Source organism: Canis lupus, chromosome 8 (assembly GCF_048164855.1).
Source record: "Canis lupus baileyi chromosome 8, mCanLup2.hap1, whole genome shotgun sequence".
NCBI classification, from domain to species: domain Eukaryota; kingdom Metazoa; phylum Chordata; class Mammalia; order Carnivora; family Canidae; genus Canis; species Canis lupus.
The window spans coordinates 6,662,520-7,815,952 of record NC_132845.1 but is presented as its reverse complement, the minus strand read 5'-3'; the positions used below and the strand labels follow the sequence as shown (position 1 = coordinate 7,815,952).

The following is a 1,153,433-nucleotide window of genomic DNA, read 5'->3' as shown; positions in this document are numbered from 1 at the left end:
TTGATTTATCTGTGCTAATTTTTTTAAATTTTTATTTATTTATGATAGTCCCAGGGAGAGAGAGAGAGAGAGAGAGGCAGAGACATAGGCAGAGGGAGAAGCAGGCTCCATGCACCGGGAGCCCGACGTGGGATTCGATCCCGGGTCTCCAGGATCGCGCCCTGGGCCAAAGTCAGGCGCCAATCCGCTGCGCCACCCAGGGATCCCCTATCTGTGCTAATTTCTTGACACTAACCATGTCTTAGTTCTGCATCTAATGGAACTACTAAATGGCATCTTTAATTCTTGGACATGGTTTCCTGTCTCCTTTGCCAATTCCTCTTCTATAGAACCATTATATTGGATCTTTCCAGTTTCATCCCGAATTCTTCTGATATCATGTATTTCTCATGTTGTCTATTTCCATGGCTTTGGATAATATTTGCCTGCTAACAACTTCCAAATGTGCCTCTTCATTTTTAATTTTTCATTTGGATTTCAAATCCATACAGCTAGGAGCCAACTCAGATATCTAAGACTCAACATGTACAACTGGATTCTTGACCTTCTCTAAACCTAAAAAGGAGGAGGAGAAAAAAGAGGAAAATAACTTCTATTAAAAACCGGGAAGACTTTTCTGATGGTCCTAGAATCGCACATTCCCAAAAGGACCTTGGAATCATCTAGTCCATGTCCTCATTTGGAGGTGAAAGCCCACATTTTCTGGTACAAAATCCAATGTTCCTTCCACCAAATAACCCCAGCTATGGGCCTGAGAAAAATCTCTACTATCTATAATTCATTATCAGAAGTGGAACAATTAATGCAATTTCTAAAGCTAAGTGATTATAAAACTGAAAATAAATCTCCCAGATTTACTCCATTTGGGCAACCTCACAAATACTATTTAATTACCATGTAATAATGTTTTCTAAATTAAGAGTTGACCCCACAAGGGGAACGACTCCATAGAAAAGATTCTTTCCTCTCAAATTCCAATAACACACATGTACAAAATGTCTCAAGAAAGAATATCCTTCAACGAAACTTGCTGGTGAACTTTTGTCCAAGGGGAAAGGCTCATTTATAAGAAGAAAAATACCACTATTTTTGGTGTGTATCTTTTCTACTGTATTTTACCGTATGAACAACCAAATAAACTGCAAGTTTGGTTCTTAAGAGAAGATCTGTTGCTTCAAATTAAAGACAAAAAAACAGATACTTGGGACACCTGGGTGGCTCAGGGGTTGAGCATCTGCCTTTGGCTCAGGGCGTAATCCCGGGGTCGTGGGATCAAGTCCCATATCGGGCTCCCTGCATGGAGCCTGCTTCTCCCTCTGCCTGTGTCTCTGCTTCTCTCTCTCTCTCTCTCTCTCTGTCTCTCATGAATAAATAAATAAAATCTTAAAAAACAACAACAACAACAACCAGACATTTGCTTTAAAGAGCTATATACCAACAAAATAAAGTGATAGATGGGCACACTATTCGTAGCATATATGACAAAGAGATAATATCTTAATTATATAATGAGCTTCCGAAGTCAGGAACCAATTCCTGGTTCTTTCTGAAACCATGCCCCTTAGGGTCAATGAGGTGAAGACTAGGAGAAAATCTAAAGCCTTTTTTCAGAGAATTGTTTCTCCTTAATTGTCTATAACTTCTTTTCAGATTCCACTAACACACGTGCTAGCTGTCTCTGCGGAATTCTGGACTCCGCGTCAACTGATATGGTGCTGGCCTATCAACAGGCAAGGCCTTGCGTTCCTTAGCCTGAATGGTCTTAGAGCACAGAAAACCCTAGACTGGCCCACCAAGAACTAGCCAGCCTAAGCCAGTTTAAACTAGCTTGAGCTCAGTCAATGCCTACACAGATGAGCCAAGGTGTTCAGCAGTGACCTCTGCATCATTATAACGTTAAAGTCTCCATCGCAGGAAGAGCACAAGTGTCATTAACATAACATAGGAAGCCTGCACAGGCATGTTTTCTAAGTATGCTGCGCAACCTCATGCCCACCTTTATTTGGGATGACAAAGCTCCCCTTTCTAAATAAACATTTATCCTAAGCCCCAAATAAAAAGAACCTGCTCACTCCTGCTCAGGAGTCATGGCTGCAGAATTTATTCCCTGTGATTGCCTTATTTGCTGCAATTAAAGATTACTTTGTGCCTCAACTCCACTTGGTGTCATCTCTAGCGGAACTCCCCCAAGGGGAGGAGTCACATTAGTTGGCTTACGCGTCCTGTGCTAACAAATGACCGCTCAGAGTCTCTACTTCTGGTGAGAAGTTGGTACAATACTTCAATGAATCGTCCTCAATTACACCTGAGATGTTCTAAAAGGTCTAGCACAGAAACCATACCTCGTAAGGACAAGCTCATGAGAGTAGAACTTAATTTTGTTCACAGCTGTATTCCTAGGCTCTAGAAAGCTTGTGGGAGTTGTCCTTAATTTTGCTCATGGCTATATTCTGAACTTTTCAGGTATTTAATAATAATAATAATTCTTGAATTAAATTGCATCAAAATGATTTGAATTAGCACCTTGCCATAGGTCTGTCTATACAAATCCCAAATGTTTTGCTATAAAATGCTAAGGCCAAAGGTCTTTAGTTTTGTGCTAACTTTACAATTCAATTTTTTGACATCTGGGTAATTTCCCCTTTCCAAAAAAAAAAAAAAGAAAAGAAAGAAAGAAAAAGAAAGAAATAAATCATAATAACCAATTAATAGAACACCAATGTTATTCCCAAATTATTACCATTTCTTCTAGTTATTTCTCATTTCACAGCATAATTAACTTGCCAGCCCACACCTTTACATATACATATTTATTCAATTCAACCCAAGTATATAATGCCACATTCACTGAATATAGTGCCACCAGTGATGATTTGTGCCTAGATAATAACTCCTGACTAGAGCTCACTGTTTTATTGGTCTTTGGTGGGATTTTTAAAAAACGAATTCTGCACAAGAGAGGACATTAAAAAAAAGAAAAACCCATAATCTGATTTTTCCCCCCATCTGGTCATTGTATGAGTTTCCTTTTATTAATCTAAACAATAAAGTCACTTTGACATACTATTGCTATTTGTTATTTATTTCCCACATATTTCCAAAAAAGGATTTAAAGTAGTCCATTTTAACATGCAAGTGGCGTCTTCCGTATTTGGCTCCCTGGAAGCAGCCATAAAATTGAATATATACAGCTTGCTCAGGATAACATACTACGGAACTGATTTTTCCCTATGACCAATAAATAAAAGCGTTTATTATATACCTACCTACATATATACATATTATGCTGAAGTAATTTCTATTAAATCAGCAATTAAGCAAAGTAAAATCTGACTTACGAAACAATCAATAGCAGAATGAAATGAAAGTAATTATAGTCTAATTTGTGAATACCATATATAGCCTTAAAAATATTAAGTACAAATTCTATGATACGATTGATTAGCTCCAAATTTCCAAATTTTGACTGAAGACTCCACAGAGGCTTTCTAAAAGGGGGCTGTCTTTCATTCCTTTTTTTTTTCCCCCTTCAGCATTGCTTCAGAAGAACTGACTAGCAAAGGCTTTCCTTTTAGCCTGTTAATAACTACCAAAATATTCACAGTATTCCCTGGGCTTTCTCCACTTCTCACATCGTCAGGTTTTAACATGCAGGCCTTATTCTCAACCCAATTACCTGGATATGAAGCAGGAACTTCGCAGCTGTCACAAAACACCTATACCATTTTAGAAAGGCATTGCTATCAATAACCAAAAACGGGGATTTTATCGCAGACAATATGTGAAATTGCACCTCACTGACAAAACCATTGCAGAACCCGGGTGATAATATTATTATAGTAATTACCATATGTCTTACATCAAATGCAACTCCAGTTTTATTATCATTCAGGCTTTCGAGAAGGAGATAGGAGGGAGCTGTCAGAGTTAGACATAGTTTGTCCTCTATTCAACTGCCAGCTCCCCTCGGAAACACAGGCTTTCTATTCCACCCAAGAAAATATGATTATAACTCCATTTGCATGGAGAACAAGAGAGGCCCTGGGTTAATTACAGGTAAGGGTCTATTTACGTTCACTGGGGCTAGCCACAGCCAGATTCCATTTCTCAGGTGGGGAAAAAGCTGCCAGAGTTTGAACTAAATCCATATTTTTTATTCTCCTCTTGCAGTTCTGTGTGGCCAAAGGGAGCCTGTCAGTCAAAGACCTTTCAAACGTGACCTCAGAAACCTCCATTTGCCAGAGTCTGAATGTAGTTAAAGTAAGTTCAGAACCCGAAGCCTAAACAAAAGAAAAGAAAGATGGAGAGGTCTGAGCCCCCCCCCCCCATGTGAAGTTGGGGAGTGAGGGTGGCACCATGTGTGGTATTGCTGTTACGTAATCAACCGTTTAAAAATGTAAGACAAAGGAGTAGTGACAACTGACAGCAACACCAATATGCTAATGGGACCATTAATTTTCAAAAGACTGGCTATCTAAAAAAATAATTTTTTTTCCCCTGCAAGGCTTTTCTGGCTTTTAGGGCATTTTTTTTTTTTTTCCTGAAGGAAGCATGGACAGCTGATGTTAGAGATGGACCTCTGGGTTCCTTTCTCCTGATTTAGATTAAGCTCTCCAAAAATATATACACAGCAGGCCTTACGCCACTTAGTTCTTGCCACGGTTTAGCTGTCTGCTTACAATCTGATATATTCTAGAGGTCTAAAGCCAGTCTCTTCCCAGTCATTATCATACCCATAACATATGAAACATCTCTGTTATTTTGCTTATACTCACCACTTCTCACTCTCTGATAGCTCTTTTGAAAACATATTTGTTCAACTGTTTATTTTCAGCTGCATCACATGCATATGAGAATGCTAGATCCCCGAAAGCAGGGGGTCCTTACTTGGAACCTAGAACAGCACCAGACACATAGCAGTACTCACTCATTATGTTAAATCAAAGAACAAACTGCCATAATAATTTCAGATGATCTGAATATTCACTCTGGCAGTAGCTAGTGCCAGAGCTCCATCTATTCATAGATGATGTAGATATGGAGGATGCTTTCTTGATAGGCCATTTCTCCAGGAGCCAAAATTTAGGATTCCATTTAAGAAATGAAATGGAAAACAATTCCCGTTTTATGGCTTTAGATTCTTCTGAAGAAAAAACAAGTTACCTCTGAAGGGTTGTAATGCATTCACGCACTGTTTCCAGAAGAACCAGCCAGGGAGAAAAATGAAGGATGAGTCTGACCTCATTTCACTGAAATCAGATGAAGAAAGAGGTAGGGGCTGAAAATAGTACCAACGGGAAGAAGAAAAAGCAATAGCCCTTCTAGTGAGGAAGGTGTGCACGTCACCCCACTGTAAGGAGTATGCCCTACAAATAGAATTCTTTACTTGCAAACTGAAGACCTATATTTTTCTTTTGTTATGGTCAAAATTAAAAACAAAACAAAAGCCTAGTTTGTCAGTCAAGAGGTGTGAGGATAGTTTATAGGAATGCAAGAGGGATGGTCTTGGTAGCAGTCTTGGAAACTGGGCTATGAGGTTATTTCCCAAGTTTAGGTTTCTCATGTCAATGGACAAACCCAAATCCATTCACCTTCAACTCCAAGGGAGATTTCATAGCGGGACAGCTTTCAGCTTCCGTGAGAGTCTTAACGCCTCTCAGAAACTCTGCTCTACTCTGCAAGACTCTCATTTGTGTATGACCAGCTTCTAACCTAATTCCCATCAGCGGCTCTACCCATTTACCCACTTTCCTAAAGCCCCTACCCAGCCCTGCCCCACTTGCTCAAGGCAGGTGGGAAAATGCAGTCCTATAAATTCCCTGACTTCGCACACCCATACCTATGAATGTATTTACTTCCCCATGGAGCCTCATTTCTTTCCTTCTAGTCCTTTCCTTCTAGAAAGGCATTCTCCCCCCATCCGAGGCTAATTCTTCATGCTGTCCACACCAATTACCTCTCACCAAATCCCAGACAGTAACCCCCTTCCTCTCCCACACTGACGACCTCTCTTCTAGTAACTCTTCAGGGCAACAAACGTCAAAGTCTCTTCTGTGTTAAGAAAACTCTTGCTTTGATTCAACGTTCCCCTTTAGCTACTACCTAAGTATTTACCTCTAATTCCTCATTCCTAAGCTATTTAGTGACTCATTGAAATCCAACTTCCATCCCATTTCACTAAGGTTAACAATCACTTCCCAATTCCTAAATCCAATTAATTCAGGTTTCATTTTCTTTTCTTTTCTTTCTTTCTTCCTTTCTTTTTTACTCTCTATATCTTGAAACTCTTGGCATCCCTGACAATCATTCTCTCTTAAACCTTTGCTTACCTTCCTGACTTGGTTTCCCTTTCGCTGATTCTTCTGTATGCCCCTTAAATGTTGTCGCTTTCCTGAGCTTTGCTGTTAGTCTTATCTTCTATGGATGATCAAGTGATTTAATCCATTTTAACAGCTCTAATTACCATCTGGAAGATGCTAATGATTTGAACAAAATATCTGATCTAGGCCACCGGAGTGGGGGTGCTCAGGTCCAAAGTACCTAGGACCAAGTACTGTGGCGGGCTCTGCAGGGAGTCTGCTTCTCCCCCTTCATCTACCCTTTCCCCCTTCTTGTGCCCTTTCTCTTCCTCTCTCTCTTAAAATAAATAAAAAAAAAATATATCTTTGGAGCCCTAGATGTATGTGTCAGACACATTCTGAACTACAGAATCATGTCAAACCAAATTATGGGAAACTGAATTATCATTTACCAATCAAGTCTATTACATGTAAATTTTAAAATGCTATAAAATACTATAAATATAACGGATTTATTATTAAATACACACCTATGTCCCTCAGCCAGGCTTCATAAGGTGGCAGAGGTTACTAAATCATAGAAAAGGAACAATGAATTCCAGTAATTTCAGGGCAGATGTATTACTTAAAATATGCTTAATGGTTACAATTTGGGGAAGTCAAAGCATCACTGTGTTAGTTAACTATTGCCGAATAACAATATTACCACAAATCTGTAGCTTAAAATAACACATATTTATTGCTCAGGTTTTAGAGGTCAGGAGTCTGGGCATGACTTTGCTGGACCCTCTGCTTAGGGTCACAGGGCTACAGTCAAGGTGTTGGCAGGGGTTATGATTTCTTCCGAGGTCTGACCGGGAGAGGGTACAGTTTCAAATTCATTCTGGCTGTTGGCAGAATTTAGTTCTTTGCAGTTTTTTGCTGGCTGTTAGCCGAGGCTGGTCTCAGCTTCTAGAAGCTTTCAGCAGTCCCTCTTTCTTTTTCTTTCTTTTTCTTTCTTTCTTTCTTTCTTTCTTTCTTTCTTTCTTTCTTTCTTCTTTCTTTCTTTCTAACTTTATTTATTTACTCATGGGAGACAGAGAGAGAGGCAGAGACATGGGCAGAGGGAGAAGCAGGCTCCCTGCAAGGAGCCCGATGTAGGACTCGATCCCAGGACCCGGGATCATGCCCTGGGCCAAAGGCAGGTGCTCAACCGCTGAGCCACCCAGGTGTCCCCAGCAGTCTCTTTCCATGTGGCATCCCTCAACAGGAACACTTGACTTCCTCAAAGCCATTAAGGGAAAGAGAAACTCCAGTAAGATGGGAGCTACTAACTCATGTCATGTTATCACATACATATAATCATAAACATCCCATCACTTTTGTCTTGTTACATTGCTTGGAAGCAAGTCACAGGTCCTACTCACCTCAGAAGGCAGAGTCTATATATATTTTTCCTCTATTTATAGGTGTCATAAATACCTTAATTTTTAAATTTTTGTCTGACTTCCCAGTGTCTGCTCTGCATTTGGTTCGCAAGTACGCAGAGATTGAAGAGCGGCTGCTAACAATGCTCTTTAGTGGTCTTTTTGCCAAGAATCCATTCTCTAATTTAGAGCTTGGATTCTCATATTTTGACTTCCTTCTAAGAACCCACACAAAGCAACAGGGGCCTGCAATTCTGCGAAAAGAAAACCTTGTAGATTTGCCATTCACTTCAGCATCTTTTTCCCAAATAGCTTGCTGGAGAGAACGGTAATTAATTCCTTTTGAATTTTACTTGTTTCCCTCCATCTGTTCTGGGGGGAAGAGGAGGGTGGAGAGAAGGGAATTAAGCTAATAAACGATCAAAATGTTCCCCGTGTCAGTCTACAATCACTACTCCTGCCCTAGGAAAATGACAGATTATTTACAACACTACTATTTTTAATTTAATTTATCTTTATTTAAATTTCAGTTGTTAACATATAGTGCAATATTGGTCTCAGGAGCAGAATTCAGTGATTCATCACTGACATACAACACTCAGTGCCCAATCACAAGTGCCCTCCTCAACACCCATCACCCATCAAGCCCATCCCCTGCCCATATCCCGGCCAGCAACCCTCAGCTTGTTCTCCATTGTTAAGAGTCTTTTATGGCCTGTTTTCCTCTCTCCTTTTTTCTTTCCCTCCTTCCCTTACATACATCTGTCTTCTGTCTTAAATTCCACGAATGGTATCATATGGTACTTGCCTTTCTCTGACTGACTTACTTCACTTGGCATAATACATACACTTGAGTGTTATCGATGGCATTGTGGATGGCAAGATTTCATTCTTTCTGATGGCTGAGTAATATTCCATTGTTTAGATATACCACATTTTCTTTATGTATTCATCAGTTGTGGACATTTGGGGTTCTCTCCCTAGTTTAGCTATTGTTGATAATGCTGCTATAAACATTGGGGTGTTCAGAATCTGTATTTTTGTATCCTTGGGCAAATACCTAGTAGTGCAATTGCTGAATTATACAGTAGTTCTATTTTTAACTTTTTGAGAACCTCTCCAGAGTGGCTGCACCATTTGCATGCTCACCAACAATGCAAGGGGGTTCCCTTTTTTCTGCATCCTCGCCAACACTTGTTGTTTCTTGTTCAACACTGCTATTTAAAAATAATATTACCTCTTTGGTAATTCTACGCACTGGGGTAGATGTGGCAGTGACCAGTAGATTTATTTACTTATTTAATAAATACATAAAGAATGTATACTATGTGCCAGATACCATTTGTATGCACCTAATTTATTTTCATAGCAATGGTATGAGTTGGGTATTACTGATATCTCGATTTTACAAGATGTTAAGACAGAAGAACTAAAGACAGATCTACTACTACGTTGCCAAAGCCAGTAGGGGGACATGATCAAAACTGATAGTGGAGCATTCTCCAACCTATGCTGTACTACTTTCTACTCACAATATCCAATAGCAATATAATGCAAGCCACAGATGCAAACTGCATCTGTAATTTTAAATTATCTAGTAGTCACATAAAATTTTTTCAAAAATGAGGTGAAATTAATTTTAGTATATGTGCTGCCAAAGCAAGCACAAGGTAAAATTAATTTTAATAACATTTTACTAAGCCAAAAAGATAGAAAATATTATTTTAACACATAATCAATATGAAATTATTAATGAGATATTTTCATTCTTTTCCATACTCAATCTTCAAAACCTGCTGTGTATTTTATAGTTTTATTACTACATTTGAATTCAGACTAGCACACTGTATGTGTTCATAGCCACCTGTGGCAAGTGGCTACTACAACAGATTGATTACACAACTCTTTGTCTTTCTCTGCTATATTGCGCTGCGGATAGCAAAGCCCCAGATGCAGTTTTTTAATTTACTTTTTTACTATGAGAGGATACTTGATTTGTTTATCCAACCTGAAATTGAAAAACATGTGAATTGGACAAAGACGACTATTGAGTTATTTCATTAGATTTTTAACTCCCTGAAGGCAGGGTTCTTTTTCTCTAATTTTCACCCCTATATTCTTTGTGCCAAGTACAATGTTCACAATATAAGGAAGCACTTAGTAAATATTTTTGAAAGGAAGAACGAAAGGTTTAAAGGAAGCCGGACTCTGTTTTTCATCATCAGTTGCACGTATTAATTATCCAATACATTAAGATGGCAAGATTGGGTTCACTCAATTGAACCTGAAGGCTTGGGAGTGATTAACTGACCCTGGACAGAGGTGAGGGTTAGGGATGGCAAGAGGCCACATCCCCAAGAGCAAAGATGACATATACTGAGGCTAGGCAAGAGGCATCTTTTCACTTATATCTATCCAATTATGCACCTGACCCTTACTAACTGGGGTAGACTCACCCATTTGATTTAGGTTAAACACCATGGAAACTACAAGCAAAACCCATTGTTCAAAACAACTCTAAAACTTGGGTAAGGCAATGGAACCGATGTGCTGCACTTATTGCTGTGAAATTGGGGAAAACGCCCCACTTGAATTACAGTATATTAAGGACTTGATGTGACACAGTTGATATGGCACAAATAATCAGAAACATTTTCTTTTATTAATGTCACCCTCCTAAAGCATAATTTTGGTGCTGCACACAATACTGAATATGGCTATAATACATCACATCATGTTAAAGATCAATGAAGGATGAAAATACAAGTACAATATTCAAAACAATTCAGATTAGGATAAAGCTGTCGACCTTTATGTTCTATTCCCTGGTCTTGGTGAAGAGAGAGAGAAACAACAAGAGTCGGTAGTAAAATGTGAGACTATATTTCACCCTGGTTGGTACTAGAAGTCCCATAATATAAATTGCTAAATGACAGCAAAGTAATATAAGGTCTGTGTGGGGGCTCCCTCCCAATAGTGTGCTCCCAGATTGTCCCCATCAAGCTTCGTTTTCTTCCAATAAATCACATGTTGAAAAGATCACCACTTTCTACTTTGAACCCCAAATTAGGCCCTACAACATATGGTTAATCTTCTGGAAAGCAGCATTAATACTGGCATACACAATTATACCGGAATCAGAAATAAATGACTTTAACAGATTTACGAACAACCTTTATGGATAAACTCATCAATCAAATTTAAATGCTTGAATAATGCAATAATGCCACTTATTAGACAAACCTAAAGAGACTGGATATATTTGATCGTTGCCAAGAGTAACAAAATGTGATCAAAAGGGTACTCTACAGTTAAGGAATAAAAGACTTCATATCCCATTAAAACAAATGGGTCAAATGCAAAACAAGCAAACAAACCAGCCTTGAAAGTTTGTCTGAAACCATAAGTTACTAAAACACACAGGTTTAGTGTGTTACTGTCCTGTTTATTTATGTATCTTCCCCCAGGGCTATTTTTTCTTTTTTAAAAAAAGATTTATGTATTTATTTGAGAAAGAGCATGCATGCACAGAGGTGTAAGGGCAAAGGGAGAGAATCCTCAAGCCGACTTCCCACTGTGCATGGAGCCCCACATGGGGTTTGATCTCAGGACCCATAACATCATGACCTCAACTGAAACTAAGAGTCAGATGCTTGGGACACCTGAGTGGCTCAGTCACTTAAGTTGCTGACTTTAGCTCAGGTTATCATCCCAGGGTCCTGGGATCCAAACCTGCATTGGGCTCCCCGCTCAGTGGGAAGTCTGCTTCTCCCTCTCCTGTTGTGCCTCCCTAGCTCATGCTGGCTCTCTCTCTCTCCCAAATAAATAAATAAAATCTTAAAAAAAAAAAAAAAAGTCAGATGCTTAACTAACTGAGACATCCAGGCGCCCCAGGCCTATTTTTTCTTAATATGCATCTCATCTTTTTTTTTTTTTTTTTAAGATATTACAATTGGGCCTTTGTTAAGTCTCTGTCTCTTTAGCAAGAGTGATAAAAAAGTCTCACATCACTTTCAATTTCTCTTGTTACTAAAATTTTTTTTTTTTTTTGTTACTAAAATTTTGAGGAGCCCAGCTACTTTACTTTTTCTGTCTGCTTATCATTTTGTTATCCTCTAATCCAGCATTGTTTATGGTGGTAAGAAACACACAGTATCAACATAACCGGCAGGAGGGAAAAAAAAAATCACTGGGAAATTACATTACAGTATGATAAATAATGGTACAATCCTAAAACATATTTTATAGACTCATTAAAATTTTTTACTTGAATTTTTAATGAGGGAAAGTAAAAGCAATACAATGTTAAAAAGATAAAAGCTGGATATAAAAATTATGCATTAGGTGTTATACGAAGGTATTAAAATTCATACATAATTTAAAAACATCCAAAACAAGTCAAAAGACAAATGACAAATTGGGAAAATATTTGCAATACATAATAGACATGAAGTATGTATTTATAAGATAAGATAAATCTTTAAGAAGCAATTTTAGACAAGACAAAAATCCCAATTTAGAGATGGGCAGTTCAAAGAATAAAGAGGTCAATAAATATATAAAAATATGTTTGACTGCACCACTGATGAAAAACTACTAGTAAAAATGACCTATCATTTCTACCTAACGAATGCAGAAAGTATTTCATTTCTCCTAGTAAATTGGGAAAATATTAGTAATACGGGTATGAGGGATCTACCTTTCTTATACATTACTAGTGAAAGCCTAAGTGCTCCATCTTCTTTTGGCAGTCTTGAAATAGATATCAAAATTCACCCAGTAATTCCTCTTCTAGAAATTTACCTAGAGCTATTAAATATAGGATACATGTACAAAGAGCTTCAGTGAAGCATTAAATCAGAGAACAGAAAGCTAGAAACAGTCTACCTACTTATAAATAAGGGACTGGCTGCACAATTTCTAAAACATCCATCCATCCGTTTAATATGATTATCTGCTTCCATTTAAAAGGAATGTTTTCTTTTTAATTTCCCATATGGAAAGATCTCCACAAAGTTCAGTTGAGTAAAAAAATCCAGATGCAGGGTATGATATAGAGAACGACCCTTATATAAATGATGGGGATAATTGTGTGTAGGTATGAACAGAGAGATGACTGGGTGATGGATTTGCATTTGTTTTCTATATGCTTGAATTTTCTAAATCAGCCTGCTGCTTTAATTTCAGAAAAATATTTATATGCAGTGATTATCACTTAGTAGCAAGATTAGGTAATTTTTCCCTTTTTTTAGAGCTTTTGGTATTTTGTTTTTTCACTATCACCTTGCTTTATTTCCATAACAAGAAAAAACCAAAATAAAATAAATTAAAATAAAATAAAATAAAATAAGATAAAATAAAATAAATAAAAAGAAAGGAAGAAAGAAAACCATAATGGAATTACTGGTGCCTATTACCTCGATCCTGCCAGGTAGATTTATTTGCTCCGTTTCCCACCATTGTGGCAGGGGCAAGGGAGGCATGGAGCTATCTCTTCCCCTGACCCATCAGGTTTCAGGAACCAGGAAGCTCACGAAAGCTGCCCATGGGTTGAAAGCCCTGGTTTCAGTGTTGCTGGCTTATGGATGAAAATGTGTCTGCCTAAGTCCCAGCCTTCTCTTCTAGACGGTTTTGCCTCTTGTTATCTTTAAAAATCCTATCTCTAAAGTTGACAAACGTAAAACACTCCCAGTTTTTTGAAATGGCAACCTGTATCTTCCACAGGTTTAAGGTATTGAAGAAATGTTTACATTTGTTAATGGAACTTTTGGGGAAAAATTAGAATCTAGGTTTTTACTTATAGATTTGTTTTCAAAACACCTAAGTAATGATGGAAGGTATCAATCAGGACACACAGACCTCTTTATTGTTTTTTTTCTTTAGATGTCGAATATTTGGCTTGGGTGGACTCCCCATAATGATGAGAGTTTACAACTCCTGAATGCATTTTCATGAGAGACTATGCTTTGAAATTTTAAAGCAGAGGACAGGCTGCTCTTATTCTGAATTAATTTGAGTAGAGTATTGACTAAAGACAGAAAAATGGACTCTGCTGTGGTCTCTTTACCCTGTGATCTTCCAGTATAAGTCACTCTGATGGCAAAGATAAATATGTCTTTGGCGTTGAATTGGCAAATTCAAATAGATTGCTGGAATCTTTAAGGAAACCAGGCCAGCTATAATTATTCTTTTTAGTTTCAAAAAAGAAAAAAAAATCTCATTATTGCTCATGGGTCCCTACTGGTCAGGAATGTTTGGACCCAAAGACTACCTATTTCTTAACCTTTCAAGGTCTCTTGGAGCCTTTTGGTTCCATTAGTCGGAACTGCCCTTGGTCTGAAACCCTGGATATTTAAGCTAATAGAACTGTTGGTGTTCCAGTCCAGTGCAAGAAGAGTGGCGAGGAAATGTGACAGCATATGAGTTTCTCACTTAAGAAGCAGGTTTAAACTAGTCCATCAGGAAGGTGACTTTGTGAATAGAAGGAGACATTAAAATCCTGGTTATAAACATTTTAGGGAAAGGATGGTGTATTAAATATTTTGGTATCCTGCCTGACGTCCAATAAACTGGTAGAAATAAAGTTTAAGTTCAATAATATGTGTGGATTCATCCAACCGCTCAACAAATATTGGTGTCCCTCCACAAAAGGAACTGGTTGGGATATTAAGATGCATGAGATGGGCCTGTCATCAAGAAACGTGATCTGAATGCACCTTCTCAAATAGAAGCATTGTCTCTAGATACTGAGGTAGTGGAGCCCCTCTTCCATGTCTGCCTTTCATTCCTCACAGCTGGAACTGGAGTAGATGGGCTTAGTGAAATGCAAAAGCAATGCCACTCAACAGACCTTGGTTTGTGGGCTTGAAGATAGGAGTAGTATTTCTTTTATCTGAAAAAAAAAAAAAGTCTTTAACTCACTCACACTGCACGATTGCACACACACGCACAGAGTTTAAGATAACCCAGCAGAAATCTGTCTTTCCCACTCTTTGGTATCACAGCAGTGCTGATTTCCCCCACTGCCTGTCTCTAAGGCACATTTTAGTACCATCATGCTGTGTTTATTTGACCAGGTTTTCATCAGGATGTCATTTGGTGCATTTTCAAAAGCCCAGGAGTACAGCATGCAGTACCTTTTCATTGGAATGGAACATGAATATGTCAAGTGTTGGCTGATGCATTATAGTTTCTGTGAATATCTGTATGGTGTTTACTAACTGTGATGCGGGCTGGTCATATGTTGGGATCACACTTTTCCAAATATACGTCATCACGTCAATTGCTCTGCTCTAAATCTATGAAATCTAACCTCAGCAAGACTAGTGATGGGACTGAGTGATTCTTTGGTTGGCAAACAAGCATCTTTTATACCCAAATCGACCACCCTTCCCCTCCTCCCTAACTTCCTGGAAGCCACTAATCCGTTCTCTAATTTGGTAGTTTTAAAAATATGTAAGTGGTACTAACCAGTAAGTTACCTTTTCAGATTGACTTTCTTCACTCAGCATAATTCCCTAGAGATACATACAAGTTGTTGCATCAACAATTTGTCCCCTTTATTACTGAATAGAATTCCCTGACATGGGTATAACACAGTTTGTTTAACAATTCGCTCATTGAAGGACATCTGGTTTATTCCCAATACTTGGCTATTATGAATAAAGCTATGAGCATTTCTGTACAGGTTTTTGTGTGAATATAGGTTGTCATTTCTCTAGGACAAACTACCAAGAGTGTTACTGATGGAATCACCAGTTTTATGAGCAACTGCTAAACTGTTGGCTATGGTGAACACAGCACAATGGCTGTATTATACCCCTACTGGCAACGTGTGATTGTTTCTCTGCATCCTTGACAGCATTTGCTTCTGTCCCTAAATTTTACGAAGCCATTCTGATAGGTGTACAGTGATACCTCATTGTGTTTTTTTTAAGATTTTAATTAATTAATTAATTAATTAATTAATTAATTTATTTATTCATGAGAGATACAGAGACAGAGAGAGAGAGAGAGAGAGAGAGAGAGGCAGAGACACAGGCAGAGGGAGAAGCAGGCTCCATGCAGGGAGCCCGACATGGGACTCGATCCCGGGACTCCAGGATCACGCCCTCGGCCAAAGGCAGGCGCTAAACCACTGCGCCACCCAGGGATCCCCCCTCATTGTGACTTTAATTGCATTTAACTACTGACTGATAATGCTGAACATATTTTCATGTGCTTATTATTTGCCACGCGCACATCTTTGCTTCAGTGAAATGTCTGTTTGTATCTCTGTCCATTGCCTGAGTGGATAGTTTGTTTTCTTACTGCAGAATTTTGAGAGTTCTTTGTATATTCCAGATACTGATCCTTTGTTGGAAACGTGGTTTGCAAATATTTTCTACCAAATTGTATCTTATTTTTTCTCTTAACAGGGTCTTTGCAGTGCAAAATCTTTCAATTTTGATGAGATACAATTTATCAATTTTTCCTTTTATGGATGTGCTTTCAGTGTCAAGTCTAAGAACTCTGTCCAGTCCTAGATCCTGAAGATTTTCTCTTAATGTCTTTTCTAGAAGCTTTATATTTTTTACATTTTTCCTTAAAGTGCATGATGCATTTTGGGTTACCGATTTATAAGGTGTGAAGTTAAGTCAAGGTTCCCTTCCTTTGCCTATGAATGCCTGATTGCTCCAGCACCATTTGTTCAAAATGCTATTTTTCCTCCATTAAATAGCTTTTTGCACCTTTGTGGAAAATCAGACATATTTGTGTGGGTCTATTTCTGGGTTCTCTATCCTATTCCAATGATCTATGTACCTATTCCTCCAGCAATATCACACTATCTTGATTACTATAGCTATCTAGTTGGCAGCAATACCAGGTAGGGTGATAACTCTCATTTTCTTCTTTTTTAAAGATCATTTCAGCTATTCTAGGGCCTGTGCCTTTCCACAGAAATTTTAGAATGGTCTTGTCTGGTTACAGAAAAACCTTACTTGGATTTTGACAGGAATTGCATTAAATCTACAGATTAGTTTTGGGGAAAATTGACATCTTTGCTATGTTGAGTCTTCTAATCCATGAATACAGTATGTCTCTCCTTTTATTTAGGTCTCCTTTGATTTCTTTTGTTGATAGTTTGTGTTTTTCAGCATACAGATTCTGTAGTGTTTTTATTTTTATTTTTTTAAATTTTTTATTTATTTATGATAGTCACAGAGAGAGAGAGAGAGAGAGAGAGGCAGAGACACAGGCAGAGGGAGAAGCAGGCTCCATGCACCGGGAGCCCGACGCGGGATTCGATCCTGGGTCTCCAGGATCGCGCCCTGGGCCAAAGGCAGGCGCCAAACCGCTGCGCCACCCAGGGATCCCTGTAGTGTTTTTATTAAGTCTATATTAAGTATTTCATTTATTTTGGAGTGAGTTTTTAATTTTTACTTCCACATGTTCATTGTGAATATACAGAAATGCAACTGATTTGTGCATGTAGATCTTTTTATCCTGTGACCATAGTCAAATAGTGAAATCGCTTATTGGTTCTAGGAACTTTTTTTTTTTTTATAGATTCTTTGGAATTTCCTATGCAGATAATCATATCATTTGCAAACAGAGACAATTTTAAAACTATTTTTCTTCCTTTTCAACATATATGCTTTTAAAATTTCTTTTTCTTTCCTTATTTCAGTGGCTGGAACTTCCGGTACTATGATTAAGAAGAATGGTGACAAATATCTTTTCCTCATTCTCCATCTTACAGGGAAAGCATTAAGTCTTTCACTGTTACATAAGATATTAGCTGTAGTTTTTTTGTAGATATTCTTTATCAACTTGAGTAAGCTCCCCTCCATTCTAGTTTTGCTGAGAGTCTTGATTGTGAATGGTTGTAGGATTTTGTCAAATGCTTTTCTGTGTCAATTGATATGATCATATGTTTTTCTCCTTTAGCCTACTGATATGGCAAATTACATTGATTGATTTTCAAATGGCGAATTAGTTTTACACATCCCAGTTTCCTTTACTGGCATTTTTAAATGACAAAATCAATTTCATTAATGGTTATGGACTTGGTAGTCTGTGGTTTTCAAAAGATTGTTCTGTTTCTTCTAAGTTGTCAAATTTATAACTGTTAAGTTGCTCATGTGTTATTTTAACAAATAACAGTGTTATTTGTATCCCAGTGTTATTTTAACAAATGCAGAATTTGTAGTGATATCCCTGCTTTATCTTGATATTGGTGATTTGTGTTTTCTCTCTTTGTACTTTTGTCAGTCTTGCTAAAGGTTTATCAATTTTATTGATTTTTTTTTTCAAGAACCAGCTTTTTGTTTCACTAATTTTCTCTTGTCTTCTTGTTTTCAATTTCTTCCTCTTTTTTATACTGAAAATCAACAAGACAGGAAAAGAAGAGCTTTTTTGCTCTCATTTTCTTTCAAGTTCTTGGTATCCTCCTCTATCTTTTCTTCATTCTTTCTGTGTCCAAGAAAGGCTCCTTCTTCCTCTTTTCAAAAGCTAAGTCCTTTCTCCTGAGTTTTGCTTCAGTTTTCTCCTCTAGGGTCATGCCAAATTTGGTAACTTTGCTTTTTCATAGGCGAGCTTCTCCTTAGCTTATAAGTTTGTTCCCACCTCCATTCTGTCCTAAATAAAGTCCTGTAGGCATAATTACCACTAAACTATTGCTTCCATTCACCATCAAATTTCTCAAGTAGGTACCTACATTCACTGACACCAACATTTTATATTCTATTCATTTTGGCTATCCCCTATTATTGTGACTTCACCCTAATCACATCTCAATTTATTTGATTCTGTTTGTTGCTCCTACTTCTACTGACAGTAATCTCTCAATAAATGATGGCTTCCCCTGCTCTGCCCAGTTCTGACCCTCTATTCTTTTCTTTGTCTTAGGTCTTCTGTTTTCTTGTGGCCTCTGCATTACCTGTGTGTCTGTGGGTTTTGGTGTCACTCTATTATTTGTGCTCTTGCATCCAAACCCTTCAAGAGAATATCTGACTAGTTGGTCAGATACTCTCCAGTATAAACTGGAGATGTTGGTCACTCTTCAGTATAAACTGCTGGATTGGCCACAACCATTTTGTAAGATTACCCTGTAGGTTGACTTTGGGTTGGCTGCTGTTATCTGATCCAACTGGCTGGGGTTAGCACAGCAGGGTAGTGTGCATAAAAAGCATGGTAACTATATATAAAAAGTTTGCCAGAAGGAAGCAGGGGACAGGGTCTCTGAGCACTCAGAGTAAACTACAATTTAAAATTCCAGATATGGGGATGCCTGGGTGGCTCAGTCAGTTAAGCAGCTGCCTTCGGCTCAGGTCATGATCCTGGGGTCCCGAGATTGGGCCCACATTGGGCTCCCTGCTCAGTGGGGAGTCTGCTTGAGATTCTCTCCCTCTCCCTCTGCCCTTCCTCCTACACTTGTGCTCTCTATCAAATAAATAAATAAATAAATAAAACCTTTTAAAGAAATAAAATTGTAGATTATGTATAGTTACAGTGTTAGTTTGGGATTTGGGTCATTTTTAATAAAGGAGATCAGTAGATTATTTAGTGACAAACATTATGGCCAAACTGGCAGTTTTTTTTAAAGACCTAAAAATCAGTATTTTAGTTTAAATTTCTTTATAGTTTCTATAGCACATGATTTTGACATTCATCAGTTATCAGTCATATGGTTGTTTTCCTTTCAGATCTGTAAAAATAACGGGATCCTCATTAAAAATGGAGTTGAAAAGCCCTAAAGTGGGGATCCCTGGGTGGCGCAGCGGTTTGGCGCCTGCCTTTGGCCCAGGGCATGATCCTGGAGACCCGGGATCGAATCCCACGTCGGGCTCCCGGTGCATGGAGCCTGCTTCTCCCTCTGCCTATGTCTCTGCCTCTCTCTCTCTCTCTGTGTGACTATCATAAATAAATAAATAAATAAATAAATAAAAAATAAAAGCCCTAAAGGAAGAGCTCTCATACACTATTGCACAGACCCCAAACAGCAGGAAGTTTACTTCATATACCCCAGCAGGAGGAAGGAAGAATTTCTTCTTGCCCAGCAACAGCTCCGCCAATGAGAAACTGCCACACTCAGCCAGTAAGAAATCATCACCATCCAGAATGCTTCAAAACAGCCCCTCCCAACTTCCTTCTTTCCTCCATAAAAGCAAGACTCCCCCTCTGTTTCCTGGACCTGCATGTGGTTTGCCATAGTTTGATTACCCCAAATTGCATTTCTCTGCTATTCTTGAATAAACTCATTTTTTGGGTAAAATAGCTGGCTTTTTTTTTTTTTTTTTAAGGTTGATGCATGTTAAAATATAATGAGATTGATTCACGGAAAATCACGGAATTTTTAATAGCTGAGATTTTTAAATTTCTAAGTTTTGTTATTTCTCTGTAGAAGGCAAGATTTAAAAATTCACCAGTACTTCAAAAGACCAGAATATATAGAGAGAGCTGACTAGAGAAGGTATCCTAAGATACTTGACTCTCCTTTCCTGGACGTGACATGAAAACACTTTCCTCCCCCACCCCTTTTTTCTAATTTACATGTGAAATATAGTCATCACCAGAAAGATGAATATAACATGTCAAAACATCATCCAGGACATTATTTCTCATCACCTTATTTTTCCACAAATATTTCTATCTTCAAGCTTCAGCACAGCTTTCCACCTTATTTAACGCCATATTTATGGTGTTTTCTCTGATTTTTATTAGCAGTCTTCAGTGAAACTGGTTATGGCTCTTTTCTATTATTTCTTACACACTGCTAAAAAATTCATTCTTTAATACGTAGTTCTCATTTTCACTCAAGCTTCAACTCTCTGATTATAAAGTTATTTTAGGGTAAAGGTAGTCTGAATTTGCCAAGATTATAATGAAAAAAGGTCAGAAGTTTATAATTTTTTTTTTTTTTTGTAAAGAAACTAAGAACTCTTGACTTCATTTTTGGGAATTTAGCTTAGGTTCAGCCTACATTTACTCAGCACTTATAGTGTTAGGCACTGGAGATGTTAAAATGAATTAATACAAGTTCTAAAATCAAAGACCTTACAGTCCAGCAGAGGAGACGGCTGGATATAAGGTTCATTTACGCCCAGTGAGACCACTGGTAAATTTCTTGTGGACAACAGGGGAAAGGCACCTTGTCTTTTTGAGACAGAGAGAGGGAGACAGAGAAAAGTTTTCAGTTAAGAAGATGAGCTGAGCCATGTTTTACAAAATGAATAGAAATTCCTAAAGGGAAGAAGGTTAAGGGATTTGTGAGGTGTGGGGGCAATGCAGGAGTGGGAATAGTATGAACAACTGGGGGTGGGGAAAATGATAAGCTCATTAGTACCCCAGAATAACAAAGCTGCCTAGAATAGAGGAACAGAGAGCCAAGCAGGGCAGATGGGATGGCCTGTCCAAGCTGTGCTTAGGAGCTTTTTGCTCAATCCACAGGGCACCCAGGAAGCTCAGGAGCCATTTAAATTGGGAGTGTTGAGGTCACATTTGTTCTTTAGATGGATCGCTCAGTTGCATGAGCAATGAATTTAAAGGCATAAAACCAGAGGCAAGCAAACAGGTTCAGAAAATTCTGTACTTGTGATTAAACGGAAAGATAATGAAGATCTGAGAACCAAGGTATTAGCAGAAGGAGCAGAGTAGTTCCCTGAAGAAATTGAAAGATAGCATTTTAATACTATTTTCAGGATCTTAAAGTACTAACTCTAGGAAATCTAGCCTATAAAAACAAAGACATAGAGAAGAAAACAAGTGGGAAGAATGGAATCCTTATGATTCTTCAGTTAGAGAAGGAGGCCACTTTACATCAATAAACCTCATTTTAAATCTCTGCGTGTGTGCATAATAGAGAACAGTCCACTTAACAGTCGTTTGTGTTGCCGTCCAGCTAAAGAGAGTGTTCATTAGGGTCCAAAGTATCCAAATTTCACAAACCCTCAAGCAGTGAGAAGGACAGGAGTGTCTAGTGCTCAGCATGGGACCTCATTCTTCTGACTTTCTAACACTGATGTGACGGTAAAAATGACCTCCATATTTAGAAAAATTTTAGAGTGCTCTTCTTTTCCTCATCTTCAAACTGTATTAGAAGCCAGAAAAGAGATTTCAGCATGTGATCAACTTGCTCTTGGGTATCTTTGAAAGAAGATAATTTCTTAAAAAATAAATTTTAGTATGTTACTTAAATAATAAATCACCTACTAAAAATAAGAAAGAAAAAGTTTAAATTATTTATAACTGCATTACACTGAGGCAATAGGAGTATGTATGTGTGTTTATCAGTTGGCATTTTAATTTTTCCAAGTGATTTAAACACATTTTACATAATTGTTAGTGATCCTAACTTAATAATAGATCAGGAGTAAATAAAGGACATTTTGACCCTGCTGTCAATATTTAGTCTAAATTTTCCTAGCATGATTTTTTGCAATGTTCGATGTTAGGAACAAGTCAGTTTTTTGTCTATTACAAATTTTACTCTATGTTTTTAAGGTTCTTTTTGCATTATTTTGTGTTGGCTATTTATACCAGTAACTTATAAGCTGAAGGAAAAAACCTCTTTGCTTTCATGTATATGCAGAGAGAAATAGTGAGGCACATACACAAGATCTTGGCTTTAGGCAGCGTCAAATAATGAAGTCAATATTTCCTTTTCCAAATCAAAATTTGTGTAGTTGGATAAAGCAGCACTCAGATCCTTGTCCACCTGACTTTCCACTCACCCTGAGGGATTCTTGGGAACACTCCACAATTAATCTAGGAGGAATTAATTATGGAGAAGTATAGAGATTCTACTCAGGATTGGTACATTTTTTTTAAAGTGTGTTCATTATATAATTATTTATCAACATATTTTGATAATTTCTATACTAAATTTTTAGCAGCATGGAACACAATAAAGCTTAACTTATAGGGAAACCATGGTAACATTTCATTTAACCAAACATAAGGAAAAATTTCTTTCCTTGTTTGGATCATAAAGCTGCAGTCAAGGTAACATTAAGGAACACCCTAACTGCAAGAATACCTAAAAGGACAGCAAAAGTCTCAAATTTTGCATTGACAAACATATCCTATTTGTTTCAAAGCCAATGACACACCAGCTGCATTTTAAGTGGCACGTTAAAAGAGAAATATGGAAAAGTTTATTCAAGCTTTGTGTTTTCTCCTTCCTGAGCACTGAAGATGGCTTCAAAATCCCATCCTTTAATTACTTCATTTACTTTCCAGTGGATACCCAAATCTTGATGTTTAAGGAAACTTTACTTTTTCCATGCACTGAAAAATAAACTTCATTTTTAAAGATTTTATTTATTTATTCATGAGAGGCAGAGAGAGAGGCAGAGACATAGGCAGACTGAGAGGGAGGATCCCTGCGGGAGCCTGATGCGGGACTTGATCCCAGGATCCTGGGATCACAGCCTGAGCCAAAGGCAGATGCTCAACCACTGAGCCACCCAGGCGTCCCTGCAAAATAAACTTTAGACCAAGATCACAAGGGGAAGAGAAAATTTCTGGATCATGAAGTTTTCAGCTCCAGACCCTAAGACCAATGTATGAAATCTGAATAGGGCATAAAGAGTTTCTTATTTTGAAAAGAATAAAAGAGAAAACAGAAGATTGACAGTCTCTCTGGCAACACAACTATTCTTAAGATGCTAAACAAAGGATGGGTTGCTAGAGATAGTGCAAAGCAACTGTGTGAGGTGGCTGAGTCATTTCTCTCCTTGACACGTCATCTGTCCCAGCCTGGCATCCGCAACTTCTGTCTCAGAAACAGCTTTGCAGAGCACAGATATAGGAAATTTTGTGTTTTGTCAAAATTTGGAGTCTCTTTGTTCAAAGGCAAAAGCTCCTTTCCTTCTAAAGACTAGGAATGCAGTCATTCAGTGGGAGATATACTCTACATGGATGCTTCGGGGAATTTTTTTTTTTTAATGCTGATAACTAGAGCAATCTTGCTTTCTTTTATAGAAAGCATGTTTTCTCTTCACCTTCCAAATTCTCAAATACACAAAATGATTTTTATGACCACCAAGGTATTTTTTAAACATGTTACAATCCTAACAAAGATCTATACCCGTCTCAAGCCCGCCCTGAGTGAGCAGATGTGCTTACTTGCATGTCTCTCATCTTCTAAAAACAAGTGCGGTTTTTAAATTAAAGATGAATGTAGCTCAGTAGATGCTCTCTTGGTGCAAAGAGAACCCTAGAGCTAATGGGGTTAGCTTTATTAAAGTCTGGTTTAATCATCTAGGATTCTAGTGGGTGCTGAATTAGAATTATGCTTTTTTTTTTTATTTTGGTCTTACTACTTTCTAAATATATTATTTACCTACTGCATGATCAGAGAAACAAATTTTGTAGTCACAGGGATTCTGAAAGGCATATAAATCACTATCTATATCCTTATCTATATCAACACAAACATTTGTATTTTCATATAGAGATGTCAATATTGGTAATAAACGTCCAGTTCAAGGAATTAATAAATATGTCTTCAAGCTTGGATCGACACAAATTTAAAGGCTTTAAAGTTAACATTGAAACTTTTTAAAAAGTGTTTCACCAGCGATCAAACTGGTTATTTAAAACTAAGATGTCCAAGTCTCTCAGTTGTAAATACCAAAAACAAACCTCTGATCCACATCTCAATAAAAATGTTTGGTTAACTTCTTTGGGCAATCAATTCAGACAGCTAAAATGATCTCCCCTGAAATTACTATATTTACTTATCTTTTTTCTCCCCCAAAGATTAAAAAAAATTATACATCTTTAACCACTGCAATTGTGACATTGCATATCACCACCCACATGTTCTAATTCCATGATTGCATGTATTTACACAAATTATATAATAAGATGCAATTACAATAATTACAGAGGAATAGGCAACAATTGAAAAAAATTACAAATTCCCACTAAAATAACACTACATGATATGAAAATCATCAGACAAACTAATACAAGGAAAGAAACAGTGTGAAGATGAATAAAACAATACAGTGCCAAACAATCCAGCAAAACACCCCAGTCTGAGCAAACGGAAGCATGTTACGCTGGGAAATTTGAGGCTTTTGGTTTAAGACCGAAGCTCTTTTTCCTTTAAATTTGCTTCCCAGTCCTATAACGTGAACGTTTACCATCTTGACTTTCCTAAACACGTTATGACTAGAGAACCTTTTTTCCTGATTTCTTATCATTTAAAAGAAAAGAGGAAGAATCATTACTAAAACAATAAAACATGAACACACTATAGACAACTCTGTGGAATTTTGTTAGGATACAGGAGGTCCTGCCATGATTTTCTTGTCCTTTTTTCTAGAAGTTGTCTCTAAGTGTGCATCTCATTTTCAAGGCATTTACAGTCTGAGAACATTGTCCAATTTCATTCTCCTTTTTGAAAAGAATATTCATAAGACAAATAATGCAACTGATACATTTGATCTCTCTATAAATTGTCCTATAGTGTATCTTATTTGCATTGCAACACCCCATTTTGCTTCCTATTTCAGACAAATATCCCTAATATAAAAATTGGGAAGTTTGCCTCTTTGGTTTCTCTTGCAAAGATTTTAAAAGATCTGAGACTATGTCTTGCCAGCCTATGACAAAGAAATTTCATATTCTGACATAACCAGAATTCTTCACAAAGAAGCTTAGATTTATTTTTTTATTGTTTTTAATTTATTTATTTGAGAGACAGTGAGGGCATCTGAGCAGCAGGGAGGGGCAGACGGAGAGGGAGGACCAGACTCTTCATTGAGCCCGGGCGGGGGGCCTGGGGCCAGATGCAAGACTTGATTCCAGAACCTCGAGATCATGACCTGAGCCAAAGGCAGACACTTTTACTGCCTAAGCCACCCACAAGCCCCCCAAAGGAGCTTAGATTTATCTTTCAATCTAGCTTATTCATAATTTCTATATGTTCCACACATTCGTATTATGGTTTACGTAATATTTCCTAACAACTCCACAAGATGACCTTTTTATATAAGTCAAGTCCTCATTTTACAGATGAACAAACTGAGGCTTTGAGAGCTTAAGTATGGAGATTGGTGTTAAACGTAGAAAATAGTTCAGCCAAGACCTGAATTCTGGGCTTATCTTTAGCCTTTATATAAACACATGCTGACTGCTGACACTGCACCAGATATGAGGTTGTAAGGGTACAAAGATGAATATGACATGGTCACTGCCCTTGAGGCACTTAATGTCTTACAGGTTACACACACACAAACACGAGCAATTTCAATATAAAATAGAAAGGGCAGAGAGATTGGTCTGAAGAGTTTTTAGTATGAAACAGGTTTCTTAAGGCAATATCAGATGCCTCTTGCACTCTGCCATATGGCAACAGGGCTTAATAAACACGACAGTATGATATGATTTAAAGGAGGGATAAATTAGATTCTTTAACAAATGAAACTGATATATAATTTTAGAAATTAAAACTTCTATTTCTGAGAGCATCAGAGACTTGTTTAAAATTGTAAGTGCATTGACTCACTGATTAAATGATTAATGGAGTGATTTATTTATTCATTCATTAAGAAATGGTCATTAAATGCTTGCTGTGGGCCAGGTACTGCAACAGGCTTTGAGGATGCAAGGAAGAACAAGACAAGAATTCGGCTGTGGTGGAGCTTACAGATGTTCAAAGCAACCAGACAGAGTGTCAGGTGCCACATGAAGGGAAAGGGAAGGTGACGTGGAAGTACATAGGAAAAGCTCTAACCCAGATCTCCTGGAGGAAGTGAAGTCTAAGCCGAGATTACAGAGGAGATAAGCAAAAAGGAGGGGTAAAAAAAACTAGTGGTCTGGAGGCAATCTGGTCTAGTAATGTAAAAGCCTTGAGAAGAAAAAGAGCATGGCAAAAATAGAATCTGAGAGAAATTTAGCCTGCTTGGAGTCATGGGTAGGAAATGAAAATGATGAGAAGTAATAGGTAGTATCATCAGAAAGGAAATCTATTGCATTAAAATTGGATTTTAGGCTAATGGTACATATATGGGAAATGAACCCTTCCATAGGCTCTGCAGGTGGTCTTGCATGCTGGGAATATCTCCTGTTACCTTAATAGAAATATAATGCACTAAAGAAATGTTTTTAGTATTAATGAGGTAAGTGAAAATAATGACAAAATATAAAGGAGGGAGATTGGGACCATTTTAGGATTAAAACTAAGGTGAGCTAAGGATATCCACTTAGTTAGAATCCAGAAAGTGAAGCAGAGTCAAAGGCTAAGTTCAAACATCTGTTCTGATGGTCCCAATTACGAGATCCCTCTTCCCATGCTTAATAAGGAGCAAAACCTCATGTAAATGAAGCACACAGTAACCAAGAATAGGGTAATGTGGGGTAGACCCCTTGGGGATGTTGGAAGACTTTCAATTCAGGACAAAGAGAGGGATCATGTGAGGAAGAACTTACGTGGTAAATGGAAGGGGCCACCCAGAGCCTGGCAACAATAAGAAATTGTATAGATGGATTTTCTCTTACCAGTGCAGCTGGAGCTGGCAAAAATCAACTAAATGTATTGTTACCATTACCCCACCGAAAGGACCTTTGTCTTAGACTTGGCAGCTTTTGTGGGTTGGTTTGGGCCATTTGCAAATGTGATACATGGCTGACTCAATTATTCTGTCTTTTGCTGCAACCAAAGGTCACTGGGCATCTTCAGAGACAACAGAAACAGGGGATCACAGAGACTAGAGTAGGAAGATAGTAAGGAAGAAAATCATAATAGAATCTCAGCCATGACAGGGATTTTAGCTTAAGAGCAAACATAAATCCAACCGATAGGTAGATAAATGATGTGAGAGTTGAGTTTTAGAAAGATTCTTCCGGGAGTAATGGATTGAAGAGGGCAAAAGAATGGATGGCTACAGGGGAGGCTGGTTAGGAAAATGTTGAAGGAATCAGTGGAGGAACGATGGTGGCCTCCTCTAAATGGGCGAGAGTAAGGATGCAGAAAATGGGTGGCTTCAGGAGGTGTATGGGAGATGAAAGGTTGGTGTGTGTAGCACAGAAGATGACAGAGTGCAAGTAGGATACCTGGCTGTGTCATTCTGAAAACTGGTTTTAACAATGATTTGTAAAAATAAATAAATAAATAAAATAAAATTAAAAGAAATGGGAAACCCTAGTCAAGGCCCAATTTTGGGGGACAGGAGAAGGCTGAGATGATTAGTTGCATTTTGAACACGTTGAATTAGGGTACCTGTGGGGCAATTCAAGGGGATGTGTCTAGTAAAGCAGTTGGATATGCAGATCTGCAGCTTAGGAGAGAGACCTGGGGTGAAGACACAGGTGTTTTGCATTAATTATGCACATTTCTAAGCAAAAAGAGACAAGTTCAAGTTCCAAACAGACACACCTTCCTACTTAAAAGCACTTTCTGTTTACACTCGATCTTATCAATCAAAAGTGTCTTCATAAAATTCTTGTCATGCCTGTACTCAACAATCAAAAAATTATGGGAGACATACTATATTTAATGATAGTATTCCTCTAAAATTCAACACTTTAAGTGGCATTAATTCTCTTTTCCCATCTTGTAAAGACTTTCAAGAATAATTATCTGATGAGGAAGTTCAAAAGTTCAGATATTATTTTAACTGCCTTTCTCAATTTAAATTCTTCACCTTTTGCAACTGTCAGGAACGACTCTGCTACTTTATTTCCTTCATGGAGGAAATGATTCCTGAGAAGTGCTGCCAACAAAAACCAGTGTGAGAAACCTTAATGAGAGTGGCTTTATTCTAGAAGCTCTTGGAAAGCCCACTTTGGTGGGGGTGTGTGTCACTTTTCTTGTCATATTCTCCATCTCAAAAGGGCTTTTAACTCAGCTATATCACTGTGCCATAGAAAGGAATTTTGGCAGGCATTTTTTTTTTCACATTGGCTTGGAATTTTTTTGTTGCTAGATAATAGGTTAAATATCATTTGCTGCTGTTCAGATAAGAAAAAGAGAAAGAAAGGACTCATTGTGGCTTTTCCTCCCACAAAATGATGAATACATTTAAGACCAGAGCATTCTGCTTTCTTTCAAGCAGTTAAGTCATGCTAATTTTTTGTATGCTTATAAAAAAGGTAGTTCTGCAACAACACCACAGAAGGTACCCTTCTCGATCTTACCACCAGCTAAAAATCACTCTGTTGTAAGGAAGATTGCAGCAAATGAAAGAGATGAATGTATCTCTCACTTCCACCAAAGCTCTCCAATACATCAAACTAACTGACACATGCCCTAGCACATTTACTGGGAAGATTCTCTTGATAATCCATACGTGAGCCTCCATCTGAAAAAAAAAAGACTGATTTAAGAAAGTTAGGTTTTATTCTAGGAAAATAACTTTTTGATACAGAATAGTAGTTTTGTCTTTAAAACTGGAAAAATTACTTTTATTAGTCATCAAAGCGCAGAATTTTTAGTTTTTCACTTAAAGAGAGATTCCCCTCTCCAGGTCAGAGCTTGAAGAAACATGCCCGGACAGTTACTAATGACATTTCTTCATGAAAGACTGAGCATATATTCCTGATTTTGGACATAAACACACTGTAGTGAAATACACTGTCCTCCACTCCCTGTGCGCTCCCTTCTACACCTGCTGTCTCTGTATAAATCTGGTAGGGAGGAGGTCCGAGCGGCCTTACCAGTGTGGCAGAGGATGGGCACCACCATCATTAACCTGACATTTAGAAGAACTGCTGGGCAGTTTGGTTCCAAGATAATAAAAATGAAATGGCTAAGCTGACAAGGGTCTGTTCTTTCCATGCTCAGGAAATACCTCATAACTCTGATTCCTTCAACTGCATCCTTGGGCAAAATCTCTATCCCTGTATGAGAGAGAAACATGATTTACTACTGCCTAACTCTACGGAAAATAAACAAAGCTCTTGATTTCCACCCCCCCCCACCCCCCCACACACACTTTTAGCAAAGTATAACTTGCATAAAGAAAGAGGCATAAAGAAAGATGTTACGGCTCAATGAATTTTCACAAAGTAAACATACTCATGTCAACAGCACTCAAATCAAGAAATAGGACACTGTCAGCACCTCGGCAGCCCTTCCTCTGCTTTCATTCACAGCTTCCCACAAAGATAAACACTGGTCTGTCTTCTTACATCATAGACCCATTTAGTCTATTTTTGAACTTTATTTAAAGGGATCATATAGCTGTAAACTTTGTCAATGGCTCTTTTCATTCAACATCAGGCTTGTGAGACTTCATCCATATTCTGTGCTGTTGTGGTTTACTCGTTCGTGCTGCCATATGGTAGCCCACTTTGAACATACCACAATTTATCTGTTTGGATACTGATGGATATTTGGGGCTATTTAGTTTTGCTACAAACATCCTTGGACATGTGTTTTAAGGAATCTACTGATGCTCGTCACATAACTCAATAACTAAATTTAAATCCCTCCCCTTTGCTCTTCCAACTGAGTCTATAACATCCCCCCCGCCTCCCCTCCTTCTGAAAAGACCAGATTTCTTTAGGACCTCAAGGACATGTATGGCAGACTTTTGCTCTTTTTACCATCTGGCATTTATTCGTCCTTCTTCCAGGAAAATTACAACTCATGGATGCAGGTGGAACTTCTCCCCCAAAACAGGCAAGGAGCATGTGGCCTGGGCCTAAGCCAACAGAGAGTCACATTCCTATTTTGCTTTATCTTTATAACAGATTTTTTGAGATATAATTCATATACCATACAGTTCACTCGTCTCAAGTGCACATTCAGTGCACTTTTTTAGAGATACGCAAAACCGTCACCACAGTCAATTTTAAAACATTTTTATCACCTCAAAAAGAAACCCCGTGACCTTTAGCTGGAACTCTCCTATCTACTAATCCCTCCCCACAAACCCCCAGTCTGAAGATATCATGAATCTACTTTGTGTCTATGGATTTTTCTATTCTGGACATTTAATGTCTAAAATTTTCAGAAGAACATGGAATGTCCAGAATTCTATAATACATGGCTCTTTATGGCTGGATTCTTTAACTTAGCATAATGGTTTCATGGTTTCGCAGTTCAGCCACGCTGTGGCAGGATAAGTACTTCATTCTTTCTATGGGTGAATAATATTCACTTGTATGGATATGCCACATGTTGTTTATCCACTCATCAGTTGATTGACATTTAGATAGTTTCCACCTTTTGGCTACTATGAATAATACTGCTATAAACATTTGTGCATAAGTGTCTTTGTAGCTCGACATTATCATTTATATTGGTATATATACCTAAGAATGGAATTGTGGGGACATATGGTAACTCTGTGTGTAACCATTTGAGCAGCCGCCAGACTGTTTTCCAAAATATTACATTCCTACCAGCAGTGTGCGAGGGTTCTAATTTCTTTACGTTCTTGCCAACACTTATTATCTGTCTTTTTGAATATAAGCTTCCCAGTGGGTGTGAAATGGTATCTCATTGTGGTTTTGATTTACATTTTGCTGACTAATGATGTGGGGAATCTTTTCACGTGCTTGTTCTCCATTTGCATATCTTCTTTGGCAACATGTGTATCCTTTGCTTTTTTAAAAAAATTGGGATATTTTTCCTTTTTTATTGAGATGTAAGTGTTCTTTATGTATTCTGGATAGAAGTCTTTTATCAGAAATATGAGTTGCAAATATTTTCTCCTATATCATGGGGTGCCTTTTCACTTTCTTGATAGTATCCTCAGAAGCATACAAAATTTTAATTTGGATGAAGAACAACTGTTTTCTTTTGTTGCTCATGCTTTTGGTGTCATTCCTAAAAATTCATTGTCAAATCCAAGGTCATGCAGATTTAAGTTTTCATCTAAAAGTTCTATAGACTTGTATTCACAGGTATTTTACATTTAGGTCCTTGATCCATTTTTGAGTTAATTTTTTTATGTGGTGTGAGGTTAGGGACCAATTTCATTCTTTCAACAAATAAATATCCAGTCATCCCAGCATTTTTTTGTTGAAAAGATGACATAATTCTATTTCACTAACATATAGGTCTATCCATATGCCAGTAACTCACTGTCTTGATTATCGTTACTTTATGGTAAGTTTTGAAATAGGAAAGTTTTAAAATTTGAAAGCCTCTAACTTTTTCTTCTTTTTCAAAATCGTTTTGGCTTTTTGGGTCCTTTGCAATGACATACATTTTAGAATCATCTTGTCAATTTGTACAGAGAAGCCAGCGGGATTCCAATAGATACGGAGTTGAATCAGAAGATCAATTTGGGGAGTACTGTCCTCCTAATAATATAAAATATTTTGATTCATACACTTAGGGTGTTTTTCCATTTATTTAGATTTTTTATTTTTTTCAGCAATGTTTTACCATTCTCAGAATATAAGTTTTGCATTTCGGGATCCCTGGGTGGCGCAGTGGTTTGGCACCTGCCTTTGGCCCGGGGCGCGATACTGGAGACCTGGGATCGAATCCCACGTCGGTCTCCTGGTGCATGGAGCCTGCTTCTCCCTCTGCCTGTCTCTGCCTCTCTCTCTCTCTCTCTCTGTGTGTGTGACTATCATAAAAAAAAAAAAAAGTTTTGCATTTCTTTTGTCAAACATATTCCTAAGTATTTTTCTAAAGATTTCATTTATTTATTTATTCATTTAGAGAGACAGAAAGTGCAACGGGAGGTAAGGTAGAGGGAGAGAGAGAATCTCAAGCCGACTCTGGACTAAGCACAGAGTTTGGCAAAGGCTTGACCTCACAACCCTGAGATCATGACCTGAGCCAAAATCAAGCATCAGATGCTCAACACACAGAGCCACCCAGGCTCCCCTATTCCTATGTATTTTTGATGCTATTGTAAATTGTTTCTTTCATTTCATCTTTATATTGTTCATTGCAGATGCATAGAAATAGAATTGATTTTGTATACTGATCTTGTATCTTGCAACCTTGCTGAACTCATTTATTAGTTCTAACAGATTTTAATGTATTCCTTAAAATTCTCCTTATATAAGATCACGAGCTGTTTTTTTTGTTGTTGTTGTTATCGTTGTTTGTAAAGAAACATAATCACAATCACAAGAGAGAACCAGTTAATTTCAGTGTATCATCTTCTAACAATTTTTTGGAGATGAGAGAATAAAAGAACACCCTCTGATCCTGAGAGAAATTCTGTAAAGAAATTCAAGGGAAAAGTGATGTACTACTCTATTTTCTCAATTTATTGTAAAATAGGGCTAGAAAAAAATTCAAGTGCAACATCTTGCAATTATAGATTATTCTAATTTATTTAATTTTTAAAAACTTGGTTATTTACTTGAGAGAGAATGAGAAAAAGAGAAAGAACAAGCAAGGGGAAATGGAGAAGCAGACTCCCCAGAGAACAGGGAGCCTGATATGGGGCTTGATCCCAGGACTCTGAGATTATGACCTGAGCTGAAGGCAGACACTTAATCAACTGAGCCACCCAGGTGCCCTGGTTATTCTATTTTAAATGGCCATCTAATAAGCATATTGAAGAGAAATTAATAATCAACTGTATAACAAGGTAAGAAAGTAAAGTTCAAATTAATAAAGACACTCTAGAAAAAAAGAAAATAAGATTTTATTTTCTGCACGAGGCAAAAGATCAGGAAAACGTTATCCAGTTCAGAAAACCAATGGAATGGAATTTCTCTGCAAGTAGCAAATCCATAGCCGGAACAAAACATTTCTCATTCAGTAGGTCTTATATTCCCAAAGTACCCTGTTCTGGTGTTTCTTGTTATTTCTCAGCAGTTTCTGAATGTACCATAATTTATCCTCATGTTTCCCAGATACAGTGTTTGATGACTTGTAATAAAAGGACTAAAATGATACTATAGTAGACCAGAAGAATATATATCACCACAGGCTGGTCTGAATTCTTTCACACAAAAACCTAGGTTTTAACCATACTCACAATGGAGAGTACCGCCTCACTGTAAAGAGAGGCAAATCCAACCCTGGGCTGAGGTAATCTCAGTGCCGCAGCCTCATAGCAGGTGCCGAGAAAGCATGGGTATGTATTAGCAGCCAGACCAACCAGGCAGGCCCTTTTCAACTCTTGAAAAGAGGACCCTCTTTTCAAACCCTTTGCAAGGTCCCAAAAGGATAACCAGTATGCTGATGTACAGTAGGGCCTTTAAGTCTACCAAAAGGACATTAAGGACTAAGGAAGGAAGATATATCAAATGAATACACAATTTTTTAGGTTCTTGAAATACTGTGTAGCCCTGTTGTTGACAGATATGGATAAATATACCAATTATTTATTTTCATCAGAAGAAAATGTTGGAGTTAATGAACCACAAATACTTATTGCAAGTATTCCATTTCCTCAACCTCTATGTTATAAAGCAAAACGTCTCATTCAAGGGTACTGAGGAACTTTAGAAAATATTTATCTGAAAACCACATTGACATCTAATGAAGCTAATAATGTGCTGACTGTAAACATCATCATGTTCTTCCCTAAAACGCTGGTGTTCTGAACAAATATTAATCCATAAATCTGTTCACAATTCATTATCTGAATTATTATTCAGATAATTCTCAACATGCTAGTATTATTAAGCTACGGAAGATTTTCATTAGTGATGGATGTAACTAAATGTGATTTTTAAAATCACTGAGGAAATAAACATTTAAGAAAAGTTATTCCCACTTGCAAAGCATAAAAATAAAATATTTGAAATGATTATTTTTATCAGTTTGTTCAATTCTAAAATTAGGCTGGCCATTTTTCTTACTTTCATTTTGTTCAATACCATGTTCAACTGCTTTAAGCAGGTATCAAGGGAATTTGTTAAAATCCTAGGAAAAAAACTAAAAATATTTAGCTCTGCCTTATAGCAGATTTGATAAACATTTTCTTTTGTAAAAGTATGTTTTAATTCTGGGCAAACACCAAACATTTCTTTGAGTATGGAATATTTCTACTATATTGTAATCTATACAACTACAACTTTTAATAACAAGTTGGAATATAAGCCTTTGGGTATTACTTATTGTGGAAGAAACACTAAACTATAATCATGTAACTTCACATCTCAAACAAACTTCAGTATTTATCCCATCCCAACCCACTTTTATCACAGATATACCACTTGTGAAGTACTTAGTAGCATTCTATCTTTTATTAATTATTAGTTTATTTATTTACTTTGGATGACAAGGTTTTTTTTTAATTGAGGTAAAATGGGTATAATAGATACATAATAATATATATAATTGAAATATAGCGGATATATAATTGATATTTAATATTGTGCAAATTTAAGATATACTACCTGTTGATTTGATATATATCTTGCTATTACATATACATAATATACTGCAATATATTTATGGACATATATTTATGTATCTATATCTATATATTACACATATATACGTATGTATATATATTATTACATATATATGCAGGATTATATGTATGTTATCATATAATATATAAATAAAATTTTAAGTATATAGTATTATATAAATACATATATACACTGCAGTAGAATTACCACCCAACACTTCCATCATGTCACATAGTTATCATTTCTTTCTTGTGGTGAGAACATCTAAGATGTACTCTCTTAGTAACTTTGTAGTATAAAACACAGCACTGCTGACTATAATCTAGGTGTTGTGCATTAGATCTTCAGAACTTACTCCAACTGCAGGTTCAATCTCTTTGACCAACTTCTCCCCAGTTTCCTCACCCCGCCCCCAGTCCCTGATAACCACCATTCTACTCTGTTTCTAGAAATTTGGCTTTTTTAGATTCTTCCATACAGAACTTTCTTTGTTCGACTTGTCTCACTTAGCATCATAGCCTGAAGGTCCATCCATGTTTTCACAAATGACAAGATTTCCTTCTCTCTCATGGCTAACTCAGATTCCATTTTGTGCGTATGCTATATACACACACCCACATACATACACACACATACATATACATACATATACGCACACCACACACACATATACATACCACGTCTTCTTTATCCATTCATCCACTGGCAGATAGGCTGTTTCCATATCTTTGTTATTGTGAATGCTGCTGCAATGAACATAGAAGCACAGATATTTTTTGATATCCTGTTGTCATTTCCTTTGTATATAGGAGTTTATATATCCCTATATAAGTGGGATTGCTGGATCTTATGGTAATTCAATTTTTTTATTTTAGAACAGTGCCCAAGTGCTCCCTTTCCTCCACATCCTTACCCACACTTGTTATTTCTTGTCTTTTTAATAATAGCCCTTATAACAGATGTCAAGTGATAGCTCACTGTGGTTTTGATTAGAATTTCCCCGATGATGAGTGATGCCGAACATTTTCTCATGTACTTGTTGTGGATTTGCAGGTCTTCTTTAGAAAAATGTCCGTGCAGTTGCTCTGCCCATTGTTTAATTGGGTTGTTTGTTGTTGTTGTTGTTACTGAGTTGCATGAGTTGTTTCTATATATTGAATAGTAATCCCTCATCAGATAAATGGTTTGAAAATATGTTCTCCTATTCTGTAGGCTGCCTTGACATTTTGTGGATTGTTTTTCTTGCTTTGAAGAAGCTTTTAGTTTGATATAGTCCCACTTGTCAATTTTTGCTTTTGTTGCGTGTGCTCCAAGAACTTGCTGCCAAGATGAATGTCAAGAGGCTTTTTCTCTATGTTTTATTTTAAGTCTTTAATCTATTTTGAGTGAATTTTCCTGAGTGGTGTAAGACAGCGGTCCAATTTCGTTTTTCTGCATGTGGTCATGCAGTTTTCCTGACACTGCTTATTGAATATACTGTCCTTTCCCCACTGGATATTCTTGGCACCCTTGTCAAATATTTGCTGACTGTATGTGTGTGGGGGGTGGTATTTCTGGGCTCTCTATTCCATTCCATTGGAATAGAGAGTATTTATTTTTATTTTTATGCCAGTACCATGCTGTTTTGATTACAAGAGCTTTGGAGTATAGTTTGAAATTAGGAAGCATGATGCCTCCAGTTTTCTTCTTCTTTCTCAGGATTGCTTGGCATTCAGAATCTTTTGTAGTTCCAAATTCATGGTTAATCTCTTCTATTTCTATGACAAATGCCATTGGGATTTTGATAGGGACTGTATTGAATCCATAGATGTCTTTGGGTAGTATGGACATTTTAACAATATTAATTCTAACCTATGCATGCAGAATATGTTCCTATTTCTTTAGGTCTTCTTCAGTTTCTCTCATGAAAGTTTTGTTAGTTTTCTTTGTACAGATCCTCCACTTCCTTGGTTAAATTTATACCTACGTATTTTATTTCCGATTCTGTCGAGAATGGGATGGTCTTCTTGGTTCCTTTTTTCAGATGTTTCCTTGTTAGAGTGTAGAAACATGGCTGATTTCTGTATGTTGACTTTATATCGCAAACTTTTCTTAATTTCTTGATTAAGTTCTCACATTGTAAGGAGTTTGAATGAACTGTGGGGACATCACCACCTTCACTCATGAAGTGGCATGCTGCGAGAGAACACCGTGAGAGGGAAGAATTTTTTTCATTTTAAGTGTGGCCTCCATCACCAAGTGACAAGTGACAATGGGAGTGCCTATAAAGTCCACAGGGAAGGTCGTTGGGCACAGCTGGATACAACGTTTCCTTGCTTAAATTTCTCCCCTGCCTTTTGTGTGCTCCAAACCTCTTCATCACATGGTATCGTTAACTATACTTGGTTGATTTTTGTCATAACTCTGCACAGAAAACTCCTTAGCATCCTGAATACTGCTGACCCACGGGCCATGGCCAGGCGGGGGGTATACTCTCTGTGCCCCGGGATGGGCTCTTCGGGTTGGCAGAAGGTCAGTTACCAAGAGACCTCATTCATGGAGCTCCAAAGTAAGTAGAGTCAAAGCTAACTTTAAAACAGTTTAATGATGATTTAATTTGTTTCAGTTTCCAGGTAGGTCAAGTGGGAAACTTTGGGGATTTAATGGTACAAAAAACGATGGTTTCTGATACAGACACTTTTCATGACAACATTGTCTTGAACCTCTTTCAAAGGTAAAGAAAAACTTAGGATGCCTGAGTGGCTCAGGGGTTGAGTGTCTGCCTTTGGCTCAGGTCATCTTCTCGGGATCCTGGGATCGAGTCCCAAGTCGAGCTCCCAGCAGGGAGCCTGCTTCTCCCTCTGCCTGTGTCTCTGCCTCTCCTGTGTCTCTCGTGAATAGTTAAATAAAATCTTTAAAAACATTTTTTTAAAAAAAGAGAAAAATTTAAAAGCCATGACTGATTTGAAAATGTTTACATTTTTGTGCCATGGCCATACTTCAAGGTTAAAGAAAATAGGAATATAACTAGTATCTTCCATTAATGGCTAACATTTCCTAAGCACTTCTTATGTTCCAGGTATTGTACTACAGGAGTAACACTTATTATCTTATTAAATCCTTCCAATAATCTGTGTGGTAGATACTGTTACTCCTTATATATTCTAGATGGAATTGAGGCTCAAAAATAATTAAGTGATCGCCCCAATCACAATCAATGAATGGCAGATCTAGGATTGAAAGCTGGCCTCTGCCTCCAAAGATGGTAGCCTTAAGCATTATTGTATAATTTTCCTTTTCTGATGCTTCTGCCTTCCTTAACTCACCTCTTCTCTCATTTTACCACTTGGCCTCAATGTGTCATCACATGATTTCATCTTTCTCTGGTATGAGGGCCGGAATCCAAGTTTGTCTGTCTACCCAACCCCCCTCTTTTCCTTCTTCTTTCCTTCTTTATCAACCAACTTCTACTGAACACTCTATGCCAAGCTATTTTCTGAGGGCTAGGTCTTCAAAGCTCATACAATCCTTAATGGCGGGACCTACATTTTGTCATCGTGCTATTCCTTCCGCTTGGTACCACTACAGATATAAATTAAGTAGGGCATATGTGGATAATGTTTAGACAAACCCCGCTCTCTAGTAACCTCATGTGCTTGAGGCTATAGCAATGAATCTGGATATACTAGCAAATGATAATTGTGGTGAGAGTGAAAAAAAGTTACGGTAGACGACAGACACGTGTTGATTCATTTTCAGGAAAGTCTATTTAGCAAGTAGAGACATCCACTACTCCACTGCATATTTAATCCTCCTCCCTCCCTCTGTACAATTTAAAATGAGAGGTGCAAAAACTTAAAATGAGAGGTTTTATCATGTGCACTTCGTGTTGATTCATTTGTTGCTTAAAGGACTCCAGGTATGGAAATGCTGACTTTTTTTCTTTTTTCATAAATTTCCTCTGTATCAGCTACAAGTGACCCCTCTACTTTAAAAACATGCAACTGTGGGGTGCTGCTTAAGGATCTTCTGTCCTCCCACCTCAGACATTTGTTGTTTTATTTAAGAATGAGATTAATTGGGGATCCCTGGGTGGCACAGCGGTTTGGCACCTGCCTTTGGCCCAGGGCGTGATCCTGGAGACCCAGGATCGAATCCCACATCGGGCTCCCGGTGCATGGAGCCTGCTTCTCCCTCTGCCTGTGTCTCTGCCTCTCTCTTTCTCTCTCTGTGACTATCATAAATTAAAAAAAAAAAAGAATGAGATTAATTTAAATGGAATATTTAATAGACATTCAGACGCTTCTAGAACTGAAGGGAAAATGTGAGATACTGCTCTTGCTCTATTCATAAAGATCTGTATCAGAAACTACATTTGTCTTCACTGTTTATAAGTAATGATGACTGCCTTCCAGGATAAATAGAAAATCATTATGAATAAAGAAAACAGAATCCTAAACATGGCTCTCTCTATTTAGGATCTACCTTATGGTTTCACTTGCTTAATGCAAAATGCAATCTTTTGAAACAACAGCAACAAACAAGAAGCCCTAAATAACAATAGCAGCAATAAGTGAGACACAGTCTTTTTCTCCGTCTGTAGTAACACTCTCAAGGGAGTACTTTCATTTGAGACTGTCATGTACAAGTTGTGAAATCAAGCTTCTTGCAAGTGTGAGCTTTCAGAGACCTGAGAAATTTTACAACCTTTTAACTACTTATTCAATAGCGTACAAAGCAGACCTATTCTTGGTCCATATTAACCAAACAAATTCTCAGTTGCAGGGGCATTTTCACAGGACCTTTTGAAATAATAGACTGTGATTCTTTTCTATGACCATTGATAATCATTGTCCATGTTAGTCTTAAGCACGTTAAGAGCTAGTGACTGTATACATACAATTATTGATGCAATAAAATTGAGAGTCCACAAATAAACCCTTATATCTGTGGTCAAATTATGTTTGACAAAGGTGTTAAGGCAATTGGATGGGGGAAAGAATAATCTTTTCAACAAATGGTGCTGGGATAACCGGATAACATGCAAGAGATGAAGTCGGACCCCTACGTCATGTCACACATACAACGAATTCAAATTGGATTATGAACATAAATATAAGAGCTAACACTATAAAACTCTTAGAATAAAGCACAGTAGCAAATCTTCAGGTCTTGGATTAGGTCATGGTTTCTTAAATATGGCACCAAAACCACAAATGGTGAGAGAAAACAACAGATAAGCTAGTGTCATCAAAATTAAAAATTATGTCTCATTAGGTTAATGTAAATAAAAACCACAAGACACTACTTCCCACTCACTAGCAGAGAATAAAAAAAAGACAGGTAATGACAAGCACGGGCAAGGATATGGATACATTTGAACACTCATACATTGCTGGTGAGATTGTAAAACCGTGCAGCCTCTTTGAAAAGCTGTTTGGCAGTTCCTCAAAAGGTCAAACCCTGGATTCCCACAGCAATTCCCCTATTTGGGTATATTTCCAGGAAAAATGGAAACATGTTCACACAAAAAATTGTACTTGAATATTCATTATTCATTACTTTAAATAGCCAAAAAGTGGAAAAACCCAATGTCAAACTGATGAATATATAAATAAAATGTGGTATGCTCATATAAGGGAATATTATTCAACAATAAAGAAGGAAGAGGTTCTAATACATGAATGAAGTTCTAAAACCTGGGTTAAGTGAAAGAAGTCAATCACAAAGGGCCAAATATTGAATGATTTAATTTATATGAAATGTCCAGAACAGGTTACCCATAGAGAGTAGTCAGGGGTTGCAATGGACTAGGGGCCAAGAATGGGGAGTGACTGCTAATGAGCATGGAGTTTCTCTCAGGAGTGATGAAATGTTCTCAAATTAGATTGCAGTGATGAATGCACAACTCCAAATATACTAACAACCAATGAATTCTGTACTTTAAAATGTGAATTATATATGAATAAAACTATTACTAAACATCTAATCAGACCAAAGAACATTTATTGAGCATTTGCATAATTGACTGCTTTTTAAAAATATATCCAGAGCTCCAAGTTAGAGTTCTAACGCATCCCTCAAAGCACCTAGCTGACAGTCCAGAAGTAAAAAATTTTCACACAAGAACTTTTTGACAGTCAAACTGAAAGTTTTTAAGAATGTCAGCTAGGTAAGACATCAGAAATTCCATCCACCCATTTATTCCTACTGAAAAAAAGTGATTTATATGTATTTTCCAGTCAAATAAGATAAAGAAAAATTAACACAATGATTTGTTTGAGGCAAAAAAAGACAGGAGAGTCTTTCCTTATCTGATTTAAATCCAATTATGGATTATATTTTCTTGTGGGTTTTTTGATTTGGGGGTAAGGTTGGCCTTAGAGTTCTTCTTCAATTGTTGCATTTAAGATTTTTACTCCATTCATGGAACTAGATCCTTTAAAAAAAAAAACAAAAAAAAAAACAACCATGCTTTAAATGAAATCTCTTGCATGTTTGATGACCCTTTAACTCAATAACTGATACTGTTCTGTTCCAACATTTGCTAAATATGGCTATTTTTTTTTAAATACTTTTTTTTTTTTTTTTTTTTTTTATGATAGTCACAGAGAGAGAGAGAGAGAGAGAGAGAGAGGCAGAGTGAGAAGCAGGCTCCATGCAGGGAGCCTGATGCGGGACTCGATCCCGGGTCTCCAGGATCGCGCCCTGGGCCAAAGGCAGGCGCTAACCCGCTGCGCCACCCAGGGATCCCAATATGGCTATTTTTTAAAATATCGTTGGGGCAGGTGCCTGGGTGGCTTAGTTGGTTAAGCATCTGCCTACGGCTCAGGTCCTGGGATGGAGCTTCACATAGGGCTTCCTGCTCAGTGGGGAATCTGTTCCTCCCACTACCTCTCTCCCCTGCCCATGCACTCTCTCACTCTCAAATAAATAAATAAATACAATGTTTAAAAATTTTTGCTTGAGACATGGTGCTAAAGGAATTACTAAATAAAAATTTTTGCCTTCCACAAGTAGAAGTCTACATAATGGAGAGTTTTATTTTTTAAAATCTGCATGATGAATTATTCTATTTTTAAGATTTAATATTGGATGACATGAAAATTGAGATTTTGATTTGGAAAGACTTGATATTATTTGCTGCCAATCTCTCCATATTATCCTTCACTATCCCACCTGTGAATGAATATCTTTTAATTATGCTTAAGTAGATACATATAGTATAATTTCATCTATGTAAAAATAATGTACATAGAAAACAGACCTTAAGAAAGAATATAAATCTTTTTACAATGGTAATGTTTAAAAATTTCTGGAAATTTTGGTTTTATTCTTCTGATTTTCTATATTTCTAGATTAACTATAATCATCTTATAACAATTAAAGAATAACATTTCTAAATTTGCCGTTGATACAAGCACTCAGATAAAATTTCTTGAAAGGTTGGGTTAAAACATTTTAAAATCTTTTTCATTAAGTGAATTAACAATAAGGGAAATATACAGAGGTTGAAAATGAAGCCAAATGAAGCCAAATAATTTTTACAATGAAGTAAAAATCAGAGTACAAATCTAGACTGTTGACTGGGCACTGAAGGCAGCTGCTGCTCTAAGGGTAAGTGCTGATCCTTGTACCTAGAGCCCTGGGTTTCAACAGTCCTGTAGAGGAGCAAGAGGTACAACCTTGAACCTGTACAAGGAAGGGAGATCCTAGAAGGCAAAAACAGCTCAAGGACAGAGTGAACTTAAAAAAGAAAATCTTGTAGCACAGGGAAAGTATTGGTCTATTCCATCCTTGACCCTATGTGAAGGTGGTAAAAAAAAAATCTTCCTCACCTAACCATAAAATTCATGTAGATTTGTAGTTCATATTCACTCTATTGGCAAGTATGAAGAAGGTCAGGCTTATTTTAAAGTCGTAGTTCTGAGCACCAGGGTGGCTCAGCCGGGTGAATGTGTGCCTTTGGCTTGGGTCATGATCCCAGGGTCCTGGGATTGAGCCCCACGTTGGGCTTCCTGCTCCGTGGAGAGTCTGCTTCTCCCTCTCCCTCTGCCTCTCCTCCAGTTTGTGCTCTCTCCCCCTCAAATAAATAAATAAACAAAATCTTAAAAAATATATAAAGTGATGGTCCTTAGGTTGGTAGGGCCCCAGGAGTTTGGCAGAGACAAATGCCACGCTTTCTATGGAGGAACACATTTTCAACATAGGTTACTAAGGATTTCTGCAAACAGTCTAGATGAACATGGAGTCGTGCATACATACCCACACAAGCACAGATAAAATACATAAATAAAGTTCCTTTGAATAAAACCATAACAAAAAGTGTTTGGATCCCCAAAGATTTAAGATACTGGAGTTATCAGACACATAAATAAAATCAATGTAAGAAAGAATGCACTATGAAGAAAGACCAGGATGATTTCAGAGAAAAAAATCTAGAAATGATTTGGGAAAAAAATTCTTAGTGGATGCATTAAGTAACAGGTTAGACACAGAAGAATACAGAATTAGCAAACTGAAAAATCAGAAAAAAATCCAGAATGCACTACAGTGAGACAAGTAAATAAAATATAATGAAAAGACAGAATAAAGAGGAGACAATGCATTTAAAGAGATAATAGTTTAGATTGCCTAAAATGTCATGACAATTAGCCTGATGACAAAGAGCTCAATATCAACTCTGAGAGGGAAAGAAACCACGGGAATTAGGCCTTCAAAATATTGTAAGCAAAAATAATTGATGATTTAGAATTGTATTCTCTTTAAAGAATGTGGAAAAAAATAAAGATATTTTCAGATTAAATAAAACTGAATTTACCACCAACAGATCTTCATCAGCCAAACTTCCATAAAAATTATTGCAAAAAGGATAATGGAAATTTAAGCTGCAAGATGAAATGATGCAAAGAAATTAGTATTATGCAGATAAATCTATATAAACATTGATCACCTAAAACAAAAACAATAAAAATGCTGGGGGTGCCTGGGTGGCACAGTCAGTTGAGCATCTGACTCTTAGTTTTGGTTCAGGTTGTGATCTTAGGGTTGTGAAATGAAGCCTATGCATGTAGGGCAGAGTCGGCTTGAGATTCTCTCCCCTCTTCCTGCCCCTCCTACTTGTGCTCTCTCTGTCTCTCAAATAAATGAATAAATCTTAAAAAATAATAATACTAATACCCAATTTGTTAGGCTTAAAAAAGAGAACTAAACTACTTCAAAAAAATAGTATAGATTAATAGAATAATAGATTAATATTCTAGTTGACCAGGGTTCAAGTATTCTAAGGTCTTTGAATTAACTGGAAAGAGGATAAAGATATTAACTTAAGACTTTGGTAGTATGCATGTTAAAATTTCAAGAATGACAGTAAGAAAATAAATATCAAGACTATAATTTCCAAATCAGTATAGGTTAAAAATAGAATAAGAGGATAAGGTGGGGACAGGGACAACCTCCCATCTACCTCCCAAATCCACCAATCCAGAGGAAGAGGAAAAAGTAGAGGGAGAATAAAGCATAGAGAAAGAGACAAATACAAAGCCATTTGAGACTAAAAGAAAAATATATGAGTAATATATACCAAAAATCACAGTAAATGTAAATAAGCTAAGTTGTTAAAAGACAGTGATTGTAAGTTTATTTAAAATTTTTAAAAATTTGGGCAGCCTCGGTGGCTCAGCGGTTTAGCTCCACCTTCAGCCCAGGGCGTGATCCTGGAGACCCGAGATCGAGTCCCACGTTGGGCTCCCTGCATGGAGCCTGCTTCTCCCTCTGCCTGTGTCTCTGCCTCTCTCTCTCTCTCTCTCTCTCTCTGTGTCTCTCATGAATAAATAAATAAAATATTAAAGATAAATAAATAAAATTTTAAAAAATTTTTTCTAAATATTTTCTTTAATCATTGGAGACAGAGACAGGGGTGCATGAGCATGGTGGGAGAGGCAGAGGAAGAGGGAGAAGCAGACTCCTTATTGAGCAGGGAGCCTGATGTGGGGCTTGATCCCAGGACTCTGTGATCATGACCTGAGCTGAAGGCAGATGCTTAACTGACTGAGCCATCCAGGAGCCCCTGATTGTTAAGATTAAAAAATAAATTCCAGTTATATGCTACTCATATAGGACATACATAGCATTATTCTTAATATCAAATGAATGGGGCCCTTGATCTAGGCCCTGTGCTTTAGAGTTTTGCTACTCAAAATGTGGTTCCTGGATCAACAGCAGCAGCATCACAGGGTGCCTGTTACAAATGCAGATTCTTAGCTCCCACGTCAGATCTAAAGCTTCAGAATCTGGATTCTAAGACCCACAGCCGATTCATATGCACATTAATGTTTGAGATGCACTGCTTAAAGGACACAGCATATCACAAACAATGCACAAATTACATTAAAACCCACTCACCTCACCTCTGTCATTCTCTCATAGCATTATCCATAATCATAAACATCCACTCTGTAGTCTAACACCATTCAGACCCCCCAAAAAAGTGCTTCTCCACATTTTTTTTACCCTATCTATGAAACAAAAGTCCACTGTTTTCAAATGCCATTAAGATTTGTGGGCTGTACTGCTGCTAAGGTGGAACTGATCACTGCTGCAGTTTGTATATGGGGGAAGGAGAGTAAAATAAGAATTTGAAATTCTGATAAAATAGAATATATGAAAAGAAACTTTGTAGGGGGATGAAGTTGAAAAAGAAATAGAAAATCTTCAAGGAGGTAGTCTGCTTACATTTTTAAAAATTAGAAATAATGTGAGTGGGTGGACTTCTACTAAGCATTACCCACATAAAATTCTCAAGCGTGATATTACACATATTTTATTTAATGAAAATTTCATTTTGATTAAACAATAACATGACCAAAAGAATGATTCTGATCAAACCCATAATTGCAATAGGTCAAATGAACCTCTGAACTTGAAAATCTTTCCTAAATGAAGACACAATCATTGTCAATTAGGATGTCTGTGGGTCTCCATTTTTACTCTTGCCTCAGGCTCTGCAGATACTGGGGGCAGGTCTGGACATACATAAAATGTAAGTACACGGAAAGATTGAAAATTTTAGGGTGGGAAAAAGATATAAGAGGCAAATGCTAACCAAAGGAAATCGTAATGTCTACTTTAATATCAGTAAATGGAAACAAAACAGACAAAAAATCACATGCACTTTTTAAAAAACCACATAGCAGGCTCACATTTAGGTTAAAAAAAAAAAAGAGAATGCAACGCAAAACATCGGCAGAAGTAAACCAAAATTATATCATTATTTACACCAAAGTGTTAGGAATATGGAAACATTTCCCCTTTACTTCTGTTTTTCAAAACATTTACGTTATTTTTAGGTAAAGAAATATAATCAATGCAATTAATGGCTTTTCCTCCATTTTCGTTTGTTTATACAGAGGTGTTAACAGCTAGAAGGTGGTCTGCACAAGCGTGGAGGGATGGGAACTAGAGACTCAGGCATTTTCCATAGGGATGGAAAAAGAAAAATGAGGGAGATAACTTCAAAAAATGAATGAGAATGCCAATGTTCATTGCAGCATTATAATTCCCAATGGCCGACAGGTGAAAATAATCCAGGCGTTCATCAGAAGATAAGTGGATAAACATATTGCAGTATATTCATACAAAATCCTGGAGACCCGGGATCCAATCCCACATCAGGCTCCCGGTGCATGGAGCCTGCTTCTCCCTCTGCCTGTGTCTCTGCCTCTCTCTCTCTCTCTCTCTGTGACTATCATAAATAAAAATTAAAAAAAAAACAATAGAATATTATTTAGTCATAAAAAGGAACAAAGTTCTTTTGTTGTTGTTGTTTCAAGTTTTTATTTAAATTCTAGTTAGTTAACATATAGTGTAATATTGGTTTCAAAAGTAGAATTTAGTGATTCATCACTTACATGTAACACCCAGTGCTCATCACAAATGCTCTCCTTAACCCCTGTCACCTATATACATCCCCCCACCCCCTTCCCCTCCAGCAATCCTCAGTTTGTTCTCTATAGTTAATAGTCTCTTATGGTTTACCTCCCTTTCCTTTTTCCCTTGCTTCCCCTATATTCATCTGTTTTGTTTCTTAAATTCCACGTACGAGGGGAATCATGTGGTATTTGTCTTTCTCTGGCTTATTTCACTTAGCATAATACATTCTAACCACACCATTGCAAATGGCAAGATTTCATTCTTTCTTATGGCTCAGTAATATTCCTGTGTGTGTGTGTGTGTGTGTGTGTGTGTGTGTGTGTGTGTGACATTATCCATTCATCAGTCAATGGACATTTGGGCTCTTTCCATATGTGGCTATTGTTCTTTTTTAAAAGGTTTTAATTTTTAAGTAACCTCTACACCCAACAGTCTCTACATTCACACAACTACAGGATCAAGAGTTGCATACTTTACCAACTGGGGTGGCTATTGTTAATAACGCTGCTATAAACATGGACATGCATGTGTCCCTTCAAAACAGTATTTCTTGTATCCTTTGGGTAAATACCTAGTAGTGCAATTGCTGGGTGGTAGGGTAGCTCTATTTTTAATTTTCTGAGGAACCTCCATACTGTTCTCCAGAGTGACTGCACCAGCTTGCATTCCCACCAGCAGTGTAAGAGGGCTCCCGTTTCTCCACATCCTCGCCAACATCTGTTATTTCCTGTATTGTTAATTTTAGCCATTCTGACTAGTGTGAGGTGGTATTTCATTGTGGTTTTGATTTGTATTAAAAGGAATAAAGTTTTCATGCATGCTATGGCATAGGTGAACTTCGAAAGCATTCTAAATGAAATAAGTCAGACATAAAGTGACAAATACTGAGTTACTCCACTTACACGCAATATCTAGAATTTGCCTAAATTCTTAAAGACAGAAAATAGAATAGACGTTACTCTTAAAGACAGAAAATAGAATAGACGTTACCAGGGGCTGGAGGGAAGGGAATGAGGAGTTCTTACTAAACAGTTACTGAGTCTCTGTTTGGGGTAATGAAAATTTTTGGAAAATAGGTAGTGTTGAGGGCTGACTACACCATGTATGTAGTGTAGTATAGTAGGTAGTGTAGTATGGCCACTGAGCTGTACACTTATAAATGGTTAAAATGTCAAATTTTGTTATGTATTTGTCACCAAAATAAAAATGTTTTTAAAAATGGATGGGAAGGATTCAGCGATGCCTCAATCTAGAAGATAAAGAAGACAACTCAGGCAAAACAAAACAAAACAAACAAACAAACAAAACCCAAAAAAGCCCCCAAGCACTGGTTTGATAAAGAGCTTGTTGCAAAGATCTCCTGTTCTCAGACTTGAGAAGCCACCAACCAAGATACATAAAATGTATCTCCCGCCAGTTAGCCGTCAGAATAGAGGCAGGCCCTGATGTCTCCAACGACAGAATTATTCTACCTGTAGAATAATAACTCTGGAAGAATAACAGGAGAGCTGAGATTATGCCAGAATCAAGAAATAACAGCTAGCACATAGTTGACAAATGTGAGAACTACAGAGTATTTCAGAGACATCTTTGAGTTAAAAAAAAAAAAAAAGGAAAGAAAAAAACCAACAAAAAACCAACCAAACAAAACCAGTCAAGAAGAAGAGTCACGGAATTCAGTAAATTGGTTAAAATAAGATATGGGAACTAAGATGTTTTATAAAACCTGAAGATTCAAAATACAGAAAAATTGCTAATTAAGAAGGCGATAATTACAATTATTTGTGCTATAAAATTTCTTTGTAGGAAAGATGATTATGCCCAAGTAAATCTGTACCGTATATGGACAAGGAATTAGATTTGTATTAATTTTTTTTTTTTAGATTTGTATTATATATGGACAGAGAACCAAATCACAGAGTGAAGCACAGAAAATAAAGGCAAACTTGAGGCGCCTATCTGGACAGGAACCACCTGGTGACCATGAAGATAGCCATCATCTCCATCCCTGCCCTAGAAGCCTATACGAGATTGCCACAGGCTATCCCCCTGAAACAGCTATTGATAGGCTGGAGGGAATTTAGAGAAAAGTGACCAGAAGGATTACGGGACTACTGGGAACAATTCATAAAATTTAAAAATCTGGCACACAAACTGTCACTGAGCAAACAGGTGGGAGATGAAAGGTAGGGAAGGAGGCATCACCATAATTTAAAAGTGCTTTCGGGTTGTAAACAACAGGGAAAGAACAGAGATGTTAAGCTAGTAGAGGGCCGTATACACCTTCAGGATTAATGAGTGGAGGATTTAGCACAATTATCAAGACATATTCCTGACTATTCCAACTTGAACTGGAATATACTTTGGTTTTAAGTTATTAAACACGATAAGGATCTAATAGCATAGTTCATGCCTCCCTTTACACCACTGATGACATCATATCTATAAAATAATACACATACAGACCCCCACATACCCAACATAAAGGAATAAAAAATGGGAAGGAATAACATTAAAACATCACACATGCGCACATCTGATATATATGAAAAATATCTCTAAGGAAATACATCCAATTATTAACAGTAGTTATGTCTTGGTGGTAGAAAATAATTGTTATTTTCTTTTTACTTTCTGCCATTTTGAGAAGACAATGAATATAAATGCATTTGCAACTGGGTAGGAGGTTAAGTTTGTTTTTCAGAACTAGCACTCTGACTCTTCTTCCTTCTTATTTCTTTTTCAACCTGCGACAGTAGGGTTGATGCAGAAGAAGCTTTCCCCAGATCAAAAGCTTTCCAATGCTCTCAAAAATGGTCTCTGGGCAAAATCTGCAGAAATGCTACTGAGTTTTGGTGTTCACAGGTTGGCAATACCCTGAAGGATACATCAATTAAGGTCTGGTCTCTCTCCGTCCTTCAAATCTCCTAGTGGCTGAGACACCACCAGGATGCCCCATGGGCTCAGTAAAAAGGGCCCTTCACCTGGCATACTCATCAGTATTGAGATTCGTAACTCCGTCGAGGACATGAGCTTACTCATCTTAGAGTGATCCTATGGTGCTCATTCCGGAAAAAAGCCTGGTTGCCACTCCCCAGTTCTCGTGCATCCTGGTCATAGGAACTTATTTTTGACAAAGTGATTCATTTGCCCTCTGATGTTCTGTTCTGTTATCAAAGCACATCAAATCACATCCAAATCTAATAATGTCAAGTACCTGGGATCTCATTGTAGAGTCTGTATGGCCAGAAAGAGGGCCCCCTCTGTCAAGAGTGAAGAAGCAATGTGGTGCTATTTCCTGCTATCTGCTCCTTATTCTTGGTCCTGGTCCTGTTATTTCACCTTAACTACTACTGCAGTCAGGATACCCTGTTCTCCAGGACAGCTCTCTCTTAACTTTATTTTTTAATTTTTTTTAATAATAAATTTATTTTTTTATTGGTATTCATCTTAACTTTAAACTTCTGAATTTTTGAGTTAAAAACTCATCACATTTCAAACCGAGCCCAAACCGCACAGAGCTGTTAATAATAATGCACACAATTCTTCAAGGGATTAGTGACGGCTCGAGCATCAGAGAAAAGCTTTATTCAGTCTGGCTGGGGCATCGGTAGTGAACACACACAGAATTCCTACAATCCCCTTCTCTGTTTTCCATGTTCTGGAATACAGGCAGGATGTCATCACTTCCTACACTTTGTTCAAAACTTGAAACAAGTGATGTAAAAATGAAATGAACCAGCTTTATAATGGAAACACTATGGGTAATGGGTAATGAGAGACAACTTGGAAATCCCTGACAGCAGCCTGGCAGGTGCGACATTCCCAAGTCACCCCACATATGGGCCCCATAAAAACAGAGATATACATTTTTTGCTCCCAGTCAAATGTTTTTTTAATGAATTGGGAATCAAGACTCCCTCTTGACAAATTTTATACCAATTTATGGCCAATTTCCTTCTGATGCAAGTGAAATAGAAACTTGACTTTTCCTAGAAGTTGTTAACAAGTGATTAAAAGAAAGACAACTGCTCTCTCTGTAAGTCTGTGGGTAAGGCAGGAGGAAATCACTTTCTACCCCATACTTCCAGCAGATCTATACCTGGTAAGATTTATCGTGCAACAACTCGACAAGGTTATTCTAGAAACAAGTCTCTCTTGAGTAGAACTGTTACATAATAGTCTCTCGCAGCTCATTTATTCCACACCCCACTGCCCATGCTGCGATGGAAGCTTTAATTCCTGTTGCGGCCAGGGTGCATTATGGAGTCTCCATAAATGGCTTGCGTTGACCTTAACGATAACACCACTGTTTTGCTCAAGTCAGTGTGTGGTATTAAGATACACAGTGAGGTTCAAAAGCAGATAAAGTTGGAGTGCCATCTGGGATCATCCTCCAACTCTCTTCCCTAACTCCTGAGGGGCGATCTTGAACCACTCACCTGCCCTTTGAGACCTGCCAATGACACGGTGGGGTGGGCAGCCACACAAACCGAAGGAGGGGCAGGCACCTGGGGTCTCTTTATCCTCTGACCACCAGCATCATTCTCTCAGATCACAGCACCAGTCTGATCACTGGTCCCTCTTCCCTTCACCCAGAACTGCTCTGACCTGTGCTGAATAAAACACTGAAGCTTTGGTAATCCATTGGAAGACACATCTGATTGGAGTCACTCCTAGAACTTACCCTTTAAAGACATCCTCAAAATGTTTAGAATAAAACCTAACCTCCATAGCATGTAAATATTGATATCCAAATCCGCACTGTGATTTCATGTCTGTTCATCTGCCTTCCAATAGATGTAAGTTTCATGGTGTCAGAGGTCACACCTATACGTTGTTGCCTCCTGGGTCTTGAACACAATGTCAAGTATATGGTAGGTCCACAACATTATTTGATAAAGTAATTACTGAACTTAGTTTAATTCTTCCTCTTCCACACACTAGCTCAGGCCTAAAAGCTACATGACTTGCCAGAGAGCTTACAACAAGTAAAAAGCTTGGATATGTCTTCCTGCCTCCCGAAATACCACACTGTCCTCAAACACGGGCATTCCTACGTCTCAACACCTGGTCTACCACCCTGAAGGGTCAGCAGATGCTGCTCTGTATTTAAAGGGGATCCAGAAATTAAAGATGTGGATGTCACATATGTGAAGCCCCTTCTGGCCCTACTTATTATCCTTTCTATCCATTCCTGTCATTAGTCTGTGAGCCACACTTGTTCAAATCTCTTCCTACTATAAATAGTTACAATAGGACACTGCTCATCTGACATTCTACTGAGATTTATTGAGTTTTGACATATATGGGATACAGTTGTAGGTACTGGAGATACCATGATGGATTAAGTTATGTTCCTTGGCTTCAAAATGCTACACTCTAGTCAGGGAGAGAAGCATGTGGACAAATAACCACAATATTGTGGGATTAGAGGCATATACAAGATCCAGACACTATTTTAACACTCAGCAACATATAGTAATTGTAGTGTTTCCTCCAGTGTGATTTTCCTGTGGTCAGAACTAGGTCCTTCCTCTCATTCCCTCCCCTGAGCCTAACACATCACAGGTGCTCAGTCAGTATGTGATTATTACTGATGCAAGGCTGGCGTAAGAGAATGCGTGCTCTACTCTGCACGGAGATTATGTGTGGGAAAACTCTCGAAAGGAGATGCTTGAGCTGGATCTTAATGAATGATTAGTTCTTTACTTGGCAGATAAAAGGAGAAAAGGCATTCCATGATGGAGGAGAAACAGGGAAGCAGGAGACAGCAAGATGTATTCCCATGGTGTGTGGAGTTGGGTAGAGGCGATGTGAGGTTGGAGAACTAAGTTAGACCGACCCTATTGGGCCCTGTGAGTCTTCCCATGGAGTCTGAACTCGATCCTCTAGGCAATGGGAGGCCATTGGAGGCATGCAAGGAACATGAGCAGATCTCTAAATTCAAAATGCAATAATGCAGTTCAGTCAGTGGAGAGGTCCCATATGTGCAATTAATTTCCAGAATATGCTTTCTAATTTAAAAAAATTGTTTAACTCTGCCTTTCAGTCTGCTAGAGTGTTCTCAGACTCTGTGAGGTTCCCAGGAAGACTACAGACACCTTCTTGCCACTAAAAGAAAATATAATAAAAAGTTCTGTTTTCAAACTGAGCTACAACGACTCTCAAGGTTACTTTTCCCTACTAGGGGTAAAATGGTTTCTTATTTGCCTGAAGTAATTCTATCTCAGGATACGTATTACAACTCAGAACTTAGGAGGAGTCAGTGGTTACTTGCAGAATGGCAGTGCTTCAAACCCTTGTTTCACTGAGTCTCCTGGTGATGTTTTCTCTCCCACTCTGGAGGGGGTAATTCAGCGAAAAGAGTGGTCTGTTCATGATGCTTTTCCTCAAATAATAACATGGCGCTCCTGTTGGCCTGGTTTACTCTCTAAAGGCAAAACCCACTCTGATTTGCAAATTGTTCCAATCACATGGGTACCATACCATGCATTTTATGAAGCCTTTAAAGTCCCCACTGCCAAGCCAGTGGTTGGTAGAAGCTCTTTTGAACCATCCAGAACTATATTCATTTCAGAATAATAAGATATTTAAATATTTATTTCTTTCCAATAACCGGGTAGGCCTAGGCTCTTCATTTTAATAAATGCTGTTCAAATAATGTCGAGTCACTGCCTAGAATATATTGGCACTGAATTTTCCTTATGGTAATGACATTCGTGTCAGAGACCCGCGTTACAGACCCAGATTTGCCACTCATGGGAGGCAAATCACACGAGCACTTCCGAATTCCTTTTGGTAACTGTCAAGTTTTCCTTCCAGCTCAAAATTCTGAGCATGTTTTAAGAGATCCGATTAGTACAAGAACACAGAAATGCTATAGTTGCAGAACTACAAATGGTGGCAGGAGAAACTGATATTTATGACGTAGTGCCAAATGGTCGGAAAATTTTCAGATGGGTTCGGTTTACAAGAAATTAAAATCTTTGTATAGACATACTCATTTATGCCACAAATACTCACTGAAGACCCATTCTATATCAGACATTGTATTAAAGGCTGAGAATACAATGACAAGAAAGAAAAAAAGAAAAAAGCCCCAGCCTCCAAGAGCTGATTGTAGAGCAGGGAAAGCAGACACTCTTAGACAAAAAAAAACAACAATAAGCGGGAATAAGTATTATCATGGGATCCTGGCTATGAAGACAAAACATACAGCTCAGATCTAACCTGGGCTACAAGGCAGGGAAGGCTTCCCTGTGGATATGCTGTCTAAACTGAAAGAATATGCATGCCTATGACTTTTATTTGGGAGACCTTATTGAATAGAGCATGCAATAAAAATATTTATTTGTCCCAAGCCTAGACTAAGAGTTTAGGACTAAAAGAGCTCGTGAAGAAGAATCTGAGTGCATTTCATAAATATCCTCCACCCTCAAGTTTTTATCAGTCTTTTGATCATAAACTCACTCCTAAGGGATTTCTCTCTTGAATCAGGTTCACAAGGTATGGATAATAATATTATTTAAGAAATAGTAATTCCTTGTCTTTCGATGCTTACGATCCTTCACAGCTGCTCTGAGAGTATATAGTAGATGTGCAGGAGGTTTCAATGATTTGTTGATTAGTGATGGGTTTTGGGTTTTCACAGTGTTTTCTCCTCTCCGATCTTCCCTTATCTCGGCGTTCACAGGATGGGCATTAGATTGCACTGCCACCTGACCCTAAAGGTCATGGGAAGTCCCCTCTGTAGTACATGTCATGTTTCCAGGACAGATCTGATGGCAAACGTTCTGTCTGGTGGCCCACACAAATTTATCATACCACGAGTTATGAGAGTTGGTTTGGAAAACATGGTTAACATGTGACAGAAACAGTTGAACAGGGCAACAGGGTTAGCTCCCTGCAAGAGTCCGGAAGACCCTCATAAAGAGACTGCATATTTTGAATTTAAAATCTACCCACTTTGAAGTTGCTTTGCCATTCAAGTTGTTTACTAAGTATTCGTTGCATGTCACATATTATATATATATATAGACAAATGCACACATATATACTAAAAAAGGGCTAAAAACGCAATTTTAGTTTGAAAGTTTTATAGCTTCTAAACTAATAATAGTATTTAACTTATTTTATAGAGAGAAAGATCACAGAAATTGCCTCCCTTTTAGTGTCAGTGCCTTGATTTATTGTTTCCTGGCTTCATATTATTATTCAGCACTTGCTTTATTATTTAACCTCTCTTGCTTCTTTGTCTTTTCTCTCCAATTAGATCAAAGATTCTTTGATGGTAGGCACCATGTTCTTCCTCCAGAATACCTAATTTTGCAACTATTAGGCCTTCAATGAATATTTACTTAGGGCTATGAGTAGTTCAAAAACCCAGAAACAAATTAGCTACAGAACTACACATATGATGATTAAAAACACTTCAAATGATGATTCTCAAACTTTAATGTGCACACGAGTTGTAAGGGAAACCGGTTAAAATGGAAACTCCTAAATCTCATTCCCAAGGAGTCCTCTTTTAAACCATTTCTTCATCTTCCTTCCATTATTATTACTAGTAGTGCAGTAGTAGTAAACCAAATTAGGAAAGATGAGACATACCAGGGCCTTGGGACTGCACGGGTGGGTCTTATAGGCAAAGGACTTCACATAAGGTGAGGCAGCTTTATCCCTCTCCACAACCCCCTCTCCCCATATACTCTGCTTTCTTCTTTCCTTCAATAAATCTGTGCTATGTGCTAAGTGTCAGGTATTATTCTAAGGCCTGGAGTTAAACTGGTCAATGTACAAATACTTTGCTATCACAGCACTTAGAATCTACCTGGCGGGGGGGGGGGGGGGGAGAAAACAATAGAAAAGTAAACTTTAAGATCCTTTCAGATATTGTTAACTAGTATAAGGAAATGAAACAGGCTAATATGATAGAGAATGACGATGAAGGAGAGAGTTATTTAGGGAGTGTGGTCCAGAAGCAGATGACAGGTGATGTGAGGACTGAATGACCAGAAGGAACTAACCATGTACAAAATCTTCAGCGAGATCCTTCCAGGGAGACGGAACAGCAAGTGCAAAGGCCCTGAGGCACAATGAGTTTCCAAGGATCAGCAAGGAGGCCAGAATGCCCAGAAGTGGAGAGGAAGCCAGCTCAGACTCATTTTCCAGATGTGGTCTGGATTTTGGGCATGAGGGTATCTTGGCATTTACTCCTCGGGAAGCTGGAGAAATACTCCCAGCTCTCAGAATTAAGAGAGGTTATTAGTATAATAAATGCTATACGAACATCTCTCCTGTTAGAAGCAACCACATTATTGCAACTCCTCACCCATGAAAAATAGTTCATTTTATAATTCCTTTTGGTTGACGATGTGTGATAACAGGGTCTCATCACCATTGGCAGATTACATTTCGTAGCACTTGAGCGCTGAAAATTAGCTCACTTTGAATTTGAGATCCAAATTATCTATCGTTGATTGGATGCCTCAAATATTGTAAAACAGGGTTTAATAAATGGTGTGAAGTTATATCTGAGAGCTTATATGCTTTTTAAAAGGAAGAATACTTATGCTACACTTCCAAAGTAAGTTTTATGGCGTGTGCCCCTTTCTCTGGTTTTGAATGGTTTTTCAACTCTTGCATTGACTTGTCCTATCAGTCCAGCTGGACACCTGCGAATTAATAGCATCACATGCTGTTACCTCCAAGCAGTTCCATTTGGTCTGAATAACTGAGCGCGTAAGGAAGGAAAGAACCAAGGACAAGCGTGTAAAATCCATTCCTGGGAGCTACTACTGAAGCAAGGAGATAGCGGCTCAGCTTCAGATCCCATTGATCACTGCTCTTTCATAAGCCATCTTAGAAAAGGGCAGCCCAGGTGACAAGTGGGCCTTCTGTGATAAGGGCTCCTGTCCACTGCAAATGGGAATCAGCTCGTAGTTGCATTTCACAGGGTCCACCAGATGGCAAATGACTTTATCTACCCAGACCAGATCCAGGCTGGAAACAGACTACACTCCATGCCCCCTTCTGCTCTGCTGGGAGAATTGGAGCTTTTCTCCGAAGGGTGCTAGATTTAGTGTGTGTGCCCGTGTGTGTGTGTGTGTGTGTGTGTGTGTGTATGTGCGTGTGGGTATGCACACACACATGTTTTAGTTTAGCTATCCATGATGCTGTAGTTCCAAATACAGAAGGTTTCCAGAGCCATGAAAATTGGCTTCTGTGCTTGTGTCTCCTGATCTGGTTAGAAATCAGTGGCTTCCAAAACTGGGGACCAGAACAGAAAGGGCAGGATATAGACACAGCAGCTGCAGCGGCAGACATGAGCACGATTGAAACGAGTTGGTGAAACGTTTGTGGGAAAAGGGCTGGGGAAAGGGCTGGAAATGAAGAGAAAGAATCCATCTAACAGAAAAGGAAATGTCTTCATTATCACAAGAAACTCCAAGTAGCCTTCACTTAGTCACACTGGAATTATAATTTCAGCTCACATCGTTTGTGAACGAGGAAGTAGAGAATATGACCACGGAAAGTGATATTTTAAGCTTCAACACACATTGCTCATCACTGGCTTGACTTGCAGCATGTCTTTCAACAAAAGCACATAGTGATTTAATCTCAACAGTAATTTAGTCTGCAGCCGTATGAGACAAGACTATCATTGCAGACAGGCTGTAATTTGAGAAATTCAGGTGCTGGGGATTAGGACCACCTGTTGAATTTAATCTTAGAGTTATAATGTTAATACCATCATGTAACTGAACATAAACACTACATATTTATCAGACTTTGGGACCTCCAGCCACGGAGATGCGCACATTTTCCTGAATGGTATCGGAACTCTCTCCAGATTCTGTAAATCAACAGCAAATAAAAAGTCTGTTGGAATTCTGCTCCAATACGCAGTAGCATATGGCTTGGTGGTCATCACATTCAGCACATCCTATAATTTTTCTGAGGCCTGATATGAGAGTGAAAAATAAAGCAGTATCATCTAGCAACATAATCAGAACAGAAAGTCTTTGATTTCTTACCCTCCCCTGTTAATCCAGAAAAAAAAAATCCTAGCAATATTCTAACAAATTGCCACCTCTGCCTAAACAACACTTTAAGAAGATTCCAAGTAAACCTAAGTAAACAGCAACTTTTGAAGAGTACATAAACCCCACAGGCACCTCCCTCTAAGCCATCAGAAATGAAAACTTCACCCAATTTCCAGCCGGTTAAATAGTAGCAGGGAAGTGATGGCAGCTTGAGTGGAAGTTCACATGTAACTCAGTGGGACAATCGGGATAATGTCTAGAGAGAAGGCATAGATTCTGAGATTTGCATTTGTTCTTTTGCTTGGGATGGGCAAACTGTTGAATCATTTGAGTATGGAATCTGATGACACTTCGGTTTTCTAAGAAAGAATTCCGCTGGTATTAATTAGATGCAAAAACCTACCTGGTCACATTTATAAATCCCTGCGAAGAATTCCAAGGGCTTTCACACATATTTATCATCCATATTAACACTTCACAGTTTATAAAACCCTTTACTATAGATTATCTTGATTCTCATACAGATTTTGACATTCCTTTCAAAAAAGGCTGTTTTTCATTTTAATGAAATAACGCTCTGATACATTGACAATGGAATCCAATATATTTGTGTGAATAAACACTGTTCTGAAATCAAACATGAGGGCATCGTATTGTGCCTTATGCTGTCAATATTCTTAGCTGCTGCCTGTCCAGCAGGAGAACACAGGAAGGAAAATATTAGAATACCTTCCCAAAGGCAGATCCAAACTTTCAGCAAATTTCCCTTTTGACGCTCCATTAATCAAGCCTCACAAGTGCTATTTGGCCATTTCCACTAAACATCAGCCATGAAAATCCACCAAGTCCAATATATTCATCATATACCAGTTACACATAAACATCACAGTTGGAAGCAGATGGTCTAAACTTTTCTGGAACTCCAGCCCATATAGGTTGCTCGCACAGAGAGATACAAAGAAGGTCATCGATCGACATCTTAAGGAGAAAAGTGAAGCTTTTACTGTAAAGCTGATGATCCTCTCTACTTTTGATTTTAACCAGCCCCCTCCCCACTCCCTGAATCACTTCCTAATGAAATCCCTTCCTCTTTTCTGCTTTCTCCAAGTTGTCCCCAGGGCAAAGTCTACCTTTTCAGAGACAGAATTTCCTTAAACCTTCCAGGGCAGTGATCCTTCTCATTTCTGCCCTGTTTTATGCCTTGTATTTCTTGTACATTATACCTATTGGTCTATCTCTCCTTCCACCCACCCACATTTCATGGTATGGTTTTCTTCCACAAGCATTCAAGGACACTGAACAGCTGAGGCCTCCCTTAAATTCCTTTTTTTTTTTTTTTTTTTTACCTTCCCCAGATCCTTTCTGCCATATGCATGACACACACGCGTGGAAATCTTTTGATCGCCACTTCAAAAAAAAGTTGGGACTTTTCCATGCAAGGGAAGGCCCATCTTTTCCCGCAGAAGGACCACCTGCTTAAATGTTACTTTGGTCCACAAGCATAACATCCGGTCATATAAAAGGCAAGACAGCTAGGTAGTTTCAAGAAATCCCCTAACCTTCATAGAGCAGATACAGAGTGGAAGTGGGTTTTAATAAAAGCATATTAGCAGCTTCAAATAATGGGAAATATATATATATATATATATGGGGAATATATTTAAACTGTATTACAATCATCATTATTATTATTAACATTTCCAGAATCAGGAGACTTGATTAGAATTCTCCCGGAGCTTAGCACCCTGAAACCTGAGATTTGCTATTGGGGGGGGGGGGGGAGGGAGGAGGGAAGAGGCTTTATTTTTTTTTTTAAATTCATCTAATTAATTATTAGCCAAGCCATGCAACGGCTTCTCGGAAGGCAGAGAAAGACAGGCCCTGAGCGGTGAGTTTCGAGGCAGTGCAAGCCCTGGGGGGCGCCTGCAGGGCCCCGCTCCCCGAGGCTGGGGGCGCCCGGGGCCATCCGAGGCCGGGAGGGGAGCGGAAGCTTCCAGCAGCTCCAGCCCTCGGCGGGGCCCGGCTGCGCCCTCCCCGCGCCCTCCCCGCGCCCTCCCCGCCCGCGCGCGCCTCGGCGGCCCAGCCCCGCGCTGCAAGGAGCCTGCACCCGCCTCCCCGCCGCCCTGCGCCCCCCGCCGCTGCAATTGTGGGGACCGGCGGGCTCCACTTGCACGTTCCAGTTAGCAAATGGGGGCGCTGGGTGCACGCATCTCACCCCCGATGCCCCGAAAAACTTTATACCTCCGCCTCCCAACGGGGATTCCCAGCCAGCAGGCCCCACGCCCGCCCCCCGGAGGGTGCGCACCCGCGCGGTCCAGCCTCCGCAGGGGGCACCTACTCACGGCGCCGCCCAGCCCCGGGAAAGGGGCAGGCTCAGGTGCGCGGGATCCCCGGGCGGGGTGGCGTGCGCGCCGGCGAGCGAGCTGTCACCTTGCGGTCCCTCACGCCGAGGTATCCGTCCAGCGGCCGCGGCGCGGCGGGGGCCGGGGCCCGGGGGGGGGGGCTGCTGTCCGCCGCCGGGGGCGCGCTGCCGGCTGCCTCCTGCTGCTGCTGCTGCTGCTGCTGCTGCTGCCGCCGCTGCGGGGGCCGCTCCCTCTGGCCGCCGAGGCTGCTGTACACGAGCAACAAGCTGGTGCACATGGTGGTGAGCGCCAAGCACACAGCCAGACCGTGGCGCTGCGGGCGGGCGAGAGCACGGGAGAGCCGCTCAGGGCCCGCCGGCGGGGACACGCGCGACCCGGCCGCGGCCCGGAGGGAGGGTCCCGCGCCCACGCCAGGGGCCGCCCCCGAGCGCCCACCCCGCGGCGGAGCGCAGGCTCTAGAGGGCGCCCCCGGGCTCGGCTGCCGGAACCCCCGGCCCCCGCGCCCTGCCCTTGCGGCGCTCCGTGCAAGTTTGCGACCCAGGAAAGCCCAGAAAGTCTGCCAAGGTGTCCCCCCGCCCCCAGCCCCTGCGTCCCCGCCCCTCTTAGTTGTTGCCACGCTGTTGCTCGCTTTGGGGGTGCCCGCCGCGCTCCCCGCTGCATCCCCAGCCCCCGCAGGCTCCCGCAGGCTCCCCAGACCTCCCCGACATCCAGGAGCACCGGCAGCCCGAGTTCCGAGCCAGGCGGCGCCCGAGGACCCCGCGGGGGGGGGGGGGGACGCGGAGCAGGTGGAAAGTTGTCCCTTTGCAACCAGGCGCGCCGGCTGCGCGGGGCGAGGCACCCCCGGGGCTCTCCGGTGCGCCCCCCCCCCCGTCCCGGGGTCCCCGCCTCTGCCCCGAGGAGTTGCCACAAATGCCTCACCATCAGGGTCTTCATGGTGGGCACCTCCTGCGTGGGGGGTCCTCAGGCGCGCGCGTCCAGAGCCACTTTTTCTTGGAGGGCGTCCATGGCGCGCGGGGGCGCGGGCGGGGGCGCGGCGGCGGGACCCGAGCAGGCGGCGCTCGCGGAGACCAGAGACCGAATTAAAACTGAACCGGACCCTCGTAGTGTCTCCGCGATCTACACAACTGCCGCCTGCCGCCGCCTGCTGGGTCCTAGAGACCTCTGCAGCTCCCCCCACCCCGCCCCCCTCCTCGCCCCCAAATAAGCATCTTCTCAGCCCGGTGGAATTTCTGGGAGAGTGAACCGCGCCTCCGTACCCACCGATCGGGCCGAGGGCTTATTGATCCTCCGTGAAGTCATCAAGTGGAAAGGAAGGAGAGCCCTGGGGAGGTTTGCAAACTCCATCCTCTTTTTGTAATTCTGATAAAAACAGCGAGTCCACCGCCCCCGGGTCGTCGGTGACCCTCCCCAGGCGTCGGTTTTGCATTTGTATTCGCAGCCCGGGGAGATGTGTCGGGAGATGATGTTTCCAAAACGTTATGGTTTCGGATGTCCAGAGTGTAGGCTTTCTGAAATCCTCCTCTATTTTTTTTTTTTTTTTTTTTACTTTTTTAGATCCGCTTACTCGCGTGCAACCCTGATAATCCACATTTCCGTCCACACGATTTCATTCACTGACTCGTTTGGAACACCACGATTTAGGTTTCTGTCGGGACTCTGAGGTTCCTGGCATTCCCCTAAATGATTTTCAAGTGTTAGAAACATTCAGCACGTCATAGCCACACGATCCACCGGACCTGTAGATTCTTTGGAATTGTAAGACAAGATTTCTGGCTGCTGGAGAGAAAACTGCTTACTGCTTATTCGTGAAGACTCCTGGGGACTTTGGTGGTCTTCTCCCATTGGTCTGTACTGCATTGACAGCACATAATTTCACTTTTTTTTTACATAATTTCATATTTGGAACATTGATTACAATTTCTTAAAAATCATTGTTTCGTGTTGGGAAGTCCACATCACTAGATTGTTGTAAGGACATCCCCCCCCCCCACTGAGTTGAATCACAAATGGCCTTTGTTAAATGTCTAATTTAGTTAGAAACATATTTCTTGTGAAACTGCTCTGCGAGGATAGTTGTCTTCGAGTATTCCTTAACACCTCACCTGTAGCAGAGGAATGTTAAAGATTACATTAACATGGAAATGACGAGCGGGCCAACTGAACCATAGGCACAATAAGAGCTTTCTCAAGGCCAAAAAAGGCATTACAATCATTTTTTAATCTTCAGTAATCCATTGCTCCACTGATGATACAACAGGAAACTATTTTTAACTTATGAGGCATCCTTCCATACTTAGTATTTAAAAAGTTAAAATTACTGGTACAACAGTGACTGTCAGTGCAATGTGTTTGGGGGAAGGCAAGACACACATAGGATTTAGCCTTTTAAGGAAAAACCAAAAAAAAAAATTCAAAACAGGGTCCTACATTGCCAGCCTTGAAGCTATTTATTCAATTTGTGCTTTAGGCATGAATAGTACCAGTTGTTAGGGCAGGAAAAGCAGCAGCCAGAAGAGAATCTTATCGGGTCTTGGCAATTCTTTATAGTATGGTTGCACTTGACACTCAAATTAGGGAAACAAAGGACCAACTTGATGAATCATCGCAAACAGATTATCTGTGTTTCTCCAGGGCTCCTTCTGAGATGCTACTAGACGGAGCTCCTGCATTTTTCAGGACCATTCCCCTTCCATCTAGCAAGTTGCCCAGTGGCCGATAAAACACTTCTAATATATTTTGCTATGCCAAACAGAGCCATCGTATTTATGATTTAAGCTCATGGCAGCACGTTGGACATCTGTTACACGGTATGTCTGACCACATTCATTAGGCTTAGGCTTAGGCTTTTTTTTTTTTTTTTTTTCCCTCATGGGATGGCAGTTAGTTAGTTGCTAAATCTACTTATGGGATGGCCGGAGTAAATTTAAAAATGTAATTCTGGACTTGATTTAAATAATTTCAAGGTCTCTAGCTTTCAAGTACTTGATTAGATGGATGTGATGGTTTTAGGCCGTCTGACCTGAGAGCCAAAAGGACAAGGTGGGGGCGGGGGAAGGACAGATGAAACAAATAATAGAAGTTAAAATCCTTGGGCTGTTCAGTTCAGTGATCATTTCATTATCACCTGCTATCTGGTGGTTCTATATTAGGGAATGCAGAGATGAATAAGACACGGATCCTCTCCCCTTGGATACATACACACAACCTAGGGTGTGTATGTTTGTGTGTGTGTGCACAGAAAGTATGCCAGACACGTCTGTAAGTAGGCAATAAAAGACAGTACTGAGCTTCAACATATATTTATCAAGTGCCTACCCATGTTAAGCACCTACTATGTTCCAGATGTTGGGGATACCTGGATAAATAAATTATGCGCTGCTCTGAGGGAACTCAGTCTCTTCCCAGATAAATGCTATGAACCTTTATGTTATAAAGAACTAACCAGGACACAATTAAAGTACTTGATTCGTTTTCAGCTTCTGAGTGCTTGCTTATTTAAGATCTAAGGGGTTTGATATTCTAAAGGTACCCGCCTGTGTTTGTGTAACTTCATGCACACTTTTAAGCTAATACTTTGAATATCCGGAAAGGGAAGAAAATAGGCAGCCCTTGCAGACACTTGCTTGACCTGGAGACAAGAAAACAAGCCAATAAAGCTATTTTAGTTCATCTAACGTGTCCAGTTCAATACAAAGTGAATCGGGGAATCACAATTTGTTTCTCAAAATCCAGGTAGTTGAGATAGATTTCTCACCACTTAAAATTTTGCCACATTTCTGCCTCCGGTGCCATCACATCCAATCAAATAGATTCCTACTTTTGAAAAAAAAAAAAGAAAGGAAAGGAAGAGAAAAGAAATTGAGCGTTCCACAATGTAGGTTACGTAATAAACTGAAGGCAAGAACTTATGAAACAAGGCATGTCATGGGGCGAGGAGGAGGAGGCGAAATCTGAAGCTCAGAGGGAACACCAACCTGTGCACTTGGCCACAAAGGCACCACGAAGCTACTGAAGGAGGCAGAAGGACAAACTGTTGGGAACCTCTGAGCCCTGCCCTTGGTTCCTAAGTGACCTCTCCATACAGAAACAAGTGAACAAGTGTTTTGAACATTTCAAAGATGGATGAAAAGCAGAAAACAACATCGTGTAAACTGCATTTGAGATACAACTGCTTCACACCTTATGGTCTTAAAGAAAGAAAAGTTTTGCTAAATGCTACAAAAGCAGAAAGCCTAAGAATGGTAGAAAGTCCTAGAACAAATGTAATACTTGTCCATTTGTTTCCCCCCCGCCCCAGTTTACTTCTTTTCACTTCACAGGCTGTGCCTAGTGGGCTAGTGGGTTGAGGATTAGTCCTTGGAGTCAAGTGTCCAGGATCCAGATTCTGACTTTACCACTACCAGCTCTGGGACCTTGGTTGGGTCAGTAACTTGGTTTCTTCATCTGTAAAACGGCTATCATAAGAGTACGTACCTCAAAGATGTGTTAAACGAGATACTACAAGAGTCAAGAGGAGTACTAACAGACTGTTCCCTATCGTTACTAATATTTTATGATTATGATTAATAAACTGGGTTCGAAGGCGAAAGACCGGGCTTTGACCTATGTGACCAAGAGCTGCATGACCTTGAATGAGGGACTTTAAAAACGGTAAGCAGACTGTGAGACGCATAGAACAGTGCCTACCCCACACATGGGTAGAAGGCTTGTTAAGGTGCTGTGCATGTGACTGCTTTGTAAACTGTGAAACTCTGCATAAGTTAATAGGTATCCATTCATCCATCAAACATCAACTGAGGATCCACTATGTGTCAGGTACCCTTCTAGGCCCTGGGATTGTGACCAAAACATGCGAGGGATCTGCCCCATAAGGCTTTTAGTCAAGCTAGGGTAATAAACCAATAAGACAGAACGTCAGGCACTAGGGAAAAAAGCGGTTAGAGCCTGGGTGGGAGTGTATGTGCTGTTTTAGTTAGGATGCTCGTGTTTGATCAGAGATTGGAATAAAGTCAGGAAGGATCCATGAGGCTATCTGGAGGGTAGAAGGAACAGCATGTACAAAGGCCATGAGGTAAGAGCTTGATGGGTATACTGAAGAGACCACAAGGAGGTTGGTGTGGCTGGAGAAGGGAAGCAAGAAGAGAGAGGGGTAGGGGAGGAGGGCAGAGAGATAGTCCAGGGGCAGATCGTCTCTGGCCTCAGAGGCCATGAAATGGACAGAGTGAAGGAAACCCGCTGGAGGGTTTAAAGCAGAGGAACACCATGGATCCTTGATGCTTTGGAAAGGTCACCTGGCTACTGTCCTGAGAATAGTTCTGGGGGAGCAAGAGTGGAAGTAGTGTGATCCCTTAGGAAGCTATTGTAGTAGTCTAGGTAGAAGGACATCGTCGTCGTGCTTTTAGGAATAACTGGTTTCAGGATTTGCTTACTAGTGGCTGTGAAATACGAGTAAAGGAAAGGAAGCAGGCCAGGGAAGGCAGCTGGGAGAATGGAGCTGCTCTTTCCAAGATGGGGAGCACTGTGGGAAAAGCAGTTTGGGGTGGCCAAGAACGGAGAATTTAGATTTAGATGTACTCCTATACATGGGAGTTCAGGCATGATGCTGGGCTCAGGGGCATGAGCTCAGCGTCACAGTTCATCAAAGGATGAGGTCACCTAGGAATGAACCAGGACACAAAAGAATAAAGGTCACGGGCCTGAGCCCTGGGAGCTCCAAATTTCAGATGCCAACAACAGGAGGCATCATTACAATAATAATACTGAAAAACAATAAAGGACTATTTGACCTCAGTTTGGTGTAGGTGGCTGATTATTTTCATTTTGAATGGATTTTCCATTTCAAGACAGTCAGTCATTTATGTACTCAAAGCACTTTTGGAATTCTGTGATCAAGCATATTTATTTATGTGTTTACTGTTCATCCCTTCTTCTACATCATAAATTTTCTAGAATTGGAACTATGTCATATTCCTGTTTATATACTATAAGCCTGGTACATAACTGAGTGTAATAATATTAATCACCAACATTTATTTAACCCTCACCATGTGCAAGCACTAAGTCTAAGAGTTTCACATATACTTTCTCCTTTAGTCCCCACAACAACCCCGTGAGGTAGGTACTCTCCTCATTTCACAGATGAGTGAACTGAGGTGCTGAGAGTCATTTGTCCAGTTGCCCAGATCCTGAGTGGTAGCCCTGAGCTAAGTAAATATTTTTTTATTTTTTTATTTTTATTTTTTTTAAAGATTTTATTTATTCATGAGAGACAGAGAGAGAGGCAGAGACACAGGCAGAGGGAGAAGCAGGCTCCATGCAGGGAGCCCGATGTGGGACTCAATCCCAGGACCCTGGAATCAGGCCCTGAGTCGAAGGCAGACGCTCAACCACTGAGCCACCCAGGCATCCCAGTAAATATTTTTTAAAAAACAAATACCGTTTTTTTTTTTTTTTTTTTACAAATACCGTTTGTTAAAGAACGAATGAAGAGAAGCTTCTTAAGAGTTCCATAGCCAAGTTCTTCTACTGAACTCTAAACAGGTATGATTTATAAGAGTATAGTTTACACCTAACCTGTAAGTAATACAGCCAAAGGCAGTCCCTGGTTTTGGGTTTTGTGATCTGGTTTTTTTTTTTTTTTTTTGCTACTTTTATTTTCTCAAGATATATTTCACATGCAATAAAATACACAAAATCTGAGTATACAGTTGAGTTTTGATCACACGTTGCACCCATTAACCACCGCCACTGTGAAGATCTAGATCATCTCCATCATTTCAGAGACTACCTTCATGCTTCTTTTCAAGTCGTGCTAATCCCGCCCCAGAAGCAAACAGGCAAACATTGTTCTGATTTTTATCACTATGGATTAACTTGGTCGATTCTAAAACTTAATATAAAGGAAAACACACAGTGCGTGCCTTTTAGTCTGATCTCTGTCACTTAGCAAAATAGTTTAAGGTTTATCCATGTTTTGCATGCCTTCGTAGCCTAGTCCGTTTTATTACTATTTTATGGTCCGAAAACAGCACAATTGTTTTTATCCATTCTCCTATTAAGGAACATTTGGTTTGTTTCCGATTGGGGGCTCTTAGAAATGAAGATACTAAGACCATTCTTGTCTTTTTGTACATACATAGTTTCATTTTTCTCACGTGAATACCTGGGAGAACAATGGTTGGGTCCTGCGACAGTTGTAGGGTTCACATTAGGAGAAACTGCCGAACCATTTTCCATAGTGGTTGTACCACTTTGTACTCTCCCTAACGGTGAATGAGAGCGCAGTTTGTTCCACATCCTTGTCAGCTCCTGCTGTGATCCGTCCTTTCAATGTCTCTTTGCTTTTAGAGAGTTTTCAAGATAAAGAAATCCTTGCGTAGCACCCAGGATCCTTCCTTTACCATGTGTCCACTGTTCCCTTTTCATCTCATCTCTTGCCCTTCTGCACAGGAGCACTTCAACCTAGCTGAAAAAAAAATTCCTTGAATTTACGGTATTTATGGTCAGTGAGCGGAGCCTTTGAACAAGCTGCTCTATGTCGCGTTCCCTTTCCACGGCTCGCCCTGTCCACCCGCATCCCCCACTCTCCGAGCCTGCAGTGGGGCTGCCAGGTTCCTCCTCGTTAGCTCAGTTAGAAGCACCAGCTTGGAACCACATGGGCCAGATTTGGTGCAGCCTCTGACTCTTCACTTACCTGTGACCAAAAGCAAGCCACAGATCACTCTTTCCGGTCTCCTCATTTGTAGGAAGCAAATAATAAAACATTTCTAGCAGAGAGAGAGTGGTTGTGTAGAGAAAATCTACTGACATATGCAGAGTGTTCACCACCATTCTGATGATACAGTTGGATCAAACAGGAAGTATGTTTTTCATAGCGGACTGCCTGGCTGGTATAAAGGGAGGGACATCCATTCTCAAGTTTATTGAACTTACAATAAAAATAATAAAGATGTATTGCGTACCCACCACCAGGCATAATGTTAGTTCTACGCATTGAAAAAAAAAATTCTACGCGTTGGCTTATTTAACCTGTAATGATGTCACCTCCCTTTTACCAGCAAGGAAGCTGAGCTATAGAGATGTGAGATCACTTGCCGGGGTGACATGGCTAGAAAACGGTTGATCAAGAGTTGGCCAGGTCTGTCTGAGTGCATTTGGTTTGTTTTCCCCTCATAATGTCCACATTCCACACTCCACCGTTTTCTCTCTGATCTGACTCTGGGCCACTCTTCCACTGGATGCTGCAGGTGCAAAGAGGGGAAAGGCGCAGCCCTCACTGCAGCAGGCAAACCTGTGAGCAGCTAACTATAACCCAGTGTGTGAAGTGTAAAAATTGAGTTATAAATGAAGAATTAGAGGGACGCCTGGCTGGCTCAGCGGTTGAGCATCTGCCTTTGGCTGCAGGGCTTGATACTGGATTCTCCAGATCGAGTCCAGCATCAGGCTCCCTGCATGGAGCCTGCTTCTCCTCCCTCTGCCTGTGTCTCTGCCTCTCTTTCTGTGTCTCTCATGAATAAATAAATAAAATCTTAAAAAAAAAATAAATGAAAAATTAGAGAGGACACAGACAAGGCACAGGTGACTATATGAGAGTTGTTCAGCTATGATTTCTGGCAAAGGGAAATGCTCAGTTGGTTTTAAAGAATCACTAGAAACAGGCTAGGAGAAGGTCAGTGTCCCCAGGCAGAGAGGACAGCGTAAACAAAAGCATGGCAACACGGTGCCCCATGCTGTGCACTAGGTTCAGATGAGGAGTTTGTGGGTGAGGCAGGGAGTCTTCAGAACCAGGGTGGTTCTGTACTGTCGTAGAGGTCGTGCAGTGCAAAAGGACACACATTTAAGTGGGCAGCACACAGCATAGACACTGCAGATTTGTGTATTATTTTGTCAATTTGCTTGAAAATGACCATCGAGCACCTTGCTCTACAGGCACCAGAGTAGTGCAGCAATTTTCCATTAGCTAGAAGTAGGGTGTTGTAAGTCACAGAAGCCTTTTAAAATTTGCACAATAGTGCTGTTTGGGCTGAGAGGGGTCTGGTCAGAATTACTTTCTAGTGGCTGTCTCTGGAGATGGTGAGAAGGATGGATTTGTCGGGGGAAAGACTTGAGCCAGAGAGAGCAGCCGGGATCAAGTTGTGGAAATCCGGGTGAGGGAGAAAAATCTTCAGCTGGAGCAGCGTGGGTCGGATGGATGCGAGAAATTCTTAGGCAGGTATTATGTTATAATGGCTAAAGTGGATCAAATCCTAACTATGCAGAAGAGGATTTATAAATACAAAGCCATGTTTTTTTTCCATGCAAAATAGTGTGTATGATTCTGGCCATATTTCAAAACGACAAAGCATAATAATAAAAGACGGCTTACATCTTGTCTTAGTTTGGGTTCTCGTCGGAAGCGTTCCCTGGGATAAGGATCCACGTGCAAGTGTTGCTGCTTTGGCAGGTGAAGGAGACCCCATCGGGGGAGCAGGGAAGTGGCACAGGAGGGGAAGGCAGCCAATAAGTGGCACATCATCCAACAAGTTACCCCTGTAAGCCAAGTGGGGCTCAGTCCCACGGGGGACGTTCTGCTGCTGCAGAGCTCGGGCAGGGGTTATTCCAGCTGGAGGCCCAGGGACCAGCGCTGTGCCGTCGGGTGAGGGCTGCGCTGGGTGCGGAGCTGGGGGCGCAGATTCCCTGGCACATGCCGCCTGCTGTGCAGGTGGCAAAGCAGGCAGGCTCTGGAGGCAGGGACAGCCCCTCAGGCAGAGGCCTGCAGGTGCTGGAGCTTCAGGTCCCCAGGGCACCGAGGCGGCAAAGGCAGGAGGTATGGGCAGGGCTGCCACACATGGAAGTTCTCCTTTAGAGGTTGTGATGATTTTGTTTTGTTTTGTTTTGTTTTGTTTTAAAGGATTTTATTTATTTGACAGAGAGAGAGAGAGAGAGAGAGAAAGAGTGAGCACCCGAGCAGGGGCAGAGGAAGAAGGAGAAGCAGATTCCCCCCTAAGGGGCCCCAGCGTGGGGCCCTCCTGGGATCATAACTTGAGCCAAAGGCAGATGCTTAACCGATTGAGGCCCCCAGGCGCCCCGACTCTTTAGAATTTTGAAAAGATTCAAATTCCTTATGTCATTTAAACCTCCCAATAACCTCGTGAACGAGAGAAACGTGTGGTTTCCAGCTAAAGCTGGGAATCTCTTATTCATGGTCACTGCCTCCCCTCCTCCACAGCTGCTCTTTCAAGCAGAAACACCTTTTGTCAGGGTCCCTCCTTTTTTTCTTCACTTCTGATTTGTTCAGATGTCTGTCTCCTGATGGAGATTGTGAGCAGTTGGATTTAGAGATTGTGTACGGTTCACTTTCATTTCCCCAGACTGAGAAACAGTAGGTACTTAGTAAATGTGACTGGGTGGATGGATGAATGATTATCATCATCGCCGCTTGAATTTTTTTAAAATCGGGACCGAGAGAGCTAAAGCAACTTGCTCAAGGACAGAGCCACGTGGTAGAGGCAGGACTTGAACTCAGCTCTTCCACTTTCCTCTGGAAAAATCTTGCTGCCACCACACAGCTCAGTGAGGGTGGACATGGTCAAACTTTGTTGGGGATTCAGAAACTCCACCGATCTATGAAGTGTGGAGTAGTTGAGGGTAGGCCAACGGCTATGAAGGAAGACCAGGAAACTTCAGTAGAGGGAGCTTTTTACATTACAAGATGATCTTTGTTTTATTAGTTATAATATCTCAAAGTAAAATGGGGAAAAGATAAATAGGGGCCAACACTGTGACCCCATAAAAGGAAACACATTTTTTTTCCTCCAAATGTAAAGGATGAAAGACTTTCCGTGCAGGACCCGAGGTAGGAATCTGAGAGCTGGGATCCCTGGGTGGCGCAGCGGTTTGGCGCCTGCCTTTGGCCCAGGGCATGATCCTGGAGACCCGGGATCGAATCCCACGTCGGGCTCCCGGTGCATGGAGTCTGCTTCTCCCTCTGCCTGTGTCTCTGCCTCTCTCTCTCTCTCTCTCTCTCTCTCTCTCTGTGACTATCATAAATAAATAAAAATTAAAAAAAAAAAAGGAATCTGAGAGCTGAGCTAACCTGGGAATTCAAGGGTGACGCTGTGCCTACATAGGAGGCAGGGTTTTAAAAAAATTCTTTAAATGCAGCACACATCATAAGGGGTAGCAGCTGCAAGAGGGGAAACCAGTTACGGAGTTTTCAAAATGAATTTATAAGTGCATTCTTGAGGGTCCTCGCAATATTGCTGCTAATGTAACAGGCATGATTGATCTAGATGCATCTTTCTGCTTCTCTTCCCACACTAATTTATATCGTTCCGTGTCTTCTTCCCTTGTTTGGACGTGATGCATATACCATTTAAAATAGCTGATTTTATTTAAGCAGCTTTGGAATGTTAAACTTTTAGAAAGTCAGCATCACACACACACACACACAAAAGTCAGCTTGACCCCCACGTCCTCGCTGAGAGCTAAATTGGTGATTTTCCAATTCCTTTTTGTCTGCGGACTTCACCTACACTTCACCTCTGCGTAAAGTTAAGGGTATAAGCTCCGCTATCGCCTAGATTCGTGTTTGAATCCCAGCTCTGCCTTTTATGGGCCATGACTTTGAGCAAGACATGAAATCTCTGTAAGCCCCACTTGTCTCATCCACGCAAGGGACAGTAGTACTGCCCTCCTCAGAGGGGCCACTTCAAGGATTGAATGAAGTCATGACGACAGCACCTGTCACCCACGTAGCATTTTCCGTCTACTTAGTCCTCTAACAACCTTCAGTTCTGTACTATTGTTATGTCACTTTACAAGTAGGGAAACTGAGGGATAGCCAAAAACACCTTGCCTAAGATCCAGTTACCCAGTGGCAGTGTCAACATGCGGACCGTCACGTATGATGAAATTTTTAAAATTGCAACTATGTCTTTTGTTATTGTTGTTAAAATAATATCCTACCTGGAGGCTCACTGTAGGAATTAAAATTGGAGCTGTCCTGGTTGACATAGAGGTGGGGAGCCCAGATCTCTTCTTCCTCCCTGAGGTTGGCCATGGAGGTACCGGTTCTGGAAACAAGTGTAACTAGGAAACCACTGGCTTTCCTAACGCTGGTAGAGAAAAACAAACATTAATAAAAAATGAAAACAAGCTGATGGATACCTACACATGTCCTGTTTGTTTTGCCTTCTATGTCCTATCGGATACTTCAGGAGTAACTACCTGTCCTGTTGTTTCTCAAATAATAAACAGCTGCACCTCCTCAGGTGACAGGTGGGAGCCGCGACAATAGGTTTCTTTGACCTGCTTTTGTGAAATGCAAACAGTGGGTAAGTCAGGGGCACAGCCAGATAGTTTTGCATGGAAATTGGTACTTAAATAACCACCGAAATTGTTTAAAAAAAAAAATGTTCATGCAGCAAATACTGACAGAGCCCAAAGTCTGTATCGGACACGGCTCTGGTATTGAGGGGTTGCTAGTTGGGCTGAAGCCAGCTGTGCATGGTCCTGCCTCCTTCTCCTCAAGTCCTTTCCCTTGGCCCCTGCAAGAGCCCCCTGCCCACGTGTTCCCATGTGCGGTGGTGACCACTTCCTCGTTGCACCGTCTCAGCCCAGATACTGGCTGTTTCCACACATCCCTGTATGTTCTGGAATGCTTTTTATCTTGTCTCTCTGTAGAGACATCCATTGTTCGACTCTCCGTTTTCAGAACCTTCCTTCCAAACAGAGCTGATTCAGCATGTGAACTTATTTCCCTTTACAAGTCAGGTTGAAGGTTGGGATTTCCTTCAACATGCTGTCTCTGAAAGGACAGGGCTACCACAGTGCCTAACTTGCAAGACTAACATGAGGTTTAGTAACTCATACCTGGCACAGGCCCTGGCACAGAGTAGACCATCGGGTACATGTGATTTCCCTTCCTCTTTAGAAACACAGTAGCTGGAATTACACACTGTGAGATCATTTACAATTTATGCATTGTTATACATCAGTGCTTAAATATATGGAGATCGTTTCTTCCTGTTGTAAGTTATCATCAAGTAGAATTTATGAACCCTCAGATTCATGGGGTTGGGACGAATGGTATAAAATTGAGGCAATAAAGCTCCATTCTGCACTTTTGTTCAGAACTTCTTTCACACACATTTTTGTACCTAATAATAATATTTCACAGTTGTAAAACTTTTTTTTTTCCTTCACCTTGGACATTTGCTGCTGTGGTTGGCATTGTTTCATGCTTACATTAACTGGTCATATGTGCCAATGAGTTGAGTTTTAATTTTCCATATATAAAATTTTGGTGCCTGGATTTATATATGTCATAAGTGGAAAGGCTAATTGAAAAGTGATAAGATTTGAATCTAAGTGACTTGATATGCAGTAGCTTCTAGGGCTAATTAATAAACTGCTTCACTTATCAAGCATTTATTGAGAACCTACATTGTGACATGCAGCATGCCAAATGCTGATAATATGAAGATGGAAGTTTCTCAGGAAGCTCATAGGCTGCCAGAAGAGAGATACTTCACTAAAGGATTGCAGTATGGGGTATGGAAAGTGCCATCATAGCAACATGTCCATGGAGGAGTAGTAAAAAGGGAGGAACAATCAACTCACCAAGTTCTAAAATGCGGGTTTTAATATTATTTAGGTATAATGAGGCCAGCCAAATGGGAGATGATTGCCATTGCAAGATACTTTGTTATATTTAGAGATCCCAAAGAAGGGGGCATGCCATATCAAAGAAGTCCACGTGGGAAAGAACCAGGGCTGGTCAGAAGGTGGGAAGGAGTGTGGATGTAGGCAAGAGCCTTTCCTATGGTGGAGCAAGGCAGGATAAACAAGTTTAGGATTGGCTAGTTGAGTAATTTCAATGGACTCTGGGGCAGAAGGGCTCTCTCTTGTTATCTGTACCTGGTCCTGGAGTGATTAGAGCAGGTAGATGAAGGCTGATCAAGAAAGCAGTTGGGGTGTTGGCTCTTTCACATGCAAAAAGCATGTTCCTAGACTACTTGCTTGCTCTCTAGGAATTAGCTAATTCTTATATAAGGGGGCAGTCTTCCAGGGTAAGCAAGTCCTCAAAAATCAAAGCATCAAAACATAAGAAAGAAAAAAACTTGGATAATACAACCATGTGGGGCCAGGGCAGCTAGGAAAACAGGTCTAAACCAAGAGAAGAGCTTTCTGGGCAGAAAGTTCAGCTTATACAAATGCCCAGGGACACGGGAAGCAGGATTTTAGTTCCCTATGTTTGGAGTCTGGAGTGAGGATGCAACATGAACAATGGGGCTAGAGGGATAATGTAGGCAGGAGCCAGTTCATGAAGTTTGCCTGGCTGAAGAATTTTTTAAAAAATATTTTTATTTATTTATTTATTTTTTAATTTTTATTTATTTATGATAGTCACACACACACACACACACACACACACACAGAGAGAGAGAGAGAGAGAGAGAGAGGCAGAGACATAGGCAGAGGGAGAAGCAGGCTCCATGCACCGGGAGCCCGATGTGGGATTCGATCCCGGGTCTCCAGGATCGCGCCCTGGGCCAAAGGCAGGCGCCAAACCGCTGCGCCACCCAGGGATTCCCCTGGCTGAAGAATTTGAAGTTTTTTTGAAAAGTAGTGAGGAATAACTGACGGGTTTTTACATAAGAGGCAGACAGTGATTTCTGTTTGGTAAAAATTTGTGCTACTAAATCTGTGCTACTTAAAAATTAATGAGGTTTCACATCTCATCTTTGTAAAATAAACAGCGTGATATGTTTAGTACCTTCAGTGGTTATGTAAAGAATGTTTACTCTTTCTTTCCTATGGATTATAAATCCTTGGTATTCCCTTTCTGGCACCTTCCAAGCAGGCAGGTAGTATAGCAGAGACTATAGAGTGATGAAGCAGTAATTAAAGGACCAGTGTCCTGGTTAGTTCATTGGTCAAGTCACTTAATTTCTCCAAAGAGAGGCCTAGGGGTTATGATCATCCAGACAGTGAGTGGCTGTGAATCTTGTCTCTGCTACTTACTGTTTAACCTTGAGCAAATTATTTAATGTCTGTCTCAGTTTTCTCAGATGTAAAATGGAAAAAATGAGAATACCCATAAATAGGATTATGCTTCTGTCAGCAAACCGATGCCTTATGTAGGGTTATGATGATCTATGCAACACTGGACCAACAGGTGCACATCACAGAAGAATAAAGGGCAATGGGATGATGCTTATGGAAATCACTGGTACTATCATAGTCCTCAACTCTCCAAAGCAGCAACTCTTCTACAGTGGAGCGATGGAATATTGAAGACTATTGTTCTGGGTTGAAGCCAAAATCCTATGAATTAGTGTGCTACCCTCTACCCTTGCTACAAGTCAGAGGTCAATATGTGGGCTGTTTTCCTCCTCCTCCTCCTCTGTGACCAAGATACAGACATTTTGAAACCAACAGCTAGAGTGGAGTGGTGCCTTACATGATTACATCTAATTCCTCCCAGCCACATTTGTGCTTCCTGCCCTTATGACTCTGGGTTCTATTTTGAACTGGGAGATAGAATTGTGCCAATGAAATGTAAACTGCCAATACTACCTTGCCTTTTCAGATTCTCCATGCTAAGAGGCAGCTACCCCAAAAGGTATTGTATTTCAGTTGGCCTGGTTGACTCAGGGGAGCCAGACAAAGTAGGGTTGCTACACAGAGTAAGGAGAAGGAAGGATGGAAATAGTAGATGCCGTGTGGAATCTTAATGGAAGATTGCCACAACCCCAAATAGGCAGTCTGCCAAGGGCTCAAATCTCTGAAGAATGAAATCCTGTGTCAATGAATTTTGAAAAGAACCGCAACAAACAAGTTGATGGTTCAAAGAAAGGAATACAGACTGTCTATCCTTGAGATGTATTTCCTTCCTTGCTATTTTATGGAGATGAGAGGTAGATGTATGGATGTATGGATGTGTGGATAGACGATAGAGAGATAGGTAGGTAGGTAGATGGATGGATAGATGGATGAACGAATACATATATGCATATATACATATATATGTATGTATATACATAGTAAAATCTCACCTGGACATAAAAATTGGAGCCTAAAACTTTTAAAAAGTTTGTTATTATGATATTGGTGAAAAGCAATACCTAGAGTTGGTTTAGAGTTGGTTTAGAGTTGTAGAAGGAAAGAAAATATTTTCAACTAATAGTTATGCAGGAAATATTACAGCTATTACAAACAGATGTCCTATACCCAGAGCTAGGAAAGTCCCAAATGATTGTAAGGCAGTTACTCTTCTAACTTAAACTTTCTCCTAGCCCCTCTCAAGAAGACAAAGATTTTAGCCCAACCCAATTTTGGAGTAAGAGCTGAGTGGAGGACAGGAGTCAATACAATTGCATTATATTGCTTGGCACAGGCTTCTTTTTTGTGGGGGAAGGTTATGAATATATTTTTGGTCTGATATGGTTTCATTATTTTACCTGATAAAGGTATATAGCTTGAATTAAGTCTCAGAGACTAGAGAGGTTAAGTTTTGTTAGTTTTGTTGCTGCCCACAATCCATTTTCCTCAGTTTTTGGTTCGGTTAGTTTTGAGTATTATTTGTGGGGAACATTACCTATCTTTCATTAATGTCATTAAATGGCACTCTGAGTCAAGGGGCCCTGCCCTTCTTTGCCAATAAGTGAGTTCATGACTGGGTACACACATCCTAGGCCAATAGGAGTTTCTGTCCCAGGATTTGAGAACATGATCAGAGTGATTCAAGAAGGAAACAAAATCTCATTGAAGTGGACTCATCCCCATGGTGAGAGCATCCATGATTGGTTTCTTCCACCAGAATCTCTGGAGCTGTCTTGGTCCTTGCCCCTTCTGTGCCTGATTGTTCTAATATTCCTCCCACCCTGTGCACCATCCTCAATTCTTTCAACAAATTCATTTTGTCTTGTGTTAATCAGACACTTGGAATCTAATAACCCTGAGTTTAGAATAGAGAAGCTTTTAGAGAAGGTAGGAAGGGGAAAGATAGCTACTCCTGACATAAGGAAGTTGTGAGCAAAGTAACAGTGGTCTCCAATAGGATGAATCTGGATAACCTCAAGTAGCTCAGAACAGTTAGTAAAAAATTAATTCTGAAGGGATTTTTATCCTTGCCTGGTGATTCCCAGTATGTGGGCCATGGATCTCTAGGGTATGTATAGTCTAAAACTCAAAGTCAGTAAGAATCCATATATAACCAAACCTCATCTGTTGATTAATAAATGAAAATCTATGGAATTACTATTATGTGATACTCTGTGAAAAAAATTAAAATGTGAGAAGTCTTACCATCGCAATGGCAGGGAACAACTGGTCTAAGCCAACAGTTCTCACCTGTAGAGTGGTTAATACACTTACCTATCATGTGCAATTTGATACTGATATCAGTTGAAATGGCAAGATTTATAGGTACATAGCTTCTTTTATAAATTGGAGTAGAGATTCAAAGCTGTCCTTTCTATATATATCCATCTTGTCTACTTGCATTCTCATTCATTTTCTTGAATGGGAGAGAACACAGTGGAATTTTAACTGCTGCTCAGGAATTGTATACAAATCATCATGTGTTGTCTTAGTCACAGGACATCGTGAGCCATGGTACCAATGTGACGTTGATGATTATAGAGGTGATGCATTGCTGTGGTGTTTGGGAGTTGTAGTTCTATAGTTAGTTCCTTTTTATGTTTCATTTTACCCATGAATATACTTATTACTTATTTCTTAAAAATTCAAAGTTAACACAGAAATTAACAAAATAGAACAAGAAAAATCCTGTATTTCCTTCACTCAGACTTCCCAATCGTTAATATTTTACCACATTTACCCTATATGCTCTCATTTTTCATATATATATTTCTGTAGTATTCTCACAAAGAATGTATGGCTGAATCTGGTCTTCAGGAAACTGTATGGACCCAGACTACATTTAATTGTCCAGTCTCTTTAGTCTCCTTCAATTTGGAATAGTTCTTCATCCATGATAGTTTTAAAGAATGCGGGTCTTTCATTCTATAGGACAGCATTGCTCAATACACAAGCCATATACACATGTATATGTATATATATTTTTTTCTTTTTTTAAAGTAAACTCTATGCCTGATGTGAGGCAAAACTCACGATCACGAGATCAAGAGAGGCATGCTCAGGGCACCTGGGTGGCTCAGTTGCCTAAGTTTCCAACTCTTGGTTTCAGCTCAGGTCATGATCTCAAGATTGTGAGATTGAGCCCTGCATGGGGCTCTGCACTCAGGACAGTCTGCTTGATAGGACAGTCTCTCTCCCTCTCCCTCTGTTCCTTCCCCTGCTTGCACATGCTCTCTAAATAAATAAATAAATAAATAAATAAATAAATAAATAAATGAAATCTTAAGGAAAAAAAAAGAAGAGACACATGCTCTACAAACTGAGTCAGCCAAGTGTCCCTGAACCATGCATATATTTTATACTTTTCTAGTAGCCACATAAGAAAAAGTAAAAATAATCAGATGAAATTTATAGTAATAATATGCTTATTTAATCCATTGTATTCAAAATGTTATCATTTAAAAATGTAATCGGTATAAAATTACATATTTACATTCTTTTTTTTTTCATACAAAGTTTTTGCAATCCAGTGTGTGTACAGCACATCTCAATTAGAACTAGTCTCATTCCAAGGGCTCAATAGCCACATATGGCCAGGTGGCTATCATACCAGACAATGCAGTGTTAGCATGCCCCATGATGTGGGTCCACTTCGTGTTTCCTCATGACCAGCTCAGCATGCTTTCTTTGCAGGAATAAAGCTGTGCTCTTGGCGGCTTATCACATCAGAGAGCATATATTGCTGAGCTTGTCAGTGTTTGATTGTCAACCTTAGCCATTTGGCCATGATGGTGGCTTCTAGGTTTCTCTACTGCAAAGTTACCTTTTTCCTTTGGTAATTGGTAAGGATTTATCTTGTTCCTCATCAAAGCATCACCCACCCGCCTTACTTTTAAGACACCTCTGCCTAAGTCAATTACCAATATATTGATTGTCAGCAGGTGTTTTCTATTTCCATCATTCATCTATCTTTATCATTGGATTTCTATTATAAGGGAGAACTTTTTCTTCTCCATTCATTTATATATATCAGTATGAACTCACAGATTTTTATTTTATTCAATAACAAATTTTTTTAAAAGATTTTATTTATTTATGAGAGACACACACACAGAGAGAGAGAGAGAGAGAGAGAGAGGCAGAGACACAGTCAGAGGGAGAAGCAGGCCCCAAGCAGGGAGCCCAACGTGGGACTCGATCCCGGGTCTCCAGGATCACACCCTGGGCTGCAGGCAGTGCTAAACCACTGAGCCACTCAGGCTGCCCTCAATAACAGATCAGATTTTAATCAGTATTTATTTTGTTGCTTTTAAGTCTGAGATTTAACCAGCAGAAGCCCCTTCTAGCTGGTCTCTTTAACATATCTTTGCCACTCTTTGAGCATTCCTTAAATTCTGGTCAAATAAGGTATTCCAGGTTTGGATCATATTTTCTCTGACTCATCCTTGGAATTAGTTATTTTCTCAAGGAGACCTGATTCATTCTAATATAGAATGGTATTTAGAAACCAAGATTTTGGTGTGTTGTGCTTATTTATACTGGGGCAGGGGACAGAACTAAGATATAAATACATCTTTTATAAATTATATATGTCTATATACAATGTAGGTTGATATTTATTTATATTCCTATTAAAAAACCATGAGTTTGCACTGATACCTCCAATAACAATCCAACACCATGGAGATCTTTCTAGTCTTTCCCTCTTCTATATTTTTAATCCTTTTTCAGACATTGAAAACTTGGCTTCTATTATTTTGAGTATATATGTTTATCCGATCCTGCTGCAGGTTACCATTGTTTAGATCATGCTGTCTCTTTGGTCCTTACCCTCATTGCTTCCTCCTTGGTCTTGTTGCTGCCTTCCTGGTTCCACTGTCACCTCCTCCATATCACTGCCTCCTCAGACCCCGGCCTGCGCTTACTTCTTTGGCCCTAATGTCCTGCTGCCTTTCAGCCCCAAGCCTCTGTAACCCGATTCATGCTGTTTCTCTAAGGGAAAGGGAGAGAAGGAGAGGAGAGGGAGCAGGAAGAAGAAATGCTTATTTTTTAAGAAACCAAAAATAGACGAAGGCTTTTGGGATCATGGCAGATTAGACATTTGAAAAGCTCTCCCACTAATAAACACGTAGGTGGTGGATCAATTAAAATCAAACAACAAAGAAAAGCTTTAAATACATTACTAAATATGTAAGAAAGAGAAATGTTCAAAGGCCAATAACCCCCAAAACATAATAAATAAAATAAAATAAAAAGTCACAGTAATTTGGAACTGAAACCAGAGTGGTAAGCATCTACAGGAAGCTGGGTTGGTGTGGGTGGGGGAGAGGAGAGAAATGCAATTCCCAGTAAAACACAGTTTTGAAGAGTGGTGTCACAAAGGTGAGGAATAGGAGGCCTCAGGCCCATGTAGTGTGGGCAGCGAACAGGGCAATCCCACACACATCTGGGACACTGAAAGAGTCACACCCTCACTGAGAAATGGGGCTAGAAATTGACAATGAAACTGGCTTATCCCTGCCAAGCAGAAAAACAAAAGTATCTCCTGAGAATTTGCTCCCATAGATCTACTCTTGTGTAGTGTCTAGGGTTTAAATTTATACTACTTCTGTGGCCGGGCAAATATCAAGCCAAGACATTAAATTAAACTGGTTCTGGCATCTAAAGCTTTTGCAAATTTGAAGATGGAGAAAGCCATCTTAAACTTAGGCTCCTTAAATTCCCCAAGATTAATATGGGGGGAGGCAAATATGAGCTCATGATTAAAAAAACAACAAAAACAAAAAGCAAACCCTACCAAAGATATGAAAAAACAAGTCACCATGTTTGAAAATCAGCAGAAACAACCGAAGATTTGGACTTAGGAAGCTGCAGTAATTTGGATTATCTGATATAAAAATAGAATATACCTATGTATGAAGAATCAAAGAAATGAAAAAAAAAGCAACAACAAGACACTATCAAAAACAATCAGAAATATTTAGGAAAAAAATATAATCATTGAAATTATAAATAGCTCAAAAGAATCCAGAACTCTTCTATACCACTTGTGGGAGTGTAGATTGGTACAAATTCTTGGGAAAACTGTCTGTGTCAATTAAACACAAATGTCTAGCAAACCTTTGACCTGTCACTTTAAGTACAAACTCAATGGAAGTGTGGGTTTATGTGCACCAAAAACATGTCAGGATGTTCATAGCAGCACTCTGTGTGATAGCTCCTACCTGGAAACTACCTGTGTGGCCATCAAAAACACACTATGATGATAAACAAATTATGATATATTAATACAATTGAAAACCATCCAGTAATGGGAATGAACAAACGATAGCCACATACAATAATATGTGTGAATCTCACAAAGATCATATTGTGTAAGAGAAGTCAGACAAAAGAAGATACTTATGATTCCATTTAAATAAAGTTCAAAAATAGACAAAACTAATTTATGCTGTAGATGTCAAGATAAGAATTATTTTTGGTAGGGGTTAGTGACTGAAAGGAAGCATTATTTGGCTTTGAAGGAGTTGGTAATGTTTTTTGACCTGGGTGCTGGTTACACAAATGTGTTCTGTTTGTAAAACTTTGCATGTTGTATACTTAGGATATGTGATTGATATATCATATTCATACATCCATAGGATACATTCATATCTTATGAATGTAGGTTGTACTTTAAAGATGTATTTATTTATTTTAGAGAGAGACCCAGAGAGATAGTGAGGGAAAGGCAGAGGGAGAGGGTAGGAGAGTCTTAAGCAGACTCCATGCTGAGGGCAGAGTCCCATTCAGGGCTCAATCTTATGACTCTTGAGATCATGACCTGAGCTGAAACCAAAAGTCAGTTCTTAACCAACTGAGCCACACAGACATCCCAAAGTAGAATTATATTTATACTCATTTTTAAAAATTTATACTCTTTTTTTAAAAACATATAGGGTGCTTGGGTGGCACAGTCAGTTAAGTGACCGATTCTTGGTTTTGGCTCAGATCATGATCTCACGTCGTGAGACTGAACCCTGCATTGGGCTCTACAATGGGTGTAGAGCCTACTTAAGATTTATCTCTCTCTCCCTCTGCCCCTCTTCTACCTTCACTCACACTTTCTTTCTCAAAACAACAACAAAAGATTTATTTAAAAAATTCTAACTTAAGAGATACTGAGTAGTACATTGATGTTCATTCATTCAATGGGTATATTTATGCACTGTTCTTGTAGTTACTGGGAATATAGCAGTAGACAAGAAAGATCTTGCCCTTAGAAAGCTTATATTCCCCTAGTAAAGAGGGAAAAACCAAGAAAGGAAAAACAAATAAATACATTATAAAGTCATAGGGAATGATAAGTGCACTGAGGAAGAAATTAAGAAAATGCAATGAAAAGTGGAAAAGGATAGATATCATTGACTGGGAGTCATCAGAAATCTCCATAAAGAAGTGGCAACAGAACAGAAACTGGGAGAAGTGAGAGCAAACCACAGGAATATTTGGAGGCTCCAAAGGCCCTCAAGTAGGAAGAAACTTAGGGTTCTGTGGGAAGGAGTAAAAACTCTCCTTAAAAATAAAGATTGATAAGGAAGAAGAGGAAGAGGAAGAGGGAGAAGAAGAAGAAGGAGAAGAAGAAGGAGAAGGAGAAGGAGAAGGAGAAGGAGAAGGAGAAGGAGAAGGAGAAGGAGAAGGAGAAGGAGGAGAAGGAGAAGGAGAAGGAGAAGGAGAAGGAGAAGAAGAAGAAGAAGAAGAAGAAGAAGAAGAAGAAGAAGAAGAAGAAGAAGAAGAAGAAGGAGAAGAAGAAGAAAAAATTGGCCGTCTTCAGCTTTTTTTTTTTTAATGAAATAAGATATTTAGCTAATTACATAAGGTTTCCTTGACAAGTATTTGTGATGGTATTTGCTTTGCTTCTCTACAAAATGTGGGGAGTAGGGTCGGTCAACAATGGGTGGGTTCCATCCTGGTCCATGAGAAGTCACTGAAGGGAACTAAGGAGAGGAGTGACGTGATGAGATTTGTCTCTTGGAAGGATTATTTGGCCACAGTGTGGAGGGTCCAGAGGAAAGAGAAACATACAGCCATGGAAATGTGTGGTATACAGAAGATGCAGGAAGGAGGGCCTCTGTAGACTTGACGGCACAGAGCAAAAACAGTCAACAGCACAATGGGAGCAAAATGGCACCACCAGTGGAGAGGATTGCAGATTCAAGTGGCCCGTGTGATGCCTATGGAAGAGGTAAGCTGTTAACAGGCGTCTTTCCCTCAGGATCCGAGCTGTTACGGAGGGATTTACTGATGGCATTGGGTTCCCGACTTAGTTTTCATTGACTTGAGTGTGTTTTCACTTAACACACATAAATACTGATGGAAGTCTTCTGGGTTTCTTTTTTTTTTCTTTTTTTAAACTTTTTATTTGAATCATTCTTGAGATCCAAACCAATTTAGTAATTCATTTCCAAATTCTTACGAATATTGCATAAAATGCTGGTTGGCGCCTTTTTAACTAAATACTCTGCATCAAGCAAGCAAATATGTTGCTGAATTATGTAGGTAATCCACTAAGAGAACAGACCAGTGTTAGCTGGACATTGCTCCTCTTATTTTTCTGAAAACAACCCGCACAGAGAAGAAACATTGCCCTCCCTTTTTCCCGTTCTCATAGTGTGTTCCCCCAGTAGGCTCATGCAGAGCCAAAGGAAGGATAAACCCCACCTTCCCCATCACCTCCACCACCCCTGGCTTTTAATCTACGGTAATGCGGTGGGAGAGGAATGTCTGTTAGTCTTCAACATGAGTTATTTGGACTTCATTCTGCTGAATAAGTCCAGTTCACCTGGCACATAGGAGACTTTCATTTCTATGTGGATATCAGCTCTGGGCATTCCCCCCATATTCCCCATAGTCACTCATGGGTACTTTGTAGTCACTCCAGCTATAAAGAGGAAGTGCTCCTTTGACCCACCAATTTAATTAAGGAGCACTTGTTGAGGGCCTACACGTGTATTGCTTGTGTTTTTAGAAGAACTGACTCATCCAGATTACCTTGGATGATTGGATTTATTGCAAGGATGTGCAGGACAGTGGGTTGTCATATAGTCAGTCTGTGAAAGAGATGACTCCCTGGCTCCCAGTGTTTTTTCTCTCCTGGCTGTAGTGGTAGTGCCCCTACTCAATCCCACCAAATTTTAGCAGGATGCGTAGGTGTGGGCAACCCAGGCTCTACCTGCCTGGAACACTATTTTCTGCCCCTTTGCAAGGATGATTCCTTCACTTGAATGCTCTGCTATGGCATCTCCTCTTCTGCAAAACCTGCCCTGAGCCCTTGTGTCCAGCTGAGATGGGCATCTCACATCTGTGCTCCCACAGCACCCATGCCTACTTTCGTCCGCAATAGGATTTATTACACTATGTCACAACTTACAGCACGTTGACACATTTCTTTTAATCAATTGTAACTTTCTTGAAGGTGAAAACTGGGCATCTCTCAGTCTCTCTGGTTTGCAATAAATGTTTAAGGGACTGAACTAAATTGGGAAGAATGTTAGCACCTAAGTCTGATATTGCATTTTCACTTATTAAATTCAGCACAAATTCTATGTCAGATGATAATTTCCCGAAGGCCTTTGAGTTCTTTCATATTTTCCCAACAGTGACACTTCATAATAGTGGGGAAACAAATTCGGCTGGATCCCGTTTTTTGGTAATTATAAAGACCAGACGAACAAGAAGTTACTCAAGGTTAGGTTAGAAGTTATGCAACTGTCAAACAAGTCTGGACAACTGTTCTGGCCTCCAAGGCAGAGCGCTAGAGAGCTCAGTCTTGGAAGCAATGGTACCCAGAGTGACTTTACAGTTGTGTGTTAGGGTAGAAGCTGAGCTGCTATAGCAAAGGGAGCCCAAAACGTACCAGCTCAAATAAGGTAGACGTTGATCTTTCACGTGACAGGCCAGAATTGGATGGACCCGAGTGAGTAGGCCCTTCTGCTCCAAAGACTAACATTCCTGTTTAGCTCGTTTGTCTCTTGAGTTTGTGCTTTCCATGTCATCTTTTACCATTTGGGGTCTGGAAGCAGTTTTTTCAGTCTTGCAAGATCCCACATTTCAAGACTCTCTACTTCATTTCTGCTTGAAATTGCCCAGTTTTTTTTCCCTGAAATATTGTCTTACGATATTGCCAAACACAGCCAGTAATAGACATTAAGTTAAATTGCAATTTTCCCACCTCTCCCTCTAAAGGTGCTTGCTCAGTAAACACATTAGTCTGTTCCCCACGTTCCCTCAGGGGATGATGTCCCAAATACTTGACATGGATCTCCATCTCTCTGACTTCAGATGGCACTTTTCTCAACACCTCAACGCCATCGATTATGGATTTTTTGGTATCTTTTTGCTTTGTTATTTGGTGACAGTGCATTACTTTTGTTCCCAACATATATATCGGTCAGGGTAAGGTAATGTAGTGGATTGTATCATTGCTCCCAATTGTTTGCTACCCCTCCGTGAAGGGATCATAGTTCTCTGCTTCACTATAGTAAGGCTTAGCCATGTGACAATGAAATGAAATTTCATTTGAGCAATGAAATAAGGACAGAAATGGTATGTGCCACTTCTGAACAGGAGGTTTAAAAGCCATCCCATGGTTCCACCAGTTTCCTTGCTCTGCCCTGAGAGCAACGGTGCTCCAGATGGGACTTTGTCTTCACCCTGAATGAAGAAGACACATAAATCAGAGACACAGCCCATCTACAGCTGCACCTAATGTTAGAACACTATGAGATAGTGTTCTAAGCTGCTGATATTTTGAGGTTTTTGTTTTCACAACGTAACTTAGTGAAAGCTAACCGATTATAGCTAAACTATAGTGCAGTGATAAATAAATACCCAAATCTTAGTGGCTTACCAGGAAAGAGTTTAATACTCTCATTTAGACTAGGGTGGGAGTGGCTTCATTTTCTTTAGGGTGCAGCCTCTACATGGGCATTGCTTGGCAAATTGTCACAGACAACCCTGGCTTTGAACTTACCTGTCCAATTTCTCTTGGTTCCACAGAAAACCAAATCCGCTGGGATGGAACCTTATGATGGTCTGAATTTTTATTTTTATTTTCTTGTACTTCAAATCCTCTTAGCTTGTTTATGTAGTTTGACTCTTGCCATTATGAGATTTGTTTTTATCTTGGATGCAAGATGCTTTTATTCATTAAAGAAGGATTTAATTTGGTTGCTCCAAAATGAATTCCATTCTATTTCCCAAATTCAATATTCTTTTGAACTTCTTCCAGAAACTGCGAAGGGCTACTGGCCTCATGATGTAGAGAACTATTTGGGCCTCTACAATCTTGGTGTGAGGGGCAAGGCTTAGACTCAGTATTCCACGTCTTTGCTCTTAGACTCAAACCTCCCATAGAATTTCTAAATGTACCAAAGTGACCTGCTTATTTCTTTCTTATCTAAAGATGGTGATTAAAATTAGCTCAGTGCTGAAGCTCTAAAAGCATTTGAACAGATTTTTAGCTGCTCAGTCGAACTTTGATTAGGATATGTTCATTTAGATGTTCCAACTCTTTTAAAATCTCTTCAGTAAATTTCCAAGCCTCTTGTCTAATACAACTGACCGATTGCCTTTCCAACTCCCAGCCCTAAAGGAGTCTAAAATCATTCTCTGACATTCTCATTGACTAATTGGACTTTGATTGGTGTCAGCTGCTGCCAGCTGTGATAAAACTGTTTTTAGTAGGCCTTGACATTCTAGAGGTGACATTGGGTCACTTCCTCACACTTATAAACATCAAAGTTTTAGAATTGAGAGGAGAGTTGATGCTACAGAGAATCTTTCATTCAACAAACCTAAATTAAGAACTGACTCAGTGCCAGGTACTTTTGGATTGGGGTAAAAACTTACTCCTTCTTCCAAATTCCCACTGAAGAAAGAATATTACCATAATTGGAAAAGATGGTGAGTCCAGACTGAGGGAAGGGCTGCCCAGCTTTGAAACTGCCAGGTGGAGGAAGGTCCCATGTGGGGATAAAGAGGAGGGGATGAAATGGAAGCCTACAACTATCTCTGACTTACCCAGGAGAGGTAGGTGATGTGACTAGTGAGTGTGTGTGTGTGTGTGTGTGTGAGAGAGAGAGAGAGAGAGAGAGAGAGAGAGAAAGAGAGAGAGAGAGAGAGCTTCATCCAACCCGAGAGAGGGCGGGGGAGCTTCATCCAACCCTTACAGAACTGTCAAGAGGTGAGTCTCAGCATCTCCGCTTAGAGATGAGGAAACCAGTGCCCTCAATGGTACTCACTTAGAGTTTGTAATTGGTTCAGATGGTAGGTCATGCAGGCTCTGATAAAGGTCATGTGCCTGGGATGCAAGAGCATCCAGAGAAGAGATGCAAGAGCACCCCCCCCATCCCAACACGTGGAAGAGAGCCACCAGCATGGAGATGAGGCCCCAGATGCCACTCACCTGGGGCTGCAGCCTTCTCCAGGGTCCCCAGGGGCCAGCCAGGCTTCTAATCTTGCAAAGTAGAACTACAGTAAATCTAAATGTTCTCCTTTTCTATTTGGGCCTGAAATATTTGATCAGGGACCCATATCCTCTGTGGCAGACCTCTCAGTGCTGGGCAGAGAATCCTTGCTGGATGTACGAGAAGAAGGAACAGCAGCTCAACGCCAGTGGGTGTGCTAATGAACCAGGGCAAATCCTGCCCTTTGATTTATGGGAGAAAGAATCATTTATGATGAAAAAGCAGGCAGTCCCGAAAAGGGAAGGGTCTGAAAGTAAGAAACGATTTCCTGGAAATGAAAAACATCAACGCTGAACTCATGTAGTGGAGGAAGCAGACAGTGAAACGACGATAGGAGAAAATGGAATTAATGAATGAGTCGTAAGCTCGATAAATTGTCCTAAGACACAAAGGGAAAGGGGTAAAAGAATAAAAACGATGAGAGGAAAAAAAACACATGACATGATCTAGGTGAGCTGATGTCGAATAGTTGAAATACTTTTAGGAGGGAATACAATTGGTGGAGGGAAGTAACAAAGAAATAGTAAAAGAAAAAGTTTTTAAGTGGAGAAAAAACTTGAATCTTAGAATTGAAATAATTAAAATGACTAGATAGATCAGGGCAATGCTTTGTAATTTAATGATTTCTCAATACGATGAAACAGATTCATTATAAAGGATAATAATTGATATCAGAATTCTCTTAAAAATAGACACTGGCAGAAAACAATGGACATTGTCCACATAATCTCGAGGGGGAAAATACTGTGTTTCCAGAATTCTAGTCATAGCCCCATTAGCCTTCATATGGGAAGACAGAGGAAAACAATCTCTAAAGTACAAGACTTCAGAAAGCATATTCTCAGTGTACCTTTCCTGAAAAAAACATTGAATAAGTGCTCCAGTGAACCAAGAAATTAATCACAATAAAACATTTAGAAATCAGGAAGATTTATAAAAGAAAATGTAGTGGAAGATGAAACCAATGAAATAGCATTAAATTTAGATTACTGTTGCTAATATAGTTAAGAAAGTTACTGCAAATGTCAAAAATAAAGAGAAAGAGGAGATATGTAATGTCAAAGTGTATTAAAGAGATTGAGATCTAAAATCCTGGATTATTTTGACAAAGGCTGGGTGGTAAAGAACAGGATGGAACTGCACGTTTTACGAGAGGATGCACTTTACACTGTTAGATGCTTGATGTTGATAGAACTATATATCTTCATATATTGTTTTTAATACGTTTTAAGGATGGACATGGAAATTGTAGGTGAAACCCTCTTTATTTTTAGCGGTTGAAGTCCTCCCCTCTCCCCACGCCCCTACCCACGCCTCTGGATACGACAGAGGTACCAGTGAAGACTACTGTGGTGGAGGCAGAGCCACAAACCCGGAGCTCTCAGCCCTGGGCTGTACTTCCACCCGCACGAGGGCCCTGAAGGCCGCGCAGCAAAACACTGCAGCTGATAGAACAGACCTGGAACCACAGCACTAGTGGAATAAAGTGAATAACACTTATATTTCATTAGATCACAACTTTTGCCAAGGTGCTATGGGTGGGCTACAGGTGAGCCATGAGCTAATGATCTGTGTGTGGCGGGCGGGCCTGGGGCTAAGGCTGGACTTGCAGCAGTCTCATCCAGGGCTGCTTGAAGGGTGGGGTGGCCAGGCAGTGTGCTCCTGAGTCCCCACAGGCTGGCAGTGTGTCACCTGTCATTTGCATTTTGCTCCTATGCTGTGCAGAGCAAGGCCAAGGCGGTACTCACAGCACCTGGATATCCCTTCAAGCAGCTGGTGTTACCAAGAGGATGCGGAGGGGATATTGTGATAGGTCCAGGTGAGGTCGGTCCAGTGTGGAGGCTTCCTGGCCTCCTGTTTTCATGCATATCTGAAGCTACTGTCCAGTTGTGGCAGAGTGCCCTTCTAGTGGCACTTGGCTAGCTTCAGGATGGCCTCTCCAAGAATATGTGCTCATCCTGAAAATTAGAGCTTTGTTTTATGTATATATATATATGATTTGGAAATAGTTAATATGAAAAAAATCCAATGGATTCAAAATCTATTCATATCATCACAATAAATTTGAAAATTATGTTAACACATAAAAACACATAAAGGAAAAAGGAAGAGCTATTATTCCTTTAGATATAATTTAAATGTGTTCATTTTTGTATAATTGTAAAAATACCTTAATTTTTTTTCCACCAGCTTGTGCAAACCAAAGTTCTCATTGATGGCGCCTATAAAGACTTTGAAAATATCATCACGACAAATTCTTTATCAGGAATTTTGTGTGGTTATTTCAAGCATGAAATCTGACGTGAGTAAAAGAGTGGATGCGTGTTCAAGTTTTCATTAAGCACCTTGAGAGTACGTTATTTGGAAGCTTTATCCATATTCAATATTCAACGTGTTCCTAGATTTTACTTTTTTTAATCATAATTTCATAATATAAAGAAAATATATTTTGCACCAAGTCCTATAGATGCCCTCACAGTTCCTTCAGTTTACTGACTATGCCGCAAAAATACTATTTCCATGTGTATGTGCCAGAATGTAAGAGATTGGGAAGCACCATATCAGGGAAATAAACATGCAGAGAAAGTTTAATCAATAACCAAAATAATGAGGGAAGAAAGGAAGCCCATTTAACATTAGTCAACAGGTTTCAAGTGAGGAGGGGGATCTCTAAAACAGTATATATTTCAATTTGCAAAATAAAAATAGCACAACTATTCCTAATGGACATCTGTGGCTGTCTTGCCGGCGTACCGTGGTTCCTCTCTTCTGGTTCCCGACCCTCTTCAACTCAAACAAGCTGATAGGAGAAGGCAGCCGTATTTATGGAATGCAAGCCTGCCCCATCCATGGCTGATTGGATCAGGGTGTGTGTGGGGGTTCTTTAAAGAATCCTTATTCCCTTCCCAGGGAGCTCTGGGATAGTGACCCAGAATGTCCAGGCTCCATCTGGCTGCTCGCTTGAATAGAGAAGATTAAAAATCACAAGATATTGGTCCTTGCCATTTTCTGCCATAGGGTGAGGAAACAAAGATAAAGGATGGAGAGAATGGATTTTCCTAATTCCCTGCAGTGTTTTAGCCGGTTTTTTTAAGACCTTCTTGTGAATTCAGGGAGATATCCTACTGTCCTTATTGTAAATCTCCCCCTCTTGCATTAATTTCTTTAATTAGGTTTCCTTTGCCCACATCCAATGAATACATTTATATTTTAATTCATATGAAAAGATGAAAGACAGGAGTATCTACATTAAAATATTAGCAGAGCTTAACTCTGGATGGTAGACTATAGGTGAATTTTATTTTTTACTTTGTTTTTGGCAAGACTTTTCTGAAAAGCAGGCATCGCTCCTCATGACAAGAAAAAAAATTAAGTAGGGTGTTTATTTAGGGGATAAGAATTTGGGTAATTATGTTTAAGTCTAGATTTTACATTTAAGCTCCTAATTTTGGGCCTTATTATACATGACATAAAATGGAGGATTTGACAAATAATCCTGAAGAGACTGGTCTTTATTATTTCAACTATGACACTTGATCTCAGTCAAAAGGCCAAGAAGCGATTTTTATTATTTTAACTATGAAACTAAAATCAAAATCTGGCAATATATTCTTTAAATACATATAAAAGTAATTATATTTTTCATTTGCTTGCTGAGGGAGGTATACTCTACTGATGTATTAGTTGTACTCCATTTGAGAAATATTTTACCAAGAGAAAGATATCTGTCCTCAGTTTCTTTTAATTAGGCAAAGTGAACCATCAGAAAATTAACAGATTCCTAATCCTGACTCTCCTAGTGGTCTTCCACTTCCCTACAGTGTCTGTAACATCAACAAAGTGAGATTTCAATGAAGTGTAGCCAATGTTATTATCTTAGGTGGAAGGGAAGATAAGAAAGCATAGTTGACTTGGGGAGCTGCCCACCGATGAGTGGATTCATAGGAAAGTGTGTTTTTAATGAAGCACAAGAAGCAAAAAGGGCACATCCAGTCCCTAACCTCAGACTGTTTTCAAAATGCCAGAAAAATCTGAGCCATTGAAACCCTAGATTTAAATTTAGGATTCTATGGAGGCGAGAGTGAGAGCTTCCTTCTCTACTGTCTCTTTCTGAGGGAAAATAAAACCCTGAACACATTAATAATTTGGCAAAGCTGGCCATCTGACTCAAAAAACTTAAATGCTGAAATAATTCAACCTGAAGACTGTGTACTTTTGTGCTTAGCACAGACGGGTTTACCTGCATGAATTTCGGTTCTCATTTAACGTTGTCGTTTTTAAGATGAGAAATGGAAGAGTGACATTTCCTGATGCATTTTCACTGGCAAGCCTTGAGCAGAAATAATCCCTGGCTTGATTTGTCTGATGACAGTACAATGCAGTAAATGGCACCTGTACTTGAGGTGAGAAAGGAAAAGAGTTTGCTATACTAGAGAAAAGACATGTTTGCTTAAAATAAAAAGCTATTGGATAAGACAATGTTCAAATGGGAAGATAACTCTGTTTTCTTCCTCAATACTTAGCCCTAAACATTGCTTACATCGGGTTCTTGAGTCTGTCACAGACCTTGGCCAGTCCCAAATGCGGCCTTTGGATTCAGGCAACCTGGTTTGTTCTGAATCCCTAGTGGTGAGACTAGGGATTCAAAGATCATTTAATCTCACTGATTATTATTTTTCTTCTTTGTAGGGGCTAATAACACTCACCTCCCAGTCATGGAGATTAAGTCTGATGAAAGTGCCTATCCCCTTCTCTGACATAATGCACACTCGTGCAGAATATTTCTGTTCTTTATCTATATTATATCCAGACGCTTAATTTCAGCTCTTCCATTGTCTCTCTTGAATCCACTACACAGCCTCCTTATCTTTTTATGAATATATTTTGTTCATTGCACCTGCATTCACGTTTCTTCTGGAACACTCATATATTTGCTACTGGAAAATTTTCTAGAATATTCTTCTAGAATATTTTCTAGAATATTCTTTCTAGAATATTCTTCTAGTCCCCCTGAAAGTGGAACTCCTTCCTGTATCCAAGGACTGAGATTCCATTAGCTGTTAGGGTCTGGGGACTATCAAGTCACTAGCTTGGAAACATGATTCACTTCTGAGACTTGAAACTAGCACAAAGTAAGGATTAGTTGTTCTTGCCTCCTTTGGTTATTGCAAGAACTAAAGGAGACAATGTCCAAAGCCTTAGCGTGATGCCTAAATATGGCTACATGAGTGATGATGTTGATTGAGTTGAGTAGTCCTAAGAGTGCTGCCAAAACAATAAGTTAAACCAGTCATTATCTTGCAGATTTTTTTTTTCCAATCAAAGATTAGAGTATAGCTTTAGGTTCCCAGTATGATTTAATTACTTTGCCCACATGCTTTCTGGATACTAGGTGAAGAAGGATTCTGAAGCTGCCTCTTAGCTCAGTGGGAAAGAGTGCTGTAACTGATTAGAGATCTCAACTGTGAGAGAAAGGGGGAATGGTGGACAATATTTACTTAGCATTCCTCTAGGTAAGTTTTTTTGTTTTTGTTTTTTTGATACCTGCTTAGGTAGAGCTAAAGATCCCTCGACTCATTTATCTTATCCATTCCCACTTTCTAGGGTAAAAAAAATACTGTATGGTAACAAAACATTGGAGAAGAACAAAATAATGGACACTATACTCAAACTCCTCCATGTTAGTTCCTGAAAAATTATAGGCCCCCTCAGAAAGTCGTTACTAATTTTAGAATTATTAACTCACAAAAATTGAAGTAAAAGTAATGAAGCTAATAAAGTAATAGTCATTCAAAAACAAGCATAGCATTTGTTGAAAACCCTGATAATTCATGACAGCACTAATGATATTCTAGTAACAAGCTTTGTTTGCTTAAAGAGTGCGCGGATGTCACCTATGTATATGTTCATGCAGGAGAAGGTTTCCAATGTTGTCAAGCCTTGAAGAGTGGTCAGACTTAAGAGAATCATAAATTAGAGGTTTCTATAATTTTTGGTTACACGCTAATTTTAGTTTAATGTGACAAATACTACCTATGGCCCCTGGTATCCCCAAAAGGGCAGTGGGCCTAGTAGTTTTATATGTTCGTAAGGTTTATGGCGGTTGAATGAGATGCTAAATGTAACACTGAGCACACTGGCTGGCGCATAGCAGGAGCATAAAAAATATTAGTTATTAGTTCTGTAATTTTAGGAATCTGGTGAGATGCTGCTAACTCCTTAAATTCTTTTCTATCTTCTTTGTGAGCCCCACTACACTACTCGAATGCACTTTCTTTCACTTAAGGTTTTGATCTATGTTTTTTTTAAAGGCATATTGCTTTGGGAAAACTGACTCTTTAGTCCTTTATAGGTTTAGCATATTTATAAGTGTCTATAATGAGCTAGACACCATGCAAGGTCTTGTGTGGGAGAGAGGGCTTGCCAAAATGAACGTCATGGTTCCTGACTTCATGGAACTATCAGTCTTTCTGGGATATGTGTGGCTGCCTGGATTAATCTGATAACTTCTATGAACTGACCCAACCTACTTTCCCAAGTGAACTTCCTATCCCAGTGTGTTATGCTGTGTCCACATTGAACCACCATATTTCTTAAGCAATCCTTATGCTTTCCAAACTTTGCCTCTTGTCACATTCTATTTCTTTTAACTTGAAAAGATTACTGTTCTCACTTTCAGAAGAAATAGGTCAACTGTAGCCTCACCTATGAAATCTCCTTTATTATCACAGTCTGAAAGTGAGACTCCCTTCTTTGAATAGCTATAGCTGTATATATTTTTGGTGGGTGAATCGATGTGTGGATGAGTAAATAAGTTTGTATCATACTATAGTCCTGGGGCATGGGTAAGGTTATGTCTTAGACATGCCGAGTAAATCTGCAGGAAAAGGTAGCAAGAGATTCTGAAGGCCGGCATCGGAAATTTGGCACTCAACACATACCTACAGCAAGGAGTACTGTGTTCTGGGGTATAAGAGCACCGGCTCTGGAGTCAAATCCCAGTTCTATCACTGTATGTTTGACCTCAAGCAAGTTCCTCAGTCTTTTCATCTGTAAAATGGAGATAATAATTGTACCTACATCGCAGGGGCATGAAGATCAAATGAGATGATAACTGTTTAGCTCTTGAAATGGTAAAAACTTGGCATATGGTAGGAATTCAGTTCATTATTATTGTCATTTGCTATCTTATGAGCTTCTCATTCTCCATGTACCTGTAAGGCTAGACTTGGTGGTCTTGAATCCCAATCTTTAGATCCATCTTTCTAGATAGATACATTTTTAGATTTCTTATATAAATATAAAACTGGAGACCATTAGGAGACTGTTTGAAGTCTCAGGAAATGTGGTTTGTGAGACTTAATATGTTTTGGGCAAGCCAGTCCGTCAACTGGAGTAGTTCCTACTCATTCTCTTTCAAGTTCATACCTACTGCACTTGATGGTCATCTCTTCCTATTAGCTGGTAATAGTTGAAACCAATTAAAAGGCAGTTAATTAGTGATAGCTGTGGTGTAGAATGATGTTGGCTTGTGATGGAGGTATTCAGAGACGAGTTGCCCAGCAGTCCTGTCAGTTTGGCAGAATAAGCTGGAAACCCATTTAAAAGCTCTTTGAAAAATAACTGAAAAAATAAAAAAAAAAAGTGACTGAGATGCTTTCCCCTGATTGTCACCAATAAAGCACGAAATGCATCCCCCAGACGCCACTTGATGTGGTGCTGTTTACAGCACATTCCCTGATCAAGGACAAATACATCATTTATGTTATGTGTGTGGATGTGTGTGTTAAGTAACATATGCCATCCACTGTAACAGGAAATTTGGATAATGTAATTTGGAAGGAAGAGAACTGATGAGAAGATTAGGGCCTTATCTGCAACACTACAAAGGATTGGAACACAGCATCTGAGGTCAGTTGGAGTTTCTTTCAAATCACCTAAGCTGTGCTTTTTGGAGGCTTCCCAGCTTGCTGTGGCCTGGCATGTTGGATGGTGGCCGGATGGCTCCCTTACAAGGTGGAACTGAGAGACATTTGAATTAGGGACAAGACCTGATGGGAGGAACTTTCTTGGGGGAGAGGAGCTGGGGAAGGGAATGGCATTTATGGAAGGAGGAGAGCTGCAGTGGGCGACTAGTCTGGGTTTTCCAGGAGAGCCTGGTTTATGCCTGCGTTCAGGCATCTCCTCTACTTAGCACCCTCTTCACTCAGTGTCCCCGTTTATGCAATAAATTGTATACCGACTGGAGTTTAAACTGCAATGCTCAATTTCACTCTAATAAGCCAGGAAAAAGTAGCATGGACCAAAATCTGTCCCTGGTTGCTGAAATTCCAATTTGTCTAATAGGGATTTAGAAGGAAAGGCAAGAGACTGCATGCTGAAAGGCCCAAGCGCATTCACTTGGTTACTTAGGTAATAAAGGTGATACATTTGGGGCTAGCAAGATAATCAAATGCATTAGTGTATTAGTACCTAATGCAAATGTGGTCCTTCGGAGGATTGACAGTCCGTTCACCTGAGATCTCCTACTGCTCACCTTGTGTCAGAAATGTTGCCTCACTTTTCAAAGTAGTTGAAGTGAGAAAACAGACAAATGGCATGGCTGCTTATGAGATGAGGTGGGTTGGAGGGAGGAGATATGGTCAAAGGGCCAATTCTAGTCTGGGGGCTGGAACTCATAGCCTTGGAAACAGTCCCTCCTTGGAAAGCAGAGCTCACCCATGTAATCAGCTCCTTGGGTCCCTGCGTGTCCACCCAGGGGGTGCCAGTTGCCACCCGGGAGAGCAGAATTTAGCTGTGTCTCACTCTGGCAGCTCATACATTAACAATGGAGTGAGCCCAAGAATGTTAGCACGGCTCCTGTGCAAGTAGTGTACTGATTTAATCCCACTTTTTTGAAGCCAAGTGCAGTAACTTTTATTCAAAATTGTACTAGAGGCTCTAGCCATTGAGGTAAGGTAAGAAAAAGAACTAAAAGTTGCCACGAGTGGAAAGAAATAAACAAAACGAATTATTCAGAGATGACATAGAAATTGTCCAAGTAGAAGACCTAATTTACACACACACACCCCCCATGAGAATCCAATAAGATTGCTAGATATACAATCGACTGCATAGCCACAGAATAGCAACCAATAAAGTATTATTAACTTTAAATAAAATACATTTAAAAATAACAAAAAATATGATACTGAGGAAGAAATAGAACAAAAGATGTTGGCCTTTTATGTGAAAAGCACACAATTTTACTGAAAGACATTAATGAAGACCTAAATAAATGGAGACACGACATGTTTCTAGATAAGGTGATAAGGTTTTCCATAATTGATCTGTGAAAATAGCAATTGAATTCTTGATGAAATTTGATAGATAGCATCTAAGTGTATATGGAAGAGGAAAGGGCAAACAAACAGCCAAAAACAGCTTGAAAAAAAGAAAAATGTAGGGAACTTCACCTACCAGCTATAAGGGTTTGTATTCAAGCTTTCTGTTAGTTTGGTGGAGAGCTGGCCACACAAAGAGATCACCTAAACCGAATGAAGAGCCTGGAACAGAAGCCTGACTCTGCAGAGCTCACGTCGCAGACCCAGGAGGAAAATGAGACATGCAATGGGTGGTGTTGGGACAATTAGTTATCCCTGTGGAAACAGGTCAGATTGGGCCTCTGTTATATTCTAAACAAATCTAGTTCAGGTGAATTAAAAGTTTAAAAGTGAAAAAAATTGGGACGCCTGGGTAGCTCAGCGGTTAAGCGTCTGCTTTTGGTTCAGGGCATGATCCTGGGTCTGGGAATCGAGTCCCACACCGGGCTCCCTGCATGGACCCTGCTTCTCCCTCTGCCTATGTCTCTGCCTCTCTCTGTGTCTCTCATGAATAAATAAAAATCTAAAAAAAAAATTAAAATAAAATAAAGGTGAAAAAAATTTTAAAGTTTCTAAAAGAGAATATAGGATAAAATCTTTACCTCAGGTAGGGAAATATGTTTAAACAGTTCACACAAAATATAAGCAATTAAGGAAAAGAAATAAATTTGGTTATATTAACATAACATTTGATGTGTATCAGTAGACAGACAAATAAAAAGAAAACCTAAAAGAAAATGGGCAAAAGACATTCTACAGAACAAGTACCCCTGCTGCTCATAAATATATGAAAACATTTAACCTGATTAGTAACCAGAGAAACCCAAATTTAAATGACATTGTATCTGTGTCCTATACCCATTAGACTGACAAAAGTTGGACCATATTAGACCTGCTGAGAATGTGAGAGTGTAAATCAGTACAACAACTTTGGAACATTATTTGACATTATCTTAAAAACTTGAACAAAACTTATCCTATTACCCAATAATTTCGTTCTCAGGTGTATACATATGTAGAGAAATTCTTGCTCACGTGCATAAAATATAAAAATATCCATACTGTGTTTATGCAAATGTCTATTCAAATGTCCCCAGACAAGAGAATGGATCAATAATTTGTATACCATGTAGAAATGAAGATGATTGAAGGCAGGTTCATGCTTCAACATGATGAGAACCAAAATCATTACGTGGAGTAAAGAAAGTAAATCACAAAGGATTGCACTTAATAAAGTTCAGATGTACAAAAATGAGTAGCATATATTTCTGGGCTACCTGCATATGTAATAAAACTATTTTTAAAAGCTGTAATTGTTGGTGGAGAGGCAAAAAATAAGAAAAAACTAATGGGCGAAGATATCAGGGGCTTTGCCAGAATTAGTAGATTGCTATTTCTTAGGCTGGCTTGGGCATACGGATGCTCACTTAATCATTCTTTATACCTTAGCTATTCACTAGACATACTTTTTGAATGTATGAAATATTTCATGAAAAATAAATTTTTAAAAAGCTTCCAGCTGGCCACAGACTCCCATCAACGGATGCAGGCAGTCCAATTATTTCCTTATTTACAGCTGGATTTTATACTTTTAACTTTGGCTCATCCCTGAACAAATTTACCGAACATGGTCTAGTGATCAGATTAGCAGCCCTCTATAATGTTTTAGCTAATCCCAACCTCAGCATATGCATAATACAATTTTAATGACCCAGAACAACATATTTAGTCATCTAGTAGAGGCAGTTTCCCCATTAGCAATTGCATCGGAAATCCCCCAGTATGTAATTTCTATTAGTGACTTTATTATGAAGTTCCATCGCTGCCTGCTGGGGGCTATACCAGGAACCAGATTTGATGATCCCAACAAATGTTACTTCCTCCATGAAGCCTTTCTCAGTGCCTGAAGGCAGAGTTTGTTGTTCTGTTCATCTCAATAGCATTTCCTTGTTTGCAAAATGGAGAGTACTGACTTGTACCTTATAGGTTGCCATGAGGAATAAACCAGATGATGCATTTCGAGCTCACAGCAAGCACTCTGCAAATATTAGCCATTCGTGTGTTTGTATTTATATTTGTATTCTTGCTCTTGTTATTATTCTTATGCCTTTATTGGAATGCATGGCACAGAATGACATGCGTTAGCTAATTATGAGTAGCTCTATCTCCCTCTGTAGTCTGTAAACACATCGATGGTGTGAAGTAGGTCTTCCCATCTATGTGTTTCTGATACCTAGTATTGTTTTGAGTGTGTAGCAGGCACTCAATACATATTTCTTGAATTTAGTTAAGATAGAATTGTTTTTATGGTTTCAAATTCTTCTTTTAAAATTTAGGGTTTCCAGACCTATTCCGGATTCCAGGCCCTGAAAGGCCCTGAGATTTGTGTCTCAACTCTGTGCCTAGGGGATGCCCAGGGTATTTGGATTTGTCCCTTGTTGGCTGTGATTAAAGTTTTTATGAGATGATGGCAGGGCCCCCATAAGCACTTGCTGAGGGAAATGAAACATGCCCACCCTTGGGTGGGCAGTTCGCTGTTCTCGTGAGAAAAATATTCGTAAAATGTCATTCATAAGCACTTGGCTTGGTCAGAAAATGTAGGACCCACACATGAACAAAACGTTCTTTACCTAAGCCAAATTGTTTTCTTAAAAAGACCTATTTTGGAAAGAAGGAAAAGCACTCTGCATTATTGACCATAAGGCTATAATATTGTTTATATTTATAACATTGTAATTTGCTGCTGAATAGCATCCAATGAACATTTAGAGCTGGGGCCTGATTCACTGATGGATCCACGTGGATCTGAGGAATAAGCCATAACTGATATGATGCATGGCAAGGAGAGGGCCACAGAATATAGACATTGAAGACATTCAGTTAGTCCATTCCTCTAAAGATCTTACACTCTAATCCTGATCTGTGACTAATTCTAGTTGTATAATCATATGCTAAAGATATACAAGAATTTCTCTGTTAGAAAGGCAAAAGAGTGTGATGTGATATATAATATAGATTAGTATGAAATTTTATTGGGAATTTTATTAGTTTAATTAATAAGCATATAAAATGTATTTGGTTAGAGGGTTTATAAAGACAAAATTATGTGGTTACATATGCTTAGAGATAATTTGTGTTATATTAATAGAAATAGAATTTATTAAATCAGTGGATTTGAGGGAATAGATTTTTAGATAGTGAGCTATTTTAAGGCAGTATCAAGATGGATAGTAGGAGGGTAAGAGGATCTATGTTTTTGTGACCATAGCAATGGTGAGAGCCAAGGATAGCAATCAGAGACTCTCTAAGTGGGGCAGAAATCTTGGATAAGAATGGACTCTGTAAACATCACTTTTGGTGGTCTAGGGACTGAATCCCTCCTCATCCTAAGATACTAGGATGAGCAAAACTCCATGCAAAGGAAGTAAGCAGTCATCAAGGCAGGACAGAACATGGTTGACCCTGGGAGTAAGGCTTGGAGTGAAGGAATGGATGGAGTATTGGTAACATGAGAGATCAAATGGGGGAGGGTTTTCTTGGTGAATTAAAAAGATGTACCATGCTTTCCCCCTCAGAGCCTAGGATGCATTACTCTTACTTTTGTCCATGGGAGTGGCCCTTGGGTCACTAAACTGAGGTTTCTAAACCTGTGTTGCCTCCCTGGTACTGTCACATTATGACGGGGAAGAAAAGCCTGGAAGCAGCAGGTAAGGGAGCCCACATAGTAGGAAGAGTATATACATTTAGAGTCAGGAAGCCCTTTCTTTTCTTTGCCACTCACAGGATCTGAGATCTTGTGTAAGTTACTTCATATTTCTGAGCCTGTTTCTTATTTTTTATAAAAGGCAATGGAAACAGGTTCTTCTTAAGCATATTTTTGTTGGGTTTTGCTTTGTATTTTAATTACGAACTAGAGACTACATCTATCAAATGCCTGGTACATTGCAGGTGCTTCAAATTCTCCTTTACTAATAAACATTTATTGAGTGTAACTCCAGTCAGGCCCTGGGCTAGCATGTGGGAAAGAAAGATGAATGAGACACTGTTTTATTTATTTATTTTCTTCAAGGAACTTGCTATCTGCTTGAGAAGACAGGGAATCAGTGTGGTGGTAACTGTTGCACAAGAAAGAGTGGAAGAAACTGCCAGATGCCTTCTAGTATCTAGCTGTTTCTCTTTCTTACAAAAAAAAAAAAAAGATAAAAATAGAGAACCTAAGTTTATGTTTGGAACATTGCCCTTCAACTAAAATACTCTTTCACGACCTCCATTTACTGGGTGGGGTGTGCCCTTGCAATTAAGTTACAGGCAGTGGGAGAGAATAAGTTCTGTGTGTGATGTCTGGGATGTTTCCTGAAGGTAAAGGGATATTCCTTTACTGCCTCCTTTTCTTTTTCTGCTGTCTGGAATGTGGGAGCTGGAGCTTCCAGCTGGGACCTGCGGTGGGAGTCAGGTGAAACAGAGGAGTTTGGCCCCAAAGCAGATTTACCACTGCACCTAGATCTTTGGTAAGAGTGAGGCCAGCTTCCAGCTTTGGGTGTCTTACCTCCCAGTTTCATCTACATGAGAGAAGAGTCAACCTATCTTTTGTTTAAGCCACTGTTCTTTTCAGTTTGCTGCTGTCACTTGCAGCCTAGCTTAATCGACTAAACGCAATAGGATGCCATGAGGAACACTAAGGAGGTTACTGGAGACATTTTTGGGATGGGTAGAGAACTAGGAAAGGTTTCTCAGAGGAGGTGATGGTTAAGCAGGTTGGGGAGGATGAGCAGGGGCTGCCCCCTGATGTGGTGCCCAGATGTTAAAAGTTTGGGTCTGTGTCTATTTATATATATTGTTGGCATTATGTAGACAACTTTATTAAAAAGCTGGTTTGAGAGTTCTTATGTACATTGATCTACCATTTCCCAAATAAGACAAGGATGGAGATTTTTCACTGAGAGGCTGAAACACCTGGACTGGTATTTTTAAATTTACTGTGTATGTGTGGGCGCATGCGTGTGTGACACGTTATAATGGTTTGGTAATGCTAATTATTGCTTTCACCTCATATTTCCTCCTGTTCCTTGGCCCTTCTGCCATGTTTTGACCAACGAAATTGATTCGTGTTCACTGGCTCAGAAGAAGAAAGTGGCTACACGGAACAGAGAAAAGGGAATTGTTTTAAAACTGACTTTCAAACTTCAAAAGTACAGGCTCTGAGAAAATTCTCAGGCTGTCCAGTAAAGACTGGACAAAAACTCTGTCACTGGAGATAGGAGATAGTCAAACAAGAAGCACCAATGAGTCCCTGAGAAATTCTGTGTGTCCTGTTCTCTGAGCCCAGCCCCAGGCCAATGGAGTGAGGTCCCTGGAAGTGAAGATGTCTTTGTAGGATCTGAAAACGGAGGGTCTGTTAGCCCTCTCGTGGGTAGAGTCCTGGGTAGGTGACAAGGAAGAGAAGCGACTGTATTATATCTTGGCAAAATAAACCTTAGACACTCAAAATTCCCCTAAGTTCTAGTATGGCATGAAAGCTGAAAAATGATTCCTGTGTGTCCAGGAGGGGCCATAAGTAGCAGAAAGGGTACCTCTATCTAGATCCATAGAAGTCTAGGGGAATAGAAAGAATAACTCAGAGGTGACCAGAGAGCATATTTCTGTGGGTCTTACCATGGAAAGATGGATGTGAGGACGTGGTGCCCACCCTCTAACACCTTGATACTACACAAGGCCTCAGATGGTATGGGTGATGGGTGACTCCACCATAGAAAAATGGGGCTGAGAGTTGCCTGGGTGGCTCAGTCGGTTAAGCATCCAACTTTTGATTTCAGCTCAGGTTATGATCTCAGGGGTCATGAGATTGAGCCCTGCATCAGGCTCTGAGCTGAGTGTGGAGTCTGCTTAAGATTTTCTCTCTCCCTCTCCCTCTGCCCCTCCCTACCCACTTGTGCTCACACTCTCTTTAAGAAAGAAAGAAAGAGAGAGAGAGAGAAAGAAAGAAGAAAGAAAGAAAGAAAGAAAGAAAGAAAGAAAGAAAGAAAGAAAGAAAGAAAGAAAAAGAAAGAAAGAAAAGAAAGAAAGAAAAATGGAGCTGAATCTCATACTGTTAATCTGGTGAAGAGGAGATCAATCAGTTATAGAAAACCAAAGAAAATGTTTATTCTTGCAGACCTGAGTGTGAGGATAGGGATTAGAACCTGCTGCATGTTCATTCATTCAACAATCATTTGCAGCACACCTATGAAGGCCTGGCACCGTACTAGGCATTTGGTATACTTCAGCGGACAAATGAAATTTCTGCGCTGGTGTAGCTTACGTATAGTTAGGGAGATGGACAATTTATAAATGACACGTAAATATTACTATAGTATTTAGCCAGCTAGTCATAAGGACTAGGTAGAAAGATAAAGCAGAGTCAGGAATAATTTACCTATACTAGAAGGTAAATATTCATAGATTAATGATGAGTCTGAATAGAACTTCCCCTTATTGTCAGTCTTGTCGTGTGTCATATTGATCTTGTGTAACTGATGAGAACACACAATCATTGATCACTCTCAAGGTTGGGGATGCCAGAAATGATGATGAAGGAGGTAAATTGTCCATTATACCTTCTAATTATCACGGCGATGTTGAAGTTGAGTGCCAGGATTTGGTTACACCCCAGGGCTAAAACCGAACTTCAGTGCAAGCCTCATGTATGATCTCTTTTAACCCTACATTCACCCTACTGAGTAAATATCTAGATGAATTCAATTTTCTAGATGAAAGCACTCTCAGAAAGTTTAGTCAGTTGGCTAAGGTTCTACCAGGATTCAGACCCAGAACTAAGAATTCATGGCCCTCACTCTACACTAACCTGGGTCAAACATTCCAGCACGATCCATGGGCTGCACTCTTGGACTCTCTCTAGATTTTTCAGCCAGTTTTGGGGGTTTCAAATAGAAGGAGGAATTTGGGGGTTTTCAAATAGGCCTAAGAAGTCCTCTGCCATCTTCTGCCTACCCTCCCTTGGCAAGAGAAGTCTCAAAATCCTAACGCTGCCATTCGGGATGGAGGATAGAATGGGGTAGGGGGGGCAGGAGTGTTTTGCAGTGAGACTCAGAAGTGTAGATTATTCTGCAGCAAACCTCTGTGGATTACGTTCATCAAATCAATCTGCAGACCATGGCAGAGACATATCTTATGGTACTAAACCAGATTAGAAGGTTTAAAGGGACCTTGGGGGTCATCCATTCCAATCACCACCCTAGTCTATGAATTACCTCAGTAGGGTCTCTGACCTGGAGACACCTCACCTTTTCCTTCTCCTCCCATCTCTTGTTTTATTAGAGAAGTTCCAACCTGACTGAGCAAATGCCTGTGCTCAAAGAGGTCCTTCTGTTCTAGAGGTGAGTAAAGGGTAATGACGAGCTACAAGGGGGTGAGTAGCCCTGAGCTGTTTGAAAGGGACATCTAAGGACAAAACTCAAGGGCCTCTGTCCAAATTCCAGTGAACCCGCTGATAATAGCAGAAGAAGAAAATTAGAGCTGGTTTTATCATAGTGGGAGCCATGGGCATCGATTTCATGGCCTTCCTCAATATAGATATCAACAATTTGGCAAAGTTATTGGCCAATTGACTCACAGAATAAGCATTAATAAAAGAATTCAAGCCGAACAATGTGCTGTTTTATGGCTGGTACATGTAGGCTCACCTGTGTGAATTTACTGTGCTTATTTAATATCCTCTTTAAGATGAAAAATGATGCCAGCTCAGTGTTAATAGCATCTTTTGACACTGAGAAAGTATTCCTGCACATTGAATGGCAGTTGCTTCTGCCTCAGACAGAGATTGAAAACTTTATCTCGAATGTCTTGCACAGGTGATGGCATCCCATGCAAACAAACGTTTGCGCCAGGGTGCACGCTGATAGAACAGTACATTACCGCAGGTACCTTGACTTTGCAAGCTCACTGGTCAAGGATGTCCTCTTTCAGAGAGCCTCTGTCAGTTGTCATCAAGCCACTAACTCATATTTCAACTTACACGTTAGCTCTTAAGATATTCTCTATCAGATGGCATATTTTGCTTTTTCATTATTCTGTATCTTACTACCTCTTTGAGTCTTGAAATCCTATCACGATGAATAATAACAGATTTATAGAGACACTCTGGCTATGAAATTATTCAAAGTTCCCTTCGAGATCCTGAAAGTGATGGGGGAAATGCTAAGGAAATACTTCAGGAAACATGGGAAGTACAAGATACTGATCTTTCCTGGGGCTCTGATTCTCTGCCTATCAATTCAGGGAGAGTCTGCAAGTGTCTTTTAGCCCTAATATCTCAAAAGTCTATAATTTCTTCCCTGCCTTTAGGAACAGATTCTTAGAAAAGTCTTCCTATTCAGGCACATGACATTTTATTTCTCATTATTTTCTATGTAAGATAGTGTAAGCTGGGTACGGTGTTTGGCAGAAACATAGCATTGGATTAGGACTCAGGAAGCAGACTGTAGCTTTGGCCAATGAAAGTTGCATGGTCTGGACTAAATCACCTAAGTTCTATAAATTTTAGTTCGTTCATTTGTAAAATGAAAGCACTGGGTTCAACTCTGTGTTTTGTTTTCAGTCCTAAGAAATTATGTATTATAGACCATTAGGATTTTGTAATACATAACAAATTACAAAAACAAAACATAGCATATAATTTTTATTTTGACTTCTACCTAATAAGATTTTATTTATTTATTTATTTATTTATTTATTTATTTATTTAAAGATTTATTTATTTATTCATGAGAGACCCAGAGAAAGAGAGAGAGAGAGAGAGAGAGGCAGAGACACAGGCAGAGAGAGAAGCAGGCTTCATGCAAGTTGCTCGATGTGGGACTCAATCCTGGGACCCCAGGATCACTTCCTGGGCCAAAGGCAGGCACCAAACTGCCAAGCCACCCAGAGATCCCCAGATAGTATTCCTTTAAATAGAGAAAGGATTAACACAGTGGGTTCTTATTTGGGGGAGTGTGTGGGCGAATACTGGACAAACCTGTGCTTTTCACACTGGTATCCAGGAACCCTTGAGAAGCCATACATGTACTTTAAGAGGTCTCTAAGTTCCTGTGTCACTGGTATAGAGATGCCAAACCAAGAAGTACCTAGAATTGGGAATAGGCAGGCGGTAGGGAGAGGTGGATGGGAGGTTGGAGGTAGGAGATTGTATGGGTCAGGGTTTTGGCAGCTAACAGAAACCCATTTAAGTTAAGTAATTTGAGAAGAGTCTAGTAAAGAGAGTATTTCCAAAAGTGCATAAGGGGCAGGAAAAGCCTAAAGGGAAAAACAGTGCCCAGATACTATTGATACTCCTAGGTTAGCAAGGGTGGAGATAGGAGTAATGCCCAGAACAGAAACAGAGAAGAAGCTGTGATCTTCAGCTGGGGCACACAGCCACCCCACAGGCGGGGGCTGAGAAACTACCTCAACCTCACCCTCGCTTCCTGTAAGTCTCCACTCCACGGAACTCAACCAGGGCCAAGGAGCCCACCGCTGTGGCCAGGTGGGTCTGCCTCCAGGATGGCCAGGCAGGCAGAGAGCCCTATAGAAGCAACACAGGAGGACAGAGAAAAAGAAGCTTCAGACCTTTTAAAAGGACGACTCAAATGTTCAGGACCATCTATGAGGAAGGCAGGCTTTGCATAATGCGATTCTATTTCATAAAGTCCTGCGAATCGACGTGGCTCTGGGTGTCCTCTCGCCTTCCAACACTTGATGCAACACAGAGCACATGGGAGAGCCTCAGCAAAGATGTGTTGATTGACTAGATGGATACCTATTAGTACTTTACATTTGCAGGTAAAACCCAGAGGAATGTGATATCTTCAAAATTCATACTTTCCCTTGCAAATTAAGAAAAAGAAGAGAAATAAACACATTCTAGATTTGGGGTTCCTGAGGAAGTCAAATAAAAACAAAGAGGGATGACAAGATTTTATTTTATGATGAACCACTATTAATGATGCCGTTATGTTTTACAGTGCCATTTCATGGCTCCTATCTTTTTCTGGTCTTTAAAGTCACCTTTGAGGTTTTTGTGGTTTGGGGGTCTTTGGGGGGGACTTTTCTGGTTTTGGTTTTTTACCCCCACTTTACAGACAAGGAGAATGAGGCCCAAGGAGGTTGAACCATTTCCCCCAGGCTACCTACTAGCATGGATACACCATCGATTCCACCACACTGCTCATTACTTTAAAAAGACTTAATGCAAGATTCCCTGAGGGGAGATGTTAGCCTACTAATTTATTCATTTCCTACCTTTTTTTTTTTGTAAGTGGAAAATACGACAATTTTATTTGCAACCTAATGGACTATTTTTTTTTTTGGGGGGGGGATTGAATTTAAATGATATCATCAATCACCAAGCCAGATGATATATGGCTTCAGGAAACAAAATTAAAAGAGTTAAAGCAGTTAAGCATATATTTTATTTCTGTTTTGCATTTTTAACAGAAGCAGAATACAGTATATTCACCAACACCTGTTTGTTATTTGCAAAATACTATATTTAACTCGTTCTTTAATTGAGCAGGATTTCACGTCAAATTCCAATTCTGCAGATGGATTGTTTAGAAATAAAATGTCATATTTCTTGTTCACACATCTAATTTCTTTTTGACCTCAGAGAATTCCTCAAATCTAATGAAACTGCTAGGTAGAGGAGTGAGGAGAATCCGGCTGCTATCAGGCAGTTTTCTTTCTCTTAATGTATTTTTATGATATCTGTTTTGCAATTACCAAATGGTGGTCTCAGGGATACCCATCTGTCATGCCTAATTAGGGACTATTAGGGTTGATTTTATGATCTCATTTATATAAAAATCAATGCATATAAAAATATTTATATACTTCCACTCCCCCCGCCAACATTGCCTGTTCATAATGTTGACATATGAATTGAAATGGGGAACGAAGGGGAAAAACTATAACTTTCTATCTTTAGCATTTTTTTACAGTATGTATTTGTTTTATAACCTAGCAAATGTGATAAAATACTTTGACAATTAAACAGATAAGTGAAAGATGAACCAACAATAGAATTTAGAATTTACCTTAAAACTTAGCAATGATTCAGACCGCAAATACTGGAATATATGAATTACTGTGTACCATCTCTAGTGGACACTCAGAAGGCTGCCACTATATGGGGAATATAAGAAATAGTGAAAGGGATTATAAGGGAAAGGAGGGGAACTGAGTGGGAAAAATTAGAGGGAGACAAACCATGAGAGACTCCTAGCTCTGGGAAACAAACAGAAGGTTGTGGAAGGCAAGGTGGGTGGGGGGATGGATAACTGGGTGACAGGTGCTGAGGGGGGCATTTGATGGGATGAGCACTGGGTGTTATACTATATGTTGGCAGATCAAACTACACTAAAAGCAAATTAAGAATAAATAATAAATTTAATAAAAATAATAAATTTAATAAATAAAATAAATTTAAAGAATAAGAAGGCTGTCACCTCGGTGTCCCGGATGACTAGGTTGTACGTGAGAATACCAAGTCAGGCTTCTGCTGCTGCTGCTGCCTCAACAGGCTTCAGGCACTTTGGAAGTCACTAGCACTTTCCTGTACCCAGATTGGGTCAACACGGTTCTATTAAATTGTTCTCTTCAATCGGTTGTTTTGGTCCTTCTACATAGGAAGTTATTTTGATGAAAATTAGAATTTTCAATATCCTACAAATGGCATGGGCAGAACATTCAGTTCTTTCTCTTTTCAGGCAAGTGGGACATGAGAACAAGTTAGGAAGAGAATTTGGCAAAAAAGCAGGTAGTTAATTCCTTACATTTAGGAAGAATGCTGTTGTGCATGACGTCTAATTTCACCAAGAACATTTTTCAAGCTCCCTTTTGGTTTTCTCTTCGGTGTATGATTTTGTAACCAACATTACTTATATTTTAAGAAAATGTAAATTTCTATTTTGGGGGGTATATGAAAAGAAATTGTTTGTACAGCGCGAACCACATTTTCAACTTTACTGATATGTTGCATTTGAGCATCCATGAAAGTTTTAAGTCCGGAATACTGAATGACAACACGTAACTTCTATTTTGTGTATATGAAAACATCTAATTCTCTAAGAAATGCTAGTTTTTTCCTATGATGATTTACTGAGAATGGAAGTCCAGTAACTCTCTTTAATAATGACATTTTTATGTTACTGATGATTTTACAAATTATTAGTATTCAGTCTAGCTGTCCAAAATGCAGACAAATATGTAGGTCTCTTTGAGTTACGGTGTGTGTGTGTGTGTGTGTGTGTGTGTGTGTGTGTGTTTGTACACACAGTCCGTTTGGGACTGACAAAGTGTAGCGAGATGATTCTCTTACCCTCACCATTTGGGTCTTCCTCGGGCTACTGAGACCTGCATTAGAGCCAAGAAGGCAAGAATTTACAGGAGGGTACAGAACTCAGAAGTGGTTCTGTCATGGGCCTTGGCAAATCAGTTTCTTTGGGGTTCAATCATTTATTCAACAAATATTTACTGAGAACCTGGCATTTGTGTCAGACAGAACTAGGCACTGGGGATTTAGCTGAGAACAAAGTTGGGATTTCAATGTTTTAGGTAATGTCTGCCTCCCAGGGAGTGGACTCTGAGCTGGAGATGTATAAAGTTGTGTTCTTGGCTTCAGCGTGTGGGGGAGGGAGGGCAGGAAGAAGGATTGGACAGGCGAAGAGTGAGCTACACTATAATCTCGGTAGATTATAATCATTTTGTGCTCTCTAGAGATTAGATTAGATCTAATCTTATCTTATCTTAGAGATAAGATAATCTCCTAGATTATTAGAAATAATCCTTCTTTTCTGGATAAGATCTAATCTTATCTTATCTTAGAGATAAAATAATCTCTTAGATTATTAGAAATAATCCTTCTTTTCTGGAACTCCATGTTCCTGAGACTCCTAGCTTTCTTTTTTCGGGCTCTTGGCTCATCAGCCAAATTCTTGCCACTGTCCATGAGTCCATGATACTCTTACCTTGGGTCACTCTTTCTTTCTTTCTTTCTTTCTTTCTTTCTTTCTTTCTTTCTTTCTTTCTTTCTTTCTTTCTTCCTTCCTTCCTTCCTTCCTTCCTTCCTTCTTTCTTTCTTTCTCTTTCTTTCTCTTTCTTTCTTTCTTTCTTTCTTTCTTTCTTTCTTTCTTTCTTTCTTTCTTCCTTCCTTCTTCTTCTTCTTCTTCTTCTTCTTCTTCTTCTTCTTTTTCTTTCTTTCTTTCTTTCTTTCTTTCTTTCTTTCTTTCTTTCTTTTTCTTTCTTTCTTTCTTTCTTTCTTTCTTTCTTTCTTTCTTTTCTTTCTCTTTCTTTCTTTCTTCTTTCTTTCTTTCTTTCTTTCTTTCTTTCTTTCTTTCTTTCTTTCTTTCTTTCTTTCTTTCTTTCTTTCTTTCTTTCTTTCTTTCTTTCTTTTTCTTTTCTTTTTCTTTCCTTTTAAGATTTTATTTATTTATTCATGAGAGACACAGAGACACAGGCAGAGGGAGAAACAGGCTCCCTGCAGGGAACCTGATCCAGGACTTGATCCCTGGACCCTGGGATCATGCTCTAAGCCAAAGGCAGACACTCAACCGCTGAGCCACCCAGGCATCCCAGGTCACTTTTCTTTTGACATAAACTAGGTGACCCTGTATGTTGCCCAAAGCTCTGCCTCTTGGGAGGATTTCCAGTAATCACTGTCTATCAAGGATACCTCTGAGTGAGGTGGTACTGCTGCCACTGTTCTTTGTCAGCTTTCACTCCTATACCAGACTGACCTGTGAACAAAGCGTCGGGCTCTTCTCATCCATTAATGGGTCCTGAGGAATCTCCAGGGAGCCCTACCTGTTGCAGTGCAGGTGAGGGAGAAGTGCTGGTGCAGAGACAGTGGTGGATGACATGTGTCCTACCTCCTCTTGCAGCTTGTTCCTGCACTCCAGAATTATTTGTGTTCACTCCTGGCTGTACCACTTCCATTTAAAATAAACGTCTGCTGGGCCCATCCAATTTTATGATTTCATGAGTCTCACGGAACTCAGGTCACAATGGAGAGTTCTGGCTGTGTGGTCATTTGATGCCCATGGTCTGTCTTTTCCCCAAAGCCCTAGGGCAAGACTACAAATATGTACTGCTGTCTGTTCAAGTGAGTGTAACTATTTCTGATCCTCTTTTCTGATAGGGATGGAAAAGTATTCATTTGCCAGATCAATAGCTGCCTAGCATGTTCTGAGGTTGTGTTAATCTGCTCTAGCAAAGATGACACATCTAACATAGCAGTTGCAATTGGGATTCCTACTTTTTGAGTTTGCAGTAGCATACTGTCATCCTCTAGGATCCATCTGTTTCTTTATAGGGGCCAGACTTATGAACTAAATGCTATTCTGATAAGAATCACCACACCCTACATCCTTTAGGTGTAACAGTGGCACTGATTTCTGTCATCTGCTCTAAATGTAGCATTATTTTTCATTTCTTTTCTTAGCTTAGAGTGTGGAGCAATTTCAGAGCCTTCTACTTGGCCTTCTCCACTATAATAGCACTTGCCCCACGGCCAAGCACTCTCGGTGTCAGCAGTGCTAACTCCTAGGTGTAGGTAGACTACTAGGCAGGGGGCACATTTTTTGCCTGGCCCTTCTATATCTTCATACTAATGTGAGACTATGATACCAACTTTAGGCATCAATGTCAACTCATACTTTGTATCCGAGAGTCCTCTCACTGTTTGGATAATCTCCTTCCTTCAGTGTACAGCTACTCAAGTAAATGGCAATAGGTCACTTTGGGGGAATGATTAGTATGTACTCTTGAGTGGTGATAGAAAGCCCTTATTCCTGGGGTGCACCTTCTTTTTCAGTCAGTAGGTTCTGGGTCTAAAACCTGGCTCAGTCATGCTCTTCCTCTGGGCTCTCTTCCTGCTCTAAATTCTGCTGCTTTCCAGTTCTTTCTTGCTCCTAAGAGACTAATGATTAGAGACTATGAGGCCAGAGCAGCTGACTCCTGGCAGCTGGGCTTGTGTCCATCTCCTTTGAGTATGAGTCCAGGTTTTCTCATCACCTGTCCTGTCTCCCCACAGGGAATGGGAAGGTGAAAGCATTACAAGGAGAGCTGCCAAAGATGGCTGGACATGGAGAAGAATACCTCGTGAAGTCTCTCAGCCCTGTGCTGAAGTTCTAGCCTTAGAAATAAACTCCTCGATACAGAGGGATTTGTGGTGAGCAAAAATCAAAGCAAAGGTGTGCTATGAATGGGAGAGATTGACTCTAGAAGCCACTGTAACAGTTCTTGGAACCTGGGTCTTCTCATTGGCATATACACTACTCCTTGCTGCAGGGCACTGTTCTACTTGGACTACCTGGATCCAGTTGTGAAGTCTTTTTGGAAAGTTGAAGGCTTCTCTTAGTTCTACTGGATTCTTTGGGAGCCCTCTGTGGCCTTTTGCTTTGAGTGCTGTGTTCCCCTTTTACCAGAGGGCAGCACTGCATAAATTCCCGTTTTTCCCCATAGCATGCTCTGTTGGATTGCATTTACTGGCAAACAAAGGACAGATCATATACTGGGCAGAAGTCACCATTCAAGGCTAAGGTGGGCTTCCAGTTGCCTTAACAGAAGTATTCAAGTCTCTTGGGTAGTGAGCTGGAATGCTCACAGAAGAGGGGTTCCTGTTTTCATTTGAAAACTATGATTAAGAGAACCTTTAAAAACTGATTTCAAATAAGATTTTGGTGCCCATTAAAATGGTGGCTGTGGTTCACTACTTTCCTAGATGGATGAGACTCTTACTATTATAACGTAACGTGTTCCTTTGCCCCCCTAGCTGAGGCCATCCTTCCCCAGAGGGATGGCATTGGGATCAAAAGATAGGACTCTGGCTTCTGTGTAGTGTAAATGTAAACACCTGTTTCGAGCAACTTTAATGTTTCTGATTGGTTTGTATCTCATAGCTCAGTAGCTGATAATAAAGCTAAAAATTTTGTGCCCTGCTTTTAAAAAAAAAAAAAAAAAAACCTGGCTAAGGCCTGGAAACTGAGCAAGGAATTGTGACCTTTTATCAGGGTGACTGACTTCCTTCTTGATTCTCATTTTTGCAAGGTGTCACTTCATTTATCTTTCCTTGATATCTTTTGATTGTGTATATTGACCAATACCCTTGTTGGCTGCTCATTTATTGTCTGTACCCCCACCCAGGGGTGGTATTTATAATTAGCCATTTCCACACTTCCTTTGTAGGTCCAGGCACTCTGGCCTGCACTTCTGACTCTGTCACTTACCATAATTACGTCCATTAGGTTTCTGGCATCTGGACTTTAATGCAGTATCCTATCATCCATCTGCTATTGATAAGTCAAATACTATAATGGAATCTTCGAATTTCCCCCTGGCCTGCAGAGGAGAGCCACCATTGAACTTCTTAGTGATATTGGCACCCAGTGCATTTTTTTTTTATTACTCTGGTGATTGGTGTATCATTTGGGTTCTTTCATGGTGTATAGTGCTCTAGTTAGTTTTTTAACCTTGCATAGTATATCTACTTTATTATGATTCCCTTCTCTGAGTCTTTTCCTATCCCCACCCTCACCCTGACTTTTTAAACCATATGTTGTAATTATTCTAACTCACTTTGTAGGGATCATCATTTTTACCATGCTCTAGGTGTTATTCTAGTCATATATTCATATTATCTTCCAAAGTCCTTGCCAAGGTGTTAAATTGTGTATCTTGGGAGAGTGCTCCCAAATTGATAAGCTTTTCCTTATCAAACATTATGTTCAAGCCCCTTGATCAAGTGTCCTCAGAATCCAGCCCTGTGTGTTTTCTCCCAGTTCTTACCATCACATGCTGGGAGCTCATTTGGAGAATACTCGTTTTCCTCTTCATCAGTCCCAGTGTATCTCTATCTGGAATATATTGTGACTTTTACCTGGTTATTTGCCTAGTGAGCGGGAGGAGATTCGGTTCATAGATGCAGGGAATCATGTTTTGTCTTGTCAGGGAAAGGCCCTGCAGCATCCTCAAACAAAAGAACGGTGCTAATTCATTTTACAAAATACAGCATCTATTCTTGAAAAAAAAAAATCCCTCAACAAAGTAAGTATAAAGGGAACATACCTCAACATCATAAAAGCCATGTATGAAAGACCCACAGCTTATATCATCCTCAATAGGAAAAAGCTGAGAGCTTTTCCTCTACAGTCAGAAACAAGATAGGGATGACCACTCTCACCATTACTATTTAACATAGTACCAGAAGTCCTAGCTTCAGCAATCAGACAACAAAAAGAAATAAAAGCCATCCATATCAGCAAGGAAGGAGTCAAACTCTTTGCAGAAAACTGATACTCTATGTGGAAAACCTGAAATACTCTACCAAAAATGATCAGAACTCATACATGAATTCAATAAAGTTGCAGGTTATAAAATCAATGTACAGAAATCTGTTACATTTCTATACACCAATAATGAAGCAGCAGGAAAAGAAATCAAGATATCAATCCCATTTATAATTGTGCCAAAAAAAAAAATAAGATACCTAGGAATAAGCTTAACCAAAGAGGTAAAAAATCTGTACTCTGAAAACTATAGAACACTTATGAAAGAAATTGAAGAAGACACAAAATAATAGAAAAACATTCCATGCTCATGGATCGGAAGAACAAACATTGTTAAAATGTCTATACTACCCAAAGCAACCTACACATTTAATACAATCTTTATCAAAATACCACTAGCATTTTTCACAGAGCTAGAATAAACAATTCTAAAATTTGTATGGAACCACAAAGACCCTGAACAGACAAAGAAACCCTAAAAAAAGAAAAGCAAAGTTGGAGGCATCATGATTCCGGACTTCAAGATATATTACAAAGATATAGTCATCAAGGCAATATTGTACAGACACAAAAACAAACACATAGATCAATGGAACAGAATAGAAAACCCAGAAATGGACCCATAATATATGGCCAACTTGGACAAAGCAGGAAAGAAAATCCAATGGAAAAAAGAGTCTCTTCAATAAATGGGAAAAAAATAAATGGAGCTGGGAAACTGGACAGCACCAAGCCGAGGAATGAGACTGGACCACTTTCTTACACCATACACACACACACACACAAAAATCCAAAATGGATGAAAGACCTAAATGTGAGGCTGAAACCATCAAAATCCTAGAGGAGAACACAGCAGCAACCTATCTGCCTTCGGCTATAGCACCTTCTTACTAGACATGTCACCAGAAGCAAGGGAAACAAAAGCAAAAATGAACTAGTCGGACTCCATCAAGATAATAAGCTTCTGCACGGTGAAGGAAACAATCAACAAAACTGAAAAGCAGCCTATGGAATGGAAGTAGATATTTACAAATGACATATCTAATAAAGGGTTAGTATCCCAAATCTATAAAGAACTCATCAAACCCAAAACCCAAACAATCCCATTAAGAAATGGGCAGAAGACATGAATAGACATTTTCCAAAGAAGACATCCAGAGAGGTAATAGGCATATGGAAAGATGCCCAACACTGCTCATCATCAGGGAAATACAAATCGAAACCATGATGAGATAATACCTCACACCTGTCAGAATGGCTAAAATCAATAACACAGGAAACAACAGATGCTGGCAAGGATGTGGAGAAAGGGGAACCCTCTTGCACTGTTGGTGGGATGCACACTGGTGCAGCCACTCTGGTGAACAGTGTAGAGGCCCCTCAAAAAGTTAAAAATAGAGCCACCCTATGGCTCAACAATTGTAGTATTAGGTATTTACCCCAAAGGATACAGAAATACAGGTCGGAAGGGTACACGCACCCTGATGTTTATAGCAGCATTATCAACAATAGCCAAACATGGAAAGAGCCCAAATGTCCATCGACAGGAATATTACCTAGCTATCAAAAAGAATGAAGTCTTGCCATTTGCCATGGTGTGAATGGAGCTAGGGTGTGTTATGCTAAGTGTGATAAGTCAGAGAAAGACGAATATTGTATGATTTCATCCATATGTGGAATTTAAGAAACAAAACAGATGAACATATGGGAGAGAGGGAAACCAACCATAAAAGACTCTTAGGAATAGAGAACAAACTAGGGGTTGATGGAGGGAGGGGGGTGGGGGATGGGCTAAATGAGAGGTGGGTATTAAGGAGGGCACTTGTCATGAGCACTGGGTTTTATATGTAAGTGATGAATCACTAATTTCCATTCCTGAAACCAGTATTATACTATATGTTAACTAATTAGAATTTAAATAAAAATTTGAAAAAAAGGAGGGGTGCTAATTCTTAGTAGATTGGATTACCTCTATAGATTTGGAGTATTCAGGGGAATCTGGAATTCGATATTTTCAGGTGTGTCAACCCAGATGTCTCTATTCCATGTATCAGGGTCACATTCTTTTTTTCTTTTTTTAAAGATTTTATTTACCTATTCATGAGAGACACGGAGAGACACACACAGAGGGAGAAGCAGGCTCCCTGAGGGAAGCCCGATGCGGGACTGGATCCCAGGACCCCGGGATCACAACTTGAGCCAAAGGCAGATGCTCAATCACTGAGCCACAGAGATGCCCCAGGGTCACATTCTTTATCAGGCTCCTAAGCTTGGCATAGCAGATCTCCCCTGGTTTGGAATTTGACTTTCTTTGGAGCTCTGCCACCCTTTCAGTGAAGTCCCAAGCTTGGGACTTCAGCTTTCTCTGCCCTCCCACTGCAGGAGATAAAAGCATCTTTACATATTTCCAAAAAAGTCTTCTGACGTTCACACTTGGCTTTTAATTGATGGTTAAGGGCTTCTTAACTTTTTGGTTTTTTTTTTTTTCCAGAGGTCTGTTGGGTTTAGCAACAGCCACCCAATCCCATTGTACCTATAAAGGTACTATTTTTTTTTTTTTTTCCATAGGTCTCAAAAGCTTAACCAGCAAATGCATCACCTTCCACTGGTGTACCTTCTCGGTGTATCGCTGGGGAAAGTTTTAACAATTGTGCTGTGTCAAGGTCTCTCATTGCCCTACCTCCCCCCAGTGATTGGGTTCTTGTTGCCAGCAAACAGCAAGTAATCCATCTCCAAAACCCTGCCCCAGGACTTGATCCCTCCAGTCACTCCTGGCACCGACTCTTTCACGTTTGGTTCACGAGAAGCAGAGCCTGAGATGGTGATTAATGTATCAGTGTTTATCAGGCAGCGTTTTTAACTGTAGAAGTGCCCAGTTTGGCAGAGAAAGCGGTTGAACTGGTATACAGTCTCGGTGGAGGCTGAGCTGATCCTAAGGGGGGGTTCCAAAGCTGGGATAGGCCTTCAGAGCTGTCCTGACTTGGGGGGAGGGAGAGGGCTTTGTGTCCCATGTGGGTTACTAATAGGAGCTTGATGCTCCAGGAAAGGTCTATGATCGAGGACAAGGCGGCTCTCCGCAAGCAAGGCTATTCCTGTTGAATTTGACCCTTAAGAGCTTTCTGTTGGAAACACTCCCTGCTCCATTCTTCCTGAAGAGGAATCTGAATGGTGGTGTGCCAGCGTCAAATTAGTCATCCTAAATGACAATCAGCCTTCTCTAGGGCTTGGTCTGTCCAAGCCCAGTGCTGTATACATTATGGATATTATTTCATCAAATCTTCCCTAGAATCCTATGGGATAAGTATCATTACTTCCCCCACTTTAAAAATGAGAAAACTGAGGCCTGTAGAGGTTAAGTGACTTTTCTGAGGTAACAGCTGGTAAGCAAAGAAGCTAGAATTTGAACTTAATCACTCATACCAAGGGACCCATCCTCAACTTCTGAGCTAAAGACACTCATGCATCAAATTGTAGCTCAGCTGAATGAAAATGGTGGTAGGTCCTTCGTTGCTTTCTGCCCTCTTTTCTGGGTGTTCTTTGTGCATACTCTGGAATGCTCTTTGTCTATGCTACACTTCTGTGCGAATTTGAAAAAGTAACTCCCCGTAACTTTGGTGGATGTCACAGTTCCTTGGGCACACAGGTTGCCCAGCAAATAGCACCTTTGGGTGAAGAATAAAACTTTTTCCTCCAGGAACCTCAGATCTCCTCCAGGATGCAAAGCTTGATGAGCCAAACTCAGGCTGGATTTCAGCCTCCCTGCTGGCCCCCTTGGGTCAGTACAACTGTGCACAGCACTTGGTCCTATAAATGGCTTCAAGTGCTGCTGTCAAATACAGGTGACTCTTAAAACCCGATTCCCAGCCCTTAGCAGTACCCTGATTTTATATATATTTTTTATATATTTTTTATATATATAAAATATTTTAATATTTTATTTAATCAGTGGGCCACTGGATATCCCTATTGCCAATTTCTCCCAAAACTTAAAACTGATGCACTTAAAAGCTTAACATTTTTCTTTTTTTTTTTTTTGCTTAACATTTTTCAAAGCAGAATTCCTCATCTTCCTCCTCCATCTCCACAAAAATCTGTTATTTCTTCTGTATTTAACTCTGTCACTGGTGCTGCGTCTCTCAGTTGCCCAGGTTAGAAACATGAACTCAGTTAGCATTTATTATGCACCGAGTACATGCCTGGCCCTGTGCTGATGAACTACACAAAGTCTTTCTCCTCTCTGAGTTTATAACCTAGTGAGAGAGACAGACAAAAACTAGTAAACGAGAAGGCAAAATAATTTCCGATCGAGGTTGCTATTATGAAAAACCTTTGTAGGGCGATGTGATGGAAAGTGGGGAAGGGCTTCATTTTTAATCAAGTATCAGGAATGACTTCTTTGAAGAAATGACATTTTCACTAAAACGTTGAGAAGGAAAAGAAGCAAGGGCAGATGTTTCAAGTTTGATGAGTCATTTGCAGGGCTTCACTCTGTTGCATCCCACACGACCCAGGTCTATGGCTTTTATTTCCTAAACAGTTCATAAAGTAATCGTCTTCCTTCCAGTCTCTCTGCATGCTCTTGCGTTTAGGACCTCATGTTTCTTTCCCCAGTTACTTCATCTGCCTCCTGGCCACTGCATGCCATCGTCGTGGTCTCTCCATTCTAGCCTCCAAAAAAGACACAAATTTGATCATATCATTGCCCTCCTTAAAATCTGACTATGGCTCCTCTTCTTCAGTAGAAAACTTAAGTTTCCTGGCGTGGAATACTAGATGTTCCCACCTTGGATCTTGCCAGGTCTTTGGACTCCTGCCCATGATTCTCTGTGTACATGCTGCCTTTCAGCCATATTGAATTGCTTACAGTTCCTCTACTGTGCCATGTGCTTCCCTGGCTCCTTTCGACTTCTGGTTGCATTCCTGGAAGCCTCACCACCTCCCCCGGAGCCTATCAACACACCTGGTGCTGTATGGATTGTGACGGATTCACTTCCTCACAGTCTTTCCTTGAGAGTTGTCAGCTGTATCCTCATGATGGCGCCTTTCTTTGACGCACTTACTATATCCTCTGTGAAACGGGGGTTGGTGGCTTTATTTCTTTTCGTTTCTCTTGCCCACATCTCAGCTTATTTGCTTTTATTTTTTATTTTTTAAAGATTTTGTTTATTTGAGAGAGACAGAGAGAGAAATAGAGCACAAGCAGGAGGAGGGGCAGGAAAGGGAGAAGCCGACTCCCCACTGAGCGCAGAGATGGAAGCCAGCCTGAGCTGAGCCAGAAGTCAGCCACCCAACCGACTGAGCCACCCCGGCGCCCCTCACATCTCAGTTTAAAATGCTCTTGTTCAGGTTACTGAGTCTTCTCCCAAACATATTCTTCCCAGCTTTTGTGATATATATTTCATCTCTTGCCAGAAATTGCATCCAACAGCTAAATCTTGCTCATCTAACACCTTATGTAGAACTCTGTGACTTGATGTGATCCTCTTAGGTAGAATTTTTTACTGGGGGAAAAAGGACCAGAATGCTATGTAGACACCCCCTGCCCATCCGGTCACATTCTTTTTCCTAGCTAGAAATTTAAACTCTCCAAGAATAAACTCCAAGTTCCTTTTGAGTGCAACATTGGCTTTCAGGATCACATTACATTTAGTATCTATTCATTTATTCAAATACCATATATTGAATACCTCTGTGGTTCTGAATACATCTATGAAGTCACCTACGTTGATCCACTTCCACTCCACCACTTACCAACTCTTGGCCAAGTTACTTAAACTCTGAGCACCAGTGTCTTTATCTGAAGAGTGGAAATAAAAGGTCATTTTTGTGTTACAATGTTAATAATAAAAAATAATATTTATTCACTTACTAGGTACCTACTTTGTGCCCACCTATACTAAATGGGTTACATATCTTGTCCTGCAAATGGATATTATTAGTCCCTGTTTTATAGATGAGGAAGCTGAAGCTCAGAGATTCAGAGACTTTTCTAAGAGCACTCAACTGAAAAGTGATGGTTTAGGTCTGTGTCACTCCAAATCACCAACTCTTAGCTGGTCCTTCAGCAGCAACAAGAGAATTTATCTCATCACTTAATACATGCCTCCCTTCTTAATGGGGGTGCTGTTTCACTTCATAAATACTTTTATATACTTATTACATCTCTAGTGGTATTATTTTCCTTTTACTTTAAGTTTGTTAAATTTGTTGAACTTGTCAATAGGTCATTTTTTGGATAGCTTTATTGTTTTATCTGGTCATAAATAGTACATACTTATTGAAAAAAAAAACGAAAAAAAGGAAGGGATAGAAATGAAGAATACCTCAATTCCTTCCAGGTCATTATTAATATGGGATTTTTATTTCTTTCTCTACATTTGTAATATTTTTTAAACATTAAGATATTTTTTATAGTAATTTTTTAATTGCTCAACTCCTTGATGATTTATTTTATCCTTCCTAGGAGCACATCATTTCTGCAAGATATAGCAACATAGAAGGCATTCTCTAAGTCTTTTCATTTATTTTTTAGTCTTTTCATCTTAATTTAAATATCTGCTTAATTTTACTTGATTGCATTTTAAAAATCTATAATTGGTCACCACCGAGATGGGAAGTCAAGTAGATTTCTTACCTCGAAGGCAAATAGTGTCACTTTCTTAAAATCGTTAGAGTCTTTGGAGTTAGCCTCTCTTCCTAAAAATGCCTGCTTTATTGGTGGCATGATTATATAAAGATCACTGGTTATAGATAAAAAATTTAAGCTTGCTTGTTAGTCTTTTCGATCTTCATGATTTCTTTGACCATCTTCTAAAATATTAGTGTTAACTTAAATGATTGGAGCCAGCTGAATTCTAAAACTCTATTGATTTCAGGAAAAATTCTACTCATAGACCTGAGGTTGCATGCATCCTTAATATATAAGGACTCACATAAATATTTAAGAAAGAGCACTGCCCAATAGAAGAATGAGTATATGAACATATTTTACAAACAAGATATATAAATGACAAATAAGATATTTTAATTGACTTCCATTAGTAATCAAAGAAATATAAATTTAAATGACTATTATTACTTTCTGAATATTGAAGATTTTAAAAACTGCTAATACTTAAAGCTGATGACTCTATGATGAGATGAAATCATGCTGGCAGTGGAAAGCAATTTGGAAATATGAATTGAAAACCTTTCTCTTCATATCCTTTGATGCAAAAATCCATCCTCCAGAATCTCATCTAAGAAAATAATGACATATACAGGCAAAAATTTAGCAGCAAAATGTTTATTATTGTGTTATATAATAAAAGAAAAAAGGAAAAGAGCTTCAATTCAGACTAGTGTTAAGTAAAATATGTATATTTTTATAATGAAATACTCTGTTGGTTATTAAAATAATGTTTATGAAAAAATTTTAATGATATGGTAAGATAGGAATACTATAATATCTTATAAAAATAATACAAAATTATATATGTAGATGTTAATTAACAGCTGTGTGAAAATATTTATATAAAATACTAAAAGTAAGTATGTCTGATCAAAAATTAAAAGGGGTTATTTCTGAGTGGCATGATTATTTGCTGATATTTGATTGATGTCTGTCTACTTCTTACATTATCCTTTCTTTCAAATTCTCAACAGCAAAATATAAATGGCTTTTTTAAAAAAATAAAGCAGTACACCAGAGCATTGTCCATACTGTTCATCACCACTTACAAGTTATCTTGGTCAAGTTGAATATCTTGGAGAAACTTCCCTGATCTTGTTTCCCTCCTGTCCTTATTTGAGATGAGGAACTGGAGTAGCTGGTCATCAATAAGCTATGACACTGATAGTCCTCAGAGCTCCTGCTCCTCCTCCTCTTGAAATGTTCCCCAGATTTCAGTCTGTCTTTGTTATTGCCCTCGGGACTGGGGTCCTCTTGAGACCCTAAGGAAGTATGCACCCCCACCCGTCTGCTAAGTAGACGGGATAGACCATGTTTTTACCTAGAGGCTACAACTCCCAGCTACAAATCAAAGTAATTGGCTGGAGTTGGTCAGAAGTAGTGAAGGGCATATTTCTCAGAGATAAGAAAATGATGAGTTGGTTCTGTCTCTACTCCTCTTCTTACGCCTTCGTTCTTTGTCCCTAACTTTTTATGTCCTTGAGGACTTATGGTTTCTGAGAGTTGCAGAAAGTCTTTGTTTTATCTGGTTCAGATCAGGACACCTTATTTATTATAGAAATATTTAAGAGGCACTAATAATCAAGATGAATTGTGTTTTTGAGTGGCTGCTATCACAAGACACCTAACAAAATACTAAATTCCCAAGACTGCCAACCAAACCAAAATGTAGGGATGCCGGCTGCATGGTGCTGTGCAAACAGGGGTTGTAGATATTTCTCTTCATCGTTTCATATTTTATGTTGGTCATGGGTGGCAGACTGCCCTTTGTTTGTTCTTCCAACCTAGATGATAATGATTGAAAAAAAAGCCCAACGCCCGGTAACAGTTTTTACAAAATGCTCTCACATACACTGCTGCGTTTAAGAGAGGAAGTCGGCCTGGTGGAGTGGAAAGAATTCAGGCTTTGCATTCAGACAGATCTGGACTTAAATCCCGCCTCTGCCACTTACTGCTTAGGAAATTTGGGAATACTGCCTACTTTGCAGTTTTGACGTGATAATGATCAATCACATATGTGACTACCTGCTTCTTTTATTCACTATTCAAAAGGCCCAATGCTTGTTCAGTTTCAGTAAACAAAGAAATAGAAATTAAAACAACATGCAGTAGATGGGGAACCGAATCAGGCATTGTTCCTCTTTACAGAGAACTTAGAGTCTAGTGGATTTAGATACACATTAATCGAATGAGAACAAATAAATTAAAAGTTGCCCCTGTGATAAATGCTAGAAAGGATAGTTTCATGATCCTAGTCAGGTAGAAAGTTGTGCTTAGGCTGAGAGTTGAAGAATGTGTAAGAGTTCCCTAGGGAAGGAGAGGAAAGACAAGCATTCTAGAAGAGAAAATTGGCATGGGCCGTGGCTGGGGAGTGTGGCAAGTGACCAGGACAGAGAACAAAGGACAAGATGACAGATATGCCAAGAAAGATGGGCAAGCACCAGACTGTGCAAGAACTTTTGGATGAGTTCGTGAGTTGTCTTAATCCACAATATTTCATGTTGAAATTTGTAACAAAATTCTAAAAACAAGATTAGAAAGGACCCAAAGGATATGCAGTTATATTAGTCAAAAGACTAATTTAGTAGCTCAGGAGAGAGATCATAGTAGCTTTGACTAGGATAGTGATGGTGGAAAAAGAAAGAAGTGGATGAAATCAGAGACATTTAGGAGGTAGCATAGAACTTGGTTATGGAATGAACGTGTGCATTGAGGGGAATATCTACAAAACCTACTGAATTTCCAGGGTCACCTGGGTGGCTCAGTTGGTTGGGCGACCAACTCTTGATTTTGGCTGGGGTCGTGGGAATGGGCCCCATGGTAGGCTCTGTGCTTGGCACAGAGTATGCTTATCCCTCTCTTTCCCCCGCTTGCTCTCTCTCTTTCAAATGAATAAATAAATAAAATCTTTTTAAAAAAACACTAATTTTTACTAAATTTCTGGATTGCATAACCCAAAGTCCTAAAAACAAGGTTGAATGGCAAATATTGGGAATTTCCTATTTGGACATATTGCGTCTGGGGTACCTTTTGATGTCCAAAAGGGGGGTCAAGTAGGAAGTTGGCACATGGTCAACTTTTAAAAATGGACTATATTAGTAATCATATTCTACAAACATGTTATAGTCAGAGCAATACAAGAAACTGTCTATATCCTGTCCCATAGGTCCTATGTCCTATACTGGACAGAGTCCTTAGTTGTAGACAACTGAATCCACTCTAGCTACTTGTAGCAGGAGAGTATTTATTAAAGAAACCTGGTTAACTAAGAAAAAAAAAAATCTGTAAGAGAGCCAGAGGATTAGCTTTGGATATTACACAGTGGTGAACGACACAGCCTGGGGCAGCACACTCAGGACAAATACCCAAACACACCCCTGGACTCTTCAGTATCTATTAAACTTAAGAATGGGACCCCAGGGGATCCCTGGGTGGCTCAGCGGTTTAGCACCTGCCTTCGGCCCAGGGTGTGATCCTGGAGACCCGGGATCAAGTCCCACTTTGGGCTCCCTGAGTGGAGCCTCTTTCTCCCTCTGCCTGTGTCTCTGCCTCTCTCTCTGTCTCTCTCATGAATAAATAAACAAAATCTTAAAAAAAAAAAAAAAAAAAAGAATGGGACCCAAGAACTTAGGTAGACCAGGAGAACAGATATCTCATCTTTGTCAACTACTCGTCAGAAAAGCTGAAATCGCCATGAGTCTCAGTATGTCACTGCACGTTGCTCACTTCTGAATCCAAAATGTGGGAATCTTTGTAGGACGGATGTAAACTAGGTAATATGCCCGCATCGTCACTGCAAAGGAATCTAGGACTCCAGTTCAGGAAAGCATGTTAGGAGAGGTGGATGGGTTGAGAGTGAGCCAACCTTTTGGGCCCTTTTACATTCAGACTCTTGCCTCTTCCCATCATTAAACTCACAGACAACAGCATGCTTCTGCCCAACACGGCACACCCCTCCCTCACACGGGAAACCATGCCCACCCTCCCTTCCAGAGATGGGAAGGGGTGACGGGGCAGCTTTTTGCCTGTGGAATATCCATTTATTTTCTTCTTTCTTTCTAAGCCTAATTTTGCCTGGACTGGTAATAGAGCTAAAAAAAAAAAAAAAAAAGTGAAGAAGAAGATCAACATTTCTCAGGCACTCCTGCACGTCCTGCACATAGGTTGGCCGTGCGACACTGTCCTGAGTAGTGAGATGTAGGTAGAAGTTGCTGTGTAGAATTCTGGGAAAGATGCTGACATGTTCCCTTTTGCCTTAGTGCTTCCTTTTTCTTCCTGCCTGAAATGTGGATGTGCTGGCAGATGCTTTAGAGGCCGCCTTGCGGCCACCCCCATGAGAGAGAAGCCTCAGCCCTGACATACAGACGCCCCTGCCCCCACTCAGAGCTGCTCTTCCAAGCTTATTCTAACGTGAGGAGCATCAGCTCCCAGATTTTTATGAGCCATTGACTCTGGGATATTCTAACACAAGCAACCAACCCCAAATTTCTAACCAATATGTCTTCTCATTGGGCCCTCATATTCCCTCTTGCCCCATCTATTCCATTTCCTACACCACAGATAAGTGATCTTTTAAAATGATCTTTTCTTCCATGGCTCTTATCTTAGATTATATCTACATACAATCTTAGTTCTTTGCTATGTGTTGCTCTTTTGATCATAACTCCATGAAGGCAAGGCCTTTATCTACATGGTTGTTACTTAATGCTCAGTACAGATCCTTATACACAGTCAATATTTGGTAAATATTGGCTGAGTGTTAAATGAATCAACCTCTCAGACTCTGCTACTACCAGACATGTTTGAGCGGTTCAGTCTTGTGGGTGTTCATAGACACAGAGAGTCAAATAGAATTACGAGATTTTTATCGTGATAAAGGACCTTAGTTATCAATAGCCCAACAGAAAGCTGGAAAAGATTAGAGAGATTGAATGAGTTTTTCAAGGGTCACGGCACCACCTTCCTCAAATTCTTTTTTTTTTTTTTTAAGGTTTTATTTATTTATTCATGAGAGACACACAGAGAGAGGCAGAGACACAGGCAGAGGGAGAAGCAGGCTCCGTGCAGGGAGCCCGACGTGGGACTTGATTCCGGGACCCCAGGATCACACCCTGGGCCGAAGGCAGGTGCTAAACCATTGAGCCACCCAGGGATTCCCCCCCTCCCCATTCGTCAAATTCTAAAAAAAATTCTAGAATTAGATACCTAAGGTGTTAAGGAGGATTTATTCATTTAGTCATTTTAAGAAGCACTTATTTAGTGCTTACTGTGTGCCAGGCACTATGCTGGAGAGAGGTGTGAGAGATGAGAGACATAATCTTGCCCCAGAAGAGTACATGCACAGATGTGAAGACAAGTGTTTCTCCAGAAGCAGGTGTTGTGTCCTCTGGAACCACAAAATTGGGGCGTCTCACCCACCCGAGGAGCACGAGAGAAGGCTTCAAGGAAGAGATGACATGTGTGTAAAATCTCGAAGATAAATAGGCATTCTACAGGCTGTTGGGCGTGGAGATGGGTGTTTCGGCTGGAAGGAACAGTGTAGACGAAGACATGGGAGTTGAAACAGAAAAGCCAGAGCCAAGCGGAGCATTTATGGGAGATGCAGTCAACTCCCAACATTCCCTTAGGACTCAGCTCAGCCATCACCACCCCGGGGAGCTCTCTTGACTTGGTTTATCAGGTCTTTCCCTGTGACAGAAGGTACCACACTGTGTTCTGATTGCACATTTGCCTCTGTTTCCCACACGCGACTCCACAAAGAACTCTGCAATGAATATGTGCTAAATGGATATTTGAGTTTGGGCAAGGACCAGAGCGTGAAAGGCACGAGCAGGTGAGTTATGTGGCTGGAGTTCTACTTTTGATAGTTTACGTGGTCTTAGAAATTGCAGGCAGGTCTGATTCAGAGGGGCTGAAAGTGAAGGCAGGGTGAGCGACGGAAGGATATTGAGATGAGAAGCTATTTTTTCAGATCCACTTTCTGCTTAAGGTAAAATCCCTTCTGGTCACTCACTGCCTTAAGATAATTTTCACTAAAAAATAAAAACAAAAGCTGGAGTGGGACACATGACCCAGCTTGTGTCCTACATCTCACAGAAGGTCAACGCGAAGCCTCAGAAGACTTTCCTTACTGCGATTTTATAGTGGAATTGTGTAAGTAATGCTGCGCTCTCCTGTGGTTTCCCTCTGGAGCCGGCCTGTCCCCCCCTTCTCCTCTTCATCAGCAAACTGCTTGAAAAAAAAGTCATCTGCTTTCTAAACTCAGCCACTTCTCAAAAACTGCAAAATGTGCTTTCGCTAACTTGGCTAAAAATTCTCACATTGTCTGAATTGTTCATTCTGTTGATAGCTTTTGGGCTTCTAAAATATGTTTTTTTTTGCTCTTTTCCTGCCCCTAGCCTCATCCTCACTCAATAAATGATATACTGTAATGAACTGTTCTTTAAATGTTAAAACTCCCTTCCCTTTTCTTCCTGGCCCACACAGGACGATGTCATCGTCATTCACCTACCAACCTTCCAGTGTAACCAGCACATCTCACTTTTAAATCAGTATTTCCTTAGCCTCTGCTTCTTTCAAATGAGCGTGTCATAGATACCTTATACTGAGACTCTCCTCTCAGGGTGCATCATCTCCCTCCTCCCCATCAAGCCTTCTCGTCTCCTTGTATCCTCCATCGCAGGTAATGAAATCATTAGCCAGGGTATAACCCTCACAATCATTCTCGGCTCCTCTTTCCCTGTTGCATACACTCCTCCAAATCCAGGTAATCACCAAGTCTGATTAATCTGGATCTCTAAAATGACTTTTATACTGTGGTTGTAATGATCAGAGTTGTCAAGAAATGACCCTGGAAGCTCACCTTCATTGTTTGGACAACATGCTGGCTGGAACTAGAGATTCTTCTTTCGGAAGGAGAGGCTGCACCCAAGTCCCACTCCCCATGGATCAAGAGGTTTTCTTCTTCTGGCAAGGTCAACTGCATCATTATCTCATGGGCCTGAGCTTTGTAGGTTTTGAAGACCTGGGGTTACTGGTCAGTTCCCAAACTGGTGGCACCTCAAATTCAGACAGTCTTGTACTGGGCAGCCTGCAAAGCAAGCTACTTTCTCAAGCTTGTCTTGTTAAGCCAGAGACCCGTGGCTGAGTAGGGGGCATCTTGCCACTTGGAGCATAGACCCAAAACGCATGTCCAGCTGAGCATAAACCCCAGCATGCCCTTCTGTGGAATAATGTTAAGATCCAGAGACCTTCACCCTTTCTTGACTTCTTGATCCAGCTTGTAAGTTATCCTTTTCCCCAGGGAAGGCTGTTCCTAAACCTTTGACATATGCCTTTATAAGATATATCCTAAACCATTGTAAAGAACAGGAAGGAAGCCACAAGGGACCCAGCTGGCATGTCACAGTTCCTCTCCATCCTAAAGCAGTATCTTTTGTTAAAATCCTCATTACCTCTCCACTGGAATACTGCCGGCTAACTGAACTCCTGCCTCAGGTCTTGCCCCTTTTCATTCTAACCTTCACATACTGTCTCAGGGTAAATTTAAAATGAAAATCTGATCACCTACTCCCCCTTTTAAATCTTTTAGTAGCGACACAGGGCCTCTGATAGTGTTTTTCTTCCAAAGGAAAAAAATTCTTTCAGACTCCCAGTGTTGACTTAAATTATTTATTATATTATTAACAGAACCTATAGATAAATAAGGCTAGGTATAACAACTCCTTTTTCTCATAGATAATGTACAAATCTAAATCCAAAAATAAATATACAATTGAATATAAACAAAACTATAAAGCCAATACAATTCTAATTAACAACATTAATTTAATGTGAAAGATTAATAGTGGAAATACAAAGCAAAATCTTTCTACATTTCTATGTTCTTTCTTTAATCTGTTTCTGTATCTTAAATTTAAGTATACTAAAGAGGACCATATTATTTATTCAAGGATGCTGTCCACGATGGTGTTAAGTAACATCGCAGTATTGTTTACTGTTTTAGGATATTCCGACCACCTATTTATTCTAATTCTGTGCAATAATCATCAAATGCCAATTTTAATGAACAGTCCCTTGATCCCTCTGAGGCTAATTAGTAACTTAAAGATAAGGTGATCATTATCACATATTTAAATTTGTACTAAATGATTACCTAATCTAATTATTATTGGGCTTGTGAATGGGAAAATAATATTTGAAGGTTTTTTTGGTTTCTTATAGCTGTTGAAAATATTCACAACCACAACACAGAACCAGTGCAAGGTTGTCAGTAAATACTGGAAATGACTCATTCAGACCATTTTGAAATGACTTGACCATAAATCAAAGTTTCTATCATTTTTTCCATTTTGTTTTAAATTTAGAAGTCTGTTCAATCTAAACAAAAGTACCTTTGTACAGTGCCCCATGATGTAGTATGGCCTTTATTTGGCATAAACAAAATATTTTATTTAATAAATCCATCTCAGTTCATTTGTTATAAACCAGAAACACCAAAGGGCACGTCACTCCCTTGTGCAATGTTGTTTTTATCATCTCACGTTAGAACCTCAATTTACTGTCTAACTAAAACAAAAGTCATAATCTAGGACATGTTTTATTTCAATTATCAACAAGAAAGAAACCTTTTTCCATAATAACCAATAAAATAATTCAACATAAATACAATGAATTCAGTGTAGGACAATTGTCATTTTGCCATTAGGCTGTGGACGAAACCCCATACTAGCAAATCAACTCACTAACACAGTAGAAGTTGACAGTTGTCACTTTAGATCGGGGTTGCAAACTGGTGGTACAGTGTTTTGTTTGGCCTGCACAGAATTATTATTTTTTTTTACAATCAGACTTGAATACTTTCTTAAATGATGCATGTAATTGGGGCTTCTAGGTTGGTGAGCATTTAAAGGTGCTGGGAGAGTGGCGCCCTAGAGGGTATGGAAGCTGCATGCACTTTCCATACGTTGCTCAGTGCATCTCTTCCATCTGGCTGTTCTTGAATTATGCCATTTTATAATCAACCAGTGATCCGGGCCTAGCAGAATGGTGGCAGAAGAAGAAGAACTGTGCTTCCACCAACGAGGTAGTGACCAGAGAATACACCACCAACATTCGCTAGTGCATCTGTGGAGCAGGTTTCAAGAAGAGTGTCCCTTGGGCCCTCAAAGAGAACCAGAAATTTCCCATAGAGTAAGATGGGAACCCTGGATGTACACATTGACACCAGGCTCACCAAAGCTATCTGGACCAAAGGAATAAGGAATGTTCCATACCACATCGGTGTGCAATTGTTCAGAAAAACATAAGGAGGGTGAAAGTTTACCAAACAGGCTCCGTACATTGGTTGGTTACCAAAGTACCTGTCACCACTTTCCAAAATCTATAGACAGTTAATGTGGATGAGACCTAACCGCTGACTGTCAAATAAAGGTATAAATTGCAAAAACCAGAAACAAAACAAATAAAAAAAAAAAAAAAGAAACAAAACAAAAGTTTGTTAAAAAGAGTGTGACTTGTACTGGCACGCTCAATTGCATTAAATAAAAATAAAAAAAATAAATGGTGCGTGTGATCTCTGATATACCACGGGCTTTCCCACTCCCTTGAGTGCTTTATAGCCAGGGTGATCATTTATTTGCAAAGTGGACTCTACTGAGTATTCAACTCCCACGTTGGATCTAAGGTGACAGTGTGACCATGGGCAAGAACTATGGTGGCAATCACAGGGATCCAGAATATCTCTGTATTCATTTTGGTGTGTCTGCTCTTGTGTGTTTGCTTTTGTTTTGTTTAGATTCTCATCCAAATGGAAATGTAAGGGCTTTTCTGAAAGAAATTTTGCATCTTAAGTGTGTGCCCTCAGTTCTTCCACCCCAAGGGTATGGACTCCTTTGAGAAATAGTAGTCTGTAGGATAAAACCACATTTCTTAAGTGAGTGTTTATTCCATTTTAGTGCCATCTTGGTTGTTCAACAGACCTTCTCTCCTCTCTTATCCTACACTCTTATCTTCCGGTCAGATCAATTGCTTTGTTTGTTTATGTTTTTGTACTTGACATTGTATTTTCAAAAATTGGAGACATCAAAAATGATGCTTTTCTCCAAAGAGGATTTTTATTGGCCTCTGCTGGGGGCTTGAGGCAATACTAATCTTGGAGAACATTCATCAGATTCAAGCTTTGAGGTTCCCTGGACCTAGTTGCCATAAACCTAGCTGCAAGTGCAGCAAGGCTGGCTTATTTCTGGATCGCTCTTGAGACCAGCCCTTTAGGGTCCCACCTTAGTGTGGAAAGGTTGTTGGAGTCCCCAGATGAAGCAGGTCCTAAGGTTTTATTTTGTCCCCTCATTTCTTTCAAGGCAACCAGACCACAACTTGATTTTGCAGCTGTTTATTCCAAACAGGCAAGTGTGCTTGGGGCAAAAGCAGTTTTGAGTTCTGGGCTTCCCTCTCTGGATCCTGACTAACTCCTATACTATGGCCAAGGTATTCCTGGGGGCTTGTTAGCTCTTAGGTGCTTTTAAGAAGATGCTTTTTATATTTCATCCTTCCTTTTTGTTGTCTGAGGTGGGAGGGTTAAATCAAAATCACTTAGAATGCCCTCATTAGAAGAAATTTCACTATGGAACTTCTCTGAGCCATACATTTGGTGATCTCCAGCACCTAGTAGGGTGCAAGGCACAAAGTTGATGCTCAGTAAATGTTTGCTGTTGAAAGAATCTGAACACCAATAAAAAATAAATTTATTAAAAAAAAAGAATCTGTAGCAAGACCTACCATAAAGAACTTTATTAAGGAAAGAATGAGACAAAGACAATCCACATAAAAACACACATTCAAGGTGCCATTGGATAAGTCTAGCTGGGGAGGCATAGTGACCTGTCCGAGGTCCCAAAGCCAAGTGTGAAGAAGCAGAAATGGGAATAAGAATTCCTGATTCTCACTCCAAGGTTCTAGGGGAAACGATGCTTCAGTGAATTAACTGCGCTGTGGTCTTAGAGAGGCAAATCTTCCTGGGAGTGATGGAGCTCACTGCTAATGGCCTCCTGTCAGGACAAAGCTGTCTGAGTGCAACATGACTGCTTCCCAGGATCTCTCTGGTTGGACATAGATTGACTGTCTCAACTCAGTCTGGTGATACCTCATGGAATGCTCAATCTAGTGAAACAACAAACCCATAAATGGAACATGTTTTGCGCCATTTCAAAGGACAAAAAGGACAAAAGCCTGGGAGAAAGGCAGTCTTGGGCCACTATCTCTGCCTTTATTTTTTTATTTTTATTTTTTTTAAATCCCAAGTGAAATCGGTTTCTTTCTTTTTTTTTTTTTTTATTTATGATAGTCACACAGAGAGAGAGAGAGAGGCAGAGACACAGGCAGAGGGAGAAGCAGGCTCCATGCACCGGGAGCCCGACGTGGGATTCGATCCCGGGTCTCCAGGATCGCGCCCTGGGCCAAAGGCAGGCGCCAAACCACTGCGCCACCCAGGGATCCCCTATCTCTGCCTTTAAATGGAACCTGGATCTGTGTTGAATCTGACTGGGGCTACGTAGTGGAATGTGATAACTGGTTTGTTGTTGTAGCTTAAACTTTCATCTATTAATCTTGTGCTTCCCTCATTAAGCGTGGCCTAGTTCAGAACTGTTCAGTTCCACATGCCTCAAAAAGTCTTTACCGTAGTGCATGCCATGTGCACTACCCTAGGGGGTCAAGGGTCAGGAATATTGGTAAGACACACACAAACTTCCTTCAAAGAGACTGCAGCAGGTGTAGACAGACACAGGAACACAATTAATATATCCCAAAGCATTTCACTATTGGTGTCCCCAAAGAGCTACTTCTTTGGGGTTAGAGTGCGGCTATTTCTGCAGATGGGTTTCTTCAACAGTTTTGGTCATAGATTACATGTTAGATCTTCCACCCACTGGAAGTTAACACCAGAGGGAACAGTGAACAGTGTATAGGCTTAAATTGAACTCAGACAGCGCTGACTACAGACTCAACATTTCTAAGAGCACGTGTGTGTCCTTCAGCCGTGAGTCCATTCTATTTCTCAGGACCTGATTTCTCCAACTGCCAGAAGGAAAGAGTGTTCCTAGTTGAAAATTCAGCCCTAAGGAGAAGCTAGAGACTATGCAAATCTTTTGAGAAATCTGTTTCTCACCAAATTATTCATTCACTTTTACAAATTCAAAAGCTGGGATAAGTTTCAGGAGGAAAAAAAAAAGAAGAAATCTGATCAGATAAGCTTCCATGCTTCCTAGCTTTTGGGCACTAATTCACTCTGAACTGATCCAGCTTTCACCATCTAATATCTCCACCCATCTCTAAAGGGTATAAAGAGTGGACGGTTTCTTGATTTACTGGTCAGGCAATGATGGGGAAAGTGTGCGCGTGTGCGTGTGTTGTGAGGGTTATGGGAAAGACAGTGGGAATAAAACCTACCTTGAAAAAAATAATGCATATCTAAAGTGGATCTGGCATTTGACACTGAGCGGGATGAATTTTCTGCACAGTATTTGATATAAATGGGGAAATGGAGGGAGGGGAGCGGTGCTGTGTCAGCATCTGGATTGCAAATGCAATAAAAATGGTATCTGAAACTAAGGAGGGGAAATGGGAAACAGTTTAAAACACTCTGAGTGGAAAAAGGAAAAGCAGGGATAGTTGTCTAAGTGGGGAAAAAGAAAAGTGAATCAGAAAAGGAAGCAAGAGAGGAAGGAATGCAAGGAAGGAGAACGGGGATGGTGGGCAGAGAGACAGAGAGAGACAGAGACAGAGAGATAGAGACAGAAACAAAAAGACTTGCTTTGCTTCAGACAAGGTTCAGTACTTACCCTAATCTTTTTCTTTTTCTTTTTTTTTTAAGATTTTAGCTATTAATTCATGAGATACACACACAGAGAGAGAGAGGTAGAGACACAGGCAGAGGGAGAAGTGGCTCCATGCCAGGAGCCCAATGTGGGACTCAATCCCGGGACCCCAGGATCAGGCCCTGGGCTGAAGGCGGTGCTAAACCACTGAGCCACCCGGGCTGCCCAGTCTTACCCTAACCTTGACAACAACTCTGCAAAACAGACATTATCCCTATTTTACAGATGAGGACACTGAGGCTTTGGGGGTATGGCTAACTTGCCCGAGGTCACACAGCTAGAGCAACGGAGTTGGAATTAAAAATGAAATCCACCTAACTCTGAGGCCTGTGTCCTTCCATGTCCCTGCAGGGGCCCTTGACCATGTTCAGGGGAGAAATCCTCTGCTCACAGTGGGGCAGGGATTAGAATTCTGAACAAAGTGCTTTCTAATCATTTTACTGTCAGAGGGCCTCCACTTTACTTAGTACCAAACTCCAATTTTTCCAGTGTGAAAGGAGGCCTTTGCAAAATAGAAAAAGTGCTTTCATTCCACAGAGAACCCTAGGAATAAGAAAAAAGGAATCCGTAAAGAAAAGCAGTGGGGGAGATGGCTAATACCACTAGTTTCATTCTCATAAGGGAAAAAAAGAGACATTTTAGAATAGATCTATTGTGTGAACTTGAAAATAAGAAGTAAGGTCAGAAGTGCTATGGTGGCGGGTCCGCAGAGGAAGTAGCCACAAGAATAATAGCCTTGATTGCGAGCCAGTGTTAATTAGGCTTGTGGGCTCCAAATGAGCGAAGAAGATTGAGCTCTAACCATCAGTTCCCACATGGATCTTTTTTTTTTTTTTTTTTTGTAGCACAAAAAAATTATTTAATTTTCCTTTCACGTTGTCCTTTTGAATCCTCGCATTAATAAAATGATTTTTAGTGGAAATAGCAGCAGCAAGAAGCGTAAAATACTAACAGCAAGCACTTTTTTGAATACCCACAAGAAGCAGCGAGGAAATCGACACCCGATGGCCAGACATGTTTTACAGCTTTGCTCTTTACCATGGATCAGAGATGATTTTTCTTATGGAGAAGTTTCCAGAAGCATCAGGGCTGAAGATAGCCGGATCTAGCGCAGGGCAAGCGTCTGCTCTGTGCCTGCTTCAATCAATGAGAAGAAACTTGAAAGCAAGCGGCCTTGTGGAGGAGAGGGGGCCACAGCGTTCAGGGAGAGGTCGCTCACCCTTGTTCACTCTCTCTGCAGCCTGTACTTCCAGTCCTGGGTATTCATTAACATTATTTGCTTAATATCTGTCTCCCCAAATAAACGGAGAAGCTCCCAGAAGTTGGGGCTATATCAAGTAATCCCCGTATAAGGTACCCTGTAGTAGTCATAAAAAAAAATTTGCCGGTGGGGCTAGGGTTACTGTGTTCCCATCCCAGCCCCACTGCCTGTGAGCTGTGGAGTTCTGTTTTCTCAGCCACATCACAGGAGTGATTGTGTAGAAAAACAACCCGACTTAATTTGTTGTGATAGTGGCCGGTACCTATATAAATTAGACAGACTTTTGCTGCTATAATTATTCTTCAAAGCTGTATACCCAGGACCCAGCTACTATGGTGCTAATGCAGAATAGTTGTGGGGTGTGTGTGTGTGTGTGTGTGTGTGTGTGTTTAAAGAATGAACAGATAAGCAAGTAAAACAACAATTTTCTTTTTCCTCTGGGAGGGAAATCCTTTTCCCCTTACCTGGTTAGGAAGTCCGGATTTGCCAAACTACCTTCATTTTGTTCCAGATGCTGAAATTAAGTCAAAATCGGGACAAATGCGCAACGTGGAGCACTGATGTATTTTGTTCACGTATCCATACTCCTAATGATTCTAATAACGTACGTAACTTCTGTTTCACGATTGTTCACAGGGCGATTGTGTCTGTGAAGAGGCAACTCACATCCAACCCTTGAATATATTCTAGTTCTCAGTGAACATGCGTTAGCTTTACTTCCAAATGGGATCAGCGCTGTCCCACTGGGAATCCCGTAGAACAAAGAGCTACCCTGTTTAGAACTACCTTTGAAGCCAATTCATTACTCTTCCTGTGAATTTTAATGTTTTTATTCTTTTTCTCTTTCCCTCTTTCCTTAAAGTTATATTCCAAAACATCTGTTGTGGAGAATACATCTGATCAAGGAGTGAATAATTTCTCTCTGATGGTGGTACAGGAGGCTGAGGGGAGACCGCTGTTTACTCGTGGATGTGACACCATCATTTGACGATTCCTATCATGTGGAACATTCTAGTATTTTAGGCTGAGCTCTAACAGCTCCAGGTAGCTCTAATAATCTTTGTTGGCTGCTTTTGTATTCGATGGCCAGTTTTTTAAGAGTTTCTCTTCTGCACTAAGACAACCTGGAGAGACGGCACAAGGTTGTTTAGAGCTGCTGCCTGATGTTCATAATCTCTCTGGATTCCAAATGACGTAAACATTCTTGGTGACCAGTTGGCCCGTGGCATGTATTCTAGGACTATGACTTCTTGGATTTTTGGAAGAGTGTTGTCAAATAGCCTATAACAGGAATCACTTTGAAGAGTAAGGTCTAATAATATTGAAAAATCAGCAACAGTGTGCTATATGAGGGCCCAGGCACAGCCTCAAATTGCTCATGGAAGAGAACAGGGCTCATTTCAATATCTCGATTATTATCAGTTTCGTATTTGGCTACCTTTATTATTTATCTGAAGTGACTTAAGTTAAAGTTTAAATGTGTCCTTTATTGATTTTTCTGAATTAAATCTTTTATTTTGAATTAATTGTGGACTCCTGTGTAGTGGTAAGAAATAATGGAAGGACCCTTTGCGTCCTTTACCCACTTTCTCCTAATGAGCATCTTTGAAAACGGTAGCGTACTATCGTAACCAGGATGTTGATTTTTTTTTTTTTCAGGATGTTGATATTGATAAAGTCAAGACACAGATCCATGACAAGGGTCCCATACACCCAACTCCTCCACCCTCCTTTATCTTTAACCCCTGGCAATCACTAATCCATTTTCCATTTTTGTAATTCTGTCATTTCAGGAACATGGTGTAACTAGACTCATACAGGATATCTATTATGTTAACCTGTAGGAGAAAGAGTGCTTTAGCCAGTGGTGGGAATAAAAGTAAAAATTAAGGTCCTTGCCTGGTGCCACTACTAAGTAGTGCTGTGACCTCAGGAAAGTTATCTAATCTCATCTGCAAAATGAGTTAGGCCTGATGATCTCCAAGGTCCCTTCCAATTCAAAATTGTTATGATTCCATGACTCACGTGCTATCACATCTGAATTGAAACAGTAGGAGGGCAGGGCTGAGGTTTTGGGAATGAGGAGGGTCACAGTCCAGGCTTCTTTCTGAGGATGTTTCCAACAATGTTCTCATCTTTTCTACTGGAGGGTCCCTACTGGCTATTCTCTGCCATGTAAAATCTCTCGATTTTCAGGTATAGGACCCAGTAGAATATTCAGGGATTTTTTTCCCTGTCCTTTCACTAAATGGGGTTATGAAGGCCTCTCTGAAATGCACCGACATAGGAAAAGCATAAAACCTTTATTCAAAACACCATCTTCTCTCATTCACCACGAATGCTAAGAAAAGACACCGGAGTAATCCACATACAGGGACACTTCCTAGTCATGAGGAGTCCAAGCAGACCTCAGGGTGAAGTGGGTGGTAGCCCAGTGGGCAGGCTGGTAGCTGCTGTTACCCCACTTGCCAGGCATGATGGTTCAGGGCGAGCCTCACGGTGTCTGACGTGTGCACTTGCACAGGGCCCCAGGCGTAGAAGTGGTCTGTCTACTGTCACTGCTTTGAAAGTCTTCATAGTTTTATCTTATATTTTATAAGCTTCATGGGATAATGGTGTAGGTGTGTGAGTAGAGGAGGTATGGGCACTATGTGTGTTCACTGCTGTTTGCCACCCCATTTGCACCGAGTCTTCCAGGCCCCACAGAATTCTGGGGGATACACAATATGTGGGCATCAGGGAGACTCAAAGTGACTATGGTACGTCTGTGACTGAGTCAACGGGCTGCTGAGCTCCAAGAGGCCATGCTTTCCATTTGAATCAGAACCTGTTTTGAATGTTGAAAGAAGGCAATGGTTTCTAAGACACATGAATGACCAAGGGACTTTCTCTCTCTCTCTCTCTCTCTTTTTTTATTTTTTACATTTTTAAATTTAAGGTCAATTTGCCAACATATAGTATAATATCCAGTGCTCATCCATCAAGTCCAAGGGACTTTCTCATACCCTTTCTCTCTCTCTTTTTTTTTTTTTTAAGATTTTATTTATTTATTCATGAGAGACACACACAGACAGAGACACAGGCAGAGGGAGAAGCAGGCTCCATGCAGGGAGCCCAACGTGGGACTCGATCCCAGGACCCCAGGATCACACCCTGGGCTGAAGGCAGGCTCTAAACTGCTGAGCCACCCAGGCATCCCTCTCATACCCTTTCTCATGTGTTGCTTCCCTAAACTTAAGCTGAAAATGATGACATAAAGGGAAGGTTCCGGTAATCCCCACTCCTTTCAGTGCTTCCTTACTCATCAGCAAGTTAAAGGTGGAATCTGCAGGTAGCAAGGAGTGAAATAAAAACAATCGTGTTAGTTTTGTGCACTGTTCTCACCGTTCTGGGAAGAACAACATACATACGTGGATAAGCCATAAAATACGAATCGTGTAGTTTTGGTGATTCCGCATACCAGTTAAATGCTCTGAGAGTTGCATTTAAAACAATCATTGCACAGTATAAATGTAAGTAGTAAAGTTAATCATAGTAACGTCAGATTTTATTTTATTTTTTACTTGGAATCACATCAAATAACTAAATAAATACATAAATATATAAACTCCATAATGAACTGAGAGATCATAGAAGAAAAGAAAAACTTTGTATGTTAGTACCTTTAATGACAGGCTCTCCTGCGCTGTCTGAGAAGCCCCACATTTTCCTTTTGCGCTGGGCTCCCGCGTGATGCAGCAGCCTGGGGTGGTCTGACGGTGGTGAGATGCCAAGCACATGCAAATAGGGAAAAGCTTCCTTAGATGCACTCATTGAATTTTGCAGTTTAAAGAAAGAAAAACCAACTTGGCTAACTCAATCAAAATATTTTTATTTTGTTTGGGAAGGATACAAGGTACTCACAGAACTGAAGGAACAGCTGAGAAAACAGGCTCAGAAACAGCAGAAATGAGGAAAGTTCCAGAGATGCAGGTGCAGGAACCAAAGGTCAGTCCCGTGGGTGCAGCGGTTGGAGTGAATGTTCCAGCTGGTTGTCTCTGCCCGTGCAGCTCCGCTCAGCAGCCTCAGTCTGGAGGGGGTCTTAGATTGGTCCCCTGTGGCTTGCCGTGTGGTTAGAAGAGGACAGAGCTCCTTGGTGGACGGTACCCCAAGACTGCACGCGGTGGGGAAGAAGTCATTCCCCAGATAGAAACCGGGGCGCTGTGCAACGGTGAGGGAAAAGGCAAGCTGAGTTGCAAATCCAGCAAATCCTCATTGCATGAGGGAGAGACCCTCTGAGAACCGCACTGAGTATGTGTCCCACCCAAGTGTTTGACTGAGTATTTGTGCACACCGAAGTCCTGATTTTAATAATCAGGTAGGTACGTACCACCAGTCCACACACCTACGTACGGCAAAACTTGGAGAGGTTATTTTTATTTATTCCTTCATTGTTCACGCAGGAACCCATAAGGAGAGTCTCCTACAAGCTATACTATGTCAGACATTATTGTTCAATATTGGTGCTGCGGTCATGTGAAAGTTGGACATGATCCCCACCTTCTGGGGGGTTGTAACTTAGAAAGACTAGGATGGCAGCCACAGATCATCTGAATACATGTCTTCTCTCACACCAACACCTGGGAGTGCACACCCAAGGGACCCACTGTTGGATTCTGGTGGTGGTGTCCACATCCAGGGACCTGAGTAGCTGATGGAAAACTGTAGTGGTGTCCGCAAAACCACAGTCTTTCTCATTTTTCAAACATCACTGGCTTGGGTTCCACCTGTCTGGCGTGGTTAATTCTTTTGAAGGTTCTGTGGATCCTTTTACATATCCTGCATAGTGGATGAGAGAACCGGCTCTTGAAACCCCACTGACCTTGACACCACCGCTCATAAGTCTGTAAGCCTGAGCATGTTACCTAACCTTTGTTCCCTTCTGTAAAATGAAAATAATCCCCCTACTTGCCCGGGTTGGTACTTCATAAATGCTAGTCTATTACTACTCCCACTGCTATTTGAACCTCCTTCATGATGTCACCTTTAATGGCCACACTCACCTAACTCCAAAGAGCTCTAGCCCCTCTCTCTTTCTCTCCATTGTCTAGATTTACGGTGTTCTTTAGAATTTTCTGCAATGATGGAAATGTTCTATGTCTTCATGGTCTAGAGTGTGGCCCTTAGTCACACATGGCTAGTGTGACAGGAATCACATTTTAAATTTTATGTTCTCTTAATTAGTTGAAATTTAAATTCAAATAGCCGCAGGTAGCTAATTATTGCCATATTGGACAGGGCGAGTCTAGAAAAAGGAGCTTTGATTAAATAAAGGACGACAGAGAATCTGAGTTGACATGCAAGGGAATTTCTCTGATGGGGACCCAGCCGAGTTAGAGGAGAAAAGAGCGTTATCTTCTTCCCTTCTTTGCCTTGCTTCTCTTTTTTCTCTCTTTTGCTCTTTTCTCTTCCATCTCATATAGCAATGACATTAGAGGATCCCTGGGTTATCAACTTTTTCATCATTTGAGGAGTCAAAGGTGGGCCTCAAGGTGAAGGTGAGAGGGAGGTTAGCCCCTAGCCTTGACCTTAGCCTGACAGCCTAAAGTATTCTTGCAGGTCTCACACATACTAGCTCAGTTCAGCAGTGTAGACGACCCAAAAGAAAATTGGAGGGCAGCCCGGGTGGCTCAGTGGTTTGATGCCGCCTTTGGCCCAGGGCGTGATCCTGGAGACCCAGGATCGAGTCCCACATCGGGCTCCCTGCGTGGAGCCTGCTTCTCCCTCTGCCTGTGTCTCTGCCTCTGTGTTTCTCATGAATAAATAAACAAAATCTTTAAAAAAAAAATTGGAGCAAAAGCCTAGCTGGTGACAAGGAGTTTGCATTTTTCTAAGCTCTCTATCGGGCCTCTCTATTCCTTAGGAGCTTAGTTGGGCGGCCAGGATTCAGGGACTTCAGTTCTTTGCTATGAAAGTTTAGAAAGGGCTATCAAATTCTAAAAGTATTGATGGCCACGCTCTTAATATTCTCTTTGGGTGTAATCTTTAGAAAGAATATTACCAAGTTTTCCTCCTGCAGAAGACTTTGTAAAATGCTGGCCACCTGATTTTTGGCACATGAGAATAATGCCAAGAAATGTGCACTTTTGTCCTCAGCATTTCCTTGAAGGTGATTGACATGTTCTTTAGACTGTTGGAGTCATCCACAGGCTTGAAAAAAATGAGTATCGTTGCAGCAGAAATGCAAAGAGGAAAAAGAGCCAAATGGCGAGTTTTTGACTTCTGTTACGGTTAGGCAATGGGAGCCCACAGCAGAAAGAAGTTTTGAAAGTGAAAACTTTTGAGTTAGAAAACATTCATCAAGAGAAGATAGGCTTTCAAAATCACAAGGACAGCCTTCAAGCATGTGGGACCTAAAGATTATTCCAGAACATCATACTGGCAAAGGAAACGAAAAGATTCAGGTGATCTTGCCTGCAGGGGTTTGCAATGAGGATCACTGAGACCTGGAGGGAGTAGAAAGGGGAATGGGGTGTGTGCTTAGAGGAGGAGATGGGACAGGGGCCCCACATCAGGAAACCACAGGGAAGGGAAAGGAGGTAGCAACAAAAGCTCACTCTCCCCCAGTGCCTTGGGGCCCTGTGGAAACCAGACCAGCCCTGCAGACTCTCTCAGCATTCCAGGAGGTTCTGCCCAACACGGAGCCAGGAAGCCACATTAAGCCTTCATGTTGTCCCTGATGCTGTTGGGACCCTGTAGGGAAATTGCTTCCTACACACTGTCTCAAGCAGACATTCCCCCATTTTCAACCCCTCTGGAATCTTCCTAGGTCCCCTTAATTAAGTGATGAAAATGTCTGGTGCTGACAGGCATGTGGGTAGCACATGTGTAGGGGAACTTGGGTGGGTTGCATGGTGGAGAAACCCATCCCAGTGATAGGAGAATGCTTCACCGTCTGACTTTGCTTAGAGCTGAAGCTCTGTCTTTTTATACTCTGGATACTTTAGGCCCTCCCATCTCTGTTTTGTCTTCCCAGTTTTGCTACAAGGTAGGTGATACTGTTTTGATTTTTTTTTTTTTTTTTAAGAGAAAAGAACCTTTCTGGTTTTTTCCCTTGGGGGCAGAAACATGGGCTCCATGTATTAGAGATTCACCTTTGGTTGAGAGCACCTTCGACTTAATTTAACCAATATCCCCAAGCATGTACGGAGTGCCAGTTCTAAATCAGGCACCCTGCTCCGTACTAGTGACACAAAGTTGAATGAGACATGGTTACCTGCCTTCATAGTCCGGATAGAGCTTAGTTCTGGGTAACTCCTTAAAGATCATGCTGCTCGTTAGTATTTCCCTGTTGCCACTGTGGGGCCACTGGTAGGCGTGAAAACACCTCGGTAAATGAGTCTGACTTTTTTTTTTTTGTGGCTGTGAATTATTATTTGATCTGTTCAGTAGTGACTAATAGGACTCTTTCAAAGAGGTTCAAGAAGGTTTTTGGTGGGTGGTTTCGCCTATTCTGGTTTCTTTGTCCAGTTCTTACCTTTGTCACTCAAACTTCTCCCACTCCCATGACTACTTCACGCCCCACCTGCCTGGCCTGGGGTCAGACTCCTGTGCGTTCCCAAAGCTGAATTCCTATTGTCTTGGTTGTTCCCATTTAGCTCTTGGAGACAGCTGCTTGAGGGTGGTTGAGTGGGTAGCTGGAGGCTGTCCAGCTCCATTTGGCTTGTGCTAATAATTTAGAAGGTTTTGTTGTATTTGTTTCCCATTCTGGATTTTTAAAATGGAAATTTGCTGAGTGGGATGGCAAGGTAGCAGGTGGGTGAGGCTGGAAGAATGGGACCGGGTACAGCATTCCTGCCACCTGTTAGGCTGAGAAATTCATTCCTTTTTCTTTTGTGCTTTGTCCTCACCATCTGCCAACCTATATTAGTCAGGTCTCTTTGGTTACAAGTAATAGGGACTAACTTGACCTCATTTAAGTGAAATGGATGTTTGTTTTAAGGACATAGGGATCTTTCACAGGACCCAAGAACAGGTGGACCTCTGGAGGGATTTTGAATGAGCACCTGGAAAATCTGGCTCTCTCCTTTTTTTATCCCTTTATATCCCTTATCTTTATTTCTTATGATTCACTGGCTTTCTGTCTCTCTTTCTCCTTCTCTATCCCTGTTTCTGTCTTTGTCTATAGACTCTTTTTCTAGGTTTCTTGTCTAACACGTGGAATGTGGCCACCCCAGAGCATCCAAACTCAGCTGTTACATTTCTATTCAGCTTCAGAAACTGACCAATACTTCTCAGTCCCAGTTTCGCACCCACATACAATTGGTAATATTGGTCAGGTGCTTATCCCTGGTCTAATGAACCAGGAGGAGAGATGTGGGGCAATAGTATAAACTTGCTGGAAAGATCTACTCCTGTGGACCAAGAGACAATCCGCAAATTAGGGAAGGTAATTGAGAATATAGGCAGATTTACTAGGTATACTTATCTCTGGAGATGTACGATATCATGTGCTTTATTCCCCTCCAGATCCATCCAGTTCATTGTTTATATACTTTTGCCACAGGAAAATGTGATCACTGTAATTCTTCAAGGCTACCCACCTGCGTCAACCAGATCCGAATGGTGACAGGCATTGAAATTCCAGTGGTTATGGATCTCCATATATTAACATCTTGGTCTCTAAATTCTCAAATAGTTGGTTTGTCATTAAGGATGTTGAGGCCTGATAATGTCTAAGTAGCTCTGCTCAATAAACTATTGAGTCTCCAATGACAACAATAAAGGAGCTATAGTTCTTTGGATTTCTGGGCCCTCGCTTCTCCTCCAACTCACCAAGAAAGGGCAACAGTGATTTTTGAAAGGTCAAGACAGTTGAGTTAGAGCCCTGACTTTGCTCATCATCCATAGACTAATGTGATCATTAGTGATCTCCACGTAGTGCAGTAATGTCCACCTCATTAATTCATTCAAGGACTTACTAGATGCCTATTATGTGCCAGGCATTGTGCTGGGCTGGTGATATAAAGGCTTTGCTCTAATATATTTTACAGTATAATTGGAAGACCTACATTAAGAAGAGAGATGTTTTAATTATCATAAAAATATATTTTATAATTATTAAAAATATTTTAGACATAAAAGGAGCTCTGAAGAATAATAGAATGAATATTTGTATATTCATGATCAACTTGAGAAATAAAAATATTCTCACGGCTGTTGAAGTTCGCGACCACATCTCCCTCCTTTTCCTTTGAAGTAACCACTTTACTTAATTCAGCATTTATCATTACCATGCATTTCTTTATATATTTGTGTTAGAGATTGAATTGTAACCCCCAAATATGTTTACGTCCTAATTCCTAGTGCATGTGAATGTGACCTTATTTAGAAATAAGATGTTTGCAAATTGTCAAGTTCAGAAAAGATTATTAGAGGGGGGTCTGGGGGGCTCAGTCAATCGAGCGACTGACTCTTGATTCCGCTCAAGTCATGATCTCAAGGTTGTGAATTCAAGCCCTGCCTTACACTCTGCACTCAGCATGAAGTCTGCTTAAGATTGTCTCCCTCTCCCTCTGTCCCTCCTCACTCCTTTCAAAAAAGAAAAAAAGAAAAAGAAAGAAAAGATTATTAGGGTGGGCCCTAATCTAATATAACTGTGTCCTTATAAAAAGGGAAAATTAGGACACAGAGGTAGACACACACAAAGGGAGAAGCCATGGGAAGATGCAGGCAGAGATCAGGATGATGCATTATAAGCCAAGAAACACTGAAGGTTGCCAGCAAACTGCCAGAAGCTAGGCTACCTGCATGGCACAGATTCTCTTATAGCCTTCAGCTTCTAACCCTGCTTACACCTTGATCTCAGATTTATTGCCTCTAGAACTGGAAGATAAATTTTATTGTTTCAGTCATCTAGTTTGTGCTGTGTTACAGCAGCCAGAACAAACTAATACAACCTACCCTAAGCAAGTTAAAATTGGGTGACGGGCACTGAGGGGGGCACTTGATGGGATGAGCACTGGGTGTTATGCTATATGTTGGCCAATTGAACTCCACTAAAGAAATAATAAATTTTAAAAAATTGTGTTGAGGTATTTTTAAACCTTATGTAGACTACACTATGCTGCAGGTAGTCTTGCGTGACTCACATTTTTCTCTTAGAATTATGCTTATAAGATTCATCCACTGGTATGCATAGCTTTAATGTCTTTATTTTTTTTAGTGTCTTTATTTTTATTGTTGCATAGCAATCCATTTTATGAATACTTGTTAGTTAATACAATTTAATTATTCATTTTCCTGATGATGTACATGACAGACAATACTACCATGCACATTCTCATCAATATGTCCCTGAATGCACTGAAGTAGTTTCCCTGGGGTATATACTTAGGAATTGAATTTCTGTGCTGTTACATATTTTGTAAATCTTCACTCCCACTAGCTGTCTTAAGAAGTTTATATTGTTCCTGTTGATATACAACCTCACTAACATACAGTGTCATCTGGCTTATATGTTGTTTCCAATTGGTCAGTGTACCTAGAGAAAAATTATTTAAAATATAATTTTATTTATAAAATTTATTTATTTATTTATAATAAAATATATGAATATTTATATTCATATTTAAAATTATGAAGGAAGGGCATCCCAGGTGGCTCAGCGGTTTAGTCCCTGCCTTCAGCCTAGGGCATGATCCTGGAGCCCCGGGATCGAGTCCCACGTCGGGCTCCCTGCATGGAGCCTGCTTCTCCCTCTGCCTGTGTCTCTGCCTCTCTCTCTCTCTCTGTGTGTGTCTCTCACGTATAAATAAATAAAATCTTAAAAAATAAAATAAAATTATGAAGACTTTTATGAGCAAGCAAATATAGGGTCCCATGGGGATGCATGACAGGTCCAAATTAACTAGGACAGTGTGATAGAGAAGGCTCCTGGAGGAGGTACCACCTCAGTGGAGACTTGAGGTGTAAATGGGCATCAGCTAGATGTAGGGGCAGGGGAGGGGTCAGGGAGGGGAAGGAAGCAGCTTGATCAAGAGTATGAAAATAAGAATAAATACAGCACTGTTGAACAGGAGGATAAAGAGCACAGTCACCGATGTTAATATAGACCTTAGATGGTGGTTCAGGTAGGTCCTCTTCTTGGAGGGGAAGTAATGTTCAAAACATCTTGAGCTCAATAATGACTGCTGTTGACTCCAAGGCCAGGGGCATATGCCTTGAAGTCTGGATGAAGAGGTATTTTTTTCTCAATATGGATTTAGATCACAGTTCAAAAGTTGGGAGCAGTGATCTGAACTTAGATTCTCAGGTGTATTGTTTGTATCTCACAATAATTTTTTTTTACAATTTTTATATTTAATGTCTTTAGTATTTGTGATACCTAATTTTATGTCAACTTGATTGGCTGTGATGTGTGCAGAGTAAACATCATTTCTGGGTGTGTCTGTAAGGATGCTTTTGGATGAGATTAGCATTTGAATCAGTGGACTAAATAAAGTTGATTGCCCTCCCCCTTGTGCGTGGGCATCATCCAGTCTGTTGAGGAACTGGATAGACTAAAAGGCGGAGGAAAGGAGAGCTCACCCTGTTTTGCTTCCTGCTTGCCCATGTGAGTTGAGACATCACATCTCATCCTCTTCAGCCTTTGGCCTGGGATTTAAACCATTGGCAACCCCCATGCTCAGGACTTTGGACTTGGACTAAATTATACCACTGGCTCTCCTGGGCTTCTGGCCTGCAGACAACAGATTGTGGAACTTCTCAGCCTCCAAAAGTGCGTGAGCCAATTCCTCATAATAAATTTACATTCTGTATATACACAAACTTATATATGGAAATATATATATATATATATTCATATCCTACTGGCTCTGTTTCTCTGGAAAACACTAATACACTGTTGAACAATGTTAAAGTCACCAACATTCTTTACTGTCTTATACCCACATATCTCCCCGACTTCTGAAGGTGAAGTTTGAGACCTCAAACTAAGACTGTAGTAATACGTGTAGGGAGTGGGGAGGGACAAAGAGTGCACTCTGGACATAGATTGCCTAACTGGAGATGCTCTAGGTGAAGCCTTAAGTTTTCCCAGAGAAGATAGAGATTTCCGCTGAGAGACTTTAGAAAGAAGGTTTTTGGTAGATGAGCTAGCTAGCATGCTGGCAGGGAGCCCTGGTAAATAGTGGGAGAACTACTCGTGAGGGATACCCTCCCTTTGAGGCTCGGGCAAGTCCAGTTCAGTAGAAGCTCCTCTCCTTTTCTAGGCTTATAACTCCTTCCCAAAAATGCCATCACGCTTCCATGAAGTTTTCAGTTTGTGTGATGCACACTGTGTATTGGCTGTGGGGAGACTGAGAGGCTAGGTAGCAGGAAAGGGGAGCCTGCTTCACTTATTAGGCTTTTGCAGGAAAGGACACTAGGCCCTTTCACTGGGCCACAACCCAATCTTACAATATCAGTGATGATTCAGGAGAGATGTCCGTGGGGAATCCTGGAATGTCAGGAAAGGAACAGGATATTAGAGAAATAAATCGGAAAGGACAATAAGCTCACGTGCTACAGTTGGTCTCACATTGGTTCTTAACTATGGCTGCAAATTAGAATCATCTGGGAGCTTAAAAAAAATCATAATGCTGTGCTGCCAGACCAATAATAAGTCAGCGTCTCTGGGGAGGGGGATCCAGGCATCCACATTAAACAAAACAAAACAAAACAAGACAAAACAAAACACAACTTCCCAAGTGATAGGGTTCAGCCAAGATAGAGAACATTGAGTTAGAAGATACTGCCTTCTGGAAGGCTTTGGAGGGCCATGGCACACCTGTCTAACAGCCTCAATGGCAAAATAAAGCATATTTGAATAGAAATTCATCTCAGGACTTCTACATTGTTGTTAAAGTGATTGATAGGGGAAACAAAACAAAACAAAAAAAATGGGTGGCGTTGGGGTGGGAAAGAGAGAAACACTATTAGAAATGAAATGCTTCGCTTTTTCTTTTTCTTTGCAAGTGAAAACTTTGCAAAATATTACAAACTTTGCCAAACAGGATTAGATTCCCACCATATTTTATCTCGTGTAGCAATTGTAATTCCTAGCACCAGAATGCCCTCCTGCACCACCCTCTGGTTCGTAGATCCCAAAGAGGTTGGGTATTCCATCTCAGAAATTCATTCTTCCTTGAACTTACAACATGTTCCCACTCTGGGGGCATTTAAAAGGAATTGCTTAGAAAAAGCCCTGCGGAGAGCTTGTCATAATGATGCAGTTTTAAAGAACACCCCAGACCACTTGTGGGGAATCACTAACCACCCTCCTGTGTTTCGTTTTCTTTCCCAATCTCCAAGCTTGTCGCAATCCTATGGTTTGGTTTCCAAGGCAGAATTTACGATATGTTGCTGACTGAAGAACAATTGCATTTTATCCAACAGTCTTGTTGGGTTTCAATTTCTCACCAGGAGAACCGAGGACTATTTTCCCATGGTTTCCCCCAATGTGTTCATCTTTATTTGGTTTCATGGCCTCCCTTAAAATGGAATAGAGAGGGGAGGCAGGTAAGCATGTATGCCCTTGGCAAGCAGGTCACAAGACAGGTTTTTTCCTCCTTTTTCTAAATGGGGAAGCAAGAAAACGTCATGTTTATATGCATGTGTGCATGTGAGTGCGTGCGTGCGTGCACGGAGTCCTCTGCAGTGCAAGAATAGGAAAGAAAATGGATCTTCTATGGCTTCAAATAATGGGCAAATGGGAGTTGGGGCTTCTCTCTCAGACCGTGCTTGCTTTCGGTCCATGACGCTAACATTGCACTGGCATCTCAATCTCTGATCTGTTCAGCTAGTCATTTCACCTGGCAAGCAGTTGTTTCATGTGGATAAGGGCCTATGTGTGGAATTTAGAGGCTATAATTGAAAGCCCTGGAAATTTGCTTTCAAAGCCTCATTTTTAACCAGAGGATGCCAATTGCCTTTTATTACTAGATCGCATTGCCTTTATGTGAATTCAGTTGAGTGGGTTTTCGTTAAAAAGCAGACATCATGTTCTTCCCCCATCTGTTTTCAAATGTTTTATTCAATATTTGTTTCTCATCAAAATTCGGGTATCACTTTCTATATCTTCACATACCTGAGGCCAGCTTGCCTTCCAATTAAATGCCCCTGGTTCGCCGTCCTTCTCCTCTTGCTCTTTGTTCGTTCCTTCTGTTTTCCATATCAGGCCTGGAAAAGACTCCACAGGTGCTATCATACTTAGCATATTTTTTTCTTTCAGCTCTGAACGAAGATAGTGGTTCTGCAGGGTCTGATATGAGTCTATGGCTAAATCGATAATGAGCCTGTCGAGACAAATAGGCCAGCAATTGTTCTAGCCAGGCCGAAGGAGGTGAGCAAAGTGCCAATTGCCGACCCAGCGGTGAGCCGGATGCAGAGAGCAGAGGCAGCGCTGGATTAACGAAATCACACCGACTCAGCCTGCACCCAGAACTAAAGCAGCTTTGGGAAACGCATATGGCAAAAAAAGAAGCCAAAGTTAATCGCAAAGTCAGGCGTCCAATGAAGCAGCATCTGCTTGAGAAGTGAAGCCCAGCAGCCCCTGCACAGTGACTTCTCTCCTGCTCCTGTCAAGCAGGGGGAGGTGCAGAGTGGGATTAGTAGGCCACGGAACCGCAGCTGCCCAGCTCCCAGGGTGGCCGTCCAGCTCCCAGGGTGGCGGCCCAGCTCCCAGGGTGGCCGTCCAGCTCCCAGGGTGGCCGTCCAGCTCCCAGGGTGGCGGCCCAGCTCCCAGGGTGGCCGTCCAGCTCCCAGGGTGGCGGCCCAGCTCCCAGGGTGGCCGCCCAGCTCCCAGAGTGGCCGCGTGGCTCCCGCCCACAGGTGCCAGGGGCCCAGAGAGGCCTTGCACCAGCTGCAGGCAGCCAGCTGTGGATCTGATTATCAGCGGCCGGGAGTAGGGTGACTCGGGGCGGGTCCCTCTCCTCTCCCTTCCCACTCACGAAGAGGCCACCTGCGTGGCCTGCTGTTCCCACTCCTGCCTGCGCCGCCGGGCCCCAGCAGTGGTGTGTGGCTCCCGGGCACCGCCTCACTCGCAGAGCTTCGGCCGAATGTCAGCAGCATGCTTTTCCCTCCGCCTTTGCTGATGGTGTCCCTTTTGGCCACTTGATTCTGAGTCTGTCATAATTGTCACAAAGAGCTTCGATGTCCGGGGTGGTAACCCTCCTCCGCTCCCCCCGGAGAGGGCTGCGCCGGTCACAGGCTCCCCGCCACGCCTGGAATTTGCTTTCTCAGGTATTATAGACAATGACCGAGCTCTCAGCGTTGGGCGGTTCTCCTGCTTGAAATTCGATTACATTTTCTGAGACATACTCTGTGGGATGATATTGGGGTGCGACGTAAATAAGTGTCACTTAAGAAAACAGCTTTCCAAGTCACCTAATTTTGAGATGCACTGGGTTTTGCAAAGTCTTCTTGTTGTACAAAGTTTCTTTATTTTAGGGGAGCCTCAGTATTTTTGATGGATGCTTTATGGATGTGGATGTTGTGGAGTTGGGAAAGTTTCCCAATTTCTTTGGCTTTAGAACTCCCTTTTGGGGAGCACCTGGGCGGCTCAGTGATAGAGCGTCTGCCTTTGGCTCAGGTCGTGATCCCAGGGTCCTGGGGTTGAGTCCTGCAGGGAGCCTGCTTCTCCCTCTGCCTATGGCTCCACTTCTCTCTCTGTCTCTCATGAATAAATAAATAAATAAATAAATAAATAAATAAATAAAATCTCTTTCTTTCTTTCTTTCTTTCTTTCCTTCTTTCTTTCTTTCTTTCTTTCTTTTAAAGAACTCTCTTTTGGAAGAATATTTGTTACGGGTTGTATTGCATCATTCCCCCTCCTCTACAAGTTCACACGTTGGAACCCTATCTTGTCAGTGTCAGCTGCTTTAACAAAAATACCATAGATTGGGTGGCTTAAACAAGATTTATTTCTCACTGTTCCAGAGGCTGGAAATCCGAGTCACTGGCATATTCAGTGTTGCTGTGAGCCTCTTCCTGGTGCATAGACAGCCACCTTCTCACTGTGTCCTCATGTGGTAGAAGGGGCAAGGGAGCACCCCCACCCCCCAGGTCTCTTTTATAATGGCACTAATTCCATTCGTGAAGCTTCTTCCCTTCTGACCTAATCAGCTCCCAAAGCCCTCACCTACAAATATCACCACCTTGGAGATTAGGTTTCAACCTACGAAGCTGGGAGGAGAGAAGCATTCAGTGTATAGCAAGCCATGATTCTCAGTAGCTCATAATGTGACCTCGTTTGGAAATAAGGTCATTGCAGATGTTTCAGAAGAGGTCATAATGGGGTGGGCTGGGCCCCTAATCTAATATTACTGGTGTCCTCATAAAAGAAGCAAATTTGGGCAGAGTCAGATACACACTCAGAGTCAACTCCATGGAAAGGTTGGCCAAGGGACCACCAGATGCTAAGACAGAAGTCTGCAACACATCCTACCATGGTGACTTCGGAGGGAAGGAAGCTCTTAGGACACCTCTTTCTCAGACTTCTCTAGCCTTCAGAACTGTGAGACAATAAATATCTGTTGCTTAAGCCACTCGGTTTGTGGTACAGTGTTATGGCAACCCCAGGAAACTAATAGAGTATTCAGGGGAATACTGTTTTGAGGCACTTACTTTGAGAAATGCTGCTTAACAGACTTCCCAGAATAGCAATTATAGCAGTCTATGAACGTATTTGCAGAAGTTTAAGATTTTAAGAAGTGTAAGTCTCAGTCTAAGACTTTCCATATATTTGTGGGTCTAGTTAATTCTGATTAAATTGATGTTATTTCACATTTAAAAGAAAAATCTTGGCTCAACCATGTGAGATATTTTGTAAAGCAAATGGACACACTGCCCTCTTACATCCCCAAATGCTCAAATTATAAAACTAGCTTCATTACTTAAGCCGATGGTAATCTTTCTGCTTTGCCCGAATAACTGCTACAGTCTTTAATTAGATGGGTTGGCAAAAGTGTCCCAGGAGTTACACTAGCTGTCTTTATTGTATTTCTTTATCCCACTGACTTGAATTAAAATGGAATGTGCTACAATCTGCGGCCGCACGTGAGCTGGTGGTGGAGCTATTTGAGACAATTCCTAAGGTTGACTAGCGGAGCCCAAATTGGGGGGGGGGGGGAGTCTCATGGATGAATCCATTTTAGACATTAATTTGGAGACTGAGCTAGGTTTATTAACTTTTGCTTTTGTCAACTAAGGCTATTAAAACAACAACGAAGGACAAAATGAATAAGAATCAACAACCACCACATGCCGGTGACAGCATTTACATTTTCTATCTTGTCAAATAAGAATATTAAAACAACGACCAAAAAATAAAAAAATAAAAAATAAAACAACGACCAACTAAATATACCAAAAACCCACCTCCAAATCAACATCTGTAACAACCACGTACTAGTGGTCCTGTTTACCAAAGTGAAGAACATTTCCCAAACTAAGAAGGTAGAGAGCGTAAGATGTCATGATTACACCAGTGGGTTCTGTGTTTTGAGTGCTGTGTGCCGGGCATGTTCTTAAATGTTGCATATGTGTGAAGTCAATTAATTCCCACAAAAAAACTGTAAGGCTTTTCATTATACAGGAGGAGACACTGAGGTACCAGGGTAGGCAGTGAGGCTGGGAGTTGAACTCGTGAGTCTGGCTCTGCAGTGCATGATGTTGTGATCTTGAACATCCTATGATCCTGCATCTCTAACAAGACGGTCCTTTTCAAAAAAGCAACCTCAGCAAACTGAGTGTGTGCAGATGTTTTTATTCTGTTTTTTTTCTGTGTTGCTTCAGACCTGTGACAACATCATCACAGAGCAGTCTGGACCGGCATTTGAGAAGCCCTACTGCAGCTGACGGCGCTCCGCCAGCAAGGGACCAGAATAGAAATGGATGGTGCTGTTTCCGGAGGGAATTCCTAAGGTAGACGGGGGAAATGGCTCATTTCACTTTAATCAGTCATCTACGTAGTATGGTAGGGCTTGAGCGACCATATAGGAGTGAGTACAAATCAATCACTTCTGCTGACATTTTGAAAATACTTCAGGGTAGCCGAAAGTTAATGTATCAAATGTTATTAAAGGCTTAACACAACCAAGCCAAAATGAACATTCTTTACATTTAACCTCCAAATCTGAGCTGTGATTCAGTGCTAGGCTTGGTGTGGGTGTGTGTGTGTGTGTGTGTGTGTGTGTGTGTGTTTGATAGCATTTGGATTCCATAGCTGAGATACATATGAAAACAGAGCACCTAAGCCGCCCCAAAGGGAATAGCCTCGAGCACATCCATGGTCTTCTGTACTTGGAAGTTGCCACACAGATGCAAGTGCAAACCTCCATGGCATTGCATGATTTAGTGAAAAGAGCACTGCTGTGGGAGCAGATAAGCGTGGGTTCAAATCCTGGCTCTCATTCTTCCCTGCTGAGTGACCTTGGAAAATGAGTCTATTTCATTTGTGAAATGGGAACAACAAAACCTTGTCTTATAGGCTTTAAATAGGATTAGGCTGAGTCATGTCCAAGGGTTAGCATTATTACTGACCAAAAGAGAATTTTAATTTCCAAACAAGGATTTATGCCGTATTCATATTGCCAGATCCTGTTCTAGATAACTTCTATTTAGAGTTACTATGAGGGTAGATATTATCCTTCTTTTCATTTCAAGATAAGAAAAATGAAATCTAGAGAGTAACTTGCCAAGGTTACAGAGCTGATAAAGGTCAAAGGAGGGGTCCAAATCCAGGCATTCTGGTGCCGTACATTATGCGCATTTTTTTTTTTTTTGCACACCACGCTCTTAATCATCGTTCTGTAATGTCCTGTTAACTGGAGTTGAAATACTCACAGTTTTAAGTACTTATCAGTCCACCATAATTGAAAGATCTGCTTTACCAGAACTTTAGAAACAAAGGAGATAGTTGGATCTGGACAGATTGTATATGGATTTAATTAGCTGTGCATATGCATTGCTAAATTCATAGAAATTGTACAGGGTGGATTTTCTTGTTAACACTAGCGGTTGGCACTAGTGTGTAGGCATCAGCTTCCCAGATGGCTTCTATTCCTCTCCCATCCCTTTCCATTTACCCGCCGGGGTCCCTTCTGGCCTGACTCCCTTCCCCACCCCTCAAGGCTCTGTCCTGGCTGTCACTAGATGTAGGAGTTCTCAAGCGCTCTCCTGGGCTCCCTGCCTTAGTTAATGTTTTCTCACAGTTTTTTCCCCGATTCCTGGCCACTTCCTCTCCAGACAGCCCTTCCCCCCTTTGCCAGGCTCTCATGCGTGTCCAGTCCCCTCCCTGCCAGCGCAGGACTTTGCCGCTTTGGTCTCAGGAAGAGGCCAGAGCTCACAACTCCTGAGCTCGCCTCGCTGCCACCACTTCACACGTGCACAGCACGATGCTTTGCTGCACAGGTGCTTCCACTCATTGTTTCGTCCATGAGGCCTTTCTTTGTCCATGATTCTCGCTCTTTCTCTCCTGCATCTTCCTTTTTGTCAAGTTTTCCCCCATCTGAAGACAAATCCTGTCTCAGCCCTGCCACGCCGTCAGGCTCCGGCCCTTTCTCCTCTCCTTTGTTGGCTCACATCCTGAAAGAGAGATGTACTTGCTTTCTCTCCTTTCTCCTGTGCAATCTGATTCTCAACTCCTGCAGTCTGTTTGGCTTCTTTCCACAACGCTTGACTGAATTGCTCTCGCGATGGCCATCAATGGTCTGTTAATTGTTGACTCCACTAGCATCTTCTCAGTCATCACACTTGACCTCTCAGTAAGACCCTGCATGGTCTGGCCCAGGGCCAACTCTCTTGCCTCATTTCCTATTACACCCCCCTTACTTCCCACACCGCAGCTCCACTGGCCTACCCACTGTTCTGCAAACAAGCCAACAGTGCTGTTTCATGGCCTTTGCATGTGCTGGTGCCTTTGCCTCTAGAACATGGTTCTCCCAGATGCTTGCACAGCTCTCTTACTCTTCATTCGAATCTCTGTGTAAATGTCACTTCTTAAAGAAGCCCACCCTGACTCTGTTATCTAAAATGGCACCCATCTCCTCTCCCATCACTTTCAATCCCCTTGCTGGTTTTAGATTTCTTCATAACCCTGTATTACCACCTACCTATTCCTTATCTGTCTCCCTCTGAAGATAATATCATGAGGGCAGGGACTATTCCTTTTTCTTTTTGCAGATGCCTTTGCAGCACCTATTGTAGGTAGGACTGGCACATAGATGTTCTATTGATGTGGAGTCAAATGCACAAACTTGAATGTCACCCACCTCTCAGCTCCTGTGACACCACTTTCTGCTTCTCCCATTGCCTCCAGACCATGCCTTCTCTCATTTGCACTTGACTGTCTTCATCTACCTTGGATATTAGGGTTTTGCTCTGGGTCCTTTTTCTGTATCATGCTCTTAGGTGATCTTTTCTGTTCTGATGACTTGACCCTCACTTATGTGGTGATGTCTCCTAGATCTTTATTTTCTGGATCTTTCTACTAAGAGGCAGATCCATATTTCCAACAGCCTTACTGTTTACCTCCACCCAGAGATACTCAGACTTAATATGCCCCAAGAAAGGGCTTATTATCCTGCCTTCAGGTCTCCTCCAGATTTCTTATTCCCTGTCTCAACTAATGGCTGCTTACCCACTTGCCCAAGCTAAAAACTTCCTTCCTTCTTTCACGACCAAATTCGTTCTGGTGAGTGTTCTTCCAAAGACGTCTATTTCCATTTCTTCTGCCATGCCTGAGTCTAGGTCCTCATCATTTCTTGCCTGGACTATTCCAACAGTGTATTGTAGGATTTCCCTGCCTCCAGCCACTCCTACCTCCAACACAGTATACCTACATCAACCATTGCCAGAATTTTTCTGAAATGAAAATTTGATCACCATTTCCTCCTGTGAGAATCTTAGTGGATACCTATTGCCTTGGGATTAAAACCTGCACTCCCTAGTGTGACCCCCAGGCCCTCATAGTTGGGCCTGAGGTACTTTGAATCAGTTCTGAGTTCAAGAACTCAGACCCAGACTCACCAGTTAGTTGGTGAGCCACGCTGAGGTGAGAAGACGTAGGTCTTCTCAGGGAAATGTAGGGAGAGGATAGAAGAGTTAACCTAGGGAGCATATCAACAACTGGCTAAATGTCCTTTTCTTCAAAGATGTAGAAATTTTCCTGAGTTAGATCAATAATTATCTTTGTGAAGCGCGCTTACTTCATAGGTAACCGTGGCGATATTTATCATTTACTATATACTAGCATTATTCTAAATACTTTATATATTTTAATTAATCATGACACAACATTAGGTAGATACTACGATTCTCCTCATTTTACAAATGAAGACACCTCAGTGTCTTCAACAGAGAGGTTAAGTAACTCTCCAAAGTTTTTAGGGATAGAGGCGGAACAAGGATTCAAATTTAGGTAATATGACCTTAATGTTAGTGAAGAAGTCAGGGGGCACCACAGGACTTATTGCGAAGGAGTTTGAAATGGGAATTTGGGGGACCACTAATCCCTCCTTCCTTCTGTAGGGTGCTCAGTGATTGGGCTGATGAGAACGCAATGAGGCATTAACGGAGACAGGAAAGTACAGGAGGAAATTTTATGGGGAAGAGTTTAGTTTTCTTGAACAATAGTTTGGACGACTGAACAGAGATATGAAGTAGTGGTAAGGAGACTAGAGGGTGGGAAGAGGCAGGGAGGCAGGGAAGAAAGGAGAGAGACAGAAACAGAGATAGAGAGAGATGACTGAGAGTAGGCTGTGGATTCCCACCTTGTGAGGCACCGAGCCTGAAGAATCCCTGTTTGGCACAAAGATATCATTGAGTTAATTAAAACATGGCCTTTCACTTCTCCAATCCTGGCTTCTGCTATCCCTGCAACAAGCCACTATCCACTGCATCTGTCAGAGTGTTTAGTCAGGTGTTTGGAGTGATGTAGAAGAAGGGCTGATTTTAGCCCCCTGCTGAAGGAGAAAGGACTGAGGAGTATTGTTTTTTTGAACCAATTAAACTTTGGATAATGGAGGGAGCAGTGATCAAAGAGGCATCTTAGATATTCCCAGGCTGTAGAGTCGACAGTACCATACTAGTTATTGCTCCAGGTTGGTGTCCGAGTACAAAGCCAGGGCCTGCCACAAGAAGATGCACATGCTCCAACCACATCAGAAGGCCCCTTCCAATCCATCAATCAGGATCTCTCCCATACCTGGGAGAAGTGTCTGTCCGTGTGCTCCTCTCTCTGTCTCAAATGACCTTCGTTTCCCTCCCTTGTCCTCCTGCTCCTATCACTCCCTTCTGTTCCTTCCCTCTTGATGGAGGTCTTAAAGGTATCAAAGGATGTGGGATATATTTCTATGACCATATAAAACACATTCAAGAATGATTTTTTCACCAAACTGTGAGCTTCTTTAAGAGAACCCTGAATTTTATTCTTGGTATTCCCAACAAGAAGCACAGAGCACATGGTAGGTGCTTAATAAATGTTTGACGAATACATAAATGAATGAATACCTGTAAAACATTTAATGGTGCTGCAGCTGTTGCTGCTGTCACTCCTCATGCATCTTGGCGGATTTTTTTCTTTCTTTCTTTTTTTTTTTTGCATTGGCACATGGCACCCACTAAGAAGTAAATAATCCCCTTTCCCTTTGGGGGATTCCAAGAGTGTCATTTGTTACATGGCACTCCCTATGGCATGCAAATAATCCTTTATCCAGTGTCCTTTCTGTTTCTTTATTTAAAAAAAAAAAAAAAAAAAGGTAACTGGCTTTGCATTAGAATGCTCTGATTACAAATCCACACCAAAAAGATTTTAATTCTCAGTAATGATGATGGAAAATTCCACTGAAGGATTTGCTTTCTGCTGGCTACTGTGCTGTATACCTTTAACACATTTTCTCACTTAACCCTGAGAGTAATCTCAATTTGAAAAAAAACATTATTTTCCATTTGAAAATGTAGATACTGTGGCTGGGAGAAGCTGAGTGACTTGCCCAAGACCATCTTACTACTAAGTGGAGAAGTTAGAATTTGAAACCAGATTCATCTGAACCCCAATATCCATACATGGAGGAGCCATGAAGAGATTCATGTTCAGATGGCCCTTCTGACTGTTGCATGGTGGATGGCTCTGAGGGCAATAGGGCCGGCTGGAGAGGCAAGTATGAGTCTGTGACAGTGACTCCTGGGACAGAGGACCACTTCAGCAGAGATTATCATGATTATTGTGATCGATTAGATGTAGGAGGCTAGACACAGGAAGACTCGCTGGTGACATTCGAGTTCTTGGTTGATTGTCTTGGGCATCACTCACTGAGTGCTGGATATTAGGAACTGGTGAAATTCCTGGATTGGTGAAAGAGAATAAGTTCTACTGGGGGTGTTGAGTGTTATGTACTTGGGAGTATTCAAGCTCAGCTTCTGATTGACGTTTGTAGATATGGGTCTGAAATTAGGAGAAAATACCATCTTTTGTATAGTCGTTTGTGCTGGCGATCATTCGATTTGAAGTTCTTTTCAGTTACCAAAAGTTTTCCACTTACTGGTTGGAGGAGATCAAGGGAGTATCTATTAGTGACTCAGAAACTCTTAGGGAAAACTTCTCCATATTATTCTTTAAATGCTTGGGTGAGATTTCCCCTTTATTGCATTTTCACAGTGCTCGAAATCCTTCTGAATCCTTAAATTTATGGTATTAAATATGGCTCATTGTCAGGACACAAATAGCTGATTGTGTCACCCTCTATTTCTACAGTTTGAAACTTATCTTGGTTGTCAGATGGGCCATCCACCTCTATGAGTTATCACCACTGTCTTTTTGGAAATACATGTTATGGTAACAACTATTTTTCTTCCACACTGTTATCTAATTTGAACGAATTGCTATTTTCCCCTTTGATTAGGCATTTGGCCCTTCAATATAGCCTTGTTTATAGTGCTGGTCACAAAGGAAAATACCATGATTAAATAAATCTTAGGGATCCTAGGGCAGACTATCTCACCAAGGAGACTGCAAAATGCTCTAAGATTAAAGGGAATACAGGATGATATCAGATGATAAAAAGCATTATCTCATTGGACGAAAGAAAGAGGATATGGAAGTCAAAATGGGCTGCTTACAGGTCTCTGCTTAAAAGGAGTGTCCAATATAGCTTGTCTGATGTGGTGGGTGCTGCAATGAATTTTGGCTTTCCAGCATCTGAATACTCTTCATAGGTTTGTGCGTGCCCCCCACCCCCTAAGCCCATCAAATTATAAAGAGCTGATTCCTACTAGAGAAAGTGAAAACATAATGATCATTCTCCAAGACCCTTGAATTTTCTGGGTGAGGACATGACCCGGATGCTGGCAATGAGAGAGAACCACTTGAGGATTGCCGCTGAGTGCTGGTGACGCAGAGAAGCGGGGGCTGCATGGACTCCGCTCTGATGAGACAGGCAGCAGCAACATCCAGTCTTCAGGGACTGCAGAGTGTGGTTCTGGGCCATACCCACTGTCTGTGGGGTGGTCGTACATGTCGTGGAATCTGTGTCCAGCTCTTACGGTAGCGGTGCCTTCATCAGACCAGCTCTGTGGTATGTGATTTTGGACATTGCTTTTATCTGCAAAGCCTCCAAGTCTGGCTCTCCTAGAGATTTTGTAAACCACCCAATATCCCCTTATTAAATCTACTTTCTGCTCACATTAGCCAGGGCTGCTGTCTGTTGCCGGCAACTGATCGATGGCTCCTAATTCCATATGATATACGAAATTTTAAGAATTCCCAACACTTGCCCTCCTACAACAGCTTCTCTTGTAGAATGTCTTTAAAATGAATTTCACTTTGCCTTGCATTATAGTTACTTGGGTTGTTTCTTTTTCTTCTTCTTCTTCTTTTTTTTTTTTTTTTTAAGAAATCAGATTTTTGAGAGCAGAGATTGTGTCTCACCCTCTTCGTATTCTTCTGTTAATGCCTTGTACATAGTGAAGATGATTTATAAATTGACTTAAGTAGCTGTAAATAAACTGTACCCTTTATGGCCACAAGGAAATAACATGGGCTAAGCCCACAGGTAAGAATGGAGCCTGGAACTCTGAAACACTGAAGAAAATGGTTCACAGGTGCCCTCTCATAGTCAAGAGGTAGGCGATGAGAAGCCCCCTCTGAGGCTTTGCCTGTTAATAGGCTCAGGCCACTGCTTGGTAATAGCCAGAGTAATGGCAGTAATCCCTTCTCCAAGAATTTCCATCAGAGTCTACTCCCTGAGCAATAATAGTCTGCATCTCAAAGCCTACTGGGTCTTCTGGTGAGTTATTGTAGTGGACCTAATGCTATTCCTCTTTCCAGGAGAGTGGATAGAAGCTTCTATCCCTGTTAGAGGGAAAAAAAGAAAGTAGCCCATGGAATCAGCAGCATGTGCTCTATATCGTTGTCTTTATTTCTCTGGATCTCACGCTTGTACAAAAGAAAACACTGTTGAAGTTTGCATTTATTTCTCCTACACATGCAACTACCAGCCTAATGTTTTCGTAATGATTGTTGCACACATGTATAATATGGAACCTGAGTCATATTTTACTGCATTTGGCATGAGTCTAGTGTGCAAGCTTTTACTAAGTTGTGCTCATCAAACCTAAAATTGATCATAGATCTAGCTCATCTGAGTGTGAACGTGAATTGAACTCCTTCCCCTCTTACCTCATTTCTGTGAAGTTAATTATTGCTGTTATTATGTATTTGTTTGGTAATTTCAGTTTGGTCTTGATCCCTTCCTTCCAGTATGAACTTACAGAGGCATGTGAATTCCTTTCCTACCCCTCCTCTTACCTGTACTGTATATTATGACCTATCAAAGAATATTATATTATATAACACACTTGTCCCAATACCATTCTGTTTTGTTCCTAAGGGAGCAAAATCACTTAATACACATTTCAAAATCTTCTTGTTTGTTTTTATTGAAGTATCACTGACACACGATGTTGCATTCGTTTCAGGCATGCAACAAAGTGATCCCACAACTCGGTATGTTGTGCTGTGCTCACAAGTGTGGCTGCCATCTGTCACCGTACAATGCTGTTACAACACCATTGACTATCTTCTCTGTGTATCTCTCATCTCCGTGACTTATTCCTACCATAAGTGGAAGCCTGTATCTCCCACTCCCCTTCACCACTCTCCCAATCACTTCAAATGATTGCATTTCCATCACCTCACACCCCTCCCTTCTGGCAACCATCAGTTTGTTCTCTGTATTTATGAGTCTTTCTCTACTTTTTGTTTGTTTTAGATTCTTCATATTAGTGAAATCATATGGCATTTGTTTTCTTATTTCACTTAGCATAATACCCCCAGGTACATCCATGTTGTCACAAACGGCAAGATCTCATTCTTTTTATGGCTCAGTAATATCCTATTGTGTGTGTGTGTGTGTGTGTGTGTGTGTGTGTGTGTGCGTCTGCATCTATATATAATCACATTTTCTTTTCCATTTACCTGTTGATGGATACGTGGAAATATCATTTCTTTTGTTATTATGAGGGTTAATTTTTTTAAAGATTTTATTTATTTATTCATGAGAGACACAGAGAGGGGCAGAGACACAGGAAGAGGGAGAAGCAGGCTCCATGCAGGGAGCCTGACGGGGGACTCGATCCTGGGCCCCCAGGACCACACCCTGGGCCTAAGGCGGCGCTAAACCACTGAGCCACCCGGACTGCTCTGTGAGGGTTAATTTTTACATATAGTGACTTAGAGCGTCTTCCTAAGAATGCTTCAGTAAATGTGAGCTACCATTATTTAATTTTCCTTTTATTTATATAATTTAAAACTGGAAAGAAAGGTCTTCTAAAAATATAACCATTGGAATTCAAAAGGAACCAAAACCCCAACATTGAACCATTAAGTGTTTGAGCTTATAAGAGATCTAGAAAAAGTTAAGTCACAAGTTACTTTTTAAAATGTGATAAATTAATCAATTTTTCAAATTATCTCCTATGCCATTAAAACATTATTTCATAGACTAAAGATTTCATCAGCTTGGGTGTTAGTTTTCTGTAGATCATAAATATAGGATTGAAAATGGACTAAAAAAAAAGAAAATGGACTCATAGCATTTTAGACTTGGAAGAGGTCTTTGATATTCGACGTTTTCATTTTCTACCTTAGAAGGAAACAGCATTGTACAATGTTCTACGATACTTGGGGGTTTCAAGCCCTAGGAGACACGGATTTTAAGTAGCAGGAGGACTAACTGGTAAAGTTTGCTCTTCTCTGAGTATAAGATTCTATTAAGTTATAGGACATACACAAGGACAAAAATCTAGTCTACAAGGAAACAGTACATAGACAAAATAGGCTGTTATTCAAAATAATTCTTATAAAGTAAAACATATATATGGGAAGAAATGAGCTCACAAAACTGAATTTGATAGATAACAAACACTTTAAGGGTTTATAATAATTACACATTGGGGATCCCTGGGTGGCGCAGCGGTTTGGCGCCTGCCTTTGGCCCAGGGCGCGATCCTGGAGACCCGGGATCGAATCCCACGTCGGGCTCCCGGTGCATGGAGCCTGCTTCTCCCTCTGCCTGTGTCTCTGCCTCTCTCTCTCTCTCTCTTTGTGTGTGACTATCATAAATAAATAAAAATTATTAAAAAAAGGTGTATATGATACATTTAAAAAAAATAATTACACATTATTATAGGTGCTTTTTAATCTTGCCATTCAGGTCACAGGTCAAATGTCACCTCTACAGAGAGGTCTTCTCTAGTCACTCCTGCTTCTCCCTCTGCCTGTGTCTCTGCCCCTCTCTGTGTCTCTCATGAATAAATGAATAAAATCTTTTAAAAAATTAACCCTCATAATAACAAAAGAAATGATATTTCCATGTATCCATCAACAGGTAAATGGAAGAGAAAATGTGATTATATATAGATGCAGACACACACACTCTAATAAAAGAGCCCTTCCTCCAATCACTCTTTATTTACTCCTCATCCTTCTTTATTTTCTTCACAGTTTATATCAGAAATTATATGACTCATTTTATTTTAAGTTAACTCCACATCCAGCATGGAGCGCAACGTGGGGCTTGAACACACAATCCTGAGATCAAGACTGAAGCTGAGATCAAGAACCAGACACTTAACCAACTGAGCCACCCAGGTGCCCCAACTCACTTATTATTTACTGTCTCAGTCTCTCACACTAGGATGAAAATTCCATAAGGGTAGCTGGTATCTTCTTTAATATTGTATCTCTGTGTACTAGAACCATGCCTGGCATATAGGTCTCTCGAGGAAAACACATTTATTTGATTGAATGACTAAATCAAGTTCTTGATAAGGACGTTTAATTTTGTTCTGAGTGCATAATAAGGGCAGCCAAAGAATTTTGTAGCAGAGTAAGATGACCAGATTTACATGTTAGAAAGACACTCGGGCAGCACTGTGTGCTTACCATTAGCAACCAGGAAATTCAATTTACTTTTGGACGTAAATTGAGAACACAAGCAAATGTCATTTGGAGCAAAGAAAGCCAGGAGACTTGAAGAAATTAGGGATCAGAAGACTAATAGAAAGAAAGAGAGAAAGAAAACATAACAGGGAGAGATCTGTGAAAACAAACGCCTAGGAAAATTAATTCCAGGCAACCAAACAGGTACATCTCAATGAGAGGCAGTGAAGCTTAGATAGATTAAAAGAATTCCCTGGCAGGAGCTTGGGGTTATGAAATCTTCTACCTCTAGAGATTAATTTCAGCCCTTACAATGTTATTTTCAGAGCTGCTCTACCGACTTTTCCCCTCCTAAAGTTTTCATGCGATTTTGTGCTGATACATGGACTCAACGATCCAGGAAGTTGCCTGTACCTTGGGAGCTCCATTTAGCTTCACAGGTCATATATAAGCACCAAGCAGCTGCTGGTAGGATTGGGGTGGGGGTGGGGGTGGCAGTGGGGCCGATGATCCGCGCTGACTTCTCTGTATCTCAGCACAGCAGTGTGGCTGTCAACCACAGCGAAGGGAAACAGGGCCTCTTGGATTGCTGGATTCAATTTGAGAATCTCAGGTGGTGAAAAGAAGAGGTCACGTAATTAACTCTGAGTTAATAGAAGGAGAACAGTGTCATGAATCACACCAAACAGTAGATCATTTTAAAATTGCATATAAAACTGGGCTTTGGAATGCGCCGTATGACTTTTTTGGCCAAGGATTTACATCCTTATTTGCTTTGCTTAAGCTAATAGTTAAATTAGTTTGTATTCTGGCTGCATTGGAAAGATGTTTGGCAGCAAGTGAATGGGATGGAAAGAGAGTAGGAGAAAAGGAAAGGGAGGTATGGGAGGGGAGACGCAGCCTGGAAGCAGGCTGGCTGGCTGAGAAGTTCAGGCTGGGGCAATAACCTGATCGGGGCAAAACCTTTGCGTCCCCAGGGAGGAACGAACCATATAACCAACCGATATAATCAAAAGCACCAGGCCTGATAGAATCAGCATAGTTTTTGAATATTTGTTGAATAAATGGAAATAATTTTTCCCTGATTTTGAAGCAATGATTCCTTATTTTATTGGAGATCTTCAAAAATTGATTTGATGTTGTTTAATTTTTATTAGGCCCTGTCTTGGTAAGAAAGCACAGTGATAGATCCTCTTCCTTTTTTTCTCAAAGACCAATGCCAGGAATAGCACAAAAGAAGTTTTAGGTCATAAAACCAGCGGTTGCAACCGGAGCTCCATACATCAGTTTGAACGCAGGTTGCCAATGCTGTTTTTGAAAAAAAGCAATAGGAGAGTGGTTTTTAGGTATCTGTTTTGAAAAGATTGGAGAATTAGTTACTTTAGTCTGGAGTCTCCAGCTCCTGAATGTCTGGCCCCTTTTGCTATGCGTCCGTACAACATGTACCTGCCTGTTAGCACTCATGGAACCGGAAGCCTGATCTCTGCATGCTCTGCTACTTCCTAGGGTCAGGGCCACCCCACCCGGCCCTCTCAGAGGAGGGTGCTACGGCCAACTCTCCGGATGGCCTGGGGGCAGCGGGACACTCAACGGGCCCAGACTGCTCCTCTCATACCAGTTGGGACCCACTGAGGATGCGATCCAGATCTCAGAGCATCAGTGGCAATCAGAACAACACCACTGGCAGGTCACTACATACCCTGCCTGGATGGTGAGAAACTTGAAGCCTTAATTTCTTCGCTGGCAGGGATTCCACAGTCTCTCTTCCATTGGATCTCAGCAGGACCAAGACATTAAAGCTTGCTTGTGTTTGTATCCAGATGGTGTGAATCTGTAACGCCATGTAAATAGACTAATCTGGAAGAGAATCTGTTTTGCATCCCCATCATCAGACTACATAGGCATCTGTTCTAAGATACTCTGCTTCTAATACCTCACGCACACCTATACACAGGTATACACACTGTGTGTGTCACAGTAGCAGAGCATGATACAAGTAGGGGAAGGGCACGCAGGGAACAATTCTGATCAGAGGCCACCCTGGGGATCTCCATGCTCTTCCCAAAATTGTGATCTAGCAGCCATAGCAATAGAAATTTTAGAGACGTCAATTAAGAACACTTGTTGTCATGGATTATTCTCATTTGTTGCTTTCAAACTGCTGACATAGTACCGAAAGAAAACCAAAGCCCCAGCAGCTCTGTGACATTTGCCAATGTTCTTTTATGGCAAAGAAAGCTGGTGGTATCCCTCATTGCTAATAAGACCCGGGCTGTGTATACATTGGTAATTGCATTTGGCTGCATGTAACCGAAGTCTGACCTCAGCGGTTTAATGGAATAGGGTTTTAATTTCCATAGAATGCTAAAGTCTGGAGGTAGGTACTCTGGTGCTGTAGGGTAACTCCATGATGTCATCAAGGATCCAAGTCTCACCGGCTTTGCTGCTTGGACATCCTACTGTTAACTTTTACCCTTCTGCTTACAAGATAGCCTTTTCTTCTCTGGGCATCACATCCAGTTCCTGGAGGGAATGGGGGTAGTAGCATGGGATGACGGAGGGTAGGGAAAGGGAAAAATAGATGATTCTGTCCCTTTTCATCAGGAAAATAATAATTTTCCCCAAATCTTAACTGAATAGATTTCTACTTCCATATATTTGGTCAGAACAGGACCACCTTAGCAACAAAGGGAATTGGGAAATTTGTGGGGTTTTTCTTTCTGTTCCAAACAAATTCAGGGTCCTATAAATAATAAATATAGGGAGGATTTAATTGGCAAAGATATTGGTTGGATGACTTATGTTTGCCTCAAATTATAATATTTGGGATACACTTTTTTTTTCTCCAAATTCATTACAATTTGTTGATACTTAAAATGATTCATCAGAGAGGTTGCTCCAAGCTTCTAATATATGAAACAGACCGATGACCAGATTCTGACAAACCTTTGTTTGGGGCAGTAATGGTGTGGCAAGTAGACCTAGATTTCAAGAACCTTCTTCATTTTTCTTCCTTATTCAGCTGTCAGCTATGGTGAGTGGTGGGGAAGGCAGTGGGGAGCACAGAATGTATGTTTTTTCTTCTTCACTATTTCTTCCCCCAAGCATCTGGTGCATCATATTTATTAAATGCTTAAGAAAATGAGTTTATTGATGAGGGAATGCATGAAGAAGAGTCAGTAGATCCAGGATTTGGCACCATCGCCAATTGGCTATAGGCCCTTGAGTGCTTGACTTGACCATCCCATGTCTGCTTTCCCCCACCTCTGATATGTAGAGAAGATCAAATAAGATAACCCTCAACAGATATTTCTTAAGCAGGGTAGGTCTCCAGAATCTACAAGGTGCTTTCAGTTCCATGGTCTCTCTTGCTTACTTTTCTTAATGGCCCAGACCCACCCCCCGGCCTGTGATAGAGTGACAGCTGGCACCACTCACCTCTTTTTGATAGATTAAGAAACTAAGGCTAGGATGGCTTGTAATTGGTCTACATCTAAACAGATTAAAAGAGTCAAACCTTGATGTTTAGGCTTGAAAAAAAAAATAATTAGTACTCAGTAAGCCTTCCTTATTTACAACCTCTGGTTTTTTTTTTTCCCAAAAGGATTTAATTTGGTTACACATACATTCAATAGCTTACAGATAGCTTAATACATAAGGGATCAGTTATCCTACTGAGGAAAACACTGAAAGCCCTCACAAAGAGTTTCAAGAATATAAGAGACCTACGGATATAGAACAAAAGGAGTCGAATGAAGCTTAATAAAATTTGGTTACATATTGTTAAATAGTAAGGAGTTTGAAACTCTAAAATGGGCTAATAAAGCTAATTTCTCTAAGGGTTTTAAAAAATAAGATAGATTCTTATCTGTGGGAGGTAGTTTAAGTGCAAAACACTAGGAACAGACCATGTGGTCTGCCTTCTTAAGTGTGCCTTTGAGCCTTCTAATCTCTAAACTCTTAGAATTCATTATCACTTCTGCTTATTTACTTCAAAATAACAACTGACACTTTGCAATTTACAAAATGCTTTCACACATAGCCTCTCATTTAATTCTCACAACAACCTTCTAATATATTATGCACGTTTTCCAGAAGGAAGTAACAAAACTGAAATTTGAACCAATTTCTTCTTGATCTCTATGTGATGCTCTTTTCTGAACATCTCATCTACCTCTCCTCTCCATGTGGGCATGCTGCGGCTGGAGAACTGATGGCTTTGCTGCCTTCTGCTTCAAACCTGGCTTCTTTTATGGTCTTCATTGTGGCTGATGGAACCAGTTGCCTGAGTCAGAGTCTCAAGACTGGGAATAAACTATTATTTACTTTCTTTCTCACCCACTTCTGTTCAATCAGGTCCTGTTGACTTTAGCACCTAAACATTTCTCAGAACTGGCCTTTTCTCCACCCCAGGCAGTGTCCTTTTAGCTCTAAGTCTTCACCACCATTTATCTGAATTATGAAAGCATTTTTCTTCTTAGATTTTCTCCTTTCAGGGGCACCTGGGTGGCTCTGTGGTTGAGCGTCTGCCTTCAGCTCGGGTCATGATCTCGGGTTCCTGGGATGGAGTCCTGCTTTGAACTCCCCATAGGGAGCCTGCTTCTCTTTCTGCCTATGTCTCTGCTTCTCTTTCTGTGTCTCTCATGAGTAAATAAATAAAATCTTAAAAAAAAAAAAAAAAAGAAAGAAATCTCTGGCCTAGAGCCCTTCAAAAGCTCCCTATTTCCTACTGCGGTGCTTCCTAGATTTTACCATTTTCATCATCCTACATATTGTTGCCATAGCCTTAACCACTGAAAATGACACTCAGCGTGGTGTTGAAAAGAACACGTTGCTATCCATAATATTCAATGAAGCGGAATCCATATGACTAACCCATACCGTGTGCTCTTTCCAACCCTCCATAGAGTTATGGGAGAAGTTTTGGCTGTTCAAGCTCTGCAACATTCCTGCTAGAACATTGCGCCTGAGTACACTGGCTCCAGATAGGATGGCTCACCAGAACAATAGCCATTTCAGTCCATCCAAGGCAATAATATCCATTAAATCATGAGTTTGACATGCCAGCTGTGTTTTCTCCCAATATACACTAAAATATACATATAACCAGTAAAATAAAGAAGTTTGTGTAGTACCGAAAATCATCTCCTAATACCAGTGGTAAACCTAATCTATTTTTCAAAGTTTCTTGGTATAAAATAAGTAACTCTTTATGATTTGGCCTTTATTTCACTTTCAAGCCTTTCACATGTAGGATTATTCTAAGGTGGCCATATAATCTATCATCCAAGCCAGGATACTTTTGAGTGCGAAGTGATATTTCCACTTAACTTAGTTAAAGTTAAGTTATACCTGGAATACCAGGTATAAAATTATACCATCTCAGGAAAATCTGGACCTAGGGTCACCCTATTCATCTACTCAGTCCCTAATTTCCACTTTATACGTTGAGTGATACTCAAGTATTTTCAGAGTTTTGTACTCACGATATGATTTCAGTCCTCTGAGTTTTTGTAAATCTTGTTCCTTTAGCCTGGAAAACCTTTCTTACATTTCTTCTGATACTGAACTTCAGTGCATTGGTTTCTCCAGGGAACCTTTCTGGCTCCAGATTGGACCAAATGACTGTTGCCTCATTTCCTGAGAATTGTAAACATATCTTTATCTCATTTGCCCGTTTAGGCCCTCTCCAGGGCAGGTATCAGGTCTTACTGATATTGTTCCCTGTGGCACATACATACAGGGTCAAGGCATACATAGATGATGCATTTGAGTCCCTAGTGACCAACCCAGCGTAGCGATCTGTGCTGTTCTCTGTAGATAACACCAAAGTTAACTTCAGCCTGTCTGATGATGCCGGCACCACTGAAAGTCTGCTTGAGATTATTGCTGGTCTGTCCTCCTCTCTTTTCTTTATTTACCTTCACCTTTGGTATTGAAGAAGAGTGTCTCTGTGCTCAAGAGGTGGCTTAGGGGTTATACTGCACTGGTTTAGCACTCCTGCTCTGCACTTAATAATCTTTGTGACCTTAGGCAAATTACTTAACCTTCCCAAACCGCAGTTTCCTTACCCATAAAACCTGAATGATAATAAAACCCTCCTCATGGGAATGTTATGATGATTCAGGGCCATGATGGATCTAAAGGGATGACTAGTGTCTGGTGTACAATATATGCTCAATAAAAGTTTCAGAAAAGAGCCATGGATGGATGTGGTAAGATTATAAGGAAAGTGGTATCTTTCTTCTGCTGATTCATTAAGGAAGTGTGGATTCTCAAGCCACTTGGTTTGAATAAAAATCCAGACATAATGTAAAGCCCGGGGCTCTGAAGAAGCATGGAACAAGCACAGAGAATTAAGATCTTACTTTAGGCAGCATATATTTCCTGAGATAGAAAAATGAAGGTTTTAAAAACATTAATGTTTTTCTCCTCCAATATAGTGCTGAGCTTATCAGCGGCCACGGTTCTATCTGAACTTTTGATGCCACATCTTCTGTGTACTAGAGAAAGTAGATTTTAAGTCCCTAATGCCATCTTCTCCAGCCCCATGAACAACCCGGTTAATTAATCGATCATGCAATAATCAATTGGTTAACCCAAGCTATTGCATGCCCATTACATGGCAGATACTTGTCCTCGCTCCCATTGTGCGTTAGACATCGCAACATGTACCAAGGATAGAAGCATGGTAAAGTAGGTGTCTGGCCTTGGGGCTTAAGTGAGTCAGATAGAGCCTAAATTTCATAAGCTCCGTCAGTGTAGCAGGCAAGTCCCTGCTGAAGCTGTGCCCAGGTGCTAAGAGAGCATGGAGGGGTGGTACCTAAAGTCCCTGGGAGTGGCGATGGCCTGTCACTAAAGGCTTCTGTTCGTTTCTTTAAGTTTCTCTTCAGTGGGGATAGCTTGACATGCACGATCTAATTATGCAATGATGAGCAAGGGCTTTTTTCACTGGGCCTTTGACCTTACAGTTTAAGTAGCTGGGTAATTCCTGTGTGTGCCTTTGGGGATTCAGGCCTATCTCTCTGCAGCACACCACCCTCCACTCCCCAATCCTCAGTGCTGGGAACAGAGATAATTGGATACAGCAGACAGAGGGGTAGTTTAATTAGGTGATTTCTGCAATTCTAGGGGAAAAAAATGCAGGTAAGAACCAGCAGAGTAGAAGAAATCTGAGCTTTAGAGGCAACAAGAGGGAAAGAGAGATAAGTTCTGATCAAGATTTTAGCCTGGCTGACCTGATGATGGGGACTCGTATTAAGAATTAGGGGATCATATAGAAGAGGAGAAAGCTACAGCGGGAGCCTTACCCTATATTTTTCTTTCTTTTTTTTTTTCCTATATTTTTCTGATATAATTTTTAACAAGAACTAATCTTTCTGACTGCAGATGGCAATTGCCTTTCTGCCCAATGTTTTCACATTTTCTTCAGGTTCCAAACAAAATGAATGCTGTCAAACATGTCCTAGTACTACCTAAACACACTTGGTACAGAGTAAATTTAAACAATGGTTAGGGAGACAGTACAATTTCAGTCTGTGTGCAGTCAAGCTCTGTCAATTGTTAGCTAATGATCTCCAGCAATTCATCAGTCATTTCTTTATGTCTCTATAGACACATGTTTGAAAAAATGACGGAGATTAAAACTGCGGTGGCTGCTAACTAATATTTGGCATGCTATCCTTGACCAGCTTGGTGGGATGTGCATCCTTGAAATGTTCTTTTAACAATCCCAGTGTTGTTGACTTAAAATAAATCTTGTCACATTGGCATACAGGGCAAAGATCATGTCTAATAAAACGGTTCCAATTTGGAATAATTAGTGAAACATCTGAACTGTGGGCTCTTTTAAAACAATTATAAACATCACTCTGCGGTGTCAGAAATTATTCCAGCCAATGTGTTGCTGGACAGCTGTCCTGCCCTAACACAGAAATAAAAAAATATTTATAATGATTAAATCTAAGTATTGGCGCAAGCATTTAGGTGATCACAAAGTTTGTACGAAAATGGGTGCTTCCAAAGCGTGTTTAAAAGCTTAGTTCTATGACATAGCCCAAATCCTCTTTGAAATCTTGTTTTTATACAGTTCATTGCTCTGGAAGCACATCACTTTCATCTCGATTAGTGAAAAATTAAATTGCAGCCATTTTCCATTTAATTTTGTTGATTTCATTTTCAACAAATACTTGAATATCTGCTTTACCTTCAGCACTCTCCTAGGTCTAAAGAGAAACAGCATGAACTATATGTCCCATGTTCCTGACCTCATGGAGTTTTCATTCATTTTGGTGTGTGGAGATGGTGAGACAGAGAATTTGCTGTAACAGCACATTTTTATATCAGTAGATCTTACAAACACACCAATAGGGAGTTGGAATAGAGAGTACCTAGGGGAGGAGGAGTCACTTTAGTGAGAGTACTGGGGAAGATATCTCTGCGCTTATGTTTTTGATCTAAGATCTCAGTGATGACAAGACAGTCAAACTAATATATGGGAGGAAGAGGACTCCAGGCAGAGAGGAGAGCATGTGGAAAGACCTTGAGACATGATTGAGAATGATGTGTTTGAGGAACAGAAGGAGGCCTGTGTGGCTAGAATATATTAAGTGAGAGACAGGGAGGAGATGAGGTCAGCAGGAGATAAAGGCTTCCCTAATGCTTTACTATGGAAAGACAGAAGTGGGTGATGTAATTTACTGCAAGCATTGAGGTCACCATGGCTGCAGGGTGGAGTATGCGATTTGGGAGACAAAAGGGAAGGAGGGAAACAAGTAGGAGAGGATGCATTAGTCTAACTGAAGCTTTCAAAGCTGGAAATGGTGAGGAGTGGCTGGGTTGGAATTTACGTTGATGGATCTACAGTACTTGCTGAAGGTTTGAATGAAGGACATGTTGGAAAGAGAAAAATTAGAGATGGCATTTGGGGGTTTTGGTTTGTAAAACTCCCTGGATAAGGGTGCCATTTACTGGGTTAAGAAACACTAGGAAAAGTTTGGGAGATAAATATCAAGAGATTAAAGACATATTAAGTTTGGAGCTTTTTAGACATCCAAATGGAGATGTCCCGTACGTAGTCATAACTGTTTGTTTGTAGCTCATGGAAGGGCCAGGACTAGAGATGTAGATTGGGAAATCATGAGGAGAAAGAAGGTGGGAGTTAGTAGACTGATTGTTCCTGTAGGGTCAGAGGAGAGTTGGATTAGGAAGTCCCGAATAAGAGAGCTGGAAGGGTAGAAGTATTCAGAAGGTAGGATGAATTGAGAGTCTTAGATGCTATAACTGAGGAGCAAAGACCTTGATGTTGACAGGTGGCAGCAACCAAGAAGGATGGTGGGCATCAAATTTTGATGATTTGCATGCTTAAGAATCTGGCAGAAGGGAAGGTAATGGGTTTGGGAGCAGCAAGGTGGAGCAAGCAGGACACACCATACTCCTACACCTGGGATATAGGTCGCAGGGAGATTGGTGAGGGTGGGAAATCACCTTTGGGAGAGTTGAGAAGAAAGCAGTATCTTCAAGGGAAATTCTACTTCCACTCATAGCATCAGAATCCTCTGGGGGGAGCTTTTTAAAACATAGACTTCTGGGCCCCATCCCCAGAGTGGCTGTTTCTGTAGTTCTGGGGTCGAGCCTGAGAGTCTCCATTTATAACAAGCTCCTGGATGATGCTGATGCTGCTGGTCCACAGACCACACTCTGAGAACCACTGAGTTAGAGGCAGAGAGTAAAGCACAGTTTCAGAGAAGAGGGTGAGGGTGTGGGGAGATCGCTGAGCACAGACCAATCACCAGAGGATGACATGGAAGCTTTGGGAGAACAGACAGGAAGTGATGATGAGTTACAGGGATGCCTGAAGAAACCAGAGACGTGGGCTCTCTGGGATCAGTCTTGTTGTCTATGGGAGGGCGGTGATTAGTGGTTGGGGTCACCAGGCAGCTCCTTCCTTCTATCACTTCGGATCGTGTGTAGACCTGGAGGATGGTCAAGGGCCTCCTCAGGGGCAGCTCAACATCCAGGGCAGCCTGTGAGCCCAGAGGGAGTGGGAGGGCATCTTCCTAGGAATAGAAGAAAATATGACCTCCAGGTCACTGCTCCGTCCCTCGAGAGAGGGGCTGACTCAGCAGGAGGACCAGCCTGATTGAGGACCCCCAGATGGCTGAAGTCATTAGGTCAGCTGGAGCTTAGGGTGATTTGAAAACAAGTTAGCTCAAAAAACATCGAGCGTGTCTTTTACATCACTAATAGTGCTGGGCACTGTCGTGGCCGGGCAGGCTTTGCCCACTGGGATCTCAACATCTTGGGGTGCTGGGGCCAGAGGAGCTTCCCTACACTGGACTCTTTCCATTGCCGGTCGCTGGGAGCGATTGTTCTCAGGCACAACTGGACCCAAGTGCTGAAACCTTGTCGTTTGGGATCTCACTCTGCATTTCCATCTCCATCACTTTGTGTCTCTAAGATTTCAGGTATGTTGCTTTCATTTCCAGAAGGGCTCTCCCTTTATGCCCGCGCCACGTGTGCCAGCAATCGGCAGCCCCACGCTTACATCTCACCACTCCGAGAACCCAGTGAAAAGAAAGCTTCTATTTCCCAATAGTTCCTCAGAAAGTGGGGCAGCTCCCCATCCTGGTTCGCATCGCTGTGGCCAGTGGGACAGGTGCTCTGATTTGACCTTGTGTGATGTGCTCACCTCTGGAAAAGGAGGGGATGGATGCATGGGGTTCCCCATCAGCTACATCTGACCCACATACGCCAAAAGTGGAGGAAATTGCTTTCTGAAAGGAAAGTGAAGATATGTCATGATTTAAAAAGCTAGTGATCACAGCGTTTATTGCATGTGCCCTCTCCATAAGGCCTGGTAGAAGGGTTTTACCTGCTTTATCTCATCTACTTTTCATAAAGCTTGGTGAGAAGAGTACTATTATTATTTCCGCATTACCCAAGTGCTGAGAGGCTACGTTGGGCCTTGGCTTTAATGGGCTCGTGGGTAGCAGGGCACAACCTGGAGTGAATCCTGGGTGAGGAATGAGGACGAAGGGCAGTGTGAGGACAGGGGCCTGGGAGAGACGTGCTGATTGAGGAGCCCGGGGTGAGCCACCTGGAGGCGGATGGGATGGAAGGAGTGGGGCCCCCTGGTGCCAGGTGGGCATGGGCTGGGGACCGTTTTCTGAGTCAGGGGTGCAGCATCAACAATCCCACAGCAGTGCTAGAGAGCAAGGTGCTCCAGGCTGGGAAGAGAGTGTCGAAATGAAGCGCCACCAATCTCAGAAAACCAAATAGGTGACGATGGGCTTAACGAGGCTTCACTGCACTAAGCTGTTGCTGTCACGATCACTTACTCCCTCCGAAAGCCCGTTGAAGCTGAGGGAGCACGGATGTCGAAGGAGAGAGAATCTGAGTCACGTGGCTTACTGGTACCTCATTGAGACGTTTGTGCAAATCATCATACATGACTCATCTGTTTTTCGATTTCACTCCATGAATCTGGATCTTTTGTTTACAAATTCCACCTCCTCCCCCCCCATAGGCAGGATTGTGCGTAATTATGCTGAACTTGAGTAGAAAAAACATGATTATGATTGCAACTTCAGCCAGAAGAATGTTCATTTTGTTATTACACACAACACTTTTAAGTAACGTTATGGGGAAGAGAAACTACAGGGAAGTTCCAGCAATCGCGCTCTGTTTTCTTTGCTGGTGTCCAGATGGAAACACTTTTGGGGAAGAATCACCAGGATCGCAGTGTGTTGGGTGCGATTAGGCCAACATGGTGAACTTCCAGCTTCCCTTGGGAGCAGCCCCTCCTCTCCTCTGTGTAGATGTCTCTCTCCTTTTTTTTTTCTTTTTTCCCTTCAATTGATCATAACAGCTGCAATAAAACCCACTTCACCTTAATAAAAACAAATCAGAGAGGCTCCTTCTATATATTGCAACCTTACTTGCACAAATACTGATTATTGATCTGAAAACATGCTAAGCCTTCGCCTGGTGATGTTTAGCTTCATTTTCCCGCTTCAAGCTTCACCCTTGCCTGCAATGGAATTGCCCGAGCAGAACGATATGATAGCACGCAGGTCAGAAAATCTATCTTGGGTCAACAATTTGTCATAATGAAAATTGCAGAGGCCCAAATATGTTCACTGAACAGTTAGCTAACTTCTGCTTTTCTCCCCGATACAGCATGGGCATCGGGCTTGCTGATTCTCGTCGATAAATTCAATTTTTTTCAGAGGAGCTGATAATTAAGGTATTGAGCGATTGATTTTGCATAACCGCATAACCCAAGCCGATTGGGCTGTCACTGCTGTGAGAGGGAACGTGACAGTGGTTTTGCCACTGAATGCCGGGTACCCCTAAAGAACGGTGAAGGGGGGCAAGACTCAAAAGCATCTGATTCTCTTTTCCAGCTGAGCTGCTTTGCCAGCTCCTCATGGTGACGTGAGAAGGAGATATCTTGGAAGGGACAGCCACACGATTCCAGGGCCACAGCTACCTTTGCTTTCATCCTGGGATTCCCATCCTCTTCAAACCGCAGGCTCCAGGTGAATGACGTCATTTTGCCAAGGGCAAGAGCCTCAGAGCTGTTCCAAGATGGAAACATCAAGCTGTGTGTTCTGTCTCTTATTTTATTGTGAACAATAAACCCTGTAATACTCCATCCTGCTCAGTAGAGGTTTATTGAGTAGCCACATGTCTGGAGCTCTCTGCTAAGGTCTACAGGTGTGTGTGATCTGTAAGCACCTTGTTCCTGTTTGTGTTTGAAAGTGCCGTGGGGATGCTTCCTGGGGTAGGCAGTTCCCCGCCAGCTGGGTCTCTGCACACCTGCGTGGCTGTCCTGGGGTGTTATTGTGTCTTCCACACTCCCACACAAACCGCATCCGGAGGGCTGCGGCTCAACAGTTGAGATTCCAGGTGCCTTGACCTGGAAGTGGGGCGGTGTTACTGGGCTCTGCTGGGTGGCGGGGGGTGGGGGGGGCTGGCCCCCACTTTACACTGCTCAGCAGACTCAGTGAAAGGATTGGGGAGTAAGAGCTGGCCTGGAAATCCCGTGCAAATGCATGATGATTGAAGAACACTTGGAAACCATAAACCTTATCCAAAAGGAAGAAACGGATAAAAGCTGTGGATAATCACCTGGAGATAACCATCATTTATCATTTTTCCTACTGTAATGTTTACTTTGTACCCACACCCACAAACACATACACGTACATTCACACTTATGGTACGAAAACGGTATGTGCTAGAGCGGAGGCTATTTTTTTTTTTCCATTAAGAAGATATTGTGAATGTGGATTCATTTCCTCCACATTATAAAAAATAAAGTCCCTATTATGTGCCCAGCATGGCTCTGGGCAGGGAGGCTCGTGAACAAAAGAAGCGGATTTGGGTTTTGTAGAGGACTCAGTTAGTGGGGGGTGGGAAGAGAGTGGAAAATAAAGAAACAAGAAAATATGACAAAAACATGAACAGGAGCTTGGGGGCTGCTTTTGTTTGGATAGGCAGAGGAAGCTTCCTTCAGAAAATAACGTTCAACGGGGACTTGAGTGACAGAAGGAACTGGCCATGGGGAGATTTCTGGAAGAGCAGAGAAAGGCCAGCTAGTGCGAGGGCTCAAGGACAGACCCGGCCTGGCAGGCTGTAGGGAGGAAAAGAAGGTCCTTGCGGCTGGAGTAGGTGAGGGAGGGAAGACCTGTATGAGATGAGGGGGGAGAGGGAGACAGGGACCAGCTCCTGCCTACACAGGTTTTCCTGTATGTGATCAAAACCACTGGAGGGTTTTAAACGGGGCAGTAACACGAATGGATTTGTGTTTATTTATTTTTAAAGATGTTATTTTAAAGATGTTATTAAGAGAGAGCGAGAGAGAGCACACAGAGTGGGGGGAGTGGCAGAGAGAGAGGGAGAAGCAGACTCCCCTGCTGAGCCCGACGTGGGGCTCAACCCCAGGAACCTGGGATCACGATCTGAGCCAAAGACGGATGCTTACCTGACTGAGCCACCCAGGCGCCCTTGGATTTGTATTAAAACAAAACCAAACTCTAGCTGCTATGTGAGAACGGATCGCAGGGGGCACAGTGTAGCGAGGGGATGCCAGGAAAGGGGTGGGCATTAAAGTGGTCCTGGAGAAAGAGGATGGTGGCTGACCCAGGAAGCTCAAACCAGTATCAGAAAAGGTTTATGCACATCACCTCGGGGTGTTCACTTGTTCCAAAGGTAACTAATGTACGCGCAGAATCTAGCAGGATGTTCTTGGGAGGAAGAAAACCCCTGCCAATCTTTGGATATTAATCAGAGACAAGAAAACTCTTGAGCTTTGAGGGCCGCTGATAGGGTTGGCATTGGAGAGAGAGGAGAGATGAAAAAGATAATGCCAGCAGAAAGCAAGGAAGAGAAAGAAAGGAACGTGCCAAGAGGAGAAATGATAAAAACAGATATCAAGTAGTTGTGAGTAGTAATGCCATTAGAAATTTCTACTCAGGGCAGCCCCAGTGGCTCAGCGGTTTAGCGCCACCTTCAGCCCAGGGCGTGACCCTGGAGACCCGAGATCGAGTCGGGCTCCCTGCATGGAGCCTGCTTCTCCCTCTGCCTGTGTCTCTGCCTCTCTCTCTTTCTCTCTGTGTCTCTCTGTGTCTCTCATGAATAAATAAATAAAATCTTTAAAAAAAAAAGAAATTTCTACTCATTGGCACCTGTGTCCCAAATCATTTACCTCCCCCAGCATTGTATCATTGGTAAAATAAGCTAATTATTAGGAATTTGCAAAGAAGGACGGAATCCAGTGGGTTGTTCACAGCTATACGGGTTCTATTGTCTGGACTATGGTGGAAACTTATTAAAATATGAAAATAAGCAGTACAGAGTCTCAGGGATAGATATGCAGAGCAACACGCCCGATGTCATCTCAAAATCACTTTCCTGATAATTACACGTAGAGGCCTCGGTCTGTGTTCTCTTTTATGTTCTCTTAACTCCCGATTGAAGCCGATTTTAAGTCGAGCACCTGGCTTTCCTGGTTTCTCATAGTTTATTTTCACACCCTTTCTTCTAATGACTCCCTTTATTTGTTCTCATGTTGGCTGCTATTCCCCTAAACAGTGTATGAGAGGAAGACAGAGTGGGAGAGAGGAAAAGAGAGAGAAAAGAATGACATATTTAGAATCGAAGTGACTGCCTCTTCACTCAGACAAATGCCTTCTAAACGGGAACCGTGTGGAAATCTTATTTTGCTTGAAATATCTGGGCAGTAATTGGAGAGGTCCTATATCCTAGGATAATTGCTTAACACAAGGAAGAGCAGAAGTTGCAGAAAAAGCAGGCATTTTGGTGCCAGGGAGATACCGATTTGAATCCTATATCTGACACTCTTCTGTGACCTTGACAATTTAGGTGACCTCTCCTGGGGCCTTGGTTTTGTCATCTGCACAATGGAGGCTGGATTACTTCTCCTGCAGAGCCATGGGGAAGAACAGCTATGATTGCTGTGAAAATGCCTTATACTCAGCAGTCATTTTCTTCTCTTTGTTACTTTCTGTTGGTTGGGCCATTTACCCAGTCTAGTACTCCTTCCCTGGAGCCTATTTCTACATATGCTTAGACCAAAGCCCTTCCTGGGTCTCCATCAGTTGTCACCGGTCCTCCTGTCCACTATTGTCCTGTTGCCACTTCCAGTGGACGAAGCTTTGATATTTCAAGCTGTCAACTCATTGGGCCACGGTTTGGATCTGTCAGCTTGGTTATGGGCCATGTAGTATGTAAATAATGACACCTCTTAAAATATTTTAAATCCTTCATCTTGATGGATGCTTTTGTGTCCCATATTTGTCCTTTAAGGAAGAAGGTAAGTAATAGCTCCTTTAGGTGACAGGGTAATTATACACCAAGAGCTGCATTAGCACCAAGAGTGCTGAGGTGTCTTGGTAAAGGACAGAGTTGTTCAGAATTCCATCCCTCTTCCTGGTGGTTTGAAGAGAAGGTAGGTGCACTTTTAATTACACTTAAATACTGGATCACCAGGGAAGCGAAAAGCTGTTGCTGACTCAGTGAGCTTCAGAACTGCCCAGGAGTGGAGTCAGGAGAATATGCCTTGGCTTCAGCACTAGACTAAGAAAAGCCAGTTTGATTGGCATTCGGAGCTGAATTCATGCACTCTGTGCCCAGAAAGTCACACAACCAGAGGAGAAGACTTGGTTCATGGTCTTGGTTCTGTTTCCTTGTTTCTCCTTGGCATAACCTGACTTCAGTGAAATGATTCTTAGCCTGCTCCACAGTTGCTGAGAAGTAGGTTGGCTGTAAAACACCCCACAGGAAAGATCCATGCAGATTAATTGGATGAAGCAGCATAATGTAAGAATAGCTAACATTTGCTGAGCACTTAGCGTGTGCCCAGTACTTTACGTGCATCAATCCTGCCAGCAACCCTGACATAGGCAGTCTTGGTTTCTCCATCCTACAGATGAGTAAACCAATGACTGAATGATTAAATAGCTTCTCCAAGGTTACACAGAAATAGAACCTAGTCAGCCTATGTCTAGAATTTGTGCCACTAGCCACAGTGCTGTGTTGCCCAGTGTAGACTCACAGAATAGAAGCCCAGTAGATTGAGATTTGGGACATCTAGGCTTGAGTGCTGTCACACTTGCTGTGTGCCTACAGGAAAGCCCCTTATGTTCTTCAATGTTTCATTAAAAGGGTAATAATACTGCATTTCCAGCCTCAGAGGACAAATAACTCTATATGATATAGTATGTTTTGGTAATTTACACATTTTACATATTTGGTATTTTACATATTTCTTTAAAGCACCTGAAAGGTACCAACAATTATCCCCAGTTTCTGGCTAATGTTTTAAGGTAGCGTACCCAAGACCTGTTGGATCCAAATCTGTCTGGATGCAAAGTTTAAAACTCTTCCTAAAGTGGGTAAATATGAAGTGTAAATCTGTCCTGCTTGGCCAGCCTGCAGCCATTCTCTGTCTCCCTGACCCACGGTTGCTGGTTTTTCATCTCGCCTCCTCTTTCATACCCTTTCATGATTGCTTACTACATGTTAGGAATTACACAATGTGCTTTCCCTCCTTTTAATTCTCAAAATAACTCCATAAAGTAGGAGTTGAGAGCTCTTTTCTTGATTGTTCTCTTATGAATATAGAAAGGAATAAAGGAAGGGACAATGAGAACAAGAAACAACATTTTATTGAACACTTACTATGTGCCAGGCAGTGTCCTAGGAATGTTATGTAGGTACTTCTATTCTTCCCTTTTTTATAAATGAGAAAACTAAAGCACAGGGAGATTAATAGGAAGTCTGTCAGGCAGTCTGACTCCCGTTTCAATAGTTTCAGCTATATTTCATTCATCCTAGTGAATGCTTTTCCCTGATGAGCAAACTGAAGCTCAGAGAAGTAGACTTAGGACACACCCCCATTATGTGTCAGGGCTGTGGTCAAACTGAGTTTCCCTGGCTGGTAAAGGCCATAATTTCTGTGTTGTACCACATGGCTTCACTTGTCGCTCAGTCCTTGAAGTCTGCATTGTTTCCAGAACTTCAGTTTGAAAGGCACTCTGTGACATTTGAAGCTACATTTAAATAAATCCTCTGTGACCTTAAGAGCCAGATGACACTCCTCTGCCTTTGGTACCACTGTCAGCTCTGTATATTTGGAGGCAAACACAGCTGCAGGATAAAGTAGCCCCATGGGTATCAGACAGAGATTGAGCACTGTGCTGCAGGATCTCTGTTCTACTGGCATAAATGCCCCCTTAGACATTTATGTTTATGCCTTAAATGAGGCATGATCACCAGTGCATGTGCGAGAGATCCTTAATGCGTTCCCAATACAGAGAGCTTTTCCTGCTGCTTAGGAAGGGTTGCCTCATCTTACGATGTCTCAAACAAAATACTTTTCTAAATTGGTTATTCACTCCAAGACATAGGGGCATAAATGATTTTATTTAATTAACTTAATTAAGTAATTAATTAATTAATTATTTATTTATTTTGTTTTGTTTAGCTCACAATTCTCTTGCTGATTTGGACAGGGCTCAGCTGGGTGGTGTTCTGGTCTGGGTAAGGCTTGCCTATTTCTCATTGGCGGCTTCAAGTATCTGGGACCTCAGTTGGAAGCGCTGGGGTCCTTCTTCAAAAACATCTCTCGTCCTCCAAATGGAAAGCTTGAAACTGTGTACAGGTGGGTGAAAAGGGTCCCTGCACGAGACACAGTCTGCAAGGTCACTGGAGGCCAAGCTGGAAATGTGCACAGTGGCATTTCTGATACATTCTCTTCATGCAAAAAAGCCATAAAGTCAACTACAAGCAGTAGTCACAGAGTGAGGAAGGAAAGTCTACTTCCTGGTAGAAAGAGCTTCAAAACTCTATGGCCATATTTGCAATCTGTCACATTTTCCTTATTTGGCCCCTTCCCTCAGAAATTCCCAAATTCTTTTCTTTCCATCAAGCACCACATCTCTTCTCCATCCCAAGTACTTAGCCTTACATGAGGCATTTTCAGTTATACAGACCATCTCCATTTTCCTCCGGCAAGGGTAAATAATTTAAATCATAATTACACAGGGTCTTTTTCTTTAAATTGAATTGTTTTGTCGGCAATGGGGTTATTGACACTCCTGCTTTCTTCTTGCTGCCATTTGCCTGATAGACTTTTGCCCTCTTTATTTTCAATATTCTATGCTATTTTGTTTGAGGTACAGCTTTCATGAATAGGACATACCAAAAGTTTGGTTTCTTATCCAGTTAAAAAATCTTTTATTAGGAAAATATTCTGCATTTGGATTTATTATAACTCCTGATCTTTACCTACATTGCTTTTCTTTGTTCTGTTTGCTTGTTTCCTCAGGAGCCTTGAAATCACGCTGCTTATATCTATCCTTCTAGACTCTCCTTCCTCTCTATGGCTGTGTTATATTTTCTTGCATGTATTTCATCTCTTTACACCTTCCTACTCTAACCAAGACATGTGGCATGTTTTTGTAACTTCCCTATGTTTTCCTATATGCTTTATTGAAATATCTTAAGATTTTAGTTCTGGATAGTTATTTGTCCCAGCAATCCTGTATTCTTCCTAGAAACTGAGTGTTCAGTTTATCTTAATTTTCACCACACATTTATATGCAAAGTAAGGAAAATTGATAAATGTAGATAAAAAATGTTAGACATAGGTATCCTACTCAAAGTTCAAATGCATATGATTGAGAAATTTGCTATTCTGATATCATTTTTCTTCTCATATTTTTGATCAATTTTACCAAGGCATGGTTCACAAATAACAAAATTCACCAATTTTAGTACAATTCAGTGTTTTGACAAATACAAGTAGTTGTGAAACCACAACCAAAATCAAGGTATAGAACATTTCCATCATCTCTGAAATTTTCCTAGGAATGTCTTGTAGTCAGTTCTCCCCACACAACCTCTACCTTCCCGTGGTAACTTTATCAGAAACCAAATGATCATATATGCATGTGTCTAATTCTGTACTTTTATTCTGTTCCACCGATCATTTTATCGACTTCCATTCTGATACTACACCATCTTGTTTACTATAGTTTTATACTAAGCCTTAGAGTCAAGTAATAAAAATGCTTTCACTTTGTGCCTGGCCCCTGAAGTCATTGTTCCATTAGTTGGGTAATCAATGATGACTGGATAGAGATTTACTTAAACTCTTAGAACCAAAAAATATTCCAGTCTTTGCTGGAGTATATTCTTGCAAAAAGGATTCTTGGGTATGTCTTCTGAAACTTTGTGTGTCTAAAACTATTTTCCCTCATGCGTAGGCTTGGCAAAAAAATCTGAGTTCAAACTAGATAGAACTTAAAGACATTGCTTTAGTGTTTTCCAGAATCTAGTGTTTCATACAAGATTTCTAAGATCAATTCACTGATGGTTTGTCTTTATCTCTTTAGAAGCACTTAGAATTTTCCGAGTCCTTGGAATTCAAATATGCACCAAAACTCAATTGCTTTGGTGGGAAGATACAGAATGATATTTTAAAAACCTAGACTTCTGGGGGAAAAAAACTGTGAAAAATGGGTTTTCCCCCCACAGATCTTTTTTTTTTTCCTCAAGATTTTTATGAGTTCCTACTCACACGTAGGAGTGATGCCTCTCTGATGCTTCAGGCCTGCCTTTGTCCCTAGTATTCCTGTCTGTGTCCTTCTTACTTTGAAATTTCTTATCCAGTCTGCCAATGGCTCTTGTCTTTTAGAGGATATTTTGAGTCCCATGGACCAGGCCTCAGTGACTTGTTTAACTGACAGTCATTTTTGCTTTAAATGGAAACACAGTCTGAGTTTTATTCTCCTTATAAAAAATCAAAGCTCAGAGAGTTATCTGCTATAACTTATAGATTTTTTTCAGTTCAGTATACAAATGTTCTGAAATTAGGTCTATCAACTTTGCAGCTAGATCTAAAAGAAAAATGTTTTAGCTAGAAAACTGAGTTGCAATATGAGGATGACATACTTACTGGTAAATGTTATTGCCTAAGAAAACTAATTTGAGATTTAAATGGGCACAAAAATGATATTAGAGGTGATAATGTGTTAAAGAGAGCATTGCATGCCCATTTTCATTTTGTGAATTGTTCTCAAATTATATAATGTCATTAAAATTGAAACCTGCCTATGGAAGACCACGGCTATTGATTAAAAGTGGTTGAAACATCTTTGCCATTGTGTGTGTATTTTTAATGTAGTATGTTTGCTATTATATAGCATAAGAAATGGCTATTTCCTCCTTAAACATCCAGCAGAAAAGGGGAAAAAGAGGATATAGGAGTGCCTGGGTGGCACGGTTGGTTAAGTACCCACTTCTGGTTTCAGCTCAGGTCATGATCTCAAGCCCCGTGTTGGGCATTGTGCTCAGTGGGGAGACTGCTTAGGACTCTCTCTCCCTCTCCTTACCCCCTCCCACGTGTACACATGCGCTGTTTCTCAAATAAATAAATCTTAAAAAAATAAAAAGAAAGGATATAAACTAAGGTAGATGCTTTTTGTAAGAATGTGGTTTCTGTGGATACCAGCTTCAATATCATTCTACTGTAGCATATTCTGACTGAAGTTTGAGAGATACATGGAAGGTAAGAAGAGGATGAGTTACCTTCTCTTGGAAGTTTAACACATGCACAAGGAAGCGTTCATTTAAATACTTTAATCAATGATATTTGTTGGTGTTCTCAATGGCTGCAGTGCAAACTATTTTCAGTGCCAAGTATGTGTCTTCATGGCAGAAATTAGTTTACTAGAGGCTCTATTTCCTTAGGGGCCCCAGATAAGCTGCAGAGTTCTACTGGATGCTCTTGAAGAGGAGAAAATACAAAAGGAGTTTAAAAGAATAAAATAAAAGAAGAAAGTGTAAGAAAATACACATTTAAGAGTTAACTTTAGAAAATAGGGTAAAATCACCTCCAAATTTTGGTGCTAATTTTGGTGTTTTCTCTATGCTTCCCCAGCAGGTAGGCAGATTGGAGTGTTTTGAGTGGGCCTAGTACTAGCTGGTCGTGTTAGCAGGATATTGTAATGGGGCTCCCGCTGGAGCAAAGAAACCCGGGCTTACTCAATACATCTGTGTCCTAGCGTCTAATGCTCTTATACTTCCAAAGGCCGACAGCAGAAAGTGACAATGGCAGGATGTTCATTTCAAACAGCTTTTCCCCCTGTTGAAAGACTGGCAGAGAAAGAGAGCTTTTTTGAAAAGAAATGCTTTTAAAAAATAAAAGATAAAACAGAAGCAGGACATGCTGAAGGTGGTATAGGGAGAAAGTTAAGGTCCAAGATTTAGACAGAAAAACAAGGTTGTTATTCAATAGAGAAAGTCTGCTTGGGAATAAAGATCTTAAAACTACTGAGATATACTTGGGCAAGGCAAGAATCCTGTGCAACATGGACTCCTTATAACAAATGTCTGGTTATAGCCATGATGAGCTCCCGTCACAAAAGAAACAGCAGGTGGTGGAGATGGAGAGGGCCCAACGGCCTTGGTTGTGTCAAATCCAAGCTGTCGTGGCAATCCAGTCTAGTTGGTGAAGAAACTTTAGGCAAGATAAAATCAAGGATGTTTTAGTTTTTCAAAAAGGGAGAAAAGCAAAGAGTCAAGAATTTCCGTCTTGGGAGAAAGAATTTAGAATAGCAGCAATGATTAATCCCACAAATGCCAGATAGTTACATTCAAATTGGCATTTTGGTACATTGCTGGTAACAATTGCAAACCAGTGCGATTCTCTTGAAAGCAATATGGCAACACAAAGCAAGAACTGGAGAGACACAGTCATGGCCCTTAACCCGGGAATCTCACCCCGGGGGAATGTGTCCTAGGGCCATAATTCCACAGAAGCAAAACATCTTAATGCAAGAAAAGATTCATTGTAGCAGCTTTATAATAACAGCTGCAAAAATGTCTCTGAGAAACAATATATGTCTAGAACAGTTGTGGATGTGTTTCATAAATTATGAAACATTAAGCCTATGGAATATTATTCAGCCATTAAAATTATAGTTATGAAGACCATGCATAACAAGGAGAAATGGTAATATGATGTTAAGAGGAAAAAGTGGATGTAAAACACTATTTACATTATTATTGCATCCGTTTTAAAATATGCATGTGAATGGAAAGAAAATGTGCAAAACAATATGGTTATGTTAGTTTGGTGGACTTATGATTTATTTTCTGTTTCAAAATTGTGTTTAATAAATGATAAGTGTGTTTTAATAAGGTGTAGTGGAGAAAGAACGGGTCAAGGGGTATAAAAATAGTAAATAATGGAGTGCTGGCAAAGAAGATATAGAAAGCAATGCTTTCTAAGATGCCTGTGGAGGTTTTGTTGCTCCAATGGAGCTCTTCCAAGCCTTGACGTTAAGTGTATAGTTTTCTTTCCGTGATTATCAGTTCTGGACACAGAGTGTAAGCAGAACTGACCAAACCACTAACATTGGAAATAGCTTTGCTGACTCCTTATCCCACATCCCCGGTAACTACTGCCGTTGTCCACTTCCACCACAACTTACTTCCATGTGTTTAATACATACAAGGAAATATGCAATGTGCATGTATCTGTGTATCTGTATGTGTTTATTTGCTTTTACCTTTTAAAAATTATGGACTGTTTTATATATACAGGAAAATGTATGAAACCTGTCAGTGTGGCTTACTCGATGGTTATGAAGTGAATCCTTCTATAACAACCATCCAGAAGGAGAACTGCGGGATTGCCAGTACCTTAGAAGCTCCCGGCCGTGGTTCCTTCTCTTACCCACCCATGGTAGCTGTGGTCAGGGAGCACTACCCTGATTTTCTGGGATAATTACTCCCTGGTTTTGCTTGCTTTTTGTCATGGGTCTCAGGTGCATAGAAATGTATTAGTCATAATTCTTGGCTCATGGCACACTGTTATCATTGGCCCGCATAGACTTCTATTTTCATTCCCTTTCATAGTAATATAATGAAGCATATGGATTCATCACCTAACCCAAGAACGAGGACTAACTTACAGCTTCCTAAGTGCTCTCCAACTATCCCATTCTAGTCCCTCCTTCCCAGAGGTACCCAGGATCCTGAATGGTGTATTATACTTTCCTTGCTCTTTTTTTGGAAATAGTTTTAACATCTGCAGATGTATCTTCAGACAATGTATGTTTAATTTTGTCTGGTTTTGAATTTACATGAGTGGAATTGTACCACATGTATTCTTCACTGACTTGATTCTTTCATTAAAATTATGTTTCTAGTCCCTGCATCAGGAATAAGGAGCGACCCTTTGCCAAAGAAGGAAAGTCTTACTGAACAGGTAACGTTCAATCCCCCCTAAAGGGATCTCACGCATCTCTAAAGGATTTGACAGTAGTCGACTTGGCCTTCTAGCCTAAAAAAGCAGCACACCGCAGTCCTGCTGTATGTCGACGAGATAAATACTCAGTGTGGACCTGAGCTGCAGATGACAGGATTGGACATTGAGAAGGACCAGATTATTGAGATGGCCTGTCTGATAACTGACTCTGATCTCAACATTTTGGCTGAAGGTCCTAACCTGATTATAAAACAGCCAGATGAGTTACTGGACAGCATGTCAGATTGGTGTAAGGAGCATCATGGGAAGGTAACATTACCAAATAACAGGAGTGCTGCTTTGGGGATCAGTAACAAGCGTGTTGCTCCCACATCTGAATCCTATACCATTGTTGGATGGGATTTTAAAAAGGGTTAGAGGAAGATTGCTTGGCGAGCCTGGGAGACTGCTTGCTTGTTTACCTGTCATCTTTGGGACCTCTCGAGATCATCTCCTCATGAATGTTCTCTTTTTTCCTCTCCTGCATTCAGTCTGTCGCGAACGCATTGTGGATTGTCAAGCATTGCTCAAATCAGTCTTTTGGATAAGGTTAGACATCAACTTTCAGAGAAGGGGGCGTGCTGCTCACCTGTTAATAGTTGTTTCATCCCAGAGCTTATATCCTTGGACTTTGAGCACCATCTTTTTTGACTGTGTGGAAATGCTATTAACAATCAGGAACATAGCTTATATGACCTGGATTCTTTAAGAAAAAAAAAAAAAATCAGTGCAAAGATGGCAGTTTCAGTTTGAACTTGTGCTTTATAAATGGTCCATCTATGGTTATATTTGCCCATTTTAGAAGTGAAGTTTCATTTCTGGATGCCTTTGAAAACTGACTTGATGTGTTTCTGGTGGGGGCTGGGGATTCTCTCTTGCAGTCTGGTCTAACCAAGGCAGTGAAGGAGAGTACAATGACATTGCAGCAGGCAGAGTATGAATTTCTGTCCTTTGTACGACAGCAGACTCCTCCGGGGCTCTGTCCACTTGCAGGTAAAATCCAATCCTATGTATACCTTGTAGATAGTCTTCCATTGTAGTGGTTCAAGAGACTGCAGTTCCAGAAAGATCAGCTAAGACCATCATGCCTTTCACTTACCCTGATTTGGATTATACATCTTAATTTTGTGTTCACGTTTCTTTGTGTAATTTGTAACATGAGTATTGGGGAAATGCCCTGAAACCCGACATGGGATCTGGGGTACATAGACTCACTCAATAATATTTCCTCTCCTATTTTTATCATGGAAGAATTTCACATGTACAGGAGAGTTGGATTTAGTAACGGTTACCCTTGCGCCATGTTTGTTTTCCCTCTGGTTTTTTTTTTTTTGTTTGTTTGACATTTGAAAGTAAATTGCAAGCGTTTTGATGTCTCATTCCTAAGTACTTCATCAAGCATTTCCTCAGAGTAAGGACATGTTCTTGTGTAGCCACAATATCAATATCATGTTTAAGGTAGTTAAAAATAATTCAGTAATACCGTTTGAGATCTGGTCCACATGCAAAATGTCTAATTGTTTTTGAACCAGGACTCAATCAAGACTCATGCATTCTACTTGGTTATGTCTCTTCAGTCTCTTAATCTAAAATGTCCACCTGTTTTTATTTTTTAATTTTTTTCCTGTGTAACATTGACTTCTTAAAGAAACCAGGCTGGTTCTACTAGGATTTTGAAAGTCCTGCCATTGTCAGGGAAAAGTTAATGATCTGTGGAGGTGTATTTGTATTTGTATATGTAATTGATGTAATAACTTACACTTTCCTTAAATTTCACTTAAAAAAAAAAGTTTAACTTTACCTCCTAGAGCATATATTGTATATATATTTTCCCTCTAGCTAGTGTGGCTGGTGTCTATTTTAAAGTACTTATTTGAAATTTAGTGTTTTTTATATAAATTACTGTATGGAAACATGAATATGGATATGATTTGTTAAAATTGGAATGTGAATAAAGGTTTATTTACTAAAAAAAAAAAAAAAAAAAAAATTATGTTTCTAAAATTCATCTCTGTTGATGTGTCTACTTCAAGTTTGTTTATTCTTACCTTTAAGTAGCATTTGGGTATATGTATATATCACAATTTATGTTTCAATTTAATGTTGAAAGGCATTTATGCTTCCAGTTTTTAAAATTATAAACAGTGCTGCTATGAACAATTTTGGACATGTCTCTGGATGCATCAAATTTACTTTTCAGTAGAGTATTGAAATTAATATTCAACCGCAATTGAAGTCAAACATAAATGCCATACTAATAGAATAAATTCTATTAGAGTAAAATTTGAAATTTTGCACCAAATTATAATTATCATGATTTAAATATTCAAATTGTTAGTGGCCGAGTATTAAACATCGGGAATGGCATGCTGATTTCTCAGTGATGATGATCACATCAGTTCTGTTGGTGACACTGTGGTCATCATTTTGCATTTTTACAGTAGACACCTTGAATTAGGGCCAGGTGAGAAAGAGGTTTCATTTCTCCTACTCTTCATAGTATAGGGCTATTTGATGGGAATGTTGATGCCAGTTATCATGCATTGCTTCTTTCTAATGGTAAAAGGCTAGCAAAAAGATAGCCTCATTTCTACTCAAGAACTTAAAAATTTGAGGGGTGCCTGGGTGGCTCAGTTGATTGAGCCTTTGGCTCAGGTCATGATAGGGTCTTGGGATCGAGTCCCATGTTGAGCTCCCTGCTTGGTGGGGCAGGGAGCCTGTTTTGTCCTCTCCCCCTGCCACTCTTGTTGCTTGTGCTTGCTTGCTCTCTCTCTCTCTTTGTCAAATAAATAAATAGAATTTAATTTGGTCTATGGCGATGATGCAATATTACTGAAGCAACTGAAGCTTTAGTTACTGCTTAAAGAAGACCATGTCTGACTATTTTCTGAAATAAGCTTAAGGCTAATGTCCACACATGTTTTTTATTTCTAATGTTTTTTGCCTTTAATATTCCTACAATCATCAAATTGAGAAAAAAATTTAAGGATTGGATTTAGAAATGAGTCAGTGTAACAATGTGATTAACTTTCAAGATTAAAAAGACAAGTCATATAAAAATTTCCATGTACATTTTAGCTTTCACTGCACGCACAATGATTTCAGATTCTTCTTTTGAGTAGAGTAATGGGAGAATTTTTTCAGCAGGTGTCAGGTAAAATATACTTGCATTTTCAAGGCAAATGAGTTTGATTGCTTCCTCAACAGCTTACAGCAAATAAATTATTTCATTGAGTACTGATAGACTCTGTTTTATTGATATTGTTCACTGTAATGTATGGAACAAAAGTTTCTTTTTTAATTAACATGTAATAGCTGCTTTTCTGTTTTTTTTTTTTTTTAAACATTTTGTGTAAGTATAATACAAATATGTTCCAGAATCTCTTGTATGTAATTTAGGTTGACTTTGATGGGAAAAGAATAATGAAAATGGCCCAATATCATCTATTTGTGACCATTAATTCTGTAACATTAATGTTGAAAATTGAACACATCACTGGAGGGTATGAGCAAAATGTCATAGGTGCATGATTTCTGAACCACTCATAGTCTAGTCATATAGTTTCATCATTAATAACAATTGTGCCACACTTCTCTTCATTGATTTTTCCTGGAGTTCAGCCATATGAGTAGCAAAATTCATGCAGTGGACATATATACATCATTGCATCCAACAACTGTAAGGAACACATTCTGTTTAAACATTATCTGATGCATAAAACAATCTCAGCAAGTACTTAAGAATTAGAGTACAGGCACATCCTCTGACCACAATACAATTAACCTAGGAATCAATCAATGATTTAAAAATTGCATATTTGGAAATTAAAAAAAAAAAACCATACAGTTGTAAAGTAAACAGTGGATCAAAAAAGAAATCACATTGGAAATTAGAAAACACTTGAACTGACAAAAATGAAAATGGCACATATCGAATATTGTGGGATTCAACCAAAACTAGAGGGAAATGTATAGCATAAAAAGGCTGACATTTGAAAAGTAAGAAAATTAAAAAAAGAAAATAGTCAAATTAGAATTAGAAAACAACAATGAAATAAACCCAAAGAACAAAAGAAGAAAAGTAAACATAAGAGTAATAATTAATGAATACAATTAAAAATTTAAATAAGGAGGACTAAAAAGACAAGCTGTTTTTTTTTTTTTTTAAAAGAGCTGGCTCAGTCAGAAGAGCATGCAACTCTTGAGTTCGGAGTTGTAAATTCAAGCCCCACGTTGAGTGTGGAGTTCACTTAAAAATAAAATCTTAAAAAAAAAAAAAAGAATGTAATTAAGAAACCTGTGCATGAGAAAGAAGAAGCAAAAAATTGTGCCAATTCTTCAAAGAATTGGCACAAACTATATAAAGAATGTAAAAGTGTAGAAGTTGCAGACATTAAAAAGATAATAAAATATTAATTTATTTTTACAGTTTCATGGAAAGAAGTTAGAAAATGTAGATTAAATAGGTTATACTCTCTTAAAATAGAAGGTACAATATAAAAAATGAATAGATTGTGTTCTCTAACAGGCTATATTCACCATTGCATCTCAAAATTAAACAGGAAATCTGATAGAGCAATAGATATGAAAGAAATTGTTTTAGGAGTCAAAATTCTTCCTACGTTGCAAACTCAAGGACCAGATGGCCTCACTGGCAAATCTCACCAAGTATTTAAAGAAAAGTTACTTCCAATCTTCAGCAAATGATTCAAGAGGAGTGGGAAGGAAGGAATGCTTTCCAAACTGACCTTATGAGACTAAACCTTGATAATAAGAATTGGAAAAGATTATTCAAGAAAGGAAAAAGTTGGGATCTCTGGGTGGGTCAGCGGTTCAGCACCTGTCTTTGGCCCGGGGTATGGTCCTGAGTCCTGGGATCGAGTTCCGTGTCGGGCTCCCAGCATGGAGCCTGCTTCTCCCGCTGCCTGTGTCTCTGCTTCTCTCTCTCTATATCTATCATGAATAAATAAATCAAATCTTAAAAAAAAAAGAGGAAAAAGTTCACTTATAAACTAAGATGCAAAACCTCTGAACAAAATATTAAATTGAATCCAGTAGTAATATATGGGGCATCATAATACATTATGGCTATTTTGAGTTTAATCCAAAAATTAAAGATGGATTAAATATTAAAAAAGTTAATGAATGTAATTTATCACATCACACAGATTAAATGGAAAAATCTCTATGGGTGCAGAAAAATTCTTTGAACAAACAACATTTATTTGTGATTAAAACTCTAAGCAAACTAGAAAAGTTTCTTAACCCATAAAGGTATTCACAACAATTTTTATTACATTTCATGTTTAAAGTGAAATGTTAAAGTCTTTGCCTTTGAAATCAGTGAAAGACAACAGATTCCTATCATTCCTTCTTTTAGTATTCGTTGGAGATCCCAGCCAACCCAATAAGGCAGGAAAAAGAAAAGGATTATAAAGAGTCAGATGTCATTTTTCAACTAGGATGATGAGCATTGTTAGAATTCATATTATTTTACATTGAGTCTATATTTTTTTCATCAATTTTAAAACTCACTGTTATTTTCTACTAAGAAAGAAAAAAATGATGCCCAATAAAATCTGATACTACCTTAACAATAGCTCTGCATACTGCATGAATTAATTTTTATTTGTACAAAGGTTTTTGTCAGTTTCTCCAGTCTTTCCAGGGTTTAAGGAAGATCTTCCCTCAGTTTTATTGCTTGATATATGGGAGAAAATTATTTTGCACTTGTGGCAACAATATGTCACATATCTTTATCTACTTATGGGAATTTTTCTTTCTTTTCTTTCTGATTATTTGATAGCTCTTGATTATTCTTTTTGCAAGTAAATATGATATTTTGATTATTCCTCCCATAATGAACATATACTACATTATTATCTAGTTTGTGCTCTGTTGCTGTTTCTGTGCCTTTTTGTTTATTCAATAACTTTTCTTTCCAACACTTACTAATAGTATAATTGTTTTAAAGACATTGTAACTGACAGTTACACTCAGTACATGTATTCCTAACTATATACATAACTCAACTGAAATGATAACAACAGCTATGACCAAGTTCACTCATGCACAGGCAATGATGACTACTGCCTAGAAAATAGTGATTATAAATTAGAGTATAAGATTCATGTCAATTTTGGAGATGTTAAATTGTATAAAAAGATGTATAGGGCAGCCCTGGTGGCTCAGCGGTTTAGCGCCGCCTTCAGCCCAGGGCCTGATCCTGGAGACCTGGGATCGAGTCCCATGTCAGGCTCTCTGCATGAAGCCTGCTTCTCCCTCAGTCTGTGTCTCTGCCTCTCTCTCTCTCTCTCCTCTCTGTGTATTCTCATGAATAAATAAATAAATAAATAAATAAATAAATAAATAAATAAATATTTTTTTAAAAAGATGTATAAAAAACACTTTGGAATTGCTTAAATAAGACAGTTTAGCAGGTTTTCAGGATACAAAATTAGTATAGAAGAAAGATTGCATTTCTTTGCCAGCAATAGACAAAACACCTAATTATTTGAGTTGGAGTTGCTGATTTGTTGCACTATTTAAGGCAATATAAGATGGAAGAAAGAGCACTATGGGAAAACTTTTCCCCGCCTCCCTGTTCCTCTTCTATCCTAGGTTCTTCCCTGCTTCCTTCCCACCCCAACACACACACTGGGAGCCAACCATATTCTATTTCTCCAGAGGTTTCCTGTATGGTGTTTATCGTGTTTTGGCACTGTGAATCTTTCTATGAGTTCTGGACCTCTTCAGGATTGGACTTGGATAATGGAATCACATCTGGATAAGTTTTCCATCTAATAGATTCAGTTTAGACTTTTCTAAACCTCTTTGAGTCTCTCATATTTAACATGTGTGTATATTTATTTCTTTTAAGAAACAAGGATATGGGAGGGCTTAAGTCATTCAATATTTCTTTTCTTTTTTTTTTAAGATTTTATTTATTTATTCATGATAGTCGCAGAGAGAGAGAGAGAGAGAGAGAGAGAGGGGCAGAGACACAGGCAGAGGGAGAAGCAGGCTCCATGCAGGGAGCCTGACGTGAGATTCGATCCTGGGTCCCCAGGATCGCGCCCTGAGCCAAAGGCAGGTGCTAAATCGCTGCGCCACCCAGGGATCCCCAATATTTCTATAGAACAGGGAAACCTCACCATATGATTCCTTTCTCTATTTCACCATTTGAACCTTTTACTCAAACCCTGTCATTTAGAATAGTTAATTCAAATAAATGACCATAGAGTTTGTTACTGGAACTCTCAAAGATCTGATAAAAGCTTTTGAATGTACTAAGTAGTTAGAGTGATGAATTTCTAGGTGTTTTCTTCAGTTGTATAAATTTTTGGTGACATCTTAAATAAAAAGAGAATTTGAGCAGGAAAGACACCCCCCCCCTTTTTTTTAACTACCTTATACTCAGTCCTTTCTGCAAATTTCCAAGAATTGATCAACCAGTTTTATCTTGTTCTAAGTAGACTTTAATGATAGTCACTTTCTGATTGGCAAATCTTTTACAACTTTTATTTTTGGTAGTTGACTATTTTCTAAAATATGGCCCCAACAAAAGATCACCTGCTTAATGAGACAGGCAAGGAAGCTGTTTGCAGACATGTGGATGCTTATTTTTTCACTCCCTATCCCATTATTTCTGCAGCCATTGTAATCATTCTCCCTGGGTGATACCTTTGACTTCATCAGGTAATGTGCTTCTTTTTGTTAATCACACAATATGGCTTTCTTATCGACCTTACCTATGCTGTGCTCTTTCTTTTTCCATCTTGACCATTGTGTTGTGAGTAAACGAGCAAAATAAGAGACATTTACTGTATTGCTTTGGAAGAAAGTGATTGTCAAAATAATACCATCCTACTCCATATATCTCTTCCCCAAGTGACACAGCTGACTGCTTTATTGACAACAACAAATGTTCACTTTTGGGAATGTTGCAAAGCCAATATAGCCAGGGAAGAGAAAAAGAAATATTTTTCAGTTTTCGTTGTCAGCAATCAAATTATATCTAAAGTCTTACTGAAAAATTTATATTACTGATATGTGAAAGACACTTGAACACTTTTGATAGAGTTTTTGGGATGGACACAACTGTGTTAAATATATTAAGTCTATTTTTGTCTTTATAGGAAAGTTACTAGGACTAATAAACTATAAACCACTCTCAGGTCAATTTTACAGTTATTTCCTTTAGTCTATTTTGAGAGTAGCCTTATTGTGGAGGAGAACTGACAGTAGAATAATTCTGTCCTGGGTATCTATTTTTCCCTGTAACCCTTGGCAAGTTATTTTCCTGAACTGTCTGCCTAGGAAAGTGGCAGGATTCTTTAGTTACTTAACATTTGCTGCTTCATAAAGATATCTAAATTCTTCTCACTATTTGTGTCAGGACTCTCTCTACTCTTATGTCAAGTAGACTGTAAGAATGTGAGTTCTGAGTTCGGTTTTGAGTTATTAACTTTGTGCAAGTTACTTACCTCTCTGAGTCTCAGTTTCCTCATCTGTAAAGTGGGAATAATAAATGTACTCACTCATAGGGATTAAATGAGAAAAATGTATGTAATCATGTAGTACAGAGACAGAATGAGTGTAAATACTCAACAAATGTTAGCTTACTATTGTGCTAACATCAGCACAAATGAGCAGAGGAAGTGGATGTGTACATCATAGTGGTTACAATGTAGTGGATATATATAACTTGATCAATACCACATCTGGTACCAGGAACCATGTTATTTAAAGGGCTTCTATTGTTCTTACCAACAAATGAAAGTTACTCTAAATCATAGGAGATTCCCAAAAGAATGTAGAGCTGGAATAACTTGGCCAAAATTATAATGTTAACCTATTGAGTGTAAAAATTATTTTCAGCTTCGGAAAGAAATAAATTTAATGTAATGAATGGAAATGAAATAAAATAACCTTGAAAGTGATGATTAACTGATGAATAGATGATTAGAAAACTCTTTAAAAATAAAATGTGACCTAAATCAAAGCTTTGGGCTAATATTTGAGTACTTATGAAATACCAGACGTCTTATAACCTTCAGTCCACAGCTGAAACCCCAAAGCAAGCAAGCAAACAAACAAAGAAACAAAGCCATACAAATCAGGAGTTACAGTTGAAATCTCTCACTATTTCCCTGTCCATCTTCACCAATATGACTTCCCAAAGTAACACAATCCACTGCATCAGACGGAATAGGTAAGCCCAGACCTGAGGATGTGACATATCCAGAAATGTCAAGCAATAAAGGGAAGGCATTTGCTTTATTACCAAGAGCACCACAGCTGGGGGTTAACAATCCCAGAACCTCTGACCAGGGTATTTTTCATTTGATGAAAAAGCCCTACAAATTTAACATGATAAAAGATAAATCAGAGCTCTTGAAAAAACCATTAAGTCTTAAGTGTTAATTTCCTTAGTGAAATCTTCACTCGATCACCTTGTTATATATGAATCATGACATTAAAGTGAAAAAGCACTGCTCACAGACATTGAGGGCTCAGCTTTATGTCTCCCAGCCTAGGTCAGGTCCTCAAACTTCTGGTAAAATCTACCAATTTCTAAGAGCCTATTTAGAAGATCTAAAAAAGGGAAGGGAAGGTTGGGGAGGGGGGCTATCCGAACAAATAAAAAAATGAAGACTTATTTCACAGGGATCTCATTGACTTTTAGAAATACTTTGAACAACATCCATGGCCACTGGGGTGCTGTAATGACATGCCCCATTATAAAATGTAACACTAAGTAAACGTAGGAGTGGAAATTTAACAATTGAACATTTAATGGCTGCAATTATGGCAAAAGAATAATGAACCTATTAGACAGGAGAACTGGCAATTACTCTACAGCTTATTGGAATACAGCTGTGAAAAAGTAATACAGCAGCATACTTAAGAATGGTTATTAAAAGAGGATAATGCATTCTGTTTACACTGACAGAAGCAATTTTTCTTTTGAAATGAAATGGGGCTTTTTGGCGATCAGACATATGAACTCAGATATGATGAATCCTACTATTTAAAGGTAATGCATTTTCAGATATGCCTCTCTAGCTATAAATGATGCCTCTACTAAGATCATATGGGTGAGACTTTTTTGGTGGAAGAAATGGAAGAAGATGTCAAAATGGACTTATAAACACTAAATAAATCACCTGGAGAAAAGTGGACTAAATTTTAAATGATCCAAATAGCTGCAATAAATGAAACAACTACAAGTTCAAAGATGAGGGTTGTCAAGAGAAGGTGTTCAGAACAATTACATGATCTATGAAATCATCATTTTGGTGTCCAGGAGTGATGGATGGGTCCCATTAAATTTTCAAATGTATACACTTCTAAGTACAATTTATATGGCCCTCTCCATTTTCCGACATATCCTCCCAAACGTAGTTACCAGTACCCTGGGAGTCAGCCAAACACCAGGCTGGCTGAAAACAATAATCTAGACAAAGGGTCAGGCACTGAAGTGCAGTTGAAGTGTAGGAAAAACATCCTACCTAAGTGCATTTGACAGAATGGAGAGAGGGCTCGATGCCGTCAAGACCTAGACAACTGCGGGAGACGGGTTTTGAAGAAGATACCTTCTTGTAACAACGTGTCATTTATGGCCATTTTCAAGGTATATTGGAGGACTACAAGACAAAAGCCTCAACTTTACAGAACGCTGGATATTCAGAGGTCTTTGGAGGAAGTCCTTTGAGCTATCCCTCTGCTAGCTGGCAGGGCCATATTTAAGCAATCTAACACAGATGGAGAGAATCTTCCATTTTGTCTTGCAATGAAGAAGACTTGCTAGCTGTTTATGATTATGAGAACAATTGAGTACCTTCCTCTCTGTGGGGAAAGTCTGCTTGAAACTCAAGCTCAGATCCCCTTTCCTATTGCTCTCCTAATTTTATAGGATGGGATTAAAGCAAGGTGACCAGGTGTTGGACCTCAACTTCCCTGGAAAGATGTTGTGCATGTATACCTCACCACCTTCTTCCTCCTCCTCCTCTACTTCTTCTTTTTCTTCTTCTTCTTCTTCTTCTTCTTCTTCTTCTTCTTCTTCTTCTTCTTCTTCTTCTTCATAGAAAAAAAGTCTGCATTTTAGTCTGCATTTTGTGACAATCTGGTCACACCCCCTGAGCTTCAAGCCAGCAGCGCTTGGTATGCCTTAGATAGCACCCTCATATTTTTAATGGCATATTTCATCTAGTCTAGGACTATTCTGATGTCTGACACACATAAAGAGAACAAAGTAAATTATTTTTTGATCCAGAATGAAGTTACTTAGGGCAGGGGATGAATGTGAAGCTATAAAACAGTAAGACATTTTTTACAGTTCCAGGGTCACCAACCTGTTTTAAGATCTAATGGAATCTATAGAAATCACCCCAGAAAAGTGCACACGCATGCTAGTTTTGCATGACATTTCAAAGGTAAAAACCTAATAGGAAGTTTATGGTATATAAGTGGCCAGTACCGACCTCCTCAGATAAAGCTTATGCAACTGCCAGCTCTCAAACATTTGATTTAATGAGGCCAATGATAGTGGTGAAATTAATTTTTAAAATTAATTCAAATACACACATATACTTTAAAAATCATTATATTTAGAAATGGTTATAGCTAAATAATGTAAAAAATAATTTAAGAAAAACGATTATAGCTAAATAGTTTTCTCAGAGCCTTCTTACCAAGAACCAGATTCTAGCTGTTTCAGATTTCACCTTTCCTTCCTTCCCATGTTTACTCTGGTAGAGGAGCGATGGAGAACAAATGTCCAATATATGGACAAGAGAATTTTAGGTGGTCAGCTCCTGAGTAATGAACATGGACTGTTTGCCTTGATATAGGGAAGAGATGGAAGATTAGGAGGTGGTTTTGCCCGTATCTTCCCACCAACTCTGGCCTCATCTCTGAACCAAACTCCTCTCTATCCAAGTTCAAGGAAAGGAATAAGAGCCCCTTCCTTCATAGGGGCCAATAAAAATGGGCCCAGTCCTGAAAAGCACCGGCCCTTTGGAAAGTTTCTACATTGAATTTCAGTGGCTCACCTGCTCTGTTCCATTCAGTAGCTGCCCTCCTCTGCCCATACCCCTTGGCTCCTCACTCAGGTTTCTCCTTGGACTTTGGGCCTGATCTCAAGATCAAAATCACGCTTTCCTGCTTACTTTCTGACTTGGTTGGTTTACTCTTAGATTTTGTCCCCTTGAGACAGTTGTTAGCATTTCCTTGAGTGAGCTCCCTTTTTTGGTATCCAGCTGCCCAACTAATCTCCACTTCCCAAACTCTGAACCCCAGAGAGAAGGTGGGAGAGTGGTTCTGATCTTGTGCTTCTTAAAACCGTTCTGCTATCTCTGGGTATAGGCAAAGGAAGAAAAGGAGAGACTGCATTAAGATGGGGTGTGAGTTAGAGGGGAAGGGGTGGGTACTTGGTTTGGCAGATGTACAAAAAGTCCTCAACTTGAAACTTCTGGTTTCTATAATCCAATCATACAGATAGGTTAGAAAGAGGACATTTAAAAAAAAAAAAGTTATTTATTTTTTGAGAGAGGAGTGGGTTAGGGGGAGAGGGCAAGGGATAGGGATAGAGAGAATCTCAAGCCGACTCTCTGCTGAGTGAGGAGCCCGATGCCAGCTTGACCCCAGGACCCCGAGATCATGACCTGAGCCGAAATCAAGAGTCAGACGCTTAACTGACTGAGCTACCCAGATGCCCCAAGAGGGCCTTTTTTTTTTTTTTTTTTTTTTTTACAATTTTAGGCTTCTGTACCATTTCAGATCATGGTGTGTAGTGTGCAGTGAAATAATTCTTTAACTATATCATAACTATCTTACGAATTGTGCCATTATATTGCTTTATGCATGTATTAAACTGTCCATTTATTCAATGAAAACATTTAATATGTAACCCTGATTTGCTATTTCTTATTTTTATAATAGAACCTCAAGGAAAAAAAATAAATTTAAAACAGAATAAATATCCCAGACCCCTATCTATTTCTGAGATACACCAGACTTCTAGTTCTGAGTAGCCCTGGGGAAAGGAAAGAGAAGATAAGGGAGGGGAAAGAAAAATGGGAAAAAAGAAAAAAAAGAGAAAGTATAGGGCTTCCAGTTTAGGTGCAGAAGAGATTTAGTTTGCCTTTCCTCATAATCCTTTTGTTATCCTCTTCATCTCCCATGAAAATGGAAATTCTCCCTTCCCTTGTGCTCTCTAGCTCTCTAGTGCCTGATTGTGTACTGATGAATATATGCAAATTAAAATATGCAGAGGACACTTTGTGGCTTCCTTGAGAATATCCTAGAGGGTTTATTAGATGTTAAAATACAAAGTGCCAAAATTCCCTGATTCTGTGATTTCACATGGTAAGTCACCATAACGTTGGTCATAATAAATTCACGTGAGTGAATTTAGGTGCATTTAAAAGCTCCTCCTCAAATATCCATAGCATATCAGTTAATAAAATAGCTCTACTGACAGATATCCCCACGGATCGTTTGGGTACTGAATTGGCCTCCATTCACTGATGACTTATCTGGTCAACCGTTTGCATTAGGTGCACAAGAGAAATATGTGTGACTCTTTCAAAGGTCTGAATTTCTAGCCCCAGCTCTACCTTTAACTAACTGTGTGATCTTCAGTAAGCCACTTAACCTTACTAAGCTCTGTTTCTGTCTCTGAAAATAAAGGCATTGAATTATGACAGCAGGAGAGATGTGTTTCGGCATCTAACTGCTTGTGATTCTGTGATTTTAATTATTGTCCACTACGATGCTGTTTATGCTATATGATACAAAAACTCGATCCTACAAATTTTGTTGTCTGAGTACACCCTACCAGTGTTTCTAAAGCAAATTAATATTTCTATCCATGCATACGACCGGAGCCCTTATTTTTCTGAATACATCAACAGCTTATTTTCACTTGGCATGTCAACACAGAGGTAATAGGAACTTGGTCTGAGGGACGATTGAAGATGTAAGTCTTGTGATTATTAAGGAATTTATGCAAATTTCTCAACGGAACACAGTCCCTTCCTAGATTGCCATGATGAGATTTTAAAAATTCTGACGCCAGCTCTAGCCTACCTCTGGAGATTATGATTACATGTTTAGACACATTTTATGATATCCCAGTGGGAGCTGGTTGAAAGCACCAACCAACTGTGCTTTCTTACACTAGAATTTTCAGCCATGCAGTGATGACACAACCTGTTTTCTTTAGGACGTGCATTTAGCTGATTAGGAAATACAGAAATAAAGCTGAAGTCTGGCAAACAAGGAGCTCAGAAAGGTGATTAATAAGAAAGAGGAAATTATGCAGCAGGAACATATCTTTATGAATGTGTACTCCCCGTAGCTAATATCTGAGGCAAATATTTTGGATTTTGAATTGGCTCATAAATGCAGCTATCAACAGAGCAAGAGTAGCATAATTCTTAGAGAATGCATATATTGCTTAAAGAATAAACATAGCTCTTTCTTATCAAGTAGTGAAGCTTCGTTGATTATTGACAGCAAAACTGAAAAAACGGTAAGGGAAAATATTGAGAAGAAACCTTTCCAGCCCATGCCACTCTCGGTAAAGTGCATTTTACAGAAAAGAGAAGCACAAAAACCTGCTTTGAGGGCATGCAACATCATCCTTCCAATATTTTCTTTGCTGGCGTTCAATGTTCAAGGTGAAGAACATAGCTGTTTGCATCCAATGTACCTTTCCCTGGCTGTCTTCACCATTAGCAGACTTTGAGAAAAGATCCTATTTCCTTTAAGAATACAAGACAAAAATTCCTGCACTAGGAATAGCTCTACCCCCTCAAATCTAACAAATTGATGCAAGGCCTTTTTTTTTTTTTTTCTCATTTACTCTCCCCATAGCATATCACTGCATATATCACTGCTGGTATATTAATAATATTTAATGATAATTATGTTAGCAACATTAATAAAGCATTTTAATTCTCTTTCCCAATTAAATCAATTCCCTTGTGTGAAGAAGAAATCATTAGTAATTCCACATTGACTCACAAAATTTTCCAATTATTTTAATGTTGAATTTTCAGACTTCCACAGAGATGTGGTAAATAAACAAGGCCTTTGCATGTGATAATTCAAATTCTTTCATTTCAGCTTCTCTATGTGGTACTGGTGGAGCAAGTGGGTGAGGTGTTTGAAGGGGATAAGGATTCGCACCTTCATTTGCCAATTTCAACTAGAAGCTTCTTCAGTAACATACAAGGGGGGCTGGGATTGTATTTTTTTCTTTTTTTAATTTTTTAAAATTTTTTTAATTTATTTTTATTTTATTTTATTTTTTTTGTATTTTTTTCTTTGAGTTCTTTTCTAACATTTAGTGAATCATTTTCCCCTTTTACTGTTTTCCTTTGTCTTAATATGTAACACAGTCTTTGGTGTTTATAAGGAGACTGCTTATTAAATAAAGCCCTAAATCTAGTTGGGTTAATGCAGTCGATGTTTCCTTCTGACTCATGGCACAGTCCAATGCAGATCATGTGGCAATCTTGTATGGCTTTTATCCAAGCTCTGTCTTGGGGACCACATTTTTTCCAATTTGCAAGTCAGGAATCTCATAATCCTTTGCTTTTAGCCTATTGGCTGGAAGAGAGAGAGAGAGAGAAAGAGAGAAAGTGTGTGTGTGTGTGTGTGTGTGTGTGTGTGTGTGTGTGTGGAGAAGACATACTGTCTTATCTGCCTCAGATTAGAAGTATGCAGATGTCTTTTAATTTTCTGCCAGCAGGAATTAGTCACATGAGTCCACGTAGTTATACGAGGGCAGAAAAATACAGTGAATCACAATGTTATTTTGTGAGGACCAGCACCCTCAGTCATATCTTTAAAAAATATACAATTATCTCTGTTGGGAAGAGGGAAAAAGCAAAATTCAAGCTGTGGCTAAACAAAACAAAGAAATTGTCTTTTCTCCCAAGAGCATAGAGGGCTTCTTGGGTTCATAAAATCTAGACACTCAATAATATCAATAACTCTGACATTACTAGTGCTGGGTATTTCCACTTTGGAAAACACTTTTTACAATACGGTCAGAAACATTTACAGTTGTTGGATCCATGAATGCATGTCAATTCAATTCAAGCCTTTAATGGCCTTGCAGCCCATCACTGGCTGGCCAATGAGGCCACTGGTAAATATAACTTTGGCTACAAACTGCTTTGCCACAATTTATAAAGATCATCAGGCAACAAATGAGCAGAGTTGCCCTTTTTCTTCTTTGGCTCTGCCCAGCCAACTAGTGAATATGGAACCACTCTGGATCTGATCTCTAAGGAGAAGAAAAAGACATTAGTTGTGGCCTTCATTCTTTTTTTTTTTTTTTCTTAAATATTTAACTTTTCTGATATGGAGTAGGGTAAATTCTAATGACTTTATAGATAAATCCCAACACCTTTGAAATATTTTGTCACTGAGATTTATCCCTCACTCACGGCATCCAGGGCAGGTTTTACTGGTCAGGCAGGCTCTTTTGCAAGTTATGTTACATTGACTAAGGCTCCTTCCATCTTGAGGCTCCCCAGCTCTCTGTTTCTGTCTCTCAGGTCACATTGGAAGGTCTTCTCCATTCAAGTTAGCTGGGAGGAGACTGCAGGGCAGACCTTACCTGGAAGCTTTTTATGGTAGTTTTTTTTTTTTTTTCTTTTATAGGCCTGGATGTTTTACACATGATTTCCACCTATATTCCACAGATTAAAACTAGATCCTATGACCTATGACCAAAGGCAACTGGGAAATTTTTTTTTTTAATTTCATATATTTTGAGAGAGAGAGGGAGAGAGAGAAAGAAAGAGAGAGAGAGAGAATGAGCAGGCAGGAAAGGGAGAAGCAGGCTCCCCTCTGAGCAGAGACCCCAATGCAGGGCTCCATCCCAGGACCCTGGGATCATGACCTGAGCTGAAGGCAGACGCTTAACTGACTGAGCCACCCAGATGCCCTGGGGAATATTTTTAAGTTATCATTCTGGGAGGAGAAAAACAGGCAAGCTCTGTCACAACAGTCAACACAGATTAAACAGACACGGTATTCATAAGTTAGATATGAATTCCCGGGAAACATGACAGACTTATGTTAACAGGACTTAAAACTTTTGCTCAGACTACACACAGATATATATTGTATCTATTAGCTAGTCACTCTTTTTCACAAACTGCCATCCACTGGGTAATGGAAAAAGAAAAGAAACTAGATTTTAGCTTAATCTCATGCTACAATACCACAGAAGCCTTCTTATCTCACGTCCTTATTATCAGTATTTGGTTGGTTCCTTGAGAAAGCTTAGTAAGGCAGCAAATCATAAAAATAGATTCATAAATACAGTAAGGCTTTCACTTAAAACATGTAAATGTACATTGTTTTGCCAAACTCATAATACAAATCCAGACTTTCATCTGTGTGGGGATGTATTGATTAAAGTGCACCTTAACGTAAACTACCTCCATATCCGTTTCCTTTAATTTTCAGTTTCGATTTTCTTTTTCTTTTTTAAAAGATTTTATTTATTTATTTGAGAGAGAGCGCACGTGTGTGCACAAGTGGGGAGATGGGCAGAGGGAGAGGGAGAAGCAAACTACTGTTTGGATAATAATCAGTGGTGGGATAACTGTAGTGACTGGGATAAATGTGATAGGCAGAATGAAGGAAAGGATTGAGAAATTGGGTAAATCTAATAGATAATCAGTAAATTTATTTATCTTAAAGATTTTGTTTATTCATGAGAGACACAGAGAGGCAGAGACATAGGCAGAAGGAGAAGCAGGCTCCATGCGGGGAGCCCGGTGCCGGACTGGATCCCAGGACCCCGGGATCATGATCTGAGCAGAAGGCAGACAATCACTGAGCCACCCAGGTGCCCAAATTTTAAACATTTCCTTTGCTTCTAAGATAGTTTTGTTAGATGTGTTTTACTTTGCTATTTTTTAAAATACTTTATATACATGTACTAATACAGAATACCAATCATTTACTTTTTTTCCAATCAGAATTTTTCCTTTGAAAAGCATCCATGTTAATGCATGGTACCATTGTTCACTCATTTTTAAAATTGAGATAGAGTGGACACATAACGTTGTGTACAGTTAAGATGCACAACATTTTGATTTCTTGCATTTCTCATATATCATGTTTCCACATTAAATAGGTTTATTTCTAGGCTCTTGCTGTTCTCTTGGGCTATTTACCCCTAAGACAATACAAAACTGATAATTGCTATAGCTTTATAAAAAAAATTTTTTTTACTACCTTGTAGGGAAACGTTCCCTAATTTCCCTTGATATTGATTTCTCTTATCCATGACCATGGTATGTTTCTCCATTTACTTACATATTTTAAAGCCTTTCAATAAGAGTTTTTAATTTTATCCTCAAAAGTCTTTCATATCTTTTTAAAAAATGTATTAGTGGACAGTTTATATATTTCTTGATATTATAGAAGTATATTGAGTGTTTTGTTTCTAATTATATTTTGCTGCTGTGTAGAATGCTAAACACATTACTTTAATCACTCAGCAGGATCTTTTGAGCATAAAAATTTGACAATTCTGTCTCTTGATTTGTTGAAATTGATCAAATGCTTTTACTATAGATTGAGATGACCATATAATGTTTCCTCTTCAATCTGTTAATATAGTGAATGACATTCATTGGCTTCTCAATGTTAAGCCAATCTTGACTTTATGGAATAAATACAACGCGGTCATGAAAGTGTTCTCTAACTATGGCTGGATTTGGTTGCCTAAATAGCACTTCTCCTTTGTGTTGATAAGAGACACTGGGCTGTAATCATTGTCAGATCTATCCACATTGTGTCAGCCTCAAGGAATACAAAAGGAAATGTATATCTTTCTCTACTCTGGGAATAGTTTGTGTAAGATTAATTTATCTCTTGAATATTTGATAGAACGTCAGTAAAAACCAACAAAAATAAATTCTGGTTTGGTTTCATGAATGGTTATGTGACGTCAGTTTTCTTATTTATTTGTGGATCAACTTTGGGAAGTTAGAGTTGTTTAGGAATTTGCCTATCTCGTCTCAGTTTCCAGGATTTTTTTGGCATGAAGTTGACCTTAATATCTTTTTTTATTTCTTTGTCTCCACTCCATGTGTAGTAAGGCCACCTGTTGCCTTCTTAGAATACTCATTTGTGACCTTTTATCTCTGATTATTCTTCCCATTGTTTTGTTTGTTTTGAAGTAACTTATCTTTCTTAAAGAACCAATATTTGATTTGTTCTGCTCTTTAGAGTAGCTTTTCCCTCCTCCACTTCATTGATTTCTACTTTTATCACTGTTGTTTCTCTCGTCCAGTATGTTAAGGCTTCCTGGTTATTTTTTGTCTAACTAAATAGGTTGAATACTTAATTCACTAATTTCCAGCTGTTTTTACTTTTTAAAAAAAGATTTGTTTATTTATTATTTTAGAGTGGGGGAGGGACAACAGAAAGGGAGAGGGAGAACCTTAAGTAGGCTTCACGCTCAGTGTGGAGCCTGATGCAGGGCTCGACTTCATGAAGTTCATGGATGCTTAATGAACTGAACCACCTACATGCCCCACCAGCTGTTTCAGGCTATAAATTCTCCTCTAAGTAATTCATTAGCTGCATACCAGAAGTTCTGATAGATACACCTTCAACTACTGTTCAGTTACAAATGTTTCCTAATTTCCATTGTGACTTTTTTCCACCAGGAGTTTCTTTTTTTGAAATTGATTTTAAACTTCCAAACACTTAGGGTTTTTAAATTCTTCTGTTATTAATCTCTAACTATATGCATTGTGATCAGAAAATAAACTCTGCTTAGCACTAATCCTTTGAAATTTATTGAGATTCTCTTTATGGCCTCATCATTAATTTTTATGAAATGCCATGCGTACTGGAGGAGAATGTGTGTTCTGGAGTTTTGGGATACAATGTTCCTACTAGTCCTAAATAATTCATGTGCTGTTTAAATTTCATCTATGCTTCCTTAATTCTGGCTGCTTATTCTATCAATTATCAAGAACCTATGTTAAGGACCGCATTTTGATAGTGGATTATCAATATCCAGTTTTGGAGTAATTATGGACTTTCAAATAAGCTCTTGAGTAAGAAGATGTATATATGAGTCTGGAGTTCAGAGAAGTCCAGGGTGGAAATGCATAGCTAGAAATCTTTGCATGGAGATGATCTTTTGGGGCAGAGATTAGATGAAATCACACAAAGAATGAAAATAAGAAAGAAGATTAAAAATCTGAGGATAAAAAAAAAAAAAGAAATCTGAGGATAGAGCCATGGGGTACTCTAGTGTTTATAGGCTGTGAAGATGGGGAGGAACAGACAGATTGACTAAAAAAAAAAAGCTAGTGAGTAAGAAATAAACCCAAAGAGAGTAATATGCTGAAAGCCAAGTGAAGGATTTTTTTTCAAGGAGTGTGGGCTGAATGTTTCCAATGTTGCTAAATGGCCAACTAAGATGAGGACTAAGAATTGAACAGACCCAAAGGATCTTGTAGCATATATCTCAGTTGATGGGAGCAAAGTCTATGCACAGCGGTGCCAAGGAGGAGCTAATACTAGCTGCCAGTGCTCAGGATGCTGGGTCTTGTCTTTGCCATCAAGGAACTAAGGGGAAGGGGAGTCTGATAAGAACACTCAGGCTCTTGCTCTCTGCCAACTATCCACCTTTACTCTGATGGAGCTGCCCAACTGTGGTTTGCACAAATCTGTGAGGTAGCTTTCTTCAGATGCCTGTAAAGAGAGTAAGACAAGAGTCCTTGTGCCCTCAGAGCTCTGGTTCATAATCCAAAGCCCTTCCTCATCCTCACGGTAGAGCTTACAACACAACGCTGTCACTGCCAGCCCTTCTCCTTTCTCTGGTGGACTCCTGCCCACATTTCCTTGGAAGCCAGAAGGAATAGGGTTTTTTCCCTTGCCTCCATTGTATTCTTTTACTCCTTTTCCAGTCTCAGTGGTAAAAAAAAAAAAAAAAAAAAAAAAAAAAAAAATAATAATAATAATAATAATAATAATAAAATAAATAAAATAAAAAAGGTATTCCCTATACTGGTAAAGAAATATGTGGTGAACTAGGAGCTGAAGAAGTTTGTGAAGTATTTAATGTTTGATAATTAATAATCCATCATGTTCGGCCTGTAAGAAAGGTGAATTTCTTATCTCACTCTTTCCTCCTATACTCTCTCTCTCTCTCTCTCTCTTTCTATCTCTGCCTCCCACCCACACACACAAACACACAGACACAAACTAGTTGTCTCTGGTCTGGAGGAAGATGGCTGCAATAGATAGGCCTTCATAGGGAGATTAAAATTAATGGTTAAATGAAGGAGTCGTCTTATTGTAAGCTTTGGGAACATCAGCATAATGAAACCTTAGTTCTAAACATCAAGACTGTCATTAGAAGGGTAGAGGACTTCGAATAACTCGATCAGTACAAGGTGGGATGAGGGATATACTGCTCTGAGACCTGGGTCAGAGAGGCCTCTTCCCTGTCTGCTGCACTTTGGTAGGAACCCAACTCTGGCCCTTCTCTGTCCATGCCCCCTTACGGGGGTAGAGTGCCAGGGGCCAAGCAACAGACCCACTAGGAATCTGCATCCAACCCCGACTCTAGGTCATATTCCTGGTACCAATAATTCATGGCTCAAGTCCATCACTAAGGCATATGCACAATTCTTCCTGGAACCTGTTCTCCCAAGAGTGGACCACACCTCAAGTGAACATTCCTCTAGGCCCTCGATGGGCCAGTGGGTGGTTGTGTGTGTGTGTGGGTGGGAGCTGTAACAGAGCTCGGCAAGTGGACAGAAGTGTCCAGATATATTTGAACATCTTACAGTGTGGGATGGAATCAGAAGTGGAAAGAATGGGCAGTGGATTTCCCCAAACCACCAGATTTCAGCCTGAAACTTGGGAAGATTCCACAAACTTTTAGACTCGAAACTGATCTTCCAGGTTGTTATAAGATGTATTTGTCAGGGGAGAAAGAACAGTTTTCATTTAATATTTTGTTAAATTGATTTATAAACTGTAAATATTTAAGCATATTGGAAGTCTTGCTCTGGATCCTATAGATGCTAGGGATAGAATGTAGGGAGCAGAACATATTAAGGTTGGTGTGGGTATAAAACAATGTCATAAAATAACACATGTACATGTAAAATAGTCATAAAAATGCTTTAGGCATCCCTTTGAGTATGACACAGTGTCTTGCTACAACCCTTCCCAGCACAGCATCCTAGCAATACCCTCATTGACAAATCCCCCATCAGGCTGAGTTCCTCATTCCCCTACAATTCCCCTCCTGGTAAAAAGTCACTTCCCTCTCCAGGATGTGTGCCTCTCCACCTGCCTGTATTTCTCCTGTCCTCTTATTGAGCTGAACTGTGCCATCTTACCAGCTCCCTTGTGCTCTGCGTAAGTAAAACTCTACTTGTCTTTCCAGCCCCAACACAAAGCCCAACCATGGTGATTTCTAATCATCCATTTACAGTTCTGTGGCTCCCAGTAGCTTCTGAGCCCCTGAGGTCATGGAAAATACCTGATTCATCCCTGTTTCTCTAAGGCTCGGCCAGAATCCTACCCATGCAAGGCAGTCACTGAATGTCTTTAGGATAAATGAATAAATTCCTGGAGCCTTAGAGCATACATATCTAGCATGATGGGTTTAGTCCTGGATGATATACTGAATATATCAGCAGGAGGGCTGTTTCCCCGCTCTATAGTTTTTCTTACCAACTGATTTAAAATTCTAAAAAGAATACTGTAGTTATCTTTCTATGAATCTTTCAGAGTAACTAGCATAGTTGTGAGATCACAGTTGGTTCCCGATAGTATCTCGTTAGGTTGATTAGAGAAACAAAGCTGTGAAGAAAATGATTTAGGATGAAAATGGAGACAGGTACTTCTAAAATGATAGTAAAGAATGCCCTCTGTCTGCACATGTGTTTTGGTAAGGGAGAGAGGGGAAGGAGAGAAAAATTGGAGAAGATTAGAAATTATCTCCAGATCCTACAGTGAGAGTTTCATCTCTATTTTTTTTTCTTCCCTATCATCGTCCTTATTTTTCGGATTCACAGTGATCTTTGAGGCGATCCCCCCTATCACCATGCCCTTCCCTCTTCGTGCAGGCTGTCTTATTGCTTGACAGTTGCATATTTTTATCTAGGTGATACAACTTGCAAATATCTTTCTGAGCATCATTCTGTCTTGAAAAAATAATGCTAGCAGTTTTGACTTTGTATCATCCCCTAGAGCAATAATAGAGCTTTAAAACCCCTCCTACTAATTCACATCGGTCTCTGGAATACTTCTTTTTCTGAACATTAGCACAGCAGTGAATTAATTTCATCATGACTTTAATTAAGTTTTTTTAAAAAACCATAATCACAGATAATACAGTTAAGATGGCTAAAAAAGAGTCAGTATCAAGCCAAAAGCTACACTATGATTAGGCAATATATCAGGACAACACCTTTTCTCACAATTCAAGTCAAATAAAAATGAGGAATAGAGAGTGAGGTGGTTGCCGAGACAGGAAATCTTCTGTAGTCATGCCCCTTTTGCATTAGTGAGGAGGGCAGGGCTGGAATGCGAGGCAAGCCAGAAATGGAGTGAAAAGTAGATCTGATAAGTGAGAGCAAGCAATCGGATTTGCATGCATTTTTTTTTCTTTTTCAAATGGCTCATTTTTAATGGTTAAAAAAATAGTCCAAAATCATCATCTTTGTATACATTTCTCTTATCCTTCTTCTCTTGTCTAGTGAAGTAAATAAACATACACAGACATATACATATAATTATGTTATACCAAACTTTTCATTTGCTTCCTTTTCTTTTTTTCTTTTTTCTTTTTTAGCTTTTTAAACTTTTATTTTAATTCTAGTTAGTAAACATACAGTGTTAGTTTCAGGTGTACAAATATAGTAGTTCAACAATTCCATGCATCACCTGGTGCTCACTATGACGAGCACACTCAGAAGTATGGAACGCTTCGTGTATTTGCGTGTCATCCTCACACAGGGGCCATGCTGATCTTCTCTGTATCATTCCAATTTTAGTACATGTGCTGCTGAAGCGAGCACTGCGTGCGTTTTTTAAGAGAACTGGGGGCAAATTCCACTTACTGAAACCTTGGGCAACGAAAGTTCTCTGAACCTTGATTTCTTCATGTTTTATTAAATTATAGCATGAAACCAGGACTAATGAGCAATATTTAATATGGCAGTAGATTTTAATACGTTGCAGCAAAGAGGCTCAATCTTGAAAGAAATGAAATAAGGAAATACAAAGTTCTACTCCTATGACTTAAAAAAATTGCCCTATCATCAAATCCACAAATGCAGTAGTAATCACCCCAACCCCCCCGAATGGGATCAACAGAACTTGTAAAAGAAAAAAAAACACACCAGCCTTTAATTGTCACACACTGAAACTTTACAACGATATATGGATTAAGTCTTGGAGGACAAATTTAAATTCCCAGGAAAAGACTTTTGGCAACAGACAAATTAAACATTCTTACTACTCCAGAGGGCTATATAGGTAGAAATATTAGAGAAGAAGACTTTAGGTCATTGGAAGACGTGTCTAACCACCAGAACAGACAAGAATGAAATAGGCTGTTTCTGAGGCTAAGTGAACCCCTCATGCCTGGATGTATTCAAGCGAAAACTGAACTGAAGGTTGTAGAGCATAATGGGTAATCACGAGTCCTGGAGACTGATTGCCTGGGTTGAAATCCCAGGCCTACTTCTTTTACAAGCTGTGTCTTTTTGTGCCTCAGTGTAAAACCGAATATAAAAGCACATCTGCCCCATAAGGTTGTTGTGTGGATTAAATAATTAACACATGTAACGCACATTAGTGCTATGTAAGCTTTAGACATTATTAATGATAGTATTTCTTGGAGGGATTCTTGCAGAGGAATTCATGCTTTGGATGGGTTCGGTGGGGTAATCAAAAAGGGATCTGCTTCCTCTGAGATCCTATGATCCTATGTTTCTATATTCCCTGACTCTAAGGGATTGAAATTGTCAATCAGTTGAGAGCACTGGCTGAAGCATCTTTGAAAAACAAAACAATAACAATAAAAACCCATGTTTCTCTAAAAAAAAAAAGATCTTGATCATCCTTTTGAAGATAGGAATGAATAACATGTTTGAACAATTCTTCATACAATCATTTTTATAACTCTCAAAAGAAAATAGCTCCCCTCAAGCCAGCACTTGAACATCTAGGAGAAGCAGGGATAGACAGAAAGGAGAGGTAGATAGGAATCAAAATTAAATTTATCTCAGAAGATACCAGAAATGATCTTATAGTGTAATGTATACAGAATGAAAGACGACTGCTTTGGGCCGTGGCGAATACCTTCCCTTGGTGTGAAGAGTGAACTTCACTGGAGGTCAAGATGGCAGCTCTAATGGATGTCCACACCTTGAGGTAATGCAACAATTCCCTAACGCAAACAGCTTCTTCACTGTTCTCACCTACCCCAGTCCTCCCTGTCCCCAGTCCATTTGTGTGCTACTGTCTCAGTGTTCCTTCTAAAAGGCCAATTCACCCCCACCTCCCACCTTACAGGGGCTTCCCATACGTCTAAGATACGTCATGTAAATTCTTTGTGTAATGACTCGTCATCAACCAGTAAAATTCCAACTGTTTTCTAAACATGAGATTTGTTTACATGCAGCCACCTGAGCTCCACCCAGAGTCTCTGCAGCTGCACCCCGAGGTTAAGCAACTCAACCCAACCATCTATCCACATTTGGTCTGGCTGCCATAAGAGAGGGGTATTTTTTCATTGCATTTTAAGTGGAATGATGTTTGGCAGCCCTCACATCTACCTCCCTATCAACAGCAGCAGCAGCAAGCACTTCACAGAGCTCTGATTGAGGCAAATAGCCAACGACAGCCTAGCCCTTCTCTCTGGCACTGTGTCTTCCAGCTGCACCGGAGATATAACTCACGGTAGCAAACCTGAAACTGTGACTCTTGACAGATTAATTCCATAACAAAAATCAATCATGGCACTTGTTGCCGACATACATAATATTTTGAGTTTCCTGTCTAGCACCACCGAGAAGCAGACCTCCTTGACCTTGACCACATTAAATGAATGCACTCATACAGTAATGCAATCAACTGATCACCGCATGCGCCATCACCCCTGGTCTGTATAACAGTGATCAGCATTGAGCTCTTGTTTCCCGTGGTGCCTCCTAACCCAACCAAATTGCCATCCTTACTAGCAAATGTCTCTTCTAGACAAAAATAGTAGTTGCAGCGACATCCTGAGAAGGTCTTATTTTTCGGCTGGTCACCTCAAGCAATATGTCAGCTGATTTGCCTGCTAGCTTTTCCCTGAGCAAATAAATATCAACCAGCCAAAGGGAGGGGAAAAAAAGGGCACACTGGAAATCCCACTTTGACCTCAGATAGAGTATCCTCCTGTTCAGAAACACCCTTGTTCACTCCTAGGCCAAAGAGGCTAAACAGGAAAGGAAATATGAACAGGTGGCTGGGTGAACACATCACTTATATAATGAGCAAACTGCATGGGTTGGAGCCAGGCGGGTGCAGGGTTGATGGAATGGGGAGAAGAAAACTAATTTCTCCTTTTTAACATTAGAGAAGTTGAGGCACTGGATTACACCTGACCATGTGAAATGCATCTGGTGCAGAAGAACCATCTGGAAAAGGGCTATTGACAATTCCATCGGATTGCTCAACTTGGTATGGGTCAGGAGGCTGAAGACTTTGACGGCTGATGTTACCAGAGAGCCCAAACTTCTAAGTTTGGCTCAAACTGGTTCAGCTGAGTGTGAATTTCCCAGAAACCAGGACCACTCTTGTTGATTTGTCCCATTTGGTTATTTGCAGATAAAACAAGTGATATTTGGGCTGCTGGAGAAAGAGACATGATGTGGCCACCATCCCCAGCAACCTTGTCTCATGTCTAACCAGAAACATCCCTGCATGAGTATTTCAAGTGTTCAAAGATGGTCAGGGGACACACCTAGACTTAGATACCTGCATGCCAAATGGGGATATTTCATTTTCACAGCTCTCAATTCACCTTTTTTATAAAGTAACCTAGGGGCAAAAGGGAAGAGCTAATTAAGCATTTCATTATCTGACTGATATAACGAAGCACAAAGTGACAGTGGAAAAAAAAATCAGCATTGAGAAACATCTGTCCAACTCTAATGCTGAGAATGTCACAGCCTAGGACAGCATCTGCAGATGGAGGTTTTTAAAAATTGAAATAGAGGAATCTTCAAATAGCATGTTGTAGAAATACCTCCAGGGAATAAACTCCAGGTAAAGTTTGCTCTTCAAACCTGTACACAGAATTTACTGTTCTTAGAAATGATAGCGTATCTGTACAAAGGAAATCATGTTCAAGTTGGCAGTGATTTAATGAATACAAGAAAATTATACTAGAATTTACTGTGTATTGTCTCTTTCATGCTCAAGGCTTTCCAAAGTGTCTTACTAACAAGCAATTAAAATGCTGAGAGACCAGGGATGGTGGGCAATGGTAAAATGTCTGCTCTTATCCCGGTAGCTTACAAATTGCCTAGAATATCTCCTTGGTTGCTGAGGAATGTTGACTGTGGATGTCACAGCTGTCCCTGCAATTGTTGGAACAGGCAGTGAGATCTGGGATTCTCACTAGTTAGTGGAATTTAAGAGAGAACTCCATTTGTAGCCTCTTCTATTAGTACTGTAGCAAACCAGTATGCATTTATCCTGAAAATATGCTGCCTGACGTCATATGGCTCAAAAGTGCCTAAGCCAAAAAAAACTAAAAATAAAAACAAAAAACAAAAAACCACTAATTTTTTCCAACGTGAGATTAGTATATCACTAGTTTAGAAATACAGAAAATACAGATAAGCAAAAAGAATAAAAACCATTTATAATCTGCCCCCGGGAAGAGTTGACTAGCACAACGCCTGTTATAGAGTCTGTGCTTCCGAAATATTTGTTAAATAAACATTTCCTCTTGGTCCTTTTTAATGCAAATGTATACATTGTTTAAATAAAAATTGAATCATACCGTACCTACTTTTCTGAAACCTGATTGTAAAAATTTTAGCATGAGATTGTAAATAGCTTTCCGAGTCATTAAATATTCTAGTAGTTTCCATGACTCCTCAGTATTACATTTTGGGACATATTTGGAGTAGAAATTAGACAACATTTAATAACAATATTCTCATTCTTGCATCCATTTAATACATATTTTTGAAGCTCTTACTACTTGCCAGCCTCTATTCTAGACATGCGAATGCATCAGGGAGCAAACAAAACCCTTGCCTTCAAGGAACTTAAATTGTGGTTGAGGGAGAGAGACTATCAAATTGAGCATAATCGCTAAATGTTTAAGATGGTAGACACCACGGAGGAGAAAAGAGCCGGCTAAATAGGATAGAGAGTATCAGTAAAATAGAGGAAGAGTAGTAATTTTAAAAGATGGAATTTAAGTCAAGTCTTGAAGAAGGAAAAGGATATGGTCAACAGGACTATTTTGAGGAAAGTCGCTTCTGGTGGAGGAAAGAGCCAATGCAAAGGCCCCACAGTTGGAATATAATTGGCATGCTCGAGGCCCAGCGAGGTGGCTGGAGCAGGTACAGTGGAAGGAGAGTAGAGGAAAGGGTTGGAGAAGCACAGAAGAAAGAACAAGAGTTTTGGCTTCTTCTCTAAGGGAAACTGGGAGCCCCTGGGGTGTTTCGAGCAGAGAAATGACACAATGTGACTTCTATTTTTACAGGCTCTGCCTGAGAGCTGTGTCAAGAATAGAACATACGGGAAAATGTGTGAGAGGCTACTGCAGTGAAGTGAGCATCAGTGGTGGTGGCTCAGACCAGAATAGGACCGTGAAGGTGGTCAGAAGTTTACTTCCAGATGGATTTGGAAGGTACTGCCAATAGGATAACCTGATAGGTGGGGTGTGGTGTGCAAGAGAAAGAGAAGCGTGCAAAGTGACTCCAGGCGTTTGGCCGAGCAGCTCTGCATTAAGATGGGAAGGTTCTAGGTGGAGCAGACTTCAGGAGGCAGAGAAATGAAGGGGGAGAGCTACGCAGGCCGGATCGCACAGGTCATGGTCAAGACTGGATTTCATTTTAAGTGTGATGGGAAGAGGTCACATTATTTAATTCCCTCCCACTCGTCCCCTCAACAGGCAGCTACAGCCCTGCTGGCCTGCTCTTCCTCCAACACGCATTCTCCCAGCTGGGCTCTGCACTTGCTGTTCCTTCTACCTGGAGCTCTCGGGCCCCGTATCTGGACAGGCCTCCCTTCCACACCTCACTCAGGGCTCCACCCAAACATCGCTTTCCCCAGACACGTATGGTCGCCCTGTCACAAGCTGCTACTGTGCTGTTGGCCTTTCCAGAGCGCTAATCACACCCGGCTTCATGCAATTCCTTACTACCTTTGTCCTCCCTCACATATGCAAGTTCCACGCAGACAGAGCTGTTGTCTCATTTTACTCACATATTCACCTCCAGCCGGTGCAATAATGTCTGGCACCTGGCAGATGCTTAGTAAGTATGTTTTACATACATGAATGGCTGAAAAGTACTACTGTTAACACTATGAACACTTTAATGATTTTTGGCGTATTGACTTTAAGGGTCTTGGGTTTGAGTTCTGTTGGCCTCAACAGGTGAGTAGGGAGGAGCTCCAGGATATACCCTTCTTTCCAGCATGTGTGTGCGTGTCCCCTGAAGATAGGCGAAGGACTTGGTTCAGCGTGATCTCACTGTTTAGGATTTTAATGCAGCGGAAAAAGTTTGGTAGAAAATAAAATCAGATCTGTCCTCTGTTGTGGTGGACAGGACCCTGGATGTGCATCAGAAGGCCTGGATTCAGGTCTCCACCCTATGTGCCCCTGCTGTGTGCTTTCTGCAAGTCACTGTATCTCTGTGGCTTTGGTCTCTAATTTTAAATTTGTGAGAAATAATACCTCATGTACTTCCATCACCTCATTGCTTGAGGGCCAAGTGAGATATTTGGGATAGTGCTAAACAAATGCGCATAAATATTTTCTCTGGATGAAAAGAAAGTGTTTGAAGTGAATCTAGGCGGGGTGGTGGTGGGGGGGAAGCAGAGTTCTGCTGCAGCATATGCACCATCTGGCTCTTGAAAATGTGTCCCTCAGGAAGAAAAATGAGACTGTTGTTGAGACTGCAGCAAAGAATCATTCCAAAAGTGATATTTTCCAACTCTAATAAGTCTGTGATCAAACAATCAGTTTCTGGGGTAAAGGCCACTACTTTCCACCAACTGACCTGGAAGCATGTACCATATATTTAATGTCAAGAGTGTGCAAGCCTAAGCAGTTCCTGCTGGTAAAGAATGGAAAATAAAATCTTGTGGCGTAAGAGACAAGACACCCGCATCTAGCTGGGAACTGGAAGAGAAACGTGCCTCCAAAGACCTCCAGATGCGCTGCCTGGCAAATGCCAGCCTCTCCCTGGAGTGACCAGAGGTGGTATTTGAAATGCAGCATCTGTGTACAGCATCGTTGCAAGAGAAGAGGAGCTGCCTGAGGGATGTGCAAGCCGGGAGCGGCGGGGGAGTCGGCATAGCTCAGGACTCTTGTCTGTGCCCTCCTCCTCCTGGCAGCATTTTCGTCCTCCTTTTACCTGCTCCCATTCCCTCTTCACCATCACCTTCCTCAGCTCCCTCATGGTCTATGCCTGACTCCCTGGGGTCACCCTGAACCTGGAGCATTCTATGTGCAGTGGCCTACATAACTAAAATAGCCTTTTAGTGTCCTGGGTCCAAATATTTCTAGAGAAACCTTTTTTGGCTCAGCTCACCTAAACTCTTTGAGTCTGGCCGCATAAATCTTGGGTCTTTGGTCTCTTTAGTTTGGACTGCCCTTGAGAAAGATGCTCATCCCTGGACTACAGCTGTGTCAGGTGGTACAGAACATGGCTCTGCTCACTGGCGGAGACTGTGGGCTTGGATAGATTCCCTGAGAAAGGATTAGGTGGCCCAGACATTTTAAAGTGATACCTTGCTTAGGCAAGGGCCTGTGTGTGGGGGTTGCCCTCACAGTCTCTTCTAGAACCAACGTTTATTCAAAAAGCAAAATGCTGTTACGTGAAGAGACAGGTTCAATAGGTTACCAAATCTGCCACGTGAAATCTTTCTTCTTGTCAATCATTCTAAAATATTTTATGTCAGCCTTGTTAATTTTCAAGCCTGACAAACTGGTTTTTAATGTGCCAAAAACGAGCCTGGACATTAAGTCCCATTAAGTTGTAAGAGTTTTGGGGCTATACACACTTTTGTCATGGTAGACTTAGGCTGCCCAAGCTGTGTAGCACAACCAGGGATCCTACTGTGCTGTACCCTTCCTCTGATGCCCACCCACCCAGCTCTGATTCCATTCTCTAAGACACTCTTTCTGGTCTCTAGCAGGGAGAAATGGACATCACACTATGACCTTCTAGCTCCAGGAACATCCTTTTGGCTGTACCAACAAATATTCAATACAACTGAGGAAATGTTATAGCCCCTTCACCTGCCAGATTAAAAATAGAAGCTTCATTGGACAGATGGAGAGGAGCTCAGGACCCTCTGCTCTGACCATCAATACCCCTGACACCATCCTTCTATAAAAATGAATTTTTGTGTCATCGTCATCGAGCTGGAAGCTGGAAATGCTCTCCTCTTGGCTCTTAGCTACCAATACTGCCTGAGTTTGCAACTGGTCCAGGACAATTATGTGGCCTCTTGAGGAATTTTCTTAGAACAGTAGTGGGGCTTGGAACTCTACATCCCAGAATCTAAAGGGCAGTGAAGCACTAAAGCCCCACCCCTTCCACATACCATTAACAGCCAGAGAATTATCTTTTGGAATTGTCTTGAAGTGGGGGCTTCTAGGGCTTTCTTGGTCATGTCCCTTTAACCAGCCTAGTTGCCATTTATTTAAAAAAAAAAAAAAAAAGAATGAGGAGCCCTGGTTCTGTTCAATTAATGAGGCTGATTGTGTACACTTGCTATAACTCCCATTCATTCCCAGGTTTCTGCTCTGGTTCAGGGAGGCATTCACACAGGTAGACTTCTAGCTGGCAGACTGCCTCTTTATGGTGGAGAGGGCCACCAATGAAAGATGGAGTTTCACACCTCACCCTGGCAGTCTGACTACCCCTACAAGGTGTCTTAGAAAGCCTGAAAGTAGAGCCTTTCAATAATGCTCTTTCTGACCAGGAAGTCCAGATGAGGATGAGAACAATGATGATGATGGTGATGATGATGATGATGATGGTAACACCAATAAGCTCAATAAATACCTGGGAGTGTTAAGTGACTTGGCTAGAGTCACATATATAGTAATGGCCCCAGTCCTGGAGAGGTTCCCATGACCATTTGGGCAGGCATTTGAGAGTTTTCCATGTGCACAGATGATTCACTCTCCATCTATCCAGTCAGTTTCTTTTCTGACTTTTAAAAGGGGAATATTGACTTAGACTCTAGATATTTAGGGACTAAAAGGATCCTACCTCTCTCCATCTTGAGCCACTCTCTTTGTCTATAGTATGCATTGGGGGGTTTGGAAGAGAGATTCAAGGGCAGGAATTGCCCCTGTGGGGTGATCTGTGCCTGTATTTACTCTGCAGATAAGGGACACTGGCCAAAGAAGGCACACATCTTTGCAAGAAAGGTGGCTTTGGGAGTTCTGATATTGGGTGGCCACGTAGAGTTGGGCAGTGTGGCACTGCAAAAGGGGTCTGACTTAAATAAAGCATGGAAGTGTTAAATCGCATACCCAGATCCTATGATTGGAAAGGGCCAAACTCCTGGCACGGTGCCTGAGGAACAATAGGCTGTCAGTAGATAGTTATTGAATGAGTGAAAGACAGAGTCCAAGCCCAACTTTCCATTCCAAAGGCAATGCAGTTTCCATTTGGACAGCCTGCTCCCATATTCAATATCTTTCATTAATCTCTGAGAAAAAAAGGCATTCTTCATTTTACATGTTATCTCTGGAACAGAAACATGATGTTTTGATAGTAAAGAATCACATCAGAGCAATGCATGTAGGAAGACGGTAGGAACTTAGTCATTCTGACCATCTTCCTTGTGGGCCTGGAATTTCCTTTGTGTTTGGCAGTGGAATACCAAATGAGTCTAAAATTAGTTTCCATGAATATTGGAAGAAAAGAATCCCACTTGAGATGATTGTGTTGCCGTGAGTATGAAAGACAGACCAAGGCGTCAGTCTCCCCTGCTGAGAAGAGCAGTGGACCAGATGCGGATACACAAGGACTCCAACCTGAGGGGACCTACGGGTCCTGAGATTCATCAGGTGAGCTAATCCAGGCCTGCTTCGTGTTTTAAAGGCCGGTTAAATATGATCGCTGTGGAATATCGCTGTAACACAAACCCATCATGGTTTAGAAGCCAGCATTTGGTTGAATAACCTACCCAAGGAGATTGTCTTTTTTTTTTTTTTTTTTTTTTTTAGATTGTCTTAATCAAGTAGCGTAAGAGCTTGTCCACTCGTAAGACATATCCACAGTACGGGTGGAGACAGTGCTCGCTGAGCACTCCACTCAGTATTTAACAGGGAAGAAAAGGCTTACTAAGATCTCTCTTGGATTTAAAAATCTGACAAATTTTCTCTCTCTCTCCCTCTCTCCCCAGCCCCTTCTTCCTCTTCCCCCTCTTCTTTTCTTTCTTGAGCTCCCAGGATCCATGAAATTTATCAACTCCACCAAATTTCTTACCCATTATAACTATGCTAGTAAAACACTCTGTAATGCAATTCTTGGTGCAAGAAATGGAGCTGTTGAGCCTAGTTTAAACACTATAAAATACCACACACATGCACACACACACCCCTGCCCGGATTGCTCTAGCAGTGATCTTTCTTCTGAGTGAGATCAGTCGATCTCACTCAACAACAAGGTGAATTTTAATTATTTTTCTTATAAGCGCAAGCAAATGCTTTGCTGCCTACTTGTCTTCTGGCCTTTTGGGAGCTGAGGTAGGGAAAATTAGCCAAAGAAATATGGAGGGGCCAGGGCAGAGGATGCCAGAAATATGGCTGGAAACTGTTTTTGCATCCCTGACCAGAACTGACTTATCAAACCACGTTGGTATGCAAAAGGCCATCTCACCTCCAAGGTGACCTGTTTATCTTTGAGGGTGAGGGAAAGGCTCACTCTTGGTCCACTTCTGTGGACCATGTCTTCCTTTTGTTCTGGGATCACACAACCAACAGTAGGCAGCACCGGAGGGGGTCAGAAGCAAGAGATGCACCTTCCAGAGCAGGCCTGTATCCATGAAAGGCCTCATTACAGAGACCCAAAGGATTTTCAACTTCTTGGGCCCCAGCATCTCCCTTCTTCAAAATAGAGAAATTGGTCATTGAAAATGTTCAATGATCTTCAAGGTCTTTCTAGTTCTGCACAAACTTACTGGACCTAAAGTATGATTTTAATTATATTTAATATGATATTATGATATTAGTGTCCATCACCAATGCTTCACCTCTGATTTTCCCTTGGGTGTATTTGTTGTCTTGAAGGTTCCCCCTCCCCCAAGTTTTAGCAACTTAAAATGGAATAAGGGTTGTCACATATCACTTTTGAATGGTGTCATACAAAGGCACTCTGTTCTCTCAGAGGAAGAAGATGCAAAATAATTCCTTAATTAGTTTAGAGGTTGTGAACAGGGTGAAGTCAGATAGAAGAAGAGAAGTGTCATAAGTTTTTTTAATTTAAGCAGAAAAAAAAATTTCTCAGAAAAGATTTATTTCACAAGATTATAACTTAGCAGTTTAGTAAGTTTTATAAAATGTAGACTCTGAAATGATGATTCAATAGCCACATTCAGGTAGTGTTTGGTAAGTGAACTTAGGGGCTGGGTGAAAACTAGACTCCCCTCGGAACCAGGCAGAAGTAGCCCCAGTAACCCTACAGCTTGTGGGCCGTGCGGTTCCCGCCATATCCCACATTAATGAGTCACGTGGAAAAAAAATGCCATCTTGGTTAAAGGCCATTACACAGTTCAAACTACAAATCTTGCAGCCCAGGGATCACCTTAAGTTCAGGGAATAGAATACTGCTCTAGAAAACCTTACAAATCCGGAGAAAATTACCTTCAGTTGCATGAAAAGCATGATGAATTTCAAGAAATATGATTTTTTTTTTTTTTGAATTTCATGACTAACACCCTATTTAACCTTGAGATACTGATATTGCAGGAGCCAGGGTGGGGTCCAGCATTGGCATATGTAATGATAAAGCTGCTTTGTTGGAGATAGATTTAGGTGAGGGCTATTATGTTATTATTATGATGAGGATATGATTGTTATTCTGATATGAAGATTGAAAAAAATATATATGTAGGTGGATAAGCAAATAAGGCTTTGTGTTTTGATCTGAGAGAGATTGAAAGACATTTTCTAAGGCAAAGAATTTTTTTTAAGTCCCTTTTTGTTTGAATGAATTGTCATCCTCCTACATTTTTGAAGGCCATTTTGGGGTGCTGATTATAAGTTTAAGAAAACTTTTTAGCGGCATGGTTTCTACTTGAGAAGACTGACTTCTGCAATCATCTTTTTTTCCCTTTGGTTTTTGCTTGTGAGACACATGTACAGCATTTCAGCTTAGGTTTTACGAACTTTAAAAATAAAGCCTTGTCTTGGAAATACAAGGAGGCATGCCACCTCCAGCTGGGAGCGAGCGGTTCTCTGGCCTTGCTCAGCATGGCAGTCTCAGTTTAGAACTCACGTTGGAGACAGCGTCAGGAGAGCTCTTGTGTAGTATGGAGACCATCAAATAAGGATTCAAAGCTGGAAATTACTGACTTGAGGCTGCAGCTTAGAGTTTTAGGCTGTTAATATCTCTAGCTGCTTAATCCTCCTCTTCTCCCTCCTATAAATGAGCAACACAAGAACAGGCAATGCATCCACTACCCATGTGGAATTTCTTTTTTAATTTCCCAAGGTCCTTTGAAGACATCTTTTCTGTCCCATGCTAGCTCTTCTCAGGTCCTCAATAGCAGACTAAGGAAATTCGAAAGAAGATTTGAGGTGTTCAGGGTCACTTCCAGGGAGAGAAGATGTGCATGTCCAGCAGGGCAAAGGAGACCCAAAGAGAAAGACTGTAGACCCAGAGAGACATGCGGGGGGGAGGGGAACCAATACCAAAGTTAAACAGAAACTGGCTTGAGGCACAAGGAAGTGGAACATGAGTCATGAAAATGGAAGGAAACCTCTAACAGAATTCTCATATTTAGAGAAGGTCTCCAGATGTACGGGCCATGTGTTTGGTGGAAAATGCATTACGTCATCATTCTCCCCAGAACTGTTATGGGAAACACTTAGGGAGCTAAACACTCTTTTACGTAACTGCCATTTACGGAATCTTTTGTTGTTTTGTTGTTGTTCCCTGATAACATTTAATCTATTGTCTGTTTGAATTAGTCTCTTCTAGATATTTCATATGTGAGATAATACAACACCTGTCCTTTGGTGTCTGGCTTATTTCATGCACCCTAACGTTTTCAAGGCCATCGATATGGTAACGTGTGTCAGAACTTCATTCTTTTTTGTGGCTGAATAATAGTCCGTTGAATGTATATACCACGTTTTGTTCATCCATTCGTCTACAATGAACACCTGGGTTGTTTCCATCTCTCGGGTCTTGAGAACAGCAGCACATTGACCTAGTCTTCTAAAACTTACAGTAGCCATTTGTTGAAGAGTAGTTCTTCCCTGCAAGGTCAATTCTTTAAAGGATGGTTTTAAAACGTCTTTGCTGGGGAGAAGAACTTCCAGATCCACCCTGGATACTTAGTATGGTGGGAATTACATTCTTGCTTTGAGTACCTGCCCAGCAGACTCACTTCTGAACTGATTCTTGTCCCACCAAGGTGACCCTGTGAAGGTTATGGGAGGAACAATCCTACCCTCTGGCCCTGAATGAACCTGGATGGTAAACAATGCTCAGCTTCAAGTCCCAAAGAGAGGTGAGATCCAAGAGGAGAATGAGGGACTGAATTAGCAGCTGAATGAGTTAACAGTGAGAGCTATGTGGTTTTAGAGCTAAGGATAATGAGTCAATCAGGGATTCATATAGGAGACAGACCCACTCTAAACACTTAAACAAGAAGGGATTTAGTATGGGGAGTTGGCTGCTTCCAAAATTGTCAGAAGGACTGGTGGAGTGGGCATGAAGAGGGCATGAGAAGGCTCTCAAAACCATTCTCCGCTGACCCTAAGAGAGTTACCATCTGAAACCAATGCTGGAGGTGAGAATTCAAGAACACACCTTTGTGCCAGTGATCCCAGGGTTCTGGTACCTACATCATTGCCGTTGGTGCTGCTTCTGCCCCACCCACCTCCATGGCGATTGCCTCGCAATCCCTATAAAGTTGGAAGAGGGACTCAGGATAATACCTGCAGAAATGCCTCACATTCTCCAGCCTTGCTTGCCAGCAGAAGCAAAAAGGCTATCTGTCTTAACTTTCACCTAAGTTCAGTTTGCTCTTATCTTGGGAGTCTTTGCCTTCCAACATGGTAGGATGAACTTGGGTAACATCGCGCTTTTCCCCCCCAATTAGTCTCACAGGCACCAAAGATAATTTAGGCTGAATCAAAGGTCATGCACTCCCTGGTGTGATTTTCTTTCTTGTTTTGAGTAGGATCAAAATAGAGATAGATCGTCCAGGGCTCTTCACTGAAATCTGCAGTTTGTCAGGAAAGGAAATTGAAAATTAGCAAGAGATCTCATCCCCTTGTAAATAATTTTTTTTTAATTACAAACTTATAGATGGTGATGAAACAGCATTTCCGTATCAGCGAATTTAAGATGAGTGCCTGGGTCTGTGCAAACAGAGAAGAACTCTGTGACTTCAGAGAGAAGTCCCTTTTGGGGTGAAGGGTGGAGTTACCACTATGGGAGACCAGGGCATCCCAGTCAGGGCTGGGCAAGCTCTGGAATGAGCCTTGGAGTTTTGGAGGGAGAGGTTCTAAGTTGGAGGCTCAGAATAGGGCTCTGACACTGACAGGATGAAATTGGTCACATTTTCAAGTGTCCAATTGGCTTGAATGTACCCAGTCTACCTAATTTTCTTAAAGGATTTTGAAAAGACCAGGTGAAGTAAGAGCCTTAAGGGTGCAATCAAGAGCTATCCACTTGTAAGGTGTTATTATTGTTTTTATCATTCTTCCAAGATTTATAATAGAGGGCCTCATATCGCAGAGCGCTCTATATAGGCAGATTTTTTTTTAAAAATTGCCATCGAGTTAACTGATTAACTCAACATGTATTCATTTGTGTTATGTGTCAAGACATCATGCTGGGGCTGGGCAAGCGGAGGTGGTTCTTGCCCCTTAACTCCTCATTCCAAAAGGCTCATGTATTCCCCCTGGATACATACGCAGATCATTTCAATGCCGAGTGAAAGAGCACTAATTGAGAAGTACACTGGGTCCTGTGGGAGCACAGCGACAGGCACCTCAACTGGCCGAGGGGAGCCAAGAAAGACTTGCTGAAGGAAGACAGAGAGTAAGAGACCGCACAAGCGTGAAGGTGCCCTCTGGCACTGGTGACCAACTCTTATTTTTTTTCTTTCAGTAAGGAGGTCAGTTCAGAGAGAAACAAAATTCCTTTAAGGTTTTATTTATTTATCTGAGAGAGAGAGAGCAAAAGAGCACAATCAGGGGAAGCAGCAGAGGGAGAGGGAGAAGCAGGCTCCGTGCTGAACAGGGAGCCTGATGCGGGGCTTGATCTCGGGACCCTGGGATCATGACCTGAGCTGAAGGCAGACGCTTAACCGACTGAGCCACCCAGGCGCCCCACAAAAATGTTGACAGATCACGTTAAGAATGATTTTAAAGTAGGAAATGTGGTAAGGTTGGGCCTTGAACAACACAAATTGAACTGCATGGGCCCATTTATATGCAGATTCTTAAAAATAAATACAGTACAGTACTGTAAATGTATTTTCTCTTCCTTATGATTTTCTTAATAACAGTTTCTTTTCTGTAGCTTATTATACAAATAGAGTGTGTAATACATATAACACGCAAAATATGTGTTAATTGACTGTTTATGCTCTTGGTGAGGCTTCTCGTCAACAGCAAGCTATTAGGAATTAAATTTGAGGGGAGTGAGAAGGCATACCCGGGTTTTTGGCTACGTAGAGGGTCAGTGCCCCCCCCCATGTTGTTCAAGGGTTCATTGTACTTTGTGTCAAAGCAGGTTTTGGTGTTTGCTCCCATCACTGAAAGATTTTTGGGTTTGGATAAAATTCTAGAAACTACATTTAGCATACTTCACAGTATCTAGTTACAAGTAGCATCTCCGCAGGAATTTTCTAGAAGTTGGGATCTGGTAGTGAGGTGTCCAGACTGAGCGATTAGGAGAGGGTGATGAATTGCCTTCCAAATCCAGTCAGAAAACAAGGATGCAGAGGCAGCCCCAGTAGAGGATTCACTGGGTCCACAGAAGTCAGGAAGAGGAGAGCTGATGTCGAGTGGGGGTGGGTCTCAATGGGATTTATTGTTGGTGAACCCCAGCAAGAAGTGGAAGGGGGCTGCATGCCAAATACCACGTGGACCATGATCTCGTCTTCTCTATCGTCTATTTGTCACAGTCTTGCTGTGACACAAAACTGTGTCACAGTCTTGCTGCAGCACTTGCTGCAGCACTTCTGGAAAGTGTGTGTGTGGGGGGGTGCTTTTCTGAGCTGCTTTCCTTGGGGTCTTTCATTAGGGCCTGACTGGTTGGTGAGTGGGAGAGAAGGAACAAGACAGGTAAGATCTAGTGCTTCCCCTTGGAGAGCTGGCTGCCCTGGGAAGGTGCAGGGTCTGCTCTCTCCTGTGTGTTCTGGTTCACAGGGGCCCAATGGGGAGGAGTCTGCAGAGGTCAGCGCGGCCCACCCTTCTTTGAGTTTTCATCTTTGAACCCCAGTTGTCTCCTTGGGAATCTCATAAGGGAGGAAGGCTCAAGTTCAAATATATTGCAGTCTTTCTGTTACCAGGGAGTCTTCAGGTTATCACGTCATCTCATCGCAGAACCACCGACAGACTAAATCAGACATTGTGACTGGACACGGTTCAGGTGGGGGAACCAAAGGGTGGAGGGAGTTTTGGGCCTTGGGTCTAGGACGACCTTGTACGGACCTGTCCTGTCATGTCCTGGCTGCCTTCGGGGTCTTCGGGGGGACAAGATCGAAACTGGCTGCTAGTGCTTAGTAAAGAAGTTTTCTTCCCTCAAGGAAAGAATCCACCCCAATCCAACCCTTAGGTTAGGGAGTATCTGGGGGGGAAGTTCAGTTTTCCAGCTTCATGTTTCCATAGGAAAAACCTCAACGAATTGGTCTAACTAACCTCTCCCATCCTTAGAGGCGCTCATTGAGAGGCGTTTCCCCACTCCCGGAGCACCTGCTGGAGCATAGTCTGTGCCAACCAGGTGCAAAGGCCACATCCTGAGTGGCCGATTCTGATGCAGCTCCCCGGTGGTAGTCATCGCCCCCCTCCCGCTGTGAAGTCATTGACTTGGGAAGAGCTTTTGCAGTGCATTTGCTTTTTAAATAGATTATTAGTGAAAATTTTTTAAGTGGTATCCAGAGAAATTCCAGGGTTTCCCATACCTTGGTCTCATCAGAGTGTCTCGTGGAAAGACACACAGTCCAGCAACAAAAAAATACTTCTATTTTTCAGGCTCTGTAATAGTCACCTTACAATGATCTCATTCACTTCTCACCGTGAGTATTTTTCACCACGTTTTTATAGATGAGGAAACACACGTGCGTGTGTGCATGCACACACACACACACATACCCCACATACCAATAGAGAATGGCTACATCGTGCCAGGTACTCTGCTAGGTGCTAGGACTAGAATGGTGAGTGAACAGTAGTCCTTGCCTTCTTGGGGTTACAGTCAAGTATGTGAAGGCAAGGGGAGGAAAATAAATATCGTATATATCTGTAACTACCAGGGAACCCGACCAAGGACTGGGGAGCAAGGAAGGTCTCCTTGAGGAAGCCACATTTCAACTCAACCCCAGCATGTTTGATAGCAAAGCCTTTTAAAACCCCAATTAGTTGAGAACTGTTGAAGTCATGAATCTTAGGTCCCAACAAACCTGGATTCAGATCCTAGGGTTTTCTTTGTTTTAGATTTTTGGGTGTTTTTGCTTTTTTTTTTTTTTTTCTCTCTCTCTCTCTGTGTTAAACCAAATAATTTTCAGTTTCAATGTCATAGAGTGGTGATGATGATGGTGGTGATAGGACAATGACAGCGATCTCATAAGGTAAGGATGAAAAGCAATTCTATATATAAGTGTATAGCTCAGTGTCTGGCATCTGGATTTTCTTTTCTGTTCCTCTTGCTCTTGTCCACTTTTTCCTTCATCTTAGTTAAGCAGTCTTAGTTCTGATTCCCAAGAGTCTTGCTGTTGCTCGTAAAGTCCTCCTCCTTTTGGAATGTTCCTTTTGCACAGGACATTCATGCAGATAGCATTGCTAGAGGTACGTTCTCATACCCAAACTCCCTGAAGTAGATATGTAAATTAGGTGCCCCACCTTGCAAACAGAAGATCCATTGCTTATGAGAGAAAAAGCCCTCACCATGAGTCAAGGATTAAAAACAAACAAACAAACGAACAACCAGGATAGCTTATCTCCAACAGCATGCTCTCCAGTTGGCCAGATTTTCTCAGCCCTGATTCTTTGGGGTCTTACTTTGCTCAGGTAAGTTGGAGACCTCTGTTCATTGCTCCCTCTGTTTGCTGTGCAGGTTGTGGCAACCTTGCTGAGCCTGCTCACCCAGGACACAATTACTGCCAATTGCATTGGGATATTTTGTGTGAGAGAATGCCCTATTACAAAGCACACAGAGGGAAGCAAAACACTGATTATTTAATTTGCATTGTTTTTCCATGAATCTAAAGAAACTCCCTTCTGCACGGAACGTGGAGGCAAAATGATTAAGACAAAACAATGAAAATAAAATAAAATAAACCTACTTGCTTTAAAGAAAAGGGTTGGGGGGGCACTCACGGAAGCAGAGGCAGTCATAAAAAACAATGTTATTTAAATAATACTATATCTCTCCTGCCTTATCATTCTGATTACATTCAACTAATCTACAAAATTGAAAGGTAATGAGCAGTATTTCCTTAAAGCACATTAAATAATAGTGTCAAAATGCAAATTTATTCATTAAGTATAGATGAGTGTGTTAAATATTCATGAATTGTTGCTCACAGTATATAATTAATCCCATGGTCTTTGTGTCCAAAGCGTTGAGAAGATAAAGGGTTGAACCACCACTGTTAGGGAATTATATCACTCCCAAAAATACCCCTCAGGGTAAAGGTCCGGTATCTAGCAGATCTCAATCTGGAACTTCATTTTATCAATATAGTACGTGGTATTTTAATAGGGACATGGTCATCTGATGACACAGATTGAGTTTTTCAAATCCTGGTGCCTGATAGTCTAGGTGGAAAATAGATATTTCAGGCCTGAAGAAGATCTTGCTTGGCTTGAATATACCAGATCTGAGATTCTCTTTGTTTACGACCTTGGGCAAATGGAAGCATTTTATGAAAGTCCCCTTCTTAAACAGAAAGTGTCATGTTTTACGTCTTTTTCTTTTTCTTTCTTTCTTTTCTTTCTTTCTTTTCTCTTTCTTTCTTTCTTTCTTTCTTTCTTTCTTTCTTTCTTTCTTTCTTTCTTTCTTTCTTTCTTTCTTTTTCTTCTTTCCTTTCTTCCTTTCTTCCTTTCTTTCTTCCTTTCTTTCTTTTCTTCCTTTCTTACTTTCTTTTCTTTTTCTTTCTGCCTTCCTGCCTTTCTTTCTTTTAAGATTAATTCTTCCATTTGCGATGGAGCAACATCCCAAGTTTTTTTTCCCTTAGTTTTATAATCTTTTGGAAATACAGCCCATTTTCTCTCTATGGCCCATCTCATTCAGAGCCATATGGAATTTAAAAATCATTTCTCTCCTGAAACGATGCTAATGTATCTTTGTAAGTTCTGGAAAATTAAAACCACCCATTCGTAGTGTGTCTGATTTACTTTCTAGGTTACTTGTATTATTGTTTATTTTAATTCATGAGTATTGTCAGTCTTTGGAGAAACTCATAAGTGTAAAATAGTAAATGAAAGAAAATTCAGATTTTTACCAAAAGTCAAAAAAAAAAAAAAAACCTATAAGCTTTATTCTTCTTTTTGTATCTAAGTTTATTAACGAACTTTACAGTGTTTGGAAATTTTAAAGCTAGAAACCAGGTTTTTCCAATTCTGTGACTTATCAGTAATGAGCTAGCTATGCATGTCTTTTATGTAAAGCTATATAAAAATATCTTTATGCCTGTGTTTGGATTGGATTCTTGTTCTCGATTCTTTACTCTCCATATATTCTACTTTTACAACCCTACCTTTGGCATGTGATTTTTGCAATAGATTCCCCAAGAGTAGCCAAAGTATATTTCTCTGCTCCATTGATGTGGGTCTTAGCCATATAACTTGTTTTGTCCAATGAACTGTTAGCAGAAGTGAAAGTGGGCCAGCTCAAAGCCAAGGCTTCAAGAGGCATCATGTGTTTGTACTCCCATTCCCTCATGCTTTTGTCATTCACTACTAGAAAAACATATCCCAGGGAGCTGCTAGTCCAAAAAGTATGAAAGGAAAAATGGATCTCTCTTAGGCTGGAGCCAAGACCAGCTGAATTCCATACAAATCTGAGCATACCTGCAGATCTGTAAGGGTGAACACAATTGTTACAATAGGCTACTGGGTTTTGAAATGTGTATATGTTTATTGTGGGAAGTATACACAATATGAAATTCACCATTTTAATCATTTTTAAGGGTACTGAGTCATTAAGGACATTCACATTGTTGGGCAGCCATCACTACCATCCATCTCCAGAACTTTTTCATATTCTCCATCTGAAACTTTTTACCCATTAGACACTTGTTACCTTTTTTCCTTCCACCAACCCCTAGCAACCATTTTGCTTTTTCTTGTTATGAACTTGATTATTCTAAGAACCTTATATAAGAGGAATCATACAATTTTTGTTCTTTTGTGGCTGGCTTATTTCATTTAGCATGTCATCAGGGTTCATCCATGTTGTAGCTTATGTCAAAATTAAATTCCTTTTTAAGGCAGAATAATATTCCATTACATGTGTATACCACATTTTGTTTATCCTTTCATCTGTCAATGGACACTTGGGTTGCTTATTCCTTTTGGCTATTGTGAATAATGCTGTTACAAACATGGCTGTACAAACTTCTATTTGAGTCCCTTCTTTCTCTTCTTTTGAGTGTATACCCAGAGGTGGAATTGCTAGATCATGCCATCTTCCTATGATCAATATTTTGAGGAATTTCCATACTGTTATACTGTTTCCTGCAGGTTCTGGGCCCTTTTTATATTCCCACCATTTCCCGCATCACTTATCATGGCAGCTCTGTTAGAATTTGTGATTCCTGGGAAAAACAGAAATGTGTGGGAGCTTGGAACATTTAACTTTCCCAAGTCCCCAGATTCCATCTGTGGCAGCGGGCAATGTGGAGTAGTGGAAAGTATTTGAGATTTAAAGACTGAGAATCCTGAGGTCAAATCATGTTTCTGTGTTGGTTTCTTGATGACCTTGTACAAATATTTCAACTCGTCAAAGGCTCTGCTCTGTTATTTATAAAATGGAATTACCCATATTACAGGGTTATTGTAAGAATTACATGAGATAATATATATATGAAAACGCCTAGATGAGCATTGGCGAAAGGAAACCTTTTACACACGAGTTCCCTTCCCCTTCCATTGCCCCAGACTGTCGATGTTTGACAAAGACAATAGCAGCAGCAATGATAACTTTCATCTTTTGGGTGCTTATTTAATACTAAATACTGTGTTAACTACTTTACAATCACTATATCAAGACCCGTGATTTCTAGTAATGCCTGGGGTAGTTTTCCTATGGGTATCCACGGGGCAATGTCCTTGTCTTCTTCAAATTTTTACTTAAAAGTCATCTTCCCAGTGAGACCTATCCTGACCACCCTTTTACTTGTGTTTTCTCTCTGTGTTTCACTTTGGATAGATTCTATGGCTTCAGATTCTATTTGTACAGATTCTATATCTTCAAGTTTACTAATTTTTTTCTTTCTCAGTTATCTACTGTTAATTTCATCCAGTAGCTTTTCAATCTCATACATTGCAATTTTCATGTCTAGAAATTTCATGAGTCTTTTACATATATGTCTTTACTTAACTTTTTTGAATATATTCAGTTATAAGAACTGTTTTAATATCCTTGCCTGCTAATTCTAATATCTGTATTATTTCTATATTGATCTTAATCAATTGATTTTTCTTTATATTTTCTTGCTTCTTTGCATTCCTAGTCATTTTTTGTTGAATGCCAGATGTTGTAAATTTTACTTTGTTGGGTATTGGATATCTCTGTATTTTTATAAATAGTCTTAAACATTTTTTTGGAACACAGTTAAGTTACTTATAAGCAGTTTAATCCTTTCAACTTGTTCTTAACACTTGCTAGCTGGGACCAGAGCAGTATTAAGGGTAAGGCTAATTACTCTTCATAGTCAAGAACTTTCTTAGAACTGCTCTCAGCGTTGTATAAATGATGAGGTTTTCCAGTCTTGCTGATGAAAATGGGCTCTATTTCTGGCCCTATGTGAACCCTGGAAATTGTTCCCTCTAATCCTTTGAGGTATCGACTTCCCTGGTCTCAAATGTGTGTGCTAATAAGCATCTAGAGACTCTAGTGGGACCCTCTGCAAATCAACAAAATTCTGCATCCGTGTATTTTTCTCCTGTCTAGTACTCTGTCTTGCCAACTCTTATCACCTTGGTCTCTCTAGAATCCCAGCTTCTTCTTCTTTACTCAGGGTAACCACCAGAATTTATTTGGGTTCCCACTTCCTGAGAAATGGCTTGGACACTCTTTCAAGTAGTAAGCTGGGACAGTGATAAAGCTGACCTCATTTGTTTTCCATTTCTCAGAAATTACTGTCTTTTGTTGCCTGGTGTGCAGTATCTTGAAAACCTATGTTTTGCATATTTTATTTTCTTGGTAGTTTCAGGCAGAAGGGTGAATTCAACCTTTCCTCATCCTGGTCAGAAGTCTTTAATTATTTTTGAATTTTATTATTAAAACTATATTTTTATGTACATATCACAAGAAATGTCAGAGGGCTTTAATTTACTTTTGTCATTTATTGGTGGGGAAAGCTACTTTTGACATATGTACTGGTCAATACTATTCCATTTTTTATGATAAATTTAGGGACTTGGAAGGAGAAACCACATCAAAATGTGGAGCTAATCATCTTTTCTGTAAATAACACACCACCAACAGCAAAAGATAAAATAAAGAATGCTTTTGTTTTCCCTTGTGAGTGTTTGGAGGTGAAAAGGGCAGAAAAACATCTGGATGTAATTGGAATTACCAGAAGGCAGGACTGCAGACACGCAAGCTGAATTTCAGGACATCTTTTATCATCATCAGTCAAATTATTAATAAGACAAAAGAATACACTGTGTAAAGCATTAGAATAGGATGGTGTCATTGTGAAGGACATCTCTTTGAGGTGTCATGATAGATGGAAATAAATAGCGACTACAGTGATTCTTCACTCTGGAGTTGTGAGACCATAGATGCCCAGAGTGATAAACAAAAGGCATCACTAAGCAAGGCTACATTTGCATGGTCTCTAGTGGGAAAGCTGAGCTTGAGTTGCTTGATATAACATGGTTAGGCTATGAAGTGGGCTGAGGGCTATGGCACCTGAAATTTCCTCAGATAGTTGGGTATGGAGTTAAGGGTGAGGAAGCAGGTGTGAAGGCACCTCTGCCTGCCTAAGTATCACTGGTGATGCAGGACCATTTCTGGTATCTGAGAAGTGATCCTAGATTATTTGCTTATCTTTAACCAGATGCCTCATCCCATGTTTATATATTCAATTCTGTTTTCACGGCACAAATTGAAATGGTTATTGTCAACTCTCACCAAACTGAATCTCTGAGGTGATCAGAAGCCCTAAGGATGGCCTGGAGTCCAAGCTATGGTGCACTGGGCCGTTAAAACAAAACTTTGCACTGAAGTTCTAGCTTGATTCTTTTCTGTCTCAGCAGGTGCTTTCTCAGCTCTCCCTGTAGATCTTATGCCCCCTGAAATAAATTGAAAAGAGTTCAGCCTTCACAGACAGTTAGGCCTGGAATAAAATTCTGCTTAGTTGCTTATTGGCAGTCTGATCTTGAGCAACTTACTTAACTTCTCTGAACCTCACTTTCTTTATCTGTAATGGGGGAAAATAATAGCACTTACCTCACAGAGACGAGTGAGGATTAAAAGATCTCTCATTAAGTTTTAATGAAAAGATCTCTGTAGTTTTTATGCTTGAAATAACAGTCTTTAATTCTTGTTCCCTTTGATATTATCTATGAATAGTCCCTATCTTCCTCCAACCCCATCACCTCTCTTTCCCATGTCTTATTTCTGCCAACTATCTTCTTCCCCAAGATCTTCCTATGTTTATTGTTGTTGTGTCATATACATACATAAAAATATTCCATACTCCCCAAACTGATTATTATTATTGTTTTATGCCATCAGTATTCATTACTTATGTATTTATCCTTAATATTCTTTTTTTTAAAAAAAGATTTTATTTCTAAGTAATCTCTACACCCACATTGGGCTTGAACTCACAACCCCCAGATCAAGAATTGCATGCTGTACTGACTGAGCCAGCTAGGTGTCCCTCTATTGCTCTTTGTTACTTCTTGCATTTCTGTGTTTCCATTTGGGATGGATTTCTATCTTCTGTCTTAAGAAATCCTTTCCTATTTATTTCAGCCCAGGTTTACTGGTGACAATTTCATTTATGTGAAAATGTCTTTGTTTTTACTCCACCCTTATAGGATATCATCTCTGGCTATAAAATTTAAGGCTGGCAGTTTTGAAGATGGTATTGAATTATCCTCTGGTATCATTGAGAAGCCATCTGTCAGTATTATTTTTGCTCTTTTAAAATTAATCTGTCCTTTTTTCCTTCAGTTGTTTTTAAGGTTTTCTCTCTCTGTCTCTCTCTCTTCCCAGTTATGTTATGAAGTGCTCAAGTGTTGCTTTCTTTGTATTTATCCTTCTTGGAGTTTAAAGTACTTTTTGAATCTGTGGCTTGATGATTTTTTTGTTTGTTTTGTTTTAGAACATTTCTTGGCCATATATTTTCAAATCTTTTAACCTTCTCTTTCTTAGGTTTCATTTACATGTGTATTACTTTTTTTCCTGTGCTTTAGCCTGGTTGTTTACTACTGACCTGTCTTCCAGGTTAGTCCTTTATTTGGATATATCTAGTCTACAACTGAACCCATCTATTGAGTTCTTATTTTGTTTTTGAAGTTTTCTGTGGTAGAATTTTATTTGATATTTTGGTTATCCATTATATATTTTTAAAAAGCAGATTAGACAGTTATTTTGTTTTATGTAGGATCACTCCAATATTTTATTTCCCATAAGTTCATTTCCATTGTCTGCTATTTTCCTTGTTGATCCCTTCTACTACCTTGTCTAATACGATTTTATTTTTTTAAATATTTAGATTTTGCACGTGAGAAAATACAGAAATAATTTAACTCTGGGTCATACTGTTTTCCTAGAAGAAGGGTTTTTTTGTTTGTTTTGTTTGTTTTCTTGGCAGGCAGTTAGGCTGGGGACAGATCACTTTAATTCAACTTGAGATGGAGATGATTAGAATTCAGTTTCATGTGGGCTGATTTATTTCTTGTTAGCCTTTTTTCTAATGAGAAGTCCTTTAAGGGTCTCAACTGAAAGTTTTAGGTGTTTGTCATAGCTCCTTCTTGTTAGTAGAACTTGAACTTTTTACTTTCAAGCTCCATAGACTGTTGAAAACTTTGCCTAGCATCTCAGTGTCTCAGAGGCTGCCTACAAATCAGCAAATGCTATGAAGGGAAAAAAGCAGAGATAAAATCTGGCTTATCTCTTTATTTCCCTTCTCCAAGGATCTTGGTTTCTTGAATCCTTGATAGGTCCAAAGGGTTTCCTTTTTTTTTTTTTTTTTTTTTTTTTTGTTCATATTTTATCCAGCCTTCTCAGTTGTTCTTGGCAGTGAATGTTGGTCTTGTACAAGTTAGTATGCCATCACTGGAATCAGAAGCTCTTATCATACTTTCTAAGGTGCAATGTTTGATGTACATATTTTATCTTTACTACTAGGAGATAAATAAATAGAAGATAAATAGATAGATAGATAAATAAATAGATAGATAAATAGAAGATCTCTTCTATTCCCTGAAGAGAGGCCCATTTTTTATTTGTAACACCTTGCCCTACATATAGTAAGTACTGATATTTTCTGACTGACCGAATTAATAGATTTTTTATTGGGAATCTCCCAATTTATAAAATAATATTAAACTCATTTTCTTCAGGAGTTAAAGATTTCCCATAAAGATGCTATTGAGGAGTCATTGTGATAAATGAATATAGACTCCGAAAAGTGAGCCAGGTAAAGTACATCAAAGTTTTAAAATAATGTCAGAAATGTCAGACACAGAAATTCTAAAAACCTTTAACTCCCCAGGATTTATTCATTTTACACAAAATAGGTGTTCAGCTAGTGACACTTTGATCCAATATCCTCATGTTGTCAGAATTCAGAAGCCTTAAGGCTTCAAAGTGCTCTTCTGATTTTGATCCAAAACCATAATCAGGTTTTGATCCATTGCAGACAAGAGATTTAATCTCTAGAGTCCAGGGGCAGCTATGGCACCAGAGGAACCATAAATGCAGAGACCAAAGACCCAGCAAGGAGCAAGCAACTGATAAATGTGTTGCTAAAAATGTCTGTCTACTTCTTTCTTCCCTTTCTTCGATTACTTACCGTAGCCATACTTTTTTTTTTTGTACTTTTTTGAATTATAGTTTTTGTTAGTTATTTATTTAAGAAATATATTTAGTGTTTACCATGAGCTAAATGCCATGTAAATACTAGGGCTGGATAGATGCAGATGGGCATATGAAAGTATTAAATAGAATACTTGACCTCCAAATGGAGAAGCAGGTAGGGGTGTGTGTGTGTGTGTGTGTGTGTGTGTGTGAGATATGACAAAGAGAGTAGATAGTCTAGACAGAATGAAACCAAAGCTAGCTTTCAAATTCCAGATTTAAACCTTATGGTGGAAAATATATTTATTGAACGAACAAATGAATTTCAAGGAAATTGTTGAAAGTTAGGTTCCGATTGCTACCAAACTTGCTTAATTTTTAGATCTGAGGTGTTTGAAACTTAAGTCACAGGAAGACAGTAAGTTAGGTTTGCAGAATTTGGCAAAGGATATTTCAAGATAAAAGCACCTCTGAATTTTTGCCTAGTTTTGTAAATGTTAAAAGGAATTCTAAGATTCCAACAGATAAGAGTATGTGGGAACTCACTGATCCTAAAGCCGGAGTTTTTATCTGAGTCATACACTCCAGGAAAATTTGCACAGGGGAAGTCTTCATGGGGGAATGTGAGACAGTAATCAGGTTCAGGAGAGGGTTCCCTCCCCATGTCAATTCACGGCTGACCAGTCAGTCCTGGAACCTCAGCCAGGAGAGAGTCAGACAGCTTTAGATTGAATGGTCTTAAACCAGTTGAGTGGATTATTTGATGTGGTGAATCCATAAATATAATGACTGATTTATCCAAGATGGGCTCAACCAAATTCTTCCTTTTACCGATCATGGTAAACACTTCTCTTTCAACTCTTCAGTGAAATATTTTATAACTGGCCAAACTGAGGAATAAAATCTTTTGATAAATAACAGGTAACATTTTGTTAATCTTTCTTTGTTTGGCAGTTATTTATTGAATATGTACATGTTACTAGATTCTTGGGGAATCATAAATGAATGATATTGGTTATTATTCAGAACAGTTTGACTGCTACTAATAGAAAATCTTCGAATAATACCCTTAGCAGGACCGGGCTAGTATGTTACTGATTTCCAGGTAATTTTCACCATCTATGTTGTCATAGTCCAAGTTCACATTCATGTTCTCAGATAAAGTAGAGGGGACAAAGGATAGGAAAACTTCATTATTATCATTTTTGTTTACATACAAAAAAATAACTTTTGTGGGGTTTCGAGTTTTAAAACATACATAGATTTGTGTAACTACCACCACAAAAAGGACACAAAACAGCTTTCTCAGCCCCCCAAATTCCTTCATACTACTCCTTTGTAGTCAACACCCACCCATTGACAAACTCAACCCTTGGAAACCAGTGATTTATTCTCTATCCCTATACTTTTGCCTTTTAAAGAATGTCTTATAAATGGAGTCGTGGGGATGCCTGGGTGGCTCAGTGGTTGAGCATTTGCCTTCGGCCCAGGGCATGATCTTGGGGTCCTGGGATCAAGTCCCACATCGGACTCCCTGCATGGAGCCTGCTTCTCCCTCTGCCTGTGTCTCTGCCTCTCTCTCTGTGTCTCTCATGAATAAATAAATAAATAAAATCTTTTTAAAAAATGGAATCATGTAGCAAGTTTTTGTTCTGGCTTCTTTCACATAGCTTAATGCACTTGAGATTCATTAATATTGTGTTCATACTTTTTTTAAATTGCCAAGTAATATTTCACAGTGTGGTTGTACTGCAATTAATCCAATCACTTGTTGAAGGACACTTTGGCCATTTTCAGTTTGGGTGATTATGAATAATAGTGATATACTCATAGACAGATTTTTGTTCTGAGCATCGGAGTAGGATTGCTGGGTCATAGGGTAAGTATATGCTTAACACCATAAGAAAAAAAAAAAACACCATAAGAAATCCTGTTTCCAGTGTGGCTGTTCCATTTTACATTCTTTTCCCCAATGTGTGAGCATTCAGATTGCTACACATCCTCATCAGCATGTAATATTGTGATATTTTATTGTTTTTATTGCTTTGCTTTTTTTGTTTGTTTTGTTTTTTTTAAAGCCATTCTAATAGGTATGTATATGGTGGTATATCATATAGTTTTAATTTGCATTCCCCTAATGACTAATAGTGCTGACCATTGTTTCAAGTAGTTATTTCAATCCGTATATTTTCATTCATGGAATGTCTCTAGGTGGCTATTTTTTTTTTTAAGGTGGCTAATTTTATATGTCTACTTGGTTAGGACACAGTATCCAAACATTTGGTCAAACACATTTGAATATTGCTATGAAGATATTTTTAGGATGAGATTAACATTAAAATCAGTAAGCTTTGAATAAAGCAGATTATTCTCTATAATATGCCTCATCCATTCAAAGGCCTTAGGAAAAAGGACTTACCTCTCTCAGAATCCTGACTGCCCAATTCTTTTGCCCATTTTTATATTGGGTTGTTTTGTTTTTCATTATTGAGATTTGAGAAGTCTTTATGTAGTCTTGTTATAGATTGAATGTTCATGTCCCCAAATTTATATGTTGAAGCTCTAACCCAACGTGATGGTAGTAGGAGATGGAGCCTTTGGGAGGCAACCAGATTTAGATGAGACCATGAGGGTGGGGTTTTTGAGACGATTAATGAGTGCCCTTATAGAGAAGAAACCACTGAGGGCATCTCCTTCTTGCTCTCTTTGTCTCTCCCTTCATCCACTATGTGAGCACACAGCAAGAAGACAGTCATCTGCAATCCAGCAGGAGGCTTCTCACCAGGCACCAAATTGGCCAGCATCTTGCTCCTGGACTTCTCAGCCTTCACAAATGTGAGAAGTAAATGTGTGTTGTTTAAGCCAATCTGTTTGTGGTGTTTTGTTATAGCAACCCAAGCTGACTAGGACAGTTCTGTATAAAAATCCTTTGTTAGATATGTGATAGGCAAATATTTTCCTCATGCTGTAGCTCTTTTTTATTCTCTCAAGAGTGTTTTTCGCCTAGAAACATTTTCAATTTTTATGAAGTCCAATTTTTCAATTTTTTCTTTTGTGAATTGTGCTTTTGGTGTCTTATATATAAGAACTCTTTGCTTGATTCAAGATCATTAAGAATAATTGGATATCACTAAGCAAAACGAAACAAAAAACCTAGATCCATTCCTCAAGCAAAACACAAGTTAATTCAAAGTGAGTCTCTTGTTGGAAAGAGAGAGAACTCTGTAGGGAAAGAGAAATTTCTTTCTTTCTTTCTTTCTTCTTTCTTTTCTTTTCTTCTTTTCTTTTTTCTTTCTTTCGAGAAAGAGTGTATGTGTGGGTGTGTTCGTGAGCAAGTGCGGAGGTGGGGGGCAAAGAGAGAAGGAGAGAGAATCTTAAACAGACTCCATGTCCAGTGTGGAGCTTAACTGGGGCTTGATCTTAGGACTCTAAGATCATGGACTGAGCTGAAATCAAGAGTTGGACACTTAACCACCTGAACCCCGCAGGTACCCTTGGGAGATTTTTCTGTCCATGTATGCATGCATACACGCACTCTTCTCAGAATACCTAGAGGGCTGTAATCCAGGGGATATGAGAGGAAAAACGACAATGCATTCACTGCTGAATGGGATATTCTTCACATTTTTGTTTCTATCTCCAGTCTGGCTGGTACTACTTACTTTTCAGAGTTCTCAGACAGTTCTTTATTTTTTGACTAGGGATTTCAGCCGTAAGCAGTGAGAGATAGGATGCTCACTCCTTAAATGGAATCAGAAAACTATCAGCCATTTTGAAAGAAGGTTGTAGCCTCAAGCTTACACAGCACTCGGGTTCACATCTCACTGATCAGAACTTAATAATATGACCATACTCAGCTGCAAAGATGCATGACTAAATGCACAGCCAAAAACTAGAGGCTTTGTCATGACAGAAGAATGGAAAAATATACTAAGGAACACCTAGCAGTTTCGACACCACTATTCTTACCTTCAAAAATCTCAATGTCTTAATAGGGGAGAAAGGCATGCAAGCCATGAGTTACATTATTATGTTGTAAGTGTTAAGAAAGATTTGTCCCAGAGAGCATGGTTTCCACACTGAAGTCTCTGGAATCTAGGGTGCTCTGGAGATAAGTCATATAGGTCTCAAGTCTATGACATATTTTGCAAAACTTCACAGAAGTCTTATGTTTACCTTTGATTAGTTTCCAAAAGTTAGCAAAGCATTACATTTCTTTTCCTTTGGTTGGAAGTCTATCAACTCAATTAGTAATTCTAGTTTTTTCATCCTGATTAGAAATTTAGAAAATTTCCCAGTTTTTAAAATTATAAAAGAAATCACTTTTTATTTAATAAGTCCAATATAGTAGACAATATATTTCAAAACATGTTGGTCGATTTTATTAGTCTAGATTCTTTTGACAAGTAAAATAGTAAGAATCCAATTGAATTCTTAGTTTTTATGAAACAAAGAAGAAAAGAGGCATTTATTTGCTCACACAATTGAGAAAAACATACAAAATAAGCATTATTCATGATTTTTTGAGGGTTCAAAGTATCACCAGCTACCTTTTTGTCTCTTCACTTCTTTGCAGCTTGGGTATTTTTCCAAGTGAAAGGAAGATCCCTATTGGCCATATAGGTTACTAGTAAACCTTCATAGCAACATCACTGGGAAGAGTCAATTCGTCTCTTCCCGAATTTATGCTTCAATCACAGGAATAAGATCTGATATGACTTTGGTGGGATAGATACCCATTCTACCAATCACCATGGGCAAGATGATACGATCCAAAGTTTGTCCCATCATGGATTAGAGGCTCACCTTGATGATCATAGTTTGTTACTAGATGAAGAAAGAGGAAAAATAAAACAATCTGGGTTGACAAAAGAAAAATAACAGCTACTAAGCATTAATATAGAGTACAATAAGAGACTCAAATATCATACCTGAGATTACTTGCTTGTCTTCTGGTTGGGTGTCTTATTTTTTTAACCAACTCCATAGCTGTATTATCCACTAAGTCTTTCCATTGAGAAAGATCACAATCAAAAAAGTTTCTGAAATTATTACTTAGAATATATTCCAAATTTAACTTTTTTCTTTCTATTGAGAGTTCTGAATTGTCACTTTGTATCTCCAAGTCAGGAATATTTTCTGTCATTAGAGCCAGAGACAAAATATCAACTTCATTTTAGCCACGGGTGGTGTAGATCTGAAAGCTCTTTATTTTATTTTTTCTCCATTCCTTTGCCACATTCCAGCTGTGATACAGATAACCTAGTACCAGGTCTGGGTGTTAATTTGAAATATTATATAGTTTCCAACTTAAAGAAAAGTTCCAAACTGTTTTTACTTAAACTTTCAGCTGTCACTTAGTAAATATTTATTAAACGAATAAATTATAAATGAATATTGCTCATTCAGAATATCAAATAGAAAAGATACTTTTGTCTTTTGGGTTTTTATTTTGAGATATTACAATTTCTCCTCTATACACTTTTATGATGCATGTTTCACCCTAAATAAAAATGTGATTTCCATTCTTTTTTCTTTTTTCTAGCCTGTGGCTCATGCATTTCTGGAAAGAGTATTCCTAACATCACATCAATTTTAAAAACTTGACTGCATTTTTCACTGTTTCTGTCCTCTTTCCATCATCTCAGAGCCTATCTGGTGCCAATATGTCTGGGATTCTCTATTCCCAATGTGTTTGTTCCTGTTAGGGAAGCCAAATAATAAACAAAGCATATTTAGAAACAGACTTTAGTTCCTCAGCTCTTGATATTGACTGAATTAATACTCTTTCATTTATACCTATGAATCCTGCTATGCTTCTTTTTTCCATCAGAATCCACTCTAAATGTGTACTAGTCTTTTCTCCATTCATTTGTACATTTATAAACATGCTAACTTCTTGACAACTTTCCCCTTCTTTTTCTTTTCTTTTTTTTTAAAGATTTTATTTATTTATTCATGAGAGACACAGTGAGAAAGGCAGAGACACAGGCAGAGGGAGAAGCAGACTCCCACAGAGAGCCTGATGCGAACTCCATCCTGGAACCCCAGAATCATACCCTGAGCCAAAGGCAGACGCTGAACCACTGAGCCGCCCAGGTGTCCCTCCCTGTCTTTTTCTTGATTTTTTTTTTTTTATAAAGGCAACTCCATGGGGTTATTTTTAGTTGTATTCATTCTTTCAAGTTATATACTAGATTTATTACAACTTTGGATATGTTGGTCAATTTGATCCATGGTCAATCCTGACATAGGAAAATGTGGAAATTTTAACATCAAAATGAGAAACTGAGACGTCATCAATCTGGCTTTTCCTTTTACTATTTAGAATTCACATATCTTCCCTCATATTCATGCATCACTTCATTGTGGAAGCTTTTTTTACCTCTTGTAGGTAGAGATGGAGAGGTAGGTAGATTGTGGGTACTCCATAATGATCCTGACTATTAGTTCATGGCTTTATGTAATCCCCTCCTCTTTAAGAGCTTGGTTCCCACCAATAGAATACCTCAACATTGAGGTGATGTCACGTTCATGATTAAATTACAAGCGATTATAATTTTATCTTGCTAGCAGACTGTCTGTCGTGACTTTGATAAAGCAAGCTGCCCTGTTGGTGAGCTGCCCCACAGAGAGGCCCACATGGCAAGGAACAAGTTTACAGCCCTCAAGGAACAGAATCTAGCCAACAGCCACAGGAGCTTGGAAGTGGATCCTTCCCCAGTTGAACTTTCAGATGGGGTATCAACCTTTAATAGCAACTTTGTGAGAAACTCTACAGCATAGGTCCCAGATAAGCCTTGCCTGCTTTCCTGACCCACAGAAATGGTGAAATAATAAATGTGTGCTGTTTGATGTAATTAAGTTTGTGGTGATTTGTTGCACAGCAATAGATAATTAATATAGATGGTCTTTAGGCCTTTATGATATTCTGTACATATTTTTTATCATAGAACTTATCACATCCTATTCTCTACTACATAGATAACTCCCAAATTTATATATTTAGACTAAATCTTTTTCTTGAGCTTCATATGTAAAACTTCATTTCAATGTCCTCTGTAATCCTTTTAAAAAGCAAGGCAGATATATGTCTTTGTTTAAAACCTTTCTACGCTTTCCATGCATTGCTCTTATAGTAAGGTTAAAATTCCTGATGACAGTCTATAAGACTTATTAAGTTGCTTATTTATCCCTAACCACCACTTTTGACTTCTCACTCCTGTGGTTTTCCTCCAGCCAACCATAGTAAGTAAACTTCTAGATTTTTGAAGTTATTGTGCTTTCTTTTTTCATGATTTTCTACACATACTGTTCCTTGTCCATGCTTATCTTCTTCATACCTCCTTTGCTCAATTTGCTTCCACTCATTTTTCTGATCTCAGCTTAAATTGCCTTTTACCAGGAAGTCTGTCTTGATAAAACCCTTTCCAACTTCTTTTCTGGTTAGGATTTCTTCTGTCATCACCTCCAAAGCACCTGTATTTTTCCTTTTCCAGCACTATCCCATTGTTTATGAATGCCTATTCACTTCTCTGTGTTTCTCACTACCCGATAAACTTCCATAAAGGTGGGAACTGTGTTGAAAATTTTCACCCAATAAGTCCCTTATGCCTAGTAGTGTTCCATTTTATTTCCTGTTTACTGTGATGTTCAGGATCTTTTCGTGTGCTTATTGTCCATTGGTACATCTTCCCTTGTGAAACATATGTTCAAATTGGTTGCCCATTTTAAATTGAATTGAAATGTTTATCTTTTTATTATTGAGTTGCAAATGTTTTTTATATATTCAGGATACAAATCCTTTGCTGGCTGTGTGTATTGCAAATATTTTCTTCTGTCTGTGACTTATATTTTCATTTTCTTAACTGTCTTTTGAAACATTTTAAATTTGATTATATCTCCATTTGATAGTACTTTTCTTTTATGATTTTTGTCTTTTGTATTCAAGGAAATTTTTGTCTAATTCAAAGTCATGAAGATTCTTTACTTTGTTTTCTTCTAGAATTTTTATTATGTTTAGATCAATCATATCTCTTAGGTTAATCTTTTTGTGTGGTGTGAGGTAAGGGCTGAAATTCAAAATTTTTTTCCATATAGATATCCAGTTATTTTGGCACCATATATTGATAAGTCTATCCTTTTTCCATTGAATAACTTTGGCATCTTTATAAAAATCAATTGACCAAGTAAATGTGGATCTCTTTCTGAATTCAATAACTATAGCTTATGAGATCACTTGGGTAGCCCTGCTAACTGAATATATAAAAGAGAAGAATGTTTTGGAAATAACCTAAAATTTCTGCAAAGATTGAAAAGAGACATGGAAGGTATGAATCTTACAACTAGCTGTCTCTTCTCCCTTTACTCATTCTCCACCCAGAGTAAACTCACCTACCACATAGGACCATACTTTTTCCTGAAGTAGGTCACTTCCACAAAGACATAAGTAGGTTAATCAACTCATGAAAGCCATTTAATCAAGGAAGTGTGACTCCTCTATTAGATATTCTTTGGATGTTGTAGACAACGAGTGAAAGTCAGGACAGGTGCATATTCTGATTTTTACTTTCCCAGACTGTTTCTTAGCCCTACTTAAGTCTCCAGTTAGACGCATATAGCAAGCATTACATTAGAAAATTGCCATTTAAGCTCAGTAGCTAAGTATAGATGAAACGATTATAAGAAAAAGCATAATCAGGGTAATCCACATTCATGGTAACTCCTAAAGCTGAGAGTGAATGCATATCAAGAATAATAATACAAGACTAATTGATCTATATGGATAAAAGGGATAAAACGAATCCATATTTACACCTACATCAGTTCCACATCCTATGTTATTTGAATTCACAGCTATCTTTGAAATGTCTTTGAAAGGTACTGTTTGTTCAATGAATACATTTAAAAATAGTACCAGAGCCTTGACTGAACTCTGGGGTCCACTAGCAGATTTCAGGGCAGACAGGAGAAGAGGTTTTAGCATTTTACTATACCATGGGCATTTTCATTTCACTTTTTAAAAATAACTCCTAAATTTTCCAACAAACATTGCTCTTCCTGAACAAAATGCGGCTGTCAGAAAGCCTCATTTGCGTTAGATGAAAGTGTCCTTATGTCTTGGTGACTGTCTCCTGTATTAATAATTTTTATAAGGCATTGTTAATAGAAACTGAAGATGCAATTCCTGAGATCCACCTTGTGATGTTTCATCCTGATTGTTTGAATCACCCTATAGATATATTTGAACATTTACTAGCACATATAATGTAATGACAATTTTTATATTTAAATCATTTCCTTAGATTTCTTTTACTTCTGTGTCATATGCAACATTTTCATTTCAATCATTTTTGTGGCCATTGACTTGTTCTGGGTTATCTTGTAGTTATTTGGAATTTTGATTTAGTTTTCTAAGTTTTTTTGTAAGCTCCATACAGATAAGTACCATAGCCTACTCATCTCTGTACTTTCCAAAGCACTAAAGAAGTACCATGAATTTGGTTATATTCAATATGTATCTGTTAAAATAATATTTTTGCATAGAAATTAATAAATACCAGGACTAATTCTATAGTCATATACTAATCATATTAGCAGGCTTCCAATCTACTTATATTGCCAGGAACACAATTAAGCTCATGGCCTATCCAATTCTCAGTAATGAGAAGACAGGTTTGACAGTGTGGGATGATTAAAATACTTACTGTTCAATTAGTCTTCTTGGATTAAGTCTAGTAAAGGAAAAGACAGGTAATTTAAAGTTGTATTATAGAGAATATTATTTTACAAAAACCTTAAGAGGGCAATTTGAAAAGGGCATTGATTGCTCAAAACGTAAAATATCCAAGGCACCATTTTTGAAACTACAAAGACCAGATAAAAGGATTATAAATACACTGAAAGTGAGTGATACAGACTAGAAACCTGAAAAATGCAGCTAAACTCAATATGAGGAATTTATTTAATCTAGCAGAAATAGGAAAAGGTGGACAATATAAATGACTCTTAAATCTACAGTGACATCTATTATCATAAATTACCAGCATGAGGAATGCTATGATATCAAAAGTAATTTTCTTGAGTCATTACATTTCAAAGACATAGCACAATAGCAAGTATATAAAAATATGGATGTGTGAAATGTGAGCAAATTTCCCCCACTGGAAGCAAAGGAAGTTATAGCTCTTTGTGAAGCATTTCAAGGATGAAGTAAGTGATATTCAGTAGTAGAGTTGGGGTTGGTGATTATGGTGTGTACATGTGTGCACCACCAGCAATGGAATGTACTCCCAACATTTGGGAACCAACTCTGAACATGAATTTGGTGGAATTTGCTATCATTAGAAATAACTTGTTTTAAAAGATGGTATCCGGGGCACCTGGGTGGTTGAGCATCTGCCTTTGGCTCAGGTCATGATCCCGGGGTCCTAGAATCGAGTCCCACATTGGGTTCCCCTCGGGGAGTCTGCTTCTCCCTTTGTCTGTGTCTCTGCCTCTCTCTTTGTGTCTTTCATGAATAAATAAAAAATCTTTAAAAAAAGAGAGAGAGAGAGAGAGAGAGAGAGATGGTATTTGAATATCCTGCTGCTAAGGCAAGGAGCCCCCAAATTCAATTTTAGGCTTATTTTTTCAGAGCTTCTGTGTCAAATCTTGCTTTGCCATGTGGGGTTGTATCCCATTTCACAAAACATATGCTTTGGAGGGGACCTTGGGGACCAAAGAATCCAACTTTCTATCTAATCTCATGAAATACTGAACAAGTAGGTAGTCTGATCTGTCTGTGAATAATTCACACAAATTTACTCATTCTAAAAACCTATACTCTAATTTTGGATTTTTCTGAACATCCTGAGATAAATTCTGAAATTTCACACACTGGCTGTAGTTCTGTGCAATGGAGCCACAGAATTTGAAACAAATTTGGACCTGCATTAATGCCTTTCAAATGTTTGAATTGAGTTCTTCCTAAAACCTTCTATCAAACCAGCTAAATGTCTCTAATCTCTGGTGCAACATGACTTCCAGTTCTCTCATCCTGATTGCTCTTCACTTGTCCCCTTTCTTTTGAATGAATTCTCATTTGTCTCTATCTTTAAAGTATTGTGACTTCTGCAATAAGAAATGGGGAAAATATTGGAACAACTAATTCATGAAAGAAGAAATACAAGTTTCCAAAAATATGCAAAAATGTTTAATTTTCATAATAATCAACTGGATACTAATTAAATCAAGATGACATTTTTAGTACATGTAAAATAAGCAAAAATGGAAAAAAAAATTTTTTGACAAGGGTGCTGGGAAGCAGGCACCTCTGTACGTTGGTACAATAAAAGAAAAAAATATCAGGGAAGTGTTAAAAAATTCACAAACAAGCCTGTTCATCATATAGTGAAAAATGATGGAGGCATGGTTAAATACATTATGGCACAATATAGCAATTAAACATGTTTTAGGATGATTTAGTAACATCAGGAAAATGGTTGCAATTTCTTATTAAAGAGAAAAAACAGGTTTTAAAAAATACTTCCAGTGCAGCCCAGGTGGCTCAGTGGTTTAGTGCTGCCTTCAGCCCAGGGTGTGATCCTGGAGACCCAGGATCAAGTCCCACGTCAGGCTCCCTGCATGGAGCCTGCTTCTCCCTCTGCCTGTGTCTCTGCCTCTCTCTCTCTCTATCTCATGAATAAATAAATAAAATTAAAAAAAAATACTTCCAGAAGTGGTCTGATCAATTCCACACCTTGCTGTCTCCTCTTAGACTCTTTCAAGTGTCTTAGGTCACAGTAACCTTTTAAATTGCTGTGTATCATATTACAATGTTCTAAAACCTCCAAATATTTTTCATGAGTACTGCTGTTAAGTCATGCTCATGTCTTTTTCTAAGCTAAGTGCCCTGCTTTACATTTGTTCCTGTCAAATTTCATTTGGTTTTATTGAACCCATATGTTTGTGTTGTTGAATGCTTTTTTTCCCCCTTTTTATATTGTTCCATATTGAACAGCCACTCACAGCTCTGCATGATCCACAGATCCATTTGCATGACATTAATGTCCTCATTCAACATTAATGCCCTTTTTATCTATCAAAGATTATGGAGTATAGCCTTTGTTTCTACTAGAGAGGAAACCCTTTATAGTCAGCATCACCAAGAGATGCGTTGGACAAACCATTTTAAGTTGAGGTAAAACTGCCACTAAAGATGGAAAACCATTCTAAATGAATTGCATTGTATCTGTTATGCTTCTGCGGAAATTTAGGCATGTGGAGGAAAATTATTTAGGAAGATTACATAGATTTTAAGTGACTTCAAAATAGTATGTTTGCAAAATTTTGCCCATGATAAATGCAAGAACTCTTAACAGTCATGGTGTAAGATGTTGCCAGTGTGTATAGACACTGCGTATTTGTGTTTTTCAGAAGCTTTAGCCATGGGCTAAGGGGTAGTAAGAGCCTCAGTTTCATCCTGTGAAGAACCTTCAGATATTATCACCTGTTACAATCCTTACACAGAAGTTCAAAGCGATGTCATTTACCAACCAGGTGCTATAGTTTCTTGCCCTTAAAAGGAATTTCACATTGATCCGAAAGAAGGTAAACACTGGCGGCTTCTCTTCTCTAATTATTTTGTTTTTAGAGTCTCAGCTAATTTCTCTCAATGGACAAACTAAGAAAATTTATATGCTAACATACAAAGCATTTTTCCCAAGACAGTAAGTAGTTTCCTATTAGGTGAGAAAGAACTTTTAGGATGTGGAATTCTGTTAGCGTTAAGGGAGAAGGATTTCTAGATAGCTTAAAGAAAATAATGTGCAAAAATAGAAAATATTGAGGAGGAAAGAAAAATGTTGGGAGCTGAAGAGAAAGGCTGAAGGGGCCTCTCCCCAGGGAAATATACCTTGTGCTGGTCAAGGGACATATGGGCATATTAGGACCCTTTTCCTTGAACAAGCTCATATGCCAATGTGCTTGGAGAAAGAGAGGGATGTGAATGAGAGAGATTTGTTATTTTCAGATATGAGAACCACAGGTTTCATTTTTTTACTAAAAAAAAAAAAATCATCACAACATTGCATAGACTTGAAGACCAAAGGGAAGTTGAAAAGGGAAGTTGATCTTTGTGACATCTTACAAAGGAAAGAGACACACACACACAAACTTGGCTGATCAGAGGCAAGGACAGATCTATCTTGTGTTAATCAAAGATCATTAAGACATTAAAAGTCCACGTTACTTCTACTGTTGGTAGAGTTAAGTCACTCGAAAGTGTTGCTAGCATACCAATTTCTGTCTTTATATCTTTGGGTAAGAGAAACCATTTCCTCTCTTTTGGTATTATAAGGCCTACAGCAGTATTTTGTTCCCTAGTTTTTGTTTGGGTGGTTGATACTGACATCCATGTTCAGAGAAGTTTTTTCTTAAGTGTTCTTAAGAAGGATTATCAACATAATTCATCCATGTAGTTGCACAAAACTGAGTAATTTTTTAAGGCTATATGTTATCATGACCAAGGGTTTTATGACTGAGACTGCTACATATTCATCAAACTCTGTTCCTTTCGCTCCCGGGCACACCCGGTGGGCATTGCCCACCTCCAACAGGCCACATGGCGGAGCCTGTCCGATGCTATGTGGACGGAGGGCTGCACACCACTTCTGGACTTATCCATAAAACTGTCCATTGCAGAATCTTCCATGCTCTTTCCCCATTAGCTGGCCAAAGAGAGGTTTCCAAGGGTGCAGGAGAGCAAAGCCACATGGTGGGAGGAGCCTGTGTCTTTGAGTCATCCTTAGAGACAAGCTGGCTGGGGAGGAGAATCTAACGAAATCTTATGTCAAGTCACTGAGTTTTTGGGGTCATTGTTTATACCTAGTAGTCTGCCCCAACTAGGTATGGACTTTGGGTCAGACTGCCTGGGTTCAAAACCCTCATTTTATCACTAGCTATGCCACCTTGGACAAGCTACTTAACCCCTCCGTGCTTCTGTTTCTTTATATGTGACATGGGGGTCGTAACATAACGTACCTCACAGAGTAGTTGAGGGGACTGAATGAGGTATACAGCCCTATAATAAACACGGCATATCAGTTATTGTTACTTGATTCCCAAAGAAGAGTCTCATTTTAAGATCATATCCAAATCGGGGTCCCCTACAGGCTTTGGTAGAGGACTGTAAGTTGACTTGTAAAATGAGAAACCGCCCACCTATGATGTTCAACTTTAAGAGGGCTGAGTTTGCTGGAAAAAAGATTTAAAAAGGAAAAGAGGAGTGGAGGAAGAAAAGGAGGCAAGTAACGAAAGGAAGGAGGATAGGAAAGAATGAGGACTTTTGTATTTTAAGCCGCTTATGTCCTAACCCAACTGGCTAACAGGTCTGAAAGAGCAAGAAAGGAAATATAGCTCAGCATTAGGTAGTTAATGTGGACAAAACACATTCGGGAGGCTGGCCAACACCGTCTCTTGTCACCCAGGCCGCCTTTCTGCCTTGGGTACTGAGTATATTGAGTATATTGGATATCTCCCCCTGCCTCCCACCTTCACTCCTGCCTTGCTTTTTTTCTTTCAATACTCTCTGGCTTTGTTCACATCCCCTCACATATCTTGTAAAAGCAAAACCGAACTGAAATATGCCAGTAGCCCTTTGCCATTTAGTAAGCTTTATTCTAAAGCATGGTGCCTATAAATAAAGCAATATGATGCTAGGAAAAAACCTCACCAAGTGCACAAACTGCGTTTACAGTCTCTACTATAAATAGATGAAGATTACAGGTTTTTAAAGTGAATGAGAGACTACAGCAAAAATTGTGTGAACTCAGAAAAATGAGTGAAGCATAAAATATACTGTATGTAATAGAAATGGGTATTTACTCGGTAGCAATGACAACAAAGTTAAACACAAGGAAATTAGTACTTTGAAGATTTGGTAACAAGGAACCATGAAATGCCCTGGCTTATGTCCATTTGGAGTTTTTCGGAAGACACTGCTCACTTTATAGGCAAATATGTGAATATAGGAAGTTGGCTATTTATTCGTCAAGATGTTCTTCACTTTTAGGAAAGTGAGCTTCTATTTTTCTGAAGTCTCCAAGGCATGAACAAAAGGAAACATGTCTGTGGAGAAAGAAGAGCTTTTCTACTCCATAAACATTCTGCTTATTCTGAAAAGGGGGAAAAAAAGTAGACAACTTAAAAAAAAAAAGAAACCTAAGTGAGGTTTTCTGCAAAGTTACAATGCCCAAGGACAGCTCTGATTTGATGCTTTAGCAATTTACATGGAATTTTACTCTAGTGGTTTCTCTAAGATTCTGCAAAAACAAGCAACAAAACAATACGCTATCTCTGAGTCAAAGAAATCATTTTCAGAGCCTAGTGAATATGGCTTCAAAATTCTCCTCTTCCAACAGTATCATTTGAGTGGACTGTAAAGAAAAAACTCTTTCAGTCTTGCAGGGTGATTAAGCCCCATGGGGTGCTTGAGCCTGTGATTTATCTTCCAGAAGAACATCTGGCCTCGGAGATCACATGTGGTAGAGAAGGTGCGGAAACAAAGGGGAGCGTTTCACTAGCAGGTGCAGATAGGGTATTTCACTAATAGGCAGCTGAATTGGTTTGAGGATTGGGACACCTTGGTTTCTGGAGATAATTTGACAATAGGACATGCGGGTTACACCAAGCAACTTCCATGCTCAACAGCTCTTAGAGGAGTATCAGTGGCTTCATCATCCTCAACAACAATGAAGCAAGAAACTCACTTTTACATTCCTTAAATTAGGCCTAGAATTTCATGATAGCATAATGTGGTATAGTCTTAGCAATAAACATAGATAACAGAGAATATGGAAAACTACTGGGATATGTCCCTTCAATTATGAGACTGTTTCTCCATTTCAGTGTGAAGATTTCTCTGATCATGAGTAGAATCAACATTACTAACGGGAGCCCTTGGATTCCAGGAATAGACTTTCAGTAAAGTCATTTATGCATTTTTCCAACTACCATTCTGTGCTTAAAAAAAAAAAAAAAAAAAAAAGTAGTGGGAACAGTAGTAGAGAAGAAGACCTGAGATAAGAATTTGAGTCTCAGTACTTCCAGTAGTCTGTGTGACAGCCGTGGGCAAGTCACTTCACTTTTATAGATCTATTTCTTCAACTCCAAGATGGAGAAGTTGGGTTGGCTGGTCTCTAAACCCCTTACAGCTCTAAAAGTCTGGAATACTTACAAAGGCTAGCTAGCACTGAAGAGTCATTGGGTCTATGAATGCTATTAAAATTATGAGGTCTTGCTTTTTAAAAAAGCAGTTCAGGGAAAAGCAATTTTTCCCCTCATGGCTCTGGGACTATGAATCATTTGTTGTGCTAAGGCATGCAAACACCTGACACGGGGCAACATAGTTGTTCTTTGCATTTGACATGCTACGTTAAATGTTAGATGGGTATGCTGTTTAAAAAAAAAAAAAAGCAAATCTTCTGATTATAATATTCTTATTATTAAAATTTTAAAAAACTAAGCTTTCCATTAGCATCCAGTTAATATGACCAGGTGAAGAATTTAATGTTATATTTTTCCTAAGAAGTGAGTCTCCTCTGGTGGCTTTATACTTCTGGAAAGGTCAGCAAAGTCCCCAATTCAGACTCTTGCTCCCACAACGGCTGATTCATTTCAAATCCTCAAAAAGCAATCTCCTTATACTTTCCTCTTTTCATAATGGTCACAGTTCTCTAACCATATAATAAAAATCATGCAAATCTGAGTTTTGCTTACGCCAAAGACAGGCTTATTTGAATAAAGGGACCAATGTTCATCCACTCCAGAGTGAATGCAGCTTGATGTAGTGTTTTTCAATGTGACTTTAGCTGAACTGCTATCATCAGAGCCTGCACCACGGATCGCTGTACTTATAGGTCTGATCTGTAACAACTGTGGCATCTAACTGTGCTCTCAGGTGTAGATTTAGCAGCTTCTCTAGCTTTATTCTGGGAGCCAGTCACTGAATATGATTTTATGTACTCTTTACAATTGGGATATTTAATTTGGATTTTTGCCTTATTTTTTCAACAGGATTTAAAAATGTAAACCAACAAATTTCATTGAAGTCTAAAATAGGTTTCCTGTGATTCATACACATCACTGACAAATATAGGATTGCAGGTATGCTTTTATACACACACACACACACACACACACACACACAAATTGACTCTGTGCATATATACAAACATCTTCCCAAATTGGTTTTTCTTTGATACATTTCATAGCAAGGTAAGATATAGTCTAGAAGTTTTCTAATTCACTTTACCATCATAACAATATAAATCATTACTACTTAATCACTAGGCTAACCTAGAAAGGATTCAAATATTAATTTAAAAACCCTTTTAAAATTTAAAAAATTTCCTTCCTTTTTTCTAGAATCCTGCAGAATTAAAAGTAATATTTACCCTATTACTTCTAGCTTGCATGTTTTTATGCTGATTTCAGCAAATTGTGGCCATTTTCAATAGTCCAGTTGCCTAGAGCCTTGGATGGAATTGAAATGTGTTTGGTTTTTTTACAGATGTTAATTAACTTCTGGAATACATACATCAGTGATGAGTGAGCTCAGTTGAATTTTTCAATGTTCAGCTGCTGGATGAAACCTCTCAGTTGACTAGAACCAGTGAAATTGGCCAGAAATTTGTGTGACAAGTTTGAATTCCTCCTTTGTCATTCTCTTCTCTATCCATAAATCTTAGATGAAAAATTTCTCAATATGGGAGAAATTACACTTTGTATTTCCATTAGAATCAGGAAGCTGAAGGTAAAGAAGAGCAGGAAATGGAAGCAGAGAACATTAAGACTGCAGAGAAAAATAAGTTATGTGATTCTATCAAAATGCTGATTGCACTGGGAATCATCCAATTAGGTTTCCAAATTGAGAATAAGGTTTGTTTTTTTTTTTTTGTTTGTTTCCCACTTTTAGAAAAAAAGAGATGAGAGATAACAACAATAAAAAGTGGGGTTGGGTTTAGTTAAGAAAAAAAGGGGGGAAGACACAGGAAAGAAGAGAGGAGGGGAGGCCACCCTTACCCCTCCAGAGGAAGCACTGCTTATTCCATACCTCCTGCTGCAGAGTGATGGTGGGCACTGCAAAGTCTCTTCCATGGAGAGGCAGGAGAGCAAGGACGAACAAACAGATTTAACCCTCCATTTACCAGAAAACTAAATAAATTGTGTCGTTCTCTGAAGCATTCTGATAATCAAGTGTTCCTTTTTATTTAAAAGTGGAACTCCTATATCACAACAGGGGGGAAAACAATCTGTATTATAATTTTAACATTTGCATCTGTTTATTTTTCTTTGAGTGGGCATTTCTATCCATCATTCGCTCAAAAAAGAAAAAAATACCCTGACATACATAGAACTGAAAACCACACGAAGAAACAACAGAAGAATAACAGCGATAACAGTTCCACCGATGGAAGTGGCATTTGGCCATTTTCACGGACTTGAGTGTTGGTGTTATACAAATGGCAGTGGAGAGCAGCAAAGAGGCTTTTTGCCCAGGACGGCCCATCAAATGGGAACTTATCGTGGGACTTAGCACACTGGTTAGAGCTGCAAAGAGCTCCTGAGGTGAAGTGTGTCATCACTTTCATCTTCCACAGCATTCTGTCGGTTAGGCTTGGCTGTGTCTTTTGAATCCTTTGCAAGGATATTTCTGGTCTCTCATCTGCTCTCTCAGCAAATCAATGTTCTAATATTTAATGGGCCAAGAGTGTATGGAGAACTATGTCATCTCAAGGTGGGGACAGGAAACTACTTCTCTGTGTTCATTCCCTACTGTTATCCCTGCTTCCTCATCTTTTCTCTACCTAAAAAGATCATTAAAAAAAAAAAAAAAATCAAAACTACCTATCTTCACAGGTGTCCTAGTCTACGGCCAAGACCATCCTTGTGATACTTTTTGCATAATCCTGATATAATATATTGTATTTGGCACTGAAATCACTTGGTTACTAGTCTACATAAATGCTATTCTATACAAATATTAGCAGAGGGAAAGATCTGGAAATCTGCATCAAAGCAATTAACAAATTACAGATCATCTGCTGAGGAGATGTCAGAATGTGTAGGCAATTGCCCAGTAGGGTGGTCACGGGCATCACATAGGACAGCATATGTATAAGAACTTTAAATGACAAAGCACTTTGGACATTAAGGTCATTATTAGTGTTGTTATTATGGTATAACAACTGATACACTGAGGGGAAAGTAAACCCCTAGAAGGCAAAAGCTCTGGTCAGATTTAATACAAGGAATCATTTCCTCTCCATGTCTAACAGTTGGCACTTGACAAGATAATGTAATGTACGGAGGGATGCATCTGAGCCTATAAAGTAGAAATTTGAATATACAAATATATATTATGAAGTATGGTAGGATACAAATTGATGTAAAAATATGCTTTGTTTTCCTTGTTTCATGATTTTAAAAAGCATATATTTTTGTGTTGTTGGATGTTGAAGTAGAGTTAGCAAACCCTTTTGGTTATGTTTTAAGAATGCTTTCACAGTATATGTTATTACAGTGTTGGTATCTTACATGTTAAATAGCTTTCTGAAATATTTAGGACTCCACCAAAAATAACTAAGCTGTAATAGAGATCACTCTAGTGACATGTTTAGTTATGTTGTTTGGGGTAGTGAGAATGGAGTGGTGAGAGGGAAAATTCATCAAGATTTCTAGTTGGCCCATTTTGTTTGAATTGTTGAAGAATCCTGATTGGTAGGATGTCGGTGATATGTTCATTGTTAGGAAATGGCCTGAGGCGTTAGCTGTAGGAGGTACTGTAGGACCATGGTTTGTCAGGAAGAGATTCCTTCCCTGCCTCTAGGCTAATTAGTAACTATGGTACAGTGCTTGTACCCAAATAGCATTTCTTGGGTCAGTGTCTGACAATCAACCATTCTTCAAAATGATGGAGCTGCTCAAGTTCAAGAGACCATAGAGTCAATAACCTTGCCTCATGAGGCCAAATCCCATGGCTTTTGAGTTACGCACTGTCCAGGAATTCTGAGCAGCTATCTTGAAAGGTAATCTTCCCATTTCTTAGGTCACTGCTGTCATGTTACTGGCCTTCATTTTAATTCCAGTTAAATTATAAAGTGCAGTATGTAATGTTGAACCTTCAGAAAGAATGTAAAGAGCACATCCACCCTCCGTGAAACCCCAAGTTCAAATTACTGGCAGAGTCACCATCCATATCTGAGAATGTACAGAAACTTGATCATCACTGTTGTTGTCTTTATCGTCATCATCATCCGCATCAGCATCATCAGCATCACAGTTGTGGTATTATGGTGGTGTCGAGTGTTGTGGCAAGATCAGAAAAACTAACATCAAGACACTGTCCAGTTTGGGTGTGTGAATATTATCCTGTGTTTCTTGGCCCATTTAGCAAATACTTTCTTTTCAGTGATAAACCTATGCCCCCCATATGGAGCATGTTCATGAAGAAAATATTCATCACACTCATCTCTTCCTTGTTCATAGTAGTGATAGGGGACTTTCCTATATCCTTCTGTCCTAAAAAAGAAAAAGAAAAGGAAAAAAAAAGGAGAGGAGAATTGAGATGAAGAATGAAGCATTCATTTGCAAGAATCCATTACGTGCCTAGTAAATGCATTTACTTGCAAAGCCATGCGTGATTCTTGTCCGTGAACTCAGTTAAAAGCTATTATGTATAAAAGCTTTTAGGAAGATGTACCAGATTCTTAGTGCTTTAATAAATCAAATAAAATTTATATATCACACCAATTGCATTTGAACATCTACCTGTCTTTGAAGGAGGAAATGGTGGATAATGGAGGCAAACTTTGGCTAGTCTGATGCTGTCGCGGAGCTTGAAGAAGCTTTCTGATTTTTCAGGGTTAGGTATTTGGTTCTTCTGTGCTCCCTTATACTTATTGTGAGGGGAGAAATATTTGATCATGGAGATTGTGGCTTAGTTACCATTTTGACCATATGATTAAAATACTCTCTGAGTTAAATTGTGCAAGTTGTTAGTAGGGAAATATATTTCATTACCTTGGTGACGCATGGAGGGTTTGTTTTATTAAATACTTAGAAACGAGCCCTCCAGCGAGGGTATACTGTGGATAAACATATCTATTTTAAATAAGGGTCTGGTGGATTACTCATTTAGTAGTGAAATATAATTTCCAGGAATTCTCGTTAAGCTGTCAGCTTCTCTGAGGCTTCAGGACATTTTGTCCTTCATGATCAAATAGAACCATTGCATAGCTAGCTATCCATCAAGCCATTAGAGCAGCAGAAATGACAAACTTGCTTTGCAAATTAAATAACCACTAAACTTGTTCTGTATTTCCAAGCCACAAATCCTTGATATGCCACTGATTAAGGGAAAAATGTTCCTTCTGACATTTGACATTAGATTGTGGTAAATATTTTTCTTTTTATCACCCCTAAAAGTCACAACTTGATGCACTGACAATAAAATGTCATGTCAGCAAAGAGCACCAGGAAATAATTGTTGCTTTATCTGTTTCTCCGATTTATGGTATTAAAATGAATTGTGATATTTTGACAAGATATCAGAATTGGAGATGCATAAAAATAATTTCCTGTGATCTTACTTGCAGTAGGTGTCATTTATCATCCCGTAGACGTGAATACCATAACAGGCATCCATGGCCAGAATGAAGGTAAACCATCCCGTGCTGAGATAAGAGCCAGACTGGACTCTGTGGGGGAACAATAACAAACAACAATAACAAACAAAACAACACAAAAACAAAAACAAAAAAACCCCACACACATAACAACAATAAAGTGTGGTGAGAAATGAGAAACCTTTCATCAAAAAACATAGCACTTGTTATCAGGAAAAAGCATTAAAGAACTTGACAATCTGTCAAAGATACACACTTATTTTGAATTATCTCCGAATAATTTATAGGTATGCTCTCACTCTTACTACCTTAAGCCTAGAAGCTATGCTGTATGGAAGAGAAGCCATATGGCAAATATCTGAAATCAAATAATCCTGCTCCCTTCGGGTAAAAAATAATTTATTTGATTTTCCGTAAGATACAAATTAGTGCTGTATATCAGAGGATGGGTTTTCTAAAGTTGCTTGGAGCCCTGATGGAAACTGAATGATAATGGTGTTAAACTGCTTACCTGGACATATCACTTTCTTAAAGACTTGTTGGGTTTCTAAGTGTAAATTGGATGCAGTGCAGGTGAATGACTTGGTCTGTGAAAGCATCTGGAAAGTTTTCCTTTACTGATTTCTAGGCATCATGAGACAAGACTTTTCCTTTGTGAGGCCTGTGTTACCAATCTCTTCAACACATTTTTATTGAACACCTACTATGTGCAATCACTGTTGTAGATGCTGGCGATATAGCAATTATCAAAAAATCAAAGATTCTCTATAGATTGGGAGGTGGCTATATTTATCAAGGTTGGCCTCAGAAGGCCTCTGATAAGGGGAGCAATGTTCTAGGTTGGGGGGGGTGGGGAGAAGAAGGTTGTTGTTGGTGGTGGTGGGGAAATAGGAAGAAGCCATGTGGAACATATTGGAAAAGGCAGTGTCATCTGTGAAGTCTTTAGACTCTCATCTCAGCCATATTAAGAATGGGCCTTGGGCCTGGACCACTTCCTTAATAAGAGATAAGGAGCCCTCACAGCCTGTGCCTGGCTATTGCCTTATGTGGGGATATCTCTCCCGGATTCAGGCTCGATGTGTACTCCTTTGTTCTGCTTAAGTATATGTGTTATATGACACCTGGTCAATCCCATACTAAACCTGTCTCCTGCCAAGAGTGGAGAGGGTCTTTCAGTTGCATGCAGTCCAATGGCTCTGAATCAGGTGCCAGGAAGGACCCAATGGCCATGAGGACCGAGGCTCACTATTAGAGCTGATTTTCTTCTGTCTCTTTATGCGAGTAAAGCATTGCTCCACCCAGTGTTTGACTGTGTTATGTTTTTCTTGGCGATTCAAATAAGACACAGTGGGAAGAAGGGCTTGGACTTCTACCTCTGGTGATAGGAGACAGATGCCACTTGTTCAACAGACCATATGAGAGAAAGATGTTCCAGGAAGAGGAAATGTAAAGGGCAAAATCACAAATGTGGAAGTGTGCTTGGTATGTTTAAGGAAAAAGGAAGATGGGAATCATAGTAACTGAGGAGGAGAGTGGCTGATGTAGTTAGGTGTAGTGCTGATTGGGAGGGGTGGCCAAATTTCAATGGTTTAAAGGAACGTGGGATGAAAAGCTGGATCTCTGTACTTGGTCTTAGCAAAGGGGACCCAATCCATCCAAAACAGATGACTGTCTATCTTCTTAATCTTTTCCTATAGGAACATTAGGGTCTCACCGGGTTATTTGGCAACTAACTAACTGTGCAGCACAACTTCTAAAAAAGACTACATTTCCTACCTTCCATCTAGACCTCTTGGCATACTGGAGCAAGGCCAGCTCCTCTAGAAACGGACACTTTAGCTACTGATAACCACTCTCTGGGTACAGCCTTTCAGCCAGTAGTCACTTTCCACTGATGTCCAATATTATTGACCTAGCTCTCCAGTACCAAGCAATTGGTGTGCTATAATTAGAACTCTGAATTCTTTGATTCTTCATTTTTAAAATATAGGCATTGTTTAGTATCAAATTAACTTACAACATGTAAGCATCTCAGGAGCACCACGAGCTCACAGAGCGTTATGATAACTGGACTTTCTCACTTTTATTTTAATTGACTTTGGGGGATTTGTAAGGAGAGATAAACCCAATCCACATAATATCCATCCCCTCTGCTCACCAGCCCCTGAGTCTGAATTGCCACTGTGTAAGTCGTCTTCCTTTGTATTTCCTGGTGTGTCTTCTAAACGGAAAATATTCCAGAAACAGGATCACATAGAGTTACATGCACTTTCCTCTGTGATAAGAATAGTAGCAGCAGCATGGGTTAGGAATGGGTGCCAAATGGTGGGAAGATGTACCAGAGGGAGGTGGAATACGCTCAAGAGCAACTTTGCTTATTATACAATTTAACTCGCCGTCCATCCTGTGTTCTGGGGTCTGAGGGGGAGCAGCGATGATGAGAACTGCCTAACACACCATCTGCTTACAAGTCCTTATTTGAAAATTGGGAGAGATCAGAAGAGGCAAGAGTCTTGATTAAAAGCTCCCAAATTGAATCTAGAAATTTTGTCTGCATACTGAATTTTTTCCTGTTATATTCCTACTTGAACAATATACCCCCTTTACTTTTTTTTTGCCTTCTCATTCTACTTTTTTTCAATATTTCTATCCTCTCTATCCTTCTCATTGCTAGGCTGACCATGTACTAGCAGAGATCACTAAAAATTACAGAACTTATTTGTACATGATGAGAAAAATAGGTTTCATTTATTTATTTTTTAAATAGTTATTACAATCCTATGTCAGAAATTATATTATATATAATTATATATATATAAAATATATAAATAAATATATTTTTAAGTGGGCATGGAGCCCAATGCAGGGTTGAACTCCCAACCCTGAGATCAAGACCTGAGCTGAGAAATCAAGAGTCAGACACCTAACCAACTGAGTCATCCAGGTGCCCTGTGATGAATATTTTCATAAAGAATACATGGTGTTGTGGGATGGCATACCTGTCAAAACAATCACAATACATGCAACAAAACACAAGCCCATGTGTTTCAGTCAGTACAGAGAGCAGTATGGAATTGAGAGTATGGACACCTAGTTTCACGTTCCAGCTTTGCCACTACCAAGCCTTGGACAATGTATTTAACCTCTGTGGGTCATCTTAGTTTCCTTGTCTCTAAAATGAGATATTACTCAGCCATCAGAAAAGACTAAAACCCACCATTTGCTTTGATGTGGATGGAACTAGAGGGTATTATGCTGAGTGAAATAAGTCAATCGGAGAAGGACAATCATCATATGGGGAATAAAAGAGTAGTAAAAGGGATTATAAGGGAAAGGAGGGAAACTGAGTAGGAAAAATTAGAGAGGAAGACAAACCATGAGAGACTCTTAACTCTGGAAAACATATAGGGTTGCAGAAGGGGAGGAGAGTGGGGGGATAGAGTAACTGGGTGATGGGCACCAAGGAGGGCACTTGATGGGATAAGCACTGGGTGTAATACTATATGTTGGCAAATTGAACTTCAATAAAAACAAAAACAAACAAACAAATACATAAATACATGAAGTGTGCTATAGGCAACAGACAAAAACAATGAGATGGTTGAACCAAGTCATATCTAAGGTTTGTTCTATTTTTAAAAACAAATGCTTCTGTGATCATCACCCTCAATAGTCAGTCTGTTTTAAGTTTTACCCATTCTACAGTAATATGCTCCACACATGCTGAATGTGTAACTAACAAACACTTTAATCAGTCAGACTACATTTAATGCCCACTTGTGTGGTGGGTGTGCCACTAAATGTCTGAGGCATATATAAAAAGGGTATAAAGTTTCACCCTACAATGGTGGTGGCTATAGTCGCTTAACTTTTCTATCTTTCACATTACTGCTCCTGGAACATGCTGGAATGGCTGTCCAAGACCAAGGACACAATTAGATCATAGTATTGAGAGTAAAGCTTAATTTGAGTAAGAGGAAAAGTAAACTGAAATTAGGACAAATTGTGTTTCCTTTTGTGTGGTTTTCCAGGAGTCAGTTTGTCCATAGAGTGGCTGTCAAGGACCTAGATAATATTATAGCTCCAGCACGAGGGGATCATCATTTGTGTGACATGTGGACCTCAACTCTGCAAAACAAGGTCTCCTGGCTCATTCTGGTCCAAACCAGCATAGTCACTTTGAGCGTTCAACAACAAACTTTGAGAACAGAAGCAAAGGATAAATAGGGTAAAGTTGAGAAAGTGGTTCCTCTACATATCTCTCTTCTCTTTACTACACGAAAAGAAGGTCAAGAATTTCAGAGTTTGGCATCTGGTCAAAGATCTTTCCATCTCATCAACTAATAAGGAAACTTTGCCATGTCTCTGATAGTTGATTACTTTTAAGCTTAATCTATTACTTTTAAGCAAAACCTTATTTTGTTTCTGGATAGACAGATCATAAGAGTTAGGCTGAAAATCTTCAAGCTGTGTTGCATTTGGTTCAGACTGTGGGGACACATACTGCTTAAGTGCCTTGTCCTAAAAACAGCACTTTAATTAGACAGTTGCATTTTCTCTCTCTGGTGCCTCTGATAAATTTGGGATGTGAAATCATGTGAGGTTTCTTACCCATAGTACATGCTGGGGATAGCAAAGTGGTGTCTTCTCAAAAAACTTGGAGCTAATGTCATGTAAAGAATACTTTTGGTGGAGTAATGGCAACCACTAGATTAATCCAGGAATTCTTCTGAATAATTGCCCTGGTGATCTGGGTCTCTAATGAGACTCACTGGCCTGGATGGCACTGGCTCTGGGAATTCTTTACATCATTCCAAAGTCCTGCTGTGTGGGTGTTCTAGAAATGAGGATGTATAGATTACACCCAACTAGACCTTTTGAGGTCCAATAAAAACAACAAAAAGACTTGAGGTGATGTATGTGAACTTGTTTATGCTTTTTAGCTAGAAGAGACCTAGTGAAGACTATCAGATGCTTTTAAAAATTCTTAAAGGGTCTCCTCTGGGGCCAAATACTGTCTTGTAATTTGTCACTCATGCACGCGGCACTAACTATGTACCAGCTGGCCATCAGCCATAGCACTTCTTATACCTTCTACATTTGGGGATCGATAAAAACAATTATTGTCATCTACAAATAAACAATCAAGATTCCCATAGGGATGATAAGGGAATTTAAGCCCCTAATTCAATACAATAAGAAAGCTTAAATTAATGCAGCAGAATAATGAGCCGTGCAGAGGAAAATAAAGGCAGGAGTGTTAAGAGGAAGCTATCAATCATCTGTTTCCACTGGCCAAGCTTCGCATCCCACTGCTCCTTGGTAATCAAGATACTTACTACTTGGAAACTACTTAAATTTACTTGCTCATCTCTTGGAAAAATGATGCTGTCAACACCTTGATATAGCACATGCTTGAAGGCATATCATTTAAAATATGATCTTTCATCTAGTTTATTACCAATAAAATATAAGCTACCTTGCCCCTTGATGTTTACTTACTGTTTCTGGATGTCTAAAGGTCATCACAAGCCCACAGGGATTCGTTGTCTGTCAAGCTATCCTTATTTCTTACCAATCTCAATCTTTTTGGCTGTCAGCATGCTTCATTCACCTGTACTTTTGCTTCTGAGCATACTTGCTCATCTTCTCATTTCTGGAAACATATTGTGAAGCATTTTCCTCCTATCGCCTGGTCAGCTGGAACTTTCTCATGACCGAGATCTCCCTTTGGGGGAATTTCAGAGGAGGAACTGAAGAAACTAAAATGGATACTCTTCAAAAGAAAACGGGACTACATTGAATCTACAATCTATTCACAGGATGCTTTGCTAATTATTGAACACCTTTAGCTCAATGACTTGGGTTCTGAGCTCAAGAAGCTTATCTTTGATGGATGAAGTAATAGCACTTTCTCCATATCAGAGTTTCTCAATCTCAGCACTATTGATATTTTAGATGAGATCATTCTTTGTGTGTGTCGGGGTGGGGTGGGGTGGTGGTGCTGCTCTGTGCGGTAAGTTCTTTCTCGTATCTCATCAGATTCCCCTCTGTCCCCAAATCACCATGCTCTAAAAAGGCAATAGATTTCTTGATTTCCCAGTGCCTACTCTTTTTTTTTTTTTTTTTTGTTTTTTTTTTTGTTTTTTTTTTTTGTTTTTTTTTTCCCCAGTGCCTACTCTTGACTTGAGTGGCTTGCCTTGAGGATGTCCTTGATCCTAAAAAGCCAGGTTCCCCCTAACTACAGTTCTCATTCTGCCCACTGCACTCACTGTCCCACTGGTTTTCTTCAACTAGCCAAACATCTTACTTCTTGATCTTTCTTTACAAACCTATCCAAAGCCATTCAGATTTGGTCAATACTAAATCATTATCTTACCTTTAATACAACCCCAGGAATCAGCAAATTCACCTGGTCTAGACCCAAAGGGCAAGTCCTGACCTGCCATGGGGAATTTGCAATAGGAAAAGGCAAAATGTGTCAGGTAGGAACAAGGATGAGGAATCTAGTTGCTTCTGTTTCTGGTTGCTTCCTCTTCATGGAATGATTCCCTTAGGGGGCCTTTGGCTCAAACTTTGCAGCCTGAATTTTACTGTTTCTAACCCATTTCCTCTAGGAACTGCTGAAAACAAGGCCTGGGGCACTCCACGCTAACATTTTAAAAAGCATGATTATCATTTATCAAAGCCCAAAGGGGATCAAAACCCTTCCAATGATGGAGGTTTATTGGAGAGCACAATATTGGCAGCTGCTTCCGAATCTGTTATACTCCGGAGTAAAAAGGGAATTTGAAAAAAAAAGAATTAATCACTATCTCACGTCTTGTTTTAACACTCTTGGATCTCAGTTCTCTCATCAATACACTACCCTGGCAGGATAAATAAAAATAGCAAAGTAAGTTTCCATATACCTTCCTAGGGAGAAGAAATACCTGACACAATACAGATTCTTCAATTAAAAACATTCTTTCCCCCATTTTTTCCCCCAAAAGCCCATGGATACTGAAAGAATACATTTAAACAAAGAGACTGGGCAAGAAAAACAGCTGATGATTTTCAGGAGCACCTTGGGATTCAATCTAATATTGTGAACCAGTCTAATGGAAGCAGAACTCAAAGGGTGGAAACAATTTCAGCTGTCCCTTAGTCATATATTTTTGTATATTATTCGATTGTCAGGAGCTATGGAAATACTCTGGAGCTTTCCCATTATATTAACACTGTATATTTGTACTATCTATCAGTGGGACCTGCCCAGCAAATCTGGAGGCAGCAGCAACTTTCTGCAAATCAGGCAGGAGAACTCTCGATCTTGAATCATTTGCCAACGGACATAAACTTCTCAAATGAAGAAAAATATCGTGCTGTAGATGGTGATTCTTAAAAGAATGCACCAAATGAAAGGAATCCAGACCTGAAATACACTGAAAAATGGACCACGAGTGGAGTAAAGCAGTACCCCTCAGAGGTAGACTCCCAATCAGCTAATGCGAAACGCCTGTGCTAATCAGTAGGCCCTTGGACTGTGAATATAACAAATAGTTTTCCTGCCATAGAATCAACAGGACTCTCTGACTCTTGATGAATCTGATGAAACTGTACAAAAAGGAGCATAATAAGAAACGACTGTGTTCTTTTCAAAGTGTACATTTAAAAGTAAAATGGTACCACTCCTAAAGGTATGATGTATGGCTGCTGTAGAAATAGAAGATAGCACTCACAAAAATTACTTTGTTCATTCATCTCAAAAATTAAAAGATTATTTTGCTCTTGCCCTCTGGCTTTAAAGCCCCTTACATTGGAAAAACTGATTTCTGCGATGGCATTCACTTTCTCAAAAGAAAAATGGAACCTCAAGAACGGCAGGGATGGATGGTGGAGATCTTGTGGGCCTACTTCATTAGGGTGGGTCTGGTTCCTCAACCACAGGATATTCCCTCCAAATTCTTTTTTTTTTTTTTTTTTTTTTTTTAAGATTTTACTCATTTATTCATGAGACACACACACACACACAGAGGTAGAGACACTGGTAGAGGGAGAAGCAGGCTCCATGCAGGGAGCCTGACATGGGACTCGATCCCAGGCCTCCAGGATCACGCCCTGGGCTGAAAGTGGCACTAAACTGCTGAGCGACCCGGGCTCTTCCCTCCAAATTCTTATGTTGAAGTGCTCATGCCCGATGTGTTGGCATTTGAAGATGTGGTTTTGGGGAGGTAATTAGCTTTACATGGGTTCATGAGGACGGGGCCCTCATGATAGGGTTAGTGCCCTTCCAAGAAGAAGGAGAAATACCAGAGCTCTCTTTTTTCCCATCACTTGAGAAGACAGTGAGAACTCTTTGAGCCAGGAAGAGGGTTCTCACCAGAAACTGTCCATGCTGGCACCCTGATCTCAGACTTCCAGCCTCCAGAACTGTGGGAAAATAGGTTTCTGTTGTGTTCAGGCAAGGCTGTTTTGTTATGGCAGCCCAAACAGATGATGGGCATCTCTCCCACAAACGAAACTCTCCACTTTATTTTCCAGGACTTCTCCTGAACTCTCTGGTCTAGTCATGCACGTCCTTTTTTTTGCTCCTTAAACACATCGCCAGTTTCTGTCTTTTTACTCACTTTGCTGATGTATACCTCCCTTCTTCCTGAAATGCTCTCCCCTCACATCCTCTTCAGTTTCTAACCTGATCATGCTTATTCTGCTTACCCTTATCCATTCACGCTTTAGGTGTGAGATCAGGTACCATGCCCAGAAAATACCAAGTTGCCCTTGATCTTAACTCAGGATCAAGTGGGGGAGACAAACTCGATGACCACATTCAGAAATAGGGCTCTCAAGAGGGTAACTCTCTGCAAGTGCTATGGGACCACCGAGGGACGAGCAACAGACATAGTGGAGGGAAAGTGGGGAAGGTGATTCTTTCCCAATTGGAAGTAAGAGCTGAGTGGTGGATCAAGGCTGCATAAGAATATCAGGCAGAAAAAGAGGAAGGAGAAGCCTTTCAAACAGAGGGAATGGCCCCTGCAGTTACACTGAGGTATGAGAATAAAGGGAATACTGAAGCGTTTTCATCTCTCCTCTAATCTGGAATGGACCTCAACGCATCATCCATGTTTATTTCCATAATAGATTATTGGTTAGACACAGGATGCATACATAACACTGATTTATTTTCCTTCCTTACATTATGCTTTGAAATATTAGAGATATTTTGATGTTCTATATAGCTAGTTTTTTTCAGATGATGGAAATTTATGGATCTGGAGAAAAGTATCTAGGGAAAAATTGGCAGAATTATGTTTTTTTCTTCCTCATTAAATTCCTCATTAATTCAGAATTGTGAACAAATGTAAACAATATATGACAAAGAATAAAAACAATTAAAATATGTGTGATGATAATGGATACAACAGTAGTGTTTGTCCGTGTTATACACTAAGTTACGAGGCATGAACAAACTTTTCTGAACTTCACTTACCACCAAGGAGCCTCCCTCAATACCCCTGGAGGCTCTTGACCTGTTCCATTTAAAAGGGAAATAGTTTTTAAATAAATGTCGAATTTACTGAATTTTTTTGACCAGTGGAAATGAAAACAAATACCATTGCTGCTTTAAGAGTGTGAACCTTTTAAAAAATACCTTTCAGCCCTAGAAATGCTGAACTAAATGACCTGTGAATGCAACATCTCCTCCACCGAGTAAAGTTTCTGTAAGAAGAGATGCTACTGTGTCCTTTTATACCTAATCTCTATTTCCAAACTCTGTTGTTTGCCTTGGATCTCTGGTTTACCTAAATGGCCCATAATTTCAAAGACATGAGAAATTCTGCGAAGCCTGTGTAGGTTCTAGTTTCAGACTATTTAAGCTACTCTAGAGGCCCTTGTCTCAATGACCATAGATTTTCTTTCAATCTTCCTGTGTTAGGTTGTATTGTTCTTCACCTCCCAGAACATGGCTTGCTTGTGAATACAGTAACTTCCATGCCTCCTTGACTTTAGGCTTGGCCAAGTGATTTGCTTTGACCAATGGAACAGAAGTAGTAGTGATAGTTCCCAGCAGAGAATTTAAAAGGCATCACATGGTTCCCATTTCTCACATGTCGCTTCCCTCCATCACGAGAACAACAAATCCCAGTAAGGGGTGCTTCGTTAACCTGATTCCTGGGATGAGGACACCCATGCAGCAGACATGAACCCAAAACTAGAGCCAAGTTCAGCTAAGCTCAGCAAAGTTATAGCTGATCATGGACATGTGAGCAGGAAATAAATGTACTTGTCAGCCATTGAGTTTCAGGGTTATTTGTTATGCAGCAAAGAGCTGACTACATTTTTTTATTAATAATAATAACTGTTATCATTTATGGAGCATTTATATGTACTAGACATTGTTCTGAGAGCTGTGCATAGGTTATGTCATTTAGTCCTCACAACAACCCTGACCTATGGAGAGCATTAATATCCCCAATATACAAATGTAGGTTCAGGGAGTTATAAACTACTTGCCCAAAGACAGTTAATAGTAGAAAACTCAGGTTCTTAACGAAGTTCTTTCTCAGTCATTGGTCTCAGAATTGTCCAAGATGCCACATGTCTGACCGGGCAGTCATCAAAGAACCTCAAGTCTTCAGATTCTATTGTTAGTCCTCTAAGAAATCTTGAACTTCCCACTTCTTCTTGGGCCGCATTTTTTTTTTTTTTTTTTTAATGACAGAATAAGAAGACTGGCATAGGGAGGTTTAGGGTCTTTCATCACTAAAGGTCTGGAGTTGTAGTTACAGTAACAGAGCCCATGCTGGAGGGTACAGCTGTATATTTTAGCACAGAGATACTAGTGCTTACAGATTTGTATTTATGACTTCAGGACTCAAAACAGCTTTTAGAATTTCCATCATGGTCATGTTCAAACAATAGCTTTATGCCACAGGTGTGGAGACATGCATCAACTTTAAAAAAAAAAAAATGAAGGGATAAGTCCTGAAATGATGATCAAGTTCCTAGATTCACTTCATTCCCCGGGCATGGCTTCCTTCCAGCCTTTAGGTTCAATAACCTTTCCATAAATTCTCCCTTTGGGCATGTGTCTGCTGGAGGAGGTGTCTGTTCTTTGCAACCTGAGACATGAAGTTGGATTGGTTGACCCCCTAAGACCCTCTCTAACAAAATGAGTCTATTAAAAACTCTAGGTATAATTAGGGACTTCACTTCTAACTAATCTTTAACTCTTATTAACAATCACTATTTGATCTGATCTTAGTTTAATACTTAGGCCTTAAAAATTGCCTCTTTCTAACTTCCCCTTCAACTTATCTTGAAATCATGGCCTTCCTAAATTGACGTAGGCTTCAGGATTCTGAATGCTAATCACCTGTCTATACCTGAGGCATAGGTGCCTGTTCTGCTGCTAACCTGATAAAGGTAATTAATGGAAGGTTCTGGCTTTCTCTTTTAGTTCTCTTATCATCCATTCTTTCTACATATACTTTCTTTAAGACTGAAGGGGGGGTGGTAGAGGAGAGATTGTAATCAGGTAGGAGTATATCTAAGTAGATAAAAGTCCTTTTCCCTGCCACTTTTCCTTTTTTAGAAATGAAATGACTCACACTCCCTTAGCTTTTTGACTTAACTGGAACTTGAGTGAAACCAAGATTTTCCTTTAGAAATAATCCTAGCACAGAATCAGATTCAAACTTGCTTCTGACAAAAATGCTTCCGAAAACCGTGTTTCTCTTTCAAAATGAAAATTTATGCTTAAAAAGAACTTTTAAACAACCAAAAGTTTTAACAAGGATTGAAGACAGAGATTTGAGGTCATTTCACCCCATTGAAGGAGATTGGGTATCCAAGCTTCTCACTAAAGCCTCCAGTACCACTGGGATCATCAGTAAACCAGCCTCAGCCAGAGCCTGGGCAATCGGCTACACATAATTGTGAAACTGAAAAAACTCAAAGTAGCTCTCCCATTCTTCTGGCTAAGAAAAACTAATTTTGCTGCCCATCTGAAGCTATTACCACTTTTTTGACTGAGTGACATGGCTCAATGTGTCCTGAAATAAATTATTTCGAGGGGCATATTTATTTTTAATAGGAAAAGCTAAGCACTGCCCCAATTTCCCCCCCGCCCCTGTTAAAATCATTTTTATCTGGCTCACTAAAGAAGGATAATTCAATTAAGAAAGGTCAGGAGCAACAACTGACATGAATCTTCAGGCACTGTGAAGTTACGTCTCTAAGAGAAGGAGGCTTTATTTGTCAGTTTTCCAGGAGGCTGACATTCACTGACTACCTTACACACAAAACCTTTGCAAATGATAGGCCATCATCAATGTATCAAAGCAGGCACAGATCTGGTTCTTCTACTTTAGCACCAGCAAATTCTTTAAAAAGGAGTCTGTCTGCTTTGGTAGGACACCTGTAGTCAAAGGATGTGGTGATGGGATCTTCCTTGAAACAGTCAAAGCTAATGGAGGCTCACCTCTTAAACTAGCTGTTTGCCCACGAAGGTTGAAAGTTATTCCAGTTTAATTTTGTCCAGAAATTTCAGTCCTAGAAAAAAAAATCCCATTTTTCTCTCTATTCTTGAGATGGGATGTGGGTTTTGAAAGGAGAACGTTCTTCCTTTGAAATCTAATCTAGAATTTCCATTTGAGCTAAACTCCCTGCTTATTAGTGAGGTGAAGAATTTCTTTCATGGAGGTGGTATTTTCCCCTTAGCATGGCTACACAGCTTGGCCAGCAACCTGTGGGGGTAGAGACCTATGTGTTTGTGGCTTACAGTTCATTCACACATGGGAAAAAGTTGTTCTGTGTGCATACCCTCTCCATACCAGAAACTCCCCCATACCAGTACCTTCAGAAACTTGTAGAAACAGGCATCCCCTCTTTTGTTCACAGTAATTTATTCTACCCATGTTAGGAAAAAAATCAGGAATATCCAAATATGTAAAGAAGAGAGAAGATAATGGCAGTAGTTCCTTTCTTCTATTCAGAATAGAAAACTTTCATGTATCTCCAGGACTCTTCTAGTTCAGTATTTTCGTTGATCCAGAGCAGACAAAATGCCATCAAGAGAGAACTAGAACACAGAGCTGAAGCAATTTATCATAGAAAGTGCCAGGAAGAAATGCAGAGTATAACTTAGAAGTTAAGAGTATCCTGGGATGCCTGAGAGGCTCAGTGGTTGAGCGTCTGCCTGCAGCTCAGGGCATGATCCTGGAGTCCCAGGATTGGGTTTGCACTGGGCTCCCCGCAGGGAGCCTGCTTCTCCCTCTGCCTGTGTCTCTGCCTCTCTCTGTGTCTCTCATGAATAAATAAATAAAATCTTAAAAAAAAAAAAGAGCTTAAGAGTATCTGATTGAAATGTGAGAATGGTATCTCAACAGACTTCCCTGCATTGCAACACTCATGGAATGTCAGAAACAGAAATGTCCACACCCAAACTATAAAAATGAGAAGGACACAGGAAAACAGTTGAGAAGATCTTTTTACCTGGCATATCTGTTTTCATTGACTGTTGACAGTACTAGACGCCCATGTTTCTGATGCCTGACATTCTGACTAAAGAAGTTGCAAGGGAAAAAAAGAAAAAAAGAAGAAGTTGCAAGGGAGTGACCAGAGGAAGAGCTACGGAACTCTGAAAGTTCAGCCTCAGAATCGCCAGCCTGCTCTTATTATTGGAGCCCATTTATTGGATGATCACATGGAGCCTTACATGATCACAGTGTGTGTGTGTGTGTGTGTGTTGTCCACTCTTCTTCCATTCCCCTTACCCTGCTTAGTCCCGAGGATCCATAATGATGCCAAAGGATGAAGAGGACTACATATTTGCCTTTCGTGGAAGGGAAATATGAGGCATGAAATTCCATGAAAGCATTATTCCCAAATAAGAAAGAGGCTTGAAGGTAGAGCTGCCTTCCTTCCTCATGAACTGGACAAAGAGAACTGGTGAGTGATGATGACCGACTGGGTTCTGTTCTTGCCACCTCCTTCTCCATCACTGCCGCACCAATCCTGTGCTCCTGAAGCTGAATGGTCCAGACCTCTTTACCATTTTCTCATTCCTGAAAAACCCTTTACTGTCACCAGAAATCAAAATCTCCCAAAGGTTGTGAGTCTACAGTCTATTCCTCCTCCCAGGGACATCCTTTCTTCTTATTTTATCCATCAGTGCCATAACACCTGGACCTGATGTCATTCTCCCTAGAGGCCTTGTTTCTAGTCCTCTCTACCCATTTCCAGGCTCCATTTCCCATCATTGCTCTGATAATGGATTCTGATTCTATTGTTCTGGGGGTATGGTCTGAGTCTTCATACTTATTTTTTAAAATAAATTAAAAAAGAAAAAGTCTTCCAAGGTGATTATAGTGTGATGTGTGCAGCCAGGGTTGAAAATCACTGCTATAAATGGTAGTTAGGTTTGAGGATTCTATTAGAGGTTGAGTTCCACTGTATTATAAATTAAATTAGCTTTTGAAGATTGGCTTGAGAATTTAACCACTATTTTAAAATTTGTTTCTTTAGCAAAATGTGTCCCAATTTATAAATAGCTGACTTGCAAACTGACTGGAAACTTGCCAGTGAAGGGATGCTGGTCAGCAAAAAGGTCCCATCTTAGATAAAACTATGCCTGGCACATAGTAGGCCCTCAATATGTCCAATTTAATGGAATAATTTTTGGAATGCAGGATGTTCCTAAGTAGGAAATTGCCAATATTTTATCCTCAAGGAAGTTTAAGCAATTTGCCAATGTGTTCTCATTGATGGTGTAACAGAGAGGCTTCCTGATATGTCTAAGGATATACGACAGGGATGTGACCTAAATCACCACTTAAAATTTGGTAAGCCTCACACACACCCCTTCCAGCCATATACCTCCAGAATCAGGTCCTCCCGTCCCCAGCTTTACTGAGCTATTAATGACATAACATATGTAAGATTAAGGTGTGCATCACGACAATTAGAGACATGTACATATTGTGAAAAATGATTCCCACAATAATGTTGGTTAACCTCTCCATTCCTTACATGATCACAGTGTGTGTGTGTGTGTGTGTGTTGACAACATTTAAGATCTACTCTATGAAAAGTTTTCAAGTATAGGGCACCTGGGCGGCTCAGCAGTTAAGTGTCTGCCTTCAGCTCAGGTCATGATCTTGGGGTCCTGGGATCGAGCCCAAAGTTACGCTCCCTTCTCAGCAGGGAATCTGCTTCTCCCTCTCCCTCTGCTCCCAGCCCCTGCTCCCAGCTGTGCTCTCTCTTTCTCTCTCTGTTTCTCTTTCTCTCTCAAGTAAATAAATAAAATCTTTAAAGAAGAAAGGTTTCAAGTATATAATACAGTATTGTTAATTGTAGTCACCATACTGTGCATTAGATCTCTAGATCTTATTTATCTTATAGCTGGGACAGGATCAGGTTTTAAATTCTTTTCTAGTCAGTTGACCCACGGCTCAGCCAGGATTCTGATTTCATCTGTCAGGATGGAACTGAGCTCTGTACATTTTATAAATAACAAATCATAGCAAAGGGCCGGCTACATGCAGCGGTGCCAAAGAAAAGAGAATAAATGAACCCACAGTAGATATATCAACATCAAGAGGCATATTCACTATTAAATCCCTGAAATCATGAGGCAAAATATCAATTTAACTAAATTAATTTCAGTCTTTTAAATTTTCACTGCAAAACAAACTCAGAAAATTAAGAATGTCATTTATACCTTCCTGATTTGGTGAGGCACATACTTAATGGAATCTCATGGCGATTAATGTCTTAGATCATCATAGAGACACAGGCAAGACTCTTGCCTCCCTGCTTTGGGCTGTCATCATGCACCCCTCCTACCAGTATGGTCTCCAGTTTCACAGTCAACAAAACCCAGAAAGTGACATTTGCATGCCAGCCTCCCCTAGGAAAGCTTCCTTAGTCTTCTATCAGCACAAAGCTCCTTCAATTATGTTCAGCCTCAGAAGTGCCATTTTATTTATCAGGAGGCCATTATCCAGTTTTTAACTGGCTTTGGACCTGCCACTCTTCCGAGGAACCCTGACTCAAAGAGCACTTGCCATTCACCTTGGACTGGGCCTGTAACAATCCCCCATGACCAGCACGCTGTTAACAGGACTAATGTTTTCAGGACGGTGCCCTGACTTCTGAGAAGGCTTTCTAAAACCCAAGCTTGCAACTGCTGATTTGCACATTGTAAGAGAAGAACAACTAAGTGTTCACAACTGTGGGGCTGTGAGTACTGTTTCCTTCCGCTCGTTCATGGTTCAGGAATTCATGATTACATTAATGCAGCCAAGGGTTTATGTCCAGTTCCTGAATCACTTAATTTAATTTTTTTCTTTTTTTTTTTGGATGGCAGCACCATTATTCTCCGGGCTATGTGCGTCACCCTTGACTTTGCCCTCTCCCTCATCCTTTGTTCCCCATTAGTTACTGAGTCATGTCAACTCTTCCTTCATGCCGGCTCTTGCATCTGTTTCCTACTTTGCATCCCACTGCAACTTTAAGAACCCGTGCAACAAAGTGGTTTAGATATAGGCCTCTGATGAGCACATCCACCCACTATGATATATGTATGAAATCTACGTGCACCTTTCACAGAAGACAATGAGATGGTGACTACTGCACTTGCAGCGATGGTGGAGAGGAACCCAGTTGCAGGGAAGCACCAACAACACCCAAGATGTCCCTTCACTATCATGGCATTTTCTTTAAAATCACAAAAATTAGAAGCAGTGAAGGTGGTTAAAAAGAGAGAAAGAGAAAGGAAAAAAAGAAGAAATATATAAATATATATATATATATATATGACAACACTCAAGCATTGTCATGGAGAAAGGTATGTTTTTCTATCTCTCTACCCAATAATTTTCTCTAGTTACAGGTGACTTTATTGTGGAAGCAGCCTCTACATATTTCCTGGTAAGGTGTTGGAACTGAGAAAGTGCAAGCTGGGTTAGACACAAAATCAATATTCTTTGATTCAGTCTCTGCTCTTCACTGTGGCACTTTCCCCCATAATCTCTTTCAAGAAGGCAATGCAACAGGAAAATCAGATTTTTTTCTCTAATCAGGGGTAAGGAGTGATTTTTAGCTTTGTGATTGATCATGAAGGAGCTTCAAAGAACTCAGTGTTGGTTAAAGTATTACAGCCATTCGAATCCTGAGTTCATATCGTTACATTCCACCAAAATCTCTTTTTTCCTTTGTGCACCACTACAGAAGTAGTATTTAATAAGCATGGTAAGCACTGGCCTAGCTTCCCCTGATGGCTATTCAGTGGAAGGATTTTGCCTAGGTGAATGGATGGGTTAGTTTCTTCCAACGATTCACCTTTGGACAATGTGCTTCTTTGAAGAGAAGAATGGTGCATGGAGGGGAGGGAACCACTTTTCTATCGACAGCCATTATTTTCCTGTAACATCCGTGCTTTCTTTTTTGGCACTCATCACATTTCAGAGAATAACTCAGGGATAGGTAATCTTAGTTTCTTTTTGTCTTGAAAGAAATACAAGCTGGATTTGGTTAAAAAACGATAACTTCTGCAATTTGTGTTTAGGCAAAGGTACATTATTTTTATGTTTCTTCTACCCAGCATGTGAAAAGACAAATAGAAATAACTGGCTACTTATTAGCTTATTTAGAAAAAGGAATCATGTTGAGTGTTAAGTTGCCTCAAATATATTGAAATATCTGAGTCCATTATTGCACCTTGAAAGTACTGAAATTTAAAGTTACAGGGTTATGAAATGCCTCAACTAATGAAGAATTAAAAAAACACCCACATATATTTAGCACGTAAGGAGTTGTTATATATAAACCTGGAAAAAGGATTCATTTAATTTATGCTCGTTTTAGGGGCACATCAGTTGCATAAAACCAGGGGAAGACAACACAAGGACATTTATTTAATAAACAATGTGCAATTATTCAACAAACACTAAACACATTAAGTTGCCTGCTATGAGCTTGCCCTGCACAGATAAGGTATTTTGCCTTTTAACGTTGAGTAATCCTTGTATTAGAAAGAAAAACAGGAAAACATTTCTGTGTGTTTTTATGCCCAAGACCTTAGGAGATCTGTGAAGTATTTAGTCTGTAATAAGATGGCATCTCTCTGAATCAAGGGTTCTGTACCTTGGGGAGGAATTTCTCTCAAAAGTGGCCTTAACATCCCATTTCTCCCCTTACAGACCATAACATATCCAACACCATCCCAACACTGCTACATAGTGTTTTAAAAACCGAATCGACACTCTCCAACCCTCCTCATGGGATTATAGACTCATCACTGACCCAGCTCTGTTTCTTCCCTCCAGGCCTTCATTCCAGTCACCTACCCCACTTCTCACTTTGGGTCCAGCATCAGGGACAACATGCTCATGGAGAAGCGTGATTCTCCTGCCTGGAATTCTACATTTCCTTCTTCCCTGACCTGACTTTGATGCCCTCCTGTTGTGTGGCGAACTGGAGTGACAAGAGCAAAAATTATTGCTTCTAAGCAGGGTAGGCTGTCTGAACCGTGAACCTTCTGGTGCAAAGAGCAATCATGTTTACTCAGAGTGAGGAGAAATGAAGACACTTGAAGCCTCATCAGTAAAGAAAATCGAGCTAACAGGGGGATTCAATTATAAGCTCACTGACAACCAGTTAGCACTATGTTTGGGTTCATCTCTCTTTAGGCTATTTCATAGAAAATATTTCAAATTAAGGAAATAAAATCCTATGAGAATTCTCATGCTGCATAAATTGTTTCAGAGCCCAGAAAAATATGGAACATTTCCCAATTTGTATTTCCAACCCAGCATCACAGTGATACTGAAACCTGGAAAGAGCCAAGAGGGGGCAGGGATGGAAAATGACAGTACAATTACAGACTCAAAAATCCTCAATTAAAACCCAACCAGCTGATCTTAGCACTAAATTAAATAGTCATACTCCTATGGCCAAGTAAGTTCTATTCCAGGAGTGCAAGGATAATTGAATATAGGGAAAGCAATGAACATGGCACTCCTCAAGTGTGTTGGACTGAACCCTAAGTCAATGGGCCACTAATAAGTATTATATGAGGGAAGGGGGAGGAGGTAATGTTTGGAAATGGTGGGTTTAACCAAGTTAACTGGATTATTTTCATTGCACTGAGATATCAGTGACATACAGCAGTATATAAATTTGAGGTTGTCTAGCATTAATGACTTGACTAGAGATATCATCAAGTGGTTATCACAGTAAGTTTAGTTACCATTCAACATATCATACAGATACACACACAAAGTGTTTCTTTTTCTTGTGATGAGAACTTTTAGGATCTATCCTATTAGCAACTTGCAAACATACCAGATAGCAGTTTGGTGTGTGTGTGTGTGTGTGTGTATAACTTTTTAACCAAATTTCTTGACTGCCAAATTCAGACTTGTCAGCATCTTTCATATGATAATGAGCTAATGAATCTCTAGGAAAAGAATATGCTATGTAACATTTTCCCAAGTTATTTGACCAGATGACAATGTTTTTTTTCATGGATGGCTCTGTGGAAAAAGTATCCACTGGGAAAACGTTTTTGGTGGATCCTATATTAATTTAATTCATTGCATCAGTCACTCAAGGAAGCACTGTATCATTTCTTCAACAGATGCCAGAAGGAATTTGATAAAATTCAATATTCAATCCAAATAAAAAATTATTTTAATCTGACTAAAGGGATATCTCCTTAACATAATAAAGAACACCTCTTAAACTAAGGGTCAGCATCATAAGGAATAGTGAGCTGCTAGGGAATATATGTTTTTAAAATAAAGAACAAGAAAAGCATGTATGCTGTTATCTTTTTTCTTTAACATTATTCTGAAAGTTTTGGTGGATGGAATAAAACATGAAATGCTAATGATGAGAAGAAACAGAGATCTTACACTTGAATGAAAGATTGTTTACACATTATAGAAGGAAGAGGCACCTGAGTGACTCAGTTGGTTGCATATCTGACTTGTGATTTCAGCTCAGGTCATGATCTCAGGGTTGTGAGATTGAGCCCCAAGACCCCTCTGCACTAATAAGCACAGAGTCTGCTTATGATTCTCTCTCTCCCTCTCTCTCTGCCCCTCCCTTGCTACTTGCACACTCTCTAAATAAGTAAATAAATAAAATAAAATCTTTAAAAAAATTATACCAGGAAGCTAAAACAATTAGAATAAGAGAATTTGATGAAATGACCAAATACAAAATACATATATTTAAAAATGAACAGTTTTCTCTAATAACCAGAATCAATAGGTAGAAAATATAATGTACTAAAATAATCCTAATATTCATAACAGGAAAAATATTTTTAAAATACTAAAGAATAATCTTACTAAAACTTTGTGGGACTTTTAGGCCTGGACTACCAATCTCACTGATTGGAAAATAAGTCCATTCTCCCTAAATTAATAAGTTTGAATGCACTTCTGATAAAAATTCCAGTGGTGCAAAAATAATCACAAAGGTAAAATACACTCACAAAATAGAGGAAGAAACATTGGTAACACAAATGGAATGCAAAGAGTTGATGTTTTAATATAAATATTGCTCTTTAAACATCATTGGGAAAAGGCAAACATGGGAGAAAATGGGCACAGGTGCATGCTTAGTGGTGGTCTTTCCAACAGATGCTTGTTCTTAGTGAGCTCTCCCCTGCCCTCCCTGTGTCGGCGTCAGATGCTCCCACCCTCATCCCTCGCCCTGTCACCCAGCTTCATTCTGCTCCACTTAACACCCCCTGACATAGAGATTTGTTTATTTACTTTCTCCTCCCACTCAAGTGTAAATTCCATGAGTGTCATTTATTTGGTTAATCTCTGTTTTCCTAGGGTCTAGATAATATTTGTCACATAGTAAGGGCCCAATAAATATTTGTTGATTAAAGGAGCAAATACCATTTAGTCTTGTCTATTTACTTAAGTACTTTCTAAATGTGTTGGACATTTGACTCACTTATGTGTGCCTGACTTTTAAATTCATATCAGCATGTTCCTGCCTTTGCTTCATGTACTTAAGGCTACCTCATTGGCTTAGGATGTACTTGCTATATTTTGTAATGAAATTGTACTTCATATGAAGCAGGGCACTAAAGCTTTGGGTAAAAACCACATTTTAATCGGAATCTGTCACAGGCCCATGAAAATTCCCATTTGTGTTGACTGATTGGCTCATTTCAATGTATCAGAAGATTCTTGTAAAGGAAGTAGTTTAAAAGGAATTGTCACCTAACAGCAGGCTGGCTGCCAAGGATAATTAGGCAAGTGGTATGCTTGGTTGGGGCCATCGTGGGACCATATAAGGTACAGGGCTGCTGAGTCAGAATCAGAGCTGTAGGTCATGGTTGTGCAGATTGTCCCCTACACAAGGGCACAAGGCCAGGAGGGAAGCGAGGGGCACATGGGGCTTGAAACCAGTCTTTTATTCTGCTTGCCATGGCTCTGGTTGCATCAGCCCAGAGAAAGGAATGCCTTTCAGTTAATCCCTCACAAGGGAGGGGCATCTTTTTCTATTAGAACAAAGATTAAGAATATGATAGTACTGGGCCTCATCACAACGGAGTCTTTCCTTAGTAATTTAACCACGAGTTCAGAAGGTAGAGAAAAAAAGAAATTATCAGAGATTTTATAGCTAGAACATTTGTTGTCAGCGAAGGGAAAAAGAAAGCTCCTGGGAAAAGCCACGACTAATTAGCAGTAAGGAGAGCAAAATGCTTTATTTTAATAAATTTCAGTAAGCTTAATAAAAAATAAGTTTTTTTTTTTTTTTTTTTTAAATAAAGAGACTAAGGTGAGAACAATCCTGGAAACATGACCTTAAAAAAGACTGAATAGGTCTACACTGAAAATTAAGTTCAGTAGGATTGATAACAAGAAAGGGTTAAGAATATAAGTACCCACTGGCCTTTTATTCATTAATTCATACATTTTGTGAGATGCTTCCAAGTGCCAATAGGTTATGGAAAATGCAGGGGGAACAAAGTTGAGGTGAAGAGATAGTACAATGTGTTTGTGAGGTGTTACGGTGAAGGTCCAAACAGATTTTTGGTAGTGTAGAAAATAAAGTGGCTTTTATCGTGGATATTGAGGAAGGTCTTTATAGGAGGGATATTTCTGGGTAATAAATTCTGAATAGGAGTTTGCTTCCTAGATGAAGAAAGAGCATTCCTGGCAGATGAAAGACAGACAAACTGGCACATTTAGATGATGATGAGGAGTTAATGTCACCACATCATAGAGGGGCTATGATGGAATGGCAGGTAATGAGGCTCAAGAGGTAGATTTTGTGGGATGCCTGGGTGGCTCAGAGTTGGAGTGTCTTCCTTTACTCAGGGCCTGGGATCGAGTCCCACATCGGGCTCCCCACAGGGAGCCTGCTTCTCCCTCTCTCTGTGTCTCTGCCTCTCTCTCTCTCTCTCTCTCTCTCATGAATAAATCAATGAAATCTTAAAAAAAAAAAAAAGAGGTAGATTTTGTAACATTAGATTGTGAAAGAGCCTTCTTTGCTACATGTGTGTGTTTGGATTGTACCTTTTAAGCTACCGAGAGCTAGCAGATGTTTATTAGGAAACAGTATGATTAGGTTTTATGATAATAAGGCTATGTGGGTTATGAGCTGCTTTGGAAAATACTGATGATAGAATGACAAGACAGGAAGCCCAGTCAAGCCACCATGGAGACGGAGACTAAGGTGTCACAAAGGATTAAAGAGAAGAGAGAACAGAGCTAAGGAACATTCTAGAATAGCAAGATGGATGCAAGAAGATGCAGCAGAGAATCAAACTAAAATTATCTCTAATTTGAAAACTAGGTGGGAAGTGGCACCATAATGGAAATGGAGACTCCAGAGGTCATGTTATTTTAGGGTGTAAGATTATAGAGTCTGGTTTGGAGGTGTTAGATTTGAGATGCCTGTGGAACTTCAGTTTGTGGAGTTCCAAGATAAATTTAGAATATGAATTTGGATAAGGAGAGATCTTGAAATAATAAGATTATCAGTCGTAGGGGAGGAATAGAGATCAAGGAGAGAAGAGGAACGAGAATAGGTGTTTATGGAACTCCAACAATTGATGTGTCAACAGAGGGCAAGGGTTCAAAGAAGGAGATGGAGATGACACTGTTAGAGATATAATTTGATGCACGGTTCTTTTAGATATTGCTAGCGATTACATTTATATTCTCTTTCCATCTCTCATAGGGAATATTTAAATTATGCATACTGTCCTTTTCATTAATTTTTTTAATGAAAAAAATTCTAGCAGGCAGATTAGGTGCTTACCTATGAGTTTCTAAGAGTGGGTGTAGCATCCAGCAGTTCCTGAATATATTTGATTACAGAACCCTTAACATCTGATGTTTCATAGAGCATATTCTGGAAAATATTACATCCTTTTAATCTTGTGTTATGTATAGAAGCTAAATTGACAGATTCATTATAATAAAGTACTTCTTACTTATAAAAAATGAAACACTGAATTCATCTGTTCTCATAATTCAAATATTCAGCCATCCTTTTAAAAAGAACTGTGACTTTGCAAGGCCTGACCGATTTTTTACATAGCACAGAGGAAAGTCACCAAGATTTATGCATTTGAACCAAACATGTATGTTTATAGACTAAGTTTTCTTCTACATGCTTGACTTTTTATTTCTCATTTAACTTTTGCCCAGATTTACCTACATTATTATTATGAATTATTTCATACATATAAAAGACTGGATGTAACGTATTCATGGTCGATGGAATAATAAACTATCCAAGGTTAAGAAATATAGTATTGTCAATTCCGATTCTTGAATTCCGATCCTGTCTCCCTAGTGGGAGTAATTATTATTTTAATTTTTGGATTTATCACTCCATTCTTTTCAGTATAGTTTTACTCTACATATATGTGTCCATGAACAAAATGTTACTTGGTTTTCTGACTTTACATAAATGGCGTTATTTTGTATAGGTTCCTCTGTGACTTGTCTTTTTCATTCAGTATTTTGTGAGATTCATCTCTGTGAATGCTTGTGGCTGCAGTTTATTCATTTTTTTAAACTACTGTAGTAAAATCCATTTATGAGTACATAGCAATTTATTTATCCATTGTTTTGTCAATGGATATTTGAGATGTTTCCAGTTTTCTTTTTCTTCTTGCAAACATTACCAGTATGAATATTCACACACCTGCACTGTTTCTCCAGGGAAATATCTATGAGTAGTATTGCTAGGTAGGAAGGTAAGCAAATGTTCAACCACAAGATAATTCCAAATTGTTTTCCAAGAGGCTGGGACCAATTTAGACTCCTATCAATAACAAAGAAGAGCTCCACCTATTCTTTATCCTTAGTTATACTATATATTTTCATGCCTTAAAATTTCTGCCAATCTAGTGGGTGTAAAATGGTATTAAATTTTGGTGTGGATTTGTATTGCCCTGATGAGGGCAACGTTGAGAATATTTTCACATGTTTATCAGCTATCCACGTTTCTTATTTAGTGAAATGTCTGTTCAGGTTATTGCTTAGTTTTTTTCCAATGAGTTGTTTTCCTTTTTCTTAATGATCTTTTTAGGAATCCTTTGTGCTACTCCCATATACATGTGTTATAAGTGTCTTCTCTCCTTGTGGCATATATTTTTACTTTTTTCCTTAAATCTTTTTTTCTTAAGATTTTAATTCTTTATTCATGAGAGACACAGAGGAGAGGCAGAGATAGAAGCAGGTTCCCTGCTGGGAGCCCGACGTTGGACTCAATCCCAGGACCCTAGGATCACAACCTGAGCCAAAGGCAGATGCTCAACCGGGTGTCTTTCCTTAAATCTTTTTGACTTAAAATTGGTCAATTCGTTAAATTGATGAAATTTTAAAAAATAAAAACACTACATTAACTTATTAATCAGTGAAGTTAAGAATAATCAATGTATCAATCTTTTTCTTTAAAGTTTGTGTTTGGGAGGCTGTTTTTAAGAAATTCATCCCCAATTGGATATCAAATTTAAGGTTCGTTAAAAAGCACATTTCCTTTGCTTGCCTTACAACTTAAAATCACAAATCTATCATTATATTAACAACTTAGAAACAAAATGATTTAGGAGGTCTCAAGTGTAATTTCATGCCTTTCCTCCAGTCATTCCCCTTCCTGGACTCTACCTTCACTCGTAATCTGCTCCTTGAGGGTGCACGCATGCGCACAACATACACACACATGCACCTGCCCATCCTTCTTTTTCTCTCCCAAGCTCATCTCCAGCTCTGCCTCCCCACTAAAGTGGTCCCCAATGATAACCTGGGTGAGCTGGCAGCATCAGATTTGCACACTTAAGCTTGTTCCCCATGTGCTTGTTTCACACAATCTTTAACCAAGCAGTCTGTAGTTGGGGCTGTCTTTAATTTTCTCCAATTCTTTTTTCTCTTTCTTCTAAAAATACAATAGCATTGGCTTGTATTTATTCATATTATGTCACTTGAAATAACATCTGCTGCATTTAAATACTCATTAATGTAAATGCTGAATGAATCCATTCCAATGGATACTCAATATCCTATAAAGTCACTTCAACACAGCCTTATGACGACTCCCACACCAAAACATTATTTTTAAAAGTTTGACCCACTATTACTCCCATGTTCTATATTTTTTTTAGCACTCAAGCATACATGTGACTACTTTTTTCTCTTTCTAGAAGCTCTATTAACATCCTCCCTTTCTCACATGATGACATCATCCCTTACTTGGCAAAGCAGAAACTATTTAGAAGTCTCTGGTGGTGCCTGGGTGGCTCAGTAGGTTAAGCATTTGCCTTCGGCTCAGGTCTTGATTTCAGAGTCCTGAGATCAAGCCATAGGGCTCCCTGCTGAGCAGGAAGTCTGCTTCTGACCCTCCCCCTTCTCCCTTGTTCATGCTCTTGCCCTCTCTCTCGCCCACAAATGAATAAATGAAAACTCTTTAAAAAAATAAAAAGTCTGAAATTTCTTCTCCCCTGTCTTCCCTGTTTGGTTCCTCCAAACTTTTTCTGCGTTTATTATGTGTTCTCATTCATTTGGATTGAAGAGGGATATCTCCCATTCCATCTGGGACCCAGGGTTTGGATCCTGCCATGCCAATTGCTAGTTAGACTTCTTACTGCTCCATCTTTCTCTCTTTCCTCCTTTGTGAGTGATCTGCTCTCATATCTCCCTCAGCTGGTCCCTTTCAGCACTGCCTGTGCTAATCTCCTTATTTCCACTGGATTATGTCCTCATTCTAGAGTAAATTGGCTTCACCCATTCAGTCTACAGGTGATGGACTCCAAATGGTTTTTCTTAGGAGATCTAGATTTGAATTCTGACTTGGCCACTGACTGGTTGTTTCAAGCTTTGGAAGAAAGACAAGGAATTTCTCTCAGCCACAGTGAGTTTGTAAATGAGAATAATTATCCCTACCTCATGAGGTTGTTGTGAGGGTTAAGTAAAACACAGTATTTGAAACTGAGCTTCATGTCAGCACATGATAGGAGGTCTCTATGTGTAAATTCTCTTTAACTTTTAATTTCATTGCCTGTTCTTTAATCTCTCCTTTCAGCTTTGAAAAAATAAATTCCTATGGTTTCTTGAGCTAATGGTTGAAGTATTTTACCCTATAATTATCTTTTAACTAAAACCCAATGTCCTGATTCTGTTATTTATTTAAAATAACTATACATTTTCCTCAAATTACCTTACTCATTTCATTTTATTCTTACTGTTTATCCAGTTACATTTCGGTGAACACTAGAAAATAAAAGGCAAAGAGAACTAAAATTAGTGAACTTTAATATGCTGTTTTCCTGAAAGGGAAGGCTTTTTAGGTGGTATCTTGACCTCAAAACATTTTGCCCATTTTGTAGATGACCATTTCCTGGAAATTTTTCAGTGAAATGGGATTTGGAAAACTACATTAGATAAATGGCTTCTGAAGTAGTGTTCTAATCTAATTATTAAAGCCAATCCATATTCATAAGTTGGAAGCTGGCAAAGAAATTTCTTTGATGCATCTATTTTACAATAACCTTGACGTTTTAAAATGCATCAGACAGCCATCTACCAGAGACAGCACAGAGTATTCTCAGTACAGTGAGACAGCCACAGAGGTGAAACAGATTTATATACAGGATGATGTAGTGATTGGTATACACTCAGATTCAGGACATTTTTGGAGGGAAAGGGGCACAGAAAAATGAGCAAAGGTCATGGCTTCTAAGTTCTTATATGCCTGCCTCCAGCAGAATGAATATACTCAAAGTGGATACTCAGAGAAGGCTGGACTGAATAATGGGAGGAGGGTTGAAATATGACTCTCCATTTGAGAGAGGGGAAGGCGATCCCATTTCCAGATTAGAGCGCTTTTAAAGTAATCTTTGCTTTAAAAAAGATTTTTAAATCTTACCTATTTCTCTCTTTCCCCTAGATTAGTTTTTTAGCTGCAGAGAATAAACATAGCACATAGTATATCAAATTGTGTGTTCTGAAAATTGAGTATTAATGATCATAATCTCATTGGTGTTCATCATTCCAAATAATAAAATACAGCAGAAAATGAAGTGCTTTTCCATACTTTCTAAGCAATTCTAAGCAACACTCTAACACACACACACACATACACACACACACACACACACACTGGACTAAATAATAAAGGGAGCAATAAAATAATCAAATAATCCATTTTATCATAATTTCTTGGATATTCCATGTAATCTATACTTCTGATTGGATTATACTTGATTTTTTGTATGTGGCACGGCACTCAGATCCTTTTCACCATCAAATGTTGACTCTACTATAGTTCTTTTACAATAAGCTCCTACTCTAAAGCTGAAAAAAACACACAAAATTTACATAAACATTTCAATTTTATGCATAACAGAATGATAAAAGATGACTTATTTTAATGTGAACAGCTAATGAAAAATAAATGAGAAGTATTAATGATATTTCTTCTACCAAATTTATGGAAATCAACAACCTTAAAAGGATCTATAAGAAAAAAAAAGGAAATGAAAGGAACTTACAACAAAAATCTCATCCAGTGTTTTTTACTATCCACAGAAAACACAGAAATGCAGTGAGAATTAAATATACTCAGATTTCATGTATTTTTGTCAGAAATTTATTTTTTACATAGGTATAGGAAGAGGTATATGGTAGGTATTGGATTTATTGAAGATATACCCTACTCAATCCACACTTAAGCACTTAGAAAAAAGAATCCTTTCCCTTCGGTCTAACAGAGGTGTTCATTTACTTTTTAAGTTGTGAAGCATTTATGGCAGGAAGGCTTCATGCTTGTCTATAAAGCACACATGAATCACAAGTGTAGACAAGATCCAGAGAAGGATTAGTGGAGGTGTAAAAAGGTAGTTTACTTTTCCCATCATTCAATACAGTGGAGTAGACACTGAATACAATGGAATAGATACAAAATTGTTTTGATCTAGAAAGATCAAAATAGGATTAGAATTCATATTTCTTTTTCAAAGCCTTACCATCAGTTTAAAATCTGAATCTGTAAGCAACATTTTGCAAAACATTTCTACTTGTCAGTTTGACTCCAGTCATTCTTTGGTACCCTGGGGCAGCTTATCCTCCTGAAAGCCCTGGATGCTGTGGGGTGAATGCATGGGATCCCTGAGCTCCTGGAGTCTGACTGACATCTTGCTCATGGAGCCATTTTGGTTGATAGTGCGCACTTAAATTGAGCCTGGATGGTAAGATTAGGGCCTGGTGGAGAGGAAGCATGCCGCACAGAGTGAAGAGAATAAGCAAATGCATTCTTTTAGGAATGGCTCAGCAGAAAGAACACAGGACCCTGGGGCTTCAATCCCAGTTCTGATACTCACTAGCATTGTGAATTTGCCTCCATTACTCAAATCTCTTTAAGTCTCTGCTTCTTATAAAATGACAATAGAAGTACAGCAGCCCTCCGTTTACTAACAGTTTATGTTTTTAGCAGCTGTTCAGAGGTCCATTTGCTTAAGCCCAAAGTGTCTACTTTTTGAATTTCTTTCAAAATAATAGTCTAAACTGATCCTTCAAAGTTTAAGTCAAGATACCCACAATGGTCAGAGGGAGCACTTCCAACTCCAGGATCTGCACTCAGCGCTAGCCCCTTCCTCACATGGTACAGAGTTGAATAGTCTGCAAACTTATGGAACCATCCTTAGCACACAGGGGAAGAATTTTACCAAGAGCTATTTCCCATGCTTCTTAAACTATGCTTGACCACTCCTGAGTTAACGTAGAGTGGGGCTGAGTTTCAGGATACAGAATCAGATATATAAAGACATAAATTTCTTTATTTGTATTTTCAGCTTCCATTCAGTTTTATATGGCAAAAATTGTGTGTGTGTGTGTGGTGTGTGTGTGTGTGAATGCACATGTGTGTGTTTGGACTATATGTGCTTATCACTTTCCACTAGAGAGGGAAGGAAACTCACCACTGTTCTCACCAGGACTTGGCACATGGTAAGCAAGAAACTTAAATTTATTGAATAAATGAATGTAAGATGACTCCAAATGAATGATTAGTCAAGTTGGAATACCTAGGTTCTCTGCTTCTTCATTAGAGCTGCTTCTTATCCCCCCAAAAAAAATTCTAAATAGAAGTGTCTTTGGCAGGCCTTCTACACTGATCAAATGAGAAAATGAATCAATAGAAAATTGCCCGGTATCTCTTTGCTTTATGCTTTCAGACTCAAACTGAACTATGGATTTTCTTTGCTTTTATTAATGTTTTCTTTGCTTTTATTAAAATCTTTTAGGCTAGTGAGTTTCTCTGAAAACACAGCCGTAAGGACAAAAAGAAACCTTTTTTAAATCACCTCTTAAACTCAAGAATAATTATAAACTCACAAGTGCAATCAAAATTGAATTCAGGTCTAAAGACACTGAGAACATCCTATACATCTCTTGGTGTGGAGTCCCAGATTATGGCTGGCCAAGTGCAGTCCATTGATAGCAACCGTCGTCCCAAATATTCTGACATGTGAAATATAAGGGGAAAGTCCTGGACTGATATAACTTCAATTTTATTGTGGCTCAATGGAACTAGTCATTCACTTGTTAGCAATCCCTATTTCACTCTATGTTGCTTTGTTTTCTAAAATGAGGTGCTAAACTAAATTATTTAAATTTTTAAAATGTGATAGCTGCTGTATATCTTGCAAGTATCAACCACAATACAAGGACAGATATGTCTATAGTAAATTTCTTAGAATTTGGAATCAGTGTTTGCCCAAGAAGAATCTTTTCAATAATACTTTGTTGTTGTTTTTCCTCCAAATTTATGCCCCACACTTCCTTCTTAGGACACTTACTGAGCAATTGCCATGTGCTAGAAATTTTGTTAAAAGCTCAGGCTATCTCACATAAACAGGACCTGGTCTCTACCTCAGAGACAGACTGCTTAACTGGAGAGACAGGCATTGAAAAAATAATTATAATTTCATATGAACAAATAATTATAATTTCATATGATAAGTAAAATGAAAGAGGATGCATAAGTTTTTAAGGAGGGAGTAATTAATTCTGCTTGAGAGACAAAAAGGCAAAAAGGAAACAAAAGCTAAAGCAGGAGGTCCTTGAAGAGTTTTCTAAGAGTCTGCTAGGCCTCATGTTAATAAAGAAGGTCCACATTTCATGTGTTTATCTGAATTTAAAAAGATAGACAACATTTTCCAATGCAGGGTTTCTCTGCTTCAGTTGTGCATTAGCATCACTGGGGGAGCACTTAACAATGGGGATGAGAGGACTACACAGATCAATTAATTCAGAGCCCATGGAATGAGTCTTAGTTACTGCTATCTTAAATAAATTTGCCCAGGTGACTCAAATTATGTCACTAGGCCGAAGAACTACTTTTCCATAGTAACCAATTATAAGACACTCTCATTGCCCTAAGCCAACAGGACCATTAGTTTGAGAGGGGGATAAGAAATGGAGCAGAACTATATATGTATGTCCTTGAAAAGAAACTATAAGAAAAACACAAATCGATTTTGAAAACAAAGAACAAAACTGGAGATATCAAGGGACGTCTGGGTGGCTCAGTGGTTGAGTATCTGCCTTTGGCTCAGGGCGTGATCCCAGAGTCCTGGGATGGAATCCCACATCGGGCTCCTTGCATACAGCCTGTTCTCCTCCCTCTGCCTATGTCTCTGCCTCTCTCTCTCTCTCTGTATCTCTTGTGAATAAATAAATAAAAATCTTAAAAAAAACCTGGAGATATCACAATCTGAGATTTCAAAATACACTACAAAGCTGTAGTAATTTAAGTAGTATCATACTGGCACAAAAATAGACACACAGATCAATGGAACAAAGTAGAATCCAGAAGTAAACCCACACTTTTATGGATCAATCTATGACGAAGGAGGCAAAATATACAATAGGAAAAAGATAGTCTTCAACAAGTGATGTTGGGAAAACTGAACATCTACACGAAAAGAATGAAGCTGAACCACTTTCTTACACCATATACAAAAATAAACTCAAAATGGATTAAAGAGCTAAATGTAAAACTTGAAACCATAAAATTCCTGAAAGAAACGTCGGCAATAAGTTTTTTGACATTGGCTATAGAAACATTTTTCTAGATATGTTTCCTGAGGCAAGAGAAATAAAAGCAAAATTAAACTATTGGGACTACACTAAAATAAAATGCTTTTGCACAGTGAAGGAAACCATCGACAACAACAACAAAAAAAACAACCTACTGAACAGGAGAAGATTTTGCAGATGATATATCTGATAAGGAGTTAATATCCAAAATATATAAATAATTTACACAACTCAACACACATGAAAAACAAATAATTCAATTAAAAATGAGCAGAAGACATGAAGAGATATTTCTCCAGAGAAGACATGTAGATGGCCAATAGACACATGAAAAGCAATACTCATCATCAGGGAAATGCAAAGCAAAACCACAATGAGATATCACCTCACACCTGTCAGAATGGCTAAAATTAACATAAGAAATAACAAGTGTTGACACAGGGATGTGGAGAAATAGAGATTCTTGTGCATTGTTGGTGGCAATGCAAACTGGTGCAGCCACTATGGAAAACAGTATGGAGATTCCTCAAAAAATTAAAATCAAAAATTTAAAATAATTAAATTAATTAAAATTAATTAAAATTAATTAAAATTAAAATTAAAAATTCCTCAAAAAATTTAATTTAATTTAATTTAATTTTAATTTAAATTAAATTAAATTAAATTAAATCACCATATGATCCAGTAATTCCACTATTAGATATTCACCAAAAGAAAACAAAAACACTAATATGAAAAGATATGTGCATCCCTATGTTTATGGCAACATTATATACAGTAGACAAGATATAAAAGCCACCCAAGCATCCATCGATAGATGAATGGATAAAGAAGATGTGGTGTATGTACACAATGGAATATCATTCAGCCATAAAAAAGAATGAAATCTTACCAATTGCAGCAACATGGATGGATCTAGAAGGTATAATGCTAAGCGAAATAAGTCAATCAGAGAAAGACGAATACCATATGATTTCACTCTATATGGAATTTAAGAAATAAATGAACAGAAAAAAAGAGACAAAATACTAGTCTCTTAAATGTATGGAACAAACTGGTGGTTGCCATAGGAGAGATGGGTGAGGGGATGGGTGAAATAGGGGGGTGAAGTGGAGTGAAGGGGGTTAAGAGTATACTTATCATGATGAGCACTGAGTAATATATAGAATTGTTGTATCATTATATTGTACACTTGAAACTAATACACAAGAGAGAGAAAGGCAAAGGTTTAAAATCTATAGCTCACTTTTGTACAACTAACTGTAATCAATGTGAAGATCAAATCCAAAACGGCCTAGTATATCCAATGATGTTCATTGATAGTCACTGGCTCTTGGGAATTACAAGTCAGTACGTGGACCTAAAGACTTTTACCTGCTCAAGTACAATTATAACAGCTGCACTTGGAATGATTCCTGTTTCAGTCAAATAATCCTGACTAGTTTCTGAACATTTTTTCTTTCTTTCTTTCTTTCTTTCTTCTTTCTTTCTTTCTTTCTTTCTTTCTTTCTTTCTTTCTTTCTTTCTTTCTTTCTTTCTTTCTTTTCTTTTCTTTCTTTCTTCTTTCTTTCTTTTTCTTTCTTTCTTTCTTTCTTTCTTTTCTTTCTTCTTTCTCCTTTCTTTCTTTCTTTCTTTCTTTCTTTCTTTCTTTCTTTCTTTCTTTTCTTCTTTCTTTCTTTCTTTCTTTCTTTCTTTCTTTCTTTCTTTCTTTCTTTTCTTTCTTCTTTCTTTCTTTTCCTTCTTCATTTATTTATTTATTTTTAAAGATTTTATTTACTTATTCATGAGAGACACAGAGAGAGAGAGACACAGGCAGAGGGAGAAGTAGGCTCCTCATGGGGAGCCCGATGTGGGACTCTATCCTGGACCCTGGGACCATGCCCTGAACCAAAGGCAGAGGTCCACTCAACCACTGAGCCACCCAGCTGTCCTGATTTCTGAACATTTTAAGTATGCAATGGATTAAGTATAGAATATATCACCAACTAGAAGTTGTCCCTTTTTATTTTGAAAATTCGGCAATCTGAATAAAATATGTATCTTGGTTAATAATAATTTGATATATAGATCTTGGTTCATTAATGACGAATGGGAAATTTTTAAAAATTTTTTTTATTTATTTATGATAGTCACACAGAGAGAGAGAGAGAGGCAGACACATAGGCAGGGGAGAAGCAGGCTCCATGCACCGGGAGCCCGACTTGGGATTCGATCCCAGGTCTCCAGGATCGCGCCCTGGGTCAAAGGCAGGAGCTAAGCCACTGCGCCACCCAGGGATCCCACGAATGGGAAATATTAACGTAAGACATGAACAATAAGGAAAATTCAGTGTGGGATATGTGGGAAGTCTTTCTGTACTACATTCTTGGCAATACCTATTGTAAATATAAGATTTCAAAATTTTAAATATCTCCTTTTTAGAAGTCTCTCCTTTTTGTTTTTAAAGCTAATATGCCTTTGATGCTGTCTTTCTCCTTCCACATGGGAATCTGACCTTCAGTTAGCTTTCTAGTTCTCTTCGCCTATAACCTAATAAGATAGAATATTCAACTATGTTCCTAGGCTAAACTGCCTATGATAAAAATGACAAATGGTTGATAAATTGCATCTGACCTGGGAGAACTAGGAACACCTACTAGGAAGCCATAGCATTGGGCTTCCTTGAGTGTGGGGACTCCTTCTAATTGGCATGACCGGGGATCCCTGGGTGGCTCAGCGGTTTAGTGCCTGCATTGGCTCAGGGCACGATCCTGGAGTCCCGGGATGGAGTCCCACATCGGGCTCCCTGCATGGAGCCTGCTCTGCCTGTGTCTCTGCTCCTCTGACTGTCTGCCTCTCTCTCTCTCTCTCTCTGTATGTCTCTCATGAATAAATAAATAAATAAAATCTTAAAAAAAATAATTGGCATGACCCGTGGGAGGGTCTTGGAGATTGTGCCTATGGCGTTGTTATAGGAGACATTGACTCTTGTGAGGTAGGAGGTTTTTAAAATGAGAGCTCTCACACTTGCCTGGCATGAGGATATTTTCCTTACACTCAACTGTCACCTGGATGTCAAGAGAATAGCTTCAGGACAGCTGTACGATTCTGTGAAGTGTCCCCGAAGAGGACAATCCAATACTGTCCCACTGGCAGGGTATATTTCTTGTCCTAAAGTTTTCTGAGTATCCATATCACCAAGAGTGGCCTATAAGAAACCCATGAGTCTGTTAGAGGAACACTACCTGAAGAATATTGACTACCCATATTATTACCTCCTAGGAGAAGCTGTAGACAGATGAGAAATGGTATATTTTCTTTCATACATTCACACAATTTGTTCATACATCTATTGAATGGTCACATAATCAATTCAAGGAATGGTACTAGTATGCGTACTTATTTATGCAAACTCCCTGGAATCACATTTATTTATTCATTTATTTATTTTTATTTTAAATCTTTAATTTAAAGATGATCAAAGAAAAGAGGCAAAATGCCCAAGGGAGCACCTGTATCTATCATCTATTAATCTATCATCTATCTATCTATCTATCTAATCTATCATCTATCGTCTACTTAACTTTCTGTCCATTCATCCAACCATTTATCTATTATTATTGAGATTTTACTTTATGAGAGGACAATATCAGCATACAGTTAAGAATAATTTATTATAAAGATTAAGTTGATAACACAGGTTTTCTGAAAAGCTGGAAGAGAGTGAGAGAGTTTTAGAGATGTTTGACAATTTCGAAGGTCTTAAAAGACAAGAAAGATATGGAGGGACAGTATATTTCTTTCTTAGAGGAGAGCAAAACCTTTAAAGATTGGGGTAGATGTGGTATGTTCTTTTTTGTTTATCCACGAATTGTATTGCAAATGGAAATTGCAGGATATCATATTTGTAATATTGACTGATGAGACTGCTAGCTCTCTAATTAAAAACAAAATTAGTTCTGGATGTGTAGAAATAGCTTCATTTTTAATAGCTTCATTTTTATGTTAGTATTTTTTTCATTATCTACATTTGTCAGAAAAATATATATTTATTTGCAGGAGCCACAATTAAAATCATGTGGCCAAGTAACTGGATTTCAGCAGCTACTGAAAGTTATTCCCGCATTTTCAGAGACATATCTAAAGCTAATCCAGGAGCTCCTGGTGGATGAAATGTGGGGAGGAGGCAACACAAGGACCTCTTCCACTCCAGGTTCTTTCTTGTGCTAATTGTGATGGGCCTTATGTGAATCTGGGTAATTTTTAGAGATTTCCATAGGTGTCTTATTCCAGATGGTCTCCTTTGTCATCACTGTGATGCACCATCTACTCCATCAGCATGCTTATTACATTGTAATAAAACTGTCTACAGGCCCATGTTTCCTACTAGACTCTAGTGTGAATAACTTGAGAGCAGAGACTGTGTCCCTTTTACCTTTGATTCCCCAACAAGTATCAAAATTAGTAGGCATTCAGTGATTAATTATTGGAATGAAAACAAACTTTTGGGGAAGTAGAGCAAAGAGTCTCAACCAAGAGTCTGGGACATGATTCTAAAACTCTGGACAGAGTCTGGTACATTCTTTACCAAAAAAATAAAATATAAAAGTAGTTTAGAAAGATGGTTGATAAAGTATTTTTTTATTCTGACAAATTCAGTTTCTTAAAATTGTGCCCTGTTTAGGGTGTCTGGGTGGCTCAGTCAGATAGGTGTTTGACTCTTAATTTTGCCTCAATCATGATCTCAGGTTGTGAGATGGAGCCTGTGTTGGGCTCCTTACTCAGCCTGGAGTTTGCTCGAGATCCTTTCTATTTCTGCCCCTCCTCCCCCTTACCCTGCTCTTTCTATATTTTCAAATATATATATATTATATTTATATTTTATACTTATATAATATTTATATCTGAATATATTTATTATATATTTATATTCAATATATTTATATACTGAATAAATATATTCAATTGAATATATTTCATTACACTATTGCAATATATATTTCATACATATGAAATATATATTGAATATATATTTAGATATTGGATAAATTTATTCAAATATATTATATATTTTTCAAATATATATTATATATTTTTTCTCTCTCAAATATATATATATTATATTATATATTATATATAAAAATAAAATATTTTTTTAAAAAACTGTGCCCTGTTCAAGGCTACCAGAACCTTCTGTGTCTCTCTTCTATCTTAGATGGATATTTATTTCTAAATGTTCACCATACCAAGATTTTGTTATCTAATGTGGGCACTAAGAACTCTAGATAGGTGCTAATAACCTTGTTGCTACTAAGCATACCAAATTAAAAATTAACAATGCAATCACATAAAATTCCAGTGATAGCATCACAATTAGCTCTGCAAAACAACACAGCTCTTTACAGAATTTTCCTTTGCTTCTATACTGCATTTTGTCTGATAAGGTCTTGCAAACAAAGACATCATACTAATTACAATTTGTTGTACAAAGGGCAGGAAAACTGATAAATGATTCATTGATTATTTTCTTTCAGAAATAATTCTTCCATTCTTGTCCTTAAGTTACGTTTGGATAATTAATGGAGGCTTTAAGTGCTTTCCCAAGGAGTTATTTAGAAGAAATCATGTTGACAGTTTTAATTCTTAGCAACTAAGCAAATGTAAGTGGATACCCATTAAAAAAAAAAAAAAAAGAGGAGGAGGACAAAATACACACAAAAGTATTTTGTATTCTTTGTGTGTGGAAATAAATAGTTCTTTTAACAGTATATTTGTTTTATAAAGTGTTCTTTTGCCTTTCTGTAAAATTCTTTAAACCCCAACATTCCATGTTATGTAGGCGCGACTTTCTCTTCTGTATCTCCAGATGGGTGTCCAGCAGGGCAAGATGTCACTTAGCATTTATCCCAGTTTTTCTGTCCTGAGAAGGTCAACATAGGATAGCTAGCATGTGCAAGGACAATGGCTGTGCAATAGCAGGAATTGGGGCAGAGGACGGATGTGTGCCAGTTCATAAAGTCTTCAGTGACTAGGAAGGAGTGCTCAGAAGATCTGAGATGAAGAAGGGTGGAGGGTGAATAGTGCAAGAATCAGGACCCCAGTGTTCTCTTTGTGAGTGAGCGAGTGCGGATTTTTTTGTTGCCGTTTTTGTTTTTTTTTTAAGTAAGTTCTACGCCCAATGTGAGGCTTAAACTCAAGACCTTGAGATCAAGAGTTGCATTCTCTACCGACTGAGCCAGCCAAGTGCCCCCCATGTGAGCATGAGAGTGAGTAAATAAGTAAGTTCATGATCTCCAAATCTATACAAGAGGCCCAGGGCTCTTCACATCTGGACATTTCCCTTTTGTGTCTATGCCAAGGAGCTGGAGCAGTTCACCCAGGTGGCCAAGGCCTACCAGGACCGCTATCACGACCTGGGAGCCCATTATTCTGCTAGGAAGTACCTGGCTAAACAGAAGCAGTGGATACTGGCAGAGAGAAAAGCTGCTAAAGAGGCTGCCGCTGCCTAAGGCAGCTCCTTAAGCATCTTTACAAGATTATCCTCAAAATAAAAAAATAAGAAATAAAAAAAAAAAAATGCCCTCTTCAGTAACATGCCCCAAACCAATCTCTGTTTGTTTTCTCAACCCATTTCCCACTTCTCTATCCCCATCTCAATGGTGTCTGTGACCATGTAGACCAGAAACATCTCCCATCATCCCTGTCACTTTGTCCTCCCTTAAGTTCACATGTGATTGCTGGATTTCACTTCATAATGTTCCCCAAATTCTTTACCCACTTCATCTTCATTCACTTGGGACCTCATCATCTCTGTCCTAGGTCTCTCAGCCTTCAGTCTTTTTTGCCACTTAGGCGTCTCCTAAACTGCTGCCACGGTGATTTTTCTATAATGCAGAGAGAATTTTGTCATTGTCCTTGCTAAAAATACTTCAGTTGCTTTCCACCATCTAGACCAGTGAATAAAATCTAGGATTCTTCATCTTGCCTTAAAAAATCTTCACTGTTTTACCTCTATTTACATTTCTGGCCACATATTTGGAGTTGACTATCTCCTTGCATAGTGTATTTGAACCATTCAGAATAACTTGTAGAACTCCTTACGGTACCATCTGTAAACTAAACTTATTTGTTGTTTAGGTATTAGGTTCCAGGCACTTTGCTAGGTCCTGGGGATGTAGCTGTGTTGTCTTTATACATGCTTTTCTGGAATGCCTATCCTAGGCTTTCTTGAAAATTCTGCTCACGCACTACCTCCTCTGTGACGATGTCACTGACTCATCCATGCAGAGGCAGCCAGGCCATTTGCTTGCCGCCAGAATTTATTGACCAAACACGCACAGCTCTGATATGGTGTATTATAAATATATGCTTTGGTATCTCTTTTCTTCTCTAAATCTTAGGATTGAAGTCTTTGAAGTCAGAGGCTGTGCCTCATTCATCTCTGTATCCTTAGCATTTAGGGTAGTGGCTGGCATGGAATAGATGGCTGGTAAATGTTGTTCAAGTGAATGACAACCTGTGCCCATCATATGTGTCCAGGAGAAAAGTACCTCATGCATATTGGCCTTGGACTCTACAAAATATCTGCATGTCACCAGAGAACCCACATACACACCTACTGTCAAAGTAATTCCCCAAATTTCTGGATCAAATTCAAGCTCGTGTTGTTAAAAAAAACAAAAAAAAACAACATAACCAGAAGGAAGGTTGATAATGGTTGTCTCAGTGTGGTGGGCTTCCAGAGAAAACCTGAGCACAGGTTCCCTCTGCCTGAAATGTCTACTGCCCACCCCCCCACTGCCTAGTTAACCTGTAAGAATCCTTCATATCTCACACTCATTTGCATTTTTTTCAGAAAACATTCCTTGATCCTCCCCTTTCTGCAGATTAAGTGAAATCCTCCTGTCATATATGCTTATAGCATCAAATATCTTCTTTTTATAACTCTTATCTACATGTAATTATATTTATTTGTGTAATTATTTGATTGTTTTCTATTTCCCCTTCCATACCATAAATTCAACAAGGACAGACTCCATGTCTGTTACATAGGAGATGCTCAAAACATATTTATTGAATAATGAACAAACAAATGATCTTCTTTAATCCTCATAATAATTATCCAGGGTAAACACCATTATCATCTGCCTTTTCCTGAGAAAATAGTACAGTGAGTACAATTAAATAACCGGCCCAAGGTCACACAGTCAGGGATGAAACCCCGGGGCAGTGACTGGATTTCTGCATGCAGGCTTTCTGTATCACAGAGAACTAATCTGGAGCTATTTTAAAACTTTAAATAAGTGAGCTCAGCTTTATTATTCACTGTTGAATGACTAAGAAAATTATTAATTTAAAACATGAGTTAAGAAAATGTGAGTGGATCCACAGAGGGTTTGTCTTTTTTTGATCTCTCAGCTCTGATTGGAAATAAGTCAGTTTTAACAGTGTTGCTGAAATCTGTACCATGAAGATCCGTGTGGGTGCCTGGAGTCTGACAATAGGAAAGGTAAGCCTATTTTCTCCCCTAATATATGGTTCTTGCATAATTCCCAGTGTGGGTTTGAAATAATTAAAAAAGTAATCTGATATCTGCAATTTAGTGAAACCTAACTGACAACTGGATAATGAAGAATTTATTGTTGTGTTATTTTATAGGCTTTCTAAAATCCTAATCCTATTTCCTTTACAGAATGGATATTTTCTTTCCTGTTAGAAGACACTGAAAGTAATGGCAGGTGAAACGTGGTCACATGAAGCAGTTGCTCAGGACCTCAGGAAAGTATGGGTCTTGATCACAGAGTTCTCTGGGCCCTAGGTAACGGGGAGTAGAAAGAAGCCCATCCTGAGTACAGAGGTACCACATGGGTACAGTTGAGCCACACTGAACACATCTTCCAAGGCCACTTGCTGATCCAGCCACTGGCCGCCGTTGCACTCAGCTGGAGATGACCAAAATACATTCCTGGTTGGCAGGATACTGAGCTCAGTGAAAGGGAAGGTGAGAATGAATACACAATGGATTATAAGAATAGAACCTAGAACCGGAACCCACCTTCTACCCCTAAGAGAGAAAAGAGGGACTGTCGTCATCCCCTCCTTCCCAAACTTGGCATGGGCAGAAAGCTAGATGCATGAAGAGGTGCTGGCCATCAAGAAGAATTGGTTTCTGACTCATTAAGAATCTAAATGCCCAGTTTATCTGTTTCTTTAGTGGGACTTTGCTATTTTCAAAGCTAATGTAATCTGTCCTTAAAAACAAGCCAGTTTTTCTATTTCCCCTTATTTCACATGGGTTCTCTATAACTCAAGCAGCCATGCAGTTGGGACGAGTGCTCTGAAGGGTCAGCTCCCCCCACTTGACATGTCAAATCATATTAATGCTGGATCTCAGACGTGAAGTATTTTATAAACTACCGCCTGAATTCTTACAAAAATTAGCAAGTTTTATTCTCTAACCACTTAATAAAATCTCTTTCCAGGTTTCTTATTCAGGAGCTAGTGAAATGCAGGTTAGGGCACATTTGTCCTGTGGACCATGCAAATTCCTTTATATCAGGGCAGTGGGCAGGCCTTCTGGGGGGTAGAAATGGACTATATGTTAGAAAGCACAAGGTGAAGGGAAACTGTAGTTCTGAAGCTCTAGACTGAAGTTTAGTTTAGTTCTAAACTAAAATTTGGTTGAGTTTAGAGCTGTTTTTCTCACCTGGAAAAGTGTAGAAATCTTGCAAACTACTGTAGAAGTATTCGATTGTCATGTGAAATAGTTTAGCTCTAATGAAAAATCCCTAGAATAACAAACAGGGAGATATTTGCAAATGGCACGAAATCCTGGAGACCAAAAGCAGTGCTTTGCTGTGATGGAACGTCCTGGTGCATTATTCATGCATTTTTGTTTTTATTCAAAGCTGTGTAGACATCTATCTGCTTAAATACATTAACCTTCCTATTCTGAGTCATTGGGCAGAAGTAGGTCTGTATCACCATGTGCAGTGTTATCCATCAGGGTTCAGACAAGAAATAGAAACCAGTCTACATTCTTCACATAGAGAAAAATTAATACTGGAATGGTGACCCGGATGATGGAAGACCGAACAAGCCAACCAGGGGAAGATGAGGCACCTCGGCGACAGGGAGCAGCAGGAAGCAACTACCCCGGGGAAGCGGTATTTCCAGAAACCAGCCCAATCAGCCTAGAACAAGTACCTCTGTGGTGCTGCAGAACCAGGAGCCACAGAGGGAAGAAATGTCCATTGGGAATGGAGCCAGTGGAGACACAGTTTCTGCGGGAAGTGTCCCCTCAAAGGCAGAGGGAGAAATACCTTGACTTGCCAAGAATTACTTGATTTCTCCTTCCTCCCAGCCTCTCGTCTTCTACCAGGACCGCCAACTGGCCGAAGCTACCGAGAGGCTGATTGTCAAGGGAGCCTGAGAGATGGTGTTTCCTGTGATGGACACTAGAGCAGGGAAAGGAGGACATGGACCAACGGGCAAACAGGCCAATGGCCCCCCAGCATCCCATCCATGGCAGATGCCAAGTACATTCCTTTTATGCTATAAGCTTTGCAGTCCAGTTAACTTTTATTTTCTTTTCCTTGTATGTCTTAGTGACTTTTATTGACCTATGCCTTGTGTCCTGTGTAATGCAGAGATGCTGGGGTTTGCTGTGGTAGGTAAGCAAAAATCAGGGGGGCATGTGCCCAGGGTGGAGACAGGTGGGGAAGGCACTGGATGCATTATTTGGATATGGCTTCATTAAAAAAAAATCTCAATGGAATGTTTTTTTTTTAAGATTTAATTTATTTATTCATCACACACACACACACACACACACACACACACACACACACAGAGAGGTGGAGACACAGGCAGAGGGAGAAGCAGGCTCCATGCAGGGAGCCCAATGTGGGACTCAATCCTGGGACTGTAGAGTCACACCCTGGGCCTAAGGCAGTTGCTAAACTGCTGAGCCACCCAGGCGTCCCCTCAATGGAATGTTTTTTAAAAGTATATTTCTTTTGACAAATCTTACATTAAAAAAAAGTACTCATGACTATTGAGCATTTACTGCATCCGTCATTCATTTTTAGGATGGGAGTAGGGGCAGACAGAGTATACAGAGAAATGGGCTCTAGGTTGAAATCTAACAAGGAGCAGAATGGCTCTGGGTAAAAAAGAGAAAAGAGGCAAAGTGTAATTCTATGCATCCATCACCGCTGCTTCCTACCTCTATCCCCCCGTGGCGTACCCCAGGCCTGCTGGAGCACATGCCCCCGGTAACCCTCCTCATGTTCTTCAAGGCCCCGGGCGGAGCCTCACCAGCAGATGCCAGTGGCTTATGCTGCCACGACCAGCAGTGGGATCTGTCTGCCTCTCTTGCCAATCCCAGCCTCCAGGCTTCGCTGCCCACATGCCGTTTCTCTTGTCCCACTAGAACTCATTAGACCTGAATCTCACTGCCCGAGGGCCACGTTCTCTTTATAACTTCCATTTATCAAGAGCCCATTATGTGTCTGGAGTTGGACTAGACACTTTGCCTGGATTATTTCATTTAATCCTCATGGCATCTCCCAGTTTGCAGATGAAAACACAAATTTACAAATTAAATACTTTTCCCAGGGTCACCCAACCAGTAAGTCATAGAAGTGGGATTTGAACCAGCTTCTGTGCTCAAGCATATACTTTATTTACTGACAGCTCAGGGCCAGGGCAGGGCAGCAGTGCTGCAGGCTGCTCCTTATTTATCAGCATCTAGGCTGTCAGCATCTAGAGAAATTTGCCCCTCACCTTTTAAAAAAGACTTTATTTATTTATTTGAGAGAGGGGGAGAGAGAGAGAGAGAGAGAGAGAGAGAGAGAGAATGTACAGAGGGGGAGGAACAGAGTACAAGGAGTAGTAGCAAGGAGCACAACAAGGGGCTCGATCTCATGACCCTAAGATCCTGGCCTGAGCTAAAATAAAGAGTCCGATGCCCAAGCTCAACTGACCGAGTCACCCAAGTGCTCCCAGAGAACTTTGCCTTTAAACAGTATCTGAAAGCCGCAGTTACGGTTCTGCACACACACAGGAGCTGAGGATAACCAGATGGACAGTAGTAGTACCTTTCCAGACGCCCAGTTGGCAGTGACAGTGTCCACACTGACAATGCGCTGACAAGACCCACGCAATATGCTCTCCCGGCCCCTGGACTTCTATTTAACTTTCCCTTCCACAGACTGAGTTGGTGTCAGGTAATCAAACACACTTCTTTCCTTGTCTATTCTCATTTAGGGGGCTGTATCTACTTCCTACTACTTATTTTGTACCACTTATCAAGACTAAGATAAAAACCATTCTAATAATAATCCACCCAAACTGGCTTTCATATCTGGTGTCTGCTGGAGTATAACAGAAATCTTTTCATTTCAGTTTTAAAGCATTGCTTCATCCAATGAACTGACGCACATTCTAACCTAAAGGTTATGGATCGGCAACTAAATGCAGAAATTCCATTAGTTTTCAGACCTGGGGTTTATGCCATTCATTAAAAAAAAAAAAATCAAAATCCTATAAAGGGATAGGAAAAGTACCATGGATAGATTCATTTTTAAAAGCATCCACTTACCTATTACACAAGGGCCAAAAAGGCAGGAGTTTCTGTATTACCAAGTAGATATTTTTTATTCCCGTTCATTGACTTTGACAAAGACAGTAAATAACACACAGAGAAGAGGTACATTTTGGGGGAATATTACAACACTGATTAATGTAACATTAAGAAATGTAAAGTCCCTTGCCTAAAGAGAGAGAAAAATTAAAACGCCTTTGGTTCTTAATGAAACCGCACCAGGCTTATATAAATCTAAATTCCTTACCTTAACCTGAGCTTAAAATAATGGGCTACCCTGCCAGAGCTTTACAAATCCTAGCGATGAACATTATCATTTATTACCAGAATGAGTAATAATAGGAGCAACAGGGAGATATCGCGCACTGGGAAATGTCCAAAGAGTTTAGCACGACAATACTTCTTTTTCACAATATGAAGATAAAACAGTCATAAAATTGAGAGTTCATCTCATTCACTGGGAAGACAAGGGCAGGTAGGTGTTCTCCTTAAACAGATTGCAACCCTCTCCTATAGGAGTGTAAAGGAGACTGAGCAAACACGACAGGTAATATTCACTCCACGGTGCGAGAAGGTACGTGGATTTTAAAGTCCATCGCGGTAATTAAATTTCAGTGTTGACACAGTACATCTCAACATTCAGAGTTCTAAATATAGTTTATACAGTGCCTGTGAGCAAAATGCAATGCACATGAATATTTATCTCTGTAGCGCTGATTCCTCTGCCACATGCTCAGAAAAGAAGGGTTGAGATTAGGACAGACCAGAACAGAGTCCACAGAATTTGATGATAATCATTTCAAATAGTTGAAATGATCGTGTGGCCTTATCTGAGGCACTGGTTTTCTAAACATTTTTGGCTGCAAAACCCTTTGTACAAATGAAATCTAATTAGAAGCCAAATATTTGAAATAGATTGAAGTGGAGGAGGTCAGTTGAATTATGGAGGGGAAGGGGGTAGGAGGAGGGAGGGTGTTTCAGCCCCTTGGCTGCTCAACGCTACAGCAGACTCTGAGATGGACAACCTAAAACCACTATTTAACCCATAAATAAGTAAAATAAAAATCTATTTTGGATTTGATGGATCTTAAGGTATTGCAGTGATTTTAAGGTACTGACCGATGGTGGAGAGCCGATGGTATTTCAAAGGAAGGGCTTATGGACCTGGTTGATTATGATAGGAAAGAAGCAAGGAGATTAGGAAAAGTAATGTTATTTTCTTTCTGCCACTCTTCAGGCAGATATCACCTTCTTTCATATTATTCCCAAGCCCTCGACCATGGCCCTGGTCCTGGCATGGGCCTGTTACCCATTCTGTGTAAGCTTCTATCCCCAGTCTGTCCAGCTCTGCCCTCAGGGATGGTGGCTGCCTTTGGGCCCGCCCTTTGCTGAAAGTGGATGGTACTGTAAGATGCTGCTCTTCCTCTGATGCCTAGCATGTTTTTTCTACCAGTCGCTCACATTTCCTCAAGTAGGTTATGCATGCTGTGCTGACAAATAACCCAAGTCCTCAGTGGGTTAGAATGTGCATTAGTTGGTTGGATGAAGCAATGCTTTAGGTTAGCCCCCTTTGGTTAAGCATGCTATGGTAACAAATAATCTCAAGTCCTTAGGGACTTAGAATAACTTATTTCTTGCTGGTATTACATTACCATAACGGGTTGGCTACCTGTCTTCTTCACTCCAGGACCCAGGCTAATGGAACTCTCATATTTAGGACATTGCTGGCCTTGTGACAGAAGGAAAGGCCATACGGCAGCATACTCCATAAGGGTTCTGAAAACCTTCTGCTGAAAGTGGCACACATCACTGCTGCTCACATGCCACTGGCCCATGTAAGTCAATTATCCAAGATTGATATCAGAGAAGGGAGGGATATATATCACCTTTCCATAGGGATGTATATCTCCATAGGGAGGGGCCCGCTAGGGACGTGGCGATATTTTCAACAATCTGCTACAACTAGTTAATTTTAAGGTGGACCGCCTACCCCCACCAACACCTCTCAGCCATTGAGGAAGCTCAATGATCTTCCTTTATTTCTTTTGTCACATCATTTCAATGCTGGATATCATATTTTTCTGGAGTTGCTAAGACCCATGGCAATTTCCACAAAGGGGTAGAAGCAGAATTTCTTGTATGTTCCTCTTTTAGAGCTTGTTCTTCCTATTAGGATTGTCCACTAAATAACTTTAGGCCCGAGGCTATTGCTAGCTTTTAAGATATTTGGAAGGCAGAGATACCTAACATGTTCCGAACAAAAGGATTGGCTCTGCCTCAGTGCTGCTGACTCTCACAGGATATTTTTATGGGATTCTATAATTGTGCAATTATAGCTTTAAAAATATTTTTACTTTAAGAGTGACAGACCTGATTTGCATCAAGAAGAATTGGACTTTGCATCATAGATGCTTATTAGTGGATTCATGGATTGACTGACCCATAACGTATTTATTCATTAACTTACTCAGCATCTACTGTGAACCAAACAAGCACCATGCCGTATCAAGTCCTATTCTCTGTGGTTTACAAATACAGCCCAACCTAGGAGGGATAGATGCCATCATAAATGGCATATTCAAAATCTCTGTTATAGGGATGCCTGGGTGGCTAGTGGTTGAGTGTCTGCTTTCGGCTCAGGGTGCGATCCCGGGGTCCTGGGATCGAGTCCTGGATCAAGCTCCCTGCATAGAGCCTGCTCTCCCCTCTGTCTGTGTCTCTGCTTCTCTCTCTGTGTCTCTCATGAATAAGTAAAAAAAATCTTAAAAAAAATCTCTGATACAATCCCAACTGCTACAATGATCTCCACTCTATCATTTACTGAGTATAAGGCCTACCTAGATTCTATAATCTCTCCATACTAAGATGGGGAGAATAAGTAGTTACTTACCTCATAAGTTTGTTATGAAGATTTCTGAGATGGTGAAAAGCACTTAAATGTTCCTGGAGCATAGCAAGTGCCCAGTAAAGTCATATGCCTCATCATGACCATGACCAGATTAAACACTAGAATAGGGATGAGGAAGAGAATCTGGCTTTCCAGAGTTTCCTCTGAAGAAGATCTGGAGGTCTTCATTGAAGAAGCTTAACTATGGGTCAACTGTGTAATGTAGCTGGTTAAAAAGTAATAGATGAAAAATATTGTATTGCAGCAAAATTGATTCTATTTCAGCGTCCCCCTGATCAAAACTCACCTAAAATATAGAAATACACTTTTTGGTATAGGGCATACATTTCTGAAAATGGAATACTAGCTGCTTCTGCATCACACGGGGTCCTAAGAATGTAGTCCCTATAAAGATGAGTTCATGGCATTATATGCTGGCAAACACTCTCACTTTCGTTAAATCACTAGAAGTCATGACATGCTCTAGTTTTAGTTTCTTCTAGGAATTTTTCAGAAAACTGTTGGTCAATCCCACAGAGATGCTTTATAATGCCCTTCAGAATGTCAAAAGGACTTACACCAATCCCTAATTTCCTGCTGATCTTTACCATCTGTTACCTTGACCTTTTCATCAAAGGCTCCTTAAGCTGCTGGAAGCCCTGCATGTTAACACCCTGTATGATAGTCTTCCTGTGTTTCTTTGTCTCAATCTCAGCACTACCACTTGCATACATTTTGTCTGCCATTATGGTTTGAAGCAGTTCACCAGAACACAAAAGTATATGCCAAAAAGAGAGACTCCTGAGTGGTAAATAACACACATTGCTGAACACTTTCAACTCAGTGTGGTGCAGTGGAGTGTTCACTGGCTGAGAATATTTGCCATATGGGGCACAAATGTTTGCTGCCTGAAAGGATATAGAACGGTCTACCACACCAGCTCTTACTGGCTCAAAGTGTGCCGGCACTTCAGGGATCTGTGACTTGTTCTATAAATGCATATATTTTGTCTTTGGGAAACTATTTCTTATACAAATAGTACTGTAATGACCCGGCCAACAAGCGGTAGTATTAAGTGGAACATGTATTCAAATTTAGTGGCACTTTAAGAGGGATAGGGATAAACTGTTGCTCGCTTAGAAGATAAAATCAGGCAATGAGGGATATAGGAAACTTCGTTCCTAGAACAACTAGGAATGTGAGCATCCAACAGGAAATACTATTTATTTGAAAGCTACTTTCAAGCAAAATGGGAAACTGACTTGCCTTGTTTGGTTCCCAGGGGTGGAAGAAGGACTAAAGATGGTAAATTAGAAGAAAGTATATATTTGTTCACCTTGAGAAAAGATTTTCTAATATTTAATAGCATCCAAAAAAGGAACAGCTTGTATTCTGTAATAATGCGGTCCACATCTCTAGAGGTAATAAATTTGGATGACCATTTGTTAGGCACACTCCATGGGATTCATGCCTTGAGTAGTGTGGTGGTTTTTAAATAATGCCCACAAATTGAAGTGTGACAAATTGACATTTCTTCCACAGAGATGAAGGGTCTTTGTCCCCCTTGAATCTGGGTGGGCTCTTAATTGCTTTAATTAATTAAAGATGGTAGAAGTGACACTAAGTGACTTACAAACCTGGTCATACAAATCTAGACAATGTCTGCCTTGTGTTCTTTGAATGCTCATTTTTGAGACGCTTCCATTCAGAACCCGGTTACCATGCCTTGAAAAGTCCAAACCATGTAGAATGATACATGTGGGAAGAAAAATTCCAATTAAATTTAAACTTTCATTTCTATTTTATCATATGAAAAATTAGAAATAAATTAAGTACCACTAAAATGCAATATTCTATTTGACAATGGCACCATCACTCATCCATGTGTCAGACAGTCAACATTAAAAAATCTCTTTAGTATCTTATGACATATTCTGATTTAGGGAGTCTAGTCAAATTGGTTTATATATGTATTATATTATTTAGTTTTGACTTATTAATTAGCCCTCTTAAAATGGACAAGAGGCTTAAAGAGTTAGTTTCCTGCAAAGAAACCACAGATTGACAAAAAAATATAATGCAAACACATGCACACAACAAGAAATGGGCAGTTGATACTTCCTTGCTTCTAGGTCAAGTTTCTAGCTAGCCACAGTGCCAGAATGCAAACTGTGATAGTCTGATGAGAATGAACTAAGCAATTTAGAAACTATTCAGGAGACTATGAAACACAGATTTCCATCCACTATATTATTGAGCCCTTAAGAGTTGTCCTTGTATGCATATTTGTAAATAATAAATACAAATCCGTGGTTAAAAATATGAAATTACCAATTTCAAGTATTTTTCACCCATAAAATGTCAATTTCATGTGGTTCAACCTCAAAAATGATTGACCTTTTAATAAGGGCAATAAAAAACTGTATGTAGACAACTGATTTAAAGGATAAGACATGTGGCAAGCACGGGGGGCTTGGGCAGTGCACAGGAAACTGTTTACCATTGTTCTCCAATTGTCTGCATCTCTTGTGTATGTGAGCACTGACATGTGACACATTACAAAGTTATTGCTTTTTTTGTCTGGGGGATAAATAATTTTATTATCACACATTGGACTCTTTCCAATTAAAGTGGCTCTTAGCACCCAGATATATTGTGAAGCACTGACTTGAATGACAATGATTATTCTTTGCCTGACTCCATTCTGCAATGATCTATCTAGAAAATCAACATTCCTTAGGAAGAAACAAGGCTTTAAAAAGAATGATCTTTATGGGAGCTGGTGGTTATAGAGAATTTTAGTGCCAATAAAAAGAAGATGAGGATTACTTGTTCCTTAGAGGCCGTGAGGTAATTAAAAAACAATATTTAGTGGCTTTTAGAACACCTATTTCCATGAAATCCCAGCACTAAACAATTCAGGGAAATCAGAATAGATAAATCACCCAAACAGATCAGAAGAAATGGATAAAGCAACCATAATTCTATGCCACCTCCACCCCCTTCAGGTTCACTAAATTATGTCAAACTCTTGGCACAAAATCCCATAACACTCCAAGGCATGTGTCTTGCTTTGGTGCTTGTCAAAATTAGTGTCTGAAAGACTACACAGGGAACTCTTTTCCACACAAGGGACAGCTTCCTGTTGAAGCCCTCCTCCCAAATGTCTCAGGAGGAGGGCTCTCATGTTGTTCAAGCGGTATCAATTCTCTTATTAGCCATATTGTGCTGTTTCACATCACAACATCAACAACTGGACTAATGCTGAAAGTAAAAGGATAAAGTGGATTTTTTTGTTCATTTGCTTATTCAGTCATTGATTCATTCAACAAGTATTCCAGGGGCTACCACATGCCAGGCAGTGATGGAGGAGACACAGAAGAACAAAGCATTTTGCAGTCTGGGGCTAAGAGACCACCAAAAATTAGAATTCCAAATACCAGGCAAATTTGGTTCCCTAAGATAACATGAAAATGTGAGAAGAATAAGACATGTTGTTGAAAACTAATGTGTCTGGCACTTTGGTGTACCTCAAGAATTTACATTTAAAAACTAGCTCCCTGAGAAGCTATCTCAGTTAAAGCCCTGTGATAGAACACCTGAATATGTGAGAGACAGAAAGGGTAGGCTGAAAAAAGGGAGCAGTCCATTTCCAAAGTCTCTGAAAAACAATACTGCGAATAGAGTTCAGAGTGGACATGAACGTTTCAAAATAAATTAGTTGGGGCGCGTGGGTGGCTCAGTCATTTGAGTCTTGATTTTGGCTCAATCATAATCTTAGGGTTGGAGCCCCACATTAGGCTCTGTGCTCAGCGAGGGGTCTGCTTGAGATTCTCTCACTCCCTCTGTTCCCCCTCCAACTCGTGCTCTCCACTCTCTTTCTCTCAAACTCTAAAGTAAATAAATCTTGAAAAAAAAGTTAGCCGACTTTAAGAGGCTCCTACTGGCCAAAGATGAGATGATTTTTGAGTGTGCACAAGGATAATGACTATAATGGATTGATATACTTCAATAAATTTTTAATTCCTGTGTTCTTCATAATATTAAGAAAATTATTGAGTACTTACAAAGAATGCCAGGGGACTATGTTATTATTTTGAAAACTAGAAATAAACGAATCAAGAATTTGTCCTTCCTTTTCTACACTAATAGTACCGCTGTTAACCAAAGAGTAAATGATGGGAATTTTTAAATTACAGAAATATTACATCTAATAATAGATGTAAAGAATGCATGAGAACATAAGAATATCACTGTTTTATAATCCCAAGGAATTAATGGATCTGAGTATTGAACACCAACATCTCTTTAAAACAGATAACTAGATTTTATGTGCTTTCTACTAAGTAGACGATATCAGATGTGTAGTTGTCTTTTTAAAAAAAATAAAATATGAATATGATCAAACCTGTAGATCCAACTACTAATTACAGGAAATAAGAGGACCAAAGAACACATTCAACTATAGTATGAGGATGTAATCAGCAAAAGGTAGACTGTGAGAAGCTATGGGACAAATAACCAAATATCTCAACAAATGAACTGCAAGTAAAAGAAGAGGAAACGACTACCTATGTATATTTTTTAAAGATTTATTTTTTTGAGAGAGAGAGGGAGAGCAGGAGGGGAGGGGCAGAGGGAGAAGGAGAGAGACAGTCCTCAAGCAGACTCCCTGCTGAATATAGAGTCTGAATCTGGGCTCTATCCCATGACCCTGAGATCATGACCTGAGCTGAAATCAAGAGTCCACCACCCAACCAGCTGGGCCACTCAGGCACCCCTGAGTACTTATTATTTTTTAAAGTACTGAAGATATTCAATCAATTGCAATATATGGACTTCATTTAAATCTTGCCTTTTTTTTAAAGTAGAAGCATTTATGACACTATTAGACAATTAGAGATGTAAACACTAATGAGGTAGTTGAGGATATGAAGAAGTATGGTTAATTTTTAAATGTGATATTGGCTTTCTGGCCACATATAAAACTTGAGCTTTTTTTTTTTTTTTAAGATTTTATTTATTTATTCATGAGAGACACACACAGAGAGAGAGGCAGAGACATAGGCAGAGGGAGAAGCAGGCTCCATGCAGGAAGCCGGATGTGGGACTTGATCCCAGGACCCCGGGATCACGCTCTGGGCCAAAGGCAGACGCTCAACTGCTGAGCCACCGAGGCGTCCCTAAAACCTGAGCTTTTTATAAAAATTTAGAAGTATGTACTGAAGTATTTAAAAAATAAAATAATATTAACATGATTTTGGATTTGCTTCAAAATATACAGAAGATGGGCTGGGGAGATGTGGTTAATAGTGGAGATGGGGCAGGGTAGACCATGAGTTGACGTTTGTTGGGGCTGGTGACGAATCAGCATGGAGGTTCATTATATGATCTTGTTTATATTTCTGTATTTTTGAATTCTCCACAATAAAAAACAAGAAGAAAAAATTAGTAGATATATAAACTTGTATCCCAAAAGACCAGCAAGAACTAAGCTAATTTAAGCTGTTTCAGATTTCCCAGTCAAGTTACTACACACCTACTGGTTTGGTTTTCCCAGATCCAAAGCCATCTCCACATGGAAGGAGGTGAATATATATGTAAATATGATAGAAAGAAAATAGAAACTCTCTTGGTACATTTGAATAGAATACAGGTATGTCTACGTACACACAAATGTGCGTCTGCATAGATGTATACTCCTTAGATGCATCTTTTTGATTTTCTGCTTGACACTGACATTTTCAGCCTTGTTGGAGAAGGTTAAGATCATGCTGAAAACAAATAAACTGGTATTTCAATTAGTACAAAAGCACATTTCAGATTATGTACCAGAAAAACGACCTTGGTGGCATGGTTAAGTAGTGTATATAATTGTGTGTCCTTGTGAATGAGCATGCAGATGTTGTTCCTTAAAGATTAAGGGAATTCTACACCACCAAATGTCTGCGTCTAGCTCAATTTCAGCCTGGAGAAAATGCACTAGATCTAGGAATTCATACTTCAGAGTGGCTCCAAGTTTCCTGGGGCTAATCTTTAAAACAGAATACATATAGACTTTCTTCTCCAATCCAACAAATCAGGCAATAAAAAGATGGCTCACCTACTTTTCATATCAAAGGTCAAAGCATCCATCTTAATACTACACTGTCAAATGCTGGCACAATGAAATTAGAGCAAAATAACACAAGCAAACAAATACCCCCACCCCCAATCTCCAGAAAAGAAACAGAGTTTAGATTATTCTACAATGGCCTCTTGCGTCTGATTGCTTGCCACAACTAGTTGTTTGCACAACATAGAAACCCTTAAGGGTCCCTGCATTATTAGAGCAAATTAGCATGTTTCAAGAAAGTAGTGGATTATTGCAGATGAAAGTGTTTTACCAACAGGGGTTTTATGGTTGGCAAATGTGATTATATAACCATTAGCATCTGCAAGCCAAACAAACATGTGCCATGTACCTCCCGGAAACACCTCAATGTGGATATTCTAATTTCTACCATTTCAAAAGAACAAAAGGATTTTTATCCGGGCATAGCCAAAGATAATTTTAAAAGACTGAAGAGTAAACTAGGGCAAATTGTTTCTGTGACTTAAACAATTATCAGCTTCCCATCTGGTATCTAAGGATAAATGGCAAAAAGAAGCGTCTGTCATTTTTTGAAACGTGGCAAATGTTGACCATCTACTTAATTAGTCTACTGTGCTCACTCACTAAACATATTGAAATTTTATAGAAGAGAAACTTGGGCAAAGTGGTAAATAGTCTCTTTCTCCATCTAAAGAGACTCAGGTCATAAAAAATGTCTTCCCAGAATTGCCTGCTGAATACAATTCTGTGGAGCTCTACCATTGCGCTGAGGTATGCTTGCAGCTGTCATTCCCACTAATGGCAGCAATGTGTGCGAGGGGATGAGAGGACAGCATCTTGAGGCTTTGAGGGTGTTGGCGCTAAATATTCCCCACTTGATCTCAGCTTTATTTTTGACAGATACTGCTGTGCTTGTAATGAACTTCAAACAACAGCTGGAGGAAGACATACCCAGTTCTCGAGGTCTATGGGAAATGAATGTTCTTATGACATGATTTATAAATGATATTATATCTATGAAATTTTAATGCTTTAATTTTGGCCCACATGGCATGAATTAGTGAGCCAAGATACTAACGGGCCCTATTTTCACAAGAGCGATTTCCAGTGAAAGATTAAGAGGCCATAGGTCTTCCTGGCAGGAGGACCCAGTGGTGGTGGAACCTAGCATGGCCTTTTCTACAAACCAATTCCTTTGGAGCGACCACAAAGCCCTCCATTTCTACAGTCTTATAATCAAAATCAGAGTAATAGGAAGATAACAAGGTTTGCTTGAACAAGACTCGATGAGGACAAATTGGGTCAAACAAAACAGATCAGAAGAGAGAGAAATCCTTTAAAAATATTTACATGGCACAATTTCTCCTCCTTTTTCTCGGGTTGCCATTCCATCTGAATATTTATGCGTCAGGTCAACAAAGGAAAAGAACTTTGCATTAAACCACAGTTTTAATCTTTGAACCACAGAGACAGACATTTGTTTTGTTTTGCTTTTTTCCCCCTTCCTTTCTTCCTTCCTTCCTTTCTTGGTGGTGGTGGGGGTGGGGGTGGGGAGTGTCTGGGGTGGCAGTGGCTGTCCTGAGTCAATCAGCACGGCATATGCACCTCTGTCTGAGACATCGTGGCAGGTAGGGAAGTGCAGTCATGTCAGAGCTGGTTTCCATCTCACATCCTGGGCGGGGGGTGGGGTGGGGTGGGGTGGGGGGTGGGGTGGGAGGAACCGTCGCAGAACAATCTGTCAAAGTGGATGATGACATGGTATAGGTCACAGACTCTACATAGTTCAGGGAGAAGGGAAATCAGGGACATCTACGGTGATCAGAGAAAAGCTCCACAAAGAACAGATGGAGAGTTAGGCCAGAATTTTGACAGCTATGGGGAGAGAGGACATTCTTCCCAGGCATGAGATCCTACTAGATCAGTATTGGAGCTTCTAGCCTCTGGATAATGTGTATAACTGTTTCAGAAGAATACACACCACATATAAAAAATATTATATATATGTTATTTTATACATATACAGAGACAGAGAGAGAGAGAGAGAGAGAGAGAGAGACTGAAGGGAATAGTTACACATGCAAATCTACCCCTTCAGCTATGAGAACCCTCTTGGTTCCTTGGGACTACTGTAGAAATGGTTCATCGGGATCCTTAGAGCCCATCCTTCTGGCTCTTCTTCTAACATGTCATCTGTATATTCCAGAGTTATTATACAACTTTTATGAAACTAAGTCTACGAGACAGGTTCTAATGTGTGACTGATGCCTCTTTTGTGAGCCAGAGAAATCTGCACAGCCCGTGTCTCGGGAGACTAATACTTCAGCTCTTCGTGGGGTGTTATTACCTGTTTGTGTCTGGCTTCCACAGCACTAGACTGCCAAAATTCCTTGGTCTAACTGCAGCAAGGGAAAAGCTATCATCATTATGGATTGGGAGCAAACAATTAACTTTGCAGGAAGCAATTCAAATGAGAGCCAAATTTCTTTTTGGACATTCTGTGATATCAAAACTTTGGTTTATTAGGAGATACAAAAACACTTCATTTTCCGTAGTGTCTATGGCTTGCATTAAGTTTTATCCCTTGGCCTTTCCCTGTGTTGCTTTACGAATAAAAGCACCATCACAAAGAGAAATATTCATTGCCAAATACCTAATAGTCCTGTTCTCCACTGCATCTGACAGTCTCTAGGGGAGACATTCTTTGAGCAGAGTTGCCTAAGGTTTCCCTAGCTGGCCCTGACTATACTGGCCACCTGTTCCCTGTTTAGAAAAACCATCCTCCCCCATCCCAACCTTCTGTTCCTTGTCTCAGACTAACGATGATATATGGGGTGCTGTGCTCCTCCTAATTATGAAAATTGCATTCCGTTGGTTCCAAGATTTTTATTTGATATCTTCTCAGAATCTTGGCTAGCCTCTGTGCCTTGGAGTCCTTAAGTAAAATTAGATATTGGAGCCCCCCATATAGGGAGGTTTTAACCAGGAGCTCTTATTTTAAAAAGGAAAGCTAGCTTCCCAGAGAAAAGATGCCAATTACTTACCCTATAGTCCACCAAACCACCAAGCCTACCTCCATACCTGAAGAAAAGTTCCCAGACCCTGGTGTGTGAGTACCATCACCGGTGAACACATCATTGCTCACGACATCTTTCTAGTAGATTTTCATCAGCACGTTGCTCCTTCACGACTCTTCACCTGTGTTCACGGGGGCACCATCAGCCCCTAACTTCTCAAGTCAGAGCCTGAGAGTTCCTCTTGATGCCTTCTCAACTCTCTCCTTCTGCACCCCTATATTTAGTTACCATCAAACCTCCCTCCTCAATATCTTCTAACCCACTCCACTCCGATCCACCCACCCTATACCACTTTATTTTAGGGTCTCATGATTCCTCACTGGAATTATACAGCAAACAGGTGGCAATCCATTCTTAGGCCCATTTGTCCTCCTTTTGATTTCTATTTAATGGTTTCTACATACTGTAGTCTGGATGATTGCTCTGAAGTGCAAATCTGCTATTATCATCCTCCCCTTTCAAACCCTTCAGTGGCTCTCCACTACCGACAGGTGATATACACACCTTTTGTCAATGGTGCCTGGACTGTCCTACCCCTTCTTCTTTTAAATAACTCTGATTTGTCCTAGGGAACTCATTTCTAAAATAACTGTTTAATTATATGCTCCAGGAGCTTCTTTGGGGGATGGGGGGGATGTTTTATCTGACTGGTCTGTGAATCCTCAGCACAATGAGAATGTCTGACAGAGCCTGGGTTCTCAATATATGTTTAGTGAATGAATCAGTGGTGCAATTAATGAATAGTCTACCCTCCTCCTAGCGGGCCACAAAAGGGAGTTACAGGATAGGAGTAGTGTTCAGGTGCTACTGGAAATCACAAGATGGAGAGAAAACTCAACTGTTTCATTTTTACAACAAAACGGTTAATGTGCTTGCAATGTGTTGGAAGAGAACCTAGGAATGATTATCTTTCCTTCAGAAACTATAGCGAGGGATCCCTGGGTGGCGCAGCGGTTTGGCGCCTGCCTTTGGCCCAGGGCACGATCCTGGAGACCCGGGATCGAATCCCACGTCGGGCTCCCGGTGCATGGAGCCTGCTTCTCCCTCTGCCTGTGTCTCTGCCTCCCTCTCTCTCTCTGTGTGACTATCATAAAAAAAAAAAAAAAAAAAAAAGAAACTATAGCGAATTTCCATTTCCTCTGCATATAAACTTTTGTTATAGCTCAAACCAAGACATTTCAACACTGGCTTCCCCGTGACAGCATAGTCTGCCTGTTAGAGTCTCTTCTCAGCCACAAAAACAGGTATTTGGGCTGCTTCCAAATGCCATTCCAAGTTCAGACTTTCTATTAAAGTGATTCAGCTCTTTAGATGGCCTTGACCAAAGAAGAGTCCAGATAGAGCTTAGAAGACCAACTTCTTTGCCTTAGCATACAGCTTGAGGCAGGCCATGCAAGGATCAGTGAGGGAGGAAGGGGCCACCTTTCCAACTAGCTAAGTCAGATGAAATTAGCCGTGCTGACAAAGGAATGATGGATGTCAAAGCCACATCACCTCGCCCCTAGTCCTTTTATACACCACTGGCGTTTCCTTATCCATTCTATTATCTTCTTCACTGGTTTTATGAAAGGGACTTTAGTACCTTAGACATTTTCAGGGTCTCTCTGGCTGGTTGGCCTTGGAGGCTTGGGAAAGAAATATGCTCATGCCTCAATTCCGTTGGCTGAGACTCTTTCTGGGACTTGCAGGTTACTTTCAATGGAAGAAACTACAGGTCATAAGGAAGAACATTTTAAAAACTGGAGCACTGCCTGGTAGGACAGGCTGCCTCAAGAAGAAGAGAGCTTCCTGTGCCTGGAGATTTTAAAAAGAGACCAATAATTAATGTTTCATATGCTGGGGAGAGGATTCAACCATAGGGAACAGGGGTATAGGGTTGGTAGGAACAGTAGAGCAGACCATGTAATATTCTAGTCTCTTCCATCTCTGAGAGTCCATGAGCCTAACAGATTTGACTCAACTGATGATAAATTCTATCCATGTGCAGACTTAAATAACTGTCAAAAGGCTATAAAATATCATTTAGAAATAAGATTGATAGGACTTTCTCAGTTTTATGTAATCCACTATTTTAGGCACACCGATTAGATAAAAATTCCTGATCATGAATTTAACAAATCATCACTCAAAAAACTATGCCAGATACCAAGTCCTATAAACGCTTATTTAGAAAAGTTTGGTCACAAATTATTTATTGGATTTTAAAGTTTTGCACTGGGTATTTCTACTCTTTCCTTTCCACTATTATGACACTTACATTGGCATTTTTTTGCATTATTCATTGTATTTTTAGTACCTAAAACAGTAATTGGCACATAGTAGGTGTTCAGTTAATATATTGTGAATGGTGAACATTTTCTTACCCACAAGATTGGACAAAAAAGATAAACAGTATTTTTCTAAAGTGAATATTTTCCTTGGATCCTTCTCTACTGCCCCTGTTACCACCCACTCCTACCCAGAATAGCTCTAAATACTCAAAGAACATGATGAGACCACCCATTACTTCCTAGAACTGTAAGACCAGATGATACACACAAAATGTTAACAGTAATTATATCTTGATAGGCAAATTATTAAATGTGCTTTTTTTCTTTATGCTTTTTCATTTTCATGATTTTTCTAGAATGAACTTTTATTACTTTTGCTATTTTTGTACGATACAAAACTAAAAGGAGAGAAAATGAATAAGATGCCCACCTTGGCCCTACCTTCGTACAAATCTGGCTGACATCTCTATAAACATGGAATCAAGAGGTTTTTTTTTCTTTTCTTCCATATAGATGAAGTACAAGTAGTGTGAGACTGAGGCTACAGAGTCACACAAAGATCTGGGTAGAGAACAAGTTGAACACGTAGGCTCCCTGGATCAGGGCAGGGACCAGTCTTAAATTGCTCCCTACTGTGCAATTCACGTGTAGAACACTGTTTCCTTGACTATAAGAACACTGCCTCAGGGTGTTTAAGATACATGTGATTTTGATGCTAACTGCTTGCCAATCAACAATAGGATTTGTAATGTAGAAGGAGGAGGCAGCTGACACAATGACCTGTCAGAGGGTTCATATTGCCTTTGACATGTTAACAGGTAACTAGATACTTGTGAGAGGAGCCAAAAGACACTTTCACTCACAAGGACTGGTAATCAGTTCTAAAAAGCGCCCGTAAGAATCATCAAATGCCTGGCATGCTCCCTGAATGAGAGTTGGCCAAGTGACTTCTCAGGTTTGCTCAGCATCGCCTTCAGTCCAAGGTACAACTAAAACAATGAAGCCTATTTTCCCACCACTCCTCTGGCAACGCATTTCTAATCTAATCACATTGATCACTGAGCAAAGATTATCCATTTCTACAAAACTTAGTTAACTTTCTGAGCTATGGTCTGAGATCAGCAAAGCTTCTCTTAACCGATAAGACAAGCAATTTCATTTTCTTCTCTAGTGAATTTAAGGTACTAAGCCATACCTAGAAGTGTTCAAAATGGTATCTTCTTGTCTCTTTGCCAAGCCATAAGACTAACAATACTTATGACAAGCTGAAAAATTTCTTAGCTGCCTGCTGTTTCTGCAACAAATTTCTTTCATCAACTAATTCACTAATTTGGGCCTTCTTGAGGACTCAGCTAATTTGTAAGAACAGGTGGCTCATTCCATAAGTGTTCAATAAAGATTCACACATGATTACACATACAGCACTGCCTTAAAAACAAATGAAGAAATGTGTGTATTTATGGAGAAGCTAAAGAGACAGACAAGAGATTCTTCAGTGGCTAATGGTGTGCATCTGGTAAAATTATTTCAAAAACTGATAGGGGAAGGGGATGGAGGCCAGTGACATAAGGATATAAAGTCCTATCACATAGACAATTAACTATTCTTGGGAAACCACCAAGAGATAATGGATATGGGAACAAACAAACAAAAACTACTATTTACAGCCTCACTTTTATTTTTCTCTCTATTCTTACGTTTATGTGGATTTGTGTTCATTCATTCATACATACCAAAGTTTCTGAGCACTTAATAGCACTTATTCTGTATCAGACACAGTCTCAATCAAAATCATCTACTCTCTTTTGTCATAAAAAGATGAAAACATGTATCATAAGATTAAGAAAATAGCATAACCTTGCTTAAAAAGATATTACTAGAATAGGTAAGAAAAAACCAGTTCATATAAAAAAAATGTAAAGCCAATCAACCTACAAGAAGAAAAAAGAATTACAGCAACAATTCTGGCTGATGTTTTTGTTGACTTAAGGATGATTTTCCCATGAGAAAGATATAACTAATTCAACAAAAAATGCCTAACATATGAAAAAAATAGAAGCTACAAAGTGATGTTATTCTGTTTTTTGATGATTAAAAGGGCAATAATTTCTGCTGAAATAGTTACTACAAGAGAACACAGGAATTTTCCCCTCTTTTTTCTCAGTAAGAGAATTAAGAAAACCCATGTGGATATTGCATAAATCATCCCCTTATAAACCACCAGAACAAAATAGTACAAAGTACAGTGAGTACACAATGGTTTTGAATTAACACATACATAACAGGGTGACAATGAATTCAGTCACTTTTTACATGCAGTATATAAAGAGAATCAAGTCACTTAGGCAAAGTGGATCCTTCTTTCCCAGTTATAATTCTAACTATCCTTTTCTATTTATCTAGGAAAAAGGAATGTTTGCATTTATAAGACAGTAAACACTTCTAGTCTTCTGAAGGTAAAATACAGGTTAATGGACATGAGGAATTCAACAATGCCATATTAAAAAAAACATAATTTTCTAAAAGAAAGAGGACCTTGGAGATCATAAAATCATGGTTGTGATAATTCTTCAGCTGGTATAAGGTTTACTAGCCTTTATAAATGTGGAAGCTATCTCTTAAAAATAGATGGATACAGAGGTAGCCTATGTTTTGTGGTTCAAAGGATCAAGAGGTGCTCAGTCATTTATTCACTTTCATTAATTTGTTCATTTATTCAATAAACATCTGATAAGAACTGAACATCTAATAAGAGCGAGATATTTTGATAAGCTCAAGGCATATGAAGGCAAATAGATCATTACCATTAATGAATACAGTAAAGTTTGGTAAATGCTAAGAGAGGGACATGTAAACCAGAGAAGGGGGTCTAAGCCAAATTTCCCAGTAGAGGTGATGATAGACCAAAGTTTTGAAAAATAAGTAGAGGATGGCTCTAAGAAGGGAATTGGGATATAGAAAGTTATCCCAGGGTGAAGTAGATGCAGAAAGTTGTAAAAACAAACGAACCAACAACAACAAACACATAAAACAAAATAATCCATGATGTATTATGAAAAAAAAGTAGTTTGGTGTAGCTGTAGAGATGGGAGTAAGCCAAGGAGGTAAGAGATAAATTCAGGATGAGTTTGAGAAAAGTCTCATCTGCTAAACTAGGGTCCAGAAACAGTGGGTGTGCTGTTTCTAGAAAAAAGGAAGAAAAAAAAAAAGGAGGAAAAGGAGTGACGATAGCTTAAGGGACTATGGCGCACCATATGTAGACCAATACACATATTACGAGCATATATTGTGTATATTATTTAGGAGAATGGAGAGAGAAAGAAAGGGGCAAAACTTTTCTGCAAAGGAATAATGGCTGAAAACTCCCCAAATCTGGGGGAGTAAACAGACACTCAGATCCAGAAATCTCAAAGAATCCCAAAAAAGATGAACCCAAAGAAATCCACATTAAGATACATTATAATCAAATTGTCAATAGTCAAAGACAAAGAAATACTTTTGAAAACAGGAAGAGAAAAGTGAGTTATCTCAAGGGAACCCCCATGAGATGATCACTAAGATTTTTTAGTGAAGCCTTGCATGCTGGAAGGTCACAGTGCTCAAATTAGTCTGCTGACCAAGAATACTATTCCTGGCAAAGCTGTCTTTCAAAAAATAAAGGAGAGATTAAAACTTTCCTAGACAAAAGGTTGAGGGAATTCATCACTAGTGGATCTGCCTGACAAGAAATGTAGAGCTCTTCAAGTTGAAACAAAAGGATGTTAAACAGCAACATGATAGTAAAAGAAAGTATGAAATTCGTCAGTAAAGGTAGATATGTAAATAAATACAAAATATCATGTTACTACAATGATGGTAGATAAATTACTTTTCTTTCTGGCTTGTATTTATCTTAACATTTTTAATCTAGTGTCCAGTCATACATCTAATCTTTCATTTCCCACATTTCTTTTTTTAAGTTTTAATGCCATTATAATTAACATACAGTGTTATATTAGTTTCCGTGTATAACATAGCAATTCCACAATTCTATACATTGCTCAGTGCTCATGGTAAGTGTGCTCTTAATCCCCTATTTCACCCATCCTCCCACTTGCCTCCCCTCTGGTAACCATCAGTTTTTCACTATAGTTAAGAGCAATCACTTTTAATTCCATTAAAAAGGATAAAAGACAAAAGTTTTAAAAATAACTAAATAAAATTACATTTATGGGTATACAATTTAAACAGATAAAAATGTGATATCATTAATATATCATGTGGAGAAGGAAAGGTGTAGAGTTTTTGGATGCAAGTGTAGTTATTATCAGCTTAATAGATTGTTATACAATTATAAATTGTTATAGCTATAGATACTTTATGTAAGCCTCATGCTAACCATAAAGAAAATACTTGTAGGGGATACACAAAACAAGTAGTGGGTATAATGATTATATATAATGATTATTTTTATATGTTATATATAATGTGTATAAACATGTATATATATAAAGTGTATAAAATGTTCATTTTATGTGTTATATATAATGATTATTTTTATGTGTTAACTTGAATGGGCTAAGGAATGTCTACTTAGCTGGTTAAATGCTATTTTTGGGTATGTCTTTGATGTGTTTTTAGAAGAGGTTAGCATTTCAATTGGTGGACTGAGTAAGCTAGATGACCCTACTCAAGGTGGGAGGGCACTATCCAATCCATTGAGGGGTTGAATAGAACAAAAAGGCAGAGGAAGTTTGAATTCACTCTTTGCCTGATGGTTTGAGACATCAATCTTCTGTCTTCAGAGCTCCTGGTTCTTAGGCCTTGGAACTATACCACTAACTATCCTTCAGCTTGCAGGTGGCAGATTGTGGGGCTTTTCAACCTCCATAATTGTGTGATCCAACATCTAATGACCTATCAGTTCTATTTTTCTGTAGAACCCTAACTAATACAGTAGGAAACCATAGAGAGATTTTAATCAGAGGAGTGAGATGATTGGATTTGCATTTCAGAGGAGGTCATACCAGAATTACAGATTGCATTTCAGAGGAAATTTTAATAATTTGGTAGAAAGATGACAATTAAAAGACAGTAGGTGGTAACTGGACTTAGTGTGGGGAACATTTTGTAATGTATAAAAAAATATGAAGCATTATGAATGAATGTGCACCTGATACTAATAGGATATTGTATGTCAATTAATTTCAACAAATATACTTTAAAAGGAGAAAAAAAGCATGGGAATGGGGAGAAATACAGATATGACACAGAAAAGATAATATTCAGTGTAAAATTGAATGTGGAAGATGAGAAGCCTTGTCTATCACCAAAGATGTCCATCATTTTTGCCCATCCTAGGGAAAATGAACCAAGGAGAAGTTTTGGAAGAAAAGAAAATGTGTTCAGTTTAAAGTAGTTTGAGTTTTAGTTGCTTACAAAGGTATGGAAGTACAGACATCTAATTGATAACTGATACTTGATTCTGGATCTCAGCAGGCATAGGCTGAGAATAGGAAAGTATAAATGGCACCTGAAGCCATGGACATGGATGACGTTGCCTAAATATTACACAGAGAATGAAAGGGAAAGAGGGGTGTCTGGGTGGCGCAGCTGGTTAAGCATCTGACTCTTGGTTTCAGCTCAGGTCATGATCTTGGGGCCCTGGGATCAAGCCCTGCAACAGGCTCCATGTTCGGTGTTGTTTCTCTCTCTCTTTCTCTCTCTCAAATAAATAAATAAAATCTTAAAAAAAATAATGAAAAGGAAAGAACCAAGAAATAGATCCTGGGGAGAATGATATTTCTGGATTAATAGAAACAAAAATCCATGGGATGCCTGGGTTGCTCAGTGCTTGAGCATCTGCCTTCGGCTCGGGTCATGATCCTGGAGTCCTGGGATCGAGTCCCACATCGGGCTCCCTGCATCGAGCCTGCTTCTCTCTCTGCCTGTGTCTCTGCCTCTCTCTATCTGTGTCTCTCATGAATAAATAAATAAATAAATAATAAACAAATAAATAAATAAAATCTTCAAAAAAAGGAGAAAGAGAGAGCGAGAAATCCAAAGGAAATGAAAGAGGAACAACCAGAGCAATGTCCCCCCAGGCAAGAGAAGAGAGAATTCTGATAAAGGGAAATGAGTCAAATGCCCCAGAAAGATAAATGAAAACAAAGAAAATGTCCGTGTACTTTTGCAACACAGGATGTTATTGGCGAGTTTATCGGTATGGTAGTGTGAAAACCCAGCTGTGTTAGTTAGGGAAGCAGACGAAAATTTAGGGAGAAAGACACTGAAAGTGCACATGACTTTGAAGTAGCTTATATGAAGGATAGAAGAGTTCATCACAGTAAAAACAGGGGAGTGTGGGATTGAAAAAGTGAAAAGTAAGAAAAATGGAATTAAGCATTTTCATAGGTGCCATGGAGAAAAATCAACAGTACAGAGAAATAATTGAATGTATGTAAGGAAGGAAGGAAAGAAGCAAGAAGGCAGGCAAGGAAGGAAAGGAGGAAAGGAGGATGTATGGCGGGAAGGAAAGAATGAATGGAGCGGGGAGGGAGGGAAAGAAGGAAGGAGGTTGAGAGGAAAGAAAAACAAGGACCCTTGGTCTGAGGCAGAGGATCCAAAGCATAGGCGAAGAGTTGCCCATCGCTCTACATACATTTTGAATGATATTTTATGAAGGTTTGTTTTCTAAAGATATTTTAATGCACATATGCCATAAAGTTGGAGTAAGTTTATGAACAGATTCCATAAAGTTCATGTTGATTTTAGAAGGACATTATCAGCTCAACCAACCTGAGTGCACACTACTCAGAAATGGCCCAATCAACCGTCTAAATTAGACCCAGTTCTTAGCGGTTTAGAGCAAGGCCCAGCCCCTTCACCTTCGCTGCCCCCTTACAGAAAACGGATGGAATTCACTCACATCCTGCGTCAGCCAGAAAGCGACTGGTGATTCACACCACCTAGACCTGGATGGGACACTGAGTCACTTGATTCCTGAAGAGAAAAGTAGGTGGAGGAAGTGGATTTCCTGAACTTTATGAACATCAAATCCAAGAACACAGAAGTTTCATGGCTTAAAAAAAAAACAAAAAAATTCTGATGCTAATAGCACTAGTGATAAAATAGGGGCCTAATCAAAATGTCTCAGTATTGAACAATGAGCCCTGCAGCACCCGATTATGTAGTGCTGTTTCTGGTGAGAAAATATGATATTTGGGGATATAACCGAACCTACAGCCATAAATAAGACACGGGGAGAAGTAGGAGGGCTCTCTACACACTGTCCTGTGTGATTTTAATTGTAGTTCTATTAAGAGAGTAATTATTTGGGAGTGAGTTTTCAAGCAATCAGGTTTTCACATCCAGACTGCACTTCTCCTAAAGTTGACTTGCTAATAAAGTTGCATTTGCAAGCCATATTAACATGATTTTATTTTGAACGTGTCATTTTGATTTGCCTAGGAGTCTTGTTTTGATTTGCCTGGGCTAATTTTGCGGCAGAACAAACACAGAATTTTCTTTAGTTGTCTTAGTTCGGGCAGGCCCTGTACTGGGTTAATAAGCGACTTACTGTGTTCCTATTAATTCATTTTTGCCGAGTATTCCATTTTAAGTCTGGAATACTACTTCCTCCTTGCATGTACTGAACTAGGTTTTTTTTTTTTTCTTTATTGAACTTGTTTTGTATCATTAAGACAAAATATGCCCTGGAAGGAAAATGTAATAATTTTTAAATTATTATTTTTTTGTTATATTGTTTTGGTTGCCTTCACTTCAAACAAGTGTACATCCGGGCAGCAGAGACAGTTGTATAGGACTCTTCATTCATTTCCCTAGAGAATGGTTTATCAGCAGCTGAAAAGGGGTTATTTATTCTGCAAAATGCAGAGCAGATCCTTTGACAAGCAGATCTCATCAAGGTGCGTTCAGAATGCCCGGGTGCTTGCACAGACAAGCCATCCCCTGGAGCACTGTCACCCATTTATTCTTCTCAATGTCCCTCTAGGTTTCTGGCTACAAAAAGAACAAAATAAATTAAATTAACAAAATCCATTTTGGAAAATGCATCTTTTGTGATGGGTTCCGGGAAATGCTCAGTGCAGGCATGAATACCACAAGCATTTCCGCTCACACCCGAGATGGCTTTGCTGTGATACACGGGATTTGAGGCGAGGGCTCATTAATGCACCTGCACACTAAGTAACGGATGGTGTGTCAGTATTGCCACTCTGCACTCCTATCGCTCCCCCTGCGTCGTGTAGACGCTCAGTCTGCTATTGTTTGCTTGGGTAAAAACTGCGGGTGTGGGTGGGGAATGGTTGTGTGTGTTGAAGTAGGTGTTCCTCCCTGCGCGGGTTCAATGTGGTGAGCTCCTGTAGAGATTCTAAATTACAAAGCCACCGCACAGAGTTTATAGACGACTCTCACGCTGGGATAGAGATGGTCTGCAAAGAGTGTTCGGAGGAAAGCACATACACCACACAGAAGCAGGCTTGGGCACAAACCTTCCCCACATCTCCATAGACAGGAGTTGGTGTGTTAGAGCAATGTGCTAAGGCAGCTCAATGACCAGGGGAAAGGCCCAGGTGTCCAGGAATGACAAGCAGACTTCAGCTGGGAGGGCAAGGTTCACATCCCGCCTCTCCTGGGTGCTCCTCTGACCTTGGGCAAGCCACTGACCCTCTCTGAGCTTCACGAGCAGGGTGTGCTGACTCCTGCTTGGGGAGGGGGGGTGGCTTACAGGATGGGACTGACCTAACAGATAAGCAGCCTCCCGATGCCCACACCGAGTTCGTTGGGCTTCCTGCCCCACGCTGGGGATAGAAAATGAGAAGATGTGATTCCTGCCTTGAGGTTAGAGCGTTTTCTTCCTTGCTTTGATTTCTGAAGCCTCTTCTCCCGTTGCCATAAGACCTCAAGTCCAGCAGTCACCTTATTTCTATCATACAGATGCAACTACTGAGGCACTGAGGTATCTAACTACTTGCTTAGATCAAATGAGACAGATACTCCATAGAGGGTCTGCATCGTGGTACGTGCTTGGCCATTGCAGGCTTAGGAAAGCAGATCTTCCTTGATCACGTTCCACGACTGATTACCAGTTGGCACACCTATCCCACGTAGACTGAAGTATTACCAGGGCAAATCACTAAAAGCACGGGGAAGAGGACAGTAGGGTCTTGGAACCACGGCGTACGGATTCACAAGAGAGAGGACCAGTTTGATTTGATTCGGGCTGTTCAAAGGACATCTTTGAAATATCAAGGGAATTAAAGATTAAAACTGCAATATTATTAAGTACCTTTGCATTGGGATATTATTGCATCTGGGGGAGTGACTGCCTAGTGGTGCAATTTTATGATGTTTTATTGTGTAAAGGGAAAGAAAAAAATGACATTTTATAACATTGTTTTGTTAGTTTTAGTACATCAGTGGAAACAGTCTTCCCATTTTGCTTCAGTTTTTCTAGTAAAATGTCGTAAGTAAATAACAATTGGTACTCCCCCTGTTTCTTTGATTATTGTTCTCTTGTTAGTACCTTACTTTGCCAGTCATATCAAAAGTAAGGGCATGATTGCTCCCATGAATATGCATAATTATAGAGCCTACACCAGCTTGCATAGTATATTAAACCTGAAATTGAAATTCCAATCAGATGTGTTATGGTACTGTGCAACATCAAAACTAAGAATAAGAGGGTCTCACTGCTTTAAAAAACATATTTAATTTGATGCAGGCATGCCCTGAAAACAGTACAAAAATACCTCTTTTGCTTTCCACATATATAATAGGGAAATATTCATATCCTATCCCTCTCTCTTTTTCCCTCTCCCTCCCCCAACCTTCCTAGCTCCCTCCCACCTACTTTCCTTGTCTTTATTCCTTTTTTCCCTTTCATTCATTCATGAGCTATTTATTGAGAGTGGGTCGGTCGCCAACAGTCTGGGATTGCCTGTGGCAGAGTGGATTCCAGGGATGTGAAACTTTCTGCTAAAACTGAGAAATTTCAGGGATGCCTGGTGGCTCAGTGGCTGAGCATCTGCCTTTGGCTCAGGGTGTGACCCCGGGGTCCTGGGATCGAGTCCCGCATCACGCTCCCCTTGGGGAGTCTGCTTCTCCCTCTACCTGTGTCTCTGCCTTTCTCTCTGTGTCTCTCATGAATAAATAAATAAAATCTTTTTAAAATAAAAAAAAATAAAATAAACCAGAGATTTCTAAGCGATCTGCGATGAGTCGGTCACTGTAAGTGACAGTCTATTTTGTGCCTGACACTCCTCTAGGTGCTGGGATTTCAGCAATAAATAAAGCAGATCCCGTCTCACGTAGTGTACTTTCCAAGAGAGAGCAACCGAAAATGAATTCTGACGATGGGAGTAAGAGGTAGGGAGAAGAATACAACAGCGTAGGAGGCAAATAGTGATGTGTAAGGCAAGGAGACGGCTTCATGCAGGGTGGTCCAGCAGTACCTTTCTGATCAGGTGACATTTCAGCAGGGTGTGAAGGAAATGAGGGGATGAGCCACAGGGCATCCCGGGGAAGAGGGCTCCAGTAATTGGAAAGGCTCTGGAGCGGGAGTGTGCCCAAGGCTTGGAGCAACAGCCAGGAGGCCCGTGTGGCTGGAAGTGGCGAGAGGAGGCAGGGGTAGGACGTGGAGGGTCTGCTGCGACATCCTAAAGAACATGAGCTTTCACTCTGAGTAATGAGAAACCACTGGAGGGTTATGTAGGTTTACATTTTTATGCAGAAAATAAACCACAGGGGGAGTGGGTTGATGCAGCAAGACTATTTAGGAAGATCTTGCCATAGTCCTTCTATTGTTGGGATGTCTTAAGTATGAATTGCTCTTTACCTTCTAGTTGTTAAGCCAGGACCCTTTGGAAGTGACAGTTTACATCCCACCGTGTCTGAGATATGGTTAGATATCTAGCCACAGGTATCTAGCAGGTCGTTATTTTAGAGTAGAATCTGGGGGAGCCTTGCTGATTGGCATTTGACCTTCAAGGATCCAGAGGGCACCTGCCAGTCACTATGACCTCACATCTACTACCTAATGAAGTCGTATTTGTTAACCAAATATACATCTGTACTTTCCTGACTAGTTAAACTAGTTCCTAACTATATCAGAGTACCAAGTTGTCACTTAGAACAATCACTGAAATAAAGCAAAAATGCAGCACTGCTCAAAAATAGGAATATTTTCAAAAGAAAATCTAAAAAAAGACCTCTTAATCGTCTTATGGTAGAGGTAATAATTTCAAATTATGTTAACGTGCTTTTACTTTCTGCAGTCTTTTGTGCACATCCCCATATTGTTCCAGAGGCATCCATTTGCCCCTGGGAGGATTAGGATTATTAGGGTAGGATTGCAAAGGTACAGGGAGGGTTGATACGCGGCTTTGGATATCCAGATCTTTGGCACAGGCAGCAAGACAATAGTCCTTAACAACTGGTTCTGTTGAAAATGAAAAGGATTTTCTAAAATCTGTTAGCTTCAATTAACACATCAAGAACAGGCCTGAAGCACAAATCAGGCATATTTGTGCTTTTTCTGTAACGTAGAGAGAACCCTCTTTCTATTACTTCAGCTGAGCTGTGCAGTTTATTGTTCTGGGAAGGATATGACTTGGAAGGAGCCCATTCAAGAAAGGAGGGAAAAATGGGGCATGGGGTGTGGGGGTTTCCTCTTTCTCTGAAGAATTCTCTGTGGGAAGAAACAGGGAGAGAGGTCAGGGAAGCCAATGGGAGGATAATGTGTCCTGTAGTCTCCTGATGTGGGGTGTGTATGTGTGTGTGTGTGTGTGTGTGTGTGTGTGTGTGTGTGTGGCTGTGCTCTGGGAGGAGACTCTGGTAGCCCCACAGAATGAAATAGCCCGTGGTTAGCTATCTAGAATCCTGCTCAACCCAAGCTTCCTCTTGCATTCTGGAAGACAGCAGGAATATGGCATGTGTGCTGTGTCATTTTGTTCCTGGCATGGCAAATCCCCAGAAAGTTTACCCAATGAGAGGTCAGAAAAAACAAACAAACAAACAAACAAACAAACAAACAAACAAAACCACGGGCTTCATGAATGAGATAAGTGGGGTCCTTTGCATTTGGATACCAGCACCAATGGACATCCCCACCTCTTCTCCCTACACCCATAAAGCATCTTTGGGAACAGAAAGGGGGAGGTGGAAAATTCTAAAAAGCTCAAGCATTTTTCTAGAAATGAGTATTTTGAAAGGAAAGAAAGAGGAAAAAACACCCCAGAACTACCAAATTGAATTTTCCCTACTACCCAGGACAGAGATAAGGAAAAATAAAGATGTGGCATTAAGAAAAACAAAAAACAAACGATTTGCATATTTGAATTTGGAGTGTTGCCTTTGGAGGCTCACCAGTTTTGTATCACTAGTAGATCTGCCACTGGTTTGGCATTTAATCCAGATCTGGCCTTGTTATGAAGGTTGAAGCCATTTGCTGTGGTATTATTATTATTATTATTATTATTATTATTATTGTTATTATTTTTAATTGTTAAAGATTTTACTTTTAAGTAATCTCTATACCCCATGTGGGGCTCATCCTTACAACCCTGAGATCAAGTGTTGCCTGCTCCACTGACTGGGCCTGCCGGGTCCCCCTATATTATCTTTGAATCAAGTACTTTGCAAGGGTGGATCCAGGCAGCATGAGGCCTAAAGCCTCTATATATAATTAGGAGGAGTGAGGTAAGAAAAAAATAAAATGACAAATACAAATTAGGGATGAAAGTAAATGTGTAGAAGGGAAAAATAAACCATGAGTTATTGGAGACCTGAAGAACTCTTCCTTCTGTGATCTCTTTATCTCCAAAAGGGGCCCATGCAAATTAAGGGCCAAGGCGCTCAAGCTGTATTAGCTTCAAGTTAAATGTCTAGTTCATGCCAGTAGGTTGTCCTGCTTTTTGTAAGAACCTACGCTGCAGGAGTAGGTCTGTGGTCTAGTGAGGGGGGGAAGTGGAGAGCCTACTTCCTCACAATGGCTGGCCTTATTGGGGAAATAGGGTCAGGTTCACCATACGCTCACTCCCAAACCTCGTGTCTACTCCTCTCTGGACTTGGGAGATGCAGTGGATCCTCCCTGACAAAATGGGAGAAATTATTGCTACTCTCTGCTCCTGGTGAAGGTATTAGGAACATTTAGTATTAGCCAAAGTGTCTTTAGAGGGGGCGGGAGGGGGAAAGCACATTGCTGAGCATTCCCATGGAAACTGTGCTAAGAACTCTTCTATGGCCTCTATTTTCCTGTGGAGAAAAACTTTTTGCTTCATCTTTTTTCATAATAAAACCAAATGAAACCTATATTGAACAGTTAAACAGCACAGTTTTCTCCACTGGGTAAATTAAATAAGACAATATATGTGAAGCGCTTTGTGACTGCACCATGCTAAATAAATGCAAAACATTTCTATTATTGTTATTATTGCTATTATTTCTACTGCTCTGGAGTATGAAAGTTAAATTGGTCACTAAATAAGCCTAACTTTGTCATCAGGGTGTTGCCGAGACTCTGAAATCCCAAGTACTATCTTCCTTTGGGGAATCCCAGAGAGAACTGTATGGGTGAAAGAGCAACATTTTGAAGACGGTGCTGGAAACAATCAGCACGACTTCTGAGATACCTGGGAGTGTCCAGACAAGAGCAGGGTCGGGCATCTGCCTCTCCAGGTGCGTCCCTTGGTCAGCATACGGAAAGGGATGCAGCTTGTAAAGTGGATGGACCGACACAGATTCAATTTCAGCTCTGGCTCAAGGCCGGACGCATCCCTTCCTCCCTTTGCACGGGGCTCCTGCCCGCCTGGCTTGGTGAGAGGGTGGCCAAAGGAGATTGGAAACCGATTGATTTCCTGTTTTGATACAGCTCTGTTGCCGGTTGTATTTTTCTTTAGTGGTGTTAAATATTTAATGGAATCTTAGAGAAAAATTCTGTCTGTGTAATGTAAACACATTGGCAGGTTGCCAAAGAGGGTCCCACCTTGATTAGGCTGAATGTCAGGAGGCCCAACAGCACCTTCTGGGCGTTCCAAAGAGATGCTCCCCCCCCCCCCCGGCCCCCCGTAGAAGCCCCACGTTCACGCTGGCACTGCTGTGCCTTTTCTGCACGGCCCAGGTGTACTCATAGGGAGAGAGCTCGTCCAAAACCCACACGGGGGTTTGATCCCTTCACCGGCACATCTGGTTAACAGTTTAGTATCTCAACTGTGGATGTCTAATTTGAGGATGAGCCTCTCTGACCTTTACTGTACAGACATGTATATATTCTAGAAGCCACAACAGATTCTGATCATTTACTGAACAAACACAATTTTCAAAAGTCAAAGCAACACGTCAGTTCCTACAAGGCAGACCTAAAACAACGGGTGAATATTACAGACACACAGATTTTGTCACTAAACAATAAAATGAATTAAAATGATTCTCCAGTTAGACCAGCTGCAGGAGAATAACTGATGGACAGAAGCCTCAGCTCTGGGTGTTTATATTCTCTTATTTTTACTTATTTTTTTATTTTTAGAGGCAGGGGGAGGGGGAGAGGGAGAGAGAATCTTAAGTAGGGCTCGATCCCACAACTCTTGATTTCTTGAGCTGAAATCAAGAGTCGGATGCTTAACTGACTGAGCCACGCAGGTGCCCTGGGTATTTTTAAATAAGTTGATGGTTACTGCCCATCAAGGATGATGTTGGGGTGGTTTTGCCTGGTTACCTCCGAATCCTGCTCTTGTTCTCACAGTGTCATCCTCATTTCCACTATGTTGGTTGAAGCCCAGTTTATCACTTCCTTGGATTATATCAACACTTTTTTGGCTTATTTCCTTATCTATAGTGTCAGTCTCTAACATCCTGTCTTCCACATTGATGCTTAATCTTTTTTTTTTCTTTTTAATAGCTTTGTAGTAACTCACAGACCATAGTATTCAGTCATTTAAAGTAAACAGTTTTGTTTTTTTTTGTTTTTTAGCATATCCACTGAGCTGGGTATCATTTTCACAATCTACCTTTTTAGACTTTTTATCAGGTCCAAAGAAAAACCCTGCACCCATTAGCAGGTCATGTCATTCCTGCCCTAGTTCCACGTCTATTCTGGACATTTCGTAGAAGTGGCCTTTTGTGACAGGCTTCTTTCACTGAATATAATGTTTTCATTGTTCATCCACTTGGTGGTGTTTATTTGTACTTTTATTGCTGAATAAGATTCTACTGTATGAGGACGCCTGGGTGGGTCAGTGGTTGAGCATCTGCCTTTGGCTCAGGGTGTGATCCCAGGGTCCCGGGATCGAGTTCCACATTGGGCTCCCTGTATTACAGGGACCCTGCTTCTCCCTTTGCCTATGTCTCTGCCTCTCTCTCTCTCTGTCTTTCATGAATAAATAAATAAAATCTTTTAAAAAAAGATTCTATTGTATGCATGTACCATTAATACATTTATCACTTGGTGAGCATTTGGGTTGTTTCCAATTTTTTGCTATTATGAATAACGCTGCTATGAGCACTTATGTACAAGTTTCTTGTAAACATGTGTTTTCACTTCTCTTAGGGTGAAACTACTGGATCATACGCAACTGTATGTTTAACTTTTCGAGGAACTACCAGAGTGTTTTTTCAGAGCAGCTGGATATGTGAGACTTTCAGTTTCTCCATATTTGTCAACATTTGTTATTGTCTATCTTTTTCATAACAGCTATCCTGGTGGTTATGAAGTAGAGTCTCATTGTGTTTTTGATTTGCATTTCTCTGATGCCTAATGATGTTGGACATCTTTTCATGTGCTTAGTGGCTCTTTGTGTATCTTTTTTTAAGAAATGTTTATTCAAATCCTTTGTCTATTAAAATCATTTATTTATTAATTTTTAAAGATTTTATTTATTTATTTATTCATGAGAGATACAGAGACAGAGGAAGAGACATAGGCCCAGGAGAAGCAGGCTGTCTGCAGGGAGCCCTATGCGGGACATGAAGCCAGGACCCCAGAATCATGACCTGAGCCAAAGGCGGATGCTCAACCGTTGAGCCACCCAGGTGTTCCTTAAAATCATTTTTAATTGGGATTTTTGTCCTTTTGTTACAGTGTTGTAATAATCCTTTATATGTTCTAGATACAAATCCCTTACCAGCTGTATAATTTGCAAATATTTTCTCCCTTTTTCTGTGGGTTGTTGTTTTTTTCACTTTCTTGACAGTTTCTTTTTAAGCACAAAAGTTTTAAATTTTGAAGTCCAGTTTCTCCCTTTTGTTGTTGATGCTTATTCTTCCAGAACTGAATGTAAGAAATCATTGTCTAATCCAAGATCATGAAAATTTACTCCTGTGTTTTCTCTTAGGGGTTTTAAACTTTTATTTCCTACATTCAAGTCTGTGATCCATTTTGTTAACTTTTGTATATCGTGTGAGGTAGGAGTCTAACTTCATTTTTTGGTATGTGGATATGCAGTTGTCCTAATACCGTTTGTTAAAAGGGTGATCTTTCTTACATATAAATCTAAGGGTTTCACTTCACTTCACACTCAAAATTCCTCAGTAGCTCATCATTGCCTATGGTAGTGGTTTTTAGACTTGGGCTTCCTGAACTAGCAAAGTAAAATAAACAATTTTAGGAGACTTACATAGGGTTTCAAACTCTCTATTATTATTCAGGAGAGCAAAAGGTAGAACAAATAATGTTTATACTTTCTACATAATTTAACAAGAATATGTTTTACATAGATGCAAATGTCAGTAATGGATATAATCTAAGAAGCTAAGTATTTTAAGTAAATTTATTAAAAACCAAGCAGATTGCACCCCTCTTTTAAATGCTTTTGTGGACCATGAAATATTTATCAGTCTGCCATTTGGGAAACACCATGGTTCCTCCTACCTAAGAAGCTTCATCTGTGTCATCTTCTTCTTATATACCTTTATGATTCAATCATATCAAACAAACTTGATTTATTTTCTTTCTAATAGAAATGTTATAATAGTGATACAAAGGCCATAGGTATGTAAGAGTTAGTTTCCAGCATATCTGACCTACATTTCTTGGGTAAGAAATCAGAATAGTTAATGCAAGAAGTAAGTTAAATATGGTCATCACTACCAAGTATGGACAAACTTTTACCTTTCTTAGACTACAATTAGACTGTAATTAGAGACAATAGTGTCTATCCCATAAGGTTACTATGAGGGTCAAATGATTTAAGAAAAAAAATGTGAGTCATCCAGTGCAGAAACTAGATGCATAGTAGCAGATCAGTAAATATTATTTGTGTTTCTCAGACATCTATCAGTGGTTTGCAACCCTAACGACACATTAGAATTACCTAGGTGGTTTGAAAAAGCCCATATCCCATTTGCAAGCTAATCATAAAATTGATATGGCCATTCAGGAGATCCAGAGTGGCCAAAAAACTCTTGAAAAAGAAGAAGAAAAAGTTGGGAGGCTCACATTTTTTGTTTTTTAACTATTTCAAGAAATTCCTCACGTATTTGTTTCATCTGCCTGTAACAAGATATACAGTAACTTCATCCCACATGAATTTCCTGTGCCTGTTAACAATAAAATATTTGCTCACACTAATGAGCCGATATTTCTGGTGTCTTTGTGAAACCTCTTTTTATATGATTCAAGGAAGCTTTTACTTTTAAGGGCATTAAGGCTATTTTATAAAAGGCAACAATAAACTAGTCTGTTTTTATTTCACTGAAGAGAGAGAACAGAATTCTGATTCTCTATGGTTTTCATGAGTACAGCTAAGTGAACGCTTCTTTATATCTAGAAAGCACTTACATATGTACCTGCTCAGGAAATATTAGTTACTCTTATCTCATAGTCATTATGGTTATTAGAAATATTTCTAGCCTAGAATTAGTCCTTAGCAGCCCACAGACTTTTACATAGTTGGACTATGTTTTTGCTTCAAGCATTGAAGTACCTCTTCATTGGCCTGTTTGAGTTAATTATGGTTTCTCAGCTTTCATCCAATGAGTACAAATACTTAGAAAACTAGTATTAAAATTATTCAAAGCACTAATTTCCACCCATCCATCCATCAAATTACATGTCTAAAGGAACGGACTTTATTAACCAAGTAAACCTCCTGACTCCAGCCTTCAGAAAAGGAAGAGCCTGCGTCCCAGAGCACATACCCTCCATTAAACAGTAACATGTCCCATGTGGTGTGTTCTCATTAGTGGAGTTCTTCCATCCATTTTCAAGTTGAAGTTTTGTTTTGAAGCTGAGTAAACCTGGCTTAATTGGCTTCCCCCAACCCCCCCGTAGCAGAAGTTTTGGGCAAGATGTATATCTTGAAATCTAATTACATATCTTAACTGTAACCTGAGAAGCTTAAAATTCACAGATGTACTTTATCTGTCAAATATGGAGACAGTTGGCAAATGCAGGCCATAAAGGTGGAGATTTAGTACCCCACTGCATGAATTGTTGCTGCTTTCCTGTGTTTATTACTTCACAGTTAATCAAGGAGATAACTCCCAGGAGTTTGGTATCGTTCTCCCTATGTTCTATAGAATGAAGAGGGAAGGAGAAAAGAATATTTCCTTTGTGACACATTTCCAACTGGAATAAGGTACTTGCTTCACAAGTCCTTGAATTCAAAACCAACATGAAATGTCTTAATCATTTGATGTTTCTGAAATCCTTTCTAAAGCCAACAGACTGGGACATCACATTATTGTTTCTATTTGTATACAGTACTTTTGGTAATATGGTGATTGTATGAATATGTGCATGTCATTGGGACAGATATTCAGAAACAGGACAGCTCAACAACCATCAAAACCACATTTCTACAATGACCTGACATTTTTCCACCAAGAGCAATTACATTGAAATAATTTTTTTAATATGAAAGCTCTAGTTATTGAGTAGAACATAGCTTCTTTGCTGAGTGTTAGAACTACAAAAGGTTTTACATGTATATAAGTCTCAAAAATGATGCAATTACCAAAGATGAATAAAAACAGAAAAAACAAAAGAGGCTCTAAGAGACTCGGAGCAGATGCTGTCCCTGCCACCAGCCATCATCAGTGCTACCCAGGATAGCCTTTAGGAAGACAAGCCATCTTACTTCACAAGCAGTGCCAGTTACCTGGAGCAATTAAAGGCTTGTTTCCTAACCGACTAGACACAGGTGTCACCAGGTTCCTAGACAAATGGCCAGCATGATTCACCTACTCAGTAAATAAGGTAATTATGGCAGTGGACCAAGTTACCCAAGAAATTCTGTTGATAGGAAGTACTTCTATCCCTTCATTTCACGGTCCAAAATAAGGAGAGCTAACACTTCCATCCTCCTTCTCTCTTAGTGTGCATATGTTCCCCTACTATTATACAACTTTTACATGTTTTATTTTTAAAAATATAGAAATTCCCCCAATATAAAAGAAATAAAGAAATCATGAGCCAAACATACAAAGATCCAAAAAGAAACGTATGTGAAGTCAAATTAAAATAGTAATTGCTCAAAGGCCTTAAGGTCTCTGGTCCTTTAGGAAAAGACCCAGGCATTTTCTTGAAACACTCTGGATAACCAATGTGTATTATCTTAGGAACGAAAAGATGCTTCAACAATAGAAAATCTATTAATGCATTACACAATATTAATAATTAACAAATTAAAGAACAATCTATGATAAACTCAATAGATGCCAAAAAAAAAGATTTAGTGAAGTTTAACATTTACTTAAGTTTAAACTCTTAGTAAATTAGAAGTAAAAGGGAACTTTCTAACTTGATAATTATTATTTATCAAAAATCTACGGCAAGGATCGAACTCAACAAAGAAACTTAACAGTGTCACTAATTAGAGTTAGAATAAGACAAGGATGCCTGCTGTCACTTTTCTTCTTTGCTGCCATTAGAAAGTCTCAGTCTACACAATGAAAAGAGAAAAATAAAATGAGGTACACATCAGAAAGATAGGAACAATACTCTATTTCTGTACAAATGGTCAGTTTGTTTATACAAATAATCCACGAGAATCTATAGACCATTAAAATTAGTAATTGTTCAGCAAGGTGGCTACTTACAGGATCAACATAAAAATAATGATAGGATTTCTACACAACAGTAATAAGTTATTCAAGAATAATAACATAAAAAAGTACCTCGTTCACAATAATGACAAACTAAAATATAACTAAGAATAAATATGACACATATGTGGGGACCTCTGTGAAATAAATTACACAATTACTTTCTCATTAACACAAAAGGACTGAAAAGACGAATAGGTATACCAAGTTTATGGATAAGAAAACTCAAATTAATCCATGTAGCAAGGCAATGCCATTTGTATTTTCAACGGGCTTTTTCATGAGACATTATAAACCAATCTTGAAATTCCTTTAAAAGAGCCAAAGGTCAATAATAACTAAACATCTTGAGTAAGAAGAAAAGGGTAGGGGTGGCTTGATTGATCAGATATCTCAATTAGTAATAGTGACACTACAAATAAAAACAGTAGCTGCTAACTTTTATTAAGCATTTATATGCCAGGGAAAAGCCTTTCATTTACTTAGTTTAATAAAATGATTGCTACCATTTTACATATTAAAAAAAAACCAAAACGATAGGGGTCACGGAGATTAAGAATCTCTCTCAAGTTACCATGGCTAGGCAGTAGCAGAGTCAGGATTCAAACCAAGCAGGGTGGCTCCTGAGTCCCTGACCAAACCTTATGAAATAGTGTCTCTAATGCTAGTGGTAAACAAAATGCCTTATTGACATAGGAATAGAAAAAACAGACCACTGAAAACTACTACAGAACTCAGAAAGTGACCATTGTAATGTGGAAACTTGATATCAATAAGTGATCAAAAATATGAAACACATGATATGTTATGAAATTACTAGTTATCCATGTGGAAAACAATAAAATGCAACTAGGACTTTTATATTATATATCTATATCTATGTAAATATACATAATATAAATAATACATTAATATATAATAATATATGTGTAAATATATATACAATATAAAGGGACCAATGATGAAAAGCAAAAGCTTGAAAAATTTTATAAGAAAATATGAAAGGAGGGATCCCTGGGTGGCGCAGCGGTTTGGCGCCTGCCTTTGGCCCAGGGCGCGATCCTGGAGATCCGGGATCGAATCCCACGTCAGGCTCCCGGTGCATGGAGCCTGCTTCTCCCTCTGCCTGTGTCTCTGCCTCTCTCTCTCACTGTGTGCCTATCATGAATAAATAAAAATTAAAAAAAAAAAAAGAAAATATGAAAGGATATTTTCAAGATTTTGGAGATAGCGAAAGTTCCTTATACAAGACATAAAAAGCCCAAACCACCCAGTGATAAGTTTTACTCTATTAAAATTTAACTCTCCTACTCACAAAACAGTAGTATAAACAATATAGGTAGTCAAGCATCAGTCTGGGCAAAGACATTTGCAATGTGTGTTAACAAGAAAGGATTTCTATCCGGGATATATAAGGAATTTTGCAAATCGATAAGAGAAAAACCCAGCAACTCCCCATTTCTTCTATAAAGAGCAATGGACACAAATAGGCAAAATTGTCAGGTTTCCTTTTATTAAAATTAATAAAAGGAAACCTGACCGGCCAACACACCTATTGAAAGATCCTCACTCTTCCTCATTGTTCGGGAAACACAAATTAAAACATTGTGATATCACTTCATATCAGAATCTGATACAAAGCATTAAGTACAAAAACAGTTTCTCTCATCTACTACTTGTGAGAATATCAATTGGTACAACATTTTACAGTACACTTTAGCAAAATGAAAGAAAATCGAAATATACCTCCTCAACCCCATAATTTTACTTCTAGGTCTACACCTCGCACTAAGATACCCTCACGCATGTGACAAGGAAATATGTTGAGGAATATTAATTGTAGGTATCATTATTTGTAATAGGAAAAGACTGTAAATGATAAATCCACATGGTTGTCAAGAGAAAAATAGATAATTAAATTGTGGTGTATTCACACAATGAAACTGCATAGTTACATGTAAAAAAATATATAGTTAAACGCCAATACCAAGACTGATTGAAGAGATTACAGAATAATACGTTAGGATTTATATGGTGCGTGTAGTGTTCATGCATAATATAACATTTATATACAGCTTGAAAATATGCAAAAACACCCTATAGTTTTATATTGCTTAAGGATGTGTATAGATAGTCATAATACAAACACATGCTAGACTGGTAAACCCAAATTCAGGGCAGTGGTTGCCTCCAGGCAGAGAAAGGCAGGGGCAGGAGCATGGAAACAGGGGAAGGGACGCAGGGACTTCAACTGCTGTTGAGATGTTTTGTTTTTAAATTCCACAACGATATTAACAGGAAGGACTCAAAGGCCTCTGGCAAAATCTGTGAATCTGAGAGAGCTGGGGGATAGTATTGGAATGTTCATTATTTCATTTCATGTATGTATATATACATATATTTTATATCTGAAATATCTTTTTAATAAATAAAAAAAGGAGCTATATGTAAATCAGATGTGAATACTCAGAGTCCTGTGTTCCCGGGAGGTTGTGGTTATAGGATGATTTCAGAGGTAGCTTCTCTTCTCTTCCAGAAGCCAACTAGCCCGTCAATTAAGCGTGCCCTTGGTCAGGCACCAAGCTAGGTTCTGGCGATAGGGTGGGCAAGAGTCACCCACAGAATGAAAATCTATCACATTCCAGCGGGATTACAAATGTACCTCCACCAGCCATGACAAGTGCCATGGAGAGAAGTAGGGGACTACGACAGAGAATAAGCAAATCCTTGAGATCCTGAGATCCGGCGGCCTGCAAGTTACCCACGTCTGCCCCTCTCCCCCGCCCTCTTCTAGTACAAAGGTTGGGGAGCGGATACTGGTTTTCCAGACTCCCTGGCATGTGGCACAGTTCTCCTCAGTCAGACTTAGTTGGGAGTCTCTGGGGAGAGCAGCCCGCTCTGAATAAAAAGGCAAACCCTCAGAGAAGAAAGCCTTACACACACACACCACCCCCTGCTTAACTCCTCCCACACTATTCTGTCTGCGGCTTGGATATGATGCTGGGGGTGGAACAGATGTCTTGACATGATGAAGATGGAAGCCATATGCCGTGGGGGGTGGAGGACAGGGTGGGCTCCTGGGTCCCCGATGATGCGGCTGAGCCATGGTTTGAATCGCACTGTTCACTCTGAACTTCTTTTTTAGCAGGTTATTAATAGCTTCTGGCTTGTGCCACTGCTAATGCAATTTCCCCTTATTTGGAAGAGTCATTCCAAACAGACACCTTCTAGAAGAGGCGACGTTGAAATTGAGAGGAGAGGAAGGGGAGGGGGGCGGCCCTGCAGAAGGCAGGTATGGGGCCGGGAAGTGGGTGGGTAAAGAGGCCCCACCGGAGGGAAACACCACGTCTCAGAGGGCTGGCATGCTTGAGGAGCTCGGGGAGCCCATCGAGGCCGTGCGGCTGCTGGGCAACTGGCTGCCGTCTGAGTGCTTGACCATCTCAGGTTAAGAAAGTGGAACCCATGATCTGAAACCAAAGACAGGCTCAGGAGCACCCGGGTACTTGCTGTTGCTGTTTTCAGAGGCTTCTTTCTATAAAACAAAGAATTAACCCCAACCCATCTCCTTGGATTTGTAAGTGTTTGACCTTTTAAAAGTGAACTCCGCCAAGCCCACCCTCAGTCCAGAGCTAGGGCTCTCCCTACCCACCTCCTCCACCCCAGGAGGGGAAAACAGAATCTCCCCAGTCCCCTTGACATAAAGGAAACTGCAATGATAGGATTTAACCAAAGGCTAGCCAACCGTGTCTTAGGCATTCCCTCTGCTCCAGAGGTTTCTATTTTGTTCTGTACCGATCTGAATGGGAAGAGGCCGCATCACTGTTGAGACGAGCCTTTCTGCCTTGAATAACACACAGAAATCTAGTTCCTCAAGTCCTGTCCTCCCCAGGCACCGAGGCAAGGGTTGGCTGACTTTCTAATGTGCTTCCCATTGGTCTCTTTCCTGGATCCTGTGCTCTTTTGGCAAACGAAGGTTATTTTGCAAGACAGTATTTACCGAGCACCTGGGTGGGCAGAGTGCCAGTAGAGGCGAGAAGCCCATGGCTTGGAAGAAAATGTCCATTTTCCTCTGCAAAGTCTCAATTTCCTGGGTGTCCTGCAAGTTTCCACTTGGTGATTTTAGAGCAGACCTGGATATAATATTTATTATTAGTTTCTGGGCCTCCCCCTCTTGCCCCCTTTAGCTTTCTGTAACTAAGCCATGGCCCGGCCCATTCTTCTAATCTTCCACCCACGTCCTTTCCCGAGCTCATTGGCTCCTGGTGCTGTTCTCTGCGCTTCTTCCAAGTTGCCCGAGCTGCCCCGGGAACAGGAGGTGGGAGTGGGGCTGCTCGGCTCCCAGGGGCTGCAGCCCAGCCTCGTTGGGCGTCCTTCTGCACAGGCGACCGCGACCCCGCTGTGCCCTCCATCCTGCTAGGCTGCCCAGGTGGCCTGGACTTAATTTGCAGACCTCGCTGCACCCTGGGCCTCCTGGGGTGTCGCCCCGTGTTTGGATCCCCGTCCCCCAGGTGTGCACTGCCTTGCCTTTCTCAGTCGCTCACAAAGTCATTACTCCCAACCTGCGCACCTCAAGTCTCAAAGGTTGTTTGCATTTAATTTCTGTTGCCTGAGCAGCTCAGGATACTTGCTAAATTGGGATTATTAGGGAATTTCAACAATGTGCCGCTTCTTCCTTTGCTCCATGCAGGTCATGACGGAGGATGCTTAAATAAGGGTCCAGAGTTGCAGCAACAGCCTGTTAGGCCGGGGCATCTTCTTAATCCTCCTTTGGGGGTAACCCCTCTACCAGCAGCTCCCGCAGAACCTTCTTTGTTCCCAGGTTCTTGGCCAACTTACAACCCGCATAGTCAACCTTCCTATTTATTGAGAATTGTGCTAGAAACCGTGGGAGATTCCTAAATCATGAAAGACACAGTCATCGCCCTTCAAAAGGCTTCTGTGACTATTGAGTATATACGATCTTCAGTATCTAACCAGCACCATAAACGTGCCAAGTACTATTAGGTGCTGAGGTCGCACATAGGAGGAGCACAGAGTCCCAGAGAGTTTCCACCATCGCAGCTAATGGCGTGTTGTCACAACACAATGTGAAAACAATGACGGCACGTACACCTGGGAAGCCAATCTTTCAGTCTTAGTCTCTTCACCTGTAAAATGGAACCAACCTTCTAAGCTGTAGTTAGGGCTTCCATAAAATGTAAGTTAGGGCTTACATAAAACACTACTTCTTCATATTACCACCATTCCATAATTCCTTGTCTATAGTTCCCATATAAAATGGGATATGGACAACACTGGTGCAGTGCATGACACAGAGCATTAAGAACGTTACTATTATTGGGGGCCCCTGGGTGGCTCAGCTGGTTAAGCATCTTCCTTGGGCTCAGGTCATGACTCTGGAGTCTGGGGATGGAGCCCCACATCAGGCTCACTCTCCCTTGGCTGCTCACCCACCCTCCCCCCCCCACACTGCTCATGGCCTCACTCGCTCACTCTCTCTCAAATAAATAATTTTTTTAAAAAAAGAGTTACTATTAATAATAGTTCCAAGTATGATAATATAATGATTATTATTGTTAGTATTACAATAACTACATTCAAACTGATTGATCGTGGCTGTCTGGAACATTATGATGAGATAATTCAGAAATCTTTACTAGGTCCACTAGCAAAGAAGACTGACGGATGCCGATACAGTGATGGACAGGAGGAAGAGCTAGCAAGTGATGCCCACATATAATCACACTCCAATTGCCAAAGTAGCTCTTTGACCTGGAAGTGTCACACAGTGCCTAGGCGGTAACTGACTTTGCCTGTCAGGATAGGAGGGAACTGATGTCATATTGTAGGGTCTTATGCCACTCTGTGTACTACTTTAATTTAGAAACCCCAGATGTGGTTCTAAGTTTGAAAAGTCTAAGAGGTCAAGTGAAGCTGGGGGTGGATGAGAACTTCTGCTACCAAAATGAGGCCCTTCCTGCCCAAAGCTGTTGCAGAGACTAGAGAACGGTGGTTTGCAACTGCTGCTCCATGACAAAGTTTTCATTGCTCTGCAGCAAAATAGGAGTGGTTAGGACAAAGGAGAGAAGATTTTGTGATGAAATGTCCTTAGTTGAAAGAACAGATCCTGTGTTCTTCCTATTTTGGGTGTTAAAATGTCATCCCTTTCATAGAAAGATGCCCTGAAGATTTCCCCTTCAGTATCAAGCCTCAAAAGGTTCAAAGTTCCATCATAATGCTTATTTCTGTGAAATCTTATCTACTCCATGACTTTAATACCATCAACATGCTAAAATCTTTTAATGTGTATCTAGTAGCAAAATACTCTAAACTTCTGATTCATATATTTGCCTGCATTGGGTATCTCCCACAGACCTTAAATTTGACAAGCCCCAAAAAGGACCCCTGATTGTCCCTTCATGCCTCAACCTGTCCTCCTCTTAGTCCTTCTGTCTTGGTAATTGGTATATGAAATGGCAAGTTGCTGAAGGCAGGAATACAGAGTCATCCTTGATACCTCTCTCTTCCTTCCCTCATCCTTTCATCTATCAATGAGTCTCAGCAATTCTAGTTCCAAAATATTCTTCAAATCCAACTACTCACCATCACATGGCTGTCACCCTAATCATATCTATAGCACTAACATTCTGTCCCACCCGATCTCTTTCCACTCTCCCTTCTCTCTCATCCATTGTCCAGTGACATCCAGATGACTCTTAGCATAAAGTTAAAATCCTTATCATGGGCTGAATCTGAGCACAATTTTATTTTATTTCATTTACTTTTACTATCATAAAAGTTTATTTAACAAAAAAGTTCAATACGAATATGCACATGACCTGGTTTTTATATTGTCGTAAAACAGGTACTATGAAGAGAGGATAGTCAGAAGTAGTTGATTTTTTTCTGGTGAACACACTCATTATTTATACTCATTCCAAGGCTTCCAGTGTGATGACACTCTTTCTTCATATTACCACCATTCCACAATTCCTTGCCTATGGTTCCCATCTCCATACATTCATCTATCACAGGATTCATAAAGGGATCGAATCCCTGCATTATTCCTTGGATATGTCTGCCACCATGTAATTTCAATGATAATTTCTTATCCATAAATGTTTTTGACTTGGAAGGGTGAGCTTTGCTCAGGGTGTCTACTCAGTAAGCTCAAAGATGGCTCCAAGTCTCCAAGCACAATTTTTAAAAAGAATTCCCTGCCTTTCTCTGTCCATATAAAAATAATGTTTTCTATGCTCTCAGAAAACCATGTTTATTTCCTTCATAGCCCCTATGACTATATAGTTATTAGTATATAACTATATAACTATTAGTATAATTGATTAATAACTATCTCCCTCATCAAGACTATAAAATACTCAAGGGCATGGATTATATCTAGCTTTGTTTTCCATTGCATTCCCAGGGCCTGCTTCAGTAGCAGGAGATAGTAGGTACTCAATAAATATTCACAAATCAACAAATGAGTGAAAACAGAAAAAAAAATTACACATCTTTACTTGGCAAAATAAGAAGGTGCCTATTCTTAGTAAGATTTTTTGTTTGTTTGTTTGTTTCTGAAATCCAAAGTTTGAGAATTACTGCTCTGGGGCCTCATCTGGGGCCTCTGCATATTGTAATGGCCCATGCAAATGGCCTGTGAAAGCTTGTGGGAGGTGCTAGTAAGGTCCAGCTAATTGTTGGACTTGCTCTCTGCTCTTTGGAATACAGAAGTTTCTTCGGTCTAATTGTAGTTTTGGAGCTCTATAACTCTGGGCATGGGCTCCACAACTCTTAAGTAAATGGCAAAGGAAAAAAGAATAAAGGATCATGATACCCATCTCAAGTTGAAGCTTTGTGTTTTAGAAAAATTTATTTGTATATTTTATCTCTTGTGCTGATAGTTTAAAGACAGAAAAAAAATTATTTATGGTGAAACCTGCCCATATACCCATTGGCTATACAGTACCCCAATTCATAATATGTGGACTATAAATTAGAAGAGAGAGATTCTAAGCCAGCCAATCAGATTTACATTCCCAGTGGCAGCTTGTTTTATAGCTCTTGGATTGTTCTGTCAAAGAATTTATTGAGATCCAGATGCTCCAGTTCCCAATCTTCCCTGAGTAAGTGGTTGTCAGGTACTCCTGTCCAAAAACAAGGCAGTTGGTGTTTAACTATAGGCTCCCACACTTGTCAAATGATCTCCAAAGAATATGAAATTGCTTGTCATCCTCGTCAAAATTACATATGAATGGGATATTTGCTGTGTTGTAATTAAAAACTCAATTAAAAGAAATTCTGAAATCATTATCAACTTTTTCAGGCATGAGTTGATCTACCAAAAAAGCAAGCTGTTTATAGCTTAGGCTTTTACCAGCATTCAGAAGAGGGCGGAATTCCAAAATAGGCCCAAGGAAGGGATGAGATCCAGACTAAAGTGGAAGCATTCTAAAGGAGGACATCAGCGGGTGTAGACGCGACATTACCTGTTAGGTGGCAAGTGCTCTTATCTTCTAGCACTAGTATATGTAACTGTAATTCCATAATTAGGCGGTATCATCTCATTAACACTGAGGACCACTGTCCCTAATGAGATTCTTCAAAATGAACAAACAGGAGGTAGCTAATCATTATGGCTCTCATTTATACCAGACCTATCTACTAGATGCATATTATTGGACAAAATTAATCGCATTACAGTGGGAGCCACTGAATGTAAGCACATTTGGTTCTCAGGGAAATGATTACCCTAAGTGGCCAATCATTAATTGACTACAGACAGTAGGGCATCGGTGATGAGAGAGGAGCAAGGATGTGTGTATATCTGAACAGGAAACTCATCATTTTATAGCCATCTAGTTGAGGCTGGATGAGGAAAAAAGTCCCAGCTTCTGCCTGAGGCCAGTTAAGCCAGGCCGTTTCTTAAATCAGGTCATGAATTATTAATAGTAATAATTCAATAGCAGCCTCCATTTATTGAGAACTTACTATGTACTAGCAAGAAGGCTAAGCCCTTTAAATTCATGATCACACTTAATCCTCACAACAACCCTCTGAGATATGTCTCACAGTTTGTAAGCGGTAAGAAGGAAGCAAATCAATTTGAGTCTAAAACCAGTATCCCTAGACATAAAATTATACATTCTTGATCCAGACTCAATAGAGACCAGAGCCTCTGGGGTATTTTATTATCAGCCTGGGCAGAGTCAGTACATCTGGGGTTAAGGCATCTAGGCATGATGCCGAACCCAAGGAACTCCTGTGGGCATTTTTTTTTCTTCTATGCATTTGGAGATTGTTTGGACATAATGAAAAACACTTCTTTTTTTTTAGGAGAAAATGGCTTTATCTTCATTTCTGTGATTGTAACACTAACCAGCAAATACCAGTGAAACGTGATGTTTAAAAAGCAGCATCGATTCCAGTTTTCCTAACTTCCTATTAAGACAGGAGGGGTGCATAGTACTCCTAATCTGTAGCTCAAATCTTCTAATGAATGGAAGTGAGACATATGGGAATATGCCCCATCAGAAGCCACGGCACCCTTTTGTACAGAGCTGCCTGCGGCGTTCCCCTGTCAGGTATGACAAGGGGGACGACTCAGAAAATCTTCAGTGTCTTAATTGTTATTCCAACTACATGATTTCCATTGCATGTGCTTCATTTTTTGGAAAGGCGGAGACTTAAGTATGATGAGAGCAGAGGATGCATATGTCTAAAATGTGGGAAGAAAAGTTGACTAGAGGGATGAGGTCTAAGAAGGCAAGGGCCCTGAGAAGCAGAGTATCCATCTAAGAGCCAAACACTCCTGGGACAGTTGGCCCAGCTAGCTGGATAGCAAATATTTATATCTTGGAATGAAATAGTTTATAATTTACTTGAATGAGGACAATCAATGGGTATCCTAAGGGCAGACCCCGTGTGTTGGGGGAATCACGCCCTATGAAGAAAAGCCCATGCGTGGAGGTGGGAGAGGAGCAGCATGAGAACCCGGGGTACAGAGGAAATGTTTTAATGTCGGGTGAGAGAGCAACCCTGAGAAGGATTATGAGGGGCTTCTAAAGAAGATTTCATCTGCCAAGTCATTGTATGTGGTCCTTAGGGGAATGAGTCAATACTATGACCTTTGTCCTAAAGCCATGAAGCATGACTTACCTCTCCTCTTCCTTCCATCTGTCCTTGTGGTCTCAGAGGCTTAAGAGTTAATGTCCTTGCTTCAGGCCAACCTTTCCTATGGATCTCCCCCTCTGCCCCTCCACCTTTCCCCCTTCCTTTGAGAACATGATACATTAATTTTTTTATTATACAGTCCTACCTTTTCCCACTATCAGATCATTCTCTTTAACCCTCAGTCTTACTTCAACTACTGTCCTCTTAGAATAACCTGCTCCTGATTCTGCATTTCCTCTAACATCCTATCCCTCTACTTCCTCCCATCCAAAATTCTCTGTGAAGACTGTGCTCACTCGCCCCACATTCGCTCCTCAGTTGACTGAAGTTAGGTTTCTGCTGCCATTTTGTAGGAAGAATGCTCTGAGAAAGTCACCTAAAGTCCCAGCTTTCTAAATTTATAGGATTCAAGTCCTTACATCGGATTTCATTGCTTTGGTTTCACTTTGGATCTTACCACTTTCCTGAACCTCTGTGACATCACACTCTACTGGGTCCCTTCACATCCCCGTTTCAACAATCTCCACTTCCTGGTATCTTTCTTGGCTTTTTTATTGGCCCAACTTCTAAAAGCTGGCATTCTTAGGCTCCTACTCTTACCTCTTTTCTCTGAGGATTTTAACTACCACTTTTATGCTTATAACTTACAAATCTGAATTTCCTCCCCAGATATATTGCTCACAATTCAGAGCCATATATTCAATTGCCTCCTGGACACCTTCATTCAAATGTCTTATAGAAATCTTGAGATAACATGGCCAAAAAAATGAACAGATCTCTTATCTCTTCTGATTCTCCTTCAGTATTTTGTGTATAAATTGTACTGCAAATCACCTAATCAGTCCAACTATAAGCTTGAGGGTCATCCTGACCAATGCTCACAAAATTAATCACCAGACACTGCCATTCTTTACTCATTTTTATATTTGCCCTCTCTGTTCTGTGTAGTTCTCCCAGCTTAAGTTCCTGCTCTCACTGTCACCCACACTACAGCAATATCCTCCCCAGGTTCTCTGACCCTCCCATGCACCCCCTGCATGCCCCCTGAGTGCCTATGCTATGCGTTGGCCTCACTGGGTTTCTGTCACCAACAGGATAAAACCTGATCCTTTCACATAATATCTGGTCTCTTGAGACTCATTTTTTTTGCTATTCTCTGCTTGCTATTTTAAGCTCTAGTCATACTGATCCTTTTACTAACTCGGAATATACTGCGCTATTTTTCACCTCAAGGCTATACTCACGCCATCTCCTCTTCCTGGGACTCCCTTCTCCTCCTCTCCCTAACTTTCTGTGACATCCTTATTGTAAAAACTTAGTCAGGGATCTCATTCTAGGGTCCCGAGCACCCTGCATATCTCTATCACTGCAGTCACCCCAACACACTGGCATTCTCTATTTCCCCAATATAATTATACATCTTTGAAAGTAAAGATCAGGGGCACCTGGGTGGCTAAGTGGTTGAGCATCTGCCTTCCACTCAGGGTGTGATCCTGGGGTCCTGGGATTGAGTCCCGCATCAGGTTCCCTGCAGGGCGCCTGTTTCTCCCTCTGCCTGTGTCTCTGCTTCTCTCTCTGCATCTCTCATGAATAAATAAATAAAATCGTAAAAAAAAAAAAAGAAAGTAAAAAATCAGTATTATTATTTTTCTGAATTCTTAGTGCCTAAAGCAGGTTCTGATAGATGGTAGGTATTGTTCTGGTTTTTATTAAATACAATAATAACAGAAACATATATGTGTATAGGACTTCAGATTTTTCAGATTGCCTTCCCACACATCTCCTTTAATCTTTATGGCCATCCTTCCTGGCTATTCAATATGTATATTTTATCTCAGTTTATACCATATGTTAATCATTGGCAGCTTTAGCTGAGACTACCTGAGAAACACAACACAGAAAGACATTGTTGGAGGAACACCTGGGTGGCTCAGCGGTTGAGCATCTGCCTTTGGCTCAGGGTGTGACCCTGGGGTCCTGGGAGGATCGAGTCCCGCATCAGGCTCCCTGCAGGGAGCCTGCTTCTCCCTCTGCCTATGTCTCTGCCTCTTTTTGTGTCTCTCATGAATAAATGAATAAAATCTTAAAAAAAAGATTGTTTGAAAACAGCTCATCTTTATTTTAATACAATTTATAATACAATGGGACTCTCCTGAATTAAGTTTATGAGCCCAGAAATACCCTAAATCACCACCACCACCAAAAACCCCAGAAACAAAACCAAAACACAAAGTGTTTTTTAAAATTCTCCATTCACCATGTAATGTAAGTCATAGTTTACTCCAGTGTTTCTGAGCTTTAAAACCAATGATTCATAGTTATTTCCTATGCTCTTGTTGTTAATGCAACATTTTACATATCTATTTCTCCAACTTTTTAAGTAGAGTTTTAATCTTCCCTTGTTCCAAAAATGTCCAGTTCATCTGGAGTTCCCAGTTCCCAATTTGTATTTTTATCTGATTTTTTTTAACTTTTAGATGACAGACTAATTCACAAAAGAAAAGCATTAAAGTGAAATGCTGTTTGATGAAGACTTCTAGTGCCTAGTCGAATAGTAGAATAAAATAGTTATTAAATGCTATTTTGCTCATGAGGCAGTTGTTATATAAACTATATAGTTGTTATAAAACCTGTAACCTATCACCAATACTATTTAATGTTTTTCTTTTAGACAAATAGCTTTACCTCTTGACCTAGAGAAAAAGGAGACTTATAGCAAAAAACAAGCTCATACATTAAGTGCTGTTCAGAATTTTAATAATGGTTTGTCCAATATTTGAATTCACTCCCCTAAAGATAAGAGAAAGCAAATTAGATTATTTAGTTACTTCTTCCCTGCTGAAGGGAAAAATATCATCTGCAAAGATATTAACACATTCCTATTCTGTTTCCATTTCTAAGTGATTGCTCTACAAAAAAACCGTTGTTTTTTGATAGATACTAAACACAAAACTCTGGATTCTTGTTTTAACATCTTTATTGGCTACTACATGATCTTGAAGGATAACATCCCTTTGCTTCATTTTACAAAAGCCATGAAAATTCGAACTTGCCCATTACCAAAAAAGACAACAGTTTGGGCCTAAAAGAAATCAGACTGTTGTCTGGTGATTATTGACCTAAAAAAGAAAATTATTAACTTCAGCAGGGATACTAGAATTTCTCAGCTTTGTATGCACATAAGCACGAAGACCAGACTTCCAAATGCCAGGCCAGAGACGGTTGCAAAGGCTAGTAGATTTTCTTGAATTTATAAAAATAATAGTAAAGATTTATATACCACTGATTTTGTGAGACACTCTCCTAAGCACTTTACAGGTGGCAAGAATTTTATCCTCCTCATCATTCCGAGAGCTTAAGATCAGAACCTATAGGATATGCTCCCTCCTCTAACCCTCCCATGCTCTAATGCCTTGAGTATGACTATTCTGTATTCCATGCAGGCGATTTCATATTGAAGATTCTCTTGCTTCATGTTGAAAAATTGTTAGTGAAGTCACAGAAGCTTAGAAAGCTAGAGTGAACAAGGATCCATGAAATCATTCAGTTTAACCAGGACCCAGAGAAGCTATCTGACAGGCCAGGTGTTGCACGTCTACTTGGTGGCAGATCAGAAACTAGAACGTGGCATTCTGACCTCTGTATATCCTACTATTCCATATCCCTTTTCTCATGTGAAAGATAAGATATCCATTTGTTTCAAACAAATCTGATCGCCTGCAACATGCTGGGCACCATTTTAGACACTAGAGCTATATATAGGAAGAGAAAATACTCTCATGAACTCATGCTTTCCAACTCCCTAAATAATCAAGAATTTATTGAGCATCAATTATGCACCAAGCTCTAAAAAAGTTCTGCAGAGGTGGAGATGGGTGGCCTGGGGGAGGGAAGAATAAAAGAGATGGTCCTTGACCTCCAAGGAATTGCATGAAAGACAAGGAAAAAAAAAAAACATGAAAATTTATAGGAAAATTAAAAAAAAAAAAAAAACAACAACCCACCAGAATATAATTAAGCTGTAGGGTAAATGAAAACCAAGGAATTTCAGAGAAGGAGAGATCCAGAGAGTAGGAGGGATCGGTGCATGTAAAACGTGGAGAAAGCAGAGGGGTAAAGGTGATGGTTGCTTACCGTAGAGTATGCAGCAGCCAGATTTAGAGACACGCACAAACTTTAAAGATAGTGACTAATGTAGGGAACAAATGGAATGTAGTATGTATCATCTGTGTAAATCAAAATACATGCACAGATAACAATATGAATTATTCGGCAAAGATGTACACGATCAAAAAATGCACGTAAAACATAACAGAATGCCTGCCTAGGCAGAGGGGAGACAAGGGAAGCGGAATGAATAGGATACATTAATTAATTGATTGATTTAAAAATCAGATCAGGCTTTCACAGACCAATGATAAAAATGTGCCATGACCTGATTATGCCAACTCTCTGTTGTCAAGTCCAAGGAGAAGACTCAGCATGGCCTGCAATAGGCGCCGTGGACCTCTGCAGAGACATATCGACCGTCTTCACGCCGAGGGAGGAATGGAAAGGTGATCTGGGTGGGGAACAGGAGGAAAGGGGAGAGATCAAGATGCCAGGAGAGGAAGGTGCATGTGGAGAAAAGGGAGGAACTGTGGGTACATACGTGTGGCTCGGGTGTCCCACAGGAGCCCTCTGAGGTCAGCCACAGGGTACAAATGATGTGCTGAGGGCATCGCCTGAGCTGGTGAGTGATACAGATGAAGAGACTGGGGAAGGCGAGTCTGGCAGCATCCGGCGTCTGTCCTCAGGACACAGGACACCGGTGAGGCACCTAGGAACTGGAGCCGTGTAGGGATGAAGGCCTGAGTGAATGGTTTGCGGGAAAGAAGGGGACATGAAGAACGGACGCCTGCACTGCGAGCAGATGACGAAATGTCCCAGGGATGGACTTGTTTGGTCCTTTGTGCAGGACACTTTTGAGAGTTCACTTCAGCCTTAGCTGTGGTTCCTGGAAACAGTTAAGTGGGTCACTTGCTGAGCTTTCCTTAGTGGTAGATTAATTAGCCAGCTGTAACTCCCGGATCTCTATTTTTAAATAACGACTTGCATAAATCTCCAAAGACAAGAACTCGCCACTGGTATACAGCATATTCCAGCAGCTGCAAGTTATTATGCCCAGTGGAAATTAAATATCTTTTAGGGAAATCATGCAAGATCTCGTGACAAATATGAAATTAACCCCTGCCACCTCTCTGCCCAACTCATTTCTTCGCTCGTCTGCCATCCTAATAAGCAGAGTCTCTGGGGTCTTGAAATGACAGCACAGTTGGCAATATTCTAAAAAGGCATTATTCATCCATGAGCATGAGTGAAACATAGAGCCTTTGTCCCTGATTGAGCTAGAAGCTCTGGAAATCAAACATCAATAAATACACACGATAGGCCCCTCCTAAAAGGCGATTAGCCTATGGCCAGGCCAAGACGCTTATAATTCCAGGGATGTACATAAACAAATAAGCAAACAAGCCATTTGATTTATAGTTTTATTTTTTTTAAGATTTTATTTATTTATTAATGAGAGACACAGAGAGAGAGGCAGAGACACAGGCAGAGGGAGAAGCAGGCTCCCTGCGGGGAGCCCGAAGTGGGACTCGATCCCAGGACCCCAGGATCACAACCTGAGCCAAAGGCAGATGCTCAACCACTGAGTGACCCGGGTGCCCCTTATTTATCATTTTAGGTGTCTGATTTCTTCTGCTTAATATCCTCAAATTCCCTCTTCTCTTTCGCTTTGACTGAATGTATTCTCATTCTGGTTCTTTATTACTTCTTTCTGTCTTTATGAGCTCCAGATTTCAGATAACATGTGATTTTTGATTTTCCCTTTTCATTGCCTATTTTTTACATTAGGTTTGGGTTCTTGCAGTTTGTAGGAGATATGAGATACAATGCCCTCAGTCAGAGTGAAAACAGGAAAACAAGCAAGATTATCAAGAGCTGGCTATGAGGAACTCTGATAAAGCTGCACACAGTTAGGAAGGGTCCTGAGGTCTGGCGCAAGCTTTGGGTGCTCGAACACCATTTGCAAATGTGTATTTAATAAAATGGCAGTCAATACACTGGCCGTGATCACCAAGTGAAGGATTTGACTTGGTTGGCCACTTTCAAGGAAGGGCAGAAACCACACACGGCTTTACACCTGTTCCCTGGGTGGGTGGAAATGAACTCTTAACTTTCCCAATCCCTGATTTCCCACTTGAGCACCAAGAATCTAAGAGCTAGGAGAGAAAAAGAAGTAATGCCTCTAGAGAGACGGTATAATTTTGGGTCAGATGCAAAGCAGAGGAAACCAGGAGTGACCTGAAAGGAGAAAGGGAGGTGATAGTTAGGACAGCACTCCTGCATGGAGAAGCCCAGCACCCAGGCCCATCTCTGTGCAGAGCTGCTGCTCCTTCTTCAGTTCCCATCTCGATCCCCAGGCCTCCCCTTAAGTCTCCACAGGCTCCGGGACATCTCTAACTCTCCCGGGCAGGGCTGCAAACCCTTAGGCTGCCAGGCAGCACCATTCTCCTCTCTCATCTGAGTCCAGAAATGGCTGCAGCCTGGGCCTCGACCTTGACCCCGTGACCTCCCATGTCAAGAAGTTAACACGGTTTCTGCCTCTAGCTAATGGTCTCCAACATCACCAAATGGGAGTCTAGCTTATCTATTACGTGAACTTCAGTCTTTGGCATAAAGGTCATTATTGTGTTATGCACCTGGAATCACATTTTAATGAGGCACATCACATTCTCTTACAGTCAATGAGGGGGAAAAGAAGCACACAAAATGGAAATTACGCCTACAATGACCTTGCTGGATTTCTACATCTGGCTAGCAGAGCCTGTTTCTATACATCAAGAAACTGACGTGGCGGCTTTGTCATACGATCGGGCGGCCCAGTCTCATGTTAGCAAACATGCTTTTATGGAGCATATGGCATAAGCCTATTAGTGGTGTGCACAGTTGATGAATTCCCAGTGCAGTGTACCCATGATGTTGACTGATTCACTGCCACCCTGCCCTAGGCTGCTTCCAAACATGTCAGTAAAATAAAATGTCATCTATATTTGCATTCTGAAGTTATTCCATATTTACACATGCTAATAAAAACAAAAGCTTGCTTTTTAAGGAAGGGGCAAGATCCATAATCAATATTCCGAGAGGCTCCAGTGTTTGACATGTGCTGCATGCATTGCATTCACCGGAGTAGCGACTTGGAAAACACAGGTAGGCTGGCTCTGCGATTTCTCACCTCTTCCTTGCCAGGCCAGCAGTAGCCGAGAGCAGACAGGTACCCCAGAGATCCAAGGGTACCTGTAGATCACTCACTTCCTCAACCTAAACAGCTTGCCCTAGGTTGTTGTTCAGTGACTGCACAAATATTTCATGAACCACTGAATGCATTAGCTCTGCCAATTGCCACGACCGGATGGTGCCCTGAAACTTCTCTGGCCTTTCATTAATAATCAGCTCCCTCTCCAAGTGCCTCAGCCCTGCTGTCTTTACTGGAATATAGTATTTGGGGTCATTCCCTGGGACATGGAGTTCTGGCTCTGGAAAACACTGGTATTGTGATTTTCATGAGCAAATCACTTAACCCCTCTGAGTCTCGAGTCCCTTAAAATGGGTGAATTACTGCCTTTGTCTTTAGGGATTCCTTAAGTTACAAAAGATGGACCAATTCAAACTATTTTTTTTAAGTTTTTTTTTTTTTAATTTTTATTTATTTATGATAGTCACAGAGAGAGAGAGAGGCAGAGACATAGGCAGAGAGAGAAGCAGGCTCCATGCACCGGGAAGCCCGACATGGGATTCGATCCCGGGTCCCCAGGATCGCGCCCTGGGCCAAAGGCAGGCGCTAAACCGCTGCACCACCCAGGGATCCCCAAACTATTTTAAGAGAACACAAAGATTAAGTTGATTAGCTCATATGGCCAGGAGAGCTATTGAGCTTCAAATGCTAGAGTCAAGACTCAAAACCACCAGAACTCCCTTCCTCCTCCATCTCACAGCTCAGCCCTGCTCTGCTTGGGCTTCATTCCCTCCTACAGCAGCCCCACCTTCTTCACTTGACTTTAACCCTAATTTCACATTCTTGTACAATCATGAACTCAGAGGCAAAGCTGATTTATCTCCAAGTTCAAATCAAATCCTTCTTTCATACCCCAGAGGAGGCCTCCCATTGGCCATCCTGGTTCCCACGTTTACCTCAGGACAAGCAACGTGTGACTGATGGGCATGGGGTTGTGCCCATTTTGTACTGAGGGTCAAAGCTAATGGCTAGAGGGGATTACCAGAAGAGGATTCGAACCTTGCTGAGCAAATGAGGCAAAAATTAAAGCTACGGCCCTGCTAAGTTAACCCACCAAGTTGTCGTGAGGATCCTGGCAAACAGCAAGTGCTGCAGAACCACAGGTGACTATCCTAAGTCCGTGGCTTTGCAAGCTGCCAAATGTCACATGAGTCCTAGCAAAATCGCCACCACTTCTATTTATTATTTCTCCATCCAAGAGTGGAACCTGCCTCAGTCAGTATTAAAGACAATTACAACGATCATAGTTGACATTTCAGAAGCAATTGCCACATGTTTGCGACTGCTTTTCTGAGCACCTTATCTGTGTGACGTCTGTAATAGGTACTATTATTGTTCCCAGTTTTTACATAAACAAATCAACGCGCAGAGAGGTAACGCAACTTCCCCAAGTCACTGAGCTAGCAGGGGGGTGAGTGTTTGGATCTAGGGGAGTCTGGGCTGGAGTTCACACGCCCAACCACCAGACCTCAGTAACTCCTGTGCTAGAAGGATGAGGTGGAGGTTGAAAGGCAATTAATATTTTGCATGATACTGTGTGTTTTTTCCCTGATGTGCTGCAAACACTACAAGATTGGTGATTGGATCTGTCTTATTCACAGTTGCAGGAGTATGCCACTCTTAAGGCCAAATGACTGGTATGAGAAAAGGGGAGATAATTAGAATTGGGCCAGACTTTTATTTGAGTGTCTGAATATCATTTAAATAATAGTGCTTTTGAAAATGAATATGCACATCCATTTTTCTAAAATTCAGAAAAGATGCATAATATTCAGGTGCCTAATAACTTGGCTGCTAGTTAATCATGCTTGACACTTATATAGCACTTCACCTTTTAAAATCACTTTAGAATATGTTAGTTCATTAATCCCTACAAGATCCGCGTGAGACAGGGAAGGTCTCTGTGCCTGCCCTAGATCTCCCTGCCCTCTGGTATCTAAATAATTGGTGGACCAGGAAAGGAAGAAAAGAATTGGATAAACCAAGCTAGGAAATGCATGCGGCCCAGGATGATGGAAACCAGTAGGTAGTGAATGTGAAAGGAACATCCTCTGACTCTGGAGACGTTTGCCCTTGACACATCAACTTGCGACATACAAAAATCCATATGAAGATAATTACTCACTTCCAAATGGTTAAAATGTAAGAAAATATCAATCAATCTGCCATCTTCAACTTCACATGCCTATACACCAATCATTTGACCTTGTCTGTGGTCATTTCCTTTGACTAAGACGTGTTTCTAATTGTAAATTCTCATCCTCTTTTTATACTTCTATTCCAAGTTCTGCTGCCCATTCTAATTTCTGCTTTACTCAAAAAGGATCTGCCCAATGTTAACATCTAGTATGACATGGGCCATATTCAGCCTACATTCCTTCATATTCTCTTGTCATTGGCTAACAGTTGGCTCTAGGTTTGGGTGTGACGCTGAGCTAATTCCATCAGTCCTCTGAACATTTCACTCATATCCTGGGATTCCATCTGCTTCTGCTCAAGCATGGATGCTGATCAGCACTGACAGTTCATAAAAGTACAGAGAGAAAGGTACTTGAACAAGGTAATAGGGCTAAAAACACCTCCCTGGGATGCTTTGGATTCATCAAAAAACACTTTTAAAATTAATGAGAAATCATCCCAATTAATACAATGGCATAAAAACCAGACCTTCCCAATTCAGGTCACCGTACAGGACATATTTCTATTATAGAGAATCATCTTATTTCTGGCCTCAGCTCATCCTCCTTTCTCAAGGTACTGAGGATTAAAGGGAAGGCAGTATAGGGTTTTAATTTGAGCTCACATTCTAGGATCAGGAATACCTGGGTTCAAATTGATGGAACTAATTACTAACTATGTGACCTCTGACAAGTTGCTTAATCTATTAGTTTCCACAGGATAATACCAGAACCTGCTTTATCGAATTGTTATAGGATTAAATATAGTAATCACTCACAGACTTAGCACAGTCTCAGGGATATAGTGAATACTCAGAAATAAATATTATTAGCTGTCTCCAAGTTTCTTTGATATCCTCACACTCAATTTTGAGGTATGATATTGAGGCTTCTTTAAAAGGGTAAATCCAAGAATTCTAGGTGTTTATTATGTATGAAAGAGGAATATGTTCTGGTCTATGTTAACACATAATGATCTTTATCCACCCAGGCTAGAAAGAAAAACGTTCCAAATCACCCCGAAGGTCAGACACTGTCCAACAGTTAGCAGACTAATATGCAATGTTGACCCTGGACAAAGTCAGGGGATAGATGATCTGTTTATGACGAACCTGTTTTTATGCATGTACCCTCTTCCCTCTTCTTGAGATGTTACTCTCACCTTATTTTATTTGGGGGCAACTGAGGGCCTACCAAATGCTTTGGAAGTCCCAGCAAATAAAGACAACTTTATCTACTCGTGAATGCTCCTCTGGCAGCCCAAGACTCCCAAGGTTACTGACAGTAGCTTTTGCCCATTTCCTATAACTACATCATTAACCTGGAAGATTTTTCAGCTCCTTTCCCTGTCTTCAAACAGCTACAAAGATAATCCATGATAAAGGGACTTGGCAGTGTCTCTGATTACCCATTAGCATGGGACGTGGCAAGGATGTGGGGGGTTGGGGAGTGTGTTATCAAGTTCATGGGTTAATTTGCATTGGTACGGGGAAATCTGAGCAGACCTTTTTAGAATCAATCCACTGGGGGAATATATAGAAGGAAGCATTCAAACCACGGTGCTCAAGCAGAATGAACACTTATTTCACAGACACAATTACAACTGCCAGGGGAGAAAATTTTTCCAAAACTATTTAATCTCTGAAATGGGCAATAAGCTTGTCAGCCTCTTGGGCATTTCAACCTTGGTGCAATGGTTCATAGCAAATCTTTCCATGACCAAACCCCATCAGATTCATCAAGTGTCTCCATTCTCTCACAATAAAAGTCATTTAGGGCTCTGAGGATGAGGCAAGCTTTGTGTGTGCAATATATGCTCCACTCTGTCACCAATGCAAAACCTGGGGATGTGTTGGAGAAAGGAGCCTTGAAAAATGAGGATATTCATCTTGCAAGTGTTTGAGGTGCTATTTCTAAGCTAATCTCCCCAACAAATCAAGGAGTCCAATTCAATTCAAGTCCAATTCAAGCTTGTCTTCCAGAATGTCTAGTAAATCCTCAAAAACATGAACTATGTACTTGCTTTGTGCTTCACTTTCTACTCATCCTCCTCTCAGCCCCATGAGTTCATTAGAGCTATGGAAAGTATTAAGATTCAGACGAGAATTAGCAGCCAGAGAACTTACTAGAACTAACCATTGCCCCCCCATCATGTCTATTAATGACTGCAACATCATAAACAATAAAGTTTAATTAGGAACTAAAGTGTCTATAGCAATTAAATATGAAGGAAGTATTCAAAAACACAGCAGGAAGGATCATATTTTTAAAGCATTTAAATTGCAAATGATGTTATTGACAGAACTTTTAAAAGAAATTTTGTGTTTGGGGGAAAAATATCTAAACTGAAGTGTTGACTCCATGACATTTACAGGCAAATAAATATTTAGGATGGATCAATTTGTAACTATGAGCAGACGCTTCAGGAAATATAGAGACCTAATGGGAGCTGTCCTTAATTTCCACCTCACTTAGACAATGAAAACAAAAAAACAAAAAACCCAACAACTTAAAGGATTCAGAGTAATGACATGACTCATTAGTGTTAAGGCCACTTCAAATTAAGGGATTTATTTTCAGTTACTGAGAGAAGAAAATTGTTAATGAGCTTCATGCATGAATATCTGGAAACGGCTATAGCTTGCTCTTTAGGTACGAAACTACCTGAAGTTGTATCCGCAGGTATTTAAGTTTCTAAGACCAGAGCCTAAGTAATTTTGCCTTACTGCTTGATAAACAGTGCTGGGAATGGAAGCTGTGTGCCCACTAATCCACCAAGAAAAGTGGGGAATATTGTGACTCACAGGGACAGGGTAAATGCTGGGAAAACAAAAACAAAAACAAAAACAAAAACAAAATGGAAGCCCTACCATTATGGAAAGACATGGAAAGGAAGGGCTAAGTTGAGCCTTCACTGTTCTAAGTTTATGTTGTTCCAAATACAGTGGTGGCAACCTCACAATTCAACATAAAGATGAAGAAAGTTTAGGCCTCTCTTTCTGAATACTCTGAAAAACTGTATAGCTACTGAATCTATAATTGTTTTTGGCATTTACTCTTGAGCTTGGAACGAAACTTGAAAGTCTTCTTCCATATTTAACTCCATCACATATTAGGTCCATTCCAGAGAGGTGTCCATTTGAAGCCTCTGGTAATAAAAGTTTGGTGTTTGAAGGAACTGTGCTGAATAATTTAATTTTGTTCCTTGCAAACAAGTTATATAAATAGTAGCCTCATGGAAAATGAAATACTCAGGTGCAAAGTCAAAGGAGAAGTCCAGAATATGAAGACTAAACGGGATTGGAACTTTGTGGTACTGTCTCCTATACCAGTTATGAAAAAGACATTGGATTAAGGGTCTCTCGACGGAGTTGGAACACTGCCAAAATAACTGGGCATTTGTTCATTGGCTCCTGGGATGACCTATATCTGTAATTCATTTCTAAGTTAGGGAAGAAAGCAGAGGCTGATATTTTTGAAATGCCTTTCTGACGGCCAGGAATCATGGCAATTTTATTTTCTAGTACAATTATGTTTCTTCCTACTCTGTTTGAATTGCAAAGGAACAGAGCATGGCATTCCCAGTTGAAGTTTTTAAGTTGACAGTCTGATAGTCTGATCTATTTTTATTTACTTTTAAATTTAAATTCAAAGCCAGTGTTCATAGGTGCCTTCACAAGAAGCTGCAGGCCTATGGGAAATACTCCCTGGCTCCTCTGTTTATCTAAAGTTTGGCCTCCTCATTATGATCAATTAATATTTCAGAAGGTTCATTTTTTTCTGAGACTGGAATAGATGTCACTTTCCAGAAAGCCATTTTCATTGCTATTCATTTTCTTTTCAGTGTCTTGTTTATGACTAAAAAATGCACTGATGATTTCATAATGAGAGTATATTATGTAGAAATGGAAATATAATCTTTGAAAAGTGAGACTTTTTATGTGCTAGGTAACATTTCTCTTCAATTTTCCTTTTCATGTGATTTTTTTTTCTTTTCTAAAGGGAAATAAGTGTTAGGAGAGAACTGACATATATATCAGGAATTTAGAAAGTATATTTCTTGAACTACTATAAAAATCTAAAGGGACCAGGTGATTAAAGTCCTTCATTTTAAGAGGATTCTCTTTGAGAAATCCCAGAAGCTGGAAAAAAATTGTCTTTATTATTGCTTAAGTTTTGTTTAAGGGCATAGAACATATCAGGTTCTGTAAAGAAACATAATATTTGCCTCTAAATATTATATACAATTTTTTGTTTGTTGTTAAAAGCAATACAGTTCATAATGTGAAAAATGCCAATAAAGCCATTGAGTATGAACATCATGACATCATTTACTCATTTACTTCATAATTTATTTAAGAAGTCAATGATGAGTACCACTACATGTCATTATGGCAAGCATGAACATGAATAACATGTCTTTCTTTACCTTTAAGAAATTTATAATATATTAACAGAGATAGAAATAATCAGAGAATTATATATAGGTCAGAAGGTTCAAAATATTATGGGATTTCTAGTTCAAGATGGCCTACTGAAGATGCATGTAAACCTGTCTTCCCTCTCAAATTACTACTGATATGAACTTATAACAAACTATTATAAAAGCCATGATAAGACAGGAAACCAGACATCCTAACAGAAGAGCAGTTGGGAAGGAATTTTGGAAGACATAAACAAGAATAGATTGACAGGCATTTCTGTTCCATGTAGCTTAAAGTAGTTTTTGGTAGACCAAGTCATCTGCTGAGAAAAATTATTTTTAAAAAGCAAAATAAACACAAAAATCCTCTGTTTAAAGATATACACAGTTGCCAAAATAATGAAATCTGAAGAGGCTAAAAGCATGAAAAGGGGAGACTCTTAGAAAGGTATAATAATGATCTTCAGCTGCGCTTTCCCTGGAAGCTTGTGCTGACTCTTGCATGGGTAGACCAGGAAAATGGGTTTTAACTGGGCAGAGGGCCATTGTTGAGGATAGAGAAACCAATAGATATTTTGGAACTTAGATGAGATGGAGTTATGAAATTGGATACTTGAGCTTCAAGAGAGAACTGATCCTCTCTCCCTCAAAATATGTGCCAAATACTGAAGGTGCACAAAATATGAGGCTTAAGAAGTAAGCTACAAACTCTGAGAAGTAAACTGGAAAATTCTGCAGTCTCCTGGTACTGAGATGACAAAGACCTGCTAGGGTAAATGGACACAGTGAATACAGCAAGCTCTTAATTGAAAGCAATGGAAGACTCTGGACTAGAGACAGGGAAAACCAGATACAGAATGAACTTTATTTTATTTTGATTTAATTTTTAAAAGATTTTATTTGTTTATTTATTCACGAGAGACACACAGAGAGAGGTAGAGACATAAGCAGATGGAGAAGCAGGCTCCCTGTGGGGAGCTTGGTGTGGAACTTGATCCCAGGAACCTGGGATCACGCCATAAGCTGAAGGCAGATGCTCAACCACTGAGCCACCCAGGTGCCCCTGAACTTTAGTTTAATTTAATAAAAAACTTTAATCTAGCCTAAAACTGGCTCCTTCCTAAATGATTTAAGATAGCCTTTCACTCTATCTACCTTGGAGAGGAAAAGATAATCATTTTCTAGTGCAAGATCACAATATCTGGAGTTTCTTCCATATTTATATGTTCAGTGTTCTTGACTTATTAAAATCATGTTAAGGGATGAGTCATGTGTCTGAAAACCAAGAGGAAAAAAATAGGCAACACAAACAGCTTTATAGGTGATAAGACAGTTTAAAGAACTATTAAAAACCTGATTAATATGAATAAGGAAAGAAAAATGAAAGATGAAATGTTGGAGTTTTTATCATGTAATTAGAATCTGAGCCAGTCTTGTTTATATTTTACATACATATAAACATTTCATTATTATATATGAACAATGCTCTCTCTGTATATATATATATATAATGAATTATATATATATATATATAATGAATTATATATATATATATATATATATATATATATGATTCATTATAGGGATTTGTCCTTACACAACTGTGACAGCTGGTTAAAAATTCACTGTATGGTGGATGTCTTTGTATTTTATACTGGAGCTTCATGTCTAAACCGTTAAGCATTTGGGGAAAAAAAGATATAAAGTTCAGGACAGTGAGAATAAATTGGTATCCAAAAGAATGAGTGGGAAAACATTAAGATGGACTAAAACGCATGCCAGTTTTTCACTGCCTCTAATTTATATGGCAATTGTCATGCACAAGAAGTTCTTACCCTTCATCACATGGTTGAAAATACATCTGGCTGAGGATTCAGAGAAGCTGAAATAGGAAAGGAAGCTGAAGACCTAGCTGCTGCCCAACATTAATGAAATGAGCCAACAGATCAGTGACAATGTGTGTGAGATGCAATAGCATCTGATGTTACTTCATGACCTTCGAGGTATAAATCAATATGACTATTGCTTTAATTCTTCCAAAACTCACATGTAATGTTTTTTTGTTGTACTACTTGAACTTAAAACACATACGGAAGAGTACTCTTGAAATGTAGTTTATTATTTTATTTTTATTTTTATTTTTTTAATTTTTATTTACTTATGATAGAGAGAGAGAGAGAGAGAGAGAGGCAGAGACACAGGCAGAGGGAGAAGCAGGCTCCATGCACCGGAAGCCCGACGTGGGATTCGATCCCGGGTCTCCAGGATCGTGCCCTGGGCCAAAGGCAGGTGCCAAACCGCTGCACCACCCAGGGATTCCCCTTGAAATGTAGTTTAGCTCAGCTTAATTGATATAATGCAAAGTCCTAAAAAATCCATACAAAGAATTAGATGGGAATTCCAGAAATAAAAAGTATTCTATCTTAAGGTAAAATTAATGCATATAACACAAAACCTGGACAGGGTTGTGCACAAAATTAGTAAACTTGAAGACAATTGAAAAGATCCCAATGGAACACAGAGAGACAAAAGAATGAGTAGGGGGCAAGAATAGAACAAAAGAGAAATAGTATAACATATATATGTAATGGATACATCAGAAAGAGAGGAAAGAACTAGAAAGAGACAATATAAAAAAAAAAAAAGAAAGAGACAATATTTGAAGAGATGGTGGCAAAAAAATAACCCTCCAAACTGAAGAAAAACATTAATTCACAAGTTCAGAATACTCAGCAAATTATAAGCAGAATTAACATTTAAAAAAATCATTAAGGCACATGATAGAAAAATGCATTTTACAAGAGATAAATATAATAAATCTTAAAAGCAACCAGAGAGGGAAAAAAGGACACAATCTTCAAGGAACATCAATTAGGAAATTGGTGACTTCTCCATAGAAATGATGTAAGCCAGAAGACAATGAAATAATACCTTAAAAATGCTGAAAATGACTGTCAACTTAGCACTCTATACCTGTGAAAATGTACCTCAAAAATAAAGGGGAGATAAAAACATTTTCAGAAAAACAAAAATTAAGACAATTGTCAATAAGATTGCACTAGAAGGAATATCAAAGGAAGCTCCTTATGCAAAAGGAATATGATCATAGAGGAAAATACAGAAATGGAGAAAGAAAAATTAGTAGCAATGCAAAAATAAATATAACTGAATTTAGATGGTACAAAAGCTCTATTGTTATTATTGAAAAGGTAAAAAAATCATCATTTGTATTAGGCTGTAATAAGTCAGAGAGAAATACTTTGATCTTTTAATCATTAAGCATTTGCTTAAAAATTTAAAAATGATAATAGAAAAAATTGAATGGCAAAAATCTAAGAGAAGGCCAAAAACCAAAGGGCATAAAAAAGCAAAACCAAATGAGCCAAATAGTAAACTCATAATAAAATGATGGATATAAGCCAAATGTACAATGAACTACATTAACTATAAATGGACAAAATAGTCCAAGTAAAAGATTAATATTTGCAGACTCTGTGGGGCACCTCGGTGGCTTAGTTGCCTGCCTTTGGCTCAGGTCATGATCCCAGGGTTCTGAGATCAAACCCCAAGTTGGGGTCCCTGCTCAGTGGAGAGCCTGCTTCTCCCTCTGTCTCTGCAGCTCCCTTTGCTTGTACTCTCTTTCTCTGTGTCAAATAAGTAAATATGATCTTTAAAAAAAAGTTATATGTGGCAAGTTATATGTGGCATACAACAGTAATGAGGTGCCATGTACCATGTAAATATTAACCAAGGAAAACTGGTGTATCTATACTAATATTAGACAAAATAACCTTAAGGAAAAAAGATTACTAGAGATAATCAAGGTCATATCATAATAAGTTGCTAGATTCCTATGAAGACATAAATCTGAATGCATCCAATATGAAAAAAATAGATTTCTGCTGTAAGCCATACACATAAAAATCAGTGACTTTTTTCCCAGAGGAAACCCAACTAGCTACAAATGAGAAGTAGTAATGAAGGCTGGAAGTAGTAGACTATGTGTCATTGGTCAGGTAATTTTTTTAAAAAGAGTATTTATTTATTTATTTATTTATTCATGAGAGACACACAGAGAGAGAGGTAGAGACACAGGCAGAGGGAGAAGCAGGCTCCCTGTGGGGACGCTGATGCAGAACTCGATCCCAGGACCCCGGGATCACGACCTGAGCCAAAGGCAGATGCTAAAACACTGAGCCACAGAGGTGCCCCTGGTTAGGTATTTTTATCAGTGTGTGTGTGTGTGTGTGTGTGTGTGTGTGTGAGTGTGTGTCTATTATGCCAATCTTCTGCTCTTGGAGTAGCCAATTTCAATATCTCCTTTTAGGATTAAGCAATAAGTACAGCTTTATAAAGTGGGAATTCTGAGAAGTACCTCTAGTAGCTTACAGTCTTTTGTGCCAAGATGAGGGGCTATGAACTCTCTTTAATGAGAAGCCCATCTAGTTCTGGGTCTCTCTTCTCTTGTCCAGTCCCTGGAACTAAGGTTCCTGTTATGAGAGCCTGTATTTGCTGGTAGGTCAATAGGAATTCTCATTTGTGCTAAGTAAATAAGATGTCACTATCAATACCTTTCAATCAAGATCCTCAGATACAAATATGAGCATGAAATATACAAATATATACAAATATATGCATGAAACACTAAACATTTGAGGGAAACTGCAGCATGGAAAGAGTCATTGACTCAACAAACAAAAGTAATCACTAAGGAAACAAGTAAACAGAAGAAACACCAAAAGAAAGTATATATATGTATATATACACATGTTTTTTTAAAAATCTCATAAATATTTAAAAAATATATTATCTATGATAAAAGCCACTGGCTTCTATGAAAAATAAATGAGCAGAATTCTTGGAAATTAAAAACAGAATTACCATAAATTTAATAAATCGGAATAGTTGAAAATTGAATAATGAACTCAAAGATCAAAATGAGGGTTTCTCTTATAAAACAGCACAAATGACAAAGAGTTGAAGGGTATAGGAAAAGAGAGGACTCGTTAGTTTCTACAGAACAATAAAACGTTCGAGGATCTCAAAGAAATCTTTGAAATTGAACCATAATTAATTGGGATCTGTCTCAGCAGATATCAAATTAAAAAAGAAAAGATAAAAGGACTTAGAAAAAAACAAGGATAAAGACTAATTTTATGACATAAACATTTTAAACTTCTATATCGGAAGAGCTGTGATGGGCAAAATTAAGAGATACCTAGGAGGAGATACCTATAAGATGTATAATATACAATTGTTTACTATTCATTTTTACACAGAGTTCTTACTAAAAAATTATAAAGATGAATAAGCCAATAGACGTCTGAACAAAAGACCATTCACAAGAAAAGAAATACATGGGGCTAAGAAACATATGCAAAATTCAACAGTCTCTTTAATTTTTAATAAAAATTAAACTGAGAAGATGGTATATTTTGCCCATTTGATTGCGAATGTGAAAAAGATTGCTAGTAGTTTTGAAAATGTGGTGAAAAGAGCAACCTCAGATGCTATGCAGGCACAGCCCTTGTGGAAGCAATCTCTCCATGTGTAGCTATCAAAATATAAAATGCATGTACTCCCTGACCTAGCAACCTCATTTCTAGGAATCTCTCCTAAACAAACACTTGCATTTACACAAAAGTCACATATATTCAGTGATAGAAAAAAAGAAAAAAAAAGAAGATTTTGAAAACTGCCAGTTATTGAAACTCAACTCAGTTTAAGCAACAAAATCAAAAAGGAAAGACCATAAATCCATCAAAGCAAACATTAAAAGAAAGAAGAAAGTGCACATATACACATGCACGTATACACAGATTTATATGTGTACGTATGTGTGTGTGTCTATATACGGATAATTCCAAAACCTATTGTTAGATACCACTTAAAAAACAACTCAAGTGACAGACAGCATGATTCTGTCTAAGAAGCAGCAGCAGCAGCAGAAAGAACAGACACCAGGAAAGTCAGGGCGTGTGCACATTATGTACGTGCATAGGTAAAGGGCTGGGCTCTTACCTGAGGTTACCCATGGGAAGCAGTGTGGGTTTGGAGGAGAGGTGAAGGCGATCCTTCACATTTTAAAATTCTATTTTCCATATTATGAAACTCTACCCCCACAAAAATCATAATATTCAACTGTGAGGTTTCCATGTAAAAACAATCATTTATTTTTTTAATTATTTTTTTAAAGATTTTATTTATTTATTCATGAGACACACACACACACAGAGGCAGAGACACAGGCAGAGGGAGAAGCAAGCAGGCTCCATGCAGGGAGCCTGATGCGGGACTCGATCCCAGGTCTCCAGGATCAGGCCCTGTGCTGAAGGCAGCGCTAAACTGCTGAGCTACCCAGGCTGCCCTAAAAACAATCATTTAAAGAAAAAGAAACGATGTTACATTAGCCCAGAGGAAAGAAGACACTAACACCAGGAGATCACTCCATATTTGGAGCCTAAGACATGCCCTTGCCCTTTAGGAGGTTAAGGGAGATAAATAGTTCTCAGATGGCCATGACACACACAGTACGTGGGTCTGTAGAAGTACAAACAAATTGGAGGAGTCAGGAGAGAGCTATTACTTCGAATATATTATCTAATAATTCATTTTGTTCCACCACTTAATGTGGAGAGGAAAATTCAACTCAATTGAAATCATTTATTCATATCCCTAAACTGAACGGCGTATTGATTTTGATATTCATTTTCACTACATTCAAGAGGCCTTCCATGTGGAGCCCTTTCCATTTTTAAGTGTCCTCGAATCACCCACGGTTGTACCGCCACTCTCTGAATGTCAAAAAGGCACAGCCACACAAAGGGGAGACGGCTTCCTGTTCAGTTTAGTGGAATTTAACAAACATTGGCCAAAGGGCATTTATGTGCCAAGTACTGGCCAAGGGCCGAAGAGAGGGAGGTGAGAATCTCATGTCCTTGCTGTAAAGATCCTGAGAATCTATTGGGGAGAGTAGAGGCATAAGCGCCAGAGCTGTGTTCAGGGCGCATGGGAGAGGAGAGCAGGGGTGCTGTACACAGGTGGGGGTGGAGGGGACTGGCAAAGAAGTCCTGAGGAGGAGTAGGCATTTAAGGTGGGACTTGAACGACGGCAGGATTTACGTGGGGGAAGGAGGTGTGGAGGGTAGGTTGATGATGTGAAACAGCACAATGGCCTGTTTGAGCGGATGGAACCCACTCTTCCTGGATTGTCAATGGTAAGAGGGAATAGGGAAGGAGAGGATGGAGGTAAGGGCAGAGAGGTGGACTGAGGTTACACTCTAGAGGGCTTTGAATGGAGAAGTGGAAAATGTGTTTCATTCTGGGCAGGATTTGAAGGGTTTTAAGTTGCTGGGTTAGATTTCTTTTATAAATGGCTCATCTGGGTGGGATAAGAGAAGAGGGCAAAGACACCAGTTAGGAGAAAGACCCTACGTCCTGATCTAGAGTGGTAGCAACAGGTGGTAGGGTGAGTGGCTATGTGTTTGAGATTCTCCATCTGGGAAGCCAACTCAGCAGACTTGAGGATTAAATGAGTTCATACATACGAAGGGTTTAGACCAGTGAATGATATGTAGTCAACACCACACAACTGTTGGGTATTATTATTGTTGGATCCACCAGGTTCTCCGTACTCCTTCACACTTTCTGCTCCCCCTTCTTGGACCATCCTTTCTTCAGCAGTCCTCTCTCTGGTGCCGTGGCTCACTCCGCTGTTCCCATCGTGACATACTCTGAGGTCATATGCGCTCTCCCTGGCGGCAGGCTGCTAGACTGCAGGGTTGGGTCTCATTTGTGTTACCTTCCCTAGCACCCAGCAAACTACCTTGCACAGGGTCCCTCAAGGTGTTTTTGGTGAAGAGTAGGAACCAAAACCCACAATACCTTACACAGATTATTTTTAGCTCAAAATCATACCTCCAAGTTGAAAATAAATAAAGTTCGATATGAACACCCTTTCGAAAGTTCCTGTCCAGAGTTCCTAGTACGCTGTGGGTTAAATCATGTCCTACATATTTAGCTGATTCTTACTCCAACATGGGAAGATCTACGCCATCCAAGCCTGTGATTTCATCAGCAGAGGATGCTCTATCATGCCTGCCTGCCATGTTGTAACTGTGCTCTGGAGAGTCAGGCTTAGCGCTCACAAAAGAAATACACTCTCCACCATCTCCAGACTGATATTCAAAAGGTTGAGAAAATCCCTTCTTCCTTGTAATAGGTAGAATAATATCCTTAAAGATGTCTCCATCCTGAGCTCTGAAACCTGTAAATGTTACCTTACATGGCAAAAGGGACTTTGCAATTGTAATTAAATTAAGCATCCTGAGATGAAGAGATTATCCTGGATTATTCAGTCCCGATGCAATTACAAGGATATTTATAAAAGAAAAAAAGGGAAACAAGAGAGTTAGGAGTTGACTTGTAACACCACAAGTGCGAGAAAATAAATCTGTGTTGTTTTAAGCCACTAAGTCTGTGGTAATTTGTTACATCAGCAATGGGAAACTAATACATTCCCTTAACTCAACTCTCATCGGTACAAACAATTTTCAGTTTATTTGTTCCCTTTGATGTAGTTTCAACATCTCAAGAGCTGCTCGTACATTTTAGTGTCGAGTAAGCATGGATCCTCATTTTTTAGTGATTCTAACCAAGATATTACTATAGTATCATCCCAAACAATCCCAATATTGTAAATTTCCATCTATTCTTAATATAAAAGTCAACTTAACCCAAGCCAGTTCTCCGAATTCCTATAATATTTTTGGAACTATTCTTTGAGTGTATACTGGATGTTCCCCATCTCTTTTCTTCATCTATCATTTTGTGTTTATTCTTTTGCCTTGTTTTTTTCTTTTTTATGAGATTTTATTTATTTATTCATGAGAGAAGCATGAGAGAAGCAGAGACACAGGCAGAGGGAGAAGCAGGCTCCTTGTGGGGAGCCCGGCGCGGGACTTGATCCCAGGACCCCAGGATTGCGACTTGAGCCTAAGGCAGACGCTCAACCACTGAGCCACCCAGGCGTTCTCCCCGCCTTTTTTTTCCCTTTGGCTGCACTCAGTGATGAAAGATACTTTCTTAGGCTACCAGGATTCAAAAAATTTCATGCTGTATCAACAACTGAAGAAGAACTCTGTTGGTCTTCCCAGAATAAATAATAACATTCCCATTCCCTAATGAGCTTTAAAATGACAAGCTGTTCAATTGTTACTCTTAAATTAGAAGGAACTCAGACCTAGAGAATTCTATCCTACTTGGTAAAGTATTTATTCTTAACATATATTGTCTTCACTAAGCTGACGCTCCATGCTCACCATCTAGCGTATCCTGCCAATTTCGGGACATTTTTATAGGGCCGAAAGACTTTCTTACTGGTTCTTCAATGAGATGTCTCAGACACCATCTGAAAATTTTCAACTTTTTATTAATGTAAAAAAAGGATACCGCATTCCAAAATCTATAAAACGTTAGAGCATAAAATGGGGAGAACAAAAGGACACCAGGGGATATCGATCGCTACCTGGTGTTGACTTAGAAATCTGGAGTCCAGCTCAGTCCCTGGTTGGTGGCCCTTCTCCCTCTCCTGGATTCCTTTCTCAGCTGCACATGCTCGCATGGCAGGCTTCTGGATGTCATGTTTCAGCAATGCTAGGGCCCAAGTCACAAACTTCAAACATGATGCAGCCTTCCTAAGTCTCTCTGCAGAGTCGGGGGGGTGGGGGGGCTGTTTTATTCACAGACGTTAGTGTTGAAAACATTCTGCTATCACATCTCCGTGTACTGAGCCAAATCTCCTCAAGTCAAGTTTTTTAGTCAAGATGAAGACACGAAGGGCGTTAATAAGCACACGTGAAGACGCTCATCATTAGCCAGGAGGAAAACCCAAATCAAAACCACAATGAGACACCACTTCACACCCACTGGGATGGCTATACAGAAAATGACAGATAATAGCAAGTAGTGGGAAGGATGTGGAGAAATCGGAACCTTCCCATATTGTTGGCTAGAAAATAAAAAATGATGCAGCTGCTTTGATAAGTGGTCCTAATGCTTCTTCAGAAGTTTATACATCAAGTTCCTATAGGACTCTGGAATTCCACTCTTAGGTATGTACCCAAAGGAAATGAAAACTCAGGTCGACACAAACATTTATGTATGAATGTTCACAGCAGCATTATTCATAAGAGCCAAAAAGTAGAAATGACTCACTCAAATATTTATTGGCTGATGAGTAAAATCCACATATTCAGCCATAAAGAGGAACGAAGCGCTGATACTTGCTATAACATGAGTGAACCTTGAAAACATGATGCTGAGTACAAGAAGCCGGTCACAGAGAACCACAGATCGTATGATTCCGATTATTTGGAATATGCAAAATAAGTAAATCCAAGGGACAGAAAGTGCATTCATGGTTTCCCAGGACTAGGGGCTAGGGGACTGAAGGGTGGCAGCTAAGGGGTGTGGGGCTTCATCTTGGGGTGATGAAGATGTGCTAAAATTATGGTGATGACTGTACACCTCTGAATACACTAAAGCCAGTGAACTGTACACTTTAAGTGAGAAAATTTTATGGCATGTGAATTACATCTTAATAAAGCTGTTTAAAAATAAAAGGAAGGGGCACCTGGGTGGCTCAGTGGTTGAGCATCTGTGTTCGACTCAGGGCATGATTCCTGGGTCCTGCATCAGGCTTTCCTAAAAGAATCTATCTCTGGCCCCCTCTCTCTGTGTCTCTTGTGAATGAATAAATAAAATCTTTAAAAATAAATAAAAATAAATAAAAACAAAGAGAATTGGGATGAATGAGAATGTCCCCCCCACGTCCTTTCCTGAACGGTGTCACAGGTGGCGTAACCCACGTTCCCTCCTCCAGCCACCTCCCCTCCGGCCCCACCTCCTCTTTACTTAGAACTGACAGGATCAAAACCAGCAGCTGTCCCTGAGAGACACGGGCCTGGACTGCCCAGAATTTTAGGCTTTGTTTTGTTTGTCAAATAATGAATAGCAAAGGCATTTGCTTAATCCTGCTCGCGTCTTCCCGAAAAAAACCCTGCCAGGATCCAACAGCGTGTCATTTTTCATTATTTCCAAAGGAACATTCACCTAAAATATTTATTTCTGTTCTCTTCCATGCGTGCTCCAAGGCTCTGCTCCGCTACATCAACATTCATATATATTTACTTCCCCTGACTTGTAGTCATTTCTCCAGGACCTGTCCTCCCCAGAGAGATGACAGCTAATTGCCTTTATGACACAATCCGACTGCTGTCCCCTAATCCAAACCTCCTTAGCCAAACTGTCTGCAGCCTCCTCTCTCTGCTACCTAAGCCACCTGCCGTGGACCTAAAATCCCCACTACCAGTCTCTCTTTGGGCAAAGGCACTGAGGTCCTCCCTGAATGATAAATGTTCCTTGGAAGGAAAAGCGCTGTGACTATAGTCCCCCGTGTGTCTCCCAATGGAGAGTCAAACACGGTAGTTGCTCAATAATGTTTCTAGAGCATAAGTTGAGAAGGTCTGGGGCATTGACACGACCCAGGGAGGGTTTTGCATGTTGGTAACACGGGGCCAACGAAAGCCTCCAGGCAATGAAAATCTGTTTACTGTGCCACTGAAAGAAAGAAAGGGACCATTAATGGAAAGATGAGGTTTTATTTTTTAGTTATTTATTTTTAAAGATTTTTATTTATTTATTCATGACAGACGCACACAGAGAGAGAGAGAGAGAGAGAGAGAGAGAGAGAGGCAGAGACACAGGCAGAGGGAGAAGCAGGCTCCTTGCAGGGAGCCCAACGTGGGACTCGATCCCGGGTCCCCAAGATCACGCCCTGGGCCGAAGGCAGGCGCTAAATCCCTGAGCCACCCAGGGGTCCCCGAAAGATGAGGTTTTAGTGTAAGAAATCATTCACAGTTTCGCCTGGGATGGACCCAGGCTCCTTTTTACTGTGACAAGAGTCTTCATCCTCGATTCTATCTTAATGTGACGTTGCTCTACCCCGTTTGAAGCTCCGTCGGCCTTCAGCGGTAGAAGTAGCTGTCCTCTCCCCTTGGGTTTACAGCAGCTAATAAAGCCTTGCAAGAGCCCCGAGATTCAGCGGGGTGCAGGGTACCACCTAATGCAAGCAGAAGACCATCTGGCTCTCACGGCTCCACTTCCAAGGGCTCAGCAGCTCTCTGGAGTTTATTAGCATATGATGCGTCAAATAAAACCCATGTTTCCTACACAGCACATTATTAAATAATGATTACGTCTCAAGGTGGGAGCTGAACATATTTCATTTTTTCCTCTGCCGTGAAATAAGGAGGTCGCCCTCAGCAGCTATTGACAAGTACAAACGGTCAAATCAACACTGTGCCTGGCACTGAAATGAAGTGGCCCTGCTTCCTCCCCTGCCCATGCGGCGCCACATGTCCATTGTAAGATTATTTCTGATTGTTAAGATCAGCTAAAGGTGGAAGATTCATGACAGTGAAGCCTAAGGCCCTCCATGCTGAGCTCTATGTCCAGGGCACTTAGCACACGGTACTAATAACGTATTCTAAGCGACGCACAGCCAGAGGGATTAGCTCTGCTTCTCCAGGGATGTGGAGGTGATTCTACATCTAAATGTATCGAAGTCCTTGCTGCTTTGGAAATAAGATTCTCACATTAGGCCGACTGAGCCTTTCCAATTTGGGGCCCGGACTTGCTTTTCCTTGGATCTCTTAATAAAGTGAACAACAACCACTCCCCGTGGTGTCAATAACTGAGGATGCACGACAAGCTCTAGTTTGATTACACGTCTAAATGTTATCTGACGTATGACCCTCGGTTTTTCAATCAAGTTTTGGCCTCCCATTTCTTGGCTAAATATGCTAATTAGCACATCACTATCGAAAATAACGCTGCTGCTTAAGGAACCGGAAAATATTCAGGCATGTTTTGGGATGGAGAATTGTTTTCTGCTTGGTAGGCCTGTGCTGTAAGAAGACACACACTTCCTCGCTGGCCAGGTGGAGTTGCCTATGTGGATCGCAGGATGGGGGGGAAGGACAAGAGGCTTCTAGGCCCTCTGTTCTTGCAGGGGCCACCCTGAGGTAAGCTGGAAAAGAGCGGCAGTGGATCTGAGCCTATTAAAAATGCTTCCCACATCAGAACATCTCTCTATCGTCTAAGTCTTTTTAAAATTACTGAGTACCTTGTATCAATACCAATAGATAGTATCGCTTACTACTTTAGAGAAGTTCAAATAGCAAATAATAGAACTCCGGGAACAGTAGAGTCTCACTGTAATATAATCTGTTATGCCACTGGACCACAAATTATGTTAGGTCCCTTTTAATCTAAGACTCCATACAGTGAAAGGCCAAAAATACCCTCTCTCATATGCATCTAAATGTTCTCTGAGCACCCATTATTATTTTTTTCTATGCTCTGCGAATGTTTCATCTGCATTTACATTTTTCTTTTCTCTTGATAAGATTAGAGTCTTTATTTTATGACCTATTGCATTTACATTTCTGCATCCTTTTAAATATAGCTAACTTTCATGTAGTTATGAATGCAGAACTATCCATACGAAATATGGTGATGCTACGTTAATTATGCATTCATTACTCAAGATATTCTATTCAACGCTGTAGTGGGTTGAGTTGTGGCCCCCTAAAATATACCCACCTGGAACCTCAGAACGTGACCTTATATGAAATAAGGGTCTTTGCAGATGTAATTAAGACACCACTGAATGGCTTTACCCTTGGGAAGTCCTGCTTTGTGGCAGTGTTTGTGGGCCAGATTCTCTCTGTCCCACCTCCTTGAATTCTCTCACTGGCTTTATTTATTTTAGTGTATAGAGCTTAAAGCATACTTAGCTTTTACACCCCGATACACGTTATCTGATCTACAATCATAATTTTTTTTTTTTTACAATCATAATTTAAACTATTTCTACACTGAGATACTAATTCGAATGTTTTAGTTGTGTAGCGTATTTTTTCACGTCTCCCTATATATTCAGTCACATGTACTGAACACATTAAGATATTGTTTACTCGCCATATTTTTCATATATTAACTTTTGTTGTCTTGTGTTACAGTGGGAAGAACACAAGTTTGTAAAACAGACCTAGACTTGGAGAGCTTGTGGTCTTAGGCAAGTTATCTAACCACCCTTCTCCTTAGTTTCTTCTGCCCAATGATGTTGTGAGCTACATTGTGCCCTCCTAAAGTTCTTAGAGTGAAATCCTAACCTCTAATCCCTTAGAGTGTGACCTTACTTAGAGACAGAGTCTTTAGAGGGGCAATCAAATTAGAACGAGGTCATTAGGGTGAGCTCCAATACAATACAACTTATAAAAAGGAGAAATTTGGGCGCAGAGACACACATAGAAGGAGGATGATGTGAAGACACAGGGGAAAGACAGCCATCTACCAGCCGAGGAGAGAAGCCTGGAACAACAGATCCTTCCCTCACAGCCCTCAGAAGGACCTAAGCCTGCCAACATCTGCATCTCTGACTTACAGCCTCCAGAACTGTGAGACAATACATTTCTGTTGAGAAAGCAGCCTACTCTGTGGTAATTTGTGTGGCGGTCTTAGCAAACTAATACAAATGGCAATAAAAATACTTAACCTCAGGGGCATCCGAGTGGCTCAGTCAGTTAAGCATCTGGCTTCGGCCCAGGTCATCAGCTCAGGGTCCTGGGATCGAGCCCCGCATGGGGCTCCCTGCTCAGCAGCTTGTCTGCTTGTCCCTCTCCCTCTGCTCCTCCCCCTGTTCATGCTCTCTCCCCATCTATCTCTCAAATAAACAAATAAAATCTTTTTAAAAAATAATACTTAGACTCAAACAGTTATTTTGAGAGGATTAATGACATTGTTGGTCTTTCCCTGAAGACCATTACCTTTTCCTATTTGCTAACAGAGCTTGGGTTTTTCCTTAGGTGTCAGGAAGAGATCCCTTGCTCTCAAGAATGTGGATGCAGTCCCCGGAATAGGTTGAGCACGTGACACAGCTAAGGCCAACGAGGGTCTAAGGGACACTGCTGGGGGTTCTGAGCAAGATACCTTTCCCTAACGAGAAAGCTACAGGTGGAGAAACATGGCCCTGTGTCCCTCTTTGGCTCAAGGTTTGGAGGTGGGTTGTGGGAGGATGTGATGCTTGACCCCACCACAGTTGGCTCAGATTGTGGGAACCTCGAGGAAGCTGAAGCATCATGGAGATGCTGAGCAGATGCAAAGCTCTGATTTCATTGATTGGCTAAACCAATTCCAGTGACTGCCGATACTCGGGCTGCTTGTTATATGAGAAAAAGAAACTTGTATTATTTAGCACTCTTGGCCAGGGATGCTCATGAGGAACTGAGGCAATAAGGCTCCTATTTCATAGCGCACACTCAGTAGACACTGGGTCCCTTTTCTCTTTGTTCTTTGGTTGAAGCTTCTGTGACTTTGTTCCTCTGTCTTCCTTTTGGGGCTCATTCGCTTGGGCTGTCTTGATATCCTGCTTCTCTATCTTTGGTTTCATTAATTTAGCTTGTTCATCAAGCATGTTTTGTTCATTTCCTTTACTCATCTCATGAAATTTGCTTCTTCCAGTCAATTTTCCCCAAACTGACCTCCTTTCCTGCTATTTCAGCAAAAGAAAAAAACTCAAAATGGTTTTTGTGTGACTTGGAGTCTAATCTCCTGGGATAAGGACCTTGCCTTTTGAATCATTTGCCTTGCAGACTCATCGTCTATGTGTTTGGGGATTTACAAATTACACGTGGAGCATAACCCGGGCTTTGGTGAGAGCCTACAGAGGAGAATGGATGGGAAATGGGCTAGAGTCATTGAACAGGCTCTGGCCTTTTCTACCAGGAGGTCAGTGGTTTAATTTGGCCCAAGGTAATAGCAAGCAAAACTCCAAATAAGAAACAGCTTGAAGGAAGAGGCAGAGGGGAGAGAGGAAAAGGAAAGGAGTGCATTTTAAATTAATTTTCATTTAACACATCACTGCCAACACTGGAAAAACAGTAAAAGAGAAGAATATATGTCTTCCTCCTCTTCCTGGGGATCTCCACCCCACCCTAGGAGTAATCACTATGCACTATTACAGAAAAGGTTTATGAATATGTGGTCGTATACGATTATAGATGTTTGCTGGTGTCACCTTTTCCTTTTGTACAACTGAGTTCACTGTAAATATGATTCTACAACCTATTCTTTTACTTCAAAATGTATCTTGGATCTTTTCCCACATCTTTTACATGTATATTCCATCAATGCAACGCAATGCAAAAGGTGCGCTTACTTCCCCCAAATTATCCTTCAGAAAAAAAAAAAAGCATAATATTTTTTGGCTTCTTGCAAAGTCTCTCAAATTATGGGAGGATTTAATTTTGGACAGAAGTTTGTTGTCTGGAAAAGATGCATTAGCCTGAAACAAACTCAGTCAACAGTCCTTCCAGATGCTTATTAGAGGTTATCTGTTGGGATTGATTCAAAGAGGGAAAAGAAATTTATCACAAATTCATCTTCATTCCCGGGGGTAAGAACTCAAAATTTCAAGCTCGAGATTCTAAATAGGCCATTCAGAGATCATTTAATAAGCAACAGAATAAGTGGTTGTGTTGTGAAATCCTACATATACCCCCTACAGGATGAGTGATACAAAAACAATTTTCCTCACATTCTGTGACAGGGACTTGCAGTTTGGGAGAAGATTTCTAGTGGAACATCATCTGTGGACAAACAAATGCCGCTTCTCAAGTAACAGATGGAAATAAGTCAAATGTACATTGAAAAAACATGTGTTAGATGACTCAGAAAAGAGCTCCGGTTTGTTAAAGATGCATCTGAAACATTTAAATAATACCTATTCGAGAAATGCAGAAAGTGGAAGTATTTCCAAAATAATGTTATACGATATGTGATCTTTAGTGGGAATGTGTAACTAGGTTAATAAATCTAAGCAGCCACTTCACAATTTCATTTGTAATTCTACAAGCATGTACATTGAAGTTGGCCAGTCTTTCAAAACTAAAATCTTCACATTGGAGAAGACAGACCGCTTTCTACTCTAGAAGACTTTCTGAAAGTGTAATGGAAGATCTAGTGTTAAGGGCTGCCTAGTATTCCAGAAGAGAGAGGCACCGGGTTTATTTTGCTAGTCTGCTGACAGCCATTTATATTTTATGTTCTGCAATTACAAACAATGTTGCCTCAGATTAATGATTTCTTCAGATATATCTCATGCACTCCTGCAAGTCTGTCTACAGAATAAATTCCGCTAAGTGTAATTTCTGGGTGAATTTATATTATAGTCAAATCGAATTTTCTATTCCTTCCTTATTTTCTCTTTTGTGCACCAAGCGGGAATTCCTATTAGGTCAGCGCATTTGAGTTGCACTATAAGTGATGGTCAAGATAAGCAAAGGAGAGGTCCTATTATCTAATATATTTTTACTCTCGAGTCCATAAGGCCTCTTGCCATCTGCGGAGGCCCAGGACACACAGGACCTCACTAGGGGAGGATCTAAGAATTGAGAAACTGGAAGCTGAAAATCTGGGGGAAGACTAGAAAGATAAAAAGACCAGCTGGGAAGGGAAAGAACCAGGGAAAGAGGTTAGAAAAGTCAGAGCAAAGGAGATCAGGGCAGAGGTTGTCCGATATTCTTCTAAGCTGAATCCTGTAGTCTGATAAAGGGACCTGATGGGCAGATCAAACACATCCTCTGGGCTTTGTGTATACTTTATTTCCGGTAATGGGGTCCTACTTTCACATTCTACCTGACATTATGAGCATTACTAAGAGGTTAAATAAATATTGCCAAAACGCCCTCCAGAAAAGTTTCAAATTACACTCCCACCAAGGGATTTCCCCCAGATCCTGCACCAATGTTTCATATCATCAAACTTTAAATTATTGGGGCACCTGGGTGGCTCAGTGTTGAGTGTCTGCCTTTGGCTTGGGTTGTGATTCTGGGGTCCTGGGATCGAGTCCCCCATTGGGTTCACTGCAGGGAGCCTGCTTCTCCCTCTGCCTGTGTCTCTGCCTCTCTCTGTGTGTCTCTCATGAATTAATAAAATCTTTAAAAAAAACTTTTAAATTATTTCCAGTTAGTCAAAAATGATGTCTAGGTGGTATTTAATTACATATAAGTTTAAGTATCTTTTCATGGCCATTGACCAATTACTTATCTTCCCTGCCTATTTTGTTGTTGTTGTTTATATTTTTCTTATTGATAGTAAGAATTTTCTTTCTTTCTTTCTTTCTTTCTTTCTTTCTTTCTTTCTTTCTTTCTTTCTTTCTTTCTTTTTTTATAGTAAGAATTTTCTATGTATTAAAGAAAATAACCTTTAGTCAAGCAGGGAAAATCACTCTTCCATTTGTTATTTATCTTCTTGTGTTGTTTGATTAGTTAATTAATATTGCTATACAGAAGATTTGTATTTTTATGTAACCAAATTCATCAATTGCTTTTCTTATGTCTTCTGTTGTGCAGTGTTGCTATTGATAAGGACAGTCGGTTAATGTGTCAGAACACAGAAAAGTGGCCAGAGTCTCAATCTAGCCACTTACCAGCCAAGTGACCTTGACATGTCAGTTCAGTAAGTTTCTTCCTCTACAGAGAGGAGACTTTATCTTCTGTCTCCTCAGTTTCTTTCTGCTGTCTTGATAACTGAATGAGGCTAGGTTTATCAAAGTCTCTTGACCCTACCCGGTCTACATGAATGGTAAAATAGTTCATATCTGCAAATGTAGGATAAAATGTGAAGTATTTTTAGAAGCTGGATTTCTCAAAAATAAAACCTTGAATGAGTAAAGAGTAATGAAAGTTTGTCAGATTAACTTCAAGCTTCAATCAAGGCTTTGAGCAAGGCTCGGAAAGAGCTTCACCTCTTTCTCCTGTTGTTTAAGACTCCCCCTAAACACTCCCAGACTCTGTAAACTATCATGTCATCTTAATAACCTCACATTCAGAAAGTTCTTCCATGTATCATGTCAGTCATTAAGACTAGCAGTAGAAAAAAACCAAAACCAGAACCAAAAAGCTAATGATTCACTCTTCTTCTCTATGGGTTCTGAACAACTGAGGACAGAAGGAACCAGTCAACTGGTGATCCCAATAGAGTATCAGCTTTATGATGGTAATAAGTCAATGGGTAATGTGGAAGGACTCTTACCACTTTGTCACATGCCTCTGACTGGTACCAGATGCAAACAGAAATGCAGAGACCAAGAGTCATAGGGCCAAGGTCCTCAGAGCAGGACAGACTGGTGCATTGGGCATGAGAGAAAGCTCAGCCAGAGGATGGCCTGAGGGGTTTTGTGCTGTGGTCCTGCCCTTGACCAATATGATCAAAGACACACAGGCTCTCCATATTCGCCTCTTTCAGATGAAGCTCTTCTCTTTCTCTTGAGAGAGAGAAAAGAAGTGCCATTCTCTTCAATATGGCAAGTGTAAGGCTGCTGAATGGGACTCCCCTGTCCTCTATTGGAAACATATAAAGGAGAGAAATAGATGTGTATTTATCTCCTGATTTACAGCTTTGATGTGGACTCCCTTGGCTTTGAATCTACCAACACCAGCTGGGCACCTTTAGGCAAGTTACATAAACTTTCTGGGCCCTAGTGGCCTCCTCTCTAGAATGGGACATGAATATCTACCTGCCAGGTGTGTGAGAGAATTAAAGAGACTACACGTGTAAGACACTTAGCAGAGGAATTGGAGCAGAACATGAACTCAAGAGATGTTGGTTTTCTTTCTATATTCTCCTAAATCAGGCTTAGTTTTGTTCCTTCACCTCAGTGGAAGTGAATAGTCATATCAACCAACCATCCACGGTCAGGCTTCATGCTTTTGAAATTAAATAATACCATGTCTTTGATTCTGTTCGACATGGGCCCAATTTCCAGCCCTGTACTTCACCATCCATCTCTTCAGAACACTCCTGTGATCCTCTTCATTTCTCTTACTTTGTGGAACGAGAGACTGGCAATGGGCTCTCCTCCCCAAGACCATGAAGATACAATAGGCACAGAGCCGCCCACAGTCACACCCCACTCCCATCCAGGAACCAGAGTCTCTTTCACTGAACTTGTGTGTTGTCAGTGACTCTGCGTTTCCTGCCATTCTAGATACTGTGGTTCCCCCTTCCTCAGAGAATCCTGAATTAGGGTTATTAATACTCATGACTAGGTCCCCTGAAGGAAACAGACCATCTGGCCCCTTGGCAAGTCTCCAAATTATAATTGTTAAAAATGAATCCCCCTAAAAAAATGAAACATAGAAGGACGAACACCAAACTTCTCAGTTTCTTCGCAGCAACCAGCAGAATGGCCTCAGCATTGGACAAAGCTCCCACCCGCGGCCACAGAGCAGTCAACCTTAGAGGGCAGTGACTTCAGGATGCAGGCATATGGAGAGGTCATTTGTTTCTCATTTGCCCAACAGATAAGAATATGGAAATAGTCTCAGTCCATTTGTTTGATGGGCCTCCTAAGCCAGTAATAAACAAATCAATACAATTAGTTTTGGCTCATCATCATTAAGGAACCTTCACTGCTGGGACACAATTTAATTATACCTCTTGCTCCATAGGAAAAGAAACCTGTCAAGATGGGTGGCTTCTCTTGGGGTTGTAGCAGAGCGGCAGCGGGGAGGGAGGCTCAGAGGCAGGGTCCGTGTGACTCCCTGAGAACATTGTGCATGTGTGTGGCATAACAGGGGTCTGTCCAGGATGGTTCTAAGTGCTCCTGCCACAACTTCTTGGGAATTCATTTGAGCAAATCTGCATTCTGCGTGGAGCTCACATACATAACAATGCCAACAAACTGAAACAACGAATAAAGATCGAAATGACAATGTCCAATCCAGAATTGAAATAAAATTGGGAGCCAGAAGGCCTGGTGTGTATCCTCTGTGCCCCTCTGTGAGAGTGGCGGAGGCACAGAACTTCCTTCTGCCTCAGCACTGACCGTGGAGTCTCTGGCACGCTATAGCTAACAAGCAGCTTTTACATTCTGTAAAGGAGACCTTGGAACTCAACATGGTTCACACAAAGCTCTCTTTGGACCATGGTTGATGCCTGGTGGACTTAAAAGTTTTGAATAGTGCCTGCCTACATATCAGATGGGTTGTTTTACAGGGACACAGAGGAATCACCTCACACCGCTTCACTTCCTTCCCTCACCTCCAAGGCGAACTTATCTTTAAACCAAATCTAAAGAGATGACTGTCCAGTCGGAGTCATTGTAGTAAATTTGATTGGGAAGTGATCCCAGAAAAATCAGTGTGGCCAACATCCTAAGTTTCAAATTAGAAAACGAAGGCCCAGAGTAGTTAACCAGTTTTCTGAGGTTACCCAGCTTGGTGAAGACAATCGATACTTGAATCTAAAACTCAAGCACAAGGTTGTCTCTGCTATATCAGCCTAACAAGCCCATATTTCCAAAGCTCTCTGGTAAGGAAGACCCCCTCATAACAGAACATTTGAAAGTTTAATTTGCTGTTTTAACTTGTGTTTTTCCCCCTGGGCTCCCAGAAGATCATCAATGGAGAAAAACGATTTTTTCCAAGGTCATGCAGCTTCTGATTTATAGGAACCGGTAATCAATTAAATATTTATTTTGGCGTTGACTTAGTATCTCTTTCCTTTTCGAGTAAAGTGATGTACATATTGATTTTAAAATCTATATTTAAACATATGGAAGTGTTCAACAAGCGGATATTATGACTTGGAAAAGTTAACTAGGAGAGCCTCCTGACCTTTTTCAGGCTGCGAGGTCAATGAGAAATAACTTTTTTTTAGCTATTAAAATTTAGGGACTATTAGAGTACTTAGCAATACTTTCTCTAACACAAGAACCTTTTCACACCAGTGTTCAGGATTACAAAGGCAGCCACTGTCAACCTTCCAACCATAACAAGAAATGTTTTACTTAAGCGTCTGAATATTCATATGCAACAATATTATGACAAGTAAACTGTTATTTTCAGTAGTCTTTTCCAATAACAGTAAAATTAAGTCTCCAATATTTTATTTTTTACTTATACTAAAAAGTTCCGTTAAATAGGTACCTGACACTCACATAGTATACACTCTGCGATGGTTATTTTTATGTGTCAACTTGAGTGGGACACGAGGTGCCTAGACATTTGGTCAAACATTATTCTGTGTGTGTCTGTGAGGGTTTCTGGAAGTGATGAGCATTTGAAGCAGCAGACTGAGTAAAGCAGATTACCCTCCCTAATTTGGGTGGGCCTCATTCAGTCAGTTGAAGGCCTGAAGAGGAAAAAGAAAGAAAAAGAATCATCTTCCCATAAGGACACTCTTCCTGCCTGATTGTTTTAAGCTGGGAATTTTTTCCCCCTACTTTTGGATTCAATCAGCTCGTTTTGGGGCTTGAGCTTACAAGCCTTTGGACAAAAACTATACCACCAGCCCTCCTGGGTCTCCAGTCTGCCACCTGCAGATCTTGGGACTTGTCAGCCTCCATAATCATGTGAGCTAATTCCTTTACATACATATAAGGATATATATGTGTAGTACACACACACACACACACACACACACACACACCCCTCCTACTGGTTCTGTTTCTCTGGAGAACTCTAATACACACTTGTATTATATATAAATATATGATTTGCATGTTTGTGAATTAACAAATGGACTAGAAAACTTAATTCACAAGGCTTAAGTGATGCATAAGACTAACATTTTCCAAGAAATAAAAGCAACTTGACCTAACGATAGAATTCTCTCAGTAGGTCAGAAATAAGAAAGCTAGATATTTAAGGTGGTACGGATTCTAGAGAGCATAGGGTGTGCTTTCAATATACCGTTTTGCCCTCAAAATGGATGTAAAATATGTTAGGAAAATGGCGTCAGGGGTGTGTTTAGAAATCTTGCTACCAAGATTGAGTCAAGGGTTTTGATAGAACACCAAGACATTTTGACAGACATCCTACTATTTGAACAACTTCAAAGAATTGGAGAGATTTAGAGATATGGAAACAGCAGAAACCTACTAGAGGTCTGGGCAGAGATGACAAAGGAGCTCCAGAATATATCTAGGGGTGTGACACATCTACATGAACCTGCCCACATCTTTGAGGAAACAGCCCTATACACATATAACACATTTTCAGATTGTGAAGATTCCCGATAAGTTCGTTGATATCAATTTGAGAAAGTTCTGATGACCGAATTCAATACCTCCTCTCTTTAGCACACTGAAACGGCTAAGTGGGCCAAATAAATTAATTAATACATGTTAAATGTGTTGTGAAATAAGACTAAGCTATATGATAGAAACATAGAAATTATTTCCAATGTTTGTCTTTCATTCTGAGTTGTTGAAAACATACCTATATCTATTATCTCATTTAAAGCAGAGAGACAGGGACATCTGGGTGGCTCAGTGGCTCAGCATCTACCTTCAGCTCAGGTTGTGATCCCGGGGTCCTGGGATCAAGTCCTGCATCAAGCTTCCCACAGGGAGTTTGTTTCTCACTCTATGTCTCTGCCTCTCTCTGTGTGTCTCTCATGAATAAAAAAAAACAAAAAAAAAAAAAACAAAACCTTAAAATAAATAAAACCTTAAAGAATATATGTGTATATATATATATACAGACTTGATCCTGCAGAGAGACAGGCATCCCTTTAGGACAATAAAAGGAAGGCTCATGTTTTAGAAAACTAGAAGATTCCAAAATAATGGCACATTTGAGAAATAGTAAATCAAAATCAGGAACCAGTGCTTTGAGATCACAGAGCAAAATCAGGAACAAAGGATCGGTTTGAGTAGTGAGACCAGAGGCATAGGGATTATAGTTGTAGTTTGGTGTCATTCCTTTATACTAAGATCACTTTTATGCTTCTGCTATTCCCTACATTTCCTTGCCTTACAAATCCCACAACACAGGTTAGTCTGCAGGGATGTCCCCTTGTCAGTTTCCCTCGGCTTGGTGTGCCTCTAGGCCATGTCTTTCTGACTTTGCCACCCCTACATGGCAGCGTCTACCTCTCCAGCCACTTGAAAAACCTCCAGCATGAGTAGTTTTATACCGCATTCTTTACCTCCAAAGACAGCATTCAATTTTGAAAGGCTGATGAATGATATAAACAATTGGGAAAAAAATTGAACTTGACAGGGAGTAATTGATATATAAAAATAGGTCTGATAGTACTTTAAAAATAAGTCAACGAAAGCAAGACGTTAACTTTCTGTTCTATATCCCTCTCACCTGCCCCCTCCACCCCGGTGAAATAAAGGTGTAGAGCTCAAAACGACTTATACTACCCCAATCCAAGAGCACTAGGAGATGACCCCTTCTTTTTGGAAAATCATCTAGTTGGTAGAACAGGCGATAAAACAGCTTATAAATGACATTGCTGACATTACCCTACAAGAGTTTTATACTAGTCTCAAATTTCTCAACCTTTGTGCTTATTAGTCTTACATATTTATTAAATCCTTTCCCCCTCCCCTAATTGCTTTATACTGTGTAGTGGGTAGTCCTCCTCCAGGGCTTATTTCCATGGCCAAGTAAGGTTTGTACACTATAACATGGAGAGCAGTTCAGTTTCCCAAGACACTTCCCGTGGCACAGGTGGGGTTCATTGTTGGTGATAAGCAACTGCCAATCAGTTTTCTTTCAAGTGTGGCCAAACCACATTTAGCTTTTATTACCAAATAATCAGATATTTAGTCTTTAATAATGATGATGTTTTTTCTTTTTAATTTTTACTGTGCTCATATTATTAGGTCTGCATTTTTTTCTTTATAATGTAAGCCTATTTTTCTCAGTTAGGCCTACTTATTCGAAAGCATCATTAAACCTACCATTTTATTTTATTTTATTTCCCATTAATTATATATTTTATTTATTCAGTATAAGTGTCTCTTGGTAATTCTGTAGGCTTATTGAACACCAATAAGATTATTCTTGCTCATTAACTCAACTGGGCCTCCATTCATTCTTAGAAGGGCACTGAGTTAACTCACTGGAAAGAAATGAGCAAAGACCATTAGTGAGAAAACCTAACTAGTCATAGTACACATTAACTAACTTGTCTGAACCTTAGTTTACTCAGATGTCAAAAAGGAATAGTAATATATGCTATATACGCCATGGGGTAGTTGTGCTCATCAAACCGTGTATTCATTTCAGGATGTTAAACTGGAAGTTTTGACTGAATACTCAGCTCTCATAGATATCAGATACCAATGTGATTTATGAGACAGACCAGCCTGCAGGAATCGAAATTGAGACAATTAAAACCCAAAGCAAGTCAATCACACAGACAATAAGAGGTTTGAGAGAGCAAAGAACTCGAGATGGAATTTCTTTAGCAAGAGCTAAGTTGTAAGGTCTCTTCCCTAAAGGGGTGCTTGTCCCTCCAAAACCAATCAAGTAAAAGAGACTATGACCTGTCACTTGGAAATCTGGTATCTGTCCCTTAAGGCTAGGGAGATGTAATAAACTGACAAACAACTTCCAGTGGCAACAATGGCCCAAAAAGTGTCTCCTTGACTTTCTTGGTACAAAAGCTGAGTGAGTGTATGCCTTAGATTAAACATAGGCCGTATAAACAGGGGAACCAGATGCAGATTCTTAGCGCCATTCTGTTTAATAGCACCTTTGAACTGGAAAAAGTCATAAAATAGAACCCAGTCCTCAGGATTATGGAAGGAGTAAGAAACCAATCAGAAGAAAATGCATCATCACCTACATCAAGACAACTGTGCAGTTAGGAGGTTCTCGGAACTAAGGGTGGGAGGGGGAATCCAAAGAGCCTATGAAAGTGTTCCAGGAGAGAAAAGGTTTTAATATAGGCCAGGCCCAGGGGCCATGAGGTCACCTTATGAAGAACTGGCCCTATAAGAGCTTGCCTCTCCTCCTTATGTATTGCTTCAGCTCCAAATGATCTATAAATAGCAGCTAGCTAGTGCAGAGAGGAGCAAGAAAGGAAAAGAAATCAAATGCATCACATTTCTAGGGAGTGGGCCTACTGGGAGGAGAGAATCGCTATAATTTTGAATGAAGTTGAAAGGTTTGACCATTACATGGGACTGGACATTTAAAGTACCAAATTGGGACAGTGTTTTATTTCTTAAAGTGACTGGAATATTTTTATTACTTAAGAAGTATCAGAAAAGCCATGGGAATACCTAAGTTGAGTTTTCATCTAGGAACAGAGGAAAAACTTAATGTATTTTAGAGAGAAGTGACACAAGTGTAATTTTATCATTTTATCATTATATCTCACAACTTTATGTTCGATGTACTTGAGATACACACACACACACACTAAAAATACACATACTATATGACATTATGTGAAAAACTTAAGTGTCTATGGACACTACAATATAAAATAGATGGGATTTTCCAAGGTCAACCCATCATGTGCAGATTAAAAAATAAAAAGTTCCCGTATCCTATAATTTAATCTCCACTTTGAGAATCCAAGAGGGTCTAGAGTGTGATGCAAGTGAGAGCCGAATGAAGGAGTTTCATCAGAAAGCTCTTGCTGTGCTGAAACTCCACCTTAGCGGCTCTACTGCAAGCACGGTGAAGAGATCACTGGGAGACCTATGAGCTGTCTCCTGGTCAGGAGACAGAGAAGACTGCTGCCTAACCCCTGAGTAACCAGAGTCAGCCCAGAGTCAGAAGGGGTAGAGAGGTGAATGTTTCCCATGGAGCAGATGTGAGTCATAGGAGAGACAGCAGGTGTGGGATTTTCTTACATCACCCTGAAGAAGTTTGTCCAGGAGGCTCACACTGAGGATGTATGCTCTTCAGGTCCCAAGGGCTGAGGGAAGAGCCACAAGAGACCATATAGATTAGAATAGAAACACATGCTTAGTATAAGAGTCCCCAGAGAAAAGAGCCCGGTGGGGAAAGTCTGAAGGGGCCATGAAGGCTTCCTCAACCAGGCAGATCAACTTGAACAACATGTCAGGCTTGGAGAACTAATAGTCAAGTAAGAACCAGTGAAGCCAAGGTATTATCCCCTCTGCCTTCCTCCCATCTCATGCTAAACCCTGAGTTGAAAGGGTCTGAAACAATAGCTATAAGGTGAGGAAAGAGGTGAGCAAAACAGAGTAGAGGAAGAGCCTAGGCCCATGATGCCTGCTCTGATCACAGAGCTCCACTTGGGGGAGGGGAAAAGGCTTAATGTTTACTCAAGTTCAGAGCTGTGATTATTCCATGGAACTAGAAATTATGATTACTGAATTGAGACTGCATTTGTGACTTCAAGGTACTTCAGGACTGTTTTACCCATGAGTGAATTGAGAAATTACAGAGTTTACTAGAATTTTCACCTAGGAGCAGAGAAAAAGAATCCCTCTCCAAAAAAAAAAAATAAATAAAAAATAAAAAAAAAGAAAAGAAAAGAAAAGTAAAGGGATTGTATAATGGTTAGAGATTATATATCCTAATGCCTGAACAACACGTGAGTAAATACTCAGCAAATAATTATTGAATAAATTAGTGACATGCTAGTTTCACACACACACACAACTCTGGAAACGATAAATCTTCCTATAGTAATACTTCTACATAAGTATATTGTTATAATAATTATCCATGGTAGGAGCATCCAATTACATTCAATCTTGATCAGTAAAGTTTGCAGTGGAAAGCATTCATCCATTCATCCATTCCTTCACTACTTTAGATAACAAATGTTGATTGAACTACTATTTTACTCCAGGGACCATGAGTGGTCGCCCCCTCTTTACAGATTTTTCTATTCAAAGGAGAAGATGAATAAGCAAACATACAATTGCTTCCCGAAAGCCTGGATTGTTGACTGGGGTGGAGGAGAAAGCAGAAGAAGTAGATCACAAAACTTCCAGAGAGGGTTTTGCCCTGGACTTGCTGAGTTTTGGACAGCCAGCAGCCAGCGTCAAGGATAGGCCCGGTCTTGGGAAGAAGGAGAAAGGGCAGATGCCATCAGAGGCATTCTGTTCTCTTCATAAATATGTTCAACACTGGTTCTGGAAGTGGAAGCCAGAGCTGTGTTGTGGAATCATGGACAACTGACAGATGCTAGAACAGGCTAGAATGTATGATTAGTAGGGTGGGGCAGGAAGGGGTCAAAGGGCCAGAAGGCCTCATAAATCATCTGCCATTGTCTGGCATTCATTCAATAAACATTTATGAGCACTAGCTCTGAGCCAGCCTCTATAACCAGAGAGCATGGATCTGGGCTCTAAAGAATTGTCCACTGGAAGCCCATCTTCGTCCTTAGTTACCTTCTCTTGTCAGGGCTTTTCGTTCCACTTCTCCATAAGAAGAGGCAGTAATAGTGTAGATGAGCAGTCAAGAGCACAGGCTTGGAGTGTACCCTGTCTGGCTTTTGTCTAGGTGATTCCAGTCAAGTGATTTCATTTCTCTGAACCTCAGGCTCCTCAGAGGTAAAAAAAAAAAAAAAACAAAAAAAAAAAAAACAAAAAAAAAAAACTCTAGTAGGAACCCCCTCCTTGGAAAACGGCTGGGTCGATTAAATGAAACAATGCATGTGAAGGAACTGGCTCAGCTCCTTGCATGTAGGAAGCCCTGCAGAAAGGTTGGTTATTTATCATTCCCTTCTTTTTCTTTTCTGCTTGCCCCTGGGAAATTGGGCACTTCATTCTACTTACCACAGATGCTGTGGTGTTTAAAATATTCTTACTCTGTGAAGCCATTTAATATTGGTACGTGGAATATCTCCTTTTTTCTCCTCTTAATCAGTGTTATTGTTAACAACTCAGAAGCAGCACAGTGATTATGACTCCAGAAGGAGGGAAGTCTCAAGGGCTCATAACCTTTCAGAAAATGAAGGACCTTTGGGCTGAAATTCTGAAAGCTGGCTCTTACTGCAAAGGTGAGTTTGTGTGTGTGTGTGTGTGTGTGTGTGTGTGAAGGAATTTTGATAAAATTCTCTCTGACAAATTTCTGAGTCACTGGAGCATGAAAAAAGGTATTTCTCATCCCTTGAAAGAAATTCTGGGTGCCTTTTTCAGTGCATGAATATCTCAATAAGCAGCTTGATTTTAAAATGTCAAACTTGCCACAGAACTTGGTTCTTGGGTAGGACAAATGCCTTTGATTTGTTTGAAGAAATTTGATTTGGAAATAGCCAAGTGATTAGTTGTCGAGACTAAAGCTTTGAAGTCACAGAGTATGGATTTCTATTATAGGCCCTTGCAGAGTCCCAGACATTTGCATGTAAAATATTTCTAGAACTTTTGCATATGCTTAGATATTAAAATAAGCACGCTTAATGCATTTATAAGATCCCATCTGTCACATACATAATACACTTAAAAATGCTACCCAATGAGGAAATATGGTCTTGTTGTTTAACCTTAATCAAATAGGAGAACAAACACAGAGTACTAATGAACTATGATTGTTGAAGTTCTAAATGCAGAGTTGTATTTAATTCTGTACATTGTGCATTTGGGACAGTGTTAAATGATAGCTCTTATGAGATCTCCATTTGAAAGAGACTCAAGAATGTGGAGCTGAACCAAAGAGAGTCAAGGATCATTCAAGCATAGAAATAGAAGTCTAAAAAAAAGACCTTGAAAGGTTAAAACATCCAATCCCTACCTAAAGTTACAGACTTGTGGGATGTGAGGGCTGGGGGAGGCCCAAGGGAGATCACCTATTCTAAACCATTCATTTTATAAAATCAGGAAATGGGTGTTCAAATTAGAGTCTGTTAAAAACCTTATTTGTGCTTTTCTTTCAGATTTTCAGAACAGAAAATTCTACAACTTCCTATAGTAACATATTTTTGTGCTTCATCATCAGGAAATTGCAACAACCTTAATTTCCTCCAATTAGGCCTATTTTCTTGATGCATGTGGATTTAAAATAACAGTCTGCCGTACATCTCTGTTAGTGACTAATGTTAGAATATGACACGATGGCAAAATGTTAGAAATTGGAAATAATTAATCCAGAGATAAGAAAGCTCACAGGGGACCTAACTAGATTTAAAAAAAAAAAAAAAAAGATTTATAGTATGTGAATAGATTTACAGTCGTTCATTGTATGATGATGCAGAATCAGGAAGGGTATGAGTGAGGATTTGGAGTAAATGGTCTGAATTCTCATTCTGTCCCTTACAAATTGTGGAACTGGGCAAATTACTTATCTTCTCTCTCGATTTCTTTATGGATAATAACAATGAGTACTAGTAGAACAACGCTTTTTTGAAAAAAAAATAAAAGGACTTAGAAGAATGTCTAACATATTTAAACATTTAATATATGGGGGTCCCTGGGTGGCTTAGTCAGACTGACTCTTGATTTTGGCTCAGGTCATGATCTTGGGGTCCTGGAATGAGCCCTACATGGAGGTCTGTGCTCAGGGGTGAGTCTACTTGAGGATTTCTCCCCCTCCTCCTTTGTCCTCCCTCCCTGCTGGCCTGTGTATGCACACTGTCTCTGAAATAAATAAATAAATATTTTAAAAACCCCATTCAACATGTGGTATTTTGATTGTGGTTGATATTGTTGTTATATACCATATTTGCAGGGTAATATAAAGTGTCCTCAACCTCTATCCTCTCTAACAAATACATTATTTTAAGCTAATTGACTGCTATAAAGATAGTTTGAGGAACTAATATTTAGGAAAGGGTGAAGACATTCCTAAAGCTGATTACTGAAAGATCTTTTTCTTCTTTCTTTCTCAGGGATCATTTAGTATGACAGCAGCTGGGGATACTATGAATCCCATGCAGGAGAATGGAATCAGGTGACATTTTGGTGTCTTTCAAATCTATGATTTCCTGACTTTAGCGTAGCCATCATCATCCTCATCCTCATTGTGCTCCATCTTATTTTCTTAGTTTCAGGAGCATTAATTCTTGCTTCCACTTAGAACATAAGAGCAGATAAAAAAAGACACATGTATGAGGTGTGTGTCCAATCTCAAGATCCAATTGCACTAAACAGCTATTATTTGAATCTTTCTTTAGGAATGCAGAAGATAAGTCCTGCTTATTATCACCAGAGACTCCAATTTATCTGAGTAAAATGAAATTTAAATGATTACTGATAGTGGTAACTCTTATGCAAATCTACTTCAGATCAGTAGCTGTACATTAATTTTCACCACAATGAAAAGCAAATCCTCTAAGTTCTCACTCTCATTACTTAATACAAATTGGTGTCACAACATGACCAGTAAAGAAAAAGAAAATCTTTCATATTATTTCCATTTGTTAGTTTCACAAATTTAATTACAGACATGGGAACTGTCAATTTTGTTGCTTTTATATTAACCAGGAACTACAGTAAACTTTACTGCTTTTAAGTCAGTCTGATATATATATATATATATATATATATATATATATATATATATGAATTTTAAAAAGTGGATTGACCAGCAAAGCGATAAATTTGGATAATAAGAGGTTGACACAAAGATACTTAGGGGAGTCTTTACAGGCCAGGAGGAAGCCAATGATGAGTAGCCAGACTGTTGTTGGACTGTGTGAGACTATTTGAGGTTTGGGGAAAAGAGAAGAATGTTGATTTTTGTTTGTCTCCATATTTCAAAGACTGCCCCTACCTTCAAAAAAAATTACTTCCTGGAGTAATGTCTTCTAGTGATATAGAGACATACATGGAGTGAATAGTATTTCATTTTTTCCATATTTCTCCAAAATGCCAATTTGGGCCTATTGATACTGTGCTGAAGGAGTGTATAATGAAGGAAAGGCTAGAGCCACAGGTCCGCCTATGGGAAGAAGAAGGTCAACCAGAGAAAACAATCTAGAGGCACATGACTGGAATAGCTCATGGTACTGGTACTGTATTGATTTTAGAACAGGAATAACAATGTCATTTTGTCTTGTGGGTAATAAAAGCCCATTCTCTGTCTGAATGGGACTTAGGGATAGTGGGCCTGCCTATATGACAAGGAACCTGTCTTCACTGAGGAATGGAGTCTCGCTAGACACAACCTACAGTACATCAATCAGAAAGGAAAAGCCTGGATCCATCAAGCCTAGGACAAGCAATGGTGCTACCTGGAAGTCAAAGAGTTTCCTCAAGAAATAAACCAGAAGAGACTACAGAAAACAGAAAAAGATATGTTTGCAAAAGCTCAGGACAGGTGATCCACATCCAGCAAGGGAACTTCCCTGCCTGACACATTAGACCCTTTGACTGCATGACATGATAAAGATGGCACCTGCAATGTGAATGTACCAGCTCTGGGCCCAAGTAAGCTGAGACTTCAAGATCCTCATGTAGGCTAAAGGGAAATGAGTCCAAGACCAAGCAAACAGAACAGAATGAGATGAGGTCAGGAGACGAAACAGGATGGTAGATTGGTTCAAATACATTTTCCTTGGTCATAGACCAGTTTTCACAATACCGAACGCAAGTGATCAAGGACAGAGCCCATGAAAGGATGGTGTCTTCCCAATAAAGTATGGAGTACAATGATCAAAGGCCTTGTCTCTCATACTCACTGCTTTGCCTCCAATAGTTAGAGGAGCATCTGGCACATGATAGCTACTCAAGACATCTGTATTGGCAGCCCAGGCCAGCTGTGACCTAGGAACTGGGACAAATGGGCTCGGGCCTTCTTGGTCTTGAGCTGCTTCTCTTCTCTGACTAATGTCAGACTAATGTGCTCTGACTAATGTGACTAATGTGCTCTTCTTGAGCTAGCCTTCTCTCCCTTCCTGGATGGGTGAGGTGCCCAAAGCCTAGGCTCCAGTGTAGGCTTAGGGTGAAAGGTACAAAGGAAGCTGTAATTTGCTTTCATTTGCTCCAGACTCTGTGTTATACTAAGATCAACCCACCATAAATGAATTCGCTTGGTCTATCCTGGCTCACAGATGATCACATTACGGCTTGACTTCAGCCAGGGTGTCCATTTGCCTGACTTCATGTTCTCAGGGAGGCAGGGCAGTGGCTGAGGGCAGGACTGGAAGACTCAGATCCTGGGTCATGATTCCATCTGCCTTCTTTAAACAAAAAATATAGAATTCAACAAAAAAACATGCCAGATTAAAATGTAAGAATGTGGTTGGCTCTCAGCATGTGCGGGATAAATATTTGGAGGCACTTTATGTCATAAAATTATTTCTCCTTTTTCTTTATCTCTGTAGTCATGGCAAAATAGAGGCAACAGCAGGAAAACAGAACAAACAAACAAAAAAGACACTCTACAGGTATCTCCAGGGAAGCTCTTGAGACACAAGTCAGAAAAGAAAAGATCAAGACAATCCGAGATCATATGTCTTCCAGGAGAATACTTCTCTCCTAGGTCCATGGAAAGACAGAAGCGAAGGCCGGGCAGACCCTGAAAGAGACCACTAACTGCTGGCAAGGATTTCCCTCCTGATGGATGACACACAAACTGCCTCAGAAACCCTTATGGTGAAAGGATACGGCAGCTACTTGGACATAACACAAGTAGATCTGAGGTGGCCAGTGGTCTGGGGTTGACCAGCTGTTCATTTTCATAAAGCACAACACAACTTTCAGTCTAGTTTTAATGGCAAGTTTGTGCCTGATGCGATAAAGTCTGTGTCCAAACTGCTTCTCTGAGAAAGAGAAAGAAAGGTGTGTGGAGCACAGGGATGTTGTTCAACACTAATGGGCTCAATGATCCCCAGTCCTCAAAGTCCTACCTGACCTCTTTATGTCTTGGTGAAAATGGTCCTGCGCCATAAGGGGAAGCTATCAATGGTCTTACTTGAGCCCAGCACATGTCCCAATCAGAATCAGAGTCACTTACATGTTACTTACTTAATGTATTTTCTCTTTTTCTGTATTTTAATACTTATCGGCAGAAGTACCCTCGTAATAAATAACACAAATTTACACTAGAGTAAAGGTCTGCCAACGATAGCCTGTGGGTCACCTTTAAGCAGCGGCCTATTCTCATGTGAGCTAAGAATGGCTGGGACATTTTAAAAGGGTTGTAAAAGATAATGAAGAAATATGTGACAGAGATCATATGTGACCTGCAAGGCTAAACTATTTACTCTCTAATCCTTCACAGAAAATGTTTGCTGAATCCTACACTCAAACATTGTTTATTTTCTTACATCTAAAATTATGAATAATGAAGTAAGAAGGAACCAGTATGTTAGTTTTGGTTAGCCTGGAGAGTCACAAAGATGCTGTGAAACAACAGAATTTGTCCCCAGGAAGGAAATCTTGACACTTATACATTATAAAATGACCTATTGTTATATAATATTCTATTATTCGCGGTTTACATTGCGAGCATAGACTAAAATGCAGTCAGATGCATTTTATTATATTGTAAATATTCTTGAAAAATCGTCTCAGTGATTGGCCCAATGTAGGAAAGCGCCAATTACCACAAATTCTGGTGACTACAGCCCCCACTCTTTGTGCCTTTACTAGATGAAGTGCTTTGTGCACAATATCTCACTCAAAGACACTTCAGAATTGCTCCACGAGGTACACAGGGCAGGGTTCTTCCCATTCCACAGCTGCACTGACTGAGGCTCAGAGGGGTCAGCAGCCCATCCAAGGCCCCAAAGAGAGTAAGCGATGAGACCAGGATTCGAACTCAGTTCTAGCTGCTTGCAGAGTAGGAGCATGGAACCCTGACACGACACTGGAGGATCACTACCCTAAAGTGTCCCCCTTAGAAAGGAGACCGGGTATATTTTGTGCTTCCCTAATTTAAAAAATAATCAGTGCACCACTTGGGGGGCTGGAAATCAGCCACCACCTACTAAAGGAAAGCCCTCCCCTTGGCCCTCCCAGCTGGCCGCTCCTGCACAGACATCCTGCCCAGACAGCCCACCCCAGACACCAAAGCACCTTCCAGAAGGGTTAAGAACCCATAAAAGTAAAGCCTCTCTCACCCTTTCATTGTGATTGAAAAAGCTGAGGTTAGGCTTTCGCATTTTCATTTGGGGCTATTTAAAGGAAGGACCTTTGAATGGTGGTTATTTCAGTTGAGAGTGTACTTAGCGTTCCTTCTTTTCACTGAAGCAATGCAGCCTTCCAAGCAATGCACCTGAAATGAGGTGCAAACCCCACCGGGCACCGTGGTGCCCTTTTCCCTCACGTGAGCCCTCGCCCTCTCCTTTGTGTCTGCCTGTCACCTGTGCTTGAGGTGGAGACCTCCTTCCAGGAGGAGGGAGTTTTCTAACTTTCTAGTCCCCTTTAGGTGGGAACAAAAGGGTAGGAGACCCAGCTGAAACCTCTAGGCCCTCAGCTTCAGGCCTCTGTCTTCAGCTGCTAAGGGAGCATTTTTACATGGAAGTTGTGCTATCACATCAAAATATAACAACTATAAACTGGACTTTTTTCTTCCTCAAGAATCCAGCTCTCTATCTAGACATATTGCTGTCCATACAACATCATATCCCAGACAGAGCTTCCTAAAATCTTTTCTGGCCCCTTCTCTGCCCCCATCCAGAGGAGGGTCCCATGGAACCTGGCCACCCACTCTTCCCCCACATCTTACCCTCTCTCTTTCTGTACTTGTCAGCTCATCATCTGATGATGCCTGGATTCTGTTCAAGGTCTTTGAATTTGTCTCCCTGCCTTGAGACTCTTCCTCTTTACACCCTACTGCAGCATAATAAAGCTTGCAAAACTCAGAGGCTGAAAGCAAGAGCCACGATTTCTCTGCTCACAATTCTGCAACGTGGGAGGGTTCAGTGGCAATGGCTGGTCTCTGCGTCACGTGCGATGGCTGGAGCAACTTGACGTGGGGCTGCAGGAATCAGGCTGGTGTTCCCAACATGTCTGGTGATTCTGTGGGGTTGCTGAACCAGATGGGGCTCCCTGAGCCTATGTCTGTCATGCCCTTCAAACCCCCAGGGACTCTGCCCCCCTGCGCTCTCTCTCCAGCAGGTCAGGGAACTTAGGCTTTTGTACTTGGTAGCTCAGGATTCCAGGAGAACAAATATGGAAATTGCAGTGTCTCTTAAGGCCTAGGCATGACAGTTACAGGGAGTCACTTTTGCTTCATCCTTGTCCAAGCGATTCACAAGCCACGCTCAGTTCAAGGGGAGGGGATCCACTCCACCTTTCTCTCTTTTTGTAATGTTTTATTTAAATTCAATTTGCCAACATGTAGCATAACACCCAGTGCTCGTCCCACACCCCCTCTTGATGGGAAAAGTCACAAAATAACGTTGTGGAGGGGCGTGTAGGATGGGAGGGCTTTTTGTGTGACCACCACAACAAAGTAAAATCCATATTCTAGCACTTAAGTTTCAATATTATTGGATATCCAGTCTACTCAAAAATAGAATGATCTGGGCAGCCTGGGTGGCTCAGCGGTTTAGCGCTGCCTTCAGCCCAGGGCGTGATCCTGGAGTCCCGGGATCAAGTCCCACGTCGGGCTCCCTGCATGGAGTCTGCTCCTCCCTCTGCCTGTGTCTCTGCCTCTCTCTCTCTCTCTCTCTCTGTGTGTGTCTCTCATGAATAATAAATAAAATCTTAAAAAAAATAGAATGATCAGCTCTATAAAAAGTGAGTTTCGCATCTATTAAGTATCTTCAAGGACAGACAGGGTGGTATAGGCACAAAATCTAATCCAACCCTAAAAAGTTGGGGTTTCCAACTTCTTTTCTACCTTTCCAATACCGTTGCAAATCTGTATCTAGGAAAAGAAAGATAATCCAAAGAATCAAGATGGGTATAAATACAATCAATCATTGATTTGTCGTGCAAAATCTCTCTCTCTCTTTTTTTGGTGAAGAATCATTTTAAATTCTAACTTCACCCTGTGGACCAAAAGAATTTTCAAATTGTTCACCTTAGACTTGTCATTGCTTAGAAACGTCCCATCTAGGGAAGTGAACACCAATCTCTCACTTGGTGAGCACAATTTCTTACCGTACCAGAATTCTCACTTCTTCTGTTAGACCCTACATTCTGGCCAGTGTCATAATGTCTCCAGAAGTTATTTCACTGTAACTCCTGCATTCATCAGCCCTGTGCCATTCCTTACTCCTGCCGCCTCTTTTCTCCCACCGGATGAGCTTGTTCCTATTTCACAAAGATAGCCGGCTATTAGTCTTGACCGCCTTCAACTTTCTTCTTCTCACCCATGGATACACATCCTTAGCTTCGCCCCTTCTTATGACCCCAGCCTAGCCCCTGCCATAGAACATGAGGTACATCCATCCATCTACCGCTTCTCCAAGTTCTATCCTCCCTCATCTTCTCAGTAATACTCTTCCAACAATTAATCTCTCTCTTTTCCGTATCTTCAACCTGTCGCCCTCTGAGAGCCATTTCTTTTCCTCCAGCATAGAAACTAGCCATCTCTCACCTATCTGGAATCAACTTCCTAATCTCTGCCCAACATCTGACGATGATCTCATTTGCTCTCCAGTGTTCATAGCCAAGCTTCTAAAGCAGTCCCAACTGGTCTTTGTATGCTCATCAAAAACCACAGCTAGGATTTACGAAGAACTTGAAAGAAAACTGGCACTGTTCTAAGCATTTTACCCACTTGAACTCATTTACTCCTCACAACAACCTGAGACAGTTCTATTTTTATTTCCATTTTGTAGAAGAGGAGATTGACACAGAGATTTAGTGAACTGCTCACAGTCAATGGCTAATGAATGGCAGAGTTTGGGCTTCAGCTTGGGTGGTCCAATTCCAGAGCCCAAGCACTCACTCCCCAGACATTACTGACTCAACCATTCATGCCATTCAGTTCACTGCATTCTGGTTTCTGCCTTCACCACGTCCCTGAAACTGCTCCCACACAGGTCACCAAGGCCAGGTAGTTGCTAATTTCAATTGACACCTGGTGGCACACATCTAAGGTGGCCGTCAAATTATTCACGAAAAAGAACGAAGAGGGAGACTGACAAGAAAAGAAAGGGCAGAGAATTCCTGTCCATTGTTCAGGTGGGAAGGCATAGTGGGAAACTCTGTCCTTGTCCAGTACGGCTGAAACCAGGAAAATCAATCATGTCTCCCACCCACTTACGCCTTATGTAATTTAGACCAAATTTCTACCTGGAAATATCTGAAGTGTTAGTCAATTCAAATCAAATTCATAATAGGCAAGGGCTCAAATATACCTGCAAGTGATCCTGCAGATCTAGGGTTTATCTTGCTAAACATCAATTTTTGCCAGGACCACTGAACAGCTTACTCACTAGCACTTGTGCAGAACATGGGCCTGCAAAGCCCTTTGCTGTTAGAAGCATTTTATAAAACTCAGTCTTTCCACGGAAGGTCAATAGCATTGATTGGCACGTGCAATTATTGAAAAAAAAAAAAAGTTCCCATTGTTAAACAAATGACCTTAATCCTATTCAAGTTAGAAAACCAGAATAGAAAGCTGTTTGGAAAAACACAGTAACAACAAGGCTTCAGAAATGATGCCAAAAGACTAAAGAATGTAAAATGAAGGGGGAATAGTTCCTGCTTAGATATTTGAATATTTTTCATTTCTATCTCATTTAGGTGGTCGACAAATGTTTATTGAATGCCAAGGACATGCATGTTGCTGTATTATGTGCAGAGAGTGATCTGAGAGTCCTACTCTTCTTGGCTTTAAATGCACGTGTTCAATATACATGCAAACTGGATGAACATTTATTCATTCATGAGGCATACGCTGATTGCCCATGATGGGTAGCTAAGTCACTGTCCTTTAAGCATCCCACTTTCAGGGATCTTATAGATTATTAGGGGAAGAACACCATGAACAATGGTACAAAATTGGAAAAAAAATATTTTTAAACATTTGGAACAGCAAAAAACATAGAGTAAGCATCTGATAACATTTATTAAATAAATAGTAAATGCTATCACATAGGCTCATGTGAAGTGTTGCAGACATTAAAAAAATAAAATCAGTGTGTATTTCACGAAGATGGCATCTGAACTGGAACTGGAAGAGAATGAGACTACCATTGACAGGTATGGAGGAAAACGTTTCAGGGCAAAGCCTCGGAGGCAGGAAAATTAAAAAAAAAATATGTGACCAGTTGCTTTTGCCAGGACTGGGAGGTAAGCAGGAAGTAAGATCAGCCAAAGAGTTAGTGTTTTAATCAACAGGCAGGAAGGAACCAGCAACATTATTGGGGAAGGGTAGGACAGGATTAGAGAACATTGATTGAAAAAGATGTACTGATGAGGTATTAACACAGATGCAGGGAAGGAAGGAGACGAGGTCATGTTTGTCTTTGTATCAGCAACCTGCACAAGGCCTGGCTATCAGTGAGTACAGTGGACATCCGGGCCATGAGCAAAAGCATCCCCACCCCACGATCAGCCCAGTTTCTGTGGAGCTGAACGTAGTTCCAGGAGAGAACAGGCAGCCCAGGTGCTACCCTGGCCTCGGTGATGGAAACGTGACCCAGTTGGGACTAAAGAGATCAGGCCTAGAAATTTTGTCTGAACTCCTAGAGAAGAAAAGCCCTTGATCTTTTCTTCCCTCTATTGGATTTTTGGAAGCAGGAGGGAAAACCCCTCTGAAAATAGAGATAATACGGGAGAAAGTGTATTTCATATTTCATAATAACATCCTTAGCTGGTTAAAACATTTTCAGCTGGAAGTTTCTCCTAACTTGCAAATAGGAAGGATCCTGATGGATACAGTAAGAATTTTATTTAATGAATAAACATATGAATGAATGATTTTTTTTTTCATGAAGAAATAGACCAGTGGGCGAGGATACCAGTCCTTGGTTAACCAGTCTATCATATCACTTCCTGTCCCTCGATGCCAGCAGTCAATTAGTTTCACTTGGAATGCCTTTCACCCACGAGCTATGATTTATTTCTACCCAACAATATCACGATCTATGTTTTTATCAAGTCAGTTGCAAAGACTCACACTACTAGGCACACAGGACCAATGCAGTAAATCCTCTGGATTTATTGCAGAATCTAGGCTTTATAGAGAAAACAAATCATGAAAAATTCCGTTCCTCCCCCCAGCCCCAGAAAAGTAGAGTTTCACTTCAAGTAAAAAATGATTAATACTGGAAGTATCACTCAGCTGGCCCAAATAACCTCCTCTGGGCAAATGGTAGAGAAGCTAGAGGGGTTGTTTTCATATGTGCTCACCTAAGGCAACGGCTCCATTAATACACACACACAAAAATCAAATATCGGTCAGAACATTTCAAACTTTTTTTCATTCTAGCTTCCTACTAGCTAGTCAGAGCCACTCAGTATTCCCACGGTGGCATTACATTGCCAAGGCTTTGGCTGTTGTGAAATAAAATAACTGCTCTCCCCTGCCTTACCTATTGTTAAATTGGTGGGCTTTATACATCATTCATAAGCCTCCTGGTGTTATTTATTGTGAATCTCTCTTGCTCAAGTCACATTTGATCAGCATACTGAGAAACAAGTGTTCCAGCCACTAAACAAAACTTTTATAAGAAGAGAAATGATTTGAAACATGTTCTGGATTCAGCTTACCTTAATACAGTTAACTGGATTAGCTGCCAGGGATATGTCTCTTCGCGAATTATTTGATGAATTTGTGACTCTTTTCCCCAGGGTTCTAAACTGAATTCATTCAATATTTACTGAATGCCTACACTATGCAAGATACCATGCTAGGACCTGGGGCAATCTGATGTTTTGTACTCTTAGATATCATCCCTTGAATCCATAGAAAGTAACAAAAATGTAAATGACGAGGACATGGAAAAGGAAATAGGAGGGAGTGTGTTGTGTCAGGGTGGCAATAAATAGGGAAAAAGAAGTCTTTCAACAATAGTCTTTTTTTATTAGGGGGGGAAAAACATCTTTTGGTTAAGCCCCAGGCAAAATCATTGCAACATATAACCAGAGGAATTTAAACGAAACAGATGCAATAATTATCTCCTGCATAAATAACATGCTTTTATTACCTAGCTAATACTATTGTAATCATGAATAGATTACCCTTTTGTGAGGCTTTCTCATTTCCACCACTAAGGTAGAAAAAGCAAGGGATTCTCCATGCGCAGGAAAGACTATTGGAGTTTCCTGTGTGATGAGAGAATATTTTCTTCTCTGCCTCCCTTTCTCCCTTCCTTTCTTCCTGTCTTCCTTCCTTCTTTTCTCCATTTTATAAATATTTACGCAATTCCACTAAAAAGCTAAAGAGAAATTTCCATAGTGTTTGCTATTACCAAATTATATCGATCAGAAATCCCTTCTCATGACTGACTACACTGGGTCATCATACTCTGGACCTGAAATTCCAATGATCCCTTGACTTCAAATGAGAGGAGTCTAGATCCTCAAGTCTTACAAGCAAAGATTACTTTTTTTTTTTGGTAAAAGTGTAATGAATGCGAACAAAACTATGAGGAAACTCCCCATTTTGGGTGGTGGAAGGTCGTAGCCTGGAGAGTTTACATCATTTCATTAACTGCAAGGCTGGTGTGTGTTTAGTGGTGAGGAGGCTGACAGATTTGGGGGCTAATCTCCCTCAATATAGTCATTAAAAAATGCAACATTGTCCTTCTGCAGGGTGTTCTATTTAGTAAGAGTCAATGCTAAAGGAATTTTTGTTTCTTACCACATGAATCCAAAGGCTAACATCAATGTGCCCTGAATAGCTATTTAAGTCATAGGCATTAAAGCATCCGAGGATAAAAGCTTCAGCTAGTTGATAAGTGAGGGTCTCAAGTACTGTTACTTTCATTTTCTCGAGATTGTATAAACCCAAGAACTTTCACAAATGGGCACTTTGAACTAAACCCATCCTTACTCTCTCTGCCTACTGTTGTCGAACTGGATGGAAGGAGGCCAGTCAGGAAAGGAGCCAAGGGGGAAGGAGGGAAGAAGAAAGAATTGATTGATTCTGGTATATATAACACCCTAATTTTAGCAAAAAAAAAAAAAAAAAAAAAATCAGGAAAAAAAAAGAAAATATGAAAGTGTCAGCAAGAACTTGCATATACATAAATACCAATATTTGGCATTTCAACGCAAGCTACTCACTGGTGGAGTTACATAAAAAGCAAATGACCTTATCTGAACACCGCTGTATACTTTTTGTCACTTGCTGCAATCAAAACGCACTTTATTTCATTTTATCTTAATTCATGTTACATCTTTCTAAAAATTATTTCAGGCATCAGTTCAATTACCTAATAAATTCAACTTAAAAAACAACTTTTACAAATGACTTTTCCCTAAATTAGGGAGGGAAAAAAATGAAAGAATATGGACAAGAATAGAGAATTAATTGTCCACTATCCCACTGTTCAGATAACCAGTATTGACAAGTCTACATCCTTTAAATTTCTTTTTTCTTCCGAGTAAGAGTGTAAAACTTGGAGTAACGCCCAATGCATAGTTTTGTATCTCATTTTTTTATATCCTTTTACTACAGGCATTTACTCAGATTAACATGTATTTTTCTACTTTACTTTCAATGTCCATTCAATCGTCTATCTTATGACTCCAGCATGCTTTACTTAACCAGTTCTCTGTTGTTGGGTATCTAGGTTATTTCCAGCAGGCCTTTGGCTACATATATTTTTAGGTCTGATTCAAGCCTGGGAGGGATGTTTCCATATTTTCTTTTTTGTCCTAAGATTCTTTGGGATAGAGCCTCTCCCCAAAAGCTTATTTACCTTACTCATACAAAGACACCTCACTTCACGGCCACAAGCTACGCTGTTGCAACATGTTAAAGGAAATGACTTCTGTCTAAATGATCTGATGAGATGTTCTTACTCCAGGCACCAACATTAAAAAATTCAAAAAAGAATAAGGATAGGAGGTTTTATTATTACAGAAAAAAGGCTAACTCTTTTGTTTATCTGCTTGGTTTCTCTTTTGCATAAATTTGATTATCTAAATGCCAGTTTTCCAAATCTTAAGGCTTTCAGTCCTCAAAGGATAACATTTAACAACTATAATATTTTTAGCAAAGTTCAAATTTAAAACAAAAAAGCAAATAAAACTTTCCCTTGATATTAATCTTCATAGTCAAGTAATTTTTAGATTCTAATTATTGTTATATGCAAAACACCATTGTAACACTAAAATAAAATTTAAAACCTAAATCTGGACACATTTTACTAAATTCCATTCCTTCATAAGCATGCAATAACTTTATACCCTCATAATGAGAATTTTTTCTCTGAGCCTCAATATCATAAAACTTTTCATGTTACCAATTAGACTTCATGTATATAACCCTGACAGATATTTTTAAAACTGACCAGAAAAGTCTCCATTGTTGAGTACTTGGGTTGTTTCTAATCATTCACTAATATAAAAAATTCTGCAATGAACATTCTAGCTTTTGTTTCTCTTCTTGTAAATGATTTCCTTAGGCTAAATTCCCAGAAGTGTAAATATAGCATCAAAGGATATGGACATTTTTATGTGTGCTGAAAGCCTTTCTGAAGCGTTTACATTGCTACAGTAGGATATGAGTTTTGTAGTTTCACCAGTATTTTACCAGCAGTGACTGCTACACTTTAAAAATGATTTCTATTTTGACAGATGTAAAATGGTAACTGCTTATGGTTTTTAATCTATGTATTTCTGTGGGTTGCTCTCTCAAGAACCCCGGGGTGCTATGTATAGGATGCTCCTTGGCACCATGTGCGAAGTAGTAGTCAGAATAAACAGATACATAAATAAAATGGGTCACTCCAGAGCAATTTCTGTTCATTGAGACCTCTCTCCTCTTCTAAATAAAAGATGATCTAGGAAGTTGATGTAAGTTTGTATCTCCTTATGTCTTAGACTGTGTCATCACCACAGTGATTTAACCCAACTATCTGAAACTGAAGGTTGGTTTTTCAGGAGACTAACAATATTCAACCTAGATTTATTTGATATTAGGGCTATTACAAACCATGACAGGGAGAAATGTTTGTTACGACACAATTTATTTTTATACGCGCATCCTTTATACCAAGAGTCATAAAGCATTTTACAGTGATGCATAAGCTAATGGTCCTTGTAGAATGCTGATTTTTCTATGTTTATTTAACTTGTGATGAAAAAGTGGTTGTTTTATTTTCTGGCAGGTAACAGCTGACTTCCCAACAACTGTGTTCAAGAAAATAATCCCAGAGGTTAGGAAAGACCAGAGACCTGGATCATCACGATTTACCCTTTCTCAGTGCCTCACACAGGACTGAGGAAATGCAATGTGGTGAAAACAGAGGAGAAGGAAAAAACATTAAGAAAAAGCAACAACAACCCTCACCAACAGAGAAAATCTGTCAACCAAGTAATATTTTTTCATAAAAGAAGTGAAAACCACTCTCCTGTCTTTCCCCAGGAAGTGCGCAGCTCCTCAGCTCAGTGTAGGGCTGATATGACATTTAAATGATAAAGTAAGACAATTTGAAGTTCACCATATCAAACACAGCAATGGCTCCCCAAGGAACGAGAAAGAAGAATCAATGGCTGTACTGTTGGATGCTTTAGGCCTGTGGTATTATTTTCATAAATTAAATTTATAACTGGCTGGCTGGCTTTCTTTTGCCTTTTTATTGAAGTCAAAACATCATAACTCCCCATCGAGATGGTACTGACAGTTTTCGGATAGACTTGTTGGCTTTCTCTTTTCTTTTAGCCCAAGTCCCTCATCCGAATGCAGAAAATCTGGGAAGTGCTTGCTTCCAAGGGAATAAAGTGTAGGGGAGGATTCTTCTAAAACCACAGAGAAGTGACTCAGCCAGTCAATGGGAAAGTCTTTATTCTCCAAGGACACAAGTTCAAAATCTGGAACCAGGAGAAAGTCTCATCAGGTCACAGGGTGAGTCAGTCAACATCTAAAATGCAGAAAATTCAATGTTTGATTGTTATTCACTTGAGGGTTCTCCAGGTCCTTTGTTAAGATGTGGTTCATTTATTCTTTCTCCCTCTCCATCAAACTTCATGCTCTCTACTCTTGTACCGTTGGAAGGGAAGGAGATGAATCCCAGTCAGATTTTTTTTTTCAATTTATAGAATGCCTGATTAAAAAATATGTATTTAGGGGCACCTGAGTCAACTGACTGCCTTCTGCTCAGTTCAAGATCCCGGAGTCCTGGGATGGAGCCCTACGTTGGGCCCCACACTCGGTGAGGAATCTGCCTGTCCCTCTCCTTCTGCCTCTCCCTCTGCTTGTGTTCTCTCTCTCTCCCTCTCTCTCTTTCTGTGTTTCTCAAATAAATAAAATAAATCTTAAAAAAAATATAAAAGCTTTGATGAAATCAAACATGATGGCAAGTGTGACCTTTGCAAAGTTAATGGCACAAAGAGGCTTTTGAGAGATGAAACAATGGAAAGAACACTTGAGTCACATGGGCCTGAGTTCAAATCTCTGTTCTGAAGCTAGCTGTGCAACCCTGGACAAGTCACCTATCCTCTTCAACTCCTGGCTTCTCTGTCTATAAAATGGAATAAGGAGCTGCCTCACAGAGTAATTGCAATGATTAAGTAAGATGATAATTTAAAGATTCTAGTATGATGCCTGTAGAGTACAATGCCTGGCAGACAGCAGGCAATGAGTAAGTGGCCACTGATTCTGCTATTGCTGTTGCCAGGGGTTTAAATAATTAGCTCATTCTTTTACCATCTTCCCTGAGAGTAGATAGCAACACTCAACTAGGACTCACAAGGGGGGTGGGGGGTTGTGGCAAATTTGTTAGCAAGATGGTGAGTTCTCTTGCTCTCCTGCAAGACCCTTCCTCCCAGGAAACTCACCGCAAAGCCTAATGAAGCAGGTAATTAACAATGAAGGCTACGACCATTACATGGGTCGTGATCAGCATCACCCACAATGACAAATATTTATTGAGCTTTTCAAAGGTATCAATTGGATAGAGATAAAATATATTTGTAGGAACCAGAGGTTGTGGTTTTAAATACCTTTCCATATTGATTAATAAGATGACTTCCTGGAAACAGATATAAAAAATAAATAAGTCTCTTGAAATTGTTTCAGCTGTGTGTGTCAGAAACTTAGCTAAGGCATTAAGTTGGAAGAATGAAAAGATCTTAAAGAAGATGTTTAGAATTAAAGTAGTGCTCAGTCAAGGTACAGAGTGCTGAAAGGATAACTTAGGAAGTGTGGGCGTGGTGTGGCAAAGCCATGATAGATAGTGCTATAGGCCATGATGGATAGTGCTGGGCAACAGTTGGTGGGGGGGAGGGCTGGAGGAACATGAGGAGGGGGAGGGGGTCACTAGGAAGATAGAAAGAAACAGCTGTATGGAGAGGGCATCTGAAGAAGGTGTAATTTTGGCAAGGGCAATAAACCCAGCCTAGAGTGAACTTGCAAGGAGGTATCTGGGAGAAAAAAATACTCCAACCTCACTCTCCTCCTTCTTACTGGTCTTCTGCTAGTACTCCCACTGGCTAAACACAACCAAAGTCCAGGGAGCTAGAGAGCTGTTGGCTGTCATCTATAGAGGTCAACCTCCAGGACAGAGAGCAAGGCGAAGGGTATAGAGTGGCTTGGGGGGTAGGGGGGTGGGGGCAGCAAATGGAAGATCTTGAGCCTACCCACAGACCCAGGTAAGATGAAAGCAAATCCTAGAGTAGGAAGGCAGTGAGACCAGACAGTTCTTTAGAACAGGGATTGTGTCTTGCTTGCTTTTGTACCTGGTTGTCCAACAAGTGCCTAGCTCAGAATAAGCACTCAACAAATATTTGTTTTAGGAAGAGCAGTATTGCTTGGACATTCACTTCAATATTAGATTTTTAAAGAATATTTTCAATTTGCCACTAAAACGATCAAAAGCTTGTCTCCGCAGAGTCACAGAGAAACATGAAAATAGACAAAGTGACAAAAGTTTGGCACATGAAGTCAAAACTGTCTTATCTCCAATGAGCTGTGCAAGGCAGCTCTGCACATGAATGCATTCCACAGCAAAGTTTGGCTCCTTCACAGCAAGTTCAAGTTTAAATCCTATATTAACACTATTGACTGATATAAAGGGAGCCTCCACAATTTACCTAAAGGAGTGGTGCTTTCATGTAAACACTTGGAGGAGCAAATGTAAAGAAGAGGACAAAATGGAATAAGTCTGCAAATTTAAAGGTAAGCTTCCACTATTAGAAAACTTAAAAAATGTTTACGCTTTTTCCTATTAAAATTATCTATAGTATTTTTGCTTTTGATCAGATGATGTTAAAATAGTTGTCCTGGGATTACATTTCCTAAACCTTGGCCATGTTTTTATGTTTTTATTTAAATTCTAGTTAATTAACATGCAGTGTGAAATATTAGCTCCAGGTGTACAATATAGTGATTCAACACTTCTATACAGCACCCAGTGCTCATCACAAGTGCCCTCCTAATTCCCATCACCTATTTAGCCCCTCCCCCTACCCACCTCCCTTCTAGTAACCATCAGTTTGTTCCCTATAGTTATGAGCCTGTTTCTTGGTTTGCCCCTCTCTTTCTCTTTTTTCTCCCTTTGCTCATTTGTTGCGTTTCCTAAATTCCACATATTAGTGAAATTGTATGGTTACTTGTCCTTCTATGACTGACTTATTTTGCTTAGTATATACTCTCTAGGTCCAACCACGTTGTTGTAAATGGCAAGATTTCATTCTTCTTTATGGCTTTCTTATTCCATGGTGTGTGTGTATATATATATATATACCATAGCTTCTTTATCCATTCATCAATGTACAGATACTTAGGCTCTTTCCATAATTTCGCTATTGTAGATAATGCTGCTAAAGACATAGGGGTGCACGTATCCCTTTGAATTAGTATTTTAGTATTCTTTGGATAAATACTTAGTAGTGTGATTGCTGGTCATAGGGTAGCTCTATTTTTCACTTTTGAGGCACTTCCATGCTGTTCTCCAGAGTGGCCGCATCAGTTTGCATTCCCATCAACAGTGCAAGAAGGTTCCGCTTTCTCCACATCCTTGCCAACATCTGTTGTTTCCCGTGTTTTTGATTTTAGCCTTTCTGACAAGTGTGAGGTGATATCTCACTGTAGTTTTGATGTGCATTTCCCTGCTGATGAGTGATGTTGAGCATCTTTTCATGTGTCTGTTGGCTATCTGGATGTCTTCTTTAGAAAAATGTCTATTCATACCTTCTGCCCATTTTTAATTGGATTATTTGTTTTTTGGAGGTGTTGAGTTTTAGAAGTTCTTTAAATATGTTGGACACTAACTGTTTATCAGATATATCATTCGGAAATATCTTCTCCCATTCTATAGGTTGCTTTTCAGTTTTATTGATGGTTTCCTTTGTTGTACAGAAGCTTTTTATTTTGATGTAGTCCCAATAGTTTATTTTTGATTTTGCTTCTCTTGCCTCAGGACACAAATCTAGAAAGAAGTTGCTATAGCCTATGCCAAAGAAGTTACTGCCTGTGTTCTCTTCTAGGATTTTTGTGGTTTCAGGTCTCACATTTAGGTCTTTAATCCATTTTTGAATTTATTTTTGTGTGTGCTGTAAGAAAGTAGTCCAGTTTCATTCTTTTGCATGTAGCTGTCCAGTTTTCCCAACACCATTTGTTGAAGAGACATTTTTTCCCCATTGCATATTCTTTCGTCCTTTGTTGAAGATGAGTTGACCATGTAGTGTGGATCCATGTATGGGTTTTCTATTCTGTTCCATTGATCTACGCGTCCATTTTTGTGTTTTAGTTTTAACCTTGGCCATATTTTTACAAAAGCTGACTAAAAGGAAAACTTCAGGAGCTGTTTTTTTTTTTTTTTTGGATTTTAAGTAATATCTACACCCAATGTGGGGCTCGGACATACAACCCCGAGATCAAGAGTCATATGCTCTACCAATTGAGCCAGCCAGGTGACCCTTCAGAATTATGTAAGTAGGACAAGGGATGTTTGACCACAAGTCAAACACTAGGGTGTCATTTAGGACAGTGTACTTCAAACAGTAGCAATATACCTCACCTAGTAATCTAGTACACACTCAGATATATATTGCGTCACAATGTAAAATGTTTTTCTTAACGTAGATAGTGGTTAAACATTTTGAAATACACTGCCTTAAATGCCAATATGCATTTGCTCTGCTTAAAACATGCCTTAGTATATGATAGTTAATCAGTACTATTGATATATATGTATTCCCTATTTACCCATTCATCTAAAACAAATACTGTGTCTTTCTATGTGTCATGCATACTGATAAGCTGTATTCTTTTGTAGTCTGTTTTTTTTGCTTTTAAAAAAAGTGCTGACTGCCACCTACTAAATTGATTTCAAGACCCACTAATGGGTAGAGACCTATAGTTTTAAAAGGCCTGATTTGGTTTAGCTCATATATAAGTGCCATTTGTGGAAAATAAGAAAACACAAGTCTGCCTAAAAAATGAAATGATAGGGAGTGAATAAACTGAGGAGAAAAACAAGAGGTAATTTATCCAGAGCCTATGGAGATGGCTGGGCCAATTTTATATTATAAACCGCAAGAGTGAGAGCAGAAAACAATCTATTAATTCAGTTCCATACATTAATTTCCCCCTATTAATTCAATCATTCATTCCACAAACTTTTGAGTTCCTGCTCTGTGTTGTCCAGAGATAAAAGACACAGTGCCTATGCTCATCAGAAGTTCATGATCTGGGAAGATGGAGACAAGTATAGAGATAATTACCATATGGATGGCAACAGTTGCTCTAGATACACAGGGTGCCGAGCAAAAGGAGGCAGTGGGGTCAGCCCACCTGGAAAAGTCAGGTGCACTGCCTAGGGGAGGCCATGCTCAAGACATGCTAGGTACCTTTAAGAACCTGTCCAGCTTGCATTTTCAGGGTTGCAGTCAGGGTAACCCAGCTCTGTATCTTTATTCTGCCTTTATGATCTCAGTGACTTTGAACAACCTTCTGAGCCTCACTCCTTCCACCTGTAAAATGAAAGAGCAATACCACACACCTAGCAGGGTTACAGGAAGGATTAAGTGGGATTATATCCAATAAGGTGCCAAGCACAGAAAACAAGAATCCAACAGTATCATTGTCAACATCAAGAGCTTCATTCTTTTTTCTTCTCAATGTTGGTAGCAAGAGCTTCCTTGCAAAATGGTATCCTGACTTTGAAGCTGGGTCTTCTGAACTTGTCACAAGGTTGGGAGATGCTCATGCTAGGACAGAGACCACAGCCTGAAGTCTTTAGAGAAGAAGGACCTGGAATAAAGGCTCCAGCATGATGCACTTTTGGTCTGGAGTTCTTTTCCTGAGCTTTAATACTGTTGTCTGAAGTGTTTAATTGTGTAATTTTAAATATTTTGATGTTTTTGAGGCTTAAGGGCACAGGATATAATTACTTAGAGATGAAATGTAAGATAAAGAAGGAAGCGCTATCAAACTCCAAAGTCTGCCATGGGCAACCACCAGGGGAGAAACTACTTAAATATAAAACACAGCTTATTAAAGTTGTACTAAGATTCAAATGATAACTGATCACTGATCACCATGTGTTTTGCATAGTTAGAGAATTCCATGGAGGGTATGAACTACGAGCAGATACAGAGGTTCATAAAGAACAATTTTGTAGGTGAGAAGAAAAAAGCAGAACCATATTAAATAAGACAATGACCAATCTTGACTGTCAAGATTCAATTTCCACTTCCAGTTTTCCTAAGTTAGATCTTTTTGTGCTATGATCTTACTTCAATAAATAAGACATTCAGATAAAATGATTGTATTACTTCCACTCATCCTACTCAAAATCCACAGAAGCCTAATCTAACCACTGTAAAATCTGCTACCATTCCTTCTCTTATCCATCAACCCAAAAAGCTTAAACAAAATCAGAAATTCTGAGTCTCCCACCTAGTGATTCTAAAAAAAAAAAAATCACCCACATTATCAGGCTGTTTCCATTGAGAATGATTTTAGTGATGTGAAGAAGAAAAGTAAATGCTCTTTAAAAGACTCTATTTCTATATTAAATCAAATAAATAAAAGATAACAGGATGCTGGTTAGGTTTATAATCTTGTTACTGCGTAGAGCAATTGCTAATGCAAATGAAAAATAATGGAGTCAGGCCCATTCAGCAATTGTCTTTGACAGCAATGCAGACTCCTAGAAACCCTCATTGATCAAACTTCAGATGCAACAGTGAGACTTGGTTCCGCAGTGTCTCATTTATTTGTTGCAATCAAAGATTGGCTTACTTCTTGACAGATAGAGCCAGAGGACCAATGATCAAAGGGAAATTAATGAGAAAGGGACTTCTTAGTGAATTGGGGACAAAAAACTTAGCAAAATGTATCACTGAGAGTTTTTCAAATTGTGTGATTTCTAATACAATGACTGATCAGCAGCTTCCATTTGTCTCAAGTTTTATGCTTAAAACATCATGGCACAAAGACAAACAACCCAATTAAAATAATGGGCAAAAGATGTGACATGTCTCCAAAAAAAGATATATAAATGGCCACAGAGCACATGAAAAGATGCTCAATGTCATTATTCATTATGGACGTGCAAACCCAAACTACAGTGAGATGCCACCTCACATAGATTAGGATGGCTATTAAAAAAAAAAAGAAAAAAAGAAAGAAAGAAAGAAAGAAAGAAAGGAAAAGAAAAGAAAGAAAAGAAAAGAAAAGAAAGAAAAGAAAAGAAAAGAAAAGAAAAGAAAAGAAAAGAAAAGAAAAGAATATGTGTCTGCAAGGATATAGAGAAATTGGAACCCTCAAACACTGCCAGTAGGAATGTACAATACTGCAGTCACTGTAGAAAACAATTTGGCAGTCCTTCAATAAATTAAACATAGAACTATCGTATGACCTAGCAATACCATTCCTAGGTATATACCCCAAAGAATTGAAAACTGGTGTGTGAGCAAAGAGATCTTTTTTTTTGAAAAAGTTCATAGCAGCACTATTCACCACAGCCAAAAGCTGAAAACAATTCAAACGTCCATCAACTGATGAATGGATGAACAAAATAGAGTATCTTATTCAACCATAAAAAGGAATGAAGCACTGAGATATGCTAGAACATGGATGAATCTTGAACACAGCATGCTAAATGAAAAAGAGCCAGACACATAAAGGCCGTATAACCATATGATTCTATTTATAGGAAATATCCAGAATAAGCAATTTCATAGAGCTAGAAAACAGATAGTAAGTGATTGCCAGGGGCTGGGGGAGGAATAGAGAGCAACCATTTTAATGGGAATGGCTCTTCCTCTGGGGTGATGAAATGGTCTGAAACTAGACAGTAGTGATGGATGCACAACATTGTAAATATACTAAATAGCAATGAATTGTACACTTTAAAATGGTTACAATGGTAAATTTTATGCAATGTGTATTTTAACACACACACACACACACACACACACACACACCCTCATGGCAATTCCAGAAGTTTTTAATAGAACTGAGGGAAGTGCTTACAGGTAGCAATATGTCTGAAAGGGCTCTAGAAGCTCTGCATCAAAATTGTGTTTGCTAAACAGGAATATGGTTTTCATTTAGACTGGGTATTTACATAGAATGCCTGAGAGGAGACTGGTGGAGATCAAGGAAGGGGAAAACTTCTGGGAACCACCCCATATACCACCAATATTAAAACATCTTACAGAAGAGGCCAGTTTTTCCATTCTAAAGTAATCATTATGGGATACTACTCCTTGTAGTGGACACAGAAAATAAATCAGACTTTGTGTACTCAACAAAGTTCACATTTTGTTATCTCTATTCATTTAAGCAAACATGGCTTATAATTTCTGCTCCCAGTGTCACCACTTTTCTCCCCTGCAATACAGAAACACTGCTAATTTTCTTCTCCGCTCCCCTGGCATTTTTTATTATTTTGAGTAGCAACAGGGAGCAAGCATGTTTACATAAATGTAATAAGCTACTCCCCTCAGCAGCCCACAATCAATTTCATTCTTTCCCCATATTTCTCTATTAGACAGTGATGCTTTATTGTCTAAGGGCACTATTTTAATTTGCCAGCCCATCTTGAATTCAAGTTTCAAAGCAAGAAAATGGAAGGAACTTCATTCCTCAGAGCTGATGGCTTACAGGTTGTTTCGGTACAACTTAAGCATAGGTATGTGCGCTCCCAGGGATATTTACCAACATGCCAGGAGGTATATAAATCCCAGAAATAATATGGTACATCTTTCTGAACTGTCAGTTTCACTCCATGATAAGGGATCTAAGAACATTACTTTTATATTAAAACAGATACATTATGGAAGAAGATGCAATATCTACATGTATTTTTAAGGTTATACAAGACTTAAAAGCAATTGCTTACTAGCTTCCAGCTTCTGCAGGGGCAAGTTCATTCTCCCCAGCCTTTAAGAATATGTAAAAGCACTTTGTAAACTACAGAAGTGCAGCACTGGGCATGCCAGTGGAAAAGTATGAGGGCCCCCTCTAGTACCACACTGAGAAGTCAGTCTTGTTGCAGAATTATATTGTTCTTTATATTGAGTTTGCAAAGTGTTTTTACATACATAATTGATCCCATCCTTACGATGTCCCCGTGAGGTTTATATTTTATAGAGAAAGGTAAGGTGGCTCTGAACACTTAAGCAATTTTTCATTTATAGGGTTAGAAACAGTCAGACTAAGAATCCAAGATACACTCGAAAAGGCAAAGCAAAATGGCAAGCTAAGAGAGAGAGATACAGTACTGATTCAAAGTCTGTACTTAGAGAATCGTGATGCAGCTGCACTCCTCTCCCAGAAAAGAGGCAAAGAATTCTCCAGTGTAATTGAAACAAAGAGAATGGTAGGAATAATGGAAAGTGGGGATGAAACCTTGTGGCTGAAAACCCTGAATCTGCATACAGAATGGGGTGATCCTCAGCCCCCTGGCAATCACATTGTGTCCCCAGGTGATTGGAGTGTTTTCTGGAGACGTTAAGTATCTCCCTAAAGTAAAATCTACATGTACAAATTAGGAGTCCTCCCAAAAAAGCTGGCTCAGCAAGCTCAAGCTACAGTGAACACAAAACGCTCCATGCAATACACAACTTTCAATCAGACTTAATTCTTTGTATTATTCTTAAATATAAATCAGCAGCAGAGGTTGCCATAAATTGAGGAAAGCTTACAAAATAAAAGCCAAAAATCAGAACAATCAGAAAAAAGGAAATAATAAAAAAACAATATGCATATATAATATGTGCAGGAACTGAAGAAAATGTAATGACATCATGTAAATAAGAAAAAAACATTGCGTCTGTAAAACAAGAACAGGTAGCTAGGAAACAGAAACAATTGAGAATGCAAAAGAACTCTTGAAAATGAAATTTTTAAAAACGATTTTATGTATTTATTCATGAGAGACACAGAGAGGGAGAGGCATAGGGAGAGGGAGAAGCAGGCTCCCTGTGGGGAGCTGGATGTGGGAGTCGATCCCAGAACCCTGGGATCATGCCCTAGGCTGAAGGCAGATGCTCAATCACTGAGCCACCAAGGTGTCCCTGAAAATGAAAATTTTAATAGCTGAATATTTAAAACCTAGTAATTTGCATGTACATTTAAGTGAATCTGCCAGAAAGCAGAAAAAAAGAACAAAGAGGTAAAAGGTAAAAAGAAATCTAGAGAATAAACCTACATCTAGTACAAAATTAATAGAAGTTCCAGAAAAAGAACCAAAAAAATGGATAGTATGAAATTATCAAAGAAATAATTCAAGAAAATTTCCCAGAGCAGAACAAATTGGAGTCTCCATATTCCAATTGCTTCCTGAAGCCTCAGTACAATCCACTTGAAAAAAAAAAAAAAAAGCATAACACACTAATATAACTCCAGAGACGAATATAAATTTTTAACAGTTTCTAATGAGAAAAAAACAGGTCAGGCACAAGGAAGGAAAAAAAATGAAAATCGTATCAGACCTCCCAACTAGAAAATGATGGAACAGTTCTTACAAAATTCTTAGGGAAAGGCCTCCCAGTTAATTTCTATATGCAATCAAACTACCAATCCAGTGTGAAGGTAGAATGAAGACTGTTCCAGACAAAAATGCAAAAAAACCTTATCTTTTTAATCCACTCTTTCTTAGGAAGCTTCTGGAAGATCTGATTTAACAAAATGAGGACACTAACCAAGAAAGAGGAAGAAAAGGATCCAGGAGCGAGCATCCAACAACAAATGTCACATGGGGATCCTGTAATGACAATCACACAAGAGGCCTCTAGGACAATCTGTCCAGACGTGGCACAGTGTTTGCATATTAGGGGGGCAAAATGACGTGCATATGGAAATGTGGATGGATTATTTAGAAAACTGTGTCAGTGAGAATACTAAGGAACTAAAATCATCCAAAAAAAAAAAAAAAAGTTTTTCAAGAAAAGAAATGTAACCATGGCATACTTCTTGGCTTTGCAATGAGTAACAGTCATACAGTTTTAAATATTGAACTTTTGCATTAACTAAAAATTATGATAAAGCTGTATTAGAAGAATGGGTAAAGAGCATATGTGGGGATGTGAGGGAGATGAATTCTCAACTGCCACCCCAGGAATTTCATAGCAAATGTCTAAACTCAAGACATCAGAGAAGTATATGTATGTTATTTAGAGACATGGGTATATACGTGCTGCTGAAGTGGGCACTAGAAACGCGGATATAAATAGCACCATCTAAAGGTACATGAAGGCCTTGCTTCTACAGGTAATAATGAAGTGTGGGGAGGAGTGGATGGGCTGCTATTTTTAAACAGATTTTTAAGTATATGCATGCATTAGTTTCATAAAGAATTAATTTTAAAAAGAACTCCATTCTGTCCAATATTAGAGAATTAAAGAAAGTTTGATATAACCAAATGCTACCCAGCCATCAAATACCATATCACAAAAATGTTCATTATGTATTGTTGGGGGGGTGGGGAATAAGAGCAGGTTACAGCTGTATTTCCTGTATGATCCTATTTTTTAACACACACACACACACACACACAGATACAAAAAGAAATGGTCCTTACCTGCAAACGACTTCTGGTCCAGCGTGGAGTGGAGGCACTCATATAAGCCGACCATCTTATATGATCTGTTCGTCAGTAAGATGCAGGGGTTCTCAAACTTGAGCATGCATCAGAGTCACACGGAGGGCTAGCTTGTTTCAACAAAGATTGCAGGGCCCCATGCCACACCTGGTTAACAGGTCTGGGAGGGAGGCAAGAATTTATATTTCTAAGACGTTCTTGGGACATGTTGATGCTGCTGGTCTGGGACTACACTTCGGATACCACGGAGATTGTTGTAAGCTGAGTTCTCCAACACACTTGGCCCAACACGGGCATCGGGGCAGGCTTTCTGGAGGAGATGCTCCCATCACATCCTAAATGGTTCTCCGTAGTCTCCCAAGTTCTTTTTTTTTTTTTTTTTTTTTTAAGATTTTATTTATTTATGAGAGACACAGAGAGAGGCAGAGACACAGGCAGAGGGAGAAGCAGACTCCATGCAGGGAGCCCAATGAGAGACTCGATCCCGGGACCCCAGGATTGCTGGGTACTAAACCGCTGAGCCACCCAGGGTGGGTGGCTCCCAAGTTCTGACCAAGGTCAAAAACCATTTTCAAATGCTAACAGAGCTTAATGGAAATTCTGGATTTGCCAATGATAAGATTGTATATACTTAGTAAAAACAGTGTATTTCCTTGCTTTTAATAGAATTCTCTAGTCAGGACTGGTAATTTCAGACAACTCAGCACCTCTGCTTGGCATTTTTGTATGCCCCTGAAGGACAACATGGAGAAATAGAAAAATGACTGCTTAAGAATTACAGTTTGATGACCAAAATTTTCTGAGGTAGAGATGACTGGGAGAAGCCCACATAAGTTTGGGGTCCTTGATAATGAAAAGAAGGGAGTCTTGATTTAGTCTCATAAGTAGAGGACATAAGACTTGCCCTGGGTTAGGTTCGAAGTCAGCCACAACTGCTTCCTGCTGGGACCCTGCTCATTGTAGATGCTGTTCCCCTGTTCGTGTCTCCAGAGAAGAGGGAATGGTGGAAAGTGGAGGAGGCAACACAAACATGAGTGACTCCCTACCAGAGCCCAGACACCATCCCATGCACCCGAGAGGCCCTGCAAAGGTAGGTGCATCCCTAAGTATGTAGGAGGGCAAGGACTCATCAGAAAGACTAATCTCTGCTCTCATGTTGGCCAGCTGATTTCTCCTCACTGATATTTTTTTTCACATTTGTTTCCCTCCCTACACAAAGGAAAAAAAAAAAAAAAAAGAGAGAGAGAGACTTGCAACATAAAGTCCAAACAGTATAAAATCCCATCATATAGACAGTCATCTGCCGACCGGGTGACGGGCACTGAGGGGGGCACTTGACAGGATGAGCACTGGGTGATATGCTATATGTTGGCAAATTGAATTCCAACAAAAAGAAAAAGAAAGAAAGAAGAAAGAAAGAAAGAAAGAAAGAAAGAAAGAAAGAAAGAAAGAAAGAAAGAAAAAGAAAGAAAGAAAGAAAGAAGAAAGAAAGAAAGAAAAAGAAAGAAAGAAAGAAAGAAGAGAGAGAGAGAAAGAAGAAAGAAAGAAAAGAAAGAAGAAAGAAAGAAAGAAAGAAAGTAAGTAAGAAAGAAAGAAAAGAAGTCATCTGCTGAGTCATCTGCTGAGCACTAAGTTGAAGGCACTGTGTGGAGCAGTACCTGGGATAGACGGGTGACCCTGTCATCTTCCAGAGCACAAGCACTTGCCCGTGAGCAAGCAGGTCATTAGTGGGAATACCACCACCTACACTCAAAGTGTATAAGCAGAGGCTGAAGGATGACAGGGTTTTGATTCGGGAATCTACCGCCTGGCTTCTCATGGCTGTTCTGTTACTTACTAGCTATGTGACCTTGACCAAGCTTTTTCTTTATTTATAATTAGGAGATAGAAAGACCCCCTGCTCTTTATTTCACAGGGGGGGGATGTAGGAATCCAATGACATCAAAATCAAAAAAATACTCTGGAAAATAAAGATTCTGTGCAAATGCATGGCAACATGACTGCCATTGTTATCTGCGAGGGATTTTCAGGATCAGAAGGACATACAAGGCTGGTCATGAGCTGGTTCCTCAAAGCTTCTCCATTTCTCTACAATGTTTCATGCCCGTCTTTAATTGGACCGTGTCTCAGCACAGTAGGTGTCCCAGAATTGGTATTGAATAAAAATTGTTAAATAAATGGGTAAACAAATGTTGTATAAGCTGTCTGGGAAAACTGGGGAACATGCTTCAAGCATGCAGGAAGTTTTCCTTCCTCAGCCTCAGAAAAATAGAGAAAGAAATCTAAATATCCTTTCATCTAACTCTAAGGCTGTATAATCTGATCTGTTTTTATAGAGTTGAATACCGAAGAGGGTTGCCATGCTGGCAGCCATTAGTTGAGTCACTAGTAGGGAAAAACTCTGAGTGTGGATACAGTGAAGTCTGCAGTTGGCCAAGCCTATCATAAATTAAAAGCTAACCTTCCTTCTCGAGGAGGGCGCCAACTTCTTTGCTTCTGATTCTGTAAAAATAGTCCATTCCATTTACTTGAAGCTATTGGGCTCAACTACTCTAATAAAACCACTTTAATGAAAATTTGTGTTGAGAAATAATTAGAAACACTATTTTCTATACTTGCATAATTGTTAATATGCCCAATTATACCTATTATAGAGTTTCCTAGAGAGGGAGAGTAAACAACATTTATGTGAAATATAGTTCTCTCGACATCTCTCTGGGGTGGAAGTCTGACCTCTTCATAATGCATAAGGCAAGATCAGAAGGCTATTTTCAATCATATCTTCATTTTCATATCATTTTATTTTAAAATTTATAGAATAATTTTTACAGAGCATCAGACTGCGCTTTAAAAACTTGGCAAGGCCCAAAAGAAGCTAAACCATAATCTCCCTCACACGTTGGGATTCCAAACTATTCAAAATAGAAAAAGAAGATTCTTTTTGGGATAGGGATTCTTGGTGGGTGTGGGGCAAGGAAGGAGAAAGGCGTTTAGGAACTATGGAGGGTCACGAGTTACTTCCCTGACCTGGTTAGCAATGCTGAGAACTCCTGCCTCGTGCTCTGCACAGAATCCTGCAGACAAGAGCAGAGCCCTTCCAATTCTAGGCTGAATGAACTGAAAGAGTCATCACTCTTTAAAGCCAAGTTGGAGCACACTGCCTTAACTTGTCCCAAGAACTGTTTGAATTAACAGTGACAGGTCTGCCTTTGGCTTTGGTTTGGCCAAGACTCTTGGCTCTTATAATTAAAAGGTATACCAGTAAGTGTGTTGGAATAAAAGCAAGCTGGCATTCTTAAGACTTCAGAAATAGAGACTTCAAGGAGGAGAAATCTTGAGTAATCATAATTATGACATTAGAGATGTTAGAGATCACAGAAGGAAGTTACAGAAAGCCAGTAATTTAGGGAGAAAAAAAAGAAAAGATCTTAAACATGGTAGGGGGCCCATTTTGTTCTTCCTTATCAGTCCTATGTGGGGGAAAAAAAAAAGTGAGGACTGAATTTCCCCAGGAGTCTGATGAAAGATGAATAGCCAAGTTGTTTCCACTCAATTTTTTGAGTCTTACATTCATTAAAGAACTACATACTTGGACTGGAAGTCACATTCTGTCAACGAAAGTCAAAAGAGGGTCCCTAAAAGGAGCAGTGTTTCAAGATGTCCACTGAGGCAGGATCCCTGCTGGGTGGCATGAGAATAATGCCAAGCTGGGGACCAGTCGGGGGTTCCCATCAAATAAGAGATCTGTTGTTGAGAACAGGTGGAAAAAACAATAATCTGTCCCTGGTTGACTGGGCAAAAAGCAGATACCTTTTCCCTAGTCCACACCATGGCTCACTAAAAGCCTGAGATGAGTTCTATCCCAAAACAGACCACTTCTGAGGAGGTATAGAGTAGAACCAACTAGTAAAACCATCTAGTCAACCCTGAACCATGTCATGTGAATGAAAACAATCAGTGATACGGATATTCCAAGACAAAGCAAAACCAGAAAATCATTTGTTTTTGGTTATAGCATATACAACATTATTTATGAAATATCAGTTTACCTCTGTGTTTACGTTTTGCTTCTGGAAATGTGAAAATTAATGTGTAGTCTCTAAGTACACACATTGTAGAGGAGATAGTAAGCGTAGGAGAAATAAATCAGCTTGGAATGCAGAATTTTTGCAGAGAGATTCCAGGTGGCAAATTTAGAACTAATTAATCATTAGATCATATAGGACAGTGGCCATCAATTAGTTTTATGGAAGGGGAAACTACAACTGATGTAACTTCATCTAACCCAGGACCCACAGTTAGACGTCCCTGTCTCTCACCTCTGACGTAGAGGTGGGACCAAGGGGTCCCACTTGGTTGCACCTCTTCTTCTACATCCCTGGATATTAGTACTTATCCAGAGTAGACTAGAAGAACATAAATGGGGTGACAAGACTCTAATAAGTTGATAAGTGAGAGAACATCAACGGGCTGTTTAGAGAAATTACACTTTGAAGACTGAGACTGCTATTAAGGGAAGCTTACCTTTCTAAGGTATGTCCTTCCTTGGTCAGAAAAAGAACCCCACTTGGCAAAGGGTAATGGCCCAGTCTCAATGCGAATTTTTTAAGCTTTTCACACAGTTTTTCCTGCTAATATTTTTTGGGCGCTCTCAGTATAGGCAAGTGTGTCAGCTCTAGAACCAATTCCTCATTTGAATCTCGCTTTGAGTACATTTCCCCCCCAGTAGTTCCTTCCCCTCTAGCTTAGGCTAAAATCAACACAATATTTCCGAGGCTCACTTTCCTTACCTGTAAAACAAAGATAATAATTGTACCTGCCTCATAGGGTTACTGAGATGATCACATGAGATAATATATATAATACATGGGCCAGGGCCTGGCATACAGTAAGCATTTAAGAAATGATATTTATTATTATTAAAATAATTGCTATTGGTACATACACATTTGTTCAGTCTTTTAAGTTGTGCAAACCCACATTCTCTCATATTTCCTTAAGATCTGGTACTGACGTTGCTTTTTCTTTCTTTTTCTACTCAAAGGCTCCTGAAAAAAAAAGTACATCTTTTATCTTATTTTCTCTGTCTAGTTGCTGCCAGGCAGGGACTCTCATGAAAAAAAAAAAAAAAAAAAAAAAAAAAAAAACAAGCTTAAAGCTTCCATTTACTTTAAATAGGGAGTCATAAAATTAATTAATTATAATATATGAAGCTATCATGTTCCTGGGTGGTTTGAAGGTAAAAATCTAAAACAGAATTTGATGAAGAACAATAAGATTTTATCAAATATAATTCTATTTTCTAGAGAAGGGAAAGGATATACCTGTAGTGGATATTCTGCCCTTGGTAAGGTCTCTGCTCTCAAATCCTGGTCCTTGTAGCCTTCCCATGGATGGCATGTTTCTATCTCAACCCCATCATCTCTAACTTGGGCTGTAGCAATAACCAGTTAGTAACTCTAACTGGGTTCTTTGGCTACACTTTTTTTTTTTTTTACAAAACATCAAGGTCCAAATTTCTTGATCTGATACACAATGCTTGCTCTAATCTGATGCCATTTCCAGGGAGTCTTCTCAACATTTTCCATCAAAAGAAAGTTCTACCAACACTGAATTCCTCCAGCATACATCATACCTTCGATGCCTGTGTGTTTTTACTCAAGCTGTTACCTCCGCCAGAGAAATCTTCTCATCTTTCCTCCTGAAAATCCAGAATATACTTTGCAAAGCATATCTTCTGTATATTCTATTGAGTACATACTTAGTACCAAGGACAGTTGTAAGCACTTACAACATAAAAACTAATTCAATAGCCACTAAATTCTATGAGGGATTATTATTATCGTCTCTGTAGAAGAGAAAAGTGAGGCACATAAAGGTTAAGTAATGTGTCCAAAGTCACATTGCTGGTAAGTAGATGCTACTTCTGATCAATCAGAATTAATTCTGTCTGCTTTTCTATTACAGGATCTTGTTTATATCACTATTTTGGTGCTTGTTAGGAGTCTGGTGTGTTATAAACTCCTTGTCTTATTTACCTTTGGATACTCAGTCCCTATTCTTTACATTTAATTAGCACTTAACTAAAGGTTACTAACTGCATGAATCCTGATAAGGAAAATAGAGCTACATTCTGTACAGATTTTCCTAACACCATGTATGCTATCGTATCTCTATTTGGTTGCAAAAATAGGTTTAGTGTCAACTGAATAGAAATGAGAGTGGGTAGACAAGAGAACATAAAGAGTTGCCGAGATGGTATACTTTTGTAAAAGTACGTGCTTCAACCTACAGCAATAACCAAATGCCTTTCACGCTCCTAAATTCTGAAGAGTTACTGAAGCATAGAAGGAGAAATTGAAAACATAAAGCATAGCTTTTCAAAGCCCCAAACCTTTTTAAACAAACTTCCTTTTTTCATTTATGAACATTAGGTTTTATTTTAAGCTATACATAATAGGGAGAGTTAAGAGTCTCTTGAAACAGCTTAGTTTAGTTTTGACAGTAACTCTTCTGCAAAGACTCTTTATTACACAATTTCTCCAGGACTCACTTTTCCCCTTAGCTGTCACAGGAAAACCAATGATAGATGACATTTCATGCTCTCCCTTGGACATCACTTATCTAGACCAATAGTTTAGGTGAATAGGTACCATGGGAGGATTCCTATGGCAGAGTTACTATGTCACTATGCAAACCTTCAGACATTTCCAAAGACATCTTAGCATCCACTTCAGCCTTCCAGAAAGGTCTATAACAATGAATAACTGGGTCCTTATTTCAAAGAAGAAACAGTGAACTGTGGACATTCAGCTCCTCATACCACTACTTTTCTGATTTCTAAGTTAAAATTTATTGAGCATGGTATTTCAGAGGAAAAAAAAAGAATAAAACTGCCAGTTGCTCTCAAGAAAGCTCACATTCTAGATATTTAGGAAGACATTTACTCAAATAGCTACTCCATTGTATAATCTGGCCAGATGTTTGAGAGTCCCAAGGAAAGAAGGAGCCACCCTGTGAAGATGTGGGCCTAGCAGGGAGGAGGGTTGGTGGAGAAGGTCCCACTTTTGTGCCTCAAGGAAGCACCAGATTTAGCCTGGTAGACAGATATGGAGGAGGTAAGGTGGAAAATGGAATCTTAGACAGAATAAAATGCAATAATGAACATAAAGACAGGAGGGAAAGCTAAAAATATTGTATCGTTGGAGCATGGAGCGCTTAATGATATAAAAGGAGAAGAGAAAGAGGAAGAGAGATAATAAAAAGATTTTGTCCTACTTCATAGAAGGAAGGCAGAGTCTATGCAGATGAATCTCATTCAAAAATATGAATGAGAAAGTCAGAAGTCTATGGTAATCAAAAGCAATTAAATGACTTATTAGGAAATCAAAATATGTTGTTTGATAGCATTGCATTTAATGATATCAGGCCCATTTAAGGAAAATTATAAGGCCTTCCTAACCGGACCACAAGTCATCGGTATTTGAAAAATCAGGATCAAGGTTTGGTTCAAAACATTAGAAGATAATATATTTCAGGCAAAAATAAATTTAGATTAGGCCATTGCCACACCTCAAATACTCAGATCTGTTTTATTCTAATATTAGGTATTAAAAATAAATGTTTATTGAGAACTTCATATTTACCAAGTAAATTCTTAGAACTGATTTTAAGAAATTGAGAAAATACAAAAAAATGAAAAAAGTTCCAAATGAAACCAAGTAATCAATCTTATTCAGGTAAAATTTTATGTAGTTTTTCTGTAATAAGAAATTCAGCAAGTTAAAAAAAAAAAAGCTTAATTGGACACTAAGAGTAAACCAAGGAAATATTGATTAGGGAACAAATTCACCTTGGAAAGCTGAAAAGCACATCTGATTATGAGAACAATCAGACAATAGGAAATCTTACTGAATAGAGTTGCTGGCAGGCAATGATATCAGACCTAACAGAGCTACTCAAAGGGAGAATCCTGTGCTTCAGATAAAGGGCTATGAGTCAGTATCTTGAGAGACCCGAAGAAGCTGGACCCCAAAAAAATCAACTTCCAAGGGTGAGTCCTCTCTTCTCTTAGGTGAGGCTTTGCTTTCTCATTTGCACTTGATTTTATAAAATATATTTCCTTTGAGGATGTGAAGACTTAAGGAAAAAATTAAAGGAATCAAGAAGAAGCTTCTGCTCATTTTGTGGCATAGCACCTTCTCTCGGTGTAGGTGCACGAAGTCACATGAGATTATGGGTAAAAAGGAGCTGTAAGAACCTTGGGGGCAAGAGTAAGATTAGGTTGGCCAGATGCGCGTTGGTACACCGACCTCTCTGGTCAGAATGAGGGTCTACTTCCTTCATGCCATCGGGATTGAGGATTGGAGATAAGAATCCCTACAATATGCAATGGATCACTCCTTAAAAATGATGTTGCCATAATCAATAGTTGTTTCCATTTTCAAAATGGGGACAGTTTTTCAAATTACAAAAGAAATCTTTCTTATGTTATAACCATCTTAGACAACAATAAATTTTGACTGTATGTAACATCTCTATGTCTCAATTCTCTTCTCTCTCTCTCTCTCTCTCTCTCGTGTGTGTGTGTGTGTGTATGTGTGTGTGTGTGTGTAGGGGGAGTAATATTTTTTCTCATGAGGTTATTGTAAGGATTAACTGAGATCATGTAAGGAAAATAATTGGCGTGAGGTTAGGTAAAAAACAAGGATTTGTTAAGTCATTTTTTAAAAAGAAGAAAAAGAAGTTCTCACATTTATATACCCACGGTATTTTTGGTTAGGAGTTTATTTCCAATATTTAATGTATTAAATAACAGCTGACACTGACACACTAGAATCACGTAAAAGACAAATGTTGACCCTGATTTCTTAGGAGCTACACAGCCTTCATTAAATGAAAACACTGTGACTGAGGATACCTCAATAATAAGCCTGGCTAATTCATTCTAAAGCAAAGCAACATCCCTCTAGGCTTAAATTCACAATCCATAGCCTTAATGACCAGCAGTTTCCCAAATGTGATATTCTGATGGACTTCCCGACCCTTCAGGAATTACTGCCATACTCAATCAGTTATCCTTTAATCTAGCTTAGAACTCACAGTCTCATTTGATTATTAGGAGTCTGAGCTTAAGCGAGTTTAGAAAATTGCATATTGACACAGAAAACTTATGCTTTTTGCAATCGAATGCTCTAATGCAGAGGCACTGGGTTACAAATTTCATTCAAAGGAGTTTTTAAAATGAACATAGTGATTTTGGTTTTCACTCCACGTGAGGGGCTTTTGAAGAGGATGAGCATAAGGCAATAGGTCCATTTTTCTATTGATTTTCTCTATGATTTGTAGATATTTCATCATCAACTGAAAATAATTTGCCAATACAAACCATGAATCCATCAAAATTAATATAATCTTGAAATTACACTGCAATACTGGCCTGAATCCTATGGAAACTACTTTTGTAGGAAGGAAAAAAATGTTAATTTTAGGAGAATTATATTAAAGTCCTTTTAGCTTTGACTGAACAACAGAATCCAAGGAGAGTATCATTCAACACAATGCAGTTCACCTTTTTAGATTTATTAAATTATTTACCCAGCACCGAGGACAATCATATCTATGATCTATCATAGTATCATAGATACTAGATTTTTCTATTTGCTTTATGCACATATTTTATAAATCTGTCTTCCATAATATGTATAATTTAGTCACTTGTTTTATCCATTTATAAGATAATAATGATAACAGTTAAAATATCTTTCATCATATATGTACATATATATATACTCAAATTATCTTTAGATTTGTATTCTTGATATTTTCAATCAACTTTTTGGTATATATCTTGAATATCCCTAACCTATATACTTTTTGAATATTGAATATATGAATTATTAACTCAACATTATAGATGAGGAAAATGAGATATTGAAAAACTAAGTGACTAAGAGTACTGAATATGAATCACTAAAATATAAAATGGCAATGAAAAGTTATCTTCCAGTGACAGCTCATAACATGCAATTGTACCCATGTATCAGTTCATTGTAGTGAATTCAATACAAAGACCATTCTACTCATTTGACAATAAAAAATGGTTTAATAGAACTTTAACTTCTCTTTGTTAATAGCTACCTGTATCCTGTAAATAGCTACCTCTTATAAAATTCTTTTTTGTAATCTTGCTTTGCATTTATTTGTGAACTGTCTGCATCCCTCATCAGAAGAAGTACTTTCAGGAGATTTCTGTTATTCATCGTTGCAGAATTTTTAGCACATAGTGGGTGTAGGAGATGTTCAATAAATGGTTTTGCAAAAATAAATGAAATATTGACTTGCCACACTATGTGAGTTGATTCCTTAGGAGAGAAATTTACATTTACTGAATAGCTTAATAGACCAAAGTACTTAGAATATGATACTTCATAGTCATGAAATCCCATGCCTACATTCCTATATATACAATAAGTGACAATTTTACTGTCATATAAAAAAAAGAGCCTGCTCTCTGGCCAAAGTTTATTACCTCCATCTCTGACTCCTACCACCTTGGTTTCTGGTTTGCTCTTTGAGGTGGTTATCTATGAGGGGTGAGTAAATAGCAACAATAGTCATGCAACTTAAATGAGCATACAGTAATCAATATGAATGCTAAAATAAATAAATGAATGAATAAACTGATAAAATTTAAAAATTTTTAAAAACTTCTGGATCACAGTATGATGCTGTTGAATGAACAAGCCTCATCACATCTCACCACTATCTGCTATCATCAGTAGCTTTCAAAAATAATTGCCACATTGGACAAAGGGCCTGGATTTCATAAGGCAGTCAGTGCTATTTCCCTGAATTTCTTACACTTAGGAACAACTGGCAGCAAGAGCCTGGCTGTGGGGATTCAATAGAAGTGACCCATGACGTGTGGTCTTATAGGCGGCTGCTAACCATCAGCTCTTTTCTACAGTCCCCATGGACTACTGTCCATCTCCAGCTCAGCCAGCCATTTTGTCACGCTTGGTGGTGAAGACAGACAAGGAAAAGGAGGTTTGATGGAGAGCTAGAAGCAAGACCCAAAGCCGAGCACTCATTAAGATATTTTTCTTTGCCAAATGGAAATGGTTTTATTGCTTTTTCTCTCTAACTATAAATATTTGCACATATGTAGCATGAAACAATTTCAGAAAATACAGAATGCTATAATGAAGAAAACAGAAATCACACATAACCCCACCACCCACTCTGCTATCTATCCTTTTGGTCTTTAAAACATATTTCACATCCACATTATAAAACATGACAGAAAGGAAAACCTGGAATGAGAGTGGGGATAAAGTCTCTTTCTCTCATATAGTCAGAGAAAAAAAAATTAAGGAAAAATAAAGTCAGAACAAGAACAAAACCTAATAAGAATGGCAAGCGTTACCAGCCATCCAGAAGATACACAGGACAAAGAGAAAGCTTTCAAAAGGAAGAAGAAAAGATAGTCATCAAACCAGCCTGTCTCAAAAAACCATGGCACTGAAAAGCATCAGTAGCAGAAGCAAGAGCTCTGAAGGAGAACAAAGAGGTAAGGAGAGAACAGAGTGAGCAAGTGCCAGGAGGAGAGAGAAAAGAATGAGCAAAGAGGGAGAAGGCGGCAGGAATGGCCACAGAAAGAAAAGCAACATAAGAATGGAAGATGGAAGATGCCCCCTACCCCGTATCTGACCCTGGATGACCACCTCTGTAAGTCTGTGGACTGCTTGATTCCTCTGTTTTATCTTTGGTAAACAATCAAAATATATTAAGGTGGTACAGATGAAAGAAAAGAATTCTAATATTTAAATCCCTAACTCAAAAAAAAAAAGTAAATCATTTGGCGTTATAAAAGATTAAAAAAATTAATGAAGGCAACTTAGCTACAATTTCAGCCAGAATTTTTTTTCAGCGTATAAAACGAGCCATTCCTAAAAGGGATTCGGCTTCTTATCCTATTCCCGTGTCTTACTTCATTGGCAGCTCTTTCTGTGGAGAGGAGAACCCAGCATGCAAGAGCCTGCTGGGAAAAAAAGGGTTTTGATAGAGAATTGTGTGTGTGTGTGTGTGTGTGTGTGTGTGTGTGAGAGAGAGAGAGAGAGTGAATGAGAGAGAGAGCAGAGAGACACAGACACAGAGAGACAGACACAGACATGGACGGAGGAAAAGGAGAGAATCTGTGATGTGTTGGTGCCCTAAGAGATGGGGAGCTACAAAGAAATCAGGAAGATTTGTCTTGAATTTTATTTTTTCACCAAAATAACAATGGTCATTTTATTTGGATCTATCTAGCTTCTGGTTAAAACTATAAAAATCATCAGATTTTAGTGTCAGAGTTCTTCAACCATTTTTGAGTGCAGGAAATAAAGCCTGAACCTGGTGGGAAGTGACCTGACCAAGGTTACCGAGTTTGTTAGTAACAAACTCGAGGCAAGAATTCTCCTTGTTCACTGCTTTTATTTCTGGTGGTTGCTAAGTGTCATCTGCTACGAGATGACCCAGCACCAGCTCTTTGAAAGACCAGGTAAGTTAGGGACTCTTCCCGAATGGGAGGTTCAGATAGCTGCCTTCAGCAGAAGATGGGACTGCCAGGGCTCTGAGGCTAATCCCTGCATGCCTGTCTTCTCTCTCACATTCTCGGCTAAAAGGATACTCCCCCCCCACCCCAGGAGAAGGTCTTGGGATCCAGGGCAGAGAGGATTGTGCTTAATTCTACCAAGAGATTTTACAAGACTCCTATAAGAAGGAGGCTCAGAAAACATTAGTTCTAAGTATGAAATTAGCTCCAGGCAGATTCCAGTGGCCGCAAGAAGGCTTTTGAGTATCGTCTCCATGTGCTTACAAAATTGACATTCTCATCAACAAATATTTGCTGAGGACCGATAGACACCTAGCACTCGGCGCAGAGGAATGTAAGACAACCTTGAGGGGCTTCCGACCTCACCAATCTCGTTGGCCAGCCAGACCCGTACATAAAGGATAAGAGATAGCCAGGGCGGCCTGAATGGAGTGTAAGATACAGCAGGCAAAATAAATGCCTGAGGAATTCAGAGGAAAGAAAGATAAATAGGGCTGTTAGGGACAGTTGCATGAAAGAACTGACTCTCGAGCTGTGCCTACACAGATTTATATGACAAGAATACAAAAGCAAGAACATTTCAGCTGGGGAAACAGGGCCAACAACGATATGAAGCTCAGAGTGTGTCGTGGGATAATGGAGACTCATTTGTTTGGGCTAGAGAGTATCTGTAAAAACTAGCTGGTGGCGGAGTCGGAAGGAGGGTAGGGCAAAGTTCTCAGGACAAAAACGCCAGATGAAAGACACTATAGGCAATGAGGAGCCATCAAAGATTTGTGGGTAGGCGAAGGAAATGCAAACATGCTTCAGTATGATTCCTCTGCCGCAAATACAAAAATGTGGATTAAAGGGCTAAAGACAGGAAACAGAAGAGATGGAGAAGATTTTAATGGTCTAGACATCAGATGATGAGAGTGTTGAAATAAAAATAAAGCATACGATCATGTAATCAATACTATGAAGCAAGTAACTAAGGATTTGGTAATACAATCAGAGTTTAGATTGGAAAAACGAGCCAAGTTTTAAGACAGGTTCAGTGTCACAAAGGAAATACCTAATAGCTAATGGAGTTTAAGGGAACAAAGGTTAGAAGTGATATCAGAGATTGAGATAACACATAACAGTGATGGTTGACAATGTGCAGCTGGATGGGTCCTCTCAGGGAATGAATGTTTCCTTTGTGCTTAACATACAAAGGGAACAGAGAAAGAAAGGAAAGAAAGAAAGAAAAAAGAGAAAGAAGAAAGAAAGAAGAAGAAAGAAAGAAAGAAGAAAGAAAGAAAAAGAAAGAAAAGAAAGAAAGAAAGAAAGAAAGAAAGAAAGAAAGAAAGAAAGAAAGAAAGAAAGAAAGAAAAAGAAAAAGAAAAGCAGGCCAGTGTCATAGCTTCTTGGAAGTACAGTAGCCATGGATGGCTCTGCCAAGTTCTACTTGAACTTCCTTCCATAGTCTATGCTTCCTAATGATCCAAGACTGAGGACAGTGGCCAAGGGTCTGGAAGGAACCCATAATCCATCATTCTGAAAGTAAAACCTGAACAGTTGGAAGGCCTGGCGACTTAGCCAATGCCTACCGTTTCAAAAATCAGGAGAACATGCTGATCTCTTACTGAGGGTCCAAGGCTGTTTGCAATATGACACATATAAAAACTTTTTTTTTTTTAAGAAGGGAAAAACAAAAGTCTAAATGATTGCCTGAATATACAATAAAACGTCAGCGAAGGAAACGTGACACTAGGCTTGGAATCGTTCTCTTGATATTAGAAAATGGCTGGAAAATAAATCATAGTACCTAATGTTTACTAATACCACGTGCCAGGTCCTGGCTACACGTTATATGTTACAAACTTATAAGCTAAATTTATAAAGAAATGTTAATTCCAACAAAAGTGCAGAAGGCAATTATTATTACTTTCACCCCGGCTTTACATGCGAGAAAATGAAGCACACAGAGTTGATGTAAAACACGCAATAGAATATAGGATCATCTAGGGCAAGGTACTAACACATCCAACCCCATCCAGTATCATAAGACAAATCCAGCTGGACATCCCTTGACTTGAGATGTTAGTATAACCCTATTGTTATAGACAAAACATAAATGAATGGAGCACACAGACACACACGAATTTGCGGGAGGAGAAACGCTAACGGGTATTTTCACCACATGAATGACACAACCCAAGAAACCTTTCTATAAAGCTACCCTTGGTCAGAGGTCGCATTTCCAGTTCATCTAACAAGAAGCTCTAAGTTATGGTTTCTAGCAGGATGGATGGTTACATTTCAAAACTCCTAACAGAGATGGGCCTTGTAATGTCTCCACATACACTGTTTCGAGCAAAATATAGTCCATTTACAAGAAGTGCAGAAATGTTGTTAAGCTTAATTAGATGTAATTGTCACACTTTCATTAGCTATTAACATTATGTAAAGATAAACTAATGCATAATGAGTTCTTTCATTGTCACATAATTGTAATTTTAATGATTGCATTATGACCATTATAATACAGTGCATATTTTCAATTTTCCCATTAGTGGGCAATTATTTATAAGGCTTTCTATTACAATCTGTCCATAGAGACCCAGTTATTAATGCCTTCATTTTCCTAGAATGATGACCACAGTGTTCAAATCAATATGATGGCCACAGGGAGAATTGCAAAGCAACATGGAAAGAACAACAAAACTACAACCATGAAGTCAGCTCATTCAACACATGCCTGAGGATATTTCAAAATGAAGAAAAATAATATATTAATATTCTTATGAGAAGTTCTAGTTTATAAGGTTTTCTCAAGTATATTTTCTCCTCCTTTTTTGTGGCCTTAAGTAGCCAATCTTTCTTAAGTCGGTTTCCATGATATGAAATATTCAGTAGCCTAACCTTTGAAAAATGTCTTACACAGTTTTCATGATTCAGAGAATTAAATTAACAGCCCACAAAAGCAATTTCTGGGAAATTTTTTGAATTGCTCTGTCTCAGGGTTGCATGTCAAGAAGGAAAATGCTGATGAACTGCATGATTCATCCTCAAAGATGACGAAGAGTGGGAGACATGTTTTAGAACAAAGGCAAAGGGTGATGCGACTGGACAATGATCACCACGACAGTTATTACGAGTTCTGCAAACTAAAAACGGCAGAAACAATAATAGTAACATCTAACAAAGTTTTCAGTTTTAACCACTACCTTGAGGAGATGGCAGATGCCCTCGTTATTCTTTTGGTGAAGTCTGAGACTATTTGGTGGACGTGGAAAGGCATTCGGGAGTGTGAAAAGAGACTTAGAGATGTGGCATAGAAAACTCCTGGCCTTAGCTGGTTGTGTTCCTTAGTCTTGAGGCCTCATACAGAAGCATCACAAGCCCCCAGTAGCCCTCTGAAATCAACCTCATTATGCATCCCCCCACTTCATTAGGGCTGTCCCAGTATGTCTGAATCCCGGGCACCTTGCGTTCTCCAAGGTTCACAGAAGAAATTAATGAACTAGTCAGGCTGAAACCCAAAACTTCAAAGTAGCTCATAGCTCATTATCTAACTTGGTGGTAAAACAAAACATATTTTAACATGGCCCAGGGGCCCTCCCTGAGAAAAGTTATTGGTCAAGGTGTTCATATAATTTGGTGATAAAATTTGAATATTAATTTTTCCATTCAATGGAGGAGAATCAAGAATCCTGGCACACAATAGGCAGCTTGTCCTCAAAACACTGGTAAGATACAAGACACACCTGAGGAACTGATTAAAATGCAGAGCCCCAGGTTCTATTCCCAGAGATATTAATCTATAGGGGCGAGGAGCTGTTTTTATTTTACATTCCAGAAGACTCTGAAATAGGTGGTCCACAGAACACATTTGAGGAAACACTGCTGCAGCTGGTGCTCAGTTCAATGGTGAGGAAACCACGTGGGCCAGTGAACATGGCACTAGTGTAGGATTCAGAAGGCCTTTGGATTTGAAGCTCCACTACGACAAGAGGTGTGACCTTGGGAAAGTCATTAAATCTAGTTGGTCTTATGTTTCCCATCCATGAGATGCATGTTGGGCTCGTTTTGAAATTTTCTCAATGGCATCTCTGCTCAAGGCGACCACGAAAGTGGCAATAGAGATTATTGAGCCATGTATAAAATTTTGAAATGTCAAATGTCACTGATATATCCAATTAAAAGTCTTATTGACATATTCACTTTTTTTATTTTTTGGCTGGAACTAGATCACCTTTGGTTATCGGAATTCTGGATGGCAGTTATATTTATTTCAAATTTTCGTAGATGGAAGAAAATGAATACTACTTAACAAATTTGTTTCTTTGTGGACCATATTTTTCAAAGCATAAAGCCCACAGGGGTAATATTGAACAAAGGAATGTTGGCATGAAAAAATGTTGGGACAGAGTAGGATAGAGATTTCTAAGTTCCAGTTCAACCCTAAAAGTTCTTGACCAATGACACTTCTTGAATCACAAAACTAACAACTCCAAACAGACTCATGCCATCCATTTCAGCAATTGGGGAGTGAATGTCACTTATGTGCCAGGTGCTACTTGAGGGGGCAGAGATTCAGCCCTGGGTAATATGCAGTCCTCCTAAGCCTATAGTCAGGTGGGGTGGGGGTGGGGTAAGATGGACAAGAGCAAACGCATGATGTGTCAGGCCATGGTACGTGACTGAAAGGACAATAAAGATCAGTGAGCAGGTCGTGGGGGCGGGGGGCAAGCTGACAATATCTTCAAGGAAGGCCTCTCTCTGGTGAGGCAACATTTGAATCAAGACCTAAAGACAATGAGAGAGGAAAAAAAAAACATAGAGGTCTCTGGGAGGACTCTAAGATGTACGGAGTTCTAGAATGCATGCTTTTCAAAATAGGAAGATGATTCATCTTCTATATTATCATAAGCCCTACTTCAGCTAACATATTTATGAGCTCATGCTCTGGGCAGACTCCAGGCTTGTAGAAAGCACACGGTCATTATTTCTTAACAGGGCTTGTGGAGAGCGCAGGTGAAATCTCTAGCCCACTGATTGTCTGACAACGAGGTAAAGCTTGGACTTTGGCACAACAGTAATTTTTGCTGCTTCGAGAACACATCTTGGTTTGCCGCACATCCTTGTGGTCAACATATTTTTAGCTCGCTCTGGGATTTGTTCTGTCTTGGCAGGGCTTCGCAGCTACTTTCATTTCCTACCTACTGACAGCCTGATGAGCATGATTTATAAATATTAAAAATAAGGAGGTGAGACCGGATGCAAAGAACCTGCCAACACATGCCTGAATCTCTGATGAGCTCCCAATAAAACTAGTGAGTAGGTTTCAAATATTGGTGTATTCCTCATGTCTAGGGCAATGTCTGACACTTAGTTAGCACCCGGGGAATACGTGCTCAAAGAATGAATGAAATGTTTGTAAAAGACTTGAGCATGTCTGCGCTGCCTATCTCAAACCAAAATAAAAACTCTGCCGGAACAGAATGGCTTGATGTGAGTGTAGTGGGTGAGGGCGTGTGGGTGTATGTTAGTAAACAGGATGTTTTCAATCCTTTATGAGAAAGCATGGCAGCTGCTCCCGAAGCTCCTAGTAGAGGAAGCTGCCAGTTTTACATCCTTGAAAGCCCCTATTTGCATAGACCCTTTATAGAAGGCAGACGTTAGAAATGGAAATAGTATATGATCACCAAATCTCACTTGTGCTAGAAAGTTCTGCCTGTGGTTTGTGATTTTTGGAGATGTGTGTGTGCTGACAACAAAATTAACTTCTCCAAAGAACTGAGAATTGCCTACTCTCATCATCCCTCTCACTATAATTTACATGACTTGACGAAATTAGACTGTTATTTCCATCGGGGTGATCTGCAAAATCATAAAATGATGTGTATTTTGGGAATGCCTAATTAACTCTCCTTAGTTCCACTGAGGTTTCAGCTACTAATATAAGCATTGAAAATACCACGGAGGTGTTCACATCTAGTTTTAGAAACCATAAAGGGATACTCAAAGGACTTGAAAGAAAAATTTCTTTAGAAATCAAGCAAATCAAATGGTGAGCCTATGGGATAAAGTCACACATACACTGATTTGCCAAAGCATCCCTTGCGGCAAATAGCAAGAAGTACTCTTATGGTTGAAGTCAATATTAATAATCAAAACAGAAGAATTATAGACATACACACACAAAGTCCACCCCATTCACAGTTTTTATCACAAACATTAACTAATATTGATCAAGCTGTTTGTCACAAAAGTTTGCTTTAACATATAATCAGCATCTGAAGTGAGAGCCATGTTTCCTAGACAATTGCCAGCACCTTGTGTCATACTTGTAAATAATGGGCTACTCCTATTGAGCACCATCTGCTTAATATAGAAAAATGTTCATCTTAATTAGGAAATTCTTCTTATTATTTAATATTTGCTGAACACCCTCAATGTGCTTGGCAGCAAAACCACCAGAAACACACTCTCTGCCCACCAAGAATCCACCTGCTAAGGAAAATATGATGAACCAGTTACACAGTCATTTCTGTTTTTAACATATTTTATGTAATTCTTTCCAGGTGACAAAGTTGCCAATGGTTCAGTCTTTGGAAGCATCTTATCTTCTGATCAAGGTGGGACGGTGAACTATCAGATGAGTTGTGAGCAAAGTAAAGACAAAAGAGGACGGAAAGGGCAAGTTAATTATAACTGAAAAAACATAAGTGAAATTTGCTCCATCCATGGAAAAAGATATAATGCCCTCCTAAGTAAACATGACTATATTTGTTAAGGACTACATAACACAATAGAAATACAGAATAGGTAGTGAAAAGGTCACCTTGAAGCAGCAATCTTGTTTTGTTTTGCATTTACTTTCAGAGCTCTTGCCCCTCCACGCTGATACACATGGGCTGTGGAATACTCGTTTCATCACAAGGATATTAGCATCTTAGTTAAGAAAGACTTAGGTCTTAAAAAAGAAGGTAGGTATTCAATGGTCAAATATCTACTGTCAACTAGAATTAAGACAGATTGGCAACCCCTCCCAGAAGTCTTCGACTATATTCCCTTCTCTTTTTCCTACTCTCCACTCAGCAAAGTGCAAGAAAATTTGACATATTCAATATTGCCATGGAATAGGGAAGCATTCTTGGGGATAAGAAACTGTTCATACCAGGAAACTGTCACACATGTGCCTATCATATGTCTTTGCAAGAGTTCTCTAATAATAATTTTAATTATCATTTTAGTGAAAATTATAAATTTTTTCCTTCAAAAATTTAATATCTCAAACATATTAATTTTTTTAGATCTTGAATTCTAACTAGTTCTCCACTTCACATGGTAAGAGGGTCCCCACCCACCTTGCCAGGGCCTCACAAAATACCTGAGGTTTCATTTTATTTATTTTTTAGCACTTTTCTTTAAATCATATGCTTTCCTCACCCTGCTTTCTTCATGAGAAAAGCATACAATAAATGAAAAGAATACAATGATTTTGGTCATAATGTTACTTCTCCCTCAAGTTTTATTGTTTTTCATAAATCAGCAATATCAATTGCCCCACTTATCCATTTAGAACATAGTAAGTCAGAGAATGGAATATTATCCAGTATCTTAATTTTATGGATATATTTCCTAGATAACCACCTCACCCAGATAATTTGGGCAAAAGAGAAATTACATATTAGTGGAGGTAATGCTGTGAGGATGGCAGTTGTCAAACAGTGCTGATATGAACTTTAAATGAATATAATTTGAAAGAAATACTTGACAGAGGGATAATGACTAGCTCATATATTGTCGGGGTAATAAATACCTAATGAGCAAAATTGTAAAGCAAATAGTAGGTTGAGCATACACCCAAATGTTGATTCTTGACTCAAAGTCAGAGAACAGAATGATTTGTCTTTCTGTCTAGAATGATAAAGCATCCTTTCCTCATAAGCTAATGAGCAGCACCATCTGGCATGATTACAGAGGAGCAAGATCTTAAGAAAGTGAAAAATAAAACGACAGAGTTGTAGTTGGATTTTTCCAGGAGATTAAAAAATTCTCACCATTAAAAATATCATAATAAAAATAACTTTAGGTGTTCACATAATTCCACACTAGTAGTATAAAGATTATAGGACCAAATGTTTTCAAAAGAATTGAATATAATTCCTGATATCTTAGGGTCCTTCCCTACCACAGTTATTCTCAAAGTGTTGTCCTAGGAGAACAGCAATGGTATTACCTGGGAATGTGTTAGAAACACAAAATCTATGGCCTTGCCCCTCAAAACAACAACTCAAGAAACTCTCAGGATGGGTCTACCAACCTGTTTTAACCAGCCCTCTGGGTGATTCTGATGTTGGCCCACATTTAGGACCCATCTTTCTGCTAAACCAAGTGAGAGTCGAAGCATTGCTGATTCTGCTGTGTACTAAAGAAATGAGCTAATTTGGTCAATTCTGTTTAAATAACTGGACCATGTGCTAACTAATAAAAAACAAGTCAGACCATTCCTTGAGTGACATAATGATCACTTTGAATAGAGAGTCATCATCCTACCAACCATTTGTAGAACAACAAATTGCCTTCCTCCTACCTTAATTGCATAGTTTCTGAACATATGTATTTTCTTCTTCTTAAGCTCCTTTGGTAGGCCCTTGAGACAAATTTTGCAAGTTTGCCTCAATCTTTTATTTATTTAATTGTTTTCCCATTCTCTTGGTTATTCATCTAGCACATAATTAAATGTGTATTCGCTGCCATACACTATCCTAGGTGTTTTGGGATTTATCAATGACAAAAACAGACAACCATCCCAGGCTTAAGAAATGTATATCTTATGGGAGCGTCAGACAAACAACAAACAAAATAAAAGAAGCTTATTACACAGAATGTTAGTTAGAAGAGAAACAATGCTACGGGGTGGGGGACGGGAATTGGAACAAGGTAAGGACAAGTAGGAATGTTGGTTATGGGAAGTGGAATTTCAATCTTAAGTGACATCATGTTAGATGTATTGAGTAGGAGACGAATGAGCAAAGCCTTGATAGGAGATGATGAAGTGAATCATGCATGATGTGGGGAGGAAGGGAGGTCCAGCAGAAGGCTAAAGCAGAGGCTGAAGGAGGGAGCATGCCTACTATGTTTGAAGTGCAGCTAGGAAGTCTGTGAGCCTGGAGCAGAGTGAGCACGAGGGAAGTTTAATAAATGAAAATCAGTGAGGCAACAAGGGACCAGATCACCCTGAAAGTAATGATAAATCACTGGAAAAACTTGTGGCTTTACTCTAAGGGAAACAGGAAGCTATCCCAAGTTTTTGAGTGGAAAAGTGACAAGATCTAAATTATGTCAAAACACTTTCATTAATTTTCCTCCAAATCCATGTACAAATTCACCAACCATTTATGCAGTGGGTTGGAAGATACTGCTACTGTCTTTTTTTTTTTTTCTTTTATGTGCATCATGACGTTTGTAAAAAGAATTTTCACGAAGGCAATTCGTTTTCTTTGTTATCAAAGAAAAAAAATGTTCTATGGGAGATAATTAGAAGATAAAGCTGGGTAGTGATCAGTTCTCCTTCACTTGGGTCTTTTGTTCTCTGCCTTCTGGGATGGTTGTTGTATTTGCTTCCTAGAGCCCGAGAGCATAACCTTGGGTTTGGGTATTAGCAACTGTTTTTTCACCAGGCAACTGACAGCTAACGGAATTGTGAGTGAAGTCTCACAACCTGCTTTGCCATTGACATGAAACTAAAATGGAAACCTGTATTTGAAGAATGGCTCTGTCAGTGACTTATTAAAAACCCAGTGCCCAGTCACAAAGTCCCTAGAGAAGGTAATAGATTTGCCAACCTTTGGGTAAGGTAAAGCAAGGGGTGGTTTGTCTGAATAGAACTGTGGAAACTTTTCTATCAAAAGACAATCCTAGAACTTGCCTCATTCGTTTTACAGTGACCCCTATATACTGAAGGAAAGTGTTTGGAAATTCACAAGCATTTCAACGAGTGGCAACGAGACTTATAAACTTAAAAAAAAAAAAAAACTATCCAATATTATTTTTTTCACTCATTTGCTCATCTGTTTATTCATTTGCCCATCAGATGTTTACTGAATACCTATTAGAGTCAAACATTGTATCAAGGGCTAGGGAAACAACTTTAAAAGAGCTGATATTCCCTCAAAGAGTTTACAGACTACCTGAAGAGATTGGACATTAATGGTGATAATGCATGGTAAACAGTGGTGACTTCCATTTTTAAAGTCCAAATGCTCTGGATTTTCAGAGGAGGTAATATAAGTTCTAATTAGAGATACTGTAAAAGGCTGAACGGAAGAGGTAACATTTGATTTGCTCATGAAGGATGCACTTGTGTGCACGGTGATGGGAGGAAGTATGATGTAGGCAGAGGCAACAATCTCTGTCAAGCCAGAGTCAAGGCTGTGTTAGCAGTTACCATGTGAGGGGCAAAGAAGGCCCCAGCCTGGACCAGTGGTAGTGCTGATGACAAAAGAAAGAAAATGAGTTATTTGCTTAGGTCATTTCAAGGAAGCCTGAAATATTTGTGGGCCATTTGGCTGAAAGAAGGTGAGTGAAAACAACTCCTCTGGTATTTTGGTGGCAAACCACCTACTATGGTAGGTCGGAGAATAAAATGGAGATGTGCACAGTCCCTGTCCTTAAGAAGTGTGTCATCAGTGAGGGAAATGGACAAATAAACCCAATGAGGTCAGATAAATAATTCTTGCTGAATTCTTAAGATTAAGGTGCAGCTTAAGATGGGCGCCATGCTTAATCGGCCAGGAACAAAGCAGTCACAAAACTGGGATTCAGCTATAAGCAGCTTACCAAGCTATCTGGGAAATAGCTATCCTTCACCTACGTATTTCCCTGGCTCAAGGAACAATGTAATGTTGTCTTGTCCCTTCAATCAAAGTGATCCAAAGTAGCACAATTGGAAGCAAGATCTGCAGGTTAACAGTAGTGGCCTGGCCTGGAAACTTGTTCAAAATGTAAATTATCAGCCTCCATTCTCACCTGAATCAGCAGGTGACTATATGCACTTTAAAGTTCAAAAGTACTATGTTAAAAAAGAAAGAGAGAAAGAAAAGTATTGTATTGATCTAGAAGACCCATTCTTTAGTGAGACAAAGAGCCAAGGAGGGAAGTCCATTTAGAAGGTCAATAATACCACACCCGATAAGAGGTCTCTCATTTTTGTTTTCAGAGAAGCAAAAAATTCAATTTCAGCAGACACTTGTAGAGCCCCTACAACATCTCAGATACGATCATTCCTTTGAAATGGTTGTCTGAGCAATTAAAAATCTAGTAATCCAGATGGATCCAATAGAGCATGAAAAGTCTCAAAACAACCAACTTTGACTTAGAAGTCAAGGCCATGCAACCATTGAGGAGAAAGGAAAGAGACTGCTCCTGGTTCATACGTTTTCTTATGGGCAAGTGTATAAACCATTCTTCATTTTCTTGATTTTATCCTCACCTTGAAGAGAGATGGGGATGGCTGAAATTAAAAATCAAAAGGAGAGCAAAAATCCAAAATACAGAAGGAAGGAAGGAAGTAAACCAGTTTAAGAGATGCATCCCCTGACTGTAAATGAACAAACAGACAGAAGTTAAAAATCTTCAAAGCCTTTGCAAAGTTTAAAAGTGTAGATATATTCTAATGAGGCTTCTAATTTAAGGCCTATTTGTCTTTGAGTTTCACACTCTTTGTGGCCTTCAAAAGCCTTCATGCTGAGGGAACGTTCAGCATAAGTGTCTGTCATTCAGCGTTAAGTGTCTGTCGGGACTTCTTTCTATACAGTATAATCTAGCTATGCATCTAGCTAGGCTGTCAACTCATATCCTAAGGCCCAGGAGGACTTATTTCCCGAGGTAGACTGGTTCCAAGTCTTGATTTCTACAACTACCAGTAGTCAGAACAGCTTTCCTTTTAAAAATGTGGTCACTGAATCTTAGCTGGGTTTCTCTTCTATTAATCCTCAACTAAGCTGTCCTGTCAAATGCATCATGGTCTTTAACCCGGTGGGTGTGCGTGCACACATGTGTATGTTTTTAAGCACGTGGCAGGTTGGTACTGATAGCTTGATAAATTATAGACATCCCTTCCCTTCTCCCATTATTAAAATAGATTCTTCCCTCTTTTTTATTGAGTTTTTAATTTCCAGCCCGTGTGTATTATAGAGGAAGGCCGAATGTAGGTCATTCGATGCCATCATGAATAATGGGAAAAAACGAAGTCCCTTGTTTCCCAGTGCTTGTTAGCATGAAAACTCAGCCCTAGATGCCTCAGTATGCTTTTTGACTCAGGAGTCCTATGGGTCTGCCCATGACGGCTGTGTGAACTTCTTGTTCCTGCCAAATATATCAGCTGGGATGGGAACATTAATTCATTTTAACAGAGGTGTGTCAACGTTGCTCTTGAAAAAGTGCTGAGATGCCATATTTGCAAAGACCATCTTCAAATAGGGAAAAAAAAAAAAAAAGGAAAAGGAAAACACTGTTTTTAATACTCTGTCCTGCCTTTCAACCCAAGAATTTCTCCACTTTAACTATTTTCTGTTGTTCCAGGATTTCCTAGAGTTCTGCCTCTATTCTGAGTTCCAAAGAACTAAACATCTCTGTTTGCAGGGTCCAGATAGAATAATAGTCCTAGTTTGGGTAAGTTAGGCGCATTTCAAAATGTGCCTTGAGGCTGACTCTGGTGCAGAGTTTTGTTCTATTTTGGTTGGGTTTTTGCCCCTGTGCCTTGCTGTCGTCCTTTTGTTGAGGCAGCTTATCTGCCTTGTAACCCAACAGAGGGGCCTCTCAGAGAGTTCCCAAATTCTCAGGCTGAGGAGGCTTGAAACTTCTTCTAACTCTAGAAACCATAAAGGATTTGCAGACCTACGGGACATGAGCCAACTTAATCCTTAAAGTCGATCACATGGCAGCATAAGAAACTTTCAAAATGGCCAAGCTGAAATAGCAAAACCCAGGCTGTACTTAAAAACATGCCAGATGACAAACCTGTCTCCAACAGAAGGCAGTGAGAAATGACGCTTCACTGATTTCTTTTTCCCTCCTTAGCATGGAGGGGGAATGGATGGAGCATGCTGGCAAATATTAAACATGCAGCCATCTTGATATTTATGAATCAGTTTGCCATGTTGACAGTGTCTTCTGAAAGTGACTTTTGTGCACCCAATTTCCTAAATGACCCTTAAAAGGAACTCCCTCCCTTCTCATCCTCTGTACCTGAGGCAGTAACATCTTGAAACATTGATCTATTTGCTGCTAGCTTTCATTAATTTCATCCATCCCTGAAGGCGGAGCCACATTGGTGCCAGCTAATTAAGACCTATTTAGGGCAGCTCAGGGCCCTTTATCAGCCTTAAATTAGCTTTGCGTTTTTAATGGGGTCTATAGCTTTCTCAATTATTACTTAATTAAATAATGTGCTTGCATTTGCCAATGTATTTCTAAAGTGGGAGGCAAGCTGCAACCGCCCACCTGCCTATAGGTAAGAAGAATATCTCACATTGGCTCTCTGTTGCTTCTCTAGGAGAATTCACATTCATCTTGCTTCGGTACCTGGCCAGGCACCTAATCACATTCTTCAGATGTTGAGTGTGGTGCCATGTGCCACTGTCAGCCCTATATCACCTCCAGGGTATTTCAGTCTTAAGATGTATTAATGCAAATGTGTAAATGTCACTGGGCTAATATTATTTATGCATACCAATCATTCAAAGGGCGGGGAGGAAAGATCCATTTTGGTCCAGATTATTTTGAATATAAGACCTTTCATTCCAATGCTTTCTGGTTTGTTGAAGGTTATTTCCCAGAAAAATATCTGGTTAAGTGAAAATATAAAGGTGCTGCTGTCCAAAGACCTAAAATTCCAGAGAAAACTGGGCCCCAGAGGATGAAGGGAGAAAGGACAAACTGTCTTCTCTTCTTGTTCTCTCAGCCGTTCCTACAAGGTCACTCTTTCTAATTGGCAAGCCAAATAATTTTAGTCAGTAACTGATAAGAAAGCAAATTAAATTTCATTTGGTTTGAAAAAGTATTCCAATATGCTTATGAGTTGATCTAAGTTCATTCTAGGAAATTTAACACTACATACATTTCTTTTACTACTTCAAGCTTCCTCAATGAAGAATTCCTTAAGACAATGAAAAGCACTGGAAAAAATGAAAAGGTGCTCGCCTTAAATGGGAGAGGGGTTTATACTTCTTAAAAGGATTTTGACAGTTTGAAGATGTAACCTAGGAGCTCATTTGAGAAAAGTTCATATAGTTATTTTCCTACCATGGTTCATTGGAACTACTAGAGACACAATTTTTTTAATTCTATAAATAATACATCATAATGGTGACATAACTTCTTCATTAAAAACCTGATGATGAAAACGAACACTTGCTAAAAAGTTCTAGTAAGTTCAGGCAAATCAATCAAAGTAGCAAAAGTCAAATTAAATGGATGTCCTTTTTTCCTTACTTACTCATGTCACCAATGGTATATCCACCAGAAATACTCCTATTCCCTTAGGAGAAAAAAAAAAGTATGTATATATGTATGTGTGTGTGTGTGTGTGTGTGTAATTATTTATTAATTTCATGATTTATTAAAATATTTAAAATATTCACTTATTAAATATCTTATTAAAATATTTATTTATTTGAGAGACAGAGAGAGTGCATGAGTAGGGAGGGGGCAGAGAGAATTAGGAGGAGAAAAAGAAGAATCCCAAGCAGACTCCTCCCTGAGCATGGAGCCCCACATGGAGCTTGATCTCACAACCTTGAGATCATGACCTGAGCTGAAATCAAGAGTTGGATGCTTAACCAACTGAGCCACCCAGGTGCCCCAGGAGAAAAATATTTAAAATTTCTGTTAGGATACAACCAACACACCCGTTGTGAGTGTGGACCCACATGAATGCTTGCCATTAAAATGTCTTCTTTGATGTAAAATAATCTTAAAATGCTGACAGTAATAATATTGCTGGTTGTGATGTCATTCTAAGATTGTTGTGTGTACGCTGTGGGATAAAACTCTAGACTTGTGATTGCCAATATGGCAAAAAGGAGAAACACCTGTAAGATACATGAGGTAAAATTAAAACTTGGTAGCCTTGAATCTGAACTGGAAGTTTCAGTTCAAACTCATAATGATTTTACCTTTGAACAAAATATAGAGTATATATGATTTCTATACTAGCTGTGTCCAGTGAAAGGACCAGGAAACAAAGACAAACCTAGTAGAAATGAGCACCTGTAGCACCAAGATTATGCTGTCTTAAATACTAATAGGAGCGAAGATCTTTGGAGAAATGTCTGGATCCCAGGTTTGCATCAGACTATGTACAAGAAGAGCCTAAGTCATCCTATAACAACAGGAATCAAAGATGCTATCCAAAGTTACTAAAGGCAACATCAAAAGAACTCTAAAACTAATTTGAAGAGGGTCCAATAGCACAAATAGGACACTTTGAGCATAAAGGCATAATTCTAATAGGTTGAAATATTTCAAATATGGTTAAATATGTCAATATGTAAATATTAATAATAATAAACTTACTGGTCACTTTTGGAGGATGCTAGGAAACCAGTGCCTTAGACTTGATAAAGAAAAAAGGATTGGTACTATCTTTATCTCTGGTTAAAAAAAAAAAAAGTTAATGACGGTAAGTTTCTCCTTATAAAGTTTCAGCTGATATAAATGAAAAAATGATGAAATATCACTATTTTGCAATCTCTAATGAATTATTGGATCTAGACAATGATCATTAATGATTACTAACATAAAAAGAAAAAACTAGACAGTATTCCTGCTGATAGAAGTATCACCGAATGGTCTTGGTAAGAAGCAATATGACCTGAATCCAATAAAGCCTCAATAAGAAATATCAATGAACGAAAAACATCAGGGGGGTACAATTAGGACAATTAGATTATGGAATAGTCTATTGGCCGAATCACTAGTTTTCTTTTCAATAATATAGAGGAAGGAAAGATACAGGTTAAGAGAAATATGAAGACATATCCATTAATTGTAATGTATACACCTCACATTAATCCTGATTTGAGCAATGTGTGGTTCTTAATGCTAATCCTAATTCGAATTAAAATTTTAAGATATTAAAAGGGTTATTGGAGAAATTTGAAAACAATAAAATGCTATTAAAGAAATATTGCTGAGTTTTATGTAGGACAATGACATTGTGTTTATTTTTAAGAATCTTTATCTTCTAGAGATACATGCTAAAATGTTAATGAATGAAATAATACGTTGTCTGGCATTTGCTTCAAAATAACTCTTGGGAAAAAAATAACTCTTGGGGAGGGAGAAAATGTATAGGGATATGGATGAAACAATATTGGCCATGAGTTAATAATTATTCATCCCAAACAGTGAGTATACAGAGGTTCATTACACCACTACTTTCTCTACTTTATAATTTTGACATTTTCCTTTATAAAAAGTTAAAAAATATTCTTCTTTGAAATTTGGCAATGAATGTTAGATCACTATGGGAAATCCTTTGACAATAAAATCCACACAGCTGAAGTTAGGATACAGACCTAAATCACAGAGCAGATAACAAGTCATTTGAGGTCATTTGGACAACCTTTTGTCATCCAACCAGATTTTACCAAAACCATCCATTCTGTTCATTTCTAAAACACTAGCACAGTTTGTCTTTTTCAGTTTGGTTGCAGCACTCCATGATGCAAGCAGACATGAATAGACTCGGTGAGAAAAACAGAAGGAAGCATTATAAAATCTATTTGGCTTTTTTCCCTTCTACTTTTATTTTGGTAACTTTACCAACTGAATGATACCTGCAAATTAATTTTATCAAGAAAGCTTTTCCTCACCATACAAACAGCTTTCCTCATCATAGCCAGTAGGAAAATGAATCCTCCAAAGCTATTCTCTCCTGATTCTTGCTATACAATCCACACATCTGTGACAGTGTGCTGTCTCATTGAAAGCTCACAGCAAAAGCCAACATGATATAAATACACAGGAGCATACGGCATGCTGAGCTCTTCTCTGATAGCCCCAAATGATTCTAGGGCATAGAGGCATGACTGGGGGATACCCTGAGGGCTGACTATGACTAATGAAATACCAAATATATCTAATTAATTGCATTGCTCTGGGCTAATGAGAGACCAGAAATTTTCAAACCCTTTGAGATGGTCATATTTATATAGAATTGTGCTACATGCCTACTCCTTTATCTCTCCTGCCTATCTCTTTGGACAGCTTATGACACACTGATCCAAATCTAACCATTGGGATTCTTCTTGTGAACTCTAACTGTGGAAAGGGCCAGCATTATGGTGATTCCTGTCTTGCATTTCCTTAGATGCTGTGCTTTTTGAGTAATCAGAATTAGAAAATGGTACATTCAGCCTATATTATCAATAGGAGAGTTAGTCCGGATAAGATTTTAAAATAATTATCAGCACACAAATTACACCCACGGATATCAGAAATGTTCCCCCCACAAGCATATACCCCAATGTAGTTAAAATTTTAGGTTTGATGATATTGAAGAGTGAAAGACATACATTTTGAGGAAATCTGATTGTTAATATTGGAATTACAGCCAATGCTCAATTTATCCATGGTATTATATGAATTGGTACCATTTACACATTACTTAAAACCTTTGCAATTTGGTTTCAATATTTTCCTTCAGCAGTTCTTTATCAGAACTGGAAATATAAAAAAAAAAAAAAGAACTGGAAATATGAACTAATAATCTACTTCTCTTCCATATACTGGTTATCTTTCTAAAAAGAAAGAAAAAATGGTAGGTAGTAGATTCATAGGGGAGAATGAAGAGGATAAGAGGGAGCAGAGAGAGGAAATAGGAGATGTAAGGAGTAGGAGAAAAATGAGGTGAGCGGGCCTCAAGAAAAGGAAGTGGGAAGGGTGGTTTATAGAAGGCTACGGAGCAAAAAAAAAAAAAAAGAATGTAATGAAAAATGCAAATTGGTTTGTTGGATAATTGAGTGAATGGTATTTATACCTCATTTCTCTTCAAGAATACACTGTTAATGATTTTCAGTAATGCATAATTTCAATATGGTATTCTGAACAGACCAACATATCTGTTAGATACAAAGTTATGGTGCTCACGATTTTAGGGCCTATTTGCATGCAAGAAGCTACACAGCCTTATTAGAGAATCAATAGCCTGTTGAGTTTTGTAGTCTCAGGTAAATTTTTACCATAACTTCCAAAGGAGTTGAGGTCCTAAAGTTCCTTAACATTTCTGTTTCAAAACAGAAATGTGTAGACTTCCTTTCGGCTAACATCCAATTTAACCAATAGCAAATTGAGCTAAATAAGAACAAATCTAAAGATATCTTGGGGAAGCATCCAGTATTTTTTGGATCCTGAAGCCAATCAAAAGGGAGAGAACAGAAGGTAGTGTAGGTGGAATAAATGGGGCCTAGTTGCTGGCTCGTCAAGTAATCATAATAGTCAAAAAACATAAAACAATCAATTTGAAAAATAACTCTGTTCATTTGATAGCTGGCAAAAGAACTCAGCAAGGAGCTAGCATAAAAGACAACGAGACTGCCTCTCAGCGGACTCACCTGTCTTTCCCAGTTTCCTTCTTAAAAATGCCATCACAGTAACTCATGCGCTTCTCTGTAGTCACGTAAATTTGGGCATTCGGGTAGATGTCAACAGTCTTTTTCAGCATGTTGTAAACGATGCCATTGCCATCTTTCCTCATGTTGCGGAAAGGGCCCCAAATGACATAAATAGTAGCATTTGCTTCCTTGAAAAAATAGTCAGGGTTTTTTAGCAAAAGAGGAACGCTGGTATGGGACACAACTCGAATCATTGTCATGCGGCCCACATCTTCTTCATAGCCCTTGGTGGGGGCATTGTTCATTCTCCAAATGCAGGATGACTGATCTATCTCATTCCCCACCTTCTGGCCAACCATCTGACCTGAGTTTGACACTATGGCGCAAAGGTCACAGTCCAGTTGCAAAGGCTGAAAAACAGAGAAATAAGATGGGGGAGAGACATGTAAATTAGTGAATTCCAGCTATTTAAACAAGTTCCTCTGAGAAAATGAAATCCAGATATTACATATTGCATGTAGCAGCTGAATGCGGGATTTTTTGAAATATATGGACCAATCCTACAGTAGCTACCACAGGTTTTCAAGCTAGGACATGCTCCCATTTAAAAAGTGAATATAGACTTTAAGAAATAATTGGGGATCCCTGGGTGGCTCAGCGGTTTAAGGCCTGCCTTCAGCCCAAGGCGTGATTCCGGGGTACTGGGATCCAGTCCCACATCGGGCTCCCTGCACAGAGCCTGCTTCTCCCTCTGCCTGTGTCTCTGCCTCTCTCTCTCTCTCATGAATAAATAAATAAAATCTTAAAAAAAAGAAATAATTTTAATTTCTATCCCCTTGTGTTCGTCTAAAATTAAATAGAAAAAAATAGTCATTTATTTTCCACTCTAAATAATGACTTTTCATTCAAAACCATAATTTCAAATGAAATAAGGCAATAGGGGAAGATTTGATATCTTTAATAAGGATGGTGGCTAAAAAAAGAAATGCAAAGGGAATATATCCAGGCATCAATTCCGTATTTTACTTATATGTATGAATAGATATGTAGCAGTTGATGAAACTATGAAAAATTCAGCAAATCACAAGGTTCTGAAAATCTTTTTCAGACAAGAACTATTTAAGACAAGTCTCAGGCTGGCAAAAATTTTATAAAAATCCTTAAAAAATTCCCTGTGTCACCATGTTAACTGGCCTTTGTGTTTATGTCTATTTTAGATGGATATGGAAAGGCTTCTTTTAAGAACTCCGGGAAGGGATGTGCAGAGATAATCTCTAGTGCTGGTCTAACCACCTCCCTGTTGTCTTAAACCGATAAGGTAACAGAGACTCACAGAGGCTAAGCACCAGCTCTCACAACTTGCAGATGATAGATTGAAATCTAGATCTGGTAACTCTAAACCCATTGCTCTTTCCATTATTCCCTGCATTCCTTCCTCCCAGGAGAACCAAATAAATTCCTTTTGCCACTTTCCTCCTACATGATAAAAGCCACCCCAGCTTTTAAAACAGAGATAAAGGAGTGATGAACTCTGTTGATATATATCTTTCTCATCTTCCTTCTATGAAATTTCACATTTTGTATCTGACATTCAATCCTCTATTTTTATTGTGCCTATTGGTCATTGGTTCTTCTCACACTGGGTACTGCTCTCATTTTATTAGTTATGTTGTATTTTATTGTTTAATTGTGTCTTTCTACTATAGAGTAAACTCTGTAAGAATCAATGTCTGTCTTTTTCATTTTAATCCCATTTCCCAGAAGTCCTTGGATTACTATAGGAGCCCAGGATATAGTGGTTTAGTTAGGAGATGAGAGCAATCGAATTAAAATAATTGATTAAGAGCCTGAACACTGAACTTAGTATTAGGGAAGACATAGCCTTTCCCAAATTTGTTGAGAACTGTTGATTTAGATGAAAGAGAAACACAATCTGAAAGAAACCTATCAATATACAAACAGGTTCAATTTAGGTGGGTAAATGGAGAAGTAAGGTACCTCAGAAAAGTCACTTGTATAATTACCACCCAACTGTAGCAAGATGTCTTTCCTATCAATGGGAGGAATCCAAAGTAGTTTGAGCAACAATAATGCGCCATATTCTTGGGGTTGGGGATTATTCAGCTGTGAAAGTTTTAAGCAAAAACCCCTGACCTCATAGATCTTACATTCCACTGAGGGGGGAAAAGGAAATTAATAAATCAGCATAGTATATAATAATGTTAGATGAAGATAGGTGTTAAACAGAGAAAATTAAAGCAAGGAAGGAGGTAAGGAAGCATGTGTGTGCATGTGTGTGTGTGTTGGTGGAGTGATCAGAGAAGGCCTGGGAGGAGCGGGGAATGGTATTTGAGGGAAGACTTGAAGAAACTAAGAGGGCTGGCAATGGGGACTTGGGGCAGGGCGGAGGGTGGGGGGGCGTGGGTGCATATTTCTGCAAAGCAAAACCAAAAGCCACTGCAAACATGCCATGGTAGGAGAGGAACACAGGGAGCGCAGTGTGACCTGGGAGAGCATTGATTGAGGAGAGCCAGTGGGTACTGGAGTCAGAGAGATGACCAGAGAGACATCTCATAGGCTCTTTTACTCAGGGACCTTCGGAAGGCTCTGAATAGGGAAGTGGCTGATCTGTGTTATGTTTTAACAGCATTGGCTGCTGTGGGGAAAACTGACAAAAGGGAAATGGGTAGAAACCCAAACAGACTACTGCCACAATCATGACAAGAGATGATGGTTGGGTAGCAGAAGAGGTAGCAAGATGCTGCCCACACGCTGAACAAATTCAGAAGGTAAAAAGCCTGTTGGGCTGACTAGTAAGATGGACTATGGGACCTGAGATACAGGGAGGAATTATGGAAAACTTCAAATTTTTAGTCTAAGCAACTGGAAGACTGGACCTGGCTTTAAATGAGAAGGCAAAACCTTTAGGAAGAGCAGGATCAGCAGAGGAAAACAAGCTCATTTCCAGATCTGTTAGATTAGAAATGCCTTGAACACGGACCTCCCACAGCTAATGTTATAACAAAACCACTCAAACTGCTTTAAACCACTCCCCCCCAACCCTGATTATTGAAGTAATATGAGCTCATTGCGGAAAACTTGAAAAAAATAGACTAAAAAATTAAAACTCTCCCTATTTCCACCATTTGACAACAATATTTCATGGTATTTTCCTCCTTCTAGATATATTAGACAGGTTGAGAAGTAACTATTTACAAAATTTAGCAACCTTGGTTTTCCAATTAATTTCACATCATTAAAATTTCCTGTGCCATGCAAACAGTCCTTAGAGATGTATTTTTTAAAGTTTTATTTATCTGTTTTATAGAAGAGGGGCTTAATGAGAAGAAAATCTTTAAGCAGACTCCCCCTGAGCCCAGAGTGCAAGGTGGGGCTCAATCCCAGGACCCAGGAGATCGTGACCTGAACCAAAACCAAGAGTCAGACACTTAACCAACTGAGCCACCCAGGCACCTCTCTTAGAGATACTTTTAATGCTGATTCAATATTCCATTATGTGGACATACCATAATGTACCTACTTGCCTTCTGCTGGGCATTTGGCTATTATCTGATTTTTTTCTGTTATAAAAAATTGCTTTAATCAACATCCTTGTTTTTCCAACTGCATTTTGGATGCTAGCAGTTACTAGGTTAATCTAGCTTTACTTCATTTAGTTTTTATTGCGCACCTGTGAAATATGCTAGATGGACAAACGTTCCCGTTCAATGTTAAAAAGAAGGATTTTGAAAAAACTTGACTTGTTAAGTAAACAAAAGTCCACTTATGAGGTGTCTCCCCCCCCGCCCATATAAAAAGAGAGTTATTGAGCTGTTAGAATCATGCAGGGTTTGAACAGGGCCGGACATTAAACAACATAGGCTCAGGTATGGACTGGACGTGCCCCTGAGGTGTCACCATTTATGAAGTGACTTAAAACTCCACTATCAAAAGGACTGTCCATCACCCCTGCTACAATAAGATTTCTGAACAGCAGGTCAGAATAGGTCGGCTCGAGGTGCGTGAGCATATTAGGGCACTTGGATATGGGGTGATGCCATAGTGAAGACTTCCTTGGTGGTCAGATGGGGGTGTAAGAGGATGCCTCTTGGGATGGGATAGTGATCTAAGACCTTCACGCATCTAGGAGCCTACGGTTTTTCAGGGCAATAAGGAAGAACACGATATTCTTCTTGCCGAACGATTTGCAGCAGGGCCAACATACATTACACTTAGCTAAGTCCTCCAAACCCACTTAGAGTCATGCAAATCAATGCCTGATTTAAACTGTGTGTGTCATATGGCACACTCCAACTTATCACCAAGTTGCATATGGTACAGGGAGGTTACATTCCATTTTCTGTTCCAAGAAGTTGCTTCACTGTATAATAAAAGCATTTTTGGGTATGGCCTCCACAAATTAAAAAAAAAAAAAAAAAGAGATAGAGCCTCGGATGTGCTCTAATCTACAAATCTGCATCAGATTTCCTAGTCGTTGAGTGAATTAGCTGGTTGTGCTGTAACAAGCCTTAATTTAATAAGAATCAGCAAACTGGTTTCACTTGACAATTGTAACCTCTGAAAGTGATCAATTAAGACATCACAATCTGTTTCACGACAACATATCAGAATGCCGCAGCTGTGCAGATTATGAGGTCAGCAGCTGACTAACAACTTGAAGGCAAACGTTGGCAACCACAGCCTCTCGTTTATGTAACAAATATGTAAAGGGGCACAGTGCTAGGAACGTAATGGTTTGGGGAATAGGTGGTGATCTTTAAATCGCCCCTTTCTTCTATATATTGTCACCATGGCCAGAGTTGGAAGAGCCTTCCACGTACCTCTCCTGCTTGGCCACCATCCTGCCTCGCTGCCTGATGTCGTCCTAAACGAGGTACCAGGAGACACGGTTGCACACAGTGACTGCTCCACCTGCCACCTGGTCGCAGGGACCATTTTCTAGCACGCTAGGAGAGCCGGGCTGGATGCATAGAACATTCCTAATCATAATCAGAAGCCTCAGGTAACACCAAGAGCTTGCTAAGGCCCAAGGGACTCATTTATATGTTTGAAGACACTTCAAACTACAGTAAGCCATGATAAAAAAGAAAGAAATACCTAGGCACGGATGGACGGTTTGACCCAAGAGTCACTCTTATCTGGTTATCTCAGTTCCTTTTATTAGCTTTATCCCTGCATCTTGTGATCTCAACTTTCTTTGTTAAAATGTACTGCTGTTTCTTGGACTCGTTTATATTATTTGACTTGGGGCCCTTGCTCGAAAATGTATTCCATATGTCTCCACTCGCTCGGTTCTGCCTCGGTAAGCAGTTTCTTCCCAGAATGAGGCCCTGGATTTTCTGAGACCTTTGGAAAGATTTAGTCAGCTCCACTTTATCAAACTCTATCTTAATTTGGAATTCCCCTTTTTAGTTGACTTGTCCTTTACTTTTTGTTTCTTTTCATTAAAAACAAACTTGACCTCTTCATCTTTTTCTCATGTACACTCAAAGCATCATCAAACCAAATGTTTTGGTTGGGCTTGCGAGGTGTCTATCAACTGAGATCGCTACAAATATTCAGCCAACTGTGTTTGGGCAACTGTGTCCCTGTTAAAAGAGAGCCCACAAATATCAAACAAGTCCTTTTTTTTAAAAAAATAACATTTTATTTATTGGGGCACCTGGGTGGCTCAGTGGATTAAACATCTGTCTTCGGCTCAGGTCATGATGCTGGGGTCTGGGATTGAGCCCTGTGTCGGGCTCCCTCCCTGTTGAGCAGAAAGCCTGCTTCTCCCTCTCCCTCTGCTGCTCCCCATGCTTGTGCTCTCTCTGTCAAATAAATAAAATCTTTAAAAAAATAATAAAAAATAAAGATTTTATTTATTTTAGAGAGAGAGAGAGGGGGAGAGAGAATACAAGTGGGGGAGGGGCAGAAGGAGAAGCAGACTCCCCACTGAGCAGGGAGCCTGATGTGGGACTCCATCCCAGGACCCCGGGATCATGACCTGAGATGAAGGCTGGCACTTAACCAGCTGAGCCACCTAGATGCCCCCAAACACATCCTTTTATTTAAAGCCTAAAATGTTGATTTTTTAAAAGATTTTATTTATTTATTCATGAGAGCCAGAGAGAGAGAGAGAGAGGCTGAGACACAGACAGAGGAAGAAGCAGGCTCCACGGAGGGAGCCCCACGTAGGACTCGATCCTGGGTCTCCAGGATCATGCCCTGGGGTGAAGGCGGCACTAAACCACTGAGTCACCCGGATTTCTTTTTTAATGGTAAGATCACTATATCTGATTTGGGTATTTCTCCCTTGCACAAGTATATAAATTCTCTATCTGCATATCTGGCTATGAACACTGGGCTTGGGGAAAGTTAAGAATCTGGCGGCATCTAAGTAATTTTTACTTAGTACTTATTCTGTGAAAGGCACCATGAAGGATAAAATAATTTTAGAATTCTAATCAGTGTGAGCTTTTAATCTCAGTACACAGCTCTGAGGCATAGCAGAGTTTGATGACTAACTAGGGTCAATTCATACACTATTTTAAAGGCCTAAGGGATTGCCTTGAAAAACAAGCCCTTTCTCTGCTAAAATGAATCATGACATTTGCTTCGTTACAAGAAAAAAGGACTTGACTCCTGTCTGGGGCACAGGGAAAGGATGTGAGGGGGAGGAAGGGAAGAAACAGAGTGAGAAAGACATCTAAGCAAAGTGTATTATACTTATTGATAGAAACTTGATTGAACACCTATCATAGGCCATTCATCCTGCCAAGCAGTTTATTACATTATTCCATTCATCCTCATAATAAATTCTTCATAAGTTGGATTGTTTTTATTTCCTATTACAGAGTTGAGGAAATTGAGATGAATATTATACCCAGTGAGAACTAGACATCTTTCAGGTTAAAAGAAGCATATGTTATCTTTCATAAAAATACACTCTCAGCACTAAGAAGGGAGAGATATTAAAGAAATATTTATTATTACTTTGCACTATTTCTAATATACATTTAGGAAAACATCTCAAAATCTCCTTCACTATTAAAATTATTTATATTAAATTGCAAATTAATGCTTTTAAACATCTTGGTGGCCAAGAATTTCACCAAAAGAGGACAAGGTTTCTCAATTGATGAAAGGAATTCCTCAGGAATATTAGGGTTTGTACATGAGCAGAATTAACCTCTCTTCTCTGGCAATGGTATTAGCATGGCATAAGAAATTATGTAGAAAATTTATTCGTATTACTTTTGATTTGGAATCTGGCTGAAACATCAGTTGAATATAAACTAATCATGATCAATTTTATTAGCCTCAAATGGTCCTCCATATCTCTACTTAATTTGTTTTTCAAAACTTTTTCATAACAGCAGCGAGTTGTATCTCTTTCGGAAGCATTAAGTGATTACAGTCCATGCCTGAAGGAAAAAAGGCCATGGCAGGTGGATCTCCGTGGCTAAAGGTAGTATCTCCCCCTGCATGAAAACCTCCTTGAGGTAAATTATCTATAAAAGCAAGTCCTTGGGGGCGCCAGGGTGGCTCAGTGGTTGAGTATCTGCCTTTGGCTCAGGGCGTGATCCCAAAGTCCTGGGATCGAGTTCTACATCATGCTCTCTTTGGGGAGCCTGCTTCTCCCTCTGCCTTTGTCCCTTCTTCTATCTGTCTCTCTCATGAATAAATAAATAAAATCTTAAAAAAAAAACCTCAAACAAGTCCTTGGGATTCAAAGTTAGCTCAAGATCGCCAAGCCATTCTCTAAGTCATGAGTTATTTTTCCTCTCTGTACTTACGAAGATTCCAGAACACTGGCTGATTGGGATACTATATCCCTAACTATAGGTCCTTTTACAGCCATGGCAAATTATATTTGTATTCTATTACAAGCTTAAGTGCTTAGCATGAATATAAATCTTGTTTGCAAAAATGCTGAAGAATGAAAGCCCAGGAAACTCAAGAAGTTTTACTTTACTTTACTTTTACTTTACTAAAAGTACTTTACTTTTACTTTACTCCTGATCCTATGGGGAAGGGTGGGAGAAAGGTTGGCTATTCTTTACCGCTTTTGAAGAATCTGTGGCATTTTAATAATTAGCTTTATTTTCCTGTGTTTAAATATTATTTATATGAGCCCTAGAAACCAATTTTTACCATGATATGCCCAATTGATCCTTTCCTGGCCTAAAAAAGAAAAAGAAAGAAAGAAAAAGAAAGAAAGAAAGAAAGAAAGAAAGAAAGAAAGAAAGAAAGAAAGAAAGAAAGAAAAAGAAAGAACCCAAATGAACACATTACCCACTCTGATTGGCATGAGTTTATCAACAAGTTTATCTTTTGTTATTTTTCAGTCACTTTTCTCCTCAGATTAGTATACATACAAAGAACTCTTCTGTTTCTCTGCTCCAAGCTTACACACACATATACACACACACGTGCACGCACACACACGTGGTTAGCCTCATCCAGCTCATGAGACCGCTCACTCTCCTAGCCACTTTTTTCATCCTGCTCCTCACCAACTGCTCTGGAAAATTCCCCCTCTCTCTTCTTTGGGTAAGAAACTGACATATTGCCATGTCTTTTTTGAATGATATATTGGGACAACTGCCAAGCACTTTACATTTTAATCAGCAAGAAGAATGAAATATTTAACCTTTACTTTTTTTTTCTCTGTGAATAAGCTTATAGACAAGATAATTAGAGCCTATAGAATAGATAATTAAAATCTGCAAATTAAAACTTGCAAAAACAGTGTGGCTTCCCCAGCAAAGAGAAATGGCCATGGACGAAAGGTCACCTGTCAACTAGTTCTAGTTATTAAATCTCTGCATTTATCACTAAGGTGGCTCTATGGAAAACGAAGGTCAAGACATTAAATTATGAAACAGTGTGGATTAGAAAAGGTCACCAAAAACTCAAGTAAAATTTAACCAAACCTGCTAATTCTGCCCCCGGAAGGAAGCAGACACAGCCAGGGATGACACCTAACACCGGAAAGTGCTAATCTCTTTCCCCGAGCTTAGCCCCACACAGAATATGAATTTCTATTTGATGTCTTGAAGTCTAAAACAAAACTTGCTCATCTCAAATAAAAACAGGAGCTTCGATAAATATTTCAGAATGAAAATCATGTTGGAATCGAACTAGCTTAAATTATTAAGAACATTGTTTTACACTACTCTAATGGTTGCTTTCATTTCAACCATAAGAATGCAATTTAAAATATTGGCCATGGGGCACTCCTGGCACCCTAAATGCTTTACAGGACAATTAGCAACTCACCACTCACTAATTTACTACTTTAATATTGAAACAAATGGGATCTTTGCTTTTCATCATCCAATTTGAATGAATCTGAACAAAGCAAGTTGAACAAAGCTCCAGAGATGCACTCTTCAGTTTGCTGTCATTTCCTCCTCTCCTCTTCATGAATGTCTTTAGAGTTTTAGTTTTAGAGGCTTCAACATGTATAATGATGCCATTGGGGAATAGATTTTGCCTTTATTCTCCTTGATGTTCTTTTGAGGTCTTTCAAGTGAAAGGTACAAAAGAGGCATTAACAATCTGGCATTGTTTTTATTGCTTGACAAAGAAAAAAATGTATTTTAATTTTTCCCGTGTTTCAGGAATGATTAAGCAAGCTGTTTTCATCTACACCGAGTCACTTTCAGCAGACCTCTAACTGTGAGCAAAGAATTGTGAAGACTGTTCTAGAGAGAAATCAGCACAGTGCAACCAAGCCAGCCTGTAAATGTACTTCCTTGCCCCTCTCTCTCTACAAACCAGCATCTCTGTTAATGCAGCTTTCAAAAGCAGTGTATATAAATCACACACTATGAGTACCAGCACATAAAAAGACAGATTTGATAACCCACAGTTTGGCTCTGATTCTCTGTGGATTTGGGATATGGCATTTACCTTGATTCCTACCTGGTGGCATTACATCTAAGCATAAAACTTAATATGGGGGTACATAAAAATGTTAATGTCAAGAAATAATTCTAAAACAGGCAACATAAAGCTATGTTTCTCAGTTGCCGTATATGATGTGTTCTTTTTATTTGGAAGTTCCTTGAGGGGAATGGATCTGTATAATCATGTAGGCATGCCAAAGGAAAACAGCTTGCATTCTCTGGACTGGAAGGTGAAAATCGAGTCTTCTCAAACCAAGAGTTTTCTCCTATGGACTGGAATAATTGAAATAATTTATACTTCACTATCACTAGAAGGTCATAAAATTTGACTAATTTTGCAACCAATTTCCCTCTAGATTATTTTCCTTTCAGGAAGACGAGCTCGGGATGTAGTGCTAACATTCTACCCACCATGTCATGTAAAAAATTAAGAAAGAACATCGGTTCATGCTATAGTACTGGTATCTTAATATGTCACTCAATTAAGGACATAGTTCTCAACTAAATTCAACAATGACTAGGAGAGCTTTTAAAAAATTATAAGGCCTATATTCCACCCCTGACCAATCAAATCGGAAAACTAAAGACGGTGTCTATACTTGTTTTTTTTTTTTTTCAAGTTCTGCAGATGATTCCAATGAATACCTAGCTTTGAGAAATATTGTCCTAGAGGAATTAGCAACGATAAATGAGGAGACCATAATGCCTGATTAAAGAGATGAAAAACAAAATGGTAAAGGTGGATCCCAGGGGTACTTCATGGAGAAGATCCTGGAGTAGTAAATCTTGGCAATGACAGCCTTGAATACTACTAGATTGGTGAGCAGTGCTTACAACTGAAATCAACCCAAGAAGTCAGAGGTTATGAAGAGCAAATGGAGACGATATTGGAAGTGTGCTTGCGGTACCAAGCATGAGAGCTTTTATTTCCCACAAAGTCATGTTAATTATATAGCAATAGAGGTTTTCTCTATGTTCTGGCTAAAATTTGCTTTGGATGTAAGGAAGAAAATCATGTTACCTTATAAATTTTCTTAATTGTCACGTAGAATTTCTGCCAGCATCGAAAGCTAGTGACAAATTGAACATTCATTCTCACATCTAGTTTCTTTCTTTCTTTTTTTTTTTTTTAGTTTCTTTTTCTAAGCTGAAGGATGCTTTGAGAGGAAGGGGTTGGTGAAGGTGGAGTGACTGCAAATACAAGAGAAGGGCCCATGAATGGAGTGAAAACCTTGGGAAGATAGAAGTCAGTAATGTAGGAGTATGGTTGAATGGTTATCCTTTGAAAAGACAGAGACACTTCTTCCTCTGAGACAGGAAAAAAAGAATTAAGCACGAGAGGAGAAACCTCACAAGAGAGGACAGCAAGTAAAGTTCATTCAGGGTTCCCTTGCATTTCTAAAAAGTAAGTAAGGGTCAATTATTGAGAGATGGAATACTTAGAGGTAAGATTAACAGACTTCAGGAGAGGGATGGACTTTTGAGGAAGAGAATATTTTGAGCAAGAATCAAAAGGATTGCCAGTAGTGCCACAGCCAGAATTTAGAAATAATAGATTTTTGATGAGTGTGCTGCAAGATTAAACATTCTTTCTAGTGCTGTTCAGGAGCACAGAGGCAGGAATGAAGAAGCTAGCCAGCTTGATCCAGGGTTGGAGATGGTGATAAGTGATGTACTGAAAGTTCATAGTTGAGAAATAATTATGAACACTAGTAACATGGATTCCAGGCTAACAGTGGAAGGAAGGAAATGATGGCAAAAATGAGCAAATGGAAGAGACAAGGCAACATGACTGTCTTAGTGGGGTTAGGTTTATTCACTGGAGACAGGGAGAGATATGCTTATACTGCAAATCCTAAGATTATGCTTATTTTAGGAATAAGGAGAAAAATGTGGCTTATGTAGGCTTTCAACTGGCTCAGGCTTCAGGAAATAAACTATAGTATAAGTCATTCCTTCTAGCTTGGAAATGCAAAATCAAAGTATGAAGGATATTCAAATTCATAATTGTTAAAAAGTACTAGCATGAGAATATCTGCTTCAATAAATTAACTTACAAAATTCGGACCAACTTTCCATGGCAGAAAACTAAAAAGAGCTGGAAAAAAAGATAAGAGCAATCTGTTTGAGATCATCCAAGACTTAATAAGATAGTGAGGAATTGCCAACCTGGAGAAGTCTAGAACTTGGGGAGGTAGACCAACACTAAAGCTGCTTCTTCCCTGGAGGCATTTGTGGCTCCGGAATAAATAGCTGAGTTCTGCTTCTGGCAGAAATTGGAATCCATAGCCCAAAAAGGGTAAATCAACATTTACTTTGGACTCAGACTCCTAAGATGTATGCTAAAAGTAAGTTTGAAATAAACCAGTCTAGCAAAACCTGTTATCTTCTTTCATGCTGATTGGTTGGCTCTGAAAACTTCAATTTCAGAAAATTACATTATGTAGTCCTGAACTTCTAATAACCTTAGATACCTGGAAAAAGCAAAGAAAAATTTTCTCTGGAGGAAGATAATAGCATACCAGGCCTCAAATTATTGCTACAAATAAAATTTCAAACACAATGTCCAACACACAATCTAAAAACCCAGACACGGGATCCCTGGGTGGCGCAGCGGTTTGGCGCCTGCCTTTGGCCCAGGGCGCGATCCTGGAGACCCGGGATCGAATCCCACATCGGGCTCCCTGTGCATGGAGCCTGCTTCTCCCTCTGCCTATGTCTCTGCCTCTCTCTATTTCTCTCTCTGTGACTATCATAAATAAATAAAAATTAAAAAAAAAAACCCAGACATATGAAAAGACAAAGCATCAATAGAGAAAACAAAAAGAGTCCCATAGGAGCTACACATATGGAATTACAGGGTACAGCCTAAAACAATCTATGTTTACTACATTCAAAGAGATAAAACCAAATGAAATGTTGACAGGGAAATGAAAACTCTATGAAATGATAGAGTATATGTAAAAAAAGAACCACTTAGAAGTTCTAGAACTGGTAAATATAATACATGAAATGAACTCAATGAATGTATTTAATAACGAATTAGACAAAGCTAAAGAGAATTAGTGAATTAAAAGATAAAAGCAAGGAGCACTGGGGTGGATCAGTCTTTTAAGCATCTGCCTTGGGTTCAGGTCATGATCTTGGTCCTGGGATTGAGCCCTGAGTAGGGCTTGCTGCTCAGCAGGGAGTCTACTTCCCCTCTCCCTTTGGCCCCCTTCCCTTGCTCATGTTCTCTTTCTCTCTCTCAAATAAATAGAATCTTTTAAAAATAATTTTAAAAAGAAGATAAAAGCAAATGTTCAGAATAAAACATGAGATTAAAAAAAATGGATAATAGACCCAGTGAGCACACTGATAAGGCCTAACATATATTTATTTGAAATACCAGAGAAGAGGAAAGAGAGAACAGAAGACAATGGCTGAGAATGTTCCACAATTTATAAGAATCCACACATTCTAAAGGCTAAGCTGATGACTCAGGGAAAAAAAAAAAATCTACAGCTAAACATTGCAGAGTGAAACTTCTTAAACACCAAAACAATGAAAAAAATTCTAGAATTAAAATGACTATAAGATAACCCCTTCCATATAATTTGGGAGGGGATAAATGGACGTAAGATATTTTCAGGTTCTTCCATTGTCATGGGAAGAGGGTAAATGTGCCAAATAACATTATACTTTCATAAGCTTAGGGCGTCTGGTACTGTTCCTAGGGCAGTAGTTCTCAAATGTTTTGGTCTCAGGTGCCATTTATACTGTTAAAATCATTGAGAATTCCAAGGATAGTTTATTTAGATTAACTGAATATATATCAATATTTACCATATTCAAAACTGAAAATGAGAATACCTAAAAATATCAATTCACTTAAAAATAACAATAATATGCCCATTTCATGTTAACATAACACTTTTTTTCCTGAAAAGTACTATTTTTCACAAAAATAGTGAAAAGAGTAGCATTATTTATATCACATTTTTGCAAATTTTTTTAGTATCTAGCTTAATTGAAGATAGCTGAATTCTCTCTTTTTTTGTTTAATTTTTTTTATTGGAGTTCGATTTGTCAACATATAGTATAACACCCAGTGTTCATCCCGTCCAGTGCCCCTCTCAGTGCCCGTCACCCAGGCATTCCCTCCCGCCGCTTGCCTCCCCTTCCACTATCCTTTGTTCATTTCCCAGAGTTAGGAGTCTCTCATGGTTTATCTACCTCTCTAAATTTCCCAATCAGTTCCTCTCCTTTCCCTTATAATCCCTTTCACTATTTTTTATATTCCACATATAAGTGAAACCATATGATGATTGTCTTTCTCCTATTGATTTACTTCACTCAGCATCATACTCTCCAGTTCCACCCATGTCAAAGCAAATGGTGGGTATTTGTCCTTTCTGATGGCTGGGTAATATTTCCTTGTATGTATGTATGTATGTATGTATGTATGTATATATCATATATACATGTGTGTATATATATGTATATATATATATATGATAGCTAGATTCTCATATCTGTTTCAGCTTTCAATCTATTGCAATGTATATTTTTGGTTGAAGCAGAAGAAAATAATCAAGCTTCACAAAGGTACGTAGTAGGGAAAAGGAGATGACTACAGGTATTTTTCTTTGAATCTATACCAAAATTTGACAAGTCGCAATTTCTTAATTTTTTTTTGCAATATGGAACCTGAAACCATATCAATAAAATTTTCTAGTATTGCATTAGAATCCATTGGTCTATCTTAAACCTTTCATGGGTCTTTGACACTGTGCATGAATAATTTTGTAACATGACATACTGGTCTTTGAAAAATATTAGCACAGTAAGTTATGTAGATATTTGAAGTGTTCAAATTTTCCAATATATATTTCAAACACATTCATTGATATTATCACTGACCTCATCAGAAAAGCCTTTAAGTTTTAAGAAACCATAAAGCTGATGGTGACAAATACAAGATTTCCAAAATGCCAATTTTGACTTGAAAGCTCAATTTTTGTCATTAGTAAAATATGCTGTCTGTTATTTTCTTGAAGTGACAGGTTCATTTCATTCATTTTTAAAGAAATGTCTGCCAAATACCTAAATCTAAATATTCACAATTTGTCTGTGGGCTGTTATTTCAAGTAAAAATGGTATTCAATGAAACTTACAACTCATACAAAATTTTTCAGAATAAAAAAGTTGGGGAGAAAAATATTTCAATATAATTTACAACATTCACAAATGAAAACAAAACAAAAATTCTACAGTCAACACTGGAATCCACATTTACTTGTAAATAAACTGGGAATAAAGAAATGATTTCCACTATCACCATTGTTATGCAATATGATACTGAGGTCCTAACCAGTGCAGCAAGGCAGGGAAAAAAAAAAAAGAAAGGAAAAGAAAGGATAAGGATTGGAAAAGAAGAAACAAAAATATAATTACTCAAAGATGACATGACAAAAGAATGCACATATACTTTGTTACAATTTTTATTCCGTTAGTATTTTGCTAGATACAAACTAATTGTATTTCAAGTGTATTGGCAACAGTGAAAATTGACAAAAGTATATCATTTATAACTGCATCAGCAATAAAAAAAAGCAATAAAAATATCTAGGAATAAATCTGGTAAAAGATGTGAAAGACCTCTGTAGAGAAAATAACACCTTTAATGATAAATGTTAAAAAAAAACCCTCTATAAATGAAGAGCTATAACATGTACATAGAATAGAAAACTTAATGATGTAAAGATGTAAACTGTCTTCAAATTGATCTATAGATTCAAAGTAATCCCAACCAAAATTCCAAAATATCACAGGATTTACTTTGTCAAATTTTATAAGCTGATTGTAACATGCATATGAAATGCAGAGGGCCAGAAAAGCTAGAAAGCCCTTGATGAAGAACAAGATGGCACTGGCACAAGGATGGACAAATGCAAAACAATAAAGACCCCAAATAATAGGATCAAAGTGCCAAGCAGAGTCATGGAGAAAAGAAGAATCAGGCTTTTAAAAAAGGGGAGTTGGAAGAACTGAATTTTTAAAAAAGTAAATCTAGACTCTTAATTATATGCAAGTGAATTGGAAACTTGTAACTGAAAGATAGCAAAGCTCTATTAGAAAAAATGTAGGAGAAAAGTTTTATAACATCATAGTAGGAAAAATTGTTCTTAAGATACAAAAGTACTAACAATAAAGGAAAAGATGGATGAAATAAACTATATTAAATTTAAGAATGGCTATCTTTCAAAAGACAACATTAAGAGAGTAAACAGGCAGGCTACACGTGTGTGTCTGTGTGTGTCTATCTCTCTCTCTTTCTCTTCCCTCCACCCCGTGAGGTGTGTGTGTATGTGTATATATGCGCATATATATACATATATGTATCCTAAAAAGAGTCAATATAGGAATATATAACAAATCCTTATAAAGCAATAATAAAAGATAGCAGACAGCCAAAGCAACACCAAGATGGGCAAAAGATTCAGCCATGACATAATAGAGGAAATTCAAATGGCAAATAAGCATCAGAAAAGGTGCTTATCGTTAGTAATCAGAAAAATGCAAATTAAAACAATGAGATGTTATTGCATCTCTCCCAGGTTGCCTGAAAATTAAAATGTCTGATAAAACCAAGTATTAAAAAGAATGTATAGTGACTGGAAGTCTCAAACAACAACTGGTAGGAGTGTGAGCCTTACATAAACACTTTGGAAAACTATAGCGTTCTCCTGCATACTTGAAAACACACATACACACATGCACATGCACACACACACACACACACACACTAAACCCCAAGAATTCTACTCCCTGCTATATAGCTTTATAAAAATGCACTCCTACCAGGATTCGTGTACAAGAATACTCAGAGCAGCATTGTTTATAACACTCTCAAATTGCAAATAACACAAATATTCATCAACACTCTTGTGCAAAATACTCTCCAGCATTGAAAACAAACGAACAACATATATGAATCTTAAAACATGTCAAGCAAAAGTGAGACACAAAGGAACATAGAGTAGAAGATCCTGCTTATACGATACTCGTAGTGAGCCAAGAGTAGGATATTTTCTTAACATTTCATTCTGAAATCATAGCCAACGTCATAGTTAACGATGCCCAGTAATGTACGTTAAGTGTTCTTCAGAAATGGGGTGCTGAGAAAAAAAATACATTGACAAATGTCACATACATTTCTCCGCCTCTGACAGATTGCCAGTGCATAATGGATACCAAAGGCTGGAGCCCCTGATTCACTCAGTCGGAAGAGCATGAAGCTCTTGATCTTGGGGGTCATGAGTTTGAGCCCCATGTTGGGTGTAGAGATTATTGAAATAAATAAAACTTAAAAAAACACCTAACAGCTATGATATAAAAAAATTACTAAGGCTATGAAAAGTCATTCACTAAAGAAATTTGTCTCCTTTTGTTTAATTTGGAGTTTCAGAAAAATATTTGGAAACCTTACCTGCCTTTTTTGGTTGTTTCTTCTTCTTCTTCTTATTTTTTTTTTAGTAGGAGACTGATTAACATCCTATGGAATAATGATTTGGAACACAGTTTGGGAACTCTGTACTAGATATGGTCTTGTTAGGGCTGGAAACAGGATACGAATGCCTACTAATGCCACAATTATTTTATGTTATTCTGGAAGTTCTACTCACTATAATAACTGAAGCCCAGAAGCAGGGTTGGGGGAAGTATTAATACTGGAACACATGGGGAAAATCATCATTATTTGCAGATGATATGCTAGTCTTCCTTGCAAACACAACGAACCAGAGAAAACGATTAGAATAAGAAAAATTTAAAATGGTAGCCAGCTGCAACATGGATATACAAAATTACTATCCAGAGTACATCAGGGGAAAACAGAATTACAACAGAAAAATATCTAATGTGCAATAGCAACCAAAATGCAAAATATCTAGGGGTAAAAACTGAATACAGAACTTGTGAATACTCTAAGAAAAATGAACACATAGGCTGTCAGTCCAGATACGGAATTATAAATGGTTTTTAAGGGGAAAAAAATATGTCAATCTCTACATCCAGACTAGATGCTTGCTAAGGTTTATTTCAGGTCTGAGATCTTGTGATCTACTATTGGACAAGCTAAATAAACCCTTTGAGTTATAGGAATCCGATATTAGGATTTAAATATAATGTTTATACTTGCTTTGGAGTCTCTTTTTCCTTTATTACAGTGGTAATTATAGCTTGAAATTCCTTTCTTGTTTGAATAATTATTTTTAAACTATTTTAAATCTTCTTCTAGATATCATGGGTTATTGACCCAGTAAATGAAATTACTGAGCCCACGGTATTTTAATGCTTTAATGAAGTGGCTTTCTAAAATGTTCACTCCCTGTGACCATGTAAAGCATAGCAATTAGCTAAAACTGAAAATTACCACCCTTCGAGGACCCAAGATTGTGGAAACTAGACAAACTAAGGACCTCACTCAGGTTTCAGAAGATCAAGAGACAACAATAAATATTCACAGAATGCATGAGTCAAAATGCCTTATCGGAAATTATGGTGGCAACAGTTTTTAGAGAAGATTTCAGACTTTCTGGAAGTCTTCTTCAAGGCCTACGCAACTGGATTTTAGAACTCTCCATGGGATTATTTTGATGAAGGACAATTTGAGCATCGCAAGCACTGAATATTGTAGCAACATTACCTATTTTGAAGCTGGAAACAAATCAGGCCCTGAAGTTAAAACAGATCAATTGCCATAAAACGTGAAAGCACAGGCAATCCGAAAATGTAAACAAATTTTTATTTTTGTTTCATGTACTGAATTGGCTTACTGACAGGCTAGGAAAAGAATGGGTGCCCTTTTCTTTCCTTAGAAGAAGGAAATGGGAACCTGGAGAAGTCCTGGCTGTGCACTGTAGCTGTGACACAGGTCCGCCTCACACCTCTGCTGCCCCTACCTGGGCTCCTGTCTGTTGTCGCATATTGAAACATAGGGCCTAATTAACAAGCTAATGAATTATGTATGAATATGTTATCGAATATACCGGCCTGACCATAACAATAAATGACCCTGTTCCATAGAATTCCATTTGCGACGTGGGGAAGTGAGGAGCCAAATAATTTTTTGAGTTCTAATTTTTATGAAAATGGTCTGCCTCTGTGTGTGTGTGTGTCTGTGTGTGTAACTGCTATAAACAAACAAGTACTAATTCTCTGCAAAGAATAGGTAACACTTCAAAAATAAATGGGGCTTGTTCCAACGAAATGCTCATTTCTTATTAGAGGAGACAAGAAGTTTACTATTCCATGGCTGTACCATTTCTCTATCTTTTCAGTGCCAAAAGCATATATTTGCCCATAAATCATATTTTCCAATACAGATTAAATAATGAAAGCATAATTTAAAATAAAAACTATGAACACCAGGACTTTGACAGCTTCATATATAAATTTTCATATATAAAAATACAAAATACAGTCATTTCAAAACCAGCAACCTCCAACGTTTCATCATATTCCACTTTTATCTCATCTGAAAAACTTAAAGGTGTTAAAGAAAATGATAAGAGTACCAGCTTCTAGAAGCACAGTAGAACACAGGTATGTGCTGGCTTCATCATCAGACTTGTGTTCAAATCTCTCTCTGTCATTTTCTAGCTGGGTGCTTTTGCAAACATTTCTCAACTTGGTGACTCTGTTTTTTAAGCTCTACAATTCATTGATTAGTCATCCATGAGCAACCACTGTATTTGCCCACATGGCAACCTTGAATAGAACTCAACATTACTGTTCATCCCTCTACAGTCATTGGCAGGCAAGACAAATTTAGCTGAAGACAGCTTGGGGATACGAAAGAGGGCTCTCCCCTCTCGGATCTTTATTTCTACTTAGTGATACTCCCGAGACTTCTCTTTCTCTGCACTTCTTCACGAAGCAGAGTATTTCTCCAGGTTCTTCCAAGCTCATACCCTCAAGACTGTCACTCACTCAGCCCCCTAAAGACTCTCTAGTTACCAGAATCAACCCTTCTCGGGGGTTAGTAGAGATGTATCAGTAACAAACCATGCATCTGACAAATAAAGGCACAATTCCCCCCTTTTTCAAGAGGAAATGAGGTCTTTTTATTTTCTGCGTTGTATCATACATCTTAACAAGCAGAGTCCCTTCCGGCCTAGTAAAATCTCTCTGTTTTGGCTTTTGCTCTGTTATCTTTCTTACAAGATGCTAGTAATGAAGTGACATATGTTTCAGAAGCATCAGACACTTGCTGCCTTCATTTTGTTTCCTCCCCAAGTCTGCTCGGTAGAGAGGTGGTACTAAGGAAACATAAGATGCAGCTTCTGGACAAACAGAGTGAAGGCTTCCATGTCGGCTGGATTGTGAATGGAGAGCATGCGCTGTGAAGGAAACCATTCCTCCATCTCATGATGAGAATAATTCCTCAGATCTAAGTTCTCCCTCTGCCCCATGGAGGAAATGTTAAGTAACAATCACGATCCTTTCTTAAGAAGGCTCTGCAAGCTTCAAAAGACAACCAAGGGTAGGAAAATCCCTCTCATGGTTCTATCTGTCTCCTCCGAGTGACACAGAGAACGTTCCAAATCAAACACGGCATTGGGCTTTGTTTCTTAGAAACAAAAGGATAGATTACACTCAAAATTGTAGAAAGAAAATTAATTTCAAAATAGATTTCCTGGCTGGGTGTTAGGAAGCCTGTTCTCAAAAAATAAAGGGCTATTTGTAGTCCTCTTTGGAAAACTAGTAAGGTTTTATGCAGAGTATGAATCACCACAGATGGCAGGAAAGCGTATAATGTATGCAAAGGGGAATGGTTCCAAACTGATATTTTGTTCCCCTGGAAAACTATCTAATACGTCCACGTTAATAATGGGCCATTATCTCGAAATTGGAGCTGGTAAGTCCAAACACCATAGGACTGGTAGTTAAGCTTTGAATGTGTTCTTGCAGTTTTCCAGCTGCGAGTTAAATGCAGGGTAGCCTATGGCTTCCCAAGTTGAGTTTTGACTCTTATTTCTAACCAATTGACCAATTGGTTTTTGACTGCAACAGTAGGTCGGTCAACAAAAATATCCTGGATGAATGAGCTGACATGGCCACCAAACCCTGAGTTCCAACTCTCAAGCTGGAAGTCTAACCCCTAATTTACTCTAGTCCTGGGCTGATTAGACCCATTATTTAATGAAGTCTCTCTTGGTTGTCTGCCTATCAAATTATTTGTATTCATGGAGAGAAAGTGATAAGCCAAAATGCTAATTATCCATTTTTCTAAAATAAAAGGTCCATGCTAAGAATAACAATGAGTTATTAAAATAGCACTTTCATCTGACATAATACATCTTAACAAGCTTTTTAAATCCAGGGATTTTCATTGCTGGACATCTTATCTAATAACAAGGAAGATGTTTACTTTCTATCTATTCAGACTCTGCTAGCATTGGGCAACAGCTTTTGAAATTGAATGTATTGAAAATAATGAGGTAAGATGGGGGAATCCAGTCTTTAAAAACAATTTTGAAAAACTCCACACTTAATAAGTTCATATATATGATTGATTATTTTTCCAAATACCTGAGTCTAAAACAGTGACTCTCAACTGGGAAGAATTTTGTCCCGTAGGGGATATTTGGCAATGTCTGGAGACATCTTTGGTTGGTACTACTGGCATCTAGTGGATAGGTGCCAAGAATGCTGCTAAAGATCCTACAATGAACAGTAAAGCCAACCGTCCCCAAAGAATTAATCAGCCTAAAATGTCAATAGTGCTGAGGTTGAGAAGCTCAGATCTAAAAGAAATGAAAGAATTCTAATAAGTAATTAGGATACAGCTCTAATGAAATTTGGCTACATTCACGCTATGAAATATATATATATATATATATATATATATATATATATATATATACTCGTAATAGCTTTGCAACTTGTTTCTGAAGAATATGAAATCCTACAAAAAGTTCTGTTAGCAAGTAAACTCCTACTGATCTCAACACTACCTAGCCACATAACCCACATTCCTTTTATACACCAACCAGCTGGAATAAGCTCCATCTCCGTCCCACACTCAAAACACACACTCACACCTGAGGCCTATGACACAAAGGGGCTGCCTTAGCTCACCACCACCACTGTCACTAGTGCAACCAATTACACTGATCCCTAGCGGAAAAAAAAAATAGACATTTTGATAATTGGGAGCAAAATGAGTTGGGAAGCACAACATGCACCAGTTTGTTTTCTATATATAAAACTGTAGCATTAAACTTCCAGTGTAACATCCTAAATCATTTTTAACCACAAAACAACTTACAGGTTAACTTCCAGTCTTCCTACAGGAAAAGTCAAGAGAATACAGTTTATTTTCTAGACAGGTTTCTGTTTCCTTGGCACACAGACTTTTGGCACTGGAGAGCTGTGAGAAACACAGTGGTTTTGGGTTGGCAAGCTCAGAGCATTTCAGTTCCCAGCAGCCAGGCTCCTCTGAGGCCTGCCAAATCCACAAAGCAACACTTAAGTGTTTGGAGGCAAAAGCCTTTGGGAGGGAACTATCCTCTGTGCAAAAAAATCAATATATGCTCCATTAGCTAAAAGGTTGATTATCAGTAGCGGAATCCTTAATAAATCTTAGCTAAGTTTTAGAATTTGAAGGATACTAGTATTATAGAAGTTTGGTACTTAATACTGTATCAATAATGTAGATGCCAGAGAGAGGCAACCATGTCTAAAGCCATCTCTTCAGTTAACACCAAAGTCCCTCCCAGTGGCTCAGATTTGATTCAGTAAGTTTCTTTCAAAAGCAAAACAAACAAACAAACAAACAAAAAACTTCAGAGATTAAAGACATTAATAGATGCAGATAGTGCGTAGGAAGAACCAGGGACTTTATTTGCAAAGACTTGCCTATGAAGCTCATGTGTACCCAATGAAGAAGTATTTGTTAGAATACAGGGTGGCTCCCCCAAAACAAAACAAAACTCAGAAATAAAATCACCATGCAACCAACATAAATAATAAATCATTCTATAAATAAGTGAGCACAGAGAAATCTATCAAAACCCATTAAAACAAGAATCATACATAAAACTGAGTTTGTCTGGAGAGGCTGGATTAAAGGTCACTATGACAGAATGATAGGAAGTGATAGCAGATCATTGAAAGGGGGAAAAAGCAAATATCCAGCTGCTTTAAATTGTTGGCTATTATGAAAAATTAAATTGTATACATTCTTAATAAATGGTACCGGTACCAAAAAGCAAGGCTGAGTGTATAAACAGTATTCTGTGAAAGCGGAATACTAAATCATCTCGTAAACAAATGCATTAGGATGTTTGGCACTTGATCTCATTGTGCATTATTTTCTCAAAGTAGGATCATTTTTTTCATTTCCTCCTTGACAGATAAAACTCTGTCCAATACAAAAATCTTCCAGAGGAAAGTAATTAAAATGTTGATGTGTGCCATACTTTCTTAATAGAAAAGTATTTTTTTAAGAGGGTGAATTAAAACTGATCTCAAAGGTTAAGTGTAATGAAGTGTGTCTAAGATACACAGTTGCCAATTAAAAACATATTTGTGGTAATTAGCATTCAAAATAAACATGGAGATTGTAGGCTCTGGAATTCACATCTACTCTCACAAAGCTATAGGTCCATAAAAGCAAGTGAATCAAAACACTAACTACACGAAGTAAAACGCTGCCCCCTGGCATTCCTTGCCAGAAGAACCCTTAAGGAGATTGCTTTGTTACTTCTGTTAACCCCAAATCAACAAGGTTCCCGCTGTATGTAGAATAAACTCCAAACCCTTCCTGGACTCGGGCCCTCTCAATCACAGCCAGCGAGCAAACTTAATTTGTTTCTTGACCATGTCATGTTCTTGCCACAGCCTCAGGACTTGGAACGTGGTCTCTTTTTTCCTGGAATCCTTTATCCTCTACTGGTCCTGCCATTTCACAATCAGTAGGACCTAGCTGAAATGTCAGCTTCTCAAAGAAGTCTTTCCCTGACCACTCGTTCAAGCTGAAGGTAAATCCTCCTCATTAGGCCCCTTTATAGCACACAGCAGTGTACCTTCCGAGGCACTTAGTGTAATTACAATGGTATACTTCTTACTCCATTTACTCATTTATTGTCAGCCTTTCCCATTGGTCCCTATGTTTCTTGGAGAAAGAGAACATTCCGTTTGCCACTGTGTCAACAACCCTAACGAGTTGCCTGGCTCAAAGCGGATGTTAATAAATATTTTTAAATGCGTAAAAGTAGTTTCAGATGTACTGTAGATACTGCACTGGTGAAGACTTAGCTGTGATGTTCACTCATAGAGCAGTTTTGGCACCATTACCCAATATCAATGTCAAGTAGGACGCTACTTTATTCACACAACATCTTATATTTTTTCAGAGCATAAATCTTAAATTTTGTTAAATTCAGTGAATTCAGAGGAATCTCCAAGAAGACAGAGACCTCTGGTACCTTTGGGACATAGAGTTTATCAATCTCCTATTGAACCAAGAAATAGCGTAAAATACACTCACTGTAGTCACTGTCTAAACCACATAAATATACGTCTGTGTGTACAGGTGCACATGTGAGTATATGTGTCAAAATTCAGTGCTAAGCAGATCCCTAGTCAGGGGCCTGCTGGACAGACTGCCCAAGAATAGACATGTCAGGATTTACCCCCTTGAGTTCTTTCTTCTCCTGAACTTTTCAAAAGATTGCTTTCTTAACCTACATTTTACTTTGATATGCAAGAGGTCTGATATGAAATTTCAGATAAAATTATCACACTGAGTTAGAGGGATGGACTGTAAAACAGACTCAAATTTGTACTGAAAAGGTTATGATTGCTGGAGAAGCCAGGATCACGGGACTTTTCTCATTTAAGCAGGTCAGTCGAAATGGGTACAACATGAAAATGGAAGAGATGTTATAAAACAAGGCGAGTGAAGAATAAAATTACTGTAGGATATTCGCCTACATACAAGAGGATAAAATCATTTTTAACACCTATGTTTAACTGAGAACAGTGAAAGGCAGATTTTAAGGGTCACCGGAAAAGGATACAAAGCATAACTTTGAATTGCAATTTTAGTGGTTATTTAACAACATGGTGGTAAGTTATATAAAAGCCAGGAATTTGTTTTGTTCTGCATTTAACTCCAGCATCCATAATTGTGTCTGACATCTAGTAGGTGATCAGCAAGTATCTGCCGAATGAATAATAACAATAATGGCAACTTCTATTAATGCTTTGTGAAATACCGTACAAAATAATTCATAGGTAAATACCCAATAACCACCACATCATTGCCATTTTATAAGCGAGTTAACAAAATCCTAATAACTTCTCTGAGGATCAGAGAGAAAAGCCAGCATTGACATTCAGGACTAGCTGTTTGCAGAGCCTGCTTGCCTGGCCACCACACTCAACAGGTTCTTGGACATGCCGGATTGTACAGAGGACAAATGTGGCACATTTAAAAGGATGTGCAGGGGGAAAAAATCAGAATGTAAGATGAACCAGAGAGCCGAAGAACAGGACCTGTTTCTGTATGATTAGCTCACTGAAGCTGCAAGTACGATGCCAGAGGATATTATGGAGGAGGCTAGAGGAGGGATGGGGGTGAGAAAGGGAGTCTAGAAAAAATAAGTAGGAAAGGAATAAAGAGCTCATTCCTTTCCACAGTAACAACTACACCACTAGCTACAACATTGCCAGTGCTGCCAGAAGAACCCTACAGAAATGAGGCAGACCTTGTTTTTCAAAAGAGTAATAATGAAAAAATAAAGTCCTGTGGTGCTCTTCCTCCATTGGCCCTGCTTATAAATTCATAGCACAGCATGGAGGTTATTAAAATCCCATATGTGAGAACCACACACAGCACAAAGAGATATGAATTGGTGTTCCATGGAGATAATGCTATCTAATGGGCAAAACAAGTAGTAGGGTTTCATTTTTATTCTGAGTACATGTGAAAAGGGCTCAGCATCAAACCACTGTGCATGGATAGCTGACCGTCCAAAGACTCTTTCTACCCTTCCTTCCTATGGATTCATAAGTGGGATATAAAGAAAAAGTAAGGCTGTTATCTGCCCAAGTGTGGGTATTCCCATGATATTTTTTCTTTGCTTGCAACTATTTGAAATAAAGTAGATTAAAAAGCTTTTCCAGCTGCCCTGGCACAGAAGGGAAGCAGAAGAAAACCTTCCTCTGCTCCCCACATAGCATCACACAGGCCCAGGGGGCTGAAGAAGCTCGCAATTTCCAGTGGAGACTCTCCCAGAGATTCACCTCAATGCCCAGTGCAGGCTGGCTTCCACTTTGCTGTTGTTGAGTTGGTTTGATCAATGCTATTTTGTTGGTTGGTTGGTCGGGTTCTTTAGGGGGTCAGAAGAGGCAAGCTGGACGTCCTATTACGGAAGATCAGATCCAACTAATCAGAGTAAATCTATTCCATATGATCTGGCATTGGGAGTGGAAAGCAGTACTGAAGATCAAAAAGCCAATTTTAAGAATATCCTATGCCCTTAATCAACAGGAAACCTTACATCTGAAATTTCCTAAGTAACTTAGTGCTGAAATATCACTAAGACAAAATAGTAGCTGTTTTTCATTCATTTATTCTAAAACCAACCTTCAAAAGCAGGTACATTTGTAGTGTTTATGACCAGGAGACACTACTCTAAGGAGCCAGGAACTTTAAAATCCAGCCAGTAACACAAAGTAATTCTACAGCCTTCCTGGTTAACCCAAACCCCCCAAATTCAAACAGAATCTAAACCTAACCTAACTTAATGTAATTTGAGAAATGCATTATGTAAAAGGTAGGTAATTAAAATGGGAGTGGTTTCTGAGTTACCCACATCAGACGTTTGTTCATTCAGCAAATATGTCACGAGCATCTGACCTGGTCCATGACCCCGGCCCCTGTCCTCAGGAAGCTCACTCTAGTGCTGAAAGGGCAAGAAGATCACCTCCTCAAGTGCCAGAGTCAATCTTAAAGAAAATTAAATGGCTTAGCTGTTGACCTATCAGTTCCTCAAGGAAACTTTAAGTGTCAACATAAAAACTCATGATTGGTGTCTCTGTCGGTGGCTTGAAATGAGGAGCAACAAAACTCTGTGGCCATGGGTGAGAGAACCATCTGGGGGCTGTTGTCAGAGGACCAGTAAAAGGCCACCTCAGAACAAGGAGCATGCAGCAAGGTGAAAGGCTATGCTGGGGAGAGGCTAAGGCGAGCTCTAGGGTGAGAGAGTGAAATGCTGGATTCAGAAGGAGAGAGTGTCCCTACGTGAACTTCAATGCCAAACCTCTTTGGCCTCTTAGAAACCTCTACCGACCAGGGTCGACCGTCTTACTACCACATCTGAAAAGATGAGATGTTGCCCTAGTAATTTAGGATGATAACTCCCTTTCAAGAATCCTCTACTGGGGGGTGATGAATATTCTCTCACTGGTTACCAGAGGTAAAAATGTAGGCAGAGCAGGAAGGAATAAAAACCTCAAGGCTAGCACTGAGGAGGCCTGGGTTCTAGGTGCTTCGCTAACACCAATAGTCATGAGATGGCTAGACAAACAACTTTATCTTTTTATCTTGGTCTCTTATATGCCAATTGCAGATAATAGCACCTACCCCTGTCCAAACTCTCAAGGGTTGCCAAGAGAAAAAAACAAACAAACAAACAAACAAACAAAAAAAACAGGTTGGATTTTAAAAAATAAGGAAGGGACACATTTGAAAAGCTTACACCTAATTTTTACAATTCAGTTCAGCCAGGTTTGAGCCTCTTGGCAGAGAGAAATTTAAAATTATAAATAACATGTAATAACAATAATTGCTATGATTTACTGAGCGCTTAATACATGTATTAGGCACATATCTTATTTTAATCTTTCTATCAGTCCTATGAAGTTCTTATAATTATGGACCACATATTACAAACAAAGAAACTGAGGCCCTGAGAAGTTAAATGTTCTGTGAAAATACACACATCTGGTAAAAGAACATCAAAGAAACTCAAGTCCATCTGACTCTGAAATCTAGGAGTTAAACAACTAAGCTATTCTGGTTCTTAGTCACCTCTCAAGCTAGACTTCATTTCTAATCTGTACAATTCGATTCGATTCAACCCACGAACTTTATTGGTAGTAGTAAGACTTAACGTTATAGGCTTTCAGAGTTTGGGTAGTTTGCACATTTGCCAAAAACCACACACATGTAACCTTGCTCCAAGTTCCCAGCCTGCTTAGCCAGGAATGAAGACGGCAGTGGAAGCAAGGTGACTGCACAGGGAAAGGACTGAGTTCACATGTCTTGGCACTCATCCTCTGGTTCCCCAGCAGAGCACAACGCGGCTCTTGACACTGGGTTGTAGGGTGCCGCCAGTGTTGAGAAAACAATTTTTCTCCCATCTTATTCTTAACACACTAATTTATGCAGCTCTATTTAAGCTTCTGCTTCATGAGCCAAAATTGTCATCACTGTAAGCTCATCCTCAACCATGGAGAGAAAACAGTCAGTTCTCAAAATATCTTTGCCTCCAGCTTTCCAGAAATCCCATCTTCTTGATTGCTCAGTATAGTTCCAGGTATTAGAGGGATTAAAAACAAATATAAGGAGTGGTCCAATCCCCCAAGATCGTTACAATAATAATCACAATCATTTATGGAGTGCTTCCTTTTGTACCAGCCATGGTTTTAAGTAATTATGGACTCGTTGAATTCCCAAAACAACATTATGACATAGGTGTTGCCATCACCTCTCATTACAGTGAAGAAACCAAGACTCAGTGAATTTAAACGACTTATCCAAATGTTAGACTGGAATTTAAATCTAGTAGTCCATCTCCAGGGCTGTGTCTTTAACCATTACATCATGCTGCCCTATGTGCTCCACATGCTGGGGGAGCAAAAAGATCTGAGACAATTAAATAACACAATTAACTGGCATATTTATTTCCATAATAAATAATCGATGAGGATGCAATGGAGTTTAAAAGTAAATTTACTCAGTCAAGGAAAGTTCATGGACAATATAAAACTTGAACCCAAGAAATTTCCCTGTTTGTAATGTTTGCCCTCCTTTCCTCACCCAAAAAAAGGGGTGAGTGAGTGAGGGGTTCCTCACTTCTACATTCTATCTTGAGGTTTTGTTGTTTTTTTTTTTTTATGATCAGTATTGTGTATTTCTTTTCCTGCCAAATGTACTCATTTGTATTAGGTTTCCAGGAACAGAACTACTGGGTCATAGGGTAAAGTATATGTTCTCATCTTTTTGTTATTGATTTATAGCCTAATTCCATTGTGATCAGAAGAAATACTACATGCGATTTCAATCCACCTGAATTTTTTTAAAGACTTACTCTAGTGACTAGTATACAATGAAATTTGTTAAATGTTTCATGTTTATTTGAAAAGAATGTGTAGTCTGCAGCTTTTGGATGCATAGATACATGTCATTTAGCTCCAGTTTTTTAACTATGTTGTTTGAATCTACTCTATCCTTACTCCTATTTTTATCTGCTAATGCTAACAATTATAGAGAGAGATAGAGTAGTGCCCCCCCCCCCCCCCCCCCGCCCCGGGGCTCAGTCAGTTAAGCTCTGCCTTTGGCTCAGGTCATGATCCCAGAGTCCTGAGATCGAGCCCTGCTTTGGGCTCCCTGCTCATGGTGGGGTGTCTGTTTCTCCCTCTCCCTCTGCCCCTCCTCCCTGCTTGCATCCTCTCTCTCTCTCTTTGTGTATGTCAAATGAATAAAATCTTTTAAAAAATAAAATAGAGAGCTATTAAAATATCCAACTATGATCGTGAGAGTGTCTCCTGTTCTTCCTAGTTTTGCCAGTTTTTGCTTTAACTGTTTTGACTTAAGTGCGTATCTTTTATATTATTGGCTATTGCTGTCAAATTACCCATTTTGTTACTATTGACATGACTTTTTCAGTTTTAGCATAACTTCATTCCTTATTATCTTAAAATGTTCGATATCAGTATAGCTACAACAGCTTCCTTTTGATTAGGGTCTGCAGGGCACATCTTTTTCCATTCTTTTATTTTCCAACTTTTCTGTTCTGATATTTAAGAGTGTGTATATTCAGGTAGCACAATAGTATTTTGATATAGTGTATCTTTTAATGGGAATATTTAGACCATTTATATTTAATATATGGCTACATCTGCATTTAAATCTGCCACATTCTTGTTTCTCCTTTCCATTTGTTCTTTGTTCTTATATATTAGTCTTTTTAAAAATTAATCAAGTATTTTTTATTTTTCCATTTTTATTAGTCTGTTATTTCTACATTTTTGCATTATTTATTTTAGTTGTTTCCCTGCAAATTACGTTATTTTTTCCTTGACTTATCAAAGTATATGATTTAATATTTTCACCAATTCCCAAATGTTGCAAGGCTCTTACAACACTTTAACACTTTACCCTGCTTCTTCATTTTGCGTATTATTGCCATGTATTTTAATTTCACTAGACATTATTATTTTTATTTTGCACAAGGTCCATCTATATTTACTTTCACTTTAAAGTTTTTTCTTGCTCTTCATTCCTTCTTTCATTTCTGTCCTTCCATATAAGATCGTGTCCTTTTACCTAAACAGTTCCCTCTACTATTTAGTGTGAGCCTATTATCAACAAATTCTCAGTTCTTGTTTGTCCACAAATACCTATTTCATCTCTACTTTGAAGAAAATTAGGTTATCAGGCTGATTACTATCATTTGCTTTCAGCACCTTAAAGATGCCATCCCAGACTTCTGAATCCACCATTTCTGTTGAAAAGACATTTTCAAGCTCACTATTGCTCCTTTGAAGGTTTTCTTTCCTGACAGTCTTCAAGATATTTTATTCTGTCTTAGGTTCACTAGCTTCATTCTGATGTATTTCAGTACAGTTTTATTTGTATTTATGCTTCTTAGGGTCCATGGAGCTGCATGAAGTTGTTCCTTGAGGTCTTCATCAGTTTTAAAAAATCCTCAGCCAAAACAGTTTCAAATGTTACCTCTGCCACATTCTTCCTCTGCCTGACTTCGGGAACTCCAAGGATACATATGTCACACCAGTATTTCTCCAACTATTTATGATGAATACATTCTCCTTTTATTTATAATCTCTTGCAGACCAATTCTGTCATAAAATACATTAAAGATTTTGTTGTCTAAATCAGTTGCTATAAATATTTATAAATACTCTTTCTTTACTTATCTTGTCAGGGACCAGTAGAAGTGATCTCAGTATCATACTTTGAGAAGCACCATGTTAGATTTTTTCCACTGGTCTCATATGTCTGTTATGCTCATTAATTTATCTCTATCTATCTATCTATCTATCTATCTATCTATCTATCTATCTATCATCTATCTATCATCTACCTATCTTTCTATCATCTTTCATCCTTTTATTCTCTATGCTTCAATCTGTTATGGTTTACTAACACCCTCAGCTTTACTAATCTTCTCTTCTACCAACTGTAAGGAGCTATTAAACACATCTCTTGCATCCTTAGTTTATGTTTTTCAGTTTAGGATTTCTATTAGACCCCTGTTTATAGACTCCTGTTTGGAAGTAATCAATTTGTACATCCATTTTCTTAAACATATTAACTATAGTTATTTAAAAATCTGTCTGATAATCTCAATATTCCAATTACCTATAGTCTATTTCTATTTTCTCTTGAAATTCAGATATCTGGTCCTGTTTCCTGACATGCCAGGTAATTTTCTATTGACTGTTAGTACATATTAAGTGAAATAATTATTTAAGTTCTTCCTACATGGAGGATATTGTTTTCCTTTGGAAGTTAGAGCATAGACTCATCATCTTGATCCAGTACAGAATAGTCTATTTCCAGTTTGCCCTTAGTATTACAGTGTAGCTCTTCTGAGTCTCAGTTGAGAGTCTGTCATTTTTACCAGGTCTCTTCTTGCTTGGGAGGCTCTGAACCACAATTTCTGCCTTTTCAGTTACATGGGATTGCTTAAATTCCTGCTTAGACATTTGGCCTCTTAACTGATGGATTCTTCTTGGCTTCTCTCATGCACAGTGGGGAGCCCACAGGACTCTTCAGGGATTGTTGTACACAGAATGCTGGCTCAGCTATCTCCAGTTCCCTTTTCTCTGGGATCTTGGTCCTTCATACCTTGGCTTTCTTGGTATTCCTGTATATGAATTTTTGTCTTCCAATTCCACTGAAATTCCTGTAAGATTTAGGCCACTACGTTTGTTTGGCCTTTATGCTCCTTTTTTTGTATTGCAAATGTATCAAAGAAAAAAGGCCGCAGAGAAGGTCATGCTCACCTCAATGTATTTCCTTTTCTCAGCTGTCTTGATTTCTTAAATTCTAGTCTCCTTAGGTGCATTCTGATACCTTTAAGCAGCAATTTTTCCAGGTTCTTAGTCGGAGAGTTAGTCTGAAAGCAGCTACTCCATTATGTCTGCAAGCAGTGTGCTCTTGTGAGGATTACATAATGTATAAAAAATAGCTAACATTACTAAATAATAATAAATATTCAACAAATATTTGCTAACATTTTTATTCCTACACATTAGTTAACTTCTAGCTCAGGGGCATTTTTTAGGGTAATGACCCTTGGAGTCCTTACTCCAAACTCCCAATTCTAAATGCTCTTTATTCTAATACTTGCCCCTGACATTACAAGTACATAGATATTGCCCTTAGGTTACGTGGTCTTATACTCCAGACTTTCCCTGTGTCTGGTAATCTTTTATCATCATATTAACAGTCCTCTAAAGAAGCGATTATCTTTTTTTTTTTTTAACAGTCCAAGCTATTTTCAAGCCAAACCTGATGTAGATCCCAAGTAAATATATCCAAAGCTATGTGTTTTACTCACCATTATCTCAATCATCCAGATAGATGGATAGATAGATACTCCTGAGTTATATATAGTCTTGGAGCCTAAAAGCTCTGAGGAATCCAGCTTAAAAACTACTACCATAGGGACAATTTCTGGATACTGCATCTCATAGAACAAAATAAGACTTAAACATTAACACAATAATTTGGAAAACATTGTCTAGTATTTTTACCTCCTTTAGGTCCTACTAGAGAAAAGTTTGGGTCAATCCAAATTTCTGGTGATGTTTACACAACACTCCACTCTTTTGTGCTCACCAGAATCCAAATTATCATTATATTCCCTCCATAACAACCTAAATACACATCATAGCCAAGGTACCAGGCCTGTTTATCACCCAGAATAAACAAACATCAGATGAAGTAGCAGACAATCAAAGACAAGTCTGACTCAGGATGGGCTAAATGCCAATCTTAGATTATTTGTTGCTGGAAGAGAACACAGAAAGACTAGGAAGGAAGAAGGAAAGAGAAAAGATGAGCAAGCAAACATTATATAGAAAGGTAAGCCTTCTGTGTCCCATGTGTTATGGTTTAGGCATGGTGTCACATTAAAAGGAATAGTCGAACAAACACAACAATTTATTTTATTTTATTTTATTATTTTATTTTATTTTGTTTTATTTATATTTTATTTTATTTTATTTTATTTTATTTTATTTTATTTTAGATTTTATTTATTTATTCATGAGATACAGAGAGCGAGAGGCAGAGACACAGGCAGAGGGAGAAGCAGGCTCCATGCAGGGAGCCCAACGTGGGAACCAATCCTGGGATTCCAGGATCAAGCCCTGGGCCAAAGGCAGGCGCTAAACCGCCTAGCCACCCAGGGATCCCAAACACAACAATTGTAAGACAATTCCAATCATACTTTGGTTTATCAAAAATATATGATAGACATCTAATTCATAATCCAATTCTCCTCCCTCTTTTTAATAAACCTTTAAATTGAAGTATACAATTTAAAAAGGTAGAAATAATAAATTTACAGCTTAATGGATTAATTCAAATTGGCCATGAGTATGTAACCATCCCCCAAAGTCCATGAGATAGAATATTACAGAGAACCCCTCACAGCCTTTCCCAATACTACCTTCTTTATATATATATATATATATATATATATATATATATATATACACACACACACACACAAATACCCTAACCTGGTCTGCTTTTGAACTTCATATAAATGAAATCACACAGTATGTAGCTTTTAACATCTGATATATTTTGTTATCATTTTGTGGGACTTGCCACATCGCATTCTTTTTCAGTGCTATATAGTGCTCCATGATATAAAAAGATAATTTGTTTATCCATTCTGTATCGATGGACATTTTTATTAATTCCACATGTGGCTATTACGAATAAAGCTGCTATAAATACCTATGGGCATGACGTTCAGTGCTCACATATACTCATTTTATTTGAGTATATACCTATAAGTAGAATTGCCAGGTTATAGGATATACGTATGTTTAATTTTAATAGACAGTAATAAACAGTTGGCCATGGAGGCTGTACTAATTGCACTCACATCAGCAGCATAACAGAGGTCCAATTCCTGCCTATCCTTGCCAACACTTGGTTTTGTCATCATTTTTGGTTTAGCCATTCTGGCAATAGTTTTATCTCCTTGCAGTTTTAATTTGCATTACACTGAATAGTGATGTCGTTGAGCATTCTTTCACTTATTTATTATCCATTTCATGATCCTTTTTTGTGAAGTAGCTGTTCGTTTCTTGCCCATTTAAGAACACTTCCTGGAAGTCTCTTTCTTCCCTTCTCCTCTTCTCTTGGAAGTCTCTCCCTCACCTCAGCCCATGTGGCTAATTTGACACACTCCTTGCCCCTCATCTCCTCTCATTCATTTTTCTTAACACAGATTGATGTGGCCTACCTGCCATAGTTTTTTCTTATCTCTCTGCTTCTTCTAATACTCAGATTCTCCCCAAAAAAGCAGAGCCGGGGATGCAGCCAGCAGGAATCCTCCCCCTTGCTCCCCAGCTGCTACTCTCTACCATCTTCCTGTTTCTGCATCACCAAAAGCCTGTGATGGAGAAGTTTTTGTAAGTTCTATGAGTTTTTCTAATTCCCTTTCATGACTCTACTGCTCCCTTATGCCATGTTGGCCACCTGGCACACAATGAATTCTGAAGATGAGCTAGGAAAGAAAGGACACACGCAGGAGGCCACTCTAAGGTCTCAGATGTCAAATTTGACCCTTTCCCAGAAGAAGCCTGTTTTTCTGGGAGATGAGCCACATATTACAAAGAGCACAAGCTGCCTACTGGCTCTCCTAATCTTCCTCTAGGGCAGACTCACGTCTCAGTAACCTCAAACCAAAGCCATTATCAGATTCTCTGTCCTTCCCCACCATGGAAAGCTACTTGGCCACAGTTTGACAGGCACAGATGGTACCACCAGCTGCAAGTTTTTTGAGCTCTTGTTGACTCTAAACTGCCCTTAGTCTTAATCTCTTTGCAGTTTGCTCAGTAGAATGGGAGAAGGGGCCAAACTTCTAATTTGGGAATATAACTTGTGGTGGGAGATTTAGCAGGGTCTGGTGAAGGGTGAGATGGGGTTAGGGATATTGGCAAGATGCATGGAAAATGAGCCCTGAAAGAAAATATATGCACAAGGTGAATTTCAATTTTTTTAGACAAAGGATCAGGGAAGAGGGACAAGGAGAGGAAAATATTCTTAGGTCTGATGATAATCTTTCTGCTGCTCTGAAAATAGAGCCAGGTCTTTGCACCATGAAAGTTACGTATTAAGTGAGGAATGAAAGAAATAAAATGAAAGACCATTCCAAGGAAGTGCTCTCTGTATGGTTAGAGGAGTCTAAAGGACCATTCTGATTTTGTGAAGTGCCATCCAACAGACCTGGATGATTTTTTTGTACTACAGAAAGCACTAAAAAAAGCAACTGTAAGTGTCATTTACATATATTCTGGGTCCTATATAAAATATGTAAACATTATGCAGTCTTTGCATTTCTATCCAAAGATCTGTCAACAAGGAAGCATTAAAGCTAGAAAAGACTGATCATGTATCTTATTGCTAGGGACAATGCTACCACTTCTGACGTCTTCCTCTCTCATCCTCCAAAGGTAAGAACCTCTGAATCTGTATTTATTTATTTATTTATTTATTTATTTATTGCTCCTCATTTTTTATATTCAACTACCACCAAATACTAAGACCATGAGTCCAAGGGTAGGGAAATGAGCCAAAAGGCCTGGAATAAGCTCTTTTTACTCTAAACATGGTTATATGTAAAATCAGAAAAAATAGCAAGATGGTGCCATCCATGCAGGCAAAGGAGTGAGCAGTACCAACAAAGGGGCATGGCAAAGGGACATTATCTTCTCACCTTGAGGAATGCCACCATGACATCATACCTTGGCAACCCCTGGGCCCAGGTAGGCACTCAGGAGAAAGTTCAGTTATCTAAGAGCAAGTATTTGTTTGAGTTTTTGCCATGTGCTAGACACAACACTAAGAACTTTATATATAATCTTTCAGCAAATTCTCACAAAAATTCTATGAAGTTAGTTCCATTATTGACTTTCTCTATAGTTGGGACTTAGAGAGTTTAAGCAATGGAATGAGTTCCCCCAGGTGGTATGTGTGAGTGGCAGGTTTATAAAAACCCAAGACCTGGATATTCAACAGTGTGGCTTTCTCTACTCTATACTTCAGAGGTCCTGGACAAGCTTCCAATTTTCAATTTCTGAAGCAATCCCTGGAAACATTTGATTTAGTGCTTTCTTCCTCTTCAAGATTTCTTTGGGCTATTTCTTCTGAAGTGCTTTGATCTTCATTTTTCCTATCTACAGTCTGATGACCATACACAAGGAAGTTCTTGTTTCATTGTTTTGAGTGAGTGTGATTGGGGGAGGACATTTTGATTTCCTAGTTTTACTTGTTTTTTTAAAAAATGAACTTATAGGTAATAAAAGTAACCCAACAGGTAAAAAAAAAATAATAAGAAGAATACAATGCTAGTAGATTTGACTAATTTGTATACTCATATTATAATACCCAGAGCAACCACTAAAAATACTATACAAAGTGATATACTTCAGAGACACTGTTAACAAATAAATATAGAATCCTAAAAAAATGTTCAAGTAACTCTCAGGAAGATAAGAAAAGAGAAACATAGAGATGGGAAATGGAATAAACAAACAGGAATCAATAATATGGCAGACTTAATCTCTAACATACCAATAATTTCCTTGCATATAAATGGTCTAAAAACACCAATTAGAAGTCAGAGATCTCTGCAGAGTGGATAAAAACAACAATCCAACAATATGCTGTCTATAAGAATAGATACGTGCAACAACTTAGATGAATCTCAAGGAAATTATACTGAATTTAAAAAGGCAATATCAAAAGGTTACTTGATTCCATTTATGCAACATTCTTAAAATGACAAAATGATAGATACAGAGAACAGATTAGTGGTTGCCAAGGGTAAGGAAGGAGAGTAAGGGAGGGAGGTGGGTATGGTTATAAAACAGTAGCGTGAGATCTTTATGGTGGAATTGTTCTATATCTAAACGTACACATATGATAAAACTGCATAAAACTAAACACGCACACACACAATTGCATGTAAAACCAGTGAAATCTGAGTAAGTTCAGTGTTTACATCAATTTCAACTAATCTATAGTTTTGCAAGATGTTACCACTGAAGGAAACTGGGTGAAGGGTATACAGAGCCTATCTGTATTATTTCTTACAACTAATATGAATCTACGACTATCTCAAATAAAAATTTTTTAAAAATTAAGAAGGAAATATACATTGAGAAGGAAGTCTCATCTTCTGTCTTGGCATCCCTCCACTCTCTTCTCCAGGAATAACCATCGTGGCTCTTTTCTTACATGTCCTGCCAGAGATAATCTATAGTCTCTCCACATAGAAATGCAGGTGAGTGCATATACACATATGGGTTTATAGTTTTTACACAAATTTGAACACCATACACGCTTTTCCCCAACATTGCTTTGTCAATTTATCTTTTCTTTTTAAATTCTTATTTAAATTCCAATGAGTTAACAGTGTAATACCAGTTTCAGTTTACAATATCATGATTCAACAACTTCCATACATCACCCAGTGCTCATCACAAGAAGTCACTCCTTAATCTCCCTCACTTATCAGCCCCCATACTCCCAACCCCCTGTCAATCTCCCCTCTAGTAATCATCAGTGTTCTCTATAGTTAAGAGTCTGTTTATCAATTTATCTTTGAGTTTTAGCAGTGGTAGAGCTCCTTGTTTTATTTTTTATTTTATTTTTTTAAGATTTTATTTCTTCATGAGAGACAGAGAGGCAGAGACACAGGCAGAGGGAGAAGCAGGCTCCACGCAGGGAGCCTGATGTGGGACTCGATCCCAGGACCCTGGGATCACGACCTAAGCCAAAGGCAGACGCTCAACTACTGAGCCACCCAGGTGCCTCAAGCTCCTTGTTTTAAGAGTTTCACGGTATTTCAACCCATGAATGAATCCTGATCTACTTAATCAATCCTTTCTTCACAGAGAAACATAATCCAACAAATAACAGACATGTAGTTTATTTCCAAATAGTGTCTATTATAGACAATGCTCCGGGGCGGGCCAGTGATCACTGATTTGATTCTTTTCTGACCATATCCAACCGTGATCCCATACATACACCCTCAAAAAACAACTCTTGGTCCTGGATTTCTGGGAGCCAGGCCTAGAGCCTCCAGTCACTTCACAGGGTACTGTGCTCTGAACTTAAGAGATGCTGACCAGAGGCTTATTTATCTCCATGACCATGTCCCTGGCTTTGCATCACTCAGCTTCTCATTGTTATTTTACTCTATTTTTAGGCTTCTAAGTTTACCTTAGCAAGGTTGAACCTTATTCATAGTTTCCCAAAGACATTTTCCTGCACTTTATGAGGATGTTCCCTCTTAGTTCTCTCTCAATTACCTACAACAATCTCTTCTTATTTACCTCCCCGCCATGTCTGCCATGACTCGTCCTCCTTGAATGAATGAAATAACTCTTCTTACAACCCCAGTTTGACAAGCAGCTCAATCAAAACTATAATTACCCTTCCTCCTCGAGTACAATGGAAGTGTGGTGTTCTAATATGCCTCGAGGGTGTATAAACATGTATAAATAGTGTGCTGTTTACAATAACGGGGAGCAGACACTTATATTTTGACATTGTATGCTCCCTCCCCCTTTTTTCTTCATGGACCACCTCCCCTCATCTCTGTGCAATTTGTGAACTCCCAAAGAGGCACGTTAGACAGAATGGCAGGTATAAATTCGTGAATTTTGCTATTAAAAAAACAAAGAGGAAAAGGATACAGTCAACAAAACTAAAAGACAACCTACAGAATGGGAGAAGATATTTGCAAATGACATATCAGATAAAGGGCTAGTTTCCAAGATCTATAAAGAACTTATTAAACTCAACACCAAAGAAACAAACAATCCAATCATGAAATGGGCAAAAGACATGAACAGAAATCTCACAGAGGAAGACATAGACATGGCCAACATGCATATGAGAAAATGCTCTGCATCACTTGCCATCAGGGAAATACAAATCAAAACCACAATGAGATACCACCTCACACTGGTGAGAATGGGGCAAATTAACAAGGCAGGAAACCACAAATGTTGGAGGGGATGCGGAGAAAAGGGAACCCTCTTACACTGTTGGTGGGAATGTGAACTGGTGCAGCCACTCTGGAAAACTGTGTGGAGGTTCCTCAAAGAGTTAAAAATAGACCTGCCCTACGACCCAGCAATTGCACTATTGGGGATTTACCCCAAAGATACAGATGCAGTGAAACGCCGGGACACCTGCACCCCGATGTTTATAGCAGCAATAGCCACGATAGCCAAACTGTGGAAGGAGCCTCGGTGTCCAAGAAAGATGAATGGATAAAGAAGATGTGGTTTATGTATACAATGGAATATTCCTCAGCCATTAGAAATGACAAATACCCACCATTTGCTTCAACGTGGATGGACCTGGAGGGTATTATGCTGAGTGAAGTAAGTCAGTCGGAGAAGGACAAACATTATATGTTCTCATTCATTTGGGGAATATAAATAATAGTGAAAGGGAATATAAGGGAAGGGAGAAGAAATGTGTGGGAAATATCAGAAAGGGAGACAGAACGTAAAGACTGCTAACTCTGGGAAACGAATTAGGGGTGGTAGAAGGGGAGGAGGGCGGGGGGTGGGAGTGAATGGGTGATGGGCACTGGGGGTTATTCTGTATGTTAGTAAATTGAACACCAATAAAAAATTAAAAAAAAAAAAAAAAGAAAAGAGAAGCCGGCCACTTCCCAGTGCCTGTTGCAGAAAGCCACGACAACAACAACAAAAGCACTTTGGGTTATTTTGTCTCCACAACCGGTCATAGCCCAGCTCATACACTGGTGTGTTAGCTTATTTCTGCCAGTGAGTCAACAAGGACAAAAAAAAAGTGCTGAGGGAACTGAATGTGTGTGTGTGTGTGTGTGCGTGTGTCTCAGCACTGATGTAAAATCAAGGTGCTATACATAAATGACATTCCGTGAGACATGTATCATCATTCTTAAATTATTCCAGGTAATTTTAAAACGTATGTCTCTAACGTCTAGTACGTGCTCTCTCTACCTCCGTTGAGTAAACTTGAATGAATGCCTGTTCTTGCCAATGGTTTTTCTTAGATCATCTGTGTCTACGCGTCAGATGTCTGTTTCATTAGTGTTGCGTTGTCTGTGATTATGAAAGTTTAATAAAAGTTAGGTGATGAAGCTTTTCTTTGGCTTTCCCTCTTCAGGCAAATATTCTGTAGCCCTTGCAATATTCCATCATGTGCCAGCTCCGCCCTCACCCTAACCATGATTACTCTGCACGGCAGGACTATTTTAACGTCTGATCTATTCCACCAGGTGAAGCAAACAATTTAGACAGAGCACCCCAGCTGCTTGATATAGGATGTCCTCATGTTTCTGCTCCCTTTTTTAATACACCCAAGCATCACATTTATTTTTTCAACAGCTGCTGCACATTGCACAGATTTCTTAATTAGCTAATGTTTGGAAAGCCCTTTGAAGATAAAAAGCCCTATATAAGTGCTAAGTGTTATTATTACCTTGACAAAAGAGTTCTCTTTTACCTTGGCTCCCTGGAAAATGTGTGAGCTTTCCTTCCCTCTAACCTAGCGGTAGTCAAACCACAGGCTACGTGAATCACAGGAGAAAGAACTCAGACATTCAGCTGAGGCCCCCCAAATGCAGGCGCCGGCACCCTGGAGTGTGTCCTCATGTCTTAATGTAATCTTTGCCAGGCACCAGGAGAAAAGAATGCTGGGCGAGGAAATGCATTTTCAGGTTCTGGAATGCTTTTGCAGGGGGGCGGTGGGGGGAAGGAAACACTTATAGGACCCCCTCTTTCTTGTAAGAGCTCTTTGCACGTCAAACTTACATTTGTTTCTCTTGGCTTGATTTTGGAAAACAAAGCAAACGTTGAGCTATCGCAGATTGCATCTTTGCAAAGAGATACCCATGGCCCAGAGATGAAAAATGATTTTCGTGAAACATAAATGTGCAAATTGCCTTCTTCCTTTCCTCATTACCAGAGGCAGGATACTAAAGAAAATCTACTAACATGATGGGAAAAGGCAAGGAAAGGCTCCATTTTTCAATGCTCACACGTTACCCCCACCCCACACACATCTGCTCATCAAAAACACTATACTTCAAGGGTGTAGAAGATGCAACTTCTGTCCTGCAGAATTTTTCATTTTACTACAATAAAACAACAGGGGCACCTGGGTGGCTCAGTCAGTTAAGCGTCTGACTCTTGATATCAGCATAGGTCATGACCTCAGGGTTGTGAGATTGAACCCTTCATTGGGCTCCATGCTCAGTGGAGAGTCTGCTTGGGGATTCTCCTCTCCCTCTCCTTCCATCTCCATCTCTCAAATAAATAAATAAATAAATAAATAAATAAATAAATAAATCTTTTTAAAAATAAAAAAATAAAACAATGATAATAGCTTCCACTGGCACCTACTTACTAGGTCTTATCCTATGCGCCCTACATATATTATTTATTTCCTACAACAACCCAGAAAGGTATTTGTTATTATTACTTCCATCTTATAGGGGAGCAAGCAGGCCAAGCAGTTCAAATGACATGCCTTAGGCCATCAAGTAGGTGATGGAGTCCTCATTTGAACCCACATTGGGCCAACCACAAAACTGAGCTCGTTCAACAGAACAATAACACTTCAAAGTCATAGTCATTAGAGCCACAAGCATGGCGCAAAACAAGTATGGTGTCACTCCTATTACAATTTTTTATTATTGTCGAAAGGTAGCAGAGACAAGGAGTGTGTCTGGCTGGTACGATCAGGGAAGTCACTGGGAAAATGACTTTGATCGCCTTGTGAAGAGACAGCTTTGCGACATTCGGCACAGTGTGAGAATTGGCAACACTCAGATCACCAACTCATGGATTAACATTTGCTGCTATTCTCATTCCATAATTGATTCAAGGGATAGAAGGCAACAATAATGGAAATGAATGGACAGAACAAATATCCGTGTCATAGAAATTAGCTCTGTCCTTGGGTGCTAATGTAAATAAATTCATATTATTATTTTTTGTAATTTTTTAAAATAAATTACTTAAATTTATTTAAAATGAATCATGCTATTACCTGTCTTTCCCCAATGGCACTGAAGTTTCAACGCTGAGTACCGGGAAAGGTAAGACAGTGGTGACGGTAACTGAGAGAGAAGGGACTTCCAGGAAAAGGAATCAGGGGCAGGGGAATTATAAATTCTACCAAAAGATCCAAAACTGGAAAATTTTCCATTAAAACCCCCAACTGTTAGACAAGGACTATGCAAGCAGCTTTACCACCGTCTGCCCATGCAGAGCTCTTAATCAGCCTGCTTCTCCTATCACTTGAAAGCTGCTGTCTCTGCTTCCTGGTGCCAAAGTACACTTATGAAACGAGGACACACTCGACAGGCTCACATGCCAAGATAAAAACACTTTTTTGTGTCCTCCCTAAATGATACTAGGAGTAGAAAATACTATCTGTTATTATACCGCCCTAGGGCTGAAACACTGGTGAAGGTGGAAATCCATGCTCCAGATCAGCTTCCCAGAAATCTCTGGAAACAGCAGACAATCCATAGCTCCCCACTGAAAAGCAGGAAGGGACGGTGGAGATGCTCAGTGGCGAAGGCTTGTTTGTGGCTAATATAGTAGATAATTTTTTCAAGAACAACATCCTTGCGAAGCCCTGTGATTACTGTCAAGTAACTGTGCTTGTTGACCTACAAAGTGCAGAGCAAAGACCAAATCTGCATTTCATGCAAGATTCCTTCCAGGCTCTAGAAACGAAGTTGGCCAAGTTGCAGATTTGAAACCCAAAACATAGAGCTCAACATATTGTCTCTAAGAAGTTATAATGTAGGGAACATGGAAGGGTTCAGATATCAGAGAAAGAGAATCTGGAACTTAACCACTGCCAGCAAGTGACGTCAAAATTCTCTGTAATTTGGTCCAATCACTCTTCCCAGATAGATGCTCCAAGGAGTACTCCCTGTCTGGTCTCCAAGTTTCCTCTGACCTGAACCACTTGCCTTTCTGCCTCCCATAGATCTTGTATTTCCCACCTCTACTTCTTAATTTACTTCTTAATTCCAGCTATCACTTTTTTTTTTTTTTTTTTTCTGGAATGCCTTTCCACTCCAACTCCCCATTTCCAAATCCTTTCCCTTGTTCAATTTCTCTTTCATATGTCACTTCTTCAGGGAAGCCTTTCTCTCAGGGAGAAGTATAAATAGTACTTCTGATTCATTTCTCATATGGAAACAAGTAATTTTCCCTGTATAATGATGCTGTTTTAAGGGACATGTTTTAGTAATGGCTTTATTAGCCTGGAATCTCCTTGAGAGTGAGATCCATATCTGTTTCATCTTAGATCCTTTTTGGCTGCCAGTCCAGTACTTTGAAGAGCACTAGATGCTAAATAAATATTTGTCTAATAAAAATTCACTCAACAGTCCTCACATTTATTACCGCTTATTGTCAGGTACTATTCTAAGTTCTGGGGATATGCTATGAACAGAGTTGGCTAGCCTTTCTGACTGAGAAGAATTTACATTCTAAAGTATGGGAGAGACAATAAACAAAATAAGTAAGCTCTGTAGAATAGTAGATGATTCCAAGTACAATGAGGAAAAATAAAACAGAGAAGGGAAATAAAATAGGTCAGGGTGATTGAAATTTTAAATTGTATTGATGGATGGATGGATGGACAGATGAGTGGATGGATGGATAGATGCCTGGATGAATGAAGTCATTACACAGTTTAAATACTGACATTATCAATAAGGGGAAAAAACTGGCCCAGAACTGTCTTTTCTCTATATAAATCAGTTTCTGGAGCCAAAAAAGTAATGCTCATCTCATCCACAATAATTTTAGAAAAGTAGAGGACAGAGAATCTGATTTCTCAATTTATAGCTATATTGACTTCAGGTGCCCCTGAACAAGTCACTTTTGGTAACCTTGTAAAAAAAAAATTTAATGCCTATGACTTTATGAAGAAATAGTTTCTTTGGGTCAGAAAAAGCATGTTTTAATCTGGGGATACTCCCATAAAAAGAATGATCTTTTCAAGTGAGAATTGACCATTGAAGATGGAAATAGGAGAAGGAAGATTTTTACCTTGAAAAGTGGATAAGTTGTGTGTTTATGCTAATTTAATCAAGTGTAGGATAAAGACAGTTTTCACAAAGCATTTAGGATTTCATATCTTCAGGCCCACAGTGGCCAGTTCCTGTATCACAAAGGAGTTCATTAGGTTTATTATTCCCAATTTACTAATCTTTATTTGCAACATGGTATGGTGAGAATCATTTCATGTGTCACCATTCTAGAGATGAATGGGTACCTAGTCCAAAAAGGCGACCACATTTCTCACGCTGGGTCTCTGATGCATTGTCACCAGAAAAATAGCAACAGGCATTACAATCTCTACATCATTTCACAAATTGATTTCAATTTTAGGGAAAATACCTTATGGCCAAAACTCTACTTCAGACTCAGTGAAAAACGGCAAATAAGAACATCTTTTCAGCGTTCCAAGCTATCTCTTTGAAAAGAGAAAGCCTCATAGCCATTCAAGGGCATTTTCATTTCCATCATGATTTTCAAGGCTCACAAGATCCTGGATTGGGAATTGTCTGCCTGTTGGAGAGATAATATTGGTTAATGTCTAAAGTGGCTTCTGGACATTTCACTCCAGTCTCAGCCTCCGCTGCAAGCCACCCTCTCTCACTTGTTTCCTTCCCCACTTCACTCCTATTATCTGAAATTCTAAGAGAGAAGTGGATAGAAGGGAGGCTAGACATGCTACAGGGGTGGGGAGGGGAGGTCAGTGATCCCAGCCTCACTGAAATGGTTTAATGCAACCACTCAGAATCAGATTGTCCAAATTCATTTCCCAGCTTCACCATTGCTCTCCCTGTGACTTTGGGCAAGGTGGTTCCTTCCTCTGCACTACTGTTTTTCCCTTGCTAAAATAAAGATACTGCAATAAAGTTGCCAGGAAGGTTCAATAAGTTACTATCTATAAATAGCTTACAGATAGTAAATGCCTGGTGCATGGTGAGCTCCATGTAAGTATTTGTTATTAGTTGTTCTTCCTGCAAGGAGAAGAGGGGGAAAAAGAGAGAGAGAGAGAGAGAGAGAGAGAGAGAGAGATTCTTCTGTGGCCACAGTCCCAGCTTTCTCTGGCTGGGATTCAAAGTGATGTCTAGGCACGTTGACAGATTGGGAGGCAGGCCTCTCGAAGTGCGTGCCTGTAAGGGACAGAGGGGCTTCCTGGGAAATAATTCTTCCCAAATGCTGAGCCCCACAATTTGGACCCAGGAACAAAGCCCTGGTCTTAGTGGAGGGAAGAGTTATTCTGATCACAACGGATCTGACTCCAGACTAGTCTCATAAATCAAAGAGACCTATTTAGTTCTGGGGAGATAATGAGCCGTATTAAAAAGGAAGGAGATATTTTACTAAAAATTCTGTATAACACTGGAGACAGCACGGTGCTGGGTCTGTCTCTGAAAAGAGGGTAAGACACTGATGGGGACAGAGGGACACCGTCCTTCATGTCAGCAGAGCAGTAGGAGGCAGGGGGGCTAGGAACAAACCCTTCAGTGGTTGTGGTCTCAGATGGCACTTAGCTAAGGAAGGATGAAAACCATGGATTATCGCAGCCTTCTGAATGCTCCTGGAACCAGGTAATGGTGAAACTTTGGCTTTGTTACAATACGGTGAGGGCAACATGGCTCATAAACCATAAAGTCATAAATAAATTTTCCCTGCTAAGCTTACCATCCTAAAAAGTCAGGGAAAGGATAAATCTTTTCATTCACTGAGCATTAAACAGATACTTAAGGAGCCCCTCCTCTGTCCCAGGCCCTGCGTGTTAGGTGGTGGGGAACGTGATGGTAAGACCAAGCCAGCAGGTTTCTGCCCTTGCACGACCTGCCCTCCAGAGTGGTGAGAGACACACGTCCCCAGGCAGCTAGAAACCAGTCAATGCTGTGGGGGCATGTGAGGGGCACACAACCTGAATTTGGGGCACTGGTGAGGGCTTCTTCCCTGAGGAGTGACCTCCGTGCTGAGAGCTGAAGAATGACTAAGTCCTAGCCAGGCAGAGACCAGGACGGGGAGCATTCCAAGCCATGGCAACAGTAGGTGCAAGGGTCCCGATGCTTGCCTTAGGGAACTTCTGTAAGCAGGGGTCAGCAAAGTATGGCCTGCTTTTTTGCAAATCGAGTTTTGCTGGAACACAGCCATGACCATTTGTTTGCATTCGCCTGTAGCTGGCATCAGGCTGCAATGGCACTATTTCACTTCTGGTCTGCATAGCTTAAGATAGTTCCTATCTGGGCCTTTATGGAAAAAAAAAATTTGCTGAGCCGTGGACTAGATCGGAGAGGGCACCTGGCAAAGGGGTCAGCATTCTCCCGGGGAACATCCCCCATCCTAGTTTGGGATGGGCCAGTGGTGCAGGTGGGATGGAATGGGTCGACGACAGGCACACTCCCCTGTGCACCTTCCAAGTCAAATTCACAGCAATAGACTCTGTGGCACCATGAAGGGTGCCTTTGTGGCATGTTTTTACATTTGGGCTTCATGGAACCTCTTTACAAGAGATCTTTTTATCCAAGTTACTGGGAAGGCAACTAACCCATTGCATGCTGCGGAGACCAAGAACTTTCTAGATTATAGCCCCGAATTTCCAGCAAGAAGAAGAATCAACACGTTATCTGACCAGTTACATGGCAAGCCCTCTTAAGGTGACATGCGGAAGGCGGAAGGCATTCCCTTGTGTGGACACGCTGTCAGTTCTTGGCATCCGGCTCAGAGAGCTATCTACAATGTATAAGCAAAGGACCTTTACTTTGGCTTTTGTTTTGCTTTTTTGTTGTTTGTCTGTTTGTTTGTTTGTTTGTTTGTTTGTTTGTTTTACTAACAAAAGCTTTACTGAACTTTTGCCCTGTTCAAAATTCAGTACATGCCTCTCTTGGAAACTCCTCCCCACCCCTTCCGTAATCCAACTATCCCTTGTCCTTAGTTTTATTCATTTCTTTGCCCACAAAGCTTCAGATAAATATCCCACAGCCTGTTCCCATAATGCACTGTGCGTACCGCCCAGTGACCCTTTCTTTCCTGCCACCTGCCCCATCCCTGTCACATCCGCGAAGGCAAAGCCCTGTCCGTTTCACCATTTTAGGTCAGTGCCTGAAATATCTGTGGGTCCTCAGCATGGGTTTACTTAATGTAGAAACGAAAAGGAAAATTTGGGAATTTTAACAATGATGGAATCAATACCACAGGATGAAAATTTATACGCATCGTTCACTCTTTCGTTAACAAGCATAATTACAGGAGAAATGAGCCCAGTGTTTCTCGTATCAACCTCTATTTTCTTCACACTGAAGAATCAGCCAGCTGTCACTCAGAGAACCTTCTCTTTTCTCGTGCAGTTTGTGTCTCGTTCAGTTTCTTGGTCCAGATGAGGCAGGCCCCTGACTCTCTGAGTCAGAGGCCTACCCTGTCTGACCGCCTGGAACGGTCACGTCCTTACACCAGAACTGCCACTACCTACTGGAACGGCTTCTCAATCTCTCCTCCATAAGAGATTTAACCAGCTGCATTTCTGTGGAGTTTGTTTATTCTAATCTTCCCTGCAGAGTTCTGGCTTCCAAATCTTATGCCTAGCCATGGTCTTATTTCTCCACTATTGTTTTCTGTTTTCAAGACTTGTATTTTCTGCCAGACCAGGGAGATGGGAGGGGGCTTCCTTCCAGAAGAAAGCCATCAATCAATTTGATTGATTTCAAATTATGACACCCAGGTGATCCTTGCTGGATGGGAGCTTTCTGTTTTGTCATTTCATACCCATGACTATGTAGAAGAAATCAGGCCAAACAGGCAAAGACCGAAACCTTCTCAACCGAATAAGGTTTCCGAAATGGGAAAGATGATGGCACACGGCAGTCATGTCGCAACTCTGTATACTTATATTTATCCTTATTCTTATCACTTAATTATTTTGGTAAGTAGATCATCCATGGGGAAAAAAACCTCATAGGTGATGTTTCAATAAATGCATGAATCAACTAGAACTGCACATTTTTTTTTTGCACTGAGGACCTACTCTCAAATGTCCAAAAATATACTTGGCCGACACTTCATTTTAGAAGCTAAATTAGGGACGCCTGGGTGGCTCAGTGGTTTACCACCTGCCTTCAGCCCAGGGCGTGATCCTGGGGTCCCGGGATCGAGTCCCGTGTCGGGTTCCCTGCATGGAGCCTGCTTCTCCCTCTGCCTGTGTCTCTGCCTCTCTCTCTGTGTCTCTCATGAATAAATAAAATAAAATCTTAAAAAAAAAAAAAAAGCTAAGTTAAACATCAAAGGAAAAAGAATTTTGGAGGGGTCAATCAGATTAGGTTTTTAAAAGATCATGAACTTGAATTCACACATTTCTGGCCTGCTTTGAAAGCCAAAAAAAAAGGTGGACACAATTAAGCTGGGTTAAAAACTAATTTCATGCACAGATTGATTTAAAGGGAAAATGTGGCATGGGGAAAGAAATTCTGAAATGGATTAAGAGTGAGCTTCAAGAAAAAGAATTTAAGACATTAGTTGTGAAAATAAGGAAACCATTCAATGTGAGAAGGGAGGGACTCAGTCTGAGGTAGTAAAGCAATAGCTTTTTCTGATGCTAGCAGTTCTCTAATTTTACAACTAACACATATGTTTTGTCAGGGATTATGGATAATATAAGGACTTGAGGGAGAGAGTAAAGAAGAGAGGAAAAGTAAAAGATGAGATTTATAGATATGTACATCCATGCCGTTGACACAAGAATGATAACCACGAATTAGACTAATGAACCTGATCTTTAGGAAAATTAAAGACAGCATGAATGGCTCTGTTAGTTTATCAATGAGCAGAATGTTGAAGAATGGGAAGACTATGCTTGTCATTATTTTAAAAAGAATTCTACCACCTATTTTTACATACATACTACTCAAAGCTCTTGTGAATTCTTTCTTGAAAAGATCTTAATTATGTGGGTGACACATTGATTTTCACTAGCACAGACCTCTGCGGCTCTTGCTCTTAGGTGCTGGAATTATTTAAGATATCGCCAAAAAGTCTATTCACTATAGTGTTAAAGCAAAAATAATAGCTTCAACTTCAGTAAGTATGGAAAGGAATATAATTTTCAAAGAGTTTTGTAAAAAGATGAGTTTGTCTTAATAATTCTGTCCAAAGTGTCCTTGATCCTTCAGAAAGCCCAAAGTCACTCATTTCCATCATGTATCCACCTAACTGCCCAAACATCCAATATCTGTTTTTAGAGTTTTAAATTGTTCCTCATGCTGAGTTTTGCAATATCATTCTGCCTAAAGAAATGTTTGGTACCATTATTGTCAGAGAATAACAACCTACAATAAGAAGGCTTGAGTAACAAAGAGGTTTGAGAACTTTTTAGCATGTTAAAATACTCTTCCTTCACTTTATAGGGAGAAATTAAAAATAGATCTGATCTAAGAACTTTATATATATATTTTTAAAGATTTAATTTATTTATTCATGAGAGACATGGGGAGAGAGAGAGAGAGAGGCAGAGTCACAGCAGAGGGAGAAGCAGGCTCCCTGCAGGGAACCTGATGTGGGACTCAATCCTGGGACTCCAGGATCACGCCGGGGGCCGAGGGCAGGCACTAAACCGCGGAGCCACCCAGGGATCCCCTATATTTTCAAATACATTTAGTTTAAAAAAATCATAAGAGCCAAGAAGTGGAAGCACCTAAGTGTCCACTGACAGGTGAATGGATAAACAAAATGTGGTCTATACATACAGTGGGGTATTATTCCATCTTAACAAGGAAGAAAATCCTGTCATATGCTACAATGTGGATGAATGTTGAGAACACTATGTTAAGTCAAAAAGTTACAAAAAGCCAATTCTCTAGGATTTCACCTATATGAGGTATCTAATGTAGTCAAATTCATAGATTTGGAAGGCAGAATGGTGACTTCCAGGAGCTGAGGAAAAGGAGCTTGGGGAGTTGTTCAGTAGGTATAGAGTTTCAGTTTTGCAAGATGCAAAAGTCTTGGAGATCTGTTGCACAATAATATGAATGTACTTAATACTACTGAACTGCACACTTAAAAAAATGGTTAAAATAGTAAACTTTATGTTATATATTTTTTCCATAATTTTAAAAAAAAGTAAGTCATGTTTCTGACTCATTTACATTTAATTCATTGCTCATTTGCAGAGAAATCAGAGGGCCATGAAACCCTTGCCATGAGCCCTTTAATTAGCCTCTAGCTCTTTTTTTTAGACACAAAATCTCCTATTTTGACAGGATTAAATGAACAGGAGTACATGAAAGGAAAGGCTTAAATTTTCCTTGAAATTGAGATGCCGACTCCCAGAAGGCCAATGAGGTTCTAAACTTGAAATGTACACTTGACAATCACTATTAATAACCAAGATATACCATCAGACCAATTCCCCAACCTACTTATTATGTATGAACACAAGCAATTACGCCTTTGCACAATATACATACTGTATACCATGGAGCATGCAATGAAATTAATGTGTAATGTAATCCAGCATGGATAATTGATAACAGGAACATTGATTAGCCACCAGAAATATTTCACCTCCACATTTTGTATTTTCGTTATTAAGCAAGGAAACAGACAGGTATATTTATTACTAAACTATTGAAAGAAATAGCTGGAGTAGAGAATATTTGAAATCGGGGCTCAAAGCTGTTCATTCTCAACAGAGCACTAGTTATTAAGTTATATAGCTTAGTGTTAGGCTCCAGGTACCGGCAGGATGAAGAAAGCATAGTGTTTGCTCTAGAGATCTTACCACAAAATGAGGAAGATAGCTAGACCTTTATAAAATTAGAATTTAAGAGCTATAAAAAGGGGGGGTGGTGCAGTAGGAATGCAAAGGAGAGGAAAAATTAGATGAGAGCCATAGACTTATGGTCATTTAGACTCTGCTTAATGATATGAGAAAAAAAATCTACCTCCCATGTACATTCCATTGTGGGGAATTCTCGTTAACTAACGCTTCTTTCTTAGGTAAAATGAAAGCACGTCTTCTCTTTCATCAACATGGCAACTCTTATTTATTTATTTTTTTGGCAACTCTTATTAATAGTAATTCATTCATTCATTTATTTAGACATTCATCAAAGTAGGCGTGGAAAATCCGAGAGGAGCCGATGTCGCATTTGGATATGAGAATCTGGAAGATTCGAAAGGGAAGTTCCAGCTAAAAGATGTGTATTTGGGAATCACCAGCCAATGAATGGGACTTGAAATCCTCTATCATTGCTCAGGCCTATCCTCCTCCTCTCACCTCTCCAAGTCTAACCATTCACCCATCCTAGCTGATTCTACTTTCAGTTTAGCTCACTCATCTTTCCCAAAGTCACTATCCTCTCTTATTTTAATAGCCCTAAATCACCTCCCGGGACCCAGTTTTGTGCATTTCTGAACCATTCTCCACACTGCAGCCAGGCTGGGCCTTACTACGTGAATTTGCTCAGTCTGCTATAACAAAGCACCACACACCGAGGCGCTTAAACACCAGAAATGTCCTGTCTTACAGTGCTGGAGGCTGGGAGTCTCAGATCTTCATGTCGATCTCAGGGTGGTTATCAAGCCCAGCTCCCTCTGCAGATACTAGCAGAGGATCTGCTCCAAGCCTCTCCCCTAACTTCTGATAGCTCCTTGGCCATGACAACACAACTCCAATTTTCACATGACATTCTGTGAGCATGTTTTTCTCTTTACACGGCATATTTTAGAATAAGGACACAAGTCATACTAAAGTAGGGACTCATCCTACATCAGGATTATCTCATCTTAACTAATTACAAAGATCCTATTTCCAAATAAGGTGTCATTCTAAAGTACTGGGGTTAGGATTTCAGCGAAGGAAAGGGGGGATGCAACTCAACCCAAAACACTTACAAAATATGAGATCCTATCATTTCCTTTTCAAATGATCTAATGGCTCTGTACCGCCCCCATGATAAAGCCTAACATGTCTTAACATGGTTTACTAAACTATAACCTGTACCCTAATTTATCTCATGTTTTATCTCTTGGAACTGTCCTTCTCCCTAGAAGCTTACTCTCAAAGAGCTTTAACAGAAATGTGGAGGGACACTGAGACATAAGTAAATACCAAAGCACCAAAATGGAGTTTATTATTAACATTCAGAAGAGGAGGTGATTATTTCCATTAAGTTTTTCTGGAGAAGGACACATCTGAGCTGAGTCCAGTAGAGTGGATAGAATGTAGGCATCAAAGAGATTGTAGAGAAAAACCTTCCAGCTAGAAATAAAATAACAAAATAAAATAAAATAAAGGCAGCAAGAAAAGAAATCAGAAGGCTGGTGTTGGGAGTGTGAAGGAAAAATGTTGGAAGACTAGATGGTGGAGGGCCGTGAATATTACACTAAAGATTTTAGACTTTTTTCCTATTGGCAGTAAGAATTTGCTAAATATTATTCACTATTCCCATTTATATCTCTTTTCTAAAAATTTTAAGATTTTTGTATATTCATGAGACATAAAGAGAGAGAAGCGGAGACACAGGCAGAGGGAGAAGCAGGCCTCCCATAGGGAGCCCGATGTGGGATTCGATTCTGGTATTCCAGGATCATGCCCTGAACTGAAGGCAGATGCTCAGCTGCTAAGCACCCAGAGTTCCCCCCATTTATGTCTCATTCTGGCTCCTGGAAGTGCCATCTTGGGTACCCTGTGCACAATTCCTCCCTTCTTTTTTTTCTTCCCTTCCTTTCTTCCTCCCTTCTTTCCATATTGCCCTATTGCCTGCCTTCCTTCCTTCCTTCCTTCCTTCCTTCCATACAATTATATTTAGATCTCCATAAGATTTCACCAAAAGTAGTGACCTGGGACAGGGATGCTCAGAGAGAGAGAGAGAGAGAGAAGAGCTTGGTGGCTCTTATAATAGCTCTCATTGCATTATGCTCAGGCGTAGATTATCGCTATGATTTGGCAACACTACCAGGAGATTCAATTATAGTTTATAGAATTAGGATGCCTTTTTCGGTATTCCTTTTGTTCATGATACTGCTCAAGTTTTAATTAATTTTCATTATCATCTCCATGACCTGCTCTATATCTACCTATACCTTCCCTGTCCATCTCAGCTCTCCCTATGTCCCTTCGTTGCCTTACTTTTTCTTCATAGCACTTAACAACATCCAACATACTCAGATTATGTTACTTCTGTTATTTATTTATTTATTTATTTATTTATTTATTTATTTATTTAATTTTGGGGTCACTCTCCTCCATTCCCCTACTAGAATGTAAGCTCCATGAGGCCAAAAATCCCCTTACTCTATTGTTCACTTCTGGATCTCTGGAGTACAAACAGGGTTTGGCACAAACCAGGCACTCAGTGTTACTGATTGAACTGCTTTATTTTGGTCTTTATATCTGGATCCCAACAAAAGCACCCTGAACAAACTCGTCTTGCTTCTTAGAAGACAATGGACAGCATCAAGAGTCCAGTAAACAAAGGTGATGAAGGGTAGACTCAAGACATATCCAGGAGATAGAATCTAAAGGATTTGACAATTCTGTAAATGCTTAGGAAAGAGGAGAGAAAGGGATCAAAGATAATTCAGATTTTCAGGCTGAATAAGCAGGAAAAGTAGGGGTTACTGGCAAGGACAGAATCAGGAATACTAGTGAAGGAACAGGTTTGGAGATTAATGTTCTAAAAACTGATTAACAGTATAATTATAATTCCCTATAAAACATCACTTTACTCTGTAATATATTATTTTGAAAAAGCAGAGAAATATGATAAATCCTCGCATTCAAATAACCTTCTTTAAGCCAACAGTATACACATACAAGATAGTACCATATGGGAAGGCGAGACAGAGAGAAGCAGAACAAAGGAATTCTGACTTTGATAGATTAAACCCTTGACTTGATAAATGGTTCATGCAGATCAGTAATGGGAAGTCTTACGTGCCAACACAAAGAGCCAAAAATAATCTTGTAGTTTTAAAGAGTGAATGAATGATATGGCACTCTGAGCTTGGAAAAGCCTCAGCTGTGATCATAAAATATGTATCAAAAGCATTGGCTCTCTGAATGATACGTAAAGTTCCTGTCTGGCTGTGGTGGAAGTTATTTTTTCTGATACAGAGTTGGCCAAATTCAGGATTACAGATTCTACATTTTATAATTCTTCCAGCATAAATTGCTGCAAACCAAGCGAAATCCGGAATCCGCTTTTTCTTGGTTTGTGGAGAAGGTGGCAGTCTATAAAGGGAAATGAGCCAGCAGATTTATCCTCTTTATCACAAAGGGAAATCACAATGCATATCTCAAAGTGGAAGAGAGAAAGATTATATATCAGAAAAAGGACCGAAAGAAAATATACTAAAATGGAAATTTTCTTTGGAATACATATAATTTCTATTTTATTTCTTTGCAATGTATATTATTCTCCAACTAGAGAAAATAAATACAAGACTTCTTTTAAAAAAAAACTATCACTGTTCTAAGCTGCTTGGCAATAAGCTCATGGGTCATTTTTTTTTAAAAAGAAATCCTGGCAGTATTCATCTCTAATGCAAGAATTAATGGGGGGAGATTTTATATCAATCCAATTCATTTTGAGTTAAAAAAAAAAAAAAGAATCCATTTGATTATTTAGGAAACAACCAAAGTGTAGGCAGTTCTAATCACTCTGATGAGATGCTAAGTATATTAAATTAAATTGAATTCATAGATATTCCTTAAATTCTGTTTAACCAATATAGTCTACCTAAGTATCCAAAAATTATTTCAAAACATTCAGTATTTTCTTCCTTTTAAAAGTTCCTTTCCTATCTCAGTAAGAGCTTATCAAAACAGTTTTGTTTTGTTTTTCTTTGTTTTGTTTTAAGGGACCATAATAGAAAAGAAAAACAGCAGAATGCAAGGGGTAGATAACCAATTTGATAGCCAAATACAGATAAATGTAAAATTCTCAGTACTGGTTACATTCCCCAAACCAATATTCATAGACTTTCTTGAGCGATAGTGGCAAAGCATAACTAGTCATTTGAAAGGATAAAACAGGAACTGCTTCCCTATATATTCATTTGCATAGGCACATACCTTATCATATTCCATAACATTTTCTCTTTTTTAAATTATTTATTTATTTTAGAGGAGACAAAGCACGTGTGCTGGGGTGGGGGGGTGGTACAGAGGGGGCGGGAGACAGAATCAGAAGCAGACTCCACACCGAATCCCATGCAGGGCTGATCTCACCGCCATGAGATCATGACCTGAGCTGAAACCAGGGGTCAGGTGCTTAATCAACTGAGCCACTCAGGTCCCCCTCATAACATTTTCAAAACATAAAGGCGGATTTGATTTTAAAACCAACCAACCAACCAATCAACAAAAAGTTCTGAATACAGCATACTCATAGCATTTAATGATTTAAGGGTCATCATTTGGATCTACGAGAATTCAGTCAAAAGTCTATTATGTAAGATACGCACTCAAATACCTAACGTAGGACATGTTATGGCTCTTGCTATTGAGGATGCACTGTGAATGGAGAACAAGGTCCTTTCTTTTCTGGAGCTGACAAGATAGCAGTGGAGCAGCAACAAGAAAGAAAGAGCCATATCCCAAAATAAGATCAACTCTAGGGGCAACCTGGGTGGCTCAGCGTTTAGCGCTGCCTTCAACCCAGGATGTGATCCTGGAGACCCAGGATCGAGTCCCACGTCAGGCTCCTTACAGGGAGCCTGCTTCTCCCTCTGCCTGTGTCTCTGTCTCTCTGTCTCTCTCTCTGTGTCTTCCATGAATATATAAATAAAATCTTTTTTTTTAAAAAAAAAAAAGAGCAACTCTAACACCCCTGTAGAGGACAAGGGATGGCCCACAGGGAAGGTAGGCTAGTCAAAGCCTCAGGGCCAGGCAAGGGAAGCCCAGGGAGGTGGCAAAGGTGACCAGGATGGGACAGGATGCTAATCCTGGCAGCTACTATGAGTCTGTGGCAGTGATAGCAGCAGAAGCAGGATGGCTACTGGAAGAAAGAGAAGGATAGAGTAGTTTCAGCAGTGCCTTTGCAGCCACCAGTGCCATCAAGATGGGAGATGCCTTCTGATGTGGGTGCTGCATAAAGGGAAAATGAACCTGGCAGGGCCACACCCACTTGCTAGGGTTTGTGGAGTAGCAGAGGCTGTGAAGTCCAAAGGGGTCCAAGTCTGTCTGAGTGTCAATGTCACTGTGACTGGCAAGTGGGTACGAGCCCACAACAAGGAAGGCAAAGTGCAGCTCCCATGGGGCCTTTGGGGAGGTGAGAAATTTATTACAACATGATTCTTTGTTGCCACTCTTTGCAATTGCTTGGCTTAAGGGTTTCTCCATGGCAATGGATGAAGGTATGGTGAAGGCCTGAATGCAGAGCCTGAAGTGACAGGCCTCACCTGCCGTCTGGCCTCCAGCATCAACGCAACAGCACTGAAGCCTACACCTGGAAGCCCTCTCTCCTTCTACTCTTTACTACCTCACCTGCCCCTGGGCAGGAAACCCCAGCTCAAAATCAGATGGGGCCACCCCATTGGAACTGTGGCCAAATTTCTGCAATAGTCAATCTGGTTCAAAACAAAAACAAAAACAAAACGGAGTAAAACTGGACATGATAACCTCATAGCTATTGGAGAAAGGCCAGTTTGAATTATGGTGCCAGAAAGGAAAGCCTCTCTGAGGAAGTGACAAGTGAGTTGAGATTTTTCAGAAACCAGTGACCAACTACATGAAGACTGGAAACTGAAGAGTAGCGAGGTAGAAGAAACAGCAAGCAATTCCATGGCAGAAACCTGGGAGGCACATTCTGGGATCAGAGGGAGGCCAGTGTGGCTGGAGGGAGGATGTGGGCAAGGTTCCTTACTGGCCACAATAAGGAGCTTGGCATTTATTCCGACTGCGATTAAAGGCCAATAGAGATTTTCAGGAGGGGAGCCAAGTAGTCTGATCTATATTTTTAAAAAGTCCTTTTGGCAGCTCTGGAGGATGGGTGGGTGTGGTGGAGGCTGGAGGAGGAGAGTGGAGACAGGAGACCAGTCTGGGTGAAAGTCAGTGGTGTCTTGCGTTAGAGAGTAACAGGGAAATTCGAGAGAAGCGGACAGGTTTGGAGATACCACTGCTGAAGGATGGCATGTGGAGGAAGGCAGGTGGTTAATTCTTAGGATGCCTCTTAGGTTTTTGGCTTGAGAAACTGAATGGATGTCATTGTCACTTACAGGGATGAGGAGAAATAAAACCTAAGTGTGAAGAGAAAACTCTATTTTGAACATGTACAGAATTGGGATGACTCTTACACAACCACATGAAGTGTCAAGCAGGCAATGGGTTACTTAAGTTAGAAACTCATGGTAGTCACCCAGGCTGGAGGCATAAATTTATATAAGAGGATTTAAAGCAATGGAATCGGATAAGATCATGGAGGAATAAGATACAGGGAAGAAAAGAGGACCCAGGCTCAAGCTCTTTGCACTCTGGCAATTAGAAGTCAGCTGGAGGTGACAAAGCAATCAAACAAGTCTGAAAACGGCCAGTAAGGAAGAGGGAAGCCAAGAGTTGCACCCATTTCTGATCAATTCACTGTCAGTTTACCGACTCCTATGAGGCTGGTAATATTCAGGCTGTAAGAAAACAGTAGTCAGCAGGGTCAAAGGTGGTTGAGAGGTGAAGTTAGCCAAGGACATGAACGAGACAACTGTGATGACAACGCCGTCACAAATGTCCACAAGGGCGTCTCAGTGTTGAAACAATAACCTATTGTTTAAACAGAACTACAATTTTCAAATTCTAAAATACCTGAATAACTATTAAGCAAAAAAAAAAAAAAAAAGTAACAAAACAATGAATGGCAGTATTCAAACAGTAGTCTAATAGTGTTTCTCCATCTTTATTTCATCATTACACCTTCAAGGAGCTTGTTTCCTAATTGCACTGCCACTCCTGTGAAATTTTAACAACTGTAATAGAGACTGTATATCTATTCTACGTAATGTACCCCTTTAAGTGGCCCCAAACCATTAAAATATCAAAGAACTTTTGCCTCACCCGCGAATCAATTTTCATCCCCCTGTGAATGCAACATCACTCCGGTTGAGGATACTCACATTCTGATTATGGGCTGTGGTTAAAGATGCATTTAGGGGAAATTGTATAATTCACTCATCGTTAGATTTATCATTATAATTTATTACCCAACTGATACATTTTTGAGAGGAAAGAGGGTGCGTTGGTATTATAATGGGACAATAGGCATACACCAAAATGTCCCAGACAAACTAGGATGTGTGACCCTCCAACCCATTATAAAACTCAGAAAAAAACATAAAGATAAAATTGACAATAAATTAACTCTAAAATGGACAAATAAGAGTTAGTTTGTAAAAAATGAGCAAAATGGTCAAATATGGAAAATCTAAGAAAACAGAAAACACAAAGCAAATTAGAAGTCAAAAAGGATATAAACACACAGATACAATGATTTAAAATGTATCATAGAACACTACATATACTTTATACTTAGAAATTTGAAAATCTATGCAAAAAGAGAATTTTCTGGGAGAATATAAATTTTTTAAATGGACCAAGGATTTTAAAACATTGTATTTTTGCTTGTTTCCCTTGCCTTGGGAGACAGATCTAGAAAAAAGTTGCTATGGCCAATTTCAAAGAGGTTACTGTCTGTGCTCTCTTAAAGGATTTTTACAATTTCAGGTCTCATATTTAGGTCTTTAATCCATTTTGAATTTATTTTTGTGTCTGGTGTAAGAAAGTAGTCTAATTTTTTTCTTTTTCATGTTGCTGTCCAGTTTTCCCAACATCATTTGTTGAACAGATTGTCCTTTCCCCATCGGATATTCTTTCCCACTTTGTTGAAGATTCGTTGACTATATAGTTGTGGGTTTATTTCTGGGTTTTCTATTAGTACTTCATCAAAATAAAAAGATTCTACACAGTGAAGGAAACAATCAACAAAACTAAAAGGCAACCTATGGAATGGGAGAAGATATTTGCAAATGACACAATAAATAAAGGGCTAGTATACAAAATACATAAAGAACTTCTAAAACTCAACACACACACCAAAAAACAATCCAATTTAAAGATGGGCAGAAAACATGAACAGACATTTCTCCAAAGAGGGCATCTAGATGGCCAACAGACATATGAGGAGATGCTAATCATCACTCATCATTAGGGAAATGTAAATCAAAATTACAATGAGATATCACCTTATACCTGTCAGAATGGCTAAAATGAAAAACACAACAAAAAACAGGTATTGGCAAGGATGTGGAGAAAAAAGACATTAGTGTACTGTTGGTGGGAATGTGAACTAGTGTAGCCACCATGGAAAACAGTATGGAGGTTCCTCAAAAGAGTAAAAATAGAACTCCTCTGTGATCAGCAATCTTACTGCTGATTATTTATCCGAAGAATACAAAAATACTAACTCAAAGGGATATGTGCATGCTGATGTTTATAGCAGCATTATCTACAATAGCCAAGTTATGGAAATGGACCAAGTATTCATTGATTGATGAATGGATAAAGAAGATGTGGTGTATACACATACATACTACATCTATCTATCTATCTATCTATCTATCTATCTATCTACATATATGTATATGCATATATATATATATATGCATACACACAGGAATATGGCTTGGCCATCAAAAAGAATGAAATCTTGCCATTTGCAATGACATGGATGGAATTAGAGGGTATTATGCTAAGTGAAATAAGTCAGACAGAGAAAGACAAATACCATATATTTTACTCATATGTAGAATTTAAGAAACAAAACAAATGAGCAAAGGGGAAAAAAGAGAGAGAGACAAACCAAGAAACACATTCTTAACTATAGGGAACAATCTGATGGTTACCAGAGGGGAGGCTGGTGGAGGGATGGGTTAAATAGGTGATGAGGCTTAAGGAGGGCACTTGTTGTGAAGAGCACTGAGTGTTGTATTGAAGTGCTGGATCACTATATTGTACGCCTGAAACTAATATCACACTATGTTGACTAACTGGATTAAAATTAAAACTTAAAAAAATAAAGCTATAGAGAATCAGGAAAGAAAATGAAAATGTTAACAATGAAATATGTCTCAAAAGAAACTTACAATATGCATTTCCTTAGAAAACAATTATTTGAAACCTTCCAAAGACACATAAGAATATGCTACATAATCTGTTCTCAAGTTGAACAAAAAGAAAGTTATGTAACTCATCTTATAAAGCTAATATATGCTTAATGACCCAAACTGGACAAAATCAATACACAAAAAAGAAAACTATAGCAATAGTGAATAGCTAACCAATCTCACATATGCATATAGGCATGCACATGCAAAAGAAGTCATAGCAAATTAATCTCTCTTCACAAACTGATTAGTATGCATGATCCAGAACAAAATCCACCTTACTTCTCAACACTACATTACACTCTGGACTCTCAAATTTAACACTTTTCTTAGTCACATAAGCAAGGAATTAGAGAAGAATGTGATGCTGCAAATTCTTAGAACTATAAAAGTAAAAAATTTGTCAGAAAATTGAGATGTGGTGTTTAAAATAGTATGATCATGTATCAGAATAATAATGCTCAGGAAAACCTCAGTAGCTCAGGGTTTGCCTCACAACTGCCAGCCTTATAATACTGTAAGTACTAAACGGCTTCATGACACTAATGTTTCCCATTTTAGGTGAGATAAAACAATACTTTTAATCCACTATCATCATTTTAATCCATGCCACAGAGTTGGTATAATAGAAAGCTTATCTAAGAAGCTGGGAAATGTGTTTATTTTCAACCTGTCTTAGTTTAAAAATCTAAGACATGATTCACACGTTTACCCATCTTACTGATGATTCTTTTGTTAGACTATTAATTGCACTTGAGCAGAAGAAATCTGATTCAAATTAATGCTTCTAAAATGTGTCACTCAATGGACCTTTTCATGTTTTCTTCTTAAAATTACTAACTCTCCCGTAGTTATACCTTAAAGTAACTGAAGCTTAAACAGTCCATTTTGAATTCAGTCCTTGGTAAATCTTGGGAGGGAGATATAAGCATGGTTATATTCATCTGTTTTAAACTTGTTCAAAATTCTAGACTTTGAAATGGACTTTTTTTTTCTTAATTTTTTTTTTTAGAATTTAAACCAACAGAAAAGTTAACAGTTAAGTTACAGTACATATACTGAAACATGTATATCCCCTGCACATAGAACCACCAGCTGTTAACATCTTGCCACATTTACCTTAGCTCTCTCTCCATCGATCTTTCTATATACACCTATTTTTTGCTAAACTATTTGAAAATACATTGTAGACCTCAAGGTCCTCCAAATCTCCTGTGTGCTGTTTTGCAGACCTCTGTGGGAGCATGCTGTGGTCTCTCGGCATGTATGTTGTAAGTATAATGATAGTCTCTCTGTAAGCAAAATGGAATTGCCAAATTGAGGAAATTTAATAGCAAGACAGCATTTTCCAATATACAGTCCATTTTCAAATTATGCTAATTAACACTAGGACATAAATTCTGTATTGCTCTTCAACTTTTATAATCAAACTATAAAAACTTGGAAATTTTAAATGTGATTCTGGAACAGAACACTAGCAACCTCAACAAGGCAAAAGAGGAAAGAAGAGTAGGGCATGCACGCTTACCTTGGTGGATAGACAAGAGAGGCTGCCTAAAGATGATGGAACAAAAAAATAATATATTGTTCAAAATGAAGGGACACCTGAGTGGCTCAGCAGTTGAGCGTCTGCCTTTGGCCCAGGACGTGGTCCCAGAGACCCGGGATCGAGTCCCACTTCGGGCTCCCTGCAGGGAGCCTGCTTCTCCCTCTGCCTGTGTCTCTGCCTCTCTCTCTCTCTCTCTCTCTCTCTCTCTGTGTGTGTGTGTGTGTGTGTCTCTCATGAATAAATAAATTAAAAATCTTTAAAAAATAGTAAAATAAAATAAAATGAAAAAGAAAACAGAAGATGCAAAATACTAACATAACCCTTAGACTTTGGGATGGGAAAGAGAAAAAAAGTAGGGAAAAAGAATGAACTAAATTTTCCCTCTTTATAGATGGGAAAAATAGGTCATGTCTAATGTTGATAAATCAAAGAACAGTAAAATAAGGAAAGGGCAGGATGGTTCTATCTCAAAATGTTAATCTACTTGTGCCCCGTGCATTTCCCTCCAATTAGTTGCCTCCTTTGTACCCCTAAGAGCTTCCACACTTACCCCCAGGCTATACCACAGAGGAAAACAGAGATTCTAAGAGCCAGACTAAAAGGTTTACAGAGTTTTTCTTCTTGCAGAGACTGAATGAGGTTGGACTTGGAGAAAATGTGAGAGAAGGGAAGGGCCAACCCAGTAAAGGGAAAGGAAGGCATCCTGGCGAGACTGAAGGGGAAGTTACTCCCATCGAGGTCCAGACAGAGGTACACACAGATCTGAAAGATAAGCTCCCCAACTGTGGACTCCCCCACCTAAATGCATCCCCCTGGACAACAGGTCATGCCTTCAACAATTGTGGGCACTTGTAAGACCTCCACTTGAATTAGGGTAAGAGGGAACTTTGCCTTGATGAAGGCGAATCTCCGCTGTCCCCGTGAGAGTACATGGAGGATGCATCACCCCGGTGCCTGGATTATTTAATGCTATTTAGGCAACTATTGGAAAAGCTGAATCGGTTTAAAAGTCAAGGCTCTGGAGACTATGACTGGGAAAGAACAGAAGCAGCGTGGGGAATTGCTGCTTTTTATGTGAGCTCTTCTGCACTATTAGATTCTTTACTATGTACATTATTACTTTTGTAAAATATTTAAAGAGAAGATTAAAACTAATGGTTCTTGTTACAAAATACTTACTATGAGCCAGGCACTGTGTTGGGTATGTTAAATACAATCTTTTATTTATTCTTCAAAAACAAATTAAGTATTGTATATGTAAAGTCAGGGGCTCATTACTGATTGAATGGATTATCAAATGAATGCAGAATGTGTGTCTCTCATTGTGCTTGCATATGAGAACAAATACTGCATGAAAAACTTCAATTTCAGAACTCCAATCTTGTCCACCCACCACTTTATCACATATATGACCATTTCTGCCTGGATTGCATAAAATTGGCATCTGGTTTTGCAAAGTTCTTGTTTCCCAGGAAAGAAAAAAGAAAGAGAAAATCTATCATTAAATGATAATTTCAATTTGTCTAGCCTCACTCTGCCTTGGAAGTTCTCAGTCTCCAGTGGTTTGGAAGAGAGGAGGTTCTTCCTGGCATGGAAACCCTTAAATTAGAGCGAATAAGTGGACACTCGACGTAGCACTTCTGAAAGGTTGCCAACCTCTGCTCAGCTGCCTTTTCCACATCAACTCTCATGTGCAAAGGAAATCAGAATGTACAGGTTGCTGGGAAAGATACTTCCACATTCTGAATTGCACAAAAATCACAAGTGGTCTCTCACACTAAATTAGACTTTCAGGGTAAATCAATAGGGTTAGAAAGTATACAAGACAATAAAACTACACAGTAGACAGTCAGTGCTAAATAATAAGTTATCTCTATCTGTAACACAGTGTAGAAAGTCAGGAAATAAATAACGGAGGCCATTTTTCAAACGCACTCAAAATGGGCTATTTTAATTTGTAGGGCTCTCTAAGCATACAATATCCTTCATGGTAAACACTGGTTTCCAGAGCTTCTGGTTGATAAGCTTCTAGGAAGCCCAGGAAAAACGTTGTCTTATGATACAAATACTGCTATAGTTTGCAGAGATTATTACAATTAACATCTGTTGATAGATTTGTGAAGTTTCTTTTCCTTTACATAACTTCCTAAAATGAAAATCAAACAGAAGTCATAAGAACAAATACTTGTTAAACACCAAACCAGACATCACACTAAGCACTTGACATATATCACTGCATTTACTCCTAAAAGTACCTTCTGATATAAGATGTACTCCTATGGCCCCATTTTGTTGGTATGGTTAAGCAACCTGTCCAATATCCCCATTTTAGTCTGAGTTTTCTGGAGAAACAGAGATGGATGGGTGAGTGGATGGATGGTTGGATGGATGGATGGATATGGAGAGACAGATAGTTTCTGTTGGGTTGTTACATATAGATATATAGGGAGAGATAGATTTATTATAAGGAATTGGCTCACACGACTATGGAGATTGAGAAGTCCAAAATCTACATTTAATAAGCTAGAGACCCCAGACAGCTGATGGTATAACTTCCAGTCCAAGACCAAGTCAAAAGGCAGGAGAAGACCAATGTTCTAGCTTGAAGATAGAAAAAAATTCTTCCCTACTCAGGCTTTTATTCTCTTCAGGCCTTTAACAGATTGGATGAGGCCCACCTCCGCTGGAGAGGGCAAATTTGCTTTACTAGATATACTGATTCAAATGTTGATCTCATCCAGAAACACAAGAAATAATATTTAAATAAATTTAAATAAATAAAACCAAACATCTGGATATCCCATGGTCCAGTTTTTTTTTTTTTTTCCCTCCCATGGTCCAGTTAAGTTGACACAAAATTATTCATCACAATCACAGAGCTAATAAGTGGCAGAGCAAGAACTTGATGGTATTATGGTATTCTCGTATCCACTAAGCAAAAGTAAGATAAACCTTATCATAAGTAGACAATTTTAACACGGATGGCTGCATAGGACCTAGATAGTTATTAGGGTACACCAGGATTTCAATCTTAGGTACACCGATTCCTTACTAGGAGACCATATCATACCATAATAACATTCTGCTCTATTCTAGTAGCTATTCTATTGGAATATACGTGACAAAATGAAAACCATAATTATTGTCATACAAATACATAAGAAGCATGTGTCAAAATATATTGAAATCATTAATGAAGGAATCAGCAAGACAACAAAGCTGATTTGAAAGAGAATACAAGGAAGTGACGCGTAAGTAAATAGGTAGACAGGTCGGTAGGTAGATAGGCAGACAGGCAGATAGATAGATGGAGGGGTGGATGGGGAAAATTGCCGAAATAACATTTCTAAGATATATATATCCAAAATGGCCTAATGGTTTAGAAAGCAATAAAACCTGAACATTTAGAGTTACCGTCTCTGCTGTTTAGAACTCATTTGCTTCTCTATTGGACAGTAATGATTTGCATCTTACTAGTTTTATACACGTTAACATCAATTTTAGAGAGTCTGGTTTGTAATCAATGGTAAATAATAAGCCATACAAAATTATGTGGTCCAACAAAGTCAGACAACCTTCACGAAAACATGTTCTGGTATGACAGTGAAAGGATATGCAGTCATCTTTTGCCTTATTTCTAAATTTTAGATGTTCTTTCTTAAAAAATAATGTGCGAACAGAGAACATTTTAAACAAAGCCTCTCCGCATATATATGGTAAGTTAACTCCATAATTATTATGATGATAGTAATATCTTGAATGCTTACTGAACTCTTACCATGAACCAGGTACTGTGCTAAAACATCCCTTGGGACAGGAGTCCTTACAGTGTGGGAAGCCCCTGGGGAACCAGCTAGCATAGTGGTTAGGGTATTGGCCCTATACCCCTGCAGATGTCTATTTGAAGCCTGGCTTTCAATTAGGCCTTCTATCTGTGATGATGGTGGAAAATTCACTTACCTGATGTAAGCTCAATTCTTCTATTTTTCACTACAGAGGATAAAAGGCAGCTATCCACCTTCTAGGGTTACTGCGAGAACATAATAATCATGAATCTATCATGAATCAACAAGAAAGCTGACACAGTTCCTGTACTCATAGTCTAGAGTCAAAAGAGAAACAACTAAAATAATATTATATGCCAGGTGAGGACAAGTAGTATAGGAAAAATTAAAGCAAGGTGAGGAGGATGGGGAGCAGAAGGAAGCGATGGCAATAGAGAGTTGTCAGGGGAAAATCTGCTTAGCCAGTAAAGGAAGAAGAGCCCCACAGGAAGCAAGGAAGACAGTCAGAAAGCCATCTGGAAGAAGACTGTTCTAGGGAAAATAAGATCCAGTGCAAGGACCCTAAGGCAGGTAATGAGTTGGGTGGAGAAGAGCAAGGAGGCGTATGTTGATGGGATGGAAGGAGCAAGGGAGAGAGGGGGAGGAAATACTTTCAGAGATGGGGGTGGGAAGTAGATCCGACTAAGGGGTGAGGTTGAGGAGTGGTCCTACGTGGATTTCTGTTTTACTGTGAGTAGGATGGGGCATGACTGAAGACTTCTGGATGCTAGGATCTGCCTTCATTTGAAAGGATCCAGCAGAGGAGATAATGTAGGTAAACTCGTAGCGTTGTGTTTAATACATGTGATTGTGTTACTACTTCTGTCCTTAGAGAGAGTATTCCAAGGTAAAGATGCTTCCCTGCTAGGATTTTCACAGACCTTGCTGTTAACATCTTTTCTGTGGGTGTGAGAGTCGTCAGCATCTAACAGGCTTGGTTACCTATGGCTTCTTTTCTCCTTGGCTCTACCATTCATTCTCTTATCCCCTTTCTCCTCCTTCACCCCTTACCTCATACTCTGTGCTCCCTCTATGCCTCTCGCATCCACCTGCTTTCCTTGAGGAAAAGGATTCAACAACCTCATTTTCTTGAGGTTGGTTTGTGAGTATGGAAATGGGACAGGTAGAGGCCAACAGTGAGGGTGAGGGTGTCTGCTGGCTTTGCCTGCTCTTACCCATCCACGGCAAGGAAGGCGGGCCTGCTCCTGGCACAGCAACGGTCACGAGGGGCTCAGCACCAACTGGCTATGAGTCACCATCTGTTCCTTGTACCCCAGAGGCAAGGATCCCGAGGGTCAGGCCAGACAGACAGGTTGGACCGGATGGGACATGGTGGAAGGCTAGAGCTGGGTGCCCTGTGTGATGGAGGGAGGCTGGAAGAGAGGCCAGAGGAGTCTAGGAGGACCCCCACCAAGGCAGTGAAGACACACTAGATATCACCTTCTCCTACTTCACATGGTTTGTAGCTCTCCCCCTCGGTGAGCATGCTGAGAGAAAGAGAGATGGGGAACCGTGAGAGAACAGTGTTTGTTCAGCTCTCACATGCCAGCGTGGCACTCATTCTTTATGTACGTTCTCTCATTCAAATCTCATAACAACCCTGTGAAGCATAGCATATTATTCCAGATCTGGCAGTTTTCAAAATTGTTGATCTTTCTTCTATGCCATACTCCTCTCTAGGGGCAAAAAGAAATAGCTCAGCGTAGTGGAAACAGTATTCTTTGAACACCTAGTTATTCTTCTAGGCATTGGAGACACAGTCATCATGAATAAAACAGACAAAATGCGGGTCCTTATAGAGCTCCCACTCTGGTGGGGAAGACAGACAATAAACCAGGTCAGTAAATTAGAAAGTATGTCAGATATTAGTAATAGCTAGGGAGAAAAAATAATGCTGGGGAAGAGTACGAAGGGAAAAGAGAGCAGAAGGCGGGGTGGTTGGGAAGGGGGGCCCAGTAGTCTCCTTAGAAGCATATGTTGAAAGGCTACTGGTAGACCATGTGACTTTGTAAAGCAAAATCCCCTTTTTAGGGCAGCCTGGGTGGCTCAGCAGTTGAGCGCCTGCCTTCAGCCCAGGGCGAAGGATCCTGGAGATCCTTCGAGTCCCACGTCAGGCTCCCTGCATGGAGCCTGCTTCTCCCTCTGCCTGTGTCTCTGCCTCTCTGTCTCTCATGAATAAATAAAATAAAAAAAAAATCCCCTTTTAAAAAAAGAAATTCTATTTTTAGTTTAGGTGTAATTAATGTATGATGTTCTATTCGCTCAAGGAGTACAAGAGAGCAATGCAGCCATCCTATACGTTCCTCAGTGCCCATCCCGTTAAGCGTACTCCTAATCCCCAGCACCTGCTTCACCCACCCACCCACTCACCACCTCCCCTCTGAGAACCATCAAGTTCGTTCTCCACAGTTAAGTCTGCTTTGTTTCTTCAACTCCACATACATGTGAAATCAAAGGGTATGACAAGCCCCTTTTGTAAGCACAGGCCTTCCCGTCTTCCCAGCGTAGCCAGAGTGAGCACTGTTTCCATTCCTGGTCTCTAGAAACCAGGAATGGCTCCTTCTTGGATGACATCTCAGGAAGGCCGTCCCTGACTGCTGGAAGTTGCTTCCGTCATCCTGTACCTGCGGCCCCTGACCTCTACCCGGGTATCATGCCTGGCCTTTCATACCACTCCCAGCAACCTATCAAGCAAACTGCACATTTGTTCCCTTGCATGTTGTCTCCGCTGCCATTTATATTCTGACTTCCGGGAGGCCCAGGACAAGGCCTTGTCCCACACCTGTCCCATGACCGGTGCTTAGCTCAGTGCCCGTCATCTAGTAGGTACCGCAGCCCTTTGGGAAATAAATGAATGAGTACGCCACTTGAAGCAATTCTCAGATTGCCTTAATTCCTCTGTACCAACTTGCCTCGCCATTACTTTTCACCAGCACATTGAGCCTATAATGCAAGGGAATCCTGCTCTTCCGTGGCATTAGCACACTCTTGAGGCCTTCAGAAACTAAAAGGCGAAGAATATCAAGCCCTTCAAAGCGAGAGGGATGTGTTTGGTCCTCACTTCTCTGTAGTCCACAGGGTCTCGCTTTCGATGTGGAGGAGAAGAAAGGAGGAGCGAGGTAGGCATTTGTTCTGACCTGGAGGACAGGGGGAGCTGCCTGCAGACCAGCAGTTGACAGGCCACGGTTCCTCGGAGTTTCTCTCGCTGCTCATCCTGGCTGCACGCCTGGTTTCTGTCCGGTCTGGACTGTTTTCCCAAGCATTCGAGGATACAGATTCGACTCTCTCAGAACTCAGAGCACACACAGACCTGCCCCTCTTTTTATTTTCATGTCTTCCGACTTGGAGTTGCTCATCTTGCTTAGCCTTCCTTTACCTCTCCTCTCAAGGTCCCTCCAGACCGCAGAGCAAACTGATCTTGAGGCCTAAGTTTTATAAATGAGGCTCTTTCACGGGAAGAGTGGTAAGGCTGAAGATGTCCACTCTGCTTTTGCTACTGTGTGTCTCAGAAGAGAAAGCTTCCCTCCGCCGATGATAAAGCACTCACATTAATCCTTCAATTCTGAAGATGCCCCATTTATCTATCAAAAAGTAGGGAAAGACAGCTTAGAGAAACTCATTTAGGGGGAAAAAAATCTAACAGGATAATCAAATAATGACGGAAATGCCTCTCAGCTACAAGTGGATTATTCAGCATAAAGAAGGATGAAATACACAGGCATCGTCTATGACCTTGCCGTGGTCATTATGAGATTAGAGATGCAAAATGCACTGGAAAGTCCCCTAAACCTAAGACGTAAATGGGAAGGCACGCAGGTCTCTAGACTCCGGGGACCTTCTGGGTGCTTCACGCCCTGAGCCTCCTCCAGTCCCCCCCATAGTTGCCGAGGAGAGTCTTACTTCCAAAGCCTTGCGCAGCATGTCAGCATTTTAATGTTCTCAGCCTTTTATAAAAACTAGAACATATCACCACCTGCCTTGGAAAAAGAAGTGTGCAGATTATATTTCAAATATTTCAATTTCATCCTTTGGCAGAGCTTGATTCCTCCTGGGGGATTAGTTGCCAGCAAGGCTGGGCTGTCAGGAGCTATCCTAAGTGCTTCTCGCTGGTCCCTGGCCAGGTAGGGTTCAAGGTCTCTAAATTCCTCAACGAGCTCTTTCCCAGAGTGGCTGTGCGCCTTCATGAGAGACAAGTAGACTGCTTCCAGGCCCCGGGTGGCTCATGGGGAGTATCCTCCCTGTGGAAAGGTATCAGAGGTGAGGCTGGCCACAGTGGCAATGATCTCCCATCCATCGGCCCCGTCCACACCCCCCCCCCCCATAAAGGTTTGCCAATCTCAGGGGCACACATACTCTCGCCAGCATCTCCATGCTGGGAAAATGCTCCTCTTCCTGGGCCTCTGTGCACAATTCCCAGAATTTTGGGCCACAAGCTGTTTCCTCCTTACTTTCGTCCAGAAAGAAAACGAAGGTCACCCTCTGGGTCCCTTGGCAGCCCCACACATACATTCAGACGGGCCATAGCAATGATAATAAGTAATATTCGCAAAGTGCTTTGAAGTTCACCAAGGGGTTTCATATACTTTGCCAGGAATCCTCACAACAGCCCTGTGAGGTAATTATCATCATCACCCACACTGGCTCCTTCCCTTTCCTTTGAATCCCTGAAGCAAGCATGTGTCCAGGGCATGTGTTCTTGCCTTGCCCTCTGCCGAGAACGATCTTCCCTCCGACACCTGCATGGCTGTCTCCCTCACTTCCTTGAGGCTTCTGCTGAACGTCACCTTATCACCAATCCTTCGCTGCACGTCTCCTAAGAAACAGCCATGGCTCCGGCTTCTTTATCTGCTTCAATTTCCCTTTAGGGCACTTATCACCTCACTATGTCTGACGCCTCCACATATTTTTGGTTGTTTATTGGTCTCCTGTCACTAGGTTGGAGCAGTGGTTGGTCTGTGTGGTTCGCTGCTCCACCCCAAGCGCTCAGAATACTGCCTGGCACGTAACACGTCATCGGTTAGTAACTGTGGAAGGGTGAGGCCCAGGTTATTTATTCATTTTTGGAATGAGGCCCGTTCTCCAGTGGATCAAGCCTTATTTCACAGCAGGACATCAAGAGGAAAGTGACTCAACATACTTAGCTTACTGTCGCCGCTATGACAAATTACCACAAGCTCTGAGGCTTAAAACAACACCAACTCATTATCTTTCAGTCACAAAGATCAGGAGGCCAAACGCCGGGGCTTCCCGGGCTAACATGGAGGCATCCGCCGGGCCACGCTCCTTCCGGAGGCTGTAGGAGAGCATCCCCTGCCTTGCCTTTCCAGCTCCTGCGGACGGCCTGCCTTCCTCGCCTCATGCCCATCTTCCAACTTTACTTCATCTTCAAACCTTGCGGCACAGAACCTCGACTCTCTGACTCCGACTCTCTTGTGTGTCTTTCACCTGTAAGGATCCCGGTGATCACCCTGGGCCCACTTAGGTCATCCATGATAATCTCATCTCAAGATCCTTGACCTCATCACATCTGCAAGTCCTCTTTGCCGGGGAAGGTAACACATTCACAGCAATTGGGATGGGGATGTCTTTGGGGGCCATTGCTCTGCCCACCGCATTCAGGGTCACTCTGTCGGTATATAGCAACGCTGGGACGACGGGGTCGGTTGGGCTTTCCAAACAGTGGCTGCCTCATCACAAAGGAGGAAGAGGAAAGCTGAGACAACCTGCTAACAGCATCACTACCGATGACAGAGCTGGTCGTGGCCTGGGGACCATTCGGCCTCTCTTCCTGCATCTCCTCCTGACTCCATCCTAGGTGCCTATCCTGGCAGATAATCCTCGACGACCGCGATGCCCGGAGACTCGCTCGCTTTATCTGTTGACAAACAGGATATGAAGTTGGTCCCAATTCTCTGGGTCAGAATCGGAGACAAAGGAGTAGAATTTCTCAACCTCAGTGCTACTATGGTTGGGGCCAGATACTTCGTTGTTGGGGATGAGAGTGAGTGATGTCCCATCCGCCGCAGGACATTCAGCATCGGTGTCACCCCGGCCTCTCCCCAAACCTCCTCTCTCCTGGTTATGACAACCAAAATGCCTCCAGATATTCATAAATGTCCCATGGGTGGGGGAGGGAGTAAAAGCAAATCGCCTCAGTTGAGAACCACTGCCCTAGAGGGAGCAGCTCAAAATGCCGCAGCCCCAGTGCCAGGGGAGACGGGTGCCTCACACGTCCAGGAGTCTGGAATTATAGGTGTCTTTGTCTTCGTCTACACTTAGGCCCATCACTTATAATGCAGGATTCTGGCTGGAACACATTTGGCTGCACCGAGTATAAAGTGCTTCCCCACACTGCTGGCAAAACATAATTAACCAAATGACAATGGCTTTCACATACACATTGATTCCTGTAATTTCAAGTCTCCATTACTAGATAAATCAACAGCAGAATTATATTTATCAGCAAAAGCCTCCTCTCCTGGCAGACTTTTTGTTAAATATATTAATCCTGGAAGAATAATACTTTCCCTCAGCTTTGCAAAGCAGTCCACCCATAAAAATGTTAATAGCCACAACATCATTTTCAGTATGCTGCTCCTCCATTAGCTCCCCCACACAGCACCGCTTGGGCTTTTCTGAAGATAAGGTGCACTGTGGTAAGAGGCTGGTCTGCGGGGGCCACGTAGCTCAAGGACTTCTGGGAGAAATCTCATGCAACCGGTAATTCCTTGTCTGGACACGTACCGCTTCACGCAGGCCTCTGCAAATGTCACTACGGGCCAGAAAGGACAGCGGGGCTAATATCACTGCGCCCTCAGTACTGGAGGTAACACTCCGTTCGATGTGACCAAGCCATGCTACAAAACTACATAGGAAGTGTCACAGCCCCCCAGGGTCTCACGGGCCCCTCAGGCTCTCCCCGGGCTCAACAGCATTGGGGTCACACCTTCTCAAACAAAGAAGCTGCGTTGCAAGCAAAACCTCTGGAGATCTTAGTAAAATTCAGATTTTGATTCAGTAGGTCTGGCATGGGCCCTGATTCCTCATTTATTTCTTCTTTTTTTTTTTTTAAGATTTATTTATTTATTTATTTATTTATTTATTTATTTATTTATTTGAGAGAGAGAGAGAGAGCATGTGTGTGTGTGTGTGCAGGGGGCAGAGGAGAAGAGGGAGGGGGAGACAGAGAATCTCCAACAGGCTCCCAGCTGCGAGGAGCCCGATAAGGAGCTCAACCCCATGGCCCTGAGATTAATGATCTGATCTGAGCCGAAATCAAGAGTCAGACGCTCAACCCACTGAAGCCACTCAGGCGCTCCTGATGCCACGTTTCTAACCAGCGCCCAAGTGCTGGTGGCCTGCAGGTATCCTGTGCTGGACAACCTGCTCTTAAGCCCCTTGCCCCGCAGACTGCTGAAACGGGCCTCATTCCAGGAGGAGCACAGCCCTGGATGGAAGCCACGGTAACTAGTTCTACTTCACACACAAAGAGAAGTTTGCTGCCTCGGTTACTCTGGATTCCAAACCCAGTGGGAGAGATAATTTCCCGACTTATTTCTGTACCACGATAATTGCACAGTAGCTCTTGCCATTTATTAGCACGCACATCTGGCAGCTCTCTTGCCTGCAGGCCAGCGGGCTCCACACTCCAGAGTCCTGCAGAGCCCGGGCGAGCATCCAGTTGCTGACACAGCAGCCGGAGGGTGCTCGGGGACTGCAGAGTGACTGTGCATGGTGTCCAGGGGCCTCTGCCTAAGCAACAGGAGGGGACCGATCTGGGGGCAAGCGGAGTCTGGAGATCAGAGGCTGGCCTCTGCCCAGGCCGTCACTCCTCCAGCTGCGGGCAGATTTGAATAATTGGGGCTGCGAGGCAAAGGCAGATGCCTCTGCTGGCCTGTCGAGTGAGGCCCGCTCGTTTCCACTCCGGCGACGCATCAGCTCATCGGAGGAAGCCCTGGCTACTTGATATTGCAGCTGCTGTTCACAAACACGCAGCAGCCTGGGCCAGATGAGGAGGGGAGGGATGGGGGGCCCGGGATCCCCTGGGTATGGCCGGGAGGGTGCATTTCTGTTTAGATCCTCACCCTTGTCCGCACCACTGCATCAGCCTTGCCCTTTGACCTTGGCCAAGTCACCTTTCTCTCCCCTGCCTCATATTTTCTCTCATCAGACAAGTGGGCATAAGAAGAGCTCCTCCTCAGAAAGGTCCCGGGCAGCGCAGTGTCCCATATCAGGCATTGAGCCAGGGGTGCGACAACCCAAGACGTCGTCCGGGACCTCACCACTCGCCCCTGTTTTATTTGGGACAAATCAGTGACACTGGTAATGACTTAGTTTCCTCACCTATGTAGAGGTTAAGATCCCAATGATTATCTCATGCATTTCTAATGGAGAGCAAATAAAAACGTGACTGTTGTCCCCTGCCCAACATGCAGAGATTCCATCACGGATGCTGAAGACCACAGGCACACTAGCTGCGTAGAACTGGAGCTCTCTACGCTACCGTCCTGGGGGTTCACTTACCTAGTAAATTCAAGGGTGCTGCATGACGATCATTACGGAAAACAGGAAATATTCCGTGCCTGGCCATGCTAAGAAAATAAGATACTAAGGAACATGTTTAATTTTATTTATTTATTTATTTATTTATTTATTTATTTATTTATTTGGAACGTGTTTTAGATCAAAGTTCCATTATTCCAACAAGTAGTTGAAATGATGCCAAAAAATGCAAGATAACTGAGCACAGCCTCACCTCCCTCACACCAAAGCAATCTACCTGTGTTCTTCCCGGTGAGCTAACGGCGCTCCAAGGAAACCCACGGCCAGGAACGGCCGCCTCCTTGCAGCCTGCTCAGTGCGCTCCAGCACCTTCAGCTCTGCCTCGTGTCAGGCCGACTTCCGAGAGTGTGACCCTGCCCTCCAGACCTGCTTCTTACCCTTCGCCGAAATTGGAGGCCTTATTAACATCTATGCAGCCCATCCAGCTGTGGCACTGCTGGCTGAGCCCAAATTGGAAAAACTGCAAAACAGCAGGCAAAAAAGAGGAAAACAATTTTACATGGCTCTTTTGGGTTAATAAAACCAATAATGTTATCAGAAGCAAGTTCTTATTCCAGCCAGGTTAGAGATAGATAGATGGTCGGTCAACCTAGCCTGGTGGAAAAAGGCTATTACTGTAAGAGATAGTCGTTCATCTAACACACATTCCTGGAGCATCCACCACGTGCTGTGTCACGCGTGGCAATTGGAGAACAGAACTGGGAAAAGGAGGTATTTTAAAACCTCGATTCGTCACTTGCTTGGTCTTTACTGAGACAGGCATTAGGCAGAGTTCTGCTCCCAAGGACCTTCTGAAGCAAGTAGGTGCAAGACAGGTCCCCAAGGAGTGAAAAATGCAGAGAGTGTTTGGGCCAAACCAACAAAGTCGGTAGAGGACTGAATGGCATTGACTCAAGCATTTTGAAAGAGCTAGAGTGATGCCGTGACTATGTGTAACTCCCGGCGTGCATTAGAATCTCACGTGAAGCCTCCTAAACATACCTATGCTATCGTGCCCCACCTAGTCTCCAAAAAGCCTAACATCTCAAAGCTGAGGGTTCCAGTACCAGAAGCAGCAGCGTTCCCTGAGGATACGTTCCAAATGCAAACTCTCGAAACTGACCTTAGAGCAACTGAATCTGAGACCCTGGGCCTGGGGCACAGCACGGTGCTTTACCTAATCCTTCAGGTGAATGCTAAAATTTGAAAATGGCTTCTCTAAATTATACTCTACAAAGCCTAAGATGTGCTGATAGAAGAAATCGGTCTGTCATTGGATTATTGCAAACCCTGTGGTTCCCACAAGAGCAAAATATAAAGGGAGAAGTCTCAGGGGAGAATAATTCACATGATCATGGAGACAGAATCACATTCCTTGGAGGTCAGACTAAAGATATATATAGTTAGATAGCAAGTTTAGAAAATCATAAGTGGTACAGACCAAATAAGCACGGATTTGGTTGGCCAATGCCAGAATAGTATAAAGCGATAAAAACCAAGAGAAACTCCAAAGAAGAGATCTTCAGAATAAGTAAAAGCAAGACTCCCGTGTCCAGTGTATAGTAAACACATGTAATTCTACCAAGTGAAATCATCTTTGAAGGTAAGAGATAATCTCTTATTAAATTTATTCATCAAGAGTCAGTAATGCTTGGGGCACCTGGGTGGCTCAGTGGATGAGTGTCTGCCTCTGGCTCAGGACATGATCCCGGGGTTCCAGGATTGAGTCCCTCATTGGGCTCCCCACAGGGAGCCTGCTTCTCCCTCTGCCTGTGTCTCTGCCCCTCTCTCTGGGTCTCTTGAATAAATAAGTAACATCTTTAATTTAAAAAATAATTCTTAAAGTTACAGGTTCAGATTTTAGATCAGATTACTGGGTTTCTTCCATCTAGTAGCTCTATGATCTTGGACAAATTAATGAACTTCCCTGTGTCCCAGGATTCTTATCTATAAAATGGGGAAACACTACCCACCACATAGTATTGCTGGCAAATAACGAATGTGTTGATATTTGTAAAATGCCAGCAAGCACTCGATAAATGCTAGCTACCCTAATCATCCTTATATCTTCTCTGGATGTCCTATTGCATCTGGCCCATCATTCAAGTATTGGTTGATTTAAATTGCCAGATCTTTTAAAAGTCTTAGGATTTTTACCACATATTTATAGACAAGGAGCAAAACGAAACATAGATAAACAAGGACAGAGAGGATTCACTGGGGATTGAGGCAGAAGATAATTGTTTCATTGACTTAGATTAATAAAAAAAATTGTAATGAAGGTTGAGATAAATTGATGGATATCAACTCCATAATTGGAAATTATGAAAACTTAATGATATTTAAACTGAATTATACAGATGAAAATAGACTCTTAAGATCAGAAAGGATCCTGCCAAGTACCTATTTCCAAAACAACATAAGACTATATATTTGACAGCATCCCTGTGAGTCTTGGGATGAATACTTCCAGTCATGAGACCCCATTATTTGACAAGACAGCAGCACCTTCCAACTTTGAAGTTTTGAAGTCCAGAAAGTTATTACTTGTATTGAGCTCAAATCTGCCTTCATACTTTCCAGTCGCTGATCTTCCTTCCTGTGATTTTTATAAAATACAAATCTTGCTGAGCATTTCCACCCATTGAATATGCTGTGTCTGAGAAGAATCACATCTCTGGATAAAATCAATCTGTTTTTCTGTTCGGGTTGAAATAAATACTACACTGAAATTCACACATTATGAAATATTTTTGGATGTGCTTCTCTCTGAGTGGAGGCCCTAATACCGGTGGGAAGAAAATGAAAGGGACTCAAGATATAAAGAGGATCCTACCTCTAAGTGGCATACGGTTATAGAACAGACGTCAGCTCTGCACACAAGTACTGGTAATAAACGCTTATAGAGGCTCTGATAGAAATATGTTGAGGCTGCACAAGGAAGACAAGCATACCATGAGAGAGGAGGCTATCAGAAAAGGTCTGGAAGCTGCATAGCTCACCAGGTAAACGAGGGGAGGGGCAGGCACTTGAAAATTCAGAAAGCTATGAAATATACTGTGTATTTTGGGAGTCAACGTGATTCAGCATGGCCAAAGCATGAGCACCATGAGGAGGGTGCAGAGAGAGATAAACCCAGGGGTGGGCAGCTGTCAGAGTCTGTAGACCCAGCGGTCTTAAGGACTCAACATGGATTCACAAGGCAGGCTCTAACCTCGAAACCACCTTATCCGGTACCTCAAGAATGCCGTGAGCCCTGAAACACTTAGCAGAGCCTACACATGGCGAAAGCCTGGCTCATCATGGTCTTGTTTCTTTCCAAGAATTGGTATCGACTCTGTTCTATAGAAGGCAACTCAGAGCCCAGTGAAGTTAAGTACCTTATCTCAATCTGAATACTATGGGGACCAACGTGGGAAAATCAACCTTACAATTTGCCGAGTACCAACTTTCCCAAATGTTCTTGTGTCTCCTTCAGGCATTAGGAAGCAAGAAAAAGAGAAATGACTGGATAAAGAAGTACGCCACACCTCACGGCTTCAGTGAAGAGGAATTGATGGGATACAGACTCCAGTTGTTGGCAGATTAGTGATGAGTACCCCCCACACCCCACAGAACATTCTGGTGGGTTCTGTTCCCACAAGACATCTGAACCAAATCCCTTGTTTTCCTTCTGGGGAGCTCCACTGTTATTAAATCGAGGAAGCTCCGTTAAAAACACTGAGTTGGTGGAAGGTACTCTTTCCACACTAAAGTGCCGCCACAGAATTAACTCCAGGTGAGGAAAATTGTGAGTACAAGGAAATTTATAACACTAATGACTTTAACAAATCTGAGCTGATTAACAGGATGCCATGAACTGAAATCCTTGTGTTCCAATCAATCTTCCAGGAAACTTCACGAAAGCACATTTGTGAGAGAAAAATCCATGAGATGTTCTAGGCAGGCTTCTTCCTAAAAAAGAGGGACTAATTGGAAAAGACACAGTACACAGACGAGTAGGGTGATTATTAGCTAGTAATTCTTAAGTTACCACCCTTTTTGGTAAAACAAATGATCTACTTGTGCATTTGTATTTGTTCCCCTATAAAAGGATTCTCTGACACTTCTTCAAACAAGGCCCCCTGAGACACATACTCATCAGTGCAAAGCCTGCCCTAATCAGCTGGGGCTCCTGGGGAACTGAGGTGATGGGACATTTTCATGCTAAAGACAGTTACTAGTGTGGGAGCCTGCAAGCAACTGGTGAAACAACTGGTGAGAGGAGGAATTGATAGGAATCTATCCAGCATTTAAATACGTAAGTTGCAGAACAATAGGAGATGACTGTTATGAACAAGAAGTAATACTAATGAAGGAGGCATGTGAGGGGGGGGGGGAAGGAACAAAGGTTCTATTCGATCATCACTTAGCTGAAAGATTAAAGAAGCCTTTGGATGGTTGCACATCCACTGAGTGACTGCAGGTAGGAACACATCTGAATATAGCCCTCTGGCATTTGTTTGCCCAATTAATTTCCATTAAAGGAGGAGCCTGGGTGGCTCCATGGCTTAGTTCAGGTCATGATCCCAGGGTCCTGGGATGGAGTCCCATATGATGCTCCCTGCAGGGAGCCTGCTTCTCCTTCTGCCTGTGTCTCTGCCTCTCTCTGTGTGTCTCTCATGAATAAATAAATAAAATCCTTTAAAAAATAATAATTTTCCATTAAAGATAGAAGAAGCTTCTCCTCATAAGCCATAGAAAACATCCACTCCTCTCTCACTACTCACTAACCAGAAACCCTTCTCTACAACAGGTATGTGGTTGTTCATCTCCCCCGCACTGGTCGGGTGAAACCACTATAAATCTGATGACAACTTTTGATGACCATCTTAGCAGGGTCTTCTTCTGAAGGAATGGCCAAGAGCCTCACATCTTCATCCTCATGGCTATGCTAGGTATCGTCTACTAGTGCTCAGTATCTATGTTTACCTTCTTCTGTGCTCTTCCCCTACCCTGCAGAGAGAAGCCTGAATAAAGAACAGCTACATTTCCCAGACTTCTGGATCACTACAGTCCTTGATGGCATTTATATTCTGTCTATGGAATGCACTCCTGCAAGAATGGAAATTCAGAGGGGATGGACAATCTTTCTTTGGGGGCTGACATGTGGTCTCAGACAACTGTGAGTTTCCACAGCATTCTCGCTGACAAGACACCACGTTTGTGATGTGGAGACTGTGATGCTCCTAGAAACTTCCTGCAGTTATCTGCTCTTGAGTATCTGTCCCCTGGAGTAGTCATCTGCAAAGAGTGGGATGATAATGACATCTATCGCATAGGGTGGCTTTGAAGACTAAGGATCCGGCGAGGAGGTGTTAGGTCTTATTTCTGCGTCATATAACCACCCAGAAGAATGCCTGGTGAAAAGAGGGGCTCTGTAGGGTTAGCTAGGATGATGACAGTAATTTGAGACCAAAAGGATGTAACTAGTGAAGGAAGAGATTTAACGTCAGAAGGCAGAGGCCAGCCATGTGGCATCCTAACAAAGTACTTAACTTCTCCGTGCTTCATTTGCTTAATGTTTCTAACTCAAACAGAGACTACGTCACGTACACAAGATTATTTACTAAATGGGATAACATGTTCATAAGCTTTGTAAGGCAAGAAGAATGATACATGTGTTTGTCAATACTAGTTACAACAGAAAGTGCTGAGGGGGTTCATAGGAAGGAGCTGTGACCTCTAAGGGGAATCAGGCAAATTGGCCCTGGAGGAAACAGCCTTTGGACAGGGCTTTGAGGGATGGGTAGATTTTCCACACACAGAGATGGCAGTTAGAGGCCTTCCCGTTTGAACTAAGGCACAAAGGTGAGAACTCGAAGGACCAATATAGAATATGCTATTCTTCCCCTAACATCTTTTTCTAGTGGTTATGCCACATAGGCTTTGAGAAACAGTTAAGCAAAGGAATCCTAAGTGAAATCTCCTAATTGACTTTCTGCATACTTAGCATCACTTCCAGAAAAAAAAAAAAAAAAGTTATGGGGGCAGGTTGCCCTGAAAAGAGAAAGTTCATGGGCATGATTATGTAGCCACCAGAATTTAGGATGCATTCTTCTGAGTTAAAAGCAAAAGAGAAAAAAGAAAGCTTCCTACTAGCAGGAAAATGTCAAGGTGGCTCAGGTGGTGAATATTATTCTATTGCCATGATTCCTGTGTTTTTGTCAGCATAAGAATTTGTAACGCGGGCACACCACTCGCTGAAGAGATGAATGACCTCATGTTAGGTGACTCCGTTCCCAACCCCTAAGAGGTGATAACAACAGGCCGAGAGTGGCTTCCTTAATGAAAAGGAGAATTATAATGATCATGCTGGTTTCAAGAAACAAATAAGCACATTGACCACAGACCCATGCACTTAATAAATAAATAAATAAGCAAACAAACAAATAAATAATTCTGGAGATGATGAGGGCATCTGGGATCAGCTCATATTCATGCTCCCACGGATATCAAAAACAAATCTGCCTCTTTGAAGTAGATGTCCAAGAAAGAAACACAAGGGCTATCTGGCATATAGCTCAGCACCTGAAACTGTGCCTCATTTTCATCCTCAGTGGATTTCTGACAAACTATACCAATTTCCACCTAATTTTAAATCAAGAGAAGATATTACCGTAGACCATGAGCTCTTTAATTTGGGAACGTCAACATTTTCGCTCTGAAAGTCTGTCCCGAACACATCCTGTCTGAAAGCTCCTGTTACTGCAACAACACAGGGTTAAAAGGCTCCGTGCAGCCAGGGATGAAACATGGTTATCAACCATACTGCCTTTGAAACGGGGCTTAAATAACTTACAAAACAGCACGGTGTCATTTGAAAAATGTAAGGAAAGAAGCATGAGGTCGGCTCATCAGCAAGATAGCAAAGACGGTGGTGTTGTGGTTTGTGACGCCTACCAGGACAATAGAGTAAAAAGTCAGGAGAGCTTCACTTGTCTACAAGATCATCAACTTACACCAGCTCACAGCAGTCAGTAAAAATCTCCACTCCCATCCTCGGCATCCAAACAACAAAAGCAAGCAAGATCAAGTCGTATATGAGAGAGGCAGGCAGTTGAACCCTGAACAAAGGAAGCAGGGGGCCAGCGTGGAGAATAACATGTCAACACCTTGGAGCACTTCATCATATGACTAACCCTAGCGCTCTGGAGTCCACATTTCAAGACTCAGCCCTGCCACCATGAGCAAGCGTGACTTGGAACAAGTCACATAACCTTGCTTAGTCTCAATTTCCTCATCTACAACACAGGAGAATAATTTAACAGAATTCACATTGTCAGATATTTTTAAATGCATTGATTCCTTAAAAGCCTTACATACTGTTATACTGAATTTTATATGTTAACTTACTGAGCCCTGATGGCTAGGTGCTTGGTGAAACATTATTCTGGATGTGTCTGTGAACTTGTTTTTTTGATGAGATTAACATTTAAGCTGGATTTTTGAGTAAAGCAGATTATCTTCCATAATGTGGGTGGGCCTTATCCAATCAGTTGAAGGTCTACTAGAACAAAGGTTTACCTCCTCCAAATGAAAAGGAATTCTCTCAGCAGACTGTCTTTAGACTCAAACTGCAACTCAAGACTGCTACCCCATCATATTTCGGACTCACCAGGCCTCCACAAACATGTGAGCCAATTCCTTAAAACAAATTTCTCTCTCTCCCTCTCTCTCTCTCTACACACACACACACACACACACACACACACACACTTCCCGTTGGTTCTGTTTCCCTGAAGAATTCATACTAATGCATACACTATGAAAAAAAGAAAAAAGAAATTAATTGGTAAAGGTGTTTTCAAAACAAGAAAGCACCATCTTGATAAGTTTCAAGAGAAAAATCGTAGTCATTTCAATAGATGCCCAAAAAGTCATTTGGCAAAATTCAACACATTAGATAGGATTTTAGAAAATAATTTTAGAAGCAATTGGAGTCTTCCTTAATATAGCAAAGACAATCAAGTCAGGTCAATTTGATACTGAGTGATCAAACAGTAGAAGCACTCTTTTTAAAAATCTCTTTAGGCGCTACTATTTACCATTGGTTGGTAAACTCTAGTTCATGCAATAAAATATTGAAAAGAAGTGAGAAAAAGATGATTTAAAAACACTGAGATTGCACATGGAAACAATCCAAGGGAAACTTCTAAAACTTGACTGGGACTTATAGGAGAGAGTTCAGTACAACAAACAAATGCAAGACAAATATATAATGGGCTTCCCAAAACAAAGGGAAAAAGGATTTATAGAATAATGTAGTGATAAATGGTTAGCAGTGTAAAAAAATATACACAAACTTTTATGTATAGCACAATCATAACTACGTAACTGTGCCTGCATTTCGAGAAAGACTAAATAGAAAACTAAGGCATAAGAAGATATTTAAATGAAACTACTTCTGTCTCAAGGATTTTGGGAGAAACAACAAAGACCAGAAAACAATATATGATAGGTGCACAGTCCTTCTACATACTGAAACGAGGGGGATATTACCTATACAGAACATTTTGAAGTTATTACAGTGCTTCAGGAGCATTTATCTTACCTCTGGCATATATAAGAAATGTGAAAGAGGCATTTTTTGAGGAAGAAAAATCCTCATCCTCAAGTTAACATCTTTTCTGCAGCAGAGATGTGATTACTCTATATAAATGTTAGCTCTTATTATAAGAGGCAGTATGTGTGGTGGCGAAGAACAGAGGCTCTGGAGCCAGGATACAAATCCCAGCAACTCCACTTCCAGACAATGGAAAACCTTTGACAAGTTACTTATCCTCTCAGAGCCTCTGTTTCCTCATTTGCAAAATGGGATGAGAATAATACCGAATTATTAGAATTACGAGGTTTAAATAAATCAGTACGTGTAAAGCACTTTGAATGGTGTCTGGCACAGAGCAAGCACTGTACGTGTTGGTTTATCATCATCATCATTATTATTACTACTGTTATGTGAGCTTTGGGAAAGATATATGTGTCCTCAATCCAATAAACATTATTTATTTTTTTTAAGATTTTTTTTTTTTTTTTTTTAATTCATGAGACACACAGAAAGGGAGAGAGAGAGAGAGAGAGGCAGAGACACAGGCAGAGGGAGACGCAGGCTCCACGCAGGGAGCCTGATATGGGACTTGATCCTGGGTCTCCAGGATCGTGCCCTGGGCTGAAGGCAGGCGCCAAACCGCTGAGCCACCCGGGCTGCCCCCAATAAACATTATTGAGCCTGATTAGAAAGTTATTGGCAAGGGAAGCATAGGTGGCTCAGTCGGTTGTGTCCGACTCTTGTTTCTGCTCAGGTCATGATATTAGGGTTGTGATATGGAGCTTGGCACTCAGTGCAGAGCTGACTTGAGATTCTTTCCCACTCCCCCTCCCTCCCAGTTTGCATACACTCTCTCCCTTTCTAAAACAAATGATAAAATCTTTAAAAAATGAAAAAAAAAAAAGAAAGTTATTGGCAAAATGCAATACCATACAGAACCACCAAGAAATAATTTACTTGTATCTTTCTAGGAATTGTACAAATCATTTGCATTGCCAAAAAAACAGGTTGTATTAACAACAGAGGAAATTGCTTAAGTGCATGAAGACAACTACCAGGAATTTAAAAGCTCTGATTGGCTTCCAATGTGTTCTTGGAGGAATCTTGGAAGAATCTGAATTTTGTAAGATTTCTGAGGACTACAGGAATTACCTCTGGAACAGTCACTTTTTTCCAACAGTACTTATTGTATTCAGCATAGAAAATTAAGACAATGCTGTGTTCACAATTCATTTGAATTATACTAATCCCTTGCTGTGGAGCTGGACTCATATAGATTTCAAATTATTTTGAAGCACCTGTTCTGTTCTTCATCTCAGTTAATGGCGATTCCAAGCTTCCAGATACACAGGTCTAAAATCTAATGCCATTTTAAAAAATAAACTTATTTTAGAAGAGTATTAGAGTCACATAAAAATTGAGAAGACAATACAGAGAGTTCCCAAATACCCCATATCCAGTTTGCCCTCTTATCATGATCTGACACTAGGATACATTTATTATACTCAATGAACCAATATTGATAAGTTATTATTAACTAAGGTCCACACTTTATTGAGATCTCCTTAGTTTTGACCTAATATCCTTATTCTGTTCCAAGAATGCAACCAGGATACCATATTACAGTTAGTAGTCATGTCTCCTTAGGAGCCTCTTGGCTTTGGCAGCTTCTTAAAACTTCCCTTGTTTTTGAGGGAATGGTGCTCAACTTATATTTGTCTGGGGCTTTTCTCATGAGTACACAGGAGTTATGGGTTTGGGAGAAAAACATAGAAGCAAAATGTCATTTCATGGCATCACACCAAGGGTATATACTACCAACATGATTTATCACTATTGATGTTGACCTTGTTCACTTGGCTGAGGTAGTATTTGCCAGGTTTCTTACTATAAAATTACTATTTTTTCCTCTTTCTATATTGTACTTTTTGGAAGGAAGTCACTATAAGCAACCCACACGTAAGGAGTGTGAGAAGACTCACTTTTAAGATACTCCAAGCAAGTATTTATTTAGCTATTTTAAATTCTATTTTTTGTCGATGATGGAAACAGCTCTGAAATGTTTCAGATAGATATTGCTTTAAAAATAAAGTGCTTAATTCTAGTAATTTTTTTTTAAATAATAAACACACTACTCGTTCATTGTAGAAAAACTGGAAAGCATGTTTAAGAGAAGGTTCACCTAAAATACCATCTAGACAAAGACCACTATGCTTAATATCTTGAGCCACTGTCTCCAAACCTTTCTCGGTCTACATTTCAAGAGGTGAAACCATCCTCCACATATACTACTCCATCTCGCTTATCACCACCTAACATTATGAATAATTGCTCTGTACTTTTCAACAAAAAAAGTGTTTCTATCTTTACAGTTCCAGAGCCTACCATGGGGCACAGCATGCCGTGTATTCAGCAAGTGTGAGCCAATGACCTTTCTGACCAAACTGACGAACCCTCATGAAACCATTTAATGAAATCTGCTGGCCAGTGCAATCTCAGTCTCTGCCTTTTCCCTCACAGGACAACTAAAGTCACCGGCACAGAATCACCAATTTGGGTGCTTATTAATTAAATCAGTAAAACAGCATATAGTCTGTACGGACTAAAAGAAATAAAGGCACGTGAAGTGCTTAAGTACACAGGTCTACAATCCCTTCTCCCAAATGCCTTGAACCACGTATATTTTGGAATTAATTCTTCCATTGAGGAGGATGAGAGAACAGACGCACAGGATACGATGAAACACCACAACTAAGTACAGGGAAACACAGGGTAATCAACAGTGATATCTTCTACAGCAAAGCATGCAAATAATCACAATAAACAGACTGCTTCCTTGGGTATTGTCATATTTAATGGTGCATTTGAAGACTCCCTTGTGTCTGAGTTGTGGGAACACCCTCCAGAGGAGTTGTAGTCTCTTTAGCCCCAGTTTATCGCTAGCTGGGCACCAAATTTGGGGTTGATTTCTCATCTTGCAGGTTTCCTAGAAATGCAAGTAGTAAAATTCAAACTGTAAGACCACCAGGGTAGAGGTCTAGCATTTTGAATTTCCAGAGATAAGTTTTTGTTATCCAAAGACCAAAGATAAAAGTAAGCCTCCTTATCTGCCCTCTGTGCCAGTTTTTAGGTTTTTCCCCTAGCCTCTTCTCTCACTAGGGGAGAGCTTGTAAAAGCCCAGCTTTAGGGCCCTGTGAGGAATGGGGAATAGGGAGGGGTAGGTTCTTATTGTCTAATAAAACCCCAGGAAACCACACCGTCAGCATTCATGCTTACTTCTTTCCATTCCTTCTCACTTCCGGGTGTCTAAAGATTTCCCTGCTTCCTGGCAAGGTCAGCTGGGCATTAAATAAGGTGTCCTATTTTATCCAGCAGAACCTGGTGTTACAGCAAGAGGCCTGTTGGGTTCTCTTAGACAGATATTGCCAGAACTCTTAATTTCATTTTCTTTTATATCAATCATCTGTTTATTAGATACTTCAAATTTTTCCTTTAAGCCAGATTGCTTAATGAACCAGATACACCATCTCCCTGTAGGAGACTATTTGATATAGGGGCTATAGAATTACTTTAGAAATGAAAATTCTTTAATAAATATTTTTCTTTTGTAAGTAAGCCTTTGTAAGCCTACTCTGGAAAATCATTAGGCTAGAGAAATCACGACTTGATGCCATCTACTTAGTGAAAAATGATCTTCCAGACATTCAGTACAATTGTTAATGTGATCTCACTCGTATGTGGGATTTAAAAAACAAAACAGAGGATTGAAAGGGAAGAGAGGAAAAAATAAAAGAAGACAGAGTCAGAGGAGGAAGACAAACCATAAGAGACTCTTGATTATAGGAAAAAAACTGAAGGTCGTTGGAGGGGAGTGGGGCAGGGGAACGGGGGATGGAGTAACTGGGTGGACATTAAGGAGTGCACGTGATGTAATGAGCACTGGGTATTATATAAGGCTGATGAACCACAGAACTCTACGTCTGCAACCAATAATAGATTATATGTTAATTCATTGAATTTAAATAAAAAAATATATATATATATATATTTTTTTAATGAAATTACTTGAATGTTCTCTACTCTTAACAGCAGTGGAATAAACCTGTGGTGCTGAATGTCAATGCCCTTTAGGTGGTATTGTTCCAGGACACTTGTAACTGGGTCTTTCTCATTCTCTTTCTTGGTGAATCCCAATTTTAGTTTTTCTGGAAAGTGAGGTTTCTTGCTGATCCCTAGCACATGATCTGGAACTGAACAAGCACGTATTAAGTATTTGGGGATTGACTAATATTCATAGTTAATACTAACTGCCACTTGATAAATGGTTTTGTGCTAGTCATTCTGTTGACTATTAGCTGGAACTTGAGGAAAGGTGAACCCAAGCTCGTATCATTGGGGCCGTAGTACAGTCATCTTTTTCAACTCTCAAATCAAGGGGCTCATGCATGGGTGCTCTGTTTTGTCTTTCTTTGCTTGTCACAAATAAATTTCAATTTCTGAGAGGCCCCTTTCAAGTGTGTTAACATGGCAGCTGGCAAATGGGTATTTATCTACCTAAGGTTCTGTGATGAATAAAATTCCCTGTATCTTCCTAGGGAACCAATTACTACATTGAAAACTATGATAATAATGGATCTTTCATCAATAACAAATGTGATTTGTAAAGTGAAAATCAATCTATTTTGACTGATGATGCCTCATAGCAATAGGGAAGATTTCATCTGAATAATTATAATAAAACTATATGATTTATCAGTTGAGTAAGACTAGAAAGTCAGTAAGTAATCAGTCTCGTCTGGCCATTTTTCAGGCTGATGACCTTGGGACATTGTGACCTTCACTTTACTCCCTCAAAAGAACAAGCTAGGTTCTTAAATATATATCCCTGAGCAAGAAGATACACAGTGTGCATCTCTGTGGACACTTGATCTGACCAATGGATGGACAGACATGTCTCTTCGTGCACAGCCTCCCAGCAGGTATGAAGTATGGATTTGGAGAAATAGCTCCTCTCATTCTGCAGGCAGCCCCTTGTTTAAAGATGAGTTTCAAAATGTTTGGTTGTTGTTCTTACAAAACACCTACAACATATAATGTATGTATCAGCTAAGACCCTGGTTGCAAGTGACCAAAACATAGTTCAAAGTAGCACATGTAAAAAGGAGGGATTTATTAGCTTATGTGCCCAAACCACAGAGGAAGGCAGACTGGCTTCAGGAATGGCTGGTCTCAGCACCAGAGCATTTGTTCAGGCCCTCACTTTAGCTCTGCAACTATTTCTGCTTCTCTCAGGGCCTTGGTCTTGTTCTTTCCAGGGAACACAGCCACTGCCACCCAGAGAATCACATCTCAATGGCTCTAAGACCAAAGAAAAGAGCATAGCATTACCCAGAAAAACAATAAAATCTGGGAAGAGTTCTAAACGGTTTCTCTTGAGCCATGTGTCCATCTTTTGACCAATCACTTGATTGGCCAATCACTGGCCTGAATTTTCTGCTCACCCTTGTCATCAGAAAGGAGGGACTATTTCTGTAATAAGGAGGTGGCAGAGAGGAGACAAGCATTAAGAGACACCACATACACCTAACTGGCTAATCATATATTTTAATGATTTTATTATGTAATATAGTATACATGCATATATAGTATGTGCATATTTAAGAAAATATAAATTATCCTGTGAGCATGGGAGCAATTTCAATTTCATGAAATTGCATCCATGAAAGTATATATATGTATGTATGTATTTCCTACATGTTTATATATATTGGTTCATGAATGTGTATTTATGTATATATTACTGTTTTGCTAAGTATACACATTGTTGTTCCCTTTTCAGGGATCCCATTCACATCCTACATCACCATTACTCAATGAATGCACAGTTTACCTTCTATTCCCAAGAGTAAGTTGCATTCCAGGCAGGTTGGCCTACTTATTCCCCCCGCAGGTGTCTGATTTCCTTCTCTGCAAAGTCAGAGGATCATGAAGGCCTATAGCAGTGCCTGTGGGATCCCCGGGGCACGGGACTCCATGTCTATGTTGGGGGTTCACAGAGAGAAGCATTATTAGATGTGACCCCACATGTAGTTTTTGGGAGAGTAGGACCAGAGTAAGAGCACTCCAAGACTTGGGGTAACCAGCCAAACAAAATGAGGAGGCAAGAGATTAGCAACAAGGCTGACAGAACCAGAAAGAGGTAAGAAATGGATCAAGGGAGTGGGAGGCACTGGCGGTGACCAGCATGGCCAGCAGAAATCCACCTTGACTTTTGATGTCATGCACTTGGCCTCTTGGGAGTGTTAAGAGTGGAAAGAAAATGGGCAGTGTCTATTCAGAACTTTGGCTCCCGCTCTTTTCCCCAACTAACTTTCTCTCCTCTCTCCATCCCATCCAAATCCTTCTCCTACACACATGTCTCACCTCTCCCACAAAAGCTTCCTGGAGTTATTCCAGCCCGCAGCTCTGTCTGGCCCGCCTCATGCAGTCCTGGAGCATAGACAGCCTGGAGATGCAGCCACTGCTTGGGAGTTGCTATCTCACGATCCCACTGAGAAACATATCACCTCCTCTCCACTCAATAAATATATGCCCTCGTACTTAGGGAAAAGATAAATTATCTTAAAAATGATGCATCCAATATGCACATGCCAAATAAGTAATCTTTACGATATGTTAATTTAGTTGTTTCCTTTTCTATAACAATTTAATAGTTGAAATTCCTTTTGCTTTACGATTACACTAATGCGAATATTCAGAATTTAATTAACAATTAAATTGATCAGATTTAAACTTCTGGAACATTCATTTGCATATAATTGTTCTCAATATACTTATGTAAAGCCCAAAGCCTATATTCCCAAATATAGAAAACCTATTCATGTCAGTTTTAGTTACATGTGTACATTTATTTGAATTTGTGGAGTGTGTGCTTTTATTGCCAAGAAAGTCAGCTCTGTTCCTTAATTGTTGCCATAACCACAATTCAGGAAATTCTATTGCAACATCAATATGTTATGCACATCTTTAATTAGGCTAGTACGGCCTGTCTGTCACAGCAACTGATCCTAAGTATTCTTATTTAGTCTACTTGAGGCTTTAAAATGTTCTCATTTTTAAAAGAGGCATATTTCGGCCTCATTAAATTGTTAAGCAAATCAATATGCAGCCCTACAACTTGATTGCTATGTTCCAGAAATCCTGTGTCTCTTCACTTAGCACATCTTTGGGTACCTGCTGAAAGGGCACTCTTCCACAAACACCAGAAATCTTCTGCGGCTCTAGCATGTTATATTCTTTTATCAGATGTGAGGAAGACATCTGTCACCCCCACTGATCCCCAGGAAGATCTGGCTGGGCATCCTATTGATCGCCAGAGCCTGATTCTCTTATCTAAGTAGTTAATGCAAATAAGTTGCAGGTTCCTTGCTCTGAGCAGTGTCTTCACACCAGGTCACCCAACAAAAAAGACAACACAGTGACTAATTCCATGGTCTAGAAAGCAAACAGAATCTAGCCTGCAGTTCATTTCCTTCCCTTTCCTCAAAATCATCCATGATTTCAAACAGGGAGAGACAATGGCTACCTGAACCAAGCCCTACAGTAGTTAGCCTTTTACACCTTCCCCATCTGGCACAATTCCTTAATTTTAAAACAAATCATTAACATTTGCATTAAGGAGAAAGCAGAGTTCATGGGTTACTGCCAAGCATTGGTAGGGTTTTTTGTTTTTTTGTTTTTTTTGAAACACATTGGGTGTCATGTGCTTTTTACCATGTCCAAGGTCAAATGAGAATACAGTAACTCTGCCATAATGCTATAGGTGGGCTCCCCCAGATGCGTCCTAGTAAAATGGAGAGTTGCATTATGAACACAGTAAAGACATTGGCGGGCAAATCTGAGCAGCTAGGGGGTCAGGAATTAAAGCGGGGTGGAGTGCAGGGGGAGTACAAAGCCAACTGAAAAAGTTAAATCTCCCTAGGTCCACACTTCAGTTTGGTACTACCTTATGGTTGATGTCAGATCAAACAGAAGTACTGATGAGGAATTCCAGGTTCTGAGGCCAGCAGGGACTTTCAGGACTTCAGCACTTACCCAGTTCACGGATACTCATTTTACTTCCCTGCCTCTCAAGACTGCTCCTTCCCCAAAGATAAGGACTTTAGCCTATACTGGTTAAGAAAGAGAAGGGCCACAGGGTAAAGAATGGGAGCCAACCACCCATTATTTGATTTTTAGAATGTCCATGCTTTGGTGGGAAGGGTATTTTAATTCTTTCAATTTAAATCCTCTAGAATAAGTCTCCATAGTTTTCAAAACATAGTCCTTTTTATGGGTCTGAACCAGGGGAAAAAAAATACTCTAACAATCTAAAATATAAGCAAGTCCACCTGTTTAATCTTTCTTGTATTCCTTGTACTTTTACTTTGGGCACTTCCCTTGAGAATAGGTCATTCAAGAACAGGGTATTGATAAAATCAAGCCAAGCTTGAACAGAGTATAATTTACCATCTGTGAGGCCTTCAAGACAGACTGCCGTAGATTCATAAGACTGCCTATACTTCCACTTGAGCCGAGCCAAAGGGACCAGAGCTCATCTCATTTTTAACAGGAACCAGAGAATCAGATTTTGCTCCCAAGCAACCCAGCTCTCCCCAAAGTCCACTATATCTTCAACCTAATTCTGCCCCCCTCCCACCCCCACTTTGTTTTAGACAGTAGCGGAGAGAGATCCTCTCTGGTAAACATTTTTGCTCACCAAACCTTTATTCAGTGGCGGCAACGTCTGGTCCAGCTAACGCAACAGGCAATAAAGCCATCATCGGCAATGATCACGTTTGCAGATGTTCTAGGTCTGGAAATCATTGCTGGCATGCCTACATGCTCAAAAAATTCCTGGAAGTCTGTTGGTTTCTAGGAAGCTTGTGCTTTCTTCTGAGAAACTTGAGAAAACCTCAAGGACCAAGATATTAAAATAAACACATCAGCTTGGTGACCACTTGACTCAGCTAAGCCATGGCTATTGACTCTTCTCCTGATTAAATTGGAGAGAATAGGAACATAGGAGTGTGTGGCCATCCTTGAAGCGAGGTTTGAGGGTCACTCTTGAAGCTGTTTGCCTCATAACATCAAGTCTACCACCTATCATTTAAGCTACATTACTTTGGTTCTTGAAGATTTTTTTCTTCCCTTATTTAATGCAAGCCTTATTTAAATGCAACCGTCTCTGGCAAGGATTACATCTGAAGCCAATTATCTGGTGAGGGCCAGCGCACAGAGCATTTGGGAGTAAGAGAGAAGCGCAGACATGGGGGTGAGAATGGGGTGGAACTCTTGAGAAGGAAAGATGAAATCAATGAAAAGGGAGGTAAAGAGCCACCAAATTTTGCTTTTCCTCTCAATTTATCCTAAAACTGTTTGAGGAAAATCCATCCTTCTCTTTGGATATTATTATATTGTTTTTCAACTTCCATGCAAAATTTCCCGCTCATCACCTGCACTCATGTTACAGTATGGAAATTCTCAGTCATGCAGAGACTAGAGGAATAAGTTACCTGTATATCTGTTAGTCTTTGCATTTGGTAAAATTGCCTATTTCAAATATTTCTAGTTTGTTTTAGGTTGCTTAATGCCCCGCTGCCTCTTTTTAATTACTTCCTGCTGTTGAATTAGGTGAAATGCTTTGTAATGATTCCTGGTCAGGAAATACCCTACCTGGGCTCAGGATATATTTTTAAATTTTTTTTATTATGATATAGACGTGCACAGAAGTGAAACATGAACGTGTGCTTAATAAATACTCAGGATGTGAACACCCATGTAACTTCCAACTGGATCAAGAGACAGGATACTGCACATATCCAGAAACCCACCCTGATAACAAACTCTCTCCTCACTTCTACGACGATAATTTTCTTATTCTTTTTTTCTTTGTAGTTTTATCTCCGATATATGTCCCTAAGCAACATCATTTAGTTTTGCTGTTTCCTGTGATCTATAAACAGAATCACACTCTGCATTTTATTATTCTTGCATCTTTGGCTCAAAATTGTTTATGTAAGATTCATCCATAGTGTCATGCATAGCAGTTTCTTCATTTTCATGGCTGTAGGGTATTTCAGGGTATGTAGCACAATTTTAATCCATTCTCCTTCTGACAGACACTTGGGTTGCTTCCAGGTTCTAGCTATTTTGAATAATGCTGCCACATAAGCCTCCTGGTGCGTGTGCTCATGAACGTCTCCAGTATTTCAATGACTGGAAATTCTGGGGCGTGGTGTATTGCAGATCTTCAACTCCACTCGATAAGAGGAAGCTATTTTTTTTCTAAAATGGTTGTTCCAATTTATATTGCCCATACTAGTGTATAAGAATCTCTATTGTTCTAGGGGCACCAGGGTGGCTCAGTCAGTTAAGCATCCAACTCTTGATTTCAGCTCAGGTCATGATCTCAGGGTTGTGAGATCGAGCCCCACGTCAGACTCTGCATTGAGCGTGGAATATGCTGAAGATTCTCTTGCTCCCTCTCCCTCTGCCCCTCTCTCTCTCTCAAAAACAAAATCCTATTGTTCTATATCCTCACCAACACTTGCTATAGTCAGCTTCCTAATTTTTTGCCCATCTGGTATTTATAATAATTTTGACAGATACTGTTGCTGTCCTTACTTTCTACATGTCAGAACTGGCACGCAACCCATGCCTGTGAGCCTCCAAAGCTTAAAAACTCTTTCCAGGAATCATGCTTCCTCCCAAGATGGACCCTCTGTGGGAGCAAAATAATGATCAGTATCATCTGATAAATTCACTATATTAAAAACTATACCGGGATCCCTGGGTGGCGCAGCGGTTTGGCGCCTGCCTTTGGCCCAGGGCACGATCCTGGAGACCCGGGATCGAATCCCACATCAGGCTCCCGGTGCATGGAGCCTGCTTCTCCCTCTGCCTATGTCTCTGCCCCTCTCTCTCTCTCTCTCTCTCTCTCTCTCTGTGACTATCATAAATAAATAAAAATTAAAAAAAAAACAAAAAACTATACCAACAGAATTTCAAAGGTAGCCTGGTTGATGTGACTTTAAAGAACTGCATCTTCAGGTCAGTTTTCCAGTACTGCTCCAAGATCCAATCCATTAATATTTAGAAAAATGACAGGATCTTTAATATTTGGTGGGATTTCACTCACGAGAGTAATTCATGAGACATTTTACTCACGTTTCATTTTCTACCTGTAACAGGCACTTGTGAGATGATCGACACAATCCAGCAGTTACAGAATATTCAGTAACAGCCAAAAATGAAAGTAACAGAAGATGAGAGTGACACAAACGATTCTCTAAGAGATCCATCTTTATACAGGTAATCAATTTATTAGGACACTGAACAAATGCAAGCAATGGGCACTTTTTAAAAAATTAATTTAAAACCATTGAAAGGATAAACATCAAGCAAGTCTCCTAAGAATTTACCAGTTATTAATGGTGCATTTTTTCTTTTTACTATAAAGGTCTAATAAAAAGGCTGTAAATCCTACAGATACAGAAAAGAATTTTCAAAAAAACCAAATTAACCAGAAGCAATGACTAATATTGCTTACAAAAGGGGATGGGCCAAGCCAGCTTTCAGTAATCTTCCCTGGATACTAAGAATAGCTCTCAGAAAAAGAAAAAAAAAAAAAAAAAAGAAAAGCTCTCGGGACAGGAGCAGCTAGTTTTTTGTACCTAAGTCTCCTCTCTAGTATCTCTACAACATGGCCTTTCAATGGGATCTGATCCAAAACTCTTCCCAGTGAGGTGACTTGCACCCTTGTCACCAACAACTCCAACTAGCCTTTGGACTTCACATCTATAAATATGAATCTCGCATTTATCCCACCCTATAGAAACAAATAGTGAAAACAATTGAATTAACCACTTCTTGACACTTCACACATTTTGGGAGGTTCATTATTTTTTACTTCCCTCCACGATACAAATCCTTGCTTGCAAACATGCTATTAGCACATTGTAGCATACTTTCCAGTTGTCCATGTGCCTCCATCCTCTCCTGTACTACCAAATGGCTACGAACATTTAGAGGTTCAGTGATTAAGGGACTTAAATGATTTTAACCCCTTTAAATTTGGAGACTCTTTAAATCCCATTATCTCTGCAGCCATGGAGAATTTTAAAATCAGCTTGGCCTTTCTAGCTCCAGGTCTAAGGATTACAGAGTTTTAAAGAAAATAAATGCTTCTCTGCAGTTCTACAAAGAGCTGTCCCCAACCAGTTGACCTCCAGGAAATAAAGCCAGCCAGTTCTCCAGCTGGTAACTGCTGATCAGAGTTTTGAAATAGAAAGATATGTATGTTATGCCACAAACCACCAGGAAAACAAGTAATTGCCTCCTCAACTCCACATGAAGCTAGTGAATCAGAGGATTTGGTGTAGCGGGGTCAGCAGACTTTAGGCATGTGTCAGTAAATGTCTAAGAATGAGAAAACAGAAAATGCCAGGGACCCAAAGAAGCCTGTAGGGGTAGAGAGAGTAAGTTCAGTGATTGGGAGCCTGTTACCTTGGATACTCACGAATCCTAGGAAACCCTCTGAGGTCTTACCTCTTGTGTCCTCACATTTATGTAGCCATAGTGAGTTCGAAGGGGCCGCCTATATGTGTAGGAGAATGGGATCCATTTTGTGCCAGGCTGTCCAAAGCAGTTTAGCAGCAGTGGGAAATTCACTTCATTTACAAGGCGTACAACCAGCAGGAAGAGGAACGCGGCTATGAAGCTCACTGCAATCATTGACTTTCGCTACAAAAACATTAAAAAAAAAAATAAAGAAGAAGAAGAAGAAGAATGAGTGAATGAATGAACAAATGAATGACTTTCAACCAAAAGTAGTCACAGAGGGAGGTTTCTTTATTTCTCTCGCTTTTTCTTTCAAAGGGATCAAAGGACTGTGCCCTTGAGGATATTTCACTTGGAGACAGAATGTAATCATTTGGTGACCGGGTCGCTTTGGTGAGCCTCTGAGAGCAAGCAGGGCAGCTCTCTTACATCGCCTTTCCTTCTATCCCTACACTTCCTCGCTTCCCTGTATTCCTCAACAACTTCTCTTCCATTTTCAAAATGCAAACCACACATTCCCAACTACAGGAAGCCCTTCCTAACTGCTCAGGCCCCTTCCACCATCATCCCTTCACCCCAACCTATCTGCCCTACTAGAAACAAGTAGTCCTGCCGCTCTCATACCTCGCAGGCACATCTATTGTTGCACATATTTCATCGTATAATTATTTACGTGACTTTTCCTCCATCTAATCGTGATGTCCTGGAGAAGGCGCACGTACTGTCATAATGATCTCTCTGAACCCCAGGTCCTTAACACAGTTGTAGGCGCCCAAGAAACATTTGAGCGAATCAACAAATGAACAAATAAGTGGATGGATTTTTCACGTCCTTGTAGACACTCTATCAACAACTACTTTGTTTCTTTATCCAGCACGCATGACACGCAGGAAACTTCGCCTGTGCTATAGAACATGCAAAAGGTAAGACTCAAAAAGCTAAGAATATGAGCGGGACAAAAAAAAAATCTATGCCAAGCAGCGTAAGAACATTCCTGTAAATGTGTTGCCATGGAACAAGCGCAGGAGCAACTGCAGCTGACTGGGGTGGGGGAAAGCAGAGATGCTGTTGAGATGGGGCTGGATAAAATGCATGAGTTTTAATCGGTAGAGATGTGTGAGTGACGCTTTCTAGGTAGAGGGAGCACCCCAAGGCAGCAAGAAACATGGGGTTACTCATAGCTACACAGCACTTTGTCTTCCTGGGGCACAGAGGAGGAGAAAAAGCTGGAAACGCAAATGGTAACTGTATGGAGGCCGCCTGCAGCACCACGCTGAGGAGTCTAAGGAGTTTGCTAGGTGACGGAAAACCAAAGGGGGTTTTGTTTGTTCGATTGTTTAATTTTTTTAAAGGTGACTGATACCATCAAACGTCAGTGCTTTAGATGTTTTAGAGCAGGAGAAACTAAAGCTAGGCAGCAACTAGTTAGGATGCTACTCCACCTTGCTGGGACAGAAGGAATGAGGGGTGGACACCAGAGCAGTGGTGAGGGGCACGAAGGTAGAAAACGATGTGAGAAACTCAGTTTAGGAGGTAGGCAGAGAGCGTGGCTCCTGATGGGACCGAGGTGCCGATGGAAAATTCAGAGATGCCGGAGAGTTTGAGTCTAGACAGGTAACTGCAAGAATACTGGTCCTATCAGGAGAAACCAGAGCAGTCAGAGCAAGAACTGATATAAAAGATTAAGAGGATAAAACCCTGGGCTTTCTAAGTCCTCGTTTTCATCCAGATGGTGGGTCATCTGAATGGAGCCATCCGGGGGGCAGGTGGAAGGTCAAGTCTAGAGCAAGAAGAAAGAGTGGAGCAGAGGGCAGGTGTCAGAAACAACCCTGCCTTCGAGTCCAGGGTGAAGGTGCAAGGAGATATTCCTCCGTGAAGCTGGTCTTGGCCCTTGATTCTTCTTCAAACTTAAAGGAGGCCAGATAACGTTTCCAGCACGAGTGCGTATGCGTCATTGTTGTGTTTCCAGCTCACCACTGCCTGGTGAAATAGGCTTCTTTTTGCTCTTCACAGAACATCCCAAAGGAGAAAAGGAACCCAAAGCCAGCCCCTGTCCCCTCCTGGGCCATGATCCCAGTCTCTACAAGGACAGTGGAATAAGCCCCCAGAAGCCAGAGACCCCAAAGGAAGTCGTTGCTCTTGCTCAGCCCCCATCATCTGTAAAGGCCCCATCCCTCCGTCAAGCCAGCCTCATTTCTCAATCACCTGAAAGTCCCTTGAGTTCTGCTTCCTCAAAACCCCTTATCTCACCACTAACTCCCACCGCCTTACCTCATTTAACCTTCTAATCATGAAAAACTGTTTTAATTTGCTCCTCTGTGGAATCATTATGTCCACAACATTGCAATGTGTCAAGGTAACAGCTTAAATGAGGTGATGGATCTTACAAGTTTAAAGGGACACAGACCAGAACAGATGGCTAAATAAAAGCAAAGAGGCCAGTCACCCATTAAGTAAACAGGTAAGAACCTTTTTTATCGCCATCCGGGAGCTTGTTGCAAAGCAGCAGTTTTCTTTGAAGGAGACTCAGATGGGATCCGTGCCTTTGTCTATTCCAGAGATCGGCAGGGCTCTCTGGCCCTCCTGGTACCTGCACTGCGTTGCATGGCTGGGGGCTTGGGGACAAAGGCACAGAGGGCCTTTCTGAATTCCCTGATCTTACACAGCCACACATAATGCATACACGAGAGGAAAATAAATCAACCGTTTGTGGAGAGAGGCTTCAAACTGAAATGAAATCACAGTTGTCAAAGTCTGCTCCCTAGTAATCCACGTCTGCCTCCCGTGTTTTATCAAAGGGAACCAAATAATGAGCCCAGAGAGGATGACGGGAGCAAATGGAGAATGGAAGCCCCACGGACACCCCTGTGCTCGACCCGGAATCGTATTCTGCGGGGGACAGAGGTGTTCCTTTCATGGCTCAGGCCTGCCTCGACTGGAGCCTCTGCCTTTCTTTACGTTTCAGCACTCTCGTTGAACATGAAAGCATTCTCAGAGGGCTGATATCCTGCCCCCCTGAAATTTCACCAGAAAATGCTGGAGTTCCAGCACGTTCTGCACTGGAGACAGCGAGGACGACACTATGCAACACGGATGGGCATCCGCCTCCGCCTGGCAGTCATTCCTGCCAAAGCATGACCTTGAGCTTCGGCGATCACAATGCAAACTGTGGATGAGGCTCCTGGAAGTCTAGCAGAATGCAATGAGACTGTGTGTGTGTATGAGAGAGAGAGAGAGAGAGGGTCCGGGGCATTGGAGAAGTCACAACATGCTACTGTGTATGATGTACAGGAATGTATCTCCTTCTTCAAGTCCCATGTACTCAAGAGCCCGTGCCCTGTACAGATTTGGTGAGGTGCTGAGAAGCAGAAATAAAACCATAAAAGACCGTAAGACAGCGCCTCTAGAGTCACACCTTAGGACACCTGGAAAGTAAACAGAAGGGTGTGATGCCAAACATCAAATGAGGTAGTGGAGGTCACGCACAGGGCGCTGGGCCAGCTCAGAGGAAGTGGGAAGGGGTGTGCATGGGATGGTTCCAGGAATGCTGGTTTGGGGCGGGGGGCAGTATTCAAAAGAAGTCCTGAAGAATGAGGAGGAGTTAGACAAGTGAAGATGGGAAAGGCTTTCCAGGCAGAGGGAACAGCATAGACTAAGGCCTGAAGTCGGTTAGAAACCTGCAAATGATTTGGTACATAGACCGTATGCGGTGGGAGGTGATGGTAAGGAAGTAGACAGGGTTCAAATCGAAACACAAAAAAATAGTAGGCCAAATGAATTCACTCAGATCCAGTTATCTGTCCCATCCATCTTACATTAGGATCATGAAAGGAGAAACGCATAAAAGTGCTTATGCTTTGTAATACGAAAACATTCTTCACTTTCCAATCAAGTGAAAATGCATCAATCACATCATCATATTTGAGATTGCCATCCAACACACCACGATGCCTTGTTTCCAGTCACTTAAGCTTATTCCATCAGTGACTTGTTCTAGAGATTGTTTTGAGTCCATCAGCACTCGACAAATTAGAAGACTCTACCTATTTCTATGCTCTACATCTACCCATCTGTTCATGGAAGTGATCATTGCTGCCTTTACTCAAGTAATCGGGGCATCTCAGATCCAACAACCAGCAACTAGGTAGGAAAAAAACAACAGCAAGTACTCATCAAGTTTATAATGTATAAGACTCCATCTGACAAAGTTTTCATACTGCAAAAATAGGCATTAACTTTAATAGATCATTCCTCAGAACGCCTGGGTGGCTCAGCGGTTCAGCGTCTGCCTTTGGTTCAGGGCATGATCTCAGGTCCATGATCGAGTCTCACATTGGGCTCCCTGTGCGGAGCCTGCTTCTCCCTCTGCCTGTGTCTCTGCTTCTCTCTCTGTGTCTCTCATGAACAAATAAATACAATATCTAATAAAAAAATTTTTAATTAAAAAAAAGAATTTAATAGGTCATTAAATCTAAGATCAGAAGTATGAACTTTAGGGGCATCTGGCTGGCTCAGTCAGCAGAGCCTGTGACTCTCAACATCAGAGTCTTGAGTTCAAGCCTGTGTTCAGCATGAAGTCTACTTAAAAAAAAAAAGAAGTATGGTCTTAAAATAACACAACAGGTGGAAAATGCATCGTGCTGGCACACAGTGAGTACTCAAAAATGGGAGATGTTATTATCATGATATAACTACTAATTGTCAGAGCCTTTTTGGCCACTAGCCAGTTGGTAAGAATTGGCCAGCCCATGTGCATGCATGATAAAAACTTGGAGATATCTTTTTTTCAAATATTCTAAGCAGCTGCACACCCTTGAACTATTCAGTGAAACTTACCCACACAAGCTCTGAGAGAATGTCACTGTGCCCAAATAGATCTGATGAATTGCTTTAGGGAAAGCTTTCTCCTTCTTTGTTCCTCATTTTGGGCAAGTCTGAAGGGGCCTTTAACAGCTGAGACATTTAGAATTTAATCCCCTCTGTGCTGCAAAAATATGCATCAAAAATGTGGCATTCCAGTTGCTTGCTCTTTAGAGTTGGAATATCATTTATCAGACTTATAGCAGAAATACCTATTTCAAAATAACACCCACAGAGAATTCATGATTTAAGGAGAAAACAATTGCAAATATTTGTACCTAGCAAATTTGCAAGCTATATTAAGGTTTGTATGTTTCTATTCTTTCTACCTAAGGTCTTTAACCTCAGGATGAAGTCTTTACCTTTTTAATTTAGCGAGTTGATAGGTTTTTTTGGTTTCTTTTTCATAAATAATTAACAATAGTATAAAGCTGTATGTTTCCATTTAAGTAGTATTATTTAATTACTAAACTCGTTGCTTTCCAGGATAAAACTGTATATATTTTTGTCCATATGCTGTCATTTATCCATAATAAATATTGGTGTTGATTGTGTTATTTATATGAGTGTCCAAACACCTCACAAATTGACGAGTGCCTACCCACTACATATTTGCGACCTTATCAAATAAAAATTCTTCTCCCATGTACAAAATTGTATCATCAATTTAATTCTACCTTGTGCCATTGGCCAAGCTCCAAATGTGGTTCTCCCAAAACACAATAAAGCCTTTTCTCATGTGTACAAGGATGAATTAGCAAAGCTCAGAGTATACAGATAAGATCTTCATTTGTTTTATTTATCTATTAAATCAACACGCTGGATCCTGCTTATTAAACTCTAGTGAACTCTGAGGGAAAACACCACCCATTTGTTGGAAGGGGGGATGAGGCAAGGGAGGTAATAACAGGGGGCCAGACCTAAATTGGTGGAGTCCATACCTTAGGCAACAGAGCTGGGGACAGACTCACTGAGGTCATCAAGAAGACAGTAGTGAATGCCAAACAAGATCAAGATAAGAGAATAAGTAGCATCTCAGAATGCATAAAGCTGCGGAAGAAAATGTAATGGCCTAAAAGAAATGTAGTTTGGGAGTAGACTCTGAGGAGGGCAGGAGGAGTGGATCTCTCTAGATCCACTCTAGAGAGGCAGAAGGGGATCTGACTCTGGAAGGTCTTGTATATCCCACCAAGGTGTCTGGACTTACACCACAGAATCCAAACAAGAGGTCTGTGTGAGAGACAGACAGGACCAGATTTGTTTTGGGAAGCTCACTCTGGACATGGTATGGTCTGTGGATGAGGAGGTGGGAAAGACCCTTCTGGGAAAGACAATGACAAGAGCAACATGGGCCACTTCATCAGATATCACTCATAGACAGTAAATTCTCAAGACAAAAACTGTTATTGTTGCTCTTAGCGACTGGCTTTTCTTTTCCTACTAAGGGGAACTAGGATTCAAGTCCAGATAGAGTATTTACGTATGAACAGTCATCAGAGTCTTAATAGAAGACAATGTTTAGCAAGTGTTATGAGTTGGAGAAATACGTCTGTAATCCTCATTTTCCAGACAAAGAAATAGAGATGTAGAGAGACTGAGTGACTTGCCCAAGGTCGCAGCGCAAGAAAACATTAAACGCAGTTATTTAACTCAGATATTCTGACTCCAGAGCCTGTGATCTAGTGTATGAATTAACCCAGCTGTTGATTTTACTCATACGGAAGGGGACACTCTTAGAGGACTGGTTCGGAAATTTTAAAAACTGGTACTAACCCTAAGTAGATTTTGTAATACATGTTGTCAATAAACAAAATAATTCATATGGAAAATTAAGTGGCTGATCTGAAGCATGGTAATTATATTTACCTCAAAATCAGTAATTTGTAGGCAAATTTAATTCTGGCTTTATTCCCAGTACTAACAAGACAACGTCAGGGTACCATTGGTTAGCACTCAGGGAAAATAAAGCAATTACTTTTCCACTTCTGCTAGAGAATATTAGGTGCCCTTTGTCAATCAATAGAATGGAGTCCCATTACCAGCAGTTCCTAGGAACCAACAGGATAACATGGAGATGTCTTCCTTTCTTAGCTCCACAATTCTGCAATCCCTCTACACAAGGAAGATGCAGCGAAACAGCATAATGCTGATGGTTTCATTAAAAAAAAATTAATTAGCAGACAGCCTTCAATATGGTGACCTGCTTTAAGAATCTGGAACCCATGTCAATGTGTCACCATCAGAAACAGGTACAGTCCAGTAAGAATTACCAATGCGACAAACAAAAACCAAGGCAATAGAATTCTCATGGGCACCACTGTCATATGTTATTCTCTGCAGAAGAGTCCTAGAGAGGAATTACAGGTAACCAAAATTTCTTCAGGGATTTTTTTTTTTGCCTAAAGGGATCCCCTGTAGTTGCAAACACCATAGAGAAGCTCAAGTTAGCATGAGCACTATGAGTCTGTCAGGTGACACGATAAGGGGTCACACTGAATGTTCTAGCACCTATATTAAAACCATAATGAAAACTGTCAATAAATATTTTGTACGCCTACACATCTTTTCCATATTGTTTGAGGAGAGGACTTAGGTTTTTCCTGTCCTGATTTGATTTTCGAACTGCTATAATATCCAATGAAAACAATCATGGCTACATTGACTGAGTTTGTTTCATTTTGAAAAATTACATAAAGCCAGCTTATCTCATTTTGCCTTTCATCTTGATCATACTGCCTCGGCATATGTCCTGTCACAGGGCAGAGGGAAATCAAAATTCTTCAGATACACAAGATAGAGCTGCAGATTGGTATGGAGTATGTAGAACGAGGGGCCCAGAGAGCAACGTCTCTCCGTGTGGCTGTGCAGATAGACACAGGGAAATTTAATCCCAAGGGCCAGTTCTCATGATGAGAACATCAGAGATTGGGACAGATTGCCCTGAAGAAGGTGAGCCTGAAGAGGTGACCTCTTTTTTTTTTTTCCATTAAATTCTTGGAACTTAGGGGAGCAAATATCTTCCAGTCTGCCTGTTGTTGTCTCTCTGTACCCCTGGCTTTCTGGAGAGGGAAGAGAGGTGCTAACTAACCAGAGACAATGAAGATAATTAGGCAACCAGACCAGGTGACTTTGTTTAATTTTCTGCCCCCTTATGGACCACTGGCCTTTTGTTTTTGGGTTTTTGTGTTTTGTTTGTTTGTTTTAGTTTCTATAAACATCTGCTTGGCATCTTTCACTCTTACAGAGATGAATTTGTCTCTTAGAATCCAATTTTTACTTTCAAGGTTATTCAGGACACAGAAGTAGAAGATGAGGATAACTTCTGGTGATCCTGGTGTCATGAGGGAGGGGGTCATGCCCGGAGACATCACGATAATGATGACAATGACAACCCTGAAAACAATGATGAGACCCTTAATCTTTCTGTGAATCTACGCCACGTTAATACTGTACAGCATCTATCTTTAAAAACACTTTGAGACCTGTCACCCTGCGTGATTCTCCCTATAACCAGTGGAGTAGGAAAGGAAGTGTGGATGCCTAGAAGTCTCATGTCACATCTGTCATTTCCTCCCTCCCTCTCTCAGGCTGGCATCTCAACATTCTCTAAAGCCCCTTTGCTACCCAGTTCCTGTGACTCTGTCCAGACTCCTCAGCAAGTACTTTACCCGGATGAAACAGATTCTCACCAGTAGCCTATCAGTAGACTCAGGGTGGTCAGGTAACGCTACACGAGTCGATGTATGTAACCTTGGGCACGTTGCTCTTAACCTTTTTGTGCTTCCGTTTTCTTACCTGAAATTGGAGAAACAACAGTACCTACCTACTATGTTTGTTAACGGTTTAAATGAGTTACTACCTATGAAGAACCCTAAAAGCACTGCCTGGCAAAGGGAAAGCACTCAGTAAATGTTAGCTTTTATTGGTAACAGTATTTCATCAACAATAAGATACCGTCAATTGTCAGATACACGGTTACTCAAAATATGGTGGAAAGGAAAGCAAGATGGGGAGTCTAATAACAGACCTGTGCAAAAAGCTAAGACACCAAAATGCTATTTCCTTAAAGTTAGAATATTCCAGAAATAAAGCTGCCATTCAGAAAGGCACAGCAAGAGAAGAGAAAGGAAAAATAATCTCCCCTGAGAATTCGAACCACAAGCAGGTACTCATGCAGGTTTTTGATACAAGTTCACACTACCGTTGTGATTCCAGAAAACTCTCAGTAAATAATTCAATTTAAAGGTCTCAGGTTGGTAGTATCCCCAGGTGACTGTTGGAAACAATGCAAATCCTATCTGGGAGAATTCAACTTCATTGCAGGCTGCGAGTGGCTGAAGGTGGTATTGAGTATACCCCGCACCTCACTCTCGGATGTGTGGGAAGAATAACATTTTAAAATCAATGAAGTATGGTGGTATCAAAATCTTTGTCATCACCATTATCCTCATCCTCTTCCTCCTCCTGGAGAGCAAAGTGAATCAGGAATGGGACCTGGATTATTTTAAACACCTATCCCTTACTGTGTACTCTAAAGGAGCCATAACCACAAGTCCACAAAGAAAGAATAACAAAAAGTCCTGGAGTTGCCCAGGACGTTAGAATTCACCAACATAAAAGCCTTTTTTTTTTTTCTTCTTTCTGAAAATGTGCAAGTTAAAAAAATATATATATTTTTAAAGCCCTCTTTGTTTGGACACGGATCAATGACCTTGCCCACATATGCATGTCATACCCCATCTCCATGCACGGGTGTCAACTGTGGCAGCTCCCCACATCTCTCTAAGGAGCGGACACCGTCCTCCTGTGGGTCAGAGTTGACCCTGGCAGAGGAACACATCTATTCAAAAGTCTTTGCTGAACACAAGTAGAGTTTTGCCAGAGCACAGGTCTCACGGTGCTAATAAATTGTACTGTGCCAAGAACACTTGAATTTCCAAGTAAGACAGTTTTCCTATCAATTCTGGGTTTAATATTGCATTGGCAGTAATCTGAATCGCTCACGCAACATAAAGCATATTAGTTTATTACTTATAGTCTCCTGTGCTATGGTAGCAAAGGCAGAAGGATCTCCACTGTTAAGCAGAGGCCTAGAAATATACAAAGTCTGTTACCAGTGAGTCTTTGATCTATATTTTTATCATAAACAGATCAGTCAGTGCCATATTTCCAACAGCCTATAAGCCTTCTCTATTTAGATGTCCCAGAGGCAACTCAAATTTAATAGTCCAAATCCAAACCAATGCTATCCTTCCTCCCCAATCCACTCTTCCTCATTTACCCTGTCCCTCTAAAAAAGCTACCACTAACATGCCTTTGGAGCCCCAGTAACTAATATCTCACCCTACTTGGCTATATGACTTTGAGCATTTTAATTGTCTTTGCCCATGTTCCTCACCTATAAAATCTTAAGAGTTATTGTGAAAGTTAAATAATGATGTAATGCATAAAGACCCTAGCTCAGGGCCCAGCACGGAGCAGGCAATGAGTGAGCATTAATTTCCTTTGTTTCTTCACATATTAGGTGCCCTGCACAAGCTATTCTCCTTTCATGGAATGTCTTCTTCTTTCCTTTCTCTGGGAGGAAGACTGCTAATTATTCTTCAAGACCAAATCTAACCATCATCTCCCATGAAATGGTCCTGACCCTCCAGGAAGACTCTAGAGCACTTTGTTCTGAAACATGCTTCAAATCATAAGGCAATTATTTGATTACCAATCCCCCTCCATCTTCCAATCAAATTCAGAAAACACAGGGCCCCCACATTCTCTGCACACAGGCATTGCTCATCAAGCCCAGCACCATGGCCTCTTGAATCAGGATGCAACTTCAGAATCCTAGCAACACAATGCTCCAGGCAGTAGTGATAGTCATCGATTGGACCTGGTATATTGACCTCTGTAGCACAAAACAAGTAGCAGCTGGAGGCCAGCGCCATGCCTTGATAAGCCTATAATGAACATGACTACAGGTAAGGGTGGTATCCTTTCTAGGCCCTGATTTCTTCATCCAGACAATGGAATGTCTTCAAGATCTTAGCTGGCTCTCATGGCTAATGACACCATAATGATGACCCAGGGACCCTGACTGGCCTGAGCTAGTGTCACTACAAGTGAAGCTCGCAGCATGGCTGTGTACATGGCCCCACGCTTGGTCAAGGCCCATTTCTTATCACAGAGTTAGGGATGCCTTCAGAAGCCCACAAATTGAACCCAGTGTCTATGTAATTGAAATAGAAATGGGGTGAGAATTTGTGATCTTTCAACTTGGTAGATAGCAGCTGCCACTTACCAAAGCCTACCTGATTGCAGCTATTTTGCACCTGCTGAGAAAAAGTTGCAGCAAAAGAGATTATTTCCTTTTTAACCCTTATCTGGAAAGAAGCTTCCACCATGTTTCACCCAGTTGTATAGAACAGAATCAGGCTCAGTCTCATGCATATACAGACACTGACAGGTTAAAACACCTGGTTGAACCACTCCCACTAAGCCCTGGCACTCACAAGAGGAGTTTTAAAATTGAGTTTAGTTTGTTGAAGGTCTGAAATCAATGCAAAGAGACTATGAAAATGTTCTTTTCTGTGCATATTTCTTAAATTAAGAAAAATGTCTGGTTTTGTATCTTATATGCAACTGCATAAAGATGAAGGTCTTTCTGGAGATTTGTTGCTTCTACAAGTCAAATACTCAGATTTACTCAGTAAACATTATCATAAAAATATTCACAAAGGTAGTTCTAGGGGGAAGACTTACCAATAAGTAGATGTGGAGAAACAGAGGCCACTTCCCAAAATTTAGCAACATTCAGTTGACAGGAGTTAACTTGCACTAGATCTTAATATTTTAACTAAAATCTCAGCTCTGGTGCCCAAGACCCAGCCTGGGTGGGTATTGTTTTGGCAGAATTAAGTCCCAAAGATTGAACTTGCACAACTACTACAGGGCTTGCCCCACAATATACCGAACCTCCCCTGCATATCACTGTTCACTGGTGCAAGGGTTGGCCTAGTATCTCTTTCCCTGCTAGAAAGTTCTTGAATTCTTGAAAAGCAGAAGCTCTAGCTGCCTTGTTCACCAGTGCTTCCTCATTGGCAAAAGCAGCCAAGTCAGAAGTCTTGTGTACACAAACCCTGAAAACACACAAGTAATCCGTGAACAGTCTTGAAAGCCCGAGTGGGTGTGGCATGGTTCACCACCTTCAACCCTGCGTCTGTGGGCCTGCCACTAGTACACTATGGCCTAGTGTACTCTCCAGCACTGAGCCACCAATTCACAAGGCGATGGTTAGGAAACCTAATGCCTGTTCACTTAAAGACAATATCTGCCAAATTTGTTTGGTAATTTCCCAAAGCACCAAGTCGGCCCATAATCTCAGCATAATTTGATATCTTCCTGCATTTTTGTTATTTTTAGGCAATATTTTTAAAATCAGGTGTTGCTTCTGATTTTAACAAAGGCTTTTCTTCCTGAGCAAAATAGATGAGCAGTTCAGCCAGATAGGGCAGCTTTTATCTGCAAGAAATCTGCCTTTCAGCAGAGCAGACAATATGAGCAAAACGGAGGCAAACACATTAAATATTTCCTATATGTGAATTGTGATTCTTTTCTCCCGTGGGATGTGCAAGTGGCAAGATAGTTTATTCCCATGTGGCCCTGATAGCGGGTCCTGAATACTTCTGAATATATCACTTTTATTGCCTTTTATATTGAATTACTGTGAAAGAAAAAATACTTTTGTGAGAATTCAAAATCAAAATACTTTAGGAGCTTTTAGAATCCACCTCCAGGACATAAAGAAAAGCTTAAGAAAACAAATAATTCTGCTCTGCTAAAGGATACTAGATACCATTCCCACTGAGAGAGGGGCCCCTCACAGAAAGGGAGACACTATCAAATATTTATGCTGACTTTCAGGGAAAACGGTAAGTGTCCTATCTGGGGTTCAGGAACTCTCCGTTCTGCTTTAGAACTTGCCACGTAATGGACTAAATTTGCCCCAGGGAGCTGAGACCTATAACATTTCGGCACAGCTGGTCCCTTCTGGAATTTGGCTTAAGGTGCCTCCTAAGGGTATATTTCACTGGAAATCTCAACTCTCCATTATCCATTCCTCATAAACAGTCTTGTCCAATACATACATTTCTTAGTTCTTCAGTTAAGTTGTTGGTAAATTTCCTCTTTTTTTTTCCATGCAATCAAGGACTCCACAAACCAAAATAAGTTGTTTCCATCACTTTTATTCCAAGCTTGTCATTTTCTATTTAGGTGAAAGAAAGTTGTCTATATGGTGAGATAAAGTCCAAGGGCTCAACATGATTTATTAAAAGACCTTTATGATCTTACCTCTGACAATTTGCCCTGCCTAGCCCTCACTGTCCCCAAGTTCGTACTTCATACTTTATCTAGTAGTAAGCATCTCAAGGTTCTTGGAAGGTTCCATGCTTTTTTGATGGCTTCGTATCTGCTTTAGTTCCGTCTACCAAAAATTTCAGTTCAGGAAAATAAAAAAACAAAAAAATCTCCCTGTAGACACAAAACACTTCACCTCCTCTGAGATATTGCCCCTAGACTTTCTACTATCTTATCAGGAAATGAGTTCCTTGATTCTTGGGGAGTCAGAGAGTACTCAAAGAGTAGATAGATAGATAGATAGATAGATAGATAGATAGAACAAAGATAAATATAAAACACAATTTTTATAGACATAAAATTTGTACTGGCTCAGTTATGTTATGATTGTAGTACCATTAAGTGAGCACCTACTAGTGTGTAGAATTATACTGGGCCCTTTACACACATTTCCTCTAGTATTTACAACTGTAATGCAGGTTAATTAATACTTTTATCCGGTTTCACAGATGAGGAAACTTTTGGCCAAAGGGGATAAATGATGTGCCCAGGATAATAGCTAATAAGTAGTAATTAGTGTCAAGATTCAAGCCAGACTGTCCAAAAAGTTAGTGATCTTTGCATTGTGCCTCGAGAATATCTTATCTCGTGGTCTGTACTTATTTAGTTATATGTCTCTCTACTCCAATAAATTACAATGCCTTGAAAGGAAGAGCTACATCTTGGACCTCCTGTCCTGGAAACTCATTGTTTGGCACATATTAGGTGCTAAGAAATGTTGCTGAATCAATAAATAAAATGAATATAATAATTTGCCTTTGTGCTTTTCAAGTGAAAAGTATTTATTACAAGTGGAACTCAAGATGCTTATGTATCTCTTGATGTTTTGTTTTAATCATTTTCAAGAGGCAATGGTAGTCAAAAGAAAAGATGATTTGAAGATAGACTATAGTCTAATCTCAGCTCCACATTGAATGGATTAGTTCCTATCTACAGATCTCAAAACCGTAAAATGGAGATTATAAGAGCCCCTTTTTCACAGATTGATCTGGCTTAACTCTGACATCACTTATAAAAAGCCCTTCCTTCATCAACACCAAAGTTCCATACAAATGTTGACTGATGCTGATTGTCACCTATAGACAGACGATGGTTTTCCTCAAAGAATATTTATTTTAAAACATTACTTGGGACACCTGGGTGGCTCAGCAGTTGAGTGTCTGTCTTTGGCTCAGGGCATGTTCCTGGTCTGGGGATCGAGTCCCACATTGGGCTCCCCACAGGGAGGCTGCTTCTGTCTTTGTCTGTGTCTCTGCCTCTCTGTGTCTTTCATGAATAAATAAATACATTTTTTTAAAAAAAATTGCTTGTGGAACAAGAAAAACAAGGGCTAAGGAGATTTAATATTTTCTACAAATCAACACACGTTTACCGAGCATCAACACCATGCTCGTGTGGGGTCTGAGTTCAGTCTGTTCTCCTAAAATAAGAAACCGGATGGTGGCAGAAAATATGAAGAAGAAAACTAGCATGTATTCACCACAAAATAACTTAATGTCTTTCTCATTAAGGTTGAAATTCTACAAGGGCAAGAACTGTGTCTGATTTTATTGCCAATACATCATCCTCATATAATATTTGATATACAGATAGTGCTCAATGAACATTTGTTGCATACACGCTCATGGTTCACTGTTTAGTAAAATAATCGTCATGGACAAAGCTCTCTAAGATAGGGTATGGTCTGGAAATGGAGGGTAAAAGCAAAGAGAGAGAAATGAATTTTCTATATAAAGAGCAACATTAATTTTTTAAAGATTTCATTCATATATTTGAGAGAGAGAGTGCAGCAGGGAAAGGGAAAGGGGGAGGGAGAGAGAGGATCTCAAGCAGGCTTCCCATGGGGCACGGAGCCCAGATCGTGACCTGAGCTAAATCAAGAGTTGGATGCTTAACTGACTGAACCATGCAGGTGCCCCAAGCAATAGGAATTTTCAGGTGAAAACTGACAACACGAGACAGAAAGAGAAGGATCACAAATGAAAAGAAGGCCGGGAAAGGAGGAGCAAGCCAGGGCTTATGGCGGTGACCAAAACACGTTTCTTTGGAAAGAAAAGACAACCCCTTAACTCTTACCATCTAGTGATACTACAGTTCTCAAAGCATTTTGTTGCATGAAAATGTTTTTTCTCCCTCCTACCCAACACGCACGCATAATTGCCCTCAAGGAATTAGCTCTGGTGTCCAGCTTCTATTCTCCATCCTCTAATTCCAGCTCTCGGAGCCTACCTTAGTGAGCCAACCGCGGACATTAAAGAAACCTGGGTTGGCTCCTGGACAAGTAAACTTTACCTCCCTGACCCTCCAATCTGGAGACAGTAACCTACCGCTTCTCATGCTAACAGTGTGCACTGAAGAAAGAGATACGCATTGTGCATCTGACGCTCCATTTGAGAATATTGAGTGCTCCTAGATGTCTATGCCACTCCCTGCTCCCGACCCCCTGTCTATTCTTCCTGCATCAGGAGAGCAACTACTGAGGTTCAGCTTAGCAGAGGTGGGAACACACATGGGCACACGCGCACAGACTCGAACACCCTACCCTCTACCAAATGCGATAGCACTGAAGCCCAACATCTCCAAAGAATAATACTCTTGGTAGAACATTCTGCGAGTTTTTAACTACAAAGTCCCGTGCTACTAGCATCTTGAAATACAACCTTCGGGTCTCTTTAGTTTGAAAAATCTTCAATAAGCTCCAGAAACTCTTTGATATCAAAGAACGTACCTATTTTCAATAGCTTTAAGCTATAATTGCTGAGGCTCTCTGCTGGGGGAAAAAAAATGCAAGTCTCATGAAGAAAAAGGAAACATCTCAATAGAGGCTTCTGGAGGAAAAATCTCGCGCTGGTTTGCAAAATCCTTAACAGAGCTCTTCTTCCTCCTGGAAAGGAGTGGGGAAGCTGTCAGGTAAAATAGAATAATAATAGGAGGAGCAAGGAAAGACTCGCAGTGCTCCATACCCTGATCTGGTTTTGACAAGTTGAACATCTTCCCTTCCTCCTAACGAATTAGGAAAATTTAACTTATTTCACCTTCTAACACGTGAACAAGACACATAAAATCAATAGAATCTTCTCAGGATATTTCACTTGCTTAGAGTAATAGGCAAGTGTATGAACATCCCATAAATTATATGCCTAAATACACCAACTAGCAACATGCTACCACATACCCATCACTCTGCTTTCCTTAAGTGGGTTGAACCTGACCTTCAAAGCCCTTGAAATGCAAAAAAAAAAAAAAAAAAAAAAAAAAAACTTACTCTTTTCTGACATTTATGAGTGTCTTTTCTGCTTGACTGCCTTTTACCGCCTGGAAATAATAGTGAAAGCATTGTAGACGAACCCAGCTATAAACACTGACAAATAACAGGAAACGCAGACAGTTTTATTCTGGGCAGGTTAAAGCTAATCTAATCAAATCTAATTCCCTCTCTTTCGGTAAGCCTACCACTATGTTCAATTTATTTTTTGATTAGAAGTGCAATATGATAGTCCTCTGTTGGGCCGCAGTTAAATAATACTGAGGTTTACATTTTCCCTACAAACGATTCTGATGAAACAACAGATTTTAAAGATGGTTTTTTAAGAACACTGTCTCCTATGAAAGTTAAGTTCTAAGGAGATTTTAAGGAAAATTTTTACTCGGTGATTTTTGACTCTAAAAATTTATGGATTAGTTCTATTCTAACCAAAAATAAAACCCATCTAAGAGAAAAGTGTTCTTTGGTTCGGAGTCTTCGAGATTTAAGGAAAAAGGCTCTTTGGAAATACTAATGATAGTCAAGACATTACATTATGTATATTTAAATACTGAACAATGAGAACAATGAAGTTGTAGTTGAAGAGCAGTTAGCAATTCAGCCAGCAAGGTACAAAGAGCTGTTTTCTTTCCATTGAACAACGTATAATCCCTGGTCAAAAATAGAGCTCCCTTAGTGAGCACCGAGCAAGGCTCCACGGCCCCCCAATGGTTGTACATAAATGATCACTTTGCCTTTCTGTGAAAAGTTTTCACTGATCAGGAAATCATTCTGTTTCCCGGGCTCTTTAATTATGGGATAAAGGGATCCCTGGGCGGCGCAGTGGTTTAGCGCCTGCCTTTGGCCCAGGGCGTGATCCTGGAGACCCGGGATCGAATCCCACGTCGGGCTCCTGGTGCATGGAGCCTGCTTCTCCCTCTGCCTGTGTCTCTGCCTCTCTCTCTCTCTCTGTGACTATCATAAATAAATAAAAAAAAATTAATTATGGGATAAAGCAAATGTACGTCCACGTACCTGGACACACACATGCTTACTTTTATCTACAGTGTACCAGTTCTTAGATAATGCCACCATAACACGTTTTCAAGATTCATATTTAGACATGGAAAGAATTTTACTGATGGTCTTAGAATAAGAAAGAGGGAAGACCATCATTTTGCTTTATTTTCAAATTATCATTAGTATGTGATGTGACCTTCGTATAAAAGAATAGGAAACCCAATCACTATGTTGTACACCTGAAACCAAGGTAACAGTGTATGTCAACTATATTTCAATTAAAAAGTTAATTAAAAAAAAAAGACTAGGAAACCTTCCACAATATGTTGGGACTTCAACAAGACATTTAATGTTTCTGTATTGAATTTGAGAATGAGATAACGAGTGGCAGTTGTGGAAGACAGTTTAGTGGTTTCTTACAAAACTAAACATACCTGGGATCCCTGGGTGGCGCAGCGGTTTGGCGCCTGCCTTTGGCCCAGGGCGCGATCCTGGAGACCCAGGATCGAATCCCACATGGGGCTCCCGGTGCATGGAGCCTGCTTCTCCCTCTGCCTGTGTCTCTGCCTCTCTCTCTCTCTCTCTGTGTGACTATCATAAATAAATAAAAATTAAAAAAAAAAAAAACTAAAATCTTTAAAAAAAAAAAAAAACTAAACATACCCTTACCACATGATCTAGCGGTCACACTCCTTGATATTTACTCTAAGGATCTGAGAGCTTATGTCCACACAAAACCTGCACACAGATATCTATATCAACTTTATTCATAATTGCCAAACCTTGTAAGCAACCAAGATGCCCTTCAGTAGGTGAATGGATAAATGGTACATGCAGACGATGGAATATTCAGCGTTGAAAGGAAATGAGCTATCAAGCCATGAGAAGACATGGAGGAAACTTAAATGCATATTACTAAGTGAGAGAAGCTAAGTGAAAGGCTACTTACTATATGACTGCAACGATATGACATTCTGAAAAAGGAAAAACACTATGAAGACAGTGAACAGTTCAGTGGTTGCTAGGAGCTAGGGGAAGAGGGGGATGAATAGGTGAAGAACAGAGGATTTTTAGGGCAGCAAAACTACTCCATATGTCACTATAATGGTGTATATCTGTTATTACAACTTTGTCCAAACCCATAGAATGTACCACACCAAGAATGAAGCCTAATGTAAACTATGGACTCTGGGTGATAATGATGTGTCAATGTAGGTTCATCATCTGTAGCAAATGTGCCATTTGGGTGAGAGATGTCCATAGTGGAGGAGGTTATCCATGTGGGAGGCCAGAGTGTATGGAACATCTCTACCTTCAGCCCAGTGTTGCTATAAACTTAAAACTGCTACAAAAAAAAAAAAAAAAAATTTGCTTGTGAAAAAAAAGTTGTCATAAAGAAAAAAGGGATAACTGCCTTCAGTATCATTTGGCCTTGGTTCTAGTCTGGGTTTTTCTACTAACCAGCTGTGTAGCTCTGGGCTCTTTTGGATTGATTTGGTTTCCTTATATGTAAAATCCGTAGAGAGTATGAATAGATTTAACACATTCTAAAGTCGCTTTCAGCACCATGTTTAAATTTGTGTAGGCCTAACGATCACACCAAAGGGCCAAATGATAGCACAATGTCACCCCATGGGGAAAAGAGGACCCTAGAGGCATCTACCAAAGTATCCACGGTTTTCCATTACCAACTTTGTTGGTCCAATCTGCAAAGATGTAACATTGTGGAACGACACTACTGACAAAATCAACAAATGAAAAACTCTCAAGAAGGTAGAAAAATGAGTAAAACCAGTATGATTAAATTTTACAATGATAAATGGGATAGGTTACAAATTCAGTTTTCAAAAAAGCCTTAGCTCCAATAAAAGATGAGTGGGAATGTTTCCTTGATACTACCTAAAAGCAAAAAGACCTGAGGTTTTTGCTGGCCAGGAAGTTTCAAAATGATTGGCACAGCTGCTAAAGAAAATAATTAATTGATGGAACCTAGGGATTAATCTGGAGCAGAGAAAACCGAAGGAGTGATTAAGAATCAAAATATTCACCTGGAAGAAGGAGTTGGTATATTCTTATTTGGGCAAAAGACAGAGCTAAGTCTGCCAAGCAGAAGCTCAGAAAGGTGGATTTCGACTTCATATAAATAAATTTTGTTTCATATATCAAAATGTTTGTCAAGGATATTTAATATGTCTCAGGCATAACCAAGATGTGAAGCTACAGAGACAGGCACAGACTCAAGCTCAACAGGTTTTGCACAGAAATGGATGTTCCGAAGGAAGAGGGCATGAAGTGGCTTACTGATGACTTTTAAAGAGGCATTTTGCTTTGGGTGAATTATTAAGTTAAACCAAATCTTTTTCTTAAATGTCCATCAATGGATGGATGGATAAAAGAGATGGAGTATGTATGTATGTACCCACACACACAGGAGTTATTACTCAGCCGTGAGAGAGAAGGAAATCCTGCCATTTGCAACAACATAGCTGAATCTAGGGGACATTATGCTAAGTGACATAATACAGATGCTGTATGATCTCACCTTTAAGTGGAACCTAAAAAAGAAAAAAGAAGTCAAACTCAGAGAGTAGAATGGTGGTTACCAGAGGCTAGGGGTGGGTGAAATGGGGAGATGCTAACCAAAGGGTACAAGCCATCAGCTACAGGATGAGTAAGTTCTGGGGCTCTAACACACAGCATAGTGACTATTGAATAACAGTGTATTTTATACTTGAAACTTGCTAAGAGAATAGACCTTAAATGTTCTCACCCGCCCCCCACACACACACCAAGTAGTAACCACATGAGGTGATAGATGTGTTAATGAACCTAGTTGTGGCAGTCATATCACAACGTGTATATGTAGTAAATCATCACACCGTACACTTTAAATGTAACACCACCTCTTTTCCAACTTGGCTTCTGAGCCACCAGTCCAAGGTGGGGGGGGCAGGGCATTTCCTTTAAAAATTGCCTTATATAAAAAAAATTGCCTTATAAGAGCTCATCTTTTTGTTGTTGTTGTTTTGAGATTTCATTTATTTATTTATTTATTTATTTATTTATTTATTTGAGAGAGAGAGAGAAGACAAGGGGGGCAGGGGCAGAGGAGAGAGAGAAGCAGGCTCCCCACTGAGCAGGGAGCCTGATGCATGGCTCGATCCCAGCACCCTGGGATCATGACCTGAGCTGAAGGCAGACGCTTAACCCACTGAGCCCCCCAGGTGCCCCAAGATGAGCTCAGCTTAGCAGCACATGCACCAAGTGTCAGGACTCCACTCAGAGGGAGTGCGTAAATGAAGAGAGGAGGACTCATGGTTACCAATTCATTCATTCTTTCAACAAATACATCACAAAGGTCACTTCAGACCTGCTCCGTCCAGGTCTGCCTTTGTGAAGTCCAAAACTCACGAATCTTTCCTGAGCATCCCTCAGGACCCAGGTCTCTCAGTAGATAATCTCCTACTATACAGAAGCCAACATTTCTAACAAAATAATTTTATATTGGGATCAAGAATACTATAACTTTTCGTGAGATGAGGCCACAACAACTGCCCATTTTCAACGCTGCTGTCAGAATATTAAGTTCCCGAGAAGGTTCACTACTCATTACTGGTTCCGGCAAAGTTTTATGACAGGCTACAATGAATACAGATCCTGAGAATCATCTCGGGGGTTTCTCAAAATAGTACTGTAGGATTTCCTCAGTGAGGCTGCTAAGTCGTGCGGCTATAAATCTCCCCCAATAACACTGCTTATTCAATTTAAGGCCGCAAGCCTAGAGAGATTAATGAGATAAGTTGTCCACTAGTCAAGGGAAGAACACAAGATCTATCCTATCTTATTTCATCTTCTGGTTTAATCATTATAAGTGTTATATAATGTGACATTCACACATTATTGAAGACGTTCAAGGAACAAATTGCATATCACTAATCAGCGGATCATTTTTCATTTTCATTTCTTGCAGACTCGAAAATTAATGATACCCTCCCTTTTCTATTAAATCTCCCTTTTTAAGTTATATTAAATAAGAAATTGGACATAGGAACAATAAGTATTTCTTCTCTCTCTCTCTCTTTTTGTTCTTTTGCAATTTCAGTGCTTTCTCCCCAAGCTAATGAACCCCAGCAGTGTTAGAAAAAGGCTTAAGAGCAGCAACTTATTTTGTTTCGGTTCGTTACATCTCTGACAAGCAACCTGCTCCTTTAGGATCCAAAATGCTCTTTTCCCACTTGATTCTTTCATGTGTGTTATCCGTCTCTAACTTAGTGGTTGCAGCACACTTGGATGCTATTTCCAATCTGCTAATTGGGTCCAGGGGAGTGTCTGGATGGATCGGGGCAGCAAGGCCATAATGAACTCGCTGGGCTCCTTGCTCTCTGCCAGGATCTGCTCTGGCTGGAATCCTGCCTGGCAGGGCTGCCGAGTGCCCCCTGGTCTGGGGCAGCTGCTGAATGCGGGCAGCCTGGCCCCTGGCATCACTGGGGAAGAAGGGGCCGGTCAGCCAACCCGATCTGCAGCCCCAACGATGTACTGGGGTGTTTTAATTAAAACATCCTTTCAATATGCCATTGTAAAATCTTGAAGATATCTTATCAGAGAGAAGCTTAGGGTTCTCTGAAATTTAAGCTTTTTAGGTGGCCCCAGGAACCTTTTTTTATGTTAAAGTATGATGGCCAATTAGAGCATCCATCTCTTGCTTTCCTGCTCAAAACAAGCCAGTCTCCATAGGTTTTCATTCCCCATCCTCATTTGGATCTTCTTTTTAATAATTTAAGTGTTACTTCATCCTGACATTTCTCAGCCGGAGCTTTCAAATTTCAGCCACGGATGGATAAATCTGTGCCTGCTTTGGCACAACGACGTGGTAAACAGGTCAGCCTGTGGCCATTCCATGCAATCTCCTCCACCCCCATTTAATTCCCACATAACTGGCCACCCCCAGAACATGCCCTTCCCGCAGGAAAGGTAGGCAGTTGAGTTATCATCGAAAGCAAGTAAAGAAGCAGCAACGTCTGGGACAGGCCCTCGAATGCCACCCTGAGCAAACAGGCCGCCCAACGCACATGCTCCAGTCTGGGACAATGTGAGCGAGTTGTGGGATGGGAGGAGAAGAAAACTCATCCAACTTGAATTTGGAACAAAAAGACCTGGGTTCTGGTGCTAGACCTGCTACTGGCTACTAGACATACCATTGGAGGGTCTTGGTTTCCTCTGTTGTAAGATAATCCTTGCTCCAAAGAGCAGCTACAGAAATACACCCACATACCCAAAGAGGTGGCATTCCTAGCTGTGGTAAAAGAAAAATATGGAAATGACATAAATATCTACCAGAAGGAGAAATGGGTAAGTAAATAACGGTATATTCCTCCCATGGGCATGCAGCAGCTTAACAGAATGAGATCAGCATGTTTTATTAGGGAACAATCTCCTAGACATATCATGAGTTACAAAAAAAAAAAGAAAGAGAAAAAGACAAAAACAACTAGTGGTAGAAATTATATATAGTATATTATTATCAATGTAAAAAATTTAAAAAATATGTACTTTTAAAAATAGGTTTATCTGCGTGTAAATGAAGAGGAAAAAAAGGTTTATACAACTGTGTTGTATTAAAACATGCAGTTGGGGCACCTGGGGGGCTCAGGTCGTGATCCCGGGGTCCTGGGATTGAGCCCTGCGTAGGGCTCCCTCTCAGTGGGGAGCCTGCTTCTCCCTCTGCCTCTGCCCCTCCTCCTCACTCCTGCTTGCTTGCTCTCTCTCTAATACATCAATAAAATCTTTAAAAAGCAAAAACAAAAGCCACACAGTTAATGGTGGCTAACCCTGTGGAGGGGAGCAGGGAATGAGACCCAAAAAAGAATTCTTATGCTGACTTGTAATACATTGATTTTCTTATAAAGAATATATTTTTTTCTTAAATGTGTCATTTAAAGTTCCTTTGAAAGGAAAACAGTGCTTGTCAGATAATGTGTGTAAAACTACTCTGGGAAAAAAAAACGAAAAAAAAAAAACCAAAAAAAAAAAACAAAGCTCCCATCCCTGGGGCAGATGGGAGCTTTTGCTGTCTCCTCTGTCCAGGCCAAGCCACGCAGACCCAGACCATCGGCTCGTTGGCCAAAGTGGGCAAAGCAACTCTGTCCCTCCTCAGCTCTGTTCTCCCCCTACCACTGGCTTCAAGAGAAGATCCAGCTGGAAGGGGAGCTTCCTTCCTCTGCTTACCTCACTCTGCACATGTGACCCAAGGCTGAGCCCTACAACAGGCCTTGGGAAATGCCTGCTGATTGAACGCTCCGCCGATTATTAGGCCTCAAAGTCCATCTAAACTTCCTTTTGGATTCTTTTGATCAGTGTTTCACTGGGTCTAATTAAGTAGAGTCGATTTGGGGAGTGCACATGCCCCCAAAAGGGCAATATTTTTCCTAATCACGTCATTCGTGAATTTTTGCCCTCTTCGGGGTGCTGTCGCCCTGTGGAGAATGCAGATTTAAGCTAAGGATTCTTCACTGTGTACCAGGTGCTGCTCAGAGCATCATACCTGAAGCGGCTGAGACACCTGAGCAGGTGTCTGAGGTTCGGCAGCAGCAAAGCATCAGAGCTGGGCTCCCAACCCAGACAGCGTGCGCTCCCTCCTCGCTCTTGCCGCCTCCGAGAGAAAATGTGCCCCAAGTGCTTGAGAAAAATATCTTGCCTCACAGAGAGAGATCAATGGAGTTTATCCTGAATGGAACGGTCACCTTTCTCTGTATTTGTAGCAAACAGAAGTTGAGATTAAAGGTAACACCCCAGAGCGTAAGTAACATAAGGCCCTGTAAACACAGGCTTCAAGAACTCAAGCGGGAGAAAAAAAAAACCCAAATCTGTTTTTATCAGAGTTCACGGCATTTAAAAACATAGCTTCTTGGACAACATGAGAACATACAAGACCGGGCGCCCGGGTGGCTCAGTCGGTTAAGCACCTGCCGTCGGCTCAGGTCGTGATCCCTGGGATGGAGCCCCACATCCACATCGGGCTCCCCGCTCGGTGGGGAGCCTGCCTCTCCCCTCCCTCTGCCTGCCACTCCCTCTGCTTGTGCTCTCTCTTTCAAATAAGGAAGTAAAACCCTTATAAAACAAACACACAATAGCACAAGACGTATATCTCTGGAGGGTGAAGACGGATTGCACATGCCACACACAAAGATCAGATTTTTGAGCTCCATCCCTTCATGCACCAAGGAGCAAAGCACATGTTTGTTTTCCTGCTCCTTGTAGGGAAGTCGGGTCAGTTGGTATCAAACCTCATCTCCCAGGACTCCAAAAACAGTGCTCTTCTCCCTGGCTCTGGCCATTGCCAGTCTCTTACATTTCCAGAGGCTTGCTCACTCACCTCTGCACGTGCAATGTCCTTCTCTCCAGTCTTCCGAGCCCAGCCCGTTTTGGGCGGCTACCTCAAATGCAATCTCAGGCCCACACCCCATGCCTTCCTGGGAGACCCCCACCCCACCCCCCAGCCAGACAGGATTTCTCTCTCACTTGGGCTTCAGGATTCAATGAGTGCCCCGCTCATCTGAGGCTCTTTGCAATAAGGGTGGACTTGAAGGCTCTGAGTGCCACTGTCTCTGAAAGCCCGCGATTCTTTGGTGGGAAGGACTGGCCAGGACTTAACGCTTTTTAGGTACTTTCTCCAGAACCCAGAAAACAGTGGGTTGCTGCTGGGTTGGCATGTTGGGGCGGCCAGTGTCTGATGCGGTTTGCTATTTTACTCAAACATCTATAAAAAGGTCTGGGATGGAGGAGAACTAGTTGTGCTCACTCTGAAAGCAAAAATTGGACCACTAGACTTAAAAAATTTTCTCATTGGATATAAGATTGGTGAAAAGAAAAGAATCCATCCACATTTCAGGTCTACACTTCCACAATAATCTTGTACCATCCGTATCCTTTCCCTCGGAGCTTTTTAGGCCACAATCATAGCCTCAAACCCCCACCCCCACCCCCACCCCCCCACCCCATAGCTAGAAAGGCAGCAGCCACAAATCCTGGTGAGCAGAGGAGCTTGTCCCATCAGTCGAAGAACAAATCAAAAGTCCCCCGACAGAGAGCTGGAGGTGTAGTGTCCTGCGCCACTTCTGAGGAGGGCAGCGGAGGCGGGCGCGAGAGCGCCAGGCCCCCGGCGGGCTGGTTGCCCATCTCAGCTCCGCTGCTCAGGAGCTCTGCAGCCTCGGGGAAATTACTCAACAACTCTGTGCTTCAGTTTCTTCGTGTATGAAACGGGGTTGGCAAAGGACAGGATTCAAAGGCCGTGCTGACACTCAAACGTGGCACACGTAGCGGAGAGTCGTTAGCTCCGCTACTGTTTGCAAAAGTGCATGTAACCAGGAAAGAAGAAAGCGGCAGATGCTGTTTACATCTGCATAATGTGGAAGAAGAACGAAGTCACCCCAATGGACAACTTTTAATAACGCTCCAGCTCTCCGGGCATCATCGGGTACGTTTCCCACACGACAGTCATAAAGCGGGCTTGCTTCTAGAATGCCTGTGATTTTGGCCGGCGATGATGGAGGCGCTCTTTAATTAACCTGCTGCTACCAGATGATCCTAAATAAACTATTCATCTTCTAAATAGATGAGCTTCTCACACCTACTAAAATGAATCCAGAGTAATTGCAGTTAGCCTGGGGGGTGGGGGGAGGCCTCAGCTGAATGGGACCTCAACACTCCAGTTTTGATGGGACTGACGCATCATCCCACACTCTGATGCTGTCAACAAAGGGCAGAAAAATAACCTACAAGTGACAGAAAACAGACTTCTAAATCTGCGACTGCCCCTCTTCCCTTCGCTAGGACATTATCTCCGGAAGGGGGCTGGACAGGGGCTACGGCTGCGCTCACAGACACCGTGGGATCATCTGTGCCAGGTAAGAAATCACTGCACCTACGAAACTCGCTGCATGACCAAGGACAGGTGAGCGGTGTCTCCTCAAGGCTGGCACCGACTCCCAAAGTGCCCACTGCCTATTGCTCCTTTCTGGCCCTGAAAGGTGGGGAGGCTGAGCTCAGCTCGGCTTTAATAATTTCTCTCTCACTCTGGGAAACGGACAAGGGGTGGTGGACAGGGAGGTGGGCAGGGGGTTGGGGTGACTGGGTGACGGGCACTGAGGGGGGCACTTGGCGGGATGAGCACTGGGTGTTATGCTGTATGTTGGCCAATTGAACTCCAATAAAAAAATTTTTTTTTAATTTCTCTCTCTCTCTCTCTTCTTCCCTCTTCTTTTTTTCCCCCTTCTTCTTTTATTCCTATTGATTTCTTCCTATAACCATCTCCGGCAACACCGGAAGACCAGAATTCAGAACGCGTTGAAGTTATATGCACTCTTTTAGTGTAGGTCATTTCATTTCACTGGCCTTCCTTGTAAGGCCTTTTACGGGGTGTGTATCTTACTGGATCTTTTATAAACGATCCCTAAACCCTATTTCCCAGAGACAATACAAGCGAACAGGGACCGTGTGGTGCTCGATTCAGTGACAAGTTCCTCATGTTCCAATTGTCCCAGCTTGTCCGAATTCTGCTTGCAGAGGGACCAGAATAACGCCTCCCCGCCCCTAACCTCTGCCTGCGTTCCTAACCAAGGCGGCCGTCGGAAGGCCCGGGCCGCAACGCGTCCTGCCCCAATCTTGATTCTGCAAATCCCAGCCACTCCGGTGGAGCCCGAGCCCTGTGCCTCTGTGACCCGGCCCAGGGCACTTCCTGGGGGAGCACAGAGACCCCTGCATCGCAGCTCGCCTGCAAAGAGGACCCAGGCCCAAGGGCAAGACCGGGGATGGACACCACCGTCCTTCTCAGGACTCTCGCGTCCCTGGCAGCACGGGGCCAAGAGGAACCGGGCTGGGGACAAGGGGGTGCCTTCAGAGCTGGGGAGCTCTTGGGGCACACTTGCTCCTGGGTGGCTGGGGAAAACGAAATCAAACTAAAGTGATGGCTGTCCCCTTGGAGCAGAATGTGCCCCACGACAGCTTTGTCTGCGTCTGTCTGTCTAGTCCAGTGTGTCTGTCCTGGCTCTCCAGTATCTACCTCATTCTCTTGGCCCCTCCGTATCCATCAGGCGCCGCGTGGGGCCGTGCGTGCACCTGCCTCTCCCTCCGGGGGGGCGTCCTCCAGCCCTCACTTGGCCTCTCTGCCCGGGCCTTCCTGCCTTCCTCTGTTCCCAGGCCGGCTGCCTCTGAGCCCGCCCGCCTTCTGCCTCCCCCAGATAGCTTGGCCGGGGCCGCGTTAGAACTGCCACGGGGCCTGGACCCTTCTGCCTTCACGGGCCCCTTCTTTCCTTTTATAGATAAACATAAACACCTATTTTCCGGCTGCATTAGTGAAGAGGCAAGTATACAAGTATAATCCAGGGCAGATCCATTATTGTACAATCATTATTATTATTACACTTCGGTTTTTTTCCTCCTGACTCAAAAAAATGCCTTAAAACATTTTTCTGGGCCCCTGAAATGACTGTGCCCTGTAGTTAGAGTCTCTCCTCTCCCTCTCTCTCTCTCTCCACACGCACCCCCTTCCAGCGAGGGGACTGACTTGCCTTCCCAGCCTAGAAAAGCAGAAGCTAACTCATAGAGTCTCCTTCTGCTCTAGGCTTTGGGGCAAATGTTACCTTGTTCCCGTATATTCTTTTATTTGGCATAGGCGCTGGAAGGCCAAGACTGAAATAAAGGTAGAGATAAACCAAGCGGGTGTTCCTGCCCACCTTAGCTCTAGCTGAGGCAAAAAGGAGCTCCGTGCAGCCAGGTCTGGTCCACCAGACGCCTGCCCTGGGGTGCAGCTGACGCCCCAAGTGGGACTCTGATATTCCCTTCCTTGCCTCCTTTCCTGCCTCTCTTAGCAGGGGTGCCAGCTGGGTCTGGGCAGCAAGGTACCTGGCCATCCGACTCCCTCGTCCTCAACTCACATCCACCATCATCTCTCTGGATACTTTGGCATCTCACGCCTGAAATAGTCTGCTCGGAGGACTAACAAAAGGATGACACAAGGGCAGGAGCAGGGGCAGGAGCAACTGATTTGATCACCTTGACCCATGAAGACTGAGAAACTTTACGTGAGAAACTTGAATAATCATTCGCCTCCAAACCTAACCATCATCCACACTCTATCCCCAAGACATAGTTTACAGGTTTGATATTTGGTTCTTCAACTTGTTTCTATAATAGTCCTAATTAAAAAGTCCCCGGCAAAATCCCTAAGCTTTCTGCTATCTCCCTGGGAAATAGAATAAAATGAAATTGATTTTCTTCTTTATCAGCAAAGCTTATAAATTGAAGGCACAAATCCCAGGAAGCCAGCACATTAAATTTATCTTAATGCTGCTAATTGGACCAAAAAAAAAAAAAAAAAAAAAAAAGCTTTTTTTTGCTTGTTAAAGTTTTGAAAAACAACTAAATCTCACCTGTTTCAATCATACTTTTCTACTTCCTTTGGCCCCAGTATAATAGAAAATAGTTCACTGTGCTTTTTTAAAAAGATTTCTCACTTTTGAAACAATCCTTTCACCGCTTCTGGCCCCAAACCTTTCCTTTCTGTCAAGTTTTTGTTTATGATGATGTCCTCTTCCTATTTGCTTTTATTTGCTAATAGATTTTTCTCTCTGATCTTTTGTGTTACCTGTACACATTTACCTTCTGGTTTCCTTCCTAGTCTCAGAAACCTGTCAACAATTCACCTTACTTAAGATTAGAGGAAAAAATTAAAATTATAAATCTAATAATGGTAATATTCTAAAGCATAAATTTCTGTCCTTTCAACATCCTCTGCATATCTAACTCAGTTCTCTGACATTTCCATTGGTTTGAACCAATCACAGAATTCTCGTCTTCCAACAAGCAAGGACACAGAAAGGATGAATGACAAAGGGATCAGGTTCCTAATAACATATTCATGAAGGTTCTCTTTTGCATGGTCACATGGAGTCTATGAATTAGGCTCAACATGTGAGATTTCCAGACATTTTGAATCCCAACATCTGAAGGAAAAAACAAATGTCCCCTATTTCTTTATTAGCAGCTCTGATCACGTTCAGAGAGGTTCACCTTGCAGGGTACAAACAAAAGAATTGCAATGAAAACACAAAGGTGGACGCCTGCATTTCTATCTCCTGACTCCTCCCCATCTCAGCATCCTGGAGGAAACTCAGAAGTCCTAGGAAAACCAGAGCTTCGTTGCACAGGAAAAGAATCTGACTGTTTACAGTGATGACAAGGGGCACCTGGGTGGCTCGGTCAGTTAAACGTCTGCCTTCAGCTCAGGTCATGATCCCAGGGTCCTGGGATCTGCCCCCCCCCACCCCCCTGTAGGGCTCCTTGCTCAGTTGGGGAGTCTGCTTCTCCCTCTGCTTATATTCTCTCTCTGTCAAATAAATAAATAAATAAAAGCTTTAAATAAATAACTAAATAATAACGATAAGATGTACAAGGTTTTAAGCCCAATCTGATGCTAGAAGAGCAAAAGGGGCAAGACATGGAGAAGCACAGTAGTTCCAATCACAGCAGATTTTTCTTTTTCTGTTTTATTTCCAGGAGCTGTGGTAGGATCCTGGTCCCTTGTGCCTTCCCCTACATTCACGGGACAGTGGACACTGAATGGATCCCATGTCACTACGCAGGCCTACGTCACACTTCAGTGAGTCTGCCCCAGATTGCTGAGTGTGTTTGAGCGTGTTTAAGTATAACGGCTCTATTGTAATACACATAAATAGGTTTTAAAAATTAAAATAAATTTTTTTATTAATTCTGCTGGCGAAGTAGCATATCAAAGCTCATTATGAGTTAGAAAGTAGAAATGTTGTTTCTTTCTTTAAAGGAAAAAAACAGTTTTAGTACTATGCAAAAATCAGCAGATAATTACATCATAGAAAAAAAAAAAAAAAACAGGGGCGCCTGGGTGGTGCAGTCAGTTAAGCATCGGCTCTTGGATTCAGCTCAGGTCTGACCTCAGGGTTGTGAGATCAAGCCCTGTGTCAGCCAGGAATCAGCTTGAGTTTCTCTCTCCCTCTCCCTCTGCCTTGCCAACCAATCACATGCACACATGCTCTCTCTCTCCATCTCTCTCAAATAAATAAATAAATCTTTTTTTTAATAAATCTTTTTTAAAAATTAATTTAAAAAGCTAGTATGTAGCTGGCAGTCTTACCACGGTGTCCCGGGGTGATCTGGAATACTGTGGAAGCTTTAAGGGTCACTGTGGGGAGCAAGAGGCAAACCCACAGAAGGAAGAGCCACTTCTATGGGTTCCACACAGTGTGTCCTCCACAAGGTACTGTTGAGAGAAGGATTCCACTGCTTTAAAAAAATTACTTTGAAAATATAGAGATTCCTCTGACTTATGAAAAGTCACAGTAAAGCTTTTCCTTGAGAAATAGAAATTTGTACCACTTAAAAATATTTTTTCCAGGGCAGCCCAGGTGGCTCAGAGGTTTAGCACCGCCTTCAGCCCAGGGTGTGATCCTGGAGACCCGGGATCGAGTCCCACGTCGGGCTCCCTGCATGGAGCCTGCTTCTCCCTCTGCCTGTGTCTCTGCCTCTCTCTGTGTGTCTCTTATGAATAAATAAATAAAATCTTTAAAATATATATTTTTTTTCCAGGCGTCAATGCACCCTAATGCTGAAAACTGGAAATGAGCTAAATATCTAAAAATCAAGCATTGGCATAGACTTTATAGAGTTTTAGGCAATATTAAAAATGATATTGTAGTTTGAAACATTTTGGCAAGGAAAAATGCTCATACTAAACTTAAAGGGTTTAAAACAGATAACAGGAGCTCAAGTATGGGAAGATCTCATTTTACAGTGCTCATGTATTTATCTCCTATGAAGTTTTATATATACATATATATAAAGTATAAATGCACTTAACACATAGGAATATAGGTGTCCATAAGCCTCTTGCCTCCTTCTCCCTTCCCTCCCTCCTAAAATCCGTCACAAAAGCCTGTATAACCAGTCTCTCGGGCAAGACAAAGGAAGGAAAGGAGTTGAATAAATGAAGCTGAGACTCCTTCAGCAGAAGGAGAGAAAAGATGAGAAATACACATAATTTCATTTTTGTCTCCTCACACAAGGCGATTATGTATCGCTGCTAATCACTTCAGGTGACTTGCAGGTATGGATTCTGAAATCAAAAAGGCTTAAGGATGTCCTACCTCTCCCAGTTCCAGTTTCCATGCATCCTACCTTCTCCATTAATCTTTTCCTACCTTTGCCATCACTGTCCGAAAGCATTTCTGCTTCTCTGCTGTTATCAGCTAAGCTAATACAGCTAGAGGCGCCCACCACAGCACCTGGCACCTGCTCTGTCCTCAATCTGCGCTCCCTTCTGACCATTCCTTATTGACAATTGTGCCTAAAAAAATGTGTAAATGATCTTAAATAATGATAAATCTAGGCCGCACGAATTAAGATTTTCTTGATAACTCCTAAATAGGCTGTACCATTGTGTAGCAAAGTGAGGTTTGGGGTCTTCCCAAGGACCAAACATTTGAAAATGAGAACAAGATGCTGAGTGAACCCAAACCACAGCCAGTTTGTAGTCATTACTCTTTGGACTCGGCTCCAGAGCTCGGGCGAAACAGAAGGGCGCTGTCTGCTGGCCAGGTTTCACTTTCCAACACTTTTCCCAGTGGTCTTGGCCCCACTTGAATTCCCATCTGTGTGCCTCTGAAGGCTGCGCACACTCTGTGCAGATGAGGCCCAAGCACGCTGCCGGAGCAGCTGGCACGGGCTCACCCAGGCACGCTGCAGGCCTCTCTGTCTGGCCAGCTCCGTGGCGGAAACCGCAGCCGGGCTGCAAGCTGATGCTTCCTCAGACTGGAACCAAATGAGAACATGTTTTGCGAAATCCACGCACCCCTTCCCTACATTAACACAGAAAATAAACTCATAATTAAGTGTGTTCTTATGTCATGTTGTTCTTGTTTTTTTTCCTAAGGCCTCTAAGAAAAAATTTGCAGACTCGAGAGAAAAATCTATGTTGATTTCTAGGCAACATCTCAGGGTAATGATATCTTCAATTAAAAAGAATAGAAAACTTGCATTAAGGTGTCTTCACACAAATATCAGTTAGTGGCTTTGGGCAAGTTATTAAACCTCTCTGTGCTTTAGCTTCCTTATCTGTAAAGTCTGTAATAATGGTAAGTACTCCAAGGCCTATTATGATATGAAAGAGTCAAGTTTATAAAACCCTTAGAGCAGTGCGTGGCACAAAGTAAGCATTAGATAAGTATCGGATCCATAGCTACACACACACACACACACACACACACACGTATGTATGTACTACTGGGCCCAAGGAATAGACATGCGAGGGGAGAAGGAGGGCAATCATCAGTGAGCATCTACTCTTTGTTAGGTAATGTCATGTTTTCTCATTCATCTCTGTGACCAAATGGGTATCGTTGATCCCACTGTAAAGAAAAGAAAACAGAGGCTCAAATGGAATAAAGAGACTTCACCAAATTTCCAAGTGACTGAGCTGGGATTTGAACGGAGGTCAATGTGAATCCAAATCTTTGTACCCTACCATGCACGTAATATTAGCAATGATGGTAACAGCTAGCAGCTACTTCTTTCCTAATTCCATGCCTATAATTTCACTTAATTCTTATAAGAATGCTTGGTGATAGACCATAGAACAGCCCCGAATGCTGCCCATGGTGCCTCCAACTTGATGGAAGCACCAGCAAGGGAAATGCCAACACAAGATCATAGTCCTTGCCCCTGACCCAAATAGTTACAGAATTAGCGCCCAAAATGGCACACTAGGAATTTATTTACCAGAAATAATAAATGCTGAAAGAACCATACAAGAAACAGATTCCATGCCCTCCAAATGGAAAGGATGCAGTTAGTTCTAAAACAAACACTTGAAGACAGTAGGCTCTAGTCTTTCCTGAGTCCATTAGCCCCATATTCTTAAGAACACATTCTCCCTTGACTCCCACAAAAGGCAGAGATATACAAGTGTTGACATAAATACAAATAGGAGTTCTGGCATTTTTTTTTCCAATTTTCTACTTTGGCATCACAGACTTGGCCTCTAAAAAATGGTAGCGTCGAGAAGAGAGAGACACAGAGGAGAGAGAGAGAAATGGTGGGAGCAGGAGACAGAGGCGAGAGAGAGGAAGAGGAAGAGAAGTGGAGGCGATGGCGGCAGGGGGAGGAATGGAAGACAGAATGAAAGATGAAAGGAGGAAAAGAAGAGAAGAGCTGAGGGAGAGGCCAGAAAGAGAGGAGGGGAGATGGAAAAAATGTTCTTGGGCACCCACTTTCTCAAAAAGCTGTCATGGTAGGAGAGCACGTAGAGCTGCTCCAGTTGAGTGACCCTCATTGCTACTCAGTTTCTCTAACTTCTTCTATGAAGAGGATCTCTACTAAGTTCTGGAATTCTTCCTCCTTGGCCTTTGGATTCTGGAGAGACCCAGCTGGGCCCCCCCGCCAGGGTTGGTGCACCTGAGCAGTGACCCAGTGACTGCTGTGCTCCAGCCTCCTTAGGCCTCCTGAGGCCTCCTGAGGCCACAGCCACAAGGACAGTCTCCGTGGGCCTCTACGTGGCCAGGGGGGGTGTCAGCTGGTGGGCCATCAAGAAGACCCTCCCAAGAGAGTCCCCCTTTCCATTTCTTTGGTTTCAAAATCCCCCGAAGCCCGGAAGGCCTGTGGGGGTGCAGGTTGATTGATGACAACTGAGGCTTCGGGCAGCAGAACCCACCACGAGGATCCCAGATGGTGGGCGAAGACCACCGGCTCAGGCAGCCGGACCACAAGCAGCAGAGATTCCTTTCCAGTCCCATCCACGGAGGACACTCTTACAGCCATCAGCCTTTACTTGAGCTGTTATGGAAGGTTTCCATCACTGGCTGTTTAAGAAAATATTCAAAGGCTCCACACAGACCTCTGCTTTACAGTTTCAGTTCCCCAGCCTGACCCCGTGTAGGGGCAGCCAGTCCAGGGGAAGCAGCCAGTGACCTCCGCTACCTGCTTTCTCATGAGGGCAAAAATTCTTCCCGGGGACCAGCTGGCCTCCTCAGGGAGCAACAGGGCCCGGGAGGAGGATGAAGTGCTCTCCCACCTCTGGCAACCTGGGGCGGGTACGTGGGGTGTCACATAATTGGGCTGCACAATGGATGATCCATTCTGGCCATCGTACTCCATGCTTAGAAAACTCTGAACATCCTTTTTTTGTGTGCCTGAGGGAAAGCACAGTGTGATGAATAAAACCATTTTGGAATGAAACTCTCCTCATTTTAAATCCTGGCTTTGCTGTAAACACATTAACTGACTTTGAGCAAGTTACTCGGTTGGCTTCTCTAAACCTCGGTTTCCCTCTCATTGAAATAGGAGAAAGAACACCTACCTTGCAAGGTGGGGTTTGGAAAGATCATGCAGACGTGGCAGGCAAATTCACTAAAATACTTTTAAATTGTATTGTTCTCCCTTTAGTTTTTTTTGTTCCTTCTCCTTTCAAGCAAGTAGGCAAACTCTCATCCCTTGCCTCGGCGACTTGGGCTACTAAAAAGTAGAGGTGAACAGATATCAAAGGCCCTCCTTATGTAAACGCTGAAGTCCACTTGGGGGGGGGAGCCCAACAATATTTAGAAAATAGGACATTGGAAGACAAAATTTATAATAGCAACTAAAGACAGAAAGACCTAACTTGGTAAAGATAGGAGTAAAGATATAGAAGACTCAAAGTCATAAAATTATAAAAATGTCAATTCTCCCCCAAATCTGTAATTTTAATGTAATTCAATAAAAATACTGGAAATTTTCAAGCCCTTATAAAATTTATGCAAAAGAGCAAGAATGGCCAAGACATCACTGAAGAATGAGGTACAGGGTGTTGGGAAGTGGGAAGAGACCTGCCTAATCAGATTTAAAGCTAGTGACAATGTGCTGCCGACACAAAGGCAGACAAACAATGGCACATGATGGAGAGCCCAGAAATGAGTCCACGTATATATGGAAACATGAGAGGTGACAGAGATATCATTACGGCTCATTGGGAAAAGATAAATGGTGCTGAGACAATAAATAGGCATATTTAGGGATCCCTGGGTGGCGCAGCGGTTTAGCGCCTGCCTTTGGCCCAGGGCGCGATCCTGGAGACCCGGGATCGAGTCCCACGTCGGGCTCCCAGTGCATGGAGCCTGCTTCTCCCTCTGCCTGTGTCTCTGCCTCTCTCTCTCTCTCTGTGTGACTATCAAATAAATGAAATAAATAAATAAATAAATAAATAAATAAATAAATAAATAAGCATATTTAAAAAATAAATGGAATAGACCTCTCTTTCATGCCAGGTCAACCAAAGACATGTATGTGTGTGTTAGAGTGTGTACACGTACATGTGTGTGTGTGTGTGTGTGTAAAATAAAGTTGGAGTAGGAAATTTTTATAAGACCTCAAACTCTAAGTCATAAGGAACAGTTTGATATATTTAATCATCTAATTTTTAATTATTATTAATTTTTTAAGTGAAAATATAAATTGCAAACTGGGAGAAGATATTGTAACGTAAATAACCGATACCAGGTTAGTAAGCACAATAGATAAGAAATTCTATAAGTCAATTTAGAGGAAAAAAAACACCCAAAAGCAAAATGGGTAAAAGGCATGAATAGGTATTTCACAAAAAAGGAAATAAAAATACTGCTAAATAAATAAAAATCTTTTCAACCTAATTAACGTGTCGAAAAAGTAAATTGAACCACAGTTCACACAGGCCGATTTGGCAATTATCTAAACTCCTGACAACACCAAATATTGCGAAAGATGTAGAATAACAGCACATCTCATATTCTGCTTGTATTGAAGTTAATTTTATTCTCTTTTGGAAAATAACTTTGCATTATCTAGTAATATTAGAAACTGTGCATGATGGGAGCCTCTGGATGGTACAGTCAGTTAAGCATCTGACTGTTGATTTTGGCTCAGGTGATGAGCTTAAGGCCAATGTCGGGCTCTGCACTGGGCGTGGAGCCTGCTTAAGATTCTCTCTGTCCCTCTGCCCACACCTCCCTCTTAAAAAAAAAAAAAAAAACTGTGCATGATCCCAGTTAGCAATGTCATTCTTAAATATATATGTACACTTGGGAACTCCTCCCATGCAGGCACCAGGACGCACAAGAGATTCTGGAATCATCATTCATGACAGTCTCACACGGAAGCCAACTAAAGGTCCCACCACAGCAGGCAGATGAATGAACCGTGTTTTAATTACACAATGAAATGCTGTATCACAATGAAAACATCCATCGACAGACGAATCCCATGAATGATGTGGAATGAAAAAAGCAAGCGGTAGAAGAATGTACACAGATGATATCTGTACTACAAAATTCAAAATCATACCACACTAATATATTGTTCCAGAAAAGAGAGAGAGAGAGAGAGAGAGAGAGAGAGAGAAAGAGAGACAGAGAGTAAAATTATCATGAAAAGCAAGATATTAATAAACGCAAAGAAACCTTATCTCAGTGACTGTGGGAGGCACCGTAAGCGAAGACTAGAATTTAGCCTCCGAGGGAATGGCAATACTCTAGCTCTTAAGCTGGGTGGTAGTTCTATGGGTTTGCATTACATATATTGTCCTTCAAATATCCTATACGTTACATATAGTTTTATACGTATAAAATATTTCAAAATAATTTGAATGAACTTCTGGGATCCAGTGAAGACCAGTAAGAAGCTAACAGAAGGTTGATGGGAGAGGAATCCTATATATTCTGAGAAGGTATCCCAAGCCAACTGTTTCTCTCTCCTTCTGGAAGATGTAGTATGCAAATAGACAGTCTAGAATCGCTTTACTCCTCCTCCCACCCTCCAAAAAAAAAAAAAAATAGCTCTTAGGATCAACCTCTTATCAGTCAACACAATATAGAAAAATCAAACTGGTATCACGGCGACACTGGTAAACTACTGAATCAAACGAATCCTAAAGCTTGCACTGCCAGTGGATAAGCTGGATATAGAAGTCAGTAAATTATCTTGTTGATTAAAAAACATAAATACGGGGGACACCTGGCGGGCTCAGGTGTTAAGCATTTGACTCTTGGTTTTGGTTCAGGTCACGATCTCAGGATGATGAGATGGAGCCTGGTGTTGGGCTCTGTGCTTAGCTCTCTCTCTCTCCCTCCCCCTCTGCCCCACCCCTTGCTCATGCTCTCTCTCTCTCTCTCTCAAATAAATAAATATCTTTAAGGAAAAAACCCATAAATACTAGAGGTAATTTTCTTAAATACCAAGAAAACCATCAAGTAAAAAGATCTACCCACATCTCCAGCAGTGGAGACTCCAGTATTATTCAGGAAAGACCTCAGGATGGTTCCTAGGTACCATGTGGGACCCCAGACAAGTGTTCAAGTACAGAGAAATGAGCAAGGATGAGAACTTTGGCACGGCGCTGACTTTGGCACAGTCCCAACAAAGGTCAAGGTTTGACTTCCTGCCACCCATGAGGGATGGGGCTTTAAAATCAGAAATTAACATTTGAAAGACTAAAATGTGCTATTTCTTGCATATCTGAGTTCATAGACCAAGATTCAAATCTGCTACGTTGGCAGAGCTCCAACACAGAATTTCTCGAAGCGAGCTTTAGAAGACCCGCCTCTCTCGTGAGGAAAGGTTTCATGGTGATGCGAGTTTAGGAAACATTGGACGCTACAACCTGTTCTTACTGATTCACAATGCACCTTGGAATAGTAAAGCCCTGCAGTGAATCTTTCCCTAAATGCATTTAAGCGATGAACTTTTCTAAAGGAACATCTATCACAGGCTGAGAAACTGGAATTGCTGAACACATTTTAGAAAACACCGTCCCCATATAGCACAAGCAGCCGGCCCCTCTGTCTGCAGGGACGTCATATTGTCATCCTCTCAGTCTGTGTACAAAGCAGAACGCTAGGCCCCACTTATTGCCCCCTCAGAGTGACATTTTTCCATTTCCTAGTGAAGCAATGGCCTTCCGCCAGGTTTGGACTCACCACCAGATAAAGGTTGACATTCCCCAATTTTGAAAGCCTCTGCTGTCACAGTAACAAACTGTTGGTGAAAGTCTCCACCGGTGACTGTTCAATCACACGAGTTTGTCAAGAAAGCAGTAGGCGAGCACTCTGGAAAAGCACCCCCCTTTTGACCCCCCCAGACCCTTAAAATGCCTACGTTTGCATTTAGTGTTTCCTTCAGAGATTAGAAATCAGACAGAGAGGACTGGGGCTAGCATTTTAAAAATAATATCAGCATAATATTAGAATTTAATAAGTTCTGACTATGGAACTGCTGACATTCTCTTATTGATTGAAGAAGTTTGGGCTGCAGAAATAGCTTTAACTCATGTTCCCCTCAAGGTTTTTGAATTGCTTACTAGTGGATTCCTGATGTGGAATGATGAGTAATGGGAGAAGAGGCCCATCAGAGATGGGGTTGAGCAAAGTGAAAAGCCTGAATTACGGGAGGTTGGGGGCAAACTCGTGAAGACTGCTCCGGCACCAGGGCGTTGTCACTGAGACAGCTTTCACAGCTGGATCCTCCAACTTCACTTTGCATAGCAGGTGTGTTCTTAAAAGGCTGTGGGTAAATTAAAATCTTTATAAAAACTTTAAAAATTGAATATGAGTTGGAATAGGTTCAGAGTCTAGCATTGAGCCGGAGAATTAGGATACAGCTTGCTTCAGTAATCCATAATATGTAATAGCTATGTACCCACAACTGCACACACATAATCTAAGCAGAGTTTGAGGGGGTTTTTCATTTTGGGGGAGATGACGACTAAGGAAAATTCTCTCCATCATTTTGTTTTACAAAGATCTAAAAGGAGGGGTACCTGGGTGGCTCAGTGGTTGAGCGTCTGCCTTTGGCCCAGGGCGTGATCCTGGGGTCCTGGGATCAAGTCCCGCATTGGGCTCCCCACATGGAGCCTGCTTCTCCCTCTGCCTATGTCTCTGTCTCTCTCTATCTCATGAATAAATAAAATCTTAAAAAAAAAAAGATTAGAAAGGAAATATACTACAATATTAACTGTGTCTGACTTCAGATGTCATACTCATGGCTAGTCTTTCTCTCATTTTATGTATGCTCCAAAGGGATAAATGGGACTCTCACTTCTGAGCCATATAACGTGTTCCTACTGAATGAAGTAATGAGGTGCCACTGGCCTTGGAAACGGCCAGAGATTTTTTTTTTTTTCACAATAGATCTTCATAGTATATAAAGCACAAAAGTGGTACAAGGACCATGTGTGTGGGAAGGTAAACTTCCAGGAACATCATTCCACTATATAAGTTTAGCAAAATTTACTCACACATCTTGACTGGGTATTTAGATTGTTTCCAATTGTTCCTCATTTGTAAATCAGGCCATGATGTAAATCTTGGCTCAAATTTTAGCTTTTCCTTTTTTTAAATAAAGTCTCAAAAGGAGGATTAATGTACAAGAATGCACAAGCAGGTCTATCTTAATTTGTTAGTGTTAAGTGTTAAAAATGTTATTTAACCTTTGCCAATTTGACAAACAGAAAATGGTGTTTCGGTCTAGTTTAGTTTTCATCTTCTTTGATACCAGAAGGTTATACCTTTTCCTGTAAGTTTATTTGCCATTTCTATTTCCTCTTTTGTGAACTGTGACTTCTTCCTCTCAACTCTACTATCTACCGATGTTTGGGTTTTTTCCCCTCAAGATGTACTTTTTATATTACGTTTATTCACCTTTTGTCAAATATGTGTTACAAACATTTTTCTGGTTGTGTTTTAATGTTTTTGTGAAAAGTGTTATGGTTTTTTGCCCCTATTTTTTCTTTGCTTGTTAAGCCTTCAAAATCCTTCCCTATTCAGTGAACCAGATAAATATTCACTAAATTACCTTAGAGTTTTTTATGATTTTTTTTCATTTAAATTCCAATCCATCAAGATTTTTATTTCTGTCTATGATATGAGATGAAAATAGAACTTGATGCTTCCCCAGATATCTAATTTTCTCGACACTCTTTTCCTGGCAATACCCTCTTTATCAAATATATTAAATTATTCTATCTACCAAGATATATTTCTCCTATAATAGAAAAAAAGTTATAATTTTTTTTTTAGGTTTATAAATGTAATGAACATCTTGTCACGGAAGAGACCACAACTGAACTCCCTGAACATTTTTTTCAAACAGCTTTCATCTCCCCACACCTTCCCCTTTTATCTGTTATGTAAATACTGACCCATCCATCAGGTTGCCCAAAGCCAAGTATAGACTTTGGTTCCCATTTTAGGTAGGCTCTGTCTGTTACCCATCGCCCCACCGCAGTGCCCCCCAAACTCGTGAGGACACTGAGCTACCCCCGTCCTCTCAATGCTCAACAATTCCTGGGGACACACACGGATGGGGCCGGTCAGTCCCAAGGGTGTTCTGGGGGTGCTGGGACAGGAAAGACTTGAAGTTTAAGAAAAGGACACTTGACGACAGAGATGAAGGAAATAGTAAAATGATTACATCAAGCTGCTTCCCTGGAACAAAATTAAAAAGAACATTCTAACTCCGCGGGTGCTCTCACTCAAAGCGACATTAAGTTGAAAAGCGATTCATGGTTCAAGTACTAATGTAATGAAAGAACACTGGACCACAAACAAGGAAACCTGAGGCTCTGATCCTGATTCTGCCTCTCGTGACCTTGGACAAGTCCATGAACTTCCTATGACCTTGGATCTCTCATCTGTAAAATGAAGGGCTTGACTATTAGAGGATGCAGTTTAGAAGTTCACAGGCCAATTGTGCAAATGTATTTAGTTTGGCTCACGTAGCGTTTTAATTTTTTTTAATGCAACAGAGCATAGCATTCTATTTCCAAAAGCCCCTCCTGTCATGCAGCTGGTTTCACTTACTTACGTTCCCTATCTGGCCTTGGGAGAGCTAAATGATCCCTAAAGTCCCTTCCTGTGTTACAAGTTTATAAATCTATCAGGAATCCATGTTCATTGTGCCCTCAAAATACCCTGGAGTCTGACCACTTCTTACCGCCTCCATTGTGACCACCCTGCTCCAAGCCACCTGCGGCTCTCATTGGGATTATTGCAATGGTCTCCTAACTGGTCTCTAGGGTTCCAGCCCAGCTTCTCAGTGGTCATTTCCCAGTAGAAATAGCCAGAGTAGTCTTTCTAAAATATAAATGAAGTCATTACTCAAATGTCACCTAATTAGGGATACCTACGCTGACCACCCTGTTTCAAATAGCAACCCCATCCATTCCCCATGCTCCTGAGAGCCCTTACCTGGCTTCATTTTCCACATACAATTGATCCCTTCTCACACACTACGTAATGTGCTTCTTTCTTTTTTTTTTTTTTTTAAGATTATTTATTTATTCATTCATGAGAAACAGGGGTGGTGGGCAGAGACACAGGCAGAGAGGGAAGCAGGCTCCATGCAGGAGGCCTGATGTGGGACTTGATCCCTGGTCTCCAGGATCAGGCCCTGGGCTGAAGGTGGAGCTAAACTGCTGAGCCACCTGGGCTGCCCATAATGTGCTTCTAAGTTGGGGGTTGGGTTTGCTCTTGTTCTCCTTTGACAACTAGAGTGTCACAGCACTGAGGACAGGCATTTGTATCTGTTTTGCTGAGTGGATGCTAGAGCCCCAGTGCCTGCAGTAGAAGCAGGCACACAGAGGATACTCAGTAAATATTGTGAATAATCAGGAATCCAAGAATAATCTATCTCCTGGAATAAGTTCTTCTGGTTCCAAGAAGTAGCCTCAGTTAAGTGTCATTTTGAAATGGAGCTAGGATCCTGTCTTCTCACCTTTACTGTTACAGCACACCACTTTACACCTACTCGGCAGCTTGGAAAAATCTCAGCGGGGAAGTCACTTGCCAAATCAATGAGGGTTAGGGAGACTTTCATGTGATAAGCAGGCCGGTCCTTTATTAACAGTCGCCCACAAAGACAGGAGTTCAAACAGGACGGAGACTTCTTTTTCCACAGCTATCAAGTAAGGAATCAATAGAAGGATTAATTTATAAAACAAACAAGGCAGCCAGTCCCCAAAAAAGCAGGCTCGGGGATGCTCATATGAAATAGGTCAAAGTTCCATGATATCATCCATGTTCTTTGAGCCCATCATCCCTCGGGGCCATCTCCAGGTCTGTTTGCTAAATTCAAGGCATGCGGACAGCAAGATCCTTTGCTTCTCAAGAGCAATACATCCTCTTTCAAAGACTAGCAAAGGTCAAATCCCCTGCTCAAGCCCTCCTTCCTCCCCTCTCCCCTAAAAACATTCCCAACCCTCAGCTGCTTGCAACAGCTTTTGGGTAAATCTCAAGTGTGGGCGGAACGAGGACATGCTGGGGTTGCAAAGGTGACCCCTGTCACTCCTCCTGCCCCCGGCGCCCTCGCTGTTGCCACCCTTCACTCCCTCTCTGCACCTTCCATCAACTGAGGGTGTGGCTCAAGTTGGCTCATAGACTTTGGTCTCAGAGAGCAACGCAATCTAGAAATAAAGAAATAGAGAGAGAGCGGGGAGGATCCAACACCAGGTTGCCAACTTTTTATTTTGTCAAGCAAATGTATTTCTGAAAGGACCTCCTCGGCTGCATGTTCTGACCCCGCTCACAGGCAGCGCGAGGCACATAATCACAAAGTAAGTTTAATAATTTTGACTTTATGACATACTTGCTTTTCTCGCACAGCATGCGATGTAGGCCAGAGAAATTTTCTCAGGAACTGGCATTTGGGGAGCACCGATGTAGACGCTCCCGCATGCCTAATCTGGAGATAAAACCTCAGAGGGGGCCGGGCATCGGGAGCACGGCCCTGCCTCTTGCTTGATGCCTGATAAAAAGCCAAAGGAGAGGAACTCGGCCTTGCTGGGTCGCAGGCACATGGAGAGCTGGGCTCCCCGCGAAGTCACGACGCTCTGGAGCAGCCAAGTCTTGGAGGAAGGAGAGCTCCTGGGTCTTGAACGCCGGACACCCAGTGGATGCCCCTGGGCCGGCTCTTGACACAACTCGGCAGCTAACTTTCCTTCTTGCTATTCCCTTCCGAATCCTTCAAGGCTTTGGCTGGTCAGCCAACGGTGACCAAATCTGCGTGGCCCCATCCTAGGAGGGCCACCTAGGACAGTCAGTCCCATTATAACTGGGCAGCTACCAAAGAAAACTTTAAAGCACAGTGCAAACCAGCAGGGCGCAGGCTAAATATGACAGCCAAATAATTGGGGGGTGGGGGGGTAGGGACGCGGAGGTACGAAGGGATATATATACATACATGCACACATGGTATACATAAATTGTGGTATTTACTCAAGACTGGATTGGACTTGTCTTGAAAAATCTACAAATTTGGCAACCACAGGCTCTCTCCTTCCAGCGGGGCTGTCAGGGCCCCGAGCTGTGCAGAGAGACCGGTCATGCCCTCTTCCCTGGGCTGAGGCGTTTCATTACCTGCAGGGAGGCTGGACACGTCTGTGTGGATGACCCCTGGCTTCCCATATAGAAGGTTATTTATACTTCCTAATCCCTGAAAGGATTGAAAGAGGCTCAGAAGAGACAGACAAGAAGAAAGGGGAGGGAGGAAAAGAAACAATGCAATAAAGCCAGGGATAGGGTCATGACCCACGGTGTCCAGCACACAGGTCGAGACTCAGCTGGACATGGGCTGCAAATTGAGTTCGCAGCGTCTCCACAGCCGACCAGAGCTTAGGGCCTGAGACCAAAACTAAGTCACATTTTCTCCCTTGAGTGAAATACAATCTTTCTATGGTGGTTCCCCTAATTCCTATGAAGCAATGAAGCATGAGAGAGCAATGCAACGCATCATAAAGTGCCCAGACGTGTGCTACTGGTGCAAAAGTAACCTGGGGGGGGGGGGTGCCTGGGAGGCATAGGGGGCTGACAAAGGAGCCCTCAGTTGGGCCTGGGAAGATGGGCCCAATGCCCAGAGCCGAATAAAGGAAAATAATAACATCAAAACAAGAGGAGAGAGCGTCGAAGTCACTCAGCTGTGAGGCACTGCCCTCAATTCCCGGCAGCTCTACTTTTCTTCCTCAAGTGTTTCCTTGATTTGCGTTGTTGTCAAACTACGGGAAACGCGAAGCTAGTTAAAAATGAAATGCCTCTTAGAGTTTAGTGCATAAGTACCTCAGCTTTGAGACTCTGGGACCCAATTTCTTTCTCTCTTCAAGTCAAGATGACTGGCACGTGGCTTTCCTGAGTTGTTGGGTGTGGGGGGTGTTGAGGGGAAGGGCTGGCTGCCCCTAAGGCCGCGCTCAGAGAGACAGTCACTGTCGTCCTCCTGCCCCCTACTAACCCCCCCCCAAGGCAGCCCAGTGCGGTGTATTGCTTTTGCTTCCTCTCTCTCTTCAATTTGCTTCCAGCATCATCAAGACAAATATTGGCAGCTCCTCGAAAATCCCACCTCCATTTCTGTATGTCACTGAGGTGGAGTTTTGTGTGGCCTGAGCGAAATTAACGGCAAATCCATCTGGCAAAGCAAAACAAATCTTGAATTAACAAACAGCACCACTACCACTTCTCGTTTTATTAGCGGAGAAAGATGTATTTTGTGCATTTTCTTCAGTTCGATATCTTATCTGTATCAAAATGAGGAACAAAGAGAGCTTATCACATCAATAATGGAATTTCAAGCAGCTGTGGGGAGAGGCTAGTGTTCTTCCCTACACAAATGGAGATCTGTGAGCTCTACAGGGAACGGGCTCTCTCCAGACAAATCAATTAAAAAATTATAAAGCATTTTGGTCGCTGAGTCAGATGGACATGAGAACATCGCGTACTTCTTCCTCTCCTCTCTGTACTGCAGAAGGTAGAGAGTTGAAATCTTTTTTCATGAGATATCGACTACATCCTCATATCAAAGCAGTCACAGTCATTACAGAGACTGCCAGTATTTCTGTAAGAAACCCTATCTAGGGAGGATTTACGGAATATTGGCTGCTTTCGATTCACAAAGAGCTGATTTTTAAAGCCAGGGTCTCAGTGGCCCTGAATTCATTTCATTTGCATATCACACATAGTCAGAACAAAGCCATTTCTTGGGCCTCTGACCCTTAGCAATTTTACAGGGGTGACAATTAAGATAATAGTCTACTTTCTTCAGAAAATATGTATTTTTTAATAAATTTTTCTTTAAGATTTTATTTATTTATTCATGAGAGACACAGAGAGAGAGGCAGAGACACAGGCAGAGGGAGAAGCAGGCTCCCTGCAGGGAGCCCAACATGGGACTCGATCCCAGGACCCCGGGATCACGCCCTGAGCCAAAGGCAGACGCTAAACCGCTGAGCCACCCGGGTGCCCCTGTATATATATTTTTAAATCTGAGAATCATGAAGATCATATTCAGACAGCCTCAGTACGGACACATTTTCCTTCAGAATCTTGATCTTATCCTTGGTTGGCCCTGAAGAAAAAGTGGTGAAAGTAGCATGAGAGTAATGCAGCTGCTCTTCCCTGGTAGAGAAGAAAAGTGGGGAAAAGAGAGGAAGATGCAGTGAGAATGCAGTTCTGCTTCGTCCGACTTCGGCCAGCAGCAGGACAGAGCTCAGCCAGGATGAGAAGGAAGGCTAAAGAGGAGGTGACTTAGCAAGATCATACATGAAGTGCACGACTGACCGAGTCCAGAGAGGTCGCTACATGCTGGAAAAAGAAGATGGATGATAGTTCCATGAATCCATCAAGCAAGAGGTCATGACCAAGAGATCAGGCCTTGAGGATGCATAATCTGGAGATGGTAACTGGGGACAAAGGGTCAGGGACCTAAGTCAGAGAGGTCAGGATATAGGATAGAGAACTTAACACAGGTGCTTGTCTGCCACTGCCCCTGTAGGGTACTTTCTGGACAGCTCATTTGTGCAGCAGACCCTGAATGTCCTTGTTAGTCACCATCTTGAAAATGGGGAGCCTCCATACTCCCCTCAAACTGAACACGTAGAAGAACATGCTGTTTAGGATTCAAGGTCAAGGGCTCCAGCAATGGCCAATCTGGAGCAGGTCCTTTGAAGAATGCCAGGATGGCAGGTCTCAATCTCCTGGGCACCTGGCTGTAGGGAGGAGGAAGCTACAGACAGTCACTAGGCTATGTCGCTACACTGTAAACGCTTGCCGCACCTAGACGCCAGCGGACCAGCGGATGCTTTGTCCAGTCAGCTGGTCCTGGGCTCCCTGGATGTAAGTTCCCCCAGGGAACATCCCTAAGTCCCTGCCTCTGAGTCTTTTCTTTGAATTCACCAGACCACTACCCACCCTTGGCTTAGGGTCTGCTGGGGTGCAGCTGCACAGCCCCACGCGGGCATTCTGGGCTGGAAGGAGATCTGGAATTCTCTAGAAAGATGTGGTCTTTGGCCAAGTTTGGGGAGCTGGATGGAGCAGGAGGGCTTTGGGTTTGCTGGCTTGCAGCCCAGTTCACTCACCATTCACTATTGCTGCCACTCAAAGAGATCTGAGCATGGCTCTCCATGAGTTACAACCCAAAGACATCACTTCCCTGAGCCATTTGTGACGGATCCTACAGAGCAGCTGAGCCTGAGATTATAGGTGGCCACAGAATCTAATACATGGCTCCAGGGGCAAACAAGATGAGAGGTCAGATTTTTTCAATATCCCAGATTGTCTCTGCCCACAGTGGAACAGAGGGGTATAGAGTTAGTGGCTGTAATGCTCACAGGGAGGGTGGCACCAGGAAGCTCAGATGGCAGCTAGACTCTGGACATAGAAGGGAGATGAGAACTGGAGATGACATCTATTAGCTAGCGGTTAGACAAGGCCCTACGAGCAACCGACTCTCCTCCTCTAGGCATCGGAGCGCCTTGCCTTTATAGGTGGGAGGCCGTATCTGCTGTCACAAGAGCCTGTGCTCATGAGTGATGATCAGAACAGTGAATCAGATCTTAGCCAGGAATGCAGGGTCTGGTCCCAACAAAGGAGACTTCACGCTCTACTTCCTCTGAGACAACTTCTTCCAAGACCCAACATCTTTATGGAACAAGAGCAAGACTCCTGGCAGCAGGGACTTGAAAGGATCGATAGACCTACTTGATAGGATCATCTTGATACTGAGAAAGAAATATGCTGGGAAACAGAGCTCCAGGCTCCCAGGAGAGAGAGGTGCTTACCTGGTGATCTGCCTCTACACCTGCCTTGTCTGCCACTGTGGTCCCTGCAGCTAGGGGAGGCTCTTGCTGGAGAGAACGTGCCTGATAACACATGGTGAAGGAATAAATGAATACCACTACATCCAATTTTTCCACTACTAGCTATTTGCAGGGGGTGAAGTGACCCTTGAAAGTTACAATTTCTTTCTCTGAAAAATTGAGGGAAGTTGACCATAGCCCAGAAAAGTTGGAAGAACTCGTTATACAGCCCATTTGCCTAGAACCTCAAGCATGACTTTTCTAACTGTAATCTTCAGACCATCTACCTGTGAAACTCCAGATTCCTAGTCCTACATCCAAAATCTTCAGCAGGGGATGGGAGAAAACAGAAGAATATGAAGCTTTCATAAGCCCTGCTGCTTGATACTTATGCATACAATGGGTTTGAGAAACACTGAGATTTACATTGGTTGGAAAACACTCTATATAGGTCCAAAGTTTGAGATTTCATCCACACTTTCTTTTAATCCTTGTATCTATCTTATAAGGCAAGTATTATCCTCCTTGTTTTATAGACAAGGAAACTGATTTGAACGAGTCGCACAACCAAGTAAGCTGCCGCGCCAGGATCCATCCCAGGTCTGCCTGAATCCAAAACCCTCGCTCTTACACACTGGAGTCGGTTCAGTGAATGCCAGCCCCACAATCAATGATAAAGAGAATGCTCTGTGTGTTATATTCAGTCTTCTTTTACTTTAATTTTGATGAAAATATATGCTTGGGGTGTTAGAACTGAGAGGAAATACGGTTGCACTTGTGGGTACTTTTGTTTTTACAGCCTATCAATGTGAAGAGTTGTAGGGGCAGAAAGATCGAAGGAAGGAAGGAAGGAAGGAAGGAAGGAAGGAAGGAAGGCAGGCAACGTGGATGGACAATGCAATATTTGTGCACCAAAATCAAGTGTTAGAGCTGAATTTAGCAATCTTGATTTAAAATGATCAGCAATGCTGGCTTATTATGCCATAACGGGCTTAGGGCAAGACATTGTATCAGTATCACCACCCATAACCACCATGACTGCCTATAGGTAACCTTGGAAGACCAATGCAGCCAAAAGTAGTCTCAAAAACTTGAGTTGTGCGCAAGAACCTATGATTCACGGAAAGCTGCCATATCAAATTTTAATCGTGCTTACTCTAGCCAAAATGTTTTTTTTCCCCTTCAAAGCAGTTGTCCAAGTCAAATATCACCTGTATAATTATTCCTGGAGCAAAATGGCATTGAGTTTCTAGCTTTTGGATGCTGTAAGTGTTCTCTTAATGCTCCTGAAAGAGCCACCGGGCTTCATATGAGGAATAGGTAATTTATCTTTTGCAATCCAGAAGGATAGAGACCACTCCTTAAAAGTACCCCTATGATATCAAGGAAAAGACACCTGTAGGTAATATAATCTAGTACAAAAAGCATTGGACTTAGAGCCAAGAATCACTTGGGTGTAGTTTTATCAATAACCAGTTTGGTGTTTTTTTTTAAAGTAAAAAAAAAAAGACATCCCCATCTTGTTTGAATGTCACAATATCTCCCATTACTGTTACTGTTTCAGGAGAGTTTAATGAAGATCTCTTAATTCAATCACTATGAAATAGCTTTGAACACATATGTTGATGTTCTAACGTCATGATTAAGGATCACATCTGAACAAGACCAGGTGTAGGTGTGGTTTCTAGGAGCTCCTGGTGCTGGAGCCACTGAGCCACTCCACTATAAGCTATTCCACATACCAACTCGAAGGATGGATTTAAGTAAGTGATTCCTGCAAAGTACTTTGAGCAACTCACAGAAAGAGACATTTGAAGCACAAATTATTATTTTTATAGAAGATATTACAAGAGTAGGGCAGCAGTTACTACAATTACCATTCAGTGAAGAATCTCCTTAAGTGCATATGGCAGACGTGCCTGGTGAACCAAAGTATTTTCATGGATCTTAAAGGTTTAAACTAATAACACCTATCTAGTTACTGAGGATAATTTGATGACTATAATATATAGAGATAGATAGGTTCATTATAACAAATGAATTCAGCACAGTATGAAGAAAAATTGAAGTTACTACTATTATGCTGATGTGGCTGCCTAGAGCCAACCCCAGCTCCCTCCTGACACATTCTCTGCGTGTTCTAATAGAATTCAGACTATTACTTAAGTAAGTTTCCTCATCTGTAAAATGAGGGGGACAGAGGTAATCATTCTGGCTCCTTCCAGCACCATGGGTTTTGTATGCTGTACGAAATAACAATCGTATTGCAACGGTATGCCGCTCGTGAACAAAAGCCACAGGATGGAAGACAGAAAAAGAGCACTTCCCAGGCCACAAGATGGGCAACGCTGACTTTGGCTTAATGAGTGATCCTAAAACATTAACAGAAAGAGGATGTCAACTGCCAGGGATGAGCATTAGAGAAACACGGTGCTCAAAGGGGCACAACGTGTTTGTTTACCCAGCAGTCCCCGAACAAATCAGACACCAGAGCTGAGGAACTAAACCAATTCTGTGACCAGAAAGGTAACCGCTACTGTGAGGCATGAACACTTTGTCACCTTCCCAGAGCTTCAGGATTACATGCCTAAATCACCTCCTTTCTTTGTTGGCTTCATGCTCACTAAGCTACCTTTTGATGAGCACTTCCATTTCCCAGTAACTTCATTAAGAGAATGGGAGCAGGAGGGAGAGAAGAGGGAACAAGTGGAGCACAGAGAGTTCTTGATATGGGGACTTGGGATCTGACGTCCCCACCAAAGGGATATCACATAAATTAACTCCGATTTACAGATCAATCATGACAACATCAACCTATAATATTTATTGAGCACTTGCTTTGTTCTAAGCACCTACTCAAGTGTTTTACATACATTCAATGAGCATGGTATCTTACAAGGAAAATCCCATGCTGATATGGGAAAACGGAAGCTAAGAGAGATTAAGTGAATCTACCCAAGGCTACACAGCTAACAGCGGCAAAGGACTAGAACCATAACCTCTGCATTGTTCTTCCAGTTTAGTTTTCCTGAGACAGAGACTGAACTGTATCACCCGAAATTTCTCACAAAATTGAAGATTAGACCTGAAACATGGCAACTGAGCTAAGATACTGCTCCTGAGAATCCCCGCCTGAGGTACTCTTAGACAATATCCTCCTAGATATGGCCTTTGGATCACCGCATAACCACGTACCCAGTGAGCCTCAGTAAAAGGAAGAGCTTCCTCAACTAGGACTTGACAAATGGGAGAGATGACTCCCAGAGGTTGGGAAATACCACCCGTGAATGTTCCCTAAAGTTTTGGAAGGGGACATAGGGAATGTTCGGGTGTACTGTTTCAACCTCCAGGGACAGATGACATTCTGAGGGATGATGAGCCATGCTCCCCACTCTCCACAATCCACTCCTGGAGAAAGGTCTAATCACTGCCTGTTCTATGTCCTGCTACACTGTCTATCACATTTGTTGATTGTTTTTATTTCCACTGCCACCTTCTCATCCCAGATTCCCTGACCTCATGCCTAAACGCTACAACTGAGCTGCTTTCCTTGATTCTAGCCTTTACCACCCCTACTTTATTCTATGCAAAGTAGCCAGAGCAGCCTCTTGAATACTGTTTTCATCATGCACTTAATTAAATCATCCAAATATCAGGGCACCTGGGTGGCTCAGTGGTTGAGCATCAGCCTCTGGCTCAGGGTGTGACCCCGGGGTCCTGGGATCGAGTCCTGCATCGGGCTCCCCGCAGGGAGCCTGCTTTTCCCTCTGCCTCTGTCTCTGCCTACCTCTCTGTGTCTCTCATGAACAAATAAATAAAATCTTTAAAAAAAATAAATAAAAATAAATAAAATAAAAAATAAAAATAAATCATCCAAATATGAACACAGAAGAGTCATCAAAACGAATAAGTAGTTTTAACTGATACTCTCCTCTTTTAGCCCTCAAGATATCCCTCCTTTACTCTTTTAAGTCTTAGAGTAAAGGTCCCCATATCTTTACAAATACAAATTCCCATAGAAATTGAGCCAAAAAAAAAAAAAAAAAGAAATTGAGCCAAATTATATAATATATAACTATATATTATAATAATCACATATAATTATAATTATAACAGCACGGTATGAAATTAGCATGGGCAGAGCTGGGTTAGAGTCCTCGTCCCACCAACCAGAATAAATGTGGTAAATCGAAGAGTCCCAGTTTCCCTAAATATAAGATAAGACAATGAGGGTGTCTTCCTCATGGGATTGCTGTGATGATTAAGGAATACTTGTAAAGAATGCTGGGCACAGTTTTCTGACATATAAATAAGTGCTCAGTAAATGTTCGCTATCATTGTATCATCATTATTATAGCAATATGGTTTAGTGGTTGAGAGCCCAGACACTGGAGTCACAAACACATGGTTTGGGCAAATGAAAATCATGAGGCAAGATCTCTATAAATTTCACCCAATCATCTTGCCATGTGAAAAACATTCCCTTGGCAAAATTATTTAAACCCCCAGAGCTTCTCTATCCCAGACATCCTTGAATATGGTTCAGAAATTTGTTAGAATAAAGATATTGGAAAGAAGAGGCAAATATTGCCCAGGATAATAGCACTTTTTCAAACCTCTTTGATCAACAAATATTTATTGAGTTTCTGTTATGCACTGGGGCCCAAGGTGAGTGACACAGTCCTGGCCTCAACCAGTCCTAGAACTAGGACTAGTCACAGGATGTTTTTGCTGGGTCCCCGCAACACGATTGTTCCTGTTGTGTAGCACCTACTCCATGCCCAGCTCTGTGTGAAGCCCACTCCACACAGTATTCTATTAGTTCTCTGGGTCATTCCTTGAGAGCAGCACTATTTCTCCCATTTCTCACAGGAAGCAATTGAGATAGAGAGGCTGGATGGCTTATGGAAGGTCACGCAGCAGGTGGATGGTAAGGCCAGAACTGGGAGCAGAGTCTGGCCGACTCTACCACCTTGGTGCTCATCGCTGGGTTATGTCTCCTGATTATCCAAGCATCGCCAATACCCAGTCGTTGTCACACAGCAGCTGCCACACAGACAGCAGCAACTTTCAATGGAAAATGTGTCTAATTGGAAAAAACACCCATGGAATAACATGAATGCCCATCGATAAAAGAGCAATTGTATAAATTATAGTGTATCTAATCCAACAAAAGAATGACGTAATAAATTATGGTGTATCCAAACCATATAATGCAACCACTAAAAGACAGACCAAAATGTATTAACCTGGTTGGATGTTCACGGTATAGTGTGAAGTTTGAAAAAAGAATTTCTCTCTCTCTCTCTCTCTTTTTTTTTTTTTTTTTTTAAAGAAAGACTGTTAAATGAAAACACGAAGGACTCAAGAGACAGACTCAGGAGACACATTAAATATAATCTGAGTCTGTACCTAATTTTCTCTAGGCTCCTTCTGATTTATCAGCGAAGTGAAATATCCTTTCAGTATAAACTATACCCCCGTGAAACATGCATGATGAAGCATAGAAGAGTGGTTAAGAGCACAAGGTTGGCAGTCAGACAGATCCAGGATCGTGTCCCATCTCTGCAAGGTACTACCTGTGACCTTGGACTAGTCACTTATCTCTAAACCCCACTTGCCTCAATTACAAAATGAGGATGGGAGTATCTTACCTCACTGGGATGTCCTGATGGAATGAGGTAATGCAAAGAAAGCGTGAAGCACGGTACCCGGCACATAGCATGTGTTCAATCGGTAATGATTATTACTTTAACTATTTTCTAATTGCCTTAGAGATCAGCCTTTGCTAAAAACAGAAATCCTTCTGCAGATTGACATTTAAAAGGCCACCACCACAAAGAATATGCTTAGGCTTCCAGGAAGGTACTTGTGAAAGCGTAGGCCTATGAATAAATGACATTTGATTTTCTATTCCAACATCTTTCCATTTCAACATTTTCTGATTAGGCAGCCACATGGTACTCTCTAGCTGCTCGGCTTCCCTCCCACATTTTCAAACTGGGACTATTTCAAATGTGAAGTATGGTCCCCAAAGCCTCCTGCTTGCCATGATCACAGATCACCCACAGGTCTTCGGGTTCCAAGGCCCTGAAGCAGGTGAGGTAATTAGCTCAACGAACACAACCCAGTTATTCCGTGCTTCAGCTGGAAAAAGGAAGAAAAAAGCAAAAACGAGAGCAAGCGTGAGAAAAGGAGGACAGATGGATCAGCCTCTGTTCCCCCTGGGGAGGGTCACTGCAGGCTCCGGAGCAAGTCTATATGAACAAAGGAGAACATTTTTAATTTTGGAGAGATTTTTGGACGACCCTAGTGGCTCCGTTATCCACAGCAAATAAATGCAAGCTTATCAACCGTTAAAATGCTACTGCCCAAAGTGAATTAAGCCTCGCTTCAGAGCCTGTGTACTCAGCACCTGTACGTAGATAGTAATAGAGAGAGGCCACCCAGTCAAAACCCCACAGATCACGGCATCCGTACTTGCAATTTCCCCCATGTGATCTCTGGAGTCCTGGGTTCCTTTAGACTACTTAAAGGCCCACTGGTATTAAAGTGGGGGCTCCTCCAAGACATCTGGGACCTGATTTCGATTAGAGAAGGGTGAGGCGGTGAGCCAACAGGTATTGACCCCTGGGGTATTGACCCCAATTGACCCCTAATAGGTACTGGCCTGGTGCTATGGGAGCGCGCGCCCCCCCCCCCACCCCCGCCAGTGCAGGTGACAGGTCCTGCGAGGCCAAAGTCCGGCTCCGGGGCAGCAGTGAGCAGGTCAGACCCACGCGGTCCCTCCTCGGTGCCCGAGCTCTTCCCACATAACCCTCCCTCCCCCGGTGGTCCCCCACTGCACCGAGCAGTGGATGTCCCCTGCCATTAGGAGTGTCGCTGGCTGCAGCTGCTTCTGAATTTGTTGCAAGCACGTGGTAACCCAGAGCATTTCCCTCTAAGGCCTCCCACCTACATATTTAATTTTTCCATCTCCTAAAAGAAATCATGGCCATTTCAGCTGAGCATCATAATTCTGCATTCTTTCAGAACATGCATTCGTCTTTTATTTTCCTGAATGAGGTTTTGCTTATTGCATCTAAGATAGGAAAGCGGGATTGAAAAGGCAGGGAGACTATAAATTTTCTCCTAGAAACAAGATACTCCCCTCACATTTGATTGAGTTTAGAGTTCTCCGATGCCCTCGGTTCCCTAGAAAATTTCGGAGGAAGTCATTTTGAGGGTCCACAAATATGTCCAAAACAACCTTGCTGGGTTTTCCAGGTCTGCCGTGTAACCTGGAGGTTTCTATTTCTTCAATCCCATGATGCATCCTGTAGTATGTAGACTCTGACCCTTTCGTTTGAGTTCCTTGTGTGTTCTTATTGCCAGATCTTTATTTCCAGCTAGACTGCAAGCCCCCTGTGGGCAGAAGCCACGGCTCACCAGGCCATGCACACCCAGCCCTCCTACAATACCTTATACTAGCAGGCTCTCAAGAGAAATTCAATTAAATCAGAGATAATTTATTTTTTTAAGCAAACTCTGACTCTGAAAAGTCCACATTATAGACTGTATTGCTTCGTCCCAGGGGAGCCTTCAAATGATAATAAAATTGATCTCCTTCCCCAGCAACAGGAAGCCCTGATGGCTCTGAAATTATCATCTGAATATAAACCCATCCATGTTAAAGGTACCCACTTCTTTAAAAAGCCAAGGAAGCGAAGATCTGAAGAAGCAATATTGGATGAGAATTTCTGTTCTTCCAATTTTAAAGATTGTACAGTTTTATAAGGGGGTACACTCTACTTTTAAAACTAAATTGTATCATATCTAGAAGGTGCTTAATAAATATTTATTGAATGAATATCTTCTTCCAAAAAAATGAAACTTAACGCCTCATCTTTTTTTTTTAAGATTTTATTTATTCATTCATTCATGAAAGACACAGAAAGAGAGAGAGAGATTGAAAAGCAGAGACACAGGCAGAGGGAGAAGCAGGGAGCCTGATGCGGGACTCGATCCCAGGACCCTGGGATCATGTCTTGAGCAAAAGGCAGGTGCTAAACCACTGAGCCACCCAGGGATCCCCATGCCTCATCTTACTTTTCAACTGAGTTTCACTATAAAAGTTGGGAGATAGGTTTATGACGAAAAATACTTTAGATAACACGTGAATCATTTTAATTAAAGAGCAATTCTACTTTGAGAACGTATCAGTTATATGAGACAATTTAAACATGAAAAAGCCACTGCAACGTGCTTACTGCTTGTAGATGGGACAGTAAAGCTGAAAGGTCACAGCAGCTTTCAGGTTCCTGAGAGGGGCCTAAACACGGGGCCTGAGTCAGAGGTAGGCTAAATGGGCAGGGCCGCCAGCCAGAGCCACGCGGCTCATCTGCTGTACAGGGTGTGACTCTGCCTAAGATTCAATTTAATGAAAGGAAAAGCACTGGAGAGTGCAAAGATACCGGACAGAAAATAAAATAACACCATCAGGCTTCCATCACACCCTTTCCCCCCAGTATCATTCAGCAGAATGGCCTGGCATTTCTCCTCGGTTTGTATCAACTGTGAATCGTGGCCCATTTTAGAAGCTACCAGCTTTTGTTAGTGAACAGTGGGCATAGGCCAAAAAAGACAGGGACAGAGCATAAGCAGGGACTCAAGAGAGGCAATGAAAGAGCGAATGAAGGCGAGATCTCCTGGAATATCAAGGAGCTACCACTGCTGACGCGTACAACTCAAGAAAGGCACTTGGAAATTTTTTGAGCTAAATCAGGTGCTCCCCAAACCAGTACCTTTCAAACCTCACCAGGGTCTTGTTGAACATACAGATGCCTGCACTCCACCCCAGATTTCCTAAATCAGAGTCTCCGGGGGCGGGGAAGGACCCACGCCACTATATATTTAATAAGTTATTCTGACGCACACAGGCTTCAGAAGCACTATTATAAGCCACATCAGCATCATTCTTGGCAATATACATTCTTGACGATGTAATTCTTATAAAATCAATTTTTTAAAGTTAAGGAATATCAAGACATTTTGATTGGTGATAATAAAACCATATAGTGTAATAGAGGTATTAAAATACCTTTCCAACATCCAAGAAAATTAACTGTCACTTTTAAAAATTGGGGGCTTCACCATATGCTCTGAAACCTTCTTTATAAACATGACATCATGATGCAAAGCCTCCCTGTAACGGTTCTATACTTGCAGCAGAGGAAAAAAAAAAAAATTCCCTGTCTCACTCATAATAACTAGCTGCTTTTGACAACTGTCAGATTTTCTCATTGCTAACATTTGGAGATTCATCAGAATGAATTGCTAACCAGACATCTGGTTTTGTAAGTTTCTTTAGAAATATAATCAGTAGCCCTGAATATGGACAGGATATTCAAAGTATTGTGAATGCCTCAGATTACTCTGATTCTAACTTTTGCGACGAGGGTTTTTTTCCCTACTCTTGTGAAATCACTATTCAGTGTGTCCTGTTTATAACTTACACAGCACTTGTTTTCTCAAGTCTCCTGGAGATGGAAAAAAAAAAAAAAAGAAAAATCCCAAGTAATTTTATGTTTTCAGAACTTCGTGATGTAGGGGCGCCTGGGGTGGCTCAGTGGTTGAGCATCTGCCTTTGGCTCAGGTCACGATACCGGAGTCCCAGGATCGAGTCCCACATTGGGGTCCTTGCATGGATCCTGGTTCTCCCTCTGCCTGTGTCTCTGCCTCTCTCTCTCTCTCTGTCTGTGCCTCTTATGAACAAATGAATAAAATCTTAAAAAAAAAAAAAAGGAGTCCCAGGATCGAGTCCCACATTGGGGTCCTTGCATGGATCCTGGTTCTCCCTCTGCCTGTGTCTCTGCCTCTCTCTCTCTCTCTCTCTCTCTCTCTCTGTCTGTGCCTCTTATGAACAAATGAATAAAATCTTAAAAAAAAAAAAAAAGAACTTCATGATGTACTTCCAATTACTTAATCCCATTGGGGTATCTGCTGCCATCCTGTGAATCCATAATAAATACCAGAAGAGGGGATACATTTAAATTTTATTAAAACAAAACAAAACTCTAACGTAACCACACGTATCCTCCAAATTAATTCTTTTTAGTTGACTTATATTGGGGGGGGGGAGCGATACAATTTAAACTCATGGAAGCAGTGGGAAGCCACTTATGATACCACTTTAACATACACCTACCCTGCTGTGAAGCAACTTGTTCAAGAATTTTCCCTTCTTCCCATTGCTATTCTTTGCACTTATAATGGGGGTCTCTCGCTGACTTGAGATTCAGTGTCTTTTTGTTATGATTAAAGAATATTACAAATAGCTGGGCTGCTCCTACATGAAAATTACCCTCAAAAATCACTACAATTTTAAAAAGTGAATGGATTTGCAATCAATTCAACAATGGCCCTTCCAAAGAAATAGAATCAGAAAGAGGGAGGGAAGACCATTACCTTTTTCTTCTCTTTTTTAAATTACAAAGGTAATTTAATTCTTGTTATAACAAGTCAAATGTACACAAAGTAGAAATATATCTTTACACTATTTTAAAGTACCTTAATTTTTACCTTTAAAATGTTGGATTCAATTTTGCTAAGTTTTATATTACAAATACCTAATATTTTTTTCTTGACTAGTTAAATAAGTTAGACTTGGGACCCCTTTATAGCATTTCCCACTTGTACTTGATTCTGGGGTGGGGTGTGTGTGCATGTGTTTTACCATTGAGAGTTTTTCTTTAATTCTTTAATTCTATCTTTGTCCTGTATCATTATACTTTATTTTTCCTTTTCCTTTATAGAAGTTCTCATAGAAGTAAGTGTACTTGCTTTCTACTGCATTTCCTTATACCATTATTTTCCTGACTTTTACATATTATCCCTTGCGCTTTTCTTTAATATTTTGGTAAGAACGTTCAGCAATGTTTTAAGTGGACAATAGAGTATTGCTAACTATAGGTACAACCTTGTGCAGCAGAACTTAATCATAAACTTAATCAACCTGAACAATCACATCACACCTGTTGAACAGCACTGCCCTCCCTACTATTATTGCCTTTTGCTTTTGTCCTTTTCTTTCTAGCCTTTCAGTTTTCAACTATTGTTCTGGTATAGCTTTCATTTCCTGGCACATAAGAGAAAAAGATCAAGTCCTTAGCGTAAGAACACACAGCTTCTGGGTAGGAACAAGCCTTTCAACCAGAGGTTGAAAATTCATGTTCATTCAGGGGGCAGGAGGCAACAAAGCAGTGAAACAGGGAGGGAGCAATGGGGACTGTAGCAAACAGCCCTGGAAAGCCACTTAAATTCGGCTGAATTTAAATTTGCAACAACCAAATCGAACACATTCAGGGGCCGAATTCAGCCTTACAGGGCCAGTTTGCAACCTCTGCAAGATTTCATTCCCCATCTCGGTTTATCTCTCTCCAGACAGGAAGTTCAATTGACTCTTTCTATACTATAGAATAGATAAAACAAAAGAGCAGATAATTCAAAATCTGCATACGGATGGCCTCGGTGTGCACTGCTTTTCCTACAAAACGTATCATTTAGCAATAATTTAGGTCAAGCTAACCCTGCACTAAAAATAGTTTGTATTCCTCCCAAGCCCAAATAACTCAGGGGGTCTAAGGGAGGAGGAGGGTGATAACATGACACAGGGATATAGTCAACACATGGGACCAGACAGCTTCATTTAAAATTCAGGATGGTTTTAAGACGAGAAATCCCCAGGCAGATTGTGACAATAACGAGATTCCCAGTGTCTATGTGACATTGAATTTAGGCACTGAATGTAGCCTTTGCAGATGGTTGAACCTGGTAAAATAAAAGCCAACTACAGTTTCTCCCTTACCATTTTGCCATTGTCAGGAGGGAATAATCTGTCACAAAAACAAGTCTTTGAAATCGCATCCAGTGTAAACTCGGCCCACTGCTTACCAAAAGTGGAAACCAACACAAGAGGAGCATAATTGTCTTTTTCTCCTACCTCAAAAAAAAAGGCTTCTAACAAACCAAACAGGGGTGAAAAGTCAAATCTCTGCATGAGACAGCTTTGCCACCCTGACAAAGGGTGACAGCTAATTCCACAGCAGCTTCCTTAATTGCAGCTAAGCACACCAATATCCAGCTTAACACTCGTTTTCTTCTTAGAGCATTAGAGCACTATTCTCCTCTGATCCACTTACGCCTAGAAATAGTAACTGTCCTAAGAACAGAGGAAAATCACATCCGAGATGGCATATATTTAGATCTCTACAGCATTTTATGGCTTCAAGGTTTCGTATGACCATTTGCATGATTCCTTCCATCTGCAAAAGCACAGAGATAAAGTCACTTGCCAAGGTCACAAGGAAAATTAACAGAATGAGAATCCAAACTTCGCCCCTTCCAGACCATTACTTCATGCACAGAAGTCTTCTACCTCATTTACCACCATTTCCCCCTTAAGTGCTGATCGGCCACTGAGAATCCTTTCAAAGATCCCGAGGTCTACGCGGCACGCACCAACCTTCCAACAGAGTCCCTCTGGAAGACGCAAGCCAGCGGGGAACAGATTGTACCCCAACAGCCCATGCCGTCTGTTAGAGTACTGGCAACCAAGAATGTCAGGATGCTCTGCAAAGAGGGGCCTCCTGCGCTAAAAGAGTAAACGATGCCTGGTTTGCTTGCCTTACTGTGTTTTCAGCCAAACTTAGAGTCATATGTCACCATGGTGATGAGGGTTTCTGTAATTGCATCAATAATTTTCCATGGGAGACCACACTCCAATGAAGCCCATCTTAACTAGGGAATAGTGAAAAAAAAATTCTGTAATTTGACCAAATCTGAGATACAGTCTAGCAGTGTCACGCAATATACCAAGTCTGACGCTTCACAACATTTTTAAGACCTGGTATGTTGACATAATCAATCTCTTTCTGTCGTGGTCTCAAAAAAGCTTTGATTCTGTGTCAGTCCAGGTTCATGTGGAGCTTTAATAGTGAGAGGCCTCCCGTTTTAAATGAGCCAAACGATATCAAGGACAGTATTTTTGTCCAGAACTTCAGGGAATTCCAGAAACACTCCTTTCCACTTCCTTCTTCAGAAAGGGAATAGGGCATATTCTCTGTTACCAATTTACTGGTGGAAAACAATGCAGAAGAAAGAAGTTTAAGGTGGAAATACTCCTAACCATCGAACCCAAGACTCCCAGGGCTTTTTTTTTAAGATAAAATTATACTTTTCTCTATATTACATTTCCTTCAGATTTCCACTCTGGGAGTGAGTGTATGTGCATGTGTTTCACATGAAAATACTGGCTGGTGACATTCCAGTACAGTGAGCCAGAGCACTTCCAATACTGTAAAGAAGCTACACAATGTACAAGTGGTAAAATTCTATTTTATAGCCTTCTTTTCTCCATCTCCTCCCACAGAAAGAGAATCTGATCGATCGGTTCATGACAGTAGACAGTGATTTAATTTCTGACACATGGCAATAAGGTAGACTTCATCAGCAATCTTTGATCCATGAAAGATTGCCTTATGATCCTCCCCTCCACAAACCTCATTTAAATTGAATGTGATCACAGAACAGCTTACCAATTAAATCACAATGTCTTAATATTACAGAAAAGAGAATCTTAAATGCAATAACAGCATTTCTCAGCTGTGTTTACAGCCTTGGACATTGCTATTTAAATACCCCCAAGGATATAAATTCTAGGAATAATTTCACTTTGCACAATCTCAGTTCACTGGCTCGAACCACACATCTCTCTCAGCATCGGTAGCATTTGGGAATGAGAGCCTGGTCCCCGGTCCAAGAAATTAAGAAAAGGGATCATGTTCAAGGGAACTGGATCAGATGTGTTAGAAATATCACTTACATTTTTTTTTCAGATTAAACAATGCACACGTATCCTTTTACACATACACATGAAACAGCTCCCATTTGATAACCGCATGCAAGGGTTTGGCTAAACACCACACACGTATTATCCTAGTCATTCCTATGAAACCCTTGAGGGGAGTGTTTGTTTCCTATCCCAGTGGTGCTACTGCGGTTCAAAGAAGTTAGGTCAATCACCTCTAATGAGATCTCTAAGCCTGGATTCAGATCCCTCCGGACTCTAAAGCCAGTGTCCATGTAGCTGTCACAGTGCAGGGCCACCCAGCCCATGAGCCATCTCCATGGGCCTATGTGCAGCAGTTACAGAAGCAACTGCACCATGTATAGGACCAGATGAGCTACTCCAGGCTTGGATCCTGGCCCTCCATCGCCAATTTAGCATCATTAAATTCCTCCCATTTGGTCTTTCTGGTTCTTATTGCCCTGGCATACCTCTCTCCACCATCCAAACAAACAATTAGCCCCTGAAAAACACGTAAACCACACTATGGGCTAATTTGAAATTTGGACATGTTTGCCTTTAGTTTTAATCATATTTGGGGCAGCAAATTCATTCATTAGGACCTTAACCTAACATCTTTTTTGAAAGAGGCACTATGCTAGGTTCTGAAGCAAGATAGTTGCTGCTTATCGAGCAGTTGACAGGTTTATAAGTGGAGTCTGCAGACAGAGAGAGATAGAGAGGAAGAAAGGGGGGGAATGAGGATTGGAGAATGCACTGAAGGAATCAAGAGTGAGAGACTGGCAGGAGAGAAACGTTTGTGAACAATCATAGAATATGTTAAGAACCATAGCAGAAGGCTCTGCAAGGTTCTGTGGATCTCCAGGATGATTTTATAGTGTTCATTTTGGGTATGGAAACCCACACTGAGTAAGAGTTCACCAAGCAGAAAAGAAAGAGACAGGACATTCCAGGCACAGGAAAGAGAGTCATCAAGAGTGTGGATGAAGCCCATGATGTGATCCGAGAACAGAGGAATCCAGAGCTGTGAGGGGTAATGCTAGAAAGGGAGGCCAGGGCAAAAATTAACAGGTCTACATAAGCTGTATAGAGAGTTTAGATTATTCTCGAGGCAGGGGAGAGTCACCAAAGATCTCTAAACAAAGGACTGGCTGAATGAAGTAACAGGCTTTGAAAAATAATTTTGGCAGAAATGTAGACCAAGGATTAGAGGATAAAATGGGTAGAGGTAGAGTAGCTTTATACAGTAATATTCAGAAAGACAGTCAAAATCAGAACGAAGGCCATGGGTAGGAAAGGAAGGAATATAATGGACTAGAACTGGTGATGATGGGGTGAAAATAGGAGACTTTGGTAACTAGGGTAGGTGGTTTTGCCATTTCTAAAGGAGTAGAACAGGTTGGTGAGGCTAAAAGAAGTGAGAAGGAGGGAAGACAAGAAGTTCTATTTTCAACGTATGGAACTTGCACTGCCAAGACTTCTATCCCAAGGCAGGTGGGAAGTCAGGGTAGAGACCAGAGGAAAAGTCAAGGTTGTAAACACCCAGATTTGAAAGTTCATCATATTTGGCAACTAATTGGTTTTTAGTGATGTTCACCGTTCTCTGAGCGAAAAATGTGTGTAGAATAGTCAACTGAAGCCAGAATACATGAAGCTGAGGAGTGGGTGGAGAGTATCTTACATTATTAATGAATTATTTCTAAAGATTTCATATGTGTATTTTCTATCCCTTCCACTGAGTAGAAACTCCTCAGGGCAGGCACCATGACAGACCTTCCTTGTGTCTCATGGCTATTTTGCTGGCGCTGACAAACATTTGCTGAACTGAAGAAGTGTGGTTGAGAGACAGAGCAGTTAGATAAGACAGCCCTTGGAAGTGTACTTGGAAGCTCCTGAGATTGCAGACAACAGCTCTTTCTCTTTCACCTCTGCAAATGAGATTCAGGTTTACTCCTGGCTGATGGCCTCTGCTTATTTTCCATGGATTAACGCTTCCAAGTGAGCTGGAATTGACTTGCCAAGTCGTCTAATTCACTTGGCTGGTGTGTCTCACTTAAAAAGCCATTAACAAGTCAGATCAGAGAGGTGAGGAATGTCCAATTAAAGCAATTGCTGCAGTGTCCAAATGCCTAGCAGCTGTGCCCTCCTCACACCACCAGCCTGCTATGAAAATAAGATTTGAACAATTCTTTGATAGCATGGCCAAAACTTTGCCTGGAAGCCACTGAGGCCCGACAAGAGCAGGCTAGAAATCATAAAGCATCCTCTTCTATATATCTCTGCTTTAAAGACCTGAAAGAAACTTCTGTGAATTAGGCCACTGTTCCTTAGATGTGACACTCAAAGAACAAGTGACAAAAGGAACAGCAGATAAAGTAGACTTCAACAAAATTAAAAATTTTGTGCTTCAAAGAATTCCATCAAAAAGGCAATCTACAGATGAAAGAAAATATGTGCATATCATATATAAATCAGGGACTTGTATACAGAATATATAAAGCACTCTCATAGCTCAACAATAAAAAGACAATTCAATTTAGAAACAGGCAAAGAATTTGAGTAGGACTTTCTCAGGAGAGGACATACAAGCGGCTAATGAACACATGAAAAAGTGCTTGACGTTATTAATCACCAAAGAAATGCAAATCAAAACCATGAGACCACACTACCCACTCACTAAGATCGCTAACACAAAAAAGATGGGCAATAACAAGTGCTGGCAAGGATGCAGATGAATTAGATCCCTTCATACATGTCTGGTCGGGTTACAGAAAGATGCAGCCTCTTTGTTTTAAATTTTTATTTATTTATGATAATCACAGAGAGAGAGAGAGAGAGAGGCAGAGACATAGGCAGAGGGAGAAGCAGGCTCCATGCACCGGGAGCCCGATGTGGGACTCGATCCCGAGTCTCCAGGATTGCGCCCTGGGCCAAAGGCAGGAGCCAAACCGCTGCGCCACCCAGGGATCCCAGATGCAGCCTCTTTTGAAAACAGTTCGGTGACAAAACTTAACAGTTACCAGTTGATCAGCACTTCCACTCCTAGATACATACCCACGAGAATTGCAAACATCCACGCAAAAATCTGTGTACAAGTATTCATAGCAACCTTGTTCATAACAGCCAAAAGATGAACACATCTGACAGACGGATGAGCAAAAGATGCAAACTCCTAGGATGAAATGCCTTCCAGCAAGAAAATGAATGAGACATTGACACAGGCTACAATATGGGCGAACCTCAAAAACATGATGCTAAGTGAAGGCCAGTCACAAAAAGCCACATACTGCATGATTTCAGTTAGAGAAAATGTCCAGCATCTTGCAAATTGGTAGAGAAAAAAGTGGATGGATGGTTTCCAGGGGCCAGCAGAAGAGGTCATAGCAACTAAGTGCAAAGGTGTCCTTGTCGGGAGGGATTGAAGAAATCATGTAATGGAGTTGGTTGTACAACTCTGTGAGCATGCTAAAAATGAGTGCATTGTATATGTTAAAAGAATCGAAGTTTATGGTAAGTGAATTCTATCTCAATAAAGCTTTTTTTTTAAAGATGTTACTTATTTATTTATTCATTAGAGACACAGAGAGAGGCAGAGACATAGGCAGAGGGAGAAGCAGGGTCCATGTAGGAAGCCTGACGTGGGACTTAATCCTGGGACTCCGGGATCATGACCTGAATCGAAGGTAGACACTCAACCACTGAGCCACCCAGGCGTCCCTAGATCTATTTTTTTTTTAAAAAAGAAATTGAACGCGTACATCTCTCAGGGTCACCCTCTCAACCGAGAACATAAACAGCTTCCATCCAGGAAGGAAGAGGGGCACGCTGGCCTTGACAGTGTGTAGAGAGCCATGTTAATACAAAATACGTCAGTGCTTGGAGGAGTAATGTATTATTACACCTGATCTCAGTGACTTCCAGCTTGTAGGTGGCCACAAATGGGACAGTTCCTCAATCTTCTGCGCCATCCTCTTTTCATCTTTCTCTTTGTGAACAAAGGAGGAAGAGGGAAGAGAAAAGGGAAAAGCAGAGGATGGGGGAAGAGAAGGAAGGGAAGGAAGGGAAAAAGGTAAATAGTGGGGAAGGAGAGGAGATGGGAAGAGAAGACAAGAGGAGCTAGAAAAATAGGAATTTGCTTCTAAGAGAGCAGTTCTGGAAAACACTTGCTTCATGTAGACAATCCACACTATGGATCTTCAACCAAAATCAAAGAAAAGTAAAACATGCCTGGGCTTAGGATAATAGCCATTTAGTTTCTCACATGCACACACACACACACACACACACATACACACATACCCCTTTAAAAATGAAGGGGCAGTGATTTGATTAGAGAAAAGCATTAGATAAGCAAAGGGCTTTAAAAATAGGGATTGCTAGACTTGAAACCCATTCCCCTAATTCCAATGAAGCTAATTGCTCTCAGTTTCCTTAGATGAGATGCAGAGAGAGGTGAGCTGTTATTACTACACACTTAGGGAGATGGGGACATTAAAAAGGCTGTAAAGGAGAACAAAAACAGCCTCAGAGTTTGATATTGCAAACACATTTTAGAAGGGTTTTTAAAAGAGGAAACAAAAGAATGTTCTCCTTAATGAGAAAAGCCAAAGCCAGTAGCCACTGGCTGTGGAAGCTGCTCTTGAATAAAAAGAAAAGGTGGGAAAATAACAGCACTTACCATTGTTGAACGACTTCTATAAACCACAGACTATACATATAAAAAAATTTTAAGATTTATTTATTTGAGAGAGAGAGAGAGAGAGAGCGGGAGGGGCAGAGGGAGAGGGAGAGAGAATCTCAAGCAGACTCCGCAAGGAGCATCGACCCCAACACAGGGCTTGATCTCATGACCCCAAGGGCAGGAGCTGAGCTGAAACCAAGAGTTAGACAGTCAACTGACTGTTCCACCCATGCAGCCTAGACACATAAAAATTTTTTGTCCCAATAACAGCCCTAAAAGAACCATTATCTCCAAGTAAAAATAACCTTACTTCTCAATTCCCACTACCCATGTCCCACATTTGGAGGTATTAGAGGATGTCCACTGATACTAAATAATAATGCCTTCATATCTAGAGCAGCACTCTCCAGTAGAAATGTAATATGAGCCATGTGTGTAATCTTCCATTTTCTAGCAGCTACATTAAAAAATGTTAAAAAAAAAGAATTCATTTCAATGATATATTTAACCCAATAAATCCAAAATATTATCATTTCAACATTAATGAACATTAAAATTCTTGAGTAATTTGGACAATATTTTTTACAATTTTTGTATGAAGCCTGTGAAATCCGATGTGTATTTTATACCTATAGAGTGTCTCAATTCAGATTAACCACAATTCAAATGTTCAATAGTAACATAAAGGGGCTCCTGGATGGCTTAGTCAGTATTAAGGGTCTCCCTTTAGCTCGGGTCATGATCTCAGGGTCCTGGGATGGAGCCCCGCATCAGGCTTCCTGCTCAGCAGGAAGTTTGCTTCTCCCTCTCCCTCTGCCCCTCCCCTCTGCTCATGTTCTCTCTCGATCTCTGTCTCTCAAATAAATAAATAAAATCTTTTAAAAAATATAGCAACATATGGCTAGGGGCTACCATCTTAGACAGTAGGGCTCTATAGGGCTGTACAGACTCAAAATTATGACACGCATTATCCGAACTAATTTTTACGATAGTTCTGTGACATAATGTGCAAGTAAATTATCTGAAACCCAAGAAGTTCAATGGTCCAAAAAAGTCACATAGATTATCACACCACTTTTTTTTTTTTTCAGTAAGAAGGAGAAGGGTTGGATAAGTCAATAAAATGCTCACATAGCTGTTAGGTGCAAAGCCAAGTCTCAAACCCAGTTCCGCTTGTAGGTTCACTGCTCTTTTGAAAGTGCTTTACAGTTCGACATCTTCCGGCTGTCTCAGTGACATTCGGAGATAGAAGGAGGGAAAAAATGAGTGTGAAGGTAGGCTAAACAACCAGCACCAGAAGACCCAAAATTAAACGGTTCAAAGACAATAGTTTATTTCCAAATGCTCCAGTTCAGTGTGTGTGTGTGTGTGTGTGTGTGTGTGTGTGTGTTGGGTAAATGTGGAAGGTTTACTCTGCAGGGACTCAGGCTGAGAGCATCTCAAGTGAATGGCTTCCAAGGTCACTCTGGAAAGCCCCATCCCAGTTGTTTGGAAGGGGGACAGAAGAGCACAGAGGAAGGCTTTGGGAAATTAATGGCCAAGCCTGGAAGTGGCCCACATCACTTCCGCTCACCTCCCGCTAGTAAACACTTAGTTAAGGGGTTACACCTACCGATGAAGAAGGCTGGAAATGGAGAGAAAATGGCCAAACAAAAGGAAAACAGGAGAATGGATCTGGGTGGACAGCCAGCAGTTTGCGTGCACCATGGCCAACTCGATGGAATTCCACCAGAAACTGAGACGCAATGCTAGCAAAGAGTAAGACAAGTTAGAAACTTTGTATGAGGCTGGATGAGGAGGGGCTGGCATTTTTAAGCATTTTCTGTAAAATACTATACTAAGTATTTTATGTAGGTTTCCCCCAATTGATCCTCATGCAAATCCAATGAGGTGGGTCTCGTTTTCTCAATTTCCAAAGGAAAAACCTAAACCTAGTCCAGGTGAAGTAGGTTGCCCAAGGACAAAGAGCCAACCATTGTTGGAGAAGGCTGTCACAACCTAAAGCTCTTTCTAGTATACCATCCTCCTAATAAAGAACTGGTGAGAGCTGCCATTTATGGACTTGTCTGGAGGACAGGGCCCTACGTGATGTTTTCCACACATGTTACCTGACTTCATCTTCCCAGCGAATCTAAAGACACAAATTTATTTCCTGTTTACATTTAAGGAAACTAAGACCTAGAGAGGTTAAATAATTTTCCCAGTGTCATATAGCTAAGCTGGTAATAGTTCCTCGATTTGAACCCACTCTGACTTCAAAGTTATACAGACTCTTCACCCAGAATTAATTTACCAATAGTCACCTTAATAGGGAAAGGCAGATATGAGGCTGAGGACCAAACCTTGTGCCTAGGAAGTGGAAATAAAGAGTAGGTAAATAAATAAAAGAGGCGAGTCCAGAAGAAAACACTAAGGTGCTGATAGAGGACAATTTCTTTAGCACAGGGCCTTTTTTGCATCTTATCTCAGCCTTGCATCAGGTTTTATAACAAAGTTGTTGTTAGAAGTGGAAGTTTCCTTCTAGGAGAATTCAGGCTCCTGTCTCCATACTCTCCTCTTCTTCCCCATGGAAGAAGAGTGTTGTTATTGCCAGGTCAAGTTCAGGGATGCTGATTTGGGCCACATTTTTGGAAACCGGGAAGTTGGAAAAGCACCATTGAGGTAAAAATGCCCTTTCTTCTATGTGTTCTCTCCACGTGACAAGGGAGATAAGAAGGCCAGAGCACTCCCCTCCAGATTCTTCCTTCCAAGGGGCCAACCTGAGATTCCCCAGGATTCAACTACTGGCCCACTGGCTCTGCCAACACTCTTGGGGCCGAGTCTTCTTGCTCTTGTGCTCGCTGCTTGCTTCCCCAGCCTTCTGTTTTCTTAAACAGTAAGAATCCAAAATATTAAAGTGGGCTGAGTGGGAAGATAATACTGGCTATCTAGACTGTTCCGGATTAAAAAAAAAAAAAAAAAGACTTTACATGCTTCGATAAAGAGTATGGACTAAAAAAATCCCTGGACGTGTCAGTACATGTACAACCAGGCCCTTCTGCACCTGCTATTTCCTGCTCTTGGAAAACATTCTATCTCAAGTTATTTCAGTTCTTCCATCGCCTCAAAAAATCCTATCCACCCTTTATAGTTGAAGTGTAGGGTCATCACTTTAATAAACGCCTCTCCCGTCTCCTCTCTGTACCGGCCCCTCCCCTGTGGCTCTCACAGATCTTTGTTTATAGTGTGCAGAGGCAATGGCACTGCATTCCTATTAGCTAGGGCTGCTTCATCCATCTCCCTGGCTAAACCGTGGGGCCCTGTGGAAGGTCCCTGCACATCTGGTGCCCAGGGCCGGGCCCAGCAGGGAACATACCTTCCGCCAACATCTGTGGATGAACCAAGAAATGAAGGCTTCGAAATCCCCCGAGATGGCCTGCTTGGTCTTTGGTGTTTCAGGAGGCTCAACCTCTCCTGGCTGAAGGTTGACTCATGCTGTGGGCCTCCTCTGGTGCATCTTTCATTTGCCATAATGGCCTCTTCTTATCATGCATTTTATTGATCTGTCTTGAGCACTGAAATTTATTATTTATTAGATTTCTGTAATAGCTTTGCTCCAAAGAGCACAGTGTGATATGTAGAAAATGCCAGGGCAACAGAAGGAAGACCAGAACGACGGAAGCACGGCGCAGAAAACGGAGAGGGAAGGGCAGAAGCTAGGAACGAAGGACCAGAGACGGTCCCCGCTCTCAGCACGGTGACAGCCACGCCAGGCTCCCGAAAGTCCTGGGCCGCTTCTGGTCTCGGCCCAGCCTGATCCATACCCATGCCTGTTTGACAGGCAGAAGAAACTAGTATGGCAAAGCACGTTGAAAAGTTAAAAGCATCCTATAAATGCAAAGTAATATTATTCCATTATCATTAATCAACATCTGTTGGTGGGGCTGGGGCCCAGTGAGAAAGGCTCAGATTGATGGTTAGTGAGGATTGTGCAGAGGGACCTACATGGAGTCATTGAATGATTTCATTTGAGAGCAGGAAGTGTTTCGTACTCAGGCAAGTGAGGAGAGAAATTGGGAGGCTCTTCTAAAGCAAGGACGCTACCACACTCACTTTTGCACATGGCACCAAACCCAGTATTCCCATCTCCAGAAAATACTCATTTTGTCAGGAGTCCTAGTGAATGACTGGCTGTTAAATGTCCCTTCCATTCGATTAGGAGTTCCGATGGCAGATGGCCCCATGAGAAAACAACTGGTTTCATTCCTCCATTTGTTGTGACTGCTTGATAAATTCGAAGCCTATGGTACCCATTTAACTTCCACCATTTTTCTAGAAAATCAGGCATTGATTGATACAGATAAGTAGATCTCAAACCTTTCAGCTTTGTTTACCGGTCCCTTCTTTTTTTTTTTTTTAAGATTTTATTTATTCATTCATGAGAGACACAAAGAGAGAGAGAGGCAGAGACACAGGCAGAGGGAGAAGCAGGCTCCATGCAGGGAGCCCGATGTGGGACTCGATCCCGGGTCTCCAGGATCACGACTGGGCTGAAGGCGGCGCTAAACCGCTGGGCCACCCGGGCTGCCCTGACTGGTCCCTCCTAAGAGTCCAGGGGCACAGCTGAACTGGGTCCCCACTTTGCTGTACTTGCAATGAAAATAAGATTCTCTGCAGAGTAAGAATACGTGAAATCATTCAATGACTCCATGTAGGTCCCTCTGCACACTCCTCACTAACCATCAATCTGTGCCTTTCTCACTGGGCCCCAGCCCCGCCGCATTCACCCAACCAATTCCAAGCCTGGCCGGTGGCCCAGCCCTTCAGCACATTCCTGAATCCAACCATGAGCTCTCTGAAAGCAGGAGCCTCATTTTATTGGTCTGGAGATTCCTTACACAATATCAGGAACTGTCCACTGAATGTTAACTAAATCAGAAACCTGCCACTACGGACAATATCAAAATGACTTTTTTTATGTCTGTTCAGTTAATAGTTTTTATGCAACAGCTGAGCATCCAGTCTTAAAAAAAAAAAAAAAAAAGGCAGATTCTTGATTATGCAAACTCCATACTACACAGAAAACTGCATTTACATACAAAGGCAAGAAAGGGGTTATAAATTTTTGAGATCTTCTTCCATTATCCCAAGTGTTTCATAATAAAGTTGAGTGTATAGTCTTGTTTATAATCATAAACAACTTGTGAAGCTTCAGGCACATGAAAATCACATCATCTCTCTAGCCTCAGTTTACCCAGTTGTAAACTGGGGATACTGGAGATAAAGAACCTATTTTGAAAGTTTCTGTGAGGTTGTGATATAAGGAGCACTGAGTGTGATACCCAAGTGAGGAACCACTGAACTCTATCTCTGAAAACTAATAATATACTCTATGCTAATTAATTGAATTTAAATAACTTTTTTTTTTTTTAGAAAAAGAAGAAAGGTTCTGTGTGGATTAGAAAGAAATATAACAATATAGTCCCTGCACATAGTAGGTCCTCAAATAGTAATCATAATCATCTATATTGTTATTCTTTAGGCTGCCTACTTACCAATAATAATTAGAGCAAACTCTCACATAGTCCTTCATATACTCATTTAATCCACACAATACCCTATGAGGTGTTATGGGTTGAATTGTGCCCCTCCCCAAATTCATATGTTGAAATTCCAAACCCCAGTACCTAAAAAGGTCACCTTACTTGGAAATAGGTGTACACTTAGATATATTTACCTGTAACAATCCATGCTACATTATGATGAGGTCATATTGGAGTAGAAGAGGTTCCTAATCCAATGTGACTGGATGTCCTCAAAAAAGGACATTTGGATACAGACATGCACACAGGGAGGATAATACCACGTGAAGACGAAGGCAGAGACCAAGAACACCACACAATGTCAGAAAGCCACCAAACTGGGAGGAGGGAACCAACTTTGCTGACACTGTGACCTACGATTTCCAGCCTCCAGAACTGAGATGCAGTAAGTTTGTTGTTGAAGCCACCTCCTTTGTGGTATTTTGGTACAGCAGCCCCAGCCAACTAGTACAGGCACGTATCCTCTATGACCCCCGCGTTTTAAGGATGGGGAATCTGTGGCATAGGGATTTCTCTATCATATCAAGTGAGAGACACCTATTTACTGATCATCCTAAGAAAAGAACCCTGGCTTTCTCACAAGCATCCCAAACAGGTATGTTTTAGCACTTGGCACTCACATGTGTGAGTCTGGGTACTGAAAATGCAAGGAGTAACATGTTCTCTTCTGAGCAGCGGCTCAGAACAGTTCTTGCTTTTCTCTCAAGAGCCAGAGACCATCAGTTGAGTGAGCGACCCTGTCTCAGTGCCAGGTCCCTGCTTTGTCAGGTGTAACCACTAGCATCTCCTTGACGTTGAAGCCCACTCTTCTAGGTTCTGGAGAGAGGGGCGAGACGTTAGATTACCTAAGTAGGGCCCTCCGGAGTGCTCTTGTGAAGGAAGCATTTAAATGTAAATTTGACTGATATGCTATTATTGCTCATATTCCTCATCTTCCATGGGCCCTCTGGGAAGAAGAGAACAGAATCCACTCATTCCTGATAAATTGATCCTAGATACCCTGGTTAAAAAGCCAAGGCTGCCTATTCAATTCTTGCAAAGCAGCGCCTCTCTAAGCAACAACAAAGCATCTGTCCTGGCTGCCACTGTTTACTATAAAATGTGCTTTAAGACTGAACCTTCTCGGAGTTGCTACACAGAGGAACTCGGGCGCAGAGCCCAGTCCACAGGGGAACCCCAGGAGATTGCAGTCAAGAGGTCAGATGGAGACACAGAGCACGAAGGGCTTCTGTTAGAGCTGGACGTCATCCTTCCTGCCATGAATTGCTGTGCGGTTCTGCAAAGCACAGGGTTCCAAATTGCTTCCCTTTGGCCTGGAAGAGGCTCCGACACCCCACTGGGAAATAGCCAGTCCTTTGGGCGGTTCTTCTGACTTTTGGAGTTAAAAGTCAGTCTATATTCATAACTCTCTTAATTTTTTTTCTATTTTTTAGTGCATTAAAATGCAAATACCCACCCCTCCAACCCAGGAACCTAAATATTTCTATGGAAGCATTCCTCAGCTAACTATTAAACCCCAGAGACTGGCGGGGGTGGGGAAGGGAGAGGTGGGTTAGGGGCTCAGAACCTAGAGGGGGAAGGAGGGCCCAGGCCACCACGGGGACATGGAGGAATTGGGGAGGAAAAGAAGCAAGAAGCACCTGGAGCGGGTAGAGAGCTATCCCCCACCCCAGAACACGCAGCGAGGAGACAAGGTGGTGTAGTGAATAAAAAGCACATGTTTTTGCATCACAGAGGGTATGAGTCAGAGCTTTCCCACCTAATCATTTTGTGTTCTTGGGCAAATTATTTAATCTCTCAACCTACACTTAAACATCGACTTAATAAAAATAATACCAGATGGCAGTAGTTCTTAGGCTTTTTAAAACTTATTGCCACCCCCAAGAAGCCCTTTAGATATCTTTTCTCATTGCCCCCCATTGACTATAATACTACAGATAATACTGCATTTCTGTCTATAGATTCTTATGTACGTCTGTGCTTTACACATAAACAAAGTAAGATTATTTGTTCATTTTTGCCCTTGGTGGAGATATTGCCCTGCTATGGAATAAATGTTTGTATCCTCCCCAAATTCCTATTATGTTGAGATCCTATATGATGGTATTTGGAGGTGGGGCCTTTTGGGAGATAATCAGGGCATGAGGCTGGAACCCTAATGATGGGATTAGTGTCCTTACAAGAAGGGGAAGAGAGCTAGCTCTTTCCTTCAGTGTTCTCTCCACCATGTTGAGGATACAAAGGAAAAGGGCCTCACTAGACACCAGATCTTTAGACGTGGACCCTAAGATCTCCACCTTGATATTGGATTTACCAGCCTCCAAAACTGTGAGAAATAAATGTCTGTCACCTAAGCTGCCCAGTCTACGGCAATTTGTTAGAGCAGCCCTAACTGACTAAGTCACCCCCCATTGATAAGTGCATGTCATATAAGGACATTGTTGAAGAATAAATGTTATACTGTAGATGAAGCCCTTAGCACAATGCTTGGCAACAAGGAGAGATATTCAATATCTTTACTAACAGGCTCCGCACTGGCACTAACATGTCAAGTATGGGCACTGCCCATTTAGAATGATAAATGTCCCCAACAACAGTTCATTCATACCCGTTCAGACCCTTTGTGGTAGATTAAATCAGAGGTTACGATTCTTTATTGTAAAAAGAGACACACCCATGTCTTGCCTTGGCTCACATTTCTTGGATGCCCTTCATCACTCCTCACTCTGGGGGCTGATACGTGTGCTCGCTTTGGCCAATGGATGTTAGATTATTCTTAACTAAAATTTTGAAGTCTTTTTTATAATGTTGCTGCTAATCCATGTCTCAAGCATCCTATACACATGCAGGTAAATTTTTGGAAATCAAAAGTCTGTCTATATTCGTAACTCTCTCAATTTTTTTTCTATTTCAGTTTACATATAATTTTTAATTGAATCAAAGTAAATACCACCAAATCTAACTAATGGGACTCTTCCAGTGCTAACATTGTATGACTTAGTAGTACTGGTAGTGGTTTTAATTATAATAGTTCCAGTATTGATATTATTATTACTGGAAAGGAATTTAGGAGGAAGTCAAGGAAGGAAGGAATGAGGAAGGGCAAGTATAGTGAAGCAGCAGTAAACATGAGTTGAGTATTTACTACAAAGTAGGCACTACACCAGGCCATTTAGAGACTTTGCTCTGATCCTATAACAATTCTGTGAGATAGGCACTCCTCACGTGCCTGCGTCTCAGAGGTTCGGCAAGGCTAAGTGCACTGTACAAAATCACATAGTTCCTAAGTGGTAAAACCAGAAAATGCTCTGGCCCCAAAGCCCAGGGCTTTAAGTTCCTCTAGTAGAGATATCCTTCTGGATTTCACACTGACAAAAGGTTCATCTAGGTCTAACCCAACTTTGGCCAAGGCATAGTCTTGGTCGCACCTTAGTGGAATGTGGCCTGGGATTCAGAGCCCATTCATGCCCCTCCCAGTAAGTCCCTTTTTTTCTGGCCCCTTGCACAGCTGTACCAAATAGCCACAGAATAGAGGGAATGGTCTCTGTTGGTCCCAGTACCATTCCCACCTGGTGACAACACAAAAACAAGCCCTGAGGCCATGTGCTATGTTGTGAATGTTTGTGTCCCCCTCCAAATTCATGGGCTGAAATCCTAGTGTCCACTATGATGGTAGTGGGAGGTGGAGCCTTTGGGAAATAATTAGGTCCTGAGAGCAAAGCCCTCAGGAATGGGTTTATTTCCCTTATAAAAGAGGCTCCAGAAAGATTCCCTACCCCTTCCACCAGGTGAAGACACAAAAAGAAAGCATCTGCTGTGAACCAGGCAGGAAGGCTTCATCAGAACACAACCATGCTAGCATTTCGATCTTGGTCTTCTCAGCCACCAAAATAGTGAGAAATAAATTTTTGTTGTTTATAAGCCACCCCGTCTGTCGTATTTTGGGATAGCAGCCCTAACAGACTAAGATACTACCATATGATGGATAAATACTGTCACCTTTGGAAAAGCACACTTCCTTGAACTGCATTAGTCATAGACAGTCATCTTTTCAATGTTACTGGTTACTGATGCTTCTCTCTGTCCAGTGTAGACCACTATAAATAAAACAATTCTGAACATACTTTTCTGTAAAGTACTGCACTGTGCCAATGCTAAAAAGCTGGATTCTGATGCCAGACTTCCAGAGATCAAAGCCTGGTCCTGTTCTGTATAAACCACACAACCTCAGATACACTAATTTATCTCTTACAAAATGGGAATGATGATAGAACCTACCTTTAGGTGTTGCCAAAATTCGATTAGTTGTTTCTGCTGTCATTATATAACAAGTCATCTTATTATTAATGGCTTAAAACAACAAGGACTTAAAAAATGGAGTTGCCATATGATCCACCAATATCCCTTATGGGTATATATCTAAAAGAATTAAAAGCAAGGTCTTGAAGGGATATTTGTACGTTCACATTCATCGCAGCATTATTCATAATAGCCAATGGGTGACAGCAACCCAAACACCTGACAGATAAACGGACAAACAAAAAAATAATAATATACATACAATGGAATATTATTCAGCCTTAAAAAGGAAGGAAGCTATAACACAGATGAATGTTTAGGACATTATGATAGGTGAAATAAGTCACAAAAAAGATGAATACTGAATGATTTCACTTATATGAGAATAGCCAAACTCAAAGAAACAGAAAATAGAATGGTAGCTGCCAGGGACTGGTGGGAAGGGGAAATGGGGAGTTTTTTTAATGCACACAGAGTTTCAGTTTTGCAAGATGGAAAAGTTCTGGAAATTGGTTGGATAGCAATACGAATATATTTAATGCCACTGAACTCCACACTTAAAAATTATTAAAAAGGTAAGTTTATGTGTATTTTATCACAACTAAAATTTAAAAAACCATAAAAACAAATTTTAAAAACCACCATTGTCTTGGTTGACAATTCAGTGGAACAACAATTTGAATTGGGTCTTCCCTGCAGTCATTTGGTAGCTCCACTGGACCTACCAAAGTTGGCCAAAGTTGGGCATCTAGATTGCTCAAGATGGCCTTTGTGATTGTCAGTTCTATGTGTCAACTTGACTGGGCCAGGGAATGCCCAGATATTTGGCAGACATTCTGGGTGTGTCAGTATGGATGTTTCTGAATGAGATGAATGTTCGAATAGGTAGACTGAATAAGGCAGACTGTCCTCCCCAGTGTAGGTGAATCTGATCCAATGCATCGAAGACCTAAATAGAACTAAAAGGCTGAGTAAGAGAAAATTTGCTCTCTTTGTCTATGTTTGAGTTGGGACATCAGTCTTCATCTGCCTTTGGACTCAGACTCTGACTGGAACTTATACCTTTGGCTCTCCTGGTTCTCAGGCCTTTGAACGTGGACTCAAACTCTGTCATTGGCTCCCCTGAGTCTCCAGCTTGCCAACGAAAGATCCTGGCACTCCCAGCCCCCATGACTATATAAGACAATTCTTTATAATAAATATCCTTATAAATCTAGATCTATTGGTTCTGTTTCTCTGGAGAACCCAGAATAATATAGCCTCACTCAGGTAAGTTCTCCTAGCACTCGGCTAGACCTCCCACTCTACATGGTCTTTCACCCTAGCCCTGTGTTCCAAGAAGGTAAGAGAGGAAGCAGTGAGGCCGCTCAAAGCCCTGCCTTATAATGTGCAAAACACCATTTCCACCAGTCTCTTGGTCAAAGAAAGTCATGGAGTTAACCTAGATTCACAGAGTAGGAAAACAGACTCCCCTCATGGAGTAGGGGTGGGGGGATAGACATCAAATTTACATTGTAAATGCACATGAATAAGCTATAAGAGAATTATGACAATGATCGTCACAAAGAAACTACCACTTAAGGTGAACAGAATAAAGCACCAAGGACCAGTGCCTAGTATATAGTGAGCACTCAATAAAAGGCAGTTATTGGTTTGTTGTTATTGTTGTTATAATCCTGTGAATTTCAGAAATATTTGCCAACTCACAAATCGGAGTTGACTTTGATCTTTCCAACAGTATTTCTTGTGATCGCCGAGATGAAGAAAATTCATTGTTACTAATAGGCATCTTCATTTAATAGTCATTATATATCTACATATAGAAGATGTATATTATATATAATATATATTGCATATAGATATATAAGGCTTTATATATCTAAAGTCTTATTTTCAGGAGCACCTGTGTGGCTCAGTCAGTTAAGTGTCTACCTTCGGCTCAGGTCATGATCCCAGGGTCCTGGGATGGAGACCCACGGAGGAGTCCCCACTCAGTAGGGGATCTGCTTGTCCCTCTCTCTCTCCATCTGCATCCCCCCCCCAGTCATGCTGCTTGCTCTCTCTCTCTCCCCCTTTCTCTCTCCTCTCAAATAAAGTTTTAAAATAAATATTTAATAAATATTTATTTACTTATTTTAGAGAGAGAGTGCACACACAAGCAGGTGGAGAGGCAAAAGGAGAGGGAGAGAAGCAAACTTCCCACTGACCATGGAGCCCAATGCAGGAATCGATCCCAGGACCCTGAGATCATGACCCAAGCAGAAATCAAAAGTCCACACTTAACCAACTGAGCCACCCAGGCACGCCAATCTAAAGTCTTAAAAAACCAAGGTAACCCAAAAACTAAACTATTAAATTTAATAATGCTCATTTCATGCTTTTTCTATAAATCAATATAATTCAGTAGGTTTAACCAATCATAATTACATAAAATTAAATTATTTTAAAAAATACTTAGAATCTAGTATATTGCCATAGGATCCTAAAAGCTCAACTCAATAAAAGTAAAAGATAATTTTAAAACAATGTAGATCTTTCACCAGGAACAATGTTTAAATATTTTTGTATCCTTCTTTTGTTTCATTTTATGAAAGCTCCATAATTGCAATTTTTAAATACAGTAATAACAGAGCAAAGGCAGATAGTGAACTCAATGCAGAAGAAACCAAATATAATAACAAAAGAAGGTGTGATGTGGTTTCAAACTGTTCTTAGGCAATTTTCCAGCTTCTCATCTTAGTGCTCATATGTGCTACTTAAGGTTTGAGAAGAGGTCATTGCTAAAATGTCATTGAATTTTCATTAGGGAAAAAAAAAAAAAACTTGCTTGTGTTTCTCAGTCTTGTTATATTGGGTCCTATTATCAGTACAAATAAGAGTATAAGGAAGTTGAAGCTTCTAAGTCAACTCATCTATAAGCAAGTACGAGCCCTTTAGTGACCCGCAAAGGTCAGATTTCCTATTTCCAAATCTTCTGAGGATAATATTTGAAAAGGTTTTCCTTTATATTCTCACATTAAAAAAAAAAAAAAAAGCCATTGGCCATTGATCTCTGTGACAAAGAGGCCCTCTGCTTCTCCCTACTTGGTGCCACGAGAATGAGGTGCACCATCAGATGGTAATGCATGCACTGACATTTAGTAATGTGCTTTATAACTCTGCCCTTTCCACACACGGAATGGCAACTGGGGGCCATGATGCAACTCTCTAAGGCCAACCACAGCCCCCCTCAGAGCCAGAAAGTTCTAATGCACCCAAGGAGCAACAGTCACATGAAATCACCCATCTGCAAAGATTAAAAAGTACTACTGGACAATATCATTCCTTGCCCAACCAGGCCCAGTGGAAATAAGCAAAGACCGACCGAATGAGAATAAGCATAGGCTACTCAGACCTTACTACAGCAAGGGAGTCAGCCACCGTCACTTGCATTTTGGCAGACTCAGAGGTGAACAGAGCTGTGGACCAAGCTTCATAGTGGGAAGAAGGAAGAGCTTTGGGTAACCGGAGGTGGGTGACCTAGAAACAAGGTATCGCATGTGACTGATTAGGAGAACATATGTGGCTTCCTCTGGTTGGTCCTAAGTTGGAGGGAGAAACAAGAATTAGGAAAGTGGTCAATCGTTAATCAACTCCTGGCTGTTTGAGGCTGATTATTAGAGAAGTTACTGTTTAGCTTCCTGGATTGTTACTAGAGATAGCAGTCTGACTTCCAAAGGTCTAATTTATAGCAGGTGCCGCCTGGGCTATTTATCGCAGCTAGGGGTTAATTTCCTAGGCAGATTGCTGCAGGTCACTGGCCAAAGTTCCACTTTTATATATTGTCTGGCAATTGTCTGTTTACGTATTTAGTCTCTCGGCCCTAAATGAAACCAGAGCAGGCACATTAAACATTATCTTGGTGAGTGTAATTTGAATCTGATAAAGCCTATTTGATGGCAGCTCCCTTCTCCAGGCCGCCTTATTAACTGTTCAGATATCGAGTCAACACTTATCACCGGAGGATGATCAGCAGCATACAGGGCTCTCTCTGACTGGTGTGAGCTTCTCCAGGCAGATGCCACTGTTTATGCTGCTTCATTTCAAACTTAACAAAACAAATATACAGCAAACAATTTGAATCTAAATTTACTCTCAGCTAAAACGAAAGGAGCTACACATTTTATGTTTTCTTACAATAGAAAGCACATCTCATTTACAGAGATAACATTTTTCCTGGAAGTAGACCAAGTGGGATGTCTGAGGAATGGATAATTAAAAAATAATTTGCAAGACTGACATAATTGTTCCTCTAGAGTTCTGAGACTGGCTTCCTACAGAGTTTTAAAATGCTGCCATGGTTTGACCCAGAGCAGAGAAGAGAGACAAGGAAATGGCAGTGGATTGAGTTGAACATAAAGTGGCGCAGAAATGAATTTGAAAGGAGGCTTCATCTGCATGCGCTCAAAACTGACCTTTCCTGCCGGGGTCGCTTATGAACTAACCTGGTTAATGCAAATGTTCGAGAAAAAGAATCAGACTTGGGCCCTAAACTTCCCAGATGAATGCAAGACGGAAAAGAAAGAGAATGTATGAGTGAGTGTGTGAAGAAAGTTCTACCTTAGTCGGGAAGCTTGTTCCTACAGAAGTCATGATTTGAGTCATAGGATTAATGAAACCACAAGATTTTGCTTAAAATTTGGTACTCCCGAACTATAATGTTCTTAAAATTTCTTAAGTGGCAGGCAAACCTTGGTGCCATGGTCTATTTTCAACATTTCAATAGAAAAACCTGTCCTTGGGGCCCCTGGGTGGCTCAGTGGTTGAGGATCTGCCTTCGTCTCAGGTCATGATCCCCGGAGTCCCGGGGATCAAGTCCCACATCAGGTTCTCTTCAGGGAGCCCGCTTCTCCCTCTGCCTGTGTCTCTGCCTCTTTGTGTCTCTCATGAATAAATAAGCAAAATATTTTTTTAAAAAACTAGAAAAACCTATCCTCATCTAGAGCAAATGCATTTTGCTACAATAGGCATCTTTCTGCCTTGACATTCTAACCTCAATTCTCTTGGGCCTGAAGCATAATTGTGGCTGATTGGTGTTTACCTCCAGATACACACTTTGTTAACAAAGTAATGAAATTAAATGTTCCACAAATGTGTACTTGCAGATTGTAGATATCTCCCCCCTGAACACAGGTTCTAGAAACCACAACCCTTACAAAGGAGTTCAGCACAAGTTTTTCCAAGGTTTCTGTACAGTCATAGCCGCAAATCTCGCATTACTCTCGATGGATATACACTATCTGGTCACAGGAGAGCAAATAATACTATAAATAAACTAGTCTTTAGGGTATTTACCCTACTTTTTACTAGATGCTGTTACAACTCTCAATGAACTTTTAAAAAGAGTAACAAGGAAGTTTTGAAATTTTCTCTAGAGATTTTCAAAATATAGGTCAGAAACTCACCCAGTCAATAGTCGGGTGACAAACTAAACTGACGCTAAAATATATTCCAGTGAGTGTGATTTAAATACTGGTCTGTTCGTGACACAACGACACACTTGCATTTATTTAGAATAAAAATTACAAATATGCCCTACAGTTTTCATTCATTTGGCAAATATTTACAAAGTGCCCTCTCTGCTAGACACCAAGTTGGTGGTAAAGATATAAAGATGGGTAAATACAGACCCTGCCCTCAGGGACGTCACTGTCTAGTAAGAAATTAAGCTGGACAAACAAATAGACAAACAGTTTTAATACTATGTGATAAATGTCACAAGAGAGATTGATCCTGAAGTTCTTAGGCATCCCAATTGAGAAGGCAATTAATTCTTCCAGGGAGGACCTGGGAAGGCTGACATCACTGACACTTGGGCACCAGCACCATATTGGATGTTTACAGCCTGCATCTATCTTTGATTGATGTGGACCAAAGCCCTCCTGAATGTAGAGGAAGGAGACGAAGTCTAACCAAGGGCATTCCAGACTTAAAAGAAAACAAGGATACCCTTCCTGAATGTCCCTGTCATTTCCAGTTTCCAACGAATGATATTTCCAGTCGCACTGGGTTTTGATTTCACTGTAAACTCAAATTGCTTTTAGAAAAACAAAACCAAACACCTGTGTTTCTACAGGATGAAGAAATAGTTCTCTTTTTGTCACAAAAATCAGTTAAACCCAACCCAGGAACTGGAATTATTCTCTGGTATCTCCAATTACCGGGATTCTGGTAAAATTCTATTTGCCGATACCAACAAGATGCTTAATAATATATTTGTAATAACTTTTAATTCAGTGCAACCCTCTAGAAGAAAAAAGAAGTCATTCCAAACAGACCAAGAGAAACCACCGAGGCTCCCTTGAAAGGAAAGAGGCCCCCATTCCAGGGACCTCTGACCCTGGGTTGTCCTTAAGTGCCAGGCCAAATATTGATGAAAGATGTACTTTAGGAAACCAAACAAAGTGAATTCTCTTTTTCAGAAGAAACACGGGTTATTAAGTCAAATTTCGTTATTTCTCACCCTCCACTATCTGCCAGACAAGAAGAAAAAACCCAGAGTGCTGTGTTTTATACTCACAGTCTGGGTGCAATTGATTTACTTTCATCGGAATCATTCATCTATCAGGGCTGAAAACATAAATGTCAAAGCAGCCATAATATATTTGCACCAATAAAGTCATTGGTTATGCTTTCACACCACATAGAGAGAGAGGACTTTATTAACCTTCATGAGGATTAAATACAAAAATAATGTTCAAGGAAAACACTCGTGAGTATTTTGGGTGACTGGTGTGTGGGTGGGCGGAGCAGTAGAAGGAGGCAAGTGAGCAAGATGCATAGAGGAAGAGGAAGTGCCTCTTAAAACAGAACAGCTCCTTTCAAAGCTTAAATCTTTGGTTCCCATAGAACTCGCATTCCCTTCTCATCCCCATTTGTCATCCATTTCTCTCCCTTGTACAAATCACGGATGCCTGAAACTTATTAGCAAACTATTTACCCCACTTTTCCACAAGCTATTATCTAAGTAATATTACATCCTCACCGAACGAGAGTGTGTTAATTAAGTTCTCTAAATCTAGTGAAGCATATGGCACATTAGGAACTGTCTTCAGGATAGTGACACAGGCGGGGCGCCTGGGTGGCTCAGTCAGTTGAGGGTCTGCCTTCGGCCCAGGTCACGATCTCTAGGTCCTGGGGTCCTGGGGTCCTGGGGTCAAGCCCCACATCATACCGGCTGCTCAGTAGGGGAGTCTGCTTTTCCCCCTCTCTCTGCCCCTCCCCCTGGTCGTGCTCCCCCCACCCCAGGTAATTAAATAAAATTCTTTAAAAAAAAAAGAATAGTGATATAGACAGTACTACTTCTGGTGGCCTTAATGCTATTGGTGTGTGTGTGTGTGTGTGTGTGTGTGTGTGTGTGTGTGTGTGTATGTTTATATGTGTGTGAGTGAGTGAGAAAGAGAGAGAGAGTAGGGGGTGCTGGGGTTGTTCTTTTTCTTCTTTAATGGGCTTCTCTTTCCCCTGATGTCTGTACCAGCTCTCTTTCTTGCCTCCATCAATGGCTCATCTCAGGAAAGGAACCACGGATAGACTCATTCAGACTAATACACACATGGCTTAAAAAGCATAATGCATTCTTCACAAGGGACCCAGACCTACGTTAAAGCATCGTGTTTCTGATTATGAAAGTTCTGGCATCCAGGTACAGGCATGGGGACTGGGGTTGGGGTGGGGTTGGGGAGGTGTTGTTCTTTGCATAGAAGACATAAGATTCAAATATCAGATTAAATCCCATGTCAGCAAACTTAGAAGCCCTTTAAAGTCTTTGGGCGTAGTCAACTTTGAGTGCATCCAATGTATTGTGAAATAAGAAAGACTTTGCCTCGTGGATCAGCAGGTAGGCGCTCTGTTTCTCAGTAGTTGAAAAATAAAAGAAGGCTTCAGAAGAGCATCACAAGAACCACCACAGCCCATGAGTAGCCACTGCTCAACCCAGGTTCCTGATGCACAAATCAGAAGGCCACCACCTGTGTAGGTACCTCCCTGTGCTATAATGCCAGGTAGACATCTAGGCAGTCTGAAGTGAACCGTGGTTCTCTGCTGTCATCAGATGCCCACAATGTGAACAAAACATCCAGGGGACGCAGCACCAGACCAGATCTCTCTTTTTAAAAAAGAAGGTTTGCATACATACTATCCGAAGTCACCCAAGTGAGCAACAGTGCGTTTTAAGACGAGACAAAGGCAATTTTGTCGTGCAGATCCTTTTAGCAGGCTGATTTAGAAGAAATCTTTCCACCCACCTAGGCCCCTTTGTTCCCCTTGGAGATTTAGTGAGAAGCTTATAAGTGCCAAAATCAATCTCTACCACCAGGAATCCTTTGTTTCATAAAACTTAAAAGAATCCATTATAACCTGTCTGGGATGTGATGAACAGAGAATCAGTACACTATTATTTAATGTAGGAGACCAAGAACCTCATCCAGGGCACAGGCAACTTGATGTTCTGATTACATAAGCCATTCATCAGCAGGAAGGCACAGCTGATCGCAGCACTAGGGTCTGTAAGTCTGTCTTAATTCCATCTAAAGAAAGAATGTGTTTTCCATCCTTTTGCCCATTTGTTCAACAAATATTTAATGAGCCTTTAGCTGTACTTTGCACTATACAGATGAACAGAATACCTGTCTTGTCCTCAAATTTAGTGGGGAAACAGAATGAGTGTTACGATGGAGGCAAATAGATGAGAGAGCAACATTTTGTTCCTGGCAAAAGAAATAAAATCTCTCCAGGGAACATGGCTCTGGAGTAAAAACTTGAGGGTCAAATAGAAATCCACCAGGCAAAGTCAAGGATCTGGAAAGGGCATTACAAGCAGAATGACCATCAGGATCAAAGAAAGAGGTACGGAAGAAAAGCATGGTCAGGAGGATGCCTGGGTGACTCAATGCCTGGGCGTCTGCCTTCAGCTCAGGTCTTGGATCCAGTCCCACATCGAGCTCCCTGCATGGAGCCTGCTTCTCCCTCTGCCTATGTCTCTCATGAATAAATAAATAAAATCTTTAAAAAAAAAAAAAAAAACAGAATTGTCAGAAAATGTTGACTAGGTCAATGCAAGGGAAGCATCATATGATGGCTGGAAGTTGCACGTAAAGCGAAGCAGGTGTGTTCCTTATTATTATTATTTTTTTTTTAATTTATGATAGTCACAGAGAGAGAGAGAGAGAGAGAGAGAGAGAGAGAGGCAGAGACACAGGCAGAGGGAGAAGCAGGCTCCATGCAGGGAGCCCGACGTGGGATTCGATCCCGGGTCTCCAGGATCGCGCCCTGGGCCAAAGGCAGGTGCCAAACCGCTGCGCCACCCAGGGATCCCCAGGTGTGTTCCTTATTAGAGTTTAAGTACTCAAGAGTGGACGAAGGATACCTTGGACTCTGATCAAACCCCTGGATCTTCTACACCTAAACTTTTGCATCCAAATTCAGAGTTCACCAATTTCCTGACTGCAATTTATGGACCCAGGTTTAAGAATTCCTAAAGCTGGAGAGATTTGAGCCAGAGAGTTACGTAACCAAACTGTTTTGAAGAAACAAAAGCATCCTAGCTAGCATCAATAATCAGGACAGACTAGAAACGTGAATGAGTAGAGTCAGGGTGACAGAAGGCTATTGCAATATTCCAGAGCACACCACAGCACAGGTTCGTACATTGATCAACCGCAAGATAGTAACATGGATTTATACAAGCTCTGGCCTGGCCTGGATACTGCCAGAAGGACATTCCAAATGTCTAATTTTTAACACTTAGAGAAAGAGCTTTCGTGGAGGCCAGAAACGAGGGGGGAAAAATAGAGAAAAAGGAAATTTGAGAACCTTGGCCACCCAGCAACAGAGCAATCATTCCCCTATTCATCACTCACATGAAAGAGCCAAAAACACAAGTTCATTCTTTCCACACAAAGCTCACACCAAGAACTGAATAATAAAATTTGCAAGGAGTGTGAACTAGCAGTGATATTTCCTGAGTCGAAAAATTTTCATACTAATAACTTATACAAATAATTTCTACCCCTGGGTTAAATTAAGTGGGAAAAAAAAATCTATCATTCATTACAGGGAACAAACAGAAACAAAGCCTATCTCTTCAAAGTTTGCATTCAAGTCTGACAAGAAACGCATAGGACTCTTTTGTTTTGAACTGCTGAGCACGTGAAGGGAAAGGAAAGAGCAGAGGCAAAAACAGGGTCACAGATCCTTGTTGCGGACTCACTTGGGCAAGGAACTATGACTTGAAATGATGGATGGAAGGTGATCTGAATGACGTACGGCGAGACAGATTCCCAGGGAGAACTGGAAGAAGGAAGCTATCAAGCCCAGGGAGAAGCTGAAGCTTCTTAAAATAATTATTTTAAGGTACCCAACTGCCAATGGCTGCTCTCAGTATGGCCAAATCCACGTCACGGTGACAGCACACGACAATAGTAGCTTCACTACAGGTTAGTAAATCCCTGGTCCCACGGCATGTGCTTGGAACTAGAACCCAGACTCTTTGGGCTTTTCCTAAGTCCAGGGCTCTTTGCACCATAAAACATGACTTTTTGATGTAATATGACTTTGTAACTTCAAGGTTTCTTAGGAAACTATTCAAATTATGCCCCAAGACTATGATCCATGTGCCTCTAATATTTCTTTTCACAGAGGGTTCCAGAACCAAAGAGATTCTTGATATCTCCTCCTCCATTTCACACCCATTACTTCTTTCTTCTCACTAGAAGCAGTCCTGGAACCTTTGATTTACAAGGGCTTCCTGTCTCAACCGCCCAGAGTATCTCTGTCCCAGGCCACACCAATCCGTACTCATCACTCCAAAGCCAACCTGGCCATGGAGTGGGGATAAACTCTTCGGCAGGTTTGTGCCTCAATTAAGGGCAGAGGACTGACTGCCTGGTGATGAAGGCTACTCTGGACCTATCATACTATGCACCTATCAAGACTGGGATAGTGTTCACCAGGGAGCTTTTGCAATATTTTTCAAACCACAAATGTCAGAATCAGAAACAATCTGAAGTTCTTGCTCTTGCAAATATCTCTGAGAGGAAGAAGATCTCAACAACGCCTTGGCTCGTTCCCAGGTCCCAGCATCTGCATGAGCTATTTCCTTGATCCAAACCCCCTACGCAGTTTTACCAGGCTAACATTCACTGCTTCCCCAGGACCTGCCTTACATCCTACTTCTTCCAGGAGGAAGTCCTGCACCTCCCCCAAATCCATTAGGTCACTATACTGTGTGCTCCCACAGGGCTCGTCCCAAATTACCATGATCTGCTTACTTGTTTATATTATGTCAACAGATTATAAGTTCCACAAAGGCTTCAGTAGCCCTATTACCTGGCATATAGAAGGACTCAAAAACTAACTAAATGGAATAAATGACTCAGGGCATGAGATACCTTACAATGAACCAAATTTCTAAAATATTTTTACTCTAGGTAAAATGCATGTATCTAAAGAACAGCTACAAGCAATGAGAATTTACTTATGTGATATGTATAACCTCAACACACACTCTTTCCTGTCTCTGAAGTCTCTCCAAAAAATACAAAGTTAGGATAGATCTCCAAGAAATTATAACCAAACCACTGAGTTTCAGGGCAAAAATTTGAGAAGCCTTGCCCTGTCCCCACACTTCTGATAAAATTTACCAGATTAGGCAAGCTTTTATGAAATGTGAGCCAAAGAACACTCAAAAATGAAGAGGAAACTGTAGCAAAAACAAATTAATTGGGAAAATAAGTTTCCACTGTAGCCGAGTTTGCCATTATAGATTCTCAAGCAAAAAAAAAAAAAAAAAAAATAGTGTTTGCAAATAACAGTAATAAGCTTCCTCTTCATTCACTGATAGATGCTTTGTCTCTGACAACCGTCGTGAGTCAGAGGAATGACTCAGGGTTGGGACACACAGCAACTCAGGACTCAGAGCAAGATCCAGAATCACTCTCCAGGTCCCTAGAAATCCAAGTTTCCAATCCCAACGCCTGTAAAACAAGAACTATACCTGGGTTACAGGAGGCAACGTCTATGCGTCAAATGGGTCATTTTCTCTATCATGGAGTTTTATTCAGTTACAGAAAGAGAAGTGCACACTAGCAAGTAATGCCATGTCCCAGGCACAGTCTCCACATCCAGTCCTGCAGCTGCGGTGCTTCTAGATTTCTGTGCACAGGGGAAGCCTGCCCTAGAAGCCCCGCTTGGACCCAGCACCTGCTTAGCTACAGAGAGAACTTAGGAGAGAGCACCAGGCAGAGGTCTTGCATCTACAAGCCCACTACAAGAGGTTTGTAGCCGTGCCCACGCTGCATCTACCCCCATGATCACTCCAAAACATTTCATGAGTTCTCCATACTTCAGACTCTGCTGGGTATTCTAGGCTGATGAAAAGAACAAAGTCCCAAACTCAAGTAGGGGGCTAGGAAATAGCCAAGAAGACAGGAGGAAGGAAGCAGATGATTCAGTCTTAAAGACAGACAGCTAAAGGCGGAGCAGAATCAGCCATACACCATGTGGGCCCTTACCATGTTATCCTGTGCCAGGTGCCCAGCTGCAGACATGAAATAGTTCGCCTCCCCGAATCACCCCAAGCAACTTCCTCAGCAGGAATCAGTACCTCCTTTTACAAAAATGAAACCAAGTCTCAGGAAGTTTGAATTACAAAGCTAGTCCCAGTTCCTCTACTTGCTATGTGACCTTGGGCAACACATCATATAAAATCTCAAGGCACCCTTGCCACAGCCATAAAAGGGAGACAATAAGATTATCTATGTCATAGGATGGTTACAGGCTTAAATGCAAAATGCATGCAAATCCCTTAGTGCCTGATAGGGTAAATGACTAATAAATACAAGTAGCAGAAGCAATTGTCATCCACAGTCAAAACACTAACAACAATAATGACGGTGGTAGCGATCCCCAGTCTCACCAGGAAATGGCAGTTAGGATTCAAATACAGGTTTTTGGGTTCTAAAGACTCTGATCCTAATTCTTACACCTGCAATACAGTACTTAGCTAATAAGAATCAAGATGCATGAAAAGATGGATGAAGGGAAGGGAGGGAGGGAGAACTAAGGAGGAAGGAAGAGAGACAGGAGGGGAAAGAAGGAAGTGGGTGAGGAAAAGTAAACAAATAGTTAACAAATACTAATATATATACATATATGTATGAATATAATATTTTTTCTGCAGGAAATGGTGGTCAGTTTTTCTTCATTTCAAAGAGGTAATTAATATGCACATGGCACCTTAGCTCTTTAAGTCAGGAATTTCTCAGAACCTACTGTTTTCCTCAGCACCTCTGGCCCCAAGCACAGAATCTGAGATACAGACAAGGTTCTCAATAAAATATCTGTTGACAGAATTTTCTCTCAAAGGAGAGTCTCATGAGAACAGATGGCCAGCTGTCCGAGCCTCTGAGGTCTGTGAACTGGACAAGAGGCTGGAAAGGTTCCCCTCCTGGGAAGGCTGTGATCTTGTTCTCCTACAGAAGGCCTTCCAAGCCAGGTCCCCAGGCTAGGTCCCCGGGCTAGGTGGGCTAGGTGGGCTAGGTGGGCTAGGTGGGCTAGGTGGGCTGGGTGGGCTAGGTGGGCTAGGTGGGCTAGGTGGGCTAGGTGGGCTGGGTGGGCTAGGTGGGCTGGGTGGGCTAGGTCGGGCAGTGAGAACCACAGCCATCTCCTGAACTTATGTCTCTTCAAAATTACAGTTGCAAAGTAAGGTCCCCAAGTTACAAGGGAGCTGAGACGTAGTCACCCTGGATGGCGGTGAGGAGGTCCTATTTATGCTAAGAACAAAAAACACAAGTTCTACTGAATGCCAGAATAAAGATTTTGTTGGATATAGGACCATAATTTAGACTAGCTCACCATGATAGAGATAAAATATTTGATTCACAAAGCTTTCTCAACCTCTTTCTGGACTAAGACTAAAGGAAAAATCTACTTCCAAAAATGAAAGGGATTTAGGATCACAATTTAATTTCCTCTTCTCCTTGAGAAAAACACACAAGAACACAAAACAAAGTAACCGAGGATTTCTTAAAATTTTCTGTCAATAAAGGAAAGTTATTAAAGAAGCAGAGAGAGGTTTAAGTTTTTCCACAGGGAGTTAAAGGCTACTATTGTGATTTTAAAACTTGTATGTTAAAAGACCTTTGAATTGATAGATTTAATCGTGTATGAAATTAAAATGAGGTGTTATCTTAAAGCGCTGAATTTATTTTTGTACAACTCAAGCATTTTAATATATGCCCAAGGTTGACTGTTTATCAGAGTTGGCATTTTTAAAATAACAAGGGATGATGCTAATACTTTTTTTTTTTGTAACAAGATTTGTAATTTATGTAGCAAGAACAACTTAATGTGCCAGTGATTTGTCCTCCTGAATCTGTAATTGATGACAAAGCACTAATTTTTACACATCAAAGAAATTAAACCTAGCTTTCCTCTGCATTATTGACCTTTCCTGTATCCAGAGTGGTTCAGAAGGAACAAATTACACTGCAGTAAAGTTTCGTATTTCCGTTCCACATTGGATTTCATTCAACAGTTGCCTGAAAACTGCTAATCGGTGAATAATGTTTTGTCTTTAGAAGATGCTATTCCCATCTGATGTGAGGGGAGAAGAAAAAAATGACAGCTTGAGAGTGGTCATTCTACACATAGGTTACCAAATCTATCCTTCAAAGATGCCAACTACGTGGTCTCCTTCGCAAGGAGTTTATTCAGGCCAGAATAGAAAATTCAAGACACAATTGGTGAGATGCTACAGAAGCAGATGATCCCAAAGGTTTATTTAACAAATATTTCTTGAGCACCTCTGAAAGCGCACTACTATTCTGGCACGGAGGATATATCAGTGCACACTTCGGACAGCAGGCCTGGACTGCGTGAGGTCACACACAGTGAGGAAGGCATGCAATTAATATATGTGTGTGTGAGAGTGAGCTCAGACAGTGATAAGGGGAAAAAAGAAAAAGAAAGGGGGATAAAGAGTCAAGGTTGTGATTTGAGCAAAAACCTGAGGGAGGTGAGAGTAAATTGTACTGCCATCTGGAGAAAAGGTGTTTCAGGAAGAAGGAAGGGCATCTCCATCCTGCGATGGAGAACACGCTGGAGAAGGAGTGGAGGGACCTCTGAGAACAGCAATGAGAACAGCATGGCTGAGGCACAGGATGGAAGAAAGAGAGTAGGAGGTGAGGTAGAGGGTGAAAGAAAATGTGCTGGTAGTTGAACCCACCAACCAGCCTTTAAATCTATAAACACCATAGGACCACCATATGGACCACCATAAAATCTATGAGGTCTCTGCCAATCTCCAGAATCTGGTAATCCCGCCGTTTCTAGAAAGTACTATTGTCAGCACACCCTTCTCCACAGCCATCTCCTAAAGCTTCTACTCAGTGGATCCCTGTCTACCCTCTGAAATACCAGGGAGAGGCACTAAATCTAGCTTCCTAAGATAGACCAAGTGAGCAATGGCCAGGATTGTTACCTCTCCTATCGTTCCCCAAGAAAACAACCTTCCCCTCTGAACAGTACAATTGCCAGTGTGCTCCTTGCCCCGACACCACCCCCTGAATATACTCCAGACGTGTGTGGGGCATTCACCACTTCATGCAGCATGCATTTTTCCATGCAAGTAACATTTATAGACTGTGCAAATCCAGAATGAACAGAATGAAGCAGGACCTCCTTCAGCCTGGACCAGGGGTTCCCAAACTTGGCTACGCATCAGGATCACTGGGGGGAGGTGGGGAGAGACAGGAGAAGTTAAAAATCCCAATGCTAAAGCTGTATCCCACACCGATGAAACCAGAATCTCTGAGAAAGGTCCACTTATTAGCATTTTTAACTTCGCGGGAGCACCAACATGCGCCACTGGATGCTTTATGCCTATTTCTAAAACTACCTCTGGCAGCCACATCATACGGTGCATGACACTAATTGTTTCGAAGTCTCCAGGTTTGTTTGCAAACTGAGGTCAAGCTGCACATGCTCTGTCCGCCACCACTGCAATTTTTCTTTGAACCAATCGATATAAATCATCACATTTCTCCATATTGAACCTGAAAGGATTAGATTTAGACTATCTTTTCAGTCTACTAACGTCCCTCTGAATCGGACTCTAATACCAGGTTGCAATATCCACTTCAAGCAAATATCCTGGTTGTTGAAGGAAAGACATTAGCGAGGACGGAATGGAGACTCACCAATGACATTCTCCTACTTCTCTCCTTTGACACTACTCTCATGCTGGCCTTTCATATTGCCATATTTGATACTCATGACAGCCCTACAACGTGGGTATTATTATGAAGACGAGGAAACGGTGATTCAGAGAAGTGAAATGACTGCCTGGGATCACAGAGGTTGAGTGAAAGAACCAAGGATTGAAGGTAGGTCTATATTTGATTCCAAGTCTTCTGTTATCTTCACGAGCTGCTTATCGTGGTTATTCAGCTACTGAGCAACTCATGCAACTGTCTTATTACCCAGCAACTGTTGCTTCAAAGATAGCATGAGAACCTTCTTCTTTTCTTTTAATAAAACTGAAACGAACCAAATCAACCTTATTTCTCTGATAGTCATTCAACAGATATTTACTGAACACCTTCTATGCTGAAAACAGATTGAAAATATTGAGAACTCGGCAATGAAAAAAAACAGGTAAAAAATTCTTCCCTTCATGACGTTTAGATTGCTATGCCAGTCGTAGAAGAAAATGAAATGAATCTGTCATAACCTAACTTAGTGAATCCTTGATAGCTCCTAATTATCATAATTTTCTTCTACAAGTATTCAGAAATCGTCCTTTTGTTATTTGCTGCAGAACCTTTCCCAGAATTTAAATTACAACAATCCTAAGAACATCTCATGTGCTTAAAAAAACAAAAGCAAAAACAAAACGCAAACAAAACAACAACAAAACAGCATAGTGCTATTCAAAGGAGAAATCCAATAAGTAAAGTTTAAGATCTTACTGGCTTTATTCAGAAATTCTTGAATTGAGCAACATCCAATCTAACATACAGAAAGCTCCAAAGAGCTAATGCAAGGCAAAGGATTTTATAAGTAGAGGGGAGCAGAAACAGGGGAGTTGTACAGGCAAAGAAGGCAATTAGTTATTGCAGGGTATTTTCCTTTGGGGTATGGTAGACATTTATCAGGAAGATTATTTAACTAATGCTGATCAGATGACTCCTAATTGCCTGGTTTAGGATTCCAAGTCTGAGAGAGCTGAAACTAATTAAGTTTTGGGGTAAAGATGTGGGCTTGGCATAAGTGACTCCATTTTGGGCCTACTGTCTGGTTTTTCAACAATGCTTTTAAAATATATGAGTAGTGAGAGAATCTAAAAATGTGGTTGTGTCACAAAAATATCAAAGCTAGCTCTCTGAACCGCTGCTATAGAATAGAACTTTCAGCCATGATGAAAATTTCTTTGCCTCTACCGTCCAGCACGGCGGTCACTACCCTCGTGTGCCCACTGCACACATGAAATGCAGCTAATGTGACTAAGGAAAGAAACTGCTAATTTTATTTAACTGTAATTCATTTAAATGGTCACATAGGACTAGTGGCTATTGTAACAGGTCACACAGCTTTAAGGGAACCTAGGTTATAAAGTGACTGCCCCTCAAAGGGAGGATGGGGAGGAAGAAGCAAAAAAATCTCTCTTTTTTAAGATTTTATTTATTTATTTTGAGAGAGAGAGAGACAGCAAGCATGCACAAATGGAGAGAGGGGCAGAGGGTGAGGGAAAGGGAGGGAAATCTGAAGCCGACTCCACGCTGAGCATGGAGCTCCATGTGGGGCTCAGTCTCACCACCATGAGCTCATGACCTGAGTCAAAACCAAGAGTCGGACACTTACCCAATTGAGCCACCCAGGCGCCCTGAGAAAAACTTTTAAATTTGCTCTTTACGGCCTTTGGTAATTGCTTTTTCTTGATTTTCTTTCAAAACAATCCTGAGAGGCAAGCAGTTCATTAATATATGCCTAAGAAATAAGCATTCACTTAAGACCTAAAGCAAATTACATGGTGGTCATACGTGGGACCTACGAGCTTTGACTCTGCAAACACATTTCCTTCGTGGGATTCTTCACAGTTAAGAACATGTGCCTGAATTGGCGCCTGCCTTCCCTTAATCGGGATGGTGCTGGCCACCAGAGGTAGATGCTCCCACCTGCTGAGCTGTGCCCAGGAACGCAGACACCTAGAGATGTCAGAGGCAGGAAAAACACCTGGCACTGTTCACCTCTCTAGAACACTGTGTATGTATTTGTTGTTTTAATGTGCATGTGACTTCACAAGGTGTCTGACAAAGGCTCAACCGGCCTGGAAGTTAGCACATGGCTGGGACTCCACTACAAATAAGTAGGGCAAAAGGAGGATACTCTTAACGGGGCAGAAACTGGCACAGGTACAGCGTTGGTGAGCATTCACTTTTGTGGGAGTCAAGTATTTTTCAGCATGATAACACTGGGAAACAAAGCCAAGGTGAAACCTTATTGTTAATTGGCGCAGGGTACTACAACAACCCCCAAATCCAGTACTACAACAACCCCCAAATCCAGTTTGGGTGGCTTGCAACACAATAAAGGTTTATTTCTTGATCAAATGACATTACAGTCCCACGTGGGTTGGTGAGGGGCTCTGTTCCATGAAGTGTTTCAGAGACGCAGCCTGCTTCCATCTTATGTCTCCACTACCCCCTAGCTTTTCCCCTGCATCTTTTGCATCCAGTCATTGGATAAGGGAAGAGAGCAAATGGGGAGGGTCACGCAGGACGACTTTTGCGAGCCAGGTTTTAAAGTGCTGTACGTCATTCCTACCAAACCCCACCGACCAGAATTCAATCCCATGGCCCTACCCAACATCAAAGGGTAATACCCAATACCCAATTCCAGCTATGTGCCCAGGAGGAAGCGAAAAAACAGGAGCTTGGTGAACACAGAGCACTGTCTTTGCCTGTGGCAGTAATTTGGATTATTGGGAAGTAGTCTAGCCTGAATTAATGAAGTCATTCATTTACTCAGTCAGCTATTCATTTCAAGCATAAGCAGTAGATTTTAGCTATTTGCCAAATGTTTCTAGCCCAGAATGGATCAGACTTTACTAAATAAGCCTCAGCTGTTTCCTTTCTCCCATCCTGTGTCTTAGACCCACCAGTGACACCCACAGATACTATGTAGCCCAGCAAGTAACTGATCAAATACTACAAATAAAAAATTCATGACCAAGAAAATGGCCCTTATTTCATTATACTGATAAGCTTCCTTATAACAACCCTGAAACATTTCATGATTAATCCCCAAGGAATTTGCATTTTTTTATCATGCACCTGCATTTCAAAACGGTCTGAAAAAAACACCCTCTTCTCATGGAAATCACTTTTATTCCCAGAAAAAAATCTAGTTGTTGAGTTTGTTTACTATCGCCTGGTAGACATGAAAATAAGTCCTGATGATCCCTAAATATTTGGAGATGCGAGGTGGATAATCATGTCCTCCTCTTCATTAACACCATTACCAAAATTACCCATTAATGTTATATACTAGGTGGGTGCTTTTTTTCCCCCAGGTAACTAAGGCCTCTAACTCCTCTTCGTGATCTGGATCCCAGGAATCTGGACTCCAAAACATCAGGAAGTATTTTTCAAATGATCAAAAAAGAGAAGCTGCCAAAATAAGTCTCTTGATTAAAAATCAACATGATTACTGCAAGCACAGGCTGGGGGCCAAGCCTGCCAAGCCCTTCGAGAATGCTGCTTATGGGACAAATACGGTCCAGAAAACACCAATTTAATTTTAACAAAATGAGATTGCCTGGAAGCATTTCACTATATTTAACATAAGGGAGCAGTTTCCAAAGATGAGGCTTAGATTTTTGGATATAACAATTAGGATGCCATCTAAGGGGCAGGATCCAAAGTGTAATTATTGCTAAATGGAGTGTTTCTCTGAGGGTGGAAATGAAGTCTTTAACATGGCTGCATCAGCCCAAATGGACGGGAAAGGTATCACTAAAATGTTGTGGTCTTATTATCCACTGGATTTGTTCAGATGAGAAAGTCTAGTGAGGGTGGGTTACCATGGAGTGAATTGTGTCCTCCCAAAATTCATGGGTTGAAGTCCTAGCCCGAAGGTGACTGCATTTGGAGATGGGGTCTCTAAGTGAGGTTAAATGAGGTCAGGAAGGTGAGGCCCTAAATCCAACTGGTGTCCTTAGAAGAAAAGCAAGAGTCTCTAGGGATGCACACACAGAGAAAAATCCATTTGAAGATACAGACAGAAGGCAGCCATCTCCAAGCCAAGGAGAGAGGCCTCACCGGAAACCACCCGTGCCAGCACTTTGACCTGAGACCTCCAGCCTCCAGAATTGGGAGATATAACTCTCGTTGTATAAGCCACACAGACTGTGGTAGTTTATGATGGCATCCCTGGTGGACTAATTCAAAAACGAATACAGAAAGCTTTAGGCCACACTAGCACAGGCGCCCGGGCGAACAGGTCAACTCAGTTCATCGTAGCTAAGGTCCAAGCCACAGATCTCTAACAAAGGGCAACACCAAGAAATGTTTGCTAAATGGAATAGTACTATCCTTTCGGCATTTTAGGCAGAGAAAGGGTTATGGTTATGGTTCACACGAGGAAAACAATAAAAAATCTAAGGCACATGCAGCTCTCGGATACACCTACAGCACTACAGCGTGGCCAAGAAGGCTGACTTCCAGAAAATGCAGTCCTGACGATGACGACGAGTGGGGCTGCTCGGGGCACTGACCAAACTGGGTGGAAAAATGGAGTCTGGCTGGTCAGAGCCCCTGGGGACAAGGTTACCTTACTAGAGCGAGGCTGCCTGAATAGATCCCGGGAGCAGCAATTGCCTAGGGAGAGGGGGACTCAGCAGGCAAGGGTACTGCAGGGGCTCCACGGGCTACAATCAGATCCGTAGCTCTGCCTGCCAGTCCCCTACTCTGTAAAGAATAACCGAGGGAACATAATAAATCATCCTGGGCATGTAAAATGCTAGCAAATGCCAAGTGGTTCTTTAACAACTTTTAAACAATTTCTTTTGGCCTCTAATCCTTCAAGATTCCAGGTGGGTAAGCATATCTTAGTCTCCCACAAAAAATACCACCACCTCTTCTTTCACCTTTTCCTCTCAAGATACCTAGCCAAGTTAAAGCAGACCAGCTGCTGGCCCATATGACACCTTTGTGCATATTAGGATAAGGCCCCTCCCTTGGGGATGCAGCCTTGTTACCAGGTGCAAGACTTGGCTAAGGAAGCCCAGGCTGGCAGTCAGCCCCCACTTGGCCCCTCGGCCCAGCACGCTTGAGCAGGATGCAATCTGCACAACCATATGAGATGCTGCGATGTAAAGGAGTTTGGGAAGCCTTGTGAGCCACTGTGCTCGTGACAGTAAAAAGTCTGTGCTTTTATTTACAGCACAGGCTCAGTGGCCGGAAGAAGCATCCCAGTAAAGTGGATGTGGGGTGGAAGCAGCCATTATAATGGGCCAAACATCATGAACCTGCTCTGGAGACAACGCAACTTCACAATTTACCAAGCGAGCATTAGACCATCGGCTCAGCAAATTCTAAGAAACCTTTGAAACTAGAGGAATCAAATAATAAAATGCCCGAGAAAGCCCTCACACGTAAGCAAAGAGAGCCACTCAACACAAAAGCTTTGAGAAGTACAAAAGATAAATTCATCTCTAAACATGAAGCACAGGAGGTTTTTCTGCGACCAAAGAAACTCAAAACTGGGCCAAGAAAACTTAAGGAAAACACCAGGGAAGGGTGGGTGTGGGGAGAGAGAGAGCAAGAGAGAGAGCACAGAAGAGATAGAGAAACTCCATAAAATCCTTATCAGCACTCATTGTCTCCAGAGAAGTGGGGGGAGGAGGGGAGATGTCTATAGAATACAGTTAATCCACTTGAAGAGCACACTTAATGTGAAAAACATTTATGATGTATATTATTCCAAGTACAGTGTGATTGGAAAATGGTGGAAGCAGATGTTAAAAAAAAAAAAAAAAAAAAAGTCAACCAACAATGACTTTAACTCCCTCATCACCACAACAGCAAGAGAACCCTGCTCCGTACAACACAGGCACTCAGATCCCAGCTGAGGACAAGAATCAGAGACAGGTGCAATGACCCACCCGACCTCTCCCAACCATGTATAAACGGGCTTGTGCTTGGATCCACTCTCAGCCTTTTGAGGTCGGACTCAATGGCTTGATATAAAAAGTCCCCTGAATGCCTCCCTCAGAAAGTTAGACTAAAAGTCTATGAATTTCATCCTGAGTGGCAGAGTCAGACCCTCGAAGGCAGAGGTGCAGGGTTTGAGTCTCTGCTCAGCTTCCAGCAGGTTGTGACTTACTAGACTCTAATCCTTTATAGACTAATCCTCCAACCAAATGTCTTGTTTTGGAGCTTTTGTTCGTCCAGCAGCTGCGATACAACAAATTTCTATGATACCTGCTGTGGTCCGCATGTTTGTGCCCCTATGAAAATCCGTATGTTGAAATCCTAACCCTCAAAGATCGTGGCATTAGGAGCTGGGGCTTTGGGGAGGTGCCAAAGTCATGAGCGTGGAACCCTCCCGAATGCGAGCAGTGACTTCTCAAAACGGCTCCAGAGAGATCCCTTCCCCTTCTGCCTTGTGGGGATACAGCAAGAGGTCTGCAATCCGGAAGAGGGCCCTCATCCAACCACACTGGCACCCCGATCTTGGACTCTAGCCTCCAGAACTGTGAAAAATAAGGTTCTGCTGTTTACAAGCTACCCAGTCTGTGGGATTTTGCTAGAGCAGCTCAATGGGACTAAGCATCCTACCATTTGCAAAGCATTCTGATATACAAATCATTGTCTTTATAGTCATCAGGACCACCTGTCAAGGGCTCCCCATATGCCTCAAGCCTCGAGGTGCTCCCTCTAGGAGGCCAAGGTCAGCCCTCAGGAGGACAAATGTGGAGAAAAGGTCCCAGTACGAGACACCTGGGTGGCTCAGTGGTTGAGCGTCTGCCTTTGGCTCAGGGCGTGATCCCGGGGTCCTGGGATTGAGTCCCGTATCAGGCTCCCTTCAGGGAGCCTGCGTCTGACCCTCTGCCTCTGCCTGTGTCTCTGCCTTTTTCTGTGGTCTCTCATTAATAAATAAATAAAATCTTAAAAAAAAAAAAAAGGAAAGGATAAGGTCCCAGCAGACCCTGAGATGTGGAAAGGGCTACCTGGGTGGACAGTTCTAGGGTCCTGGATCCCTGTGCTGTAGAAGGGATGGCATGGTTTCCAGGAGAACTGTCTCCCAGGAGCTGGGGACTCCTCACTCACGGTGGGGAGTAGCTGGGACCAAACACTAGTGTGAGTCCCTCTGCAGCACAGAGGGAGGGCACAGGGCCTGGTTCCTCATGCCCACGTCTAAGGACAGGACAGCTTCCTTATGAAGCGGGTTCCAAGGTCATTTTATAAATTAGGGCTCGTTGGAGCATTTAAGGTGAAAATTTAATGGTCAGTAACGAATCTGGGCTGTGGGGAATCAACAGTGGAGAGAAGATAAATTTAACATCCGTTTTTTAGCACCAATTTGAAAGGGGGGGCAGGCAACCTCCCCACTGTACAGACTGCCAAATGCTGCAGAAACTCCAAGCGCAGGGGCAGAGGGAGCCCAAGGAGAGGGGGTGCAGCCCAGGGGCGGGTGGGAGAGCAGGCGAGCGGGACCCCATGGGAAGAGGCACGGGGTCTGCAGCCAGACTGCCACCCTCTCGCTCGCCGGCCACCTATGCCATTTGGGCTCCTAATTTGTCAAAGGGACCTAACAGCTACCTTCCAGAACTGCTGCTAGAATTAACGGAGACTCATTGCATAAAATGCTCAGCACGGGGACTCAATACGTGCTGTTACTGCTGTTACCAGAATGACAGAAAGAGGAACCAGAAGCCAAAAATAATGGATGGCCAGCACCCTCCTACTATGTGGTGGAAGCCACCTGAGGCTTCCTTCTTTGGGAATTCTTAAGAAATGTCAATGGGATGAAAAATAAAACAACATATTGCTTCCTCAAGGGGAACAAGCACCGCTCCATGATATATCGTGTAACGCTGCTAATTTAGGGGAATGAAAAGTACTAAATCTGTCATATAAAGAAAGACAGGTTAACCTGAGCAAGGTGAATGGAGTCATTTTGCTGGAAGTAACCATTTAAGTATGAGTTTAGTGGCCCCATAGAAATACCTTCACTGTTACAATTGTTGTTAATGACCATCACCACCTATTGAGTGCTTTCTAAATGCCAGCCCTTTGCTAACTGTGGGCATTAGTGCTACGCCTTACGCGTCTCTGGAAGGTAGGGATGTGTCTAGTTTTGCTCAGAAATATCAAGCCCTCTGCCTACAACTGTGAAAGTGGCGGGATTCAAGTCCAGAAATAACTGGCCAATGGCCACGCTCCTTGTACCACCCCCATTCCAAAACCCAGAGGAGCAGTAAAAGGCCCAGCCCCCTCAAGCTGACAAGACCAGGCATGCCCACGTCGATCCTCAAAGCTGGTCTCATGTTCTGTGCGGTGCCCCCTCCTTCACCGTGGCCCTCTTGGAACTTCATCATATAAGGCCCCATCGGACCACTTTATGGTCTCATTTCTCTGTTTCTTGAAATACAAGCTTCTAGAGACCAAAGACCATGCCTCACTCTTTGTTCTGCCCTTCTCGGTAGCTAGCACCAAGCCATAACATGAAAGGGGCTCAAGAAGTGCCATTTGAATAAATGAAATGATGTCCTAAGAGAGAAGTAATGGAAGAACAAAATTGGGAGAATGTAATGATGACGGCTAGGGAGAGAAACACGAAGGCAACTTCATTCAATTCCAAGATGGAAAATAATACTGACATTTGCTGTTTGGGGATCCATCGTCTAATCTCCTCTAACGTCCCCAGTGCTTAATCTGTCAGTCACCACACACAGATTTAGTACTTACTGCCAGGTATTCATTCTCAATTCTTTGAAGCATAAAATCGGCAGCATCGGATAATATAGCTGTGGAAATGCTTTTGGTTTCTTTGGGAGAAAAAAATATATATGCATGTTCATTATTTCTCACTCCCATTGTAGATTCCCCTCCTTTTCGACGACATGGCAGTAGCGGCAAGGGTCCCATTCATAAAGGCACTCACTTTCCCTCAGAGGATGCCGGACAGGACAAACACGACGCTCCCTGGGGAAGGGGCGCAGGTGTCTGGCTGGCACATCTCCAGGCCCTCATCCTCTCCTCCTCCCTGCTGTCATATCCACTACTCTTCTGGTGTTGAGATCAGTCTTCTGTGGAACATGGGGAGCCAAGAACTGCCCCGGGCTTTGAGGGACACCGAGAGGGAGGGGGGCAGGTGGATGGGGAGGTGGGGCGTGCCCTGCCCACCACCCGGCCTGCGAAACGGGACACCGTGGATTACCAAGTGCACACTGGGCCCTTTCTTCCAAAGTCATGCTCTGCAGGGCTGACATGGGAACGCATTTGGAAGACATGGAGCTCTTCACTCACGTAGAGTGCCATTGAAATACTCGTATACTACACTTAAAATAATCGCCTAAGGGCCGCGGGCCCAAATCAGATTTAAACTAGACAAGCCTTCACTCAGCACACATTTAATAAGCGCTGATTCTGTGCCAAGGGTATCGGGAATATAAAGGCAAGGAGGAGAACTTGCCCGCCCTACAGGGTCCCACTGTCCAGGAACAGAAGATGGGAATAACAGCAGTATGGGGAAGTTCGAGGACTCCTAACATTTCCCGAGTGCTCACTCTGTACCCAGCTCTGTCCTCAGCACATTGACATATGCCACTTCATCCAAGAGGGGCTAAGAACCCTATGAATTAAGACACCATCATTAGGGACACCTGGGTGCCTCAGTGGTTGAACGTCAGTCTTCGGCTCAGGTCATGATCCCGGGATCCTGGGATCAAGTCCCACATCTCAGGCTCCCTATAAGGAGCCTGCTTCTCCCTCTGCCTATGTCTCTGCCTCTCTCTATATATCTCTCATGAATAAATAAACAAAATATTAAAAAAAGAAATTATGATTATATAAGATTCCAAGGTTATTGGTACTCTGATAGAGTATTATGGGAATCCAAAGAACTCTTTCATGCCATCTTTCATTCAAGTTTCTTAAATTCTATCAAGTAATTCTCCTCACACTCCATATAAAAAGACTGCAATTGCTTGATTGTAGCAGTAAGACACACATCCTACAATATGGAATTTTCTCTCTTTTGTTTTTTAACAGAGAGAGCGAGCATGAGCAGAGGACCAGAGGGGTGGGGGGGGGGGAGAGAATCCTAAGCAACTCCATGTCCATCACAGAGCCTGATGTGGGTCTTGATCTCACGACCCTGAGGTCATGACTTGAGCCAAAATTAAGAGTCAGACGCTCAACAAACAGGGGCTCAACCCAGGCGCCCCTACAATATTAAATTTTCTAAATAGTGCACATTTGGGAAACACAATCTTGGATATTTAGGCCAATGACCCTTCCCACACACACCCTTGATCTCACCTCCAAAGTATAATGAAAAGGACTCCCACCCCCACAGCCCTGCCAGCACACCCAGCTCCCCCCTCTACTGCCTCTACAAACAGAAACTAAGCTTGCTCAGAGTCCCGTTAACGGGGCTCTTCCACTTTAGAATGTTAAGGTAATTCTGGCAGAGAAAAAGAATCAAGTTTTAATCTATAAAGTACAGTGAGTGGTGAAAAGTATATGATAGAAAAAAAAGAATTTCTAAGAATTCCTACACTTGGAAACACCTCCATCTGAATCAGCATGCTAAATACAAACCATTTTTGTTTATTCATTAAGTATTTACTGCTTATATTTTCTTATCACTGCTTGCTTTTATTCATTTTCTTGGCATGCAAACACAGGCCGTCTTGTGCTTTTCCTCAATAGTCTCACACATCAAATCGCCTTTCCCCCTCCTGTGACTGTAATCCTCAAGAGGCCAAGGTCTATACCACTGGTGCTAAATCCTCAATGTGCAGCGGAGTCACCGAGGGAGGCTATAAAACTTACCGACCCCAGCCTGATCCCCAGAGGCTTTGTTTAATTGATATTGGGTCATTAGGGGAGCTCTCCGGAGCTTTGATCTAGTTCTCACAGGTGGCTGCACACTGGAATCATCTGAGGAGATTTACAAACTAGTGATGTATAGGACCCTCTCCAGAGGCTATGATTTCATTGATCAGAACGCAGCCTCCATTGATCTGAGTGTGTCCTTCATTGATCTGAATGTGTCCTTCATTGATCTAGGTGCCCCTTTTATTGATCTAAGTGCCCCCTCCATTGACTTGAGTGCTGCTTTCATTGATCTAAGTGTGTCCTTCATCGATCTGAGTGTATCATTCATTTATCTGAGTGCAGCCTCCATTGATCTGAGTGAAGCTTTCATTGATCTGAGTTTCAGCCTGGGTCTCAAGATTTTTCTAAAGTGCCCCAGGTGACTACTTTGAAGCCAAGGCTGTGAACAACCTCATGTTTCTTTGGCGTATCCCCGAAGACTTAGCCTAGCACCTGCACATGGGGGACAGTCATTAAGTTTTTTTTCTTTCAATATATAATAACAGTTCCATTTAAAATATTCTAAACTCTGATTCTGTAACTTCCCACAAATTAATCAGGACCAATAAAGTTTAATTACACGTTAAAAGTTACAGTACGTGGATCCCTATAAAAGCTGCAGACCTGATTATCTCAGGAAGTATTTCCTTCCTTGACAGGCAATTTCTTCACAATTAAGATGAACTGGAGAACACTCAGATCTCCATATTGAACACCAGAGGCCCAAAGGTCACATCAATATATACCTAATAAATCAGTCCTTTAAAAATGCAATGCACTAAGGCCACATATAGATGACTTGCCCGCACTTTTTAAGACTCTAAGCAGATTTTTTTCACTGAAAACATTGATCTCAACATCCAAGGCTGACTGGATTCATCAGTACAAAATAGGCAGTCTCTGACTGCAGACACTTCACACTTCACTCCACTCATTGGATGTTGTGTAATATCCCCTCTACTTCCCTTCCCAACAACTCACCTCACACATTCACCATTTCTTCCTGCAGAGTTTCACGAAAGCCATGACTGGGGAAGGGGAGGCTAAAGCAGAAGGACTTGAAAGATAGGAGGGAGTGCTCTTCACTCCCACTGGATGCTCGGCTTTATAAAAGCAAAGCATAGGGCTTTGCCTATATACACACCCTCTCCAACACCTTGCAGAAGCTTCACACAAAGAAGGTTCACAATAAATACTCGTGTTGGACTTCTTTGAAGCCTTGGAGCTAAATGCATATCTGTGTTTGTACATATGTCTACACACACTCACACGCACGCACACACAATACACACAGAATCCATCCACAACACCTTAAAGGACTCCCTTAGAAACACCAATGGTTTTCCCTAGTTCTCTGGGTAAAGACCACTGCCTTTGAGTTTAACTCAAAGTGGTAAGGCAGTGGTATATGCACGGCTTTGTCTCTCTGTGTCTTCCTTCTGTTGTAGCCAGATGATTCCTGATTTGCCCTCTGTGTCCTTCACAGTTATCTCTGACATCGAGTCACTTTACCCAGAAGGAGTGCTGAGTCAGTTAATTACCTTTGCTTTAATGGGGATTCTGTTATTTTACTAAGCCAATGCTCCCAGAGCTTTGGGATAGTTAAATTTACTAATGCATTTGCCAATATATTTTGCACATGCTGAATGCTGTGCACATGGAGGTTATTAGTAATTATAAACTGGAAATTGCCACTCTGCGTCCAAGGACAAATTCTTGCCATTTTGCATGTCATCCTGTTAGAATCCCAACTGACAGTACTCACAGGCACTCGCCTACCTTTCAGCGGAAGCCTCTGACTTCCTCCCCTTTTTACCTTTCTTTTCCCTCTTACCCTTTTAATTCAGTAGCTCCACTGAAGTACAGTTTATTTTTTCTGGCCCTCTTTTTTTGAACAGCTATTTTCTCCCTACAATGTACATCCCAGAGCAGAGAAACCATTATTTTTTTCTACACACAAGAGAACTACAAATAATTGTCATCAGTGCCAACTAGCCGTACAACTACCTATAAATTCAGTTTCCATCTCAATGATGGATTCTCTTTTCTTTCTGGGTTCTCAGTCTCAGCGTAAGGATTTAGTAATCTGGGGTGTTTTTTTGTCCTTTCTCTTTTATACACTGCCACGTTTTCAAAGGCTACTCTAGCTGGGGTGGAGTAGGAGGAGCCTAAAAATTCAAGTATGGATATTTTTATGGCACTTTCTATGGTCCTGATAACTTCTTGGTCTCAAAATGTTTGTTTTTATTCATTATAGTATTAGCTACCATTGCCTGAGCACTTATTGTGTACTAGTACTGAGCATTTCACATGTATTATTCCTCCAACCCAAAAACCTTGTGTATTATTAATCCTATTTTAAAAGGTGTCATCAATTTTTACCTGGGATACTGACATCATCTCCTTCCTTGTCTCCTCACACTCATGGTCTCAACACTGCAGCCAAATGATAAAGCAATTTGTCTTAAAACACTAAATAGATCATATCTCTGCTTCCCTCTCCACTTTTCTTCCTTCCCTCTAAATTCATACGCTGTTTTGTAGGTAGCATCAAGACTCATCTCCTCTTCAGCACTTAACACAACTGGAATTTAACAACTTTGATTGATGCCTGCAAGCTCTAGACAGGTGGCCTTCAAAGTGTGGTTCTGGGACCAGCAGCAACAACTTCATTTGGGAACTTGCTAGAATCACAAATTCTGCCCCCCCTCCCCCAGAGCTACTACATCAGAAATCTAGAGGAAGAGTGCAGAATCTGTGTTAACGAGCTCTGCAGTTGATTAGGATACACACTAAAATCCTAGAAGCGATGCAGACTATAAGTGTCAAGAGGGGTTTTTTGGATCATCACAGTATTCCACCCTATTTGATGAATGAATGAATGAATTAATTAATTAATTAATTATGAAAAACCTAGACTCTGAAAGGTTAAATAACTTGTCCAAAATAAAAAATCTAGCAAGTAACAAAATTAAGAAGTATAACTCTTTATCACCAATTTTGCTACCATTTTTCCAAGAAAAAAACTAAGTATTACTCACTCACTTGTATTTCCACAAATAACATCTGGACTAGCTTCTCAGATTTCCCTTCTCCTGATCTATTTTTCCATATACCCACTTTTATATAGACACATACAGGATATGAATTCTGAGAGCACAGTACGGGCACCTAAAGGTTTTTTACCTTACTTTGGGATGCTAAAGGTCATAACCAGGATGATACAAAATGAGATTGTAAAAGTCTCCTTGCAAGATTTTAATTAAATGAACATAACTGACATTCAGAAAATAACAAGAAGCCACATAAAGACCAATATGATGTCAATAAATAATTGGGAATTACATAAAAACAAAATTTACAATTCACAATTTTTCCTTGACTAAAACATTTGCATGTGATACACATAAAACTCCCCAATTCATTAGAGTTAGAAGTCAATTATCCATTTTCTCTATACTTTTTCATGCCCACATGCTTGTGCTTTATTCTAACAATGAATTTAGTTGGTAATCATACTTGGGTAAGTACAACTATTGATCTTTCATCTCTCATTATAATAATTTCAAACCACAAAAAAGTAACTTTAAATTTTTATTTTTACACTAATAAAAAATTCCTATAAATGTAATCCTAATATCCTCACCTTAAAAATTTTTAAGGTAAAAAAGTGAAAATTTCCTCCCTTGCTCTATCAACCCCATTTTCTCAGAAGTAACACTTTCAACCTTTGGGGGCTATCCATCACAGTATCTTTCTTTCCTTTTCTTTTTTTTTTTTTTTTTCATCACAGTATCTTTCTAACCATAGAGACACAGATCCTTCTTTTCACATACAATACATGTGTCTACATACAAATATATATTTATGTACAGACATATATTCACAGTTTCTAAATAATAAAGGAACACTAGATACACTGGGATACATTTTGGCTTTCCATCACTATCCTATAGACATAGGAACTTTGTGAGGATATTTATTATTAATAATCTTCAAATGTCAAAGACACAAGTGCAGTCTTCCTCCCAATGGTTAAAAACATTAGGTCATCAGAGGGCCTTGGTTAGGCTGGGATCCCAAAGCACTTACTTCAAGGAACAAAGAGGAAAAGGAGTGGAAAATGATAAACAAAGTCTCTTGGGAAGTGGATTGGAAGAGATCTTTTATTGCAAAGGCACTTCTGGTCACCACATCCTATTGCCTCCTAACTGCCACTGAGAGATTCTCCTCTCCTCTCCTTATCTGCACATCAAACTTAAAAGGCTTAGATTACTAGACCTAGAATCAATCATTGCTTACACACACACACATATATCCTTCCTTTGTTTTAAGAATCTCATGTATATTGTTATATTTCTTATGCTTATTGTGGTAGCATATATAGCAGTATTTTCAGAAAATATCAGTAACATTCAAACCAAAGATTGGCTCAACCTAAAGCCATCAAGTAATAGTCAACTCCTAAAAGAGCTGGTTTATGGATATAAACAAAATATGATAACCACCATCCAATCAAGAAACAACAAAACTCTAGGCAATGTAGCCGATTTCATTGCTCCCATGAGCAAGAAACCATCTGAGCTAGTTCAAGCACACAGGGTGATTTATTAGAAAGAGACAGGGGCCTCTTGCAAACCCCTTTATTAGAAGGATACAGAAGTCTTTGTCTGCAAGAGACCCCAAAAGCATGGATGAATTGGGTCTTGGAAACTCACTGGAACTGAGGACTGATGTTCCGGGGAAGCCTGGGAGTCCCTCCTCTCCCTTACTAGTCTCTGCTTCTTTCTCCTTATTCTTCTATTTCTATAAACCTGCTTTCTCAGTTTCCCTATTACACAGCAGAAAAATGGCCACATCCAAAATCATACTGGGAATTTGGTGGAACCAATTACAAAGTCCCAGACTCAGGGGGACATATAGCATAGCTTGGTATACAGACTTGATCCTGGTTCAATCAGTCACTACTGAAAAGTTGTATTATACAAAAATGGCTTCTCCCATAGTCACCATGTGAGTAGTTGAACAAGTGGAAGTTCCAGGAAAGAGGAAATGGTACTAAATTCAGGGTACTAAATCCCCGCTACAAATTTAGTACAAATTTTATTTTGCCCAGCTGTAGTTTTCCATTTGAATACACAAATAAGCTCTCATTTAATCAAGAGTCTTAGGTTTTCTCGTTGGGTTGACTGTAAATCTCAACTTCCCAACTCCTTCAGGACAAATGGGACACATAAATTAGAAAAAATGAAGATTGCCAGACCAGAAAATGTAAGGCATCTAAGGGTTTTAACTCATACATGAGCTATTGAGTGCATTCCATATTATGTGGGGAAAGTTATGAAGCATCTTATTTTAATTAATAGACCATTGAATCTATTGCTAAAATTTTAAAGCATGAAATCCAAGTACACGGCACAGAATTTCCTTACAGTCAAATTAACATATGGCCACGGGACCCAATTCTGAAATAGTCATGATAAATCACAACCATTTAGAATGCACTGGATCTTAGTTTTATGTAAATAATACATTACTGCTTTCAAAGGTTAGGTATCCAGAGCACACACCACTCAGGAAAAAAAAAATCATACAATATTGTCAAAGTTGATCTTAGAGACTTCGTTATGTGACATCATAACCCTTTGGTGATAGCGACATGATCTCTAAATTAAAGTTATTGCTTTTTCATCAAAAGTGGCTTTTATGAAACAGAAACACGGTTCTACTACTCATCAACTCCAAAGGCATTTTTTTAAGAAGGAGGCAAGTGATCTCTGGCTGAGGAAATTTGTCTCCATTACAAAGCCTACTGCATAATTCAGCATCCTGGGCCAGCATCAATCCTACAGAAGCGCAGCATCTGTCCTCAACCCTAGATGCTATGACTCAGAGCTGCTACTCCGGGATGTTAGGAGTAAATGTGGTGATCCCCATAACCAATCACACCCCTCTGTTTCTTGGAGGTTCCAATAACTGCAAAGTGGCCTTAATGAGTATCTCAGACCACATGAAACTTAAGTTCACTGAAGGAAAGACAGGATGCTGAGCCACAGACACAAAGTTTGCTCCTCTTCACAGAGCTAAGCTCTTCTAAACCTCCCTGGCACTGCCACCTCCTGGTCTCCTCCTCCACATTCCTCCCTTCATCAGCCCCCCTTCCTCTTGCTTGGACCTGAACTTAGGTCCCTGCTCTTCACCCCCAATGCGTTCTTCCTCAGCCTCACCCAGAGTTTCAGCTTCCATCTAGTTACTGACTGGCTCAGCTGTGTCTCCTAAGTTCCAGAACCAACACTGCTCTACAGATGAAAAATCTCCACTTGGCTCTCATCTGGAACTTCAAATTTGATTATGTCTAAACTCTACAACATTCTCTCATGATCCTCCCAAATAAATCTGTTCCTTCTCCTGTGCTCCCTTCATCAGTGAATAGCACCACCACCTTTTTCCAAGGTCCAAGCCAGAAACTTTGAGTCAGCCATGATTCCTCTCTTTTCCTCACTATCCGTGCATAGTCACTAACATCTGTCACTTCTATCACCTAAATATATCTCAAGTCTATACTTTTCTATATCCCTACAGCCACTCCCTTAGATCAGATGGCTGGTATTTCCCACCTGCTGCAAAGGCGCACTAACATGTTTCATGCCTCCAGTCTTACCAGCCCCTGATCATTCTCTACACTGCTACCATAGTGATTGTCCAAAGGTATAAATCTGTTCATGTCACTCACCCGAATAAAACATTATAACTTCCCTCATTGCTCTTAATATAAGGGAAAACTTGGTAACAGTCATTCTGATCAGGGGCAATTTGATCCCCCACCCCCACCCCCAAGGGATATTTGGCAACACCTGGAGACGTTTTTGGTTGTCAAGACAAGGGGGGATTGCCACTGGCATCTAGGACAGAGACCAGGGATGCTGCTAAACATCCTGTAATTCTTAGAACAGCCCCCACTCCCATTCCAACAAAGAATTGTCTGGCCCCAAATGTCAGTTGGGCTGAAACTGAGAAACCCAAAAGACATGGGGGCATTACCTAACTTTTCTACCTTCTTATGATTTCCCACTTTCTACGCTGCTCCCTTTGGCCCAACCTTAATGGACCAGTCAAAGTAAACTCTTTCTCAAAGACAATGTGCTTTCATTCTCTTCCAGGTCTTACATACTATGTATTTAGGCTGAAATACTGTTCCCATAGATTCCCTACTTTTTTCACCTGACTAACTCAAAGTTGCCCTAAGTTTTCAGCTCCAATATCACTGACCCTGGGACCCTAGGAAAACATCCCTACCCCCTCGTGAATTAGGTGCCCCCTCAGCCCAACCAGCATCCTACCCTTCTCTAATTGTAATTGCTGTGCCCATCTTGGCTTTTGTTCGGTTCTTAGCATCTAGCACAAAGCCTCCCACATGGTTAGCAATCACATATTTGTTAAAAACAAATGTACAATTTTAAATTAACAACAATGGTAATCATCAAACTGCCAACCCTCTTCATTTAGTGCATCTATCAGCAGCCTTAAAATCAGCAGCCTTATCTATACTTCTGAGCCCCGAGAGAAAGTAAGCTATGGCAGGTTCAGAAAAATTGCAAAGATGCCCTAATTGACATTAGTCAGGGTGCTTAGAGCTGTAGAAAATGATGCTGATGAGTAAAACCATTGGCTGATGAGTAAAACCATTGGCAATCAGGTGAATTTCTGGAACCCACTCACCTGGCTTCAATAGCAATTATGCGCAGCAAAAACAGAGCATGTTTTCAAAAGTTAATACTGCATCGGGTTATTGGTCAGAGAAAAAAAACATACAAACATGCAGGGAAATTTTCAATTCTTGGGAAAAAATTAAATGAAACTAACCAAACTAAACAGGAAGAATATGTAGACATCATTTTCCATCTAAGGCTATCAAATAGGCATTGGCTTGCTGGTTAACCAGGAAAGAAAAGGACACAGAGTGAAACCCTCTGATTCAGTTTCAAGGAATGTGCTACCCAGAAAAATAGCATCAGTATCACCCAGGAACTTGACAGAAATACAAATTCGTGCGCCCACCTCAGACCTCTTTAATCAGAAACTCCAGAGGTAGCGTCTAACAACCTTTGTTTTAACAGCCCTGCGGGGCATTCTGGCATCTGCTGAAGTCATCCTAGATGAACAGCAAAATTCCTCCTTCAAAATAACAACATTTAGATAGGTCGTACTGTGTATCAGGCCCTGCTCTAAAATGGTGAGACATGAATTCAAAAAATAATAATAATATTACATTCCCATTCTACAGGTGAGAAAAACCCATGGACAGTACCATTCTGTCCCAACAAATCTTGGAAACTCTTGGTTTTCTTTAAGGAGAAATGACTCCAGAATCTGAGCTTCTGAGCTTTAGGACTCTTCGCTAAAACTTTTCTCTCTCTTACCAATCTTATTTAAGGGTTGTCCATCTCTACCCAACACTCATTTCTGAGTTGCTAATCCTTGAACTTAATACTCAAACCAGGTGCAGGCCTGTTCCTGGTTTCTTTTATGGAACTCATCCCATGACATGATTCCTTTAGCCCAAGAGTTCTCAAAGGAAGTCCATGGAGGAGTCCATGGACTCCATTAGGGGGCTATGGGGTCAAAATTGCTTTTGTAATAATATGAAAGTGTATTTGCCTTTTTCACTTTGTTAACATTGGTACCAAAGACACAAAAGCAACAGTAGGTAAAAGTGCTAGTGCCCTAGCATGAATTAAGGCACTGGCACCACACTACCTGTAGTCATTGTGTCCTCAAGTTCATGCCACTCATGATAAAATAAATTTCAGTTCCAATTAAAAGTGTTCTTGGGGTACCCAGGTGGCTCAGTTGGTTAAGCGTCTGCCATTGGCTCAGCTCATGATCTCAGGGTCATGAAATAGAGTCCCACATGGGGATCCCTGCTCAATGGGGAGTCTGCTTCTCCCTCTCCCTCTGCCACTCCCCCTACTCATGCATGCACATCTGCGCTCTCTCTCTCTTTCAGATAAATAAAATCTTAAAAAAAATTATTGTTAGTGGAGCAGTAAGAATTATTAATTGTATTAAATCTAAATACACAGCCTTTTAATATTCTATGATGAAATGGGAAAAATGCATAAAGCACTTCTACGTGTGTAAATACAATGGCTGTCCCAAGGAAAAGCACTCGTGCAACTGTGTGAGTTCAACTAGTTGCTTTTTTCATCATATACAAGTTTTACTTGAATGGAAAACTAACAAAGTATGATTATTTAGATGCAGGCATTTGGCAGGCATTTGCTTGAAAATGAATGAAGAAATCCTACCACTTCAAGAAAAACAACTAACAGTATTTGATGCCAATGATAAAAATCTAGTTTTAAATGAAAATTAGGATTTTATAAAACTTGTGTCTGCCACCATGGGCTTGACAGTTTCCCAGTACTTAAAGACACTTCTGCTGAGATAGTTGAGTGGTGATATTAAGGGACACAATTTTTGGCTATTGTGTAATGAAATGTGTCAACATTTGAAAGATCTGCATTAAGTCAGTGAACCGATACTCTCAAATGACCAATGCAAGATGTTACAAAATCATACATGGCTAAAAAAATCCATTCCAAGTATAAGCTAGACCAATGGATTTAAACATAACAGAATATGAAAAGTTCATTGATTCAGTTTCAGTTCTCACATTGCAACTAACCTTTACAACACTCCCACTTGGAGTTCTGCTGTAATAACAAAACAGAATACCCACAATTATCTGAAAGGCTATTCAAATGCATCTCCCTTTCCAGCTACATACCTGTGTAAGTCCGAATTTTCTTCATCTACTTCAACCAACACAACAAATTGCAATAGACTGAATGGAGAAGCAGATAAGAAAATTCAACTGTCTTCTATTAAAGCAGACATTAGAGAGATTTCAAAAAGAAAAGAAAAGAAAAAATTCTATTAACATTCTCACTATTTTCTTAATTTTGGAAAATATAATTATTTCTTTTAAATATATATTATTTGTGTTAACATGTAATGAGTTTATCATTATTACTTTAACATGAATTAATAAATATTTTAAATCTTCCCAGTTTTAATTTCTAATACTATAAATATCAGTAGGTATCGTTCACATAAACCAAAGCTTTTTAAGATGCTCAATATTTTGTAAGAGGTTCTGAGACATAAGGTTTAAGCAGTATTGTTCTAGTCTATAAAATCCCCTTCCTTTCCTCTAGTTCCATGAGAGCCTACTCAGATTACTTCTCTCCCAGAAGTCTTTCCTGGTTTACACCCAATCAACTCTAATCACTTCTTTAGTCCATAGGCCCTCATTGTACATACCTTTACACCTCTATAAGGCCCAATTTGAGTACAAAAGCAATAAGCAATATGACTCGGCTGGTTAACAGTACAACTCTGGGCAGGCTCCTCCCTCTAAGCATTGGTTTCCGCACTTGTAAAACAGAGATAATCACAGTGCCTAGCTACTTCATTAGGGTTCTTGGGAGGTATATGTGTCCCCCGAAAATATATCTGCTGAAGACTTCAACCCCAATGAGGCTGTTTTTGGAGTCAGGAAGTAATGAAAGTGAAATGAAACCATGAAGGTGGGGCCTGATCTGATGGGATTAGACTCCTTACAAGAAGAGAAGTTAGGGACAACTGGGTGGCTCAGTGGTTGAGTGTCTGCCTTCAGCTCAGGGTGTGATCCTGGGGTCCTGGGATCGAGTCCCATATTGGGCTCCCTACATGGAACCTGCCTCTCCCTTTACCTATGTCTCTGCCTCTCTCTCTGTGTCTCTCATGAATAGGTAAATAAAATCTTAAAAAAAGAAGAAGAAGAGACATCAGAAAGCCGGTTGCCTCTCATTTTGCCATGTGAGATTATCATGAGAAGGTGGCTGTCTATAAGCCAGGAAAAGAACCCTAACTAGAAATCAAGTCAGCCAGACCTTATCTTGAACTTCTAGCCTCCAGAATGGTGAGAAAATAAATTTCTCTTGTTTAAGCCACCCAACCTATGGTATGTCATTATGGCAGCCGGAGCGGACTAAGACAAAGGATTAATGAGATGGGTAAAGTATTTCACACAGTTCCTGGTATACAGTAGCACAATAAATATTCTGTTGTTATCGTTATTTATTCAACAAATATTTATTTAGTAGGTACTACAGTTACACCAAGCCTCCTGCCATCATGGAGCTTATAGTCTAGGGGTGGGGGGTGGGGTCAACTTTAAACAAATAAATATTCAAAAAAATACCTAACTATAGTTGCGTCAAGTGGAAGAGGAAGTCAAGAATGCTAAGAGAAGATATAAAAAGGACACATCATGTGTACTGAAAGGGACGTAGACGTTAAGGAAGGCATCTTTGAGAAAGAGGCATTCATGCTTTTCACCAAAGGATAAAGGGAAGTCTTCCAAGTGGCCATGTCTTTCTTTCGCGGACCTTGCACAGAGTAGAACAATCTGTTACTTTCATCACTAGGTATTTTTTTCTATCTAATTTAAGCAACACTCAGAAACATAAAGGTTTCTAGTTTTTATATGACACTCCTAAAACTTAATGTTTATTCTGGCTTTTATATAAATGTCCTAAGCTTAGTGTTTATTGAGAATTACTAAGAGAAGTAGAATTACCTTCTGGGGAAATTGAAAAATGACCTTTACAGGCAAAAAAGCAGACGATAAAAGGATCAATAAACAAAAGTCCCCAGTTTCCCAATTCGCCTGACTAATGTTACAATCAAAAGGAATTTAATTCATAAGGTCAGACTCTTCAGAGAAGTGAAGACCAGTAGGTGAGAACAAGGACACATGGGAGTCTATGAAAGTAGATTCTAGTCTTACTGTTAAGTGATTTTTCCTGATCAAAGAGCAAAGGCAGTGAAAATCTTTGAAAAATGATCCACGCTGCTGAGAAGTATATTGCAGTGAATATTCCAGCTAAGGCAGGATATTTTAACCACCTGGCCTCAAAACAAAACATCTTCCTCCCAAAACACAGGCCCCAGCAAAAAGGAGCCACCAGAAGGATGAAAAGCAGCTATGACTTCCTGTTGGCAGTGACAATGGAATGGGCCTCTGAGGCTGTGTGTCAAGATAATAAAATATTTAAGTGTCTCTTTAACTTATCCTTCTGCTTTCCCACAGATGTTCTGTGAGAGCAAGACTTCTCAAAAATTCCTTTCCCAAGTCAAGTAGAGTGCAGGCAGGCTCTTGATAAGTCATGAAATGCAAATAGTCTAGCAGAAGGAACTTCTAGCTGGGAGCTAGCAGAGCCTGGTACCTAACCTCAGTCCCTGACTATTGGCAAAATTTGTCACCTATCTGTTGTGCCCAAGATTCTCCACCTCTCACATGGACTTCGAAGAAAAATTGTTAATGTATAAAGATGCTCTGCCTTTTTAGAAATAAGAAAGTATGAATTTAGTCAATGCAAGATGGCCAACAGACATGAAAAGATGCTCAATATCACTCATCATCAGGGAAATGCAACTCAACACCACAAAGAGACAGGTGCCTGGATGGCTCGATTTGTAAAAGCATGCAACTCTTCATCTCAGGGTTGTGAGTTTGAGCCCCATGTTGGGTAGAGAGACTAATTAAAAAGTAAAATCTTAAAAAAAAAACAAAACACACACACAGTAAGATACTGCCTCACATTTGTCAGAATAGCTAAACTCAAAATCACAAGAAGCAAAGGCTGGCTAGGAGGTGGAGAAAAAGGAATCTTTATGCACCATTGATGGGAATGCAATCTGGTGCAGCCACTATGGAAGGAGAGTATGGAGGTTCCTCAAAAAAATTAAAACAGAATTACCCTATGATTCAGTAATTCCACTACTGGGTATTTACCCAAAGAATAATTCAAAAAGAAATAATAATTCAAAACAATAATTCAAAAAGATACATGTAAAAAAATACACATACTCCTATATCTATTGTAGCATTATTTATAATAGCCAAATTATGGAAGTGGCTCAAGTGTCCATCAACACATGAATGGATAAAGAAGTGGCGTGCACATACACACACACACAGAAATATTACTTCGCCATAAAAAAAAAAGAATAAAACCTTGCCATTTGCAACAACATGGATGGAACTAGAGAGTATTATGCCACATGGAATAAATGAGTCAAGGACAAATAACATATGATTTCACTCATATATGGAATTTAAAAAACAAAACAAACAAAGGAGGAAAAAAAGATAGGCCCAAAAACAATCTTAACTATAGAGAACAAACTGGTAGTTACCAGTCTGGGTAGAGGAACAGATAAAAGAGGTAAAGGGGATTAAGAGCACACTTATTGTGATGAGCGCTGACTCATGTACAGAAGTGTTGAATCACAGGGCACCTGGCGGGCTCAGCTGGTTAAGTGTCGCCTTCAGCTCAGGCCATGATCCCAGGGTCCTGGGATGGAGCCCCACGTTGGGCTCCCTGCTCACTGGGGAGTCTGCTTCTCCCTCTCCCTCTCCCTCATCCCCTGGCTTGTGCTTTCTCTCTCTCTCTCTCTCTCCATCATTCTCTAATAAATAAATAATTAAATAATTAAATAAATTTTTAAGAAAGAAGTGCTGAATCACTATATTGTACACCTGAAACTAATATAACACTGCATGTTAATTAGACCACAATTCAATTTTTTTTTAAATTAGTGCAGTCCCACATTTTTAGACCAGCATTCATTTCTCTAATTACATGATGCTTAGCACTGAAATCTAGTATATAGAGATCTAGAGTAGCTCTTCCATTATGGAGATGTAGAAAGGATTTTGAATTGACTAAGAGTGTGGCCAAAACAAGCTACAACCCAGTTCTCATTCTCAGACTACTCTTTTCTCCCCCATCCCACCCCTAAAGTGTTCTCCTGCACTTTCCTTAATCCTGTGACCAATCCTGACCTTTCCTCTCACCTCCATTGTCAGAGGGAGCAAGCCAATCATTTATGACTATCTTCAACTTTCCAACTTCCCTACTTAACACTTCCCAACATTCCAGTTTATGTGACTTCCCTCTTCTCCTTCCCAGCTCAGAAGAACAAAGGTCACTCACCCAGCATCTGCACCTCAGTCTCTCCTCCTCCTTAGGAACCTCAGTTGCTTCTCTTCTTTCTCTTCCATATCTTATTCCTAAAGGTCTCTTCTAAAATACATACATGCTCAAGGCATGTCCAAGTTCAGGGGAAAAAAAAAAAAAAAAAAGTAGCAGCATGCCTAGCTGGCTCAGTCAGTGGAGCATGTGACTCTTGATCTTGGGGTTTCAAATTCAAGCCTCGCAAAGAGATTATTAAAAAAGTAAATAAATAAAATATTTTTTTTTAAAAAGGTGCCATGAACCCATGCTCCATCTCCGGCGAGGACTTTTTCCACATCCATTCCATGTTGCACTTGGCCAAGCTTTTGAAAGGTTAGTCCACACCGGTTGTTCCCAAATTTTAATGTGCAAACAGATCAACTGAGGAGCACAGTAAAATGCAGATTCCGATTTAATAAGACTGGGGAAGGGCCAGAGATTCTGAATTTGTAACAAGTTCCCAGGTGGTGATGGTGATGGTGCTAGTGCTGGCCTGCAGGCCAAACTTTGAGAAAGAATTTTCTATACTTTAATTTCACTTCTATTTCTGCTACTAGAATCAACATCCATTTTTTAATGAGCTACCGGGGATGAAAAACTGCCTGATTCCATTTACATATGTCCTTCGAGTCAGAGCACCTTTCTCCTGGGGGCCTCAAATAAATATAGCACACTCTTATTTACTCTTTTTATGTATCTATAAGAGCAATGGCAAATAGCCTATCAGTCCCACGGTTTGTACTGGATGACTAACAAGCTTTATCTTAGGAAGAGGAGACCTCTTTATGTAAAAACAAAAACAAAAAACAAAAAAAAAGAGAGAAAGAAAAGAAAAAAATATATATATATACTGAATGGCAAATTAAGTTTTTCAACAAATGATGAAAACATTATTTTATAAATGTGATCAATAAGGGTGGGTCAAATCCTGAAGCCCTCGTGGACCACAGACATGAATCTTCTCTGCAAGTTCCAGCTGACATTGGTAAGAAATTGCCTCACTAAATAATTTCATTTGTGTTTGTTTGTGTGGGGTTTTTCATGTTGTTTTGCCTGCTCTGTCTGCTTTGTTTTATTTTTCAATATGATGTAAGCTAAATCCTTCCAACTGCTGGGCATATGTCTCAAAGCTTGCCAAGAAGGAACGAACAACCATTTCAAAACAGCGAGAAGTCACTGGGCGGAAAGCTTGGTGTCCTGTGTACTTTTCTAACAATTTTGCATTGTCCTCTGCAATCTTTACTTCCCATCTCTGAGCCTGACTCTCATCCTACTCTAGCCTCCAATCTATTAGCAAGGATGGCGGATAAGGCAGTCTTTGAGTCCTACCACCGTCATAGAACTCTCCTGAACAAATCACCATCAATTACTACACTGGTGAAATGTCGTGTCATGTATTACATCACTTTGGTTGCATTAATTAACACTTAGACACAATAAGTCACCTCCAAATGAGGATTGTTAAGACTCTACCCCAAAAGTCAGAAGGTTCTCATAAGGAAAGTCAATCAGATGGACTTTTCCTTCACCGGCCACAAGTAAGCTCTCAGAATTCACATTCTACTGGGATTCAATGACAAACTCATGCCTCCAGCCAGGGGTAGGGTCAAGTTCCCACAAGGTCAGTCCCCACATGATAACTTTCAAGGGTCCCTTCAGGCCTCCAAGATGATACTCAAACTCCCTAGCATGGACCACCAGGCGGCAGCTGGACCCGGCCCCCACCCGTCCCTGCAGTGCGGTCCTTGCGTTCTCCGATTGCACGAGCTGTACCTCTCCCGAGGGCCTTTCCCTTGCCCACCTCCATGTGGGGCAGCGGGACAAATCTACTTGCAAAATTAAGCTAGCATTCCTATTTAAGTTTAAGGAATTTCAAACTTTGGACTCTGTCGTTGTTGGATTTACTCTTTGCAGGCTTCTGATCTGTGAGGAGTCATCCCATTCACTATTCATTATTCAGTCCATTATTCTCAGATTTAAGAATTCTGGATTCACTAATCACAATGACCAAAGTGAAACTCAGTGCACTCATATTTCACTCCACTGTCCATTGGCCTGCTGGCTTCAGCCTAGATCAAAGAAGGGACACAAGAAGCCCAGGGCAAGTGCATCTAGAAATGGCTACAAAAGAAGCAGAAAGATCCTATGTGCTCGTGGCTGATCTCTGGATCCTAGAAGCTGTGGACTTATCACAGGGGTGGTAGTGATAGAGGGAGGTAAAGGATACAAACTCACTTCACTGTAGGAAAAGAAGTTCTTACCCCCATGAAGATGGGCACAAAGTATATTCTCCCAATACAGCAACAATTTCCCCTACAGAAAGAAGCATACAGCTTGGCAAGGCCAGATCGCTCAAGGAAGCTCCTGTTCCTATTCTCCTTTGTAGAAGGGGGTAGGATTATAGTCTCTTGTCTCCACCCAACTCTTCTGGAAAGATAGGGATTGGCTCTGGACTGCTGCCTGCCAAGAAGCTAGTACCTGGTAGACCCTAGGCAGTCTGAGTGCTTAAAAAGACTAAGCAGACGCACCCGGGCGGCTCAGTGATTGAGCATCTGCCTTTGGCTCAGGACATGACCCCGGGGTCCTGTTATCGAGTCCCACATTGGGCTCCCCATGGGGAGCCTGCTTCTCCCTCTGCCTGTGTCTCTGCCTCTCTCTCTGTGTCTCTTATGAATAAATAAATAAAATCTTAAAAAAAAATAAAGCAAATCAATTTCCCACATACAAGAATCCCTTAGAGGAACTCACAATCCTAATCCCACATAAGTGAATTCCTTCTTGCTCCCAAACACACTATAATAATCTCTTTTGCCTTTACTTACTAAAGATATACAGATTATTTCCAAATCTACTGCTACCTAGTCATAAGTTGACTCATTTCCGAACACAAATCGGATCCCAAGCTCCACATGCCCCAAGAGCTAAGCCTTGGGGTGTTTTCAAGGGAAACACACAAATAAAAAACCCTAAGGTATAGATAGGTGTCTCTATCAAAAGGTCTGAGGGTGCGAGGAGGCACGGACACTGAAGGCAATCCCAGGGATGGACCCGGTGATGGGGAGGTAGCTGCTCTACACCTGTAGGCACCTCCAGGACTGGGTCTCTGTAAACACAGTGCTGCTCACCACTCTTTTCTACGAGGGGAGGTGTGTGTGTGTGTGTGTGTGTGTGTGTGTGTGTGTGTGTGTGGTGTGTAGGGTGGGGAAACCGAAGAATCAGGAGAGATGGTTTTCAATCAACACCTCTAATGCCTGAGCAGCGGTCCTGCGTGTTGGCATCCTGTGACGTTATGCAGCTACCCGCTAACCTCCCGCAGCATTACAAAGCACTCCAGAGAATTCTGGAGTAAATACACACTTCATTGCCTTTTGTAGTGAACATGGCTGCCCGAATTCAGTGGTTTACACAACAGCCAAGAATGTCTTTTAAGTCACCAGTATGTATCATAATCTTTGGAAGAATGATGCTTAAGGCCAATAATTAATTTACCCGGAGGCTGCAAATTTATGGAATCTCTCCGGTCAGTTTAACTGGAATGCACACACATACGGAGCGTGAAATGCACCTATATATCTTAGCCTAATCTTTACTTTACTCACAGGCCTCACAATGGAGTATCAAGTAAGCAATTATGCAACTATAGGATGAAAAAACAAGCAGAATATTTTGGCTAAAGAAGCTATGACTCTGAAGTGTGATGCACTCGTCTATTGTGTGTTACAATGAAGGCACCAATTTGTTCAGTGTTGCTTAGCATGCACAGCTATTCTGGAAAAAAAAGCATCTTAAACCTAAGAAAGATCAGAATGAAACTATAATTTCTTAGGAATTGGTGCTGGAACTAAAACTTTAACAATAGAGGGAGGTTAAAATGGCACATTTTGAGTGAAAAAAAAAAAACTTCAGGCTTGTAGAAATGGGAGGAATAGAGGGAAGGAATGGATATGCAGTTTCCTTGGAAACTAAATGTAATATTATTGCAGCAATAAGCCTTCAGAATCATTGTTTAGAGGGCGAAAACCCTGCTCATCTGCTTAAAACTGGACAAGGGTAATTTAGAACCTAAATAATTGTGATCTCTGTGAGAATCCTTGGGGAACTGTAAAGACTGCCACAGAGTGGAGGTGCTCTGTAGGAGCTCATAAATCTACAGCGGAACACGAGAAAGCCCCCCTGTGAGGTTACAGGGAGCAGGCGACCACAGTCATGACTTACAGGTACAATTTCCAGGGCATTGATATAAATAGGCGCCACCAGGCAACTCACTCTCCAGCCCTCCTCGACCCTTATTCGTGTTCTTGGGAATACACCACAATCCCACGCAAGCAGGTTTGCAGCAAGACTGAGCCTCATTTCTCATCCCAGCTCTACGGCTCCCTTGTTCCCTGAGCTTGAAAACCCCACTAACCTCAGTGGACTTCACCTGCAAAACAGAGAAAATACCACTTTCTTCTCAGGGTCACCATGCAAACCAAATGAAGGGGAAAACACCCCAGAATATTGGCTGGCGCATAGCAGAGGGATCATACGCGGGAATGACCTTTCTCTTCCCAATGGTCAATGGGTTTGCTTTGAGACGTTGTCTGCTGTCTGCTTCTTTCCACCACAGACAATCCCCGATGAACCAAGTGGATTTTGTATGAGAAGACACAGCAGGAGGTCTTTATAGAGAAACTCATAGGGTGTGGCATCTGGTCAAGTCACAGTTGGGGTGTGTGGGTCTTCTCTAACACTCCGAGACTTAAAGAATCAAACCTGGGATGACACAAGGATGGTATATGGCTAAAGATCTTGTGTGAATGAGCAGCTGAATTGAATCCAGATTGTCTGAGTGTAAGAGTACTCCTCCATGAGGACAGGGACGATGGCCCATCCACCTTTCTGTCCATAATGCTAATGCAATATCTGGAACATAGTAAATGCTCTGGAAAGCATCTGTGGAATCAGTACAAATGGCAGCAGTGTATTCCAGAAGCTTATGGGCAAAGCCATCTAGGGATCAGGAGTCAGAAGTAGAATTTGGATTGAAAGCACACATGAAAACCACGGACAAGGCAAAAAAAAAAAATGCTTCCCTCCGTGATGTGTTCATACATGCATGGTCCTGTGCTCACCCTTTTTTTTTTTAGATTTTAGATTTTTTTTTTTAATTTTTATTTATTTATGACAGTCACACAGAGAGAGAGAGAGAGGCAGAGACATAGGCAGAGGGAGAAGCAGGCTCCATGCACCTGGAGCCCGACGTGGGATTCGATCCCGGGTCTCCAGGATCATGCCCTGGGCCAAAGGCAGGCGCTAAACCGCTGCGCCACCCAGGTATCCCATGTGCTCACCCTTCTTGTGATGGCAGTGAGATAAATGAGGTAAGTGGTGAGGCACTGGGACACAGTGTTAGGCTGCTATTGACCTTCTGAGGCTATGTCAGAAGGAGGATTGGCTGCAGGGTTCACTGTGGGTAATGGAAAACCATGGAAAGCAAAACCATGGATAAGGGGGCGGGGGGAACTACTGTAAAATGGCTTATGTGTCAGTCTCCTTTACTGGAAAGTGTGAGTTTCTCCCATGCAGGACCCATATCTTGGTCGTGAGCCCTGATTTCTAGTCCAATTCCAAACAGCAACAGCTCCTACCGATGGGCCTCAAGAGCTGGTTTGACCATTCAAACCACTGGGGCCTCAAGAGCTCCCAATGAGCATTCTCAAAGGATAAACACCGAACTTTGCTCTTGTAGTTTTAGTCCTGGGCAAACTTGGGAGAACTAGAAGCCCCTGGGCTGGCCATCCATTCCGTAATTCAGTTTTGGTGACTTGGATAAGCTAACTTATCTATAGTGAAGCAGAGATAACTCTCTCGGAGAGATACTGTGGAGATGCTTCTGGCTCACATAAGGGATGTGATCACATAACAGTTAACGACTGGAAATGAGCTGAAGCTTAAAACAAAAAAATCATAGAAGAATATACAAATAGTTACTAAAATGAGTGAAGAGGGGGAGAAAAATGGCAAGGAGAAACAAGAGACACACAAACTTGTAGGTGTAACTTTATATGGATGCGTACGTATGACCACACACGCATGTTTATTACAACAAACTGAGGTTTCAACTACGTGCATACGTACAGATAGTCATTACTCGTCTCCAGCCTCCCAAACATAAATGTAATACATATACACAGGTTATATACATATATGTGTGTGTGTACAAAGAGTTTACTAGTTTCTACACCCCCTCTCCTGAAAAAAAAGCATTTCTGAAATTTGGTCTAAAAATCAACAACAGAAAGGTCATTAAAGCTTCAAAGTCTTGTGATGCTGACCTTTTTTAAGTGACTAGTACTGTAATAATATATCAAAGAACAAACTGGAGGAAATAAGCTTGAGATAAATTGTACAAAACGTTCCCCAGACAAATCTAAAATAGTAGAGCTAAACCAGTGTACAGGAAAGTCTTCTAAATTCCCATTATATTACCACAAGATTGACAGTAACTGCTACTTCATTGTCATTCCTTTCTATTCTTCTCCATAATCATATATCGAACAGGGCCCCAGATAGATGGCATGAGAGCCGCTTTACACACGGCAGCATCGGCGAACTCTGTAATAGTCCGCATGTCTAGCTTTAGACACCAATACAATAAATACAGACTCCATTTCTCAAACGACAATTTTGCTCATAGGAAAATAAGTGGCGAGTCAAAATTCAAATGACTGAAGTTGTTTTAGGTAATTCATAGGTTGTAAAAACTAATGAGAAGTAAAAGAAAAAAAAATTATGAGGGTTATTACAACTCTCCCATTAAAATGAAAATCTATGTTACAACTTTATGCTCTTCAAATGCCATACCACACTGAAGCATCAAGCAATATATCAAATGCTCTGTTCCTAAAAAATTACTTTGTTTATGGAGAGTGATAACCTTACTTATTAATTGCCTGAAATACTTGCCTAGTTATCCTTTTAATCCAGAATCATCTCCAATTGTACGTGACCATCAAAGCTAATGTTTAACCAGCAATTCATTGGAGTAACTAAGATGAAAACAATTGCCAAAAAGGCCAGAATGCATCATATACCTATATACAGACACACGCGCACGCGCACACGCACACACTTCAAGCGCAACAGGGTAAAACTAAAAGCAGAGAGATAATCATGTCCCTAAAAAGGAAAGAAATCCCTATGAAGTCATCATTATGAACAGTTTTATGAATAGCACTAAAGGCGTTAGCACATGTATGAGAAATGATCGTGCAACAAGATTCAATCAGCCAGATACCAGTTTCATGCTGCAGAGAAGATTATGTCTAGACTTGTTCTCAAAAATGGCAGTTGTTACTCTTTTATTCTCTCTTAAAAGTGGCTGCTCAGTACACAGGGGGCAGCCTGCATTTGGGTGCTGATTGGGCAAACGATTGCCAATAATCAGATGGCATGATTTATCTTTTGAAAAACCATGGAGCAATTCTAAGGAACACCAATAATTTGAGTGCTAAGCACTGCTCACCATAGTGGGAATGCTTATTCCATTTCAATCTTCAAACCTGGTGTTCCGAAAAAACAAATAGAGTGAGCTTGACACTGGACTCTCAAATCTCTATCTGTAGGATTTGCTGATAACACGGGGTGATACTTGACCACATCGTAAGAGAGATTCAGCAACTCTTGCAGGTATGAGAAACAAGCTGATTCGAATTTCTAAGTGTTCGTGTCCTGTCATAACATTAAAATAATCATGCAAATCTGCCTCCAGCTGGTCTCTGATTTGCATTCATTTTTTTTCTGTTTGAAATGATTTATACATACTTGTACTAAATTCTAAATTCTAATCTTAACATTCAGTCTTGGAAGAACAGACATTTACAATATTTGAACTAAATTTACAATATTAATAGCTAGCAATTATTAACATTATAAATGTGTGGATGACACCAAACCTGGTTAGTAAGCAAACTATCTGCACAAGTGTTCTTCACAGAATCAAGCACTAACCATAAATATATATATATATATATATATATATATATATATATATATATATATTGGCTAATGCAAAAAAAATTAAAAAGAGAGAGAAGGAAAAAAAAAAGCTGTCTACCATGGATATTACCTCCTTAACACGGGGATGATAAAGTCCTATAAAATACTGCATGCTGATTAACTTCAAGAAGACAAGGAATGAATCTTCACAAACCCTATGTAATTGAAAAAAATAGAACACTCTCCCTTCTGTAGTTGCATTTAAGCGGGAAAATTTACACTGTAGAGGCCCTTACTTAGGCAAAGGTCGTGCAAGCAAAGATCCAGGAGCCATGAGCGGGTAACTCATACTCTTTTAGGAGAATGGAAACAACCAAAACTTCCCTTCTAGAAAAGTCATACAGGATGAGAGACAGTTCTGGAGTCTCCTTCAGTCTTGAACCAAAGCTCAATCAATACTAACAAACAACAATAATAATAGCTATTATATTTTTGGTGCTAGTTTGATATGACACTTCCCTTGAGAAACTTAAGTATCCATTCTATTCTGCAAAAGAACCCAATGAAATAGCAGCAGCCTGCATTTTTTAAAATGACAAAACTCAGACCCTAAGAGGTCACACGCTGAATGTCACCAACAAATAAATGATAAAGAAAGTTGAAAATCCAGTTCTACTAATCATACATGAGTACTGCTGATACATTCATTCAATAAATACTCTCTGAATACCTACTATGTGCTGGGTACTGTTCTAGATGCTGGGGATCTGCAGTAAACACAAAACATAGGCTCTGCCCTCACAGGGCTTGCATTAGACTATTTATTACCGCTTGAAACATAATAAAACAGTCAGAATGCCAGGTGGTAAAACGTGCTATGAAGAAAAATAGCAGGATAAGAGTAAAATGTGCTAAAATGAATGGAGGGACTCCCTTTTTATATATGTTGGTCCAGAATAGACTCTAAGAAAATAATTTTAAAAAATAAGGTTCATAAATAAATAAATAAATAAATAAATAAATAAATAAATAAATAAATAAAAATAAGGTTCTCTCAGGGGTAACTGGGGGGCTCAGCAGTGGAGCTTCCGCCTTAGGCCCAGGGTGTGATTCCAGGGTCCCGGGATCGAGTCCCACATCGCGCTCCCTGCATGGAGCCTGCTTCTCCCTCTGCCTGTGTCTCTACCCCTCTCTCTCTCTCTCTCTCTCTCTGTCTCTCATGAATAAATAAATAAAATCTTTAAAGAAAATAATGTTCCCTCAAAAATTGGGCAGATTTAAAGAAAAATGAGAGACCCACACATACCTCATTTTAAAAAATGCTGGGAGTGGCACCTGGTGGCTCAGGAGGTTGAGTGGCTGACTCTTGACTTTGGCTCAGGTCATGATCTCAGGGTTGTGGGATGGAGCCCCCCCCTTCACCCCACCACTATGGGCTCCCCACTGGGCAGGGACTCTTCTTCTCCACCCTCTTCCTCTCCCTCTGCCCTCTCCCCTGCTCCCACACCCCCACACACACATGCACGTGCACGCATCTGTGCTCTCTCTCTAAAATAAAGAAATCTTAAGAAAAAAAAAAATGCTTTTGGCCCAGGAAACAAGGACAGTTGCCCAGGGGTCAGGAGCCAAATGACCAAATGAGGGACAGCAGGTGAAATGATGGCCGGAGTGGAGCAATCAAGGAGCACATAAGTCTGGGATGAAGTGAGGCAGATAAGAGGAGGAGACCGCATCGTGGAGGGAACCCTTGCAGGGTTTAGCTTTGACTCTAAAAGGAAAATCTCCCGAGCAGAGAAGGAAGGGACTTCCGTTACATTTTAAAGGATCACTCTGGCTCCTGTGTTAGGAAGCCCCTTGGAACAAGGGCAGAAGCCAGGAGACCAGTGAAGAGACTGCGGCAATGATCCAGGCGAGGAGGGACGGTGGCTTGGGCCGGATGTGAACACAGGGATGGTGAGAACAGACGGCTTCTGAGTAATATCTGAAAAGCCTCACTATTGAAATGTGGACTGTGGACAACGGAAAGGAGTTGAGAATGACTCCCAGAATTCTGGGCTTAGCAAACAGAAGGACAAGGGGACAGCTACCGAGAAGAACCTGCAGGACGTCTATCGGCCTGGAAAGTCCATGCTCTCCTGGAATCTGGAATCGTCCATGCTCTCCTGGAATCTGGAATGCCATCCGACCACCGTGGGTGTGCAGTCCCGTCCACGAGGCTGGCCCCCACCTAGAGTGTGGGGGTCCCAGCACCCTGGAGAAGCAGGTCGGTGTCCTGCTGAATGAGGGCTCGCTTGCGAGGTGGCCGGGCCAAGGCGGAGAAGGGACAGCAGGGACAGCAGGACAGGAGAGACAGCTGCAGGGGCAACATCAGGGCTCCGCGGCCCGAGGGGGCAACCACAGCCCGGCCTGGTCTTCCCAGCTGGGCCTGGGCACCAACACGGGCTGCAGCCCCGGCCTCGGCGCCCCCGGGCTTCTCCGTAAGCCCCCAAGGCAGCTGCGTCTCTAACCTAAGCATCATCTGGTTTCCTTTCTCACCGGTACCACCAGGTCCCTGGGATCGTCCTACCTCGGCGGAGTCTTTCCAGGTTTCTGTCAAGGAACCAAAGGCAGAAAACTTTCCCGACAAACCATTCGTGCTCTTGGGTCTAGTGAAGCCCTGGAATATCCATCTCCAAAGGCCAACAGGACACCTTGCTGTCTAATATGACTTTCCCCAGGGAGAAGGCCTGATGGGTTTGTTTTCTGCTTCTTCGCACGCTTTATTCTGCTGTGTGGTTGCTTTGGGGACTTTAATTACTGTTTAATCTCCCTCCATGTGTGCCTTGAGGCAGAGCCGATGAGGGCACGGAGTTCAAAATCAAGGCCTCGTCACCTGGCACAGGTTCAACATTAAGTAATCATGACAGTTCATACCGAAGACCAAACGCCACCCCAGCCGCCAGGAACCCAGGGTCAGTTTGTGTGAGGCCTGTCCACTGAATGCATAATTTTCTTTAAAAAAAAAATTTATTTATGCATGAGAGACACAGAGAGAGAGAGAGAGAGAGATACAGAGACACAGGCAGAGGGAGAAGCAGGCTCCATGCAGGGAGCCCTATGGGGACTCGATCCCGGGTCTCCAGGATCAGGCCCTGGGCTGAAGGCCGCACTAAACCGCTGAGCCACCCAGGCTGCCCCCATAATTGTCTTTTTATTCGCCTCCTGTTACGCTGGTAGATGACTGTTCCTGTCCCCTGCTGCCCAGGGAGGAGTGTGCGAGCAAACGGCACCATCACTCAGGAGTGGTGCAATCCGTGGAGCACCCCTGGAATGGCAATGACTACCAGAGGCCTCCACATGCACCACCATCCCCGTCGTTGCAGCCCGCTGGAAGCACAAGGGAAAGACTTTCAGCTGCCAAGGTATCTTAGGGAATCATCTGACAGCTTATTTATTAAATGCATTTCAATATTAATTCTCCTCTGCACCATAGCTGACCTTCAAAAAAATTTACAGAGTCTCAAGAACACAAAGCACGATGGCCAGGGGAGAGCTGTCACGGGAAGAGCGCCGTGCAGTCGCACACCGATCGGTCACCGTAAATATGACCTGAGGTAGCTGATCTTTGGGTACACAAGCTAAAACACAGATAAATTAGAATCCAATTAATTGGGATCCCAATTATTTTTCTCCCTGCACATTTAGGGACAGAATGCAAATCTGAGGAACACACACCCAAATAAAGAAACCAGCTCCTTCTCAAACACGTCCTGGGTCCTAAATACACCTGCCTTCTCCGGTCCTGTTAAAACGAGAACCACATGCAGAACAATGACTCTCGAACAGCCAGCATCACACACGATTATACTTCATCTCCTATATTTACTAAGCCAAAATGTAGATCAAAGAGGCTCCCGTTTCATTCTGATTCCAATTGTGATCAAGTGCACACAACATGGAATTCACCATCTCAACTCCTTATAAGTGAACAGTTGGGTGTTAAATACACTCACATCATGCAAACATCACCACCGTCCACCTCCAGGACTCTCTCAAAACTGAAAACTGCACCCATTAAACAATTCTCATTCCCCCTTGTATTCACTTCTCAATCAGAAAGGTCCACAGAACAGAATTTCCCATTCTGTAAACTAACATCGGCTAAGGTCTCATTCTTCTAGAGGGTGAAACTAGAGCTGTCTTTATGATTTAAATCATATTTAAGCCCAGTTTATTCAGTAGGCTCAGGAAAGAACCGCTATTTTGTTCCAGAAAGTTGTGTTTAGTCATCCGGCATCCACGTGCCGATGTTGATGGGCGTTATGTGTCCTCCAAAAATCCATGTGTTGAAATCTAACCTAATCCTTACTGTGATGGCAGGTCCCTTGGATTCGATTAGTGACCTGATAAGAAGCGGCCAAAGAGCTAAGCTCATCCTCTCTCTACCACGTGAGGCTGTACACTGGAAGAGGATTCTCACCAACACCTGAGCACCCTGGTCCTCTCTCTAATCTGGAACTTCTCACCTCCAGAATGGAGAAATAAACCCCTGTTGTTAATAAGCCCTCCAGGCTTTGGTACTGTGTTCTAGCAGCCGATAGGTAACTAAGGCTGCAGGTAACCAGTCAATACAGGTAGCCTGATTTGAATTGAAAGTCGCTCCGAAGCCACTGACACCATGAATTAGGAGTAGAGCTCTTTTCACAGGAATCTGGGAGACGACTACCCATAAAACCACTTTCTAATTTCTTTAAAGCACTAGGAAAAAGGACTACCTAGGACCCCACTGAAAAAACTGAGCGTGGAACCTCCCAGAAATGAGCCTCCTGGAGGTCCAAGCGAGCCTTTCCAGCACCCCTGGGACTGAGAGCAGCTGGGCGGTGGGTGCCAGGGCTGCGAGAGGCCGTGCACGCTCGGTGGGGCCTTGCAGCCCCAGCATAAGATGAAGCTCCGTGTCAGTCCTTCTTGTTTCTGAGTCATTAGTTCCAGGGTGGGAAGACATTAGAAAACCTTTCAAGCCACAAACCACATATCTTAGGGAGACGGCTAATTAGAATTCACCCTAAACTGTGACAGAATTAACAGACATTAAATAATCATTATTTATAATTGGGGAATCAAGTTACTCAAGAGAAAAAAGGCACAGCTCAGATTGCCTTGGTTAATGTTTAAATTGGAAAACTAAAAGGATAAGTAGTTCTTCAAATGACCAATAACTTCTGTTCCCAGAGTCCATAACTTAGCTTTTTTTTTTTTTCTGGAGAAGCGATAAGTAAAATTGGAGTTGGGGTCTTTGTCCTTAAAAGAACACACAAAAATGATCTCATCCATATATAACCAAAGTATAGGACGGTCTGTCCTGAGTTCTGGAATAGTGGCCAAGGGGTAATACGGCGTTTACCGGGGGGAAGGAAATTTCCTTCCTTCTTTTCATGGCAAAGTATAGACCTGGAGAAATATTTTTAAAGATTTGTTTATTTGTTAGAGAGAAGAAGAAAGCATGGGGGAGGGGCGGAGGGAGCAGGAGAGAGAATCCAAGCAGGCTTCGCACTGAGTGCAGAGTCCAGCCATGCAGGGCTCCATCCCACGACCCTGAGATCGTGACCTGAGCCAAAACCGAGAGTCAGACGCTTAACCAACTGAGCCACCAGGTGCCCCAAAGAAAGGTTTTGTTGTTTTTTTTTTTTTTTTAATTTAGCGCAGAACACTAAAAGCGACAACATGAATGGCTCCACTAGAGAAATGGCAAGAGGGGGTGGGAGGCAGAAGGTGTTGGTTTTAAGTATGAAGAGTTTGTAAGTGGGAGATCGTAGACTATCTCCATACAATATTAGAATTTGGGATAACCCTCTCCCCCAATAGGCACACATACACTAACCGCAGTGAACACCTGTTGGGTTAAGACAAATAAATATTTAATCCTTAAAAATACATTTCTACCAGTATACAGTTCCACCTTCATGCTTTTCCCAAAATACGCGTTCCCTCTACTGTAAGAAATACTGTATATCCTGATGCTTTAGAACACTTGAAATCATGTAAATTATTCCTGGGGAATGTTTAAAAATTCATATTATTTACTCCTGAGAGACCATGATAACATCTTTCCAGATTGTACCAGACTATTCTGTGAATCTAGCATTTTAATTTCTAAGATGCAACAGCAATGCTTTGTGCTGGGATCAATAAAAGGAAATGAACTACTGTGGTTTGTCTGCCTTTTACTAGGCCACCACCACCCCCCTCCAACACTTATTCACAGTCCTCAGTGAATCTAAACTCCATTTGTAAACTAAACTAGCTTGTCTGATGTATAAACAAAGCTAAACCATGTAGAGTGCAAACCGCACTCCTGGTTTTTTTCTCAGCACCACGATGGATCTCTCTTCCCATGCTAGATCCCTAGCCGGTGAAGAGAGAAACTGGCCAGCAATGAGCCAGGCTCTGCAGAATCCTGGCTAATTCAAATTGACATTTGAAATAATTTCTTTATAAACATTTTTGTCTCCTCTAACAGTACAGTTTATTAGTACTATCTGCATTAAAAAAAAAAAAGAAGAAAAGAAAAAGCTTTAGAGATAGATGCTCACATTTTTAAATCAATTTTTTTTTCATTCTGATTCCATAAAATCAGCCTTGGCATTGATTAACATCATCCTTCCCCCTTCCTATTTTTGTTTATTTACCCCTGAAATTTATGGTAGCAATTCCTAAAATTTGCCATTCTCTCATCATGGGCTTGAGGTAACTATATAATTTGAACACAGTTTGTAAAAATTGCTGACACGTTAATTCTTCTAAATCCATCCGACTTGTGCATTGCACAACTGGCCAAATGAGTGATGGCAGGGCTAAGGTAACCTAACTGGAACCGATGCTTAGAAATGCTAGATAAATATAAAAATACTTTCAAATGTCTACTGAAGGGATATATATGGTGTAAACATGGAGTATTTTCAAACTTCGTCTGCAAAGCTGTCATGCTTTTCTTTAATAGCTACCATCAATTAGAAGCCTACTCTGTGCAAGGTGTTGCCCCACTCTGAAACCGTCCTTTGGGTAAGTGAGGCCCTGCTGGAGCCCCTCTCGCGATGGAGACGACTCGTCTGATCTGTGAGCCTCCTGTGTCCTCCAGCATCTTCCTCCTCCCTCTGTCTTTGCAGAGAACTGCCCACGGAGCACCAAGGTCTCCAACACTCTTCCCATACACTCACCCACTGGTGCTCATAGGACCACAGAGGGGATTCTGGGCACAGTACCAGGGACCCCCGTTTATGCCCAGATAGAAACCCCACACTCCAACCTAGAACTAGGGACATTTTGGTTCTCCCTCCACCAGTTCTCTCACCTTATTTCTCAATTAGTTCAGAATCTGGGTAGGAGACTGATTGTGGAGAGGAAGGGGGGCTCCTCAAAGTCCTCACCATCTTGAGCATGCTGCCGTGAACCTTAACAATGATGAAACGGGCCAAATGCATTTGGAGGAATTAAGGCTCGAGGCATGTGGCTTTGAACTTCACTGTGCTTTACTGAGCATGGGCCAAAACTGTTTTTAGCTGTGGCAGCTTGCAAAGCTTATATACGGGGTCACGGGACGGGAATTATAGTGTGCAGCTACCTTTTAGCGGTTATGGCAACATTGGGTAAATGCCAGATGAATTCTGTACATTATCTCGAATTTTCACAACAGTCTTAAAAAGCAAAAATGACTGTATTTCTGCAAATCTTTAATGCTCCTGAATATAAGACACATCGCTATTTCATGTAATCAAAAGAAACAACGGAAAAAAAAAAAACCACTGCCGATTGAACTGCCACATGTTCATTGTGAGACACAGCCAAGTTTTCGAAATGTTAACATGTGAAGAAAAATCAGTCAATGAGTTACGGTAGTCACTTCATTTTTTATTCAAGGAAACTGAGGCTCAGAGAGAGGGAGTTGTCTTTGCATGACCACACACACAGAAAATGGCAAAGCCACGGTGCAACCCACCCCTTTGGATCCACAATGCACATTCTCCCAACTCCTAACCCATGGCCGAGGGTGCGCTGTAATTTTTAGGTGGATGATTTATTTCAAACATTAAGCATTATACATATTTGTTGACTCCTGCAGACTCAGCATTTTGCTCTGGCCTCAGGAGACCCAAATAATGCGAAATCAGGGCTCTTCCCTCATGGAACTTTCAATCACCTCTTTTGATGACTCAAGAAAGAAACATAAACTTTAGGAACAGCTTCATAAAAGCACATGATTAAGTGTTGAACTATGCAGGACCGACTAAAACGCTAGCGGTCTTCAGAGCGGAATCAGTTCGGGGGTAGTGAAGGAAACCAAGAGGAGGGGAAATGAGAATGAAGGAAGGCACCCCAATTCTGAGTTAGGACTCCGTCACCTGTGAGGGGATCTAGAGGAACAACTGCCACTTGCTGGGCACCTACTGGTTCACGCAGGACTTCTCTCTCAGCTCTTCAAAACATACCACCTGTTCTTTTGCCTCTGACTTTTTTTTTTTAAAGACTTTATTTATTTATTCATGAGAGACACAGAGAAAGAGAGAGGCAGAGACACAGGCAGAGGGAGAAGCAGGCTCCCTGCAGGGAGCCCAATGCGGGACTCGATCCTGGGACCCCAGGATCACACCCTGGGCTGAAGGCAGTGCTAAACCGCTGAGCCACCTGGGTGTCCCTGCCTCTGACTTTAAACACATGCCATTCTATCTGCCTGGACCGGTCTTTTCCTGGCTCTGGACCTGGTTACCTTCTCTCTGTCCTTCACACTGACCTTTGGCACCACGTCCTCTATGAAGTCTCAAGTGATCCCCCGACCCAGCTGGGTTCCCTGGCTAAGGGCTCCTACAGCACTTCTCTTAAATGGCTTGCAGCCCAGTAATTATCTATGATTATTTACTTCAAAGTTTATAGTTACACATCCATTAGACCTGACCATCCCATGGTGGCAGGGACTTCCAGTTTGCTTACCACTCTACCTCCAGGACTGACACATAATAGGAGCTCAATAAGTTGACTCAACGTCATCTTGACTGTGCGTTCACCAGCCTTATCTCATTTAATCCCTGAGACTACACTGTCAAGCAGGTACCATCATTTCTTCCATTTTACCAAATGAAATCAGTGAGGCTTGAAGAGATCAAGTAACTTAACCTACATTCCACAACAAAGAAGTCAAACTCCAGCCAGATGTGCCGGACTCCTTATTAACCACTAGGCCATACCCTCCTCCCGCTCAAAAGCAAAGGCATGGAGGCAGGAATAAAATGGCATTCCAGGTGACAGAGAGACTTACCTGGTTACAATGGACGGTGCATTTGGAATAGATTCAGATTACACATTTATTGAAGACCTGCCATATGCCAAGTAGTGAGCTGAGCACCTCTGACATGGGTTATCTTATTTATCCTATAGGTTCGGATTTATTATCTTTATGATGGAAAAATCGACTCAGACAGGCTAAGCAACATGCCGGTCAGCAGAAAGCCAATGTAGGGAGCTGTAGGTTAGGACAACAATGGACCCACAAGGGATTTTAGAGGATTTGGGAGCACAGTTTCGGGGCGGGGGGGGGAATTCCTGACCCTGTTCCCCAAACTAAGTGACAGCTGTCTTTGGCCAACTGACATTTGGCAAATGTCAATTTCCAACAACTTCTTCTACCCCACTCTGATCTTTAGTTAAGGGTTTTTGACAAAAGGCTGAAAATGTAACTGAAACACTAATGGACACTGCCATAATTAAACAGCATTTTAGAGAAGGCAAACCAACAGAAATTCACAGACTCAGCATTAGGTTCTATGTTAAACCCACGTCGGCACAGACTGTGTCCAAATCGAGGGGTGGCCCTTCAAGGCAAATTATGTGGCTCATTGCTAGGGCAAGCCAGGGTTGGAAGAGCCAAGTTACGGATCAGCTCCTCAGGGAAATTGAATTTGACACCTCTTTCCTCAGGAGATTGGGAATTATCCTTCCCAGCATGCACTTTAGAACACCCATGTCAGCCCATCTGCTATATAAATTTAGATCTCAATACAGTATGTAAAGGAACTTTCTGGAATGGTCATTAGCAGAGAGAAAAACTTCCAAAGGTCCCACCACTAAATGAAGACCCGCAGCATCTGTCTGAGCCTCCAGGGAGCCTGTCATCTGCTCTGCAGCTCTGCGGAAGGACTTCGAGGAGGTGTCTGGGAAGCTAGTAGGACAGCAGTGTGCCGGAGGCTCAGACCTAGGTCTGAGGGGTCTAGCCAGCCCCTCTCTGCTGCTCCTAGCTGTGTGACTGTGGTCAAATCAAAAAATCTGAGGATCCCAACGAATGTTGAAGGTCTGGGAGCTCAGACACTTTGCCAACTATGTGAATGCGTCTAATGACGTCACTGCTAAGTGTTGATCCAGTTCATGCTTTCCACTCAAGTCAGAGAGAAATCACTGCTCCTGTTGCCCCTCTACTGCTCTATAACTTCTGAGAACCTTGGAGAAGGAACTGCGACCCGAGCATGGGAGGTTGAAGGGAACCTGAAGCCTGAGAAACAACTAGCTCTTAACAACACTGGAAAATAGGAAGAGGTCACTAGTCCATCTTTACGGAGAGAGAGAGCAATTACTGATCAATGTGAGGAAGTCATGTAAGGTTCCGAAAAATAAAAAGGAAAAGAGGAGTCCTTGATACAAGTGACTTCCCTGTAGAACGAAAAGAAAACTCTTAAAATGCTGAAGCCATGTTTTCTGCATACAAGGTTTGGCCGTAGAGAAAAGGAGAGCTAAAGTAGAGTCGCTACCTATAACGCATAAAACTGATTATATGCGGTCGGGACCTGGTGAAGGTCCACAGACTGTTGTCAGGCTGCAAGGAGATGGGAGCTGACGCCAGATACTATAAATCAGCTTTGTCACAAGGCACGTGGCTTGCTTCGGTTGGCTTTGCGTGTGCTTGTGTGCGCACCCAGACCTTCTCAACGAAGGAGCCGGTGGATTTATTGATTTACACTGTGATACAAGCCCTTTATGTTGGCCCAAGTGGTAATCAACAGTTCATAGACCGGCAGCTTTGGGGAGCGGTGTCAAAGGATGATGGGGTGGGGATTTCCCAATGGGGCTCTAATGAACCTGTGACAGCTCTTTCTTCATTCTGTGTAGCCTAACTCCCCCAAACTGCCAAGAACAGGCACCTCCATGCTGTTCTTCAGTGCATCATGCACTGTCTCACCTAGACCAGTGTAGAGCCTTCATTCACAGATCCCCCCACTGGCTTCAAATTTTCGGACACACACCCAAACCAGCCTCACGCTGCGACTCTACGAGTTTTTTGAAATATATCTGAACATTCAGTCCTCTGCTCGGAATCCTCTGAGAGGTTCCTAATGCCTAAGAGAGTAGGTGTAACGTTTTGATCACCAACCATTCTCTACCACCCCTCAACCCCTGGGATTATCAGTCATTCTCCAAAACACATGCTATACTTTCATCCATCTGTGCTTTAAACTCACCTCATTTCCTTTATTCAGAATACTCTTTGCCTTCCATCCACCTATAAACTCCTACTCATCCTTTAACAGCCAGTTCAGATAACACCTGCTCTCAAAGTCTCATCGACTAGCCCAGAAAGAACTACATACTCAGATCCTCTTTGGGGAGCAGATTAGTGCCATGATGAACAGGGCAGGCTCTGGAACTGGACTCCACGACTCCTGTCCATATAACCTTGGGCAAGTTATTTGACATTGCTGTGCCTCAGTTTCCCTGTCTGTTTTCTCCAATATATTATGAGTTTTGAGAAGGTAGACGTTTCATGGGTATCATGTATCATTTCATCTCTGCCTGTAGCACTGTATCTGGCCCATGGGAAGCACTTAACAAAATGGGTTGTTCGATACATGCGGAAAGCTATAGTGGGGGAAGCTGGAAACTGGCTGAACTCCAGGCACTATCCATGGCTCGAAAGGCAGTTCAGAAGAGAACTCCAGGCCTAAATTCCCGCAACCTAACTCACCATAACTACAGAAGGAGCCACCACTCTTGACTCAGACTATTGTGCTCTCTGTGCCCTGGAAAGTGTCTATACTCTCCCACCTTCACTCTTGTTCCCTGAAGAGCATGAAAAAGAAACTGCCTCCCATCTCCATCATCACTTATCTCTGCTCAGACCACATAGGAGCCTGAAACAGTGGGGGGACCTCTGTGCTTGCCAGCAAGGGGCCTCGCCAGGGTTCCCGACTCGGCTGTTGAGCTCCAAGCTCAACAGCTTCGTGATCTTGGGTGAACTCATAAACATTGCCCATTTTATCCTGATCCATAAACTGTGGATACCGTTTCTGCCCAGTTGTTAAGGAAAATAAGCAGGAAACACAAGAGTGTATAGTGTGCATTATAAAGCACTAGGTAAGTATCAAGGGCTATTACTAGATAATAGTAAAAGCTACTAATTACCAGGTACTTACTTACTGACAGGCACTGTGCTGAGTGCCTTGTACGTTATCTTATTTAATCCATATAAGCAATGCAGTAGCTACTATTATTCCAGCACTAATTAAGATACCTGTGAGCAAGAAAGGCTGGTTCTGCCTGGCTTAAGTTGTTTTGTTTTGGCTTTAACAAGGAGAAGACAGACAAGAAGAAGGGGAATGGGTTTTTTGGTTTTTCCTAAGATACTGCAATTGTTCAAAGAACTAATCAATCCCTAAATACCCAGGCCAGGCTGGATGGGGGCCAGGGGCAACCCCAGAAACTGCAGCAGCCAGTGCTGATGTACCTGCTTTCCATTCTGTAGGTATAATGGTGCCTCAACACCAAGGAGTCCTTCCTCTGTATTTCAAACTTCTAGGCTAGAGAAGCTAACTGGCCTGACTCAACCTGTGACCACGGCCAGGGGCAGAACCACACTGCACGGATACTCCACTACTGCTGAGAAGAGGGAATTATTTAGTAAGCCAGCAAGACACTACTAAAGGGGTCTCCAATGGTCCCATTTTGTAAGTGAAGACTCTGATTTTGGAACTCACATTTGCCCGAGATCCTGTGGCTTGTAACTGATGAAGCTAGGAGTCAGACCAAGTCTCTGATACTAAAGAACTCTGAAACTTCCCATTGCCTGTTTTCCAACCAAATGGGTCCAGGAAATAGCTTCATGAATATTTTCACGAAGTTGTCAAAAATAAATAAGGATTCCTTCATTGGCTTCAGTGACCATCAGCTGGGTGGTTATGAGCCAACCTTTGCAGCCACCTCACCAAGACATCAATCCTGCCTCCCCCATTTATTGGCTACATGACTTTGAACAAGTTGCCCAACTTCTTTGGGACTCTGTGTAGGTTACTATGAGGATTAAGTGAAGTAATATATGTAAAGCATTTAAAACCATGCATAGGGCAAAAAATCTCGAATAGCAGACATAATAATAAAGAACAACAAAGTTAGAGGAGTCACACTATTTGATTTCAAAACTTACAACAAAGCTACAATAATTATAACAGCACTATATTGATGAAAGAATAGACATTAAATCAGTGGAACAGAACACAGAGTCCAGAAACAGATCCCCACAAATTGACTCAAGTGATCTTTGACAAAGAAATGAAAGCAATTCAATAGAGAAGGGATAGTCTTTTCAACAAATGGTGCTGGGACAATTGGATGTCCAAATGCAAAAAAATAAATAAATAAATAAATAAATAAGGAAGAAGCAGCAGCAGCTACACACAGACCTTACATTGCTCACAAAAATGAGCTCAAAATGGATCGTAGGCCTAAATGTAAATGCAAAACTATAAAACTTTTAGGAAAGAACAAAGGAGAACATCTAGGCTACCCTGGGTTTGAAGTTAAGTGTTTAGAGACAATCCCAAAAACGTGACCTAAGTTAGACTTTATTAAGATTAAAAATGTCAGCTGTGCAAAAGATATTGTTAAAAGAACAAAAAGATAAGCCACAGAAGGTTGTAGATATTTGTATACACATATCTAACAAAGGACTTGTATCCAAAGAAATCATAGAACTTAACAAGAAAACCCAATTAAAAATGGATTAGGGAGGCACCTGAGTGACTCAGTGGTTGAGGGTCTGCCTTTGGCTCAGGGCGTGATCCCAGGGTTCTAGGATCAAGTCCCACATCAGGCTCCCTGCGGGGAGCCTGCTTGTCCCTCTGCCTCTGTCTCTGCCTCTTTCTCTGTGTCTCTCATGAATAAATAAATACAAATATTTTTAATAAATAAATAAAAATAAAAATGGATAAAATAAAAATGGATAGGGGGGCACCTGGGTGGCTCAGTTGGTTGGGTATCTGCCTTCGGCTCAGGTCGTGATCTTGGGGTCTTGGGATTGAGTCCCAGGTCTGACTCCCTGCTCCAAGAGGAGCCTGCTTCTCCCTCTCCCTCTACCTACCACTCCTCTTGCTTGTGCGCTCTCTCTCTCTAATAAATAAATAATAAAACCTCTTTAAAAAATGGATGGGTGGATGCCTGGGTAGTTCAGTCAGTTGAGCGTCCAACTTCTGACTTTGGCTCAGGCCACAATCTCAAAGCAATGAGATCGAGCCTCGCCTTGGGCTCCACACTCAGCAGGCAGTCTGCTTAAGATTCTCTCTCTCTCTCTCTCTCTCTTTCTCTCTGTCTTCCCCTTTTCCTCCTACACCCCACCCCGTTCACCCACACACTCTCTCTAAAATAAATAAATAAATCTAAAAAAACAATAAAAATGGATGAGGGATCTGAGCAGAGATTTTATGAAAAAAAGATACATTGAGAGGAAAAAAGAATATGAAAAAAATATTTGACATCATCTGTTATTAGGGAATTACAAAATAAAATAAGAATGAGATACCACTGTACACACATTAGAATGGATAAAATAAGAAAAAAAAATGACAATGCCAATTGCTGGAAAGGAGACAGAGCAACAGGAACTCTCATTCTTCACTGGTAAGAATACAAATGCAACAGTCAATTTGGAAGACAGATTGGCAATTTCTTACAAACGTAAATATAGTCTTAGCACACAATCCCACAATCTCACTCCAAGGGTATTTACCCACCTGATTTCAGAACTATGTCCATAGCAAAACCTGCATGCAAATGCTACAACAGTTTGATTCATAATTGCTAAAAAAAAAAAAAAAAATTGGAAGCAACCAAGATGTCCTTAAACGGGTAAATGAATAAACAAACTGGAATATGTTCATACAAAGGAATAATATTCAATAATAAAAGGAAATGAGCTATCAAGCCATGAAAAGACACCAGTAAGTTTCAAATGTGTATTGCTAAGTAAAAGAAGTCAATCTGAAAAGGCTGCATGCTGTAGTACTACAATTCTATGACATTCTTGAAAATGCAAAACTATAGAGACAGTTAAAAAGTCAATAGTTTTGGAGCACCTGGGTGGCTCAGTCAGTTAAGCATCTGACTCTTGATCTCAAGGTCATGAGGTCAAGCCCTATGTTGGGCTTCACACTGGACACGCTGCCTACTTTAAAAAAAAAAAAAAGTGGTTGATTGAGGGGAGGGTTAAACAGATGAACAGAATTTTTAGCATAATGTTTAATATATGCAAACTTTAAAAATCATTTAGAAGATCGGCGGAATCTCAGTATGAAGTGTAGAATGGGACAGAACAATCTAACTGTATTACAAACATAGGAAACAATCCTACGAAATAGTGAAGAAAAATAAGTGCGACCCAAGTGACATTGGGAATGAAGAGCTTGTCCGTAAGCACACTACTCTAGTTGATAAAGCTATTTCCATAGGGATGTGGATTAACAACTTAGTGGTATCCATGTGTAGTGGACGGAACAATTAAATAAATGCATGGCAGACGCGGTAAAGTTCATCACTGTTGGAGGAGATTATGGATTAGCCAGGGGAGGAGGCTAGAAAGGCCTATATGGTCACTGATCAGAGTTGGAGATGTTAGTATGAACTCAGGCTTGACTTACTACAGATACAGATGGTTAGATGTAAATACAGTTATAGGTTAGGGTACACACGCGCGCGCACACACACACACACACACGCATGCATGCATTTCCCTCCTCTGACAGCTGAGAGGACCCATCAGCAACAGCACCCATGTAGCAACAAGCATACCGAGCCCAGATCTTGGTTCCTAATACTATCCTCCGATAAAAGTAACCAGGGATCCTTGGATAAATAGACTGATTCTAGGAATGGGTCAGGAGGCGTACAACAGGAGCCTAGAATATTTCGTAGTGCCAGAAAATACGAAAGTGTTCAAAGACAACAATGAGAACAACACTCGCAAGGGTGGAGGCATGTCAAAGGGCACAAGGGCCAACAGAAAGAGTTCCCAGTGGCCAAGTTGCACAAAAATCGGAGCAAACAAAATCACACAGTATTTTATTATAACCCAGAGTATAAAATAAATCTCCACGAATCCATACCGATATAGGTAAAAAATTGAATAAATAAATACACAGGCCAGAAGAGATGAAATTTCCATGCAGAATTGCAAAAAAAAAAAAGTTGTGTATAGATACCTTGCCATCCAGGAGGTGAAGCACGTCTCCCCACTCCTTAAGTGTGACTTTCTTCCAAGAGCATATTACGGATACGGGGCAGAGGGGGTAACTTCCCAGGGAGGAAAGCTGCCGAACCCCGCGTCAGCTCCCTGTGAAGTCAGCCCCACCGTGACAAGTCGCTACGCGCCCCGATAGGATGTGACACGCGCTGCACTTGACGCCTGTGGTCTTCCTCTCAAAAATCCATAACCGCGTTCTCATCAGGAGAAAACCTCGGGCAAATTCCAACAGAGGGACATTCTCCAAAATACCTGACCAGGGCTTCTCAAAATCGCCGAGATCGTCCAAAGCAAGGAAAGTCTGAGAAGGAGCCTCGGCCAAGGGGACCCTAAGGAGACACGGCCGCCCGGGTCACGGGTGTGTCGCTGGGATGGACGCTGGAACAGAGAAGGGACCTCGATCGGAACCTAAAACCCCGGACAGAGCCTCGACTTTAGTTAACAGCAACGCATCGGTGTCGGTTCGGTAGTCGTGACAAACGTGCCACACGGGGGTCAGAGGTCAGTAAGGGAGGAACGCGGGTGTAGGGCTATAGGAATTCTCCGCACCGGCCTCCCGGGGTCTCGGTAAACCCAAAACCATTCTAAAAACAGAAAGATCATGGGAACAAACAGAAACAAGCCAGACCTGGGACACGGGGACGCTGCGTCACGATTGGCTCTAGTGATGGTGGTGACCGTGTTCATGTACCCGGGGTGGGGGGGAGACGGACACCGAGGACGGGGAAGGCTCGCTGAGTCCTTTCTGTACTTCCTGCACAAATGTAGGGGCGCAGACCCAGCCTGCCTACTAGCCACCCAGCCACAACCCCCCTCCAACCCTGCACCCCCACCAGGAATAGCACTGCCAGCAGCAATCTGGATTAACCCTGGTGGCCCTCTGGGGAGAAGATGCCCCTCCATTCCCAAGATTAAAGGGGGGGTTGCCTCATCCTCCCCCCAAAGCTGACCAATGCATTCATTCATGAAGATTTCAGGAAAGAGATGCTTGGTCATGCGGAGGAACCTGAGCCGCCCAGCAGGGGCCCGATGACGACCCAGAAGCCCCAGGAGTCACAAGGGCGGCTTTGTCCCAGGGTGACCTGCCCTGGCGCTCCCGGAGCCCTACTCGATGGAGCGTCTCCTGGTGGCCCGGCCCGGCCCCCAGGCCCCCACCCCTGGACCCACGCGCTCAACCGGGCCCTGGCACCCCCCAACCTGCAGGCCACCTGCCGTGGCCACCCTGCACCCTCTACACCCCCAGAGGGAAGCACAGGCTGCAGGGAGGTGCAAAGGTACAAATAAGACCAAATCTTTCAAAAGCCCTCGGGTTACCATTCTGCGGTTCATTAGTGAGACACGAATAAGCAGGGACTGTGCTTCAGGTGCAACAGGAGCTTGCAGACACCTGGCTGGGGTGGGGGAGCGTGGTTCCCCAACACACCTCAGGAGCCCAGCTGAGGCCCCCAGAGGCCCCCAGGAGCCACCCAGAAGCCCCCAAGAGCCACCCAGGAGCCACCCAGGAGCCACCCAGGAGCCCCCAGAAGCACCCAGGAGCCCAGGAGCCACCCAGGAGCCCCCCAGGACTATCCAGGAGCACCCAGGAGCCCCCGGGAGCACCCCAGAGCCCTCCAAGAGCCACCAGGAGCACCCAGGAGCCCTCCAGGAGCACCCAGGAGCCCCCCAGGAGCCACAAAGGAGCTCCCAGAAGCACCCAGGAGCCCCCCAGGAGCCATCCAGGAGCACCCAGGTGCCCCCAGAAGCACCCAGGAGCCCCCAGGAGCCACCCAGGAGCCCTCCAGGAGCCTCCAGGAGCCTCCAGGAGCCCCAAGGAGCCCTCCAGGAGCCCTCCAGGAGCACCCAGGAGCCCCTCCAGGAGCCACCCAGGAGCCCCCATGAGCCCTCCAGGAGCACCCATGAGCCCTCCAGGAGTCCCCAGGAGCCATCCAGGAGCCATCCAGGAGCTCCCAGGAGCCATCCAGGAGCACCCAAGTGCACCCAGGAGCCCCCAGGAGCCATCCAGGAGCCCCTAGGAGCCCTCCAGGAGTCCCCAGGAGCACCCCGGAGCCCTCCAGGAGCCCCCAGGAACCCCCAGGAGCACCCAGGAGTCCCCCAGGAGCACCCAGGAGCCCTCCAGGAGCACCCAGGAGCACCCCAGGAGCACCCAGGAGCCCCCGAAAAGCCGCCGCGGATGGGGTCCCTCCCGGAGCCACGGAGGCCGGAGTTCCCGGCGCTGCGGCTTTGAGAGTGACGACAGTGCCCTCTGGTGGGCGGCACGGGGCCCTGCACGCAGGTGCACACTGTCCCGGGCGGGCGGTGGGGGGGGGAGGGGGGCGCCGCGGGTCCGTGACCTCAGGGCGCCCCGGGAGCCTCGTCCGCCCACACAGCAGGGCCCCAGGGGGACGGACAGACCCGTTCAGGCCGCCTGCGCCCGGGGCGGCGCCGCTCCACTTCCGATGGGGGGGGGGGGAGAGGGGTGGGGGGGGTGGGGGGCTGGGATGGGGGTGGGGGGGGTGAGAGGGGTGGGGGTCTCCGCCCCGGGCCCACAGCTCGTTCTCCACCCCGAGAGGGAGCCGGCATCTCCCGGCCGCCGCCGGACGTCAGGCCCGCTCACGAAGCCAGCAGTAAAGGTCCTAAAGAACATTCCCAACTGGAGAGAAGGGGGCGGGGAGAAAACAATAGAAAAGGCCCATTTCCAAAGGGCCCACCTTTGGATAAACACCAAAAGGCGGTTTGATGATGCCTGATGGCCACACGGCATTCCCCAGACACGGGAAGGTGAGCAGCGGGGCTCAGGCCGGCCTGATGGGGAGCAGACCCGCTCGCCCAGGTCCCCTCAGGAGAAGGCCAAATAAAGTCACCCAAAGCAAAGCTGTGCTCATTGCTTTAGACGAAGTAAAATACAGCTTTTATTTCAAAGTTAGCAACACAGAGCAAACTATCCCAACAATTAAAAAATTCTTTTAAAAAAAGTCTGAGTGGAAAAGGCAGGAATGGACCGCCCTCCCTGCACCCCTTCCATGTTCTATTGAAAAGAAGAATGAGGAATGGGCCTGACCGAAGTCCCCTCCCCCGAGCAGCTGTTGGCTGGAGGGGGTCACTTGGTCTCACCTGCGCGCAGGGGGGCGGCCGAGGAGGCCCGGGGGTGGGAGCAATTCCAGGGGCTGGTGCGGCTCCCAGGGGCGGGCAGGGGCTCTCCTGGCCAGGCCCTATGCCTCTGGAGCCCCGGGAAGCAGGGCTGGGGTGCCTGGCTTAGGGCAGTTGTTCCGGCAGCAAGAGGGGAAGGACAGGAGACACTAGGGGTGTCCTTCGCGGACAGGCAAAGTCGTGCCACGCGAATAGCCGATGCCCGCAAGAAAATATACCCACGACTGTATTCAAAGGGATGCAAGTTCCAGCGGCCGAGCCGAACCACCGGCCACCTGTCGGGCGGCACAGTGGGCAAGAGCGACGCATCCGTTCCCCAGGAAGATCTAAGGAAAGAGACACTGAGGACCACGGCGAAGGAGAGATTTAACAGGTTCGCCCCATTTCTGGAAACCAGGTGCACCCCCTTAAAAACCGTGCACACCTAACACCCAGCATTTCTCAGGAAAGACTTGCGCAGGCTTCTCCCACGTGAAGACCTGGTTCTCCAGCTCAGGCGGGTTCGCATCGTAAGGCCGAAGCCTCTGGCTCCGCAGAAACAAGAAACCGGACACAGAGTTCAAGTGCCCGAGTGTGTCCAGGAGTCGGGGACGCGGACGAAAGCTCTGGATCTCCCCCTCGCTCCTCCAGGGCCCCCGCGCAGAGCTGCGGACCCCGTGGCAGGCCTCGCCGGCCTGGGGAGCTGGAGTCACGCGGGGATTGTTCCCCTTGTTCCCCGTGCAAGCGTCGCCGGCCTGCTGGGGTCCTTGGTTTCTGCCGGAGGCCGGGCCACCGGCTCCCCTAGCGCGGGGCTGCGTGGCCGAGCCTGGCCCTTTCCTCCCGAGGAGCCGGGCCCCCGAACACACGATGTGCAGCCGTCCCGGGCCTCCCCGCACCCTTTCGGTGAGAGCATCTGCACCTCGTCTGGAATAACCTGGACGGTAATGAGCCGCCGTCGTTAAAGCGGTGGCCGCCGGGCTCTTCTCGAAGGGATCGGCCGTGCCCTTGGAAAAGTAAAGAGCTAGAAAGACCGAGTAAACACTGGAGACATGACAATGACAAAAAGACATGAATAATAAATGCCTCCAAAAATATGATCTTCCTGGGAGACTTTATTTACACACTCAGCCATTTTTCGCTCTTTCTCTGGCTCTCAAAGGGGATTTAATCCCTCGGACGATTTTTCACTCGGGAAAAGACTAACAAAGCCACGCCGGGGTGGGAAATATTGTAATATTGTCCCATTAATCAGGGGCAGCGTGCCTCGTAAATCATCACAAATTTAAATTTCTGCCTTGAGTAGCCAAGTGGAAGGAGCACTAATGTGGGAGCGAGAAACCGGATCCTTGTGACCCTACAGCTCAGAACCTGGCCCCTCGGAAGACCGGCCCTTGCTGAGTCTTGGATTCACTCTCTGTTTGAGCAAACAAGCCCCTGGGATCCCGTAGAAGGGGCCCAGGGGGGCTAAGGGGCTCCATCACAGCCAGCCTGCGGCCAGCACCGGCGTAACTGGGGTCACTGGGAAGTGCTGGTGCGACACTACAGCCCAGACTTTCCCCGGGGTCCACGCTCCAGTGGCCACAAGGCTTGCCGTGGCCTTCCTCGCCGTCCCCTCCCCGGCTGTCACCAGTGTTTCGGGGGGGGAGGGTGGTCATCGCCCAGGAAGGCTTCTGCGTGAACTCAGACTAGGACAGGGGGTCCTACGCCTTCCTCTCGGGGGCTCAGTCTTCTCAAATGGCCTGTCTTTATACGGTTGATGCTTCCTTGGGATGTAGGGAACAGGCAACGCTCTCCAACAGGGCTGACTGGAGCGGAAGCTTCTGGAAGTCGCACTCAGTGTCCCTGCCTCCCCGCCGCGATCGCAGGGCAGCTCCTGCGGGGTCCCAGGATCACCAGCAAAGGCAGAGGCGCTGATCCAAACGCATCTGCCCTCCCTGCGGCAGAGCTTAGGGCCACGATCCCAGGTCCTGGGGGACGGGGTTTCCCCAGGAAGGGGCCCCCATGCCATGTCAGGTTGGCAAGCATCTGAGTGGGAGGGGCTGGGCCTGAGGATTCAAGGGTCCTAGTGGTTGAAACACCAGGCCTCCAGCCCAGCGTGTGACAGAGGTGCCCAAAGGCCCGGCTCCCAGAGACCTGGACAACCTGCCGCTTGCAGAGACAGGCCAAGACCTGCCCAGGCAGCCACCGCTGCACACGCGGGACACCCGCAGAGCATCTCCGGATGGACCCCTGTGCCCAGTCTCAGATGCTGTCATGGTCACCCTCCAGACCGAGGGGAAGCGGGAACCAAGCGGTGAGCACCCAGGGGTGGCGGACCCGGTGGGGTTTCACTGTGCCCAGCTCCGCACAGGCCAGGCTCCCAGGGACCCCGCTGGGCCCTGCCCGGTAGCACTGCTTCCCTCGGCAGGGTCCCAGGAACGTGCCTGACCCCTCGGGGAGTCTGAGGTCACAAGGACAGGAAGGACGGAGAATAGGCCAACACGTCAAGGAAATACCAGGACGGGAGACGCCAATGATCAAGAAGGGAAAAGGCAACTCCGGGGGAGCAGTCTGCCCAGACGGCGACAAGAGGCCACCGCACACTCACCAAAGGGAGAGCCGACCTGATGCACCACTCTTGGCTTTACCGGACGCCCTTAAGGAAGAGAGTGAGCAGGAATAGGAGAGGAACGGCAACAGGAAAGCTGACGTCAACCTCAAAGAATTGTGCCCTTCACCCCAAAGCACAGCGTAAAAGCCAGCCCGCCAGGGTGGAGATGGGTGAAGATGCCTTCGCAGGTAACAGAAAAGCGGGGCGACGGCGCACTGAGGAGGGCACCCGAAGGGATGAGCCCTGGGTGTTATGCTCTATGTTGGCAAATCGAATTTAAATTTTAAAAAATGTAAAAAAAAAAAAAAAAGAATCACATTTCATTTAAAAAAAAAAAAAAAAGAGTCTCTGGGCAGCCCGGGTGGCTCAGTGGTTTGGTGCCGCCTTCGGCCCAGGGCCTGATCCTGGAGACCTGGGGTTGGGCTCCCTGCATGGAGCCTGCTTCTCCCTCTGCCTGTGTCTCTACCTCTCTCTCTCTCTCGCTCTCTCATGAATAAATGAATTTAAAAAAAAAAAATCTTTAAAAAAATTAAAATTAAAAAAAAGTCTCTTAAAAATGGGGACTGAAAATGTGACCTTCGGCCCTAGAGGGTCTTAGAGGTCGTCCAGCCCAGTTTCCTCATCCTGCAGCGGAGGAAGGACGATCCAGAAATGCCACGCTGAAGAAGCCCCCCATTCTCAACAGAGCTCTTTCCAGCACCGCTGCTGCAGAGAACAAATCCGCATCACCCTTATGCCCGAGGGAGGGCCGCTGTGTTCAAGAATGACTCCCTATGGGGCACCCGGGTGGCTCAGCCGGTTGAGCACCTGCCTTCTGCTCAGGTCACGATCCCAGGGTTCTGAGATCGAGCCTCGCCCCGGGCTCCCTGCGCAGCTGGGGAGTCTGCTTCTCCCTCCCTCCCTCTGCCTGCAGCTCCCCTGCTTGTGCTCCCCACTCCCTCTAAAACAAATAAATAAAATCTTAAAAAAAAAAAAAAAAAAAGAACGTCACCATATCATCCCAAACGCCTCCTAAAAGTCCTCCTTTGCTTACCAGATCTACGTATCAGCTACTAGGAAATGCCAGACCCCCAGGGAACGTGCTCCTGCCCACAGCGCGACAGTCCCCTTCAGGGTGAGCCTTTTCTTTCCAATGTCTGGACTCGGCCACTGAGATCAACGACGAAGCCCGGGCTCCTCGCCTTACTTAGCCGGATGCCTCGAGAAGGCAAAATCCCGCACGTCTGTCTTGGAAACCAAAATGATTTGCCTACCACATGTCAGGCACTCAAGGATGACAACAGATTCCGGCCCCCGGACCCCACATACCAGAGACGCAGGGGACAGATCTCGGCCGCTTGGCGACTGATCACCAGGTGGCCGCACACTGGGCTCCAGGCGTTACGTGCATTATCTGATCGGGTTCTTGGCCACAGCAGGCCGAGGCAGGCACGGTTATCCCCACGTCACAGATGAGGAAACTGAGGCTCCGAGAGGAAAGGGTCGACTGTGGCTCCGCAGCTAGGAAATGGGGGACCCTGGGCAGAAAGGTCAGCCTGGTTTCAAGCCTTTGTTACCCTACCTCCCAAAGGAATGCTTTTTTTTTTTTTTATTCATTTAGGTGATCGCCACCTTGGAACAGAACAAACGTAAGTTGGGGATATAAGAGAAAATAGAAAAGGGCTGAATCAGAAAGGGCTCGGGGGATTCGGGAGGCTTTAGGACGGAGAGGACAGGTTGGCTTGGCTGCCAGGGGACAGGAGACAGGCTGTGGACGAGAAGGAATGACAGCTTCCTGTGGCTCGGGAGAAAGCCAGCCTCAGCGGCCCTCACACTCGCGTGGGGCCCAGGGCCGCCCCAAAAAGACGTGCTTTGCAAAAAAGAGCATTGCTGTTTCCCAGCATCTGTGTATACGCGCCTGGATTCTCTCGGACGGGAGGGAGGGGAAGCCAGTAACAAACAGAAACAAATAAAAAATATTGGGGGGGGATATATAGTGGGGGAAAATGTAAACACATTCGCCTAAAAGCTGAAACCTATTGCCCAACAGTGGGGGGGGGGGGGATGCACAAATGAGCCCAGAAGGAGAGGAGCCCCGGGGCCCGTCACAGCCCCCCGCATTCCTGGACCACTCTGCTCTCCTCCCCGTGAGGAGCAAGTGAAATTTCTGCCCCCCCCGCCCCCGAGCTTTGTCACACACCAAAGAAATGCCTTTCAGGAGAAGGGCAGCATCGGGAAAGGACCGTCCCCGTTCACAGCCTCCTGGGGCCACGCGCTGCCCCCCGCCCGCGAGGTTGGCCCCAGGCCCCGTGGCAGCTGAACAGCGGCCGGGAAAGGCCCTGGGAGGCCCGGCGAGATGGCACAGCAGCGGGCAGGGACGCACGCCAGGGAAGAGCGGGCCATCGACCGTGGCCACAGGCGCAAGGGGCCCCTGGGGGTTCTCAGGCACTCACTTCAACCCGCTTGGGGACCCCGAGGCGCTGGGCACTGCTGCCCGGGCTGGGGATCCAGCACCCCGGGCCGTGCAGGCCACCCAGGTCCTCCCGGGCCCCGTGAGGGCAGAGAAGTAGGTGTAAGGGCCACAGAGACACGCCAGGCCCCGAAGACGATGTAGGACGCGGGGTCGGTTGGGGCAGGAACACGGGGGGGCCTCAGGGAAGAGGGGAGGCGTCCCACCTTCATTTGACACCGAAGAAGCAAGGGAGCTTTCAGGAGAAAATGCTTGGAAAAGGCCGGAGGTGACCTACTGGTGGTAGCAGTTAGGCCGGGGTGGATTTAGAGGCCCCCGGGGTGGCTCAGTGGCTGAGCATCTGCCTTCAGCTCAGGGCGTGACCCCGGGGTCCTGGGATCGAGTCCTGTGTCGGGCTCCCTACAGGGAGCCTGCTTCTCCCTCTACATCTCTGCCTCTCTCTCTCTCTCTCTCTGTGTCTCTCATGAATTAGTAAAATCTTCAAAAAAAAAAAAAAAATCCAGGATGAATTTGAAGATACTAAACATGCAGCTGCACACGGGACCATGAGACACGGCATCGGATATAGAGAGAAGCACGGAGCGGAGACACCAAGGAAGAGGCTGGAAAGTGCATTTCACTGCACCCCAGTCTCGCTCGATGCTCCCCAAGAGGGTCCTACCAGGAGAGACTTTCGGGAATGCGGCCGCAAACAGCCCAATCCCACCTGGCAGGGTATCAACGGCCCTGGGCCGTCCTGGGGTGACACCAACAAACAGGACCGCGTTTAATTCTGTCTAGATGGGCGTTTTGCAGTCTGTTCCTGATCAATTAACGTTTCAGGGGTCGAGGGGGGGCAGGATACCTATTAAAACCTGGCAGGATAAACTCTGCGAAATGCTGACCAAGAGGGAAAGTAATAAGACCCTGTAAATCGGAAGCAAGAGGATGGATTTCCAAAAGAGAGAGTAACAGCCGGATGACAGGCCGGGGCAACCACCTGCCTGGGAGTGGAGGGGTGTGTGGGGAAGGCGGGGGGCAGAAGTCCAGGATCCTCACGAATGCCTCACTCAAAAGTCGAGCCACCTCCTGGGAAGGAGCAAAGAATGCTAGCTCCCTCCTTCTGAAAGCCTCCCATCTGACGGAAATAAAAACAAGGAATTAAGAAAGGGATAATCTTACTTTTTACAAAAAAAGAGAGAAGTTCCAGCCTCAGACGGAGCATTCTGGATCAGCCCAGCAATCAATCCTGAGGGGTGTGGGAAAGGATGGTGAATTCTGAAGACAGCAAAAAAGGAGAAAGGGTTGTTTTGAATTAAGCCTCATTTAATCAGGCCAGGGAGGTAAAGAACATCTTAGATCATTAATCTTGAAAAGCACATCTTGTCCACTCACGCAGACAGGTATGATGCAAGCATCTCTTTTCCTTGGCTGTTCAGCAGTCTGTCTGTATTTACTAAATTGCCTTCCACCTTGTAGATGCCCACAAGTTCTTAAAAAGCAAAGGCCTAGGAAGCTATTTATGTTTATTGCCCAGGTTGGCTTAGAGGGCCAACCCGTACAGGCCAGACCATCGACGTCACCTCCTACTCAGAGAGCTAGTTTGTAAATTAATCTCTTGTAAGTCCACATTGGAAAAAACATACGCACACACAAAAACTTCCACCCAACATAAATTTCTTTTCTGATTCCAGTATTCAGGAAAATGCACTGAGACTCACACATGTGAAAGTTTTACAGCCCCTATCAAACTGTCACGTGAAATTTATATTTACCTCATTTTTCAACATATATAGAATTCACTTGCTAGCTCATAAACGGCATCCATTTTGTGACGTCATGGCAACTGCATTCATGCAGATAGAGCCGTTTAAGCAGCCACGTGGTCCCGAATTACAGTTTCAAGTCACTAATGATCACCATCATTTTAAAAGAACAACACACCTGAATAGTATTTTGGCCCAGGGGTATTCAGTAGATCGGTGCTTTTCCAATAATCATGTAAGGGACTTGTCAAGCTGCAGATTCTGATTGGGAAGATCTGGGGTGAGGCTGGGATCCCACATTTCTAACAAGCTCCCTGGCGATGCCCATGTTGCTGGTACATACCCCACTCCTTTGAGGAGCAAAGCAAGAAACCATCTTCCAGGACCGAAACCTAAGGGAAGGCAATGTGGTTTGATGAGTAAAGCTGGGTAAAAGTGACTGAGTCGTTTTCTCAGTTTGCCTGGTGATTCCTGCCAGACCTTCTGGATAAGCACAGTCACCCCTCATGTCTGGGAAGATGTGGAAAGCTCACGTTCTTAAGTCCTATGCGCAAAATGAAAAAGAGCAAATACAAAGGGAAGATAGGACATTGTAATAATAGTATAGCTTTGGTGCCAGGCTCTCTGAGCTGTTAAAAATAATAAAAAGGGAGGTCCTTAGGCAGTTATAAGCTGAGGTCCAAAATTTGGATTTTTATAAAAACCCAGCAGATTCTTAGGAGCACACACGTTCTAGACAGGTTACTGCAAGATACGTATCCTTCTCATTTTGCAAGAGAGAAATTAGAAACTCGGAAGAGGGATCCCTGGGTGGCGCAGCGGTTTGGCGCCTGCCTTTGGCCCAGGGCGTGATCCTGGAGACCCGGGATCGAGGTCCGCGTCGGGCTCCCGGTGCATGGAGCCTGCTTCTCCCTCTGCCTGTGTCTCTGCCTGTGTCTCTGCCTCTCTCTCTGTGTGACTATCATAGATAAAAAAAAAAAAAAAAAAGAAACTCGGAAGATGTCCAAGTCCACCCAACTCCTGACAGAGCTAAGATTCCAACCTAGGAAGTCTCTAGCACCGAGTCAGGAGCTCTTTCCTCTAAATTACACGGCTCGCCAGGAAGATCACCAACCAGCAGGTTTGAGAGAATCATCGATGCCAAATTTTCCAGAAATACAGATATTAGGAACTACAGGGGAGTTGGGTTAACAAAAGTGGGGATGGGGAGGGAGAGAGGAGGATGGTTACTTTATTAAAAGAATTGGTGAACATTAGGAGCCAGCAGGGGCTCACAGTCCAGAGGGAGTGATGGCTCCACGGGGGAGGGGCATCGGTCCCCGTTTCCCTCACTGCAGACGGCAAGCTCCCAGGGCACTGCCTCGTCCACAACAGGTGCCTAATAAAGACACACTGTGCGATTGAACAAATGGATGAACAAAAAGGCCCATACACTCCAACATCGATGGAGCTGCTGAGTTCTTACCAGAGGACAAGTGCGATGGGTATAAAAATAATGATTAACACACAGTCCCTGGCTGCAAACATTAACATCTATTCTCCTCATAGTTTGTTTGGAAAGAAAGTTGTGGTTTCTTGCTTACATGACATCTGAAGTTCTGATTGCTCCTTTCTTCCTCCCATTTCCTTGGCCTCTGGACAGACGTAGTGGCTTTTTCTCCTTCCTTAGGGGAAAGGAGCATGCTGACCCACCCTCCCCTTCTGGGCCCAGGAGCCTGCTCTGACCCGTGGCCCTCATTTCTCAGCGAGGTGTCAAAGGAAGTGGCAAAAATGCAGGCTCTCGAGTTTTAAACTTTTTTTTTTTTTTTTTTTTTTATGATAGTCACAGAGAGAGAGAGAGAGAGGCAGAGACACAGGCAGAAGGAGAAGCAGGCTCCATGCACCGGGAGCCCGACTTGGGATTCGATCCCGGGTCTCCAGGATCACGCCCTGGGCCAAAGGCAGGCGCCAAACCACTGCGCCACCCAGGGATCCCCTCGAGTTTTAAAAACCTGGTTCACTGGGCACCTGGGTGGCTCAGTGATTGAGCGTCTGCCTTTGGCTCAGGGTGTGATCCTGGGGTCCTGGGATCCAGTCCCGCATCAGGCTCCCTGCATGGAGCCTGCATCTCCCTCTGCCTGTGTCTCTGCCTCTCTCTCTCTCTCTCATAAAGAATAAATAAAATCTAAAAAAAAAGAAAAGAAAAGGAAAGAAAAGTAAAACCTGGTTCATCTACTGAGCACTTCCCCATGGTGGCCGCTGCTCTGAGACATTACTGGCATCCATCATTTGGTTCCCACAGCAACTGCGTGAAGTGGCATTACACAATTTTGCAGACGAGGGGACTGAGGCCAGAAAGGCTAGTAGTGACTTGCCCAAGGTCAGCCAGCAAGGAAGTGGCCAAGCGGATTAAAACCTGGGCAGTCTGACTCTAGAGCCGGCTCTGCCAACCAGCACTCCAACCGCCTCTCTAGGTGAAGACCTCAGGGACCCCACAGTCCTCAGTCCACATCAGAGTCACAGACTTCATCCCAGGCACATGTTTGGCGCCTTAAACTGTGAGGCAATAACCCCACCTGCTTCAGTAGTTAAGAAGATAGCCTCTATTCCTTTTCAAACAAAAGCTTGATACCGCCGTTAGATTAATTGTCCTCCCAAGTTCTTACCTCAACATGAGAGTGCCAAAATGTAATTTACTGAATTGATAAGGAAAATGTTTAGGATCCTGCAACATAAAGAGGCAAGAAAAAAAAAAAAAGGAACACAGTGTCTGATATTATATTCCAATGGAGCTGCTCCATTTATTTGTTTTTCATGTGTTTTAAGTCTTCTTGGATAGAACCTCTTCTTGGACAAAAAATGGGTGCTCTGAGTCTGTCTATTATACTGCCAAGGGTCTGAACCCTCCCATTTCAAATACACACACACACACACACACACACACACACACACACAGGACTTGGCAAGAAGTCCATATTGGGTCCTGGGCAAGTACCTTTGTGATCACCTAACAAGACTTTGACAAATGAGTTTGCTAATGGGACCTTCGAGCAACTGGAGAGGAATTGCGTGTTCTGCAAGCACTGTAAAAAATCCTCTCCTTTTTGAGGACAGAAGACAAGTTAGTGGTAAAGAGATTACTTTTTAAATACATCTAAAGTTAGTTTTAAACCCCTTTCTGCCAAGATCCATTTCATTAAGTGCAAAAATAGGTTCCTTCTCGCCACCCAGAAAGCCTACCATAAGGGTAAACAGGATAAGTTGAATTTCCCTAAAAATTTGTCTTAAAAAAAAACTTCACTATACACTAGCTTAGGCATCTCGTTTCCTTGTGATCAGAGCGTAATCCCCCCTTCTCCTGTTCTCTGCTCTGGCTGCAGGCCAACATCTTCAAACCGAACAAAGCCTAAGAAAGAAGAGACACGGTGCACCCAGGTCTAATCCTCCACGTGAACTGACCCGACGTAGCTCACAGTGACGTGGGCCTGAAGCCGATGTGAGATGCAGAAGAAAGAGTCAGGTGTTTAAGATGGTGAAGTGTGCCCTGGACCAGCTGGTTCGGCCCACTGCACTCGCTGGGCAGCCAAAGCTGGCTGCACCCCCCACCTACCCCGGCTGAAAATGTCCTGAACATGCTCCTTCCCTGTCTTCACAAAGACTACAAGTTCTCTCTTTCTGTCTCTCTCTTTTTTTTTTTTTTTTACAACACACATTTTCTTTATTCATAAATGAATCGGACTCTAACAGAGTCTATCTTGGCTTCCTTCCCTTCCGTCTCTCCCTTCTCTCAATACCTTCCTTGAGCTTCCTGGGATCACCCCAAATACACTTCTGTTCACATTCCTGGGTGGAAGTCGACGGTCTCCTTTCTCTTCATATCCTAGAGCTCCTTCTCTTGTTCCAAAAAGATGACCAGATCTGGCTTCCATACAACAAGACCCAAGAAGAGGAGGTGTCCGTCGTCCTCTAACATCACATCCCTGTACAGTTCCCGCTGAGTGTGCTTCAGGCACCCCCACTCCTCCTGAGAGAATCTATGGCCACATCCCTGAATGTCAGCAGTCCCTGAGAACTGGCCATTTCTTCTTCTTTCACTTTGTCCTCTAGATTTCTTTCTCAGAAGAGATTCATGGAGAAATCCCAAGTTCTCTGATAAACGGTATTTGAGGTCCTTCACAGTTTTTATTCCCACTCTACTTATCTCCTGGTGGCAGAGACAGCTAACTGGCTCCCATTGCTCCCCTCAACAGATCCTGCACGCCACCCAGTTAGAGGTGACAGCATGGTCCCTCCTCACAGCTGTGGGAGGTCATCTGTGAACCCTGGGGGGGTAGGGGCAGGTGGCTGGAGCGCCACATGCAACCACACCTCATGAAAAGGAGGCCGCCTTCCCTCCACTAACCCCTGGCCAGTGGTAGGAGTTGCACACCAACTGTGAGCATGTCGGGGCAACACGCTAGGAGACAGGGGGCCACCGAGGCAAAAGAGACCGTTGTCCCCGGAAGACATCTTGAAGCAGAGCCAACTGCCCTTTCTAAATACCCAGCTACCTCTTGACTGTCAGGTGAAAGAGAAACTTGTATATGATTTAGTTGCCACTAGTTGTTTTTTGTTTTTCGGGGTTTTTTTAATCTCTCTGTCACAAAAGCTTAGCTTCTTCCCTAACAAATTCACTATCCCAGACTCCCGTCCCAACAAAGATGGACTTTGCCCACCCTTCTCAACGTTTCCTCCCGTCTCCATGTCTGTGCCTTTAGGGGTACCTGCCCACTATGGGGTGTCCTCTTCCAGGCCAAATGCATTCACTCCTCAAGGCCCTGGCATTAACAGATCCCTGCTCCTCAGAAATTCTGTGGCCCTTTTACTCTGAAACGTTGGCTCACTGGAAAGAACTCTGCCCCATGAGTACAATCCTTCATGTCTTCAAGGAAAGGGCAATGGCCACCGATGCTGCATCCCCCCTCCCGTGAAGCCCGGAGGAATATATCCTTAAACCCTGGTTGTCATGAAGAGACAAAAGCACATGCTAAACACCTGGCACAATGGAGACACTCAAACAATCTGGCTTGTTCCTTTCATTTCTGGACAGGAGGAGCTATCCGTGTTCAAAACCTTGTCATAGAATGGGGCATATACCAGGGATTTTAATAAATCCTTCACGTCACAAAAATAGCCAAGTGTTGTTGTTTTCTCCCCAGGCTTGATTTTATTTATTTATTTATTTATTTATTTATTTATTTATTTATATTTATTTATTTGCTACAAGCAAACATGATTCTGACCATCTGCATAAAAGCCAAGCTTCAGTCTTTCACACTTTAAAAAAAAAAAAAAATGCATGCTATCAGGGCACCTGCATGGCTCAGTCAGTTAAGCGTTTGACTCTTGGTTTTGGCCCAGGTCATGATCTCAGGGTTGTGAGACTGAACCCGGTGTCGAGCTCTAGGCTCGATGTGGAGTCTGCTTGAGATTGTCTCTCCCGCTCCCTCTGGCCCTGTTCTCATGCTCTCTCACTCTCTCTCTCTTTCTCTCTCTCAAATAAATAAATCTTTAAAACACACATACACACGCTATCTTTCGTTAGATCTTGATGTCTCTCCGCTGACCTGGATTCCGTAGGAGTTCAAGTGACGTGACCACAAGCCCTCCAGGGGCCACGGGGCCACCTAGGAGTTGTGGTTTGCCTCAGGGGTGGGCTGTAAGGTTTCAGACTCCCTCAGTTTGGCACCGCAGTGGTTGGGCCACCTGTCAACCTGTCCCGAGATACACAAGGTAGGCGGATTTCCTGAGTTGTAGACAAGAGGAATTCTATCTAATCTGGGAATGGCACAGCTCTGAGAACTCGCCTCGATCCACTGCAGAAATCCCCGGCTATGCAAGATGTCTCAATTGTGCCTTATAAAACAGACCGTGCTGGCCAACACAAACGTGCTTCAGGGCTGCCACAAAGGAGACTGGCATGGTCCCTGGTGCCAGCTCAGGAGACAGAGCTGCCAGGGACACCACAGCATGGGGCAATGCAACCAAATCTCCAGGCGACAGAAAGTGACCTCTACCCATCCCTGCTTGCATCCACATGAACTCAGGCCATTAATCATTTCAAGAAATATTTATTCCATACCTACTATGGGCAAGTCACAGAGAATACAAGGAGGAAGAAAACAAAGACTTGAGATTTTTAAAGCTCTATACGAGGGGCAGAAATAAACAGGTAGCTTCAATATGATCTAACAAACACTACGTTAAAGGAGCACAAGAACCCTGGGAGTGGCTCGAGATGCGGACAGAAAGGTAGGCCGGGCCCTACCTGGTTGCCGGGGGAGCAGCAGGGATGAATCCCATCCCCACCAGACTCCAGGGAGGTCTTGAGCCGCCTCTCTTCTGCCCCTCACCTAGCAAAAGGAAGGCTTTGCTTTCTCCAGCAGCACTGTAAGGGCAGCCAAAAGTACAAGGGGCACGCGTCGCCCAGGGTGTTAATGAAACACCCCGAACATGCCAAACGGGCCGAATGCGGAACTCCTCTCTCCTCAAGAGATCTTGATGTCTGCTTCCACAGAGCATCAGATTAATCCCTTTCACCATCAAAATCAATAAGAGCTGAGACAAGAGACAAGCAGGGGAAGCATCCGTTTCTGCAGTCAGAAAACCAAAATTAGACCAATTATATTGTTCAAGAGCCTAGATCTCATGGCGAGAGGCACCATATGAATAAACCAATGATTGATAGATACATCTAACATGAGCACCGAGCAAAGCGGCGAGGAAGTAAAGAGGTTCTCTTGTTTGGGAATAGCTTTTGATTTTATTACAGGTGGGGCCTCCGATCTTATTCACATGCTACTCCCATCCTTTCCTGCTTTGAACTCCCTCTGTCACTGGGGAAGAGACATGCGTGGAATTTCAGAGCTAAAATCTTAGACATCATCCAGCCGGTCGCTCGTTTTAGGGGCAAAGATTCTGAGGTTCAGAAAAAATAAATGCCTTGCCCTACCGCTGAGTGACAAAGGCAGAACCGGAACTCAAGTCCCGAGCTCAGCTGAGCGCCTGCCCCACTAATAATCCACGTTGAGCCTAGAAACCTGCACTCGACAAGTACTTACTCGGGGAAGCCTAGGATTTGCTTAGAGACCTCTTGCCTTCAACACCCCCCTCTCTCTGAGCATCTCCATCACCCAACACAGCTACCAGGGCCTGAGCTGTAGCCGTTTAGAAGCTGTCAGCCTGGCCCGCCGCAGGGATGCAGCCACGGAGCAAACGTGCAGAAAGAGCAAAGGAAGCCGCCCAAGGAGGGTTTTTCCCAAGGATGCGGTATATGTGCATGTGAGGGTGTGTGCTTATATGTGTCCCCGGGTGGTTTCACGTGTATGTGTGTGTGCGTGTAAGTCCGAGTGCCGGACGTGGACACGCGTGTGTCTGAGAGTCGGGAATGTGTGCGCACATGTTTGTGAAGGTCTCGTTTGTGGATCTGTACGTACACGCCTCCTTTGCCCTTTTCGGCTGCTGTAACAGAACCGCAGACTGCGTGGCTTACACACGACAGAAATTTGTATCTCACAATTCCGGAGGCCGGGAAGTCCACGGTCGAGCCTGCCAGCAGGTCCAGTGGCGGGTGAGCACTGGTGCAGACAGCTGTCCTTCCGCTGTGCCCCACACGGTAGAAGGGACCAGGGGGCCCTCTTACACGAGCACCAGTCCCGTTCACCAGGATCCACCCTCCCGGTCTAAGCACCGTCCAGAGACTCCCCCCCCACCTTCCATCACATTGGGTGTTAGACCCCAACGTGAATTTGGGGAAGGGCACAACCGGTCAGTCTACAGCAGTGCCATATACACGTGCGCATGTTTGTGAGGGGGGTCGTGTGGGTATGTGGGGCATATTTACACATTTTTAAATTTTACCTTGTATTTATGGGGGTGGCAGGGGGAAGGAAGAGCATAGAAGAATCTCTTTAAAAAAAACAACAAAAAAAAAAAAAAAAAAAAAAAAAAACAAACTGCTGGGCAGCCCAGGTGGCTCAGCGGTGGAGAGCCTACCTTTTACCTAAATAAAATCAATCAATCAATCAATCAATAAATAAAAATTCAAAAATTTTTTTAAAAACTGCTTTAACTGTCTTTACGAAGCTATGCATCTGTCTCACGAGAGAGTTACTGGGGGTTCACTAGCCTGGCAGCCCTTTTTAATGTTTGGCGGACAGAAAAAAAAAAAAATCACTGTACTGAAGTTCTAACTAGTAAATGGAAGCCTAAAAAACACACATATAAGAAGCTAAAGCACAAGTCAAAAAATACTCAGGAGATTTCACTTCTCTCCATATTAGACAGAGATGATGCAAATACTTGTTGAGGTGAGCACTGAAATTCTTTTTGGAAGGTTTTTTTTTGTATCTGCAATATAATGGCCAATTCGGGGAGGCGCTCAAGAAAAGCATCAGAGCGGCAGGGCACAAAGATCCAAGCATCAGCTCTGGCCATGTGGCTAATGCCACCTCTTTTATTTTTTATTCTATTTTTTCAGTATTTTATTTATTTACTTGACAGAGAGGGAGAGCAAGGACAATCAGAGGGAGTGACAGAGGGAGAGGGAGAGGCAGGCTCCCCGCTGCACAGGATGCCCAACGGGGGGCTCGATCCCAGGACCCCGGGGTCACGACCTGAGCCGAAGGCAGACACCCAACCAACCGAGCCACCCAGCCGCCTCCACCTGTTTTTTTAATGCTGACTCTTCCTGGAAACATGCATTTGTCTGACTTCCTGGTTGGCCCTACCATGACCTGGGAAGTGCCCTACACTCTGTCCTCAGGACACATCACTGCAAGGACACTCCGCTGTAACACCCCATTAACGTGCACTACAGGTTCGACGTGCCTGTCTTCCAAAGGGCCAGATACCTCCCCTTCACAGGCCCTTCTGAAAATGATTTCACCTTTTCTCGTGTTTAAAAAAAAAAAAAAAAAAAGTGACATTTTCTCAATTAGCATTCTTTTGACATTCTGAGATTATGATCTTCTTCATTAGACTGTAAGATCTCTGAGAGCAAGGACCGTGCATTTTTCTTCCTCCACATCCTCAAGACCTGTCATGGCACATGGGGCATGGCATACATTTAAGGGAATGGAGATACTTCTTGACATATGTCTGAGCAGCACCGAGACTGACGTTTGACCACAAAAGACTGAAAATTTGTTCTTAAGATGATGCGACTGCACCTAGGTAAGTCTCCTGGGTCACTTAGCTACATGCCAGTACATTAAGGTTCGTGCCAATAGCTTAACAAGGAGCGTCTGGGTCAAGGATTTGGCGGAGACTTCCTCGGGACGCCAGTGAATGCAGAGCCACAAGCAGCTGAAAGCAAGAACAGCATATTTAAATAGACAATTCCTGCTGAACCAGACAAGCATTTGGCTTTGGCTACAGGATTAAATCCCTTAGAAGGATCTCCAGTCTAGAGAGTCACCAGCTTGAAACCCACGGCGACCCGCATATGCTCTTGGCACCAGCATGGCCACAACTTCATGAGAACGGTAGCCAGATTATGAAATCAAAGTCTTCTGAGCTCAGAGAGGTTGGGGGGTGGTGGGGGAGCTGATTCTGCTCTACTGGAAGCTTCTACTTTAAACAAAATAGGGGCCTGAACTTTCGCTGAAATTGTTTGGATCCCATCTCAATCTATATGGTGCTTTTTGATCCACACTTAGGTCACCCGCCTCCTAGAAATGTGTCTCTACCAACACACTTTACCTGTGGGCATGTGTATTTAGAGCAAGTTAAAGAAAGTCTGCTGATGTGCCAGCAGCTGGCCAGTGGATCCCGAGAACTCTCCCAGACACGAGGTGTATAAAGCAGCAGATAACTGAAGGCACCTACAAAGGGGGTAGGAATCCCTGCAAACACTCAGGCTTCCCAGGCAGACATAACCTAAGAGAAATTACCAACTCTGCAGAAATTTCTACCAGATGGCCCCATGACCCGACCGTTACCTCCTCTCTGCACAAAGAGACAGGCCAGCAGCAAGGCATGCAGCAGGGTACAGGCGCCCTGGCAGGCAAACCTTTGAGTCCCTCATCTGTCACTTCCTGGTCACAGAGTCTTGACCAAGGTACCGGACCAATCTGAGTGTTAGGTTTCTAATAAAAAGAGGAAGCGGGATCCCTGGGTGGCGCAGCGGTTTGGCGCCTGCCTTTGGCCCAGGGCATGATCCTGGAGACCCGGGATCGAATCCCACATCGGGCTCCCGGTGCATGGAGCCTGCTTCTCCCTCTGCCTGTGTTTCTGCCTCTCTCTCTCTCTGTGACTATCATAAATAAATAAAAAAAAAAAAACTTAAAAAAAATAAAAATAAAAAAAATAAAAAAATAAAAAAAGAGGAAGCTAGGGATGCCTGGGTGGCTCAGCGGTTGGGCGCCTGCCTTCAGCCCAGGGCGTGATCCTGGGGTCCCGGGATCGAGTCCCACGTCGGGCTCCCTGCATGGAGCCCGCTTCTCCCTCTGCCTGTGTCTCTGCCTCTCTCTCTGTGTCTCTCTCATGAATAAATAAAATTCAAAAAAAAAAAAAAAAAGAGGAAGCTAAAAATATCAGCTTCACGAGCTATTGTAAAGATTAAATAAGATGCTATTTTTCAGGGCCCGGGAGCTGACTCTGACATTAGATAAAAATAATGGCCAAGATGATTACGAGGATATGGATGAGGACTGCCATTCTAGACTCAGCAAACTTTGGGCGGGGGGGGGGGGCGGTGAATATCTCACCGAAGGGTCAGTGAAAAAGTCTGCAATTCGAAATCATCCCAACCAAGGGAATGAAAAGAAAGACACAACTTCGCAAATATTTCAAACCTTTTCTTTTTTTTTTTTTTTTTTTCTTTTCAAACCTTTTCTAAACAACAATAAAAAGGTTCCCGGAATTGTTATACACAAAAGCTGTCATAGAGTTTTGAAGTCCAATGCCTCCCCAGCTTCGATACTTAACCAACTGTGAAAGCTATTTATTACCAGGCATCTTCTGGGTCCTCTTCATCTAAAAGAAATACTTCACACACAGACACACACACACACACACACACACACACACACTGTGCTGAACAGTCCCCTGGAGGATTGTTCCCTCCTGCAAAAACCAAGTGGGATAGAATTAGCCTAGGAATCTCTACACACAATCCCAGAAGATACTGCTTAATAAGATTAAGCTTGAGTTTGTCATAGATGACTAGATAATATACTAGAGACTGCAAATTTAGCACTAATTTCAAAATCCTCACACATTAGCAAGTCCTATAAATTCATTTATTTGTAAACTATACATCAAGGAACAAAGAATCTATTGACAGCAAAGCTATTTTGAAGAAAGTTTGCCTCCCAACAGAAATAAATGCATTTAAAACGGCTATTGACCAGGCTGCCGGCATTTAGTAAACCTCCTGAATTTGGATTCCAGAAGTGCCTTTATAAATGGCCTGTAGCTGTCTCTTTTTATTAGCTATTTACAACGAAGGATATAAACTTCTGAAACAGAGCACCTGTGTTAAGAATTCTGGCGTGAGCCTGGTAGGGGCAGGCAGAGCTGCTTCTGAGCTGCTTCTGAGCCCTGTGCAGCGGATTCCAGAAGATTGCACACAAGCAAGCACACAAAGGCCTGGCCTCAGAGGGCCCCCATCCTGAGCCGAGCTCTTCAGCGGAGCCAGGGCAGGAAAGCCTGGGGTGTGCAATCAAATCACAGAGTCAGGGGTACAATCTGGACAGAGCCAAGCTTTTCAAGAGCACGGTCGTGGGGGCTCCTACACCACAACACAACCCGGGACGCATGTGACACCTGGAATCAATCATGTGCACCCAGCGCTATAGCAGAGCCTCATGCATCAAAGTCTCTGCCGGGAAGGAAAGCAGAACTCGTTCCCTCATGGCTGTGTGTGGAGCTGGGCCTGGAAGACAGAAACAGCCAGAAAGGAGGAGGTCGGCCTTAGTTGGCAGGTACCCCCGCCATGGATGTCCTCACCTGACATCGTGGTATAATGAGATAGGATATTTGATGGCCATTAAAATGCAAAGTCAAAAGAACATAGGTTTTGAAGTCAGCCCCGAGCCAGATGGATTCTGACTCTGGCTCTTATTAGCTCTATGATCTGGGCAAGTGACAAAAACCTCCTGAGCTCTCCTGCCCCCAACTGCAGAAAAAGGACAGGAAAGTGCACCTCACCACAGTGCTGTAGGAAGGAGCTAATGGAGGTAGAAGCACCCAGTTCGTTCCTGCCTTGCCAGTGGACGCCCGGTATTGGACGCTTTCTGAAAACAAGCCAAGGGACAACACGCAAAATGCACAGCTTTGCCCGACTGGACAAACTCAGCCAACAGAGGAAAGGGCACTGTGCTAGAACCTTCGCCATTGCACGTCCGTGTCGAGGGGTTGGCCGTACGTTCTCTTCCCCTCCTTTTCCAAATTGCCGAAAGAAGAAAATACTACTTTTATCATATCAAAATTGCACAGGTTTTTGTAAAAGGTAGTTTTAAAAGAGTTTTTGCACGAGCTGGTTGGCCTGAAGATGGATGGTTTTCATGACATGGAAAGAAACCAGCAGACTCTCGGAGGAGCCAGGGAAACTCTTCAGCACCGCAGGAGTCCAGTCACCGCACCCCCCAGGGGCCACAAATGGGAGTCGATGGAACATTCTGGAAAGGCTGGCTGCACCCCCGGATTGGAAGCGCCAGAGCTAGCGGGCCTCTCTGGGCACTGGAGACTGGCCGTACCCTCGGGGCGTCCCGGCACCCCCCTCAGAACGGGGCTCTCTCAACATCTAGTGTGAGAAGCCATTCGACAAACTGCAGCGCAGCCCCTGGCCTTGCACCTGTGGAATTTGTTAGGTCTCTGGAATGCGGGCGTCCGCGACAGCCCACGTGCTGAGTGGGCCTGGGCAGCAGGGCACGACACCGGGGGCCAGTCTCCCCGACTGTGGTCATGCGAGCCGCCTGAAGCCCCTGCCTAACGCACGCCCGTGACCCGTGGCTTCTCACTGAAGGCTCCAGTAAACACTGACTGTCTCACCACCTCGTGTGACCCTGAGGCCTGAGGTGACCCTCCTTCCCCGGGTTCTCACAAATCCCACTAATAAAATCGGACAAGCCGGCAGAGTCCCATCATCAAATGGAAATGGTACATCCAAGACGGAGCCAGGCCAGGACCCCATGGGATCAGTGGACCCCTTGAGCAGGTGGTAAACCTGCCAGAGGGAACAGAGCATCTGGTAGGGGATGTGCTCCCCCCCCCCGCCCCCGCCCAGCCACTTGGGGACCACCACCTGGACAGGCTCTGGTTGAAAGCATGGCCTGGTTTGCCGATGGTTCTGCAAAATTGAAAGCCGGAGTAGTCCAGTGGGCCGCCATGGCCATCCACCACATGGGTGGCCACCTCTTAATGGAAACTAGAGAAGGATGCTTTCCTCAATGGACTGTATGGAGAGGTGATGGCTGTGCAAGCCACCCTCCCCTCAAAACAAACCTCACTAAATCTTCACTGATTCCTGGACTATGGTAAGTCTACCCATTGGGTCAGGAGACTGGCAATTCAAGACTATTAAGGTATCCTCTGTCTGGGGACAAGGACCACAGCAACACCTTGCCGCATGTGGATGTCCATGGCAAAGGACCTTTTACACCAGAACGTGAATGGAACTCTGAGCCAACAAGCTATACTGGTAGCCAGCTGGGTGCATAGGCAAACCGGTTTTGGCAGCCCACTTCAAATGCAGAAATGGGCCAAATCCAGCGGGATAATCCTCCAAGATGGAAAAGCCAAGATGTGGTGCCATTTTGTGATTCCTGCCAATGGCCCAAGTAGTACAACAAAGAGAATTAGCACATGCTTGCAGGGGCACCTGCAGGCTAGGATTTGGCAGATTGATCACACTGGACTTTTAATACCCAGCTGTGGATTCCTCTGGTGACTCACAGCCGTTAACACCTACTCTGGATATGGAACTGCTATCCCCATATGACACCCACATGTCAACACCGCCCCTAGTCATGCTGAAGAGAAATTTCTGCCACGTGTTCAGGTACCACACTGGCCTTCAATTAGATAAGGGGGTCACAGAAAGCCACAATACCAGAATTCCTCTGGTAGTGTCAGGAACTTCCAGCTCCCCTGTACTGGTGGGTGATGACACAGGACATGCAAAGTTTGTAGAAGATGTAAGCTCCTAGTCTGGATTGAATGATGGGGAGGAAAGTATTGGGTGAAACAGCTAGAGCAATGGGTTCCTGAGGAGGCGCCGGCCCCTGGTTTGGGACAGGAGGTCTAGATGGCCATCCCTGGATACTCTATACCTCAAGTGACAGAGGAGTATCTCCAGCCTCAGGATGTATGGGGATCTCTCTCTCCCCACCCAAAACCCATAGTGATGTCTGGATTGATGATAACGCCCTCATCTAAGTCAGCATTGCTGTAGCAAAGGGAGACAACCAGAAACAAAACTGGCTCTGGCACCCAAAGCTGAGATCCCTTTTACCTCACACTCCCATCATGGTGGCCTGGCTAATCCATAAAGACACAGGAGTTCCTCAGGCCATCAATGGATCCACCCGAGTGATCCCACTCACACAAGTTAAGGTGCAAGATCATTCCGATGTCCTCTGCTTTAATGTCACCCATAACGTGACTGGAAAGGGCCCCTCATGTGGTAAGGTGTTACTTACTCATACACGCAATTTGGGCAGAGGCAGATGTGTATATTTTCTCCTCAAGCCACAAGCTGGCAACAACAGGCCGCGAAAGCCAATGACATAACAACCACACCCTGAGGAGGGGTCACTTATTCTCCCCTGGAATACATTTCTCTGTAGACCTCAATAGGTGATGGAATGCGTTTCCCCTGAAGAACAGTGTTGCTGCCTCAGCGTCCTAGGACCCACTGTCCACGTGGATAACTGCGTGGCAGGTTGGAGGGTCACCACTCTGCTGGCTCATCATAGGGCAGCGGGGGACACCCTTCCCAAGGGGCAGACTAACGACTGGTTCCATCCAACTGTCCAAGTTTTGATTCCAGAATAGCATACAGGCCCTCAAAAAGATGATCCACAAGCTAGACAAGCTGGTGATGGGTAAGTAGACTTCCCTTAATTACCCTCTGGCAGGACAGGGTGGGGTCTGTCATAGCCAACAACTCTCGCTGAGTGGAAACCAACAATTTGGGGAAGATCAAGACAAAGGCGAGAAAATCCACACACTGTTATTGGTAAAGCCACTGTCCCCATTCATACTCATTCTTTGACCATTAGCTGGCTAAACCCTGATCCCTGGGGCCCATGGCCAAGAGGCACACCCTGGAGAGGTCCAATCACCCTCCTTAAAAGGTCCTATTAGTGGCCCTGACCACATGCCATCTCAGTTGGGAAGAGAGGCCCTGTGAGGCTGGAATCCCACCCAGAGCACACAGGATATCCGTCCACCTCCATGTCCGGGGCAGCCATCAATCCTATCCACCATGATTCGCGTTGTTTGTCCACTCATTTCTCCTGGCATCAGTGAGAGTTGAAGGTGGACTACTAGGGAAGCTCCCCAGGACAACCAATGGGTGCTCTGGGCCTGGGTCATTCCCTTACATGGAAGCCGGGTGGTAAGCTGCCCCTGGGACCCGAATTCTTCTTCCTTACTGGAAGGTGTTCCCTCTTCTGGGTAGGCAGCAAATTTCCTTGTATTGCATTAAGTATGTGTTCTACGGCACCTGGCCAGATCCATTAGGATATCTGTCCCCCACTGCCCTCTTTCTCCTCAGGGAGAGAATGGGGTCCTTGCCAATGGAAGGGTACATGCAGTCCACGCCCCCAGTGTCAGTCATCTGGAGGGACCCACTGGCACACACACAGATGCTGATCTTGCTGCGTCACTTCTCCTTTCTGAGTTAAGCGCTGTTCCAACGAGTGCTATATGCATTGACCTGGAGCCCATACGTTGGCACTGTTGTGCTCTTTACCATCCTTCATGCGGTGGGAATCCTCACCTGGGACTATTAGCTGGACCTTCTGCTCTCCACGTAGCATAGCGTCAGGTAGCAGTAACTACTATGTAGAAACAGAGCAGGGTACAAGAAAGAGAGACATGGGCACAGTAACAGAGGACCAAGCTGGGTCACCTAGAGCCCTGAAGATGACACAAAATCATCGAGTGTGTCCTGATGTGATGAGTGCGATTGGGGGGGTGTGCACATGGCCACCTACCTGGTGTGGACAGTCTCCAGGCACACATCCCAGGGTTCCTAGCACCAGCAGGAGGCTGCCTCCCTGAATGAGCAGTCGGCTATTCCATCATCGGGTCACCTCATAACCACTGACACATGATCGAGTGCTTCTGTGGAATCTTTATTCCAACCTTTTGAAGCTTCCAGAAAGAATACCTTCCTCAGCAGCACAGTGAGGAATACATGAGGAAATCTACGTAAAAGGCTGAAAACAGCGCATGCCATAATCACACAATAAATGTTTATTATTTCACCACACAGTAAAATAGAAAATAGAAAAGCCCACTTAACACACACAGTTTATTTGATTTGATTTGATCACAAATAAGGAAAGATCCTTGACTTTATTCCCATTTCAGATTTGCGTCAAAGTCTACACTTTGAGTAACACAGTCCTCGCCATACTCCGTTTACTGTCTTAGCTCAGGCTGCTGTAACAAAAATACCATAGACCGGGTGGTTTAAACAGACATTTATTTCTCATAATTCTGGACACTGGGAAGTCCAAGGTCAAGGAACTTGCAGATCCATTGTCTGACTCGTAGAGAGCCACCTTCTTGATGTATCCGCACATGGCCGAGACAGACAAAGACAAAGATAAAGAAAGAGAGAGGCAGAAAAAGAAAGAAAGGAAGTGACGGGGGAAGCAAGCTCTGCCTCTCCCATGTCTCTTCTGATAAGGATACTAATCCCATAATAAAGCTCCTCTCTCACCACCTACTTTCCTCCACAGGCCCCATCTCCAAATCCCACCACTGGGGATTAGGATTTCAGTGTATGAAATCGTGGGGCAGGGGGGACACAAACATCAGTCCATGACAGTCCCCCCCTTGACCATCCTCTGTGCACAAGAGAGTAGGAAATTCACACTTTTCTCCAAGCAGATACAGATCCACTCTGCTGCCCATAAAAATATGACTAATGCCCTGGAGTCCCCATGACAGCTTTTCCCATTGGTTGAAAGCCCAAGCCCCAGGGATCATCATTTCTTCCCAGAGGAAGCTCTCTGGGCCTCTCCGTGCTCTCTGGGCAGCTGCGACACCAGCTTCCTCGTGTATACATCCAGCCACATTGTTGAGGCCATGCATCTCACATAGTCGGTCGCAATGAGAATGCAAACATCTTAAAGATGATTCCAGAAACCTGTTTTGTACCTCAAAACTTCCCTGTTAAAAGCATCAGTGAAGAACTGAGAAACTTTGACTTTTGTGGTCATCGGTTTCTTACAGGCCTCCTGAGCAAGTTTTGAAAGAACACCATCTACTTTAGCAAAGGCATGAAGATTACGTAATAGCTTTGCTGGACTCAAGAAGACCAAGATAAGATGCTTATCAAAGATCCTGGCTGGAGTTGTTGAGAACTACCCCTTGAATGTCCATTAGGTGCTAAGCACTTATTCGTTCTTTTTCATTCTCAACACAACGTGGGAAGGTCCATCATATTAACTCCACGTCACAGACGAGTTACTGGAAGTACAGAGCAGTGACACCATTTGCTCAGAATAGCAGCAGAGCTGGGCCTCAAACCCTTGGCTCTGCCTTTCTTCTGCTGGATGCTGCTTCCCAGAACAAGAGTCATCAGAGAATCGGATCCTTTATGTGAGCAAGGAGATGCTCACTTGATTTAGGGGTAAAAAAAAAAAAAATTGTTCATCATGAAATGTATTCAATTATGTCTATAAGGGACAGACATTCATTCCTCATCAAAGCAGGGGGAAAATGAAAGACTTTTCCCTTATGGGCACTACTTAACCAAGTTTCATGGTTAGTAATTAATGCCATTCGAAACAGGGGCCTAAGGTTAATGAGTGAGTGAAAGAGGAAAAGGAATGTAAGGGAGAGGCATTAAAGGGCACGGGCAGAAAAAGTATCAAGAAAATAGACGTGTTTTTGTGTTGTTTCTCTTGAAATATTAGAAGTAACTTCCTTATCAGCAAGACTCTTGAGACAGACCTCTGAAAATGTCTTGCAAGGCAAAGAAAGGAGGCCCTATGCTATCCTACACTGTTTTTTTTTTTTTGGGGGGGGGGGGTCCTATATTAACTTAAGCCTTGCAAATCCAATAAGATTTCCAGACGGAATCCCAGGAGACCTTGCTGTCTCCAACATCAGCAGGAAGATTTACACTAACCGAATATGGCTTTTCAGTGGGCCCCACTCAATTGGCTCCATCTGTCTAAATAGGATTCTAACCCAGAAACTGGGAATCAAAAGTAGGAAGCTAGTCTGGTGGGTGTCAGTGAACACTTCAGCACGGACACGAGTTGCATATCCTGACTGGAATTTAAAAATACACCGGGATGAAGCAGATCTTGGTGTTAAAGAGAAAGCAAACAAACAAAAAGGCATCATCCCGTAGACCCACAAAATGGGAGAAGATGCCAGAAGCAATCAACAACAAAGATCTTGAGCCCGGCTACAAAAGAGTCTGCTGTTTGCTGATGGGAAACACATGGCTTGTCGTTTGGAGGAACACGCTTCTGATCTTCTGAGTGTATTCTAGGTACTAAAAGAAGACGACAAAGGATGCTTTGTGGCTCTTTCCAGATGGACCACAGAATCTCACCCCGCAGGTTGAAAGAGGTTCAATGTGAATCTGAGTCCCAAACAACCATTCGTATTCTAATCACAAGCTGCCAGTGTTCCATCCCCCTGTTGTATCTGTACCTAAACGTTTTCAAATCTTCAGGTCCTACCGAAGCCGAAGCCGTGAGCCAGCTGGGGGGATGCAGAGCAAAGGCAGTGCAAAAACAGCTCAGAAGGACAACGAGATGCTTTCCGCGTCTTCCAGCGGAGGGGGAGGCTCCGAGGGCAGGAAGCAGGACTGGACTGGCCACTAACTGGCTGTCTAGCTGATACCTCATACTCCTAAATCACATCTTCAAGGAGACACGAAACACCCAGTCCAGCAAGAAACAAAGCCCATTTCCCACATTTCAGCATCCCAGCCTCACCCTTGGCCATCATTCCTTTCAACTGTCTAGAAATTCAATACATTGTTCCGGGATTCGGGAGTGCTGCACAGCCAGAAGGGCATCGGCTCTCACAGAGATCTTGTCTCATGTACACCTCAGTTATAAAATGCTCCAAGTTTGCCAGGGTCTTAGGAAGCTCAGGTGAAAGCAGGTCGGGAAAATGCCTGGTCACACAGGCACGCAAAACAAGGACTTTGAGTCATTAAGTGTGAACTCTCCTTCATGAGGTCTTTCACCAGTATGGGCCAGTTGACCATACTCATGGTTGGTAGATGGTCCCTGGGACCCTGGGCCTTCCCCCGATCCAGCAACTACACAGTGGATATTCGCTGGTGGAGCAGAACCCCGTCCAGGGTGGTGGCCAGCCGGCACTGTTCTGAGTGGCTGTGCTCTTACCCCACCCCCAGGCAAGGGGCCAAGGGATGAGAGCCCCACTTCCCCTTGCCATCCAATGTCATAACTACCTCTAATAGCTGAATTCGTTATTCATTCACTCCACAGAGATTTCCTGAGGTTACAGTATGGGTTAGACATTGCACAGGATCCTTGTGATGCAGATAAACAAGGACAGGCTCCCTGATGTTCTGGTTTCGTGGAATGCAGGGCAAGGAGAACCGGGTAAAGCAACCACTGAGGCCCGGCGTGACTGTCAGCACAGCAGTGGAGAGGAAGCCTAGAGCCCAGCAGGAGCACCCAACCTAAACAGAACCAGCCAGGGCCAAGCAAGGGTGGACTTGCGAGGCAGAGAGAGGCTCCAGTTTGGCTGGTGTGCAGGGAGCTGGGGCTGATGGAGGGGAGGGCGAGCAAGAGATGAGGCTGGAAGCACTGGCAGCAGCCAGAAAATGAGGGTCCTTGGAGGCCACGTAAAGGAGCAGGATTTGATCCTAAGAGCAAATATCTCTGTCCTCGAAAACGATCACAGCTGCACTGAAGGGAATGGCCAAGAGGAGAACAAAACTGGCAGCGATGAGGAGGGGAGTGGGGCAACTGAGGCAGACACAGAGCGAGAGATGGGGTCCTGAGCTAGAGCAGCAGAGAGTATGGAGAAGGGTACACTCAAAAGGATTGACAAGGACCCACACAAGAAATCGAATTGACAAGGACCCGCACACAGACTAGATGGAGGGATGCAAGAGCATCAGGGGTATTCTTGCCTGGGAGGCTGACGGGGAAAGTGGGTGGAGGTTACACCATTCCCTAAGATCTGAAGACAAAACGGGTAAAACACACATTGGAGGAGGAAGAGTCTGGGTCCCACTGAGGGCATAATATAAGCTTTCAAGGTACCTACAGCGTCATCCTCCAGGAAGGGGCTGAGGTCATGACGTCAGAGGAGGGGATGAGGCAGGAGACACAAATTTGAGTGTCACCCATCCAAAGATGATAAACGAAGCCCACAAGCACGGATGGGATCCCTCCAGGACAGTGTGAAGCGAGAAGAGGAGGGGAGGGAGGTGGAGGGAAGGGAAGGAAGAGGCTGACGTCAGAACTGTGAGGTCACTACATTCAGGGCCGGCTAGCTGGGGGCACCTGCTGAGGCTCCTGGAGAAAGACCAGAAGATGAGGCAACACCAGCCAGGAGCCCCTCAGTGATCAACAGTCTCCATGACTAAAACCTCAACAGGACCTGATTACTGGGTCGGTCCAGGACCACAAAGGGGTGAGGAGGGGAGAGGAAATCCTGGGGCGGTGGGGGGGTACTAAACCCACTTGATGTTCAGCTCTAAGAATGGATGACAGCAAACCTTATCAGCTGCAAACCTTACTGGTCAAACAGGTTGAGGGACCATCCCAGAGAAATATAACGTTACCCACAAATCTAAGCCATGTTTGCCATTTAAAATTTCAAGTAGTTACATTAAAAAGTAAAAATAAAGAGGAGACGTCATTATTATTCTAATTATGCTCATACATATTTTATCTAACCTAATATATCCAAAATACTATCACTCACCAAGTCATCAATATAAAAAATTATTAATGAGACATTTTACTTTATTTTTTTGGTATTAAGTCTTTGAAATCTGGTGGGTACCTTACTCTTATAGCACATCTCATTGAGACTGACCACATTTCAAGCGCTCCGCAGCCACATGTAGCGGGCGGCTACTGTATTGGACAATGCAGGTGTACAGTTTGTATGCGAACAACTTATTTTTCCCCCACTCTTATTTTTTTTTTTAGATTTTATTTATTTATTCATGAGAGGCACAGAGAGAGAGGCAGAGACACAGGCAGAGGGAGAAGCAGGCTCCCCGTGGGGGCCCGATGCGGGACTCGATCCCAGGACCCCGGGATCACATCCTGAGGCAAAGGCAGATGCTCAACCACTGAGCCACCCAGGTGCCCCTCCTCTAATTTTTTTAAACAAATTTGAAACCCCCCGAAGAAGTATGTGACCAACAAGAGCTCTCTAAAAAGTCCAGGGAGCAAGCAGGCTCTCCAGTGCACACGAGGGAGACCTGGGACAATGAGAGAGCCTTTCTTGAACACTGTCACAAAAGGAAAAGAAGCTGGGGACAGGCCGACCTCGCGCTCATTGCTGAAGAGCATGGCAGCTGCTGTGAAGACCAGGGCTGGCTCCCTGTTAGGAATAAGTCAAAGCAGCATTTCATGGCAGTAGGTGGGGTAAGGCCTGTCGCCCTCCAGGGACGTGGGGGAGGGTGGCAACTGCCAGTGGAGAGAGGCCCCTCCGGGGCCCGGTCAATGCCAGCTAAAAGATCTCTATCTGGAACTTCTCGAACTCTTTTGGTCGTCTCTTCGCTGCACCTTGCAAGGGTGCGTGGGGTTTCCTCATCACGGGGACACCAACGGGACTCCTGCTCTCTATCCGCACCCCATGAGCAGCAAGGCGGGCTCCCCAGGGGGGAAGGGCAGACAGGGGAGCCTCAAGTCTCCAGGTTCAGGCTCACCTCGTGCGTCAGGAACCACCGCCAGGAGCCCAGCTCAATGTTGTTGGCCTCACTTTTCCAATCTTTGGACCTCACCGCTGTACCTGAGACCAAGAATGTGCCTTTCCTCTTTGGAGAATCCCAAATGCTGTTGGTGAGGAAGTCTCACCCCTGAGAGAGAAAACAGGGCGAAATGTTGACCCCTAAGTCTAGGGAACGGAAGCGCTATTAACCGTAAGAGCGGTTATAGAGTTAATGGACCAGGCTTTGAAGGCAAATCCAAATCCCACTGCTGACATCTGCCACCTGGAGCAGATGACCTGACCTCTGCAAGAGTTTCCTTATCTGACAAATGGGGAGAATAATCAGGCCAACCTCATAGAGACCTGTGAGGGTTAAAGTGGGCCCATGCAGTAAACTAAGCGTGTTAGAAGTTCCAATGAGTAGAACTGGGCCTGAGACATGCTAAGAAGGTATACAAGTGGTTACTATTACTCATTACAGCGCTCTTGGGTGGTCCATAAGTGGTAGCTGTTATTATTATTGCTCTTAAAATCTCCTTTTAAAGCTCACCTCCAGCTAGTACTTCATCCCGTTGGCTTTTGCTGTCAATGCCACCCTGCCGACCCACTACGTACCACACACACGAGCACAGTCCCACACTCACTGGACCTGAGGTCCCTCCCTGGGCAGCTGGGCTTCCCACTATTCCCACCCTTAGCTCAACGGTACTGCACGTAATAACCCCCTGCCTGTGGTTTGTCACGCTCCGCACAGTGCTGCTTCCTAAATACTAACATGTCGATCAATCACCCGGGGATCTGCCTAAAAGGCAGCTTTTGAGTCAGGAAATCCGGGGTGGGGCCTGAGCTTCTGCAGGTCCACGATGCCAGCAGCACCGATGGAGGCCACGCGGGTCTCTTAGTGTCTCCTGCCCTCACCTCAGTCCCTGGCTCATGGTGGATGCTCAACACACTCCGGCTGGACTAACTGGGAAGGATGCTACCCATTCCCGGAGCTCAGGCACCTGCTTCGTCGCTCACCCACACATCCAGAGTCTTGTGAGGTGCTCTGGGGTCAACTGGCTACCCTCAAGCATAATCACCTCCCCCCTCCCCCCTATATTCACCCAGAAAAGATGCTTAGTCAGGAGCAGCTCTGGGGTGTGCGAGCACTACGTGCAGGGTCACCCTCTCTAACCAGGGGGTACCAATGTGTGCCCACAATAGCACGTGGGGCAGAGCTAGCCAAGGAAGCTCCCAAGGCGCCAGGCACGCTGGGAAATTCTCTGTGAACAGCTCGATGCATCTGTGCTGTGGAGCGACAAGCCGTTCACCCGTCTGCCTGTCCCCCTCGCGGCAGATACAGGGACACAAGCGACCCACGCTGCCTGGTACTGGGGCAAGAGTCAAGAAAACCAGACTTTCTTGTTACAAAAGCGTACTTGACTTTAAGCACCTATGGTGATAAAACATAGGGGCGGGGAGAGCATACCTACCCAGACCCAGAAGCTTTCGGGGCACCGGGTGGCTCAGTCGGTTAAGGGGCTGGCTCTTGATTTTGCCTCAGGGCATGATCCCAGGGCCCTGGGATTTGGCATCGGGCTCCATGCTCAGCCGGGCGCCTGTTCCAGGATGCTCGTCTCCCTCTTCCCTTCCCCCTGCTTGTGTGTGTACACACTCTCTCTCCTTCTCTCTCTCTCTCTCTCTAAAATAAATAAATCTTAGAAGCACCCCTCTTTCATTTCTGTAGTTATTAAATTCTTACTACACACAAGGCACCATACCAGGTTCTGAGAAAATGCAAAATTCTCTGCCCTCCTAGAACTATCCTCTCATGAAGACAGATGATATGCTTGCACACGTACACACATACACACACACACACACTCTACTGTCAGGAATGCTAAGTGTTCAGATGGGAAAATAAAGCAGGACGCAAGAACAGTGTCAGGGAGGACAGGCTGACATGGAAGGCGGCGCTGAGCAGATAAAATTTCAGCAGAGACATGAAAGAAGGTTCAAAGTAAGCCACGAAGATTATCTGAGTGAAGAATGTTCCCGGCATGTTTAAGACCCAGCAGGAAATCTGGTGTGGCCAGAGGGCAATCAGTGGGGTCAGGGAGAGGGGCAGGGAGACAGGCAAGAGGGCCAGACGGTAGGGGCCCTAACCCATGCAAAGAGATCCTTCTGAGATATAAACGTGCATGGCTCCCATGCGGAGGAGCAGCGGGCCCTAACCCAGACCTTAAAGGTCACGCCGGCTGCTATGAAGGGAACAGAGTGGGGAGGTCAGTGGGTGTAGGGTGAGCAGACAGGCGGGGTCAGCATCAGCGGCCCAGGTGACAGGGGGTGTGGGCAAGGGCCAGAGCAGAGAGCCCAACGGGACTTGCTAATGGAACGGAGGGAAAAATAAAGGCAGGACCTTGGTTTGGGCCCTAGAACGTGGCGTGGGATGCAGAATAACGGCCCCCAAAGACATCCATGTCGTCTCCAAGCCGGTGAGTATGCTATCTTCTACGATTAAGGGGGCTTGCAAATGCAAATCGATTATGGATCTGCAGTTGGACGGATTATCCTGGATTATCTGGGTAGGCCCCGGATCCTCGCAAGGGTCCCGATAAGAGGCAAATACAGGCAGGACGGTCAAGTCAAGGAAGGAGATGTGATGATCTAAACAGAGGTCTGAGTGATGCGGGGCAAGAATCTGTGGAATCTGAGCAGCCCCTGGAAGCTGGACAAGGCAAGGGAACGGATTTTTCCCCCTGGAGCCTCCAGAAGGAACGCAGCCCTGCCAACCCGTCTTAGGACTTCTGACCTACACAACTGTGAAGCAATAAAATTTATGTTGCTGTAAGTTGGTGGTAATTTGTTGCAGCAGCAATAGGAAACCATTACACCTGAGTTCACCGTGATGGCTTTTATTGAGACAGAGAGCACTGGAGAAGCAGCAGGAATCAGGAGCTCTGGAGGTCACGCTGGATTTGAGGTGCCCATTATCTATCCGGGTGGAGAGGCCAAGCAGGGCGAGGATAACCGACCCTGCAGCTTCGAGGGAGATTGGAACTGCATGTGACCTTGAGCAAGTCCCTTAATTTTTCTGAGCTTCAGTGTCTCCTGTAAAAAAGGATCTATATCTTCTTTATCTCAAGGATCAAAGGAGACATTTCATCCGACTGTTCAAAGTGTGCCACTAACATAAGGCGTTTATTATTCCTAGAAAGGAGCCTCTAATCCAAAGGCAACGGGAGTCACTTTTGAGAGACTTTCTAAAGTCTTCCGTTTCCACAAAGATCATCATATCCCATCAAGCTCCACAGAATGCAGTGAGCGGTACTCGGGGCAAAAAGTGGTCCCAAGTCTCCAGGAACCACCAGATGGGCCCGGGGCAGTCTCAGCCTCACCACGGCCACCACCTCTTACCCTCTTCCCAGATCCAGCCTTGCCCGCCGACTGTGACTGGCTCACACCCACTAGCCAAGGGATGAGATGAGACTCTCTTTCCTGTTCCATGATTAGTGAGGTGGGTTTTTTTTTAAAAGATTTTATTTAATTTTTCATGAAAGATGCAGAGAGAGAGGCAGAGACACAGGCAGGGGGAGAAGCAGGCTCCATGCAGGGAGCCCGACGCGGGACTCGATCCCGGGACCCTGGGAGCATGACCTGAGCCAAAGGCAGACACTCAACGACTGAGCCACCAGTTAACGGGCATCCCAGTTAGCGAGCTTTAAAGAGTCTTGGAGCCCAAAGCATCCGAGCCCCCACCCAATGCAGGATCCACTTATTCACTCATCGCATGATAATTTGCCGAGCACTGGAGGAACCAGGCCCCGCCCTGGACGTATGGCCAGGCAGACGGGATCCAGGGCAGGGAGGTTCGCACAGAACCTGTTCCTCCTACAACCTCTCATCGTGCTGGGCGGGAAGCGTTGGCTCTGCACAAGGCTCTGGAATCCTACAGATCCACCACTTCGGGTGCCCTGGGGCCAGTTCCCGAACCTGTCTGCATCTCCGTTTCATCCCCTATAAAATAAGGATCGGGATCCCTGGAAAGCACTTAGCAGAGTGCTCAGTATTCATTAAGGGCCCGATGGCCAACCGCCTTGACTGGCATAGTTATTACTGTTCAAGTCCACCTCATTTTTTTTTTTATAAACAGCCTAAAATATGTCTCCCTGAAATATCCAGTATGCCAGAGTAACTAAAGTCGCTCCCTCTCCTGACAGCCCTAAAATACCTGAAGGCAGACTTTGTCACTCCTCTGCATCTTTCTTCAAGGGGAAATACACCGAATCCCACTACCTCCCCTCACAGAACCCAAGTCCCAGGACCCCGGGACCCTCTCCCAGCCTCACTGCCTGTCCTTGCGTATGCTTGGCTACCCCCCTCTTTAAAAAAGGTCCCTCAACAGAACACGGTGGTCTGACCCATGTCCAGTAGAGCAGAACTGTTACAAAGAAATAGGTACCATTAAAGGACTTAATAACCAGTGTCTCAGTCACTCAGGAGCAGCAGCAATTCCAAAGATCTGCTCTAGTGTGAAATTTCACTGAAGTGCACGTTGGGATGTTCCAGATGGTGCGCCTCGTGTTGGGGAGAGTTCCGAGGCCCCGAGGGCCCTGCATCTTTCTGCAAATAAAACTTGGGGATTCCCTCCTTGTCCTGAGGTGCAATAATGCCCACGACATGACCACAAACTCAGGGGCTTGTGAAAACTCAACACCGAGCAAGAGAAGACGCCTCAGTAAAACCGTACTCACGTAAAAGGCTTTGCACAGGAAACACGATCCTAATAGGAACGTGGTCCCTAATAGAATGGTGATCTGGGATAAACAAGGACCCAGATAAACATTCCCATGTTCACAACTTTGGAGGTTGGTGGTGGCCTCCAGTGTCTTTCATAAATGTCATGCCTCCTCTGTGTGCCTATCAGCGTAGCTGAAGAATGCTCTAGGTGTTCCGCACGTGAAACAGCGCGGTGCAGAAAGGACTGAATTGAGAGACCGGTCCCTGAGACCCAGCTCGGCCAGGCACTGCTTGACCTTGAGAACCTGCCACTCTTCTGGGTCTCAGTCTCCCTGCCTATTAAATGAGAGGTTGGATGAAGTCAGGGCCTCTTAACCTACCACCCAAGGACGGATAGGTCAGGGGAGACGTTTATCCACCGAAGTTTTAAGGCTATGAATCAGCACATTTGGTAGGTAAAAGAGCCATTGCATTTAGCAAATTCTAGGCACGGTGGTAACTGCTTTAATATAATAATACCTAGAATAGCTAATCCTTACAAGCTACTACATGCTTTGGGGCACCTGTGCAGCTCAGTCAGTTCAGCATCTGACTTCGGCTCAGGTCCCGATCTCAGGATCCTGGGAAGGAGCCCCACATGGGCCTCCCTGTTCAGCGGGGAGCCTGCCTCACCCTCTCCCTCGACGCTCCCCACCCCACTCGTGCTCACGCTCTCTCTCAAATAAATAAATAACACCTTTTTTTAAAAAGTTACCATCTGCTTTATAAATATTATTTTTCAGAATCGTAATATTCCTATGCAGTAGGTCCTACGATTACCCCATTTGATGGATAAGAAAGTTGAGAGTTAGAAAGATCAGGTAACTTGTTGGAAGTCAGCAGCAGAATTTCCACACAAGTCTGAATCCACCGAGCCTGTTCTTACCCAGATACCACGCTGCCTCCCAACCAGCTCAGTAACTAGGTAACGAGACTAATTGGATATCGCACCACAATGTGGAATTGTCTTTAATTTGCCCACTCTTCAGGCTAGCACTTTCTCAAATCTCAGCACTGGTTGGCAGGGACCGTTCACTCAAATTAGCAGGCCCAGAGGCCAGACTGGCGTGAGTGACCCTGCCATTAGCAAACCTGCTCTCTCCAAGAGCTGATGAGACAGCAAAGACAAAATTAGGAAAATGCAGTTGGTCACACATATAAGTAAACCACGTTTTTAAAATTTATGCTAATACTATTGCTGTTTGCATCACCTTCAAGAAGAAATAAGACCTGAGCGGGTTATAAAGATTCAAATGAGAGAGAACGCTACAGGTAAAATTTCATTTCTTATGAAGTTTTTATAATCAAATCCATAAATTATCTCGTTAACTTGTTAAAGTATTTCTGCTTACGCAGCAAAGTTTCCCTGGGTCACATTTCCATTCTTGAGAAATGTTAGATGAATTTGACTTCTCCTGTTCCTTTGTATCTTCAACAAAACTAGATGATAATTGACTTTCCATGAATTAACAAGCTTTGAGGCTCATTTACAATCAGAAAATGGGCCTAAAGCAGAATCATAATATATGTCTATGAATATCTGCACACACAGAAAGAATAATTTTTTTCATTAGTAACAGACACAAACTCTGGCTCATTTAAACAAAAAGTAGAGAGAGGAGATGTTTTTAGAGGAATACTATTATGTTGTGGAATCTAAGGCTAAGATACATGCTGGAAAGATCAAGAACCAAGGCCTGGAGCATATGGAAAACTAAAAAATATGTCCTGTCTGATTTCACCTTAAATTTAAATCCTCTCTGCGGATTTGCCTCATCCCCCATCTTTGTGCCTTGGGCCACCCAACAGCACGTGCCTCCAGCAGCCCTTCACTTCGCACGCAGGTCCTCTGTGGCAGCCACTGGGAGGAAAACTAACATCCTCAATTGCAAACCCCAAGGAATCAAATAAGAAAAACCCCTGGGGGACCCCAGTGGGGAGATGCAGTCAGTTAAACATCCGAGGATTGGTTTGGGCTCAGGTCTCGATTTTGGGGTCCTGGGATCCAGTCCTGCGTCAGGCTTGTGCTCGCTCAGAGAGGAGTCTGCTAGTTTTCTCTCTCTCTTCCCTCTGCCCACCCTGTGCACATGTGCGTGCACACTCTCTCTCAAATGTAAATAATTTTTTTAAGATTTTATTTATTTATTCATGAGAGACACACAGAGAGAGGCAGAGACATAGGAAGAGGGAGAAACAGACTCCATCGGAAACAGACTCCGATGTGGGACTTGATTCCAGGTCTCCAGGATCACAACTTGGGCTGAAGGCGGTGCTAAACCACTGACCCACCTGGGCTGCCCTCAAATGTAAATAAATTTAAAAAAAGAGAAGAGAGGAGAGGAGAGGGGAGGGGAGGAGAGGAGAGGAGAAGAGAAGAGAAGAGAAGAGAAGAGAAGAGAAGAGAAGAGAAGAGAAGAGAAGAGAAGAGAAGAGAAAAGAAGGGAAAGAAAAAGAAAAACCAAACCCTAAGCCAATCAGCTGTGGCTGGGACACAGAATAACCTGAGGCAACAAGTTGCTTCTATGGTCACCAAAGAGCAATAAAGAAGCAACTTCCAGAATTGGGAGAGGACTAAAGGAGAGGTGGTCAAGCTAGAGGTAAAGTGATGCATGTCCCCTACGCATCCTGCCTGGGACACACATCTTCCCCAGGTGAGTAGAAAGCTCCTCGCTTATAAAGAGTCCAGAGTCTCCCACGTGGCCCGGGGCCCCCAGGATCTAGCCCCCAACCTCCATTCAATGCTCCCCGGAGCACACACCTTCCCCTATGAGCTCCAGTCCCCGCATTTTCTAGTCATCTGTCTGATACGTCGCTCCTGCTCACTGCCAGGCCTCCGCACGAGGTCACCCGCACTCTGGCCCTCCCATCTAGCCTCCTCCCCTCAGCCTGTCTTCTCCCTAGATGGCCTCGTGACACCCGGGCCGGACTACTGCACTGATCAGACCCCCACCTGAAGGGCCATGGAGCTTTGGAGTTGACTTCTGTTTTCTCTCCTCCCATCCTACGAGTGTAATAAGGGCAGAGAGCCTGTCCCCCCTGCTTGACTCTAACTCGGTAGCGCCTAGTACGGTGCCCTGCAATAGTAAACATGCCAAGAATATCACAATGCGTATTTTTTGAGTGGAAAAAAAAAAAATGAGCAAGTGAACCAGACCACATCCTAAACTTTCAAATTTAATGGTATCCAAAAGGTAGGAGTGGCCTAGAATCAAATAAAGGCTTTCTCACACCTCATTTTCCAACTCAGAACACTTACGGAGACAGGAACCAATTGGCAGGTGATGGCTGGCAAGGGCAACCCCAGAGGCATAAGAGACGCTTTGTTACACCAAGGCAACCCTGAAAACAAAGTCAAACTGTGGTCCACCAAGAAGGCCCGCACTCGAAGAAGCCAAGTACATGTTCCCGTCCCCAAGCCTTTTCTCAAAACAGGCGACTAGCCCCTCATCTGAAAACCAGAAATCCCAACATCAAGGCTCTTTTCGACCTAAAATCAAAAGACAGATTGCCAAAAGATCATTGCTTAAGACCCACAGCCCCTGTCAAATGTAAATGACTCCTTCTGTGGTTTTAATACTAAGTGTGGCTTTGGAATACGATTGGCATGTAGTAAATTTAAATTCTTTCCCTTTTAACTGACATGAAAGAGAAAAGTACAGCTACCCCAAATCTGTCACGGATCACCGGGGGGTGAGGGGAAGCTACCCAGTTTACTTAGAGACACAGAAACATGAAAACCAAGCCTAAGCTCCAAAAGCCAACTTTCCACCATGACAGGGCCTGGAAATACATCCTGAACCGTAATACATCTCACAAGTGATCCTATAGTAGAAGCCTCATTATTTTTTTTTTATTTTATTTTTTACAAAATAAAACCCAATTCTAAAGGGTGGAGAACAAAACACAAACTGTAATTATCCTACATGCAGCTCAAACTGCCATGTCAATGACGTGCCATCATGAGGATGGACTCTTCTCGCCCTCAACATGCTTCAGACTCTTTTTAGGATTCTCCTCTACTAAGCAAGTTCTTAGGTCTAAGAAAGGAAACCTACCACTTTACCTACACTTCTCAATCTGTCTTGGCAGGTCTCCACTTCAGTGGCATAACTTTTTTTTCTTAAAAGCAATATAGAATACTTCATTATATTTGCTCCATTTTGGTAAGATTTATATTTTGTCATCAGCGGGGGAAAAAATAAGTCCTTGTAGAAGCTACAACACCAGAGAAAAATCAGAAAGAAGAAAATAAGCACCTCTCATCCCATCGCTCAGAGGTTTAGTTTATATTACTCCGGGCCTGGCACAGGACAGAAAGTTCCTGTTCTAGGAAAGGGATTGATAACAGAGCACACTAGTAATGAATTTTAATTTTGATAAATGCTACAGAGAGAAAGTATAAGATTAGATCCATGAAAACTATGATGGGACCCTCCACTCCATCACTAGTTAATAGTTTGAGATCTTCCTACATTTTTCAGAGCAATTGTGAAATATGCATACATTTTATCCACTTGGGATTGGATGGCGCACGCTCTTTGAGGATAGACCTTCCATTTGTCATTTCCAAAGCTAACTTCCATAGACAACGGAGTTGCTTGTCTCAGAATTTCCTTCAGAAATCCTAGAAAACAACAGCAGACAGGACAATTATCGGTGGGTTACAAATGGCCACAGATGAAACCAGGAAATGATGTGTTCCAGATCTCTCTGAAGCAGTCAACCTCCGGCCAAAAGGGGGCCACTGCTGAGGGTTGGATGAGGTACGATCACATCACCTCAGAGGTTCGATCGAAAGCATGTAGGAACGCATTCAGATTCTTCTTCGACCTGCCAACGTCTTACACATTTGTCCAAACTGCTCATCCACCATTACTACATCACAGATTTTCAGGTGAGACCCCATAATAACGTCACCTGGTAACTCCTTCCCCCAATCTGCCCTCTCAATTTGGCTAGATCTTAAAAAATCCATTAGGGACACCCTCAACTCCATGCCCAACAGAAATACAAAAGTCTTACTAAGATTTCTGCAAATGTCTAGGTGAGGCTGTGTTCTCATTGCCAAACTTGGCCTACAAGGTTTTATTCCCATACCTACTATCTCCAGGCCAATGCCGAAAAATCTAGACACAAAATCTCAATACTTGCCTCAGTGTCTACAAAATAATCCACTTAAAAAACATTTGAGAGGGGATCCCTGGGTGGCGCAGCGGTTTGGCGCCTGCCTTTGGCCCAGGGCGCGATCCTGGAGACCCGGGATCAAATCCCACATCAGGCTCCCGGTGCATGGAGCCTGCTTCTCCCTCTGCCTGTGTCTCTGCCTCTCTCTCTCTCTCTCTGTGACTATCATAAATAAAAAAAAAAAAAATTAAAAAAAAAAAAACATTTGAGAGTAAAATCAGAGTTGCTAAAGATCAGTAGGTCACAGAAACTAGATAGACAGCACACAGAAAAGCAAATTAAAATCCCACATTAGACATTATGGTTCCTAATATCTCTAGGGTCTTCTTACTGGCCTTATAGAATACAGAGCACTCTGTCTTCACCATCTCTCCAAACTCTCTTTTCCCTCTTTTTCTCTCTGCTCTTCTATTTTCTTCCCCCCTCTGCCCAGGGCAGAGCAAAACATAACTCCCTTTCACGTTCTCATATTCATTTTTTTGAGATTTATGTATTTTGGGACACCTGGGTGGCTCAGGGGTTGAGCATCTGCCTTCACCCCAGGGCATCATCCCAGGGTCCTGGGATCGAGTCCCACGTGGAGCCTGCCTCTCCCTCTGTCTGTGTCTCTGACTTTCTCTCTCTCTCTCTCTCTCTCTCTCTCTCTCTCTGTCTCTCATGAATAAATAAATAAAATCTTTAAAAAAAAAAAAAGATTTACTTGCTTATTTTAGAGAGAGGGGGTACCCATGCAAGAGCAGGAGGAGGGGCAGAGGGAAAGAGACTCTCAAACAGACTCCCCACTGAGCATCAAGCCCAATGCAGGGCTTGATCGTACAACCTTGAGATCATGCCCTGCGCCCAATCCACAGTTGGACGCTCAACCAACGGAGCCATCCAGGCACCCCAACTTTCTCATATTCAGAAGATTAGCCATCTTTCTGTGGCTTGGGCTCCTGCCCACTAACGTTTTCACTACAGACTAATATTTTCAATGTTTTGCCACCAACTCCCAATGACTGATCATAGTATTTCCCCAAATAAAGGCAGTTTCCTCCCCAAGGAAAAGTCTGGTACCAGCTCTAAAGATTATAACATTTTCTCCATTTTGTATTGGTTTTGTGGGAACCAAAGATCACAATGAAGCAGCCTTGTTACTCTAAGACCACCCACTGGTGGGCACCTGTAATCTGTCTACACGTCTTGTCCCTTTGAGACTCGGCGTCCACTCCTCAGACGCTCAGGTCCAAGGGGGCCCTTGGAGATCATCTAACCCAACCGTTTGATCGTACAAGGGTGCAGTGAGCTCACTTTCCCAAACCCGCAGTGCGAACAGGGGCAAGCCTGAATTTTGCCAGGTCCCCATCCTCCCCGGACAGGGCTGTTCACGAGGCTTACTCACACACGCTTCTGCGTTGCAGGCACAGCACTAATCCAGGCAATTCACAAACAGGGCAAAGCATGAACGTTTCAAGTTTATTCTTCAAACGTACTCAGGTATTAGTTGCTACTACCTCTTCTACCGAGGAGACAAAGTCTTCCAATTCAAAATAAGGAACAGCGCTCTGATTCCCCTGGGAGTATCAATAACCAGGTTTGCATTCACATTCAGGTGTGGCAGGGGTAGGTAACCAAGATCAGAATCTTTTCCGGAGTAAGACTGCGGGGAGGGGGGGATGTGGAGAATGTGAGGGCACTGAAAAAATATTAAACATTATAATGAGGCCCTTTGGGTGGAAGGTAGAGAAAGAGGAAGTGAGCCTGGGCAGTCCTGTGAGCTTCCGTCCAGACATCTGCACGCAAGCCAACGAATTACATTTCAATGCTGATTCCCAGCTCATTGCCTGATCTTCATAGATGTGTCTTCGAATTTTTTAAATGACTGTGTAGGTTAGTACATTTCCAAATGCCCATTTTTCCCCCAGTGGAAACTTACCTTAATAATTTGTTAGCAGAGGAAACAATAGAGGTAAAGGCAACACGATCCCCTTCTACACTTATGCTGGAAAGAACACACTCCCCGCCTGATTCTCAGCTAGGCTTTGCTTAACCTTCTTAGTCAGCTCCTACACGTCGGGAGAAATTTCCCATCTCGGTTTTCAGGGAAGAATGACTTCATCCAAAGTGTGCCTGCAAGCCCAGGCTCTGCATGGTGCCCTGGCACGCAGGCGATGCCAGGACCGGGCAGTGCAGATGCAGCTTCAGTCTCTCCCCACTCGGCCCGACATGGGATCCTGCAGGGGCCACCCAGGCCACCGAGATATGTGGGTTCTCCAAAATGCCACCGTGCGACGGCCAGGCCCCAACCAGGACGTACTGCCCAATGCACAGGAGTCACCAAAGACTTCAGGAAGGTGAAGACAGAGCTTGGCTTCTTTTCCTTTGGTCAAAACATTCCAGAATGAAGGTTTCTATAGAAAACTCTGGGGGATCCCTGGGTGGCTCGGAGGTTTAGCACCTGCCTTCAGCTTAGGGCATGATCCTGGAGTCCTGGGATTGAGTCTCACGTGGGGCTCCCTGCATGGAGCCTGCTTCTCCTTCTGCCTGTGTCTCAGCCTCTCTCTCTCTCTCTCTCATGAATAAATAAATAAAATCTTAAAAAAAAAAAAAAGAAAGAAAACTCTGGACGACGAACCCCTCTGACCAATTACGTCACTCCTCTTTTTTTTCTTTATGTCACTGCTCTTAATAACAAATGACAAATGCCCAGCCATTGGATTTGATGCCCTTCCCTCCACAGCTCAGTTTACAGGAGGCTTTGGTTTTCTGCATGGAAACACGACGCCATTCGAGCTGGAGAGTTCTCCCCTTACTCTTAATAGGCCAGGAGGCAGTGAGAGTCCGACCAGAAGGAAAGTCAGCATAAAATCTTATTCACTCTTTTGTGATTGGCCAACTTCTGTTGATGTTGACAGAACTCAGACACATCCAAGTCACCAACACAAACCACTACAGCAAATGAGGCCTGAGTTCTGTTTTCTCTTCCTGGATCTAGGACTCCAAGTTATGCGTGATTCCTTCCAGGAATGCAAAGCCTGCACCGACCTGTCAGAGGAACTATAAATCATCTAATTAACTAATATGAAAACAGAGTCAATGAAACCCCTCAGAGTGTGGCAGCTTTCTGATTAGCTGTCATATTGCTGTGAAGTAAAAAAAAAAAAAAAAAAAAAAAAAAAAAACCACACACAGGGAAATGCTCATTTCTTTAGATGTGAAAATTTTCATTTTCTTTAGACATTATACACACACACACACACACACACACACACACGTGTCTACAGACTGAAGGACTCAATGTACTGGTGTTTCTTTTTTCAAAGTTACCAAGCCTTTTGCAAATACCTAATCTACTATGCCTAACCATTACTGAGATCTTTTCCACCCCTCCTGGGATCTTTACTTCAATCAAAGGATTTAAATTCCCTGTAAAATATTTTAGTGACCCTAGATAGGAAGGCTCAGAAAGTGGCCTGGATGAAGATGATGCCTTTGCTAAGGACACCTTTTTGGTCGTGAATAATTCTGCACAGCTCCTTTCTTTATTTTCTAATCATCGTGTAAAGTTGCAGTGAGGAACAAACAGAACTTGGCTGAATACAGTTCCATCCAAGAATCCGGGTTGAATCTCTATTTATAATGGAAAAGGCCTTGATTTAGAATAAGAACATGATTAAGCCAGAAACATGGTTCATCCCAGAGCTGGGGTTCTTAGCCAGGGGTCCTTAGATGGGCTTTAAAGGGCCCATGCACCCCCTCAAATTGAATGCAAAGCTATGTTATATATTCTGTGGATTTTTATGTAAAAAGAGTCCATAGTTTTTAGGAAAAGAGTCGGTCCATGTAATTTAGGGACGTTGGGGCACAGGCAGGAACTGTTGAATAGATGAATAAATGGACTCAGGGAGAACAGCTTCAGACCCCTGGAGTCCTGGTCTACCTTGATCAAATTCTTCTTCAGAAGCACGTTAAAGAATGCTGGAAAGGAAACTGGACAGCAGGACATGTTCCTGCCCAATGCACAGGAGTCACCAAAGACTTCAGGAAGGTGAAGACAGAGCTTGGCTTCTTTTCCTTTGGTCCAAACCAGGAGGAAAACCTTCTTTTCCTTCTGGTCATTCCAGAATGAAGGTTTCTATACAAAACCTATTGAAAACCTATTGAACGAGTATCACACAGCCCAAGAGCCAGGCTTCGACCGAGTTGCTATCCTGTCCCCCCAGGACTTTACTCTTCAGAATTCTCAACTCAGCCCAAATATGTAACTGAAATCATAGCTCTCGTTCACATTCTTGAAAATCACTCCAAGTGTTAGGGCTCTGTAGCCAAGACACCAGTAGATGCAAATGTCTCCAGACCAAATGCCAGAATGTGAGCTCCCAGGGTGGTGGAAAGGCAGACGGGAGCAAATGGACAAAGCCAGTACACTGGGGGTACAGAAGGAGGAGGTGGACCGAAAAACCCAGAGGCTTCCTTTCTTCTCCACGTTGCATCTTCCCATGAGTCTCCGCAGGTGGACCACCCCCTCCGATCCACCTGCAGGACTCTGTGTAAACACCAGGCGAGCCAGGGAGCGGGACAAGAGGAAGGAGGCGCTCAGTCACCAAAAACGGTGCACACTGATTAATGGGAAAGGAAGTAGGAGCAAAAGGAAGCAAAAAGAAGCCTGTGCAAAGCAAGAATAATCAAGGAACAAGGATAGTATCACATACAAGGCAAGGAAATGATCATGGTATCAGAGAATAGGAGCAGGGTAAAGAACACATTCTCGGGGTATCTGGGGGTCTCAGCAGTTGAGCATCTGCCTCTGGCTCAGGGCGTGACCCCAGGGTCCTGGGATCGAGTCCCACATGGGGCTCCCTGCATTGAGCCTGCTTCTCCCTCTGCCTCTGTCTCTGCCTCTCTCTCTGTGTCTCTCATGAATAAATAAATAACATCTTTAAAACACACATACACACACACACACACACACACACACACACACACACACCCTCTAGTATCAGACCAATCTGGGATTGAGAGCTGGCCATCCCTCCTCGGGCTGTGGCCTGGACAAGCTCCCGAGCCTGCCAGGGCTTCGATTCCTCCTCAGTGACATGGCTCCAAGGGAGTGGGCACACGAAGGTACGCGTGCGTGTCCCCTGCCAGCCAGGAAGGAAGGCCACTGGTTTATCCTCTTCAGCACACCGATTCCAGCCATTATTCTCTGTCCCAGGCTTCTGCTGTTGTTGCTAAGAAGTCTACTCTCTCCCATCCAAACATTGACATATTCCTCATGTTTGAATTATGCATTGTTCTGCTTGCTTAATTCAAAAAGAAAAAGAAAAAAAAAGGGTTTTGTGGCTACTGCTCTGCCTCAGCCCACCAGGTGACGTGACTCGTTCCACGGCATTATCTGACTCATGCACAGAGCCCTGAAGGCCATCAACAGGATCACGCGGGGACCCGGGCGTCCCAAGCACAAGGAACATGGCTGAGGTCAAAGCACAGGCTAAGACACGTCCGAGCAGTGTAGAGTAAGAAAGGCTATGGCAAAGGTCTCAAGGTCATTTTGTGGACTTTGCAAAACTCCCGCTGGCTGCCCCTCTCGCCCTAATCAACATTGTCCAGTTCATTTATGTAGAGAGGAGGGTCAGAGAGGAAACAGACATTTGTTCTGGAAGAGAACGACCTGTGAATAACAGGTCAACCACCAACAATAATAACACCAATAACAGTAATAGCTAACACTCCATGGCATTACAAGAGGCTATAGGGCCCTCAAGAACATGGACAGCATTCCTTTTTGCCAGGTACTTTTGTCTCAATCATTAAACTTTACTTACTGCAATGAATGATGGGAAGGGTCTATCTATCTCAATTACTGAAAAACCCAAATTATAGAAATGTACACAATGCAGTTATATCAGTCAGGATGCGTTCAAGTGCATGAGACAGAAAACCCAATTTAAACTGGCTCATACAATAAAAGAAATTTATTAGCTCTTGTAATAAAAAAAAGTCCTGCAGTAGGACAGACTTTAGAGATGGTCTGATGAGTGCTCCAGCTCGGTCTTTTTGTAATTCCTTCACCTCTGCTCCCCTCCTTGTGTCTGCTTAATTCCTTGGCTGGCTTCCCTCATGGCAGCGAGATAGCTGCAGCAGCTCCAGGCCTCACATGGGCAGCCCAGACCATTTTGAGCAAAAATGGTTTTATCTCTTTCTCCGGCCATCAAATAAAAGTCCTGGGCTTCACACTGAGTTGACCAACTGAGGTCATATGTACAGCACGGAACTCATCAACGCACACAGGGGAAAATGCTATGCACTGACTGGGTGAGGCCTGCGTGAGGTCTGCCCACCAGACCTCAAAAAGCAGAGTATTCAGATAACGGCTCCATGCTGATCAGGGTCCATCACTCTCAAATTCGGTGGCTGCTATCAAGTGAGGTATAAGATGGTTCCCAAGAGAATTTTCTAGGTGCCGTTAGGAAAAGAGGAGGTGGATGCTTCGAGCGTAGCCAACAAATGTCTACCCACAGCAGTTATATTACTTTGCTAACCGAAAGCCTGCTAAGCAGAGGACATTTGTAATATCTGCAATCATAAACACATTAGAACCATTTGCATTTCATTCGGAATGTAGAGAGGTGGTAAGATGCTTGGGGAAAGTTTATTTACTTAAATATGTTCAATATTCCCTTTGTTCATAGGATTCATTTCCTTAGCCACGGCCACCTTCAAAATTAGCATCGGTGTAGACTTTTAGCCAAGCCCTCCATCAGCCTGGTCACAAATTCCAAATTAGCCAGAACCATCTGCATTAGCTACATTTTTCTGATTGAATTCTCCTATTTGATTTTAATTTTCATCAGATATGTTTCTGTTTCAATGAACTCCTCAGCATTACCGTGACCTCAAGATGTCCTGGAGGGAGGCAATACAGCAGAATAGCTAAGACCACAGGTGATAGGAAGATTGAGCTTAGTATTAGCTGTTTCTTATCAGTCAGAAATCCCAGACAAAATAATTTGACTTCTAAATTTCCTCACCTATAAGTGAGGATAAAAACATCTATCTCATAAAGTAAAATTAAATGAAACAGTATATACAAAGCACCCAGTGGCCCATACTGGAACACAGCAAATGTTCAACCTACATTAGCTCTTTTAATAATAAGAATTTAAATTAAAGTTCATGTTAGTGCTCTGAGCCATTTTTTAATCTCACAAATAAACTAACTAATTAAAAGGAAAAAAAATCTCCATTTGCATTTATCGCCATGACAACACCACCACCACTGTATGATTCATTGACTACTTACCATGTTCAAGGCACTACGCTAGGTGTTTCAAAGGTATAAATCCTGAGAGACAAGCATTTTGTTATTTGAAAGAAGAGAAAATTAATTCTCAAAGAGCTTAAGAAAGTAGCCGAATGCCAAAGAGCTGCTAAGTAGCAGAGCAAATAATGTGAACATGCAACAGTCAGACTCCAGAGCTCATACATGTTCCAAGTGACCTGACAATTCTATTTTCTCTAGCAGGTGAGGAATCGTCTCTCATAAAAAAAAGAAAAAGAAAAAGAAAAAGAAAAAGAAAAAGCTAATCTTCCCAGTTTAAAAAAAAAAAAAGGAAAAAAAAGGAAGGAAGAAAGAAAATTGTTTAAAGTGGTATTTGTACAATAATCTTAGGAAATGTAATAGCCAGATGATAATAGCACTAGCAATCCACGATGTATTTTATGGGGCTATTAATATACGCCTCGAGTGGCCAAAGGCTTTGCCACTCACTTGAGGCAAGTAGTAATGGCCAATAAAAGTTGCCTTGTCCTGTCTTAATGTTACATTATATCATCACACATGTAATGAAATGCTCCCAAACTTTGGTGTTACCAGAAGAACAGAGAAAGTGGTGGTTAAGCAATCTAGCAAAGTGAGAAGGAAGTGTAATAAAATGGAAAGAGCCCTCAGCTAGGACCCTGGCCTAACTCTGCTGTGCACCTGCGTGGCCATCAGCACATCTCTGTGTATCTCAGGATCTCGGCATCTCCATCTGTAGCCTGGGGTTCATTGCAGCAGGCAAAGACCACATCCAGCTCCTCCAGCTCCACCAGTCTATAGTTCTACAGAGAATGTCATTCATTCAACAACAGCTCATGGGGCAGAAACTCTGTACCAGGTACACCCTGTGCCAGAAGCTGAGGGTGTAGCAGTAACTAAGGCACGACTCCTCTGTCTAATGATGGACTTCAGAGGTGGATGGATGGCTGGTTGGAACACTGCCCTGGTTTACAATTTTTTCTTCTTCTATATCACGAAAAACGTTCAAGCAAATGTAACAAGATTTTGATAATGATTGAATCTGAGAAATGGTGTGATTCTTTGCACTATTCTTTCCACTTCTGTGATGTTTGAGATTTTTTTTTATCATAAAAACTTTAGATAAGACAACATTCAGAGAGACCTCTGCTTCAAATAATAACCCATTACACATGCCAGATAAGCCTTTTCATAAAAGTTAAGTAGGAAAGACACAAAAAATATTTATTAAATGCTTTAAAAGATCCAAAAGCCAACAAGACTGTGTATGGAGATGGGTCGTGGTGGAGGGAAGAATCAAGTGAAGCTGAAGGGAAGGAAGTTCAGAATTCATTTTCAACCTGTTCTCCCTCTATAATTGCTTTGAGAAACTAAGTGAATAGAGATCTGTGTTCACAATCTGCTGAGAATGGCAGGAATAGACTGGAGTATAACACTTGTTTTGGGTTAGGATCTCCAAAGAGCTGCACCTCAGTAGGAAGGGAGAACAGAAAGCTAACAGGCCCTTGCAGAGGACCCTGGCTTATCTCTAAACCATCACAATCTCTGAAACTGAAATAAAGTGTTTCTAGACTGCTAATGCTCCCAAGTACTTGCAGAAGCAAACATGTATCCATTCTAGACTTGAATAATGTTGACTTCAAATAATATCTGTAAACAACTGAACAAAAATAATGACTCACCCACAATTAAAAACAATAAGCACACAAAGAGCTAAGATATAAATAAAAGCTAGCAGAAACAACAGAAATAGAAATAGACCCACAGGGCTCCAGATTTGGAATTATCTGAAATAGACTTTTAGTTATAAGTTTTACTATGTGTAAGAAGAGAAAATTACAAAGTTGAGCATTTCAGCATAGAACGATGCTAAAATATGCCCTCCCCCCAAAAAAAAAGTTATGTCCATGACCCAATACCTGGGGCCCGTGAGTGTTTCCTTATGTGGCAGAGGAGTGAATATTACTTTATGGTAAAAGATTTAACTTATGGATGTTAAAAGGAGATGCTCATCCTGGGAGATTTAAGGCAGAGGTACAGGGGAGAAGGCAATGTGAATACAAAGCAGAGAGGAATGTGCCCATAAGACAAGGAATGCCGACACCCACCAGCAGGAAGAGGCAAGAAACAGATTCTTCTCTAGAGCTTCCAGAGGCAGTGGCCCTGCCAGCACCTTAATCTCAGGCTTACAGACTCCAACACAGTGAGAGAATAAATTCCTGTAGTTTTAGGCCATCCAGTTTTTAGTAATTTAGTAAATCACTACAAATGCCCAAGGAAATGAAGATAAATGGGAAACTCAAAAGAGAGAGAGACTCAAATGGAAAGCTAAGACATAAAAATATGTTAACTAAAACTAATAACTTAATGAATTAATTTAGCTCTGGAAAAATAGATACAGGTGAAGTAGGAATTAGAGGAAAACAATGAGCGTGAAGCACAGAAAGACAAAAGAATGGAAAATACAGGAAAAGATACATTATGGAATATAGTGAGAAGGTAATTAAACCCACATAACCAATAAAGTAAATATAAGTAATTACTGCCCAAGGAAGAGAGAAGAATGAATGAGGCAAAGCAATATTTGACAAGTAAATAGCAGCAAACTTTCCAGAACCGAAGAATGATGTCTGGCCTTAGAAGGAGCTAAGACAAGGAGCCCTAGAAACCTCAAGCAGGATTAATAACAAGAAAACTTCATCTGGCCACACTATTATAAAACTGCTAAAAACCACAATGAGAAAAACTTAAAATCAGCCAAAGGGGGGACAAAAGGAACAAAAACTAGACTTTCATCCAACTTACTAATAGAAACAAGAGAAGCCAGAAGTAAGTAAACATCTTTTAAAGTGTTGAAAGAACACAAGTGACAGCCTAGAATTCTATGCCCAGAGAAAATATCCCTAAGAATGATGGTGAAATAAAGACATTTCAGACAGACAAAAATTGAAAGAATTTGTCACCAGCAGACCCACAATAAATGAAATACTAAAGGGTATTTGTTCTTAAGGCAAAAAGAAAGTGATCCCACATGGAAAATCAATGATACAAGAATAAATGAAGAGCAAAAGAACAAAATAAATATACGAGTAAATCAAAATAAATAATAACTGTGTAAAACACTATTATTATCTTGGGCATCTGAAACGTATAGAAGTAAAGTACACAACAACAGTGACAGACGACAAGTCAAGAGAGAGATCAATGGCATTAAAGTCTTTTAAGGCCTAAATCAAGGACACATATTAAAATCTCTAATGTAACCATCAAAATAATAATTATATCATGTAAAACTTCAAAGCTAATTGAGAGAAAATGTGGAATGATAAATAAATAAGCAAACAAACTCAATTCATAAGAAGGGAGAAAAAATAGGAACGTGGAACATGCAGGTCTAAAAGCATGTTCCATGTTCCAACTTATAGTACATTTCAACCCAGCTAAGTGTATAATGACATCAAAAGTGAGAAAATTAAAAGACAAAAGTTGTCAACCCCAACACTATGCCATAAACAAGAGACACATCTAAAGCACAGGAATATGAAAATGTAAGAACTAAAAGGATTTTTTAAAAAGATACACTTGGGATCCCTGGGTGGCGCAGTGGTTTAGCGCCTGCCTTTGGCCCAGGGCGCGATCCTGGAGACCCGGGATCGAATCCCACGTCCGGGCTCCCGGTGCATGGAGCCTGCTTCTCCCTCTGCCTGTGTCTCTGCCTCTCTCTCTCTCTCTCTCTGTGACTATCATAAATAAATAAAAATTAAAAAAAATTTAAAAAGATACACTTAGGCAAATACTAACCAAAAGAAAGCTGGTATAGTTTTATTAATATCAAAGTAGTGCTTATGGCAAAAATTCATATAGGCATATGGGGGTCCCTTTGTAATGTCAAAAGGTTTCAATTCACCAAGAGGATAAAACAATTCCAAATTGCAAATTTCTCCAACATAGCTCCAAATTATGTAAAGCCAACACTGACAAAAGTACAAAAAGAAAAAGACAAACCCATAATCATAGTATGGAATTTGAACACACCTCTCTCAGAAACATAGAGAACAAATAAGACAAAAGAAAACAGTAAGCCTATGGAAAATTTGGAGACCATAAACAGCAAATGTGACCACATAAATCAACCGAACTCTTTACTGAGCAACCAGAGAATACACATTATTTTCAAGCACACAGCAAACATGTACAAACGTGGGCCACATACTATGGAAGCAAATAAATCTCAGCATATTTTAAAGTACTGAAATCAGAATGTGTTCTTTGCTCACAATTCAAGGACGCTAAAAAACAGTAACAACATGATAGTGAGAAAATACACAGTAAAAATTAGAAAATACTCTTAACTGAATGGTAATAAAATGATTTCATAGAAAATTATAGGATGCAATGAAAATAGTACTTAAGGGGAAATTTGTTCTTTAAATACATATATCGCAATAGAATTAAAGCTGAGAGCCAGTAAACTCAGCATTCTATTTTAAGAGATCATTTTTTAAAATCAACAAATTTAAAATAAAGTAGAAGAAAATAAGTGGACAAAAATAAGAGGAGAACAGAGTGAATAAAATAAAAACATAAAATACAGAGGGTCAACCAGAGGGGTGTTGAAAAGACGAATAAAACTGATAAACCCTTGGAACAGTGATCAGAAAAAAAAAAAACTGACATCAGAAATTTTAAAAGGGGACATCTCTACAGATCATACAGAGATTAAGTATGTAAGAAGCTATTATGAAAATTTATGCCAGTAACCTTGAAAACTTAAATGAAAGGGCTGAAGTTCTAGAAAACTACTCTCACCAAAATTGACACAAAAGAAATAGAAATTCTAAAAATCTGAAGTCTTAAACTATTTTAAAAACTGTAATGCATAATTTAAAGCCCGACCACCACCCCCAAAAAAAAGAAAAAAAAAAAAAAAAACAGCTTCTGAAAGCCTCACTAGGGAATCCTACCAGAAGAAACAATACTGATCCTGCTCAAACATCTCTAGAGAACAGAAAAAGAAAATATTTCCTAACTCATTTTAAGCATAATCTTGATAACCAAAACTTGAGATGGACTTCATAAGAAAGAAAGCTTTGGGATCTATCACACTCATGAAAATAGAGATGCAAAACCTAAACAAAAGATTAGCAAACCAAATACAGCAATATATAAAAAGATAAATCCATCTTGATCCAATTAAGCATATTATTTTTGTAATAAGCACATGATTATTTAACATTTTTTGTTATTTACCACATTAATAGAATTAAGGAGAAATAAATATAATGATTTTATATGTGCAAGATAGTTTTGATAAAATTCAATATCCATTGATGATTAAAAACTTCTAGCAAAATAGGAAGACAATTCCTTAAAAACATATCTTAAAAAATAAAAAGACTACCACAAACTACTAAGATATATTGAGATGTTGAAAGCTTTCTTTTTCAAATCAACATCTTTTTAAAAGTGATAGCTGGTATAATCAGGTAAGAAAAAGTACAAAAGATAAAATAATTGGAATAAAGGAAATAAAAGTATCATTTTTAGCAGATGATATGATGGTGGATATAGAAATCCAAAGAAAAATATAGATAAATGACAATATGTGAGCTTAATGAGACTGCAGGATAAAAACCAATAAACATATGTGAACTTCATGGTTATGTACCAGGTATAAACAAAATGAAATTTTTTTAAAGATTTTTATTTATTTATGTGAGAGAGAGAGCAAGGACAAACATGGGGGAAGGCAGAGGGAGAAGCAAACACCCCACTGAGCAGGGAATCTGATGCATGACCTGATCCCAGGACCCTGGGATCATGACCTGAGCCAAAAGCAGACGATTAATCGACTAAGCCATCCGGACATCCCATAAAATGAAATTTTAAAAAGTAAATTCCAAAATAATATCAAAAATACTCAAGAATGTCTAAAAATAAGAGCCTTAGATTAATTCTTAAATAGCTATGAAAAATCTCTATGTAGAAAACAACAGTATATTATTCAGAGAATTTAAAGGCAATACTCCTTGCAGCAATATGCCTATTCATAGATTAAAAGATTCAAATTACAAAAAGTCAGTTTTTTCCCAAACAGGTCTATAGAATTAATGGAGTCTTAAAAAAACAAAACAAAAAAAAAAAAAACGAAAAACAACAACAACAAAAAACCCTTAGCAAAGTGTATGTTACAGACAATCAAATACACACATGTTTAAGGTATGGTTTGATGAATTCCGTAATCACCACCCCAATCAGGACCCAAATACAGTTCACCCTCTCCCCCCATCTCTTCCACTTCCTACCCCTGTCGACCACTGGTTTGATATTTATCACTATAGAGTAGTCGGGGGTATTATAAAACCTCTTATAAATGGAGTCCCATGGTATATATTCTTTTGAACCTGGGTTCTTTTGCTCAACATAATGTTTTTGAGATTCACGCATGTTATTGGGTATAGCAGTAGTTCATTCAATCTCATTGCTTAGTAGTTTTATATTGTATGAACGAACATATTGGTTCTTTCCAGTTTGGAGCAATCATGAATAAAGTGCTATAAACATTCATGTACAACTCTTTTCGTGAACATATGCTTTCATTTCTCTTGGATAAATACCTAGGAGTGCAATTTCTGGAGATTCAATGCAGTCTTAAAAATCACAAATGAGGGATCCCTGGGTGGCGCAGCGGTTTAGCGCCTGCCTTTGGCCCAGGGCGAGATTCTGGAGACCCGGGATCGAATCCCACGTCAGGCTCCCGGTGCATGGAGCCTGCTTCTCCCTCTGCCTGTGTCTCTGCCTCTCTCTCTCTCTCTGTGTGACTATCATAAAAATTTTTTTAAAAAAATCACAAATGAAAATCCACAGTTTTTGTGGAATTTGATACACTAATTTTAAATTTCAAAAGGAAATATAAAGGACTAGAATAGCCTTCAAAATGAAGAACAGGGTGGAAGGGCTGGCTCTACCAGAAATAAAAACTCGTTATAAAATTTATTATATTATGACCTACCCAGCATAATAAATAAATAAATAAATAAATAAATAAATAAATAAATAAATAAATAAAATTTATTATAAGAACACTACAGTATGCTGGTATAAAATACTCAAACAAGGGTGTCTGGGTGGCTCAGTTGGTTAAGAGTCCAACACTTGGTTTCAGCTCAGGTCATGATCTCGTGGTCATGAGATCAAGCCCCCCACCCTCAGGCTCCACAGTCAGCGGAGAGATTCTCACTCTGCCCTTCTGCCCACCCTTGTACTCTCTCTCTCAAATAAATAAATCAATCTCAAAGAAAATGTCAAACAGATCAATGGAATTTAACAAAAGGCCCAGAGACAGATCCAAACACATATGAACATGTGATATATGACCAAGGTGTCTCTGCCAAGCAGGAGTAGAAGGACAGCTTTTTCATAAATGGTGCCTGGAAAACTGCATATCATAAAAGGACAGGGGTGTGGATTGATAGTTCATTTCACATTATACAGAAAAATAAACTCTAAATGGTTTTTATATTTAAATTTGAAAGGTCAAATAGTGTAGTTTCTAGAAGTTAAAATTACATAGTTAAATATTTTCAAGAAATCAGATTAATGAAGGACTTCTTAAGGAGAGATTTTAAAAAATCATTAACTATAGCATAAAAGAACAAAAAACTGGGCTCTCTTAAAATTGTTTTGGGGCAACCCGGGTGGCTCAGCGGTTTAGCACCCGCCTTCAGTCCAGGGCATGATCCTGGGGACCCGGGATTGAGTCCCACGTTGGGCTTCCTTCATGGAGCCTGTTTCTCCCTCTGCCTGTGTCTCTACCTCTGTCTCTCTCTGTGTCTCTCATGAATAAATAAATAAAATCTTTTTTAAAAAATTGTTTTGTTCAGGGATGCCTGGGTGGCTCAGCAGTTGAGCATCTCCCTTTGGCTCAGGGTGTGATCCCAGGGTCCTGGGTTCGAGTCCCGCATCGGGCTCCCTGCAGGGAGCCTGCTTCTCCCTCCACCTATGCCTCTGTCTCTTTCTGTGTGTCTCTCATGAATAAATAAAATCTTTTAAAAAATTGTTTTGTTCATCAATAGATACCAGTAAAAAAAAAATGAAAAGGCAAGCAAGCAAAATGTGGGGGAAGAAATCTACAACATGTATAGGAAAATATGTAATACATTATAGAACACATAGAAAGAATTCCTACCAAAAAAAGGAGGGAAATGACCCATTTTTTTAAATGGGGAAAAGACTAGAACCAACAGTTTACAATAAGCAGACATTCAAATAACCAATAAGCATCTGAAAACAGCTTTCCAGGGAGATGCAGATTAAAACCACAAAGAGATACCACTGACAGACAACCTACCAGAATGGTACAAACGAAGTCTGACACCACCAGCTGTTAAGGATGTGGAGCAACGGGAACTCCAGTACCTTTCAGGTGGGACAATAATTTGAAACAATCACTTTGGAAGACAGTTTGGTATGACAGACTGCCAGGGGAAATTGTGAAAGACTTTGGACATGAAAGAAAAAAGAATATGGAGCGTCCAGTCCAATGCACCCTTCCGTGTTGTCCTGCCTTTTGCAGTCTTTTCACTGTTTCTCCAAGTTTAGAAAACTGATAAAAATACAAATGCTTCTTAACTATAGAATTGAAAATGAATTGTCTGGTATAATGCAATGATTATTGTCTTGTGGATAGACTCATTTCGCATTTATTTGTAAATCCATCTCAGTATCCCTAAGGCCTAGACATGTGCGGTTCTTTCCATTCTTTCAACCAGTTATAACACCTTGGCGATTCCCTCATCACTTAACGAGTTAAATGAAATATTTGACACGTATTCAGTCTATAGTTAATGATTTAGCTTAAAAAATACATATCCTTTAATATCACCAAGGCCAAAGAACCTTGGTGCACAACCAACAGAAATGCACGTGTCTGTCATCCCAAGGGACACGTGCAAGAATGTTTCTAATAACATCAGGGCACCCGGGTGGCTCAGTCGGTTAGGCATCCGACTCGTAATCTCAGCTCAGGTCTCGAGCTCAGGATCGTGAGTTCAAGCCCCGCACTGGGCTCCACACTAGGCATGGAGCCTATATCAAAAAAAAAAAAAAAAATGTCAATAACATCATTACTATAATGCTAAAAATTAGAAACACCCCCAAATACCCATCAATAGTCAAGTGGATAAATAAATTGTGTGTATATTCAGATAATAAAGTACAGCAAGCAAAATGAATGAAAGATGACTCACACCCTCACGGGGAAGAATCTCAGAAAATGAAAATGTCGGAAAAATCTAAGCCAAATACAAAACGATACTGTATGATTCCGTCTATATGAAAGTCAAAACAGGTACAAAGCTAAACCACAGTGTTCAGAAATATATGCGTTAAGTGACAAAACTTCTAGTACTAACGTCCTTGCTTTTCATTATAAAGTCAAGACAGTGGTCTCCTAGCGGGGAGGGAGAGAACATCAGTGCGGGGAAGGAGGACGAGGAGCCCTTCTGGGACACCTGCTACATTCGACCTTCACCTCAGCACAGGTAACAGTTGTGAACATACCTTAGGACTGATCACCAGACTATTTGATTATTTTGTGTATTTTTCCTAATATACATGATCTTCCACAACAAAGAAAACATTAAAAAAAAAAAAAACCTTTAGAGAGTGAAGGATCCAATAGCCAATGAGAGACAAAAGCTACAGTGTTCCCTGTAGTGGCCAACAGGCAAGTTTCCTACATTAATATTCCAAGTCATTAAAGAAATGTCCTCCAGGGACTATTTTCTAATTCCCCCAAAGCCGTAAAATAAATGCAATAAGCTTCTGAAAAGACAGGAAGCCTAACTGTCCAGCGCCAGGACTGGATTTTTTTCTTAAGAGGCTTGTCAGGATCACAAACTGAGTATTTTCAGACACAAGTTAAAGTTTCAGCTCTGTCCTGCTCTCTGAAGACAGGAAATTAGCTGCCATTCAAAAGAAATTAACGCCTGCATCAATCTTATTTCAAGAGAAAATTGTTTCTTCCCATCTTCCCTGTAACCTGATGCACTTGTGCATCAAACGGAGGCGGAGGCGATGGCTCCTTGGTCGCCAGTGTAGATAAATGTTGCCTAGGTAACCAAGCCCTCCACCGGCACCGCCAGTTCCTCCAATCTCTTCCGGGCTGACCTTACCAGGCTGACCCAGAAGCGTCCCTGCATGAGAGGGTATGAAACGTTAGAAAATTCAATCAACAACCCTCGGTGGCCACAAATGACAGCAAAAAAAAAAAAAAAAAGAAAGAAAAAAAGAAAAGAAAAAGTAGAAGTAGTAGATAAAATTTTTCTTACGCTACAGGCAATTTAAACAAATATCATTTATACAAAGTAGTAGTCTTACTTCATGTTGTTCCTGACAACAAACCGTGGAGGCAAGATGGTTCTAAATTTGCCAGGGTCAGAAACAGGGAAACGAAGGTTCAAAATGGTTCGCGGCCTGCCCCCAGATCCTGCCATGAGTGGTAGATCGAGGACCCCAGCTGATCCCAAAGGCCTCAGTCGTCTCATACGCAGATGATGATGACTGAGCGTGCTCCTCGTGTCATGTGACCAGAGACCACATGGATATTTACAGTTTCTGGAAGAAGCCCTCGCAAACGTTAGCCATGATCATCGTCACCGGCCCTATACCTCGGGCTATACACCTCCACTCCCTAAGTTAGCACACCAAGTTCTGCAGTATGTGGTCCCCACCGGCCTCTCCAATATCGTGGCCAACGCCTTGGGCAGGACCCCGTCCTTGACGTCCACCCCGACCGCAGCCTCCCTCACCTCCTTGTTTTTGTGCTCACTGTTCCCTCCACCCTGGACACTCGTTCTCACCTCTCCACCTACACGATTCCCCTGAAATTCCTAGTCTCCTCTTAACATGTCAGATGCTTTTCTGGGGTTCCCATGGTCTGCGTGTGCCTCCGTCAAGCCCCAGCTGCCCTGTGGTGACTACACCTGTGTCCTTAACTCCTTGCACCTCTGAGTTCTGGGTGTGGCTGGCCTCTGCCTCTCCACAGAAGGTTCTCAGGAAATGCCGAGAGATGGATCTTGGGCTGTCTCGGGTTATAACCATAGACCATGGAGGGATGATTTTTGCCAACGTGATGTAAATCCTCTCCTGTCTTTGTGTATTTCCCTTTACAGCAATCCAGGCAAGGCTAAAAAGCAGCTTCTCATAAAACAGTCCATAAAACTGTATGTGGTAATTAAGTGCTGCCAATCCAGAAAGCACCGCATGCAGATAGGCAGTGCTGAGGGAATGCCTCCCTTCCTGTGCACTGGAGCTGTCTTTTTTTTTTTTTTTTTTTCCGATTTTTTTCTAGTAAAGTTGTACAAAACAAATATGTTACGGTACCTCCACCTTATTCTCGTTTATTTTTAGGCTACGGTTCTTTGATTATAGCAAGGATATGAAATCCTTAGCATATCTTCCAATCTTCCCTACTGCCCTCCCATGAACCAAATTGGGAAATTTTATGTATCACAGGCTGGGCCCAACAAACAAAACTCAAATCGAAAGAATTCAACAGAGAGGAGGTAAGCCACCTGTCTCAAAAGACAAGTCCAAAGAAGAAGGTGGAGGGAGTTCGCTTTAAGAATATGGGAGATTGGAGACGCCCTAGAACATAACTGAAAGAGGGTCTGCTTAAGGCCAGGCAGTGTGGGTTTGACTCCGAGTCTGCCGCTCACCACTGAGTCACATTAGGCGACTCACCAGGACAGGACCAGCTACATCATTTTGGGGGAGATCCCGAGCAAATAAAAACGCAAGGCCCCTTCTTCAAAGTCACGAAGAATTTTTAGACGGCAAACACATAACATGAAATCAAGCGTGAGGGCCTCTGAGTGTGCCGTCTGTCCCGCAATCACACGTGTCACACGCCCTGAGGCCACCCCTTCGTCCAGCCTGTCTGCATCTCAGTTTCCTCCTCTGTAAAATGGGCCCAATAGCATCCTTATCACAGGGTTATGGTGAGGATCAGACTTGAAACTCTCCTTAAAAAGCACTTCTAAGAGCACCTGGTACATAACAAAAAAAACGTTTGCTTTGCCATTACTATTTTAGAAAACCTCCTTCTTTATTCTGTTTTTGTTTTTGTTTTTAAAGATTTTATTTCTTTATTCATGAGAGACACAGAGAGAGAGAGAGGCAGAGACACAGGCAGAGGGAGAAGCAGGCTCCATGCAGGGAGCCCGACGTGGGACTCGATCCTGGGACTCCAGGATCACGCCCTGGGCTGAAGGTGACGCTAAACCGCTGAGCCACCCGGGCTGTCCCTCCTTCCTTATTCTGATTGGGTTAAGCATCTGCCTTCTGCACTGGTCGTGACCTGAGGGTCCTGAGATCAAGTCCCGCATCTCCCTCTGCCTCTGCCCCTCCCCCAGCATGTGTGCTCCTGTGTTCTCGCTCTCTCTCTCTCTCAAATAAATAAATACAATCTTTAAAAAAAAAATCTACTAGGCAAAACCACATATATTTGTAATTAGAGAAATAAACCCAAGACAGAGAGATGGGCTTTGGGCCAAATGGCCACAAAATGGGGTTTTTATTTAAGGTCTACGGGAAAGGAGAGCCGTCTCCTTTCCAACCTGTCTGTAGAGCAGCCTCTTGACCAGCTCAGGCCCGGGGTTAAGAGCAAGGATTTGGGGAGGCAGCCAGAACTGAGCCGGACTCCCTGGCCCTGGGTCCACTAGCTCTTCGGCTTACCTTCTCTAAACCCTTACCTCCTGGGGACTTACTGAACCTCCATCACTAACGCAGACTCCCAGGGGACCTACCAAAAAGTCACAGGCTGAAAGAAGCGTTGGCGGCCACATACACCGCGGTGCTCAGCTTGAGGTCTGGAGCTTAGGGTGGCTCAACAAACAGCTTCCTCGGGGCAACCGTGTGGGCCTGCACCCCAAGTCAAGGGTGGGCCCATACAGGCACTGCGCCAGAAGAATCTCAAGCCCCCAAAATTCCAGTTTCAGAGTGCAAGCATCAACTCTTCATCCAAGTCAGAAAGAACCTCAACTGTCCCATTAATGAGCTAAGGGTTCAAAAGATGACTTCTGGGGACGCCTGGGTGGCTCAGCGGTTGAGCGTCTGCCTTCCTCCCAGGGCGTGACCCCGGGGTTCCCGGGATCGAGTCCCACGTCAGGCTCCCTGCATGGAGCCTGCTTCTCCCTCTGCCTGTGTCTCTGCCTCTGTCTCTCTCTGTATCTCTGATGAATAAATAAATAACACCTTAAGAAAAAAAAAAAGATGACTTAAATTTAGGACTGCCCAGATTAAACGAAATTCCGACACCTATACCAGCAGCTTCACTTGCCAAGAATATCTTACTTGCATTAGCACTTTCAACTTGGATCGATGTATTGGTTCATCCAACGTCCACGTATTTTAGAGATGACACAACGCCACTAAGGCGGGCACGCAGACGTGGTCCTTGGGCAGCACGCCCCTGCCCAGCTGTCGGACTCCTCCCGCGATGAGGCTGAGCGCGGCCCAGCCAGGGCGAGAAATGGCATCGCCGCGTTCTAATTCACAGCTTTCTGATAAAAATTCCACGTGGGTAATCATTAGGGCTGCCCTCGTCGGGACAAGGAACTTCTAGGCACAACGAACAATGAGCAGGCCCGACCCAAGGACTCCGAACACTCCAGAAAGTCAACGAGACAATGGGATAGTGTTCTCTGTCCGGCTCAGTGGCTCCAGCCCGCACACTTAGTCCCCTGCATGGAAGGTCTCCAAGGTGCTCCACTATCCGAAATGCTCCAAAGGTGCTCGCTCTTTGGACAAGGTCAAGGGCAAACTGCTTAGGCTCCCTGACCTCCCACCCGTCGCCTGCCTGGGTCCAGCCCAAGCTTGAGCCACACACGCTCCCCACCAATGTTCTGTTTCAGGTCCAGGAGCTGAAACAAATCTCAGAGTAGCCAAACCAGAGATAGCGAGGATCACTGCCTTAGCGGAGGCTGCAGAGGGAGGCCGGAGCAGGGCATGCCGGCCTGCGGAAACATGATAGAAACTCTTATAATTTCTTTCAAATGAAAGGGAAGCCACTGGCCAATCAGGAGAGGGAACAAGATCATCCCCTATGCATTTTTTATTGAGATATAATTAATATAGAACATTATGTTAGGTTCAGGTATGCAACATAAGGATTCGGTATTTGTACACAGTGCAAAAATGACAATAAGTGGATATTAAGTAAGACCCGTCGCGCACGCGCATAGTAACAAATTCTTTTCTTGTGATGAGAATTCTAAAGATCTATTCTCTTAGCAACTGTCATATATGCAATACAGTATTACTGACTATAGTCGCCATGCTGCTCATTATATCCCCAGGAGTCATTCATTTTATTACTGGAATTTTGTATTTTTTGTTTTTTTTTTTTTAAAGATTTACTTATTCATTCATGAGAGACACAGAGACATAGGCAGAGGGAGAAGCAGGCTCTCCCTCTGATCCCGGGATCACGACCTGAGCCAAAGGCAGCCGCCCAACCGCTGAGCCACCCAGGCATCCCGGAATTTTGTGCCTTTTGACCCCTTTCACCCACGTCACACACCCCCAACCCTCCACCTCTGGCAAGTCTGCTCTCTTTGTGTCTAAGAGTTCCTTTTTGTTTTGTTTTATTTTAGATTCCACATGTAAGTAAGACCATATAAGTGAGGCCATGTAGTATTTGTTCTTCTCTGATTTATCTCACATAGCATAATGCCCTGGAGTGCAAATGGCAGCATTTCCTTTTTCATGGTTGAGTAATATTCCTCTGTGTGTGTGTGTGTGTGTGTGTGTGTGCGCGCACGTACATGCACGCATACACATCTGTAAGTACGTGCACATTTTCTTTATCCAATCACCCATCGATGGACACTGAGGTTAATTCCATACCTTGGCTATTATAAATAATGCTGCAATGAAATGAGAGTGCAGAGATATCTTTACAAGTCAGTGTTTTTGTATAGTAGTTCTATTTTTAATTTTCTGAGGAACCTCTATACTGTTTTCTGCAGTGGTTGCACCAATTTACATTCCCACCAACAGTTCACATGGGTTCCCTCTTCTCCACATCCTTGCCAACACTTGTTATTTTTATCCTTTTGATAACAGTGTCATTCTAACAGGCATGAAGCAATATATCATTGGGCTTTTGATTTGCATTTCTCTGATAATTAGTGACCTTGAGTATCTTTTTGTGTACCTATTGGCCATGCATATGTCTTCTTTGGAAAAATATCGACTCACAGCCTTTGCCCACTTTCTAATTTGATTATTTTTCTCTGCTCATGGATTGTGAGTATTCCTCGTATATTTTGTATATTAATCCCTTATGACTGCAAAATTATTTGCATTTTTTTTTTTTTTTGCCCAGAATATGACCAGGTAGGGAAGGGAAGGAGATCAACTTATATACATTTTTAAAATTTCCTTCTGGCTGCTGCATGAAGAACAGATTCTAGAATGAGTAAGGAGGAGGCTGTGGTGGGGAGACCAGTAGGTGAATGCAGCACAGTCATCCCAAAGCTCACACCCCTCCATCAAGATTCTGTTCAGGGACCTGCCCATCAGTGAAACTAATCTTACTAGGGCTGAAGTGAGCTGAACAGATTGAATAAAATGTCTGCCGAAGTGTAAACTAGTCTAAAAGTTCTTCAAATTTAAAAAGTGTTCTTAGGGGCACCTGGGTAGCTCAGTCCGTTAAACATCTGACTCTTGATTTCAACTCAGGTCATGATCTCAGGGTCGTGAGACGGAGCCCCCACTCACATGCTGGGCGTACAGCTTGCTTAAGATTCTCTCTCTCCCTCTCCCCAACCTCCCCCCCAAAACAGTATTTTTAGAATTCTTTGATTTTTTTAATAACCAGTTTAACTCAGATTAAAATTATTTCTATAAACTCCTTCAAAGTATAGCTATGTTTAGTTTATCTCAATAGTCCTATATGACTCTCTCCTCTACAGAGGCACAACAGCAGAGGGAAAAAATAAAAGTGGGGCATTCTGAGCCAGACAGGTCTGAATTTAATCCCCAGGTTCCACGACTCACATGAGAGAATTACACTCGTCCCCCCTCATCCACAGGGGATACAGTCCAAGAACCCCAAGTGGATGCCTGAAACCATGCATCATGCCAAACTATATAGATATAAGAAACATATATATATATGGGTTTTTTCCGTATATATACACACCTATGATAAAGCTTAATTCATAAATTGGGCACAGTAAGAGATCATCAACAATAGCTAATATTAAAATACAATAATACGGGCAGCCCGGGTGGTTCAGTGGTTTAGCGCCACCTTCAGCCCAGGGTGTGATCCTGGAGACCCAGGATCCAGTCGCACATCGGGCTCCCTCCATGGAGCCTGCTTCTCCCTCTGCCTGTGTCTCTGCCTCTGTCTCTCTCTGTGTCTCTCATGAATAAATAAATAAAATCTTTTAAAAAATAGAATAATTACAACAATATACTATAATAAAAGGTACGTGCATGTAGTCTCTCTCTCTCAAGATCTCTTATGTACTGTACTCACCCTTCATGTGATGGGAGATGATAAAGTGCCTATGTGATGACTGAAGTGAAGTGGATGACGTAGGCATTAGGCAACGATTAACCTTCTGATATGGCAGAAGGAGGATCATTTGCTTCCAGACCACAGTTAACTGAAACTGTGGAAAGCAACACCATGGACAGGGGGAGACTACGGTACTTAACGTCCCTGAGCCTTCTCCATCTCTACAAGGGGAACACATCTACTGTCAAGTCTTACCCACACGTACTGTGAGATGACTAGTTCAGTGCCTGCCACACAGTAGATGCTCAATAAACAGTGGCTGCTGCAAAGATGATAATGTTGTCCTGTCAAGGCAGGCTCCCAAGACGGTCGCTGTACAACTGACCCAGGACAGAACTACACAGCATCCTCCTGAAATACTACCAAGCAAATGTACAAGTCAGCTCTACCAAACAGAGCCTGCGGTCTGCTCCGTATCATCTAAATGACTCAAGAGGTAATGTCCAAATTTAAGATTCTCTTCACGAAATGGAAAGTTGGACAACCTGAAAAACTAATAACTTATTGGTATAAAATGTTTAGTTTTATTTTTATTTATTTTATCATTGGCTTAACCGTATTTGATAGGTTAAAAAAAAAAAAACACCAAGCTATGCCACAAACACGCACACTTACATCTTCGGTATATTTTAATTCCCAGCATTCTGTTTGAAATTCTGCATACACAGTCCTTGTAGCAAAATCATAATTGGGACAAGTAATTTCCAAAGACAAAGGACAATAATGAGAGTCACAGTAAGGACTCTTGAGTACTCTAACAGACAATGAGACAACAGAATGTTCTCTCTGACTCGATACCTCAACTGCATTAATAAACCATTAGTGTTTCCTCATTTCCAGAGGATAAAGTTCATACTCCTTGGCAGGACCCACATAATCCTTCACGATCTAACCCCATATATCATCTCCTCCAGCTCCCAAAACCAGGCCAGCGAGAGCCATCTCCACAACTTTTTTTTTGAGGATTTATTTATTTGAGAGAGAAAGGGAGGGAGGGGAGGGGCAGAGGAAGAGGGAAAGAGAGAATCTCAAGCAGACCCGCTGCTGAGTGCAGAGCCAGGCTCTAGCCCACGACCCTGGGACTACTACCTGAGCCAAATCCAAGAGTCAAACACTCAACTTACTGGGCCACCCAGGTGCCCCCACAACTTTCACTACTCCCCAAAATGACCTGTTGCTTCATATCTCATGCCGCCATATCTTTGCACATGCTTCTTTTTTTTTTCTTTTTTTTCTTTTTTTTTTTTTTTTTTTTTTTTTTTGCCTGAAATTTCATTCACTCAACCACTCATTAGTTTGTTGAATGCACTGTGCTGGACTGGATGCTAGAGACACAGTGAGGAATAAGATAACCACGATCCCTGCCCTTTTAGTCTTTTGACTGACAAGTAAACAAACAAATACAAATGACTTCATACAGTAAGAAAGTCCTATACATACAATCAACAGGGGAGCACAACAGGAAATGTCAGGAAGAATTATATTATTGGCATAATCAGCAGAAGGCCTGTCTGAGGCAATACATTTTAATTTGGGACACAGAAGAGGGGAAGAGATAGCCTGGAAAAAAAAAAAAAACAACAACAACAAAAACACGGGGGTGGGGGCAAGTTATGGAAGGTGGGGAACGGCAGCCCAAAAGCTCTGAAGCAGAAAGGAACTGGACAGGGTCCAAGAACTGGATGGAATGAAAATGATCAGGGGACTAAGGCATAGGAGATGATTTCTCAAATAAGCAAAAGCAAAATCCTAAGCATTGTGAGCCGCGGGAAGGAGTTTAGATTTGGTCCCAAGTAAAATGGGAAGCCACTAAATTTAGACGGGCAATTCCCATAATTATATTTACTTTTTATTTATTTTTTTGATGTCCAATTTTATCTTGTTTTAATTTTTTTATAATAAATTTATTTTTTATTGGTGTTCAATTTACCAACATACAGAATAACACCCAGTGCTCATCCCTTCAAATGCCCCCCTCAGTGCCCGTCACCCAGTCACCCCCACCCCCCGCCCTCCTCCCCTTCCATCCCCCCCTAGTTCGTTTCCCAGAGTTAGGAGTCTCTCATGTTCTGTCTCCCTTTCTGATATTTCCCACACATTTCTTCTCTTATATTTACTTTTTAAAGGATCACTCTAGCTGCCCAGTGTAGTTCTCCAAAGGGACGGCAATGAAAGGTAAAACAGGGAGAGCAGTCAAGAAGGCAAAGTGCCTGGCATTCCCCACCCAGTCAGAATGATGGCCTTGGGCTCAGTACAAACACCATCTCCACAAGGAAACTAATTCCATATCTGATGACCTAGTGGGTCTTTCCTAAGTGTGATCTGATTCAAATTCTTCAAAGGGAAAACAAACAAACACTCCAAAAGGTTTGTTTTGTTTTGTTTTTAAGATTTTATTTATTTAAAACACAGGCAGAGGGAGAAGCAGGCTCCCTGCAGGGAGCCCGATATGGGACTGGATCCCAGGACCCCGGGATCATGACCTGAGCCAAAGGCAGACAGACGCGCAACCGCTGAGCCACCCAGGCGTCCCCAAAAACAAAAAGGTTTTTTTAATTCAGTTTCTCTCAAGTCAAAAATCAAGCCACCTTCCTTATTTATGTAAGCTCCTTTGATGTGGGTTGATTTCCTACTGGAAAGGATTTCAATAGTCCTAAGTGATTCTCTGCACTAAGAGGTAAACCGTCAAAGTGGCAAAAAAACAAAACACCCAAAACAAACAAACAAAAACAATTAAAAACAGGGTGTGTGGCCACGCACAGGTCTGTTACCTACACTGACACCAGAGCCAGAGTGCCTGGGTTTCACCAGAGCCAAAAATTTTTTTGCTGATCCTAACCACTCTGTGCCTCGGTTTCCTTACCTGTAAAATAGAGATTAAATGAGTTAATAAGTGTAGAGTGCTGAAAATAGCGCCCAGGCCTTCATCCACAATAAATGTTAGCTAATAACAATAGGTCGTGGAAGAACTGGTCATTACTTTCAATGTTATGTTATTGTTTATTCTGGTCTCTATTTTATTTATTTCTGATTTTTCTTTGTGATTTTCTGCCTCTATGAAATTTCAGCTGAGTTTCTTCTTTTTCTAGTTCCTTATGGTGTAATGTTAAGTTCAACTTTTTTTTCTTAATATGAGCATTTATAGCATAAATTTCACTCTAACATCTGCTTTTGCTGCATCCCATAGGTTTTGGAACATTGGCTTTCCTTTTCTTTTGTTTTGAGACATATTTTGATTTGCTGTTTGATTTCTTTTTTTTTTTTTTTTTAATTTTTATTTATTTATGATAGTCACACACAGAGAGAGAGAGAGAGAGGCAGAGACATAGGCAGAGGGAGAAGCAGGTTCCATGCACCGGGAGCCCGACGTGGGATTCGATCCCGGGTCTCCAGGATCGCGCCCTGGGCCAAAGGCCAGCGCTAAACCGCTGCGCCACCCAGGGATCCCATGCTGTTTGATTTCTTATTTGGCCCATTGCTTGTGCAGTAGTGTGTTGTTTGATATTTACATATTAAATATTTAATATTTACATTGTAGATTTTCCAACCTGATTTTATTGTTGATCTTTTAGTTTTGTACCACTGTAAGTTGGAAAATATATTTGGTATTATTTTAGTCTTTCTAAATTCATAATATTTGTCATGTCTCCTTTTATGTGATTTAACCAGGGGATTCTTCTGTGTATACTTGAAGAAAATGTGTTTTCTATTTTTCTTGGATGGAATGTTTCATATATAGCTTTTAGAACCGTGTATTCTGAAGTATGCTTCAAATTAAAAAAAAAATGTTCCTGTTTGAAAAAAAAAAAAAAAAAACTTTACATGAGGGTACTTGTTTAAAATAAAGCATGCCAGGTGCCTGGGTAGCTCAGTCAGTTAAGTGTCTGACCCTCAATCTCAGCTCAGGTCTTAAGCTCAGGGTGATGAGTTCAAGCTCTACATTGGGCTCTACGCTAGGCATGGAGCCTACTTAAAAAATGAAATGAAATGAAATGAAATGAAATGAAATGAAATGAAATGAAATGAAATGAAATGAAAAAATAAAATAATAAAATAAAATAAAGTAAAATAAAGCATATCAGAGGGGAGGTGGGTGGGAGATGGGTGAAAGAGGTGAAAGGAATTAAGATTACACTTATCACGATGGAATGATGTTTAGAATCATTGAATTACTCTATTGTAGAACCCGAAACGAATATAACACCGTCTGTTAGTTATACTGGAGCTAAAATTAAAAACTTAATCTAAAAAAATTTTTTTTCAAGTACTAGTTAGTAAAATAGTTAATAAAAATAATATGGTCACACAAATTCTCTTCTCACTAGCCACGGGGTTGGGCAAAGAAGATGACTATTGTCTAAGACTCAGAGTTTCCTCACAGGTAAAAAAGACTTGATAATAAGAGTATTTTTCTAATAGAATTATCGAATATCAAAGGGAATCGTGTGTACGCCTTACAAGATCTACGATAAAATTAAAGTACCTAATAAATGTTCATTAAAGTTATCATTCTTATTGTGGGCAAGTTGCAAATAGGTTTGTCCATGTATGACTATAGGAGCAGATTCTATTACATATTTTTTACTTTGGCCAGACTCCCAGATTCAAATCCTGCCACGCACACCCCGACCGCCTTATGTACAACCTCGGGGAGGTTACTCAACTTCTCTAAGCCTCAATTGCTTCATCTATACGGGAATTTACTCGTCTCTACCTTCTGAGCTTGATTAAATGAGACAAACGCAAAAACATAAAGGCCTCAAAATAAAAACAGTAAGCGCTCAGTGAACGTAAGCTACTGTTACAATGAGTATTATCATCCATGCAGACTCAGTCTCCCTTAGAAAGGAATCAAATCCTCAGCTTCTCTGGAGCACCCGGCTGGCTCAAGGGGTACAACATGCGATTTCTGGATCATGGGGCCATGAGTTCAAGCCCCACATTGGGTGTGCAGTGTCTTAATTAATTAAATTTGTTTAAAAACAAACAAACAAATCCTCAGCTTCTGTTTCATCTCCAAGCCCTCTACCCCTCGTCTCTCACCTACTGTACTTGGGTTCTCTCGAAGTACCTGATGATAAACTTGCTCTTCACAAGCCTCTGTTTGCTGAAGAGGGGAAAACAGGTCAAATACAGACCGTTTCACCTAAACAAATCTAGAACATATAGTGAATTTCAAATTTTTCTGATATAGAAATCTAGAGTGATATAGGGTTCAGATGTCCTTTATTTTTTTTTTTTAAGATTTTATGTATTTATTCATGACAGACACACACAGAGAGGCAGAGACACAGGCAGAGGGAGAAGCAGGCTCCGACGGGGGAATCGATCCCAGGACCCCGGGATCACGCCCTGAGCCAAAGGCAGATGCTCAACCACTGAGCCACTCAGGTGCCCCCAGATGTCATTTCCTTAAATAAGGGTTTATTATGAGGGGTCAGCATGGACGAGAGCACCACAAACCTTACTGCTACCAACAAGTTAGAAGCCGCGAGCAGGAATCTTGGCTCATCGTAAGCCATCAACCAGGCTGCTGGGGTTAAACAGGATGGAAGAATTAAATAAACATTAAACCAGCTAAGGAACAAATAATTAAGTGACATAAACCAGGGTAGGAGAGAGAGAGTCTCTTCCTCCCAACTGAAGGAATGAGAGAAGAAAAAATACAGCAGCAGGCCAACGGTGGCAGGGAAGTGCTGCTGCTGGGGAATGAATGGTCTCCTAGAAAGAGGGAGGGGAAGGACACAGGTCGAGAAGTCAGCAGTAAAAGAGCAAACACGAGTAGTTGTGAAGTCGGCCTGCAGGCGTCCAAAGGTGTGCAGGATGACACCCCTGAGCTGTCGTCACCCCCCACGGATGGTTTTATACCGGGCGTCCAAGTGAGTCCCGTTTCCCAGGGAATTCCTAATGGAATGGCTTATGACCTGGGTCCCTGGCCGCAGAGCTCTGCGAGTCCCCCCCCCCATCTACAGTGATCCCTATAGCAACCTCCGTACTGGGGGGGGGACGGTTCCGAGGCTAGAAATGGGGCGGGGGATGGGGCATCAGAAAAATGAGCTGCACCGTGAGTAAAAGCACGGACACGAGTGCTAGGAGAAAGGAAGAAGCTACACCTTAGAGACTTATTTCCTTTATGCCAACATGAGCCCCTGAGAAGAGATTAAATCAGCAGTTTCCAATGCTTTGTGTTACTTATTAAAATCCCAAACAAGGCTGTGAATCATCAACGTGAAAAAAAAAAAAAAAAAAAACCTATGGTCTTTGGCCGGTCTTCATTCTCCCCATTCTTAATCCTTAAATAATGACTTTTTAAATAGGAGATGGAGTAAGCCGATAATCAAGATAGGGAACTCTAGCACTAAGGCATTACCTTTCACGACCAAAGCCAGGACGGTTTGACTACAGAAGCTGTTATCTGCAGCTGGGGACCTGGGGGGACCTGGGGGACCTGGGGTGGGGGGCAGGAGCAGAAACAGGGCACAAGGAAGGGTCTGACATACACTCACAGCAGGGAACCGAAGTCCTGGCTTCTAAATCAATACAAACTGATTGTGAAACTGACGTGAAGGAAACGGAGTTTCCAGAAACACCTGCAGAGTGCCAGCCGTCGGGGGGTCATTTCACCCCCAGCCCCGGGCTGTCGACAGGGAGCCCCACGCCTGTCCATATTCACGGTGGCCTGAGCCCCGCGGCACCAGCAAACATGGGGTTTAATGAGAACGATGAGGGGAGAAACCAGATTTACTACAAGGCCCGAAGAGCTTATGGGAGTGCACCCGACTTAGATCTCTAAACCGACTTGTCGGCTGGGGGGGTGGGCACCGCCTGTGTGCTCAGCATTCCGGAACCCCACAACTACTCGTTGACCTGGTATGTCAGGACTGTGGCCTGACACGCAGATTCTCGAGCTCTGACCCGGACCTACACCGTCGGGCCCCCGGGCCCAGGGCCCCGCTCTTCCAGGCTGGCACGAGAACTTCAGTCTGGCGCAGGGGTTGGCACGCTCTCTCTGTAAAGAGACAGCAAATTTTGTAAGGCTTTGCAATCCAAATGTCAGCTTCTCAACTCTGCTACTGGAGCATGAAAGCAGACCGAGACTGGGAAACAAATAAGCACGGCTGTGTGCCAGGAGAGCTCCTGGTGGACACTGATACCTGAATGTCCCACATTTTCACACATCATGAAATCTTATGATTTTTTATTTTTTTTTTATTCAACCATTAAAACCGCAAAACCCATCCTTCACCAGAGGCTATGCTGAGCTACGCACACAGGGGACAGGGGATGGGGCCCAAGGCCTAGGTAGTTTGAGGCCCCTGGCCTGGCCCTCTTGGCATCAGCACAACCGTTAAGCAGTAGGAACCGGAGTCCCCTCGGCAGCCCAACAAGAGTAAATAATGATGCCCATCCTGAAATCTCAGGGATCACAAATCGCTGTAACGTATCTGGCAGGCTGTTGCCAGAAAGAAGGCACGAGGCAACCGGCAGCCACTGTCAGGAGTATAACGAAGTGTCCGTGTCCCGATCCAGGAAAACTAGGTGGAGCGGGGCAGGTATGTGAGGCAGAGGCATAGACAAAACAGAGCTGCAAAAAAAACAAACAAACAAACAAACAAACAAAAACAAAACAGAGCTGAAAAAAACAAAAACAAAAACAAAAACAAAAACAAAAAACAAAACAGAACTGCAGGTTTCCAAGCTGATTTGCTCCAAGCGCCACTGGACATGCAGCTATTAGCATTTTGCTGTATTTACAGACCAGCAGGGGAAACAAGCCAATTGTACCAAGGAACTCCAATCACCTTACTGTCTTGACTTAGAGGAAGACGTAGTTTTTTCTGGATGTCCACGCTGCTGCCACGTGTGGGCTGCCCTGCTGGAGCAGAGGGATGGCTCACATAGAGGTGTACACAGCCAGTTTCCACCCTCAGAGCCCACGGGGGTTCACGCTAACACGCGGAGACCGAAGCAGCCCTCCCCTGGGAGAGCGCACAGCTGTTCAACATCTAGGGGGCCAATCGGCACAGGATGTGGAAAACCCGAGAACGCCATTGCAGCAGAAATTCCAAGGGCTCAGTAAAGGCTCCAGTGTGTCCCTAGGTCCCATGTTCATTACCTGCTCACCATTTGCCTTCCTTGGGCTGCCAGTGGCCTGAGCAACAGGAGTGTCCTCCCCTCCAGCTCCCCACGCCCTCCCATGGCCCCATCAGCTAGTGGTCCCTTCGATGGTGAGGATGAAGACGGAAACAACTATGCTTTCCAGGACAGTCGCCACTCCCCACACTCGGCTGTCCAGCCTTGAAGGGTGGCTGGTGTGACGGAGGAGCCACATTTTTCATTTCATTTCATTTCATTTCATTTCATTTCATTTCATTTTATTGACGTTTAAAACTAATGAGCACTTGAGCATCTCTGAGAGCAACCTGAACATGTGAATCTACTTTTTTGACCGTATGTTTCATAAAACCCAAATTTCTGATGAAAAGTCAGCATCCGAATTGAGATACGCTGTCGTGGCAAAATGTACGCCGGACTTTGAAGACTCAAGGAAAGGAAACATCAATGACTCATCAATAATTTTTATATTGATTACATGTTGAAATGAAAATGGGTTACACAGAGTGATATTGGATATATTGCCTTAAATAGAGTAAGTTATTAAAGTCAGTGCTGCCTGTCTCCTTTCACTTTTTTTTTTTTTTTTTTTAACGAGGCTCCTAGAAAATGTAAAATCGTGGAAGGGAGCTGCGTTATATCTCTACTGGACAGCAGTGCAGTAAATAAACATCCTACTGTCATGACACATACTCATCACAAAGCCGGAATCAGATTCAGCGTTGGGGGGGGGGCTCTCACCTTGCACCCCAAATCTTCTTACCACCCACATCCTTGAGAACAGCCCCGCTTTCCCAGTTTCCCTGATTGAGAGGGCAAAACCTTCCCAGAGAGACCTCTACCCCTCTTTCTTTAGAGTCCAGTCTACTGGCAGGGCCAGGAACACCAAGCGACAGTGCCAGGAATGATGGCGCTGCTCTCTGCAAGTGGGTACTCACTTGTCCCAAGGAGGGGGGTCCTTGCTCGTTCTAGTCCTTGAAACCTAGGATGAGCTCCAGGTGCACATTCTATTCCCACACCATGACTCATTTCCAATGCAGGACGTACGCATTTTACTTCTATCTCCCTTGTGATCATTATTTTTTATTTATTTATTTATTTTTTACTTATTTATTCGAGAGAGAGGAAGAGAGAGAGGAGGAGCAAGGGGAGGGGCAGAAGGAGGGGGAGAGGCAGGCTCCCAGCTGAGCAGGGATTCCCCCAACGTGGGGCTCGACCCCGGGACTCCGAGATCATGACCCGAGCCGAAGGCAGACACCCCACCGACTGAGCCACCCAGGCGCCCCGTGCTCGTGACCTTCTCAGGCCAAGATGCAAACAAACCAAAGCAATTTTTATTTTGGAGTCTGGTAAAGGCACAGCTAATAAATACACTAAACAACAAAACAGCCTCTGAAATTAGGGAGACCTGCCTTCCAAGAAGGATCCTATGGGCAAGAATTTTCAAAGCTGAGTAAATGTGAAGGTACAACTGATTGAATGAACGTGGCTGTATGTTATTATTTGTACAGTTACATTTCCCACGTGCACGCAGACACGTACAGGCCTCTTTCTACACAAAGACTAGAATGACTCAAGTACAGGGGCTCCCCTCTTTCCTGGCCCCCGAGCCACCTCTTTGGGAGTTAACTTCCCCCACGCTCCCAAGTACCAGATGTTGGAGCCCCCACCCCTCCACATCACACAGGAAATGAGAAGAGGCCTGGAGACGATGGGGGAAGGGGCCCGGGGCCTCTCTGAGAACCTGAGAACGTTACCTACCCCGAGGCTCCTGTTTATTGAGTCTCTGGATACCCTTGGCCAAGGTCTCTGATGGGGCCACTTTAAATCAGTTTAAAATCAGAACCAGAGCCTACTCTTAGTCCTCCAGCTGAAGGGAAAGAAAACAATAGTGAAAAAGCACAGATAATCCCTTCACCTCACTCAGAGCCATTTCCTAGAACCACCTTCCTGCCGACAAACCTTGACACAGCTGTTAACAAAGGGGAGAATTAAACAATTTGGGGTTTAGCTCCTCTCCCTTCCCTGGCTCCGGTGGAGGTGCTAATTGGCAGTAAAATGCATAAAAGGTGTACATCAGAATGGCCGGGGACGGACAGGATCTGGATAATCCATAAACCGAATAATGAGCCTTTTAATAACCAGGAGCTAGCTGCAGCTTTCTGTAATGGGATCCTGGTAGCACTTGTAAATCTACTCTCTCCAATTAGAAAAATGCCTTCCTCCACTTTTCCCAGAAGCCAGGAAACAGAAAAGAACTCCTCCAACTCCCAGCCCTCAGGCACAAGCGTGTGTTAAATTTTCACAAACAGATAGAAATGGTCCTCCTGGGGAGGAGGTTTCATCGTTTTCCCCAGCCAGGCACTGGAAAGCTTACGAGGCTCTCTCTGCTTTCCTCAGATCGAAATCCTTCCATAAAGCCCACCAGCTCCCAAGGCGGGTTTCCTCGACTCAAGCTGTTATCGAACTATTAATAATACTAATAACAGTTTTGCCATATGTGCGGCGCAGTCTGCGGTGAGCAGGGCCCGTGCAGGCGTGACCTGTTTGGGACGCCAACGCCGCCCCAGAGGGGATGCAGGCTGGGGAGCCCGGAGTCATACGATTTGTGGGTCTCTAAGAAAATGAATGCAAGCGGCGTCCGGGGGGGGGGCTCATCGGTTGAGCGTCTACCATGGGCCCAGGGCGTGACCCTGGGGTCGCGGGATCGAGTTCCGAGTTGGGCTCCCTGCATGGGGCCTGCTTCTCCCTCGGCCTGTGTCTCTGCCTCTCTCTCTGGGTCTGTCATGAATAAATAAACAAAATCTTTAAAAAAAAAAAAAAAGAAAGAAAGAAAATGAATGTAAAATTATAAATGCAAAAACCCAGAGCCTCCTCCCAGAGCCCCGGAGGCCCTGAAGCCCGGCCAAGGCCAAATCCGAGTCTGCGGGAGCCCGCTGCTTCACTGCCAACCCCAAAGGGGCCCGTGGCTTCCTGGGGCTACCGGCTACAGGGCCCTCGGGTGCGGGAGGCACAATCAGGACTTTCTTCCCTCCCGAGCCGGGGCGGCCCCTCTTCTTCCCCCAGGGCCTGGGTCACAAAGGAAACTCTGGAGAAGGAGCGGATCGGAACAGCCGGCTCAGCGGGTGCTGGGCAGCTGTCTAGACGGAACCGCCTGGGTAGAAGTGGGTGAAGCGGCCACACAGTCCCCACCCACATGTCCTCAACCGGGCCCCAAGGCCGAGGACCCTGCGGGCAGCCCCCGAGCCAGGCGGCTTCCCTCCCGCGGGCCTCGGCCGGGCCCAGGTGCCAGCGTCTGCAGCCCGGAGCTGCTCGTGCCCTCCAGGCCCCCAGGCCCGGTCCCCGCCAGCCAGGACGGGTGGGCCCCCAGCCCCGGGCTCGGATTCGGGGCGGCGAGGCCACTGTCTTGCTCTCCGGGTCTCTTCGCTTGGGCTCGGGCTCAGGCTCCGTCCAGCTGGGCGCCCGCTCCCTCCGGCTGGGCCTGCGGGGTCCAGGCGGGCTCCGGGTTGCACAGGAGCCACAGGACCAGGGGTTCGAGGCCCACACGGGGCCGGGGGCAGGCCGGCCGGGGCTGGACCCCTGGCTGCACGCTGGGCTAGGGCGAGCCCCGCTAGTGGCCACCGGCACCTCCCGGCGGCTGCAGTGGGCCCGGCGCCAGCAAGCAGCAGCTGCCCCGCTAGTTGCAGGCCCCTGCCTCCTGCCCCTGCCCCCTGCCCCCTGCCCCTGCCCCCTGCCCCTGCCCCCTGCGAGCTCACAGGCCAGCAGAAGAGTCGGGAGCGGGCAGGACCGGGTACCGCCCGCCGCTCCGAGAGGGGAACTCGGCCACGGAGAAGCCCGCGGAGCCCGGCAGGCTGGGCCTCGAGCTGCAGGACTTGTCGGTGGAGGGAAAGTGACAGGGAGAGCACTTCCTGCAGAGCAAACAGCACGCCAGCAACTAATCGCCCCGGATTATCCAGGACTCGCTATATTTCAGGGTCTGTTCTACGGGTGAGCTCATTTATTCCTCTTAGCTTCAAGAAGTGGGCACTGTCTTGTTCCAGTTCCACAGCGGAGGAAATGGGGGCCGAGGGACCTCACTGCAGAAGCAGGGGGGTCTGAGGTCAGAGCCAAGGCCGGTAATCCCTAGCTGTACCGCATAGACACGGAGCCGTGAGGAAGCGCCACGTCTACAAACGTGGGATGAGTGTAGGTAAGTGTGGGGAACAGAGCAGCAGGTGGGCGGGGGCAAGAGGGTGAAGGAACCCAAATGCCAAGCTAAACACCTGGGTTCCTCCCCCAGGGGCTGGGAACCCAAAGCAAGCATTCCAGCCCGTCAAGGGCTTGATCAGTCCCGCACTTGAGCATAATCCCATGAGGATATGGAAGATGGGCAAGCGTCGGGGGAGGCTGAAGTGAAAGGAGGCTATTCCAGAAGACGGAGCAAATACTAGGCTCTGAGCGGGGCAGACAAAGAACAGAGAGTCATGGGTGGATTTGAGAGATTCTTCTAGATATAACTGATGCAATATGGTGAAAAATTAGGTCCGGCGCAGGAGCAGAAGGAAAATAAATGGGAAGACACCAAGTTCATAACTTGATATTACCAGTCATCCAATTTCCCATCAATCTAAGAAAATATTATACGAGGATGGGTGGTGGGGAGAGAAGAAAGCGGTGGCTTTAGTCATGCACCTAAATGCATCGTGTTATCGTCTGCTTCGTGCTCGCAGGTCTCCTCACCCTGGCAAAACCGTGATCTTCGCTAAGGCAGAAAGGACCCGTAAGTGTCTTGTGTCTACACCTGCACTCAGGGACCCCTTTTGCCACTGGATATAAAGAAAATTGAATACAATTCATCAGCTATTGCTAAATACCCCAAGGGTACCAGATACCGGGCTCAAGAACATATTTGGCAACTAAAGGTAGAAACCATACAAGAACATATAAATAAGCTTATTACATAAAAATTTCACGTATCTATAACGTACAGGAGAAGAAAACCAAATGAGTGACTAATGTAGATTTAAAAGTTTTGCTTCACTAGTGATCAAATAAATACAAGTGAGATGTCTTCTTGTCTATCAAACTTTCCAACACTTTTAAAACACTCCTTGGAAAGACGAGTCGTCGTGTTAATGACCCCACAAGAGCACGGCGGCCCAGGAAGTGCAGCCTAAAGGAACCGGAGACTTGGACTTGTTTTCACTAAACTATGACTAGCCTATCCTTTGTAACCTGCAGATATCCTCCCTGAACCCCAAAGTAGCCCAGTGAGGAATGCATGATCATCCCCATCTCAGAAACCGGAGCGGTGGAATCCAGAAACTTGCCTGGGGTTACACAATCCGTAGGTGGTGCAGCCATAATTAAACCCCACATCTTTCTGGCTTCAAAGGCCATGCAAAGTGGACTGAATGTATGTTTCACAATTAAATAATTATTGAGGTAGTAACCATCATTCTGTGAGGAGAGCCAGCTCTGCGCACGGGCGGAATGGGCTCCCCATACCCAGCACGTCGAGGGGACAGTTCTGTGTGCTGCCAAGACCACCCCCGGCTGCCACGGCAGGGGCCTCTCCCCTCAGCGACTCAGGGACCCCCACCCTCAGGGTCACTCCTGCGTAGGCAATCAGGATATTTCAATCAACCTCCATCTCAGTTTTCTCACATATAAAAATGGATAATAAAATCTACCTCAAAAATCTGTGAAGTGAGCGTCACCCACAGAGTAAAGTTGACACGGCCTCAAAAGTCATGTCTCAAGAACACAAGCTCCGTGATAGTAAACCCAACACAGGCTTCAAAACCCAGCTCGAATATAGTAGGTGGAAAGCCGGTCTTGACTAATCAATAGGCGGTTCCGTCGCTGTCCCCCTCCACACCGTGTTAGGCCTTCCACAGATCTATGGGACGCCTCACGTTGCACCAAACACAGTCATTTACTTTTCTATCCCCTTTACTGTACCGCAAGCTACTTGGGAACCAGGTCAATGGTTCACACATCTTGTGAGGCCAACACCAAGCCCAGAGCTGGCCAGTGGCAGAAAATGTTTTGTTTAAAAAAAAAAAAAGAAGAAGAAGAAGAAAAAAGTCCATCATTTTACCTTCATAAAACCCTGTCAGATAATTACTATAATTATCTGCATTCTAAAATGAGCAAGTTGCAGTGACCGCCTAAAATCGTGCACAGGAGGTCAGGCTTGCACTGGATCCAGGCCTCCAGACTCTCCGCTCCACCACGTACCGTCTTTCAAAGACAAGAAGTTGGAAAGGCCTACCAGGGGCCATGGAGACCATCGCTGCACAAAGCTACTTTGTTTCTCAAACGTGGTAGGATTCTGAATGGTATTAGGACATCTTAGAAAAGGTCATCTGGGAAAGTACAGAGAACAGCATTAAAGTATAAGAAAGGCCGGCAGATCTGGGTTTAGACCCATAACCCTGTTGCCTTGGGCAAATCTCTTAAACTGAGGCGCCTCAGCTTCCACATCCGTAAAATGGGGTTTTAAACAATGTCGCTCACCTTGCAGGGTCTGGTGTAAGAATGAGAGTTGTACCATATGAAACAGGCAGAGGGTATGTTAAGGACTCATTAAACTGTAGTTATCACTACGTGTCAGAAAAAAAAAGTGGCACATATTAGTGCCTGTGCCACAGGTAGTTTTCATACCCAGTCTTACTTTATCCCCTGCATAGCTGACTACTTCGATCCTACGTTGAGAAAGCTGTGACTCAAGGGCATTTAAGTAACTTGTCCAAGGCCACACAGGTGGCAACAGGCACAACCTGCATTCAGACCAAGGCCCCTCTTGAGCCCAAACTTCTCTGTAGCCTACCTGTCTGCATCCCAGATGAATTGCAGTGGAGGAAGATAAGGAGGACTCAGATGTGCCCCCAGATGTCTGAGGTCAATGGGAGGTACTTGAAAAGACAGTCTGGCTCAGATTCACCACGTAGCTTGGGGTGTGAGTTAAAAATGTTTGGGACATGTGCAAGATGAGGCAGGAAGAAACCAAAAGAAGATGGCCAGTGATAAATGTCATGCTCCTCAATTTCCCTTCCAGCAGATAATATAATAGTAAAGAGTGACTCATACTCTTATTTCAGCTCCTGTGTTCAGAGTCTCCAAGTTAAAAATCCCATATTGTAACACCGATGTATTACACACTTCCTCTTGATCTTGCTACCATTTGTTATGTCCCAGAAAATGTTCCAAAACCAAAGAGAGGAAGTTCAGAAAAGTCACAGGAAATACCTGACCCTCTTTATTCTACGAAAAAAAGACAGAAAACAAAACACAACAAAACAAAACAACCCTCCACTAGGTTAGTGTATCATTAACACCAAGGCACCTTATAAGGTGACTCAGGTAACCAGTTTAACAGTAGATGGCTTCGAACCATCCTACCCAGAAACAGATGCAATTTCACAATGAACAACAACAAAAAGTCCTTTTCTGGTGTTCTGCCTGTCACACACAGCTCTCCCAACCTTGGAACAAATAGGCCTTTGCATTCTCTCTCTAGTCAAGGCCTAGGGAACCTCCCGCCGCCAATGTTCATGATTCAGGGGGGTCAGGAGCCAGGTCAGGCGCGAGGAGAAATAGTAGGGAGAAAACATGAAAACGAAAAACAAATAAAACACCTCTCCCCTGTGGCCTGCAAAGTTCTCCAGTGAGGCATGGACACCAAGTCCTCCCACCTGACACCCCGAAGCTGCAAAGCCAGACCGATGCTGGGGTCCAGGCTGGGGACCCAGCCTTGGAGAGAGGAAGCTCCACGAAAGGAGAGGTGGTTGGGGGGGGGGGGGTTTGCTCTGATATGGAGCGAAATCGCTGGGTCTGTTCAAATCTGTGAGCTGAAGGGGGGTGGGAGAGTCTCTCCTACTGAAAACATCCTTCTGTGAACTTTTCCAAAGTGCAGCTAATGGCACAGAAAGCCAGCAGATCTCAGAAGAAAAAAAAAAAAAAAAAAAAAGAGCATGCATTCCTAAGGGACTACCTGTAAACGCAGAAGTTTGTGTGCTCAGGAGCTCGCATGCTCACGAGAAGCCCCCGTGCCCCCGTCGCCCCCCCCTTCGGAGCGCTGCCCCCCTTGCAGGAGCCCGGGCCCGGGCCCCTGTGCATCCTCCGTGGCCCCCGAAAGGCCTCAGGCAGCCGAGCGGGGCCCGCGGGAGCACCCCCCCCCCGCCGTCCCCATTACTCGGCGCCCAGCCCTGCTCGCCCCCGGAGCCAGCAGGCTGCAGCTCCTCCAGTGCAGGCGCGGTGGGCAGCAATGGTGGGCAGGGCAGCCGTGCCCGCGGCACCGTGCAGGCTCTCCCTCCGTGTGCATGTGCCAGAGGAACAAAAAAGAAAAACCAGCGCCGGGAAACGGCGACTGAGATGAGGATGCGGGGGACCGCGGCGGACTCCTCGCCTCCCAGCAGCAAGGGGCTGGCCAACCACGCGTCCGAGCCACGGATCCCAGCCGTTACCTTCAGGATGCAGGCCATGGCGCTCCGCCGGCCCTCCTGCCACCGAGCGGCGGGCGCGCCCGGGTCAGGGGCCGTCCCGGCGACAGGCCGGAGGCTGGTACCGCGGCGGGACCGCTCCAGCCCGCATTCCCGCAGACCCGGACCAGGGGACCGCGGCGCGAGCTGCGCGGGCACAGGCCCCGCCCCCGGGCCCGCCCCCGGCAGAGGCCACGCCCCGGACCCGCCCCCGGCCGCGGCCACTGGCTGGAGCCCCGGCCCGCCCCCGGCAGAGGCCCCGCCCCGGCCCCGCCCCCGACCGCGGCCACTGGCTGGAGCCCCGGCCCGCCCCCGGCAGAGGCCCCGCCCCCTGCCCCGCCCCCGACCGCGGCTACTGGCTGGAGCCCCCTGGAGAGGCCCCGCCCCCAGGATAGGCCCCGCCCCCGAGCGCGGCTACTGGCTGGAGCCCCCGAAGCCCCGCCCCCGGGTTACGTGCAGCCCGGGTCTCCCGCGGCTGCCCCGGGGATGCTCTGCTTTTCCTTTGCCCTCCCCCCTCCCTCCCTCCCTCCCTCCCCCCTCCCTCTCCCTCCCTCTCTCTCTCTCTCTCTCTCTCTCTTCTCCCCCTCCCGATGGACGTTCTGCGATTCCACGTACGCGAAGCCAGCCGGGCAGCGGGCAAGGGCTCTGCAGGAGAAGGGAGCGCGGCTCGTCCTCCCCTCCCGTCGGTCTCCTCCCACCGACCAGGGAACCCCTTTGCAAGACCTTTCACACTTTTTAAAAAGTTAAAGCGGGTCTGGCGTCACCCTCCCGCAGGCTTCGGGCAGGCACATGCAAAGATGCTTCGGAAGTAGCAAATGGAACCGTCCCGGGGCTGTTTAACCACAGGGCCGTGGCTCTGCTGAAGCGTGCTGTGCGGTGGGCTCCTCCGGACTCCGCCATCCGCCACCAACCAGGGGCACGAATACCTATGGGCAGAGGATGCCAGGAAACCTACAGGGCGTGTGCTGCGTGTGTGTACACGTGCACAGACATGGACGCATTGCTTGCTTGCTTTCAGCTTGTGCGTCTACCGAGAAAGGGGTGTATCCAGAAATACACTGCAAATAGAATGCATGCATTTATAGGAACATTTAATGTATTCTCATATACACACTTGATTACATACATATGTATAGAAGTTGGGTTTGTGCCCACAAGCACAGGATGTTGCTCTTCCCCAAGTTTCAGGTTTAGAGTCTGAATGCAGTTTGTTGCAACGTAAGTAATAAGGTTTTGTTTTGTTTTAAAGGTTGTATTTATTTATTCATGAGAGACACAGAGAGAGAGGCAGAGGGAGAAGCAGGCTCCCTGCGGGGAGCCGGATGCAGACTCAAGCCCAAGACCCCAGGCGCTCAGGACCTGAGCCAAAGGCAGACGCTCAACCACTGAGCCACCCTGGTGTGTTATTGTTGTTGTTGTTTTTTTAAGATTTTATTTATTTATTCGTGAGAGACAGAGAGAGAGAGAGAGAGAGGCAGAGATACAGGCAGAGGGAGAAGGAGGGAGCCCGATGTGGGACTGGATCCCAGGACCCCAGGGTCACTCACTACCGTAGCCCAAGGCGGACGCTTAACCCTTGAGCCCCCTAGGCATCCCTCCAGCAATAAGGTTAAATCTACACTTTCCTGTTAGGCTGGGAAATCCAGGAAGGCCCTCCTTCACCATCCAACCTGAAGTCCCTGATGCTAAAACAAAGGGGGCTAGCTAGAGCCGCTTTAGGAGGCAGGCAGCCTGGGAGAAAATATGTTTTGGGTCCTTTCCACCCTTCCTTAGCAGCCCTGTTGGAGTGAAAATCAACAAGGAAAGCCCAATTCCCAAGCAAAGAACTGGCTAAGAGAAACAGAGTTATTTCAATGAGGAAAGTGACATCACACACATCGCAGAAGAAGGGAGAGAGTCTTCTGTATATATACACAGATTTCCACCACTTGGTCTGTCACAGAAATCTTAAAACCAGGCCCAAAATATTTACCCAAAAGAGGTTTCACTTGCTAGAAGCCCTGTCTGGTTTGCCTACATGGAGTCGGGAAAAGCACTGTGGGCTGCTGGTGGCTGTGACGTCATGAGATTGGCTCACAAACCACAAGGCAGAAACCAGACTTTCAAGGGATTTGGTGTTTTGTTGGTGAGAACATGCAGAGAATCCTGAGAGCGCAGGAGGCACCGCTGGGAAAGTGTTGCAGAAACTGCGACTGGACGGACTACCGGCTCCTCCTCCTCCGGGGAAAGTCTGAGGGACCAGTCCCCGCTGTCCCACTCCGCCCTCCAGGCCGCCCAGGGTCCCAGGGATCTGCTCCATGCCCACTAAGAACTCCTTGATCAGGGGCAGCCCGGGGGGGCTTAGCGGTTTAGCACCGCCTTCGGCCCAGGGCCTAATCCTGGACCCCAGGATTGAGTCCCACATTGGGCTCCCTGCATGGAGCCTCCTTCTCTCCGTGCCTGTCTCTGCCTTTTCTCTCTCTCTCTGTGTCTCTCATGAATAAATAAATAAAATCTTAAAAAAAGACAAGAACTCCTTGATCAGGAAGTTCAGGAAGAGCTTCCTCCATTTGGTTGACAGGACTGAGTATTTTTTAAGGATTGCATGTTCTAAACCACTGCTTTAGCTCATGACCTTTAGTAGGCCAGGAAAACTCTGGATTTTATGGATTTATGAATTCAGCAAACCTTTACTGAGCTGCTACTAGAAAATAAATCTTTTTTTGCGCTACCACTAACTGGCAGTGTGGTGGGGCGGGGGCAGGGGGTGGACTTTATTGAGGTCTACAGGACCTGTCGGGATTGAGAGAATGATTTCTTGCTTTCAAACATCCTCTCTGCTTCAGCCAAGTGGGAAAGATAAGAGATACATGATAATGTAGTAAGGTCCTTAACCAAAGCAGCAGCAGAGCTCTAAGGAGAGAGAGAGACGGAGCCTGGCAGGGTGGCGGGGAAGAGGGGCAGGGGCAGGCAGGCCACATTCTCTCTCCAGAAAGCCTGCAGGTCCTCCCGGTAACACAGCCGGCAACCCTGCGGAGCCTTTCCTCCCAGGGGGCCTTGATCAAGTCTCTTACCCTCTCTTTGCCTTTCAGCTTATTTATCCTTGCGAGCATTAAATGCGATGATGCTTATAAACCCACTCACCTCAATTTCTGGCATTGTGGACACTCTCAACATGGTAGCTCTTTGGGGGGGTGGGGGTTGGGGGGAATCCTGGACTAAGGATAGCTCGTGGGGAAGGATGAAGGGGATGATTCCCATCTACCTTGATGTTTCAGACAGATAGACAGCGATGAGGCAAGCACGTGGCATCTTGTGACTCGGGTAAACCCAAGAGAGGGGATGGCGAGGGCTTTACCAGCTCCAGCCATCTGGGTATGGCTCTCTCCATTAAACTATTGCTCCCTGGTGCCCACGCTTCCCAAAATGTCTTTTTTTTTTGGCATCCACACCTATGCCTATACACAGATAGGAATAAAGGCCCATTTATAACAACCTAAAAACGAACCCCACAGATTCTGCAACAAATCTGCCCCGAAGTTTTGCAAAACAACAACAATCCCTGCCTCAGAAGGAAAGCAGTGGGATGGGAAGACGTGGTTGGATGGAACTAAAAACAGGTTCTGAACCTTCTAGGGAATGAAGGTGCAGCCAGATTTGTGGGAAGATGGGGGAGGGTTCGGCCAGGATCTTCTGTTTTGTTTTATGACTTGCCAAACGACAAGAATAGCGAGGTCTAGCCCATCCATAGCGGTAGCACCATTTTCCAAGTCTCAAGTTCCGTGACTTAAAGCCAAAAAACTCTTTCCAAAAATAACACCCTGGATGTGCCTTGCAATTACATACAGTAACCCATTTGATCCTTACGTCGATCTGGATGTGGTCATCCCCAGCTGGTAAGTGGGCAAAACTGGGATTTGAAGCCACGTGGTTTGACTTCCAGGCCTGCCGTCCTTAACTGCTACCTTCAGCTGCCCAGTATATGAGGAGCCAAGCTCTCGGCCCCATATCACATTTCCTCTGTTGTCTTAGGTTTAGGGGTCAGATAACCTAAGGCAACTATACATCCTCCCTAAGATACATGGTAGGATACAAATCCTGGGGCAAGTGTGTAAGTATGTAGAAGATACATATTGTCTCTGGAGCTGAGTGTGCAGGAGAGGTATACTCACTCCGTATCCCTCAGCCCTCAGCCCCTGAGTCTGATGGATACGGAGCACATCCCATCCAGGATCTCCCCTACAGCCGAGCTGTTACCACCTCGGGCCCACGAGAGCTACTTCCCACCCAAGACTCTCACTATCGTATCTCACCTACAAAACAGAGGCTGCCGTGTGTAACCTTTGCTTGTCTTCACAGCAAGATCCTGGGAGGCTGGTCCTATTGCTACCTGGGCCTCCCTAGGGCCCCTCTTGGCTCCAGTCGGTCCATCTTCCCTCTCCTCATGGGCCTTCCACCAATGAGATCTCAATGCCTTAAGGCCCAGAGGCCTCATGAGTTATGACCAGTCATGGGCTAAAATGTCCTATTTAAATTCAGTTTTGCTTCATTGTAAACAGCCCCATTACCAAGTAATTCTCAGGGTTATACAGTTTCCTGATAGAATTAAAATGAAGACTCCCATAACTTTTCCAATTTCATCTCACACACATATTAATTTAATATATTTATATTCAACACAGAATCATTTATTAAGGTTTTAATTGGATCTCAATTTTTCCCATCTAAAGATTTTAAATGAATTCCAGATATCATAAAACTCTTCTTGTCATCCACCACATAAATTATGCTTCCATAGGAGACTGTGACTGGAAGATCCATTATACAATGTTATGGGAAAGTCATTTTTTTTTTTTTTTTACATTCTAAGCCAGAATAGGAAACAATTTTTTTTTTTTCTAGAAACCATTGCACTCTTATAGTGCAGTGACCTAGGAACTTTTTCATATCCTAAAGCACATGGCTATCCTGTCGGTGTCTGTGTGCATGGCTGTGTTGATATCTGGGTCCAAGTATGTCTATGAATGTGACCTTTTAGGTATATATTTATGAGAATATATCGACATGTGGGTTAAGCCTCATTTCCCTCCATTCTGGATAGCAGATCATTCTAAACTGTCATCCGTTTTGCATTCCCAAGACTTGAGCTTACTGCTTTTTCAAAGCTTTACACAGTTCTAATCCAGAATTCATAATTATCCCTGACTAAACTCATATTTATCTGGGATGAACTCCAAAACAAGTTATGCATGCTTTAGAATTGCATTTTAAAAATATTATGTTTTCTCCTTCTCCTTTAATGTTCTCTCTCAACTTAATCTCAGCTCTACTCTTCCTATTGGGAGTTCTTAGCTCTTCTCAAATTTTTTTTTTCTCAAATGAACCAAAAAAGAAAGAAATGTGTATCTGTTTTTAATTAAGAGAAAAATCAAAGGGATGCCTGGGTGGCTCAGCGGTTGAGCGTCTGCCTTCAGCCCGGGGCACAATCCTGGAGACCCAGGATCGGGTCCCACATCGGGCTCCCCGCAGGGAGCCTGCTTCTCCCTCTGCCTGTGTCTCTGCCTCTCTCTGGGTATCTCTCATGAATAAATAAATGAAATCTTTTTTAAAAAATCTGAAAATAATGTTCTTTAATGTTCTAGGTTTTAACCAGATTTGTTTTTCTTAAACAATTCCCCCCTGAGATTTTTTTAAAAATATAATCAATTGAAAGTAAATATGGCTGAAGCACTGGCATGGAATTTGAATTTGGTTTGTATTGGATTTCTCTAAGGCCATCGAAGGCTCCATTATTAATTGAGTCTGATATTTCCTAACCACGTTTCTTAGAGTTTGTTTTCTTTTTATTGTGAGGTTCTTCCCATGTGTGTTTCTGTACACTCTTCTTAGATTTCACCTCTTAGTGAGGTTTGATGACATACTGTCTTAAAATATTAGAGTGGAAATCTAGTATTTGAAATGCATCCACGGTGGATCTGATGGGAACACCCACAGGACGGGGTCTCACAGTTGGCCTCCTTCTGCAGTTTGTTTTGCCTGGACCATTTTTTCTCTAATGATCTGGCTCTCACAAACCCTCTGGAAAGAGCCAGGATTTTTTGCTAATTCCTCGTGTTAATACAAACCGTCACTTTTTCCGTAGCTGTGTCTGGCTATTGTAGGAAAGGTAGGAGAAGAGTAACATGATGCGATCCAAAGAAGAATGGTGCAAGGAGAAGTCATCTGTATCTAGTCTTAGAGAAGCCCCCCAACACGAGGTCTTGTGTTATGTCCAACAACAGTGTCAAAGTCTGTGAAAGCTGCTCACAGGACACCACTGTCAAGTCAGCGTGGACGGCCCTGCAGAGTCAAGGGCCACATCCCATACAGAAAAGCCATTCCTTCTTTCCAAGAGCAACAAGTATACAGCAGCAGTGCACTTAGGAATCTGAAAAATGCTCGTTTGTTGATTTGACAAACACATGCAAGCTCAGGTGATGAGTTTAGGAAACAGAGACAGGTGGCTTCCTCTTATACGCAAAACCTTCGGTGGCTCCTCTTTATCTCCACAGCTCGGTATATTACGGGCCTGCCAACATCTCTTGCCACCATTTCTGCCCGTTAGTCTCTTCCCCCAGGATTCAGCAAACTTGGTCAGTAAAGATCTAAGCAGTGAATGGCTCAGTCTTTGTAGGCCATTAGATGTCCGAGCCAACCCCTCGACTCTGCCATCCTGGCACAAAGACGGCCAAACACATCAGCAGATAGAGAGTAGGCTGTGTGCCGGTAAAATGTATTTACGGATGCTGAAGTTTAAATTTCATATTATTTTCGGTGTTATCAAATATTACTGTTTTTCTCAACATCTAAAAATGTACAGTCCATTCTTGGTTCTGAAGATGTGAAAAACACAGTCTGGAGGCCAGATCTGGCCCAGCAGCAGTTTGCCAATCAGACTTCATCTCTGCACTCTGCACTGAGCCACATTTCATCCTTCAGGCCTGGATCAAATCCCGTTTGGTCCTTGACGTCTTTACGGACCACCCTCATCTAGTGAGGTTTCCCCTACTTGAATTCCAGCAATTACCATTTGCAAAATTCTTTGGCAATTCCTCACATCCTGTCGGACGGCATTTCTTCTAGCATCAACTTGTCCTATTACCTAAATCTTTATTTTGCCTTTTATTTTTGGCCTGACTTCCCAAATAGATCACTAGCTTTTTGGCTTTTTTTCCCCTTTGTATCCTGCACCACTCCGTGCCCCAAGCCAAAAACTACAGCAACTCTGAAGAGATAACTAAGAACACCAGGTGAGAAGCAACCGCAAATCAGATTGTCCTACCATCTTGGACACCACTCAAGGATTTTGAGAAGAGAATTTCAGATGTTTTATTAATTCCTCCACCACATATGACATTCTCAGATCATCTCATTTTTCCTCTGTAAGGAATGTATCAGATTATCATAGCAATTTTTTTTGTTTTTTAATCAACAGAGTGATTACTTGATTTAGATGGATTTTGCAGACCATGTTTAACGACAAGAGTGGCCTGTAATTACCCCTGTGGGTGTTCTCAGTTGATTAGGAAATCAGTGATGGTTTTCTTTTAAGTGGAAGCTGCCTTATTTCCATCATGATTTTTAAAAATCACTCTGTATGGTATTTTTTAATCAATCACATTGCATTATGTTTATCCAATATTTATTCTCATTAAAAATGACTCGCTGACTTATGCTGTGTTTTTTTCAGTCCATTCCACTTTTTTATCTTTTTTTAATTTAATGAAATGAATAGGATTTATAAATAAATCTGTTTTGTCTAATAGATGAAGAGATATGGGTTTTCAAAGGTATCAAATACTTAAATAGCTGAGTTTGCAGTTTTTACTGACACCTCTGTAATTAAGACATAGTAAGAAGTTACACACTACATAATGGCATATTCCAAAAAGGATTAGTTTTCTCTTCCAAGTGGCGAGGGCAGCAGAATTTAAGACAAGCATTGCCTGATTTGGGCACCAGAAAAACGTCACTTCCCTTATCTTCCAACAGCTTGCATTTTAAATGAGTTACTCATCACTTTCTCCATTTTTGAATTGCAATAAAAATTTGCCACTTAAAAATAGATGAAAAATAGTAAGCCACCTCTCCCGATAAACTAGCTTTTCTATATTTTCTCTCTCTTTTTTTTTTTAAGATTCTATTTATCTATTTGAGAAAGAGCTCACGCACACCAAGCGGAGGTAGGGGGCAGAGAGAAAGGGACAAGCAGACCCCCTGCTGAGTGCGGGGCCTGAGGCCTGACCCCAGCACCAGAAGATCACGACTGGAGCCAAAACCAAGTCAGCGTTCAATGGACTGAACCACCCAGGCATCGCATGGCTTCTCTACACTTTCAACAAAAGCATGTCTAGCAGCATAGACATTGGATGAATCCCAAATTGAAAAATTCTCTAAACATATACAAAGGTTTAATACCTAAGTCCTGCTCTTTTCCTTGACTTTTTTTTTCTTTTTTCACTACATTTGGTATTTCCATCACCTCATTTTACCTCTTCCTTCTTTTACAATCTCCTTTGCTCCATTTCCCTGGGCAAGTTTTTCAGTTTTTGTTTTTGTTTTTGTTTTTTTTAAGATTTTTTAAAATGTAGTTGAGAGAGAGAGAGAGAGAGAGAGAGCACAAGCAGGGGGAGAGGCAGAGGAGAGGAACAAGCAGATTTTACACTGAGCAGGGACCCTGATGTGGGGCTCCATCCCAGGACCCTGGGATCATGACCTGAGCCAAAGGCAGATGCTTAACTAACTTAGCCACCCAGGCACCCCAAGTTTTTCAGTTTACATTCAACAGAAAATTAAACACCGAGGAAGATGTTTTACCTTGAAAAAACACTAGTTTGTCTCAAGTATTTGTCTGAATAAAATGTAAATACTCAAAGCAATCGACCAGATTTGTGAGTAGCCTGAATTTTTATCCTACATGCAAACTAAGAAGCTATCTGCACATTTTATGGCTGTTGGCTAAAGCCCAAGACTCCAGGGCCAGAGATCCAGGGCTATTTATTACTTACAGGCAGAGGGCTGTTCATTATCACAGAGATTGCTCACAAGCAGAGCATCAGCACTTGCACCCATTCCTCAAGCCCCAATTCCCAACAACAAAACGTGAAGAAAACCACATACTTGCATCCACGGTCAGCTGTGCTTCAGAGAAGAACCTTGAGCTTAGAGAACTCAAAGCTTTCATACTGGGCAGTGCTCAGGCCGGCCTGTTGCTCCTGAAGGAAATGTGTTTGTCTTCCAAAACCGGGAGCTATATAAACATCCTTGAAAAGAAAACCCAGAACAAAGGCATTCTGTGCCTCCATTTGCAAGATAACACAGACACTTAAGAGACAGAATGAGAAGGTCTCCCGCTAGGAATCACGGTCACTGTGCGTGCCATTATGAACTTTACCTGATGTGGTACTCGGTATCTATTTTCAACCGATCTAGGCAACTGGAAGAGCTTGTGAGGCATTCGGTAGTGTTTGCTGAGTGAATGTGAGCTGCTTCAGTTTTTCAGTAAGCAGAATCTGTAAAAATAATAACGACCATAAGTAATTCTAAAGTAGACACAGGTTCAAAATATTTGTTATTCTCCTCCAGCCCCTGACATCATATCCCAGGAAGACTTTATGCTTTAAAATGAAATATGTACCCAATGACTTAAAAAATTCTTTCATATTTTTTATGCTTTCTTCTGGTAGATACACACACACACACACACACACACACACACACACGCACACACTTCCTATCTTTCTCACGGCCAGAGATTACATGAAATATTGCCAAAGTTTTAGTCATGTAGAGAATGCTGCTTGAATTACTGATGCGTAACTGATGCTGAGTTAAACATCCCAGGTGCTCATATCACCGACTAGTTGTTCCTCTAAATTGCACTTTTTTCCCTTTTCATTTCGGCAGACCCAAATGTTCACTGTCAAGCCCAGGGAAGAATTAGAGAAAGTAAGTCTGGCAGGGCCCTTGACTTGCAAAATTGCTGTATCTATTTTTGAACGCCATGAAGCGGTCACACAGACCTGGCTACCGTGCAAATGGTAATGTGCTAAGTGGGCTTTTGAGTTCTTCCTCTGTCTCCAGGCAAGACAGGGCTAGCTTAGTCCATCTCAGAAAGGAGAGAACCCATCCTATGTGAAAAGGAAATTTTACAACATTTTTCAGGAACCTGCAGCTCCAGTACTTCTAATCTCTCCAAAATCTTCCCTTATGTGAAGCCTGGCATTTCCCATGGAACAAATCAAAGCTCTTCCATAGCACATAACTCTTCCCGTCTCTTTGTGGCCCCACATTCCCACTGGGTTCTCCACACTCACCCCAAGGTCCATGTGCGTGTGTGTGTTCAGGGCACCAGGGCCCTGAGATGTGCATCTGATGTTGAGCTTCTGACCAGACAGAAAATAAACACTTTCCATTTCCCTCCAATGGTAAACATCCTCCTCTTCTCAGGCATCTGTTGTCTGCAGCCGGGGAATGGGAGTGACATCACTAAACACGTCATGTGTGCTGTGCCGTGGGGTCAGCGGGAGGGTAATCCCTAGGAGACGCGCCCATGCAGAAGTCAAACCAGCGTTGGCATTGAGCAGGGACACTCAGCAAAATGAGCCACTGGGGACATTTCCGCAGGGCACATGTTCCCAGTGACCTCATGCCCTAACCCAGCCATCCTGACAATCAGCATGCTGCTGTTCTGCGGGGGCACCTCCAGGCACTTCTTTATGGACTTGGAGTAGCAAAATAATGAGGTTTAGCCAAGGTTTCATCTTGAATAAAAGTGAAGGCACGCTGTCGGCTGCACTACTTCGGGAATCTGGCAAAGCTTTCTTGTAGCTCTGCCCTTAGAGAGGATGGGCCCAGTTACCACTTCTGTTCACTGTGCTTAAAGGCCTAAAACCCATGCCCACCCGAGCAGTAAGCAATGGTCTTTCTCCTAATTCACAGTGTGCGTGTTGGGAGAGGGCAGTGAGAACGACATGGGGAGGAAGAAAAGCACAAACATAAAACGTCTCTGTCTCAAGCTATCACCAAGTCTAAGCACGGATAAGACATAAGGATAATCTATTAAGTGACTTCATCTAACTCCATGCAGTGTTTTATCCCGTCCTTCACCGCAGACTTTTCTTTCCACCTCAGCATTTTTTCACGTGTTTTCCACTACCTGGATGGTCTTCCCTCTCCTCTTTGATCTCTTCAGTGATCAAAATTCAACTCATCTGTAAATGTCTAATTCAAAAGCTATAATCTATATGATAAGCCTTGGAATAGGAAATACTTGACAAGTTCATCCAAGTGCCTACTGTGTGCAAGGGGTTAGACGTGTAGCCTTGAACAAGGCAAACACAGTTCCTGGCCTTATAATGCTTGTGGCATCCAATTCCCCTTCCAAACTCCTGCAGTCCTTACTGTAACTCTGATCCGTTTTGTGGTAGAGATAGTCTTCTTTGAATTCATTTTTTTTTTAAAGATTCATTTATTTGAGAGAGAACAGGGGGAGGGGTAGAGGGCAAGAAGCAGATTCCTTGCTGAGTGTGGAGCCCACTGTAGACCTCCACCCAGGGCTCAATCTCATGACCCTGAGATCATGACCTGAGCTGAAGTCTAGAGTCGGACACTTAACTGACTGAGCCACCCAGGCTCCCCTTTTTATACTGAGCTTTGATGATGAATCTCTTTGTCTTTGATAGGCCTGTTGAGAGCTTTTGCCATTCTTAGAGACCCTGAGAAAAACTTCAGGCCACAGAGCACATCTCCATACATAGAACTTAATTGCCTCAATAATGGTAAGTAAAACTGTGGTTTCAGTAAAATGCACTGCGTTATATAGAAAACTCTTCTGCCTCAATTCTTATAATTAAAAAATGTTCCTGAATGTGTTTGTCCACTTTATGAGGGTAAAAATAAAACAAAATGGGTATTTATTTAAAGGCCAGTATTTTCCAGCGTCATTCTTAGTAACAATAGTTTTCACTAAGCAGAACTATAGATGGAGGTGAGTAGGAAACTGGACTTAATATATACTGATCTGAAATCATGCTCAAGAAACTCAAAAAAATTCCTCTTATTGGTTACCATTTTACCATGATTTCTTTTTCTTTTTTAATTAATTTATTTGAGAGAGAGAAAGCGCGTAAATGAGCAGGGGATGGGGGAGAGGGAGAGAGAATCCCAAGCAGATTCCTCACTGAGCGTGGAGCCTGACATGGGAGTCAGTCCCATGATCCAGAGATCATGACCTGAGCTGAAATCAAGAGTCGGACACTTAACCAGCTGAGCCACCCAGGTGCCCAGCATTTCTTCTTTTTCATCAAACAAAAGTGCAAAGGGAAAAAGCCAATCATTGGAAGGTTCCAGTTGGTGGGTCCCCGTGTGGCTTATTCCCATGTCATCAGTCTACTAGGTGATAGCTTTGCAAACATCAACTATGGACGGTTGCTCTCTGATCATCTGCCTGAGGCATGGTGGATTACTTCCTGTAACATTTAATCAATAACTGCAAATTACCTATATTTTGAACAAATGGGTATTTGACAATATAATAAAGGACTCTGTCAACATGAGAGTTAACAAACCAATCAAACCAAATAGAATATCAAACACAATTATAACTACTAGCTGTAATACACTGGTTAAATCTCTAATTATTTTCGGAGTCTATGTCTCATGCTTGTGTAAGTCAGAGACTCCTTAAGAAAAGGGATTGTGTCTTTCCTTTCCTTGCTCCTCTGAAAGACCTTTTGTCATTAAGACAAAATCAAGTCCTAATTGAAAATATCAAATAATACCCTCCCTCAACATATTGGCAGAGAAACTCTACTAAAACACAAATTAGGCATAAGGAGGTCCAACAAAGTTCTTATTCATGTTTCTCATGGAAATTAGCTTGATTCTTAACAAAAAAAAATACATACACATGAAATATATATTAAGAAGTAAAAATAGGGATGCCTGGGTGGCTCAGTGGTTGAGTGTCTGCCTTTGGTTCAGGGCGTGATCCCACGGTCCTGGGATCGAGTCCCACATTGGGCTCCCTGCGAGGAGCCTGCTTCTCCCTTGCCTCTGTCTCTGTGTGTCTCTCATGAATAAATAAATAAAATCTTTAAAAAAAAGAAATAAAAGTATAAGAAAATATATATAAGAAATCAAATGTATTACATTCATGAAGAAACATATACACAGATATACATATAAATATATATATACACACACACATAATCAACTTCTTGCCCACCCCAAACTGTTGTTGTTGTTGTTTTTGATACCTTTTTTTTTTATTGATCCTTTTAGAATGCATATAGTTTGCTGATTGGGTAATCCAGTATTGCACATAATAGAAACACATTGGTAAAAAAAAATAAATAGGACAAAGGCATTTTATTTTTTGTTGTTGTTGTTTATAAAAGCTCTATGTCCAACATGGAACTTTAACCCATGACCCTGACATGAAGAGTCACATGCTCTACTGACTGAGCCTGCCAGGCACCCCAACAAAACTTTCCAACAAAAGGCATTTATTTTATATTTCATTTATATTTTATTTTTTTCAAAAGGCATTTTATAGGTCCAGAGACTATATAGGCAGAACTTCAACAACTGCTCCTGACCCCTAGGTAACTTATCTTAAAGAAAAGGCTTCATTCATCCTATTGAGCAGCCACATCAGACCATTTACCCTAGAAAATAAAATGTCTTGGATGATGTTGTTTTCATCACTAAGATACTTGGAAACAAGAAGCCCTCTTAATATTCTCGCCTGAGTGGATGAAATTCCTAGAAGTTGAAAAGTTTTCACAGTCTATATCATTTTACTGTTTCATGGGTGTACTTAGAAGGGAGGATGCCTAAGAAAGGAAAAAAGGCAACTAAAAATCCAATGTCATAAAATGTACTTTTACTCTCAGAATAGCTTTGATTCCATTTTCATATCCAAAGTATCCATGTGTGTTATAGTTTCCCTCAAGCTGCTATAACTTGCTTATCAGCACATTTCAAAGTTAGAGAGAACTTTTTACAACACTCTCGTTGCAGCTTCTGATTTTTTAAATCCTTTATCACTATTTGTTATAATTTTTAAAGCAAACATCTCCTATTCTTAAATTCTTATGCATCATCTAAACTGTGTTCTCATCGTGGTTGTGAGCAAATACATCCAGTTTAAAAACAAATATGATTTTGAAAGACACTGTGTTGTTCTAACAAAGGGAACATTGTTCATCTTCCCTGACAGCCTCTCTCTAATTAAAGAGGCCCTGATGCTCTGCAGAATGCCAGGCTCCTTAAACACCCTCCTCCTACCCACTGTTTTCACTGCATAAACAGTGGAGAAAACAATTTGTAGCTTACTGGGGTCTCTCTAGAAGAAAATTTAATAGTGTCCCAGAAGGGATAAGGAAGCAAAATTTCCTGTTGGGACATGCATTTCTTCTTTCCAAATACCACTGACTGGGCGTGTTGGTTAGAAAAGGGGTTCCCTTTACCACCCTCTCTGAGCTATCTGTGTATAGTCAGCCTTGTTTTCTGTTGTTGTTGTTGTGTGTTTTTAACAGTGGCCTTTCACTTCTTTTATCCATAGTGACAAACCATCTTTGACATTCTATTTTCTCAAATCTGGCTCTGTGAAAACACAAAAGCTGAGAGATCATTTCATAACTAGAAACAGTAGCATCAACTTCTTCACTTTCAAAAATCATCTAAAGACAGACATTTAACACGAATAGGCACAAACTGACCTGTGTCTCTGCTGCAGTCACGATGTTCCACATTGGAGCTTACGAAGGGAAATGCTTCTCTATTCTTCAAAGCTACTCCAGGTATTTGCTTCGTGAGGTTCATTTCTACAGCACCTCACATGTGCACACGTATCTGTACACCTTTATAAAAAGAATGCAATGACGCCTACACGACACCACACCGTTTCTAATTTCTTTTTGTTTGGTTATGAGAAATATTTATTCAGTTAGAGGTAAATCACAACATATTCTAAGTTAGGGCAAAAGTAACAGCAATAAAAATATTCTATTCACATGGCTTAAAGTTTCCAAAAATGGTTTATTCCTATTCTATCACTTGACCTTCACAGCAAGGCTGTGGATCAAAGAGCTGGTAAATGTTAAGGGTTGTGATATAAAGTCCAATTCTTATGCCATAAACCAGAGATCAGCAAGTTTTTTCTGCAAAGAGCCAGAGAGTAAATATTTTAGGCTTCGTGGGCCATATGGTCTCTGTCACAACTACCAGCCCTGTTATTCTAGTACAAAAGCAATGACAGAGAATATATTAATGAATGAGTGTGACTGTGTTTCAATAAAACTTTATTTGCAAAAATGGGCAGTGAGCTGGCCATTGTAATTTGCTAGCTTCTGCTCTAAACCACTATGCTCTAAAATCCTGAGAAACTAGAAGCCACAAGACAATTACAAGTTAAAATTACTATTGCCTTTCACGGAAGGAAGAGATTACATCTTGAGCTTTCAAAAAAAAAACTTTATGGAGAAGGATAGCAGGACCCAAAAGATTGGTTTTAGAGTGCCAGAGGGCTGGGTATGTCACATAAAGAGAACAAGGTACGCAAAATTCTACAGACAGGATGTAGAGTGGGGTATAGAGGAAAAAGAGGTAATTCAGTTTGATCAAGGCAGAGATACGTAAAGAGGATCAATATGATAGGAAAGGTGCAATTTTCATTACCTATAAAGATCTTGAGAGCAAACCTCATTCCATAAAAAATAGAAACCGTTATTTGTTTGTGAGTAGAGGGGGTGGCATGAGAGAGGAAATAATTATTCATTCTTCCTTATAATGATCAGAGAAAGTCATACAGAGGGTCTGAGAACTGAACTGAGACCTAATGAGTGAGGATACGTGTCCGGTCGTTGCAGTGAAATGGTTCAGTATGGAAGGACCCCAGTGAAAGATGAACTTGAAAAGCTGTACCCATCAGACTAAGGCAGTGATAAGACAGTTGTCATCTACCTACACCGTGAGTGGAGAAGGCCAACTCTGCGAACCAGAACCCCCAGGCTGTATGGTGGATTCAAATCATTTGCTTGTGACCTGTCAGTCAGGGAATCAGGCCGAGCTGCGGCTCTACTTAAGGCTGAGGTCCTTTGCTGCCTGCATTCAGGTGGTGGTTCAAGTGCACTGAGTGAGGTTGAAGGTCCAAGAAATCTCCACTCACATGTTTGTTCCGGTGATGCCCCAGCCGGCCTTCCCCTCTCTATGGAGGTAGTGTGGCCTCCTTCACAGCACGGCGGTCTCAAGGCAGTCAGGATTCTAACATGATCACTGGACTCCAAGGACGAGCATTCCAAGTGGTGAAGGTAAAAGTAGGGAATCTCTTAAGCCCCAGCCTTGGAAGTTACACAGTGTCACTCCTACCACAGTCTATTAGCCAAAACCAGTCACAGGGCGGCGTACAATCAGGGGAAAGGGAAATAAACTCTACCTCTTTATTTTTTTTTTAAGTTTGTATTTATTTATTCATGATGGACACAGAGAGAGAGAAGCAGAGACACAGGCAGAGAGAGAAGCAGGCTCCACGCAGGGATCACGACCTAAGCTGAAGGCAGACGCTCATCCACTGAGCCACCCAGGTGTCCCTAAACTCTACCTCTTGATGAGACAGCATCAAGACCCGATTGCAAAAGAGCTTGAGGGAGAGGAGATATTGTTATAGCCTTCTCTGGAAACACTGTCTACCATGAAGTGTAATATAAAAATTAGGCCAAGGCCAATGAAATCTCTAGGGACCTGACACAGGCAAACTCAAAACCATCCCCATAACCCAGGCCTCCTGGGACTTACATGGAAAACAAACTGAAAGTAAACTTGTGATCGAAAATCACAAATCGGGATCCCTGGGTGGCGCAGTGGTTTGGCGCCTGCCTTTGGCCCAGGGCATGATCCTGGAGACCCGGGATCGAATCCCACATCGGGCTCCCGGTGCATGGAGCCTGCTTCTCCCTCTGCCTGTGTCTCTGCCTCTCTCTCTCTCTGTGACTATCATAAATAAATAAAAATTAAAAAAAGAAAAAAAAAAAGAAAATCACAAATCAAAAATCACAACAAACAAACAAAAATGACAAATCACAGGGAAACAGAATATAGACAAAACAGAGAGTGGAATTAACACACTGTGACATGGAATAGGGGAAGAAAATGAAAGAGGCCTAGAAATAAACACCTTTAAAATGTGCAAAGAACTACAGGTAGAAACAGAAGACGTAAGGCAAGACTGGATAGTATAAGAAACAAATGGGCATGTTTGAAAAGTATTAAGTTGGAATTTTAGCCACAAAAAATATATACTCGAAATAAGAAATCTTAATAGGTGAAAAGAGAATTAATGAAATGGAAGTAGTCCTAGAGAAAGTATTCCAGCACAAGTGTAGCACAGAAATGTTAAGTGTGGAAAATATGAAATACTGAAAGAGATACTAAGAAACTAGAAAATGAGCACTGAAAAGGCTAACATATATCCAGCAGGAATTTCTGGAGAAAGAATGGAGAGGGCACAGAAGAATCAATATTGAAAGAGATAATGGCTGAGAACTTTCTAGAAATGAATAAGCTGATCCACTTAGTTTATGGATCACACCAACTCTCAACAAGATGAATAAAAAATATATCTGCAACTAGATACACGTTAGTGAAAATGTATGACATCCAAAACAATAAATAAAGCTTTCCTTAAAACCCCTGGAGCTGGGGCACCCGGGTGGCTCAGGGGTTGAGCGTCTGCCTTTGGCTCAGGGTGTGATCCCAGGATCCGGGATCGAGTCCCACGTCAGCCTCCCTGCATGGAGCCTGCTTCTCCCTCTGCCTGGGTCTCTGCTTCTCTCTCTGTGTCTCTTGTGAGTAAATAAAATCTTAAAAAAAAAAAAAAAAAAAACCTGGAGCAGGAAAACAAGCCATCTTAGCAATTTAGACTGAGTTCTACTCAGCAAAAATAGGCAGGTAATAGGATAATGTATTTAACGTGTGAGGGAAAATAACTATCAACCTAGAAATCTGTGTAGTATTAAACTGTCATTCCTAATGAGGGGGAGAAAAACTCATGTCGGAAAGAAATCATCAGATCAGACTTTTTTTGTTACTCAACTTTATTGAAACAAATTTTATGTACAATAAAGTACATCCACCTTAAGAGTATTGTTTGATGAGTTTTGACTCTTCCTATAATCAAGGTACAGAACATTTCCATCACCATGAAAGGTTTCCTTTTGCCCCTTCCCAGTCAATTCCTCCACCAAATCCTTGTCTCCTAGCAACCACAGATCTGCTTTCTGTCACTGTAAATTAGATTTATTTTTTTCTAGAATTTTTTAAATGGAATTACACTGCATGCAATCTTTCTGTCTGGCTATTTTCACTCAGCTTAATGCTTTTGAGATGCACGCATGTCATGTGTGTCTCTAATTCATTTCTTTTTACTGCTGAGTAATATTCCATTCTGCAGAAAAGAAGACTGATGCTTTCCAATTAATTTCAGAAAAAAAAAGTCACTTAAATCAGAAAGCACTATTGGGGTTAAAGTGGGACCGTGCATAATGGCAAGAAACAAATTATATACCAAGAGAGTAAAATAAGTATGAATCTCCCTGTTTTTAATAATATAACCACAAAGCATTTAAAGTAAAAACTGACAAAATTACTGAAGCACAAATTCATCATCACACTATAATTTTTATAAGACATTTCTCTCAGAAATGGATAGACCAAGCAGTCAAAAGTGAGGAAAGGATATAGAAGATGCGCAAAGGGATTGTGGAAATTTTTAAAAAGACGATCAGTAGAGACTCCCCCAAGAGGGTCATCCGTGAGCCGAAGAGCCTCTTAAATTGTGACATGCTCATATGGCAAAGCACTATCACCTAGCCGCACTGGAAATGGGGTTGGTATGAAGGGGTTTACACTATTAACTGTTTTGTAGGACACTACATGTGCCTGGGCAAGGTTTAAAAACAGAAGTAGTGGGGCGCCTGGGTGGCTCAGTCGGTTAAGCACCTGACTCTCCATCGCAGCTCAGGTCTTGAGCTCAGGTTGTGAGCTCAAGCTCCACGTTGGGCTCGGCTTTGGGGGTGGAGCCTAGTTAAAAGAAAAAAAAAAAAAGAAAGAAAGCCAAAAACAAAAACAAAAAAACCCAAGAAACAGAACTAGGATGCTTTTTCCTTCTTCATGAAATACAGATCAAAATAACAATAGCAACAAATAATAATAAGGGAGCACTCAGTGTGCATCAGGCAATATGCTAAACACCGTGCAAGCATTATCCCTTTTACTTCTCCACCAACTTTTGAGGTCAGGGAAGAGGAAACTGAGACTCGAAGAGGTGGCTAGCGAGTAGCCACAACAGGACTTGAACTTGTGTCTGACTCTAGAGTCCATGCTTAGCACTACCAGACCTTAGCATGTGGACTGGAGCGGGGAGTTCACAAAGGCACCCCATTAACTGCCTCTTCGCCAGCTCATTCTTTTTTTTTTTTTTTTTTGCTCATTCTTATTCAAACTGTGGAGCAAACTCAGCTGGACTACTTCTCCTGTAAAGCATTCCATCTGCAGAGAAGCAGGACAGACTTTTTTTTTTTTTTTAAGCAGTCCCGCCCTCGGCTGGCCTGGGGATGGAGGGGAGAGGCGGTGAGGTGCCAAGGCCTGGCTGAAAGTGAGGCAGGCCATCAGAGCTGGGGGGTGACCTGCAGATGGAGCGCACATCAAAACAAAGCAGTGCGGGTGGGCCCAGCTCCCTGCTGCCTGCCCCGAAGGGGGGCAGGGCCCCTGCATGGTCCTTAGTTAACCACTGCCTGAACCAAAGAGCCTGATGCCTTGCACTACATCTGCAAGCATCTTTGCTGCCTGTGACCTTGGTTCACCTCTAGATCCCCTCAGGAGCGGAGAAAAAAAAAAAAAAAGCAAGACATGCTGGAGTTCTCATGGATTTTAGAAAACTGTAAAAACTAGAACCTGGATGGATCCCACATCAGGTTACCTCACCTGAGCACAGGCGTTTGAACCTGGCCCTTTCCATAATCTGAGCGAAGGCTTATACAAAAGAACAAAAAGGCCTAACTCGTTGGCACTCTGCAGAGAGCGCGTCATTTTCTGCAGAAAAATTACAAGGAGGGCAGCCCGGGTGGCTCAGCGGTTTAGCGCCGCCTTCAGCCCAGGGCCTGATCCTGGAGACTCGGGATCGAGTCCCGCGTCGGGCTCCCTGCTTCTCCCTCTGCCTGTGTCTCTGCCTCTCTCTCTGTGTCTCTCATGAATAAATAAATAAAATCTAAAAAACAGAAAAAAAGAAAGATTACGAGGAGATACATGGAGAGGACCCAGGTATCAAACCCTGGAAGGTAAACATGACCTTAGCTTTCGCCAAACACGTTGTACGGGAGGCACCAAGTGCGAGGCCTGACACGTGGTTGGTGCTAAATAAATGTTTGGTGACAACGGTGACTGTTTATAAAGCATTTGACGGCTTGGTACAAAACCATCTGGGGAACCAAGCAAAATGAGCTCTATAGCAGGTTCACAGGAGCCAAATAAAGGGACAGGTGAGCAACTGGTCAGTGAATTTAATCAACGGAGATCATCACCCGCCTGGGTTCAGGTCCCCATCACCCTGCGTGACCCTGGCTGCATCACCTGACTTCTGTGTTCCTCGGTCTCCTCCTCTGTGAAATGAGGACCACAAGGTCATCTCCTCCTAGAGTTGCTGGGAGGATGCCATGCAACGATGTGGGTAAGCACGGGCCATGGTGCTTAGTGCACAGTGAGCTCTCGGCAAATGTGGCCTCCTGTCTTTTAATTATTTCTCTGGGTCTCTTCCTCGAGTGTTCTAACTTTGTAAATAAAATGTAACTGTACAACCTCAAAGGGCTTTTTAACCTAGAGGGTTCTAAACACTTAAAACCCAAAACTCCACACCAAAGCCGACTTTCTTCCCATGTGAATGCAATGGTCAGTGCAGCCCAGTGACACACAAATACTGAACTTCGATTTTCTTCTCTCCACCAAAGACACTTAATAAAAACGGAAAACCGATATCCTGATTAATATACATTTTCAGATATATGCCCCCATCCATGCACCCTGTTTAGTCAAAGTTGGTAAATATATAGGAGATGTTCTCAGGGGCAGGGAGCTAAAAACAGCCCTGGCTTCAGCAGCAGAAGGACTAGAGGGCAGGTCTTTGCGAGGGAAGAGTTGTCTCTGTTCACGGTCCCCGGGGCTCAGGGGGTGGGGACAGTGCCTGGCACAGGTGCAGCCCTCAGGAAGCTGATTCCTCTCCGATGCTTGGTAAAACACCATCTGCTGAACTAAGCAAAATGAGGAGCACTATAGCAGGTTCACAGGAGCCAAATAAAGGGACAGGTGAGCAACTGGTAAGTGAATTTAATCAACCGGGATCACCAACCAAGAAAAGAGGGAGGAGGGTGGATGGCAGGCCGAAGCAAGCAAGAGAAGGAGAGGAAGGGATGGAGGAAAAAATGTACCCGGAGAGGATTCAGGACACAAGTGCCTTACACCGAGTTTCTGCTTTTAACACACAGGGCACTGAAATCTTGAGGGCAAATCCTGAAGGAAACATTTGTAAAAATTAGCACTTCCTATAAGTCTGTCATCTCATCCTTCTCAGACCTCATTAAGCATCCAGAATGCCTTGGAAAAGCACCAAAGACCAAATCATGAAAAATGGGAGAAAAAAAATCCCAAGGCAAAAGGATCGTTTAATATCTTCCCAAGCATCTGTTCCTTCAAACTGAAATATGTCATGCAAAACATATTTCATGTGATTCAAATAATTAACTGAAACAAATATTAAACACGTAACAGAGAGCAGCAAATAAAAATTCGCTTCTGATTTCATTGCCATTGTTCTAAGCCTTCAGTAAGATATAAACATTGTTGTACTCAAATTGCCAGCAAAATTAAGAATGCATTACCGGTTTTATTAGAAAAATATTATTTGGAAGGAAATACTATTTGAGGGTTTTTTTTAATTATGAAAGAGCAAAACATGTGATTAGCATTATTTGTTCTTTAATGAAAAGAGGGGGAAAAAAAGCTATTGAAATCAATTAAACCTTTTTTTTCTAGTATAAAGGAAACATCCAAAATGCATTGACAATAGTCTACTTTGAGCAGTCATGGTTTTCATTTTTTTCTTAAATGTATCAGACATAGATTTCACAGCTCATAATTAATTCCCAGTGCCCACATCACCATTAATTTTTAATCAAAGCGGAGCTGCTGGGAGTGCTACCTGCTATTTCACCAAGGTTAGGACGGGTTTGTTTCCAGGCTCGGAAACCTTATTTGTTGTGCATAAAGAGAATGATTTCCAAAAGGATGGCCAGATGCACCCTGTAATCCCAGCTAATTACCTTCAGGTGATGGGGACCAAACTCTCTGCTTCGACTCAAAAAAAAAAAAAAAAAAAATCTAGTTTCACAGATAATTACACATTTACACAGACTAGGGATTTAGAGTTTTATATTCTTGGTGGTGTTAGACTGAGGGGTATACGTTGTTGACAAGTACTTCCTCTATATGTATAAAGGGAATTCACCACAATCAATTTACCATCTTTATGCTCATAAATGCATGTTTACAGGAGCTCCCCAGATAGCATGGCAACTTTGCACCAGGGAGCAAATGTGACACAGGTTCACCGAACTTCTATGGCATAAAATCACCAGACAAGGAAATGATTTCAGCGTGGGTTTAGGAAGGGTCCAGGCCAGCTTTACTCCAAGTCGACATCAAATAACACAAGGCAAAACTGGAGTATTAAGACTCAATTTTAAAAGGTAAGTATTCTAAGTAAAAATAAGTTCTATCAACTTAACAGAAACCTCACTGCAAGGAAATTCATTTTAATAGGTTTAATACTTTTGCATAAAAGACATTAACTTGGTCATTTAGATTTAAACTATGGAATATTATATATATGTGTGTGTGCGTGTGTGTGTATCAAATTAATTTCTTTTTGGACAGCAGTATAATGTTTATAAAAATCTAATAAATGCCTAATAAAAGATTAAGCCTGGCTAACCCAACCAAATATAAATAAAAGTCAAACTATTTTAACATATTTTATAAGACTTATATACATATGCATATGGACACATCTTAAAGATATATATACTTTAAAATATTTATAAAACATAGATATACCTAATATATTAAAGATATATATTTTATATAATTTATAAACATTTATAAAATGACTTATAAGCATTTTAAACAGCCTAAAATACTTTTAAGCAGCTTGGCCTCTATTCACATACACAAAGATTTTTTTAAGAGGAGTGTTAGGGGCATTAGTGATAATTTCAATTTTTATTTATTGCTCTGTATTTTCCAAATTCTTAGGATGAACAATGTACTGCTTTTATAAGAAAAAATTTTAAGTATTCTCTGTCTTAAAACTTTTAAACTTACTAATCCCCTTATATGCCAAATTTGAGATGTGCTATAAGATAAACGAACCTGGCTCCCAATAATCTACCTAAGTAAAATTAGTTTCCTCACTAAGCCACGCCTCCCACTACCAAACCCCTCCATAATGTAGCAGTAAATATTCAGTGAGTGAATTTTAAGTGCTTATATAATGGATACCCATTCCCAAGGACTCCAGGAGCAGATCTAGCTAAGCAACTACAGTCCTATAAAAACAGCATGGATGAGATTCCGTGTGGACACTCCATGGAATTGCGTGGTTCTACATTAAGTTTAGAATTCAACGCAACTTCAAATAACATTAATATTATAAATTAATAACGTTAACATGTAAATCCAGAGTTCATTAAATGAAATGCCCGGTTCTAACCTATCGGTCCCAGCCCTCCCTCCAACACGGTTAGCTCCCCACCATTTCAGGCAACTGGGTCACTCTCTGCATGGACAGGTAAGCCATTAGATTCAAGGGGCACTGAAATGTTTCCCAGCTTAAGATATCTCCACTGCCCTCTCAGGATACCTGACTTTCCTACTATTTGAAACTCTTAGCCTAGACATGAACATCAGAAAGCAAAAAGCCAGAATCTTTGTAACAGTTGGGAATAAAGACGGATGAATTACTAGGGTGAGTGAGCCAAGTTAACAGATGCAGAGAAATGGGAAAGGAGGGCATACATATATCCAGGTGATGGAGTAATACTTAGGTGTAGGGAAAAGTAAGTGAGGCATATTTGGGAAAATAGTTTAGGACCATGTTGGGGAAGACTAAGAAATCTACTGAAGACTTCTGACCAGAAGATAACGTATCAAATTGGTGCTCTAAGCAGAGGACGAATTCAAAGAGGAAAGACTAAAGGTTAAAAGACCCAGAGATGCCAGTCAGTGATTCCAGTGAGGCGTGCTGAAGGCATGAACAAAGGTGTAGGTGGAGGGAATGAAGAGAAGAGCAGTTGGTGGGCACAGGTCAAGGGTAAAGGAGGATTCAGATAGGACCTCAGAAAACAAGAAGGTCAAGAAAAGTTTGTTTTACTGTGGAAAGGAGTCCTGAGTGTGTTTTGGGCTATGAGGAAGGAGCTAGGGAAAGGAAGAGATTGAACCAAAGCATGAAAGAAGAAGGGATCAAAGCCAAATAAAAAATTTGCATTTTCTGGACATTTACTGTATGTCAGACCAAGGCAAGATGTTGTCAATAAATATCAACTCTCAAAAAGCAAAATGTGTATCTTTTTCACCTTCATAGCTCCATCACTTCACACTTAGTAGACACTCAGTAATTGTTTGTTGAATGAATGGCAGAGAGGAGGGAGGAAGGCTTAATATTGGTGAGATAAAAGGAGATAAAAGTTTCTCAAAGGCGGGAGTGAATGAGTGGAGCACCTAAGGAAGGGGAGTGCGGGCAGCAAGCCCTGATGGCTCAGAAAAATGAGAGTCAAGTTCATTTGCTTAGATGAAGAACGACAATGTAGGTTGTAAGAGTAATGTAATTAAGGCTCAAAGATTGGAAAATGGTTTCAACAGCTCTTGTAAATGCTGAAATGAGGATTCTTCTAGACATGGATAAAAATGCCCACATAGTAGCGTGGTAGAAGCTGATGTTAACATGACCCTGTACGTCTCCACTTTCTGACTTGCACTCGCTAAACAAGGATTACAAGTAGAGAAAGCTAGATAAAAGCTGTTCAGCTCTTCTGACCCTAGAACTCCTGGTGCATAACTTTATCATGTATTTGTCACATTACTTGAGCTTTGTTTATATGAATCTCTCCCAAAACACAGACTATCTTCTCAAAGACAGGACCTAGGTCTTATGCATCTCCAGTCCCCTAATATGGTGCCCAGAACACCATCAGTGCTCAGGTAATACTGATGGAACTCTGAACCAAGGGCTGCGCACCAGCCAGTGGGAATAACAGAAGGTCAACACCAAGCACCTGACTCGGGTAGCAGCAGTACATCAGGCTGAAGCACATACAAGAAAATGCATAAAATGAAGATGGAATGAGGTGGGTAGATGGTAAGAGGAAATGGAGCTGACTGAAAGGAACAAAATGGTAGACTAAACGGTGTCTTAAAAAAAAAAAAAAAAAAAAAGGAGAACAATTAGCCAATTGCATAATAAGAAACCCAAAGGCAAGGTAGTTCCAGGATTGGTGCAGTGGCTCAACAGAGTCTACGATTCAGTATTTTCCACATATTTTTTAAAGATTATATTTATTTATTCATGAGAAAGAGAGAGAGAGAGGCAGAGGGAGAAGCAGGCTACATGCAGGGAGCCCGATGTGGGACTCGATCCTGGGACCCCAGGATCATGCCCTGGGCCAAAGGGAGGCACTAAACCGCTGAGCCACCCAGGGATCCCATATTTTCCATATTTTTTGCTCAGATTTCAGCACATCAGCAGCAGTCACTCTTTGTCTGCAAACTAGCAGTTGAAGACATTATAGTTCAGGTATAACAAGTTCCAGCCAAGAGAGAGAGAGGGAAAGAGAGGCATTTCTCTTTTGTATTAGGAAGGAAAACCTATTCTAGATCTTGGGTGCAGAGCTCAAGCACCATTGGTCACATCAGGGTTCCCTGCACTATGGGCTGGGAAAGCTTAGGTATTTCTCATATATACATTGGGGAACATATGCTCTTTCAAAAAGGAAGGAGCAGCAGTGGTGAAGGGAGGGGGAAACGGCTGGAGGGTAGCCAACAAACAGCATCCCCAAACGGGCTGAGGAAATAGTGATCACGATGAGAATTTTATGGCCTGGAAAAGCCTCAGAATAAACTGTTACCTATTGCCACATCCATAATCCCACAGAACACAGCAGATGTACGGATTGTGTGATTCAACCTTTAGCTGACTGGACCAGGGTGGACATCAAACTGAGGGAAGTCTGTAACATAAGACATAGCTTAAGACCATAAGCAAAGTAACTAGATTCTTCTTTAGCTATTTATATTAAGGACATTTGTAGCAAGGACATTATATCCCCAAACATATTGAGGTACTTTATTTCTCTGCAATTTCTAGTTTGTGTCCTTCCCTTTACTCGATGAAAGGCATTTGCAGTGCCTCAAGGAGAATGAGTATGGTTAAAGCAGAAATGCAAATAGAAGAAGCATCACTTTTCAATTTGTCTGTGTCCTTTAGTTAAATCCCCCTTTTTTTAGGAAATGCCAAACGAGTGACTCTCTCTGTTCCTGGCTATTAAAACTGCTGAACTATAACATGGGATAAAAACATGGGTTATTTGAATACCAGCTGTATGCCAAAGGACTAGGCAAGGGCTAGGATTTCTACACATCATCAAAAACAATAATAGCAAACATTTGTTCAATAGGTTGCTCAATGTCAGGCAGAATGTTATTGCATCGGAAGCACACGACAATCCTATGAGGATGGTACAACTCGTATCCTCATTGTATCGATGCGGTTTGCAAGTAATCTCGGGGAAGACCCCCTTGGCCTACTCAGTATTCATCCTCACTGTCTTCTTTCTAATGAAGTGGGATAGTAGGTTCTTGACTCGCGGAATCAAAGAATGAATCTCGCGGACAAAGGAGACTGAATAAAGCGATAGAAGTTTATTAAGCAAGGATGGAGAAAAGCCTGTCAGGGGTGAGAGGGGTCCCCATAGGGTTGCCAACATGGTCCTCCACTGACAGTCTTTTATTTAGAACCGACCGGGAGCTTGTGGCCTTATCATTCTTGCGATGTCTTGGTCTGAGCAAGGACTGGTGATAACATCTTTAATGGCTTCTTTGTGACCGTCATAAAAAAGACACCCTAGGGCAGGATGGTCTGGTTTGTTCCCTTATCTCTGGTTTCCTTACATCTCTGCATTTGTGGGATTTCTATGAGCCTGATCCCATAGCCCCTATCTACCTCTCCTACCTAGCCTCACCTGTCCCTTATTCACTAACACTATCCACTGTATTCCAGCCTGCACTTCAGGAAAAGCTCCTGAAGCATCTAAAGATAATCCCACCACCACCACCACCACCACCCTTACCCCCCCACCCACCCCCATACACCCACTAATTGGTTACAGGCCTATGACAATTAGCACATTGCATTTCCTTGAACCTAAGAATTGCTTCAAGAATAAAAAGATGATCCCATCTGGGCCAACGAGGCACAAAGGGAGGTTGACTTGGGGTTTCTGCAAAATAGTCTCTTTGTAAGAGAGAACCATTGTAAGAAAAGCCTACTTTTTCTCTGAATATGGTGATTGCAGAGACAAAGCTTGGAACTACAAGAGTTTTTTTTACCATGGCATCACTTAGGATGATTTTTGGCAGCACAGAAGTTATGCAACTAAAATTGACTTCCGAATTAGGAAAATGTGCTGTTTCACAAACACAGGGTCTAAAGGTAGATAGCGAGGTTTAAGTTAATCCATGACTAAGTAATGTCCTTAACAAAACCCAGGTGTTTTCCACCTTTCTTCTCCATGCTTTGTAGCATGTTGACTAGATTCTTTTTTTTTTTTTTTTTTAGATTTTTTAAATTTATTCATGAGAGACCCCGAGAGAGAGGCAGAAACGTAGAGGGAGAAGCAGGTTCCCTATGTGGAGCCCAATGTGGGACTTGATCCCAGGACTCCAAGATCACGACCTGAGCCAAAAGCAGATGCTCAACCACTGAGCCACCCAGGCATCCCTGTGTTGACTTGATTCTTGTACTTGTCTCCTCGCGATGGCTACCACAGTTCTGGGTATCATAGATAGATTCCTTATTTATCTCTGACCATGGTAACATCACATGCCAAAGTTTGGCAAGAAGAATAGAATTACCATGTTTGGTTTGAATAATTAATAATTCCCTTTAGGCTGTGGAGGCTCAAACTTCCCAAATATATAGAAAGATAAATGTTTGACAATATCTGAGATTTCCAAGAAAAGAAAAAAAAGGCTGGTGTTGAAAAGGCAATGTGCATGCACAGCCATCAAGGCAGGAGACAACCTGGTGACAAAGCAAACAGACAAGCATGTGGACTTCTTGAGGGAGAGAAGTATCAAGGAAAAAGAGCCAGAGCCACTGATTAAACTGTCAAGGTCATTTTCCCTTGATCTTCCAGTTATGTGAGTACATATGTTTTTATTGTTGGACTTGTCAGAGTCAGATTTTTCCATTACTTGCAGCCCAAAGCATCCCAACTGGTACAGTGGAAGAGGTAGGATTCAAACCTAGGTCTTTCTGAGCCATGTCTGGCTACTGACTCTATAGTTCATATCTCAACGACGTCCCCAGAACCTACATGAGCAATGAGATAGTGGCCAGCTGACTTGACCTACTTAATTTCCCATATCCACCGATTTTTGCCATCAGGCTCTAGCAAGTCAGCTGGGGGAGTGAACTTCCTGGCCGGGTTCCCTCTGGGCTAGGTTTGCCACCGTCTCCTTCATGAGCCCGTCCTCTTTGCTGCCTCACTCTTCTCATTTCCTCCCTCGTGTTTGCTGACATCATCTCTCTGTGCACCCAAATGAGGCTTTAGTTTGGAGAAAACTAAAATAAAATAGTCAAATACCGATAAGAATAAAAAATAAAGAAAGAAAGTAGAGGGATTTGGTATAAAGACAGTAAACTATTTCCTCGTGTCACTGGGGAAGATTTGAGAAGGTCTTGATGTCAGTCGGCTATGGTGAGCAAAAGAAAAAAGGGATGTGATCATATTTTATTCAAACCATTCAGCCAATATATACTGAACACTTATACTGAACTTTATTAAGTTCTGGGAGTACAAGAGAATAAAACTGATAGTCTCTGCCATTTTGGAGCTTGCAATCCTGTGTGGAAGACAGACATTGGTAAAATAACACACAAATAAAAACAGAGAGAACTGCCATGAGGGAGAGGTATGTGCTGTGCAGTTTAAAAGAGAAGTTACTGTAAGATGCAGGGGGACAACAAACCAAACATAATGTCTCAAGAATTCTTTCTTGGCCATCGGCTCCCGACCCCACCGACCTCACCTATATTCAAAAACTATATCACTGACTAGTACATGGAACCTGTAAATGTCTAGTACCTTGCGATGTGGGAAACAAAGGCAGAAGAGAGATTATTTAATTTTCTTACTACCCACAGCCCATTGACAAGTCCTTGAAACAAGCAGAATGACCTTCCTCTAGGGACTCAACTGCCTCGATGTTCATACCTTGGTAAGGGCAAAAGGCAACCTTAGCCCAACCCCCAGGATCCTGTCAGTCTACTTTAACATATAAAAACTCCTTTAGAAATTTCCTTTGTCTCTAAACTCCCCAAAATACATGTTGGCGATCATCCCCCAAGCATAGGACCCTCTGATATACACCTGAAGAGCCTCATGACTAAGGCTTTGGTTTTGTTTTAAAGATTTTATGTATTTATTCATGAGAGACACAGAAAGAGAGTCAGAGACACAGGCAGAGGGAGAAGCAGGCTCCCTGCGGGGAGCCTGATGTGGGAGATCCCAGGATCCCGGGATCATGACCTGAGCCAAAAGAAGACACTCAACCACTAAGCCACCCAAGTGTCCCATGACTAAGGTTGTATTTGATGGCTTTCCCAACAAGAGCTAGTCCCCTCAAGGTCATGCTTCCAAAATTCCTTAGAGACTTAAACTATCCCTAACCCCCTCCCAAGCTGAAGTATGTAAAGGACCACTCATGACCCTGGTTTGGCTCTTTCTGCCCATGGATTCTGTCCCTGTGCTTTAATGAAATCACCTTTTTGCATCAAAGATGTCTCAAGAATTCTTTCTTGGCCATCTGGCTTTGAACCCTAACATGTTTTCTACATCACCTTAGATATGTATTTAAAGAAAAATAATAAATTATAATAAACCAGCCACATAATCTGATTAGACTCACGTATTTGTCTAGCTCTTGTAAAATATTAAGGAGCTTCGGCACTTTTAGTTAGAAAACATAATAATGAATGTGTCCATCCAGAATCTTTAGATTGAAAGTGAGACTCTAGTACTCACATGGCTGAAAAAATTGTCAGTACTGCCATTGGGAAGAAAACTGAGATTTTAATTTTGTTTTGTTTTTAATGTATTATAAAATTTCAGACAAAAAAAGCTACAAAAATAGAAGACTCATGTACTCATTATTCAACTTAAAAAATAAAATATTTCCAATATAATTTGAAATTTAAAGTACCATATGCTTCTCTCTCCAATCATATTTCCTTTCCGAATACACAGAGGTAACAATTATCCTACATGTGGGATTTATCCCACATGTATCCCACATTTATCATCACCATGAGTTTTTTTTTTTAAATACTTCTATGTATAACTGTAAGCATCCCTAAAAAATAGTCTCATTTTATATGGTTCTGATATAGTTTTGAAATGTTAGTGAGGTAGGTGGGGTCCAGAGCCAATGCCCAAGAAATAATTCTTGAGATGGCTTGGTGCAAGATGGTGGGTTTTTAAAACATTTTTATTTAAATTAAATTACTTAACACATAATGTATGATTGGTTTCAGAGGTAGAGCTCAGTAGTTCATTAGTCTTATATAACACCCAGTGCTCATGAGATCACGTGCCCTCCTTAATGTCCATCACTGTTATCCCATCCCCCACCCCCCCCCTCCAGTGACCCTCAGTTTGTTTCCTATGATTAAGAGTCTCTTATGGTTTGTCTCCCTCTCTGATTTCATCATGTTTTATTTTTTCCTCTCAAAATGGTGGTTTAATTGAAGAAAGGGGAGAGGACCTGTGGGCAATAAGAGCTGCGGCTGCTGCTGATGGGTGCTCCCTGCTGCCCTGGGGATTATGAGGAGCAAGTGATTACATACCTTGGGGTTGGGGGAAGTAAAGATAAGGGAAGTTCCATATGTTAAAAAAGACTCAAGATCCTAGAGGGATGTTATAATCTGCCTATCTCAGGTATCTGTCAATTGGCTGCAGGAGATTGAATTTTACCTACATTTCCTCCTGCCTTTGTTTCCTACATCAGTTCCATACTTTACATTAACAGAAATATATTGTATATGTTCTTCTGAGCCTTCTTTTTCTGTTCACTTGTATATATGTATGCTCCATTTATGTAAATGTTTGTGTTTTTCAATGCTCTTTCAATGCTTTTTAATATTCCAATATAGTCATTCATTTTCCTGCAGATGAAAACTGTTTCAATTTGAATTGTTCTATCCACAAGCATGGTATGTTTCTTCTCTTAAAATACCTGAATTTTACTTTACTTCTTCAAACCTGCTTCAAAAACATTCTATGGATTTTTGCACGATGTCATAGAGTAAATACTCAACTACCGCGATGGAAATCTAGTGAAATTCTGCATGCTTAATGTATTACATATGTGTGGGTATTTGGTCCAAGAACAAGGGGAATGGGTCTGGGGAGTACATCTTTAAAATTTTCTCTATAATATCCTTACGTATTTTTTTTCTTTTCTACCACTGAAATTACAATAGCATGCAAGCATAATTACCCATAGACTCAGAAGAGGAAATGTTAGAAGCCTTTTTCCTATGTAGATATAAAGACATCCCAGAAAAAGCTATTAATTATTTGAATTCATGATATATCTTTCTTCTAAAAGTACCATAAAACTATATAAATGAATTTATCCTGAAAGCACTCCTGAGAAACAAAAGTGCTGTTAGCCCAATTTAATAAGTGACACTAAAGTTTGCTGGATTATCCCAGATCACACAGACTAGCTTTGATTCTTGCTCAAAGTGGCATAACTCAACTAAGCTGTCTCATACAGTTTCATCTTTGATAAAATGGTTAAAACGTACATTATTTTAAGTTCTGGCACAAGAAAAGCTATTTCAGCAGTGGAATCAACCAATGCTCCAAATCCACTTAGACAATTTTATCAGTTATGGTCCATTTGGCTGGCAGTAAAAAGAACTCAATGGTGTAACAATAGGAAAATTTATTATCTTACAAAAGAAGTCCAGAGGTAGTTAATTGACTCAGTGGCTTATCATTGTCATCAAAGACCCAGGTTCTTTCCAACTCTGCCCCAACTTTCTCCATATCAGCATTACCCTTGAGTAAGGGACTGATGGGCCTAAGTAGGCAGAGATAGGTAGGGGGACCAGGGTCACAACAATCCCCAAAATGTGGAGGTGAAAGGAAACCAGAGATAAAGAAACAAACCAGACCATCTAGTTGTAGGTGTCAAAGGTGGGATTTTGTTATAACAGCTACTTGTGACCAAGAATTACCAGATCTTAGAAGGAAGTAAGCCATTGAAGGTATTATCACTAGTCCTTACTTAATGGTGTTATCAACAGAGATGTTAAAAGGATTTAGGTTCCCTGGTTGGCTTTCAATAAAAGACCAACCCTACATGCCCCCAGGGACAATGCTGTCGGACCCCTCTCACTCCTGAGAGCTTTTTTGTTTTCTTTTTCTTTTCTTTCTTTCTTTTTCTTTTTTCTTTTCTTTCTTTCTTTCTTTTTTTTTTTTTTCTGAGAGCTTTTTCAGTATCCATTCTTAATAAAACTCTATCACTTTACTTACTCTCCTTGGTCCACAAGACTCATTCTTTGACTCCATGAAACAGGAACTAGCTCTCCCACTTCAACCTTGGTAGCAAAAGGGCTACAGCTGTTCCAGGCATCAAATTCAAACACAATAACATTCAGAGTAATACAGAAATGTATCTTCTTATAATTCCTCTCAAGAATATTCCTCAGAACCCCTCTCCCTCCCTCACCCAGAAGGCTGTGCCTCTAGTTTTGTTGGCCAGATCTGAGTCACGTGTCCATCACTGAACCAAATATTACCAAAGAAAGTAACTGATTTTAAGCAAATCAAGCTCATCTCTAGAGCTGGGTTTGGGGTCAGCTTCCTCTGAAATACATGACTCATGGGGGACAAAAAATATATCTAAACAAAATCAAGGTTCTGATGGAAAGGATTCAGGGTGGGCAACCAACAGCATCCATTGGAATTAGCTTTCTTCAAAGCCCTGTCTATACACCAACAATGGTTTTCAAATACCAAGGAAGTGAATTTTACCTCTGCTTTAGTCCCAGGAAAGCTTTTTATAAATTCCAGATCCAAAGTTCAAAAAACTACCCTATACTTCAACCCCCTAAATCCTATTGGCATCTGATCCAGAGCTGCTATTTGATCTAAATGTTTGTGTCTCCCCCACATTTGTGTGTTAAGATCCGAATGATCAAAATGATGATTTTAGAAGGTGGGACCCTTGGGAGGCAGTTAGTGCCCTTACAAAAGAACCTCCTTAGCCCCTTCCAACAGTGAGGACACAGTGAGAAGTCGTGATCTGTGAACCAGAAAGCAGACCTTCACCAGATACTGAATCTGCTGGTATCTCCATCTTGGACTCCCCAGCCTCCAGAGCTGTGAGAAATAATACATTTTTGTTATTTATAAGCCCCTCTGTTTCTGCAACTTTGTAATAGCAGCCCAAAGGGATTAAGACAACACAGCTCTAATCAGCAAAGGTGATCATCAGTATTTGGTTATTCATGGTCCAAAATAGAGATGAATCTGGGCCTGGGTATTAGAGTTAATTAAAACAAGAATGACTATCTAATGTCCACTGTACCTGCAGTCTTATTTGGGGAATTTACACACATTAAATCTAATGTTAAACTGTAGACTAATACTCAACATTTGCTTGGGGAGCTCTCTAAGGGTCAGTGTAAAATTTAAAGTATATGGAATTGAATTGCTGGAAACACTTCCTTTCATGCCCCACCCCCAGCCCCTAAGTATGAACTGCTGAATTTCTAGACCAACCTAGCAAAAGTAAATCAGACTTCAAGTAGATATTTCAGATTAACTGGAACATTAGCTATCTTTTTTTTTTTTTTTTTGAGTGACAGCTAGGTATTTGCCAAATGCTATAGTTAGAACACATCCAGATATTCTGTAGAGAACTTTCCTAATCCAACACTTTGCATATATGCTCTTTTTTTTTTTTTCAAATTCACATGTTCTTAAAAATAAGTAGATTTTAAAATGCTACCAATATACCAAAAGATGACAGTCCAATTTAGACAGAAACTTAAAAGACTGCCTCAATTTGAGTGAGGCAACTGTCAAAAATAAGAAGGCATTCTGAAAACCTATTGATGAGGTTCTGGGCAGGTCCACCGTAAAATCTTCTTAACTGCTTCTAGCTCCAGGTTTAGAACTGTTAACTAACCTACAACTTGAGTCTTTAAATTATAAGAGACATCCAAAACCACAAAAGTTTTCCAATAAAAGGAAACTCATGATGCTCATGTGATTTGTACATCAATTTCTTCTAACCCTCTGCTAAGCTTCTGAGAGCCTCAGCTACAGGCAGTGAGTTACATATTTCCCCAGCTTTCATGAATTCTTTGAAATTTATTTGCAAATATACACAGTCTCCTCACTTTGCTTTCACACCAGCTCAAAGGCAATTCTGTTTTCACCCTTAAGCCATGGAAAGGTATATTTCTTTCAAATAAAAGTTTACTCTAAGAATTCAAAAATATTCTTGAAATATATAGGAGGAACTATCTTTGAACTTCAAAATGTAAAGCCTGTAGGGGTGACTGGGTGGCTAAGTTGGTTAGGTGTTGGACACTTGATTTCGGTTCAGGTTATGATCTCAGGGCCTTAAGACTGAGCCCCAGGTGCAGCCCTGCGCTGGGTGTGGAATCTGCTTGAGACTCTCTCTCTTCCTCTCCCTTTGCTCCTCCCCACTCCTCCCCCTCTCTCTCTCTCTCTCTTTCTCTCTCTCTCTCTCAAATAAATTAATGAATGGATGAATGAATGAATGAATAAAATAAAAAAAAAATAAAGCCTGTAGATTTTATCAGCATACATGAACACTGACTAATTGAAAGCTCTCAGTCATCTTTCTTCATCTTTCTTGGTGAGGAGATGCCAGTTTGGAGAAAAGCCAAATGAAGTCACTAGATCAGGCTCTGACAGAGTTTTCCTTTAGGAAAACGTCAATGACTCCAAAGCCTGGAATATGATCTTAACAATTTTATTGGTCAATTCCTATGATTCCTTTTGCATTCAACTATATTTTTTCTGCATTTTTTTCCCTCCCAATACACAACTTTCCCAAACTAAATCCTGTGCCTTCCTTCCATAGCAGACAGAGGTAAGAGAAAAATCCAACCTAGGGCCTTCATGACTGTGGCCTTTGAGAGAGAAAGGTCGGCATACGAGGCACTTAGGGAGATGACAGAGAAGTCACCAGGCAGAGGGAGGTTGTCTAGAATTAGAAATCTCTTCTCTTTCCCTCCCATTCCTCAGCTGCCATTTGTTCCTTTATCTATTATCTTTTTCCCTCCTCTTCTTCCCCCTTCTTCAGTCTCTGAAACTGAAAAAAACAGGCCATGCAGTTAAAAGATACTAAATGCATCTATTTTAGTATTTGCAGTCCCTTCTGCCTCCCTACACCTACAGTCCCCCATACCCAACTCCATGTACTGAAGAAAAGCCCTTCTAGGGGCCCCTGGGTGGCTCAGCTGTTGAGGATCTACCTTTGGCTCAGGTCATGATCCCAGGGTCCTGGGATCGAGCTCTGCATTGGGATCCCTGCTCAGCAGGGAGACTGCTTCTCTCTCTCCCTCTGCTGCTCCCGCTGCTTGTGCGCTCTCTCTCTCTCTCTTCCTCTTTCCCTCTCTCAAATAAATAAAATTAAAAGGATCAGGGCACTTGTTTTTAGAAAGAAGTAAAAACAAAAACAAAAACAAAAAACCCTGCAGGATTCAAGGAGCTAAAGAAGACCTTAAAAGAGAGTGAGAGACCATTGAAGTCAAGAGCCCCATCTGCCTAAACTTGACAGTCAATTTGAGGATGAGTGCAAGGGGTGTGGTGAGGATTTAGGGGTATGGGAGGCATATATAAGCTCTGTGGGCACTGGGACATTCTCTGTTCTAGAAGCATGTCTGCTGCATAGGAGACATTTAATAATTATTATTCAATTAATTAAGAACAAGAGAAATGGACAAAAATTTTAAGTTCAGAGTTATAAATCAAATTATCTTGTATATTTTTTCTTTTTTTAATTTTAACTTTTAAATCTAAATTCTATTTAGTTAACATATAGTGCATTATTAGGTTCAGGGGTAGAACCTAGTGATACATCACTTGTGTATAACACCCAGTGCTCATTACATCAAGTGCCCTCCTTAATGCCCATCACCAATTACCCCATCCCCTCCATCCAGCTCCCCTCCAGCAACCTTCTCTTTTCTCCCTATAGTTAAGATTCTCTTATGGTTTGCCTCTCTGTTTTAACCTTATTTTTCCTTCCCTTCCCCTATGTTCATCTGTTTTATTCCTTAGATTCCACATATGAGTGAAATCATATGGTATTTGTCTTTCTCTGGGTGACTTCTTTTGCTTGGCATGATACCCTCTGGTTCCATCCAGGTCATTGCAAATGGCAAGTTTTCATTCTTTTTGATGGCCGAGGAATATTCCATTGTATGTGTATATCACATCTTCTTTATCCATTCATCTACCGATGGACATCTGGGCTCTTTCCATAGCTTGGCTATTGCTGCTGTAACATTGGGGTGTTTGTAATTCTTTGGATAAATATCTAGTCGTGCAATTGCTGAATCATAAGGTGGCTCTAATTTTAATTTTTTGAGGAACCTCCATACTGTTTGCCAGAGTGGCTGCACCAGTGTGCATTCCCCACAACAGTGCAGGAGGGTTCCCTTTTCTCTTCAACCTTGCCAACATCTATTATTTCCTGAATTGTTAGTTGTATCCATTCTCACTGGTGTGAGGTGGTATCTCATTGAAGTTTTGATTTGTATTTCCCTGATGCCGAGGGATGTGGAGCATTTTATCACGTGACTGTTAGCCATGTGTAATGTCTTCTTTGGAGAAATTTCTGTTCACTTTATATTTTCTAAGAGTCTCCAGTAAAGATATGAATTGCTGTTACTTACTTTGTTTGACGGATTAGAGTTCTCTCTGTGAGCCACCCTGCCCTGGCTTTTATTCCAGTTACCCACATACCTTGTCGTCCACAGTGTGGAGAGACTGAGGTCATTTAGCAAACTCCAAAGCTGGGGTTAGAACTAGGCTTGGTGATTGTGGATGAGCATTTCAATGACAGGATAATTCTACTTTTTACATGTAAAGATGTCTCCACAAGAAAAACACAGAATTCTTATCACTTTAACATACAGTTTTAAAGGGGAAATAGTGACAAATGCTTTATTCTTGCAAGTGAAGCAGTAGGATGAAGGTAAAAATGGGCAAAAAGCTTTTATACTTTCAAGAATAGTGGTTGAACAGCTGGGTTCAGGTTGGGTGCCAGGCATCAGGTGAGGCGCAATGTATAATAAGGAAATATGGTTGGAGCCTAAGAAAATCAAAAACTTTGATTTAAATAGTGGTATGATAAACACAATTCTCATGTTACAAAAATGGAAGTCAAAAATTACATGAGGAGGTCTTCTTATAAAATTAGGCTGAAGCCTTCTATTTAGTAATCTCGCTGAGATCTCACAGTATGGGGACCAGGAGACTTTCTTCTGGGAATGCTAACTTTCTTCTTGGAAACTTCTCTCTGCCTGGCTCCACACATGGGGAAGCTCTAATGAGGGCTGCATGTGATAGAACCCCATTCTTCTGGCCACAGCTGCTGAGTCTGAAGATCAGCATGTGACCCAAATGAGGCAAGGATGCTACTGGAGGCTTTGTTTCCTACCAAGTAGAGGAAGTTTGTCTGGAAAAAATTTTTTTTTGCATTTTTTTAACCATTACCTCACAACTTACTTTTTTTTTTAAGTATTGTTTCTTGATAAGAATATTTAAGGTCTACTCTCTTAGCCAGTTTCAGTTATGCAGTTTAGTATTGTCAACTACACTCATGATATTCTACATTAGATCCTCAGAACATATTCATCTTATAACTGAAAGTTTGCACCTTTTTACTAACTTCTCTATTTTCCTCTTTCCCTAGTCCTTGGCAATCACTTTCCTACTCTGTTTCTATGAATTTGCCCATTTTTTTTAGGTTCCACATATAAATGATGCCAGGCAGTATCTATATTTCTCTGCCTATTTCACGTAGGATAATGTCCTCCTGGAGGGCATTTCATCCATGTTGGTGCAAAGACAGGATTTCCTTCTTTTTTCAGTTGAATAGCATTCCACTGTATACATATACCACATTTTCTTGATCCATTCATCCATTCACAGATACTTAGGTTGTTCTCATACCTTGGCTATGGTGAATGATGCTGCAATGAAAATTGGGAATCCAGATATCTCTTTAAGATAACAGTTTTTGTTTCATTTGGTTATATACAACCAGGAATGGGATTGCTGGATCATATGGTAGTTCTACTTTTATTTCTTGGAGAAACATCCATACCGTTTCTCATATGGTGACAAAAGTGGCTCATAAGTGGTCATGCCAGTTTACATTCCCACCAATAATGTAAGAGGGTTCCTTTTTCTCCATATCTTCAAAAGCATTTGTTATCTGGTGTGTAAAGAGAAAAGGTAAGAGATGGAGAAAGAGAGAGACTCCTGGGCTCCAGTGTGTCTGAGCTCAGGTGCACCACTGTTCTCTCCTGCAGACAATGGAACACCCTGATGAGACTCTGTAGAGATTAGGGATGCCTATGCATAGTCAATAACCAGGGAAGTTGCACTATTAGATCACTGGGGAGCTTTAAAACTCATCTTAACTATTGATTTATGCAAAGGGTTCTGGCAAATTATCTTAGATGAAGAATCTGGAACTGAAATGGCATTTGTAATTCTTGGTTGTGTGTGCATTCAATGTCACACTCTTTCGGTTGATGACCTACTTTTCAAAATTTGGCAAGTGGTTTAGCTATTTGCAGTAGCTACAGAGGCATTCTCATATTTGTAACCAATGTGTAAAGAGTCATTTAGGACATCTCAAATTATTATTGTCAATTGGGGGCACCCGGGTGGCTCAGTCGGTTAAGTGACTGTCTTCAGCTCAGGTCATGATCTCAGGGTCCTCGGATGGAGCCTGGTGTGAAGTCCTATGTGGAGTCCTGTGTAGGGCTCTGTGCTCGGCGGGGGGTCTGCTTCTCCCTCTTCCTCGGCCATTCCCCTTGCCTGTGTGCATGCTCTCTCTCTCTCAAATGAATAAATTGAGAAAAATAATTTTAAAAATTGTAATTTTTTTAAAAATTCAAATTACTGCCAACTGAAAACCATAAAATATCAACTTTTAATTCCCAGAAATGAAATACTCCACAGAAGATGGGAAAGTACAAGTACACCTTTTCCCCACCACTTAATCTCCCTCATCCCTACCATGTGAAATAAAAAAGAGTTTTCAATCATAAAAGAGTACATGCAACCAAAATGTAGTTGTCACTTTTTGTATGATGCTTTCCCTGAGCCTCATGGCTCTCACCTCTCAGGCAGAGTAAATAATTTCCTGCATGGGCTCTTATAGCACATTGTTCAACACCTACTGGTATGGCCCTTCTCACGTCATATCACAGTCACTAAAATAAGTGTTTATTTCCTACTCATGACTTCAGATGAAGTTCTAAGTCTTATTTGTCCTTTTTCCTTGAGACCTAAGACTAGGACTCAATAAACGTTCACTGAATATTGTATTTTCCTCTTATAGGAAAGACACTTATCCCCGCTGAGAAGTTAAATATTGAGTCACAAGTAATTTTAAAAGAGTTCCACCTTCACAATGACCTTCAGTGAAGTATTCTTTGTCCTTCTGATACTTAATAAGAAACCATCGTTTGGGGCCCCGATAACCGATATCCTCAGGACCAGCCCTGTCTCAAAAATCTGCATTAGATCATCATTTAAAACATTTCTTATAGACTCACTTTCAAAAGATGTCTTTTGTTAAGCAAAAGATTTTATGTCATGGGAAGAGAATGGGAGTTGAAGCAATGATCTTGAGTGTATGGAATATGGTTTCATGTGCTTGCTACCTGTTGATTTATTGTTGATGACAAGATACGGGTCAGTCTGGTTAGTCAAATTTTCTGTCAGCCTATTAGCTGTTTTTCCGAGTTGAGCCATCCATGTTCTAAGACCCCCTTTTGGCCCTTGCGCTAACTTTAGGATGAAGAATTAAAGAGTTGTATATGATAGCAAAATTTTTGTGTGCAGTAAGCAGTGCTGTTTTCTGACACTCGTGTAGGCAATTTAATTTGCATGGATATACATTTTCTCCAAGAGACCTAAGTGTATTTAAAATTTCCACTTTTAAAGTAGCTCATAAATACTGGATATATCCTAAATTGGTCTTCAGGTCAAAAAGTTGCTCACCTCTGGTGAATCTGTGCTAGACACTGAACACCAAGGGGTTAATGAAGCACAGCTACTGAGTGCTTACTATTCTCAAGGCCCTATAAGACGTCTGCACAGATACCATCTCATTTAACCCTCATAGCAAACCTGTGAGGTAGCTACTAATATTCATTCCTATTTTACAAATAAGGAAGATGAGACTTAGACACATTAAGAAACTTGAACATAGTCATTTTGCCAGTAAGTGCTGGAATTCAGATTTGAACTCAGGCCTGTCAGATTCTGGACTTGTGTGTCTCAAGAACAAGAGTACATGCATGCCTGGCTGGTTCTCCTAATTGGACTAAGAATGAGCAAACAGTCATATTTGTTGCATGGTTAAGTTTAAACTAGGAGCAAGAGGGATCCCTGGGTGGCGCAGCGGTTTGGCGCCTGCCTTTGGCCCAGGGCGCGATCCTGGAGATCCGGGATCGAATCCCACATCAGGCTCCTGGTGCATGGAGCCTGCTTCTCCCTCTGCCTGTGTCTCTGCCTCTCTCTCTCTCACTGTGTGCCTATCATGAATAAATAAAAAAAATAAAAAAAAATAAACTAGGAGCAAGAAAGTTGCTGCTCCCTTTCTGGACTAGCAGGGAGTATTAAGAAACAGTTTTCTATTCTCTGCTGTGATCTGTAAAAGTGACAAGACTTGACAAGCAGTGGATGGGGGGCTTTCAAAGTCTAGTCTTCAGTCCAAGAGGTACCCATCATGAACCTTTCAAGAGACCATCACGTGCATGCCTAATGATGGAAGGCTCACATCTAAATAAAGGGGCTCTTTGATGAGTTTCTAATATATTTCTCCAATCAGCTTTCTGTAATAACCATCAGGAAAAGACATCAAATCATGTGGGAGCCACACAACGCAGAACTGACGGGTTGATAAGTGGCCATTTGTGGAATTTTCAAAGGCAAGCAACATGAGGCCATTAACTCTAAGCTCTTGGGAAAACCAATGCCCTCTCTTGGCTAAGTCAACAAATTTTAGATTATGAAATCAAGAGGAGGATTGGTCAGTTATGAATACAAAATGCTAACTGGAAATTACTTGTCCAGCATCCCCAAGTACCACAATTCCGGCAACCCTGATTACCCAAAGAAAGCCCAAAACTGGAGAACAGACAAAAGACTTCTGAAAATGCAAAAGAGGGATCAAAGCCTGTGTGCTTTTTTCATATAAAAAAGCTTGGCTCTTGCTTATATCATACTGACTCTTATTTTATGAACAACGTTAACAGGGTTGGTAATCAGCAGCAAGTGGAACAGATGCTAAGCGGTAAGCATGTTATTGTTACAATAGTTCCTGATAACCTGGCAGAGGAAATTTTTTAAAATCTATTTTAAAAATTTTTTTTAAAAATGGAAAGTTATCCCAAGGTAAGAGGAAAAGAGGGCAAGGGTTCAAAGCCCTGCACGCCTTGTGGTCGTAAGACCATCACTGTGCTACAGCCTATTAGTTTTCACTGCGTCGCTGAGAGACGTATTAGTAGGAGTCTACAAGAATGCTGTTCACTCAACTCATTTGAGAAAGAGGCGAGGGTAACAGCAAGCCTTTTCATTTTATCTTTTAATCTGTCAGTCTTTCTTTCTTTCTTTTTTTTTTTTTTTTTTAAATAATCTCTACACCAATGTGGGACTCAAACTCTCGACCCTGAGCTCAAGAGTCACATGCTCTACTAACTGAGCCTGCCGGGTGCTCATATCAGTCAATCTGAAAAATAAAATAGCCAGTTATTTTACTGGCAAAATGAGTTTACTCAAGAATAGGAGGGGAATTGCAATTCAGGACATGCAAGCTATGGTGAACCATAGGCAAGTCTGAGAAGATAAAGGGGAAGGTCAGCTTTTATTAGCTTTGAGGAAGAAATTAGAGAGGGTTGTTTTCAGCAAAAGTTCAGTGAATAACGAGAGTCCCAGGTTGTGGTGGTTTCCCATTGGCTGCAAGCGGTGATTAGCACAGTGTTGTGGAGGCCGGGAGGGATCCTCCTTTCTATTAAGGGCAAGACATGAAATTCCTAAGTGAAAAATGTCCTCCCTCCTGACCTTCTTTTGTTGGCAATGAGCTCTGCAACCAGTAGCTCCTGGGTAAAAGCTCCCCCTTCAGGCTTTCCCGACTCTGTTTTAAATGAGGTTTCCTTTACTTATTTTCACCAATTGTTGAACCATATTGTTTTAGTCTTTTTTGTTTTTTAAGATTTTATGTATTTATTCATGAGAGACACGGAGAGAGAGGCAGAGACACAGGCAGAGAGAGAAGCAGGCTCCCTGCAGGGAGCCCCCAAAGGGGACTCAATCCCAGGACCCCAGGATCATGACCTGAGCCGAAGGCAGACGCTCAACCACTGAGCCTCCCAGGAGTCCCCATATTATTTTAGTCTTTTTGGGACTTCCATAGAGAAAACTACAGACTGGGTGGCTCAAATGACAGAAATGTGTTTTCTCACAGTTCTGGAAGCTAGAAGTCTAAGATCAAGGTGCCAACAGATTGGTTTCTGGCGAGACCTCTTTTCCTGGCTGGCAGATGGCCGCCTTCTGGCTGTGTACCCACATAGCTTTTGGTCTGTGCGCATGCACTCTTGGGATCTCTCCCTCTTCTTATAAGGACATCAGTGATGTTGGATGAGGACCCTGTCCTCATGACTTCGATTTACCTTAATTATCTTCTTAGAAGTCCTATCCCCAAATACATTCACATTGTGGGCTAAGGCTTCAAGATATGGATAGATTAAATCAGGCCATATCACGTGTGAATAAAATAGTTATTCAAAAAATTAAATTAGTTAAATTCAAAATTCAGAAAGCTCATCTTACCCTGCCACCTCCCCCTTTCCCCAATGAATTGAGCAGCTACTATGTGCTAGGTATGTGATAATACTCTGGAAGAAGATGAATCATACGAAAAAGAACTCACACTAGAGTAGAAAAAGAACTAACAAATGTTTTAATATTTCAGTTCCTGGAAAAGGGATAGTCATCTTTTTTAAAGGATTTTACTTATTTATTTGAGAGACAGAGAGAGAGTGTGTGTGCGCCCAAGCAGGGGAGGGGCAAGGAGAGAGAGAGAAGGAGAAGCAGACTCCTCACTGAGCAGGAAGCCCAAACGGGGCTCGATCCCAGGACCCTGGGACCATGACCTGAGCCAAAGGCAGGCGCTTTACCAGCTGAGCCCCCCAGGCGCCCCAAAGACTCATTTGCTAATGTTTCTAAGACGCTGCTGTACACAATGTATCAGAGAAACTCTCCTCTCTTTCCATCCTTGTTCTCTTTTTTCTTCTCCTATTTCTCCCCTGACAATTCTTCCCCTCCTCTTATTTCTTGCTTATAATTTTCAGTGACTTTTCTGTGAAATCATTACTTTGATTTTTCCTGATTAGAGTCTCTTGTTCAAGAAATACCCTAGAAATTTCTGAAAGTTTCAGTTCAGTCTTGCTCACTGAAGAGAATTCAGGGTTCAGTGAAAATTCTGTATTTACCTCACTCTGTTGCTGGGGTGGAGGGTAGCAGCTAGTGGTTTCCACTAGGGACTGGCTTTTTACTCCCTTTTCCTTTCCCACATCATCATTATTATTTTGAGTCACCTACATAAATCTTTAGCCCTCAGTGTTACCTACACAAGTGCATCCCAGAAAGCATAATTTCGTACACACAAAAGTATTTCCTTTGTCCAGAAAAGGACTGGGTAGACACAATTCTGGGGGCGCCTGGGTGGCTCAGTGGGTTAAGTGTCTGCCTTCAGCTCAGGTCATGACCTCAGGGTCCTGGGATCGAGTCCCTGCCTGTTTCTCCCTCTGCCACTCCCTCTGCTTGTGCTCTCTGTCAAATAAATAAATAAAATCTTTTAAAAAATATTTGACCCCTCCACCCCCACCCCCAAAATTCTGGTGTGACTCTGTCATAAAGACCACAAGGCCAGGAAATCAAGGTAAATGGTGATGACTCTGAAGCCAGTAGCTGGAAAGTTCTTGGCTACAAAACGTATCACTTGCTGTTCTAATGAGATTCTAATTCATTGGCAGTTTAGGGCAGCTGTTGCAGTCCTAGCCATCTCAAGGAAATGTTTAAAAAGAATATTTTTTCATCTTTGATTTGTGAGTTAAGGTTCCTGTTTTAAATTTGTTTCACCAGACATCTAAAGTACGCAAGGGAGGGCGTAATCTCTGTTCTGCTGCAATAAGCCTGCCTGCACACGAGACAACCCGGGATGGGTTATAAATATCCTATAATTTGCTGGAAGTACTGAAGCACAGCTTTATATCAGGTTTTTCTTATTCTTCTTCTTCAAACCTCCTGGCATTTCTCTTATCAAGATTCGACAGCAGTAGGCTTGTAGCTCAGCTGCCTATTTATGCTTTAGTACAAGACTGAGAAAACATTTCACTGCTGTAGATAACTTTCTAGAAAGTTAGATCCCTATTTAGTGGGGGAAAGTTCAAGATTTGCCTGTTTGGAATTGTCTGTTAAGCAGTCACCACGGAATTTACATTTACTGAAGGGGGAAGACAAGATTGCAATGGCCTTTGAGGTAAATTTTATAAACAGGACACTGAAATTAATGGCCATAAAACTGACTTGTGCAAGTCCCGGGCCAACGACCAGCTGCGGAGTCAACACACCTCCCTGCTGACCCGCTCTCCACGCTTCCAATTCTCATAACAGCTCTCACAAGTAAAGATTTTCGATAATGCCGGAATGTCCTTTGCCAATGGGGAGTTCACTGGGATGAAAATACTCACAGATTGACATCCAATTCCCAATTTGCATCCTGGGCTCATAATGTTCCTAATCCGTTCAAATTTCTGTCTGGCTAAAAGATAAGCTCACCTTTTAAAATAGCCCAAGAAACACAATATTCTTGAGAGCTTAACTTCAGTGGTATGAGAAATTTTGTGATTTGAAGCAGAGATGCTTATCTTACAAAATTCCCGAGGTTCTAACATACACACTGTGCTGGATACCTAGAGTTCACTGCAGTAGGGGCAGCTGTCCATGCCAACATTGAAATTACTCATTTTACTGCTTTACTAATCCAAGGATTGCATGTGCCTCCTCTTAATAGATGGCAGGGAAAGCAGTGGCATCCTGGAATTGCAGAGCTAAGAGGTCACCTATCTAGTGATTTCAAACCACAGCTCCTCAAGTTGGTCCCTGGCTAGCTGCAAAGAGCCTGTTAAAAACACAGTTAGATGTCACTCCCCTGAGAGGCCATGAGGGGTGTCATAGGAATTTAAAGTTTCAAAGGCTCCTTAAGCGATTAGTTAGGATGGGACCCACTGCTATAAATCCAGTCCCTCATCTCATAGGGACAATTCTGTTCTATCACCATTTATTCTTCTAGACTACACCCTAAAAATTCTCAAGGTTATGGGCAAAACAGCCATAGGGGCAGGCCACGGAAAACACATGCAATTTGGTAACGGGGGTATTAACAAGATAGCAACAATACAAAAACACTAAAATAGTTTTTTTTAACAAAAAGAAACAGAGTAAAGAGAAGACTTCCCCTTAAAAAAAAAAAAAAAAAAAAAGGAGGTAGATTTTAGTTTAATGGGGGAAAAAATCACAAAGACTGGGAAGAACCACCCAATGAGCACTTCTGAGTTGGAATACGTGGGCAAGTGGGAGCCAAGAAGCAGCTGGAGCGTGTTCACACTGCACAGTGCACAGCACCTGTCCGTGTCCCGCTGCGCCCAGCGGTCTGAGGGCGGTGTGAAGGCTCTGTGCCACCTCGCTCAGTGGTGCAGAACGGCAGAGGGCTGATGAGAACCATCGGTGACCCAACGGTGTCCGTGTCATACTGATGGCGCTCTGCTAGTGACCCAGCTGAGTGTGAGCCAAGTCACACTTAGAAACATGTGTCGTAGCAGCGCAGACTGAATCTTCTAGACAACACTCCTCCCAAGTATTTATCAGGCTTCTACTCGAGTGCTTCCGCCTGAGGTCACTTAGTCCATTTTTAGAGAGTTCTAATAATTAATTAAGGGTTATTCTGTATGCTGACCTAAGATTCGTCTTTCTGTGGTGCCCACCTATTTATCCAAGTCTACCTGTGTTTCCACACGGCAGAGAGCTTTTCAAGTATTTGGAAATGGCCATCTTAAGTCCCCTTCATCTTCTCTTGACCAGGCTCTAGCTTCCCAGATGCTCCTCATTGGGTATTGCTCAAAGTTCCCTGACCACTCAGGCTTACCTCCATTTAAAATGCCTAAGTCTAAAAAAAATAAAATAAATAAAATAATAAAATAAAATAAAATAAAATAAAATAAAATAAAATAAAATAATAAAATAAATAAAATAAAATAAAATGCCTAAGTCTTCGAGACCCAGAATAGACCATAATACTCCCTAGTTGGCTGAACAATGTAGACATGAGTGAGACCACAGCTCATTTGAACTGGACGCTGTATTTCTATGGATACGGAGCAAGCTGAACAAACTTTTGACAGTCAGATGACACAATCGACTCCGGTTGTACTTGCAATCACCTATGCCTTCTTCAGGGTACACCCCTGCCCTTGGGAAGGAACCGGAACCTTACACAAGGCTGATTGGTTACCTGATTGTGGACTGGTCACATCGTTCCATACCCCTAGGCAGCACTGCACATTTATGGAAGTGGCTTTTGGTACATAGTGTTGGTTAATACATTTATCCATATAAAGCTTTGTGCTTTTGGATGTGTCTATCAGGTTGTAATCCCTTGGAGTTGTGACTATTATCCCACATACCTGTTGCACTCCCAGATTTGTATCACCTGACAAAATGATTTGCATGGCAGCAACAGTCTTCTCGAAGGTAATGATAAAGCCATTGAAGAGCACAGACTAACAACAAATCCTCATGGGGATGCCCCTTTGGGTGCTTTGATAAGTTATGGACCTACAGCTGACTCAAAAATAAACTTAAAATTAAATTAAATAAATTATATTAAAAACAAAGCCCAAGGGAGGAGATGGACAAGGAAAGCCTGAGAAACTGTCACAGATCAGGGGAGACTAAGGAAACATGACAACTAAATGCAGTGTCATATCTTGTGGGATCCTAGACAGAAAAAGGACATTAGTAGAAAAACTGTTAAAATCCAGATAACGTCTGTATGTTTACACCAATGTTCATTTCTTAGTTTTGATAAATGTACCACAGTTATATAATGTGCTAATAGTAGAGGAAGCTGGTGAAAGGCACATGGGAATTTCCTATACTAGCTTGCAGCTCTTCTGTAAATCTAAAATTATGTCAAAATAAAAAGTCTGAAAAAATTTTAAATAGTTTTCTGAAAGACAATAAATACCCAAAACTCGTCACTTGCTAATCGTACTACATTTTACTATTATCTAAGGCTTTGAGGTTATTTACTTACTCTATGGTATCTATGTACCAGCACAGCACTCTTGGAGACCTGCCTTACTAATTAGAAAAATGGTCCTAGTCTGCTCAAGTCCTTGACTATGGTAACCATTTCTTATCAGTTGATACCTATGGATGAATTTGATCCTCCACTTTACTTGCAAACAAAGTGCTTGCATGATGATGCAGCTTTGGGTCTCTTTTCTTTTTTTAAGATTTCTTTATTTGAGAGTGAGAGAGGGAGGCTGTGTGTGTGCCCACATGTGGGGGGAGGGGCAGAGGGAGAGGGAAAGAGAGAACCCCAAGCCGACTCCCTGCCCAGCCGGGACCTAGCCACAGGGCTCCACGCAGGGCTCCATCTCACGACCCTGTGATCGTGACCTGAACTGAAACCAAGAGGTGGGCACCCAACCGACTGAGCCACCCAGGCAACCCTGGATCTCTTTTTTGTCTGCATTGTCTGTATGTCTGCTTTCTTGCTGAAGCAATCAGTGTTTCCTGAAACCTGTAGCAATTTTGAGGAGCATTTTACATACTGAAATCAGAAGAATCACTTTCCTCTCATAGTCCAAACTAAAATTAAATTCTCCTCTTGTGCAAAAAAGTTAACACATTAGCCATTTCCCTGGAAAAAAAATCACCCAAAGGCATTACTACCTAATCCTGTCCTGACCTGTATGCACTGGGTTACAATCCTACCTACCCGTGCACCTTACGATCAGGCCCACATTTCCCAGGTTGACTGCGTGCAGAGTTGCCACAATGCACCCTGCAAATGCTTTTTTGAAATCAGGCGCATTGTGTCATTATCAGTCCCTCGGCTAACTGGCCTATTTATCCCTTTGAAAGAATTAGGCTGAGCTGATGCAATTTTTTCTTGGTAAACTCCCTACTTACGTACCACCTTCTCCTAAAAAGTATGTGAGGTGACTCCCCTGTTTATTAGTTTGATTGCAAACTGTCTGAGACTCAGACAAATGTAAGAGAACTGCAGGAAATTGCTTCCTAATTGTCAGACTCCCACACTATGTTCAGGAAAATACAATCAACAAGGCTTGCTTCTGAATTGCTTCTATTTACCTTCGTCTTAATCGAAAGCAAGTAATTAAGAAATTTTCTCTCCGGAAGACTTCTAATAAGCAAATCTCCATTATCCTTAACCACATAGTGTGAGCTGACTTTTCTTTTCTTAATGAATCCTGTAATGTGAACGTGGACACGCATTAATCCGGCCATGGCTGAGCAGAGCTGAGCCCATGAAGATAAGAATCAAGGGTCCTCCTCCCTTAGCACACAGATTAATAAGTGCAGGATAGGATATAGACTTTACGGTCCAAGAGTCGAAAAGGACAAGAAAACTCATCTCTCTCTAGACCAAGGGACTAGATGCTAAAAGTTTTCCATGTACCCATGTTCTGTTGACATAGCTAAAAATGTGACAAATTGGATGACAACTTGAATAATGGATTTTACAAGTGATGATACTATATCATGATACTATATCATGCCAAACGCTTTAGGATGTACTTTAAATAAATTACCTCATTTAAAATAATGGAGATAATTATCTCTTTTTCACAAATGAGGAAACTGATGTTCAGAGATGCAAACCTGCACTAGGTGACCAGAGTGGGGTAAATGGTCAAGCTGGGATCTGGACCCAAGGACTCTTGGTGCCAAAGCCTTCATTGTGTCCCTGCGCCTCTCTCTTTGGATCTGAATTCATCTGAATTACTGAACAATAAAATGACAAACTCACTTTTCTGCAGGGAGAGCCATATGAAGTAGTTCTCACATCCCATTAGTAAGATCTTTCCAGAATACATTTCAAGACATGTACACATATATATTCATAAATTATGTACTTGTGGTGCTGCAATAGCATAAATACACAAAGTAAGGAAACTGTAAAATGCCATCAACTTTCAAATACATTCTAAGATTTTCTCCTCCCAACCCCAGGAATCATCTTGGACACTCCTGCAATCTATGTACCCACTGTGACACAGAGGTTGCCCTTTGCCAAACTTAATTAGTTACATGCTGCCTTGGAAAATTCTTGTGCATATCTTGCACTAGTATTTTTACATGTGGGTTTGTTATTCCAAATATAATTAATATCATGCCACACTGGCTACTTTTCAATGGTAGGTGACACAAAAGGAGCATGACCCTCGGAGAGGATCAAAGTGTAAGAACTGAGACTAAATTCAATCCTATCCCATGCTTGTGACATGACCTGTCCCCTCATAAGAGCCTCCAGAGCCACACTGCACAGTGTGTATGGGAGTGGGAGTAATGGCAGTAACCATCGGAGGTTCTGAAGAATAAAAAAGGTTCCCGGTGGCAATCCAAGTGCCAACGTCACTATTGCCTGACTCCATCACCTGTTTTGCGAACTCACAATGAATTTTTACTAATTGACTGAAATGTGGAGAATTCAGGCAAAATCTAAAGAATTTTGCAAGTGAAGTTTCCCTTTTTCACAATAATCATTTATGCATTTATCTGCTAGGATCCTCTGGGTTTAGTTAGAACATAATGCAGAATGTTCTTACCCTCCTTAAATTCTCAGCACATTGAAGGGGGGTTTTCCAGAAGAAAAAGTACACTAGCCAATGGCATAATTCATTTAAGAATGAGGGTACAGTCGGGGGAACTATACTACAGAGAGAGCCCTGGATGAGTGGGCTCAGTTAAATATTCATTCGTATCACTTTATTTCAGTAGTTAACTGAATCACGTTCAGTGGATTTCAAGAAAGGTACCTGCCGTGGGGGTGGGGGTGGGGGTGGAGAGGAAGAAAAGCAGGAGACCGGGAGGGGTAGTCTTGGCCTCCTTCTCTAACCAGAACAATTCTCTTCTGATCTGCTTTATGTCAGGAGATAGTTTAGAGAATTCCATTTAGACAAAAGGGACCATTAAAAAAAAAAAAAAGTAACCAAAATCTTCATACCGGAAATTTGTAATTTTATATTTGTAAGTACAATATAAAAATGTCCCGTCATTCATTTTTAAAATTTGGGGCAAGGAGATGAGGCAAACATCGGATTTGATAAAACCCCAAGGGCAACGAATAATGTAAAAATTTTTCAGCAAATTAATAACTTTATCATTTCAACGTATGTTCCAAGTTGAGATACAAGACTTACTTGGAGCACCCAAAGTTAGAATTTCCAACTTAATCCGCACTGAGGATGACCTCAATGACAAAGTCACTCAGGCGGACACACTTCTGAGAGTTTTTATTTAGACATTTCTGGAGGATTGATAAGGGAAGGGCTGGGGTTTTGAACTCTGAATCGCTGCTTATCAATCTTTGTGGGTGCTTCGGGAGCAAAATCAAGATAGATGAGTATTATAGTGCATGGGGTGGGGAGATTATGAGAATTAAAATACACTGAAAGAGCCAGTGTCCTTGCTCTGAAGGATTTTTCTGCAAAATCTATAGGTAGAGCAGTGTCATTCTCAGTGGAGTGTAACATTTAAGCCTGTCAGTGCTGACAGTCTGCTCCACGCAGGCCTTGTTAGCCATTCGCTATCGGCAAGACGAATAGTCCTGGAACTTGTAACAAACCTGTGATCACAAGCACAGACAGACTGCCACAGGCTTGGGGAGACGGAAACCGCTTTGCCACGAGTGGCTCAGTCTCTGGACTAGTGCTAGTGCCCATGCACCTGAGGGAATTCCTTCCCTACTTGGCCCCAACCCATCTTACTGCTAAATAAGCCACAATGGGAAGCCTTCCAGGCAAGGCAAGCCTACTGCCAGCGCACATTATCATTCCCCAATTTTTGCTGTGGTTACATCTTGCTCCTGAAATGCCTCCCTGCTTCCGTCCGGATCATCGTTCTTCCACGGCTAAATCAAATGCTCTCTGTCCTTTAATCACCTCTGCTTAATCTCTCTACTCTCCAGATTCATTCAACAAATATTTACTGAGCACCTACGATGTGTCAAGCATGGCTGTTGGTGCTGTGGATAAGATAGTGAGCAAGATACCCACATCCCGCCCTTAGTGAGCTTACAATTCAAGTGGGAAAGAACAGGGTGATCACACACACACACACACACACACACACACTCACACACAGATGCACACATGCGATTATATTTATACTTACATATTATGACTCCAGGAAGTAGTGCTATGAGGAAATATAAAGCAGGATAAGGGAGTCTCCAATATCCATTGTCTGCGCCACTTACTTTTGACATAACACCTTGAATTCTGATTTAACTTTTAATCTACAACCGTTTTGTAAGAGTCTTATGGGAGAGATGTTCTATCTCTGTATCCTCCACAATGCTTAGCTCAGATCTTGTAACAGATGTTCAGTAAATATTTGTTGAATTTCCTCCATTAAATGAAATCCATTTGCCGGTATCATGGAGAGGGATTTTGACTTGATGCTGACTAATGGGCTGGCTTAGGCCCCACATAAAGAGGAGAGAAGCTCTGGGAACGGTTTGCAGCTGTCATAATGACAGATGCTAATTTAAGTCAGAAATTTTGTTTTGAAATATGCAGATTCCATCTATGCAATACTTACTGTAACTGCACTGTGATGATTCTTAACATAGCATGTTCATATTTTCTCCATTTTTCTGGAACAGCCTTGATCCATATATTTTCATTCTTCTCCAAATCAAGTTTGTAACTATTTAATTACATTGATAACTTTAATTTATGTGCATTTAAGAATTTCTCATATAAGTAAACCTACAAATCATGGTGGGGGGAATAATGCTGAGTGCAGTATAGTTGCTCCTTTTCAGTAATGCCTTCCTCACATAACCAAACCCTGATAAGCATGGTCTTTATGCCATTCTTTGCCCTATGAGTAAGTTATGTTTTACAGTAAGGCAATCTGGTCATATTTTTTGAGTGTCCACAGCCACAGGAATATCCTGGGTTAAAGATGTAGAAATGCAGGCAGTGATGGAATTCTGTGCTTACCCCGGGGTGTGATGGCCAGCCAGATACTTAATGTGTTAACTTTCTTATCAGCAACTTTCATTCTTTTCCATCTCATTATGATTCAGAAAGCAGAGAACCCTTCCAGGATGACTTTCATTCTGTGGTTGTTGCAAACAGAACATGTGTTCTAGAGTCCACAAATGGGGATTCAAATCCTAATTCGGCTGCTCACTTGCCAGGTGACCTGGGTCCACGTGTCCCATCTCTCTGACTCTCATTTTATTCATTGTCAAGCGGGCGTAATAATAACTATGTCTTAGACTTGTGGTGAGGATTAAATAAGATGCATATTAAATGCCTTGTGCATGAGAGGCTATCAGTATGTCACCACTATTTTTATCCTTATTTTTCGCTTACAATCATTTTGTGTGAAGCACTGAAATAGAAATATGAATAAGACACCTTCCAAGACTTCAAGAAACCTATAATCTAGATGGGGAGAGAGAATCATAAGCAGACATTTCCAGCTAGTGAAAGTAGTGAACACAATGTTGGAAAAATACCCAGGGTGGTGAGAGAGGAAAGGTACCTAATTCATGGGGTGGGAGAAAGCTTCCTAATGAATATCACATAGGAGGTTTGGAAGGGTAAATGGAAGTTCAGCAATGGAGAGAACGGAAGAATAGTCCAAGTACGGGAAGCAAAACATCAGCAAAAGCACAGAAGCAAGACAGCAGTGTGTGCAGGGAGCTGCAAGCCCTTCAATGTTGTTTGCTCAAAAAATCCAAGGCAGAAAGTGGTGAACATAGAGAGATGAGGCTGGAAAGATCAAGCAGGAAGCAAGTCATGGAGGTAAGGATCTTGAACTTCATCCTAGAGACAATTAGTAATAAGCGCAACTAGAGCATTTACATAAATAACTGACATAATTACATATGAGTGAAATATGTTACACTGGTGGTTATGTAGAAAAGGAATTGGATAAAGATGTTAGGAGGTGGAGAAACATTTGATTAAGATCCTGAACTAGGGCCTGGTTATAGGGAATCAAGAGGTATTTAGGTAGGGTTTGATGTAAGGAGGAAGGAAGTCAAGGAGAATTCACAGGTTTCTACCCAGGTAGCTGAAATGGAATGTGCTTAGAAAGTCCAGCGAAATTGTAAGCCCCCAGTGTGTGTGTGTGTGTGTGTGGGGGGGGGTCATCTATCCTCCAAGGTCCTGAAATACCCTTTGATTTCAGCAGGGTTTGGCATGCACAGATAGTGATAATGAAACCTAGAAGCTTCTGTGAATTAGTCAGGATGACATTTGGGCTCCACAAACAACAGTTGCTAGTACACTGTGGTACAGCTTGGTTGTGTCGACCTCCCAAAAGTATGCATTTTATACAAGGGTTGAGGCATGCATGTGAGAAGTGGCAGCGGGGTGCCTGGGAAACACAAACACATATCCCGACCCTCCACCTGTGGTATGTACAGTGTGGGAGAAGAGGAGCCTCACTGCCCGGGGCAGGAGGGGCAGGCCTCCACAGAGCAAGACAGTCGGGGTTCAGCCAAGACCTAAGAGAATGCAGCACTCTGGAAAGAGAGTTTAAGGATTAGGGGTTTGTTAGTAGTGGCACAAAATTTTCCCTCACCCTTAGACCTGTCAGTTCCCAGATTACCATCAATGGTGTCAATATTAAGTGCTCTCTAATTTATTATCCCTTCCCGTCCTAAAAGAGCAGGCTTTTAACTGTTCTGACCTCTATGGCCACATGTTCCTCTCCACTGATGCAGTGATCAATGCCCATAATGCATCTTGTTCCTGAGAAGTCTCAAGCACCTCAGCACTCATCACAGTGGATGAGCAGCTTAGACGGTGTGCTGCTTGGTGCCAGAGATGTGGTCAAGAGAGTGAGTGTCGAGGGTCTGCCATCATGTTTGACTGTCCTGATGGGCTACATGCTACGGTGCCAGGACCCTCAGGGATCATCATCACTCTATTCAACAGCCACCTGAAGACAAGGTCACTCAGTGCCTCTGACCTCTCCTCACCAAACAGGACCAAACTGGCTCAGTCTTTCTGAGAATTTCTATCACTTTGAGGCATTACAACAGACCTGTTAACAGTACTGGATTTCTGAGTTTAAAATCCATTCTTACTGAGGGTGTATTTGCATGCTCTAATTTGGCTAATGAAATATTTAGAGGGAGAGATACCTGTATATGCCAAGAGGTCATGTGAATGGAGGGCAGAGTTCTTCTACCCTCAAATATATATAAATCCACAGACATTAACATACAGTTGACCCTTGAACAACACTAGCTTGAACTGCATGGGTCCGTTAACACGTGGATTTTTTTCGATAAATACAATATTGTCAATGTATCTTCTTTATGATTTTACTAATGACATTTTCTTTTCCTTACTTTAAGAACACAGCACATAATATATGCAATGTACAAAATATGTGCTGGTTTACTGTTTATAAGTAAGGCTTTTGACCATCAGTAGGCTATCAGTCCAATATAACACTGCATATTATATATCATATATATATAACGTATATTATAATGAATATAACACACACAAACACACATATATGTGTGTGTATATCTATCTGTCTATCTGTCAATCTATCTATCTAGGTTATATTAGTAGTTAGTATTAGTTAAGTTAGTTAGTATTAGTTAAGTTTTGAAGAAGTCAAAAGTTATACACAGATTTTCAACCATGTTCGGGTCAGAGCCCCTAACCCCTGTGTTGTTCAAGAATCAGTTGTCAATCTGTAAACACACTGAATTCTCTTTATCCTCTTAGGGCTGGAAATGTGGCCCTTTTTTGGTCTTCTAACAAAGCCACCGTTAACAAACATGTCTACTAAAATATTTCACTCAAAATAGAGCTTCCTGAATGCTCAAGTGGTACAGGAACTAAAAGTAGATTCGGGCTATTTATTTAACCCTCCTTTCAACCATACAGGGGAAGTGAATGTGTGCACACTGAAACTTCTAAGAATACTCTTTCCGGATAGCACATAAAAAGACAGAGACAAATCCAAAGTTTTGACCCCAGGCTTATCATTCGCACAAAATACCTGAGCACCGTGTTCTTCCTCTTGTTATACCTTATAACTCTCTTCCTGGCTACACGAGCATTGACAGCAGACTCTTTATGGGATGGCCATGCAGAATTGAAGGAGCCAAGAGACTGCTTACTTTTTACAAAGGCTGGGTTGGCCTAGAATACGCTTTCACTAGATATGTTTTCTGGCTGCTGTTTCGAATCAATTTTAGGGCAAAAGTGTGTGAGGCTGGAGGTAGGAAATCGAGAAAATCTTGTATAACAGCAGTTTCAAGGATATAGTCACTTCTTGGTAGAAAATAACACAGCGGATAACTGACAGCTTATTTAAACAGAATGATGTAAGTTGGATTCTGTGAACAAGGACCTGATAGAACCTGTGCTAAGCACATTTGCAAACAGAGGATGAGGCCACTTACATTTTTGCTTTTGTCTTTTAGAGTTGCAATTGTGGTTTTAATTTTTTTTTTCAATTTTTTTTCGGTTGTGCTTTTAAATGCTTTGGATACCCCCGGTGCCTGAACATACAAGTTTGTGAATGCTCACACTCAGTTGAGGATATGCAGACATTTACATTTCAATAACACTGGAAAGATTAATTTTGTTTTTTTTCCACAGCTGTGTGCATTGCAAAGAGCTTTTTTATCTTCCCAGAATAATCATGGTTTTTACAATCTGTAGTTATGTCTAGAGGCTGTATCTTGAGTCATGAACTTCAGCAACCTACAAGCCTTGCAGACTTGAAAAGTCCCATTCAGAACTAAGCATTTGCAGCCTTTCAATGTGGGAAAAGAAAAGTGACAGGTAGCCAGTGTTTCCACCTTAGCCAGCCAAACATTGGGCTGGAGATGTGATAGAAACGCAGTAGTTATGGAATGAAGCACCGGTTCACCTGCCCAGAGTTAAATTTATCTTTTGACAGTGAAGGCCCATATTTTTAAAACATAAAGGACTGACTGGCCTTTATCTTATTTAAGTTTAATTAAACTCAACAACATTTATTAGCTATCTTCCGCAAGCTGAGCAAAGTACAAGATACAAAGTACATGCTAATGAGTTAGACAAAAATAGGTGATGATCCATGAGACGTGTGTGAGAAACACTGTGTATGGTATTGAAAACAGAATGTTAAGTAATTTTTTGGTTCTAAAAATTGTTCCTTAATATATGTGTAAGAAAAATACCAAAAAATAATCTTACAATCGTTATCATGATTTTGCATGATCCACCCTTAAAAAATGGTTGTCCTGTGCCCAAGAACACCAGGGAATCCTATAAAGATGCCCTGCTGCTGGAATGCAGGATCCTTGCACTGATGTAAAGGAGACATAAAAAACTCTGAATTACTATCCTAAACTGAGCTACTTGCTGGTGTCTGTATGCCAGTAGGTTTAAGGGTCTGCCTTTGGCTCAGGTTATGAACCCAGAGTCCTGGGATGAAGCACCCCCACCCCTCATTGGGCTCCCTGCTCGGTGGGGAGTCGGTTTCTCCCTCTGCCCCTCCCCGTGGCTTGTGTGCTCTCTCTCTCTCAAGTAAATAAATAAAATCTTTAAAAATTAAATTAAAAAATAAATAAAATATACACAAACAAACCCTCTGACAGTTGGACCTTATACATAATACTTTTCCTCCTCGTGAAATTTTGGCATTCCATTTCCCTCACATAATTCTATCCTAATGTAATATTTATGTTTGAAAATATTTCATTGATCACCCCTTTTCTCTGCTACAAATATATGACTGAATGGAAATTTATAAGAAAAAAGTTATTTCTTTCATAAACATGAACCTCTAAGTGTTAAATTATTTTTCCATATTGTGTTATTCTTAAAATTGTTATTTGCACATGGTTTATTAAAGCACTATAACTATGTCTCCAATTTTGAAAAGTAATTATTGGACAAAACAAATAAAGTGATATTCGGAATATACCTCCTCATGTAATGGATTTTTTTTCTCAGTTAATTCATACAAGCTGGGATGAATATTATGTAATACTGAGATGACACAGGATTCAATATATATTTTGAATATTTTGAAGCCTACATATATTTTTAACACATCTAAGTACTAAGGAATCCTATGAAAATGGACAGAGTTCTAATATAATAGTGTTATTCAATTTTTGATCTCCTGAGTTGGATGCCAAAACCACATCGTGATTTATCCTCAAAAATTATTTTTTATGATCTTTCATCTGACAATTCAAAAAAGTCCTCTTCAATTTTATCGATAACAAGGAATTGGAAATAATCTGACTTGTGAAAGAGTATGTTATCAAGTCATTAGAGTCATTTGCTTTTAATTTCTGGGAACTCAAACTAACCATAAGAGCTTTACAGAGATTTATCAAGTGACCAACTATTAATTAAACTCATTATAGTCTTTCACTTTGAGGCACCTTGTTTGTGGATTTAAAATTAGATAAAACTGCGATCCAGATTTCAACATCTACTATAAAGCTGTAGTGATCAAAACAGTATGGTACTAGTACAAAAATAGACACATAGATCAACAAAACAGAATAGAGATCCCAGAAATAAACACATGATTATATGGTCAATTAATCTATGACAAAGAAGGCAAGAATATACAACAAATAGTATTGGAAAAATTGGACCACAACATGCAAAAGACAGAAACTGGACTGCTTTCTTATGCCTTACACAAAAATACATTCAAAATGAATTAGAGACCTAGATGTGAGACAGGAAACCATAATACTTCCAGAAGAGAGCAGAGGCAGTTATTTCTCTGACATCAGTTGTAGCAACATTTTTCTAGCTACGTCTTCTAAGGAAAGGGAAACAAACGCAAAAATAAACTATTGGGGGCTACATCAAAATAAAACACTTCTGCACAGCATTGGAAACTATTAACAAAACAAAGACAAGAAAGCTACTGAGTTGGAGGAGATATTTGCAAATGTTATACCCAATTAGGGGTTAACATGCAAAATATATAAAGAATTAATACACCTTGATACCAAAAAACTGATTTAAAAATGGGCAGAAGACCTGAATAGGCATTTTTCTAAAGAAGACATACAGATGGCCAACGGACACATGAAAAGATGCTTAACATTGTTAATCACAGGGAAATACAAATCAAAACCACAATGACATATATCACCTCACACTTGTCAGAAGGGCCAAAATCAACAACACAAGAAACAGCAGGTGTTGGCAAGGATGTGGAGAAAAAGGAACCTTCATTCATTGTTGGTGGGAATGTAGGTCGGTAAACCCAACTGTGGAAAACAGTATGGAGGTGCCTTAAAAAATTAAAAATAGAAACAGCATATGATCCCAAAATTCCACTATTAGGTATTTACCCAAAGAAAACAAAAACACTAATAAAAAATATATGCATTCCTATGTTCATTGCAGCATTATTTATAATAGCAAGATACAAGATATGCAAGCAACCTAAGTGTCCATCAATAGATGAATGGATAAGGAAAATGTAGTGTGTGTGTGTGTGTGTGTGTGTATAATAGACTATTACACAGCCATAAAAAAGGATAAGATTGTTCCACTTGAGACAACATGGAAGGACCTAGAGGGTATTGTGCTAAGTGAAAAAAGTCAGAGAAAGACAAATACCATATGCTTCCACTGGAAGCAGAATCTAAAAAACAAACAAGCAAACAGACAAATGAATAAACAAACAAAAACCAGAATCAGACCTATAAATACAGAGAACCAACTGATGGTTGCCAGAAGGAAGGGGAATGGGAAGATGGGCAAAATGAGTGAAGGGGAGAAGGAGATACAAGCTTCCAGTTATGTAATGAACAAGTCATGGGAATGAAAAGCACAGCACAAGGAATACAGTGCCTGACCCTGTAGCAGCAATGTAATGGGACAGAGGGTAGCTACACCTGTGGTGAACACAGCATAAAGTATAAACTTGTCAAACCACAACATTGTACACCTACAACTAAGCTAACATTGTGCGTCAACTGTACTCAAATCTTAGAAAATCAAGATAGAAATAGAGTTAGGTGAAACTAAAACTTGCATATTTTAGGCCTTTTTCCCATTGCCTGTGATAAAGACCTATATTCTTGATAAATTTTCATTTATTAAGAATCTATCAAAGCCAGGTGCCTGGGTGACTCAGTTGGTTGAGCATCCAACCAATTGATTTCAGCTCAGGTCATGATCTCAGGGTCATGAGATGGGAGTCCCACTTCGAGCTCTGCTCTGGATGTGGGGCCTGCTTGGGACTCTCTCTCTCTCTCTCTCTCCCCTCCATCTCTCCCTCTCTAAAACAAAACAAAACAAAAACAAACAAACAAACAAAAAACAAAGCTATTTTAAAAGGGCAGGGAAAATAGAGAACTACTTGATATTCATATAAAGATAACTATTTTCATTTCATAAAGATTGTCAGATTTATAATCTTGAATCTGACAGAATTGGAACAGCATTATCAATATCTAAGAGGACACATTGTCCCTTTTTAAGTGAAGTTGATTTTCTAAAGTCCATTGCCTTGCTAGATTGAATTTGAAGAACATTTTATTCTATACTTAGAAATGAACATCAAGAAGTAGTATGGAAAGGGCTTAAAAATGGATATGGGTTATTGATGGTTGTTGTTAAGCACATTCTTTAAAGTATTCTGGTTAAATTAATCTATATTCTATAAGGAGGTGATAGAAATAAAACAAATTTGCAGAAAAGAGGTTAAAGAATTACAGTTCGTAGGAATCTTGCTCCCAAGTCCAAAAAGGAAGGAAGGAAGGAAGGAAGGAAGGAAGGAAGGAAGGAAGGAAGGAAGGAAGGAAGAAGGAAGGAAGGAAGGAAGGGGAAAAGAGAAGAGAAGAAAAAGAAAAAAAAAAACAGAACATGGATTTACAACATTCAATAATTTTTTGGTAAAAGGTCATGTGGGTCATTTCTCCCACAGATCTGGACAAATGTTTAAAAAGATCTACTCTTGATATAAGTTTCATTTTCAAAAAGATGCAATGTTGATCTGTCAAAGTAAGCACGGACATTTGTACCTCCTTTTCTTTAAAATCATAAAAAATGGGATGCCTGGGTGGGTCAGCGGGTGAGCGTCTGCCTTTGGTTCAGGGTGTGATCCCAGAGTCCTGGATCGAGTCCCACATAGGGCTCCCTGCAGGGAGCCTGCTTCTCCCTCTGCCTGTGTCTCTGCCTCTCTCTGTGTGTCTCTCATGAATAAGTAAATGAAATCTTTAAAAATAAAAAATAAAATCATGAAAAATACTCAACCAAACTAAAGCACTTACTTGCTATTTTTTTCATTACCTAAAATAGTGACTGTGCCAAGATGGTGTAACCCATAACCAATTAATATTCCCCAGCATCTTTGTCGCACATCTTAACTATCTTAAGATAAATTGGTATATGGCCTGTGTATGTCAGGGTCCACTCAAATACCACAGGGGCATTTTAACATGAAACTTACTACAGGGAATGGTTTTCCCAAATGGTGGAGGTGCTGAGTGAGCAAAAGGGTCACCAGGGTAACTCCGATATCCCACAGCAGGAGCAGCTGCTATCCAGGAAAGGGGTTGGAATTACCAGAGCCCAGAAGCTCAGAGAAAGAGTCCCACAGAGCTGGGGCTCAGACCTTGGAGGAGGGGCACGATCCAGCTGCGGTTAGTGTCCTGAGAACATGCCCAGGGGCTGGTTCCAAGAATGCCAAAGAGGCCGGAGACCAGAACCAAGTGCAGCTGTCAGCCGAAGGCCATTGCTGGAGTGACACTTAGAGGAACAGCAAGAAAACAGGGAGAAGCCCCTTCCTCCAGCCTTTCGGTTTCTCTCTGGGGTCCCTATTAGCAGACTCTTCCAGGAAGCCAGCTGGCAAAGGGGAGTCTACAGAGTCCCAGGCCCGGCCCATGGAGTAGTGCAGAGGAGAGGCGACCTGCAGCCAAGAGGCCGCATCTTCACAACGGGCTGAGCATAAAGCTGAGTGAGGCGCAGCCGGTCACCTGGCTGATAGTGGCGGCCTTCCCAGCTGGAAGGTGGGCACCCATGTTTGCTCTTTCCCCACTCGGTGCATCCCAGTGCCTTGAACGGAGTCCTGCACATATAGGCACTCAATAAATCTCTGCCGAATCCGTAAGTGAATAAGGAAAAAAAATAAACGCCTACATGGAATTAAAACATGGATCTCTCTGATGGCAAAGCCTAAAATATTAACTCTTCTTACTCTCCCTACAACACCCACTGCCTTCGAGGAGGAATAAACCAAAGAGAATCTCTTTCCACTTTACGAGTGTGCCTGTAAGTGGCCCTGGCAGCCTGTTTTATTAATGTCTCCGGTGCTGCCAGAGTGAATCAGAAAGAAGTGATGGGACATCAGCAGTGACTAATGACTTGCAGTCTGCCTCTTTCACAACAGAACAGAATTTTACCTGATGACCACGTTGACATAAAATCTTCACATAGAGACAGTGCAGGTTTTATTTTGTGCCAGACTGCAACTACAAATAAAACACAGTGATGACTATTGAGAATCTCAGGGGTGTTTCAGATGTGTGCTTCTCCGAGAGACCAATCTATAATACATCTGTAAAATCCTATTTAAAACAAATGACTTCAGCACCGAACAACAAGTTGTTGTAAATGAGCACTAGCCTTCTTAATCTCACGGCTTCAAACCTTGCTCTTGAGAACGGTCACTCCCTGTCCTCTCTGCCTGCCCTGGGTCAGGCACCATAGCACAACCTGCTCTTCAAAGTCCAGAGACATCTGTGCCATTCTCATTTGCATTTTCAAGAGGAGAACGTAGAGAGGTTTTTCAGGTTAAAATCACCCTAATTCCCTATGACATAACCCTATAACAACCCATTGGGGTGCACCCATTCTAACAGCAAGCAGGTAGGAGTTTAGGCTTCTTTCTACCAGTCCTGATAGACTTAAGTAAACTTTCTTGATGGTGTCAGATGCAGAACAGATCACCAAGCCCCATGTCCTCAAGAAGAGTAATAAACAGCTCTCCACGACCTCCAGCCACCTTTCACATAGCACCAAAGTTGCAAGCTACCTTACTTTTAGCAGCAGCAGGGTCTGTGCTCTGTGAGCCTAAGTGCATTTCAGTAGAACTTTGGAGACTTGAACTTGGCCTTATAACCTGTTCTAGGGGCTTTTACATCACCTTGAAGTTCAAAGCCACGTAATGATGCTGTGAATCCTCGTGGCTCCTTTTGGCAAAAGTTGGACCTTATCGTAGTTTTGGTTTTGGATGTCGTTGACTGAGTGACCATATTTTCTGGAAGGAAAAACCGTTGCTTCCCTGATGCTCAGTTTGGAAGTGGATAAAAATCTCTCACTCTTCCCTCACTTGTAGGGTTGCCAGATTGCATTCCCTTTCTGATTCAGGTGAATGAGGTGATGGGTTATTTTACATCTGGTCATGCTCACCTACAGTGGATTTTATGAAGGTTATAGTATTAAAACTAGCATCTCACTTGGGGAAATGAGATGTTGGTACCTGAGTTGGAAGAGCTTAGGTGGAGGTGGTTTTGGTACCCTGGGGAGTGATGTTAGACCAACTATGGCTTTAGTCGAGTGGGTGTCTCCTCCTTTGGGCCCCCTCTGTGGGGAGGGTCTCAGGGCACACAATTTGGAACTGGTTGCCAAAGCAAACCACTATTGACTTGTTGGACCAGAATGACTGATGGCTGTCTGGAGCCATGGGGCCATCCAAAGGCAATTCTTATCATTAGTTTCCCACTCCTACCACATATACACTTTTTCTCTTTTGTCATCTCTTTCTTCTCATTGGTCTGTGACAGTTTCTTCTTCTTTTTTCTCCTTGCTTTGCTCCCCTTCTCTGATTCTTTGCTGCTTCATGCTTAATCCTATCAATGTTATCGAAGTTAAAAGGTTGTGAACCTCCAACTTAAAGCAATCTTTAAATTGTGGTCTGGTTTTCTATATATTTCTAATGTTGGGAATTATAGGCAATGAAGGAGTTTCACAATGGTTTCATCATCTAACTCATGGGGTTGATGCTAAGATCTCTTTTAGACAGGGTTGTAATCTTACCACCAAGATAATTTTCCCTTAGAATAACAGTTCTCAAAGTCTAAGGAAACCCAGGGGCTAAAAGAAATACTTTCAGGGAATCTGAAGTCAGCATTTTTTAATGGTAATACTGAGATGTTATTAGCCTTTTTTATCCTTATTCTCTTACAAGGGTACAGTGGAGTTTTCTAGAGGCTACATACTGTGTGATATCACAATGGACTGAATGCAGAAACAGATATGAAAATCCAGTGGTCTTGTGTTAAGTGGCATTAAAAAAACTTGCAAAAATGTAAAGCAATGCCATCATTCTCACTAATTGTGTGTGTGTGTGTGTGTGTGTGTGTGTGTAGAATATAGTTAATTTTCACAAAAAAAAAGTAGGTTATTTCTCTTAACATGTAACGGGTCTATAGGGTTTAGGTTTAAAACTATTGTTTTTAAGTGAATCAGCAAATAAATATTTAGCAATAGATCTAATACACATAAGCACAATAGCTCTTTGGAGTCCTCAATAATTCTTAAGAGTATAAAGAGTTTGGGGACCAAAACATTGGAGAACTGCTATGCTGGGTTACAGCCTGAGCAGACAAGTATCAGTCTTCATTTTAGAGTACTGACCTCACAAGACAGCTCATTGTCTTTGGCTAGCCTGAATGGGAGGAAATATTCTATTCTGTATCAAAATCTACCTCCTGGTAATTTCTCAAAACCACCCCAGTTTGATTTCCTAGGGCAGCTTTTCCTAATGGTCTGTGTATGAGATGCAGTAAAGTGCAGATTTTGTTGGAGAGTTTTAATACGTCAAAATAAACCTGATAGTTTGAACTCCAAACTATACTGGGAATCTAACTCCAGCTCACTACCCTCATCACCTATAACCCCATCCACTTCTATTGGAGAGATTTTCTTTAAATGTACTTAATTGCATCCACTTGTACCCCGCTACAATCCATTCTGCATATTGCAATCAGGATGACCTTTTAAAAAATATAATCTGATCATGTCTCCCTCGGCCCCATCTTTCACTGGCTTCCCATCACACCCAGAAGAAACCTTTGCTGGCCTACAAAATCTCATGTGATCTGGTCCTGCCAATCAACCCCCTCAGCAACCATTCCTCAATGGTCTAATTGGCTTTCTTGCAATTCCTAGGATGAGCCTAGTTTGTTCTTGTCTCAGGCCCTTGACCCATGTTGTTCACTGCACTTGGAGTGTTCTTTCCAATATCTGTTTGGCTTCATTTACCTCTTTGTTATCTGCTCCCAGTTCTCTTACAATTGTGTCCCAACCTCATCCTGCCACCTTCTCTTTATCCCCTTATCCTTCTTCATTTCACTTCCTAACATTCTAGTAAATATTTGTTGTGTATTGTCAGTCTCTACCACTAGAGTGAAACCATGAAGGCAGAGACTTTGATGATCCTACTCATCACAGTATATCCAATGCCTAGAATAATGCTTAGTCCTGAGTAGATGCTCAATAAATACTTGTTGGATAAGTGAGATCTAAAGGCCCCATATCCTTGTAGCTATGTATTAAATCAACATGTGCTATCTACTTAGCTGTATACCAAGTACCAGGATACAGAGATGAATAAAACACAGCCTAAAACCTATACTGTAAATCAGAATGATACTAATCTTAGACAAGGGTCCAGGTTAGGTGATGGGATAGAAGTACAGAGAAGAAAATGATGTACAGTTATAACAGGGAGATTCAAGGAAAGCTTTGTGATGTAGGAGATAATGAAAAATTCTAGCAACACTGATTTCAACTTTATCTTGTCTGGGCTATGCGAAATCATCTTTTCCCTTTGTGTAGTCCTGGCTACAACCATTCAAGGCTTTTGCCAACCAGAAGATCATTGGTTAATTCCTGCTACCAAGAGTTAGTCATTTCAATAGGCAACAGAAGCAAAGTAAGGGAGCTAATTTTTACTAAACAAAGAAGAAAAAAAGAACATGATGAGCAGTGACTATCCCTGTGTGTTTCTAGGGCTTTAAGCCTCAGACACTTAGCTTAAATGATTTTCAACTTAAAAACAAAAAACATCACTAAATTTCACAAGCTCTGATCTGATGTTAGGAAAGCCCACAAGATCCAATCAACATTTAAAAAAAAAATCTTATATGAAGCATCAGATCAATGTGCTATGAAAGTTCCAATGAGCATAAAAAGAAATGAAAATTAAATATGTCAATAGACACTGCCCACCTCCACACTGTTGTTAGAATGAGAAACAAGAATCTGAAAGAATAACAAAGTGAGGGACCCAGAGCCAAAGGAAGAGAGGGGGGAAAAGGAAGAAAGGGAGTGAGGGAGGGAGACATAGGGGGAGACACAGGGAGAGAGAGACAGATAACAAAGGGCATAACCCTTACTGAGATGCCCTAGTATTTGAAAAGAATAGAAGTTTTTATAATAAATAACCTGAATTGGCACATAAATCCATGTTACCCCTAAATATTAGATGACTTTTTGGTATTGTTCACCTCAGAACAGTGATAAAGTGACTTTATAGTGTCTCAATGCTATTCCACAATGGAGAGCTTTTGGTGACTCCCTCTTACCCTGGTTTATACAGATTTTCCATATTGCATCCAAATCTCCCAAGCCATCACAATTTCGATCTTTATTGCCATGCCCTGTTGAATAGGATGTCTAAAAACTAGTAATATCTCACCAGATCTCATATGCTGCTATCTCCATCAACAATTCCATCCAGTGGGGTCAGGCTCCTGAACTACAATTCCCACCACATCAGAAATTAATTAAAACCAAACACTTAGGGCAGCCTGGGTGGCTCAGCGGTTTAGCGCTGCCTTCAGTCCAGGGCGTGATCCTGAAGACCCGGGATCGAGTCCCACAGTGAGCTCCCTGAATGGAGCCTGCTTCTCCCTCTGCCTGTGTCTCTGCCTCTCTCTCTCTCTATAAATAAATACATAAATAAATATTAAAAAAAAACCAAACACTTCTAGTGAGTGAACACTAGATCATGCTTATACAATGGGCGACTCAGCCACGGGTACTGCTGTTCTCTTTAAATCTCACACATTGCAATTTAAAAATTTGCACACTGAGTGGCCATCTCTTGACGGTTGCCTTAGGGAGAACCATAATTTCTCTTGATCCCTGTCCAAAGAGCTGGTTTATCCAGGAATCCTGATGATGTTATTATCAAGGACTTTGTTTCTTTTTTCCATGTTTCTTCTCTCTTGTCCACAGAGTAGGTTTCCTCCTAAGGCTGGTTCCCCTCATAGACACAGGATGGTTGCTGGTAGCAATCCATGTCACATGCTTTTTTGTTCACATCTAGCAGGAGAGACAGTCATGTCCAGAAGCTGACTCAAGAATGAGAATATTCTTTGCCCGAAGCCTCTGGAAAATTCTTTTAAAAAACTGAAGGGGTCCATTGTCTTACAGCAGTTCAGGGTTTCTTTTACAGTCCTGGCTATCTAACTATAATTCTGTCAAGCTCTGCAAAGCAAAATAACTTGTGATTGATGAGCATTCATACTGCAGATTTATAACCTGCCCTCCAGCTTCTTTGTTTTATTTGTAGCAGTTTGTCTGGATGCACCGTGTGTCTCCATCAAAACCCCTTTGCTTGGCAATAACTGAGAAGATCATCTCTGGTTCTTGCCTCAGAAAAGAGAGACCACATCTTCATTCAACCCTGTGGCTGCCTAAAAGAAGGCATTAATTAATGCACTGAGGTTGGCCAGCTCCTGCAGTGACCCTTATATGTAGGAGTGTTGGGTTCCTCATCCTTCTGGCTGCAGGATCTTCATCGCCCATGCAGCATCTGGAAGGGTCATAAAGTGACTCTAGGGGATTAGTGTTCTTTATCACTTTGATGCTGAAACTGTGGTCATTTTCTTCTATCACAGGCATAGTTTAAAAATGACAATTCAGAGCACATGTTACCCTGTTTGTAAAGACGTGTACTTTACTGGATAATTTGCCATCTCGATCTATTTGCTTCATCCAAATACTTTTTTTTTAAAGATTTATTTATTTATTTATTTATTCATGAGAGACACAGAGAGAAACAGAGAGGCAGAGATACAGGCAGAGGGAGAAGCAGGCTCCACACAGGGAGCCCGATGTGGGACCCGATCCCGGGTCTCCAGGATCATGCCCTGGGCTGAAGGCAGATGCTAAACCACTGAGCCACCCAGGGATCCCTTCATCCAAATACTTTAGAGCCCCTGAGGATGCTGTGGCAGAGCTGGACCCAAAAGTATCTCCTAGGATGTCCTAGATGGTCTAGAAGCATCCCAAGGGTAATCTGATGAGGCTGAGATCTCTTATAGAGGCTGCCATTCCAGGCATACCTGGGCACTCTCTGGGTAACATAGATGCTTCCAACAGAAACAAACAAACAAATCATAGAAAAGACTTCCTCCTTCATGTCCATTGGAATGTTCCATGTAGCCCTTTGTTGCTCTCTCCTTTGGTAAAGGATGACCAATCCTTTCTAATCCAAATCAACAATCCTCATCTTCAAATGGCAGGGAATTTTATATAAATTGTTTCTTCTCTTCCTGTCCTTTTTCTGATGCTAGGGATAGCTAGTTTAAATTCCAGTAAAAATCCTCTCTTAGCCTGCACACAATCTGATGTCTTCTACCCAGAAAAAGGGAGAAAATATTTACTTATATTCCTGGCGATAGTTTCATCATGAAAAACAAAACAAAACAAAAAGCTCTTCTTTATACACATTTTACTCTCATAGGTCTTCACAATTCAGATTTTACAGGATTTTTTTTGATCCAAATATTTGTTCAAGACATTGTGAACATCTCATGTGACCAAGTACCAGACCGTGTTATTACACATTAACTGAATCAGTGATGTGAACATCTCTGTGAGATCTCATGTACAGCAACTGTAAAGTACAGAGTCCTGGGTGAGCCCTGATGCAGTCCTGGGGGAGATCCTAAATGATGGCTTTGCACTACACAAAGCCACAAACAAAGAAGTCACAAAACATTTGCTTGTCATCCAGACCTCCTTTAAGGTTTAATAGGCCAAACTCTCAACAAATGTAGCTGCTTGCCTATTTTAAATTCAGCGATCATTAACATAAAATAAATACATAAAAGCCTCCTCAGAACCTAATCAGGGGCTCCAGAGAATTTTTTTTTTTTAAGCCAATGCTACTATCCAGGATCATGACATTTCAGGATCATTCTGTTTGCTGGCAAATTAGTTAAAGATGAGATAACCACAATTTCTGCACCATCAGCTGAAGGAAGCTACCACTTGCAAAGCTTAGCCAAAAGGAGGATTAAAAGACATATGCAGAAGAACTAGGGCATTTTCCAAAAAGAGACAGTATATTCCAAAGATAGGAGCATCACTCAGCATCATTGCACAGCATCAGTTTTATCTGTTGGTGACAGATGTCTGAGTTGGCTTGAAATTGGACAAGCCAATAGCTTTCCAAACTGACCTAGAAAATAGGCAAAATATTGGATATATTTGGTTACTAAGCACAACCTACTTCCTACCATGATCTATAAATCTGAAATATTCCTCAATAATAAAAATTTGAGATTGGAAGTCTGCTTCTAAGTTTGCTTTTGTACCATTTTCCCACTCACTTAACATCAAAAGGGAGAACTTCATCGTGACTCCATTGTATCTGCACCGATGTCCTTAATAGAGACCCGTTCTGAAACACAGGAAGGATCTGAGCCCCAGTGACTGAGATGAAGAGAAAAATAACAATGATTTATTGCCAAAACCTGCCTGGTGAGGTTAGGAGAGACTTGGTTGGAAGGTTTTGTTTTTGTTTTGTTTTGTTTTTTCCTTTTTAATTCATTTATTGAGCCTCTATGGAACACTGACTTGGCAATTTGGTGATGGACACAAAAGTAGAAGACACCCACCTGGAGTGAGGGCTACTGTTAACATCGATTCTGAAAACAAGAGAGGAGAAGAGGGCCCTCACTTACCACTAGAAGTCTAAGAGATGCTCTGGGTATGAAGTCATCTCTTCCTCTATAACCCAGGCTTCTGTAGTGAAGCCCACAGGCAGTTTCCATACTGGCTAGCGGCACAGAGTCTGGAGCCAGCTATAAAGTCCAGCTCCTCCACACAGTAGTTATAGGAGCTAGACAACTCACTTAACCCCTCTATGCCTCAGGTTCCTCATCTGTGAAATAGGAATAATACTACTACCAACCTCAAAGAGCTGTTGTGAGAATTAGAATATTTTACATATGTAAAGTATTTAGGATAATCCTTGGCATTTAAAATCAATGTATTATAATAATAATAATAACAAGCCTGGATGGCTCAGGGGTTTAGTGCTGCCTTCAGCCCAGGGCTTGATCTGGAGACCCAGGATGGAGTTCCAGGTCAGGCTCCCTTCATGGAGCCTGCTTCTCCCTCTGCCTGTGTCTCTACATCTCTCTCTCTCTCTCTCTCTCTCTGTATCTCATGGATAAAGAAATAAAATCTTTAAAAAAAAAAGAGAGAGAGAGAAAGTCTTAAAAATAATAACAATAAAAATAATAAAATATATAGTCAATAATTCATATATATGAAATAGTATTTCAACAATATATAATAAAAGCTACATAAAATTAAAATAAATTTATGGGAAACAATATTTAACACATATGATATAAAGCTAAATAAAATTACCCTATTCTCTAAAATCACTCAAAAAATGAAGGTACCCCTCAAGTCCTAGAAAATGATTATAAAAGGGATCCCAATGTAGAAAACACATAAAACTGCATTAAAAAGACTCATTGAGAGTTTATATGCTTGTAGCAGTAAATTTACAAAGAATATGTGAGTAAAAGAAAAATTTTTAATGATCTAGATCTAGCCAATGAAGGGTAAGCTGATACTTTCCTTAAAAAAGAAAAATCCTTTTTAGTATTAAGTACTCATTAAAATAATTCTATTGGTGTGGAAGGAGCCTTGGTGCCCATCGAAAGATGAATGGATAAAAAAAGATGTGGTCTATGTATACAATGGAATATTACTCAGCCATTAGAAACAACAAATACCCACCATTTGCTTCAATATGGATAAAACTGGAGGGTATTATGCTGAGTGAAGTCAGTCAATCGGAGAAGGACAAACATTATATGGTTTCATTCATTCAGGGAATATAAAAAATAGTGAAAGGGATTAAAAAGGAAAGGAGAGAAAATGAGTGGGAAGTATCAGAGGGTGATAGAACATGAGAGACTCCTAACTCTGGGAAACAAACAAGGGGTAGTGGAGAGGGAGGTGGGCGGAGGGTTGGGGTGACTGGGTGATGGCCACTGAGGGGGCACTTGGCTGAATGAGCACTGGGTGTTATGCTATACGTTGGCAAATCGAACTCCAATAAAAAAATATACAAAAAATAATAATTCTATTGGCCTCACAGCTTAACGTAATATATACTCAGTAAACATTTGTCATTGTTAATAATTATGATAGTAATAGCTCTCTCACAAACAAAACAATAAAATATCATTAGTAACAACTAACATTCGATTAGGTCTTTACAAAGCCCTTCTTGTGTATTATTCTAATAGAGCCTCAGTTCTGTGGGGAGAATAGTATGTTTTTCTTAGATGGGAAAACTAACTCAGGATGGAAGAATGACTTGCTGGAGATTACACATCTTGTAAGTAGCAGAGATGACCCTCAAATTCAAGTTCACTTTTTCTACACTCTGGAGAAGAAGCTTGCATGTCCCCAACAACTTAAGTCAAATGGTTATTCCTGGTCTATAAATATTTGATGGTGTTCGTGTGGATGAAGGTAGGCAGAGCTGGAGCTGCCCCCTCTAAGATACTTACTTACCCAATACTTTTCTTTTATTCCTGCCTTTATGTTTCTTCAAAGTTACCACTGCAGCTGACTCAATATCGGATCAAAGCAATGCTCAGAGGAAATAAGCCTATATGGGCTGTCATTCTTTTCTCACAGTTGTTTCTGGTCGCGAAAATATAACCTTGTCTTGCATGAGTCTGTGGTTATTAAAGGCAATAGTAACCAACAAGATTACACATTTTATGTACCAAACTTAACTCAAAATTACTTTGAACTATTCTTTAAAAAGTATATTCATTTAAAAAAAGTATATCCATTTTTTTAAAGAAAAAGATTGCTAAAAATCAGGGACATTCAATATAGAAGGAAATTCACAGAAAGGGGTTTCAGAAGATTTTGAGCAAAAGTACATCATTACAATAAGAGCCACATTCTGCTTCCACTTGATATGTAAATAACCAGGAAGAGCACTGCTTCACCCCATAGTGACAGCTGCAGTGGTAGGACAACAAAGCTGCCTAACTTCCAAGTAGAGACTAGGCCCTTCAAGGAGAGTGGGACACACAGACTGGCTTACCTATGGGAAGAAGTTGGGAAGAAGGAGTTACTGGCCCCCATGCAACTGGGTGAGAAGGAATTAATTAAAAGTTTAACAAGTTGCTAAAGGTCAAATATGGGCTAGTGTGACAGGAAAGAACTCCTGGGGATCTCAGACACAAGAGGTGTTTGCATTCCTAGCAGCTCATCTCCCTAAACCACAAGGAGGAATGGGAGCAGAGGTGATGAACACTGGAGAGAAGAAGCTTCAGCAGTGCATATGTGCAGAAAGGGACTGGCTCCCTCTGAGGGCAAAAGAATCTAATCTGAATCCTTTCTTGGGTCCCTTTTCCCAAAAGGAGCAGTAGCCTTATGCCACTGGTATGGGCAGCAAACTCTGTTGGCCTCCATGGCACATAAAAATTACCTATTGGTACTGGAGAAAGAGTAGAAAGGAAAAAGCCCTTCACTCATGGGAACGAAGCAGATGAAGTACCAGGTCCACAATCCCACAGCTGCACCATTGAAGTCTCCTATCACCGGGGAAGAGGCAGGGACTCTTTTCCATCCAAGACACACTATGGGTATGAAATGGTGGCGAAGAAGAGAGGGAACAGAAACATTGAGAAATCCCTACCCCAAAAGCCTAGGCATACTGGACCTAACAGGGACTGGGCTAGACAAAACAAGAGAATAGTGGAAATAGAAGCCAGTTAGGAAGTTATTGCAATAATCCAGGGAAGAAACAGTGATGGTGACTTGAAGAGAGAAAGTAGTGGTGGTAACAAATTGGTAGATTTTAGACCAATTCCAAAGGTGTAGCTTGTATTTCTTGATGGGTTCGATGTGAGGTAGGAATAGAGTATCACAAACCTGCTTACCGATAATCCCAGTTTCACCTGTTGCCTGGGAATGACTGGTAATAGCACTTTCTTTCAGTCTGAAAGTACCCTAGTTTGTACAATAAATTAGATGGAGTCTCTAAATTTGATAAACAAAGAGGAGTCAAAGATGCCTCCAGTGTTTGGGCTGAGCAACTAAAAGGGTGAAGTTCTCCTGAGATGGAGAAGTCTTTAGGTGGTACAAGTTTGGGAAGGATGGTCAGGAGCTCGGTTTGGGATGTGTGGAATTTAAGATGTCCATGACACATCCGAGTGGAGATATCAAGTAGGTGATCTGCTGTTCAAGTCTGTAGTCTGAAAGGAAGATTTTAGGAGTCATAAGTATATCAATGGTTCTTGAAACAATTGCACTGGATGAGATCACCATGAAAGTGAATAAACAGAAGAAAATAGGATAATGGCTGAGCCCTGGACTATAACAAGGGAGACTGAAAAGGCTTAACTACAAAAGTAAAAAAAGCAAGAGAATGTCATGTCCTGGAGACCAAATGAAAAAAGTGAAAGTCCTTTAAAAAAAAATCACATACTTCTGATTTTATAGTAGGTCATATTGACCTTCCTCCAAATTAAGCTGTTAGTGAGCTTTAAAAAAAATTTACAAGTATCTGGAAGAAGTATTCACCTTATTATGTGAGGTCAGAGATGTGCTAAAAGCTAACATGATATTTACTTGGGGTTTAGTTCAAATTCTAATGAACTTGTTCTGCAACTTGAAGTTGTCATAGTCTAATGTGTTTCAGTTCCTTCATTTGCTGAGTTTTTCAGTCTTCACTCATTCAGCACGTATTTTTTTTTAATTTTTATTTATTTACGATAGTCACAGAGAGAGAGAGAGGCAGAGACACAGGCAGAGGGAGAAGCAGGCTCCATGCACTGGGAGCCCGACGTGGGATTCGATCCTGGGTCTCCAGGATCGCGCCCTGGGCCAAAGGCAGGCGCCAAACCTCTGCGCCACCCAGGGATCCCAGCACGTATTTTTTGAGTGCCTACTCTATGCATGCAGTGCCCAAGTGGGATCGATTCCATATCACCTAATTATTAGGATAGATGTGATAATGTAAATGTTTTATAAAGTGCACTGTTAAATAGTCTACATGTTACATATGATTTTGCTGATTGTTCTTTTCAAAGAATCTTAAATCTAAGATTTGGTGTAACCGTGTCCCTCAGACATGAGTGACACAGTTCTATTCAGAAATCGAAGAATGACCCAGGACCTTATGTCAACATGAGTTCATTTATTTTCATGTGTTGAATGTCCAGTGGGTGTCAAGCTCTGTGCTACCTTTATGAATACAAAGATGAATAAAACACAATTCTTGCCCTCAAGTAGCTTATAACCTAACAGAAAGACAGTCAAGCGAACAAATACATACAATGCCTTGGGCTCTCCTAAGACTTTTCTCACTAATCTCTCTCGACTAAGCAATGCTCAAATTTCGTTGAGAAACCACAGATGGCAAAACTTCTTTATTCTTACTGACAAATTTTAAATATTTTAATAAGTTGTATACTAGAGAGGAAAACTGTCCACTTCCCATCAATTTAGAATAGTTAAATCAAAATGCTTTTAAAAAAAAAAAAAAGTCTGGAAACAAGTTGATTCCCTGACAACAACTATTATCTTAAATGTTTCTTGGCTGAAGGGAAATAACTGCATCCAGCAAAAATAATGCAGAAGAAAGCTGGAAATAAAGTGACAACAAAATTAAGGTATTAAAGCTCCAAAGATCGACATCCTGATAGCTATTTCTGGGAGCATTCACCCCTCCAAGATAAAGCCAAAAATACTATCTTAGAATTCTCTTAGGAATTATCCAAAATTCTGCAGACTAGCATTTTTGGTCGCTTGGCCCTCCTTGATGAAAAAACAAAAAATTTTTGACTTAGAGTAAGATTCCATCAGAACTGACAACCTCAAGAATGGAAAAAGAAGTGAATGAAAGTGCCCTGAATGGGGAGAAATGCATCTTCTCATCCTCTTACTCATAAACAATTACTTTGTTATTGAGAACGCAAGAACTTATTAAAATTAGAAAAAGACAAATGTGTGCCTTTCCAAGGGCAGAGTATAAAAGGGGTATGAAGTAAATTTTGGAGGGAAGAATTAAAACTAAAAGTCCAAAATGTAAAAGCAAAAGGACTTTAAAAAGTATTCAACTGAATTAATTACCACAGCATTTTTATAATAACCAAAGAGCTTACTTACAGAGTTTTCCTTTAAAGGCAGTGGCACTCTCTTATAAAAGAAAGAAATGGTTATTTCTCCAGAACACTAAACTGTCTACGTTTTCAACAATCACAGTGGGTTTAGTTTACATTTACGACTGTGGCCTTTAAAGGTACTGGCTTATTTAAATGAAAATCTATTTTTAAAAAAGTGCTTCTGAGTCTACATTTCCCATCTCCATTCTTACCATTAGGCTGCTTGGTGTTCACCCAGTTTCTCCCCTCTGCTAGGTTGGGGGTGTTGATTTAATATGAGTTTAAGAAGAAAGATAGCATATTTCCTTTGAAAAATCCAATACATGTCACATTCAAACAATGACACTCCAAATTGATTTATAAGGCCAACCCATGTAATTTTCAAATATGTGAATAGACCTCAAAGAATGAGATTGCTTTTTTGCCTGATAGGCATGATTGCAGATGAGGTCTCCATTAAGACCATTTCTCACCCTTTAGAAAATTTTAAATGACACCCTAATAATAGTTAACTTCCAAACATAAAATGTTAGGGTTGACACTAGCCCAGTAAAATATATAGTTAATGTATCACAGAAAGCTGACACTTTGTACTTCCAAAGCCCCCTGTATCCAAACAATAAAAAAAATTACGAAAGTAGGCAATTTTTATCTCCCACATCAAGCATGATTGTTGCAATAAACAATGTGATGAAAATGCTGGAGAACCAAAGAAAATACTATACTTGACTGGAAATGCTTTTGCTCTGGCTCAGGATCTTGTGAAGTCTTCCAGGAAATACCCACTCATGCCAGCATGCGTGGCCAATGTGACAGGGAAGAGGATGAAATTTTAGACGCCAAAATGTCCATCATGCTGTGTTACCCCCACTAGTCTCTCATGATACTAAAGATTCTTCCTACAATGGTCTTGTTCAAAGGTAAAGTATGAAACCTTGCAGGAATTATAATCAAGAGGTTCCTAGCACTAGCTTGTATGTGACTAGGTGTTAGCGGCTGTCTCTTTGGAAAGAAAAGGATATATACACCTCATAGGGTTATTGTGAGGGTTGAAAGAATTAGTACATGAAAAGGATTTAGAACCATGCCTGCAGATTTTAGATACCGAATAAATTATACACATAAATATATATGTATAGGTATTTCGATAATAGCTATGAATACTGAACAGAAAGCTGGTTTATATCCATAGAATATAAATAAGGGAGAAACTCAAAGCACTGTGAAGCTCTCTTTCCTCCCCAATGAGACCAGGGGAAAGGCTTAAATGTGGTATAGTTTGTAGGGAGTCTATAAAAGTATAAATTATATACTTATATTTTAAGTTGGCAATCATGACCACAATTATACTTCTAGCCCTCTCCCTTCCATGGCTGTTAACATTTGAAGATGTCACCCGAAGCTTTCAGGTGCCAATTTTTCTGTAGAAATACCTTATCTAAAAAGTGTCAAATGCATTAGAACAATATTTCTTTACCTTATTACAGAGGGAGGTTTTCAGGGGCAACCCCAGTTCTATCCATACTTGCCAGTACCCACTCCCAGGGACCGCTGCCATATGCACCATATGGAGGAGAACACAGCATACAGAATCTACGTAGAAGTAGAAAAGCAAAGCCATCCAAGACTTTCTCTCAGGTTAAAAAAATGACAGGCCAGTATCTGGACAAAAAAAAAAGGCATTTTAACTCTGTTCATTTTGCAATAATTAAAATATTCTTAATTTATTAGTATATGGAATCTTTTTGTCTAGGGCTGAATCTTAGGAATGAACATTTAAAATATGTAAAAAACAAAAATCTTCAATGAATAATCAGTTCCAGACAGCTCTGTATGCAGAATATTTTTAATGCAATTCAAACACAAAACACAACACTCAGCGTTACTTCTTGACAGAAAACTCTTTTGGGTGGCTCTATGACATGAAATCTGCCTGTGGTAAGGTTTTAAACCTAATGTGAATGCATCTAAGACAAAAGAAAAGGCCAGGGCAGCCCCGGTGGCTTAGGGGTTTAGCGCCGCCTGCAGCCCGGGGTATGATCCTGGAGTCCGGGGATCGAGTCCCACGTCGGGCTCCCTGCATGGAGCCTGTTTCTCCCTCTGCCTCTGTCTCTGCCCCTCTCTCTCTCTGCATCTCTATGAATAAATAAAATCTTAAAAAAAAAAAAAAAAAAAGGAAAGGCCAATGCACGCACAAAAGATCTCATGATTTCACTTATCACGAATGTTACTTCAATGTGGGTCTTCTCATGTAAGAAAGCTGAAGGTGACGTGATCTTTTGCTATCTTGGTAGACAGCAAGGACTGCAGCCAGGTTATAGCTTACTTGCACTGCCGTACTGAAAACTCCAAGAAACGCCAAAGATTCGACAGCCTTCAAATAATCCACTTGGTCATGTTCCCTAAAACATGAGAAGACTGGCTAGCACTATACCTCTCCACCAGAAACCCTGATTCTTCACCATTCCCCAAGCCCTTTTTTTTTTAATCTATTCACCTAAGCATTTGCTGAAAAAAGCCTTAATTAATACTAGTTCATTTTTTAAAAAGCTTAAGACAAGCACCTTTAATGGCATAAGTAATATTCTTTTGAAAGTTGCCTGAGATACTTGTATATTTTAATGTAACCATATAGATATGTCTTATGTACCCACTCCCAAAACAAAACTCTCTGAGACCAGTAAGAACATTATCATCTGAGCTAAAGCTACAGCAAATCAAGACCCTAATTTATAATTAATAAAAGAGAATGAACAGAAGTCCCTGAATACACAGTTCCTCTTGTTTCAAGCAGAGACGTAGTTTTGAAAGAAACTAAAACAGAGAATTGCTGGAAGAAATGAAATCAGTCTGGTCAGTCTGTGGGGTAAAATTACATAAACAGGGATGTAAACTTGTCGGAGTGAACAACAGATTCCATTGCATGTTTCATAAACTAGTTCTGAAGACCATTCTGAGAGTTGTAGAATAATCACAGAGGCTCTCCAGATGTCTACTTTTAACACTAATTTTATGGTGTAAGTTCCAGTGCTTAAAAAAAAAAAAAATCTTACTTTACAGCCACATTCCTAATTATTGGGTCTGGCCATTTGCGACAAGTTGATTTATCCAGCCTAACTTCTGTTCAAATAACCTGTCACTCCTGCTAACAAATGAAACAAACAGATTAATCTAAGATTTCTATTTTGGCGTAGAGGAGAGGTCAGCAAACATTTTTGTAAAGAACTAGACAGCAGATATTTTTTTTTTTTTGACAGCAGATATTTTAGACTTTGTGGGTCAAGTAGCAAAATAGAAGATTTCACGTAGTATTAAATTCAAAATATAATAATAACAACTGAAAACAATTTTTTATAATACAGACCCACTAATGACAAGAAGGAAATTTTTTTGGAGGGTAATTTCACTTAATTGTGGCTATAGTTAATGCTGCCTTGCCATCATATTCATTTCAAATGTTTATTTGTAAGAACAATCCTTAGCTTGTAAACTGTACAGAAACAGGCATTGTACTGGATTTGGCCTCAGAACAGCCACAGTTTGCTAGAGGCTAGAGTGAGTCATCGTTAACTACATGGGTTGATTTAGCTCTCCGAGGAAAAGTGGAAGGAACCTGCTATGGTCTGATTATTTATTTATTTATTTATTTATTTATTTATTTATTTAATTTATTTATTCATGATAGTCACACGGAGAGAGAGAGAGAGGCAGAGACACAGGCAGAGGGAGAAGCAGGCTCCAAGCACCGGGAGCCCGATGTGGGATTCGATCCCGAGTCTCCAGGATCACGCCCTGGGCCAAAGGCAGGTGCCAAACCGCTGCGCCACCCAGGGATCCCGTCTGATTATTTATGTTCCCACTGCTGTCCGCCACCCCCACTCCCCCCAATTCATATCCTGAAATCCTAATCCTGGAAGGTGATGGTATTAGTAGGTGAGGCCTTTGGGAAGTGATTAGGTCATGAGGGTGTAGTCCTCAAGAATGGGGTTAGTGCTCTCATAACAGAGCTCCCTCCCTAGTCCCCTCTGCCTTGTGAGAATACAAATCTATGGCCTAGACGAGGGGACCCACCTGACCATGCTGGTAACCTGAACTCAGACTCCCAGTCTCCAGAACTGTGAGAAATAAATTTCTGCTGTTTATAAGTTATGTAGTCTTCGGTATTTTGGTATTTTAGTATCACCTGAATAGCCCTGAATGGACCAAGACAAACCACTCTGCGTTTAGTCTCGTGAAGGCCAAGAACCATTTTTCTGGAAGCCCAGTATTCTTGATTGTTTGCAAGCCCATCTTCTCATTGTTCTAGGGTAAAGAGGGATGTAGGGGGAGGCTAAGACATCTAGGAGGCAGGTGGTGCTAAAACTTGTCCTTGGATTTACTGCATTTCATTGAATGAAAGACACAATAAGGTTTTCTCATTTTAATCTCTCTGAAATCAGTCCTTATAATCAATGATCTTATTTAATTAATGAGCGAGAGTGTGTGTGCACACATAGGGGGAACGACACAGGGAGAGGATCTTCAAGCCAACTCTCCACTGGGCCCAGAGCCTGACTCAGGGCTCGATCTCAGGACACGAGATCATAACCTAGCCGAGACCAAGGGTTGGATGCTTAACCGACTGGTCACTCAGGTGCTCCACAATGATCCAATTTAATTGACAAGTTTTTTTTTTCTCTTTTGTAGTACAAATAAACAATGGGGAGACTTATAATCCATGGCATCTTAACTTCTATAAAATATGGCAACATTATCTTTTTCGAAGTTGCAATCCAGCTCCCTGTCAAATCTCCTCACCTATGAGCGACTGCTTTTCTTACTGGAGCTTATATTATGCTCGCGGCCCTTTTAAAAATGCCATCCCCAGTGAAGGCCTTGGGTGAACGTCAGGAAGCTATCGATTTTGGATTACTTGGTAGCTGGGTGTGATAGGGCAGGTTTAGGGGTGGATTTTATTGTAAAATTAAAGTTTACCTTTAAAACAAAACAAAACAAAAGAATTCCTTTCCTTACCAAATGATAGGAGGGAGAGATTTCTTGAGGGCTAGGGCACCTCTCCCTTCAGGAGTAGCTTCCCTAGATGGGGAAAGCTTAGCCTGCCTCCCAGGTCGGCGCAGAGCCTCGTTCCCTTGACAACTGCCTCTCCAAATGTGACACCAGGTGCCACCTGGTGTCCGCATCAAGCAGGCACAACAGACAGGCATCGCATAGAAGGAGGTTTGAAGGATATGCAAAAGTTGGAAAGAAATGAACAGAACCAGGTCAGATCAGCTAAGGCATTACAACATAAGTGTCTGCTTTACCACATGGAATATAAAGGTCATATACGAGTGTACATAATGCAACGTAACTGATTTTTTTTAGAAAAGAAAAAACAGTCACTGTGGAAAGGGCATCAACTAGAAGTCAGGTGTCCTTGGGATTAATTCGGGTTTTGTCATTAATCAGGGGATTGTCTGTTACTTGGCAAGCACTTTCATAGGCACTTGGGCTTAGCTGAATGCTCTACCTAAATCATTTTGTTCAAACCTTATACCAACTTATGAGGCAGACATACTTTCATTTCATTTTAACTAAGCTCAAGGAGATTAAATAATTCGCTCAAGGTCATACAGCTAACACGTAGAGAAGCAGGAAAAAATACAAATTTTTACCTCATATCATGCTTGCTACACAGTGGCCACTCATCTTGAATGAAAACAACGCACATCTGCATGATACCAGCAACACCCCTCATAACCACTCACATATGACCCTCGATTCCACGCCCTAAAACAAGCTAGCCCAATGCGTAGGATGTTTGCCTCTCCTCTCTCTTACTGGTGCAATATTCTGGGAAGCAACACTGGAGGCGGAGCTCAGGAAGTCTAACATCATGGAAGACCCAATCCTTTCAGTCAAGGTGCATAAAAGCAGAAAGAGAAAGAAAGGAAATGGGAGAAAATCTGATCTTTGGTGTGATCGAGGGCTAAAATCCTCACTATTGGTAGTGAAAGCTTTTGCTCACAGGCAAGCATTTGCTCATATTCTGAAGCTGCTATAAAACTTTGCTACCAATCGTGTGTGTGTGTGTGTGTGTGTGTGTGTGTGACCTCCTGGCCCTACCAAAAATCAAATGACTTCCCAGTTAAAGTCAGGGTTCCCAGAGCTATTTCCACCACTCCGAGGCTGTCTGAACTCTCCATCTTTGTATAAATGCCAAATATTGTGTCACATCACGACAGCAATGGTCTCACCTCCCCTGCAGCCCTCCCAGCCATCAATCTCCCCAGTACCACTCACAGATGAGGCTTGAGCCAGCAATGAATCACAGACATAAGGAAAGGAAAATGTACAAACATATGGAGGAAATAAAACTCTCCCAGAAAGTGGCAGGATTTATTTTCGCTCTCCAGGAGCTGTCCTCCAGACTTGCAAACCTCCACCTTCTTGAAAAAGCATCTGGAAGTCCAAAATTACTTTCATCTGGCAAACTCGTGAACTGTGGCTCTGATATTTTGTACCTATTTTCTTGTTAAAAGTTTTAAGGGCACCACAGGAAGAGCATTTTCTCTCATCTTTTACCATCTTCACTCTTGCGAGGTTTAGGATTAGTTTGGGTAGACTCATCAAGAAAAAATAATAATAATTTAAATCCTAGGAAGGCTTTGGAGTAAATGAGATCATGTCTATGAAGATTATGTGTAACCTGAAACGTACTGTGTACCAGGGTTCAATTACGAAAACAGAGGGCTGTTTTATGGGAATGGAGGATTTAGTAGAGGAAATGGACTTCTCATGAAATATGGGAGGAGCTCGGGAAGTGAAGGTCTAGAATAAGAGGAACAGTCATGAACCAGTGCACCTACAGCTCTGGCTCAGATGGACAAGTTATTCATCTACAACTAGCCTTGGCCCCCTCACTTGTGATGGCAAGGAAGGAGAAACTGTGAGAAACAGACCACCTGTGTTCAAGTCTTGGATCTACCACTTGCTCGATGTATAGCCATGAGCAACTCACTTCACCTCTCTGTCTCATATGCTCCTTTGTAAAATAAGGATGATAACAACACTGATAGGGTTGTTGTGAGGATTAAACAAAATGATACTTAGAACAGTGCCTAAAAACATAAGCATTCAGGAGATGTAGCAATCTTTACCATCAGAGGAATGCGATGATACTAAATGAGATATATATCAAACAGCTAGCTCATTAGCTGCACCATAAACAGTGCTCGGTAAACACTAGTTATACGCTATGACGATTTAGGATTTTGGGTCAGAGACATTGTAAGGAGAATGTGGGAAAAAGTCTGGAGGTTGGATATGCAAGGACATGTAAGAGACACATAGTATGGCTGGAGGACAGGCTCTGAAGGGGACTGATGCGCAGTGTGACTGGAGACATGTCAAGTCTAAAACAGGAAGCTCTTGACTATCATATAAACAAAAGCTACAGCATGCCCTGGAGACTGATAAAATGAAAAATTTAAAGATCATCTGGTGCAGCCTGTAGACTAGAAAGGGGTGGGGAATCAAATCTACAAAGAGAAAGACTAATAAGTTCTTAAAAAAAAAAAAGAAAAGTTCTCTCTTTTTTAAGAAAGATTTTATTTATTTATTCATAAGAGACACACAGAGAGGCAGAGACACAGGCAGAGGGAGAAGCAGGCTCCATGCAGGGAGCATGATGTGGGACTCAATCCCAGGACCCCAGGATCACGCCCTGAGCTGAAGGCAGCCACTCTGAACCACTGAGCCACCCAGGCGTCCCGGAAAGTTCTTACAATAAACTAAGACAAGCAGTAATTTAGGACCTGGACTATGACAATCAAGTTGGAAATAAAGAGAGGAAGTAAAGGTATATTCCATGACAAAACTAACAGACCACTGAAACTATTGGATATAATGAAGAGGAGGAATCAAAGGTAATTTTTAGGTTAAGGGAGTTAGAAAAGGTAAGCATTGATGGAAGACGATTTTTGAGCAAGTACAAATGAACTATTCAGGTGACTATGTGTGGTCTGGAGCACAGGAAAAATGCCAGGGCTGGAAATAGTCATCCGAGATTCATCTGGTGAGAGATATTAAGAGTGGAAAACAAAATGCCTTCACTGCCAATCTCTCTTTGGAATATGAGGGGGGAAAAAACAAGAAAGAAAAATCAAAAGAGAATGAAGAAGAAAAAAAAAGGAGAAAATTTTAAATATAGTATTAGTAAATGCAGTATTAGTAAATTGTATTTAACAATGGATGAGTGGGGGTGACTGGGTGGCCTAGTTGGTTAAGTGTTGAACGATTGGTTTTGGCTCAGATGATAATCTCAGTGTCATGAATTGAGCCCCAGTCAGCTTCTATGCTGAGCACAGAGTCTGCTTGAGGTTCTCTCTTCCTCTCCCTCTGCCCTTCCATTCATGCTCTCCTCTCACTCTCTAAAATAAATAAATCTTAAAAAAAAACAATGTATGTGTGTATGTATAAAGGCAAACAACTATGAGTGAATAGAACATCATGATCCATTTAGATTTATTCAATGATGTCTAAAATAAAAAAGACAAGAAATAACAAGTGTTGGCAAGGTTGTGAAGAAAACAGAATCCTTGTACACTGTTGGTGGGAATGTAAAGTGGAATAGCCATTGTGGAAAACAGTATGGAGGTTCCTCAAAAAGTTAAAAATAGAAATACTATAGATCCAGTAACTCCACTACTATTTACCCAAAGAAAACAAAAATACTAAATTTGAAAAAAATATATTGAAAAAAATATATGCTCTATGTTTACTGCAGCATTATTTATGATAGCCAAGATATAGAAGTAATCTAAGTGTTCATCAATTGACAAATGGATATAGAAGATGTAGTGTACACACACACACACACACACACAGAGGAATATTACATAGTCATAAAAAGAACAAGATTGTGCCAAGATTGTGCCGCTTGCAACAACGTGGATAACCTAAAGGGTATTATGCTAACTGAAGTTAAGTCAGACCGAAAAGGACAAAACCCTTATGATTTCACTCATATGTGGACTCTTAAAAAAATATAAATAAACTAAGAAAAAACAGAATCAGCTTTATAAATACAAAGAACAAACTGATGGTTGCCACGAGGGGTTGGGGGATGGGCAAAAACAATGAAGGGGAGTGGAAGTTCTAGGCTTCCAATTATGGAATGAACAAGTCATGGGAATAGAAGGCACAACATATTAAATAGTCAACGACATTGTTAAGCATTGTATGGTGACAGATGGTAGCTACACTTGTGATGAGCATAGTATAATGCATGTATAAGTTTGTTGAATCACTATGCTGTACACTTGAAACTAATGTAATATTGTATGTCAAATACAGTTAAATTTAAAAAGTTTTTAAAGATTTATTCAAGGAACTGAAGGATGGTTTAACAACAAAAAGCCTATTAGTTTAATTTACATATTGCCAATTAAAATAAGGAAAAAACAAGGACTATTTCAATAAATGTAGAAAAAAAATTGGTAGAATTCAACAACCATTCACTATATTAAAAAAAAAAAAAAACTTCAACGAACCAGGAATAGAAATTTCTTAACATGATAAAGAATATCTACCAAAATCTAGAGAAAACATTCTCACTGGCATATCATTAGAAATATTCCTTTCAAAATCAGAAACTAGACAAAAATACCCTCTAATACTATTTCTATTCAACATTTCACTAGAGGTCTAAGCCAGTACAGCAAGACAAGAGAGAGAAATAAAAGGCTCGTACAGAACAAAACATTATTTTCAGATAAAGTGGCCTATTGCAAAATTAAAGTTAACAAATCACTAATAATGTATAATTAATTTTCCTGCAAATTTGCAGAATATAGATCAATATATAAAAATGAATTGCATTTCTAAACATCAACAGAAAAATGTATTTTTAAAAGGTATCATTATAACAGTAGCAAATATATTTTTATATGCACCATATATGTCAATGCACATATCATATATGTATATGTGCATATATGATATGCATATATAACATATATAAGCTCATAGCATATATATTATAATCATGCTCATAGCATATATATCATAATGAATAAATCCAATACAAAGGTGCAGAGACTTTTATGGAGAAAAAATTTTTTTTCTTGTTTTGCCTTTGTTGATGACTGGAAATTTTACAAAGGGTAATTTATAAATTACCACCTTCATAAAATATGAAGAGTTGCCCTTCAACCATCCATATGTAAATACAGACACACCCTGTTTTATTGTGCTTCACAGATACTGAGGTGAGTTTTTTTGTTTTTGTTTTGTTTTGTTTTGTTACAGATTGAAGGTTTGTGGCAATGCTGCATCAAGAAAGTCTATTGGCATCATTTCTAAAAATTCTTTTTGAATTAGTGTTTTGATCTTCCAAGCTTTTATGTAAATTCTAGTTAATTAACATGTGTAATATTGGTTTCAGGAGTAGGATTTAGTGACTCATTACTTACATATAATTCCCAGTGCTCATCACAAGTGCCCTCCTTAATCTCCATCATCCATCTAGCCCATCCCCACCCACCTACCCTCCTGTGACCCTCAGTTTGTTCTCTATAGTTAAGAGTCTCTTTTGGTTTACCTCCCCCTCTTTCCTTCTCTTCTTTTTCCCCTTCCCACACACATTCATCTGTTTCCTAAATTCCACATATGAGTGAAATTTTATGGTATTTGTCTTTTGGAGGAAAATTTTTTAAATATTAAAAGGTATTATAGGTATCCCAAAGTTCATGGATTAAAAGACTCTATATTATAAAGATACAAGTTTTCCTAAAATTAACTAATCCAATATTAATTCAACTAAAAGTCCAGAAATCTTCATGAATTTGACAATATAATTTTAATATGTATATGGAAAAGAAAAGACTAAAAATGAATATGAAAATTTTTAAAAGAAAAATAAGATTGAAGGAGTTGTCCTACCTAACATCAATATTTATTATCCATATATGGTAATTAAGACAATGTGATATTGGCCAGAGGTAAACAAAAAGACCAATGGAACAAAACAGGGACTGTGAAACTGACCCATGCATATCTAGAAGCTTAATATGCAGACTATGTAGGTCAGCACAGCCTCACAGGTCATTAGGTAAAAGATAAGTTATGCAAAAATAATGTATTTTCTCACGTGGAGCAAACTAAAAATATACTCCAACCTCATGTTATAAATAAAAATAAGTTCTAGATGGTTAAAACTTGAATTTGAAAAACCAAATTTTTAAAAAGTTTAGAATATACTGACCACAGGAATTCGTGATTCTCACACAAAACACAAAAATCACAAACCAAAAATGAAAAGACAGACGAGGCAAATGTACTTGCAATGCATATATCTACAAAAGTATGGTGCCCATGATACCATAATAGTAAAAGACTTACAAAATCAATAAGGAGAAAGACTAATAACTCTGCGCTCTCTCTCTTTCTGTCTCTCATGAATAAATAAAATCTTTAAAAATAAATAAATAATAAAAATCCCAAATGAGCAAAATAGTGAGGGTCCTGCATCTCTCTGTGCAGGCTGTACACTGCACAATTTTAAGGAGCACTTTCTCTATCACAACCTTTGTAAACAGTGCCTCTCTGGACTTGCTTAAGCACACACTGCTCAGCTGGACAAGGAAGTATCATAACAAACATTTTTAATAACAGTATAAGGCATATATGAGACTGATAATCCCAAAGTCCAGAACACTGGGTATCCCTGGGGGGAAAAGGAGGAAAATAATCAAGAAAGCACATAGAGGGGATTTAGTTACAGCTGTAATTTTCTTTCTTGGACTGGGTGATGGATGCTTGGGTATTCTTTATATTACTGTTTTTGCAGTTTCATATGCATGGAATATTTCATTTTTGAAACTCTGTACTTAGGGGACAGAAGGAGGAAAATATCCAGAGAAGGAGACAAGTTCAGAGATAGAGATATAAGGAAAAAAATCAGCAGAGCGCAACATCAGGGAAATCAAAAAAGGAGTTATAAATAGGACACAGTGTTGGCAGTGCTGCAAGGAGCCAAGGAGGATAAGAAGTGATTTGTGGATTTGAAAATTAGATCATTTTGGTCTTTCAACGAGCAGTTTCAACAGATCAGCGAGGGTGAAATCAGATTGTGGGAGGCTGATGAGAGAGCAGGAAGTGATGTGGAAACAATGAGTGTTGATGCCACTATCTGGAGGTTCAGCAGGAAAGGAAGTGGAATGGGAACTGCGACTGTAAAAATATCATGGCTAAAGGCAAGAGTCTTGATGGGCTCAGTGAATTCATATTGAAACCTAGCCTCCAGTGGGATGGTGTTAGGAAGTGAGGCCTTTAGGAGGTGATTAGTTATGAGGATAGAGCCCTCATGAATAGGACTACAGCCCCTATAGAAGCAACCCCTAGTCCCTCTGCCCCTAGTTTGGAGCCCCTAGTCCCTCTGCCACACAAGGACCGAGTGAGAAGACAGCCATCTATGAACCAACATGTGGGTCTCACCAGATGACAAACTTGCCGAAGTCTTGATCTTAGACTTTCCAGCTCCCAGAACTGGGAGAAATAAATGTCTGCCATTTATAAGCCATCCAGTCCCTGGTATTCTGTTATAGCAGACTAAATGAATTAAGGCAGAGTCTTTTAGGTTTTATTTTGTTCTTCAGGAAGGAGAGGACACTTAAAAGCTGCTGGTAGAGAAGGAGAAATTAAAGATTGGAAAGAAAAACATAATTTCATTGTCATTCTTTGGGAATATTTACTCTCTTCATGTACATTCTGGAAGACCAGCTGGAAGTGATTTAAATAGTTTCCTTATCAAAGTCTTAAGTTACAAAAAAAAAATGATTTGTACGTTTGGAAATTTGAGTGCATTTCTCTGTCAGACGCATGTACAAAGGATGGCTGGTTTCCATGCTAGTCTTTTTAACTCATACAGAGTCAGCAATAGGCTAAAACCAGTGAATCTACCTCATTCCCTGTAAATGCCATTCCCTGACCAGCTAGCAAAAGTCATAAGACAAAACTAGGAAGAAATAGTTTTTAAAACCTTTTTCTGGAACTCAGGTGCTTGAATGAAATACAGGGATGAGGGTAGGAACAACTAGATTGACATTTTTGTTAAGAATGTTCTGATGGGGGAATCCTTGGGTGGCTCAGCAGGTTAGAGCTTGCCTTTGGCCTAGGGCATGATCCTGGAGTCCTGGGATTGAGTCCCCCATCAGGCTCCCTCCGTGGAGCCTGCTTCTGCTCTCTCTCTCTCTCTCTCATGAATAAATAAATAAAGTCTTTAAAATAAAATAAAATAAAATTCTAAAACAAACAAACAAAAAAAGGAATGTTCTGAAGGGGCTTTTAATTGCTCAAGGCTGCTAATTATGATAGCCACTGGCCCTTTTGTTCAAGGCCAAGACTGAGATAGGAGCTAGATATGTCAGGTTATTCCTCCAAGTTGACATTTGTACCCAAGTTTTTCATAGAGGCTGAGCACCTGTGAAAAAACAGCTTGAGCCCTGTCCACGGCTGTGGCAAGTAGTAGGCACGCACATGGCTGCAGTGGAGGGGGTGAAGGGAAGAGCTAAGACCCTCCCTCAGAGGGAATCACTCCTTTAGGAGTAAGTCTGGCCTGGCGCACAACGAAGCCATAGGGCCAGAGGACCTGAACGCAGCATGGCCCCTGGCTCACTACCTGGGCGCTGAGATTGTTGGTACATGAGCTGTTTCATGAAACCCGGTAACATTCTTACATCCAACAGATTCTGTTTTGTGAGGCCTCCAACACACACACATACACACAATAATCGGTCCCAGAGGACAGAAGCTGCCGTCCTCTTCCTGCACTTAAGACTGAGCATACAGGGGCCAGGATCTGCAAGGCCGGGGTCTGCCCTCCATGTCAACACGGGCACAGATCCCATAAAGACCGCTGCTTGCAAAAGTATCGCAATAACCTGGAAGTAGCTTGGTCAGCAAGGCCAGCAGCAAGCGGCAGCCCGGAGCAACAGTGGTCCCAGATCTATGTAAGGCTCGAGGACTCACCTACACACCAGAGGGAAGGGGCACACAGGTAGGACAGGCCTTGCATCCTGGAGGGTAGGCATGCAACCAACGAGACTTGGGAATTGGGATTAACACAAGCTCATTCATATACACAGACAGCTACGGCTTGGGCTCATTTGAGCAACACATCTACATTTGGCGCAATTACAGCTTCCTTTTTCTTGATTCCTGTGAATCAGGAACTACTCTTACTAGCTTTCATGAAGGTCATTTTTAGCTCACAAATGGAAGACCACGAAATTTCTCCAAAGCAAAAGTTGTTTTTTTCTTTTTTCTCATTCTGTATAGATTCTTGCTTTAAATCGTAACTTCACAGTCCTGCCCAGTCTTTCTCAAGTTATTTTTATCTTGCTTTTGTTGATTCTTCTACAAACAAGAATGTTGGCTCAGCTGGATGGAGTCATTCTTCAGATGCCCACATCCTGGCCTCTCACAGACCTCATGTCTTCACCCCTCAGCAGGGCACTGCGGCTGGTCAACCAGGCTTCTGGTCCACATTCTGAGAATGATTCCCCGAAACATAACTAATTTGGTAGCCTTAGCCTAACTCTCCAAATATCTAGCCACAGGCCACCCAAACCCAGGCAGGGTGGAGAAGCCACAGGAAAGAGGGAGTTCCCTAACCCCAGAAAAGGGTGAAAGGAGGCTAAGCTGCCCTCAGGTGGAGGTGAGAAATTCAGGGTCTGCCTCTCCAACTTCTCAAAGATTTACAGAGCTGCCTTTTCCATCAAAGTAATAAAAATAGAAAGTGAGAGCTATGGGATGGCAAGGAACCTTGAGTTCCAGCAAGTAAACAAAAACTAGCCTGTCTGTCAGCCAAAGGTTACGGGAAGCAAGGAAAGGAGAAACGGAGGAGGAGGGTTTTCCCTACATAACCGTGAGCGGGGAGAGGGTGAACACTGGCAGGAGGAGAAAGCACGTAGGGTAATGAGAGGATTGCAAGTGGGCCAAGGAACAGAGTGGAAGGAGGGGAGACAGCGCTATCAGTGTGACCACTTTTATACAAGGGGCTTTCAGAAACCTACTATAAAGGACAAGACTCTCCATAACAGCTTTGCCAAAAACCAACGTGGTGGACCCACTCCCTCCATATCTAGTAATTTCCGTAGCAACTGCTGACTTGTAGAGAAAGCAGAACTACCCAGTACCATGAATTTCACAGATTTCCCAACTAATACACAAATTCAAACTTCTGTGCTTGTGGAAGGCATGGAGCTGTGCAGAAGGAGAAACAGGGCAGCCAAAGCTTATGGGTTTTGATGATCCCATGGGATATCTGTTGGGAACAGGCTGATATGATCCATGTCCCATTATCTAGATATGGCCTAGAATGGTTATTCAATCACATATATTACCTGATCTTAAACTTAAATGCTCTCTGTGTTTACACTGCTTACATAAATAACATATTGCTTTGGTCATTAAAAGTCAGTAAATTAGTATTCTGGATTGGGAAGGAACAGAATACTATCTGGAACAAATAAGATTGTTTTTAGCCAAATGTGTTTTGTTTATCAGCTGTATGATTCCCTTGTGATACCAGAGGCCAAATCCATGTCTTCTCCTTTTTAAAAAAAATTAAATTCCAGCTATTTAACAAACAGTGTAATATCGGGTTCAAGAGTAGAATTCAGTGATTCATCACTTACATCTAACACCCAGTGCTCATCGTAACTAGTGCCCTCCTTAATACCCATCGCCCACTTAGCTCATCTCCCAGTCACCTCCTTCTGTCAACCCTATTTGTTCTTATTCTCTACAGTTAACAGTCTCTTATGGTTTGTTTTTCTCTCTCTCTCTTTTCCTCTTCCCATATGTTTATCTGTTTAGTTTCCTAATTCCACATAAGAGTGAAATCTTTGCTGTTTGTCTTTCTGGGACTGACATATTTTGCTTATTATTAGCACAATACATTCTAGCTCCATCCACATTGTTGCAAAAGCCAAGATTACATTCTTTTTGATGGCTGAGTTATATTCCATCACATCTATATATAATTTATATAAATTTATAGCCCAGATAAAGGCTATATTTATAAATCGTTATCATTATATTATTATATATTATATATATAATCTTTTTATTATTCATTCATATGTTGATAGACATTTGGGCTCTTTCCATAGTTCTATAGCTATTGTTGATAACGCTGCTATAAACATTGGGGTGCATGTGCCCCTTTGATTCTGTATTTTTGTATCTTTTGGGTAAATATAGAGTAGTGTGATTACCAAGATATGGGGTGGCTCTATTTTTAACTTTTTAAAAAAAGACTTTATTTATTTATTCATGAGAGACAGAGAGAGATAGAGAGAGAGAAAGAGAGAGAGAGGCAGAGACACAGGCAGAGGGAGAAGCAGGCTCCATGCAGGGAGCCCGATGTGGGACTCAATCCCAGACCACGGGATCACGCCCTGGGCCGAAGGCAGATGCTCAACCACTGAGCCACCCAGGAGTCCCCATATTATTTTAGTCTTTTTGGGACTTCCATAGAGAAAACTTACATACATACAGACTGGGTGGCTTAAATGACAGAAATGTGTTTTCTCACAGTTCTGGAAGCTAGAAGTCTAAGATCAAGGTGCCAACAGATTGGTTTCTGGTGAGACCTCTTTTCCTGGCTGGCAGATGGCCGCCTTCTGGCTGTGTACCCACATAGCCTTTGGTCTGTGCGCATGCACTCTTGGGATCTCTCCCTCTTCTTATAAGGACATCAGTGATGTTGGATGAGGATCCTGTCCTCATGACTTTGATTTACCTTAATTATCTTCTTAGAAGTCCTATCCCCAAATACATTCACATTGTGGGCTAAGGCTTCAAGATATGGATAGATTTAAATCAGGCCATATCACGTGTGAATAAAATAGTTATTCAAAAAATTAAATTAGTTAAATTCAAAATTCAGAAAGCTCATCTTACCCTGCCACCTCCCCCTTTCCCCAATGAATTGAGCAGCTACTATGTGCTAGGTATGTGATAATACTCTGGAAGAAGATGAATCATACGAAAAAGAACTCACACTAGAGTAGAAAAAGAACTAACAAATGTTTTAATAATATTTAATATTTTAATATTTCATTTCCTGGAAAAGGGATAGTCATCTTTTTTAAAGGATTTTACTTATTTATTTGAGAGACAGAGAGAGAGTGTGTGTGCACCCAAGCGGGGGAGGCGCAAGGCTCCTCCCTTCACACAAGGCAAACAGGACTGATGTTGGAGAACTCCTGACCTCCAGCAGATATCATCCCAGTTCTATTCCCTCTTGTTCTAGGTTCCTAGAACCCATCCTTTAACTCATCTCCTGCACCCTCTGATCCTTCTTTTTCAGCAGCTGCCCCTCATTTCTCCATTTCTGACCACAGGTCTTTGCTGGTGACTTTCATTGGAGGCTCCCTACCACACCCACTTTCCTTCAGCAGCTGCTGCTTGGCTGTCTTCCCTCCTGGTGTGCACAACATCTATAGGCTTCCATGACAATGGCTGTGCTCTAGACTAGCTGATCAATAAAAGTCATACCAAATCAATTATAATACATTTGTTGTCCCCATTCTACTTTTGACCATTTTTCTTCATGCCTTTTAGGAATCCCAAGAGACCCTCTGAAATTACATGAATCAAGTGTCAAACTCATATCCACAGGGTCTGGTAGGTAACATAAATGATTGAAACAAATGGATATGGAGGCACTAGGACATAATGGGGACTGAGGCAAACTAAAGATTACATGACTCATCTCATGAAGATACAGCCCAAACTCAGCTTGAACCAAATGTTATGTGGGAACAAACTAGGGCCCACTCATTGCAGACCCTTTAATTTTTTTAAGAAGTCTCTTAGTTTTTTTACGCTGGTAACTAAGTTAACATTAAATATATATATTTAATGTTTTATACACACACACACACACACTGTATGAATCAACACTATGAGGGACAAAATAAACACACCTGTAACCCCAGTTTGTGACATGTGACATGTTGGTTAATAATAGAAATGTCAATAGGGCACTGACCTGTGAATCTGTAATGGATGGCAGCAGGTAATGACCATGGGCGACTTCATGACTCTCCAGCTTCCATCATATTCTGATGAGGAGCAGAGAAATGAATTCTAGATGGAAGCTACATAATATTATTTGTTTTTTCCTCCTGGTTAGGTGAAAAAAAAAAGAGAGATCAATAATGTATTTTAGGGGCAACTCAATCAGGCCAAATAGCCATGAACTAAAGTCTGGTTCCAAAGTAACACACAGCTACAGAGAAACTAAATTCATATCTCTAAATCCAGGGAGGTTTTGAGGGTGGGAGGGTTCAAAGTGAACAAAAAGTGAGATGGAGCCTAGCCTCTGATTTTCTAGCAATTAAGGTACTCAGAGTAAGACTTACACAAATGTGACAAGAAGAATTATGCTTTACTTATATGCACCCAGTGACCACATGCCTTTCCTAAAGGATTCCTATTACCTTTGTACCCCCACCTCCTGCACAACTTGCCCTTATGATCTTAATTTACCACCTCCCAAGCAGTGTGCTTAGGCTCAGGTTATATGAATAAGCTTGCTAAAACTCTAATTGTCTGAGCCCCAGGCTATTAGGTGGGCATATGGCAGCTGGAGTCCCTCAGCCTGTCACCTCAAACCACAAATAGCCCAATCTGTTTATCCTAATGCAATATAAAATATTATTATTTTTGATGTGACACGATGAAGACTAGAAAGCATAGCTAATGCCTCTGTCTGCAGGGTTCTTTATGGATGGATTTGCCTTGGAGGTGACCTCCACCTCTGTCATCGATGTGCTGCTCAGATTGCCCTCCAGGACTGAGGCATTTGTTTCTCTAACTGCTGGGAGTGTTGTCAGCTAAAGCTCTTGGCTGAGTCCCTCATCGGGGCTCATGTTTTGCTGAAGAGAGCCACCTAACTCAAGGTCACCTCCCTTCTCAAGGACAGCTTGTAAGCAACAACTGTTCAATATAGGAGATGGGAATGAAGTCCTGGCTCCCACTCCAATTCTAGTCAAGTTTGAGCCACTCCAGCCCCAGAGCTCCTTGTAAATTTAATGGAGGCCTCTGTTTCAATGCATCATTGTTTATTTTCCCTTTCTGCCCAATCCTGCCTTCTTCTCTTCCTGCAGGTGCTGATCCCAGGAGCATATCCAACAAGCTTTCTGCTTGCAAATCTCTGTTTCTCAGTTGGCCTCCCAGAACCTGCCCAAGATGACGTCTAACTCAACCTTTATTTCACATAAAAGTCAGCCTTCTGGAAACATGTAGAAACATATCTGAGCATAATCTTGCCATCTTGGATGAATCTCATTTCAACATCCATTTCCCATAGATCATGAGGTCTGCCTGTTTTCAGTATAGTGGATTTCTTTAGTGAGGTTTAGAAAACAAGTTTTATACAGTTGGGAAGAGAAGTGAATCCGGATTACAGGAAGTAAAACTTCCCATTCTAACATCCTCCTCCATGTCAGGCCAACCACAAGCATCAGAAGCTGCTGTCCATGAGTACACTCAGGATTGGACTGTCCATGCTATTATGCTTAGAAAATAATTACAACACTAGTAACTATTACTACCATTAATTAAAAACCTACTATGTTATAAGCTCCATATTAAAAGTTTTTAAATATAATATCTTTAATTTTTCCAACAAACCCAATGAGTAAAATATTACTAACCTTTTCTATATAGCAATAAAGTGAGGAGAGTCTAATTAACTGAGGCCACACCATCTGGAGCTGGGATTAAAAACAGAATTTTTCTGCCTTTGAGCCTAATCATGTTCCTCTGCACCAACACTACCTGTCCTTTATTCTTCCCAACTCCCAGATGTTCACAGTTCATAGTTGACTTTGGAGGGAAAGCCCCATGAAGATAGGATTTTTGTTCTCCACACAGTGCCTGGCATTGGTAGATGTCCAATTAATTCTTTGTTTGTTTGCTTGTTTAAATGAATGAATGAATGAATGAGATCCAGGGACACCGTTCTGCCAGTGGGGACTCAGGTATCACAGAACACTGAGGAATATGCATGTCTGATTTCATTTGTTTCTGAGCAAGCAGCTGCTGCTAGCTCATACAGTTGCCCAAAGCAGAACAGGAGCCCCTTTCTTTCTTTCTTCTTTTTTTTTTTAATCATTTTTTTTCATTTTTTTTAAGTTTATTTTTTATTGGTGTTCAATTTACTAACATACAGAATAACCCCCAGTTCCCGTCCTTTCTCAAGACAGTTTTATCCACCTAACAGGAAACTGTCCTCCTATATGGATTTGCTAAAACAAGACACTTAAATGCCATCTACTCAAAAATAATAACTATACAGATCTATGATGTCTATGCTGTGGACACTGTCCTCTTTAATGTGGCACTGTGTGCACCAGACAATCCACACAGCCATGTGTGGCTTCTCTGTCTAGGACTGGCCAGTTTATGCTTTTGTCTAACTAGGTATTGGAGGCAGATTTGTCTTATTGCCTGACAGCTGGACTCTAGTTCATATTTGTTTTTAATTCCTCACTCAGCTACCCTTTGTCAACTTTGAGATAATGGCCAAAGTCTCAGAAAGTTTGCTGGATGATAGTTTCAGCATTACCCAGGCTTCCCATTCTGTAAGGTTCCTGCTTTCAGAGAGCTCTCTTATCACTCTTTGATGGAGAGCTATTTTCAAGAGCCATACAATTTCCTGACATTCTTCTTTACTTGTTGAAGACAAATTCTCTTGAGAGAGTACAATATCTTAAGTACTTTAAAAACACTGTGAATGCCATTGCCTCCCTTTTGAGTCAGGCTTTCTTTCTCATCAGTAGTCTTCCCCTCTGACCTGCTTTTTATAGTCTGTTTTACTCCCTTTGTCCCAGACAGATGAAACAACTGGTCTGGAAAAGGTCAAATTCAGCATGCCAAAATAATATATATTTCTACATTTCCAATGAAAAGAAAGGCAAATTGAAAGATAACATTAACCAATCTGTCTCTGATGTTCCTGAGGAAGAGATGCCAGAAATGTGAAATTGTGAATACTCTTTGATCAGGGATGCTCAGATGCCAATATATAAACCAAAGGAGCATTTTATTTTATATACAGTCCTTTACAAACAAAGGGCAGGAGAAAAAGTGAAACAAAAAGAATATAACAGGTTACCCTACTGTTAAAAAATGTAATAAAGCCAAGGCAAATCTGACAGGAACCAAAAATCTAGTTGGTCTAATTCCAGAAATACTAAAGTGAACATTATTTGTGTGTATAAATAGGTCACAGTAAATAAATACCATTTTTTTTTGATGATCAGTTCAGCCTATTTGCCATGGCAACCAAACTAAATCTTAACATCCCAAGCAGACCTAAGTTGTTCCCACATTTGAGAACCCATTGCATTTTGTTTGTTCTTCTGTTTGGAATATTTAATACGTTGTATGGAATTTTCAACTCACTCATCCATCTTTTCCCCCATTGGATTGTTATTCCTTGTGGCAAGAACCACATGTTACATATTTCTATATTACCAGCGATGAGTATAATGCTTGATACATCAGGGGTGTCCACAATGCTTTGTAGGAGTCAGTTAGACATTTTTATGGACAAAATGTTTGTGTCCCTTTAAAATCCATATATGGAGCTTTAATCCCCAATGTGATAGTATCTGGAGGTAGAGCCTTAGGGGAATAATTAGGTTTAGAAGAGATCATGAAAATGGAATGCCCATCATGAGATTAGAGCCCTTTTAAGAGAATAAAGAGAGCAGAGCCCTCTTTCACCACCATGTGAGGATACTGCAAGAAGGCAGCCTTCTATAAACCAGGATGTGGGCCCTCACCAGAACCCATCCATGCTGGCACTCTGATCTCAGACTTCCAGCCTCCAGGACTGTGAGAAATAAGTGTCTGTTGCTTAAATCATCCTGTCTGTGGTACTTTTGCTATAGCAGCCCAAGCTAAAACAGATGTTTTTCCATTGGTACAGAGGAATCAGATACCTGATTCTGTATTATGAAACCTTGCTTTTAGATAGTAAAGCAAGAGATGTCATTAGTAGCATCCTAAAGGCTCCAAGGACAATGTCCATAATAGAATATTTTTCCCTCACAGTGTTATTAATACACTGATTTCCTTTCATTTTTCCTGAATTTGCTGAAAGTCATTCATTTCCCAGAAATCTATGTGTATTCTCCCATTGCATACAATGACTCAAGCAATGACATACAGGGACCTAGTGGGAATCTGTGACCCTTGCCATATTGGGCATGAAGCAAATGAGCAGCATTTCTATAACCACTGTACTAGGAAAATGTTTAGTGATGCTACATAGCAAGTGCCATGTGATACACAAATGAAGGCTCTCATAAGGAAACCCTGCCCACCAAAGACTTCTAACATCTTCTAACATTCCACCATATTCAAGGATAATCCAGCAGAGGGTTTACAGACCACAGAGAATAACTACTCTGTAAAAAGAGTAGTTTCTGGCATAATCCAGTACAGAACATTGTGATCGGGATGGTAGCAAACATCACAACTAACACTTGAGAGCACTGACTACCTGCCAGGCACTTTGCTAGGGACTTAACAAGCACACATCCTTGGAGCCATCCAGGGAAGGAGGCACTCTTGTAATATATATTTTATAGATAGGAAAAATCTGAGGTTTATTAAACAAGTTAGTATTTCACCTAAGTTCTCATAGAAAGTAAGAAGCAAAGCCAGGCCTAGACCCTACTCTGTCTCTGGAACTCTGTACTTTGAGCAAGTGTGGAAACAGAAATCAGGTGTGGTAAGCAACATCAAAACTTACCAATATGTTCGGGGTCTTCTCTCCCACTGAACATGTGGGTGGATTACATGGCCTTACCCATTTAAGTTAGTCTTGGTCCACTTTGGCTAATGGAATGACATAACATACTTCAGGTCAGAAGCATTTAAGATCAAGAGTGCAATCCGCTACTTCTACCATAGCAGAGCCTAACGCCCCATGTTGACATAGCAGCATCAACCAATGTCTACTTCAGATATGGGACCAAGGATGATAATAGAGAAGGACCTCCTCATGGGCCAGGCCAAGGGCTGTGGAGATTGATGGACTGAGAGACTTCCCTGGAGATCAAAATAGCGCTCAGACTAGGAATATTCCTCATCTCCAAATGGAGCCCAGTCTAGGGATAGGCCTTACCACCACAAGGCAGTGAGTTTTCAGATTTGCTCCAAGCCAGTCACTGCCATGTGTCTCTCATTTTTCCTCTTTCAGAATGTGAACATTTATTAAAGTTATTCTGTCCCTGATCTACTGGGAAGGCCCTAGGGGAGGGGCAGGTGACTTGTGTTTTTAGCTCACAGAGTTTCATGGGGATCTGGGATTCTCTCTTTTGCAGGAGGTTATGATCTAAATGTTCATATGTTGGAATCCTAACTCCCAGGGTAATGATATTAGGAGGTGATTAAGTCATGGGGGCAGAATGCTCATGAATGGGATTAGTGTCCTTATGAAAGAGACTCAAGAAAGCTCCTTCTCTTACCATGTGAGGACACAGCGAAAAGATGCCATCTATGAACCAGGAAATGGGTTTTCACCAGACACCAAATCTGCTGGCATCTTGATCTTGGACTTTCCAATCTCCCTAACTATGGGAAATAAGTTCCTCTTGTTCATATACTACTCCATCCCTGGTATTCTATTACAGCAGCCCAAAAGACTAAGACACAGGGCGTGGAAACATATTCCATGTAGGGAAAAAAAAAGCGAACCTAATACATGGTTACCAGATTATAGTAGGCATTATAAGTACTACCAATGTTTCTCTTCTCCTCTTCTTCTAGGGATACTAGAGGATTGTACTTCTCTCTCTCTCTTGAAGTTAGGCATAGCCAATGGTCTTGCAATGGGACAGGAATAAAAATGATGTTTCACTTCTGGGTACGTGTGTTTAGGATCCAGTGCATGATCATCCATGCTTGTTTTCCCTGTCATAGCAAACTCTGAAAACCTGCGTTTTTTCACAGATTAGGAGCAATGTCAGGAGATGATAAAGCTTTCACAGGCCTGGGCCCCAGGATGACCACTGAGAACACTGTCCCCTGCCGACACAAGTTAGATATACAGTACTAGAAAAAAATGAAAACTTTATTGTTTTAAACACAGAGAGTTTAAGGATTGTTTGTTGTCATAGCCTATTCTGTAATACTCTAAGACTTAGCATTATGAGAACCCTGAGGTTAGAAGTTTGTATCCCAGCTCAGATTGGACTTTGTGGGAGAAGGAGTCTAAAATGAACCCAATCTCTTCATTAACACACTGATCAACACCTGCTCCTTAGTGAAGAAGAGGCGAAATAAACCAGAGGTTATTGTAAATGCACATATATAGTAAAAGAGATACAGTTTAGGGAGTCACTCATTTGCCAAAGTGAAACAAAACAAAACAAAATCTTTATTTATCTTCAAAAAGAACGGACTTAAAGAGCCTTTTAGAGATCCCCAGAGAGAACAATTCCCAGGTAAGAAACTCCTGGAACAGCGGTATTTCTCATAATGTGGGATGTGAATACATTATGTTAGAATCACTAGAGTTTTTTTTCAAATCCAAATCCCTAGGCCGTACCACTAAAACTCACTGCTTTAGCAAATTCTGTTTCAAGGAGCCTTCTTTCTGTTGAGTATGCCACATATTATGCTCTGATTTTTCCTAGAGTTACATAATTCCCATGCACTACTCCCACAATCCCTTTAGATCAATAAATGTTTTAAGACCATTCAGAATTCCTTCGGAATTAATGCCCAAACTAATACTAAAAAGTGAATTATAATCATCTGGCCTTTGAGCAGGTATTCTTTGTGGACTTGAAATAAGGAAAATTCCATTTCAATTACCAGTGAAATAATATTTGAAATATTCTTTGGTATTATCGTCAAGTATATTAAGCACCAACCATATTCTTAATTTTAACCATCATTCTGAGCATCAAGTTTGCCAAGATAATGGTCTCATTTCTCAAGGAATTCTACAGTTACCTAAATAAACAAATATAGTTGTTTCTCACTATTTGTCATTAGTATGTTCTATAAAGTCACCACAAACACTGACTTAGTGAATATTGAGCCACTGCTCCTAAGAAATATGGAGTTAAGTTCCTGTAAGCCTCTGATTACATATTTGTCATCTGATAAATACATAACCTTGATTTCTGAGTATTTCTGTTCAAAGACAACTTACTTGATATATGTTGCTGGTCAACAAAGCTTATGTAACACACGTGTTTTTCTCTGAAAGGCACATCACAGTCTTCTTGCACTTAGGAACACTACACAGCACTTCAGCACTATGCTGGGCGGAAGGGCATTTTAAACGAAATCACCAACAAAAAGCACAAAAATGTGAAAATGTGTCACAAAATATACCACCAAGAAGATGCTTGTTGACAGTATGAGAGCTGAAACAAGAAGGCAAAGCATTGCTAGTGTGACCTCAGTTGGGAACATTTACGATGAGTGGCTCAAATTTTTTGCTTCTGTGAATGTGCCCATAAGTGACCATGAAAGGTCCACCAGTATTGATTTGTGGGTTACAGATACATTTTAGCAAGTAGGAAAATTGATAAATATGTAACTATGAATAGATGAGGAGAGACTGCATATATATAACATGCAAATTGCTGTAATGGAAGCACAGACAAGGCACAATGGGTTTGCAGAGGAAGAAAAGAACTTGGTGCATGGGGAGGGAGGCAGAAAAGCCATCAGAAAGGAAGTAATGTTTCGGGCGCCCAGGTGGCCCAGTCAGTAAGGCATCTGCTTCCAACTCAGGTCACGATCTCAGGTCCTGGGATCAAGCCCTGCGGTCTCCCCACTCAGTGGGGAGTCTATCTCTCCCTCTCCCTCCTGCTCGTGTGTGTGTGTGTGTGTGTGTGTGTGCATGTGTGTGTGTGTGTGTGCTCTCTCCCTCTCTCCCTCAAATAAATAAATAAAATCTTAAAAATAAAGAAGTAATGTTTAGCAAAGACTTGCCATGTGAACAAGAATTGGACCCACAGACAAACAAGAAGGGAGCGTTCCAGGAAGAGGAAAACGTGTGTGGGAAGAATGAGATTGAACAGACTAGCAGGCAACAATCCTGAAAGGCCTTGTACTCCATGCTAAAGAGGTGAAGAGCAGCAAATGCTAGCCTAGTTAATTGAGTAGACTCTCCCAATTTGCATTTCCCTTCTATTTGCCACCTTGCCACCCCACTGCCAAGTACCAGGAGAGTGTAAATAATTATCTTCAGAATAGCAATTGTTTGCCCTATTCCTTTTGTAATTTCTCCCACTTAAATTTCATTTCTAAGCATGGCTCGCCTGAAAGCTTCACATTATGATTTATTCACTGAGTAATTTCGCATTTAGGAGACAATGTTTTGGCAATGTTTTGATTAGATGAGAATCCAAGGCACAGAACATGACATGAATCAATATCTGTCTAATCCTCAGATAACTACAACTCAATCACATAAAACCAGTCAGAGTGGCTATGATGTCTACCGTGTATCAGTAGCACGTCTTTAACTACGGAGGGGAGGGGAAATACCACCAAGGAATGAGTTTCTGTGTATCTGGAAATCAATCAATTCAAAGACTGGACGATTTAACTGGCCTGTCAACTGAGTGGGATTTACATACCTGGGGGCCCTGTACTTGTTGTTGTCATTGTTTTAAGTACCTGGGGTCTTCTTGTTGCTTTGCTAGACCTTAGAGAGAGAGAGCACAGGCAGGACTGTCTTTCAATCGCCAAACGGAATTGCCCCAGGTACCCAGGTGACCAGATGTGGCCCATCATCTCTTTCATCATTATAATCCCTTAATTATCCTTCTTATGCTACTCTTACTTTCTTTCCCATCCGTTCTCCACGTTCCTGCCAGCGTGACCTTTTCAAAGTAGTAAAAACAATAATAATAATAAAAAAAACAATATACTACATCCTAGCTTAGAAATCTTCCCAAACTGACCTTAGCATAATTTCAAGACCCAGCTTGCTCAGGTTTCTCTTCTTCAACACTCGGTGTTTGAGCTAATGACGAAAGTCGCCACTATTTAATTTTCACCTTCCAACCCATGATTTGTCCTGACTCAGTACCTTTGCACATGCTGTTCCCTTAGTTCGGAACATTGTTCCCCATGGCCCACCACAAATTTCGGCTTATTTGTTCTGTCTCATCTCAGACATCACCTCTTTCAGAAAGCTTTCCCTGACCACTCCATCATTCCCTCTTCCCCGCCCAATAGGGCTTTCATTACTTCCTGTATTTTTCCTAACAAGAGCACAGATCATCCTATATTATTCTTTCCCACATACTTGACTATCTTCTCCCATTAGACTATGCTTCACCAGAGCAGGGACTATGTCCTATTCACTCTTGTATTTCAAGAGCCAATACAATGTTTATAAATGTTTGCTGAATGTTTGGGTGAATGAACAGTGAGTGAATCAATACGGACTTCTCCCTCTGAATACAAGACACAGGATTTAGAATCTGAAAAAATGGGCATGAATTCCATTTCCACCAGTTACTGGTATGTGATCATGGGCAAGTCACTTATTCTTTTTGAGACTTAATTCTAACACCTCCTTCACAGAATGGTAGTGACAGTTTATTAAAACATGCATAAATGGACACTATAAACTGTGATTTGTTAAATTCATGTTAGTTCTTACATATATAGGAAATACACTTTTTTTTGTTCAGAGGGTTAATGTTTTTAACCATTAGTTTCATTTAAAAAGAGAGTTTAATTTGGTGCTGTGGGTGCAATTTTATTTTATAAATGAAAATCATTGTACTGTGACTAGATTAGGATATTAGGACTGTCATGAAATGCAACAAGAAATTGGAAATGTGCTTTAAAAAAAGGGAAAGGCTAAATAGAGGGAGGTTGTAATTCCAAGTTTCCAGTACTCACTGAAAAAAAAAAAAAGAAATAAAGAAATATACTATGCAGAGATTTAAAAAACTCTACCCAGTATAAAAAATATGCTTATGATAACTTTATCTGCTGACATGGAAACAATAATTTATAGCCAACCCATTTTCTGTGTGGTCAAGTGGAAAACTGGACATTGCAGATGATCTTGGGGCATGTAGACAACAGACATTCTACTCTTCAGCTCATTCAACCATACAGAACTCTCAGCGCACTTTTCTAAAGACCCTGCACAGAAAGCTTTGTGGGCAATAGCCTAGCTCCACTAAATGACTGGAGGAGTTAACAGACAGTCATGCTTATCTGAAAACTGACACAGAGTATTTCTCACTGTTGGTTTTCAGACCATTTCCAAATCTACTTCTTTTTCAATTTCTAGATCAGCAATCATTTAAAGTTTGGAGAATGGCTGGTTTATTGGTATATGACCTACCAGTGAACTCTAATATGGAACAAACAAGTTGTTCCAATAAAACAAGGGCCTTCTTCAAACCAATTCCTGCCCCCAGACCTCAACTGCAAATGAAAGTCATGTCAGCAGGTGGATTTTTCAGTTGGTGTTTTTACTAAATTGCAAAAATAAAGTCTGACAGCAGTCTGGAAAATATTTCCCCAATTGTTTCCTCTGAGCTCTGATAACAGATTGGGCAGGCCCTTAGCTCCCCTCTTGTTAGTGTTTATCTCTGCATATTCATGTTGCTTCAACTCTCCTTGTCTACTTGTCCCTGTGCTCTCAGAGGAGAAACTGTCCATCTCTCTCAGAAGATTATGCTTTCCTGTGAGTTCTGTGCTACTTTGTCTTTCTATCTAGTAGGCAGGGAAAAGATAGTCAATAAACTTATTGATGAATTGACCATGATCCATTAATAGATCCCTCTGAGGGATGGTGCCACGTGAAATACAAAATAAGTAAGATAGTCTCTTCCCAAAGGACCTTCTGGCCTGGCCCAGGAGATGAGACACATAAACAGCAAGATGCTGACTTAAGAGCCGGGCTCTTCTACAGACCTGTGTGAGTTGTTCATTCCCTCCAAATATCAGTTTTCCTCTCTTTATAACAGAAGCAATGATGGTCCAAATCTCAGGGGATTATTGTAGGACTGAATGCATTAATGAACATAAAGCACTTAGTGCAGTGTGGTTCAAGGTAAATATTAGATAAGTGTTTTAAAAAAACTAATTGAATACATATAATATGGTAGAAAATCTCATATTCCTGCAACTACCAAATGACTCGTCAAATTAAATAAATGTTCTACAGTGGATGGAACTAGACTGTATTATGCTAAGCAAAACAAGTCAGTCAGATAAATATATGATTTCAGCTATAAGTAGAATTTAGGAAACAAAACCAATGGACATAGGGGAAGGGATGGAAAAATGAAATAAGATAAAAACAGAGAGAGGCAAAGAGGCAAATCATAAAAGACTCATAACTATAAGGAACAAACAGGGTTGCTGGAGGGGAAATGGGAGGGGGATGGCTAAATGGCTGATGGGCATTAAGGAGGGCACTTTTTATTTTATTTTATTTATTTATTCATGAGAGACACACAGAGAGAGGCAGAGACTCTCTCTGAAAGAGAAGAAAGAGAAGCAGGCTCCCTGTGGGGAGCCCGATGCGGGACTCCATCCCAGGACCCCGGGATCATGACCTGCGCCAAAGGCAGACCCTCAACCACTGTGTCACCCAGCGTCCCAAGGAGAGCCCTTGTTGTGAAGAACACTGGGTATTATATGTAAGTGATGAATCACTAAATCCTACTCCTGAAACTAGTACTACACTATATGTTAGCAAACTTGAATTTAAATTAAAAAGAAAATTATTCCAACCTTAAGAAAAAAAGAAAAAAACAGATGTTCTATGATCTTTTTATAAAACATGCTAAATACCATGGAGAGTAAATAAAGGATTTTTAAGCAGGAGTCTGACATTTGTATTAAATTAATTTATTTTAAAAATAAAAGCTAATAAACTGAGTAATGAATATATTCTTGTTTTTCAGAAAGCATAAATAAAATCTATCTACCCATTCATCCATCTACCATAGGACTATGTCAGTTAATCTATCTATCTATCTACCTACCTATCTCTACTTTTATTATTTCTTTTAGGTTTGGGTATCAAAGTTAAGTGGCACTCATAAAATGAATTGGGGCTGTAAAGTGAATTTGGGAACTTTCTTTTTCTATGTCTGGAATAATTTAAACACTGGAATTGTTCTTTAAAAGATAGACAAAATTAAGCTGAGAAATTATTTGATTCCATTGTCTTTTTTTTTTTAAACAGTAATCTTTAGTCCTATTTCCAATGTCTGCTATCAGCATTGGTCTATACAAATTTTCCAGTTCTTCTTATGCCAATTATGATGATTTGTATAGAAATCTAGAAATAGAAAAAAACACCTATTTCCACTAGGTTTTCAAATTTATAGTAGTGCCCCTGCCCTAATCTGCAGGGGAAATGTTCCAAGACCCCCAGTGGATGCCTGAAACTGCAGATAATACCAAGCCCTATATATACTATGGGTTTATTTTTCTTATACACACATACTTATGATAAGTTTAACTTACAAATTAGAAACAGCAAGAGATTAACAATAGTAAAATAGGATGATTACAATATACTGTAATAAAAGTTGTATGAATGGGGTGTATTTCTCTCTCTCTCAAAATATCATATTGTAGTGTACTCACCCTTCTCCTCGTGATGATGGGAGATGCTGAAATTCCTACATGATGAGATGAAGTGAGATGCTTGACATAAGCATTTTGACAATGCCTTAGGCTACTACTGACCTTGTAATGACAGAAAGAGGATCATCTGCTTCCAGACCATGGTTGACTAGCGGCAATTGAAGCTACAGAAGATGAAATTGCAGATAAGAAGGGACTTCCATATTGCCAAAAAGTTGCACGGTGTATTCTTTCTATTTTATCTATAGTTTCTTTTGAATCTGCAGCAAAGCCTCCTTTTTTCTAAGTAATGACACTTTTCTTTCTCTTTCATCTTCTTCTACATTGAAGTCTCTGTTCCAGTTACTTTGCTTACTTTGTGTGCTTTCTCATGTATTTTCCTTTGTGGGGGCATAGCCACAGATATCTTTCTTTCAGCCTGATGAATGAACTATATCTTGGTTCTACCTTGGATCCTTGGGTTTTAGACCTTTTCTCTAAGACATCTACCACTTCAAATATTGCTGAAGATCAAAGCCAGTATGATCATTTTGCCTTTCTAACCATCTTTCTCTTTCCTCCTGGAATTGTGACATTTCTCTTTATCTTAGAATTCAGGACTTTTGGCAGGATCTACCTAAAAAAAAAATCTTTCCTCTTCAGTCTTTCAGGAACATGGTATACACTTCCAAACTATAGTCAGGGCTTTCTTTAGCTTTCTCATCCCTCTGCTTCTTTTTCTTTGGTTGGAATTCCTATAATTCCCATATTAGGCTTTTCATAGATCTTTCCTCAAAGTCAGTTCTCTTATCCATCACGATTTCTATCTCTTTGGAAGTTGGCTCTGTGTCTTGATAAATTTAATCTTTCAGACCAATACACAGCTCTTGACTGGGATAATGTTCTTCCTTCATCTACTGAAAGTTTTTATTTATAAGCCATGTTTTAGTTTCAGATAGTCTGTTTTGTGCTCTCCTTATATATTTAGAATGTTCTTTTCATTGTTTTATTCCTGTTATCCTTTATCTTCTCCAGCAACTATATTTCAATGGCAGTTCATTCCAAGAGTCATGCTCAGTCTTTTTCTCTCTACCTGGGCTCTTGGTGTGCCTTATTTTCCCGGTCTGCGTATTAGGCCTCAGATGCAGCTGCTGGGGCACATTACATGGCCAAAGGTCTGAAAATAGAAAAAGATACACTGGCCTCTGCTTTTTTGAGTGCAGTAGGTAGGCAGTCAATCTCCATTGATCGTCTCTGCAACCAATTTCCTCCCATTTGCTCATTCTTTGAAATAGAGAATATTCAGCCCATCTGTTCAGCTATTCCTCAACTCCTTGAGATCCATAGTGAAACTATGGAACCTGGTATCAATTCTCCCCTGAGTCTGACCCAGAGGGAAGATATTTCTGCACCAGCTATCCCCAATAACTGCATGCCTACCCTCAGAGCATTCTTCTGGAAAGCCCTCAACCACCGAGCTCAGAAATAGAGACTGGAGTTGAGAATAGAGTTGGAATAAGGCTATATTGAAACCACCATCTTCCCAGAGTCCCCTCTGTATGTGTCAGGGAGTATATGTTTTATGTTTGTGGGTATGTGTTTTAACTAGCATTTATTGCATACTTACTAGGTATTGTGGGTCAAATAGTATTCTTCCAAAATTCATGTCTACCTGGAACCTGTGAATGTGACTTTATTTGGAAATAGGATCTTTGCAGATGTAATTAGTTAAATTTAGGTGAGGTCATACTGGATTAAAGTGAAACCTAAATGCATCTACTGGTATCTTTATCAGAAGACCAGGTGAAGATGCAGAGAGACACATGAGGAAAACAACATATAATGACAGAGATAGGGATTGAAGTGATGAGCCTACAAGCCAAGCAACACCAAGGATTACCAGCAATCACCAGGTGCTAAGAGGCAAGGAATAATTCAGAGGGAGCATAGCCATGCCAACACATTAATTTATGATTTCTAGCCTCTAGAACTGTGATAGAATAAATTTCTGTTGTTTTAAGCCAGGTGGTTTGTGGTAATTTGTTACAGTAACCGTAGGCAACTAAAACTCTAGGTTTCAGGTGCAATGTGAAGAACTTTAACCTCACGGTCTCATTTAATTCTCATTTCAGTCCTATGAAGTAATGCTATTATTAATATTCCCATTATATTGACTAGGAAACCAAGGCATCAAGAATTTAAACCTCTTTCCCATAATCAAACCATCAAAGTTGTGGAACCTAGACTCAAACCGAAGCAGGCTAGTTCTTAATCACTGCTCTCTATAATCTCCCATCACCTTAGGAATTTAAACATCCTTCATATGGTTGTTACTACAGGCAAAAATATACGAAATATAGCTTGTTTTCCAGTTGGGAGGATCTGGCTCCATGGCATGAGAGAATCTGCAGTGGGCACCTTTCCACACCAGGGGGAAGAAAGCCCAGTGCGCGTGATCAGGAAAGTGACTCAGCGGCCCCTTCCTTCATCCAGTGTGAGACAGTGACAAGGGGAGCTACTAGCATCTGATCATGCTCAGGATCTGACCACTGCGTGCTAGAAACATTTCTTCTGATATGTGTTTTCATTGTTTCTACTACATTAAAAGGTTTCTCTTTTCTCCCCCGCTCTGCCCCACCATGATGTAGTAGTTACTTGGCAAAGCTAGAAAAACTAAACTGTGTGGCAATTGTGTGTCACAATTGCTGAGATAATGCAGTTTCTCTGGGCTACCCACGTGACAACAATGCACCCTCACAGATTGGTACTTTCTTTTCTGCTCCCATAATGCCCCGTGCCTTTTGCTACTACTGCATCATCTTCACTGTGTATTACTTTTCTGTTTATCTGTGTCCCTGATAAGAAGGTAAGTTCCTTGGTGGGGGTCAAGATGATGTTTACTCATGACTATCCCCAGCACATGCACAAATGGCTAGTAGTGGTATATTATCTTATACTCTTTCGTAATTGCTTCTTTAGAAGATGGTTCCTTTCCTCAGGTACTTTATACCTTGAATGGAGAATTTTGATTTAGTTGGGCTCATGTAAAGTAAGGGGCATGGGTTGCCTGAGAGGGCAGAGGAAGGCATTCTGAATGGAGACAACAGCACTGCCACATTGTACAGAGACAGAATGAGGAGAGCACTAGTAGGAATCACGTAAGGAGGGCGCGTGGATGGCTCAGTCAAGTTAGTCATCTGCCTTCAGCTCAGGTCATGATCCCAAGGTCCTGGGATCGAGTCCCAATTTGGGAATCCCTGCTCAGCAGGGAGCCTGCTCTTCCCCTCTGCTCCCTCTGCTTGTGCACTCTCTTTCAGTCAAATAAATAAATAAAATCTTTTTTTTAAGTAATCAGATAAGGGAGATTAGCACAGTGATTAGTGTGGCTGGAATTAGAGCCCACATTAGAGAGAAGATGAGAAAACAGCAAGGTTGCCCTTAATATCTAGGAAAGCAGAGAGAGCCTATTCTCTACATGTTCTGATTTCAGCAACTTCAGCAAGGTCCCTCTGTTTATAGTAAATGCCTCCTCAATCGCATTGATGCTTAAAATTAAAGCTTTTTAAGTTATGAAGCTTGTTAAATTCTAAAGAGGATGGGCAAAAAGAGCACAATAATTCTTACAAATCCTTGTATCTTAATGGCTGTGAGTTTATCACATCCTTTGCTGAGAACACAAAATGTGGAGATGAAAGAACATGAGGATTTTGGATGGAAGACAGGAGGCCCCATGGCAGAAGAAAAAGAAGAAGAAAATATACAACTAATTTCAATTTTGCTTGGAGTTTTGCCCTAGAAATGAGGTGAAGGGTCTGGGGGGACAAAGTCTTCAAAAACCATTTATTCCCTAGAAGGCTATATTTTATTTACACATTGCAAAATCTGGTTTATTACTTCATTAGAGCTCCCTTTACCATCATTCCCCACACCCTAGGAAAAGAAAGAGGCAAATTCCCCAGTGCCTGAGTCACTGAAAGTGAATAAGTATTTTATTTTTATCCCATAGAATAAAGCAAGGAAGTACATTTAAGTGATTTCTACTTTTCCCCAGCTGCTTTGATCTTACATTAGATTTGCTAGGAGGCCTTTTAGAAAAAGGCACTTCAAGGACAAACAAGTTCAAATCTGATTATTATTTCTTTTGACAATACTTATTAAAAACTGGAAAGACAGAGATGTTGTCAATTTCTCATTTTGGTTGACCTTGCCATTTTCTAATGACATCAGCAGGAATAAGGTATATTTCTGCCAAAGGTAATGTTATTTTTTGCAAGAGGATATGTTGGAGAAATTAACTATCTAGTGACTCACAATTTTTTATCTTTATATCACAAAACCAAGGAAAAGAATAGAGAAAAATATTGGTCAAATATATCTTCACTTAACGTACATTCTGGCACTTTTACAACCAAGTATTCTGAGGACAAAGGTTTGTTCATATTATAATCCGTTTAATACTACTACTACTACTACTACTACCACCAATACTAATACTGTTAGTTATATATAATGAATCTACATGCTAATCACAGTGATAAGTGCTTTTATATTCATTTTTTTAAATTTAATTCTCACAAAAACCAAGGTCTGTCTAAATTTCAAATCTTGTCCTCTTTTTTAAATACCTTCCTTAGGCCAGTCAGACCTCAGTAAATGATATAATGAAATTGAGAAAGAATGGGTCTGAATCTCTGCCATTGATCAGTGTGCGACAAGGAAGTTACCTCACCTCTCTCTTTTGCCTCATCTAAATAGCAGGATAGACATGGAAACTACTACTACATAAGTGTGATGGTTAATTTTATATGTCAACTTGACTGGACCACTGGTGCTCAGATATTTGGTCAAACATTATTGTGGGTGTGTCTGTGATGCTGTTTTTGGAAGAGGTCAACCTTCTAATCAGTAGACTGAGTAAAGCAGATGGCCCACCCTAACATGATGGGCTTTGTCCAACCAGTTGAAAGCCTGAATAGAACAAAAAATCTTGACCCTCTCCCAGGTAGGAAAGAATTCCTCCTGCCAGACTGCCTTTGAACTAGGATATCAGCTTCTTTCCTGCCTTCAGACTCACACCAACACATCAGTTTTCCTGGGTTGACAGCCTGCCAACTCACTCTGCAGATATTGGGACTTGTCAACCTCCATAATCATGTAAGTTAATTCTTTATGTGTATAAGGTTGGTTATGTTATTGGTTCTGTTTCTCTGGAGAGCCCTAATATAAGAGGGTAGTAAGATCTAAATGTGGCAATGAAATAAAGTATTTAACTAAGTATAGTGCCCAGCACATAGTAGCACAAACCACTGTGCAACTGCCTCTCTCATAACAGTCATACTACATAAATTGGTTCAGCCTCTTTATAAAGAGAAAATACTCCAGGATCCATTCTCCCAGACTCAAAACATAGAATGAATATGATAGCATTGATCATCTTTGTTTATCATTCATTTCATGTGTCTTTGTTGGTTATTTGTTTTAAAGAAACTATAGATTGGCTAATTTTAAGCTCTATCTTGGGTTAATTTTTAAATCAATGCTGTCAAAGTTGGCTTATTACAGTGTTGGGAATTTAGCAGCCAACTACTTCTTTTTCTTGACTTTGCTCACATACAGATATTTTAGGCCCTTTATCTTTTAAAGCTGAATTATTTTGAAAGAGAGAGAGTCTTTGAGACAAATAGCAGTTCAATAAATAAACTATTCAATCATACAGTGATACTAAGCTATATCATATGATGACAGGATAATTACTGTCTATAAAATATTATTGGGAGGGCGATCCCTGGGTGGCTCAGCAATTTAGTGCCTGCCTTCGGCCCAGGGCATGATCCTGGAGTCCCGGGATCGAGTCCTGCATCAGGCTCCCTGCATGGAGTCTGCTTCTCCCTCTGCCTGTGTCTCCTCCTCTCTCTGTGTCTCTCATGAATAAATAAAATCTTTTAAAAAATAAAATAAAAATAAAACATTATTGGGAAAGGTATGCAATCAGAGCACACAGACAGAACATGATATAAGTAGTTTTAACTGACCTGTTCCCAAACTGAATCTTCCAAGAAAAAACAGAATAGTAGATAGAGGGGTCCTCACAAGAGCAATGAACAATTCGGGCATGGTTAAGTTTACTTCAGAAACTCAGTTCAGTTCACTTTGTATTCCACACTTATTTTGTGCCAGGCACTGTGCTTGGCATGGGACATATAAAGAAGAGATATGCCTTCCACCCTCAAGGAGATCACTATCTAAGCTCCATTCAATGTGGAATCTAGAGTGTAATGAAGATACGCAGAAGTAGTCTGCTCAGCTTGGAATATAAGGAAAACATGGGAAACAACATGGTCATGGTGGTAGAAAAGGAGAAGAGAAAGAAAGAGGGGTCTTAGGGAGAAGAAAAACACTGAAAAAAATTGCCTATTGATAAAAACAACATGATGTGTGGTAAGCAAATAGATGCTTCTTATGACTCAAAGAGAGTACAGGTGGAGGAACGGTACAGATACAGTAGATGGTGCTTAGAGTAGGGAAGTTCTTCAGTGTCATGCCCAGGAATTTAGATCAGTCACATAACTCACTCATATTAATCCCATATGATGGTATAAAATATTCTGATTAATACCTCATTGCCAAGAACACGATGCCTCCTTCACCTTTCAAGTTCACTAGTCTGTTAGTGCTAGACTACCCAGCACGTGATTTACTATATTGAGTCTTCTGGCAGAAACTATTAGATATTAATACCTCCTTTATCATATGTATAAATAGAGCTAGAAATGGAGAGAGGGAGAAAATAGAGTTGGGGAAGGAATTACAGTTATATACTTGGTCTGTTCTCCATTTTACCTTTTTCCTAAGGATGAAGAAGGGTGTGGAAAAGGTGATATTCCATCTACTTCTCTCTTTCACCCTGAAAAAAGCTGGAAATCCCAGAAGAACCATCAGTCAGGGTGTGAGGATCACTCAGGGTCATTAGGAAAGGGCCTGTTTCCTGCCTGGAGTAGCTGAGCACTGGCTTGTTATAGAGCTGATGCAAAGCATTCAGCATATTCTGTGGCTCCAAAAAGGAGAAACAGAGGTTTCCTGGCTCTTTTGTGCTAAGGATTTGGAGATGAGTTAAGAGAAATATCATTCTGGGGGCATCTGGGTGGCTCAGTGGTTGAGCATCTGCTTTCTTTCAGCTCAGGTCTTTCTATTTCCTTTCCCTTTTCTCATCTAGTGACTTGGGTTTCTGAATTGCAACCAGGCGTCATGATTAAATGGAAATAGCTATGTGGAAATGGGATGTTGCAAATGACAGACCCTCAGTGTAGGATTGGCTCAGTCAAGGAGTGCTGTGGGCTGCAGGGTCCCCCCTCGACCCCAGCTTGAAAGTAGATATTCTCTACAATGCAGTAGGAAGGCTGCTGTTTAAACTTTCTGGTTAAACTGTGACCTATTGTATCTCAGGATCTCAAACATGCCACCTGAGGCTTGTTTTGGCCATTGCCACTAGCTAGTAGGCATTTGGAGCTGGGGTTTCTTCTGTAGGTCAGGGCAGATACCACTCAAAACAGCCCCTGGAGGGATGCCTGCATGGCTCAGTGGTTGAGCATCTGCCTTCAGCTCAGGGTGTGATCCCAGAAGCCCAGGACCGAGTCCCACATCAGGTTTCCCACAGGGAGCCTGCTTCTCCTTCTGCCTGTGTCTCTGCCCCTCTCCCCTAAAAAAGGGGGGGATTTTTAAAATTTATTATAGTGGCAACAAATTTGGAGTATTTTTCTATTCTATAAATGTATTTGGCATTATGCTTTTACATGGTACTTATTTTAATAATTCTGTTTCATTGGGAAATGCAGTGGACCATTTCTGAGGTGACAGGAATGAATGAAGGATTTCATTGAGGAATGAAATCTCAGCCTAGGGCATATGGTGGCCTTGGGATAAACTTCATCTACAAGTTAATCCATCTCAGAAACCTGTAGGGGCAACATTGAGAGACATTCATAAAGGAACTTGGGGCCCAGACTCCCCTTATATTAGCTCTCAATTGTTGTTGCTAAAGAAGTCCCACAAAGGAATGAATGGGGCTTGCCTAAATGTGCTGCTAATCTTTCCCCCATGAGAGCCATGGCCACACTCTAGATTGACCACAAGTGTGTTAAGTCAACTAGATTAATAGGATAAAAAAAATGAAAAAATAAGGAAATGTTAATCTTACCCCCCAACCTTCTGCCCAAGTTCTTACACTACGAAAGAAGAGAGATCTGCTGCCATGATCTGGTCAGTTTTAAGGGCATTATATTGGCCGGCCACTATACTACTGGGTAGCCACTTTGCTAATTAAATATTATATGATATATACGTTGGGTCTTTTCTATCAGAGGCCTGGAATAATAAGAAAACTATGGCTGCCCTAAGAATCCCCCATCATCTTTCTCTTTTTCCATATTTTCTCTTTAACACAGTAGCAACCGTGGAGCTATTACCCTATTTGGAAAAAGCTGAGTCAAGCAACTCTAGGTATTAAAGGAAATCTTTGTCTGTCTGCTCTCCCTGCTTCCCTTTCTCTTCTCTTATGGGTGCTCCTTCCACTTTTTTTCTCCCTGAAGTAGTTTTAGAGTGGAATTAAATCTAAGAGCTTTTTGGTCTGCTTTTATATTATGTAATTCAGACCCATCTAGCTTCAGTTAAAATTTTTTCCCCTATATATGAGGTTTGGGGTCAAACTCCATCTTTGCCTTTTTTCATCTTCACTTCTTTTTTTGTTTTTAAGGATTTTATTATTCATGAGAGACACACAGAGAGAGGCAGAGACACAGGCAGAGGGAAAAGCAGGCTCCACACAGGAAGCCTGATGAGGGACTCAATCCCGGGACTCCAGGATCACACCCTAAGCCAAAGACAGACACTTAACTGCTGAGCCACCCAGGCATCCCTTCATCTTCATTTCTCTCTCTCTCTCTCTCTCTCTCTGTGTGTGTGTGTGTGTGTGTGTGTGTGTGTGTGTGTGTACATTCCCTTGGGGATCATTTTGCAAGAGTCACTGGTCAAGAGCAGAATTCAGATTATGGTGGTTTTTGTCTACAAATTCTTTGACTCTTCCTTTCAAAGGGTGGAGCCTAATTCACCTCCCTTTGATTGTCTACGGTGAATTGTTTGTAATGTATAGAATGTGGCAGAAGTAAAAGATTGTGATTTCTGACACTGAATCATAAAGGCATTGTCACTTCCACCTTGCTTTCCTAGATTGCCCACCCTGGGATGAGATTGGATGTCATGTCATGAGGACAGTCATGCAGTTTGTGAATAGGCTCACACTGTAAGGAGTGGAAGCCTCCAACAAAGCAACCGGCATCAAGTCACCGGCCCCATGAATGAGCCACTTAGAAACATATTCTGCAGCCCCAGTCGAGCCTTCATGTGAACATAGCTCTGGTCAACATCTTGCCAGCAGCCTCCTGAGAAACCCTGAGCCAGAACTGCCTAGTTAAGCCACTGCTGAGTTCCTGACCTGCAGAAATTTAAAAATAATAAATGCTTATTTTTGTCTACAGCTAGTACATATTGGGCAATTTGTTATATAGCAATACATAACTAACAGTGATTTCAGTACTAGAAGTGATATGATACTGTAATAAAAACCTAAAATGTGGAAGAAATTTTGGAACCAAGAATCAGGAAGAAGTTGAATGGCCTTTGAAGACAGGATTAGCAGAATCTCAATGGCCTTTGAGGAGGTTACTAGTAAGGGCTCAAAGGAAAGTAAGAAACATGTTATTGGAGGCTAGAGGACAGGGAATCCTTGTTATGTGGTGGCAGAAAGTTTACCAGACACTGTTACATGCAGTTACATGGAAAGTAGAAAATGTGCCAATGAACTGGATTATCTAGCTAAGACTAGATATCTCCAGAAGTAGTTTTGAGGGGGCCACCTGTTCTTTTTTCTGATTGATTATAACCAAATATGAGAGAAGAGAAGTAAACTCAGAAAAGGACTGTTAAACACAAAGGAACCAGGCAGGACTTGCTGGTTTTGAAAATTCCCAACCTCTCCAGATGGTGAACTATACTAAAATTAAAGAAATGTCCCTAGTTATACAGCAAACCCAGGACACTCAGAAAAATTGGTAAAGAAAAACTGGTAAAGCTGAGGGAATGGATATAAAAGCCTTTTACTGAACCTCAAAAAGAAGTCGGGAGTTGCTTCAGAGAACCTTATAGTTAGCAAATGAGGCTTCTAAGAAGCTTGAGATCTGTTCTCTCAGCAGTCTCAGCAGAAGCCTAAGTAAAAATGGGCATATCTCAAACATTCAGAGGCATGACTTTTGTCAAAAGGATGAACCCTCAACAAGAATCACAGGAGACCCACAAATTTTACAGAGAATTATATGGCAGGAAATACCACCAGCATGGACTAAAAGGAACAACATAGTACAAAATCAAAAGAGATCTTTGGGTTCCCAAACTTCTTGCAGGAAATAGGCTTATAAGACTACTCAACTACAAGTGTGGGCTACCTTTCACGGAAAGGGAAGATGACTCTGAAGGTGAAACCAAGAGACCAGAATGCAGGCCAAGAGGTGTGGAGAATGATTCTTAGGCCTTGATTCCCAAGGGAATACCAACTAGTGCTATTCTATAAAATGGAATTTCTATGGACCTGTGGCTCCTTATAAACCTCCTGTTTTCCCTCTTTCTGAACGAGAGTATTTATAGCACTTATTCTATGCCTGCCCCATCACTGTGTGTTCAGCATTTGTGGGGCAAATAACTTGTTTCTTTGGTTCATAGGTCTTCAGGTCAAGAACAACAATATTTGAGGAATAACACCAGAGGAGCCTCATCTCTACCTAGGTATAATATAGATGGTGAGATCCTAGACTTTAAGCTGATGCTGTAAATTATGAGTCTTTGTGGAGAAGATCTGGGAGCAAATGAGTATATGTTGCAGCTAAAAAGAATGTAACCGATTTTTGGCTGGAGGGCAGAGTACAGTGGTTTAAAAACATTCCTACAATCTGGGCAAAGGCCACTATGCTCCCCCCACGTCTCAGTGACTCGCCACCATGGGCAGCACCTTAGCCAAGATCACAGAGACTGAACCCAAGATGGCTCAGACTCAAAAGAACAAGGCCACAGCACATCACCCAGAGCTGTTCAAGGCTCACTTTGCTAAGCTACATAGAGAACTCATTACCCCAAAAGGTGGTGGTGGTGGTAGGCCAGGAGAAGGTTTTGATGTGACCAAGACAGGTGATGATTGAATTGGGTTTGTGAGTTTTCCATCAGTGGGGAAGTCAACACTGCTTAATAACCTGGCAGGGGTATATTCTGAGGTGGCAGCCTATGAGTTCACTAATCTGACCACTGTGCCTGGTGTCATCAGATACAAAGATGCCAAGATCCAGCTCTTGGGTCTTCCAGGTATCACTGAGGGTGTCAAAGATGGGAAAGGTAGAGACCATCAAATCATTGCAGAGGCCTGAACATGTGACTTGATCCTGATTGTTCTGGATGTCCTGAAACCATTGGGATGTAAAAACGTGAGTGAAAATGATCTAGAAGTCTTTGGCATTCGCTTGAACAGCAAACCCCGCACCATTGGCTTTAAGAAGAACAAGGAAAAATGAGGCATCAATCTTACAGCCACTTGCCTCAGAGTGCACTGGATGCTGAGACCATTAAAAGCATTCTGGTTGAATACAAAATTCACAAAGCTGATGTGACTTTGTGTAGTGATGCCACAGCAGACGACCTCATCAACATGATAGAAGGAAATAGAGTTTATAACCCCTGAATCTATGTGTTGAATAAGATTGATCGGATTTCCATTAAGGAATTGGATATCATGTATAAGGTACCTTACTGTGTACCCATTTCTACCCATCACCACTGGAATTTTGATGACCTATTGGAAAAGATCTGGAACTATCTGAAACTAGTGAAGCCAAGCACTCTACTCCAAACCCCTTCCGTCTCTGGCAGCCAGGATTCAGGGGAAGGAGATGGAGGCACTCAAATTGGAACTTAACCTGGTGTCACCTTATAAAATTCAACTGCATAAAGGACCTAGTATGCCAGCCAGCTGTGTGCAATAAATAAATAAAAATATGTCTGCAACTATTCAATACTTCTCTCTTCAACATGTGGAGCCTGATTCCCCTCCCTGGACATGTGGGTTGGACTTAGTGACTTACTCAATGTGGGGCTCAAACTCATGACCCTGAGATCAAGAGTCACCTGCTCCCCTGACTGAGCCAGCCATGCACCCCTAGTGACTCACTTCTAATCGATAGTATATGGAAGAGATAAAGTGGACTTCCACTACCTACCCTAATTTGTTACACAGCAATAGATAAATCCCCTTCCAAAGTAGTGTCATAATATTATTCCTAAATATTTTCTAAATAAAAATCAGAATCTTCTGTTGAAGCAGGAGAGTGAGATTCTTGTGGACAAAGGAGAGTGAGTAAAGCAATGGAATTTTTATTAAGTGAGGTTATAGAGAAAGCTCTCAGGACTGAGAGGGGTCCGGACAAGGTTGCTTCTGGGGCTTGTAGGGTTGCTTTTATTGAAAGCCAACCAGGAAATCTAAATCCTTTTAACATCTTGAGTAAAGACTAATGATAACATCTTTAATGGCCCATTTCCCTCTTAGGGTTTGGTAATTCTCCATTGGTCACAGGCAGCTGTTATAACAGGATCCCACCTCTGACACCTAGGGCAGTATGTTCTGTTTATCTCTGGTTTCCTTTCATCTCCACATTTTGGGGATTTTTGTGAGGCTGATCTCATAGCCCCCTAGCTATTTCCCCCTTCCTAACCCTACCTGTCCCTTATTTGGTATTACTGAAAGTACTTTGCATTAAATAGTCTTCCTTCATTTGAGGCAACTCACGAATGATCCCTTCTTTGTAAATACTTCATTTCCCCTCTCCATATCCACAATTTCATTATTTTTATTTATTATTCATTATTCAGAGATACAGAGAGAGAGGCAGAAACACAGGCAGAGGGAGAAGCAGGCTCCATGCAGGGAGCCCGATGTGGGACTCTGTCTCAGGACTCCAGGATCAGGCCCTGCGCAGAAGGCAGATGCTCAACTGCTGAGTCACCCAAGCATCCCTTCACAATTTTATTATTGAGGTTGTTTCTACATCATCTGCTGGAATAATATGACGACTTCTTGAGAATAGGAACCATTTCTATATGACCGTGATACCTTGCATTTAGGAGATGACTAACATTGTTTCTTATCTGAACAAATGAAATCCAAAACAGATATTATACATTTTTAAAATTTAAGTTAATAACAGAAGAGTGACTTTCACCTAATAGGTACGTAAGTATTGGTTGTGTGATTGACCGATAGATGGAATATGATTTACAGCAAAAAATGTTATAAAGAGAAAAGAATGTAAAAATAGACAGGTTTGTTCAACTGGGTAGAACTAGCCCTGAAGCCAATAATTCAATCAGAATAAAAAAAAAAAAATTAGCAAGATGTTACTGAATATCTCCAAAAAGACAGGATACCATAACATAGAAGGAATGAGGATAACAGAGAAAATGAGTAAAATATATGGCTGAAAAGAATTCAAAGAAAAATGAATTCTCTTTTTTTCTTTTCATTTCTAATATTATTTTTTTAAAAATACTAATCATATCTTTCTTAGTTAAAAAAAAACAGAAAAATATAATATGGTTTTTAGGTAGAAGAAAGAAAATTTTCCCTAAAAGAAGCTGTTTACTCCTTAATAAATTAAAAAATATAAATAATCCTTTACATTTGGATGGTGCTTTATAAATCACATGGGATTTTCACATGTTATCTAATTTATCTTTGGCAACAACCCTGTGAAATAGGCATTGTAGGATTTTTTTTCATTTGCAGATAAAGCAATTAAAATTTAGAGAGGCTAAAGTATTTGCTCAAGGTCACACATAAGGTAAGTAGCAGAGCAAGTACTTACACCTAAGTTTAGTGACTCCAAATCCAGTGTTTTCTCACTATATCACAATGAAAAACTGAGTTAAATACATGGGAAAGTCAATTCAGTTTATCAGTGAATGAATGATCTGCAAGGACAGCAATATATCCTAGCAAACCATAGCCATAAAAGCTCCATCTGGAACAAATTGCCCAATTCCAGAAATATAGGCCACATAAAAATCATACCTTACCTGAAATTAGAAGAGAAAACTCCCAACACTGCTGAATAATAGCCTAGCCTCACAGGGTTGCTTCTTTGACTTTACAAAAAGCTGTACATTCATTCATCATTATTGTGTTGACTCACATTCTCATCTAACAAATGATGGCATGGCTGTGGACATCAAAAGGGAAAAAAAAGTTATTCTTTAAACAAGGTTGTCACATATTTAAAACTTTTTTCAACTTTTCAATGACTGTAACTTCGAACCAACATAATCCCTGTATTGAAAAGCTATTATTTCCAGTTGGAAAAAAAATAAAAACTTGCACTGAAAATTATAAAAGTATATGCCATAAAGCAAATATGTGATCAGTTTAAAAAAACTGAATAAGAGAATGATTTGCTTGGTGTGGGATAAATCATAAAGAGTGATAAACACAAACTAGGGGGAAATCATAATGCAGATTCCAGAGGAAGACAATAGGATATGAAGACAAAGTGTGGGAATGACAAGATTATATGTAGAAGATAAAAATCAAATCAATTTAGTTGAAGCAGAAAGGGACTTGCTGGGGACTGCAAAATATAGAGTGTCTTGGGATTGTCAGATTAAGGATTTTCTTTTTTTAAAGATTTTCTTTTTCTTTCTTTCTTTCTTTCTTTCTTTCTTTCTTTCTTTCTTTCTTTTTCTTTCTTTCTTTCTTTCTTTCTCCTTCTTTTTTTAAGATTTTATTCATGAGAGACACAGAAAGAGAGGCAGAGACATAGAGGGAGAAACAGGCTCCTCGCAGAGAGCCCAATGTGGGACTCGATCCCGACTCCTGGGATCACAACCTGAGCCAAAGGCAGACGCTCAACTCCTGAGCCACCCAGGTGTCCCTAAAGATTTTATTTCTTTATTTATTTGAGAGAGAGAGAGAGAGAGGGAGAGAGAACAAGTAGGGGAGGAGCAGAGGGAGAGGGACTGGTAGATTTTGTGCCAGTCATGGAGCCTTATGCTGGGCTCCCATGACCCCAATATCACAACCCGAGCCGAAACCAAGAGACTGTCACTCAACTGAGTCACCCAGGTGCCCCAGGATTTTAGACACTAATAAGAAACTGAGAGTACCTGACCCAAGAAAATAACGAAAATAATTATAAGACTTACCTGGCAGCTACTGATAGTATGAATGTGGAAAGGAAAGGAAATTCAAGACATAACATATAACCCAACATAATACATCTTCTGGTATGATGTGAAACATGTTTCAATATGACCTATAAAGAAATCTTGTCCAGAATGTTGAGATGGAATCTAATGAAGTTAGATTATACAAAATGTTTAAAGATAAAGAAGTTAAATCTCACTATAAGCAATTCGACAAATCCAGAATATGGAATATTCTTGGAGTCGGAGAACTGTATCAAAGTCCAAAGAAACAAATAATTAAATGTAATGTATGAATTTCTACTGGATTTGTACTTCTTCAAAAGTTCTAAAAACACCTCAGGACTTGGGGGAAATTTGTATGTGGACTAGATACCGGATGACTTAGAGATGAACTAGAGAAGAACTGAAGTATGTGGTATAACATATTCACTTTACAGAAGAAGAAACTAAAGCCCAGGGAATTTACAAGCAACCTGCACAAAACTTTATATTTAATTAACCACAGACCATGCTCAGGTTTTCTCATTCCCAATACTATGCTCTTGCCACTAAGAGAGACAGATGCTCTATATACAAATCATGCCTACTATATGGGAAAACAAAAATAGCTAACCATACAAGAGATAAGAAAAGAAATGCTGCTTCTTGGATATCTTTTACCAATGGGTTTTATTCATTGGCTGGAAAGGTGTGTGAGGGCTGATTAGTTCTCCACTCGGTGAGAAACATCTCCAGCCCCAATCTCATTGCATCCACGTATTGCTCACTGCCTTTCCAATCCTTTAGAATTAAGTTAAAAGACTTCTTTTTTCCTGCTGGTTCAACAATTAAAACCACAACTAAGAAACCACAGCAGAAAACACAAAGGATTCTATCTTGTACTTCTTAATTATAAAATTGTAGGCTGTCTCCCAGAGAAATACGAATGTAATGAAACGCTGGAACAAGAACAAAGGTGTACAATAATCCCCAGCTTAAAACTTTTGTGGTCTGGGTTCATTATTGTTGTTCTATCTACCTCCACAGCTGATATTCAATTCTTTTCAATACTAAGGGAATGGCCATTTGTACCTGAATACATACCCACGATATCCTAGACTTACTCAAAAAAAAAAAAAAAAAAAAAGCCTACTACAATTAACAAAATCATAACTCATTTTCATTTCCTTAGGGAGCTAACTAGAGCTATGAGTATGCTTGTTAGTCAGTCACTGGCTTGCATTTTTGTTTACTTGCTTGCTTCTTTTGAAATAGAGTTTTTGTTCCTCCATTTGTTTACGATTTTTAGAAATGCATACATATGATCAATTCTCATTTATGCTCTGAAATGACAAGAACTGACAAAATTCAATGATATTTCACAAAAGAATATACTTACAATACACTTTTTTGATCAAATATTTTATTTTTAAAACAAAATTAGCTTTAAGAAAGCATCCAAACATTGATTTCACCTTATGTGCACTGCTAGATGCTTCCTACATAGTCAATAAATATCGGTATTTTTAAAGGTGACCTGGAGAAACAAAAAGGAGAAAACAAGAAGCCTAAATAATATACAGGCTTTATAACCAACACTCAGAAGGGATAGATCTGCAAGTATTTAAACTGCCCACTTATCTCAGAAATCTGTCCTCTGATGTAGCCTCTCGTATTGCAATTGAGTCCCAGGTATAAAGACGAATTGATGTGCCAAATCAAATCATAGTTCTTACTGTACTATTGAGATGAAAAAGATCAATTAAAACAACAACTATATAGGGACACTGGGTGATAGATAGAGATAATAGATTTGCCCAAAACCAACTTTTTATAATATAACCATGAAAAGACAGTAATGCTTTATGATCTGCTGGAACCCAGGAAGAATTTTCATAAAGCAAAATGCACCTAGGGTTCTGAGGCAGAAAAACTGAATGAGAAAAACACTGTAAAATAATTAGCCCCAATTCCACTTTTGTGTCCCTGTACAAAATGGCATTTTTGATGATGTGAAGGAAGGACTCTCTCTGCACATCTCTCATTTCCCCTATCCAAAGTGAGTTCCAAGAGAGAATGACCATATCCATTTTACTCATTTTATTCTCAAGGCCTAAGACAATGACAAATAGTTGGCACTCAAAACGTACTGGCTGAGTAAAAAATGAAGTGAAGGACACATTTGAGAAATTTGTTAAGATCTAGAACAAAAGAGAAATGTAGGGGAAAAGTAAGATATATGATAGATATCATTAAGAGACCAGAAATAAATTCACAGAGAATAATAGATTTTTTTAAATTGATGTGTTTTGCAGATCTAAAAAGCTTACCAGATACCAAATAATTATGTCTTTAGGTTATTTTATTGGCCAGTTTATAAGCAACATTCTATTGACTCCCTGCTTTGGGGATATGATATACTGTTTTAGATTCACATTATTTCTATTCTGTATTACCAATGTTATGTAACAATTTCACTTTTATGTGTGTTATCTAAATCATTACTTCACTACTTTAGACTTTTTTTATGCTTTACTATTATCTTTTCAGTAGCTATTTAGACAATATATATTTAATTGGTTTTAATACCCTCCATAAATCTTTTTATATTTTCTCAGTCTTGATTTCACTATTTTAATTTTCCTCTTAACCCCTGAAGTAAATTTTCAGGTAAGTATTTTTAGGAAGGTAAGTTTAGGGGTATATGTTCCACATCTTCGTATGATTAGATCTTTCTCTTTGTATACAAATAATAGTTTCGTTGTGTATTGAATAATCTTCCTCTTAAAGTTGGGCGAATGCTGCACAGTTGTCTTCTGGCATTACTTTTGGGTAAATATTTTAGATAACATTTTGTTTTTGTATTCTGGTTTTCTAAATGCTTTAGGATTGTATTTTCACCCTTGAAAATTTTAAATGTCACTGAAAATATTCATGATCTATTACATTTTTTGTATCTAATTTTTTTCATTAAATTACATTTGCTAACATATAACATCTAGTGGTCATCACATCAAGTGCCTTCCTTAATGCCCATCACCCAGTTACTTTATCCCCCCATCCACCTCCCCTTCTAAAACCCTTTGTTTGTTTCCCAGAGTTAGGAATCTCTCATGGTTTGTCTTCCTCTTTAATTTTTCCCCACTCAATTCCCCCCCTTCCTTTATGGTGCCTTTCACTATTTCTTATATTCCACAGGTGAGTGAAACCATAAAATAATCGTCTTTCCCCGACTAACTTATTTCACTCAGCATAATACCCTCTAGTTTCATCCACATCAATGTAAATGGTAGGTATTCATCCTTTATGTTCTCACTCTCTCTCAAGTTAATTAATCAATTAAAAACACTTAAAAATATTAAATAATAAAGTATCTCCCCAAAGCACAGTTCAATCATTAGGAGTTTAGTAAAATATTTTTCATACTAATAAGTCAAAGAAGAAAAACCATGCAGTTCTCTTCCTACAGCAGACACGCAACTCTGGCCCTGCCCATAAGGTCTTGTGAAGTTACCTTACACAACAGGATCCATCTTCCATGTCTCAGACCTCCTTCTTGATTGCCTATTCTTGAAATTACTAGTGAAGTTTGATACTGGGCAAGATCTCTGATTCATGAGTCTGATCTGACTAACTGTGCCATCTGCTGCCAGGTAAGTCTACCATGATCTGAGTTCTAATTTCATTAAGCTCTTGATGCAAATTTTTCTCATTTTAGGATTTGTAACCAGATTTAAATAAGGGAATTAAAAGTATACCATTGTAATAAAGTAATCAGACATTTTGCTTTAAAGATATACATTTGATTAATATTTTAGTCATCCACCTGCTTATTTTTTCAGTACTTATTGTTTTTTCTTTACGTGCCTGCGTCTGTCTATATGTACAAGAGTCTTGTTTCATATGTTTTCGTTTTATCCTAGACTGTCTTGCTTCTTTTATAAGGCAGTGTGTGACAGGGAATACGTAGAGATGCAGGCCTAATATATCTCCAATAAAATCCAAGTGGGCCCTGACTGCTAATGGATGGAAAGTCCAGAACTAACAAAATAATTCATGAGACAGATAAAAAGTTTAAAAATTAAGAATTTCAAGATAGCAACAACAGACAATTAAAGCAAGTGTGGAGTCTCTTTAAGCACAGAGCCCTATGGAACTGCCCAGGTTACACACCCATGAAGCTAGTCCTATGGAGATCCTTACATTGGCAATCAATTTGGGAAAGAATGATCGGTCAGTATTTTCCTTGGATATCCTTCAATATGTGTCTCGTTCATTTGTGAAAGATCACTTTGTTTAGTCCATATTCAGGGGTCAACGATAGTGAGGTTGTCAATAGTTCAGGTCCTCATTGAGGCTGGCATGGTGTACAAATTTTATTTTCTTGCAGATGGCCACAACAACATAATATATCCCACATGTTCTTCTTACAATGTGGCCTTAAAACTTTTTCCATCAAAAGATGGATCTATGTGCCTTTTCCTCAAACTTGGGAAGATCTTTTTTTTTTTTTTAATTTAAGATTTTATTTATTTGAGAGAGAGAGAGAGAGCACAAGCAGGGGCAGGAGTGGAAGGGAGAGAGGGAGAAGCAGACTCCCCACTGATCAGGAAGCCCAACACCCTGCAGGCCTAATCCCAGGACCCCAAGGTCATGACCTGATTGAAGGCAGATGCTTAACTGACTGAGTCACCCAGGCACCCCAAGAGGATCTTTGTGTGATTCCTTCGATCAACTAATACAACAAAAGTGATACAGTCTGATTTTGCAAGCTAAATCATAAAAATGACATGTGCTTCTAACTTGTATTAGGACACTCACCTTTGGAGCCCTAGGCCATCATATAAGAGGGCTGAGGACACCATGCCCAGACCATAAGGACAGACCGTGTGTAGGTTTGCCAGCAATCGCCAGCATCAAATGTCAGACATATGATTGAAGACACTTCAAGATGATTCCATCCTCCAGTCACTGAGACATCCTCAAGCTTTAAGCCTTACCAGAGGAGGCCCCAGAAATTGAAGAGCAGAGAAAGGCCATATCTGCTATGTGAACAGTAGTGATCATAAGTCTAATGCCTTAACCCCTATGTTTGCAGCAACATTATTTACAATAGCTAAGATATGGAAGCAGCACAAATGTCTATGTATTGATCCATGAGTATAATAAAATGGTTGTTTTATACCATTAAGTTTGGAGGAGATTTGTTATGTAGTAAAGATAACTAGAACAAAATTTTAAGCCTGGAATTAGAGATTTCTGTACCAAAACCCTAAAACATGTGGCACTGACTTTGCAACCAAAAGCTGGACGGCTCTTAGGAGAGAGTAAACTAAAGGGTTTCAAAGAGGCTTTTATGAGTACTCAAAGGATAGTAAAAGAAATGTTACTGGAATCTGGATGAATGGGAAATATTTTTATGTAGTATTAGAAAGTTTGGTAGCATAGAAATGTAGCAAATGTATATGGAGAATGTAATAATATAATCAAAGAGATTTCCAGGAAGAATATTAAAAGTGCTACCTGACTTCTTCTCACTTCTACGATATAATATGAAAGGAGATAAGTAAGTTAAATAATAACCTATTAAATATAAAGGATCCAAGATTCACTGGTCTTGGAAATAAAACTGTCTCTCATCCCTAGTAGCTTCTAGGCTAAGGTCAAATCCAGAGTAGGGCTGTAAGATCTTTGTTAGACCTCAGAAAAATGTAAAACCATACCTCATAGAATGTTTCAGAGAAAAGGCTTCTAAATACCTTAAGGGCTTTTCCCATAACAATCTCACAGGAGTTCAAAGTAGAGAAGGGCTTGTCTCAAAATAAGTGTGCTTGTGGCTTTTAACTCTTTTATCTAAAGAAGTAGATTATAAATTGATACATTAAAATTCCACAGTTGTTTTTTTTTTTTTTTTTAATAATTTTACCAGCTCTGATTGAAAGGGAAAGAGAGGGTAAGAAATAAAACAAGTGTTTGGACTATTACAAACTACTTCTACAGATGATGTCACAAGTGTCCATTTATACCTGTGAAAGTCTGTCAATCCCTGAACTCTATACTTCAAAAAAACCCTATATAAGGTTGGCAGGAATAGGCTAAGCTACAAACATAGACAAGTTCTTCTGGAAAAGGAGAGATGACTCAAAAGGCAGGAGTGGAGAAATAAGTCCAGGGACAGAGTCAAAAGTCATGGAAAAAAAAATACCTTCCAGGAATTAAGGCTGAGATTTATTTTAAAAACTGGCAACATGTGCCCGGCTGGGTTTCAGAATTGCTATGGACCAATAGCTGCCATGTGCTTTGTGTTTTCCTCCTTTGCCTAAAAGGGGTTCTCCTGTTCCCCCAAGTGTATGTTGACTGCATCATCCAGATAAATAATCCCATTAATTTACAGGTCTTCAAAGGAAAGGTACTCAAGGAACCACACCCCAGGAGCCTCTTCTATACCCAGACCTGATTGGTTGGCAAGATCCCTGATTTCCAGCTGATGCTGTAATGAGATAATACTTTGGTGGGGGTGAGGGCATGGGGGGGGATGAGCAAATGTTTCCCATGTAAGGGTTGTGAACTATGACCAGAAGGTGGCCAGAGGATGGATGCAGTTTCTCAGGGATAGTATCACATACAGCTAAATGTAAATTCATAATTCACATTAAGTTCAGTTTTTTCCTTAATATATCAGTTGTGTCAGGACAAGTTCCCATTTTCAAACCAGGCATTATATCAGAATTAACTACTTGAAAGGAGAATTAGTAGTTTGAAAATCAATCGTTTAGCATGGAATTAGAACAAAGAAAGGATTTATGCAGGGGGCATAGTCTGATGAAATCTGATACAGAGACAGAGTCTAATGACCTTTGTGTTCATGTAATTCAGATTCAACACTCTAGGAAATGCTGGATGCACATGTGTTTGTGTATAGTCTGTCTCTTAATATACTGTCTAGACCCTGTAGTAAAAGTTTTAAAGTATATATTAATATCACTAATTAAGCAACAAGAGAGTAAAGCCTTATTTTCCTTAAGACTTTGCATCAAGTACAATCCCTATCAACACTTTTTAGTCCATGAATAAAAACAAATAAGTAAAATGAGACTTACATACAAATGTATATTATATAAAAGATGAAAAATCAGTCTTATCAAAAATTTAAGCCACTCCACTACAATGCTCTTTAGCCTTCTTCATTGCCATCATGTGTTGACCTCCTTGCCACTTCACTTTGTTAATGAAGATTTTGGAAATTTATTCACATTCTTTATTTGCACTAACTTCTGTAATCATACCAGCATCAACATAGACAACTTGTATAATGACCTTGTCATAAAATTGCTGGATTCTTAAACTGCAATAACCTTAACTCTATTCCCAGAGGTTAGTGTAGATTCTTGTCTTCAAAAGAACTTTTCAACCTCAGATATATTGATGCAGCACTTTCTTTCTGTCTTTCTTTCTTTCTTTCTTTCTTTTTTTTTTTTTTTTTTTTTTTGATGCGGCACTTTCTGATCACAACTTCCTATCCTGCCAGATCTTTCATTCCTTTACTCATAGTCTTTGGACATGAAAAAATTTAGTCTCATTTTCTCCCAGCCCAAACCTTTCCTGACCTTTCTTTCTTCCTTACCTGATTTAGATACCACTGTTGACCATTTCAACCACAGCTCTATTTGTTTACATACCATAGTATAACAAAAAAGTTACAATACTGATTTCAAAAATAACATTATCTTGGTTTTGTTTGCTTGATTACATAAGAAATATGTGTGCATTGGGAAAATATTTAGAAAACAAACAAATGACTAAAAAATTAACATCACCATTTACTACATTAAAAACAAATATCCAATTTTTTTTATGCTTTAAAATTTTAATTGTGATTATATTTTCTCTCTTGATTAAATATTTCTATACATAGAGGTCATCTCTTATTTTAAACACTATTTAGCAGTCAGAATTTGATAGAATTTTAAAACACAAAGGTCTGTATTCTTTCTAGTATTGCTACTTTCTCCAAATACAATATAATATTACCATAAGTCTCTGTGTACTAATTTTCATGAGTACATATTTTCTTTTCATTATCACTACATTCCTATATTAAAATACACATCATTATAAGTCTCTGCCTTTATCAAGTAATTTTGAAACCCTCTCCCTCACCTCATTTAAGTAGGTACAAAACCAAACAATAAAAAAAATTTAGAGTAAGAAGAGGAAAAACTCCAAAAACCAGCCTACTTTATGAAGAGTTGAAAATATTAATGGTAGAATAATTTTAGACACTGAGATTTTGCTTTAAAATACAAAAGAACACTAGGTCAGTAGTTTTCAAATATTTTAACAGAATTTATTTATTTTTATTTTGCAAAAAAATGTACAAATTTAACACACAAAACACATGAAGTGGGCTGCTTTAGTTCAAACCATAGGGAGGAGGGACCAGACACATTCTGGTTGGCAGCTACCTCTCCCTGCAATGGCCTCTGAACTACATCTAACAGATTCTCAGGGTTCTTAGAAGTAAGCATTAAAAATTTATGATTAAACATTTATCAGTGACATAGTTTCAGCAATAGGTAAGTCTCAGAAACTATTAACAAACATATGGGGGCACCTGGGTGGCTCAGTCAATTAAGTGTCCAACTCTTGATTTTGGCTCAGGTCATAATCTTAGAGTTGTGAGACTGAGCTCTGCATCAGGCTCCATGCCCAGTTTTTGGATCGAACTCTGTTCAACAAATAAATTACTCAAAATTTATATAACTTGTGTGAGCACTTCCTTTCACCCTCCTGGTCTGGATAATAAATTTGTATTTTATGGTTAAGAAGTTTAAAGTATTGAAACCTTTAGTATACTCTTTAAATATAAGACAAAATACTAATAAAACATACTCTAAGGCTGCTAAAACACCTGACAAACTCAGGGCAAAAGCAAAGTATCCTAACTGGAGGATTTTTTCAATTTTATTTTAAAAAAATGGAACGTTGGCACATTCCTGTCCCTCCGATTGCATGTGCTGTCCATACTTCCACTGTCTAGCCTCCCGGGGCCCCACAGGCGCCTGCCACAAGGATGGATGGAATGGCCTTAGTCATGAGGCTTTTAGAATTGTTTCAAGGTGGGACTATGCATCAGAAGCAATCAAGGGAGCACTTGTCGGTATTGATTTGGGTACTACCAACTCCTGTGTGGCAGTTATGGAAGGAAAACAAACAAAGGTGCTAGAGAATGCTGAAGGTGCCAGAACCACCCCTTCAGTTGTGGTCTTTACATCAGATGGTGAGCGACTTATTGGCATGTCAGTCAAGAGACAGTTTGTCACCAACCCAAACAACACATTCTATGCCACTAAGTGTCTCACTAGCCAGTGATATGATGACCCTGAAGAACAGAAAGATATTAAAAATGTGCCCTTTAAAATTGTCCGTGCCTCCAATGGAGATGCCTGGGTTGAAGTTCATGGAAAACTCTATTCTTCAAGTCAGATTGGAACATTTGTGTTGATGAAGATGAAAGAGACTGCAGAAAATTACTTGGGGCATACAGCAAAAAATGCTGTGAACACTGTTCCAGCTTATTTCCATGATTCTCAGAGACAGGCCACTAAGGATGCTGGCCATTTATCTATGGTCTAGATAAATCAGAAGACAAGATCATTGCTGTATATGATTTAGGTAGCGGGACTTTTGATATTTCTATCCTGGAAATTCAGAAAGGAGTGTTTGAGGTGAAGTCCATCAATGGAGATACATTCTTAGGTGGTGAGGACTTTGACCAGCCCTTGCTATGACACATTATGAAGGATTTCAAAAGAAAGACAGAGGTTTATTTAACCAAAGACAACATGGCACTTCAGAGGGTTCGGGAAGCTGCTGAGAAGGCTAAGTGTGAACTCTCCTCATCTGTGCAGACAGATATTAATTTGCCATATCTTACAGTGGATGCTTCTGGACCCAAGCATTTGAATATGAAGCTGACACGGGCTTAGTTTGAAGGCATTGTCACTGATCTAATCAGGAGGACCATCGCTCCATGCTAAAAAGCCATGCAAGATGCAGAAGTCATCAAGAATGACATAGGAGAAGTGATTCTTTGGCCAAGCCCAAGCAAAGCTGTCAATCCTGATGAGGCTTGACCATGGGAGTGGTCATCGGAGCTGCCATTCAGGGAGGTGTGTTAGCTAGTGATGTCACAGATGTGCTGCTCATGGATGTCACTCCTCTCTGTCTCTGGGTATTGAGACTCTGGGAGATGTTTTTACCAAACTTTTCAACAGAAACACCACTATTCCAACCAAGAAAAGCCAGGTGTTTTCTACTGCTGCTGATGGTCAGACTCAAGTGGAGGTTAAAGTGTGTCGGGGTGAGAGAGATGGCTGGAGACAACAAACTTCTTGGGCAATTTACTTTGATTGGGATTCCCCCAGCCCCTCGTGGAGTCCCTCAGGTTGAAGTTACATTTGACATTGATGCCAATGGGATTGTACATGTTTCAGCCAAAGATAAGGGTATAGGACATGAACAGCAGATTGTGATCCAGTCTTCTGGTGGGTTAAGCAAAGATGATATTGAAAATATGGTTAAAAATGCAGAAAAGTATGCTGAGGAAGACCAGCAAAAGAAGGAACGAGTTTAAAAAAAAAAAAAAAGAAGGAACGAGTTGAAGCAGTTAATATGGCTGAAGAAATCATTCATGACACAGAAACAAAAATGGAAGAATTCAAGAACCAGTTGCCTGCTGATGAATGCAACAAGCTAAAAGAAGAGATTTCCAAAATGAGGGAACTTCCGGCTCGAAAAGACAGTGAAACAGGAGAAAACGTAAGGCAGGCAGCATCTTCCCTTCAGCAAGCATCACTGAAGCTCTTCGAAACGGCATACAAAAAGATGGCATCTGAGCAAGAAGGCTCTGGAAGTTCTGGCACTGAGAAACAAAAGGAAGATCAAAAGGAGGAAAAACAGTAATAACAATAAACTCCAGAGTCAAAATATGACGCTTGGGAGTGAAGGGACTTCCTGAGTAGAAATGGGCAAACTTCAGTCTTTTATTGTGCTTTGGCAGTATTCTATATATAATTTCCTTAATCTATAAATTTAGTGACCATTAGCTAATGATCATTTAATGAGAATTTCAACCGTAAAAAATTCACAGTACTCTGTACTTAGCCATTTTTCATCTCCATGTAAAGGGAAGGGAAGATTTGTTGATCATTATAAAAACAATGTTTTGTGTTTTAATAGCTATATTTTTAAGAGGTGAAACCATCTCTAAGCAGAATAATGAAGGTAGTCAGCTGCACACCTGGAATGAGACCATACGGGGATGAGATCTTCTAGTGAATTAAGAACTACTACACCAGCTTGTGTGTACGTGGGATTCTTCAACTGAGGCCTTGCAAGGCAAGCCAGCGTGCCATGTTGGGGGATAGGGCAGGAGTAGCTAGATCAACAGAAAAATAGGTGTTTAGGTACGCTTTAAAAATAAGGTAATAGGACTCCCTAACTTTCCTAAGGCATATTTTTCTAGCTACCTTCTGGCCTGTGTCTGGCACCTCTGTTCTTTATGATGGCTTTTTTTGATCCATTCTGGGTTTTTGTTTTTGTTTGTCAGCTGCTTAACTGAGACACACAGGCACCCCAAACATGGAAGGTTTTATTAAGGGTATACTGTGAGAAAAAATGGAGAAGGATCTGGAAAAGACTGGGAGACCTGGTAATGTAAATCTAATGCTGAATAAAGGAGAGAGGAGGGAAGGTTGAATGGAAGAGACCCAGGCAGAGGTAGGAGCGCTGCCAGGAACATCTCATGGCCACCACAAATGCATAAACATTGCAGCCAAAACATCTCCACAAGCACCATCTTTTTGCCACCACTCAGGGTATCTTCCTATTACAGTTGTCAAATAAGTCACCTAATGATTCTTTTCAAATTTAGATGCTGCAAAATGCCTTCTAAACGTTATTATTTCCAGATACATCATAAATCTCCTAAAGGTTAAATTTTACATCATGCAGTTATAGAATTTAGAAATCAAAGCTCATACACTGACCTGTCCTTGTTTAATTTGTTCAGCACTTTCCCTTCCTGGTGAAAATAAAGTTCAACAACTTCCATTTTGCTATTACTGCAATTTTCTAAAAGCTTCAAAAACTGGAGTTATTGAGTACTCTATTCGTTGAATGATTTCATTAAAGATCTTAAACTGATTTTGAATAAATGCAACAAAAATTGAAGACCTATCTTCTTTTTAAAAAATATTTTATTTATTTATTTATGGGAGAGATATATAGAGAGAGACAGTGTGCACACAAGTGGGGGATTCTGGAGGACAAGCAGACTCTGCCTACTGCAGAGCCTGACACAGGGCCAATCCTACTACCTGAGCAGAAAGCAAGAGTTGGACACTTCACCAACTGAGCCACCCAGGTATGCCAAGTACACAGGAACTTTACAGGAATGTGTTCTTGGAAGCAAAACATGTAGTAGAGGTAAAAGAAGTACCACTGGGCAGAGGAAGAGCTGAGCAGCAATGCAGTCACAACAAAGGCCCTGGCTGATCCCACGGAGAATTCTGGAGTTGGGATGGCTCTTATGAATGTCAAAAATTGGGAGAGGACAGACCTCTACATTTATCAGTCATTGGATGTAGTACCCAATATGGGATCATATTTATCAGCCATTGGACGAAGCCAGGTGGCTGTATCTGAGGACAAGTCTTGGAATTAAGGCTAATACATTTTATATTTTAAGCACTTAAAGAGGAATTCAGTTGAGAGATATCTGTTAACCACTCCCAGGAGCTGGAGAAATAGGTGATTTGGTTGTTGGAGGAATCAGAGTGGCATACTTTGGCATACTACTTCTCCAAACACATCCTAGCTTATCTTAATGCAACTATTCATAACAATTGCCCACTAAAAATTAAACACCAGGAACTTTTCTAACTGGACAAAAGTCAGGAGTAGGTATAATTCAACACTCTCCTAAACAAAAGCATATACAACCAAAAATACCGTTACCTTTTGGCTCTTTTCTCTTGAGAGAACTTTTGACAACCTTTTGGTCTCTATTATACGTCTCCTCCTCTGCCTACCTCCTAAATGTTTGTCTTCCTTTAAGAATCCAATCTTTGTCACCTTTTATCACTTTATATTCAGTTCAATCTTGCCCATTTCCATGACTTTAAAAAAATGGAGTGGATTTTATGTGACAAACACTGTGCTAATTTATGGACATATTTTTAAACATAAGATCTCATCTACATTGCTATAGAGACGTAAACACATAACTCTATGGGAGTATATAAAAGTCTCATCAAAGAGCACCAAATCTAAATCATATGGAGGAGTTTAGGGTCAAAGAAGACTTTGTTCCTTAAAGGACATAAGAGAATAGGAATTAGTGGATGAAGAGTAGGATGGAAGATTTTCCATATAGAAGAAGTAGTGTGGCACATTCAAGGTGGTGCACATATTTCAACATGGATGAAGTTTGCAGGATGAAACAGTAGATATATGACTAAAGAAGGACATACAGGAGTTTGAGACTTTATTTTGAAGGCTATTATGAGGCTTAAAAATATTTTAAGTAGATTATCATAATCAGATTGCATTTTAGAAAATCAAAATGGCAATACATGGAAAATGGTTTGGACTGGACATGATGCAATAATTGAAGAATCCAAAAATAAAATATAAAGGACTAATCTAAACCAGTTCAAGTGATCTTGGGGAAAAAAAGATTAATTTGGAAGACATTATGGAGACATAATAGGAAAATTGAATATAGTTGTAAGGAAAATAGAAGAGCTTATAGATAAGCTAAGGTTTCTCAATAGGGTAACTGGCTAGATAGTGCTGCTCACTAAGAAAGAAAATAATATGGAAGAAGGAGTAAGGTAAGAAGTAAGAATTGGTGACTGTAATTTCAACTTGTTGCATCCAAAGTGCTCATAAGACATCTAAGGGGTGACTTATAGCAGGTTAGTTGTATATATAAAATTAGCATTCAGAAAAGAAATATGGGCTGGAGACACATCTGGGGGGTCAGTACCAATATAGGTGATGTGGAAGGCATGCAAAGAGATAAGACTAAGCAAAAAAAAAGTCTAGATTGAGAAGAGAAAGATAAACTAATCTTATAGGGACATCAACATTTATAGAGTAAGGAAGAAAACCTTCCAGGAAGGCTAAGCATGCAGAGAGATAGGAAACGTCTGGAAAGTGAAATACTATAGAAATCAAGGGATTTGATTTGAAGGGATTGGTTTGAAGAAGATAAGAGTGATCAAAAAAAAATCTAACAAGGCATTAAGTTTTAACAGAAGAATTAAGATGTGTTCATTGATTCAACTGGCTGAATAAAGGTAGCATTAAAAAATCTTGACAAGAGCAGTTCAGGGTGGGGCAGAAGCCAGATTTCAGTGGATATATATGACAAACTTTGGGATGCAGAAAAGTGTGGGATAGCAGATAAAAAGAAATGTAGGGTTGAGAAAGGTAGGATCTGTTGTTGCTTCTAAGATGAAGACTTGAATATAATTATATGCTGAGAGACAGCCAGAAAAGGGATAAAGTTTGAAGACACATGAAAAGAAAATGATACTTGGACAAGGTCACTAAGAAGAAAAAAAAAGGACAAATTTGAGAGAAATATCGTGAAACAGGAAGGTTATGGGAAGGAAAAAACAAAAGATAAGGATGGGTTGAGCAGTGTTCCTAAAAAAATACATATTCAAGTCCTAAAGTCTGGTACCTGTGAACGTGATATTTGGAAGTAAGGTCCTTATAGTTGTAATCAAATTAAAATGATGTCATCATACTGAATTATGGAGGCCTTAATTCAATGACTGATGTCCTTATAAAATGATGAAAATTTAAACACACACACAGACACAGAGGTAAGAAGGTCATGTGAGCATGGAGATCATTTTAACAAAATGTAATATTTTGGTTTGAAACTAAGTTTAGCTAAAGAATTTTTATATTTGATTGAGGTTGGGTTACATGTAATCTACAGTTTCAAGGCTCTAATTAACCAGTGATGCTAACCAACAGAATGATAACTTGAGACCAAATGACCAAGACTCACCAGTCTCCTTTCTTTTACTCCCTATCCCAGTAAACAAGGAGTTGCTGATCACAATATGAATTGGGTACCATGTAACTGGTACTTACTTCTCAGGTACTGATAGTGATTAAAAAGTTTGTTTGAACAAGTAATTTAATCTCCCCTATAAAACCTTATTAATTTCCACTGTAAATTATTTTGTCCAATGTCTTGCATTCCCTCTGTGTAGATGATCAGCTCCTCAAAAATAAGAGATTTCGAATTAATGTTTTACTCTAGTGTTTCTTCAATATTTTAGTCAATTGGTTCATTTCTTTCAAATGATTTGTAATGCAAATGAAGAATCTGAGAAGTCACAAGTTGGATTCTGACCTCTTAAATTAACTTCATTTAAATAGCTCCAACTATAGTAAAGAGCAGACCCTCTTGCTTTTGGGGTGAAAAGAATCACAGTTTGAAATGTCAGTTGCCTCAGGCAGGCACATCACATTGAGTTGTATTTAAACATAGCTTAAAGCTAGCTTCACACTGAATTATAATAGAAAAGTCATTGAAGTCATCTCTTTTCATCCACAGTAGAAAAATGAAAAGAATTTTAGTAATACTTAACATACCAAAAATGGTTCATAAATATATATAAAACAGTCCACTAGATTTACCTTTATATGACAGTTTTTCTCTGAAAAATCTAAAAACTTATAAAGTTTTTAATTATCCAATATTTGATATTATTTGGTATAATATCAGTGTATATATATATATGAATTAATGTGATGAAAATATAGAGATACAAAATTAGTTCAGTAATTATTTTAGTTAACAACAATGAAGATTTGTAGCTAATAATTAAGGAAGACACAACAAAAGCTTTTTGAAGTCTGAAAGTACTAATCTGTGGGAAAAAAAATAAAGCCATCTCAGACAAAACATTTTTTAAAAGAAGATCTCCCTATTTTAGGTAGATTCAGGTTGATACCCTACAAAACATTACCAGGTTGGGCCAGGAATATATTTTCACCATACATAAATTCTTTGTAATACGTATGTTACCTTAAGTTATTTACTAATCATTTCTTAATACAATAAGGAATCAAGACCACAAATAGAAAAAAGAAAATAAAATAACAAGAATACATCAAATTAAAAATTATGATTATAGACTAAGTTATACTCAAAGGAAAATGCATAACCTTAATTATTTTTAGTAAACTGAACTAGAGATAATAACAGAAGAAAGAAAAATTAAGGTGCACCTGGGTGGCTCAGCGGTTTAGCACCTGCCTTCAGCCCAGGGCGTGATCCCAGAGTCCCACATCGGGCTCCCTGCATCGAGCCTGCTTCTCCCTCTGCCTGTGTCTCTGCCATTCTCTCTGTGTGTCTCGAATGAATGAATGAATGAATGAATGAATAAATAAATAAATAAATAAAATCTTAAAAAAAAGAAAAATTAGTAAGCTGAAAACTAAGAAACAACTACAGTAAAGGAGTAATACTAATAAAAACAGAAATAAAAATTCTGGTGAAAGATAACAGTAGAACTTTTTATGGTCCAGCCATATTAGTCTTTTTTAGTTTCCTTTTTCTGCCTCAGAGTACTTTCATAAACTGTTTCTTCAATCTGGAATGACATCTTCCCCTTCTTTTTACCTAAATAATACTTAATTAGTCTTTAGAGATCTCAATTTAAACAACCCTTCTTCAGAGAGGCTTCCTTGACACCCGTATGGGTTAATTCTTTCTCAGGTATATATCTACACTGTCTGGTGCTATCACACCTTTGATTACTTGCTTACTGCTAGATTATAAGCTCCATCAGGGACCATCCCTGAGTATCTCACCACAGAATCTCTAGTGCCCAATATAGTGTTCTTCATATAACATGGGCTTGAAACATTTGTGTTGAATGAGTACATAAGTACATAAATGAATGGAAGAAGTTGTAGGGAAAAAATACAATAAAAATATATAATTTCCCAGAAATTTAAATCCACAAATAGAAAAGAACTACAAATACACAAAATTAAGAATGGAAAAAGGAAGAACATATGTTTAAAGGATCTATAAATTGTCAGAGATATAAAAAAACAAAAAAAAAAACAAACAAAAAAAAATTGTCAGAGATAACTATAAGCCTATGTAACCATATTCTTAAATCTCATGTAAATCAATAATTTCCTAGAAATATATAAATGATAAAAAAAAGTTATACAAAGGAAAATAATCCAATAGCCAGGGAGATTTTTTTTAAGTTTTTCAAATGTAATCTCTACAAAACTTCCTTTAAACATTCAAAGAACAAATACAATTTTGTAAAGCTGGCATGATCTAGCTTTCTAAACTAGACAACAAATACAGTACCAAAAAAAAACTTAATTCAATCTCAATTACAGCATAGTAGTAAAAATTCTAAATGGAATTTTATCAACTCAACTATAGGAGAATATTAAAAGAATAACATACCTTCGGCACCTGAGTGGCTCAGTCAGTTAAGCTTCCAACTCCTGATTTCAGCTCAAGTCATGATCTTGGGGTTGTGGGATCAAGCCCTGTCTCAGTCTCTGTGCTAGGGGTGGAGCTTGCTTAAGATTCTCTCTCTCTCTTTCCCTCTGTCACTCCCTTCTTCCCTCTCTTAATAAACATAACGAACCTTGACCAAGTAGGATTTACCTCAGGAATTCAAAGAAGGTAGAAAATTTTAAGAAATACAGTAACAGAGTATCAACAGGCCAAAAGAGAAAAACCATATGATGAAATCATTAGATGCACAGGAAAAGATATTTGATCCCAAACCAGCATGTGTTCCTCATTAAAAAAAAAAAAAAAAAAAAAAAAAGCATTTCATTGACTAGTTGTAGCTAAGGTTATACTTAATAGTGAAATAGAGCAAGAGGTGAGGATAACACAGAAGTCTCTTCCAGCCATGCCTCAACCAGCTGGTAGTGGCTACCAGAAGTAGTACTAGGAAGAAGAATTCTTAAGCTTCTTCCAGATTCAGAAGGAAACAATGCCATGATCTACCCATATGGGTGTCAAGAATAATGGTTGTCTCTGAATAATGGTTAAACTGAGAGTTCTAAATAATTAACATTATTTAGGTGAAATGAAGGGGCAGATATCATTCAGGTTGAGGAATCAGCATCTGAAAATGCCCCGTGGCAGGAAAAGGAAACTAAAAGAGATGAGTATGATTGGTGTAGGGAAAACTGGACAGCTACATGCAAAATAATGAAACTGGATGGCTTTCTCACACCAGACACAAATATAAACTCAAAGTGGATTAAATACCTAATGTGAATTCTGAAACCATAAAACTCGTAGAAGAAAGCATAGGCAGTAATTTCTGTGACATCAGCAGTAGCAACATTTCTCTAGATACATCTCCTGAGGCAAGGGATACAAAAGCATAAATAAACTATTGGGACTCCATCAAAATATAAACCTTCTGCACAGCAAAGGAAAAAATCAGTAAGACTAAAAGACAACCTTCTGATAAAGGGTAAGTATCCAAAATCTGTAAAATTTATACAACTCAACCCAAAACACAAATAATCCAATTTAAAAATGGACAGAAGACATGAAGAGACTTCTTCAAGGAAGACATGTAGATGGCCAATAGACACATGAAAAGATGATCAACACCACTCATCATCATGAGATATCACCTCACACCCATCAGAATGGTTAAAATAAAAAAACACAAAAAACCAAGTGTTAGTGAGGATGTGGGAAAAAGGGAAAGCTCATGTATTATTGGTGGAATGCAAACTGATACAGCCACTCTGGAACGCAGTATGGAAAGGAATCAAAAAGTTAAAAATAGAACTACTCTATGATCCAGTAATTGCATTACTATTTACCCAAAGAATACTAAAACAATCATTTGAAAAGACATAGGCCCTCTTATGTTAATTGCACCATTATTTCCCATAGTCAAATAATGGAAGCAGACCAAGTGTCTATCAATAGATGAATCAATAAAAATGTAGTGTGTATATATATACATATATATCTTTACATATACACACACACATGTATATAATGGAATATTATGCAACCATAAAAAAGAATGAAATCTTGCCATTTGCAGCAACGTGGATAGAGCTAAAGAATATAATACAAAGTGAAATAAACCATTTGGAGAAAGATAAATACTATATAATTTCACTCATATGTGGAATTTAAGAAACAAAACAAATGAACAAAGGGGAAAAAAAGAGACAAACCAAAAATGGACTCTTAACTATATAGAACAAATAGATGGTTACCAGAGGGGAGGTAGGTGGAAGGATAGATGAAATAGGTGAAGGTGAGTAAGAGCACACTTATCAGGATGAGCACTGAGTAATATATGGAATTGCTGAATCACTATGTTGTACACCTGAAACTAATATTACATTTTGTGTTAAGCATTTACTGGAATTAAATTAGATTTACTGGAATTAAAGTTTAAAAATGAATGAAATTTTAAAAAACAATTTAAAAAATAGAAAAGAGAAGTCAACTATAGGCAAGAAACTAATATGACACTGTATGTTAACTATACTGAATTTTTTTTTTAAGCTGGTAAAACTTTTTTTGAAGACTTTGTTAGAGAGAATAATAGCCCTCCAAAATATCTACATCTTAATTCCCAGAATCTGTGAATATGTTACTTTATATGTTAAAAGGGGATTTGACAAGTATGATGAAATTGATGATCTTGAGATGGGGAGATTATCCTGGATTAACCATGTAGGCTTAATGTAGTCACAAGGATCCTAGGGGAAAAAATGGAGGTAATAAAGTCAAAATCAGAAAAGGAGACAGGATGAGGGAAGAAGCAGAGATCAGAAAGAGAGAGAGAGAGATTTAAGATGCTACACTACTGACTCTGAAGATGAAGGAAGGGGTCACAAGCCAAAGAATGCAAATGTCTTCTAGAAGCTAGAAAAGGCAAAGAAACAGTCTCCTCTGAGCCTCCAGTAGGAATGCAGCCCTGTGGACACCTTAAAGTTAGAACTTCTGACCTCCAGAACTAGAAGATAATACATTTTTGTTATTTAAACAAAGTTTGCGGCAATAATCTGTTACAGCAGCAATAGGAAACTCATACAAGGGCAATGGATAACTTTAAAATTATAGCTACTTGAGGATAGCAATCTACTTCTAGGAATTGGTCCTAAAGAAGTCACTAGAGAGAGTGCAAATAGCTAATTAAAAGTGCATCATTGCAACACTGTTTATAGTTGTTAACAATTGGAAACTATGGAAGTGTCAGACAGTAAGGGATTTATTAAATCATTATATATCTTCAATAAAAGTATGTAACACAGCAGTTATAAATTAGCTGCTGGAAAAAATCGAGAGAAGTTGGAAAATTGTCATCAAAAAATTTTTTTAAAGAAGATAATTTACAGACTGCACAGTTCCATGTCAGTCTCAATCTATCAATAATGATTCTATTGGCTGGGAATCCCTGGGGCACTCACTGGGGCCTGCACTAGCTGTGGCAAGCCCCTACATATATTTCTTGACCAGAGCCAACATTGGGGCTACAGCACCTGAGCAACAACTATTAGGGAACTTTGAAAAGACAAGGCATGTTACTCACAAGTCTTGGAAGGTATGTGGCATGACCTGAGGGCCACACAGGGAGGTCTTAGGTATAGGGGAAAGGAGAAAGCAAGGACCTGGGCTTTCTGCCTTTATTGGGGTCAAGAGTGAGGTGCCTAGGGTTTCTTGGGTTTACTCTTTATTAGGGTGTGGAAAAGGAAAAGGGTTCACTCAAGCTGTCAGTTATCTAAGTCAATCAGGGCTTCCTAAAAGGAGAACTTCCTGGGTGAGGGTAGTAGCCTGGTTCTTTATCTAGTTGTTCAGCTGGCAGCTGTGTCATATAACTAGCAATAAGTTTATTCAAGACGGAAGTCTTTTTTCTAAGATTTATTTATTTATTTGAGCAGGAGGGGCAGAGGGACAGAATCTTTAAACAGACTCCCTGCTGTGCATGGAGCCAGCAGGTGATCCCAGCACCAATGAGATCATGACCTGAGCTAAAACCAAGAGTCAGATGCTCGACTGACGGAGCCACCAAGGCACCCCCAAGAAGGATGCCTCCGCAATCAAAAGCTTAACATCAGGCACTTATATTACAACCAAAAAAGCTTATCAGGAACTTATTCTACATACATATGGTACAATACCAATTTTTAAAAAGATATATATCTGATTATATTCAAGCCATTTAGTTATGTCTGGGTGGTCAACTGTAGGTGAGCTTCCTTTATACTATGATAGAGACTAACTATATAATCAACAAGAGTTATAAACGTATAAAATAAATAATTATATATATCTACTAGCCAAAAAGAGCCTATGAAAAATTAATTATGTTCATAAATATCGGTGTCAATTATTATACACTATAAAGTTGTCTTGAGGTATAATATTATTGTGTTTTCCTCCACAATAGACAACTGCAACCTCTCTAATAATTGGAGTCTTATTTACATCAACTCTACTTGTAATAAGCAGAAGCTTCCAGTGATACCTGTCTGGCTCAACCTACTACCCCTTAATATAATTTCCAATTTCAGGAAATGTGTCAATCATCAAAGTTACCTGAGAACAGCAAATAACCAAGTTTTTAAAGTCACTAGTCTTAATTTTATGTATAGTAACTTATCTGGCCTTTTGACTATTTTAAAGTGCATTGGCTTTATCAGGGTCTTTTTTTTTTCTTTGATTCTAAAAACTTTTTTTCACTTCATGCTTGTGTTTTGGATAGGTTAGCCTATCTCAGTTAGATGAGAAATACATATGTATTTTAATATATAAATTTAATTTTAGATCATTTAAAATATAAATACATAAATTTATATGTATATATAAAGTTTATATATATATAAAGTTTGGGGATTTTCATAAAATTCTACCAAAAAACATTGTCCATTATACTTTAAGAGAGTGAATATTATGGCATATGAATTATATCTCAATTTTTTTAAAAATGCTTGTTACACTATTTAGTGTCTGTTATCAATAGGAGCCACATGACAATGGCTTAATAAAAATCTGGAACCTTTAATTCCTGCTAATTTAAGAATGCAAGTATGTTAGAATAACTTAAATATATCATGAATTTGTCCCTTAGATTTTTCTCTCTTTTAAATATCAGCTCTCAATTGACCACTGGTTACATGCTAGATCCCAATAATCTCATGCTTGAATTCTTTAAAATACTGATTTATTATGGCAAGTGCTTGATATAAGACACACAAGTAGGAGGTGATATCAGCAGGATGGGAGAATAGGGAGCACTAGATTCTTTGTTTCCCTCCCACTAAATTAACAATATACAGACCAATTTCCTTTGTGAGAAATCCAGAAGCCACTTAAAGAGTTCCTATACCACATGCAAGCATGAAACCAGCTATAGCAAAGCCAGCAGAAAAAGACATGGCACCCACTTTTCAGAGCTCTGCCCCGTGGCATCGCATGATCGGGGGAAACTCCCAATGCCCGGCTTCTTCCAAGGGAGGGAAAAAGTTGGAAAATATACCCCACAGGCTGGCTTTTTTGGGGGCTGCCCCAGGGGGTGATTTCTCTTTCGCCTGTCTCAGAGGGCACACTTCTAATCTCATTGATGAAGCCAACATTACTCTAACACCAAAGCCAAACAAAGAAAATAGAACTACAGGCTAATATCCCTTATGAATATAGATGCAAAAATCCTCAACACAATACTAACAAACTAAATCCAATAGCACATTAAAAGAGTTATACACCGTGACCCGGCGGGATTTATTCCTGGGCTGCAAGGATGGTTCAACATACAAGAATCAATCCATGTGATTTACCACTTCTCTGAAGAGGACATTCAAATGGCCAGTTGGTATATGAAAAGATGTTCAACATCCCTAATCATCAGAGAAATGAAAGACAGAGCCACTAAGAGATATCATCTCACACTTAAGATGGCCATCATTTAAACAACAGAAAACAACAAATGCTGTAAAGGATGTGGAGAAATTAGAACTCATGCGCGATGCTAGGAATGTAAAATGGTACAGGTGTTACAGAAAACAGTATGGAAGTTCCTCAAAAAATCAAAAATAGAACTATCATGTGACCTATTATTCCTACTTCTGGGTATTTATCCAAGTGAATTGGAAACAGAATTGGAGACAGAGAAAAAGGGAAATAAAAAGACACAGAGTCAACAGAGGTAACAATTCCATTGCAGAAGGGGGTAGGGGGAGTTAAGAACCTTATTTATATTCTTATAAGTCAGAGACCATGTGATTTCCACACAGAAAAATGAAGTTTGGCTTTGAATGTACTTTGATGATATCTTCTATTAGATATGTTCAACCTGAAAGAGTTTTGCGTAGCTCAACAAAAGAATGACAGATACGGATTTTTTGCAGCCCTCAGATCCTCAGAATCCTAGAACATGTATCATAAACGAAATTTAAGTAAATTAATATATTATCAAATTAATAAATTAGAGGGATTTAACATTAGATTTTAGTTTTTAAAGGGTTAAAAATTTCATATATGTATTCTTCTGTAAGTAATCATATTTCTAATATGCTTGATACGAACCATCTATATGTTTATTTTTAATTTTTAATTTTAATACTAGATAATTTGTGGTGTCTGCCTCCCCTGGCCACAGCTGACTAGCCTAAATGGTAGACACAGTTCCAAGTGGCAGGATATTAAGTTGTCCAGGGATCCATGACTGAAAATAGCCTACCTCAAAAATTTAAGTCAAATATTGAGAAAAATTTGAGTGGATGCCATGATGTAGAGAAAAGTCCAACAAACTGTAGCTCTGTGCAGCCCAAGGTTTGAGGGAGCCAGAATTATGAGTCTAAGTGTTTCTGGAGGGTTGTCTCAATTCATGAATAAAAGAGTAAAAATTCAATTTGCCATGTATTTTAAGATACCCTTTAAAACTGGCACAGAGCTATTAAATATACATTTAAGGCATTGTATAATATATACATGTACTTTTCATTCTGCCTTTGAAAATACACACTGTTCCAAACCATACTTAAATGTCAGAAAATTCCTCCTCTCAATCCTGTTTTACTTTTTATCTTCTTTTAAATATGTAAATCCATATTAGAGATAAATGGCAAAAAAGCCTAGCAAAAGGGCTAACATAAACTTTATAGATAGACTTTTTACAAGCAATGATTTTATAGAATTATATAGAAATTGTATTTATTACGGAATCCACCAAAAGGCTATTCTTACCAACCGATGTTTGTTCTACATTTTGCCAAGATTATGCAAAAATGTCCCTCACCTACAATTTATATATAGAACTCATCTCTGCTAAACTGCTTAATAAGCCAAATTTGTCCTTGGCAACTTCCCCTGTCACTCTCTTGCTGCTGCCTTGCCATATCCTTTATACTTTCCCAATCCTTAAGCAATTGCTCTAGGATTTTCCTGACAATACTTTCCCCTTAACAAAATGTAGTCGTGCTGGGCGCAGCTAGATTATGGGTTTAGGCATCTAATAAATATGATTTTACTTAAAGGATTGATAAGGAATAACAGTTTCAAGTGTAAGCCTTCTAGACCATGCCTAGGACTGAAATGATCTAACTGGAGGACAACTGAGTGCAAATTTCAGGCAGCATTTGGGATCCAGAAGCTTTTGGCTTACAACACATAAAGATAAACATGCAATCTATGCTTAGGTTACACAATCTTAAGTACTGAAAAGAACAGTAAGATATATATTTGAAACACGATTTCTCAGTTATCTGTGTATGATATATGGAACCTTCTTCTTTATTTTTTTTTTTGAACCTTCTTCTTTAAATCAGAACATTCATTAAAGCTGTTGAACATGATTTCAGTATCACTAGACTTCTAATGATTTTATTGAGGGCTTTCCATGAACGTATGAGATGTAGAAGCTGCATGCAGGAACAGATGTTACGGTTATACCGAAGCCTGAAGACAGCCGAGCACAGATACACAGACACGGACTGTGCACTTAGCCTTGGTTCAAATCACTGTTATTCACTAGCTGTATGACCTCTGTCAAATGTCTTCACCAATTCAAAGTTCAGGTTCCTCAACCATGAAAAGGGACATACTGGGATCCCTGGGTGGTGCAGCGGTTTAGCGCCTGCCTTTGGCCCAGGGCACGATCCTGGAGACCCGGGATCGAATCCCACGTCAGGCTCCCGGTGCATGGAGCCTGCTTCTCCCTCTGCCTATGTCTCTGCCTCTCTCTCTCTGTGTGTGTGACTATCATAAGTAAATAAAAATTAAAAAAAAAAAAAAGAAAAGGGACATACTAGTAGAGAATTATGAGGATTAAATGAGAAAATACATACAAAGCACTTGGCTGGTATAGTCTAAGTACATAAGAACTCAATATATGTTAGCTACCATTATTAATTAGTAGATTGTCTCATGAATATGTCTTTGATGTTTACTATTAGTAGTGGCTTTGATTTTTTTTAAGCTAAAAAAAATAAAATAAAGCAGTACTGATTTGACTTAGTATGTTCCAGTTACTTTATTCAAAGTGAAAATGACTTTTTTCTGATTAAAAAAATACATATTTATTGACATTCAAATCATAAAGGAAATTATAAAGCAAAATGGAAAAAATCAGTGAAATCTATACATGTAGAGAAATACATTATTTTGTTAATGACATTTAATGACATTTTATTTTCCAAAAGCAGGATTAATCTACTATCTGTGTGTTTGTAGAGCTCTTATTTCATAATAGTTTCTATTCATAAACTAGCCATAAAAATGTAAAAGTAACTCTCTCTTTCTTGGGAAGCAGAAAGAGTAGAGGTAAAACATCTGACACCATCTGCCTGTGTTCAAATGCCAACTTTACCACTTACTAGAACTATCATCTTGGGTAAGTCACCTAGGCTCCGCATCTTAACTTCCTTATCTGTGAAGTAGAGTTGTTATAAGGATTAAAGGAGTTATAGATAAAGTACTTAAAATAGTACTTGGTACATAGTAATACAGAAGACTTAACTATTGTTATAAAAGGTCAAAGGTACCTATGATATGTTGTTATATAAATAAAAAGCAGCTCATAGAACCAGTTATGTGTATTATTCCGCTTGTATAAAGAGAACAAAGTACACAATAATATATCTATTTATATAGATAGATAGATAGACAGATAAGCATACAAATATTTAAAAGATGATAACGTTAAACTGTTAACATGCTTATCTCAGGAAGAATTTTCACTGGCTCCATAATGCTGCAATGTTTTACAAACCTTATGTAAGAAATCAATAAAAACAGTCTATTTGAAAAATGTATTTTTTTTGTAGTGGAGAAAATATAAAGAGAAAGAAAATAGAGGAAAATAACAAAACTCTTGGTTTTCAGAAAGATGACAATAGTTATTAGTTCTTCCTGCTATTCCAGGAAAAGAGAGTTTAGAGCTTACAGAGAACTAAATTCACTATTAGTGGAAGTATATTATAGTAAACCCAAAGTTATAATTTCTCTTTACTAAAGAGACATTATTTTCTGTCATTTCAAGAAAAATATTCAAAAGAAGAAAACATTTAAGTACCTTTAAAATTGCTAATAAACATACCTAAGGTTATTAAATTTAATAGAGAGGTGGCTGAAGCATAAACAGGAAAGTGGCTGAAGCATAAACTAAACAATCCTATTTCCCCTTTATTTTACTGGGTCAAGACAAGAATGCCACATCCTATTTGAAACACCTTTAATGTCTAAACTGTATATGTTCTGTCTAATTTATAGAGGAAGAATGTCTATAAAATTTTAAATCCTAAAGCAAAGTTTCCAAATGTTGTTTAATATTGAATGACAGCTTTTCTGAGAATGAATACAGGTTTAAGTGAGAATATGCAGTACTCATGCAGAACAGGACAGCTTAAAATGAACCATCAACCTGGTTATTAATATTATTTTGTCTAATGTACAAAATGTGCTTTCAGTATCTCACAAAAATACACCATGGCCTGAGCTGAAGTTTTAGATTTAAAAATATTAGCTCTTGGATGTTATACACACCATTTATGTCCAATATGACTCTCTCAAATGTTACCAGTTACATATAATATCCCAAATTTCTGACCTATGCTGATGACAGATGACCAACTATTGTGATGTCATCCAGTACTGTATGGTACTAGTTCATATGATATTTTTTCTGGCTACAGTTTAAAGGGCACTTCCTGTTGGTGGAGTAAAGCCTACCACATTATCAAAATATGTAACTGAAGGATCACAGTATGACCTCCTGTGATTTTATTTCTGTATTGTTGCCTTAAATAGCGATGAGTAAATCTTCTAAATTATGTCGTAAGACTTCTTGTCCAAGAAGCAATATATTCTGCAATCTCATTGACAAAATTGTTAAAAGACCATCCTTGCAGTTTTTGGGACAGTGGGGATATCACTGTTATGAACCTAGGATTTACAGAACCCTGGCAAAAATTCTGAGGTATGTCGACTTGGATGGGTTTGACATACTACTCTCAGATTATATTGCATTTGTGGAAAAATCAGGATACCGTTTCGAACTAAATTTTAATCTTGAATTTACTGAAATATGTGTGAATACAATTCTGTACTGGGTATTCGCCAGAAAAGGTAATCCTGACTTTGTGGAATTGCTTCTCAAGAAGACAAAGGACTATGTTCAAGACAGAAGTTGTAACCTGGCACTGATATGGAGGTAATAATCTCATATTTTCACCATAAAAGGAGAAAAATTGCTTTTTAGATTATATTACTACTTTTTTTTCTAAAATGAATATGCATAGTGGCTATATATGGATAAGGAATCCTGACTTGATTGCTCATTCATTTGTTCACTCCTTTATTACTTCATTATTTATTCAATAAATGCTTCCTTATACATACATTATTATGTGCCAATAAATTTCTAGTGGTTCTGCTCTATAAAGTTTACATGTTAGTGCTCAAGGTAAGGGCATGTTAGACAACTTAGATTTCTCTTACTAGACAAAGACATTATTTTGGGTAAAACTGATCTCTTCTTCTTTGAAATATTAATAATGCTAATACTAATACATATATCTATAATACGTACATAAAATGACTTTCAAGTAGAATTCAGAATATATATCCATATTCACTTAGTAGTAGTTATCAAGCATAATAATTCACTATTTGTATGTTAAACATTGATAGATTTGGCTCCAAAATCTCCATGATTTAGCATAATGAAGTCAGGTACCTGATTCAGTCTGTTATAGAACCAAATTTTCATGTAGTCAGTCTAGCTAATGAATACTACTGGGTATCATACAGAATGAAATATTTAATGTGACCTCTTTGTACAAAAAGTCCAAAATACAGATTCTAAAGTTACCTAGTTTGCACTGACTCTAATTCATGCTACAATTTTAAGTACTGGTTTGACTAGAACCAATGTGCATTTGTACTTAAGAGGCACTGTACGAGCTAGGCACAATGATAGGTGCATGTATGCACTAGAAAACAAGGCAGATAAAATCAGTTCGAGACTAAACCAATCTACATTCGGCCTGAAGCAGAGTTCTCTTGATTGTGTATCACTGTGATCCTGGAGAACCACTAGATTGCTTTCCTTAACGATCACCCAAGTACCTGAACTAATAACTGTGGTCTGGAATATCAGTAAATACAACCCCCAAAAAGCACTTTTTGGTTGTTTTAAGGACCATTATATCTGTAACTATAGCGAAGAGCAGCTGCTTCTGAGTATCACTAGCTGGGTTAAGTAACACCTATGTGTGTCCCTGGCAGGTCCATGGGAAAGAAAAATGGAATAAAACAGAGGAAGAGAATATAAATTAAAAAAATTTTTAAATGGGAAGCAAAAGGGGAAAACTGAAAGGAGAGGAAGGAAAATGAAACAAAGAGAAACACATGCTGGGTTATGATACAGTGCCATTAACAACTGTCTTAAGTGACAGTTCTAAAATGAAGAAATTTTGACTTAGATACACATCCACAAGGTAAAACACATTACTGGTCAATTCTATGTGCCACAACATCATCTAGATCTTTGAGACTCATAGTTTTATTTAGATTCAGATGGGGCCTAAGAGTTCACTAGCAAACTTCCACCCTGGGCAACAACCTTACATCAACCATCCCTGGCTGATGCTCATATGGTCTCTGCTTGAACACCTCTGGTAGTAGTTACCTATTTTGTGAGGTAAACCATTCCTTTCCCCAAGGACCTGTTTCCCAGCTATACGTATCCTGTTTCCCTCAAAGACTTTACCCAGTCCCATGACTTTAGATATTATGTATGTGCCAATGACTCCCAGTCTTTCTCTCCAGCCCTGACCTTTCCTCTGAGCTCCAGATTCCTTCTATATAAAGTTGTCTACTCAACATCTCCACAAAGCATCTCAAACTTAACAGAAATAAGATTAATCTAACTCACTCTCTCCCTGTCAAACTGCTTCTTCCCCTGAATTCCCTACCTGATTAATAGCCCCTTTTGTTCTATCCTGTTGCACAAGAGAGAAATCCAGAATTTATTCATGATTCTTCTCTTTCTTTCATCAACACATTAGCAAGTCCTTTTGACTTGTCTCTAAAACATATCCTAATTTCCTCCATTTCTAACCTAGGTGAAACCACATTCATCTCTTGCCTCCACAACTGCTATAGGCTACCAAAGAGGCTTTCAGCTTCCACTCTTCCCTCTCAACCCCTGTAATCTATTCTTGACTCAGAAGCCTGAACGACCTTATAAAAATGTGAAATATGTTACATCACCTATGCTTAAAATCCTCCAAATCTTTACCACTACAAGTGGAATTAAATTCAAACCCTATACTCATTTTTTAAAAGTCCTACATGAGGGGCAGCCCAGGTGGCTCAGTGGTTTAGTGCCACCTTCAGCCCAGGGCGTGATCCTGGAGACCCGGGATCGAGTCCCACGTCAGGCTTCCTATATGGAGCCTGCTTCTTCCTCTGCCTGTGTCTTTGCCTCTCTTTCTCTCTCCTCTCTGTGTATTCTCATGAATAAATAAATAAAATCTTAAAAAAAAAAAAGTCCTACATGATCTGGTCTCTCACTATAGTAACAAAATACAATCTCATATCATTCTCCCCCTTGAACACTATATCCCAACCACACAGACCTGTTTCTTGAACATCTTCCATTTCATTCCTGCCTGAAGGTCCTGTAATGACTGTTACCTCAAAGTGAAATAAGTCAGACTGAGAAAGACAAATATATGATTTCACTCATATGTGGAATTTCAAGAGCAAAACAAAGGAATAAATAGAGAAAAAGCAGAAACAGACTCATAAAGAGAACAAACTGATGGTTGCCAGAGGGAAGGGGGGAGAAAAGAGGGATGGGCAAAATGAGTGAAGGAGAGTGGGAGATATAAGCCTCTAGTTATGTAATGAACAAGTCATGGGAATAAAAGGTGCAGCATAGGGAATGATATTGCAATGGTGACAGATGGTAGCTATGCTTGTGGTGAGCACAGTATAACCTGTAAACCTGTTGCGTCACTGGGTTGTACACTTGAAATTAATGTAATATTGTGTGTTAACTATACTCAAGTTTTTAAAACTAGAATTAAAAAAAAAAATAATACAATAATAATAACTGTTCCCTCTGTCTGGAAATCTATTCACTCAGATCTTCCTAGGACTAGTTCTTTTTTATCATCTGGAACACACTATATATGTCATCTCTTCAGAGAGGACTTTTCTGGCCTCACCATCTAAAGAAGTCATTCATTCAATGTCATAACACTATTTTTATTGTCTGCACATCAATCACTATATGCTCATTTGCTATTGTTCTTTTTTTTTTCATTGATTTCTTTGTTCACTATCATTAAAAGTAAGCTCCATGAGAGAAGAAACCCTGACTACTTCCTCAACATTGAATCCTCAGTGCATAGAACTATGTAGATACACTCAAGAGCTCAGTCAAGAATTTGTTGAATGAAAAAGTGAATTTTTATGCAGCTTTATTAGATTCTTACTCATCATGCACTGAAATCTGTCTCCATTTCTCCAGTTCTGCCTCCAGAGCTATGGAGAACAAAGTCTATTTTCTCTCCCAAGTGAAGACCTCCCAAATATTTGTCCTCATAATGAATACCTTGTTTCCTATTATGACCTCATAATGAATACCTTAAGTTTCCTATTATCTGTTGTTTATTCCTACAGCAGCATTTTTGTCACCTTCCCCAGGATATACTCCAATATGATACTTTCTCCATTATAATAATGAAGTATCTAAATAGGTCCCTGGATGAGAGAAGATAGAACTAATGAGGGAAAGGAACTTAAATCTGTTCATTTTTTACAACAAACTTGCAATCGTAATCTAAATGCCATTGTATGACATACCATAAGTGGTTAAAGAGATGATGTCATTCAGTTAAGATAATGATCATTTATTAAGCATTTCCTTAAGTGCCAGGCACTCTGTTACTTTTTGGGAATTCAAAAACAAAACAGCCATATTTCCTGATTTGGGGGATCTCACAGACTAGTAAGTGAACCATAAACATTATACTATAAGGGCAAAAATAGAAGCATGTGCTGGTAGAAAGAACAGAGAAAGAAGTTGTTAACACTATTAGAAAGCAGCAGATATCTGAAAAAGCTCTCTAGAGGATTCTTAAACTGATTTTTAAAAGATGAAAGGGAGTTTTCTCTTCCTTTCCCTTGAAGAAATAAGATCTAGGCAGAGGCAGGATGACTAAAACCAAAGGAGATACAAACAACATGTTGATTCTAGTGATTATAGACAATTCTGCAACTGCTAGAAAGTAAGATAGGAAATCAGGTAGTAGTAAAAGATGAAGCCTGGAAGTGAAAGTGTGAAGTACTTTGTAGGACAAACTAAGGAATTTGAAACTTACACCATGAATGATGCCTAACCAGTGAAGGTTAGACTTGTAGTATGAAAAGATTCATCAGCGCTCATTTGAAGACTCAACTGTAGGAAGGGAGACTGGGACTAGAGGCAGGGAGACCAGTTAGTAGACTGCTCAGACATTCCAGGTACAGTGGCAGCTCCAGAACCTGAACAGAAAAAGAACTGTGGGAAGCAATCTTATGAAAAAGAAGCAGGTGACTGGAGAAGTTGCTTGACATCTCCTGAATTTGCATAGTAGGCACTCTGTGCTAACTTAGCTTCCATGTGTATTTATAAGAGTTTTAGGGAAAGAACTAATTCTGCTCTGCCACCATCTTCTCCAACTTCTGGCTATTCTTTGATACCACAACTGTCCAGGTAAAACATAAAGAGAACTTAAATGGCAGTAGAGGAAAGAAGAGATATTATTAAACAGAATAACAAAATAGTGAGTGATTAGAAGCAGAGCATCAAAAAGAGAGGAGTTAATTTCAAATTTCTAAATTTTAAGACTTGTTGATAGCTGTATTAGTTTTCTCCTGTTGTAACAAATTGCCACAAATTTAGTGGCTTAAAATGATACAGATGTATTATTTTTTAGTTCTGGAGGCCAGAAATCCAAAATAAGCCTACTGGGCTAAGATCAAGAGGTCAGCAGAGCTAGTTCTTTCAAGAGGCTCTACAGGAGAATGTGTTTCCCTGCCAGATTCTAAAAGCTTCCTGTATTCCTTGGTTCACGGCCTCTTCCTCCATATTCAAAGCCAGCACTGTACAGTCATAGCTCCTTCACTGGCTCTGCTTCTCTTGTTCTCTGACACGTCTTAGAAGGGCCTTTGTGGTTACACTGGGTCCACTTGCATAATCTCCCATCTCAAGATCCTTACCCTTAATTACATCTGCGAAATCCCTTTTGCCAGTATGAGAGGCCATTATCCAGCCTACCACAATGGTCATGCCACAAATCTATCACGATTATTACAAAGGACTTAAAAATTCAGTTTGGGACATAAGAGTTTGCATTACCTAAGGGATAGCATCATCCTTGATGTCTCTGTCTCTTACATTCCACATCTAATCTGCCTAGATATCTGTTGGTTCTGCCTTTAAACAATATACAGAAATCTGACCATCTCTACTGCTATTGCCTTGTACTCCGTAACTTTCCTCTTCCGATCCCATAACAAATTCTCAACAGAGGTAAGATCATGTTGCTTTTCCATTCAAAATCTCCAATGACTCCTCCATTCCATTTAGAGTACAAGATGGAAGTCCTCTCAGTGATCTACAAGGCTCTACATAATGATATCCCATTATCTCTGTCCTTGTTTCCCACTACTCCTCACGCTTTTCACTCTTTCAGCCATGATGGCTCCCTTACTCTTCCTTCCCTCACCACTCCAGGAACACTGCTTCCTAAGGATCCTCAAATAAATAGTTAACTTCTTCATCTCTTTCTTCTTTATTCAAATGTTACCTTTCAGAAATGCCCTCTCCTATCATCCTATTTAAAATTGTAAAATGTCCTCGTACATCTGTCCCAACACTTCCATACTTCCTATTCTGGTCTATTTTTTTTTTCTTATCAAATCTTCTGACATATTATAAAATTTGCATTTTGCTATGTTCATCCTGTACTGTTTCCCCTCACTACAATCCAAGCAGGCATCTTTGTTATGTTCACTCACATATCCCAAGCGCCTAAAACAGTACTTGGCATGCAGTATCCATTCAATAAATATTTGTTGAATAAATTAATAGACAGTAATTGAAGTTATGGTCATGGATGAAATTGCCTGAGAACAAAAAATCAAAATAAAATTAGTCAAAAGACCACATATTTACTTAAATGTTAAGGGCACAGAAAGAGGAACCAGTAAAAGATGGTTGAAAAGGAACAGCCAAAGTGGTAGGTGGATAACTGGGAGAAAATAGCCCTACTAAGTTAGGATAAAACATGGTTCCATTAAATATCAGACATAAAATTATGACAAAGGATCTATTAAATTTGGTGACTAAAAACTAAAAGAGAAGTAGTAGGAAAAAATAGAAATAATTAGTATAGCTACAAAACTGAATCATTCTCTGCATGTCTATATGGAAATATTATGCCCCATTTCATAACCATATATGACAGGTTTTCAGATACAGAGGGTTCAGTTCATTAACTTCACATTTAAAAACTAATTCTTGCTGTGCTTGCCTTACTCCATCCATATAAGTACTGTTATAATTAACTGTCAGTACAGATTAAGCAAATTTTGGTTTACAGTAACATGCTCTTTAAACATGAGGATTAATCATGTCACTTGGGTACAGATTAGACTTTTAAATTTCATTTTAAGCCTATTTGGGTTTTAGTTATGTTTTCAACATTTTTGGCCCAAAATTACTTCTAAAGGTAATATCAATCTTAATTATTTTAAAATTAATTAATATCTATAAATCTTACCAAGGACCACTTATGGTATCTTTGTCCCCTAAGTCTCCTGAATTCCTATACTTAAAATACTGCTAGTCAAATATCTTAAGAGTGAGCAAGATTAGAGGTGGTTCAAGATGGTAGGAGAATCCTGAACTTCCTCCAATGAACCCAACAAATCTACATCTATATATGCTACAATTCCCCCTTAAAAAAAAAAAAAAAAAAAAAAAAAAAAAAAAACAAAAAAAAACAAAAAAAAACTAGCTAAACAGATCCTCCACAGCAAAAGATTAATAGACTGGAGCACCTGGGTGGCTGAGTCAGTTCAGCATCCAACTCTTGATTTTGGCTCAGGTCATGATCTTAGGGGCCTGAGGTCAGAGCCCTACATGGGGCTCCATACTGGGCCTAGGGCTTGTTTAAGATTCTCTCCCTCCCTCTTCCTCTATCTCTCCCTATTCCCCTCACCTCAAGAAAAATAAAAATAAAAAATAAAAATTATTTTATTTTTTAAAATAAAAAATTAAGTGGGCCATATTAAATGGGCTAGGGAAGCAGAGACATGGTCTAGCCAAAAACCCCACCCCCAGCATATCAACCCACAATTAGGAGTTGTTGAGAGGGATCTCACAAATACAGAGGTTCTCCCTGAGAAGCAAGGGGTTTATGCCCCACATCAGACACTCCAACCCTTGGGGCCTGCACTGGAGAGATGAGCCCCCAAAACACCTGGCTTTAAAACCAACAGGACTTATGTTCAGGAGAAATAGTGCTGTAGGAAATGGAGATACTACTCTTAAAGTATCCACAAGTAGACACATTCACTTTGGGACCTAGTACAAAACCTAACATTATACCTAATGAATACCTAATCCTAAGGTATTTGCCAGAAGGGCAAAGCCTGTTGAAGCTCTTCCGGAAAAAAGGCATCTTTTCAGCATTCTCTCTCTTCTTTCCTAGTGCTGGCACAGGAAGGTATCATCTTTGCACTATCCCTCTACCTTACTGCCTACAAGAAACTCACTTCATATGTAAGGACACACACAGACCAAAAGTGAAAGGTTGGAAGATGTTTTAGGCAAATGGAAATCTGCCCACCCGCCCCAATAAGAAAAGCTAGGGTAGTTATAGTTACATTAAATAAAATAGACTTTAAAATAAAGACTGTGGGGATCCCTGGGTGGCGCAGTGGTTTGGCGCCTGCCTTTGGCCCAGGGCGCGATCCTGGAGACCGGGGATCGAATCCCACGTGGGGCTCCCGGTGCATGGAGCCTGCTTCTCCCTCTGCCTGTGTCTCTGCCTCTCACTCTCTCTCTCTGTGTGACTATCATAAATAAATAAAAATTTAAAAAAAATAAATAAAGACTGTAATAAAAGACAAAAAAATGGGCATTATATAAAAGTAAAAGGGTCAATCCCAACAATAAGATATAACATTCTGCATTCAACACAGAAACATCTAAATATATAAAGTGAGTATTAACAGACCTAAAGGCAGAAATTGACAGCAATAAAACACTAGAAAGGGGCTTTAGTATACTGCTTACATCAATGAATTGACCATTCAGGCAGAAAATTAATAAGAAAGTATGCTTAGTTGACACATTAGACCAAATGGACTTAATAATATATATAATAATATATAATAGTAATATATATATATACAGAATATTGCATAAAAAGGAGTAAAATACACATTCTTCTCGAGTGTACATGGGGCAGATTATATGTTAGGCCATAAAACAAGTCACAATAATCCAAGAAGATGGAAATCATATCAAGTATATTTTCCAACCACAATGGTATGACAGTAGAAATAAATTATAAGAACACTGGAAAAATCACAAATATATGGAGATTTAAAAATGTGGTGCTGAACAACCAATGTGTCAACAAAGAAATGAAAGAAATCAAAACTTATCTTGAAATAAATTAAAATAGAAATACATTTTATCAAAATCAATGAGATGCAGCAAAAGCAGTTCTAATAGGGAAGATTATGGTGATACACACCCACCTAAAAAACAAACAAACAAAAAGCTCAACTAAACTAACTTTATACCAAAAGGAACTAGAAAAAGAAAAATAAAGTTCAGTTAGTAGAAAGAAGGCAATAAGATCAGAGTAGAAATAAATGAAATACAAACTAAAAATAAAATTAGAAAAGATCAATGAAACTAAGAGCTGATTCTCTGAAAAGATAAACAAAACTGACAAACCTTTAGCCAGACTCAACAAGAAAAAAATCAGAAATGGAACAAAAATTAACAACCGATACCAAAGAAATACAAAAAGATCATTAGAGGCAATTATGAACAAGTATACATCAACAGATTCAACAACCTAAAAGAAATGGATAAGTTCTCATATACATATAATCTTCCAAGACTGAATTGTGAAGAAATACAAAGTCTGAATAAGTCAATTACTAGTAAGGAGATTGAATCAGTAATCAAAAACCTCCCAACAGGGATCCCTGGGTGGCGCAGCGGTTTGGCGCCTGCCTTTGGCCCAGGGCGCGATCCTGGAGACCCGGGATCGAATCCCACGTCAGGCTCCCGGTACATGGAGCCTGCTTCTCCCTCTGCCTGTGTCTCTGCCTCTCTCTCTCTCTGTGTGTGACTATCATAAGTAAATAAAAATTAAAAAAAATAAAATAAAATAAATAAAAAAAAAAAAAAACCTCCCAACAAACGAAAGTCCAGGACAAGACAGCTTCACTGTTGCGTTCTACAAAATATTCAAAGAAGATTTAATACCTATCCTTAAACCCTTTCAAAAACTGAAAAAAAGAAAACACTTCCAAACTCATTATATAAGTCCAGAATTACCCTAATGGCAAAATCACATGTGGACACTGCAAAAAATAAAATTACAGGCCAATATCCTTGATGCACATGGATGCAAAAATCCTCAACAAAATATTAGCAAGTCAAATTTTGCAATATATCAAAAGGAGGATCATACACCATGATCAAGTAGGATTTATTTACAGGGATGAAAGGATGGTTTAATACCTGCAAATCAATCAACATAATACACATTAAAAAATGAAGGATAAAAATTACATGATCTCAATATTTGAAGATAAAGCATTGACAAAATTCAACATTCATTTATGATAAAAACCCTCAACATAGTGGGTATAGATGGAAGGTACTCCAACATCATAAATACTATATATGAAAAACCCACAAATAATATCAAACCCAATGATTTAAGATCAGGAACAAGACAAGGAGGCCCACTCTCACCACTTTTTTTCAACATAGTATTAGAAGCCCTAGATAGAGCAATTAGGCAAATAAAACAGAAATTAAAATAAATTTAAAAATAAAATAAAGTATATCCAAATTGGGAAGGAAAAAGGAAAACTGCCACTATATATAGATGACATTATATTATATATAGTAAGTCCTGAAGACTCCACCAAAATAGCTAAAACTAATAAATTCAAAAGTTGCAGGTATAAAATCAATATACAAAAATCTATTGTCTTTTTATATACTAACAATGAATTATCAGCAAAATAAATTAAGAAAACAATCTCATAAAATACTTATGCATCAAAAGAATACAATACTTAGAAGCAAATTTAACCAAGGAGCTGACAGATCTGTACTCTGAAAACTCTAAGACACTGATGAAAGAAATTGAAGAAGACACAAATAAAGATATTTTGTGCTCATGGATTGGAAGAATCAATATCATTAAAATGTCCGTACCACCCAAAGCAATTTACTAATTCAATAATCTGTACCAAAATTTGAATGGCAGGAACACCTAGGTGGCTCAGTGGTTGAGCATCTGCCTTTAGCTCAGGTCGTGATCCCAGGGTCCCACATCAGGGTCCCCGCAGGGAGCCTACTTCTCCCTCTACTTACGTCTCTGCCTCTCTCTGTGTGTCTCTCACAGATAAAGAAATAAAATCTTTTTTTTAATTTATTTTTTATTGGTGTTCAATTTACTAACATACAGAATAACCCCCAGTGCCCGTCACCCATTCACTCCCACCCCCCCCCCCCACCCCTTCTACCACCCCTAGTTCGTGAAAGGGAATATAAGGGAAGGGAGAAGAAATGTGTGGGAAATATCAGAAAGAGAGACAGAACGTAAAGACTGCTAACTCTGGGAAACGAACTAGAAATAAAATCTTTTAATAAAATTTTTGAATGGCCTTTTTTCACAGAATTAGGACAATCCTAAAATTTGTTTTGAATAAGAAAAGATCTTGAATAACAAAAGATCTTGAATAACAAAAGTAGTCTTGAAAAAAAGATAAAAGATAGTAATCACAACAGCATGGCATAAAAATAATCATACAGATTAAGGGAACAAAACAGTGAGTCCAGAAATAAACCCATGCAAATATGGTTAATTAATTTTATGAAAAAAAAAGAGACAAGAATATACAACAGGGAAAGGATGGTCTCTTCAAAAAATGATGCTGGGAAAACTGTCAGATGCAAAAGAATGAAAGTAGACCACAATCTCATACCACACACAAAAATTAACTCAAAATTGGCTGAAGACCTCCTTGTAAGGCCAGAAACCATAAAACTCCTAAAAGAAAACACAGGCAGTAAGTTCCCTGACATTGTTCATGGCAATATTTTCTGGATCTGACTCCAAAGGGGAAAAAAAAAATGTCCATTCAGATCCTCTGCCCATTTTTTAATAGAATTTTTTTTATTGAGTTGATGAGTTCTTTACATATTTTGGATACTAACCCCTTATTAGATATATAATTTGCAGATATTCTTTTTTCCACTTAGTAGGTTGCCTTTTAATTTTGTTGCTGGTTTGTTTCCTTCACTGTGCAGAAGCTTTTTCATTTTTCATTTTTCATTTATTTTTACTTTTGTTATCATTGTCTTGTTGGGTCCAAAAGCCACAAAACAAATTTAATTACATATATTTTTTTTTTCCTGGAGAACAGTAAAAAAAATCAACAAATACTTGTCTACTTCAGGCTAAGCATTATTCTAGGCATTTAAGAATTTATTTATTTATTTATTTATTTATTTATTTATTTATTTATTTATTTATTCATGAGACACAGAGAGAGAGGCAGAGACACAGGCAGAGGGAGAAGCAGGCTCCATGCAGGGAGCCCGACGTGGGACTCGATCCCTGGTCTCCAGGATCACGCCCAAGCCAAAGGCAGCACTCTGCTGAGCCACCTGGGCTTCCCAGCATTTAAGGATATAATAGCAGATCCAACAGACAAAAATTGTTGCCCTTGTGGAGCTTACATTTTTTTTTTTTGCCTGTCTTGCCCACTCATTTATTTTGAAGATGAGAAAATGAACGATTAGTAATGTTAAGTTATCCAAAATGATATGGGCTTAATGGAGACCTGTGCAAAGTCATGAGAAGAGGAAGGAAGGTCAGGTCATCAAAGAAGTCTCCACAAAAGAGCTTATTAAACAGAGTCTAATATGAGGAGCAAGACTTGTCCCAGAATTGAAAAGGGATAGAAAGAACATATACAAATCAAAGAACTGTGAAAAAGTTGGATGCAATGGTGGCTTGGGAAAGCGAATATACCTGTAAGCAGGACAGGGAATCCAGAAGGAGAAGGGGTTTAGTAAGAGTTCATTTTGGGATATATATTGGATATATGAAAAAGATGGGATGTCTCAGGCAATACTGATCCGGAGATGATTCCAACAGAGAATGTCTATATTTATATACGGAAATTAGAAGGATATGTATAGTAACACTGGCAGCGTTACAACAAAAACTCAACTTAATTTCTAACATGTTACTCTGAACTACACCATACTATTTTTTTTTTTTTTATCATGAAACCTTGGTGTTCCAACACTCAATGAAGCTTGGGAGATATACTAGTTGGTCTAGTGATTTTTAAACTGTTCCCTTTGGAGCTCCTGACAAGGGAATCACACGGGAGAGGTTTTCAGGACTTCTCTCAACACACTTCACCCAGAAAACATTTCTAACACAAAACATTCTTTTTGTATAGCTAGTTTAGGTGTAACAATCCTCCAATGCTGCTTTATGCTTGTAAATGAAACATAACTTCTAATCTTTTTATTGATTAACACCTGCTAATCCTTCAAATCTTAGCTCTAGGATAACCTATAAACAATGGTTATTCCACTGCCTCTCCTCAGTGCTTCACAGTATACCAAGCATGTTTCTATCATAGCCATTATCATTTTGTATTGTATTACTGAATTACTTGACCATTTCCCTTACTAGACTGCAATAAGCTTCTTGATATAAAGGACTGTATCTTTCATCTCTGTGTATCTAGCACTCAGTACACCCTGGGCAAGCAAGTGTTAAATTAATTAATGAGCAAATGAATACATAAATGCATAAGGAAACTAAGATTCAAAGAGGCTGACTGATCCAAAATCATAGAGCTAGTTAGGAGAAACCAAACCTAGAATCTAGAACCCTTAAATCTCCATTTTTATAGCATTATATTGTGTTGCCTCCCCTCATTAATTAAATATATCCTATCTTAAATTCCTTTTTTTTTTTTTAAGATTTTAATTATTTATTCATGAAAGACACAGAGAGAGGCAGAGACATAGAGGGAGAAGCAGACTCCCTGTGCGGAGCCCGATGCAGAACTCGATCCCAGGAACCGGGATCATGACCTGAGCCAAAGACAGGCACTCAAACACTGAGCCACCCAGGAGAACCTCCTTTTTGAATAATGCTCTCCTTGCTCTGCAGTTTTCCAAAACCAGTATTTATAGTTTGTGTGCTGTTCTGCAAAACATATTAGTATCTTATTAGACCAATCAAAACAATTCCAGAGACAAAGGATCATAAATAAAATTTCCCTTTCTTTAGTCCTAAAGCCATTTTTATTTGGCTAAATCAAGACTTGATAATATAAAATCTTCTGTGGTTAGCTATGCAATGTCCTATCTACACATTGAGACCAGTACATTAGCAAACATAAATATCTATTAAATGAAATAATTGCAAGGACCACATAAAATCAGAAAAAAATAAAATAAAATTTTCACTGCTTAAACCTGCAAATACCAATTCTAATTTTATTAAAGTAAAAAAATATATAGAATTAAGATAGTTGCACTTATTCCTTTCTCATCTAATCTCCAAACTCAATTCATGACTGACCAAGAAGATGATGAACAAAAAAGTATCAAAATGGTCACATAATTTTATTCTATTAATAAAGTGAAATTTAAGAGAGCGCCTTTTTACCTTCTCTGTTTTAAATTTTCCAGAGCTACATCAGTTTTCTAATACTGGTTCTAATGACAGCAGGATTTCTCCAGTGAGCAACATAGCTACTACCACTAAAAGCAAACACTTTCCATCCATTTAAATTTCTTTGTTTTTACAAGTGCAAAGTTTAAATGTGTAATAGGAATTTTCTTATTAACTTCCAGTTTGGTCTAGATTCATGGAGTAGAAAACTCTTTTTAGGGCACCCCAGGTGGCTCAGCAGTTTAGTGCTGCCTTCGGCCCAGTGTGTGATCCTGGAGTCCCGGGATCGAGTCCCATGTCGGGCTCCCTGCATGGAGCCTGCTTCTCCCTCTTCCTGTGTTTCTGCCTCTCTCACTCTCTGTGTGTCTCTCATGAATAAATAAATAAAATCTTTAAAAAAAAAAAACTCTTTTTAAGACATACATAAAGGTAAAAGTGCATTAAAAGCTATTTAAGACATTTAATACTTAAGAGAATACTATTATTTTCCCATTACTGTTAAGACAACTTACAATTCTTAGCTCTGTATTCAGTGAAGCTTTTGTTTGGTCCACAGAACTTTTACACCAGTGTACTGTCCAAGCCCACTAAGTGGCATCACACCTCTACTCTACGTAGCTCAGACAAGACAATCTAATATCTTAAAAATACTCCTGCAATATGGAATCTTAGAAAGAGAAAAAAATCCCATCAACATTGTGATAACAATATTGCTCTACCCTTCAAGAGTGAGAATAATGGTTGATCATGAATTGGTAGACATCCAGGAAGATGCCAAAACATGTTTAGTGCTGTGTTCCAGAGTGCTTTCTGCCATTTCAATCAGGGAAATAGAGGTAAGCAAAATATTATTCTTGGGTTTGGGCTCAAATATTGATCAATTTTAAGATAAAACTGTGAGACAAGAATGAATTTGATTTTTAATCTATGAATTATATCCAGTGAAAAATTAATAATTGAGTGTAGGCTTATAAATTAAAAATAAGTAAAATCTAAATGATCTTGAACATTAGTCCCTTATTTCATAATCTTGTCTTCTAAATAAATAATTTTAAAAGTTAAATTTATGGTTTATTTTAGTAGTTACTAAGTAGATGTATCTTATTATTATATTCTGATTATACAATAACCTGTGTTTATTAGGATCTCTAGGTCTTAAGAACACCCTAAATAAAAAATTTAACAGAATTCTTTACAGTACAGTATTTTTAAATGAGTTGCATTTCTCCTCACAAATACATGCCAAGATATTAAAACATAAAAACTTAAAATATTTGTGCAATTGAAAATATCTATTCCTCAGTTCTGTGAGCAGAGACTATTTCATATACCCTAGCAATGATTCCAAGCATTGAGCTAAATACTTGGTGATAAGGTACTAAACATACACCAGATATTCTTTGAATAGCTTAGTACTGAATAAATAATTTTAAAAAATTATATATCGGGATCCCTGGATGGCTCAGCGGTTGAGCCTCTGCCTTTGGCTCAGGGCTTGATCCCGGGGTCCTGGGATAGAGTCCTGCACTGGGCTCCCCGGGGGGAGCCTGCATCTCCCTCTGCCTGTGTCTCTGCTTCTGTCTCTCATGAATAAATAAATCAATCTTAAAAAAAATTATATATCATTTAAGTACCATATGGTCTACAGATTATAGGTTCTACTGCAGAAATAGCTCTGTAATACAGCAATGTCTTTTAGTCCTAAATCAACTTAATTAACATTTAGCTTCTAGAATTAAATCTTTAAAAAGGGGTACCCTAACTGAAACTTAAAAATTTATCTTTTCATATAGACAAGTCTCCTATCAGGATTTTTTTAAAGATTTTATTTATTCATGAGAGACAGAAAGAGAGAGAGAGAGAGAGAGAGAGGCAGAGACACAGGCAGAGGGAGAAGCAGGCTCCATGCAGGGAGCCCAACGTGGGACTCGATCCCGGGTCTCCAGGATCATACCCTGGGCTGAAGGTGGCGCTAAACCGCTGAGCCACCCGGGCTGCCCCCATCAGGATTTCTTATGGTTTTGCAGTACAAAGTTTTATTCTACAATGTTTGGAATCACCTAGGGGGCCTTGCAGGATTTATGTTGTCTGTGCCTAATCTCAGATGAACTGAATTAAACTTTCTGGAGTAAAACCTCAGCATTCATATACTTTAAAGTTTCCTGGATAATTCTGGTGTATAGCCAAGTTGACAACACTACTCTGGAAAGAGAAGCTGATAAAACATAAGTGTGTGATCTGTCTAAAATAAAAAACATATACACATTCATAGTTGTAAGAAATAATGTTTTGTGTCCTTAGACATATTATTTAAACTTTACATATCACTGTGAGAAATAAAAGGCAAATAAAAATACTTGCCTCAGATTAAAAAAAAGCTTTGTAAAAAATATAAGGGTTATATAAACTTAAGATCTATTTTCTGAATTAAAATACAAAATAAAAATGCTAATAATTTGGAATAACCAATGATTAATATTACAAAATTAAAATATTTCCTCTTTCTTCAGACGCAGCTAAGTTTAGGAAGACGTCCAATTATTTCTAATTGGCTGGACTACATTCCTTCAACAAGATACAAAGATCCATGTGAACTATCACATCTTTGCAGAATAACCATTAGGGCTCAACTACTGACCAACAATATGCTCCCAAATGGAATATTTTCACTTCAAATACCGGTTCGTCTACAGAAGTACCTGAATTTAGAAAGTTAATAAACATCTTTCTCCTGAGTTCTTTAAGGATACTCACCATTGTATGGTTTAGAAGTTAATAAACTATTAACTTCATGCAAAATTTTATTGCACTGAATATTTCATTAGAAAATATAATTTCAGGGGATCCCTGGGTGGCGCAGCGGTTTGGCGCCTGCCTTTGGCCCAGGGCGCGATCCTGGAGACCCGGGATCGAATCCCACATCGGGCTCCCGGTGCATGGAGCCTGCTTCTCCCTCTGCCTATGTCTCTGCCTCTTTCTCTCTCTCTCTCACTCTCTCTCTGTGACCATCATAAATAAATAAAAATTTAAAAAAAAGAATATAATTTCACAGGACACCCTAAATCAATCCATTTTAAATCAGTATATGGCTCTGCCCATTACCTTTCTATACAGTGGAACAAATTATATGCTTTTTGTTATATTTTAGATTTACCCTTCTAATCCACTCTTAAAAGTTTTTTTTTTGTGTTAGAGCATTATTGTTATCTGTGGAAATTTTGGTCATATTAATGTTCTGAAGCTCCTACTATTAGTGTGTTCTAAGCTAAGTAAATATTTTGTATTGTGTATTTCTATTAACAAGTATATTGAGTTATTTTGCAAATAAAATGTTGTGCTTGGTGGTAAGGAATAGTGAAGGAAATTAAGATGTGATCCCTTCCTTGAGAAGCCATAGTCACAAATAATACAAGGTAAAGAATTCGTCAACTAAAGGATGGGGGTCAGGAGGAGGATGACAGAAATGGATAGTATTTGGAAATAACTAGCCCCAAATAGCAATATGGAGCTTTGGTGTTTTGGTGTGTGATACTTCTAAGTACTAGATCAGTAGTGCTTTTTAAGTTGAGATACAATTGACATGTAACATTATATTACTTTCAGGTATATAATAACATGATTCAGTATATGTATATATTGCAAGATGATCACAATAAGTCTAGTTAACAGCCACGATCATACATAGTTACAACATTTTCCTTGTGATGAGAACACTTAGAATCTACTTTCAGCTACTTTCAAATATGCAACACAGTATTATCAGACACAGAAATTTATTACCTTAAAAAATAAATTTTATTCTACTCCATTTTTTTTTAGCTCTTTTCTTCTTGAGTTAAGCAGGGTAGTAGAGTATTCTCTATATAAATAAGTGGTCAAACTGCTGCAATACACAGAAGAGAACTGGGAGATAATTTTTCACAGGTTGCTTACATTTCTGCCTGTCTTATAGCAGAGGCACTGTCTTACATTTAACTACCTTTTTAAGGATGTTTGTATAATGAACAGCCTTGGAAGACAGTGATAGTGTCTCCCTCTGAGCAGAGGCAGGTCTGTTCAGTCTAGTATAATAAAGAATTATCTTCCTCTGGAAAAATAAAGGTTGAGCAGGTCTGCTAGAACCTCATTAATAAAAGGGTTTTCCTAGCTTGGGGTTCCTCAGCCATAGTACAAATCCACTGTACACATATCTAACTGGACCACTCCATGTCTCAGAGGATCAGGATACCTGAAACCAACACAAACAAAGCTCATGGTGCATCATGTACCATTAGCATAAGTCTTTTGTTTCTGACTCAGGAATCTTCTATCTTCTGACGACAAACATGAAACAGCAAATTGAACTGCTAGTTTGCAAGTAAGGTAAAAGTCTCAGATCCTTCACAGATTTTTTTTAATTGAAGTATAACTGACATATAACATTATATTAATTTCAGGTATATAACACAGTCAACATTTGTATATATTGCAAAATGATCATAATAAGTCTAGTTAACATCCATCACCATACATAGTTACATCTTCACGGTTCTTGACAATGAAGATGTTTCCCACCTCATCATTATCTATTTTAGGATCCATTTTGGTAGATTATGGCACTTACTAGCATTTTCATTGTCTACCTGCAATCTGGAGACTATCAAAATTTCGACAATTTATAGGAAAAGGGTTACAGTAAGATAAACAACTGTGTAATTTAAATTCCTAAAGAACAGAATAGAAAAAGCAAAGCAATAACTACTAGATCATTTGCTTTTCCTTTCCTTCCATTTTCATTCCTGTGAGGTACAAATGCATTATAAGACTGAATTTATATACTTAACTAAAAGTACATTTAATTATAATTGAGCCTATTTTAAGCTCAATTCATAAATATATAGGAAGTCCCTACTACTACACACAATTTATTAACATTTGAATTTTTTTAACACTAGCACATAAGATAGTGATATAATTTGGTTTTAAAAAGTCAGAACAGCTTTTGCTTGCTAAAGAATTAACAGAATAGCTTTAAAATTAAAAAATGCATTACTCTCTACATACCTATTAGAATGGCTAAAAATTAAAAAAAAAATGATAATGCCAACTGCTAGAGAACATGTGGGACATTCTCGTCCAAGGCTGACAAGAATGCAAAAAATAAAGAGCCACTTAAGAAAATAGTTTGGTGAATTCTTATGAAGCTAAACGCATAACTTATAAAATGACAGAGCCATTCCACTCCTATTTAGCCTATGGAAAACCTAAAACTTAACACTCATACAAAAATCTATACAAGAATGTTTATAACAGTTTCATTCATAATCACCAAAAACTGGAGATCCAATTGTCTTTCAATGAGTGTATGAGTAAACTATGGTGCAAACCATGAAATACTAGTCAGCAATAAAAGGGGACAATGACGTGGACAAATTCTATGAAATATTATGCTGAGTAAAAGAACCCAGTTTCAAAAGATTCCATGCTATATGATTCCATTTGTTGGACATTATGGAAAAAATAAAACTATAGGGATATAAAGCTTAATTTCCAGGGATTGCTCGGTTAAAGTTAGGGGTCAGGAAAGGACCTGACAATGAAGGGACAGCACTAAGGGAATGATGGGAATGTGATGGAACTGTCTGGTATTTGGTGAAGAAACTGATTGTCAGGGTGGTTCCATGAATCCATATATGTGCTAAAATTCATAAAATTTTACATTAAAAAAGTTAATGTTATTGTATGCCAATTTTGAAATATACAAATGCACTACTTTCTAGGCATCAGTATAAGCTGCTTTTTTCTTCTGCTCCCACATTCCTTAACTCTAGACTTGAAAAAGAGTACTTTATGAGAGGAGAAAGGTGGAACAGACTAAAAAAGTGACTTTGAGGTGGAAATTAAAAGAATTTGTGACAACATTATGAACATTTATCTTAAAAGGCTGGATAATGAGATAATGATCTATAATTTTAGAGAAAGGCAAAGTGAAAAGGTACTGAAGACAAGAGTAAATAGACCTTAAAATTAAAGAATGAATTGTCTCTCTAGTATTCCTTTCTATTCTACAGTGCCACAACATAATAATTATATCTTCATTTAATTTGCTTTTTTGTATATTTTGGCTACACACAAAATGATTGAAGAAAAAGTAATTTAATTTTAAGAATATATAAACCTATTTTAATTTCAGTATTCTAAACCTAAAATAAAAGAGATTAATCAGCTGGTTACAGTTTATGCATCAAAAGATTTAAATAATGAAAAATTTCTTAAAAGTCTGGTGGAATCTAATATTGGGGTTAAATCTAAAGAGAACTTAATATATGTAAGGAAATGATATTCTGCATATTTAATACTTTGCACTTATGTCTGCATGCCTGTTTTTCTCCCACTGCATGCTCCCCTTCTGCTTTTTATTGCTTCTTCCCTTTTCTTCCCAATCCGTCATGCCCTTTTCATACCCAGTGCTTTTAGAAATTTGTTGCAAACCTAAATTATCTAACTACTTTTACGAATGACTACATAAAATATAACTCATTTCAAAGACTGTGAGTTAAAACATGGCTAATGGTCAAATTCAAAATATTGTGGTACTTTGTAAAACATGACAATAGGGAATATAAATAGTCTAATGGGATGTTTAACGTATCAAATTTAAATACGAATACTAATTTATATTTACAGTTCAAAAAAGTATGTATGTTATCCAAATTACAACTTTTTCAATATATCTTACTACTTAGAATTTAATAAAGCAAAAAATACTAGATTTCATAAAATATGCATACATTAACAAAAAAAAACAGGACCCTAACCAGTCTGTGAATATATTTTTTTGGCCAGATCACTATGAATTCTCCAGCTTACTGAATGTATACCCTGAGTTCCAGATACTTAATTGTCCAAGAAAAAAATAACTTCCCTATCTTGGGCCTTTGTGGTGAGATAATAAGCCATCTAGTGAGATGAAATTGTAGACATAAGGTATTTGAGAAGACAACAGCCCTGCTCTTTACAGTTACTGACCAACTAACTGATTGTCTTCCATTTTCTTATGTCCACTTATGAAACAAGAATGACCTTCAGGTAAACTCTGAAATGGTGGTATAATCCACATGCCTATGGAAAACAGTTCTATAAAATGCTTCCTGAGCCAAATGAATCAATATTATCTTTTGGCTGCTTTGGTTACTCGCCTAAAAAAGATGACCAAAAATGAAACATGGAAAAGAGTTTGGTGAGTAGAAAATGGAATGCCTGGTATTTGGAAAACTGAGAGTGGGTGATGACAACTCCCCCTTCCAAAAAACATTTTCTGAATTACAAAATATCTGTTTATTATCACCCTTTAGAACTATACTCAATGTCAAAAAGAATAGTCTAAAGTTTCCAGTACTGTTCTAACAAACTTCATACGCATGGAATTCTGGGGTACTAATTAAGAAATTATTGAGTCATAGGGTCTTACTGCTTCAGAAGAGAGTGTAAAAAGAACTCACCTATGATTGGAAAAAAAATATTTTTAAACTAAGGTATTTACAATAACATTTTAAACCATAACTTGTAAGTATAAATACACCTAAGACTTAATATGAATTTTCATAAATAAGAAAAAAACTGTCATGTTACACTGACATTGTTCTAACATAAAAATCAGTCCTTTTAATGGTTCTCATGTTAAGTTATAACAAATATTTTCTTATACACAATATATAGATAATTATGAGGTTAATATAATGTAATTTTCCATTAAGATATAAAATTTAGCAAGTATTTTCTTTTGCTCTTAGGAAAAATGAATTCTAGCTTCCCCATATTGAGATATATTATTTCATTATTACATGATGTGAATTGTCATTCTTCAGTCTTTCGTGAAACTTGTTCAGCCCTGGAAAAATCTGTTTCATACTTCTTTTTGAGATTACTTAAATACATTCGTAAACTGTCTGGATCCAATTGAGAATTTCGAGCAGTTTGAACAAGTCTAGTAGCTAGATGGTACACAGCTCTCTGTCTTTCCATCTCAGGGGTACTCCTTTGGTTTTGCTGTTATTGAAAAAATATAGATAAAAATTAAAATATGATTACTATGACTTTGTTTTAAAATTTTAGCAATTTTCTCTTTCCTTTCATAGAAATACAGAACCCAAAGGCAACTAGTTCCTTTGGTTAAGTCAATTCCATCCAACTAGCAAAGAATATACCAGAAAAAATAAAGAAATATTGTTTTGAAATAAAATTTTTCATGAGTATTTACTACTTTATGACATATTCTTATGACATATTCTTATATTCTTGAAAATCACTTTTTAATGAAATAAGTCTGCCAAATAGGTCAAATTTCTTACTTTACATAATAGTTCATTGCTATGCAGTACTCATTTTAAATGTCCCCCAAGCCTCTTAAAATTCCCCTTTAAGAAGAAGTTCAGTGGAACAGTCCACAAAAACAAAGACTGAATAGATATCATGATGACACTAAACTCATATCTCTCAATAGTAACTCTGAATGTGAACGGGCTTAATGACCCCATCAAAAGGCGCAGGGTTTCAGACTGGATAAAAAAGCAGGACCCATCTATTTGCTGTCTACAAGAGACTCATTTTAGACAGAAGGACACCTACAGCCTGAAAATAAAAGGTTGGAGAACCATTTACCATTCGAATGGTCCTCAAAAGAAAGCAGGGGTAGCCATCCTTATATCAGATAAACTAAAATTTACCCCAAAGACTGTAGTGAGAGATGAAGAGGGACACTATATCATACTTAAAGGATCTATTCAACAAGAGGACTTAACAATCCTCAATATATATGCTCCGAATGTGGGAGCTGCCAAATATATAAATCAATTATTAACCAAAGTGAAGAAATACTTAGATAATAATACACTTATACTTGGTGACTTCAATCTAGCTCTTTCTATACTCGATAGGTCTTCTAAGTAAAACATCTCCAAAGAAACGAGAGCTTTAAATGATACACTGGACCAGATGGATTTCACAGATATCTACAGAACTTTACATCCAAACTCAACTGAATACACATTCTTCTCAAGCGCACATGGAACTTTCTCCAGAATAGACCACATATTGGGTCACAAATCGGGTCTGAACCGATACCAAAAGATTGGGATTGTCCCCTGCATATTCTCGGACCATAATGCCTTGAAATTAGAACTAAATCACAACAAGAAGTTTGGAAGGACCTCAAACACATGGAGGTTAAGGACCATCCTGCTAAAAGATAAAAGGGTCAACCAGGAAATTAAGGAAGAATTAAAAAGATTCATGGAAACTAATGAGAATGAAGATACAACCGTTCAAAATCTTTGGGATGCAGCAAAAGCAGTCCTAAGGGGGAAATACATCGCAATACAAGCATCCATTCAAAAACTGGAAAGAACTCAAATACAAAAGCTAACCTTACACATAAAGGAGCTAGAGAAAAAACAGCAAATAGATCCTACACCCAAGAGAAGAAGGGAGTTAATAAAGATTCGAGCAGAACTCAACGAAATCGAGACCAGAAGAACTGTGGAACAGATCAACAGAACCAGGAGTTGGTTCTTTGAAAGAATTAATAAGATAGATAAACCATTAGCCAGCCTTATTAAAAAGAAGAGAGAGAAGACTCAAATTAATAAAATCATGAATGAGAAAGGAGAGATCACTACCAACACCAAGGAAATACAAACGATTTTAAAAACATATTATGAACAGCTATACGCCAATAAATTAGGCAATCTAGAAGAAATGGACGCATTCCTGGAAAGCCACAAACTACCAAAACTGGAACAGGAAGAAATAGAAAACCTGAACAGGCCAATAACCAGGGAGGAAATTGAAGCAGTCATCAAAAACCTCCCAAGACACAAGAGTCCAGGGCCAGATGGCTTCCCAGGAGAATTTTATCAAACGTTTAAAGAAGAAATCATACCTATTCTCCTAACGCTGTTTGGAAAGATAGAAAGAGATGGAGTACTTCCAAATTCGTTCTATGAAGCCAGCATCACCTTAATTCCAAAGCCAGACAAAGACCCCGCCAAAAAGGAGAATTACAGACCAATATCCCTGATGAACATGGATGCAAAAATTCTCAACAAGATACTGGCCAATAGGATCCAACAGTACATTAAGAAAATTATTCACCATGACCAAGTAGGATTTATCCCTGGGACACAAGGCTGGTTCAACACCCGTAAAACAATCAATGTGATTCATCATATCAGCAAGAGAAAAACCAAGAACCATATGATCCTCTCATTGGATGCAGAGAAAGCATTTGACAAAATACAGCATCCATTCCTGATCAAAACTCTTCAGAGTGTAGGGATAGAGGGAACATTCCTCGACATCTTAAAAGCCATCTATGAAAAGCCCACAGCAAATATCATTCTCAATGGGGAAGCACTGGGAGCCTTTCCCCTAAGATCAGGAACAAGACAGGGATGTCCACTCTCACCACTGCTATTCAACATAGTACTGGAAGTCCTAGCCTCAGCAATCAGACAACAAAAAGACATTAAAGGCATTCAAATTGGCAAAGAAAAAGTCAAACTCTCCCTCTTCGCCGATGACATGATACTCTACATAGAAAACCCAAAAGTCTCCACCCCAAGATTGCTAGAACTCATACAGCAATTCAGTAGCGTGGCAGGATACAAAATCAATGCCCAGAAGTCAGTGGCATTTCTATACACAAACCATGAGACTGAAGAAAGAGAAATTAAGGAGTCAATCCCATTTACAATTGCACCCAAAAGCATAAGATACCTAGGAATAAACCTCACCAAAGATGTAAAGGATCTATACCCTCAAAACTATAGAACACTTCTGAAAGAAATTGAGGAAGACACAAAGAGATGGAAAAATATTCCATGCTCATGGATTGGCAGAATTAATATTGTGAAAATGTCAATGTTACCCAGGGCAATATACACGCTTAATGCAATCCCTATCAAAATACCATGGACTTTCTTCAGAGAGTTAGAACAAATTATTTTAAGATTTGTGTGGAATCAGAAAAGACCCCGAATAGCCAGGGGAATTTTAAAAAAGAAAACCATATCTGGGGGCATCACAATGCCAGATTTCAGGTTGTACTACAAAGCTGTGGTCATCAAGACAGTGTGGTACTGGCACAAAAACAGACACATAGATCAGTGGAACAGAATAGAGAATCCAGAAGTGGACCCTGAACTTTATGGGCAACTAATATTCGATAAAGGAGGAAAGACTATCCATTGGAAGAAAGACAGTCTCTTCAATAAATGGTGCTGGGAAAATTGGACATCCACATGCAGAAGAATGAAACTAGACCACTCTCTTTCACCATACACAAAGATAAACTCAAAATGGATGAAAGATCTAAATGTGAGACAAGATTCCATCAAAATCCTAGAGAAGAACACAGGCAACACCCTTTTTGAACTCGGCCATAGTAACTTCTTGCAAGATACATCCACGAAGGCAAAAGAAACAAAAGCAAAAATGAACTATTGGGACTTCATCAAGATAAGAAGCTTTTGCACAGCAAAGGATACAGTCAACAAAACTCAAAGACAACCTACAGAATGGGAGAAGATATTTGCAAATGACATATCAGATAAAGGGCTAGTTTCCAAGATCTATAAAGAACTTATTAAACTCAACACCAAAGAAACAAACAATCCAATCATGAAATGGGCAAAAGACATGAACAGAAATCTCACAGAGGAAGACATAGACATGGCCAACATGCATATGAGAAAATGCTCTGCATCACTTGCCATCAGGGAAATACAAATCAAAACTACAATGAGATACTACCTCACACCAGTGAGAATGGGGAAAATTAACAAGGCAGGAAACAACAAATGTTGGAGAGGATGCGGAGAAAAGGGAACCCTCTTACACTGTTGGTGGGAATGTGAACTGGTGCAGCCACTCTGGAAAACTGTGTGGAGGTTCCTCAAACAGTTAAAAATAGACCTGCCCTACGACCCAGCAATTGCACTGTTGGGGATTTACCCCAAAGATACAAATGCATTGAAACGCCGGGACACCTGCACCCCAATGTTTCTAGCAGCAATGGCCACTATAGCCAAACTGTGGAAGGAGCCTCGGTGTCCAACGAAAGATGAATGGATAAAGAAGATGTGGTTTATGTATACAATGGAATATTACTCAGCTATTAGAAATGACAAATACCCACCATTTGCTTCAACGTGGATGGAACTGGAGGGTATTATGCTGAGTGAAGTAAGTCAGTCGGAGAAGGACAAACATTATATGTTCTCATTCATTTGGGGAATATAAATAATAGTGAAAGGGAAAATAAGGGAAGGGAGAAGAAATGGGTGGGAAATATCAGAAAGGGAGACAGAACGTAAAGACTGCTAACTCTGGGAAACGAACTAGGGGTGGTAGAAGGGGAGGAGGGCGGGGGGTGGGAGTGAATGGGTGACGGGCACTGGGTGTTATTCTGTATGTTAGTAAATTGAACACCAATAAAAAAAAAAAAAAAGAATAAACCAAGAAAGAAAATAAAAAAAAAAAAATAAAAAAAAAATAAAAGGGAAGATTATTTTAACCTTGGGGAAAAAAAAAAAAAATTAAATGTCCCCCAAGTGTACTGCTCTTCTATCTCCTACTTTAATTCCCCAACAGACAAACTGGTGGACAGAACGGGTCAACAGTAAATTGCTTGTCTCTCAAGAGATTTCATACATAGAAACTACTAGGGTCTAAGACAATATACTGCCTGAGGGGTAAATTCATTTTGAAAATAAGCATCATAAATAGCTACTTGAAATTATGCCAATTCTTAACAAACTATCCTTAGAATGCCCAAGAAATAATGTTTAAAACAGGAATTTTCTAATACTTATGAAGACCTTTAGATATTCAGTCTTTGAATAGTACTTCAGAGATAGGAGTACAGCTGGAAAATTCTTCATCCATCTCATTTCCTGAGCTAGACAGGAGAATTAGCATTTTCAATCTTAACGGTTAACGTAAAGTCAGTGAATTTCCCTTTACTAAGGGAAATAAAATCCCTCCAACTCTTTCTCAATAGAAAGTAATTCAAGATATTTTTCTTCTTTCACTGTAAGAAAAATGAATACAACTCCATGAGGTAAAATAAGATTACCATATATTCACCCACCTATCTATTTGATACACTGAATGATCAACTATCAGTTTATTATCTAAATAACAAACACTTACTGAATATCTATTATCATCTATATTCCAGGCCCCAAATCTTGTGTTTATGTCTATGGGGGATACAAAATTTTCTACCTGACATGATAATGGAACACAAGAGGCTCAATGAAAGAAACATATTATTATAGTGAAAGAGACATGTTCATAAGCAACTGATTAAGGTAATTGTAAGTCTCATGAGAGAGATTCAAAATTCTAAGAGGAAGGGGAACTCATTTCCAGCTCTAGTCAAGAAAAGCTTAAGTAAGATGGAATATTTGGAATGACTCAATGGATAGAACGTAGAATGAAGGGCATTCTGGAGGGAAGAAACAGCTAGAGTAGATACATTAGAAATCCTGGTATACAGGTCAAAATGATGAAATTACAAGAAAATGTGGCAGAAATATAGGTTACAGTTAAGTAGTGAAATGTTATATAAGGTTATTTAAGGAGTAGTAAACAAATGGAGATAATAAAGCAGCAGTTAACAAACGTTAGTGTGTTTAAGAATCATCTAAAGACTGGTTAAAAAGGTAAATTCCTAAGCCACAGGAAATCCTCGAAAATCTAGGATAGTCCCTAGTATCGTGGGTGATTCTAATGTAAGTAATTCTAGGACTATATTTTGAGAAATATTCATAGAAAACTTTTAACACTAGGCTAAGGAGTTTCACCTTAATTTGGTAAGAAACAACCAAAAGTTTCTGAACAGAGAAACATGATAAAAGTTTTGCTTAGGAGACAATCTGGTAGATGTTTATAGGATGGATTGAAAAAGAGAGAGAATCTACTGCATAGTCCTAATGAGGAGTGATTAAGGATTCAAAGATGATTCTAATGGGTCACTAGGAGATTTGGAAACACAAAGAAATGAGAAGATTTTTCAGATTATAAATTTAATTTTGCTCCTTATAGTAAAGAGTAAAAACATAAATTGAGATTTCAAGAAGAAATACAGACAAAAATATATAGATTCAAAGTCAAGAAGTGAAAATGGAAGCTAAGGAAGGATGACCTCACCAAGAATATAGTTTTAAACACAGAAAGAAGGGCAAAATCTTAGACAAAATTCCATTTAATGAGTGAAATGATAAAAAGCACTAGTGAAATACACAAAAATAAATTCAAAATGGCTGAAGACCTAAATGTGAGATAGGAAACCATCAAAATCCTAGAGAGAATACAGGCAACAACCTCTTTGATCTCAGCTACAGCAACTTCTCACTAGACATGTAACTGGAGGTAAGGGAAACAAAAGCAAAAATCAACTATTGGGACTTCATCAAGATAAAATGCTTCTGCACAGCAAAGGAAATAATCAATAAAACTAAAAGGTAGCCTACAGAATGAGAAGATATTTGCCAATGACATATCTAATAATGGGTTAGTATCCAAAATCTATAAAGAACTTATTAAACTCACCACCTAAAAAACAAATAAACCAGTTAAGAAATGGGCAGAAGACATAAATAGATATTTCTCCAAAGAAGACATCCAGATGGCTAACAGACACATGAAAAGATGCCCAACATCACTCATTACCAGAGAAATACAAATGAAAACCGCTATGAGAGATTCCATATCACATTTGTCAGAATGGCAAAAATTAACACACAAGAAGCAAGAGGTGCTGACAAGGATACAGAGAAAGGGGAGCCCTCCTCTACTGTTTGCAGGAATGCAAACTGGTAATGTGTCACCACTCTGGAAAACAGTATGAAGGATACTCAAAAAGTAGGAAATAGAACTACCCTTCAAACCAACAATTGCACTACTAGGTATTTACCCAAAGGATACAAAAATACACATTCAAAGGGCTACATGCGGCCCAATTTTTATAGCAGCAATATCAACAATAGCCAAATTATGAAAAGAGCCCAAGTGTCATTGATTGATGAATGTATAAAGAAGAGGTTGTATATATATATACAATGGAATATTACTCAGCCAAGAATGAAGTCTTGCCATTTGCAAGATGGATGGATGGATGAATGTATGGAACTAGAGTGCATTATGCTAAGCAAAATAAGTCAGCCAGAGAAAGACAAATATCATATGATTTCACTTATACGTGGAATTGAACAAACAAATCAGAGGAGTATACAGGAGGGAGTAAAAAAAAAGTGAGAAAGAGAAGAAAAACCATAAGAGATTCTTCACAATAGAGTACAAACTGACAGTTGATGGAGTGAGATGGAGGGGGGTGGGTTAGATGGGTGATGGGTATTAGGAAGGTGCTTATTATGATGAGCACTGGGTATTGTATATAATGATGAATCACTGAATTCTACTCCTGAAACCAATATTGCACGGTACGAATTAACTAGAATTTAATTAAAATTTTGGGAAAAAAAAAAAAAAAGCACTGGTGAAGAAAGAAAAAAGGGGTATTTAGAGGTAGGAAAATGAAGACATCCAGGAAAGGACAATTCCACAGTAGCCAAGACAGGGAAGAATTATTAAAAGGAAAGGAGGGGCAGTATCAAATATCACAGAGAGACCAAGGAAGATAAGAAGTGGGAAAAAAAGGCCTTAAGAGTTTATTATTAATTGGTATTTTACAAAGTTTCATTGGTGTGATAACAAGAGATCTAGTTTGCAAGTGGAATATGGAAGAAGCAAGTAGTTATTACTCTTAAGAAGTTGGCAGTAAAAAGCAGAGACGTATCTTTTGCGAAGTAAAATAATAAAGAAGGATTTCTTAGGAAAAAACCTAAGCATATTCATTAGAAAAATAAAAGCCAGTGAACAAAAAATAAGGATGCAAAAAGAAGAATGGGAACAAGGGGTGCCTGGCTGGCTCAGTTAGTGGAGCATATCCTGACTCTTGATCTCAGGGATGTAAGCTCAAGCCCCACATTCAATACAGAGAAATCCTTAAAAAAAAAAAAAAAAAATCTTTAAAAAAAAATGGGACATCCGGATGGCTCAGTCAGTAGGACACCTGACTCTTGCTCTCAGTGTTGTGAGTTCCAACCCCATGTTGTTGTGTAGAGGTTATTTAAAAAATAAAATATTTTTAAAAAGAGAGAAAAGAAACTGGATGACGTTATATTTTATTGGATATGGAAAGAAAGAAGGTAGAAAACTTAACCTCAAATAAGTTGAAAGGTAATCTCTTCCTCTGAGATAGAAAGGAAGAAAACTGAGTGAAAAACAGAAATTCCAAAATAGAGTTTTTAAGGACCAAAAGTTCAAGGATTCATCAAGATAACCTCAAGCCTCTCAAAAAGTATAGGAAGTGAATTTTCTATAGAGAGTGAGGACATTGAGAGTTTAGGAAGAGTAGAAATGTTCTGAAAGAGTTGAGGTAAAGGAACTATACAGATCAATAAAAGGGGGAAAATTATCCAATAAAATATTTGACTAAAGGTAGAATATATGAATTTGCAGTAGATCAAGTTACTTGCCTTGAATATATTTTGAGAATCATTATTAGGAAAGCTAAAGCCTAGAAAGCAACTGGAGAAGGCTTGTCATAATTTGAATTTGGCAAGATGAAGTCTGAGGAACTAGGTAAAGCACAACACTGCCAAAATTAAAGGATTAAAAGGATTCGAATGGCGGATTAGGCAAGTCAAGTCATAAAGTCAGTCCAGGAGCTCAAGAGACTGAAGGGATACAATAAAAATTGAAAGCAGGTTAAGAAAGAGCAAAAACAAAGGCAACTGTTACTACTGAAGAAGATCTCCTAATGCACCTACCTTAGTTTACTAAACACACGCATTCTTAAAACATAAAGCAACCTGATATTAAGAAAAAAGGTTTCCAAATTTTGAGTCAATAGATTTGAGTTCAGTGTTGAATCTACTGCTTCCTAACACTTAACCTCTGTGAACCTCAGCTATAAAAATGTGAGTAAAAAAACACAGCTTTATTATTAATATTATATTATAAAGACCTAACTGCTTCACGGAGAGTCATGAGGCTTATATATGATAATGGATAAGAGGTTTTTTTAAATTTTTTTATTGGAGTTAAATTTGCCAACATATAGCATAACACCCAGTGCTCATCCCACCAAGTGCCCCCCTTAGTGCCTACACCCAGTCACCCCAACACCCCACCCACCTCCCTTTCCACTACCCCTTGTTCATTTCCCAGAGTTAGGTGTCTCTCATGTTTTGTCACCCTCACTGATATTTTCATTCATTCTCTCTCCTTTCCCCTTTATTCCCTTTCACTAATTTTTATATTCCCCAAATGAATGAGACCATATAATGTTGGTCCTTCTCCGATTGACTTATTTCACTCAGCATAATACCCTCCAGTTCTATCCACATCGAAGCAAATAGTGGGTACTTGTCATTTCTAATGGCTGAGGAATATTCCATTGTATACCACATCTTTATCCATTCATCTTTTGATGGACACCAAGGCCCCTTCCACAGTTTGGCTATTGTGGGCATTGCTGCTAGAAACATTGGGGTGCAGGTGTCCCGGCATTTCACTGCATCTGTATCTTTGGGGTAAATCCCCAGCAGTGCAATTGCTGGGTCGTAGGGCAGGTCTATTTTTAACTCTTTGAGGAACCTCCACACAGTTTTCCAGAGTGGCTGCACCAGTTCACATTCCCACCAACAGTGCAAGAGGGTTCCCCTTTCTCCACATCCTCTCCAACATTTGTGGTTTCCTGTCTTGTTAATTGTCACCATTCTCACTGGTGTGAGGTGGGATCTCATTGTGGTTTTGATTTGTATTTCCCTGGTGGCCAGTGATGTGGAGCATTTTCTCATGTGCTTCTTGGCGATGTCTATGTCTTCCTCTGTGAAATTTCTATTCATGTCTTTTGCCCCTTTCATGATTGGATTGTTTGTTTCTTTGCTGTTGAGTTTAAAAAGTTCTTTATAGATCTTGGATACTAGCCCTTTACCTGATAGGTTATTTTCAAATATCTTCTCCCATTCTGCAGGTTGTCTTTAAGTTTTGTTGAGTGGTTTTTTTTGCTGTGCAGAAGCTTTTTATCTTGATGAAGTCCCAATGATTCATTTTTGCTTTTGTTTCCCTTGCCTTCATGGATGTATCCTGCAAGAAGTTGCTGTGGCCAAGCTCCAAAAGGGTGTTGCCTGTGTTCTCCTCTAGGATTTTGATGAATTCTTGTCTCACATTTAGATATTTCATCCATTTTGAGTTTATCTTTGTGTCTGGTGTAGGGAATGGTCTAGTTTCATTCTTCTGCACGTGGCTGTCCAATTTTCCCAGCACCATTTATTGAAGAGACCGTCTTTTTTCCAGTGGATAGTCTTTCCTGCTTTATCGAATATTAGTTGGCCATAAAGTTGAGGGTCCACTTCTGGATTCTCTATTCTGTTCCATTGATCTATGTGTCTGTTTTTGTGCCAGGACCACACTGTCTTGATGACCACAGCTTTATAGTACAACCTGAAATCTGGCATTGTGATGCCCCAGCTATGGTTTTCTTTTTTAATATTCCCCTGGCTATACAGGGTCTTTTCTGATTCCACACAAATTTTAAGATGATTTGTCCCAACTCTCTGAAGAAAGTCCATGGTATTTTGATAGGGATTGTATTAAATGTGTAAATTGCCCTGGGTAACATTGACATTTTCACAATATTAATTCTTCCAAGATACTAGCCAATAGGATCCAACAGTACATTAAGAAGATTATTCACCATGACCAAGTGGGATTTATCCCCGGGATGCAAGGCTGGTTCAACACTCGTAAGCAATCAACATGATTGATCATATCAACGAGAGAAAAAACAAGAACCATATGATCCTCTCAATAGATGCAGAGGAAGCATTTGACAAACTACAGCATCCATTCCTGATCAAAACTCTTCAGAGTATAGGGATAGAGGGAACATTCCTCAGCATCTTAAAAGCCATCTACGAAAAGCCCACAGCAAATATCATTCTCAATGGGGAAACACTGAGAGCCTTTCCCCTGAGATCAGGAACACGACAGGGATGTCCACTCTCACCACTGCTATTCAACATAGTACAAGAAGTCCTAGCCTCAGCAATTAGGCAACAAAAAGAAATAAAAGGCATTCAAATTGGCAAAGAAGAAGTCAAACTCTCCCTCTTTGCAGATGACATGATACTGTACATAGAAAACCCAAAAGACTCCACCCCAAAATTGCTAGAACTCATACAGCAATTCGGCAGTGTGGCAGGATACAAAATCAACGCCCAGAAATCAGTGCCATTTCTATACACGAACAATGAGACTGAAGAAAGAGAAATTATGGATAAGAGTTTTTAAAAACTCTTGATCTCATGACCATGACCTGAGCCAAAATCAAGAGTCAGACACTTAGCTGACTGAGCCACCCAGGCACCCTGTGAATTTTAATACTTACTTTATACTGCTTTATTTTCTCATCATAAAGTTAGTGTTAACTATAAGTACTATAGGAACTGAACTGTTTAACTTTTGTCTATTATCTTATTAGTTAAATTTGTTGGGAAAGGTTGAAATAAACCAAACCAAAAAGGTTGTGCAAAATAAAAAAAGATTTGTCTTATTTAAAATTAGGTTTTTATTTTAAATGTTTTAATTACCAATATTATTATACACTTAGATACAACACCACTATAAAAATGTACATTAAAAGTATTTTCTTGAATAGGAAAACCAATTCTTATTGCTCAAAAGTTTCTTACCAAAATTTGTCTGGTAATTTGAGCTGTGATCTCTTTGGCATCCAAGACAATTGATGGTGGGAGTGATGACACCTCTGCAGCTTTTAATCCTAAAATTATATACAATGGGGCTTCAATGTTGCTATTGCAGGTATTATGTTTATTTTAAGCAGTAATAATATTTTCTTCACAGATTTAAACTTCTATTATACAGGCATTTCCAAACTACTTAACAATTCTCAAAATTAAGCTTTCCAAAGTTCTAGATGACTAAATATAGAATATACAATACAATTTACTAATTATAAGATTTAATTAGTTGCCTAAGACATGACAAATTAGAATATCAATTACCTCTCAACATACCTCTGAGACGGTAGGGAAAACATGACAGGGAAAAGAAAAGGGGTAATTAGAAAACTAAATAATAACAACGAAATTGCAACTACAAATGCAGTTGGTTAATAAAAGATCAAAGGATATGAACTTTCCAAGGGAGGGGAGATAACCCTAGTCATAGAAATAACCCTACGGTGAACATTCACCTGACTAACAGATCACTAAGAGAGAGATTTCTCACAAGATATAACTGTAGATGACTACTCTTCATGAAAATTCCAAGTACTATCTAGTATCCTCATGTTCCCTAAGCTTAATTTTATTATATAAATGCCACATAGGCTTTCTACTGTGTGCTAACAGTTTATTCCATGCACTACTTTAGAGGCAGTAGAAACAATACTAACACATTTATTGAGAAGTTATTAATTGCTAGGTACTACGTTAAGCAGTTTATATTTAATAATTCATTTAATCCTCAAAAGCCCTACATATATGAAAATTATCCCCATTTAATAGATGAAATTAAAGTTTATAAAAATTAAATATCTGATACAACTAAGTTATGCAGTTGATTTCTTATCTCAAATAGCAAATTAAAGATGCTTCCTTCCCCCCTCACAAAGGTCACATTTATAGCTAAAATAATTTTAGGAACTTTATATTTATAGATCATTTAAAAATTTTCTGAATCAGTGAGATTTTATACATGTCACATAATGATTTAGATAGAAAATATCTAATCAAGTTTACAAGTATCATATATGGTTTGATAATACAGTCCCTTTTAAGACTTTAGATTATGTAGTTCCCTGCATCTGAAGAAAACAGATGTTATTGAAAAGTGTGTAAGAAATATACAATTTCCAATTTATTTGTAACTTGCAAATATAAGCTAAATTATATTTTTCTAAGAATAGAAACTAATACTTCTGGGACTTTCATGTGTTGTAATTCTACATAAGTATTGATTAATATAAGTTTAAATATCAGCTTATGCATAAAATGTGAGCTTGACACAGAAAATACAGTCTTATAGCATAAACACTGAAAAGAATGACAGGAAAAGTTGCTTAGCTTGATAGCCAAGTAAAGGGGAGAAGAATTATGAGAATATGTAGAGTTTCAATAGTTATTACATAATTTCTATATGCAATACCGTAATTTTTCTCTTCTGTGAGTCCCTTACAAAGTTTGTAGGTATACAAGATTGCTTCTTTATTTCTTGAAGTGTCTTTTACATGCTGAACTTCAAAATGCATGTTTTCTACATTAGGATACAGGGCCTCTATATGACATAGTTCCAGGAAATGCGTAGCAAACAGTGTAAATGCCTAGAATATATAACAATGAATGTCAGTATTTTTTAAATGAACTAGAAAAAAACTTTGTTTGATTTTTCAAGTAGCTTGGCAGAGGTGTAGGAATGAAACTAATAATGGTCAATTCATCTCAAATGTTTGCAAATTTATATTCAATGAAAGAAACATGTTTATTATGTTTACACATCACATATATGATACATTACAGGAAAGAGAATAAAGTTAAAAATAAAATCCTAAAAAAATATCAAAAGTTGAGGCTTACCAGAAATAAAGCTGTTAAGGTAATCATTTATTAGAAAAGTAATCTACAAACAAAATCATAACATTTCTTTCAACTTTTAAAAAATCTTTAGTTTAAAAGTAGCTTCCCATCATATAACTATTTTTTAGAAAGTACAATCAATGGTTTGTCTTAAGTATTCGAATCACAAAGGTTTTTATTTTTTATATTTGCTTTGTGTTTGGGTTAGGTACTTAGAAGGAAAAAAGAAAAGACTGAGAATAATGTTTAGGACAATGATTCTTAAACTTTAGTAATCCCCTGAGGAGCTTGTTAAAGATGCAAATTCTTGGTACTTATCCCCCCCACTCCCCACCCCCCCCACCCCAGAATTCTCAATCAGTAGTTGTAATGTGGAGTCTCAGGAAACTATATTTTCCAGAAGTATTTTAGGTGACATTGATGCAGATGGTTCAAGTGACTTATGACCAGCACATGGTTTCCAGTCCTGAGCTACTAAACTAGACAGAGATACGAATAATTGATTATGTTTTGATATATTACCAGGAAAAATTATAAATATGTGATAAGTGGAAAAATAAAATGTTAAGATATTAAAAAGAAAATATTTGGGCTGGCAAATAGCTGATGTTATGTAAGGTGGGTGGCAAGATGTATAGGACAGAAAAATGAAAAAACTACTTAATAAACAGGAATATAAAATCAAATTTATAAAGCAACAGGAAAATATTTAGAAATTCAGTAAACCATTTAGAAGCTAAGGACCATGTTCATAATAACATTAATATCTTCAAAATTTGTGTCAAACCAACTATTACTCTTTACTACCAGAAATAGAGTCATCAGTATCTTTAATCAGATTAGAGGTGAAGTGGGGGCACCACGGTGCAGAGACCCAAACACTAGCTAAGAGGATGCCGGTGGCTGTGGGGACCTACTGACAGTCCCAGCCAAGGTGCTTCAACCGCATGAAGATGGGCTTTATGATGGGCTGTGCAGTGGGCATGGAAGCTTGCATGCTCTTCAGTACCTTTTCCTGTCTCAGGATTGAAATGTGAGATTGGGAGCCGATGGGTGGCATCAGAAAAAACATGATACAGAGTGGTGGCACCATTAGCATATTCATGGCCATTAGGATGGACATCCAATACTAATCAGGGCCATGGTTTTCTACTATATCTACCCTTTCCCACCAGTCCCAGACCATGCACTATAATAAAACAAGTCTGAGTAAAATAATAAAAATAAAATAAATCTAATCGGACTAGAGAGTCAATTCCAGAAATCCCAGATTTGATTCAGAAAATTCATCCTTAAAATTTTGTTGCTTTAGAACCACTCTCAATACCAAAATCTGTAATAGTCAGGCTTTTCCAGGGAAACAGAATAGGGTGTGTGTGTGTGTGTGTGTGTGTGTGTAGAGAAAGAGAGAGATTGATTGATTTACTATTAGGAATTGGCTCATATGATTATGGAGTGAAGAATCCCCAGGTCTACAATCAGCAAGAGCCCCAGGAGAGCCGATGCTGTCATTCCAGTCTGAGTCTAAAGGCCTCAGAACCAGAAGAGCAAATGGTATAGTTTTGGTCCTAATGCTGGCAGGCTCAAGATCCAGAAAGAGCTGACATTTCAACTCTAGTCCAAAGGCAGGAAAAATGATTCTCGACTGAAGGCAGTCAAGAAGTAATCCTCTAACTCCCAAGATGGTCAGCCTTTCCATTCTGTTCAGCTATTCACCTGGGCCCCACTCAAAACTGATAGGAATAGAGGAGCTGGAAGTCATGGACATAGAGCAGATGTGAGCCAGGGTGCCTATGCACACGCGAGCACACTCCTAGTCTGCCCAGGCCCACTGTGGTAGGGGCTAGAGGAGGTGCAGCATTGGCCACACTCTTCTAGCAAGGCGGCCCTGGCGGTGTGATTGAAGGCATGCCCTGATGTGGGCTCGAGGCCACCATTCCTGGTCCTCCACTGTGACTGTGTAGGCGTCCCCGCAGAGGCAGGTTGGCCTTACCTCTCATGGACGACTAGAGAAGATAGGCATCTGACTTTGACTCCAATGATGTATCCCTTGCCCTCCTTCTTCTTGGCACTGCCCCGACCCCACATTGTTCCAGGGACCAGTTCCTCCCTTACTTCCCAAGTTCCAGGCTGAAATTCATGATACACAGTATGCTAACAGAGGATCCTATTACCACTTGTCTTTCTCCCTCAGTCTATGACATGATATGTCAACTCAAGTTTGAAGTCAGAGAAAATTGTGATACCAATAGCATTGTAACTCAGAGGGATGAAGTATGCTGGAAGACAATCACAGACTCTGGGATTTATATAGGATCAGGCCAGGGTCTGCATTACAGGGAAAGCCTGAGGCTGCTGGGCCCTGTGTGTAAAGCTGGTCCACTCACATTTGTTATCTCTGACCAAGGGGCAGTTTGAAATTCAATATACACCATGGCTGTAGTGGAAAGCTTTTGCAGAATTATTTCTTGAAATATTTGATGCTTTGGAAAGTCTTCAATCTCCTGCTATTTCTCTTAGCTTAATGAAACTGACAGCATGTTGAGAACAGGCTTTGGGTGATACATTTTTTCTGAATGGCAAGGAATGCCCTTTCTTTTATTTACTGCTTTTTTGAGAGAGAGAGAGAGAGAGAGAGCGCGAGCGCGCGCATGCCATGGGGGAGGGGGCATAGTAGCAGCAGAGGAGAAGGGAGAGAATTCCAAGCAGCAGACTCCCCGCTGAGTGAGGAGCCCCATGCAGGGCTCTATTCCAGGACCCTGAGATCAGACCTGAGCCAAAATCACGTCAGATGCTCAAGTGACTGAGCCACTCAGGTATTCCAGGGATGCCCCTTTCTTCTTTTAAGAGATCTGTTTGCATCTAAGCAGCTTGCTCGGGTCTTCGGGCAGTCTGTGGTAGAAAAGTCTTCATTGGATCTCTATGTGGACTCAACCTACATAACATCTTATGGCATGGGTTTGCATCCCATCAAGAAATCCCTTCGAACTACTGTTCAGTGATGATACTGTTGACAGTGGGATTGGGTCAGCTGAAGAGTTACTTGCAACAAACTAAATTTCCATTGGCATACCGACCTTTCATAGCTCTTACAAACCTTTTGGCTATTTTGTCTGACATTACTTCTGAGGTACTTTCAATGTTAAAAGAAGTGATGAAGAAATACACTCTTATATTTAAAATCATGTAGCCATACTGAGAAGTTGCATTAATCAAGCCAAGTCACACAGGTTTGCCGACGGTGCATGTTGTTATTGACACAGCTAGAGATGGGACTTAGGAGAGTTTTTGCCATTAACAAATGTCCACAAGACTTCTGACTGCTAGTCAACAGCTCTTTATACCACCTGTGAGGAAATATTGGCAAAACACTTGAATGATGGTAAAAATCAATCAAATTCCTCTTTTCCTTGGAGAGCCTGCAATGGAATTTCTTTGGGATTCCCTGAACCATTGAGGAGGGTCCCCATAGAAGAGATCATTTAAGCCATGGGAAAATCAACTTACCCAAATTTCCAAAAGAAGCAATAAATCAATTGCTTGCATTTTCCATTGTACTTTTACTCAGATTAATTGACGAAGATCTATTAATAATGTTTAAGGAAAAAGCAGTGATAAAACAATTGGTTGGTTTTGCAGAAGACTACAGTGGTCTCTTCCATCCAGTTTCTTAGCCAAAAAAACATGCTGAGGGATGCCTGGGTGGCTCAGCAGTTTAGCGCCTGCCTTCGGTCCAGGGTGTGATCCTGGAATCCCAGGATCGGGTCCCACGTCGGACTCCCTGCATGGAGCCTGCTTTTCCTTCTGCCTATGTCTCTGCCTCTCTCTGTCTTCTGTGTCTCTCATGAATAAATAAATAAAATCTTTGAAAAAAAAAAAAAAAACATGCTTATCTGTGAGAAGGCATCATTAGAGTTTGGCCCTCCTGCCTTTGCCTGAAGAAGCTGAGGAAGCAACCAAATTAGAAAGTAATTCTGAAACAAATGCCTGTGGCTCTTTAATTACAAATATCATGTATGAGCTGTATCACCATATGAGAATCATTGTGTTGTCAGTGACCTGGACAGTCTTCCCGCTGAGAAGTGGCCCCAGGTGATCTGCCAATTCTGTGGCACCCCCGTCCCAACTTTGTTCTGTCTCAGATCAGAACCATTCTCCAAGTTCTCACTGGGCTTCAAAACATCAGCACACACTGCACCCACATGTGCAGCCAGCTTGCTGCCTCTGTGGAGCTGAGACACCAGCAGTGGGTAGAAAGGGGGTTGTGCTCCAGGCAAAGGAAGTAGTAATAAGCTTCTGTCTCCTGTGCTTTACCCAATTTTATTGCTGATTGCACTGGAATTGGTCAACATTCATGTAGTTCATGGAAAAAATACTTATGGGTATCAAATTCTTAAAGCTTTTACATTACAGGGGGAACGTGATAGCTTACACCAGCCAGCAGAAGAACAAGTGGAACAAAACTATCAATCTTACATGTACAGCCCTGTTTAAAATCTGACTTTTACTGAGAAGAAACAAATGTGAATATATTTAGTCAAGAAATCCACAAGTATGGGATGTCTGGGTGGCTCAGTGGTTGAATGTCTGCTTTTGGCTCAGGGAGTGATCCCAGAGTCCTGGGATGGATTTCCGTATCAGGCTCCTCTCGGGAAGCCTGCTTCTCCCGCCGCCTGGGTCTCTCTCTGCCTCTCTCTGTGTGTCTCTCATGAATAAATAAATAAAATCTCAAAAAAAAAAAAAAAAGGAATCCACAAATAAGGGAGTCTTATGAAAATACTTAATAAGTCAAGATGCTTTGGGCTACATCCAAAACCGAAGCCCAAATAGGCTTTACCAACAAGGAAATTAAAAGTCCAAAGGCTGGGTGGATTCCAAGGTCTGACTGATGAAAGATGAAGTTCCATCTCTTTGTGGCCTTCTCACGTGCTGTTCCTGAGTTTGTATGAACCTCAGGGTGGGTTCCCTCCTGGAATCAACTGGCCACAGAAGTTTGATCCCTCCATTATTATATAGTGTCCATAGGAGGGGGAACTTTTCACCCAGATGTCACCCAAAAAACTCTTGAAAACTGTCACTGTGGTCAAGACCCTGCCTCCTGTACTCACTCACTAGCCAAGCTGGGTAGGCATCCACTCCTGAGCCACCACTGGGGCACAGAGAGAGAGCTTGGGCGAATCTGGCCTCATCCCTGGAGCTGAGAATAAGGTTGGGTGATCTAGATCCCATGGGATAGAGTTGAGAAGAAGCAGCTCCTGGAAGGTATGGTGGGTCAACAGGTGCCAGGCAGCAGGATTGCTGGTCAGTGGGTATTCAGGAAAGCAGGAGACCGGGCATGTGTCTGGGTATGGAGGGTTATGTGCAGGAGCAGGGAGAACTGAGGGAGTAAGGGTCAGGGGTGCAGCTGCCCCAGTCCAGCTCGGAGAGCCAAAGTCTGAGATTCTGAAGAGCTCACTGGTCCCCTGGAATTGTCTGGAACATCTGGAAAGCCTCTGCTGTCTCAGGTGGCAGCAGCAAAGCCAACAGCTCTCAGGATCCCCTTTGAGGCTGTCCTGGACCCCAGGTCTGTCTATGCACTAGGCCTCACACAGTGAATCATGGCCTCTTCTCTACCTTCCAAACCTCCCTGGCAGGTTTTAGCCCACAGCCCTCCAAGGAAGGGCATTCATCATGTGTATTTCTTGCTTCTCTGCTGTCAGAGAACAGTACCAAGGAAACCATAAAGGAAAAGGATGGCGCTGTGGGATGACAGATATTCTAGCACGTTCCATCCACTCCTTTGCCACTACCACCCCCTTTTAAACTAAACTCCTTGGTAAAAACAGAGAACACTGAGCTTCTTTCCCTGTAATGCAGCCTTCTCTCATCCAAGTGTAGACCCCAAATCCCATATGTCATGTTTCTGCTCCTGGGACATGTCCTTTTACAGTGTCTCCACTGGACTCTAATTTAAATGATTTATAGGATTAACTACTCTTAACCCTCCTTATGTTGGAGCTGTAATGGAACAGAGGAAATAAAAATTGATATTTACCAAGCAATCTGCTTTACTCTGTCTACCAGTTCAAATACAAATCTCATTCAGAAACCCTTACAGATAAACTCAAAACACTGCGTGACAAAATGTCCAGTACTCTGTAGTCCAGTCAGGTTGACATACAAAATTAACCACTGCATATACTAATTAGCTCTTAACCCTAACAAGTAATACATGTATCTTATTTCTATGAGAAATTCTGATCGACTGACATAGATTCAGTATTTTACAAAGACTAATGTTATCTCAACATTACTTTTGATTTATCATATACCTTTCAAGTATAAGTAAGATTTTTCTCATTCTCTATAATAAATCATTATGTACTGTCATTTAATGTAAAGATCATCATCTAAGGGATATTTCAAGGTACTTCAAATATGGAAAAAATATTTTTAAGTTTTTTCATACCTGTATATATTTTGAGTGATCATCTAAAAAGATATTTTACAAATTAGCTTAATAAAATAGAGCAAAAATCATAGTCTGTTTTACTTGATTTGTGAAAGATTTGTTTTCCTTAAAGAAATGAAATCTTAGTTGGATAAGTAAAATAAATTTTCTATAAAGTGACCTCAGATGCCTAGTGTTTCACTTCATGTTGTGACATCATAGTCAATGTTATTATCCATGGAGACAATTATTGAAATGTTTTCATGTTTTGCTCTTTAATTTGATTATATTAAAGCTAAATGATTGGTTTTGATATTGTTTCTTGATTTTCTCCTTTGTCTACATCATGACTATCATACTAGCTGTTCCTGCTTCCATCAGAAATGAAGTAATAGGGCAGCCCGGGTGGCTCAGCGGTTTAGCGGCCGCCTTCAGCCCAGGGCCTGATCCTGGAGACCCAGGATGGAGTCTCACATCAGGCTCCCTGCATGGAGCCTGCTTCTCCCTCTGCCTGTGTCTCTGCCTCTCTCTCTCTCTCTCTCTCTCTGTCTCTCATGAATAAATAAAATCTTAAAAAAAAAAAAAAAAGAAATGAAGTAACAAAAATATAAATGCTATGGTATGCCTTTGTTACCTAAAATTGCTTAAAGAGCTATTTGTAGGCGCCTGTAAAATCCAATCATGATAAATATATAAAGGATACATCAAGGGGTCCCTGGGTGGCTCAGTTAGTTGAGCATCAGACTCTTGGTTTCCACTCAGGTCACTGACTCACAGTTGTGAGATCAAGCCCTAAATCATCTCTGCACTCAGCAGGTTATCTGTCTCTTCCTTTCCCCACCCCCCCCGCCCCCTGCTCACACATGTGTGAGCTCTCTCACTCTCAAATAAATAAATACTCTTTAAAAAAGGACTCAAAATTAATACACTTAAAAGAGAAGAATACCTTTAAGCTCAGCAGATATTCACAAACAGCGTAACAAATGCCAATACCTTCTTCTGTACTGGTACCTCTGCCAAGTTCATCAATTAATATGAGTGATTTGTTATTAGCATTATGTAGAATATATGCTATCTGAAAAATATAATTTTAATATTATTCATTGTAACTAAACAGCTGTCACTACCATTTTTAGAAATGAGGAAAAATCTAGTCATACTCTTTATTGGTTCATCCGAAACATTTTTTATAAAGATATCCAGCTGAGTAGAAACTAACACATTGCTTTTCTTCTAAAAAATCTCATGACTAATAATTTTAACAGAATAGCTGATATGTATATAAACAGATACACACATATGTGTATGAGACAACACAGAGTAAATGACCATTATCTAAAATATACATATTTTAGATACAGTGAAATAAAACTAAGTATGTATTAAATGTTTAAGTAAAGTGCAAAAATGGTTATTTTCTTCTCCACAGATGACTGATCAATTGTCATAAAATACTCAAAACTATTTCTCAAGTTTATTTTAATATCTCTATAGCCAGTAAAGACTGAAGGAAAAACTAAGGGAAAAGTATCCAAGTCCACTGATTGCTATTTAAACAAATAAATTTAAATCCATGCTCAACAAAAACCAAGAATTGACAGAAATGCTCCTTCTCCACTGAAGAGTATTAACCTCTCTCTCAAAAAATATAATTAAACCCACATCATGTACTGACACAATAGTATTTCACAGCCATTTTACCTTTCTATAGGACTAAGCTTTTTGAGAGCTATGACCATTTAAAAATACACCTTGAGGATCTAGTATTTTGCTATTTGTCCCACAGATAATACAAACTAAATAATTATGTAAGAGTCATATACAGTGGCACAAATAATACTATTCTTTCCCTATCTACAAAAAGTTATCCAGCTCTACAGTGATCCATTAATTCCCACCTACTGAAGATAGCCCGACAGCTATAATGAATACCTTTAGCCCTTCAAGTCTATTTGATATTTGCTCAGATCAGAAAAACAGTTATAGAAAGTGAAAATTCTAAAGGATTGCACAAGAGGATGATTTTTAAAAGCATTCTAACACAGTAATCTTTCATTTTAAAATCAAACCTAAAAGGAACAATAAGATACAGTGCAAGATGGTCCTGAACAGGTCATTGTTTTCTGAAAGACTTTTCTATATTCCATACAAGAACATGAAAGCATGGTTTTTTGTTCAACAGCACTAGCTTTCTCTTTAAAACCATATTTTTCGAAGAAATCTTCCCTTCCATTTCCACATAAGACAGAAATTAGAAGCTGTCTTTGACTGCCCTCTGGCTCTTGCAGAGGAATATAAGCACAGCTGCGTGTTTTAGTATAAGGATACTTTCTTACATAATAATTGACTATTAGTGGAAGAATTTAACATATGTTTAACATGAGGAAAGTTTGGTTTGGGTACCTCTTTCATTTCCTTCATGAATGTTGATGAATTTGTTTCAATATCATCATCGGTACTGATTCTTGTAAAAATCTGTTCAGCAATTCTAAAGGAAGAATATTCTGCTGGAACATATGATCCTGTAAAATATAAGGTCAATGTAAATTGAAATGCTTTTATAAAATATAAGTACTAATATTTTGTACTTTTTACTAACTCAGATTATTTATTAGCCTAGCTAAGGATTACATAGTAGAAAGATCACTGGATATAGTTAGACAACATGGCCCAGGCTCTGTCATTTATCGTACATCCTTGGGCAAGTAGACTCTCCCAGTCTCATCTTTCTCACATATAAATGGAAATACTTGCCTTTACTATTAGACAAAACTATATTCAAAATAGGAAAATTCGAAGGAAATGTTTATGAATCTCAAGTTGATAAAACTGTTACAGAATGATGTATTAGGAAATATCTGTTATTAGACATGTATAGAAATATCCAGAATCAGAACGAAAACAAAACATAATTTTTTTTAAAAAAGGTGAGTCTTTATCCATGAGACTTTTTCTACCTGAGAAGTTATCATGTTAACCAATCGAAAATATTCACCTTTTTTTTTTTAAGATTTTATTTATTTATTCATGAGACACACAGATACAGAGGGAGGCAGAGACACAGGCAGAGAGAGGAAGAAGCAGGCTCCACGCAGGGAGCCCGACATGGGACTCGATACCGGGTCCCCAGGATCACCCCTGGGCCAAAGGCAGGCACTAAACCGCTGGGCTACCGGGGCTGCCCAATATTCACCTTTTGAAAGCAAATCAACCTGATTAATGCACTTACCTCTATACAGATTGGGACATAAGAGGCATTCTAAAATCCTAAGAGGATAAAGATATCAAGCTTATACAACAAAATGGTGAAATAATGGGAGTGAAGAAGCAAAACCCTGATTATTCCAGGATTTAAAACCAAGATAAGGATGAAGAACAGGATCAGTCTCTAAGGAAAAAAGGAATAGCAAGAAAAGAAAGCAAAAGCCAGGATAATACTAATAAAAATAAAAGTAACAATAATAACAATAGTAATTATAATGATGGCACCTCCAAAAGCAGATCTCTCAAATACAGCTTTCTCACAGGATTTCCAGAAAGATTAAGTGGGAAAATAAATGTTAAAGTACCAAGGAGAGGATATAGCATATATAGTATATGTTTGTACCTTCTCCTTAGTTCATTTATATTTACCTCCACCAAAAAGGCTCTCAACATTTTTAAATATAAATTATTATAGAAGCCCCCCCACTGATATTCTGGTCGGCTCCTTCTCTAACAATACATCGCCAGAAGAATCTGTGTGAAAGGCAAATCCAATCACGCCATTCTCTTATTTAAATTTCAAGATAGCTCCCTACAGATTTCTGGATAAAGTTTAATCTCTTCAGTGAAGTACCTAAGACCCTTCATGATCTGGCTCCTGCGCATGTCTCTGGCTTTATATCTTATCACTCCTCACAGCCACTGTTCGCTCTACAAAGAAATAAAGACTTCTGTGCTTTAGAACACATTCTTACCTCTGCCTAGAAACGATCCTTCTTTCTCATACCCTTCCCTACGTCCACAGTATTTTATATACATTATCTTACTTAATCTTTACAGTAATTCTTAGAATTAGGTACTATTACAATTTTCATTTACAGGAAAACTAAGGAAGCTAGGTAACTTGCCTAAGATCACAGAGCTAGTAACTAGACAAGCTAGGTCTAGTTTCAAAGCCTATATTCTTAATTTCCATGCCTCTCAAATTCTGTTTATTTAAGGTCAGATTATATGAGATACTGTATATACTTTTAGGTATTTTAGAGATTTAAAATGAGGGGCAAAAGAATTAGAATAATTTTCTTCTAATATTTCAGGGGCTATTATTAAAAGACATTAAGTTATTCTGTGATGCAGAGAAGATAAGAATTAGGACTAATGAGTAAAAATTATAGGAAGTCAGATTTCAAATTAGTGTAATGAATGCTCTAACAATTAGAGATGTTCAACAATTGCATAGCCCCCCCTTTTTTTTAAGAGACAGGGCTTCTCTGAACTATTCTAATAGAAATAAGATTACCATCACATATGAATTAGATAGTATTATTTAGAAAAGCAAGGAAATTAACTAAGATGTCCTTTTTTTCTTTTGGTCCTTTTCATTCCAATGCAACTATATATCCAATAAAATATTTACTCTTCACCAATTCACCTCTGATTTTCTTTCCCAGTAGTAAGGGTAAATCTGCACTGTATCACCAATGTTATTTTTTTAATATTTTATTTATTTATTAGATAGAGAGAGACAGAGAGGCAGAGACATAGGCAGAGGGAGAAGCAGGCTCCATGCAGGGAGCCTGACATGGGACTCAATCCCACATCTCCAGGATCAGGCCCTAGGCTGAAGGTGGTGCTAAACCACTAAGCCGCCGGGGCTGCCCTGTATCACCAATATTATTATTGCTGTATTCCCCTTACAATTTGTTACATTAGGCCAGGGTTTCTCAACCATCGCACTACTAACATCTTGGGATGGATAATCTTTCTTACGTGTGTTGTGGGGAGGGAGGAATGTCTTGTGCATTCTAGGATGTTCAGCAACACTTCCGGACTCTACATTCCCCTTAGTTGTGACAACCAAAAATGTCTCAGACTTTGCCACATTTGGGGGGCAAGAGTGGAGTGGGGGAGGGACCAAACTCATCCCTGGTTAAGAATCACAGTTTTAGGGCAAATCATCTCATTTCCAATTCATAGAGTTCTCAAGGTACCCCAGTTTTCAGAGCTAAACTGTGCCTCTATACCAAGAAATAAATGACTATGTTGAGCCAATGACAGCTTTATATGTGTGAGTATGCACACATAATGTGTTACTGTATCAAGTGCTGTGCCCGAGTTACTGGTAGCCCTTCAATTAAGTAAAAGATGTTTCTTTCCCCAATGTTAAAATTTGGGGAATTAATAACATGGGTTATTAAAAGCAGCAGCTTATCCTACTTACTTCACTTCTCATAAGAAAGTTTGGTTTTGAATCAGAAATAATGATATGATTCAGTTTAGTAATAACTGATACAACAGTAATAGTTATAGTAAGGTAGTTTTTGTTTCTGTTACATCTTACAAAAATTTTAGTACAATGCAATCCAAATTGGATGTTGCTTAATCAATACCAAACATTAAAAGTTATGGTCTACAGAACAGACCTTATTATACTTTTAGGTAAGAAAACCTACTCCAAACTGTTTTGGCGTTACTTAGGCACCAGAATCTAAAATATTAGGCATAACACATTTCAAATGGGGAGAAAAATTGCTAAGTATAAAGTAAAGCCATAACTTACCAATCTGGGCCATAATCTGACAAAGAGCAATCTGTTTTAAATATGTGGATTTCCCACTCATATTAGGTCCAGTTATGATCAAAAAATTACTTCCTTCTGTTATATAGGTATTGTTGGCAATAGGTTTTTCAACAGATATTTTTTCAAGAATGGGATGCCATCCCTGCTTGATTGCTAAAGTATCAGTAAATTCTGGCCGAACTGAAAAAAGAAAAAAGGTTTTGTAAGATTAATATATTTATGTTTAACAGTCTGTGTTATATATGTGGGATTTTATTAGGGTCAATTTGGGACAATAACATTATTTTATCCTAAATCCCTCTAGATTATAACTAATGCATTCTATTTTTTTCTTAAAGATTTTATATATTCATGAGAGATACAGAGACATAAGTCAAGGGAGTAGCAGGCTCCCGGTGAGAAGCCTGATGCAGGACTCAATCCCAGGACTCCAGGATCATGACCTGAGCCAAAGACAGATGCTCAACCACTAAGCCACCAAGGAGTCCCTGTAACTAATGCATTCTAATCACCATCACAACTTTTTTTTTAATTATTTATTTATTCATGGGAGACAGAGAGAGAGAGAGGCAGAAACACAGGCAGAGGGAGAAGCAGGATCCACGCAGGGAGCCTGACATGGGACTCGATCCAGGGACTCCAGGATCACGCCCTGGGCGGAAGGCAGCCATTCAACCATTGAGCCACCCAGGCATCCCACCATCACAACTTTTATTCACTTCCAGGGAACACTATGGATTTAATTCTTTGTCATTGTCCTGGGCTCCAAAACAGCAACATTTTCAGGTTTGTATAGATTAAAAAGAGTCAACTAACCATTGATAATACTTTTTTTTTAAAAAGAGAGAGTGCGAGATGGGGGGAAGGAGGAGAGGAGGAGAGAGAATATCAAGTAGACTCCCCACTGAGTGCTGAGCCCAACACAGGGCTCAATCTCATAATCCTGAGATCATAACCTGAGCCAAAATCAAGAGTTGGATGCTTAACAAGTGAGCTATTCAGGCGCCCTGATAATACTTTGAAAATAATGCTTAATTACCAAAACTACAAAATTGGACATTTACTCAATCCCACCTTAAGCATTATTTCAAATTTGGCATAATTAGCTTTTCAAGTGAGGTATGGATATTGAGTAAAACCAAATATGTCCAGACCCTTACAGAAATTTTGTTAAAAGGGATATCCAGATGACAGACAAAACAGACACAAAATATTTTGTTAATTTAAAAAACAAATAATGATCAGGTCTCTATGAATTCCTTCCAAGGTAAAGGGAGGAAGATGGCATAGGGACAAGTAAACACTAAAATCCTACACGCCTTTAGAGGAAACACAGGTAACTCAAAAGCATTCATTATAAAAGAGAGGTTCGTTAGAAAAAAATTTTTCAATTACTTTAAAAGTATTTTTAAATACCCAAAGTCATTATTTATAGGTTTGAAGTTTCAGGATAATCCCTCACAAATTAAGATGAAGCAACATCAAATCAAATACCTTAACAGTCAAGAAAACTATTAAAATAGTTGATCCTTAAGGTAAGGTTTTGACCCCGAAGGACACCTAAAAGACTAGAAACTTTTGGCTTATAAGATACCAATTGAAAAAGTTAACATTTCCATAAGAAATATAAAAATATTTTTAAAAATCTTTGTAAGATCATTATTTCCCATTGACATGTATTTGAGAAATGCTACTGGAGATTTTAACTAGAAATTTCAATGTTATTAATGACATTAAGTCCACAATTATTCAACCTTAATTATCACATACTAATTTCATAAATTTGCATATAGGAGTATGGTTATTACTGATAAGTTGGATAAGAAATTTCAAGGGGTTAACTTGAAATATTCATTTAATATTAGAATATTACTTAACATTTGTATTCAAGGGTTACAAAAGACTTGGGATACAAAACTATATGATATAATCCCTTACCTTGAGATACTCACATCTCAGAACATTAGAAAAATGTTCATTTTGGAGATTCATTTCTCTCATCTATTAGTTACAGTGCTTCCAATGAGTCTTCAGATTTGAACTTTATCTATTTGGATCATTGTCATTTCCACCAAGAAGGCAGTTTTTCATTCTTTCCTATTTGGGGAACCTTTAACGTTTCTTGCAGTATTTTCTTTCTCATTTGTTAATTTCTCAGTAAACAATTTTCTGACTTTTAAAATAAATTTTAAGGGTAATTTTACTTTTTCTATTCTACATCTTGGTCTAAGACCATAGGCAAGAGACCATATTTAAGGTAAAAAAAAAAACAAAACAGTAAAACATTCAGAATTATTATGTAAAATTGCTTGAATAGAATATAAATTTCAGTATGCAACATATTTATTCCAAAGAAAGTAACTTACCATAGTCAGAAAGAGTGCAGGCATGAGCAAATGACAGTAGCATATCCAGCATTGACACAGTGTCAGATAGTTTATATAAGCAATGAATATGTTCATAAATCTCACTAAGCAGTTTGCACACAATCCTGAAAGCATATGTTTGGAAGTCAGGTAATGCTTTAAAGACTGACATACAATGTAATTGGAAAGCAATATCAAATTCATTGCCTAAGGCAAAGTAGCATTCACAGTTCCGTTGCACACTACAGATAAAGTCTATTGCTCTTCTGCCTCATTTTAGAGATGAGGAAATTGAAGTTCCTTGAGTTCACAGCACTTGTAGCCAGAATGCACCTTCTGGTATTTTAACACTACATTTTTGAAGTGACTGCTGTTATTAAATACTAAAAGAAATTAATTTTCATTAATAAAATTATTTTTATAAGTCAAACAAGATCTCCCTATACTTCAAACAGCTTCCAAATGCTAATAATTTTGCATTTTTTTCAAATGTTAAATTCAACACAAAAGTTACTATTTCGTTTCTCTCTCTCACACACACGCATCCTAACAGAATTAATTAGGCTTTTATGTGGCAGTTATTATACTGTGACATAATATAAAAGGTTTTCCTTGCAGCCCATGGCTGGCTCAGTTGATAGAACATGTGACTCTTGGTCTCAGAGTTCTGAGTTCAAGCTCCATACTGGGTGTAGAGATTACTTAAAAATAAAATCTTAAAGGGTGGTTGGGTGGCTCAGCTGGTTAAGTATCTAAGATTCTTGATCTCAACTCAGGTCTTGCTCTTTCCCTTACTAGGAGAAATACGTTCCCCAAACCTACTATATCTCATAATCTCTGTGGTTAATGCTCTGAAATTGTTTTGAAAGTTCAAAATTTATCTTTATAATCTCAGCTCATCAATTATGAATGATCTTTTTTTGCCCCTGCCCATGTATGAAATATGAAATATTTCATATTTCCCGATGTACGGCTACTATTTCATGACCAGCAAAAGACTGGCAATGGATACACACACACACACACACACACACACACACACACACACACACCTACATACATATGCCATGAGAAGTTGAGTGCTTACATATCATAAGAAAAGAATAAACTGAATCAAGCCCAAGATAAGCCCATGATGTGCCAAATTCAACATCATGGTGGAATGCATACTACAGAACTATCATGTAAATGATGTGTTTTTGTTTTGTTTTGTTTTTGCAATTAGATTTGCCCTGAATCTTCTGTGAGGCTGAGCGATCACAATCACAGCGAGATTTTTAAAGTTTTAATTGCTCTTCCAGGAAATGTTCTTTCTTTGCTAACATTCATAATTTTACAATTTTCTGCAGTCAGACAAAAAGCCAATTAATGAAATTTATTTCAGTGCCTCAAACTGAACCACTGTAATATTCAAAAACTTCAAATGTGCTTACATATAAGTCATGTGATAGATTTCTCTCAAAGATTCTTGACATCTTTCATTCATTTTAATTAAGTCTGCTGATGTAAAGGTGTAAGAACTTTTCACTTTGGATATCTGCTGGGAAATTAACAAACAAATGTCAAGATGTATGTACATTCCTATAAAATAAAACATAGAGATTTTAAACAATATAAGTATTTAGGTTAATTACTTTAATTTTTGAGATAAATGATCACAAATAAAATCTCTAATAATGTCTGCAAAAAAGAAAAGATCACGCCTAAAGTTAAAGCACTTAACCTACTGTATTCCATAACTATTTGAATAGGTCTTAAAATAGCTCTGCAGAAATGTCAGACAATACATCTTATTACCAAGTACTATGCATGACAGGTATCGGTAATTTTCACTCCACCTCTGACCTATCTTAGCCCTTGCCCCATATCTGAACCTCACTCAATTTCTAATCCCATTTCTATGTCTCAACCCATTCTTTACTTCATCCATCCCCCATTACCTGGTAATACAGTGTGTATTTAAAAACTCTAAAAGTTAAATGGTTTGTTTTGTCGAAAAGTACTCCCTGAGAGCAGAGAAAGCAAAATCAGAGTAGGTTAGACTTTCCCAAACTAGTATATCATGGTGATGTTTTGTTAATATGTATTTCGGGAAAAATATTTCACTGGTCCAAGGGTTTAGCAATATTGGATTTTAAAATGTTAGCAGATTTATTTCATGATTTTTAAACCTTTAATAGGCAAGTGTGCATTGAGAACCACCTACAACAGGAGATGGTACAGTATTTTCCAAATTCCTTTTATCAAAAATATCTTTTGAACTTTTTTTTTTCATTTCCCTTTTTTTACACATACCAAGGTTCCAGAACTGTGGAATGCAATGTTTGATGTTTCTCAAAAAAAAAAAAAAAAAAAAAAAAAAAGTTCTACCTCACCCTTAGATTAGTGTAACTGTTAGGTGGTTTGACAGGAGTAGGAGAAGCAATACACAGAACATTCAGAAATTTGGATGTAAAATTCAAGGAATGTCTGAAATATGCAAAATGTAATTCTGTAAAATCAGAAATAATAATTTCCAAACCAAAATTTCAAAATGAACCTTAATAAATTCTGAAGGAAGTTGATTATTTGGTAGGGCTGTACAATCTATAGTCATCTGGATGAAAAATCCTCGAGCAGAGCTAAAACTTGTCCTCAAAGGAAGATTATATTTTTCTGCAAGCTGTGATATCATTCCTAGGGACCAGAAACAAGAAAAACAAAAAGAATTTTAATGAGAAAATTACTCTGTTTTTTAAAAAATCACTTTTTTTTTTACTTTATATATAAACAGGAAGGTCTTGTTGGTATTTTAAACTGTAAAGACTTTTATTTTTTTATTCTTTTTTTGAAGATTTTATTCATTCGTTTGAGAGAGTGAGCATGAAAGAGAGATAGCTCGAGCAGGAGTAGAGGGAGCAGACTCCCCACCGAGCAGGGAGCCTAACATGGGACATGATCCCAGGACTCTGAGATCATGACCTGAGCTGAAGGCAGACACTTAACCGACTGAGCCACCCAGGTGCCCCAAACTGTAAAGAATTTTAATGTCTAACGTATATAGTGGTCAAGTATTCTTTTAAGAAAAAGATTGGTAGTACAAAGTCAGTCGTTTTGACAGGTAGTTTGAAAGTAAAAAAACTATAAAAATTAAAATAAAAAACTAAACTAAGACTATTTTATACTCTCTGTATTAGAATATTAGATTTTTTCATTTGTTATTCATTCAAGTTTTTTGAAAAGAGAATCATATGAATTATTATAATCATTTAGTTCACAATAAGAAATTCTCTCTACATAACATACTTTGCAAAACAAAAAATTCCAAAAAGAAAATGGTGATTCAACAAATACCTAAAAAATCTAAATCTTCCTATCAACTCCAAACTTATCACAGAGTTCTAATTTCTATTTTTAACTTGATGACCATAAATGCTTTGAACATTACTTGTTCAAATTAACATCTTTATTCATCAAAATAGTTCCTTCAACAATTTTCCTGCTTCTTTCAGCAATACACCACTCTCAGGCTAGAAATTTCAATTAGCACCAATTTCCCTTTACCGTGGCCATAACTATTCAATTATTAGCTCACCATTTCTTCCTTCAACCTCTGTGTTTTTCTCTCTTCTCATGTACAGGGCTATCACTGAAATGCTTTGTTAACTTCTAATAGTTTAAAATGGTTTCCCTGTCTTCATTGCTCCACTCAGATTCATTCAACCTACCTTGATCAATTTCACTCCATAGAGCAAAAATATCTCTATGCTTCTTCATTCACTTAGGGAAAAAACCCAAACTCCCAGTCTCCAAAGACTAAATTCTGGTCACTAGTCTCACTTCTGATCTTACTTCTTAGAATAGGGAATGCCCTATTCCATCCTTCTAACCAGTTTCCTTCCTATGCCTTGAGGTTTCCTTAGCCTTTGTGATTCAGTTTGTACCATTGCCAATAGGTAAAATTCCTTTCTTGGCTATCCAATCTACTAGAAACATTTCCATCCTCTATGCTTCCACACCCAATCACTCTCTGACCTCTCTAACATGTTATATTTTTCATCATATATCTTATGCCCATGTGATATTTCATCAGCTATGTGATTGATATATGCACCTATCTATACATATAAATTCACACAAACATACGTGCAAGTGCATGTGTGTTTCTTTCTTGTCTATCTTCCCTACCATAACATAAGCTCCAGGACGACAGGCATTTTGTCTTGTTCACTATATATTCCCTAGTACCTGAAACATTGTCTAAATTTATAAGAAACTCCATAAATTTGTTAAATGAATTACTGTACTTGTTCAAATGCTACACCTCTTTCTCTGAAACCACTTAATGATGATAGTCTGCATTTTTCAACTAATTTATACACAATGTTATATGAAGGTAAACAAATATCTCCTGGTCTTCAGGTAGCTATAGGTTTGAAGAAGCTCTATATTTAAGTTTGGAGAAAAGAACAGACATATTATGATAGAGATACTTATTTTTAAAATAATATTTTAATATATTTTAAATGACAATATGTGTTACCTTATATGTTTTGATAATAAAAATTTAATTAAAACAAGCATGGCTAGTTATCACCAGCAGAAAAGCACAATATGTTCTAAAAAGGTTTGATTTCTAAAATTTAAAAAAAAAAAAAACAGAAAAATAGGCTGAAGTAATTAAATCACCTGCTATGTCATCTACAATCTCTGTATATGTTCTTCTAGCTATGTCAAGAAATTCATTGATGTTGGATCTCACTGCATAGCACTTCTGAGTCCTCATGTTTAGGCATCCTTTCATGTATCTTGTGTCATCATTAATTACTGTTTTAATCTTTTCAAGTATGATTCCAAACCTAAAAAAGAACATTATAGGCAATAAAGCAAGCAATCATTTTAATTCACAATCTGAGTCACAGTTAATGATATTTTTCTTGGAATAATATAATTTTAAATATAACAACATATTTTCTTGAAATCTACTGAATATTATTTTGAAAATGAATACTTCAGTTATATATATTTTATGTAAGTTAGAACCATGACTATGTCAATTTTAAAATATTTTGCCTAAAGTAACATGAAGCCACCAAGAACAATTCTATAAACTGCTAATATAAAGATGTCCCAAATTATACCCTCTGACTCTGTGTCTATGAGTATAAAATAAATTCCTAAAGAACTATTATAAAAATTCTGGCTTCATGTTCATTGACTCAATCAACATTTACTTATACCAGGTATGATCACTATTGTAAGTGTTCAGATTCAAAGAAAGATTAAATGTATGGTCCTTGCCTCAGGTGGGGCCAGACAGACTAAACACATATTGTAAGACAGTGTAACAGAAACTTCACAATAATCCGTAATTAAATGCAGTGATCATGCAAATCAAAATCTGGTAACATCTATTTTCCTAACCTTCTGTTTTATTCTGTTCTATATTTTATTTGTAATTCTATTTTTATTAACCTCAATTTGTGGCTCACAAAAGATGTGAATCCTGAATCAATAAAATAACAGTTCTTAAGTATCACAAGTCTGTTTGGTCAAAAAGGTGCCATTGCTAAAAACAATATTAAAAGTAAACTGTATTTAGATCTCTTATGCAATATTTCTACCTACTATTTTTTGTTACATTAGGCCTTTTATGATTTACAAAAGAGAAATATGTACTTTTATACTTGCCCGTCTTTCCATGGGGAATGGCTAAAAAAAGAAATATTAAAATTGCATATTTCAATTTTTAATACTATTCTAATTAGTATTATTTGTGCCTAATAACACAAATACTCAATGTGCTTACTCTATTTATGGGTATTTATAAGATGTAATGTATAATTAGGACTTTGATGAATAGTTTAAAGGTTGTTAACCAGAGTTCAAGTAATTGTTCTATTGATTACAGTTAAGAGTCCTTAAAATCATTTATGATCAGGAAGAAAGGAATAATTAGCACGGGTATTTTATTAACAGTTGAGGGACAAAGACCTTTTATCTTCCAAGGAACCACAGTAAGCTCTTAATAAAGGTGTGTTGTAGTTCTTCAGAGCAATCTGTGAAAAAATAAGGACAGTTAAAAATAATAAATTATATTACTACTTAAACATGGCATTTTACATTTGTTTAATACTTTACAGTTTACCAAGGGTTTTCTTGCTTCATCTTCTCATCTGTATACTCATAAAAGATATTTTAGGTATGTAGGTAGGACAAATGGTACCTTTCCCATTTTCCAGATAAAGAGCTAATAAAGGGCTCTTCTATCCATTGCTTTACTATTATGGCTTTTTCTTATTTCTCAACTAATTCTTAGCATTCAACTACTTATTAGAGGTAGGTATTTAAATAGCTATTGTTGTACATTTAGAGTACTCAACATGTAATTCCAAAACTTGGGTTTTAAATATACATGAAACTAAAAAAAGTACTTTGCATATTTACAAATAGACCAATTTCTTTCTCTATTCTTACATGGTAAAAGTAGAGGTTTATTTTTGCTTAATGGGAACTACGAGTGGTTACTATTTAAATAAATAGAAACACGAGGAAAACACATTTAACCTTTTTAAAATTAAAAAAAAAAATTTCATTTAAGTCAATTAGCATTCAGTGTATTATTAGTTTCAGAGGTAGGGTTTAGTGATTCATCAGTTGCATATAACTCCCGGTGCTCTCATTACATCATGTGCCCTCCTAATGTCCCTTTCCCCTACCCGCCTCCCCCCCAGCAACGTTCAGTTTGTGTCCTATAGTTAAGAGTCTCTTATGGTTCGTCTCCCTTTCTTATTTCATCTTATTTTATTTTCCTTCCTTTCCCCATGTTCATCTGTTTCTTAAATTCTACATACTAGTGAAATCATATGATATTTGTCCCTCTGACATTTCACTTACTGCAATAACCTTTAGTTCTAGCCACATCATTACAAATAGCAAGATTTCATTCTTTACCATGGCTGAGTAATATTCCATTGTATGTATGTATATGTGTGTGTGTATATATATATGCATATATACATATATACACAATTGTGGACATTGTTGCTATAAACATTGGGGTCCATGTGTCCCTTCGAATCACTATATTTGTATTCTTTAGATAAATACCTAGTAGTGCAATTGCTGGGTCATAGGGTAGCTCTATTTTTAACTTTCTGAGGAATCTTCATACTGTTTTCCAGAGTGGCTATACCAGTTTGCATTCCCACCATCAGTGTAAGAGGGTTCTTCTTTCTCTGCATTCTCACCAACATTTGCTGTTTCCTGACTTGTTAAGGTATTTCATTGTGGTTTTGATTTGTATCTCCTTGATGCTAAGGATGTGAAGCATTTTTTCATGTGCTTTTGGGCTACGTGCCTGTCTTCTTTGAAGAAATGTCTATTCATGTCTTCTGCCCATTTCTTGACTGGATTATTCAGTTTATGGCTGTTGAGTTTGATAAGCTCTTTATAGATTTTGGACACTAGCCCTTTATTTGATATGTCATTTGCAAATATCTTCTCCCATCCCACAGGCTGCCTTTTAGTTTTGTTGACTGTTTCCTTTGCTATGCAGAAGCTTTTTTTTTTAAGATTTTATTTATTTTTTCATGAGAGACACAAACACACACACACAGAGAGAGAGAGAGAGGCAGAAACACAGGCAGAGGGAGAAGCAGGCTCCACACAGGGAACCTGATGTGGGACTCGATCCTGGGACTCCAGGATCATGCCCTGGGCCGAAGGCGCTAAACTGCTGAGCCACCCAGGGATCCCCAGAAGCTTTTTATCTTGAAGTCCCAATAGTTCATTTTTGCCTTTGTTTCCCTTGTCTTTGGAGATCTGTCTAGCAAGAAGTTGCTGCCGCTGAGGTCAAAGATGTCACCGCCTGTGTTCTCTTCTAGGATTTTAATGGATTCCTGTCTCACATTTAGGTCTTTAATCCATTTTTAGTTGTTTTTATCACTACATTTTCCTTTTCTCCCCTACTTAATACTACATCACAAGCATTAGAAACCCTTAATAGTATAAATTTTTATTAAGTCATAGTATTTCACCATCTAGAAAACAGTCTCTTCCCCCAGTTATTAGAGTTCTGTGCTACTTATAATTTCTTACTAATATAAATAATGCTGCAATGACCATAACTAAGCATAAATCCTGGTCAGTATTTCTTAAAAGTTCTTTTTGGACAGATTTCTAGTAGTATAACTGCATTAAAAGATAGATGTTATAAAACTTCCCCGTGAAGTATGTGCAATTTGTACTCCTACCAGCTGCCTATGAAGTTGTCTGTCTCACTGTTCTCTCATTAGCAGTAAGTTGCATCCATTAAAGGAAAAAAAAATCTTTACTTCTTTAATATATAAAAAAATGACTTTAATTTGTATTTTTTTGATTAATAGTAAGGCTGAACATTTTTGGTATTATTTATTAACCCCCTCGATTTCCATTTTGGGGGTATTTTCCATATTTCTATTGGTATCCCAGTACTCTCTTATGAGATTTCATGAGTTTTATGACAGAAATTAATATTTTATCTGCCAAATGTAATAAATTTTTCCTTTCTTTGGCCTTTACTTTGCTTCGGACATATCAAAGCTTGAAATTTGTGTTTTATCAAATCTATCAATTTGGGGGGATAATTTATTATTATACCTCTTTCATTCTAAGAAAGATGATATTTTTTATTTTTATTTTTTTATTTTTTTAAAGATATTTATTCATGAGAAACAGAGAGAGATGCATAGACACAGGCAGAGGAAGAAGCAGGCTCCATACAGGGAGCCTGATGTGGGACTCGATCCCGGGACTCCAGGATCACGCCCTGGCCTGAAGACAGCGCTAAACTGCTGAGTCACCCAGGCTGCCCAGATGACATTTTTTAAATCTTTTGCCAAAATTACTTTATTAGAATGAACTCTGTAACAAAATTCTTCCAAAAAAGTAATGAAAGTAACAAAATACTTTTTCCTTTAAAAAAAGTAGTTCTTCCTCGTCAACTTAATTTTTAAAAATATTTTGGACAGGGGCTGGAGGCTAGCTCAGTCAGTAGAGCATGAGACTCTTGATCTCAGGGTTGTGAGTTGGAGCCCCATTTGGGTGTAGAGATTACTTAAATAAATATATATATAAAAAGTTTTGCATAGTATAGTATTTAAAAATAGATGAGAAAATTACATCAGAGATATTTCAGGTAAGAGTCATCAATGAATATTTAAATCATTGAGTGAAAGTTTAATGGATACTGACATAGTCTAAAAGTATCACTCCACAGATTACAGTGAAGAATATGATCAAAGTTAGTATCACCAGAATGAAGAATGACATCATGTGCCTCCTGATGTGATGTACTGAAAAAGATACAACATTGCTCTTAGAGTATTACTGCCAAATATGTAAGCTGAACTTAATCATGAGAAAATAATCATACAAATTGAGGAATACTCTATAAAACAACAGATACTCTTCAAGATGTTAATATCATGAAAGACAAAGAAAGGATAAGAAACTTCCAAGTTGAAAAGAGGTATAAAGAAATGACAGTAAGGGCACCTGGTGGCTCAGTCAGCTAAGAGTCTGCCTTCGCTCAAGTCTGATCCCAGAGTTCTGGGACTGAGCCCCACATAAGGCTCCCTGCTCAGTGGGGAGTCTGCTTCTTCCTCTCCCTTTACCCCTCCCCCTGCTCATGCTCTCTCTCTTCCTCGTTCTCCCTCTCTCAAATAAATAAATAAAATCTTCTTTAAAAATGACCTTAAATATAATGCATGGTCCTGGACTGGACCCTGTATCAAGAAAAAAATCCATAAAAAACATTATTAAAACAATTAGAAAATTTTGAATATGGACTACACATAATATAATAGTATTGGGTCAATGTCAAATACCCTAAATTTTTAAATAATTGTGGTTATGTAACAGAATATCATTGTTCTTAGGAGATATACACTTTAGTATTCAGGTATTACAATTTTTAAATATTTAATAATAATAATAATAATAATGACATAATATGTAGTGTGTGCTGTGTGTATGGAGAGAATCTGGGAATTAATTATACTATTCTTGTAACTTTAACTAAATTTGAAATTTTTAAAATTTTTGAATTTGAAACAAAGTCTTTAAAAAATTGACGTTAGTCATGTTTTATACAGTATACACCCACATAGCTTACCTTTAGAGGATCCACAAGTTCCAAGGTATGTTTTAGGTATATTAAATTCGTTATCTTTGATTCAGCTGCATTAACCTATTAAGATAAAGAGCCAAATGTGGACAGCATAAATATATGAGAATGCATTTTCCTCCTGAACACTCTACACTTATCATATTCATACTTTTATATATCAACCTAGCCAGTATGCCACCCTATACAATAGTTACAATTACTGACCCATTATTAATAAGCCTAGTGTACTAGTTTCCTGAAAGTCTGACAATGAGAAGAGTTCATCTCATTGTGTCCAAATTCCATTTCTACTTCAGTTCCTCGGGTCCAGCTTAATCTATAGTAGTGATAGGAGATACAGTTCAATCCTGAGCAGTACCAAGACTAACTGAAAAAAGTACAAATGGTATTTGTGAAAGATGATATTCGAAAAGCTGAATCTGACTTTTCCAGATAGTTACAAAATGCCTCATTGGCTCCTGTTTGTGCATGGAAAACCATTTTCATAATTCAAGTTATCCAAATTAATTATAATTTTTCAAAACAGAGCAACCAACACTCAAAATTTTATAAATAAACTTTTAAAAATCAAATTGTACTATCTCTAGAAACAAACAATGGAATTAAACCTTGGGAAATGAAGAATGTTTTGTGAGTGGACAAATATACCAATACTTATTGATAAGGAGTTTTAGAATAGTACATTATGATATAATGTACTTGATAAAGTGCTCTTTCTTTTTGAAATCTCCTACCTACATTCCTATTGCACAATACCTGGACTGACAGTATGAGCCAATTTAGAAGAAATACCAAAATAAATGTTGTCAGCCCCAAACAAGTTACTCTGCAGACTCTCTTAAAATGGATTTCTGAAACTGGAACATTAAAAATAAATAATATTCACCAAACAGAAGACAATTATCATCCCTATTATTGAAGGAGAATATTTTTTTTAAATACCAATTTACCCTTGAAGAAGAACAAGGTAGAAGGACTAACTCTAATGAATATTGGTATCAGTACATGATAAAGTTAGAGTAATTAAGAAACTGTGGTATTAGCACAAGGACAGACAAAACAACCAATGGAACAAAATAAAGAGTCTAGAAACAGACCCAAACATATGATTTAATCCAAGCATTTGATTTATAACAAAGATTGACTATAGAGTAATGAGGAAAGGACAGTTTTTTCTGTAAATGGTGCCAATAAGATTATGAATCTATACAAAAAAAAAAAAGGGGGGAAATGTGGCCCCTTCCTCACAGCACATACAAATATCAATTCCAGATGGATTACAGATCTAAATACAAGAAATAAAACAATAAAATATCTGGAATATAACAAAAAAGAGTATCTTCAATAGCTGGAGTGTACTAACAAACTTTTATAAATTTGATAATTAATGATCTGACATACATTAACCACAGGACCAAACTAATGCCCAAAGTCATTTATATCTCCCCCATGGTTTGGCTTTTGTGGATACACAATTTATCATTTTACAAACCCTGCAACCACAAACTCCAATATCTGTGTTTTGCTTCCTACCTAGTAGGGGACATTCCCACTTAATAACTACCCATTACTGTAGTAATAAAGACTTTTGTGATGTTTTCCCCTCATTCCTTCTGGCTCCTGACCATGTGACCCTTTATGGCATGATCTCTCCTCTCAGAAATTTTAAGTAATAAAAATTCTTTTAATGGCATCAGCATCTCCATGTCATCACTTAATCATTTCCATAAATTAAAATCCTATGGGTACAATCAAGACATTGGGGTAGGTAAAGACTTCTTATGCAAGATACAACAACCACTATAAAGGGAAAAACATAAACTAGACTAGATTTAAATTAAGAACTTCTAGTAAGTCAGACAGAGGAAGATAACGAAGATCTTACTTATATGTAGAATCTAAAAACAAATAAAAAACCAAGCTCATACATACAGAGAACAGAATGGGGGCTGCCAGAGGCAGGGGTAGGGAGTGGGTAAAATGGAGAAAGGAAGTTAGACGTTCAGTTATAAAATAAGTAAGTCATGAGGATGTAATGGAAAACATGGTGAATACAGTTAATAATATTGTATTGCATATTTGAAAGTTGCTAAGAGAGTAGATCTTAAAAGTCCTCATCACAAGGAAAAAAAGTTTACGTATATAAGACGAATGTTAACTAGACTTACTGTGGTGATCATTTTGCAATACAAACAGATACCAAATAATAATTAAAAAAAGAAATTCTATCCACCAAAAGGCACCCCTGACCCAGGACAGGTTCTCTAAAAGCCAACTCTGAGAAATTAGAATTTGAGGACAAATAACTCATTGGAAAAGTAATAAGTACAGGTAAAATAAGGAAGGAAGGGCACCAATACAGGATACTGCATGGTACTGTGGCTCATTCCTGCTGAAGACCTCTAAGAGATGGTATTGAGTAAGCTCAGAAACTATCTCCAGAGGTAAAGAAAATGGTGTATTTATTAACCAAGTCCTGTTTGGTATTAGTTAAGACCTACTGCTGGGCAGTCACTTCCTGATTACCCTCCAGTTTCTCATATGGCTAGAGAAGTCCTCAGGTAGAGTTCCGGCTGCTTGCCCTAAGAAGCCTTCCCTGTACGAAACTGAATGCCAAAGGGATGTGGGTGGAACAGCAACAGCATCTACTCCCAATACTGAGTAAAAAAGTCAACTACAAAGTGGGAAAAGAGGTGTGCAACACAGAGAACCAACAAAGGAGTCATAAAAAGCTCTACAAACCAAATAAGAAGACAACCCAATAGAAAAATGGGCAAGAAAATGAAGCTTTCACAAAAGAAGGTATTCTTAATATACATATGAAAGGTTTCCCAACTCATTAACAGAAAAATGCAAATTAAGACCACAATGAAGTACAACTAGCTACCAAAAGCCATGGCTAAAATTTTAAAAATAATATTAGGTTTGGCAAAAGAGTAACGGGAATTCCCATACACTGCAGGGAGCCTGATGTGGGACTCGATTCTTGACCCTGGGATCACAACCTGGGCCATCCAGGCGTCCCCTAGATAACATTTTAATTAAACCTTGAGAGACCCTATGCAGAGAGTCAAACTAGAAAGTTCATAGACTCCTGACTTTTCAGAACTGTGAGATAAATGAATACGTGCAGGTTTGTTGTTGTTGTTGTTAAGATTTTATTTGTTTATTCATGAGAGGCAGAGACATAGGCAGAGGGAGAAGCAGGCAGGGAGCCCAATGCAAGACTTGATCCCAGGGCTCTGGAATCACGCCCTGAGCCAAAGGCAGACATTCAACCACTGAGCCACCCAGGCGTCCTAGCATGTGCAGTTTTAAACTGCTATATGGTTGTGGTAAAATTTGTTATGCAGCAATAGACAACTAACAGAATCTCTTTGCAACTTGCTTCTTCAAAGCCAACAAGAGAGATAGTCTTTCCATGAGAACTGGGAGACAATTCTCTATGGCTTTTTGCATTTTTGCACATCTTCTGAGCAGAGGCACCAATTGTCTTTGTTCTGGATAGTCTCTTCAAAGACATTTGTATGGTGAATAGCCTAGAAAGATATAGTGTCTCCTAGAGCAAAGCTTGAGTATGCTTACAGTCTTGGATGATTAGGATGGTATCTCCCTTCAGAACAGCAGGCAAACATACTTATTGTCTAGTATGAAAGATTCAAGTTCCCTAGGCTCTGCAATTCTCTCCGGCAACACGCTGCATGTGCAGGTTTCACCTGGCCCTTTTCACATCACTCTGTAGGAAATGGAGTTTGGGGAATCAGTCTAAGAAAATGCGAATACTCTAGCTACTGCTTGTTCTAAATACTAAAGTCCTGTTTCTTGAATCAGGAGTCTTATGTCTTCAGTCAGCATCTATGAAATTGGCAGGCTAACTTGTTAGCTTCAAGTAGGGTAATGAGATCCCTTGGAGTTTCTTGTAATACTAAGCTGTAATTGCTTTTTTTTAACCCAAATCTCACATTGGATTATAAATTCCTTTGGATTAGAGACTTACTTCTTATATCCCTACCTCTGTTGCAATGCTTAGTAAAATAACTTGTTAAATGAATTAAAGAAAAAGCCATGTATTAGATACTCTCTATGGCAGTCTGAAATCAATGTGGAAAAAATTACAAGTTATTAAAAATAAAGCAAAGGGAGGCAACCTGGGTGGGTTGGTAGGTTGAGGGACCAACTCTTGGTTTTGGTTCAGATCATGATCTGATGACCCATGAGATCAATCAAGCCCCATGGTGGGCTCCGTGCTCAGCAGGTGGTCATCTGCTTAAAGATTTTCTCCCCTGCCCCTCCCTACTCACACACATGCTCCCTCCCTTTCTCTCCCCCTCTCAAAAAAAAATAAATCTTAAAAAAAAAAATAAAGCAGAGAAATTTGGGCAAAAACTTAGAAAAACTTGCTTTTAAAAAAAAGGTTTAAATAAGTCTTTTTTTTTTTTTTTTAATTAAGTAAGCTCTACGCCCAATATGGGGCTTGAACTCACAGCCCTGAGATCAAGAGTGGTGGGCTCTGACTAAGCCAGCCAGTTGCAGCAGAAAAAACAGTTTAATATCAACATTTTCAAATGTTAGAGGAAGTATTTTGAATGTTTATAATGGAAAACAAAGCATTCTTTGTGTAATATATTAAAAGTAAGGTTATAAATATTATATAGAAAGAAAATACATTCGGTTAATCAAAATAAGAAATTTAAGTTTTATTCTCAGAGAGTATTTATGATCTAGAAAACACCATTTTCTAAAATCAACATTCTTAAGTAGAAAGTATAAGAACTCATGTTAGGCAAACAATTCCTTACTGGAAATTTTCAGAGAAAATTTAGTTAGTTCATTTAGAAGTTTAAGATAATCATATAATTCAGCCAACAGAACATTTAGTTCATTCACAATTTTTAGAAAATCATGCAATTTAACCAGCACAAGTCTGAACTAAGTTAGCAAATATTGTGTTTAATTAAGAGATATATGTTTATATCAAATGAGGAAAGAGCCTAATTTAAAGTATATCTCCAGATGGTTAAGAAAACAGCAACTAAGAAACAGTATAGGGAATTCTGAAATTCATGAATCATGTATGAAGTCAATATATTGCTTATGGTTCCTCAAAAGTTAGTAAATCTGAAAAGTATTTTAAAAGCCTCCACAAAAGACAGATGTGCTAACTAGGAAAGTATTTACAGCTATGACTAGTCCCTCCAAAATTAAAAGGATGGGAAGTAACAGACTATTAGCTATGGATCAGTTATGACTGATCCTTAAAAGCCTTATGGAACTAGCTATCTACTGCCTTTTCTGGACAGGAAGAAAAGATTCCAGATTCTCAGCTTATAGAATTACCTTAAACTGCCTCAGTTGACTTTTCTAAAGTCTGAGAGTCAAAGTGATCACAAAAGCTGGCTAATCGGGACCCCTGGGTGGTTCAGTGGTTGAGCATCTGCCTTGGGCTCAGTGCGTGATCCTGTCCCAGGGTCCTGGGATCTCACATTGGGCTCCTCTAGGGAGCCTGCTTCTCCCTCTGCCTATGTCTCTGCCTTCCTCTCTGTGTCTCTCATGAATGAATAAATACAATTAAAAAAAAAAATCTGGCTAATCATGGATATTTCTGAGAGAGCTAGTTGGCCAAACTGATGTTTCCTTCTTAATATAACCAGAAAAGGTCTAATGCAAAAAACATGTATGTTACTAATTCTTATAGCCAGTGACACTAAATTATGTAGCTGTATGGTTGTATAATATTTTACATTACACAAGTTTATAACAAAGAGACTAGTCTCAGGTAATGATTGATTCGCTACTGAATCCTTTTTCTATAAAGGACATGGTTAGCACAATAATAACTTGAATGGGATCTGAGGCTTAAATGGTATTATATTGTTAATTTCTTTATTTGAAGGTTTATTGTAGTTGAATAGAAGAATATCTTTGTTTATAAGAAATTCTAATGTATTTGAAAGCGATAGAGCATCATGTTGGCAACTTACTCTTAAAATTTTACAGTTAGGTTTTTTGTAATATACATGCAAGTTTTCTGAAGGTTTGAGATTTTATTTAATTTTTATTTTCACATTTTTAATTGGTTGAAACTGAAAGATCTTATATGCTTCCAGAGAATGGGAGGGGGGGAAAGTCAGTCATATCCAAAATTGAGGAAACCTCAACGGTTTCAACTTCTCAATAGGAACATTATAAGCTACAAGACAGTAGAGAAGTGCCCCCAAATTCTGAGGGAAAGTTATTTTGTGACCAGAATTCTATTTCAGCTAAATTATCAATCAACTATGAAAGAATAATAAAACATTTCAGAAATGCAGTCTCACTCTTTCTCAGAAAGTTACTAGAAAATGTGCTCCACAAAAGAGAGAGAGTAACCAAAACAGAAGATGACTTGGGACACAAAAAACAAAAAATGCAACGTGAGAGAGACAAAGAAAAATGCTCAAGAGAAACCTAGGGTCATAGCAGTATACTAAACAAAGAGGGGCAACCAGTCCAGATTGGAACAGGCAAAAGCTTACAGGGGAAATGGAAGAAACATCTTCAAGAGGTTGAAATTGACTGAGTATCTGCAGTGAATAAATAGACTGAGAGCATATTTTAAATATACTAAAAGGATATTTAGATAATTGGTAGGAATATCTATAAAGCACATGGTAAACCATACAAATAGAAAAAACAGTTATTGATTCTGGGGAAAAAAACACGCACAAAGTTGCGTAAGTTCAACTCTGTGTAGCATGGATAATTTTAACAATTTTGATCTAACTAAAATTATGTCATAACCGTACTGTGTGATAAGAGGTAAGGAAATGTCCATGTGGGAAAAGAGACCAAAGAGAGCTAAAAATTCACCCTCCTGTCAGGAACTTAACACATAATGTCAAAGGATATCATCAAGAAAGTAAAAAAAATAACCTAAATAGGGCAGCCCCGGTGGTGCAGCAGTTTAGTGCCACCCGCACCCAGGGTGTGATCCTGGAGACCTGGATCCCCCACACGGGGCTCCCTACACGGAGCCTGCTTTTCCCTCTGCCTGTGTCTTTGTCCCCCCTCCCCCATCACTCATGAATAAATAAAATCTTTTTAAAAACTAACCTAAATAATGATAGAAAATACTTGCAAATCATATATCCAAAATAAGGGACTTCTATCTAGAATATATAAAGAACTATTAAAACTCGATGCTAAAAAGACTAACAACCCAATTAAAAACTGGAAAAAGTGGGGCACATGGCTGGCTCAGCTGCTTGAGTGTCTAACTCTTGATTCTGGCTCCGGTCATGATCTCAGGGTCATGAGACTGAGCCCTGCAGCTGTCTCCAGGCTTGGTGTGGAAACTGCTTGAGATTCTTTCCTCTTCTTCTGCTCCTCCCTGCATGCACTCTCTCTCTCTCTCTCTCTCTCTCTCTCTCTCTCAAATAAATAAATAAATAAATAAATAAATAAATAATCTTTTTAAAAATTAGAAGAGGATATGAATAAACATTTCTTCAAGGAAGATATACAAAAGACCAATTAGCACACAAAAAGGGGCTCAGTATCATTAGTTACCAGGGAAATGAAAATTAAAAATAAGAGATATTGTTCATTCCCATTAGGATGGCTAGAATCAAAAAGTCAGATATTAACAAGTGTGGACAAGGATGTAGAGAGAGCAGAAACCTCATAAACTGCTTGATGGCAATACAAAATGATACAGTCATTTTAGAAAACAGTCTAGCCGCTGTTCACACAATTAAACATAGAGTTATCATATGACCCAGCAATTCTACTCCTAGGTATATATCCACAATAAATGAAAACTTACATCTATACAAAACCCTGTCCATAAATATTCATAACAAAACATTCATAATAGTCAAAACTGGAAATAACTCAAATGTTCAACTGATGAAGAGATAAATGAAATGTGCTATATATATATATGCAATGGAATATTATTTGTCAATAAAAGTAATGATGTATTAATAATATGCTACAATATGAGTTAACCTAAAACATTATGCAAAATCAAAAAAAGCCAGTCACTAAAGACTACATATTGTAGGACTCCGTTTATATGAAATGTCCAGCAAGGCAATCTATAGGGACAGATAGTAGATTAGTAAAAGCCAAGGACTGACCAGGGAAGAAGGTGGAGAGAAATGGGATGTGATCGCTAATGGGTACAGGTTTGCTTTTTAGGGTAATGAAAATGTGCTAAAATGGACTATAGTATTTTTGATACAACTCTGTGAACATACTAAAAATGACTGATTTTTAAAATTTAAACGGGTGAAGTGCAGATTTTGTGAATTCTATCTTAATATAGCTGTTATATTTTAAAGTAATGAACTGTGTGGGATATACATAGAAATAAAATGTATGACAATAGTCCAATAAGAAGGAATGGGGAATGGTAGCGTACTACTGTAAAGTTATATTCTGTTTATTTCAGCTTTATTGAGCAATAATTAACAGATAAAATTGTAAGATATTTAAAGTATACATCATGGTGATTTGATACTCACATACATTGCAATGAATCCCCCCCCCCACAATTAGTCACCTAACACATTCATCTCAGTTTTTTTTTATTTTTTGGTGAGAACTTTTAAGTTCTACTCTCTCAGTAAATATCAATTATACAAGATAGTGTTACAACCTATAGTCACCATGTTTTACATTAGATCCTCAGACTTTATTCATCTTATAGTTGAAAGTTTGTACCTTTTACCAACTTCTCCCTATTTCCCCCACACCCTAGTTCCTGGCAAATACTTTTCTAGTCTCTGTTTCTATGAGTTTGGTCTTTGTGCATGTGTTTGCAATAACCATGTATACATGTATCATGTGTGTATATACATATTCAGATTTCACACGTAACCCATACCATTCATTTAAATTTCATATATAACTGATACTATGCAATATTCATCTTTTTCTGTCTGGCTTATTTCACTTAGCATAATGCCCTCAACGTCCATCTAAGTAGCTGCAAGTGGCAGGATTTCCTCCTTTCTCACAGTTGCCTAATATTGTATTGTCTGTGTGTATGTATGTACTTTTGTATGTGTATTACATTTTTTCTATCCATTCGTACATCAGTGAACAGAAGTTGTTTCTGTATCTTGGCTATTGTGAAGACTTTCCTGATGATTATTGATGCTGGGCACCTTTTCATGTACCTACTGGCCATGTGCATGTCTGCTTTGTCAGTTCTTCTGCCCATTTTTAAATCAGATTGTTTTCTTGCTATTGAGTTGTAGGAGTTCTTTATATATTTTGAATATTATCTCCTTATCACAAGAGTTGCAAATATTTTCTCCAATTCTATAGTTGCCTTTTCATTTTTTTGATCATTTCTTTTGCTGTGAAAAATAATTTAGTTTATCTTTGCCTCTGATGCCAATAGTGAATGGTTTTATGCCCCGTGTGAGGTGATGTTATATTACCTGAAAGTGGACTAAATTCTGCTAAAGATGTATCCTAGAAGTCCTAAAGCAACTGCTAAAATATCAAAATAATGAATTCTATCTAATCAACAAAGGATACAAAATGGGGTCAGAAAAAATACTCAATCCCAAAGACGGCAGAAAAAAAGGAAAAAGGAAACATGAGATAAATAGAAAAGAAGTAATATGATGGCAGATTTAATTAACACACATCAATAACCTCATTAAGTCTAAATGAAATAAACACCTCAATTAAAAATAAGATATTCTGATTATATACAAAAGACCCCAAAATATGTTGTCTATAAGAAACCCACTTTATTTTTTTTAATGTTATTTTTTTCTTTAAAGATTTTATTTATTTGACAGAGAAACAGAGAACACAAGCAGGAGGAGCAGCAGGCAGAGGGAGGAGAAGCTGGCTCCCTGCTGAGCAAGGAGGCCAACTCAGGACTCAATCCCAGGCCCTGAGGTCATGACCTGAGCCAAAGGCAGACATTTAACCGACCGAGCCACCCAAGTGCCCCAAGAAATCCACTTTATTTATTTTTCATCATAAATATTTTTATTTCAATGTCTTCCTTAAGGTTGGAAGTCCTCATCCTTACCTATTAAGTACCTCCTTTTATATATATATATATATATATATATATATATATATATATATATATATATATAAATTTATTTTTTATTGGTGTTCAATTTTCCAACATATAGAATAACACCCAGTGCTCATCCCATCAAGTGTCACCTTCAGTGCCCATCACCCAGTCACCCCCAACCCCTGCCCACCTCCCCTTCCACCCCCCCTAGTTAGTTTCCCAGAGTTAGGAGTCTCTCATGGTCTGTCTCCCTTTCTGATATTTCCCACTCATTTTTTCTCCTTTCCCCTTTATTCCCTTTTACTATTTTTTATATTCCCCAAATGAATGAGACCATATAATGTTGGCCCTTCTCCAATTAACTTATTTCACTCAGCATAATACCCTCCAGCAGTTCCATCCACGTCGAAGCAAATGGTGGGTATTTGTCCTTTCTAATGGCTGAGGAATATTCCATTGTATACATAAACCACATCTTCTTTATACATTCGTCTTTCAATGGACACCGAGGCTCCTTCCACAGTTTGGCTACTGTGGACATTGCTGCTAGAAACATTGGGGTGCAGGTATCTCGGCATTTCATTGCATCTGTATCTTTGGGGTAAATCCCCAGCAGTGCAATTGCTGGGTCGTAGGGTATCTCTATTTTTAACTCTTTGAGGAACCTCCACACAGTTTTCCAGAGTGGCTGCACCAGCTCACATTCCCACCAACAGTGCAAGAGGGTTCCCCTTTCTCCACATCCTCTCCAACATTTGTGGTTTCCTGTCTTGTTAATTGTCATCATTCTCACTGGTGTGAGATGGGATCTCATTGTGGTTTTGATTTGTATTTCCCTGATGGCAAGTGATGCGGAGCATTTTCTCATGTGCTTCTTGGTGATGTCTATGTCTTCCTCTGTGAAATTTCTATTCATGTCTTTTGCCCCTTTCATGATTGGATTGTTTGTTTCTTTGCTGTTGAGTTTAAAAAGTTCTTTATAGATCTTGGATACTAGCCCTTTATCTGATACGTCATTTGCAAATATCTTCTCCCATTCTGTAGGTTGTCTTTTAGTTTTGTTGACTGTATCTTTTGCTGTGCAAAAGCTTTTTATCTTGATGAAGTCCCAATAGTTCATTTTTGCTTTTGTTTCTCTTGCCTTCTTGGATGTATCTTGCAAGAAGTTACTGTGGCTGAGTTCAAAAAGGGTGTTGCCTGTGTTCTGCTTTAGGATTTTGATGGATTCTTGTCTCACATTTAGATCTTTCATCCATTTTGAGTTTATCTTTGTGTATGGTGCAAAAGAGTGGTCTAGTTTCATTCTCCTGCATGTGGAAGAAATCCACTTTAAATATAAACACACAAATAAGTTAAAATAATGGTAAAAACTGTATCATGGAACACATCAAAAGAAAGCTGGAGTGGATATACTAATATTAAACACAATAGATTTCAGAGCAAAAAAATATTAATGGGGAAAGAATTATTTCATAATAATAAAGTGGTCAATTCATCAACAAGACATAGCAATCTTAAATGTTTATGTACCTAATAACAGAGCTCCAAAACACTTTTTTTTTGTTGTTTAAATTCAATTAGCCAACATACAGCACATCATTAGTTTCAGATGTGGAGTTCAACAATTCATCATTTGTGTATAATATTCAGTGCTCATCACATCACGTTCCCTCCTTAATGCTCATCACCCAATTACCCCATCTCCCCACCTACCCCCTCCGGCAACCCTCAGTTTGTTTCCTATAGTTATGAGTCCCTCATGGTTTCTCTCTCCCTCTGATGACTTCCCATTCATTTCCCCTCCCTTCCCCTATGATCCTCTGTGTTGTTTCTTATATCCCACATAGGAGTGAAATCATGATAATTGTCTTTCTCTGTTTGACTTATTTCGCTCAGCATAATATCCTCCAGTTCCATCCATGTCAATGTAAATGGTTAGGTATTAATCCTTCTTGATGGCTGAGTAATATTCCATTGTACATATATACCACTTCTTTATTCATTCATCTGTCAATGGACATCTCAGCTCTTTCTATAGTTTGGCTACTGTGGACATTGTTGCTATAAACATTGGGGTGCAGGTACCCCTTTGGATCATTACATTTGTATCTTTGGGGTAAATACATAGTAGTGCGATTGCTGGGTCATAGGGTGGCTCTATTTTTAACTTCTTGAGGAATCTTCATACTGTTTTCCAGAGTGGCTGTACCAGTTTGCATTCCCGCCAACAGTATAAGAGGGTTCCACTTTCTCTGCATTCTCACCAACATCTGTCATTTCCTGCGTGTTAATTTTAGCTATTCTGACTGGTGTGAGGTGGTATCACATTGTGGTTTTGATCTGTATTCCTCTCGTGCTTAGGACGTGGAGTAATTTTTCATGTGTCTGTTGCCCATTTGTATGTTGTCCTTGGAGAAATATCTGTTCATATCTTCTGTCCATTTCTTGACTGGATTATTTGTTTTTTAGCTGTTGAGTTTGGTAAGTTCTTCATAGATCTTGGATACTGGCCCTTTATCTGATACGTCATTTGCAGATATCTCCTCCCATTCCATAGGCTGCCTTTTAGTTTTGTTGACTGGTTCCTTTGCTGTGCAGAAACTTTTTATCTTGAAGTCCCAATAGTTCATTTTTGTCTTTGGAGATCTGTCTAGCAAGAAGTTGCTGCTGCTGAGGTCGAATATGTTGCTGCCTGTGTTCTCTTCTAGAATTTTAATGGATTCCTGTCTCGCATTTAGGCCTTTCATCCGTTTTTAGTATATTTTTTGTGTATGGTGTAAGAAAATGGTCCAGTTTCATTCTTCTACATGCAGCTGTCCAATTGTCCCAAAACCATTTATGGAAGAGATTGTCTTTTTTCCATTAGACATCTTTCCTGCTTTGTTGAAGATGAGTTGAGGGTCCATTTCTGGGTTCCCTATTTTTTTTCATTGATTTGTATGTCTGTTTTTCTGCCAGCACCATACTGTCTTGATGATTACAGCTTTGTAATAAAGCTTGAAGTCCAGAATTGTGATACCGCCTTTTGTTTTTCTTCTTCAACACTGCTCTCCTATCCAGGGTCTTGTTCCACACAAATTTTAGTATTATTTGTTCCACCTCTGTAAAAAACGTCGATAGGATTTTGAAAGGGAATGCACTGAATGTGTAGATTGCTCTGGGTAGCACAGACATTTTCACAATATTTATTCTTCCAGTCCATGAGCATGGAATGTTTTTCCATCTCTTTGTGTCTTCCTCAATTTCACTCATAAGGGTTCTGTAGTTTTTAGAGTACAGATCCTTTACTTCTTTGGTTAGGTTTATTCCTAAGCCAGATTTGGATGCCTTTTATTTCTTTTGTTGTTTGATTGCTGAGGTTAGGACTTCCAGTACTGTGTTGAACAATCGTAATGAAAGTGGACAGCTCTGTCTTTTCCTGACTGTCAAGGAAAAAGTCTTAGTTTTCCCCATTGAGTATGACATTTGCTATGGGTTTTTCATATATGGCCTTTATTATGTTGAAGTATGTTGCCTCTATTACTTTATTTTGAGTTTTTATCATGAATGTTGTTCTTTGTCAAATGCTTTTTCTGCATCAATTAAGAGAATCATATGGTTCTATCCTTTTACTAATGTGATGTATCATGTTGACTGATGTGCAAATATTGAACCACCTTTGCAACCCAAGAGTAAATCTCACTTGATAGTGGTGAATAATTCTTTTAACATACTGTTGGTTTGAGTAGTAGTATTTGTTGAGAATTTTTGCATCTATGTTCTTCAGGCATATATATTGGCCTATAGTTCTCCTTTTTAGTGGAGTCTTTGGTTTTAGAACCAAGGTAATGCTGGCCTCATAAAATGAGTTTGGAAGTTTTCCTTCCATTTCTATTTTTAGAATTGTTTGAAAAGAGTAGGTATTTCCTCTTCTTTAAATGTTTGGTAGAACTCCCCTGTGAAGTCATCTGGCCCTAGACTTTTACTTGTTGGGAGACTTTTGATTACTGATTCAGTTTCTTTGCTGATTATTAGTCTAAGTTTTGGATTTCTTCTTGTTTCAGTTTTGGTAGTTTATACATTTCTAGAAATTTAACCATTTCTTCCAGATTGTCTGATTTGTTGGCATATAATTTTTCATAATACTATAATTATTATTTCTGTGGTATTGGTTGTGATCTCTCCTCATTCATTGGTGATTTTATTTGTTTGGGTCGTTTCTCTTTTCCTTTTAATAAGTCTGGCTAAATATTTATCAATTTTATTAATTCTTTCCAAGAACTCTTAGCTTCATTGATCTGTTCTACTATATTTTTCCATATATATTTATTTCTGTTCTAATCTTTATTATTTCCTTTCTTTTGGCTTTAGACTTCATCTTTTCTTTCTCTACCTCCCTTAGATGTAAGCTTAGGTTGTTTGAGATTTTGCTTCCTTCTTGAGGTAGGCCTGTATTCCTATATACTTTACTCTTATGACCACTTTTGCTGCATCCCAAAGGATTCATGTTTTCATATTCATTAGTTTCCATGTACTTTTTAAATTTCTTCTTTAATTTCCAGGTTGACCCATTCATTCTTAGTAGGATGTTCTTTAACCTCCATGTATTTGTGGTCTTTCCCAAGTATTTTCTTGTGGTTGACTTCAAGTTTCATAGCATTGCAGTCAGAAAACATGCACTATATGACCTCTGATTTTTTTTGTATTTGTTGAGGCCTGATTTGTGACCTAGTATGTGATCTATTCTGGAGAATGTCCCATATGCACTTGAAAAGAATGTGTATTCTGCTGCTTTAGGATGAAATGTTCTAAATACATTTGTTAAATCCATCTGGTCCACTGTATTATTCAAAGCCATTGTTTCCTTGTTGATTTTTTTTTCTTTTTTTTTTTTTTTTTGCTTAGGTGATCTGTCCATTAATGTAAGTGGGTTATGAAAATCCCCTACTATTATTGTTTTATTATCAGTGAGTTCCTTTTATTTTTGTTTTTGTTTTATTTGGGTGCTTCCAAGTTGAAGGCATAAATATTTACAACTGTTAGATATTTTTGTTGGATAGACCTCTTTATTATGATATAATGTCCTTCCTTCATCTCTTATTACAGTCTTTGGTTCAAAATCCAGTTTGTCTCTTAAAAGTATGGCTGCTCCAGCTTTCTTTTGACATCCATGTATGTGATAAATGTTCCTCTATCCCCTCACTTTTCAATCTGCAGTTGTCTTGAGGTCTAAAATGAATCTCTTTTAGGCGGCATATTTGGATCTTGTTTTTTTTTTTAATCCATTCTGACACTCTGTCTTCTGATTAGAGCATTTAGTCCATTTACATTCAGAGTGATTATTGATAGATATCTATTCAGTGCCATTTTATTATTTGTTTTGTTGTTTCTGGAGATTTTCTCTGTTCCTTTCTAGTCTTCATTGCTTTTGATCTTTCCTTCCCACTCAAAAAGTCCCCTTTAATATTTCTTGCAAGGTCGGTTTAGTGGCAGCGAACTCCTTCAGTTTTTGTCTGGGTAACTAACTATCCTTCTATTCTGAATGATAGTCTTGTGAGATAAAGTATTTCTGGCTGTATATTTTTCCCATTCAGCATATTGAATATATTATGCCACTCTCTTCTTGCCTGCCATAGTTTTGTTGCAAGACCTGCTGCTAACTTTTTCGGTCTTCTCTTGTTAAGTTAGGGACTTCTTTTCTTTTGTCTTGCTGCTTTTAGGATTTTTTTCTTTATTAGTATATTTTGCAATTTAACTACAATATGTCTTGGTATTGTTGATTTTGATGGGAGTTCTCTGTGCCTTGTGGATTTGGATGTCCGTTTCCTTCCCCATATTAGGGAGGTTTTCAGCTATAATTTCCTCAAATAAACCTTCTGCTCCCTTTCCTCTCTCTTCTTCTATGATATGAATAGGACTCCTATGATATGAATAGTATTACATTTGATGGAGTCACTGAGTTCCCTACATCTACTTTCATGATCCAAAATTTTTCTTTCTCTTTTGTTCAGCTTCATTACTTTACATAATTCTATATCATATTCTATTTTCCACTAGCACTGAAGCTTTGTAAAACCCTTGTAGTCAGTAGACATGGTGTGTGTGGGGTTTGTGCTGGTCTTCTGAGGGAGTATTAGGCACACTTGCCTAAGAAAAGCGGTCCCAGCAGAACACACAGGGGTAAAACTTGGAGTAAGCAGGTTAGGCACCCATTGTTGGGGCTGAACTGTTTACTGAAGTTGGTTAATGCTGAGGGGCAGGAGGTGGGAAATGGTGCCAGTCTGCTCCATTGTCCCTGGAGAGGGGAGTCTGTGCCTGTTGCTTTTAGAGGAGCAAATAATTTCCCTTCGTGTTACAGGCATTTTTCAGATCACTGATTTCACACTGTCTCTGGATCACTTACTTGCCAGAAGCAGCAGAGCACACTTTGGCCTCCACCCTAGCCAGGCCTGCTGAATTTTAAAATTACAAACTTCAGGGATCTGCTCTGGCAGGGATCTACTCTTTTTCTTTGGGAAAAGGTTTCGCTGTGCTAGGACTGATGCAATTTTGACCCTGAAGGGCAGTTGTGCCAGAGTGCAGGAGTGTGGATTTTAGAGTAGAGTGCAGCAAAGAGCCAGTGTCCAGTTTAGCTACCCTCAGTAGGTGTCTCTGCACCTATGCTGAAGGGTGAGAGAGAGAAATGGTGCCTGCTGGTTCTTTTTTTTTTTTTTTCTGCTGGTTCTTTTGTCCCCAGGGAGGCAGTGCCCAGGGAGTCTCTCTCCAAGCCCCTTAGGTATTTCTCAGATCATGCAGTCTGCCCCAGCGTTGTTTACCTGCCTCTTCTCCAGGAATAAGACAGCCTCCTCAGGTCTCTAACCTAGCTGAAGCTGGGGACCTTTATAAACTCCAGTCTTTGAGCCCCACTGTGTATAAAAACTCATGAAATTCTGTCCCTCTCGTCTTCCCAGCCAATGGCTGTGGGAAAGTGTTCTCTTTGTATCCCTGTGCACTCCACTCTCTCTCACCTTTCTCTGTGATAAAAGCTCACTCCCCTCCACAGCATCTGTAGTTTGTTTCTCCCCTAAACGATGACTCTGTACTTCCTACCTTCTTCGAAGTGGCTTCTTCTCTTCCTCCAGTTCTGCAGTATGTTCTATAGTCCTCAGACCAATTTCTTGAGTATTCAGAATGATTTAATAGTTACATAGCTGTGATTGAAGGACAAGGCAAGCCTAGGGTCCTCCTACTATGCTGCCATCTTAATTCATTATCTCTTCCCTTTGAAGTTCTAACAGTTTTTATTTAAAATTATGTTTTGGACTTCTCAAGATACTAGCCAACAGGATCCAACAGTAGATTAAAAGGATTATTCACAAAGATCAAGTGGGATTTATTCCTGGGCTGCAAGGGAAGTTCAATATTCACAAATCAATCAACATGACATATCATATTAATAAAAGAAAGGACAAGAACATATGATCTTCTCAGTTGATGCAGAAAAAGCACTTGGCAAAATACAGCATCCTTTCTTGATCTCCACAGTGTAGGGATAGAAAGAACATACCCCGAATAGCTAAAGCAATCTTGAAAAAGAAAACCAAAGTTGGAGGCATCATAATTCTGGACTTCAAGTTATAGTACAAAGCTGTAGTGATCAACACGATATGGAACTGGCACAAAAACAGACAATGGAACAGAGTAAAAAACCCAAAAATGGACCCACAGCTATATGGTCAAGTAATCGTCAACAAAGCAAGAAAGGATATTCAATGTAAAAAAGACAGTCTCTTCAACAAATGGTATTGGGAAAACTGAATGGCTACATGCAAAAGAATGAAACTGGGACACTTTCTTACACTATACACAAAAATAAATTCAAAATGGATAAAATACCTAAACGTGAGACACAAAACCATCAAAATCCTAGAGGAGAACACAGGCAGCAAACTCTTTAACATTGGCCATAGCAACTTCTTGCTAGATACATCTCCTGAGGCAAGGGAAACAAAAGCAAAAATAAACTAATGGGACTTCATCAAGATAAGAAGCTCCTGCACAGTGAAAAAAACAACAAACTAAAAGGCAACCTTCAGAATGGGAGAAGATATTTGCCAATGACATCTGATAAAAGGTTAGTATCCAAAATCTATAAAGAACTTATAAAGCTCAACACCCAAAAAAACACAAATAATCCAGTGGAAAAATGGGCAGAAGAATAGACATTCTTCCAAAGAAGACATACAAATGGCTAACAATCACATGAAGAGATTCTCAACTTCACTCATTATCAGGAAAATACAAATTAAAATTGTAATATCACCTCATACCAGTCAGAATGGCTAAAATTAGTAACACAAGAAACAGTAAGTGTTGGTGAGGACATGGGAAAAGGGGAACCTTCTCCTACTGTTGGTAGGAATGCAAACTGGTGCAGCCACTCTGGAGAAGAGTATGGAGGTGCCTCAAAAAGTTAAAAACAGAACTACCCTATGTCCCAGCAATTGCACTACTAGGTATTTACCCAAAAGGTACAAAAATATTGATATAAAGGGGTACATGCACCCTGATGTTTATGGCATTATCAACAATAGCCAAATTATTATATAAATATAAATTATTATAACAAGAGCCCAAAGATCAACTGATGAATGGATAAAGAAGAGTTGGTATGTATACACACGTACACATACACAAACACACATACACACACACATACACAATGGAGTATTACTCAGCCATAAAAAAGAATGAAATCTTACCATTTGTAACAACACAGTTGGAGCTAGAGTGTATTACGCTAAGTGAAATAGCCAGAGAGAGACAAATACTATATGATTTTACTCTTATGTGGAATTTAAGAAAAAAAATAGATGAACATAGAGGGGGAAAGAAGAGAGGCAAACCATAAAACGGACTACAGAGAAAAACTGAGGTTTACTGGAGGGGAGGTTGACAGGGGGACGATTCAATGGGTGATGAGTATTAAGGAAGGCATTGTAATGAGTACTAGGTGTTTTATGTAAGTGATGAATCACTAAATTCTATACCTGAAACTAATATTAACTGTATTTAACTGGAATTTAAATAAAAACTTGAAAAAGAAATAAAAAGAATGAGGGAGGAGGAAAATGATTTTGAACTTTATGTATGCAAATTAATAATAGAAACAGAATGTCTGCTATAAAAAACAAAAAAGAACTTTCAAGAGAAATAGACAAATCCACAATTATAGTTGGAATTGTCAGCATCCCTCTCTCAATAATTGACAGGATAAGTAGACAAAAAAAAAAAAAAACAATAAAAATATAAAGACTTGAAGAGGGACACCCAGACGGCTCAGTTAAATGTCTACTTCTTGATTTCGCTCAGGACATGATATCAGGATCGGGGGATTTAGCCCCTTATCAGAGTCTGTGCTCAGTAGGGTATCTGCTTCTCTTCCTCTCCTCCATTCATGCTCTCTCTCTCCACCCCTCTCTCTAAACTAAATAAATCCTTTTTAAGAATTAAATAAACAAATAATCTTAAGAAAAATAAAAAGACTCAAAGAACATTATCAATCAACTTGAACTAATAGATATTCATGGAAAATTACATCCAATAACAGCAAAACATATACTGTTTTCGAGTATACATGGAACATTTCCAAGATTGATCATATTCTTGGCCATAAAAACAAGAGTCAATAAAGCTCAAAGGATTCATATTAGACATGTCTTTGACCACTATGGAATTAAATTAGAGATCTGCAACAGAAAGATATCTGGCATATTCCCAAATACTCGAAACTAAATAACACACTTCTAAATAATCCATGTCAAAGAAAAAATTAAAAAGGAAATTAGAAGGTATTTTTAACTCTTTTGAATGAAAAACACAACATATCAAGAACTATGAAATATAGCAAAAGAATTACTCAGAGGGAAATTTATAGCACTAGATGACTATATTAGAAAAGAAAGAAAGCAATGATCTCAGCTTCTACCTTCAAAACCCTGAAAAAGGAGACTAAACTAAGCACAGAGTAAGCAAAAGAAAGAAAAAGAGAAAGGGGGTGGGGGGCAAACCATAAAGTATTCTTAATTATAGAGAACTGAGGGTTACTGAAGGGGAGGTTGGTAGGGGATGGGTTAAATGGGTGATAAGGATTAAGGAGTACATTTAGTTGAGCACCAGGTTTTGTATGGAAGTGCTGAGTCACCACTTGAAACTAATATTACACTATATTAACTAACTAAAATTGAAACAAAAACTTGGAAGAAAAGAAGCAAACAAGCATTCACTAAAAAAAAAAAAAAAAAAAAAAAAAAAAAAAAAAAAAAAAAAAACCTGATAAAAGCAGGTATCCATGAAATGGAGAATGAGAAAAAAAAAAAAAAAAGAAGAAATCAATTAAATATTAAAAATTGGTTTCTTGAAAAGACCAATAAAATTGATCATCTCTAGCCAGGATGACTAAGAAAAAAAAGAATATTCAATTAACAACATCAATAATAAAAGAGGTATATCACTACAAACTTTACAAATATAAAAAGGATAATAAGAAGGTCATTATGAACAATGTAATGCCAATAAATTCAACAAGTTGAGTGAAATGACAAATTCTTTGAAAGACACAATCTACCAAAGCTTATTCAATAAGAAACAGGTAACCTAAAGAGGTTGTATCTATTTAAGAAGTTGGAATTTATAGTCAAAAACCTTCCTAGAAAGAAAATTCCCAGGTTCTAAAGGCTTCATTTGTGAATTCTACCAAACATTTAAGGGAGAAATAACACCAGTTCTACACAAACTGAACTAAAAAGCTAAAGAGGAGGGAATACCTTCAAACTCGCATTATGAACATAACTAATTTTGTCCCAGACGTCAGTTATCAGTTGCTTTAGGTTACTTCCCACCTACATACATTGAATTATAAAGTATTTCAATTATTTAAGAAAACTTCTAGTTCTGTGTGTATACAACAGCCAAAGCTTTTCCATCCATCAGATGTTTTTATTATAAATGAAACTAAAGAGTGTTATCTCTATAATATAGAAAGACTTCTGAAACATAATTAGATTTCAATGGATTTGCAAAGTAATCAAATTTTAAATCAAACTCTACTGAGGTACAAAACTCCTTTCCATTTTAAGTATATAAGCAAAAATATGCATGTATTTCATTAAGGTAAATATTTTTTTTAATTCACCTTAAAGAAAAAAAAAAAAACCCATCTATCACTTTCTTTATAGGATGTCCCTATAAGCGCTAAGCAATTTTGAAAAATATCCAAAAACATTGTTTCACCTTAAAGTATAAGCTTATTTGAATGCTAATCAAACTTCACATAATGTTCACTTTTAAGAAGCACCCATAATCTTTGGATCTAACAAAGTTTTTGTTTAGTTATTTATTAAGCAAATATTATAGTCTAAGTTTTTAAAAAATTATAAACTTTTTAAGCAAGTATTAGATTAATGAAAATATACCAATTCCTCAACTAAGAAACTTCATTTTTACTGTAACATAGAATAGGAAATTGGGGGAAAAGTGTTTCCTTAAAAAAGGCATAAAAAATGTTCCAGATATTAATAATGAAGTAATTTACAAAACATTTTTATATTTTCCAACTGCTTTTAAGACAAGTTATATCATATAAAGTATAACAATGTAACATATAATATATACATACATACCGTGTCCTGCTTTGGAATTTGGACTAAAACAGAAAGAAGCTGCTCTGTATCAAGAAATCTTGATATAACTAAAAAAAAAAAAAATGTGCATTTAAACTTTGTGTTAGAGTTCAAAATATAAAATATGTAAAGTGTTATCCTCAAATAATAAAATAGAACAGTTCTACTGATAAACATTACTTATTTTAATCATCTTTATCTATCTTACATATGCCAGGAATAAGACAATGAATTCTGTCTTTTCTTAATTTTATTAGTTATAATCTATCTTCAAAATCTGACACTGTTGATCACTCTTTCCTTCTAAAACTATATTTCTCTGTTTTAGATGTTATTTTCTTCCCACCTTTTTGATGTGTAACTTTTTTCCCTCCATGCAGGGAGCCCAATGTGGGACTTGATCCTGGGATCCCAGGATCACAACGTGAGCCTAAGGCAGACGCTCAACTGTATTACACAAAATGCCAGGTAGAGGTAAACCAAAAAGATGGTACTATGAACAAGAAAAGGATTACAATTAAAAATGTCCTCTTTGTGGGGCACCTGGCTCAGTCGGAGGAGCATGCAACTCTTAATCAGGTTTTTGAGTTTGAGTCCCAAGTTGGGTGTAGACATTACTAAAAAAAAATAATTTAAAAAAATTGCCTCAAAAAAAAAATATATATCACCTCTTTGTAGTTTTCCCAATGCCTTCTAGATTCTCATGTACCACTTCAGTTTAGACTACCAGAACAGGTGGGATGGCTGGAAGACCGTAGGTATAAAAGACAGATTAAGCTGCTAGCAACCAGGAATTGGACTAGGAGCAGTGCATATCTACTGTTTTTCCACCTATAGATTTAGAAGAGAACTGTACTACTATGCAAGTGAACAAACAGCCAGGTGTCAAAGGCAATTCTCTTACCTCATGTGATGGGAGTTGAATTATGTCCCCCCAAAAGATTTTGAAGTTCTAAACCCTGATATCCAACCTTATTTGGAAATTGGATTTTGCAGATGTAATCAAGTTAAGATAATGTTATCAGGATGAGCCTTAATCCAATATGACTAGTATTCTTATAAAAAGACAATGTATTTTTTTAATAATTCATATTCATAAAATTAGATGATATTCATTTACCTGACTGAAGTCCGAAAAAGAGTTCCTCATCTTGAAGTAGTTCTTGAACACAATCTAATCTCATGTTAATGGTTTCAATATCAACTAGAGGTTCTAATATATTAGAACGAAGTCTTCTACTTCCTCCAGGAGTCTTAGTATAATTTAAAACACCAAAGAGCGTATGATTATTCCTTTGAAAACACAAATTAGGAAAATTTCATTAAGTATACAAGGGAAAATCCAAAAGAATTACCATTTCACTTTCTAAATAATCCTGTAATCTATAGTAGTGATTCTCAAACTTTAATGTGCATACAAATCACACACGGAATTCTAAGTCTGAGATGAGTTAAGTCTGAGATACGGCCTGAGAATATATATTTCGAATATGCTCCCAAGTATGCTATCAATGAATAATGCCTTAATTAGCAAGGGATAGACAACATCTTCTAGCATTTACTTCATGACTTTTTTCATGAGAATATTCAGGCAAATATAAAATGTTCTGGTCCTTGGCATTCCCTCAATAATAGCAAGATATCAGTAATATATTCTTAAGGGAAAACAGAGCTTTCACACTGAAAAAAATGAGTTGTTTTTTTTTTTAGACTTTATTTATTTATTCATCAGAGAGGCGGAGACAAAGGCAGAGGGAGAAGCAGGCTCCATGCAGGGAGTCTGACGTGGGACTTGATCTCAGGACTCCAGGATCACGCCCTGGGTCGAAGGCAGGCGCTAAAGTGCTGAGCCACCCAGGGATCCCAAAAAATGAGTATTTAATAGAATCACTTTGTTCTAATTTAAGAAGTTAGAGAATTATAAATAAAAGAGAAAAAAATCATTTCAAATACAGAAAGTATTAAACAGGACTGTACAGAGAATGACCCAGGAGGATTGCTTTAGTTAAGTTGGTTGAGAAAGACCTGTATGTGCATTTCACAGTTTAATTCAAAAGGTATGCAAAGATGATGATGGGATGCAGATGATATTGACAATGATGGTGAGAATAGGAAACAGACATTGAACACTAAGTATGTCCCAGGCAGTGTTCTAAGCACTTTACATATATAAACTTATTTAATTAAAATAACCACAGTGTGAGGTGGATGCTATATTTAACCACATTTTACAAGGGAAAGAACTGAAGTAATGAACTAATATGTCCAAAGTTTCCTAAATAACAAGAAGAGAGTTATCAGTTAAAAAGGGCCAAGCAGGGGCAGGCCCGGTAGCTCAGCAGTTTAGCGCCGCCTTTGGCACAGGGGGTGATCCTGGAGATGGGGATCAAGTCCCACATCGGGCTCCCTGCATGGAGTCTACTTCTCCCTCTGCCTGTGTCTCTGCATCTCTCTTGTCTCTCTGTGTGTCTCTCATGAATAGATAAAAATAAAATATTTTAAATACATAAATAAAAATAAAAAATATAAAAAGTCCTTATCTGCTAAAAAAAAAAAAAAAAAAGGCGGGGGGGCAAGCAGAACAGTAATTTAAGCCATGGAAGCCTTTCTGGATCACGGTTGGTAGAACTTTGCAAGTGAAAGAAAATGGAGGGAGATGAAGAAGTTGATAGTGGCCAGGACACAGAAGTCCTTGGAGGCCATGGTAAAGATTCTGGATTCTATTCTAAATGTAATGGGAGCCACTGTAAGATTTTCAGCAGCAGAGTTCTAAGATCTGATTCCTAGTTTAAAAGGATCACAGTCTGCCCACTAGGTGAAGAATAGACTAAGTGTAGAAAAGTAAAAAGAAGGCAGAGAAGTAAGTTAGGGGCTACTATAGTAGTCTAGGCCAAAATTATGGAGATAATGGTTTCAGCTACAGCCTTGGAAATGATGTTGTGTCCAGAATCGGTATGTATTCCAAAGATTGAATCACGGGGATCTGCTAGTGGACTGAATCTGGGTTGAGAGAGGGTAGAAAACAAGAATGAGTCTTAGCCATCAGACTAGCAGCTTTTTGGTATATCAATTTATTTCTTTTTTTAAATAAACTTTACCCCCAACACAGGGCCCAAACTCACAACCTTGAGACCAGGAGTGATATGCTCTACTGACTGAACCAGCCAGGTGCCCCTGGTATACCAAATTAAACAAATGTCCAGACAACTACTCAAATCAAGTCCTGTCCAGAGGCAAGGGTGGTGTCATTACAGGCATTTACTTTTTAAGAACTGGACTTCTGTAGGAACAAAGGAAGTGATCAACACACCCAAACCTGCCATTTACTATAGAAATCAAAGGGTGAAACTGCTCTGAACAGGTGACAAGTCTACAGAAGCGTTAGAGCTATTCAGATAGTTCAGCAGGTATAATACCCATCCTTTAACCTAATACACTTTGGTTCAAGTCTGTGAAAAGACTTCTCAATTACTCCTTTTCAACTATAAATGAACTCCTAGAGGTCAAATATCCTATTATTTAACATATAGCAGGAATTCAAGCAATATTTGACAATGATAATGATAAATAATGAGGAACTATGAAATGTGACAAAATATAAAACACTTTGTAATAATTACCAGCCTTGGTTATTGACTCTCTATGCTACTTTATGGTATTACAACATAGAAAGCAAATGACAGAGTAATTTTTCCAGATAATATTAATCCTTTTTAAGTAGCAAGAAGAAAAAATATTACTTATTCACTAAGCTGAAAGGGAATAATAACTCCAATTAACTACAAATTCTTTAATGTTGTAATTTTAGACCATCATTAGTCAATGGAACTGCAAGGGAACTGAGGCCACTATACTGATAGATAACAAAGTATTATATACAGTACTACTCTTACTCAAAGTAGTATCAACGTACCTATACTTAAACTGCTCTTGATGGTTAGAGTATAAATAATTAGCAAAATTAGATAGCCTATGTTTCTAAGTTTGCAACAGCAAATATGTCTGGCAATTTTACACAATGGAAAGTGAAGCTAAGATAGGAATATACAAATAGAGATTTTTAAACAACTTTGGTTTTAAATTTGTACTGATAAAATTTGTTAATCATTTTAAGCTTAGCTTATCCCTTTCATTGATATCTAATGTTATATTTAATTACCAAAAGATGATATATAACTACTCTAAGCTTGCTTACTCCCAACTTGCATTTTACCAATGAGTAGTACTAAATAGCTTCAGTTTCCTTGCACATACCATGTTGTTATATTGAAAATCCTGCTTTCAAGATTTGATTTTTCATGGTCTCACTACCTTTTCTACTTCATCTGGATAACTTCTATTCATATTTCAAAACTTGCACCCCAGGTTTTATCTCCTCTAGACAGCCTTTCCTTTACCCTTAACCCAAGCCCAATCAGCTCACTTTCTGCTATTGATTCCATCATTTTTATGCAAATGTTATCACCAAACTTAGTACATGTTAATAATACTGTCTATGTGTCTCCTCCTCTAGACTGTAATTCATCAAGGAGAAAAACCATGGCTCATTAATTCTCCATACCAAACCAAATCCACATTAATGAATTCCTGCCTCACCATCACCATGTTGACTGCATTATTTTCTACTAACATTTTAATTCTAGTTTAAGTACCCCACTATGAAATCTATAAACACCGTGTGTGTCTGTCTGTGCCTCTCTCTCCCTCTTTCTTTCTTTGTCTCACGCTCACCAGTATTCCTGGTACTTTACCTAAAGTTAATAATAAACCCATAAAACCAGCAATCTAGTCATACACCACAGACCAAATTGATTTAAGTATTTTTACCTTTTCAAATAATATAGCCACTTAAATTTCCTGTACTTGATGCTTTTAAAGCTGGTTATTCCAATTTTATGGTAATCTGGATACAATATCTTCTTATTGTGGTAAAACACACATAACATAAATTTACAATTTTAAGCACACAATTCAGTGTTGTTAGATACGCCTGCAATATTATACAACCACTGCCACTACCCATTTCCAGAACTTTTTCAACATCCCAAGCAGAAACTCTGAATCCACCAAACAGTAACTACCCACTGTCTGCTGTTCTATGTCTCTGATAATTTTTGTCTACTTTCTGTCTCTATAAATTTGTCTAGTATAAATATCTAAGTGGAATTATAAAATATTTTTCCTTTTGAGTTTGGTTTATTCCATATATCTCAGGGCATATATTAGAATTTCACTCATTTTTAAGGTTAAATGATATTCTGTTAGTCACTATGTGTATACCCTATTTTGTTTATCTAGTCAGCACTCATGAATAGACATCTGGTTTATTTCCACCTTTTGGCTACTGTGAATAATGTTGCTATGAACATTTGTGTGCAAGTATCTCTTTGAGTCTCTGCTTTCAATTCTTTTTGGTATATACCTAGTAGAATGCCAAATCATATGGTAATTCTATGTTTAACTTTTTTTGAGGAATCATCATACTGTTTCCCAAAATACTGTACCAATTTACATTTGCATAATAAACGTACCAGGGTTCCAATTTCTCCACATCTTTGCCAACACTTATTTTCCGCTTATTTGATAATAACCACCTTCATAAGTGTGAAGTAGTAATTGTGGTTTTGATTTGCATTTCCCTAATGACTAGTGATGCTTATTATCTTCTCCTGTGCTTGTTGGTCATTTGTATATTTCTTTGGAGAAATGTCCATTCAATCCTTTGCCTAGTTTTGAAATGGATTGTTTGCTTTTTGTTGTTTCACACAAGTATCTTTTTAAAATCTGACTTTAGTGAAACATCTGAGCAGTTCAGGAACAATGATACAATGATTAAAGGTCTGTTTATTCAATATTTCTACATCAAACAATTTAAAGAAATGTAAAGTGGCCATTCATAGAAAAATAGGACATAATAAAATACATTTTTACATTTTATAAGAAAAAAAATAAGATGATCTTACCTACAGTCTTGATTATTAATTAGTAATTCAAGGTTCTGGGCTGATGATGAATCTATCATGGCTGTCTGTTCACTACCCTGGAAACAAATCTTCAGCGATTTTGGTGCATAAACTGAATTTTGAATAAATTCAACATATTTTAATAAAGCTGCAACAGCTGCAAGGCAGTAATACCTGTAAGGTGACCAATGACACATCACTATAAATATTTAGAATAAATAAAAACTATTGCTATGCAAGGAAACATTTATTTCACCTCATTATTAGGAAAATTATAAATACTTGCATAGCATTGCTTAAATTCAAACGGAAAAAGCACATCAAGTGCTCTTTATTTTTTAAAGCTAGCTACATAACTTCCAAAACATAAAAGTTGATAGCTTTCTGAAGTCTGACACTTAAGGACTCCAATAAAGAATTGTGTTAGAAGACAATTTTCAATAGTAATTTGTGTCAATGTACCATTCTAAGAATTCAAATAATGTTGAAAAGGTCTGAGAGTTAGGAGGTTCCTAGGTATAGAAAACTGTGTTACAGTCCTGGTAAGCATAGTCACTGTGATTAACAAAATAAACAACTAGTCCAACCTGGTTCAATAAAGTATCTATTTCATACTTTCTAAAACATATCCTTTCTAAAAAGTATCATTCCCTGTCTTAGCTGAATCTCTTAGAGGAGTACACTCATGAAGTTACAGGGCCACAGCTCTGTGTTTCACGTTTCTAGGTTACTGTAGCTACTTGAGCAATTCACTCCAAAGTAAAGTGAGCAGCAACCATAATACAACAGATTATGTCCAATTTGGAAAAATGCTATATAAATTAAGCTAGCAAAATATTCCATGCATGTGAATTTTAGTTAACTATATCACTATTTCACTAATTACTGAGTGTGTATTATGAGCCAGGCACTTTTCTAGAGATACAGCAGAGAACAAAACAGACAAAAGACCTTGCCCTCATGGAACTCACACTACAGATGTATTACTTTCCTTACATCATAACTTACTTGGACTGGACCTCCATTAGGACAGTGCTGAATTCTGTTATGCATAACTGTTCAATGTACTCTAGTCCTTTTGTTTCATTGAAGTATTTCCTTTGGATAGTAGTAAAATTAACATTCTGAAAGAAGTTTTAATTTCAAAATAAATTTTAAGTTTCATGAAGTTGCCCAAAATTGCTTTCTTAAACACATGCAGGTACATGGGTAGATGGCTTCAATATCATATAAAGTTTGGGATCCCTGGGTGGCGCAGCGGTTTGGCGCCTGCCTTTGGCCCAGGGCGCGATCCTGGAGACCCAAGATTGAATCCCACATCGGGCTCCCAGTGCATGGAGCCTGCTTCTCCCTCTGCCTATGTCTCTGCCTCTCTCTCTCTCTCTGTGTGACTATCATAAATTAAAAAAAAAAAATCATATAAAGTTTATTTTTTATTATTGTTTTCCAGAGTTAAATAGGATATTTTCTTAATGATTTATAAGAAGAGAATGATTATCTGTTTTGCTAAGTGAATTAGTAGATTGGTTGAGCCAATAAATAGGATGAGTGAAATTAGTATAGGAGCTCAAGTTCGTCCTTTTTGGTTATGGATAGTTAATATTTGCTTTGATGTTAGTTGAATTAGTCATTGTTGGATGGAGATGAGATGATTATTGATTAGATGGTTAGGTGAGTGAAACAGAATACTTGGAAATATAACAATTAAGATTACAATAGAGAGTCTATAGCAGTCTACAGCTCTTATTAGACCAGATTCACATGACATTTAAATGAATATGGTAGGTATGATCATAAAAAATAAACATGACCATCTTTGCTTTCAACTAATTTTATTTTACAGCAACATCACTACCCAGATTTTACATTTGGTCTTACATATTCTATCATAATTGAGATAGAGTAGATTCTTTCAATGTATTAGTTGCAGAGGAAGAAAACATCAATTCCAGCTACCAAATCTATGAGACACTATATACATGAGGTAAATTTATCTAGAATAAAAGAATGGAACTTTTTTTAAAAGAGTACAGAAAAAAGCATGAAGTTATAGAGTAAAAGCTTTACCTACTCTGAATAAAAAGAGTACATAAGAAAAGATAACACTGGACTATGAAAGAGTTATAAGAAAAAAAACTCATGAGGAGATAGGGAATTTGTTATGCACCAAGATTGTTTTAGGTTAACTCAATCTCCACAGTAACTCTATGACATAAGTCTTGTATTAACTACAATTTCCTTACAAGTAAAATTCCAAAAAGTAGCTTTTCTAACATCATACATTTAATATGTGCCAGAGGTGAGACTTGAATTTAGATTTCTCTGACTACAAAGCCCTTTCACTAAATAGTGCTTCTCTTTTAATGAAGGTTTTTTTATGGTAAGTATGGTAATATGATAATAATAGTAACACTGGTTTTTCCCTATATGACTTTTACTCCAAATACTTCGATAGCTCTGTTTCTCACTTCCTTATAGGACTTGCCCAAAAGTAACCTTATCAATGAGGTCATTTGTCTAATTAAATACCAATTCTCTAGAAGGAAATTACTTTCCCTATTTTACAGATTAAAAAAAACTAAAGTGACTTAACTTGCACAAGACCACTTAGAATCAAGATCTGAAACAAGCAGTCTGACTCCTGTATTCTTAAGTACCATGCCACACTGCCCTACATCTCAAGTGAAGTGGATAGATGCTGCTTTTGCCTTTGAAGGACTCATCTATTTTACATTCCATGTGGTTTTGGTAGAACTGTCCATTACAGTGCTTTGTGCCCCACAGAAAGCAAAAGACCAGGGATTAATCAATCATATTGCTTCTAAAAAAAAATCATATTGCTTCTACCCTGAGAAATAGTGATTAGTCTAACATGTAGAAATACGAACAAAGCAAGGCCCATCGGGGTTCTTCCCTAGAATTTATATGTGGATTGGATACTGGAAGAAAGAATGTATTTTTCCTCTGAATTAACTAAACTGAGATGATATTAATCTGTAGCCATCATAATCATCTTAAACCTCAGAGAAGTAATCTACCGAACAATTAAAAAAAAAAAAGATGGGGATGGGGATGAGAGTAGGGATACGATTTATCCAACCATTTGGCTTCTCAGTAACATAAACCAATAAATTTTTCTTTTTTTCTTTTTTTTTTTAACTTAAAACATAAAAAAGGCAGTATATAAGAGACCTGTATAATAGAAACAGATTGACAATAAGGGCCACTTCTAGCAAAAGTCAAAGACAGCTGACCTACAAAGGATCTCTAAGAGCACGACAATAAATCTTGTATGATTGCAGATGCTGAATATATTAAGACTAAGGAACTATAAAGAATATACTAAGAATAAAGAATAAAGAATCATTGGATTTTAAATCTCAGCTTGATGTCAAATGTGTGAAAGATAAGGCTACAAACATAAGATAGTATATTCTGAAAATAATTTTCACTCTTCAGGCGTTATTCCAACTGCAATGCTTCCTACTTGGTTCAGAACTACAGCCCCCATTCCACAAACATTTGCTAAAGGAAAGAAATAAACTGCATGTTGGAAAACCTCTCACTTACAGGGAGTGCATCCTTAAGATAAAGTTTCAGGGCTCTTACTTGGCACAGTCCCACAGGTGGAGGCTTAGAGCAGTAGGCTAACTACATGCTACATGCTACCAGGGGAAGTTGAAACAATTCTGTACTATAGATCAAATTCTCTAAAATAAAAAGCACTTGCTGATAGTACTATCCCCTAGAATACGAACTTCGATTTCAACTAGTCTGGCAGCACAATAACTAGTTTCCACACAGCTATACCTAAGGGAATCTATTTTTTCTCTAAGGGTCTGCCTTGAGTATACTCTGAGAAGCCTCCTTTATTATCTGAAACAGTTTCCCTTTTGTTTAAAGTAGGGCAAGGATACCAAATCAAGTAAGTGGATGCCCTGTCATTTTTATTTTATGTATTAATAGTCCATTAGCTTAGGACTTGTATTTAATCAGTACTTTAGGATAAGTATAAAGTCATTCACGTTATTTTTCTCTAGAATGCTATTACAGAATGGATTTTAAATCAAGATTTGAATGTTACTATTAAGAATAAAAATCACTTACCTTGAAATTTTCTGTGATCAGAGTAAACAACTTAGTTGAATTCCCCACAACACAAGCAGTATTTGACATTATTATTTCCAAAGGTGATAAAATTTTGAGTTTAGTGATCACCTAAAATCATTTGAATAAACAATTTCTTAAATATAAGCTTAGGATTCTCTAAAACCAAGCAAGTGGCATATTTTTCTGAGAGGTAAGTACTTAAAATTAATTCACAGATACACAAAATTACAACTGTTCTAATTATAGACATCAGTTAAAAATATTTTAATAATGATATATTAAACATATTCTACATGTATATATATATCATATATAAAATATCATAAACATAGGTTATATTTTACCTCAAAATTATTTGTAACAGCTTTAAGATCAAAAATTAATTTGAACTTATCACATACATATTCTTAAAACAAGATGTTTTAGAATAAAATCTATTTGGTATCTTGTCCATCTCCATAAAAAAATACATTCAATAGTATGACTATGATGATTCAATCAATATGATCACACTGGTATAGCTTAAAAGTTGAACAGTATAGAAACAGAGATGAGAAACACATATTTTACAACTTACTCTTTTCACAGTATAACTGCATTTTTTATAACTATCCCAGACACAGAAATTCTTAGCCAATTTGCCAAATATTTGTTTTTAAAAAAGCTTTTTTCCTATTTTTTAAAAACTGCATAAAAATGTGAAATACCCAGAGATAAAGTTAGCATGCAGTACTAGTATCATGTAGGTTGTTATGTATGTTAAAAAAAATTAATTATTAGATAGGAAAAGTAACTCTATGTACTGAGAAACCATAAAAAGGAATTAGAAAAAAGGAAAAAACAATAAAATGTTAAAAATAACATAGTATATATTTTTAATAATAGAAATTGGGTCAAATAACTTTTTAGAATACAGAGATTAGAAGATTACCTCCATTTTTGTAATTGACAAAAATTCCCATGACAATAGGCCAGTGGCCCAAATTAATGCTAAGTGATAGGCAGTAAAAGCAAGAAGATGTTAAATTATGACTGCCCTAAAAGACCAGGTTCCCTGAACTCTGGAAAATAAAATTCTAATACTGTTCAGTAGAAACAACCCTTTGGCAATAGCATTATTAATATATAATCTTTGGAATGAGTCCAAGAATTATTAATTTGAAGATGTTAATTTTAGGAACTAACAGTAATCTGAAATATTCATATTAACAGCAAAGCATATTATTTTTAGGACAAAATACATTCAAAAAATTAAAATCCAAGGTAAAACAATTTTAATTCAGAGCAGCCTACATTGGTGCAATTGTGATTAATCTTTATTCCACAAAAAAGTAAACTAATTAGGAAAGCAGTGACTTGAAAATCCACATAGTGCTCACTCAATCATTTTCTAAGAGTATAAATAGTTACCTTTGCATATGTTGTGTTATCTGCAAACTGAGATAATATAATTTGTGGGCTTCTTAAATCAATACTTGCCATTCCGATTTCACCTCTGGCATGTCCTCTACCTTCTACAACAGCTACAATAACTGATGGGGAGTGTGTTGAAACTGCAGATGATGATGTAGCTGTTAAAATTTTTTTAAAAAGAAAATGTATAAACATTAATAACAGTATGTTTTCACATTTTCTTATAAGATCTCAAAACACCAAGTTTAGGACATGACTCTCAATATCCAAGGAAATAATCTTTTTTCTTCATCAAAAAAAAACCTTTTCATATCCAGACCAAATAAAAATGTTAATTCTCAAAGTATTTTGCCAAAACTTCACCTCAAAATTAGAAATAACTTATACATTGTCCTATTTTGCATTTTATTGGAATGGAGTTATGAAGGAACACTGAATTTGGGATCAGAAAGCCTAGATTATTTATCCTTCTCTATCATCTAAAAGCTGTATCAATTTGAGCAAATTACTTCATAATAAATAATCAAAAATCACAAAATGTAGTTACTGCCCTGCCTAATTTAATGGGATTATATGCATTTTATAAAGAATAAAATATTATAACTATAAACTCCAATTAGATGTAATTATATGTGTAATATTGGTTACTTTTTCAATGTGCCAAGAATGTTCTAAATTCTTTATTTGGATTAATTCATTTAATTGTCACAATTCTAGGGGGCCTTGGGTGGTTCAGTCAGCTAAGAGTCTACCTTCAACTCAGGTCATGATCCCAATGTCCTGGGATCAAGCCCCATCAGGCTTTCTGCTCAGTGGGGAGTCTGCTTCTCCCTCTCCCTCTGCCTGCTGCTCTGCCTACTTGTGTTCTCTCTCTCTGTCAAATAAATAAGTCTTTAAAAAAAATTGTCACAATTTTATCATATATATATCGTTATTTACTCCATTTAACCTATAAGGAGATTGAAGCATGGGTGGTACTAGTAAAGTCAGACTTTGCACACGGGCAGCCTGAGTCCAGATCTGCTCCTCCTAACCTTTACATATTATTACTGATTTTGAGATCTGTACCGATAAGTTGTTTAACCTTTACAAAACTAACCATTTATTCATCTTTAAAGTGGAAATACCAAACCTTTTTCACAAAGTTGTTGTAAGAATTATATGCAATAATATAGATGGGTTTTTTTGTAAAGTATATGAAATTATTTAAATATGAGACATTATTCATGGATGAAAAAAATGTCAGACTAAAAATATGTAAAATTTTATTGTCCAAAAGCAAACATAATTTTGATTCCCTTGTCAATCTTTCAACAGAACCCATTTCCTCTCTTTTTTCTCCTTGACCTAGATTTTTTTCTACTCTTGTAATACCTACAAAATTATACACTTACGTAATCTTAGTAGTCAATTTAAGAGTTCATTTAAAAATTTGTGTCTAGATCTATAAACTCTCTTGGCCATAAAAGCCATCTTATTTATACATTATAACTGAGTTTATATTAGATCTATGAAGTCAGTTTAAGTTCTGCAATAGAATAAGACCTTTCTATTTTTAATTGGAAAATAAATACCAAGTTCCAGTGGAAATTCAGTACACTCAGAAGACATCTCCATTAAACTTCTAAAGGAACACTTATACTGTTATCTCTGTTGTATGTAATGATATAATGAGCATCCTAGTGCCTAAAGCTTCTTTGTGGGTCTATTATTTCCTTAAAGTGGATCCTTGGAAGTCAATTACTGGAACAAAGGAAAACCACCATCTCTTAAGGATCTCATATATATTGCCAAATTTCTTTCAGAATTCTACCAATTTTTTTGAAGCTTATTTAAGTAATCTCTACATCCAACATGGGGCACAAACCCATGATGAGGTTAAGAGACACATGTCTATTCACTGAGCTCGCCAGGTGCCCATATACCAAGTCTATTTTTTCCAATTTTTGATACCATCAGCAGTATATGGGAAAAACCAATTTTATTGTATGTTTACCCTTACTGCCTTCTGAAATGTATTATATTATTATTACTGAGTAATTTAAAGTACTGACACTTAAATTCGTATTTTTGAAAATTACTATCAAAATTGAACATAACTTAGTATATGCATTTGTTTTCTATATTTCCTTTTGAGATGTTTATGTCTTTTTATATAGGTTTTTACTAAATCTTAATTTTTCCATCTGTTTATAAAAATTTTGTAAATCAATGAAAATGATTTGTAGTTGCTACCAATCTTGATCTGATATCTTAAACACTTCTGCTTTTGTACAATCTTCTTCCTTTATAATTTCTTCCATTGCTTTTCTGCCATGAAACTTCCCTTTCACTGAGCTACTTGATATGCATTGCTATTCTAATTTTTTAAGCTGTTTTGTTCACTTTGATCTTTTGTAGAGAACTCTGAGCAATACCTTTAGTTGTCCACATCTGGAATGAAGTAGTACGGTACCAGAAATACAGATTTAGACTCATTCATACGTAGTTGGTAATGCTCTAGCTGGATAGTCAGGGACTTGGAAGAAATAAGGGTGGAAGAGAGTAACAAGAAAAACTAGGGAAAAAGTATGCAGATGGACCCTCTCTGAATGGGCATAAAGTTTGAAAATATTTGTGTCTCATACAAATGCCCACTAAAGGGCATCTACTATAGAGGAGACCGTTGATAATCAGGTAGACAAAAATGATACACTCTGTGGATGTCAATTAGCCTCTTTTCTCAACACCCCCAGGCATCTTTAATAGGCCTAAGAATAAAGCAGCCATGGTGGCAAGGATATGCACAGGCTCAACATCATGAACTTCCTCTTACCAAGGCCAACCTGGTCAATCACACTGTGGGTACCTAACCTGCCAAAAGCAGAGATGAACATTAAATGCCCCATATAGCACCACTTCGAAGGGAGACAGTAGACTAACCTTTGTCTGGCAAATCTGCACCCTCTGCCATTTAATAGGTTCAATTTCACTTTCTCCAAGGAAATCTATACCCCAGACTTGGGAGATAAGTCCTGAAAAAGTATTGCTTTTTCATACTTGCTTCCAATTCCAAGTATGATCCCTTGGGCTCCTCCTCAGCTATAAGGTAAGCTATAAGCTTTCTTATATCCTATAGTGATTCTTTTATCATAGTTTAGTAATTCTTTATATTAAACCTCCCTTGTTTAAATCACTATATAGTTCTACCTTCCAATTAGATCCATACTGCTATAGTCTCTGCCTTCATGGAGTTTACAGCACAGCAAAGAGGAAAGACAATTAAAATACCAATATTACTAGTAAAATGCAAAGTGAAACGGGAGCACGTAGCAGTGAGACTCAACCTAGACTTGCAGGATAACAGAAAGCTTTCTGAAAGGAGTGATACTTAAGCTTAGTCTTGGGGAATAAATAAGAGCTGACTGTATGAAGAGGGGAAGAAAGAATTCCTAAGCATAGGAAATACCACGTACAAAGGCCTGAGGGTAAAAGTTTAGAAGTCAAAAATTTTTTGAATATATATCATATAGGGCAGCCCAGGTGGCCCAGTGGTTTAGCGCCACCTTCAGCCCAGGGTGTGATCCTGGAGACCCAGGATGGAGTCTCACATCAGGCTCCCTGCATGGAGCCTGCTTCTCCCTCTGCCTGTGTCTCTGCCTCCCTCTCTTTCTCTCTGTGTCTCTCATAAATAAATAAAATCTTTAAAAAATACATCTATATATATATGCGTGATATATATATCATATAAACACTAACCTAAAGAAAAGGAATCGCTATATTAATAGCAGACAAACTTTAAGGCAAAAACTTTATTTAGAGATGAAGAGAGTCATTTCATACTACAATAAAACAATGCTAAATTTTTAGGCTCCTATAAAATAGCTTCAAAATAAGCAAAACAAAAGATTAATAGAACTACTTAGAGAAATAGACAGGTCCACAATCATAATGGGAGATCTTAATATATCTCTACAAAAAGTCTCTAGTCATACAGACTTCAACAACATGATTAAAGAAATGACCTAATAGGGTACCTAGCTGGCTCAGTGGATAGAGAATGTGACTCTTAATCTCAGAGTGATGAGTTTAAGTCCCACACTGGGTGTAGAGTTTATTTAAAAAAAAAAAAGACCTAATAGACATATATAAAACACAATTGTAAGATACTTATAAGTGAAGACAGAACAGTTACTAAAAATGTATAAAATGAAGAACTTCTGTTCATCAAAAAAATCATAAAAAAGGAGAAAGACAAGCCACAAACCTAGAGAAGATATACACAATATATGTACTCATCAGAATATATATTCAGAACATGTATTCTAAATATAAAGAATTCTACAAATCCAGAAAAATAAGCCAAAGAAAAATAGTAAAATACATCAAGTCATTTCACAGAAAAGAAAGAAAGAAAGAAAGAAAGAAAGAAGAAAGAAAAGAAAGAGAAAGAAAGAAAGAAAGAAAGAAAGAAAGAAAGAAAGAAAGCTAGCTAGCTATATAGTCAAAAAGCACACAAAAGATACTCAACCTCATTAATAACCATGAAAATGCAAAATCAGGCTACAGTTAGTATCTTACAACTGTTAGACTGGTAAATATTAGGGAGTCTGACAATACCACATATTGGAGAGGATGTAGATCAACAAGAACTCTCAAACGTTGCTAGTAATAATATATACTGGTAGAAGTACTTAGAAAAACAATAGATCATTATTATCTTGTAAATGTATACATTCACATATTTTGTATCCAAGAAATTCCACTGCATGTACCTTAGAGAATACTTACACATGAAGACCTATTTCATCCATTTTCCCAAGAAAATCTAGTAGATTTAGATAAAAACCAAAATTTAAGTATAAAAAAGCCCTGCACAATAGTACTATCAGGATCAACTTCTCAGAATAGTAAAATAATGTAGACCTGCACTTATTAACAAAAAATATCAGAAACTATGTAGCATTAACTTAACCTCAAATTATGGATATGGGTAAAATGATGTATTTTTCTTTCAGTCATCTGTATCAGCTACAAATACCTTCAAATGAACTTAACTACCCTAATTAATAATTTACAAACCTTAAAATTTTCAAAAGGTCATCTAGGTCAACATTCCACTCATTCTCATTTTACCTGAATATCCCATTTGTGGTGTCCAACTTTTATAACCTGATCTCTGAGGATTCCCAGCAAATAATGGTGTTTTTAGTATTTGAGGATAATTACTATCTCGTGCAGAAGATGAGCTTGTACCAAAAGTAATATCTGATGCAAATGTGTTTTCTGCATTAGATCTTTTGTTTCCAAAGTATGAACCTAAATTCAGAAAATTAAATATGTTACTAAAGATTCAGAATTATTCAATAATGTTTTTAATCACTGTAATTTATATCATGTTCACTTTCTATAAAACTTTATCTGATGACTTTTAAAAACAGCAAATAATGACAAATTTAATGGCATTGTTGATAAATAAACTTGTACTAAAATATAAGGAAAAGTGCTTGTTAACATGCTTCTACAAGCTGAGACTACTCTTGGTAGAATCATAAACTAGCTCCTAACCTTTAAATATACCACGTAGGTTTACTTTGTATAGCAATTACAAGAACTCTTTTCCTCGTTTAACTTGATGAAACTCCCTCCTTCCATGCAAATGGTATAAAAAAGAGTTTTAGATTCACTTGGATTCATTTCCTTATTTAGGCACTTTCCTATTGACATATTACCTATTTTACAGAATTGTCATAAAATTAGAAAGAATATACATAAACAGCCTAGTTTAGTGTCCTGGCAAATAAACATTCTTAAAAATATATATTGGGACTCTTCTCCTATTCCCCTTCACTTCCATGACAACTCTGATTCTCCTTAAACCATTTGCTTTTAATTCACTTTGCCCGATTCTTTTTCCTGTCTGCCTCTGAACTGTTGGCTTCCCAGGGTTCCACACTTTTTCACCTTTTTTCTCAAATTAGCATTATACATCTTTCTGGGCATCTCATTTATTATATTGGTTTCTATTAATATCTACTTCTAGTCATCTATACCCCTCATATATAGCCCTAACTTCTCTCTTAAACTGTAAAGCACAGTTTGGCAAACTTTTTAATAAAGGGCTGGATGGTAAATTTTAGGCTTTGTGGGCCATATCGTCTGTCATAATTATTCAACTCAGACACTATGTTGAGAAAGCAGCCACAGATGATAGTACATGAATAAGCAGCATGGCTGTGGTTCAATAAAACTTTATGTCCAGACACCGAAATCAGAATTTCACATAATTTCCACATGTCGCAAAACATTCTTTTACTTTTTCAGCCCTTTAAAAATGCAAGAACCATTCTTAAGTCTGTACCTGTGTCGTTTAATATAGTAGCTACCGACCACACGAGACTATTGAAGTTAAATAAAAAAATAACGAAAATTAAAAATTCTGTTCACCACACTAGCTACATCTTAAATGCTCAAAAGCCACATTTGGCTGATGGCTACCATATTAGCGCAGATATGAAATATTTCTATCATCACAGAAAATCCTACCAGTGTGGCTCCAGGTCCTTAAATCTATCTTTTGGATGTAAGCTTTTAGATTTCTCTCCAAAACTTTTAAATGTTCGAAAATGAACTCATTTTTCCCTCAAAACTCATTTTTCCCAGTACTGGCCTACTATTGTCACTTAAGTTTTAAAGTCAGGAATCATTCTTAATTCTTTAATCAATCCTCACACCCAATTAGAAGTCTAGTTAAAAAAAAAAGTTTTTTAATACCACTAAAATTTCCCTCCATCTCCACTCCTATTAGCCCATTTTAAGCGCATTATCGTCTTCAGGGCTGCAAGTCTCTCAATTGTTCTCCTTGATTCTAGTATTATGCCTCTCTAATCCATTCTTCCCATCGTCACCAGTGATCTTTTCCGAAAAAGAAATTTTCTTTCTCACCATTCCTCAGTGTCTCCCCATACCCATCATGCGATAAAATCAAATTCTTTTATTCAGGTACCAGCAGGAACTGGATGACAGATTCAAACTAAGATACTCCAAGAAGTCTGATAAAGATTTGCAAAGGTGTGGACAGGGTGTAAGGATATCATTATAAAGAAGGTGTATAGAACCAGGACAGTGTGCTCCATTATGCAGACGTAAAGGTACAACGGAAGAGAGCGGTTACCAGGAACTAGGGACAGAAAGGGTTGTTTTCTTGTTCTCAGGTTACTTTTAGACTCTAAGCTCCTTCTGGAAACTTACTCATCTTACTTGCCCTCCAATTTCCTTGACCTTCCTTTAACTGTATCTTATTGTCTTCCTTCCGACCTCAAACACAAGAGTAACTTCCAAACCTGAATTTCTCCTAAGTTTCTCTTCTTAATCCAAGATCCATATACTCAATTGCCTCAGCGTGACCCCATGGATATCCTAGAGGTTCTTCACATTGAACATGTCTGTACACAACTCATTTTCCCTCTAAAAGTTGCCTCTCTTACAAAACCCACTTTATCTGGAAATAGTACTACCAACTGGCCAGTCACCAAAGCCAGAATTTGATGCAATAATTCACACATAAAATAATGAGAGCCTATAATGGTACAGACACAAGGGGAAAATAATTATTTAAAAGATAAAGATGGGCAGCCTGGGTGAGGCTCAGCTGTTGAGTGCCACCTTCAGCCCAGGGTATGATCCTGGAGACCCAGCATCGAGTCCCACATCGGGCTCCCTGCATGGAGCCTGCTTCTCCCTCTGCCTGTGTCTCTGCGTCTCTCTCTCTCTCTGTGATTCTCATGAATAAGAAAAAAAATAATAAAATAAAAATAAATAAAAATAAAATAAAATAAATAAAATAAAAAGATGGGGGACACCCAGGTGGCTCAGAGGTTTAGCCCGCCTTCAGCCCAGGGTGTGATCCTGGAGACCCGGGATCGAGTCCCATGATGGGCTCCCTGCACGGAGCCTGCTTCTCCCTCTGCCTGTGTCTCTGCCTCTCTCTCTCTCTCTCTGTGTCTCATGAATAAATAAATAAAATCTTTAAAAATAAAAATAAAAACAATAAAAGATAAAGACAGGACCTAAAAGACAAAGACAGGACTTCTTAACTGGCTGGCTGTTGTGAGTTAACTGTGGAAGTCCTACAGGTCTCTAAGCCTCAGGCAACGCGGTGGTGAAGGAAAAGAACCCGGTTTAGGGACTGGAGGGCTGGATCTACTCGTACTACTCGTAAGCCAGGTGTGCACTGCATTTGTACCAGCGCGAAGTAGGAATCTGGAGCCCGGGGGTCAGAGCGGCGGTCACAACCCACAAGCGGCCTAGAGAAAGAAACTCATCTCTAAGGCCAAACCGCAGCTTGGGAAGGGCTGCAGGCGCGCAGGGCAGGTCTCTGAAGGTAAGAGAGGCACAGGGCGGAGCGGCGTTCGGGAAGCCCGGGGCCGGGAGGACACCGAGGACACGGGCGACCGGGAAGCCAACAGCGGTGCGGCCCGTCACCTCCTCGCCCCGCGCCGCGCCGCGGTGGGCACAGGGGCGCGTCCCCGGCCCGGAGTCCCAACACGAAGGAGCCAGCCGAGCTGCGCGGGAGGACGGAGGCCGAGGACTTAAATGTGTTCAGGTGAGGAGAGGCCCGCTCACGGGTCCTGCCGCCCCCGCCCCCGCCCCCCCGCACCTGCGCCCGCCCCTCCCCCCCGCGCTCCTCGCCTTGCGCTGGCTGCGGCCGACACGGGCCGGGGCCGCGGGCGCTGCTGCTCGGGCCCGGGGGCGAGGACGAGGCCGAGGCCGAGGCCGAGGCCCGCGCGCAGGGGCGGCTCCGAGGGGTCTCCCGGCGCCCACCGTCGGGGCCAGCACCCGGGGGCCCCGCGCCGCCCAGGGCCGGGGAAGCCGCGGGGCCCGACGGCGAGCCTGAGGAGCCCTCGGGCCTCAGCATCCGCAACAAGCTGCCGGGGCAGAGGCCCGACATGTCGGAGCGCGCCCTCGCCCTCGCCCTCACCGGCCGCGCGGGCGTCGCCGCGAAAGGGCGGGAACGCAGTGCGCAGCCGCAGAGCCGGCAGAACCCGGCGCGCAGGCGCAGCGGGTCCCAGCGTCGCCCCGCCCCCCGCCCGGCCCCGCCCCTCACAGCCCGGCCCCGCCCCCCGCCCGGCCCCGCCCCTCACAGCCCGCACCCCCGCCGCAGGCTGCGGCTCTGGGCTTCGTCGGACCTCGCTCTCCTCCATCTGCAAGGATCAGCTGTAATCGGAGATCGCTCTCCTCAATCTCCAAGGGTCACCTGAATGGAATTCTTCAGAGCCCATCAAGGACCATCCAACTTGGTACACCAGTTACTCTCACAGCACTGTATTTTACCAAAAGTGTGTGGTGCTTTTTAGTGTTTCCCACACACCCCCAAACACACGAAGCTTCTTTTTTAAATTTACACACTGTCCATCACTGGACACCCAACGCCAATGACGGTGTAAACAAATTCAGTGTTCAGCTCACTTAACAGTTGCTCTTACAGGGAAAACACAGAAAGGAGCCATTAGCCTCCTACAGCTTACATATCAACAAGGCGGTTATTACAAGGTATTTGCCCATTAAGCATAGGACTGTATGCACAGCACCCTAAGGACCAAGTCAAGAACGGAGATCGCTCTCAGATCCCAATTTCTCATATTGTAGGTACAAATTAATTAGGAAGAGACCATACAAATCCAAACTCTGCAACAAAGGACCTTCAGGAAATTAAGTTGTGCCTACTTGTCTAGAGTATGGATAATACCAACTTCAGAAAAGCTGGGACTGAGAAAATAAGTACTCTACTGTACACTACATATCAACCCTACTTCAATTTAAAAGACCTGAATTCATGCAATTGCTAAATTCTCAGTATATCAGGTGTCTAGAAGAGCATGGTGACTGGATTCCTACATGAGGACTACCCACATGACTGGATTCCTCAAAACACCTTCAAAAAATTCAAATACCATTTAAATAAGATTATGTTCAGGGCACCTGGGTGGCTCAGTCAAGCAAGCATCAGCCTTCAGCTCCTGTCATGATCTCCAGTAGAGCCCATGCTGCATCAGGCTCACTGCTCCTTGGGAAGCCTGCTGCTCCCTCTCCCTCCCTCCACCTGCTGCTCCCCCTGCTTGTGCACTCTGATAAATAAAATCTCTAAAAATAAAAATGTTATGTTCCATCATCCAATTCCAAACTTTCAGAAATAGTGCAATTCACCCTAACTCTTTAAATCAGTGAACTATCAAAACAATGGTAGACATTTCAAGAATCTCACGTAAGCATCTTTCAACAATGTTAAAATTGATCTTGGTGAGTGATGTCCAAGTGAACTCTACCCTCCCTGTGGGGTTTGAATTAACCACCCCAAGACCAATAGTGGCAGGACTACCAACTAAGCCAGCCAGGAGCCCCACTAATCATTATCCTTAAAACTACTAGAGTCATTGCCAACACGCCTGAGAAAATTTCGGCTTCTATTTCCAGAAAAATGTTCACTGAACTACTTTATTTTCACCGAAGAATGTAAAACTCTCAGAATTCTTATACTCATTTTAGTCTTTTGGAAAAAAGACTCAAAAAATGTTGTGGAAAACTATCAACTTCTATTTCCTTAAAGGCTAACAATTCCCTCGGTACTTAACTGGTACATTCTGATATAAAACGTTTTAAAAACAAGAAATGTAGTCTAGACTGCAGTCCTATTCTAAGATGGTGAAATGAATCATTAACCTAAATTAGTGATCAGTTCAGAGTAACCATTAACTTATGAAACAGTCCCAAATTTCAACAGCCATTTATTCTGGTGAATCTTTTAATTCATATATGGATAGGTTTATCATTTTACATTCTCATTGATACAGGTCAATTTACAGTAACCATTATTATATGACATGAAAGAAGCACATAGGAAAATCAAGTAGAACACAGGACTTAAACTTTAAGTCAATAGTTTACTGTTAAGGAAACATACAAATAAATACACTTAAGCAGAAACAAAATACTGTACTCAGGATAACAGCATTGCAGGAAAAAAACCTAAAGCTGAAGATAAAGATCTTTATTTTACAGTATGTATAATTACATAATTTATTAAAATTAATACAATTCATATACAAAATAGTGACACAGTAGTCATTAAATTTGAGAAGCACTTTACAGAAATGTTAAGATGGCAAAACTATACTAAGCATTATCTTGTATCTCCATCAATGTCTAGCTCACTAGTTCAGGCTGAACATTGACTCTCCGAAGCACTTCTTCAGGCATGCAAAAAACAGGACTAACAGGTTTAATCTGTTCTTCTCCCAAAAGTGACAATCCAGCAATTCCAAATAAAGTATGAAAAGGATCTACCTATTTAAAAAATAAGAATTTATAGAGTATTACAAAAACAAAAACTTCTAAAACCCTACTTCTGAACAAATTATATTGGGTTCCATTATATTTTTACTTAAATAATTGCTTAAAATTTTCTGAAATAAAAATGGCTTTAAATTGTTTTTTTTTTTAAATATAGAACCTTTACCATACTCTTTTTTGACAATTTCTATGAACTTGTTTTATACCCTCATATATTCTCCAATAAAAATTAACAGAAAAGTATCCTGCTTTTTTAAGCAATACTTTGATTATCAACCATTTCTAAGTCTGTAAATGCCAGAAAAGTAACTTAAACCAACATAACTATTATATGAACATGTCAGAATTATACTTGCCATGTCTCCTGGTCGGTCTGCAAATCCTCCTGTTTCTTCATCTTGACATGCTAAAATGAAACTTCGCAGTTTCTCTCTATCAATCCAATGAAGCCTTCCAATTATCTTTAGGGAAGCCAACACCCACCACGAATAGCAGACATCTGGTAACTAGGAGAAAAAAAAAACACAGTTGCCACCATTTTAGTTTCTATTCTAAACATGAGGTGGTGGTGGGGATTAGGGATATGCTGACATGCAGTTCAAGATGTTAAAATCCATGAATACAATTACTCAGAATTAAAGATAATCACTGGAAAAAAGACCAAACATTTCAATCCACATCTATGCTAAATGTTTCATAGTTTAGGTACTCAGTGACAACCCTCCCTATACATTGTATCTGCAATGAAACCAACAAACTGGTGGTTAAAACCCATGAAATCCATGGTGACATATATTCTGTTTCCCTAAAAAGAGCATTTTCAACAAGTGCTGTCCAGACAGGCATATACTTTCTTAAAAATAATCTAAAGCTCGGCTGCTCAAAACATGGGTCACTTGAGTTTAAAAGTTGCAGAGTATCTCATTTTTTATTCAAGAATCATTTCAACAAAATCAATGGGTGAGGGCAGCCTGGGTGGCTCAGTGGTTTAGCACCGCCTTTGGCCCAGGGTGTAGTCCTGGTAGACCTGGGATTGAGTCCCGCCTCATTGGGTTCCCTGCGTGGGGCCTGCTTATCCTTCTGCCTGTGCCTGTCTCTGTGTCTCTTGAGTAAATAAATAAAATCTTAAAAAAAAAAAAAAAAATCAATGGGTGATTCACAGGCACATTAAAAGTTGTCCTACCTAAGTGTAGATTCCTGGCAATCCCAAACCTGATCCATTTTCTAACTTAAAAGTTGCCCAGGTTTTTCATTGGATCTTAACTAGCTAGAAAACTACCTGTGGCTATTTCCCCACTCAACTTATTCCTAAATATTAAGCAAGCAAAGCTAAAACAAAAATACAATCCCAGATAAAAGCACCACCATGCCATATCATATTCTTGGCCAAGGATCCAGCAGGATATAGCCCTGGAGTCAAACCTAGACTACAACCAAGTTTCTTTATAGGTTTAAGTGGTTTTTTAAAAATACAAAGTCTTAAAAAAACACCACCACAGTCTTGTAATAGGAAAATCGTAAGAAATTCAAATGTATCATATAATTTTACTGAAACAAAGGTATGCTCACTGGTTTCTTATGGTCTATGGCACCATCTGCTCTTCAGGATAGTTACGTACTTGCCAACAAGATTCTATGTTCTACAGAGCTGAAAACATTTACTACCTGGCCTTTACAGACCCAATTTAGAACATAATGTGTGAGAGCTAAAGAGAACTGCAGACTTGGATAGGAAGGTTTAATTTCCTTTTCTCCAAATCAAAGTGTCAAAATTGGGTTTTTCTAAAAAAACTTAAGCATTTTAAATAAAAATTTTGTGACATAATTTAAAAAAAAAATCATTGATTTGGTAAATTGTCCTCTCACATCCATGAGGAGACATGGAGATTTCTGTACAAGATACGTGTTCATTCAACAGTACTTTTGGTGTCCCAGATGTAAATAAAGCTTTTAATGCAGGACTGATTTCTTCCTGGTATAGATCTAGAACTAAATGTTCAAAGAAACAGCTTCGTTTCATTCATTTTTTTTAAGGCCTCTAAAAACAACATTTATTGTCTTATTAGGGACTAAACAAAGAAACAAGTTCCCAGGCTGATCTTCAGCTTTCCTAAGTCCATATGGTCATGGTTCATGGTTCAAAAGTAGCATGTATCCAGGGTGGGGTAGGGAGGACAGCATCATTCTGGAAGTGCCCACCACCATAGATCTCCGTCTCTGCTCTGGGGTGTGTCCAGAGCTGGATGGATGTGGCTAAGAGCCAGCCATGGCAGGTAGCCGTCCAGTGTTCTGTAGTGCCCTGTTCTCTGGAGGCTGACTGACTGACTTCTGGCTGGTGGATGATGGCTCCTATGCAGAAAGGTCTAAATCTGATTCCAAAGTGTTCTGGGCTCTAGATGAGTGGCTGTGTTGAGAGCAGGTCCAGCTCAGTAGCCCAGACTAGAAAGTAGTTCCCAGTTGAAATATATACTGTCCCACCAGGGCTCCTCCAGCTTAGGGTAGAAAGGGAGCAGCCATGACCCCAAATCTTTTGAGCTCAGAGGCAAAGGCAGTGGGCACCACCACTTCTGCAGACTCCCAAGCCTTCTTCACACAGTGGCAAATTTTTATATACTTTAAAAATTCAAACTATGTCTGAATACAAATATAAATAAAGCTAAGAGCGTTTGCCATTTTTTTGGTTTTCCTTCAGATAACTCCAGATGCTACTTCAGGACAGGAAGATTAGAAGAAAGCTTTGTCATAAAAAGAGCTATCAGAAGGTAGCAAACCCATCTTTGCTTCAAGAGTCTTATAAGTATCTCCACTCTAGTTGTTTTACTTTTGCCCAGGACATTTTTTAGGAAGTACAACTGAAAAATTGCAATGAGGGGAGGGGCAAAAGCACATTATCAGTTTACAAGAAGCTATTGGAATTATAAAGCTATTAGAACACAGTGTATCTTATGAAACAATACCTTCTCGGGCCTTCCATTGAGTCCACCTGATGGTAACTGTCGTTCACAAAGCCACCAACCGAGTAAATCAGAATTTACTTGATGCAACTGGCTAGTAATAGCCAGAAATCCTGTGCAACAATAGATCTAAAATTACAGACATAAAGTATATGTGTATAATAATTTTTCAATTGTAACATAGTGATAAAAACTACTCAATTAAAATGCCATTTTATGTCTAAAAATCTGCTGTTAACAAGTCAGAATTGCAAACATAACTATCTGAACAAATCCAAACATACTAATTCTAGGATCCAAATCTGCAATGAAATTCTACTGGCAACATTTCCTCATGGCTAAAAGCAAAGTTTTTTAAAAAGGTTTTTGGGGCGCCTGGGTGGCTCAGTCGGTAAATGTCTGCCTGCCTTTAGCTCGGGTCATGATCCTAGAGTCCTGGGATCAAGCCCCAGGTCAGGCTCCCCCTGCTCCTGCTCTGTCAAATAAATAAAATCTTAAAAAAAAGTTGTTTTTTTTTTTTTAAAGTAATCTCTCCACACCCTACATGGAGCCTTGAATTTGCAACTCAAGATCAAGGGTCTCATGCTCTACTGACAGTGCCAGCCAGGTGGCTCTTAAAGCAAATTTTATTTTACCTTTTACATATACAATATATAATAGTACAAATACTATTTATCTCTCTAGCATAAGCAAATAAGTGTTCAGGATAGGTAGGGAACTGAATGTTCCATCTACTTAGTTAAAAACTAATGGTCCTCTATGGTAGAGACCTTTGATAATCTTCAAGCAAGTGCCAATAGAGGAAACTTAATTTTGTTAAAATAAAAAAAAAAAAAAAAAAAAAACCTAATGGAAAATAGGAACATCTGGATGGCTCAGTTGGAGCACAGAACTTGATCCCAGAGTTGTTGAGTTTGAGCCCTATGTCGGATGTACAGATTACTTAAATAAATAAAACTTGGGGGGCGGGGCAAGGGAGTGACTAATGGAAAATAAAAACATCTCTCTTTTTTAAAGATTTTATTTATTCATGAGAAACACAGAGAGAGAAGAGAGAGCCAGATACACAGGCAGAGGGAGAAGCAGGCTCCACGCAGGGAGCCCAATGTAGGACTCGATCCGGGACCCTGGGATTATGCGGAGCCAAAGGCAGGTGCTCAACAGCTGAATCACCTGGACATCCCAAAAATGTTATCTTTAATGGTAACAAATCTACTTAGGTTTGCCTGGGCCAAAAGCTTCCACCAACAGGTAATGTATATAAAACAAGCTACTGTAAAAATGCCTTCCTTTATCTGCATTTAAGCAATTCTTACATAACATCTCATGTTACATTAATTTTAATTAACTTCATTCATATATAAAAGACACCCAAACTGCTTTTAATGTTATTTTCCCAGTTTACCACACTACTTATCCCTTCAAAACTGACATATTTTAATCTGCATTAATAAATTACCTGCCCAGCATGGGATTCAGAACCTGGCCTGCAACCAAATCCACCATCAAAGTTCATACACGATAAAACAAATTCAATTGCCTTTTCCACATTAATAGCGTCTAGCTTCCCCTACAAACAGAAAAAATAAGCCTATTGAATTCCAAAATAATCACGGGTACTTTAATTATTCCAATACAATATTCAAAACTTACCAACAGAGCCAAGGTTGCCACCGCACAAAAAGAGAATCTTGTATCTATTTCTCCTAAAAGAAAAAGGAATCAAATGAAAACTAAGTGCTCCCAGAGGTATCTGATCCTAGTACATAATGCCAGTTAACTAAAAACAAACTGTACAACTACCATGGTTAAACTTCCAAGAGTTCAAGCTTAACATTTACTTTTAAATCGCCAGGAGGAAAGCTAAATCACAAGTAAATGACTTCTAAGAAAATCAAGAACTAGAAAATTGTCAAAAATACAGCAAATTATCTTAAGTTGCTTAGAGCATCAAAAAGGGAAAATAACAGAGAACCAAAAGGACTATTCAATTTCTAAGAGGACAATAAACTTACCCTATTACATAAAAGTAGATTTTCACATCCCATGAAGCAGCTGGTCTCTCCGGCCTGCACTGTATTCAGCCCTAAAGCAGAGATTATCTACATTTATCAAGTATAGTACTATTCCCTCCCTCCACTCAAATATCTAGTAAGTTTGTAAAGTTTTTTGAGTACTTCTCCCTTGTCAGTAAATAGTTTGTGTAAAAAAAAAAAAAAAGAAAAGAAAAAAAAAAACTTTACAAAGCCACCAAATATTGGGGGAAAAAATTTCACCTACCTCATCTCTTAGACTGGCCCCCTCTGTTCCAGTTCTCCTGTATGCTGATATAACTAGCACAGTGCATGCTGGAACTTCCAGCAGACCATTTAACTTCAGTAAGACCAGCTGCTTAGTGGGACCTGAAAAGATCAAAAACTTAAAAATCTCCTTATAATTATTAGCAAAGCCTCCTAAAAACTTCCAACAAACCTTATCACTACAATAAACACCAAAACAGAGATTCTAATATTGGTATTCTGGGTAGCATGGATTAGATGGACATTACCCCATATATCTCCAGCAAAAGAACCATCTTCTTTCTGTAGACTCTGAACATATTCCACAACTTTATTTACATCAATAACATTAATACTATCATACAGAGTAAGAATCTGTAATAAAAAAAATAAGTAAATACGTCAACACTGCTAAGTTTGTTCTGATTTTCTTCAACTACCTTTTCAATCTTCAAGCATAACTTTGTTCATACATACTATGAACTTTTTAGAAACGTGCAGACTTTCTACTTTGCCACAGTATCAACCCAAACCAGTAACATAAATCATTTATTTCCTACATATAAATTGTAACTTAGCATTGCAAAACTTTTATATTTTTACTAACTTACACGTACTGAAGTAGACTTTAAAACCATAATTCTGGGGCAGCCCGGGTGGCTCAGCGGTTTAGCGCTGCCTTCAACCCAAGGGCCTAATCCTAGAGACCCGGGATGGAGTCTCCCGTCAGTCTCCCTACATGGAGCCTGCTTGTGTCTCTGCCTGTCTCTCATGAATAAATAAAGTCTTAAAAAAAAAAAAAAATTCTTAAAAGAAACAAACATACACAATTCTGGATATTCACTATTATCAAAATTAAAACATTTAACTCCACTTGGTGATTTTCAAATTATTTATATATACTGAAAATAAACATTTTACCATTCAAGGTCTCAGTGTAATCTTACAATTGACATCAACTTTGGATTCAGCTAATACATGCCATCACATCATTGACCTTGTAGAATACAGGCTTTGTTTGAGAAGATTAGGTAAACTTTTTGACATTAATTTTGTCACGTTACTAATACCCAATTCAATTTCTCCATTCTCAGGTAAAAGAATACAGCAAGACTGCTAAATCTTAGGAAGTATTTACCTGGACAGCACTTAGAGTGTACAAAAGATGGGGGTCATGTCCAATACTAGCACTTATTCCACCACACTCATGTTGACATGACTTAATGAAGGTCAGAATTTCTTCTCTATTCATCCGATGTAGTTGTCCCATCAGATCCATCACAGTCAGACCCCAATAGATCCCACTCATTCTCAAATATTCAGACATACAGTATTCCTGAAATACACAATTACTTCTATGTGCCAGTTTGAATCGATGCAGGGTCAAAGTGATAAAATACATAAAACTAGCCACACTTACTGTTTAATTCAATTGATCCTAACATCAGTATTTATTTTAAATTTGTGGCTCTCAAATTTGGGGGAATGGGGAGTAGTATCAGAGATGCAGATAATAAACACATCTGTCAATGACCAGACAAATAGGACTTTAATTCCTAAGAGCCAATCAGAAGTAGAAGTAAAAAATATACCAACTTTTCTCAAGTTTGGGAGAAAGTATTTTCCTTCAGAGTATCCACATATTATTAGACATCCATCCTACTAATACATGGACTATGGACACAGCCTCATCTACTACCTATTAGTAATGATACAACCTCTTGAAAACCAAAATGGCCATGGTATGCAGAAGTCAGGCATAAAAACTGATACAGAGAATAGTCCAGAAATAAATTTTTGCTAGTCCCATGTTCCGGTTTTCAATCAGGTGAATAGTCTCAATAGTTTGCTGTGAACCCATATTCTGGGTTTAGGCAATCAGCTGGTGAGCACTAGATAAAAAAGGCAGGGATAAGTCAAGACCTAACCCTTTAACTAAACATCCAGGGAAAAAATAAACATGGTCCTAACAACTCCATCAAGGTTATGGAAATTCAACAAGTCACAAATTCATCAATACCAGAGGTTTCCCAACATGGTAAATTAACCCAGTTGTTTAGACACTACAAGGAAAAATACTGACTTCCAGCTTCATTACTTTTTTCCTAAGAATGTCCCAGAGAAGAAGTTTGAACTGAGGGTAAAACTTTTTCAAGGTCTCAGCGTAATTCTAGAGCTTGTGTTATCACACATCAGCCATTTAGTCAGGTAATACATGCCAACACATCACTGACCTTGCAAGTAATACCTCAGCTACAAAAGTACAGGCCTCTTCTGTAGCTCAAACCTCTTTTAAGAATCTGGGTAGATGGGGAATCTATTCTGTCTTGCAAAGCCTCTAAGATCCATGGCTAATTCTGATAAACCCTCAACCTCAGGTGGCCAAAGCTACACGCACTGCACTTCAAGGATCTTCAGTCCTTGGCAAGCAAGAGTTAGCATTTAAAAAAAAAAAAAAAACACACACACATGGACTGTAGGGCAGCCTGGGTAGCTCAGCGGTTTAGTGCTGCCTTCGGCCCAGGGTCTGATCCTGGAGACCCGGGATCGAGTCTCACGTTGGGCTCCCCGCATGGAGCCTGCTTCTCTGCCTCTCTCATGAATAGATAAAGAAAATCTTAAAAAAAAAAAAAAAAAGGGCCACACATACAGACCTACTTAATGTTTGTGCACTCACTTCTTCAAAATAAACATTCAACATGAACTCATACGTACATAATCATCTTTCTTGGAGCCATAGGACGCGATATAATCCGCATGCTTCTCTAACAGCAGTGTGTCAGGTGCATCTGACTTGATGATAACATCCTTCTGCGGTGTGCCCTTTCCAAATAAAAAGCAGGGACTTAATAACTTTTTCTCTTTTAATGCCTGACCCCAGTGCACATACCCAATATACATCAGAACTTTTTTCACTCGGATCCCATCTTGCCACACGCCAACTTTCTGTTTGAAAAGCCGCCACCTCATCTGCCTCGAAGCAACCTGAGCCCTGAAGCTCCTGCAAAGATTCGGGTATTTCTCAGGTCTCAGAGTAATTCTAGAGCTGAAGGAGTAATCACCAACTGCAGATTCAGAATACATGCCAGCTCATCATCGACCCAAGACCATTTTCACCCTCCTCTGCGGCTGCTTCTCTCTCACTTAAGAGTCCTAGTAAAATCAACACCAAAAAGGACCTCCGAGCTTCCCAGTTGAGGACGACCTAAAAGCTTGCACGCCGCACAAAGTGGCAACCCTACAATCAGATCGTGGCCAGCCCAGGATTTACAGTCCAGTTCTCTGGGGACCGTTCTAGGGATCCTCGCCTATTCGGTTCATGCTCATGCTCCTCGGGCCTCCTCGCCCCCAGCTTTTAGTCTTCATTTCTTCGTGTGCAACAAGCCTTCCGGAAACCAGGCTGCTGCTCTGTGGTCGCCTGCTCACTTCTCATCCTAGCTCCTTGTGATCGAGGCAGCAGTTCACTCCCTGCAAGTGCATCATGACCACCACCGAGAAAAGAGAATCTGGTGGATTGCCATCGGATCCCGTTTAAAATGTACTGCATGGGGACGCCCGGGTGGCTCCGCGGTTGAGCACCTGCCTTCGACCCAGGTCGTGACCCCTGGGGTCCTGGGATCGAGTTCCACGTTGGGCTCCCTGCGTGGGGCCTGCTTCTCCCTCTGCCTGTGTGTCTGTGTGTGTGTCTCATGAATAAAAAAATAATAATAGTAAAATTTAAAAATAATAAGATAAAATTTACCGCATCTTCAAAGACAGTACCGGTGAGGACTTTGTAGATTCTGAGCCCACAGACACATAGGAAATTTTTTTTAAAAAATTATTAAAAAATAATAAAGGAGCAGCAGCACCGACTGCCCAAGGCTTTTTTTTTTTTCTTCTTCTTTTTTTTTTTTTTTTTTTTTTTTTCTTGAGTTGTTAAGAAATCGGGCCGGCGAATCTTGAGGCCTGCCTGTTAGGAGGAAGCCTAGATAAAATTAGAGGCCGCGAGGTCCGCAGGAAACGCTGAGTAATACTTCACCCTCCCTGTGCCCGGAAAAAAGAAAGAAAGAAAAAAAAAAAAAAGCAAGTTCCAAGGCCCGCGCCTCCCCCGACCGCTCCCCGACTCTCGCTCAACCACCCTCAGGCAGGGACCGGCCGCGCGGGCCCGCGGCAGCCACACCGCCCCGGCAGCGCCGCGCGGCACCACCTCACTCACCATGACTGAGACCGGAAAGAGAACTCGGGCGCGCTCCGCGGCGGATTTAGGCGGCGCGCGCCTGCGCAGAAAGCTCCCGCCGGGGCCCTCGCGGGCAGCGGCATAGCTGACCGCGCTCCCGCCTGCAGCGAGGAGCGGCTGCGCGGCTGCCCGAGGACCCCGCCGGCTGCGCGGGGCTGTCCTCGCCGCCTGAGCGCAAATCCTCGGGCACCTGCCGCCGTCTGGCTCGTGGTGCCCCCGCGCCCTTGAGCCGTCGCGAAGTCTCAAGCGATGTTTAAGGGCCTGAATGGCCTTTAAAAAATAAATAAATAAATTTGTTCTTGAGGCCCCTCGTGAGTCCGAAGATCTGAAGTGGGTGGTAATTAGGAGGATTTTTGCACGCAAGGAATTGTTCGATAAGCCCAATAACTTCGATTTTTCCCGGCCCCGGCTGCGGCTGTCTCCCCCGCTCCCTCCGTGTGTGCCTCGAGGGCTACGACCTGCACGTGCTGTGGATTGCTTTCTGCAAAAGAAACACCCGCGTGCTTTCCGCGAGCTTTCCGCGCAATTCGGGTTTGCTGGGCGTGTAGGTCAGCCGTCTTCCTAGGTGCCCCCGTCGGGCTTTTCCCACGTCTGCATTCGGAGCACCTGTCAGGACACCTGGCCACCCGCCCCCTGACCCTTGGTGTGCTCTGGGTGAGGATGCACACCTTTATGGACGGGACGCACTGGCCTATGGGGACCATCAGTAACGAAAAGAGTGTTGGATCTGCTATGATGGTAGATCTCTCTCTCTCTCTCTTTTTTTTTTTTTTCTCCCTGTAACTCTGTGATTGTTCCATTTATAGTTTGAGGCCACTTTATTAAATGCGTGCAAGTTGGGGATCCCTGGGTGGCTCAGCAGTTGAGCGCCTGCCTTTGACCCAGGTCATGACCCTGGAGACCCGGGATAGAGTCCTGCATCGGGCTCCCGGTGCATGGAGCCTGCTTCTCCCCCTGCCTGTGTCTCTGCCTCTCTCTTTCTCTCTCTCTCTCTCTTTCTGTGTCTCTCATGAATAAATAAATAAAATCTTTTTGGGGGGATCCCTGGGTGGCGCAGTGGTTTGGCGCCTGCCTTTGGCCCAGGGCGCGATCCTGGAGACCCGGGATCGAATCCCTCGTCGGGCTCCCGGTGCATGGAGCCTGCTTCTCCCTCTGCCTGTGTCTCTGCCTCTCTCTCTCTCTCTCTCTCTTTCTGTGTAACTATCATAAAAAAAAATTTTTTTTAAATCTTTTTTTAAAAATGCGTGTAAATGGAGCCTTTCTTTCTGGTGAGTTGATACTTTGACCATTTAGTGAGGACGATCTCTAGCCCTAATACTTTTTGTCTTAAAAAAAACAAAAAAAATCTCCCCTAAAGGCCTGGATGGCCCAGTGGGTTAAGTGTCTGAGGGCGGTGGCTCAAGTCTGGACCTCAGGGCGCCGGGATGGAGCCAGCGGCGTGGAGCCCCAGGTGAGCCCCAGGAGCCTGGATCCGCAGGTGAGTTTGCGCATGCGCTCGCTCACTCTCCCTCTCCCCTTTCTCCTATCCCCTCTTCCAATAATGCTCTTAAAAAAAAAAAAAAAAAGGTCTGCCCTAAATAATAATGTAATTTCCCCAACTTTGTTTTGCCCCCACGTCAAGTGGGGAAGGGATGTGTAGACAGAGGGAAACCAAGGGACAGAGGGAGTGGTCAGACATCCTGGGAAAAGCAGTGCACAGAGTAATAAGACAAGCATCAGATCCAAAAGGTACCGTTTAGGGGCGCCTGGGTGCCTCAGTCAGTTAAGCATCTGCCTACGCTCAGGTCATGATCTCGGGGTCCTGGGACTGAGCCCCAGGTGGGGCTCCTTGCTCTGCAGGGAGCCTGTATCTCCCTCGCCCTCTGCCCCTCCCCCTGCTTGTGCTCTCTCTCTCTCTCTCTCTCTCAAATAAATAAATAAGATCTTTAAAAAACAAACAAAAAAGCATAAAAAGTACCATTGAGTCAATAACTGCTGAAAGAATGAAAAATAGGCCTTACGTCTTACTTCATAAATTCATTCAGTGAATATGCACTGGATGTCTAGAATGTGCCAAGTATTATCGTAGGTTCTGGGGTACAATGGTGAGCAAAATGGAAATATGTATAGGAAGCATAAGTTCTAGCAGTTCTTATAATTACATTCAGTAATTCTATTTCTAGGTACTTATCCTACAAATATAGTCCTTTGAGTATGAAGTGACTTATTTGCACAACTATTCATAGTGGCAGTCTTTATAATAGCAAAAGATTGCAAATATCTTAATGACCACCAAAAGGTTGAATAAGCTATACTGTATTCATTATGCAGCTGTTAAAGAGAATGAGGAAGCTCTGCAGACATTGCTATGGAAAGATCTCCAAAATATACTAAGTGAAAATAAAAACAGAAAGTGCCAAACTACGTATAGTGTGCTACTATTTGTGTAGAAAACAAAGGAGAAGAATGTATGGATATATTTGCAAATACACAGAATTACTAAAAGCAACTGCCTACAGGAGGTGGGTAAGCTGTGGACAGGATTAAAGAGAGGCTTATTTTTCACTGAATACCCTGGTACTTTTGAAATTTGGTATATTTTACCTCTTCAAAAAATAAAAATATCCCCTCTCCAAAGAAAAGTAGCTACAAAAACATGCCAAAAAAATTGGTTAAAGACCAAGTTCATCTTGGAGCACCTAGGTCAGTCAATCGGGCATCTGGCTCTTGGTTTCAGCTCAGGTTATCATCTCAGGGTCCTGGATTGAGCCTGGTGTTGGGCTCTGTGCTAGTGGGGAGTCTGCTAGAGGATTCTCTTTCTCTCTCACTTACCTTCCACCTGTTCTTGCTCTCTCTCTTTCTCTAAAATAAATAAAATAAATCTTTTTAAAAAATCACACACACAAAAACCCAAGTTCATTTCTGCCTTTAGACCTGTGCTGTGTGATACAGCTAAATGGAACACTTGCAATATGGCCAATCTGAATTGAGATGTGTTGTGAAGTATAAAATACACACCCTATTTCAAAGACTTAGTAGGAAAAATAAAGTAAAATATCTCATTAACAATTTAAATAGTATTGATTGTTGAAATAATATTTGGGCATATTGGGATAAATAAAACTAAATTATTAATTTCATCTATTCCTTTTTACTTTTTTCTCTCTTTTCATTTCTTTTTTTGTTCTGTTTTCTTTTTTTTTTTTTTAGTAATCTCTACACCTTATGTGGGGCTCAAACTCACAACCCTGAGATGCAGGGTTATGGGAGCTGTAGCTGCATCTGCTTTGTTCACCATTACATATTATATAAATGAAAAAAAGTTTCTCTTTACCTATAATTTTGTTCAAAGCCCATATTGTGACTATGAACACAATTTCATCACCATTCAGCATCTAAACTGTTTCCAGTCTGTTCTAACATCATTAAAATGTCACAGAATAGAATTTCCAAGGGACAAACAATACCATATTTTACCTAAGATGCCATCGATTATAAGATACATCCCAATTGCAAAGATAAAAAGTTTGGAAAAAAAACAACCGATGGCTAGTAACATAAAACCTTATCCAGATTTTGAGATGTTAAATATGAAAAAATGTGCACTTTGCAATCAATGAAATATAGTAATTGAGTCATTCTGAAATAGCAAATGTAGAAGTAGAATATTACTTGCTCCATACCCCATATCCCACTTCCAAAATTATATTACTTTCTATATATTGTATGATGTTTCTGGTATCTCTGCTCTTCCATTTTCTGATTCAGTTTCAGCAAATGACATCTTGTCTAGTCTTAGAATTACATGTCTTCATAACTAAGTACTACCAATAGTAAAAGGAACTGGATAGGTAAGGTGCAGGTATAGAAGAAATAGAATTAGAAAACCATTTATTTTTTAAAGATTTTATTTATTTATTTGTTTATTTATTTATTTATTTATTTATTTATTTATTTATTTATTTATTTATTTGAGAGAGAGCAAGTAGGCGGAGGAGCAGAGGGAGAGGAACAAGGAGACTCCACGCTGAGCTCAGAGCCAACTCAGGGCTCAATGTCATGACCCTGAGATCACAACCTGAACAGAAATCAAGAGTCAAATGCTTCTTTTAGGTGGAAAACAATAACTTTATTTGTAACAAGAGCTGATATTTGTCCAGGATACATTATAATTTACTCTATTTTGTAGTGAATTGCCATTTCCTGTTCACTTGTGTTTTTCTCTTGGTAATTGAGTCTATGACACTGTGGTATATATATGCTATTATCAAAGCCTACTAAGACAGCTCAGTTATATGTATGGTTTATATTTTTGTGATATGTGATTTTATGCACTAATACTTATGTATTATAATCTATTAAAATATGGCCAATTAATTTTCTTTCTTAAAGCTCTATACATTAAAATATGTATGTCCTTTAAAAAAAAAAAAAAGTCCATGCTTAAGTGGCTGAGCCACCCAGGTGCCCCTGAATCCATTTAGAAGAAACTTTTTAAGTAAAGTTGGAGATAAAAAACATTTAATACTATAAAATCCTGAGGTGGGAGGGAATGGGTTAAATAGGCGATGGGTATTAAGGAGAGTACTTGTGATGAGCACTGGGTGTTGTATGTAAGTGATGAATCACTAAATTCTGCACCTGAAACTGATATTATACTGTTTTTTTCACTAACTGGAATTTAAATAAAAACTTGAAACTAAATAAATAAGAATAAAAATATACGATTCTATCCTTTAATTATAAACTGTTAAAAAAGTCGTTTAGTTGTTCAATTTATGAGGCATCAAGGTTTTAAGGTTTAAATTGGTTTTAATGTCATATTGGTTCCCTCTGAGATTAATGACTTAAAATGTTTCACATGTAATTCTATATTTATATGCATCACTTTTTACCATTCTGAAAATTATAATTTATCAGTTTTAGAAATCATCTATTTAGATAGCCAAGTAGATCAACAGAAAGGGCCAAGCATCTGCATTGGGCTCCCTGCTCAGCAGGGAGTCTTCTTCTCCCTCTGCTCCTCCCCCTGCTTGTGATCTCTCTTTCAAATAAATAAAATCTCTAAAAATGTATGTATAAACATGGCCAAAATTGTGTGCTTTATACAAAGAACCTGGAGATTTGCCAATGTTGTGTTCCTCAGGGGAAATAATGGTTAAATTCTCGTGAAACAGTTAAGTACTGTGCTTTCACTGAGATTTTTTTTTTTTACTTCTATTCTATTATTGGGTCTAGTAATTACCTATAACCTTCAATCATAGTCATTACAATGGAGTGAATATTTCCATCCCCCCAAATTTATACATTGAAATCCTAGTCCTCAATGTGACGGTATTAGCAAATGAAGGCTTTGGGAAGTAATTAAGTCACATAAAAGTGGATGGGATTAGTGCCCTGTAAAAAGGGACCCCAGAGAGCGCTCTGACCCTATTTCTGCCATGTGAGGATATAAGAAGTCAACAGTCTATCACACAGAAGTGGGCAGGTGCTCTGATAACGGACTTTCCAGCCTCGAGAACTATGAGAATTCAGACATTGGTGGTGTAGGCCAGCCTATTGTTTTGTCATTGCATCCTGAACTAACACAGTCATCTAAGGATAGTTTCTGTTTTACTCTGATGCCAGCTCGAAGGCTCTACTCTAAGCTACAGGCCAAAGCTTGTGCTTTCAGGGATAGTCTCAAAGTCTCAGGGGCAGGATCAGATACTTTGAACTATTGATAGATACTTCAGTAGTCTGTACTTTTGGGTACAGACTTCCAAGTGGACATAACTTAGACAAATTTCTCAGCACACCATTATACTAAGTCAGGATTTCCAGAACTATTTAGTCTGGAAGAGAAGCTGCTTCTTCTTCTTCTTCTTCTTCTTCTTCTTCTTCTTCTTCTTCTTCTTCTTCTTTCTTCTTCTTCTTCTTCTTCTTCTTCTTCTTCTTCTTCTTCTTCTTCTTCTTCTTCCTCTTCTTCTTCTTTCTTCTTCTTTCTTCTTCTTTCTTCTTCTTCTCTTTCTTCTTCTCTTTCTTCTTCTTCTTCTTCTTCTTCTTCTTCTTCTTCTTCTTCTCCTTCTCCTTCTCCTTCTCCTTCTTCTCCTTCTTCTTCTTCTTCTTTTTGGTATTAATTTTTTTCTATTTTCTGTATAACTTTAAGTACATAAAGGTTTATTTCCACAGACCTCAGGAAATGGGTAGAAGTCAACAGGACAATCTCTCTTCCCACCAAAAAAATTGCATATTTTGGGAAGTGTCTTAGAGAGAAAAACTAATTTACATCAGCAGTGCTGTGCAAGATTCTTACATAAGACCTAAAACCAGGTTGCGGTGGAGACTTTAGTCCTTTGATCAGGTGCCTGGACAGAAACCCAAAGCAGTTGAGCATGACAGGGCAAAGGAGGCAATGAAGGTGGACAGGCACCTAGCATGGAAGGAGGAAGGAATTCCAGATTCCTCGGAATGGTGTGTTTTCCTCTTTTTTTTTTTTTTTTTCTTGTCTAAGTTGTCTCTATAGGAAGGTGCTGGGCAGGGACCCCAGTGAAAGGAAGGGGCCAAGACTCAGGCCCACGCAGGATGGAATGCAGATGAAAAGGAATGCTTAGAGGAAACAATGTTGCTGGGAATGCTAGATGGCCAAGCTTCAGCCTTTGCTCCAGGGCAACCCCTGCCTCACTGGTCAGCCGTGAAAAATTAGTTTGGTTAGAAGAACTGGCTAGAATCACACCAGCCTCTGCGACCTTCATGCTCAGTGTTAGAAAAAGATGAACTTGCGTGAACATTCTGATGTGTTAATCCCTGGGGACTGCTTTATTCTTTCGGAAAGACTATTTGTTGGTCAAATAACCCCCAAAGGCTGAAAGCTAAAACACACTGGTCCTGGGGTGTGGTTCCCTAAGAATGGACTGGCGGTGTGGTTGGGGTGATAGGGAAAAGCCGTACCTTCCTACAGAAGATCAGCTGACCTGCTCTCCTGCCCCAAATCTCAGTGAAGGCAGGTAGCTGGGCTTCTCGGAGCAGAGAAGCAGTTTAAGAGAAGAAAGGTAAAGGAAATCTAGAAAAGAACCATCCTGATGCAGATTTATCCCATGGTGTGAGGGGGAGGACAAAGAACCCAGCGGCGCTTCGCTTATCCAGCAATTTCTGTCACTGTGGTGACCAACTTCTCCCCATTCCATAGGGTCCTGGGAATTCATTACAGTCACCGCCTTCGGTAGGAATGAGGACATTCATCTCAGATTTGGCGCTGACTATCTCGCAATCCAGGGAATTCTTTTTTTTTTTTTTTTTTAATCCAGGGAATTCTTGCTCAGGTCAACATGGCAGCCATGTGTTTTGTTGATGGAAATGGTTGGCACTTTACCCATTACCTGAACTTTGACATCCCTCCTATTGATTATCTCCACGATGCCCACCACGTCATCGAACACCAGACCGAGTTTCTTACAGCTATCTACCGTAATGGAGTTTATTTTGCCCTTGATTTGCAATGTTGTGTTGACACATTTGTATGTGCAAGCCACCTGCTTCAGCTCTGTGTCATCAATCACCAGGTTGGAAACATTTCCCTGATTTTCCACTCCCCACTTCTTGCCCTCCAGCTCAAGTACAGCTGGCTCCCTCTTTGTGGTTGGCTTGGGGGATGGGCTGACTCCTGGTTTAGGTGCAGGCAAGGGTCTGGGGCCGCTTCGTACTGGGCCACTCTGGGCCTTCAGGGTGGGGTTCTTGTGAGTCTTCATGTCATCAGATACACGTTTCGGGGCACGCGTGATGTCTCCCCCTGATTAATCTGTGCAAACAGTGCTGAGTGGGAAGCAGACTCATCTGAGCCTGCACTGGTGGGGACTGCTGTGGGGGGGCCTGGTGGGGGACGAGGGGGACCCAATCCAGCAGAGGGGCCCGATGGCGATCCACTCAATTCTTGTGCCACAGGCCCCGTTTGGCCCCAGGCCAGTCCGGTGGTGTGGAACTCCTTACTGGAAGCCTGTAGCTCTGTCCATAAACTCAAGTAAGCTTTGACCCAATCCACATGCTTCTGCCCGACGTCTCTGTACTCCTTGGGGACTCGGTCTGCGTGAAACAGGGCAGCACCTTCATTTCTTTCACACAGGGCCCAGGCTTGGGAGCCATAGCCACCCACCCCAGGGCCTGGATACTCTCGCCGACAGCTGACAGGTGACTGAACAACCTGCTGCCTCGGTTCTTGCCCCGGAAGGTTATCGCTTCTTGGATCTGCTCTGAGATGGGCACCAAGTCGGAAAGCCTACTGCCTGCCGGCTGCGCACACCGAGAGGCTGGGACCAAGAGGGCTCGCCCCAACCTCAGAGCTGTGTGGGCCACGTCCGCTTGTTCCTGCACACCCCCCGGTCCCTGTACTGACCTCGGGGCACTCTGCCACAGGACCGGCAGGGGGTGCGTCAAATGCTTGCACACATGGAGCTGCTCCTGCTTTGGACGCTGTCTCCATCCCACAGGCGTGGCACAGGCTCGGGTCAGTGGCTCCAGGGCCCACTGCCCTCTCTAGTCTTTCCACCAGCTTTTGCACGTCGGCCCCCATGTACCACCTGCTGGGAGTCCCACCTCCCCTCCCCTCCTGACTCAGAAGGGAAGCTTCTTGAAAGCAGTTTACTGATTCAAGATCCAGCTGAACAATTACAGAGAACTGGATGAGCCAATGAGGGGAATTTAATCACGGTTACTTATTTAGAATAGTGGTTGGTTTTTTTTTTTTTTTTTGTAAGACTTTATTTATTTATTCATAAGACACAGAGAGAGAGAGGCAGAGACACAGGCAGAGGGAGAAGCAGGCTCCATGCAAGGAGCCTGATGTGGGACTTGATCCCGGGGTGGGGGTGGGGGGCCCACACCCTGAGCCTAAGGCAGACGCTCAACCACTGAGCCACCCAGGCGTCCCTAGAATGTTGTTCATGTAGTTGTAATGTTCTGTTTCTGTGACTATATGAGGAAGCCCTTTTCAATTTTTTAGGCTCTCTTCAATTTAGTGGGCTGTGCTTTTGTAAACTGGAAGTCTAAAATGGTGTCTGATTCTCACGGAGTCCCTAGAACTGAGAAACATTTTCTGGATTTCCTTACATTCTATGGCAACATTCAAAATGAATCTGTACTCAGGTTTAACAGGATATAATTGAACAAATCAATTGTGTAACCAAGGCGATACCTGGTGTGTCATATTTGAGGATAATTCTCATCTAATCAGATTTGATAAGCACATTTTTTAAAAAACAAGTTGACTGTGTATGTTGAGTCAATGCTTACAACGTTGTCCTGGTAAAACTGGAATGATACAGGGTTCCAGTTTTATAGGAAGTAAGGAAAGAGCCCTTTTAGGCAAGCCAGGAAACTTGGTAAATTTTGGAGATGCTGAGAAGAGAAATTCACCCAAATTCTTATGTACTACCAGAGAACTTTGGTGCAGAGTTTCTTGGGTTTGGTTCCACAGCCTTGAGATACCAAATTATAGAGGCTTTTAAAAGTCTGATTTGAGTGTCCTTATGAAAACTTACAGACAGAGGTTAATCCTGCAGCTTTAGTAATCGTTCAGCACAGTATGTCTCTGGATTTGCAAAGTAAATTCAAGGAGGCTTACATGGTTAATTAACACTGTGGCAGTAATCTGCCCAAACCTAATGAAACCTATATTTTTGTATCAAGAATAATCTCAGCAGGTTATTTATAATAACAAGGAAGAGGCTGTCAAGAACTTGGAAATGGATAAAAGGAATGACTGAGCGTCCTTTTAGTGGAGAGCGAGGTATTATTTAATGGATCCTGAGGGTATTATCTGAAGGGGTATATACCTGTGATTGTCTTCCTAGAGGCTAGGCTGTTTTACAACTCTGTAAAGTTAGAAGTTAAATTATAGACAATGGATGGTAATGCAAATGAATAATGAACTATAGCTGATTCCTGTGCTCCATGGAAAAGATGAGCCCTTTAGATTTTTTTTTTTTGCTCTGAAAGTTATTAGTTTTATATCTCTTAGCAAATTCTTTTTAAGAATTTCAAACTGCCTATATGTGTTTTTCAAATTCTCCCTTATATCAGTTTTGACATCTTAATGAGTTCCCTTCTTCATTAATGAGTTAAATGAAATCTTTAACACATTTTTAAAGTTGTTTCCTGTAGGATTTAATCTACAGTCTCCAAAGACCTTTTGTAGTATTTTCATCATGGGTAATGCATTCGAATTAATGGACTTCATTCTAGAGGCCATATAAAGAACCATTTTTTTTTTTAAAAAAAGATTTTATTTATTTATTTGGCAGAGTGAGAGATAGAGAGCACACACAAGCAGGGGGAGTGGCAGGCAGAGGGAGAGGGAGAAGCAGGCTCCCCGCCAAGCAGGAAGCCGGATGCAGGGCTGGATGCAGGGCTCAATCCCAGAACCCTAGGATCATGACCTGAGCCAAAGGTAGATGCTTAACCAACTGAGCCACCCTAAACAGCCATTTTTAAATCTGGAGGAGGGTGGGAACAATCCTTTCTCCCTTTATACAAATTGATGACTGTGGCATATTGCTTAAATATTTACTAAAATTTCCAGAAACATACCAGCTATGTTATAAAACATCAATTCAAATGTAGGTAACTAAGAATTGTTTGTAGTAACTAAATTGTTTGTAGTCTAGGACTCTCCCCAGGCTGGCCGTAATGACCCTAGCCAGTCAGTTTATATAAGTGGCAAGAAATCAAATATATAAATATTCATTCTTAGTCTATCACTGGATCAAAGAAGCAGAGAGAGCTAGGGTACAGGATGAGAAAAAAATGAAACATGACAGAAGTAGAATTGAAAGGTAGAAAAACAGTATTTCATGAATTTTTAAGGACTATTTGGATCCTAGATCCTTCCTAAAACTGACTCCATTCCTATCCTTAGGACCCATGAGGACTTCAAAACACTTAAAATACATTTGCTCGCTCTTTTCATAAAGTAGCTTAAGTTCATTTGTGACTAAAAAGTCTTGATAGTTATTACATAATTGCTTAATACTTATAATCAAGGGTATCTTAATAAATATCTTCATCATCATATAGCTTTGGAATACATTTATATGTCTGGAGGCCTTATGTTTAAAACTTGTATGTAAATTTTTGGAGTTATGTATTGTAAGTCCAAATCTGCATTTTGAATATATTCTATTTTACTTATAATTTCTGTGTAATACTTTGTTTCTCTTTTTGAATTTTCATTTAAATTCTAATTAGTTAATATATAGTGTAATAGTGGTTTTAGGAATAGAATTTAGTGGTTCATCACTTACATACAACACCCAGTGCTCATCATAACAAGTGCCCCTCTTAATACCCATCATCCATTTAACTCACCCCCCATCCATTTCCCTCCAACAACCTTCAGTTTGTTGTCTATCATGAAGAGTCTCTTATGGTTTACTCCCACTGTCTTTTTTTCTTTTACGATAGGTTCATCTGGTTCGTTCCTTAAATTCCACATATGAATGAAATCGTATGGTTGTCTGTCTCTGACTTATTTTGCTTAGTGTAATATACTCTAACTCCAACTACATCCTTGCAAATGGCAAGATTTCATTCTTTTTTGATGGCAAAGTAATATTCCATTATGTGTGTGTATAGTATATTGTCCATATTGTCTGTGTATATATATATCTATACATGTATGTGTGTGTGTGTGTGTGTGTGTGTGTGTGTCCCCACCACCTTCTTATCCACTCACTGTCAATGGACAGTTGGGCTCATTTCATAGTTTGGCTATTGTTAATAATGCTGCTATAAATACCAGGGTGAATGTAGCCCTTTGAATCTCTATTTTTTTTTAAAGATTTTTTTTTTATTTATTTGAGAGAATGAGGAGGGAGAGCAGCAGAGGGAGAGGGAGAAATAGACTCCCAGCTAAGCAGGGATCCCATGCAGGGCTCAATCCCAGGACCCCGGAATCCCAACATAAGCCAAAGGCAGATGCCTAACCGACTGAGCCACCCGGCACCCCTTGAATCTCTATTTTTGCATCCTTAGGTAAATAACTAGTAATGTAATTGCTGGGTCATAGGGTGGCTCTATTTTTAACTTGTTGAGGAACCTCCTTGCTGTTCTCCTGAGTGGCTGCCCCAGTGTGCATCCCACCCACAGTGCAAGAGGGTTCCCCTTTCTCTGCATCCTTGCCAGCATTTGTTATTTCTTGTGTCGCTAAGTTTAGCCATTCTGACAGGCGTGCGGCGGTATCTCCTAGTGGTATATTTGCACTTCCCTGATAAGCGATGTTGAGCATCTTTCCATGTGTCTGTTAGCCATCTGGATGTCTTTGGAGAAATGTCTGTTCGTGTTCTCCCCATTTTTAACTGGATTACTTGTTTTTTGGGTGTTGTTTGGGTGTAAGGTTAGGTTGTATATTTGAGACTTTTCTTGTTTCTTGAGGTAGGCTTTATATCACAATGTACTTCCCTCCTAGAACTGCCTTTGCTGCATACCAAAGGTTTTGAACCGTCGTGTTTTCATTTTCGTTTGCTTCCATGTATTTTTAAATTTCTTCTTTAATTTCCTGGTTGACCTATTCATTCTTTAGTAGGATCTTTTTAACCTCCATGTATTTGTGGTCTTTCCAAGTTATTTCCTGTGGTTGACTTCAAGTTTCATAGTGTTGTGGTCTGAAAATATGCAGGGTATGACCTCAATCCTTTTGTAGTTGTTGAAGGCTGATTTGTGATCTAGCACGTGATCTATTCTGGAGAATGTCCCATATGCACTTGGAAAGAATGTGTATTCTGTTGCTTTAGGATGAAATGTTCTATGTACACATTACCTTAAGTCCTTCTGGTCCAGTGTGTCATTCAAAGCCATTGTTTCCTTTTTGATGTTTTTGCCTAGAAGATCTGTCTATTGCTATAAGTGGGGTGTGAAAGTCCCCTACTATTAATGTATTATCAATGAGTTTTTTTGTTATTGTCTATTATCTAGATATCTATCATCTATCTAGATCGATAATAGACAATATATTTATATAATTGGGTGCTCCCAAGTTGGGTGCCTCTTTACAATTGTTAGATCTTTTTGATATATTGACTCATTATGATATAGTGTCCGTCTGCATTGCTTGTTATAGTCTTTGGTTTAAAATCTAGTTTGTCGGGGATCCCTGGGTGGCTTGGTGGTCTAGTGCCTGCTTTCAGCCCAGGGCGTGATCCTGGAGTCCCAGGATCGAGTCCCACATCGGGCTCCCTGCATGGAGCCTGCTTCTCCCTCTGCCTGTGTCTCTGCCTCTGTCTGTCTCTCATGAATAAAAAAAATAAAAAAAAAATAAAATCTAGTTTTTCTAATTTAAATATGGCTGCTCTAGCTTTCTTTTGATGTCCATTTACATGATAAATGTTTCTCCATCTGCTTACTTTCAATCTGCAGGTGTCTTTCGGTCTAAAATGAGTCTGTTGTAGGCTGCATTTAGATGGGTCTTGTTTTTTTTATCTTGTGATATCCTATTTGAAGCATTTAGTCAACTTATATTCAGAGTGATTATTGATTGATAGGAGTTTAGTGCCATTGTGCTACCTATAAAGTTGGGGTTTCTGGTGGTGTTCTCTGTTCCTTTCTTATCTTTGTTACTTTTAGTCTTTTTTCCTCAAAGAGTCCCTTTTAATATTTCTTGCAGGGCTGGTTTAGTGGTCATGAACTTCTCTAGTTTTTGTCTGTCTGGGAAACTATTTATCTTTCTATTCTGAATGACAGCCTTGCTGGATAAAGTATTATTGACTGCATAATTTTTTTCCATTCAGCACTTTGAATACATCCTGCCATTCTCTTCTGGCCTGCCAAGTTCTGTGGACAGATCTGCTGTGTGCCTACTCTGTCTTCCCTTGAAGGTTAGGGGTTTCTTTTCCCTTTCTGCTTTCAGGATTGTTTCCTCGTCTATGCATTGTGTGAAGCTGTCTATATGTCTCAGTGATGGCTGCCTTTTGTTGCACTTAATGGAGCTCTCTCTGCTTCTTGGATATCTGTTTCCTTCCCCATATTGGGGAAGTTTTCAACTATAACTTGCTCAAATAAATCTTTTGGCCCATTTTCTCTCTCTCCTTCTTCTGGGACCCCTATGATAGGAATGTTATGCTTTAAGAAGTTGCTGAGTTTCCTAAGTCAACATTTGTGATCCAATACCTTTCTTTCCCTCTTCTTTTTGGCTTCATTATTTTCCATAATTTTATCTTCTATATTACTAATTCATTCATCCTTGTCATTGCCTCCAGTTGGTTATGCATGCTGATTATAGAACTTTTTGTTTCAGTCTATTTTTTAATTCTTTTATCTCTGCATTAAGGGATTCTCTAGCATCTTGCTTTCCTCAAGCCCTGCTAGTACCCTTGAAATTGTTGTTTTAAATTCTGGTTCAGGCACCTTACTTCTATCTGTATTGATTAAATCTCTAGCTGTGACTTCTTTCTGTTCTATCTTTTGGAGTGAATTCCTGTGTCTTTTTTTTTTTTTTTTTTTTAGGTCACTGTTTTTGTGTTTAAGAATGTGTGCTAGGCTATTGTGTTTTGGTTGTTCCTCCCCTCAGGTCGGTCCTCTGCAAAAGCTAGATCCTATTTCTCCTAGACCTAGCTGAAGCTATGCAGCATTCTATGATCATCAGTAGACTTGTACACATGAGGGGTTTGTGCTGGTCTCCTAGGGCAGGGGCCTGCATGGCCAATTGTCAGGTAGACTTGTTTTAGGGGAGATGCACCTGCAGGATGCAGGGGAGCAGGGCTTGGTGTGAGTGGCTCCAGCCTCCACTGCGGGGTGCTGTGTTGCTCATTGAAGTTGGTCGGTGCTGATGAGTGGGGATGAGAGGGTGGGGTAGGCACTCTTCCCCAGAGTCTGTGCCTTCTACCTTCGGGAATCCCTCACAGAAGAGCAAATAATCACTTGTGTCCCCCCAGCTTCCACCAAATCCCTGCCTTCAACCTGTGTCCAAGCTGATAGGTGGCACAGTAGTCCTATGTTTTATCTCAAGTGTGCAGCTGGCTTTCAAAACTCCAAATTTTGGGTGGTGTGGGCCCACCGTGGTCCTCTGGCGGAGGGCCGCAGTGCACTGTGGCTGGTGCTGGCTTGTCTTGGAAAACAGCGGCATGACCATATGGCAGCTCAGAGTTTATGGTAATTCACAGCAAAAAGCCAGCACCAAGGTTTGCTGTCCCCAGCCAGGGTTTTTGTTCCTGTGCTAGTGAATAGGGCAACACATTGGCGCCACCAGTTTTTTGTCCCCCGAGAGGCTGTGCCACTCCAAGAAGGGGAACTGTTTCTCCCTGTGCAACCCGGGGATCCTCGGGCCACGTTGCCCACTCCCAGGTCTGCACCTTCCCTCCTCACCAGAGCACCACTCAGCCCACCAGGGACGATGCTGGCGATGGCCTAGACTTCTAAAACTTCAGACTTTGAGCTCTGCTTCTTTAAAAACTTGCAATAGCCAGCCTCTCTCATTTTCCCAGTCAGTGGTTTTGGGGAAGAGTTTTTCTCATGCAGTTCCCTATGTGCTGCTTTCACTCTTTCCGTGATTAGGGCTCCTTCCCCTCCAGTTCTTTTCTCCCGCAAATCAACTCTGCAGCTCCTGCCTTCCATGAGGTGGCCATTTTTCTATGTGTGGATGTGCAGTTTGCTCTCTTGGTCCTCATTACTTGGGTGTTTAGAACGATCGGATACTTACCTAGCAGTGTTCGAGGGACGAGGCAAATTTCGGGTCTCCATTCTCCTCCAGCATCTAAACTCCCATCTGTGTGATACTCAATTTATCTTTTTTTTTTTTAATTTTTTTTTGTGATACTCAATTTAATTAGGAAGTCTCTAAAACTCCTTACCGATCTCTAGCTGTGCCATTAAAGTACAATTTCATAATTAAGCACGAAAAGGAAGTCTTTTAAATATATTTTGTAAAAGATTAGATTTTTTGTTTTAAGATTTTATTTATTTGACAGAAAAGAGAGAGAGAGCATGAGCAGGAGGGATGACAGGCAGACAGAGGGAGAAGCAGGCTCCCAGCTGAGCAGGGAACCTGACGCAGGGCTCAATTTCAGGACCTGAGCTGAAGGCAGATTCCTGACTGAGCCACCCAGGTGCCCCTAGGTTTTCATCTTCTTAAATGTAGCAAAAGAAGAAATGTATTTGGCCTTTGTCCCCAGTCCCTGGCTCTGAGCTCCTCAAACCCCTGGAATTTTCCGAGTGTCTGTTGTTATTTATAACCAAACCTTTCCAGAGATGATATGAGTTAATGCCAATGAGGTGACTTAGGGGTGGGGCCCCTAGTTGGGAATTTAGGATGGGGCTGATGACCAAAGACTAAGTATTTAGGTGGTGGTGTTACAGACTGAACGGTGTTCCCACAAAATTCGGTGGTTGAAGTCTTAATCTTTCCCCATGTGACTGTATTTGGATATGGGCTGAGAGAGAGATGATTATGGTTAAATGAGGTCATAAAGGTAGGGCCCTAATCTAATAAGACTGGTGTTCTTATATGAAGAGAAAAACACCAGAGCTTTCTCTCTTCCTACGTATGTGCACAGACGAGAGCCATGTGAGAACACAGTGAGAAGCTGGAACTCTACAACCCAGGAAGAGACCTCACCAGAAACCAACCTAGACAGCACCTTGATCTTGGACTTCTAGCCTCCAGAACTGTAAGAAACTAAATTTCTGTTTAAGTCACCCAGCCTGCAACATTTTGCTATGGCAGCTATAGCCCACTAATACAGGTGGAAACTCTCAGCTCCATACTTGACCTCTAAGAAGGAGATAAGGGCTGAAGACACTCCATAAAAACTCTTGAATACGAAGAGGTCCAGGAGTTTCCAAATTGGAAAACACACTGAGGTACTAGGAGGGTGGTGCATTGGGAGGAGGTATGAAAACTCAGTGTCTTCCCCTATACCTCACCCTATACATCTATCTCTTCCATTGGCTGTTCTTCAGTGTGTCCTTTATAAGCCAGTAAAGTATGTCAAGTGTTTCTCCTGAGTTCTGTGCACCATTCTAGCAAATTATTGAATCTAAGGGTGGGTCATGGGAATACCCAAATCTGTAGCCCAATTAGACAGAAATGTAGATAGCCTGGGGACCCAGGACTTGTGACTGGTACCTGAAGTGAGTGTAGTCTGGCAGGACTGAGCCCTGAAGCTAACTATCTATTTGGAGTTTGCATCAGAATAGGACTGAATTATAGAAGATTCCCAGTTGGTGTCAGCAACACCATGTAGCATAACATATTTTAGCAGTATCTGATGTTAACTATTACAAAGAGACATCAAATTCACAAACTTTCTTACATTATTTAATATTTATATCTTTTGAGATGCCCATAATACCATCTGGTGAAACATGAGCGGGTAACTTTATGCAGTTCAAAATCAGAACAGGACTTTTTTTCAACACAGTAAATATATCAAGCATACATTATTACACAAAGTAATGAAACTTCCTGAGAGAATACAGATATATGAATAAGCACTCAACAATTTTATTTGTTTCTTTCCATAATGTATGCATGTGAAATGAGATTGTATACAATAGACCAAAGCCTACCCAGGTACCAGGAATCATATAAAAATATTTTAAGGCAAATTTTATGAACTTATTTCTAAATAAGGCAAGTGAAATGTAGATTCGGAATTAAACAAGATTTTCAATAACTTCTGGTCATTGTATGGTGAGAATATGAACATTAAATTTTTTACTATTACAAAACTGAAAATGAATGCTTCCCAAATTGTAGCAAAATGAACTCCCCTAATTAATTCCACCAAGTCTAAAAAGACACTAATAAGTTATTTAATGGCATCCAAATCCTATAATGCTTTCTCAATGTAAATTTTGGAACATTCTGAATACTTTTATAAGCCCACTTTTCAAAAATGTCCTTGGAAAAATACTGAAATCCAAAGAACTTCTGTTACTTTAAGTGGTTAACATAAGAAAATAAATGTACTTTTCTAGGTTAATACAATACAAGTACAATAGTACTAAAGATAACACATAATTTTAATGAAACCAAATCTTTTTGAGAAAAAGTAAGTCATAAAGTTAAACAAAAGTGGAAAACTGATACTAGAATCAACTGCATAGATTTAGTTTGAGTGCTTATTTTAAAGTTTTACCAGAAAAAAAATCTTAAAGCTCTTTCTCTTCTTCCAAGATTAAAACAGTAGATTGTATTCTAATAATTCAGCATTAATCACATTTCTATAGCCATCTCTTTATTTTTTATACCTGCCAATGTGTTCACGGGCTATAATAAGTCTTTGAATTTGTGCCGTTCCTTCATAAATCTGCAAGAGAAAAGGATACATATAGGTGAAATATCTTTAGTACATAAATACTTTGATTACTAAATATTTTGGACAGTACTATAAACCCCATTGCAATAACAAATTGAATCAAACCACATATGGGGTCTGTAATCTATAGAGATTCCGAAACCTGATTTTGTGAAGCCCATGAAAATATATTCTCTAAAGATTAAATTATAAAATGTCATTTACCAAAATTTTGGGAGAGTCTTAAAAACATTCCTAGTAGCCAGCCCTTACTTCCAGTTTAAACCTCTAACCCTAGCAATTTGTTATATATAGTTTTCTCAGATGAACTTCTATCAAATGATTAATACCACTTTATCACGGTCTCTTCATGTTGTTTTACTCCCAAATATGCTTTCAGTTAATTCAATAGTTGTCAAGCAAGAATAAAAATAATTTATCTTAAATGATACACATACTTTCAGGAGAGCAAAGGGTGGATTACGATTAGCTAGGATGTTAAGACTCAAAGATGGGTGATCCAGACACATATGTACATGTCTGTACCATTTACTTTTAGCCTATTCTCTCTTAAGGCATATACTTAAAGGTAACATTCTTCAGTGTTAATTAGTTTTAAAAACTTCAGTTTACAGCCATCTATGATAGTTCATTATTTTTAAAAAAGATTTTATTTATTTAAGAGTATGTTAGTGGGAGGGGCAAAGGGAGAGGGAGAAAGAGAATCCCAATGTGGGGCTCGATCCCACGACCATGATCTGAGCTGAAATCAAGAGTCAGACACTTTTTTTTATTTATTATTTTTTTTTAAGAGTCAGACACTTAACTGACTGACCCACCCAGGTGCTCCATGATAGTTTATTATTTTTAATGGCATAAAATCCCTAAATAATCAGAAATTTGTCATCCATGAGTATTCGTTTACCTAAAAAACAACAAAAATCATTTTTAACCTTACCTGATAGATTTTAGCATCCCTCATTAGTTTTTCTACAGGATATTCTGTATTAAATCCATTGCCTCCAAAAACCTGCACAGCATCAGTAGCTAACTGATTTGCAATATCTGCAGCATATGCCTTTGCTATAGAGGCAAAGTAGGTGTTTCGGCGACCAGTATCAACTTCCCAAGCTGCTCTCTGGTAACTCATTCTAGCTAGTTCAACTTTCATTGCCATTTCAGCCAGCAAAAATGATATTCCTTGGTGCTAGAATTAAAAAGGAAAAAAATTAAGGGTATCTATCCAGTAAGTTTTTCTCCTGGAACTTTTTTTTTTTTAACTTTAAAACTAATTCTGACTTAAAAAGTTATACTCCGCTTCCTCCAATGTTAACATATTACATAACAATAGTATAATGATCAAGAATAGGACATTACCACAGTATTACCAACTAAACCATAGACTTTATTCAAATTTGGCCAAGTTTTCAACTAATGTCCTTTTTCTGTTCAAAGATCCCATCCAAGATTTCAACTGTTACTGAAATAACAGGCTGTTAGGATTCCTCAGTTTCTCCTTATCTGTCATGACCTCGACACTTCTGAAGAATAGGAAGTGGTTATTTTTTTTGTAGAATGTCCCTCAAGTTGGATTTATTTGATGCTTTCTCTGAGCCGGAATGAAGTTAAGCATTTTTGGCAAAAATACCATAAGAATTTTATGTATCCTCCTGGGTATCTGCTGAGACCTTTTCTTTTTTTAAAAAATGTATGTACACATGTATGTATTTTAAAGTAAACTTTATACCCAACGTGGGGCTTGAACTCACAACCTCAAGATTAAGAGTCACATTCTCTACTAAGTCAGCCAGATGCTCCTGTGAGGACTATTTAAATAAAAGATGCTTCTTACCCTCCCTTTAGAAGTTCATCATCCAAGAGGAGACATAAGACAAACACCTTCAATAAAAGACAGTAAGTCTTCTATCAGTTGTATGGCCAAAATGTTATATGATAGAAATATGTTTGCCATCCATTGCTAAGTGAAAAATTCAAATATATAGTGTGATTATAGCTTTGGAAAAATTTATGCATAGAAAATAATAATACAGAGCAAAATGGTCACTGTAATTATCTCTGGACAATGGGATCATGTAGTAGTTTTATTACTTAATTTTGCTTATACTGTATCATAAATTATTCTACAATGAACATGGAATGGAACATATGCTTTTTAAAAATAATACACATTAAAAGAAAGCCTATAGGCATTCAGAAACAAGAATACTAAAATTATTAAAAAGATGATTTGTTGTGGGCAACATCAAAATGGGTTTTGAAGACTAAGACGTTATAAAAACCACACAAATTATGACTATATACAGACTAATATGTACCAAAGGTCACATAAAACAAAAAACTGAGCTGTTCAATTTCATATATTTACCGTAGAGATGGTAAAGCACACTCGACTTTAGAATGACAAGTTGCTTGAGATTAGCATGGTAATTGAGTCTTAAGGAGAGGCAATTATTAACCAATATAATTAATCCCTATATGGAGCAAGGAGAGTAATATCCTCCTGTATTTCTTCCTGCCTGATTATGCCCATTATTTTAAGCCAATGATTCTTTCAAGTTGTTTTTAGTTTTCACTCTATTTTTTGAATAGGTAATAGAACCACCAGTTTGAAGCTCAAACTTTCCTCCTTCTATCATCCCTGCCCTCCCCAATGCCACTTAATTCCCCCTTAATTCCTGGAGGTAACCAAGTTAACTGTTTTTCATCTTCTCAGAGATGTTGTATATACAGATAAGCAAATACATTTACAGTCTTTCCCTTTTTTACATATATGGTGGTCTACTACGTTGCTGGTTCTCATTTTGCTTTGCTTATAAATAAATCTGATGCTTTCTATAGTGGTTCCGTATAAAGGAACTTCTTTATACTTTTTTTATAGCTGTAAAATATTCCACTGTATGGATGATCAACATTTTGGTTGTTTCTACATTTGGTTGTTTCTACACAATGCTGAAACAAGCTATAGATAGGTCATATTGCACATATGGGAGTAAACCAGAAAGATACATATGAAATACCAGTACAGAATAACCACTGCATACTGGCCCTTTTTCTGATACGTCATCGCAAATATCTTCTCCCATTCTGTAGGCTGCCTTTTAGTTTTGTTGACTGTTTCCTTTACTGTGCGGAAGAAGCTTTTTATCTTGATGAAGCCCCAATAGTTCATTTTTGCTTTTGTTTCCCTTGCCTTCACAGATGTGTCTTGCAAGAAGTTGCTGTGGCCAGCAATTGTACTACTTGGTATTTACCCCAATGATACAGACGTAGTGAAATGACAGGACACCTGCACCCCAATGTTCATAGCAGCAATGTCCAATAGCCAAACTGTTGGCATTTGTGGAAGGAGCCACAATGTCCTTCGACAGATGAACGGATAAAGAACATGTGGTATATATACACAATGGAATATTACTCAGCATCAGAAAAGATGAATACCTAACATTTACATCAACATGGATAGAACTCGAGGGTATTACGCTGAGTGAAATAAGTCAGTCGGAGAAAGACCATTATCATATAGTTTTAATATATGAAATATAAGAAATAGTGAAAGGGACTCTAAGGGAAGAGGGAGAACTAAGTGGTGAAAAATTAGAGAGGAAGATAAACCATAAGGGACTCTTAATTCTGAGAAACAAATACAAAGTTGTAGAAGGGGAGGTGGGTGGGTAGATGAGGTAACTACTAGGTGATGGGCATTCAGGAGGGCACATGACGAGATGAGCACTGGGTGTTATACTATATGCCGGCAAATTGAATTTAAATAAAGCATTAAAAAAAAAAAAAGAATAACCACTGCAGTGTGGGGCAAAAGATAGGTACTTTTGATATATATATTTCCAAAATGTGGTTCATAAGTTATATCGAATTATAGTCCCACTGGTAATAAACAGAAGCACTTATATCACCACAGCTTGGGCAACCTGGTATAAGATGCCTATGTTTCTCTTGTGAGATTTTGATGAAAAAAATCCCAATGTGTCTCATTTAGTTTCTTTTTAGCCCATGCTTTGAGAAATCCTGTTCTAACATAGCTCAGAATCCTGTAATGTCTCTGGCCCACCCGTGACAGTTTCTCCTTTTGGTTTCTGTCTATAGCTCTCATTTAGGGACCTAATTTTTCTTACACTGCTCTACAGTATTTCTCAATATTTGTCTTAAGATTTGTATCCTATTTCCAAAGTAAAGTTAAAGATTCCTGAGTACAGAGGCTATGCCAAACTTCTTTTCTATTCCTGGAAATAACACATGTAGTGTGTAAAAAGACAGACTCTAAGTGACTACCTGGGTTCAAATCTTGGTTCCATTACGTATTAGGTAGACCTAATGTTTTACATGCAATAAATATAAATAAATAAATCTCCACAGTACTGTGAAGATTAAATAAGTTAACACATGTAAAACCCTGAGAGCAGTGTCTGGAACAGAGAAAGCATCCGATTATTAGTATTTTAATATAGTAGGTAGGTGTTCGGTTACTATTTGTTGAATGGATGCAAGAGTTCACAATGGAAACGTATTTAAATGCCAGGAGTATAAGGGTTACCAAAACAGGAATTCACAGCCTGTACGGTGCTTACATTCAAATGGGACAGTAAGGAGAGACAAGAACCAAACACATACATGATGTAATGCTGAGCGGTGTTAGAAACTATGGAAAAAAACCCAAGTGGGATTAGTATATAGAATGTTGGAGGTGTTATTTTACATTGAGTGACTAAGGGAGATTCATTAGTGAAATGAATGAGGAAGTGACTATTGTGGGGGCAGGGGAGAAAAGGTAAAAACAGCAAAAGGCCAGCGTGGCTGACAGAAGTCCGCAGTAAAGACTCTGGATTTTAGGGATGCCTGGGGGGCTCAGTGATTGTGCGTCTCCCTTCGGCCCAGGGCGTGATCCTCGAGTCTCGGGATCAAGTCCCGCATCGGGCCCCCTGCATGGAGCCTGCTTCTCCCTCTGCCTGTGTCTCTGCCTCTCTCTCTGCGTGTCTCTCATGAATATATAAAAAAAATCTTTATAAAAAAAAAAAGACTCTGGATTATAGTCTGAGTGTGATTTGAACATAACAAATACAGTCTTAAAATTACCTCTACAAGCAGCTTTCCAAAAGTCTTCCTCTCCAGGGCGTATTTGGTAGCTTCATCCAAAGCTCTCTGTCCTAGTCCCACAGCACCAGCTGCGACCTAGTATTTTAACATTTTACAAAGCATAAATTCATGCTGTTTTTAAAACACAGTACAATGACTATTTGCCTAAAATTCTAAGTTAAGGATTATACAAAGAGAAGGAATTTGTTGCCAATTCCTTCAGGCAACAAAAGAAGGGGTGGGGGAGAACAAACATTTAAATTTATATTTTTTATGAATTAAAGGCATTTGTGAGGCACAGGATCATAGCCTAGAGAGTAGACACTTCTTCCGTTTAACAAGGGAAAGCTTCTTAGGGGAAATATTCCTAATGAGTAAAGGAAGAGGAAATGAGCACATATCAGCAGGAATGATTAAGTATGGACTGCCTCTCTGTAAATCTAGCAGTGACTACAGTAATTTTTGTATTTGCTAAAATAATTTCTGTAACAGTCAGCAAGCCAGCTGAAGAATTCTAAAAAATAAAGAATAATGACAGTATCTCTCCATCTTTAATAAAAGAAGTAGATATTAAAAAGGGAATACACACACACACACACATGCAAAAAGAAAGAAACACATACCAAATATTCCATGTCAAAATAAAAATAAAACTACTCAATGTAATAAAATAAAAAATCCTATAAGGATTGTCAAGTCACTGATATTACTTACTGGAGGTCTGGTTTTGTCAAAAGCTCCCATAGCAATTTTGAAACCAGCTCCCTCACCAATTAAAACATTTTCTTTAGGCACTTTCACATCCTCAAAGACAATTCCTCTTGTATCTGAACATCGCTGACCCATATTTAGTTCCTAATAAGGAAAACAATATATGTTAAGGAACACGTTTTGAGCTAAGATGAGGTTTTGCTTTAACCGTTTTAGGATTTTTTGCAATTACCTAAAACGGGTTGACAATCAATGGCTTCTAATGCCCGTTTTGTAAAAAGAAAATTTTATTAGAATAGAGTCAATACCTATTTGTTTACGTATCATCTATGGCAACTTTCTTGTTACAATAGCAGAACATTAGTTATGGGACAGTAACTTTGTGGCCCTCAAAACCTGAAAATATTTATAATCTGGATCTTTAGGAAAAAGGTTGGTCAAATCCTAGTCTAAAACAATGTTTCACAAACTTTGAATCCAAAACTAGTCTAATGGTCTACATGTACGTAATACACTACAACGACAAATTTCATGTCTGAAGACTACCTTTTTTTACTATGAATGTCAGCTTAATGGAGCTAGCAAAGTAATGTACCAACTCTTTCTTAAATTTCAGCACCCCCAAATTTCCTTGTGCCCCTTTTAATTCCCTTTACTCCCAACCTGAAGCAACCAATGATCTAACTTCTGCCCGTGTAATTTTTCCTTTTCTAGAATGTCATGTAAGTAGAATGACAACAGTAAGTGCCTTCTATGTCTAACTTTTCACTTAGCAGAGCGCTTTTGAGATCTACCTATGTTGCTGCCACTCAGTAATTTATTTCTTTTATTGCTGAGGAGTATTTCACTATGTGAGTGTACCATATATCCACTATTTATTCACCATTGATAGACATTCCTCTTTCACTCCAGTTTTTAGCAATTCTATAAAGTCACTATAAACATTTGTGCATACCCCTTTGTCTTTCATTTCTCTTGGATAAGTACCTAGGAGTGCTGGGTATGTGGTTAAGTGCATATTTAATTTTATAAGGAATTGCCAAAGTAGCTATATTCCTTCAACTTTTTATTTTGAAAAATTTCAAACCAACAGAAGAGCTGTAAGAGTAATATAACAAATACCTACATATGCTTTACTTCAATTCACCAATTATCATTTTGTCACATTTGTGAGTGTAACTATTAGTACTATTTGCTGAATTATTTGAGAGGAAGTTGCAGATACAGTGACTCTTCTTAAGGAAAACAATTTTAATCTCTTTTAATGAACTGTGAGAAGCAGAGGAAATGGGAACACAGAGCTGTAAGCAAACTCTTTAATTTGCTTAGTTTAATATTAATAGTCTGCTTCTAGGCTCGAAGAAATGGTAACAATAGAATATATAGTTTTACCAAGAAAGAAACCAACATCTCTTTTTTTGGTCTGTAAGTCAATAAACTCTAGTGCCTTAGACCCTCACTCAATATAATGAGAAAACACTGTTTACAAAAATGCTTTACTCTAACCTGTTTCCCAGACTCACCCCAAACACTAGAACATTTTTTTAAAGATTTATTTTAAAAAGTGAGCCTGTGCTTGTGTGAGCAGGGAGAGAGGGAGAGAGAGAATCCCCAGCAGACTCCCCACTGAGCTTGGAGCTGGTGGGACTCAATCCCACAATCCTGAGATCATGATGGACCCTGAGATCATGACCTGAGATGAAACCAAGAGTCTGACGCTCAACTGACTGAGGCACCCAGACACCCTCAAGCTCTAAATTATTGTAAACAAAAATATTTCCCGTACTCCTGTCAAGCCAGATGACTTCTAAAACACAAAACAATTTTAAAAATATCAAAATTTCACAAATTTGTCAAACGCTCATATATTTCAAATACAGATTCAAAAAAGTTTAAATATATACAATATAATTATCTGTCTCTCTCAGTAGAAAGTAAGCTCCCCAAGGGCAGGAATTTTTGTCTGTTTTGATCCATATGGTATCCCCAATACCAGAATAGTACCTAGTGTATGGGATGAACTCAATAATAAATATTTATTGAATCAGAAATATTTTTTAAGTGAGAAATTGAGAAAAAAGAGACTAGAAATACCATGATAAAATCACAAATGGGTTTACTACTGAAAAAAGTATAAGCTTTTAGGTCCTTCATATTTTCTAGAAATGGCCATAAATTTGGCCCTAAATTTTCTAGCAACCATCCCTAAAAAGGAAATATGAATAAATATAAATGAAAGCAAACAAGGGCACTCAGTGGCTCAGTAGTTGAGCGTTTGCCTCAGGCTGAGATCGTGATCCCCAGGGTCCTGGGATCTAGTCCCACATCGGGCTCCCTATGGGAAGCCTGCTTCTCCCTCTATCTCTATGTCTCTCATGAATAAATAAATAAGATCTTTAAAAGTAAATTAAAAAAATTTGCTTGGAAGAAGTATATCCATTCTTACAACTTATATTTTTTTATATATACCAACCTTACTAGAATTTCACTGATTAAGTAGTCTACCTTTAATATCTATATTGGGTAAGTCCCTAGGACACTTTAGTAACGATCTCAACTCTCCCTATACGTATGTAACACTGCGTAACTAATCTACTTGGATCTCACTTTTACATTCAGTAAACACACTGAAATAATGTGTATATCTTCCACCTTTAATACTCAATAACCTAAAAGAGAAGTAACCCTGCTTACATACTCTAGTAAATGCTTCCATTTTCAAGAGGCTTGAGTAAAACAGATTCTGATGGCTTTTAATAAAATAGGATCATATGAATCACATGACTGGTTTAGAAGTTTGCATACATTTGTTAATTCATTTTTTTTAAATCTTTCACACCCTGGGCTGAAGGTGGCGCTAAACCGCTGCGCCACCAGGGCTGCCCACATTTGTCAATTCAAATTAGCATTTCCAGGTCAGGTTATGCCACCCTTAGTCTAGTTATCTCACATCTCACCAGATAATCTGTCTCATTCTCCATCTGGGAGGAAGAAAATACAGTCATAGCCTTCAGTAACTCTTAAGAAACTTCCATATTTCTCCTTTCCCTTCATTTTTCTTTTTTAAAGATTTTTATTTATTTATTCATGAGAGCCACAGAGAGGGAGAAGCAGAGACACAGGCAGAAGGAGAAACAAGCCCATGCAGGGAGCCCGAAGTGGGACCTGATCCCGGGTCTCCAGGATCAGGCCCTGAGCCGGAAGGCAGACACTCAACCGCGGAGCCACCCAGGTGTCCCATCTCCTTTTCCTTCAGTATAGACATCATTTGGTCATTAATAGGTATTTTTAAAAATTCATTTTGCAAATAAGAGTTTTACAGTTGTGAAATTGAGTTTCCTCTTCCTATTCTCAGTTATAATCTTAATCCTATTTCCTTTGCTCTCACTAGAATGACTTCATTTCCTTCTTTGATTTAAATTTTAAACTCTTCTCTTTAGTCTACTTTAAATACTACTGCTAAATTATCTTCACACATTCAAATTACAACTATTCTCAAATTTGTTACCTTTTCTTATTTAAATAAAATTTCTCACCTTCCCACATTCAAGGCACTTTACCATTTCCATACTTTCCCCAGGCACAGATTTTTCTCTTAGCTTTGTTATCGGATCTGGGGTATTATTTTAATCAGTACAAAGGGCATAATGCCAGTTATCCTACCTGAAAGGCTACTGTGAGGAAGGAAAAAGAGTGGAAAAGTCTTCTGAAATATCTAAAACTCTATTATTGGGGAGGCCACATAAATGACAGTTTCATTGATTTCTGTTTCATTATCCCTCAATTCAAATCAGCATTTCCAGGTCAAGTTATGCCACCCTTAGTCTATTAACAGGTGTTATTAGCATTCTTTATAGTCTGGTACCATGAATGAACAGCCCCTTTTTCAAATAATGAATCAGAAGGATTATTCTCAATAAAATCTTCAACTTAAAAAACAGACTATTTCACCTGATAACATCAAAACATAGCTCTATTTTTAGGGACAGGTTATAGAGGTGATGGGGATTAAGGAATGCACTTGTCCTTGGGACGCCTGGGTCGCTCCAGGCATGATCCTGGGGTTCCGGGATCGAGTCCCACATCGGGCTCCCTGCATGGAGCCTGCTTCTCCCTCTGCCTTTGTCTCTGCCTCTCTCTCTCTCTCTCTGTGTTTCTCATGAATAAATAAAATCTAAAAAAAAAAAGGAATGCACTTTTCCTGATGAGCACATGAGCAGAGTGATGTGTGGAAGTACTGCATCACCGTATTGTACACCTGAAACTAAAAACACTGTATGTTAACTGGAATTAAAATAAAAACTTAAAAAAGAAAAAAAGTTTTATTTTTATACTTACTACAAATAAAATGTTTTTTCAATAACAGAAACTGGAACAGTAATTTTGAAATGTGTACTTAAAATAGTTTTTGAGGCCTTAATCACTGATAAACATACACTTTACCTTTCTTCCAATCTGCACTCCTGGGGTATCTGCTTCCACAATAAATCCAGTGAAGGCTTTACCAGCAGGAGTCTTTGGATCAGGATCAGAACGAGCCAATAAGAAATACCTAATATATATATATATATATAATATAGACATGATGACAAAGATAATGACATCAAAAGGTAAAACATGGTGATGGCTATCCCATTTTGCAGGTGAGGAAATGAACGATCGGAGAGGCTCAAGAGCTTGCCCAAGTCGCATACTTAGGATACGGCGGAGCTAGTGTTTTAGCCCAGGTCAACTTCTTAACTAATATGGTCTTTAACTGCTGGTTAGTAGTAGTTGTTAAGTAAACATTCCTTGTATCAAGATTACACAACATAAAAGGAAAGGATGTGCCATTGGAAATGACAATTGTTCTTTCCCAAAACTAACTGGATTCTTTAAGGGATAAGTTATCTGAAAAAGGACAACAATTAGGGCTGCCTGTGAAAGGAATAATGTATGAGACAAAGGCCCCTATATTCTACATACTGTCCTCTTTCTGCAGTAAAATTAGTGTTTTTTTTTTTTTTTGTTATAGCTAGATTATTATGAATATTTGCTAGGTTTTCACTCCAGAATTTTTCCCAGAGAGATTTTTAAATGAAACATGAGATATGCAAAAACATCTAAATGGAACCCATGTTCTAAGTAGCCTGATACAGGAGGAGTTTTTAAAAATTCCTTAAGCAATTTATTTTCTATTCTTAACACTAATAAATTGTCATTCACTCTATAATCTTACTTGACAATAGTAAAAAAAATAGTAAAAACTGTTTTCTAGTTTCATGTTACCTAATTTGTCTTACTACATGTGGAGTTATGCTTAACGAGTTCTTAAAATCATGAAAACTCCTAATTGCACTGTTCGATTTCTCTCAACTTGTTAAATTTTAATAGTTCCTTCATTTTTCTCTTACTTTCTGATATTATTACTTAAAGATATGATCTAGCCCTCCTTAATACTAGACAGTCATAAAGGGGTTGCTAGGTATGTTTAAAATATACAATTTCCAGGTAGGCTCAATCTCAGAAATAATACTTTACTTGCCAGAAAAACTGGACTGCAGAGCACACAAATGGATATGGAATCAGAATTTTTGCAGACAATGAAAGATAGCCCATGCAGTTCATCATCCAATCACCAGACAGTCCTTATTACTTATATGATGAGTACATATATTATTTTCCATGACAACTTAACACACGTTGGACAGCACTGTCGTTGGAAAGCTTAACCTTATGCTGAACTATAGTCTACATTTTTCTAACTTTGACCCGTTAATTCTGAACTGGCTTCCTGATGCAAAGGTACAAGCCTGCTCTTCTGTGTGACTTTTTTCAAAACTTTCAAAATTCTTCCAAAATAACCAAACTTAATTCCTTTACTCTTCACAGGCCTCCAGACTCTTTCTAATGAAGGATACTTACTTGTTTCTGAATTTATTCCATTTTGTCAATGCATGTCTTAGAACTATTACGATTCTTCCTCCATTTGTGCTATTATCATTTCAGCAAGAAATTACAGTAGCTTCTTAAAGACAATACGTCACCCGGTTGATTACTGCTGAATCTACAGGTATCCCTTTTATTTTCTCCATCTTTTTTTCTACAAATGATGGTATATATGGATTCTTCAATATTTTACATTCATGAAGGTTATTTTATGGTCCTTTGTCAAACTTCATGTCATTATTTTGGGATTTATATCTAACGGTTTGGACCTTTAGATTTTACTAAAATAATATTCTGTCTTTTTTCTAAAAGATAATCTGAGTTTTAAGACTGTCTTGGCTTATTGTTTAGACTCAGAGCAGTGTACTCTACCAAGAGTTTTCCTTTTTCCTCAGTCTTTGGAGAACAGTTCTAAGCAGGTGCTGGTCTGAGGATATAGACAGCAGAGACAGTGAGCCAAGTAGTGGAGCTCTGGCTTTCCTAATCACATTCAACCACAGCAAGTGTTTTTGTTCTATTTTCTTTTACAAATTAGACTTCTGAAGATTCAGTCTGAAGAAATAATTCAGAGCTTAATAAGTTTCTAAAAATAACTATTTATGATCTCTCATGCACATTCCAGTTCCATGAATAGAACTTACCTTAAGTCTGGTGCTTTAACAAAGGAGAGAAGGAGATGAAATAATTAACAAGCACGACACAGAGATGTTTTAAACAACATACCAATTAGCTTTTCCTCCATTGGTTATCCACATCTTCTGACCATTAATAATATACTCATCTCCTTTCTTTTCTGCTTTGGTCTTTATACCAGCTACATCAGAGCCAGCTCCAGGTTCTGTTACACAGTAAGCCTTAAATATATGGAAACAATACAAATAATTTAAATTTTATTACTAAATTATGAATGTTTAGAACCAGGAATGTGTTTTATTTTTTAAGCCAGTATTTTAAATATTTTTAAGTATCTAAAAATAAAATGTTCTCAGAGAATCAAATAAACTGTTTAAATGTAGAAACATTAAATATATAAAACTAGATGTAGGGGGCACTTGGGTGGCTCAGTCGGTTAAGTGTCTGCCTTTGGCACAGACCATGATCCTGGGGTCCAGCCTCACATCCTCGTTGGGCTTTCCTGCTCACTGGGGAATCTGCTTCTCCCTCTCCCTCTGCCTCCTCCTCACTGCTCATGTTCTGTCTCTCTTTCTCAAATAAATAAAATCTTAAAAATAAATAAATAAAACTAGATGTAGGATATCAATAAACCATAGCAATTAAAATGTCAGCTATCTTCAACTAAGTAAAAATCATTCATAAGTTTATTTAGTATCTACTATGTACCAGGTTATGAACCAGCAGATGGAAAAAAAGCTAAAAGACATCCTACCTTCAAGAATTCCACAACAGTGGAGATGAATACTAACTATACTGTAATTATATATCTAAGTACTAAGGTCTTACACAATGATCTTGCAAAACTAGTTTAGCTTTAGGGTGTCAGGAAAAGCTTCCTGAAGGTGATGATCAAATCAAGTCTCAAAAAGGAAAAGGAATTCTTTGGGGATAAAGAAGGAATGTGTATTCCAGGCAGAGTAACATTTGCAAATGACACTGAGATAAATGTAAGGTTACATAGCAGTTGTAATTCCAAAGCAGCAGAGCTCCATAACGTGTAAACTGTATGCAAGGAAGGGATAAGATAGGAAATGAGTCTGGAAAGAAAGGGAGGAAATAAATGACAAATAACTCTTTTTTTTAAAAATTAAATTATTTTTTGAGAGAGAGCCTTTTTTTTTATTTTTTTTAATTAAATTATTTTTGAGAGGGAGCCCAAGCACACAAATGAGGGAGGGGGCAGAGGGAAAAAATCTTAAGCAGGCTCCATGCTGAGCTGAGCTGGACACAGGGCTCGATTTCACAACCCTGAGATCATGACCTGAGCCAAAATCAAGAGTCAGAGGCTTAGCCAATTCAGCCACTCAGGCACCCCACCAAAGAACTCTTTATATCATGCTAAGAAGTTAAAATTTTATGTAGTAGAAAGTGGGGAGCTTCTTAAAGCCCTTAAACAGAGGAGTGACAAGATGTAAGCAGTGATGTATAAAGGGGGTGGTGGAAGGCAAAAGGTAGTTCATTCAAGTTTAATGAGTGACAGGCACTAATTGATAAAAAAGGCCTTAAAGATACAAGTTCCTTGTCCTTAAGGTACTCATAATCCAAGGAAGAGAGAAATCCTAACAGTTAATTTTAACTCAAAGTATTAAGGGTACATAGATACATTAGAAATGATTACTTGGGCCTGTAGGTAGGTGAGAGGTGATGAGTGGTGAAGAGGGAAAAGAGGAGGAATAAGTAAAACTTACTGGAAAAGATAAATGTTAAAGGATAAAGAGAGGCAAGCAGATCTAAGGCACAGAAGAATGCAACAACTGTTGTATAGGAGAAACTACTAGCAGTTCCATATTGGAATGTAAAGTGTGAAACAGCTCGTTTCATGGTTTTGAGTTGGGCGTGGAGCCTACTTAAAAAAAAAAAAAAAGAAAAAAGGGGGCAACTGTCTGGCTCAACCAGTTGAGCCTGCAACTCTTGATCCTGAGGTCTTGAGTTCAAGTTCCATGTTGAGCATGGAGCCTACTAAAAAAAAATAATAAAAGTGTGAAATTGAAAGCCATGGAAAGAGGCTAAAAAGGCAGGAAAGGACCTAGTGATGGAGGCTGATGTGTATGCCATGCTGAGAGAGTATACTTTTATGTACTCAACAAAAACACACTGAACACTTTCTATTGTGCAATGGAACCTCTTTAATGAATCAAATACATGGGTTTCAGGGGACTCCAGAATGCCCTAGGGCACACAGGTGAGGAGTATATGTATGTTTCTGGGCAAGTCAGATTCTAACATGGTTCACAAACTAAAAAACTATATAAGACATTACTGCTATTAATGAAATGGAATCACTGAATGTTTCTTTAAATACAGGAGTGTGATAGTTACACATTTACATTTTAGATAGTTTATTATTATGAAACTTTTATATAACAGGTGGATTTAAGGGGGACTACAAAAGACTGGAGTTAGGGACACCGATTAGGAGGCTTTGCAATAGCACAGGCAGGAAATAAAGAAACCTTAAACTAAGACAGAAGATGAGCAAAAATGGAGTTGAGAACTGTGGTGTGAAATCCATAGGACATGAAGACTAAACAGGATCTTGGGGAGCTAGAGAGGATGTTACGATGACTCAATTTTTTTTTTTTTTTATTTTAGGCAACTTCCAATTGGGGATAACCTAGAAAAGAAGCAGTTCTAAAGAGTGGAGAGAAAATAATTTGGTTTGCAACACATTTAGTTTAAGCTATTTAAGTCTAAAGAAAACATGTCTTAATGGGCAAGTGCATAGAGAAGGGTAAAGCTAAAGGGAGAAGTCAGGGCTAAAATGGGAGTTAAAAGACTACCCAATGGGGATCCCTGGGTGGCGCAGCGGTTTGGCGCCTGCCTTTGGCCCAGGGCGCGATCCTGGAGACCCGGGATCGAATCCCACATCGGGCTCCCGGTGCATGGAGCCTGCTTCTCCCTCTGCCTGTGTCTCTGCCTCTCTCTCTCTCTGTAACTATCATAAATAAATTAAAAAAAATTAAAAAAAAAAAAACAAAAAAAAAGACTACCCAATGAATATACTAAACCTTAATACCAGATGAGAAAAAGGTTACGTCATTTAAGTCAAGAGTAAGCTTTATATAATAAGTGAATAGTGGTAATGGTATAAGCTATGTTTACAAAAGTATAGAATCTAAAATAAGAGTGATGGAACTCTTACTCTATACGCATCGGTTCATGCTGGGGTACCAGATTGAGCTCTGTATTTCAGAGTGTGGTTACTCAGGTTATGGGACTTTACTGTATGAAGAAAAATGAAAAAGATTGGGGATAAATAGTTTAGAAAAGATAAGATCCACATGATAGCTATATTCAAATATTTCAAGGGCTATATAGCCAAGGGAGAGAATTTGAAATGATAGAACTACAGTGAAATCATTGAAACTTTTATTGAGTACCTACTATGGTGAGAAACGGCAAAGTTATAAAAGAAATGTCAGAACCTTTTTCTTCAGGGCCATGTAATCTAGCAGAGCTTTCTAATGGTCAGAGATGTTCCCAAATGGAGCTACTTGAGGAGGGTGTGACTCTCAAGCATGAAAACATGAGTTAGATGGCCTTTCGACAGGGGTGCTATAGAGGTGATTCAGGTGTCACATGAGTTAACTAGATTACTCTCCTATCTACTGATTTAAAGATATTTTTAGCATTATAACAACAAAAAAAGGTATTGTACAAATGAACTGTCTAGAAAAGATAACTCTGTAAAATTTTATTTTAACCACCTCAGGGAATTTTCTTTTCTGAAATACGCTATTAGACATTTCCTACTTTATAATTAGGTGAAGTGTTTGTTTTAATTTTTTTTAAAGATTTTTTTTTTACTTGACAGAGAGAGAAAGAGACAGTGTGCACAAGCAGGGGGAGCAGGAGAGAAAGAGAGAAGTAGCCTCCGCCGAGCAGGGAGCCCAATGTGGGGCTCAATCCCAGGACTCTGGGATCATGACCCAACCCGAAGGCAGACGCTTAATCAACTGAGCCACTCGGGTGCCCCCTAAGCAAAGTTTTTAGAGCTGTTTCTATACAAGATGCCTTATCACAGATAGTTTCTCAGTTGGTCTTGTCTTCTTGTTTGTTTCCTAGTAATTAAAATTAGCATTATAAATGCTCTTTCAGCAGAAACCTTTTTTGCTTCCACTGCAGCTTGTTTTCTTCTTTATCACACCATACGTATTATATACAGTACTACTGTCGTTCATGTGTTTCTCCCTTACGCTGTATCAGAGCTTCCTGAGGGCAGGAATGAGATGTACTCCATTTGGTATCCCTAGTGCCTATTAGTGTTTTAGAAAACAATCAATGTTTCTGGCATTTGTCATCTTCGGTATTCTAACTAGTTTGACTTACAACATCTAAATGTTTCCATGCAAACTAGAAAATCAAGTAAATTAGTAACATTTTAATGCATAATCACTTATTTATGAATAATTTACTTATTTACATACCTCTATGCATAGTAAGTTAATACTTTGTGGGTGAGGATCTGAGAGTCTATCAGATTGTTAACTTCTTGTAAGAAGGATCTCAGTTTTATTCACTATTTTATTCCCTGGTACACAGTATTCAAATATTTGAAATAATGAGCATAGTATATACTAGTGATAATACCACCACTTTACATTTGTATAGTTTGTAAAGAAGCTCTCCATTATGTTCTAGTAAAAAAAATTTTTTGCCCTTATATCTAAAGTGATGTGAGATAGTTTATATAATACATGTTGTTTAAAAAATCAGGGTTAGGGATGCCTGGGTGGCTCAGTGGTTGAGCATCTGCCTTTGGCTCAGGGAATGATCCCTGAGTCCCAGGATCGAGTCCCACATCAGGCTCCCCACATGAAGCCTGCTTCTCCCTCTGCCTGTGTCTCTGCATCTCTCTCTCTCTCTCATGAATAAATACATAAAAATTTTAAAATAAAAATTAGGGTGAAGTGAAAATAAAGATAAAACCAGAAAAAAAAATATACAACACATGCTTTGAGGTTCAAATAATTAATACTGGACTGTAAAACTGGCTCTATGCTTTCAACTTATGCCTTCAACTTACCAAAACAAAAAAATAATAGTTATAAGTACAACTTATAGGTGTGAAGTGCCTATAAGCTCAAGTCTGGTATAGAACAGGCAGCTTACATATTGAATGAATGAATGAGTAACAGTTAAAGAGAAACAAAGTTTCTCCTGGTCATTAGGTAGGAGAGAAATTTGTTGGTGAAGAGGACACTATGTGATGATATTCTTTAGAAAAAAAATAAGCATTTTGCTTTACCTTTACTATATCCCTGTTAGCTATTATACTCCCTATTTTCAGAAGAGCTTTTAAAGGTAAGTGACTATGAGATCACACTGCTATCATATGGCTGAGCCAAGACTTGAAAGCTAGGATCAGTGTTGTTTCAGTTAATTCCAGCTACCTTGTAGCTCCACGGGAAAGGCATTGTTTTATGATAAGAGTTTTCTTCATCATTATTAGCCTTTTTACAGAGACTTTTTTTTTTTTTAAGATTTTATTTATTTATTTATTCATGAGAGACAGAGAGAGAGAGAGAGAGACAGACACAGGCAGAGGCAGAGGGAGGAGCAGGCTCCATGCATGGAGACCAATGTGGGACTCGATCCCAGGTCTCCAGGATCAGGCCCTGGGCTGAAGGCAGCACTAAACCACTGAGCCACCAGGGCTGCCCAGACTTCGGGGTTTTAAGACCATGTTTAGACAAATAAGTATACTAAAGTCTTGCCCATAACAAGCTTGCCCAAAAACTCTAATGCTTGTTCCTGTCTGACACTGCATATATTTTAGGTATATATTTAAAAGATTTAGTTCAATTTTTAAAAAAGACATATGATTTCTAATGCGTTATTTTAATATTTTATATAATATATACACAAAAACATAATTAGTTTTGATTTTTGGAAACTTCTCTTGTATTACATAGTACTTTTTTTATTTATTTATTTTTATATTACATAGTATTAAAAAACAATTACAGTGCCCTTATTTATCTCCGTTCTCACTTCCTCAGCATACTTGAGGATGTATATCCAGAGTGTATCTGCATGATCAGGCAAGAGATCACATCTTACAAATATGCAATGACAGTGTGTCTGTACTGCAAAGTTAAATCTAACACCTTCTTTCTTTTTAAGATCAAGATCTGAGCTAAGATCAAGAGTGGACACTTAACCAACTGGGACAGTCAGGCGCCCCAAATCCGAAACCTTGTATCAACTTTTCGCAATAATTTTTACCATGAGATTATCTTTAAAAGCAAAAACCTAAGGAATTTAAGTATCTAACAATAGATAATAGTGAAATAATTTATTGCACAGTATTCCATTAGATAACATATTATGTAATAATATCATAATAAAATTTATTTTTTAAAATATTGCAGTATTTAAAAAAGTGTGTAAGAAAACGGTCATGTTACAAAAGATATAAAACTGCATATATAATATGACTCTGTTAAAAACACATTTATATGTATTAAAAAATCTGACAGTGTGGTTCATGCCCACCTAAGGTCACACACATACAAAATCTGACAGCAAAGGTAGTAAAACAGTTAGTAAAATCAGTTAACTTCATATCTGAGGGATTATATAGATGTTTTTACAATCAGAAAAATTAAAAATATCATTTTTTAAAAGTTTAAATAAAACATTATATGTAGTATGATTTTATAAGTGTTTATTGGAGTTAAGTAAAACTGTAAATTAATCAAGACAAATATATCTATTGAATGTTTTCATTTTCATCCCTGACTTCATATTTTGGGTACATTTACTACTATTATGCACTAGAAGGGAGAAAATATATAGTAAACCTTTATTAATTCACAAGTTAGAATAACTTAGGGACTACAGTAAATTTATTTTTATATATACTGAAGGTACTGATAACACGAAACAGTCAAAAATGTTTAAAATACTTGAACTATTTTAAAAGACTTTTATCTTAGAAATACATACTTCGAAGCAATAATTATAGATATTCTTTTCAGTGCATTAAGGTAGGTTCTCCTAAGAATCTCTAAGCTAAAATTTTTTAGCCTATTTTCAGTATTATACAAGCTACAGGAAAACAATCTAAATGTGTCACATAATTCTTAGACAATATTGAGAATTAACCTACTAAACAAATTTGTTGAAAAGTGACCATTAACAAAGAAATCTATATAAATGTTTTTATTAAGCAGTTTGCCTAAAATTTCAGTACCTGAAATAAGAAATGTTATTTTTAACTATTACCTTCTATTTTTGCAGACCAATTTTCACAATTAGCTCAAAACTAACAATTTACTATATTTTGGTATCACAATCACACCCCAAATTGAAATCTGTTCAACTCATAAACAAAAGAAGTCAAAGTCTTTATGTAAAAACACTTTGAGAACATGTGTTTGTATATATTATAATTATCTTTTTTCCTTTTTTAAATAGGTTCCATGCCCAACATGGGACTTAAACTCATGACCCTGAGATCAAGAGTCACATGCTCTACTGACTGCCAGGCAGGAGCCCATATAAATATTTTTTTAAATCCAATTTAAACTTTTGTTGAGTAGTGCTCAGGAAATTAAATAAATAAATTCTATAAATATTCTTCCCAAGTCATTCAGTCATTCAACAAATAAAATAACTTTTCAGTCACATTAATTTCTTATTAGTTCAAAAGACTAGTAGTTCAAAGACTATTGTCATACATTCAATCTGAACTTCCTGACACAATCATGCAGTTCCTGAACTGCCTGCAGAGTGCTCCATTAAGCAGATATTTCTTTCCTGGAAATAAGCTAGGAGATTATTAAGACACTTACCTGGTAACCCAGAAACATCATCATACCTAAATATATTGCTAACTTTTGTCTTAATATGTCACAGCCCAGTGTACACATTTGTATTGGAAAGGAGAAAAAGCATCCTTCTTTCCAAGCAGCAGCCGCACATACTCACACACATCAATGGCTCCTCGGTCAGTCTCCCCAAATACTTCTTTTGTTGTTGATCATTTCCAGCAATAATTAGAGGCATTTGCTACCAAAAAGAAAAGCGACATTGAAAAAAGGCAAGATATTTTTATTAGGTATGTAAATTCAGAGATACTATAATTCAAACAAAACAAGAGAACTACTCCCCCCACTCCCAAAGACTAAGTCCAAAGAACTGGCCTTTACTCTTCCTTTAAGAGAGCTAAAACCATGAGGAAATAAATCTGTGAACCCAGTATTTTCAAAAATTAAGTTATATATAGGACTATTTGGTAATATAATACGTAAAAATCCACTGCAGTAATATGCACTAAAAATTAAATTTAGGATAAATGATGTGGTATATATGATCAAACCTCTTAAGAACTGCTCAATAAAGTCAGCATTGCCAGCAGTGGCAGCAAGCCATCCCGATCCTTCTTTCCTGAATGCTAGTTTTTGGCCTTGCCTATACCTAAGAAATGCCACTAAAGCAGCAGCCAAAGTATAGTGTCCCTACAAGGCTAGCTAGAACTCCAATTACTGGAGACAACAGGGCCAGAATGATCAACTCAGGCAATAAGAAGAGCTCTAGGCTTCAATGCAGAATCTCGTGTTTTTTTCTTTTTTTGTATCTATCTACTTACCCATTTACTTTTTAAGATTTTATTTATTTACTTGACACAGAGAGAGAGAGAGAGAGAGAGAGAGTGTTCACAAGCACAAGCAGGGGGAGTGGGAGAGGAAGAAGCAGGCTGCCCACTGAGCAGGGAGCCTGATGGACTCAATCCCAGGACTTTGGAATCATGACCTGAGCTGAGGGCAGACACTTAGCCAACTGTGACACCCAGGCCACCCCCTCTTTATTCCTTTTAAAGAAAATTGTGTTGCACCAACTTAACCTAATCTACTATCCCATTAACGGCTCAGTTAACTACTAATTTTCTAATAACTATTTATTTTCTAAAAAACTTACCCCCAAAGAATTTGCTTCAATAGCTGTCTGAACCCCAGTGCATCCATAAGCCAATTCTTCAGTAATTAAACAAGCATCAAAAGTTCCAAGTCCAAGACCTCCTATAGTATCAAAATATTTTAAGATCCATTATAATATGTAGTATATCTTGTCAGAAATAAAGGTGAACTATTTTAACTAATAAGAAACTAAAAAGTGTTCTGGTTAGCACAGTAACAAATTATACTTCTCTAATATAAGTTTTAAATATTTCAAAAATGTTTTTTTTTTAATTTTATTTATTTATTCATGAACGACAAAGAGAAAGAAAGGCAAAGACACATGCAGAGGGAGAACCAGGCTCCATACAGGGAGCCTGACATGGGACTCAATCCTGGAATTCCAGGATCACGCCCTGAGCCGAAGGCAGACGCTCAACCACTGAGCCATCCAGGCGTCCTTCAAAAACGTTTCTATTTGTAATCTGAACCTGTCTTCCTGTTTCAACTTGATATTGTAAAAATTTGATTCAACTTTGACTTTTTTCACCTGAAGAAGTGACAATGTCACAGAAAAAAAAGTCTTCATAAAATGCAAAATCAAAGGTAGAATCAAAATGTAACAAACTGACCAAAGAGAAATTAACAATGTCTAAGATGAAGTTAAGGTTGAAACCAGTTAAAATGAAAAATGCTCTAAGTGTTAATACAATGTTTCTAAAAGTAGGCAACTACTGAAGTCTGAACAGGAAAATAAAAGTAGAGGCCCTAAATCATAAGTGAAATATAAATGGCATCCAATATTTGAAAGAATGAATACAGTCTTACCATTTTCCCTGTTCATACTTATTCTAGGATTAAAAATGTCATGAAAGCTTACCACAACTCTCTGGAATATGTGTATTCATTAAACCAAGTTCCCATGCTCTTTTAATTAGGGGGACAGGGTACTAAAAGAAAAAGGTAAAAACAAAAAAACAAGTTATATTAAAATCTACATAGTTTGATTATATAATCTTATAAAAAATGTAAAAAACTTTTTCTCCTTTAATATGCATACACCTACCTCGCCAGTTTTATCATATTCTGCAGCAACGGGGATTATTTCTTCCCTGGCAAATTTACGAGCAGTAGCTTGAAACTCTTTTTGCTGTTCAGTGAACTCTAAGAGAAAGTCATTTAGAAAACATTAAAACAAGACAATGAGCTGAAGATGAAGAGTAAAGTCCCATGAACTCAATATGTGAAAATTTATAATGGAGTCTTTGACTCTTGATTAATCAGAAAGTCCACGAAGTGTACTTTCTGCAAAGTGCAAAGACCGCAACACACTTTTGGACTAGCAAGATTCCACTGTACAAATATAAGTAAACCCATGTCAATACAAGTACAAGAAGGAGGTAGGGAAGATTTCTAGCTTTTACAAGTGAGTAACAGATATAAACTTGTTTTTCTCTTCCAACTGATGAGAGTAAAAAAAATTTGTTTTTACTTCTTACTAGTTCCTATACAGATTTATCAAATGTTTACTAATACTGAAATGAAACTAATGTATAAGACATTCCCTGACCTCAAGAATCAGTCTAACTAGGGAGATGAGACATGCTTAATGACCATAAACCAATAAAACCTGCTCCAAAATATCATGTAAGAATACCAATACAATTACACTCTTCCTTTAAACTCAGATTTAAAGGGTATAAATTAATACTTTAAGGTTATATATTAGCACAAAGCAAATGGTAAAAGTGGTGGGAGGGTTTCTCAAAAGTTAACTATAACATAAAACTAATTCAATTACATAAAATATGAGGTTCTGTTGTTATAACACTAATGAAATGAATATGCTGGCTGGCCTGAGGACAGGAGCTGATCGCTTGGATTTTTTCAAATCCACACTACCTCAAGGTTTAAATGTGGTTGTGTACAACGTCCAAGGATATGTAAGATTTTAAAAGAGATAAAGGCTGGGCGGCCCAGGTGGCTCAGCAGTTTAGCGCCACCTTCAGCCCAGGGCCTGATCCCGGAGACGCGGGATCGAGTCCCACAACAGGCTCCCTGCATGGAGCCTGCCTTTCTCTCTCTTTCTCTCTCTCTCTCTAATAAATAAATAAAATCTTTAAAAAAAAAACAGAGAGAGAGAGAGAGACATAGGGTATTCTGGGCAAGAAAAATAAGAGCAAAAGCAAAGAGACAAGAATGAGCAAGCATACTGATGACTATAATAATTATTTGTATGGGGATGTAAGAAAATGTAAAAGACATGAGAATTTTGGTTTTGAATCAAACAGCCTAAAATCCAATCTCCCATTTTATTGATAAGGAAACAAGAGCCCAGAATGAGGAAATGATAGTCTTAAAATGAATTAACACTGTATACTTTTTTTTTTTAATTTTTTTATTTATTTATGATAGTCACACAGAGAGAGAGAGAGAGAGGCAGAGACACAGGCAGAGGGAGAAGCAGGCTCCATGCAGGGAGCCCGATGTGGGACTCAATCCAGGACTCCGGGGTCACGCCCAGAGCCAAAAGCAGATACTCAAGCACCGAGCCACCCAGGCGTCCCTAACATTATATACTTACATATATTTAAGAGTCTTAGTCATGGTTCACTACATCAGAATTTACTTCTAATATTGGGACCAGCAGATACCAAGGTTGTGGGTGAGTAAAGGACAGGGAAGGCAGGTACCTGGTTTGTACTATTTATTGAGAAACTATTTAAATCCAGCCACTGTATACTAAGGACTTTACATACGTCATTATTCTTCAAATAAATCCTATGTGGCAGATATTATCTTCATTTTAGAAAAAGAGCAATATACAACTGCTCAGAGATGTTACTTCTTCTAGTCCTTTTAAGCTTTACAACCTCCCTCCTCAACACTTGTATCTAGATCATCTTGTTACTCAGCAAACTAGCACAGATTTCTCCTGCTGGCTTTTATTTTTTTTATTTTTTATTTTTTTTAAAGATTTGATCTATTCATGAGAGAGACAGGCAGCAGGAGAAGCAGACTCCCTGTAGGGAGCCTGTTATAGGGCTCCATCCCAGGACCCCGGGATCAGGGACGATCAGGGACGGAGCCAAAGGCAGTTGCTCAACCACTGAGCCACAAGGTGTCCCTCTCCTGCTGGTTTCCTACTATTATGAATCTGTATGTGGGCAAACCGAAACTAAATAGCAATTGTACCTAACCTATATTAATAAGAGAAAATCCAATGCCCCAAACTGCTATCCTTATATGGCCTAAAATTTTTCATTTAATTCTCTTTAAAAAACTGTAAGGAAACTAACAATCTTAAAAAAATAAAATAAAAAACAAAAATGATAACCTGTTATTTGTATCTGGGTACGAGTTAATTATCTGAGCTCCCTTGTAACTATTTTCTGAGACCAAGAAACCAGAGAAAATGGATTTGTAACTAAAGGAAAGGTAATAATTTTGAAGCAAGAAGCATTTTAGGAGGCAAGGATGCTAAAAATAGGAATTATTATTATTATTATTTTTGCTCAGGATCTTCATTTTAGAGACCAAAGGGGAAGGGAGATCTTATTCCTTTTCCTTCCAATACCACATGACTCCCCAATCCCAAAACGTTAAACTATTCATTAGCATCAAAACTGCAGTTCAGATATATCAGGGCCCAAATAGGCTTTGGCTTATTAGCAGGTACCTAGCACTGTGTACCTAAGTGTTCAAAACATGTTTTTTACACTCAAATTTCTAACTTGAAGACTGTACCTAATAGTACATTTGTTATCTATTTAGGGCTACATACTTAGAAAAAAAGGCACAGGTATTTATGTTTGCTGCTAACACAGATCTCCACGTAGGATATTACACTGAAAAAAAAAAAAAGAGATCAAGAAAATTGTGTATGACTGAACAATCTGTGGATGGTAACTGGTTCTAATCATTGACAGACATTACTAAGACGATTTACAAATACATTCCAGACATATATATATATCAAATATGTTTAAAGTCAAAGACAGAACAAAACACATACCAAAATTAAACCCCAATCTTGGTTCATGCTTTAGGGCAGGTTTTGTATGTTGTAGTCTCCAGTCAAAACGAGAAAGGCTTTTCAGGACCTGTAAGGGACAATTTTACAAAAATAAATTTGACAAATTAAACATCAAATAAGAGAATACTGGCAATTACAAGTAAGTACAGCAACTTGTTTGGCTATACTCAACAGCACAGTTTTTTAAGCCATTACTTAAATGCCTTCAACCGTAATTTGATTTCTATATTAAATAAGCCAAGTACCAGATGTGTGAACACTTAATACAAAGAAAAAAACTTTTTAAAGCAATGAAAATAACAGTAGTATTTGTACTACTTGAGTGTCTACAAGACAAACAATAGTCAGGGATTGAGAAGCAAAAACAGGATGGTATAGTGCTGCATTCAAGAGTCCCCTAGTCTGTCAACTTTGATACCCTGTCCCTGTGAGCCTCACAGGTATGCCTCTGGGAATCTTCCCCGTGGAGGATTCCATTTTCTAAGATACTTCACTTTATTTAACAAGTTAGCCTAAAACTATGTTCTAGATCTCCAGCTGTTGTCTACAAGCATTCCTAGAATACTCTAAAACAGTAATCAGCACACACTAAGGCAGCCATCAGTTTTTGTTTGCTTTTTGCTTGTTTGTTTGCAGCTACCAGTTTAATAAATACAATTTTACTGGTACACCATATTGTCAATTGCTGCTTTTCCAGTTGCCAGAAACCAGATAGTCCACAAAGCTGAAATTATTTACTCTCCCTTTACAAAAATATTTGTGAACCCTCTTCTAAATAAATTACAGATGTGGGCAGCCCAGGTGGCTCAGCGGTTTAACACCGCCTTCAGCCTAGGGCGTGATCCTGGAGATCTGGAATTGAGCCCCATGTCAGGTTCCCTGTGTGGAGCCTGCTTCTCCCTCTGCCTGTGTCTCTGCCTCTCTCTCTGTGTCTCTCATGAATAAATAAATAAACTTCTGCTTTTGAGCGCATGCACACAAGGAGGGGGATGGGGAGAGGGAGAAGAGAGTCTCCACTGAGCAGGGAGCCTGATGTAGGGCTCAATCCCAGGACTGTGACCTGAGCTGAAAGGCAGACGCTTAGCTGACTGAGCCACCCAGGCGCCTGAACCACCTACACTTAAAGTGACGGTATGGATTGTCAAATATCTTTATTTTATTTATCTATTCATGAGAGACACAAGAGAGAGAGGCAGAGACATAGCCAAAGGGAGAAGCAGGCTCCATGCAGGGAGCCCGATGTGGGATTCAATCCCAGGACTCTGGGATCACGCCCTGAGCCAAAAGCAATGTTCAACCAATGAGCCACCCAGGCAACTCTGTCAAATATTTTAAATAACTCTTTCTAAATAACACTTTATACAATCTTGAAAAAAATAACTACTAATTTTGTAGTTTTGTAGTTTGTACTCTGTACTAACTACAGAGTACAAAAATTCATATCTTCTTTGCAATTTTCATTAAATTAGTTTGGAAATAAAACATGGTTTCTCTAGCCCTTATTGTTCAGTCATCATAGACCAAACATACTTGTTCAGGGTCACATTCTACACGCCAATTCACTTAATCTCCAAGTCAAGCCTAGGATTAAGGCACTATTTTTATCCTTACTTTGCATACGAAGAAACTGAGGCTCGGCAAGTTCAAGTGAAACTGGCCAAGGTCACTCTGCTGTTAGGTAGTGTAACCAGGATTCTAACTGTAACATTAAGTGTAGAGAATCTATACCATTAACCACCTTGCTTTACTGCTCTTTCAGTTTAGGTCTCCTAATTGGTTACTACATCCAATAAAAAAAAAAAAAAAAAAAAAAAAATCCCACAAAAACCAGACCAAAAAAACCTTGTTCTTCTAGTGGTTTAGACACCACTGCACAACATCAGACCTCATAAAACAGGTAAAACAGTCTGCTGTGACTTTAAATAGGGAATTATTAGTGGACTTAAAATAATTTGTAAAAAGTTTACATATTACTCTTCAGGAAAATGTCACATAAAACAAAATACGGAAGTAGCTACAGCCAGGAAACAATCCCCATCAATCTGCTAATGATATATAATGCTAGCCATTTCGAGAGGTGGCCCAATGCACACAGAATATAGAATTAGTAGATTATTTAGACTTAGAATGGCTTGAGTCTAGACTCCCCCAAGTGTTTTTGAGACCTTGGGCCAATTACCAACTTGCCGTAGCTTCTCTTCAAATCTAGAAAGTGAAGCTCTTTTTTTTTTGCTGGATGATTTGTTGAGAGGATTTAAAACAAGAAAACGTCTTGGACGCATCATGCCAAATAAATGCTGACTTTTATCACTCTGGGCTCTCTACCCAGAACAACCAGATTCCAAATCTCCAAAAGACAAAGGATACGGGAGAGCTTGGCTCTGGTCTCACAGTCAAAGAAGGAAATCTGGACAAAGGGAAGTGAGTAAAGCGATAGAAGTTTATTAAGCAAAGGTGCAGAGAAGGCTCTCAGGAGTGAGAGGGGTCCGGACAGGGTCGCCACTGAGGACTTGCGGGGTTGGTCTTTTATTAAAAGCCAACAGGGGAGCCTCAATCCTTTAAACATCTCTATCGGTATCACCATAGAGTAAGGACTAGTGATAATATCTTCAAAGGCTTACTTCCTTTTTAGGTAATTCTTTATTGGTCAGAAGCAGCTGTTGTAACAAGGCCTCACCTGTGGCACCTGGGATTGGATGGTCTGGTTTATTCACCTCTGGTCTGGCAAGCCGCTTTTGTCCCTAACTCAACAGCATCTTCCATCAAACCTCAAGTCTGCAACCACAGTACAACTATAATGAAACACTTTTGTGTATATCTTAGGAATATAAGAACCTGGACAGCTTGGGGGGCTCAGCCGTTTAGCACCTGCCTTTGCCCCAGGGCGTGACCCTGGAGACCTGGGATCGAGTCCCACGTGGGGTCCCTGCGTGGAGCCTGCTTCTCTCCCTGTCCCTCTCTCTCTGTGTCTCATGAATAAATAAATAATAATCTTTAAAATTAAAAAAAAAAAAGGAACCTAAGAACCTTAAATTTTATGGGAGTGTCAAAGAACAGATACAGGGGTGTAAGTTTTCTGGATCAGGGTTTTCTATATTTTCCCTTGGAGAGATTGAGAAATTGATCTTTTTCTGGTTGAGAAATTAGCCTCTTTTTTCTTTTTTGGTTGTCAGAGTTCATCATCATTTAAAAAAAAGTTGTCTTTAAATTGGCGTTCAATTTGTAATCATCATTTTTTAAATCCCCGGTCCATTACCTCGCAGAGCCATCACGAATACTGGGCAACTAGAATTTTCATAGATCCTAAAATTCCTACTCTTTTTGGCCGAGAACATGAATCTCTTAATCACAGATGACGTCAGGATGGCCGTCTTAATGTACCAGTAATATCTAAGATAAAGGGTAACCAAGTGGCAGAGACGGCGTCGGATCCGGATCCGTGAGCCACGACCCCAGGATACCCGGACCGGCTTCCAGCAAATTCTGCGGCAGCTTCTTCCCTCTTCCAGGCCGCGGCGGGCGGGACGAGCAGAGACCTACGGGCTGGGGCAGCCCCGCCGCCGCCGCCGCCGCCGCTGCACGGTCGTCCCCGGAGGGCCCGGCCCCCGCGCTTTCGGGCGCCCCGACTGGCTCCCGGGCTGGCGGCAGACGCCCCGCGGGCTCCCCTCAAAGGCCAAGGCCGTGAGAGCAGGCCCCGCCGCCCGAGGCCAAGGCCGGGTCACGGTCGGGGGAAGGTCGCGGCGAGCCCGGGGCGGCCGGAGGGCGAGGCCAGGGCGGGGGGCGCGGGGGCCGCGGGGTCACGGGGGGCGCGGGACAGCGACGCACAGGCCCCGCCGCCGCCGCCTCGGGCCCCCGCCCCGCCCGCCGCCACCCAGCGCAGCGCCGGCGTCGCCCCGCGCCCCCCCCCCCCGCCCCGAGCGCCGCGGCCCCCGTGTCCGCGCTCACCCCGCAGCTGCGCCTGAGCACCGCGGCCATGGCCGCCCCGCGCCGCTCCTCCGCGCTCCTCCGCGCTCCGCCGCCGCGCTCGGCCTCCCCGCCGCCAGCCGGGGTCCTCCCGCGCGCAGGGCCCGGAGCCGCCTGGCCACGCCCCCGCAGGCCTGGCCACGCCCCCGCACGGCCTGGCCACGCCCCCGCAGGCCTGGCCACGCCCCCGCAGGCCTGGCCACGCCCCCCGGCGTGGACGCGGGACGGAGGGAGGAAGGGAGGGGAGCATGTACCGCCGCCGCGGGAGGGCGCTTCAGCCGCGGCCGCGAGTCCCCGGCCGGGTGGGGAGGGGAGGGGGGAGGGGAGGGGGGAGGGGGAGCGTGTTCCACGGCGGCGGGACCCCAGGCGGGTGCGGAGGGACAGGGAAGGGACGGGGAGGGACGGGAGGGGAGGGGAGGGGAGGGAGGAGGGGCGTGTTCCACGAAACCGGACGGCGCTCCCGCCGCGCGCGTTTGACCCCGGGTGGGTGGGGTGGGGTGGGGAGGGGAGGGAGGGAGGGAGGAAGGGAGGGAAGAAGAGGGGAGGAGGGGAGGGGAAGAGACGAGAGGGGAGGAGGGGAGGCGGGGCGTGTTCGCGGAAACGGGAGGGCGCTCCCGCCGCGCGCCCCCGGGCGGGGAGGGCGGTCGAGCGCCCCGAGGCGGGTCCGCGTCCGGGGGAGGCTGCAGCCCGGGCGCGGGGCGGGGCGGGGCCGGGGGCGGGGGCGGCGGGGCGAGGGCGCAGGCCGGCCGCCCGCCCCTTTCCCGGGAAGCGCGCCCGCGGGGCCGGGTGACGCCGACCTTCCGTGACCTTGCCCGGCGCTCCCGGGCCCCTCGGCCGCCGCCGTCCCGCGGAGCTGCCCCGCGCGCCCTCGGCCTGCCCTCGGCCTGCCCCGGGTCGGGCCGCTGCTGCGGGGCCTGCGGCGCGGGGTCGCGGCTTCCCGCCCAGGCAGCCGCCCGCCTCCCGTAGTGCGCGGGACTTGCCTTTTTAATCGCCACCGTCCCGGGTTGGGGTGGATCCCTCCCCGCTACATCTTGTTAACTTGCTAAACAATCTTTTTTTTTTTTCTTTTTTCCTGCAAATGCCCTGCAGGCCAACCGCAATCCCATTTTTTTAATCCGGTGCGTTGCTCCGCCAGGCCTGCGGGTTGCACCGCTTTTGCGGAGGCCAGGCACGAGGAAGAAGCGGAAGAAGCGTAGTTTAGGGCCAAATTCCAAGTTACAAGCACCGGGGAAACTCGGAAAAGGGAGAACTCGGTTTGTCCAGGAATCCCCCAAGAAAGCCTTCAAAGACCTGGGCAAAGCAGAGGACTGTTAAAGAAGGGTAGGATGGGGGGGTGGGGGGGAGATGGGTATAATAGGACTAATGCACCTCTGAGTTCTATTATTCTGAACATTTTTCGAGACGATGAAGATGCACAAGAAGATACAAAATCACCCTTGTGCTCATCACGTGGATTTAAACTGTTCCTGTCCACGCGCATGTGGAATTTAGGAAGCAAAACAGGTGAACACGGGGAAAAATAGTTGTTACTTTTGTCATGATTGTTTTATTTATGTGAGTGTTTGGTGTCATTTTGTTTTTGTCAGAATCCTAAATTGAAACATTAAGATACTTCACTTATAAACAGACTTTAGGGCAGCCGCGGTGGTTCAGCGGATTAGGGCCTCCTTCGGCCCAGGGCGTGACCCTGGAGACCTGGGATCGAGTCCCACCTGGGGCTTCCTGCATGGAGCCTGCTTCTCCCTCTGCCTGTGTCTCTGTCTCTCTCTCTCTCTGAATAAATCAATAGATCTTTAAAAAAAAAAGTAATCTTTACACTCCCCTACAATAAAGTATTTTTTTTCTTTAAGAAACAAAGCCAATTATCCTGAAGAATACCTATTTCTGAGTTGTCTGATTGTATTCATTTTTGCTCCTAAACCTTGTATCTTCTATAAACAGCAAGTTCCTGGAGGCTTCGGTAGCTTGCATCAAACATTTCACAAGGAAAATTTTTTTTTTTTTTTTTTTTTTTTTTTTTTTTTTTTATGATAGAGAGAGAGGCAGAGACATAGGCAGAGGGAGAAGCAGGCTCCATGCAGGCAGCCCAACGTGGGATTCGATCCCGGGTCTCCAGGATCGCACCCTGGGCCAAAGGCAGGCGCTAAACCGCTGCGCCACCCAGGGATCCCCACAAGGATGTTTTTTAGGTCCACTGTGTGATGTCGGGTTTATCTCACTGTTAGTAACAATAAGTTTGATCATTTGATTTTTTAGAAAAGATTTCTTTATTCATGAGACACACACAGAGAGAAGCAGGCTCCCTACAGGGAGCCTGGTGTGGGACTCAATCCTGGAACTTGATCCTGGGAATCCATCCTGGGGCTCAATCCTGGGACTTCCAGGATCATGCCCTGAGCCAAAGGCAGAGCTTAACCACAGAGCCACCCAGGCACCCCTGGTCATTTGATTAACACGCTGACAGCTCTGTTGTAAAGGCATGTTGTTCTCTTTGCAATTAAGTAATCTACGTATTTCTATTCAATATCATGCCAAATAGTATTTCTAAATATTGCTCACATGGTGGACATGGAATCAGCTCTCAAGAAACACTTTTTAAATTGGACACTGTTCACAAAACTTTGACTATATTTTTAGGTGAAATGATTCAAATAGCCTGCCAATGTTACTTCATCCCTTGCCATCGCTTCCTAACTAATGGGAATATGACTTTAACCTGGTGGTTAGGTGGTTCTTAACCTGGGACCCTTGAATGAGCTTTAGGTAAAAGAATCCTTTGGAGGTAAGTGGAAAATTTGATATGTATGCATACATTTCTGAGGAGAAAATGCTCACAGAGGAGAGTAAGAGTATATGAGATGCTGATAGTGTAGTCGATGTGATGGAGAGAGTTGTTGGAGGTTTTCTTCACATTGTTTTTGTTGCCCAATGAAATCAGAAAAAAGGTTATCAGAGAGTGAGGAAATGTTGGAAATTTGAAAAGTGGAAAGAATGAAAAATTATAATAGTACGGACACTCTTTCGTCAGACTTTCCGGATCCAAGGTCAAGAGTCAGACACTCAACTGAAGTGAGCCATCCAGGCACCCTAGAAAAGGAATTTATAATAATAATACCTCTGCCAGGCCTTTGGGAGTCCTTTAAGGCTTTATCAACCTTCACATTGAAAAACCAGTTCCCTTCCCATGACCCTTGTTTTCAGAGCAAAGATCACACTTAAAAATTGCTGATCCCACTTTAAACACTAGATGTAGCTATTTGGCTTAGATCCCAGGAACTAATATTTTATGGTGAGTTTTTTCTCCTAAAGACCTCTTCTACACGTGAAAGATTAATCTGTATATTCCTGGGTTTTGTTTTTGTTTTTTTAACCTGCCGGCTCAGAAATTTAAAATGATCAATTTTTGCCAAATAAGAATAGGATGTAAATTCAGATTCTCATTTGGACCACAATAGGTAAAGGAGCTAAGATTCACCAAAAGGTAAAACCAGTCTTTACTTCCTAGTGTATATTCCTCAAGCCAGAAAATAAAAACATGTAAAGGGACAGGGTAGGATTTCTTGGGTCCTCGGAACTGATAGAAGGATGAAGAGAATGCTTGTAAGACCAGATTAGGTGCACAGTGCTTAGTAAATGTTACCTTCCCAGGGAAATCAAGGAGTGGAGCACAGTCCAGAGCTAGAGGGAGAGGACTATCATTGACAGATTTCTTTTCTTTTCTTTTCTTTCTTTTCTTGTCTTTTTCTTTTCTTGTCTTTTTCTTTTCTTTTCTTTTCTTTTCTTTTCTTTTCTTTTCTTTTCTTTTCTTTTTTTTAGGATTTCATTTATTTATTTGACAGAGAGGCAGAGAGCTGCGGGAATGACAGGCAGAAGGAGGGGAGAAGCTGCCTCGAGGAGCAGGGAGCCTGATGTAGGGCTCATCCCAGGACCTTGGGATTATGACCTGAGCCACCCAGGTGTCCCTATCCTTGGCAGATTTAAAAAAGAAGCTGAATATACCTCAGCCTGAGCAGCAGTCCTAATGGAATTCTTACTTAGGCCAGAAGTCAGGGCAGCATGGTCACAAAAGGTGATCACATGTAAGGTGACTATCAGCAAGGGCCACTTGTACATACCTGGTTTGTGAGCTAATTTCAGCAGGAAATTAGTCTACTAGAGATGTCAAGTACTGGCTTCTGTCCTAATACCATCCCTTTTTTTGGAAGTCTGCCCTGCCCGCAGTTTGTGTTTGCAAAACAGTTGTGTTCTGCTTTGAATGTGTGGACCTTCCTGCCTCTTGACCACAGTCGTTTGGACCAAAAGATGGGCAGTCTGACGTTAAAGGAAGTCAGTTCATGAGCTGATCAGTTTATCAATGGCCTGGTACAAAAAGATGAATTTAGCTAGTCGGGTTGCCTGTCTGGGGAATTTGAATCAAACAGAGAAAGAGGTATTTGTTGGTAGTGGGCCAATGGGCAATCCAATTAGCTCATTACGTTCATGTGCAAGTTAAAAGTTCTAGAAGAACACAAACCCTGAGCGTTGGAAACCAATGGGTAGAGGAAAATGGAATTCCCATGAAAGGGAGGCAAATAAAAATATCACGTCTTCAGGGCACCTTAGTGGCACAAAGTGTCCAACTCTTGGTTTTGGTTCAGGTCTGATCTCAGGGTCATGAGACAGAGCCCAAGTTGAGCCCTGTGTTGGACTCAGCTCAGAGTCCATTTGAGTTTCTCCCTTTCCCTCTGCCCTTATCTTCATGTGAGTGCACAGACATTCCCTCTCAAAAAAATAAATCTTAAATAAAAAGATCAGATAGCCAACCTCAGACCTTCAGATAGACATTATTAGACTAGTTCTTTCCAGCACCTGCCTTCCAGTGCAGTTGTCATTAGGTCCTATGGTACTTAGGTGCCTTGTCCAGGTTCCATAAAATCCAGTGTATTTGTATAGGAAAATTCCTTAAAATCGGCTAAGCAGGTCTTATACTTCCTTATAACCAGAAAAACCAGAAACCATTTCTCTTTTTCCAGAGAGCTATGCTAATCAAGCTAAATTGTACTTATCTATATTCTTGTTATATAAACTCCTTTGTTGCTATATTTTGGGGCTCTTATTTAGCAGCTTTATTAAGGTATAATTGATGTACAATTAATTCACATTTAAATTGTACAAGTTGATGAGTTGATGACATATTTATACATCTATGAAACCATCACCACAGTCAAGATAGCAAACATTTTCATCACTCCAAAGTTTCCTTATGCCCCTTTGTAATCCATCTTCCTCTTTATTCCTGTTCCCAGGCAACCACTGATCTATTTTCTGATACTGTATATCAGTTTATATTATTTTACAGAATTTCATATAAATGGAATCATATATTATGTACTCTTTTCTGGCCAGCTTTCATTTACCACAGATTTGAGAGTCTTTTTTTTTAAAGGGTTTACTTTTTTAAAAAAAATATTTTTTTATTTACTCATAAGAGACAGAGAGAGAGAGGCAGAGACACAGGCAGAGGAAGAAGCAGGCTCCTTGAGGGGAGCCTGATGTGGGACTTGATCCCAGGACCCCCGGATCACACCCTGAGCCACCCAGGCATCCCCACAACCTTGGGATTCATTCATATTTAGAGTATCACTAGTTTGGTTTTGGTTTTGTTTTTTGCTGAGTAGTATTTCTTTGGATATAGCACAGTTTATTGATAGACATTTAGGTTGTTTCCAATCTGGTACTGTTATAAATCAAACCACTGTAAATATGTGTCTGCAGAACCAGACACTAATGTAATAGAAAATAAGTGGTTGAATCAACAAAATCAAAAGCTGACTCTTGAAAAAAATAGTAAAATAGATGTGCCTTTACCAAGACTGATAAATGTTTAAACTATTTTAGAAATTATAGGTGATAATTATGGATTTAGGAAGATTAAAAAATTATTTTTAGTAGAGATTTTAAAATATCACAAGAAAATGCTTATAATGAGTTTTATGCCTCCTTTCTGGGCTCCCGCTTGCCATGGTGGCAACCTTGATATGCAGAATGATGGCCGTGAGCTTATGTACTTGTACCTCCCCCAGCAACCGTATCATCAGCTCAGAGGACCACCCATCCAGCCAGATAAGCATGGCTGAAGTTGACAAGGTGACAGGCAAGTTCAATGGCCAGTTTCAAGCCTCCACTATCTAGGAGGGGCCATTCCCAGGATGGGTGAGTCATATGTCTCCATTCTCTGACTGGTTGGGGCCAAGGCATTGTTTCAAAGAACTTTTGACTGGAGAGGATCACGGATGTGAGATAGTTGTCACAAATCAATAATAACCCCACCCCCAAAGAGTTTTATGCCAATGCATTTAGAAACAGACAAAACATACCTTTCTAGAACTATGCAGATATCAAGAAGAAAAAAATTATACCAAGAGGAAAGAAATAAAAACCTGGAATAGAACATTATCCACCCTCTGAACTATCCTACCTCCAGATGGTTTGTAATAATTCTTTGCTATGTAAATATTTTGAATCTGTAATTCAACATATGGTTCCCATAAGTTTAGCTTTTCTAAATATGATATATTTTTCAAAAAATTTTTTTTATTAGAGACACCTGGGTGGCTCAGGGGTTGAGCATCTGCCTTCAGCCCAGGTGTGATCCTGGAGACCCCGGATCGAGTCCTGCATCAGGCTCCCTGCAGGGAGCCTGCTTCTCCCTCCACCTGTGTCTCTGCCTCTCTCTGTGTGTCTCTCATGAATAAATAAATAAATAAAATCTTAAAAAGTATTTTTTTTATTAAAATAGTTCTTAGAGTCTCAGAATTTACTTTTATCTAATATTTTACCTAATCTAAGGAGCAAGGATCCAAAGTGATAGCAGCAGCCTTCTGGAGAACGAATTAGGGCAAGGCCAGCTGGATTTGGGTGGACTATTGCCTTTAGTTTGGAATATGCGGCTTATAGAGTCCACAGCTGAGCCAGGTTGTTATGGAAGGTTGATATTTGTCAAAGAGATTACCTGTCAAGGGGATTATCAGTGAGTGAATTATATGTCGCTGACAGGACAATTATAAAAGGATAGCCAGAGTCTTCAACTGAGAATCAGTTTTAACTTCCCAGAGAGCTGTGTATATTTGGTTATAGAGATGAAGAGTCATTGACTGTAACCAGGGAGGTCTCATGGATTCAGAAACTCTAAGAGTAAGGTTATAAGTGCCTGAGCCACTGGTATGTCAAAATCATAGTGCAAACAAACCTTATCAAGATCAAAGGACTAACAAAGGCAAGTTTAGGTGAAGGCAAAGTACTAAGAACAAGGAAGATAGTGGAACCGGCACGATGGCCAGTTGTTTTGACAAAGTCTAAATCGACTTATTTTCAAAATAAGAAAGATTCATCTGATTATAAGTACTTACTAATTATTTAAAAATCTCACAAAGGTAAGTATAAGGAAGAAAATAAGCAATGGTTAAAGTTAATATTTTGGTGTGTGGCTTTTAGGTTTTTCTCTGTGCATAGAACACATATATACTCCTAATCTTTTCTTTTACAAAGTTGGATTTTATTACGTATATAATTTTGTACCTACATTTTAGAAATGCAATGGGAGAGGCAAGATGGTGGAAGAGTAGGGGTCTTTGTTTCACCTGGTCGCCTTAATTTAGCTAGAAAACTATCAAATCATCCTGAACACCTAGAAATTCAACCTAAGGTGTAAGGAAAGCACAGCTGGAATGCTGCAAATAGAAAAGTGACCACTTTTTGCAAGGTAGAAGTGCAGAGAAGAGAAACGGAGGGGGTATATCAGAAGTTAAATGAGTGGGGGAGGGAGCCTTGGTAATACAGTCCTGGGGATCAAAATGAGGACTTTTTAGAAATCAGCTGCTGTGAACAACTTCCCTGCCTGAAAGGTGCTCAGGGGTGAAGCAGGTCAGAGTCACAGGTGGGGCAGTGGGTGGGGAGGGGTCAGTATTCCTAGAGGCACAGGAAGGACAGAGGTGCCTCAGCTGGCACAGTTCCCAAGCTTGGGGCGAGGAAACAGGTTTAGATCAGTGAGCTCCTGAATCAGGAAAACATTCAGCTTGTTCTTTTTTTTTTTTTTAAGATTTATTTATTCATGAGAGACAGAGACGCAGGCAGAGGGAGAAGCAAGCTCCCCACACGGAGCCCGATGTGGGACTCAATCCAGGATCCTGGACCGCCACCAACTCACCCCCGCCCCCCACCCTGCCCCGAGCCAGAGGCAGACGTTGAGCCACCCAGGCGTGCCAGGTTCAGCTTGTTGCCATAAAGCTTGAAACTTGGCCAGATTGGGTAACTGCTCTCCGTGTTGGGTCCCTGCAAAGCACTGGATTGCAGCAACCCTCTGCCTTCCTCTGGGAGAGGCAGAGGGGGTGCTCATTAGGCCCGGTGAACACTCTCCAAGCCAGGGGCCTATAATGGACAGAAGTGGGGCGACCCTCTGCTTCCTCCAAGAAGGGCAGAGAGGGGGTGCACCTGAGCAGGCAAAGGCTCTCCCTGCTGGAGGCCTACAAATGGCACAAATCAGTGTCTCTGCCTGCGCCTGGGGGGGGGGGCGGGGGATCTGAGTGGCCTGGCCCCATAGGAGTCTGTGAGCTTGGGTGCTCACCAAGATCTCTCGGCTCCAGACCTGCAGATCCAGACACGGTCATGTTTTTTTTTTCCTTTCACCCTCAAAAGAAGTGCTGAAAGATTTCAGGGAACAAAAACCTCATGCAACAAACAGCTTATACTGAGCCTTGCCCCCTGGCCAGAGGTGGTGCAACTCCACCCAGGCACAGACCCATAAGAATTAGCACAGCAGGCCCCTCCCCAAGAGGACCAGCTGGACGAACAGGAGAACAGCAAAGTTTAATGACCAAACAGGACTGGAAAACCAGGACTAGAGGAAAATAGTATATAGAAGTTGAGGGTTTTTTCTTATGATTCATTTATTTTTCAACTTAAAAATTTTTAAATTTTTCCTGTCTCAGCTAGTTTATTTTATCAACTTTTTGTCTTTAAGCCTTTTCTTTTTTAACTTTCATATTTTACAATTACATGTTATAGATATATTCTTCATTTTTGGCTTCCTTTCACTGTATTCAATTTTATTTTTGCATATATATGTATATATTTTGCATATATATGTATATATGCAAAAATATTACATATATTTAATATTTGCTTTCTTTATAGTTTTGGAATTTAGCATCTTCTAACACACAGATCAAAATACACTCAGGACCAAGTGGATAACCCTGTTTTGCACACTCTGTGAGATTATATTCTCTCTCTCCTCCCCCTTCCCCAACTTTTTTTGTTTCTCTTTTTTAAAATTTCTTTTTATTTTTCTTTGTCTTTTTTCTTTTATTTATTAGTTCCTGATCTCTTTGGAATAGTCTAGTGTATATTTTGCTTGGGTCATGGTTAATATTTTTGACTGCTTGTTCGTACAACCATTCTGCACTGGCCAAAATGACTAGAAAGAGGAATTGACAACAAAAGAATGAACTGAGGTTAATACTCTCTGCTACAAATCTAATAGATATGGATTTAAGTAAAATGTCAGAGATGGAGTTAGGATTACAATTATGAAGTTACTAGTTGGGATTGAAAAAAGAATAAAAGACTCTAGAGATTCTCCTGGTGCAGAAATGAGATCTAATCAGGCCGAAGCTAAAAATATTCTGAGATACAGTCTAAACTGGATACTCTAACAGCTAGTGTAAATGAGGCAGAAGAGATAATAAGTGACATAGGAAGGGTGCCTGGGTGGGTCAGTGGTTGAGCATCTGCCTTCAGCTCAGGACGTGATCCTGGCATCCTGGGATCGAGTCTCACATCAGGTTCCCCACAGGGAGCCTGCTTCTCCATGTACCTATGTCTCTGCCTCTCTCTGTGTCTCTCATGAATAAATACGTAAAATCTTAAAAAAAAAAAAAGTGACATAGGAGACAAGTTGATGGAAAGGAAAGAAGCTAAGTAAAAGAGAGAAAAACAACTAAAACCCCCTAAGGAGAAGCTCTGAGAAATAAGTGATATTTTGAGAAAAAAGAAAAATAACATCCAAATTATTGGAATTCCTGAGGGTGTAGAGAGAGACAGGACCAGAAGATAATTTGAACAAGTCATAGCCAAGAACTTCACTAATCTGGGGAAGGAAACAGGCATTCATATCCAAGAAGTAGAGAGGACCCCTCCCAAAATCAATAAAAGTAGATCAACACCCTGACATATAATAGTGAAGCTTGCACATTTCAGAGATAAAGAAGGAGAAAATCCTGAAAGCAGCTCAAGACAAGAGATTCCTAACATACAGAGAAACAAATAATCAGATTAACAGCAGACCTATTCACAGAGACCTGGCAGGCCAGAAAGGGCTTGGATGATATATACAGGGAACTAAATGGGAAAAACATGCAGCCAAGAATACTTTATCCAGCAAGGCTGTTGTTCAGAATAAGAGAGAGAAAAAGCTTCCAGGATAGGCAGAAACAAAAAATATGTGACCACCAAGCCAGCCCTACAGAAAATATTAAGGGGCACCCTGTAAGTGGAGAGGGAACCCAGAAAAACAGGCAATCTGCAGAAACAGGGACTGCACAAGTAATACCATGGCATTAAATTAATATCTTTCAACAGTTATTCTGAACATGAGTGGGCTAAATGCTCTAGTCAAGAGACATAGGGTATCAGATTGGATAAAAAAGCAAGACCCATCCATAAGCAATCTACAAAAGACTCATTTTAGATCTAAAGACTCCTTCAGACTGAAAATGAGGGGGTGGAGAACAATTTACCATGCAAATGGTCCTCAAAAGAAAGCAGGGGTAGCAATCCTCATATCAGATAAATTAGATTTTAAACCAAAGACTGTAGTAAGAGATGAAGAGGGACACTATATCATACTTAAAGGGTCTATCCAACAAGAAGACCTAACAATTATGAATATTTATGCCCCTAATGTGGGAGCAGCCAATTATATCAACCAATTAATAACCAAAGTAAAGAAACACATAGATAATAATACCTTAATAGTAGGAGATTTCAACACTCCACTCTCAGCAAAGGACAGATCATCTAAGCAAAAGTTCAACAAAGAAACAATGTTCTTGAATGACACACTGGACTAGATGGACTTCACAGATACATACAGAACATTCCATCGTAATGCAGTGACATACACGTTCTTCTCAAGTACACATGGAGCTTTCTCCAGAATAAACCACACACTGGGTCGCAAATCAGAGCTCAACCGATACCAAAAGATTGGTATTCCCTGCACATTTTTGGGCCACAATGTTTGCTTTGAAATTTGAACTCAAGAGGAAATTTGGAAGGAACTCAAATGTTTGGAGGTTAAAGAGCCTCCCACTAAGGAATGAATGGGGTCTACCAGGAAATTAGAGAAGAATTAAAAAGATTTTTGCAAACTAATGAAAATAAAGGCACAACTGTTCAAAACCTTTGGGATACAGCAAAGGTGGTCTGGAGATGGAAGTTCATTTCAATACAAGCCTGTCTCAAAAAATTTAGAAAAATCTCAAATCCACAAGGTAACGTTACACCTAAAAGAGATTGAGAAAGAACAGCAAATAAAGCCTAAACCGAGCAGGAGAAGAGAAATAATAAAGATTAGAACAGAACTCAATGAAATAGAGGAGAAGAATAGTAGAACAGATTAACAAAACTAGGAGCTGATTTTTTTGAAAGAATTAATGAGATAGATAAACCCCTAGCCAGACTTATTAAAAAGAAAAAAGACTCGGACACCTGGGTGGCTCAGCAGTTAAGCATCTGTCTTTGGCTCAGGGCATGATCCTGGAATCCTGAGGTTGAGTCCCACATGGGGCTCTGTGCATGGAGCCTGCTTCTCCTTCTGCCTATGTCTCTGCCCCCTCCCTCTCTCTCTGTGTCTCTCATGAATAAATAAATAAAATATTTAAGAAAAAGAAAAAAAGACTCCATAAAATCATGAATGAAAAAGGAGAGATCATGACAAACACCAAGGAAATACAAATGGTTTTAAGAACGTATTATGAGCAATATATACCAACAAATTAGGCAATCTGGAGGAAATGGATGCATTCCTGGAAACTTATAAACTACCAAAACTGAAGCATGATGAAATAAGAAACCTGAACAGACAAATAACCAGCAAGGAAATTGAAGCAGTCATCAAAAACCTCCCAGGAAACGAATCCAGGGCCAGAATTCCCAGGAGAATTCTACCAAACATTTAAAAAAGAAATAATACCTATTCTACTGAAGCTGTTTCAAAAGAGAAATGGAAGGGAAACTTCCAAACTCCATTCTATGAGGCCAGCATTACCTTGATCCCCAAAAAGACAAAGACCCCTTCAAAAATAATTACAAACCAATATCCCTGACAAAAATGGATGTCAAAATACTCACCGATAGGATCCAACACTAGATTAAAGGATTATTCACTACCACTAAGTGTAATTTATTCCTGGGCTGTAAGAGTGGTTCAACATTTGCAAATCAATCAGTGTGATAGATCACATAAGAAAAGAAAAGAAAAGAAAAGAAAAGAAAAGAAAAGAAAAGAAAAGAAAAGAAAAAGAAAACAAAAGAACCATATGATCCTCTCAACTGATGCAGAAAAGGCATTTGACAAAATATAGCACCCTTTCTTGGTTAAAACTCTCAAAGTGTAGGGATAGAGGGAACATACCTCAATATCATAAAAGCCATCTATGAAAAGTTCACAGTGAATATCATTCTCAATGGGGGAAAAACTGAGAGCTTTTCCCTCAAGATCAAGAACACAACAGGGATGCCCACTCTCAGCACTGTTGTTCATCATAGTGCTAGAAGTCATAGCCTCAGCAATTAGATAACAAAAAGAAATAAAAGGCTTTCAAATTGGCAAAGAAGTCAAACTCACTCTTTGCAGATGACATGACACTGTATATGGAGAACCCAAAAGATTCCACCCCCAAATTTTTAGAAGTCCTACAGCAATTCAGCATCGTGGTAAGATACAAAATCAATGCACAGAAATCAGTGGCATTTCTATACACTGATAATGAAACTGAAGAAAGAGAAAATAAAGAATGAATCCCATTTAACTTGCACCAAAAACCATAAGATACCTAGGAATAAACCTAATGAAAGAAGTAAAGGATCTATACTCTAAAAACTACAGAACACTGATGAGTGAAATTGAGAAAGACACAAAGAGATGGAAAAACATTCCATGCTCATGGATTGGAAGAATAAATATTGTGAAAACATCTGTGCTACCCAGAACAATCTACACATTCAATGCAATCGCTATCAAAATACCATGGACTTTTTCACAGAGTTGGAGCAAACAATCCTCTAAGATTTGTATGGGAACAGAAAAGACCCTGAATAGCCAGAGGAATGTTGAAAAAGAAAACCAAAGCTGGGGGCATCAAAATGCCTGACTTCAAGCTATATTACAAAGCTATGATCATCAAGACAGCATGGTACTGGCACAAAAACAGCACATAGATCAGTGGAACAGAACAGAGAACCCAGAAATGGACCCTCAACTTTATGGTCAACTAATCTTTGACAAAGCAGAAAAGACTATCCACTGGAAACAGGACAGTCTCTTCCATAAATGGTGCTGGGAAAATTGGACAGCCACATGCAGAAGAATGAAACTGGACCAATCTTTTACACCAGACACAAAGATAAACTCAAAATGATTGAAAGATCTAAATGTGAGACAAGAATCCATCAAAATTCTAGAGGAGAACATAGGCAACAACCTTTTTGACCTCAGCCACAGCAACTCTTGCAAGACATGTCTCTAAAGGCAAGAGAAACAAAAGCAAAGATGAACTATAGGGACTTCATCAAGATAAAAAGCTTCTGCACAGAGAAGGAAACAACCAACAAAACTAAAAGACAACCTACAGAATGGGAGAAGATACTTGCAAATGATGTATCAGATAAAGGGCTAGTGTCCAAAATCTATAAAGGACATATAAAACTCAATACCCCAAACTCAAAAAATCCAGTCATGAAATGGGCAGAAGTCATGAACAGAAGACCTACATATGGCAAACAGGCACATAAAAAAATGCTCCGTATCACTTGTCACATGGGAAATACAAATAAAAACCACAATGAGATACTACTTTACACTGTTGAGAATAGCTAAAATTAACAAGATAGGAAACAACAAATATTGGCAGGGATGTGGAGAAAAGGGAACCCTTTTATACCTTTGGTGGGAACGCAGACTGGCGTAGCCACTCTGGAAAACAGTATGGAGGTTCCTCAAGAAGTTAAAAATAGAGCCACCCTATGACGCAGCAATTGCTCCACTGGGTATTTACCTCAAAGATACCGATGTAGTGTAATGACGGGACACCTGCACCCCAAGGTCCATAGCAGCAATGTCCAATAGCCAAACTGTGGGAGGAGCCACGATGTCCTTTGACAGATGAATGGATAAAGATGTGCTATATGTATACAGTGGAATATTAGCATCAGAGAGGATGAATACCTACCATTTACATCAACGTGGATAGAACTCAAAGATATTATGCTAAGTGAAATAAGTCAGTTGGAGAAAGGCAATTATCATATGGTTTCACTAGTGTGGAATATGAGAAATAGAGCAAGGGACCATAGGAGAAGGAGGGGAAACTGAACGGGGAAAAATCAGAGAGAAAAACAAACCATGAAAGATTTAACTCTGGGAAACAAACTGAGGGTCGCAGAAGGAGAGGTGGCTGGAGGATGGGGTGGCTGGGTGATGGGCATTAAGGAGGGCACGTGATGTGATGAGCACTGGGTATTATATGTTAGCAAATTTAATGAAAAAAATTTTAATACAAAAAATGTAATAGATCATGAATATTTTTATATGAATATATAATTGTTATCATTTATAGTGTTTCCATCACTTATATGCTACATATAACTTTTTTAAAAAGTAATTTATTTATTTGAGAGAAAGAGTGAGTAAAAGAGAGCAAGCAAGCAAGAGTCCTAGCAGGAGGAATGAGCAGAGGGAGAGGGAGAAGCTGACTCCTCACTGAGCAGGAAGCTTGATATGGGGCCTGATCCCAGGACCCTGGGATCATGATTTGAGCTGAAGGCAGATATTTAGCTGACTCTGCCACTCAAGCGCCCCTGTTAAATATAACTTAATTTTCTAATTCCATATTGTTGTACATGTAGATTAATGTTTTCACTCATATAAGCACTGGCATAATAGCAATTTTAAACTGGCATCACTGTGTACTTGTCCAATTACTTCCTTAGTGTGTATTCCTGAGAGTCATGTACTTCCTCAGTAAAGAGAATAATAAACATTTTAAAGAATTTTGATATAATTTCTTTTTTTTTAAAGATTTTATTTATTTATTCATGAGAGGCACAGAGAGAGAGAGAGGCAGAGACACAGGCAGAGGGAGAACAGGCTCCCTGTGGGGAGCCCGATGGGGGACTTGATCCCAGGCCCCTGGGATCACACCCTGAGCCAAAGGCAGATGCTCAACTGCTGAGCCACCCAGGCATCCCTAATTTCTTATATATATAATGTTTGGTCAGTTTACATTCCCACTAGCCTTGTCAAAACCAAAAATAATATTATTGAGAGTAATAATAGCAAACATCTATTAAATAATTACCAAGTGCCAACCACATGTCAAATAATTTGTTACTAACTTTAATCAATAGCAATTTCTTCCCAGCCTTGCTTATTTTTAGTCTTTGACAAATTAATAGATGAAAATTTGTAGCTAATTCTAGTTTGCACGTTTTGATTAATGATTATATTGGATATCTATATGTATTAATTAATCTGTTTAACCTTTTGATATTTTTCCATTGGAGTAATATCTTTCTTTTGATATTTCTGTTCTTTTTTTCCCAGGCATATATTTGGAAACCCTTTACGTGGCCTACTCTTCAGTTTTCAGAAAAGTGGCAAGACAATAGGACTTTCATGATAAAATCATAGAAGATTATCAAGTTAAAACAGAAGGGACCTTTTATTAGTTTGTCATTAGCTATGTTTATTTTTTAATTTTTTTATTAGTTATGTTTAAAAAAGTTCCATTATTATACACATTATTTTCTGTATGTACATATTAAAAATGTGATCAGTTTTCTGTTACCATATTATGTGAAAAAAACTGGTCAGATTCTCACCAGAATTTGAAAGTATGTCTGGAATAGTCAGGCTAAACTTATAGAATTGGTAGCAAACATAAAATTTATTTAAGGTATCCTGGGGAGCACCATAAAGATATAAGCTGAGTCATCCTCCAGAAAAGCTGTAGCTGAGATATAATAAGAAGCTTATGTAATTGCCAATTGAGAAACATTCCACATGTACTAGATGCTGTGGACAGCAACTAGAAGTTCAAAAGAAAAGGAAAACAAGGTATTTTATCAATCCAGTAGAAGAGAAAAAGAAAAAGAGAAAAGGTTGGTAAATGGGACATGAGAGTAATATGACAGAAATGAGATAAATCTTTCACTAATCACAAAATCACCTTCTAGATATTTTCAGATTTGTTACTTACAAGAGACATATATAAGACAAAACCATACAAAAGAATAAAAATAAAGAAACGAGAAATACTTGAACATATTTAGCAATAGAGCCCACATTTACAAAGGGCAAAAATAATAGATATATTATAAAACTGACAAATCTGTAATCTCACTAGGAAATTTTAATGTGCTACCATGAGAAATTTTTAAAAGACTTATTTATTTTATGGAGAAAGCACATGCAAAAGTGAGTGGGGGAAGAGGGAGTGGGTGAGGGAGAGAGAATCTCCAGTAGACTGTCTGCTGAGCATGTCTCCTGATATGGTACTCTATCTCATGACCCTGAGATCATGACCTGAGCTGAAACCAAGAATTGGCTGCGTAAGTCAGCCCTGAGTGACCCAGGTGCCCCTTCACCATTAGAAATTAGTAGCTAAATCAGAAAATCATGAATAAAATAGATTAACAACAAAATTAACAAGTATGATCGTATATACCATTGTGTACAACAAATTATATTCTCTTAAATAGGTATGCTTCTAGCAAGACTGAGGAAGAGAAAGTGCATAAACAGTGTTAGAAATAACAAAAGGGATAACTACAGATTTAGTTGGTTTTGAAAAATTAGAGAATGCATGAGAAATTTTATAAGGTTAGAAACAGATAAAACAGAAATCTGTAAGCCACCAAAATTGTATTGAGAAGAAAGTAAACCTGAATAAACTATTCCCCATCCACCCAACCACATTGCTTTAAGACACCAGCTCCAGATATAGGTACATATTTCAAGACACAGCTAATTCCTATCATGTACAAACTATTTCAAAGAATAGAAAAAGAAACCTACTCAACTCATTTTTATTAAGGTAATATTACCTCAATACTAAAACTAGATGAGTAATATAGGAAAAGGGTATCACTATTATGAATGGAAAATTAAATTCAGTAGCATATAAAAAATATGTCATGATGAAGTAGTCTCTGTAATACAAAGATGATTCAAAATCCAAAACTCCATTGTTAAAAGATACTACGTAATTAAAGGCAGAAGAACCAATAATATGCATTTCAATAGATACAGAAAAATAATAATTTAATGTCCATTCATGTTAAAAAACTCTTTTTTAAAAAGATTTTATTTATTTCTTCATGAGAGACACACACAGAGAGGCAGAGAGATAGAGGTAGGCTCCCCGCATGGAGCCCAGTGTGGGACTCGTTCCACGGACCGGGATCATGCCCTGAGCTGAAGGCTGACGCTCAACCGCTGAGCCACCCAGGTGTCCCATCATGTTAAAAACTCTTAGCAGACTAAGAAAAGAAACAAACTTGCTAAAATTTGTTGAAGAGAACTAAAAACCAATATCAAATACCAAATGATGCTGAAACATTAGAAACATTTCCATTAAGATAGAAACAAGATAAAGTTACCTACTGTTAATTCCTTTATTCAGTACTAGAGATCTGAGACTATGTAATGTAATAAGAAAAAGAAATAAGAAATTTAGGAATTGGAAAGAAAAGCTAACACTGTCATTTGCAGATGATGCCATTTCTTACAAAGGAATACTATTAAACAGTCATTGTTCATTTACTGCATGCAAAGCACTAAATATGCTTCAAAATCAACAAAAAAAAAATTGATACCTTTTCTACAAACCAACAATAAGCCATTACAAAACATAACAGAAAAGAAGATACTACTCACGGTAGCACCAAAAAACATAACACAGAAGTAATATAACAAAATAAGTACAAGTTTATTAGGAAGAAAATTACAAAATTGTTTTCCTTAAAGAAACACAAACTTAACCAGGGCCCAAGAATCTTATTGTACAAAAAACTATCTTGGAAAATTGAAAATTTGGGGCCACACTTCCCTGTTGTTGAGGAGAACTTGTGTTGGATCATCACTGATAGAGTGTTTTTCGATGAATTCCCATAAAGCTGTGTCTGCACAGGATTTGTTACTGCCCAGAAAGTTTTTGGGATTGGGTTATAAACTGGTACAATACATACACGTATAATATATAGATTCATTTTCTTAGTCATTACCCCCCTCCATTTCTTTTCCTTTAATTCCCCGATTTAGGTAGTCTGCTGATTTATGTAAAGACAGTACTGCATTATAGCATGTTCTGGCCTATTTTTCAGTCCCGTAAAGCCTCTTCTACTCATGAAAATTGTTCTGATACTGAACTTGACTTTCAGAAACATATGAAGAATGAATGTGTGTAGGCCTTCTGACATCCTCTCAGGAGTACATTCCCAGATTCTTCAGTCTGTCCTGATGGATGTATAGATTTATGGCCACATTTACATTTTCTATACCATTCTGATTATTTTGGTTTTGTTTTGTTTCTGAATGGTCTGTATCATTATCCCCCACTTCCCTGAATTCTGACCCAGCTACCCTTAAGATATCTGCCAGATGTCTGACTCAATCTTGTCCAGGACTTGAAGTAATGAAAACAGCCTAGGGCACCCGGGTGGCTCAGTCTGTTATGTGTCTGTCTTTGGCTCAGGTCATGATCTCAGGCTCTGTGCTCACCAGGGAATCTGCTTCTCCCTCTCCCTCTGCCTCTCCACCCCCCAACAGATGTTCTCTTTCTTTCTCAAATAAATAAATGAAATCTTTTTAAAAAATGGGCACAGGGGTGCCTCAGTGGCTCAGTGGTTGAGTGTCTGCCTTTGGCTTGGGTCATGATCCCAGGGTCCTGGGATCAAGTCCCACATTGGGATCCCCACAATGAGCCTGCTTCTCCCTCTGCCTGTGTCTCTGCCTCTCTCTCTGTGCCTCTCATGAACAAATACATAAAATCTTAAAAAAAAAAAACCTGAGAACAAACCTTAGAGATATATTTGGAGTTTCCCCTCTGCCTGATTGTGGAGGCTAAAGTAATCTGTCTGTACCTTGTCTCTGAATGTCTAGAAGTTGGCATTGAAATATAACCTCCTAATTGCTTTCATTGTGTATGGGTAAAAATCCTATCTAACTTGTCCTCCTCTGTGTCTGGAGCTGAACATTTCACTTTTGCTTGAATCTGTAGTGTTTGACCATCTCCTCAGCATTTGTTCCCTGAGAAAACCAGAGACCAATTCTAATCCTTAGATAGATGACAATATGCAGTTTTAGCTCAGGCCACTATAACAAAATACCACAGACTGAGTGGCTTATTTTCTCATAGTTCTGGAGCCTAGAAAGTCTGAGATCAGGGTGTCAGCACAGTTGGGTTTTGGTGACACCTCCTCACTTGCAGACAACCACCTTTTTATTATGTACCAGCATGACCATCTCTCTCTCTCTCTCTTTTTAAAAAAGATTTGTTTATTTATTTTAGAGAGAGAGAAAGAGAGTGCATGTGCATACACATGTGAGGGGAGGGGCAGAGGGAAAGGGAGAAAGAGTGGGAGAGAATCTCAAGCAGATGCCCCCCACTGACCATGGAGCTCAACTCAGGGCTTAATCCCATGACCTGAGCTGAAATCAAGAGTCAGATGCTTAACCAACTGAGCCACCCAGGTGCCCCCTTTTCTTCTCTTTTTATGAGGACACTAATCCCATTATGGGGGTCCTAGGACCTCATCTAAATCTAATTATTTCCCAAAGGTCCTACCTCCATACTATTGGTTGTGATCCCAATGAACGAATTATTCTTTGCAAAAATGCCTCTAGCTAAAGGTGAGTCTAGAGGTTAAAATCCAGTCTGGGTTCTGCTAGTTAAGATCTGCATCCTGATGCAGGGAAGGAAAGGGCCTCCCCGCCCTTTGCCCCTTTTTTGTAATTTGCATAAACATACTCTATGGGTTAACAAAAACTTGATTGTCCTGGTATCTTCTTATCAGATTACTCTTGTTTAATTAAACCAGTGTCCTCTAAATGTTCTTGAGAACACAAAATAAATATTTTCTATTTTCTAAGATTTTCTTTTGTTTTTGGCAGAAAAGTAGTCGTGTGAAATTTTATCCTCTTCTTAGTCATAAGAACATTGTTCTCATCTCTTGCTGTACATTTGTATATAAGTTCGTTGGTGTGTGTGTATTTTTTTTTTTTTTTTTACTGTTTACTGAGGTGTGGCATAGATCCTTTCTCTCATCTCTGAATGTGGAGGGTGAGGTGATTTGTAGAGAGTTTAGGAAATATCCTGGTATGTTTGAGCTTCTATTTCTGTTCTCAAGTCGGTGAAGAAACTGCTTGAGCAGTTAAGGCTGAGTGTCAACAAAAGGGTGTGTGTGTGTGTGTGTGTGTGTGTGTGTGTGTGTCTTGGGGGGTGTGGGGAATATAGTGGAGAAGATTTATAATGACTTTGAGATTCTGAAAGCAAGAGAGTTAGAGAAACTTTCTTTATTCATATTGACAAGATTGCCCAAATATTGTCTTCCAGGGATTAAAGGATTCCTTACCTATCTCTGCCACCACCTCCTAAATTGGGGCAGCAAGGATGGTTTGACATAGGATCTCATTTTTGTCCTACATTGGATGAGGCTATCTAGTTAAAGGTGAGAAACTCTAGGGGCTGCCCTAGGAGAGAGGTAGAGTAGCAGGTCTTAGAGCAAAGTCTGTTGGATTATACATGCAAAGCCAGATGGGAAACTAGATATAGAGAGAATAGACCATAAGCAGGTAATCAATTCAGTGCCCTAAGGTATAGAGAATCCAACTACCAGGCTTGGGATTCAAAAAGGAGACTCAGGAAAGATTAAGGACTGGGATATCAATAGAAATGAAAAGATCTTTAAATATTTTATTTATTTGGGAGAAAGAGGGGGGGGGAGAGAGAGAGTGGGGGGAGGGGCAAAGGGAGAGGGAGAGAATCTCAAGCAGACTCCCCACTGAGCATGGAGCCAGATGAATGTTGGGCTTGATCTATTGACCCTGAGATCATGACCTGAGCTGAAATCAAGAGTCAGATGCTCCAATGGACTGAGACACCCTGCTGCCCCAATAGAAATGAAATTTAAGGAATCATCACCTGATTAACAGTATTTTACCTGCCAGTGTGTGAGCCCTCAAGAGAAAACAGAGGAACAAATTGGATTGGACATTTAACAGTTGTTTAGGGGTCGGACTCTTGGTTTTGGCTCAGATCATAATCTCAGGTGTGCTGGGATCAAGTCCTGCACTGAGCTCTGTGCTCAGTGTGAAGTCCGCTTGGGATTCTCTCTCTCTCTCTTCCTGCCTGTTCCACTTATGCTGTGTGTGTCTCTTTCTCTAAAATAAATTCATAAATCTTTTTAAAAAAGATTATGCTTAAGACCTTATACTTCTATATTGGTCTTTTTCTTTGTAGAAAGTTAAATGTTCTTTCATCTATAGAAAGATAAATAAGAAAGTTTGGAAAAAGTCTATCAAAAGGCTCCTAGGAGGGGTGCCTCGGTGGCTCAGCTAGTTGTGTCTGCCATTCGCTTGGGTTATGATCCCAGGGTCCCTGGATCGAGCCACACATCAGGCTCTCTGCTCAGTGGGAAGTCTATTTCTCCCTCTCCTTTTGCCCCTCCCCCTGCTTCTGCTCTGTGTCAAATAAATATATAAAATATTTTTTAAAAAAGGCTTCTAGGATTCAGAATTCTTGCTATGTAAGTCTCCCCATAGAATATGACTAAAGACAGTTAATAGCTTTCTTTCTTTTTTTATTAGCCCCAGTGCTACTTCCCCAATATAGCTTACTATCTCTTACCTGGACTACGAAAATAACTTACCTAAAAAGTTTTTTTTTAATAATTTCTATTAGGTAATTCTATTGTTGCCTCAGTGGGACTATAATATGTTTGGCAGAGAAATGACAAAAGACAGAGGATTCAAAGTTTCACCAATGCCCAAGTATATAAAGCCATTATCCAAAGTCAGAGACAATCATGATGTTTCCAGGCTTTTGGAGGGACTTCTGTCTGGAAGCATGCTTGTTTATCTTATGCTTTTTGGAAATATCTCCATATACCCTCATATTCCATCTTTTGGTGATGACCATTGAGTCTTTCCGTCAGTTACATCACATTTTCTTTGTGATAATCATACAATAATACATTCACATGGTAAAAAAACAACAACAACAAAAAACTTCAAACAATACAAGAGAAAAAGTAATTCTTCCATCTATTTAAGCACTTGCTTCCGTTCCCCCAAAGCAGCCACAGTAACCACCAGTTTCTTGTGTATCCTTTCAGATATTCAACACATATCTGTTTCTAAGTATCCTGATCTGAGAAAATGGAGTTTGGAGTTAGTATTTTTTTGGGAGGGTGCACAAATGAAGGCACCCAGACACAAAGGGTTGTGTCTGATGGTGTCTCTTGGAATGTGTGGCTTGCACCCATTGGTTATATAATTGTGTACATGATATTGGTTTTTGAGAGTGTCTGACAATTTAGAATATAATATAGGATATAAAATTCCTCTGAAAATTTGAACAGTTTTTACTTTAAGGTAACATTAGCTTATCTTTCCAGAGCTTGCCTTATATAGACAAAGAATTTCTGTTTAAAAGGGAGAACCTTATATAATTCCTTAAGTATTTACCCTGTATTTCTGTTTTTTTTTTTTACAAGGCATTGAATATATTCCTTATGTGAGGAACATAGATCCCATGAACATTTTTATTGCAACAGCTGCAGGATTCATCTTTTGGCAGGAGAAAATACAGACCAATGAGAAAATTTCAGATTACTTCTAAAATATATTTAAAGTTTTAGTTTAGGCACCTGAATGCGATCTATGTGTAAACGTTTAGATGGTCCTTGAGGTTTATCCTGCCTTAATAGTTGTTTCTTGAGTTAGAATTGCAATTTAAACAAGGTTTTGTCACTAGTTGAGCCTATCAGGTAGTATATTCAACTATCAGGTAGTATATTCAAATGTTTTGTGATGTTTTGTCCACTTGGTCCTACTATTGTGGGTGCTTTCATTTAACAGGAAGACAAAAGTTCTGATGGTGGACATATGCACCCCCAAGGTGCCTTCTGTGAAATGTCAAGTCCATCTTGCCATGCATGAGATAGTATTGAGATAACCAATATCCTTTTCTCTTCTATGGTGAAAGAATCATAGTTTTATTTGCATAAATCATTACGAGTTCATTAAATCAGATTGGGCAGCTATCTTTTATATGCTAGTAGTGTACAAATCACATCAGTGTCAGCTGTTGGTTTCACAGAGTAGTAGCTTAGGTCATAACCTTTAGCTTAAAAATTATCTCGTGTGTGAACTTCAAACATAACAAGCTGAGATTCCCTTCAGATGTTGGATCGACTCTAATAACATTAATTTATTTTTCATTTTTGAATGGGATTTCTGAGTTTATTTCAATGACCTGCTAAAATCATAAACAACTTGAAGGCATATTTACTAGTATAGATACTAACTATTAAAACTTTATTAAACATAGACCTTTATAAATTCTAAGTTATGAGCTATCACCAAAAGTACCATATCTTTGGGGAAACATCAGTAGAGTCAGAGAGACATCACATACTTGGATTTTTAAAAACTGCTAGTCATGAGATTTACCTTTTTCACAACAGGAAAATTAAGTAGCTGTATTTAGATTTGGACAGGATTTGTCAGTTATGAGGGAAGTAGACAAAAAAAATTTTAAGTAGTAATTTGGCTGGCTAACAAGAGTTGAATATGGTTTAGAGTGAAAAGGCTTCTCTCACAAGAGACCCCTAAGGGGGAGAGGTTAATTTAGAACATCTGTAGAGGCTTCAATTAAATTAAATGCCTCTGCAACAACATGTAAATAAGGTGGATAATTCTTAGCTATACAGTCCAGGGAAATGCTCGGGTATGTAATGTGCCTATAATGAATTCCTAATTTCTGAAAAAGTATCCCTAAAGCACAACCACGTCTTTAGGTACAGAGTTTAGCATAGTGAGGAGTGCTTAAATGCTCAGGGGCTATATATTTAAGAATGGTAAATGTCTTGTTGGCACCTGTCTCCCAAGAAAGGGTGTCTGAGCCATTTGTTATAGTTATTACATCATAGTGACTGAGCTAATTAAAATATGGCAAATGTAATGAATTATTTTAACACCATTTCTTTTATATGGTGAAAGAACAAATTTTAGTGTTATCAATGACTGTCTGGGAGACATCAAAGATATGTGAGGTATAAAAGACATCTTGACAGTTTTATTGTTTCCAGTTTGTGGTTTGAATTTGGCAACAAAAAGCTACATGTAAAAGGGTTGTCAAAGAAATTTTGATTATACTAAGAGGTGTGTGTAGGGCATATATCCCTAAAGACAAGAAATAGTCTTGACTTAAAGCAGGAATTCTCTTGGGTCCTAGATCTTTTGTGGCAACTCAATGAAGTTTCCAGACCTTTTCTAACAAGGATATGTTTAAATGCATACATGAAATTCATGGAATTTCAAAGAAAACCAATTATATTGAACTTTCCTTCTGGAATTTGACAATTGTATCATGTGTTGTCTTGTGTATTCTGTGCTTTCCTGAAATAATGGTTCTCATTTCTGATAGCATTCACTTACTTATATAATTATTTAAAAAATTTGTAACATTCTCACAACTAAAAATCCATAAGCACTATTTGCATAATATACAACATGTGTGTCCCTTGTGAAATTAAATAATATAGACATAATATAAAAGAAGAGTAAAAAAATCCCACGAAAAACAAAAGAAAGAACCTCTGCTATAGGATTTAATTGATAAAAAAGACTTACAAAAGCCACAGATGTTACTTAGTATCGAGCTTTACTAAATAATTTCAAGGATACAGGCAATCTAGAGGTTCAGAAGGAGCAGAGAGATTTGGGGACCCTAAGGCTCCCCAAGGTTCCCCATGTCTTTCCCTCCTACTCAAAACATGCATCTCTTCCTCTGAATAGAGGGGGACCCAAATGAGGTTCTGGGGTTTCTCATGGTTAGTGTTTCAACTTTGAAGCATCTCTATTTTATATATTAGAGAGTTTTATAGTTTATGTGACATTCTCCAGGAAGACAGGCCTCATAGATCTTAATGCTATTTACTTTGGGCCTTATCAGGACCAGTCTGCTAAGGACAGGTTCTCTTCCTTTTAGCAAATATCATTTATCTATTGACCTGGAGGGTCAGTTGACAGATTAGATTGTATCACCAGCCTTCTTTTATATCTCCCAGGGGTCTCCATTCCCTATCCTCTTCTTGAAGAAAGTGAATGGAAGGCTGACTAGCTGCTTTAACACCTTCCTCCCACTTATTCATAGAAATTCAAAACCTTGTATGACTTATGGCACTGGACAGTCTCTTACCAATAATAAAATTTAATTCTAGGTAATAAATAGAAATAACAACACTTAAAAAAATTACCTCACCTGTCAAATGTGTTCAGACTTGTCTAGTCTTCCATATTGGCTGCACACCCATTATTTCTACATAAAAACCATGGTGTTTTAGGGATTAGGGATTGCTTAAGGATCACTCATTTGAACTTCCCATCTTTGCAAAGTAGTATCATTTTATGTCATTTGTCAATAAGCAATTATAGAGATATCAGGGTCACCATTGTAAAACATATGATTTCACCATTTTGCTGCTGAGCAAGTACTAGCCATAGAGTTGCCCAATAGATTTCAGTAATATCACAGGGACATTTTGACAGAAGGACTACAATCAACTTCAGGTCTACGCCTGATCTTAGCCAAAAAGCCAAGAAGTAATATAACTTCAGGTCTAATAACCATTGTACTTTCAAAGTAGCATGAAACTAAGAGATATTTCAAGCTCTCTCCAATAACTTAATATGTTATAAAATATCTATAATTACTATTTAAGACAACATGACAGGCACTGCAAATCTTATAGTGTTATTGATTGATTGATGCATTTGCCTATGTCCAAAAGTTAAAGATACATTGAGTTTCAGATTTCTTAAAACCCTCAGATTGGAGTAAAGGTATTCAAAGCAAGTAACAGAAATTGTTAGAAACATTAGCTTCCTCAGAGGTGAATTTTTGTTTAAGAGTCATTCAGGTAGGCGATAAAAGCACAGGAAATCAAGGGACAGCCTTTAAAGAAGGCAACAGAGGAAGTTTGGAATTCTCCTCATCTCACAGACATGCTGAATGAACAGCTACCTGTGGAGCAATTACCTCAGAGAAATCCAGAAACTAGCAAAGTGATTCCCACACTTCAGGCTAATAAAAAAATACCCACATCAAAACAGGTAGGAAAGACTGAGCCACACTCTCCAGAAAGCCTACCGCTGGCACAGTGCCGTACATTAGGAGGGAAGTCCTAGTTTCTCCCTGAAGAGTAAAGGGTTGGAACCCCACATCTAGCACCCCAACTTTTAAGACTCCCTCAAGCATAGAGGTTGCAAAAAAGTTGAATCCAAAGAGAACCACACTGAGACACATTAAAAAAAAAAAAGATTTTATTTATTTATTCATGAGAGATACAGAAAGAGAGAGAGGCAGAGACATAGGCAGAGGGAGAAGCAGGCTCTGTTCAGGGAGCCTGATGTGGGACTCGATCCCGGGACTCCAGGATCATGCCCTTGGCAGAAGGCAGGCACCAAACCGCTGAGCCACCCTGGGATCCAACACATTATAATTGTCAAAAACAAAAAATAGAGAGTGTTAGAAATAGTGAGAGGAAAACAACTTGTTACATACAAGGGAATTCTCAAGACTATCAATAAATTTTTTGGCTGTAACTTTGCAGGCCTTAAAGAAGTGGCATAACATATTCAAAGTGTTAAGAAAAGAAACCAAACTGCCAACCAAAAATACTCTATCTGGCAAAGTTGTCCTTCAAAACTGAAGGAGAAGAAAATAAGTTTCTAGATACACAAAAACTGAAGGAATTCATCACCACTTACCAGCCTCATAAAAATGTTAAAGTGAGTTTTCAAGCTGAGATGAAAGGATGCTAATTAGTAACAGGAAAACATTTGAAAGTATAAAACTAGAGGTAAATATATACTTAAATTTAGAGGTAAATATATACTTAAATTTAGAATACTTCAATGTACTCACGGTGGGTAAATGATTTATAACTTTAGAATGAAGGTTAAAACACAAAAGCATTAAAAATAACTATAACTACAATAATCTGTTAATAGATTCACAAGGGAAAAAGATTAAATTGTGACAATAAAGGCATAAAATGTGGAAGGATATAGACTGTAAAAATGTAGAGCTTTTGTATGTGTTCAAAGTTAAGTAGTTATAAGTTAAAATAGATTATTATAAATATTAGATGTTTTATATAAGCCTTATGGTAACCACAAACCTATAGTATACACACAAAAGATAAAGAATCCAAACACACCACTCAGAAAATCATCAAATCATAAACGAAGAGAGAAAGAAAGGAACAAAGGGATTATAAAACAGCCAGAAATCCATGAACAAAATGACAATAGGAAGTCTATGTTTATTGGGGTGTCTGGCTGGCTCAGATGGTAGAGTGTGGGACTCGATCTAGGGGTTTGTAAGTTTGAGCCTCAAGTTGGGTATGGAGATTACATAAAAATAAAATCTTAAAAAAAAATAAAATAAAATCTTTTTAAAAATCTATATTTATCAATAATTACTTTAGAGATCCCTGGGTGGCACAGCAGTTTGGCGCCTGCCTTTGGCCCAGGGCGCGATCCTGGAGACCCGGGATTGAATCCCACGTCGGGCTCCCGGTGCATGGAGCCTGCTTCTCCCTCTGCCTGTGTCTCTGCCTCTCTCTCTCTCTCTCTTTGTGACTATCATAAATAAATAAAAATTAAAAAAAATTACTTTAAATGTAAATGGATTAATTTCTCCAATTCAATGGCTGATGGATTAGACAAATAAGACACATTTCACCTTTAAGAACACATATAGACTGAAATTGAAAGGATGGAAAAAGATATTCCATGTGAATGGAAACCAAAAGAAAGCGGGGGTTGGTATATTTACATCAGACAAGAGACAAAAGAGGTCATTATATAATAATAAATGAGTCAATTCATCGAGAGGATATAATGTTTGTAGATATTTATTTATTTGCTCACACAACATAGGAGCACCTAAAAACAGAAAGCAAATAAAACAGATCTGAAAGGAGAAATAGTAATATAACAACAGTAGGAGAATTCAGTACCCTACTTTCAACAATGGATAGATCATCCAGACAGCAAATCAATGAAGAAGCATAAGTCTTAAAGTACGTGTTAGACCAGGTGAACTTAACAGACTTTTACAGAACATTCCATCCAATAGCAACAGAATACACATTCTTCTCAGGTGCACATGGGACATTCTCCAGGGTGGATTATATATTCAGCCACAAAATAAGTCTCAATAAATTTAAGAAGATTGAAATCAAATCAAGCATTTTTTCCAAATACAATGGTATGAAACTAGAAATCAATTATAAGAAAAAAAACCTGAAAAATTCATGAGTATGTAGAGATCAAACTACATACTACTGAACAACCAGTGGATCAAAGGATAAATCAGTATATTGAGGCAGATGACATGCAAACAGAACACACTAAAATTAGAGGATGTAGCAAAAGCAGTTGTTAAGAGAGAAGTTAATAGCAATAAATGCTTACGTTAAGACAAAAGAAAGATTTCTAATAAACAATGTAGCTTTATACCTCAAGGAATAAAAAAGAACAAACTAAGCCCAAGGAAGTAGAAGGAAGGAAATAGCGAAGACCAGAGTAGAAATAAATGGAATTGAGACAAAAAAGATAATAGAAAAGTTCAATGAAACTTAGAGCTGTTCTTTTTTTGAAAAGATAATCAAAATCAACAAAACTTTAACTAGATTCACTAAATAAACACACATATACATACACATGTGTGTATATATATATAAAACATCTATCTATATATTTATATATAGCGAGAAATAGGTGAAATAAATAAAATTATAAGTGAAAGTGGAGACATTATATTTTGTGATTAGAAGTATGTTTCATGTGAAAGTAAATGGAACCAAGTTTTCCCATTACAATTATATATAGAAAATCTTAACAACTCTACCAGAATTCAGTAAAGATTCAGGATACAAAATCAATATATGGAAATCACTTGTGTTTTTATACACTAACAGCCATCTATTGGAAGGAGAAATTAAGAAAATAATCCCATTTGCAAAGCATCAAAAAGAATAAAATGCTTAGGAATAAATTTAACCAAAGAGGCAAAAGGTTTATACAATGAAGACATTGATGAAACAAATTGAAGAAGACACAAATAAATGGAAAGATATTGTGCTCCTATATTGGAAATTAATATATCATTAAAATGTCCATACAATGCAAAGTGATCTACAGATTCAACGCAATCCCTATTAAAATTCCAAAGGAATTTTTTTTCACAGAAATAGCACAAATACTCAAATTTCTATGGCACCACAAAATACTCTGAATAGCCAAAGCAATCTTAAGAAAGAAGAACAAAGCTGGAGGTATGATGCTTCCTGATTTCAAATATATTACAAAACTATGACAATCAAAACAATATGGCAGGCCTTTGGGTGGCTCAGTTGGTTAAGCGTCTGCCTTCCACTGAGGTTGTGATCCCAGAGTCCCAGGATCATGCCCCACATCTGGCTCCCTGCTCAGCAGAGAGTCTACTTCTCCCTCTCTCTTTGCCCTTCTCCCTGTTCATGCTCTCTCTCTCACTCTTGTTCACTTTCTCTCTCTCAAATAAATAAAATCTTAAAACAGCAACAACAATACGGCATTGGTATAAAAACAAGCACATTCATCAATGGAACAGAATGGAGAGCCCAGAGATAAACCCACACATATACGGTCAATTAATTTACAACAAAGGAGAATATACAATGGAAGAAAGATAGTCTCTTCAATAAATAGTGTTTGAGAAACTGGATAGTCACATGTAAAAGGATGAAACTAGAGCCCTGTTTTACACCATATACAAAAATCAACAAAATGGCTTAAATATTTGAACATAAGACCTGAAACCATAAAATCCTAGGAGAAAACATAGGCAGTAAGCTTCTTAACATTGGTCTTTGGATTTGATGCCAAAAGCTAAGGCAACAAAAGCAAAGATAGTGTTACTACATTAAGATAAAAAAAGATTCTAAACAAAGAAGGAAACCGTAAACAAAAGAAAGGAAGGAAAGCTTCTAAATCAAGACTTAAAAGCTTCCAAATAATGAAGGAAACCATAAAGAAAAAGAAAAGGCAACTTATGGAATGGGAGAAATTATCTAGAAACCATAAATCTGATAAGGGGTTAGTATCCAAAATATATAAAGAACTTAGGGGCAGCCCTGGTTTGCTCAGCGGTTTAGCGCCGCCTTCAGCCCAGGGCCTGATCCTGGAGACCCAGGATCGAGTCTCACGTCAGGTTCCCTGCATGGAGCCTGCTTCTCCCTCTGCCTGTCTCTCTGCCTCTCTGTGTGTCTCATGAATAAATAAATAAAATCTTAAAAAAAAAATAACTTAGACAACTCAATAAAAGTTGTTTTGATTAAAAAATGGGCAGAGGAACTGAATAAACATTTTCCCCAAAAAGGTACGTGATAAACAAATGCCCAGCAGGTACATGAAAAGGTGCCAAACATCACTAATCATCAGGGAAATGCAAATCAACCACAGTGAAGTGTCACCTCACACCTGTTAGAATGGCTATCATTGCAAAGATAAGAGTTAAGTGTTGGTGAGAATGTGAAGAAAAGGGACACCTTGTGCACTATTGGTAAGATGGTAAATTGGTGCAGCCACTATGGGAAACAGTATGGAAATTTTTCAAAAAATTAAGAAGACTACCGTATGGTCCAGTAACCCCACTTCTGGGTATATGTCCAATTTAATAAAATAGGATCTCAAACAGATGTCTGTACTCCCAGGTTCATTGCAGCAGTATTCACAATAGACAAGATTGTGTCTTAAGTACCTGTCAACAGGTAAATGGATATAAAAGATGTATTCATATGTATATAATGAATACTTTTTAGCCATGAAAAAGAAGGAAATCCTACCATTTGTAATAGAGATGGAACTTGAAGGTATTATTCTAAGTGCAGTGAGAAAAAGATACATATTGTATGATAGCACTTATACATGTGATCTAAAAAAAGGTGAAGTCACAGAAACAGAGACTACAATGTTTTTTTTCCAGGGCCTGGGGGTTGGAGGAAATAGGGAGAGTTTGGTTAAAGAATACAAACTTCCAGTTATAAGATGAAGACGTTCTGAAGAGCTAGTGTTTCACATGGTGATTATAATTAGTAATACTTTAGAATATACTTGAAAGTTGCTAAGAGAGTAGATCTTAAATGTTCTCACCACACAAAAAAAAGAAACTTGTATTATTTGACATGATGGAGGTGTTTGCTAACAATATGGTGGTAATTTTGCAGTGTATGTTTACCAAATCAACATGTTGTATACCTTATACAATAATGTATATCAATTACATCTCAGTAAAGATGGGGGGGAGCACAGAAAATATAGTCAGAGACCAAGTATCTGAATTATTACCACTTTAAAAAATATTTTTAGGGACACCTGGGTGGCTCAGTGGTTGGGAGTCTGCCTTCGGCTCAGGCTGGGATAGAGTCCCACGTCGGGCTCCCTGCAGGGAGCCTGCTTTTCTCTCTGTGCCTCTGCCTCTCTGTCTGTGTCTCTCATAAATAAATAGATAAAATCTTTAAAATTTTTTTTTAATTTACTCATGTATTACCTTTATATGTACATTTTTGAAACATACTTAAAAACACATAGTTAAATGACAAAACTTCTAACTTTTGCTTTAAAACATACTTGGTTTATTAATATGTAAGATATTGTATATAATCCATTTAACTAAAAAAAAATAATCCATTTAACTCAACATCTTAATGAAACTTTAACAGTTCCCTCAATAAACAAATGGATAAAACACATTCATCCTCTTTATATTCATATTTCTTTGTAATGAGTGTATCACTCATTTTAGCTACATCTTTAACCAAAGCAACTAACTTCTGAATTCTGAGTCACAGCAGAACTAGGAGATAGGATCTATCACAGACCAGTGCTTTTGCCCTGGCAGGACTCCAGTGAAAGTTGCTTATGCTCTATCAATACCCTCCGACAACTCTTTTATATTTGTAAAGTTTAGGTGCAAACGTGACCATGTACACTAGTGTGATCTAAAGTTACTTGCATATCTCTTTTAAACTATTAACTAATGTCCATTGTAGAATGTATACAAATAAAAGACACACATATGTATAATAAAACTATGTTTGCTTGTTTTTGTATTCTATTTTGTTATGAATTTAGATCTACCTAATTAGGAATTGTCCACGTAGTCTCAGGTTATTTTAACTCGATGATACTAATTTCACAATAGTCTACATTCCCAGCTAGGGATTTTGGAAATCTTGTTTGGGGTTGACTTAAAAATAAACATAATCTAATTCTTCAGAGAACTACTATATTTAAATTTTTTTATAGGTAATATGAGCAGAGATACTAGGAATGTATGATTTGTAATAGTATTGTCTGAAGTTAACAAGAGTAAATATTTCAAAAGATAGTTGAATCATAATTTTTATGTTTATAACTTTAAACATTTAATGGAAGTAAAAAATCAGTATAGGAAATCTAGAAAGTTAGAATTAATTAGGCTTTCCATGAAAAAATAATATTATGCTAACATGCTTCACACTATATTAAAATCGAGAACATATTAACTATTTTAAAACCCAAATTATCAAACCCATTAATTTGTTCAAAGATTCACCTTGATAGAAATATAACCTAAACTAATCCTTATATAATTTCCCCTGTATTCATATACCAACGGTTTAAACTTTTTAAGCAACTCCTATTTTTTCTACTCCTTTTCCCACTCTATTTTTTTTTCTCTTTCATTGCGTTACAGTATCAGTAAGCCTCTGAAGCTTTTATAAATTGTCAGCACACTTAAAGGTTAATTTGCTTCCTGAAGATTATTGACTGTCTTATTAGCCTTTATAAGTCAACCAGAGTTCTTTAAATTTAAGACTTTACAATTACATTTTAAAGTTTTCTTGAGAAATCGACAAAAATATGCTTTTGTTTATTTAGACAATATTTCATATTTAGCAGATGAATCTTATAAACCCCTGTGCAAGGAAGGGAACTCTGGAAGAACGTAAAGTTGCTTTTCCTCATATTTTATTATGTGCTTTTTTGGAGAGTACTTTCCAGACACGGTCAACTTAACTGTTCTACTGCAGGATTTTGTAACACCTCATTGTAGTTTACACAAAGCTCTCCCTCACATTTTTACTAGGCTCATTTGTGTATATTTCCATGCGACTTTCTTATTTCTTTTCCAGGAGGAAAAAAACAAAACAAAATAAAACAAAAACCACGCATTTGAATCCACGCACTTTGAATCCTTGAGTTTCCTTAGAATGTCACAATGCCCCAAAGAGGCTGGAGGCAGTCATTCTCATCCCAAAGACATTCAAGCTTATTCACAAAATTGAAATGCACACCAAGCAAAGCTATTTTAGAAGTCCGGCTCTATTTTACAAGGTCTACAAAACCATTTTCAATTTTTCCATGTTTTTTTTTCCTTTGAAGATAGATCTTTTTGTATTGAATATATCCCTACGGTGTGCCCCAGAAATAGACCTTTATCATCAATTAATCTTGGAAAGGTTCCCAAAAGAGAAAGAGAGATAATGAGAGGGAATCAGTCCAGGTACAGAAAGAGCTGCCATTATAAGCAGAGTATTATGAAAGATTGATTTCCTTGTCTTATCCTTCTGTATCACACTTCTCTGTATGTTTTATGCATCTCTTCCACCTTGATGCTGGACTTGGCTGTGTGACCTGTTCCTGTTAGAGATCAGCAAGTACACACACGCAGGGCTTGGCAAGCATCTGTGCATTGGGTATTACCCTCTCTGAACACTATCACCACCGTGTGAAAAAGTCAGCATGAAACACATGGAGAGAGGCCCCGCCGGCGGAGGCATCTAGTTAACCCAGCTGAGACCCCAGACATGATTGAGAAGTTGTCTTAGACCATCAGCCCCATTGAACTCACAGATGATTGCAATTGTGTGAGTGAGCCTTGGTGCGGTTAGCAGAAGAACCTCAACAAACATTTGGAGAAATAACAAATTGTTTTAATCCACTAAATTTTGTGTGGTTTGTTACACAATAGTAGATAACTTACATATCTTTTTTTCTTTTCTAAAGAAGGAAAAGGGCTTTTCTCTTTCAGTACAAAGACCTACAAAAAACTAACAAAAGAAAATACAGAGCATAAGGATAAACAACATGAAGTTCTGGGCTTATTCTATGCCAGATACTAAGATCCAATTCATTTGCCTTACACTTTTCTTAATATAATTCTTTTTCCTGAATTCTTAAGTCAGTTCTTCATTGTATTTATGATCAATTTTTAATCTCTCCTTTGTAATAGACAGCTATAGGAGTAGGCTTATGTATTTTTTAACTTTACAGGAGAAAAAATGATCAAGACTTATCTATAAAAGCCAATTATCAACCTAAAGACAGAAAGGGGGTACCTAGGTGGCTCAGTCAGTTGAGCGTCTATTGATTTGGGCTTAGGTCGTGATCTCAGGTTTGCTCAGGTTGTGAGATCAAGCCCTGCATTGGGGCTCTCTGGGCTCTGTGCTCAGCAGTTTTCTTCTTCTCCCTCTACCTCTTCCCCCTGTTCATGCTGTCTTTCTCATAAATAAGTAAATGAATGAATGAATGAATGAATGAATGAATAAATAAATAAATAAATAAATAAATAAATAAATAAATAAATAAAATCTTTAAAAATCAAAAGGCAATTGAGAAGGTAAAGATTTAGCCTGATTGATGAGTCCTTATTTTCAGTAGCACTCAATACTGGTGACCATTCCTTCCTTTTAAATTGATTTTTCCATTGGCTTTGACATTATTATTCTTTTCTTGTTCTCCATTCTCTCTTGCACTGACATTCTTAAGTTTCCTTTCCTGGTTGGTTTCTCTTTGTTGCTTTTAACTGTTGATGTAATGTACACCACATCTTGGATCACGCTCTTTGGAAATGGGCAATTGAATTCAGACTGTTTCCTGGGGAGCATGCTTAGGAGATAGACTTCTCAGGAAGTAAGAACAATAGTGTTGGGTGGAAGAAGCTGACTCAATGTGGTTGGAACTGAAACCTCAGCCAGTCGTACAGAAAGCTCTGGAGCTGGGATGGGCCTTCAGAGTTATCCCAAACTGAGGCAAGAGATTTGAGTGTATATCCCTGCATTAGGCTGTCATTGGATGAGGCAGTTCATCCCAGCTAAGGCAATTTAAAGAGTGGCAGCTGAGACCTATCAGGACCTGGTATCCATAACAGCGTGGGAATGGGTGCATGGGCCTTGAAGAGGAAATCGGGCAGACTCCACGTGTCTACCTCAATTACACATCCCAAACCTTTTCCCTTTTATATACCGCCTTGCTTATCTTTCTAAAATGAACATTTGATCATATCTCGAATTTTAACACCACCTTGGCTTGTTATTTATAGGATAAATTTAAAACTTCATCCTAACCCCATGAGACTTCTCTGCCTCCTCTCCCTCATATTTCTCTTCTATGCCATTCTCTTTCATACCATCATGCCTCTCCATAAACTGATCCCTCTACATATAATACCCTGCCTCTTGGATCCCCCTCAGATTATTACTCACCCTTGAGAGGCAGCTCAGATGTCACCTTTGGTGAAATTCCCAAAGCTGCTTGTCAAATCAAATATTTTCTCCTGTGTTCTCTTTGTCCAAATCTCTTTTATAACATAAACTCAGTAAAAGGTTAGGACCCTGTATGGTCCAATCTCTACACAGCTATATAATAGAAATCATCATATACTAATAAAATTATTCAGTAGGAGGAATTGTAGTATTTTACTTTCATCTCTCCAAGAAAACTTTAGATTCAATTTATAATTCGTGGTGATGGTCTGTTTAATCTCTTTTTTTTCTATTGATATATTGTCTTTCATTCTGAAACTGTGTTCAACTCTCTCTCTATCCCACCCTTTTTTAAAAATATTTTATTTATTTATTCATGAGAGACACAGAGAGAAAGAGAGAAGCAGAGACACAGGCAGAGGGAGAAGCAAGCTCCCTGCAGGGAGCTCGATGTGGGGCTATCCCACCCTTTATTCTTTATTCCTTATTGAGGGGAAAGCCCACAAGTGTAGCTCTTGTTCTTCTCATTTTCTCATCTTCTTTCCTCTCTTCTCTACACTAACTTCTTCTCTTCCATCCCGTTTCTTTTCCTCCCTCCCTCCCTCTCTCTCTTTCTTTTCCTTTATGGGTTTATTGAGATATAATTCATGTACCTTCAAATTCACACTTTTAAAACACACGATGTAATGGTTTTTAGTATATTCACAGAACTGTGCAACCATCACAAATCGTCTAATGTTTGAGCATTTTATCATCCCTCAAAGAAACCCCATACTCATTAGCAGTCACTCCATATTCCCACCCCCTCCCAGGCCCTGGCAAACTTTAATTTCTGTTTCTATAGATTTGCCTGATCTGTTCATTTCATATATTTGGAATAATAGAACATGTGGTCTTTTGTGACTGGCTTCTTTCAGTTAACATCATGTTTTCAAGGTTTATCCATATTGCATATATCAGTATGTCATTTCTTTTTATGGTTGAATATTCTAGTATATGGATATGTACCACATTTTATTTATGTACTCATCAGTTGATAGGCATTTAGGTTCTTTCTTTTTGGCTATTAGGACTAATTCTGTTATAAACATCAATGTACATATTTTTATATAGATATATTTATTAATTTCTCTTGGGGTTATACCTAGAACTGGAATTGTGGGGTCATATGGTAACTATGTTTAACAACTGAGGGGTTCTCAAACTGTTTCCCAAAGAAGCTGCATCATATTACATTCCCACCAGCAATATATGAAGGGTTTAATTTCTCTACATTCTTTCCACTCTCCACAAGAGTGTACTGGGGTCCTTTTAATGATTACTATTCTAGGGGATGTGAAATGATATTTCATTGTGGTTTTGATTTGCATTTTCCTGGTGACTAAAGATGTCAAGCATCTTTTCATTTGCATATTGATCATTTGTACATGTTCTGGGAGAAATAGCCACTCAGAGCCTTTACCCATTTTAAAATTTGGCCATTTATTTTTTTATTATTGTACTGTAAGAGTTCTTTATATATTATAGGTCCCTCATTAGATACATTATTTGCAAATACTTTCTCCCATTCGGTGAGTTATTTTTTCCCTCTTTTTTGATGGTGACTTTTGAAGCAAAGAAGTTTTTAATTTTGAAGTCTGATTTATCTGTTTTTCTCTTGTTGCTTGTTTGTTTGTTATCATATCTAAGAAGGCTTTTCCTAACCCAGAATTATAAGTATTTACTCTTGTTTTTTCTTCTGTTTTATAGTTTTATGTCTTGCATTTAAGTCTATGATTCAGCATGAGTTACTTTTGTGTATGGTGTGAAATAGGGGTCCAGCTTCATTCTTTTGCATGGATATACATTTATGAAAGTGTCTCATTTTGTATGACTAATCTAAGGCAAAAATAAGTTCATAAGTTTTTGATATTTGGACTTCCTGGTCTTTGATATTGTTTGAAAGGTCTTGTATTCTAGAGCCAATTGTTTTGTGGCTTAATTGAAAATCTTTCACTTTTTGTAAAATATAATTTTTGTTTTTAGTCTTTTCCTTAAAAGCTTCCAATCTAACTTCCATGACTGAAATAATAATTCTTTCACTATCTTTCTATGTAAATTTTGTGTTTGCAAAAATCCAATTCAGTTTATCACTGGTTAAAGTTGAAAGCTCAGATCCTTTTATAAGTCATTAAAACAATATTTGTTGGACATTTGATTTATATCAGATGTGGTTTGACTTCATTGATTTTTTTTTCCCCCACTGTTGAGAGTGTTACCAGAACCTGGGTTTGCCTTCTGGTTGGTATCAAGTTAAAACACACAACAAAACAAAGAATAGGAAAAGGAAGGGTTTTACTCTTAACACATAAAGGAAAACAGCAGTGAACTTTCCTAAAGCAGTGTCTCCCCAACAACAAAATTAGGGAAGCTTTAACATAAGGATGAATACATATTCATGAAGGGTCTGGGCAATGGGGATACAGCAGGGAATTGAGACACAAGTCATCTGTAGGTGACTAAATCCAGGTCACAGTCACAGGCCAGTAAGGGTGACCATCATCAATTCTCTGGCTCTAGTTGGTCCAGTATTGAGTACTTGAGTACTTGAAGGGGTTTAGATCCTGCAAAGATAACACAAGAGTGTATGTCAGGCAGATCTTAACTTTGAATCAGTGCTAGTTTTACAGTGGAGTTTTACCACTAATTTACTGTCTATGATATGATTAGACTATCTCCTGGCCTGATAGTTACTGTTTGTTCTTACATTTTTTTTGTTCCCTTAACATCATTATCTACTGGGGTCTATTCTTCTGCAGTTTCAACATTATCTCAGGAAATTCTGGAAGAAATATGCTTTGGGCAAGTAGTACAGGTCAGGCATAGATCACAAGATAGCTAGAGGCCTAAAAACACTTTTCTTAAGTCATGAAAGTTATGCTTTGTCTTACAATAACATATTATACAATGTGACAGTTAAAGTGAAGTGTAGAATTACCAAAACAATATATTTAACAGAAAAATATTTTACACTGTTTAAATTTTACTATAATAAAATATATAACATAAAATTTGCTATTTTAATGATTTTAAGGGTGTAATTAAATGGCATTCATTTCATTTACAATGTTGTACAACCATATCCCTCTCTATATCCAAACTTTTTCTTCACCTAAACAGAAACTCTGTACCTAATAAGCAGTAATTCATCATTCACCACTTGCTTAGCCTCTGGCAGCCCTATACTTTCTGTCTCTATGGATTTGCCCTTTTTTGGGTATATTTCATATACCCAAATATAAAATATATATATATATATATATATAGGTGGAATCCTCAAATATTTGTCCTTTCTGCCTGGCTTATTTCACTTAGCATAATGTTTTCAAGGTTCACTCATGTTGTATCAGAACCATTTCTTTTTACAGCTGATTTTTATTCCATTGCATGTATATACCACATTCTGTTTATTCATTTGTTGATACTGAAGGGGTTCAAAATAGACTCCATCCCCACAATGTGCCACTTTGGCATATGGATTAATTTGAGCAAAAGATATTTGAGAACTTGGGGCTCCAAAGAGACTTTTGTCTCTCCTTTAACCACACAAAAGAATCTAAATTGGGGGTCTTTCCCAGTATAAGGGTTATTAACAGAAATTTTATCTGAGTGACCCATCTGTATGGTACAGAAAACATCTAATTACCAAACATCTCTTCTTCTTATCATCCTGTGAAATGTATTCATGTTCTCTGAAATCCAAGATCCTCACTTCTTTTTCTTTACTGCAGAATGACATATATACCTTATTTTGCCTGGTTTTAGAATTTCCATGTCTGTGTGGAGTCCCCATATGTACTTTTATTAATTTGATTTTCTCCTTTTTATTTGTCTCATGTTGAATTGATTCTTAGTCCAGCTAAAGGGACCTTGAAGGGGACAAGAGTTCTTGCTTCCTGTGAAGAGGGTAAGGCATTCTTGCTCCCCAACATCTATTTATTTGTTGATAAAATATTGAAATAAGCACATTCCAAGGACATTTAGGTTGCTCTTACCTTTTAGTTATTGAGAATAATGCTGTAACAAATATTTGCATACAAGTATCTGAGTTCTAGTTTTCAGTCTTCTGTGGTGTATTATCTAGGACTGGAAGAGCTGACTTATATGGAATGCTTCAGTTTTTAATTTTTAAAAGAAATTTTATATTTAAGTAATCTCTATACCCAATGTGGTGCTTGAATTCACAACCCCAAGATCAAGAGTCACATGCTCTATAGACTGGGCCAGCCAGAAGCCCCTTCAACTTTTAAATTTAAATTCATTAAAATTAAAGTAAATTAAAAATTGTGCTTCCTAGTCACACTAAACACATTTCAAGAACTTAACAGCCACATATGGCTAGTGATCACCCTGTTATACTGTGCTGTTCTAGATTAGAGCATTATGAACACTCAATAATTTGGTGACTAACCTCATGATAAATCTACCAGTTGTGCCTCTCTCTCTACTGCCCAAATAAGCTTTGTACTTCCTGCTTTTGTGCATTTGTTCACCTTTCTTCATGTCTTACTCCTTTATGCCTGAAATGTCTACCTATTACCTATTTTCCTTTTGGAAATGTTATCCTTTTTTAGGAAATATAATTGCAACCTACACGGATCTCTTCTACTCATAAATTATCAAAACATTTGTTAACTTTTAATTTCTGTGACTGTTACTTTTGCATTATAGTTATTTATATATTTCTTAATTTCTCATCTAGAATTTAAATTCCTTGGTGGTAAAGTATTAGTCATCTAAACAAGAATCACATCAACAAAACAAAGCTGGCCATTTGTTAAATGATTACTGCACTTGAGGCATAGTGTTAATCATTATATATACTCCATTTAATCCTTACAATAGATTTAGGAAAGGAGGTAATATTACCTGAATTCTAGATCATGGTTTAGGGCTTAGAGGTTACATAACATGTTCAAGATCATATCTCTAATGAATGGTAGTGTTAATGATAGCAGGCTGTCTGGGTCCAAGGACTCAGACAGGGTTCTGCAGGATGCTGCGCGAGAGTCCTTGGCTTTGTGTAGTATAGATATCAAATAAGAGTTGGGTGAGAGTGAAAGCAGAGTTTATTGAAGATACAGAGAGGATGCAGATATAAACAAAATGTCTGGAAGACTCAGAAAGGAAAGAAAAGTGAGCCTTCTTGCTTGGGGCTTGGAGTTTTTATTGAGGATTGTGGTCTGGTATACATGTCTTCTCAGACATCCAGGAACTGGTTAACACAAAGATAAGCATTTAGATATCTTCTATAGGTCTCCATAGGTCACCTATGCTCTGGAGTTAGGGGTCTTGCTGACTCAGTGGTCTGAAAAACATACATGATAATCTCGGTTGGTCACGTCTTCGATGTTATTCTTTTGTACTGGAAGACTCTGAAGAAATAATTCCTTGACCTTTACAAAGAGGACATACTATAAGGCAAGTGTAAGCCTGGGTGTAGGTCCTCACAGCAATAGAGGCAGGAAAAGGAGCAAAAAGAAGCAGTCCTTCATAAAGTTCCCCGTATTTCCCTGTTTCATCTCCTTGCTATGGGATTTTTATCTTCCTTATTCTTAAGCAGTGTTAAGGTCAAAGGTCTCATCTGTGGCTTCTTTAAGCTGAAAGGAATGTAGACTTTGCCTCTTGGGAATTATAAAAATCCCCAGGTACCTAATTAAATGAAGGGTTCCTAGTTCTATCTGACTCAGAGGTGCGCATGAGGACCCTTCATAATTTGTTCGACATATTAATGCAGAACATGCAACAACACAATAGCCCTTGCAGCAAAAAGGAAGGCCTAGCATAATTACTATTTTTCCTAGTAAGAAGCATTTTCCACTAAGATCATCCATTTCCACTGATCAGGAAAAATCCAATTATGGAGAGGACTAATTTGGGTGTGCATGTCTGCTACAACATTGGATACATTAGCTGAATTATCATGTACATACATATATATGTATATATATATATATATACACACACACACACAACATTCAGCTTTAATAAAGCACGGGTTCTATCTATTCATGATAAAAACTCTCATAAAAGTAGGGATAGATGGAACATACCTCAATATAACAAAGATCATATATGAAAAACCCACAGCTAATATCATCCTCAATGGGCAAAAACTGGTAACTTCCTCAAAAGTCAAGAACAAAACAGAGATGTTTCCTCTCACCATTACTATTTAACATCATCCTAGAAGTCCTAGCTCCAGCAATCAGAATATGAAAATAAATAAAAGGCATCCAAATCAGCAAAGAAGAAGTCAAACCTTTACCATTTGTAAATGACATGAGATTCTATATAGAAAACCCAAAGTTTCCACCAAAAAATTGCTAGAACTGATACACAAATTCAGTAAAGTCACAGGATAGAAAATCAACATACAGAAGTCTGTTGCATTTCTATACAACAATAATGAAGCAGCAAAAAGAGAAATCAAGGAATCAATCCCATTTACAATTGCACCAAACCCACAAGATAGGAATAAATCTAACAAAAGAGGTAAAAGATCTGTACTCACAAAACTATGAAATGCTGATGAGAAACTGAAGAGGACACAAAGAAATGGAAAAATATTCCATGCTCATGGATTGGAAGAACAATTATTGTTAAAATGTCTATACTGCCCAAAGCAATCTACACATTTAATGCAATCCCTACATATTTAATACAATCTCTGGTACAATACCATCAGCATATTTCACAGAATTAGAACAATCCTAAAATTTGTATGGAACCGCAAATGACTCCAAATAGCCAAAGCAAGCTTGAAAAAGAAAAACAAAGCTGGATGCATCACAATTCTGGACTTCAAGTTATATTACAAAGTTGTAGTGATCAACACAGTATGGTACTGGCACAAAAAACAGAAACATAGATCAATGGAATAGAATGGAAAACCCAGAAATAAACCTACAACTATAGGGTCAACTAATCTTTGACAAAGCAGGAAAGAATATCCAATGGAAAAAAAGTCTCTTCAACAGGTGGTGTTGGGAAAACTGGACAGCAACGTGAAAAGAATGAAACTGGACCACTTTCTTAGACCATACATGAGGATAAATTCAAAATGAAATACCTAAATGTGAGCTAGGAAAGCATCAAAATCCTAGAGAACACAGGCAGCAACCTCTTTGACATCAGCTGTTGCATCTTCTTACTAGATACACCTCCTGGGGCAAGAGAAACAATAGCAAAAATAAACCACTGGCTCTTCATCAATATAAAAAGCTTCTGCACAGCAAAGAAAACAATTAACAAAACTAAAAGGCAACCTTTGTAATGGGAGAAGATATTTACAAGTGACATATCTGATAAAGAATTAGTATCCAAGATCTATAAAGAACTTCTCAAACTCCATACCCCAAAAACAAATAATCCAGTTAAGAAATGGACAGAAGACATAAATAGATATTTTTCCAAAAAAGACACATGAATGGCTAACAGGTGCATGAAAAGATGCTCAATATCACTAATTATCAGGGAAATGCAAATCAAAACTACAATGAGATCCCACCTCATACCAGTCAGAATGGCTAAAATTGACAACACAGGAAACAACAGGTATTGGCGAGGATGCGGAGAAAGGGGACCCTCTTGCACTGTTCGTGGGAATGCAAACGGGTGCAGCAACTCTGGAGAACAGTATAGAGGCTCCTCAAAAAGTTAAAAATAGAACTGCCTACAATCCAGCAATTGCACTATTACATATTTACCCAAAAGATACAACAATACTGATTTGAAGCACCAGCACCGTTATAATGTTTATATCAGCATTATCAACAATAGCCAGATTATAGAAAGAGCCAAAAAATCCATCACCTGATGAATGGATAAAAAAGAGTTGGTATGCGTACACACACACACACACACACACACACACGAATATTACTCAGCCACCAAAAAGAATGAAATCTTGCTGTTTGGAAGGATGTGGATAGAGAGTATTACACTAAGCAAAATAAGGAAGTCTGAGAAAGGCCAAGTACCATGTGATTTCAATTATATGTGGAATTTAAGAAATAAAACCGATGAACATGGGGTGGGAGAAGAGGCAAATCGGGAAGCAGACTCGTAATTATAGAGAAGAAACTGAGGATTATCAAAGGAGAGGTGGGTGGAGGGATGTATATAGGTGGTGGGGATTAAGGAGACCACTTGTGACAAGCACTGGGTATTGTAGTGAGTGATGGATCACTAAATTCTATACTCGAAACTAGTATTATATTGTTAACAAATTGGGATTTAAATAAAAACCTGTAAATAAAGGTGTGAAGAACCACATTGGGAGAAAAAAAGGGTGAGTTCTTCTCTGTGCTGCAGTTATATCCAAGACCGTCCTATTATTGTTATTCAAATAATTATGTGCCCACGGGGTCCTGTTAATATCCCCACAATGTAGCAAGCACAAAGACTGTCTATACATGAGCTATTGTGGTAATTTCTCTGAAGTTTTACCTCAAGTTGTCTAGCTTAGAGAAATAATAAACATTTAAAGACAATAAGAAGTAGAATTTTACATTTGTGAAGTTATGTTATTGAAACATAATTTTTCTCTCAAAAATTGCCCTCTTTTCCAAAGAGAGCCAAATCAAGACTAATTTGTTTGTAAAACAAGTTCAGTTTTAACAAATTTGGCCTAATTATTTATATAAGCTCAACAAGAATAGCAATTGACCAAATAAGCTATTTAAAACTTGCTTTGTTGGAATTTTACATAAGGGATCTCTAGATTGAACTTTTGATAGCTTCATAACACCAGAAGCCAAGCCAGGTTATTTGCTGTCAGATTTGCCTGCGATGTCTCTAGATTTGGGTGAATTCCTCTTCTCGAGGTCCCCAAAATACAAAATATTCTGAGGTTTCCTGCACCTGCCAGGCAGTGACATTCTTTATTCACCTGGAAAGGCTGCAGGGCACTCCGTAAGCAAGATATTAGGCCAACATTTCCAAGGAATTTTTTGGCTTCATAAAGTCAACCTTAACTCCTTAAAGCTGTCTGATCATATCTGAGTCTATGCATGTTTCTTTTAAATATGACATTCCAGCCATATTTAAGATAATTAAAATTAAAATAATATAATTCCAGTCATATTTAAGTAATTAAGATTGCCATGAAAGAAAAAATCCTCACTGAGAGTTTCCAAGATGTCGCCCTTGTGCTGGGAACAATCTTAAAAAGGAGCAATTTCTCAGATTGCATAGGACTCAATATCAGGGCCCATATCCCTTTGAAGATTGGTAACTTTATTTTATTCAAATGCCTAAAGCTGCTAGAAATATAGAGTATTTATGGATACCTTTTCAAATTGGGTTGAAGCATATCCTGCCCCATGGGGGTGTTGTGCTTGGGGGCATCCTTATCTCCCAGGATGAACTGCCTGCCACTTGCCAGCAATTCTCATGGTTGAGGGACTGTTAAGACTAGGAGGGCTTCTTGGTGGTTTTATCCCTTAGCCAGGTATGTCCCAGAAGCAGCATCTATTGATGTAGAATTAAGAATGGAGGCTTTGGCCAAACATATAGCGGCTGCCTTTAATCAAACTCAGCATATGATCACCCTAAATGGTAAGACTACACAAACTTGAAAGGTGGTCCTTCAAAACTGAATGGCCTTTAATATCCTGACTGCAGCCCAAGGAGGGACTTGTGCTCTCATTAAAAACAGAATGTCGCGGGGTGCCTGGCGGGCTCAGTCGGTGGAGCATGCAACTGCTGATCTTAGGGTTGTAAGCGTCAGATGTTATTGTAAATGCTTTTCAGGTATGTAATAATTTAATTCTTTCAACAATCTTACGAAGTCACCATCATTTAAAGTAGATGATAATGGTACTGGAAAGTGAAGGCTAAGTTGAATTAGCCAGTCAGTGGCAGAGCCAGATTTGAACTGAAGTAGTCTGCATCCAGAGCTTGTATTCTTAATGATCGTATCATTTATAAATTGCACTTAACAAACATTTGCAGAGTGATTATTATGTGCCAGGCACTCTGTATGCAGTGCTACGGATTTAAAGATAAATTGAGCAGTCCTTTTAGGAGCTTAGTCTACTAGAAAGAACCAAATGAAAAATCTTGTCATTGGTATGAAAGTTATGAAGCGCAACTACCACCACCACCAAACTAAGGACAATGAGGACTTGCTATTTCCTAGGTTCTAGTCTAAGTATTTCATAGGCATTAATTCATTTAGGCTCACAACAACCTTATAAGGTCATTATTCTTATTATTCTCATTTTTCAGGTTAGGAAGCTGTGTGGCAGAGATGTCTAAGCTATGAAGTGGGAGAAATGGCCCTGGGGCACAGGTGTTCTGGCTCCAGAGCCCAAGTACCTAAAAGACTATTATCTATGGGTAATGGAATTTCAGTCTTCGTGGAGTGTGAACAGGTCGTATTATACACAGCACATTTAAAAACTGGCTTTAGCCAATTTTAGAAACTTGGAGAAATGGTGTTCATGCTGAAATGAGACTCAAGAGGGTGCAGTTACTAGAATGGTCGGCAGAGGGTGAAGGGAAGCAGCATCTGCAACGCTACATTAACATGAAGTAAACTGTGCAGAATTGATGATCTCTAAAGGCCTCTTCCTCTAACACGCTATGATGATGCTCGTCAGAATCTCATTAGTTCAGTGCGATAGTAAAACATAAGCAAAAGCCAATGGAGTTATTCCTTCTCAAATATGTGTAGGAGAGATGATTTGTATCTGATTTAACACAGTGTTCTTATCAATAGTTATCGAATGCTAAGAACTTCTCTAAAGAAGTACGTACAAGATGGCCCATAGTCTTTTTTTTTCTTAAATTTGGAATCTCAATTAAATTTTTATTAAGTTTTTATTTTAATTCCAGTATAATTAACATACAGTGTTATATTAGTTTCTGGTACACAACACAGAGATTCAATACTTCCTTTTTTTTTTTTTTTTTTGTTTCCATACAGCACCTGGTGCTCATAACAAGTGGATGGCCCATAGTCTTAAAGAGCTCGAGGTCTAACTGAAATGGCAGGATAAAGGTAAATTTAAATAGTGATATAACACAGCATATTAACAAAGCTGGGGCAGCCCGGGTGGCTCAGTGGTTTAGCACCTGCCTTCAGCCCAGGGCGTAATCCTGGAGACCTGGGATCGAGTCCCACGTCAGGCTCCCTGCATGGAGCCTGCTTCTCCCTCTGCCTTGTCTGTGCCTCTCTCTCTCTCTGTGTCTCTCATGAATAAATACATAAAATATTAAAAAAAAAAAAGCTGTGGAGGAGTTCACAGACAAGGAGAAATGAATGGGGCTGAAATGGAGTGGGTCTATTTCATGGGAAGGTAGCCTTGTTCTAGTACTAAAGGCGGGTGAGAAGGGATAGTATGTGTATAGGTAGAAAGGGAAGGGAAAGTTAGCTTTTCTTTACAATTAAATTTGATTTCCCAAGCATTTATGAACTGTCCTGAGCGAGCGGGTGCCATCTCAGGCACTGCAGAAAAACTAAAGATGGGTGGTGCAGTTTTTGCCTGAAGGAAGTCACAAGTGCCCTGGAAGTCATGATATAAGTCAGCGTATGGTAGGCAATTAGCCGGATTCTCTATTGGAGTCCCCAAACGCTCACAACAAAATGCTATGTGCCTCTCATTCTAGAGAGAAGTACCAAACTAATCATGTAGAACTTCCTAAGTCCATGGTCCTAAAGTGGTTGTTGCCCACTCATCTCCAACCTACATATGAAGCTGAAGTTGAAGAGAAAGAGATTTCTTTAGAGAGGGGGTGACAGGTTACTGGCATTTCATCACCTCTCTGATGTGGAAGGAGGAGATGTGTTGCTCTATGGTAGCGAGCCCATAACTAGACACAGATGGAAACTTCTAGGTACTGCACACAGCTTGCTCAGGGTCAAGGAGATTGCCCCAGTGTGGGCACAAAGAATTTCAGAGCCTGGGGAATATGGCTCCTTGCCTAGCAGAGTTACAGCCCTCTGTTGGTGTTCAAAGTTATTTCTGAGTATTGACGTAGCTGGTGTGAAAGACCGTTGAGTCCAAATCCTTCTTTGACCTGGAAAATTGGCAGCTGCCAGTTCCCCCGAACTTCACCTGGGCTTCTGCGGAACGTACATGAAACACGAGGAGCTGAATCCACTGACCTCTTCTTATTTTATTTCCACCAATGGCAGTTTATTTGCTGCTTTGGGAACAAATAGAAGTAAAAGCACGTTGTCTAGAGGTCAAGTCATCATTTCAACTGTCTTTGAACTTGAACCTGTCAAATAGCCCAATGATGGTCATTATTATTGTTGTTATTATTATAAAAGGCAGACGATGGTAGATGCCCCCTCCTCTCAAGTCAAGGGGAGGCTTTTCTAGGGAGCCATTTGGAAAGCTTTATGCTTGTCCCTCGGGACTCGAAGGTCTTACTAGTGAATATTCTAGAGATGAGATGCTGTAGCTGGAATTACCCTGTCTTGTGGCAAAACACGCAGGTGCTTTGGGACTGGGCTGTACTTCCTCCTGGTAGGATAAAGGTCCATGTTTCTGAGACTTGCTAAGGACCCTGTGGAAGTGATTCTAACCAGGCGTGCTGACCGAGGGACATGGACAGAGGGTAGGCCCCAGAAATCCAGGAGCCAGGCAGAAAAGAGGCAGACCAGGCAACCACAGGATATTCATGAAGGAGCTGCAAAGACGCCTTATAAAGTTCACACCTGTACCCGGTCACCTAGAGGTCCCCGGGGGTGGATGACAACTAAAACTGCTGGAAAAACTGCTGCATTTGCTCAAAACCTACCTCCTATACCCTGGATATCAGAAACAGTGACTGGCAAATAGGAGAGATGTGATCAGAAAAAGAAAATAAGTTAATTTTGACCCACTATCTCACGCAGGTTAGGGGATAGAGAAGGCTTTAAATTTGAATGGATTGGGTGTTTGAAATTATATTTGATAGTGCTGTTTCTGTGCTAATTTTTTTTAGTTCTTTAATAGTTCTGTATGGTTCTTTGTTTTCTTAGCTTTGCATTTTTTCCCCTCTTTCTCTTTAATAGTGCTTTTCATCTCATTTTTTTTTTTAAACTGCTTTTATCTTTTCTTTAACATCCATATCATGAAACACTTGTAGGATTTTGTGTCTGTGGGAGGAGCTCTGCTAACGTTTACAATGGTTTCTTTATCTGTATTCTCCTTCTTCACATTTATTTTTGCTGATACATGTTGCAAAGTTGTGCGCTTTTTATCTTTTTTTAAATATTGCATATAAGTAACATTATTTATGCCTTCTATTTACTCTGCTTTAGTGTGGGTGAATCCCACTTGCTTTTCTATTGCCTTAAGCTCAGGGAGAAGGGAAGAGCTCAACCGTGGCTTTATACAGCTTTGGTTGGACGACCTGTGGCTCGCTTGCCTGGATTTTATTAAATGTGTTGCGCTAAACTCAGTCCATCAGTTGAGGTTTGCCTTCATCACACTAAGAAATATCATTGAGCCTTGGATTATATCCTCTAATGATCATAAAGTCCTGTGTTCTTTGCTTTCATTAGAGCAAGTAATATAAACTTTTGTTTTGTGTACTGGGTTCTCTATTTCAATGTCACCATTTTTCCTTTCCACATTCACCTGTTTCTCCCCAACAGCAATTTCTCTTCCTCCCAACCCCGGCTCTTTCCTCCTGGGGAAAAGATAAATAATAAATGGAGAGTTTTGCCCCTATATCAATAGCACGTGTGTGGGTTATTTCCCCATGCATGCTTCTTCTCCACTTTCTTTTCCTCAGAGACTCTTGTCCTAATTATTCTCTCTTTTTTTTTCCTTTCTGCTAAATCACTATTTACTGTTGGAGATAATTAACTCTGGATGTTTATGATTGTTCTGCTATCCTGTCCATTTTTCTCACAGCTGGAAGATCCTAAAATAGAAGGTCCCAATAGTTCCCTTTTCTGAGGACACAAAGGTAGCTGGGATGGGACTTTTTTCCCCATGTAGAACTCTTTCTCTTTAAAGAGCTACCCATATCTCGCTGAATCTCTCTTTCCCATGTTGTGGTACCAGGTTTTTGGAGGATACTTTAGATTTTTCAAGATTGTGTTTGCACATCTTCCCTACACAGTGCTCCTTTGGAAGATAAGAGCCTTGCCATACTGCTGTGAACATCGGTGAATTCTTGGAAGCTCCTGTGTCTTTCCTTGCTTGATAGCCACCAATTTTTTAAGGTCATGACACAAGCTTTCTCCTTGTTTGATTGCTATTGATATGCTTTTGCTACTTTAATTTTTTTCCCCAATTGCTCTTCATATGATTAACTTATGTGGAAGGGAGATTTTCAGATTTCGTTGAAATCTAATACCTAAACCTTGAACTCTCTTTTTAAAACTTTAAAAATTTTTGGAGTAATCTTTGTATCCAACGTGGAGCTTGAACTCATGACCCTGAGATCAAGAGTCACATGCTCCTCCAACTGAACCAGCGAGGAACCCTAAAACCTTCAGCTTTCTTATTCCCATTTATCAGTAGTAGAAATTAAAGGTCATAATGTTTGATTTGCTTGACACAGATTATCAAAGAAAGTGGCAGGGAAGAGTCATGATTTGAATCTAGACCTGTCTTTCATCTTGTAATCAATATTCTATTCTATAATCAATGGAGACCCATCAGGATTTTTTAAAAGATGACTAATGAAATGAAACCTTCATTTTAGGTTTGGGAGCTGGTCTGAGGTCTGAGAGAGATATGAATTTGCAGAGAGGGAACTATGAAAGCAACGAAACAAGTTAGGAAGGTTTTATAAAATTAGATGTAAAGTAATGAGGACCTGAGATAAAGAGGAACCTCTTTCATGTTTTAGAATTTTGAATTTGGTAATCAGGGCCTTTTTCCTCATATGTTTCTAAGGTGCCATCGGTTCATCTATCACATACTTAAATGTGTAAAAATTTTGTGTTAAAATTGGGAAGCTTTGGGTTAGGAAGCTCCCAATCCAAAAGATTAACTTCTAGATTTTGTTTTGTTTTGTTTTGTTTTGTTTTGCCATATTCTGTTGTAAAACCTACACCAAACCATTTCAGTTTGCTGGGCCTCAGATGCCTTACGTTTAAGCTGAGGAAATTTAGTTAGATGGACTATAAGTTCCCTTCTACTTCATAGTGAACACTCAGAAGCAGGGGAATGATGTCAGCATCATAAGATATCTCTCCTTTCTGCCCTCTCTGCCTCCCCCCCCATTTAAATAACCAATTTAGCATTCATCCATGAATAAAAGTACCTCTGTGAGAGTTGTGGGGTCTAGCACCACCATGTACCAAGGTACCCAGGAGGAGTACCTGCGCATCAGGTAATAGGCAGACAGATCTTGGTATGGTCTGTGGAATCAGCAGGACCTTGTGAACTGGTCATAGCCAGCATGCCCCCCGTCCCCCCCCCCCCCTCCACACACACACGGGGTGGAGGAAAACCAGGAGAATACTGACTTGGGAGATACCCATGGACAAGAGACACTGATAGAAGTTCAACCTTCCCAAGGAAAGATTCTAACATTCCATTCAAACAAAAAGAATACATAATTGGATGGATTGGAAGAGGTAAGAAGAACTTTGCCAGTGTCAGTCCTCCCCTAAGGCAGCACAGTATGGGGCTGAACTAGCCAGCAAGGGTGATCTACCCTGTGAGGGGAAAAGGAGAGCAATGAATGTATGTTCAGCTACTTCAGCTGTGCAGGACGCTGCTGGAGAAGCCCATTTCTCTCCTGCAGCACCTAGAGTGTTGGGACAGGGCCTCCATGACTGGGGGAGGGAGATCAGGAAAGAGACAGATAAGAATATCAAGAGGGCATTAAAGGAATGCAGTTTCCACTGATGGCATTCAGGGCTCCAGCAGGAAGCCTATGCATGAGCCACTGGGAGAACCTTACCTGAGGATACCTCTACTGTCTCACAGGCATCCCCAGTGCCCTGAGTGCTAAACCCACAGCCAGAAACCTGTGCCTCCTCTTGAGTGGAACATGGAGCAAATTCCTGTAAACAGAGTCCCCCTCAGAAAATAAGCTAAGGAAGGTCCATGGGCCAGGGAAAAACCACAAATTTGAGCTATAGCTCCACCTTCTGGAAAACAAGAGAGGTTTCCAGTAGTTAGCCTGGTGGGTTAGTCTTAAGAACCAGGTAAAACATAATCTTAAGAATTATGCCACAACGGGATGCCTGGGTGGCTCAGTGGTTGAGCGTGTCTGCCTTTGGCCCAGAGTGTAATCCTGGAGTCCCCAGATCAGGTCCCACATCGGGCTCCCTGCATGGAGCCTGCTTCTCCCTCTGCCTATGTCTCTGCCTCTCTCTCTGTGTCTGTCATGAATAAATAAATAAAATCTTAAAAAAAAAAAAAGAATTATGCCACAAGAGGGAGCAAGAAGTGTGGAACAGATGTATCCATACAGGGCTGGAGATATTACCAGATAAAAGGTAGACCAACAAAAAAATCTGCCACTAGAAAATAATCGGTAAAGATTTGAAGAGGTGTCTGCTGTTCAAATGCTAAAATAACGCAAAAGTCCAAGGAACATGGGGAGTCAGGGAAACACATCATCACCAAAAGATAACAATAATCCTACAATATCTAAATTTAAAGCATGATATGTTTCAATTTAGCTGATAACAAGACTTCAAAATAGCTGTTTTGAGGAAACTCAATGCGATACAAGAAAACACAGAAAGTCAATTCAATGAAATCAGGAAAGTAATTTATGAACAAAATGAGAAATTTAACAGACAAAAATCATAAAAAAGAGCCAAACAGAAATTCTGGAACTGAAAAATTCAGTGAATGAATTGAAAAATGCAATGGAGAGCATCTACAGAAGAATAGATGAAACAGATGATAGAAACAGTAATCTAAAGGAAAAGAACTTTGAAATAATATAGTCAGAGCAGAACGAAGAGAAAAAAGGAAAAAGAGTGAAGATAGCCTACATGGTCTATTGGACACCTTTAAATGTACATATAGTAGAATAACAAGAGTTGCAGAAGGGGAAAAGAGAGTAATAGGGCAGAAAGTCTATTTAAAGAAATAATAGCTGAGAATTGTCTAAACCTGGGGAGAAATTTGGACATCTAAGTTCACTGAGCTAATAGATCACTCCATTACCTCTGTAAAATGACCTCCAAGATACATTATAGTGAAACTGTCAAAAGTCAAAGACAGAGAGAGAATCTAAAAGCAATAAGAGAAAAGAGATTGTAACCTACCCCCATTAGGGTATCAGTGAATTTCTCAGCAGAAACCCTATAGGACAGGAAAGAGTGGTATGATATGTTCAAAATTTTAAAAGAAAAAGAATTCCAGCCAAGAATACTCTATTTTGCAAAGTTATCCTTCAGATATGAAGGAGAAATAAAAACATCTTCAGGAAAAAACAAAAAACAAATAAAACACTGAGAGAGTTCATCACCACTAGATCTGCTTTGTAAGAAATACTGTAAGGAGTTCTTCAAGCAGAAGTTGAAAAGATGCTGATTAGTAACATGAAAACATATGAAAATATACAACACACTGGTAAAAGTAAATATAGTCAGACTTAGAAACTCTAAATCTGTATTATGAGATGTGTTAACCATTTAACTATAGTATAATGGTAAAACAAATGATTATTAAAATAACTATACCCACTACAACTTAACAAATGCACAATAGAAAAAGAGGTAAATTGTCACATCAAAAACATAAAAGAGAGGAGTTATAGGGCTAAGGGGTGGAGGCTTTGCATACAATCAAGTTTACGTTGCTATTGGCTTAGAATGAACTCTTTTATCTATAAGATGTTTTATGATGTAAGCTTCATGGTAACCATAATGCAAAAACCTATAGAAGATTAACAAAACATAAAGAGAGGGGAGTTTTCCATCACAGAAAATGATCAATTCTCAAAGGTATGAAGAGAAGAAAGAGAAATAAAATACAAAATAACTAGAAGGCAATTGATAAGATGGTATTAGTAAGTCTTTTATTATTATATTATTAATTATTCATAATTATTAATTATTAATCACCCATAATAAATACATAAATGTAGATGGATTGAATTCACCAACCAAAAGGTACAGAGTGGTGGGATAGATAAAAGAATAAGACCAACCGAATACATTGTACAAGAGAGTCACTTCAGATTTGAGGACTTAGGCTCAAAGTGAGGGGTTGGAAACACATATTTCAGGCAAGTGGAAATCAAAACAAAGTGAAAGTAACTATATTTATATCAGATAAAATAGACTTTGGGTCAAAAAGAGTAACGAGAGATAAAGATCATTATATAATGTTAAGGAGTCAATTCATCAAAAAGATACAACAATGGTAAATATAAATAATCTGTCATCAGAGCACCTAGATATATTAGGTTAATACTAAAAGATCTGAAGGGAGAAATGAACAATACAATAATGAGAAGGGAATTCAGTATCCTACTTTCAGCAATGGATAGATCATCCAGACAGAAAATCAGCAAGGGAACATTGATTTCAACCACTTATTAGACCAAATGAACCTAATAGACATATAGAGAACATTTCATCCAACAGCAGCAGAAACTTGAGTTTTCTTACGTACACAGAGGACATTTTGCAGGATAGACCATATGATAGGCCACAAAACAAGTCTTTGCAGATTTAAGAAGATTGAAATCATACCAAGTATCTTTTTTTCAACCACAAACCACAATAGTATGAAAGTAGAAATCAACAAAGGAGAGTTGGAAAATCTACTAGCATGTAAAAACTAAACAACACACTCCTGAACATCAATGGGTCCAAGAATAAATTAAAAGGGAAATTTTAAAAAACCACAACAACTTGAAACAAGTGAAAATGGAAATACAACACAGTAAAACCTATAGACAATGCAAAGTCAGTTCTGGAAGGAAAGTTTGCAGTGATAACTGCATATATTAGCAAAATAGAAAGATTTCCAATAAACAATATAACTTTCTACCTCAAGGAACTATAAAAGGAAGAACAAACTAAGCTTAAAGTTAGCAGAAGGAAGAAAATAACAGAGATCAGAGTAGAAGTAAATGAAATAGAGACCAGTAAAATAATAAAAAAGATCAATGAAATTAAAAGTTGTGTTTTAATATATATAATATATATCATAACATATATATTTAATATATATTTTTAAATTTAAATTCAATTTGCCAACATATAGTATGACGCTGAGCGCTTATCCCATCAAGTGCCCTCCTCAGCGCCCATCACCCAGTTCCCTCATCCCCCCACCCACCTCCCCTTCCACAACCCTTTGTTTCCCAGAGTTAGGAGTCTCTCATGGTTTGTCCCTCTCTAATTTTTCCCACTCAGTTCCCCTCCTTTCCCTTATAATCCCATTCACTATTTCTTATATTCCTCGTAGGAGTGAAACCATATGATGATTGTCCTTCTCTGACTGACTTATTTCACTTAGCATAATACCCTCCAGTTACATTCACATTGAAGCAAAATGGTGGATATTTGTCTTTTCTGATGGCTGAGTAATATCCTAGTGTATATATAGACCATATCTTCTTTACCCATTCATCTGTTGAAGGACATCGTGGCTCCTTCCACAGTTTGGCTATTGTGGACGTTGCTGCTATGAACATTGGGGTGCAGGTGTCCTGGCGTTTTACTACATCAGTCTCTTTGGGGTAAAAACCCAGTAGTGAAATTGCTTGGTCATAGGGTAGTTCAATTTTTAACTTCTTGAGGAACCTCCACACTACTTTCCAGAGTGGCTGCACCAGTGTGCATTCCCACCAACAGTGCAAGAGGGTTCCCCTTTCTCTACATCCTCTCCAACATCTGTTGTTTCCTGCCTTGTTAATTTTAAAAAGCTGGTTTTTAAAAAAATATACATAAAAAAAATATACACCTGGCTGGCTCAGATAGTAGAGCATGCAACTCTTGATGTTGGGGTTGTGAGTTTAAGCCCCATGTTGAGTGTAGAGATAACTTAAAAATAAAATCTTCTAAAAAAGATATATAATATTGATATGTCTTTAGACTAAGAAGACTCAAAATCAAAAATGAAAGAGGAGATATTGTAACTGATACCATAGAACTATATAGCATCATAAGAGACTACTATGAATAATTATATGCCAAATTGGATAACCTAGAAGAAATGGATGCATTACTAGAAACATACAATCTACTAAGACTGAATCATGAAGAAATAGAAAATCTGAATAGACAAATAGCAAGAGAGGGGATTGAATCAGTAATCAAAAACCTCCCAATGCAGAAAACCCCAGGAGTAGAAGGCTTTACTGGTGAATTCTACCAAATATTTAAAGAACTGATGCCAACCTCAAACTCTTCCAAAGATTGAAGAGGAGAAAAACACTCTCAAACTGTTTCTATGAGGCAAGAATTCCTGTTGCTACCAAAACCATTTAAAGCTACTGTAAGAAAAGAAAACTAGAGACCAATATCTCTATGAAATTCTCAACAAGATATGATCAAACCAAATTCAACAACACATTAAAATGTTCATACACCACGATCAAGTGGGATTTATTCCTGGGATGCAAGGATGGTTCAACATATGCAAATCAATAAATCTAATATACCATATTAATAGAATGGAAGATAAAAATAATATATGATCTTCTCAATAGATGCTGAAAAAGATTGACAAACATACAACATCATTTCATGAGAAAAACCCTCAACAAATTTGGTGTAGAAGAAATGTACCTTAACATAATAAATGCCATGTATGACAAACCCATAGCTAACATCATACCCAGCAATAAAAGGCTGCAAGTTTTTTCTTAAGATCAGAAGTAAGACAAGAATACCTACTCTCACCATTCTTATTCAGCATTCACTAAGGAAAATAGAATGAATAAAGATATTTGGATTATTAATGACTTAATTAAAAAGTATTCATTAAATATCTATTATATACTAATGTCCTTTCTTCTTCATAACTGTACATTCAGAGGCTCCTTGAGCTAATCCCAAAATACCCTATCTTTCAGTACCATTCATCATTACTCTAGCCAAAGAGTACTTATCAGTAAATTAGGAGCTATTGTCCCATTATAATGGCTAAGGCAAACATGTCAACCATCTAGTCAATAGAGAGACAGACATCCACACAAATTACTAAGATATAAGATAAATAAAATAAATATTAATGATAAAGGCACAAACAACATGCTATGTAATGTACAAAAGAAGCAACTGTTTCTTAGCAGATGGTTAGATATATTTTCAAAGAAGATGTCCAGATGGCTAACAGGCACATGAAAAGATGTTCAACATCACTCATTAGGGAAATACAAATCAAAACTACAGGGAGATATCACCTCACAGCAGTCAGAATGGCTAAAATTAACAACACAGGAAACAACAGGTGCTGGCAAGGATGCCAAGGATACTGTTGGTGGGAATGCACACTGGTGCAGCCACTCTGGAGAACAGTATGGAGGTTCCTCAAGAAGTTAAAAATAGAGCTCCGCTACAATCCAGCAATTGTGCTATTATGCATTTACCCAAAGGATACAAAAATATAGATTTGAAGGGGCACATGCACCCCAATGTTTAGAGCAGCATTATCAACAATAGCCGAACTATGGAAAGAGCCCAAGTGTCCATCAACTGATGAGTGGATAAAGAGGAGATGATATTAATATATACAATAGAATATTCCTCACCCATCAAAAAGAATGAAATCTTGCCATTTGTAATGATGTGGATAGAACTAGAGGGCATTATGCTAAGTGAAATAAGTCAGTCGGAGAAAGACCAATACCAAATGATTTCACTCATAGGTGGAATTTAGGAAACAAAACAGATAATTGTGTGAGAAGAGAAAAAAAGAGAGGAGAGAGGGGGAGGCAAACCATAAGAGACTCTGAAGGATAGGGAACAAACTGAGAGTTGATGAAGGAAGTGGGTAGAGGATGGGCTAAATGAGTGATCGGTATTAAGGGAGACACTTGCTTAGATGAGCCCTGGGTATTATGTGTAAGTGATGAACCATTAAATTCTACTTCTGAAACCAATATTACACTATATGCTAACCGACTAGAATTTAAATACAAATTTGGAAGGAAAAAAAAACAGAAAAACGTCATCTTGTCCTCAAGAATGCTCGAGATTATTTCAATGTTTCCTTAGTTATCCCTATCTCCTATTCTCCACAATAGGTATGTCATTTCATCTATTCTTCTCAGATGTTCTTCCCTATACTTTACTTCCTCAAACTCAGCAGGTGACTTTATCTCCTACTTCAAAGAGAAAGTAGGAGCCATTAGAAACTTTTCCAACTTTCTGCCACCATATCTACAAACTGTATTTATACTCACTGTATCAGTTGGGAAAGTGACTGTATATGTCAGAAAGCACATCAGCAGTTTAAGCTATGAATTCATGTTTTCTCACATAAAAAGGTTGTGACCAGAGACTAGAGGGGAATGGTGAAGATTTAGAATAGTAACTGGAAGACTGAGACAGGAGTACTAAAAATAAATCAAAGACCCAGCATCATTGGCCACCATAACAGAAGATCAGTAATTGCTACTACTATTTTTTTTTATCATGTTAGTTATCCAAAGTCACAAGTCATATCAGTAGACAAGTTATGACTGGAACCCAGATTTCCCAATTCAATGTAGTGCTTTTTTTTTTTTTTTTTTTTTAAGTAATGTCTACCTGAGTTCGGGCTAAGGATTGATCTTGATCTTACAATCAAGAGTAGCATACTCTACCAACTAAGCCAGCCAGGTTCCCAAATCCCAATTTAATGTCCTTTGGTGACCCTAATGACAATAATGTTTTTTACCTAGGAAACCAAAGAAGATTTAATTCTTTGTAAACCATTTGTCCTGTGGTTCCTTACACACTGAATCGGTAACATTCCTTCCTTCCAAGGAGGGATAATTCACCTAGAGAAAAGGGATCTTTGCTTAATTTTGAATCTCAAGGCCAACTTTCTCAAGTTCCTTGTGAAACAGTTATCTTAAAATCCAGGCCTTTTGAAATATGAAAGAGGCATATGAATTCCAAAAGTGTCCCTTTATAAACCAAGAGGAAAGTTTAGTTATTTGAACATAGAGTGTTACAATAGCCATTATGGAGAAAAGATGGAGGATACTATCCAAGTATCCAAGTGAAGTCCCATCATATGAAAAATAGAAAGTGCTAGAGAAAGTTAAGGGGTTTGTGTGAGAGGCAAGGGAGCAAGAGATGAGACAGTGTCCCTTACTCACAGTGGATCTCAGGTTGATAATTTTTGGGGACATTGGAGAACATCACTGGCGGAGAAGTTACAAGCCTCTGAGAGAAGCCCTTTGCCAACATGGGGTAGCCACAGAAGCAAAATTTAAAAAAGCATGCTATGTGATATAGGAAAGATGCTAGGGTTTGAAGCCAATGGCCAAGAATTCTTGAGCTGTATTTGGTGTAAAAAGGTGATTTTATCAAAGTACAGGGACAAGATCTATGGGCAGAAAGAGCTGAGTTGGGGTCATGAGGAGTGACCCATTATAAACTTTCAATTTGGGCGGGGGGTGGTTAAGGATAGTGTGAGTCTCTAAGGAACTTTAGAAGCAAGGTTTCCAGGACTGTGAGGGGGCTAGCAGTTGTTGGGGAAAGGTCACTTATTACCACCTAATAAAACCTGAGTCAGGAGACCCTTCAGATGTATATCGGTGGACCGTATGCTTGGGGGATGATTGCCAACACGTATCTCAGGGGGTTTAGAGATAAAGGAAATTTATAAAGGAACTTTTATATGTTAAAGTAGACTTATAGGATCCTGGAGGTCGGGCTAAAGTTGCCTTTTGGGCTTAGCAAAGTACGAACATCGAGGCAGCTCAGTTTGTAGAGGTAGGTCACTGTGCCTTTTTCAGGGACTTGTCAATGGGTTGTGAGTAGTGAGTAAATTTAATAATCTGTCTTCTTCCTTTGTTTCCCACATCATTATATTAACACAGTACCTGGTTTCTTATGGCCGGTGCATATTGCAGAAAAAAATCTAGAGGTTGCTGAGCAATTCTGAGGAGATACAAAGAGTAATTTAGAAACAGGCATTAACATACTTGCCAGAAAGTCACAGCAGAGGAGCTCTCAGTAGAGGTCTCTGTTCAAAGGAATCACAGTGGTAACTGAGTAGGCAATAGGCAACTCCAAGTTGAGGTCCAGATGGAGGATATTGCGAAGTCTCAGAAGATGAGCAGCATCAGTGAAAATCAATGTAGACGGCCTGGTCTGTAGGGGGAGATGGTTGAGTTTCTTGAGGGTAATCACCATGCATTGCCCATGCCAAGAGATCAGACTCTTGATCTCTTTAGCAGTGGTCAGTGAACATATAATCCAATGCCCAGAGCCCAGGTGAGGCAAGCTGTGCATCAGCCAGACATATGCATGCCTGGAGAGGACAACATGAGACCAGACAACACATGCAGTGTGCTATACTAAAATATTATAAACTTCTGTGCCCAGATCTCAAAAGGTGAGAAAAGAGAAAGGAGAGGGGGAAAGAAAAACCTTGAAATTTTGAGGGTTACTTTTCTATAAGAGACTGGATTTATCCTAAATAAGCCATTTTTTTTAAAAAAAGATTTTAAGTAATCTCTACATCCAACATGGAGCTTGATGAACTCACAACCCTGAGGTCAAGAGTCACATACTCTACTAACTGAGCCAGCCAGGTGCCCCTAAATAAACTCTTACTTTTAATTGGGAAAGCCTGAGTTTTTCACTTTTCCCCCATTTTTCAACTTTGTGTTTTGAAAATCTTCAAATGAATAAAAGGGTTAAAAGATTTTTATGATGAACATTTCTGTTCTTTCACCAATATTCATTGATTTTTAACATTTTGCGCTGATTGTCTTATTTAGCTCACTAGCTCACTAGCTACTACCTATTTACATATCATCTATTAATTTTTTCCCCCCACCTGACCATTGAAAGCAAGTTGCAGACATCAGGGCATTCATCTTAATGTTATGTTTAACTTTGTGAAATTGTCATTTTGTATGTTCAACTCAATATTTTAGTATACATCTCCTAGGAATAAGGACATTCTCAACAATAATACCACCAATGCATTTAAGAAAATACTATTAATTCTGTAACATCTAACATACAGTTCATATTTAACTTTTTCTTGTTTCCAAAATGTCTTTTATAAGTGATTTACCTTCCCTACCCTGGTCCAGGATCCAGCTAAGTTTCATGCATTGCATTTGGTGTTTATACATCTTTAGTGTATAGAACAGATCTTTATTTTCATGATATTGATTTTTTTAAAAAAAATAAAAGTCCAGTGTCTTATAGAATTGCACATTTTGGATTTATTTGAGTTGCTTCCTCATGATTAGTTTTAGGTTAAATATATTTTTTAAAGTTTATTTATTATCGTTTTTATTAATTTCCCAACATGGGGCTCCAACTCATGACACCAAGATCAAGAGGCATATGCTCTTCTGACTGACCCAGCCAGGCACCCCATAGTTTTATGTTAAATATTTTTGATAAGAAAACTACATAGATGACAATTGCATACTTACTGAGTTTCATTACAAGGCACATGACACATTGTTCAACTATTGGTGATGATAAATTTGATTATTTAGTTGATTAAGGTGGTGACTACACAAATTTTCCATTATACAGATTAATTTCCCTTTTCAATTAGTAACTAATACATGGAATAATATTTCGAGACCATTTGAATATCGTGTTCCCAACAACAATTATCCAAAGGCTTTAGCATCTATTGATGATCTTTGGCTATTATATTGGACCTTGCCAAATGATGATTTTCTAATTCTATCATTTCTTCTATACTTATTAATTCAATGCTTAAAAAAGGAAATAGCTCAAATTCTCTCTTTTGAATATCACTGTGAATTCATAAATTTTATTTTATTCAATGTATCGTAACCTATTGCCATCATTATTCTTTTTGAGGTTCACGTTTTCATACATTTGATCAGTAGACAACCACTCCCAGTTGTCTCCTTTGTCCTCTTGGTATGGTCTCATTAGTCTTTGAATACTTCCTTGCTTTCTGGCATATCAAGGTATTCCAGGTTGACCTAGTGCTTTGGGTGCTACAGACCTGGACTCATTTCTCCAAGGATCATTGTCTTTTTTAGTGGACAATGGTATTTAGAAACCAAGATCTGGATGCCAGTTGTGTTCATTGCTATGGAATGCATTGCTTCTAAGCCTAGATGGGCTTCAGAGCACATCTGAGTCAGTATAAACATGTAACTCTCACCCAACCCCAAAACTATATAATTAATTAATTAGTTAATTAATTAGACTTATTCCAATTACTCATACAGTAATCAGAATAGTATTTTAAAATGTAAACTAGACCAGATTGTCCCTGCTTAAAATCATCATATATTAGCCTTCACCCACATTGCTCTTCTTTAAGTTCCTCTAAAGCAATAGTCTCTGCAGATGTTTAAAGTCCATTTAAAACTTTCAACTTTTTGTGCATTTGATAATGTACATGTTAATACACTAGTAGACACAAGGTAAATAAAACCAAATAAATGTAGTTGGAGTTGTGTAAGCAAAAAGAAAATTTTAATTGATGACATACCCAATCACTTTGGAATTTGGAAACCAATTCCTGAGCTGCTCCAATCCTGAATTTTCTATTGGGGACCTTGGATGTGCTGTTTCCGTAAGAACTTTACAGGTTAATTTTGTCTCTCCTATAAAATTGAGAATACCATGAATGTGTGGACCATTTTGTTTTACTACATTATAACCAATCACCCAGAATAGTAACTAGCATGTAGAATTACTCAACACATATTTGTTGAATAGAATAAACAGAAAAGAGAAAAGGATGAGAAATACAACTTGGCTTGTTGACAAAAATATCTCAGAAATATTTAATTATTTTGTGTCATTTATTTCACGTGTGAATCGCTCGCTCACTTACGTAGGAGGGAATCGATTGACTGAATAAAAGAACAAGGTAATAAACAGGAATTAAAATGGAAGGAGTTACTGCAGTTTTTGAACATTTTAGGGGTAAATAGATTAATTAGAAGCTAGAAGAGGTCAGACTGAAGATTTTGTCCTTGAGTAGGCCAACTGGAGTATCAAAACTATTTAAGTTGTTTATATATATATTCCATGAAATCTTGATGGTTTAGCTGTGTGTCATACATATCCAACTATCTCTATGAGATATCGGCTATCCTTCCATCCATGCTCTGCTTTATTTAGGCCAGGTCTGGAGCACTTCCCTCAAAGGAATTTCTAGGTTAATTTGAGCACAGACCTAGCTTTGGGTTTCTTGGCCCTCCCAAAGGCTTGCTTTTGTTTCTTTTGTTTCTGTGGGATTGAACTATAATAAGCGTACATGTCATTGTGGGCGCAAAAATACTTCCTGTTAACTTCTTTCTGGAGGGGCATGGCTCTAGAGGTTAGTAACTGAATTTAGCAAAATTAAATAAAATTTTCTTCTGCACAAATTGAGCATGATATTTTCGATATCATTGAAATTGCTAGTAGTGATCGTGTCATTCGTAAGGCAGCTGTCTCTACAGGAGAGGTTTGCTCTGAAATTAGTGATGTTAAGGGATCTTTTTGTGCAGGTTTTCCTAAGAAACCTAGAATTTACACTTAAGCCCCCTAAGTGATGTCCCTGAATTTCATGTCTCTCTGTGCAATTCAAATATGCATAAGTGAAATTAGGTTTCTTGAGGTCAGGGTTATCAATGGGAGAATTAGAATGAAGAGACAAAGATTCTATAAGCTCTCACTCCAGGGACCCTCCATTTAAACTCAGGTGAAATTTTATTATATGAATCTATGTCAATCTGGTTACCAGAGATAAAGAGGAGAAATATTATTTAAGGCTTCGTGCGTGCATCCACAGTGGTATGCAGTGGTATGCAGGAAGGGGTAGGAAGACAGACTCAGTTTCCCTACTTCTTCACATAATTGGATTTTGAGTATGTAAGTGCTCAAGATTTTTTTTAATGCACTTGTTGACTATCCCACTCTCTTCCTATTATCCTCTCTTTTTTCTACCTTTTTTTTTTTTTTTTTTAGTTTTAGTCACAGAATTGTAGGTTCCTTTAAAACCTCAGCTGAGGTGAATATTATGATTTTTTTTTACATGTCAAATTTTAAAATACAAGATGTTTTTTCAAAAGTGGAGTGAATTCAGATTCTTTTGACATAATTTGGTATTAACATGATTAAAATCATTGGGGCTTTTGTTTTCTCTTTTTATTTCCCCTAAACTATAGTAGTTAATTTATAGTTAGGCTTTTGATATAAAATATTCCAGCAACCCCCCCCCCCACTCTTCTGAGGGTTATATTTTTCAACCTTTTTACTGAAATTGCAGTAACATATAAATTAATGACAATTATGCTTTGTGTAGTATGAATTCTATTTTCATTTTGGCCTTTAGTATAATATACATGACAAGTTCATTTTCCCTGTTGAGCTCACTTGCTACTTTCACATGAGGAACATGCGTTCCTTTCTTCCATTCCTCTTTAGGGAGTCTTGACGTGGCTAGAATGATCTATGAAGAATGATTATACTACATCTCACTAAAGTTACCATTTTAGCATCATGGCTATTTTTTGAAAGGATTCATTCAGAGCATTTCTCTAAGGGAAATGGAAATTAGGCCAACTTTGTCCTTGTTTTCATCATCATCATCATCATCATCATCATCAAATAAAATGTATAAGTTTCCTTGCATCCAGCAGAATCACATGTGACTTAAAAATTATTTACTGTAGTTATTCTCATTGGTGGCTCCAAGAACAGCCAGACATTAAGAAACAGTGATCTCTGGAAATTTCTCTTTAGAAATCATGATTAATTGGATTAAAAATCGTGATAATCTCTAGTTTTGAGGGCACGTGGATACCAACAGAATCAGAACTATATCCAAGGATTCAGTTCAATCTGTGCTTTCTGATGATAAAACTCAATTTATGAGATGTGAAAACAGACATAGAGACACAACCCATAGGCTGGAGTATTACTGGCAGATGTGTTTTGTTAGGCCTGCCGTGTTTTGCTTTGTTTTATGTGTTAAGCAACATCAACAGAGATATTTTAACTGGAAATATGGATTCTTAACTCCTTTGAAAAATCAAAATCCTTACATCTCTAGGTTTCCATTACTATGAGGTAACCTGGGGCTGTTGCACAGTTCCTACCTTTCACTCAAGGACAGTATACATATTTATACTGTTTGTGTCATGTATCTTACTTTACTGATCCCTATAGGCATTGTCTTTGCAACTGTTAAATATATGCAGCATGGGCTAGTCAGAAGACACTTGGCCTGGAAGTTGTGACTCTATAAAGTAATTGGGACTTTACATGTCCGTGTAAAGTCCATGAGTCTGTTTCCTTACCTGTTCAGTGGGCTGAACAAACCTCTTTTGTGATCTCCTGTGATAATTGTGATCTTCAACTAGGAAAATGCATGTAAAAACACTTTGAAATGCTACAAGTGTAAAACATAGACATAATTTGTCAACTAAAATTCTGAGTTCCCGCTGCTGAGAATAGTATTGACACCATGGAAGGAGTACATAGAAAAAAGGAACCTCTCCCTGGTCTGAAGTAGAAGTATTTTATTTCATAGGCTGGTATCATGTGAAGAGCCTGGTATTGAGTTAGAAGAGCTGCATAGAAGCCCTGAAAGTTGTATACAGGTCATGAACCTTCATGAATCTCATTTTCTTACCTATAAAACATGGAAGACAGAACTGGACCTCTAAACTCACAAGTATGTGGTCAGAATGAAATGAAATAAAGTATGTAAAAGTAATAAGTTATAAGATATTATTCTAATGTGTTAAAATATGAACACATAAAATGGACTAAGAACATTTACAAGCCTGTATAATGCACATCTTAAGAGTCTGAAGAGATGACAAAGCAGGTTTTTTGTTTTGTTTGTTTGTTAGTTTGTTTTTTAAGTAAATTCTATCCCCAGGGTGGGACTCAAACTCATCACCCTTGATATCAAGTATGGCATGCTCTACTGACTGACCCAGCCAGGCACCCCGACAGAGCAGTTTTGAATTAAATCAGAGACTGGGCCTGTTTGCTAATTAAAGTAAACTTGCTATTTGTGTTTTATATCCAATGCATGCCTTTGTTGTGAGAGGGGTTGGGTATTTCACATGTTCTTCGGATTACTTACTTCAGCATGATATACACGATATTATCAGCATGATACGATATATTATCAGTATGATAATACACGATATAAAGTCACATTCAGAAAGAGTAGAAAAAAATGTGTCATGATTTTGCGATGCAAAAAAAAAAAAAAAAAATCTCAGGACATCCTTTAGAGCTGGAAGGAATCTTGGAGTTGATATTGTACAAACCAGAAAAGGGGATAATAGAGGACTTCTGCAAGTTTTCGGAGCCATGAAGTTCCAGGGCCAGAACTCAAAACTCAAGGGGTTTGGACTCCAGTGTTCTTTCTGCTACAGCACCCTGGTGCTGGGGAAGCCTCTGGCTAGTGGTTACTCCATGGAATCACTGGACATTTAGATAACCAGAGTAGGCTGGAAATGTAGGGAGGGAAAGGAAAGGAGAAGCGTTAATATCACTGTGCCTTAGTAAGTAGGTTTAAGGGAAAAACTCTTTTGGCTCCTGTAAAGGGAAAAAAGGGAAAACTCGGCTCCTGTAAAGAAAAAAGAAAAAGGATTTTGTATTTCCCCTCCACACGGGTCACCCCTCCCGCCCTTCTGTTAAGGGCTGTCACTACCTTCACATTCTCAGCCGCGTCTTCAACTTTCGCCCGCGCGGGAGCCCCGCGGTCAGCACCCCCGGGGAGGACAGCTCCTCCCGGGACCCCGGGGCCGCGAGAGACCCGGACGCAGCCCCTGGGACGCGCTGGTCCCCAAGGCCGGGAGGCCCAGCCCCCTGCCCCGCCCGGTCCCCCCAACACCCGAGAGCTGGAACTTTCTATTCCCGCAGCCGCAAGGGCCGTGTCCGGAGTCCCGGTGACAGAGATGCTCAGGGCGCGAGCGCGGGGGTCCGGCCCCCAGGTTCCCTCTGCCCTCCGCGGCTCTGCGTGGGGCCCGCGGCGTCCGCTGGGGCTTGGGGCTTGGAGCCCCGGAGGATGCTTTTGGGGTGCTCGGCGGCTGGGCGCGGTGGGGCGGCGCCGGTGCAGTTTCTCCTGCAGTTGGCGGGAGTTCTGGTCGGCCTGGGGGGGCCCGCGTCTCTTGCAGCGCCCCCTCCACCTCCCCGCCCCCCCCCACGTCGCGCCCTGCAGCCCGGGAGGGGGCTCGGAGACCCCGAGGAGAGCGGGCTGCAGGACGCGGGCTCCACCGCAGGCAGCCGCCCCGCGTCCCACCTCGCGGCCCCGGAGAGCCCAGGGCTCCCCCCGCCCCCCACCCCGCGGGGCCGCGGCTGCTCGGTGACGGCGCCGCCACTGGTTGGATTGGAGCTGGCGGCTCCGACGGGACCCCGGGGGGGCGCAGGGGAGGGGGCGCGGGCAGGGGGAGGTCAGTCTGGGCGGGCGCTCCGGGGCCCCGGCGCGGCCCCCTCCGCAGCCCGAGCGGCGCAGTCGCCTGCACAGTCGCCGCCGCAGCCACCGCGGCCGCAGCAGCGCCAGCGCGAGGGGCGCCCGCACCTGCACCCGCGGCCGCACGCGCACCCGCACCCGCACCCGCACCCGCGCCCGCGCCCGCGCCCGCACCCGCACCTGCATCCGCACCCGCACCCGCGCCCGCACCCGGCCAGCGAGCGCGCAGATGCCGTCACCGCCACAAAGAGCCTGCTGAGCCGGGCGGCCGCCGGAGCAGAGCGCGGGGGGCCGGGGAGGGGCGGGGGAAGATGGCCGAGAAGACGGGGCCCCCCGGCCTCAAGGGTGAGTGCCCCCCCGCGCGCCGCCGCCCCGGGCCGCCGCGCAGATGCCGCGGGCGACAGCTCGCCTTCCCCGGGGGGCCCCTGGTGACCCGGCGACACCCGGGCGCTCTGCCGCTCACGGAGCTTGGGGAGCTGTTGCGCCTTCCCGGCTCCCGGGCTCGGGGCGGCTCGTCCTTTTTGGAAACAGGCCGTGCGTGCGCGTGTGTGCACGTGTGTGTGTGCATGTGCGTGTGCGTGTGCGTGTGCGTGTGCATGCATGTGTGCGGTGCCAGAGTTTCTCCCTCGGTTTCTCCCGCTTCCTCCTCCCAGCCCCCCCCCCGCCCCGCCCCGCCCCTTCATCCCCGGGGTGACAACTTCTGCATCCACCCTCCCGGCCTCCCCCTGCCCCGGGCCCCCCACCCCCGCCTCCCAGCACCTGCTCCGGGCCGGCTCCCCGCGCGCTCCTGCGCCCTCGCGCCCCGGGGGGGCCCGGCGCCCCCCTCCCCCGTGGCTCCTTTGGGAGCGCGGGCTCCGAAGTTGGAAAGTTCGGGGACAAGACGCGCTGGCCGAGAGGGCGAGGAGGGACCCAGGCACCTGCAGCGGGGACCCGGGGGGCGCAGGTGGCCCGCTCCGTCCCGCCGCCGCGCTCGGGCTGGGGGGGCCGCGGGGGGGCGGGGTCTGCACCGCGGGGGGCCTGGGTCTGCACCGCGGGGGGCCTGGGGTCTGCACCGCGGGGGGCGGGGGCGACCCCCCGCAGCGGGTACCCGGGAGGGTGCTCGGGCTGGGGGGCCGCGGGGGGCGGGGTCTGCACCGCGGTGGGCCTGGGGTCTGCACCGCGGGGGGCGGGGGCGACGCTCAGGGTGGGATTCCGACCGCCCGCCCTCTCGGTCCCGGAGGCGGACGCTTACGCTGCCTCGGGGTTTTGCAAAGCCGGAGCGGCGCTGCGAGCGGGGACCCGCTGCCGTGGTGACCCCGACGCCCGGGGGGCGCGAGGGCGAGCTCCCGGCTGCTCCGCCAAGTGCTGCGGCGGGAGCTCAGCGCCGCTCTGGAGGCCGCCAGGGGGGCGCGACTTCACCTCGCTGCTTCCGCTCGCTTTTTAATTGCCCCGGGGACTCAGACCGCTGATTGCATTTGCACCATGACCCTTAATCTTTAGGAAGATGTTACTACAAAACACCTGGGATTCTGTTTGAAACTGTGATATATGCATACAAAATTTTAATTATATGTTTAACTTATATATTTAGATATGTCATAATTATAAATTATTACTATACAATGATATACTAATATATAGCATAATAATATACTTCTATATATAATGTATGTAATACATTATATATAATTAAACTATAATATATGTAATACATTATATATATAATTGAACTGTTTTATATACACACATTATATATATATATATATATATATATATATATATATATATATATATATATATATAATTTTGTTGCCCTGTATTTTATTTTAGTTCCTGTAAGATAGAAAGGACATTTATCTGATTTTTTTTTGTTCTCCCAGTGAATTAGTGTATGTTTGCAGTGGTGGATGACTAAAGACTAAGAGAATATATTCATCTGCAGTTTCTTTGCCATTATATCAGATAATTACTCCAAACTCATATTGACAAGGTGCATTAGTTGCACTTTTGTTTAGCTCCCTTTTTATGCAGCCATATGGCCTGATGAGCCAAACAGAAGGATTGGTTTTCAGCACTGCTGATGAGGCTATCCGCTGGCAGGAATATGTTTCATACCCACACCAAACCTTGCAGATTGTAAACGGTCCATGAACAGTGGAAAAGATTTTTACGGTTTTACAGTGCATGCCAGTTAGAGATGACTTTACCCTTGAAATTGATCTGGGAAGAAACACACACACACACACACACACACACACACAAAAATACAAAGGGGACCAAATTAATGAGAAGTGAGGCAGTTTAAGAGGTTTGATGAAAAAGATACCTCCTCTTTAGTCTCCCCAACCCTCCCCGAAAAACACCAAGAAATTTTTGTTTTGGACGCCAAGATAGGGTCTGTGCGTATTTCCTTAAATTTAATTTGATAGTGACATAATTGCAGAATAGAGGTTAATAGAGTTTTGTCATTTAAGTGTTAACAGTTCCTCTGGAAGAATTAACAATCAAGCTTTCCTAGGATGTGTGGTCTCAAGAAATTTCATTGCAGTTTTTAGAAAACAAGGTTTTCTTTTGCTACATGTTTTCCTTAAAGGGAAAGTTATGTTATTCAGCTCTTAGTGACTGGTGGGTATTTTTTCCCCCTCTCTACTTATGTTAAGTTTCCTTTTTTAAAACCAGTTTATTTAATTCTTGGAAGGAAAAATGCTTGTTTTTCATTTTTTTAAGCTTGGAGTTTCACTTTAGCAAAGCAGGTTTAGTGGTGATACCTCACCTTATAGATAACAATAGCAAGCCCAGGAAGTTGTAACCCACTGACCTGCCTCAATTTTTCCTTTTAAGAAAAAAGCTCTACAAAAGCATCTGACTGCTGCTTGCTGAACTGCTTGCTCTCAGACATCTGCTTTTAAGCTACAACTAGCTAAATGGGGCCTGCCTGGTAGAGAACCAAATTGCTAAATTGCTCCGCTTTTTTTTTTCTTTTGGCAGCCTGCTGGGGTAAACTTTGCAGGATAATAAACCATAGGTATAATAATATTCTGTGCTGTGTTGGTTATCATCTTAGGAGAGCTGCTTTTCTGCTTAGCTACACTGCATAGAGGAAGAGATCATTTGTTGGAGCATGTGACAAGCAAGTTGCTCATTGGCTTCTGAAGTCCCAGCAATAGATACTACATACTTGAACAGCTAGAAATTGGCCAAAGGAAAATGTAGTTTCTTAACACTGACAGAATAATAAGATGAGTTGGCAATATTTCTTAAGGAATGTTGGCATTCATTTGTGACATCTTATCAAAAGGACACCTTTTCAAAAAAGCAAGTGGAATATTTGTCAATCCAATATTTATAATGTTTTATTGGAAAAATGCTGTAGTCCATGATCAATAAAAGTCTTATAAACATAAATTAGTTACATTAGTCATAGTGATATTAACCATGACCCCCTTCCAATATTAGTACGAGATTTCTCGATTATTTAAATTTAAAGGTTAAGTTATGCTTGGATTCATCTTCTTGCATTCATTCGGCACATATTTATTGAGCATTGAATACATATCAATTTCTGTGCAAAACATGAGGGACACAGTGATGAACATGATAGGCAACGAAGAGTGTACATTAGTAGGGGGCCTAAGAGGAGCAGGGAAACAAATACACGAACAGAAACATTTCACAGTTATAATACCATGAAAAAAATAAGACAAACAAACCAAGGAAAAGAAAAAGAAAGAGAGGCAAACCAAGAAACAGACTCTTCACTATAGAGAACAAACTGATGGTTACCAGAGGGTAGGTGGCTGGGGCTCGGTGAAATCAGTGATAGGGATTAAAGAAAATAAAATAGGTGAGGTATTAGAAAGTGATTATAGGATTACTTGAGATTGTTGAAAGAGGTGACATTTGAGGTGGGAACCAAAATGAAGACTAATTTGCATGCCAAGAACTAGAACATAGCAATGCAGGTTTTAAGGCAGGAAAATGGTGCAACTTGGCATGTTCAAGCAGGATAGGAAGGCCAGTTTGGCTGGAGCGTAGTGTATGCAGTAGAGACAAGTAGGGAGAGGCCAGATCCTTTTGATTTTAAACAGGAGTATAGATTTTATTTTAGGCGCAGTGGAGAGCCAACTGGATGGAGACTCCTTAGATGTTTGGAGTTACATTCTCTCTCTTTTTTTTTTATAAAGATTTTATTTATTTATTCATGCGAGACACAGAGAGAGGCAGAGATACAGGCAGAGGGAGAAGCAGGCTCCATGCAGGGAGCTCGACATGGGATTCGAACCTGGGTCTCCAGGATCATGCCCTGGGCTGAAGGCAGCACTAAACCGCTGAGCCACCCAGGCTGCGCTGGAGTTACATTCTCATCCTTGTGGATGGTTTCAGAGAAAACAGCTTTCATATGTTGGGGAGCAAGAATTCCTGTCCCCTCAAAGGTCCTTCTGACAGGACTAACAACTGACATGGGGTTCCTGGCTGACTCAGTTCATAGAGCATGTGACTCTTGATCTCAAGATTGTGGGTTCAAGCCCCACGTTGGGTGTACAGTTTACTTAAAAATAAAATCTTAATTAAAAAAAAAAAAGAAATGGATTGACATGAAGCAGAGTAACAGGAGAAAACCAAATTTAATACATATGGGGACTCCACAAAGATATGGAAGTACCAAAGACAGGCAAAATGAGGTGTGTGTGTGTATATATATATACATACATACATACATATATGTCTTTCTGTAAGGAGAAGGGGTTAGGGGTCTGGAATTTCAGAGGAAAGAAATGCATTTCACAGGGCAATAAGGAGAGCAGATGTTTGGTAATTACATGTTTGCCAGACCATACAGATGGGTCACTCAGATAAAATTTCTCTCTGTTAATAACTGTTTTCCTCGGAAGGACCTCCAATTTAGATTCTTCTGTGTGGTTAAGGGAAGGACAGAGTTTCTTTTGAGCCCACAGGGGTTCAAGTGTCTTTAGCTCAAATTAATCCATATGCCAAAATGGCACGTTGTGTGTGTGTGTGTGTTGGGGGGGGTGTCTGTGCAGAACCCCTACACATACCTCAACTCCTTATGGCCAAGTAAAGCAATCCTTGTCTAAAAGGTCTAGTTATATTCAAGTGTCCTCTCCTACTGCTTATCAAAATACCTACAACATTTTGCGCCGGGATGTTGATAGAATTTCTAGAAATTTCTGCTTGAAAAACAATTCTGAAGAGAATGAGTACTAATCCAACGGTGTGGTAAAGATTATTAGGTTAGCTAGCCACCTAGCAAGCCTCTCAAAGAAATTGAGTCTTTGGAAAAACACATGGTAGTGTTAGGAAGGAGAATTATAAAGAGTCTGGAACATGAGTGTGCGGTAGGCGGAATGTGGAAGGCAGCAGGAGGGACTCCTAGGTAACCGAGAGGAGTCCGTGAAAGAAGAGTGATGGGAAAGGGGGCATAGGAAAGCCTCTGGGACAACATCAGCCAATTCATGGTTTTGCCGAGAGAAGCGGACGCCTGATGTGAGAGCCTTCCAAAAGAAACACTAATTCAATCACAAAGGAAGTTCGAATCAGGGTACCTTTATGCCTTTGACTGATCTTTCACTTGTGAAGCATTTATAACAATAAAAGCATACAGGCTTTTAAAAGATCACTTTGATTTTACTTAATCATTATCAGGCTGTTCTTATGGATTACAGACCTCACAGATGAAAGGCGGCGTGAAAGAATTAGTGATAAAAACTGCCATTTGTTGGAGGTAGTTGCTTGACAGCCAGTTAGCAGGGAAAGTATGGTCTTGGGTGTCTGATCCTACTGTGGAGATATTGGCAGGCGGTGGGAGGGGGGGAATGAGGTCTTTGGGTGATTTTCTGCTTCCTAAGCATCTGTGACTAGA

The 1,153,433-nt window shown here is 40.2% G+C and overlaps 6 protein-coding genes, 8 long non-coding RNA genes, 4 other non-coding genes and 7 pseudogenes across 55 annotated transcripts in view; 11 read left to right on the top strand and 14 right to left on the bottom strand.

The window, feature by feature from the left end:
• Positions 1 to 61,374, bottom strand: part of ST6GALNAC5 (ST6 N-acetylgalactosaminide alpha-2,6-sialyltransferase 5) — a 162,936-nt gene extending 101,562 nt beyond the window's left edge. Inside the window, exons 1-2 of the mRNA XM_072834119.1 lie at positions 61,227 to 61,374; positions 60,376 to 60,621 (exon numbers count right to left, since the gene is read on the bottom strand). Coding sequence (XP_072690220.1) covers positions 60,376 to 60,621; positions 61,227 to 61,241 — 261 coding nt within the window. The 5' untranslated portion in view covers positions 61,242 to 61,374. The remainder of the gene's footprint in view (positions 1 to 60,375; positions 60,622 to 61,226) is intronic.
• LOC140637522 (uncharacterized) lies at positions 12,762 to 36,119 on the bottom strand. Its single transcript, XR_012034615.1, has 2 exons — positions 35,665 to 36,119; positions 12,762 to 14,597 (listed from the first exon to the last, which is right to left on the bottom strand). It is a non-coding gene; the product is annotated as an uncharacterized lncRNA (long non-coding RNA).
• A 5,671-nt stretch (positions 61,375 to 67,045) lies between the features above and the next one.
• On the bottom strand, positions 67,046 to 95,373 carry LOC140637810 (uncharacterized). 4 transcript variants are annotated; one of them, XR_012034856.1, is made up of 8 exons: positions 95,330 to 95,373; positions 94,843 to 94,951; positions 92,142 to 92,298; positions 85,291 to 86,087; positions 80,226 to 80,387; positions 77,670 to 77,949; positions 72,255 to 72,403; positions 67,046 to 67,773 (listed from the first exon to the last, which is right to left on the bottom strand). It is a non-coding gene; the product is annotated as an uncharacterized lncRNA (long non-coding RNA). The 4 variants fall into 4 exon arrangements; XR_012034855.1 differs by having other exon boundaries at positions 92,142 to 92,293; XR_012034857.1 differs by having other exon boundaries at positions 67,046 to 67,769; positions 92,142 to 92,293.
• A 15,925-nt stretch (positions 95,374 to 111,298) lies between these two features.
• LOC140637809 (uncharacterized) lies at positions 111,299 to 176,498 on the top strand. Of its 10 annotated transcripts, none has more exons than XR_012034848.1 (7): positions 111,299 to 111,394; positions 112,325 to 112,462; positions 153,196 to 153,324; positions 163,403 to 163,549; positions 164,167 to 164,280; positions 176,021 to 176,087; positions 176,248 to 176,498. It is a non-coding gene; the product is annotated as an uncharacterized lncRNA (long non-coding RNA). The 10 variants fall into 10 exon arrangements; XR_012034849.1 differs by lacking the exon at positions 112,325 to 112,462 and adding an exon at positions 139,269 to 139,368 and having other exon boundaries at positions 111,346 to 111,394; XR_012034853.1 differs by lacking the exon at positions 112,325 to 112,462 and having other exon boundaries at positions 111,347 to 111,394.
• A 35,181-nt stretch (positions 176,499 to 211,679) lies between these two features.
• LOC140639282 (U6 spliceosomal RNA) lies at positions 211,680 to 211,786 on the bottom strand. The gene has a single exon (XR_012036054.1). It is a non-coding gene; the product is annotated as a U6 spliceosomal RNA (small nuclear RNA).
• Positions 211,787 to 255,864: 44,078 nt separating this feature from the next.
• On the bottom strand, positions 255,865 to 778,230 carry ST6GALNAC3 (ST6 N-acetylgalactosaminide alpha-2,6-sialyltransferase 3). 5 transcript variants are annotated; one of them, XM_072834110.1, is made up of 6 exons: positions 768,956 to 769,125; positions 544,780 to 544,974; positions 449,005 to 449,414; positions 448,431 to 448,452; positions 259,273 to 259,380; positions 258,062 to 258,202 (listed from the first exon to the last, which is right to left on the bottom strand). In XM_072834110.1, exons 1-5 carry the CDS (start codon positions 768,971 to 768,973, stop codon positions 259,285 to 259,287), a joined length of 741 nt encoding a protein of 246 aa, XP_072690211.1. In that variant the 5' UTR covers positions 768,974 to 769,125; the 3' UTR covers positions 258,062 to 258,202; positions 259,273 to 259,284. The 5 variants fall into 5 exon arrangements, with proteins under 5 accessions (XP_072690210.1, XP_072690209.1, XP_072690211.1 ...); XM_072834109.1 differs by lacking the exons at positions 448,431 to 448,452; positions 768,956 to 769,125 and adding an exon at positions 778,109 to 778,230 and having other exon boundaries at positions 255,865 to 258,202; XM_072834108.1 differs by lacking the exon at positions 448,431 to 448,452 and having other exon boundaries at positions 255,865 to 258,202.
• LOC140637521 (small nuclear ribonucleoprotein G pseudogene) lies at positions 344,760 to 344,973 on the bottom strand (annotated as a pseudogene).
• Positions 390,436 to 392,249, top strand: LOC140637520 (uncharacterized). The gene is made up of 3 exons (XR_012034614.1): positions 390,436 to 390,504; positions 390,669 to 390,801; positions 391,675 to 392,249. It is a non-coding gene; the product is annotated as an uncharacterized lncRNA (long non-coding RNA).
• On the top strand, positions 453,665 to 459,213 carry LOC140637807 (uncharacterized). Its single transcript, XR_012034843.1, has 4 exons — positions 453,665 to 454,027; positions 455,128 to 455,285; positions 456,384 to 456,475; positions 458,634 to 459,213. It is a non-coding gene; the product is annotated as an uncharacterized lncRNA (long non-coding RNA).
• A 99,641-nt stretch (positions 778,231 to 877,871) lies between the features above and the next one.
• Positions 877,872 to 887,533, top strand: LOC140637803 (developmentally-regulated GTP-binding protein 1 pseudogene; annotated as a pseudogene).
• A 5,857-nt stretch (positions 887,534 to 893,390) lies between these two features.
• On the top strand, positions 893,391 to 895,544 carry LOC140637808 (uncharacterized). The gene is made up of 3 exons (XR_012034844.1): positions 893,391 to 893,678; positions 893,859 to 894,042; positions 895,202 to 895,544. It is a non-coding gene; the product is annotated as an uncharacterized lncRNA (long non-coding RNA).
• A 3,857-nt stretch (positions 895,545 to 899,401) lies between these two features.
• LOC140637735 (stress-70 protein, mitochondrial pseudogene) lies at positions 899,402 to 901,461 on the top strand (annotated as a pseudogene).
• Positions 901,462 to 917,622: 16,161 nt separating this feature from the next.
• Positions 917,623 to 934,786, top strand: ASB17 (ankyrin repeat and SOCS box containing 17). The gene is made up of 3 exons (XM_072834113.1): positions 917,623 to 918,165; positions 932,544 to 932,823; positions 934,498 to 934,786. The coding sequence occupies exons 1-3, from the start codon at positions 917,765 to 917,767 to the stop codon at positions 934,702 to 934,704; spliced, it is 888 nt and encodes a 295-aa protein (XP_072690214.1). The 5' UTR covers positions 917,623 to 917,764; the 3' UTR covers positions 934,705 to 934,786.
• A 1,002-nt stretch (positions 934,787 to 935,788) lies between these two features.
• MSH4 (mutS homolog 4) lies at positions 935,789 to 1,020,537 on the bottom strand. 7 transcript variants are annotated; one of them, XM_072834092.1, is made up of 20 exons: positions 1,020,257 to 1,020,530; positions 1,016,702 to 1,016,884; positions 1,011,584 to 1,011,744; positions 1,010,171 to 1,010,281; positions 1,007,072 to 1,007,187; positions 1,006,064 to 1,006,237; positions 1,001,221 to 1,001,393; positions 1,000,101 to 1,000,168; positions 978,414 to 978,488; positions 974,252 to 974,316; positions 972,947 to 973,116; positions 970,818 to 970,954; positions 969,712 to 969,818; positions 968,279 to 968,403; positions 965,892 to 966,092; positions 962,531 to 962,649; positions 961,074 to 961,202; positions 953,270 to 953,444; positions 951,793 to 951,881; positions 935,789 to 940,015 (listed from the first exon to the last, which is right to left on the bottom strand). In XM_072834092.1, exons 1-20 carry the CDS (start codon positions 1,020,513 to 1,020,515, stop codon positions 939,824 to 939,826), a joined length of 2,829 nt encoding a protein of 942 aa, XP_072690193.1. In that variant the 5' UTR covers positions 1,020,516 to 1,020,530; the 3' UTR covers positions 935,789 to 939,823. The 7 variants fall into 7 exon arrangements, 5 of the variants coding, with proteins under 5 accessions (XP_072690193.1, XP_072690194.1, XP_072690196.1 ...); XM_072834093.1 differs by having other exon boundaries at positions 935,790 to 940,015; positions 969,712 to 969,815; positions 1,020,257 to 1,020,528; XM_072834095.1 differs by lacking the exon at positions 1,020,257 to 1,020,530 and adding an exon at positions 1,019,635 to 1,020,189 and having other exon boundaries at positions 935,790 to 940,015.
• On the top strand, positions 954,591 to 954,830 carry LOC140637705 (reactive oxygen species modulator 1 pseudogene; annotated as a pseudogene).
• LOC140637704 (endoplasmic reticulum membrane-associated RNA degradation protein pseudogene) lies at positions 955,967 to 957,416 on the top strand (annotated as a pseudogene).
• On the top strand, positions 957,710 to 959,446 carry LOC140637703 (endoplasmic reticulum membrane-associated RNA degradation protein pseudogene; annotated as a pseudogene).
• Positions 1,020,538 to 1,022,332: 1,795 nt separating the features above from the next.
• RABGGTB (Rab geranylgeranyltransferase subunit beta) lies at positions 1,022,333 to 1,032,479 on the bottom strand. 15 transcript variants are annotated; one of them, XR_012034839.1, is made up of 10 exons: positions 1,030,863 to 1,031,854; positions 1,029,286 to 1,029,483; positions 1,028,417 to 1,028,522; positions 1,028,149 to 1,028,270; positions 1,027,884 to 1,027,954; positions 1,027,522 to 1,027,574; positions 1,027,328 to 1,027,438; positions 1,025,872 to 1,025,997; positions 1,023,267 to 1,023,420; positions 1,022,333 to 1,022,904 (listed from the first exon to the last, which is right to left on the bottom strand). XR_012034839.1 is itself a non-coding variant. In XM_072834102.1 (9 exons), the coding sequence occupies exons 1-9, from the start codon at positions 1,032,346 to 1,032,348 to the stop codon at positions 1,022,768 to 1,022,770; spliced, it is 996 nt and encodes a 331-aa protein (XP_072690203.1). In that variant the 5' UTR covers positions 1,032,349 to 1,032,479; the 3' UTR covers positions 1,022,333 to 1,022,767. The 15 variants fall into 15 exon arrangements, 10 of the variants coding, with proteins under 10 accessions (XP_072690203.1, XP_072690204.1, XP_072690208.1 ...); XR_012034840.1 differs by having other exon boundaries at positions 1,022,333 to 1,022,908; positions 1,023,271 to 1,023,420; XR_012034841.1 differs by having other exon boundaries at positions 1,022,333 to 1,022,908; positions 1,023,271 to 1,023,420; positions 1,025,872 to 1,025,981.
• LOC140639237 (small nucleolar RNA SNORD45) lies at positions 1,029,074 to 1,029,145 on the bottom strand. The gene has a single exon (XR_012036029.1). It is a non-coding gene; the product is annotated as a small nucleolar RNA SNORD45 (small nucleolar RNA).
• Positions 1,030,301 to 1,030,382, bottom strand: LOC140639238 (small nucleolar RNA SNORD45). Its single transcript, XR_012036030.1, has one exon. It is a non-coding gene; the product is annotated as a small nucleolar RNA SNORD45 (small nucleolar RNA).
• Positions 1,031,171 to 1,031,249, bottom strand: LOC140639239 (small nucleolar RNA SNORD45). Its single transcript, XR_012036031.1, has one exon. It is a non-coding gene; the product is annotated as a small nucleolar RNA SNORD45 (small nucleolar RNA).
• Positions 1,032,480 to 1,039,428: 6,949 nt separating the features above from the next.
• Positions 1,039,429 to 1,040,890, bottom strand: LOC140637734 (adenylyl cyclase-associated protein 1-like; annotated as a pseudogene).
• Positions 1,040,891 to 1,049,601: 8,711 nt separating this feature from the next.
• ACADM (acyl-CoA dehydrogenase medium chain) lies at positions 1,049,602 to 1,080,052 on the bottom strand. Of its 2 annotated transcripts, none has more exons than XM_072834089.1 (12): positions 1,079,913 to 1,080,052; positions 1,075,947 to 1,076,034; positions 1,072,998 to 1,073,095; positions 1,072,812 to 1,072,881; positions 1,071,954 to 1,072,054; positions 1,070,964 to 1,071,044; positions 1,063,077 to 1,063,207; positions 1,060,869 to 1,060,977; positions 1,056,429 to 1,056,569; positions 1,055,715 to 1,055,810; positions 1,051,564 to 1,051,812; positions 1,049,602 to 1,050,617 (listed from the first exon to the last, which is right to left on the bottom strand). In XM_072834089.1, exons 1-12 carry the CDS (start codon positions 1,079,940 to 1,079,942, stop codon positions 1,050,546 to 1,050,548), a joined length of 1,266 nt encoding a protein of 421 aa, XP_072690190.1. In that variant the 5' UTR covers positions 1,079,943 to 1,080,052; the 3' UTR covers positions 1,049,602 to 1,050,545. The 2 variants fall into 2 exon arrangements, with proteins under 2 accessions (XP_072690190.1, XP_072690191.1); XM_072834090.1 differs by lacking the exon at positions 1,079,913 to 1,080,052 and adding an exon at positions 1,079,224 to 1,079,556.
• A 1,231-nt stretch (positions 1,080,053 to 1,081,283) lies between these two features.
• LOC140637519 (uncharacterized) lies at positions 1,081,284 to 1,096,038 on the top strand. Its single transcript, XR_012034613.1, has 2 exons — positions 1,081,284 to 1,081,433; positions 1,095,793 to 1,096,038. It is a non-coding gene; the product is annotated as an uncharacterized lncRNA (long non-coding RNA).
• A 22,329-nt stretch (positions 1,096,039 to 1,118,367) lies between these two features.
• Positions 1,118,368 to 1,146,768, bottom strand: LOC140637518 (uncharacterized). The gene is made up of 3 exons (XR_012034612.1): positions 1,146,426 to 1,146,768; positions 1,140,114 to 1,140,282; positions 1,118,368 to 1,118,653 (listed from the first exon to the last, which is right to left on the bottom strand). It is a non-coding gene; the product is annotated as an uncharacterized lncRNA (long non-coding RNA).
• Positions 1,146,769 to 1,153,433: the final 6,665 nt, after the last annotated feature.

Bases quoted from the DNA above. Each gene is read 5' to 3' on its own strand.
- MSH4 (XM_072834092.1), bottom strand. From the start codon at position 1,020,515: ATGTCGGGCCTCTGCCCCGGCAGCTTGTTGCGGATGCTGAGGCCCGAG. The intron at 1,011,745-1,016,701 runs GTAAAATGAGAA...AAATTTTAACAG, and splicing joins ACCACAAATGGGATATTCAG to CTACATCATCATCTGCAGTT. The intron at 1,010,282-1,011,583 runs GTAACTATTTAT...AAATGATTTTAG, and splicing joins ATAACACAACATATGCAAAG to GTGATCACTAAACTCAAAAT.
- ST6GALNAC3 (XM_072834108.1), bottom strand. The intron at 259,381-449,004 runs GTGAGTCCGCTG...GTTCCCCCACAG, and splicing joins AAGGAAACTGGGAAAGACAG to AGTCCAGTCTGGCTCTTATC. The intron at 258,203-259,272 runs GTAAGATCACAG...TTTCTTTTTTAG, and splicing joins ATAAATGACACCTACTGCAA to GACAGAAGGATATAGGAAAG.
- ACADM (XM_072834089.1), bottom strand. From the start codon at position 1,079,942: ATGGCCGCGGTGCTCAGGCGCAGCTGCGGG. The intron at 1,072,055-1,072,811 runs GTAAGCTTTCAT...TTGATACTATAG, and splicing joins ACATATTCCAGAGAGTTGTG to GAGGTCTTGGACTTGGAACT. The intron at 1,063,208-1,070,963 runs GTGAGTATGTGC...CATATATTTAAG, and splicing joins CCGAGGAGCCATTGATGTGT to GCTTACTGTGTAACAGAACC.
- RABGGTB (XM_072834098.1), bottom strand. From the start codon at position 1,031,231: ATGTATTCTGAATCTGCAGTTGGTGATTACTCCTTCAGCTCTAGAATT. The intron at 1,025,998-1,027,327 runs GTAATTTATTAA...CTGTAATTTTAG, and splicing joins CTGAATCCCATGCTGGGCAG to ATCTATTGTTGCACAGGATT. The intron at 1,022,909-1,023,270 runs GCAAGTATAATT...TTTTTTAAATAG, and splicing joins CAGACCGACCAGGAGACATG to GTAGATCCTTTTCATACTTT.
- ASB17 (XM_072834113.1), top strand. From the start codon at position 917,765: ATGAGTAAATCTTCTAAATTATGTCGTAAGACTTCTTGTCCAAGAAGC. The intron at 918,166-932,543 runs GTAATAATCTCA...TTTGGTCCACAG, and splicing joins AACCTGGCACTGATATGGAG to AACTTTTACACCAGTGTACT. The intron at 932,824-934,497 runs GTAAGCAAAATA...CTCTTTCTTCAG, and splicing joins TTTCAATCAGGGAAATAGAG to ACGCAGCTAAGTTTAGGAAG.